The 1,031,683-nt window shown below is 39.2% G+C and overlaps 1 protein-coding gene across 3 annotated transcripts; it reads right to left on the minus strand.

The window, feature by feature from the left end:
- Window positions 1–166,690: 166,690 nt before the first annotated feature.
- On the minus strand, window positions 166,691–841,683 carry SGCZ (sarcoglycan zeta). Of its 3 annotated transcripts, XM_089526977.1 has the most exons (9): window positions 841,616–841,683; window positions 462,863–463,057; window positions 355,884–355,985; window positions 295,400–295,487; window positions 268,525–268,647; window positions 244,758–244,830; window positions 233,686–233,809; window positions 225,088–225,558; window positions 196,471–196,490 (listed from the first exon to the last, which is right to left on the minus strand). In XM_089526977.1, exons 1-8 carry the CDS (start codon window positions 841,652–841,654, stop codon window positions 225,358–225,360), a joined length of 945 nt encoding a protein of 314 aa, XP_089383103.1. In that variant the 5' UTR covers window positions 841,655–841,683; the 3' UTR covers window positions 196,471–196,490; window positions 225,088–225,357. The 3 variants fall into 3 exon arrangements, with proteins under 3 accessions (XP_089383105.1, XP_089383103.1, XP_089383104.1); XM_089526979.1 differs by lacking the exons at window positions 196,471–196,490; window positions 225,088–225,558 and adding an exon at window positions 166,691–166,721; XM_089526978.1 differs by lacking the exons at window positions 196,471–196,490; window positions 225,088–225,558 and adding an exon at window positions 199,631–199,659.
- Window positions 841,684–1,031,683: the final 190,000 nt, after the last annotated feature.

Here is a 1,031,683-nt window from a genome sequence, read left to right on the forward strand (position 1 = left end):
AAGACAGAAGCTATAATCTAGCATAGCTTCATTGCTGATTACTCCCTCAAATGAAGTAAACAGAATGTTATAAACAACTCCATGGGAACACAACAGGCTTCACAAGCCAAAAATTGACAATGAGTCTCTCTTCTTATGCCTCTGTCATAAGACAGCTATTTCCAAGGATTTCAAAGCCATTGGGTCCTGTGAGTCTTTGTACACAACACAAGTCTGCACATCCTATTCATGAAAATAACTAAGCATAGCATTATTGTTTAGCGGCTGCTTTTCAAATGACTGCATCTTGAACGATTCATATATCCTAAAGTCGTCACTTATTTTGTTATATTGACTGAATGTATTCAGAACTATCATATTTTGCAATCTTTTTTGAGAAGAATATTTTCAGTTTAGAGTTTTGCTTATATTTCAAAACTTCCTTCACATCACTTTCATAGATGGTGGCAGCTGGAGATGGGGCATTTTATTGAGTGGGTGATATTTTTAGTATAGGTACCGGAGCTTTTCAGAAAGAGTCGAATTGTTCAACCTGAATTTACTATTATCCCTGCAAAGTTGCTTAATGGTGAATTGTGATTCCATGTGGTATGTGCCAGAAGCATTCATACACATAAACAGTGCTTGGGAAATTAATTTTAAAAATTATTAGTTTTCACCACAGTTCCAAGGACCAAAAAAGTAGAGAATTATCATTAGTTTTTTTTTAAAAAAAACAAACCCTTCTTGGCTTCTTAAAATTAACTAAATTGTTATCTTTATTTATTCTGTAAAAATTTGAATGCTGTATCCCTCTGATGTTTGGTGCAAAACACCATCCATCTTCCTGTTGTCTGATCATCAACAACAAAGCAGAAAGAAGAACACAAATCAGGCTGGAATATACTCTTTCTTTACCAGTGAGTTAGATAAAATACATAAATAACTGAAAACTATAGTTACACTACAACAGAAGTGAGATTATATTATTATTATTATTATTATTATTATTATTATTATTATTATTAACCTTTATTTATAAAGCGCTGTAAATTTACACAGCGCTGTACATACAATCTTTTTAATTGGACGGTTCCCTGCCCTCAGGCTTACAATCTAAAAAGACTCGACACAAAGGGAGTGGTGGTGGGGAAGGGGCCTCTCTAGTAGGATAAAACATATAAAATACATAGCAATATAGGAAATGATTCAATAAAACAGGCAACAAAAGAACATCAAATAGCAAGTGACAATTATGCAATGCCTGGGTACGCTGCTACTTTGTTAACTTATATAACTAACTGTAAGGAAGTAATATCCAACAACTAGATGTTTGTAACTAGGTACTTTTAATTGTTTCTTTCACTGCACAGGATAATTCTCAGGACTGAATTAGACCAAGATAATACTTCATGCTATGACAGTTTTATTGTCTGTACGAACTTAAGGGGGCAGTCATGTGAACACTCTTATGTGTTGACTGCCTTCCTGTCCACAGTCATATGGCATCTACAAAAAGGGAGAAGTGACATCTGAATGATTCATTTAGTTGCCTAACTACTAAGCAGTTAGTAATTGGCCTTGTTCATCTTTTTAAAGCAGCTGTCTGTTATGGGAAAAATCAAGAACACTGATAAAACAGAAGAAAACAACCATTGAACAGAGCATTGGTGGCTCTCAGACTGTGGAACTCTTCCACAAGAAGCTAGGTTAACCCCCTCTCAACTATCCTGTTGGCAGGCAAAGATTTAGGCAGGTCTTTTGGCTATGGCCTAGTTGCAGCAGAAGAGTCACAGGTGGGGGTAGGTGGGGGCAAAATGAGGGCTTTCCTTCTTCAAATAAGATTTGTGAGCCCCTGTTGAAATTTTCCTCTAGTGTCCAAAGTTTTAGAATCACAGAGTGAGACATGGAAAACAGTCTACACTTAGAACTCTTATTGGTATCTCTGCCTGCCCCTTTGGTGTGGAGGACAAACCCATATTTCTAAAAGCGCAGGGTATGGAATGAAGGAAATTTTTTGGTGGGGGGGGGGATTATTATGGAGTGGATAACATCTTTTTGTTTCTCCAGTAGCTATAGCCTGAGAAGGGTCTTTTAATGGGATGGTTTGCTGTACAGTACTTTTATTCTCATAATTATGCTTCCATTGCTATTAAACTGTTTTAAGTGAGCACCTTCAAATTTTAAATGCTCCTTTTTCAATAGAAGAGTTTATTTAATTTTTTATTACAACTATTGTGTTTTCGCTTCACTTTATTTTAAATCTATGTTGCAAGCTGCGTTGGGCCCATGTTGGGAGGAGGTGGGATAAAAACAAAACAAATAAAATAAATTAATAACTTTCAATACTTTCACAAGAAAATGAGCATAGATCCCTCTAACTTGAAGTATGATCTTTGTAGTGTGAATATGCTTTCCTTTCTTCTTCTTTTGGAGTGGGTAGATGGGGTTGGAGTGGGAGGAAGATATTTGATATCAGCTGTGATTTTAATCTGGAAGACCTGAGCAGGGCTATTTATGATAGGGTGACATGAAGGTTGACAGCAATTAACAATACCAAAACATAAAGTAAAATAATAATTATTTTTAAACACCATACTATCTCCCTCACACACCCTTTTCTAGCTAACTCAGGGCTGAACAGGTTGCCCCTTTCAGTGTCAGATTGGGGCTGTGGCAACTACATGCCGCAGCCGTGATTTAATATTTTGTGCCACGGAAAGGGCTCCTTTGCTGCCACTTCTGGCACTCCTTTTGGCGCTGTGTCATCTGGACATAGCGCCAAAGGAGCTCCAAGTGCTGCCTGCCGTGCGGTTGGGCACACAGCATGATGGCAGCATCAGGGCATCTTTGGGGTGTACATCGTGTTGATGCCACACCCCACTCTATCTGAGACTGGTGTATAACGCAGGCATATACAGGCTGTCCATCTCTTATAAACTACTCATTTATTCCTAAACCTGACTGACTCTTAACCCTAAACCTTCCATATCCTTTCACAGACCATCTCCCTAACACCATCTCCAACTAATACCAAAAACATCATTCACCAGCCTTATGAAAATCTCCTAAAATATTCCGCCACACAGCATTCACGGTAGTATTCCATTATTTCCATCTTCCCAACAGCCCCTTGCTTTATAGTCTGTTATGCAACCAACAAATCAAACTGTTCCCAAACTATCCATGACTCACAAAGATTTTCAGAGAAGACAGAGGCCTTGCTGCCCTTGCCTGCTCTCGTTGCCTTTACTTTTGTACTTGGAAAGTTTTCAGCAGTTGAAGTAAAGGGGAAAGTGGGAGGAGAGAGAAACTGGGACATTTTGAAAACAGTTGAATAAAATGGAATATCTAATTAATTGGGACTTCCCTGCCAAATTGGGACAGTTGATGAGAATGATTAAGTGGCACAAACATAGTTGTAGCCAATATTTATCATGACAGCTTAGCACTACATTCCAAAATCAAGAAGTTCCCTATATGTGTCTGTGGTTACATGCATCCCTGTAAAGAGGCACTTATGTGATTTGAGCTCCTGGCTGCAACCACATCACAAGGACTTGATATGGAGGAGGTCTATGAGTGCTTAGAAAGCAAGAAAGTTACTCTCTTTTGCAAAGTCTTGCCTTGTATGCTCCCTTTCCTTTGCTTATCTTTCTGAGGCTCCTATAGGATAAGAATAATTGTACCACTCTTCTGAGTCATAAGAACAATTTGCTGTACAGAATCTCTCAAGATGACCTTATAATGGAACACTTTATTACAACACTAGCTATCATTCAGAATCATGTATGCAATGAGAACAAGAAGCACACCATTAGAAAAACCATCTTGCAAAGGCCACTGCTTTGCAATTATAATAATGCACTAGAAATAAATATTTCAAATAATCTAGAGTTCCTAAGCAGAAATTTTGGGGTTTTAGTAACGTCAGGGGTGTACTATGGGAGACGGGGGAAATAAGGGCATTGCTCCCTGAAAGAATTCTGTCTCTCCCAATGAAAACTTCCTTCAGTAACCATATTGCTAGCATTGCAGTAACTTAAAACTTCAGTTGAGCATTTAGAAATGCAGTTTAAGGATCCAAAGGAAAGGGGCAAGCAAAGTTTCCATGGTGATGTGAACAGAGTAAATATAAGAGTTTTAGGTGCAGACATTTTTCAGTGTCCCACTCTGAAATGCTAGAAATTTGAGGACTGAAGGAAAATTTAATGGGGCAGGGCAGGACTCTAATCTGGGTGCAACACCCTCATTTTGTCCCTCTACCCCATAGCTACAATCCTTAGTGACCTTCTTGTTCTCAGAGAGTTCAACATAGCTAGAGCATTTGCATGTGGCCTAGAAACCTCAAAATAATTCCCTGAAATCATGCATTGTTTTCAGGCATACATATATGCATACATAAATATATAATTGGGCTGAGGTGGCTGGAGAGTTGTGAAGTGGAACTATAGCGAACTGCATCCTATTCATAGCCCATGCCTGCTATATAACTATGATTTTTTTTGTGTGTGTCTATGCCCTTGTGTTTATGCCATCCTGTGTGACTGTCTTCCTTCTCCCCCCACCCTGCAAGAATGTATACTATCTTTGCTATGTTTGTGAAAGTCAGGGATGACTTTACCATTAGTCAGACGGGGGCAGCCACCTCAGGCGGTGAAGCACCAGAAGCAGCAACTCTGTTTCTCTGCAGCAACTTTGCTATTTGGCCCATCCTGAGGAGGTCTGTGTTGTGGCACAGATGAATTTTTAGAACACCTGGGCAAGAAAAATCTGTCTCTGTGATCCCTTCTGAGCTTGGCATGGGAAAAGTAGCTGGCTCTTTGTAGAACCATGCTGGCTTCCTTTTCCAGATGACACAGCGCTGTTGTTGTTGTGTGCCTTCAAGTCATTTCTGACTTATGGCAAACCTAAATTGAACCTATCATGGGATTTTCTTGGCAAGATTTGTTCAGAGGAGGTTTGGCATTGCCTTATCCTCCTCCAGCCAATGTGATGGGTAGAGAGCAGTGCTGGTGGCAGCATGGCAAGAGAGCTTGGGCTCCCTCTAGTGAAAGTCCCAGAGTGGCAATGTGGCAGATGTTTGTGCAGATTATATCTTCTCCTTAGAACTACAGAACCCATTAGATCAAAGCAAATGAAAAGGAGCCTTTTAATTTGCATACTATCGGGGGTGGGGGAAGAAAACCTTTAAGAAATAACAGTAACACCAGTAAAAGGAAATCTTTTGGGTTGTAGCATATTACAGATTCAAGGAACAGCCACTTCTCCTTTTGACTCCCTGCATAGGAAACTGTCAACACTTAGCATGGATCTGCTTATTGATTTCAGCAATAAAGAAGATTAACTACTGAGTTTGTTCTGGGTCATTTCAGTCTACCAAGGGAAGCTCCAATTGCACACCCAGACCACAAGGCTGTCCTGACAAATCACAAGCCTGAAGGTATAAAAGTAGGCAGCCTGGAAGAATTGCAGAATTATGACCCTGCAACTAATCCTCTGTAAATTATGCTTTGACAAAGTGACTTTCACAATGGAGTGCCTGCATGCTCCGATGACTTTAGCTTCCCCTTTAAGGCCAGCCTGTTTCCATTTGCCTGTCTGTAAAACTGAAGACAAGAACCATCATTTAAAGCAGGGGTAGGCAACCCTTTTGAGCCGGGGGCCAGGTTGCTGTCCCTCAGACTACTGGGGGGCCGAAGCCAAAAAATAAATAATTAAATATTTTTTAAAAATTAAATAAATAAATAAACCGGGACAAATGTAGGACAAAATTTCCAAATGGAGGGCACTTTTTAAATAAAAAATGGAGGACACGCAAAAAAAATTGCTGATTTTAAAAAAATGTTAAGATAAATGCATGTTTCTGAGGCTTCTATAGACAATTGCCCCACCATGCCCCTCGCGCGAGACGCCAAAGGCCCTGGCGGCAATCGGTGGCAGGACCGGGCTGGGGCCGGTCCCAAGGCCTTGCCGGGTCACATCCGGCCCGCGGGCCGCAGGTTGCCTACCCCTGATTTAAAGGATAACAGGGTTCATTACCTATTTCATGAAGCTGAGGAAAATAACATGAAAACTTCTTTTGAAGGGGAATAAGAGGTAGTGGCTAGAGCAGGACGCAGAAGATCTCCTAAATCTAAAATAACATAGAGACTCACTGAAAAATACAGTTTTCCCATTTCCTGCCCTGTAATGTGCAATGTATTGGATGCCTTGGCATTCATTTTCCTATTTCATTTATGTTAGAAGCTGGGTGGGACAAATACAAAGATTTATATTATTACAGCTCAATGCTATGTGTTACTGCTGAGTTGAGGAAAAAAGGCAACTATTTTGTGGAGTACGTTTTTTTTCCTATCACATATGGTTTGTTAATTTTAATATATAGTTATTAGTTGTCTCTTAATAGAATCTTACAGTTTAATGCTACTCAAAATGGCGGTCTGTGGTTTGGTGCTGGTTCATGAGCCAAAGGATGCCAGTCTGCAGAGGTTTCCAGTAAAGTAACAAAGGAGTTTATCACACTGGGAAAAAAGATGGGAGCATTGCGGGATACTCCCGTCAATATAGTGCGATTTGGCAAAGATTATCACATGACGTTGCAAATATCCCTCAATTATCTCATGAATAAAGAGGAATTATAGTGCTTCTTTTTATTCACATTGCAAATATGCCACGATTGTTCTGTGAATAAAGAGAAATTGTAGTGCCACTTTTTATTCATGGGATTTTCCTGTGAATAAAAAGTGATGCTGCAATTCCTCTTTAGTCACAGGATAATTGTGGGATATTTGCTACGTCATGCGACATCGTGTGATAATCTCTGCCAAATCGTGCAATACTGATGCAAGTATGCGAGCATCTCGTGATGCTCCCATTCCCTCCCCCAGTATGATAAACTCCAAACAACTGTAGCCAATGGGCACAAATATGGTGCTAATCCCTGGAACATTGGGAAAAAGGATGTCCACTTAAGATAGCTTATGAATCACTGCTCTGAGTGATAACAAAACAATGTAAACAACTGAAATTCCAACAGAAATAATAAAATGCAACTAAATGTCTACCAACATAAACCACAAACTTAGAAATATTTTTAAAGGGCTATAATAAGCCCATAAGGGTAAAAATAAACATTGTCAGAGGAAAGGCTAAAATAGTAATCAATAACAACATTGAAATAAAATAAAATATAAATACTACATATACTCACATATCAGTCTAGAGGCTTTAGTCTAAAAATAATCTCAAAAGATTTGGGTTGACGTATTCATGGTCAGTGTAAATACTGTACCATAACTCTTATCAAAAAAGGAACCATCCCCTTCTTTGAGTAGAATGGTGAAGGGGAAGAACTTAGTCCATCCCAGGAAAACCTAAAGGTAGCTCCAACCCCTCTATTCTTTCCACCATGGCATCACTTCTGGCCTTTGGTGGCACAGTGGTGAAATGCCTGTATTGCAGCCACTCACCTACAAAAACCACAAGGTTGTGACTTCAATACCAGCCAAGGGCTCAGGGTCGACTCAGCCTGGCTTTCTTCCAATGTCACTAAAATGAGTACCCAGCTTGCTGGGGACAATTAGCTTACACTGTAAACCACTTAGGGAGTGCTTAAGTGCACTGATAAGCGATATGGAAATGTAGTTGCTATTGCTATTGCTTTTTGAATACTTGGGTGGAGGGGAAATGGCAGTGGTGGCTCTTTGCCACTTCTTCTCAAAGGAGTACTGAGAGAGTGAAACCAAACCTTTAATCAAACCTTTAGAGTGACCACAAACAAATATGACTGCTGGAATTTTGTAATGTAAGTTGTACTCCTTTGCTTCATCCTTTACATCGTTTGTTACATGGCCCTACATTTTATCCTCAACTTATCTACAGGCAGTATCAAAATCCATAACTTTGGCCCCCAAACCTGCCCTCAACTTATACACGAGGTCGACATATACATGAGGTCAACATATACATGAGTATATATGGTACGTGATGTTAAAAGAGGTTAAAAGATCTAAGTGAAAAAAATAACTCATATTCTATAGTTATTCCTGAGTAGAGTAGACATGTAGCACGGCCTTAGCTGGTAATCCTAAAGCATGGGTAGATGCATAAGGAAAGCAAGAGAATAGATTATGGTAGCCCAATGTATGTCTGTGGACCCCATAGCATCTTGGGATATTAGGCAGATGCATAAAAAGATGACAGAGCATTTTTTCAAATTCTTGCTCAAGCTCCAGTGGCCAATTTCAAGCCATAAAGTTGACATTCCACAGTGGGGATGGCCATAACCTATCAGAACATCATGGCAGATGCTTCAAAATTTGACAGATTGACTTTGAATTTTGCTCAAATTGCAGTGGGTGGCTTTGATTCAAAGGCATAAAGGGTATGTGGGTTTTTTAAAAATAAAAAAAGGGGGGGAGCATGCTATAATTCATTAGGATTTTTTTTCAAGGCTGGAAAACAGGAGATTTCTCTGAGGCGAGGCACTTCTACAAAAAAATCTTGAGGCATTAGAAAGGGAAGAAAACATCAGAAGACTAAGGAACTGCCACTAAGATTCCTGAGGTTAAAAGAAGGATGGGGAAATGGGAGAGGTACTTCGGGTAGGTTTTGATGGCAGAAAAGGGGCAGATGTGAAAACAGGAGGGTGTGCGGACCCTTTTGAGCAGCACTGGTTATCTTTTAGGTAGTTGTAAATAATGGCTATATAGGTTTGATGATATTATTGAAAGAGATCTTGTTACACATTTGATACTAACTGTATAAAAGTAGTTGCAGCATACGTTTTCATAGAATTGGTCTACAAAAGCTTATGCTACATCTTACCTTGCACAGTTAGTCTCAAAGGTGTTCCAAGATCCCTTTGCATACTCATATTCCAAACTAACATGGCTGAATTCTAAATTCTTTGAATTTGGAATAGTAATTTGCACATTTGCCAGGAAAGAGAGCTGTTATCTAAAACACGGTTGTTATTTTATTTTTGCATTATAAATTGAGATGGTACTTCCAAAGAAATAGCTCTTCTCAAATATTTACCAGCTGTTGAACCTGTGTTTATACACAGAATTAATAATTATGACTAAATAGTTTGACACCCATGGTATCCTTCGAAAGAATTTCAGCCCACTGCATAAACAAGTAAGTCAGCCAGACAACAGTAGCACGGTTCATTTTATTACATGCAGACAGGAAATCTAAGGTAAGACAGGATAAATAATTCCCTAGAGACTGACAGTGAGCCTGTGCCAAGTTTTAAGTAGAAATTCTGGAAGCTCTGGTTCTGAGGCAGAACTGCACAGTCTTGAGCATTTATGTCCATGTGTTCAAAATCAATTGACAGCAGGATTGTAAATGCCAGCATTTTAAAATGTGTTTATATGATATTGTAATGAATTGCAGAGTAATCCCAAATGTGGGCAGATTAATTCAGGGATGGAGAAATTCACTACATTCTTCAAATAAAGCCTTACCAGCTTGTTCCAGCATGGGCAGGAGAAGCGCACATATGTTGGAGAAGGAGGCATGGGTGTTTCTACTCTTTGGTTTAGATGGGAGGCTGTCCTTCTAACCCTCAGCAAAGAGTTGAAGGGTATTAGGTAATAATAATAATAATAATAATAATAATAATAATACAGTTTATTTATATTTCCTGCCTCTCCCATGGATCGAGGCGGGATTACATCAATAAAATAATACAGATACAATCAATAAAACAGTAATACTGAATTGACCAACATTTCTATTAGTTCTCTAAAATAGCAATTCATCAAATAGCCAACAATCATAGTCAAGAGTGTAGCATTACAGATGTAGTTAGCTCCACCTCTGATCATCCCTTGATTTTGCTATTAGTGACTGCCTGCTGCTCCACTAGGGTGTGTGTCTCTCCTATTACTTTCTGGCTAGATCTTTGTGTGTTTAAAAAACAAAAACAAAAACAAAACACACACACAAAACAATGATCCTTCTACTTGATCCAAGGCTCACATGACTCAGATATTGGAATGTGTTTGAGATCGGGAGAACTTTGAATCTGGGAGATGCAAGGCTACTCCATGTCATACCATCCACATATATTCCAATTTAGTTACTATCACAAATGGACAGTTTTCTGGGGCTCTCTTATGCCCATAGGGTGGATAAGCTTGGGGAATTCCTCTCCACCAGCACAGGGCTTCCTGCCCAATTCCACACTTTAGCAGCAATATGAGGGGAGAGCAAATACTGACTGATTTGTTTTTCTATTGAGAACAGATAAAACAGATTAAACTGTACAGTAATATGAAGTCGAAGGCTTTCATGGCCGGCATCCATAGTTTTTTGTGGTTTTTTTTGGGCTATGTGGCCATGTTCTAGCAGTTTCTTCCTGACAATATATATATATATATATATATATATATATATATATATAGTGTGACCTGGAAAGGCAGGAGTGATTTGCATGTATATTGTTTGTTGCTAATGTCAGTCCTCAGGGTGTGAGGGTTACATTAATCCTCTTTTGCAGACCCTCACACCCTGAGGACTGCCATTAGCAACAAACAATATACATGCAAATCACTCCTGCCTTTCCAGGTCACACAATATATATAGCCAAGTCCTTTCCAGGCAAACATTCTCTGAAGATGCCATCCACAGATGCTGGCGAAACATCAGGAAGAAACTCTGCTAGAACTTGGCCACATAGCCCCAAAAAACCACAAAAAACTATGTACAATAATATCTGCAAAAACTAAATACTAGACTCAACAAGAGATTGTAGAATAGTTTACATTGGGCTCTTGGTATCTGCTGGGGTTTGGTTTTAGGGTCCCCCTTGGATTGCATTTTGGAAGACAGGCAGGTTATAAATCCCCTAAATAAATAAATAAATAAATATCCCATGGAGACCAAAATGCACAAGTCCCATTATATACAATGGTATAGCAAAATGGTATCCCTTATCTAAAATGGCAAAAGTGAGGTTTGTTTTTTGGATTTTCTTTTTAATATTTTCAAGTTGTGAAGCCACGAATGCAGAATCTGTGGATATGGAGGGCTGAATGTAATTTCCAAACCAAGTTTAGGAGTTTAGTACACAGCTAAATAATCCATTTTACCCTACCTGGTTTAAATCTTCTTCTGGGATGCAGCCAGATATCATCATGTGCATTTTGCCGCCGATGCTGCCTCCCGCCTAAAACCCAGCTTCCAGCCATGCTCAGCCGGCTAATTTGCAAAGTTAGGAGCTTCCCAGCTTTGTAAATCAGCCAGCTGAGTTCGGACTCTAGCTGGGATTCAGGGAGGTTTTAGGCCGGAGATGGCATAGACAGCAAAATGCATAGGATAATATCCAGCTGCATTCCAGAAGAGGATTCAAACCAGGCAAAATAAAATGGATTATTTAACTGTGTGCTAAACTCCATAGAAAGTAAGAGCAAATTACTACTTGCCAAAAATTAAGAATGGACAATACCAGGAGTTTAATTAGTCACCAATCCTATAGTTTCTTAGTTAAAGCATTATGTCTAGCAGTGGTTGGTAAGAATTCTGAAGTCTTCTTATTCCTAAATATGTGTACAACCATTTAACAAGGCTAATGCCAAATGGCTGTATTCCAGTTTTTCCAGAAAGGGCTGGAATTTTCATGATATCATGGGGAATATATTTTTTGTAAAGTCCAGCTTGCTTTTGGGAAGATGCCTTCCTCTTTTAATTGTTTTTTTTCCCTTTCATTGTTCCATTTCCCATGAGCCCAGCTTCAGGTTTTATGGCTTAGTTGCTAAACATGCCCTTTCTCACTGGTCTGGATTTGGGAGATCCTGCCTCACATGCCCAGTGAGCCATGAAACTCACTGAGGGAGCTTGGGCCAGTCACTCTCCCTCAACTTAACCTCCTGCACAGGATTGTTGCAAAAATAAAGAGTGAAGGATGTTAATTCTGTGCAGTGAATGAAAGGTGAGATAAACATGAAATAAAAATGGCAGCTTCCCAAAACATCTTGCCAGCCCCATTCCACATTTCTCTCCTCTGCACCTAATTCTAATCTACAGAATATTGTACACTGGTATTTTAATGCATATAACTCTTACCACAGAACATCACTTGCCTTATGCTTACTTATGCACGTACATAGTTATCTCTTCCATTTTTGTTTACTAGATTACAAGTCTCTCTCTCTCTCTGATTCGTATAATTCCAACCTTAAACAGCACAAGCCACAAGAAATGGTAGCTTATCTCTTCCCTTGCCAGCCCCACGTATGTCTGAAAAGGTTGCTTCTCCCCGTTTCCCAGTCTTGCCTTGTGATTTCTTAGGACTTCTCTTTTCTTATGGGAATCTAGTCCACCTAGTCCTTAGAGGTAATTTTATAGCTACATTTATGTATTTGTAAGTATTCCAAAACTGACCTAATTATACTGTACTGTCTATTGGTGGTATATGATGAACTTGAAATGCCTACTCATTCAGCCAAGAAATTAGTTTGTATTTTATGTGAATGTTTTATCTAGTGATTTAAAAAGATGCTTCAAAATACAATGTTTCTTAACAAATTATTATTATGTATCACTTGCAAATTATAGTTGTTACATAAAAATACTAAGTGGTGAAATTAGGTTGGAATCCTATTGGTGAGATATACTGGCTTCACCTTCTGCTATGGCAATGTATGCACTTTTTTAGTTACTGTGGAAGGAGGTATCTAGTTGACACTGTAAGTCTGGGAAGAAGACTACTGTTGCTTTTTGCTGGCTGTAGAATTGCAGCAGGATGGTGGGAGTGTCCCTCCCCCAGTCATTGTTTGTAGGGATGCATCCAGCACCTTTAAACTGAGGATGTACAACCAGCAGCAGCAATGGAGCAGGAGGATGCAGATGGAGATTTCCTTTCTGCCAGTGATTAAATAGGATCCTAGCCTAAGGCTGCCATCCTGTACACATTTACTTGGGAGTAAATAGAGGATATATAGATTGAACCATGTGGAACGGATTCTGTCTGATTGATTTCAGAGGGTTTAATCTAAATGAAGGTCAGACATGTTGCTACCTTTTCGTTGCTAATTTTTTTGTTGCTAATTCTTCACTAATTTTATTCTCAGGCTGCTGCTACATACTATCAAGCATCTGAAGGACTACATGATTACACCTCTGGTCTAATGCTTGTTGTTGTTAATTGCCATTTGGAGGTTTACAAACCCACCAAGAAATCCAGCAAATGCTGCGCTTAGCAAAGGACAGGAGAGATCCTCTCACAGCTGCAGGGGTTTACCACATACAATGCAGCTGTGGACAAGTCTACATAGGGACCACCAAACACGAATCAAGGATCATGGGAGACACTGCAGACTAGGTCAGCCAAAAAAATTATCATCAGCAAAACATGTTATAAACCATCCTTGGCATAAAATGCTGTTTGAAAACACTGAAATTCTGGACCATGCCAACCACTACCATGTCAGGATGCACAGGAAAGCCATTGAAATCCACAAACACCAAGACAACTTCAACAAGAAAGACGAAACCCTTAAAGTTAGCAAAGTTTGGCTACCAGTCCTGAAAAACACTAAAATCAAGACATGGCAAAATGAAAATGAGAATCCATCCAGGGTCAGGGGTTTCCCCAGCAGACAACAATCACTAATTAAACAGACACTAATCCTCTTTGCATATCCTCCCACCCTGAGGCCTTGCAGTTCAACAACAGAACAATACACAGATTAACATGGAAATCACTCCTCCCTACCCAGGGTCACACAGTATGTATATGTATACACACACACACACACACACACACCACTCTCTTCCATGCCAGAAGTCTCTGAAGATGCCAGCCACAGATGCTGGTGAAACGTCAGGAATAAACTCTTCTAGAACATGGCCACATAGCCAGGAAACCCCACAAAAAACTATGGATGCCTGCCATGAAAGCCTTCAACTTCATAATAAAAATACTGTTTTAATACACTAATAAACAAATAAACATGTTGCCTTTCTTTCCTGACACCCAAAATCTCTTGCCTAATCTGCCTGCCTAATGCTCTTAAGGAGCATAATTATGGGACCCAAGCTGATTATGGGACCCAAGCCATATATTATGTACATGCCTGAAGAAGAAGAGCCCTCCCTCCAGTCCATCTGCCTTGGTCCAGGCCTCAGAGGTAGAGAAGAATGCTGGACTTAATCGCCTCCCCCCCTCACCATTCCCTTCGCCTTTTGTGTCGTGTCTTTTAGATTGTAAGCCTGAGGGCAGGGAAGTGTCTATTATCCCCTGTGTTGTAAACCGCTCAGATTCCCAGTGATTTGGGCGGTATATAAATATAAAAAAAACCGGGTGGCGCAGTGGTTAAATGCCTGTACTGCAGCCATTCACTCGAAACCACAAGGTTGCGAGTTCAAGACCAGAAAAAGGGCCCAAGCTCAACTCAGGCTTGCATCCTTCCGAGGTCGCTAAAATGAGTACCCAGACTGTTGGGGGCAAATTAGCTTACTTGCTAATTAGCTTACTTGCTGTTCACCGCTATGATCTTTGGAATAGCGGTATATAAATAAAACAAATTATTATTATTATTATTAGTAGTAGTATTGGCATCTAAGCAGTAGCACAAAGAAAGGGTTAAAATGGATCTAATTATTCCAAAAAGCAATGCCAAACTATAGTATAATCCTATAAACAGATGCCTGTACATATCCCTACTTCATTAAATCAATTTATTTGAGGTGAATGACATAGTCCCTAAATTTGTACAGTATGGTCTTCTATGCACTAAAGAACTGAACCACTGCTGACAAGGGTTATCATCACCAAGTACCCCTGTTGACTCGGTGTTGAAAATGGCTCCACTGGTAGCCTAGGTGAGAGAAATTTGTACGACATATCATTACAGAAATACTATTGACATTTGGCTTTCAAATATTTCCGTTGCATATTTTCCAAATAGAATGAAAATGTATTCCCAATATTTACAGCAGCAACTACATCCATTATACACCAACCAAAGAACCCAATGGTTGAAAACAGTTGCCAAAATTTACTCAGCTGTTTAGCTGAGATGAGGCTTAAGTTAACATTTCCAGTAAGGAAGGCTGGAACATCTTATTTTCATGCAGGTGAAGAAATGCTGACTCTTTGGAAATTTCTAAAATGGAATCCTTCTGAAAGAAGAAACAACCTATTTTAAGAGGAAAATATACAGTAATTTGGATGAAATTATCCTTCCAAATACTTCAGCTATAAGTAAGACAACATAGGTGACAACTCTTTCATTTCAGAACAAAGATTCTGGATTTCTTCCTAGTGTTAACATTGTTTAGACCTCCATGTTAGAGCCACAGGTCTGGTTCAGACATGATGCTAAACTGTATTTTATGTAGCCTTCTCTAACCTGACCCCCCCCCCCCCACACACACACATAAAGCTGTGTTTATTAGCAGCCCCATTTTCCTCAGTCAATATTAGTATCACCAACAGCAAGAATTGCACTTTTTCATGGCTGGATTCAGTGACGAGAATCGTCCTACAATCTAGCTCGAGAATAGAAGATTGGAAAAGGAGGTTTTATGTGCAAAAAAAGTTTTATCATTATCATTATATCAAGGTTCCCCACACAGAGTTGAATTTCTAACCTAATAACGTCAGCCCTAGACTTTCCCAACCTGGTGACCTCCAGAAAGTTAATGGATTGTAATGGCAACTGTCACTGACTCTATGTCATCATGCATGCTGGGCTCACTGGAATGGTAGGACAAAACGCCTGGATAGAACCAAGTTGGGGAAGGCTGAAGAAGTGACCTACAAGACCTCAGGCAGAGTTGTTTCCATCCAACCAAAAAATCTAGAGATATGAGGGATCAAACTAACTGTATGAAGAATATGTATTTTATAAAAGAGCAATGCCAACTGAACTATGGACTTCATATATCACTTTTATACAGCCTGCAAAAAACCCTTCCATTATGCAAACCCAAGTAGAGGAAATGCCAGAACAATCCAATTGGGCTTTAAGGCATTCCAAATTAAACATTCAAAATAAATAACACAAGCTAAGTATACTGGCACATCCTCTGATCATAATTTAAAATTTTGACTTATTTGGCTAACAAACGTGAATTCTGAAATTTACTGGCAAAGAGCAGAATAGCAGAACACTAGAAGAAATGTGGAAAGGAGACAGGGGAAAAGCTTTCATAATTCTCTTCCTAGAAAGACTAGACTGGCATCTTCCTTGCTATCCTTCCATAAGAAGATGAGTTTTTTTTAAATCAGAACTCATTGCTAAGAGAAAAGGCCTTGAATAATGTATTATATTGTTTATATTGGTTGTTTTCTTCTTTTTAAAAAATGTTAAGCTTTTAGTGACAGTTAAATTATATCTTCACTTTTGTATAATGTAAACTTTTATCTGCATCTTTTTTTAGCTGATTTGAATCCCAGGGCCAGAAAAGAAGCAGGTTGTAAAATAATAATAATAATAATAATAATAATAGAAAATGTGGTTAGGAAGCACAGGTGGACACAAGAGACAGAGTAAGAATCACAATAAGAATCAGAGCATAGTTTTATATAATTGAAAATATTTTTAGTCCAAACAGTTAACAAGTTATTTCTGTTATAAAGCCATCCTGTATCCATGGATTTTTCATCTGCATATTCCACCATCCACATTTTGCTTGAAAATATTTTTTTAAAAATGCAAAAAGCAAACCTTAATTTTATATAAGGGACACGAATTTGATATATCATTATATATAACGGGATTTGAGCATCAACAGATTTTAATATTCACGGGGCTCCCAGAACCAGCAGATACCAAGGGCCCACTGTACCATAATGTGTCCACAGAACACAAGGCACAGCAAAATATAGGTTAAAAAAAACTAGTCATGGGATTAGGATAAGAAACTATAGTAAGATTGGAATCCTGTGGTCTTCCAGATGTTAGATGGCAAATTCCAACTGCTGTAGCTAATATAAGTAGTGGTGAGGAATGCTGGGAGTTTAAATCCACCAACATATGGAGGGTTATATGATTCCCACTCCTGGACTATTTGTTGTTTCTGTTGTCAGTCTTGAGTCAGTCTTGACCCATGGCAAACCTGTAGATGAGACATCTCCAAGACGCTCTGTCATCTACTGCCCTACTCATTTCCTGCACATTCATACCTGTGACCTCTTTAATAGAGACCCTCCATCTAGCATATGGCCTTCCTTTCTTTCTGCTTTCTTCCACTTTTCCTAGCATTGTTTTTCCCCCTAGTGATTTGTGGCTTTTCATGATGTGGCCAAAATACAACAGTTTCATTTTAATCATCTTGGCTTCCAGAGAGATTTCTGGTTTCATCTGTTCTAGGACCCATTTGTTTGTCTTTTTGCCTGTCCATAGTGCCCTAAGGGTGGCTTACTGGTTAAGATGTCAATTCTGCTGATCAGAAGATCGTAATGTTGAAAGTTTGAGGCCAAAGTGCCTCATGATGGGGTGACCTTTCTGAAACTGGGACTATACTATTTTATCTACCCCACTGATTTTAGTGGGATTTTAAAAAGTCTTTGAGAGAACAATAGCTCTGAGGGGTAGTCTTGTAGAGGAAGGAGCAACTCCCTGCTCAGGGAGATCAGAACGGCTCCCTCCTTGATGGCCTTCTGCCGGCAGGTGAAGACCTACCTGTTCACACAGGTATGGAATTGCTATAAGGGCAGGCTGGGATGTTGGACCAGTTTAAAAATTCTTTTCAATGTACTTTTTTTAAATTTTATTGTTTTTATGCTGTGAAGCCGCTCTGAGTCCCAGTCCTGGGAAAAGAGCGGGAAATAAATAAATAAATAAATAAATAAAATGTTACTATACGTAATACATTTGCACAAGGACAACATTTATATATTAGGTATGAATATACAGATTGATGGGAACTGATTTAGGGAGCAGCAGCATCTTGTTAAAAAGTTTCTTGTAATCTCTGTGTGTGTGTGTGTGTGTGTGGGAATAGCTTTCTACAGTGACACTTTTGAGAAGGGCACACAACACTTCATAGCTAAGCAACCTTGGGGGAAAAAGAAAGTAAACAACCTTGGGGAAGGGGACAGAGACCCAAAATTACCGGGGCCTGGACGTTTGGAGACTTCAGGCCTCTGAGAGCTAAGCAGCATAAAGACAAATAATACAGTCAACCCTCCATATCTGTGGATTCTTAACCACACATTTTATTCAATGATACATAGCTTGAAAATATTTTAAAACTATATAAATTCCCCAACTCAAAACTCGATTTTGCCATTTTACTATGCCATTATATTTAATGGGACTTGAGCATTTTGGTATCTGTGGGAGGTCCTGGAACCAAACCCCAGTGGATATCAAGGGCCCACTGTATATTACAAAGTAAAATTCTGCATCTAGCAGACCAGAGAAGCTATCATATCTGTTGCTAGACTTAGTAGACTTTAGTCTACTATACATCTGGAGGAACATTTGAGGACATGGCCTAGATCATGAATCCTGAAGTCAAGGCTAAATGCTTCTTCTAAGTTGCTTTCTAAAAGTGTAGAATAAGACCAGATGAGTGATTGGTATAAAATATTAATCTGTCTTCAGATATCACTTGGAAAACTGACACTTTCTCAGCATCTAGCAATAGAAGATGTGCAAAAACAAAAGAATCAGGAGAATGCGCAAAAACAAGAGAAGCAGACGTGGAATCAGTGTTATATCTCTGCACTACTAATCTCAAATCGGCATAACACCTAGGGCAGAGGTGAGGCACATGTGACCCTCCAGATGCTGTTGGACTGAAAATTGCCTCTACCCTAGCAAGAAAGGACACAGTAGTACAATAGCATCTGGAGGACTACATATTCCTCACACTCGATCTAGGAAACCTAATCCAGCCATTCGGGCCATTTCTCCTACATTCCATTCTAAAGTTGTGACTAATGCCAGTTATAAGACTTTAACACAAACCTTGATTTTCCACCACGTAAAAAGGCATAGATCACCAGCCATGTTTTATGTTTTAACAGATATTGACAACACTTCCTCTTGTCCCAAACACAGGGCCAAAGGCTGATTGCTACATAGCTGGTAGTAGATGCCAGCAGCTAATGAGCAAACAAATTCACAGAGCATCTTATGGTTCAACACTTACTTTTCTTCAGCCATAAGTTCCAAACAGACTTCATTCACAAGTTTCAGATCTGGCAAGAGAGTTCAGCTATATCCAAGACAGGTAAATGGTATCCAGAGTAAACAAACACAGTCCATGTCAAGCACAGAGTTCAGGGACACAAAGGGGAGCCAGATAGGTCAGATAATCTCCAACTAGTCTTTAATGGTAGAGCAGGGAATTTATAGATCAGCAGCTCTATATGCTGTTTAATTAATTGCTGCTTCCTATAAATCCTCTGAGACCTCCTCAAGCCCACCTTTTGTTGTCTCCGTTCGGTGAAGGTACGTAGGAGTAATTTGGGCAGGACTTCTTGCCAGAGCTGGTACTGCACTCTGGTCTTTATCTGAGACTTGTGACTCAGGAACCTCCACCTATCTGGTTCAGCAGCAGGTTCCAGCATGGCTACTGCTTCAGTTTTGGAGTCAGACTCCATGGTCCAAAACATACTGCAGAAATAATCCAGTATGAGACCACTTTAACTCCCCTGGCTCACTGCTAGGGAGTTTTGGTAACGTAGTTTATTGTGGCACCAGAACTCTCTAACACAGAAGGCTAAATGTTTCACAAAACTACAATTTCCAGAATTCCCTAGCATTGAGCGAAGGCAGTTAAAGCAGTTTCAAAGTGGGTTATTTCTGCACTGTGTTTTGGACTCATGTCCATGTTCTGGAAGCAGGGCATGACACCTCTCAGTTTTGTAGTACTTGACAGACAATAAGAACATATTTATCAATCCCTGGTAAACTAATAACTATAGTCAGAGGGCAACTATTGTGTCACTTTTAATAGGCCTACAATATCCTAAACTGAAATGTAATTCCTTACAGGACCTAAGAACTGTCATTAATTACCAGCTATACAGGAAAGAAAGACTACAATGCAAAGGGCATAAAGCAATACCAGTACGAAAAATATACCATCAAATATTTCACAGCTGAAAATCTGGATACACATTGTCAAGCAACATCAGAGTGTGGTCAAGATAGCAAAAGTTATTAATAAGGAAGAACACCCAAGCTAGGAGAGACTGCAAGCAGTTTGCTTTTGCCCAATCCTACAGGGAAGGACAATAGCAATAACAAGTACATCTCTATCCCAGTTATCAGTGTACTTAAGCACTCCTTAAGGAGTTTACAACTGTAAACTAGTTGCCCCCTTCAAGCCTGGTACTCACATTTTAGTGATCTAAGAAGGATTCCAGGCTGAATCAACCCTGACCCTGTGGCTGGTATTGAACTCACAACCTTGTGGTTTGTGAGTGGCTGCAGTACAGGCATTTAACTACTGCATCACCAGGGCTCTTCAAGACATGATTCTGCTCCCTCATCTTATCTCTCCCCAAGTTAATTGGATGCAAATTTCTCTTGCACTTTGATTTCAGTTTATGGCAATCAAAATAAACTGAAGACAAAGGAGGAAAATGGGAGGAGGAAACTGGGACATTTTAAAAACAACTGAAAAAGTAGGACAGCAAAGGATTAATTGAGACCATGCCTGCCAAACTGGGACAGTTAAAGGCTATGCTAAAGATAAGATCAAATTTCAGGTAAAGTCATGTCAGTGTGGATCACTAGTAATTGTAGTTTACTGGTGGACAATCCATGCATGGAAAGATAAACCAGGGCTGCACCAGTATCTCCTGCACTCACTATCCCAGCATCTACATATAGCATGTGCTTTCTATGCATGCTATATGCATGTACCAGGGGGTGGGCTGACAATCATAGTATAGACTTTATGAAAACGGCCTATGTAATTCCAGTTTGTTCCCATATAATGACTTTTTGTATATGCTTCAAGTCTGTGAACAGTGGTCTTGCTCTTGCCATACAAGCATGGATTCTATGCAAAAATCCAGCAAAAAATCAGTGGTCTTACAGAAGGAGTCAAATTTTGATGAGAAAAGTGCTATCTACAAATGCAGTTCTATGATGTCTGAGCTATTATCTGTCTCATACCAAACACCTAATGCTAAAAAAAAATATTGGCAGAAGATTTTCAGAAATATTCAGAATTCTGCTTTTACTGGGATTTGGATTACATGTCAGTAAGATTTATGTCTGACACCCCCCCCCCCATTTTTCAATATCACCTAACAAAGATGACTGACAGTAGGTTCTGAGTTGACATATGAATTGACACATGCATAAATACTGAATTGACATATACATACATATTACATATGTAGTAATATATGGATTTTTTTCTCACAGAAGATGGCTCTAGCCACCTGCTTAAAGGGCCCCTGGCATGAATGCTTCTAGATCTATGAATGTAAGAAATGGCAAGCATCTGGCCAAAGCTGTACAAAGAGTTACCTGCCAACTTGGCTGTTATGGAAATGTATGGTCGAAAATACCATGAAATAGGGATAGATGAAAACAACAACAACTTCCTGTAAGTGATATTGGATTTTGATAACATTGAGAAGAAGGGGGAATGGATAAGAATGGTATCTTTTAACCCAGAATCACTAACTTTTAACCAGACTGCCTTTAAACCCAATGATCTAAAGATTCTTTCAAAAGTAGATGACTAAGTAGCATTTTATCAAACCCACCACTGACTGGAATTCTTGCATATATTTCTTTTGTGGCTAGTGCATATATATAATATACAGTATCTATTGTGGTTTTATGCAGGGTTGGTATGGAATAGCATTTTGTGCCATGGAAGTATCCAAAAGGAATTTTGAATCAAATTATTTAGCTGCATTACAGGTTGCTTTACAGGCAGCATTACCTGTGTTGTAATTTCTTCCTCCTTTAAAACAACAACTGGAATATGCCTTGATAAAAGAATTTCTGAGTTTGGTCTCAAGAATGTTTTCTCAAAAGTATGCTCCATAGAATTCAAGGATGCATACGTCCTAACAAGCTTGCATGGGGATTCTGCTTAGATCCACCCTCCCTTTTGACATCTGACAGCCTGGGCTGATATATTTGGCAACTTCATCTCAAGACATCACATTGTAAATGCACTTAAGAGCACAAAATTATATGGAATCAAACCCAGCAGAGAGGTGGATAATATAAACAATCCTATAGAAACATTTACCTGTGAACATGAACTCAATGGGACTTCTGTAGGATTGCATTGTAAACCAAAAAGAGATGTGGCTTTTTACACCATGCTCTCCCTTCTTATTGGTAGTGAAGGTTATTAGAAAATATGTTCATATTTCTTGTTTTTATAGCCATTACAAAAAATACAGTCCAATACTTTGCAAGTGTCATTTGTAAATGGGTATCAACAGTAAGCATAACATATTTTTAAAAGAAAGAAAAGCAGAGCAACAGTTTACTTGAGATTTTTCATCCATGTATATTTCAAGACACAGCTGGCATGCAATATTCCACTTACTGTGCCTTTTTTCATTCCAGTTATACTGTTGAAATCCAGCGCAGAAAGCTTCATTACAGAGTCCTGGCATTCTGTCTAATAGATTCCAGAAAATATTTGCATATTTGAAAGCAGCTTGCTTTAAAAAAAAGTTTTTAAACTCCCAAATTTAACCCATAGAAATAGCAAGAAGGTGTAAGTAGTCAAATGACTGCTCTAACTACTTTGGCTGTGTATACAAAAAGGAGAAGCGAGACTTGGGGAGGGGGGAACCCACCCAGAATTCGTCTCAGCCGCCACTAGCATAAAGTTCGGATTTCATTGCTGAGATCATTGCTCTATTCTCAGCACTTTTGCTCTATATGTGTGATTCTGACCAAAACACATTCTGCAGCTGGAGGGAGCCTCAAATAAATGGAATTCTACCAAGCTTTCCCTAGTTACTTCTGTCTACTAAATGCAGACTGATGTTTTGTGAAATGGGGCCTCAAAGAACCAGGCCCAGATTGCTTCAAAAGTATTTCCTGCTGTTGAGTAGTAGGCGTGTGTGTGTGTGTGTGTGTGTGTGTGTGTGTGTGTGTGATGGACAGAGAGAGACTGGGAATGGGAGAAAAATCCTGATACAGAGCATTTGACAAAAACTCTGCTTTGGGATATTTACATCCCAATTTTTCTAACTTGTGGCCTTTTATGACCCCCTCATGTTAATACTCCCCCCATCATAAATAAAACATAACTTCTCCCCTCCCCATCCTAAATAAAACAATTTTGAAAACATTCCCAATGTCTTTTTAACTCTTTTGAGCAATAAATGAACAACAGCTAAGAAAGTTGGTTTGAAAGAAAATATTGCCCTTCTCTAAATCTTTCCTACTCTATTGAGCAAAGAACTGGGCATGAGGAGAGGAAAAGAAAGAGGCAAGATGGATAGATAATACAGATTCAGCATATGCAAATATAATGTAAAGATGAAGTTCTGCCGGTTAGCTTTTTAACCAATGAGAACTATGAGAAAAGAATGCCACTGCATATAAAGGCAGCCACAGTCTATACGTATATAGCATATTACCTCTATGGAGTATTCTCTAGAGTCTCACAGATCCACGACTGTAAATGCTTGAGGACAGACTCCATCTTGATCATATTAGAATTCAGCTGACATAAAACCCTTGTAACTACTCTTTTGCAGTCTGACAGACTGCCGGAATCGTATCTCAGGAACAACCCACAGCATCTACATCCTCTATTCGATACAGATTTGGTGAAACTATCTGCTGTTTATCTTTTCTGCTTTCTTCTGCCTTCTCTGAATGATTTCCTCTGAGTTTTTCCAGCCTGGGAACTTGGATTGCCATTTGGTTTTGATTAAAACCAGACGGACAGCTCCGTAAAAATTTGAGAGTAAGCTAATGGAAAGCACTAGCATGGCTTTAATTAGACTATCAATTAATAATAAATGTTAACTATTCACAGAGCAAATGCTACCAGAGCTCCTGTGGTCATTTCTAAGGGAAAATAGTACTGTGTTCTTGCTGTTTGTTTGTTTTTCCAAAAAATAAAAATAAAAAATAAAAAAATAAAAAAATCAGTCAGAAACCCATTTGTTTTTAACTATACCCACCAGAATCATACAATATTAGTAAGTTGTTTTTAATAAGGAAATAGTGTTGATGCTGAGTTTGAGTAAGATGTTTAATCAATAATGCATTCTGTTGATTTGTTTATGATGTACTTAAACTTATTTTATTTGTATTATTGAGGTGAAAAGAACTGCTACAATAATTTATCAAGACTACATTTCTGTATCCAGACCAGCTACATCACTCTGTTGTATTTAAGCATTCTGACTGAGTGCAAGATTGCACATAAATGGAGCTCTAATGTTTGGTTTCAGTTGCATTAGGGCTCAAGTCCAAGGTGGGTCTTGAATTTGTAATTTGTGGAATATTGTATGGGAATCAACTTATGTACCACCTTTAGCAGAGTGTCTCTCCTTCTAGTCTGTATTCAGTATAGCACCAATTAAGTTGCACAGGAAGGTGGTGTGGCCACAGTCCATAGCAATTTCATTTTGCTAATCAAGTTCTCTGTCTGACAAATAATTTTACTGCGCCCACATTACTCTTGATGATGGGAACTGGGAATGGATTGAAGTCCTATTGGTAATATTTATTTCTTAGTGAACATCCAGCATGTGCATTGGACTAGGACTCTGGAAGACCAGGTTTCTAATCCTAGCTCAGAGCTAGTAACCTATGGATGATCTTGGGCAAATCCCACTGTCAGCCTAAGAAGATGGCTGATAGGGTTGATAAGAAAATGTTATGATAGGCTCACCGTAAATTGTAGTCATCTTGAATGTATGTAACAACAACAAATTAATTTATCTACCCAGTTTACTCCATTTCTGTCCTCTTGCACCCCAGGTTCCCAGAATGACTTACAAATAGCATAAACAAATGGGCAAAAGTGGTTTCCAACCGCTTTGAAGCTGGGGCTTTTAGATTACACACACCTCCAAAATGGGTAGAAACTGGACTGTGCTCTGGGGCTAAAAACTGGAGCAAATGCAAGCCAGGATAGTTCGTCTTAGCACAGAAGATGCGCATCTTCGCACTTGCGTATAAATGCCCTGACATGGGTGTAGGGTTGTGGCAAAGCAAAGAAATGAAAGTGCAACAACTCCAATGGATTTAATTACAACATACTCAACCAGACTGTTCAACAGGGGCATGGGGTGAAGGGCGGGGGGTGAAGCGGGCATACAGGGGAAGCCTCCATGATTGTACTTTGCCAATGTATCTCTCACATACTGATGGTCTAAGTATAGCAGAATTGGTTAAAATGATCTGCTTCTGAATCTACTCTCTGCTGGGCACACTTCCAGCATATAGATTATCACATGAACACCCGTTCTCACCATAATTGCATTAATGAAAGAAAATGAATATACCAGCTTGGGAGTGGTCCCTATAGTGTCTGCAGTCATTATGGTCTGAGACTCTCTTTCCCAGCATTTTCCTTAGCCCCACCTCCATGCCCTATTGCTTTACCAGTATGCCTTTTGATTTTTTTATTGTTCTCTCCCCCCTTTTTTACACAATTAGGCATTATGGCAATATGATTTGGATAGGGGGGAAGAAAAGAAAAGAAAGTTTTAAAGAAAACAGTTTGCTTGGGAATAGCGGGGTGAAATAAGAAGGGAATGAAAGAGAGGAGAAAACTGACACCATGGAGATTACCAGATGGGAGCAAAGCAGCTTGCTCCCATCCTAAAGACATGTTAATAGCGCAATTGAGGGGAAGATTATCACACCCCTGTGCACTTATCCCATCCTTCTGCCATCCTGTTAATACCCAATGATGGCTCCATTACTATTTACAGATGACAGAAGGACAGGATAAGCACACAGGGGTGTGATAATCTTCCCCCCAATCATGCTATTAGCATGCTTTAAGAATGGGAGTTTGTTCCTATCTAATAATCTCCATTGTGACTGGCCAATGCTAGGACTGCAGCCCAGTCCTTATCACACACAAATCTAATGCTATAGCAGCATCATCGGCAACAATCAATGGGGAAAGCCCATCAATTAAAAGGCATGTGAAAGTCACAGATGGGGAACAGACCAGTAGCAGCTCAGCCACAGCATCATCTGATAAGGTTTGGCCATGGCTGCATCTATTTGGCTTTAATCCCACTTTTTAGCCTCACGTGATAATCTCCATATAATTCACAATACATTTGGTCATCATATTTGTTCATGGATGTAAAATACTGAAAGGAAAAAAAAATAAAGCAGATAAACAAAATGGAACATTTTGCCTTATACCAAGTTAGACTATTATTTCATCTAACTCAGTCCTGTCTAGTTCTCCACAGTTTCAGGAATGAGTCCTTGAGATCTATCTGGAGAGTGAAACTGGGAATTTCTGAATGCAAAGCATTAGCTCCTGCTTATTGCTTGGGTGAGGTTAAATCACCTTTTGGTATACAATTTCCACAATCTGTCCATGCTGTCTGGGAGATGTAGTCCAACAAAATAATGTTTCCAAGATCTGTCCTCCCCCCACTGCCTTACAGCCCCTGATCCACATGATTGCTATGGAACTATTAGATTTTTATATTTTGCTGCATTTCTGTCCACCAAATGCCGTATTTTCCGGCATATAAGATGACTTTTTAACCCCTTTAAATCTTGGCAAAAGTTGGGGGTCATCTTATACGCCGGGTTAAGCTAAGCTTCCTCAGGCTGCAAGTGAGCCTCCGCGGCCAGTGCGCGCACTCGGCCTCCTCCTGGCTTCCAGGCCTTCGGAGGCCCGCTGGAGTGCGCTTGGCCTTCTCCTTCCTTCCCAGGCCTCCGAGGAGGCCGAAAGAGAGCCCCATAGGCCGAGTACATTCCAGCAGGCCTCCAAAGGCCTGGAAGCCAGGAGGAGGCCGGGTGCGCGCACAGGCCACAGGGCTCTCTTCTGGCCTCCTCGGAGGCCTGGGAAGCCAGGAGGAGGCTGGGTGTGTGCGCGGGCCACGGGGCTCTCTTCTGGCCTTCTTGGAGGCCTGGGAAGCCAGGAGGAGGCCGGATGTGTGTACTGCTCCTTCCTTCCCAGGCCTCCAAGGAGGCCAGAAGAGAGCCCTGTGGCCAGCACACACACCCGGCCTTCTCCTGGCTTCCCAGGCCTCTGAGGAGGCTGAAAGAGAGCCCAGCGGCCCACGCGCACAGCCGGTCTCCTCCTGGCTTCCCAGGCCTTTGGAGGCCTGCTGGAGCTGATGCGCGCCTGGCCTGCTCGTTCCTTCCCATGTCTCTGAGGAGGCCCAGGCTCTATATTATATCTAAGTCTATATTTTTACTTGAAAAGTTAGGGGGTCGTCTTATACGCCTTGTCGCCTTATATGCCGGAAAATATGGTAGCCAAATTTTATGACAATATTGTATAATAGAATAGGGTATAGGTGCTTTTTTGTATGTCGCATAAAATGTCAAACATGGGGCCAAAAAAACCAACAAGAACAAGTCTGTAAATTTTCCAACAATAGGCACAGTGAGCTTGCAGATTCAATTTCAAAGGCATGAGTAACCTTATGATCTCTCTTTTTTATATTTACTCCCAGCAGAAAAAGCCACATGATATTTAATAACACACCACATTATTGTATTAAGCCTGGAGCTAGAGTGTGAACTAGAAAACAGTAGATAATTGGCTTAGCCGTTCTAAGAATATTCCAAGTTAGGAAAGCTATTTTGCGATTACAAATGAAATGAAGATGTCTCTTCAGATATTTCCCTGGAAATGTTTAAGAAATAAGAAACCATCCAAAACAAGCTCCCCCCCTCCATTTATCACTAATAGTTGGTGTAGTAATTGTTGTTATTATTATTATTATCATTATCATATGTATTTGTATCCCACTTTTCCCCCAAGATTGGGACTCAAAGCAGTTCACAATGAAAAAAAAATGTAATTAAAAACATACAAAAAGTGAACATATAAATAGAATTAAACTATTTACAGTATTAAAACAATTCTCCTTGAAGTTAAAAGAATATAATGTAACTGAAAAAAAGATAAAAGAATACAACGTAATAAAACTGTTTCGTTAAAACAATACAAAACTGCTAGCCCATTCTTCTAAAACTTTCTGTTTTTAAAGCCAGTCAGAATAAAAAGATTTTAACCTGTTGACAGAAAGACAACAAGGAGGAGGCCTAGCTGGCCTCACAGGGAAGAGAGTTCCAGAGTCTAGGGGCAGCCACCGAGAAAGCCCTGTCTTGCATCCACACTAGCTCTGCTTGTGATGGCAGTGGGAATGAGAGAAGGCTTTTCTGATGATCTCATAAACTGGGCTAGCTCATACAGGGAGATAATTGTTCAAGAACTGCTGTGGTCACAAGTTCAAAATACATGTGAGGTGAACAGATGGGCACAGATGGATACCATGATGGCCTCCTCATGTCAAACTGGGGAACTGTAACACACTAGCAGCTTTGATTGAAGAAGGACCCAAATTCAGTTGTTGTTATATGTCAGACAATGAGAAAGATCCCTGCCGCAGATCCTGAAGAGTCACTATCATAGACTAAAGTATATAGTGAAAGAGTATGATCTAGGGCAAAGCTGCTTCTGCTACTCTACAGTTATCCTATGAAAGAAGATTGACTTATCTGGCAACTTGATAGTGTAAGGATGAGCAGCTGTGGACCTCCAGATTTTTTGTCTTACAACTCGCACCAGTCTTTGCCAGCATAACCACTGCTGAGGAATTAAGTGAACTACAGCCTCAAACATCTCAAAATTGAGAGTTGTTCACTCAAGGTATAATGGATAGTTGTATGGGATGGGCTCAGTAATCCCATGTCCTGAAGGATTTGCAGTTGGTTTGTTTGAGAAAGGACCACCTTTCTGCACTGCTTCTTCTGAAGCTCTAGCATAGCATGGATGTAGCTCCTAACACAGAGATCTTCTGATTTTATGGCCTCTGACAAGCACAAATCCAATGCAATTTGTCAAAAGCCATGAGAAGTTAGGTTGGTGAAATGCAACACAATCCTCCAAGCTTTTATTTGCAGTTCTGATATGATTTTGCCAAGCTAATAGGTTTAATTGTATTGATCCAATACAGGGAGAGGCGGGATACAAATAAATATTATTATTATTATTATTATTATTGGTCAATAACATCTTCCCTAATCAAAAGATGGATTCTAGTCCATGGAAAATAGCTATTATTATTATTATTATTATTATTATTATTATTATTATTATTAACCTTTATTTATAAAGTGCTGTAAATTTACATATAGGATGCCAATCTGCATTTGATCAATGCTAAATGCAGATGCAAATAATTATAAGTATGTGGAGGGAGGACGTTTCAGGATGGAAGCAGCTGCTGGCACAGCAGAAGCTACCTGATTGTTCCTCTCAAGTCACCAACAGTTCTCAGCTGCTAAGAGACAGAAATGCTTATGTGAATAACCTGTCCTGACCCTTCTAAACTAGCCTGCTGCTTCAGGTACAATAGAGAATTCAGGTGCTAAAGTAAGATTCAGTGGCTAGTTCATTAGCTTTTATACATGGCACAAAGAAGGAGTCCATTTTGTTTTGTTTTTTCTCATGCAGCTAAATATCTTGGAAAGACTACAGAGGTAAGAGTGATGAAACAATGCTCTTTACTTTGGTGACAGAGTAAATAAACAAAACTATCACCCTTCTCAACCACTATGGGCAGAGCTTGGCCTTCTTCCAATAAGACAGTAATGAATGCAACAAAGCAAACTAGCCTAGAATTATATTACAAATAGCTCATTTGGAACAGGAAAGTCTTCCAGTTCTTGAATCAGTAGGAATTGCTTTCCTTTCCCACTCGCATTCTAGCAGTATTTCCCACTGCTTTGATCAAATCTTTCCTTGAATCCTCCTGCCACCATTTGACCATCATCACATCCTGTGACATGGACCAAGTACATGATCTGTAAAAAAAGTACTTCTGTCTATCTTCAATCTGCTGTATTTCATCAGCCCCCACCAGACCCTAATATCAGGGGTCAAAAAGGTCCGGATCTATAAACATCTGCTAGTCACATGTGATTTCCCCCCCATGGTCATTGAGCTATATTTTTCTGGAAACAGAGATCTGAAAATGCTGCCTGCAAATAATAACTCACTACAAATTAAGAAAGTGGGTCTTTGGGTATTACATTTAATAAGGCTCACTAGTTTTTGTATTACCTCAGTAGGACAGCAACCTTATGAAATGTTCATGTAGTTTCAGTAGTACACTTATTAGTCACCATAAACTAGTCCAGTTGTTTCCAGCTTTTGGTTCCTAGATATGGTTGGATTTCAACTCCTAGAAGTTCCAGTCAACATGGCCAGTCATTAGGAATTGTAGCATCCCAACATCTGAGAACAGAAGATTGGGAACCACTTGGCTAATCAATGTTGCTGATCTTAACTGAATTTATGTGCTATGGATTCATCTTTGGAACCCTGGAAAACATTACTATGTGAAACTGAAAATAAAATTTCATTTAAAGTTTATGGGTCCCACTTTTCACCCAGTTTGTTTGGGGACAGGTGATGGTGAGTAGGGGAGAAAGGGCAAATTTGTTTACAGCATGGACAAATACAAATGCAACAAATCCAATTTGTAACAGACATCACTGGCTAAACCTGTCACTGAGGCTGAGAGTGTGTGACTTACCTAAGGTCACCCTGTGGGTATCAGGGCTGAGCTGGGAATCGAAATCTTGTCTATAGAGTCATATATACATGATATATATAGAGAAGCAAAATGGTCTTTAATTTATATTAATTTTCATATTTGCCTAATATACTACACACACACACACTATTTGCTTACATATAACCTAATAAATATATAATTAAAAATACTGATTTTATAAACAACTTATGCATAATCTCAACAAAAAGAACATAATGGGGGCTCATATTTGTATGATCTGAGCTGAGGAAATGAGCAGAGAAGCTGAATATTCCGGATGCTTACACCTATGAATTCAACAGCATAATTCCTAGGTGTGGCTGTATTAGCCAAAGCAAAGCATGTTATTTAATGAGTTATCTTAACCTGGAAGCAATGCAAGGCCATGTGTTGGGCACATGGAGGGATGGGATGTTCATGTTCAGGTGAGTGTCTCCTTCCCACTGTGGCAAACTAATCAATTAAGCAGGGGAGGCAGGGATGCTTGATTTTTAACTCTAAATGCTAAATTGTTCACAAGCCTCAATTTGCTCCCATCCACCATACAGATCCTGATATCCTTTCCCCAGTGGGGAAACAGTACCTTCAACGGATCTAATTTAGACAGGGCAAATTACATGAAGAAAAGATTAAATGTCTTCTGCCTCTGCACTGCTTTCATTCGGACTGCTTTGAAGGTTTAAAAGAGTGGGAAATCCAATAATGCACCTCTCAGCTTTTCATCTAATTTTGCCCTCCACTAGTGGTTTTATATTACCAATACAATATGGCAGTCCTTGTCTAAAAAACTAAATGACATTTCGGCCAACGTTACATGTGTGAAACATGTTTCATTGGCCTGAGCAAACCGAAAGTATCAATTTTAAATGAATTTTGTTATAGATTCCTCTTTGGGACTCTGGAAAATATCATTTTGTGAAGATATCCAGAATGTCTCATTTGAAATGTTCCACTTTTTCTCCAGGGGTTTGAGGAGGTGATGTGGGAACATGGGGAAGGCAGAATAAATCCAGCAGAGTGAGAAGGGAAGCTTCAGGCAGCAGATTTTGTGTGCTATATAAGGGCAGCAAATTGTGAATCACTGCAATTTTATTTTTACTGTCAGGTTTGAAAAAGACAATCATGGGATTTCTTGCCTCATGGGCTAAAGGTACTAAGTACTGTACCTTTATTCATGGGGAGGTTTTCTAAGAGCATACAAGCAAAGAGAGGTTTACAGCAGTTTGCTTTTGCCTAAGCCTACTGGGAAAAGCAAAATTTCATCCTCTGTTCTCCTCTCTCTCAGGAGTTGAGTGAATACTACTTTAAACTTTCAACTCAGTTTGTAGAAACTGAAGGCATCTGAGGACAAGGGGGGGAAATGGGAGGAGGAGGAGGAAGAGGGGAAAGAATCTGGGATATTTTAAAAGCAGCAGAAAGGGTGGAATGATAGAGGATTAATTGGGACTGTCACTGCCAAATTGGAGGATATACTACTAATCTTTAAACATTATCTTAAGAGAATTCACATGTATAAATTTATAGATATAGATATAGATATTCTTTTCTAGGCCCTAGAAGATACCTTCTCCCTGGCAATTTTACTACCATGAGCTTAACATGCACACCTAGCAGTTTGGATACATCTAAAGGCAAATTCAAAGCCTGGCCCCAAAGTGAGATCAGAGGAGGACATATATGAGATCACATTTTCAAAAATTCACCAAACATTTGCAAAATGATCTTTAACAATAGTGTTCTAGTTAGGTTGTTGTTATTGCAGTTAACTAATATTCCCACTGAGGTGATGAGGCTGAACTCTGGTGGCCTGAAATGAGTTAAGCATGAAGAAATGCTGACGTTTTCCCATTTCTTTCCTCCTGGACAACAGCAAATTGTAGCCATCTGCAATATACAACATGTCCCACAGGACCCAGAATCATCCTTTTCTTGGTTCCAAGTCCCCTCTCATTTTTTGGATAGCATCTTTTTTGGACTAAATGCATGGCCTTCGCAAACTGAAGGTCTTAACAAATCATTGGACATTTCCAAAATGTAAGATCCATCCACTTCTGCTGTTCTGCACTCCCTCCTAACACTGACGCAATGCTCTCAGAAGCCAAATGTTTATGAATGGTAAGTCACATCTGGTACATAAAGTCAGGCCTTAAAGCAGGCCTCAAGTATTCAACTGTGAGAACTGGAGCAAAGAGTCTCCATGTAGGCCAAAGTCCCGACTAAAGTGGGGATGCTGATGAGCAACTGGACAGAAAAATACTGTCAACAAGTCTTTCTTTGATGCACTATCCACTTTTATCTAAAAAAATAAGATGATACAGAAACATGTTTTAGCTAACATTATTGCCTTTGGTAGTTATTCTCAACAACTGTCCTGAGGCCAGCATTATCTTAATGAGGCTTTTTCCTTTAAGCCTAGAAAGAAACCGCTTGAGCCTTTCCAAAATTATTAATAGCACAAAACAAAGGCAGCCTCCAGGGCTAAAGGGCATGCAATGTGACTTAGGCTGTGCAATCCTTTTATAAGATTTCCCCTCACTATAACTATTATTCGTAAACTGCCTAAAACACAAAGTTCTCTCTCTTTTCTTTTTTGCACCCCCACCTTTTTTTTTTTAACACAGGGGATGAACTCTGAAATGACCACATTTCTCATGAGAGATGGGAGACAAGCCAAGTATAACACAGCACAGATGGATTAATATTCATTAGCGTCATAGGTGACTCACAGTCTCATGTGAAAGAGAATTTACATTCTGAAATAAAGCTAAAATCATTTCTTTTAAAAAAGAAATTATAAATTGGCAGTGGTGATTTTTATTTCGCAACCCACATGTATGCTAGGGGAAAGACAGAGCTTGGGAAAAAAAACCTTTATTGTACTACAAATCTCAAAATCCCTCAAAACTCGGCCACTTCAGCAACTAACTCAAGCTCTCTGAGGATCTACACTGGATCCTATGGAGGATATAGAAAGGCATTTATAGAATGAAGTTGTTGTTAACTCCACTTGCGAACACAAGGAAGGGGGAAACTGGCATTGAAAAGAGTGATATCAGTGTGGTAAAGTGCACCAAATAGTATTGTGGTGAAAGATGAGTTAAGAACCTTAGGAGGGTCCATCTGTATATCCCAGAGGCAGCATAAGAAAAAGAAACCTGTTTTTAATGGTTGCTGTCAAGACTGTTGGTTGTAGTTACAGGGCATAGGCCTCACTTTTATGATAAAATAAACATTTTAAGTTACTTCTTGTGTGACTGTGTCTCTTCTTAGCAGAAGCCAGAGAATACCAGTGATTCTCTATTAGGGTGCATCTACACAGGCCAAATAAAACTGTCTCCCCTAGTTTTCACAGTGAGCTGTCCAAGCAACATATAGGATGCCTGGGACTAAATCTGGACCTCAGGGTTTAATAGAGAGGAAAAATGGGATTTATTCCCATTTTGAGCAGAAAAGCCAGATATTCATATATAGGATGATTGCAGCCAAATCTGGGCATGTTTGTCATCTCAGAGCTTAGAATTTTCTGTCAGTGTTGGTGCACCATCAATAGAAAATGGCTTTATCTCACTCAAGATAGCTCTCATTCTAAAACTATCATAATGACTTGAGATGGAACTATAGTGGAATGATAATCACACCACTTATAAAATGTATAACCAGTCCAAACTGATGCTGAATTTAAAATAAATGATGACTTGATTTCTATGCAGTGGCTGCTGTAAATCAGCCCATGTGATAACTTTTGCCACGTTGTGAGATATTAATGTCCAATGGCTTACCACACACTTCATTCCACTTTCATTATGTCAGCACAAAACAAGCTCAAATAATCCTTTTGAGCTGGCTTGATGAAAATATGCTGATCCATATGCTGAACCATTGCACGTGAATGGTTCCCCACATGGGTAACAGCTGCTACATGGGGTAATCCACAACAGCCTCCAAAGCACAGCCACAAGTAGCTATGTAGCTGTCTCTTGTTATCATTTTAGGAAATGTGGACAACATATGAAAGTTCTGTTTTAAAAATTCTGCTACTGAATTATACAAGAGTGAGCAATGGGGTTGTAGCGGGTTGCAGAAAATATGGAGGCATTTGCACAAACAAGTCAGCAACCCAGTTTGTGAATTCTGGGAGCTCATGACAGGACTGCTCTTGAGTGATCAGCTAGTCATTAAGGCTTTACAACAAAGACTGCTTCATCAGTTGCTCAGAGTTATGAGAGACTGTTCTTTTTTATGCATACATATAGGCTCCAATCCAAAGAAAGTTAGTTGAGTTTTTAAATTCCTTTGAAATGAATGGAACTTGTCAGTCGACTCGTGACTAGTTTGTCCTATTGATTTCAACTGGAATTTAGTGTGACCAGCTTTCTCTGGATTTGAGCCATCATATTTAAAGAACGTTAGAGATGGTTCCATTTTATTAACTATTCATTAAATAGCTGGGCTGTGTAAGAAAAATAACCTAATACCCACAACAGACATTTACGTATACATGTAGAACTTTGATGCTTACTCTGGTAATCTTGATTACAGTCAAAAATGAAGAGTTTATTTTAGCAGACCACTAAAAATAGAACAGGCAATTTAATTTATGCTTACATTGTACCACGGATGACCTTAAACTTCCTGAAAGGGAGTACTCACTACAAGAGTGGTTTAGTTTTAATGGTACTAATTTATGTCTTTCTTGTATGTTAGGCTTAATAGATTTATAATGCAAGTGGTCATTATGTTCAGATGTTAAAATGCCCGATCTACTTCACCTGGATCCTCTGGCTTGTTGTATGGGAGGGGGGGGGGGGAGAAAAAACACAGCTGATCAAATTTGTGCACACATTTCAACTGTCGTATCTTTTAGTATTTTATAGTGTTCATATAGTTCTGGAATTTTAAATAAGAATGGATTAAATTTAACATTTAATGTCTGGATTACTTCTTTCTCGACAGGGGTTTCTGCTCCTGTCCTCTTCCTGAAGACCTCTCCATACACCTCCAAACTGCTTGTGAATAGACCCAAAGCCAATTCTGACTGGGGGAGCACATGAAGGCTACAAGGAAAAGAAGAATGGTTTATACCATTGGATCCAACTGAGTAAGAGCCCAAGAGCTTACACATAACTGTCTATATGCTTAGTTTTTTGTGGGTTTTTTGGGCTATGTAGCTGTGTTTTGAAGGAATTCATTCCTTATGTTTCACCAGCATTTGTGGCTTGCATATTCAGAGAATGTCAGGAATAAACTCTTCCAGAACATAGCCACATAGCCCGAAAACCCACAAAAAACTATAGATGCCAGCCATAAAAAGCCTTTGACTTCACATTGCCTATATGCTGCTTTGCTGCATACATTGAGTTAATGACTCATATATAAGAAATGTTAAAGTAAGTCCATATTCTTATCATCTCCATGGTAATCTTGTACCTTCCATAATACAGGTGCTATCTCCATAATACAGAATCAGAGTTCTTTTAAATGATTATTATGTCCTTAACACTCTCTTCATAGGGCATGGTTTCCAACCCTTCACTATTTTGGTTGCCCTCCTCTGGAAATGCTCCAGCTTATCAACATCCTTTTTGAATGGTGATGCTCAGAACTGGACACAATATTCCAGGTGAGGCCTGACCAAAGTAGAATAGAGTGGAACTATTACTTCCTTGATCTAGACACTATACTTCTATTGATGCAGAAGATGCTTGGTCTGAGGTTGAACAAGGTACCCGGTGGGTGTCTCATTCTGATCTCAGAGTGAGCGATCCGCAGCAGTGGCAGATGCACCAGATGCACCAAAGTACTAAGTAAGACTACAGATATTTTCCCCCCATGAAAGCTATAAGTTCCTTATTCAAGAATGCCCAGTAGAAGTGGTTTATGATACAAAGTACATTTGTTGTCCAAAACAGAGCATGTATTATAAAGGAAGCAAAGGATCTGCCTCAGTGAAAATAACAATTAGATATATCAGGTTTATATGCTACAGTCTGAAAGTATTCTGATCAGTACAACTATTGTCATAATGTAGTTTGTAGATTCATGGTGTAGAGTGTACAAGAAACTTTCACTGACCCTTGCCAGGTAGCTATTGGAGCAATAAAAAGAAGCTTGTACTGGCATATGAAAAGTATTCGGGGGATGGGGGGGAGGCATATTTCTAATTTGCTGATATTACCTTACGGAAGCAATGCTGAACTCTCCAGAATAAAATTTCTTTGCTGAAATGCCCTGTTGATTTTATGTTGAAAACAGGATCTTGTGTGGCTTCTCATCTCCAAGGACTTCCGCTACCCATATTGAAGAATAAGTCTTCTATTCATGACTCTTTCTCTTTTGAAAAATTCTTGATATTTTCCTTGGCAATCATTGGTTCTCATTTGGTATTTTCAAACAAAATAGGCTCCTCCAGATTTTGCTTACTATGAGTTTTTTCCCCTCCTCTCTGATTCCCTGCTTCTCATTTTGACTGCCATGGTGGTTGGAATGTCACAGTTGCTACAGATATTCAAAATAAAGACAGACCAATGGCAACAGAGGTCATTTGCACCATTTTAATATCTGGCATATCTAATATAAATAACATGGAAGCTTTCAGTTTCTATAGTACAAACCTACCATTTTTCAGAGTTTGGTGGCTAGAATACCCAGAATTCCCCAGCCATCATGGTTATAGTCCCTGAGTCGGTGTAACTCCTGTGAATTATTGGTTTGGTCCATTGGGTGGGGAAACCTTAAAAGAGGGTCTGTTCTGACTAGATGAACTCAGCAAGAGAGGGAAACCTGGAAAGGAGGGGAGTTGTAAAGACATTGGATATGTCTTTAGCTTAGTGATTAACATGCCAGTTCTGATTATTATAAGGTAAGAAGGTTGGCAGTTCGAGGCCCAAGTGCCATGTGACAGAGTGATGTCCCATCACTAGTCCCAGCTTCTGCCAACCTAACACTTCAAAAGCAAGTAAAGTGCAAGTAGATACATAGGTACCACTTCAGTGAGAAAGTAACAGTATTCTATGCAGTCATGCTGGCCACATGACCACTGGAGTCATCTTTGGACAATGCTGGCTTTTCAGCTTAGTAATGGAGATGAGCACTGCCCTCTTCAGTCAGTTTTGACTAGGCATTCATGTCATGGGGAAACCTTTACCTTTACCTTTATTGGGCTTAAATGGTGATTGAGTTTGCAATATGCATTTATGATTGGTCTTCAGCTTGGGCTCAGGTTTCTGCAGTGGCCAGGGATGTATTTACATAGTTAGAACTAGTGCACCAACTGTGCCCTTTTCTTGAGACCTCTGACTTTTTCGCAGTGACATGTGCCTTAGTTAAATCTGGATCCTGTTACTGTATGTAGGGCTGTCTTTGACAAGCGTTTGGAAATTCCAAAGAGCTGCAGCCAGATTGCTAACTCAGACTGGTTACAGAGAGCACAAATCCCCTTATTGCAACAGCTCCAGTGGACAATTTTCTGTTTCCAGGCACAATTCAAAATGCTGGTTTGGCCCTATATAACTCTGTACGGTTCAAGTGCAAGGTATTCGAAGGACTGTATCTTCCCATGTGAGCCTGCCCATGCTTTTAGATCTAGAAAGGAGGAACTTCATCTGACTGCCTTCACAGGCACAGTTGATGGGAATATGAGAGATAGCCTTCTTGGTGGATGCTCGCACATTTTGGAATTTCCTCCCCAAGGAAGTTAGGATAGTTCCTTTGCTTTCTTTCAGCAGCAATCCATTGGAAACTGTTTTAACCAAAGGGGGAGGGGAGGATTTTATGGTGCTGTGTTGTTTTAACTGGTTTTAAAATAAGGTCTAAGTTGGTTTTAATTCCATTGATATTTAATACTGTTTCAATTTGAATTTTATATGTTTTTAACTATATGTGTTTTATTCTATTCTCTGCCTTTTCAAAAACCCATCTTGAATATCAGTATAGGGGAAGGATGAAAGTATAAAGTGATGGATAGAGAGTCTAGAAGAGGTACATCTGCAAGTGACTGAGCATGCCTCTGTGTATATATTGTCCATGTGGATGGAAATGTGCACCTATACATTGTGATACTCATCCAAGCCCTCAGACTACCTGAATAACTCTAGGTTCAAACATGGGCTGATATTTGCATCTTGGGTCACCACTAGTGAGACAAAGTGAAATGTTATCCAGGATTGAATGGTATGTGGCTCACTGGTGGAATGTTCAGGTTTGAATTCTGATGTTTAACTCCTCCTGCCTCTGCAAAGAAAGGAAAAGAAAGGAGAGGAGATCGCATATAATTTAAGAGTCATTGCCAAATGCAGTTGACAATTATTAGTTAGATGGTCAAATGTTTCAGAACATGTGCTAAATGAAATGACGACAGCATTTTCATTTAATTACTATTTAAGTCCCATTTCAGGGAGGGCAATTTTGAGCAGATGGGAAAGAATGAGGGTGGTTCCAGAACTAAAGAGGGATCCATGGGTAGGGGTTACTTTTTAAATACGATATTCAGATAGATTCTCCAATGACCATCCCATGTTTCAAATAAATGCCAAATGAACACAAAGCATGCTTTGTTCCTTGCTTTGCATCCTATATCAGTGGCAATTTTTCCAGAGAAGTCAGTTGATCTTATCTCCTGTATATCAACAATTCATCTATGAATCTGCCTTAATTCATTCACTAACAGAGCTATGCAATGGTTCACACACTGTTGCAAATCCTAACAGTGACACTTGACACTAGTGTGTTCCCACTGCCTCATCAGATCTGGTACCTTTCCAAAAGTGGGCTTCTCCTGTTTTCACCAATATTTTCAGATATTCACAAGTTAACTGACATTAAAACTAGTTCAATTTTCACTGCAGTCAATAGGGCATACATGAAAATATTTCAGTAATATGCTGCCTTGAGCTGAGTATGATCCCAGGCCATCTGTTTGGCACTGATTGGAGGAAAAACAACACATACAAGTAGAAGGTACCAAAAACAACAAAACAAAACAAAAAAAAAAAAAAACCCAACCAGGACTAATTCAATGACATTTACAAAGATATGAGGAAGTGTAACCTGCCTGACGATGTATGTGAAAACCAGGAAGTTTTGGTCAAAAAGAATAAATTGTTTTATTATGTTTTGGACAGTTTGTTTTGAAACTGAATATTAATTGGCATGCATGTTCCCTATATCATTGAAGTGAATTATGAACATTTAAGAAGCTAAAGGTTTCTAGTTTCTATATTATTTTCTCTTCCATTTTTCTTTCTTTCTCTCCCCCCCCCCCTCATTCTCTCTGTTTTTCTTTCTTATTCTGGGAAATAAAAAAGGGGAAATGGTGGTAAAAGGTGTCTTTGCCCTAGAGTATTGTTGGCATTGGTGCTCCTCCTCTGTTGTCATCTTTCTTGCCTTCAGTAGCACAGATGGCAATGAGTCCTTCTCTATTTCTATACTTGTTGGTGTCCATGTTGGGGCATGCCCACAGCCACACATATCCTCCAACAGTCCCAATTTGGTAGGGATAGTCCTGATTATTCATCTGTTGTCCCAACTTTTCAGATGATTTTAAAACATCCCAGTTTCTCTTTCCTCCCCGCACTATCTCAATTCATCTTCAGCTTACTTCAGTTGCTGCAAATGGAGTTCAAAGGTTAAAAATAGTTTGCACTCCATTAATTCTGTGGTGAGGGAGAAGAGCGAGGGGGAATCTAGCCCTTCCCAGTCTGCTCAGGCAAACCAAACTGCTACAGCCTCTCCTTGCTTGTGTATCCTTCCTCATTAATGACTTCTGTAATCTTGACCTCACTCTGATGTTGTTTGCCCATATGTGCCCTGATCTGTGATATGTCAGATGGTATGGTGATGAGGTGGGGTGTATAAGGTACTTTCCCCAGGGTGCTGTGTAGTTGGACACAAAACGTACATATAGAAAAATATATGGTCGGAAATCTGATCACATACATGCACAGTTGGAATGTGCAGCTGGAAAACTGATAACATGTTGCCAGTTTTCTCATGGCACCTTTTCCCCTCAACTGTACATGTTGGACTTTATCACACTAGCCTTCCATCCTGCCACAACTGCACTACACTCAGCCCTCTGTTGCCACAGATTTTTTTCATCCACAGTGTCAAGAATCCATGGTTTAAAAATATTTTTAAAATATATAAATCCCACAACCAAACCTTGATTTTGCCATTTTATACAAGGGACACCATTTTACTATGTCATTGTATTTAATGGGACTTGAGCCTCCATGGATATTGTTATCCATGGGGGATCCTGGAGCCAAACCTCAGTGAATACCAGTGGTCCACTGTATTTTCAGAATTGAAACATACTGGTATAGCATAATTTCTTATCATACTGCTCTCCTTGATAGTGCTTTGGCAATCCATGGTTGCACGATCTGTTTTCCACACTGCCAAATGCTGCCTTCTGGGTACAAGAAAGGGGGTACAAGCAATTATGGCTGCCAACTGCCTCCTGAAGCCAGCTGCTGTGTGAATGTGTGCCCAGCAGCTGGCTACAAGCAGGTGTTGGCCACTATGATCGCTGTTCTGCCCCCTCCCAAAACACAGGGCTGCTGTGTGCATACTCCCACAGTAGCTTCTTGATTCAGGAGGAAGTGGAAGGGGGGGGGGCAAGTAATTGTGGCTGCCAACCACCTCCTGAAGCCAATGGCTGTGTGAATGTGCACACAGCAGCCAGCTTCAAGAGGCATTTGGTGGCCACAATCACTAAGAGGTGGAGGGGGACGAGGAGCAAAATCAGGTCCAGTCACACTACATAACTGCTTGAGAAAGCAAATCTGCAGGGGAAGGGACCTATCACATGAAGGCACTCTTGGAATAGCAACAAGACTGAGAGCCTCTTAATGGGTTTTGCCAGTCAATGCAATGGAAATGTACATTACAGTAAAGAATGGAATGCAAGGCAACAGTAGGATGAACATGATGTGTTGTAAGTACTGGCCAAAGGTGCTTTGTCCTGTTAAAATTCCCTCTTTTTAGCCTCATGTGCTAAATAAACACAAAAAACTCTGCCATGGGGAATGTGCCTTATATTCTCAATTTATTGCAATATGGGAACCTGGGGCCATCCATTAAAGTTGAATAGTGGGAGCCTTGATACAGATAAGAGGAAGTGCTTCTCCCCACAGTGCATACTTAAGATGTGACAGTGTTTCCTAAACTGGATGATTTTGAAGGGGGATTCCACACATTCACAGAGGGTATATTATCAGTGCCTACTAGTCATGAAGCTATGTGTAATTTTCAGTGTCAGAGTCAGTATTTTCCCAACACCATTAACTAGAGAACATGAGTAGGAGGATGCTATTGCACGCATATCCTACTGTCAGGTTTCCAGAGGTATCCCACAGTATGATCAGGATGCTGAGTTTTGGTGTCGATCCACCATATCTCCTTGTGTTCTTATCAACCTAAAAAGCTTTCAATAGATTTGGTCATACCTTGCTTTTTCTAAGTTCAGATCTACATATATTATGCAGCACTTGAGTCTGAATTTCTTTCTAATCGTACTGGGCTGTGTTTCTCTCTTTAGCAACTCTTCCATGAAAACCCAGCTAGATACCAAAAATAACACTGACATAGAACATTTATTTAAATTGGATTCAGATAGAGAGAAAGGGAAAACATTTGGCAGTGAGGGGTCAAAACTTCTGGCCATCTGCCTGCAACACTTTCCTGGTATTTCCATTGCATTTATGAATGCAGTTGTCAGAGGAGTTGGTAAATATAGTCTTAAATATTTGGAACCAACCAACAACTCAAGGTGGTGTCCAGACAGCAACTTCCTTCACTCACTGCTAGTGTGAAATGTGGGGATGGGAGAGAGAGGAGGACAAGTTGTGTCAGGTTTTGTCCAGTAAGCGTTACATAGAATTCACTTTCAGTTCCCTCGCTGAGCTTTTGCCATCAGTATTGGACATGAATTGTAGAATCACAGAAGTCCAACCCGCTGCTCAATGCAGGATATATAGCTAAAGCATCTGCAGCAGTATTTAAAGGTATTTAAAGAGTGCAAGCATGTCACTCCTCAGTCTTCTCTTTACCAAGTTGAACATGCCCAGCTCCTTCAAACTTTGCTCATACGTTTTGTTCTTCATATCTCTTAAAATCCTTGTTGCCCTTTTCTGAACCTGCCTATGTAACAGCTATATCTTTAAAATGAGGCACCCAGAACTGAATGCAATACTCTCAGTGAGACCTGGCCAGCACAGAATATAGTTGTATTATTACTATCCTTGACTTGGAAATAATGCTTTGATTAATGTAGGCTAAAATAGCATTCGTCTTCAAGTACAACATCACATGTCTGGCTCATGTTCAGTTTGTGATCCACAATAATCCGAAGGTCTTTTTCTCATGTAGTATTGCTGAACCATGTATCCCCCATCCTACACTAGTGTACATTGTGGGCTAAATTTTCCGTTGGTCTCTATTGAATTTCATTTTATTAATTTCTACCCAATTTTCTAGTTTATCAAAGTCCTTTTGAATTCTGTTCCTGTCTTCCAAAGTGTTAACTATCCCTCCTAGTTTTGTGTCACCTGCAAACTTGATAGAGATTTCTTTCACCTTGTCATGTAAGTCATTTACAAAAATGTTGAAGAGTAATGGCCCTAGGATAGAATCCTGAGACCTCTTTCCAGCTGGATGTGCAGCCATTGGTGACACTCTTTGAGCATGGTTTTCCAACCCAATGTTTGGATCCTTTTGAGAGGCTCTTAGAAAACCTTTGTGGTACAAACATATTGAACTAACAAGTTCTAGGTTTAGCACAGGAGAGATAACAGGCCTCTACTGTCTCTGAAAGAAAAAGGTAGAATGGTTGTTATATCTACAATCCAATGCTGAATATACATCACAACAAATAATAACTCAATGCTGTACCTATGGATGCCTATAATCTACTGTTGTTTAGCTAAATCAAAGATAGAGAACCTCTTTCAGTTTGAAGGCTGAATTTAATTGCAGAGTCCTTACGGACTACATTTCAGTGGGAAGGAGACCTAAGGCAAAAGGGTGGGAACACAAATATTAGCATATTTCAACTCTTGCTGTCAGTAACTAACAATTAGTAGAAGGTTTTCAGCCTTCTGAACTGGAAAAACTGATAAAGCAGGAATGCCACCAAATGAGGGGAATATGGGGAAGGAGAAATAGCTATTTATGAAGCTGAGAGGACCTGAGATGGTCCACGCCTGAGCTAAATAGATGAAATTATATAAATATGTGAGTCCTACAACAAAATGTTGCAGTTCTATCCCTATATTTTGATAGGAATGTTCCTATTCAGTATTTCAGCTAGCATGGGGGTATTCTATTCTGGGAACACTAAAATCTTTTAAGGGTACAAGTGGATTCAGATTCATCTTTGTGTTCTCCATTTGTCTTTTCCAAATGACAGTGAATGTTTCATGGCTCCTGGTAGTCAGTGACTATTCAGAATCCTCATTGCTAGGAAGTTGGTTGGAGTTGAATGCTTTTGTGACTTTTAAAAAAGCATTGTTAGAACTGTAATTTTTGAGGTTCCAGTGAGCAGGCTTGTTTCTAAGGTCCCAATTTTGGCTCAATTTTTTCAGCATGGGGTGTTGAGGTTATTAGAGTTACTGAAGTGTGATCCTTTCCATAACTATGCTGTTAAAAAGAACATAGTCATTTTAAATTTCTTTTGTGACATATCTAAAATTGATATTTTTTTTTTTGAGAAGGAACACTGAATGCAATGGTGATGCACATAATATATGATGTGGCTTTCAAAACAGTGTCATAAAAGCCCCTTTGTTGATCAACTCTCCTTAAAATAAAACTCTAGTGACGTGTTTTGTGGAACCATATAATTCCTGTGATTTTACCACTCAAAATAAAAGTGTAGACAGAAAACAATGTAGAGATTATAGAGAGAACATGTTTTTGCTAAGTGTGGGAAACACCAGAGGTTTAGTCACTGAAAAGCATTTTGTTTCATAAAGTAGGCTGAAGTTGGTCAGACACTGAAAATTTTACAACACTTCTTCTGGAAGGATGAAGAAAGAATTGTTTGCCTTTTAAGGAGATTAAATATTTTGGACACAAGTCACTCCTAATAAGGTAACGCTAAAGGGAAGAAATTGACTTAATATACAAGTTTTGATATATTAAAGATGGACAATGGAAACATCATAAAATCAATATTGTTTAAAAGTACTGGCTAAAGATTCTGATTATAGTAACGTGCAGAACTTGGAAGCATTACTTTTTTGGATCACAGTACAAAAACCTCCTCCATTGACCATAATGATGGGGGGATTCTGGGAGATGAAATTAAGAAAGTAATTTTTTCAAACTCTGAGCAGGATCAGAAAAGATACCATTTACTTGATTAAGAAAGGCACACCAGATCAAAATTTCAGGCAAACGGAAACTGCTTTATTCTTTCCACTTGAAAGTCAGACTGTTTTAAATAACAAGAGTCCAAAAAATGCAGGATGCTGAGGCAGACTGTATAATTAATACATGTGTATTCCAGATGTGATCTACTGTTTCCATAGGCAGCTGAGTAGCATGCTTGATGCATCAAAGTCCAAGTATTTCCTGGTCTATAAGGAAATGCAAGGGTTCCACTGGGAACTTAAGGGTATCTTGTTCCCACTGAATAGAAGTGTTGCTCACTCTTCAAGCTGTCTGATCCTGTCAAGGTATGAAAAAGATGCCACTGACTAAGGATGCAGCCTTTAGTTGAGGACTTTATGTTAATCACATTTGCACTGGAAACTTCCCCATTTTGAAGGGAAAATCAATATTTCTTTACCAGTCTCCTTCCTTCTAAAATACCTATTATTTGATTGTGTTCATTTTTTAAAAAGAAAAAGAAAAAAAGGTTACAAGTTCTATGTATCATATCTCGTCTTTAATATATAGTGCAGGTGCAAAATATATAGTTGCCTAATTGTTTAAGAAATCTCACAGTGAATTCTCTGCAGCTGTAAAGTTTTAAGATTCTTTGGGAAAAGTCTCTTTCTCTCTGTGCACAGCTGCATTTTGGAGAGAACAGCATTGTAGCCTCAGGGGAATTAGTTGCATTCAAATTTCTCCCACTTACAAACCATTTTGCATTGCTTTGTACCAAAATGCCACAATTCTTCTTCATTCCCTTTAACTTAAAGCAGCATTTTGCCTTCTCACCACAGCTTCCTCATGGCATCATGAAGCCAAGCAGTGACCATTGTTACTTTAACTATCAGAGGGTTGCTAGCAAAATAAACATTCAGAGCCAAGGTACAGGACTCAACAACTGGAAGAAACATTTATTGCAGCTGGAGCCAATTTGATGCTTGGCGTTGAGTTAGCCAGTTGTATATAACACTAATGCAATCAGTTTATGATGTCTTTGCTAAGTAAAATTATTTGAATATTATAAGGACATTATAAGTATCTTAAAATGTATTTCACCTGCCCAGTGCAATAGGTTATCTTTCCACTGTCTTAAGCAGCACGTTCCTTTTTACCATTTCACTGCTTGGTCTCCAAAATCTTTTCACATGTCAGAACATCATTTTCACTCTTTCAGCCTGACAGATAGGTTTCAAAATGAAGCAAAAGGAAAAAGATGACAAATTCAATCTCGGTGTTCATGTGCCTTCAAGTTGCCCACTGATGTATGGTGATATATAAATAATAATAATAATCATAATAATAAATTTTTTATTTGTATACCGCTTTTCCGTCTGATCAAAGCAGTTCACAGTAGCATACAATATAATATAAAACAATACAATACTCAAGCAATACAATATAACATCAATTACATCGGCAATATTACACAGTACAATAAAAATCTCCTAACAAATACAAGTCCATTTAAAAACAATTGGTTGTGGTTGGGTATCTGGATCTTAATTAGGGTATTCTATCCCTAAAGAGAATCAGGGGGGTATGCTATTTGAAAAAGATGCGTTTTCAAAGCCTTCTTGAAGGCTTCCAGTGTGGAACATAGCCGGATCTTTTCAGGGAGAACATTCCAATGAGCAGGAGCTGTCGCCGTATAGGCTCTCTGATAAGTTTTTACTAATTTTACCCTGGGGTATTCAAGTACATATGTCCCAGATGTTCTGAGGGTGCAGGGGGGATTATGTAGGGAGAGGCACTCCCTCAGGTAACTCGGGCCCGAGCCATGTAGGGCTTTAAATGCCATGAATTTCATAGGATTGTAAAGACAAGGAATACTTAGAGGTGATTTTGCCAGTTCCTTTGACATATACCCTACAGCACTTAGTATTCATTGATGGTTTCAAAGCTTCAAGGATCAGATGGAATCTGGTGCCTTTAGAAAAGTGGTCCCCAAACTGTGCTCTTTAGGGGATTTGGGACTTCAGGTCCCAGAATCCGACACTATTGGCCAACAGACTGAGGCTTCTGGGATCTGAAGTCCAAGATCTCTTAAAGGGTACAGTTTGGGAACCACTGCTTTAGGGTATTTGGTTACTGTACATATCAAGAACCAGTAGAAGATTCCAAAAATATGTGAAGTAGAAAATTTCAGTTCCATCTAACTTGCTCCAAATTAGCCAAAGAGCCTATCTGATGAGTGTCACCACTGCAAACATTCCTCTATTGTACAGCTAGCAGGGAACATGGATTGGGGCTGTGGGGTGTGCAATTTGAGTTTCCCAGAGTGTTAACCGTTTTAAAGGGAAACTTGCCCACACTACTGTATATGTCTTAAATATGAGCATCCCCTCAAGAAAAAGAACAAGAACTAACATGAGTGAATGAACAGAGATTTACACATAGGACCCGAACAGACAGGCCAAAATAAAGCTGCTTCGGTTCACTTAAGAAGTGTGCTGTTTAAATGACACATGCGTCCTAAGTGGCTGGAAGTCGCCCCAAAGCCAGGCTCCAGTCCTAAGGACTGGAGTGCAGTTTTGGCACAGCTTCCGGCCTCTTAAGATGTGTGTGTTATTTAAATAGCATACCGCCAAAGTGACCTGAAGCAGCTTTATTTTGGTCAGTCTGTTTGGGCCCTCAGATTTTTTAATAATTCAGAGGTCAGATGCTGCACCTGAATGGTTGAATGTATACATTTCAATTTTCCCCACTTTTTTTTTTTTAAAAAATATTGAGTAATTTCCATTCTACATATGAAGAAATGTGCAAACTTTGTTTAAAATGAACTGAAACAAATTTCACCACCATCCTATTTTCAGAAAACATAAAACTATTGAAATATTCCTGCATATACAGCATTTTAAATTAAGTTAGTCTTAATATACATCACCCTAAGATCTTTAGACATAGGTAACTAATATAAGTATTTAAATAATACATACATACACTTTCAAAGAAGAACACCATAGAAGTGGTAAGATGAATTGACCAGAATCACTTCCCCTTCCCTTTCTCCCAAATTTTGGATCAAAATTTATTATTTATTTATATTTCAAGGATCTATATTCCACTTTTCTCTCATAAGATTGAAGGCGGGTTACAAATGTCTTCCCATAAATGTAATCAATACAAAAACCCACAATGAAAAATAATAGAAGTCTAATAGAAGCTTATTAAAGATCATTTCAAACTAAAGAAAGGGAGGAAAACACAGGCAACCTAAATGTTTTATCACTCGCAGTAGAACCTAATAAAAATGTATAGGGTTTAAACTGATTACTTGAGAATATATCCAGTAGTGTCAGTGTGGTTGGTGTCCCTGGTGTGGATGCCCAGAAAGGGCTGTGGGGCAGTGGTGGTGATGAACTACCCTTCCCTCCCTCTGGCTGTCTCACTCCCCTAGCCACCTGGCCAGACCACTGCTGTTGGGAGTTGCTGTGGATTCCAGACAGCCAGGGTCTGCAGGAGCTGCTGGTCCTAGTTTCTCTCTCATCCACCCACTTTCTCCATTCATCCTCAGTTTACTTCAAGAGGAGTTCAAAGTGTAGAAGTAGTTTGCACTCCATTAACTCTGTGGTGGGGAGAGGAGGGAGGGGAATCTGGCCCTTTTCCGGTCTGCTCAGTGTCTGGTGCAGCCATGCCATACCTGGAACAGAACACACTACACCCTTCCCATCAGTGACTGCTCCTGAAGGGCAGTGCTGTGGCCTCTAGATGGACCCTTGGGGGTCTAGCATGGCTGCTCATCCAGCAGCCACAGCAGATTCAGAATGGAACGCATTGTACCCCTCAGCAGGGGCTGTGGCTGCAGTGGGCAGTCTTGCAAACGTGGACGGCCCATTCCGAGTCTGGTGTAGCTGTTGGGTGTGCGAGAAAGAGAGGCAACATACTTTCTTTCTTGCCCAGCATCTGCACCAGTCCCACCAGGTGTACCTCCTGGGTGTACACCCCCTGGGGTGTCACTGGGTTTGGTCTGCACCTCTGGCATGGCCCTATTTATGCCTCTGAATATATCTACGTTTCACAGCAGTCTGATACCACTTTAACTCTTATGGCTCCATCCTATGAAATCCTGGAATCTGTATTTTGCTGAGGTCCTTAAAATTCTCTGCTAGAGAGCTCTAGTGGTAAAGTTCAGGACCAAGACAGTTAAAGCAGTATCAAGGTGCTATAACCATGTAATAAAGATATGAGTCTCATATACTGTTTGAACTTGACAATTTGGTTTGCGTAGCAACATCTGCCTACCTTGCTTTCTCCATATTCACATTCCATCTGTTCCTATCTCCTGACCTTAACTATTTTTCAAATATGTGTTCCAAATTCTTTTTGACCTTTTTGTCAACCTTCGTCTGGAAACTACTCACTCATGGCTGTAGATGCATGCTGGCTGTGTATTTTTCCTCTAAGCATGAACTTAAGCAGATGTTTGCATACTTTATTGGTGAAGTTTTAAACCCACAAACACCCAAATATGCATATTTATCATATACAACAGAAGTTAATGATAATCAAATAATGTATTGAGAGCCACTGTGGTGTATGATTTGTCATTTATTATTTTTATATTCTGTTTTCCTCTAAGGAGTTCAATATAGAACCCAGATTCTTTCTCCTTATTTTTATCCTCACAACATCCCTGTAAGGTGGCTTAGACTAAAAAACAATAACTGAGTTTCATGACCAAGGGGTAATCCAAACCTGGGTCTTCTTATTCCTAGGTTTTTGGGTTTTTTTTTTTTTTTTTTTTTTGCTTTAACCACTACACCATGCTGGTTAAAGTGTTAGACTAGGAGTAGGGCTGCAAATCCCTGCTTGTCCACATAATAGACTATGTTCAGAGGTGGTTTCCTATTGTCTTCCTCTGAAGCTGTGAAAGCATGACTTGCCCAAAGTCACCCAGTGGGTTTCAGTGGTCTAGCTTGCCTGGTGCTTCCTGGGGCCAGCTACTTCATAGTTGATTTTGACATTCCAAAATTTATTTTGGATAAATCCATGATTTAGTCTAGGGATCTTAATAAGACTGAAGATCTTATACTCTGAATACTAATATTTCTTTCTTTCTTCATTCTGATAAAACCTGATAGTTGCCACCAGAATCTGGAGCTAGCAAGCCAACCCAAGCTTTTCTACAGCAATTCTGATACCAGGCTACATATCACAGAAACAATCCTCAAAGCCACTCTAGAAATTTACATTGTTTCTGTCACTATGTTAGATATCTTGGTAGAAAGATGAGACAAACAAATATTAATAATAATAATGACTTGTGTGTGTAAATGATCTCTGTAGCTAAAATGCTACAGATTGGACTTGCATATCACTTGAAATGCTCAGGTGCATTTTTTTTTAAATAGAGGCTTGGCCAGGATTACTTATGAAAGTGAATAGAGTGGAGAGGTCCTCCTGGGAATTTACGGATTATATATTTTTGTATACCATTTGTGAGCATGCTAGTGTTGAATATTTTCTACCACTGGGAAAAAAAATCAATCACCCCATTTCCTATATATAGAAACTCAGCATATACCCATGGAAGAGGATGATGATGTTGATCATCATCATCATCATCATCATCATCATCATCATCATCATCATCATCTCCTCTGCATTAAAAATGTGGTTCCCCAGTTCAAAGTAGTTAGGCCCATTTTATCATTGTAGGGTTCCTGCTTCATTCTTCTAAACTTGTAGGCCATACTTGAGCTTGAATTCAACCGTAGAGTAACCAACATGTTGAAACAAAGCATGTCCATATATATTTTAGGTGATCCAAAGTATTATAGCATCTATACTTGCAAAGGAGCTATTTCTATACCAGTGGATGTACATTTTGTTTATACATACTAAACATGGACGTGGGTGAAATATTTGTTTGCATGCATACCCCATAAACATTTATAACAAATCTGTACAACAGTGTATCTCTTCAAATGAATATGACAGCGTTTGAAATGGTACTATATCTTAATGCTTTCATATCAGCCAAAGCTTCCAGAAATTGTATTCTTGAATGTATATATGGAATATGAGAAAGTCTCTTTCTCTCTCTCACACACACTTCTATTACAGCACTTGAATTTTGCTTAACACTTCTGGTTCATGAGTACATTCACAATTCCAAGTGCAGGTTAATGAGATGCATAATGATTTTCAATCACATATAGTTATAAGTAGATGCCTTGTACATCATATTGACAGTTTAAATCTCCAAAGTATAAACACCTGAGACCTTTGCCCCAGCTAAAAGCAACTGGCTGAAAATGCAAAGACTTTAAATTAAGGATGAATGTGCTATTACTTCAAGGAAGACTAAAACCAAGATACCCATTAGGAATGTATGAGCAGATGTAAAAAATTCTGCCTGTTCATTCAATTAACTCTTCACCCTGAAGACCACAGATCATTCCATTTGTCACCACATTGATTAGGTGCCTCTGCATTTTGCAAAGACTGCCATGCCATTAGCTTATTAAACTTAACTAATTCACTTTCTTAGAAGGATGTTCATGACTGAGTGCATTAACTAATTGCTGAGAACATGAAAAGATTTTTTAATTTTTTTTTTTAAAAAACAAGGTGAAAAAGCTACATTGGAACTACATTGGATATACAGTTATTTAAAAAATGGATTTACTGGACAAAATATTAATACTAATATTTTAAAAATGAAACATATGAAACCTCAAAACTCTGCTTTCCAAATTACAGTAGCTACTTCAGTGGAACATATAAACTACTACATTTACAATTTACTATAAATGTTATTTCCTGCTTTTTAGAACAGACATTATTTTCCATTAATTTACAGATTATCACATTATCCAGTATACTAGGTTCTTCCATACAATTATTCCAGTGTCCCAGTTTATGAATATAGCTGCTTTGTAATCAGCTTTAAACCAATATTTTACGTTAAACCAGAACCGAGACCGAACAGTTGATGTGACTTGCAATAAGCTTTGATTAGATTCAGCATTTTATTGTAAAGGATAACAAAGTAGCAAGATGCTCTCTTACCTTGGTTCCAGTATTGCTTGCTTCTGACTGAACAGAATAATTTTCCTTATATCCTTTGCAAACTCTTGAGCAGTAATCCTGTTATATGTCTATGGTGATTGCAAGGGGTGGGACTCTAGTGTGGTAATGAATCCACAGGGGAATCTTTCCTTTCAAAGAACGGCTGTTACAGAAAAGGTAACTACACTGCATTCTATTGTCACAGGCAACTGGATTTGAAACACACGTGTGTGTCTGTGTGCATGTCTGTATGTGTCAGTGTTTGTCTAAAAGCATTTTAACTTGATGAAAGAAAGCTCTGCTTCTCTTGTTATTATGATGTGGGCAATGGTTTAAGAAATTTCATAACATTCTGAAAGCTAGGACCATAGGGCATGCCCCACCTAATACATCTTTGTAGCATAATTCTATTTGACTCTGTCACTTAATCATAGGAAGTGAAGCCAAGGGTCTTCTGTTTCCCTTTTTGTTATTTGTGGAATGAAATTGCAAATGAAAAGATGCTGGGTAGTATACAAACCTATTCAGACATTCATAATGAACATATAGGGAGGTGGACCTCTAATTGCACCACCCTTATGCCTCACATAAAGAGTGACAGTGTAAAGACAAGAGCCTCTACTACTGGGGAGACCATCCATGTGAACAAAGTAAATCAGGGTTCCTGATGATGTGGAGAGACAGACTGTCATTCTCCTCATGAGGACACTTATGATGGGTAAGGGTGGGGTTAGAATGCTCCCTCCTTTATGAAGTCATCTGAATGGGTGAATAGGCCTGAAATTGTTCTTAAACCAGTTTTGCCACTAAGGTCTGAAACAGATGGGCTAACAAGTGTGGCTTCCAGTCGCTTTGGGGGAGTGGTGTGCAGATCATGCACAACCCTGATACAGCTGGAAGCTAGCCTGAAGCCAGCCAGAAAAAGAGCAGCAAAAAGCCAAACCCTGCTGGCAGCCTGCTGAGGACCATGGTAGCAGCTGGCTTTGGGACTGTGGCATCTAGTTGCCATGGCACTGGGACAATCTGGGGCTGGAGATCCAGAGGCTGCTCCAGGTTGCCTGTCTGCTTCCCTCCTAATCTGCATTGAACTTTAGTTCTATGGAGGCATTCAATTTGTATATAGGATCATTAAGTTGGCAGTGTCCCAAACCTTGATGTTTCATGGACAAAAACAGCTGGGGTCTGTGTCAGTCAGGTGGAAAATTCATATAGATTTTAGATGGACATTCAAAGAGTTAAAGATTAAAGATTCTGAAATTAGTTGGAGGATAAGGTTCAACATCTTAATGACTCATTTGAAATTCAAACTAAAACTCATAGTGAATTCATATCCCCATTGATACCAGAGCCATCAGTTCCCATGAGACATAGGGATGATCTTCTGTGATGTCTTTAAGCATGATACACTGAGCATCATCTACAGGTGCTCAGTGCATGCAGTTCAAATAAAAACCACATAAGGCCTGGGTGGCTATTTGCAAGACTCCATTCAAGGCTTTCTTGTCCCATGCAGCTGCCTTGACTGCCTTTTTGGGGGGCTCTGTGAATTGGTGAGTTGGTGGTTGCTTCCAAGAATGATAAGTCTGGCAAGGCATTGCATCTATGCGGCTTGTTATTTCATGAAGGGGCGTTTTCCCTCACTATTAGATGATCCAAGATGGATCAACGTCATAAAGGAACCCAACTGGCGCTTTGTCCTATTGGTGAGATTGAGCTCTGCCCAGTCAGGGCTCTTCACAATTATTTACAAGTCAGAGGTGGGAGGCCCTGCCCTTTGTTTGTTCATTGTGATTTGTTGCCACTTACTAAACAACAATTTTGGGTTGTAACGTCTAAGGCTCTCTCTGCCCTGGGCCTGGGCAACTTTAAATTTGCTACTCATTCTTTCCATATAGGTGTAGCATCTACTGTTGGTTTTGAGGTGGCTGCTTTCAAATGTATTGGGCATTGAAGGTCCTCTGCTTACTGGTGTTATGTCCAACAGTTGATTCATTGACTTGTTTCTTTTGTTTTACAGATATCAGGTTGTGGCAGGTGAGGCATCACATGATGATCTACAGCCCAAGCATGGTTTATTGGGTGGCCCCAATAACACACCTTGGATTGGGAAAAGGTGCTGTCTTTGAGTGGCATGGAAGGACAGGCCTCCATTAGCATGGCTTGTTGCCATTTTTGTTTGAAGAGTGCAGTGAGCCTCCTCCAGATGTTCTTCTACATTTAGGTGAAAATGATTTAGGCTTGCTCAAGGGCAAGGTGTTGATTCTTCAAGCTATTCATGGCATGAAGGTTATCAAGGTCTGTTGGCCTTTGGTTGAAATTGTCTGGTCAGCAATGCTTCCCAGACAAGTTTGAAGGGGTGAAGGTGACCTCCCCACTTGCTCGACAGAGCTAGAAGGAGAGCTAAGAGATTTGCAATGCTCCCCTGAAGGGTTTGGACCACTACTTAACTCATCCTGACATTGTTTTTGGGCAGCCCAAGCTCTACAAAGCAGATGGTGTCCATCTATCTGACCTTGGGAATTACCTTTCCTTGGGAGACCTGCAAAAAGGTATTATGGAAGTTCTTTTTGGCCTGATGGGGGATAGGGGCTAAGCAGATGCTTAACTCTTATCTGTGGCAGATAATGGGGGAAAATTTGGGATATAATGAGTGCCTAGGTCACCATTTTGGTGGAAGGGAAGTCATTGGAACCACATCTTTTGGTCTAGGGACTGGGCAGGCGGTGAAAGGGGTTTCCTTTGAGACGGGCTTGAAGGATAAACCCTCTCTTTAAGTCTTGGGGCTTGGGGGAGGTACTTTTGGGTTGACTTTCCTGATGCGGGCTGGCCAAGTATTAACCCAAAGTGTGGGTTATCCTTGGGCCTCAGGTGTCATCGCCCTGGGGAAGCTGCAGAGGAGGTCTATGGAAAGTACCACCTGCTGCAGCTCTTCCCTCACTAGGCTACTCCCCCTTTAGTTGCAGTTCTGCTAAGAAATATTAAATAGGTAACTTAATAAAGTGGCCCTTTTGAAATCCATCTTCTGTGTCTGGTCTCTTGATTCACTGGTTGGTCAGTAATCAGTCGTCATTTGAGTCTGTGCATTTCTATATCAGTATTAATGTTTTTTTAAACATTGCATTTCACATGTAACTTCCCCCAATATACACTTTGCGTAATATACACTTTATTGAACACAACCTTTCTGATTATGTATATGCATTAGATTGGTGCCAAGAACTACATCACAAATTTTGAAATAATGAACAATCCAAAGAAGAATGTGTTTTAAACAGCAAACTAATCTAGAAAATTCACACCAGACTTGTTTCCTTAAAAAACCACAGCACAGAAATTTTCCCCCTTCTAATCCCTTCCATTAACCATTACTTGTGAAAAGAGGTATTTTATTAGTCATTTTTGAAAACTGATTTACTCTAGATGTTATTAAGATTTGAAAGAAAGAAGGAGGCAGCACTTATGGAAGTTTCTTCCCATGGCTTATGTCTTCTACCAAGTATTTGCTAAACAATAGATAGCTTTCTTCTAATTGCTTTTTAGCTACCCTTGCTCTCTACAACATGCATTAACTGCTTTTACAATGTATCCTTTAATATCTGAACAAAACACTTTTCTTCATACAAAACCCTCCTTAATTAATTTAGGGTAGTGTAACAGGCTTTTGCTTCACTACACCAAACCATTAACATAGGTTAGCTCCAATAATCTAATTCCCCCACCCCCATCAGCCATACTATTTTAATTTAAGACCTTTTTGTATTGCTCTCCTAAATGCTGGTGAACAGCTTCATCCCTGAGATCTTGGTAGTGCATGTATTAAATTACTGTCTAGCTGTCTTCTCTCTTCCCGTTCTATTTTTCAGATTGCTCTAAGAGATAATAACATTATTGCTATAGGTCATTTTTCTCAATATAAATAAATTATATGCAGCTCCATTCCTAGTTACTGTTCAAGAGCTACTGAATCTGACCATTTTTCTCTTCCATTTAGCAGCAGTTAGGGGCAGTGCATCCATTAGTGCCCAGTGTATACTTCATCTTTAAATACATTAGGCTAAAACAAATGGAATATGTTTTGAGCACATTAAAAATCAGTTTGTAAAATGTTAAGTACTCTAAAGCTACTAGCTGTGGTATGGAATATGAAGTCTGGCAGTATAACCCAACAATACCTGTTCAAAAGGGGATGCAAAAGGATCTTGTAGCACCTTTGAAAGACATTGGTAGCATAGGCTTTCATAAACATGAAATCTACTTCATCAGATGCAGTCTATGAAAACTTATGCTACCAACCTCGTTCTCTCAGGTAGTCCCAAATGTTCTACAAGATCTCTTTGCATACTGAACCAACTTAAGACAACTATGTCTTTGATTGTTCAATAAGGTATCATTCTCAGTGAAGCGGTAAATCTTCAGTAAGGTGTCATTCTCAGTGAGGGAGTAAATCAGGGGCCCTTTCACAGCATATGGTTATAGCACTGTGATTCTACTTTTACTGCAGTAGTTGATCATATGGAATTGGAAGTTTAGGGAAGTCAATTTAGCTATATCAGCCAGAGGGCTCTAGTGCCTTGCTAAATTATGATGTCCATGATCCTGTAGGTTATATGTCAGTTCAAGTGGAATCATAGTGCTATAACTGCGTCGTGTGAAGGGACCTGGACTGTTAGGACTCTACAAAAACAACAAAAATAATAATTCATACCTATAGAAACTAGTTACTACATAAACTGCAGGTTTCCATGTAGCATCTTTTGTATGAAGGGGTGCTCAGTCATATGTGTACAGTGGGCCCTTGGTATCCATTGGGGTTTGGTTCCAGAAGTCCCCGTGGGTACCAAAACCCTTGGGTGCTCAAGTCCCATTATATACAGTGGTGTAGAAAAATGGCATTCCTTATATAAAATGGCAAAATCAAGGTTTTCCTTAGGGAATCTATACTTCATGGAATATTTTCAAGCCATGGATAGTTGAATCCATGGATAAACAATCCATGGATATATGGAGGGCTTTCTGTATTCATATCCATTTTGAAGTGAGATGACTTAGACACCACTTTAACTTTACCACTGTAGTAACAATTCTACTTAAGCCACTGACACAGAAAATGAAAAACAGCTAAGGTATTTTTGCACACAGAGAATAAAATCATCATCAAAATCAGGGCCCAAGGCAGTTTACAAATTAAAATATAATACAGTTAAAACCATCATTAAAATGGAATTAAACTATCAATAACATTTTAAAAGAGAAGAGTGCTACAGATACTGTGGACTGCTAAAAATTTATTCACTAGAGTAAATAAAGCCTCAACCCTCCCTAGAAGCCAAGATGACTAAACTGAGACTGTCGTACTTCGGCCATATCATGAAAATAAAGGACTCACTAGAAAAGACATTAATGCTTAGAAAGGTGGAGGGCACCAGGAAAGAAGAAGATCACTTTCCAGACTCAATTAAGGAAGCTATAGCCATAAGTCTGCAAGACCTGAGCAGGGGAGCTGATGATAGAGTGACCTGGAGATCTCTCATTCATAGGGTTGCCATGGGTTGAAGTTGACTCAATGGCAGTTAACAGTAACAAAGCCATAGAGTTTTATAGGCCATAACCAGCACGGTGGCTGGAAACTGACCAGAAGCAAGGTGAGCCGCAGTAGCAGTGGATGACCATATGCATGGTGGAGAGAGTTTTAGAATGTGGTGTGTGAAGGCTGGGAACCAGACAGGAGATATGTTAAACTGACTAAGGGGCTCTATAGACGCCCCTTTCCTGGCCAGATCGGGGCCATGGCAACCACAAGCCACAGCCCCAATCTGGCCTTTGGAGGTTGCAAAAAGAAGCCACAAAAAGCACCTCCTTTTTGTGCCCTCCAAAGGGCACCATAGCCATATTGGCATGGCTGTATGGCGCCCCTTCGGCACTGTGTCTTCTGGATGCAGCGCTGGAGGTGCACTATGATGCTGCATGCCACCTGGAATGGTACGCGACATCATGGTGCCCTGGGGGTGGAGTCAAGGTGTGCATCGCCAGGATGCTGCACCCCGACTCTGCCCACAGGCATATGTGTAGTATGCCAGGATACACCACATTCCAAAACTCCCAGCTCCATTCAACAGTCCGGCCAGAGAGAGGAGAAGGAGAGGAGCTGCTTGGCAGCCATTTTGAGACCGTGTGCTCGAGACCGTGTGCTCGTTGCTGAAGGGGCGGAGCTTCTGTGAGTCACATCTGTGAGTCACAAGGGGGCGGAGCTAGCAGACTAGCTTTATATACCAACTTCCAGAGCCGTGCGCCTAACGGCGCGCGAATTTTCGTTTTCTTTAACTCAACAACTCTGCTCAAGTGGCATCAGGTTAGAATCAGATATTGAAACAGAACCTTCCCTTTAAGTGTAAGATAGCAGCCAGTACTTACCTTTAAAGAAGTATTCCCAATAGATTGACTGTTATATTTATTACTAAAGACTTTGCAGTATGGACAACGAGGGATCTGCCGCAGTCACCTGCAAGTCTTGTGGGATGTTTCTCTTCTTGCCTACAGAAGTGGAGAACTTCACATGCACCAAGTGCAAGTTGGTAGCACTCTTGGAGGAGAAAGTGCAGCAGCTGGAGTCCAGAGTAGCTACACTTCAGCATATTAGGGAACAAGAGGATTTCCTGGACTCAATAGAACTAACCATCTTGGATGAGTACCACGTAGAGGACGATGCTAGGGTGGAAGAGGTCACTTGCCAAACAGAGGAGGCAGACAGCTGGAGGAATGTCACAAAGAGAAGTAAGCCAAGAAGAAATTGTTCGGGGAGCTTGCAGCTAGAGAATCGATTCGAAGCTCTTTCCCTTATCAAGGAGGATGAAGAAGAGCAGCATGGACAGACTTCTGGGACAGAGCAGAGGAGCCTGAGAGTCCCACCCGAGGGAACAGTCGCTGCTAAGCCTCGGAGGAGGCGTGTGGTTGTAGTGGGGGACTCCTTGCTGAGGGGTACAGAAGCAGTGATTTGTAGGCCTGACAAGATGTCTCGAGAGGTGTGTTGTCTTCCAGGTGCAAAGATCCGTGATGTGACAGAGAGGCTGACAAGACTGGTCAAGCCTACTGACCAATACCCCTTCCTTTTGGTCCACGTGGGAACTAATGATACTGCAAGACACAGCATTCAGAACATCAAAAGGGATTACGAGGCGCTTGGTAGGAAGCTGAAAGGAATGGATGTACAGGTTGTCATCTCGTCTCTTCTGCCAGTTGAAGGGCATGGTCCAGGAAGGGAGAGGAAAATAGCAGATGTGAACAACTGGCTTCGCAGATGGTGCCGCCGAGAAGGATTTGGATTCTTCGATCATGGGCTGCGGTTCCATGAGGAGGGACTTCTTGCAACAGACGGGTTGCATCTCACGCCAGTTGGAAGAAATGTTTTTGCCAACAGTCTCAAGAACTTGATCAGGAGAGCTTTAAACTGAGTTCCGAGGGGAAGGGAGACAATATTAAGGAAGGCGAAAGGGATGGCGAAAATAGTCAAACTGACATAGAGGAAACAAGGCAAACAGTGCAAGGACCCAGCAGTGGGAGGCAAAAAACCTTGCACAGGCAGCAAGTAAAAGGGAACCATGGTCTGCGATGTCTCTACACTAATGCACAGAGCATGGGAAATAAGCAAGATGAACTCGAACTCCTAGTACAACAAAGCAAATATGATATAATAGGCATCACTGAAACCTGGTGGGATGAGTCTCATGATTGGAATGTGGAAATAGAGGGGTATAACCTTATTAAGAGAAATAGGCCAAACAGGTAAGGAGGAGGAATAGCACTATATGTCAGAGATATTTACACCAGTGAAGAGATCCTGGACATCAATCATGGAAGCCAGGTGGAGAGCATCTGGATAAGAATCAAAGGGGAGGGAAACAACAAGGGTGTTACGGTGGGAGTCTACTACAGACCCCCAAGTCAGACTGAGGAATTGGATGATATCTTTCTAGAACAGATGACCACACAGTCAGAAAAGAGAGATGTAGTAGTGATGGGCGACTTCAACTATCCTGATATTTGCTGGAAGTCAAACTCAGCAAAATCCTAAAGGCCTAGCAAATTCCTCACTTGCCTGGAAGACAATTTCATGGTCCAAAAGGTGGAAGAGGCAACAAGGGGGTCAGCTATTTTAGATCTGATCCTAACCAACAAGGATGACTTGGTTAATGGGGTGCAAGTGGTGGGATCCTTAGGTGGAAGCGACCATGTTCTCCTGGAGTTTGTTATACAATGGAGAGGAGAAGCCAGGCAGAGTCAGACACGCATCCTAGACTTTAGGAGAGCGGATTTCAGTAAACTTAGAGAAGTATTGAGGGCGATTCCATGGTCAGAAATACTAAAAGATAAAGGAGTTCAGGACGGATGGGACTTTCTCAAAAGGGAGATACTGAAGGCACAATTTCAAACAGTTCCAGTGAGAAAGAAAAACGGGAGGTGTCTCAAGAAACCAGGATGGATGACTAAGGAACTTTCAACCGAGCTAAGTTTGAAACGGAACATGTATAAGAAATGGAAAAAGGGGGAAATCACGAAAAAGGAATTCAAAGAAATAGCAGGCATGTGTAAGGGTAAAGTCAGAAAAGCTAAAGCGCAGAATGAACTCAGGCTTGCTAGAGAGGTTAAGAACAATAAAAAGGGCTTTTTTGGATATGTCCGCAGCAAGAGGAAGAAGAAGGAAATGGTAGGGCCACTGCGTGGAGAAGATGGCAAAATGCTAACAGGAGATAGAGAAAAGGCAGAATTACTCAACACCTTCTTTGCCTCAGTCTTCTCAGAAAAGGCAAAGGGTGCTCAACCTGAGGATAATGGAGCAGAGGACAGAATAGGGGAATTTCAGCACAGAATAAGTAAAGAGATAGTAGAGGAACACCTTGTTAATCTAAATGAATTTAAGTCTCCGGGACCAGATGAACTCCATCCAAGGGTATTAAAAGAACTGGCAAAAGTAATATTGGAGCCATTGGCAATCATATTTGAAAACTCCTGGAGAACAGGAGAGATCCCAGCAGACTGGAGGAGGGCAAACGTTGTCCCCATCTTCAAAAAGGGGAAAAAAGAGGATCCCAACAATTATCGTCCAGTTAATCTAACATCAGTTCTAGGAAAGATTCTGGAGCAGATCATTAAACAGAGAGTCTGTGAACATCTAGAAGGCAATGCCATAATCACAAAAAGTCAACATGGGTTTCAGAGAAACAAGTCATGCCAGACAAATCTAATCTCTTTCTTTGACAAAATTACCAGCTTGGTAGATGAAGGGAATGCTGTGGATATAGTATATCTTGATTTCAGTAAGGCCTTTGACAAGGTTTCCCATGACATTCTTGCAAACAAGCTTGTAAAATGTGGGCTAGACAAAGGAACTGTTAAATGGATCTGTAATTGGTTGACCGGTCGAACCCAAAGGGTGCTCAACAATGGCTCCTTTTCATCCTGGAGAGAAGTGACCAGTGGGGTCCCACAGGGCTCTGTCCTGGGCCCAGTGCTATTCAACATCTTTATCAATGACCTGGATGACAGAATTGGGAGCATACTTATCAAATTTGCAGATGACACCAAATTAGGAGGAATAGCTAATACCCCAGAGGACAGGATCAAGATTCAAAATGACCTGAATAGACTAGAAAGCTGGGCCAAAGCTAACAAAATGAAATTCAACACAGAGAAATGTAAGGTATTGCACTTAGGGCGGAAAAATAAAATGCACAGATATAAGATGGGTGACACCTGGCTGAATGAAACTACGTGTGAAAGGGATCTAGGAGTCCAAGTAGACCACAAGTTGAACATGAGTGAACAGTGTGATGCGGCAGCTAAAAAGGCCAATGCTATTTTAGGCTGCATCAATAGAAGTATAGTGTCTAGATCAAGAGAAGTAATAGTGCCACTGTATTCTGCTTTGGTCAGGCCCCACCTAGAATATTGTGTCCAGTTCTGGGCGCCACAATTCAAAAAGGACATTGAGAAACTGGAGCGTGTCCAAAGGAGGGCGACAAAAATGGTGAAGGGTCTGGAGACCATGCCCTGTGAGGAACGACTTAGGGAGCTGGGGATGTTTAGCCTGGAGAAAAGAAGGTTAAGAGGTGATATGATAGCCCTGTTTAAATATTTGAAAGGATGTCATATTGAGGAGGGAGCAAGCTTGTTTTCTGCTGCTCCAGAGAACAGGACCCGGAACAATGGATGCAAGCTACAGGAAAAGAGATTCCACCTGAACATTAGGAGGAACTTCCTGACAGTAAGGGCTGTTCGGCAGTGGAATGCACTTCCTCAGAAGGTGATAGAGTCTCCTTCCTTGGAGGTCTTTAAACAGAGGCTGGATGGCCATCTGTCAGGGATACTTTGATTTGGATTTCCTGCATGGCAGGGGGTTGGACTGGATGGCCCTAGTGGTCTCTTCCAACTCTACGATTCTATGATTCTATGATTCTATGATTCTATGAGTCAGCAACCCACCCTGGTCTTGGACAATCTTTATTCATGCCTTTTCCTCCCTCAGTGTCCATAGTTAAAACTGAACCTGTCACCTCATCACCATACCCAAAAATTTTGCAGTTCAATGTGTATTTGTATAGTCTATAAAGGTCCTTCATGGGCATTAGTTCACCGATGCATTTGAGGAAATAGACCAGATCTACAAAACTCATGCTACAACTTCTTTTGCACACTTAGGCACATTACAGACCACCCCAAATGGGTGGTCTCACGCCGCTGCTGGTTGCTGCGTCCGGGAACCGCAGCAGCCAAACTGCATGGTTCCTGGACGCAGCGAAGAAGCGCCAAAATGGCACTTCTTGCGCCCTGGATGGGATGCCGCAAGGCGCTACTCGTGCACTCGCGGTGTCATATCCTGGGCCCGTAAAAATGGCAGTGCCTGTGTGTATAGGGTGCCACCATTTTTACACCCCTGTCACATGCTAGGGGTGAGGCCGGTGTGGACGCTAGGTCCTCGGCCCTAGCATGTGACGGGGGCAGCGCAAAGGCCCGTTTGTAATGGGCCCTTAGTCTCAAAATACCCTTGTATACTTGGCTATGTCTCTGGATTCTCTTTGTCATTATAGTTTATTTTGTTCAGTTTTCTTGTTTCAATAACATTTTAACATGAAATAGTTCTTTGATGATAGTAGGTTTGGTTTGTATGTTGTAGCTGAAGCATGGGCTGCTTCAAGTACTGTATGGAAACATGCCTTGGAATGAATCCTCTTGGTAGTCCCATCTAGAGTAAATTTACTGAATTAATAGGATTTACATGCTTTGTGACAAATGGCTTGGGCCCAGAGTACTTGGAGGACCGCCTCTCCCCATATAATCCACCCCGTACTCTCAGGTCAGGAGGGAGACATCTTCTGAGAGTTCCTAATGTGAGCTACGCGGCGTCTGTGCATAGGGCTTTTTCTGTATCGGCCCCGCAGACTTGGAACTCTCTTCCTGACGAGCTCCGTTCTGCCCCCTCCCTGGACTCTTTTAGAAAGAATCTAAAGACTCATCTCTTCCGCCAAGCCTTCCCTCAAGTGTCCTAACTACCACTCTTCTCCCTGTGCACTGTACGTATTGTATTATGGTATTTAAACTGTTTTTATTGTGGTTTATTGGCTTATTGGATTGTACGTTGAATTTTATGAATTGTACTGTTTGGTATTAATAAGGGGGTCTGATTGGGTTATTTTGTATTTTGTATTTTGCATTTGTTGTACACCGCCATGATCGTAGGAATGGCGGTATATAAATGGAAATAATAATAATAATAATAATAATAATAATAATAATAATTCAATAACAATTCAGTAACAACTATTGGACTAGCTATTGGATTTAGGAAACACTCCTTGGGACTCACGTTTGAAGAAAGTTAGGTAAAAATAAAAGAAAAAATGATTTCAACTGAATTGCTGATACAGGCTGCACACTGATTTGGGTAACAGGTTGCAAAATGGAAGACATGCTAATATAAATATTGTGTTTATAAAGCATAAAATGTAAAGCAGAACACTCTGTGTATTGTGGATTTTGTGTATATTGCTGAGAGCCTAGTTCTGGGCATAAAGCCAGCTTAACTATCCACAGTTTTAAGCTAGTGGGATAATGGTGAATTGACCTATAATGAACCCAAGACAGGTGCCATGTTAAAGAGACCGACTGATGCAATCAGATGGCTGATGTAATCTAATGGCAGCTACATCTACCAGGTGTATTATGTCACCTCTAAGATCTTGATTAGAGGAGAGAGCGATGATTACATAAGCAGAATATAGTGGCTGTTTTTTATCTGGTTGGATAAGATCTGTCAGCTGATTGGACAGGAAAAGATATATAACAGACCAAGCAGAGATAAAAGCCAGACTGACTGAGTGTCAGCTTCTATCAGAAATAAAGCTACTAAGAATATGCCGTTCCAAGTTGATAACTGCCCAGACCATGCAAATAAAGACAGACTATACTGATAAGAGAGAGAATTTCTGATGTCAGCTAAGCTGTGCTATAGAAATATTCCATTCTGATTATAATGGATGTTATTATGTAAATATCAATGTCCTGAAATGTTAACCCCTGGATCCCTGTGTGGTCCCCCACCACCTAAGCCCTGCTTCAGGATGTATAGTTTTTGAACAGAAAAGATTGTATTCCTCACTGATCTTCTACAGTCTTCCTTAGAGTACTGGCAACTGCTTCATTGCAAATTTTGTGGAATTAATACTTCATATCCATTCTACCCTGGCAAGTTAAATTTAACTACCTGATCTGCTGCTGCTTGGGACATGGCCTTGATGAAACATTCAGTCTTGGCCATTTTCTTCATAGTTTGGAGGAAGATCTTGGTGGCTACTCTGTATTAAATAAAATTATTGAACATATAAGCCAAAACAAAATTCAGAAGACGCCTAGTGATCTTCCTGGCTTCATCCATTTTCCCATGGCTAATATTACTATAATGTAAATATATTTTAATGTGTATAAATCGAAGACATAAAGGGTTCCACATTAAATGTAAGAAGTTTAGGATGCATTCAAAAATGAAGGAGAGATACATGCTATTTGAAATGAGCCCTATATGGAAAAAGAGGAGAACATAAATATTCAATATTAACATAAATAATAAATGTTAATCTTATGCTTTACAATCAACAGTGTTCTGCACCTGGCACCTCAAACTCATCTGGCATTGCCTTTTTATTTACCTTTTCATTGCCATTTATCACTGAAGATTTCAGTAATGATTCCAAGGAACATTTTGTATCCATCAAAGATAAAATGTGGGGGAATTGCTATACTTTCCCCTCATTGTGTGGTTCTAACTCAGAACAATATTATATAGAGTATATAGAGTATAGATACATCTATATATATATATATAGAAAGAAACTTTATACAAAATGGATAAATTTAAAGTATGTTTGATTATACTTGGACTGATTTTGACATGATTACAAATTGACTGGGACAGGAAAGGTCTGCTAGCTAAAACAACTAAACCACGATGTATTCCTACCTTTACAGATCTTTTATTACAATTCAGTTTAGTAGACACTTGGTGACTGATCAATCCTGGTGTATGAGTTTATTCATATTATTCCATGAAGTATCATACTTACACAAGAATTGATTTATCCTGATTTCCTCTATCCTGGCATTAGATATAGTAGGAACCAATATCGAACAAATAAATGCTTCAGACCATTTCTCAGTATTCTTAAATATTATATCACCAAATGAAAGACCATATACTAAAGCATGGCAGCTCCATCCATTTTTGTTACAACATCCAACTAGTGTAGGAAGAATTAAAGAAGAAATTATCCACCACTTTGAAAACAACAAATCAACTGGCATTCCTGGTAAAATTGTTTGGGACACAATGAAAGCTGTGACCAGAGGTGTTTGTATATCAGAATTATCAGCCGTCAAAAAAATAAACAATACCAAAAGGAACAAATTATTAATTGAAACAACAGAACTAGAAAACAAGAACAGGGAATCAAAATGCAAATAAAGAAATAAAAGGCATCAGATCCTGTCTAATCTTCTAAGCTAAGCAGGGGCAATTCTGGTTAGCACTTGGATGGGAGACTGCCAATGTATACTATGTGGTGCAGGCTATAGTTCAGAGGAAGGAACTGTCAAAACTACCTCTGAGTATTCCTTGCTTAAGAAACCTCTATGAAATTCATTTGGTCAACGTAAGTCAACAGATGACTTGACGGCACACACACACACATTTTCCTACGTGATGGAACTGTGAGGAAGTCTCTATGTTTTGGAAAGAAAGCTTCCAGGAAATAGGTAATATTACTAATGAAAAGGTTCAACCTATTTCTAGCTTGGCACTGTTAAACATTTTATCTGATCCAAATGTTGATTTATCCCACAAAGATATCATTGCGTTTTTATTGTTAGCAGCACGGCAATTGATAGTTCGTGCCTGGAAAACAGCTGACAATTTAAATATTACTAGTGGTATCATAAGGTTTGGCATCTTGCTATATTGGAAAAAGTAATATATAAAGTTAAAGAACTGAATGAAGACCCAGCCAACTTTACAGGAATTTGGCTTCCTTTTATTAGCTATAGTAATAAACACAGGGACACGTGGAAACAACCTCCCACATCTCATGGAAATACTTGAAATGATTCATTTGAATAGAATGAATGGGTATTTCAGATGATATTCTGGTATTGTAATATAATCTATGCACATTGATGTTGATTTTATCTTGTTGCTTGTTGCTCTTTTTTTGTCTGTACTTTTGTCTGAGTAAGAGAGAAAATGAGAGATATGTGTTGGAGTTACCGTCAGTCAGGATATATGTGTATTAAATAAGTAAACTGTGCTTTTATGTTTAATTTCTGTTTAACTAATCATTATTTTGTATTATTCAATTGAGTCTCCATAAATGCTACATACAGTGCGCCCGCGCCATATGCGGCCTTGAGCATATGCGCTCAAGCCGCGGCGCGCGCGCGGGGCGGAAGGGGCAGCGCGTCCCATTCAATTGAATGGGCACGCGCGCCTGTTGCGCCCCGCGCGCGCCCGCGCCGCTGCGCCGCTGCACACGAGCCCCATTGTTTCCAATGGGGCTCGAGCATAGGCGGAATTCGCCTTACGCGGAGGGATCCAGAACGGATCCCCCGCGTAAGGCGAGGACGGACTGTACTGGAAAGTCTGAGATCAGACACAGTGTCAGTTGTTGACAGCAGTCAATACAAGGTAGTGGTGTCCAGTATGGAGAGATTAATGAAGTCTCACACAGGAACTAGAATGGCATCTAAAAGGCCATCATATATCATGGCACAGTGGTGGGATGGGAGGAGGTCCTTACAGGTGGTAGCAGAAGTGGGACAAATAAGCAGGAGACCCCCTAGATTTGGTAGCAGTAGTTGGGATAAGTGGACACCCTCATATCTGATATCAGAGGATTTCTGAAAACCATTACATTTGGTAGACATAGCAGAAGAATAATGGAAAATCTCACAAGAACCATTCCTCTTTCACTGCCTTTGTTGAAAAACATTATGTCTGAAGGGTAGTGAAAGCTATAGCATAGTGAAAATGCAGTTAGATGTCTGCTGGAGCTGTGAAATAGCCTGAGATGAGTTAGTAGTCGGAAACTGGTAAATGCAAGACCAAGCTACTAGTCAGCATTGAAGAATAAACAAAGCAGGAGATAGATGTGGGAAATTTAGCATAACAGAAATAGAAAAATAAGTGAGACTCTGGTGCTGCAAAAGACAAAGACAAAGCAGACAGAACAAGCCAAAGGGTGGAAAGGCTAAGTCAAGATCAAATGAGAAGGCATGACTAAATACTAAGTCAGAACAGGAGGAAAAACAGAAGAAAAGGATCAAGTAACAAGCCAGGACTAAGGGTAACTGCATAAAAACACATGAATACTTATTTGGTTAAGGAGGGATTGAACCTGGATCCCTCTTCTCCTTTCTGTGCATGTAGTTTCACCTTGGGTGGATAATGTCAGTCTAGGGCTTGAAAATTCTCCATTTGAGAAACTTCCAACTACAGTTTAGTGGTTTACCATATTGGGTAGCTCTATATAGATCTAGCAGCTTCTGCTTGGATCTCTGTGGAAGTATTGGCAAGGTATATGTAATGATGACCCAGGGCACTACTGTTGGTATGTTTCAAAAATTCATGTTAATGATGTAGGGTTTTTTAAAAAGTTTTTTTCTAAAATAGCCAGCGAGCCCACAAATCCCACAGTGGCATTTCCCCTCCTCTCTTCCCGACTCCTTGTCACAACATGAAGAGCGCACAGATGCTGGAGGTGATTATTTTAGCAGCATCTCAACCAGTTGTATTTTTTGCAAGGAAACTGGAAAGCTGGAAAATAAAAGTTTGATTGACTTCTTTATAAATAGGAAATTTGCCTGTCATTCCCTCGGTTGATGTTGATAATTTTGCCTATGATCTGAATGAAATTAAAGTTTGACTTACAGTACCTACAATCCTTAAAAATGGTTTCATACCAAGTTTCATGCAAAACACACTTAACCCACCAATTTTCTGAAAACAGCTGAAGTCTTTCAGTTGGTGAGAAACATACATGAAAATGTTTGAGACATCAGACTAAGTATAAACAATACGTTTGGCCTAAATCAGTTTGTGAATATTCATTCCAAAACAAAACAGACAGGAATCCAAAGTGTTTGAATGCAAAGTAATTGATGGATGGGTTCTGAAACTTTACTAGAATATTTGTTTTGATCTCATTAGACAACATGCCAAGTTTGTTGAGTGATATATAGTACTGAGATAGTGATAATACAGAGAACATTGTACTGCTTCCATCTGCCATCTTCCAACTTGGTGCAGTAGTGGTATAGCTGAGAATATGTCCCCCATTTCTCCAGAGTATTTCATTAGAAAAGATAATAATAATATGATTTATTTATAGTCTGCTTTTTCACAAGGAATCAAAGTGGATTACAACAGGTATGTCTTTACACGTGCTATTTAACCATACATAGTAATAGTTAAGAAAAATTCCTGATAGCCAATATATGAGAAAGATGGATGGCATGGATAGCCTATTCCAGGGATGGAGACATCATGCCCTTCATCCTTTTTTATGACACCTGTAACTCCCACCATTGCCACCTATAGAAAATTAGTACAAGGGGGACCAAAATAAGGTGTTTCATAATCCTACTACCCTGCAGGAACATGATTCTCATGTTAAGTAAGGAGCACTGTCATGCTCAAGTGAAGATTCATTTAAAAAAAACAAAAAAACAGAAATGAAATACTGTACACTAGCAGAATTTGTGTACACTATACTGTCAGATCCACACAACCACAATCAGTGCAAAAACATCATTTTTCAGGTTCTTGCTTTCTTCTGTAGGCCCTTTTGAAGATCAAAAATATTGACCATAGAACACGAAGATCATTTCTTGTAACATATTTGATACAAGGCAGAAGCACTGAACCTTCTCTGTGTAATGAAGTGAATAGTTTCTGATGTTGTCTGGCTGACAGATAGATTGTAGGGGATATTACTCTCAACAGTGTTTACAAAAAAGGAGTAATAAGCAGAGAAAGCCTACTTAGAATAAGTCTCATTGGTGAGAAAACCTGTCAACATTCCAAATTAATTCTGTAGGCATTATTAGTATCAGCACAACAAAACATTATTGCAGCATTCCTGCAGCCTTTGGTGCCTTCCAAAATCAGTTTGAGAGGTGTCTAAGCTCTTCAGAGCAGGGTTTTGGGGTGCAAGGGGGACTGCAATGGAGAAAGAAGAAGAATGCCTTCCAGGTTATTTGGATGCAATCTATTCCAGCCCTTGGTGCTTTGTGACCCCACCTCTCAATGATGGGTGACAAATGGAGGTGGTTTGACCTACTCTAGCAGGATTGTACATGTATACTGCTGTTTTCACTTTAAATTTTCTCCTTTTCTTTTGCTAAAGAGGTTGCCAAGATGTTAAGCTATATTCACTGTAAACAAAATAACTTCAGTTGTTATGAAAGAAACAAAGAATAACCACACATGCATACCATACCACACCATAAGACTACAAGAAAAATAAACCCTCTGAGTTAAATTAATGAGAGTTCATTCAGCAAAAGCACCTGGGTTTCATATGTCAGAGGATAAAATGCAAAGCTATTTTCTTGATAGTTAATTAAAAAATGCTTTACAAAAGAGTCACGACAAAGGAGAGAATGTGTGTTTGTGCATGCATGAGAGCAGACTCTTCACAAAAATTAGCCTCTTTTGCCCATCAGTTGTTAGGAATTTTGTTTTTTAGCGTATTCTGCTTTCAAATGCACAAATGAAATACTCACTATACCCAGTATTCTGTATCAGCTACTTAGTTAAGTATACTTAACAAATAGTCTCTCCTAACTTGAACTCCCCAAAACTTGATGGAAACATCACTCATTCATGCTCTGATTGGTGATAGAATGGACCTACATCTCACCATGTAGCCAGTAGCTGATAAAGTAGGTTGGGGTGGGAATTATGATTGTAAAAATAGTGTCACAATCATAACTAAGTACTGATTGTGAATATGGAACTGTTACTCATCTGTATTTACTCATCAATCACAACTATGGAGATTATCACATGGTATTTAAAGCTATTTACCCTGGATGGGATATAGTTGTGTTTAATTTTAAAACCTTGCAAGGTCCCATTTTTTAAAAACTGCTGGATAAGTGTGGCTGGGATCCGGGCTGCATACGGGTTGCATTTGCCCGGTTGTGGCTGTGTGCGATAACATCCACTTTTAAAATTAAATGTGACTGTATCCATTAGGAATAAGTAGCTTTAAATACAATGTTATAATCTCCTTAATCATAACTGTGATCCCGTTGCTGTGACTGTAACTCCCCCATAATCTACTTTATCAGACATAAGCTGCATGGGAAGAAGGAAGTCCATTCTGCTGGCAATTGGGCACATGGGTGAATTATGATTTTTCAGGTTTGTTGGGGTCAGGCCAGGAGAAGTTGCTTAGTTAAGTATTAATAAAGCAGCTGTTATAGAATACTGGCCAACCTTAATACTTATTTATATAGTACAGTACCATAAAAACACATGTTGACAAACAGAAAGAACTAGTCTATGCCCCAAGGAGATCACAGTGTAACTATCCTCTACACACATTCAATAAAAGGGACATTTAAAAGAAGAGGAACTAAAGGGAGTGTCTGTGCATTAATTTTTAACTGAATATATTAGATAATACAAACAACGTAACTAAAAGCACACACAGATCCTGGCTTAATTACACTGTATGACTGATGTTTTAGCACAGTGAATTCTAACATATTTCTGTATATCTAAAACATTATCTAGGACCTCAAATCTAGCATTAAGTGACAATAAAAAAGATGGTAAAAGAATATTAATCATTTTGATTTTCAAAGATCAAACCAATCATCACAGAACCCATGAAGTTCAAGATTCAAGAGCAGGAATTTTACGACACAAACTTGTGTTTGGAATTTGCATGCAGTTCAGTGCTGCTCCTTATATGAATCCCAGGGAGAGTTCCCCTTCCGCCACCTCCCCACAACAATCTCTTCATTTTGGTCACAGAAAATAAAGTGTTTCATTGGAAACATTTCCAGACCTTTCTGACTCACTTTTCAGAAATTTTGGTTATTTCTGGTCACCTCCAGTCTCTTCTGTTATCAGAAACAAATTTCCCCACATCTTATTTTTGGTTTTGATTGAGTAATTATACAAATAAAATAGGTCATCAGTGGCAGTCAGGACCTTTAGTCATTTCATGGTTTTGTGAGTATGCTGGAAATTTCTTAGCCTTTAGATGATACTAAATTGTTCCAGAACCTATGCGAAGGACGGATGTATCTTAACACCAACTCAGTAAAAATAGGCTCGTACATAAGAGAAAACACAATATTTGGACTTTCGCTAGGGCAGATACCTGTTTGTAGGATGAAACAGGTATCTTCAGCTTAGTCATCTTAGGGGCAAAAGGGGGCCCCTTTGCAGCAGCTTCCTGGTGGCTTGGGGACATGTTGTTTAGATGACACACATCCACAAGCCAGCAGAAAGCCATCGTTAAGCTGCCTGCTTGACCACACCGCGTGTAGCTTTGTGGCGCTCTGGTGATGTGGCATTTATATGCCGCACACCTCAGGAGTGCCACAAAGCTAGTGGCAAACTTGGCTTTTTGTCAGCTCAAAAAGAGCAGCTTCCTGCCAACTTCTTTTTGGGTTAGCAAAAAGCTGGATTGGGGCTGTGGCATCTGGTTGCGCAGCCCTGATCTGGCTTTCTCTGGGGCAGATTGAAGCCGCCTTTCCAAGGAGAGTTCAGACCTGATATGCTGTAGGATAAATTCAGTTGTCTATTTAGCAGGGCATGGTACCTATAGAATTTTAATCCAGCAACACATTTCAGATGAGTTGATCTTCCTCTTACTAAATTATCTGAGTACAAATTACTTTTGCATTTGGAACTCAATTTGTGCCAACCAAAATAACCTGATGATCAAGGGGTAAAGTGAGGGGATGAGAGAGAAATTGGAACATTTTAAAAGCAGATGAAACAGCATCTGAAAATCACAGGGATAATTGGGACTGCTCTTATGAAATCAGGAAAGTTGGAGGATATGAAACCTCTCCCTTGATGCCATCAAATCCTGGCATGTCAGGTATTTTACCTTTCTCTATGCAGAGCAAATGCAACTGAGTGATGTGACTCTATGTAAGAAAGTAAGTTGGCTGATCGCTGAAGCAGCAGCTACTCCAAAGACTGGCTGAGTCACATGCCCACTTTGTGTGTCATTTTTCTTGATTGGTGTTGTTCTAAATACCAGCAGAATCAGACATGGAAATCCCCACTATTACATCTGATAACTGATCAGAGATAATAGTGTCTGCTCAGCTATCACTGAAAGAGGGGTCTGGGAGAAGGTAGAGACACAGGGATGGGACCTCCTTGGGCTGAACATGGAATCACTGGAGAAGTCATAGGTTCCCTACCCATGCTCTAAAGACAAGGCTTTACATCTTTTTCATTGGACAGAATTCCAGCCCCTCACTTATAGGGCTAAAGGGGTCTCTCGGGTATAATGGGGGCAGGGGTTAAAACCACAGGCTGCCCCTTTTGAGCCTAGAAATGGAAAATCAAGCCTGCGCCTAACAGCACAGTCTGTTGCAGGCTTGGTTTCTCAGTTTATTGTACAAGGATGGAAATTTCAAGTCATGCAGGCTACTGTGGAAAATATTTTGTCTCCTGGCGACTTTAATGAAAGGGCTATGGCAGAATAAATAGCTGTGCATAATTGGCACTCCAGTCCCATGACTTGCTGCAATGCCAACAGAGCGCTTCAAAGGATACACCACATTACAAACCATGAGATTCTGACAACATTTGCAAACTGATAGGCTGGAGCCCAGAATTTACTATTGACTTTTACTTTCTGTTGTTAGGAAGGTTCTAGGCCTGCCTTTCCATGAGGCAGAGGGCCTGAGAGTTTGGCTTACTAATAGATTCAGAATAGCTAGGTCTTCACACAAAGTGTAGTTAATGAGAATTCACTGCCGCATGTTGGGGCAATGCCCACAAGTGGAATTCCCTACCCAAGGAAGTTAGGCTGGCCACATCTCCCCTAAGCCTTTGGTAAGCAGCCGAAACATTGCAGTTCAGTATGGTAGTCAGTGTTTGAAATTGTTGTTTTAACTCTTTTAAAACTGGATTCTAGAATTGTTTTTAGACTGCTTTTAGGAGATTTTGAAAGAGTATTTTAATGTGTTTTTAATATTTGTATCATTGTATTTGATTTTTATTTGCTCATCACCTCAGGAGCCTTTGTGGGCTAGCAGACGACAAAAAATACTTTAAATTAGTGATTCCCAAACTTTGCTCCTCCAGGTTTTTGGACTTCAACACCCAGAATTCCTGACTGTTGGTCAAGCTGGCTAAGGCTTCTGGGAGTTGAAGTCCATAACACCTGGAGGACTAAAATTTGAGGCTCGTTGATAGCTTTCAATGGGGATTAGTGCAAGAGCCTGGGAAAGGTTATTACTGGGTAATTGAAGGCAGGCTCGCACAATTTCTGGTTGGGTGATGTGGTTGTATTTTGGTATAAGGATGCATTTGCCAGCTCCTGTGTAAGCATTTGTCTCTGTTTGCCTAGCCAGCCAACATGCTGGCCAGATGTCTTGTCCCACAAGATAAGATGGATGCAACGTCCCAAGAGGGGGTGGGTGGGCTGGAAGCTCCCATGCAGATGCTGGAACTGTCTGATGTGACCAGGCTGGCACCCACTGTCCTTTCTCTGGCAGCTGACAAGCTTGCAATCTCACTTATGGGATTTTGGCTCTGTTGGCGTAACAATGGACTACAACTTCCAGAATCCCCCATTACATATAATAGGTAGTCAAAAAAGTAACTCCTCTGGAATACTATGTAACAAGTAACTTTTAAAAGCTCAGGCCAACATTTACTGAAAGATATGACATGCTTATATGTTTGCACTTAGATTAGAGTTATATATGCATAATGAGATGTCATGGGAACCAACATGGTGTTGTTTGAGCGTTGGACTATGTCTCTGGAGTTGTAGTTGTGTGCCTTCAAGTCATTTCCAACTTATGGCATCCCTAAGGTGAACCTATTGCAGGGTTTTCTTCACATATTTCTTCAGCATGGGGTTACCATTGCTATCCTCTGAGCCTGAGAGAGTGTGACTTGCCCAAGGTCACCCAATGGGTTTATAAGGCTGATCTGGGATTTGAAACCTGGTGTACGGAGTCATAGTTCAAACCCTAATTCAGCTATGGAAACCCACTGAGTGACCTTGGGGAAATCACAATCTCTCAGTCTCAGAGGAAGGCAAAGGGAAAATCTCATCTGAACAAATCTTCCCTGTGATAGGTTTGTCTTAGGGTTGCCGTAAGTCAGAAACAACTTGAAAACAGATGCATAATTTTAGAGGTACCAGGATGACAAATGAAAAGTTGTAACCTTTACTTTCCTGAACAAATCTTGGTCCTCCTTCCCTCGTTCCCTTTTCTTCTTTCCTTTTATATAGGTTTTGGCTGGGCCTTGCCCTGAGTTGCATGAGTATTGCCCTGATCCTGAGAAGTATTTCACATGGCGTGATGAAATAGGCAGTCTGGATTGTGGACATATTTTTAACCACTCTTTAGTTATGGATTTCTCTGGCCTTGCCATTATAACCCTTCTTTCTAAAAGCAATTTCCCAAACTCTTTACCACGCCTGATTTTATGGATCCTACAACTGACAGTAGTTGTACAACTGTTGATTAATTGGGCCATATGTATCAAGTAGTCAGCTGCAGCAAAAGAAAAGGAATGTGGAATGAAATATACATTCATAAATGTTTGTAAGCATCCACCCATGCCCACACTGAGGTTCAGAACAATGGAAACATTTGTGTTTCAGAACGCAGTATACAATTATGTGTAGTATATATTTGGCTTGCTTTCAAGGGTTGTTAGAATTTTTTTTATGTAGCTATAGATGTTTAAGCATGGTTATGCTGTGTGCAGACATCTGGAATTTGTCCATTCATCTGCTATTTTAATTTTGCGTCTTTATTTGTGGTTGTGTATGCCAAATTGATTTTCACATAAGACTTTACATTTCTTTCAATTCCCCATAGGAATCCTTTCTGCCAAATGGTCTGAGCAAAGCATACGCCACATCTTGATTTCAACAATACTTCAGGGGTCTATTTTGTATATAAGGAATTTTAAAATGATCTGACAAAAGGCATAAAATTCCATCTTTGAATCTACAAAATATTCATAGTTTAAAAGATAAGAAGGCATATGAGCTTTGTAGAAAAAGAAGGCATGTTTATATATTAATGCTATAAACATAAATGTTGTATTTTATTAATCCTGATATCAAACACTGGAGTTTCTTTACACTATATTTTACTTTGCAACAACTCATAGTGAGCTTACCAACAGCCAGATGACACATTTATGAAGACTCATTGAGTAACTGTAGAAAAATATGGGCCAGTAGACAGATATTTGTGGTTTATATTGGATATTGGCCAGTCTGCTTTGGGCTACACATTTCATCCTTGTGACTGTATACACTATCTTGAATAAGTGTGTACTCTGTGTTGGTTGTCTTTTCAAGATGTCATAGCAAAGAATGTATAGTTTCATATCATCCACATATCTCCCAATGTGAACTTTTTTGCACTGCTCAGAAAAGTTACATTTTTGTGTGTCAGTTCCCAGAATTTCCCAGCTAAGCTTTGACATTTTGTTGGTCTAGCATAACTTTCCTTAGATAAACTGGTAATCTTTTGGTTTCGGATTTAATTGGTTTAATATGTGGTAAATTGACCCATCGTGTGCTGGTCAGACATTGCCTAGTCAAACTGTACAGAGCATCAAATCAGATGACATGAAGGTGCATTCTGTCCAAACAAAAAAAGTGGATTAGGGCCTGGCCAATATATTTTTCTGGCTGCGGTGAAGGGTAAGATATTCATTCTTGAGAAATTGATTGGACCAAGAATTGAATACTGAGAACGGAACAGAATTCTATACAAAACATGAGGACATTTCGTGAGAATATGACAGACGGTGAGACACAAATAAAGAAGGAGGGGATGCTTAGAAAGAGGAGCCAAAATAATGCTTTAGATGCCCCCTAACACCTATCATTTGAGGAATTTGCCTCGCTCTGCATACTGATAGGGCCAGCCCATTAATGGCCTTACTTACATTCCCAGATACTGGCCAGTGCGTCAACTGCGCTATTGTGATGACTCCTTATCTTTGTCCCAGGAAGCAGGTGGTTAGGGTGCAGGAGCTGTTAGGTAGTTAATCCCATCCAGATCGGTCACAGGTTATCCAAACAAGATGAAAGGCAAAGCAAGAGGGTGGTCTTCAGGTGGTCCAGAAGTTGTAAATCAGTAGTCCTGATACATGAAGCCAGCAAGGAGTAAACAGAATCGTCAAATCATAGCCAGTCAAAGACCAAGCAGATATGAATGGTGAAGAGTACTGACAGTCACCCAGACAAGTCAATTATAAATTGCAAATATGCCAGGGAGCTGTTGGCAGGTTTACATATCATATAGGCAACTGTTTCAAGGCACCAGGTGCCTTATAAATCAGTGTCTTCTATTGAACAGTTGCCAGGATTATCATAATCTCTCTTTTATCCTTCACTAAACTACAAAAGATGGCAGTGTGTCTCTGGTGTCTTCCATCTCTTGCTAGGGAACAGGACCCCCTACTGCCTCAGCCCCCAGAGCCTCAGGAGCTGAACATCCCTGGACACCTGACTCCTCTGAGCCTGAATGGTCCAACTCCAGAGCATGAGTGTTGACAATCTTCCTGACCCCTGATGTCATGCCCAGCCTGGAGGATGACTCGGAGGACTCAGAGGATGAGCCAGAGCCCCTGGGACCTGAACCTGTAATTGGGGAGCCTGAGGCTGGCCCTACTTCTGCTGGAACAGAGTCTGTGGCCTCTCCAGAGGATCAGCAGCCAAGTCTGCCTTGGGCCGAGGCTGTGGACATAGAGGAGAATCTGGGAAATGTGCCTACCTTCAGGGAGTGTCAAGCTGAAAGAGTGTGTCTTCGAAGATCATAGAGGCTTTATCAGAAGCACGTTTGTGATCAGACACACCTGAAGGCCTGCTGCTTGCCTATTTAGGCAGCTGGAGCATGTGTGGCTGTTTGCCAGTGGTTATCTGCCTTTTCTATAGGAAAGACTTTGTCTCTGGCTCCTGTGACTTCTTGGAACAAATCCTTGATTGCTGACTATCTTGATTATCCGGAAACCTTGACCTTAGACTGCCTTATCAACCTGCCTATATGATACCTTGAATCTCAGACCATCTGACAACTCTTTTGGTAATCCTTTTGCTGATACTGCTTTGAATCTCCAAGTGTGTTGCTTGCACTGACTCTGCTATCTGGGGGGCTTGTTTGTTTAAGAACTAGCTGGCTTATCAGCCATTTGGCTGCTTTCCTGGACATCTGACTTCTTTGTGCAGTTGCATAGCACTTTAGGAAAAACTGGACAATGTGGCTTACTGAAAGAGAGGAGAAGGTGTCTTAAAACTTGAGGTCAGGTGGTATCTGTGTAGTAGTAATATGGACATGTGATCATCCAAGTGCTCAATGTCTGCAGGCATTTGTTCAAATGTCTATAAGGAATTCCTATCTGTACAGCTGTATTCATGGTGAGCTAGAGATGTAATCTTTGCTAATTTTATTCTTTAAAGGAACAACAAATAATTTTAGGAATTTTCTGCTGCAAAGAAGTCTTTGAAAACTGTGCAGTGCTTGAAAACTATTCATAGATCAGGACTCATTTTGTGCAACATTTTCATGTAGTCTTTATGTTTAGGGAACAGCATTTTCTTCACAGGAAAAAGCACTGGCTATACAGCAGAAAAATGCTATTTTCTGCACAAAAAGTGAAAATTTTGTGCAGAATAAGTCATGACCTTTCACATTTTATATGGAATGAAATGTGCACCATTCTGTTTTACAAAATAACCCCTTCACTATGATGAACAGTGGGAGCAGAATATCTCAGTTTGGATTCCAAGTGTTGGGGAGGCATGCAGTGCTTATTGCTCAAACTGACATAGTTTTAATGAAGTCAGACCCTTTTGGGAACAGGCTCTATCATGAATCTGAGATTCCCGGTTAATAAGATAATCACTCCATACAAGGTGTTGAATGCTGAATTCTAGTTATGCTATATATGCCAAAATTCTTCCTGAACTATCTGGAGATCTATATAAATGCACAATTACTTCAGTGAAGATATTTAAGAACTTGCATTCCCCTTCAGGAGAAAATAAATATATATGAGAACATTTTAAATAATCATTCCGTTTTTAGGAATATGAAACATTTTAGCACCATGAGTCAAGTGGGAATACTGGATAGCTGATGCAAGACATTTGGCTGCTCCAAGGAATGGATTTGTGTGTTAATTATTGTTGTTGCTATGGGTATCCTTATAATTACCTATACATCATCTTTTTCTGCAAGGAAGCCCTTAAAAAAGCCCCCCTCCTTATAAGACAAAAACTCCAACAAGTATTAAAATATCCATGGGATCTAATGCTTGACACCATACCACTTCCCTTCTTATTGGAATTCCACACAATGGGCTCATTTCTCTCTCTGTGGGGTACAATGGCAAAGGAACATACACTAATATCTCTAGTCTTACATAAGAGGAAATTATTTTCAAGCTTCAAGCAAAATGTCAACATATACTGTGTCTTAAAAACAAACTTCTGTTCAAAATTTCATCATCCTTGAAGGCCTATTTTTTCTGTAATGTCTCCAGAAAATTAGAACTACTGTTAGCGAGACCATGTTATCTGACCTTTTCACCAAAAACCTCTGGGTGGTAACATGGTTCTACCTCTCCCATGCCCAATTTTGCCTTTAAAAGCTGGTGAGTTTAGCTGGTCCATGCCCTAGTGATCTCACGACTTGATTACTGTAACATCCTCCTGGCTGGGCTGGGCTTCCTCTTTCTCACCTCTGTCCTTTAATCTCTGTCCAGCATTCAGCTGCACACATTATCACTTCCACCCACCGCTCTGACCACATCTCTCCTGTGTTGGCATCCCTTCACTGGCTCTCCCTCCCTTTTCGCTCCTGCTGTTGACATTTAAAGCCCTCCATGGACTGGCCCCTCCTTACTTATCAGACCTTCTTTCTCCTCACCTTCCCACTCGGGCCCTCCGTTCTAGTAGTCAAGGTCTGCTGTCTCAGCCCAGGATTTCCTCTGCCCCATCCCGGATTCACCCCTTTTCGCTTGCTGCCCCTCACTCCTGGAACCTTCTTCCCCCACAAGCAAGAGCCATCACTTCTTTAACCAGCTTCAAAATGGATTTCAGAGAAGCCTTCCCAGGCATTGCATAATTGTTGCTTACTATTTGATGTTCTTTTGGTGCCTGTTTATCAAACCATTTCCTGTATTGCTATGTACTGTATATGTATTATCCTACTTGAGAGTATGTATTTTCCCTGGAAAATGATTAACCATCCATTATGAAGCCAAGCCCTCCTTCCAGTCCATCTGCCTTGGTCCAGGCCTTGGAGATAGAGAGCAACTGCTGGACCTCTTACCCTTTCCCTCCACCACTCCCTTCTCCTTCTGTGTCATGTCTTTTTAGATTGTAAGCCCGAGGGCAGGGAATCATCTAACTAAAAAGATTGTATGTACAGCGCTGTGTAAATTTACAGCGCTTCATAAATAAAGGTTAATAATAATAATAATAATAATAATAAGTTTGGATGAGAGATAAGAGAAAAACACAAGGTCACTAATTCTTAACCCCCAAATACTAGTTTAGTATTCTAATAGCAATACCACACTACCTTTCATTTGTGTTTCTTTTACTGATTGCTGTAAGTACAAAAGTAATGAGGCTAAGGTTGCCAGGTCAGGACTAGCTTAAACTAAACTTTGAAATCAATAGCTAAAGACTTAGGTATGATCGCCTGTGATGTAATGGAGAGTGATGCTGGTGATGTTCCAAGTGCGATTTTGCAAAGGGCAGCCAACGGTGATGTCTGTTAAGGATAATACAATAAACATCTCAGTTGCACAGACTATGCCATTCAAATAACTAAAAAAACCCCTCAGGTCTAACAAAGGAGAAACATACACATACACACATTTCTAGGCAGCACACTCACCTTGAGATTCCTCCCCTTCCTCCTGAGGACCAGAGAAGAGGAGCCAGGCCATGAGATCTGGAAACCCGAACTCGGTCCCTGCAGTGTCTAATTCCTTAGAAATGGGTTGTGTTTGTTTGTCACCCTCAAGGTGGTAGGATGAATTACATTCTGTTATTCCAAGGTTGCAGCTTTTCATTATTTCAGAGAGCTTTTCCCTTGCCGTTTCCTTTTAGCTTTTGGTGTATTTGTCGTTGTTTTTTTTAAGTTTAGACAGCATATTGTTAGCACTTTTTATGTAAATAAATGAATATGGGCCTTGGACAAGCCAAGAACAAATAGGAAGAGGCAGCTACATGGAAAGCTCTCCAAGGATACAATTTTTGATAATTTTGGATAATAAGTCCCATTTCATATTATGGAAACTGTGACTTTTGTTATGCCTTTTTAAAAGAAAAACTCATGGCTCCCATCCAGCTCAACTTGGATGTTACAAAATCTGTAGACATATGAACACTTGCTTAAGGATACACACATTAAATCCATTGGAACGTATATCATCATTAGACAAAGGCATCAGTCTCAGGTATACATAGAAACATATTTCATGGCAGATTTTAATTTGCACAAGATCATTTGCTATTGGTTTCAATGAGACTCTGACACAACTAATTTAAATAGATTTACATGAGTTTATATATAAACTTACTTTTACTGAATGTATGACATCAACCAGACATTAAACATCCTAGTAAAATTTCACTGGAGAAAACCCAAATACACACTTACATTTTCTGAAACAGTGGCCCTGTCCAGATGGGCCTTTTAGCACGTGCTGAGTACATGCTAGGGTTGCCTCAGAGCATCCTTTACAGGTGCCCCCTAACCCTAGCACATACTCCGTATGTCAAAATGGCGGTGCCCTGTACAGATGGGTGCCACCGTTTTGATGTGACGGCCACACCACGTCCAAATGGCGCAGTGCAGCTGTTACGTGCTGGTGCCACTACAGGGTGCTTGTGGTGCCCTTTCAGCGGTGCTGAATGGAGCTCCAAAATGGAGCTCCTTTCGCTGCGCGTATCGCTGGTGCGGCTTTCACACAGCCCCAAGGACACCCCTTTCCAGGCCATTTTGCCGCTTCCCTGAGGACTGGAAAAGTGGAGGATTGGAGCCTCTGGGGCTGCCACTGTGGCCACTGAGGCCCTGATCCATTGGGGAAAGGGGTGGGTGCAGGCCACCCCAAAGGGGCAGTCTGTATCCCACCAGTAATACCATGGATGATTAGATGCTATGTAGGCCTCACCAAGAGAACTAACCATCCAGTTTTGAAGCAATTAGTGTGTTTTGCTGTATTTATTATATTTCTCTAAAAATGTATCTTACGGTTTATTCAAAGGACATGAACATATTTTTAAAAACTAAACTATAGGGGCTTCTGTCTTGTTGCATATCCCTTTTAAATACCAATAAACAATCTCCAATGCCTACTATTTCTCATAAAGTGGTGCTGTCAGGTCAGCACTATGGAGGGAATATGCAGGGCCTCTTTCAGCACAATGCTGGGTGTCGAAACATCACAGAATATAAGTGAAGTAATATGTGTTCTCATCTAAAGGGATAATAAGACTGGGATCTACCTAACTATTCCCATATAAAAATGCACATATTTATATGATTTGGCTCTCCAAATGTTGTTGGAATGTAATTGCCTCAGATGTTGCTGTCAAATAACCACAGTACAACATGTTGGAAGTAAGGCCACAACTTTATTTGCAAACAATTGGTAGGGTTGGCACAAAGCATAAGGTCAGGATCTGTGCAATCAAACCACCCGATGTAGTCTGATTATCCAAACCGGGCACCCACCCGGTGCTTGGGATGACCTAGGGACTAAGGAACACAACGTGACCGCAAACCTTGTCTTGAGTTCACCAATTCACAAAGCCCCTAGTCACCGGGAGGCGCTCCTGCGTTCTGGCCCCCGCAATGGCCAAACGCCTGCCCTATTTGCCCCCGGGTACCTATTGACTCCCAGACCAGAGCTCCATAGCCCTGGTACCACAATGTGCAGATCCTGGCCTATGCTGCCGCCAAGTTGTGACTAAAAACCACCTAACAACAGTGGTGGGCGGGCGGGAGAAGCACCAAGACTTGCTCCCTTCCACAGCTTGGCTCCGCTCTGCTTGAAGCCAAGCAACCGACTGAGGGAAGAGGCCAGTAACACGGCCTTATATAGGCCTAGGCCCCTCCCTCCCTGCGTGCTGTGCGGGGCCCTGCCTCCAAGGCCCAGCCCACCAATGGGCAGCCTTGGAGGACCGGAAGCCCCGCACCAACAAGACCGGCTCCCAGAGCGTCGCGGAGCGGAAGGGCTGCCCCTTCCGCCCCCGCGCACCAATAGGGAGCCGGGCAAGCCCCAGAGCACTCTGGGGCTTGTAGTCCAGCCACGTCTAGCGGCAAAACGGTCTGCCCAGCGAGGCGGGCAACCGTTGCTTCCCACAGTCCCTCATTAATAGCTAACAATTGTGGGAGAAGAAAATTGGAAGTCTTTTATTGTGTTTACTATTAGTACATGTGCTTATTAATGTTTGGAAGTGAAAGTAGTAATTGAATATATTTTTTAACTTTTTCTCCTTTCTGTGCTGGTGTATATCTAACTTTAGTCTTAACAAAGTTTGAATAAAAAATAATTTTTGAAAAAACTAATACATTTGCTTGCAAGGGCTAATGGGCATAACATTCAGGAATAGCAGTCCAACAATATCAATCGGGAAACAGTTCCTTAGGCTCCATCGACACTGCAGAAATAGTCCAGTTTGACAGCATTTGAACAGCTATGGCTCAATGCTATGGAATTCTGGGAATTGTAGTTTAGTGGGGCACCAGAGCTCTTTGACAGAGAAGACCTCATATCTCACAAAACTACACTTCCAAAATTCCATTGTATTGAGCCATGGAACTTAAAGTGGTGTCAAACTGGATTATTCCTGCAGTGCAGATGCAGCCTTACTCTTGTGCTAAATGTTTTTCAGTGATGGCACTGCTAACTTTTTAGTACTTTGTTCGGCTTCTGACTTCTTTTTCTCTTGCTCCATCATTGGTACAGTTTCTGATCTTCCTTAACCTTACTATCTCTGTACCACCTGCTTCTTTGTCTGCTTCTATGCATGTGACTAAATCATGCGTGGGCAGCAAAGTAGATTGGGATTGACTGGAGGATTTCTGGGTAGATTTCCAATTAGTTCTAAAGTACTTCTTTCCACTTGAATTTAAATCACGAAACAACAACAAACAGGTTTGGTATTTGAGGTCTTCAGACTGAATCCAAACAGTAGCAGACAAAACATAACTGAAAACCATGACTGAAAACTTAACAAATAGAGACATCTTGTGGTAATAGATGTGCATCACATAAATTGTTACATTGTTAAAGAAAAAAAATATACAGTTCTAAAAGTTAAAATGTTCTGTTAGATCTGCAATATTTTACTCGTACATGACAGGCAGATGAAAGTCTCCTCCTTCCTTCAAGCTGATAGATGACACCTAATTCACTATAGCTGAGTGACAGCTTTCTTCAAATCATTAATCTAAGTACTTTAACTAGATTCCTGAAATGATCTGTCCAAACAGGAGCCAAATTCACCTTCAGATTTTAATTTTGACACAAATTGGTTATAACTAGTTATATACATATCACTTCTGTGAGACTGTAGGGAATGGGGAAAAGAGCTAGAGCCTTTTCTCATGCCATGGTTCTTCCACCAGTCTCATTGCTGCTAGATGTATTTGCACCTGTTATTTAACTTTTTAGACGTGTGCACTTTAATTGTATTCGTGCAATTAGCATCAAATCCAGTTTTGCCCTTTCTCAATCTCATCATGTGGAGAATGGAACAGGGAGTCAAGACACAGCAGGAGGAAAGAGACAGGTTATAGTAGGTTTCTCAAAGTGGTGGCCTCCACATGTATTGGACTACAAGACTATTTAGGGATGATGGAAGTTGTAGTACAGCATATCTGGATGCCCCGGATTAGAATCTCTACTAGGAACTCCCCTAGAGATTTGAGCTCATTCATATAACTTCCCAATGAAGTGAATTGATATTTATTTACTTGAACCAGAATAAATCAATTGAAATTACAGATATAGTGGTAAGTCTTATATTTGGACTTGTGCTAAATTCACTAGAACAAATTGGTACTGAAGTCAGCTAAGAATGAAAGAGACAGTTTTCCCTTCTGACAGAGGAATGTAACAGTTAGGCAAATAATAATAATAATACATTAACATCATATGGAAAAAAGACAAAAAACATAAACCCTGGCATTTAATGGAAATAGTTTGGAAACACTTAAATTGTAAAAATGTAGGGTTGGAACCAAAACTTGTACTTGTTAGGAGACTTATTCCATTGGAGGAAAAAAACATGAACTCAAAAAATGAATAATAATAATAATAATAATAGTAGTAATAATAATAATAATAATAATAATAATAATAATAATAATATCATCCTCACATACTTTAGTCAGTAGGGAAAATGGGTACAATAGGGTTTACATCAAAATGTGTACAAAATGTATACAGTTCTCTTTTTTTAATCATTTAAATCCCCTTGCAAGGAAAAATCAAAGAAAAAGCCTCACGGCCTGCTATGAATCAACAAAACTGAGACAGATATTTTTACCCTGCTGACCTAACAACATTGTCTACCAAGGGTCTGTAGTTTTTGACTGTCTTGTGCAGTAAACAACCTGCTCTCAGGGGAACATGGAAGCACAGATCATACACTGAATGCAACTCTGGGCTGACTCTCTGTGGATATACTAGTGTAAGGCAGCAAATTAAAGGCAGATCTGCAGTACAAATCGCTGTGTGTTTCTATATATTTTTCTCCTGAAGCCAGTCTTATTGTTGCCCAGTACACTGAATTCTTTTATAATACTGTCTGAGAGTAATCAAATATACCAAACATCCTGTCTCTGGAGCAATGCTTTCCAATATCTATCTGGCTGTTTCATACTGAACTTGTAAGTGGTGATAAAAACACTTCTCTTGTGGAACCTGGAATCTCAGGTAACAGCCCAGCTGAAATAATGCTGGCTCTAACCTGAGGGTATTTTGAAAAGACACTATGATAGTTTAATCTTATTGCAAATTAATCTGATCCCATTTTTTTCTGTATATATTCCACAGATAATAGTTATGCCTAGGACCTAAAGGTTAAGGTAAGCAATCCAAATCCTCTTTTGAGAAGCTGGAGTATCGCAAAAGAGGATAAGAATGAGTAATGCATGATTCACACATACGTCCTTTGGGAAATCAGTATCATTCACACACATATTACGACAAGATTGCATCTGTGGCGATGAGCTTGTGATGCACAACTGGGAGCTAGTGTGAGCATACTTTGTATATTCAAAGAATGATTCCCATATTAAAAACTGCTTTAACAAGCAGGCACTTTGCGCAAGATGAAATTCTAAACAGGATTGCTTGGCTTCTTTGATTTTTCCACAGACCATTGAGCTGATATAATGCCACCGGTGTAGAAGATCCAGGGGCATTGGCACTTTTTGATTAATAGGAATTATTATTTGCTCCCCTCCCCTGCTGCAGCTTCCCATCCCCTCTGAGTTTAGCTGCAATCCATACAATAGCTTGGGGGTTGGAGTAGAGATCAGTTCTTGTAGTAACAATGTATTATTATTCTATTGTAACTCAAAATATATTGGAATCACTTGGTCTTAAAAACTGATGAGACATTCTAAAGGATCCCTTCCTGATGATGGTGAAAACTTTGGTTAATTGTTTTGGATTCATATGATGACCTCTGTTTTTGGATTCTGGGGTTCTGTTGCTATATGATGAATGCCTGCCTGTCAAAATTTCAAATTTTACTACACATAACTCCAGACTATGTGAACTCAGAATCAAATATCCATAGCTTGAGTGGCATAGTGGTTTATGTGTGGAGACCAGGGTTTGATTACCAGTTCAGCCATGGAACCCACTAGGTGACCTTGAGCAAGTCACATGCTCTCAGCCTCAGGAGAAGGCAATGGCAAATCTCCTCTGAACAAATCTTGCCAAGAAAATCCTATGACAGCTTCACCTTGGAGTTGCCATAAGTAGGAAACAACTTGAAGGCATGCAGCAGCAGCAACAACAACAAAACAACATGTATATACTTTATAGAAATGACAGTGTGGTGTAGTAGTTTGAGCATTGGATTACAACTCTGGAGACCAGGGTTCAAATCCCAGTTTCGCCATGAAGCCCATTTAGCCTCAGAGGGTGGCAATGGCAAACCCTCTCTGAAGAAACCTCTCAAGAAACATACAGTAAGTACTGATTGATTTTTCCCCCCTGGCAGTAATAATTAACCAGCAACATTTCATTTTGGATAATTGGATTACTTGGCTTATAAAGAACAATGTGTGGCTTTTAGGTTGATGAGGACTGAAGTCCAACAATCTTTAGAGGGCAGCAGTGTGTGTACATGTATAAATAAGTGCCACTGAGTTTTAGCATCTTCTCAATCAATCAATCAATCAATGTTTACTGATTAACCCTTAGGCCATCTCAAAATAACACAAAAAAGAATAGAGCATACTATAAACATCTATAGAAATTACAAGGAGGTAAAAATACAAAAATATGTAAAAATGCTGTGCACAGACTTCAACACCCTGATGGAACTATCCCATCAAAAGCAAACGCCTGTCTCTTATGAACAGGGTTGTGCTGTTGCCAAGCAGTTTGGAGCAGAAACCTACCTGGAGTGTTCAGCCTTTACATCAGAGAAGAGTGTCCACAGCATCTTCTCATAAAGAGCCAGGGGAGTGTTGTGCTTTGAACTTTGGAACTGAGACTTTGGAGACCCGCTTGGCCATGGAAATCCAGTGGGTGATTTGGGGTGAATCAGCCCCAGAATACCCTGTGATAGGGTCAGCATAAGTCAGAAATGACTTGAGGGCACACAACACCAGAGCTGTTTGCCAATGGAATACGCTGCCTCAGTGTGGTGGAGTCTCCTTCTTTGGAAGTTTTTAAACAGAGGCTGAATAGCCATCTGTTGAGTGCTTTGTTTATGGATTCCTGCATGACAGGGTTAGACTGGATGGCCCTTGTGGTCTCTTCCAACTTTATGATTATGTTTCTCTCTTTTTGAGCCAGTACAGACTGGAATGAAAAGCTGTCTTCCAACCCGCTTGGGCATGCAGTGTATGCATGACCCTCCCCCCCCCCCATGATGCCTGGGAGCTGGCTTCATGCCACCTGGCTGCCTACCTAGCAGCTGGCTTCAGGACGCACCAGTAGCACACTGACACTGCATGCTGCTGGAGTGCTGCAAGGCCATGACAGGGCAGGAAATGCCAGCTTTTTGCCAGATCAAAAAGGAGCAGCATTTTGTTGCTTCTTTTGGGGCTTGCAAAAAGGCCGATTGGGGCCACAGTGTGCGGTTGATGTGGTCCCAATTCAGCTTTCTCAGAAGCAGCTTCAAGCTGACCCTTAAGGGCACTCTGTTTCACCCCTTTCTTTCTTAGTGCTGAAACAAGACACTACTAAAAAACTCAAAACTATTTTCTTTTCTCCTTAGATTCAACATCCTCAGTAGCACTGAAGATAAAACAAAATAAAGCTACTGCTTCCACTTTTGATTTTTTTTTAATTATGAAGGGCAACATTTATCCCTCAGTCCAATTTTAAATCCAGCCAAGGTCCCTAGTACACCAAAGTCCAAAGATTCCTCATTCTCAACTGTCTTTAAGAGCAGATGCAAAGCCCCATGATCTTTCTTTGCACCTGTAGTTTAATCCACTGTATTACTAACTCCTCTTGTACCTTGAGCTGCCACCAGCTATGTGGGAATTGCTTTTATGAGCCCCCCTGATGTGTCTGAGGGCACATACAAGTCCTTTTGAGTACTGCTTGATTCCTAAAAGATATGCCTTGAGAGAGCTCATTAGGTTGTTTTCAGATATCTTGTGGTTTAAAGGAAGGTAGATTCTGAAGAGGAAATCCTTCTATTAAACCCCACTATCCTGTTTTTTTAAAAAAAGAAATTCCCCTTTATTGTTCATATCAACTAATCTTGACTCCAATCCTATGCAGCTAATGTCAACCAGGAGGATTTTTCATCAGTGCTGCTAGTTGTTGCCTGAGGACTATGTCTTAGTGGCAAATCCCATGATGGTTTGCTTATAGAAAGGCTGAGATTCAATCACTGACATACTGAGGGATAAGTAGAAATTATTCCTTACTGAAATCTTGGATAGACACTACCTGTCAGTGTATATCAAGTAAGAATGATGTGGTCCTCCAGATGCTGTCCAACTGCAACTCCCAGCCTTCTTCATAATTTGCTCTCCTGGCTAGGACTGCTGGGAGTTGTATTCTAAATAGATAATGGATGTGAGAATTATGTGGCCCAGTAGAAGTTGTTGAACTGCAATTCCTAGCATGCCCCATCATTGGCTAGGACTGCTGTGAGTTGCACTCCACGAACATCTGGAGGATGTGATAGGATGTTGGAAAAGAGCTTTCTATTTGAGAATAGCTTCTGTTGGGAAGGCTGGACAATGCACACCTGGGTTAAAGACAAAGAACCATAATAAGAAAAGGAGAGCAACAATGTTGTTGAAGTGAACAGTAATGAGCATCTGGACAGCGGTCGAGCAGATATACAGGTCATCAGATCAGTCTTCCTAATTATGGTGAGATGTATTGTATTTCTATTTAAACAGGTTAAATTATAGCCATTATTTCTGAATTTGTATTTAGACATATAAGTTTGGCCATGTACATTTTATGTGAGTCTTTTTTTTTTGGGGGGGGGGGAGGGAGATGTATTTCTTTCCTCCTCATCCCAAAGACTTTTAGTCATGGCACCTGAGTTGTGAAATCCTGTCCTGTGAGAGACTGATCTCATCACTGTCTGTCAGCAAGCAGTTATGATGTGGCCTTTTCACCAAAACATTTGGGTTACATGTTAACTGTGTTGGGAATCAGTGGTTCCTTTATTATTCATTTTTTGTTTTCTTGGATTTCTTTTTGATAATTGCTTGATTTCTTATTTTATTGGTAACTCCTTTGAGATTCTTTCTGAGAGAAAAACAGGATTAAAAACATACCAAAAATACATAATAAATTAATTAAGTCTAATTTGTGAGTTGAAGGAATCCTCCCCCAATGAAACTCTATGGAATAAATGTTGTTGCATTTGCCTTAAATACAGTCCAATTGCCTTGAGCAAAGGTGCTTTCTTTTTGGCTAACTTTTTATGTAGCTTCAAATTTTTGGCTTGCATCAGGTTGTTTATTTCTATATTATTTATGGGACTATATGACATAAATTCAGATCAGTTAAACTTTTGTACAGTTTACAGTTTAAAATGTGTGGTATTTAAAATAGTCACATTAGTCATCTATAAAAGAAAAGTTAAACTCGTGAAATATTCTAGTAAATGAATTCACTGTTTTCTGGGTTGTTACGTCATCCACCTGTCAGTGAAATGGGTCCATAACTATGCCTTGCCAGCCTTTGTAAATGCTTTAATTCTTTCATTTTCTTTTATTTTGTGGCTTGAACATGTTGCCCCTTCACTCCCTCTTTATTGTTTCTCCTAAGTGTTATTATTTGGTTGGGTTTCATTTTCTCTGCCTGCAACATTTAAGGTTTAGCGAGGCATTTCTTTTCAATCTAAAAGCAATTGAAAAGTATAATGTATAGACAAATTAATTAATACATTTAAATGACTTCCATATGGTGCTGGATTTAAAAAAAAATATTATGTCCACACACACACGCACAGACACACACATATATAGCCTTCCATCACAAAGCACAGAAATGTGAAAAGTCAATTGTTTGCTACATGCGTTGCCAAAAATAATTTCTTTTTGACAAAGAGATAATGAACTGGTTACACAGACCTACGGCTGTTCAAATGTAACAGAAAACCCTGAAAATAATTACAGTGAAAGGGGAAGCTTTGGGGCATTTCACACCTTAGATTTTTTTTTGAACTTGGATACAAAATTGTCCAATTTAAATGGCAAAATGGAGCATCCTTTAAAGAACATAAGAATTGTCCATAAGGTCCAGTTAATGAAGTATTCTAGTTCCAATTTCTGGAAAGCTTAAAAAATGGGAAATGATCATATTATTCCACCAGTGCTGTCAATTCCACCAACATCTGGTAATCATATATAGATTCAGTGGCAGCTGGTCTTTCCCATGTGAGTGAGGTGGTGAATCCATTACAAGTTTTACTATGATCATTAGAGATATCCAAAGAGCTGGGGATAATGAATAAAAACTTTGGATAGCTCTTTTAAAGTGTGATTTGAAACCAGAACACTTACCACCCTATTGATATAGGAATCACCAGCCACCATTGGATATATTATCTCTGAATATGGATAGCAGATTTAGTTGTAGTGTCATTTCATGTTTAATATACATTGGTAGAGCTCCAAATATGAAAGCTGTGTGTGTGTTTAAATGAATGGATTCTCTCACATAAGTCCCAAAGCAGACAGCCTTTGCATTCTTGATTGGCATGTTTGTGTTAACGTTGGGGAAATGTAGTGGTTTCTAGCCATATACACCTCACACAGCTTATCACATGCCATATATATACTTTCTAATATATATATATATATATATATATATATATATATATATATACATATATATACATATATAATATTTTAATTTTAAAAACCCAGTGAATTAGATCCTTATGTTAATCTCCATGTACATTTGGGAACTCATTAATCCAAGTCCCATTTTCTTAATTATTTGTTTGCAACACTCCTGTAAAATTAACAAAATAATACAAACCCTCATGCAAAATAAACTGAAAACTGAAAGCCAACGAAATCACCATAGCAATGTTGATGGGTAGTGTAATGCATTGGCTTCCTGGTGAAAAATGAATGGTTTTCTCAGTTTGGTATCAGTGTGCTTGATTTTTGTTGCAGCTATGAAAATTGGAATGCAGCATAAAAACAAAAACCTGGAAAAAGTTTATGAAAAGTTTATAAAATGCTGCGATTAAAACAATAGTGTATTAAATTTGTTGGTTTTACCTTTTGTTTGTCTAAGTTGCTTAGTTCACTGAACCACATGTCCAAATTAGATGCAGAGTTTGAGAAAATGTCTTGCTTGGACTAGAATTCCCAGACTTCAGCACTACCACTAGCTGGAGGATTCAAGGTGTACTACTAGAAGCCATCATTAGTAGAGTTGTACTTTCTCCTTTTTCTTCTTACATTCACTCCGACAATGAATGACAAGTCATATAGCATCCTTAAACTGAATCCTAACTATAACACCAACTCTAACTCTAAAGCTCTGTTACCATGACTCTGTCATTGTAGTAGTGAATCAAATAGTGAACCTAACTGTAATAATTGCTGTTGTTGTTAGCTGGGAACTGTAGTTCTGTGAGACATTTAGCCTTCTCTGTCAGAGAGCTCTGGTGCCACAATAAACTACAATTCCCAGGATTCCCTAGCACAAGCCAGGGCTGCTAAAACAGTATCAAACTGGATTATTTTTGCAGTGTGTTTTGGATCCCAGTGTCCTAGTCCAACATTTAAATCACTACACCATGCTAGCTCAGTTTAGGATGCACAGTGGATGTTTTTGATCAGAGCAATCCACTGAGAACAAAATTTCCAAAATGGGGAAGCAGCATATTTATGTCCCATTCAGCCTCCCCCCCCCCCAGTTCTCTTAACTGGAAAGAAAATGAGTATACCAGCTTCAGCTCGTCATACTTTCCACTATTCCACAGAAGTCCAGGTGAATAAGAGGAATTTGGATTTCTTGTACCCAAAACATTTACCATTTTACTCTTGGAACTCTGCCTTCAGCCTCAGAACTCTTCCAATGATGATAGAGGAGCAATAGACATTTCCACCTTTGCTTTGAGGAAAACATGTGAGGATAGCCTTCCCTTTCTCAGAACAAATCTGTTATTCTGCCCATCAAGTGGCAGATCCACTATATCTCCATGGCTCCTGGGATTAAAGTTGCATGTTAGCTATTTTAAATAGATAATTGATGAAATGTAAGAATTAAAGAACTGCATAAATTAGAATGGTAAGAATTAAGTATGTATTGTTCACCCACCACTAGGTACACACTTGTATTTTTTAACACAGTGCATGTATTTTTTAAACTTTGTGTTATGATGCCCTGTTGACCATATTAAATAAACGCCCATACCATGGGTTAGTCTATTTTGGTTTTTACATGGTAAGAACAATCTAATGGAAACTAGATTTGCCATGGATCATGAGATGTGATAACCTGTGGGATTTGGTAGTACCCATTCAGTCTGTCATGTAGAAAGACACCAACACAATCCATGATCATGTTTATATCTGCAGATACTGTTTTGCATTTGGGATGGATAGAATTGTCTGCTTTCCTTTCTGCAAGGTTTGAGTAAAGTCTCAAGTCTTTTCCATTGAATTTACAAAGTTTTATTATAAAAAATTAATTATCAAAACCAAACATAACTAGACATGAGTCTTACCCATGTGCACTGGCAAATTTAATATATGCAGCTACTTTCAGTATGACACAGCTTTCCCCATTACCTTCTGCTACACATCTATTTGACTTGAGGATACTATCAGTTGAAGAAGCGAACCAAAAAATCTCCCACAAACCCCACTGTTAACCCTAATTCAGTGCCATAAATAAACATGAACAAATATTAGAAATATGATACCATATTAGAAATATGGTCCCATTGCTCATTGGTCACTTTGCTGGCTTCCCTATGTACTAATCTCATGGCATCCCTTTGCTGAATAAGGACGTTGTAAAACTGCTTGGTTCTATATTCCATAGACATAATTCCACTTATGAAAGCACAAGTCTCTTACTGAATTCTGGTCACTATTTATATGAATCAAGAATAATGTTGGCTTTCTGAGGGTGAGATGAGAAGGTGTGTGTTTGTGAGAGAGAGGGGGGCACCCATTTGAGGACTGCTTCACCCACTTGAACTACAGCCTATTCCACTCAACAAGTACAATTCTGTTCTAGCATTATTATTATTATTTTTAAAATATGGATTTAGAATAAGGAGATCCTCATACCTAAAAGAGGAGAATGGGGAGTCCATTTCCACCAACCCAGTAACATGCATCTAAGTCTGGATCTAACCCACTCTCTTAAAACATTAGCCTTCATGATGCTTTCCGGTGTTGTTGTTGGTCCCCTTCAGTTTTATGAACATATAACATATTTTGCTGTGTATACTATGGAAGCTATCGTCTGATTATTTTTTCTTACTAAACTGAAATGTGTAAATGCTATCTAAAATAAGGAAGCAAACACTCACAAACACATTGATGACAACAAAGCAAAGCACTGAATCTAGTCAAGTTCAATTTCAGTAGAGAAAGGATCAAATGTGTGTTGATTGGAACTGTGTTTAGACTGCTGACATCAGATGTTGGTCACAGTTTACCATTGGGCTACATCTCCCATTGTCCCCAAGCAGCATGATCATGTTGGCTGAGAGGATGGGAGTTGTAGTTTGGTACATCCACTGTGCACTCAGTTGGGAAACCCTGCCTTGTGATGTATGTAGTCTTCATTTCTACATTTCATTGTTCTGGGATTGAGTTTTCTCAGTGATATTAATAAGAACTGCTGTTTCTGCTCAGTAAACTATACTGAATAATAGATGACATTATATATAGCTTTTTCTGTGCTGGGCTTAAAATGTAACTATATGTAACATTTTGGTCACCTCAAGGGAAGGTTATTCAATAGATGCAACATTTTGCTGATTTGGCAGTCTAATATCCTTGCATGTGACCAGGAACCTTTGAGGATAAATTTTTGCTTCTCCTCTAGAACAGCTAATAAAATATTGGCAAGGTGTTTTTTGCCCTTTTTAAAATTTTGCTGGGCTGTTACTTCCAAATGTGTTCCTTTAAAGGACCAGAGTTCATATTAGTCTCTTTATAAAATCTAAATTAATTCAGCTTCTGATCATTTCCTCCCTGTAGATGGCAGACTGATTCCAAAATACTGTGGGTTACTCTGTCTGAGCATTTAAAATAAGAAAACTCTAGTATTTTAAGCAGGTAAAAGTGACTAGTTTATGAGTGACTCCAGAATATGCAAAATTCCTAAACACAGGCCATATGTCGAGCTCCTCTTGGGTATGAATGGCTGCTTTATTTTCTCCCCGGAGACCACAATGCTCATGCAGAATGGGTCATATGATTGTTTGTGGTAAACACAGATTTCAATGCTTCGAAATACATTTTTGGACTATCATTCATAACCATGGCTTGGGAAGAACAATCCAGGTACCATCTATTGGTTTATATTGCACACCAGAATCAAGACCACCCATATTGAAGTTGCATTGAATTTTGAAGAGAGTTTGAATATTATTGCTTAGGTGAACTATATGAAGAAGAGGGCTAGGGCAGAGGGAGATGAGAATTTTGATATATTGGCAAATTTTCTTAAGGTTGGCAAAGAGGTGCCGATTCCAAGTAGGTACTAGTGGTGATATCAAAGTTCATGAATCCATGATTTAGAATATTTATTTTATTAAAGCATTTCTGTCTTGTTCTTGATCCCTGGATACCAGGGAGGCATAGAATGAACAATTTAAAACATTTCCAGATTTAAAAAATAAATAATTTGAACAAGGTAAAAATATGTTATCTCCATGTGTGTGTGCGCGTGTGTGTGTGTGTGCACGCATGCGTTTCTGCGCGAATGTGTCTTCAAGTTGTTTGTTGACTTATGGTGGCTCAATAAATTTCATAGTGTTTTCTTAGGCAAGGAAACACAGAGGTGCCTTTACCAGTTGCTCCCTCTGAAATATAGCCTACAGCACCTGCTATTCGTTTGTGGTCTCCCATTCAAGTGCTAACCAGAGTAACAGTAAAAACCAATTCAAAAGCAGCAGTTAAAACTACTTTAAATATCACAGAAATTTAAAACTATGTAAATGTGGATTGGAAATACATCAAAGGCAATGTTTTAGCTTGACCAGAAAGAAGCCAACATCAAACCACCAAGGGTAGAGTATTCTACAACTGGGGTGTAACACCTGAAAAGGCTCCTCTCATATTCTTCCACTTTGTATTGTGTCCACTAATAGGACACAGAGGAGGGCTCCTCTTGCAAACTTCACTTCTTGGGCAGGTGTATACATGGAGAGGTGCTTGATCAAATATAGAATTCCCAAGCTGTTTAGGTCTGTAAATGTCATCAGGAACACCTTGAATTCAGACTGGACATGAATTGGCAGCCAGTAAGACTGAACGTATATGCTATCTATGGGTGCATCTTAACTGTAGAAATAATGTAGTTTAAGACCACTTTAACTTCCATGGCTCCATCCTACTGAATCCCAGGATTTGTGTTTTGTGATGCCCCAGCACTCTTTGGCAGAGAAGGCTATTGACATTGTAAAACTGCAAATCCAAGGAGTCCATAGGATGGATCAAACTAAATGAATGTCAGTGGTTTATATTTTTCTGTTAAGGACAAGGTGAGCATTTCAACCCCTAAAATGATCTTCAGATTTCATTCTAAGCTGATGTGTTCCCACCTTCCACCTATGCACATGTACCTGTATCTCTGGGGGCAGTGGGCATGGGAAAAACAGAGGTCTTTCTCTCTCATTGCATGATCCACAACTTTTCTCAGATCAATGACTCTCCCTAGCTGCTCTAACAGTGGCTACAGCACCAGAAGCCCTGAGAAGATAATTTTATAACACATCTGTCCTCATGCCATGATAGAAGGGGGGGGGGGACTTTTTATATCCTTCTGCTGCTGGGGAGGAACAGGGCTCTACTGCATTCCCAATTATGGGGCTATACAAACTGCAAGCACCCTTTTACTAGTGGATCAGTGCCGCAGCACTTGCATGCTGCAGCACCAATCCAGCCTCCATAGAGCACAAAAAAGGAGCTGGAAAAACTGGCTTCCTTTTGTGCCCTCAAAGGGGCACCATAGCTGCTGCTGCTGGTGCTGCGCGACATGATGATGCCTCTTTGGTGCTGCAGCATTTGAGTGCTATGCCAGAAGTGCATCATCATGGCATGCACCGTGTGGACCAACGTGCACCAAAATAGCACCCTGCTGGTGGTGTTCGGGTGTTGAGCGTGGGGACACTCAGGCCTGATTCTACCCACAGGCCGGCTCTTTTTGCCAATCTGTTCTGGGCCTATTTCATGAGGACCATGATAGTTAGAAAATAATACAAACTATATTCTTTCCTCTAAAAAGAGTTAGTAGGTTTGCTCAATATACTTACAAATTGAACAAGAGGTATAGGTGTGGATACCTATGACTGCAAATTTTTTTCCAGAAATAGCACAACTTCTATAATGCAATGTCTTATCTGCTGGTGGTATTGTGGTGTTACTTTTATTGGGTCAGCCAAAAGGTGAAAAAATATCATGCAATGTCTTTTGGTTGACCTCTTCATTGGCACAATACTAGCCCTGAATTTTGTTTTATGCTCAAGATGGCTACTTTCACCCAGGATTTAGGATATGAATATCAGCAGTTTATATTAGTTCCCTTAAAGACAAGGTGAGCAGTCTGATCCATGAGATGATCTTCATTCCAAGTTGGTCATCTTATTCCACCCATCTATGTGTTTGTTGACTGTAAATTGGGAGCCTTTATAAAAGATTAACAGATAATGTCCTAAAAAGCCCCAGTTTTTTTTAAAAAAAACATGAAAGAGTAACAGATAAACTTCTGTGTTACAAACCTATCATCACAGCAATTACTCCTCCATGCATTAAAAAAAAAACCCACACACACTAGGCACTGTCAGGCCATTATCTATTTATGTAATCTGGTTGTCAATATTTTCTCACACTTGCATAACCTTGAGTCATTCTGGAATGATTTAAAACACACATACACACTAACAGAAAACAGGATGGGAATGTGCCAACTAACCACACTGGGGCAAATATGTGAATCAGTTTGATTCTTATGGAGTAGAGTATCCAGGACCAGGAAGTAAGTTTAGTTGTTAACCCAGTCATACCCTGAAATATTGTCTTCCTTTTTAGGCATCCACCTTATTTTGACTTGGTTTTTTTATGGGATGTCCTGCTGTTTCAACAGATCAGATCTAAATTATAGTCATGTACTGCAATTTCCATCTGGGTATGTTCTTTTGACCATTACTACTGCTTTCCCCCTTAGTTGACTCAGCATGCTGTTTTTTCTTTTCCTTTCAGTCTAATCAGTGTGATGTGTTTCCCCCCCCTGAAAGGCCTGAAACAGATGGGCCAAGAGAAGCAGCAGCTGGCCACTTTGTAGGCACTGTGTTCAGATGGCCCACACTCCCAAAGTGGCCAGAAGCCACTGCAAAGCTGCAAAGACGTCCTGAAGCTGCCAGAAAAAGGAGCAGATTTAATCCACTTCTGCCTGTAACCCATTTGGGACTGTGGTGATGGCTTACTTTGAGAGTGGGTCATGTGGTTACGACAGTCCTGGACCAATTGTGGCCCAAATGTGACCAGAGGTTGCTCCTTGCCTCACGTCTGCTTCAGGCCTCAGTTGACTTAATGACATCTAGTGGTCAGTCTTGCATTTGCAAGCTTAAAAAAGGACTGGGTTCTGCTTTTCAACTGATTCCCCTTTTTGACAGTCCTCCAGTTCCTAACCTGTCAGATAAGTGGGGGCTTCCTATGCTTTCAGCGATAAAAGTAAACACTTTCCCTTACTCCTGTGTGAAAAATGAAGCACTGAAAAAAATACTTGGTATACTTACAAACATCATTGTGGTACAAGCCAAAGAAATCCTGCACAACTTCTCATAATGGATAGCAGATGCACCTTAATCAGTGCTAAAGATATCAGAAGGATGTCATGTACTTGAAAAGATGCACAGTCCACCCCCTAGGGGTCTCCAATAGGGCTGGTATCAACATGGCTGTGCTGTGTGAGGTTGCTGAATTTGTGACACATAATGTGAAATTTTCAACAGTACCTTAGAGCGATGCTGAATCAAAGACTGTGGGAACAGGGCATTGGAGGAATTGAATTCCTAGCTTCCGGCTGCTGCTTCCACTAAAAGAGTTCATGGCTAGCAGAGTTTTAGGGCAGGAAGACTCACCTGAAAGCATGTTGTTACCATAATGGCACACATTTTGCTAACAACAATAATAACCATATGTATTCTCTTTAGAGTACTTAAAAAACAACATTAAAGAATATCAGTTATTACACAATGGCTAACCCTGTTTTAGCCCTGGTTTGATTAGGAGGTTCATGGAAATGGAACTATATGTCACTGATCCATTGACAACAAGAAAATGTTACTTTGGGGAACTATAGTTTTCAGAATTTCTCAGCCAGCATAGCCACACCAATCTACAGTTTTTAAAATTAAAAACATACACAAAATTGTTCCTGTAAAAATTGTTCATGTAAATACTGAAATATTAGCTGAATAGGGATTTCATTTATATTGGCATATGGACACATGGACATGCTTGGTGAAGTAATAGGCATTTATCTGTTCCTTGGAAATTGACAAATGGCCAACAGAAGTGGGCTTTTGTGCCCCTTTGACTGCTAAAAAAATGATACTTTCCTGCTGGAAAGATCATTTTTTTCCCATCTGTGATCCAAGTGATAGAAGATCTAACAATGCTTGTAACATTTCAAAAAAATAAAATAACATGAAGTATACATGAAATTTAAAAATGGACAAACATTTGGACATTTGGTCAGTTTTGATAGATACTTATGACTAATGTGGCTATTTTCCCTCCTTTTGTGTTTTTGTTTTCCTGCTTTTGTGATACTGGAACAATACTGAATGTAACTAAGATCCCTTTTGAATGTAAACATTTTTAAAAAGAAAGAAACACAGTGTATTTGCATCACACAGAAGAGAAAGGCCAGAGCCAAGCTGCGCTTTGACTTGTGAAGTTTTAATGGAAAGTTAAAAAAGATGAAGGATGTTGTCCCTTTCCTTCCCCCACTGCTCTTCTCTTTTGGTGTGGTCAGCGAAAGGGCAGAGGAGTTTGGAGGCTTCATGGCCTTGATTTCTTATTAAGAAGGAAGACAGCTGTGAGGTTGCCCTTGAGACAGTACGTTTGAAGAAGAAAAGGCTTATTCATGACTCCTTAAAAGAATGTTTTAAAAGGAGCTGATCTTTGCCGATGGCTCTTTGTCATTGCCATTTTGTCAAGTTTTTGCACTAGTATCAAATGAACAAGTAAGGATGCTTGAAGATTTTGTGCAGTGTACAACATAAAGCAAATTGATTCGGTTCATTCTTTTTGGATTAATACATACATTAGCATGCATGCTAATACATGCATTAGCATGCTGTTATCTTTTCAATTATTTTGTTTGTAAGCTTTGTGGTAGAGTTACTAGCTTTAAAAAAATGACTAAAATTGTTAAAGCAATGTATATTTTAGGATAAAATGTATATAAAAATGCATATTACCTCATCAGGTATGTCCATACATCCATATGCAAACATAACTTAAATCTCTATTTAGCAAAGTATCTACATTAAAATTTTTGTGCATATTTTTAATTTTAAAAACTGTAGATCATTGGAAACAGGACAGAATGGACTGACGATTGACTACAGTTGACCCTCTGTTTTCGGACCCTCCTCCGCAAAAATGGAGACTTGCACTATTAAAGCCCCATAGGCTTGAATGGGGCATGCCCTGGCTAACACAGGGGCGCACTCCATTGATGATAATGGAGGTCACCCTCCACACATATTCAAGTATGCAGATCCAAAGTCCACGAGAAAGGTGGGGCAACTGTATATGCAAAATGGACATGGAACAATATTTCAGTAATCCATCCATGCACATTGACAACAAGAACAAGTTACTTTGTGGAATTATAGTTTCCAAAATTCCTCAGCCAGCATAGCCACACGGAAAGTGGTGGACTAAAAAGTAATTTCCCCAAACTCTGCTGGCAACTGAGAATTCTCAGAAACCATTACTGACCAACATGACAACTTGATATTGCTAATGATTTACATTTTGGAAGCCAATATGTTTACTTGGAATAATTTATGCAAGGTTTTCTTTCCTTGCTCTACAAAAAAGTGTTGTACAAAGTTATCTTCCAGGATGGAGCTGATTGTGCATTTCATCTTGAGAACAAGGACATAAATGTCACCATATGCTGCCCTCAATTGGCCCTATTAACTTTACTTTTAGTATTTTGGACCTTTAATGCAACCAAATTAAAGCAATACATCTTCAGCTGAGGAGCAAAGAACTAGCCAGGGATCATTTGTGTTGCATTTCATAGTTAACCCTCAGAGAACATTGCAAAATTGATCCCCAGCTTGTTAAATGACCAGGATGAGGTTTGCTCTTGTACCTCAAAAATTATCTTGCTTTGTATAAATCATAAAAGAAATTTAGTTACAGTATGGAGAAAAACCTATTAATTCTATCACTAGGCACAGGGTGTCTGTCTGTCTCTCTGTCTGTCTAGCTATGTATCAATCTACCTATCTATCTTACCTTTCTCCCAAAATGCATCTCAGTCAAATTTTGGGGTGGGTGGGGGGAAACTATACTAGTTTTTCCAGAATCTCCTAGACATTAGGGATATGGTATTCTGGAAACTTTTAGAAACTTTGCATCTTACTGCTGTTAAAGTCCAGGGCTAGATGGGAAGCTGGTGATGCTGAATTTTGTGTCTCACTGAAGAAGTTTGCAGGATTTCTTTTACCATGTTTCCCCTCTAAAGTAAAAGAAAATAGGTCAGCCCTCTTAACGCAAGAGAGAGATTTCAAGGTCCCCATAGGTTTATTATCGAGGACATGATTTTTCAGTGCTTGTGAAATTTCCTGAACATGCAGCTTTGTTTTTTAGGACACTGGAACCTGTTTTTATTCTCAGTGGATGACATTGTAACACTATATATCTCCTTCTGCAGCTTATAGCTAGTCACTTAAGCCCACCTGCCACTGTTTTCCCAGTTGTAAAACAACTTACAAAAAATCCATCTGTCCTCCTGAGAGAAACCTTAACTAGATTTAACTTCCAAAAAAGAATAACCACTGTAGACCAGTCACTTTTCATAAAATTGCCAGCTTCTGTCTGACATAAATGAAGACCTCTACATATTTCAGAGCACAGAAATCAAATGTACTGCAAGCTATATCCTAACAAATGACATACAGCTAGGTCCAGGAACGTTTATATGAATCACCTTTAAAGTTTGCTTTAGTATGTTTAAAGTTTGCTAATTTGCATTGCTTTTCTGCACTAAGGCACCATCTATGCTGTATGTGTCCTTTTTGTGCGCTAAGATTTGCTCTGTGTAGACAATTAACATATACACACACAACAACAACATGCAGGTAGCCACAAGCAAAAGAGTTGGTGTTTAAAGAGAATACACTAAACAATATAGACTGCAAAAAACTGAGGAAAAGATGTGACCAAAATGGGGTATGAATGAAATTCAAGTGACATTATTTATTACCAAAATAACAGTAAGACCAACACACACATATATCCAGGCATTGCATAATTGTCGCTTACTATTTGAAGTTCTTTTGGTGCCTGTTTATCGAACCATTTCCTGTATTGCTATGTACTGTATATGTATTATCCTACTTGAGAGTATGTATTTTCCCTGGAAGAAGATTAATCAACCATTATGAAGCCGAGCCCTCCCTCCAGTCCATCTGCCTTGGTCCAGGCTTCGGAGGCAGAGAGGAACTGCTGGACCTCTTACCCTTTCCCTCCACCACTCCCTTCTCCTTTTGTGTCATGTCTTTTTAGATTGTAAGCCCGAGGGCAGGAAACCATCTAATTAAAAGATTGTATGTACAGCGCTGTGTAAATTTAAAGCGCTTCATAAATAAAGGTTAATAATAATAATAACAAACAACAAATAGAGAATGACAATGGATGGGAATGGATTAGGAAGAGATTTAGAAGCTGGCACTAGTAGGATGAAAGAAGGAAAAACAAAAGCTATGGAGTACATGAAACTTCCACCAAGTTATAACAAAGCTGTTTCCAGCAGTTTCTCTTGATAATTGGAACTAACAAAAGAATAATCTTTACCATCCCACCCATTCTAAAGCATTGTGGTTTAAGAGTACTGCTACCATTGGTCAACATTGGAAGCAAAAGCTGTCAATTAACAAATCCTGTACCCCCTTCTTCTCCCTGTCTCACCACCCTGTTAGTTTCTTGTTTTGCAAATTTTAGGATCTTTTAAAAAAACACAACCAAAAACAAATCAAACATTCAGCAAAACCCTATCTGGATTTTTTTTTAAAGCCATCCAGATCTGGTTTGGAGAATCTGATTCAGATCTGATGAGTATCTGTTCAAAAAGACAGTTTGGTTTGGGTCAGAATTTGGGATTTTGTCTCTTTGTTGGTGAATAATATTTCAAATAGTATAACAGCCTTATCATACTGTGTCATCATCTTTTTATTTACAAATTTCCAAGGTGAACAGTTATTGGAGGGAGAGAAGCAGACACATGGGCAAGCATCTCTGGTTGGCTCTTCCTGAAATTCAAACCAGCTCTTTTCAAGCTACATCCAAATGGAATTTTTGACTGCTGTCCTCACATATGCTCTGGAAGCCACATATGCTAAGCAAGTCACTTCCAAACATCCAAGTGCATTGCCAAATCACAGCTGACATCCGGTGAATGTGAATTGTAAAAACCAAATATACTCCCATTGCAACACTAAAGCAGCTAACAACTAAGTATGTGTGTAAGCAGTGGAATAGTGCTAGAAGAACTGGGAGAGCTATAGCTTGCAAGCTGAAAAACATTGAAGCATTACTGAAGAAAGATCACAGATTAGTTCTGGCTCAAGCAGATCCCTCTTATGAGATCTAAGATACCAGTTAAGATGGAATAAATTAATCTTTTGTCTGTAGCATGCTAGTTCAGATGGCAGGGATGCTTTCATAGGAGTGCTTCTCAACTTTGGATCCCATCTGACTTCAGCATGGCCAATAGTCAGAGATTCTTGGAGTTATAGTCTGACAACCATATAGGAGACTCACTAAATTATAAGAATTCATCTATTTAAAAAATATTTGGAAAATCAGTGGATTTGAAAAAAAAAACACAAGCTATTTTTCAAAAGCTTTTTTTAAATAAATAAATAAATTACATTTCCAAATCCAGAATCAAAATCAATGTGGAAAAATGAAAATGAAATAAAAGCTGAGAGAGTTTATTACATTTTTCTCTGCATTTACAAATATAAAATAAATACTTTATGACTCTTCACAGTAAAATTTGTATTCAATTACTTTGAAATAGATTGTAGTTTTACAAAATCTTTGGCCTTCACAGGAAAAATCACAGGATTTTGTAGGATGAAGCCATGGCAGATAAAGTGGTGTCAAACTACATTATTTCTACAGTGTAGAGATGCACCTTCCGTTACACATCACTCCATCCTGGTCAGCCAATGCTGAAGGCATGTTTAAACAACAGAGAAAAGGTAGACTGAACCTCCCTCAGGAGGGAATTCCAAAGCCTAGGAGCAGCCACTAAGAAGGCTGTCTCCCGTGTCCCCAACAACTAAGCCATGAAGGGTGACGGGATGGAGAAAAACTTCTAACCTAAGAATGTAAGCCTTTGAGCAGGCTCTATGGGGAGATATGCACTTTAAAATAGTTTGGACCTAAGCCTTGCAGGGTTTCATAGGTTAAAAACCAGCAATTTGAACAGTGCCTAGAAACATGCTGGTAGTTAGTGAAGCTATTTCAACAAGGGAATCAGATGGTCCCTGGTGGCGCAGTGGTTAAATGCTGATACTGCAGTCACAACACTGTGACTTTGATCTCAGGGCCCCAAGGTTGACTTAGCTTTCCATCCTTTCATAGGTCAGAAAAATGAGCACCCATCTTGTTGGGGGCAATTGGTTTACAGATTGTAAAATGCTTAGAAAGTGCTGAGTTTACTATGAAGCGGTATAGAAATGTAAATGCTGCTATTGCCTCTAACCAGTCCCAGTCAGCAGTGTACCTGTGGCATTTTGAACCTGCAGAACTTGCCAAACAGTATTCAAAGGTAGCTGTATAGGTTTCATCTGCATAGCTCATAGCGTACTGTTGGCATATCATATTTTTTTACTATGGAAAACTTTGCATGTCTATTCAGATATAAGCCCATTAAGCCTGATGGGCCTTAAACAAAAGAAAGTAAGGAAAGGATTGCAGTGCTTCCTTTCATGAAAGCATATTTAATAATGATGTACCTTCCTTATGTATTTTTTGTGGTAAATATGAAATATGAAACTGATTGCTCTCTGCTTATCTGTCTGTCTACCTATCTTTTAGATGATCCTGTAATCAAAGTTCCCAAAGCTGTGTACAAGTATATGAGAAAACATAAAATACAAAATCACAATAAAATAATTAAAAAGGGCAAGGGAAAACAGTGGTTTTCAGACCTTAATCCTATAGGTGTTTTGGATTTCAACTCCCTAAAGCTCCAACTAGCTTGACCATTGGTCAGGAATTTTGGGAACTGAAGTCCCAAACATCTGGAGAACAGGACACCAAGAACCATTGATAACAGAAAGTAAAATCAGCATCAGGGGGTAAAAACAGTGCAGCACACAATGCAATCAGTATTTTTTTTAAACACACCAGTATTTGTGAAGTCAAAGGCTTTCATGGCCGGCATCCATAGTTTTTTGTGGGTTTTTCAGGCTATGTGGCCATGTTCTAGAAGAGCTTATTCCTGATGTTTTGCCAGCATCTGTGGCTGACATAGACACCAGCATTTTTTAAACACACACACACACAGGTCTAAAGCTGTAAAGTAGTACATGGAAAGTCCAGAACATTAAAAAGATCTTCACCTAGTACTGAAAAAACTTTAATGTCAAATAAGCATTCCACATGGGGAGGGTATTCCACATACAGGAGAAACTGCTGACAAAACCCTCTTGTAGCCATTCACACATTTGGCAGGAGCAGTATGAAGCTGAATGTAGGGAGGAGATGCTTTTTCAGGTAACTGGCCCCAAGATGTTTATTGCTCTAAAGTTCAAAACCAGATGACAGAATACTGGCCTAATTTAATCACATTAGACTCTCTCAGTCTAGCAGCCTCCTTTTGGATGAACCAAAGTTTCTGGACCATTTTCAAAAGCAGCCCTGCATATAATGCATTTCAATAATCCAAATGGAACTATTACCAACGGTGAGACTTAAGAGATAGCAGGTTTAAGAAGAATTCTGAATCCATTTTGTACTGGATTGGTAGGGGGCTGAACTTCACATATTGAGTTGAACCAGTAAGGCAGTTCCTCAGCTGTAGTATTCTATTAATAAAGAAATGCAGTGCAGGCTTTAATTTTTACAAGTGTAGACAGTAACATTTTTCAGGGGTTTGCGTCAAAAAATCCAAATTGTGTGCCATTCATTCAGCTATGCAAGAATGTGCATTAGAGGATTATGGAATGAAGTGAACCATAAAAACACCTTTCTCTAAAAAATAAAGATAACATGGATGGGAGGAAGCGATTGGGAATTGCTATCTGGTGAGGTGCTAAAAATTCTGAGAGGTCTGGAATAAAGCCAACACAATTATAGGAGCAATGTGAATTTTTTACCTGTAGCAAACAGACTTCTAGAAAAATATAAGGCAAACCCAATGGACCAAATAACAAACTGCTTTCTACAGGTCTATACTTGTTGATTAATACAACATTCCAGGATTAAATTTTTAAGGCTGCTGTATTTTAAAAGAGAATAACATAGTGGTTTCTCTTGTCTATGTTTGTTCTTGGTTTGAGAGGACCCTTGGCTTGTTCTTCTTGGGGCAGCTTTGTGAGAATTTCCACCTCTTCCTCATCATTATTGCAGCTGCCCATTTGTTGGGTATGAACATGGCGTGCCTGCCCCCCGCCTCTATCATCTACCTGGGCTACAGATAATTCACTGACAGCCCAGCATTTCCTATGGGCAGGACTCCAAACAGATGTAAAAGGAGAAGAGTAAACAAGGTAGAGAAAGTTTTGAATCCATTCCTTTTCCACTGTTGCTTGAAATATGGACAGCCTCAACTCCATACTATCTAAATTATTTGCTCTATATGCAAATCATGGGATCACTGGGAAAATGGATTGATGTGTGTGTATGTATGAACTTCAGTGAGCTCGTGCAAATACATATTACTCATTTTCCATTCAGAACGGCTTGTTTCAAAATTGCTTTATAATAGGAAACAAGGTTTATTTTAAAAAACAAATATTTTACTTGTATACAGGATGTAAAACCTGCAGCCCATGGATCATGTCTGTGTATCAATAAAATGTTTTGTGTAACCCTATAACTCTGTGATGCAGACCTTTGACTAACACCCTTTAATCACATGGTTACTTGTGAAGGAGATGGAGAAAAGTTCAATTAAATCTCAATGGATTGCCACCATAATCTAAAAGCAGGTATGTAAATCTTTCTTTATTTCCTTCTTGAACATGAGAATAAAAACATTAGAAAAAAACAAACCACCACATTACACATTTATAGCACTTTAACACCACTTTAACTAGCATGCCCTGACTCTTTAAAGCCTGGTATTTGAATTTTGGTCAGATGTTTGCATTTCTGTGCCAGAGAGTTCTAGCACCGGAATTCAGATGAGTGGGCTAGAGACTTACCTCTTCTGTGCTACAAATCCCATGATTCCATTGGACAGAGTCATTGCAGTCAAAGTGCCATCAAATTCCTATAATAATGCAGTATGGGTATACCAGGGTGAGATTACAAGATTTTTTTGCTTATTTTTGATCAAATTAATATAATGATTGAACTTCCGGTTGGTTATGGCGCCTCGCTAAGACGGATTCCCCGGGGCTCCGAGGGACGTCTTGCCACAGCGGGAGACCTAGCCTTTAGGGGTGAAAACCGAAGGCTGGGAAATCCTCACTATTAAAGTGGGAATCAGAGGAGGCTCGTTGGAAAGTCCATATCAGCCGAAGCTGCGAGGAATCGAAGTAAGTTCCCCCCGCTACGTGGGGTTGGAGACTGAATCGGCTCAGCTGGGGACTTGGAGAGCATTTCACGCCCGCATGGTGGTTGAAAGCGGCTAGTCCGCACAGAGGCGCCGCCAAATTTTTAAAGTGGGGAAACATATTCGTGGACTGGTAGAGTTTGTCATTTACTGGGGGACCAGCAAATAACAACTTCCCTACATCGCTTGTGAGCGGAGAGAAAAGAGGGAGATCTTGATGCCTGAAATCATTGACATTATAGAAGCTGGTGCTGGAAAGAACCGGACTTTGCATATCTTCTGAATTGAACTGGGGATATTTCAAAACGTTCACTCTCTACCTGGTGAACTATTGGGACATTGGTTTCACTACTGAAGACTCTAGGTTCTTTTCCTTTTCAGTCTCTTTGCTGTGATAGTGGAGGCTGGGTTTTCCCTTTCTTAAAAAAAGAGCACCAAAAGAAAGGAGTGGAGGAAAGGGTTAAAGAAAAAGACTGACCTTGGGCTAATCTTGGCAGTGAGGAGGAGGTGCTGCACTGATAACGTGAAGGCTGGAGAGGAGGAGAGTTGAAGGAGAGGAGAGGCCGGAGAAGGCGGAGGGATCGGAGAAGAGAAGAGTCCAAAACAAGGAAGCGGAAGTGACGCGAGGAGGAAAGGAAGCCCATAGAGAAGAAAGCCCCTAGAGAGGCAGGAAATTGGGAGTGCGGAAGCGCGGAGGTTAGAGGAACTACAGGAAGAGACAAGACGAGGGATAGAGAGGAGCGCTATTTTGCGAGGCGGTGGAGGACTGAAGCCGGAAAGCTGGACATTGGAGGGAGGGCTGAGTTAAGGAAAAGTAAAGTGGACTCTTCTTCAATAACACAGTAAAGAAACATTAACAAAAGTAAGGAACGGAATAAAGATAAGCCTCTGGTTTGCAGGAGGGGATTAAGGAAAGAAGAAAGGTTTTGTAGGTTGTGTAGGGGATAATAATTGATATATGCAGGTATTAAAGGGGAGGAGGGCGTCTTAGAGCTGAAGTGGGGGGGAACTTAATATAAACATCATAGATTAAGAAGGGGAGTGTATATATTGAAATTAGAAAATTATATTGTGGATTTGAAGAGAAATTTAAATTAAGTTAAGAAATTTGATTATATAAAATACTTTTTGGGGTCTAATTTAGTGTTATCTGACTTGAGAAGGTGCATAAATGTAAAGGGGGATATTGTTTATTTAATATTTTAAAATAAATTCACTATATAGCATCCCTAACTAAAAGACCAGAAGGAGAGATATTAGAGAGTATCTAACACTGTTTCTCATTTGGTGGAGGGTTTTTTTTTTCTTTCTCTTTCTTCTGCTTTTGGGGTAAGGCTTCAGAAAAACCAAATAAGTCTGAAATTAGAGAAATAAAACTGAAGAGTGAAAGGCTCCTCTGATATTGAAATGAACACTAGGCATCAAACACAGAAGGCACAACTACAAAATCAGATCCAAAGAAGGAACTCATCAGAAAAAAGTCAAAATTTGGATATGAATCAGCTAATTTTGGAGAAAATTGAGCAGAAAATTGAGCAGTTATCTGCAAACTTATCTGCGAATTTGGCAAAAGAAATGAGCAATTTTAAAAAAGAGATAAAACAAGAAATTAGGTCAGATTTGAAGGAAATAAAACAAACAGTGGACAAATTATCTATAGATTTGCAAAAAACTAATCAAAGAGTGGAAATTTTAGAATTTAGAAACGAAAAATTGGAATCTGAATTTGGAAAATTGGCAAATAAAAGAGAAACAGAGTTGGATGAGAAAGCAATCTGGGAACAGAAATTAAGAGAAAAGTGTGTGAAGATAAGGGGTCTTCCGGAGGAGACGAGAGAAAATTTAGAAGAAAAATTAATTCCAGAAATTGCTAAATTTTTGGAAAAAGATCCAATTTTTTTTGAAGATGAGATCGATAACCTCTTCAGAATTAATTCGCAAGTGGCAAAGCAGAAGGGCTTACCCAGGGATGTGGCGATTTATTTTGTAAAGAAGAGGACTAGGGATTCCTTCTTGAGGAAACACAATGAAGCCCCGTTTAAATACAAGGAACAGGAACTCAAAGTTTTGAAAGACATCCCGGGGAGAATTTTGAGGAAGAGGAAGGACTACTCAGGATTGACTGGCTTTTTGAAATCAGAAGGAATTCCGTATAGATGGGAGGTGCCGGAGGGTCTAACGTTTTGGTGGCTTAAGAAGAGAGTTAAGATTGGCTCCCCAGAACAAGCAAAGGCTTTTGTAAGGAAAGCTTCGGAACAAAGAAAAGGGGTGAAGAAGGATGCGAAGGGAGTTCCTGAAGAAGAAAAGTCAGAGGAGGAGGAGGAGGTAGAGGAAGGTGAAGTCCGAGCTGGGTTGAATAATTCACAGTTTGACTTGGATTTACAAGACCTAATTGTAGAAGAAGACAGACTGAGGAGAGAGGAGCAGAAGGAGGAAGCAGAAGGAGAAACATAAATTTTACTAACCCGTAATTCCTGACCCTTGACAAAAGTAAAAACAGTGAAGTGATTATTTTAACAATAAAATCTTTCTTTTTCTCTGATTAAGTCAGTCTCTGGGGTTTGTTCAGTAGGTACACTTGGAAATGGCGGAGATAATCAAATTTGTAACGTGGAACGTACAAGGGATGAACACACCTCAGAAGAGAAAAAAAATCTTTTATTATTTACAAAAAACTAACCTGGACATAATTTGTTTACAGGAAACGAGAATTAAAGAAAAAGATAAAAAATATTTAAGATGTACAAAATTGGGCCAAGAATTTATTTCGGCATCCAAATTTAAGAAGAAAGGGGTAGTAATTTATATAAAAGCTAAATTTGAAGCAAAAGAATTATATACAGATAAAGATGGGAACTTTATAATTGTGGAAGTGATATGGAAAAATCAAAAAATGTTAGTAGTGGGAGTATATGGCCCCTTGGAAAACAAAAATAAATTTTATAAGAAATTAAAAGATAAATTGATAGATTATGAGCACGACTCGACAATCTTGCTGGGAGACTGGAATGGGGTGGTTGACCCGAAAATTGATAGATTTACAGAGAAGAGGGGGAGGAAAAGCCAAGGAAAATTGCCTAAAGAATTTTTTGATTTAATGGATGTATTGGCAGTGGGAGATTCTTGGAGACTCAAAAACGGGAAGAGTAAAGACTATACATTTTTCTCAAATCCCCACAAATCTTGGTCGAGATTAGATATGATTTTGGTTTCTCTTCATCTTAGTAAAAACTTACAAAAAGTATCGATTTTACCCAAAATATGGTCGGATCACAATCCAGTGCAAGTGGATCTTAAAATAGGAAGGAAGCAATTTAAATGGAAATTAAATTCAACAATTTTGAAGGATGAAGTGTTGAGAGAGGACCTGAAAAAAACCGTAGAAAACTACTTTAAAGAAAATTTAAAAGAGGAACCATCAACACAAATGATATGGGATGCCTTCAAGGCAGTTATAAGAGGGTGGTTAATACAAAAAGAGGGGGAAAAAAGGAAAAAAAGAAATGAAAATTTGACAAAATTGAATGAGGAATTAGAAAAGAAAGAAAAAGAGTTGAAGGAGAATCCTAATAGTGTTAGGATTTTACAGGATTTGAAGTTTTTGCAAAAACAAGTGTCTATTTTTATGGTGGAACAAATGGAAAAAAAAATAAAATTTTCCAGGCAAAAATTTTTTGAATCAGCAAATAAAACTGGAAGAATGTTAGCATATCTGTTAAAGAAGAAAAAGGAGAAACATACAATTGTGGGGATCAGGGAAGGTGAAAATGAAATTACTAACCAAAAGAAAATTAAAAATCTCTTCCTGGATTACTATACGGAATTATTTAAGGAAACGAGTATATGTGAAATAAAAATTGATAGGTACCTGGAAAAATCCAATTTAATAAAGTTATCAGAGGAACAAAGGGATTTACTAAATAGGCAAATTACAATGCAAGAACTTACCCAAGCCATAAATGATAGTAAGAGGGGGAAGACACCAGGCCCGGATGGCTTCTCTACCGAATTTTACAAGGTGTGTGAATCTCAAATAAGGGCACCGTTGTTGCAAGTAATGAACGAGGTTCTGGAAGGAAGAATGCCACAAACATGGAAGCAATCTACCACAATTTTATTACCAAAGGAAGGGAAAGATTCTAAAGAGCTTAAAAATTATAGACCTATAGCACTTCTAAATACGGATTACAAATTATTCATGTCAATTCTGGCGAACAGGTTAAAAATAGTTTTGAATGATTGGATACACCCAGATCAAAGGGGTTTTCTCCCGAATAGAACAATAAAAGACAATATTAGGAATTTAATTAACTTGGTGGAAATACATGAAAAGAAAATTGACAAAAAATTGGCTTTACTTTTTATTGACGCTGAAAAAGCATTCGACAATATTAATTGGAAATTTTTATTTGGAGTTTTGAGAAATATAAATGTAGGGGAAAGCTTTTTGAAAGGAATCGAAACACTATATAGTGATCAAGAAACATGTATTGTAGTCAATGAAGAATTAACTAAACCGTGTAAAATCTGTAAAGGAGTAAGACAGGGATGTCCCCTGTCCCCCCTCCTCTTTATTATGGCATTAGAACCTTTACTTTCTAATATTAGGGCAAACCCACAGATTACAGGATTCAAAATGAAAGGGGAGGAGTATAAATTGAGGGCGTTCGCAGACGACCTGGTGGTGTCAACATCTAATCCCTTAGAGAGTAGTGAATTTATTTTAAAGGAGTTGAAAAGATTTAGTAAAGTGGCAGGATATAAGATTAACAAAGAAAAAACTAAGGTATTAACAATAAATATGAATAAAGAGGAAGTGAAAGTTTTTGAAGAAAAAACCAAATTCATAATTGCAAAACAGGTGACGTATTTAGGTGTTACTATTACAACAAAGAATAGAGACTTATTCAAAAACAATTACGAAAAATGTTGGTCAAAGATAAAGAAGGATCTAGAGAAGTGGGCTAAATTTAAAATCTCATGGATGGGTAGAATAGAAACAATTAAAATGATGATTCTCCCAAAAATGATGTTTTTTTTTCAGACAATTCCAATTATCGTAAACAATCAACCCTTTGTGAAATGGGAAAAAGACCTTATAAAATTTATATGGGATGGAAAAAAACCGAGAATTAAGATGAAAGTCCTCCAAGATGCTAAAGAGAAAGGGGGGTTGGCTGTTCCAAATCTAAAGTGGTACCATCATGCCTGCGCAATAGATTGGTTAACAGATTGGATTAGGTTAGATAAAGAAAGAAGAATAAATTTGGAGAGAATTGATTTAATATACGGATTCCATGGATATTTACTATACGATAAAATAAAGGTAGACAGTAATTTTAAAAATCATTTAATCAGAAAATCATTGATTAGAGTCTGGGAAATATATAAGAGGAGATGGTGTCCACATCTACCGATGTGGACCTCTGCAAATGAAGCGTTATTCCGGAGAGAAACTTTAAAAGAAAATGGTTGGGTAACCTATGAGGATATTACAAAGCTAAAAAACGGTATAAGATGCATGAAATCTCAGGAGGAATTGCAATTAGAGGGATTTAGTTGTAACTGGTTTGCATATCGCCAATTGAAAGAAAGATTTAAAATAGACAGTAAAAACGTAGGGATTGAACCGGCAATACAACAATTGGAAGGGATAATAAAAAACCCAAAAAAACAAATTGCAAAGATATATAAATTGATTAGAAGTCTTGAACTTGAGGAAGAAACAGTTAAAGAAGTCATGGTAAAATGGGCAAAGGATTTAAACACCCCAATTCAGTTAAATGAGTGGGAAAATCTGTGGCAATCTAAGACTAAAATAACCCCATGTACAGAAATTAAAGAAAATCTATATAAATCATTTTATAGATGGTATCTTACACCCTTTAAATTAGCTAGAATGTACAAGAATAGGAACCAAAAATGTTGGAAATGTAAAAAGGAAGTAGGAACATACATGCACTGTTGGTGGTACTGCCCGGAAGCGAAGAGATTTTGGAATATGATCCATAAAGAGATAAAGAAAATATTCAAATTAGCAGTAAGAGGAAATCCCAAAGTGTACCTTTTGAACTTAACCAGAGACTGGAATTTAAAGAGAGAGAATGAGAAAGCAATATTTTATATGATATCTGCCGCAAGATCAGTCTTTGCGAAACATTGGAAATCGGAGGAGATCCCATCTGCAGAAGACTGGAAATTAAAGGTGCTGGACATATATGAATTAGATAAATTAACATCCCTATTGAAAGAGGATACATTAGATCAATTTCATAAGGAATGGGAACCCTGGGAAGTTTACCTGAAGAATGAGAAAAAAGAGACACTATGTATAGCATTGGGTAAAGAATAATGAGAGTATGTATTAGAGTTTTAAATATGTAGTAACTTAAGGTATTATATAAGTATATATACAGGTAGAAAGGTGTAACTTTAGAGTGTTAGTCTAGGTTATAGTAGTTATCTTTGATATGGAGGTTATTGTATCAGGGCATAAGATTTATTATGCTATATTAAGGATTCACAAGAGAAATATATGAATTAAACATATGAGTTAGTTGGAATTAGAGAGATTGGAAATAAGAGGAATTCCAGTAAATGAAAGGAAGCGCGATATTTAAAGTTGGTATAGGAGAGTAAAACCAAAAGATTTGGTATTATAAGACGTTTGGTTAGCTTGTCTTGTCTTCAATGTTTGTTGCCTTTTTACATTTTGTGTTTGTTTTGTTTTTGTTTTTTTTAGGTTATGTGTTAGATATTTTGTGTATTAGATAATATATGTTTAATTATTTTGTAAGTTTGTTGTAATTTTTGTAAAACTTTTTTTAATAATAAAATTGTAAAATTAAAAATTAAAAAAAAAATATAATGATTATTACTACTACAACATTTCAGAACTAACTGCCCTTTATTATTATGAGCTAAGGATGGAGCAAACATTTGTTGTAGAGCTTCTCAATTTAAGGAATATATATCTAATAAGCATGCCATCCCCTGAGATTCATTGTAAGAAATACTGCAGCTTGGCTTGACATTTTAAAGATTCGTGAAGCTTGCACTGCAGTTTGGAGAAATAAGGTGCACACAAAAACATGCACACATTTTAAAACTGTGAACAGCTACAAATGTGTACTGTTGACAATTACACTGAAACACATTTTAGGGATGAAAAGAATATTCATTATTATTCATATGACAAACAATTGAGAAACCTCATTAAGAAGAAGAAGAAGCCATCAAAAATCTTGTAGTTTATTCAGATGTTCTGAAGCGCTTTGGAGGAATTATTTTACATAGAATAAAAAATTCTAAATAACATGCTAAATAAAATAATAAAATTTTACATAAATTGTAAGTAAATTCCAGATACATTCTTAATAATAAATAAAATAATAATGCTTTGCAAAGATCTGTTTTCTGTGCAGAATACATTGTTTTCTGCACAGGAAAACCTTTTTCCAGTGCAGAAAAGAGTTTTCTGTGCAAGAACCCCACATTTTTTTCTGAACAGAAAAATTACTCTTCAACACTTCAAGGTGTTCAAATATGAAGAAAATACTGCAGAGCAATGTTCTTTTTCTTCCTTAGCAAGGGGAAACTTATAGTAATTATTCACTGTCACATGCAAGGACAACTTAGTCAGGGATTTGCTCTTCTATACAAGTCAATATTTTTTTAAAAAAGCAAATCTTCATGTGGAAAGAAAAATAAAAGCCTTGCAAGCTGATACAGACAAAAGGGGATGGGATCAAACTGAAGATGGGATTGGGAGAAATTGACAAAACTGAGCCATAGAGATGAATTATTTTCCTTACTAAAGAAATAATATCACAAAGGAGAAAATATTAGTATTTTGTTCCAAATGTGTCTCAGATGATTGTAATGATAAGGCTTGCTGAATGGGACATTAAGAAATGCAGTCAATGCATTGTGACTGAATGCAATAGCCAATTTTATGCAGCCATAGGAAAGGTTCCAAGTAACCAATTGTTGATCATCCTTGGAATAATGAGACCAGACACGGTATTTGGAGTCAAAAAAGGGCCATCTTTATTGGCCTAAAACCTATTAAAATGTTTGAAGCCTAGGGCTGAGCAAATGAAGGGAGGAGCAATTTGGTGTGGGTTTAGCTGAGGCCCAGATGTCAGCTTATGACACCTCCCTAGCCACCCTTGGGTGAAACACAAGACCAAGGGCAATCCAAAGCAATTGGTTGCTATTTTGGATGGTCATTTTGGAAGGTCAACCTGGAGGGATCCCTCCCAAGCAAGTGGTTCTCGACCTTTCTAATGCTGTGACCCTTTAATACAGTACCTCATGTTGTGGTGAACCCCAACCATACAATTATTTTCATTGCTACATGCAAATATATTTTCTGATGGTCTTAGGGTTGTTTGATCCCCAAAGGGGTCCCGACCCACAGGTTGGGAACCACTGCTCCCAAGCCCTGCTACTTTATAAGAGAGAGTAAGCCCCCAGATCAGCACCACAGGCCAACTCTTTTACAAGCCCCCTCAGTTCTGTGACCCATGTATGTGAGGGGACGATGGACTCTAAAGTAGTCAGCCTCTTGCCCCCTGCACATGATCTCTCTTGGCTCTCCATGTCTGCACAGAAGTAACTCCCATTCAGTTTGATGGGAGTTGCTCTCAGTTAAGTGAATTGACTCCTGTGGGGCCAATGATTCTTTTCATATTCTTGTATGCTACACACTGCTTTTAATCTTTTACCCCTTTGGGGGAGTGATATGATACTAAGTGTAGGCCAGTGTGGTGTAGTGGCTTGAGTGTTTGACTATGGTTCTGGAGAACAGGGTTCAATTATCTGCTCGAGCATTAAACTTTCCCCCACTGGGTGACTTTGGGCAAGCCTCAGAGGAAGGCAAAAGCAACCCCAGTCTGAAAAACCTTGCCAAGAAAACTCAATGATAGGTTCACCTTAGGGTTGCCATAAGTAAAAAATGACAACAAAGCAACAGCAACAACCATAACAAAAAATGGTGCCATGTTTGTCCCACTTTTTCCCATCGAAGGGGACATACCAGGGTAGATATTATCTATTCCAATTTTAAAAAAACCAACACATTTTTAGACTGCCCACAATAGTCTACAATCAAAACACGTGAAAAGTAGAAAAGTTTGAAATACTGATGCTTGAAGTGGGAGCACTGAATGTCCAAGAGAGTATCATCAAGCCTGAAATTAAAATGGAAACCTAATTTGTATCCCCTAAAGTTTGAAGCAGACAATTAACAGTGCAATTCCATAAATGTCTATTCCAAATTAAGTTCTATTGAATTAAATGTTGGAAGTGTATGGGAAGAATGCCACAGGGTGGTCAATAACAATAGATTTAGAAAGTTTGAGTGACTCAAAGTGTCCTCCGTGCTTCTCTACCTATTCCCTCTGTGCTTTAAACTGATAATTTTAGGCATAATCTTCTTCACCTTCTCAGAACTCTCTCAGCTCATCCCTAGAATGTAGCTAGATTAGAAAAGCCCCCTAGGTAACTCCATTTTAGAATGGAGTTCCTATAATAAAGCCTTTACTTTGTTTCTCTAAGATAATAATAATAATAATAATAATAATAATAATAATAATAATAATAATAATAATTATTTATACTTCCCACCTCTTCCTTTGGATTGAAGCGGGACTACATCATTTAAAATAATACAAGTTACAATATTCAATAAAATCACAACAATATTACATTATTACTAAAATGCTGATTTGCCACCTGTTTGCCATTCTGTTTTCATCAAGAGTAGGGGTCATTCTGGGATTATTCATAAGAGATCGGGTGGGTAGGCATGCCAGAAGAGATCTGTCTTAAGTCCTTTCTTGAAAGCATCTAAGGTGGTGATAAGACGGATCTCTTCCGGCAGGTTGTTCCATAAATTGGGGGCCGTGGCAGTGAATGCCTTATGGGAAGTTGTTATTAGCCTTGTTTTGCTAACAGGTATTGCTGTCTTTGCTCCTTAGTCAAGATCTCTAACCACTGTACACACTAATTCTAATATTAAAGCTGGCTTATACCCAGGAAAATGTGTTAAAGATTCCAGTGCAACTCTATATGTCTCTGTCTATAAGCTAAGTGGATTACAGAATCAGCATGTGGTTTGAGTTTTTAGACTGGGAATCTGGGAGACTAGAGTTTGAATCCTTGCCCAGCCATAAAAACTCATGAAGTGACCTTTGACAAGTCTTCTCAGCCTTAGAGGAAGGCAATGACAAACCTCTTATAAATAAAACCCTTTAATGGCAAGAAAACCCTGCAATAGGGTCACCCTGAATTGGAGTCAATTTGAAGATGCAAACAACAAAAGTAATAAATGGCCATAGCAAAGCAGCCACCATGTTTTATTTTTAAGATTCTTAATTTTTTGTAAAAAAATCATAAGATAAGAAGTAATATCTAATATTTGTGCTCATAAAAGAAAAAAAAAGTATTACAAGGAGCTTCCTGTGACTTCTTTTCAGATCTTCTTTTTCCATGATTTTCTAGGGCTTTTATTAACACAACACACTTTCCTTTTCTTCCCAGATGGACGTAGTATATTTTGAGATTAGGAATGCACTGGGTACCATTGCTAGCAAAGACGTTGTGAAGAAAAGTGGCAAGTGTGTTGTATAAGAAGGAACTGTAATAGACTATAATTTGAGCAATACAAACATCATTACTGCACTAGTAAGTAAAGGGAAAGTGAACTGAAAATGGTGGCAATCAGTGCATGCACAGCAGTCTGCACACTGAAATGAAATACAAACAGAAGAATGGTAGAAAATGACACAAAATGACACAAAATTATAATGACACAAAACTCACTAGATTCAGTAAAGGCTCGTCTTGGAAAAAAAATTAAGGTGTTCAGGGCATGCTCCAGGTTTAAAGTCAACTGTGATAAAACAAAATTTTTAACTAAAATATCCTAAAAAGAGGAAAATGAATTAATATCTCTTTCATATTTTAAAGTAGTAAAAAATGGATAAAATATTTCAGAGTTTAAGTCATAATAATAATAATTTGCTGTTTCAAAAGAATTATGAAAAAATCTGGAAAGAAATTAAAAGAGATTTGAAAAAAGGGGGAAAGTTACATTTATCCCATCTGCAGAGAATCACAGTGATAAAAGCAAAAGTTTTATTATTATTAACCTTTATTTACACAGCGCTGTAAATTTACACAGCGCTGTACATACAATCTTTTTAATTAGATGGTTCCCTGCCCTCAGGCTTACAATCTAAAAAGTTTTGCCAAGGCTTTTATTGTTATTTTAAATGATTATAAGAAATGAAATACATGTTGTACAATGGCAGAAAGAAACCTCCATTTATATTAGCAAGCAAGGAAACCCAAACTAAAATTCAAAACAATATATGATGCTATAGAAAGTAGTAGCTTGGGAAATCCTACTATTAAATTACATTATAAGGCCTACTGTTTTCTATGGCTGAAGGAATGGATATTGCTTAGAGATGAGAGACTCTTGGAACTTGAAGGTCATGATTTAAGACTTAGGTAGGATGGACATTTTCCTAAGATAATAGGTCTCTATCTATAAGTAAGAAAGAAAATAGTTATTAGTCTAAGATTTATATGTCAATAAAAAAAGTAGATTTTGTAAGGTTACCCAAAAAAAATTCTGTTCATTTTCATTATGGATAAGGAACTGGATAAGTAATACAATGGGATCTCGCCTTATGTGGGGATCCGTTCCGCCCCCCCCCCCCGCGTAAGGCAAATTCCACCTATGCTATATTCAAGTGAATGGGGCTCATGCGCATGGCGATGCGTGCACGTCATGGGCGTGCGCCCCATTCATCCAAATGGGACGCACTGCCCCTTGTGCCCCGCATGCTCCCACGCGGCTTGAGCACATATACTCAAAGCCACATATAGTGCTCCCACATATAATGGAGGCACACTGTATTGATTATTTCTCTGATACATGACAACATGATCATTGTTTGAACACAGTTGGAAATGAAGTTAACCACCTACAAAAGAAGAACAGATTATTAAGGTTGCTGACTGAGCCCAAAATGTGCAGTTAACATTGATTGTAAAGGATTTGCCAGTTGAAGATTTTTTGAGATTGGAAACCATTGATAGGCATTTTGAGCAATAACAAACCTAATGAAGTAATAATCTGTGGTTATGGTTATTATTAATTCTAGTAGGATAAATTAGTGGGGTCTGTAATGGTCAAATAATGTTTTTTTTCCTTATCTTTTTATATTTATGACAGTTAAGATTGAGAGATACAACCCTACTGCGTTTTAATTACAGTCCTCCATTTTTGTGGACTTTGAGTTTGAAGTCTTGGTCCTTCATGGACCAGCAAGGGGGAGGGTTAAAATGGCTGGCACGCTTGTAGAGCTGCATGCAGCACTACAGCCATTCAAGCCAATGGGGCTTGAATATGTGCAAATTTCCATTTTTGTGTCGGGGTGGGGGTCCAGAACGGATTCCCTGCGAAAATGGAGGGATGACTGTATATGTCTTTTCTTTTTTCTTGTTTATGTTTCTTTGTTTTATATAGGCATCTTTTGAGTGTATGTCATTGTGCTTTTGATTGTATATTAGTGTTAAAAACCAATAAACAAATAAATTGAAAAGAAGAATGATAGATTAACTGCCTTTCTTTGTGAAAACACCTTGGAACATCCTAAAATTGGGGGAGAGGATGATAATTCTGTGTGAGAGAATTTCATCAATATTCTGAGTAGCAAGATACTGGGTCTTCTAATGCTCTGAATATCCCCTAATGCATGTATCAATTCAGATATTATTTCACAACATTAAAACCATTAGCATGAGCTGACGTATTACACAATGACCTACATAGCACCACACATAAGGGGCATGAACTGCATGTAGCTGCAGCCATTTGGAATGTGTAGAGAAAAAGCTTACAAGAAAGTGAACAACTGCCCCCCGCCCCACATTTCTAACAGAAAGCCAACAACCAAAGGATGAGTTCTGCCAGACCAAACAAGATCAAAATCCCCTTTCATCTTTTAGGTGTTCCCCAACACTCCACACCCAGTGGTTTTCCCATCCGTGGTTTAGCTGGTGTGAGGGGAGGGATCTGGGGGGTCTTTCATTGCCAGTGCACTCAGCCTCTCTCAGGGCTGCCCTGTCACAATTCTCCTTAGAAGAAGGATGGGATGGCACAGGGAGAGCATACTTGGACTCCCTTAGGGCCTCCCTATCCCTCTCCTCATGAAGAGAAGGACAGGACAGTACTGGGAGAGGGCCTGATTGGGTGTCACCCCTCTTCTGGGGTGTCACCCGGTGCGTCCGCACCCCCCTCCCCCCTGTGACACCACTGCCCACACCTGAGTTTTGGGAACTCAGATCTTGTATAAGTGTTGTAAAATCTATAAAGTATCATCAGTCACAATCAAACCTTCCCAATCTCCCAAACATTCAAACAAACTCTTCAATTTAGAAACATTCTCAGGTTTCATCAGAGGTAATCAAACATCTGGGTTTCCTACAGAGTTCTGATGAATTAAAGGTATAACTATACCCCCCAAATGAAAGCTTTTTGCTACAATTGTTTTCCCCTGCATGCATGACTGTTGTCCTCAGGCTTTTACCTGAGTCCTTTGTTCCTGTCCTCTCCTGAAACCTGCACACTCAAGCCTCATGGAATGAATCCTTATTCTTCCTGGCTCTCAAGACAGGTATGTTTTGCCTCAACCAACCCAAAGTTTCCATTGTCCCCTTCCAATTATGTATTCTGTTAGCTCTGTATGCTATCATTTGAATACCTTAGTGTATGCCACTCTGAATTTTTCTTAAGAACTGTATGTATAGTTACCTGGGGTCTCCATAGTGAGTACTGGTATAGCTGGTGCTGGATCCTGCATATCATGTTAGCACCTGTCACATAGCCAAGTTGAGTGTTTTCTCCAAATTAATTCAGATAGATTGCAACTGCTAATGGAAGCTATTATGCCACACACATTTAGGTTAACACACTAAATCAATATTCCTAGTAGTTTCTTGACAACTCAGATCTTTCTGAATTAAGATACAGACTGATCTAATCCACACCTTCGAGACCAGTGGTACTGACTTAATCATTAGCTTTTACACTTCAAAAATGTTTTGATACATCTTTGAGTGAATACACGTGAATGCTACATGGCCTAATTTTAGACAGCTTCTATCCCCTTTTCTCTGCAGCTGTTATACCTGGCTGAAAATATCCTATGAGTAAATTAAGTGTATTCATGGGGTGGGGATGGGGGTGCAGTGGAAGGGGAAGATCCACTTCCATTGGATTCTTTTGATCCACCAATGGAAGGCCAACACTGGATCCTGACTCAGGTCCCAACATAGGGATGGCTCTATCATTATGCAGGGTGAGGCAGTTACCTCAGGTAACAAATTTGGAGTATCATGAAATTGCAGCAAATTGTTCCTTAATCAATTTCCCCCCACGGTCACAGATATTTCACAGATGCCTTCTGTCCATACTTTCCAAAATTTTATAGATGAAAGTGGGGAGACGTGGTCAAGCGTCATCAGAGTGCGGTCAAGTATAATGAAGAAGAACACACAAGCTAGGAGAGGCTGCAGCAGTTTGCTTTGGCTTGAACCTACTAGAAAGGGCAAGATTCAACTCTTTCTTCTCTGCTCACTGCTGGTTAATTTATAGGGTGCAAACTGCTATTTCACATTTAACTCACTTGGCAAAACTGATGTAAACTGAGGAAGAAGGGGGAAAGTAGAAGAGAGAGAATGAAGCTGGGACATTTTAAAAGTAGCTAAAGAAACTGGAATAACAGAGGATTACTCAGGGTTGTCCCTACTAAAATGAAACATTGAGAGGGTATATCTACCTCATGTGCCTTATTAACTTGTCTGGTTTGGGGTACTAAATCCTTGGCTTAGAATGAAGGAAGGGGAATTATTGCTCTGCCTCAGGTAGCAAATTTTCTTGGCTAGTCATACTCATCATATTTGTGCCAAGAGCAACTAGTGGCTTTGGGGAAGAATTTCAAAGTCCCCACACTAAGGAATATTTTATAATGAAATGTCAATCCTAATTTGAGTATAGAGACACTAAGCAATCTTTATCTCTGCAATATATACATAGCAGGATTGCCTGAGTTATTCATAACTCTAAAGAGCTGTTCTAAGCAAAGCCAGCCATCTCAAAGAACATAAATTTTTGAGTGCAAAAACGTTTGCAGCCTACAATAGTCCAAGGAGAAATGAGAGTGACGACCATGACAGTGGTGTTGAATATATATGACCTATATAATAACCCAAAAGGACAAGCTATATTGCTCAACATTACTGAAGCTTAAAGAGGGCACAGTTGATCTGATAATTCTGAAAAGAACAGGATATATAAAATCCATGCAAAACAAGACTGAATAAGATACTATCAAAATATACTGTCAAGGCCTACCATTTCCTTACACAAATCAGTCTCACTCTATGGGGTCTGAAAAATATAAGTCATACGCTTACATTTTTATCTTTCCCAAGGACACAAGGAAAGGGATAGGCTGGTAGATAGATATGAATTCAACACAACATCTTTAACTATCTGTGATTTGTGAAACGTACCACGTACTTGTTCTAGATATTTTCTATTAGAATCTAAGCTAGAGAAAACTTTGGCAAACATTTTTTGGGGAGTGAGTGGGTACAAAATGTTCACAAACACAAGTCTTAAGAAAGGATAAGGAAAAATATAAACCAGAAGTATGATTTTAATCCTCCTAAGCTGGCCTTGGAATCTTGCAAAGGATTGTAAAAAAACAAGCAAACAAACACCAAACATTAAGCAGGCAGCTTTTGACAGGCAATCTTAGTGCACGGATCAGGTCTTACCAGAATTTCACTAAACTCTGTGATTAATGTTTGGGAAAAGACAGTCTTCTCCTTCAATCACTCTGATCATAAAGTGACTACAATTTATAAATGTATGGAACATCCAGAGGGCAAGGTTTTTGAAAAAATAAACAAAGAAATAAATCACAAGCTTATTTGATAAAGCAAACATTTTGAGGATTACTGGGCAGGTTCTATTAACTCCTGATTTTACAATAGGGTCAGAGAAGTCCTGTCGATTTGAAGATGTCTGTAGAGTACTTCACAGAATACATTAATGCTGTATCAAGAGCATCTCCATTCAGGAGAAAAGTATACACCCTCTTCCATAGGAAAGATGATTTTAAAAATTATTTCACACCAGTATGTGAAATGACAAAATGCCACACTACATATATATTGTACCAGCCTTGTGTCTATGATATCATGATATGGGTCATGCTTGTTATACAGATAGAGGCAAAATTCATTGCAGTTGAATAGATTTCTTGCATGGCAGGGGGTTGGACTGGATGGCCCTTGCGGTCTCTTCCAACTCTATGAGTCTATGGCTCTATACAGACTGGCCCAAAACGGGCGCTCTGCCCGTGTCTTGCTTGGCTGCGCAAGCAAATCACACGGCTCCCTCGCGCAGCAAAAAGGCCCGCAAAAAGCAGTTTCTTCTTGTGGCACCATAAAGACATTGCAGTGTGCCAACTCATGATGTCCTTATGATGCTGGATGTGCAGACGCTAAGCGTCCGTCCCGTCAAAATGGCGGCGCCCATGTAGACAGGGCTCTGCCATTTTGCTGCCACTAGTATGTACTAGGCTAACCCTAGTATGTACGTCTGAATGGTGCGCACTCCCTAACCCTACTGCCGCTGCCGCCACGCTACATTTTGCCGGTCTGTATCCCGCCTATGATTCTAGCAAGATTAAATTATTTATTTCACATTTCCCAAATAAATATCTGCACTAAGATTGGTAGTCAAACTTCTCCAAATTTTGTGATGAATTCCACTAATGGAAAGTATACACACATATATAAAATTGGATAAAATTACATACAAAAATGTATAAGGAAAAATGTCCAATTAAACACATCTGAATTTTCTTGTGGACTTAGAACAATTGGCAAAATGTTGTGGGAACTGGATGAAATGAACTTTAGGAGAATTGTAGTGAAACCAAAACTGATAGATGTGTTCCTGCTGGTTCAGGAATGTTTTAAAAATAATCCACTAGAGGGAGCAGAAGAGATCCCGCATGTGTGAGTTTCAATCAAATCATTAATTTCCCCTTTTTTCATTTTTCCTTTTCCTTTTTCTAATGGCTGTTGTACTGTGTGATTAGTTATCTTCTTAGGAAGAACCTATTGATTATTATATTTATGAATCACAGACAAAACCCAAGTATGTTGGAGAACTGTTCATGGCTAATATAAAACCATTTTTACAGATTTCTTTAAACCATAAGATTGTTATTGATTTGTTATGCTACTGAATATGTTAAAGTGCAGTGAAGCACATTTGGAACCACACAATGAAACCTGATTTCTCCTTTTCTTCCCACACTTCCCATTATCCTTTATAAGAGAGGTTTAGAATTTGTTTCACATATTATTTGCCACTCAAATAAGTCTGGCACAAACAAAGAGAAAAAATACACCTGTTTTTATTATGGTATGTCTGTAACTTATGGCCAACTTTAACTGGAACAATACTAGGAATGCAGACTACCTTGAATGTGCATCCTTTTTGTCTTATATTAAATAAAATGGAAAGCTTGTAGTTTATTTAGTATTTTAACATGAATACAAGTCAAATACTATTAAGTGGATGAATTAGAAAGTCAGATTATCATTATAGCATGTCCAAACCTTCATTTAAAAATTACCTAACATCTGGTTAATTCTACAGTATTTTAGTTTTATTACTGTCTGCAAAATTATTCTTTCCACATCTACGCTCCTCTCCTTTCCCTTCACATGTGCAGAGGTGACAATGTGAATTAGCTTCAGCATGCCAACACTTTTTCTTCCTTATTATTCCTAAAGGAGAAGACAAGCCACCCTGAATCTCAGAGGAAGTAACTTTTTGTATTGGTAGAATTTAAATTTGATCTCTTGGACTTTGGAATGTTTTGTTTGCAATGCCACATGATCAGAAGGAGGAAGGGCCTGCCTGCATTGATATCCCTCCATACCATCTCAGAACAACATCAAAAACATCTTGACAAAATGCAGGCCTGTGACCAAGGAAATTATTGCACCCAGAAATCCCGCTGGGATAAATGCGGGATTGAAAAGTCAAAACCAGGTGTTATCGCACACAGCCGTGGATGGGCTAGTGCAACCCATATGCACCCTGGATCCCAGCTGTCCTTATCCAGTGGCTTTTCAAAAATGGGAGTTTGCCATTTTGAAAGGCCACTGGATAAGTATGGCTGGGGTCTGGGCTGCATATGGGTTGCACTTGCCCGGCCACGACTGTGTGTGATAACACCTGGTTTTGACTTTTTATTCCACGTCTATTCCAGAGGGATTTCAGGGTGCGATAATCTCCTAACATCATCATTTCCTCCCTCCTGTATGATTTTTAACACCTTTGCTTGATGAACTAGCCAGTGAGCTTTGAAAGCTTGCAACATATATTTTATGTATTTTGGTTGGCCCACTAAAGGTTTTATGGATTTTGGATGTTATTGTTATTCACCGAGTTAGGCTCCTGAAAATTTTAGACTGCATCTTATATGTCATGGATGAGGAACTTTTTTCTACACAGAGACTTTGCAACTTGAGAAGGTCTTGGTGGCCGCATTCTAGTTGTGCATAATGCTATGTCCCAGAAGCTCATGGTTTGCGCAAGGGCAGCACATCAATTCATCACACCAATCTACCACCTGTACTTGGACCAGAAGCCACCCCAATGCAAAGAAGACAGTAGAAAGATCAGGAATAGAGCAAATAAGGCTTTAAAACAATGGGCTGGGATAGATATAGCCCAAGCACCCTACAAGTTTTGGACATTTTCCTACTAAGCACCCAAAGCACAGCTGGACTCTGAAGTAAGCCTGGAGGCAGCAACATCTGCTAAAACTGTACTCTTTAATGGATTTTGGACTTCAGCTCCCAGAATCCCAAACTGAGGCCAACATGGCTGAGGCTTCTGGAAGCTGAAGTCCAAATTCTCTTAAAGGGCACAATTTGGGGACCACTGTTCTAAGCAATAGTATGTGCATAGCTGCTGGGTTGTAAGTTCAGCATAACAGGAGTTAGGCCTGAAGAACACAGCCCAAAGCCATGCATTAAAAGATGTTCTAACAGGAAGATATTTAAAATTTAAATGCCTTTAAATCTATACTCCTGTTTCTGATTACTAATCATAAATAAAAGTGAGGTTTATTGTATGGAGTCCTGCTTTTGTCTCATGTAAGTGACTGGAGATAAGAGCATGCCTTTTGCTACATAGCACTGAAGGGGGAAGGGATGGAGGCTACAGGGGGAAAAATTAGCTGGATGGGGATTTCCCACACACTGGTTCTGGTTTCATTCTATACACTAATCTAGCAATATGTCCCACTGAATTCTATAGAATTTACTTTTTAGTAAGAATGCATAAGATCATGCTGTTATTATTCTTTCAGTCAAGTGTACTATCTGTAGTACAATAGAGCTTTCTTCTCATTGGCCTAAAATATTGTATTACTTTTCTTATGTCTTTTTGCCTATTTTATGTGGCTTTTAGACTAGCCTAATCTCCCCCATCCCTACCCCCAATTTGGGCTTTGCATCTTTTATCAGTGCTATTTAGATGTGAGCCTTTTAACCTATTTTCTGCGTATACATCAGTATACTTGAATGAATTAGGGGAAAAAATCAGTGGGAGTTTTAAAGTTCTCTAACCTTAGCAAAGTCTGCAACTATGGGAAGAAAAATGGCATTCTTTTTGGTTTCCACAGTGCCCACTTCAGTAGCTGAAAAATGTTGGATATAATATTACTATTTTAAAGTTATTTTTTTATTCTAAATAACCATGCCATCTTACAATATAGCCATGACAAAGAAATACAGATACATAATTGATCAAAATGATAACTAGCATATTTGATGTTTGGAGATGTGTTTTAAAAAGGTTTTAATGATTGCACTTATTGTTCAGTCTGACTAAAATGATTATCTCAAATTACCCACAGTGTGCTTTCAAAGCTTGCAAGCCTATTACAAATCTAAACCAGGAAAAGTGGGGAAAGTCAGACACTCTTAATTACAAGAATTAAGTGATCGTTGATATCTAGCATAGTGTAGATTATCAGACTGAATCCTGTAGATTAGTCCTAACTAAAGTATGCTGTGTGTCTCAATTATTTAATAGTGTCAGTCAACACATAGGTAAATCCCACTGAGTCAATGGGTCTGCTCTGATCAGGACCAATGACAGAATTTAGGCCATCAGATTTTACAACATAATTTCCTTGAAAGTAATAAGAATTCTGCAGGGACACACCTGTTCATTCTGATGCAAGATAAAATAATTCAGTTTAAATAGAAGTCCCAGATGTTAGAAATACCTTCCCCAGACTTAAATTATGATTCGGTTTCCTAACATGATAATTGCTCCAAACTGTTGCAAGCCAGGATATACTAGCAATAAAACATAGTTGAAAAATGCTATTAGATGGGCTATTCCAGTCTCTGGGGGTTCCCCCCCTAAAGTAACGTTAGTGGATAAGAGAGGTTCTACCATTAGTGGTTTCTTAAGTACTATTGGCATAAGCAGCACAGACAACTATTAGAAGAATAAAATTGTAATGAACTGTGATAGAATCAAAATTTTGGGTTTGACTCTTGTGCAAAAATGAAAAGAGGGTTTCCCCACAAGTCTGAAAAGCTATGCATTGGAAGAATGAATCCACAGCATAAAGCTTTATGTCTGATCCACCAAAATTTAACCTTCAATTCAGTTTCATTGATCCATTCTTTCTTGCCACCAGCTAACTGCAGAAAGCTTACCTAAATAAAATGAAATTTGCATGCCAATGGGAAGACTACAGGGAGGAAGGACAGAACAGCCATGCTTGGAAGTCTTGGAGCATCCATGGAGAAAGAAAAGAATAAATAAAGAAATGAATCAGGAATAGGCTTTCTTCACAGAAAAAGAAAATATGCTTACCAAACTCCAGCAAATGATCAAACAAGATTACTGAAGGCTACACTCTCATATCCTTCAGCATGTCACAGATGAAAATTGTGGAATGTGTTACTGAGCAACATCAGAGCATGATTACGATGGTAATCTATTGATGAGGAAGAACTCACAAGCTAGGAGATGCTTCAGCTGTTTGCTTTTGTCTGAGCCTGGTGGAAAATACAAGATTCTTCCTCTTCTTCTTTCTTCCCTCTGCTGAATTCATTGAGTGCAAACTACTTTTGCACCTTAAACTCAGTTTGCAGCTATCAAAGTAAGCTGAGGACGAAAGAACGAAGTGGGAAGAGGACAGAGAAACAGGGACATTTTAAAAGCACCTGAAAGGGTAGGATTACTGAGGATTAACTGGGACTGTCCCTGCCAATTTGGGGCAGTTGGTGCATACATACTGTGTTGGCAACAAATGCATGCTGAAGTCAAGGAAGAAAGTACTAAGGCAGGTTTACTGCTGAACATTAAGAAAACAAAAATAATTACCATGGAAGATTTACATAACTTTGAAGCTGACAATGAAGAAATTGAAAGTTACAATTTTTTTCATACCTTGCCTAGTCATTAATCAGAATGGAGATTGCAGTCAAGAAATCAGAAGAATACTAGGATTGGAAGGGCAGTTATGAAGGATCTAGATAAGATCTTGATGTACAAAGATATATAACTGAATATTAAAGTTAGGATCCCACCACTATGTATGTTTGTCAGAGCTAGATTGTGAAGAAAGCTGCCAGGAAGAAAATCAACTCATTGAAATGTGATGCTGGAGAAGAGTTCTGTGGAATTATAAAAAAGACAAACAGATGGCTCCTAAACCAAATCAAGCCTGAACTGTTTGGAAACTAAAATGTCTCAATTGACACTGTCATACTTTGGTCATATCATAAGAAGACATGACTCACTAGAAAAGACAATAAGGCTTGTCAGGAAAATTGCATTGGATAGAGCCAATCAAGGAAATTGACCCTGAGTTGGTAAGACCTGAGCATAGCTGTGTGACCTGGAAATATCATAAATCAAGGTTGACTTGAGGACAGTCAACATATACAAACACACGCAAACAACATTTCAAGAGAGGACATTGTTGTGCTTAAGTCCTGTTTGCAATTTTCCCATAGGTCCCTGGCTGGCTCCTATGAAAAGACTGGGGGACTTGCTAGGTATTTGGAGTGGTCCATAAAAGATCCTATTAATGCTCTTGCTTTCTTCTTTTAAGATTGCTAATTTTTTTTCATATAAAACAATTTTGAGAAGCAGTGTGGCGTAGTGGTTTGAGTGTTAGACTACGACTCTGGAGACCAGGGTTCAATTCCCAGCTTGGCCTTGAAACCCACTGGGTGACCTTGGGGAGAATGTATGCTCTCAGCTTCAAGAGAAGACAATGGCAACCCTCCTTTAAATAAATCTTGCCAAGGAAACCCATGATGGGTTTGCCTTAGGGTCACCATAAGTCAGAAACGACTTGAAGGCACACAACAACAACAACAACAACAACATAACAATTTTGCATGGACCATCTTCTCACTGTGAATTGTTGGCTGCTTCACCTTTAAAAACATCATGCTTAGTAACTGCTCAGTCAATTTTATAGTTAACTGGTGTATACTTCAATACAGTTTATGTTCAACACTGTTTGCTATTGCAACACTCTTGGTCTGCAAGAGATTAATAGATGAGGGCAGTAAGATGAGTGAGATGACATTTCAAAATTAATAGCAAATGTTCTTTTGAGTTATGAAATATTTAAAAAAGAGGGCTACTATCAAAACTGCATTGGACTGAGTACTTTTCAGCATACCTACACATGGGTCAAAAGAAAAACAGCATTAAGCATGCATAAGCCATTTGGATTTATTGGCTTTAAACACTTCCAGCTTTATAAATTAGATTCAGTCAATCATCTTTTTTTTTCCATTTGAGATAAAAGACTATTATAACTGCAGGTTATAAAAATCACGGTTACTCCTGCAGTTCCACTGTGGGATGGAGAAAGACTGGTCAGAAGGAATGTGTTGTTGGTTACAGCATGCACAGTTCAGCACAGTAGGGATCCAGGAGTTGGGCAGTCCACCATTTGCTTGATTCACCATCTTTCCCCCAGCCTCCATGAGTTTCCTACTGTCACCTAGTGTGAGGGAAGTCAGCAGTCTCTGATATGGTTGTGGTCAACAGCCTCTATCCAGTACCCTCCCAGCTCCCCTTTTCAAAGAATGATGTGCCCCACATCCAGTCCTCCTTAAGATGGATAATTCTGCATGTTTCCTTCACCTTATAAATACTGATACTGGTTAATTTAATAAAGCACAAGTGCAACAAATGCAGCTGAATATTAAGAAGAATTTAACATTAAAAGTCAAAGAATACTCAAAGACTGCTGTATGGAAGCTGAAAAATGTGCCAAGTTCGGCCAGTTATTTTGGTGGGTAAAATTTTCTTTTTGTTTCATTAACTGGCAGACAGTGTCCATCAATAATACTAGCTCTAATAAAACACAGAAAATGTAGATGGATATTCTGCTCAAAAGAGAATGGCCAAGCATGCATGGCTCCTCCTCCTTTATACTTGGAGAGTGGACCAGACAGATGACTGTCATCAGTCTCCACCAGAGGTTCAGGGCAACTAGTATTTCTGATTGGTCCAGGAGTCCCAGAAACCCCACCGCACCAAGCAGTGTGCCTGATACTGTGGCCACTCATGGGTAGACCAGCTTCCCTCTCCTAGTCCCAAGCAATGTTACATATGCTTAGCAGGTCACATGTCCAATTTAACTCAGTGAGGTTCATTTCCAAGGACAGCCCAAATAACAGAACATAGAATAAAGCTGAAGTAAGTATGACTACTAGGATTGCCAGATCCTTGGATTGTCATTGGTCTTCTTGAACATATTTATTTATTTTACGGTATTTATACCCCACCCTCCAGCCCTAAAGGCTCTCAGAGTGTCTTACAATTATTATTTTTAATTAAATGGTTCCCTGCCCTCAGGCTTACAATCTAAAAAAATATTATCTTGGTTCATTTTCTAGGCAGCCTATATATTTGTGCACGTTGAACTTATTTTTATTCCTGGCAGAGTAATGGGATGAAACAATGATGAAACAATACAGAACTTGGCTGACATGCTTTCTTATTTGGTAATGAGATTGTCATTTGTATACCTTGCAAAATTCAGAAGAGGTTTTGTATCTGGAAGAATTCAGATCAAGCCTATCTACAACTTATAACAAAGAACTATACCCTCAATGTTATCCAGCTCGTAGGGCTGGTCCTAAAGTGCAACCAATCCTCTAGGACCAAAATGAAACTGATGAAACCACAGAATGAGAATCCCAACATCTGCTAATATGAAAGCATATCCCATTAAATCAGGCTATCTTTTCCCAAATGAGATTATGCACGCAGGAAACATCTATATTGAGATTCCCCCCCCCCCTAGTTTTCTAAAGTAAATTTGTAACTGTAATCAAAATTATCCATCATTAGATAATGGATGGACTTCATATACAAAACAGAAACTTGGGAAACTGGCCTTTCTGGAACTTGGAGAACTGAGGGACTAGCAATTGCGGATGGATAATATTTTAGCAGACTTTTAAAAACAGTTGTAGTTTTACTGTGAAATGTAAGTGGCAAACCTTGGAAGAGTGCTTTTTGGACAATGGCTTCAAAAATTCTTTAGCCAGGTTGGCTACTGGCTAGGCTGGCTAGAGGATTCCAGAAGCTGCGGTACTCAAAAAGGTAACCTTTCCAAATAGTTATGCTATTTCAAGCAAGATTATTTATTGGCAGGCTACTAGATAAAGCAAAGATGTTAGGTCTAAAGCTTTATCTTCATCACAAATGCTTCATTAAACTAAACAGCCCTGACCATTCTGATAACAGATTTCTGTTAAAATACATGGAGACTAAGCTTTCAACTCTCAGTACCTAAATTACACCTACAAAATCTGTATGCTCACCGGTTGACTACCTTCATAAAACCAACACTTAGGGGAACAAATGGACCCAAGCAACCATTCAGTATGCTCTGTTTCCTATACAAGGATTTCCCTCTCTCTTTACCCATTCCTCTCTCACCCTGTGTTAAGTATAATAAAGATACTGAATTATCCAAACAGAGTGCAATGAGTCTTATTTTAATATCAGTTTGGCAGACTTTATGTACCTATTATCCCTGTCGTTGCACACCACTAAGTAAGTTATTCACTAAGGGGAGTGCACAACAACTGTATTTACCATATATATTAAAAGTTTAGTTTTGCACACTTTATCACAGCACATAACCCACTTGGCAATATTAAGTGTGCACAAGTGTTTCCATTGCTCAACAGTGGCTCAACAATATCGATGAGAATATATTTACCAGGATGGATATGCAATTAACCACTACCCCCTTACTTGTTCACATGCATAAAATTTGGTGAAGCTGTGATATTTTTAAGGAAAATTTAAAAAGTGTAATTAAAAAGCAAACAAAACCTAAGACCTCTCCTTTCTCCTCCCACTGAGCCTTGCTCCACTCATGCCTTCGCTTCGGCTGAGCACCAGGGTTTTAAAGGGATGTGGGTGAATACCACAGCCCATTTCTGCTAAAAGACAGACATTTTGGGAGCAGTGGTATCACCCTACACTTAGGGTGTCACCCAATGTGTCCCACACCCTCCTAGGAGTTTATTGCATTGTAAAAAACAACCCTGACTTACCTCCTTTGAATTGAAGTCTCTTCCAGGATGCAGCCAGGTTCTATCACATGCATTTTGCCACCGATGCTGCATCCAAGCTGCCTCCTGCCTAAAACCTGGCTAGAATCCACACTCAGCTGGCCAATTTGCAAAGCCAAGAGCTTTGCAACTTTGCAAATTGACCAGCTGAGGTGGATTCTAGCCAGGTTTTAGGAAGGATGCAGCTGGGAGACAACATCAGTGGCAAAGTGCATGTGATAGAACCCATCTGCATCCCGGAAGAGACTTCAATTCAGAGATGGCAAGTCACGTTTTTTACAATGCGATAAACTCCCTAGTGATGTCCCTACCTAGATAGAGTTCCTGCTTACTGAATCATGGGAATGACTTTGGGAAAAAATATTTCTCCATTTAAACATTAACATTCTATTGCTTATGAAAATGACACTTGCTGAGCAAAGAACTTGAGCTTTTGACCCCATGATCTATACTTCTGAACTCTGCAACTCCCTAGGTCTGAATGCCGAAGGGAAAAATGGGACTCATTGGTTAAGAGAATCCAAAGGAACTAATACTAGGCATATTTTCACTTGTCATTGTTACTTTTAAGGAGACTTCATTTTGACAGAGTCAACACTCCAAACATTTTAATGCGAATTGTCTCATTTCTCTCTTCCCAGTAGTTAATTTTCCTTATGAGACAGGTCTGATAATGCTGTAAAACATGAATCTCATTAAATTCTGGAGCAGAATTTAATTGTGACATGTGGGGGGAAAGTAAGAATCTTAAATTTAAAACGTAATTTGCAATTATTCAGTAAGCAGTATGTTGTTATCAACCTCCCAGTCCTTCACAGCTGGAATTTGAAATGTTCTTGTGAACTCGCAACACCCCTATACTTTCACCAGATAGTCCTGAATTCCCATTATCACTATTTAGACATTAGTCAAGACTGTGTGTGTGGGATTTATACTGTATTTGTTGTTTTAGATAACCTGTAATTGCTCAGAATACCCTGCCTTTTGAAGCATGACAAGCTATTAATAACCTGACCAAGTCATGGTGGAGAGGGGATGGAAGGGAAATACAGTAGTACACTGACATGTTGTGTCCATGTGTGTACAAGTACTGTATCCATTCACATTTAAAACTCATCCAACTGCTGCCTGGATATTTAGCTTGAAATGTAACAACAGAAATTCAAGTACATTGGGTAACATACAATAAACCTGCTTAGTAGAACAGTTAAAAGATTACAGTTCAAAGATACAGTATTCATGGAGGAGGAACTCCCAAATTCCAGTTCATCAGGAAAGACAGTGTGTGTGTAGTAGTTTGGAGAGAAGATAAATATTTCTGTGACACTACAGTAGCAAACCATTTGTGCAAATCCCCCATCTTAGAAGTAACCACACTGGCAGAGGGACAGGATCTTGGCCTATGCTACCTTCATCACAGGCATATGCCCCCTCTTCCCCATTAAGAAATAGGAGGGCTTTGAGTGCAATGTATAAAAAGCTTCCCTGGCTCACTACTAGTGTGCTCTTTATGTCAGATTGTGGTCAGAGATCCAGTGATGGACTCTCAGCTATTGTGGTGTAGTGGTCTGAATGTTTTCAGATTGTCTTTAGGAGTTTTGGAGAGCCAGTGTGGCGTAGCAGTTTGAGTGTTGGACTACAACTCTGGAGTTCAATTCCCAACTCGGCAATGAAACAAATCACATACTCTCAGCCTTGGGGAAGGCAATGGCAAACCTCCTCTGAACAAATCTTGCCAAGAAAACTCCATGATGCCTTAGGGCCATCATAAATCGGGAATGGCTTGATGGCACACAAGTTTTTAGAGGGTATTTTAATGTGTTTTAAAAATGCTTCATCTCTGTATTGTTTTTATTTTTTCATTGCCTTGGGAGGAAGGCAATGGCAAACCGCCTCTGAAAGAATCTTGTAAAGAAAATTTCATGGGAGATTCATGTTATTGTCACCATAGGTTGGAAATGCTTGAAGGCACAAAATAGCAGCAGGTGTAGAATCAAGTGCAACAATGGTTTACATGTTAACCAGGGTGGATGATTGCAAAGTGGGGGAGGATTTCCCTCAGCTTAGAGAGCTTTCTTACCATCCTATGGCCTCCGGGAATGCCCTCCCAGAAATTACAGGCTTGCGGCTGAAAAGACACTCTCATAATTTCTTTCTTCAAAGGACAAGTTGGTAATATTTCATCAGAAAAATCTAAAAATAAGAACTGGGAATATATGTCCCTCTTCTCCTATACTCTACTCTGTTTTGCTGTGCTGCAACCTTTGCATCTTTTTTGTTTTATGTAGGTTGTTAACTGCCCTGGGCATTTTGTGAGGAAGGGTGAGAAATCAATCAAACAAAAATAAGCAACTATAGATCAACAATTATTTTTTATTATTATTAAAATGAATAATTGTTATAGTAATGTCAAAATAAAAACAACTGATTAAGAAACTGAACCTGCAATAAAAAAAGGACATTGTTTGCATTTGTTAAAATTCAGTGCGATGAGCAGACTAAAGTTTTAACTGTCTTTGAAACAAACCTCTTCTTCCTGAAATTGAAATTGGTGCAGCTCTTTTCTAATATCAAAAATTGATAGGTCCAGTTGATGTAATCACTGGAGCAGTTAATGGCCATATATATATATATATATATATATATATATATATATATATATTATCTCAATCAGCCACAGCATGATTTTGTTAAAAATCCATCATTTGAGCATGCTAGATTGTTTTAATTTTTAGAAGGAGCTGAAATTGGAGATGGGTTGGGCAGTGGGAAGAAGGAAATTTTTCACATACACAGTAATTCCTAGTTCAGTGACATTTCCATTATCACCTGTTAGAGATTATTATTTACTTTGCCTACATTTTCTGTCAACTCTTATCTGCTGTAAGATTGTTTCTTGTTTGGCTTGGCCTTGGCTGCTGTCAGCTAGTAAAATGTAATGAAGAAAGAAAGGAGAAGCAAATAAAAGGATTTTTGTTAAAAAAATGGCCACTATGGTTTACTTATCCTTGCTACTAATTTACATATTAGAAAACCGCTCTAAAATTGTTTCATACATTTAGCATCTTAATTGAAAGCCTATAGTCAAGGAATGCAAAAGGTATTTAAAAAGTTTGCTTCATCTGTGCCAATAAATAAATAAAGGTTTTGTTTACCTTCAGCATAAATGTGCCAGGGCTAAAAAATAAATTTGTGACAGAATTAAAAAGCACATACTTTTGTTAAATATTTGAAAGCAAACATTAACATCATTTATGTGTTCACTGTTTTATGTGGCTTCTGTTCTTTGTGGCTATGCATGGAGTGACAGTGATGATATCAGAATTTTTTTCCCATCAGAAATGCCTACTGACCATGCAAGCCAATTCTTTAGGAATGTGAATCTGATTTCTCCAAAACAGCATTACAACACTTACACAACTACCTGAACTTTTGCTTCTAAGGGTGTGACTGTTTCAAGAATTCAACAGTAAAAAACCAAAACACCAAAACCCTTGGGAATGTTCATGTCTTTATCCATGTGTAGGATACGCAGGAGGAGCCAGTATGGTATAGTATTGGACTATATCTCTGGAGACCAGAGTTTGATTCTCCACTTGGACATGAAACCCACTGGGTGACCTTGGACAAGTCTCTTCTTCTCAGCCTCAGGGGAAAGCAGTGGCAAACCTCCTCAGAACAAATCTTTCCAAGAAAATAGGTTAATAGGTTTATCATAAGGTTGCCATACATTGGAAATGGATTGAAGGCACACAACAACAAGATGCACAGCAGCTCCCTTTCTACATATTCATCTGAATCTGTGACTCTGTATCTGTGCAAATGTGTGTTGGTATGCTTTGTTTGTAGAACTGGGTAATTTAGATATCAGGTATGTATTTGAATCAGCATGAGAAGAATGGGGAAAAGTCAGGTGTTGTAATGTAAAGAGTAACTCCACTCCAGGAACACAAACTTTCAGTAGATTCAGAAAAGCTTTTTTAAGTAAAAAGAGTAGATCATTGTACATAGTTGTTGTCAGGACTAAATAATTATTTCAGTTACACAGTATATTTAGATTCACCCATTACAAACTCCTCCATCCCATTTGTAAGCAATTTAAAATATAGTGTTTTCCCAGATCTTGCCCCCCATTCTTTATTTTCCCACAAGAATGACCTTGGTACCTGCAGCACATGCTTTCTCCCCACACATCTGCTCAGTATCTCAGATCACTACTGATACACATTTTTCCTAGCATCACTAATACGATAGCATAACCCATCATTCTGCATTAACACACGTATACACAACCACAGCAATTCAGCATGTCAGGACCTGATCCTGACAGGTGTAAATGTCCACATTGCCCTATATGATGACCTTAGTGCTCAGAGCCCTGTAGGGGTTCCCAACCTGTGATCCATGGAACCTTTAGGGATCTGAGTGCACTTCCCAGGTGCTTTGCGGCCACTCCAGGAAAATGAAAGAAAAAAAAATTGAATGAAATTAAAGAATAAGAAAATATAATTTCACAGTTGCACGTCTTTTCTTTTCTCTTACCTCATACCTCACATAGGGACATTTTTACTGTCTCATGAGAAACTAAAAATAGTGCAAGAAAATCCAAAATCTACAACGGAGTGATACCTTTATTGAATAAAATTTCAACTCTACTAGCAACAGAAAAGTAACTGTAATAGAGGAAATTTTATTCCATGTCTTTTATGACCCTTTGCCCCTAGTCTCCACATGGCCAAGAAGGGGAATGGCCTCTGCCTAAATTGATATCTCCCAATACCATCTTAACTGACAGCAGAAATAACATCTGAGACAAAATGTAAGTCTGTGACTCTAACATCATTTTGAATTTCTGCACCGGGAGCAAGGTGGGAAATAATAATAATAATAATAATAATAATAATAATAATAATAATAATCTCCTGCATGATTTTTAACACCTTTACCTGATGAAGAAGCCAGTGAAGCTCTCAAAGCTTGCATGATGCATTTTTTACATTTTGCTTGGCCAATAAAGTTATCACTCTTTGTGGATTTTGTATTTGTTGTATTTTGCTGCATAAACAACACAGCTACCCCTGAATATATTGAATATATTTCCTGAAAATAATGCCTATCTCTTCTAAGAATAGTTTTATAGCTTGTATTTCTCATGACAGCATCATGAACTTAGGAGAGATGTATATGTAATACAGAAGGCTAACTTTTTTCCTCCTTTGGGAGGAAGAATAGTGCTTGCCTGTCCAAATATTTTGGCCTTCAGATTGACATACCATTGTATTCTGGAACTAGACAACAACAGGAGAAAACACTGTGCTCCACTGTCAGCAGTACTGTGTGTAAACTTGTTTTTGCATTCATTGTTTACATTTGGTATATCTACTTCAATCATACAATAAATAAACTTCAAATTATTCTTTCATATGTAATTCTACTTCGTTTCGATAACCCTCATTTCTTCTTTGATTGGGCCCTGAATGGATCAGGTCCCCATGTAAATATAACAACTATGCATTTTTATACACACATTTTTATCTCAGTTATTAGATTATAGTGCTGCTGCTGAAAAAGCTGATTTTTCTTTCTAAAGTAGAAGTGGAAAGGAATCCCTAATATGGACTGACTCTTGGATCTAACACAAAGTCATTGTCTCTGATCTCTTTAGATCTCTTCTCCCAGTAGGAAGGTAACACTGTCTCAGAATAAGCCAGATGTGATACTGGGAAACCTGATGATGTTCCCACAGGATCTGTGTATGTGTGTGTAGAGGGATCTGTGGTGAATTAGGGTGGTAGGATCAGGGAAAGGACTTATGGTGCCACATAAGGGAGGCATCCTGTTTGAGAAATGTCCTTCTAGGGAGAACATGTCTGATGCCTCCTTTATGATCATTTTGGCAACAGTGAAGAACTTTTTAAAGTAAAAAATTCCAGCCATTTTAAGAACTTTTATAAAGTACTTTGGACCAGGAGTGTGCAATTTCCATGAGTGCCACTTTTCATATTAGGCATATTAGAGGCCTATCCTGCAGAAAAGGGGAAGAATGTTTAAAACTGAAAAAAAAGTAAAATAGATAAAATAAAATTGTTTAAGGTTCATTGTTACCTTATTATTTTTTTCTCATGACAAATAAAATTCCCCACTCTTACTTATTATTACACACACACACACACACACAATTTATGATTTTATTGTTCTTGTTTGCTGTTACCCACCTTGATGCAGTACAGGGAGAGGCGGGATACAAATAAATATATATATACACACACACATATGAGAATCTTAAATGTATTTACATTGACTTCAATATAATAATCAGCAGGCAACATCAACACAAAATACAACATAATTATTAAATGTGATATTGACTATGAATGTCATTTTTAATATCATATTCAATATCACAGTCATTGTCATAGTAAGTCTTAATCCTTTCCTCATCAGCTTTTGTGCATTTAGAGATTTACAACTGAATTTCGCCCACAAATTAGTTTGCTGTGTATTTTTAAAAGAAACTCTGATGATCACTAAGAGTACTGGAGGAAGCAGGGCAAAAAAGTGATCCAAAAAGTGATCTTGGGGTGGGGTCTGCAACCTGTAGGCTGCAGTTGCTTATCTCTGTTTTGGACGTGTCTTTGAAGTTGTTTTTGACTTATGCTGACTTTAAGGTGAAACTATCCCAGGGTTTTCTGGGCCAGATTTGTTATACGGAGATTTTCATTGGTTTTCTTTTTCTCTAAGGGGCTGTGTCTTGCCCAAGATCACACAGTATGTGTCCATATCTCTGGTCTCCTGCAGTCCTTGTCCAATATTGAAACAACTATGCCATGCTGGTTCTCCTTTTAAATACTTATTTGGTTCTATTTTCCTTTTGGTTTTACTTTTTCCTTTATTATGTGTTTTTCTTTTGTTCAAAGTCACATTTGTCTATACTCCATTTATAGAGAAGAAAAAATGGAAGTGGATAGACAGAATAACTAATATCCGATATCTGAATAAAGTATTAGTTTAAAAAAAGAGAAAAGCTGTGCAAACAATATTGGAAGTAAACTCTCTCTCTCTCTCTCTCTCTCTCTCTCAGCAATTGATCAAAATAATAAAAATTGAGTGATGGGTGACAGTTCAGCATTTCATCCCCTAAAGTGATCACCCATCTTAGGTTTGGAAACTGGGAAGTTGCTGTATACCTGAGCATAAACTACTTCTAGATTTGTATAAAACTATAATGCAGCAATGGCAACAACAACAACCACAACAACAACATGATAGTGTATGGCCATATGCACACATTTCATTTCCAGATTAATGTTGACTGAAAGATGTTGAAATATAACTCCATTAATTTCATCTGTTGTCATCAAGCTATGTGTAATACTATAAAATAATTAAAATTTGCATAATAAATCCACATGCGGGATTGACTGAAGCATTTTTTTTTTAAAAAAGAAATAGCTACAAAAATCAATTCAAATATTATTATCCACCTTGCCTGAGCACCGGATTAAAAAAAATAATGAGAACAAGTTTTCTCATGGCATTTGCAATACACTTTATACTTGCACAGATGGGAAACACAGCACCTAATTTGCATGAACATTTTATACCTCTGCAACTATTCCTAATGCAGCACAGCAAAGGGGAATTGTGTATAAAATCTAAGTTTCTGCGTAAAACTCTTAGGGGAATAGTCAGCTTAATGGCTAGTGTGAAGTATACATCTGTTTCTTTGGGTAGTCTATACAGGATTAAACTGATTTAAAAATCATTTTCACTCCCCAAGGAGCCCTCAGAGCTATAGGTCTGTGAGAAGTTAGACATTTCAGACAAATAACTCTTAGCACTTTGCCCATTCAACAGTTTTCAGATTTCTTTGGAGAACTAAACAAGACTCGTACATAATAAAGTTTATAGTGTATATAGAATAGATATAACTCAGTCCTAGAGGTCATGTTCTGCATGTAGACAGTCCTAGATTCAGTCAGGAATCTCCAGTTAAATGGGAAAGACTTTGTAAGTGTTTGCCAGCGAAAGTACACAACCAAGGAGGTTTAAGAAAAGTTACTCTTTTGAACAACAATACTCAGAATCCCCCAACCAGTAAGGTCACTGACCATGTTGGCTGGATGATGATTCTGCAAGATGTTGTTCAAAAAATTAACAATTCCAAGTCTAGTCCAGCTCATGCATGGGTAATCCAAGACGATGAAGGGAGGTATATGGCCAAGGTCTTGGCCAATCCAGAGGTTATTACTCAAGCCAATAGCCCACCAAGCCAAAACCAAAAAGGGGTGAGACAAGGAACCATTAAACAAACACTGTCCAGGAGGCAAGGATGCCAGAAAGCACAGGAACACCAAAAGCACAGCCATTTGTTTAAACTGAATAGTTGTGAACAACCGGGATTCCCTGCTGATAACTCAGAACACAACATGGTTGAAAAGTCAGTGTCTTCTCTTTGACAATTTTCCTATGGTTCCTGTAAAGTTTTACCTGCCCCTTCACTGGACTTGAAAGAGTAAGGATGTCTCTTCAGTGTCTGTCATGTCCTCAGCTGTTTCAACTACCAGCTTCTGAGATTGGTGAAATTCAACTTCTCTGTGTCAGATTCCTTAGATTCTAGATGGTGAATTATGACACTGTTGATGACCAAGACTCTCGGAGATCTCTCATCCATTGGTCAAACCTAAGTTGAAGGCAATTAACAAAGCAATTACAGACTGAAACAACCCCACCATTAATAATAATAATAATAATAATAATAATAATAATAATAAGCATTGGACTGGATCCAGTTATCAATGTGGGCAGCTGGACAGATGGAAGCAGAGTGCTCTTCTTAATAGCAGTCCCTCTACCTCCTCTAAAATGACGTACAGATGGATCAGAGGGTCTTCTTAATGAATTTGAACTGTGATTAATAGTCATAAGAGCAGACTATCAAACTGAGTGGAAGTGCATACAAGCAACTGATGACAATTGTTTTCTGATCCATCAGACCCACCAGAATGAAGTCATTCCATTTATAGAACGATGTAAATGGAAGGGGACCACTGTATCAAACACAAGAGCTAACATCAGTGATTCATTTGTATGGCACTTCAACAAGCAGACATTTCACTTTTATACCACCTACATCCATGTAGGGTGTAGTGGTTGAGTGTTGAACTATGACGCTGTAGACCAGGCTTCAAATTCCTGCTTGGCCATGAAAATTCACCAGGTGACCTTGGGCAAATCACACTCTCTCAGCCTCAGAGGAAGGTGGTGACAAACCTCCTCAGATTAAACCAAGAAAAACCTGTGATAGATTCACTTTAGAGACATCATAAGTCAGAAACGACTTGAAGGCACACAACAGCAACAACATGCCAATAATACCACTGAAGTAACTGAAACCTATTTTTGAGAAAATCTATGTAGGCTTACAAGTAACTCCTGCCCCCAGTATACTTTACCCAGTGCTGCTCAGGTATTACGGTGTGGAAAATTTGAATAATAAATGCAAATTAAAATCTGTGATAAAACTGACAATCAAAGGAATATGATTACATTCTTGTTTTTTTACATTCAGATTCCCACAAGAGTCCATTTTTAGTCAAGCTTAAAACAGCCCAAGACTAAGGAAATATTGCCTTCTTAAACACTTCATGTAGATAATGTGAGTTCTGAGAAGCTGAGACAAGCTTCCTCTCAAATTACCCTTCTTAATTCACAAAGACAGAGGCTTGTTCTTGTTCAGTCATGGTCCTCCAGGGGCTTATATTTATTAAATGGGGCAAATTCTTCTTTTAGTCCTACTGACTGGTAATAAAAATGCCAGAAGCTGGACAAGTGCTGAAATAACTGTGTATGCCTACATTAACATGGCATTATATGCTATTACATTAATATTCACATTTGTACATATATTGCACTGATCAAATCATGCTCGTATGGGTATTCATAATATTCTACTGGCCAGATGTGCTTAGAATTTGATATAATTTTGGATCCGGGAGGAGGGAAAAGATGTTCTAAAACACACCAGAATAAGAGCTTGCAATTTCCCTTTGTCAGAAGATAAGAGTTAGTATTGCTGAGAGGTTAGAAAGTCATGAAAAAGTGCCACTATATTATGTTTATACCAAGCTAGAAAAAAATATCCTGTATATCCATTATGTTTTTTGAGAAACAGTCAATTGGGGGGAAATGCACTTTAAATTCACAACACATTTTAAAAGCCAACCACTTTCTTCATTGTTATATAGAAACCCAAATTAAACTAAGTGAAGCTTGCAACTTTGGACAAGGGATGCCTTAAAATAGTAGCTTCACATTGCCTGGGTGGCTGCAAGACTTGCATTTTACTAGTGGATCTTCCCCTTCTCAGTTATAAGGTTGCTGTGTCATATTAGAATAATAGGTTTTCAGTCCAAGATTAAATGATAGTGGCTGCTTCAGCTCTTGCTTGATGTCTGGAACATCTGCAAAAGGGAAGGAACTAGTTAAATAGGTAATCTTCCCATTTAAATTAATACATTTCTAAAGATACTAAATTCTTATAAAGGTACTAAATACTTTCTAAAGGTACTAAAATAAAGAAAAATGCATATATTAATTTGCTTTTATTAAAACACTTGATGCTGAAATTAATAATTAGGCATATACTCACATGCATATATAACTTTTTACTGGATTGGTAAACTGGTAAGGGTGGCCAATAGCAAAGGGCACTGGGGCTAATTTTTACCTTTAAACTCCCTTCCCCAGTACTCACCACCTCTTTCTATCAGCTGATGAAACCAATGAACCCAAAAGTAACTGGGGGGTGGTTCTCATGTAATGCTAATATGGTCCCCCTCACCTTCAACTGTTGCCCACCCTGATGTATAGTAGATTAAAACTTTTTTAAAAAATATATAACCAGAACAAATGCATTTGCAACACCAATCTGAATTATTCAGATTATTGTGATTGGATTGTTAATAATGAAATAATTGACCAAAAAAAAAAAAAGGTTTTAGCATGAGACCCCAAACAAAATAATGCATGCACAAAAACTAAGCTCTTGTAAAAGGGCATTTCATAGGAATGGTACCAATTTATAACAGTATACTCATGGGTAGCCTCTAAATGGATTCTGAATCCATGTGGAACCACTAGGAGCATCTTCAGAAGGCCTAAGTGTATCTGGCAAAGTCACTTTACCTGACATCCCTTAACTGCATACGTTGAAAATGAAACAGAGATCTTTTATACACAAAGCATGGGAACTTACACTAAGTTGTGCTACCTAAAAACTGAAGTGCACAACCATTTTGATCATGAGGTAACACCCAGTGTGAGCTGGGCAGGCAGAGACCCCATATATGCACATACACATGCACACAGTGTTTTACACAACCCTACATGCTTCAGCATGCAGAGAGAAGATCTTCAAGCCCATCTGCCAACTCATCTCATGGGAATAATGAATAGTGGTGCAGTTTTCCCACCAGTACTAGTGGGATAAAATGGGTTGGCCTCTCTACTTTGGAAGCTGCAGATTGAATGGCCAAGGGCTGCATGCCAACAGGCTCATGGGTTTTGGACTCTAGCTTTCAGTGACTAAATATAAAATATGGCTTGCAATGTTCTTTAAGAGATATTAAGTTATACACTCTTGGATTTTTAGGACCTGTGGTTGGTCTTTGGAATTAAAGAGACTGCATGTAAACACATTTATCTGTATGTTTTCCACATAGATTTAACTTTGTCATGGCAGCAAGAAAAACACAGCAGGCATTTCTGTGGCTGAAGTTCTTGTTTAGTGAGTTTGAGAAATGACTGATGTGTTGATACTAATGGGACTACTCAGAAGCCAGTGGTTTCATGATTTTAAAATCATTTTAAATCAGCTATATGTGAATCATGCTGCTTAAATGCTCTGTTTAATTGGCATGTACTTAATAGTGGTGTGCCTTTATAGAGTCTGTAAAACTCATACTATACATTTTTTATTTGCTTCGAGGAATCAATGCAAAAAGAAGTAGTATGGGTCCACAACTCTACATGACTGATGCAGATATAATATTTTTTCTTTGCTGAAAGCAAACTACACACTTCTGTGGCCATTTGGCTCCTGCTCTCTATGAAACACTTGGCAGGCTTCGCATTTTCACAGGCTTGAAATCCTATATGCATTTTGGTGTACATTCTTCCATAGGGGAATCTATTGTGCAATAATCTTGCTTAGGTCTAGCAATATCAACCAATACACCAATATGATCAAGTAAACTTGCAATCAGCCAACAAATGGACATGCATGTATGTCTACTGGCAGAGGATGGCTGACATCCAATAAACCCCTAACAAAATACACTCTGTCTAGAGCCAATAAATTCCCTAACAAAATAGATGCAGCCTTCACTTTCCTCAGCTAGGTATACTGCAGCTCTCTCTGCTTCAATTGTATCTGTTCTTAACCTTTCCCTGAACTCTACCAAACTCTTCTTCTTCAAGATTCCTTCCTTCCAATAGGCCAGAACTCACCCAACTGTTCAGATATAGCAACTGTTTTCATCCTAATAAAGCAGGGGTTCCTGTGCTTGTGGAGGTTTCTTTCTACTGTTGCTTGACTGAACATGAGTAGCATCCCACCCTTTGAAACCTTCCAGCTCAGCATTATATGGCTGGGGCTGAGATATCAGAAATGCCAAGGCTTTTGTTCATATACACATCTCTTCCTCTCTTTTCGCGCACACTGGCTGCATCCTCCTTTCACTGCTTGCATTTTGCATGGAACTGAGATGAAGTAGAGTGCAACAGAATCCTTCCTGTTATCTCTAATCACTGATTTTAGATGACAGTGTGGATTCTTCTCTCCACTCCCTACAAGGAACAATTTTTTATAGAGGGAATGTGGCTTGGTTGAGGCTGGGAATGACATAAGGGAATCTACATTTTAATTTCCTCTAATCTGTTTACAGTCCACCCAGTTAGGCTGTAGGTGAATGTATATCTGCAAATGCATGAAAGTTTTTGTGTATCTCATGGAGTGAACAGTGTGAATGAAAAACTATGCCACAATATTTCTGGCTACGTTGTAAGATGAGCCAGCATGGCATAGTGGTTTGAGTGTTGGACTATGACTCTGGAGACCAGGGTTCATTTCCCCATTCAGCCATGAAACCATAGAAAATATTCTTTCTTTAATTCAATTTCACTATGTGTTGTACATTAAAAGAAACACATTTGGGTTCCAAACCTCTGAATTCCACCTTTCCTGTTGTTCCATTCTTTCTTTATAGCAAAGTGCTCTAATGGTATGGTGTGTCCAGTGGCATCACTAGGGTTGGCATTGCCTGCTGCAGTAACCCATGATGTTACCCCCTGCCCACACACATTGACTTCCTCCCATATGACACCGTACACCACACAGTGATACACAGGAATTACAATTTATGAATAACATTACTAAAAAAAACATTACTAGGGATTCTGTATGGTGTGGTATGGGAGGAAGTCAATGAGTGTGGGCAGAGGGTAACACCATGAGATACTGTACCGGGTGACACCAATCCCAGTGATGCCACTTTGTACATGGACTAACTGATGTTGCACCAATGTGAAGTTTATGTGTTTTAGTGCTTATGTATATTCCATTTGTATCATATTTTACCATATTTTACTCTTTGCTACAACTAAGTCCATCAGAGAACACATCCATTGCAGCAGTTGGCAATTATAAACCAACCTTGTCAATCCTTCTTCCCAAACAGACAAATACAAATAAGTCCATAAAGAGGTTCAAAATGCATCAAAGTGTGTGACAACTCCAGATGGAAATGAAGCTGGGTAATGAAGTCAGACACAGGCAATGAAATATTGATTTGCCTAATCACGCTAGCCATTAATGGTTGGATAACTTTGTATCTTGAGATCTTCTTACACGATTCCAGACTTTTCTATTCTTATTGTTCTTTTAATGTTGTGAGCCGCTCTGAGTCCCAGTTCTGGGAAAAGAGCAGGATATAAATAAATACAGTAATAATATAATAATTATTAAAAATATTCTTGATCCTCTTGTAGCAGAGAAAAGAACAAGGTTATACACAAGGAATGGATAACATTGTTGGACTGAAACTTTCATCATCCCTACCAAAAACATCTCATGATGGAAGAAGCTGGGAGCAGCAGATGAACAACATTTGGAAAGGCCTAGTTGTTCACATTTTATATGTGATCCACCTTGAGTCCCTTTCAAGGACAAAGGTGACATAAAATAAAATACGATTTTCGTTGTGAAAGTTTTTGTGCAAGTTTTTTGTTGGAAAAAACAATTTTGCACAACACACACACATGGCTGTCTGAAAACAGCGTCTGTTTACTTGTTTTTACATATCTCTCTCTCTGTATATATGTGCCTTCAGGTTGCTTGTTGATCTATGGTGTTCTCATGAATTTCATAGAGTTTTCTAAAGCAAAGAATGCTGAGATATATTTTTTCCTGTTCATTCCTATGAAATATAGCCTACAAGATTTATTGGTGGTCTCCCATCCAAGGACTAACCAGACATACTTGCTTAGCTTCCAAGATCAGTCAGGATCTGGAGTATTTAGGCCATAAATAACAATATAAATTACAATAAAATTACAAAATTACAATGTGAATTTCAAATGGTTCATCTGCCTGCTAGGGGCAACTACCACTTATGCCAGTCTAGGCAAGCTAAAAAATAAGTATCACCTCTGTTTAATATCAACAAAGGAAAACTTGTGGGCAAAATTGCATTAAATGTGTGTAGTCTACTATGCAGTAATAATGTACTTGAGCATCATGGATGAGATAGAAATATGGATGTATGAGGAATCTGATTTCAGGCAGTGGGTCAATAGGATTGTCTCAATTTGCTGTTTCAGGACAGTCTGCAGAGAAGATTTTTAATTTGGATCACTCATGTTGGTGGACAGCTGCAAACTCATCTGGAAAAAATCTGCACATTTGAAAATGTATGTTACAAATGTGTGCATTACCAATGCATACAAACCAATGCTTGGGAAGGAGAGATTGGCTAAAGCAGTGCATATAATTTCAAAAATGCTTGCATTTGGAATCAAATAATCAAAGAAAGAGTAAGGTCTCATACTGAAGCAACAGCAGCTGTAGTGGATTTGGGAATAGAATGGATGTGGAAGAAGAAAAGGGATTTTACAGATGTTCACACTTCTAGAAAAAGCATTCTCTTGAAATGTTCAGATGATTTTTTAAAAATGCTTTTTTCTTCTTACTTGAGAAATTTATGGCTCAGCAGTGCAGCAACAACTTTAATTCTGGCAGGTAGTATCTATCTGGAATCCAGACAAGAGGGCTAAACTTTTTATAAGGAAACTTAACAAAATAGCAAAATTTGGTGCAGATGGCCTTGAGATCTAATCCTGGGAAATTACCTTGTATTGCTTCCTGTCACCATTTTGAGATGGACTGCGGAAGAAAAGAGAAGTGTTTGGGCTTGGTATGTGGTGTGTCGGTGTGATTGTTGTAGTAGTGTGTATGTGAATGCACATAATTTCAATAAGGTACATAATATATTGGTTAGAAATGTTTATCCCTTCTGTCTCTTATTTCTTCCTAAAATGTTAGAATCTAAACAACAATTTAGTAATAGGTGTTAAATTACTAGGATGGTAATTCCCGTAAATTCTGTAAAAATATTTTTTACAGTATCCAAATTAAACAAAAGTACTTTCTTAATGAGTAATTTAATTTCCCACCTGTTTGCATGCATCACTCTTACTGTGCTATATTAAATTTGCAATCATTTCAGCCATAAACACTGAAGCCAAAAAAGTTCCTTGGGGAAATGTCACTAACTTGTACACAAATAACATTACATAATGATATTGCTATGTATAATAAAAGCATGGGTAGAAAGAAATAATTGCTATACTATTCATTAGTCTACAACAATATCTCTGTGTGTGTTTTGACGCCAAAAAGGAGATACCAAAATGTTCAAACCTCCTGCAGGTTCAATTGCTGCTACAAGGCATTACAATAAGTAATATTAATCCTAGGGGGAAAGCAGTGAAAGTTTATCAGAAGAAATTATTTGCTGACTGAAAGTTGCTAAAATAGCTTATTTTATTATTTAGGATTATTTATGTGTTCATTTCAGTTTTTAATGATGCTATGGAAAAAGAATCAATTGAAAAAGACAGACAATGTTCCATTCCATTCTTCTGATGCTTCCTGGTATTGCCCTGCACCAATGAAAATCATAAAAAAATGTAGATGGTTCATTGTGCAAAGATGGACAGATCTTTGCAGACATACAGTATGTTGCTTTCCCTTTCTTCTCCTCTTGTGTCCCTGAAGGTGACAGCAGAAGTGAATTCTTACTGGAATACACCTGAAAAGATAATATCTATTCCGAACGTCACTGAATTTGAAGTAGGGAAGTAGGAGGTAGAGGCTACATTGCAGTGGGCCCACTCATATGTCACAAGGAAGAAATGGGCACCACCTCTGCAAAACAGTTATTCCCTCTAGGAGCACTTCTGTGTTTAATTGAATGTGCCTACTCTGGTTGCTACTAACCAAAGGGATTCCAAACTACTGTTGATTTCTTTTTCATGCCATTCTTAAGATCATTTGGTATTTGGAACCCTACTACAGCATGTACATAGCTTCTAATGATGAATTGATGTATTGGCAGTTCAGAATTATGGATTATTCAAACAGAGACAATGGGGCTGAACAGACTGGCATTTAACGCTGGCCTCGGGGCGAGAATGTGGGGGCTGCACAATGCACACCCCAACTCCACCCCCAAGCCACCATTACGGCGCTCAATCAACCACATGATAGGCAGTGTTACAGCGTTCCTTTGGTGTGACATTCAGATGATGCACACCAAAAGGAGTGCTGAAAAGTGGCAAAGGTGCCCTTTTGCCTGATCCAAAAAAGCAACATTTTGCTGCTCTTCTTAGGGACAGAAAAATGCTGGATTGGGGTCGTGGCGTGTAGTTGCCATGGCCCTGATCTGGTGAGGAAAGGGGCGGTGGGACGCCACTCCAAAGAGGTGGTCTATTTAGCCCCAATGTTTCATTTCTGCAAGAAAATGCAGAGTATTTCAAGATAGGAATCTGTAAGAAGAAATTGCAAGAATCCTGCAGGTGTCTTTAATGGAGAGAAAAGTCCTGTTATAGGGATCGGAGAAGAATATTTATGGATGCTCCTGAGTATAAAATCGAATGCTAAAGTGTCTTGTAGACATATTGATCCTTGAAAAATAGATGCATTAGCTGTGGAGTTAATTTTTCATTTTCAAGAAGGCAATTTGAATACGCCAGCTTTCAGGGTCACACAGTCCTCATTTATCAAATACAAAAAGGCAGGCTAAGTAAGAGGAAAAACAAACTGGGTGGGTTGAGGGAGGGAGGCATTCATAGATTTTCCCATACAAAAAAGATTTATGCTTACTAATGACAATAAGTTTTTATATTGTCAGGAATTGGGATAAATAGATCTCATTTGTCCTTTTTCTACACAGGAATTACATTCAGCATTAAACCAAAACCTATAAGCCCTATTGTAATCTCCAAGACATGTAAAGTTTGTCAACTGAACACCACTATGCACAAGCCTATGTGCAAGTAATGCTTGGTAGATAACATGTTGATGAAGAATTCATTCCAAATTACGGTAATAAAACAATATTCCTAAACTAATTTCTGCCAGACTCATTTCTTCTCAAAGGCACTCCTTTGAGGGGAATTGCCAAAGAGCCCCCATCACTGCCAGTTTTGATGTCCAGGCATTCAAGAAGGGCAGAATCAGCAGTGTAGCAGAGAGAATAGAGGGGTCATCAGCGTTTCTTTTAGGTTTTTCTGTCCGGATTAAGCTCTCACCTTTTGCCACTCTAGTCAGAGAAGGGGACGGTTTCTTTTTTGATAGAAGTTAAGGTATGGTATTTACACTGACCCATGGATAAGCTGACCCAGGTTTTTGGAGTCAGTTTTTTTTACTAATCCACAAGTGTACACATGACACCAGGATTAAAGTGCATAGCTTATTAATTGCATTGAGCTGGAAGTTGTATGGCTGCTGACTCTACCCTAGCAGCTTTAAAGTTTAGATAATTTCTCAGTCACAAGATGCACCACAGGTAGAAAGCTAGTGAATTAGCAATTGGATTTCTTTAGAATAACACTAGGCCAAAGGTAGGCAAATGTAGTGAATACAGGGGTAGGGATGTAATTCTTTACTGATTTTGTTCTTGAAAGAATCAACAAGTAATTTTAGCAATGTTATTCCTGCTACCATAAGGTCTTTCAAAACTGTGCTGTTTTTGAAGACTCTTCACACTTCAGGACTTGTTAGGTGTAAAATTCTCACTAGTTTTTCCATTAAAAACCCAGTAGTAACTGGGTATGTAACCTATGTCAAATTCACGCATTTGTGTGTGTGAAGAACATAGCATTTTCTGTACAGAAAATAGGATTTCTAAGTGGAAATGTTATATTTCTTTTGTGCAGAAAAAGATGTTTACTGTGGGGGAAAAAGTGAATTTTATGGAAAACAAGACCCAAATGGCAAAGATTCTTATTAGCCCAATATTTTCTCCCAAGGGAGAGAGAAACTTGAGAAATTCATTTTTCAACCACTTTTTGAATATTTTAAAATATCTCTGTCCTGGGGCCAATATTCAGTCCCTAGGATCCCCTACAGGCCACACAGACTACCCCTCTCAACTAGAAGTCGCCAGAGATCTACTTTTGTTTTTAGAAACTAGTATATTTTTATACTAGTTAATCTTTTCAGGAAGACTTGAAAATAATTCCAAAGGTGAATTGTCACTCCTGGAGGCTTCTTAGGAGGCATTTGTTGGGGAGCGTGGGGAGGTAGAAAAAGCAGAGTGCAGGAAGTTTGAAGATTCTGAGGCTTACAAAAACAGATTAGGGATGACATGTAGCTCCAGGTCTGTACATTGTCTATCTCTAATCTGGACTATGATTACTCTAGCCACATCTCAAGGAACAAGCTGCTCCAAGCTTCATCAAATGCCAGGAACTATTTTTAAATATGTTATGTCTTGTCAAAGACCCAAAACCAAAAAGCAGAGCAACATCTTGATTAGCAAACACAAAAGAATAATTTACTTATTTAAGTAAGCAAGTTTTCTCTTGGTTCCTGCAGTTCAAAAGTGAGGCCCAGTGCTTGTGTGGACTAATTGACACCATCTGTGCATGAAATGTTAGGCCTTGCACATGCTGCACTCTTCATAGTTGCACTCCCCCCCCCCCAAGAAACAACCATTAATGAGGCCAGAATCAAACAATTAATAGATATATGCATTTTAAAATAAAGTTTGTGAGAATCTACTTGGGCAAATATAGTAGTTGACAAAACTGTAATGGTAATGTTGAAGATGATGCATTTTCATCACCAAAGATTTTGGGGGCAAAAAGTGTAGTTTTCAAGGAGTCACCAATGCAACTTGAAAGTAAACAGGTATTTCCCCATAAATATTCACACAAGCCATTTCTGCTGTATTAGCACCAACTGGAACATTTTAACTGGCTTTCTCCATTTTAAATTATGGAGAGCCAATCAAGGATCACAGTCAATATGTTGGTGCCAAAGAGCTATGTAGCCAACTAGATTTGGCTTCGTAGTGTGACAAGCAAGCAACAATGTCCACACTGTAAAGCTGAGATGGAAAATGCACTCTTTTGATTTCCAGCTCACTAAACAAAATCCACTGGGTGAGCTTGGGTAAGACACACTCTCACATTCTTGGAGGAAGGCAAAGGTACCCAACCACCACCAAACAAATATTGCCAAGAAACCCTCATGATAGGTTTACTAGAAGGTTACAAACAACTAGAAGGCACACAACACAACAACAAAAACCAAATCTATTTTACACCCTCAGAGACAGGGCATAGGACAAAAGCATAGCTTGCATTTGAAATCCATAAATTCTGAGACTCACAATGCATTTCAGCAAAAAAAGAAACAAATACAAAACAATGCATTTGAAAATGTGCATGACTCAGATATGTATGTTTAACAACACATGCTTTAATCAATGGGGGAAATGTGTACATTAAGGAAAATGTATACATATTATGTGCCAAAATACATGTGAGTTACTGTGTAAGAAAAGAATCTCCCACAAGCCACTATGGAACTGGGATGCAATGCGAATGCTGGTGGGATTCTCAAAAAGGCAATGAACTCAAATTGGACAGATTTTCACAGACCTATTCTGAACAACTGATGTTGTTCAAACTACACTATAATAGTGCAGACGGGCAATGGGTTGCATTCAAAGAAGCTGTAAGTGAATTGCCTGTACTCATGAAAAATGTGATCTAGATGAGTATGAAGAAGTGTCCACAACAATGGAGGAAGGGATGAAGATATTTTCTGAGTGATGGTGAAAATTGCTTCCTATTTTCTTGCTAGTGGGGTCTTCTTACAGAATAAAGAGACTTCAGTACACCAAAAAAGCCTCCTGTGGTTTAAAAGACCTGAGGATCAGTGTCACTAAGTGAGGCATTCCAATGAGTGTACAAAGATGCAGCCTGGCCAATGCTCTCTTTACAACATGTAGCACAGAATCATGGAAAGTTCTATCTCAGTTCCCAAGGCAATACAGATGATACTGTTGCATCAATGACCATAAAAATGTTCAGCTCCCTGGAAAAACAACAACAATGACATATTCTTATTCTCACATTGGCCTGTTACAGACTGCCAAAATAAAGCTGCTTGGGGTCTCTTTGGAGGTATGCTGTTTAAATGATGCATGGGTCCTAAGAATCCGGAAGCTGCACCAAAAGCTGCCCTCCAGTGCTTAGGAATGGAGTGTGGCTTTGGGGCAACCTCCGGACTCTTAGGACCCAGGCATCATTTAAATAGCATACCTCCAAAGGGACCCGAAGCAGCTTTATTTTGGCAGTCTGTAACAGGCCATTCTTTCTCAATCCTCCACTTCTTCTTCCTCATCTCCTTTCTTCCTTCTCCTGAACAGGCCACTGGAGCCTTAAAGCATGCCACCAAATGCACACGTTTTCATAAAAATTCATTTAAAATCTACACAGTTTGTTTAGGACACCAAACATTAAATGGAATAGAATAGGGGTCTGATGAGAATACTCAAAATTTCTTCCCAGGATTAACTGAACTTCAGGTCTGACCACTCATATATAGCTATTAAATAGTATTGGTCCTAATTATTGTTTTAAAATTTTTATTATTAGTATAGAAATCATAGAAGTCTGCCAGATTCCTAGTTCTGTAAATTTTCTCCCAATGACTACCCTTCCTCTATTAATTTATTATGGGGAAAATAAACAATACGAATCAAAAGATATTATTATTATTATTATTATTATTATTATTATTTTAAAATCACATTATTACTAGTTTTCTATATTGATTTCTGTTTCAATTTAATATGGCTGTGACCGGGAGGATATGGGAGTTGGGGGGGGGGGGCTTGAGAGGGAACAAAGGGAGAAGCTGACAGGTGAGACAGGACAACAACCTCTGAGGAAGAAGAAAGACTGGGTGAAGAGTAGAAGAGAGAACAATGAGGGAAAGAGAGGCAGGGCCTGGAAGAGAGAGGATAAGAGTGAAGGGACAGGTGGACGAGAGGAGAGAACATGGAAGATCAAGGTGGCCAGTTAGAGGGAGCCTGATGGGATGAACGAGGGCAGAAAAGGGAACATAGATCTGGTCATGATCTAATAGAAAAGGTGGACTGGGAGGCAGCAGAAAAGTGTTTCCATGCTGCCATTAATATTTGCAAAGAAACTTGTAAAAGGGTAAGGATAGCCTTAATTAAGTTGAGACATGGCCTGCAGTAAGACCCTGTTGTTAGAACAGTTAATAAAGTTTGTTTGAGCACTGAACCGGAACGCCTGAGAAGCCACACTTCTCCCTGGCAATGGAGGAGGAGCTTCAATACTAACCTACCCCTAGGATCCCATATGGGAATCACTGCAATTTTATACACTTGCCTCAATCATATTCCAAAATATATATGTCTGAAATCAATAGGGTTTTGGAAAATGTTCATCCACATTTCATGGATTCACATAGACACATTATTTATTTGTGCAATTTGATGTCTGGGAGCTGATTGATTCTGCTTAAAAGAATTATTATGGGCAGTAGAGATGGGCAGCATGCAGCCACCCCTTTAATGGCCTGATCGGGGCCAAGGCCAGCACATTGCATGGCCCCAATCTGGCTTCTGGAGACTGCAAAAATGGGTCAAAAAAGTGGCTCCTTTTTGTGCCCTCCAAGGGATGCCATAGCCATGGAGGGGCTGTCATCATGGCGCACATGTGTGGACTGGCGCACGACAAAATGGCACCTCCATGAGAATTAGAGTGTCTGAAAAAACACTTGTTGGCATGGTGATGATCTTCTTCTCTTTATTTGGGAAAATTATCTCAACTGTTTCTTGCAAGTATTGTATGTGGTTCTTGGAGCCCTGGTGGCGCAGTGGTTAAATGCCTGTACTGCAGCCATTCACTCAAAACCACAAGGTTGCGAGTTCAAGACCAGCAAAAGGGACCAAGCTCGACTCAGGCTTGCATCCTTCCGAGGTCGCTAAAATGAGTACCCAGACTGTTGGGGGCAAATTAGCTTACTTGCTAATTAGCTTACTTGCTGTTCACCGCTATGATCTTTGGAATAGCGGTCTATAAATAAAACAAATTATTATTATTATTATTATTGTCTTATAGCCAGATGTAAATCTCTCTTGTTTTCAGGTAGAGTAGAGAGGGTGAGCTGTATTTCTGAGCAGATGTCTCTCATGGCTGGTGCTGGGAGCTACAATTCCCTGGAGGCAGTATGATCAGAAGCATGCATGTGACTACATCAATGAGCATGTGTCAAACCCATGAGCTTGCTAAGAACACTCAGAAACATATGAACCTTTCCCCAGTTGCTTGCAAAGAAAGCATATAATTACAGAGTCAATTTTTATTACACCAAGGGGATTTTAGCCATCATTACACTCAATTACAGACATAACTCTTGTTTCTGCACTTAAGAGTTAGCCACCTGGTGAATATCTCGAAGGCTTTAAAAAGCTGGAACACAGTTAAGAACTTATGACCAATATATTTTTAATCATGTCACTATGTATTTTATGCCTTGATAAACCCATAACATTTCCATTTTTCCTTTATTAACTATCCAAAGCCAGGAACCTTAGTAGTCTGATCATATGTTTATTTCAAAATAAGGCCAAGCAGGTGCACATAAATCCACTACAATCCTAAACATAAATAAGCCAAACTGGGCTCAATTTAGTAAATTAACCTATCTTTACTCTACCTTTCTTTAAAAATTCAATATGGCTAACAAATCTATATACATTTAAAATCCAGCTTTTAGAAACTCAATCAATGGGGCTTACTACTAAATAAATATGCATAAGGCTATGGTGTTTTCAATATGTTTGAGCACTGCAAATGCTTAATTTTTGCTTAAATTCGGGAAGATGTGCATTTCTTTCATACTTTTACATCTCTTGTTTGTTACATTTTTCTATTCTAATGGTTCTTAGATTTACTTGTATTGTGCTCATTGTTTTCTAATCACATAATACACATTCTGGGCTTTTCACCCAGCCAAGGGCTTTCTCCTCCTTGGCTTGGCTTCATCCTTTTCCTTTTGTTGCCTCCTATTCCTGGAATCGCCTCCCTGTAAACTTGCAAAGTGCTCCTTCCCTCTCCATGTTTAAATCCAAATTGAAAACTTTTTTTGTTGTTTTCTAAAAGTTTGGGAATTTCAGATTAATGATTATCTGTACTGTTTTATTCTGCATTTTGTGTGCGTGCGTGGGTTTTTTTGCACTGTGTTTTAGTACAGCACGTTAGTAATTTATATTATTGAAATAATGATATATGTTTTATTCTGTTTGTAAAGCACCATGTACATGGATGGTGCTATATATAAAAATGATAATACCAATAATACTTATGGAATTGGCATGGCAATATTTACATGTTAATAACAAAGAAGAAAATCTAGGCCTAAATCCTATTGCTAGTCCAAGGCCCTTAATAGACCAAATGAAGCATCTTCTGGCCACTTGGGAGGCATGTCATTTACATGACACATGCCTCCAAAGCATCTGGAAGCTGTGCTGAAGCCACATTCTGATCCTTAGGATCAGATCCAAAAGGAGCTAGCTAAATCAGACTTCTGGCCAGAGCCAGTCAGGTCCTGCGTCTGCCTTGGGAGTGGGCCATGTGGACAGTGGGGTTCCAACCCACTTCTGACCCAAGTGGACCCAGGACACCCGTCTGCTCCACCTCCCAACTACAGGAGAGCCATTGAATCAATTGTATTTATCCATGTGTTGACTCAACATTCAACAATTGATTCCATGGCTCTATTGTAGTTGGAACTAAGCAACAATTAATTAACAAACCAGACCAGATTATCAGAAGGTGTTCTTTAGTCATCCTCTTTATTGAGGTTAACAACAGGCACTCTCTTCACTCTCTTTAACTTCCAAGATACATCTAATTGGGAAATGGGAGAGGACACTTTCAATACCTCCAGGTTTTGCAACACCTTTCTGAAATGAAGCCCACTTGAGAAGTTCCCTTCTAAGATGGTGTTACACTATCTGGTAAAGACCTATCTTTATGCATGTGTATGTTTTCTGGGTTACAATTTGTTTAAACTAAACTGCTATTTTGAAATGTTTCAGGCCTACTGTAACTTTTCTCTCTGCTCATAGCATTTGACAGTGCCAGGCTCTGCAAGTCTATTTAGATGTAAGTCCCATAGATTGCAACCCTATATCTCTTGAGGCACCACTATTTCATGTCATTTACAAGTTTCTTTTAGCTCATCTAACTATGGCTCTTTCTGAAAATACCTATGGTTTTAAATTTCAGTAAGAGGCAACAAAGGAAAAGGAAGGGCCAGGATAATAGGAAAACTTGAGAGGGCAGAGGGGAGGAGAAAGGGAGAGAGTCCCATTGAATGAATGAAAAACAGTTTGAGTATCTGCCCATGCACTTGGTTACAAACATGGTTGTGAAGCTGAAAGAGATTAAATAATTCACACATTCACAGCATCATACTATTGTCATTCCTTTTATTTTTAAAGCAAGTGTCTAAAAGAAGCCACAATATTTTATTATTCTATCAAAGAACTTGTAAGAACCACCACTTCAGGCTAGTGGAGGAGTGGAATAAACTCTTAAGGGCTAATCTATAATCTATTAAATGACTAACAATAATTAAGCTTTGAAACCCCCAGGGCAATGGGATTTTTGTCAAGCCCATGGTTGTTTTTTTAAAGCAAAGACTAATTAGGCCTTGGTGTAAAAGAAACCCAATAATAGATAAGCCAGTGAATATTTCACACTTGAGCAGAGTCCTTGTATTGGGATTTAGTGTATCATTATCATAGTTAACTATGCAACTTTTATGAAGTCTGCCATTTTTTGCCTTGCTAGAGTTCATTTCACTTGATAATAGGACAGGAGATTAGCATCCTTAGTATGAATGGTGGCCTGCAAACCCACCCAGATTCATTACTCCATGTATAGGAACTTTGCAAACAGCACCTAGCAACCAGAGGAACTATATGTACCTTATATCAGTATTGCATTAGTTGAAGTATTTTCTGAAAACATGTCTGAAAGGATAAAAGCTTTCCAGATGGAATCTTCTGGGAGCTGGGATATGTGTGTGTGTATATATATATGTGTGTGTGTGTGTGTGTGTGTGTGTGTTTTAGCAGTTTTAAAATACCTATTTGGAGGTGAAATCTAGCTGATTTTTCTTTGTATTTCTCCATGCTTCTTCCCCCCACTCTTCAGCAGATGTTCATCTATGATCTGCCCCATTATGTCTCATATCTGTTACTTCAGAATACTTGGATCCAAATTTTTCTTCTTTTCCCAAAATCATTTCTTGTGTCTTCATGTTTTATTTCTGAACCTGCTCCTTTTACAGAAACTTCCATGAAAACAATATTTCAGTAAAAAAAAAGTACTTTCTTTATATTTCTTAATTTCCCACACTCTGGAGGTTTTTTTATGTTACCCTATCAACTACACCAGACATTTCTAAAATATTTAGAACAGAACACTACTATGCACATCCTTTTCAAGCCACAGTTGTTCCCCTTAGAACTCCGAACACTAGTGATATGGTAATAGTGAAGCTAGCCTCCATACCCCTCTCTTCCAATAGCTGGACATGAGAAAAAGCATCTATGAGCCAGAGACAGAAAGGTCATATAGGACAAGAAGTCATAATATGTATTATTGGGAAATGCCTTTGAAGGAAATTACTGTTGTCTGAATGATGTTAAGGTAAATGGAGTTTCTGTTTCCAAATTAATGACTCAATAGATCCTAGGTAGTAAATCAGAGTTAAAGGCAAAGAATTAATTAAAAGTTGAACACACCCAGTGGAGAAGTTCAGCATAAAAATAGCTAACCTAGAGCAGACAGTTAATCTTCCAACTGAGTGCTGAATTAGGAACAGACACTCTCAAGCGTCTTAAAGATAGTATGCTTACAGTTCAGAAATATAACTATGGCTGCATCTACACTGAGGAATTAATGCAGTTTGACACTGCTTTAACTGCCATGGCTTAATGTTATAGGACTGGAAGTTTTGTGAGATATTTAGAGCTTCTCCTTCAGAGAGCTATGGTGCCATGACAAACTACAAATCCCAGGGTTCCATAGGATAGACCCATGACAGTGAAAGCAGTGTCAAACTACATTAATTCTGCAGTGTGGCAGCAGCCTATGATCCCTCTTTGTCCCTGTAGGGATCAAAAGGCTTGGACTTGCCTGAATGACAGAATCAAAGAACTCTGAAGAAATGGAAAAAAGAAATGAGTGATGGACTAGGATGTATGAGAGTGATGGTAGAGAAGTGGGAGGAGAGAAAAAGCTTAAGGTTAATTAGTAATCTAATAACAGTGACAACAGGGAAGACAAAAGGACCATTTGACAAGGCTGGGGAAGGAGAAAATTTATTGGCAACCTTGTTCCAGACCTGTCCCAGTAAAGTTATATAAAGAGGGTGGAAGAGCCCGCCCTGAAATTGTGTGTGGCACAGTGGTACTTTGGCTGGTAGAGTATGGCTTAGCAAAGTAAGGAGAGGGAAAGAAAGATCAAAACCCTCCCCCTTATCTACACTTCTTATATAATCTAAAAGCAAAATGTAAGTGCTGTGATCCCAGTCCTGTCACTTTCCCCTCCTTATGTTCCATTTTTACCATCTCTGCCAGATAAAGAAGCATGTGAAGCTTCCCAAACTAGTCTGGTATATTTTGCACCTTTTGGTAAAGGTATTGTCATAATATGGATTTGGCTCTGTTCATTTGTATGTTTAATGGCCAACATGGCTACCCTATAATCATAGGGATTGTATAGGCAGCTACCCTGACTTATTTTTCAGTCACAAAAAGGAAAAGAAGCTTTGTTGAATGTTTGATTCTTTGCATCAATCACAACTGATGTCTAGAACCTTTGTGGTAGGATACTTGTGTTTTGTAAAAAAATCTACTATTTTACCTACTACTATTAGTAGTAGTTAGATTATTATTATTATTATTATTATTATTAGTAGTAGTACTAGTTTACCTGTATTTTGAGTAGTTTACCAGAGGATGCATTGGCTTAGTGGTTAAGATGCCAATTATTATGATCGGAAGATCAGAAGACTGGCAGTTCGAGGCCTGAGTGCTGCATGATGGTGTGAGCTCCTGTCACTAATCCCACATTCTGCCAACCTAGCAGTTGAAAAGCATGCAAATGCAAGTAGATAGGTAGTGGGAAGGTAACAGTGTTTGGTGCAGTCATGCTGGCCACATGACCACCAGAGCAGTCTTCAGACAAAGCTGGCTTTTAGGCTTAGAAACAGAGATGAGCACCACCCCCTACAGTTGGTTATGACTAGACATTCATGTCAAGGGACTACCTTTACCTTTTCCCCTCACCTGTTCAAATACTTGTTCAACCACGAGAGCTAGCATAGTGTAGTGAGTTGCGTGCTGGTCTATGACTACAGCTTTGGAGACAAGGGTTTGATTTCCCACTTGGCCATGGAAATCCATTAGGTTACCTTGGTGTGTCACACACTCCCAGTCCAAGAAAACCCCATGATAAGTTTGCCATAAGGTCATCATAAGTTGGAAATGACTTGAAGGCAGGCAAGAACAATAACAATAGCAACACTTATGCTATTAATTAATGTACTTCTTTAAAAGGAAAGAAGGAAAGAATCCAAATGTGTCCCAGTGATTGCCAAGCAGTCAGTATGTTACTTCTAGAGTAGCCACATCTTTGCCTAGCCTGCAGGGGAAAACCACCTGTTTGTTGTATTCCAGCTACAGTGATCACTTAGTGCATCAAAGAGGAAATAAATCACCAAACAAAACAACAAACAAGGATACAGACCTATTTAACTTAGGGGTAATGTGTTCAGGTAACGGGTTCAGAAGACCATACCTTCTCCCAAAGACAAGGAAATGTGGAATTAGCCCTTCCTTAAGAACTCCAATTATTATTTGAAATTACTTACAATCTAAAACCCACAGGCAACATCTACCCTTCCTCCATGAACATCTATCTATATATCTATGTACCCATCTATGTATCCTCTGCCTGGTTTTCTCTAGTCTCCTTTCCCTCTGAGAGCATCCATTCTAGCTGTCAAGAAGCCTGGGATAGAGCTTACATTTTTCCCCTGGAAACCCTGTGATTGCTATGTCTTTGCACCGTGTACTGATATGTTTATAGTTCTGTGTATTTAAAAAAAAAAGGAAATGAAAATAGTTCTGCTTTTTGAACAAATCACTGACCACGAAATTGCAACATTCAGCTGGAAAACTTTGAATAACAAAAGCATGTTCTTTTCCACCAAGACTAGAGTGACATTTTCTGCAGTCTATCTTTGCTTCCAGATGGGATAGACTTTTTAAATATTTTAAAACATGATTTATATTTTAGCATGCACATTTCTGGCTATCAATCCACTTCCTCCGTCATTGCACCCAAAGAAGTGGATTGATATCCACAAATGCTCACACTAAAATATACATCAGTTAGACCTTTACTGCACTTTACCTTTATGCTATGTTGATCCACTGCAGAGATTCACATTGATGTATATGAATTGTACTGCATTTTGCTGTATTTCCATTGTATTCCTCACAATGAACACCCTCCACACATGGATTTCTCTTCTGCATTACAGGCACAATACAGGTGTCACAGGCTCTGCTCCTATCCTGCCCCTTAGCTTCATGATTGGTCCTCCTCCGCCTTTTTGCTAACATGCTGGTGCTGTTGTGGCAGTATGCCATCATACTGTTGTAATATGATAAAAATCTTAGTCTTAAAGGAGCTGCTAGATTCCCTTTCCCTCCCAGTTTGATTTTCAAGAGGAAGCTGCAGCTACCTTCATCCCTCCCCAATTTCCTCCCTCTTTTTCTGCCTTATTTGAAGAAGTTCCAAGGGATTGGGGTGACCACTATATGTTATAACCTCAAGAAGACAAGGCATTGCAAAATGCAGGACATTCAAGAAAAACATGGGACATTACCAAATAAAAGAACAGTTACATAAATATATGATTTATTTACAGCTATATTACATATGCTGCATTCTATTATGTTTTTCTGAAGAACCTATTTTGTTAATCTGCCTTGTTGGCTTATAATATACTTATAAAACTCTGAGGAAAACAAATGCTTAAAATTGTACTTTACTACCAACAAACCTTTGATTGAATCTACATTTAAATTATTACTTTTGTTTGTAGTTTTCTCATTTTCTCTCTCATACATCCTGCTTCCTCCTCAACCCAAATCACACACTTTGGCCCTCTCTTTCCTTTGGTGCCATGGATTTGCTTCAGCAACCCAGATCCTCCTTTCCCTTCCACACCTCTGTCAGAAAAAACACAGACAAAATCATCACATGGTCAGTGACAGTCTTCTCACCTGTTCTCCTCTTCCCATATATCTGAGTCTGTGCTGCTCAACGTAGCATAGTCAATTTTTTCCATAGTCATTAGATTGCGTTGCTGCAGCCTAAACATTTTGGTCATGCTTATTACTTGGTGAAACTTTACAAGACCTTTGCAGTAGGTACCGAATCACACAAGGACAGGCTTTGTGACTCAAAATAAAGAACATATTTAGAATTCTTCCCAGAATCTGGATATAAGGTTGAAATGTAAGACACGTCTGCAAAAAGGAGGACCTCTGGTCTCCTTGTAAAGGGGAGAGGAGACACGCTTGACTTGATGCAGTTTGTGAGTGCCCTACAGAGCTTGCATTCCTGGCAGCAGATCTTCTCCCCTTTTCTGGCACTTCAGTGAGGGAGGGGGAAGTAGGAGCCACCATTGCACCATTTTATTTTGTGCATCTGGAGGCAGAGTGCTCCCTTGCCCCCCCTCCATTAAGATGCCACTGCACACATTGTTGCAACCCAGCACTGAAAATCTGTGTTTGTCTAGCATTCCTTTGCCATCTTTTCATCTAGATAGAGGACAAGAAAAAAAAACATTGAGGTTGGACAGGTATAAAAAAGACTTTGTAAAAAGGAATTTCTTTGTCAGAGGCATTGCTAACTGACTGGCTCTGCAGACTGGACATACGCCGCACCACACGGCACGTGGTGTCACAGCGCTCCTCTGATGCTGTGTTTAGATGATACAGTGCCAAAGGAGCGCTGTAAAGCTGCAGCTTGGCGGCTACAGCACCCTTTCCAGGGCGGAAAAAGGAGCAGTTTTTTGCAGTTCCTTTTTTTGCTATGGAAAGGCCAGATCAGGGCCACAGCATGCTGTTGCTGCAGTCCCAATCTGGCAAAGATGGAGGCAGCTGCAGGCCACCCCTTATGTGTGGTCTGCACAGCCCCTGGGGCATGTCTGTAGTCAGTACCTCTGAGCTAGTTTTAAAAGCACTAAACAAAACCTTTCCTAAACAAATATAAAGTAACCTGAGTAGAAAAACACACACACACACATTGTGTCTTGTTATCTCTCATTTTATATAGGCAAAATTACGTTGTTCATTACATTTTATATTGAAAACATTCATTAGTAAAATTCTGAAAGAACAGTAAAATGTACCTGAATTCTGTAAAGTGTAGCCATGCCTCTCTATTTAAATTAAATTATATTGCTATGAAAATTTTGCATCATATACACACACACACACACACACACACACACACACACACATTCCACAAAAAGTCTTTGAAATAAAACAATCACAATTATAATTCTCATAATAATCTTCACACAGTGAATATGGTCATTATTACACTGTAGCTAACATTTTCATGTACTAATCTAAAATAAACGAGTAAATCATTTTATACCCTAAGCTCTAGAATGCCTTCTGGTTAAATGAACTGTTCTTTTGGAGATTAAAACCATTTTATTGTAGAGGTCTTGGGGCAGCCCAAGCAATTATAAGATAGTGAAATTCACAATATCCAACAACTTTTATAATCTGGCAAATACTTTATGCCATCTTTAAGATATGCCTCTTCTCTGAGGGAATAAAGAAGAGGCCATACATTGGGTCAGGTGTCTCCAGCCTGGTGCTCTCCAGATATTTTGGGTGCTTTGCTGACCATTTCCCGAGTTGTGTTCCTGATCTTGTTTTCTCAATTTTCTCCATTGTCTAATGGAAGCTGAAGCCCAAATGGAAAAGACTTAAAACAGGTAACAATCAATTTGTGAAAAGATGTTAATGCAAATATCTTTTTCTTCCCGAATGATTAGTGGTGTCAGAACAAAAGGTGGGCAGGGCTGTCATTTTCTCTCTCTCTCTCTCACCTGTTCTTTGTCTGTCTGACTTACACATACTCCCTTATTTCTTGCCCGCCTAATGGACTGTTGAAATTTGATTGAGGGCCATACACAGCCCTACAGTCACATTTTGTCCACTGTTATTGGATTCAAAAGCTTTCTCAAATCAAAGTCAACCACACAATTTCATTTTTGGTTGTTTACCAGGAATGAACATTTTTTACACAGCTATATTTCTGAATTCATCCTTTTCAATGTTCTGTCTATTGTTGAGGCAGAGCAGGAGTGGAAAGGGCTTTCCAAGTACTGTACCTAGAAAAATGGTTTATAATTGGCCTTGCTGACAGTTTCTGTGGAAAGATAGAATTATAAAGTATTCTATGTTGCAGAGGCCAGAGATGTGTTGCTATCTAGCCACACCATTGGATCCTAACAACATTGGCTCTGTCACCAAAGCTGCAATGCTTCAAATATAGTACTGGCCATTTTGCTAATTCACAGTGAGAACAGTAAATAGATTCTGTAGATGTGGGGTCAAAAAATTTAAGAGGGTGTACTAAGGTGAGTAGCCACAAGAAGTCTGGGAATTTACTGAATGACAGTGTAGAACTTGGAATATGCTGTTCAAAGCTTAGGGTTAAATCAAAGCAATCCTGTGGCATTTTTCTTTGCCTCTGTGCTAAGGCCATCTACCTAAGCTGTCTGCATTGTGAAAGAAATCAGGTAGGCAAACAGCAGAAGCAAACTGGCAGTGTGGTAGCTGGCTGGCTAGGAGAAGGCTATCAAAAACATCTTTCTAGCAAAGGTAGCCAAGTACCTCCCTTATCCCATCTGTCTATTATTCAAACAGTACCTGTCCAGCACAGATGCTTCGCAGAATGTGCAAATAAGCAAGGCAAATACATAGCACATGACACTCTAAAACCGTGACAACGCATTTACAATTGGTAGGCTGAAAGGATTACATTTCAGCCCCTTTTTTGTGTGCCAATTGCAACAAGTTGTATGGGAATGGGAATCTGTTAATTTTAACTGGATTTTTTTAGATTTCCTACTTCATCAATACAAAATACAAAAAAGAATAAAATTATTATAACTGCACAGAGCAGTGAATAAGGTAACTGGGTGGACAGGATATGAGCTAAAACCTAAGTAATGCAAATAAAATAGGACAGTCATGAAAACACTCACTAATTCTGGTGTTCGCCTCATGCACAAAAGGACTTTTCCTTGTATTTCAGTGCTGCATAAATTTAAAGGACTCAGTCCTTCCTGTGGGATCCAGAGTCTTGCAACCGTGGTCCTTGGATGATCTTAGGGTGCTGGAAATGTTTTCAGATTCTGAGTCCCACCTGTAAAATGGAAAAGGCATGTCTTTCACAGGGTTGTTATTAAAGCTTCAAAAGTATTTTAGATGATCCCAACACAATTCAAACACTAAATAAGGAGGGGGGGGGTATTCATGCTCAAAATCTCAAAACTAGTTCTGTGAAACCTCATAACTGAACTTATAGTAAGATTTAAACAAGTCACTAGAACTCTGCAGCAGACAGATGACTAGCAAGAATTCCACCACATTTAGGCATTGTTTCCAAGCAATGTACACAAATGACTGTAGTTTTATTCGCAATGTCATTAGCCCCGCTATCTTGCTTTTGACCTGACCAAGTTGAGTGACAAGATGTGAAGGAAGCCAATACAGTTGGGAATCCTGATTTGTTAGGATTCTAAGTCATCCAGATGGAGGTTGACTTGCATTTAAACTCACCGCATGGAGGCTGAGGACTGAAGCGATCAAGGTGGTTATACAGGCATAACAGGCATGACGTGCTCTGTATGTTTTTCTACGGCATGCTCAGTAGTCCCAGTACTGGCTCTCCTACCTCTTCCGCAATTTTCCTTTTTCCTTTTGTTTTTAAGTTTCAGGAATATAGGAGATTCTTATTTTTAATAAGATAAGAGCAATCTGGGGACTATGCTGGTTCAGAAAGAGGGGACATTTAATTATTGGAATTTACCGTGTTTTAAAAAAATTGACTGAAATGTACATCCTACAAGAGTTCTTCATTATACACAGAGGTCACACATCAGTATTTCAGTGCCTGAGTTGAGTCATAACCTTGAAAAGACCTATGGAACACATGCAGCTTGTGATAATAAAAATATACTTTTTAATAAAAACAGTGACTTGTACATGAAAGGTATAGTCATTAAAAGTTTATTCATATTGAGGAAGTAGAAGACTTCACCTTATTTAGAATTTCTAACTGAATTATTTTTGTTCAAATCACTTTTAACTTTCATGCTGATTTTGATTGGGGTTGAACAAAGAGCATCTTACTGTTGGGAATACATTGCTCCAGCATACACTGTAAAAATTATCTTTTTTGAACAGTACATTAGATAGGATTGCCACTTTGTGATAAGACTTCAAACACTATCGATCAAATTTGTGACTTCCATTTTTGCTTCTTGATGCATTCAAATCATTTGGCACAAATGTTATAATACATTTGATCTTTCCAAGCTACTAAAACTAAGTATAATTTAGCTAATATATATTCAGAGAAAGATTGGCTCTTTCTTATTCATCTATACTCAGCCCAAAGGAAAGGCATGATGATGCAAAAAAAAAAAAAAAAAAAAAAAAAAAAAGAAGAAAGAAAGAAAGAAAAGAATGAGAAAAAGAAAAAGAAAAGAAAATGGGAGGGGGAGAGGTATAAGATAGATTAGTCCAAGTAATCAATAAATCAGTCATGTCATGGCCAGTGAAGAAAGAGATGATTTTCCTCTAATCTATTACTTAGCTTTTAGATAAATGTTCTCCAGAGTCCAGATCAGAGGGTTTTAACCTTTGATCTTCCAAATATTTGGGACTTTGACACCCAGAATCTCTGATCATTGGCCATATTGGCTCACACTCCTAGGAATGGAAGTCCAAATCATCTGGAAGACAAAAGAAAAGGAAACCTCTGCCTTGATGTTCTTTTAATAGGCAATGAAGAATGATGGCTACCAGCTGCAGGAGCGGCTCTCATTACTTATATAGAGCTGGGAGAGAATAGCTGAGCATCTAGCAAGCAAAAAAGCCAATGTGGAACTTTGTAACTGGATGGGGAAAACAGCTTTTTCTATATTGGAAGATTGCTGTTTCACTTTCCTGCACATTTTCTTTGTGGTTGATGGAGTGCCTATTTGCCTCTTGTTGTTCACCTTGAGCCTTATTGCATTACAAAAGTAAGTGGATGCTCAGCAGTAAAGAAGAGGCTTTCTGTTTACCTCTTCACATGAGGTTGTAGCACTTCCGTTCTTCTTCCAGAAGGAGCCAGTGGTAAAAGCATGCCTTTTGCCAAATGGATTTTACCAGAATGACAAAAGACACACTTTTACGACAATCTACCTTGAGAAGGGAATAGAAGTGCTTTGAGGGCATGTGGAAAGGTAAGCAGAAAGCCTCTTCTTTGCCATTCCATCTCAGCTTACTTTTGTAATGTGATAAGGCTCCTTGTATATCTGTTAACAGACATAGAAAAAAATCACTTCTGTATTTAAAACTAGGAAGTTGTGAATGGGGCCAGTGTCAGCACTATTTCTTTATCAAATCCCATCCCTTTCTCCTCCAAAACTGATCACTGTTATATCCTGCTTTCATGCCATACAGTGAGCTTCATGTCTGAGCAGGAACTAGAATTCAGGGTCCCAGTTCAAATGCAAAACCTTATGCTAGCCTTCCAGATTAGTCTATAAAAGTATTTACTAAACCAGCAATTACAAAACTTTCTTGCTTGGTTTAGTTTATACAAGTCTATAAAAGTATTTACTAAACCAGCAATTGCAAAACTTTCTTGCTTGGTTTGTCGGGGGGAAAAAAATCTTATTTACCTTAATAATTTACGGCATGTTATTACAAGTCATTCTCAGTTTTATGATAAGACTGCTCACCTAAAGATCACAAATTCTATTACAACATTTATGACTCTAAATATGTAAACAGTTTCTAGTGGTACCATGTAGTTGACATAGGTAAGAATACCATTGCAGGAGAAATGTGAGGCACACAATTAATGTGCTTGGTATCCCATGTTCACCAGGCGTGAACTGGTTGAGTTGCAGGTAGGATACCTACTTCTCTATTACATCCCTGGTTCAATGTAAAAGGACAGACAACTCTCCTATGGATAGTTTTAATTCTTTCTTCCACTGTGGATATAAAGAATATTTTCAGATTTTCTTGTTCTTGACAAGGCTTAACTTGACAAAAATAAGCTACGGCAGTGATACCTTCCACCTTAAATGGCTGAAGAGCATGTCATCTGACACTGTGTAAACCCTTCCACCATCAAAGGCTGGTAGGGATGTAAATCTTCACTAATCTCTCTCATGCAAAATAGCAATAACATTTACATTTCTCTACCACTTATCAGTGATCTCAGCACTCCCTCAGCAGTTTACAGTCTGTAAACCAGTTGCCACCAACAAGCTGGGCACTCATTTTAATGACCTACAAAAGGAGGGAAGGCTGAATCAACCTTGGAGCCCTACGATCGAACTCACAACCTTGTGGCTACAGTGCCAGCATTTAACCACTCTGCCACCAGGGTTCCTGGATCAAAACCACTGAAAAGATGTTCACACCTCCAACAAAATTCTGTGATTTTCTGTAGATTTTTCAGTTATAATTTCACAATGTTTGCTAAGTGCACAAAATGCAAGCTTTTCCACAAAATATGGTTTTTTGTTATTGTTTTTGGACAAGAAATGGTCTTGTCTTGCTGAGCTGAAAAATCTCATGAAGGTTGACAACCTTTTTCAAAAGGGCTTTTCCCCCCTGCCACCTCCTTCCCTCTCCACTACTGCTGCTGCCACCACTGCCTCCTTGCTCTGTTTGGTAGAAGTAGGGGTGGGCAAGCTAGCAGGCAAGCAGTAGTGGCAGCTGTGGACATCAAGACAAAGTGGCCATGGTATTAGTAGATGCTCCAAACTGAGGCACAGGAAGCAAGCAGGGAAGTAAAATGCCACCTGGTCTCTCAGGAGGAACTGCACACTTCAGCACATCTGGCTCTCCACCACCTGAGGTACCCACGTCATTCAGCCTATAGTCAGCACCGGCTTAGGTATTTGGCCAGCCTAGGCGAGAAATATTTTGGCACCCCCTATCATCCTTCATAATTATTTTCACCCCTTGATTTCGGCTGTTTTGTTTGTTAAAGCTTAGGTTCCAATCTCTCATCATAGTATTGAGAATTAGTCAAAAAGCCAATTAAAAACTGTACCACGGACACAGGAGGGCACACATATATGTTTTGGCCATTGTACAAAGAAACTGTTGTATGGTAGCTTGCTTTTATGAAGCTTGCTGTAATGAGTTTTCACTTTAATATTGTTTAATTATGGAAAAAATACAAATAAAGCACCACCTCTAAATTTTGCTGCCCTAGGCGGCTGCCTTGTTCACCTATATGGATGAGCAGACCCTGCCTACAGTAGGACTGGCCGCACTTAGCACACTGAAGTAGTCGAAATCTATGATAACACAGATGAGTGTCGTTTCTCATTTTCAACATTGCATCCATGAGATATCTGCTTAGAAACAGCATATAAGAAAAACAAAAAATATTTAAAAATCATGTTCACAAATCTCAGAAGAATACTCCTCATTTACTTGGCTCTGTGGTACAGGCCACTGTGTTTGATAATAGGGAGTTTGTGGCAGGAGGGGAGCAACATTTTCCCTCCTTTTCAGGCTTTATCAGGAGAGCTACCTAGAAAGAAGCTCAGTGTGTCAGCAACTTTCTGACATTTGACAGTTATTAGGCCTTAACTAGGCCAGCTGTGGCTAATTTAAGGAGTTACAGGTACAACAGCAGCAAGAACAAATGCAGCCGATGACTGACATTTATCCTGGAGTTACACTCTCTATATTGGGAGAAGGCAGAGTGGAACACACAGCAGAACAGTGGTGGATTACTTCAGGGAGCACTCTGCATGTGTGTGGACAGGGTGAACCATTATAATTTACATACCATTTATAAATCTCTAATAATGTCTAATCACACTTTTGAGTGTTTGCCTAAAATGGTCAGGATCAGTTTTTTCTTCTTGAGGAAACAAGGATATGCTATGCAAAATTATTCATTTCTGCAAAGGAGACTGAATAATCTAATCCATTATCTTCCCATTGCCAAATGTGTTTGAAAATTATGCAATTTCTGACTAGATTTCATGTGGAAAGAAACTCTCTGGCGGCAGAGGGAAATGTGCACCGGGTACACTGTAACAAGCCAAGATTGTTTCCTATTTCAGTGCCCACTCGCTACCTGACATAAGAAGTGAGTCTATCTGAGTAATGGGCAAATAATAATGAGAAAGGGGCCTGATGATGATTCTTCTCATTCAGTCCACCCCCTCCCCTGTTGAGCATTCAGATAGTCTTTTAGGCTCGGAAACAGTGGTCTGAACTGTATTGTTACTTCCAATCAGGAATCAATGGGATTAAGCTATGTATTGACTCATCATTGAGCAACTGATTCAGTGGGTTGATTCTAGCTGAAACTAACCTTTTGAGTTCAGGACGATAAGACAACCTGTTTATATACCAGTAGAATTCAAAGATATAGCTGTGTGTTAGTCTGTAGAATCAGTATGTAGAGAGATCATGTAGCACTTTTGAAACTAGCTGAAATAAAGAAGTTGGCAGAATGAGTTTTCATAGACTTCAGTCTGCTTCCACTCCACTATATGTATCTGTGGAAATAGACTGGAGTCTACAAAAGCGTATGCTGCCAACTTCTTTATTTCAGTTAATCTCAAAGGTGCTACAAGATCTCTCTACATACTGAAGATGCCATCCACTGATGCTGGCAAAACATCAGGAATAAACTCTTCCAGAACATGGCCACATAGCCCAAAAACCTCACAAAAAAACTATGGATTCTGTCCATGAAAGCCTTCAACTTCACATCTCTACATAACGTTTATATACCAGTTTAAAAAATACCATTTTGATGCAGCATTGTTTGAATGTTGCATTAGTGCCAGAGCTTGGGATAGCTATATTTTGGGACTACAGCTCCCAGAATCCCCTAACTATAACAACCATGCTAACTGGATGATCTTCAGAACTACAGTGACCAAAAATAATATTGCCAAACTCTGTTCGGTGCTGAGTTATTCTGGTGCTTTTATGATTTAGTAATGTAGCTTTGTGCTTTCTTTAGCTGCCTTCTTGTACTTTCTTTTCAGCCTTTTGCTTATGATAGAACTTTTGCAGCTGACAAGTATCAGTCTCTCTATATAGTTCATTCCCATGTTATCCAATAGTAACTCTGTAGGATATAATTGTAAGCAGCATGAAACCTTTCTGTTCATGTTCTATTGAGCAGAGGGTTACTAAATTCTTTACCTTGTGAGAGGCTTTCAAGTCAGCCTGACACCTTATTCTAGTTTCTGACCGGTAACATGGAAACCTTTCTTGTATCACTCATGAGTCTGACATTTAATCCTTTCATTGTGTACTGTCTATTGACAACCTGCTAAATGCACACACAGCTATGATCAAATCAAGGTAGTGGAGCTGCAATCAAAACAGAACCATGTATTCTTTGGATTCTGAAGCTGTGAAAAGGAAATGGTAAATTAGATATATAGATGTGTGTTTGATTACCACAAATGCCTTTTTCAACATATCTACCACTCAATCAGCCCATGGAATTTATATCAAAATACTAGGGAATAAGGATATGCCTGACAGCTAAATTCAAGTTCGGATACATTTGGGAGGGTTGTGTTCTTGTGGAGGGCAGGGACAAAGACAAACCACTGGAATAACACCTTCCCCACATATTTTAACTTAAAACTCTGAAAGTCCAACATGACACACCCCATTACATGGTCCCTCTCCTAATGCCTGTATCTATAGTGCAAAAATTTGTTGGGTGGAGGTGTGGTTGTAAAAAATATTCATAGGTGCATTCATCCTCAGTGAGAAATGGTGTCTCAGCACATTCAGACATCCCAAAGGAACAATCTGCCAAATGTTATGAATCTTTTTTGTCTCGTGAAACAGCAAAAAGACCAGCACTCCTCCCCAATACAAACAGGAATAGCAAAACATCTGTTAAAAACTTGTATTTTCCCCCAAAAACTAAATCATAAAATGATGCAAATAAAGAGGAAAAACTTGAGGGTGGCTCCACACTACAGAATTAGTAGCTGTCATTACTCTGTCCTACAGAATCCTGGGATTTGTAGTTTGGTGAGGCACCAGAGTTCTTTGACAGACCAGGATAAATACCTCACTAAATTACAAATCCAGGAACCTGTAGGATAGAGTCATGATAGTTAGTGGTGTCAGACTGCTTTAATTTTGCAGTGTGCATACTCCCTGGAAAGAAAAAAGAAGATTTCTTTCTCATATGTGAAAAAAAAAATACAAGAAGCAATGATTTAGAGGCTGGCTAGAAGTCTTCTTACATACAATTGAACATGTGAAGTTCTTTGCATGAGATGGAATACTGCACAATGGAGATTCTGGCTCATGTGGAAGTCACCATGTACACAGATGTAGACATAAAAACTCAATCCCTTCAGATGGCATTTAAGATTTATATAATCCACAAAGCAGTGATACCTTTATTGGCCAACTGAAATGCACAATATACTTGTTACAAGCTTTTGAAGCTCCACTGGCTTCTTCATCAAGCAAGATGTTACATACCAAACTGGAGAAAAATTAGAGATGTTAGTAAGATGCCTGCATTTTATTGTTTCTGTCCTTAGTTTAGATGGTATTGGGAGGATTTCTTTAGCAGGCTGACACCTCGTCTTCTCACTATGTGGCAATTGGGCAAAGTCTTGGAAATTTAAAGTCCATTTGCATATAAACAAGGACTCCTCTTTTGTAATCCAATATGTCTCCATTCCTTGTAGGCAGAGGACAATGGCTTTCTCAAGAAGTCTCCATGTTTTTGCATCAGGAACATTTTGGCAGGTGTTGAGGTAAAACATGCCAATCCAGTCCAAATTTGAGAAGAAAAAAAATTGTTTTAGCTTGGTAGAAGGTCCTAGTGTGCTGGCTCACCCATCAGAGGCGGGTTACAGACGGGCAAAAAGGGGTGTGTTCATGACGTCATGAAGGTGTAGCCTTTAGACAGGCCTTACCTGAATGCCGCCATGAACGCGCCGCCCGCATGCCCCAAGCGGGAAGAAGCAGCATTAAAAGGTGCCGCTTTTCCCCGCTTCTTTTTGATAAGCGGCGTACGTGCGCATCTCCATATGTAAGCTGCTGCACCGATACGCCAGAATTGTTACGCCGCTAATTTAAGTTGCCCATTTAAAAGCTCCGCGTCGCATAATGAGTCGGGGTCCCGGGACATGTGCGGTTTGCAGTCAGGCTTTAATTGCAGCATCAGATGCCAGGCAGCTGTGGAAGCTGCGGCACAGCTGCACTCTATTTTAATGCTCGTAACCCTAACCCTAGAGCAACATGTACGCATGCGCTGCTAGAATTGTGGAAAGTTTGGAATTTAAAGTGAACCCCTACACACATTCCTGCGCCATTTTCACCTAACAATAAAAAAACACTAAAACTTTAAATATTTACATATGTACAAGGGAGGTGATGGGGGATGGCAGGGGGACAGCAGTGGCAGCGGTGGCAGTGGTGACAGCTGTGGCTGTGCATTGCAGATTCAGCAAGAGCACGGGGAACAATGGAGAGGAGGCATCCATGATGCCAGTGAGACTGGCAACGTGCAAGCGGACAAGGATGCCATCACCAGCTGGCAGGAGGCCACCTTTGTTCTTGGGTAGGGCGGGGGAAAAAGTTTAAAGGGGTCTGGGCGCTTTAAATGTGCACATACGCTTTCTGCCGCCGGTGCTGACCGCCGCAGCTGCGCAGCTGCGCATCCGCCAGCCGGCAAAAGAAAAAAAAAGCCACGTTTTTGGCCGCCCGTGTGGAAGCTGCCTCTCTCTTTGCAGCGTCCTGCAAGGCGGCGGTATGGAAGCTGCGGGTAAGAAACGGCCCCAGGTGAGGCGTCTTCACTACCCCCAGTGTGGAAGCCCCATCCACCTTAGCCACACTCCCGGGGCGGGTGGTCTGGAGGCTCCGTATTCAGGTGAAGACACCTTCAAGACGTCTTCCCCTGCCCGTCTGTAGCCCGTCAGAGTTCCCCTGTTGCAGCTACAATGTGGTATCTCACAATACAGAAAACATGCAGAGGTAGCTGTGTCGGCCATTTAATAAATTCAAACAAAAATCTACCAACAGTGATACTTTTATTGGCCAACCGAAATCACTGTTTGGTATCACTGTTTTGATGGATTTTTGTTTGAATTTACTAAATGGCCAACACAGCTACCCCCTGCAAATTTTACATAAGTTACATATGAGAGAAGCAGCAATGTAATGTCTGTAATATCACAGGGTGAGACTACACCCTATAGCCCTGTACCCCATATCCATGGTGAATTAGCCTTTTATCATAATGTTGAAATAGGAATTAATCTATACATATAGAAAATGACATCTACACAATATAAACACTACAGCTAAGAAAAGCAACCTATCTGAAATCAGGAATATAATGGAACTACATTATTTTATTGAAGTACAGCAACATCAGCTGTAGTAGACTGATGGTTCCCTGAATAATGTAGAACTTCCATTAACAATAATTAAAGTTTTTAGCCTTTTTAAGATTCCAAGAAAACCTCTAACAAACTGACCTCAGGGGTTATAGTGTTTAATGGTCTCTGAGAATATGATGCGGAATAATTGCTTGGTATAAGCTCTGAATGACCCTATCATTTCATGAAGACATTAGTTACAAAAAGACTAATTAGGAGTATTGACATAGTCACATTAACTATTTCCTGGCTCCCTTTTCTTTTATCACCATTATTATTATTAAAATCCATCCACAGTATAAGACACAGAACAAAGTAGCAATATTATTCTCCTTTTGAGCTTCAAGATGATAATGTTATTAACTAACAGTGCTGTGCCAAAAAAAATCTACTTTTCATTTTTTTTAAAAAAACAAAATCTCATTCAGTAAGGTAGAAAACACATCCTTTTAAAACTCTCCCCCCCCCCCCCCAGGAGTTATGTTATTTTGGAAAAATTCTTGTGAGGTGGTCTGCTTCAGTTATGAGTTGGTTTACTTTAATTATGGGCTTTTAAAAGTTATAAAGTGGCTAAAGATAGGTACATCCTCTGTCTTCCATGACACAATTTTTCTCTAATGGTCTGCAGTTTTCCCAGCTGCCCACACTTCAGTTAAAGGTAAGAGATAGACTTTATTAGAAAACAACTTGCACATGTGTTTTACAACTTAGGAGGTTCAGGCAGCTGAAGATTCAGAGTGACAGCAAAATGGGGAGAAGAAGAAAAAACAGCACCCCCAACCATCTTGCAATAATGTCAGCTTAAAAAACAACAACCTGAAACTAGGTTTTTGTGGGGTTCAAGAACCAAGAATCACACAGCTGCTGACGAAACGTCAGGAATAAACTCTTCCAGAACACAACCAAACAGTCTAAAAACCCCACACAAAACTATGGATTCTGGCCGTGAAAGCCTTCAACTTCATAACCTGAAACTAACTGGAAAATTTCATGTCAGGCTGAGGAATTTCAATATCCTGAGACGTTTCATGGAAGTATTTAAAATAGGGTTTTGGTTAAATTACTGAAATTTAAAGACCAAACCCTTCTAAGGCATTTTGCCAAGATAGCAACTGGGATTATGCCCATTGAAGTGTTCAATATCCAAGGGATGGTGAGCCATCCCAGTGTAATTTTCCTCATGTAGATGGTAGAGGTGAAAATTAGAATCTTGCAAGCAATTGTATTGCCTATCACCACGTATGGATGTGCGAGCTGGACAGTTAAGAAAGCGGATAGGGAGAAAATAAATTCATTTGAAATGTGGTGCTGGAGAAGAGTGCTAAAGATTTTGTGGACAGCCCAAAAACAAATTGCTTGTAGAACAAACCAAGCTGGAAATCTCCCTGGAAATAAGGTAATTAAGCTGACTTTGTCATACTTTGGCCACATCATGAGAAGGCATAACTCATTGTTAAAAACAATAATGCTAGAAAAAGTAGGGAAAACTAGAAAGAGAGGAAGGCCACATGCTAGATGGCTGGACTCTATTAAGGACGCCATGGGTATGAATGTACAGAAACTAAGCAGAGCAGTGGAGGATAGGGAGTGTTGAAGATGCCTCATCTATGGGGATTGCCATGGGTCAAGATTGACTCAAGGGCAATTAAGAACAACGAAGATGGTACTGAAAGAAGGAAGGAAACTGTAGATGTAGTGCTCATGAAGGAAATAAACCTGCTTAACTCAAACAATTTGGGAAACTTGAGAATTTGCCAGCAAGAGATTCCAAAGGCCAAAGAAAGATTCACAATGAGGCCCCAGTGTCACTAAAGAGTAAGAGAGTAAGTTGGTCTTCATGACCTCAGTAAAGTGTGTTAATTTAAAAAATCTTATTGGAACAGTGACAGGGGTTTGTAAGCTATGAAAAATACCCCAACTGAGATAGTTTCAAATGATTATATTTTGTTTCATCTTCAAGAGCAAACCTCCAGTCGCTGCATGGAAATAAGTGGCCTAATTCTTCCTTTCATTAAAATATTATAAATCAGGCATACAAGTAAAGAAATTCATAAAAGAAACCTAAGCACTTATTTCTAAGCCTAACATTACTTGCACTGTACATGTAGTTATCCCTTCTCTCAAGTATGTGCCCAAACCCTTCTGAAATGTCCATTTTCTCACTCTTTCCCCATCACAGTTTTTTCCTCAGCTGTACACTCCTTCACCATCTTGATGAGTATAGCAAATGTGCATTTGGAAAAGCAAACCTTCCTCTGATTTCCACCTAAGATGGAAGAATGATCAGACATGTATGCATCCTCATGGCTGAAAACATACCCATAGCCATACTGCTGATGCATAGGCAAGCTGTATATGAAAGAGCCCTGTGCATATACCCATGTTTACATGTTGGGATCCCCTAAAGGAGGACAAACCCTTCTGCAAAGGGATCTTACTTGCATGCCAGTATGGATATAGAAGGCTGTCTCATGACCACCAAACATGTGGCCAAATTGTGAGGCATCAGGGCCAGTACAAGTGTCACTAGTGGCGATGTAGGGCTATTTTCTATGGCTTCCCAATCACACATACTTTTTGTAGACTAGGAGGCCCCATATAGATGCCCATTGGGAACATCTCTCATATAGAATATTCAAATAGTAATAGCACAGTGTCACAACATGGCATCTTTCCTTGGGACAGTTTTGCTAACAACTAACCAAAGATGGCTCTCTTTAAGAGAAAAGTATTAGCACTGTTTTAAAATAAGGTAAGCAAGCCCACTGCCATATACATAGCCCAAGGCATTTTTATCAAAGTACATATTACCAAAGGCCAGTTTTCATGTAGCACAAAATCTTAAAAGTACCTCCCCACTTGTAATGAATCATATAAGAAATTGTAGGGTTTTAAGGACAGTTGCACTAAGATGACGACTTTGATGACTCAAGCTATTTTATAATATTAAAGTAAAAAACAAGAAAAAAACAATTTATCTGTAATGTCAAACAATGTCTTCCAAGAGTGAACAAATCATAGGAACAATCATTTGACATAGTAATGTGGATCATTAAAAACAACAATAGCAGTTAAATATATTCATAGTCCACTGAAAGACTGGGGTAACCAAAATATGCATATTTCCTGTAGCTTGTAGCCATTGTTCCATGTCCTATTCTCTGGGGAAGCAGAAAATAAACTTGCTTCAACCTCAATATGACACCCCTTCAAATATTTAAACAAGACCATCATATCACCTCTTAACCATCTCAAACTAAGCTAAACATACCCAGCTTCTCAAGTCTCTCATAAGGCATGGTTTCCAGACCCTTCACCATTTTGGTCACCCTCCTCTGGACATGCTCCAACTTGTTAGCATCCTTTTTGAACTGTGGTGCCCAGAACTGGCCATGTAGGTACACAAGGATTTTTTTTAAGTTACATGAGCAAGACAAAAAGAGATGCTTCTCTTTGGTATACCAGAAAATGAAAAAAAAATCATTAGCAAGACAAAAAGAAATGCTTCTTTTGAAGCCAGTGAAGCTTCAAAAGCTTGCAACATGTATTTTGTGCATTTTCGTTGACAGAAAAAAAGGTATTACTGCTCTGTGAATTTTGGATGCTATTGTACTTTGCTACATGGCCAACATGGCTAAAGAGTTTGTGCCACTAAATAAATAACCCTGTCTGTCACAGCTATCCCAACACAATCTGATTAAATTCTATTCTCAGAGGATAAAAGACTTCTAATATCCCATTTAAAATCTCAAGAGATTATTTTATGTGTCACTTGTCTTGACACACAAAAAAACAAGAAAAGCTTTTTAAAGTAAATCTTTCCTAAATGCTAGGAAATAGATTTGTATTTATCTAAAACCAAGGTTTACTTATTCTAACTGCGAGCACGTAAAGGGGACATTTATAATTGTTCTTTTGGATTCTCCTGGAAGAAGATCATATAAATGTCCACACAGGATAATCCAAGGAAAGACCATGGCTTAGTATTACCACCGGTAACATCTTGAGAGATGCTACCATGAGCATTGGACTATGACTTTGAGCTTTGGACTATGACTTTGGAGACCAGGATTCAAATCCACATTCCCTATAAAAACCCACTGGATAATTTTGGGCAAGTTACATTCTTAGCTTATGGGAAAGGCAAAGAGAAACCACCTCTGAACAATCTTGCCAAGAAACCCCCTGTGATAGGGTTTGCCTTAGGGTTGCCATAAACTGGAAATGTCTTGAAGGCATACAACAACAGTAGCAGCAACATCTTAAGGGTCTGGGCCCTTATATGATATTTTAACTAGTTTACTCTATTGTGGCTTCCATTCCTCGGTGAAATATATTTCTAGTTTGGCTGCTTTGGGATTAGGATACAATTCTCCCATCCCCAGATTTTCAGATCAGTGGTAAAATGTATCAAGCTCATGATGATATATTAATATTTTAAGGATACATGCATTTTGGGGCTTTAGGGCTTGTCACTGAATTACTGTTGCACATGCATGATTAACAGAGATTAAAGAGAGATGGAACTTTCCACTTCCAACCTATGTTTTATATGTGTTCACCTTTCTGTCCTGTTTTTACCTTTAGTTTAGGGTACAATCATAAGAGGAAGAAGCCTTGATGATAAATTTTGGAGACTTTGATTGTAGAGGCTGCAGTATATTCAAAACTCTGTGGAGCTCTTGCCAATATAGAAAGAAGCCACTTACAAGCTGTTTTTATTTCACTATGCAACATTGTTTCCCTTCACTGAAATTGCCCGGAGGGCATTCCCAGACTGATACATGAGCCCTCTCCACTGTCCCACAACTGTGCCTCCTTGACTCTCCCTTAAACCATTGTAATGGGGATTAAATTTTATTGTAATTTTTATTGCAATTTTAATAATTGATTTTATGCTATTTTAATTGTGGGTTAGGCATTGTGTTTTTATTTTAGTATGCTTTATTCTTGATTGTAACCTGCCCCGATCCTCCGGGGAGGCGGGCTATAAATGAATGAATGAATGAATGAAAGCGGTGGGATGTAACTCATTTCCATTAGCCATAGGGATGGTTCAGTACCCCTCATAATATTTGATCAGTATTAATAAGGTGCTGCTGAATTTGCAAGTGGCTGTAAAAAGAAATAAAAGCAACCAACCTCCAGTAAGGGACACTGTTTATTGAGAGGAACACATTAAGCAAGATTTTAGAAAACTTTGCTTTGTTTGACAAAGTGTCTTTCTAGGAACTACAGCTCCCATTTGTAGGAAAGACACTGACTAATATACTGACTGCCCTATTGACTATTGTCAAAATCATATTCAATAATCAATATCATATTAAATTCAATTTAACTAAAATTATAGTTGATATATAGATACAAACATAAGTTTAATAATTGAATATGAATAAATGAGGGTTTTTATTTGTTGTAAATGGATGGGAAAATTTTATTTGTTAATAAGAAGCAAATGTTTAAAATAAAATAGAAATATAAAAGTAGCCTGTTTTATTTTTAAATTTATTTTTCTTCATTCAAAATATCTAAACTGTGGCCACATGCCTTGGGCATGCGATCCTTAAGCAGTGGCCCAAACTGTTGAGCTATTCTCAACTCCATGGAAGGAATCTGCACTTATATTAGATCTTCTCAAGAGCTTAGGAAGATTTTTTTTTTAATTGTAAGAGTTGATTGACAGATGAATAGATTATCTCAGGGGGTGATGGACTCTCCATCTGTTGAGGTATTATGAACAGAGGATGGACACGTCTTTTTCAGGAGTGCTATAGATTGCCCTTGTACAGTAGGCCCTTTCTTTACTCAGGGGATCCGTTCCAGACTCCCCCGCTTAAAGCAAATTCTGCCTATGCTCGAGCCCCATTTAAATGAATGGGGATTGTGCACACAGTGGCATGATGGCATGGCGATGCGCACGCACCACGGGCGCACACCCCATTATTTCCTATGGGATGCACCACCCTTTCTCCCAGAGTGGCTTTCAGCATATGTGTATGAAGTGGGTGCACTGTAGTTCCTTCCAGCACTGATTCTATGATTCTATGGTTCTGTCATTCATTTTTTATTTTTTTTTTTAAAAGTAGATATAATAAATTTTAATAGGTATGTATGAAATTATGATTAAAAATAAATAATTAATAATTAAAGGTCCTATGTAATAAACACAGTTGCTGTTTGCTACTTGCAAACATGATTAGTCACCATCTGTCAATAGTTTCAAAGTCAAAGTTTAGAATTCTTCAGGTCACTTAATAGGCTACACCTTCATAGAGTATAAGATAGATGCTTGTCAGGGTACACTGTTTTCATATTTAAACTGTTATTGTGGTGATATGATACATGATGAATTGTTGTTGACATGTGCCAAATAAACCACTTTTCAATGACTTTATCATGTCTTCCTTGTCCTTTTTTATTTCAGTTTACAATTCTCTTCTTCACATAACCAATTGACCATGAACTACAGTTTATATTATTGTTATTCGTGTCAAAGTTCTTGTTCTTGTTATTTCTAGTTCTTTCCATTTTTTTGCTATTTCAGTTCTAGCAGCTATAAGTAGTATGATGATCAAAACCATGCGAACTACAGATCCATTGTTTCTCCAAAACATTGATAGCAGCAACGATTTATCACAAGAAAGTGTTGTCTGGCTAATTAATTTTATTACAGTTCTGATGATTTTATTTTAAAAAGTATGTCACTCAGAAACATTCTAACCACATATGTCCTATTCAACAGCACAGCACAAACTTCCTCATATACCATTAGGCCTCTTGACTGGCCTTGTGTATGCTTGAGAAATCTAAAGTAACTTTACATTTGGATCACTTGGATTCAGGTACTTTTTGTATTTTATGTGGCTTATATCCAGACTATTTGAGAGACAAGGCCCGGTACAAACGGGCGGGAAGCACCGACCTGGCACCGATTCTATGGTTCGGGAGCATGCAGCGACTGTACGCTCCCAAACCCTAGTCCGTACAGACACTGCCATCATGGTGGCCTCCTGTCCACACGGGGGCCACCATGATGATGCAGCACAGCATCTGCACATCATGGAGCCATGCTCACATCATCTATATGTGACAGTGCACCAATGGCGCACTCGTTGCATTGGCCGCATGCACCTAAAAGAACCCAGTTTTTCTGGATTCTTTCTGGTGGGGAGGGATGCTGTGTGGTTTGGTTGCTGCAGAGTCCCTCGGGAGCAAAAACAGGCACCTCCAACCTGCCCTTTTCGGGCAGTCTGTCGAGCCCCCCATAGCTCCCCATATGAACCAGCCAGTGCCCTAAGATCTTCAGGAGAAGGCTTTCTGTCAATCCTGCCAAGATCCCAGGCTTGCTTGGTGAGGACACAAGAGACAGCCTTCTTAGTGGCCGCTCCCACCCTCTGGAATGCCCTTCCACAGGATGCTAGCCTGTCCCCCTCCCTGCTTACTTTTCCTTGACAAGCCAAGACATTTTTATTTAGCAGGCATTTGATATATATCAGGGGGGCTTTTATGAAGGAGGTAGGTTTTAGTTATGCTTTCAACTTTTGTATGTTTTAATGTGATTTCATATTGTTCAAAGATGATTTTAATTCTTTTGAATTTTATTGAATTTTTAAAAATGTTTTTCATCTGTGAGCACCTTGGGTCCTGCCTGGGAGAAAGCCAGCATATAAATGAAATAAATAGTAATAACATTAATAATTTTGTTTGCAATGATAATTGAAAAATGAATTCTACATTCTTAACATTCCTGACTCTGTGCAGCTAGACTGCCTCCAGCCTTTATGTTTCATCAATACTGTCAGGCTTATACAAATGTGGTCAATATAGCAATGGATAAAGAGAGGTTTGCAAGATACTAAGAATAGCACCTTCTATTCTATCCAAAAAGTAACATATGCATGTGGAAGCCACTCTTATGAATGCACATGTCACTAATAGTATAAAAAGTTAAAAGATGGGACTATTTAGTTTATCTGTATCAGCTCTGTATGGAGTAGTAGAATACGCATAGCCCTGATGTGACTCATTTTTGTTCACCTAATTTTATGTCAGAGTGTAGTGGAGTCTCCCTCCTTGGAGGTCTTCAAACGGAGGCTGGATGGCCATCTGTCGGGGATGCTTTGATTTGGATTTCCTGCATGGCAGGGGGTTGAACTGGATGGCCCTTGCAGTCCCTTCCAACTCTATGATTCTATGATTCTATGATTCTGTGACTACCCACTGAGTTGAATGATCATTCTTTATTATGTGTGTACTAACTGCTTGAGCTGGAATGTGTAAAAGTATAGTGATAGGTCTAGGGTTGCAAAACCTCTGGGAGAAAACAAAGAAACTAATTTTCCTCCCGCTTGGTCTGAATCTCCCTCCTTGCTCTTGGTCATTTTTGTAACCAGAAATCTTTTATCTGTATGGGAAGTTTTCAGATAGTCACTGACTGTGTGATAAGAGCACTTATCTTTGAATCTTAGCTTCTGATCACTCTTCCATGAACCTAAACCTTTCATGTGACAACTGCAATCCGCATCTGATAAACTAGCAGCATGAAGTGGTTGAGATTCTTCGCCATGGGAAGGATTATCCCTTGTTTGGATCTGTGACTCCTGACAGTCCTTTTGTCTTACAGTTATGTTGTTACTTTATGTCACTAACAATATAGACTACTTGAAGCAACACACTACAGGGTCTCAGAAACTGAAAACCTACATTTTTTTCTATAGGTAGTGTATTGTTTCTCCTTTGCTTGTGGAACTCTAGATTTTTTTTTTTTTAAAATCAGTGTTCATATTTTTATTTCTCTTTAACCTGACACTAGCTTGAACCATCAAGGATTAGTTGTCTTTTGAGGTCCACTGGGCTCCCACAGGACTATTCCTTGAAGAGTAGAAAGCTGAGTTTTGAAAGTGACCTTTGCGCCCTGTCTTCATTTTTCTGCTTGTTAGCACATAGTGCCAAGATTTTGATGTAAGGAAAGGCTCTATTGTAGCAGCAATATTTTGTGGCAAGGTTTTTCTTTTTGCCTTCAAAGTACAGCAATGTTGTCCTCCAAAGGCAGACAGTGGGTGCAGGGTGGAGAGGAATACATAGTACTTTGGTGATTATTATTGAGATTATTACTAAGATTGTGTATTAAAGTACACATGGTGATTAATTGCCTCAGTTCCATTATTAAAATCAAGGGCTTAGTTCTTACAAGAATTAGCTATCAGCTCAAAATAGTTCAACTTCGTTATCCTTTAAAAAACGTAGACTCTGCCATCTCCCTATCCTAAATAAACTCATAAAGGCCCCAGAAAGACGGTCCAAAATCACTGGCTTTGGCCCAATCTGGGGGTGAGGCAGTCACATGATGCACACCCCCGGATTGGGCCAAAGCTGTGCCACAGCTGCCTAAGGCTGCTCAAACCTGGCCACAAAGGGACCTAAAAAAATGCTCCTTTTCAGTGGCCAGTTTAGGGCTGCGGCAGTGGCGGTGGCCTGGATTGGGCCCGGGCACATGTGGTTGTTGCGGTCCTGCAGCAATCGGGGTGGGAACGGCCTATGGCCAATCCTTTTGCCCCATTTGCTCAAGGCCAAAGAGGTTGAAAGCCAAGCAACATGCTACCCAATAGCAACAGCAATAGCATGTACATTACTATACTGCTTATCAGTGAACTCAGCATTCTCTAAGTGGTTTACTATGGCCTGTTACAGACAGCCAAAATAAAGCTGCTTCGAGTCACAGTGGAGATATGGTGTTTCAATGATGCATGCGTCCTAAGAGTCCAGAACTCACACCAAAGCCATGCTCCAGCCCTAAGGACTGGAGTATGGCTTTGGTGTGGCTTCTGGACTCTTAGGACGCATGCATCATTGAAACATCATATCTCCACTGTGACCTGAAGCAGCTTTATTTTGGCTGTCTGTAACAGGCCACAAGCTGGATACTCATCTTACCAACCTACAAAACGATGGAAGGCTGAGTCAACCTTGTTCCAACAGGCATTCCCCGAATAGATCTCCTGCGGGCCTCCCTCCTCTTTCGTGGCCAAGAGGCTGGGCCAAGGGGCTTTTTACTGTTGGGTTGAGTTTTTGTAACTCTGTATGTGTATTTTTATTGTATTTTTATTGAATTGTATTTTGAATTGTCTGTTTTTATGCTGTAAGCCGCCCTGATCGAAGGAAGGGCGGCATATAAATAAAATTATTATTATTATTATTATTATTATTATTATTATTATTATATTATTAACCTTGGAGTCCCTGGGATCGAAATCACAACCTTCTGGCTACGGTGCCAGCATTTAATCACTGTGCCACCAGGTCTCCGACATTCTTGAACCAAATTTCTTGAATGTCCCACCTTCTTGAGTGCAAACTTGTACAAAATGTTACTATATTTGTGGACAGCAAGCGTGCAGATAGACGCATTCATTTAGGGAAAGCATATACAGGGAGATCAGTTTAGGCCAGGTCATGTAGGGAAAGTGCAAGGGAATGAAAGGAGTGTAGGGTCAAAGTTTCAGCCAGCCCAGATATTGTTACACAAAGCCAGTAGTTGAGATAAAGCCAAAAAGGAGGGAGACAAGGTGTTGTTAAAATACAGATAGCCCAGGGGTCAAATGCCAGGAGACAGAGGAATACCAAGCACATAGACAGTTGCAGAGGTCAAATGGTTGCAACCAACAAGGATTCCCCACAGCTGCTTGGAAATTTATAGCATAGTGCCTCTGCATGTCAGGTGGTTGCATACTTGGTTTCATCTATTTAACCCATGATTCCTATGAAATTTCTCCTTCTCTCTTCAACTGATTTCAGAAAGCAGGAGAGTCATTGCAGCATCTGTCGAGTCCTATTGAGAAAGAGCCCCCTCAACTGCTTCATTTTCTCAGATTTGGGAGGGAATTGTTTGGAGTCAGAAGCTCCTCACAATTCTCCTAACTTCTCTGCATCAGGTTCTTTGGATCCCAGAGAGTGACATATGACAAAAATGGCAGTAGCAATCCTTTTGTATATGCTTATAGCATGTCTGTGGACATTCAAGACCTAGTTGTCTTACTGAGATAGGAAACATATCCAGAATGTATAGATTTATACTTGCATATTCTGTGGGCAGTATCATTTAGAAATAAATAAAACTCTCAGCAACAAAGATTAGAATATAGGAAAGAAGGGTTCTCCCCAACCAGGACTTCTCATTATATTTTGGTTTACTATATGGAGGATATATATTGGGAGAGGAAGTTGAAGAACATCCAGCTATGTACAGGCACACCTGTAGTAACATAGCATAATCCAGGTGCCTGTTCACACTACAGATTTATAGTGGTATATTCCACTTTACCTGGCGTGGCTCTGTTCTATGGAATCCTGGGATTATCAGGATGGGCATTTGGAATTCTCAATCAGAGAGAATTTTCCCTGGTGCCATACCAGACTGACAGTCCCAGGTTTCCATAGAATGGAACCATTGCAGTTAAAGCGGAATAATAGTATTATTGTATTGTAGAGTGAGCAAGCAAACTGCAGGCATCCAGATGTGCCAAACAGAACTGAAAGTGACTGCATTCTTCACTATGTTGGCTAGGGCTGATGGAAGCTACAATCCAACAATATCTGGAAGCTTGCAATTTATCTGTTCTTGCCCTAGTTTTACTGCCTAAGTGGAGCAGAGAATAAAGAAGGTCAGATCCAAAGCAGTCCTTCCATCCTTTAATCTTAATTTGAAAGTCAACCTTCTCTTAGGTCACCCTTTTCCCCCTCCTGCTGTTCCTGCTCCTCCACTTTTCTTTTCCTCTCTTACCTTACTTTACCTTATCTTTTATCTGGACTAGTGCTACAGTAACCAAATGGAGAGTATCACTCACACAAGTGAATTCAAGCCAAGTCACTCAACCCATATGATAGTTTGATACTTAGTAGTAAACCTTTCATGCCATAGAAGCATTTTCCATGGCTGTGTTTGAGGTGATGTGGAGGAAAGTGCCTGCCGTGGATAGGATACTTCTGCCTACAAACAGCTTTTCAGACAATTGCATAGAAACTTTAAAATAAAATTTCCACATGGCTGCTTTGATAATTTCAAGGGGGCAAAGGAGGCAAAAATGTAAACAGCATAAGGCTCCCTCAAAAGCCTTACTAATGTATAAAAGGTTCATTTTAAATGCATATTAAAGCAAGGAACCACATCAGGAAATATCATTCTTTTTGGTGTGTTTGCTCTGAACAAAAGTACACATGACACCAGAAAAGCATTCACCTTCCTTCCCTGTCAATTTAAGGTGTGGAATCAACAGTAGGCAATGAAGCGTAGATATTTCCTGACTCTCAGCTAGAGACCATTAGCCTCTGACAAATTTGCATTTTCCTCTGTCTTCACTGGAAGACAATTGGGTTATTAAATAACTAGAAATATATTAAAGTGTCATGCTGAGTCGCAAAAGAAAAGGTCTATCATTATAAGTTTCAAATTTCTATTGCCGAAAAAAATGACACTGGCTGAACTAATAACTTGAAATGTGGCATCCATTATATACTTTATGCATTCTACAACTGTGCAAAATTTCATACCAATCCAGTAAAAAGTGCCATAGGGACAGCTACTTAAAAAGCACTGAAAATTTACCCATTTCCCAGAAAGGTATTACATATTTCTGTCCAATTTTGGTAAAAACAGCTAATTCAGGCTTGCTGAGAAAAGCATTTCCTCAATGGTATTCTGACCAGTGATTCAAAAGTTGTTGAGGATCCCTCCCCATTACAGTTCATGGCAGCAGTTGCTGTCACAGTTATCTTGTGCATGCCCAGTTTCACTCTAAAGCTAGAATGCTACCAATCTTCCAGTATATTGGGATATAAGCTATGCTCCAGGGGAAATGTCATGGAGTCTATGTATTACACCTATTTATTTAATTATGGAATGTGGCTTTGCAAGATCAGACTGAACACTGCTGCAAGGATGAAGATCCTAGCATGGGAAGATGTGATGAGGGCATCAGTATTTTCACCCGAAAGGTTAAAAATGCCTTGAGCACCCGAAGGATGCCTTGAGCATAATGATTTTTTTACTGCCAAGGGCTTACCAGTTCTGAGGATTTTTTTAAATTGCTAGTCAGCTGTGAGAGAATGTGGAAGACTGGAAAGGGAGTCCAGGAAAAATTAATGAATAAAAACGCATTCGATAAGCAGCAGCCAGAGAAGACTGTGGAGTCAAGAATTATAGCCAAATTTTCTGACACAGCATACATCCATTTTATATTTTCAGCACAGTACTTTTAAAGGATTTTACATTTTTCTTTGCTATATTAATATGGTGTTTTAATTGTATTTTAAAATTGTCCTGTTTTATTGCTGCTGTTGTTGAGCTTTTGTGAGCTGCCAAGTTGCGAGAAAGGTGGAAAATAAATAAGTAACCCAGTAGGAACATTTTGGTTTGAGAGTTACATACAAATGCACAACTATGTGTCAGGACTAAGAACAGAGATAACATACTTATATGTTATCTTATATTTGGTTTTGTTTGGTGTTGTTGTTGCTGCTGTGTGCCTTCAAGTCATTTCTCACTTATGTCGACGCTAAGATGAACCTATCACAGGGTTTTCTTGGCAAGTTTCTTTAGCAGGGATTTGCCATTACCATCCTCTGAAGCTGAAAGTATGTGACTTTCTGAAGGCCACCCAGTTGGTTTACATAGCTGAGCCAGAATTAGAACCCTTGTCTCCAGAGTGTCCAATGCTCAAACCACTACACCAAGGACTTAACTTTAACTGTATACTTATTTGAACTGATTTGTCATTGCTTCCTTCTCTCTTTCCTCAACTTTATTAAAGCACTTAAAAATAATTAGCATTTTCATTCAGTTTTTATGAAGGTATTTTGGTGGTTACATTAAAAAGTTGTTTGAAAGTATACATAATTAGATGGAATATAGTTATAAAAGTTCAGGTGTAACTAGCAATTTTCATAAAAGGCAGGGACTTCTTTCTGTGTAGTGGTACTTTGATTATCATTGCTTGATCAAAAACAAAACAAAACAACCCACATTATTGTTTAAAATTACTTTTATTTTTATTGTTTGTTGATGAGGAAGCCTGGAAGTGGAAGGAAGAGCAAGGTTTACAGTATATGTTTACAGGTAAAAGAATGCCCTTTGATGGTCAGAAAATTTATGGCTTTCACCCAGAAACCTCAGTATGAAGGCCATTTTATGAATATAGATTTGCAAGCTATGTATACTATAAGTAGATTGGACACAGTACTGTTCAGGAGTTTGTACACATGGCTAAAATTCAGGATAGGAATGTGGATATGATATAAACCCTGGTTTGAAGGTAAGCAGGCGTAAATTTAGATCCTGAAGCACTGTGTATGAAGGTTTGAAGAGGATTCTTAAATACTGTTTCAGAGCACCATGACTGGGGACCCAATTTTATTATGAATCATGGCACAAATAAGGTTGGATTTCTGATAATAAGAATGCACTTGCATTCAACCAGATGTGGTTAGTGAACCTTCTTTATAGCTTCATGTTCAGTGTTCAAGGGTCTAAATCCCTGCTTCACAGAAATTTAACAGGGAAGTTTATGTGATCAGGCAAATTCCTTCATACCCAGCAATGTAGAATTTTGTATATGAATAACTGTATGCATGTTATGAATAATAAGGGCTGCTAAAGTTAATTATTGCTTTTTTCAAGAAGAATCTTAGTGAAAAAACTACACCCCTAATGCGTGTCTATGTAGCAGCAATCTATGTGCAAAGAAAGTTAAATAATACAAGACCCCTTTATTCTCCACTACTAAGTTTCTTCAATGATAGTATCCTGTGCCTTTTCACCCCACTGCTGCCACTTAATAGTCATGAGCACCTGTACTTTTAACACTATTTTTTTTTATTAATTTGTGACTCTGCCACCTCTTTGTGACCCTCACTTTATTCTATTCATAAAATACCAACTAGGTGTAAAACTGTTCTCCTATTTGTAAATGTCAGTTGTGTGGTTAATATTCAGGTTCCAAGACAAATCTTTCTTGAACAACAATAAAACTTTATTTAAACAGCAGTTTTAAAAGTGTTTCAGCTATTCTGCTGTATACACTTATTACTGTTATGGTTTCTTTTATGCTTTGTCTCTAGAGAAAATTTCACTTAAAACTCACACAATCTTTGCATTATGTTCCCTTTGCAAACTTATCTCTACCCTAGCCAACCAGGTTAAGTAAAATACACAGACTATCCCACTCCAGCAACTCCCTCTTTTACAGTTCTGGATGTGTATTGGTAGGGAGTCCACCACTTTTGGACTCTATCCCTAACCATCTCTGTTAACTTTATTGTGTATAAAATTACATTCTGACTATGTCTATAAGGTGTATATAAAACATAAATGAATTCCATGTTTAGACTTGGGTCCCATCTCCAAGATATCTCATTATGTATATGAAAATATACAATCAAGAAATCAGAAGAAGACTAGGAATGGGAAAGACAGCTATGAAAGAACTTCCAAAATCCAGGCTTTATGAAACTTACAGTAACCTGGAATTTAATGCCCTAGGTTTGTGCATGTGAGCACAGGCACACAGTCACACACACACCATGTTTGAAACCCAAAAGCAAAATTGCATTGTTGCAGCAATGCTTTATTGATTATTTATCTTTGTCACTAAACAAGCTTCAGCTTGACACTATGAATAATAATTATGCATGAAATGTCAATTTCCACTTGAAATCTATACAGAGGAGCATGGAAGATCTACCTTCAAGCCACTATGCTTTATTCAGACTTAGATCAGTTACATTTTCTCCCATTCAACTCAATGTGGCTTATAACTGCCTAGAATCATAGAATCATAGAGTTGGAAGAGACCAGAAGGGCCATCCAGTCCAACTCCCTGCCATGCAGGAACCCACCATCAAAGCATCCCTGATAGATGGCCATCCAGCCTCTGTTTAAAGGTCTCCAAGGAAGGAGACTTCACTACACTCTGAAGGAGTTTGTTCCACTGTCAAACAGCCCTTACTGTCAGGACATTCCTCCTAATTTTGGCAAAAACAACCGCCACCACAACTGAAAATCCAAATGTAATACTGATACAATTAAAAGTTCTTCTTTTAAAAGTAAAATCACCATTCTTTGACTAGTGTCACACTAATGAAGAGAGTTGCTCATAAATATTTAATCTAAGGAAGAATGTATAAATCTGTCAGTTTTCTTTTTGTTTCAGTTCTCATAATCCTGCCAACACTCTCACCCCATCCAGATACAGTACTGAAGGAGATGCCTTTCTTCCCATATAGAAAATAATAATATTTTGTAACATACTTTTAAAAAATATTTACTGTTTAATAATATATTCACATATTTTAATCCATTCATCAGTATGAAATGTTTTGAAAAGAACTGGAACATGACCTTTGTAAGATAGAATGAAGAATACAAGCAGGAAAGAATGCATATATTTCTATCTCTTCCTCAGCATTTATTCCTGCTTCCTGGTTTACTGTCTCCTTTATCCTCCATTATACACTGGCTGAGTAGCCATAATTTCTTTATCACTTGGAAATGGGTGGAGGGTTCTTCTTCTTCTTGAGCCACCCTATACCTAGCTAACTATTCCTTAGTATATATAGGTTCTTTCAGAGACTTGCTATTATGGCTTTATATTCAGTTTTTTTGTTCAGACCTTTTACGTTTAAAAATTGAACCAGTGATCAATACATTGTTATATGTCTCAGCAAGGTCATGGATTTCCTTTCCTGTGCCAGCTTTGAAATATTTGTATGTTTCTTACATGCAAAATGGTATTTCTCTGTATACTATTGTACATCTGGCATCCAAAAATCTCTCATTGCAGTACTGATTACACTTAAGCTGTAAACACATTTGAAATATTTACAGCTCCTTTCTGGTGAACAAAACTATCTTAGAACGTGTGATCTGAGAAAAGTATGTGTGGGGGGTCACTTTTCAATACGCCTAGAATTGAACAGATGGTTATGTATAAAGTCTTTTCTCTTGCTCATTTTCAATAGTTGACATTCCAGAGCAATAAATTGTAATTGCAAATTGCATAAACCAAATACTGTGCTCTGAAGCAAACAGGAAAGGTCAATATGCTGAGAGTATAACAAAAAAAGCCTAATGAGTGTCATGTTCTTCCCCATGCCTTGTACTGCTATAACTGAGAAATAAGACAAATCTCTGTATGCTTTTCCTGTATGTCAGTAAAAGCCTGGGTGTATCACTGGAAGAAGGACAATCCCTGTTTGTGTTGTTATGAACCTCTTGTGGTTCCCAGTAGAGGTTTATGCAGCTTAAAGTATTTGGGAGACCTGAGGAAGGACTTTATCATTTCAAAGTTTTAATGGCAAGAAATTTCACACACAGCCTCACATTCACATACGACATACTCAACAGTCCCACCAGGCTAGGCCAAGTATAGTTGTGGGTACACAGAGAGATAGTGTATGGATATTGATGTGGAGATGGTAGCAACAATACCAGGGATTTTCCAAAATCATCTGTTTGTTGTACAGTTGGCTGTTAGTACTCTCTTATCTCTTTGCTGCCCAGCTTGTTCCCCTTTGTGAAGTCAAAGGCTTTCATGACCGGCATCCATAGTTTTTTTTGTGTTTTTCGGGCTATGTGGCCATGTTCTAGAAGAGTTTCTTCCTGATGTTTCTCTGAAGATGCCTGCCACAGATGCTGGTGAAATGTCAGGAAGAAACTCTACTAGAACATGGCCACATAGCCCGAAAAACCCACAAAAAACTATTGTTCCCCTTTGTTCTAGAACTGCTAGTTGTATCCATGATGATTCAATGGAACTACTTTTGTATCTTGCAGCTCTTTCCAAACTTGTCCCAATTATTTGCTGGTTTTACTTGCAGGCAAGATTTTCTCTGTATGAACTGTTTGTCTTCTTAGCATGGCTGTTCTTAGATCAGCAAGTTTTTCATCCTAGCTGACTGCAGCACTCTGCTTGGCCTTATTCTTTCACAATCCCTTTTTCTTCATTACCTATGATTAGCTTAGCCTTCCTATTCTAACAATAGTTTACATCAAATTTGGTAAAGCTCTATACCACACCTGTCCCCAATCCACAACCTGCTCCAATTCACACTCTGGTCCTGAACAATTGGCTTCTAAGTAGAGTTGTTCTAAGACATCTCTTTGTCTGTGATGGAAGTGTTAAGCACTCATACATACTCCATGCTGTGTTATGGGGTCTTCGTATTTTGCTATTTCATTTGTGGAGATAGCATATTTTTGAGAGGTGGATGACCTTTCAGAGTCTGAGGGGAAAAAAAGGATCATTGGTAAACAAAACCATCAAACTAATGTGCTCCTTTCTTCCCTCAGGTAATCTGCATCTCCTCTCGAAACTTAACCTCTGTGCACCCAAAGCAGTAAGCCAACCTGTCTCTGCCTACCCACTATTGTGTTCCCAGGCAAACCTCTCCATCCACCCATGTCAGTGTTATCCCAGTCCAATCAACCATCGACCAGTCTGGAATCCCACTGTTGAATCCTGGGATAACTCACTCAGCCTTTGTTATCTGGCAAAGATAGCCCATTGCCTAGGGCTAGTTTTAAAGTATAAACATGGTTTCAGACCTTACCTCTGAGCACACAGCTGACATATACACCCATACTTTATGTATGTTCTGGACCTCCCAGTCTAAGCCACTCCAGCTTCCCATGGTCTTTTCATTGGACAGGTAATTATAACCCCACTGCAACTCCTAACACTCCACTATCCCCTTTCCATATTTCCATTTTTGTTTGCTCTGTATGCTGTGTTTGTGTGAATAGCTTTGTGTGTGTGTGTGTGTGTGTGTGTGTGTGTGTGTGAGAGAGAGAGAGAGAGAGAGAGAGAGAGAACTCTGCATATTTTCTAAATAAATAAAACCTTAATTCATCCCAAACCCAGAGTCCTCCCAGTTAGTACTGGTATATTTTGGTGCACACAGTCCAAAGGGTACCCAAGCCTCTTGCAAAGCTAATTTCCCCAACATTTGAACTATTACTGAGAGTTAGTGGGAATCCTCTGTCCTTCCAACCTGTTCTTTGGGTAACAGAGCAACAAATGGTGCACCCACAAACATTCAGGATGGATAGTAATAAAGGCTCACCAAATATTTTGGCACTTGAGGAACCACAAGCCCATAACCACTTCTTCCTTTCTCTGGCAGTAAAAGTATAAAATTATAAATATCAGCTTGCTACCCTTACTTAACTCTGCAGAGTGTTAGGTGGTACCATAGGGGTCAAATCCCAGAGGCTTGGAGTGGCCCTGCAACAGACATGGCAAACAGAAAACACAGTTTGGAGGCCAGCTGCTGCAACAGTCCAAAACAGCTGACAAGGAGTGTTTTTTTCCATTCCTTTTGCAGCTGGGTTTGGGTCAATTTAGGCAGCCCCAGTGTGGCTTCCAGTTAATCTGGGGGGTATCTGCACACTGTGCCCTCAGATCAACCTGAAGCTGGCATCTTTTGCCCGTGTGTTTTAGGCCTCAGTCTTCAGATACTGGTGGTGTTACCAATGGGCACCTTTCAATTCAATGGGACTTACTAATGAGGAAATGTGCAACCTTTGTTCATTTTTCTAGGTATATTAAGGCTCATTCCGCCTCTCAAACATACCCTTTTTAAACAAACTGGATTCATTCCTTTTCATGTTATTCATGAGAGGCAAAAAGAGAGTTTGCCGTGTTCCTTGGTGCTTGGGGTTTTTTTTTATGAGGAAAGGGGTTGATATGTTTTTATTTTAAGCCATAGTTGAATACATTGTGTGTCCTCCTCACCTGCTACAGTATACCTCTGGTAATGCAGAAATGCTGAAGCATGGAATAAAAACACAAATACTATACCATTTTGATAACACAGAGAATTGTGACAGATAATCTCTCATTTCAGGCTTGCAAAGAATATTTTCTTTGGCAAGCTTGTCTTCAGTGACAGCACAAACAATTGCAAAGGCAGTTTTTGTAAGCAATCAATGTTTTATTTTTTTCCCCTGAGCTCATCACTGCAGTATTTGTGAACCTCTAGTTTTCTTTGCCAAAACAGAAAAGAAGTAAAGAATGCATTGTATAGTATAATTTGAATTGCATGTTTGCCTGTATCACCCATGCTCCAGTTCACTGATTAGTAACTAAATCCAAAGCTGTGTAAATTCGGCTAAAAGTTTACTATTGGCCTGTTGTTGAACTAAGTATTACAACTGAGAGTAACATTCTTGATTATAAATGCAGATTGATTACACAGGAAGAGAGACAACAGGACAGATGTTCAGTCATGTTTGGTTCTCTTTTACAGTGCCCACATCCCTCTTTTCAAGGCTTACCTATAACAAACATGGGCAAATTCAGAAATTGCCAATTTGATGTACACAGATTTAGATTCAGTTTCTATTAGGGATGTGAAAACATGTCAGTGTCTTTCTTGTTGAGTTTCTCCATTTTCCATTGGCATTTTTGTTCTACTTCAGCACTCCTTTGTTGAAAATTTTAAAGCTGTAAGGAAATAACAAATCTGAGGATTCAATAGGATGGAACCATGGCAATCAAAGTGGAATCATACTGGTGTGTAATGTGCACATTTTTAGTTATGTACATTTAGTCGTCCAGCCTTATGACACTGTTTTTTCCCTGAAATGCAGCAAAACCTCACAAAAGTGAAACAAGATGTCTTCCCGAGAGAAAGTACAAAATGTGAGCCTGGCAAATTTATTTCACGTCTGTAGACTGTACAGGAAGACCACTATAGAAGAAAGGATTTCTAGGAACCATAGCTACCAAATGCTGTGATGAAAATATGTCATGGGTACTCAGAGCTCATCAACATGACAATTTGTTCTAGGCATAATGTGCTTAAAAACTATATTCCTCAGTTCTCCAAAGGTTCTGATAAAAATTGACCTGTGCAGTGTGTTGGCAAAAATATCTGAAATGGTCTTCAGAAGCATTTCATATAGGATTCAGGTTTTTCAAAATTATCTTGTATTAAAGATGCACACAAATGGAAACCTTCTCCTTGATATGGTAGATTTCCATGTGTCAACAGATTTCTAAATGGCTGCACTTTCAAAATGGCTGCCTCTCAAAATCTGTGGCTGTAATATTCCAGTGAAAGGGCTATAGTGCAGCTGGGCCAGAAAGTTTGAATTGTCTACTTTTGGAGAGTTCTATAATTAAAGTTGGCACATCTTAGCTCCTTTTTTTCTCCACAACCATCAGGACTAAAGACTTGATTTACATAAAAGCTGAAGCTGGGACTCAGCACAATCACTCAATCTTTCCCCATAATAATAAAATGATGTGTGTCTTTGGGTCAGAGCCATAACATAAAAGGATAAAACTTTGATGCTTGAAACCTGGCACACCTAATAAGACAACCCTAGGGATGTGACTATAGGGGCTTTGGGGTTTTTTAAATGGAATAATTAATTTAGTTAGCTTAACTATCTTTGAACCCTCTTCGGTCACTAGCTGACAGGCATCTTTAACCAACACAATTGTTAGCAGTCAATACAGTGTGAAGCTGGGTTGTCTAAGGCAGAGAGTTATAGTGCTTTCCCCTTTCTCAGGGAGATAAAGCAAGGTTAGCTGGCAACATAACAAAGTTTATGAAAGTAAATGCTTTTTTTTAAACGTCTTGCAAAGCTAGGTGTTTTCACTAATTTTTTTATGAAATTTTGGCCATCCACTGCAACACTAAAATAAAATTCTAAAGCCAATGCAAAGACACCTCTGTCACAACTGGCTTTCTATTTTTCCCTTTGACACATTTTTAATATATGTTCTTTTCCAGTTTGTCTCTCACAGAATTTTCATCTCCCTGTCATCTCTTATCACTTTCATACCCTGACAAAGACATTCTCCCGTGGCTTTTCTCTCAGAAATAAGCAGCTATACAAATCCTGTGATTTGGACAGCCCCATTTCTTCACCAAACTGGTTTCTATTTGCAGAACTTGGTCCTTGTCCTTGCTACAGAAATCTTTTCTTTAAAAAAAAAAAAATCAGCAGCAGAGTATTTTTAGAGCTTGCACTTCTTAGTTTGTGAATTTAGGTCACTTTATGATCTCAGTCTCTGCCAGAAGAAAGTCGGTACCTTTTCTTTCTCTCATATTTTGGTAGTGCTAATTACATGTTTTTGTTTTTGTTTTTCCTTGGTACAGTGTTTGCAAGGAAGCTATGTTGTGAGGAATGTATCTAAACCAGATCAAAATGCTCCAAATGTTTAATAACACAAAATAAAATTTGAGAAAGTCCGTGACTGAAACAAGCAGAGTACATAAGAATTATTTTAGGGTATTCCTTTATTAGCACCTTACCACCGTAAAATTGAAACATTTAAACTCCCAAAAGGTTGGCACTCCAATCCAAATAGAGCCACTTATAACGAGAACACTTGAGGAATGTGATCATTTTAAAACTGAAGTCAAAGACTTTCATGGCTAGTGTCCATAGTTTTCTGTGGGTTTTCTGGCCTATGTGATCGTGTCTTGAAAGAACACGCAAGCAGCAAACAACACCTTCTACAATTCTACTGAAGGTTGAAGCCCTCCCCAATATTTGCTCTGGCAACCCTAACTGGAATACACGTTCTCCAAAGCCATGACATAGTTCCCAGGAGTTTAACATGCAGAACATGGATTAAAATCTTATTCTGAGAGTAAAGTACTCTCAAAATATTTTATTTATTTATTTATTACTCCATATTAGGAATGCAGATATTGTTATGTTTGTCTATTCCATTTCTGAGTAGTGAGAGATTTCAAGTATTTTATTTGCTCATTCATAGTCTTAGAAAGAACTCACTGGAGCCATGAGGTTTCCTTGTTTTGTTTTTTTTAATTATGACATTTCTGTGATATATAGATTATTTACACTGATGTACCAGTTTAGTATAAGGTGAAAATGCATAACATCAAAACTCAAGAAGATTCTCATTCCCCTTCAGATTTTTTTTGGGGGGGGGGGATTGAATTCATAGTGCCAGTGAATTTCCAGTTGAATGCAAAGCAATCTTCCTACCTCCATTTTGAACATAGTTTTAGCACAAATTAACATTATACTATATACACAACTTAATGTATACAATACAAAAAATACATTAAATATGCTGCTCAGAAGAGGTAGAAAATACTAAAATCCTTTTCCAGAAAACATCTGTCCCTTAACATAGTTAGCTTCTCTGCAAATAATTTAAAAAAGAGAGGGCCTTTCTATTGTCTAGCACAATCTTCTTTTTTTGCAAACAAGCCAAGAGAATGAAAATAATAAGAGTTCATTTTGCTCTAGCTACAAACAGAACCATATTTCTTTTCATTTGGTCATTAGTCTCCGTCGTTTATGTTCAGGAGCACATTTGGTCATTGGTCTCCATCTTCTATGTCCAGGAGTTCAGGAGAAAGTGTGACATGGTGGTTTGAGTGCTGGACCATGATTCTGGAGACCAGGGTTTGATTCCCTGCTCAGCCATGAAATGCACGGGGTGATCTTTGCAAGTCACATGCTCTCAGCCTCAGGGGAAGGCAATGACAAACCTCCTCTGAACAAATCTTGCCAAATCTCATTGCAGTTTTGTCTTATGGTTGTCAGAAGTCAGAAACAACTTGAAGGCACACAACAAGAACAACAACATATACACACTTACCTTATTCACCCCTTTCCCTTTTCTGGTGGTGTGAAAGAGAGAAAAAAAAACATGTGTACTATCAGAAAGAGAACCCAGAATATAATGAGTATTACCTCTAGCAAGACTTATCAGCTCCTAATTTTTTTTCTTTTGAAATTAAACAATATTATTTTGGCAAATAATTATTTTGGGAAAGAAAGGTGAATACCTTCTCCTTATCACATCATCCTAACATATCACTAGATTGCCATTGGATATCAGCCATCATTTATCAGGTCTGAAGAGATATTGCCTCGAGATAGCTACATTTATAATATTCTTAGCATCAACAACTGTACAACTGTAAAGTATTTTGAGTTTCTTGTAATTAGATTGTAAGGGATCCCTGAAAATCTGTTTAGACAAACCTAAGACTCATAAGACTTAACTATTTTGGGAGAAAATATATATTCAAACTCATATTTAAATATTCAGTTTTTGAGAAATTGGGATTGATGTGGAAAAGAGACAGCATTATGAGTAAAATATGTGAAAGTGATATAAAGAAGATAACAAGGCAAGTGATATGGAGAAGATATCAAGATATCAGTGTTTGATATTATCTCTCTGTACAAACTGACAAATTGTTAATTGTTTTTAAATTTTATTTTATATGTTATAAATTGATTTTGCTGGATCTCTGGTCAGCAATAAAGAACTGTATTGTAGATACTAATTCATCCTTGGCATAAGCATTTTTCACATCCCTGGGCAAAAAGTATGCACAAGCAAGATTCATAGACCTCCCTGCCAGCAGCCAAATTTGCAAGTTCAGTCACTGTCATTTGTTTCTCTGGTTCCTTGGTTTGCCATCATCATAACTAATTTGATCCAGAAATAGAAATAATTTATACATTCCTGAGTAAATATGGAGTTCCAGCTAGGAATGTTTCTCTGATATTGTCTATAATTGTGCTTGTGTACTATAGTTAGTGTGGTGTAGTATGGTGTAATGTTGGGATATGACTCTGGAGAACAGGGTTAAAATCCTGGTTCGGCCATGGAAATCCGCTGGGTGATCTTGGGCAAGTCATACTGTTCCAGCCTCAGAAGATAGCAATGGCACACCCTCTCTGAAAACACTTGCCAAGAAAATCTCACAATAGGTTCATATTAGGGCCTCCATAAGTTGGAAATGATGTGATGGCACACAACAACAAAATCATAGATACCCTCTGTAGATATAAACACTGTAAACTTTATTGCACTGTCTGTCTCCCAGCACACCCAGCTCCACATCCTAGCCCTCTTCTTACCCACCAGTAAGAAGGTCTTTTTTCCCCAATTCTAATATTTATTAAAAATTTCCAAAAACATTAAAAATATAACTATTTCTAATATAACAACAACCAAATTATATACAATACATACATAGTATACTTCCAATAATAAATGCTGTGTTTACCTGTAGTTTTAAAATCAAGTTTTATTTGATAGTAGTTATTTTATTATATCTCTCTTTTTACCACATTTCTCTATGTCATTCAATATAACGAAAGAAAAAAAATATTACACAGTTTGTAATAGTTTCTAAGTATTCTTCTTCCTGACTGGATAAATTTTTAATCAACAGAACTGCCTTCTTATGGTTAATTTTAAAACCAGAGATCTTCCCAAAAATCTTCTGTTATTTGGAATAAATCCTTTACTTGCTTTACATGTTGGATCTTCTAGAATAATAACTAAATCATCGGCAATAGCCTGGAGTTTATATTCTTTGTCTTTAACACGTGTTCCTTGAATGTTTTTATCATGTCTGATGTCATTAAGTAGTACCTCCAAAGTAATAATAAACAATAGGGGGAGAGAGAGGGCATCCCTGTATAGTTCCTAAAGGAACCATTATGAAGGTTCTTTTGGTCCATGGTCATGTAACTTTGGGGCTGTACAGACCAACCCTGCAGCTGCCTCTCTCTGAGTCGGATTGGTGGCATGGCAACCACATGCTGCAGCCCCAACCTTGCCTTTCCATGGCACAAAAAGGAGTCACAAAAAGTGGCACCTTTCTGTGCCATGGAAAGGGTGACGTAGCGCCAATGCCATGGCTTTTTAGTTTTCCTTTGCCACTGCGTCTTCTCAACACAGCACCAGAGGAGCACAGTGATGCCACGCGCCATGTGGTGTGGCACATGGTGTCATGCTGGCCTGGGTGCAGAGTCGCGGTATGTGTCGTATGGAATCCACACCCCATCTCTGCCCCTAGGTTGGCCTTAATGGTCAGTCTATACAGCTCTTTTATTCTCTCACTCTCTGGCTGTGTGCTAAATCTATTATCCTGGTCACCAGAACAATTTGGCCCAAAGAAACCCGGATGGCAGGAATCCAGAGAAAATTGATTTGAAGGGTCCTATAACTGTCTCTTCATTCATTTCAGGCGGAGACTTAAAGGGTAATAGCCAATATCCTGGCCAACAATAGCATCATTACACATAGACATTTGGCTTCTGAAAATACACATGAGGTGTCAGATACAGAACATGATTTTTTTAAATCCCAGTTTATCAGTTCTTCACACTGAAAGTCAAAATGAAAATACTTGGGAAATTAACTGTGCTCTTCATACAACTGAGAAAAAGCTCACTGACATTTTACGGGCTTCTTAAAGTCTGGTAAAACTGCCTTTATTTCTGAACTATATTATTTTGCCTCACCTGAACAGAGTGCTTCTAGCTCACTAATTAGGCCCTTATATTTGAAAAATCATTTGGGCTTAGCTTGAATGTTCAGTACAAACCAGTTCATACAATACAGATGAACCTAGTGTCTCTTTTTCTCCTCTCCTCTAATTTCCCTCAGCTTCTCCTCCTTTAACTATCAAAGGAATTGCACTAGTTGGATGGATGTTCTCTCTGCCAGGGATATGAAAAACTGTTGGTCTTCTTTTCATGGTGTTTTTTTTTTTTTCTTTTCAAAATCCCATCAGCTTTCTCATCCTGATTCCTGCTTGATTCTGGAGAACTTTTCTTTCTGCCTCCAGTGACGTTCATTCATTCATTCATTCATTCATTCATTCATTCATTCATTCATATTGATTTATTTATTTTATACCCTGCCTTTCTCCCAATAGAGGCTCTCAAGGTGGCTAACAAGAAATGTAAAACAATTCAAATTAGTACAAAAGCATTAAAAAGTATAAACTTTTTTTAAAAAAATTAAGCAGTTAAAAAAATTAAAAACATTAAAAATTAAAATTATTAAAATGGATTTAAAATTAGTAATGCTGAAAAATGGTGACTGGTGGAGACACTATCTTTTTTAAAGTCTTTATTTGAATTTGAGGGAATCACATCCACATTTTACACCCACATTTTGTTGTTTTAATATTTGATTGTTGAACTTTTTTGGGGGGTGTGCTTATATGGCAAAGCCAGACACTCACACATACATATAACCCTGGGGGCAATTCGAGGACAGTTAACAACATTGACAATGAAATACACACACACCTCTCTCTTAAAATCTGAATTTTAGAGCATTTAAAATCCTAACCCTTATTAGTTTTAAAAAGCCTGACAGCACAAAAGTGTTTTTACCTGCCACCAAAAGGAGAGCAGGGATGGGCCTCTCTGGATGAGGAGTTCCAAACCTTGGGATCAGCCACTGAGAAGGCCCTCTCCCTTGTTCTCACCAAATATCTTCATTTTATTATTATAATGTCCTAGAGTGTTTTGTTGGTAACAAAATGTGAACAAAGTCCCCGCCCCCTTTCATTCTGCATACAAAGGACAAAAAAAAAAGCATATAATGGCCTGAATTATATTGTAACTCCCAGATAGAGTAGATACATTGAATCAATGGCATTTGTCAAAATGTTAACCCAGGATCCAGGTCATAAAAATAAGAACCTCAGCAAAATTATAAACATGGATATATTCAGATAGTGGAACATAAGAGAAGGTAAGATAGGCATATGGCACACAACTGTACACTTATCATGCAAGAAGCAAAAGAGAATGCAAAATATTTGAAAAAATTGTTGAAAAACATATGCCCCAAGTGCTGGGAAACTCTGATGAGGAGGATCCTAGACTGATGAGAGTCTTTGCAATTCAGTATGTTTTCTGTGCAAATTTTGAAAATTGTAATTTTTTTGGCATAGAAAACAGCATGTTCCACACAGAAAATAATATTTCTGTGTAGAAAAGTGTTCTGCACAGAAAAATGCTATTTCCTGTGCATTTGTAAATTATTGATTTCATTTATCTCTTTTTGTTGTTGTTATTAGCTACTCTCAAGTCAACCTTGACACATGGCAACCGTGTGTATGACATATCTCCAACCCCCCCCCCCCCTATCTTCACAGCTCTGCTCAGCTGCTGCCCATTTTTGCTCCTTGTCGGTGCCACACCAGCTGCATGGTGTGGCACCGACATGCACTGACATGCACCGACATGCCACCTAGAACAGCTTCTTTTTAGAAGTGTCATAAGTGCCTCAATGCAGCGCCATAACACATCTTCCAGCTAGAACCATTTGGCCATGTGGATGCCCATGTGTGGACAGGGCCACTGCAAGATAGCACATGGATGCTGATTGAAGGGCTGGGTGCATATGGATGCCCACCCCTACGGAGGCCTAATATTGGCCCCAGGCCAGTGCAAAGAACCAGTCAATACTGGGCCTCAGTCCTGTGACCTCCCTTAGTCTATCCATCTGGCATGCAGTTTTCCTCTCTTTTTACTGTCTTCTAGTTTTCTTATCATTATTGTTTTTTCCAGTGATTCATGCCTTCTTATGATGTGGCCAATGTATGATAGCCTCAATTTAATAATCTTGGCTTCTGGGGTGAGTTCATGCTTGATCTGTTCAAGGACCCATTTGTTAGTCTTTTTGGTTGTCTACCAAATCCTCAGAATTCTTCTTCAGCACCACATCTAAAATGAGTTTATTTTATTTCTGTTGGCTATTTTCACTGTCCAGCTTTCACATATCTTGCCTTTTTTTTTCTAATATGGGACCTAAGGCAGCTTACAGTATAAGATTAAAACAAACACTACCTCTTTTTCCCCCTTTTTGATCATGTTGTAACAACTGCATTTAGTTGAAGGTTATGGGAGCATAGCTGAATGAGCTGGGCCATTTCACACACAGATGTGTATTGTGCATTGCAGTTGTGCATGTCACATTTACCCACTCAAATGTACTGTGTTGCAATTCAGTAAAGCACTATTGTCAGGTAACCCTGTGTGTCTCCTTTTTCTAATTCCACCCTTTGAAAGGGAATAGTCATTGTGATTCCAAGTGTCAGCTGATCCGTGAGTTTAAAAGGAGTTTCTTTTTTAGCAATGCCTGGTTGTCAAACAAAACAGATCTCCTGGTAACCATGTGATGGGCTTTTCAGCATTAGGTTAGGATCTTTTCTGGAGGAATATCTAAGTATTTTAGTCCTAAAACATTTTAGGACTCTTAAATTTGGTCCCCAAACAATGCAACAAATGCTGCTGTATTGGAGGGGCTCTTTTCAATGGCCTCTGTGAAGAGATTCCAGATTGGTTTCCACTTGGCCTAACTGGGCAAGCAGTGTCACCTGATGGGTGATTGCTGAAGCTATTCAAGCTACCCGCCTGCTCACAGTGCTGTGTGAACTTTACTGGTTGCCTAGGGGCTGTGTAATAATAATAATTTTTTGTAGGACTCCCCCCTATTATTGTAGGACTCCCCCCATTACCTGTGGTTTTTCACCTATCCCATAATGTATCTGTTGGGACTTGGACAATTGGCTTAAGGTGGTATTGATAAATAGGCCAGCAGCAGGGGGACATCATAGTAGATCGGTCCATACTTTGACACCTCATTGTGACAGAGGGTTTGGAACTGCCTCCACAAAGCATGTAACTGGGGTGTGTGGAAAGGAGTCTATCCTTGAGGTTGAACTGGGGTTTACCTCCCTTACAAGTTATGGGGCTTCAGCAGAAGACCTCCATGTTTTGGCCTTCCAAAGATGGCTGTCCAAGATAGCAACCAAGCCCTTTGGATTGCCCTCAGTGTCTGGTGTTTCACCCAAGGGTCATCTGGGAAGAAATTAGGAGCTGGACCCTCATCAGGTTGCTCCTCCACTTATTTATCAGTTTGCTTATTCCCAGACTTCAAAGTGTTAAATAAGTTATAGGTCAATAAAATGGGCCTTGTTTAATCCAACTAATAATGTCTGATCTGGTTATTTCACGATTGGTCAACAACTGAGACATTCCTGTTTTACATAGTGCTTGACATTATATTTTTTGACCATTTGCTACATGTTTTCATCTTTACAGAGTTAAATGATATTGTTCAGTGCACTAGGAATGTGTGTTCTGATATTATATATATATATACAGTTGACTTGAATGCTGTTGGTGTCAGCTAGAAGACTTTTTTTCAGCCACCTCTAGGCTTTGGAATGACCTGCCAGAAGAGATTCAACATCTGAATATGCTGGCCTATTTATTTATTTATAGTATTAAAGACCAATCTCTTCCAGCAGGCTAATCCATATGAGTTTTAAATTGTGAGTTTTAAATGATGGATTTAAATGTGGATTGTTTTAATATATATACATCTTGTTTGTCCTTTTAAATTAATGTGTGTTTTAACTTATGTTTTTTTAACTGATGCTTATTGTTGTTGTTCCCTGCCTCAAACACCACCACCACCACCACCACCACCATCATCATCTTGTTTGTCCGTATAGAAGTTCCATTATACAAAAAGTTTTACTTTTTTGGCTGTTGTGCAACGTCTGTATGAATGCATGGTTACACCAGCAGAGTTCCACAACTGTCATCATAAAATTCTATGACTAGAGTAGAGTTACTGAATCAGTTGGATTTGCTTTTGTGTTTAACCATTCAACAATTGATAGAATAATAATAATAATAATAATAATAATAATAATAATAATAAATTTTTATTTATATACCGCCCTGTGGCGAACCAATCCGGGCAGTTTACAACATTAAAATAACATACAGCATAAAAACAATATATTTCCCTCCCCCTTAAAAAGTTATTAATGGGTCTATTCTAGTAGGGACTAGGCAACAGGATTTCATCCATCCATTTCCACATACTTGGATGGTCCATGACTATTTATCAGTGCCTTCAGTGGACCTGGTTATTCACTGGGACTGCAAAGGCAGCCACCGTACCTTCCCCATTGCACAGTTGGAAAATACTAAGCAGGCACACTGGCAGATACACAGGCAGTTGTACAATGTTAAAATTGAAAAGAAGATTGTGTAAATACCCAAGTGTTGATTTACATTACACAAGCACATTTTAGAATCTCAGCTGATGTTTAATGAAAATACTTTCAGATGCTGAATGCAAAACAGAGTAATAAGAGCACTTTGCATAGTAACATACAGGTGCTCTTTTCTGCAGAAAACAAACCTTGCTGAAACATACAATGATATATTGGCTGGCTCCCTTTGGATCAACACAGGATTTATTGGGCACACTAGACCTTTATCTCTTGCTCACACACATCCCTGCCGTACACTGTGCAGCCATTAAAATATTGTCAAAAAATGGTTTCAAATGACACCAAGAATTCCAATTAGTTCTATAATAATTCAACTGCAAGGAGGCTGAAGACATACAAATGGCTCAATTGTTTTCTTTAAACTGTATTTGGAGAATCTTCAGCTCTGAGTAAAGAATAATACCTACCTATATCACCAGTTTGTCAATTATAGTTGTTTTTCAAACAACTGCTGTGCTATCTCTTTCACTTTTGTTACTCAGGGGTGCACAAAAGTATGACAAATTGTAATTGATCCTAATGATCTCCATGTCAAGCTTAACAAAGCTTTGAAAAAATAGCAAATGCAAAAACAGAATAAGGGGCAGTACAGATGGGCAGCTGGAAGCCACCCCTTCCTACCCCGGGTTGGTGCCACAGAAGCGGCATGCTGTAGCACCAACCTGCTCCCTAAAGAAGTTGCTCTGAGCAGTTTCCTGGAAGGGTCGTCACAGATCACTCATGCACCAAAATGATGCCCTTCTGGCCAGCACTGTTTTGGTGCTGCGCACCACGGATGTCATCATGGCATGCACTGTGTGGATGGACGCGCACCATGATGGCAGTGGGATGGTGCGGTAAGGGTTTCCAGTGTGTGAACACTGAACCCTAGTCCATGTCCAGGCCAGCATAAAGTGCTGGTCTGTCGAGCCCCTAAGTCACTATCTGTAAAGATTTTTTTTTTTTTTTGCCTGATCACTGTGACAAGTACAAGATGTTTGTAGTCATCTAATACTTCCTGCATATTCTATCTGGTATTCTGTTTCAGTTCATCACACTAAACAATGAAGGGCAAAACTAACATAACTGAATTTGAACAAGTTTTGGCATCACCCCAGTCTTGACTTTGATAGTTACAGTAAGCATATCAAGACTAAGGAATCAAACACTGTAGGTCATAAGACTTACTCCAATACTGTGAGACAAACTTCAGCATCCACTCAGTCTACTTTAAGTGGTGTGAAAACTGCCCCCCAAATTTGTCATATTTCTAGTTTAAATATTCCTCTGAGCTCACCTGTTTCTAGGTACTATATTTCAGGCTGAGCTCCCCAGCCCATGAAACAGAAATAATAATGTTGACCTCAGTGCAGTAGCCACAACACCTGTAAGGCCACAATTCTGGTCATACAGGTCTCACCCTTTTATTCAGCCCTCATCTATCCCTGATGTAAGAATAAAGTAGTTTATAACATTACTATGGTGCTTATGCTAACATTGTGGTTGTCTACTCCACATCCTGCCAAGTAAAGCTCTAGTATCTGGGAGACTGAACCTTGTACAGAACCCAAGAGTTCTCAGTAAAAAAGTAATAACTTCTCAGTAAAAAAAGTAATAACATGAACCTGTCCTTTTAAATATAAAGATGTAATGTGATCTTGTGACCTGCAGCAAGCTTATCATGTGAATTGCTGAAACCTGGCTGTGAATGTGATATCAAAATACAACTGGCAGAAAGGAATGATGACAGTATATTATTTGTATCTCAGATGTGGCATTTAACAACTGTCACTGCATATTTTGGAGAATATCAGCTGGAAATAGCTTGGAAGGTCAAAGGGAGGCCAAACAGATACCAAGTCAGGGAAATATTGATGGTATGATGGGTGTCAACTGACGGCATGAAAAGTAAGCAAAATGTGTCTCAAACTGGCATGAATTTCTCTCTCTGTTTGTAGCTTTGCATTTGTTTATTTTAAATTGTTGCTGACCACTTTTCAAATATTTCTTGATTTACTGCCTGCTGTCAGTAAATATAACCTTCATTCACCGCCACTCAATTTTTCCAGTTTCCTGCCAAGTTTCAGCAAGGCAGCCATTTTCTTACTCAGATCTATCACTTTTACTCTCTCTCTTCTCCCCTTTGCATCATTCATAAAAAATTGTCATTTGTTTTGTTTTCCCTATTTAATTTTTTTTTTTTTTTTGCTTTTCTTTCCTGTGCAAACAGAGAGCTAAAAATGCACCTCAAAGTTTTACAGTAGGTAAACTTAGGCCCCATACAGACTGCCAAAATAAAGTTGCTTTGGGTCACTTTGGAGGTATGCTGTTTAAATGTTGCATGAGTCTGGAAGCTGTGCCAAAGCTGTGCTCCAGTACTTAGGATTGGATCGTGGCTTTGGCGCAGCTTCCAGACTCTTAGGATGCATGCAACATTTAAACAGCAAACCTCCAAAGTGACCCAAAGCAGCTTTATTTTGTCCTGTCTGTATGGGGCCTTAGGCACACCTCTGAGCAACGAATCATGTTCACTACTAGATGAAGGGATTTTGGTATGTCTTTTCAAAGCAAATATGGGGATCGTTTTCTTTTTAATTTTTTCCCAATTTTACTTTAGAGAAAGGCCAAAATTGAGTAGGGACCTTACTTCATGCTTACTTTCCCCAAAGGTTTTTGAATCCAGAGAAATCACTGGCTCCTGGGTATCCAAAGACGCATCTACGCTGTAGTAATAATCTAGTTTGACACCACTTTAAATGCTGTAGCATCATACTATGGAATCCTGTGACTGATAGTTTGACAAGGTCTTTAGCCTTCTCTGCCCAAGTGTGCTGGTGTCTCATAAAATATTTTTAGGCATGTGATGGTCTATGTACTCCAGAGAATATCAGAAGCATTTATCTGAGTGTTTGGTGGAGAGACACCAGGAGCAGGTGTCCTCAGTAGTATCATTGACTTTAGTCCTTTTCATACATTACCGAAGGGGAATGGAAGTGAGTTGCTGGCTCTGCCCCTAAACCCATGCATTTTGTGTTCTGGAATCTAGTGTTCTCGATATTTCAGAAAGTGTTGAGACCTACTCATGTGGCCTACCTTGCTGCATACATCCTTGCACAGTGGTGGGAGTGAGGACATTTGGAGCATATGATGCTGCTGGTAGGGTTGTCAGCACAGCCCTTCTTCAATGTATTAAACTCACTGGGCTCAAACAGACAGGCCAAAATAAAATGACCCAAAGCAGCTTTATTTTGGCCTGTCTGTTCAGGCCCACTGTTACCTGAATACGGTATGCAGTGTGCCTTTGAAGCATAAGTCCACGGAGAGGTCCATAAAATCTGGCAGACTAAATCCTAGCACTTATGAATAGCCTTTAAACAAAATTGGCGATTAGTTTATTATTCTGGATTTGCTGTTTCCTTTATGTTTTTCATGTATTAACAAAATGCTATAGATTTTTATGGGCCGCGATTTTTATTATTTATTTTTTTGCTACTCATGCATCTTTAGGTTTTCCCTTGCTTTTTTGTTATATACTTCTATATTAGTCTGTTGATTCATTGTTGTGTTGTTGTCTTAATGGTATGCTGATAGCCACCTTGGGTAATTTCATAAGAAAGGCACAATATAATTTTAAATTAATAAAGAAAATAAACTCATGCACCGATTCTTAAACTGTTCTATTTCTGCTGAAAGTTAGGCAATAGCTGGCTGCCATAGCTTGCCTGGCTCAAGATTTCTCTTGGAGGGAGAATCCTTAGGACTATAAAATAAATCTGCTGTCTGACCATGGCGCTACATAAACTTCCAATGAGGGCTTACCAGTGTGACAGTTTTTTCTTTTTTTGACAGGGAAATATAGCAATGCAGGGTAGTACTGGTGCTGGATAGAGCTATGAAAATCTTTCTGTGTTGCATTTCTCTGAATGTCTGCTTTATCTTTGTATTGTACCAGGTTGAAAGACTTTGGTGGTCTTCCTCTTATGATGGTGTAAATTCAACTTACCCTGTTTTAAATCCCTCCACTTGTTTTTAGTTATTGGTTGCTGTGGAGGTCAGAATTCTCTACCAACTTTGTAAAACAACCTCAAATCATGTGAAAAGTCTTTGGCATAATTTCTGATTCATAAACTGATGAAATACATACCCACTAACCCTAACTCCAAAAGAGTATTATGAATAAACTGCACAACTCAATAAAAGAAAGTTTCACATCAAACCATATATATGAATAAAGATGTTTATTTACATATATTTAAAAACTGATATAACATAGCTCTTCATACTTCACGACATGATAATACATTGATATACTTTTTTTTCCAATTCTAGTAATAAACAATTCTTTCAATTTCCTAAAAGGGAATAATACACTATGTAGAAATTTTGTGTTGGAATGTAAATACTTTATCACAATAGTCTAACGGAGGTAAAACTTGTTAGACAGACTGTACAGTATCAAATTTTGTTTATATTGGCTTGTATAGAGACATTTATATGAAGAATGAAATTATACTGTCCTGCAAAAAGAGGCAATATGATTTGAATGTATTTTTCCCTTTCAGTTATCAGAAATATATGGCCACTAGTAAATTTCTGTTGTTTAGATATATAATTTGTAACTTTCTAAAAAGTATATAATGTACTAGACTGAAAAACTAATTTCCCCTCCCCCCTCAAAAACTAACATATTAGATCCATGCAAGGTTTTGGAAACTGGAGATAATAAGCTGAACAGGTTTTCAAAAATCTTCAATACATTTTATTATTGTGTGGGATTGTGGTTGTAAGAGGTCTTTTATGCACAATGCTACACAGAATCAAACTTTCAGAACCTAGTTGATCCACTGCCTACAATGTTCAAGAGAGAAAAAGAAAAAGAAAGGGAAGGAAGGAAGAAAGGAAGGAAGGAAGGAAGGAAGGAAGGAAGGAAGGAAGGAAGGATGGACGGGAAGGAGGGAAGGAAGAAGGGAGGGGAAAATCTAGTTTTATCTGCCACTGATACACAAGCAAGTTTAATCATTATGGAGCAATTCCAAACAGGCAACTGCTTTTTAAAAGGTTGTCGCTGGAATACTATATGACCTTTCACTCAGCATATATTTGTGTACCCTTAACTGTAAGTAGCAGAGGCACTAAGAAACCCTGTTAGTGAATTGTGAAGATGCAAAACAGGATACCAACAAGAGTGCCCAATGCACGTTGGGACCAATGTTATGTGCACCAGTCCTGTTGCGTATCCATCCCATTGTTGGCTCTGCTATGTAGTTATGTAACAGCATCCCTCTACTGGGTACAGACATATCCAGTTACATATTATATATTTCTGTAAATCATGCACACATCTCCCATACAGGATTCCAGCCTATTTTACTACCTCAAGCCAGAGTAAAGCATCCCTTCAAACAAAGCCTGATGTGTGGTTAAAGCAGAAGTGCACTTATTTGTAATTAATTTGTACCCTGGAGCATTTTTCTTTCCAATGGATATTTATTAAATTGAATACACCAACACCAGTGGAAAGAGGTGGGAAAATATTCCCAGTTACAATTATGAAATATCACTGAATCCATTGGTGGTTGTAGTGGGTAATTTGTCTCCTAGGCACTTTCTGGTTTTCGGAAAGAACATTTTGTATGAGTGCTGAAATCTCTGTCTACTCAGCAAGCAATCACAATGTTATCACTCCTCCTTTGGGGTGGTTTGTTCAGTCTAAGAATTGTAACCCATAGAAAGGATACCATTTGGAAAGGCCAGAACCAACCAGTGTACAAACAGTGTACATTTAAGAGTACACTGATTATTTTTTTAAAAAAATGCTAAGCTTACCATCAGTGTAAAAGTCACATATTTCAGAGTGTTTATATAATAATGAATGCAATTATTAGATCTGATCATTATTAAAGATTTTCTTGGATGCTTGTTGCCTGGTTACATATACTGAGAATATGCTGTGTGTGACCTCTATGGAGCAAGGAGTCTTTTGCCATTTTCTGTTGCCAGATGCAAACTTCTATATAGGAATTTAATTGCCCACAATAATACATGCCTTAGATGCATTAGAAACCAGGATTGCTAGAAAAGGATACAGAAAAGGACCACCAGATCACTAATTAGGATTAAGCCATTTTGACTACATTGCACATCCAACTTTGCCAGTGGCTCTCTCTCCATTTGTTTCTGGGCCTCTTTTAATATGGCAGTTTTAACATTTTAAACCCCCAAAATTGGGACTATGTTGCCTCGTAGACATTTTCTATCAAATAGTTCTATTATTTATTATAGAATCACCTTTATAATTCCTGTTTCAACTGCAGTCACCAAAATAAGAGAGGTATCAACTAGTGATGTCACTAGTATGACACTAGTTTTAGACCAACTTTCAGAAAAAGATTTGCCTGGTATCATTTTTATGGCCCTTATGGTATATCATATAGACAAGTGATCCCCAAACTATGCTCTTTAAGGGGTTTTGGACTTCAGCTCCCAGAATCCCAGACTATTGGCCAACATGGCTGAAGCTTCTGGGAGTTGAAGTCCAAAATCTCTTAAAGGGCACAGTTTGGGGACCACTAATATAGATGAAGAGACTTATATTGACCGATGCCTAGGGTTTCCATATCTCAGGACTGGGCCTTTCATGTCTGGTGCTAAGGTCAAGGAAAGGGGACATCAGGGTGAATGCAATGCCTTGAAAACTATGCATGTATATACAGTTCGACTACTGTATGTACAGGGGATATGTTCCCAGAATTACTGCAGATAGTGAAAATCACGGATAATATCAAACTCTATATTTCTGATGGAGGTTGACAAAAGAGTCACAATGGAGGACCTCCAGATATCTAGAGAGACCTTATTTGTTTTCAGACGTGAGTAAGTGAAACCACAGATGCCAGTCCTGTGGATACAGTGTCATACTGTATATAGTCTCCTTTGTTAGACTTGGTTCTTTGACCAGCTGTGTGTTTAATATATCAATGTATTACTGACACTACTAGGGGGTATCTCTATGTCTCACATTTTGGCCTCTAAATATCATGGCCTGGGTTGGTTCTCACATAGCACCCCAACTAAGGCCTTTTAAATAACATACATCTTTTACCCTTGGTCTCCTATTTCAAATTACGTGTTTTATTTGTATTTTTAGTTTCAACACTTTTTATGGTTTCATAATATATTTTAAAACTTTGTTTGTGAGCCCTCCACCCCCAATTACAAAAAAGGTAGAAATGAAATATAAAATGAACAACGTATTTCAGCAATACATTGTATGAACCTTGAACTATTTAGACCAGAATTTAGGCAGATTTCAATGCTATATCAAAACTATATACATTTTGAAAACTCCTCATGTGCCATATATATGTGTTCATAATGAGAAGGGCTATTGTTTGCTAAAAATAAGGCTGAAGTCAAGTCTAGTGGACAGAAAATTATTGGTATACAGTTTGCTCTCTGTATCCATGGATTCTGCATCTATGGATTCAACCATCTATGGCATGAAAATATATTTTTTTAAAACTCCAAAAAGCAAACCATGGACACCATTTTACCATGCCATTGTATATATTGGGGCTTGAGCATCCTGGATTTAAGTATCCTTGGCGTGTGGAAGAGTGGCTGGAACCAAACCCCAACAGATACCAAAGGCCTGCTGTAGTTTTAATTATGGCAAAAGAGAAAAGATAATTGAAGGTGCCTAGTACCTTGAAAAAGTTACTGTTTTGGATTCCAACTCCCAGTATTCCAGTAGTTAAAGTGCAAAGAGTAACTTTACAAGCCTTAAAATGCCTCTGTCTTGAACTGAGAAACTAGACAATCAAGCCCAGTTATCTTCTGTTTTAACAAAGGAGAATTTGAGGAGACACAGCTATTGGCCTGCTGGCTCCCTAGTTTTGATATAAAGTTAAAGGTAGTCCCTTGACATGAATGTCTAGTCATAACCCACTGCAGGGGACAGTGTTCATCTCCATTACTAAGCCGAAGAGCCAGCATTGTCTGAAGATGACTCCGGTGGTCTGTGGCCAGCATGACTGCACCCAAATGCTTTTACCATCCCACCAAAGTGGTATCTATTTATCTACTTGCATTTGTATGCTTTCAAACTGCTAGGTTGCCAGAAGCTGGGACTAGTAATGGGAGCTCACCCCATCATGCAGCACTCGGGCCTTGAAATGCCAACCTTCTGATCATCAGAATTGGTATCTTAGCCTCTAAGCCACTGCATCCATTAGTTTTGATATACAGTCCCAAGATCTGGTCAGTATTGCAACTACTACTTTACTTGCCAGTTGACACAAAAGGCTAATAAGAAACTATTATGCTTTGATGATGAGTTCTAGCTATGCTCAGCCTAAGCAAATTGTTTCTTGAAATCAAAGCCAGTTTTTTAAAGACTTTTCCATTTGCTTGCCCAGTTAGTGTTATGTTTTTCTACAGAATTTAAGATGGATGACATTTAGAATCTTATTTTCCTCTTTGGCACTAGATGAAAGATTTAAATCTAGATATAAGGAGAATTAAGAAACTTAAACTGTATAATAAAATATTCAGAGATTCCCTTTCTGATAAAGGCAGATTCCAGTTTCCAAAACCTTGCTGTTTTTAGTTGAAAGAAAATGACAACAAAAATTCAAGATATCCATATACTGCTTGTGAATTAATAGGTTATCTACAGTTAATAAGACAATCAATCCATTTAAATAGAAAAAAGATTTGTTTCACATAAAGCAAGAGAGTACAAAAGCACAGCTTTTGTAATTTGGTAATATTGCAATTTTACAAACATATTGCATAGAGTGTGTAAGAAAATAGTTCCATCTCTTTTGTATATCTATATACAGAAGGAAAACATTAACATGAAAGTAGTCAAACAAAACAAAGAAATTAACAGATCGCGGGGGTTGTTGGGTGGGTTTAAAAATACAACTAAGCCATTGGACCTTTGAATTTGAAACAATTTTGCAGTTTCAGTGTAGTGAATGAGTACATGTCAAGGTTGCTCGATTTGATAGACATCTAGATTAATTGTAGGGATCCCTTTACCTTCTTAATCTGGTACCTTCTTAACCTTCCAGATGTATTTGACTACAATGGCCACAATCATTAGCCAGCATGGCCCTAGGGAAGTTGGCACAAAAGAAACCAGTCACTGGCCATTAGAACCATTTTTCCTTACTATCATAAGAGAATAATATTTCTTACTTCCTATCATCATCGCAATCATCATCAATGTCTAATAATCTTTCTTTTATACTTCAAATCTCTTAGCCAGCCAGAACACCAGAGAAGGGGGAGGGAGAAATTTAGACACAGATCTTAAGTTTTTGCAGCACAAACATCCCTTCACAAGCAGAGTTCTCCTCATGGAAAGAATTCCTTCCATGAATTGAAACTTATTCATTCATGGAGCAAAAATGGTAGATCCTAACCACAATCAGAACATTTGACTGAAGGAAAGATTTTCTGGCATCCTTTCAACAGACATTTCTTCTAATTCTCATATATCGACCATGAATGAAACAAACAGCAGTCAATAACCCAAACTCACTTTCCCTTTAAAACAAAATAGTAATGGGAAATACTGAAAGTACAAAATAATTCACAGATCTAAAACATGTTAGCCTTTCATGTAGCAGTTAACAATGCATCATTCTCTTCATTCTAGCAGTGAGAAGCAGAAGGTGCAGTGTTCTTGTATAATATATAACAGAAATATCAGTCTTTGGTCTTTAATATTAAACCAATGCATTAAAAAAAAAGGAAAGAACAAACCCAAGATACAAGTAACAGTGCTCAAAGAGATTGTTATATAGTTTTATTTTGAAAAGAGACTGCATCCACTAACCTTGCAGTAGTTTTTTTTTTTTTGCTCTCTCTCTCTCTCTCTCTGAATTATCTAATATTCATGATGTATTCTGAAGAGGCCAGAGTAACTGGGAAATTGAGGTACCATTTTTCATGGTGTGCAAATAGGACAATATTTAGAGACTGGATGTCTTTGATTAATATAATCATAGCACAGGGCTTTAAATTTACATTTCTTCTGTACCAGATTTTTTTTTAAAAGAAATATTTATTTTCACACACATTTTATATGCTCCAACTGGGATCTGTGGAATAATGAAGAAGAGTGGAAACCTCATTAGAGGGCTGCTTGCTTATAGCCACTGCATCTTGTTTTCTGTTCACTGATTTATGTGGATTTCCATTGAGCACTGCCTGAGACCTGATCTTTCCTTGCCCAATGTAAGTGGTACCTGAGGGGAAGGCTGCAATATTGTAGGGTAGCTCATGGCAGATGGCACCTTCAGTTTCTCTTTAGAAAAGAAATCCCAGTCCAATTATATAGGATATATAGAAAGGTGCTGAACAGAAGCCAGTCCCAGGTTTAATTTCTGGCATCTGTAGCCTCCATGTAGAAAGGTTGTCAAACAACTCTGCTTAAGATCCTGAAAATTCTGTTTCAGACCAAGCCTGTTAGGAGGAACAGCTCTGAGTTAGATGAACCATTGGTTTGACTCAGTCAAGCAGCTGGGTAAATGTTATTACCCCAGCTGTGTAACTACATTAAAAATACAGGTGAATGAAGAACATCATTACTTGTTAGTATTGGTGGTAGACTTTATACAACATGTTTGCACATGACTTATGCATACTTTATCTCCCCTTCTCCAAATGCAATGGCTTTCTTCTACAGGGTCTAACCAATTCAAAACTTAAACATTCTATGATTCCTGGCTATTGATATAAAAGAACTAGCAATGCCAGCTGTTCACTGTAAATCCCTTTGTTTCAAAGCCAGGTCCCATCTTTTCATTTGGAATGTGATATGTGTGACTTTGGTGAGTACACTTTGGCCTGTTACAGACAGCCAAAATAAAGCTGCTTCGAGTCACAGTGAAGGTATGGTATTTCAATGATGCATGCATCCTAAAAGTCCAGAAGCCACACCAAAGCCATGCTCCAGTCTGGAGCGTGGCTTTGGTGTGACTTCTGGACTCTTAGGATGCATGCATCATTGAAATACCATACCTTCACTGTGACTCGAAGCAGCTTTATTTTGGCTGTCTGTAACAGGCCTAGGTGTCCAGATTGATGCATAAGTAGGGATACATAGGAATTTGGTTTGGATTGGAGTGCTTATTGGAGGGGGATAATAACTTACTAAAGCCCACATATTTTTCCAAATCTTAGATGGAAAGAAGTCAGAATATTTTTTTTAAAAAATGAATGTGAGCGAAAACAACACTGACAGATTTGCCAATTCAAGCAGAAAGGTGAGAGAGCTTAGCCCTTTTAATGTCTGGTTTGGAATCCTTGGTAATCAACCACAGCTGGTATTCAGTACTGCAGATACAGATTTGTAACCTAGGGTTGTGGATGAGTAACTGTTCTGTATTCACAAACCCTACACAGGCAGCCAGCAGTCCCCATTCCACCTTAAGGTGCCACCTAGACCCATACAGCTGGCAGTCTGCAACCAGTAGGAGGTTGTCCCACCACCAGTGACTGGCTGATCTGGTGGCTGATTCTTAAAATGAATTTGGGGGATTGGGTCAGGCCAGAAGACCATACTTAATTACATTTTCTTAACTAAGTAGATAGTCTAGGATATATTTACTTTTGTGGGGAGTTAGGCTCCCCTAACCTTTCCCTCCTCCCTTTGAGAGGCATCACATGTTTAACATCTATATAGCAAGTAGGTACAATGTTATACTCTCTATTCCAGAAATAGCTAATAATAATAATAATAATAATAATAATAATACTTTATTTATACCCTGCTTTTCTGTTGCCAAACAATCAAAGTGGCTTACATCTAAAAATCATTCCAATATACAATATATTATACATATAATATCCCCATCCCCATAGCTGTAACTATCTCATTTGGCCAATACATCTACAGCGCTTCACAAATAAAGTTTAATAAATAATAATAATAATAATAATAATAATAATAATTTACTGTTCAAGAGAGATCAGGGAAGGGCAGCTTTCCCTTTATTTCATTCCCAATATTCCACATCACATATAGAGGTGTTTTCTCAAGAATTAAAGATCTAGCAATTAAAAGACATCCACCGATATTCTACATTGGCTACTTAGGGGTGGTGCACACTGGCCACAAAGGCTGGCCTGAGGACTGAGTCGGGGCATGACGGCCCCTGACACATGCCCTGATTCCTCCTCTGGCATTGTGTCCACATGACGCAGTGCTAAAGGAGCACTTTAAATCTGTGGCACTGCAGATATTTCCAGGGTGCAGTTGCTGTGGTTCCAATCTGACGCAGCTGAAGGCGGGTGCAGGCGGCCCCTTAAGGACAGTCTGCACTGTGTAATATGTAATTAAGTAATATCATTTGGCTCAATCACCCAAGCCCATCTTAGCAGCCAGCAGCTGCAACAGGTGAAGGAGGCTGGTTCAGCTGCCAAATGGGATGCTAGGAAGATGACATTTCCAGGCCCCTCTCACCAGCAAGTGAGGCTGCACTGAAAAATTATGATAGAGATCCTCTTTCTCATTGTTGCAGTCTTGCTTCCTAGTGAGAGGGGGGCTCCTTCTTGTACCCCGTCAGCTGCTGAATGGACCTCCTTAACTCGATGTGGTTGCTGGCTGTTAAGGTGGAGTGGGGTATATTTACAATGATGGCAATACTGACTACTGAATATGGAATGGTTACAGATCTGTAACTGCAACACAGAATGCCAACCCATTAACTTTTTTAAATTAATAAACAGACTCTTTGCGGAGAAGGCATCTTGAGTACATTAATCAATCTTTAATCTTGTTCTTAGTCTCATTCTGCACTGTCTAAAAACATACACCACAAGATTTTTCAACTGCTCTTTCCATTTTATATCTATCTAGATAAATTCTTTATGTGTAAAAAACAATTCAAGCTTTGAAGCCAAACCATATCAAAATTCAGTTCAAGCAGATGAAGGAAGTGTTTGCTCAACCACAGTGCATCAAAAGATGAAATACGATAGGATTCCAATCAGAAATACCTAAAACAAATTCTCCCAGGAATACTATTCTGCTTCTTTGTGTAACTTCCACTATGTTGCTTGCAAACATTCATATGATAAAGTTGGATGAAGTTCTTACTACCATTTTTTTTTATGGTGGTGGCAGATAGCACTTTCCAGTAGTTGCTTAATTACTTTACTTGGTGACTTGAACCACATGGAGCGATAGCCATCTCTAATCTCTAGTGATGGAGCAAGTCCAAGTTAACCATAAAACATGCTTCCATAGATTTCTTAGTTATTATGAATAAGGGGAAAAGGCTGGCTGTGCTCTGTGCCAGAAGATTGCAGACAACTCCCTTTACACATAACTAGAAATACTGAATAATACTTTAGTTTTCAGAGGCCACCACATGGCTAGGAGTTATTAGATGAGACATATGTTAATGCATAAAATCAGTGCACAAATACACAGCTCAGCATCTCACTGCCCATGTTTGCAGAATGGCCTTTTGAAATATATATTGCACTTTAGTGGATGGATTTAGTAAAAACACTGCCGCAATATATGTCATAATCTGCAGTTGTAGGGAAAAACTTAAGGACTGCAGATGGCAAACAAATTGCCTCCCTTCCCAACCATTTCTTCCCATTTCCATCAACCCTTTTCACTTTTCCCTTATAATGTTGGACTCATCTGATTTTGCTCAAATCAAATCTTGATTGGCTGGTTCCACAGAGAGAGATTTTTCAACATGGCATGCATTCAGTTTTCCTTGGGGTTCCTGTGACAGCACTCTGATGGTGAACTCACTAAGCAAGTGCAACTTAGAAAGTTTTGGGCAGGTTTGTGAACTGATTTGGCTCTGTTGCCAAGCCAAAGGATTTCCTAAGTAATTTGGCTTGTCTAATAAGATATTGCTGCCTGATAGTGCAAGCAGGCACCTTTCTGGTTCCCACAGTAGTTTTGATTGTCTGGGAGAACAGTCTTTGTATACAGATTAATTGTTTTGAACTACACATTTGCCAGTTTAAAACAAAGAATAACTACCAAAGACGAAAATAAAGCAAAAAATCCCACAACTCTATAAAGTAGGATCCACTCATTTGGATACCAATAACCTTTATAGTGGCTCCAAGGATTAACCTTTTTCTTCCAGACCCAAAGATTCCTGTAAATTGACAACAATATCTAACAAGGAATCATACCTTTCCATATCCACACTTTGCCCCATTTTTCTGCTGTTCAAATGATTGTACTACATTGAAGTTTCATTGGAGTTTATCAGACAAGAGAAGTTGGAAGTATAATCCAATGGCAATCCGAACGCAATCATGGGGTTTAATGTTATTGCATGATAATCTACCACTTGCAATTTCGGGCAATGGGAAGTCAGTCTGAATGCAATCATGGTGTTTCATGTTATTGCGTGATAGACTACCACACACACAATTTCAGGCAATGGCAAGCTATTTTCAGGCAGTAGGAAGTCAGTTCGAATGCAATTCGAATTCATGTAAATTCGCTGAACTAGCGAATTCACGTGAATGCGTTCTTGGCCCCACTTTCTTTTCATTCGAAATTAAGAGAAATTCCTCCCATGTGATAAACTCCATTGCCTCCTATGACTTCATATGAGAGGCTTTCCCCCCTTTGTATTAACAAACTGATTTACAAAAGAAATCACATCACTTAGCAAAATCATCATGTGTACCATTATGTGTAACAACAGTTGTTAGAGTGAACCACATTTTCCCACGTTGTGGACAAGTTGCATTAAGCTCCAGGTTTCTGCATTTCCTTGTCCTCCTTCCTATTCTTGCTCACCATGAAATAATAAGCTTTTATTTATGATTTTATGCAAATTAAATTCACTGAAACATTCACATTTTGGGTTTTGTTTAAACCACAGATCAACAATACTTGGTTACAGCCAGCTGTTTTAGACTACACCTTTAACCAAGGGAGCCCTGCCAATAGCTAGGGATTATGCGATTTGCAGTCTAAAACCTATAAACAACCAATAATTCCCAGTGTTTGAATGTTGCACCCACAGGTGGGTTTGAAACCAAGGATGGATGCATCCAAACTCCACCTCAGGTGCAAAGGAGGAGGAGACATAAGAGAAAGCATCTGAGATACAAACTTAACTGTAATTGATGGAAAGCATGGCTTCCTTTTATGCCTGAGCATATCCAGTTTGTGGTTTGATTTACATGTTAACATTTAATGCCTCTTTTACCATTAACATTTATTTAATGCCTTTCCAAGAGTGGGAAAAACTCCTTGAGATGGGGATGGAAAGATAATTCATTATTATTTATTCCCAAGGGGGAAAGTTCCCAAATATCAGAAAAACCCTTTAGGAAACATAATAGACCAGTGAGAATCTTGCACAGATTTCTCCCCATATTTGGACACCCCAAAGTGTTGTAGAGTAGTTATCCTGCAAAGAAAAAAATGCAGAAAAACCCTGCTTTCTGTGTCAAAACCACTGCTTCCTGTGCAGGAAAGCTTAGCAGTGGCAGAGAGGTTGGACAAAAATCCCACATGTTTTTTAAGTAGAATAATTCCTCCACAACACTAGGGACATTTGAATATGTGGAGAATGCTGCAGAGGAATATAGATTTTCTCCCATAGCAAGAATAAAACTATGACGGTTATTTGTACCTGCATGTGAAGACAAGGATTTGCATTCCTACTTCAAGATGATTTGCATTCAATAACATTAAATAATCTGGACTGTAAAACAGTATTAATAAGAGATGATAATTTCTTTATGATTCTTCCTATTCTGTTTTTTCTAATTTTCCTATCATCTACAGGTGAAGCTAGGAAATTATTTACATTACCAAAACTTGGAAAAGTTACTGACCATCCTAGATAGGCGATTCTGAGAACTGTAGTCAAAATGTAACTTTCCCAAGATGGAATGTTACTGGAATTGGGGGCAACCTTCAAAGTTTTAGGAAGCATACTAGACTAACGTGTAAACCAGTCTTGCATTCTAGTTGCTTGTCACATTTTGTCACGTTTTGACTTTGTGACTCTAGCTTGAATACTGAGTGTATTTCTACTGAATATAATTTCCTGCAAATGTCATAGCATCTCTTCAACATAACTTTTACACCTCTGTTCCCACATATCTTTAATGGCATTTTTGATGTCCAGTGACTAAATTTGGAAAGCCCATACCTGAGTGAGGCAGTGTACATGGAATTAATCTATTTGCTACTCTCTGTGTTTCTTTCATTTCATATTGACTCACTGACATTTAATGATGTTCAGACTGGATCTTAAGACAGGTTACTTTAGGAAAGCTGAGGAAAAGAACATTTCCTATTCTTCTTTCTGCTGTAGCCATCAAAACTCCCCAAGCCTCTACAGAGAGTTGAGGAGGCATTCCTGAACAGTACTGAATGTGCCACAAGGACTTCTGGAAGCAGGCTCACCTACCAATTTGGAGTCTCTCCCCCCCCCCCCCCCTTCACTGTGACCCAATCTACATTATGCAAAAGTCCCTTCCAACTCCAGAGAGGTTTTTGGATGTACAGATAGCTATTGGGAAATCTCCTTAGGTTGCCTCACAATGCCTCACAATCCAGATCAGATAACAAATGACTGACTATGAGAACAACATTCTCACTGCTTGTCAGTGCATATGTTATCTGTGTTATTCCTTCAGAAGCCTTGTGATTAAATGACTTTGTTTTGATCTGACCACTATTCTGAAGTCCAGAAATTTGTCATGGTGTTGTTTTCAAAAATGTTTCAATGAATAAATATGTTATGTATGCACATATTCACTTTTACCACTGTAATGTTGGGGGGATGGGGAAACACATGCATGCAAGAGCTTCATGTGTAGCTATTGGATATCCGGAAAAGACATATCTCTTCCCCATCCCCATTATAAACTACTAGGGCTTCTCCCTTGCCCAAAATGCATCTAACTGATTATGCATTTATCCATGATGATATTCAGTGGTCTGTTCTCACAACATGCTCCCCAACTCTACTGATGTTTTTAAAAAGAAAATGTATTTATTTGAGGGCTGTAAAGAATATTTGCAACTTTTTCATCCTCAAGAGAAAAGGCTTCCTTAACACACTGAGATACCCTGCCAATGAAATTGTCAGCCCTTATTTGAGAGAAAAAAGAAAAGACTAGTGTTGATGCAAACAAAAAATGTGCTAAGAACATTGCATTGTGTGAAAATAAAATGCATTTTATAGGAAAAGATTGTGACCTAAATACTAATGTTTATCCCAACTAGAATAGACCCACTTGATGAATGGCATTTACCTATGTGTTGACTCACCATCCAACAGTTAATTCAATGTGTCTGCTCAGACGGCCCTAACCTGTTGGAGCCAGACCTGTAAACTGTGCATGGCTTTTGTGCAAAATAATAAAAAATAAAAATTGTGAATTTTTTTACAGAAAACTACCAAAATCATCCCCCTGCAATGCTTTTAAAATGTGCAAGAACTCTTATAATCTTGTGCAGCAGTGAGAAAACTATTGCACTGTTTCATTCTAGCATGAGACAATGAAGGGAATGAAGAATTACAGCCTCAGTTTCCTTATACTTCTATCCTTTTCTATCATAGGACTCCTAGTGGCCTCCCTTCCATTTTACTGATCAAGCCCATAGATCCATTTAGCCTCAGTAGTCCTGCAGTGTCTGATGCTCCTATATGCAGTAGGAGTCCTTTACATGCAGTCGCTAGGTAATCATTCCAGTGCTGAACACTGATTAAAATTGGGTGCTGTTTTATGTCTGAATATGTGATATTGCTAAATGCTCCAAAATGTTAACCAAATCTTTAAAAAAAAACATTAGGTGCAGGAGACAAACAGTAACAATGCACTTTGCTATCATCTTCTTCTTAAAGGAGCGATTCTGTCTCTTGCTGTTCAGAATGTGAATTAAATTTTAATAGTTTAGTAAAAGCAAGCATTATACAATGCTTCAACTTTTTTTTTAAAAAAAAATCAAGGATAAAAGTTTACATCTAAAAATGGTGGCCATATGAAAATTGTGCTTTCAGACAGTAGAGTTATTTATCATACCAATTCATCTCATCTTTAGACTCTGGGCAATTTTATACAGTTATTATATCTATATCTATATATCTATATTTATGTATATATGTGCAGTTTCTCATTTACAGTTCCTGCAAAAATCTAAAACAATGTGCTTCACTTCATATATAGCAAAGGCACCTGTGTTATTCTCCCTTTTGGGCAAAAGGTGGTACTAAGATCCAGGTTTCCTGAAGAAGACAACCATTTCATTCTACCTTCCATCATCCATCTTGAACGTCCATAAGCCAGACAAAAAGGTTGCATTTTATTCCTTGCTTATACTGGAAGAAGTTGTTCTGTGGCCTGTTTGGAGCTTCATAACTGCACGAGGGAAACCGAGCACAACTGTGAAGCAGAGGGACAGTAACAAAAAGGCTATTCTGGTGTGAGGAGAGATCAGGCGTTCTTTCAGCTCCACAAACAGATGTTGCTACTGGACTGACATGTGGAGCCTGCTCCCGCTGGTGAAAGGTAAAGTTTACCATTGGGACAAACACAAAGCTCATAGATAGTTTGTCGAGTAGCCGATGAGCTCGATGAGGAGGAAGAAGATGAAAACGAACCCATGGGTAGATTCCCTAATCGGATCGAGTCTGCATTTAAAAATATCTAGGAAGCAGAGAAAAAAAGAAAGAAAGGTAATTTCACAGTATATATGAAACACTCTGAGGAGTGCATATACATTAAATGGCTGAGATCCTGTATTGTTCTGTACTTCATCCCACTGTCCACCTCTGGTGGGGAGGGGGGTGATTCAGAGAAACAGCTGTTCTCAGTTTGGTCAGATGGAAGAAATGAGGTTGTTAAATGGATGGCACCTGTTTTTTCTTTCCCTAAGGAGATCAGAGCATCTGGATCTTCAAAGTCACTAACATGATGCCAGTCAATAAATACTCAGTGGACCCTTCTTCCTGTACTTTATACAAAACTGAATAAAGATTAAAAATTAGCAGGTGAAAAACTACATTCCCCACCCTATCCAGCCACTCAGAAGGCAGACACACATTCAAGGTATCTATGACTGCACCCTATACATCTGTTGTTGTGGACTACTAGATGTTACAAAGAGAAACTGAGATGGAATTTCTAGATTCTAGTAGAGCTTCTCTACATTTTGAGTTCCATTTGAGGTAAATTTTAGAACGGGAAAATCAGCCACTTTTGTTTTCTCTTGCCTTCATCTTTGTTTTGAAAGAAATTTTGGAAATGCCATTCAATGCAGCATCGTTATTGCCATTTCACTGGCCAAAATTAATAGGTAGTGCTATTTCTAGCATTCAGAAGATCATGTTGTACTTACCTGTGATATATGTGCTGAAGCCTGGGAGTCTCTCAGGAAACAGAGGTAGAAAGCCTAAATTAGAACTAATGTGATTGAATGCACAGGAATTCATACCCAGATGAGTAAAGCACTCATAGCCTGGGGCTTGGGTCACTTTATTTGTTATTTTGATTTCTACCACATTTGAATTTTTTTTTACTTTAATCTTTTTCCTTGTCAAGTCTGAAGAAATTCATTAATTTTAGAAAATTCTTATTAAAAAAATGAAATTAAAAGAAATTGTCACCCATTCCTAGGTAAAAAGAAGGGAATTTTGGTTTCAAGTTGAGGTTTCAGTTATACATTCTATGAGTAAGTATTGTTAGCTATGTTTCTGTAGAGCTATAAAATTTCATTAATATAATATAATTATATTCATTATATTAAAACAGTGGGACCTACAACAAATGTGAAGGGTTCCAGTTTTTCCATTGGCTTTCTTTCTTTCTTTCTTTCTTTCTTTCTTTCTTTCTTTCTTTCTTTCTTCCTTCCTTTCCTCATATGAGTCAGCCAGTATTTTTTTGCCACAGGGTATGCATAGTCCTTACTGCAATGTTCTGAGATTTCTCCTTAAGGTTTATTTCTTTGTTCAAGTAAAACTTTTGTACTACTTCAGACATGTGGGATTTACTTGGGCGTAAAGATGCTCCCATCTTGTCTGTGGACAGTACCATTTTAGCTACATAACCAATGGCGTCCACCTTTGAAATAGTGGTGATGATAACTACTAACTAATATAAATAAAGAGATAGGCGAGCCAGTGTGCTATAGTGGTTTGAACACTGGGCTAGGGTTTTGGGGACAAGGGTTTACATCCTCACTCAGGCACAGAGACCTAGGTCCAAAAACACTCTAGAAATAATCCAGTATGAGATCGCTTTAACTGCCCTGGCTCAGTGCTAGGAAATCCTGTGAATTATAGTTTATTGTGGCACCAGAGCTCTCTGACAGAGAAGGCTAAATGTCTCACGAAACTACAATTAACAGAATTCCCTAGTATTGAATTCCCTAGTATTGAGCAAGAGCAGTTAAAACAGTCTCTGACTGGATTGTTTCTGCAGTGCATTTTGGATCTTAGTGGATGACCTTGGGAAAGTCACATTTTCTCAGCCTTAACATAAGGCAATGGCACATTGAAGTAAAACAGAAGGCACACAACAGCAACAAGAAGAGAGAGGGGATCATTAGTATTGTCCTGTTCCAAACAAATGGATTAATACAGATTATTTAGTGCTGGCTTGCTAAGAGAAGCAAATGCTGCACTGATGTTTTTTCCCTTCAGTTGTTAAACATCTGGCATGTGCTGGCACACCAGAACTGAATCAGTTGAGAGTAACTGGGTAGATAAAATGAAGATAAAATGGAGTTCAAAGCAACTTTGTGGTAGGAGTTTACCACAGGCCAACAAAGCCTGCATTTCTCAAACAAATCTCCAAGATGCAAGAACTGGTAGTTATAGGGGCTTTAATGATCCTGATAACTTCTGGGAGATTAGCTCTGCTAAGCATAGGCTTTCCAGCAAACTCTTTATGTGCACTGCAAATAATTTCCTCTTTGAAAAGTCAGGAATCCTGGACTTGATTCTAACCAAGAGATAGGAATTGGTTACTGGAATCAAAGCCACTGATACTTTAGATGGAAGTGATTATGTAATTCTAGAATTCATGAACGAAAGAAGAATATAGTCAAACACAAACCTTGAATTTCAGGCAAACTGATTTTATCAAGCTCAGGGAAATAACTGGATAAAATTCCATGGCTAGAGAGGCTAAAGGAAAAAAGACAACCAATATGATATGAATGGGTTTTCATAAAGAAGTAGCTAAAAGCACAAATGCAAACAATTCTGTGAAAGAAGAAAAATTGGAGACATCTGATAGATAAGGAATGTTTGTGGCTGGCCAATAAACTTGAGGGGGGGGGGGTGAAAAGAAAAAAGAAAGAAAGAAAGAAAGAAAGCATGTATAAAGAATGGAAGGAAGAATAGATCACCAAGGAAGAATATGGACATGTAGCCCAAACTTTCAGGAATAGTGTAAGGATTGTAAAAGCTCAAAATGTTCTGAGACTGGCTAGGCAAGAAGGAGACAACAAGAATCCCCCCCCCTCCAAAAATGGTTGAAGCAAGAGAATGACCAAGGGAGTTGAAGCCCAAACAGCTGGAGGACCAAAGTTTGGGAATCAGTTTGCTAAGAGAACACTGTGTGCATCCATGCATCAGAGAGACCTTGGCAATCAATATGAATTGCAAATTAAGTTTGATAAAAAGTTAGTTAACAATCAACTAGTTAACCTAAATGAGTTCAAATCTGCAGGGACAGATAAACTGCATCCCTCAGTGTTGAAATAATTTCCTGATGTACTTGCAGAAGCACCTGGCATCATGTTTTAGATGTCTTGGAGAGTAGATGAGGTGCCAGAGGATGAGATCAGCAAACATTATCCCTCTTTTCAAAAAAGAAAAAAAAAAAAAACCCAGGAAATTAAAGGCCAGTTAGCCTGACTTCAATACTAGGAAAAATATTAGGACAGATTACCCGGGATTCTGTCTAGTAGTATCTTGATGGCAATTGTCAAGAACAACTAATCTTATATCTGTGAAATTGAAGCCTTTCACAGCTACTGGTCATAGTTTTCTGTGGGTTTTCCAGGCCATGTGACCATGTTCTGGAAGAGTTTATTCCTGATATTTTACCTGCATCTGTGGCTGGCATCTTCAGAGGGTGATGGCATGGAAGTATGTGGGATATATATACTTGTGTGATCCTTGGTTGGGATGAAGTGATTTACATGGTAATCTGTGTGTTAGTCTGCTATTGAATGGCAAGGCCTCAGGGTGGGAGGGTATGTGGTAGGATATGTGTGTCTATTTAAATAGCAATCTGTTGTCTGCGGGGAAACCCCCTGACCCTGGGTCGTGTTCATTTGCATGTAGTGAACACAACCTCCAAATGCGCTACAGATTGACGAAGGAAATCCATCAAATGCTGTGCTCAGCGGAGGACAGGAGAGGCCCTCTCACTGCTGCAGCAGTTTACAGCATACTGAGAAACTGTGGACCACTAAACTCAGTGTTCAAACATGCATCAAAGAACATGAGAGACACTGCAGACTGGGCCAACCAGAAAAATCAGCAGTAGCAGAACACATCACAAACCAACCTGAGCATAGGGTGCTATTTGAAAACACTGAAATTCTGGACCATCCCAGCAACTACCAGGTCAGAATGCACAGGGAAACCACTGAAATCCACAAACAACTGGACAACTTCAACAGGAAAGAAGATACACTGAAAGTAAACTGTGGGGCTGTGTAGACTGACCATTAAGGCCGGCCTGGGGGTGGAGTCGGAGTGTGGCATCCATAGGAGCGACTTAAAGCTTTAGTGCTGTGGCTATCATGCCCTTTCCAGGGCACAAAAAGCGGTTGCCCGACTCGGCGGGCTGACCGCTTTGCCGCTAGACGCAGCGAACGACTACAAGCCCCAGAGTGCTCTGGGGCTTGCCCCAGCTCCCTATTGGTGCGCGGGGTGAAAGGGAGTCCCTTCCGCCCCGCAACGCTCTGGGAGCTGGGCTCGGTGATCAGGAGTTCCGGTCCTCCAGGGCAGATGATTGGTTCAGCTGCCCTGGAGGAGGAGTCTCCTGGTCAGGTGGTACTGAGGGCGGGGCTTAGGCCTATATAGGCCGTGCTGCCAGCCCCGGCCCTCAGTCGGCGCTTGGCTCCGGATGGTTAGGAGCCAAGCAGGAAGGGAGGAGGAGCTGAGCCTTCTCCCACCCACCCACCGCTTGGGTTTGGGTTTTTTGTCACAACTTTGGGGTGGCAGCATAGGCCAGGATCTGCACGGTGTGGTACCAGGGCTACGGAGCTCTGGTTTGGGAGTCAGTTGGGACCCGGGGGCGAATAGGGCAGGTGTATGGCCATTGCGGGGGCCATAACGTGAGAGCGCCTCCCGGTGACTAGGGGCTTAGCAAATATGTGAACGCATGGCAGAGATGCGGTCATACGGTGTTCATTAGCCCCTAGGTCATCCCAATGCCTGGTGGGTGCCAGGTTGTGGTTAATCAGACAAACGTGGGGTTGTTTGATTTCGCAGATCCTGACCTCATGCTTTGTGCCAACCCTACCAATGGTTTGCTTAATAAAGTTGTGGCCTTTCCTCCAACACGGTCTCCTGTGGTTATTTGGCAGCAGCATCTGAGGCAAAAAGGAACTGCTTTTTGCAGCTCCTTTTTTTGTCCTGGAAAGGCCAGATCAGAGCCACGCCATGTGGTTGCCCTGATCCGGAAACCACACGCAACAATTAAGGCTCTATGGCCTTACCATCAACAACAGATCAACACACAGATTAATATGTAAATCACTTCCTCACAACCAAGGCTCACACATGTATATATACCTCACAAAGTTCCATGCCCCCATCCTCTGAAGATGTCAGCCACAGATGCAGGCAAAACATCAGGAATAAACTCTTCTAGAATGCACCCAAAAAAACCTACAGAAAACTACAACCTTATATCTTTTTCAGTCAGGTCATTCATTTAGTAGATAGTGGGAATGCTCAGTATTTCATCAATCTGGGGTTCAGCAAAGTGTTTGATAAGGTCCCTCATAATATTTTGATTAGCAAGCTGATCAGATGGAATGGATCTTTTCTGGAATATATAAGTTGATCCATAACTATTTGGAAAACCTTGCTCAAAGAGTTGTCATAAATGGCTGCACTTCAGACTGGAAGGATGTCTTGAGTGGAGTGCCTCAGGGTTCTGTTCTAGGGCATCCTTTTCAAGTTTGTAGATGATACAAAACTGGAAGGGCTGGCTAACACACTGGAAGATAGGGACACAATTCAAAAGAACCTTGATAAGCTAGAAAATTGGTCAGAATACAATGAACTTCAATAAAGACAAATGCAAAAGTCTACATTTTACCCCCAACAACCAAATGCATACATATAGGATGGGTGAAACAGGTCTCAGAGGTACTACATGTGAAAAGGGTCTGGGGATAATTGTTGATCATAAAATGAACATGACTCAGCAATGTGATGCTGCATGAAAGAAGGTAAATGCTATTTTAGCCTACATTAATAGAAATGTTGTTTCCAAGCTGCGGGAAGTAATAGCCCTCCTGTATTATGTGGTGGTCAGGCTTCATCTGCAGTAACACATCATTCTGGTTGCCTCATTTTAAGAGATATAGACAAATTGGTACAGGTTCAAAGAAGGGCAATGAGGATGATAGGCGGTATGAAAAACAAAACATATGAGGAAAGGTTGAAAGATCAGCTTGGTGAAGAAAAGACTAACAGGTGACATGATTGCACTCTTTGAATATGTCAAGGGCTGTCACAGAGAGGAGGGGATAGGCATGCTCTCTATTGCCCCAGAGGATAGCACCATCTGTAATGGCGTGAAATTTCAGGAGGGTAGGTTTTGATTGAACTTTTAGAAAGCACATGTTGAAAATAAGAGTGGGTCAGGAATGTAAGCAATTGCCTATAAAGTGGTGGGGTGTCCTTCTGTGGACATCTTCAAAAAGAGTCTGGGCAGCTACCTGCTGGGGACGCTTTACCTGGCGATCCTGCACTGATCAGGGGGTTGGACTCAATAGACCCTGAGGCCCCTTCCAACTCTGGTCAGGGAGAAGAAGGTTGGAAAGAACAATTCTCGCTCATCTTTTCTCATACTGATCCCACCACTGTCAATGTCATTGTCAAAACATTAATAGACTTATGGGCCTGCTCCATCTCCCTCTGGCCTCAGGCAAAGGGAATAATCCCAGGGCAAGAGGTATGTATTGATATTTTTTAACCCTGTGATGCCATCTGCAATTGCTGTGTGGACTGCTATGGATTCTCCAAGTGGCTGGCATTAGGGTTCAGCAGGATGGAGCAGTCAGTTCAGAGAAATTCTGAGTTGCCTCAGTAGTCACTGCCTCAAGAGTTGTCAAACATGGTACCACAGTGTTGTTTGTCATGGCTTTTCTACTTATTTTTAATGTTTCCAATCTCTCCCCTCCACTATCTTCCTCACCCTACTGCAAGAAGATGAAGCTGCACTATGTTTCCTTTACTGTCATATTAATATGATCCCCTGTGACATTATTTGTGACATTCTTACATCTCAAGGCTTAGAATGCTCTTGGCCCAGGAGTCTTGCTGGTAAATGAGAAAAAGGGGTGCAGGATCTGTCAAGGGAGGATTTGGGGAGAGTAACAACATTTTTCTTAGCCTTCAGATTGATTTGGGTTTTGAAAAAAAAATGCAGTTCATTTCCAGGTTAATCCAAGAAAAGCACTGGAGAGTTTCTCTATCCCTAATAAGGATGGGCTGAACTTGTTTTACCATTGACTAACACTCATCCTCATATTCCTAGTAATCCAACAATGTTTTTGGTACCAATTCAATGTATTTTGTGACTTCCAGGGGTTGCACAGATCACTGCTAAAAGCCAATATCCATTTGACATTTGGGGTTCCCATTCATCATCCCAACATCTTGAAATTGCTGACTGATCCAAGGACAGCAATGGTTGTTTTCACTGGGGCTAGCTGTAGAAAGCTCTTTGCCATTAGAGGCATCAGAGCAAATAACTACCAATTGTAATTTTCTACATGATTTCCTTTCATGATTTTAGAGTGATAACAATAACCTTTTTGGCCTGTTTTTCCCCCTTAAATTGTTCTCAAAAGCTCACCATGGCATCAATATTTAACTGTCAGTTGTTTTGTAGCAAATCTGACAGTTTCCTCCAAGGGACAAACTAGTGTGGACTCTTGCACTCATGCCAATAGAAATTGATAGGACTCCATGGTGATGTAATGACTGGCAATAAAGCTTCTTTTTGTACAATCCAAGCAGCCATAATTCTGATTCAATACATGAGTTTGGGCTGGTGGTTAAATATTGATATGAAGCTGAAGGCTGGGGCATAGAACGTACACACATCAAAGTTTGTGAAGAGCTTTGAAAATGAAGAGCACTACATAACACTGTATTCTTTGGCAATATTGATTTAGCTATAGCTCATTTATCAGTCCCACTTAGGGAAGAAAAGAGGTCATGTATTTTTTATCACTAATGCAGCAATTAGATTTGTACGTTGGTGGGCATCAGGATAATAAAGTTTGAAAAGTGCACTGAAGTTCACTGAAAGTAGGGAAGGAACAATATAATTTGGTTTGCCCTGCAACATTTTGCATTTCCCATTGTTCAGTTTAAAGATTCCCAACTATTAATATGGCTGATATATTATTGATGTGATCAAGATCACTAGAAACTGAGCCTTTTCAGTATGCTAGAAAAAGGGATTTTTAATGCAGAGGAAACACAGAAACAGCAATGAGCTTTAGTACTGATTGTCCAAGTTGCATTGTCCACCCAAATGTTGATGTCATGAATTTCTAGTCAAACTTACCTCCCCTTCTGTGGATTGCAAGTGAAGCTCTTTCCTACAGGTGGCTTTTAAGTCCCCTGCAGCTGCACTCACTTGTATTCCTTTTGGAGCTTCCATTATCAAAGATCTAGTTGGCGATTCAAGCCTGAAAGTGTTAAAAAGACAAAGAAATTAAACACAAACAAATGAAAACAGACAAAAAGCTTTATAAGATGATATGTTATACACACGACCCAGTAGCACAGGTAAACTATTTTCTTTGAGACAATGGATAAACAAAACTTCACCTGACTTTCCGGTGGTATGGAAAATCAACTTTCAAGATAAAAAAGGACTTCTTACAACATTCATAGTCTGTTCAAAGTTCTTTCAGATCTTCTTTCAGGTCTTCGTGGAATTCAGTCTGTTTCTGGAATGAAGCCCATTTATTTCTGTGCATTTTACATTTAATCATGTCTTACGGCATATATGATGTTGTATCATATCAGCAAGTAATCTGAGCTTTATTCAAGCTTGTCTGGAGTGAGACCTTGTAGTCAGTGATATCTGATGATGTCAGTAGGACAGTGAATCCACACTGTGTTTTAATCCAAACACTGGAGGATCTATACAGGATGATGAGTCATAGATCCAGAATAGGTTCAAAACCTTGAACAGTTCTTTTAATTCAAGAGTAGCAAAGTACAGGCCATGGACTGCATTCAGTCCTTGGACTACACTGTTGTGGACTACACAGTAACATCAAGCCCTCCAAATATTGGGTTTTTTTTTAAAAAAATTATGTGATTTTGATTTTTTTTAAGCATCCCAAAATGCAAGGAAAGTCCTATCCAATGTGCATAAATATAAAAGAAGCTGAAAGAGTATTTTAAAAACTCAAAGAATTTTCAAATGTGGTACTCAACAACATATTTTCCGTACACCTCCCAAACAAACTGAACATGACCGTGCATTATTGATGCAGATTAGTTCTCTGATCAGGTTTGATTATATATATATATATATATGTTAATTTTAGACATGTTGATGCTACCCTTCAGGTAAGAATTCTCAAGGCACCTTACATAATAAGAAAAATAAACTAGAACAACCAACTTTAATACACACAACCCCTCAAAAGCATATTTCCCCCCTACATAGAAAACCCAGTTGCAAATTACATCTGATTCTGCATGGGTCTAAAATGTAGCAAGCTGAGCCAATCCTTTTTTAAAAATATGATCAGCTTTATGGATTTTTTTTTTTACAATAAACTACATCTTTCCTTTGAAATGAATTTCATGGTCTCCAAATGCTCACACCCAGATCTGGAGACATCACAAGTATAGCCAACGTAATTACATTTAAACATAAGTACTTTCATGTTTACTCTCTAAAATGAGGATGAGACTTTAGAAATATTTGCAATTCATCTTAACTATGTTGGTGTGTTTTTCTTAAATTTTTTTTTATTTCACCCCACAAATTACAGCAAAACATATTTGTCTCTTAAGAAAGAGCAGTGGTCTAAAATACTGGAAGGTTCTCTTTTGAAAGAACCGACTTTCTTTTCAGTGAATAAATTTCTCAGCATCATTTATTTTACAGCTATCAACCAACACAATTTTCTTTCCTCCCTTAGGCAACAGACAGGTACACCACAATATGATAAAATAGACCACATTTGGTATAGACTTCTCTAATGCTCCTGGGATTTTTTTTTTTTAAAATGAGTGTAGTTTAACATAAGAATGCTTCTAGCTGTACAGACAAGAGTTATAATGTGTGGAACGAAAGGGTTTTATATGGGATTTGAAGCTATCACTAAAGTTAAGGATATTTAAATTCCATTGATTCCAGTCAGAGAGATTTAAGAAGGTACTTCACTCTCCAGTGAAATCAATGGGAGTAGAGAGCACTTATTTTTGATGGGATCTTATCATGCATGTGACTATATCCAGGATAATAATTTAAACTTACTGGAACAGTCATTTCCTGAAAGTATTTCAGACACATTTTTGGAATAACATCACAATACATATACATAATTGCAACTGGGAAAATACAATCTGTCTCTTCTTCTTTCAGGATCAGGTCTGTGATATAAAGAGATACATCTCTGGGATTTGCTAATCCACTTGCTGTGAATGTCCAGTATTCTACATCAGACACAATGGCCCCATACAGACGGGCCAAAATAAAGCTGCTTCAGGCCACTTTGGAGGTATGCTGTTTAAATGATGCATGCGTCCTCAGAGTCCAGAAGCTGCTCCAGAGCTGTGCTCCAGTCTTTAGGACTAGATTGTAGCTTTGGCATGGCTCCTGGACTCTGAGGATGCATGCATCATTTAAACAGCATACCTCCAAAGTGGCCTGAAGCAGCTTTATTTTGGCCTGTCTGTATGGGGCCTAAGTTAAGTATATTACTGTAGGTGTGTTGCAGTTAACAATGTAGGTGTGTTACTGGGTATTACGTCACTAAAAGAAACCTTAGTACCAGAAGTAGAAATAACAGGGATAGGTTCTTGCACTACAAAAGAGAACAGCAACTCAACATGCTTCAGCAAACATTTCATTCTAAACTAACATTATGTGCACGTGAAATGAAACAATCATGCTAAATAGGCCTTGCATAAATAAACAAAAAGATTCTGAATCTTCTTGACACTAATTGAAGGCTTTTTCCAAAATTCATCCAGGGACAACTCTTGCTTTTACTAGCATTCACTCTTCTATTATTTCTGTTTTGGTGGCCAAACATATAGTTTTATGATTTTTTTTTTTTAAAAAAAACATGCCTGGGGGGCCTGGAGAAGCAAGATGGTCTCCCCTTTTCATTTTGTTTTGTTGTTCAAATGTGATCTGTAAGGGATTTTGGGGGCAGATGCCTTTTACCTGGTGCATAGCTATAGTAGGATTTAATTTTTTTTTTTTTAAAAAGTGTATATTAAAAAGTGTACATTGTAAGAAACAATAGTGAATTAAAAGTACAAAAATCATTATAGGCATACCACAATTAACAAAGCTTTTGACAAGGAAGCGCCTTAATGGAACAAAAGGGTTTTATATGGGATTCAAAGCTATCACCAGTGTTAAGGATATTTAAATTCTATTGATTTCAGCCAGAGAGATCTTAGAAGGTACGTAGCTCTCTAATAAAATCAATGGGAGTATATTTTTAATGGGATCATATCATGCTTGTGGCTATGTACAATAAAACAATTTAAACTTACTGGAACAGTCAGACACATTTTTGGAATAACATCACAGTGGCACTGAATTCCCCCTATCTACCACACTGGGTGTGTCTGTTCCAAAGACCCCCATCATGGCCGCTGATGACAGAAGGACGTGCCTAGCCACAGGATGTAGCCAGCTGCCCTGTTTCCACTTTTATTGGCCATAGTGGGGGCCTTCAAGATGGATGTAAGCAGGTATGGGATATATGGTGGCATCAGGCCCATGGCCTGGGGAGTGATTTGGGTTAGAACCAGGAGCAGGTTACCATTGGGCATGGTTCATGGTATCCTGCCTGTCTGTTCAGGCCCTAAAACACATTAAAGTGTTCTTCTTTTTTTGTGGTTAAGAATCTATCTCTATCCTTGCCATGTTATTTCTACATCTGCTGCCCAATTTTTTGTTAAAGAATTAATTTGCAGGAACAGATTACTTTGCTAACTGAATATGTTAACCATTTATGTGTGTGTGTGTGTAAAAAGTGTTCACAACAAATGTACAAATCAGGTAAACATGTTTACACAGATGTGTGTATTGTAAGAACTACACACAAAAGCCCACATAAATTCCTGGGCAGACTTTCTTTATTGTGAGGAGAGGGAGTATAAACTGTTGCAGGGCCGTATGGACATGTTAGAAGATACAGGAAAATTCCAAGGTACTTTTTTAGGTTCAAAGAATATTGAAATGGGTTGTTTGGAACAACTTGGTATTCCCTGGTTTCAAATCTCTTGCTAAACTTGAATGTAAGTGTTTGAAAGTCCAGGAACCCAAGAACAAATCAATGTAGATACTGAAAGAATAAACAGCTTATAGAGTCTTAACTTTATTCATCGATCGTGTGCTGTATTCTTAGGGACAATCTGAGATAAGTACACACTCTTCTTTTTGTTTCATTGGAAATCAAATAGACATATGAGAACAAAATTCAGCCCTAGAAGAAATATTAGTTTGTCAATCTCTGAAACAAGGAAACAAAAAGTGTCTATTTTTCATATGACTTTCACAATCAATATTTAGTTTTATGTCCAGAAGGTAAGGCTAAGGTGACCTCTGTATTTTCAAGAGCCAAGGTAATAGTGGGTTGATTTTAGTAATTCATCATGGTAATTTAAAAATGGTTTCAATAATTTAAAAAACTTTAAGATATTGACAGCATTAAATGTTGCAGTGAAAAAATCAGTGTCTATCGGAGAGAATATTCTAAAAAAATGGATGAAAATCCTGTAAGAGTCGGATCTCTGACACTGGATTTATATATGTGGTAATAGCCTTTGGGCAGTTTTGTAATGTTGGTATCCAGTAAAGTGTTGCTGTTATGTTACCATGTAGAATTGTGCATCTGTTTGCATTGTGTAGTGAGATGCATCATGCATAATGCATGTCACAGACTGATGTGTATTGGGAACTCTTGCTTGTCTCCCAATATGCATCTTAAGAATTCACTAACAGGGGTTCTTAAGTCCTCTGTTACATTAAGTAAAATATTATATAGGATTCTGGTGATAGAATTTGAACTCTTCGAATTAATAATAGTTTAGGATTTTGAGGAATAAGAAAATAATAAAATATATTTGTTTATGTTTCATGGGGAAATTAAAGTAGGGGCTATGACTATGGGGAGCAAGAACTGAGGCCTTTTTATCATTCATTCTTGCGACCTCAAAACCAAAATAAAAACAGATCCAGACACCTTCCTGACCCTACTTTAGATAGCATGAGAAGATTTAAATTTTAGCAGACTTGGCTGGGAATTCTATAAACATGTCTGTTCTGTTTAAGAAGGTAGTGATGACTATAAAAAGATAATTCAAACTCAGTTGATAGTGCAAAAATAGTTTGCACTCAGTTAAGTCAACAGGTGGAAGAGGAGAGGGTCGAATCCTGCCTTTCACAGTAGGCTCAGGCCAAAGCAAATTTCTGCAGCTTCACTTAACTCGTCTGTTCTTTCTGATCAATAACTTTTGCCATCTTGACCACATTTTTCTCTTCTTGATCAAGTAGCTTGGTCACATGTGCCCCAGTTCTCCCCGTGAAATGTCTGAGGGCATGTGGTGTTTGGGGATGCAAAGGAGAAACAGAAAGTAAGAGTGGGGAAGTCATCATGTTTTAAACTGGAATTCCTTCCCCTCCTCCTGGACTTTAGCTGCCTGGTTCTGAGAGAGGCAAGACAATTACAACCCCATTTGATGTTATATGAGTGTCAAAAAGATGGCCACCTTCTATACTTTCCTCAAATCATTTCATGGAGATCATGTCACAACTACCTTACTATCAATCCTAAATATCTCATTAACCGAGGCATCTCAAAGCTGAACACTAATTGAATGGAACATTCCATTATTTTTGACTTAGCTAGTATGCTTTATTGTACTGGAGACCATGGAAAATAATTGACTGCTTTGATCTTAACAGGTCTAGATAGATAGTGAAAGAGGAGGCAAGGGCAGAGGAAGCCACAGAGCCTGTGTTTTAAAGAAAGTTCATTGCCAAGGTGGCAGTGAAATATAAAATGACATTCCAAGAATCCAAGAATTTACAGATGTATGAACAGATGATTAGATAGCTATAGGTAGGCAGGCAGGCAGGCAGGCAGGCAGGCAGGCAGGCAGGCTGATCTTTATCAGGGAAGATGGATGCAATTATTCCAGGTATAGTTTCGCTGTGGCCTTGAATTTTCTAAAGTTTATGAGAGTGACTCACACATCATTTGCATTCTTGTGTCATAGCAACAGCTGTATACGTTAACTCTCACTTACACATCAACTCCTCCATCATTAGCAAAGGAGGCACATTATGACATCCAATGCTTCCAAGACCCACCATCTCTCTGAGGATGCTGTATATACTCAAGGTTAAGTCTAGACATTTTAGTAAAAAAAAAAAAAAAAAAGATCCCCAGGAAATCTACGTGGATTTTCCATTGGCCAATATTAGTACTGTTCTTCAACTCTTTTCAAAAAAGGAACTATCTTCTCTGAGCAGTGTGGCAAAAGGTGAGAACTTACTCCATCCTGGGAGAAGCTAAAAGAAGCACCAAACCCCTCTACATTCTCTGCCATGGTACTGTGACTGGCTTTTTTGAATGCCTGAGCAAGTAAATGGCAGCAATGGCAGCTCTTTGACTCTTTTCCTTTAAGGAGCGCCTAGGAATCAGGATTTGAGTAAGATTTGAGTACATATTTTAGCAACCCTCCCTTCCTTCCTTCCTTCCTTCCTTCCTTCCTTCCTTCCTTCCTTCCCTCCTTCCTTCAGCTGTGCAGAAGGGATAGAGGGATTATTTAAAGACTAAGGGAGGAAAGTAAAGGGGCTTTTCAAGATCTGGGAAACCCTGGTCAGCAGAATCTTGCTTATTTCCCGTCCCTGCCTTCCCCTTGAGCCTTTTAATATAAAGGGAGGACTATTCCTGCAATCTCACACTCACCATTTTCTTACCTTCTTGATTTAGCCATGTAGTTGCCAGGGGGAAGGTGAGGGCAACTGAGGTATGATGGGGGTATGATAGCCACTACACAACATAGGCTTTCTCTGAGAGCTCCTAGGGGTGTCCTAGAGGGTAACAGTGTCATTGTGTGCCAGCTATTAGACACTGCTAGTGATGATGCTCAGATGCTCTCCTAGCCCCTGCTTGGCTGCAGTGGGGACAGGAAAAAGGTGGCTCAAGGGAGATTCCTTGTACGGTTTTGAAATACATTCCTGCAGTAGAGATAAATTGATTAAATTAAGGCTGGAATATTCTCTAATCTTTACATGTGCATATGTACCACAGTTGTGCTGCTGTACACTGAATTTCAGCACAACACCCCCATCCCCAGTTACCTGACAGAAGCTGCTATGATCAGTTGGGGTCTTTCTCCCTGCCACTCAGGAAGCAGTTGGCTGATTTTTTACACCCTCTCATGAATAATCCCTATCGTAATAGGCAGATATAAGATCCTGTTGCATTCCTTCCTCATGCTGAAGATTGTTCATACAAGGGTGGGTGCGAATGGCAGCCAGCTGCTTTCTGAGCAACAAGGGAACAGACCCCTATTGATCACAGCTGCTACTACCAGATAAATGGGGATGGAGGGGGGCTGGGACTGTGGAGGAGCCAAGAATACATAAATCCAGGGTAGCCATTCATAACTGATACAGGGTTCTGGCCAATGTATTTTCCTCTGTGAGAATGAATAACTTAAATAAACATATCCCTACTGTGTAGTATAGACTAGGCCCTTTTGAATGGCTTAATGATTCTGCCTCCCACCATCTTAAATATTCTCTTTACTTCCTTCCCCGTGAATCCTATTACAAAACCTGAATTCAACAATTTCTTTTAAAAAGTATTTGTAAAATATCATTCATATAACGCCTTTCCTCCAAGGTGCTCACAGTATTGTGCATGATGATTTCCCTCACATGAATGCCATCCTATAGATTAATCTGAATAATGACTAGCCCAGCATCATCCATTCTGTTTTGTAAATTCAGTCAGAATTTGGATTGAAGTCACCTTGTTTCTAGTCCAGCACTAGCAGACCATGCTGATCCTCCATGGTACTGGAATATATTTCCTGTGAATAACAACTTAAGCAATTGCATTTGTAGATATCTCTGGCTATGAGAGCCAGATGATTTTATGGGAGTCAGGATAATTTGTTGTACTTCAGCAGCACCACTGGGCAGCCAGTGGGGATGTTTTTCAGATGACAGCTTTGCAGCAGGTTAGATGGCTGTGAAGTGATATGGAGGACTTATTCCAGCTGTCCCACCAGTTGAAGCATGGTCAAACAAGAAAGCCATTCATTCAAATCAAGGGTGACCAGCAGTGCCAGCTGAACAGGAGGAGATAGGATTGAATGCTGCTCAGTTGGTCTAGGCAGAAAAATTTGCAGCAGCTGGGAGGAGATACACTCACAGCAAGCAACATTTTAAGGGCTAGAATGGAAATAGAGGAGGAGGTGGTGAAGGAGTTGCAAGCAGGGGACATATTGGATCAGCACTTAATCAGCAACATCTTTCATGGCAACTTGTCTGGGGAATAGACCATACCAGCCATGCAATCTCCCATTAAGCAGCTGCTACCATCACCCAACTGATATCTAAGCAACCGTCTCTTTCCCAGGAGAAGAAACATAGTTTGAACTCCTTCTGCCAGCAAAGACATGTCTCAGCCACCTATCAGGATCCTTGTTTTTAAGATGGAGAATGCAATCTTGTCAGAGTTTTTACCAGTTCTTTAAGTCACCTGTTCCTGGGAAAAGAAGGGGTGGATATTCCAGCGCCATTGAAGTTCTGGGCAAATAATTCTGTGCTCCCAACAAAAAGTTACTAGAGGAGCTTTGACTCCAAGAAGAGCAGACAATGACTTTTAGGGAATTTGTGGAATTGTGAACCCTTTTGAGAGAGAACACTTGATCTGAACCCCAATACTGTCAGTGTCGGGGAGCAACACAATGTCTGGAGGCTTCATAACACTCTGAGTTCATGAACTAAATTTCATGAACAGGATGTACTTAATGTTTCCCTCCTGGAAGAGAATGCAATGATGCCTGAAAGGGGTGTTACAGTTCTATCTAGTCTCATGAAGTTTTTGGTTCTGGCCTGACACTTGAAGCTGCCTTACTTGTTACTTCATTCACCACCTGCCTGCCTGCTTCCTGACTTGACCATCTGCCTGCCTCCAAACAACCACAGCCCATAGATAGTTTCAATTTTTGGTGCTGCTGTTGCTGAATAAACTGGAAGATCCCTGGAAGACCCATGGTTCATATTAACTTACAAAAGCACAAACACACCAAAAGAGATACTATGAAATTTACATGTCAGGATTCTTAAACTTCCTCTGCTCCCCCACATAACCACCAACTGCTTTAAATCTATCAGCTTCATTTCAGGTTCTGTAACTTTTAATGGGAATAGAAATCACATTTGGCCACTTTCTGCTTCAGGCTTTTAATGAAAAGGCATCCTGCCATGTCAGTGCCCTTTCTTATTCCCTATCTTTTCAGAGAAAGGCTCTTAGTGATGACATGCAGCTAAGTGCTTTGTAGTAAACACAAAGCCATTGTGCAAGATTTGTGTATCTTCAATGTAGATCAAAGTTTAAAAGGGATCCTACCATCTTTGGCAGCTCCTTGCTGCTTGATCAATTTCCCATCTCATTATGCTCAGTGTTGGCTTTCTGGATTAGCTTATAGTCAGCGGTAGAGTAGCCTTCATAATCAAGGAGGAAGAAAGCTATTAAATTTGATTTTGAGTTTTCCCCAGAGGTACAGATCAACAACACCACAATTTACCCCTCTTATTAAGAAGATGATTGAGGGCATATAATTCCATACGCAACCACAATAGCCTTTATTGTGTATAGAAAATATTGTCTCTTAATGGGTGACTGGTCACACTGAATCACCAATGTTACAACCAACATTTTTGAACTTTAGATGCCACTCAATGTAGCTGCTTATGATGAAAAGCAGCATTGGAAATCTGGCAATTAAACTATTAATATGCAATTCATTTCAATGATTTGAAGGCATGATTCTTTATTTATGCATGGTTTGTTAAAGAAAGTCAGAAAGAGAGAGATTGCTAGGCTTGAGAATTCCACAGGACAGGACCATGGCAGTTAAAAAGTGAAATAATAGCGCTATAATTCTGTAGTGTGAATAGTGCTAGAGAAATCACATACATACATTATTGGTTAGCAAAAGACCATTAGTATAACAAAATAAAATTGTTTCCAAAATACAATGGCATATGTATATATGATTTTGTATTCTATACCCAGAAGGAAAATTTTGCTTTGCTTTGTTTTTTTAAAAGAAAGCAAGGTAGTAATACTCCTTTTGCAATGATCCTATGTTGGCTTGACAATTTTGTTGAAGCTCTTGGGACTAATATGTATGTGATGCCCCCAAATTGCTTTAAAAAGAAATGAAAAGAAAGAGGGGCAAAAGAAAGTATTCAGTCTTAATACAACCTTCCCTTACCATAAGCTCTGTGTCATGAGCAAAGATGGGACTGACCCAAAAAACAGAACTTTAGACTGAAATGCAGCCAATTCTATTAGGCTTACATTTAATCTCTTTGCCATTTGCAGAAAAAAAATATTGATTAGAAGCCAGGAGTGTAGTGACATCTAAACTTTATCAAAGGCTCCACTCAGGAGGCTATTTTAATTTTATAAATATCTCAGTAGGACTTACAAGCTCACTGGAGGTTTTAGGATTTGATAGTTTAGCTTTTCATCTTGGATATTTGAGAGAGCACGCAAAAGCCACAACTCAATAGTAGTTTTTATGGGATGCATTATTGTTTCACTGAAGTTAGGAGTGAGGTTTTTTTATTTGTGGTTTCCTGCCCCCCTCCCCCCCCCCAAAAAAAAAACCCTTTGGAAATAAAGATTCACACATAAAACATTATCAATAGATATGGCTAAAAAAATAAAATAAAGAAAAGGGCAAATTCAGTTTTCAAGGACAATCCTCAGTGTGCCTAACCTTCTATTGACATTTTTATTCTGCACATCCTGAAATAGCACATAATAAGAACAAGAACTTACCTTTTGAAGGAAGAAGAAGTACTCGGGAAACCAACTTTAAATCTACCTCCAAACCAAGATGGCAATATATGACTCATGCACATCCACAGTTTCCCATTATTATGATGGAAGTTACAAATATGGAACAAAAATAGTTTAGTAAGAACATTTACATTTTTGTTAGTGGAATCCCCTATTTTGTAGGTTATACTTGAGTATACTTGTTTGAGTATAAATATGATTTAATTGTATCAATGAGCATTATGAAGCCATTTATAAATTAAAGCATGGCATATTTATTCATACTCACAAAATGATACCAAAATTAATTCAGTGGTCTTAAGAAACCTACCTGAGGTCTTGTGAAGGTTCTGCTCTGATGTGGGGGGTCTCCACAGAGTGCTCAAATACAGCCCCTTCAGTGCCTAAAAGCATAAATAAGATACAAGAGATGTATGCTCATTGTCAAGACCATACTTTCAAATGTACTATACTTGTAAAACAAAGGTATTTCAAGAAGACAATTTGTTTAGCCATTCAACAGGTTCATATTAGTGAAATTTCTTGAAATTAAACTTGTGGAAACATTTCATCTTTGAAAGGAAATAAAATGCATGACAAAGTTTTGCTTCTTTGTTGTAGAGCTAAAGAGAGAACACTTGTCTAGGCATTTCTAGGTCCCCCAGTGCAATTCTATGGTCAGCTGGAGGACCTAGAGATTTTGCTGAAGGACCTAGAGAGGAAGAGGGTAGAAACCTCTAATTTCTGAGGCAAACATTGTCTTTTGTTCAAATATATAAACTTTGTTTTCAGACGCTATAGTCTGTCCTGAAGCCAGGATTCAAACCATGATCCTGTTGGTGCAAATAATAGGGAAGAGCAGGAGACACAATTGTAAGTTCATTACTTAGTATTCTGCATCCCTAATCCTCAAAAATCTAGAGATTGTATATGAATGATGTCCATAATCCTGCCAGTTAGTTATGGCTAAGTCCACACAAAACCAAGAAAAACACTTTAAAAATTAACTAAAAATGTTAAAAGTAGAGTATGTCTAAACATGCTTGCAAAATCCTCCTGAGACAGGGAATGAACATCAAGGGCCTATAAATTCAGCTCAAATGGAACATGATGGCATTTGAGGGCATGATTCTCCCCTCCCCACTTTATTTACCACCCTGATTTGCAGGAAATTATGGCCCATGCCTGCATTTCTCATGGTTTCAAATGGGCTTTGCTCCCTGGTGATAATTTATTTAGTGGGTGATGGAAGAGGAGAGATGAAGGACAAAGCTTCCTCTTCTTTGGACATACAGTGCTTCCACTCCAAATGAAAGGGAAGGAACTTGGGGACGGGAGTTTTGAAAACAGCTTTGTAAAGCTTGATCATCTGTAGCTATATCATTAAAAACCAGTGCTTTCAGTAGTTTTCACAGATGTTCAATTCCTTTTCTGTTACTTTCAATGGGACTCGTTGAGATTTTAGTTGGATGTGGACCTCTCCATATAAATACAAAGGAGATAAAGCATATCAGTCTTAAGGCCAAGCACTTCAGTAGCAATCGGACATTCACTTATTTGGATGTGAATGCCACATAGTCTTTTAAAGTATGGAACACAGAGAACCTTTACAGTGTGGTTTATATGTTCCACACAACTGTCTTTTCTCTTTTACAGGGATGTCCACATAATCTGAGTGTACAGTATTTCATTGTTCCACAGAAGCATGATCTTTTTTCGTTAGGATAATCTTTATGAGAGTGGCACATTATTCAGTGATATTGTGCATTTAAGGAAATGCAATTTGTGAACATTTTGTGAAGAGTTACTATGAAACAGCTTTCGTGCAAAAACATCTTGGTAAAATTTTTGCCACAAGGCTCCCAAAATAATGAACTTTGTGTGGTAGTTTTTTAAAGGGTGTGTCTCTGGGTGTTAAGACCCTCCTTGTTGCTACAGCCAACAAGCTTTGTGAATATTTTTACCGGATTGGTTTCCCATAGGGCGGTATACAAATAATAATAATAATAATAATAATAATAATAATAATAATAATAATATTTTTACATGCCTTCCCTTTGAACTTTTGCTGTCTTCCCTGCCCTGCTAGTGAGTAATGTTCAAAGTTACCCCCAGTAGACCCAAATTCAAAGACTTTATAACAATGAGGACAGGGAAAATATGATATACAGTATGCAGAAAATGGGTTCATAGACTTTTTGACTAATAATCAAGTTGTGAGCATTAAGTTTAAAAATCCAGTCTTCTGTTAACTGGAAGTCCTTATAGCCTACACAGCTATAGCACTCTAAGGCCCATGGCTACATCCTGTGGCATCTTGGGGTTTGTGGTTTACTAAAGTACTAGAATTGTTTGAGGATGCTAAATATTCCTCTCTGCATTTCTGATTACTACATTATTAACCTCAGGATTCTTTTGATTGGAACCAGAGACCTTTTTACCCTACGCAATTATAGCATTATTATTCCACTTTAAATACTTTGGTTCCATCCTATGGAATTCTGGAGTTTATCCTTTTGAAAGTCACCAGAGATCTCTGGCAGAGAATTCTAAATGCCTCTCCCTAAACTGCAAATCCCAGAATTATGTATGGTTTTGCCATGGGAGTTCAAGGGGAATCATAATGATTTATGTATAACTCCCAAAGGTCCAGAAAGTTAGAGAAGATGCTCTTTTAAACATCCAGAGCTTGATGATAGAGAAATCATCCGTAAAGAAAACAGAAGGTAAATGAGACATAGGGTGGAAAATCTTCCAAAAGTCATCATTTAAATAAATAAAAAATATCTCCAGGGCACTTGAAAGTGTTATAAATGGCAAGGTTGTGGAAGATATTTCTCTGACGGAGAGCTCAGCATATATCATATCCATCCTAATTCAGTACAAGCCACAGCTAGTCATGCATTCACAAATTACACTCCCCTGAAACTATGGAAACTGAGAATTTAGTACTCTAGGAGACTGACCAGTGTAAACTACTTATTTCTGCTCAATTTACCAGTTACTGAGAGTCAGCCTTTGGAAAATGAAAACGAATATGGTTCCATTTATATCACTGATAGCATATATTACAAATTATAGAACTGAAAGTTTGGTGATAGATTACGTTAGCTGTGCATCCAGAGAATGAACATAATGAGTGGGTACTTGTTGTGTAAACAGTAAAATTGTGGATTTCTCCATGTATCATCTTGCTTTCAACAGAAAAATTGCAGTATATTCAGTGCAGCAGCAAATAAAAGCTAAATTGTGCAATTACACTCTTTTATTGGGAGAACTGTATATCGCAAAAAGCTATAATTCAGTTATAACTTGAGGCTTAGAGTAAATGAAAGCAGACTCAATGTTCCATGTATTTGTTCTTTTCAATGAAGGGGCTGAACAGCATGAGATTATGATGGGACATTGCTGGCTTTGCTGACAAAAGTTGGAATACTCAAACTATTGTACTGTTTTTTTACTGTTGTGCATTTGATTTGAGCTCAATTGAAAAACAAATGGCAGGGATTTTGTTCTTGTATATAGAATAATAATTCTAGATAAAGAATATAGGAACCTCATTTGTGTTTCTTTCTGAGAACTAGTTGCCAGTTAGCAAAGCAAGATTTATTGGTAGATCCAGAGTATAAGTTGCATAGTTTTAGTGGGTTAGTGTGCTAAATGTTTGCAACCTCCTACTTCAGTACAAAAGAAAATGTGTCATGTAAAATAACCATCCTAAAATAGAATATTGAACTCAGTGGTGTTTAGTAGGGTATATCACCAATTTTCTGAATAAAACCTATAAAGAAGCTGGATTAAATAAAGCAGTATAGTAAGAGTTAAGGACAGACAAGCAACAAAAGCATAGGGTAAAGAAATATAGCCAGAATCCTTAATGTAATTGTTCAGTGACTTGTGTGTAGAAGAATGACAAAGAGCACTATTATAATAATCAAGGCAAAGAAATATAAGACCTCTTCCACAAGATCTGAGAAATGCAAGGGAAATTCAAACCAACAAGACCACATACATTGTATGATCAAGAAGACAAAAAAAAAAAAAAAAAAGATGATGGAAGAACAATATAAAACAAATGAAAGCAGGTCAGATTTCTTCAAGAAAGAACATTTTGCTAATGAAGCCACAGCTTTAGAAAGGGAAGTGGCAGCTGCTCCAAAAGCACTTGTGAGAAATAAATCACCAGGAGCAGATGGCATACTGACATAGCTGTTTTGATCAGACATAATCCATTCAACTTGTAACAAAATCTGCCAACAAACAGAAAAATGGCCCACTTATTAGAAATGCTCAATATACATGCTTGTTCCCAAGAAAAGAGACACCAGGGAATGTAGTAACCATCAGACTATTGCATTAATCTCCCCTGCAAGCAAGTGATCCTCAAAATTTTACAACAAAGACTTTTATCATATATTGAGCAAGAAATGGTAGATGTCTAAACTGGATTCAGAAAAGGAAGAGGCACTAGATCACATCTGAAACATACATTGAATAGTGAAGCATATCAAAAGAGTTCAGGAGAAAATCAGGGTGTGTTTTATAGATTATAGCAAAATCTTTGATTGTATAGATCTGTAGATTTTTTCTAAAAGAAATGGGTTTGGTATATTTGACTGTCTTCATGTATAACCTATAGTTAGGACAAGAAGTCACTATAGGGAGAGAATATGGAGAAACATATTGGCAAGGCAGTCAGGAAAGGCTGTATCTTATCACCCCATTGGTTTAGTTTCTATGCAGAACATACCATATGGAAAGATGGATTAGATTCAGGGAAAGGAGGAATGAAAACTGGAGGAAGGAACACAACAATTTAAGAAGCACAAACATTACTATATCACTGGCAGAAATAGCAAAGACTTGGAATGACCACTGATAAAGTTAAGGAACAAAGTACAAAGGTATGGTTGCAGTTGAATAATAAGTCAAAAATAATAACCATGAATGTGTGGGTAAAGTTTCAAGGGGTTAGCAAAGATACTGAAGACTTGGAATGACTATTTAGGAAAGCTATGGAAGAAAATACAAAAATGAGGTTACAGTTGAGCATTAAAAAACAAAAGTGATGATTTCCACAACATTAAAATGGATGATGAAGACACTGAAATAACCAAAGACTTCCTATATATTGGTTCAGGCCTAAATCAAGATTGAGACTGTAGTCAAGAAATTGGAAGAAGCTAGAATATGAAAGGGCAGTTATTTACAAACTAGACAAGATCCTTACTGCTAAAGATATGTCATTGATTGCCAATGTTAGGATTGTCCATGCTATCATCTTTCTGGTTTCTATGTATGGCTGAGACAGCTAAATAGTAAAGAAAGCTGACAAGAAGTGAATCAGCTCATTTACAATACGGTGCTGCAGGAGAGTTCTATGGATACCATGGATTGGGAAATGATAAATAAATGTGTCTTAGAGCAAATCATGTTTGAACTATCCCTTGAGGTCAAAATGACCAAACAGAGATTATTGTACTTGGTCATATCATGAGATGTCATTAGAAAATATTATAATGCTTGGTAAAATGGGAAACAGTATGAAAAGAGATAGACTTTACAATCACTTTACAAGAACTGAACAGAGCTGTTGACTTGTTGGGGTCTTGGAGGTCTCTCACTCATAGGGTCACCATAAGTCAAAGCCAACTTGGTAGCAATAATCAACAACAAAAGAAGATTCCTGCAACTGTTACTGGAATCTGTCTTCACTCCTTAATGCTTTCATCTGTTTAATTTCACTTTCCTGTTCTCCTCTTACCAAGGCCACAACAAAATCCTTGCTGGATCAGATAAAGGCCCTAACTAATCCAGCATCATGTTTCCTGCAGAGGATTACCAGACACAGTGAGAAATAGCATCTCCCATTTTTGGCCCCAGCAACTGGTATTCTAAAGTCGATATGACACTACACTGTTACAACACTGTTATTCTGCTTAACAGCTATGCCAGTTTACTACCAAATTTTAACATCTGTAGAGGCCTAAGAACATTTTGGCTGAGAATTGTAAATGCTCCTCCCTAAACTGCAAATCCCAAGATTCTGCAGAAGGTCGCCATAGCAGTTAAAGTGGAACAATAGTGCTCTAACACTGTAATGAGATATTGTCCTTAGATATACTGCCTGGAAGTTGTGAATAGATACCATAAATATTAATATTAATTTTTCATGAATGTGTCTTGTCCCCTTTGAAGGCTACCTGAACTAATGGACATGATCTTGTAGTACCAAATTCTATGAAACTGTTTCTGATCATCTGTTCCTTTGTTTGTATCTCTAACTAACTAACTAACTAACTAACTAACTAACTTGTTAGTACATCATTTGTCCGTTTTGCATATATCCATAGCTGCTTTTTCTTCTGTTCCTGCATTTTTCTGCCTTCATTCCCTTTTACATTCCCATGTACTCTTTCAGTAATGGAAGAACTACTCATCCAGGCTGCATCTGCACTGCAGAAATAATCCAGGTTGGCACCACTTTAATTGCCATGGATTAATGCTATGGGAATCTGGGAGTTGTAGTTTTGTGAGACATTTAGCCTTTTCTGTCAGAGAGCTCTGGTGCCACAACAAACTACAATTACCTGAATTTCATAGTATTTCTGAAGTACAAATGCAGCCCCAGAGATGTCAGTTTGTTTTGTCTTCCTTCTCCCTAATTTAACATAAGAGTTGGTTTACCAATTACATCCTATACTTTTGTACCACTGCCACACATGCACAAAGGAGTTGCAGTAGAGATGTCATATCATGCCTTTGAGCACCATATATAAAGCATTTTTTAAAACATGCAACCATGTTGGCCTATTCTCCCCCCCCCCCCCCATCCCTTAATATAAGGATATTAGAGTGTATTCAAACTGGAAAAATGCAGTACAGTTGAACAGATATCTTTTCCTCAACTATCTTTACTTTAACACTGAATCAGATGCAAATATTTTCCAGGACTGAGTAAATAAGATGGTGTAATTTTTTTCATGTTGTGATCCACATTTGCTATAAAATGCAATAAATGCAGTAAGAAATGTGTGAATCACACCATGGTAAGATAAAGATGTATTCAGCTGATCCAGCTGATAAAGGATGCTGATCTTTCTGTACTTATTACAAAATTCTTTAGCAGAGTAAATTGATAATAATGCTTCAGGTTTAGTGTGGCATGACTCACTCTTCATTTTAAGAAGGCTTCTTGGTAGACTACAAAGTTTGGAAAGAGGAAGAAATTAGGGGGAAGGGAAAATAAGGAATGTAGGAGTACTTTTAAGATGTTTAAATGTATTTATTTATTTTAACATTATCATGAGATGTAGTTCAGAGTGATATCTCAGCTTCAGGATATAAATATCCCTTTGAAAACTCTTCCCTTTGAAAAATTAGGGCAAAGATCATGATTTCCATCTTTCTAGATCCCATTTCCACAACTATGTAAATATGTTTTATATCCTAAGGCCTGATTATCAATCTCTACTGCATCTGAAGAAGTGGGTTTATATCCATAAAAGTTCATACTAAAATAAAAACCAGTCAGACTTAAATGTGCTGCTACATTCTTTCTCTCTCCCCCCCTCCTCATCCTCTCTTCCTCCTTTTATGGTGCAAGAGATTAACACAGCTACATCTTTGAAAACTACAAGAGCTCAATTCTTCCTTGGAGAACAATACAGCAGGATGACTTAGGGCTGGATTTCACCAGATTTCGCATTAGAATGGCTAGAGAGAAAAAGACAACAAAAGAAATTGGCAATGAAGAAAAACAGAAGAGCCAGAGAAGTACAATTTTTGGAACAAGGATTGCTCTGGTACAAAGCATGACATCACTACTGAATTAAGTCTGGGATTTAATAACAGCAGCCTATGCAGCCATAGATGTAGCCACAGAGAGACCCTAGGAGGGTCCTCCATGCTGGTATGGTTTGATGCACAGCTGTACTACATTACAATAATTGTGACAGTGAGGTAAAATAAAGTTTGAATGTTCAGGGCTGTTTTACCTCAATTAAATTTGATTCATAGGCTTTGCAGTGATGCCACTAACATTGGCACCATCCAGTGCAGTAACTCATGGTGTTAGCTCCCTCCACTGACCTCCTTCCGTGCCACACCATACCAAATTCTTAGTGATGTTTTTTGTACTAATCAAAATTCGGGCAAGGGTAATAGCAGACATTGCAGTTGATTGTCATGGGGATGATCTTATCTAAACTCTGAAGTTCTTTTTAATGTTGTTTTATTTATTTGTCTGGACTTTTATTATGTTTAATGTATAAAATTTGTTAGTTATTTGATGGAGCATTTTATAATTCTGAATTTCTGTCATCAATTTTACATTTTAATCATGTGAATGTCCTTTGGCTTAAGCATTAATAAAATTGATTGATTGATACTAATTTTACTGATACCCGTATATCCCTGAATGTAGTGGCAATAGTTGTGACATAAACAATTAACAAAATTTAAATTATACCTTTAAATTATGAATCACACACACAACTTAAATGTATTCACATGTACATACCTTCATGCAGTTAGTGAAACTTTGGCAAGATGCGACATTTTTAAAGCAGTGCAGGTAAACAGCAGGGCCTGTTTCTGCCAAAAGGCAGATGTTTGGGGAACAATGGTGCCACTTTGTCTTTGGGTATCACCTGGTACAGTCCACATTCACCTCCCTAGTGATGTGTTCCATGCAGTCATGCTGACCACATGACCATGAGTGCAGTTGGTGTGCAGTCCCTAACCCTAATATTGATGCCTGCATGGTGCATTCGACCCGTCTGTTCTGGGCCCAAGTAACACTAAGAACTCAGTAGGGCATTGAATTGTGGAAGGGTTGACTACAAACTTGTTGGGAATGTACAGTATGCAGCCCAAGGAGTATGTGGTGCCCACCCTTAATGTAGCCTAATAAGAAGCTCACTTCCCTTTCTCTATTCAAACAGCTGTAAAGAGATTAAAATCTCATGCTTCCACTTCAGATTAACTACAGTTTAGCATGTCATTTAACCTGGAAACTCTGGTTAACTCTCACTGGATAAAGCACACCACCTTTAAAAGCTTTGGTTTGAACTTTGCCTACATCACTTAACTGTATATAATATTATCCTCCTTTATCAAGCTTGGACCACACAGCAAATGTTACTCAGTAACAGAAACAAATATTTCTGAACCTATCCTTCAAGTGAAGGCAGAGGGGGCAGAAATTTAGCCTGATACTTGCTATGGTTCATTCCCATTTGGAATCAGCTCTGTGGGAGAGAAGGTCTCTCTCTGGTGCAATAAACCGAAGGAATTCCGTAATGAGATTTTATAAGGTTCCATGATCCTTCCTCTGTATGATGGGAAGCATATGACTCAATTGTCAAACTTCTTAATCTTTCAAATTAAATTTCAGAAGAAATGAAAACCCAGGCTTTCTTTCCTTCCCCCATTACATGTCCATGTTTTGCTCTTTGTTACCTCTACCAATGCTCAGCCATGCTACTGGATCAGTGTAACATTCTGGTTTGCTTTGCTGCATTGATTATAACATTCTTGATTGTGACAGTGTCCTGGCACAAGAGTTAACGTGCTCCTTGCTGTGCTCCATTTTAGGCGTAGTGACTAATAGGATTGGGCCATCCAATGTCATGGATATAGATTTGATTCAAAAAGAATTGAATGAAAAATATCAGCTCACTGCTCTTTTCCTGTAGCTCTCACATAAATTGTAAGATTCTGTGCACAGTTTCTCAGCTCTCATGCTCCACAGTACAACTTTTAATGAATTATTTTGGCATCAGTATTCCCCTTTCTCTGGTGCTTCTGAGAAGCTCTGAGCTCCTGACACTCACTATCTCTCAACGTCTCCTGGAGAACACCAGTTTGAAACCTTAACAAACTTCCTTAAATATATTTCCCACATATTCCTAAGGAAAGCTTCTCTCTGTCAGAAGAACTGCAGTTCTTCTGAATTATGGTTAATTAACTTTGTCCAAATTAACACATTATAATATTGCTTAATACCAGCAAACCTTTATGATTGTTGTATTTTTATTTTAAATATTTATGATTCACTTTTACTTTAAAAAAAGACTATTTGAAACTTGCTCCTTTTTCTAACAAGGCCCCTACTTATTTTTTTAATATGCCAATAGAATATAGCATTATTTTCTGTACATCATTTTCATATATTTCTCTTTTGCATTTTCTGCCATTGAGAATAAATATGAAATCTTGTATTTACTGTTCCTTAATCTCTTGTATAGTAGAATCTACATAATAGAGATGACCAGAGATCTTGGAGGTTTCTCATTCATAGGATCACCATACATCAAAGTGAATTTGATAGCAAATAAAACAATATACTGCTCCAAATTTTTTCATATTGTGTGTGGATGTAAACCATAAATGGTACAAATCAGTCCAGCATGTAGTAGATATTTGGGGGCAAAATAAGTACTGGCTCAAAGCTTGATACACAATGCATAAAACTGCATTTAGAAACCATTTATTTATTACCTGCCTTTTCCCCAGTTCAGGACTCAAAGTGGCTCTCAACAAATCAATTAAAAATAAAATTAAAAATTCACAAGGTACAATAGTTAGAAACTATATTTTTTAAAAAACCCAGTTAGTACACATAAATAAAGCACAAAAAGTAACAAATTGGAAAACTCAGCAAGTTGTATAAGGCCCATTGCACCTAAACCATAAATCCTCAAAGGCCTGTCAAAATAGAGAAATCTTCACTTGTTTACCAACAAACAAACAAAGAGTCAGTAGTGTGCCAGTCTAACCTCTATGGGAAGAGACTGTTACAGCTTGGGGGCTGTCACTGAGAAGACCCTCTCCTGTGTTCCCACCAGATGTACCTGTGATGGAGTTGGGATGAGAAGGGCCTCCCAGCAGAACTCAAAACATAGGCAAGTTCATAAGGGAGAATATGGTCCTTCAAGTTTAGCTTATTTAAACAAATAGCTCATTTAAAGGTTGTTTAAATTTACTTAAAAGATAAAACCATTTACTTAATCAGCTGATATTGAATTCTTTGTTTTCTTAAATCTCGGGTTAGGGTAGGGCAGGGGACTCTTCACAACACTGTTGGGAGAAATAAGTTGGATAGGTTCCTAAGTGCGCTCATAAATGTTAGTATTAATCATTTCATTTTAAAATGATTTTAAAAACAAGCTTAAAACATTTCTGAGTATTGCTTGGAGGTTCTAGCAGGGGAGTGCAGCTATCGTATACCCTTGACCGAAAAACAGTACACTCTTTCTATCTGGGATGGTCATACTCTTTCACAGAGCATGTAGCTTTGGGAGGGATGCACATGGAGAAGTGAGAGAGGAAGAGGACACCTGCCTAGCCAGCCAGATCAGCCAAATCAACCCTGGTGATCAATGAGGTGACAGATGTCACAGCCAGACTGCCCTCACATCCAATATTACAAACTAATGTAAACCCTTTGAGGAGCATTTACACTTTTATAAAATATGATTAGTGAAATATTAAAGGGATATATACTTCAAACATGGACCCAAGCAAATGTAATATTAATTTCAAAAGAAAATAAGGATTTGACAGACCCCCAAAACTACAGACTAATTTGTTTACTTAGATGCTCGACAGACAGCCTGACAGGGGCAGCTCTATGCCACCCCTGGAAGCGCTGGGTTGGGAATGTGGCAACCGGACGCCATGCCCCCAACCTGCTCAAAAAAAGAGCCACGAAATGCAGCTCCTATTCCTAATACTACAGGGGCACCATAAGGGAATTATGCCTCTTGTGTGCAATACCGTTTGTATGCTGCGCATGAGCTATCTCATCCTGGTGCACGCCTTCTGGTCGGGCACGCCAAGATGGTGCCCAGGTGCTGCAAAAAGGGCTTGGAGTGTGTAAACATTCAGCCCTTGGGTAACCCTAGTTCAGGCCCAGGCTGGCACAAAGTGCCGGTCTATACAGGCCGTTAATTCGGATTATAAATTACTAGCAGGTATATTGACAGAATGATTAAAGAAAATTTTAAGTAATTGGATACATGATGAACAAAGTGGCTTTCTCTCAAATAGAATGATTAAAGACAATCTCAAAATTATAAATTAATACTCAAATATAAAATGAAACAATTAAATAATTTATGTTAAAATGGTCAAAAGAGTTAAATCAAAATATTAGTTTAGATCATGGGGAATAATTGGAATAAAAGAATTAAATAAATATTAAATTATGATATAAAAGAAAATTTGTATAAGAGTCAATACAGATGGTATGTAATATCATATAAACTATTGAAGATGACTAAAGATGTTTGTTTGAAATGTGAACTGGAGCTGGTGGAGATGTGATACAGCAAAGAAATACTGGAATATAACTTTGAAGGTGACACAGATCATATTTGTTAAATATGATAGAGAATGAAGAATTAGAAAGGACATTTAGATTAGTTTTATATTATATGATTGTGGCAGCCAGAATACTTTATGTGAAATATTGGAAGAGTACAGAATTATCAAAATTAGAAGAATGGAAATTAAAGTTATATGATTATTATGAAATGGATAAATTGACATGTTTAATTAATAAGAAAACAATATATAAGTTCAACACAGAATAGAAACCATGGACTACATGTATGCAAGAAGAAGAGAATATGTGTATTGCTTCAGAATAATTCAGTTAGTAATATGAGTTTAAAGCTGTGCGAAAATGTCATAAAAATAGAAAATTGTGTTTGAATTTAAAGATCTAAAGTTTAAAATATTGTTGATTGTAATTTTAGATATGGAATGGGAAAAAGATAGAAAAGAAAAGTACACATATAATATATAAAATTGATCGAATATTCAAGTAATTGTTACTTGAAGTACAGATGTGAAAGTATATAATTTTTTTGTTTTTCATTGTTATGTAAGTATGGTTTTTATTTTGTTGTTTATGTTTTCTGATTGTTTATTTGTTTTTTATTTTTGTTCAGTTGTTTGTATTAATGTATGACTGATAAGTTTGTGTTTAGTTTCCCTTCCTCTACTCTCACACTCTAAAACCATTTTCCCTTTGCCTACTCATTCTAATTCCTTCTCAACATTCCAAATAATACTCCATTTAGTGTCGAATAATATCTCCAGTATCCAGTTTCTAAAATCTGCAGATATATAATCAATTACTTTGACAACAGAACTGCTTGTTAGTATGTTCTGTGTCAATGCACACAGTAATAAAAATCAATATAAAGTTCATCTATAGAGTAAATGCCTAATTAAAATGTGATTTAATTATTGACAATGGATAGCCACCTCATTCCTGAAGCTGGGGAATAAATTTATCATTCACAACATCCTGTCTCTTTTTTGTTGCCTGGTAATGAAGCAGTATTTTTTTTTCATGAAGAGTGTAGACTTTTTGCTCAGTTGCTAGAACAGCAGTATCTGATTTGATGAAAGTCAGAGAAGATCTCTCAAGATGATAGGGAGCTAGTTTACTTAGAAGCATTATGGATTATATAATAAGAATGAATGGAATGATAAAATGAAAATATTTTCTCTGTACACCATGTTCCGTTTATAAAAACTTTATTCAATCTAAGGCTGGCAACCTGATAGTGGATTATGATGGTGTAAACTGGACAACCCACTTTTTAAACCATTGTAGAGGTCAGAATTCTGTTTTGACCACACAGTAACCAAATCTCTCTAATACCCTACCTGGTACGCAGTGCATCCCCCATGATCCTTTCTGTTTTGTCAGAGAATGGGTAAGTTATTCTTGTGTAGGTGGCAGCATCTCCAAGGTCATCCCAAGGCTCTTAGACATCACTGTAGAGGATTTTTGCAGTGCATGCAGCTGCAGGAATCCCTTCTGACAATGCAGAAATGGCTGTGTTGGAAGAGGCTATGCTGTGCACTTTGAGGAGTGTCATCAGAAGTAGCAGCTATGGATACTAGGGGTCTACTAGGGGCAGGAAGGAGTGGCCAGAAACCACTCCTGGCCTGATTGCCCCAGGGCTGTGTCAAATGCATGTTGTGACCCCAAGGGTGCCTCTTGCTGCAGTCCCAAATGGACTGCAGAAAGGAGTGGAGAAGATCTGCTCCTTTTGAGCTGGTTTTTGGTCTTAGATAGCCCCAGAGTGGGCTTCCAGCTGGTCCAGGGCAGGCGTCACCAGAGTGGTAAGAAGCCGCCCCTGTCTGCCCATCTGACAAACCTCAAGTACTTATTCTATAGAAACTAAATAGTATTTTAGTTTCTATAGAATAAATATTTTGCACTTTTTTAAAACCAAAAGATCCTGCAGTATGAAAAATTATTGAAAAATTGTGTGTGTGTGTGTGTGTGGGGGGGGGGGAGTACATTGTAATCTCACTCAGAGGGGGGAGAAAATTTTTGGAATTATTTATTCTGGCATGTGAGTATGAAATAAATAACTTAAATCCCTTGTGTTTATGCATCTTTTGTGAATGGAGTCTACATACACACAGGCTCTACCTGCATAATCCCTATCACTTGTTCCCAATGGACCCATAAACATGTGGCAGTAGGCATAGGTGTAATTCTATTATGGCCCTTGTATTCTGTATGCCCAGATTCTGATGGTATAAGTAGGGCCAGTGAGATCCTGCAACAGAAAACTTTCTTATACATGTTTCATCACTTGATGACTGCAACAGAGAAGGAACTTTTATATCAAAACATAATGCTGATAGACTCTATCTACATATTCAGCTGAAAGTAACACATACTGAATAACTAAATGACAAAGGCATGCTATAGGCTGGTATCCTATCTGAAATATGGAATCCTTTATATTTACTTGAAAATGTTGACATAGAAAAAAATTGGCAGCGATTTATGTAGAAGTCCTCAGAGGCTTTTAGACAAATTGCATTTTGACTATTGGATTCCCAATGGTTTTTTAAGACCTATTTGTCATGAATTTACTGAACAGTTGTATTTCAATTATTATATCTCTACTGAATAACCTGAGGCATGAGCACTTTGGCTGTACATATAAACCCTTTGCTCCTGCCTTCATTCAAGCACGAGGGTAGTAAGTCTTCCGTTATCCATGCACACTGCAGTTAACAGCTTCAAAACAAGCCATTTTATAAAGCCTTCTTGGAAGTAAGGTTTAAGATCCTGTTTTGCTAGCCAATAATTCTAGTTTTCAGGTTGAGAAAATTTGTGGTTGTTATCTACCGTCAAGTCACTTATAGCAACAATATCATAAGGCTTGTTCAGTTCAGGGCTTCTTAAGTTGACATATGGTCATTCAAATACAACCAGGGTCTACCAATTTGGACTGGACCTAACTAAGATGAGTTATGTGGCAATTAGAGGTCACCTATTATTTAACTAAGCCAGTTATTGTTTTTCCTCTCACATTTCTTCCACTGAAATCTATCACACTTGAATTACGAACATCCTAAAGACCAAGCAGGACAAATACAAGGAAGACTTCACCCATTAACCACAAAATACCAAAGCTGGTGTTGAAGGCAAAGATCTCCTCTCATTGCAAATATATATCAATATTTATTTTCTCTATATCATAGAGCTTGTTCTAAATGGTTTGTTTATGTTCTTGTAACTTAATTTGTAATTTCCTCATTTCCTCATAATTCAGTTGTATTTCCTTTTTATAGCCTCAAGCAATATTTCTAGTTTATCATGTCATTTTAATGGTAATAGCCATGCTTTGTATATTACTTCCAATTACCCTCACATTTATGCAGTCTTAAAAAACAAATTTAGTAAGTACATATTCATTTCTACATGTTTAAACTGTGTGGCTACCATAATGTAAGAGTGGACTGTTTCACTATTTCTCTATACTTTGTATTATAACATCAGTATCTGCACTAGTTTATATTTCATAATTGTTTTCCTCATCACATCAATAGAAATATTGACCCAATATTGGGAAGAGCACTGAATTTGTTACAACGCATATAACAGGTAACAGATTTTCTAGTCTGTGATTTATACGACATGAAACTCAAGTAGGATATCCATTATTTGAAATTCAGTTTTATGAACACGCAGTGTGCATAATTTGTATGTCTCGAGGTCAGTCTTGCTGCATATAGCCAGCCATTTATTTGTGGAACTGTTTATCTCAGATAATGAAATCTCTACTGAAACATACTTGATAAGTGGAATTATATATTTCATCTAATCCTTTTAGGCCTATTTCTCATGGTATTATTAGTAAGCTAACAAGCTAAACTTTCCACTGTTTATCCCTGCTTTTGTACACCTTCATATCTTTGGATAAAGCAATAAATGGAAATCTTTAAGTGTTATTGTGTCCTCCAATTTCAGATCCTCCTAGTAATTCTGATTCATATATTGCTGTGAAAATAATCTGACAAATCTCATAAGAACCTTTTTTCAGGGTCAGGTAAGAGTCTAGTTGAGGCAAAAAAGAAAAAAAGAACAGTCCCAGGTAAATGAGAAACAAAGCACTAGATGACATCCTTTGCTGTCTTTGCAGGCAGCATCATGTACCCACTATAAGCAAATTCTAGTTAGTTATCCCATATAAGCAACACACTTCCATCACAAATTCACATTACATAGTATCCATTGTGTTTTCTACAACTAACATGTTGGGATGATGAAGGACTAGTAGATTTTAGAAACTTTTTTTTCTTCAGACTACAGCTGCCAGAACATCCCTTCCAGCATGGGCAGTAATCATGTTAGCCAGGGGATACTGGGAGTTGCAATGTTGGCCATGTGCCCCCAACATTTTTTCCCATTTCAAATTAGCAATAGCATTTAGCAATAGCATTTACATTTCTATGTCACTTAATAGTGAACTCAGCACTCTGTAAGCAGTTTACAATCTATAAACTAACTTACAATGACAAATGGGATGTAGAACATAGTGTGCTGTACCTAGCGCAAAAAGTTTGGGTGAATTAACTATTTTATGTAGAAGCGCTTCAAAGGCAATTAGTCCAGGCTTCTTTCCAGAGCCATGGCAACTAATGACCATATTGGTCAGTTATGATGTCTTATGTTAGATTTAGGACATTGTCACTGCTTCATATTCTCATTTGTAATCATGGCACTATTGACATGACTTCATATAACCCTGAAACCCACCTAAAAAGACAGTCAGCTACTTGAAACAATAGTGGTTTGTGCTGCTTCCAAGTCAGGTGCAGCAGGATGATGTGACCATCCTCTTTTGCCACTGAGTGAGGCTGTGGGGAAGAGAAGGAAGGAGTCCTGTGGGATCCTGTCACAACTCTTAATTCTCACTGCACTCACAGGTGGGAAGGAGCAGGTTCTATCAACTTGCAACACCTCTAGTTGACAGCAGCTCTGTACTGCTGATTGGCTTTTAAGGTGGGTTTCAGAGACCTGATAGGAAATTGAGGTGTGGTAATAATAATAATAATAACAACAACAACAACAACAACAACAACAACAAATTATTGTGACTGTATGTTTGGTGCAGGATCTTGACCTAACAGGGCATAGTGTAGTGTTTTGAGTGTTGGAGTAGGAGTTGGGAGAATAGGGTTTGAATTCCTGCTCAGCCATTGAAATCCACTGGGTGACCTTGGGCAAGACATACTATCTCAGCCTCTGGGAGACAATTATCTTCTTAACCAATTTTACCAAGAAAACCCAGTGATGGGTTTGCCTTAGGGTTGCCATAAGTCAGAAACAACTTGAAGGCACACAACAATAAAAACAACTTGGCCTAACATTTCCCAAGAAATGAGAGACTTGCTAAGACAACAGTGTGGACACTTTTCACATATCACACAAACATATAGTAGGAAATTCTGGTCTAGATTCAGACTAAGGGGCTCTTCAGACTGGCCCTCAATGCTGGCCTGGGGGTGGAGTCAGGGCATCATGTCCACATGACACATGCACTGGCTCTGCGCCCAGGGTGCTGTGATGCTGTGTGCCATGCCGCACTGCACATGGTGTCACAGCGCTCCTCCGGCACTGCATCCAGACTATGGTGCCCTTTCCAGGGTGTGAAAAGAAGCCACTTTTTGGAAAGGCTAGATCAGTGCCACAGCATGTGGTTGCCGCAGCCCCAATCTAAATGAAGAATGGGGGGCTGGCTGATTGTACGTCCCCAAAGTCTTATTTAAATTAGATATATTTCAATCAAAACATCTTTAAATTAACTGGTTACCTATCCCTGGGCACTGCTACACTGATTTAAAAAGATTAGTGTCAGCTTCAATATTTCTGGTCCATAGGGATCCTGCAGAGACTTCATTAAGTCCACATATACAAAGCACTTCAAAACGACACTGGCACAACTGGCCACACATTTCCCTCTGGTGAACTCACTGTTTTTTCAATCTCATCATGCATCATCCTATCAGCGAACAGCTCTTGCAGTTTGCCTGCCAGTCTATCATATAATGATTTAGATGCCTCTCCACTTAAGCTTATTGCCCCCTCTGCTACCCCAGTGAGGGATGGAGGAAATTGTAAATCTAGAGAGGGGCAGGGGGGAAGAAAAAAAGTACATTGTATTTATCTTTGATTGATGAAACCATCCAGCCATGGCTACCCCTCCATCGTCCTCCCCATCACAAGTGTCACATTTCTTTTACTATTTGTACTTTATTCCCCCAATTCTCCTACCACTTGTTCAGCTTTGTGTCATCTTTGTTTTGACTTCAGTTACTACAGCATACAGTAACTTCCCTCTCCCCCTGATTGTTCACAAATTCATTTGTGTGATCACATGCTCTCCTTCCTTCATTCCCCACATTTCCATGCAAGTGAGCAAGCTAATGAGGAGGGGATGGGGAGGAGAGAATGTATGCAGTCACATGAGTGAGTGAATGATATGGGAGATGGGGGTACAGTGAATGTACACACTCCAGTCACTAAAGTCACTGAAGTCAAAACAAAGATGACATAATGCTGATCAGATGTGGTGAGGATGGGGGGAGAAGAGTACAAGCAGCAGAACAAATGTGATGCTTGGGCAGGGGGAGAAAGAAGGAGGTGTAGTCTGCTCTAACCCCTCTCCACTGCTCTCATGGCTGAGCAAACAATGAAGGAGAAAACCATGGCAACATACACTGGGTGAACCCACCAAACACACTCCTTCCTCTCATAGCCCCATACTGACATCCACATCAACACATGAATTTTCCACTCAAATCCAGAGTAAAGTGCTACTTTTTTCTCTCCAGATTAAAGCCTTGAGGCAATGAAAAGTCCCAGATTTGGCCTGAATCCTCCTGTGCATCATCTGGACTGTTTGCAGTGAAAATGAGATGATATAATTTCTTTTTTCCCATGTAGACAATGCTTTTGTCTACTCAACAGTTAGATTTCCTGTAAATAACTTTCTTATGTATTTTTTAATTTTTTAAAAAAAATCATTTCATGAATACAGACGTTCCCAGAAACTGTATAATCAAGGGTTTCTTTCCCCTTTCTCTCAGCTTCCTGGATACCATTATGATATATTACCTCTTGTCTTTTATGACTTAGGTTTTCAAATAAAACAGAAGAAGTAGAGGTTCAAAAATGTTTAAAGGACATAAAAAGTTTTGAATCTGATTTTTCTTTTTCTTTCTTCTTTTTTGGTCTTTTGAGTGCATGTTAAAATCACAATAACCTAATTGAAAGATATGTACAGGGCAGCTTTGACAGAGCAGGAGCAAACTTCTAAATGATACCTGGAAAAATGCAATGCTAATACTATTAAGGTCAAAAAGAATGCTCTTAAAAGCATCAACTGTAAGCACTGAAGTTGTAAAGTTCAGATGTTATGTTCAAGGTTTATGTGTACAATAATCACAGTTGAATTAGCATTCTCGAATGACACTTTGTCAAGATGACACAGCTATTTTTCCTAGCTACAAGATTCACAAGATTCCTTGTGAACATCCATAACCAATTCTGGTTCCCCCTCCCCCAAGGATCCAGCTATACATTCTGTCAGGTGTGGGAATTATTTGTCCCTCCAGATGTTATTGGACTACAACTTCCAACATTCTCCAACTTTAGCTATGCTGGCTAGAGCTTCCATTAATTTCAGTCCAACAAAATCTGGAGAGTTGCACAATTCCAAGCCCTGCATTACATGAAAGATACATTTTGGCATTGTGTGATTCAGGATTTTGAAGCAGAATTGGATGAAGAAACCCAATTAGGACTGGGACTGAGTTGAGGACAGAGATTATTTTAACAAACTTTTACCATGATGCCAGCTAATCTACCCACTCATCATACCTTCCTCTTCTGTTGGGAAGAAAATGATTGGCATGTTTGGCTTTTGCACAAAGCAGTCTCAGAATGGATTTGGAACAAATGACTGAAGGATGTAAAAGTGGCAAAACAGCCAGTATCCTGCAGGTAACCTACAGTTGGCCTGGGGCAACAGTGTGATTTACTGTTGTCAGGCTGTATTCTGTGCCATCGACAGTCATCAAAGATGGCTTCATGTCATTTAGCTTTGTGGTTACAAAATAATGAATGATAGTTTGAAGTTATAGCTACAACACTGCCAAACATTATATTCTGCAAGCTACAAAGCCAGAGATAACTTTTGCCTTGCCATTGCCCTTGAGCTTGACCTCAGATTGTGTTGTTTTTAAATATTTCAGCAAACACAAGCAAGTTCCAGTGGTTTGCCTCAGTTGGTCTACATTATATCTTCTGACATGATATAACTGATGAAACCTGGCAAGCTACTGGAGTGCAAAATATCCCAGAGATATTTTTGAGAGGAGGATCCAAAGATCTCCCATCATATACAAGGTAAGGATGAACAGAATATTTGAAAATATTCAAAAATGGTTGAAATACATGTTTATTGAGTGCTGAGAATCTGATGTGAGAAGAATCCAAAACTGATGAGAATCTTCACATTTCAGAAATTACTCTATGCAAAATTTGCAAGTGTTTGTTTTGCATAGAAATCAAGATTTTCTTAGCAGGTAATCACCTTTCTTGTATGAAAAATAATGCAGAAATATTAATTCATGCAAAGAAAAGTGTTTTCTATGCAGTTCAACCGTGTCTGAATTTTATGCACAATAAATCCCCAGTTACAGCATATGCTGTTCATAAAGCAGGCTTCTACATGGGAAATAATATTTCAATATAGGAATATTAATTCCTGCACAGAAAATGCTGCTTTTTCTGTGCAGAAAATGCTGATTTCTGTGCAAAATAACCAGGTGGGATTTTTTTTTCACACTCCTAAATTGCAAATAGCCTTCAAAATCTAAGACTTTCTTGCAGTAGGAAGAAAATTACTGAAATTACTTATTGCTATCTTCAGGAAGAAACGTAGCATCCCCAATACAAATTCAAATACCGAAGTCCTGTATGGCAAAAATGTAGTATAATAGTTCCTCATGTGGAATTATGTTACCACTGGCCATTCAGAATCCCAGACTAACTGCTGAGCCACTTCACCCCATTCCTCATTTTTGGATGGTGAAAAAGGAGGGAAAATGGAGAATCAGCTGGTTACTTCCCCATAGCCAGATACAGAATGATTACATGACTGGAGCTATCAGCTGATAATATAATAATTTTATGTCTAGCTTCAGGGGAAAAGACATATATGTCTCTCCCACTGCTCATTGACATACTGGACATACTGTAATGGGCATCCACAGGGATCTCTGCAGGTTATCAGAAGGCCCCTGTAGATTATGCTCTTGCACAACATCCTGCTAAAGAAAAATAGCTGGACACATCTCTGCTGAGCCTCCCCATCTTCAATGATGTGGACATGTCCATATTTTTCTTGGGGGGGGGGGCTGCATCACTTAAAAGTTGGATTGGGAAGGGTTTTTTTAGTCATTGGACAGTCAGTAAAGAATTTTGGTCTCCACAGCAACCAAAAAGTTGATGTGTATAAGTTGGACTTGCACTATCATAACTCACTAACATGATGCCAGCCATAATGTATTTTATAGCATATTTTTAGTTACATGCAATACAGTTTTCTGTTTACATCTCTTAATAAAGATATTTTGTATACATTTTCCAGTCGGAGAATTGAATTGCAAAACTCACAGTACCGAGAATATAAAAATGTAATTGCATCACAGTTTGTACATGGATTTGGGAAGTGTGAATTTAGTTAGTTTATACAAAGATACAAATTGAAAGCATTTCTCCCCATCCCTTCTGCCAAGTTGGCTGTGTTGTATCCAAAATACTTTCTGAAAGTTTCATAAGTGCCTCAGCAAATCTAATATTATACTGGAAATCGTTTAACAACTTGAGGGAATATAATTCCTCGGTTGATGTTTGCCTTCAGGTTGCTTTCAGCTGATGTGGACTCTAAGGTGAATCTATCATGGTGCTTTCTCAGCAAGATTTGTTCAGAGGAGGTTTGCCATTGCCTTCCTCTGGGGCTATGAGAGTGTGACTTGCTCAAGATACCACAGTTGGTTTCCATGGCTGAGGAGGCATTAGAAGTCTGGTCTTCAGAGTTGTAGTCCAGTGCTCAAACCACTACACCATGCTGACTCCTGCAATTTCTTAGTATGTCCCCAAGAAATGGAATATATGTGTAATAAGAAATAGGTTTCAGCTGCACCCGTTCATTGTGAAACTTCATTAAATACTCTTGACAGTGTACTTTAAATGTGTCCCCTTAAGTTACAGAGAAATAAGATATGACATTTTGAGTACAGAGAACTATTGCATACACTGTATAATGGCAGCTTTTATGGTTATGTCAAGGAGGGGACATTGCCTAAGTAAACTTTTTAAATGGCAGAGGAACCATAAATTATATTGCATTAATGATGGCATATAAAATAGAGGTGCTTTTGGAAAGTCTGTCTCTAGAGAAAAAAGTTCTTCTTAGCCTAAGAACATCTCCTTAGTTCACAATTTCATATGGTTTATACAGTGGTGGAGCTTTTGGACATACATAAGAAAAGGCCTTATAGTCATGGATTACAAAGGGGATCTTCATGTAAAAAAAACAATGGTACAGTTATTTAACACTTCTCAATATACAGTGCGCCTTTGGCTTACACAGGGGATCCGTTCCGGACCCCCCCCCCCCCGCATAAGCCAAATAGTGCGTATGCTTGAGCCCCATTCACTTGAATGGGGCTTGTGCACATGGTGGCAGCGCAGTGGCATGGCAGCGCATGTGTGCCATGGGGATGCGCCCCATTCATTCCAATGGTATGTGCCACCCCTTGCACCCTGTGTGCTCCCACATGGCTCTCCATAGGTTTGAGCGAATCCTCAACCCCACGTATAGCATGCCTGTGTATAGCATAACTGGTATAATTAACCATGTAGAGAGATGGTTTTGTTAATTTCAATTTGTCTCTATTCTTCATTTTCCCAGCTCCTAGTTTGCCCTACTTATGAATTTGTTTGGAACTTTAAAAAAATCATGAAATAATTAATACACATTTCTTCTAATACACACATGTCTATACACATTTTCTGTACTGTGGCCTAAATCCTATTATTACTCCTGATTAGAGAAGACCCATTGAATCAATGACGTTTACCTACATGCTGTTTTACCATTCAATAATTGATGCAATAGGTCTACTCAGGTCAGAATTAAGTAACAGATTTCTTTCCAGTATGTATTTTTGCATGTAATTTACCATCTATACAATGCTTGTTGGTATACAGATGTGTGTCTGTATCTGTGTACGTATCTGTGTGTGTATTTGTACACATGTGGTATAGTGGTTTGAGCTTTGGAAAGGACTCTGAAAGACCAGGGGTTGAATCCCTGCTCAGGCACAGAAAGCCACTGTGTGACCCTGGGCAAGTCATACTCTTTCAGCCTCAGAGGAAGGAACAAATCTTGCCAAGTAAACCCTGTGACTGATTCATCTGAAGGTTGTCATAGGTCAGAAATGATTTGAAGTCACACCACTACCACCACCACAACAACACACAGGTTTGCAGTTTCTGTACACACTTAGTTGTTATTCAAAGAAACAAAATTTGAAGAACTATGTGAGTTATGAATGGCAAAGTATAACTGCATTATGATTTGTGTAATGATACAGGAGGTCTACATTTGCTGAATATGTCAACTCAACAAAATCCCTTCTCCGTATTCAACATTTTTAAAAATAATATTAGGGACTCCATTGGTACCACCAACCTGTGACTTTAAGTCGATCTGCTCCAATAACAATCTCTTCTTCATCAGCTGAGAAGAGGACCCGCCCATCTTCACTTGAACTTACTTCAAATCTTTTACACTGAGCTTCTACAGAATCAGCACCTAAAACAGAGAAAATGACATCTTAGGTCAATCATGAGATCAAGCTTTTACGTTCCCAAACTGGAATGTTTTCAGTGCTCAGCTTCAAGTGCCTCCATTTCTTATTGAGAAGCTGGATCTGATAAAAAGAAGCCCTGGTACATGTAAAGAAACCCAAGTGACTGTAGAGAAAGCCCAGGAATCTCTTGGCATTTTTCTTTGGGTTCCAGCTACACTTTCATAAACATATGTACATTAAATGCCTGACTAAAGTGTTCCTGAATGTCATTAAAGATCAAACTTTCAAATATTTTTTTCACTCATAGTTTTATAGATTATATTGTGGCTTATCAATACTAAATGTTTTTGATGGCATATCAACCATCTTCAATACTTATTATTGTTCAAAGGGATCTTTGAGATGAACTGAAAGAAAGAATGGGCTTTTGTAGACTTAAGCCTACTTCCTCGATGCATCTACGAAGTCTCCAAAAGCTCATGCTACCAACTTCTTTCTTTCTGTTAGTCTCAAAGGTGCTACAAGATTCCTTTGTATACTGATTTTCAAGACTAACCTGACTATTTCTTTGAATTCTATTTGTTATTGCTGGCCTTCTTGATGTTATTTCTATCCTGCCTTTTCCAATTTGGAACTTAAAGCAGCTTACGATTTCTTTATTCATTCATTTATTTAGAGCATTTATAACTCACTCTTCAGCCACAAAGGCTCTCAAAGCAAATTAGTGTTGCCAGTTTGACAGATCCCTGCCCTCAGGTTTACAGCCCAAAAAGATATGACACAAAAGGGGAAGAGGATGGCAGTGGGAAAAGGGACCAAGTCCAGCAGATACCAACAGTTCATCTGTCCCTTCAAGGCCAGGACTGTGGCAGTTAGAATGGAGGGAGGGTCCTACATCTGCTTCTGGGTTACAACATTGTTAAAAGTCTACAAAATACAAATGTTAAAACACAGTTAACCAATTAGAAAAAAAATCAAAACCAGGTTAAAACATATATTAAAACACCCTCACCCACACAGCAAATAGCAATATCTAGCTTATTGTGTAAAATGGGTCTTTGCTTCTATGCAAGAAGAAAGTAGGGAAGATGCCAGTCTGACATCTCTAGGAAAGGACTTCTAGGGCTTAGGGGAAGCCACTGAGAAGGCCCTCTCCTGTGTTTCCACTAGATGCACCTATATGGGTGTGTGACAATCCCTAGGGTCCAAGCAGCCAAGCAGCACCCTGTTCTTGGCTCTTAGCCTCAGCAGATCCTTTAATTTCCCTAATCTCCTGGGTCTTTGTTCCCATTCCTTGCTGAGCTGAATGATACCTCTTGAGATCCTCTAGTCACACTGCCACCACCCAGTGAATCTATAATGAATTCCTCTTAGCACACACTGGGACTTGGTAAGGACTTATAGTTTCTTTCCCTTGCTAGCCTAAGCAAGCAACAACTGAGCTAAGGCACATGTATAGGAGTATAGGGACAGCAGATACTTTTAAAGAAAGTATTTATTATAACTACACAGTATAAAGCAATAAGTGACCATTCATGCAAGGCCTCCTTGCCTTGCAGGTAGAGAATACATAGTTACAAGATGTTCATTTCAGGCAAGCCAAAAGATTATGGCGGGATACAAACCGCTGCTTTGCGGCGCTTCCCCGCCGCCGCCGTTTGCTCCGCGCGGGAGCTGCAGCAGCCAAACCGCGCGGAGCAAAAAAGAAGCTCCAAAATGGAGCTTCTTTTGGAGTCGCGTTTGCGACATAGCGAGGCGCCAGGGGCGCACTCGCTACGTCACAAAGGACGCAATGCGTACGGACGCTCAGCGTCCGATACGTCAAGATGGCTGCGCCCGTATGAACAGGGCGCCGCCATCTTGTACGTATTCAATACGTATTAGGGTTAGGGGGGTGCGGAAGCACCGCCCCTTCCTAACCCTAGTACGTATTGATGACGTACTATTTGGCGGTTTGTATCCCGCCAAACATAACAAAATCATAGAATCCTAGAGTTGAAAGAGACCCCAAGGGCCATCCAGTTCAACCCCCTGCCATGCAGGAACTCTCAATCAACGCATCCCTGACAGATGCCCATCCAGCCTCTGTTTAAAAACCTCTAAGGAAGGAGACTCCACTACACTCCAAGGGAGTGTGTTCCACTGTCAAACAGCCCTTACTGTCACGAAGTTCCTCCTAATGTTGAGGTGGAATCTCTAGCCTAGGCGTTCTAGCTAACATATTTCCTAAGCTACTCACACAGAGATGGGTTCTGCCATTCTTGATAGGTTTTGGCTGCAAGCTGCTGGTCCCCATTGCCTAGCTCAAACCACATCCCTTAAGCCTGCCCTCTTAGCACAAGCCCCACAGCTGGGCTCCCAAACAAGGAAGACTCACAAGGCCACATGGGCCACACAAGGAAAAGACTCACAGCCACATAGGCCAGACCAAGGAAAAAGCTCAGGCCACATGGTCTCAGAGGCCTTTTAAAAAACTCTGCTGGAAGATTCTTGAAACTCCCAGTCCTGTTCAACTGACTGGCCAATTGGGCCTTAGGTCAGCTATGATGTCTGAGAGAAGTCCTCAAATGACTGGTGGCCCAGTCATCATTACAGGGTGGTAGGACAGTGAGAACAGCCTCACCAGCAAATCTCAGAGTGTAGACTGGTTTGTAAAGGAGAATACTGTCCTTCAAATAACCTGAGCTGTATAGGGCTTTCAAGGTTACAATCAGCACTTTGAATTGTGCCCAGCAATGGCCTGGTAGCATGCAACTTGTTCATTTACATGTAGTGGGCAGAATTCTGTTGGTCATAGATACAGTTGTAAATTATGCCACAGCTGCATATATCTTTTTAGTCATTGTGGAATGAACTATCTGATCTGGGAGCTTTGGAAAGATGCTGTTATCTTTGTGGTTCCGGCTGAAGAAATGCGACAAGATGCTATCCCACTGCTCTTTCCTGGCCACTAAATGGCTGTGGGGACTTGCTCTGGCAGCTGACAGGTTGGCTGCATGTAGAGGAGAGAAGGAGGTGAAGCTTTATGCTTTGCAAGCTGCTGTATGATCCCAGCCAGTGTCCCCCAGTAAGGTGTGTGTGTGTGTATTATCATAGAGACACAGCTGGGATTTTACCTGCATTTCCTAAACAAAGGAAGCTAATATTCTTCAAAGTTGGGAGTCTCAAACTAATGTATAATGCACATTATACATTAATATATTAGAAGTGTGTGTGAGTGTGAGGCAAGCATGGTAACTGGTGTGGCAATGTAAAGACAGGTAGCCTATGTGTATCCAGTAAATGACATTACAAGGGTTTGGTAACAGTTTTGTGACTTGCATGAACTTAGGGAAAAATCAACAGCACTCTATATGAGGTTCCTTTTGCAAGAGCTCACTGTCTCATCGTCACATATAATTTTTAGTTGGACACCTAAGCCTTTTAAATGCACACTTTCATATGTAATGTGCAAATGAAACAAACATTTATTTGAAAATACATATGTCTGTCACAAGGATATTAATCATGGAGCAAGGGCTCACTACAAATACACTTCAGGAAAACCTTGCAAATCCGGGTTTGTTGCTATACATTGTGTGGCATCGCTTGGCTTGTAGCATACTGTTTTTGAACAGTTAACACTAATGCCATACACATAAAGGTTCCTCAGAATGCTGAAATTCAAATAAATGAGCCTGGCATATTATTATTATTATTATTATTATTATTATTATTATTATTATTCAGCTAAGAAACTCCTTCTCATCCAGATGCATTGTGTGATACATCTGCAGTAAAATGCCAGTGTCCTAAATCATACTTATTTATAAAGTTCATTATAAGCCTACCACACAACCCCTAAAGTACAAGTCCAATTTATACTGTAATTTTTTCCTTCCATTAATTCTTTATCCAACTGACCTTTGTTCTCCACCATTGACTCCTCCTTTCCCCAAACTATGTCCAGGAAGGGTGCTGGTGATGAACATTTTTGTCAACAGCAGAATCTTTGGTTTTAGGCATACATCTTCGGATAATCTACTGGTGCCTGAGAAAAGGAACCTCCAATGCATCCTAGTTCTTTCCTTTGAACCTGGAACTTTTGTGAACTTCCCAAGTTCTCCATCAGCAGGAGAAGGGACTATCGGAGCAACCAGCAGGGTAGGGACATTCATGACTTAAAGATAAATGCCCCACTGTTACAATCTTTCTTCAGCATCATTTTTTATTGCTGTTTGGAAAGGTAGGTTTTGGAGAAAGGGCATTTAATGAGGAGGTCAATGGGTTGCAGTGACATTAAGGACTTAGCACATTTTTAGGGGAAATGTTAATTAAAAAAGTTTTCCAAACTCCCTCTGGGATAAGCTGAAATAACTGTGAGGCGAATAGAGGGAAGCACATACATCATTAGTTCTGTTCTCATCGCTTTTAAGCATCTTGATTCCTGCCATCAGGAGTACTAAAACAACACAACTCAGAACTCTTCATTAAAACCTTGTAGACCAGCTATCAGTATGTTTTTCTTTTATAAATGGGCATACGTTTTTACTTTGTTCCTGAAATCTAGTTTCAGAATATTAAGCATAATCATCTTTATTATACTCTATACTTAGAAGCTGCTTCCAGCTGAACATTTGTTTTCTCTATCAAGATAGCGACTGACAGTTCCTCACCTCCCAATATAACCATTAATCCTCATGGTAATTGTTCTGCAAGTGTTTTACAATGTTACCAAGCTTTCTCTTGAATTGATTCCTAGATCTCTCTCCATTTAGATTTGCTGCTGATTGCAAAGCATGGCTAAAAGCAAAGTAATAGATAAGGGCATTTAGAATAATTTACTTTATAGCCCAATATAAAGTGATGCTCTTTGTGTTAAGTCCATAACCTTCTTGATTCTAAAGTGGAAATCCATGACTGATGATAGGCTATTATCTGCATATAGAATCAGTTTATGTTCTACAGACCTCATTCAAATTTTCTCAATGATATTATTCATTCCTATTGATATTTCCAAAGGGCTAATGAGAAGATGGAAAGCAATACATTTTCACTTGATATGCTTAAATGAATACTGTGTGTTTCCTGGTGCCCTTTGATAGTATTTCAATAAAAAAAGAAATTGAACTGTGAATATTAATTTAATGGGACATCTCCCACATCACAAATGTTAAGGTATTTGTCATCACTCAGTATCAGCAATAAACATATTCTGTAAAGAGTCTTGAACTTGGCCTTCTTGTCATGAATATACTCTTATTCTCCACACCAGTATACCAAATGCCAGGACAAGGAGGACTGGAGACCTACTTTCCTTTGCTGTGAAACCTCACTATTAATAAGGGCCAGATAGAGTACTGGAGCTATCTAACCAGTGGGGGTTAGAGGCTCTCTATGTCACTGCAATGATGAATCCACATGTAATTCTACATTAATTTTGTTCTTAAATGAAGGAATGAGTCATTTTCTTCCCATTGCAAAAAAAAGTATCTGACAACTCCAAGGTTTTCAAAGACTATTCATGGTTTTGGACTCATTCTGCACAAAATGTGCACATGGTATTTTTTGCATGGAAAGCAATATTTTCTGCACAGGGAAAAGATTTTTTTCCTGTGCAGAAAATGTTGTGGTTGGAGGTTTATTGTGCACAAAATCCATATTTGCCAACCCTCCACAGAAAATAGCATTTCTGAAAATAATGTGTCTCTGCAGAAAATGCTGCTTTCTACGCAAAAATAGCATGTAAGCATTTTTTGCAGAGTAAGTCCTGAACTACAAAGATTCTTGCTAGTTTAGGATTCTCTTCATCAGGGTATCCCCACACACGAGAAACATATTTTTCAACAATTTAAAAATATTTTTGCCTTTCTGCCCCTAACTGATTCTGAGTTTTAGTCTGTCCAATGTGTTGAACCTATTTTGGAGATACAGTTTAGCATCTTACGTAACACCTTTAAAATTCTGTCTAAAACCCAGAGTGCATTCTCCACCCCACTGACATGGAAGTCACCAGCTGCCATAGTGATCTTGTGATGAATGAGGGCAGTATGGTTCTACATCCAACATTTCATTAATATTAATATTAATATTAAAATGGGTTTCATTAAAGGAGATGTACAAAAAGGATGAAGATTCAGATGAGGTGCTTGGAAAATTAAAACCAACCACCTGTAAACTTATCACTGGTGCATCCTGAATTATTACCTCTATCTGATAAAGAGACAATGGCAGGGGTCTTGTGTCCCTAACCCTAGTGAATATGGAGGGACAAGTGCATGTCTCAAATTCAGCATATTATTACAAATAGTCCTGCTATTTCCAGATTTTGTATCCTGATAATGGGGGAAACCAAATCAGCAGATGAATTACTGGCTTCTTTTTCTAGAATCCATTATTTAGCTGTATACACAGTGGGATTTGGAATGTAGCATTTAAGAATTTACATGTCTTAAATCCCATTATGGAAGAAAAGCAGGATATACTCTTGAATATAAATCCTTGAAATAAATAAAATAAATAAAAAAGAATAACAGATATGTCACTAAAGGGCGAAACAGACCACCCTGAAGGAGTGGCCTGCCACTGTTCCTTTGAGCGCTGGATCTGGGCCCTGGCACGCAGTTGCTATGCTCCCACTCTGTCCCAATCTGGCATTTTTCTGGGCCAAAACTAAGTGGCAAAATGCCCCTTCTTTTTGGCCCAGAAAAAGAGCACTCTTGCTGTGGCAGAGGCTGCAGCTTTTCATCAATTATTCGGCACAGCATGTCTAAACACTGCGCCAAAGAAATGGCGTGACATTGGCATTGGGGAGGAGTTGGGGCATCTGGCATGCAGTTGCCATGTGCCCACTCTGCCCCAATGCCACCGTTTATCGCTGGTCTGTTTAGCCCCTCAGAAACTAACAACCTGACCATGACTCACTGAGGTAAAATGGCATTACCTCACTGAGGTAAGATGACATTGTGAAACAGTAGCGAATGCCTAATTAAATTCTGGACACAGAGTTGGTGCTGCATTTCCTCTATATACCATCTTGATCTTGATCTGACTCCCATTCAATGCAATTAGATTTTTCCTCATAGCTTTTAATAGGTGTCACCATCATCCACCTAGTGCTAAATCAGCAAGCAGTGTCAAAAAGCAACAAAGCTTCCTTCAGTTAAATTGGTTAGGATTAATTGATTAAGTACACATTCAGTAAAACAATCTAATTATGTTAAGCTCACAATGGATGGTGTTTTATTTTGGGAGAACTACTAAATAAACATATATATGCCATTGGAAAGCAATATAATGAAGTGATAAATTTGCTCTTTCACTGAAGCTCTTTCACTGCAGGTGTACAGCTACTCTCAGTGGTGGACAGACCAGTCTATTTACATATATTCATTCCTAAGTCCATTCCATCCTATTCCTGCATAAACCTTCAGCTTTTAAAAAAAACTGCACATACTTGTTTGCATATATGTATTTTAAAAATGCATATCAAATTATTAAGTTATATTGGCCAGAATTCAGATAGGGGCATCTGTACATATAAGTGTCCCTTATGTGTTCAAATGTGCTGTTTTGGGCACTGGGGGGGGGGGGGGTTGGTGTTCCTTTCCATGCAGCACCCAAAGCTTTCTCCTGACTTTCCATAAAGCCTTGAAACCACATAACACAAAATCCTATGCTTCAATATAATCAGGCAGGATCAATAAAGTGTCTGGCAAACCCTTCCCCCAGGCAGATGCACAATGCTTACAGAATTGCTGAGATCCTCAGAGGACACAGATGGATCTTAGTGCTGACGTTATTGTGCATCTGGCTATGGGGTCAAAGTAGTTAGGCCTACTCCAGTCCTTTCGAGTCACTTTGATGCATGTAATAGCCATGTAAGACAGCCCCAGGACTTTACAATAAATTAGGGAGGTGATATATGGCTCAGCGTACCATAGGTCATCATGCAGATATTTATGCTACACTAAGAGGATGTTGAACTGAGGCCATTGCATCTCAAAGAAAGCATTGCTTGCTATATTTTATTCTAACCTGTGCATTTTAAATGCCTTTTGGCACACCTTTTTGAGCCAAGAACTACACTGCATATGTGAAATCTGAAGGATAATTACATTCTGAGCTGCACATTAATCCAGGAGGTGGGGATCAGGTCAGTTCACATCAGAATTCATAAAAATCTAATTCCCCAAGCATCCCTAGCTATTGATAATTACAGGTTCCTTGCCACCATTATCATCCATATTATGTCAGACCTCCATGTATCATGACACAAGCAATTTGCACATTTGCAAGACTGTAAAATTTAAAGCTACAATCAATGCTACTATGTTGCATGGACTAGTGAAAAGTAAATGTATTGGATGGATTGTTTTCAGCTTTGTGAGCCCCCAGTCTGCCCTTTTTTGCTTCTTCTCTGTCTATGCGTGTTTGTGTGTGCACTTAGCTTCACAATAGGGAGTGATGCTAAAGATATTTTTGTGCAAATTGTTATGGGAATAGGGTTGCCAAGTGTGCTTTATTATAAGGGATGTCTCTTATGTGAGGGTTGGAAAGCTTTTCCTATTATTTAGATTGAACAAGATGTTTTTTAAAATACCATATTTTGGTGTGACCCCTTCACAAAGACAGAAATGTGTGCATATGTAATCTATGAATACAGACAATAAGTTAAGTTTGCAGAGAAATATATGGCTATGTTAATTGGAATACAGATGTCAGCCAGCATAGTTAAATGAAAAGAGAATCAAAACACTATTAATTATATTGATAAATAGTTTCTACTTTCTTCCCCAAGCATAAGATATGCAGGGAAGGCAAGTACAGTCAGACTTCTGTATTCATGGGGGATCTGTTCCAGACACACACACACACACACACACACACACAGAGAGAGAGAGAGAGAGAGAGAGAGAGAGAGAGGAAAATCTATGCATGCTCAAGTATCATTAAAAGTAATGGTGGCACCATTTTAATTACTACATTAATTTCTGTTTAAAACAGGGGCTTGCCTGATGGTTAAATCTGCAGATGGCAAGTCCACCGATAAGGAGGGCAGACTGTATAGCTAAATGAGATCAATGTCTGGTCTCATAGTGAGGTCTGCAGAATCTCACATTCTTTTAGTATGGAACTTACACATTTCCACTAATACATAGGAAACAATGAAATGAAATTCTCAACAACCCCAACACTGACAACATGATTGCTGCTATTTTCCCTCCCTCAGTAATGCAAAATCTTCACTTCCACCTTATTTCAATCTCAACAGCCCTGTGTGCAATCATGGGCCTTTATATTCACAGGCTATGTATTTGAACCAGACTGTGAATTACCTTGCCACTGGGCCAAACTAAAAAGAAATTAGATTGGCTAAAATAATAAAAAAGCACCAGACATAGTGCAAGAGATCCATGGGGGTAATGATTTGCCTCTTGCTCACTATTTGGGGCCCAATCAATGTACTCTTGGATACAATTGCTTTCTTAAAGGTACAGTACAAGAGCTCTTCATCTGAAATCTTCCAAATACTTATTCTCATCAGCTATTAAAAGGGCAGATTGTATCATGCAAACTCAGAGGTTCACACATACCTACAGAAAAATGACAATTATCAGGATTCATTACAACAGACATACACCCAGCCCCATTGCTTTGGCATGCCCTTACCTTATTTTTCTCTAGATACACTGCTTATTGATTGAATGTTGTATTAGTTATTCTAAAAATTTGTCAGACGTTATATTAAACTTACTTGGATGTAATCCCTAGATCCTCGATTCCCCTCTCCCAGTTATTCTTAAACATAGGCATTGGTTTTGACCTCCTTCAGTCATTTGAGACCTTACCTGTCATCCAAGCTTTCAAAAATAATTGCTAATGGTGCCAATCCTTCCCTTGCTAGCTGTGTTAACATTGTAAGGTGAATTTCACTACAGGGACTGAGGTTTCAAAATATGTTTCAGATTAAATATTCTTTAACACTTCCTTTTCCAGTTTCATTATTCTGTTTCAGAAGAAATGTCTGTGGGGCAAGTACTTGTGCATTTTGTAATTTTAAAAATTTCTTTCAAAAATAGACTCACTTCACTACTAAATAGTGTGTAGTAAGGAAAGAAGGTGCTGAGAATGGACAATTGATAACATTAATTTCACAACTGGTTAGCCTCCTACACTCTGCCTGGACTTTCTGGCATTTTATTTTTATATATTTATTTACTTATGATTTATAGCTCATCCTTCTCTTTAAGATCATTATTGATGATGATGTTAATCATGTTTAGTTAACATAACCATGTAAAATCAATATAAAATTCAGTTTCCATAAAATAACCAAGGCTGAAGTTAGGTGAAGTGGATGTCAAAAGAGGGATTTTGCCATCCAGACAAGACTTTAGCTACCCCACCCCATTAAGTTTTCCTCCAGTCCCAAATTCCAAGCATTGCAGAGTGTGAAACACTGAAAACTGTTCACATCCAGAATTTTTATATTTCTTATATTTACATTTCCTTGGTAACTTTGCCTGTCTCTTTTCTTACACCTAAATTGTATTTCTAAGTGCTCAGCTCACGTTTTAATTTACTGCAATGTTAGCAATTTGGGAACTGAAGGAAAATTTCATTGTAAGACAAGAATTCCTATTTGGAGACAATGCCCTCATTTAGCCTCTCCCCCTCTGCAGTAAGAAAAAGAAACAATAGTAACTCCAGCAGCAACAAACACAGTTTTTATGTACTGCAATAACCTATATACCTACCAGACCTTGCAAAGATGAACACAGACAGAGCTTGGAAACTGACCTACAAGCACAGATTACTTTTTAGGACTACAGGTCCCAGCATTCCTCAGTCAGCATAGCAAGACCCCCCCCCCCTCAAATCCTGCCTACAATGCCCCAGTGTTAACTTTAAGATATCGCACAAAGCATGTTCTCCCATATGAACCTTCCTGAATGATGTAAGGAACTGAACAATTCTATGAGCAGATCTTGAAAAAACTACCTGTGCCTAGACTTATATGTATGTACATTCAAGCCACCTGTTCACTTATGGTGATCCCATGAATTTCATGGAGCTTTCTTAGTCAAGGAATACTCAATGGTAGTTTGCCATTGTCTTTCTCTTAAATATAGGTCATAGACTTTCTCTTAAATATAAACTGAAATTCCTTGGTAGTCTCCCATCCAAGTATTAACCAGGGTTGACTCAGACTTAATTTACAAGATCAGACCAGATCTGGTATATTCAGAGTTTTCAGGCCTTTATTTCTAGCCTTTGATGAGCCATATTAGACAAGATATGGGAGATATGGGAGGCCATTCTCTTTTTTCCCCATGCTGTTTAGTACAATGTAATTAAAGAGGGAACAATCCTGTAGACATTGTTTATCTGGAGTTCATCAATGCATTTGATGAAGTCTCCCATGATATTTTGATTAGTGAACTAATTATATGTGGTATAGATGGAAAACTGCCAGATGAATCCATAATTTGTTGGAAAACAGTTTTCAAAGAGTTGCTATAAATGGCTGCACTTGAGACTGAATGAAAATCTCAAGTAGAGTGTCACAGGGTTCTGTCCTAGGGCTGACACTTCAATGTTTATATCAGTGGAGACTATCACACAGGGAAAATTAGGAGATTAAAAAGGCATTTTCCTGGGAAAGTTGCACAATTGCGGTGAAGATTTTCAGGTGACATTGTGACTTAAGAGGACTTATCCCAGGAAAACCACGAATGCTGCAGCAATAAGCCATTCATGAAATTTCCCCGTGAATGATTTGCTGCTGGAGCATTTGTGGTTCTTCCCGGGATAGGTCTTCTCAGATTGCAATGTGTGTGAAAATGTTTGCTGCAATTATGAAACTTTCCCAGGAAAAAGCTTTTTTAATCCCCTGATTTTCCCCTGTGTTATAGTCTCCCATTACTTAGATTATGGGGGAGAGGTAACCCTTACAAAATGTACACAATCTGGGATGGGTAGCTAACACATTGGAAGATAGGAACATAATGAAAGACTTTGATAAACTAGAATATTGGACTGAAACTAATAGAATAAAATTCAACAGAGGTTCCACTATATTTTGTGCTAGTCAGAACTCATCTGAAGTACAGTGCGTCCGCTCTGCCACATGCACGCACCCCATTATTTCCTATGGGCCTTGAGCATAGGTGGATTTTCCCTTCTGTGGGAGGATCCAGAACGGATCCCCTATGTAAGGAGAGGGCCCACTGTACTGTGTTTGGTTCTGAGAGCCTCATTTGAAGAAGAAATTTAACATAGACAAGTAGGTGCAGGTTTAGAGGTGGACACCAAGGATGATGATAAGCATGGAGAACAAATGAGGAAAGATTGAGGGAATTTTGCATGTTCAGCTTGGTGAAGAGAAGACATGATAGCATTATTTAAATATCTAAAGAGATGTCATCTAAGGACAGGAGGATGCTGGTTTGTTGTCTGCTTCTGCAAAGGGTAGGGCCAGGTCTGATGGTTTTAAGTTACAGGAAAATAGATTTAGATTGAACATTAGCAGGAACCGCTTGACAGAATGGTTTGGTAGTGGAACCAATTACCTAGAGATAGTGATGTAAAGAATTCAGTGTTCACCATCTGGAATGGTGCATGGCATCAGGGTGCCCTGGGGGCACAGTTGGGTGTGTGTCGTGAGGATGCTATGCCCCAACTCTGCCCCCATGCCAACCTTTCAAGCCAGTCTGTAAAGGACCTTAGTGGTGGAGAATAAAGTGGTCATGAAAGAGATGACCCATGGGAACTCTAGCCTCCCATTGCACCACAGAAACTCACTGGGTGACCCTGGAAAAGCCACATGCTCTCAGCCTCCAAGTCCAACCCTAGAATCCTAAGTAACTCTACCATTTCCTGTTGGGGCTATTCACTGAGATTGGGGTTTTGTGTGTGTGTGTGTGTGTGCGCGTGTGCGCGTGTGTGTGTGTGCCTTAAAGTTTTTTCAAGAAGAATGTTCTTTAAACCTCTGCCAAACTTCCTTTTGACACGCCAATTAAGTTTGAAATGCAAATTAATTTAGCACCAACACACATAATTAGCGTAAATGTTCACCTTGTCTTTTATTGTCGTTCGGAAAATCTGAGAAAAATACTTCTCTCGTCCTGGACAGGGAGAGATAAAATCACCTTTTGAAAGTTGGACTTTTGAAACAATATTTTTTTAAAAATCTCATCTAGTTCTCAATGGAGGAGAAGAAAAAAATTGGTTTGTCACAACACTACCTAGAATTCTCTTTCTCTGCATGTCTTTTTTTTTTTTAAAGGTCTGGATGGCTACCTTTTGAGAGTGTTCCCACTGGAATCCCTGCACTGAGCATGGCTCTGGATTCAATAGCCTATGAAGCCTTTTTCAACTCTAGGGTCTTATTATTCTGTTGTTCTATGATTCATTGTTTTCCAGTGATCTATCTGCCTTTGCTAGAGTTTTAAAATCACAGAGAGCTGTTGAAGACACAATTTAAAGCTTACATCAGAAGGACACAAGAATGACAACACCATTTCTAGATATACCATAAATTATATTCCACTAAATGTACCTGCCCTCTTTAGTGACCTTCTTGTCCAGCTTGCATGCAGGATATAGTTTTACAAAAATTAATGAGATGTCTGAATGTCAAAAGGGATATAGGGAGAGAGCAAAAATAAAAATTTAATGTCCTGTCAGAGGCTTGTTATAGGGCCAGATGCTGCAAATAATTTAACTGTGCTTAGTATCCAGCAGAAGCTTTGTGAATGTCATGACAGGCATAGAGCATCTGCCTTAGTACTGAAGTATGGCAGTTAATATACATAAAATAAGCAATTTAACAGGCCATCTTTGGAAGAAGTACCTCAAGCTACCTCAAATAAATTGATAGTAGCCCAATAGCATTTGTTTTCTCATTTTTGAAGTCTTGGTAACCAAAAACATATAGCACTTTTCTTAATGTAAGAATTTCTTAGAAGCAATTTCCTTTCCATGCTGACTGCTGTAGAGTATGGGATTCAGACATTAAAACAGGTCTTAAAAAATAAAAAACAAAAATACAGCACACCAGTGTTGATTCTACCATGCCCCATGTTTTGACTGAGTCTTTCTAAATCATTGGAAATTATGCTTTGAAGAACAACTTGTAATATATTAAGTGCTACTTCCATTATCAAAAGTTCACCTCAGCTGTACAATATAATATTTTATTTATTGATTACATTTTAAAAATAAAGGATTCTATAAATCAAGTCTTTAATATTCTACAGATTAAAACATGATATATAATAATACACAGACATTTGAAAAGCAGGGCACATAAGAAGTCCATATTATGATAACACCACAACAGCATAAAATACACCATAAGTTAGAAAAGCTAAAGTAGAAAACAGTGACAGGAATTACAACCAAATTAAAGAAACTCAAATTTACCTCTTTAAATTCACATCTTTGAAAGACAGTGTGAATTAAAAAAAATGTCCTACAGTCAGTAGAGGCAGGTTTTCCTAGAAGGATCATTCCCAAACTGGGGGACCATCATGGAGAAAGCATTTCTGATCACCCAGGGTGGGGAAGATTATAGGAGATGACCAGTGTAGCTGGTAGCTCTGATGTCACTGGTAGTTCCTCCACACTGCAGAAATAAAGCAGTTTGACATGACTTTAACTGTCATAGTTCCTTCCTGTAGAAACCTGGAATTTATAGTTTGGTGAGGCATTTCACTCTGGTAAGTCAGAGAAGACTGATCCCTCACCAAACTGCAAATCCCAGGTGTTAGAATACCCTACACCCTTCTGGCTGGATATGGGATTTCATATTTGATACCTAGTGTGAGACATGTTTTTGAGAGGTTATGATGACCTGTAAGAACTAGGAAACAGTCACACTGATCTAAGGTCATGTGAGAGACCCAGATGATGAGGCACCATAAATAGTAAATAGGTTTGCTAATCATTCTTTTCCCCCGCTTAGCCTTCTTTCATTTCCTCTTGCAATGGAGACAAATGGAGTTCCACTGTAAAAGCAGTTAAAAACTATGTTCCACCTCACCTCATGTTGTGTTCCTATTCACTCTTCCTGTTTGACTATCCAGGGATTATCTCAAAGTAGGGTAACAGAGGGTTCCACAGGATAGTCATGACAATTAGCAGTGTTAAACTACTTTATTTCTTCAGTATGGATATATACTGGATGGTGATTCCACTATGAGGTTCAGTCTTAATTTTAAAGGAGCTATTAACAAATTCAAGCCCTATCTTGTCTTGGTTCTCCACTGTTGTTGACTTATTTCCTCACAGAGATGGGAGCTTACAGATGCTACTGGAGATTATCAAAGATGACCTAATGGAATCCTGTAAACAGGAACATATGGAAGCTGGCATTTCCACAGCCATGAAAGTCCTTGACTGTATAGAGTTTATAGGTTAAAACCAGGACTTTGAATAGAGCCCACTAACAACATGGAAACCAATGAACTTGTAGCCAACTCTTTTCTCCCCAAATAATTTACTTTCCTGCTTCCTAAAGGCAGTGCCTTACCCATCCATCCAACTCCTGTTTGCCCTTGTACAACTGCAGAACAAAAGGGATGCAGTCCTTGGCCCATGTATCAGCCAGAAGACTAAGAACTATAGGCTTTCTATGTAGGCATATATAGTTTCTTTGGAGGGAGTTGCCCTCAACAAAAAGCAACATCTCAATGCTCAACATTTAAAACAACAAAAACAACAAGGAGTTTTCTTATAGAAACCAGCCTCATGCTGATTCACTGCAATCCATCTGTGAATGTTCATTACTGTGAGACCAGCCAGCCCCCATGGCACTGAGCATTCTAAAACGTCTGCTTGCAATGAATTTATTTAATGGCAGAACTCATTACATTTCATCTCTCCTCTTTCTCGATAATATAAATCTCTAAATTAGTTAAATATCAGAATGGCCAAACCTGGACAAATTATATAAAAGTAACACATATCCATAGGCTCAGTTCATAGAGAATTTATTCTTATTAGCAGTTTTCTAGGCTGTGAAGTTTGGCTGGATTTGGTGCAGAACATAAAGGCATGAACACAAGATATGGAAAAACTTTATGTTCTGCAAAACATCCCCAACGTTCTGATAAATCTCATCTACAGACATATACCTTTATCCATGATGTCCAGATGTATGATGTGCTGAACAAGAATTTAAGCAGCTTGTGCTGAAATATATTGGTTTACCACGCCATAGATAAGCTTTGGAATTCATTGGTACAGTTACATAAGGAAGAATGTGGCATGCTCAGCATTAGAAGCCTTCATTTTAAGCAGAAAGCCACTGGATGATCAATGCCTCACTCAGGAATGCATTGTTATGCTATGCAAGTCTTCCATGCCCATTCTGCTCAGTCACTGAAACTAATCTCTGCATTATTGTGACTTTTATAACAGGCCTATAAACTAAAGTCAGGCTTTCATTGCACAAAATGAAGGCTTCTTAACATACTTTTCAATGCTTTCATTGCTAATATGCACATAATCATCAGATAAACTTCCCCAGATTATGTACCCACCTGGGTGTCCCTTCACTCTCCCTATCTTCCCCAACCACACAGCCCAAGGAGCTGCACCTGCAGGAGCTTGCTATGCTAGTTTCACTGGGATAACAATAGGACATTGCACTAGATGCAAAGGAATCTTGTAGCATCTTTGAGAGTAACTGAGGAGGTGTCTGCACAGGCCAGAATACTCCTGGAGCAGCCTGGAATATTCTAGCCCCAAAGCTGCCCTGGAACACCTGCATTACCTTGGGCTCTCTGTTGCAGTGCTGGGTGACTGTTTCCATGTGTCCCACTGTGCCATCCATCACTGCTGCTACTGCTAATGCAAGTTTCTCATTCTGAGGTCAAGATAAAAGACCCACTGTCAGTTACATGGCTGGATCCCTCATTTTGACCTCAGAGCAAGTAACTTGCACCGGTGATGGTGGCTATCTGGCATTGCAACAGAGGGCTCTGGTTTTTCTTAGAAGATCCACAAAAAAAGGCGATTTTATTAAAACCATTCTAAGGGCATTCTCATTTCTTCTCTGTCCAAACTGCTAGGGGACCTAAAACCAAAGAACTTAATATTAGGCACTTTAAATTGTAGATGTCTTTCTAAGAGGTTACTCCTTCAATACATTTTACTGTGCACCAAAAAATTTAAGTGAATTCACTGATCTTGATTCCTGTGCAAAAGCCTTTCTAGAGGGCAACATGTTGTTATTCTCCTTGGTCTTTCAACGTTGTATTTCTTATTCTGCATTTTGACTGCAAAAAGTGAAGCTTCAACTCCTATCCAGGCATTTGTCTTCAACACTTTAAGACTTCAGCTTGGGGAGGGAAATTATTGCACGCACAAACCCTTCCTTGAATATCCTCATGTGCTTGCTGTTCTTAGAGATCTTTGCATGTTTAGCATTAAACACTGAAAGCTGTTGGTAAGTTTGTTTGGTTAAACAAAGGTCCTCACTTTATTTATTTATTTAATTAATTTATATGCCGCCTTGATCGTTGAAGGGACTCAAGACAGCTCACAGATTTAAAAAAAAAACATTACAATAAAACAGTTAAAATCATCTAAAAACTGTGGGTCACTGGGGGGTGGAGCTAGAAGCCTAAGTCTATATAACTTCTGGCAGAGGATTCTAGAACATTCCTTGCAAAAAGGGAAGGGTGGTACTCTGTATCCATTTTGCTTGGGTGAGAGCTTAAACTTTGAAACTTTGAGCCACTTCTGATGTTGTCCCCAGAACAACAAGCCCAGGAGACTTCAACGACACTGCAGAGAACAACTCAGCCAGCTCAGGAAGGGAGACTGTTATACAGTGGGTGGGTGGTACACCAACAGAATCCCTATATGGTATACTGTCATTCTACATAATGAATCATTAGTTTACTTTTACTCTTGCAAGCTTTTAGAAACTTGTGCACTTTTAAAGCAAAAGGAAAGACAGCAAAGGAAAAAACAATTCAGATAGGATTTGCTGACTTGATCTGCATCTATTTTTTTTTTAAAAAAAATAGTTAATTTAGAGCCATGTAGTTGGAAGTATCGATCCTATACTTGTTTAGAGCTAAGTACATTATTTAGTCACCTGTTCCTTTCCCTTGTTAACTTCTTTTTTATTTTGTGGTGATAGAACTAGGACCAATGCCCCAGATTTGTGTCCTCAGTGGAACATTGATTTATAAACTTTGTTCCATCTGTCAGACTATATACAATCTTCCACTACAATCTTCCACTACTAACATATGCTTTTCTTTTTATCTCAAATGAAAACATAACAGGGAACAAAGAAGCTCATTCTGCATTTCTTCATGCAAAGCTTAATTGTACAATTGTGCTGTAGAAATCATTGCCACAGGTTATGGGGACTACTATTAACTTAGATGGATTTAATGGAGAATTAGACAGCCTCGAGGAGATCCAGTTTATTAAGAGACAATAAGTACATGTCTATACTGCTTACCTATGTACTAAGTGGTTTACAAAGTGTAAGCAAAGGATTTAAATAAAACACAAGGACTTGCAATTCAATTCAAAACATATTTTGGGGGTAAAATGACAGTCACAAAGAGGTGGCAGGGTTACAAATTAATAAGAAAAATAGTGTTAAAATACAATGGCTTGTGATGGGAATAAGGACATGGAGATGCATATAAGACGCTTTCTGAATGTTGCTATTTACCCAACAGCTTAACAGAGCTTAATGCATCAAGTGAAAACATTAATAAGGCACTATAATCACATTCAATTGAGTTTCCACAATCAGGAACTCAGCCTTTCCGATTATGAGGTCCAAAACATACTACAGAAATAATCCAGTTAGAGACAGCTTTAACTGCCCTGGCTGAGTGCTAGGGAATCCTGGGAATTGTGAAGTCAAAGGCTTTCATGGCCAGCATCTGTAGTTTTTTGTGGAGTTTTCAAGTTATATGGCCATGTTCTAGGAGAGTTTATTCCTGACATTTCGCCAGCATCTGTGGCTGGCATCTTCAGAGAAGATTTCTTCTTCATCTTCTCTGAAGATGCCAGCCACAGATGTTGGCAAAACATCAGGAACAAACTCTTCTAGAACATGGCTACATAACCCCCCCCCCCCAAAAAAAAAAAAAAAACCACAAAAAACTATCCTGGTAATTGTAGTTCATTGTGGAACCACAGCTCTCTGACAGAGAAGGCTATCTCACAAAACTACAGTTCCCAGAATTCCCTAACATTGAGCCAGGGCAGTTAAAGCAATCTTGAACGGGATTATTTCTGCAGTGTGTTTTGGACTCCAGTCATGGGAACTCTATAAGTGTGTTCATCTAAATATGGTTACTAAGCCTTTCATGGATCTGAAAATGAGACACATATATGGTACTTCTGGGAAGCTGCTGGGTACATGGCAGAATTCAGAGCTGACTTAATGTAGGGTTGCCATTCATCAGGACCTCCAAACCGGGACAAATGTAGGACAAAATGTTCAAATGTAGGACACATTTTTTTTGTGTCCTACATTTGAATAGGAGCCTCCGAGGCTTTCCCTCTGGGCCTGGGCCCCGCCCTCGGCAGGGGCAGAGCCCAGTCAGAGAGGGACTCCTCCCCTTCAGGGAGGCTTTCCCTGTAGGCCTGGGCCCCGCCCCCGGTGGGGGCGGAGCCCAAGCGGAGAAGGCCTCCTCCCTTTCAGGGAGGCTTTCCCTGTGGGCCTGGGCCCCGCCCTCGGCATGGGCAGAGCCCAAGCGGAGAGGGACGACTCCCTTTCAGGGAGGCTTTCCCTATGGGCCTGGGCCCCGCCCTTGGCAGGGGCGGAGCCCAGGCGGAGAGGGACTCATCCCCTTCTGGGAGGCTTTCCCTCTGGGCCTGGGCCCCGCCCTCGGTGGGGGCAGAGCCCAAGCGGAGAGGGACTCCTCCCTTTCAGGGGAGGCTTTCCCTATAGGCCTGGGCCCCGCCCTTGGCAGGGGCGGAGCCCAGGCGGAGAGGGACTCATCCCCTTCAGGGAGGCTTTCCCTATGGGCCTGGGCCCCGCCCTCGGTGGGGGCGGAGCCCAAGTGGAGAGGGACTCCTCCCCTTCAGGGAGCCTTTTCCTTTGGGCCTGGGCCCCGCCCTCGTTGGGGGCGGAACCCAGGCAGAGAGGGACTCCTCCCCTTCAGGGAGGCTTTCTCTGCAGGCCGGGGCCCCGCCCTCGGTGGGGGCGGAGCCCAAGCGGAGAGGGCCTCCTCCCTTTCAGGGAGGCTTTCCCTCTGGGCCTGGGCCCTGCCCTTGGCAGGGGCGGAGCCCAGGCGGAGAGGGACTCCTCCCCTTCAGGGAGGCTTTCCCTGCAAGCCTGGGCCCAAGCGGCAAGGGAAAGCCTCCCTCAGCTTGCTATATCTCGCCCGGGAGCAGGGGCAATCCCGGGGGCGGGGCCAAACCGGGCCGTGACCGTGCGGCCCCGCCGCAAACCAGGAAAGTCCCGCCCCCAGGCGGGATATGGCAAGCCTAACTTAATGGCATGTTCACATCCCTACATCATGTTTAGCCTTACACACAAACAGGCAAACACTTTAATAGGGTTTTTTAAATTGCTTAATGTAATGTAATCCATGGGATGTTTTGGTTCTTTGTGTTTTTGTCTTCATTGCTGCTCTCTAAATGTATTTTAAAGACCAGACAGAGACGTTCTTGGTTACTCATAGGGCAAATCAGGAAATAGAGGATTCAGCCCATATGGGATAGAATTAAATTCCCTTTGAAATCTGATTTTCATAGCTTGCGGGGAACTCTTGGATTGATTTCTGAGCTGAATTTCAGGGTTTTGGTGGTGTGAAGGAGTGAGTATGCACAGTTAAAACTAGTGCACCAGTTGCAACTGTTTCTTGAGAAACTAGATCTTGTCATGGTGGCACATGCCTTGATTACATCCCAGTTGAATAACTGCAAGGCACTCTACATTGGGTTGCCTTTGAAAAATACTCAGAAATTTCAGCAGGTTCAAAATTCTGCAGCTTGACTGCTGCCTGGGGCTGGTTACCAGAAGTATATAATTCCCTTGCTGAAATAGCTTCATTGGCTACCAGTCTGTTTCTGGGCACAATTCAAAGTCCTGGGTTTGACCTATAGAGCACTATACATCTAAAAAAGTTAAGGTTTATCCTTGACATGAATGTTTAGTCATAACCTAATGTAGGGGGTGGTGCTCACCTCCGTTACTAAACTGAAGAGACAGCATTGTCCAGAGACTACTCCAGTGGTCATCTGGCCAGCATGATTGCACCGAATGCTGTTTATCTTCCCACCAGAGTGGTACCTGTTTATCTACTTGCATTTGAATGCTTCCAATCTGCTAGGTTGGCAGAAGCTGAGATTAATAACAGGAACTCATTCCATCATGTGGCACTTGGACCTTGAACTGCCAACCTTCCAACCTTACAGTTACCAGAATTGGCAATTTAACCACTAAATCCAGACTATATGAAAGCTCATGTCCCCTCATATGAGTCTGCTCAAGGCTTAAAATCTTTGGGAGAGGTCTTTCTCTCCACCCCACCATTCTCCAAGACTTAAGCCAATGAGGACACAGGAGAAACCCTTCTCAGTGGTTTCTCCTAGGTTTTGGAACTCCCTCCAAAGGAAACTTTGATCTACCCCCTTTCTGTTTCTTTTTGGAGGCAAAGATATTATTGGTTAAACAGGCCTTCAGCCTCCCGGGGTGGAGTGATGTGTAACTGGGTGCGTTGTTTTAACATGCATTTGCATTTCAAGTGTTTTAATTCTTTTAAATCTTAGTGTTTTAAGAACAGTGTTTAAATTGAATTCTACTATTTAATGCTAGAATATGTAATCCATATTGTTTTAGATGCTCTCTTGCAATTTATATTGTAAATTACTTTGAGTCCTATTCAGGAGAAAAGCAGGATATAAATCAAATCTATAAATAAAGTTTGTGCAATTTCTTTTTTAAGTCAGAACAAGCAGAACATAAAGTTCAAATAAATGAATAAACAAATAGTTCAGCTGACTAGCCTTGTAATCTTAACCATAATTATACAATTAAAAAGTGGAAAAGAATGCAAACATTTTAGTCAGTAAATTCATTTCACAATCTGTATCAACCATGCAGATTAATTAAAGTGTTCACAGGTATTTGCAGTAATGATCAACAGATGAACATGTTTTTTAAAGACACTTGAAGTATTTATAGTATTAAGGTCAAATACTGTATCAGCCTGTGCTTTCATGCACTTTTCTCAACTTACAGTGTCACTTTACAAATTGCCATATCATCAACCCGAATTTCAGATTGCTTTCCTGTATCAAACTCAACTAAATGCCAGAGGTAACCTAACTTGAAATACTGCTGATGCTGAAGGTTTAAATAATGTATTTACCAGATGCAGCCAGCGGCATGTTCCTGAAATACAGTGGCAAGTACAATATGGCAAGGACAGATTTTAGCTTAACTTCTGTCCATTTGTGTTTGCTAGCTAGTCTGGTTACCTCTGACTTGGTCATTTAGGGCAATCGTCACAGATGGCATGCCTTTGCATATTATATTGTCTGACATCAAACAGAGGAACTGCACAAACAACAACACTCCCTTCAAAATGAAAGGGGACAATTCCACAAATTATTTCTAGGAAATTGGGTGGTAGGGTAAAATGACACTATCCACCCTAATAATTACTAGCAACCCTTGCCTCCCTCCACACCAGACAATAGAAAGGGATTATCAAGGAAGGATTTAGCCAGCACTCCATTACTTTAGTCCTATCTGTACAAATATTGACCAGGCTTGGGTAAAAAAATAAACCACCATTCTGGAGATTCCTGGTGCATTGCTCATGAAGAACATGTTGTTTTATATTGCCCACTCACACCTAGTTTATTGTTCCCACAAATTCCAATAATAAGGAACTTAGAAGAAAGGAATAACATGTGGTTGACCCCTAGCCAGTGGCATCACCAGGGAGGTTCAGGAGGTGCAGATTGTACCAGGTGACACCCTAAAGTGGGTGACACCACTGCTCCTCAAACATCTGCCTTTGGGCAGAAATGGGCTGTGGCATTCACCTGTGTTCCTTTGAAATGCTGAAGAGATGGAGAGAGTGGAGTGGGGCTTAGTGGGAGAAGAAAGGAGAGGCCCTAGATTTTAAATTTTAATTTTTTTAAAAAATATTTAAAAACATCACATTGTACCAAATTTTCACTTCAGCCCCATATGAAACTATGTATATGTAAATGCATTTAGGCTGTGCGGGTGGTATTGTAATTTAAAGCTATAATTTTGCTAGTTGCTTATGCCACAACTATTACCAGTATATTCAGTGATATATAGGAATTACAATTAATACATAACATTAATTTTTTTTACTAAAGATTCTGTATGGTGTGGTATAGGAGCAGGTCAATGGTGTGTGTGTGACACCATGAGTTCCCACACCAGGTGATGGCAAATCTAGTGACACCACTGCTCCTAGCTAGTCTAAGTAAGCCAGAAATTGCAAGCTGGATTCAGACCACAGCTTCAAACTCTGGCTTATTAAAGAAGGACAAATGGACACTGCAGAAGTAATATAGTTTGACACTGCTTTAACTGCCATGGCTCCACCTTATGTAATCTTGGGATTTGTAGTTTGTTGTGGCACTAGAACTTTCTGTCAGAAAAGGCTAAATATCACCCAATAAATACAAATCCCAGAATTTCATAGCATTTAGCCATGGTAATTTAAACTGGTGTCAAACTGCAGTAATTCTTCAGGGTAGTTGCTTCTCAGGACTTGTAATTCTGATACGTTAAGTATTTTCTTCCTGTTGAATTCCTGGTTGCTGCAGTTGATTCTGTTGGAGGGAACATCCAAGCAGGAGAAATCCAATAGTGTGCATTAGCCTATTTGATTTTAAGTTGTTCTCAGGAATTCTGATTTCACTTTTCTTCAGAAGCAGACTTTTTCTTAAACTATTAGCTCAAGTGGGAATGGAAACATCTAAGGAGTAAGGGGAATGGTTTAAATACCTTTATCTTCCCAGTACCTCTTGCATCTGCTGCGGCAAGTCACAAGAGATACCAGCAGTCAAAATAAGACGTTTAGTTGTCTAATTTTTAAAAGGAAAGAGGAATGGCCTATCTGTTCATATAGTAGATCAGAACAAATGGATGTAGTGATTCTCTTGTAGAAAAATGAGCTATTTGAAAAGTTAGGAATCTCTCTTACTTCAAATCAGACCATTGGTTCATCTTCTAGTTCAGTACTGTTGACTCTAACTGGCATTGGCTCTATTCATTTTCAGATCTATTTATTTACCAGCCCTACTGGGTTTCTTCATACAAAGCAGGTGTTCTACATCTGAACAACAGGCCCTCCCATTCTTCACATTATCAGCTTATTCAAACATCTTTATGGTTCAGTAAGAAGAAAGAAATGCTACTTGGCTAATCATATACATTTTGGACAATGAATTGCATGATAAAATCTAGCTATATTTCAATTATGAAAAAAAATCATTATTTTGAATTTGTGTGGGGAACACAAACATTTTTAAAAGATGCACACAAATGTTGGAGTAGAAATAATCTGGAAAGTGAAGCAGAAATTTCTCTTCACACCTAGCATTTTTATTTTAAAAAATTAACTACCATAATCTGCCTGTTAATTGGGGACAACATTTTAATTTATCATTGTATTTTTGTTGATTAATTTCATTAATCAGCCAACTGAAGACTGAAACCTTTAGAGTTAAATCTGTCACACAGCCCAAAGGAAGATTTGGGATTCATTTCAATATAAGGTCATTAAAATGACAACTCAACTGAGATGGGACAATCAGGAAGGACAGAACCATAAAGTAGAATACCAAGCTGACCTCAAAGGATTATTTATGACTGAAATCATTATGAACCACAAGAGTTGACCCTGAACATGAATAAAAACTTCATGGCACTTGGGAAATTGTTTAAATACTGCAGTTCAACCTTTCTGTTTTTGTTCATTCCTGTCTTATTACCATAGAACTGGTAAGCCATTCTTAAAATGAAAACAGTAGACCTCCTAGAGACACAACCCCCCCCCCCAAAAAAAAAACCACTATCAAACTATCTCTGTCCTATACAATGGGCAAAATGCTAACTAGAGGTAGCAACTGAGAACAAAGAACATTTCAATTTAAATCAATAGAAAAGAATTAGGACCATTCACATTTACAAAAAGCAAAACAAGCTTCATTTATATACCGCTTCATACCGCCTAAGCGGTTTACAACTGTAAGCTAATTTGCCCCCAACAATCTGGGTACTCATTTTAGCGACCTCGGAAGGATGCAAGGCTGAGTCAAGCTTGAGTCCTTTTGCTGGTCTTGAACTCGCAACCTTGTGGTTTTGAGTGAGTGGCTGCAGTACAGGCATTTAACCACTACGCCACCATCTTCACTACTTGGTATGTCACCATTAATTTACTTATTATTGACATCTTGGGGCCCATATACACTACACAGTTACAGTGCTATTTTTCTACTTTAACTAGCACGGTTCCATCTTATGGAATCCTGGGAGTCTCTGGGTGAGAATTCTAAATGCTGTTCCTAAATTGTCACTCCAAGGATTCCATAGGAAGAAATCATGGCAGTTAAAGTGGAATCATCATGTTATAATTATGTGAATTTATCCCTGGAACAAGGAAAACATTGAGTTGACGAGTTACTGGCTCAGCCACTAAAATGTCTTGCATATGGCAGAACATATTTTACTGGAACCTTAGACTGTTTGTCTCCAGTAGCAACTATGATCTATAACTCATTTTAACTGTCATGACAATATCCCATGGAATCCTGGGACTGGCAATTTAGAGAAGGGTATTTCAAATTTCAAGGCAGAGATCTTTAATGCCTCATCATACTACAAACCCCAGAATGCCGCAGGATGTTGCAGTGTCAGATAAACTGAAATGTGAATGGACCCCAGACATTAGCCAATACTGTTCTGATCAAAGTTAATGAAACTGAGGGATGGTATGTTTTCTAAGCTATTAGAAAATTGTATTAGATATAAGATAGATAGATAGATAGATAGATAGATAGATAGATAGATAGATAGATAGAGTAGACTAGACTAGACTAGATTTAGATACAGATATATACACATATTTAATTTCAATAAAACATATATTCAATAAAACATATATTCTGCAAAGCAATTGATGAGATCTAACTTTGTGAGAAGACAAAAATATCTGGGAATGCAGCACAAAGGTTTTCTGTTTTCTCTTCTATGTATGAAGACCATGTTAAGGATCTTATCTATTTTTAAAAGGAGCAATAGAACCTATGCACTTATGAAAGTGGTGGTCAACATCAGGGAGACCACAACTTGCTCTACGGGCTTATAATAATTAAAGAAATTCCTCTGGTATCAGCAAATACTGATATAATTTCATCAGATTCTGTTCCAATATTATCCCACATTTATCATCTATCTTATTAAGAGGTGAAATGGATTCTCTAAATTGGGGGATCTACTTGTGAAATGGAATAAAGTGTACAAAGCTTTTCAAATAGCATCAAGTCTCTTGTTAATGTGATCAATTATTTACTGTAGCATTGTAAGCCTTGTAATGGTAATATATATAGAATTATCATTACAAATCCAAATTCTATTAAAATGGCAACTATTTGATATTTGTAGAACATTAAATTGAATAATCATAGATAGTTGCCTTTTTTATGAACTTGAATTTAAAAGAAACTGTTTTTTTTACAAAGTTAAAATGATACACAACATCTTCATTACAGAATAAGACTTACCTACAGTGAGTTGTCCAGTTAACTGTCCCATATGATTTCTTGCATTCACTGTAACATTCCTGTCAGACTGTAAGACCAGTGGGCTATCCTGGGGAACATGTATAAGACAAGGAAATGAGAGGGAAAAAATACAGAAGCAGAGTCAAGCTATAACTATCAACTCAACACACAAGTATGTTGGTGAAGATTGGTCAAAACTGTGCACTTAATCAGCTAAAAAGCCTTAAAAAAAACCAAAATGTGGAATTTGAGTTCTGAGCTATGTCAGGAAATTAAGCTTGGAAGATGTTTCCTCACACACTGCTTTTGTAAGAGAACCACTGGCTTGCAAACTTGACCTTCTAATGTGATACCACATTATTTACACATCTTATGGAAAATTTGTACAGTATGCCTGTGCCATATGTGGTGTACTATACGTGGCTTTCAGCATATGCTGAAAGCTGCAAGGGAGCCTGCAGGAGTGCGCGGGGTGCAAGCGGCAGTGCATCCCATTAAGCTTAATGGGGTGCGTGCCCCCGCGCCACTGAGCCATGCACAACCCCCATTACTTTCAATGGGGCTCAAGCATACACAGTTTTTTTTATGTGTGTGGGGGGTCCGGAAAGGATCCCTCGCATATAAAAAGGGTGCACTGTAATTTGGTTTCAGAGCAACATGTTTTCAGAGACATTTCAACTACAAAAGGCAAATAGGATACTGATACTAGGCATCCAAGGTATGTAGGAGAGAGTGGCAGGAGCCATAAAAATCTGTGAAAACCTGGCTTGTGGTGGGAAGGGATGGTGACACCACATTCTAAACAACTAAATATGAGCTGAATGAAAATCCTTGGATAGATGGATTCCAGTCTGCAATGATATCTGTACTGGAAACAAAATATGATAAAATGGCTTGTTTTACTAGGATTTTTATGTAAATGGCAAAGAGGAATTCTCTCCCACTCTCTAAATATATGATTTACTGTGTTTATATGTTGACTTTCCACCAAGTGGAGTTCAATGCAGCATGCATCGTTCTTGCTATGCTCCCTATTACATCCTCACATCAACCATGTTAGATAGGTTAGGCTGGTACAACATGATTTGCCCAAGGATACCAAATGCTACATCCTAGTATTGTAGGGTAAATTGCTGCAGGCAGGGTTACATGTCAGTTGTGCTACATTTCTTTTGTGCTGAATGGCAATCCTGTGCAACTGAATGCACTACATATAAACCTATGCTTCTATGTCCTTGCACTGAATGTCCATCAGGCAAAAAAGCACTACAACCTCTGTTGTGGATTTTATGCATTCATAAGACACAAACCAGTGTGATGCAGTGATTTGAATGCTGCACTACAACTTTGCACACCAAGATTTGAATTCTTGTTTGGGCATGGAAACTCACTGGATGATCTTGGGCACCCACATTATCTCAGCTTCAGAAGAAGGAAGAGTAAAAACTCTTCTGAACAATTTTTGCCAAGAAAACCCCATGATGGGTTCACCCATCATAAGTCATCATAAGTCAGAGACAACCTGAAGGCACACAACAACACTAGATCAGAGATATGAGCCTGGTTCTTCAGACTCCTGCTCTAACACTCTAGCAAATACAATTATTGTTTCTGACTTATGGTGTCTTTAAAGTGAAGCTGACAGCCAATGTGGTGTAGTGGCTTGAGTGTTGGACTACAGCTCTGGAGACCAGGGTTCAAATCCTGTCTTGGCCATGGAAACCCACTGGATGAGCTTAGACAAGTCATTTTCTCTCAGCCTCAAAGGATGACAAACCCCCTCTGAGGAAACTTGCCACGAAAACCCTATGCTAGATTTACCTTAGGGTTGTTGTAAGTAGGAAATGACTTGAAGTTACATAACAACAACAAAGTGGAACTATCACAGGGTTTAGAGGAGATTTGCCATTGACTTTTTGTGAGGGCATGATTTGCCTGAAGTCACCAAGTAGGTTTCTATGGCCAAGTGGGAGTTTGAACCCTGATTACCCACAGTCCAAGCACAACAATTAGACCATTGCAACACTTTGGCTCTCAATATTTCACTAGGTTCCAGAGAATAACAGAGTTGACCAAGCAGATATTCTTCTGCTATATAATTCCATCAAGCCATTGTGAAAGACCACACATCTTCTGCTTTCCTGACGTCTGATTTAGAAATGCATTTGATTCAGACAGCAGATACCTTCATTGGTGGGAAAGATCAGAGCTTGGAGAATTTTGTTTTTGTTACCTCAACTCCCAGAATTTCTCACCTAATACTGGCCATGCTGACTGGGGATTTGGGGAACTGTAATTATAAATATAAATTTTCTGAGCTTTCAGAGGCAGCATGTTTATGCAGAGGTGACATTTAAGGAAATAAGGTCTTTCTCAACCCACTTAGAATAAAATATAACATTAGGCACATCTGTTGCTGTGCTTTTAACAACAGTCTCAAATGCAGAAATTAGTAGGTGAAATTTCTGATGACATGAGAATAAATGTTTGACTAAACCTGTTAACTGCTGCATATCAAACTAATATTTACAAGAACGCTACTGGTGCCTATTTAAAATTGGCACACCTAGTTTTATACCATATGGGATTATTCCTCCAAAAATACATATTTCTTGCCAAATGAGGCTTGAGCCTGATTCTGCCAACATAAAGTTAACATGTGTAACTCTCAAGGGCTGAGGATGTAAAATCAATTACTGGGTGTGCTTTTGCTTATGCAAACTTGATAAAATCTGTACATTACCATGCCATATGATATGGTAAATGCTTGGTTATTCCTCTTTTATGGTTTTTTGAAAGTGTCCTAAAATTAAGGTTGTAAAATTAAGGTTGGAAGGCAAATTTCCTTTGCACACTGATTAAAGAAAACATTGTTAAATCACTGCAAGATTTTCTGTTCCTGAAATGAAAAGACTGGTTTCTTTTTCACTTTCATTAATTTTTGCACAAAAACGTGTGTTTTACAAAATATTATTTTTGCACAAATCATTACAAAATACCCTAACTGTGTACAATAGTCAAAATGCAGAAAAAACTTTTAAGTAAAACATCTTTTTTATGTGAAAACACCAGGATGGGTTTCACCCCACGAGGCTTTTTATAATAGAACCCAAATCTCCAGTTGGCTGAGGTATGAAGATCTACTCTCAAAAGACAACTTGAATAATTATAAGTTTAAAAAATTAGAGGACATTAAGAATATGGACATTCAAAAGCATTGGTTTCTCTACCAACAACTGACAGAAAGATTTAAAAAAGACTTATTAACGGAAAAATTTGAAATCAAAAATACTGAATTGGATAATGTGCTACGAAAAGAACAAAAGAAATTAACATCTAAACTCTACAAAGTTCTATTACAAAGGAAGGTGGAAGAAAATGTAATAAAAGATTCCATGATACAGTGGGCCAGGGATCTGGGAAAGACAATTGAATTGAAAAGCTGGCAGTACGCCAGAGAAAAAACGCAAAAGTTCACTGCATGTCAAAACCTACAAGAAAACTATAAGAAAATGGAAGCAAGATGGTACTTGACTCCTGCCAGACTGGCAAGAATCCACAAAGACAGTAGTAGCCAATGTTGGAAATGTGCAAATACAAAAGGTTCCTGGTTTCATGTATGGTGGGAATGTCCCAAGGTAAAGAAATATTGGAGTCAAATTCACACATGTATAACTAAAAGCCTTGGGATAGATTTTGATCTAACCCCAGAAATTTATCTGTTAAACATGACTAATAGAATACCCTGGGAAACAGAGAAAAGACACTGGCGCAAAATCTTATACATGGTCTCAGCAGGAAGGTTATTACTGGCACAATATTGGAAAAACAACGAAACGCCATCAATAGATGAGTGGCTACTGAAGATATATGACATGATGGAAATGGACAGATTAACTAGAATTATGCAGGGAATAGATGAGGAAGAAGTGGAAAGGGAATGGGAGTCACTAAAAAATTTCTGTGAAGATAGATGGAAAGTTGTGTAAAGCAATGTAAATCTAATAGTACTATTAAGCAATCGCTGTTAACATATAGAAAATAGGGCGTTATAAAATAAGTAAGCAAATGTTTAGACTGGAGTAATAGAAAAAATGTAAAGTGTTATAAGGGAACTCTAATATGGAGAGTAACAAACACATAGGCAAATGTTGTACTATAGGAAGTTTATTTGTTATCAAGATCTTTGAAGATACAGGATCATCATATGTAATAGTTCTGATTTGAGATGTTGGAAGCCTCTGTTTAGTTTGTGTTGATAATGTTGAATGATGTATATCTTCGTATTTTAAGCAATAAAATCTAAAAAAAAAAAGAAAAAAAATGCAGAAAAAACTTTTGTAATCTTGCCCAGCAGAGAGAAAACTTTTGAATTGTTTTGTTCTCACATATCACAATAAAATGATCAAAGACTTACATCCCTACCTAACATTACATGGAAACATGTTTTGAGAACTACTATTGAAATGGCAGGTTATGACAAACTAGTCACTCATTCCTGGGCACCTTTGTGTGTCTAAAACATGTTGTTACTTCTGATGGCAGTGCAAATTGCACACCTGCCAAAAAGAAATTGCTGAAAGATGAAGAAAAACAATGAGAACCATTGTATCATCTACAACAGAATGGCTGTATCATGAAATTGACCAATACCGTTATGAGTTAGAAAAAGTAGACAGACGGGCAATACAAAAAGTAGACAGATGGGCAATACAATTGTTAGAAAATTAGCTATACTAACAATCTTAGGAAATGAAAAAGCAAAACAAAATAATTTGTGAACCATATACTAGAGTAGAAAACTTCTGACGGTCCAGGTGCAATCTTTTTCCTTCAAGAACCCACTAGGGGCCATATGGGCCCAAAACAGATGGGCCAAAAGCACCGGCTTTGGCCATAGGGCATAATGTTCAGATAATGTGTGCCCCTGAATCAGGCTGAAGGCAAGCTGTGACTGCCTAAGACAGCTCAAACCCAGCACATAAAGGACACCAAAAGAAGCACTCCTCGCTGGTGGTTATTGTGGACTGCGGCGGCAGCCAGCCTTGGGACTGTGGTGTCTAGACACTGTGGTACCATGCCGAATGTTGAGCATTCCTTTTGGCCCATCGGCTCAGGGCCCTGGACTCCTACAAATGCCCCTCAAAATAAAGATAAAACAACAAAAAATTAGAAGTACCCAGCTGTCTATTACTGGTTTTGAAAAAAAATAATGAGGTTTTGAAAACAGTGCAGGTGAATCGCTGGAAGCCACACTTTTTTGGCCAGAGAAAAAGTTGGTGGTGTTTGAGACTAAAGTCCACAAAAGCCACCTGGAAAGCCCATGGCCTTACAGCCCAAGCTTGCAATGTTCCCACCTTTCTCATACATAGTCCTAGAACCATAAGGAATAATTCTTTTTAATGCTTTAATTTGTCCATATAAACAATGATGGATTTGTAAAATGGCAACCAAATCTTTCTGGCCAGTTCATTGGCTCTGCACAGTAAAACTGTTTCATGCAGAGACATAGATTATATACTAGGCATGTGTATTAATGATACAAATCTTAGCTGTAAAAAATGATGATGGTGACTGATCTGAGCTGGTAATGTGCTATGATTGACAAATGCTCTCAATGTGTCCTGCTTTTCTTTTGTTTCTCTGTTAGTTTTTCTTTCTCTAATTTCATTTAGTTTCATTCTTTTTTTGTGTGCAGTTTAATAGTGGGAAGAAAGCCATGTTCTTCTTCTTTCTTTATGGATGGCTAAGATTCATAAGATTCATTCTGTTGTAACCCGCTTTGATCTCCTTGGAAAAGCGGGCTATAAATAAACAGTATTATTATTATTATCATAAGATTAATCCATAGAACAGTGGTGAAGATGGCTGGAAGATTCTGGGAGTTGTAGAACCAAAAGTAATGTTTCCACTGGAAACATTATACTGTTTATATACTCCCATATTGTAGTTGTAGCCACACATGATAATACCATTGGAACGTAATTGTCATTCAGCTTGATATGCATATTTACTTCAGGGGGTCAAAGAAGAAGTCATATTGCATATAAATTACAGAAAGGTGAATAAAAGAAACAGTCAACATTTTTTAAAGCTCTGAGGTCTGACTACCTACATAGACACAATTTTTCTGTCAGTTCATTTAAGTGGGTAATTTCAAGCCTGTGGTATAAGCTATATATAACTGTGCTCTCTACTGGAGTCTAATCAAGAGGTCCCTTCACACAACATTTATAGTGCTTTGATTTTAACTACCATGATTCGATGCTACATAATCTTGGGATCTCCGGTTTAGGGATGATGTAGTTTGAATTCACCATTAGAGAACTCTGGTGCCTCACCAGAGCTACAAATTCCAGGATTCATTAGAATATTGCCATGTCAGTTAAAGGTGAGTCAAGTGTTACAATTGTGTAGTATGAAAAGGTCCTATTTTGGGTATTCCAACATTAATTCTGAGACCAAGCAGCTGTATTTACACTGATGTTTTAACATCCCAGAGGACTAGCTATTCTTTGAGACATCTGATATGCAAATGTCTTGATCATTTTTCTTTTCTTTTTATCCATTCTAACCAGATATTTCATTGACACACATGCTACTGTCTCTCCAAAGACACAAACTAAATATAACATTTTATTTCTCACACAGAAACAGGTAAAGGGGAAGAAAGATCTTTGCAGGAACAAAGAAAATGAGACCAACTCAAACCAAATAGCTATGCTTTCAATAGGAAAGAAGGAAAGACACTCAAAGGAAAATGCAACTCCCTGTATTCCACAAGATGGAATCATGCTATAGCTGTTATCATTTTAACACAAGAATTAGCAATTTTGTCTTTTGTTTCACCCAGTGGCTGCATTATTTTGCAATCATAAGCTTGTCTACTTAGAAATAAGTCCCAATATGTTTATGGGACTTTTCCTCTAGTAAGAGTCTTTAGAACCGAAGCTGTAACTTTGAATATATCTAACTTATAGGACAGACCTACACAATTTGGCAGTAGAAAGGGGCCAAAATTAAAATAGGTTAAATTCTTCAGGCTGCAGATAGGTTTTAATTATTAATATTAATTAATATTATTAATATTAATTCTATCCTCGACTGCCTGGCCCTTTCCTCAAAAGAAAGCCGAGCAGGGGAGGAGCATTACAAGTGTTCACCCATCTTCATCCTCCACCTTGCCTTCCCCTCAGGAGAAAACCAAGCAATGGAAGAGCCTTGTAGGATAACTATTTGCCCATTCTCCTTCTATGCTGTCCAGCCTCCCCTTCAGGAGAAAGCTGGACAGTGGAGAAGCCTTGCTTGGCAAGCATTGTCTATCCTCCTCCTCTGCTGCCTGGCCTTCTCCTTTGGAGAAGGCTGAGCAGTGGAGAAGCCTTGATATCACTCCATATCTTTATGGGCTACCCAAAATCCTCTGCTGGGCCACATGCAGCCCTCAGGCCATATTTTGCGCAGGCCTGCTATAGAGGGATAGATGTTTGATATGCCTTTATGATTCTCATGATTCGATCCTGTGGAATACAGGGAATTGTATTTTAAATACCTCCAAAAACTACAAACCCCAGAATTTGACAGGACAGAGCCATAAAGTAGTACCAGTCACATGATGCAAAGTGTATTCTCTTTGTGGAGATGGGGAGCTTATTTCTGTTTGACTAGTTTGAAGTTTGCAGTTTATATTCAGTTCTGGATACAATCACTTGGATGGTGGAAGTAACTTCACAGCAGAATCCAGGGCAATGCAATGCCCTTCCCTGCTGCAGTCACCAGATCATGCACAAAATCTGCACTAATTTTAACCTTAAACTTTTAACCTTACCTACCAAGTAGTTTTGGGGTAAAACAAAGAGCTATATATGTGGGGAGGGTGAAACTTCTGACACAAATATCAGCAGCATGTTGAGTTTAGGTCCGTGCATTCATTTATGGTTGATAAATATTGCCCTTGATAACATAAAATATATTTTCCCTTACAAGCATCCTTTCCCCTTACAAACTCATTTTTGGATGTTCCACTGTTTTGACAGATCTAAATTATAGCCATGTACCACACCTTTGATCCCTGGTCAACTCTTTCAACTACACACTGCCTTTTCTCTCCCTCAGTCAAATTGGCATCCTGCTCTCTCTTTCTCTCTCTGTCTCTCTCTCTTTTTTTGCGAGGGGTGTGCCGTTTTGAATTTGCAAGCTACAAAAAGACGGAGTTCTGCTTTTCAACTGATTCCACTTTTTGACAGTCCTCTGGTTCCTAACCCCTGAGATAAGTGGGGGATTTCCTGTATCTCTTTAATTTGAGAGTTCATTCAATTTCATGAGTTCCCATAATTTGTCTGGTAAGTATGATCACACCTTCTCTGTTTTCCTCACTATCTTACTATATTTCCATTAACTGCTAAAATGATGAAAATGTATTCCTCGATTGTGGGCAGAGAAGTAATTAAGCAGTGTACTGTATTCAACCTGTTATTCATTCAACCTGCATATCTTTTAAAGCATGGGAGACCCAGGAAAGCAATCACAGCAGTTAAACAACTGAATGGTGCCTACTAGTTTTGGTCCCTAGCAGGAGCTGTTTAAGGTGTTGAACCTCCAAATCATTTCAGCATCATAGATAGTTCCTTTGATGTTTCATTAACATACATAACAGATTCACCATTCACTGACATCGAAACCAACAGTCACTGCTTGGTTGCTGCCTGCTCTATTGACAGAATACATCACTGTAAAGCATTGGTTCTCAAGCAAAAATACCTTTCAGCCCCATTAATGCAATATAGTACGGTAAACTGTATGGGACAATTTATCATTAGACTTTGGGTGAAATGAAAAATCAAAAACAAAACAAAACAATCATTTGTGAAGTCGAAGGCATTCTCTGAAGATGCCAGCCACAGATGCTGGCGAAATGTCAAGAAGAAACTCTGCTAGAACATGGCCACATAGCCTGAAAAACCCACAAAAAACTATAAAACAAAATTTTGCTTCTATGCTTTCCTATCTGTATTTTTACTGCCAGGGATGGGAAAGACATGCTTTTGGGATTTCTCTGCCTTACATGCCAAAATAAGTTGGCAGGTTAGGAGTATGACACCCCTTGTGTTTGGGAGAATGGTGAATACAATTTACTGTTCTGCTTCAGATAGCAAATTATCATGAGCTAGGCCTATTTTTGTAGGTTTCTTGAATCTTCAATCTCAATCTACTTTCCCTCACCAAATATGACTAGGTTATCTCATCTTTTTTTGACTCAGTTTATCAGTTTACATAGAGACCTGTTTGAAGATACTGAGAACTGCTTTATAGGATGTCATGTGGTGATGTGCCTTTCATCTTTCTCTGCCTTCTGAAGTTGACTTATTTAATGGTTTGTCAGACAGCTTGTCCTCGTGCAGCTTGGCAGATGAAAGGTGTTTTTTGGCTTGTCCATCTTTCCAGCTGCAGAGACATGACTGTTTGGGAGCCATAGCATCCAAAGCAATCATTTGGGTTGAGAATATGAACATTGCCAAGGGAGTTGATGGCAACAAAAGCAGCTGCTAGGGATATTTTTTCTAAGTAGTGATTAGATTTTTCATGTGTCTTATGAACTCATGAAGATCATTAGCCCTAGTGCCTGCTGGTCTGGCAAAAGAGGTTGTAATAATAAATGACTTAATGATGAGGCATAAATAAAAGTACATCTTGAAAGAACTGCTTAGTTGCTCACAGTTTTTCTCTTTAGATGTCCTCTTCATGATACAAAAGACAACATGCTTACAGGGGTGATCAGTGGCTTCCATGCCATTAGATGATGAATCCACTCTGGGGTTTAGAAGCTTTTCAGGGAGCCAAATGTATGCTCATTTAAATTTCAGGTCAAAACCAAGATTCACTACACTAATGATATCGGAGTCACCAGCCACCACTTCAGATTGTCCCTGCATCAATCTGGATCTCAAGGTCATAAGTACATTCTCTCAATAGTTTTACTTTATTTATTTCCTTTTACTTTTAGGAAACAATGAAATGGCTGTCAGGTTTTGGTCTGGCAACCCAGGTTTTGGGATCACTTCTCTTCTCAAGATCAGATTAATTTCTGTCCTAGATGAAGGGCAATATAACGCTGAACTGTCACTGTCTCCAGAGCTTGAAAGAACTTTTTCCAAATAACGAGTGACACATAATAAGTTACGAGTAACAAATTTATTTTCCCCCAACTACAGTATAATTAAATTATATCATGACAGGTGTTTTACAAGGGATAATCCCATTAGTTTTAATATGTAAATGTAACTAATTTTAGTTACAGTTGAACCTAGCCTTAGGTGGGGGATCCGTTCCGGACGCCCCCCCCCCGCGTAAGGTGAATTCCGCCTATGCTGGAGCCCCATTCAAGTGACAGGCACGCACCCCATTCATCTGAATGAGACATGCCGCCCCTTGCGCCACGCGCAGCTTGAGCACATAAGCTCAAGACCGCGTATAATGTGGGCGCACTGTACTTCTATCATTAAAAGATTAAAAAAAGGTAAAGTAGTCCCTTGACATGAATGTCTACTCATAACTGACTGCAGGGGCAGTGCTCATCTCCATTACTAAGTCCAAGAGCCAGCATTGTCTGTGGACTACTCTGGTGGTCATGTGGCCACATGACTGCACAAAATGCTGTTATCTTCCCACTGAGAAGTGTTACTTTATTCATCTACTTGTATTTGCATGCTTTCAAACTGCTAGGTTGGCAGAAGCTAGGACTAGTGATGGGAGCTCACCCCATCATGTGACACTTGGGCTTCAAACTGCCAACCTTCCAACTTTACAATCACCAGAATTGGCATCTTAAACACTAAGCCACTGGTATATATCCTCACTAATTGATTTTTCCTCCTACAGCAGGATTTGCAGATTTGTAGTTAAAAAAAAATTAACAATTTTAACTACCTTTGAGTAAAAAGACAAAGAAACCACTTTAAAACTGTAACACCGTAACATTTTGTAGCCCAAATCACTTATTTGGGCTACAAAATGTTAAAACATTTCCCTTAATCAGCCATAGGAAATATTATGATTATGATTATGATTATACTTTATTTATATAGTGCTGTAGATTTACACAGCGCTATACATACAAACAATAAGATCGATAAAAATTAAACCTGCCAATGGTGTACAAGTATCCTATCTTTTCTCTCTGCCACAGGCTTGCACATAGCTAAGACAATCTGTGCCACTTCAGCCATATGTGAGAGATGTGAAGAATATTTACCTCTTCGTCTTTGACTGGAAAGAACATCTAAACATGTCTCAATACATCACAACTGGATTGTAAATGGCTTTTCACATTTTTGGAATTTATAATGAAAGTTTCATTTGTGGGATTTTTTTTTACAAGATACACTTATGATTACAAATACATATTGTAATTGTGCAGTAAGATAATGTTTGTGCCCAGAAACATCACATTTTGCACAAAGTAACCTTTTCTTTTTATTTTTGCACTTTCCTCCTCCAAACTTTTAAAATTCCATCATCTTCCATCAAAATATGTCCAAAACATCTATCAGACTTGCAGGAGGGAAACTCTAGATATTGTTTTGTTTTAGTTTTGTGTGGGGGGAAGAAATAGGTAAAGACTGTTGCCCCTATATTCACCTGAACTTTTTACCCTTACAACACATCTTAGTTGCTTTTATCTCCTCCTACTTTATGTTCCTGAGCATTCTCCTCCCTCCCTCTCATTTTTCCTGTCTGCTATCCACCGCTGTTCAATCAAGTCTTTTCTTTCAAATGTGGCAGATGTCTTACCTATCATCAAACACCTGCCTTGTCCCAAGAGCCATAGTTGACCTGTTAAGGAGACACATCTGTCCACTAAGCTTTGAACAGTAACTGAAATATTGCAAATGTTTAGAGGAAGAATCAAAGAATATATCTAACAACAGCAATGTTTATTATCTTTATGTTTTCACACAGAGTAACCTGAGAGTCACATTTCCATTTCTTATCCGTGACCTTTGATTGGTCTTAATGCATTTTTCATAATAGTGCATAGATTATTTTTTATTTCAACCTTTGTGTAACTGAATCTCTTGCTTTGAAATGACACTTATGAGTACATTAAAATAAACGTAGCATTCTCTGTTTTGAATATATTATATGCTCATTAAACTAATATTTTCCCCCCTCTGACTAAGACGTCATGTGTTTTGTCTACAATGCCATATAGAAATAGGCATATTTTAGTGCTTTGGTCTTTGGTTTAAGTGTTTTTCATCTTTTGTTGGATTGTAAATTTAATCCTGAAACCATTCATTCAGTTCCAAAATGTATTATATTGGTTCAAAATTCTTTCTTAATTTCCCAACATGTTTACAAGGTGAATTCAGCAGCAGAGAATATTCAGTTTTAGAGATTTCTTTTTCTTGTCTCAACCCCTCTGAGTGTTTTTCTAAGGTTAGAAGACACATCCTGTCTCTCAATAAAATAAAATTTGTTTGAAAGAGTAACAGAAAAGAAAAAAAATGTAACATGACAGAGACAAACACGAAGAAATATCAGACGGCTTTTAATTTGTTACAATCCTTTTCTGTTTGCTCATCATGACATCTAGATTGCTATGGGAATAATCAACTGAAACCTCATTTCCACACCAACTTTCCATATAAAGACCTATTTACTATATAATGTATTATCAAATGCAAATGTTATGCCCTTTAGATCTTTATTTAAATGGTTTGTTATTTTTATATTTGCAAAATGGATGCACGTGGATACATTAGGCTCATGATGATTTATTAACATAATCTGAAAAGTTGTGGTTGGGAAAAAAATCTCCTAAAACTTAATTGTTGAACAAGACCCATGCAAAAAGGGTGCACATGTGCAGGTGGGGCAAAGATGGATTTAGTTGAGTACTGAAATAACAATACCAACAATGTGCACCACTACTACCATCACCCTCCGCAGGCACATGTTGAACAGGGTCCATGAAATACATAGGTGTTTCATGTCACCTCTGTTTCATCACACCCAGGTGGGCTGGTTAGTCCATGATGTGGATTTGCTCGTCTTTTGTAAAAGGCCAGTTTAAAATAATAATCATGTTTTTGACACATTTGGGAGAAAGCTGGGGGCAGATCTACTCTTTATATAGCTGGCATCCCCACCCTTTTCCCTCTTCTGCATTTCCTGCTTCACCCTCCCACCTCTATAACAATGTGAGTATTACTGGTAGGGATTCCCCCCTCCCTTTCCAAGGGCTTTTAGCCTACCCTAAACTGTTATTGGGGACTTAGACAATTGTCTTGGGTGGGGTATAAATAGGTAGTCACTTACAGTTTCTGAGGGGGGGAGATATAGCAGTCAAGTAAAATGCCTATGGAACTCCCTTGCGGTGAAGGTTAGGCCTCTGAAACTACCTCTTTAGGCCATGTGGCTAAAGGGATAGGGAAAGAGACCTTCCTTGGGGCTGACCTGAGATATACAACCTCAGTTCCAATGAGGAAATCTCAGGTTGGCATTCCAGATGCATGCTGGCTGGGGAGCAACCCAATTATGAGTTATCATTGGTGCTCAGGTGTTTTGCCCAGGGGAAGTTGAGGGGATGTTCCTGGGAACAGACCATTTGCCACAGCTGCTCCCACATTAAGTTGCTCCCCTAGGTTTTACAGTTCTCTTTGAAATAGAAGGCAATGGTAAACCTTTACTGAACTTCCAAGAAAGATTTGCCTCCATGGGTTTGCCTTAAGGTCACCATAATTTGGAAATCACTCAAAGGCATACAAACTCAACAGATCTAAGTGCTGACTCAGTGTTCAACAATTGATTCAGTGGTCTAGTCTACCTGTAACTACTAGTATGATTCAAGACTTTGTATGAATGAGAAGACAGTATTTTGCCCTGCTACAAGGAAGAAACTGAGTGAGTGCTGGGCCAAAATCTGTCCTTGCATTTTAAAAAGGTTTTCTTGTTCCACGAAAGAGACATCAGTTTCTTTTTTTTTCCTGGTTAATTCTCAGGACATTTCAGAATATCAGTTTCTTTCTTTTTCCTGGTTAATTCTCAGGACATTTCAGAATGTCTTTGAAGTTTCTTTTAATGTTTTTAGTTTACTTTTCAATATGGTCTGGACAACAGTGTTTTTCTTCCTTTCCAATTTCCAATAGACACACAATGGTCTCCTAATCATTCCTTCCTGGCCGCCTGCACCTCCTGATCTAAAAGCCTCCAACAACCTTAAGACATCCTTCCCTGAGCTTTAAATAAAATGCAGGAAGCTGTGAAGGCTGGAGGCATAGTGATTATGCAAAAAAGACAGGGCACAATAGCATGGTGGCACTACAGCAGCAGTACACCATTGCTTTTTTCTCCTCCCCAGCACACTTTAGCATCAACCAAAACACAGTTTTAGAGGGTTTCCCAGCCATTCACAGTAATTCCATTGACAGAAGCAGTTTAATCCAAGGATATTCACCTTCCCCATGGATTTAGTTAAAATTAAAATTGTATAAACCAATTTAAATTTAATTAAATTAAAATTAAATTTGTACAGACCAAAAAGGCTAGATTGGATAACATAGTTTCTGGTGATATTCTTATTTGAATACTTTGTTGTTCTAGTATTCACCTTGCCAGAAGCAGTTTGTCCAACTGCTGTAAAAGCACATGAGAGAGCTTAAAATTTTATGCATAAGTAGGAAAGTTCCACACTGAGACTGCATCACTGCAAACAAAACCAAACACACAAAAAAGCCTGAGCTGTTACAGCCTACATCAGGAGTGGGCAACTGCAGACAATTTTCTGACCTAGGGGGCCACAAGAACTCCCAAAATGAGAAAATAGATAAATAAAAATAAAAAAGAAGTTGCTGGAGGTTCGCTTCTAGTTGTCTTGCAATCCATTATAAAAGTGGACTGCTGCTCCTGGAGGGTTTCTGGAGAGTCTATTCATTCTTTGCAGGAAGGGAAGTAAAAAGCAATGACATATTGGGAAATCTAAAGGGGGGGGGGGCACATGTCACACCTCTGACTTAGAGAATAGAATAGTGTATTACTAGGCTTTTCACTTGTTTTTTTTTTTTTTTTACTGTGATCGGTTTCATCTAACTTTTAACTAAATCTTTATCTCTATCTCTTCCATCGGGTGTTAGACCCATGGGGGTGTCTCCAATCACCATCCTCTTTTGATATAGGCTGGGAGACTCTTCCATGACCCCAATGCAGACACCATTACCAGAGAACAGCCCCAGCACGTAGGCTAGAAAAAAGAGTTGAATGAAGGCCCCCAGCTTTGATGAATCAATTCCGGACATTCTGAGGAGGCGAGGAGACCCAGATCTAAAGATCAATGGGCTGCAGATTTAATATAAACAAAGCACCGGCAATCTTGTGCGCGAATCCCCTCTGCCTGGACATGCATGTCCATCAATATTTCCTGGGTACCTCAAAACCCATTTCAAAGAACTTCAAGACCATTTGGTCTTTTCAACCCCTTGGAATCTGCCCCTGAGGCATCTATTGGGTATCAATATCAGGACCTTTGAGCCAGTCCTTTTAGCAAGCAGACAGAATCTATGTTGGTTTGCCAGGCTAGCACCTCAGCAGCACACCCATCCCTTCTGCAGTGGGAACTGTTTGAGTCCTTCATTTCATTCAGGACCCCCAACAATTGAAGACAAGATCCATTCAGGTGCATTATTCCTGTTAGTGATGTCTTCCTATTCCAATTTAACACCTTGATTTCTCTAGTCCTTATTTGTCTGTGTGTGGTTGCTTATGTGTGTCTGTTTTTTCTGACTATTGACAAATCTAAGTCAAATGCAGGGACATAGATGGCAATTAGAGGGCGAGTCAATAGATCAAGTAAGGAGTATCTCTTATCTAGGTGTAACATTCTCAGAAAATGGATCCTGGTCATGCCATTATCAAAGGAGTTCACTTAGAGGAAAGGCCCATTTGAATCTCAAACTAAAAGCTCACAAATACCCTGGCTCTCTAACCCCAATAATTAACGTTTATAAAGTTAAGATTACACCTATGCTTTTATATGCAGCATAAGTTTGGGGTCTAAATCCCATTTCAGTAGTAGACCTAGCACAGTCTCAACATCTGAGATGTATATTGGGTATAGACAAGAGGACATCCACGACTGCTGTTAGAGCTGAACTAAAAAATATATTCCATTTATCTGCAAGCCAAAATCAAAGTGTTTAATTATTGGTGTAAAATCAATGAAATGGGGCCAGATAGACTACCAAAATTATGTCTCTCAGAACAGTCTCAATCCCATCTTGAGTCCTCTTGGTTTAGACAAATAACAAACTTTATTATGAGTTGTGGTCTCCCTGTAACCTGCACAGTCAATGATCAAGCAAAAAAGGGTGTGAGACAGATAACCCAGGATATCGAGGCCCAAAAAGATATCGCCACCCTTAGTAAGGTAGGCAATTTAAAACGGCTGAGCCGATTGAAACACACTTTTCAAAGACCTAACTATCTAAAAATACAAATGCCAAAATACCTAAGGGAGATATTTACTCGAGCTAGATTTGATCAGCTTGACACAATGGTAAGATATGGTCGATTTAATGGTATTCATCATGATGAGCGAACTTGTATTTGTGGAGACTGAGAAATTGAAGATTGAGCTCATATTCTATTTAAGTGTAATTTGTACCAACAGGAAAGAGACCAGTATCTTGGTCCCTATATTAAACGATCAATGTTCTGGGATACCCATGTTAGAACTTCATACTTCATGAGTGTTCAAGATTCCAAAATATCTATTACCACAGCTCGGTTTCTATGTAAAGCAATATAGTTGAGAGCTAGATATGTGGGGACAATTGTGGTAAACTGTAGAGGTGATGAGGAATTTTGATGTGTAACTGATGTTCAATCTTTTTGTTTCATGTACTATCATTTTAAAGCTGTATTTTCCCCCTCTCTATTATACCCATTTTTGTACTTTGAATCTTTTATATAGATTTTTATAATGAAGTTTTATAATTCTGCTTTATTTATGGGTTTTGTACTTAAATTGTATGGCATTCACATGGAATCTATATGGAATTTTATTCATATTTTAGATTTATTATATTTTAGCTTTTTCTAATTTCTATAGAACTTCTATAGAATTTTATAGAGTGTTTTATCTGCTTTTGTGTTATTTTGATATGGCCTAAGGGCTAATAAATAAACATTGATTGATTGATTGATTGATTGGATGTGGTTGCTTATGTGTGTGTGTTGATTTCCCCTTTTAAATAAAATCTATTATCATTTTAAACCTGCCTCTGGAGTTCTATATACTTCTGGACTTGGTATATATTGGGATTGGTCCCCTAGGCTAAGTTACCTGGCCACTAAATATTTCTACACTTGAGCTAACATAATTCCCCTAGATAAGCATGTTGATGTGGACTGTCTTCCCCAGGACAGGTCCGCATCCAGGGTAATATAGGTTTCCTTAACAATGTAACTAGCCATTAAGTATCCAAAGAGCCAAATTACCAGAGTTTACTTTCATTGCCGGTTGGTTCACACAATTAAACAAAAAGCTTAATTAATGTAGGCTCAAATTATTAAAACTTACAAAAAGAGCAACAACAGACTGATTGACCACTGAAGTTTTGTGCAATGATATGAAGTGTCCTTAGCTGCTTCCAGATGGCAATGATGTCTGTTGAAGAGGGAGTTCAGAAAAGATACCTGAGCCTCTGGCAGGTTTGCCAACTAGTTTGAGGCTTTGGCACTACCCCTTTTTAATTTGGACTTTGCCACCTGTGTTGGTCCCACTCACCTGTTTGGATATTAAGTGATCAACAGGGGACTGGCAGTCTGTGTAGGTTAGCAATATGGAGGCAAGCACTACCAGCCAGGTAGGTAATTGAGCTGGGAAACAGCTGGCCAGTCCAGCAGATGGCCTGTCATATCAGGCATCATGTAGATTGGCTCTCTCTATAGCTTACTGTTGATGCACTCAGACTGGTCACAGTCCAGGAACTTTAGAGAACAAGAGCAGAACCTATTAGCTGTGTGAGAGAAGTGACCGAAGGGATACCCACATCTGTGAAGTCCACATCTGTGGATGTTCTCCAGCTTCTACTTCCCACTTCTGTCATTTTCTTTTTGGTTTTGAGGTATGAGACTGTTTCTTTGATTATTGTCTTTTCAGTTGTATATATTTGAAACTGTATTGCTTGAAGAACTTTGCAGCATTTTCTAGCATATAGAAAGGGCCGCTAATTTGAAATGTGCCTATTTTCTATACACACTTTTTACAAGTGGGCTGAAAACAAGTCCACTACAACTTGAACTGAACCAGATTTCTCCCATAACCTTAACTGGAACTGCAGCATGTTTCCTCGAAAGTAAGACATTGTCTTATATTTATTTTAACTCAAGAAGACACACTATGGCAACAATCTATTCAAATATAGTTAAGTCGTCTTCTTCTGGAATATCATCATAAGTTATAACTCTCCAAACCCAAAAACAAATTCTGCCAAGAAAAGTTCACTTTAGGGTCTCCATAAGTCACAAATGACTTGAAGGCACACAACAACAAACTTAGAATAATTTTTTTTTCTACATGAAACTACTCCTCACTGCACTCATATGTGTGCCCCTCAGTATGTCCTTCTGAAATTTTCCTATCACCCAGGAAATGGAGGGGGATTTTTCTGGAAAAACAAAGGCCCCATACAGACAGGCCAAAATAAAGCTGCTTCAGGTCACTTTGGAGGTAGACTGTTTAAATGATGCATGAGTCCTAAGAGTCCAGAAGCCACACCAAAGCCACGCTCCAGTCGCATTCTAAAAGGGGATGAGATGAGAACGGGAGGTGGCATAGAACACATCTTACAGCATAGGAAGAATGGTGCCATCGCCACCGCCGGACTTTCCCATCGTGTTCCAGATGTGTTCCCCACGGGGCGATTTTTAGGAATGCTTCTCAAGCAATGAGTTCATTTAAACACTTTCATAGTTATCTCCCACTCTGTTTTAGCTAGTCTTATTTTAGACTATTTTATTTTGTATCCCATTTTATTAAATTTGCTTTTAGTTAGTCTGTGTCCATTTTAACCCCCTATTTGAGTTTTAAGCGTGACTCAGTTTTATCTTTGTATATATGCGGATATTTTGATATTTTTATCTTGTATTTTATATTGTAATTTTGTAACTGTATTCTACTGATATGGTCAGCTAACTAATCAATAAACTTGTTGTTGTTGTCTGTGTGTGTATGCATGTTCAAGTCTGGTGTTAATGGCAAACCCATGAATTTTTCATAGGATTTTCTTAGACAAGGAATACTCAGAGGTGGTTTTACTAGTTCTTTCCCAGTAGGTGTTTTCTTTTTAAATTTTCCCCTCCTGCTGTGGCTCAGGTCTTTTTAACCTGCTATTTTCCTTGAAAGGAAAACTTTTTTTTTTAGTAATAACATTTATTTGGTCAAAAGGAAAACTTTCATTGGTGCTTCCATTTTCAATTTATCTTGTTCGATTTTTTAAAAATGTATTTTATATGCATTTATTTGTCAACATGTCTGGGACAGAAGGGTAGGACAGCCCTTTATTCAAAATGTAAATGCACAGACAGATAAGTAATCAGAAAACCTCTTCTGATTATGAAAAAATATACTATTTCAGATTAAAGGTATTTATGTATTTATTTAATGTAAACCCCAGCTTCCTTTTCCTAGTATGGACAGAAGATCCCAATATAACTGAAAAGGATGATTCAATCGAAACACAATAAATTATACATACTTAAACATGTAAATTAAATTAATTATACTATTAAAATACCAGTGTAGCCCCCAAAAAGAATTCTGGAGTACCTCCTGCTATACATTGATAGCTGGTAGGGACATTTTCTGACACATTCTAATTGTCAAGAATGGGTATCAATATTTTAAAATGTGGCTATAACATTTTGTCTCATCTAGATAAAAGCAAGCAGAAATTCCTGTCATCTTAAAGACTGGTGTCTCTTTTAGGGAAAGGAGCTAGTGTTTTCTTTGTAAATTTGCAAGGACAAAAGCACCTGACTGATATTTAAGTTGATAGCTCCTACATCATAGTCAGAAGAAGTACCATGTTCTTAGACATATATACCAAGGATGTTAGGGATCACACCAATCACATCTCTAAAAAAAGCTGCTCCTTCTGTCCTCTCTTTTAATGGTTACAATTATTTATGAATAAAATGCTGCAGGTTGTGCACTGTAAATGGTTTCCTACCCAACTGCCTGCATTTGAGAAGTGTGGGAGTCATTTCCTAGGCAGCACAATGCTTGTAAAACTCCTTTAAGTGGAATAAGTCATGACAACCACAAGAAGATTTCATTTGTATTCCCTTTCTGTATGCCTAGGGCAGCCAATCACTTTAGCATGGTATGTTCTTTTCTCAGGTGAATCACCCCCTTAACAGCTTTAAAAAGATTTAAGGAGTGGATTTCAGCAGGCAAAATTATCTGGGCTTTTATTTCCTCTTGAAAGTACTTCAAGATCCAAATAATTTAACAGGCAAAGGCTGTGAGACCATGGAAATAAAATGCATAATCTATAGATTCTAGGCCCTGGAAAATTACTATTCTTACATTGAACATATGCGGTGCTCATGATTGCAAGATCAAGTCATTTTTTTATTGAAGGGTTTCAGTCTGCAAGATGCAACTGGTTATTTCCCACTCACTTCCAATATAAGAAAATCACACAGACTTGGAGTGGATGGAGACTCTGGAATTAGTATATCATACTCCCAAAAACCCTCACATATGGATCAAAATTCATTTTCTAGTCTCAACTATGGAACTAGCAATGGGGTTTAATTTAGACAAAGGAAGCCCCTCCCCCAAGACTATTACAGTTAGAGAATAGCAACTTTGGCAATACTTACAGCATGATGTTATGGCTGTTTCATCCCTGCTTTCCTGTTTGAGTATCTCTTTTCATTGATGGAGATCACCGATCAATAAGCTCCCAAACTTGTCGCTGTAGCATTTGTCCTCAAGTACTATAACTTCCTAGTATGACAGTTCTGGTGTTGTATGGTCAGGTGGTCAGTGTCTCCTCTTGCCCCCTCCTTATTCCAGAGCAGGTTGCTTTTTCTTAACTTCCTTTTCTTTTCTCCTCACCTCCTTTGCCAAAGAAGCTGCTTCTCCCACCCACCTCACCTGCCAAAGAAGAAATCTTCTCATGAGGGTACTGTCATCTCTTCTTTGACAGGTCAGGGAATTAAAGATGAAGTCTGAAATATCTGAAGGGCCAATGGTTGAAAACCACTGAATTACATTTACACTGAGAAAGAAGTGAAGGGATCCCTCATTATTTCACAACTATAATGTGAAATCATAATATAATAACTTAGGCTTTAATCATTGCAAAAAAGGAAGTAATTACAGATGGAGCTTGGAAGCCATGCATTCAAAGTAAATGCATTACCTGTCACACATTAGTCAGAGTTGCATAATCTTAAATTGGAAGAGACCACAAATACCACTTAGTCCAGCCCTTTGCCATGTGGGAATATACTATTAAAGTACCCCTGAAAGATGCCCATCCAAGCCCTGTTTAAAGGTTTTCAAAGACAGAATCCACCACATTCTGCAGCAGTCTATTCTGCTGCCGAACAACTCTTACAGTAAAAAAAAATAGTTATTCCTAATATTTAGGTAGAGTCTCTTTTCTTGCAATTTGAAGCCCTTGATATCCCTGGAACATCAGAAAACAAGCTTGCTCCATTTTCTACATTATATCCTTCCAGTTACTTAAAGATATCTATCATGCCACCTCTCAGTTTTCTCTTTTGCAAGCTAAACATACCCATATCCCTAAGACATTCCTTATAAAGCTTTGTTGCCAGGACTTTGGTTGCTCTTGTCTGAACACATTCCAACTTCTTTACATCATTCTTAAACAGTGGTGCCCTGAACTGGACACAGTATTCCAGGTGAGGTCTGAGCAAAGCAAAATAGAGCGGCACTACTACTTCCATTGATCTGGACACTATACTCTTATTGATGAAGCTCTGAACTGCATTGGCTTTTTTGGCCATCACATCACACAGCTGACTTATGTTTAGCTTCTGACCTACTAAGACCCTCTAGATCCTTTTCACATATTCTGCTTTCAAGTCGGTGTCACCCATCCTGTATTTGTGTATTTCATTTTTCCTACTTAGATGTAGCACTGTACATTTAGCCCTGTTAAAATTCATTTTGTTAGGTTTTGCTGAGCTCTTTAATCCGTCAAGGTTATTTTGAATTCTGTTCTTGTCCTATGGGGTATTCAGTGGCCCTACTGATTTTGTATCATCTGCAAATATGTCAAGCATGCCATATTCCACCTTCTAAGGCATTCATAAAGATACAGTATTAAACAACACTGGCCCAAGATAGATCCCTAAGGCATCCCACTGGTAGCGTCTCTCTTTTTCTGGAATCCGCATCAAACTGACCAGTCTGTAGCTGTACAGATCCTCTTTTCTTTTCTTTTCTTTTCTTTGCCCTTTGTGAAGAACTTTGTGAAGTTGTGCAACAACCTTTGACCTACTCCAATCTACTGGGGCCTCTTCTGTCCTCCATAAATTCACAGAGATTATTGAAGGGTCTGGAAGCCATGCTCTACGAGGAACGACTTAGGGAGCTGGGGATGTTTAGCCTGGAGAAGAGAAGGTTAAGAGGTGATATGATAGCCCTGTTTAAATATTTGGAGGGATGTCATATTGAGGAGGGAGCAAGCTTGTTTCCTGCTGCTCCAGAGACTAGGACCCGGAATAATGGATGCAAGCTACAGCAAAAGAGATTCCACCTCAAAACTTCCTGGCAGTAAGGGCTGTTCGACAGTGGAACACACTCCCTTGGAGGGTGGTGGAATCTCCCTCCTTGAAGGTCTTTAAACAGAGGCTGGATGGCCATATGCCGGAGATGCTTTGATTTTGATTTCCTGCATGGCAGGGGGTTGGACTGGATGGCCCTTGCGGCCTCTTCCAACTCTATTAATCTATGATTCTATGATAGTGTTTCTGGGTCTACTTTCATAACTAAAAGGGGAACACAAATGTCCTTTTAATTTTTTTTTAGTAATGTCATTATTATTTCCCCTTTAATGATAGTTTTCTCATTATTTCTTGGAGGATAGAAACAAACAAAATAATAAACTACCCTTTTTGGACTTCGTAATGAGTTACATAATGCATTACTTTTGAACATCTCTTTCACAGATATGCTTGAAAGTGATTTGCTGTTCCTAACAAGCTACTTCCAATCTCTGGTTCAATTTATGAGAGCAGGTTATGGAACAAAAAAAAAAAAAAAATCTGTCCATACTCTATATAACTTTTGCTTTCCTCATTAAAATGAATATTCTCAGCATAAATAAACACCTCAGTATATGATACGTTATATTAACATACAGGAACAGGCACACAGATTACTATTGATTCAGTGGGAAGCTCACGTTCACACACACACACACACACACACCCCAAACCCAAAAGAATTAGATTTACAAAGCTAATCTGACATGATATTTAGCATGCCTCCAGTCTCTTACAGTGAGATTAGCAACAGGGAAAGTTCTTCCCAGATGGCATTAGAAGCTGGGTTTGCATATGGGTTTCCTGGAAAGCTATTTCTTGTTGCAAACTCTTGTTTTATTCATTTTTCTCATAATAGGCAGTTATGCTGTAGAATGCTGTACTGCCTTATAAACAACAACATACAAAGATAACAGTCAGAATCCTTTATGGAAGTTATGTCTTCATAAGTGGACTGACATATGTAGGAATTAGAATTGGGCAATTTCATAATGTCCATATCCAGTAGAGGGCTGTTTTTTTTATTACTATGTAACAGAGTCAGTAAAGTGATCAATATTCAATGGGATTGATACACAATGGGACCAATGCATGTTGGGCACCAATGTGTATCATGTTTGCCATTGAACAATGTAGGTTTTACTCATGCTTAAATTTGTTTATATTATTTCCTTTCTGAATATGAAGAATTTTAGTGATTTTTGTTAAATTCTTATAAAAGCTTAACAAGAGCAAAACTTTCACCCTCCAGTACTAATGTAACTTGAATCCTATCTCACAGAAAGGAACAGTGGAAAAGAAAGGTGTGAAGGAGCCAGGCTGAGGAATCACTTCTACAATATTAGTCACACTGTTTTTTGCCATCTTAGTACCAATTATTCACCACAGGGTTTTTCCCTTAATCTGTGAGGATATACAAGGTGCTTGGATGTTTGAATGCACTCTTACTTATGACCACTGCCAACTAGAAAATCCACATTATTACACTTTAATCAGATATTCAATATCCTTTCTGCAATGCCTATTTTAAGGACAGTAACTATGTGATGTTCTTGGCATGTGGCCTGGGATTACTAAAATACAAAAGCTCTCAAACATCTTTGCCCAGACCTACAGGACATAAACAGAGTTGCTAATAGCAACAACCATAATTATGCTTTTGTTCCATCCCCTATTAATACCTGCCAAATGCAGATGTCTTGTGGTTGACATTTTCAACACTTGTGCTTTTTTTCCCTCTTAAAAAATAATGAACTTTTCTTTTTAGAAAGTTTTTAAAATGCACAGAAGAATATAAAGGAGTCTATTATCCTGCAATGGTTTAACATTTCAAGACAGATCCCCCTCTCCATAGTGCATTGCATCCAACTTCAAAAATATGGTAAGTTACTTGCTAATAGCAAAATTAATTAATTAATTAATTAATTAATTAAAACTTACATCAAAATCCAGAGAACCATACATTTTCCTCTCTTGCTGAATGGTACCTTGGCTATATATGGTCCGGTACATACCTCTGGGAATGGGCAGAGTGGCAGCAGCCTGTTTGGCTGTGGGGAGATGCTGCTGCAGCCAAACTGCCCAGTGTCCCTCTGCCCCAAAAAGAACCTGGAAAAAACACAGATTCTTTTTGTGATGGTGCTGGCAAATCACAAGCATGTCACTGGCGCACTCGTGATGTAAAGGACATGCAGCAATGTGTATATGCTGCACGTCCCTCATGTCAAAATGACGGCGCCTGTGTGGATGTGATGCCACAATGCTGCTGCTGCTGATACACCATAGGGGTGGGGAGCGTGTGGTTAATGCATGCTCCTGAACCCTAGTATCGGTGCCGCTATGCACCTTTTGGCCCATCTGTTCCGGGCCTATGTTGCAAATATTTCTTTTGCTTTCCACACCCCAAAAACAATTTTTCATACCACAAAACAAATTTCTTTAGAAAGCTCAAAGTGTACGAAACAAACTATCCAAGGTACTGAACTCCATTCCCCTCAGCAGGTTCTGCACTTTGCAATTTAGACTAAACCCTAGAGCAAATGTAGTCCCTCCACTGGCATGGCAGCTACCAGCTACCAGTCAGGAACAAGAACTAAGGAGTCTTTCACACCATGCAACGGTAGCACTTGGTCCCATGTTAACTGTCATGGTTTCATCCTATACAATCCTGAGATTTACAATTTAGCTCTATTACCTCTACCAACTACAAACCCCAAGATTGGACAGGATGCAGTATGGCAGTTCTAACCGTGTAGTCTGAAAGGGCCCTGGGAGAGCATGGATCTAGCTGTAGGATGCACAAGGATTGCGAATTGCTATGAAAGTTGCAGTTCAACAGTACAAATGACAGTAGATTTCATTTAATTCCTTCAGGGTAAGCCTCTTTGAGCAAAGAGAGATACTAATTTTGATAATCAAATATTCATTCTTACTAGACCAGCACACACATATATAAAGGAATACTTTGATTTAAAGAAGGAATGCTCAAATTGGTAAAAACACAAAGATGATATGTCATGTGATACAGGCTCCTGAAGCTCCAAAACTATAAAGATAATGGGGTGAAATTCAGCCACAATTAAGTATATTTTAATTCAATTGATACCAATATGAAAGGTTTGCATAATGCTTAATTTTAAAATGAAACTACTGGAACATAAAATTGCTTAACTTTGCCTAGATTATATCCATTTTACTTTTTAAAATCAGATTCATATTTCACTCTTCTGTATATATGCACAGTGGTCACCAGCTTATGGATGGACACATTGTGTAGATTCTCATCAGTCCAGAATTCTTTTTGTCAGGATTTCTTTTCTTTTCTTTCTTTTTAAATGGAATGTTGTTTCCATCCCTAATTCATATGCAATTGTTCACATGACACAAAATTGAGTACATTAGTGAAAATGTAAAGAAAGAGGGGATAGTACTTGCAAAATATAAATATTTCCGGAAAATATGGGCAAAAATGTTTACAATATTTTTAATGTAGGATTTAAACAAACTGCAAATTGATGCAGAAAAAAAAAAAAGAAGGGAACGTATTTGTGTTTGACAAATATTATATTTTTCCATCTGTCCATCTCTAGCCTGAGACAATGCCTTCAGTGAAACGTGGCAAAAAACCAACCAACCAACCAACCAACCAACCAACCAACAGTGGAGAGGGTAATGGAGCCCTGGTGGCACAGTGGTTAAATGCCAGTTCTGCAGCCACAAGGTTGTGAGTTCGATCACAGGGCTCCAAAGTTGACTCAGCCTTCCATACTACTGTAGGTCAGCAAAAATGAGTACTCAGCTTGTTGGAAACAATTGGCTTACATATTGTAAACCACTTAGAGAGTGCTGAGTTTACTAATAAGTGGTATAGAAATGTACAAACTATTGCTACATGCTAAGTAGGACTACCCTTCTGTTGCCATAGGTCCTATGTGAGGAGAAAGGTAAGACAACAAACAAACAAACAAACAAACAAATTCTCTTTATGTCTTCAACTTAGTTGAACTTGAAGGTTCTGTAGCTAATACATAACATGGTATGTAAAATTCAATGATATCCTTAAGGTCAAATGTTTTGTCTACTACTCCAACTAAATCTAGACTTTCAACTTTCTAATTAATTAAAAAATAAGGATTCGTTCTTATCTAACAATGGATTTATCTCAGTGACATTTCCCTGTGGCTTTTCCTTGTGTATCTGTTGTAAGCAGCTGTTGTCAAAGCTGCACAGCAAATTCTAGCAGCCAGCAAAATCTCTCAAAAAGGTTTAGTTTCAGGAGCATGACTCATAAAGTGTTCAGAATAATCACCAGCCTCTCAACACTTTGCTCTCTATGGGGGAAGGAGCTGGTGGGTAGTGTTTAAAGATTAGTAGTTATGTACCCCTTGTCTGACCTCTCTTGCCCCATTTTAGCATTTCAATAATGTTACTTCACTCACATTAAGCTCAAGCTGTATTTTCCTCATATTAATATGTAAGCAATTCCAGTTTGCCACCTTCTCTCTTCTTGCTCTGCAACATGTTTTACAGATCATTCTGATGGCAGTACTAGCATAATATGCTACCCAAAAGATGGGACTTGCATATTTAGTTAAGAATTACTCAAACTTGTATTCGAAGAAGTTTCTAAATTATGCTATTTTATACCTCTGTTTTTGAGATGTTTTTGTATCAGTTGTCCTACACGGCTATTTGTGCTTTCCTTCCTAAAGGTCAACATGAAATTGGCTGGCACAGAAAGAGTTCGTATTTATTTAATTGCTTATAATCTAGTAGAAAATTGCCAGAGCTAATAAGTTGTTTGAAAGCATTCCATCACAGAGCAGACTGCCTTTACCCCAAGACCAGCTGTCAACGTTTTTTTTTTATTATTTGTTAAAGCAGGGATACAAAACTATTTATTCAATAATTACTCTGCATTTGGTTGTATTGGTTTTGCACCTTTCAATCATACATCTGCAAAATTTCTGCAGATGTCTAATGTCTTAAGATTCACATTTATATTTGCATACAATTTCCCCTGATATACAGATTTTTAAATCCAACTTTTCCTTATACATGCATATGGTATCCCATTGCTAAGCTGAAAAGTGCTTTTCAAAATTTTGAGAAGTACACAGTCAAAAAAAAAGTTCAATCTCTGTATCAGTCTTAGAAATGTGAATTAAATCTGTGTACTCTTAAATTTGAAACAAAGGAGATTTCCCCCATTTCTTTAGAAAGCAGACAACTTTAACTTAAACATTAACTGTTTAAGTTGCCCCATGTTTAGTTTTACTTGGAAGAAAGAAGCAATTAGCAACAGCACGTACATTTCTATACTGTTTACCAGTGAACTAAGTACTCTCCAAGCAGTTTACAATGTGTAATTGCTACCAACAAGCTAGGTTCTTATTTTAGCAACCTATGGAAGAATACAACGTTCAGTGGAACTTGGAGGCCCTGGGATTGAATTTGCAAACTTGTGGCTGCAGTACAGGAATTTGACCACTGCGCCACAAGGGATCCCTTCATTAACTGATACAAACATATTTGGTTGCAGTGATTTTAAGATCCAACTTTGTTATTGCCTTAGTCTGATCTGATCCCATCAAATAAGGCAAATAGTTCTGTCCTGGTGTGACCTTCCAAGAGCAAAAGGGCTTTTTTCCAACTTAGTACAACATTCTTGCATAAGAACAGGTTTCCTGGGCTCCAAGATCTTTGAGCAAGGTCTTCTCTCTGTCCCATCACCTAGGCACTTCTTGGTAGCTGTTTTCAGGCTTTGGAACTACTTCCCTATGGTGGACAGGATAGCTACAATGCTGTCATTGGGGATTTTTCTGTACAAAATTTGCAAGTGGTTGATCTGCATAAAAATTTTCTGCACATGAAAATATTATTTTCTGTGTAGGAAATAATATTTCTATGTAGAGCTAGGCTTTTCTGTGCAGAAAATCCTCCATTCGGCATAGAAAATGCTGTTTTCTGTGCAAAAATACCACATCATGAATTGCAAATAAGATTTGAAAACTGCATGGTTTATGAAGACTTTCTAACAGTGGAAGGAAAATTATTAAAATTACTCATTGTTTCCTTCAAGAAGAAACTTAGGCCCTGTACAGACCGGCAGTTTATGCCGGCCTGTATGCGGACTAGGGTTTGGCATCCATATGGTCGAGAACCCTAGTCCACTGCCAGGGTGCCATCATGGTCCTGACCTTTTCCCCACCTATGTGTAAATTGTTTATATATGTACCTGTACACAGATTTTTTTTCAAATGTATGACAGTCCCAGTCCTTTCTCTTTGTATTTATTTGTTGTATTATTAATTGGTTCAAATATTAAAAATTATTCATCTTTAAAATGTTTTATATACTTATATCTAAAATTATATCCAAAGTCAAAGTAATTTACCACCGAGCAATGGCGAGGGATGAAATCTCACTCTGCATCTTCATAATATTTTAATAGTTTGGTAATCATATGTGGCAGTAGCACATCTCTTTGCTCTCCTGGGATTTATAATTACGAATTCACAGATGAATAAACACAGCTGGCTTGCATGACTACATCATTTCAACTAATTATAAATAGGTCATTTCCTTCAAATAACCAAGAGGTTTACTGTGGCAAAGGATTTATGGGAGTTTAATAGTTTAAATATATTAAGTGCAATTTGTAGGAATGCTGGCAAGACAAAAGGCAAAGTGAAAAGTACCTTTTAACTATATCACGTTTATAACACGAAAAATAACCTCTCTGGTGTAGACATCCAGGACACTATTGTTTGTGGGATAAATCCTATTTTTATAGCAAGTTTGCAAATTGTATTTGGCCAGTTGGATATTAAAATGCTCACTTTTAAAGATGTCAGTTGATCCTGACTCCCCCCCCCCTTAATTACACAAACTGTAATAAAGAATGGTTTTTATTTTATTGAGTTTTTAATTTTTATAATATATTTTATTATTTCTCAAAAGCCAGCATTAGATTCAATAGTCATATGCGCTTAGCAGTAATTTATAAATGAAATAGACCATGTTCTGGAATGAAACTAAGATTGCTACTACCCAGAAGCAGGTCCAGACATTTGGATGCTCAAGGCAGAAAAGAACCTAGTGGTTCACTGACAAAACTATCTCTAAACTATTGACAATTTCTGTCCTTACTTGGGATTTTAACAGATTTCTTAGGATCCTAGGAAGCTTCCTGAGTTCCAAATCATATAGAGGCATCCACATAAAGATCTCTAGATGAAACCCTCTGTCTCGTATCCAGGATCTATTAGTGGACATCCAAGGCCATGGCTTTTTGGTATATGTTACATTATCTGCTTCTGGGTAATGACTGAATATGGCTCTTGTCAGTAACCTTTTTCATCAAAAGTGTAACTATTTTCCTTGACCCTAGTTAGACAATGCCTCCCATTTCTTCTAAACTGGTGGTGGCTTACTGTGACTTGAGTGATTTTCTTGGTCTCAGCCAGAATAATCTACGGGATGGGAACTGCATTCAAAAAACATCTGTGGATACACAGGACAGACTTTGGATCTAAACCTTGTATGTTTTGTTGGACTGCTAATTTGTCCATGAAGTGATTTTTGCAGTTAAGTTCCATAAACACATCTTGACTAGGATCTAAAGAGATCCATCTGTGTTTACAAAACTTTGCATGTTATGACTGCTAATTTTCCTTCCTGTTGGTGGCCCCTTATACCTTATAAACAGTGTCCTGGATAGTCCCCTAACTTTTGGGCATGTTTTATTTATGATAGGAGAGCATTATGAGGGGAAGAAGTAGAAGGAGAAGACCTAAAAAGCCAGTCACAATGTTATGGATCGTGGCCCATTTTAGACAAATATATGAAGCAGCAGCAATAGTAACAGCATGGTCTATTACTCATTTAAGCTAGATAGTTGGTGCAATCTGGCTCTTGAAAGGAAAATAAGTACTCACTGTTGAGTTTCTTTTCTGTGCTCTCCAGATGCAGACAGGCCAACAAGTGAGTGGGTAGTGCCCTCTCTCTTGCACGGAAGGCAGGATCCTGACTGGACAATGGCCTCTGGTCCTAGGGAGGAGTACACATATGCCTTACCCAGACCTAAGGTCTGAAAAATTCACTAAACTAAGAATCCCTAACATAAAATAATGGGTATCACATCAAACCATCATTTAAGGGATGAGCTACAGAGAAATAAGTAAAAAAGAAAATATTGCCTTTAATCCATAAACAGACATACAATATATATAGCATGATACCCACTTCCAAAGCATGAAGAGAAAATAGCTTTTGATCATGTTTTCTTACTCCTGTTTTCCAGAGGAAAATATGCTATCATGTTTCTGCTGATCTACACTCTAAGCTGAAAAAGTCTTCCAGCCATGGGAGATGGTCTACTGCTGGTTTAAAGGACTGCTTTGGAGTGGAAATACAAGAAGGCTGCTGAACACCTCACAAGCCCATATTTTGACATGGGGGGATCGGGCCTGATCCTGCATGGCCACACAGGGATCCACATGATCTGGTCTGACCCCGGGGTAAATAGCCTTTACCCTGGGATAAAATGCCAAGAAACTCCACAGCAAATCCTGGGTGTTCACATTGCCCCCCCCCCCCCAAGCTCCTTACCCATCCATCCATCACTTATCCATCACTGTAACTGCATCTGATGTGGAAACACCCTGTTTCCATGGGGAGTATTCTTAGTCAGGGTGACACATAGCAAGGTAAGGAGGATGTGCCTATTTTGGTCCCAGGCCAGTACGGCAACAGGTGTGTTAGCACCTGTCCCTGTGTCAATTCTGGGACTGAGCCTGGTGAGTACAGGGTCTAGCATAGCACAGACTCATCCCATGTATCCTGGTCTGCCTATATGGGCCCCATGAGTGGCTTCTCCTTCCATGCCCAAGCCCACCTCTACCCCTTCTGTGCCTAGTTCTATCAGGGTTTTGTTTTTATGGGATGACCCCCCCCATTTTTTTTTTTTTTTTTGGTTTCATCTTTGTTTTAAATAACTTTGAACTCTGCATTGGTTAAAAGTATCCCCATTGACAGAAACATTTTTAAACAGTGCTTTGCATATACTTGGTGTGTCTGTATGCCTTCAAATCATCTGTTGCCTTAAGGCAACCCTTTGAAATTCATAGGGTTTTCTTAGGCAAAGAATACTCAGAGGTGGTTTTGCCAGTTCCTCTATCTGATATACAAATCACCTGGTATTCATTGGTGGTCTCCCATCCAAGTACTAACCAGAACTTATCCTGTTTATATTCCTGTATTAGACAGTATAGGGCATTTACGTGGCTATCTGATATGTGTACACTTTTCTGTTTGGACTTTTCAAATGTGTGCAGTTTTCCAGACACATGCATTTTATGTGTCAGCCGAAAGATTCTGGGAAATAGAATTGCATCTTTTCCCTGGACAATACTAGCAAGGAGGACCACAGTGAGCCTGTTGAATGACATTACATTTTTCACATTTCCCTAATTAGAATCATCGCTTAAAAAGTATTATACTTCTCAAGGGCTATCTTGACAATTTCACTTGGGAGTTCCAAAGCAGATTTGTTAGTTTACTACCATTGGACCCTCAATCCATCATACCCCATAAGAACAATTCACTCATCTGGTGGTGTCACCAAATTCTGATCATGTGAATCACTGACAATGCTGTGAAGACTACAGGAATTACTACAGCCTTTTGTAAATGTATGTGTATGCAATTCTGGTTCACAGACAACCTTTTCCCCATGGGGACAACAGAATACAGCAGAACCATCAAAGACAACCACCTGCACAGTGCAACTCAAAAAGATATGTAATCTTGGAACTAGGGCAGTTTCTCAGCAGCTGTGCTTTTTCTTCTGCTTTGATATCTACTTCAAGGTCAAGAGCAAACCTTTTAATCTTAGTGATGTAGGTTTTGCTAGGGAAAGGTACTTGCATTTCTTATTCTGTATTGCTATACATTATGCAGTCTCTCATGCAGAATGTCCCAACTAAAGAGGATAATGAAGAAAAAGGGAGATTCATAGGAGGGATGTAAATCTTCACCTATTTATGTCTCATATACAGCAAAGTCCCCCCTCCCCAATTTCTCCCCTATTTAATGCCACCTTTCCCCCCTTTCATGACTGCTTGCAACAACCAGTGAGCCCAATTTCCCCCCAGTCACTACCAGGAGTACTAGAAGGGGAAATGACTATATATAGTAATTTATTTACTTATACTCTTCTGGATATTTTAAGGGTAACCCTTATCCTAAATCATTGTGGTCACCACAGCCTTAACTATTAAGATTTCAGAGATCTGTGGTAGCTACACTTCAGTAGAACATGTTTTGCAACAGTTCACACTAAATATGTGCAGCAACCATTCTAAAAGTCTTGGCCATTACAGAGAAATAATAGTACTTGTTATATGAAGTGCCTAGGCACATGGGTATACATTAAAATTGTACAGCACCGGATGAAATCTTTTTAAATGCTGGCAAAAGGCCCTGAAACAATAACCACATTTTTGTTGTTGTTGAGAAAATAGGAGCAACAACATCTATTCACCATAAACTATAAACATTTTAAAGCATCAAATAGTGTTAACCTGAAAATGGTGTCTCATTATTTTTATGAAGTTCAAAATATTGACAGTCTAGTGTTTTATATATTTGGGTGTTGACTTTCAGGCCAAATTAGATGCAGTGTTAAGTATGTCTCTGCAATTGCATTCAATATAAAGAGGTTTTTTTTAAAAAGGGGGGAGGGGAGATGTAAATAGCACTCATTAGAGAATTTCCAGAGAATATCATCTTAATTGCCTTTCTAAAAAAAAGTTTCAGAGCCACATATTACTGTTAAAAATAAACAAGCATTGCATAAAATACTATTTAAGAGCAAAATGTACTAAACTAATACAAATAATATTGAGGATTCATATTTTTTTACAATTCAGAAGCTTATAAAATAGCTCATTTCAGCTTGGTTTGATTTGGAGGTTGTCCGATTCAATGCAAGTTGCAATTCATATCATGTTTCAGAATCTCCCCTCCCGCAGTCTTCCACTAACTACTTTTTGGTGCTGATAGTGTTTATTCTCTTTGTTGGAACTGATGAAGTTTGCAGGCCTAGTAGAGACTCTAAAGGACAAATTTCAGGGACGAGGGAAGGGAAGGAAAGAAAAAAGAATGAAAGGAGAGGGGGAAAATAGATGCTGCATATTTTTAAAGTTTGATTTGTTAGAAAAAAAGCCCTGCTGAGGGGGGGCAAATGACAGCAGGTGAAAAATTAGTTATATCCATTGCCCATTTCAGCACTTAAACCTTCTGAAGGGATAAATGTTACTGATTTTTTTTTTAAAAATGATGCTAACAAAATGTTGTGCAAAAAGAAAAATATTTGCAGTTGGAAAAAATCCTTTTTAAATTTTTAAACGTTTTTATTAATCATTAAAACTTGAGCATAGATATAGACAAACAGAAACATAAATTCTCCCCTCCCCATTTTTAAAGCAGACATACAATATTACAAACATACAATCATATAATCTTACATCTTTATTCTTTTCTTTAGTGTGTTATCTTTCTAACACAATCAGCATTGATGGCCTTTCAAACATTCCCTTTCACTCAATATCCTTCTACTTTATACCTCTCTTTATATTCCTTCTATCTCTCAAACACCATCTTACCCATTCTTTCTCCCTTTTCTCCCTTTTCCCCTTATCCTTCTTAGCCTAACCATCTTCTCTAAGTCCCAGTTTCTCTCTCTTACTGTACCATCTTCTTTCACTTTCTTTTATACTCTGTCCACTTATACCTTACTTCCTTTCCATCATTTGCTGATGTGTTAGTTTCTTAAGTTCTTGACTTTCTGTTATTTATCATGGTTCTTGATAACACATCTTCATACTTTGTTATTACAGTCAGCCCTTCTTATACACAGATTTTTTTATACACGGATTCAAGCATTTCCGGTTTGAAAATATTCGAAAAAAGCCTAAATTTCAAATATCAAACCTTGATTTTCCATTTTTTTATAAGGGACACCATTTTGCTATGTCATTATATTTAATGGGACTTGAGCATACACAGATTTTGTTATCCACGGGGGATCTTGGAACCAAACCCCAGAATATAACAAGGGTCCACTGTACTTTCACCATTTTCTCCTTTGTTTAGCTTACTTTTTCTATTCAAATGTATGCTTTGATAATTTTCTTAAGCTTTATGAATCAGCAATACTTTTAATACTTTTAGGGAGAAATCCAGGTTGTTCTCACACTTACTTTCCTTTAGCATTAATATATATTTGACTCCCCCCCCCCCTCATTTTCATTTTTTTCTTATTTTTCTTATTTTGAAATCAATAATCTATTTGACCTATTTTCCCGATTCTTAATCAATTTTCTAATTTTAATCCCCCACTTTCCTCCTTTGTTGCAGAATTGTCAAGGAACCAAAGTAAACGTCCTATCTAATCTAAATATTTGTTAAATTTTAGTTATTCCCACGTTTTTTCAAGTATTTGTAAACCAAAGACCACTCTTCTTTCATTCCATTTAGTGATTCCTCTCTCATCAGTTGTGTTAATTTGTCCATTTTGATTGCATTGTAAAATTGATTTTTTTAAAGGACGTATTGATATTCTTTATCCACCAAACAATACCCTGGTACCATTGGCAGCAATGTTCCTCACCACTGGAATTTTAGAATTCATGAAATTTTAAATAGCCAACTATCTTTTTTTAAAAAAAAACACACAATAATAATGCAGGTGTCTATAATAATAATAAAATAATAAAAATTTTATTTCTATACCGCCCTTCCGTTGATCAGGGCGGTGTACAACATATTACAAAACACATACAATAAGCACAAATACAATATTAAAATACAATATTAAAAACAAATTAAAAACCTAGTCAGCCAGCCATCTTGCCGGGAAAAAGAGGGAGGAAGCCATCAGGGGCTTTATTCGGGCAATGCCGCTCGAAATAAGAAGGTCTTCAAATTCCTTCTAAACTGAGCCAGAGAGGTGGCCGAGCGGAGCTCTGTGGGCAGCGTGTTCCAAAGGGCCGGGGCAGCGATGGAGTATGTCCTCCTCGACGTAGAGGTAAGTCTAGCCCCTGGAACCCTAAGTAATTGCTGCCCAGAAGTTCTGAGGGTGCGGGGCGGAATGTATGGGGAGAGGCGGTCCTTCAGGTATCCTGGGCCTAAGCCATGTAGGGCTTTATAGGTCATCACCAACACCTTGTACTGTGCCCGGAAGCGAATTGGCAGCCAGTGCAAGTTTTTAAGCACAGGTGTAATATGGCTGGCCCTGGAAGTACCAGTGACCAGCCGGGCTGCCATATTCTGGACCAACTGTAGCTTCCGAGTATGGTATAAGGGTTGCCCCATGTAGAGCGCATTGCAGAAATCCAATCTAGAGGTTACCAGAGCGTGTACCACTGTTTCAAGATCCCTCTGGGCCAGGTATGGGCGCAGCTGGCGAATAAGCCGAAGCTGATAACAGGTGCTCTTGACCGTCGCATTCACCTGAGATGTAAGGTGAAGTGACGAGTCAAGAAGCACCCCCAGACTGCGCACGGAGTCCTTCACAGGAAGGGTCTTGCATCTGGGATTTTCATCCATTTATATGAGCAGAATGCAGAGACCTTTTATTAAGAAAAGTAAAGCTGTCTATTATTTTAAAGGGGGAAAGGGATTCCCTTCAATATACTAGAGCAACAATGAGCAGAATAATCAATATTGTGCCTTATAAAATTCTAAAAGTATGGAAAGGTCTCAAAGATCTATCCCCCCCCCCAAAAAAAATTCATATTGAGAACAAGACTTGCATTTAAAGCAGGCAATATAAACAACGAAACTATTCAACTTTACAATCATGTTTGGCATGAAAAAGACCCAGCATTTATGTTAACAAAATCACCACCTTACTTTTTCATATTATTCAGTTCACAAATCCTTGTATAAAGTAAGAGTAATGGCTAGAGGAATGAATGACACAATGGATTGCACTGCTTGCTCAACTCAGATGGGAAGAAAAAATGTGAAATCTGAAAGCAACTGTTAATCAAGATTCTTCCTGGGCTGGAGGTATTTATGACAGGTCACTGATCCCTTTGTGAAAAATAATATCAGGCCATGATAAACAAGGCTTAAGGGCATATTTGACTAAGCCAAGGCAAACCTTCATGTCTAGAAGTATGCATGGAGCAGTAGCAGCAATGTCACCAATCCTTCATCATATCAAGGGATTCAGCACACATGTAGTGTGGATACTATAATCTACTCAGATTCTTCTAACCAATCCAGAAGAGTGGAGCAAACAGTGGCAGCTTGTGCTGCATTCGCATCCCACTAATATGGAAGCCCCCAGCTACCATTAATATCAAACTAGACTTGGCAGCTGTCCATCTTTTCCAGTACTGCATTCTGAGGCAGATGTTTTCCTACTCTACCTGGAAATGCTGAGGACTGACTCTGAGGCCTTTTGCATGTAAAGTATTACCATATCATTAAATTATCTCACTCTCACTCTATATATTCCCGGTAAGCAGCTTCTCATTTTATAGAAAGGGCTAGTGGTGAAAACCACCAAATAGGATTTTCCAATTTCCTGTTATGCACAAATGTATATATGCATGTTGTGTGGAAATTTAAACTTCTTTCTACTGTACTGAACTAAAAAAATAGTAATGTGACAGGATCAATGTTTAGACTATATTATTGCTACCATTACTGCGAACTATATTTTTCAGTAAAGTGCCAGTGTCGTCTAATGGTTTGGTATACTGGACTATGATTCTGGAGACCAGGATTTGAACAGATCTTGCCAAGAAAACCTTATGACAGGTTCACCGTGGGGTCACCATAAGCTGGAAATGTCTCAAAGATACACAACAACATTTTACAGTAACAACATTGTTTTCTGTAAATGTGCAAATGATATTATTGGTGCAAGGATACATGTTCAGGTCTTTCAGGTCTATAGTCATGTTGATGACACACAAACTCCTATGAGACATTCATGCAGGTTTCAAGAGGGAAAAATGACAACTTGCCAACTAAGCACCCACATTTAGAGCTGCTAACTTCAATTCATGATACTTGTTGATTTCCACTTTAGTGGGAAGTGTTAGCTGTTTCTCTAAAGCCAGTAGTGGAATAGTAAGCCCTTATGTACATATAATTAATTACTTGTTCGCACATAATGTTTTGCTTGTTAAAAGTCTAGCCACTTTTATGATATAATAACACAGAGAGGGGGAAAACCTCACCTGCTTATTTGTTGCTAAGTCTGTCAGACTTTAATCATTTTGTGCAGACAACAGTATACTTCGTTCAGAGCACACTATTCTTTGTGAAATTCATGTAAAAACCCAACATTTTCCTAAAAATGTGTGTTTTGGTAAAAACAAACAAAAAAAGCCCATAATGTGAAATGGTCAAGTGGCTGACTGTTTACTTAACAGGGTCTCAAGACATCTTTTCTTGTCAAAGAGAAGATTGAGGGATGATCTTTGCATCCCTAACATCTATGAATCTCATCAAACTTTTCCAGGGGTTGTTGGGTTGCCTGTATGGAGTGATTGTTAAGCACTATAGAGTGCCTACATTTTTATGACATTGAACTGGTCACTCAGATTGCAAGGTGCAGATGATAAAACTGGGCAGCAGCATAAATTAAATACTCAGACTTCAATTTGGTTTTCAGACTACAGCTTGACCTGGGGTTGACATCTCTCAGCAGAGTGAACAAAGGTATTTTGCTGCCTAAAGTGAAGAACAAGATAGCATCTGCTCCCATTCCACATATAAGAGCTGACTGGAGTGGCTGTTGAATCTTTCTGTATTACTGCAATGGAACACCATCCTCTACCATACCAGAAGAAAATAGGCTAGTTTGGGGAAATGACGCAGGCTACAAAGCACACAACTGTCCTCTCTATTACTGTATGTTGCTACTGTTTATCACTATCTGTCATTGAATTAACTATGTCAATCTGACTAATGGAAGAGCCATCCTTGTTTTTAAGTACTTTTACCATCCCATTTCCCCTCAGCCAGAAGCATATCCAGTCAGGGGTAAAGGTGCTTGAGGAATCCAAAATTCTTTTCACACTTTATGCACTTGTACTATATAGAATGATTAAACAGTCAAGCTATGACCAGACAAGTTTACATGACCTTCAAATCCTATGTTACAGTTTCCCAATATCCATGGTCGAACTAGATATACACATCCATATGCAAAAGGATATTTGAGACTAACTGAGCAAAAGAAGTTGTAGCATGTTTTTGTAGACTTGGCCTGCTTCGTCAGATGTAAGGGGCGAACTTGTACTGAGTAAGGACCTTCATGATCAGATTGTATGAATAGTAATAGAAATGCAGAACTTGTCCATACGGTGATGAGGTGACAAGTTCAATTTTAATTATGGCTGTTGGGAGATTAACATAAGAGGAAAGATGCTGCCTTAGCCCAGGGTGAGTCAATGACCATATGATGGAGGGGTTTTCAGGATGTGGTGTGTGCAGGTTGGGACCAGAAAGCATATGTGACAAACTGCCTCCTGCCTTTCCCCCTCAATAGCCATAGCTAAAACAGAACTTGTCACCTCATCACCATAACACAAGTTTTACACGTCTATGGCTATTCATATAGTCAGATTAAAAAGGTCCTTCCGGAGCAACACTTCATTTCATGCCTCTGAGGAAGAAGATCAAGTCTATGGGTACATCTACACCGTAGATCTAATGCAGTTTGGCACCACTTTTATACCACTTTAACTGCCAAGACTCCATCCTACAGAATCCTGGGATTTATAGTTTTGTGATGCACTAGCACTCTTTGGCAGAGAAGACTAAAGACCTTGTAAAACTAATCATCCCAGGATTCCATAGGATGGAGCTACATCACCTATAGGGGAGGGCAAACTGCACTATTTCTACAGTGTAGACACACCCTACAAAAGCTTATGCTGTGCTTTCTTTTGTTTGGTTAGTGTTAAAGGTCATGACAGTCCAGATGAACATGGCTATGTCTCGAGATATACATATAGCAGCTATAAACAATTTATTATTATTATTTTATTACTTGTGGCCTTAATCCTGGTCTAGGTCTAGTCCCACCCAAAGTAGACTCACTGAATCAATGGTATTGCCTATGTGTTAAGTCATCATTCATCAGTTGATTCAAGGAGTTACTCAAGCTGGGACTAACAAGAGGATTCAGGCAATGTATTCAATTTTTCAGATGCATGTGTTATGGACATGCACAGAAGATCTATTTTCCAGCATTGAAGGTAGACCAACATTAATGGAATGGAACTGAAACCAAACAGAACACTGGAGTTCAGTCCAGGCAGCAAAGAAAGAAGAACGATCAGGAGCTGGAGAATGATCCAAGTGAATTAAAGATGGTGCAAAATAAAGTAATAAGAAATGAAGGGAGAACAGAATTGGACAGGCAAATGAAAACCCAAATTGGTGGTAAGAATCTATTAATTCGTGTATCAAGTTTATATAAATAACATATATGTGACAAAAACATATTACATGCAGCTTAGCAAACGTATGCATAGAGAGTTTATAACAATCAGCATTAAGGAAATGGTGTAAATTGAAAAATATAAATGGAAATGGAAAATCAGATATCAGTCCATCCCTTGTCATAAGAATGAATACTACACACATTTCAGATGTGTGTCAGGTAGACAAGAACAAATCAAAGGGTGAATATACTAATACAAATATGATCTGCTAACTGGCTGTATTTTCCCTGTCTTTATGGATACTATTGTACACATCTTATGGTTATTTTATATAATAATATGGGCAGAGGTATTGTATCATTATGTTTTGTTATATCTATTTTGTTTTATATTGCTATAGAGCTGTGCTAAAAGAAATTATTTCCCCCCTCTCTGTATTAGTTGTGAACAGCATAATGAAATTCACAGCTGATACTGTTGTTTTTTCCCACTCAAATATATAAGGTATAGGTGTTACAGATGCTCATTTCTGGGCTTGCGATTAATTAGTTTGAAAATATACCTACCTCCCGAGTCCTTGAGAACCTAGCAGAAAATTAGCTGATGCACTCATGTGGAGCAAAATCAGGTCTGGAATGATAGCTTCTACAGCTGCGAGAATGAAAAACCCTGTTAGGGTGTTTATTAGTAATCTAATATCCATCATGTGAAAGGGAGAGTGGGGCTCTCTTTCCACATGTAGAAGCAGAAGGGGAGGAAATCAGGAATCTTTTGCTCATGGGCTCCACATGTGATTTATTAACCTTGCACCAAGATAGGATCAGTGCTTCAGGCCCTCTAAGCCAAATGCACGGATGGTTGCCAGGCCACTTGGAATGTAACAAATGGCGTAAAAGTTGATTGTCTTCTTTCACATGGGCCCTTTACAGATGGGCCTTTTAGTACATACTGTATATGTACTAGGGTTGCCCGGGGGCGTCTCTTTCAGACGCCCCCAACCCTAGTACGTACACAGTACGTACAAAATGGCGGTGCCCATTCTACATGGGCGCCACCATTAGGATGTTATGGCCAAGCTGCCTCCAAACAAAGCAGTATGGGCGTGACGTCCTGGCGTCCTTTCCGCGGCGCCAGAAGGAGCTCTGAAATGGAGCTCCTTCCTTCATTTGTGTCACTAGTGCAGCCTTTACACGGCTGTGTCAGTGACACAAAAGAGAAAGGGGCTGAGCGGCCCCTTTCTCTTTTTCCCCACCACTGTCGGGGTGTCCTTGGGGCTTGAAGCCCCAAGGACACCCCTTTCCAGGCTGCAGAAAGTGGCTTTTTGCCGCTTCCCAAGGCCTGGAAAAGCGGCAGATCGGGGCCTCAGGGCTGCCACTGTGGCAGCTGAGGCCCCGATCCGTCAGGGAAAGGGGCGGGTACAAGCTGCCCCAAAGGGGTGGTCTGTAAACCACCATGACTGGAATTAATTCCACATGGGACTACAGAGAAGGGGGGAAATCAAATATGGTTCCTTTATTTTTCCCAGGTTGGGTTAATTCTTCTCACTGAAGTAGTAGACCACTGTTTAGGCTACATCATGCCAGAGAGCAGACAGGCCCTCATGACTCAATGTTTTTACATGATTATGGCTCTCTTAGGAATGAAAACAGTACTTCAAAACACTAAAAAAGATTTTTTTAAAAGATTTTTTTCCCAAGAAACCCTAAAGAAGAAAGTCCTAGACAAGTGAGAGTTTTTGCACTTCAGGATTTATTCTGCACATACCAAAAAATGCTTGTAGGTTGTTTTTTTAAACAAACAAACAAAGCATTTTCTGCCTAGTAAAACAAATTTATAGCAAGCAAATACATTTCTATACTGCGTATCAGTGAACTAACACTCTTTAAGCGATTTACAGTGTGTAATCTAATTGCCCCCAACAATCCAGGTACTCATTTTACCAATCTATGAAAGGATGGAAGACTGAGTGGACCTTGGAGTCCTCCTCTAGGATTGAACTTTCAACATTGTGGCTGCAGTACCAGCATTTTAACCACTGTGCCACCAGGGATCCTACATAAATTTCCCACATTAAAACAAAAAATCAGAACAGAATACATGTTTTCTGCCCAGAAAATTGCATTTTCTGCCCAGAAGGTAACATTTCTGCACATAAATTTCTGTGTAGGAAACTTGTTTTTTATGCAGTTAATGCCATTTTCTGTACAGAAACTGGAATTTTGTTTGCACAGACTAAGTCTTAAACTCAAATTAGTTGTATTTTTTTTTATTTAAAATAAACTTTAACAATGTAAAGGCTTTTGATTGCAAGAATTCTGTCCCTAGAGAGACCTTACAGGTTCACTTTCTACTCCTCTTCTCCCTTGCAGCTGTTGTTTTTTCAAGTCATTTCTAACTAATAGCAGGCTTGGTAAAATTCCTTCTGAGGGGGTTGGGTATTGCTTTCTTCCTTGGCTGAGACAGTGTGCCCAAGATCACTGAGAGGGTGGCCATGGCTGAGTGGGGATTCAAACTCTGGCCTCCCAGAGTCTTAGTCCAACACTGAAACTAATACAGTGGGCCCTTGGTATCCACTGGGAACTGGTTCCAGCACCCTCCGTGGATAACAGAATCCGTGAAGGCTCAAGTCCTGTTAAATGCAATGGTGTAGTAAAATGGTGTCCCGTATATAAAATGGTATAATGAGGGTTTCTTTTTTGAATTTATACATTTTAAAATTATTTTTCAAACCATGGATGCTTGAATCCATGAATTTAAAAAAAACATGGATATGGAGGGCTGACAGTACAGCCTGCTGGTTGTCTCTTCCTTTATTAGAGTTAAAATTTAAACAGATGTTTGAAATATGTCTTATGTCTTAACTATTATTGCTAATTCACTGTTACACACTTAATATTCTACTACTGACTTTTAGCATTTGCTTGATCAGTTGACTTTTCTTTTTAATGTGATTTCCCTTTGAATGGTAAACAAACATTGCTTTAAGGGAAATGCTCTTGTAATAAATGAACATTTTCCCTCTGGTGAGAAAAACAGCTATGGGGTTAAGGGCAATACTGAGAGTAAAAGTGGCTACTGGAAAACAGTTGTGCATTTGCTCCCCATTGGTCATATTAAAGTAAATATGAAAAGTGGTTGAATCTTATGTTATGTCTAATTTGGCCATCAGGTGGGTGTGAGCTGATTATCCATATGATTGGGTTGATTGCCCATTAATTAGGATGGGCATGCTTCCATAGCCACAAGTTTATGTTTTCCTGATCACAGAGGAAAGCAAGGAGGATGAGCAATGAGCAATGGGATAGCTGTGACTCTACCTGGTATAGTAATTCAATATGATAATAGCAAATATCAAAGTGTTCATTTAAAAAAAAAATTGGATGAATATAAATTGCTAGCCAATATTCTTACAAGTATCATTTACTCTTTTCATTCCTTCTACCTCCTGTTGCACTGGGTGGAATAGCAGCACTATAAGAGTGTAGTGTAGTAATCTCCCCAAGCCTTCATGCAGGGATAGTCTCCTCAGGGGGAAAAAAGGCCTAAAGAGTATTTTACTCTGAGTGCAGCTTGCATAGGCTGTTCTGCTGAGCTTTATAGCAGAATTAATTAGTTTATTAGGCCACATCAAATAGAAAGATTATCTGCTTATCAATTGGAAAAAAGATATGTCTAGATAGGTCCTAGTGTCACTCAGTGGCAGATTAGTATCACAGTGGCAGATATTATGAGGTACAGAGGAATCTTTAATAATGCAAATGCTAAGGACCAAATCATATGTAATGCCAGGAGATCCATGGTAGAAATGAAAACTGGTATCTCTGGGAGTGCCAAGCGCAGAATGGCGCCGGAGCCAGACCACGTGGCCTTATATAGGCCCTGGCCCCGGCCCATGACGTGGCCCAGGAGACTCCTTCTCCAGGGCAGCTCAACCAATGAGCTGCCCTGGAGGACCAGAACTCCCGGCCATAGAGTCCCTCCGCCTGTCCTAGAGCGGCGTGGGATGGAAGGGCCCGCCCCTTCTGCCCCACGCTACCAATCAAGGTGGAGGATTCGCCCCAGATGCATTCTGGGGCGATTTGCTGCTGCTCCATGTGGCAAAGTGGCCTGCCCGCCGAGTCGGGCGGCCGCTTGTTGGTCTTGGAAAACACAGAAAGTTTAATTTTATTATAGGAAATTACGGAAGATCTGGAAATAACAAAATTTAAAGTATCATGTATAAAAATTTATTTGAATTATAGGCTTTGAAGGACAGACCAAAGTGATTAAATATTGTTATGGTTTATTATGGTAAAGAAAATTTATTAATGACATTTGAATTTCATTTATTATTGATTTCACTAAATAATATGAATGACAAAATATTTATTAAAGTAATAGCAACATAAGTGAAATATATTGTAGATGTATGTTTTATCTGTTTTTAACTTTTGCATGTTTAAATCAGTTTTATAGTGTATTTTTTATAATGTATGTTTATCTGTTTTATAGTGTTTTATACTGTTTTAATGTGGATTTTTTAAATAAATTTGTCTTGATTTTTTTGTAAACTTTTTTTTTTAAAAAAATGTAAAAATGGTAATCTTGGGTTCCAGCTTGTGGGAAAGATGACATATAAAGTAAGTAAGTAAGTAAGAAAATATACATGTAATAAAATTGATCTTTTGAAGAAGAATGAGTGTGATTTGAGTTATTTGTATAGATGAAGTATAACAAATTAAGATGGGCTGAAATCAAGACTTGTGATATCTGCAGCGAACATAGTTGAAAGCTATCTTTTTATCTCCCTGGCCCTGTTAGTTGCAATTTCTCTTATGTTACACGTAGTTTTGTGTTGTAGTTCATAGTTCATTATTTGTTTCTGTTACTTGTATGGCTGAATTTTTATTATATGTAGTTTTTATTCAATAAAATATATATTTGGAGGGGGGGGGGACAATAATGCTACCCTGAATTTTATTACAAACATTAAAGGATCTAGCCAAGGTGCTGAACTTCATTTCCCAAATCAATTGAGCACTTTGGAGAGTTTCTTTTGACAATTCTGATTAAAACCCAGAGCAGATGTACTGCCCCATTGGCATCAAAGCCAACAGCCTCCACAAGTAGCATTTCTCATGCTATGTTTTCACATGAACTAAAATTATGGAGGCCCAGATCAATTGGGGTCAAGGTACTGAAAGAGGTCTTCTTGGCTGCTTGTATGTAGTTTCCTGAGGCGGAAGGAGTTCTTCCAGAGGAAGAACTATTTGAAAATAGAGCAAATTAGGAAGGTTAAATGTTCCACCCTGCAGTATACCTTTGATCCAACCCCACCCACACTCAAACATATCTTGGACTGTTAAAAAAAATACACCCTAGGAAATCTGATCAGGGATCTGTAGACATCACTTTTAGTTACATGTTAACTAATTCCTCCTGCTATCCAAGTTACACAGTTTTGGAAGCAAGCCATTAGTAGAAAATGCAAACTACTGCTATTGAAATTAGGGAAGAGGAAATCAGTTTCATAGTATTTCACTGAAACCAGACTGAATGCCAGTGTACAGAAAGAGTACACTGTTGCAGAAACTTTTGCAAACATTGGCCAAGAGACAAGAAAGGTGGCATGCTTTGCCAAGACTTTTCTTATTGTCTTCAGCTGAGCAGGCTGTGTTCCTGGCTTGTGACTTCCATTGCTCAGTAGCATATGCAGCTTCCTGAACCAGAGCCCATTCTATTCAGGGTTAGATAAAAATCCAGGGAGGAAAATTTTCTTATGATTTATCTTTCATATATTTTCTTGAAAGATTTCTACACTGCTTTTCAAGATGCTGGAAGCCTCCCAAAGTGCCTCACAATCATAAAGAGGACCTTAAACTGTTTTGCAAACAAGCACAGCTATATGAAAACATAGGTTAATTAAGACCACAAAAAGAAATGAATGACACACTTCTAACTCAAGGATGTGTTGGCTGTAGGGAATTACGATTAGGCAGAAGCCTTTCCTTCTGGCAGAGATATACTTCTGTCAGCAGAACTCTGTTCTGTTGGCTGGTATTTGAGATCTGCCAGTTGAGCAGTCTGCCAGCAGCACTGCTCTGTTGGCCAAGATTTGCCAACAAAAATACCCCAAAATGACACAGAGAAGGAGAAGGGTAAAGGAGACATGCTACAGAAGCAGAAGAAAGAGACAGAGAGAGAATATGTCAGGATGTGGGGGAAAAAAAGATTTTAATTTGAGAATATCGAGAATGTTGCTGTAGTGTGCCTTCAAATAATTTCTGACTTATGGTGACCCTATGATGGGGTTTTCTTGGAAAGATTTGTTCAGAGAGGGTTTGCTATGGTCTTCCCCTGAGGCTGAGAGCATGTGACTTGCCCAAAGTCAACCAGTGGGTTTCACTGTCAAACAAGGAATCAAATCCTGGTCTCCAGTCCTAGTCCAGCACTCAAATCACTATGCCACTTTGGGTCTCTGAAGAATACAGCTACAGTTGTTGTTAGAATAGTTCTAAGCAGCACCTGTGGAACTGTTATTAAGTTTTAAGGACACCATCAAGCAGATCCTTATTAATTTTGTGTACTTGCAGGTCCTTTATGGTTTTTACAAAACAATGGAAACATAGAATGTGTTGCATTAAAATGGCAATAACGACCAACTGGAGCAGGATACAGTCATGCTACAGTGACAGCAATGGAGAGAGAGTACTGTAAAGCACATCTATAAACAGGAAAGCAATGTGTGAAAGGAATGGGAAAATAATAAATGAGACATTGCAAAACATTTTTTTAAATAGTCAGACTGGAATCCTGTATTGTTTTTGCAACATGCAGCTATCTCTGTAGCTATGTTTCCCAACTCTAGTCCTCAAAACCCACCTTTTAGACAATTCAGTCTCACAACAAAGCCATTTCTATGTCATCTGAGATTTGGGCAATCAATAGAGATGCATCCAGTTAGATTTAAAAGCCCTGGAGAACTGAAAAAAGGGTTTTCCCTGAAACTGAAAGGGCAAAAGACACAGCACTAAGCATGACTTTCTGGGGACAGATACAGAGCTACCACTAGACACTCCTTCTCTCCTATTGCCCACCACTTCACCACAGTAAAGGCTTGTCCGCATGGGCCAAATGGCCCAGCTTTCCCCTGGCCTCATATCATCTAGTTTGGATGATGCAGGCCAACCACCACCCCCCGCCATGGCAGGATCAGGACCAATCCTGCTTTGGAGAGATGGATTTGGAGGATCTGGTCCAACCCCAGGGTAAAATAGTCCTGGTTTTCCATGGAGTTTCTAATAAACTCCTTGGTAAAACCAGACTGTTCAGACAGCTCCCCACCCCCATGCCCCTTACCCTTTCCAGTGGACAATCCATCTGAGAAGTCCCTAATCACCCAGTTTGATGTGGAAACAGGGCACTTGGACATGTGGGTGCAGCCAGGCACCCCGTTTCCACATCATATGGGGCAACTTGGCCACTTTTCAGACAGATAGCTTGCTGGAAAGGTAAGCAGTGCCCCTGGGCCCTGGGTTGGTGCAGGGTTGAGTATATGAACACTTGCCCATTTCTGCACTGAACCAGGGACTGGAGCAGGTGAGCATTGAGGCCAGGATAGCATGGGCTTAGCCCACGCTATTTTGCCCCATCTGCTCAGACCCTGAGAGAGAGAGAGCTCAAACTAGGTTTTGTAAGATATAAATGTTCATACAGGTTACTCTGGAAGTAAGAAAACCTTTAGACTCCCAAAGTATGTAAGACTTTAACAGTGTAGGTCTATGGACACACAACCAGAAACAAGAATTGAAAGGAGTGGGCCATATACTCAATTGTGTGTAGGACTGCAGTCTGAAGGAACCCTGGAGTTAATTTTATTGAATTCATGAGGGTGTACCTCCGAATATACATGTACAGAACTGCAATGTCAAGTTTAAGCTGCTATCCTATTCATCTTTGAGAGAGAGAGAGAGAGAGAGAGAGAGAGAGAGAGAGATCCTTTCAGTCTCATAGAGTTTACATCCTACAAAGCATACAAAGCATTGTATTGTAAATAATTTTACATGCAGTCAAAAATGTATTTAATTGAAATACATCTTAATACACCTTAATGGAAGTACAGACATGATAATAAATCACCAGCTGTATGACTTGATGTCTTTTAGTATAGATTTCAATGCAGGTACCACTGTTGACAAATACACAACTACTTATGAGTTCAAGGGGCAACAACTCTGTATATGAATGATGATAAAGTGGCTGTCATTTTTTCCAGTTCATTTAATCAGTAAAGCTAATTAAACAGTTGTGCAAGTCCAGACAGGTATTTGTTTGTTTCTGCTATTGCAACTGTTTTAAATGATGATAAAGGCAGTAAGAACTCCTTTTTTACCTTCTCATGTTTGTTAGTTAATGGGATTCTGCAGAAATCTTTACAACTAAATTGCATTCAGGAGGGTTAAGGAAAAAATTAACTCATTTGGCAATACATTCTTCCAATATAAGTCGTAATAATAGATTCAACCAATTTCAGTAATATTGATTTAATGTTTGTTTCATTTCTAAGAGAAAAAAATCCTTTGTTCTGATGATGCATCAAAAAGTAGTGACTGTCCACTCTCATCTACATTCTTTGCAGTTTAAAATGCAGATGAATATGAAATTCTCTTTAGCATTATTTGTGCCTGCAGTTAGGAATATAATCTTGGTGGAGCAGCGCTAACACATTGTTTGATGACTGGATTGTGTTCAGATTGTGAAACCTGTACAGTTTGCTGCAGTTTTCAGTTCAAGGTTTTTTTTACTTAACTATGACACATGGGTGCATTTATTAAAACCAAAAGAATCACATCCACTTGTTTGCTGAGTAACAGGCTGCTACTTGTGTCATCTTTCACTAACAGGCCACACCAATTCCCTCACTTTTATACCACCAAGGGGAAGTTTAGGGAACTGGTTTAAGAATGAGGAGAAAAAGGTGGGTCTGGTACTTTACTTTGAATTCACTCATTTGTGGTGCATGCTAAATGTCAGGGTTGGATGATTTAAATCAGGTTGGTTTAAAATATGATTTAAACCAAATTCCCCTTATTTAAAAAAAAAACCACTCCCGGTTTTCTTAAAGTGATTGTTCCTAGTTAAAAAAAAACAATTTGTTGTTATTACTATTTTCCAAACCTCTTACTGGAAAACTTTCATTTTAATTTTAACAGTTTATTGGCAGTTGTTCATTGTGAGACCATTATCTAATGTCAGTTGCTTCTTTTTCATCACTTTATTTTATAGTGCAAAATAGACCATTTAGAAACAAATTCTTCTGTTAACATAAGTTATGCCAAGGCAACTTGCTTTAAAAGAGCACTTTTTAAAAGAACAATTATTATTTAGACTACTGGCTATAACATCTGAACTGTATTTTGCTATTTATTTATTTATTTATTTATTTTTCCTATACTGGTGTAGTCCTACACATTAATGTAAACAACAACAACAAAACACTGATTTGAACAACAACAACAAAACCCCAGGTGTTTAGGTATTCTTTAAAAGACAAAACAAAACAAAAATTGTAATTTGAAAAATAAACTTTCAGATGCTGAAATACCCTAGTGGTTCTTCAATTCAAGACATGAAGACACAGGAATATATAGCTGATGACTGCTCTCAAAGTTGTTCAGTGAAACTGAACATGCTGGCCAATAATATCCCACAGTTTCCAGTAAGAGAGGACATTTGTGCAAATGAGCAATAACTCAGTGAACTCATAAAAGGAGTGACACCAAAAATGATGGGCCCAAAACGTATAATAAGAGTACAACCTCAGAGAAACTGCACTGAAGTATCGAAAACCAAGGGCACCATCATGAATCATCAAGAACGGTGGAATGCAGCCAACTTAATTTCATGGCAGATATTGTAAGGGCCTAGTAAAACTATGAATGAGTGGTCCCTATTGGCATAGTTTGTGATTAAGACAACATTATGTAGTGTCCATTGACAATGAACCAACTCAGTAGTGACCTAGCAAGATAAGAGTTATAACAGTAAGGATGACTTTGTTTTTACAACTTAATAAAATCTTGAAAGCTAACCAGGAAAACAAATGGGTTTTATAGACTGACACAAGCAGGAACTAATATCAAGGTTTAAATGGACTACATGACTTCATCCACTCAGATGTTATTATACTGGGTGAGCATTATTAGATAAATATTTGTGTGTGAATATTAATACTTAGGAATATTCCCAGAATGAGAGGCACCTTATATAATTCAGAAGGCTGGGTGCAGCTCAGTTTTTTGTTTAAAAAAACTCTCTCTGTAATTAAAAAAGCTAGCTGAAGAACGTGTGATCTGAAACTGACCTGTTTCAAAACTAGTCAAAGTTTGTTTCCAGTCACAGTTTCTTGCTAGTAGGTAACAAGAAGCCAGATTTCATGAAAAGTCAAAAGCATCCTTGCAGAAGCTCTTTTATTAGGTTGGATGGGAGGAGGTGAGCAGAGGGAGAGCATGCAATTCTGGGGTTCCAGATTATGGGCATAAAACTAAGACATAGTCCAATGTTATGTATTTATGTTTTGTATGTATTCAATAATTTGTCTCTCTCACAAATTGACCTGAATATTGTTCATAACACCTCCCAACAAGGTCTGAATAAATACAGTCGGCCCTCCCCATTGGCGGGCTTGCCTTCTGCAGCTTTGATTTTATGCGGAAGGCAAGCCCCAGCAAAATAATGGGATGCTTACCCACATTGCATGCCCCACACTTCGCCGTGAGCGCACACCCCATTATTTTCAATGGGGCTTGAGCATACGCTGTTTTCCACATATGTGTGTGGGGTTCGGAATGGATCCCCCATGTATGGGGAGGGTGAACTGTACTATAACAAAAAGCAATGAGATACTCTGTGTGTGTGTGTGTGTGTGTGCGCGCGCGCATGTAAATGATTTGTTTGGTACTGTGGTGCCTTCTCCTTCAGACATTTTGGACAAATGGGACAATTTTTGTATTTAAAGACATAAGGCACTAACACCCCATGGCCTTAGGACAATACCATTATCTTCTGCTGGAAACAGAGTGTTTTAAGCTGTCTTCTTGGGAAGAGGCAGATGGCCTGAAAGGAGAGGCCAAAGGCCGCTCTGGCCACAACCAGGACTGTGGCAACAGCTTGGCCCATTCTTAAAGCAGGCCACTGCTCCAGGTCCCAACCTGCACAACCCAGGAGCCAGATTAAAATGGCTCATTTTTGATCTGGTTCTTTGTACCAGAGGGCATAGTTGGAGTGTCTTCTGGCTGCTTTGGGGGGGGGGTCATCTAAATGCCACACCTCCAAAGCAGCCTGAAGCCTCTTGTTTTGGCCCATGTGTTTTGGGCCTTAGTGTGGCCTCAGACCGATTTTTACTAACTGAAAAAGGTGGAAGCTGTAACATTTTTTCTTTGGTGATATAGTTTTTAGTTCTGTTTGTTAATTACCTCAGTACACAAACACTGTGGTCTGGTATTATTCAGAGTACTGTTTCTCTGAATTTGAGGGGGACAAACATGAACTCAAAGTACATTGGTGGGAGCAGGATTCCAAATAAATTTCAGAGGTTTGGGATTTTGTGGGGACATCTATTGTGGATTGCTATTGTTGTGTGCCTTCACATTGTTTCTTCTGGCGATCCTAAGGAAAATTCATCACAGGATTTTCTCAGCAGAATTTGTTCAGAAGGGGTTGTGTTTGACTTCCCCAGGTGCTGAGAGAGTGGGACTTGCCCACGATCACCCACTGGCTTTCCATGGCTGAGCAGGGATTCAAAACCTAGTCTCCCAGTGTCCCAGTCTTACAGTCAGAACACTACAACATGTTGTCACTCTATGCTGGGAGGATTCTTTTATTTCTCTGCAAACTCCTTTTTCCACTACTTGCATACAAAAGGGGGAAAAAAGAAAAAAAGAGGAGGGAAAAGAAAAGCCACTCACACCACACTTGGTAAGCCCCCAAACTACATTACAGTTGGAAGTCCTGCAAGGCTGAAGTAATTCTCCCTACCTCCTAGAGAAATTGCCACTGCTTCACATTCACCACTTAAGAACATGGTAGCAAATTTGGGGTGATTTTCTTTTTAGCTTGGGATAGGAAAAGTCTGACTATATTGAAGCATTGGTTTAGTTCTCCCTCTCCCTCTCCCTCTTAAAATCACCTCAACAGAGTCTTTGGCAGACCACAGAATGTAAGGAGCCAAGTAAATACCACAATAACTTGGCATGCATTTTAACCCAAGAATCAAAATGAATATTGCTTTTCAAAACTGGGAATCAATGTTGAATATTTATTTACTCAGATATGTAATAAATGAAGTTGGATATGGACCACCAGCTTATCAACTGATTTTTCTCTGTAGCAAATACTGGCTTTGGGTCTACATCCTGATAACATAGAAAAAGGTGTGAGCACTCAGGTAGACACTGCATGTTTTGTTGTATATGGAATAAGCCAACATTTTCTTAGGGATTTATTGCATAAGCCTGCTGTTCTGCCACAATTGTGCTAGTTTGAGAAGTAAAACATACTGGTTTTGCATAATTTCTTATTAGATTTTTACCCACGATAGCGCTATGGCGATCCATGGTTATGTGTTCTGTTTTCTACACTACTAAAGGCTGCCTGTATGAATGTGCTGCTCATGCTCCATCCCAAAGCATGGGGCTGGTGTGTAGGGGAGAAGAGGGAGAAGAGCAGAATCATGTCCACTCATACCAGATGACAGCCTGAGAAGCAGAAATGCTGTGAAAGGGACTTATTGCCTGAAGACAGCCAAGACTGAGGCCATTGGTGGCTTTTCCATCAAAAAGAAGCACAATAGTAGTGAACTGAGTGCAAGGCAGCAGGAGGACAGACATAGTGTGATAAGTATGGTCCAAAAATACTTTTATTCTGTTAAAAGTTCACTTTTTAGCCTCATGTGGCAAAGTCTTTAATGTTGTGGGATGACTAATAATTTAGAGTTGCCAGATCTCTGGGTTCCAACCAGATTCTCCAGTCCTTGCCTCTGAGCTTCAGGATGCAGCCTAATGGTCAGATCTCCAGCCAGCCTGTATGTGTTTGTTTCCTTCCTCTCACACCCCCAAAACCTTGCTCAGCTCAGTGTTTGCAATTTACAAAGCTTGCTTAGGGCGACTGATTCTTGCATACACTCTCCAGAAGGTCTACAGCTAGCTTGGTTTCTTTATACAACATACACTCTTTCTCTCCCTCAAGTGTTACCAGGCTAGGAATCATAGAGGAGGAGAAAAACCTGCTGTTCTGACACATGCACTCAAGCTGCCCTGCAAAAGAGAGGTGGGACAATGTGCAGCAGGTGTTAAATTTCAAGCATATGCTCATTCTCTAGCCAACAAGTGAGTGAGCAAGCAAGCAGCAGCAGCAGCAGATGTCTAAAGAGAAGGAAAGGAGAGAACGTGTGAGAGGTAAGCAGAGTGGTGTGTGCAAACAGTTTGCAGGCAACAATAAACCCTGAGTTTGTATGGGCACTGGCCCTGCCTGGTGTACTGACCATTGCTGTGCTGGCTAGTTTCATCTAGGAGGAGAGTCTCAAGACCAGGGGTCGGCAACCGCTGGCCCGCGGGCCGGATCCGGCCCCCGGAGGCCTTCATTGCGGCCCCCGGGGCGGTTGCCGCCACGTGAAAAAATAACGGCGCCCATAGCGGCAAAAAGCCGTGCTGGGAGCCACCATTTTTTGCCCAAAATGGCGCCAAATTCTCGCATGACCTTCTTTGAGGTCGCGCAAGAGTTCGGCGCCATTTTTTCGTCCCAAATGGCGGCACCCAGAGGCGAAGTCTCACGCGACCTCAAACAAGGTCGCGCGAGACTTCGGCCTCCAGGAGGCCCGATGCGGCCGAGGGAACCCTCGAATAGGGCTCCGACGGCCGCATCGGGCCTCTGGAAGGCCCGCTGAAGCCGTCGGAGCCCTGTTCGAGGGCCCCGGCGAGGGCATCGGGCCTCCTGGAGGCCTGATGCCGTCGCTGGCACCCTTAAAGAGGGCTCCGACGGCCGCATCGGGCCTCTAGAAGGCCCGCTGAAGCCGTCGGAGCCCTGTTCGAAGGCCCCGGCGATGGCATCGGGCCTCCTGGAGGCCCGATGCCGTCGCTGGCGCCCTCCAACAGGGCTCCGGCAGCGGCAGCAGGCCCCTGGAAGGTCCAATGCCGCCGTCGCAGCCCTGTTCAAGGGCTCCAGCAGCGGCAGCGGGCCTCCTGGAGGCCCGATGCCGTCGGTGGCACCCTCCAACAGGGCTCCAGTGGCGGTGCCGTCACTGGGGTCCTCCAAGAGACTTTTTTGCCGGCCTCTGACAGGGCCTTGGGCCCCGTCAGGGGCCTGCAAAGATGGGGAGGCCTGGCCCCCGGAGGGTGAAACTCCACCCCCGGCACGTGGCCCCGCCCCGGAGGGTGGAAGCTCCACCTCCGGCATGTGGCCCCGCCCCCAGAGGGTGGAAGCTCCACCCCCGGCTTCGGCCCCCCAGTCGCCTGAGGGACAGCAACCCGGCCCCCGGCCCAAAAAGGTTGCCTACCCCTGCTCAAGACCAAGCAAAGAAGACTGGCCTCAGGAGAAAAGGAGAAAACACCATGAGCAATGGAGCTAGACAGGAGACTGGATTGATGAAAAGATATATTGTTTGTTTCTTTATGTGGATGGGCAACAGAAGTACTGGATTGAAGAGGGGAAAATGGGAAGTTATGATGGTGAAAAAAGTTGCTGAGGGGGACTGCTGGATTGCATGATGTGGATGAGATGATGGAAGTGGTTGACGAGGGGTGGTTGGAGATCAGACTACCTGATAGGTGCAGAAACTGACTGAGTGCATCTGAGAAATTAATTGTTAAATTAATGAATTGTAATAAACAAAAAATGGCTATATGGAGAGAGGAAGATGAAGAGATGGAGAGAATATAGATTATTACTAATAATTTTTAAAATTATGGATTTAGTTTTTGAGTGGGGATGAGAGGGCAGGCTGGAGACCAAAATGACTTTCTGTCTATATGTGTGTGTTTGTGTGTTTTGTGTCTATTTATGTGCAAAGAGAGTACGTAGGGAAAGGGGAGGTAAGGTAGAGAGATAGGATGGACAGAGACGTAGGTAGGTAGATTAACAGATGGACAAAGATAAAGGAGATAGATTCTTTCTGTATGATACCATTCAAGTCTGGACTAGAGTTGGAGAATTGGAGAGTAGTGGCAACAAAGAGAGAAAAAGAGAAGACTATGGACTCAAACAGACAGGTCAAAATAAAGCTACTTCGGGTCACTTTGGAGTTATGCTGTTTAAATTATGCATGTGTCCTAAGAGGCTGGAAGCCACGTCAAAGCCATGCTGCAGTCCTAAGCAGCTTCTGGCCTCTTGAGTTGCTTGTGTCATTTAAACAGCATACCTCCAAAGTGACCCGAAGCAGCTTTATTTTGTCCTGTCTATTCAGGCCCTAAGTTATGTGGAGGGAGCAGACAAAGAAGAAGGAAATTTTCAGATCAGGAATGATGTGAGTTGACAGAAGTGACCTTGCACTGGTGGAATAGAGACATGGCACTGGCAAAATGAAAAATGGGTAAAAAGTGTATGGTGAGAATGGAGTCAGAGTAGGGCTGAAGGGCTAGCTGATGTGGCATGGCAGGATCCCAGGTGGGTAGTAGAAGAGGGAGAGAAGTATGACATTACCTTGGAGCTGGAGGGGAGGAGGGGGAGGAAGATTGCTGAAATATACTTGGATAAATATAATGGACTGAAAATACTTGTTATAAAAATAGGAACCAATGTTTCCAGCAGTAATCAGGCCTCCATAACCAGACACCACAGTATCAAAGACCACAATTTTTCATCAATGCATTGCTTCCACTATATAGAGTGAATATAGTATATAGAAAAGGGCCTATGATAAATGAGATCTAAACATGAGAGGTGGTACAATTATATTTTAATCTGCTAATATTTACCTTTGAAAGAAGACATTGACTGAATTCTGGATATTCACTGAAACATAAAAAAGACTCTAGAAAGGAATTCAAATAAAAAGAGAAGAAATAGAAATTGCCACATCCAATATTACTGAGGCTATTTATTGGAATATTTCTCCCCAAGATCTTAAATGGTAATCAGCCAGCTGTTGATACAGGTCTAAAAAAGTATATAAAAATGTCTCCAAGATACATGGACTGATTGTTTTACTGACAGTATTGTGCACAGCCCATGCTCAGTTGTGTTTTTGGTTCTGGCTTTATTCCTAGTTCTTAACACATGACACAACATAGGCCTGTTACAGACTGCCAAAATAAAGCTGCTTCGGGTCTCTTTGGAGGTATGCTGTTTAAATGATGCATGCATCCTAAGAATCCGGAAGCTGCACCAAAGCTGCACTCCAGTGCTTAGGAATGGAGTGTGGCTTTGGCGCGACCTCCGGACTCTTAGGACCCACGCATTGTTTAAATAGCATACCTCCAAAGAGACCCGAAGCAGCTTTATTTTGGCAGTCTGTAACAGGCCATAGTTTTAAAACATAAGTACCAGAACTAAGTGTGCTTATTTTTAGTCTGGCAGTGGTTTTAGGTAAACACCTGCAACTCACGAGAATAATGAGATGATGGAGGAGGAAGATGTGATGAGGAGCCAGCATGGTTTAGTAGTTTGAGTGTTAGATGATGACTCTGGAAACCAGGGTTTGAATCCCTGCTCAGAAATGGTAACTTGCTGGGTAATCCTGGGCAAATCACAGACTCTCAGCCTCAGAAAATCCCATGGTAGGTTCATCTTAGGATTGCCATGCGTCAGAAATGACTCAAAGGCACACAACATCAACAGTGTGATGGTGTTAAAATGTGACAGATATGGGAATAGGGATTTTGGGAAATGTACTTTAGTTATACCCGAAGCCCCAAGTACATTCATAATTAGTAAGGGCTGTTGGAAACACTGAGCGAAGCATTTCGGAAACAATCTCTAATTATCCATGCATCTCTATACCTCAGACAGGAAGATGCCATATCTAGAAAGGGAATCAATTATTTCAAATTCAGACACATATTTAAATTGTTAGTAGGTGCAGTGTTGTTTATGATTTTTTTCTCAGAACACTGCACAACTAAATACCACTATCATCCTAGCTACTGAGACTTAAGTGACACTTTTTAACACACACATGTTTGAGTGCAAGGAGACAGTATATCTCTACTTGTCTTCTTTTCCTTCAATCAATATCATAACTACAACAAGAACTAAAATCATTGCTAGTTATTTTTGTAAACAGGAAACAACAATATTAAGGAAACTATTAGGTCCTCAAAACATGAATGCATTTTTCTTTTTTGATTATTAAAAAAAAATGTGTAACAAATGCTCAATCTGATTCAAGCTGGATCCAATCCAGATCAGCCTAGAGCAGTTCAAGATTTAATTGTCCACCCATACTTCCAAGTTTACTACAGTGTGCCCGCGTTAAACACGGGTACTTTTTACATGTTTTCCAGCATATGCTGGAAACTGCGGCGGAAGAAAATAATGGCGCCCGTTCCTGTGGCATGTGTCCCATGTGCTGCTGCCACACTGCCGTGGGCACAAGCCCCATTCATTTGAATGGGGCTTGAGCATCTGCATTTTTCCCTTATGCGGGGGGGGGGGGGGCACAAACGGATCCCCGGTGTAAGGAAAGGGACGACTGTATTATGGAATCATTACCTTTTCAAGTCAGCACAAGGTTACTTCCCCCAAAATCTACTTTTCTCAACATTAGGCATTCTTTGGCAGAGAAAGCTAAAGACCTTGTAAAATACCAATCCTAGGACTCCACAGGATGGAGCTATAACACTTAAAGACGTGTCAAACTGCATTATTCTCCAATGTAGATGTACCCATGGACTCAAAGCCAAACATTTAACAGCTAAATATTCAAAAACCTTTGCCTGGATATAGAAATATATACATTTCTCTTTACAACACACTTGATTTTTACAAAAACAAAAACTAAAATTCTTTTCATTTCATTTATGAAGAAATTTGTGGATTGTTGTTCTTTTAAAATATGCATACATCAGTTGAGATTTAGAATCACCTCTATCTGAAGGTAGGAACATGAAAACTTTAGGGAAGACAAGAAAACAAAATGTATAAAAGAAGAGAACGGTGTCCCTCCTTCACCCCATTCTCTTGGCCATTGAATTTCCTGGTTATCTATTCATATTGGATTTGTATATCACTTAGGGATGCTTACAAAAAATCCCATTTTCATATGTAAGTTTCCAGGATTCCATCCCTTTAGGGTGGCCAAAAAACAGAATTTGTCAATGAAGTCAGAAGCAGGATTACTCCTACATGGCATGGATGGGAAACAATTTGAAAGTATTTTGGGAAAAAATGTTACAAATAGATGTTTCTTGAGTATCAAGAAATGCTATGGAGGAGATTGCTGGACTGATGAGATTCTTTGCAATTCAGGACTTATCTGCACAAAATATGTGTGTATGTGCATGCAGAAAACACATTTCCATACAGGAAACAGCAGAGACGGGCAAGTTGTAAAATGGCTGGAAATTACACAGGGCTCCACTTGTTGCTGGACTGTAGCTCCTAGGGTTATCAACTACTGGCTATTTTGGCTAGTGGTACTGGAATTTACTGTTCAACATCATTTGGAGGGCCATATGATTCCCACCCCTGTTATAAGCAGCACACAATTAACCTCTGTAAGCAGTTAGATAATATCTTATTGTAAATTTCTTGATACAGAAATCTTTTTTTAAAATAGCTCCTCCATCCTGACACTTTTGCAACATATTCAAATTTTTTGCACTTCATTGACTCCAAACATTTTGCCATCATTCCATAATAATTGTTTGGCTGACATGCTAGAAGAAACTCAAGAAATGGAAGGGGAAAATACACCACTCACCAGGCTTTCTAAAAATATACCTTTAAGAATGCCATTGCCACATGTCTGGATTGAAGCAAGCTGTCTTGCTCTCTGTAGCATATATTTTCATTTTGTCTTCTGTTGTAGCCTACTTTCAGTGGTAAAACAAATACATGCTAAATCATAGTGTGGTGGGTTGCTTTCAGCTGATTTACATTTTAAAAAAGAACAATGTCTGCCTCCATTTTATTTTTAAGAAGCTCTGTTATATATCCTTACACCCATCAGATTCAATAGGCTTGCATTTGTGTTGAATTAAGACCTACAGCTGCCTGCATGAGAACAAATGTATTGGGATAAATGAGAATTACTTTCAGGTAGCCATGGCTTTATTGTTTGTCAATATAACAGTCAAGTTGAATAACTTGGCTATGGAGAATTGCTCAATTGGCACGGCATTGATTTGGATGCTAAAAGCAACATGAGATATTTCCTCCACAACTGCAAAGTGAATATTAACTTGCTTTTGGTACCCCTAAGAAGTATGATACTTGCTATGTCATTAACTCAAGATTTCACACAGCAGCAGTTATCCACAGGCCAAGCATATTCTCAAATTTACCAGTCTTCTCACTCTGCCTAATATATGCTGCTGTGCATCCAATTTCTTCTTAATGTTGAAGGATGCATTCCCAAAACACTTTTAGTTACTGCTAGACAATTTTCTTGTTAAATATCTATATCTACATCTGGCTGGGAGAGGACATAGTCTAGTAACAACTAATTACATAAGAAAATCCAGGAAAGTAGTACAGTATTATCATGATGGGCCAGTATTTTATGTCAGCTGCTAAGTTAAGCATATTTAACTTATTTAAGTTATCTCTCCTAGTTTGCCTCCTAAATTTAATGAAAACATAATTCACTTGTGTTATAGTCCCTAACAGAATGGACTTCCTTCTCTGCATGAAACTGATGCCCAGTAAAGTAAAGTGAGGCAAAGGAGCTACGAATATAACAACAGTGTCACAATTGTAACTAAGGCCCCGTACAGACAGGCCAAAATAAAGCTGCTTGGGGTCACTTTTGGAGGTATGCTGTTTAAATGATGCATGCATCCTAAGAGTCCAGAGGCCGCACAAAAGCCATTCTCCAGCTACAATTATTTCCAACTATCAGGATAGGGCCAGGGTGGGGAAGATTAGTGGAATGGAAACTAACATAGTATTGAAAAGATTTATCCTTTGCAATGCTGACCTAAATGTCACTTTAAAAAGGCACTGGTAATCCTTTCATTTGGAAAAATAACACCTTTAAATTAAGCAAAGCAGATGTTGGAACCTACCTTTCGGGAGTGGATTTCTTTCACATACAATGGAAGTAGAAATTCAGATATACCTTCAAGCCGAATTCCTTTTTTGGTGACTCTCAGATTCCCCATTCCATCCTAGAGGCAATAATATACAAATGTGTGTATATGTGGTGTACTTGAGAAACCCAATCACTATATACAATGCATTACTCACTTTTATCAACCCTTATATTTAGAAGGTTAATGCTAAAAGCTGTGTAAGTGCATAGGAAAGGGAAAATGTCTGTCTGATTACCCAAAATGCATGACATAATTGCATATTTGACAAGATTTTTGACAGGTACATTGCCTGATGGCAACATACTTAACAACCATTCAACACATGTCTCTTTGATGCATACTCTTCCACATTCTGGACTTTTGAGTTTATCAATTTTTTGTGTTCTTTTATGCCTTAGAAAGATTTAAGAGCCACATGTATGGACCTATGTTGATCTGGAAAGGTCAGGTTTCTAGGAGGTTGAGCATCTTTAGCCTGAAGATCAACACTTAAAAGCCAGCCAGAAATAAATAGCAATAAAAGTACATTTAAAATTCAGCATTTATTTATTTAAATAATTTTTGGTCAGTCTATATCAGAAGATCTCAGGATGTGAAACAAGGAATAAAAATTTAAAGCAATCTACAACAACTGAAAACAAGTCAACAGTCAAAATAAATCCTGTCATTCAATAGACTAAAACCAAGTAATGATCTCCTTAGAGCCAAAACACTTCGGTGAACATTGAGGTTTCAACTTGGCTTCAAAATGAGGCCAACACCATCAACGGTCAGGCCTACAAGGGAAGGGCCTGCCGTCTGAGATTTAAATCCAGCCAAGGACATAGAATCTTATACACAGTTATAACATCCAATTGTATGTTTACACCTAGGGCTAAATGCAAATGCTAATCTGAACTGGAACAGACCCAATGAATCCATGGGTTGATTTATCTTTCAAAAATAGTTTTAATGGGGATGCCCTAGTTGACACTAGCAATTGGATTTCTCTCCTAGTCTAAAGCACTTTTGATGCTGTCATACTTTTGGCTGAAAGGAAAACAGCAATTAATTGTTCTGTCTTGGAAAATGAAGGCAGTTAGTGTAGTCTAGTGTTGGATTAGGATTATAGGTTTGAATCTCCAGTTCCCAGTCCATGATGGAGCTCACAGCCACTTTATTAGCAACTAAATTTGCCACATTTGCAGTGTAGTATAGTGTAGAATATACACTATAGAGATACATATTTTTGAAAGGCACTGATATAGCAGAGATACTCATTTCCATTTGTTTTCTACCTGGGGGAGTAGAGAGATTCACTCCAGAGTCCAGCTATCTTTTGGCATTTTTTCCATTTTGGAGAATGAAAATGTTTGGCTTTTAGGCTTTACATTTTAAATGAAAGGTAGGAAGGTTGACAGTACTATCCATTGCATACCAGCTGTCCAATTCCAATTCCAAAATGTTATTGCTTATAGCCATAGGCAACTGCAATTGTGCATAGCAAAATATTACATAATAAAGTAGCCAGCTGCCCATACTGCCAAATACTATACACCATTGCATGTTAAGTTTCAAAAACAATAGTATACCAATTACCAGATGTTAAGTATAGTCTGGCATCAATATTCAAGAAAGAAGGGGGAAATGAGTACACAGAATATCAGACAATACTCAGTATTAGAATTTGCAAATAAAATGTTGGAGCAGTTTATTTCAGCTCTAAATTATAGCAATAGCAAGTAAAATATGAAGCCTATATCAACAATTTTCAGTCCTCCATATGCTTGTTTCCAGAAAATGTAAGAGTTTTTGAGGCTCCTGATGTTGAAGAATCATGATGTGGACATCGCTGTTTTCTCAAATAATATGATCACAAATGTTCAAATACCAAATATCCTCCCTCTTTAAAAGCTATTGGATTTGAAGTGGAGAATGAATTGAAGTTTAACTTAAATATGAGCAGAAAGATACAATTTCTTCCCAATGTATTTTCTCTTGAGGAAAAAAATGGATTTTTGATACATCGCCTAAAAAAGGAACTTTCATTAGGAAGGGAAATAATATTTGAAAATATTTACATAATAGTTTAAAAACATTTCTAATATAGGTTTTGAAATTGTGAGGGATCCATGGCAAGGAAATTCCTAGGTGGGTGACAATCTTCACAGTTCAGGTATTATTCTGCCTGAACAATACACATTTGCATAGAACATAGTATTTTCTGTGCAAGAAATGACATTTATCTGAGCAAAATTGTGGTGGGTTGTTGTGTTGTTTTAAAAAAATATATAATTTCCCAATTGTGAATAGTCTTTGAAAACATCATCGTTTTTGATTACTTTATTTCTGTGAGTAGAAAAGGGGTAAAATTCTTTGTTCCTGCCTGTGAAAACGAAATTTACAAAAAATTGCATTCCTACTCAAAATTACTTTCCCCTTCCTATCCTGTCTTGTCATTTAGACAATGACAAAAGGCATATCCACATTTCATAAGAAAAAGCACTTTAACACCACTTTAACTGCCATGACTCTGTCCTACAAAGTCCTGGGATTTGCAGTTTGGTGAAGCACCAGACCCCTCTGACAAGCCAGGCTGAATATCTTGCTAAACTACAAATCCCAGGATTCCACAGGATAGAACCATGACAGTTAAGTTTGTATCAGACTGCTTTATTTCTGCAGAATGGAAGAGCAGAAAGATTTTGACTAAATGTCATGCTGACTTTGCAACATGGGCAAAGGACATTGGGGAATGGTACTGTCTTCCAAATGGCTTCCTAGAACAGTAATTCTAATTCAGAACTCTGGTTTATGATAGGGCAGAGAAAGCTCAAAAGGTGAGGGCAGCTAATGCCACTGCAGAGATGATCAGGCAATGGCCCTGTTATACACAGGTAGGAAATGTGACATCTGGCTACTTCCCAAAAGAAGAGGCTTGCAGTTTCTGTCCATTTCATGTATAAAAGCCATCTGGACTGTCTGTTGAATCTCACAGTTTTCCATCATGCCTGAGGTTGCTAATTTGTGATGGGGTATTGGGGGTGCTACTCATAACTCTTGCCCAGCAACATTTCACCACCGCTTCTCACCTTGCACCAAGAGGCCTGCCTTTCTATACTTGATTAATAAAGGAGAGAAGAGGCATTTCTTTTGGACTCAGAAAGTGATTGTAGAGTTTTGCTTGATGTGCCTTAGGAGCATTGCTAAGCCTTAGCTGCATGGGAGTTTAATTTATCTGAGGGCTAATGTGACAAGACCCAAAGGGTGTCAGACTTGACGATGAGAATGAAGAGGCAAAGGCCTGAAGCAAAGCTTTCTAGTTCTTCTACTACTGTGTAATGTTCATGAACTTCAGCTTTTCAGTATGGTTGAGATTCCCTTTTTTATTTAAATTTTAACACTCACCCAGTCAGGCAGAATATTTTAGTACCTGAAAGTCATAAGTCATGCAAATGTCACACAATACTAGACCATAAGTGTTGGCTTTTTACAACATTGCCACTTGAAGAACTGTAAATGGTTCTCCTGCATTTCACCCATGTGCAATTTAGAAATTCCTTTCTTATTTAGCAAGTAAAACATGGCAAGGAGAAAAGTCTCCCCCTCCCAAGGTGTATTGCATTTTGACCTTTGGATACTTTTTTGTACCAGCTAATATTATTAATAGAGACAACAGAAAAAGACCTAGCTGAGATTAATAACCTCTCCCTTGTTTAAAAAAGTAAAGGTATAGGTTTTCCCTTGATATGAATGTCTAGTCGTAACTGACTATAGGGGGTGGTGCTCCTCTCCATTACTAAGCTGAACAGCCAGCATTGTCCAAAGATTACTCTGGTGGTCATGTGGGCAGCATGACTTCACAGAACACTGTTACCTTCAGAGCAAAGTGGTACCTATTTATTTAGTTGCATTTGCATGCTTTCAAACTGCTATGTTGGCAGAAGCTGGAAGTAGTGACAGGAGCTCATTCCTTCATGCAGCACTTGGGCCTTGAGCTGCCAACCTTATGATCATCAGAACTAGTGACTTAACCACCACATCGAAAGAGATGTAAAAGGCAGATTTTTTTTCACATCTGTTGTCTAAACAGATGTAAAAAACCTGTAGATAACTATAGCCTGAAATATTGTCATTTGAACAGCCTATTGTGGAAGGAAGCAGTGAAGTGTCCTGCTTGTGAAGATAAAAATATGCAGTCAATTGCAATCAACCATGTTTGTGCTAGGCCAAGTGAACATTTTAAATATGAATTTATGTCATTGTTGCTTCACAGTGGGGCATTTGGTTGGAATAAATCAGTTGCCACTGATAGAAGGATGGTAAAGTTACAACTCAGTATAACTGACCATAGATGTTTTTGTATTTTGTGTTCTGCAATCTGGAAGTATAATGGAATACACGTTCTGTACTTCAGAGGTACCTCTAAAATAGACCTTTCAGAGTGACCCTGAGTGATTGCTTCATCTTTTAAGATAATGGGAAAATACAAAGTGACATGCTCTTGTTGTCTGTCTGCTGAAAGCTGCTCATAACCTGCAGGTAGTTTTCCCTCACAGTATCTGTCAAATAAAAGCACATTTAAAGAGAAGCTTCAAAAATGATTTCATGTAAATGTGGAAGATTTGGATCCCATGGCCTTAGACAGCCAAGAGGCAAAGATCCAGAGGAGGGAGGATAACAAGTGTGTGCCTGTTTCTGTCATTTTATGGGTTCTGTTTCTTGAGCAGTTTTGAAATCTAACCATTGATGAACAGTGGGTTGAGTTCAGAAATGGATATCTGTTCCAGAAGTGTATGACCAAAACATATGCATAAAAGAATGATGGTGCAATCATGCCAAGACATCATATCCTATAAAAGAGACATCATATCCTCTAAAGCAGTGATTCCAAAAGTTTGGCTTTCCATATGTTTTGGATTTCAGCTACCAGAATTCCTGACTATCGGCAAAACTGGCTCAGGCTTCTAGGAGCTGAAGTTAAAAGCACCTGTAGGACCAACATTTAGGAATTATTGCTCTAAAAGGAACTCATTGTACCATTAACGTTTGGCCTTCCTCCAAATGAATAACAACAATTGTTTTCCTTCAGGTTTTTTGTTTGTTTCTCATGTTTTGAGTATTTCTTTGTTTTCTAACAGGAAAAATGGTAGTAAAAATTTTAAGGCAGATTATTTATGTTGGTTACACATTTGGAGGGAAAACAGAAGGACTAACAAGTACAACCACACTCATGGGTTTAAATGTCATGAATCTGATTATTCCTGAGTTTACTGGAGGACAGAGGTGAGCAGACAGACAGCTAGACCCCCAACGTGGGAGATATCCCTGAGGTTCTGTCATCACCGTTAACACCAATCAAGAAATCAGCAGCTATGAAAGAGCTAGAAAAGCTCCTAAACAGAAAAGATATACAACTAAGCACGAAAGTTAAAATTGTACACTCAATTATATTCCTCATTACCGTGTATGGATGAGAGAACTGGACAGTTAAGAAAAATGGACCAAAAGAGAATAAATTCATTGGAGATGTGGTGCTGGAGAAGAGTGCTGAAGATACTGTGGAAAACAAAAAGAACAAATAAATGCGCCCTAGAACAGATCAAGCCTGAAATTTCCCTGGAGACAAAGAACTTTATCGCACGGGCCCTGGAACGGGCCCATTGTGTTCTAAAAAGGGGCCGTTCTGGGAACAGGATGGGGCTAAGAACGGAGTTTACCGCACATTGGAATGCCGCTGCTGCCGCCGGACATTCCAATCGCGCCCTACATCTGTTCCAGGGGGCGCAATTTTGAAGAACTGTTCCAAAGCATTCTCAAATCATGCCCCCTGGAATGGATGTAGGACACAATTGGAATGTCCCGTGGCAGTGGCAGCATTCCAGTGTGCAGTAAACTCTGTTCATAGCCCCATCCTGTTCCCAGAACGCCCCCTTTTTAGAATGCAACAGGCCTGTTCCAGGGCTCGTGAGATAAAGTTCAAGGATGTCTAAACCGATGCCATGATACTTTGGTCACATCATGAGAAGGCATGAATCATTAGAAAAGACAGTAATGTTAGGAAAGGTTGGGGGAAGTAGAAAGAGAGGAAGGCCACATGCTAGATAGATAGACTCAATTAAGGAGGTCATGGATATGAATATGCAAGAACTTAAAAGAATAGTGGAGGATAGGGAGTCTTGGAGATGTCTCATCCACAGGGTTGCCATGAGTCGAAATCAACTCCAGGGTTATTAACATCAACAACTACACCTCAAAAAGGTGCTACAAGATCTCTCTACATACTGATTCCACAGGCTAACAACGCTATATTTTTGAACACCTCAAAATTGTTAGAGCTAGTGACTGTTGTCTGTTGTGGGCTTATGCTCACTAGTTGCTGGCTTGCATGTTTCTATTTAGAAACTGAGGCACAATGTATATTTATTATAACTTACTGTTTGTTAGGGATTCCCCCTCTCTCTTCCTGCACAAGTGGGAAGGCCATTTGAGGAATATGAAAGAGGATTACATTTACTCTTAGGGATAGAACAGACCAGCCTAAAAAGCTGGCTTTCAGCCAGCTTGGCCAACCTGGTGTACAGACAGCTCATGCCCCGAAGCCGACTGGCCATTTACATGGGAAGCAGCTTCCAGGCACTCCAGTGGACAGAGTTTATATGCTGCATGCCATCAGAGCATCTGAAAGCCGGCTTCTGGCTGTGAAAGGGCAGAAAAGCCAGTTTTTTGCTGGCCCAAAGAGGAGCGGCACTTTGCACTCCTTTTTTAGCAGGCAAAAAGGCAGATTGGGGTTGCGGCATGTGGTTAGGTTGCCATGGCCCCAATCCAGCTTTGTCAGGGCCAGCTTCAAGGCACCCCTTTGGGGTTGTCTGTTTTGTCTCTTAATTTCCCAAAATAAACCTGATTGCACCTTCTCTCCAGTACTATAGCCAATGTGGTGCAATGGTACTGGGGAAAGGTGGTAATTTAAAGGAAGAGAAGAATGGCTAAGTTTGCAAACACTGAAAATAGCCCTTCATGTGATGACTGCTCCCTGCAAAAAAACCTAAGGTATTTTCATTATCAGAAAGGAGAATTACCCTCCTAGGATTTATGAACTACACTTAATAATCATTAGAAAGCAGAGTTACTTTCCTAGGATTTATGAACTATCTTTAATCCATTGCGATTTAGATTTATTTAATCTGTGGTGAAACACTGAGATCCTTAAGATAGCTACTTCCTCTCCCATGCAAAAAGATAAATTATGATCCTGGAAAAGAAGGAAAATGAAAAAATAATGATGTTCATGGAAATCAGTCTTGCTACTCATACTAACACTAGGAAAGCCTCAAGATTTGGTGGGGAAAGTAGATGTTGATAAGCATTCTTAAGGCCCCCTTGAATGTGAAAAATGCAAAATCAATATGAGATGTTTTATAAGAAGTAAAGGTATCTCCTGGCATGGGACAGAAAGGATTACTAACCAACAAAGTCATTCGGTCATACACAAAGAGTATTATTATTCTTTACCCAGTAAATCTATCAGAATAAATTAGCAGCCATCATTCCACAAGGGAAATAGTCAATTTAGTGAGAGCTGAACACCCAAGAATATAAAGCTGAATATTTTTTTCACACAAAAATACATTATGAAACATATAGCATTACATCTCTCAATTATCTGTCTATCTATCTATCTATCTATCTATCTATCTATCTATCTATCTGTGTTTCTATCTATTTATTCATGTCCAATAGTTTTATTTATCTTTTAATTTTTTTGTTTGCCTTGTAAATGATTTTGTACTGTTACATGGTGAATTTAATTGTTTTTAAATTTTTATTGTGATTTTTAAAATTGACTCTGTCTAGCAGCCAGCTTGAGTCCCTCTCTGGGAAAAAGGTGGCTTACAAATTAAATAAATAAATAAATAAATAAATAAATAAATAAATTGTTGGACACAGGCATCCCATAACTGGGAAATCCCTCCTGAAAGATAGCAACAAGGACCCCAGACTACTGACTGGATAGGTGGGTAAAATAGGTAAGACGATGTAAGAATACCAAAAATTGACCTTCTGTATTCAACAAATCCCTCTCCTCCATTCCCATATTTCTGGGAGAAATCAGACCCTGAAGGTGCTGCCTGACTATCAGGCATGAGCAAACAATAGCATGATTGCTATTGGGTTTCTGACAGTCCTTAATTCCATAATGCTGGCTTTCCTTCAAAAATCAATACTAAAAAATTCTTTGATGCCACGTAACTGGAATTATTGCTTTCATGTTTGTGTAATCGTAGTACCTTTGGAAATGAAATTATTCTTTACACTTCACCATAATTGGCAAGGAGTCAAAGGCTGTTCTCATAACTGAAGAAGTCATTAAAAAACAAATGGATATTTGTTAAAGTGTTTTGGTTTCTCTTGGGTATGTTTATTTTCTTTTGAAAAAAAAACACAACATCTGCCAAAGCAACTTCACAAAATTCAAGATAATGGGTGGGTGGGAAAACAACATGGATATAGTATTATTAGTTTCCTCAAGTTTTAACTAACAGTGGTTTAACAGGAGAAAATACTGGCCTGTATATAAACATGGACTGAATAAAATCCTTAAGTATGGTTACTTTCATCCATATGTTGAATTTTCTTCCCTGGGTGCACTGAAATCAAACACCAAAATGTGACGGTAAGCCTGTATCTTTTAAGTGGTACAATTATGGAGCTGGGCAGTGATTGAGATTATCCTTTCAAAGTGTAGTTGTATTTTATAGTGGTGGGGTATTAATGTATCACTTGAGCATTGAATAATTACCAATGCTATAATGATAAACACCCTTAGTTGGAACCAGATTCTATGCAAATGAATGGCATTTAACACCAACCATTAAGGATGTGGTATAAAACATGTCCACATGAAATTGGGAATCCAAAATAGGTCTTTCTGAGCCAAAGAGCAAAGCATGATGCATTAAAGATGCCTTAATTAGGTCTTCTAGCTTATAGGACTGCTTGGGATACTTAAGAAAACAAGCTGTCTCCCTTCCCATGCATTACTAATTTGGGGAATAATATTATTTGATTATGAATGTTAACCTGCCCAAGTTAAGCACTTTTAAGATCTAACTACCTGACAAATTTATATGTGTGAAATGTAAGCAGGATGCCATAACCTCTGGATAATATTTTATATGGATGAAGAAGAGCGTTATAGTCCATGAAATCTTACGCCAATAAAACCTCTTAAGTAAGTGATTAACTCTCACTTTCAGATCAATGGGAATTGAAATGATCAAACTGAGTTAGCTTTACCCTGTTCCAAAATATGACAAAACCTTCATAAAACTCACCTTTCCACAACAGTATTAGATTAACTTTTAATATCGCAGAACTTTGGGTGAATGTGCAGAAGGACTTTCAGTGGTTACACTGGGATATTAAGGAATGTCAATTAATTTAATGACACATTAAACTGATTAAGCTCTCCTTGAGAAGTAAAAAAAATGCATTTGTCAAGTCTGATATAGCATTGGCTCCTAATGCAAAAGTAATCAGTTAAAATAATCACATTCCATTGTGACATTATTAAAATTAAGGATTTGTTGCTAATGTTTATCTTGAAAGTTGATGATACTAATGCCTTTTAACAAAAGTGTAGGCAGTTAATAAAATCGAGATAACAGCATTGGACCAACCAGTAAACAACTTTATGATGAGAGAAACAAATATAGAGATATGAACCCTAGGAATGGTGAAGCAGGAAGAGTAAGTATAGCGTACCCATAATTATTATGAGTATTTGTACTGTTTCAATAAGGGCTCAGAAATACTTGAATCACCAGGTGTTTTCGAATTCAGTTCTCAGAAAGCTCAACTGCTACAGCCAATTGCAAGTGCTTGTAGGAGCTGTAGTCCAGACCATCTGACAAGACAGAATAGGGATAGGTTTCAGTTCTTTTTTGATAATATTTACTGAAATTCATAATTATTTTTCATATTCTGAATGTGTGTTGGGAGAACCACAAACTCATTATCCATCCATTACACTCTGGGATTTGAGTGTTTAATGCAAAATCTTTAAGTCTGAGTTTGAATCCCTGTTCATTTATTCATGTTAGTGTTGAATCAGAATAGTTGCATCTTCCTTCTGAGAATTTCCTTATCTTTAGCACATGCATGGCAAATGCATGGAACATCACCTCCTGATTTTAAATGCTGTTATTATTAAGTGAACCAGAATCATAAAACGTAATCTTGCACCAATACAGGGAGCCTACATTCTGCTGAGCTGGATGGGGTTCGTGATTTTCAGTTAAGGAAAACTTTGTGTTGGTGTATGTGTTCCTGTGTTTGAATTTCATAGGGTTTTCCTAGGCAATGGATATTCAGATGCAGTTTTTCCAGTTCCGTCCTCTGAAATATAACCTGTAGTATCTACTATTCATTGGCAGTCCCCCATCCAAGTACTAGCCAGGGCTTCTCCTGCTTACCTTCTAAGATCAGATGTGTCTTTACGGTAAATTACAGATAATGAATTTCAAAATAATATGCCATGGTTTGGCCATGCAGGAGGCTTTAATTTTAAACAACAACAACAACAACAACAACACATAAAATGATGGTGGCGTCCAAGGAACCTAGATAGTCCCTAGGCTAATAATGTCTGGGAAATACATGGAAATGATGATAAGGAGGAGGATAAAAGAACCTCCTTTCTAATTATCAATAAAATGGGCTATAGTGACTATGCAGTCCTGATCTAGAATAGATAAATGCCTGCTAAATATATAATAGCTACTGCACACAGAAGATATATAATGATTCGGTTTCTCACAAAAGTTTGACTATATATATATGCCTCTTAGTAAATGTTTGCTGTAAAGATTATGAAGGAATATGATGTAAGATCTGTGATACCTTGCAAGCAGTTTTAATTAGAAGCTGTGTCTAGAACATGAAAAGACTCTGTTCAGTCCTAAGGGGAGTATATATGTTATTCCTATTTAGTTCATTTTAACAAAATAGTCTATAAGAATAGTAGAGAGCTTACATGGGAGAATTCCCATGTAAAAACCTCAGGATTCCAATACTTTTCCAATACAATGCTTTGGTGGAACACTGATCTCTGTGTTTGAACTATATATTTGGTCACAATTGGGAGCCCAGGCAACTAGAATGTGATGAGAAGAACTTCAAACAGATACAAGTCAGCTGACAAATTGCAAAAAGAAGTAAGAAAAAGGTAAAGAAAAGAAGAAAAAACCCTGTCCCTCAAGCAGCATCCACACTGCAGAAATAATACAGATTGAAACTGTTTTAATTGTCATGGCTCTGTCGTATGGAATTTGGGGAATATTAGTTTTTGTGAGACATTTAGCCTTCTCTCTCGGAGAACTCTGGTGCCACAACAAACTACAAATCTCAGGATTCCACTGAATGGAGCCCTTGGTTAAAATGGTGTCAACCTGGATTATTTCTGCAGTGCAGATGCAGCCTCAGGCTAAAGAGAAATGGATAGGGAACCAAACCTGTTTCAGAAGTCTTGTTCAAATTTAATGTTGACTAAATAAATGAGAGCCAATTGGTGTAAGGGTATAAGTATAGGACTTGGACTCTGGAGTTCGGGATTTGATTTTCTGCTCATCCATGGAGACCCACTGGGTGATGTTTGGTAAATCACACACACACACAGCCCCAGAAAATCCTATGAAAGGTTTGCCTTAGGTTTGCCATCAGTCAGAAATGACGAAGTCACACAATAATAACTCAACAACAAAATACATATTAAATAAATATTAATCAAATAATTCCATATGAAACATTTCATTTTAAAATGTTCTTTTAGTTTTGTAATACTTTTGTTGGTGGGAGGATGAGGTCTATCTGCTTTCCACCAGGGACTCTTTGAGCCAGTTGGTGTAGTCTCCATTGGACTGTGTGCATCGGAGAGAGAACATTCCTGTCAATTTCTTACAGCAATATGCCTTTGACTTGCATATCAGAAAAAACAAACAAACAAAATGGGTGGTTTAAAATGGATTGTAGAAAGGAAACATGTTCCTGAGATGAACCTGTTACTGCACTTGTTGATGGGAGGGAGGCTGCACATTTCCTTATCCCGATGAAGGATTGAAAGTCCCTCTTCTCTAGAGACGCTTCTCCCTTGCACCTGATCACCCTGGGAAGAGCAACTGAGCAGCTGCCCAAACAGCAACCAAGAGGCCTCTTCAATGTAGTGGCCTTTGCTGTAAGACTGGCATGGGTGAGAGGTTTCTCGATCACTGCTCAGCCAGCTTCTCAGTTGCTGCTCCCAGGATGACAGGGCGCAAAGGGAGCAGTGAGTGAGCAGCCAATCAAACAGAAACCAAAAAGCCTCTCACCTGTGCTGACCCTTAGCTGCAAAAAATATCAAAAAATTGATACTGGGGGGGGGGGGGAGAGCAGTAGGGTTGCCACCCAAAAGGAAAAGGGATGGTAGCCCAAAAAAGGTTTCAGGACCACTGCCTCAGAGACATTATCGTAAAATGATCCTCACTACGATCAAAGCTGTACAGTAGAGAGAATTGTGCTCAAAGCTTTAGATTGCTAAAGAGAGATGTTGTGCAATAAAAGGGGGTGGAGGAGCCAAGGCAGATGTCTCCAGATGCATTTTTTTGGGTGGGGGGAAAGTCTTCAAGTGGTCTGTAGAAGGTTCAAAATGTTTGTTTTTACTTATACAAGGTTCGCCTGACCTGGCTGTTTCATTTCATATGTGAATATTGTTAGTTCTGAGTAATATGTTGAATTGTTTTTTAAGGTATAACAACCCATCTCTATTTATAAAATAAGTAGATAAGAAAAGGAGTTTTCTACCAACACAAGTATACATATACATATATAAATGTAACATCATGAAAGTTCAGAATGCTTTCCTTGGAAAGCTAAACTACATAATACACGGTGTGCATTTAGTCACTTCATCCTGTTACTGTTGGAAACATTCTTATAAATGGTTCCTGTAAAGTTCTTATAAAGTTAAACTAAAAAATATAACCTTGTAGAAATCAAAGCTAGACATGTAATGGTACCTTACCAATGTTTCTTCACCATGCTTGAAACAGATAAGGAACAGTTAGGAGAGCATCAATAAAGAAGGATTTTAAGAGGGTTTATAGATAAGTTCTTCCAAATCAATTTTTAGTCCTTGTCCTTTTCACTCCTGCAAGCATTAGAGTTTGTCCTAACTTGTCCTTGAATCCAAATATCTTATCATTAGGTTTAATTTATGATGTCAACTTTCCCGACATTTATTGTGCATTTTATTGATCAGCAAAAAGTATGTAGACTTTTTTGGTTCATAACCACAAACAGATGTTTTCCTATAATTGTGTTATGAATATGACAAAATTTACAACATTCTATCAGCAGTGAAACAGAGGCAAAAAACTTTATTGGAATGAAAGAGCGCAAAACCTTCACTCCTAGCTTTTATGACTTGAATATAATCTATATTTTTATTGCTGGGTACACATACAGAGTGCTTTGAACGAACCTTATTTATTACTATAGTACATGGAAAGTGAAAGGCTGCAAGAACAACTGTTGAAACAACAGCCTGCAGGCTTTTGTATACTAGAGCTATATGCTGTTTTAAATTTGTTGTATAAATTATCCAATGAGATACCTTTGACAATTTGAGTTACACTCCTCAACAAAGTTAATGGATGTATAGTTAAATTCTGAAGTTGAAGGCGATTGTCGCATTAGCTTTGCTGCTGAGATAGACCAGGGATGTAACTTTATTAAGGCGGATCTTACTGCATTCACCCATTGCCACACAGTATGCAGCCCATATGCAGCCTGGGCTTTCCCCACAGCTTTTCAAGAATAGGATATTCCCGTTCTTGAGAAGATGCAGGACAAGCCTATAGAAACCTGGGTTGCATACGGGCTGCATATCGCCTGGCAATGGGTTAATGTGCTAAGATCTGTCTTAATGTTACATCCCAGGTCTATCCTGGCAGTGAAACTAATGCGATAATCTCCTAAATTGTGTGTCAGCTTGGTTAGGCTAGGGCTAAGAATGTAGGGAGGAGATTATTTTGGCATGTAACAGATAAGAATAAGCACATTTTGCTTTTTAAATGTCAACTGGTACCAATGACCATTTCCATGGTTTAAATATTATTTCCTCAAAAAACATTAGAACTTTCAATCAGAAGAACGAAAGATTAGCAAAACCTCAGTAGAAAGAAAAGTCAGAGCTTGGATATTACACGATACAAACAATGCTTTTTGATATAGTATAGGGCAGCAATGCTATATGTTCTTCTTTATAACATTAGCATGGGAACATGATATTTTAGGGCAATGAGTAATGAGTACTGTAAGATAAACATTGTTCAGAACCAAAGTTCTAAACCTTAGTTAAGGATACTTAATGAAGGTAACATCTACACTGTAAAAATAATGCACTTTGACACCACTTTAAGTGCTGCAATTCCTTCCTACGAAATCCTGGGATTTGTAGTTTTACAGGTTTTTCACCCGTGCCTGCCAAAGTTTGCTGCTGCCTCACAAAACCACAAATCCCAGGATTCAGTAGAACGAAGCCATGACAGTTAGAGTGCATTATTTTTACAGTATAGATGCACATATTCTAGCCTAACCTCCTCCCCCTCCTACTTTAGTGGCCAACAATATCTGTGAGTGGTGGAGGTCTGTTCTCCTGTTGATCGGAGCACAGCATACTGACATTTCCACTTCCCTCCCCACAGCAATCTCTGGTGCAACAATTAGAAGCAGGATCCCTGTTGTAATTGTTCCTAGCGCTGGTGATCACTGGCAAGAGGTAGGTGGAAATCTCAGTATGTTGTGCCCTGGTTGATTGGAGATTTCCTTCTCTTGCAGCAGCAGAATTGAGTGACGTTTACAACTGTGGCAATAGTGTAACCATCCTTAACACACAGGGACAATAAATACAAATTAGTTATGTATGTGTAACTCTAGTGTGTGGGTGTGCGCGCCTGTGTGCCTTCAGGTCATCTGTTGACTTCTGGTCACCACATGGATTTCATGGGAATACTCAGAGGTAGTTTTACCAGTTCCTTCCCATCTGAAATATAGCCTATAGCACCTGGTATTCATTGGCAGTCTCCCATCTCCCAGTACTAAGTAGGACTGACCATGCTTAGCTTCCAAGAGCAGATGAGATCTGGTGTCTTTATGGTATTTAGGTCTCTCATAATTAGCTGCAACAGTGAATTCCAGCCATATCTTTAGGGTCACTTGGGGGAGGAGGTCAGCTATTTTTTCCAATTAGGATTTTATTTTTTTATTTTTTTTAAAAAGTAAGAATAATATTTTTAAAACAATACTGCAGTAATACCAACACATCGGCAATACAAATGTGTTACCAAAACCCAACACCAATATTAACGTGCTATAAAAATGTCTGAGCAGCAAGTAATATGTGAGCTGTTCTACATGACATTTTAAAGCTCTAAGAAAGGATTTTCCTTTTTTACAAGCTGAGAAACCAGAAATTCTGTCTGAGGTAATAATGGCATTTCCCTTCATTCATTACTCTGAATTTGCTTCTTACTGCTGCTGCACACTTAGATTTGACACTGTCAGTAGGTTTTTTCCACAGTGATCTTATTTTTGGATAGCGCTTTGATCTCACCGTCTTATAGCAGAAGCGGATTTGTCTCATCTGCCGTTTTGTTACTTTTTTACCTAGTTTGAAGAGAACATTTTTTAGAGATTTTTTTCAGTACTGCTTGGGACTTCAACACTCTGGATAACTTAGTTCAATGTGCAGATTTGAGTACCTCACTTTAGGAAGCATCTTTGAAAGCTGCCTTTAGTTATGACATTTCTTAATGATCTGCTCTGACAGAGTTTCATATTATCATTCTTCTGACACTATTTGTAGACCTTTCTATCTATATCTAAGCTCTTGACAACTGACATAAACGAAAAACATATTGAGAATGATGCTAGCTTTAACACACTCTTGGTTTCAAAAAGAAATAAAAGCCATTTTTTTTATGTCAAGGCCAAAAACACACCACCACCACCACCACCACCACACTTTACAGAACCAGTTGACCCCTACAGAGCTATGGAAGTGCTTGGGTTCTTAGATAGTAGGGGGTGAACTTTAAAGAAATGTTCATGATGGTCAATTTGTCTTTTGCTGGAATGCCTGTTTCCTCCCCTCTTCTGTATTTTAAACTTTTTTAGATTTGGTTTTGTGTCACAGGTCCAACACAATGAACATGACAGGGCTATCCATGTAGCAGCATTTGATATTATGGCCTCATACAGGAAGTTAATTGGAAGTGGGACTTGTCAGATTTGTGTGAATTTGCACAATGTAGTGAAGCACTGAGAAGCTACTCAAGCAGCTTCATATCCTTAGGCCATAAAGAGTGACTCAACTCCAGTGGTGTTGTTTGGATCATTCGTAACAGAAAGATCTATAAGATAACTTCCAGTTCCAGTTAAGTCACTAAATTAGGAGGGGCTACTAATACCTCAGAGGACAGGATTGGAATTCAAAATGACCTTAACAGATTAGAAAGCTGGGACAAAACTAACAAAATGAATTTCAGGAGGGAGAAATGTAGGGTAAAGATTTGGGCAGTAAAAATGAAATGCCCAGAAACAGGATGAGGGAAACCTAGTTTGATGGAAGTACATGCAAAAGAGATCTAGAAATCTTAGTGATGCAGCATCTAAGAAAGCCAATGCAATTCTAGGCTGCATCAATAGGAGTATAGTATATTCTGAGAGAAATAATAGTACCACTCTGTTCGGATTTGGTGAGACCTTACCTGGAATATTATGTTAAGTTCTGGGCACCACAATTCAAGAAGGGTGTGGTCTAAGGAGGTCAACGAAAATGATGAAATGTCTGGAAATTATGCCCTATGAGGAGTGAGTTAGGGAGCTAGGTGTGTTTAGTCTGGAGAAGAGAAGGCTAATGATAGACATGTTTAAATATTTAAGCATATTAAATGAATGTCATATTGAGGATGGAGCATGCCTGTTTTCTGCTGCTCCAAAGACTAGGACACAGAAAAATGGATTCAAGATAAGGAAAAGAGATAGCACCTCAGCATTAGGAAGAACTTCCTGACAGTAAAAGGTATTTGACAGTGGAACATACTGCCTCTGAGAGTGGGGAGTCTCCTCCTTTGGAGGTTTTTAAATGAACACTGGATGGCAATTGCTGGGAGTGCTTTGATTATGTATGTGATGAATGGCAGGGAGGTTGAACTGGATGACCCTTGTGGTCTCTTCCAATGATTCTATGATTCTATGCATGCACTATGGGGTCTTCCTGAGGTCCAGGATATGTTCTCCGCTCCAGGGTATGCTCTTCATTCTCAACTTCTAGTTTACTTCTTACTCCTACTTTAGTCTGTGTTCCTCACTCTTTGGTCCTGACTCACAGCTTTCTATCATGACTCTGATTACCAGGTCACCTCAGATTAATTCCTATGGTGCTGACAGCCTGTTCTATTTTTTGTGCCTGCAAGCTGCAACTACTGTGAGCAAGGAGGAAAGTATCACTTACTGAGTTAGCTTTTGCATAATCTCTTGGGCTGCTGTAACACTTCAGAATCAATGCAGTTGGCCACTGTTGTAACTGTCATGGTTCCATCCTATAGGCCTGTTACAGACAGCCAAAATAAAGCTGCTTCGAGTCACAGTGGAGGTATGGTGTTTCAATGATGCATGCGTCCTAAGAGTCCAGAAGTCGCACCAAAGCCACGCTCCAGTCTGGAGTGTGGCTTTGGTGAGGCTTCTGGACTCTTAGGACACATGCATCATTGAAACACCATACCTCCACTGTGACTCGAAGCAGCTTTATTTTGACTGTCTGTAACAGGCCATGGAATCTTAGGGTTCGTCATTTCTTGTGGCACCAGAGTTTTCTGACAGACCAGACTAAGTATCTCACAGAACTACAAATCCCAGAATTCCTTAGCATTGAGCCATGGTAGTTAAAGCAGTGTCAAACTGGATTAATTCTGCAGTGTAGATGCAGCCTTAATGAAGAGTACTTTTGATCCAAAAAAAGTACTGAGGATGAAATTTTGGAACTCTTTTGGCTGGAATGAATAGTTTGAGGACTGCAGATTTAAACAGTATCACTGATTCCTGCAACTTTATGCCAAAATACATTTAGACTGTCACTTGTATGGTGACAATGATATGAAATACCTGCTATTTTTTCAAACTTTTTTTCTTGTATGCAGTTTTGCATGGCAAATGACTGTGTTAAAAGTCTGTTTGAATATGTTCTCTTAGCAAAAGACTTAGCAAATTCCTGGGAGGAGAAAATCCAGTATATGATGTTATGGCAATGTGTATATACTCAAAAAATTAAGACAGCCATTGCAAAGGAAAACAGACACTGGGAAGAGAGTGAGAACTTAAAAACGTATCATGATAATCCACCGGCTAAACATGCTCATACACATAGCAAACTAGCATACATTTTGTGGAGGAAAGTTACTGCTTAACCTGTTTCACTGTATTCCAACACATATTTATTTTAGGAAATTTATTTCTGAGAAATGAAGATAGTTTGATTTTAAAAGAGTGCTAAAGCAATAATAATAATAATAATAATAATAATAATAATACTTTTATTTGTATACCGCCTTTCCTCCAGATCAAAGCGGTTCACATATCATAGCTATAACATATTACAGTACAATACATGACAATACATCAAAAATTTCATACAGATTAAAAACCTTAAAAACAATATACCAAACAGTCATGTTATCAGTTCTAGCTAGGCATCCTGGTCTTATTGGGGTGTAATATATACAGTTGGAAGGATATGCTAACTGAAAAAGATGGGGTTTCAGTGCCTTTTTAAAGGCTTCTGATGTGGGACTGAGTCTAATCTCTTCCAGGAGTGCATTCCAATGGGATGGAGCTATTGCCGTGTAGGCTCTCTGGTGAGTTGATGTCAATCTCACTCTGGGGTGTAAAGCAAGGCATAAGAACATCAAAAGATTTGTAAGATCATGTTAGGGAAGGATGATGACTACAGCCACATAAACAATGACAATCACCACTATTGAAGATGTTGTTAAAACATTAAGGCCAAATTATTTGTCTTGTTTTGTGAGAACCAAAATGAGCTTCCTATTTTAAGCAATATTGAAAACACACACAATATTCCACCATGATTAAAATCTGTTTCGATTATAATAACACTCTCTACATGGCAGTGTTTTTGAAAACTATTCAGAAACTTCATTAAGTTCAAAATTCTGTGGCCAGATTGCTGAGTGGGATGACTTATAGGGTACTCTTGTACTGCGAAACTGGTCTGTTTCCATGTACAATTCAAACTGTTGCTTATAACACATAAAGACCTATATGGTCTGGGCTCAGACTATTTGAAGGATTGTTTCTCCCTATACAAGTCTGACTAGATTTTGAGACCTCAAGCTTTCCCTCTGTTTGACCGCTAGCACTGGCTTGTTGGGTAAAAACATGGAAGAGGACCTTAATAATGGCTGTTCCCTGACTATGGAAGTTGCTCACACTGAAGGAAAGTTCCTCCTCCCCATCTCTTTCTGTCAGCAAGTAAAGGTCTTTTGGCCCTTGCAGAAAGTTTTTTTTTTTTACTCTTACATTTTAAAACCTTTTAAAATCAGTAGTGATTTTAATTTGATTGCTTTGTTTAAAAAACGTGTGCTATACATTATTGTGTCTGAATTTTATTTTAAATTATATTGCAGGATGTTTCATGTCTCATGTTTGGAGAAAGGTGGGATATTAAAAAATATATATGCAACTAAATATAAATAAAACACAAAATAACTGTTCTTTAGGGATTTCAAAGGTTTTGGCTTCATTGGATCCTAGTGGCTATATTTCCTGTGTAGTTACAGGATCCTCCTTGGAACCCATTTTGGGAGAAAACTGGGATATAAATGCAATTGATTGATTAATTAAAACTATGTAGCTATTACAGTGCTGTCATCATGATACTAGGGAATAAAATTAATACAAGTTGCCATGGGCAATCAGATACAGTGGCAGTGTGGGCAATTATGGCCAAGGACTGCATGGTAAAGGGAGAAGAAAATTATACAAAGCATCTGGTAGCAAAAAGAATAACGTTTGGGTCTGAACAGCATCAATACGAGATGCTATTTTCATTTTCATCACTTGGTATATCACATTCTTACTTCTAAGACTCCATAAATAAATCATTATTATTTTCATTTCCCCTAAATATCTTGTCCCGAGAAGAGAATGGGGCTTGTGCTTGTGGCGCAGCAGAGTGCATTTGCTATGGGCACGCACTGCATTCATTTTTTTGTCATGTGGCTTCAGTGTAAGCTGATAGCCGCATATAGTGTGCCCGCGTATGGCGCGGACACATTGTACATACTGTGCAAATTCTAAAATATATATATAATAACTGTGTCTGACAACTTCAGAAAAACATCTATATCATTCTGGGTTCTTACCAAGTTTCATGACTAAAATAATTTTGGTGGCTGTGCCAGGAGACACAATGTACAGGACTTGTGACCCTATTGATTCTTGGTGGACCACTTAGCAGCTTTTTATAATGATTTTAGATTGCTTATTCGATGTTGAAGTCTGGCACTATGCTTCACAATCAATACTTCCATTCCTATTTAGCAGATTGACTCCTAAAGGTGATGGTAGGGGCTACCTGCTCCATGCCAATGATATTTTGCCATGTAGGGCTGTAAGATTTTGCCCCTTACCCTATTTAAATTTTTACCTCAGAAGGAGAAACCTGTGCACTTTCAGGTGTTGCTGAACTCCCCTCAGCCCTAACCAAGTTGGTTAACAGAGAGAAATGGAGAGGACTGTAGTCTTGTAAAACCTAGAAAGCCACTCTCTTCTGCAGTTTAATCTAGACAAAGCAACTGGAGGACATTCAGTTGGGAATTGCAAGGTGATAGAATCAATAAGCAGATGATAGATGAATCTGGTATCATCTGCATATTGATTCTATCACCTTTGACCAAACTTTGATTTTGCCATTTTATAGAAGACTTTATAGATTAAACCATTTTACTGTGCCATTGTATTTAATGGGCTTGAGCATCCACAGAGCATCCACGGGGCATCCTGGAGCCAAACCCCAGCAGATACCAAGGCCCCACTGGTTCTCAGTATCCTAAGAAAACCTTCAAAAAAAGTGGGCAAAGAGATTGAATTTCTAAAAATGAGAAAATAGAATTCTATATACCTCACAGTGAAGTCTAACAACTTCCATTCAGTGTCATACCAGTAATCACCATGGAAACAGGTGGTTGGTTTTTTATGTTAAATTTGTTTCTCTTTGTTCTTTACAAAACAGAATAGTTACCTAATGACATTGAAATACACCAGCATTTTAAAGCAAACTTTTAATGTCTTCAGTCTAGGACTAACTTTACAGCAGTTCAGAACTGTAACGTTTGTGTGCAATGGTTTCTTTCCCAGATTTCCTGGTATTGTTTATCAGATTTCTTTCAACAGGATTTTCAAGGGTTACATTCTGAAATCTAGATGAAAAAACATTTTGTCCTTTCCAGAGCTAATGCATTTATCCTAGATGACAGAAATCCCATATCTCCCATCTGCTGAAACTGGGAACTTATCAGCTATTACAGTAGCTTTGATTATTCACAGGATATTGAAAGTGGCACACTGCCATCTAAGCATTACTATGGGGAACTGATGCACACCCATGCCAGGGAGAGTTCCATTTACAGAGGTTTTCATTTCAAAACCTCTGCTTAGTTATAGATTGAAATCAACTGCACATAATGGTATGCAACAGACTAGATTTGCAAACTAGCCCCAAACTGAGACCTAGCTCTACATATTCCCGCCACTATTTTTGTTGCCAATGCCATTTCTCTCTCCCCAGTTCCTGAAAGTAAAACTTTGTGGGTCCCTTAAATTGAGGGGAAAGTTTCCATCTCTACATGCTTACTGGGGAGATGGGACTCCATTACAAAGAAAAACTAGCCATTTAATCTAGTAGGGAGGAATGTTTGTTAAGGGATAGGTCAGCATTATGATCATAGCTTGGTATGGTGATAGAAATGGGTCTACATTTTCCCTGGAAGTAACAGCTGGGATGGAGAGGAACTTTAAAAAAGCAGTTGCACTCTGGCAACAGATGGCACAAAGAAGGGCTTTGGACAAACTAGTAATCTTTGACTAGTAAAATGGATGGTTTGGCTGATCAAAAATTAACAGATTTTAAATATATATATATAGATGTACTTTGTGCTTTATTTGCTGAAAGGAATAATATGCCAAATCATTTTATTTTGTAGTTCCTGGCTGATTTAGAAGCCCATCAGAGTGCAAGTCATTTAGAGAAGGACTGTTGCTAAATGGTAAAACTATATGTTTTGGAAGTCTTAAGGTCCCAGATTCAGTCATCAATAGATTGCTGATATTGCATTATCCTGCAGCATGTGAAATAGTTGTAGCTAGTCAAAGTAGCCAAAAGTGAGATCAATGCACAGAGGTTTTGAGGTATGCTCCACAGAGGTTTAATGGTATGCCTCCATCCCAGAAAAGTCAGAAGGTCCAATGCAAATCTTATGTGTAGAATTAACCATTAACCATATGGGGGTTTATCACATATTTCTTGTTCTCTCAGCTAAGTGGCAAAAGAAAAACAGTGTGGTATAGTGGTTTGAGTGCTGGACTAGGACACTGGGAGACTAGAGTTCAAATCCCAGCTTGGCCATGTAAACCCACTGTGTTGACATTGGGCAAGTCACAATCTCTCAGCCTCAAAAAATGTCAATGGCACCCCCCCCCCCCCATAAGAAACATGCAAAGAAAACCCCATATAGATTCACCTTAGGGTTGCCATAAGTAAAAAATGATTTTGAGGCACAAAGCAACATCTGAGTGGCATTTGAATGTGAAAAATATACAAAGAAATGTCACTGGCCTCCAGAAAGGGAAGAAGAGCTGAATGCCAAGGGACACTGGGAATTGTAGTGTTTTGTAAGATATTTAGCCTTCTCTGTGAGAGAGCTCTGGTGCCACAATAAACTACAAATCCCAGGATTCCATAGCACTGTGCCATAGCAGTTAAAGTGGTGTCAAACTGGATTATTTGTACAGTGCCGATGCAGCATTATGAAAACTATTCAGAACTAAAGCCCATGCTTTGTATTCATTCAGTGTGTTTACTATTGCTCACACAGTTGTGGACATACATACAGTTAAGTCATAAGTTTTGCTCATCCCTACCTGTTTCTGAGTAGACTTGGTGAGAGCATGGACTTTGATAAATGGATCTTTCAGCTACAAAACATACCTTGGTTGTTCTCCTTTCCCTCCTCACATTCTACATTCTACCAAATCCCTTCTTCAGAGGATCATACACTCACGGCCTGCTTCTCTCCCTATAGCTTTCTTTAAAAAAAAATACTCAGAAGTAAGCATCATTGAATTAAATAAGGAAGACCTGTGCTGTACCACTATAATTGCAGATCACATTTCCTGATAGGATGTGCAGCAGCAAAGGGGATGCAGTGACTGAGCTGTGCACAAAAACATTCTATATATTAGCAATGCAAATTATTCAACTATTTCATCCTTACATGTGAAGATGAACTGTTATAATCTTATACTCCCTGTGTGATAAAATTTCTGCATAGTTTCCACCCAGTATCCTATTACAGTTCATGCTATTCTGGTTGCCAACTTTGAGGCCAGGAAATAAGAATATAACATATAATAAGAGTATATATATAACATATAATAAGAGTATATAAGGCATAATGTAAAAAGCTTATATGTGTGTTATTGAGGCCCCAGCAACAGCAAAGATTATTGGCAGTTTGACCAACACACATGGCTCTATCAATACTACGAGCCTTTCAGGATCTGGCTCTGCATTTGTGGAACAGTCTTACTTTGCACCTCCAACTGGAGGAAGATCCTACTCATCTTTGTAAAGGGCTGAAGACATTCCTCTTCAGTTCACCAGATTAAGTTGTTGAGCCAAGATGAGTAGTGGCTGAAGAAGATTTTGATTTTAATATATTAGTATATTATTTTAGTATTTTATAGTCTTGCGTTTTGTCATTTGTTTATTATTATATATGTCTGATGCTCTGCCCTTTGGTGAAATGAGTGATATAAATAAATGTTATTATCTCCAAATATCTGATTGGAGAAGAACATTGTTGACATAAATGGGGCTCACTAGAGGTTTTTTTTTTTTTTTGCTAAATGGCTGAGTTATATTATTTAAAATCGTAATGTTACACTAAGTGTAAATAGTAGAGAAGCCTGCTAAAAAGATGCATGGGATTTTAATGCTAAAACAATGTTTTTTGTGCAACTTCCCCACACTGGACTATGTGCTGGTGTGGAGAGGGGCAAGGCCAAGTGACTGGCAGAAGCAATCAGGAGCAGGTGCCCTAGGCTGTGCCAGCTGTTGTGTCATTTTTTTTATTACTCACCTGCAAATTGATCACACAAGTGCACAAGTCGCCAGCGGCATGGTAAATTATTCTATGTATCTTGTCACCTTGTAAGTCTCTGAATCTCATCTGGAAGCTAAAATTCTGGAAGCAGTGTTATAGCATACCTATAGGCTGTAGGGAACCTCTGTATCTAATAGACAAAGGTGGTGCTAATGTCATAATGAAGGACAAAATGGCACAAATATGTTATCTAATTACTGGGCTACTACTTTGGGTTGGTGGCTATTATGACAGCTGAGCAGTGAGTCTATTCCTTGGTTGTTCTCCTTTCCCTCCTCACATTCTACATTTTACCAAAGCACCTTGGATAGTTCCTTACGCTTTGGGATAAAGCCCAGAGCATATTCACCACCTCCACTGACATGGAAATCATCAGTGGCCACTATATGCAATTAAATATTAAGGAAATTTCAAGACATCACTATGAGGAGACCTTGCAATTTGATTTCGTATAAGTCAGTGAAGCATAGAATTGAAGCCTATTCCTCTTTCATTGACTAAGGTATGCTTAGCTCCAAAAAGTAATGCATTATAACTGCCAAGTGCCATTCATCATCTTGGTTCTTAAATGCTTTATGGTATTAATTATTTATTATGCAAAGCCAGCTTGCTATTTTATATCTACCTATCTATTAAAAAGGGATACAAAGCCGCTTTGATTTATACAATTCAAAATGTAAAGTGTCATAAATCTTTGAAGCAAACCCTTTGCAAAGCACACCAACTTCAAATCAAATAAACCTTATCAAAATGTTTTTGGAGTCTACCTTGTAGATTCTATTTAGAAAGATGGCTTAAATGGCATGGAAATGTGTAGAGGGCAAAGGGGCAAATACATTTCTCTTGCTTTTCCTTGCTTCTAGTGTTAACATCAGAAATACAATTGGGAATCTAGGAGCCTCAAATAACTTTGGGTGTTCTTCTCACTATAAATCTCACAGTGACCCAACACTGTCTTCCAATATTTGTTCATATTTTAAATCCCGTTTTATCAATTTCATGGTATATCACAACAACAGGATTACCAGGGAGCAATGGCTTAGTGGCTCTTCTTTGCATTTTGAAGAGATTTATTTTTTAAAAAAATCCTCTGCTTGCCAGTGGCATTCCCTATGCACCATCTCTTTCCCTCAGTCATGGGCCAATGGAACAGTAATGACACTAGGGCCGGTGTCACCCAGTTCAGTAACTCATGGTGTCACCCTCCACATTGACCTCCTCCCATACCACACTATATAAAATCTTCAGTTATGTTTTTTTTACTCATATTACTCATAAATCATAATTCCCATATATCACTGAATGTAATGGGAATAGTTGTGACATAAACAACTAGCAAAATTACAATTATAGCTTTAAATTAGATATCATGTACACAGCCAAAATGTATTTACATGTACATCTTCATGTGGCTAAAATGAAAATTTGGTAAGATGTGATGTAAAATTTTAAAAGAATATTTTTTAAAAAAAATTAAATTAAAAACTTTTTTTAAAAAAATTGTGGTCTCTCCTTTCTCCTCCCACTGTAATTTGCCCCACTCACACCGTATCTCCAGCATTTTACAGAGACACAGGTGAATGCCACAGCCATTTCTGCCAAAAGGCAGATGTTTCGAGGGCAGTAGTGTCACCTCCATTTTAGGGTGTCACCTAGTGTGGCCTATGAGGCTATATCCCTCTAGAAATGCCCCTGTGGAACAGTACTGTTAATGAAGTTTAGTCAGATGAAACACGACGCTGGCTCCCCACATGCTCACATTTCCAAATGTTAATTTTAAATTGTCCTATTTGTGTGGGCCATACGCAGGTCTCATGTTCATGACTTGTAGAATTTATTGGAAAATATTGTTTCCTTCATCCAGCCTTACTTCAGACACTAGAAATCATGAAAGGAGAATCTTCAGGTCCTCACTCTCATGCTTTCTATTGGTGTCTTTCTGGCATTTTGAACCAGCTTTCATAACTGAACCTAACATTCACTTCCAACACAATAGCCATCACTCGGTTTGGTTTCTGCTTGCTCAAGTTTGTACATAAAGACTTTAATTTCATGACTCTCTGAATAACAGATGCAAAGGCCCACTTATGTCTTTAGTTTGTACCTTTGTGTGGAACACATGTGACCACTAAAAACAACAACTGTGCTGAGCTCTTGTTTCTGTGGAAATTAATCAAACCCTCATTAAACTGGATGATTATCTCAGAATTGGGACCAAAAGGATAGCCAATGCTATACTAGAACGTCTGGTGAAAAAAACTACTGTTGGTACTCCATATCCAGGGATTCTTCATCCATAGATTCCACCATCCACAACTTGAAAATATCCCCCCTAAAAAAATAAATTTCAAAAAGCAAATCTTGATTTTTGCCATTTCAAATAAGGGAAATCATCTTGCCATGACATTGTATACAATGGGACTTGAGCATCCGCACATTTGATATCCACGAAAAGTCCTGGGATCAAATCCCAGCAGTTAACAAAGGCCCACTGTATATTGAGCCTACACCTTTCTATTTTCAGATCCTATCAGTTTCATCCACAGATCCTATCCAAGTTTCAGGAAAAGTTCCTTTGTTTCTGTCCTGAACCTGCTGGAGACAAAGACCACCCCTACATCCCTCACCAGTGCACAGCAGCAATGCCAGGGTATGCATATAAACTATGATATCCAGACTGCATATATGCTAGATTTCCAAAGTTCTCTAGGAATGCAAAGCAGTAAGCAAGCAAATAAATGCCCTGCCTTTACATGCATATCAAATCATGCTCCTGAATTGCTACTGCAATAAACCTTGAGTAGCTTGCAAAATTGAGTTCAAATTTATGATGATGCTTTCATCTTCTAACATCATATAGAGTGTCCTCGCTCATGTATAAATCAACTTGACTAAGAGCTGCACCTCAACTAACAGGCTCAAGACCAGAATTCAATTTGTTTCCAATACCATTAAGCATCTCATGGAAGTACTGATTCACAGAACAGGTGTACTGCAGCACAGAACTCAAGTGTTATCTCATCTCCAAGAGGAAAATGTTCAATTGTGCCAACTCATCTTCTTGCCTTTTACATTTAAGTAGCAGTAAGACCACCCATTCTGCCTATTTTGTAGAACTGAGGACAAGTGGCCACTTGAAATCTGCTTCACTAGTCTGCAGAGAAATTGGGCAGCAGGGAGAGAGAAGGTTTCATTTTTTGTTTAAGGAAAGATGAAATTCTTCAACAGTTTCTAGAGGAGGAGGGGTCATCTTTAGCAATGGCACCAATCAGCTGATCCCCCCCTTTCCTTGTCTTTTTTTGTATAAGCTGTTGTGGCAGCTACTCTTCTCTAAGTTCTGATCAATATTTGCTTATTTCATGATGCTATGATAGGAAAATTGGGTAAGATAAGGAAATGGAATGAAAATGGCAGTCATCACCAAAAGTAAAATAACTAGGCAATTGGGGGAAAATATATGCAAAATGCCTTTCTGGAAGTAGAGGAGAAAATGAAACATCTCAGATAGTTTCTTAGAAAAAGGTCTTCTGAGAAATTTACATTTTAGCCGAAAGAGTTGAAAATATTTGCTTTCAAGATCCCAAGACCTGTGTTTCAACCTGTAAAGGCTGAAACCTATAAGTTACTACTTTATTTTCTTTGCCTGCAAGTCACAAATCATTTGCAGAAGAGTTCAGAGTGTCTAGTGATTTCCAAAGCACTAATCTAGAACAGGGGTTCTCAACCTTTTTGACTCGTGGAGCCCTTATTTCTATGGCGGAACCCCTAAGAGGCTTACTTTATGACTTACAAGTTAATGCTGTTTAGGAGTATATATAATATATATATATTCTTATTCTTCAATTTCATTCAGTTTTTATTTAATTTTCATGGAGCAGCCGCGGAGCACCTGGGAAGTGCACGCGGAGCCATAATGGCTCTTCAGAGAACAGGTTGGGAACCCCTGCTCCTAGCGTATGTGGCATCCCATAATTTTTAAGTAAGGTGGATTATAATGTGCATCTGTGACACAATGTCTATAAACAGTCTACAGATGGAATTTCTGTGTTGGAAGAAATAGGTAAATAATTTCTAATCAATTTAATTTTACACTATGTGCATTTTGCTTGCCAACCAGAATGATCTCATAATGTCAAATTTACAAGAAAGTGGAACAGATTCTGTGACGTATATCTGAGCACTAGAGAAGACAGTCTCCAACACTGTCATTCCATTTAGTTTACTTGGCATAGAAAACATGCTTTGCACAGGGGCAGGAAAGTTCAACAGTTCTTGGAAGCAGTTTGCCCTCCCTGAGATCCTTTGGAACCAAAAGGCACAAATACCCCAAAAGGGAGAGGGAACTGTAATTGGTCACAAGGCCAAATCCAGTTTAAAAAATTGCTATTGTTATGTTAAATAGTGAACAGAGGCCCCACAGTATGCTTAAAACTCATAGAGTTTTTCAGATGAGGGAATTTACATTTTAGGGTGGGAATAAAAAGGGTGGTCTGAGGAACTGGGACTCACATGCAGACACTGTGCTGTGGTTTGCCCACCCCCGCCTTAATACAAAGGGAAACGTGAGTCACACTCTACATTTTTATACCTGATGTCATACACATCACATACCTGCCTGTCCATGTATACAACATCAAATTTAACAAGAAAGAAGCCTATGAAGATAAACTGTATGTGCACATACTCTTATATGAGTTACAACCCTAACAGTGCAGGGTCCTGGAAGACATGGATTGGGTTCCTATATGTGGCTGTCAGAAATTAACATTAACATCAAAGACACATGCAGTCAGTGGAGATTTTGGAAAGTGATGTCTCCCCTCATTTTAAAAATATAGCCAGATACTGCTTTGGCACCCTCCACCCCCAACCATATGGGGATTCACTTTCCCACTGAGGATGCTGCCTCCTTCATGGGGGTGGAATGGAACATAGTGAATACCACTTCCTAATGTCATGTGGTCTACATATTCCTTCCCCATGTGAACACAGAAAATACAGAGGCAAGAGGCTCTCTCACACACAACATTCATGACTGGAATTCTGTTGGTGATATATGTAAGTGTAAGCTAAGAGCCAGTGTGGTGTAGTGGTCTGAGTGTTGACCTATGACTTTGAAGGTCAGTGTTCGATTCCCAGCTCAACCATGCAAACCCTCGGGGTGACCTTGGGCAAGTCACACTCTCTAAGGTTCAGGGGAGGGCAATGGCAAACCTCCTCTGAACAAATCTTGCCAAAGAAACATCATGCCTTAGGGTTGCCATAAGTTGGAAAAAATTTAAAGGCACACAATAACAATAAGTTGGGTTTCTGCTAATGTATGTCATTTTATGGAGAGGAAAAAAGGGGTATTCACCCTCTACATTGCACTACAAGTAAAGTAGCAGACCTGGTGGAAGATTGTGGATTGGGAAATGGGAGGAAGGCAAGGGGGAAGAATTTGGCTCTTTATAATTTCACCAAGGCCAGCCTAAGACATTTTGTGCCTGCTGTTCAGTTCCAACACAGGCATTCAATTTCAATGTCATAGTATAGCGATTCTGATATCAGGAAAAGGGAATTCAAGTTGTGTGGGCTATTTAAGTTACTGACATATTACTTAGTGTATGCTGGCTACCTGCCAAGGGTAAAGGTTATAATGCTGCTGACCACAGGGAAAAGGGGAAGATAGTTTTACAGAGCATGTGCAAGAAGGCAGCCAATCAGAAATTGCCAACCTGTCACTCAGGGGCCAATTAAATAGACATACCACATTAGCTGAGAGCTTTAAATATGTATTGTAAAAGTATGAATGTGTGAACACTTTGCAAACAATCATCAGGCACTCCTTTCTGCACAGAAGTGAATAAAGGTTGTTGCTCCTCTATCCTGGTGTGATTAATTGATGAAAGTGCAGCAGGCACTTTAGGATGATATCAAATTCAAGGCCAACCAAGTTATTTTGGCACCTGCATCTCCATTCATTCATACGGTTGGGGAGGTGTGTGAAATTGGTAAGTTCACACAAAAACAAAACATTGGACCTGATAAATTTCTCCTACATCCTTAATCTCAGTTCACATGATGTATAGTCCAAAAGACTTGATCCGCAACCTGCATAAAGAGAATGTGTACTATAGACGATGATACAGGATTCTCTACAATATGGATATGAATTGCAGAGCAGATTGCTCAGCACTTAAAAGCAACATGAATGGGAAAGGCCTGACCTTTTTTGCACTTGCTTGATTTGCATTTAAAGTTGGGGCAGAGCTATATTGCATTAGCAAAAGGACTGCACAATATAAGTGCTCATTTTTTCCCCTCTCCTATGGCTTGCTTCACTAAACCTGGTTGCTCCATGTCACCCTCCTTCCAAACTCTAGTAAAGGAAATGAGCTAGAGCTGAAGAAAAATGCCAGAAGCAATGCACTATGGCTCAGTTTGCTGTAAAAGTAAGGCACGCTCTCCTGCAGCACACATAAATGCACAAACATACACACACAAAGCAACAGAAAACTCTTGTCCCATCTCATCTGGCCCTAAGTAAGAAAAGCTTTGTTGCAAATGCAAAGTTTGAAAAGAGCTGCCTTAACATGCCACATATCTCACATCTTAGCCAATGCAGGGATTCGGTTTGCCAGCTCTTGCAAGCTAAGTAACACAAGAGCTGACACACTTAACAAGCTACAGTGCACCAATGAGTCACCGAACACCACAGTAATTGGTGTCATAAAGGCTGCCCCCAAGCCACTCTACTTATTAGCAAATCATCACCTCTGCTGGCTGTGCTGGAGGGTTGTTGCTCGCAGTTTCCTAATCAATCCCTCAAGGAAGTCTTCACAGAACACAGCAAATGGTTCTGATTGTTATTTGGCTACAGGTGCACTTCCTGGCTGACCTAGTAATTTATAACTATGCTGGATCCCTGTTACACTTCACTTTGCTTCATCTTAAAATGCCCTCACTGTATTAGCAGTACATTTGCAGGGCCTTAAATTGGAACTCTGGTTTCTTGGATTAGTAGCAAAGAGCAATCAGGCAAATGCAATGTATAACCTAACAGTACAAGACCAAGGAGTGACAGAGATTCATTTATCAGTTTTAGAACAAAGCAGAATATATCTACAAGTCTATCACAGTACTAAAGAACAATTAAAATCAGTGAATGAATGTTCATATTAAAAATAGCATTTCATTAAAAATAATGTAAAAGCATCTGAAACTTAACAAATGAAAGAGAAAACTGTATAACATCCATCCATCCACAGAAATCAGTTAATGGCCAAAAAAGGTATCTGAATTAAGATGTCTTTTCCTCCTGACAGAAGAGCAGGGAACTAGCCAGTGTAGCTTCTGATGCAGGATGATTTTGCAGTATGAAAGCAGGTTCTCTTTCATGGCCTCCCCTAATGTGTCTGTGAAGGCAGTGGACATGAGAGGTTTTCTCACAAAGATGTGTAAACTCAGGCACACTCCTATGGAAGGATACAGTCCTTAGGATAGTCTAAAACATTACCTGATGGATGATCTTATTGAACAAAAGTGTCTGACCAGCCTTGAAAAAGCATTACACATCTGAAGACCAGGAGAAGATCTGACCTTATATCTTGAGGGATTAGTTTTATATTACACTTCTAGGAGCAATGTCTTGTGCTATGGCACTGGGCAGTATATAGTTATAGTTGATGACAGATTTCTATATTATCACCCAAAGGCTGGGGAAAGAGAGAAAGAGGGGAAAAAAGATAAAATATGTGTGTGCATGTGTGTACACTCACACACATACACACACACTAAAGATCTGGAATGACCTGCCGGATGAGATCCACCATCTAACATCTCTGGAGGCCTTTAAGAAGGCAATAAAAATGGATCTCTTCCAGCAGGTCTTCCCAAACTGATCTCCTCAGAATTTTCATTCTCCATTTGATTAGCTGTACCCACCGGACTTTGATCTTGATCTATTTTATTAATCATTTTATTGGGAATTGTTTTTAATGGTATTTTAGGGTGGGAGGGAGATTGGGGAACTAGGCTCTAATATGTCCTGTTATGCTTTTATCTACTGATATTCATGTTTGATTTTATTGTTGTTGTTTTTTGTTATTATCCACCTCGATCCAATACAGGGAGAGGCGGGATACAAACTAATAATTATTATTATTATTATTATTATTATTATTATTAAAAATACATTAAAGTTTTGTGTATGTAGGATTGGATTTTATTTGTGGCAACTGTCCTTGCTCTGGGAAAAATAGCTGTAACCAAGATTTTACTGAAGAGATTATTTTTATTTATTTTTCCTCTATGGGAATTTTCATACATTAAGTCAGATCACTCAGTAAATCTATTTTGTGGATAGGATCATGTTTTAAAGCAAACATCAGCTCTATTCTGGTGTTTATTTGCCAGGCTCAATACCACACAAGGAAGGGGCACTGACTATTCATACCTCTCTGTGCTTAAGCAGATGGGGCAAAAGAAGCAGCCAGAGGCTGCTCCTACTCGATCACTGTGAGACTGTGGTGACCAGATGCTATGGTCCTGAGGCTGGCCACCACCACAGTCCTGAACAGGCCATGGCAAGGGGCAGATAAAATCCACTCCTTTTGCAGCTGGATTTGGGCCAGCTTACATGGCCCCGGTGCAGCTTCTGCATGGCTTGGGGGTGTGTATCATCTAAACACCATGCCCCCAATGCAGCTGAATGGCGAGCCTATTGGCCCATCTGTTTTGGGCTTCTGTCTCCAGTTCAGTTGCCTTCAATATGTAAATGTTGATGGATCTGAAAATGAGAATGTCTGTGATCTATTAGTATTCTCATGTGATTTAGAACTTGATTTTTCTAGAGTTCAAATTCACTTGGCGAGCCCCCAAATATACAGGACCTAGTTAAGGCTCATGCCCTTCATGACAAGATGACAGGCAAATAGGTGGATTTACCAAACTCTCCTTCCTCACATATTTATTATGCATGGTTTTAAAATATCTGAACAGAGATCTTGTTTGGACATACATATGTGAAATGTTCCTAAATTAGGGATGTATTGCTTTGATAATTCTCTTCTTAAAGAAGTAGAGAAATTGTAACACCATTTTTTTAAAAAAAGCATTTTCTACACTTATTTTATGCAAAATTCATATATAGTTCTTTTGTGCAGAAAACGTAATTTTCTCAGTAGAAAATAATATTATTCAGAATCCTGCATGTCCTGCATATTCTTTCATGCAATTTAAATTTGCATGCACTAAACTAAGTAGCAAAAGTGTTAAGAAACCTGCTTACTGAATTGTGAAGATGCATAAGGAGTGTCTTGTCAGTGTCCTTTTGCAGGTTGGTCCCTTTGCTGGTTCTGCTACATAGTTAGAAATCAGCAACACTTTACTGAATATGGATGTTGCACATCTGTGCAATTCTATAGCAATAGCAATAGCATGTACATTCCTATACTGCTTAACAGTGAACTCAACACTCTCTAAGTAGTTACAATCTGTAAGCTAATTGCCCCCAAAAGCTGGGTTCTTATTTTACCAACCTACGAGCAGATGGAAGCCTGAGTTAACCTTTGAGCCCTCTGGGATCAAATCTGCAATCTTGTGGCTGCAGTACCTGCAATTAACCATTGTGCCCCCAAGGCTTGTGCACACATGAGTCCACACACAAGTATGCAACAGCCCAAGAGAATTCCAGTCCATATTAATATAATGCACAAAATTACAACTTTGTGCAAAGGAAAATGCTATATTTTCTATGTGAATTTTGCATAAAGTAAGTCATGAACTACAAAGATTTTAACCAGTCCAGGATTCTTCTCGTTAGGCTTTCTTCAAGACATTCTAGAAGCTTTTTTTAACCATTTAAAGGTGTAGAAGTGGGCTCATGTTCTCCTCGAGTTTGTTATACAGTGGAAATGGGAAGTCAACCACAGAGCCTGAACAGACAGGCCAAAATAAAGCTGCTTCGGGTATGCTGAAGGTATGCTGTTAAAATGTTGCATGTGTCCTAGGAGTCCAGAAGCTGCGCCAAAGCCCTGCTCCAGTCCGAAGGATTGGAGCAGGGCTTTGGCGCAGCTTCTGGCCTCTTAAGATGTGCATTTCTTTTAAACAGCATATGTCTTAAGTGACCCGAAGTGGCTTTATTTTGACCCGTCTGTTCAGGTCCAGTATCAGACATGCATTCTAGATTTTAGGAAAACTGATTCCAGTAAACTTAGAGAAATATCGAGTGCGACCCCATGGTCAGGAACACTAAAGAAAAGAGATTCATAAGGGATGGGAGTTTCTTAAAATGGAGATATTGAAGGCACAATTTCAAACAGTTCCAAAGAGAAGGAAAAATGGGAAGTATCTCAAAAAACCAGGATGGATGTCTGACGAACTTTCAACTGAACTAAGTTTTAAATGGACATGTATAAGAAATGGGAAAATGGGAAAATCACCAAAGAGAAATTCAAACATATAGCTAGCACATGTAGGGGTGAAATCAGAAAAGCTAAAGCATAGAATGAGCTCAGGCTTCTTGGAGAGGTTAAGAACAATAAAAGGATTTTGTTTGTTTGTTTATTATGTTCATAGCAAAAGGAAGAAGAAGGAAATGGTAGATTAATTGTGTAGAGGAAATGGCAAAATCCTAACAGGACAGAGAAAAACAGAACTACTCAATATCTTCTTTGCCTCAGTCTTTGCACAAAAGGAAAGGGGTGCTCAACCTGAGGAAAATGAAGGCAATGACACAGTAGGGGAAATGCAGCATAGAATAGGTAAAGAGACAGGGGCTATACAGGTGAGTGGCTAAACGCTGCCCCTGTATGTCCTGGATTGGTGCTATAGCAGCCGCACACTATAGCACCAATCCACGCTCCAAAAGAAACTTCTCTGAGCAGCTTACTGGAAGGGACATCATTGGCATGCTTGCGTGCCATGATGGTGCCCCTTCCAGCCAGTGCTGTGCACCATGGATGCCATCATGGTGCCAAGTGGCAGAACTAAGGCTGTACTACCTCATAGTATTCTTGCAAACAAGCTATTAAAATGTGGGCTAGACAATGCTACTGTTAGATGGATTTGTAATTGGTTAATCAACCAAAGCCAAAGGTTGTTCACTAATGGCTCCTCTTCATCCTGGAGAGTAGTGACCAGAGGGGTGCTACAGGGTTCTGTCCTGACCCAGTCCTATACAACATCATTTTTAATTATTTGGATGAAGAAATAGAGGCCATATTTTTTTACAATTTGCTGATGACACCAAATTAGGATGGCTAACTAATGCCCCAGCAGGCAAGATCAAAATTCAAAATGACCTCAATAGATTAGAATGCTGGGCCAAAACTAACAAAATGAATTTCAAGAGGGAGAAATAAAAGGCACTACACTTAGGCAGGAAAAAAATTTGAAATGCACAGATATAGGATAATGAACACTTGGCTTGACAACGCTACATGTCAAAGGGATCTAGGAGTGCTAGTAGACCACAAGTTAAACATGAGTCTAGAATGGGATGCGGAAGCCAAAAAGCCAATGTGATTTTTAGGTTGCAGGGGTAATAGTGCCACTCTATTCTGCTTTGGTGAGTCCTCATCTGGAATACTGTGTCCAGTTTTGGATACTACAATTCAAAAAGGATGTGGACAAGCTGGAGCATGTCCAGAGGAGGATGGCCAAATAGTGAAAGGTCTATAAACCATACCCTATGAGGAACGTCTTAGGGAGCTGGGTATGTTTAGCTTGGAGAAGAGAAGGTTAAGAGGTGATATGATAACCCTGTTTAAATATTTGAAAGGCTGTCATATTGAAGATGGAGCAAGTTTGTTTTCTGTAGCTCTAGAAAATGGGACCCAGAACACTGGGATTCAAATTACAGGAACAGAGATTTCACCTCAACATTAGGAAGAATTTACTGATAGTAAGAGCTGTTCAACAGTGGAACACACTGCCTCAGAAAGTAGTGGTGTCTCCTTCTTTGGAGGTTTTTAAATAGAGGCTGGATAGCCATTTACTGGGCCTGCTTTGTTTGTGTATTCCTGCATAGCAGGGAATTGGACTTGATGGTCATTGAAGTCTCTTCCAACCCTATTGTTTTTATGATACTATTGTTGCATGATTGACTATTTTTCTTATTTCTATCCTGGTTCCAGCAGATATGTATGTATGTATGTATGTATGTATGACCAGTGGATCGAAGATAGCCAACATGGCATAGTGGTGTGAGCATTGGATTATGACTCTGGAGACCTGGGTTCAAAACTAGACTCAGCTGTGGAAACCCACTAGATGAGCTTAAGAAGTCATATTCTCCCAGCCTCAGAGAATGGCAGTGACAAATGCCCTCTGAAGGAACCTGCCAAGAAATCCCCATGATAGGTTCACTTTAGGATCGACATAAGTCAGAAATGACTTCAAGGCACACAGCAATGAATGATATATGTATTTCAATCAATGATCTATAGAAAGCAGATAGCTTATTATCCTCTGCATGCTTCTTCCATTTAACCTCCACTTCAACTGGTTTCTTCCTTAGAAGGGAATGGCAAAAAGAGAGCAAGAAAATATGATGGTAGAGATGTGGAACACTGAGGGAAACTTAGGATAAAACTGCTGAAAACAATTCCTGTCAACCAAGATCTAGCTTAATAAGAGAAGAGAGATTTGCAGCTGGTTCAAGTAAATATTTAATACGCTTTCAATCAGTTAGATGTATTTTGAGTACTTCTAGTCATAGCACTTTTATAGTTGTTTTGCAAAATGAAAGTATATTTCTCTTCAATAACTGTAATAACAAAACAGTCATTCGTATTCCTGAAGTTAAAAAGAGTAATAAATCTGTTTTATTGAAACATATTTAAACTTTGATGCCAAGGAGGATGAAGATTGGCAGATTTTTTAGCTTATTTGGCAAGCTGAAACAAGTGGGTTCTAGGAAATATTGAGTGATGCTGATATTACAGTGTAAGACATCATCTTTAATCAGACCAGGCTGATGAAGAGTAACATTAAACATAATCAGCAGGCACTGCTGTGCATAAAAAATGGGGTTACAGTCCTATACTCTCTTTCATAAAGTGCCACTGAACACAGTAGGACTTACATCCGAGTAGACATGCCTAGCTATGCTCTAATGTCTCTCCTATTATACAGATACTGTGGGTTTCTTTTTCTTTTTTCTTTTTTGTCTGGATATTACCATTTGGCTATTTGGAGGTAAAGGTTTTTTTTTCTCCCTCCCAAAATTTATTATTCTGTGAAACAAATGTTTGTTTGGAAAATGCTTGGTACCTCTTTTGGCACTGCTGCTTCATCGCCCTACCAGAAAATGACTTTTGAAACTAACATCATGTTGCTTTATATATCAAACTGAAGACTGTACTGCCAATTAATTCACTGCATAATTCATTACCACATTCAGTTTCATAAAATTCAAAGTGCAAACAAATATTTTTGATGAACTGAACCATTAGATAAAAAAGGGATGGGGCAGTTTTTAGAAAACAACTATAAACAATATTGATTGCGTAGGACTAGTTATTGGTCAGTTGGCATTGGAAATAAGGTTCGTACGTCATGAAATATGCATTCATAAAAGATCTGACACTTCTGCAGCAAACCAGCTTCACCCACAACTGAACATAGATGTTGAATGAAGCCCTATGTGTAAGGAGATACAACAACAACATGGTAACATGGCCAGCTATATGTTTGCTCAAAGCATGGGCTTGATCAACTCCAAGCTTGCCAAGATATCTGTATGTTATCAGGAATAGCATGAACCATTGGTATAAAAGATTTGTTGAATGTTAAAAGATGCAGCATGTGTTTTATACCAGAGAAAAGGGTGAAAAAGATGGTTAAAATAAGCAGGTTTCTGGCCAGCTTCCAGGTGGGGCATTAAGCCAATGCGTACCTTGAATTCAGCTGGAAAGTGCACCCAAGCCACATTACGAGGAGAAAAGCCAGACTAAAATGAACTAGATTTTTCTGCTTCGTTTTGGAAAATGTGCATCTTTGCATGTACATATAAATGCATCAATGTCAGGGAGGCTCTAAAGGGATGCTCTTTCCAAACTCTAACCCTAATTGTGCATGTAAATGTCCTGTCACAGGAGTGATTTAAAAGGGACTGGGCTATTGTATCCAAGCTGTGGGGGTGGCAATGCCCAAAAGAGAAAGCATGACACCTCTCATGCAGGTGAGAAAAAAGACAATATACAAAACAGACAGTCAAAGAGACGGCATGGGCTGAAGGGGGGGTTGAAAGGAGGCATGATTATACCTTGCTGGCATCTTCATGGGCACATCTCTTTTCCCTGTCCATCTGTTTCGCCCTAAAGTTCCCCAGTTTGTTCACAATGGCAGGCTTCAATCCACACTCGGTCATCTTTGGAAGACACCATGTCCCTAAATATGTCAGTTGACCTCCATTCTCTTGGGGAAGTCAAAGGTGAAGCAGTAAAGATCAGAGGCTTGTAAACCTGAGAAAATATAGAGTCATTTCCTTTTAGAAACTTGGAGAGTAGCAAAATCCCATTTTCCTGCTAGGCAAAGAGAAGGGCAAAGGCCCACTTGTTCTCAAAAGAAAGTTTTTTGATTCTTTAGCTCCTAAAATGTTCAGATATTAAGTTGTTCATCATGGTCTAGATGAGTATTTTCAAGAAGACCAGCTTTTCAATGCAAGGAGTCATGAAAAGTGACTTAGGTGACTATTGTCACATCACTACAATGTCACAAATGATGTTTGACAGAATGTAATGCCTGAAGATCCCCTAAACTATGTCTGGAGGTCTTTTTGATAGAGAGTGACATAGACATGTTTTTTTAAAAAAAATATTTAAAATATAAGAATTGTTTAACAATAACAATTGTTCTTGGAATCTTATCCAGTAGTTCTTTCATGGACCACCTTATTTCTAGGAATCAAATTATTTCCTTCTTCTGTGAGAGAAGGAAACAATATTATAGAAAAAAATATGATGTAGAATTGAAGTGAAGCTACCGAAATCACATTTGGGGTGTGCAACTGATATTATTTTTTATTAAGATCCTGGAAAAGTTACTTTTCTGGATGGCAACTCCTGAGGAATTCTGTGAAATGTAGCCTACTGAATGAATATTTAAGAGCTCTATCTTGCCTATTTCTAAACTATACATAGAAGTATAAATGAAGCAACTTCCTACAAAACAACAACAGCAGCAGCAACTCACAGTATCAAGAATGTGACCTAATATTTTCAGTGTTATACTGAAAGGAAATAAAACGTACTCATTAATAACTGTGAATTTCCTGTTTCATTAAGGTTAAAGGCAGAATGATAAGCTGCCCAATTAAAAAGATGTTAATATTCTTCTAATGTCTTCTAATGTATGTGTACAAAGAAATTGTCACAAAACAAAAAAACGAAAAAGAAATGTAGCCAAAATGCAATTATTTTCCAAAGTTTTCTCTATGATGTCATCCTAATTTGCCTCTAGAATTGAGAATTAGTGCCTTAATTTACCTTCTAAGTTTCCTTTGAGGATAATGTTAATTTTTAATAAAAATGCAGAAGATAAGATACTAGAGCAGCAGTCAAGAAATCAAGATCATATCAAAAGTAAATACATACTCCTAATGTTTTCTCAATATTTATATAACTCCAAGCCATGTATAATCCTTTTTTTTCAAATATGCATATTATATTTATTTTTTGAATTAATTCAAAAGTATAAGTATGCGGGTATGACAGTAGTTTTTATGTGATTTACTTCCATGTAAATCTAAAATGTTAGAATGCTTCAGTTGCCAGAATCTGTTTTATCATGAGCTGGAGAGATAGGTATAAATCAAAAGTCAGCAGCTATATGAAGCCAGTGGGCCACATTAGCCCCCATATTGGCCACCCAGGAGACCTTGAAGAGGCAAACCTCACCACTAAAAGTGAAAAGGAAAGCCCACAAATGTCCCACATGTCCCTCTTGAGGGCATTGAGGGATTTTACCATGCTTTTAGGCCCCTGTGGGCATAAGAAGACAGTGTTGCATAGTGGTTTGAGTGTTGGGCTATGACTCTTTAGATGAGGGATCGATTCCCAGCTCACCTAAGAAACCCACTGAATAACCTTGGGTTAATCACATACTCTCAGCCTCGAGGGAAAGCAATGGCAAACCTTCTCTGAACAAATCTTGCCATGAAAACCCCATGATAGGTTCACCTTAGGATCGCTATAGGTCAGAAACGAAGACACACAAAAACAATAACGGGCCTTATAAGGCTTGGGATGGGACAGCATTTTATGCACAGAAAATAATATCTCTGATCTGAAATTGTATCTGAAATTGTATAGACAATTTTTAATAACTGTACTGTGTAATTGTTATATTGTCAATTTTTGTATTGGTCAATGATCAAATAAAATTTTTACTTACTAATATCTCTGCCCAGAAGATCCTGTTTTTGGAACATAGAATGGTGCTTTCTTTGCAAGAAACCACATGTGAATTTTGCCCAGAATATGTCCTGAAACATGAAGATTCTCACCAGTGCAGCATTCTTCTCATCAGAGTTATCCAACATTTGAGAAATATGGGTTTTGGCCATTTTTACTATTTTCAAATATTCCTTGCACCTCCAGTATGATCAGCACAAACATGATCACTTTTAGTACCTAAAGATTATCTATGATTCATTTTTTAATGGTCCTAACAACTGAATTGAGTGTGTCATGCACAGAGATTAGCAAAGGCACTCACTATAATTCCTAGAATCCCCAGGATTTTCTTTTAATCTTAAAAAGTAGCTTCACCAAGCTTTGGTAGGGCTCTGTCACATACTAGTTAACACCCAAAAGATTTTCAAAATCATAATTGGGTTTCTAAATGGGTTTATACATGGTTTAGTGGAATTACACTTGCTATGTCCCATACATTTTAATGCAAGTGTTGTTTTAAAGAATGAATGCTGGATCAGAACAAGAGTTTATAATAGGCTAGCATCTTGCCTCCACCTATGGCTCACCAAAGATATCAAACAATCCAGTAGGCAGGACATGGAGGCAAATCCTTCTCCTGTTATTTAGTATTTAGAGGCAGAAAGCCCCTGAACATGGAAGCTTCCCAACTGGCTAAACTGACTAAACTAGCATACCCAGTCTTGGCAGGTTTATCAAATCTACTTTCAAAGCCTCCTACAGAAGGCTATATCCTGGAGTAATGAACTTTATACATTTAATATATTTCTTGTGTGAAGAAAGGAGCATTTCTCAAAACGTTTTTTAAAAAAGTGAGCACTGCTTCTTAGGCCTTGTTCCCACTATGAAAAGGTCTGGAATTTGATGCAAGCTATATGCCCCTCGTTCCCACTGGAACTTGATTCTGATCCTCATTTGATCGAGTCCAGTGGGAAAAAACCGAGGAAAAGGCCAAAAGCCCGGGGTATTTAGGTAGCCGGTTTTCAGAGGTTCTTTTGGGAAGCTTTGATTCCAACTAGTGTCCCATGAGTGGGAACGCCAGATTGGGATCGAATCTTTCAGAGGGGAGGGGGAAATGGCAGAGAGGTGTGTGTCATCCATCCCCAGAGATGTCCCACACACACCCCCAGTGCTGCCTTTTTGGGTTTTTTTAAATAAAACTAATTGCAAAAGTGATAGTTTGGCAAAGAAGCTACTCGCAAAGGAGCAAGTGGCTGCTAAGCTGGTCTATTGCTTTTGCAATTAGTTTTCCTTAAAAAACAACAACAAATCCTCCGTCCTCCTTCTGTTGTTGTTGCTGTTCAGCCAGTTCATTTTAATGACCCCACCATCATTTGAGTAGCCTTCATTTGGATGTTTTTAAGGTCTACCATTTAGGATACCCCCCTCCATATATATATCTCATACATCTGCTAATCTTGGGATTCCCCCAAGCCTGTGGATACTTTCCTCCTGGTGGTATCATTTTGGCTACCTCATAAGCAATGGATGTCATAACCTGAGGTCAAGAATGAGTGAGCAATTGCAATGGAGGTCATTTCTCCCAGGGGCCATACTATTATTCCCAGTGTGAGAGGAACTCATATTGTGTCATTTTCAATTCTGGGATTGGGCCTACTACTTTTTCAAGTTCCTTAGGAAGACTGAGAGGTGGGGGGGGGGTAGTAGAGGGTCAAGAGGACTCATGTTTTTTCTGGCAATTTGGTTGGCTATTCAGTATTTTTGGCCAAAAAATTTGGCTGTTTTTTTAATGGAAGGACTGGGGTTTAGTAGGGTTTGTAGGATGCAAAATGGGCCCTAAGCTATATGGGCTTGCAACCCACCCTTTCCTTGTGCTGTGGTAAACAGAGAGAAGTATACATTTGTTCTTTCTAGGGAAACTACACAGGTCACAATATTTTTTGTAACTTTCTTGCTACAAGGTCTTTGAATGTTGTCCTTTGAGAGAGACTGGCTTTCTGAAGATCTATAACAGCTATGAGAACTGGGTGGCTTCCAGGTATTCCTACATTACAAGTCCCAGGGCTCCCAGTTAGCATCACCAGTGGTAATACATACTGGGAGTTACAGTCCAACAAAGATCTGATAATTCCCAGTCCTGATCGACAAGAATAACCCCCTTGTCACATCCATACATATGAATGTGTGGATTGTAATGCTGGATAATTGTTTCTGAAGGTGAGAATTATATATATATATATATATATATATAGAGAGAGAGAGAGAGAGAGAGAGAGTGAGAGAGAGAGAGAGAGAGACTAATTTGAACAACAGTATGTTCTAGGGGGGGTTGATTCAGGGTATTTTCTGCTAGGAACTTTCACTGATTTGGCTACTAATCTTGAAGCCTGTCAGGAAAAACAAAACTTCTCAGCTACATTTATGCTTGGTTAGTTCCCAAGGGCATTTTTAATACCTCCCTAATTAAAGGGATGCTTTACTAGTGTTCCTGCAGTTGCAGGTAATTGGCAATCACTGACTGCAGGGGTTTGATGAGGGGTTTGTTAAACACAAAAAGAGGAAAAGAAAATCAAATTTCTTTGGCCCTTTCCCCCCTTTTAGGTTATATAGTTAAATCCTTTCAAACTGATCTCACGTATGTATGAAATTCTTACTAGGGAAAGATCCAGATAAATGAGTCAACCCCTGAATCAGTTGCATTGAAAAATTCAAGGCTTTCATTTCCCAAAGGCTACACATTATAAAGCTTAATCCCACTAACATTACTCTAGGGAAAGTCAGTCTTAGGGTATTTAGTCTATTTGCTTTATAAATGCTGACAACACAGGCAGCAGAGAGACAGCAAAGGGGATTACAACAAAAAAGAAAACAACTTCATTTTGTTCCAAGCATGGAGACACAATTGAAGTTCCTGCTTTTTAAAATGCAAATTGCTTTTAGCAAAAAAAAAAAAAAAAAAAAAAAAAAAAAAAAAAAAAAAAAAAGGGGGGGGGGTGGGGAAAGAGAGAGAGAGAAATGAAGGCCATTGCCCTATATCATGATCTGTAAGGGAAGGTCTGGGGTCAATTGCACTCTGAACTACCATTTCAAGCACTTTTCTATTTCCATAATTTCACTGTGTCACCTTCCTGTGCTCTTTTTTGTAAGCCATCTAAACTAAGATGATTTCCCCTCATCTGAACCCATAAGAGTTGTTTTTCAGTGATTAAGCAGAGAAGTTCTATGTAGGTTAGTCAAAAGACAGTGGGCCCTTGGTATCTGCTGGGGTTTGGTTCCAGGACCCCTCTTAGATACCAAATATGTGCATGTTCAAATCCCATAAAATGCAATGACATAGTAAAATCATATCCCTTATATAAAAGGGCAACATCAAGATTTGCTTTTTAGAATTTATTATTTTAAAAAACATTTTCAAGCCGTGGATGGTTGAATTTGTGGATAAAAAAAAATCAGTGGATATGGAGGACCAACTGTATTTAATATTTTGTGTATTAACTGTCAAATGCCCTTTGCCACCCAGAAAAAATAACAACTGACAACTGCAATGAAAATAGAAGTGGTCCAGGAGGATTAAAACATTGAGGACACATAAAGTTTGGCACCAAGTACCTCAATCTAATTCGGACAAACTTTGCTTCAGATAATGAAATGGAGAGTTTCTTCAGCTAACAAGAATAAATTGAAGACACCCAGGGAAAATATAGTGTCCCACATATGTGGCAAGCAGCCATCAGTCCTGAAAGTGGGTCATTTATTATTAAGAAGAGCATTTTAAATAATGCTGTCTTTACCACTTAGCAACTTCTGTATATTTTCGCTACTGTGGTTTAGTTAAGCATTTTAAATTAGCAGCCATCATTGACTACTGGTCTCTATGGGCTTCTTTCCCCTCATAATTTTTATTTAATTTTGCTCTGGGTTTCAGAAGGCAGTGGAAGACTTAATAGTGTTGCAGTGTCAATTTATAAAAGCAAGGAACATTAGTTCACAGTAATTTAAGTGACTTTCTCCAATGCTTTGTGCAAGGGACACATGGAATGGAAAAATAACTGCTGATGGAAAAATGTCTTAACTCAGCAGAAATCTATGAAATCAATTAGGACCTTGGGGGGAAATACTGCAAAATCCAATATAAATACAAGCTCTTCTCTGATTTTTCTCCCAGAATACACAATAATGCAAGCTTGCAATATGAGAAAGCATTTGATAAGAAGCACAACAATTTGTTTGATATATTAATTGTAATGTGATAGGAGGCTTTTCTTCCCTCTCCTTCCCAATAAAGCAGAGGGGAGACAGAGACTGGAGTGGAGGGAAAACCATCACAAGCCCCCCCCCTTTTTTTTTAAGATGGCAAATCCAGAAACGTAAGAAACTGGATTTTGCATTTGGACTTTCCATCTGTAACTGTTTGGGATGTAAAACTGTACCTAGGCTTACAAATGAAATAAGGCCACATGGAAGAAATTTGTGGGAAACATTTAAATATTCAGTGATTATGAATTCGCAGATGAGATTGAGTGAAATATTGCATGTTTCATACTGCATTTTTATCCAAAATTATGGTCCCTGATACAGGCCCATATTTTTCTTGTTAATGAAGCGGCCACTCATTACAATATGAGTAAACAATATTTTTTCTTTCTATTTCCAAATTAATTTCTTTCCTGGCCTATAAATAGTACTCGATGTATACAGTTTAAGTCACTTACTGGCCCATTTTAGGTATATTGACCAGGATCAACAACTGTCCTGCAGATCCTGCCACCACCTCTTGGGTACTTACCCTGAACCAGGGGAAACCCAGACCTTACATAGTATAATATATATACTATGTGTGCGTGCACGTGTGTGTGTGTGTGTGTGTGTGTGTGTGTGAGTGTACATTGCACCAAATCTCACTTGGGGTGTGTGTGTGTGCAGATGCCCTTCACACATAATTGAAATATCCTCAACATATCCCTAGTAGTTGTTTGGGGACATTCTGGAGCATAATAATAATAATAATAATAATAATAAATTTTATTTATACCCCGCCCTTCCAAGAAATGATCAGGGCGGCTTACAAAGTTATATAAAAACGTTACAAAACAGGTAAAATTCAATCAGCAATTAAAACCATTATTACAAAGACAGGAACAGGAAACAATGAATGAAAATACATATATCAGGGGCAGTAGAAAAATGCAAAAACAACCATCGATCCAGGGTCAGAGAGAAAAAAGGGGCAGGAGAAACAGACAAACAATTTAAGGTGGGAAGGCCAGCCGCAATAGATATGTTTTCAGCTGTTTTTTAAAAACATCTAATGAGGCGGCGGAGCGGAGCTCTGCAGGGAGCTTATTCCAAAGTACAGGGGCAGCAGTGGTAAAAGCCCTCTGTGAGGTCCGAGTCAGATTAGACCTAGGGACCTCCAACAATTTGGTCCCAGATGTTCTGAGTGTGCGGGGTGGATTGTGTGGGGAGAGGCGGTCCTCCAAGTACCCTGGGCCCAAGCCATTTAGGGCTTTATAGGTCAAAACCAACACCTTGTATTGCGCCCGGAAGCGAATAGGCAGCCAGTGAAGATCTTTTAAAATAGGTGTTATATGGTCCGACCTGGAGCTACCAGCGACCAATCTGGCTGCCATATTCTGCACTAATTGCAGCTTCCGAGTTTGGTACAAGGGTTGCCCCATGTAGAGCGCATTGCAGAAATCCAATCGAGAGGTTACCAAAGCATGTACAACAGATTCTAGGTCCTTTCGGTCCAGGTAGGGACGCAGCTGGCGTATCAGCCGAAGCTGATAACAGGCACTCCTGACCGTCGCATCCACCTGAGAAGTCAGCTGAAGCGACGAATCAAGGAGTACTCCCAAGCTGCGCACCGAGTCCTTCAGGGGGAGCGTGACCCCGTTCAGGGCCGGGTGACAAATCTCACCACCAGGAACCGGGGAGCCTATCACCAGTACTTCCGTTTTCCCTGGATTCACACTGAGTTTGTTCTCCCTCATCCAGCCCATTACTGACGCCAAGCAGGCATCTAGAGGAGAGATGCCAACCTTAGTTACTGCATCAGTCGGAGACATAGAGAAAATTATCTGGGTGTCATCAGCGTACTGATAACACCGCGCCCCATGTCTCCGGATGATCTCTCCCAGCGGCTTCATGTAAATGTTGAATAGCATAGGGGACAAAATCGCTCCCTGAGGGACACCAGATGTCAGGGCCCTCCTGTCGGAGCGACAGTCCCCCAGCTCCACCATCTGGGATCTGCCCGAGAGGTAGGAACGGAACCACTGCAAAGCAGTGCCCCCAATTCCCAGCTCCCTCAGGCGTCCCAGAAGGATACCATGGTCAATGGTATCGAAGGCCGCTGAGATGTCCAAAAGCACTAACAGGGACACGCTCCCCCTGTCCATGCCCATAATTTTTGAAGTGAAAAAGGAGGGGAAATGTTATGACTCCCAGGGACCTGGAGCCCTTGGGGGATGTGTGGACCCCACTTAACCCCCCCCCCCCCCCCGGTAAGGCTTACAGGACATCCTGAACAACAAGGGCCAAAACCTTTCACTCTTTCTTTCCAAGAGTTTGGAGCCAAGGCAACATTCAAAATTCAGTAGCAATAACCAAGTGGCAAATGTAGGATTCAGAATTAGCTTCTTCCTAATGACCAGGCAGAACTCAAATTATTTATTTACAAGATAGTATAGCAGATATTCATATTGCAGCAAATGTTCTTTTGGTCCAAAAGACAATACAGTACATCTTGTAAATAGTTGCAAGCATATTTATATACTCTGTGTGTGTATGTGCACGTGTGTATACACACACACATATAAAAAGGAAAATCATTCAGGAATATATAAAAAAAGGCCAAAGAAACCAAAATATTTTAGCTCTGATACAAGGCTGATGCATAAGCATGGACCTCCTATCAATGCAAAACTCAGGATCATGATGCTAGCCCAGCCCAGGGAAATAATGCAACAAAGAAGCTATGCTCACTTTGATAGGAAAAGCTGACAGTAGCTCAGGTAAGCTTAATTAGTCTGATCCTAATCTGCTTGAGCCTACTAGCATCTTGGCCTCCAAACAGATTGTTTCCAAATAGAGAGGAAATAATTTTCTTACTAATGGATATCCTCGAACCATTCACAAACAAGACATAACACAACTGTTTTAGGCATTACATCAAGAGCAGGCAAATGTTTGGCTTTGGGGGCTACGTTAACCCACCCTTGTGGCACTTAGATTTATGTACCTGCCCCAAAATATCTCAGATTTTTGTTACCCCCACATGATCCTGAATGCCTCCTAAGGAGCATGGGAGAATCTTGTTTTCTTCAACAGTAGAATTTCTTAGCAGGGAGAGGGGAGATCTGTTTTGGGCCTAAAATGGCCCAGGGTCCAAAAACTTGGTGGAACTTTCTCCTCACATTCAAAGGGCATATGATATTAATTTGTTTGATTTTTTTTTTTTTTTAGGGGAGCATTCGAGGCCACAAAAATATTTCAGTAGGGACAAACATTTTCCATCCATCCATGAGACTATCCTGATGTTTGGACACTAGGAAGTTGGTACAAAATGGACACTTACAGGGAATGACTGGGATAAGACAGGATTTATTCATATTCACTTTAATGGGAATATTTTTTCTTCTTGGAGAGAGCATTTTTTGGTATAAGGATTACTAGAAGGGAGGTGTACAATTTTAAACATAGAATTTTAAAGCACTGTGACAGAAATGAAATTATATGTCTGGTGATAAGCATACTGAACATAACCTGTCCCACATGTGTATCAGCAGATCAGACGTTCTCATCTGTTGTATCATCCTCAGAATTTCCCTTTGGGATTTTTTAAAATGTGCTGCTGGTATTGGGGCAGAAAATAATACAAAAATAATATACTTTTCTATAAAGTTTGCTTAACACAAAGCCACTTTGTAAACCCCCAAATGTGTTGTTTCTCCTGTCTCTTATTTGCATCTGTTTCATCATCCATCCCTTTTAAGAGTAACACAATATTTTCTACAGGCATATATGTAAATGCCTTGATAAATTTTGAGGATGATTGGCCCTTTCTGCCTAGACATAGATCCTGTTGAGACAAGGGAGTCTGGCATCTTGAGGATGTTGCTCTTTGGAACAGGTAGTCTGGTGCCATCAGATGTAATGGCAGATTTAGTCAGCATCCGTATTGGTAACAGATCTTGAAAATCAGCCTCCGTGGGATGGATGTGGAACAAAACAGAGACTTCTGGCAGTATCGGTAGCGTTCCCCCATGCAGTAAAATATGTGATATCTCCGTTCCCTTCCCTTCCTTTCCCTTCCCACTTCCTTCTGTTCTGTGCCAGGCCTGTTCTCCAGGGCCCGCATGATAATGTCCATAGTTTGTCACCTCTGATGGTAATAAATGACCCTTTCTCTTATATATCTGTACACATGCCTCAGATCACTACACCTTACCTCTCCTGACTTTTCCTCTGGCATAGCAAGGAAGAGTTTAGAAGTGCTTGTATCCATTTTTTGGTGAAACTAATCATGGTTCATTATAACTATGGGTTGTTGTTATTGTGTGCCTTCAAGTACCATATATACCCGACTATAAGTCAACCTTATGTATACGTCGAGGACAAAGTTGACAGTCTTCATACAGAAATGTCTTATTCAGATCCTTCTAAGTCTGATTCCTCTTGGTACTCCTTTGAAGAAAAGCACCAAAGAACTGCCACTGCTGCCATGTTCCCATCCAAGCATTCAAAAAGCCCAGAGGCAGCACTGTAGCAAAAAAATTAGAGGGGGTTGGTCCTTTTAGGTGTTCCAGGGATGGACTAACATCTTACCTTTCACCACTCCACTCGGAGAAGGGGAAGAGTTAAAATATAATACTTATATTGACATGTGGATAAGTCGACCTAGCATTTTTGAGTCAATTTTGTGGCTAAAAATTCTAGACTTATTATGGAGACCGTAAGGTGAACCTATCATGTGGTTTTCTTAGCAAATTTCTTCAGAGTGGGTTTGCCATTGCCATCCTCTGAGGCTGAGAAAGTGTGACTTACCCAAGGCTACTCGATGGGTAACTGAAGCCAATTTAGAACCTTGATGATGAAATATCTACAACTGGCCCATTGTTTCCAAGGATTTGTAATCTACGGATTCAACCATCCATGGCCTGAAAATATTCAAAATAATATAAATTCCAAAAGTAAACCTTGGTTTTTGCCATTTTACGTAAAAGATATCATTTCACTATGCTTTTGTATTTAATGGGTCTTGAGCACCCATGGATTTTGGTATCCAGAGGGGGGCCTGGATACCCCAGCAGATACCACTGATCCACTGTACATGCAAGAAGCTATAGGAAAACTAATTTTCAACAATGAAAGACTGCAGTAACAAAGATGGAATCAATGTCTCAACTAAGAAATCATGTTGCAAGACAAATTTGGACAGATTTATTACCAATCAGAGTAGTTTTATTAACCTTTGCAAAACTAGCCAATTCTCCCCAACTACATAATCTTCATTCAAATTGTTATAGTCAGCTATAATTATGTATCATCATATTTTCATTTGATGAAGAAATTGTTCTGTGGTAAAAACCAATACCAGATCTGCCACGCTATATCACAGGAATTAAGTGTAATGCTGAAAGGAGGAGTATTGAAAGGAATAAGTAAATGCATTCATTAGGTTTTTATTCATGATATTTTTATTGGGAAAAGCACATATTTTAGAATAGCAAATTTTATATGGTGTGGCTTGGCTGTAAGTTGTTAGTCTAATTTTATATCATTTTTCATATATCACAGTCTCTCTGAATAATCAATACATGCATTAAAGGGAAAAAAATCCTATATAAGTTATACATTTATATTCAGATGGGATAAAAGGGCTTTGCAGCTTTGTCCCCATCCTAATAGATCACTTTTGGGCTTTCTAACTGCTTGTGGTAGCTATTATGATATCATTTTTATTCACATTCAGAGTAGTTTTATTAACCCTTACCTTATATATTCTGTTGGCATAATGCTTTAACATCAAGGCTGGGCATAACATTAGACTAGGGTTTAATAACATTAGACTAGGGTCAAGCAAATGGGCAGGAAAGAGCAGCCTGAAGCTGCTTCTCCTGAAAGCTGGCTGAGACCCTGCTGACCACATCGTTCACTCCCAAGGTGGCCTGCTTGTGCACTCCACAACTGCACCATAAGGCATCAAGCTGCACTGCTGGGTAATTAAAAAAAAATCCCCACCATCCATGCATACCATTACAGAAACACAACACCAGCAATGGCCTGCTACCTAGATGCCATCCCACTGAATAGTTGCCCCCTTTGATCATGCACACAATCATACTTGTCACAATCCACTGGGACATTACTTTGGAGCAGGGGTGTGCCCAGTAAAACACAGGCACTGCACAATCATGCCCTCCCCTCTTCACCCCGTCCCCCACGCTGTCTTCACCCCGTCCCCTTCACCCCATTCCCCATCTTGGACTGTCTGGTTTGTGTATAGTCCCATTAAATACAAAAGCATAGTGGAATGATATCCTTTAGCCATTGGAGGTGTCACACTTTCCCTTTTTTGCATTGCTGCTCTCACTGCCAGCTCCATCCTTTTTAAATGCGCACCTGCAATGGTGCATTTATATGCTGGGTTAGGGTTAAGGTTAGGATGGAACACTCCTTTGGGACTGGTCTCACGTTGGGGTGTTTGGATGCATACTCAAAGTTGCACACTTCACAGGCTAGAGGGTTTATTTCCACTACTTTTCAGTCTGGTTTTTCTCCCCTTAGAGAGGCCGTGGTGCAGTTTCTGGTTGCTTCGGGGGGGGGGGGGTCATCTAAACACCATGCCCCCAAAGCAGCCTGAAACAACTTCTATTGGTCTGTCTGTTTGAGGCCAAAGTGAAGTGGATAGAAGGCAGCATAGGAGGACACATCTTGTGAAATTAAAAAAAAAAAAAAGTTCTTTCAAATAATTTCTTATAGTCATTTCAATTCAATCCAGAAAATATGTGCACCACATTGACACTGTGATATCCACTTTCACAGTAACATTTCCTCCTCAGAGATGTATCTTTACCCATTGGAGATGGCCTTTGAACCCAGAACAGGAAGATGATTTCACAGAATTCTATTTATACATTCTACATTTTTTTATCATGGTCACCTCTGCCTCTTGCAGACTGTGTCCTAAAATGATGTCCAAGGTAAGATATTGTGAACAATACAAAATAGTGGCCAGACTGCACTTTGCCCACCACTAACCATATGCAGCAGACAAAAGAGAAGGGAAAGTGTGTTCATGCCACTTGTAATGGTGAGCTCCATCTCTGAGGAACTATGGGAGATATTTTTCTCAGCCCTGAATAAACTTGGTGAAATGCTTCCTCCATTTTCTCTGTCTACAAATTGGGCAGAGACTTTTTTTGGTGGTGGTAGGGAAATTGGTGCAGCTCTAGCTGCAAATTAAGAATATTGTGTACATCAGTGCTTCTCAGGCAATCTGATGTTGAGGACTTGCAATCCATTAATAACTCAGGGATTGGTACTGCTCCAAGGACTGCAACTTTGAGTAGCACTAGTATAGACCCAGATCAACAATGCAGTCCTATACAGCTTTACTTACTAAGAGAGCATGCATAATATTATAGCCAATATTTGGGATGCAAATATGGCCCACTAATTTGCACTGATGCAGAAAACCTGGGCGGGGGGGGGGGGGAGTACCATCATGACCAGGCCATTCCAACACATTTTTTGGGGGGCAGGATAGGAGATTAATGAGAAATCAGAATCTTGTTCAAGTCAACTTATTGCAGCAAAATCATGCAGTTACCTGTACAAGTGTGCAATTATATGGTGAGTTAAACACTATAGAACTAATCTGAAAGGGGTTCAGTTCACAAGTTTTACTTCTTTTTTTAAAGTAATTTATTATTCTGGGACTTAAACACACTGGGCATTCTGTGGCAACATTAGGCCTAAAACATTAGAATTTAATTCATTAGAAGACTGACTTGGGGTCACTAACCAACTTTCTCCCTCCTCCTAAGTCTGATGCAAGATGTACAAACTGAGAATAATGGATTGATTTAAATCAATGAAAGGGTTTTCATTTTCAGGAAAATGCTCTCCAAATGCTGAAATCAATTAGATTAAGGAAGAGTTTCTGGAGGAAGTGCTGCCACCAACACCATTATTAAAGAGAGATTCTGTTCTAATTTATTTTAAAGCCGCCTTCATCTTTTCATGTGCTAATTATACAGAAGGCTACAAAGCATGTTTGAAATCTTTAAATCACCACCTGGGGGGGAAATCTCACTTGAAGTGAAGCTGTTGATCTGAGTGGCCTGACTAAAGGGAGTAGGTTTATTTTCCATTAAGAAGGGGCCCAATATTAACGAAGATCCCCTGGAATGGAACAGAGATAACTTTTCTTCCTAGTTTTCCCCAATCCTTCCTCATCCCCAAGGTATTGGAAAGCCAGCCACTGCACTCTGCTATTTACCATTACATTCTCTCAGCCCCCCTTTCAAACAGTGTCTTATGTGATTGCACATTTTGTTGTTTCAGTGAGTTTTATGAAGGAATAAAGAATAATAATTTTACTTTTCTCCCCCTCCTCCTCGTTCCTAAGGTATCTCGAGCAGTTAAAAATCATAGATTTTTTTTATCCCTCCAAAATGACATTGCTTTTCCTAATCCACCTCCAAAATTGTTCACACTTCCCCAGGTGCCTAAAAGATGCACAGTTTGGGGGAGGGGGAACTAGGAGAAGGGGAACATAATTACTTAAATTTTCACATCTTGTTATGACTAAAATATTTTGTTTTACAAAAGGGTGGGTATTGTGCATTCCTCTAGAACAGTGGTTCCCAAACTTTGGCCCTCCAGATTTTTTGGACTTCAGCTCTGATAATCCCTGACTATTAGCCAAGCTTGCTGGGGCTTCTGGGAGTTGCAGTCTAAAACAGCTTGAAAGGGACTGCTCTAGAACAGTGGTCCCCAAACCATGCCCTTTAAGAGATTTTGGACTTCAGCTTCCAGAAGCCTCAGCCATGTTGTCCAATAGTCTGGAATTCTGGGAGCTGAAGTATGCAATCCCTTAAAGAGCACAGTTTGGGGACCATTGCTCTAGAAGGTGTTGAGATGGGACTTCTTGGAGCCCTAGCCAGGTTTGCCAATGGTGAAGAATCCTGTGGATGTCATTTTATGGATTGCCTCCAAATTCAACCTTAAATATTTAGTCCCAGTGACATCAATCAGCTGCATTCATTCTGTGATTTCATTGTAAGTGATCAAGATATAGCCATTTTAGGATGTTATTGCATGTGGCTCTGTTCTCACAGCAGTCACGCTTTTAATAAAAAATGGGAACTTAACACTTTTAGGCTACCATCACCGCATCTCTCACAACTGTGCAACTGGTGCTGCTGCTCCCATCACAGCATCTTCCTGAATTTACCCCACCTTTTTGCCTAATGCCCTACACAGCAAAGTTTAAGGCTTTCTCCCTTCTTTGTTCTGTGCAATTCCAGAGCTTTGCAGCTCCAAACTAAGGCCCAGTACAGACGGGTGCATTGTGCTGGCCTGGGACCGAAATTAGGGCTAGGTAGGGCTAAATTCGGGCTAGGTAGGTTCACACGTGCCCAGCCCTACTATCAGTGTCCATGCGCCATCTTGCCATGCCCTGTCCACACAGGATGCATGATGATGATGTCCATATGGGGCAGCACCATGCTGCGCAGGTGTCATGATCATGCGTGAGCGTGCCAATGGTGCCCCACACATGGCCTAAAAAGAACCCTCTGGGGCAGGTTGTTTTAGGCATTCTGGAGGCTGTGCTGTTTGGTTGGCATGGTCCCCATCTGGGGTAGAAAGGGGTGGCATCTCGCTGCCCCTTTCAGCCAGTCTGTATCCTCCCAAATCTTTAAAAGTTTTGTGCTTCAAAAAGAAAGAAAATAACTAGAGAAAATTTTAAAAGGTAATTGGGGCACTTCAAGCCAATGAGGGGGAGACACCATATGTCCAACAATCACATAGCCACTGTGGGAGTGACATTCACACCTGCAGACTTGTATGACTACCAGGTTCTTCCTGGGTTTCCCTTGTGAATGAAAAGGGACAGGTGGGAGACAGGGTAGCTATGGTTGGAGGCATTGTCATACAATGAGTTTTGCCAAAGCTACTTCTTCCATTGTACTTGTGGTTTAAAAGCCATGTGCAGTAATCTTAGTTGGGAAAATCAGTATGCAAAGGGATCTTGTAGCACCTTTGAGACTAACTAAAAGAAAGAAGCTAACAGCATGGGCTTTCCTAGACTTGAGGCTACTTCCTCAGATGCATCTGAGGAAGTATGCTCAAGTCTACAAAAGTTCATGCTACCAACCTCTTTCTTTCAGTCTCCAAAGTGCTACAAGATCCCTTTGCATACAGGTTTTGACATAATTCATGTGAAAGCGAAGTCATATCTTTCCCCCTATGTTTCCTAAATGAACTGAGAATTTGCATGACAAGAAAGGACAAATGTTCTACATTAAGTGAACCTGAAGCCAGACAGATTTTTTTTTACTTCTGAGTTCAAAGGAAGGCTAATGCAATACAGTTATGGCCCTGAATATTTCATTTGCTCTTTTATGACCACTCTGTACAACCCAAGATGTGGTGCTGGCCAACTGTACAGAAAGTAAACATTTCGCTCTTGGTGGCCTCTTTCACTAAAAAGAAAGCATTTGTTCAACCATTGCTGTCCATTTACTGTTATTGGGATTTACATGTTTAAGCAGGCAATCAGATCCACTGGTGACAACAAAGAGTGTCAAATGAGTAATAAGATATGGTTGGAAGTCACCTTAAAAAATGGCTTTTTTGGCAAGGACACACATCACACACCAGCATGAGTTAGGCTGTTTGGGGGAGATCCCTGTTAGCAATGAAGGTGTTGAACTATTCTGGTTAATAGCAAAGTTTGTAAAAAATATTTTTTGGACTACAACCAAGTACAACAGCCAACATAACTGAAGACAGGAACTTATGCTACATATATAAAAATAGTAGAAATTTACCTTTGACTGACAAAATGCTATAAGAAAGACTTGAAAAGTTAGTTTTAAGGAGTGTTTTGACATGCTGCGGCCATCCACAACTTTATAGTGGTAAAGAGGCTTTACCTTTGGATTGGCATCCTAACACTTCTCATTTATTGAGGACTTTAGCATGTCATTCTCATTATTCTTTGAAGTGATTTCCCAAACTCTGGCTGTAAGGGCTTCAAGCAATAAGAACATCAGAAATTATGACACAGAATTATTATGGTCATAATTTATAATGATCTAATTTGGACTTTTCATTCACCCTATCATGGGAAACAATCTGGCTAACAAATATGTAAAAGGCTTGAGCTAACATATGGGATATTTAAAGTCATGTAACAGTTCAAATCCATGATTTTGCTATAATATCTGAAGTTCTTAATTTTTCAGTATTTGCTGCTCCTCAGTTCTTTACTTTTGAGGAAGTCTCCCAGAAGTTTTTCCCAGCTACAGTTTCAGTTGCAGTTATTCACCATTACAAGCTATGTCTTTTCGTGGCTGAATAAATGAACATGCAAAAGGGTTAAATTGTCACTGGACAAACTGTTTCTTGGCATATATTGCGAGAAGGCAAATTAGGTGGCATGGAAAATGGCTTTTTCACAAAATTACTTTTGCCAGTGAGAAAATACTGAATGTCAGTTCTTATAAGAAGCGCACATAAACGGATTTGTCGAAACCATTGTAGGAATCAAAATAGCTGCCAACATTTACTGATGGGGATTTGGAAGTGACCAAATCAGAATTTAATTTTGTTGTTGTTGTTGCACATTTTGGCAGCAAGTCCAATAAAACTAATTACAGGACAAGCTCTTCTTCCACACAGTTAACTTTAACTGTGATATTTTACTGTTTTTATATGATGCATTGATTTGCATGTTTTTTTCATACTTTAAGACATTGTCTTATACTGAGTTGGGCAATTTGTTCAACCAGCTAAGTGATTTCAATACTTCTCTAGACTTCCCTAGAACCATCTGCCTTTGTCAGGGGTTGAATTTATGAATGGATTGTCCCATTTCTGTGGGACATGGAGGTCTCCACCCTTCAAAAAATGAAAATAAGTAAAAAAAAAATTAAACTGAATGTAAACAACGGTTGAAAACCAGGTTACTTCTATGAAACAAGGTGCACATTTCTAAGGGCATATGGTTGAAATGAACAGATTTTGAAGACGGGTGGGCAGGAGAATTAAACCAGAAATTATTTACAGTCACTTCCACATTTGTTTCTTGACATTTTCTGGTACTGATGGGGAAGGCCCAAAACAGGTCTTAAAGGGAAAAATTCATCTGCACTTGCCAAAGTTTTCCACCCTTGTATAAAACTAAAGGGCTTCCATTTTATTGGTGAGACTTCTGTCATTCTAATACCCAAATATCTGTATGTGTTCACTGGTAGCTGTTAGTTCCCATGTCAGTGGGTCAGTGAATCAATTCTGGGATGTAGTGTAAACTTTAAAGGAACTATCCAAGTTGTTGGACCATCTTCCCCATGAAATATCTATTATTGGTAGATCTTTAAAGTGCAGATTAAACCCAGATTCACAGTTTGACTAACTTGGGAGCCATCAGTTGCTGCTGAGTTTACTGCAGTGCTTATGAGATAGGGAGTTTCAAGAGGTTTCCAACTGTCCTTTCTCCACTTTATTGCCAAGTCTACAGTGATCCTCCATGCAAAGGAGAGTTCTGCTTCTCTCTCTTTGCTGCAGCATGACCCATAGCAAATAAAGTGAAGGAAGAAAAGACAACTTTCCCTTCAGTTGGTCTGGATGGATGTGTGTCTTTTGGCAATGTCCAAATAGATATGGAGTAGAAATGGAATAGATTTTGAATTCTTATTTTCACAAGAACACAGATGGAGAGAAGTGAGATCTCTACATCTGATCTCTTTAAAGCATAGTACACCACTGAAGCACTGGTAAGATCCACTGAGAAGGCAGTGTACCAAGAAAGACCCTTTCTCAGCATGGAGGCTACATATGCTTTTCTGCTGATATATTTTGTATTTGTGATGAATGTCACAAAAGGGAAAGTCCATGTGCATTAATGAAAGACGCAATTCAAAACAATTTTTTTCAGTGTCATTTAATTCACAGATCCGCTGTGTGCCAAATGTATTGTGTTATAAATGTGTCTAAAAGCAGCAGTCATTTCTTAGCAACTGTTTTAGAAGGTGAGAAAAGGAAAATTGCTGAAGAATTTGGTGGCTTCTGGGACTTCCAGGTTCCCACATGTGCTCAGGAACACTCTTTTCATGAGGATATCTCTGAATTGGCAGCATTTGGAAGCAAGTTTTGAATAGTAAGAAACCCCAGCAATGTACAGCTGATTCTAGCTGTTTATGCCACTCTTAAAAAAGGATGCTGAACCCACTAATATACCTTAAATGATTTAATTTTCAACTGAAGAGAGCTCTTCCTTCTGGGGGTAAAAACAAAGCTTTGGTGAGTTTTCTTCTTTCTATAAGCAAGAGTTGAGGGGAAGCCTATTTACAAGATTCAACTTTTAAAAAGTAAAAACAAGAGAGAGATAGTAAAAACTTAGTAAGATCTGCCTGCAAAATTTGTCGCAATTTGAAAAGCCACACATTTATTTTACCATTGAATTTCTCTTTTTGAAAAGCACCTATCCTGGTGTGAGATAGTAGAATGTTTTCCTTTTCAGAACTAAAGGCTCAGAACAACCAGATGGTGGCATTACTATGGAAACAGCATGATATTGTAAAACTGCAGAATTTTGTCCTTTAATTTTAGTCCTATAGTTGCTAGATCTGTGAGAAATTGAAATGTTTACAGGAATTTTATAGGGGATGCTGGAAGAAATGATATTTGAAAAATGAATTTAGAAATCTGAAACAGGACCTAGAAGTCTGAGATTAAGGGACTTAAAGAAGTGGTGAGAAAACGTATGCTGTGAAACAATAAAGATCTGAATCTAAGTAATGAGAAGACAAATAATCTGGCCACTCCAGGTTTGAAGAATAAAGAAATGGAAATGAAAACAGAACACCAACCTAAGGAAGAAGGAAAAACCTGAATACAGGAATGATGTTAAGATGAATGTGAATATCATGTTGTTTCAAAATAATTATGTTGATGTTTGGGATGGAATTGCTTGGTCTAAACTGAAATTAGACCAATCTGGCTTGGTCTAAACTGAAATTATTGCCTTTAGGGAGTAATTCTGGGAGAGAAAAGAATGTTAGGTGTAGAATAAGGATTTGGATTATTTTATTACTATTAAGATATTGATTATAAAATGATTTTCTTTTTATAAAATGATAGTATAGTTGTTCTAGGATGTTCTAATTATTGCATATTGATGGATAATGGAAATAGAAGTGAGGTTAAGTGGAAAATAAAATATTTGTTCAAAAAGATAATGACTGTGAAATGAATTGTTACATAATGATGTGTCCTATAAAATGTTCAAAATCTAACATGTGGAGAGATAATGGAAATATAGGTGGTCAAAAGGACTGAGTTCTGGTTTATGTTAAAATTAAAATGATGTATTATTGTTGGAACATATGAAAGGACTGTTAGTTGGAAATGGTTGTATAGATGCCTTATTAGATGCGGTAAATATAAGGACTAAAACACATAGATTGCTTAATTGAAAAGATTGGTGGAAGTTTTTAATTCTAAAGATGTAAAGATCTAGAACCACTTAATGATTCTTTGTGGGAAACTAATTGATTTGTGGTTTTGATTATTCATAGGAACAGATTATTGGAAGAAGTGAATTGTTACAGTGGTAGATTATCTGTCTGTCTGTCTGTCTGCCTGCCTGCCTCCTGCCTGCCTATCATCCATCTATCTATCTATCTATCTATCTATCTATCTATCTATCTATCTATCTATCATCACCATAAGAAAACCCTGTGACAGATTTACTATAAATTGGAAATGACTCGAAGGTACACACTCGCATACACACACACACACACACACACACACACACACACACCAGTCACGGAAAGTAGAATTAGTCTGTTTCAGATTACTTTCACAAACCCCTTTCATTTTTTTCTGAATTCATACAGATTTGTTTTTGAAAAAAACTCTCCATGAAACCTGCCTTTAAATATGCCTTATAACACTATTTCTAAATGTATTTTTCCTAGTATAAGCATGCATTGCTCCACACTACATGCATTTCTTGGTGAGAGGTTTGGAACACTCAAGAAATGCAAACTTAAATTCTGACTTGTTCAGTCCAAAAATACAAAGTGATAGGATTCCAAACCTCTCACTGAAGATCAAATTCTAATAGTGACTTTACTTTTAAATAGCAAAAGGACATTGAGGGATTATAGTAACATTTCAGCAGCATAAAATTTAGGAAGTTCTAATTTTATTCAGAGTATGTCATCATTTGTCTTTGATTCAGAGTATGAAAGATTTCTCAGGATATTTACAAAAATAGTGTACAACATATAACAGCTTGACACTTCTCAAGGGGAAAGAACAGTAAAGAAGGAGGGAGGGAGGAGAGAGAAAGAGAAAGAAAGTAAGAAAAAGAAAGAAAGAAAGAACTACTTGTTAAAAAAACAATTAAACAAACTATAGATACACACCAGCTTTGGCTTAAAGTCTAAGGAGCTTTTACTATAAGGTTTCTGCAACAGAGAACTGTGTTTCTGTACTAGTTCATTTTTTCCAAAGCAGTAAATTTAAGACAGTGACGATCTTGAAGAATGTGATAATTTTGCTTCAAATGCAAATACTTTGTTGGCCTGCTTTTGTAAAATCCACTTTGTCATGCTCTCCCTCAGAGTTAATCTCCTTAACAGTAGCTACAAGCTTCCATTTATAATAACAACAAAAGCATTCACTTGAATTGTTGGGGAAATAGCATTTGGTTGTTTAAATTATCTCAGAAAATGGAAATATGCATTTGCAAATAGACCCAATACTATGAGTCTGGTGGCCTAACTGTAAAACTTTTCAAACTGTGTAATGCTTTAAGTGTTTTCAATAACTTTTCAATTTGAATTATTTGCTATTTGTTAGACACTATGAGAAAAATAAGTTGCAATAAATTACTGCTTCATATGAAATCCAGATACTTTCTAATAACACATTTTTGTCCTTTGAAAGCAATTAAACAAGCCAAGAGAGTGCCAGTGTGGTAAAGTGATTTGAGTGTTGGAGTATGACTCTGGAAATCAGGGTTCGAATCCTGACTCAGCTACAGAAACCCACTTGATGACCTTGAGCAAGTCACAGCCTCTGTGGAAGGCAAAGGAACCCTCTGAATAAATCTTGCTAAGAAAACCTCATGAGCCTTAAAGTTGCCAAAAGTCAGAAACAATTTGAAAGCATACAATAACAATGACAAAGCAAGCCAATAAACTAGTGGAGCCTAGAGAAGGAGATTTACTTTATTTACCAAGACGCTTTAATCCCAATTTGGATAAAACGTAAGGTCAATTTTAGAAGTGCCCACAAAAGTATGAGAATTAGAGCAGTGCAGCGGTACACAGGTTCTGACTAAAAACAAAGACACCAGTGGCTTAGAGAACAAACTTAGTATTTGTTATATGAACTCCATTTTAAGATAAGAAAGTTAAACTAGTCTAATCTAGCATGGCCTCGGAGAAAAGCAGAGAGTGAGAAGAGGAGCTGAAACATTCCTAAGATTAACACTTTACATCACAGAGGGGTCAGGATAGGGAGACAGAGAGGGAGTTCACTTCCAGTTACTCAAAGTATCTAATCTTATTACTGTTGCCCACTCTGAGCTATCTGCTCTTTCAGTGCAGAATGTTTGTAGGTAGAGAGCTACTGTAGCACCTTTGAGACTAACTGAAAGAAAGAGATTGACAGCATGAGCTTTTGTAGACTTCAGTCTATTTCCTCAGATGCAAATGCATCTGTGGTAAGGTACCAAGAACTTATTTCTGCCCTAAAGGTCATACTCATGCTGTTTTGCTCTTGCCTTTGCCTAGAGTAAGGCTGCTTACTGCAGCATCTTAAAGCACTTGAGCTGTACTGCTGTGGCAATTTACCCCTGCTCATCTGCTGCAGACTATGAAGACAGAAACTAATCCTAAAATCTGCTCCTATCTCAAAATGGTCCCTGGTGACTCAGATTGCTGAGGTGGGTGATTCTGTCATGGTGCTTCTACTGTTACTGCATCCTGCCTGTCTCTGAGCTTCAGGTTCAGACACGGTCTTCCTGACAGCAGAAGCCATCTTGCTCTATCATTATCCTGAGCTTCTAGAAGTGTTATTGGTGGTGAAGCAGGTTTGCTCCTACTACTTCCAAATCCTATACTCCAAATCTTGGATAGCTCCTTTACAGTTTAGACCAAGGTTTCATCTATACTGGCCAGAATATTCCTGGTTGCTTCTAGAATATTTTGGCCCCAGAGCTTCCCATTACTTCCACACTCCATACTATGCTGAGCAGCTACACATGCATTCCACTGTGCCATCTCGTGTTGCCAACACAAGTAATTTCCTCTGAAGTTACAAACAAGGTACCCAGCATCAATCACATGACTGAGCACTTTGTTATGGGTTCAGAGGAAGTGACTCACATCATTAGCAGTGGTGCCAGGTAGCACAGCAAGTCATTTGTGTAGACAATTGTTTGGGTCACTACAGAGTGCTCCAGATTTTCCTGCAAAATCCAGAGCAAAATATGAGATATTTTTGTGGGGTTTTCGGACTATGTGGCCATCTTCTAGAAGATTTTCTTGTTGATGTTTTGCCAGCATCTGTGGCTGGCATCTTCAGAGATGAGATCTTTTAACACTAGTTTAAGGGAGGGATAGAGTGGATCCAGTGTAGAACTGGCTTCACATAATGAAGATCTGCACTCAAATAAAGGTTTTAGCGCTGCATGACATGCTAAATGGAAAGGAGAGGGGAGGAGAGAAACCAGTTTAATTGACCTGTGTAGAAATGACCTAAAACCCTGTCTCCAAAATAGGTGCTGCACTTTGGTCAGTTCCATTAAGATTCAGGCTACAACCCAGAATGGATGTATCATTTTATTGACATGAGAACCAAAACCCTCCATTGCCAAAAGTCTTACTGGGGGGTGAAAACAAAGCAGTCTCCCTCCCTGTAGTGTTGGCACCACCAGATGCTTTGTTTTATTGCTTCAGCTTTGCTTCATAGCTGATTAAGTTTAACTCATGATCATAGGGGAAAGTAGTAGTAGTTGTTGTTAAAACTGTAAATGATATAACTTTAACTAATTAGAATATCTAATTAAATTTAATAGTTTCCTTGTTCAACTAAGATGAATGAAATGGGCAATACAATAATTGTGTTTGCTTTGCTTCACAATATCAGTTAAACATGCAAGATGACAGTAATAGATATGCTTTGTAAATAAAATAAATGTGCTTCTTGGCTGGCCAGATGAGTGCAAAATGGCACACAAAGAGAATTAGAGAAATTCTTTAAAAAACAAAATCACTCACACTGAAAAACCAGATCATATACTTAACAACCAGGGACAACTGGGGCAGGGGGAGTTTGGAAAAAGTTTTGCTAGAGAGAGAGAGAAAAAACACCAGGCTCTCACATTTACAAGAAAGACAGATGGAAAATTAACAAGGCAAAATGTTGGGAAATGAAAGGACTATGACTCAGAAAGACCAGGCTATGGAAAGAATAATCAACCATCCGAGCCCTCATTATAGTTATTTCAATAATCTGTTTCCTGACAAGCATGTGAAATACTGAGACCAGACATAGAAATATGGGTTGAAACATGGGCCATTTTATTTAACTCTATCTTTGTTATTGGTTCCCTCTTGATAGCTGCAAAAAAAGGGTGGTGCAACTTAGTGTGGGGCATCTGAGGCAGGTGGTCTTCTCCCAGACCACTTCCCCTGCTTTCCCTGGGTAAAAATGCCTAAAGCCTGAGGAAAACCCCAAAATTGAATTAATCCCCAGACAGCCTACAACTGGAAGGCCAATCTGAGATCTGCACCCCAAGTTCCATGATTTAAAGAGAGGGTTCTTCCTCAGCCCAGCCCTCTTTCCCTATCCCACTAGCTACAGGACCTAAAGGGTCAGTTCCAGGGGACTCTCCTTCACCAAAAGGGTTTTCCATAGGTGAAGTCGAAGGCTTTCATGGCCGGCATCCATAGTTTTTTGTGGGTTCTTTGGGCTATGTGGCCTTGTTCTAGAATAAACGGTGGCCATGTTCAGTTTATTCCTGATGTTTCACTTGCATCTGTGGCTGGCTTCTCTGAAGATCTAGCTGGACAGTCTATCAATCTTAATCTATTTGGACAGTCTATCCATCTTCCAATCTATTGATATTAGGGCTGTGCAGCCCTGCACTCTGATTTGGGACTGAATTTCCAATTCAGGTTTTCCCAGTGAGCTCTGGATTGATCCAAATCCTGTCAAGCCTCTGGAATGAGATTCACCCATTTGAATCAGCACTCCTTTCTCATTTATTTCTAGTGGAAAACTGTAATGATTTCCAAAGCCTACTTTTGAATAAAACTGAAAACAATTAATTGAACAAAAGTGGTGGTGCTGGTTTAGGATGCTTTACTAAACAAAAAATGCTGTGCCTCTGTCTTTCTCAAGTGCTCATTATTCCAGAAAAAAATGCCAAATTATGTAATTACTAAATTTCTGAATACACAAACACACCCCTGAGGCTTTTAGCATGCACACATATCTTCACTTCCCAGTCAAAAGCAGGTGGTTATTTAACTGAACAAATTTAAATCTAACAGGAAAGAGATACATTTTCCTAATGTGCACACACAGAGAGTTCCTGAGAAGCTCAATACATTTTTAATAAAAAGTCTTTGAAAATTCCTGTTCTAAGCTATCTTTCCCAAGCAGCATGCACAAGCAACTCCAGAAGAACCGAATGAATTTTTAAAGCTTGGAAGACTGGGAATAAAAAAATCACCTTTCTATTTCTCTAAGCTGGAAACAAATAAAAAATGCAAGCACTAGCTCTAAAATCTTCTCAGATTCTATCTAGTTCCATACCAGACCCTGAGCCTAGAAACAGAGCATAGTGGGAAACATGGAAATATAATTCAGGGACCCAGCACACACACACACACACACACAGAGAGAGAGAGAGAGAGAGAGAGAGAGAGAGAGAGAGAGACTTAGGAATAATTCTTCTTGTGCCTGAAGAATGGTGGGCAATGACATTTCTGTTCTCCCTGCATGAGAAGTGTGAGATAATTATAGTGTCTCACCCCCCCAAGGAGCAGTGATCACTCATTTCAATCAGGGGCAAGATATTCTGTTTGAAATTTGTTCAAAAAGTTTTATTGTTTTACTGCACCAGTGAAATAAATCAGCATGGATGGAAACGTGTGTGCATATTCACACTGGAAAAGTCTAGTAAGGCCCGTTCCAGACAGGTGTAAAGTACATCCCCAGGACATACTAGGGTTAGGAAAGGGCGTGCTTTACGTACGCCCCTAACCCTAGTACGTACTGGGTACGTACAAAATGGCAGCTCCCATTCCACACGGGCGCCGCCATTTTGACGTAGCGGATGCATAGTGTCCGCACATCACGCAGAGGAAGTGACGCTGTGAGTGTGCCATTGGGCACTTGTGGCGCCACTTCCAGGGCGCAGAAGGAAGCACCATTTTTGGGCTTCTTTTTGCTCTGGGAGGGAGCCACGCGGTACGGAAGCTGCGGCTCCCTTATGGAGCAATTGGCAGCGCGGGCAGATGGCTGCTTTCAGGCGGTCTGTAACACGCCTAAGTTACATAGAAAGCTGTCTTACTAATGAGGTGCTGAAATTGTGTGTGTGTGTTTTCTGGATTCAAATTTGTTAAGGCTAAAACAGAAAATGTCACACAGGAGAGCAGGAGGGGAGGGGGTGTGGGAGGGGAGGAGGTATAGTTTATAAGGAAGTTAGAGTGAAGAATACAAGCTGGAATCTGTTTTGATTTCAGGTCCTATAGCTGGAAGAGGGACAATGGGAGCTGTAATCCAAAACTTTTCCAAGCTCTAATTCCCTTTCTTTCTCTACCCTGCTCTTTTCAGTGCATACTATAATGCACTGGACTCAGTGGAGTTACTGAGTCCAGCTATTGTTGGACTGCAAGTTCCATCAGCCCCTTACTCATGTAGCCAATGCTGAGGAATGCTGCGAGCTGGAATCCCACTACATCCGGATCTTGGAAACTATGCAGGGTCAGTCAGCCCTGGTAACACTTGGATGGGAGACTGCCAGAGGATATCATGTGCTGTAGGCTAGTTTTCATAGGAAGGTACTGGCAAAACCATCTCTGAGGATTTCTTGCCTAAGAAAACCCTATGATATGCATGGGGTCACCATAAGTTAATGGGCTTCTTGAATGTGCATGTGTGTGTACATGCCCACCCCCCAAACTAGTGAAACATGATGAAAGATTGTCACATTCCTACAAACACTACATCCAGAAAGCTTCAGAAATGTGTCTCTTCTCATGGATTGGTAGCTAGAGCTGATACTCTACCTTTACCCTGACACCTTCCTATCACACCACTGTGGTGTCCCAGGAAAAACACAGTATTTCAGGCTCTCACCCATGCTAAAAGAGTCTTTGTCTGAAGTGGTCTTGTTACAGTTTTAACAACGTAGGGTTTGTGGAGGTGACAGAACCGAATTTGCATTCAGCTGAATGAACTCTGATTTAAACTGGTTTTGGATCAGAGTAAATCGGGCCAGCCATTTACAGAATTCAGCATCCAGCCAAACAATTTTCACAGCCTTAACAGATTTCTAATTGCTGTGCATATTGACAAAACAATGTTTCTGTTCATTACACAATGCAAGTCTTATACCATTTTTGGTTATGAACTTCTAGACAGTACCATCTGCTCCCATTTCCAGTAAACTCAAAATCTCTCGTTAACCCACTGGCAGTTTTTCTTTCTTCCATTTTACTAATTAAGAATGCAATCCAATGATCCTGGATGAGTTGAATCCAAAGCCCTCCCAGATTAAGAATTCTGGAAATTGCAAGATCACCTTCACCCTTGCCTAACCTTACAACGGTATTTCAGATCTGTCCCTTTACTGGAGAAGATTGGAGGTCATATAAATCAACTCCTCACGTGTTCTACCACTTTTTCACCTCCTTTCACCTATTCTGCCCCACCCACCCACAATAGTGAGATTGGCTCCTTCCCTAATCTATCTTGCACTATTCCATTTTCATTGTCCTCCCTGTGGTTAAGATGCCAATTCTGACAATTGGAAGATCAGAAGGTTGACAGTTCGAGGGCTGAGTGCTGCATGATGGGGTGAGCTCCTGTCACTATTCCCAGCTTTTGCTGACCTAGCAGTTCAAAAGCATGCAAATAGATAGGTACTACTTCAGTAGGAAAGTAACAGTGTTCAGAGAAGTCATGCTGGCCAAATGATCACCGGATTCGTCTTTGAACAATGATGACTACAGAAAGTATTTACTAAGTAGGCTTAGTAATGGAGATGAGCACCACCCCACTACAGTTGGTTACAACTAGACATTTATGTCAAGGGACTACCTCTACTTTTACCTTTTACGAAGCCCTCCTCTTGACCAATACTCTTTCACATGAAAATCCAGATTTTCTGTCAATGGTCCAAAACACGGCAGAAATAATCCAGTTTGAGACTGCTTTAACTGCCTTGGCTTAGTGCTAAGGAATCCTGCGAACTGTAGTTTATTGTGAAACCAGAACTCTCTGACAGAGAAGGCTAAATGTCTCACAAAACTACACTTCCCAGAATTCTCTATCATTGAGCCAGGGCAATTAAAGTCGTAACAAACGATTATTTCTGCAGTGCGTTTTGGACCAATGTCTTTATCCTTTCCCAGAACTCATGTTCCTACTTTCTGATTTGACAAAGGATGGAAAGAATATTGAAAGATATTTGAAAAATGATTGGAAAACATGTTTCCTGAGTATTGGGAAACCTTGACAAGTAGAAATCTAAACTGATGAGAATCTTTGAACTAAATCTGCACAAATTTCACACATTATATTTTTGTAATGGACACAACATTTTTCTCTATAAAAACATTTTTTCTGCACAGAAAAAGCTGTTTCCTGCATATAAATTTGCTGTTTTCTGCACAAAAATACCACAGTGCTTTTTGCACAGAACAGACTCAGAACTGCATAGTGTCCGACGACCTTTTCACAGCAAAGAGAAAATTGCTGAAATTACTCATTGCTTCTTTGATAGCGAATTACTTCCCTAGTACTGTTACAAATTGTCCATATACACACTCAGTGTTACATCACAGTAATCAATATAATTTCAGAAATGTAGGTGGAGGGGTTAGATAACTGAGATAAAGAAAATGGCCGGGAGATTGATTTTTGCATTTTCCTCAAATTATATCAACTAAAGAGTTCTTTCTGTATCATTCTGAAAAGCAACAGGATAGGAAATGAAAAGGAGCTGCCAGTCACAAAACTATACTATTTTCCTCTCCTACATGGCTCCCTACACTCCTTTTATGGATGACTTGGAAGGAAACTATAACCACTTTTAACATACAGTCTGGGACCATGTATCTCTGCATGTTTGAAATCTCTAAGGTGGGTTCAAGGTTTTAAGAGCAACCCAATTTTATCTCAGTTGCTTCAGGGAAGCCTAAATCACTGCAAAGCAGTCTACTGACATTCAGGTTTCATCCAAAGTGATTTTGCACCTCTAGTCAATTTATAAAAAACTACACTCAGTCATAACTGGAATGGTGGCAAAGCTTTCCTTGGACTTTAGATTGATTTTATTATACGCTCACAGATCCAGATTTGAGGCTGCAGGTGGCAATATTGCAGGTCTGAATAAACATTTATGTTGGAGGAAAGAGATTTTTTCCTCTCTGATAAGATATTTTCCTCTCCTATAGGGATATCCCATCTGCAAACCTGAGTATGCAGCCTAAATTGTGACAGGTTTTCTTGGGGAGGAGGGCAGAAACCAAATAACACTTTGTCTCACCAATTGAACAATCCAATCCTCAAGTATCTGGAATTGCAGATATGACAGATCAACAGAAAAGATAACAAAAACTATTGCTGCCAGACAGTTATAGACCTTATAGATAAAACAGCTAATTCTTGAGTGATTTAATGGAAAAGGATGAATATATCTGTTCCACCAGTGACAAGAGAAAGAGAAAGGGGACACTATTAAATTATTTTGCTGGCATAAAGTAGACAGAAGATTTCTTCAAATGATCCAAAAAGGAAGCAATGTTGAATATATTTAAATGCAATATAATCTTGTAGTTAAAACAAGCTTATATTTAAACAGCCTGATGAGGACTGACAAAGCTTCAGCTAGTGGCTCACAAATCATTGGGGCAATGAACCTTATCTAGGTTTTAGTGTAAACTGTAAAGGGGCTATCCAAGTTGCTAAAGCAATTTTGGGGGTAGGGAGTCATTTGAACTATCAAGGAAGTAGATTCTCCACCATCTGCCAGTGGAGGAATCTGTTTGTAGGTTGCATTTCACAGTTACCTGTATCAGCACAGCTTACATTTGCCTATGTGGAGGGTCCTTCACATGTAAGCATGTGGTCTGTCTAATTGTACCCTGTGTCTCCATTAAAAAAAAAGCTTACGTGGAACTTGGAAAAATAATTTTTGGGGCTGCAACTCCCAGAATCCTCCAGCACATCCACGTTGAAAGATTCTGGAAGCTGTAGTCCAAAAATAAACTTGAGGCTATAGTATGAAAAGTACCCTTTTCAAGCTCTGTACTTGTCTTATTTTTTTGGCATAAAACAAAAGTATGGTGCTTCAGTTTTTTAAATTGCTTGTGTTGGGTTATTCTTGGACTAAGACACTGGGAGACCAAAGGTCAGATGCCTCCCATGGAAACCCACTGGGTGAGCTTCGGCAAATCACACATTCTCCACCTCAGAGGAACATAAGGGCAACCCCCCTCTGAACAAATTCTGCCAAACAAAACCCCTTAGGATTGCCATGAGTCAGAAATGACTTCCCAACAACAACAAAAACAACAACAACAGGATTCTTGATGAGACGATCCATTTGGACCTTCACAAGACTATCCATGACCTGTGAGACAAAGCACACTCTTGATCTACAAATCTACATACACACATCTGGAAATCTTGGAACATGTTTTGGAAAAATAAAATAAAAATGAAGCTCATGCATATATTTTTAAAACAAAAAAGCTAAAAATATGAAAAACTGGAAAAAACAACCATGTACAAACATGCCTTTGCCAAAAGGAAAATGTGTACAAATGTATGTTCATTGGGAATAAATCGTTATGGTGAGCATACATTAAGAAATATGTATACATGATATGAACAAAGATCACCTGTAGCATTAGGATCATCAACAAAATTGAAAATGAATATTTCTACCACTAAGTGATAGTGTAATTTCTAATTCTACCACTACTAAGTGATAGTGTAATTTCTATTCTAGACTAGCAAATAAACATGGATTAGAAATTCAAAATAAACAGGATAAGACAATACAAAAATGCAGTGATGCATGATCGAATGCAATGGCATATGATCAAATTAGAATATGTTCAAATTAGCACGGATACTGAAGGAAAGATATTGACTTCAGCCATTTGTTAATTGTCAATTACATTTTGCATCTATAGTTAAATGAAGAAATGTCACACTTTCCTTTTGGCCTTTGAAACAATTCAGTTTGTATGTACCTTTACATAGCACTATCACATAGACCCAAGCAACACCTGCTTAGCTGATGGAACTCTCAGAACAGGAATTAAACTTCTCAATGATTCATCTCTCAGCAGTCCTTTAAATTATTTCATTTTGTTTAAATCTTTTGCAATTACCTTCTGATATATGGACAGCTTACTATAACAAAGCTCAATTAACTAGATCTTGTTCAAGCATTATTTTCCCCAGGATTTGCATAGGTTTATTATTATTGAGCTTTCAAAAAACATATTTGAGAAAACACTTGACATTAATTTCTTTTTCCCTTAGTGTGCAATGTCAAGAATTGTTCTCTTCTCTATGTTTTATTTTTTTATGCTTAGAATGTGCAATGTTATTAACAATTTCTCCATTGTTTACTAGGTTGGCTTAACTTTTAGCTTGAAATTTCTAATATCAACCTCTTCTCAACATGTATGTCATAAATGTATTGTCTGCTTTACTCAGGGATGAACTGTGGTGGAACGGAATAGAAATAATAATAGAAAATAAACTGTAATAGAAATGGACAACTAAATCCAATTTATTAGAGACAGAACATTATGACATTTTAAATAAGGAATGGAACCTGGTTTTTAAGTTCTTAGAAGGAGGGAAGCATCACAACCTTGGGAATATGATAATAAGATACTTAGGTTGATCAGAGTGGTCAGGACCCAGAAGAAAAAGAGGACAAAGAAGTACAATACTGATATTTAAATAGAATAATATGTATATGTGCTTAAACGACAGAGGAGATATTGATAAAGTGTCAACATCAGGAATATGATGAAATCGTCAAATGACTTCAGCACACAAGAAAATAAAGGTGAAACAGATAGAGAGAGTAGTGGGTTTTTTCTGGGCTGCTCCCCATGCTATCAGTATTCTGGACACTCTCCATCCCTGCTGCATATAGATCTACTCATGGGTAAAATGGTTTATGTCAGGAAAGGAGGTGCACTCGGCCAGGTGTCACCCTTATTCTAGGACATCATGCGGTGCAGTCTGACCCCCAACACCCCCAGTGACTCCACTGGCTATTTTCTAATCTGTTTTGCCTTTCTTTACTTGTGCAGTAAGGTCCAAAATGAGGAGAGATATATGCATAGTATTAAAAAGGAGGAATCAGTATGGATAGATGGGTATGTAAGAAAGTGAGACTAAGTATAACAGAAGGTAGAAGATGGTGGGGCTGAAGATGTAGGGCAAAGAGACAGAAGCAGAATGAAAGGGTAAGAAGGAGATGATGGAAGAGAGAAATAGTGATGGAAGAGGGAAATAGCGATAGAACAGTATTGTGTTATGACAATGGATGATACTATGATGATGTCAGAAGATATGGAAAGGAGGATGAGTTATAAAAATGTACAATGTTTTTGGAGTTGTTGGACTTTAGACAACTGTCTCTACTATGAGATCTGTTGGTTAATATTTTTTTAAATAGAATTTAGTGTGAAATAAATGCTTCCCTTTGGGAAATTGTATCATTTGGTTAATCTGGAATTTTGCATGCAAGAATTCCATAAAGTAATGAACCACCATACAAATGATGGATCCCTTTATTATATGATTTCACTTTGCAGAAATGCTGCATGGAATTTAAACAGGAAATTCTCCTGCAGTTGAAATATTAAAAGGAGTGTAACAGTTCAGGTGGTAAAAACTGTAGCCTCATACGGATAGTTCTTTTTCTTCTCCATGGACCAGATTAAGGATGAAAGTCTTTTAAGATGAAAGTGGGCTGCAGATATCTCACAAGGCCCTTCCACTAGGAAAAAGACTCTAAGCTAGAAACAGGAAAGTTGCTATTTTCCTATAGAATAAGATTCTACCATACATTCTGTTACTCCAAAGGAGTTTTATAAATTAGATGTGGACATTTGGCGACTTCAGTTTTATTTCAGGGACTGGTACACCCAGTTGGCCCTCAATCTCCCTTATATGTTGGCAGTACAATCTTTTACATATCCACTCAGAAATAAGCCCTATGGAATACAGTGAGGCATATTCACAGGTAATATAAGTACAGGCCAAATAATTCTTGTTGTTGTTTTAAAGATGGAATTTATTATTATTAATGTGCAGGATATATCTGAATTTTTTTTAAAAAACTACTTTTAACATTCAGAGAAAATATTTTTGATTTGTACATTTTTTGTATATTACTATGGCTGATATCTGAAGTGTTGCCAAGACTAGCCTGATGTTCAAGAAAATCTGCTCAATATTCCTTCAAGGATCCATACAAAATGATTTACATGTTAAGAAAACAGCACATGTTCCAAATGACTTTACACTTGCATATGAAGTAAATATGACCATGCTTTCTTTTTGTACTGCCTAGTTTTCAATATGGTACTTCCAGATGGGCCAAACATTTCCAGCATAGAGACATAGCAACAGATTGCCAGTTTATGATTATGATTAACTATTTCTTCTAGGCTAGACTGAAGATAAATTTTGTCCAATTGCTCACTGCACATGAATAATAGAAGGAATAAAACTGGGTGGCACAGTATATTAACTAGGATGCACAGCATTTAATATATCAAACCCCATACAAAAATGAAAAAAGAAAGGTAAAAATGGCTTACTCTACTTCTACCAACTTGCATCTTTAGGTTTGCTACCAACATGAAATTCATATTACCTTTGAGTGTGCATGTGCTTTCAGGTTGCATGTTGACTCATGGTGACCCCATGAATTTTATAAGGTTTTATTAGGCAAGGAATAATTGAAAGTGGTATTCCCAGTTTCTTCCTCCTATAGCCTATATCACTTGGCATTCATTGATGGTTTTCGTTACCAATACAAATATGAAAACCATATTTCCTTTACCAATAAGCAGTCTGCACAAATGAGTGACACTAATACCAGCATATCCTGTTCTTTTACCTGTCTCACACATGGTAAAATCCAGAATGTTGAAAAGCTACTTTTTGTCTTACAAGTTCCATAGTCTCCCATACACCATGACCACTAGCCCAAAAAAGAAACTGTCAAGCTATGTAAAACCATTGGAAAATAGGAATTTCTTTACCTGAACATACATTTAATATCCACACTGAGAAGAAAACAGTTGCTTTGTTGCATCAGAGTAAGGACCCATTTACTGTTTGCAATAATCTGTAACCAGGGGGATAAGGCCTTTGTATTTGGGGATGCAAACCTTTTATAAATTTCATTCTTGCAAGCAAGAACAAGGGATTTTACCATACATTTCTCATTCAACCCTACAGGTGTACCTACTGTTTTTCTTTATTGTAAATTAACATTGGAAAAATGCACTGCAACTAAATTCTCATGTTATCTGCTCCCATCAGCTCTTGTCACTGGCTGTGTTAGCTAGAATGGATGGGAGCTGTGGTCCAAGAAGGTCTGGAGGGCCAAACCTTCCCCAGCCATGTTCAGTAGTGTCAAATACACATCCTAGAGCAAATGGCCATTCCCTTTATGATTTTCTACTTAGAAGTACACCGCACTCCCCAGAAACCTGGTTTTTAGTGCTGACTATACTAGATCAAGGGTAGCTATTCAGTGATGAGGTTGGGAAGGTATTTGACCCATTTTGGTCTGAGTCAGATGGAACTTTCATCTTCCTAGTATCCACACTGAATGTGTTATCATTTAATGACAATGTTTTGTATAGGTGTGTGTGTGTGTCACTTTTTCATTCAGCCAGTGGACTGGATCTGTAGCAGAAGTAAGCAGTGGTGAAATCTCAAAGCTGAAATCCCCTTAAGGAAGACCTTGGAACCAGTAGCCTTTATGCTACTTTTGAAAAGTCTCTAAGAACAATAATTCAAAATGAATAGTGGCAAAAATGATAGGCTACTATCTTGCCAGATGACTAGGGAGAATGTGTGTGGGAGTAGGATGTGAATGTGTGTACATACAACCTTCTCTCTGTCTCTTTGGTATGCCAAGCTCTATGGGCTGCAAACAGTCAAGAGTTGTGTCCATCTTTAAGTCAGACATACACACAATTCTTGTTCCCATGCCCTTTCCAGGTACCATGCAACAGAGTCAAATGTGCTCTCCTTCTTAGACTCCTTTTCTAAACTAAAACTCCCTAAATATCCTTTCTGTTAGGCAAAGCACTCCAGTCTTTTGTATTTGATTTGGTCTTTTCTGTCTCAAGAAATGAGACATCCATCTTAATTTCCCTCACTCAGTAAGTTACCTTCCAAAATCTTCTAGCAACTGCAAATGAATGAACCTACTGCAAGTCAGACCTACAAGGACTACCTCAGCAAGACAATCAAGGATCTCTTACAAAGAGCACCTGCAGAGAATTACAAGATGACCCCAACATCATGTCACTGAGTTCTTCTCCCTCAGTCAAATCATTTCTCCCTCATTTATCAGAGGCATAAAACTATACATTTTGATTTGGGTTCCTTCCTGTGATATTCAAACTGAGTTCATGTAATGTTATAGGTAGATCTGACAGACCTTCTGTTCTGCATAAACGAAATGTGTAGCTTAGAATATGCCCAGAGTCTCTGCAACATGAAAAGGTTTTATTACCACAGTGAAAAGATTCCTAAGTAGACAAGCAGGTCAAGAAAAGAAATATCTGAATGTAGGATGTTTGAAATTTCCTTCCATAGAAGATATAAGTATGGCAATGTCTTAAATTTCTATATTTGAAATTGATGGTTATAGCAGTCATCCATAGATGGCTGTTCCATGGCAGAATGCGTGCAATTCACTTTAATGAATAGCATTCTCCCTCGGTATGGGGAGAAATATGAACCTTGTCACTCCTTGTGGTCAGAATCTCATTTCCCATTCTCATCTGAGTGTTTCAGATGCCAGTCTTACTAGATGACTGAGGAGACATACAATAAGCTTAGGGCTACTTTAAAAAAAAAAAAGTCAGTTTAAATGAATCTCAGAGCCAATCCAAGATCCCACAGATCACATCTTCTTCAGAAAGATGTGGTGGTGGAGGAAGGATTTAAAAAATACTAGAAGTGACTTTTATCCCCCTTTTAGTTGAGGGGGATAGGATGGAAAAGTCAGCTCCCATACATACAATAAAGCAGGGATCACCAATTCGTTGCATTTCAGGTGGTGTTGAAATATAAAGTCCAGCACCTCTAGTCAGCAAAACCAGTGATGATCAACTATAGAAATGTTGGTCCAACAGCTTCTGGTGCCCCCTCCCATCCAAATATTAAAATGTATAGGAACCAAGGTGGAATTCAGTAACATTTATTCAGAAATTTAAGCCCAGTTGCCCTCTTTGGAAGAAAATTAATAGTATGCTCCACTCTCTCACAAAACTGATGGGTTAAATGTGCACAGCTTTCATTGGAGAGTCTGCTCACACTGTCTATTTTAACTACAATTCTTACTATCTTTATAAAACCACAATTGAGATCTGATGGGACAGAATTAGTTTCTATTCAGAAAGACGTCAGTCTAACTTTGATGCCCACAATATTGTCCAGCAAAGACTTTATGTGCTGATTAGCTTTGCAAGAGCCAGGTTCACTTGACATTTGTTCAGAATTTACTTCCTTTTAGCTCCACTGAGTAACTATTTGTCTGAATCTGAAAAGAGCTTAATTACTTTATACTCTGTCTAACATTACTTTACTCTATGTCTAACATTTATCATTTTCTCCATTATAGCCATTTTAACTACTCTCCTATTCATAATAAATGGTATCACCTCTCCAGGCCTTTTATGTCCTCTAACCTCCATTCCTTGCCTTTTTGCACATGTTTCAAACCACAGTTTAGCACAGTTTAAAGCAATCAAAGGTGACCCACATTACCACTGCATTGCAGAAGAAGTACGTGTGTGCAATGTGTCTGTTGGAGTGGGGTGACCTCTCAAAAGTCTAAACCAAATTAAGTCAACCTGGTGTACTGCTACGTGGGAGTCAATGCAACTGAAGACTAAGTTAAAAGCTGATTGTCTCCCTGGCTTTGCTGTAGCTATCTTTTTAAAATAGATAATGCAGCCCAGCAATTCCATTTCTGTGCATCTCTTGGACAAAGGTGAGAACTGGGGTGGGGAAGTGTGGTGTGTGAGCTGCATGAGATCCTAAAAGATTTTTGTCTCCAGTAGACCACCAACAGATTCCCCCACACTGGGGAGGAAGATGAAAATAAAACAAAATTTGTAAACTTCCAGAAGTTAAGAATCTTAAAAACCAATCAAAAGCACAACAAAAAATGCAGCCAGTTTTTTGGGGTGGATAATGTAGCTCATTGATGTGGTGACACAGGAGTAAAAATTGCACCTCGTGTCATCTACAGTTCCCTACCACCTGTGACAGTTATTATATTCCCTTAGTTTTCCAAAGCAGTTCTTGGCCCCTCAAAAACTGCTGAAAGAAAATATTTCTGTATACAAGTTTATATGTACATGAACACACACACACCATATACACATATATGTATAACACAATATTTATTTTGTAATTCTTTTTTAAAAGCCCATTATTGTGGGGAAAAGTTGGGGTAAACTTACAGGTGAACCCATGTCAAAATAGTATATATTGTACTGAAAAACATCTCAGTCATATACAATCACCCCATGGTTAGGCCCCATGGGCCTAAACACATGGGCCTAAAGGCCCATTCTCCCCCTGACCTTACATCATCCTGGATAGATGATGCAGGCCATTAGCCCTAGGTCATGAGTGGCCAGTTTGGATGCTGATCCAATGGTCTTGGACCAAAACTGGTCCAAAGGGCCTTGGCATGGGTCAGAAAGATCAGCTGTTTACTGCAGAGTTGTGTGATAACAAGGCACCACACAGCCCCATATGCCCCTTACTTGTCTCTATGGTGATAGCAGGGCACCACACAACCCCATATGTCTCTTACTTGCCTCCATCACCTTCTCAGATGGCCCTTGTCATGGCCTGTGATGTCAGATGGGGCACCTAGCCACATGGATGCCCCATTTCTTCCCTTATGGGCCATGATGGAAGTCTTCTGAGAAAACCTCGTGGTGGAGGCAGGTATGGGGCTCATGGCAGCAGTAGCTCCATGGTGCAGCAGTGTCCATGCATGTAAACACACACCCATCACCATGCCAGCTTGGGGATTGCTATCCTGCCCATTTGCTTAGGCCCTAACTTAGAGATGACATGCTTCCAAATACTGTGGAAGTGAGTACTACTACCGTAGCTTGCTGCCATCACTTTAAGAACTTGAATCTCTTACTCTGTAGCCTCAAGAATATCAAGGTAACATTGCTGCTTTGGGAACGCTGTCAGCTCTAATCATGTATGATGAACTTCATCCAACCTACACAGAATATGTAACAGTGTGTTTGATTTTCTACTTTAAATAACAGTAACACCTTCACAAAGGCAAATAAAGGATGTAACTATGGTAAACTAGTACTTCTTGTTTATTTTCCTCTCAAGCTCCAACTTCGATCTGTCCTGACTGCTCATTCTCTTCATTTGTTCACTGCCTTAATATCTCAGTGGCCAATCCTACTCCAGAAAAGAAACCCACTCCTATTTAAGTTCTATCACCACCACAACTGACAATCAAAATAGTATTTCTGTTTGTCCATTATAGTACATCAAAAGAGAAAGAGCAATGGGTGAATTTTCAGGAAAGGAAATAAAATGCTTTCACATCTTCAGATGTTGCCACCATTGTGCTAAACCCAAACTTTAATAAATCCCAATCCTCTTTACTTAGTTAGACATGATACGCTGGCAGTAGTAGGATGAGAGGAATCTTCTGTACATATCAGAGAGCTGCCGCCAAAGAGTATGACACAATCAAAGTGAAGAACTTACAGTTTACATTCTTTTTAGTTAGAAGCAAGTTCCATTATCTAGAAATTAGTTTCACTAAAATTAATGGAATGTTCCTCTGTGTAGCAATGCACAGGATTATATTGTAAAAGATTATATTTCAAAGGATATTTAGGCTTCCAAGCATTCTGACGAAGAGCAAGGCACAAGTACGAGTACAGTTTTACTAATTCTTAGAAATATATAATTTCCAGAAATTTTGAAGATATGAAGGGTTTGGGGGGGGAGAGATGTTGAGATGTTGAGAAAAACTGAAAAATCTACTTATTTTGATATCATATCCATACTAGTTTGATAAGGCTATGATCACAAGTTAGCATTAAAAATTGTACCATTTGGCATTTAATAACATTTTAAAAATATAACAGTTCTACCTCTGTATTAGCAAAACTGCAAAAATACCTTCTACTGCAAACTACTGTAGAAACCAGAAAGCACAACTTTTGTAACCAGCCAAGTGAAGTGTGTTATTTGGACAGAAACAAACAGAGTCTTAAGGAGTAGGCTAGCAGGATGTTTTGACATAAAGTTTAGTTCAAAATTTACCACATCACTTGAATATTTTACTATTAGAACCAATGATGCCCTGTCTCCCAGTAAGCTCATCTTATGAAGAGGGCAGCCTCCATTGATTACAGAAAGTTCTGAGTGTTGTCTATGTCAAATCTATGCTCAGGAAATAATGTTCTCTAAGTCAGTAGACCAGGGTTGGAATTAGAAGGAACTCCAGATGTTGCTGGACTACAACTCCCAGTATCTTTCACCACCAATCATGCTGGCTGGGACCTCTGAATGTCCAGGAGTGAATGGTTTCCATCCTCCTGTAGACTTCACACTATACATTTCCTCGAATTTTAAGTGAGTAAAACTTTACCTTAAAAGCATCCCAGTAATTTCATAAGAGAAATATTTCATAAGGCTTCCCTCTTCTTTTTATATTTTTCTCTCTGTGTGTGTGTGTGTGTGTGTGTGCGTGAGAGAGAGAGAGAGAGAGAGAGAGAGAGAGAGAGAGAGAGAGACCATATATACTCGCCTATACGTTGATCTCATTTATAAGTCGAGGGCAGGTTTGGGGGCCACAATTATGGATTTTGATACAACCCATGGATAAGTTGAGGATGAAACCTAGGGGCATGTAACAAAGGATCTAAAAGATTAATCAAAGGAAAATGATGCCAAAAAAAGTTACAAAATCCCAGCAGGTATAAGTTTGTAAAGGCTGGATAGATGAGAAAGTAGAGGGAGGTAATTGCTTTCAGGACAGATTACACTCTTGCTTTTCACTGGTTTCTTTATTTACTGTATAAAAGTACAGTATTTATACTGATGCATGGATAAGTCAACCTGGGTTTTTTGGGTCAGTATTTTGATTAAAATTTCTAGACTTATACATTTGCCATGGGGAAAATGGGGAAAACAGTTTTTGTCTTCTCCACCTTTGTGTTTACATATACACAACAGTCGCCATAGGCTATTTAGGATTGTCTTGGACTTTTTGTCTGCTTTGTTAACTTTCAATGGAAACTCTCTACAAAATTTGGAAAGATGATCTAACATTTTTCAAATGATGTGTTGAATCTCTTAGGCTCTTCTTCCAAAGGACAGGAAGAAATTCAATGATGGAGGTGGGAGGATGCATTTCTCCACTTTACTAGTTTATCCTCTGGTTCTTTATAATGCCTGGATAGGGCTAAGGAGAAAGGGGAAAATCTTTCTCTTCCTACTTGAAGCCACTGTCAGTTGTTTAGCAATGAAGGTGTGACTTTCAATATTGCATACTCTTTTAACATCTGAATTGCTACTAATTATTCTGTCAAACAGAAAGAAACTGACATTATCAAATTGCTTGGTTTCCCGCCCCCCCCCCCCCCCAATGCCTTACATATGCCAAGAAGATCATTTTCATGTACAAAGTCTGTGAGTTTTAGAAATCCTGCAGTAAATCTACATTGAGAAGGATAGTTTTGCCCTGAAATGATAGAGATTGTATCCAAATGATAGCATTGGCACTTCTTGGTTTAGCCTTTCCTGTTATACAGCAAGATTTTAAAAACATTTTGAGATCCAGACATTTTCCCATCATGCTCTTTTAAAGGTATGAACACACTTTTCTTAATTCACATTTTTGTTTCTTTGTTTCGCCACAGGCACCAATGAACTCAGGTTAATCTGTTTTGTAACACCTTCATCTCTCTAATGATATACTTTTCACAGTATTGTTATATTGACTGGAGACAGTTTTATTACAAGCAATAAATATTTTCTGCACTGTTTATGCATCCAGCAATGGTATTTATTTTGTGCCTCCATCACTTCATGAACAATCATAATTGTCTGAGGCCAAAAACAGTTCTCTATAAATATTAAAATTATAGACACTCATTAATTGGACAGGGTAATAAAGGAAGAGCTAACTAATGGCTCTGTGGTATTCATGTCATCCATAGCACATTTAAATATTTAAAGATACAGCTAAATCACCAGAAAAGTTTTGAAATTATGGGTTACATCCAGAGTTTGTCTGGTTTAGATTAAACCCATTAAAATCAATAGAAATTAACTGGTTCAAATGAGATGAGTTATTTGCTTTCCCCACACTTTTATGTTTGGCCAATTTGTATGAAAATTGTATATAACATGCAGGTGTTCCTAGGCAAGAAACATATACTATTTCAGAATGTCAGGTGCAGGAACAAGGGATTTATGATAAATGAAAAGCAGTTTAAGACTTTTGTTGTTGTTTTTTTCCAGCTCAGTTAGCACTGAATACGACAGAAGTAGCAATGGAATAGTTATCAAGAATAATAGCTGTTGATAGGCAAATCCTTCATTAATTTGTCAAATTACTCTTTAAAACTACCCAGGATGATAGTCATCACTTCATCTTGTGCATGTGAACTGTGTGATTACCTGCTGCCCAACAAAATGTGTGGAAGAATGAATCTGTAGAGACATTTTCACCAACAGTTTAGATGCTATGAAACAAAGAATCAAGCAAGCAGAAAGTAAGTAGCCCAAAGATTAATGCTGCTGATTGTCCTCTTTGGAAGGAGATCAAGTTGTAAAGACTGTTGTACTGTTCATTGAACTGAGGGCCAACAGTGTACAAATTCTGATGCATAATGTGGGTAAGAAGGAAAAGATGGAAGAAAGATTGTGTTTGCCCTGCATTCATCTTGCAAGTGTAGTGTGATATTGGTCTGTTTTAAGCATGCTCTCAGATTTTGATAGGATTGCTGCTTTTGTGGAGGAGCTTCCACCAATGTCAACTACAATGTAAACTATAAAGCAAGACTGAATTATAAAAGCCCACCTTGTATCATCCATATGAGATGGGTCCCAAGTCATAATAAGTGGCATAGTGTTGTTCTCACACTTGTGGCTGTCACATACTGAAATAGATGTCTGTGAAGAGGAAGCTGATTCCTCTGCAAAGAGGAAGCTTATCTTTCCTTTAGATGTCTATTAAAATACATGGACATTCACTATGCAAGGACACTGAAATGTCCAAAGGTAGGAGCAGAGTCAGTCTCAGCTATGATCCTGCATCATGCTGGTGTATTATAAATCTACTCTTGTATAGTTAAGAGATGGTTGCACTACACCACCCTTCCACTGAATACTGACATTATACAACCAGCTACCTATCCATGATTGTACTTGCTCTTCAGCACAGTGTATTAGGTAATATATGGATGGCACTGATGATGATGAATGCATCAGCCAAGAATGTACAACTGCATGTGCTACAGTTACACCTATAGAACTCTAACTATGAAATGTGAGTCAAATACACCACAGTTTTTTTGTGGGTTTTTCGGGCTATATGGCCATGTTCCAGAAATGTTTCTTCCTGACTTTCTGGAACATGGCCACATAGCCCAAAAAACCCACAAAAAACTTTGGATGCCGGCCATGAAAGCCTTCGACTTTATGAATACACCACGTTACACCATGGCCAAAAAAGTACTACTGAATGTGTAAGGGAACTTACATTGTACATAAAATCCCAATAGGATGTCTGCTGGCACACCTGCACTCACCAGTCATTAGGTGGAGTCCTCCCCTACAGCGTAAGTCCTTTATCTTCCACCTTCTATGCTCCATTTTTATTCTGTACCATACTTAAATGGGCACTAAAAAGAACAAAGCTTAAGTAAATATCCGTTACACTGGGGTTTTTTTTTTGGGGGGGGGGGGTTGGTTGCTGGTAATACTAGTTTTTTTTTGTTGGCAACAACTGCTTTTAACCATCAGGAGAGCTAGGAATAGTTTTTTGTGGGTTTTTCGGTCTATGTAGCCATGTTCTAGAAGAGTTTCTTTCTGATGTTTTGCCAGCATCTGTGGCTGGCATCTTCAGAGAATGCTTGCCTGGAAAGGTCTTGGGTATATATCCAAGCATTCTCTGAAGATGCCAGGCACAGATGCTGGCAAAATGTCAGGAAGAAACTCTTCTAGAACATGGTCACATAGTCCAAAAAACCCACAAAAAACTATGGATGCTGGCCATGAAAGCCTTCGGCTTCACAGATCTAGGAATGTTCTTGACATTCAAGTCAATGGAAGCCCTACTTCAAACATAAGCATTAGACCTGAATTACATACAAAGATAAAGCCATTTTGTCCAATGTGGAAGAAAAAAAGCGTGGAGGGAATTTGAGTAGAGAAATGGGAAGATGGGTTTTAAACAATTCATCTCCCCTGCTGGTTTTCCTCTTCAGATTTCAGGCTACTGCAACTTCTATTCATAAAGAATGAGAAAGAGAAGAGGAAATGAAACCCTGTCAGAAGAATCCAAAACAGAAATCTGTAGTTTGACTCTTAGATATAAATATCTCACTATCAGTGTACAAGGATGTTTTGCTTGGGAGCTAGTAACAGATTGTAGAGTAACATGTTGAGAGCCAGAGTGGCATAGTGGTTTGAAAGTTGGACTACTCTGTAGACCAGGGTTTGATTCCCAGCTTGACTATGAAACCCACTGGGTGACCTTGGGCAAGCCATATGCTCTCAACCTCAGGAGAAGGCAATGGCAAATCTCCTTTGAACAAATCTTGCCAAGAAAACTCCATGATAGGGTCACCTTAGGGTCACCATAAGTTGGAAATGAATTGAAGGCATTAAACACACACACAGACACAACACATTGTACACAATGTACATGTGTGCATGTGAATCCTGGCTTTGTATAATTATTCCCTCTCAAATGGAGGCAAGTTGTTTATCTGTGTGTATATGGACGAGGGGCAGAAGAAACTTCATTCAGAAGACCTTCTTGGTGCTGACAGTATAAATAGTATTAGTCATAATAATTACCATTGCTGCCACCATCTTTATCACATTAAAAACATAAAATCTGTCTGCACAAGATAATTATGATCAGCATCATCACTTATTATAACATAAAATCAAAATTTACCATTAAAATTGCACCAATGTAGGGAAGATCTTCTGGGCACTCCTGGGCAAAAAGACTCTCACTTATCTGAGAATGTATATCCTGACTGAGTCTTTAGTTTTCTTCTGCTTTTTCCAGGGTTCAGTCTACTATCCAAGATCTTCCTGCTGAGTGTCTTATTATCATGAGAGTGAAACAGGTAAATGCCACCAGCTCATATATATATATATATATATATATATATATATATATATATGAAATTTAAACAATTGGATTCAGGCAGTAGACTAAGTTAATAAGGGGAATACCTAAAGGTCTCTATAAGTAAAAAGAAAATTTGCTCTTATTATATTATCATGCTCTCACCTTGAAAATGACCCAACTGTGTCCTTAAGAGAAAGGGCCAAGTTAGCCAGATTAATAGAAAGAGACATTGGAACATCCTTTTCTGATCTTTTTTTGTTTTTGTTTAATAGCTGTTAAAACTGCTCTGGGGGAAATTGTCAAAGAAGAAGTATATTCCAGGATGATGGTAAGCCTTATGGAAAGCTCTTGTCAACTCAAGCACACTTTGTGCAAGCAACATCAAATCAGTACCTGTACTTGGAACAGTGATTGATTTCTTTGGAAACAAGGCTTTTCTGGAATATATTTCCCATCATTTTGTGTGACAGGGAATATTTTCCATTTTGCCAGCCTCAGTAAATGTTTTGAACATTTTGCTGTTTTCTGCACTTGATTACTGTCACTTTCATCAGCCAAAAAGTCAGTAAAAGACAAGCCTGTAGTTTGTCCTTATCTTATTTGCCTCTTTCCATCATCTACCCTTCACAGCTCTGTCCCATTAGCAGGTCATCCACATATTTTGGACTCTAGAGTCCCAAAAGCCTGAGAAAGGATAGTGATGGAAGTCAATGTTCAAAACATTTGGAGAGCACCTGGTTCTCTTACCTTGCTTTAGGTCATGGTTTCCCAAACATGGTTATCTGGAACTTTGGGTATTCCATGAGAAAAAAAATCCACAATTTTTTGAGCTATGCATTTGTGATCCAGGACTGAACACTAAGTTCAATAAGTTTCTTTCTACCAACTAATATTTTCATGAAACTTTGGGATGCTTATTTCCTTGCAGAATATAATTGGTTTGTACTCAGTGCTAATAAGTAATGGACAGAATCCTGTTTCAAACTTGCAGATACATAATGGAGTTATACACTCATGACTATTACGTATTCACACTCCCTACATAATCCCTAGTCTAGCACTTTGTAGGGATTATGAAAGTCCCCTAGTCTCCATTTACTGGGCAGAAGCCATTAGAATTGATGAGGATCTGTTTCCTCCTGTTGCTTGGGAAGCAGCTGACTGTCATTCCCTCTCCTCACATAAGCGATGTCTGGCAAATTGAAACAGAGACCCTGGTTCAGCCTGAAGCAATGGCAATAACTCACAGAAGTGCTTAGACAACCAGCAACTTCTCAAGTGACAGTATCAGAAGAGGTTGCTGCTCAGTTGGGATGAGGAGAGGGGACATACCTCTATTCATTGCATAGCACCATAACTACTGTGTTTACACACAGTAACATACATGATTCTGGCTATTGTTTCTATTTCTACACTGACAGTTTGAGTTTGCACTTAGTTGTGTGGTGTAGCAGTTTGAGCATTGGACCACAACTCTGGAGACTAAGGTTTGAATCAATGCTTGGCCTTGGAAACTCACTGGCTGACCTTGGGCAAATCATACTTAGCCTTTGAAAATGCATAGGAAAACCTGTCTGAACAAATCTCACCAAGAAAGCCCCATTATAGGTTCACTCACAGTCACCATAAGTCGGAAATGACTTGAAGGCATTCAACAACAAAAATAAAGATTGCCACAATCCTCAGAAAGGAGGGAGAGAGAGAGCAATCCCTGAGAGTCAATGGAATATCTTTGCTAAAGGGAGAAGGAATCTCAGTATTGTATATTGGGGGAGGGGAATGCAATTCTCAACATCTTTTTGTTTTTCCTTAACTCTAATAAAGGAGTCCATTACATAGTAATTTGGCATGGACAGTTTGTTGTACACATTAAGTGGAAATTTGGAAAGGATGGTCCTGCAACCCTTGCAGGGAGGGGGCAAGGCTACAACCAGTAAATTGAAAGCTGCACTGGCAGGGCAGAATAAAGGTATTTGCTATCTGTTCAGTCAGCAAGTGGGATTGACTAGGCATCTTATCGCATGGGCCCTGGGGAATGGGCCCGGTGCAGAACGGAAGATAGTGGGAAGGGAAGGGAACGAGGATATCACCCATTTTACCGCACAGGGGGACACCACCAATGCTGCTAGAAGTCCCCGTTCTGTTCCCCATCTGTCCCACAGAGACCGATTTTCAAGAACTGTTCTGAATAGTTTGGATTGTGTTGTTTTGGCTACATAATGACTGACATGTGGAGAATCATCTCACTAGCAATATACATTGGTAGACCTCATGTTCTGTGCGGGACAATAAATATCATGGAACGCCTATCCACACTTGCCATGCAGTTCTAACTCTAGGGCTCTACTCACTAAGCGTGCCCTTTTATCCTTAAAATCCTGCCCTGGATCTTGTACTCAGGCCTCAACATGGCTGATGTTCTGATCAGTGGATTCAGTGTGATAGTGTGTGACCGGTCTTCTCTTTCAGTTCTTAAATCTGAATCATCAGAAAAAGTTATAGAAAATAAATAAATTTGTTATATAACAAATAAGTTAAACATGGATTCTGCCCACACTCCCAGCTTCAAAATCCATGTTCATTTTTTCACCACTGTCTCTGACTGTCTTAACTCTATTTCATCTTTTACCTGACTGTTTAACAAACCAGCCTCAAGTTTATTCCTTTCCCCTAGAGGCACCCTTTCACAGCATTCCAGGCCTGCCTAGATTTTCTTTTCCCAATAACCTAGTCAGGTTTTGGCACTGTGATCATTCCCCAACTCCACATAAGCTGGAAAATGGATCACTGATGCTATAATGGATGCTGGGTCATGTATTCATGCACAATAAACCTAGATGACAGGAACAGAATTAAAAATGTCCTTGGCAGATTGGAGAGCTGGGCGAAAACTAAGAAAATGGATTTTAACTGGGATAAATGTCAGATACTGTATCTAGGCAGGAAAAATGAAATGTGCAAATGTAGGATGGATAACACCTGGCTGGAAAGTGGTACATGCAAAAATGACCAAGGGGGGGCCTTAGAAGACCACAAGCTAAACATAATGTGTGATGCAACAACCAAAAAAAGCCATCAACAAGAGTATAGTGTCCAGATCAAGGGAAATAGTAGTGCCGCTCTATTCTCTTTTAGTCAGGCATTCTCTGGAATACTGTATCCAGCTGTGGGCACCATAATTCAAGGAAGAAGCCCAGAAAAGGGCAACCAAGATGATCAAAGTTCTGGAAACTAAGCTTTATGAAGAATGACTGAAGGACCTGGGGATGTTTGTATTAGAGAGAAGACTGAGAGGTGACATGATAGTCATCTTTAAATATCTGAAGGGATATAATCGATGGGTTCAAATTGTAAGAAAATAGATTCTATCTAAACATGAGAAAGTACTTGTTTTTTGTTTGTTTACTGTAAGAATTATTGACAGTGGAATAGTTGGCCTTGGAAGTTACTGGACTTTCCATCTTTGCAGGTGTTTAAACTGAGGCTATGATTTCTCATCCTTGGCTGTGAAAATATAGCAATAAATTTGGCATGAACAATTTGCTACTTATTAATGACACACCCAATCATCTTCTGAAACAGTTGGTTCTGCCTAATAATAGTAGGACTGGCACCATCTCCTTCTATTATGCCTCTTTTGACTTCCTAATTCATTCCTAATGGTTGTAAATGACCTTCATTCCAGCTATCATTTCCATGCTTAAGTAGACAGGATAACCACACAGGTCTTTCCCAACTGTGTTAGCTCTGATAGCAGGTTGGGGAACAGCTCAACAACTATTACTATTTGTGTGTTTAGAGTATTCATATATATATATATATATATATTGCAAGGATATGAAAACATGCAGAGATTTGGATCTCACATTGATGGGTTGTGGGTGGAGCTTTTCTTAAACTAACTAGCTTGTAACCCATTTCTATTTTTTTTCCTTTTGACTTTCTCTGACAATCCCTGATCACTTTTGCTGAAGTACGTTTTTCTTGTAGCTTTGTCATTTTGTGATCCTGTCAAGATCATCCTTGCCTTAGTCACATAAAGAGAATTGGCATGTTTCCTATAAAGACTTTAAAAAATTCTCCTTTGCAAGTCAATTTCAATAAAAAAATATAGTCTCTCTCTCTCTGTTTTTGCACAGCTGATTTATTTTACTGACTCCCTGCTAACTATAGAATAAAATTTCCTCTCCTTTTTTCTAAAGACAACATGAGAATGCATGCCTTTTTTTTAAAAGAGATTTCCCAACAGGTTGATAACTAAAACCACTTTCCCAATGCAATTATCAAGCCATCAATACTGAATTTACACACAAACACACAGACACAAAGGTTCACTCTGGGTTGCTAATGGAATGCTCTCCATGATGCAGCAATTAATATTTGAGGAAGTCTTTTCATTTCAGTTAATAAGCAGCTGTATTTTATAGGCTTATTATGAACCTTTTGAAACTGTACCCCAAGCCAAAAAAAAAAAAAAAAAAAAAAAAAAAAAAAATCAGATAAGTAGGGCATACCATGGTGAAATATTTATAGGCCTTGATTGTTTCAATTGCCTTTTGCAGTCCCATTTCCTTTTCTGCTATCACATTTCGAGACATACTAATAACGTGACTCTTTCTGCTGAGATTAACCTTTTATGGAGCATTCTGTAATGCACGCTCCCTTTAATTTTATGGAAGGAATCAATGAGTGAGGAAATGTTCCTAAACAATTTCCCCTTTTACAAACCCATTCCAATAAAATTATTTCTAGGGCATAGTCCTTTGTATAGTAGATTTATTTAATGGACTCACTTCTAAACTAATCTGTAGCCACCTGAAGTAATTATTAGTCATACCTGCCATGAATCTGAAATCCTTCATCATTTCTGTTACCAAGGTTTTCACAGTATACTGGGGGAAAAATGTCATTTTCTTTTCTTGAAAGCAAAAACTGAGTAATATCAGAGGAAATGCTATTTCTTTTAAAGATTTTGAAAACCCCATGAATGTTAAGCCACACAGGCTTAAGAAGCTAAAAACATTGAAGAACATTTTAACAGCATATCTCTCTAGTGTCCAAATTAGTCACTAGACTAAAAAAGTTTGATAACAATGGATCACACATTTACAACATGGGGCACTATAGATCCAGAAAAGTCTGGCTGCTGGAATTGTTCCATTTCAGAATCACAGAGGGCCTTCTCAACACCACTGCAGGTTTCTAAGAGCACACTGGTATTACAGGGTCACAGCTATTATATCAGGGTAGGGATCATGTGGTCTTCCAGATGTTGTTGGACTTCAACTCCCAGCATTCCACATAATTGACTAGGCTAGGAGTTTTCAGTCCAGAAACATCCTTATGCATAATTTCCATCTCTCTGTTACACCAAGAAGTTGATGAAGTTGTTCAGGAGAATGGTGTATGTTCTTCTTGAACTTGTAAATCTCTCCATACATTGTAGTATAAATGCATTTAATCCATGCCTCCATTTATAGGAACTTGTTGTAATGTTTGAAAGTGGCTCACCATTTCACAGAATACAGTGTTATTCGTTGAGTCCTCTTTCTTTGGCCAAGGATTGGGAATGTATACAGGATCAGAGGGTCATTGCCAGTCCTTCTGATCCAGTCCAGGCCTCAGTGATAACATTACTAGGAACTAGAGTCATGTGGTCTATTCTAGTAATCTTTTCCTTTCATTTCTGCCTGGTCCAAGATACCCCCTGAAGCAATGTTTTGGGGTAAAACTGAACCCCTGCATCATATTTTCAGGCCAATACAGCATTTTTTCACCTATCAAAATTGTTAAAGGATTGTTAAACATATATAAACAACAGAGGACTGGTTGGTCAGTGGCGGGCCAAGTATGACATGAGACCTTTCTTCCACGGCTGAGTATGATCCATGGGATATGCAATTTGCACCCCTGCCTTAGCCCATGACAAACAACAGCTACTCTACAGGATAAGTGGACAAACAATTTTCTTGTGAATCTAGGATTTTATTTTGTTGATTAGAGTCACTATCTATAATCAGAGAAGCTTCAGGGTAGTGTCAGTTATAAAATGCTGCCATGAGGCACAGAAAATTGTCTCATTTTCTGGATACATCCCATGATAAACTGTGGAGTAGTATTTACACAGCTAGCTTCTGAAATTAAGAGTCTAAATATTATTTTCTGCTGTTTTCTGTATTAGAAAGTTGTTATCTAACATGTGTCCTTTCTCCACCGAATAAACCCCAAATTGTGAGGACTGTATCCCAGCTAATATGCTCTTCATCAGGGTTAATTTTAATTGAAGTATTATTGTTTCATGATTGTGTTTTTGTATTTTATACTTTGCATGCATTTTACCGGTTGAAATCCCACCTTGATCCACAGGGAGAGGCAGGAAATATAAATATTATTATTATTATTATTATTATTATTATTATTAAGAAATCGATTTTTTTACTATTTTAAATTATTGTTTTTCCATCCCTACATTTCTAACCTTGGTCATCCCCTATTTTCTAATATCCACCTTCTTGCAATGATCAGGCCAGATAGAATGGTATACACTTGTTACTATACTAGCCAAAAAGAAGTAAAGGGGTGGGGGTGGGGGAATGCAAACTTTTCAATTTGAGGAAAACAAATTTGAGGTCTTGCATCATGCTTGTCTGCAGGTTTTGAGTCTTTTGGTATATGACTGCTGACAGCTAATCTCAAGCACAAGTCCAAGTGTTCATCTTTCAGACTGGAATAATACTGTGTGTGATAAGATACAGAATATCTCTCAAGATCTCCCACCCTCTTTGGACACTTCTGAATTGAAATATCCACTTGGATTTCATCAGGGAGAGGAAAGGATTGCTCATACTTACTGTGAAAATGGTATCGCATTTGTTCCATTATACATGGCCATACACTCATTCTCTTTGACAGAATAGCAGATATAACTATTGCTTGGTTGCTGTCAAACCTCTGCCTACACTGATTGGAACCGTATTGACCATAGTGAATATTAGGGTAAGGTTCTTACGCTTGCAACCCAAAGCTATGTGTGACCGCAGCAGGCAAAAGTGGTCTGCTATTGGATATAATAGTTATGATTCCTCTGGGTTTCTAATTTTTCCATAAACTCTGTCCCCAAAGCAGAAGGAGACACAGACTTTGTCTGGTAGAAAAAAACATGGCACAGTCTGACCATTGACTGTTCCTGGTTGCTGGGCAACAATTCTTGCTAGATGAATCCTTGTAGACCTCTGAAGGCCTTGTCAAGTCTTGGTTACTAAGCAACTGCCTTGCTAGACCAGAGACTTTTTGTTCCTCCTCTATCCTTCCTATGATAGGCAATTAACAAATTACTAGTTTTGAGACAATCAAAGCCCACTGGTTTAAGATGCATTTTGTGGGGTCTGCAATTTTGCCCCAACAAGTATGTAAGGGCAAGGGAGATCTAGAGTGATTAGACAGGCATGGAGGGTAATTAATAAGGAAATCCACAATGTTCTTGCAACTAGACTGAGCCATTATGTGCCTCATCCTGGGATATTGTTTTTGAAGGAACCTTTGTAGAGGAGTGATGGGATTCACATTTCAGAAAGCACCAATTTGTTTTTAGCTGATTTGCAGGGAGAGATAAGGGATACCTTGACTGGGCTGGTGGGGAAAAGATGCTAAGCAGATGCTTGCACTTTGTCCATGACAGATAGGCAGGGGTGCATTAAAAGGGAAGTGATAGTGAGCATCTGAAACACTTATTTCATGAAGGGAACACCTATAGACTTGCTTCTGTAGGTTATAGGACCCAGGGGTGGGATGGAAGACTACCCTGAGGCTGGCCCAGGACATGTCTTCCATTTATGTCATGGAATATGAGGAAGGGAAGGCTCCCTTGCTGAAGGCTGCCTGGGTGCCAAATGGGGCCTGGCATTTAGAGCCTGGGTGCTTCGCCTAGGGGTGGCTATGGGTGAGAAGGTCAGGTTAGGATCTCTTGCTGCAGCTGGAACCTACCTTTAGTCTCCTCCCACTCTGAAGATTGTTAAGGTCTAAAGATAGAAATTAAATAATTAATAAAGTGGCCCTTCAGCTATCGAAGTTTGTTGTCTGGTCCAGTGTGGCGTAGTGGTTTGAGCATTGGACTATGACTGGAGACCAGGGTTCATTTCCCAGCTTAGCTATAAAATTCACTGGATGACTTTGGGCAAGGCACAGGTTCTCAGCCTTAGGGAAAGGCAATGTCAAACCTCCTCGGAACAATTCTTGCCAAGAAAACTCCATGTTAGGTTCACCTTAGGGTTGTCATAAGTTGGAAACAAATTGAAGACACACAACAATAACAAAGCAATACACATTTTTTCTTATATAGGCCCCATTCACAATACAAAAATAAGCCAGTGTGAAACTGGGTTATTTTCATGGCGTTTACACTTTCCCTGACTGCACTCGGTTCAGTTGGGGGGGCAGGGGCTTCCGTAAAACCGAGTTAACCCAGTATAATGACACCAGGTTTTCAAAGAAGTGTAATTTTCAAAGGAAAACTGATCTTGGTTTGTGTACTGATTTAAAGTTTTGTAGTTTAATAGGATAACATGCAAACCACATGGAAGGAAGGAAGGAAGGAAGGAAGGAAGGAAGGAAGGAAGGAAGGAAGGAAGGAATTCATCTGCCTCTTTGAAGCATAAACCTTCGAACAGAATTGTTCCCTGCCCCCTCCCCAATGTTTTCTAATCACTGGACAACTCACAGGATATTATTTTGTGTACAAGATTGCCTGTTCCTCTCCCCTCTTCTGAGTCTTCAGCTATTTCATGTGCAAGACGTGCTTATGTAATAGCTTTTACTTGCAGTCAATTCCATAGGATTTCACAGAAATGTACAGGAGATGCAAGTGAAATAGTGCCCAGAACTCTCTGTCCCTATTTTTCAAATGAAAAATATATTTAAATAAGAGTCAGAACCATTAAAGTTGCCCTCATCTCCTCTTCCACTGCTTTATTTTTCTTAAGTTAGAGGTCCTGCCTTTACTGTTTATGGTGGGAGCTCCTGTTGAACTTTACAAATATATCCCATCTGTGTCAGTCATCGAGGCCTGCTGGCACCAATAGGACAGGATAAACCCCAAAACCCACCTCTAGAAATAACAACAAACGTGGGCTAGAAAACTACTAAGTATATAGTATAACTTAGTATGTAATGTCTAAAAGATTATTTTAAAGAACTACAGACTCAATAAAGACTGTCATAAGCACAATTTCTGTTTCTATAGTTGTGTATTTTTATACTCAACACCAAAGCTTACATTCATATTAGAATTCAATTAGAAAGACTTGTCGGTTTGTGTATCTTAGCATCTTCTTGAAAGAAAAGAAAAGAAGGGAGGGAGGGAGAGAAGGAGGGAGGAAAAAAAAGAAAGATTTTCTTTCCAGAAGGAACTAAAACACACAGAACAACAATTAATGTGAATGTAAGTTTTGTGCACATTTGCTGTTTCTGGTATCAATGGGACAGGCTCACAGTTGTCTTTGGCAGTGGTGCACATAGTGGCAATAATGGGATGTGACATGGTGATGAGGTGATGGTGGTGTTGTGGGTTTTCAAGTGTCAGGAAAGCTAGCTCTGACACATGCAGGTTGCATATCTGGATTTCATGTGGCAGAAAAATGAGTTTGGATAAGGACAGTTAACTTTTCCAGGAGATTTTGCACATCTTCCCTCATTATTTCTCTACACTAAACATAGCATGGAGATGGGAGTGCCCAGTTTTCTCTATCTGCAGATGGGGGGGGGGGGGGACAAATTTTATATTATGTAATTTGCACTTAAACTACAAACTTTTTTGTGATGAAGTGTTATAGAGCAATGTTACAGCAGTTAGACTCAATGTATTCCAGATCTGGCTCATGGCCCACACCCTATCAAAATGGCCCCCCTCTTCAGCCTCCATTCCATATCGAATGTGAAATGCAACCAAGTTATACATTTGGCAGACAATAGGATCGCGGGTGGGGGGGTGGAGAATTAATTTGGGGCAGCAAACTGTGCTCAGACCTGATCTGGATTTTTAAAAATACAAATAAATGCCTTCAGGAATATTTGTTTTGATGGAAACGAGACCCCCTTAATCTTTAAATAAAAAGGAAAAAACTTTGTAACATGTAGTTTAGCTCATTAAGTGCAGGAATTCAACATCCACCCCATATTTACCAAATGAAAGAAGAAAAAACATATACTACATCTCTTTGAAGTAAACCAGCAGTCAGTGCACCATTACTTATTTACTACCAACAGCTTGGACACTAAATGGTCCATGGGTTGCACATGAGCCCTCCCTGTTCTTTTTGTGGTCACATTCACCAAATCTGCTGCTACTGCTGCTGAAATTAGCAGTGCTATTGTGCCTGCTGATACAAGTATACCAAAATCTGGTATACAGTTACCCCTCTGTTTGTGCGGACTTCAGACCCATAACCCTTGCTTACTCATGAGGAGCAAATGGAGGGAGTTAGAATGGGGTGCACCCAAGGTGCACGCCTGCAGCCGCTCGCTGGCACGCACCCCTATTCCAGCCTATGGGGAATATTTGCACGTTTCCATTTTTTGCGGGGGAGTCCAAAACGGGCTCTAAACATTTCACTGTTCCTGTCCCCAGGGTACTGAGAATTTTTTTGGCAACTGAATTGGCAAGAATCTTAGGAATGACTACTATATTTAGCAGCATACATGGTGGCAGCAGAGTTGCTTTTAGAGTGGGTATGAGTCCAATGTGCCCCCATCTACATGCCAAGAAATTCCCACACTTGGCATAGATGGAGAAGGTTGTGCATGACAATCTTTCCGTATGAGATCTGTCTGGGTTTACTATTCCTGATTTTCAAGGGAAGGCATAAAACCTAGGTTTGTGAAATTAATTCAAACAGATCACAGTCATCTGTACATAAATTAAAACCCCACAATGATAATTGCCCAACTCTCTAATTAACAGAAAAATGACAAATACAATCAACCTGTCACCTATCTGCTCCCTTCCCAGATAACCATACCGACTGGAATGCAAAGTGGAGCTTTACTAAATGGTAAGGCATCAACTGCTAGAATTTTGAATGCACATGAGTTAGTAGAACAGACCTCAGAATGACAAGGTGACAGTTGCCCTTGGGGAAAGGATAATGTTTCAAGAGAGCCTCTTTCCAGCAAACAACAGAGGTCTGGACGTAATAACATGTGTCAGCACAATGACTAGAGGAAAAACAAGATGAAAAGAACTGAAGTTAGAGGTTAATTGTTCTTGCTACTCAAAGCATTAATAAATACCAGGAGATTCAAAATAAAGGAACAGAATTTTATCAGTTCCTTCCATGATAACCAAGGTATAGACTTTCAGACCTGATCCAGAAATTCTTTTGGTGTGTATGTCTCTCCTAAAACTGGGAAGAAATCTCAGTCTCTCTCTCTCATTTGAAAATTTCTTTCAGGGAAAGTGAGGTGGTAGTCAGGAAAATATGGTTAACCCATTAATACACCAATCATCCTGTCTACATTTCAGAAGAAATCTAAACATCTGGGCAGACAAGCTTCTCTTGCATTTGGGAATCTGTCATTCAAAGGCTTCTAAAATACTCCCTTCTCATGTGTCTACTAAAAGGTTCTTGTGCCTAAAGCCATTTCATACTTTAAGAAGCACAGCAGATAGACAAATTTCCACCTGCAGGAGCAGTTCATATTTTTGAACTCTCTCCATTAGTATTTTGCAAAACTCATTATCAATTTCCCTAGAATTCTCTCACAGCATGGAGTATTGCACACACATGGTAGGGCAGGCACACAGAACCACTTTCATGTCATGGAACAAACAGAATCATGGCAAGGATTATAAGCTATCATCCTGCCTATCATCTTTAGTGTGTACAACCACTACCTCTTCCCCCAAATATTCATTTGACATTTGTTGTTCTTGTTACATTATTTCAAGTTGACACCAACCTATGGTTATCCTACCATAGAGTGTTCTTGGCCAAATTTATCCAGACAAGTTCTGCCATTGCCTTTCTCTGAGGCTGAGCGTGACTTGTCCAAGGTCACTCAGTCAGTTTCCATAGTCAAGCAGGGTCTCCAAGTTCTAGTCTAATATTCAAATCACTGCACAACGCTTGCTTTATCCCCCCTCCCCATCCATCCAAATTATCCACTCTTAAGACAGATAGGTGAAAACTGCTCCTACATAAATAAGAGGGGTCTCTGACAGTAATGTTGCTGCTCTGGATGAATGAGTTCTCTACATGTATCTGTGTAGACAAGTACTTCCAGATAATATCAAATGATTATTGTTTGAGGAATATGGTAGCTGTGTTCATCAATAGCAATGCACAAACTGGCAAAGTCATCTGTGCATTTATTCATACAGAGGGGCTATATCAGGTCATATGTTTGTTTGTGATAGTTGGAACTCCCAGTGGAAACATGAAATATCCATGCCAAAGAAGAGTGTCTAATGGATCAGTGCAAACTTAGGGAAAACATGTGGGTGGATACCTTCACAAAGTCCATGGAAAGTAAAATTCTCTTTAGAAGGCCTGTGGTGTGAAGGCCTCAACACACATTTTGCGGCTTGACAGGCGGGCGCGTGGGGGCTGAGCATTTACACACTCAGCAACCCTACTGAGCACACTGGGTGCCATCTTAGCATGCCTCTGTACAGATGGGTAGCACCACGATGATGTTGTGCAGCGCAGCACCCAAACAGCACCGCATCACGCAGATATCATCATTGTACATGAGCGCACCAATGGCATCCCACACGGAAGTGGGTTCTTTTTAGGCCTCCTGGAGGCCATGGCGGTTCATTGCTGTAGCCTCCATTAAGGGCAAGAAGGGGCAGCTTGTCACTGCCTCTTTGTCCTAATCTGTACAGCCCCTTAGTTGAATTTTTTAAAAAAAAACAAACTTGATTTTGTTAAATAAAAACTGAAAAAATTGTTTTTAACAAAGAAGCATGGACCTGACATGGGTCTATAGGGTATCCATGGATAAACTTCAGATAGCCCATGAACTGGGTGTAAGATGAAATGCCCCCCCCCCTTTTAGATTCTCTTCTGGTTACTTTTAAAATTATCTTTCAATATTATTGTTTTTCTGTTGCTCATGAGATTCTCACAATGATCCATGACCACAAAAGGTTAAGAGTCACTATTTTAGTGAAAGAGACATGCTTTAATCCCATTGTTACTGTCCACTTATGACAGACCTATTTAATTAGCTGAAATAAGCATGGACCTAATAAATTATCATTGATTATAGGGCCTCTATTAGTACTAACAGTAGGATTGAGGCCACAATATGTAATAGAAACCACAATGAGTAACCAGAAAGATGGATTCCAAGCATTTGTCCTATTATAAAGCACATCTGAGCATGCTAACTCTATGCACTTGTGAAATTTATGGTTGTAAAGTTCCATACTGGGTGAGACATGTCTCATTCTCAAAAGCACAATAGCTAAAATAGATGCATTTTGGGTGCATCTAAACTGACAAAAAAATCAGCTTCACCTTGCATTTTTCTAGTCTGCAGTGACCCTGTTAATGCAGTGACCATGTTAATGCCACACACTTGCAGACACAGCAAGGTGATATCAGCATAACTGTCCACACATTTCCCCTTGGCATACTTGCTTTCTTCCCCACCCCATTCCCAACATGCATCAACCTGTCAGCCAATAGCCCTTCTGATTTGCCTGTCAATCTATTGGTTCCAATCTATTGGATGCCTCCCCATCCAATCTCCTTTGCCACCCCAGTGAGTGAGGGAGGTAAAAAGTCTCATAGTTGTTTTAATGGTTTTTACTCTCCCCACCCAAGTCCTTAGTCTACCCACCTACACACCTCACACAAACACAGAGCCTGAAAACTACAGTCCACAGACTTTTGTTACACCTGTTCACTTCATTATTACAGTACCAACAATAGAGAAAAAGGCACAACACCACTGCTTGTACCATGTGATATTTTTCTTCCAACATACAATAACCATAATCATAATAAAACAGCACAATTACACAGCAAAAGGAACAATACCATTACTTATGAATTGCAACTGTTTTCTCCAGTATAACTGTTACCTGGTAAAACAATAAATTGCAAATACTTATCTATTTGTAACTAGTTGCTTCCAAAGTCTTGTGTCCACTGGGGGACTTGAGGGCTTATGTCTCCCTTGGACATATTATGGCAAACACTTTGTATCATAACAAACATCTCTGTCCAACACCAAAGTGCTTTTGACACCAAATTCAGGATCAATTGGTTCCAAGAAGCTATTTCCCAGCAAATACAACAAGCACAGTTCCCATCTCCACAGTAATTTGCAATGCTGAATAACCATCCCTGCTTACACTGAATATTAAATCAAAGCAAATGAAAGCCAGGGAATGCAAAGATAACAATGTAATAGTTACAATATCTGCCATTTTACAAAAATAAATATTCTTAATCAAATAGAGACACCTGCTAATACAATACAAACACCAGGCATTTGGTAACAAAATAAACAGAGCCCGACTCTGTCAGCAGGAGCCTAAGGGAGGTTTTGCATATAAGAGATGAAATCAGCAGCAAAAATGAACAGTGTTTCCAAGGCAGTGCAAAAACAGAGAAGGCAACAGTATTTCTCTGACTCCTTTTTTTCCTTCTAGCTTACCACAGATCCCACAGATCTTCCTATGGGAGAAATGTATGTTATACATTACATATCACTCTGTGACCAACCTTGTTGAGGATGCTGCCCGAAGGAGACATGAGCAACACATTACTTGGTGAAAAAAGGTGAAAAAATCAGGGCTAAGGATAGAAAAAAAAGGAGAACATATTCAAAAATATGGCTACAAGAACATGTTTCCCAAGGTCAGGTAAGCTCAATGTGGAGAATACTAGACTGATGAGAATCTTTGCAGTCTGGGACTTATTCTGGATACAATTCACAGGAATTTTCTAATGCTGTTTCCAGTGCAAAAAATACTATCTGCTGCATGGAATAACTCACTGTCACTTTCCCATGGATGACTTGTGGGGATATCTACCAGACTCCAAGCTAATCTCCATTTTTATTCCCCTCAGTCCACCCCTCAGGTGGTTGCTTTTAAAAGCAGCCATCATTACGTTTCAGAGACTGGAAAATTGCCTTTTGGACTGCATGTTCCAGAATTCCAAATCCAGAATGGTCACTGGGATTGTGTGGGGTTTAGCCTAAAACAGTAACTTTTACAAACTGTACTCATTTTTTCATGCTGCGCACACACACACACACACACACACACACACATCATTATATAACCACAAACAGGAAGACTATCAGCATGTTTTGAGAAACATAAAGTTTTATGGATGCACAAAAACCTTTTTTTAAAAAACATCTCCTGTACGTGTTTGTGTCGTGTGCTTTCAAGTGACTTATGGTGAGCCTAAGGCAAATCTATCATGGATTTTTTGGCAAGATTTGTTCATTAGATGTTTGCCATTGCCTTCCTCTGAGACTGAGTATGACTTGCCGAAGAGCACCCAGTGGGTTTCTTGGCTGAGCTGGGAATTAAACCCTGGTCTCCAGAGTCATCTCAAACACTTCCCAGAGGAAAACAGTTTCAAAACACTCCATTGATAGTTACTGACCTTGCAATGGAGGGGAGGAAAATCAAGTGCAAAGAGAAATGGAATGGTGTAGGAATGCCTGAATCTGTCAGTTTTTCTTTCTCACTATAGAAAACTCTCAGGTTCTTTCTGTAGAATTGTTGGACACGTTATCATCTTCTCTGTGTCCTGCTAAATCCAAACCGCAAATTAACATTCAGGAGTATTCAGATTCAGTCTGCTTCAGAGAAGAGTCACTTCACTTCTGATGTTTTTCGAACTGACTTGATTCAACACAGTGGTCCTTAAACAAAAACGGCAAACTACAAAAGAAGACTGGAAAGAGAAATAGCAGAAGTGGAATATATCCACAAACTCCAGTCTATCAATATGGGGTTGAACAGAGACAATGGTTTCCTGGCACACTACACACATTGCAACAGTAGCTAAACCCGCCCCCACTGCCCACCCTCATGTTGGCCAGTTCATCACATCTTCTCTCTGGTTACCAAGCTACACTCCAATACTTCCACCACCATTCATATGGTTATCTACTAACCTTGGCTTTAGGCAATATCCTTCCTCCTGACTTGTTCCTCATTGACCATAGTTAAAAACTGAACTTCTTACCTCATTTCCACAGCCACAAGCTTTGCATTCTATTGCTATTGTCACACTCAAACTATTATACAGGTTTATTCCTGGATTATCCACATCATGCATCTGAGGAAATAGACTCAGATTTACAAAAGGTCATGCTACCAGCTTTTTTCTTTCAGAGTTAGTCTCAAAAGTGCTACAAGATCTATTTTCAACACAACTTGGTTTGGGATTCAGGTTTAATCCCAAACTGCAGCACATGCCAAATCTGCAGCACATGATTAATTGCTGTCATCTAATGACAATCCATGTGCTGACTGATGGAAATCAAGAGCCCACTGAATGTATAGCTGAAGTACATGTGCTTGAGAATGAGTGTGTGTACAATTATTAAAGGCATGGTTAGATGCCAAATTAAATCAGGGGCATGTATCCAACAAACATGTTTAACTGGCAGTGCTCTATCCAAAGAGATGGACATGAGTCCCACTCTCACAAAAATGCATGCTCAATATGAAAGCCTATAAATCAAAACAGCTGTTGACAATCCATTTTTGCTTAGACCAACATTAATAGTCTACTACAGAAGTGCTTTCACATCTATACCAAGCTTCCTGTTCAAAGTACTAAACGTCAATCAATTGTTGTTCGGTTTTTTGTATGCTTTTAACTACATGTGGCTTTGCTTATATTTCTTCTTAGCTGCCTTGGTGTATAAATAAAATAAATGGGGTTAAAAATACGAGAGACAAATGGCTAGGTAGATAGACAGAACACAGATTGAAAAAGATCTTTTTCCAGCCAATATTTTCATTTTAATGATACATAGCTGCTTAATAATGTGACCTAAAGAAATTTAGATATAAACTGCAAGGTACATCAAGCATTTCTGGGAACAATTTATTCAAAATGCTCAATTAAGCATTCTCTCTCTCTCTCTCTCTCTCTCTCTTTTCCTCTTTTTGTGTGTGTGCGTATGTTTGCGTGCTTATGTGCGCACAGAGAAACATAAGTTTAGGATCATCATTGGCAACTTTGCAGATCATAGAGATTAGCTTTCATTTCCTAAAACATTGCTTAAATTTAGTAAAAGTTATGCTCTTTTCGTAGCACTTATTCATTGAAAATATATTTACTTTACTTTCCAGTGCAGGATAACACCAAATAGAATGAGATCTGACATCCTCTCTTTTCCTCTAGACAGTGGCATTTTGAAGCCTTGCAGGCTAGGAGAGTTATGAGAACACACTGTACTCTCTGCACTTCTCTTCTGAGGATTTGGAAGAAATGGGCTGTAAATGGAAATAGCTGAACAACTAAACTGCCAGTGAAACAATGTAATGATGCAATGCCATTAGCATTTCAAAAGGGAGAAATAAGGTAATTCTATTATTAGGGAATACAATATCATGCTGCCATGAACTTACATACAGGGGAAGAAACCACTGAATTAATGATTTCTGTTTAAATCCAGAGACCTGGAATAAAACTGTGTGCACTCTGTTCCACTGTATACCTCCTATTATTTGTATATTAAGTAGCTCCCCAAATAAAATGAGTTAGTATCTTGGGTGTCTAATCCCATTTTTTTTTAAAAAAGGTCCAACATTGTACTATTAGAGTTAAAAATGGAACATCTTCAAAATAATCCACTAAACCTTGGAACAACAGGGCACCAGCAAGTAGAGAAGACAACTGTAAACGCTAAAGGAGCACTGGCTTCATGATGGAGAGCTAAGCTCTGGTTTTCTCTGTAAACGCTATTTAAAAGAGCAGTCTAAGGAAATGGAGGCAATCCAGTTCAAAATTCTGGAGGCTGTAGCTGCAAAGAATGAGGGAGGAGACAAAAGTACCTTCTGCACCTTCCTCCCAAAGCAATTCATTTGGGGTATCATCCATTCAAAGACTATTCTAGCACATTAAAGACCAAGAAGTTTATTGCTGATGGTGGTGGTGATGTGTGTGTATATTGGTGAAACCAAAGATGGTGTGCTGTTTTGACTTGCACATAGATATAGCCATGGTTGTGAGGAGGACACTGAGAAGTAAACACTGAATCCAATGGGAAATTAAATGCAGAAATTACAGATAGTTGCAATGACACTATCAACACATGACATCATATACGAAATGGACAATACAAATACCCTTCCTCTGGCTGGAAAAAGCTGGTGTTAAAAAGACTTGGTATTAAAAAGATTTTCAGATGACATTCCAATTAGAGAGGATTTATCCTGGGAAGAAACAGGAATGCTCCAGCAACAAACCATTCATGGGATTTCCCCATGAATGACTTGTTGCTTGAGCATTCCTGTTTCTTCCTGGGATAGATCCTCTCTAATTGTGATGTGTCTGAAAATCTTTGCCGCAGTCTCGCAACCTTGCTGGGAAAATGTCTTTTTAATCTCAGTTTATTTCCCAGTTTTTCCCTTGTGTGATAAAGTCCTAGATAAGATAAGTAACATATGCAGTGTACTTAAAAACAATAGAGTAATACCTTGACTCCAACTCAGGGCACAGGAGACAGACCAGAACCCTCTGATTCATGTTAATTTCTCTCTCAACTTTTTTTTTAAAAAACATATTTCATTAAATTTTCCAAATACATAAAACTCAACACTAACAATGAAAAGAAACAGAAGACAAGAAGAAGAAAAGAAAGAAAGAATTACATGTAGAGAAAAGTAAAGAACAGAAAAGGTGATTCATGTCAGTTTCTCAAGTTCTCTTTCTAGTTTCATTTGGACGACCTTGTACTTATTAAAAATGCCCATTTCAAATGTCAATATTATGATCTGTTTTTATGAAAATGAGAGAGGAAAAATGGGTACAAATCATAAACTTGAGCAATCCTGTTAGTCTTCCGAGGAAGAGAACCAAATGACAAGAATAATGTATTTCACTTGCTGAAGCCTGGAAGTTAACAAGTTTGAATTTGCACTTAAGGGATAGCAAAGAGAAAGGAAAAAAGTGAAATATAATTGCAGCAGATCAGTAAGGCCCCCTGAACTATTTGTGCACGGCTTTTAAAAAAATCATTCTTAATTTATTTTCCTCCTCTGCTTTCTACAGCTTCCTATTTGGAGGGAGAAAGATTCTGGTTATTCTCATGGAGTAACAAAGGAGGATTAAAGATTAATTTTCACTTGTCAACTGCATATGATCTAATTGGATTTAGAACTGAAGGGACAGTTAAAATCCACATTAGCTAAGTGATTTCTTGAAATGCCAGAGCCAGAGCAGTCATGAAAGACTGGATTTAGGTATAAAGTGCATTAAACTTCAAATGTTATCTTTAGAAATCATTAAGCCCCCATTTGTATAATGACTGTAGCCACATGTACATAACTTAAGCTAGTGAAGCAGAGACCACAATCTACCAGTCAGCAGGCAGTGAAGATTTTACCACTCTCCTGCAGACTAAATTTTAAATTTAATTCAATATTCTCTTAAAGGAAGATGACTTTCTGCCACAGCTTTGGTGCCTGGGACTGTGTTTTGATCATGTTGCCAAGTAGCACAAAGTATAAAGATTTAAGTATTCAATTAGCTAGAATGAGTAGCTAGGTACTGTTGTTGCAAACACAGAACCGGGAGAATCTGTGTAGTATGAAGATTAAATGACATACTGTGTAAGAAAACTGCATACTCTTCAACATTTCACAGATGGAAAGCAGTGCACATGTATGTAAGGAACACCAGAATGTGGTCAAGATGGCAAACATCACTAATGAGGCATAATAGGTTAGCTAGGGGAGGAGGCTGCAGCAGTTTACTTTTGTCGCTTACTGGGAAGGGCAAGATTTCCCCCTCCTCCCCTCACTGAGTTAATTCTTTTGCACTTTCAGATTGCAGCTATGGATTAAGCTGAGTACAAAGGGAGAAGGAAAGCGAAACTAAATCATTTGAGAGGCAGATAAAAGCTGGCATGACAGAAGACTGATTGCGATTGGCCTTACCAAATTGGGACAATTGGAGTGTTTGCAACAGCAATATAATTTTAAATATGAGTCCACTTCATGTGTCAATTATGTAAAAAGGGCATCATGAATAGAAAGGGATGTAGGTCATTCTTATCTTACAGGTTGCATGGCTCCATGCCCATTCCTCTGCTCTCTATATGGATGTCTTCTGGAAATATCCAACATGCATAGCACCTATAAGTATAAACTTGCCATCTGAAATTGAACCCTGGTTTCCAGAAGCAAACAACTTTATCTAGGACATGGACACCAGGAGAAAAGCAATGGGAATCTGCAGAACATTGGAATCCATGCCAATAGTATGGCCTTACAGTCCCTTTCTATAGGCAATGGCCCTTCACATTTCTGAAGAATGCTACGATGTTTTGCTATTCTGCATCACACCTGTATATGGATAGAGCTAGTAGTGAACCAAGCACATCTCGAGCATCTAGTGGCATCACAGGCCAAGCAGAACATCTAACCCATCAAAAGTTGAGGTGGGAGAAGGGTGGCAAATTTCCTTCCCTCTCACATTTTGAGGCATCTCACTCTTTATGTAGACTGGCAGTGAAGGTGAAACTCACCAAATAGTCCTTGCAGCTGTGATGGCAAATACAAAGAAAGTGGCACTTGTGGGATGGTGAGAGTTGTGACAGCATTTCAGTGAGTACCTCTTTCTCACTTATCACATTCTCTTTTCAAAAGATTGCTTCCAACTTGGTCACAGAAGACAAAAATCATGAAATGGGCCTTACAATGGGAAGGTCCTGACAGCACCCCGGGCTTCATTTCCCCACTGCTATCCCCAAACTAAAACAGACCCTTTCAAACAAAAACTCTGTTAAAGGCCTTTATAATGGTAACATGGATGTAATTCAAGATATAGACAAGCTTTTTCCAAAACAAGATCAAAACTATTGTATAGATGTTTCTAACAAAAGTTACTTGAATGAACATAAATAAATAATTGTTGTTACAGGCACTTGTGGTTCTTATTTCAGTTAATTCAATTAATTATAATTATTCCTATTCAAGAATAAAATTATTTTGCATTGGGATAAAAAAAGCAAGATATATGCATGACTAGAAAATATTGTTTGAAAGTATTAAAATGCAACAAAGAAAATTTAAATGCACCAAAAAAATACAGTCCAAACATTTAAAACTGTTTGAACTGCATTTTTAATATGATTTGAGTCTGGCTGTTTTGAAACTCTGTTTTGTTAATGCATATGAATAATTCTTGAGTACGTCTAGTGAATCATCTTAGTACAGTCATTACAAACCCAATTTTAAAGCATAAACATGACAGTGTAGATCTATAGAGATGAAGAAGACACTACGTTGCCTACGAAAAGTTATTACGATCCATAAAATATCCTGATATATGTATAGATAATAAAACCAAGGGGATTGTCGAAGTGCTTTGCATGATAAAAGCAGGTAAGAAGCACTAAGGTAAACAATATTTTATTTTTAAAAACCCATGCAAAAATACAAGACAAAACAATATACCGTGCTCTGTTTACTATTTATTCCATTTCATGGAAAAATTCTAAATAGTAGTATTTAGGAGTAGAGAGGGTGGTGGATTTAACCTCCCAGACAGAGTTTCATACTCATTCCATATGTGTATCTATATTTCTCGGCAGCTTATTGGTTCTATGCTCCCAGCAACCAACAATGAGCTGAATCATCCAATTCTCTGAGCAAAATTTTGATGAATCGATTCCATTACACCAAAACTCCATATTGAAACTTGGGGTTCACATGATTCACCACAGGCATTTGAAGATCTCCAGACTCTTTCCTTCACGGGATTGAAACCCCTTAGTATGTGGGAAGACAGAAAACTTGAGGTCCAAAATAACACTTGCCTGACTTACCTTCCCGTCTCATGCAAAAAATATAAAGACCAGTGAAAGGCCAGTATTTGGAGATTTCAACTGACATTTTTTTTCTTTTTGGGGGGTTAAAACCCAGATATGAGAGGCAAGGAAAAAGAAAAAGAACTTCCAATGGTAGAAGAGAATCACTTTTTAAAAAATGTACCAAAAAAAAATTTGTTGTGATAACTGATGGTGACTTTTCTGGGGGATTCTTTCTCTGACTATTAGCTTTGATACTGCTTCTCCTTGGGGCTATTGACAGCCTGATAGACTGTGGCCCTTTGTTGAAATGCTTTTATGAGAATGTTGTTCCAGAGGGATAGCTCAACAAAAGAGAGAGCAGCTTCACAAAGCCTCTAGATACCTACCTACATCAAGGTGTAGCATCATTCACACTGGCACTGCAGAGAAGTAATTGCAACTCCCTATCAGAAGTCAAGGTTCCTTTCAGGATTCTGTTGGCAGCTTATACCTATGAGTCATTATGGATTTTAGCAGTTAACTTAGCATATATAATAAGCATGTATATAGACTAAGCAGAAATACCTTTGCTTACAGGGAAAAACAATGTCTGACAGATGAACGTAGGCTGACTACATTATCAATGTTTATTATGAACTATTAGAAAGTAACAACAACCCATTATCTTAAAACAGCACTGTGTTTTTTGAAAATAGTTCAATCACTGAATTATGGTGTGAATTTCCATTTGCCACTATTTTTTTTGCCTCACCTGCCTTTTCATGTTTGAAATAGTTCCCCTGATGAAAACAAGACATTTGCCCACTGAAAGGATAAACTGATCTCCATAAAATGTACCATCCAAGGACCACCAGCCAAACATGTACATACGAACCAAAAATAAAAAATCTTGATGCTACTTACCACTGTGAAATTCATTACTTTCAGAATCCATATCGTCATGGCTAAGTTAACTATCATGGTCACCAAGAGTAAGAGGACAAAGAAGTATAAACACCGCTTTCTCCAACCATAAATTCCTACAGGATAAAACTGAGGGTTTTCTGTTCTTGGCAGATTGTTTTGCTGTGTTGCCAGTATATACTGTTCTCGTGTCATCTGTGAAAAAGAAAAGAAAAGATACAAACAATGAGTATTTATCTCACTACTCAATTAAAATACCCTCTTTTTATATAACTCAGCAATCTTCTCAGCTTTTGACAAAGGTACTCCCTAAGGAAATTCTCTCTTTCCTTTCTCTCTCATTCATCCTCTGAATGTAGTTATAAATCCATTTATTAAAAAACAAATCAAAGATTTAAAACAAAGGCTGGAAACAATCCCTTATGCAGGTACCTCTTGAATTCAATGCATTTTTCTTGAGCAGATAAACATGGATATGCACTACAAGAGTGTGTTGGTTTGATATATATATTTCCTCCTGTACATTAAGTATAATATAATTCCATCGCATTTCACAATATCCACTAAAGATGATGCTATCATGGATTCTAATTATAAAATTCAAATTTATAAATGTATGATATGCATTTGTATGTATGTATGTATGTATGTATGAATAAGGTCCTATAGGCCTCCTCCGCCGCACTGGCAACGGAACTGGCTAACCCTGGGGCCTTTTGTCTTTATTCTTTGTAATTGTGTTATGCTTTTAATTGATTATTATTGTATTTTAAACTGTTGTAAACCGCCCTGATCTGATGGAAGGGCAGTATATAAATAAAAATTTTATTATTTATTATTAGATCAATGTCATTCTGTGAGGCAAAAAAGTGGGAAACTATATTTAAAAAACAAAATATGATGAATAAATCATATTTTTTATCCAACTTCTCAGTCACCATATATAACATTATCTAAAATTTCGTCATTGACTTCAAGTGTAAAAATAAATCATTTCTAAAATATGCTTCCAGAAGTGAAAAATAAAAGACTGTTCTCTGTATGTATATGAATGAATGAATGTGTATTCATTGAATATTTGGCTAATTTTCCAGCACCGAGGGAAAATATGTAGATCTATGTAGATGATTCAGAGCATCTTCATTGCATTCTGTTCTCAAAAATCTGGTGGACCACATCATTACCACTTCTGCCACATAAAGAGACCTAACTCTAGCAGTTAATCCCAATGAAAATATAGCCTTTGAGCAATGGGAGCTTGATAATTCAACATTTAGGTAATTTCCAGTGATTCCATTTGTCTACTCTAGTTGGGATTAAAGTTTGGTTTGTAGCCTATGTTTTTCCAGTACTTGTTCTGACACTTGCAGAATACTACATGATAACTTTTCTTAAATAGCGGATTACTTAAGGTCGTAATGGTTTACAACTTCCTAGTTCTTCACTCAAAATCCAGTCAGTTCAGATATGGACAATCCTTCTCTTTTAATATCTTAAATAAATTTTAAAAAGGTTTTTCTTATCTACACACAATGACACAAGTAACTATAGAAGCCACTCTGAGCCTGATCACCCCAGAACTGTGGAGAACGCACTCCATGGCCCCCAGGGTGCCTACTGTCATGGCCCCAAATAGGAGCAGAAAAGATTTGCTCCTTTTGGGGCCAGTTTTGGGCTGCCTTCAGTAACCTCAGCACTTCAGCTTCAGGGCACCCTGGGGTGTGTGCGTCATGTAAAAGACACATCCCCAGTCACCAGAAGCTACCTCTGTCGGCCCGTCTGTTTCAGGCCTATGCAATGTCATCCTGAAATCCACCTAAACCATCTATGTATTGTTGGACTACACCTGTCATCATTCCTAACCAGCATAGCCAATAATTAAAGACAATGAGAAATGCAGATTATTGATAGGCCATTAGAGGGAAACCTATGAGCTAAACACATTCCTACCAATATTATTCATGTTGAAGTGGAATAGCAGTACAGGAAGATTAAGATGTTCTGCAAACAACTAACCTTTCAAACATGTGAAAGGGGTATCAACTGGGGATGTAAATGGGTGAAGTGCAGGGCAGAGTTTCAATATCAGTTTGGAGAATAATTCATATTTGTAGATGCAACTGTTTACAATAAATACATCTTTCAAAAGGTACCATGGGCTCCTGGTATCTGCTGGGGTTTGGTTCCAGAATATCAAAATCTGTGTGTGCTCAAGACCCATTATATACAATGGTGTAGTAAAATAGTTTCTTTATATAAAAGTTTGCTTTTTGGAATTTGTTAAATATTCTGAAGCCATGGATGGTTGGATCCATGGATACAAAATTAATGTATATGGGGGGTGTGTGTGACTATATTACCATTTATTCATCCTGAGAACAGAAATTACCCATGTCACATTCTGAAGCCCTCGATTCTGCAGTTATTTAAATTCTAGACGACTCTAGAAAAGTAGATTTTAGAATAGCAAACAGTGTTCTAACATGACTATTTTCATATGCTCCTGTTACCTTGATACCAATACTCTTATACAATTCTCTGGCAGTTAAGGCACTAAACTGTGGGAGGGGGGTCTTGTTGATATACTAAATGTGTTTCTACCAAACTAAACATTTATGTGCACTGGAATTAGGAGAATCTCAAGGACTGCACTGGGAATTTTACTTGAGATGATGACATTGATGATCCAGACAAGTGGATGGCTGGAGAATGATGTTCAGTCAACAAGGGAATGGCATATTACTCACATTTCTACCCACAGTGAAAAGCTATCAAGAGCAATGCTGTACTCAGAACATCAATATTGATCCAGGGGCCACCAAAACCAAGACATAGATAGTGAGAACAAGACTAGTCAACCAGTTTGCACATAATTGTCAGTACAATGACAGACAAGGCACAGAAAATTGAAATAAGACCTTGTCTTCTCCTACAAATGCATTAAGATAGGATACTAAAATAAATGATCCTCCCAAACACAGTGGATAGCAAGTCAGTAAACTAAATATGGGGATCCAAAGATCACAGAGCCACCTCCCACCCCCCCACCGAGATTAAGGTGCACTGTGCTTTATTGGAAAAGGGTCAGAGGTGTGGTCTTACATTCACCTTTAACAACCTGGTGTCCCTTGCATATACATAGCATGTGAAAGGACTTCATTCCAAGATCAGTTTGGGGTCAGTTTATTCAAGTCCTTTGTTACCTTTGTTGTCCTCTAACATTTACATGTACAAAACTGGCTCTAAATAAAGGTCAGTACTACTGGCTGTACAGAGCAGAAGCAAACAAGCAATGCGTTCATATACTGGTCCTCTCACTTTCCTCCGGACTGAACAGGGTAGAAACAAATGACTTGGAGAAAACCTTCAGGGGAAAATATAGTTCATGGTTCCCAATTAAAATAATCCCAGTCTTCATTTTAAACCAGTCTCAGTATATGGCAATTTAGAAAGTTAATAACTGAGAATGTCAGGGCACATGTATTCACTAGATTGCTAATCTTCTGGTATTTAGCAAAAATCGCTTTAATGATTTTGGGATTAACTTTTACGGTATCCCTTCATTTCCACATCTTTTTATTCTAAATGAAATTTATGATCTCTTCAGTATGCACACAACTGCATATTTCTTGGTGCAAAGAAGGCTTAACAATAATGGCTGACAAAAATGAAAAGCCTGGTGTTGTTTTAGAGCAATTTCTTTCATTAAGAAAACATAAAAATTAATGTCTTTGACCTTTCAGCATCAGAAATAATATCTTCCATTGAAAGATAGCAATAAAGCTGTGCTCTCTTGCCAAAGTGCTAACATGCTCTACTGTGTGTAGCAGTCATTTGTTCTACCTTCAACTAACAGTACCAAAACAGGAAACATAGGGCAACATCCAGTTGCTAAGACCCACAGGATTAGAGCCACTGAATCAGTTCCTGCATGGCAGGTCAGCACTTCTATATCCTATTGATTCAGTAGGACTACATTAGTTAGGATTAACAATTAGCTTCAGACCAATATCCCTTTCTGGAACATGTAAGTTGCATTTAATTTAAGCATAGAGCAACATAGGACTGAAAGATACCAAAGAGTACCATAGAACATAAAATGTACAAGTTTGGAAGGGATGGGAGCAGCAAACAAAGCCCTTCTGGACAGTAGGAGTTATCTTAGAAAGGTCCAAAAACTGTAATATGTAGTACAGAGCCACCACTGCCTTATTCATGGATTACTTTTACCAATAGTAACCTAGAATCTTGTGCTGCCTAGATAAAGGAAAGTAGGAATGTTCTTCTGTATTTTAAATATTTAATTCTGGAGCCATCTAGAGTGATCATTTAACAAATTTCCCCAAAAAGAAAAGAAAAGAGAATTTCCCATAAAATGTGCATATGCTAACATAGGTCTGGTACAGACTACCAGAAAGCGCCAGTCTGGGGCCGATTTTAGAGCTCAGGAGTGGAGAGTGTCTGCAAGCTCCCGAATCCTATCATGCACTGCTGATGCCATCATGGCATGGCCCCATCCACATAGGGGCCACCATGATGATGCAGGCACGGCACAGCATCCAAACATCACTGCACCATGCGTGCGTTATCGGTACAATGGCTTTCAGCAGGTTCTTTTTAGTCCTGATGGAGGCCATGGTGTTTGGTTGGTGCAGCCCCCTTGCATCAGAAAAATGGGCAGCTACAGGCTGCCCTTTCAGTGTGGTCTGTTGAGCCCCATACTCTCCAAGTATTTGATATTGCAAGGGCAGTCCTAATCAATACTCTGTCATCCTACTTTGTCAGCTGTTTTAATATGTCCGAGTTTCTTCTTCTTCCATTCTCCCTCTTTCAGCCCCACTTATTACAACTGTTGTGAACTGAGTTCAAAGTACAAAAATAGTTTGCACTCAACTCAGCAGGGTAAAAAGAAAGAAAAGGGAGGCATCTTTCCCTTCCCTGTAGACTCAGGCAAAATCAAACTGCTGCAGCCTTTCCTATCTTGTGTGTTCTTCCTTTTAATAACTTTTGCCATCTTGATCATGCTCTGATGTTGCTTGGATACATATGTCTCAGTTATATTCTGTGAATGGTTGGAGGCTATGTGTTAATTTGCATATATATACTTAAATTCAGAAATAAAGACAAATTCAGACATTATTCAAACATAAATACAGTACATAGTGAGGATAACTAGGCTAGAGTGACTTGCATGTCTGTATAGTCCTGGTGCTAACTGGTGATGAAAAAGTTGAAGACTGCACTTCTTTCTTATACATTGCTTGAAAGAACAGCATTCAAGCAGATAGCCCTTCCCATACAGGACTATCCCTCTGTAAAGTAGTATACCTGGTGCAGGATACTTGGGAGATTATTGCATACAGAACAACCAGTGAGAAAGATGCAGGATGTAAAAGCCAAAAATGGGTCTTATCGCATTTACCTGTGTCCATGCTGTAGGCAGCCCATATCCACTCGAGGAGCCCATCTACAACCTGGACTTCTCCCGCTGCTTTTTCAAGAATGAGAAAATCCCATTCTTGAAAAAGCTGTGGAAGAAGTCCTATTGTAGATAGGCTCCCCGGGACACAAGTAAATGCTATAAGACCTGTTTTTGGCTTTTAGATCCTGCATCTCCCACCCGTTTTTCTGTGTGTGATAATTTCCTAAGAAGAATCCTGGAAGAAAAGGGCAAGAAGGTTAACAAGGTCTGACAAACTGTGAGGACAACAAGTATCCAGCTTTATTTTTAAGCAAAACAATTATTTAAATCCCATCTGCTTGCTTTAAAAAGGCAGGTATTTGGTAGTGCCTTGGTTAAGACCAGGAGAATATCTGTCTTTCTCACCACTTCCATTATATCTTGGATTGTTATATTTGTTGCATTCCCATTGTGGGTAGGTGATTGGGTGTCTGCTATGGCTAATTTATAGAGCTTGAAGAAGTGGCTTTATTAGATAAAACTGCAAAAATGATTCAGTACAAAAGTAACTTCTCCAGTTCTGCTAATTTGGTGCAAAGATTTATATATCCAAGGAAGACTAAGGGCTGGGGTCATTTTTTACAGTCCTGCTGAACAGCAGGGCAGGAAAAACAATCTGTGTTCAAAGCAGGGCCAGGAAAATACTTTCACAAAGATTGTGGGGGAAAGGCAGCTAAAATGAGCCAAAAAGAAATAGTCCACCTCAAGAGTTATTTATGAATTCTTGCAACTTTCCCCTGCTGGGAAATGTTCAGATGTTATGTAGTGGTACTGACCTTGCTTGCTTTCAAAATAGTTTTGCTTTCTTGAAGTAACTGTATGTTTCTTTTACAAATCTGTGCTTAAGTTAAAGTGGATATTAGCAATATCTATACTAGCTAACGTGAATATGACATAGCAACATCTCATTATTCCTGTTGCCACTTTCAGGGGGACTACATAAAATTCCAGAGGGCTTGTGGGCATGTGGTGGGGATATTTTTGTATGTTTTTATATACATGGGAGGCATAACCCCCAAAATTTCTTTTTTAAAATAAGGGTGGGCTTTGGGGGACTGGTGGAATGCTTGAGGGCCCACAAAATTGGTGTTCAGGATGCATACATTCCATTGGCTGCACTGTACTGACCCCAACTGTATTGAGAATAGAGTAATTATGCAGAATATCCACTCCTAATCCCTAGTAATTGCATTCTGAAAAGTGTTATCATTGCATTACATCATTTTTTACTTGAAGAAAAATAACAGACAGACAGAAAGGCTCCTCTTGGTTTCACAAATAGGTGTAAAATAAGAAAGTGGTTCTATCATATCATTTTGTACAAAAAGTTGGTTAGTAATAGGTGACTCCATCAACCTCAGTTTTGCTTGAGTTCTCTTCCACCGCCCCAACAGTTCCAAATTATTCAAGCCTGATGGCCTGGGATGCCTTGACTATGGTCAGCCATTCTTCCCCAGTAGGTTTGGTGAGGTGAGAGGGATCCACATTGTCTGGATAGGGTCCACAGACAGATTAATATGGAAATTGCGAATGCATTGGTGAAAGGGTTGGACCATTTTCTATCACATCATCAAATAGTACAGTGCACCCACATCATGCGCGGGCGTGCTATATGCGGCTTTCAGCTTATGCTGAAAGCCACACAATAAACCAGGAAATGGTGTGTGTACCACACCGCAACATGTGCACCATTTGCCTTACCGGGGGCCGGGAGGCGTCTGGAACAGATCCCTCACGTAAGGCAAGGGTGCACTGTATGGCAGAGGCCTGGCCTTTACAGAGGTGATGGCATTCACCTCTCTGAGAATTTGCAGCAGCAGGTGAGAGCCTTGTTAGGTGGACTAGTGGGGGAAAGTAGTTATGCAAAGAGTTGCCTCTTGTCTGTGGGAGGTAATGGGTGAGGACGTGAAAAATAAGATTATAGTGAACACCTATGGCACTTGTTATGGTGAAGAGATGACCTCTGGAACTGTTTCCTTAGATGATAGGACCAGAGGGATGAGGAAGGGGACTGACCTTAGAACTGGCCTACGCTCTGTACCTTCACTTTAAGTCTTGCAGCTTATGGGAGAGATTCTCCGCCTTTGCTCTTCATTAGGGCTGGCTTGGAAGAAAAACAAGCATTTGGGTTCTCCTTTGGGCTCCAGTGTTTGCCCAGAGGAAGGTGAGGAGGAGGTCTGATGGAGACCTACTGCTTCAATTGCTCCCTCACCAGGTTGTTCCCCCTTCCATTGCTGATCAGAGGGTGCAAATTAGTTCAAATAGCTTAATAAGTCAAGAAAGTGGCCCTTATTCAACTTGAGTTTTGTATCTTGTTCCCATTTTGGGTAAGCAATGTACATTTTGCCCACTTTCCATGTCAGAGTGCCATGATCACGAGCTACTAAGTGATATTTCAGTGTGGAGTACTGCTGTTTCAGCTCAGACAACATACTGTTTCAGGCCAGCCTGTCTGTTCCATTCTATATTTCATGTTGCTACATACTCAGCAGGGGGATTCAGCAAGCATAAAGGGGCAAGGAAGTCACTGTTAATACTATGTATCCCCCTCTTTCCCTCTTCTTTTTTCTCTGCCTTTTGAATTGCATTAGTGTAAGGATGTGGTAATACATTTGGAAAGGCTATAAGAGGTACCATATATATATATATATATATATATATATATATATATATATATATATATATCCCTGTTTAAATATTTGAAGGGATGTCATATTGAGGAGGGAGCTTGTTTTCTGCTGCTCCAGAGATTAGGACCTGGAGCAATGGATGCAAGATCCAGGAAAAGAGATTCCATCTCAACATTCGGAGGAACTTCCTGAAAGTAAGGGCTGTTTGACAGTGAAATACACTCCCTCGGAGGGTGGTGGATTCTCCTTCCTTGGAGATCTTTAAACAGAGGATAGATGGCCATCTGTTGGGGATGCTTTGATTGAGAGTTCCTGCATGGCAGGGGGTTGGACTGGATGACCCTTGTGGTCACTACCAACACACACACACACACACACACACACACACACACACATATAAAAATTCAGATTTGAAATCTTGATTGGTATAGATTGGAACACTCTCCGGTCTGAAAATATGAATACAAGCAATACTTATTACTTGTCAAAGCATTTAATTACTGTTCATTAGAGATTCAACTCCACACTAACTTTACTCATGAAGGAAGCAAGTAAGTTTAGCAATTTTCTTCCAACTGAGAGAAAGTCCAACTGACAGAAAGTTTGCTGTCCAGTACTAATTTGGACCAAAATTCAGACTGTTTTACATAGAAAACAGCATTTTCTGTGGAGGAAATATCATTTTCTGCACAGAAAGTACAATTCCTGGGTATAAAATGTTGCTTCCTGCATGGAAAATGGTGTTTTCTATGCAAATAAACAATTTGTGAACTTGGCACAGAACAAGTACAACATTTTATACAACTATGTGATTTTTGTTCCAAATAAGTCTAAGAAGGAAAGAGTCTTATCATTTGAGGATTCTACTCATCACCATTTCTCAAAACTCAAAAAATAAAATAAATAAAATAAATAAAAATAAATCCTGACAATTTTAATGTTCTTGAATTTTCTTTCCACCCTTTTTGTTCATTTATCAACAAACATAAGCATGTTGTCTCATGTTTCTGTTAGTAACAAGGGCAGCTTCACGTTATTTACATAAAATGTCTATCCAGCAGCCTAGAAGTGTTGTTAACTTTTTATGGTAACTACAATTAGGCCTAAAAGTATGGTAAGAAACCATTTGGATTTGCTCAATACACTTACAGCGCAGTTGTAGTCTTGTGATGGCATCTGTACTTTCATATGACTTGTACTACATAGTACTACAGGACTTCTGATATTAAAAAAAACCCTACTGCATCTAATTGTGAAGTGAGTGTGTGGCCACATACTGCGTAATAATATGATAATATCTTTTGCTTTGTTTGCAAGACAATTTTGATGCTGTCTAGGAAATTTATTTGCCTGCTCTGTTGTATCTGACTAATGTATCCCATGTTAATTTGTGCCTGGAGATACCACTCATTGTAAAAGCCTTCTGTTATTGTTTAGTTATTAAGGAACATCAGCATGTTATCACAGCATTTATTTATTAATTCAATGCCGAAACAAGGCAGCATGAAACAACTCACATAAAGTGTTTATCAAACAGTTCAGTTCTATGGTTCACCTTTTACAGCACCATGCCCTTCAACATTTTACAGATTAAAAACTGGAACATGTGTAGCCAAATGACATCAGTGTATGGGTCAAGATGCCAATAGTCATACAGTTACGTGGCCCTATGGCAAATAGAGCTTGATGGTGGTAAACATTTTTGGCCTAGCATGACTCACAGAAATTCCCAGGGATGGATAGTGCTTCCTTTGTTAGGGGATGATGAAAATTGTAGTCCAAAACAACCTGCCATTTGCAATTATTTATTATTTGCCTCTTCTGCTCTCATATTGGTCCATGCCATTTCTATGGGGTAGTGCAAACAGAAACAAGCCACACAACTAAATCCACTCCTCAATACTCCTAAACACTAAACACTCCTAAACAACCAGTCCAAAGCAATCTCAGCTCTCCAAATGATATATCCAAGTGAAGCTTTCAGAAGTCATTTCCATCAGCGACGGAAGCACTAAATATCTCAAATGGGAAGCACCTTGGATATTACTTATGAATGGTCTCTTGGAGTTGAGTGCCTTCTGTGGACTGGTGTGCTCCAGATGTTTTAGACTACAACTATCATTCCTACAGGCATGGTGAGTGGTCTGGGATGAAGGGCACTGTTGTTCAAAATATATGGAGAGATGGTGAAAGACTGGATTCAAATGGCAAAATACATGCTCCTTTTGCTAATCTGCCTCTATTACCTCCTGAGCTGTCAGCACTTAGATGTGTGTGTGTTTTTTAAAAAACTATCTCCTTATTCTTTGGCAAGATGATACAGATGACTGGCCATCCAAGCAGCCCAATGAACACTGTGGCAAATGCTCATTTATATCCACCTGGTGATAAGCTAGTAAAAGTTCTCTTTATCTGCTCATTCCCAGATCTATTCCGATATTGGGGAATAGAACATGATTCTACATCTATTGGTACCTAGATCAAATGATTATTTGTGCCAGCATGAAAACACAGAGCAATACAAGCTGAGAAAGCCATCACAATAGCTGAGGGAGAAACCTTTAAAATGTCCATATCAGCATTTACAGTGAATCAGAAAAAGGAGGGGAGACGGGAAAAACAACAGCCTCTATCTGCCAACAACAGTTCAGGAGAACTCTTTCAAAATGTTAGACAGGTAATTTACCACAACTGGCTGGCTCCCCCTTCCCTGCCGACAGTAACATACTCTCTAGCTAGGCAGCACATGCTGTGGACACCTCTTTATTCTCTCCCACATGCCAGCAAGTCAGTCACCCTTCTGGTTTGTGCAGCATGGGGTTTTAATTAAACTTACAGATGAGGCATGATTTCACATTTTCTTTCTGTTTGGCTGGCTGGCAACCTACCATATGTATTGTAATCCATATCACACCATGCAGCTGATGGTGCATAGCAGCGCTCTAGTCATAATTTCTCAGACAGAAGATTCATAAATATATACATAACACACTAAAATGGCATCATCTTTTAGGCAAGCAACATAAAGAATGATGCTTTTCAATTTTACTATGTGTGTGTTAACGTATGGGAACACGTGCAAATGTATACCCACATTCACACTTCTTTCTGCTGTGGATTGATTTGTTAAAGAAAGACTGCATGAATCAGACTAATAGAGTTAGCGCATAAGCTCTTTCAAAGCCAAACATCTTAAATATAACTAGTTGTGTCATGTTCTTAAGGCAAGTAATGATGCTCAAGCTCATTGATATCCTAGTTTCTTAGGTATGGCTTTGTTTCCTACTGTTGAACTCTAGAATGTGTCTAAGTATCTTTTGAAGTATAGTTCTGTTTTGAGAAACCATATCAGGTTTGCTTCACATGTTATCATGTGTTTATCAACTGGATAAAGAAGGAAAGAAGTATTACATTTCCTCAGGAATGAAGATTGGCAAAATATAACTCTCCTCAGTTAGATCAGTATTTTAGCTCAACACATCTCATTGCCCACTATTCAGGGTGGTTTAGAAATCTGTTCTATTCACATTTTAATTGAAAAAAGAAATGTGTAATATAAGAGGAAATGCACCGAAAATGTACAAATATATGGGAGGGGAGGACAAGGTTCTGCAACATAAGACAAGACAAGATAAGAAAGAAAATGCAGATGGGATTCAGAGAGACTTGACAAAACAGAAACTGAAAGAAGTTCATATCCTTAGGAGATGGGAAGACATAGAAGAGCTGAAGTGGAACTAGACATGAAGAAATGAAACAAAATCTTCATGAGATAAGAGGGAAGAAGTAAAAGCATTGAGAATAAGTATCTGAAACAATGGCAGAGTGAGAACAAGATATTCTGAATACTGAGTATTCTACAGAAAATGCTCTAGAGGGATGTGATTGCAGTTAGAAGAAATCTGATTACTGCTGTTGTTGCATACCTTCAAGTCATTTCCAACTTATGGCAACTCTAAGGTGAACCTATAATGAAGTTTTCTGGAGCTGAGAAGTGTGATTCGCCCATGGTCACCCAGTGGGTTTTCCATGGCTGAGTGAGGAATTGAACCCTGATTTCTAGAGCTGTCATCCAACACAAACCACTACACCATGCTGGTTATTTGTGTTGCCTATTAGGCCCAACTAAATTTGAACTTAGTTTTTTGTGGGTTTTTTGGGCTATGTGGCCATGTTCTAGAAGAGTTTCTTCCTGACGTTTCACCAGCATCTGTGGCTGGCATCTTTAGAGAGCGCTTGCCTGAAAAGGAGTTAAGTGTGTGTGTGTGTGTGTGTGTGTGTGTGTGCACGCGCACACGCACACACACACACTGTGTGACCTGGGAAGGCAGGAGTGATTTCCATGTGTATTTGCATGTATTGTCCTGCAGCTGTGAGGGGGGGGGGGCACAGGACTTTACTGCATACCATGCAGCTGTGGACAATAGGGACCAGCAAACACAGTGTGCAAACAAGAATCAAGGAACATGAGAGACACTGCAGACTGGGCCTTGCAGAAAAATCAGCAGTAGCAGAACATGCCACAACCCATCCTGGGCATAAAATACTGTTTGAAAACACTGCAATTCTGGACCATGCCAACCACTACCATGTCAGGATGTACAGGGAAGCCATTGAAATCCACAAACACTTGGACAATTTCAACAGGAAAGAGGAAACCGCTAAAGTAAACAAGGTTTGGCTACCAGTCCTGAAAAATAGCAAGATGAAGACCCAACAAATGCAAATGAGAAATCTCCCAGAGTCAGGGGTTTCCCAGCAGACAATGAGCACTAATCAAGCAGACATTAGTCCTCTTGTGCAGACCCTCACACCCTGAGGACTGCCATTAGCAACCAACAATACACATGCAAATCTCTCCTGCCTTTCCAGATCACATAATATATATAGCCAAGTTCTTTCCAGGCAAACATTCTCTGAAGATGCCAGCCACAGTTGCTGGCGAAATGTCAGGAAGAAATTCTGCTAGAACATGGCCACATAGCCCGAAAAACCCACAAAAAACTATGGATCCGGCCATGAAAGCCTTTGATTTCACATTAAATTTGATTAGGAGAGGTTTGTGTTTACTGAAGGGATGTTTGGGGGACAGAAGGAGATAAAAGGAACTGTAACTAACATAAACTAACTATGGAGTAACTGTTACTGTTTCCTTGCTGTACTTTTAAGGTTTTTTTTTTAATTCTTATTCTCACAGTACTGTAGTCTGTACTGAATGATCTTTACAATTTTTAAAATACATTTTGGTTACTCATTCTCTTTTTTTCAAATGTAATTAGATTTCTAGACGCCTGGGATACAAGACAGAAAATTATCTCAAGTGTTCTTTAGCTCAGATTCTGGTCATTGGCATTAGTGGTGTTGGTGAAATTTGATTCAGCCTCTGGATGTGCAAACTCTTACACAAGCCAATTTGGGAGATGAAACAGATGGCGAAAGAAAAGAAAAAAACATTCTTGTATATTATTCTGAAGAGGTTTATACTTTATAATGTGCACTCCTTTTCAACAACGAGAGCGACCAGAAAAGGATCATACTAAAAATCAACCAGAGCATATCAGAATGTCAGCTGAACACTGCGCATCATTATAGTCATACTTCATCCAAGTAACTTCCTATCTGTTTCTAACATTCACCCCACACTGATCTCTGAAGAAGCCCTATCCAGTTCTCTACATGAATTAAGTAGGATTTAACTTTGGCTACTTCACATCCAGTTAATAAGACTTATGTAACATGCCAGGTGATATGAAGAAAACTAATGACCACAGATGATATTCACAAATTCAATATAGATGATTAGGACATTGAAATAGTCAAAGACTATTTGACTATGCCACCCCTTTTTGAGCTGGCAAAAGGGTGCCTTTTGTGCTGCTGTCACAGCTTTGTGACACTCCTGCGGCATGTGGCGTCTGAATGCTGTGCTGCCGGGGCACCACAATGCTACCTGCCATCTGGTTGGGTGGGTGGTGTGACATAGGCTTGTGGGCAGTGTCGGGGTGTATGCCATCTAAACATCATGCTCCAACACTAGCCCCAGCTGGCGCTGACCGCCAGTCTGTTCTGACCCCCAACCAATCATGGCCCTACAAGAACTGGGCAGGGTTGCTGAGAATCGGGTGTCTTGGAGATACCTCCTTCACAGGTTATCCAGAGGTTGAAGTTGACTTGAGGGCAGTTAACAACAAATAACAACCTACCACGAATCGGTGTGGTGTAGTGATCTGAGTGTTCAAAAGAATTCTAGAAAGCCAGATTCAAATCCCCACTCAGTCATGGAAACATGCTGGATGACCTTGGGCAAGTTATATTCTCTCAACCTAAGAAAAATTTAATGACAAACTTCCTCTAAATAAATCTTACCAAGAAAGCCTTGTGAGAAAAAATTGCCATAAGTCAGTATTGACTTGAAGCCACTTAGCAACAACAACAACATAAATCCACCAGAAGATTTAAGTTACTTTTTTCTGCTCAAAATTATTTTGTTTTTTCAGAGAATACCACCCACCAAGCTCAGGTGTAAGGATTAGGGAGAGGTTCCTCAGTATGTGCACCTATTAGAAACTTTCATACCACTGTATTTTGACCTGAGGCTTAAATACTGAAAACAAGATTTCACACAGTGCAGCAGCACAATAAAGTCCAGTACTCTTCTTATAGTCAGTATACAGTAGCTTGCCAGCATTTCTACTTTCATGCCACTCACATATACAGAGGATAACTTATTTCCTCCTCACACCAAGATCACAGACTTCAGACTAATGGAAACAATCCTTGCATATGCCGCCCTTCTCAGTAAGATTCCCTGGGACTTAAAGAAAACAGTTGTCCAGAAGCTTTCTGCTGAAGTGACAAGATGGATGGAGTATTTCCTTATCGTTTATTGCCAGATTGCTGTATTACAGTATAGCTTTAAGGGAAGATATTTTCTGCTAAATAACTGAGAAACTGTATTCCCAATTCTTCTTTCATTTTGAATGGCTATTTTCAAATTGCAGTCTATAGAATCCTGGGCCAGTGGTGCACTTTCATAACCAATGGCAGTGAAAGCGGGGCAATGCTTTTCCCCCACTCATGCTCCATGTGATATTCAAAAGCTGGTTCTGAAGGGTTTTAGAACCCTTCAGAGAAGGTTTTTAGGGTGCATGCAGTACTCCAAGGGGGAGAAAGGATCACAGATTTCAACAAAAGGCATCTCGATCCAGCAGAAGTACACCATTACATCCTGGTCTTGGCAAGTTTTTTGAAGCCTCTTAAATGAGAAGACCATAACAATAGCCATGCTTTATTAAAATGAAGCTTGTCCACCTATGATGATCTTCCTGTTATGGTTACACCTATAGAGAAGTATTAGATGTGTCTCACTGTTTTCTTTGTGTGTGTGTGTGGGGGGGGGGGGAGAGTTATTTTAGGCAGTCTACATGCACTCAGAGGCATACAATTCATACACACATCCCAGACCCACTAGTTTCCCATCCCTGATCTAGTGAATGGACAACTGTGAAGAGCCCTGGTGGCGCAGTGGTTAAATGCCTGCATTGCAGCAAACAACAAAGTTTTGAGTTCAATATCAGCCAGGGGCTCAGGGGCTACTGAGCCTGGCATCCTTCTGAGGTCACTAAAATGAGTACCCAGATTGCTGGAGGAAATTAGCTTACACATGGTAAACTACTTAGGGAGTGCTTAAGTGCACTGATAAGCGGTATAGAAATGTACTTGCTATTGCTAACTATGGGGAAATTATGGCTCTCTAGTTGTTGAGCTACAACTCCCCCTGACCTTACCAATCATAGTTAATAGTGAGAAGTTGCAATCCAACATCTGGAGGGCCACAGGTTAAATTACCTCCTACACAATCATATCACTGTGATTTCATTTTAATTGCCATGGCAACATCCTATGGAAATCTGGGATTGCTAGTTTGACAAAGCACTAGAGCTCTCTGGCTGAGAATTCTAAATACTCCTTCCTAAACTGCCAGTTAAAGTGGAATAGAGAACTATAACTGGGTAATGATAAAGGACCTCAGTCTAGAATATATCCCAGAATCCTTGGCAAGGCATGACTTCCAGCCCATATTTCAATAAATATTTTGGTGAGGAGGTTTTGGAAAAAGTTTCAGAAAAAGACTAGTAAATCTGTATAGTAGGTGGTCAACATAACTGATACTTTGCTGAGGAGGCGTAGGGAAACGTTTCAGAAAAAAACTAGAAAATCTGTACAGTAAGTGGTCAACAGAATTGTCTGCTGTTCATCCGTAGATAACTCAGTGTGGAGGTGTGTGTGCATGTATGTGTGCGCACACTACCAAATTCAGAGGAACCTAACTTCTTCATAACCATACCTTCCTAGGATAGAAAAGGAAGAACACTTTTGACATCAATGTCAACAGGGCTGATGTCAGCATGTGTCTTCTGACACTACAATTTGCTTGGCTTTATGCTGTCAATGAGAATTTCACTTTCCTGCTAAGTCAATACAATTAGATTACTACAGAGACTTCATTACAGCCACAGGCAGGACAGGCGCTGAGGTATACAATTTTCACTCTATGAAGCCAGAACTACTAAACAGTTATTGGAACAATTGTCTATAAAAGGACAATAAATGCCTTGATCTTAAATATTGTTTTCCAATATTATTATCTCACTGAAAGGGAAAAAGAGTTAAATGGAGGAAAACGATTGTAAGCTAGATACTGCTATTAGCACTACCACTTAGTGAGAGCATTTACTGGTACTCTGTATTTAACATATTTAATTATAATGTATGCCATACAATCACAGTCTCGGCATGCATTCAGAAATGAATAATCCGATGATGAACACTTTCCATATTTTTACAGAGTTTGAAGGAGAACTAAAGGGCTGCATATATAAATACCTTCTGGTGCAACAGGTTAAGAGGAATGGCAGCACCACAACACTACATTTCTAATTTCTTAATTGTTTTATATCCACTTTGGAAGACTAGCAATTAAAAATGAGCAAGAAAAAACAAACAAACAAACAAACAAATACTTCTTTGATTAGTGGCACACTTTCCAAGATCAAGACTTGCTATCTCATTGAAAAGTTATGGTAAGTTAAGCAGAAAACAACCAAAAATAAATAAGAGATGAAGACACCATCAGGCTGTAATTCCATCATACAGTTCAGATAACATTATAAAGCCAAAGCAGAATCATTTAGAGTTATGTGCAAAAACACCAGGATTCCAAGGAAAAATTATATTGTTATTCAAAATCTGCATTTTCTCTGCACTGCGTGAAACACACAGATTCAAACTCCTATTATCTTTCTCTCTTTCTCTCTATTGATAACGTATCCTGGTGTAGTTGTCTACCATTATATCAACTATACACACAGTATGTTTTTAAAAAAATCCCTCCTATAGGCAAAGTTTGATTTTACATTCTCTTTTCTTCCAAATTTCAAAATGTCATTATCCTTTTAAGGAGCCAAACCTCACTGCAAACTCAATTAACTCTCCCTGACTCAACTGAAAAGAAATTTATTAAGTACATTAAATAGCTTTTTTAGATTGTCTTTCACTGTAGTTTGAACAATCTGAATGACAAAACAATGTTAAGAAGAGCATGGAATTATCCTGTAATCTAGACCCTTTGGATTTCTAAATCCTTTTCATATTTGACATGGCCATTATCTTCAAACTCTTAAAACTGCTTTCTGAAAAAAGCTTCCAGCTTTGTACAAATTCCCTTCAGGTGACTCCATCTTTCTTTTCCTGGAATGATATGAAAACTAAAAAGTTAATCTTTTTTTTTCCCTTTTAAGGTGCATCACCAACTCTCTTCTTTAAAGCTGATGGAAGTGAGCTAATGCCCAGAGGATGCATCTAGTCAATTTGAAGCTCACTTTACCCTGCCTCCATCATCCATTTTTTGAAGATGAGAAATTCTGGACCAAATCATAGCAATTTGGATTCAGTTCATAACTATGAGTTACCAAGCCCAGCTCTTGTTTTATTTCTTTTCCAGGACTGCAGCAAACACAATTCATTGTCTTTCCATTATGGGACAATAATGCCATCAGTTCCTTTCTAAACATTCTTGCCTGCCTGAATCCCTATTATCCAATTGTACTATGTGTGGTAGGTTGGCAATACCTTGCTGTATTTCAAATATATTCCTTCATTTCCAAAAGACTGAAAGCAGAAGCTACAAAATAGGAAAAGCATGTACTCTTGGCAGCCTGAACATGGGATGCAGAGGAAGTTAGGGGCTCTGTTTTCAGAGGACAGCGAATCCAGTTATGTTTTAGCGCGACTTTCATAGATCTACATAAAGTATTGAATTCTGTCCCCAAAACAGGTGCTTAGGTTGGATAACTCCTGATAGTTCACCAATATCAGAGCCACCTAATTCCCCTGCAGGAATGGGCAACGTTGTGAATGATAGTTTTTCTGAATTACTCATTTCTATGGCTAAAGGTTTATTTTTGGCTTGTTTTCACAAGTTTGCAAACATCAGAAAACATGTTCTTGTATCCTTCCCCTCCCCCTCCCCCTCCCCCTTCCCCCCCCCTCCAAATCTGTACAAAAATTTGTATTTATTTGCTCCTGGAAAATGATATGCATTTCTTTTGCATTGTGTGCACAGTTTCTGCAAGCCTTTTTTTCCATGTTCAGTTTTTGTCCACCCTTAATTTCCCCACTAAGGTAGCAGAACAGATTTTGACAATAATCCTAGGTCCATTAAGTCCATGATGTCAGACACCTTCACTTTCCATCTTGTATCTAAGATGGAGTGGTTTCAGATTTCTGTCACAGTAAAATCTGCCTTAAGCAGAGTTTTAAGAGACTAGGAAAAGGCAGCTGCTTGGTATCCTTAGATCCTTGGAAGGTGTATGAACAATGAGAGATGGAGGAGAGCAGAAACAGGAATTTTACAGGCCAGAATTCCTGAAGAGATATTAAATTAGACTGTTGTAGCACAAGCAATACAGTCCAGTGTCAATTTAACAATGAGTGTTTGATCTTCATATAAGCATGACAGTAAGAAGCAAGAAAAATGTACTTATGTGATATTGTGCATGTCTGATTTAAACAGCTGTATTGCTGAAGTTGCCTTTGCACTCTCAGCATAGCAAGAATCCACAGCTTAGCTGAATGGTGCCTTGATGTACCCATATTGAACGATTAGCCCTTGTGACAGGCAAAATATCAGCACACAGAGGTAGAGAAATTGTTCATAAATATATATTTTTCTACTGTAGCATGTTAATGGATGTGCTGTTGAGGCTGCCATTGCCCACCATCTTCTTTCCCCAGAATGCTAGAATCTTGAAGAAATAATACCTAGAGGCATACTGGGGAAATAAAGATGTTGGATGGCTGAAACTATTGCTGGTTTTTCATTTCTCACTATGCATGCTTATGTATACATGTGTGAAAAATAAAAAAGTGTGTTTCTTTTGTCTGCTACTTTCTCACAAACTTCTGGGGGAGGGGAAGCAAGTGATATTCCCACTTCTGGAGGTCAACTTGCTTCAAACCTACAGCAAACTGTAATCTATTATAGTAGTTCCAATTAGCCTTTCTGCAGTATCCCGTGGCTGAGTTCTTGTCTAAACCATCAACATGTGGAAGATCTCTACTATTCTGTTACAAAACAATGGTAGCACAGTGACACTCATTCCCAGTACAAAAGTTGGAAACAGCGGCATCTGAAGCCCCAGGAACATGGTATAGTCAGCCCTCCATATTCATGACTTCTTTCTCTGTGTATTCAATCATCCACAGCTTAGAAATATCGAAAAATATATAAATTCCAAAAGGCCATTTAATTTAAGGCCATTTTACTATACAATTGTATTTAATGGGACTTGAACATCCATGGATTTTGATATCCTGGAACGAAACCCTAGTAGATACCAAGGGCTCATGGTACAGTCTTTTCCCCATGCTAGGAGGCACCTTGTGATTCTTCCAGGCAGGAGATGGCTACAATGAAAAGATGGCAGAATTACTACCAACCATCAGCCGAAATGAAATGCAAAGTGGATATGGAGTTTCCAGTTGGAAACATCCAAGCGATACTGAAAGATTCCAAGAGTTGTCATATGACTAATTTAATTTGTGGCAGGAGGCAGCATAGCAGAAATATTGCCATTCATGTACTCCTCCAGCCACTGCTACCTATCTGTGATACTACCCTTTCTGGAGAATACAGCTTATGCATCATTATTATTATCATTATCTTTGTCATTATCATATTTATTTATATAATAAACCTTCCTCCCAATATAGGGAATCAAGGTGGCTAACAAAAATTTAAAACAGTACAAGTTAAAACATAAAAACATTAAAATTTAAAATGTATTAAAAACTCTATAGAAAACTATGCACAAACCTTAAAATCTAAATTGCACAGCATTTACAGTCCAACCCTTGTCAGTTTGGGAAAGGCTGGGTGTTTTTATCTACTGCTGAAAGGAGAGCAGGGATGGGGTCATCCTGGAGGGGTGCTCAAGAGCCTGGGAGTAGCCACTGAAAAGACCCTCTCCCTTGTTCCCACCAAATGAAATTGAAAGGGTGGCGAGACAGAGAGAAGGGCCTCTCCTGATGATCTCAGTGCTCTAGTGGGCTTGTAAATGTTGCAGGACATTATCACACAAGCACAATTCTTACCACAATCACAGTTTTCAAGTAAATGAAATTACACCTGTTTGTAAACAGCCATTATCACATGTCTTCTCGGTCGCATGACTGGGACTGCTGCCATCATTGTGCTCTCTTCCAGACTCCTCCTCAACCTTGCCTCCCTGCCCTATGCCCTATCCAGCATGCCTTTCATTTTCATTTTATTTTATTTTTAACTTTTTAAACATACTGTAATTCCACGGTTCAGGGAATTTAATTTAATTAATTTATTTATTTATTAAAAATTTAAAAAGTAAAGTGAATCAGCTGCTTGGAGATAGCAATGAGGACAGGGAAGAGGAGGAGACTATGACACCATGTGACTGCCAATATTGGAAATGCCACAAAAGCAATGTTTTGCACATTGGAAGTTCTGGGACTGCTGCATGATCGGGAGCTATTGAGTAGTTTCCCATATCAGTGAAAAGGGATGCTCTAACCACACACAACAGCTATTGTTCAGAGGTGACATCATGTGTGAACCATCACTAAAAGTGTTATTTAATGACTTTAATGGTTGTTTAAAAGCAATGTGTGATAATGTTCATAGTTTAACAAGGTTGTTTCAATGTATTTTGCTGCCTATGGTGAAGGACAAACAGCAGCCCTCCACTCACATGGAGAAACCAACCAGACTGGAAGATCTAGCTTTGGGAGGGTGGAAAGTCAGCTCCATCACCACTCTGCATTTTCTAGGATCTGCTGGTGCTGGGCACTGTCTCATTCTGCCTCACGGTAGCACCAGTCTGGTCTAACAAATCTGTTAAATTCAAGATGGAACATGACACATATATATTTTGTGCTTTGAAACTGTATTCCCAAAACAAGGGTGAAATAAGTTTTACATTATACATGGGCAGCATATTTTGTAACTTGTCAACTATTACTGTACTATATTGCGTTCTTATGGTACAGACACTCATGATTCTTATAAGTGAAATTTAATCATACCCAAACCTCAATAAGGTGCCTATTGAGAGAAATAAATGAATATGTTTTGGATGAAATCCTTTCCCTGTCCTAAGAAATTGACAGCTATACTGAGTGAGGAATGATCTCTCTTCACATTCCCAACTGCGGGTCATGATTTCAGCTATATGTTCATTAAAATATTCACCTAATATATTTTTATTTGAAATGCTCTGGTTTCTACATAGTCAGGCATTAAATATTGACACCTCTGTTTGTTATATTAAATAACAAATGCATTTTGCGCCAATCTACTCTATATCTGCATATTTAAGGCATTTTCTCTGGATCATATTGCTATGCCTGTGCTTTTTATGGATTTTTGTGTTAGTGGATTTTTGTAAGTGTTTGTAGTCGATTTGTTTACTGAAGATCAGGGATTCTCTGAATTCCTACAGCCCCCACCTCAGTTATTCAAGACTTTGAAAGATAATCACAATGAATTCATCTTTTGTGCTTGCAGTCTCTTACTAATATGAGTAAACTTGGTGAGCATGATTATTTATGAACTACTGCCATGTGGACAAATAATTTTAAGTGAAATTTAAAGATAGCTTCTACCTGATAGTAATGTACAATACAGATACATTGATTGTACCTGAGATATATTACAAATGCCTCATAGTATTTCGATGTGTCGCTTTTCCAAACAAAATCCCTAGAGATTTTGCCTGTTAAAAGAGTTCCGCAGATGTATATCAAACTCTACAGTACTTTAGGTGAAGTCCTCTAACCACAAACAACATCTTCTGACAAAATATATTATTATTGTTGTTGATGATGATGTTTATGTTTATATTGAGAGCCAGTATGGTGTAGTGATTTGAACACTGGACTACAACTATGACTCTGGAGACCAGGATCCAATTCCCTGTTCAGCCATGGAAATCAACCTTGGGTGAGTCACACACTCTCAGCCCCCAAAATCCCAATGATAGAGTCACTAGAAACTGGCACACAATAACAACACAACAATAATGTTTATGTTAGTTTCTATCCCAACTTTTCCCCCCAGTTAGGGACTCTAAGCAGCTTATGACAAATTAAGCATTACATTTAAAATATATATATATTGTTAAAAATACACAAGATACAAAAGTTAAAATGAAATTTAACAATCACAAAATTGAAACCAGTTCAAATATAAGATATAATGTGACATGACCTTTGTCTGTTTCACTGTATAGTATATTTATATGATAAGTAGTTCTAGTGGTTTGTGCAGAAAGGAAGGAAAGTGCATATTTGCATATGGATTGTACTGGCTGGGAGAATGAGAGTAGGAGGCACAGTTTAGAATGCTGTGATATGAATGAGGATGAAAGAGAAAGACTAGGACTAGGGGATGGAGGGAACATGTAGAGAGAGATGTATTATGAGTTGAAGGAAAAGTGTTTCTGAAATTGATATGCTCAAAACAGTCAGTATGACTATTTGCTCAAGCATAGGTGCATAGTAGAACATAGGAAGCTGCTGTCTACTGAGTATGCATATAGGATCCCAGGAAAATGCCTTATGCAACTTGGTCTGTCTAGCCCAGCATTGTCAATGCAGGCTCGCAACATCTTTTCCGAGTTTCAGATAGGATTCTGCCCCCATAGTTGCATGGAGATTCTTGGTATTCCCTAGCATTGTCCCATCAATCTATTAAGCAGATCTGACCCTGTTTAGCTTCCAAAACAACACTGGAGTGGATGTCTCCAGGCTGGTAAAAATGTAATATAACAGAGTACAATTACCCTAGTGTAACCTGTGAGCCAGCATGGTGTTGTGGCTGGACTATGACTCTGGAGACTAGGGTTTGAGTCCCAGCTTGACCATGAAACTCACTGGGCGACCTTGGGTAAGTCTCTGAGCCTCAGGTAAGCCAATGGTGAGCCTCCTCTGAACAAATCTTGCCAAGAAAACCCCATGATAGGCAAAGTGCCTTAGGGTCATCATAAGTCAGAAATGACTTAAAGGCACACAATAAAAACAAAGTGTAACCTATAACCAGGATTTCATGTGCTGGAAGGTAGTGAGGTATCAGATATAATTAATTTGATTATTTTGATTATGGAGCAACAGAAGCTGTTTTGTCAGCTCCCTCAACTTCCAATTTTATGTTGATTTGTAAACTTTAGTCGTTAGTCATGGACTATACATCCACGATAACACTCACTCCAAAGCCTATAGCACAGATCAACACTATCATTACTCTCTCCTACTCCCTCACAGTTCAACCCTCTGCAACTACGGCTGTTGGCTTCATCCTGTTTCTTTCAGTCTTAGCATTTTCCCTACTGATTTGTAGCAGCTGCACATCCATTTGTGTGTGATTTCTCTCTCTCTTAACTCAGGTTTTTGAAATGTTAGCACTTCATTAAAGCAGGGAGTGACTGTCAGTTTTCATTATAAATGGTGATAAAAACTGATTCAGCGAAAAATAAAAATAAGAGAGAATTGTGTTCCAGTTGCTCTTTACTGTTTCTTTGTTTGTTTGTTTTGTTTAAATCTGAACAATATGTCAGTGTAGGAGAATATTTGCCTGTCTCCAAGGGATAGAACAGAAATTAATGCCTGGATGGGATAAGGATGGGAATAATTTGCTTTGCTCCCATCCTTATCCTCACTGTAATCTCCACACACAGACACACAGAAACAAAAAGACGATGAACCCGACAGTCATTTGAAATAAATGTTTATGATTGGCCCCACTCTCACATTTGTTTTATTGCTTTTCTAGCATGTTTTCTTGAGACAAGTCAGGAAGGGTTGAATCCCCATGTGTTTAACTACATACTTCAGGCCTGTACTGTTCATACTGAGAGGTGGTTCCTCCACAAAAGAAGAAATTTGATGGAAGTTGAGGCAAAATGACATTAATCTGTGATGGAAGCTTGGTGGTGGAAGGAAATAAACATTGACTATTGTGTGGACATGGAAATAGTTGTAGAAAATCACAAGAAGGGAGATTGGAGTGTTATTAATTTATGCTAAGCATCTTGAAGTACTCTGAACAAAATAAGAATTTTTCATATGGTACTATTAAAATCAGAAAATAGGCATTTCCAGTTCCAATAAACTGATTCATAGTCATTCATTTTATTTCCTTTCTCATATTTCTATACTCTCCTTGATCTTACAAGCCCAGGCTTTTACTCTCACACCCCACTGTAAAGTTAGTTAGTACCATGTTTAATTTTTCTTGAATTGCAAATGAACTTTGCTTAATTAGTACAAGGAAGGTGCTTAGTCCACTAAAACTTTTGAAATCAGTCAACCACTCATGTATAGTAGTATTATTTGACAATAGTATTAGCCAACCACCAAACTATGCCTGTTATAGTTTTTTGTGGGGTTTTGGGGCTATGTGGCCATGTTCTAGAAGAGTTTATTCCTGACGTTTCACCAGCATCTGTGGCTGGCATCTTCTGAAGTACATTTTTGTTATTATTAGAACTAGTTGTGGAGGAAGGGGAGAGATGGCCACTTTAGTATTTCATATGTTTTATATTCAGAGGGAAAAATAGATGATAGGAATCTTGCCTCTTCCCTGTGTTATCATTATATCAACATCTCAAATTTGCCAGTAGCTAGAATTCTATTATTGTTTGAGAGTATCACATCTCCTACGTAATCTTCATACAATCTATCAGAATATTCAATTTAAGAAACCGTCAAACATCCACATTTACTAGCATAAAAGACAGCCTAGCTATTTGATCTAATCTAGCATCAATTTTTCTGAACCCAAGCTTATACATAAGATAAAAGTGACATGTTCCAGAAAAATGGTCATTCTTGTCGGTGGCAGCAAAACCAATACAGACATCTACTCCATATAAAACTTCCTGATCTAGAGGCCATTTCTTCAAATGCATTAATAAAGTGATCCCCTAGGGGATAAATATGTATACACTGAATAGAAATAAGAGAAAGAAAAAGAGTCCAAGAGCTCAAGCTATGGGTAGATAGCAGTAAGAAAAGTGCACAGTAGAATATCAATAAGAACAGGAAGAAATTAAATGAATATAGCATGACCCACTGCTGACTAGCAGTCACTGGTGATGAATAGGTATTACACAGATCAATGGCATAAATAAGAGAGACAACTACTTTCTGGTTCCTCTAAACATCTGTGCTCATTTAATAGGAAGTTCTTGATGCACTTGTATAATGAGTCATTTCAAGGCCTTTTGTAATTTTCTGGAGACCTTATTAATCATTTAATAATGCACCTTCCCTCCCACTTTCTTTTCAGGAAGAAGCATATTGCTAGCCCATTTGTACTTTATGAACCTATTTCCAAATGCTTGTATGAAAGATCTAATTATTCATACACAAATCTCTCTCATGTACCAGAAATCTGAACACCTGAAGAGGAGCTTATTATTAATCCAACACTGTACACTACAGCAATCCAACAGTCCATTATAGTTCACTGCAGTCCACCACAATTGGGAGGCATCAGATTGGGGAAACCTGATCAATAGCATTTGCATAAATACTTGCCATCCATAATTTTGATATAGAAAGACTCTATAATATCATCTTTTCCAATTAAGAAATATAATGAGGAGGAATTAGGAGATTAGGCCTGTTATCATGTACTTACATACCTTGGAGAACTCAATGGAACTCCTAAGAAGACATTTATACATTACTAGAATATCAGTAGCTTCCAGTTTCAAATCTTTTATTGTTCACTGCAACCCATGCATAATTCACATCCTTTTGACTTAGATGGTTCCCAAACCAATAAAATGTCTTAGGGTATATTATGGGCTCGAACAGACAGGCCAAAATAAAGCTGCTCTGGGTCACTTTGGAGGTATGCTGTTTAAATGATGCATACATCCTAAGAGGCTGGAAAGTGCAACAAAGCCATGCTCCAGTCCTAAGGACTGCAGCACAGCTTTGGTGCCACTTCTGGACTCTTAAGATGCATGTGTCATTTAAACAGCGTATCTCCAAAGTGACCTGAAGCAGGTTTATTTTGGGCTGTCTTTTTGGGCCCTTACAACTCAGAGAAGGCAAGAACTGTGGACTACTTGATCTACCTTCCATCCTTTGGTTTTAACTGCCATGGCTCAATGCTATGGAATTCTGAGATTTGTAGATTTGTGTGATATATAGTCTTTTCAGTCAGAGAGCTCTAATGCCACAATGAACTACAAATCCCAGTATTCCATTGCATGGAGCTATGGTTGTTAAACTGATGTCAAACTGCATTATTTCTGCACTGCAGATTCATCCACAGTCATAAAAAGGCAGGTGCTAACTCATCTGCCATGAGTGAAAACCCAGAGATGACTTCTGCTGGCAAGCAAGCATTCTCCAAGAACCATATTAATGGCTTTTCAAATAACAAAATAAAGTTGAGAATGTGCTCGTTCTAAATCTGCCTTTCTCCCACCAAGGGACCCAAGCGGGCTTACAATTTTTTAGCTACAAATGTACTGTAACAATTAAAAAAAAACAAAAAACCTCAATTCGCTTAAAAGCGTCTAGATAAAAATTGTTTAAAATACATTTTAAAATACCTTTAAAACATAATTAAAACATGCACAGTAAGAACATTTTAAAAATCCACTTTGAATACCTTTCTGCTAAAGGATGAAAATGAGTCAAAGACCTCCCTAAATATAAAGGCCAACAGAAAAAGAACAGACTTTTTCACAAACTGGGAGCAACCACTGAGAAGACTCTCTCCTGGATCCTCACCAACTGTGAAAGTGAAGGCGGTGAGATCTAGCCCTCCTCAAAAAATAACAGGACTCGGGCCAGCTTGTATAGGGAGATATAGTCTTTTAGACAGAAAAACAATTCTCTTCTATAGCAGCAGCACTCATAACTAGGACTAGCCAATATAATTCTAATTTAGGATCCCTTCCCCTGTTCTTTCAGTTGCACAATGCTTTTAAGAAACAAACTGCTCAACACAAAGATGTGTTTAAGCATGAGGAATAAACATGTAGAACAGAGGGCTCTGCTCTTTATGCTTCTGTTTCTCTGCTGAAGAGTCCCAACCAAGAAACCTGAGTTTACATCCTAGAACAGGGGTTGGCAACCTACGGCCCACGGGCCAGATCCGGCCCGGCGAGGCCTTGGGACCGGCCCCAGCCCTGTCCTGCCGCTGATTGCTGCCCCTGCCAAAGCTTCCGCGCCGCTCCGGGAGCCATTTTGAGTTCCCCCCCCCAGTTGTCTGAGGGACAGCAACCCGGCCCCCGGCTCAAAAAAGGTTGCCTACCCCTGCCCTAGAATATGCAAAGACTTGAGAGATTATTGCATGGGACTTGGATGCAACTTTCCCTGTCAGGATAGAAACACATTTAACCTGCAATGATAGATCTTACCACAGTCTCCCATTGCCAGGCCATAGGCAGCCCATACACAGCCTGTGCTTGTCCCATAGCTTTTCAAGAACAGGATTTTCCCAGTCTTGAAAAGTTGTGAGATAAGCCTGGCTTGCATACAGACTGCCTATGGACTGCCTATGGCCCAACCACAGGAAAGTGTGGTAAGATCCATCTCTGACAGTTAAACACGTGCCTATCCCATCGGAGATAAGACAGGATCAGGCGTGTGTGATAATCTCCATAGGCTCTTAGATGATTATTATTTTTTTTCAGAGGGCCTTAGACTGGTCTGAGTCAGTAACTTTTACCAGCCCTATCACTGAGCAGAGTATTTCAGTATTGAAAGCAAGTTGAGAGCTATGACAAAGCTATTCCACTAGACCAGAGTAAGAATTGTATGGGCCCTCCACATATATCCCAGCAGCCCTAGCCATCATGGCCAATGTTGAATAATCTGTGGGGGCTCATTTCAACAGTTACCCAACTCTGGCCCAGTGCTGGCCTCATATCCCTGAAAGGAATCTGTAGAAACATCAAGAAGATCTCCAAAACACCACTGTTGTTAACTGTGATCAAATTGATTTCAACTTATGACAACTCTGTGAATGAGAGACCTCCATTCACAGCACAGCTCAGGTTTTGCAATCTCAGGGCCACTAGTTTCCTTGCTTGAGTCCTATCCATCTGAATATAATCTTTCTTTTTTCATACTGCCTTCTAACTTGCCAAGCATCATTGTCTTTTCTAGTGAGTCTTATCTTCTTTTATGTCCAAAGTATGACAGTTTCAACTCAGTCATTTTTCACCACACCCTAGCTTCATAATATTCTATATAGAAAGAGATCTTGTAGCATCTTTGAGACTAACTGAAAGAAAGAAGTTGGTAGCATGAACTTATACCATGTCCAGAAAGCATCATTACACTGTATGTTTCTGAAATCAGTAGCTTTATTTGCAGTAATGGGCAAATTCATAGCCCATACATTTTATGACAAGAGGTAAGCTGCAGAATATTATTGGCAGCAGCCCTCCATGCCTGACAACATTAAAAGCTCAGTTCTCTACATGTCTTGTCAAAACTGGATGAATTTCCATGGGACTAACTCATAGCTAAATTGCAGCATTGGGTCCAATGTCACTAAATAGGACATTCATGTTACACCCTGGAAGATATAAGGGTACTGACATTTTGTTAATGTATGATTTTTTAAACTTACATAGCAGGCTATCTGGAGTAGTGAATTTTTAAAAGCATAAAGAAATCAAATTTGATTTTAAATGCATTTTTGTGAAATGCTCAAAAATAGAATATTCTGTGCCAACATATCCCAACATGAATGATTACCAATGGCTTATTAATTCCAGGTCCTAATATAGAATTGAAAACCCAGCAGAACCTTTCATTACAAAACCATCACTGTACTTATGAGGGGAGGGGGAGACAGAGAAGATCAGTTTCAGAAGGCAGTGATTTAGTAGGAAATTGGTCCACAGAATGTCTTCTGTGCTTCATAGAATCTGTCAGTTAAATGTCAGCTTTAACTCTGTCTGTTACATAATGGAATATCAAAAGGCAAGGAAGAGTAACTTGAAAAGCATTTCTTCAGCTATTGATGTGAACCAAATTAGAAATGTCTACTCGTAACAGTATTAAAATAAAAATCCTGGAGCATTTTTCAATTAATAACAGGAAAAGTTCAGAACTTTCTGTTTATCCCTTCATGTTCTTATGGAAATGTTTAATGTTTTAAACTGAAAGCCAAACATGATGATTATACACAAACAGCCCTTTTGATCATTTTATAGAAATTCAGTATATTTATAAGAGAGAGAGAGAGAATGGCTGGAGTTTGTCCTACAGAGAGTTGGCACAGCTTAATGCTATAAAGACAGTGTGGTGTAGTGGTTTGAATGTTGGACTAGGACTCTTGAGACCAGGGTTCAATTCCCAGCTCAGCCATGAAACTTACTAGGTGACTTTGGGCAAGTCACACGCTCTCAGCCTCAGGAGAAGGCAATGACAAATCTCCCCTGAACAAATCTTGCTAAGAAAACACCATGATAAGGTTGCCTTAGGGTTGCCATGAATCTGAAATGACTTGAAGGTACAAAACAACTGCAATGCTATTTTACCATTGCTTAAATTGCAATGTAATTTTACAGGATTGAAGAGGAAGCGTAGGTCTCCAGACTAATATGGGTGGAAGAGAATGTTTGAGGAAACCAAGGTGACCAGACTAATATGGAGCAAGAGAAGGTTAAGGGGTGATATGATAGCTGTGTTTAAATACTTGAAGGGATGTCATATTGAGGAGGGAGCAAGCTTGTTTTCTGCTGCTACCTAGACTAGGACCCGGAGCAATGGATGCAAGCTACAGGAAAAGAGATTCCACCTCAACATTAGTAACATCTCCAGGGCTCTCCATCATGATATCACAAATGGTTGTTCTTGGGTCTCAGATTTTGGACCTAAAAACTCAGGGCCTTTGATAGTCCTGACCTGGCACCTCTGATTTTAGCAGTGTTGAGTCTATGAACATACAATCTAAAAAGGTCTGGCTTGCAAGCAGGCTTCAACTCTATCCTCTTCATTTTTTTTTATTAACACCTGCTATCTGACCATCTTGTTGGTGACAGTGAAAACTGAGATCTCATGCCATAAAAAGGACACCTTGAGAATCAATCAAAACACTGCAGTTTCTCCAATTTCCTTCTCCCTTCCTCTGAGAACGATCACTTCTTTTCATTAGGTGCAGACCTATACAAGGAATTGGATGTAAATCAAGGGTTTCTTTTTCTTTTGACATGGATATTTTCAAAATAAGGATGGGCAAAGGACCTTTCCCTCTCCCCAACACACTATAAAGACAAAAAATACCCTCAACCCTTGTGTGGCATACATCTTTAAATAGTTTCCTGGATAAAGGTGGTTTTATATCCTCCTCTAATGGCTTTGCTGTTGTTTGGAAACCTAAAGCTGTTTAATGAGCTTTCAAAAACAAAGCTTCACTGCTTTTTTCCCCTAATAAAAGGCTTATAGTTCAACTTAGCTGTGAAGAGACCAGGATCAATGCAAAATGAACTAAGGCCAGGACTGAACCCAGTTTCTGATGCTTGCAACATTTGCAGCCTTCACTGACTGTATGCCTCACATAGTTATGGTAATATATTTATATATATTGTTGGCTGGATAATAATTATTCATTTTGTGTCTTTTTCCAGCTGGTATTGATCACTGAAGTAACATTTGGTGATTGTCAAAGCCAAATAATCCTTTGTGCTTTAACTCTGAATTTTTGAAGTGGAGTTTATACACAGCTGTACTTGCTGTATATATTCATCTTTTATTCTTCTTTAAGGTTCTTTAAGATGTTTACTATGGTCTGAAGTGAAAAGAAAATCCTGAAGAGAGCTTGGAAGTAGCTAGTTAAAATAATGTATAAGAATTACACTCATTCCTACACATTTGCTGGGGTTAGGGGCACAGGACCCCTGTAAATGTGGAAAAACTGCAGATAACAAAAACACTATGTTTTTACCTGAGAGAACACCTCTATAGGGATCTCTAAGTCCTTCAGTGCAACTCTGTGGTCAACATCTGCCAGACACTGACAACAGAATTGTGTTCGAGGAGGTACAAATGTCTAGTGGAGTGTTCACTCTAGGAATCTCCAGGTCCTTCAGTGTGACATTAGGTTAAAGTAGTCCATAAAGTTGCACTAGAGGACTTAGATAGTCCTATAGAGAACATATTAATAAAATATGTGAATAATCAAATCTGCAAAAGTCAAAGCTACAAATGTGGAGGGATGAGTGTACTATTTTCTCGGGGGAAAATCATCTTTATTCTGCTAATGAAGATGTGACTGCATTACATTACAGTCACAATTTAGTAAGGGACAGGCTCACTCCTTTTTATGTAACTGTAACTTTTAATTAGTTTTTTACTGCTATAGCTGTGTAGCCTCACTAAATTGTACAGGATACAATTGTAGACTGGTTCCCCAGTTTAATTTGGAACCAGATCAGGGAGAGATAAGCAGCTCCTTGCTCCTCCTGGCATCTGCTAAGTGGGCATGGGAATGCCCCTACCTTCACTTGGTGCAGAATCTGCAGGAATACAATGATGTAGTGTAGCTGCTAAGTTGGTACAAAGTGACAACAATATATAAGATGATAGGAAACGAAGGGTCTTTGCCTCGCAGGGAAGCTTTCAGCCCTGCATGGGCATGTGTGTGTGTATGGGTGAGTGGTTGGGTCTGCCATAGCCTACAGCTGGGAAGAGACAGTGGGTGCCTGGTTTCTTTCCTCATGACAAGTTAAGCTAGAGTGTGTGCTTGTCTTCCTTTGCTTTTCCTTTCTGTTGTTCTTTATAATTATTTGTTGGAAAATGGAGGGCAGAATTGTGATTCTATGCTTTCCATCTCATTTTCCTAAATAAACGACCCTTCCAAGACTAGAACAGACTGATTATTTCATCAGCTTCATATCCAAACCCACATATGCTTGACAGCTGGATAGGCTGTGAGTGTTACACCTGACAGCTAGTGATTGAACTGCGAGTGTGATATCTCATGGCTGAGGCAGGGAGTGCAGTGTCCATCAAGGGGGTTGCTGGGCCTGGATTGTGAGCACTACAGCAAGTTAGAGAGATCCAACTCAACTGACAACCAAAAAACACCCTACTCCTTACTAGAGATCTTTCAGCCATCTTCTATGAGCTGCTAAATCTAGCAAACAAACCAAGAAATGCAGGGGATAATTGATGATATAATTTCAATTAATTCACATAATACTTCCTATAACTACTGTGACTGGACAGTGCTCATGAGATTTTTGATCCAGATTGCATGTTGCAGTTGACAAGGAATAAAACCTTAGCTCTTTTGTACTCTTCTGCTTCATTCTACCCTTGGGTTTTTCATTTACGGTCATATTGGAGACACATTGGCTGGCTTTTCCCCTGCTTCAGTCAGATGTTTTTTTCTGAAAGCATTTGTAAGTACCTCACCAAATTACAAAACCTGAGATTATGTAGGATGATATCACAGTAGTTAAAGTAGTATCAAACTGAATATATGTACAATGTAATAAATTGACTGTTAAAGTAACCATTTTAATGGTGGAGTGGATATGTTTTGGACTGACCTACATATGTTCTAAATGTGTATGCCAGGGAGAGCAATTGCCATCTTTTGTGTTGTTGCACCCAAACCAAAAAAATTGCATTGTATAATTTCCAGATTCATTTTGGCCACTTTCTAGCTCTATTCCAGGGTTAGGGAGGGTGGAGAAAATAAAAACACTTCTTTTTGGCAGTAATTTCTCTGTCTTTTTCACAGTGTTTGGGTCAAATATAATATGATATAATTAAATTAGGGAGCTGGGAGATTCCAGGGGTGTTCTGTGAAGCTATGCAAAAAAGGAATAAAAGGAATACATGCAGTCCATGGACCACACTTTGCCCACCCACAATGCATGACAACTGATGATCTAAGAGTATCACAGTGGTAACATCATGGTATTATACATGGCATCATATTTGTGTGTCTTAAGCATAGCAAGAAAAGTTACATTGAAAAAATAAATTTATTTTAACTGATTTCAGCACCTAGTGGATTCATTTATGACCACAGAGGCCAACCATGGCAACAAAACTAACCACAACTGTGCCAGCTAATCTCTTAAAATAACTCCAAGTAATAAGCACTTGCTAGTGCCTTTCCAAGAAAAAGAAGGCAGCTACTAATAAAGCTCTCTGCAAGAGCAGAGAGCTAGATCTAGCAATCTTATTTACAAATGCCATTTCAGTAAATTTGTTTTTTCAAACCTGCAAATATGTCTCCCCTCCCCCCAAAGAAAGCTTTCAAACATTCACATTCAGACCTACTGTGGTTCATCCCCCGAGAAATCTGACAGTTATTCTAAACAGAAATCAAAGCTGATGTATGCACATGCTGTTTTAAATTGCACTCTGTATACTGGAATACATGTGGTTTTCCATGGCTATGATAGTCACCACCATAGAAAATGCCTCTTTCCAATTACCAGACTCCCATCTGCCTCCTGCCTGATGAATACTAACCTAACTGTTGCCACTGGACTGCATCCACAGCTGCCAACATAAATAATTCAGGGTTAGCTTCAGGACCATGTAGGCAAAAAGGAAAACAAAACCACAATTTATTCTGTTTGACATGTCAAGAAGTAAATGAAATATTAAAGAGGTATAATAAACTTTAACACATGCCAATGAACCTATCCTGTGAAAGTAATCTCTTTCTTCTTCCAAAAGTATTATGATTGCTTGAATAGATGCATTTGCTAGTTAAGCTAAGATGTAACATGGGGAACTGCAAATGGGTAGTGTCCTTTGGGTTTCAGCTTGTGCTCTTTGTGATAATTAGATCTTGCTATCACTGATCACAACCTACTTCCTCAAATGCAGGGAATATAATGTGCCATGTATCAGAACAAGTGTGTTGAAGTCCATAAAAACTATTTAAAAATTCAGTTTTTGAGGTACCATGACTCCTATAAATATTTGTGATTTTCAGGCATAGCAATTGTGTGTCAGTTGTTGAAAGCTAAGTCTTCCTAGCTGATATTAGGTATAGCAGTGCTGGACTAGGAACACACACGATCAAATCCCCAATAAACCATGAAGCTCATTGGTGACCTTAGACCAACTACAATCTCTCTGCTTTGCACAATTATTATGAAGATATAGAGGAAAGGTATGAACACCACCTTGAGCAACTTGGAGGAGATGTAATTAATTAATAATACAATCAACTTTCCAAAAAGGAAAATCTATGTGCAAGAGAATGAACAGTTCAGCCAATAATGATTCATTTCTTCATTCTGGATTTAAGAGAGCACTTACATGAGAAACATGATGCACATTTAAGGCAACTGGGATTATCAAGAGTCAGACATAGTTCAAAACTGATCTATGTTATAAAAGCCACAAAAGCTCTTATGCCCTATATTTATTCATCTATTTATTTACTCTTTGCTGCACCTTTCTCCTGGGATGGGATCCAAGGCAATCCTAAATAAGTGATCCAGCATGCACAAACACAGAATTATTCAAGGGACAGCTCTGATATATCCCAAGTTTAAGATTTACATGATAATTTTATATACATAATGAGAGAGAGAGAAGTAAGTGATAAAAATAACCCAGCAACATTAGCACCATTGGGTTTGGCCAAAATGGAAAACAATTGACCAAAAAGGAGAACCGCTTATCACTTGTCAAAACGTTGAAGGTCTGAATTGTACCAGGTGATTAGTTAATATAACATGTGGTCTTGTGTCTTCATTTGTTGTATATTATATAATAAACCTGTCTGCATATTGGTAAAAGTGAACATAAAATAGGTTTGTGCTTTAAGCTTGGTAATAACCAGGGCCAAAACCTCTGTTCTTTCAGAGTATACCATAAATGGCTACAAACCACTACAAAGGGATGCAAAGCTTATCTAAAAGAATGAAATTGCATCTGAGGAAGTATACTTTAGTCTATAAAAACTCATGCTCCCAACTTCTTTCTTTCAGTTAGTCTCAAAGGTGCTACAAGGGCTGGAATGGGGGGAAATGGATTTTATTGCCCACAAAATTGCTGCTGCATTGCTGCCCGACCATCATCCACCCCTCAGCTGTGCTCTGCCAGCCCATTTTAGTACTACGGAAAATTGGATCGGTCTGAAAAGTGCATGTGATAAACTCCATAGCTATATGTATGAATTCCATTGCAGCCTTGCCTGTTTTAGTCCTTAAGGCAAATTAGATGGCCCTACTACAAAGGTATAGGAGACAAACCATGGAATAGCACTATTCTGTCAATGAGTGCATGCATTCTTTTGTCTTCTCTTTAACAGGCTATCAAGTAGGCTCCTGTTTCCAGATACTGGAAATGACTAGTTTCAAATTCCTGGTTACTTGGAATTACTCCTTTCTACAGTAACAAAGACATAACTAGGTTACATAAGGATGGTTGCCCTTATGTAAGGGAAAACAAGGGAAACTTCACTCCATTTGCCATTGTACGTTTTTACTAATTTTTTAGTCATAGAGATGTGGCTTCATGAAATGGTGTGTGTGTGCCTTCAAGTTGCCTGTTGACTTATGGTGAACCCAGAAATTTCATAGGGTTTTCCTAGGCAAGAAATACTCAGTGGTGGTCTTTCCACTTTCTTCTTCTAAATATTGCCTACAGCACCTGGTATTCTTTGGCAGTCTTCTATCCAAAGCAGTACTGACCCTGCTTAGCTTCCAAGAATAGACAGGATCTGGAGCCTTTAGGGTATTTAGTACAAGAGGAATATTACATAGTTCAAATACTAGCTTGTGCTGCCATCTCATGTTGATACTTTGTGTTCTGTTGTAGGTAATGAAGTGACAAAGAAGAGGATGAGAGAAGAATATCTTTCTGCCATAGTCTGTTGGCTTGTAGCATTTTTAAAAAGTCCTAAAAGCTTTTTTAGCACCTATTTTAACTATGCTTTGTGTGCGCACATGCACTTAGTTTCATGAAAGAAAAAGATATGTGTTTTCCCCACTCAAGTTTCATGCAAAAGAAAGCATACTTCCTGATTCAGTTATGCTGGAGGTGGCAACTCACATTTAAAAGAAATTTTGATGCTATCTCACTGTGCTATGATGTCCTGTTTCAAAACAGTTGTCAACAACAGTAAAACTTTGTCTTATCCTAATTGTAAATACAGTGGTTAAGTAACTACTTTTGGATGGGCATGAAATTATAACTCTAAATATAACAAGTTATTTTTCCAAGGTAATTCCAGTTCTGGCATATGTATGGTTTCTAGAGAATAGTATTGGAAATAATATTTTTAAAAATATTAATATGTGTGTGTGCGTGTTTTCTGAAGAGTTGAGGAAAATCTTGGATCAATGAGACTCGTTCCAGTTATTCAGCACAAAATTTGCACATGAATTTTTTGGGGGGTAGGGACTAGAGAGCTGAAACAATATTTCATTCAAAAAGGAAAATGGATATGCAAGGGTTAATGCTTTTGAGTATGTGATGTTCAGCTGCCCTATTAATTGTTTTTCTTTAATTCTTGACAGGGCAGGGCAGATTGAAGACAAGGACTTGACACATCAACCTTCAGTGCCCAGTTTGCTATTGCCATAGAACTTCTTTACTTGGTGTTACTGCCTGGCTTTTAAAGTGGATTTTGGGAGGTGTTTACATATGTGGTGATGGTGTCACTACTGCAAATGTGAAAAGCAAAATTTCTGAAGTGTAACTTATGATGAGTCCTCAGGCAAGTCACATTCCCTCAGCCTCAGAGGAAGACAGAGGCAAATCCCACCCTGAACAAATGTTGTAAATGACGTCCCATGATAGGTTTGCCTATAAGTCAAAATGATTTGAAGTCACAGGACAACAGTTGACTTTGTGAATACTCAGTGGGATGCCAGTCCAAATATACAAATTCTCTTAAAGCAGTTGAAATTTTTAATGAGGCAATTCTATATGTTTATTTGAAGATTTGAGGGTAGAAATCAGAAAAGGATTTCTGGAGGACTATCTTCATTGGGGGTTTTCAAGACTTAATATGTCTCCCCCCTCCTCCTCCAAAAAAAAAAAACTTTGACTGTGCCTCCCATCCCTAGTCAAAACACTCTTTCTGACTAAGGACAGTTGACTAATGCTTGCTCATTCTTCTAAGTCAGGACTTGCCACTGAGAGACAATGTCTAGGCCCCTTCTGTTTCTTATTATGATCCTCTTATGTTTAAACTTATTTGAGATCACTATTCTGTAAATAATCTTCAGAGGCCTATCTTCTACAATGCCATCCAAATTACATTATTGAAGGGTTTTTGTTTCAATACATCCAAACTAGACTAATTTCAGACTGTCTCAGTCTAGAGAACTCTTGTTTTTATCTCTGTTACATTTGAAACTGAATTTTAAACAAGGGCAAATCTGGTAAACCTTCTTTAAGCTAAACTTTCTGCACAAATTTCAAGGCATTAAAAATTATTTCAGCAAGTGATGTAAGATATCACTCTCTTTTTCCAGCTTTATTCCAGGGATGTATTGAATATAATCCCCATAGTCCCTATCTGATATGGCTGATTCTAGGCCTGAATAAAACATGCCCAAGTCCCCAGTTTGCCAGAAGAATCTGAACTTGAAAAAATATTGCTGCAAATACTGTATGATGCTGGATCTTTGAAGGCTGTGAATATTGGGTAGGGGGGAGCTGATATGGGGAGTATCAAATTAACAGAAGAGATAGTACATATAGTTAAATGTTGGAAGTAAATACAGCAGATTGGAAGCGTAACAACTAAAGAGAAAAACTCTATAAAGATAAATTATATGTGAAGAGCAGATGGAGAAAGAAAGGACATTGGAACAGATGTAAACATTATTCTAAAGTAGGAAAGATTTATTACGACAGCCAGCACAACACTGAAGAGTTTATTTTTGTCCATTTCTAGCAGTACTGAGTTTGGGCTTTGAAACAGCAATGGAATATGCTTCCTTCATCACCAGTCTGGGGGGGAAAAACTAGCAGTGGGCACATGCCACCCCTTTGCATTCACAGACTTAGGTGTATTCTTAATTCAAGCACTTTCTGTCATACAAAGCATTGAGTCCTGTTAGGTTCTGTGGAGAACTGAATGATGCAGAATAAAAGGGGCCGCTTGACTCAGCAGGCCAGCCTGGTTGCCATGCTGGGGGAGCCGTGGCACTGAAGCAGCTGCCTAGTGGCTTCCAGTTCCAGCACGCCACACAGGAGGCTGCCAGGGCCGTGACTGTCTGGCTGTGGGGCTGGAAAGGGAGACACTTCCTCCCATTGCCAGGATTACAAGTCTCAGAGGGTGCCAGGACAGGAAGTTCCTCCTGACTGGGCAGTGTCAGCAGCACTGCCGCCTGGGATTGGCTGAGGGGCCACATAGGCAGGACTTCCACCCCATCTCGGCCCCTCATTGGTCTGGGGCTTATAAAAGGCCATGTGGCCATTCTCAGCTCAGCTCTCCCCATTCACCTTCCCTCTGCTGGGTTTTGGGTTATGCGGTCACAACTTCCAGGGTGATTGCATAGGTCTTGGATCTGGTGGGTGTGCGTAGCACTGGATCAGGAATCCAAGGGGGACACAGGGGTGCTGAGAGTGCAGCAAGGTCAGAATTGTGGGGGTAACATTGATTCAGTGGCCCCCAGTGACAAAGGGCAGAGAACAATCGGTTACCAAAGGGCAGATGGGTGGATGGGCATTTTAACCACTCGGCCCCTTATCGTCCCGAAGCTTGGCCATGATGAAGCAAATGGGGTTCATTGATCAATCAGGGATTGATGGATGATAGATCCAGACCTCATGCTTTGGAGCAACCCTACTATATAGCTGTTGTATAATAAAGTTGTGGCCTTATCTTATCTTATCTGGGTTTTGTTCTAAACTTGAAATGAGCTACTGAAACTGTTGAGCCATTACTCTCAAAATACACTGAGTGCCTGCTATAGCCGGAATAAAATCCAGAGCCAATTCACTATGCTGTTGCTTATCACTGGTGTGGCCTGTGAAAATGGTTGGATATTTTCAGTTAGCAAAAGTGCTACCAGTAGAATATCTCCTAGATCTGCTTTCAGAAACATGCAATTCATGTTCCAGTGTTCATTGGCTTTGAGTCTATTTTCAAGTTCAGTTCAACATTGTTATTTCCTTTAAATACTGAATTACTGCAAATTATAATTCAGAGACATAGCCATATTAAACTGAAATATCAGTATGCAAATGGATCTTGCAACACCCTTTAGATTAACTACGTAAAACAAGTAGCATAAGCTTTCGTATACTTGGTCTTTAGTATTCAATGGAATATCTTTACACTTCAGGATGTTGTCTAGTTCTTTCATAGCTGCCCTTCCAAGTCCTAGGATTCTTCTGATTTCTTTATTATAATCTCCATTCTGATTAATCACTGAGCCAAGTTATGGAAAATCTTCAACTATTTCAATGTCTTCATTATGTACTTGAAAGTTATGTATTTTTTCTGTAACTTAGCTATTTTCTGTTAGTAGTATGTTGTCATCTTAAACTGTTGATGTTCCTTCCTCCAACTGTCACACTTCTATTTTCTGAATCTAATGCTTTATGTATCATAGGTTCAATATACATGTTAAATAGATAGGTGATAAAATGCAGCCTTGACTGACCCTCTTGCCAGTTGGAAACATTTAATGTTATTACATTTAATATTATTCATAGCTTAGTTATGTTTTAACTTTTTATATGTCTTAACTACATAGTGTCGATCTGTCTTGTGTGCCAATTGTGGGGTGAAAAGGAGGACTATGAATAAAGGATGATGATGATGATGATGACGATGATGATGATGACGACGACGACGACGATAAGGCCTAGAATCCTCATGCTTCCTGAATGAAGAACAATATGCAGAATGCCCAATCTCATCTCAGACTTAAATAAAAACTGCTGTTAGCTACTCTTAAGAGAGACAACCAGCATGGTATAGTAGTATAAGCATTAGACTATGACTTTAGAGACCAGGGTTCAAATCCTTGCTCAGCTATGAAACCCACTGGTTGACCCTGGTCAAGTCACACTATCTCAGCCTCAGGGGATGGCAATGGCAAGCCCCTCTGAAGAAACCTGCCAAGAAAACGCTGTGATAGGTTTGCCTTAGGGTCACCATAAGTTGGAAAACACACAAGAATAACAACAATAAACTTAAAAGATATACAAATGAAATGCTGAGTATCTACACAATGAATAGTAGTGCTGAGAGAGAACTAGGAAAATGATAACATGGTGACAACGTATATTTAAATCTCATTTTATGTGCTCTGGGCCATTAAACAGCCCAGTGAAGTAAATGAGAGATTTTATATGGCTTGGGAGAAGAATGATAGATATGGAAAGTCAGTCTAGCACCCTTCACTGGCAATAGTCCAACACCATTTCATCCACTTTGTTCATAGTCCCAAAAGATTCAACTGTGTTTAGAATTCAAAATTCTGTGCCACATATTCTCACAAATGCTGCAACTGTTATTTTTGTTATTTTATTTAGGTGTCCAGGGGCCATTTCTGAAAGAATATAACTTACTGAATAGTTTGCGTTAAGTAGCCTACACAAAAAAGACAATATATTACCGTTGTGCCAAGGTCATAGTATTAGAAGGCAGTGTATCAAACTAGTATTGTTCAAGGTTTTGTATTGTTCAATATGATTGTAATAGGAAAACAGAATCAATGAGGTATATCCACACTATATAATTATGGCATTTTGATCGAACTTTAACTTCCATGTTGTTATCCTATGGAATCCTAGGATTTGTAGTTTGCTGAGGAGTTTAGAATTCCCCGACAGACAACTCTAATACTATAGTTCTCTAAAACTATAGCAACAATGCTAGGAATGTCACCAAACTACAAATCCCAAGGTGACCTAGGCTGAAGACATGACTGAAACAGTGGTATCAGTCCAGTACAATTGTGCAAAGTGGATGCACCAATTCAGTAATAGAATGCTACTGAGGTGAAATTCTAGGGGGATACCTATAAAGAAGAGAAGATACCAGAATCATGTAAGAATCCTCAGAGATATCAATATATATAACAAGTTGTAACAAAGGGAACATAGGCATTCCTCCTGCCCACCCCCAAGAAAATAATAATAATTAAAAAAACAATGACAGAAGTAGGTTTTAAATTCTAAGCAGTTTGATATCTAAATAATTTATTTACACTGGTTCTTTATTTACATAATTGAAAGCTAGTAACTGTTCCTTCAGTGCTCATTTCCTGTATCTGTTTGCATTAGCCACATTCCCTGGTGGGCATAATTAAACTGAACATTTGGAGCTTAAAAATTAATGACAATAATTGCCAACCACAGGTTGGGTATCCCTTATCCAAAAATCCGAAATGCTCTAAAATCCAAAATGGGTGACTGAGATAGTGACATCTTTGCTTTCATATGGTTCAACATGCACCAACTTTGTTTCATGAACAAAATTATTAAAAAGATAATATAACATATGATAACATATGATAATATATGAAAACGCTTTCCTTCCCCCTTTGGTTCAAACAAAGGACAAAGCACATATTACTTTAAAGTAACATTTCCCATTTGTTTTTCATTTCCCATTTTATTCTAGTGTAAATGTACAGAACCAGGACACAGAGGGGCTTTAAGCCTTTCCTTTCTATAGTTCAATCTTGATCAGCCCCACTATGGCCCTGAGCAGATTGGCCATGATAGCATGAGCCATGTCTGTGCTATCCTAGCCCGGTTCCCAACCTAGATCAGTCCCCAGGCTGACGCAGGGACAGGCGGCTGTTTGCAAGCCTGCCCATCTCTGTGCCACAGACCTGCTACTGCTGCCCACCCTTTAACTTACTCAGCCATTGCTGCTAATGAAAAGCCCCCTCTCACCATATCTGATGAGGAAATGAGGTGCCTGGCCAAGTGGTTGCAGCCAGGTGCGGCATTTCCACACCAAACATGGTGACTGGGTGCTTTATGCTAGTAGCAATGGCTGAGTAAAGCAAGGGCATGTGGGGCTGAGTGTTTTGCTATGGTTTGCAGCAAACAACAGGTCATTTAAGGCCCTTTTGCCCTGGAATCAGACAAGATCCACTGGATCTGCATCTGGTCTGCTGGATTTGGGCCTGATCCCAACCCGGGGCTAATGGCCTGCGCCATCCAAGCAGGATGATGTGAGCCTGAGGGAGAACATGGGCCTTTTGGCCCATGTGGACAGCCCGTATACTTCAATATATATTGAAAGTAATGATCTATTAGTCTTGTGTAAAACAAAGTAAAAGCTGTGGCTGGTAGTTATGTCATCAATTTAATTCATGCTTTGGGGGACAACTGTGTGGGGACATAGTGCATTCCGCCCGCAAAGATTTCTCTACAAACCATACAGCCCCCTTCCACAACAAGCCCAAACTCTTGAATTTCCTCCATGGTTCCTCTCAAAATGGCATCAGGATGCTAAATTGTGTCACTTTCTTCAGCATTTTAAGAGGTACTGGAGAGGAAAATAGTATAAGGCTCTGAAATGCTTGAATGGGTATTTTGTGTGTTTTCATATTTCTGGGGAGTTTCTGCATGATTCCGGGGCTTAAAATGCACAAAACAAGGTACTTTTTCTCATGTTGGGATGGGAGCTTTGGGGAAATGGTGAGAGGGTTTCAGGGGTGTATATGCAACCTGGAGGCTGCACCAAGCCCACCTCAGCCTATAATTTTAGGTTACATTCAAACTGGGACACAACACCCAGTTGGAAGTTAACTATTAAATAGTTTAAATAGAAGTCAGTAAGTGAATCTGAGCATTTTAGAGACCAAGAAAGGTAAACGATGGTGGGAGATACTGAGGCTGCTAGATATACCCAGTAGGGGTTTCATGTCCCTCTTTCCTCATATGCTGAATACAAGAATAAATATTCACTTGAGGCAAGCTAAAATATTTTGCTTCCCAGGCTATCACATTTAAATTGAGATGAGAAAAGCTTCCAGAACCACTATCTAAAACTGTCATGAAATGCCAGCGGTTTCCACCATACTCCTTATTATCAATTTCTTGAAATCATCTTTGATTTTCTGAAATCATTATCAATAGCTTGAAAAAGCATAGGCAGGCTAACTGTAAGAAGAAAATAACTAGTTCTATATATATTATAAAAATGCTTTTTAGCTGGCCTTTAATGTGCCTCAGTTTTATACATTTCTGTACCTTAATTTTCCTGTTCATCTATCAATCCATGTTATCATTTACTGTTGTATCAACTTCAGATTTCATGCTGTTTCTGGGTAACATGCATGCTGTAATAATGACTAGTCAGAGACTGAATTGATACCACGAGTTTAGTAATTTCAGAGAACTGCTTTCAAATATATTTGTCTGTGACAAAAACTGCATAATGTAATTCCTTCCAGTATGTAGAGAGAACTTGTACCATCTTTGAAACTAACTAAAGAAAGAAGTTGGCAGCATGAGTTTTTGTAGACATAAGTCTACTTCCTCAGATGCATATAGAAGTAGACTCATGTATGAAAGCTCATGCTGCCAACTTCTTTCTTTCAGTTAGTCTCAAAGGTAAACCCATCAGGGCCTGGAGATTTAACTCCTTTCAATTCATCAATTACTTTTTCAATCTCTTCCCGTCTTGTGGGTGCATTCAGATATTCACTTTGCACCTCTTCTAATTTAGTCTGAATATTTATCCTCTTATTTAGTGTCTCCCTTTCTCTATATAGATTTTCATAGAATTTTTCCATTACTTCTCTTATTTTATCATCTTTATAAAATATCTCACCATTTTCTCCCGGTATCTTGTTAATCCAATTTTTCTTTTTTCCTCTTTTTAAAAATCTTGCCCAAGCTTTCATGCTCTTAGTATCCCAAGCTTGAAAGTCATTCCTTGTATATAATAAATTCATTGAACTAGAAGCCTGATCTAAATTTTCTAACTCTTTCTTCTTTTTGTCCCATTGTATTTTTGTTTTTTTTTTGTTTTATATTTTTGGTATTCTTTCTGTAAAATTTCAATTTCCTTAACAAAGTTTTGTCTATATTGATGATTTTCCTTCTTGATTCCTATTTCTATATTCATGTATTTTTCCTCTTATCACTGACTTGAAAGTGTCCCATATAGTCTGCATTGATATCTCCTCAGTATCATTTATTTCAAAAAAGGATTTAATTTCCTTAATTATCTCATCCTTGTTCTCTTCATTCATTGTCACTATAGGATTGAATCTCCACCAGTATTTTCTACAAGATATTAAAAAATGAACTAAACAACTATATGACCAAAATATTTAATGAAATATTATATCAAAGTTAATACCTAAGACATGGAAAAAAGCAGATATAGGCTCGTTACAGATGGGCCTAAAAGTGCACGCTCCGTGCATGCTAGGGTTAGAAAGGGGTGTCCTTTCTGGACGCCCCCAACCCTAGCACGCTCAGAGTGGCCGCCGCCATTACGACGTCATGACCGCGCCGCCTCTATATGGGCCGGCGCGGACGTGACGTCATCACGCCACACCAGGGCGAATAGTGCGCCCCTTCCCCGGCCGCAAAAGGAGCTCCAAACGGAGCTCCTTTTCTGTTTGCATCGCTGGGCGCAGCCTTCAGACGGCTGCGCCCAGCAACACAGAGGAGAAAGGGGCCAAGTGGCCCCTTTCTCCTCCTCCCCACCACCGCGGGGTGTCCTTGCGGCTTCAAGCCCCAAGGACACCCCTTTCCAGGCCTCGGGGAAGGGGCCTTTTGCCGCTTCCCCGCAGCCTGGAAAGTGGCGGATCGGGGCTTCAGCAGCTCCCGCTCTGGCCGCTGAGGCCCCGATCTGGCAGGGAAAGGGGCAGGTGTAGGCCGCCGCTTTTTGGCAGTCTGTAACCCGCCAAAATTTTGATTTTGAAACTGAACAAAAACCCTGATAATCCCAAATCTTACCATCCTATTACTCTGTGTAATTGAGATTATAAAATTTTTACAAAAAAATTGGCTAATAGGCTAAAAACTCTTCTACCAAAATTAACTGGAGAAGATCAATATGGATTTATTAAAGGAAGAGTTATTGAGGATCCAATTAGAAATGTTTTCAATGTTATCTATCATGCAAAACAACATAAGAACAAAGTGGCATTAATTAAATTGGATGTATATAAAGCCTTTGGTTCAGTGAATCATAACTATTTGTATAAAGTTTGTGCAGATTTTGGGCTAGGGAGTCAATTTAGTGAGGTAATAAAAGAAATATATACAGACAATGAGGCCCAAGTTATAGTTAATGGGAATAATTCTAGGAATATTAAAATTAAGAGTTTGCCGAAACAAGGATGCCCTCTCTCCCCTTTATTGTTTCTATTAGAAATAGAACCTTTGGCAAATGAGATCAGGAATGAAAAAGAAATTAAAGGATACTGTGTTGGTAAAGAGGAATTGAAATTATATTTGTTCGCAGATGACACATTGATAACTACTCAAGATCCATTCAGAAGTGTTAGCAAATTAGTAGAAGTAATTGAGAAATTTAAGAAGTTATCTGGTCTTACAATATATATGCAAAAATCAGAAATATTGTTCCTAAATACCAAATGGGAAGAACAGAGAAAAATAAACATTACTACTGGTTTAAAGTTAGGGATAAAGAAGATGAGGTATTTGGGAGTAACTTCAACCAAAAATTTGAATAACATAGTACAAGGCAACTATAATCAGTTATGGAAAAGATAAATAAAAAAATGAATAAATGGCTAAGTAAAAAATGGAATATGCTTACAAAAGTAATGATGTTTAAAATGATGATATTACTCAAATTTCTAAATTTATTTCAAACAATTCCAGTAAGGATCCCCACAAAAATAATAAGAGGATGAGACAGAACAATGAAAAGATGGATTTCGGGCATGGATGGATTTGTTGTTGGGTTTTTTTTCTCTCAGAAAACAAGAGTGGGTGCACAAAAATGTGAATGTTTCCCCCATGCACAATAATTTCTGCAGCACACTTTGAGACAACTGAATTCAGAAATAGTACTTTGGAGGTATACTTGTTTACTCCCAGAGCAGAGAGAAAACTCACATTTAAAAACAAAATAGTCAAAGATTGATATCTCTAGGGTGAACACTAAACATTATTAGTTAATTTGACAAAGAGATAAAATACGAAACCTCCTACCCAACACTTCAAAACTAAAGGTTTGTAAACATTTACATACTCTGAAATTATTGGCCATACTTGCTTAAACTCCACCACCCCACCATTTTTTTATGTTCTTGGATTTTATGTTTTCAGATTTTCACGTATCAGTGAAATATGATTCCACTTCTTTGTTCTGGATTCAATAAGATATTTGTTCCAGCGCAAAGGGGAGAGATGTCACGAACATTTCACAATCACCATGGTTTGTTCCAAGTTTATAGTGTATCTCTCAATGTCATGCCAATTTTCTTGGTTTTTAGAATTCTATGTGCATGTAAATGTTTGAATGAAATAATAAAATCATAGAATCATAGAGTTGGAAGGCCATTGAGTCCACTTCCCTGTTCAATGCAGGCTTTCCAGTTACAGAATTGCCAGCAGGAAGTATCAACATGTATTCAAATAGATCCAAAACATGACTGAAAAGCTTTTGCAGATCTTATTTTAGGCTCTCTCCATATCAAAATTCTCAGTTCCAATTCTGGTCCTTGATTCTGATGGAAATGTATTCTATGTTAAGTTTGCTTTGCATTGTATCCTGAATATGCCAAACATTGTAAAAAGACAAAGTACTGCAATATGTTTTGTTTCCTACTGTTCCAAAAACACTTTCCAACCAAATTTTTCTCTCTCTATCAGAGCAAAAATATTTGTCATATAGGTAACAATGAAAACATTTCAAAATAAACCCATCTTCAAGTTATGCTCATTTTAAAAAATATATATTTTACAGAACAAAATTCATTACATCATTTAAGTTTCCATTAATCTTTCCTCTACACACTGCCACACTGTGCCAGGGAATGCTGCTCTAAATAATGAGACCCTGAATAATTATATTCATTTATATTTATATGTGCTAATAATATGTAATTATACATACACAAAATATATGTAATACAATCCTTATAATAATTATATCTTCACTTAAACATGGTGCACAATTTACCAACGTTCTTACATAATTCAATTTGGAGCAGTTATTCTGACAAAAGAAAAGTTATCACAATAATAATAATAACACTTTCCTATATACAGTAGTATCTATAGCTACAGCTTGCACCATCTGTTCATTCTAAAGTCGTAGACCTGAATAATTATATCCTGAAAACAAATATTGTTAAAAGAAAGTCATTATTTAGATATTTTAAAACTTTACCCCATATAATCACCACATGATTATCTGTCAGCATAAATTTGTGGCAAGATACTACTATCCCTGAAATAGAGTTCAGGATCAGGAAAAAACAATTTAATTCACAGCATTGTTTTTCAAAAAATAAAAACACATAACTATTCCTACATCTTATTCAATATTCCTTGACTAGACGGTGATATACTCATTACAATTGCAATGCTTTACCTGTTTTTTGTCCCTTTTAAATGTTTGCTTTAAATTACTATTGTTAGTAGTTTAATTCTATTTTAATGTTAGCTTTTGTATGACTTTAACTGTAGTAATGTAATGTAATTTATTTTCGCTTAACAGCCTCCTTGAGTCCCAGTCTTAAGGAAAAAGAGAAGAAATGATGATGATGTCAACAACTATCATCATCATCATCATCATCATCATCTCTTCTCTTTTTCCTCAACATTGTGAGTCAAGGAGGCTGTTAAGTTAAAATACATTACATTATATTACTACAGTTAAAATCATACGAAAGCTAACATTAAAACAGAATTAAACTATTAACAATAGTAATTTAAAGCAAATACTTAAAAAAGGATGAACAGTGCAATTTTAATCAATACACCATCCATTTACAAGTCTTTGCCTTAAAAGCTTTAAGTTCTAAAAGCCTGTCCAAAGAAAGAGATGTGTTGATGGAAGGATGGGTGGAGGGGGGCATTCTAGCTTTCATAGGGAGGGAGTTTCAATGTCTAGGGGCAACCACCAAAAAGTCCCTATCTTGTGTTCCAACCAACTGTACCTATGAAAATGGTGGGACTGAAAGAAGACCCTCTTCTGTGGCTCATAGGCACAGATGGGGAAAAATAGTGTGACAGAAAGCTTGGCTTTCAGCTGCATAAGGCTTTATAGATCATCACCAGCACTATGAATTCTGTCCAGAAACAGACCAACACCCAGCGGAACTATTTAGCAAAGGAGTTGTGTGATTCCCTTTAACATGGAACAGGCTGCATCCCCATTGCAAAAACAGTCCAGTCTGACACCACTTTACCTGCCATGGCTCAATGTTATGGGATTCTGGGAACTATAGTTTCTTTTGGCACCAGAGCTCTCTGATAGAGAAGGCTAAATCTCACATAAAACTACAATTCCCAGAATTCCATAGTATTGAAAGTAGCATCAAACAGAATTATCCTCTGCAGTGTGGATGAAGCCATAGTTAGCACTCTGGCTGCAGCTCTTTGTACCAAGTGAAGATTTTGAACACTTTTCAAGGGCAACCCCACAGAGAGTATTTCAGAAGTCCAGACAGGATGAAACTAAGGCATGAGTCATGGTGGGCAGATCAGGCATATCTATGAATGGGCATGGTTGGTGTACTAGCCTCCAGGTTCAAGGCCTCAGAGTACACCCAAACTGTGAACCTGGATCCAGTGATGTTCCTGGGCTTGATGTCACCCAGTAAGAGTGGGAAATGCCGGAGGGGCAGCCCCTGCCACCCATTTGCTTAGATGCCTTCCCACCCAGGGCTGCCCCCCCCCCCCAGCCAGACAGGGGAGGGAGGGAGGGAGGCTCACCTCTCCTTCAGCTCCACATGGTTCCCTTCTCCCTTCTCATGAGGAAGCTGTGCAGATGTGAGCCCAGGAAGGCTTCTTACAAGGAGGGAGCCCAGTGGAGGTGAGGTCAAGGGGAATCTGTGTTGTCTTCCTCCTCTTCCATAACCTTGGCTTCATTCTCAGGGAGGGAGAGCCACAGCAGCAAAGAAGAAGGGGTGGGCATCAGCTGCTGGACTATAACCCCAGACTGGGAGGAGGGCCTCACCAAGTGTCATTCCTGGGGTGTCAGCAGGTGAAGTCTGCACCCTCCCCACCCCCTAGAGTTGCCACTGCCTGCGTCTTCAAGGGGAATATAACCCCATCTCCTGTCAGCTGTATCCCTAATTCCTGATCTTTTGACTAATCAGGACACCACCACCAACTCCGTCTGGACTGAGCTTCAGATTGTTTGCTATTTTCGAATCCATTATTGGTGCAAGACATTGGTTTAGTATGGGAAAGACTCCCTCGAAATTAGGTGGAAAAGGGGGCGGGGGGGAGAGCTGGATGTAGAATCATAGAACCATAGAGTTGGAAGAGACCACAAGGGCCATCCAGTCCAACCCCCTGCAGGAACTTTCAATCAAAGCATCCCTCACAGAGGGCCATCCAGCCTCTGCTTAAAGACCTCCAACGAAGGAGACTCCACCATTCTCCAAGGGAGTGTGTTCCACTGTTGAAAAGCCCTTACTCTCGGGAGGTTCCTTCTGAGGTGGAACGCTTCTGAACAGTTCCTGAAAAGCGCCTCCTCTGGGATGGATCAGGAAAGGAATGGAAACTTCTGGTGGAGGTGGTGGCAGCGGTGGTGTTCCGGTGTGTGATAAAATGTGTGATAGCCCCTATTCTGTTTCCATCCTGCTCCCTTTTGTAACACGCCAGGAGCATCCCATGATGAATTATCCTGAAAGCTGCTGTGAACAGAACCAACAGAACGAAAAGACTTCCTGTATATTCCCTGGCATAGGTCATGCACCAAGATGATGAAAGCCATCTTTGTCCCATAACCAGGCCATTTCATCCAGGAATCCCTGGAGCTGGGAGGCCGCCACACATTCACTTACTTGTCCGAGAATAGAATGTTGGACATTGGCCAATGGTTATCCACTATGAGAAATGAGGAAATCATGATCCCGTCCCCAACGCTGCTCACATAACATATACTGGAAACAACACAGGAATATCAGAAGACAAAAGGTGACCTACAACCAATCCACACGATCCACATGGAGCTTGACTCCTATATGAAGAGACCAATAGCAATAGCAGCTTCATTTATATACTGGTTCATACAACACTGAGTAGTCTCTAAGTGGTTTACAACTGTAAGTTAAATGCCTCCATTTAGCTGGGTACTCATTTTAGCAACCTTAGAAGGATGCCAGGTTTACTTGACCCTGAGCCCCTGGCTGGGATTGAACTCACAACTTTGTGGTTTGTGAGTGAGTGGCTGCAGTACAGGCATTTAACCATTGTGCCACCAGGCACTGCACCACCAGGGCTCCAGAGTAATGTAACAACTCCTAAGCTAAACATATTCATTCAAAGATCTAAACAGAGCTTAAATGCAACTGTACTTGTCTAGAGGTTTCTCTGCATCACTGAGTCCAACTAATGGTAAGAGACCCTTATACATATCTTGTTACATGTATGGAACCATGCCTTCCAACATTTATGTGATTTATGTTTAGGGCAGGAATTAAAAAGGAAAAAAAAGCACATGAACCTGGTCCCCCTCCCTGCCCCAATGTGAATGTTATTCTTTCAAAAGGGCTAGTGTTAAAAATACAATATCTCTTCTAAAGCCTATTTTCCTCCACGAAAAACCCTATTATGGCAGAGATGATCACACGTAACAAGATATAATATGTATTTATGTTTTTCATAGCCCTCTGCTTGACACATTCTCAAACTGCTTCTGTTCCATGTATGTGTGTTTGGTGAACTGACTCATTAAAGAGTACAAGACCTTGAAAGAGAAGATTTGGCCGTAAAGTAAACATTAATTATAGAATGAAACATGCATGGATGAACCACAAAGCATCAGGATACATTAAACAGTTTATAAAATGCCTCAGGATTATTGTTATTTTCAGTTCCACATTCTCAAGTAACTACCTTTCTAAATAACATAAATGACATTTAGAAAAAAATTAAATTAAAATCAACAGAAGAAAAATCTGCATGCCAATATTAAGGTTCAGATACTAAAGTCCAAATTCATGCAATCTACATTCACTATGCATGATGTAAATGTACCTGAACTAAAGCTAGCCTCTCTTGAGTTGTTTAGAAGTTATAACAGTGAATGATAGTGGGATACAAGCCCTGTTCCAATCACTTGTAGAATTGTCTGATGGGTAAACTGTCTTATGCATCCCACAAGCCAGAGAGACAGATTGATGAAAGGGAAGCAACTACAGGTAAATCAGACCAGTTCAGGCTGTGCATAGCTAATCCAGGGAAATGAAGGGAGGTTCAGGGGCAAGATTTCAATCAGTTCAGAGAGTCAGTAGGCAAGTTAATGAAAACCAAAAAGGGGAAATACAAGGAAATGTTAAGCACACCCTGGCTAGAGATCAAAAATTCCAAGCGACACACAAGTGTCTAGAGCACTGCTAGTCAAAAACCTGAATGGTTGCAGGCAGTGAGGACTCCCAGTAGTTGCTGGGTGATTTATAGCTGGCTGCCTCTGCACATCAGGCGCATAATGAGTTAGTGTTTCCTATTTAATTGAATCGGACTCTTTCAAAGCTTCTGTTTTAGCAAGAGTTCAAAGAATGGGGGAGTCTTTTTGCAGTTATGAAGTTGTGCTGTGGGGACAGCACTCAGCTGCTTCAGCCATCAGCCAGTCAGATTTTTAGAGGGAGCCAGAAATGCCTCTCAAATCAATCCATCTCCTCCTCTGTGTCAGATTCCTCACATTCCAGAAGTGAGTTATAACACTGACAGAATCATGTTTCTGTGGACAGTTGCAGAGGTCCATGTGTGTAGGGACCCTGATGAGGCTAAGGACTTCATTTTTGTTCTTGTAGCTATGCACAGAGTCACCTACTCTACACAGATATAACAGTCTGATGCCCTTGAAATGGCCATGGATCCACCCAGTTTGTACTCTAGTGAGGTGCTTAGAATTTTGTACTACAGAGCTCTAATGTAGTTCAGGGAAGTGTACTAGAGCTATTTTTGAAATAGTTGTCAGTATCTCAATGGACTACAGATTCGAAGATTCATTAGGATGCAGCCATAACAACTAGGGCGGTATGAAACTAATATAAATGTATAGCATAGATTTACTTATATCCTCACATCAACAGCAAAAATCATCATCTTCTTCCTATCCTTATAGAATGGATAGCGAATGTGAGCAGGGTGGCCATGTACAATGTGAGGAGCTCCTAGAAATTGTCTAACCCTTGAACAAATAACCCTTGCCAATATCTCACAAATAACTAGAATATATTTGATCCTTTCCCTGGTACATATTTTTAAATCCCCCTCCCCATGAAACTGGTAAAGCCAAACAAATATATTTGGGATTATAGCTTTAGCTGCTCTGAGAGCCTTTAGGGCTGAAGGGTGGGGTATAAATACCATAAATACCATAAATAAATAAATAAATAAATAAATAAATAAATAAATGCTTTAGTCGTTTAGACTTTTCCTTTGCAAACTGAAATAGACGCTGAAAGGAAATGCCTGCCAAGCTTGACAAAAGACTTTCAAACTCAACAAAGTAGAGACAGATTCACCTGTCCATTAGTCTATGTACTAAATCCTTTAGGGTAATTTCTCTTAGTGAAACAAATGGAACCCATCAATTTCATCCCCAAGTGAGGGACATCCCCTTTGTTGACAGGAAAGCCTACTGAGACAATCTTCACGAAAATTTTAATGAGCCCTTGCTAGAATAGCTGTTCTATTCCCTGCCATTGAACATACCACCTCAACTGAAGACAATGCATTTGGTATTCTGCCCAGCACTGCTTTAAATAAAGAAGTTTTCAGGGTGCCAGTTTTTAATGCCTGTATCACTATTTGCTCCAGCTGCTTCTGAAGGATAACAAAAGTCTTGTGCAAGCTAGAAAAGGCAGTCAGTGCCATTTCCTGCCACAGTACTGGAATAAATAAAATAGTTGGCCCAGTACCAACATTGTCCCAGATGCCACGGGCTTTCAAGCACTGGCTAGTGTGGAAACAGCAATAACTCTTCCTCTCTGACACATTTGGCTTGAATCTGTCTTGCAAATGTGAAATAAATCAGAACCTTCTTATAGTAAGAATGTTTCCATCCCTCAGAACTTTCATGCATTTTCCTTATTAACTTTGATAATATCACAGTCATAAAAGAATATATACCTCCTTTCTGATTCTGAACAAGCCAACACAACTAGGCATAGTAACTTAGGTATGCAATGTATATCATAATAAACATGTTTTTTAGAGAGGCATTAGATTCTTCATTGCATTTGTTGAAGCAGACTGATAATGCATGTGAAAGCATCGGGGGAGGGGGGCACAGCTTTCATTTGCAACTGTAGTACATCACTTACATGTATACATAATCTCCATATGACTTTAGCATAATTATTAATGGTATTTATTTAACATACTTTTCTGTTTTCTGTGCAAAGCTCAAGGCCAACACACAATTTTTTTTTTTTTTTTTTTTGGAAGCATAATACATTAAGTGAAAGGCACACATGCACACAAAAGCAGTCAGGATAGCGGATTAATGCCTCAGCCATAGGTTTTCATAAACAACAAGGTGTCATTTGCAGTGGGGGAAGATATCCTTCCATAATCTTGGGACAACTGATCATCACTACAGCTTTTACTGTTCAAGTACTGGACAAACTGAGAACAAGTCTCAACTTGCAAAACACAGTAAATATGAATGTTCAGAAAGAAATAGGCCCTTTACAGACCGCCCAAAAAGGGTGGTCTGCCGGCGCCTCTGCTTGCTCTGCGAGGGAGCCACAGCTTCCATAACGCAGGGTTCCCTCGCTGAGCAAAAAGAAGCCACTAAAAGCGGCTTCTTTTTGCGCTGCGGAAATGACGCTGCAAGGTGCCAATGGTGCACTCACGGTGTCATTTCTGCCATGTGACATGCGGACGCTAGGTGTCTGCAACGTCAAAATGGTGGCACCTGTGTAGAACGGGCGCCGCCATTTTGTACGCGCTCGGCACGTACTAGGGTTAGGGGTGTCTGGAAAGGACACCCCTTTCTAACCCTAGTATGTGCAAAGCATGTACTAGGGTGCCCGTCTGTAACGGGCCAAAGTTTTGAAGCTCTGTAGGTCCCAGATCATGAAAACCTTTAAAGATGGAAAGTCTGGCGGCTAACAGAGGCTAACAAAGCATACTGTATCAGCTGTAATTATCCAATCATATTGCGAAGCAGCTAAACAATATTACCCTCAAAAGATGAATAAGGCATTTTGGTTACTCATTTGAACCATAAAAAACCATGATAAGTAAATCACATGGTCTAAATCCAACCTTTATACTACATACAGTACAACCATTAAAACGGATCAGACTTTTGCCGATAACACAAATGTCTCTATTCTAGATGTAACTTTGGATTTAGCTGCCTTAACAAATGCCCACACAAACTCTTGGAACAGTACAATACAATACAACAAAAGAAATTGCTTGGAACAATACAATAACCGCTACTCAGCATGTGCTTGTTAAAAGAGAATCATGTCTACAATTGGTATACACATCACATAAAATTCCTGTAACTTGCTAACACTTCCCTTGATGCAACATTTGGCCCTTTTAATATTTAAAATCTCCATTTGATTTTGAATGTGAATGGTAAATACAGTTTCAGTATAGTGCCTTGACCTGCTCCAGCACTCTCAGTTTTTCCTTAACGCTCTGCTTTGTGTGTCAGAGTGAGGCAATGCAGAAGAAATATGTTGAGGAACAATGAAACAAGCCAACATATGTATGATCTATGAGTTTTTTTCTTAGCGACTCAGACTATTATGATATTAGTTTATGTCAATTTTGGGCCCATACAGACAGGCCAAAATAAAGCTCCTTTGGGTCACTTTGGAGGTATGCTGTTTAAATGACACACTTATCTTAAGAGGCCAGAAGCTTCGCCAAAGATGCGCTCCAGTCCTTAGGACTGGAGCGTGGCTATGGTGCGGCTTCTGGCTTTTTAGGACGAATGCATCATTTAAACAGCATATCTCCAAAGTGACCCAAAGCAGCTTTATTTTGGCCTGTCTATATGGGTTCTTTATTTCCTTGGAGCACCACTTATCAAAGTGGACAATTATTTCAGAGCATTAATCATGTTATTTAACCAGAAGGATCTCTCCACTTTTGCCAATCACCTAATTAAGGCAGAAAACCTTTTCCCCAACCAATTTGCAGTTATAAAGCAATAGCATCCATGTTAATCTGTGACCAGTATTTTGCACTGAATGCCTTCATTTGGGATGGCTATCAGGGTATGGTACAAAAGCAAGGCTGTGTTGTTCTGATAAAATTACACCTACTAAGTTTCAAATAAATTGCTAGGAAGCAGTCAGTAAAATTAGAAAAAAACAAGCGTGGTCTCATTAACAAATTAGAGAAGGATATAAATATTAGGATACTGTTTGTTTGCAAAATATAGACAGCTCTACCATTTAAATATGCTAGGAACAAGTGGTAGAACTTTCTTATTTTGTGTAAAAAATATCCTCAGAATTTTGTACCCACACCTATGCATGCTTGATATACCAACAGAAGTAGATAGCAAAGACCTGACTGTTTTTCTAAATTACTAATTCTCAAAAAGACAGACTGGCTTGACACATCAAGGTAGCCTACTGAGAGATTTTTTTTTTTAGCTTCAACAAATTTGTTTACTTCTAGCAAGAGAGCAAGACAATGAGTGCCCCCCCCCCCTTTGGGATTCCTAAAATGTAAAATGAGAGCCTTTTCCCATTATGAAGGAAGGTATTCAGGCATGGAAGGGCTAGCTGATTGATCAAAAAAGATGCAAATAACCCAACATATTTAATGTTTGCAGTTCATGTAATAAGGCAGCAGCTGTGATAGTTTAGCTACACAATTTGCTCAATTTGTTTAATTTATCCAGTTTGCACAAAAATAATTTTCTGTATGATTACTGGGGACTAGTGTATAGTTGATGACTCCTTTCTCAGCTGGAGCAGTGGCCTTACCAAGCTGCATGTCAGCTTTAACAGCTTAAGTATTGAAGCCAGGATTAGGTAATATATGGCCCACCAGGTATAGCTGAAATACAACACCGATCAGCCCTAGACAGTATCCAATGGTGAGAGATCAGGGGATAGCATGAGAACCACAAATTCCTCATTCCTGATCCAAGCCAATGCGTAGATATCCAGGAGATGGAACCAGTAGGCAAACAGTTTAGAATTTGTATAAAGCACCATACGAATGATTAGGATATGGAAATGCATTGTGAAAATATTAGCATCTGAAATATTGTATATTTTCCTTTTTCTCTTCCAACCTTTTAATATTTTGTTATCTTTTGTTTTGGTTTGTTAACAGTATATATGCTATTTTTAATTATTTTGTACAAATGCAAAACATAGCTCAAGAAAATGATAATGATAATTTCTACCTGGAAGCATAGCTAAAAGGAATGGTTTGTTTCTTTTTTAAAAAAGTAAATAAATCTTTTTTAAAAAATCTTCCAAACAACTATTTTACCAGTGATGTCTAACTGAATCTTATTAGTACCTCCAGTATCAAAAGAATGACATGGAGCAAAGGGAGTTCAGGTGAGTACCTCTGCCATGATCACCTCTGAAACAGCTACCCTTTTTCTGGGTAGGCTATCTTCTAGAAATATCTGTAATTTGAAATGTCTTCCTCTCTGACATGACAGGAGCAGAGGAAGGATGCCCCACCTCATCAGAAGAGTTGTCCCAGAAGAGGACATAATCTCTTAAACCCAACCAATTTTTATCAAGAGGGAAAACATGAAAGAGCCCCCTGGATGTGGGATTACTTAAACTGGCAATTGTTTGAAGACTGTTTCTGGAAAAATACTCCATGCACTTGTTTTTTCATGCCTTGCCTTGTCTGACCTGTAACTAGCTGTCTCAGAGAGCTTTCAATGGTCTTGATTGCCCAGGACCTCACCAGTGCTTGGCTGAGACATCCATGTATGCTCAAACCTGCAGCAAGATCCAATGTGTACATAGTACTAGATCACACATGCATTATTGCAGCATCTAGTGGTGACTTAGTCAAGCATTCTGAAATTACAATTAGAATTTTCATATCACTTGATATTAACAAGAAAAAAATGTAGTGTAGTTTCCAGAAAAGTGCTCAGTTTAATCTGTTGTGAAATAAAGTAAAATAAAACTTATGCTGCCTCAAAAGTTAAAAATTTACTAGGTTTCATGGACTGGAGTCCACTTTATCAGATGCATCATCCTGAGTTGTCAAGTAGATATGAACAGAAACATGAGATAGAAACCAGACCCGCAACAAGCTTAGATGGAAACCGTGTTCCCATATCTACTTAGCCTACACCATTAATGGACCTAAGAGCATCAGGCCAGCCACAGTACCAAAGCATTTCTCACTTGTCCATCTTACAATATGATATATACTATAATCTTTTAGCAATCAATATTGTGCTGCACTCTGTGTTGATTCTACATTGCAGAATAAATGGGCCAGTCTCTCTAGAAAATAATAAATGAACACAAATCTTACATTTGAATGACAATATTCTGAAACCCAACCAAACTGGGCATTTCAGTTTTCCAGGATATTTTTTTGACCATAAGCACTATTCTCAAACAAAATAACCTCAAAGGGAGATTCCAGCAGGAAATTGTTGAATTCAAGTTTTCAAAGAACTTTAGTTTTCTCACCTGTGGCTTGAATCAAGAACCATGTTTTGTCACTTGTGGCTTGTTTTATCACGCAGTACCATTAACCAAAGTCATTATGTATATCCACAATACTTTGTGATTGCATTATTTCACATGGATTTTAGTTCCAATTTTCAATCTCTCCTTCTCTGTTTCAACATCCCTATGTCTTCATTTCGGATATATTTTCCTGCTCCTTACATGTGTACAGTTCCTTATATGCATATCAGTAGGTAGCTAAGTAAGCTGCCTGAAGGAAAAATTCTGTCATATTTATTAGCCTTACCCATAATACCGTTATTAAGCTTTAAGGTTTTAGAAGATCCTTGACTATTTTTGCTTAATACATTGTGCCAATTTATGCATTCAACAAGTGATTTTAACAGGTGTGAGTTGTCCCCCCTGAAGCACAATATGAACAAGAATATCAAGAGAGACTTGATATTATGCAAGAATCCTGTCATGTATTCAGATTTGCAGCAATGATGAGCCAAAATCTATGCATGGGGCTGTGGACTTCAAGAATGTTTTGTGATCACCATGGCTTTGAATCAATGTACCTGAAGGATCACCTTCATCCACATCAGCCTGCCCATAAACTAAGGGCCCAGCTAGAAAGGCCAAATGAAGCAGATTCTGGATGTTTTGGAGGCGTGCTAATTAAATAACGCACTGAAGGTGATCCTTCAGGCTGGAAGCCATGCTGAAGCCACATTCTGGTCCTTAGGAGCAAAAAGAGCAAAAAGGAGTCAGGATAGTCTGGATCCTGGTAGTGCTGGTCAGTCCCACCATCCATGTGCTGCCTTGGGAGTGAGCCATGTGGGTTTGTCACCTGCTTCTGGCCAGAGTGGACACAAGCTGCTCTTTTGTTCCCGTCTGTTCCACCCCTAAGATAATTAACCAAAGTTTGACTTCCCGCTATGTGATAGTCCAACTGGGGAAGTGCCTTTTGGGAGAGTGATTTCACATCTACAAAATGCTCTGTCCAGCTCCAGACAGATCTTTTAAAACAGGCTGTTTCAATAGCTTTTAGTTTCTCTCTGCTGTTTCATTCTGGTAAGTAATAAATCTTTTTTGAAATTGTCATCAAGGAGAGTTTTTCATGTGTAGGGCTTCAAGTCAGCATTTAATAGAAATAGAATAGTTTAGGCTAACAATATCAGATGTCACCATTTGGTATGCCAAGTATGAAAGCACTATATATCCTTACCCATACACATAACACACAGCTGAGCTGTGCAGGGAAGAGTGAAGTGCCTGCATATATAATAGAAAATGCTAAGAAATGACTGGACCCAGCAATATCAGTTTCAATGTGTGGCGACACTTTGTGAACATAATTAGAGATTTAATTGTGTGTCCAAATGTAATTGATGCACTGAGATATGAAATGAATTATAATTTACTTTTTTTCAAGGCAGTTTCATGCTGTTTCTTTTTGAAGAATTTAAATTAGTGTGAAAGATTACAAAACAGATCAACGCCTTTTAAAAAAAATCTCTGAGTATAGTCAAAGTTAATAATTTTTGCCTCTAATATTGATGTAGTGTTCTACCTACAGATGTGAACATCTGCCAGCATTCTTTCATTATGTTTTCACTGGCACTCTCACATCCTTCCAGGTTTGCATTCGATTGTGAAATTTTCTTCTCCTTACATGAAAATGTGTGTGTGTTTTGATATTTATGACTGAGATTTTAAAATAAATTTTCCCTGTTAAGCCAAATTGATTTAGATAAATCAATTGAAATATTTGAATTTTGCAAATATTTTTTACTCATGCACATTTTTCAGATGCATACATGGTTTTGTGTGCTTCTTTCCTTCATAGAACATGTCACAACCTTTGGAATATATGCATTTCCAAGGAAAAATGTGCTTCATTTCATTGTCAGTCTTTGGGAGGGAGGTGCCAAATGGATATTTTTTGTAGAAAAATAAAATAATATTTTGCCATGATAAGTTCCACATCGGCAACACAGTTATTTAAACATATAAATATAATAAATGCAAGTAGAAAAATAGAGGTTGTGTGTGTGTGTGGGGGGGGGGAATCAGAAGGGACTAATATTTAATTATCATTTTCAAATCATCTCAAGTAAAATGTGACTTTCACCTATTGCTAATTTTATTTTAGCTACAGAGGTTTCTGTGATTTATAGGAGACTGCTTTAGAAGTTGGCTAATCACTACTAATGAGCATGACGATAAGAAGGGACAATTATGTTGGTGGATACAAGGGCACAAAAATGGCTCCGTTCTCTTTTTTAACTGATATTTTCAAAATGTTGTTGATCCCTCCATAGGTGGCAAAATCTCAGTCCTGCAGGAAATGGATTACCATTAATGTTTCAGTGAACGATGATGAGATCTTTGGCTCAACTCCTCACAGAATTCCTCTAATTAAACTCCATTCACATGTAATCAGATGTATATGTTTAAATTTACAAGAAAGGGGTGCTGAAATGTATTGCACAGACTTTAATCCCTGTCAGTGGAATGAGGTGAATGATTTATCCTTGATCAAAGCCACTTTCTATTGCATGCTGTGGTCAGCACCTACCGGAAAGAGCAAGAGGTACTGCAGGAGACTGAAGGCAATCTCTTCCACACAGAAAACTCCATTATTTTCAAGAAATGTTGAAAGGTCTTTTCAAGATTACAAATTATAGTTGCTATGATTTGTGTAGAAAAACCAAGCAGTGTGTACTGTACCAGATCCTCTAGCTACTAATCATGCTGAGGATTTGAGAGGAAGAAATAAGAAGGAAAACACCACCTGTTCATATTCTCAGAGAGACATCTTGATAGAATTTCTGTATAGCAGCTAATAGTTTATGCTGGGTTTTTTTATTTAGTTTGATCATATTAATTTTTATGAAACTAAAAAGTGCAGTCATGCATAAGACCCAGTTGGGAATATGTCCTATTATGCTAAAGTGAGCTTGTCCACCATATGTTCATAGGAAGAATTCAGATTTAGTTATTAAAAGCTCACTTTCCTTTAGGCAGGTACATCATTTTAGGTAATCCAAGAACGTAAAGCAAGTAAGTGTAACTATACTACTCCTTGTCCTACTATTTAGTTCTGTTGATCTACAAATTCTGTGTTGGGCAGTCTATACATTCACACTTATTTTCATTCCATAAAGCTCAACTGTGCTACTGATGATACAGAGGAGCATCTTCATAAATGGGACCCATAACAAAACATGGCAATATAAAGTGCTCCCAATTCAGGATCCCAGCCATTCCATTCTATATCATGGCCCATATATTTCCCTCCCAAGAGTCTGACAGAACTGAGGTTGTTCATTCTTTACTCTTCATATAACTTTTTTTCTCAGTACTTCACCATTTATTTTTGCTATCAAAAGATTTACAGGGGGAGAAATGGCACTTTTCCAAACCCTAGGATTACCTAGTGTTGCTATTACTTCCCTCTTGTGCCTGGCTGGTACCTTTTCAGGTGTATAAGCAATGACACACATAGTCTGAAGAAATTTTGAGGCATCACAGTGACAAAAAATACCTCTATATATCTATGTAAAGACCTCTAGCTTGAATAGCCACTTCCAGGGATGTGGCTACAGAGGAGGCAAAAATACAAGCATGTTTATCGCCAAATAAGAATTTTGCCCTAACCATAAACTTTTCTAAGACTGAGTTGAACAGTTGGAAATATAGTGCTTTTTTTGTTTCTTTGTTTGTTTGTGTGCCTTGAAGTCATTTCTGACCCTAAGGTGAACCTATCATGGAGTCTTCTTGGTATTATTTATTCAGAGGAGGTTTGCCATTGCTTTCCCTTGAGACTGAGAGCATGTGGTTTGCCCAAGTTCACTCAATGGGTTTCATGACCAAGCTGGGAATCGAACGGTGGTCTCCAGAGTCATAGTCCAACACTCAAACTACAATGTTACCCTGGCTTCTTGATATAAAGCTTAGGTATCAAAAAAAGGGAGGGAGGGGTGACAGGCCAAGTAGCCAAGGCATTGTGAAGCACAGCAAGTACAAGTGATCTAAGTGTGTACAATTTTCAATGTCACACTCTCTGAAAATTGTAGGAATTTAAGAACTGAGGAGGGAATCATTGGGAGGGCAGGATTCTTATTTGGAGGGGCAATGCTTTCATTTTGCCTCTCTGCATAGCTTCACTCCTGGCCACTTCAAGCTCTGGTAGCTAGAACACTTTTTTTCAACTTCATTTTGTCCCATACACCCTGAAAATTGTATGTCACTTCTGCAGCTAGCCACTCATAACCACAGAAGTCCTATTTCTACTAAGTAGATGAAACAAGGAGTTAACTGCCTGGCTTTCTATCTTCTTGGTTATTCTTTTCTGATTACAAGCACAAACAGCTCACACCTAAGACTATAGTCATCTTAAAGTATAGAGTGTCTCTTTGTAGAGAGAAAGAGAAACTGCTCACCTGGGAAAGGTTGCCTTGACTTCCTGTGCCTGATTGTGTTAGCTGCAACACATGTAAAAGAGACTATGAGGAGTAAGTGCTGCATTTCTATGGCCTGGTCCAGATGGGCCAAATCCGCCATGCTGGTGGCATACTAGGGTTAAGGGACCACGCAGCAACTTCATGTTCCCTAACCCTAGTACGATGCGCCACCATCAATGACGGGTGCCACCATTGTGATGTGACGGACGCATGTCGCACTGTGCTTGAGACGTCACAAGTGCACCATTGGTACACTCAGGTGTCACAAGCGCAGTGCAAAAAGAACCCGCTTTTCACTTATTTTTTTTTCTCCGCAGAGAAGCTGCACAGTTTGGTTCCTGCAGCTTCCCTGGGGGGGGGGGGGGGCGGTGCACCGGCAGGCCTCCCTTTTTGGGAGGTCTGTACCGGGCCCATGTTTTCTAACATGATGAACTAAATACTTATCCAGTAATGATCTCCTTCAAGTTGAATTGTGCAATTTTCATAGGAATATAATCCACATATTTACTTATCTCTTTATTAACCTGTTTCATTTACTTAACATATTCTTAGGCCACGTTTTGGGATTACACACCTTTGAAAGTAAATGTAATTAATAGGCAAATCCACAGAAAACAATAGTTACCACAACGCCATATAACCAATAAACTATCAATAAACCAGCATTATTACTAAAACTAATAAATTACCATTAAACCAGCAATGCCAAGTTTCAGTCTAGTATGATAATAAAACAAGATATAACAGTTCATACTATCATCTCGAACAGAAGCCTGATAAAATTATTTTCATGCAACTCTGAACCTATGGGTCTTTAAAGAACATGTATGTGAAAGCTTCCAAAATGGAGCCATAGGCCAACACCAAGGAGGCTCCACTCTTTGTTTGCACATTCTATTTATTTTCAGGGATGGGCACACTAATAAGGAGTTTCAATCACAGAGCTAAAATTAAAGGCAAGCTGGTTGAATAACCCGGGGAGCAGTTTTTAAAGAAAATAATCTAGTCACAAAATATTTCGGATTTTAAAAGTCAATGCACTGTAAAGGCAGACACTTTTTATCACAGAGCATCCTCAAATTGTTAAAATTTGAAGCAAACAGGCATGTGTTTTCAAAGAGAAAGCTATAAAAATACATTGTTATCTGTGTAAAAAAAAACACACCTAAACACCTTGCACAAATATGTGAGATCCTTGAGGGCTACTTTTTCCAACACTACCAGTTTTATCCTGTTTCTTTCACATCAAAGAAATGATTACATTGAAAGTCTGGGAATAAGAGGCTTGGAGAGGGAAATTTTTCATCTCTGGACTCTACCTAGTATAGGTCAGTGGCTCTCTTAAACTGTTGGCATAGACCAAATTATTAAAGGCTAAAAGCAAAAATGTTACAGCAAAATCATCTGTAATGCTCACTTGCAATGCTCCATATTCAAGATATCTGGTCATGTCTCTACACACCTTTAAACAATGTGGAATATTTTATATCCATTCTATGGGATTCAGTTTGTCTCTAGATCATGCCACTTTCATATATTTCCATGCCCCAAATCCATTCTAACCTGTTTTATTTGCAATTTAATAATACACACGAAGATGCTTATTTAAGAAAATTCATACTGTAGTATGAAATGGCCCAAGGGCATCTTTTAAAAACTTCCCCTGCTTTTATTGCCCTTGTTGTTAATATAGGTAGGTAATACTCACTGAAAAATCAGGTTGCTTTTCCTGCAACACAAGTTCCAAATGAGTCTAAAAACTACCATCAGGATGCATCAAAGGCTCCATCAAGGCTCACATTTTGTATTCCTGTTTTGGTTTATGGGAGATTTGGGGGTACTGGGCCTCATTTTAGAACAAAATTGCCATTCAAGAGACTGTCAGGAGCATATAACACAATATTTCACAGACCTTGTTCACCACAGTGGGAGCACCAGGGACTCCAGAGGTGCAGGCTGCATAAATCATCCTTTGTGGCCATGTGTCACTTTGCCCACCCCAGTATACACAAATATATACATTTCACCCATATACAGTGTACAGCAATATATCATAATCTTTTTTGTATGTGAAAGCTCATGCTAGAATCACAGCTTTGTGTTTTATATGTACCTTGTATAACAATGGGATACTAATAATGAATGATGGAAAATAATATTTCAATACAGAAATACTAATTGATTGCAATAAAAATGTTATTTTCTGGACAGAACAAATCCCCAATTACAATATTTTTCTGTGCAGAAAACCTTTTCTGTGCAGTAATTAACATTTCTGCTTTGAAATATTATTTTCCATGCAGAGAATGCTATTTCCTATACAGAAAAGGCTCTTTCATGTGCAAAACAACCACATGTAAATTTTATGTAGAAAGCATCTGGAATTGTATTATAATATTGTTTTTTATTTTATATTTGATTATATGTATTAGTTGTTTTCACAGTTTGTATTTTAACTGCAGGACTTGCTTAATTTTACATAGTTTATATTTTAGGACTTTTACATTGTATGCCATTGACAGGTTATATGCTGTTTTGATGATGCCTGTAAAGTACCATGCAAATTTATGGTGCTATATAAATAAACATTAATAATAATAATAATAATAATAATAATAATAATAATACACAGTGATTATTTCAGGTGGAGAGTAGTATGGAATTTCTAAATGAAGGCCTGTGCAACTTCTACATACTCTCGATGCACATGAAACACTACTAGTTGATCAAACACACTAAGATCAGCAAGGCAGACTCAGGAGAGTTTGTTGGCCAACAAAATGTCTCCACCCTGATTTTTATACAGAAAGGCAAGCAGAAATATGAGGTGAGTCTATCCTCAACACTGAAACTGGGACAATATCCTTTACCATTCTTGAATGCAGAAGTCTAGTTTAAGAATAAAACAACACGATATCAAACATAAATACCTCCATCTTCCAACATGTCACTGTCATTACCTCTTCCATTATCACTACTTCCACTATCACTAGTAAAGGTGCCCTGGTACTGCAGTGGTTAAATGCCTGCAATGCAGGCACATTACTCTGCCAAATGGCAGGACCAGTATTAATGATAAACTATTAATCTCACCTTCTGTCATAACCTGGGTGAGAAAAATGGCATTATTGTTTGCTGTGTGCCAGGAAAGTACAATTAAAGTTTCTGATTTGGATGTGGGAAACTCAAGCTGCATCTGCACTGCAGAAATAATCCAGATTGACACCACTTTAACTGCCATGGCTCAATGCTATAGAATTCTGGGAACTGTAGTTTTGTGAGACATTTAGCCTTCTCTGCCAGAAAGCTCTGGTGCCACAGTAAACTACAATTCCCAGAATTTGATAGCATTGAGCCAGGGCAATTAAAGTGGTGTCCAACTGTATCATTTCTGTAGCATGGATGCAGCCTTAGATTCAGATTCCGGCCAGGTCAAACCACCATCTCTCTACTTAATCCATTTCCATAACGCCACTAATCTCCTCCAAAAAATACAATGAAAGCATAATAAATAATATGAAGACAATATATCAAGATAACTAAAAACTGAAGATTACAATGGACCTCTTGGACATTAAGAGATTCAAGACAAACATGTTTACATTTTCTATGAATGTGTACTACAAAATTATGTCTTATAAAATTCTGATAATTGTTAGAGTACTATCAAATAAGATGGCCCTGTGTCTCGTTTAATTCCCACTGTTTCACATTTAACCAAAGCAAATAGTTAACAGAGGCCAGTTGATTCTAAAATCCAAATGTAAAACATGCTTTCATATAAAGCAGGATTCTAGCAGATGAATTTATGAATTATGCAGACTAAATCTCTCATTTAATCCAGTTCAAAGAATGTATCTCAATGCCAGGGTATCTCATTGTTCAGCTTGTAGTTTTGACTACCAATAAAGAAGTGGGTGCCATATAGCAAGACTAGTAACATTTATACTGGAAAAACAGGGCATACTTGCCAGATTGTTTCATTGTTTGCCTGGCAATTTCCTTATCTGTGTTGGTCCTAGCTATGAAATTAACTTCTGGCATAGTTTTTAAACCAGTGAGTATAAAGGTTGGAAATACATATGTAATGCTATTCACATTCAGAAAGGACATTTGATGATACCATTATGCAGTGCCTATGGCAATTTATTTTTAGCTATGGCTTGGATCCATTAAAAAAACCAAGTGATTTATACATATTTCTGAATGTCAAAAACAGAGGATATGAGTGACTTCAGTTCCTTTTTCCTGTAATGTCTTACAATATCTGTAGAAAACTTGTTATTTTTAAAATGTCCAATGGAAACTCAGAATGCAGAAGCTGCCATAGAAATTCTATTATTCTCCGCAGTAGGAAATGAATATCCATTTCATACAATACACAAGAATGAACAGGAACCCTCAGAAACAAAAAGAAACTACCCTAACAAGAAAACAAAAGATAATAATCTATGTTTGAGTGTGTAACAAAAAACAGAGGGGTGGGAATCACCAATGGACTTCACAAACACCTTCGCATTTTATCTAATACATTTCATAGCATCCAATATAAAAGCAATCAGCTTGATGCATCTCTGAAGTAAATAAGAGGCAAACACTAAATGCCTTTTGATCACAAATAGGTCTTCTTCTGCTGTCAAGTAATAGCAGAGCAATCACAGTTCCTCACATAAAAATGCAGGGAACTAACATCTAAGCAAACAGTGGGAAACATGAGTATTAGAACAGTGGATTATTATAACAGTGGAGTATTATAACCCATGGATTAAATAAAAACTGATTTTTATTTTTTAAAAATGATTTAAAGAACAGTTAAATATTGCCCTGTAATAAAACTGTACTTGATAATATGTAGGTTTACTTTCACCATGGGTCAAGACTATGCAATCTAAATATTTGAAACTTGGTAAGGGTATGCATCTCAGGATTATTTGGCTTTTAAATACCTATTTGCTGTTTAAAACATAAATAATAATAATAATAATAATAATTATCATTATCATTATTTCCTACCCACCCCTCTTTATGGATCAACAGATAAAAATACAGCAACAAATAAACACATATAGTTAAAATTATGAACTCAAAAATGCATACGCATTAAAAGAGCATAACATCAGTTTAAAAAGCATACATATTAAAAACCAATTCATAATTTTAAAAATGTATAATTTAAAAACCATCTGGATAGGCCTGCCAGAAGGAATTGGTCATTAATGCTATTTTAAACTCAGATAGCATATCCAGCTGTTGAATCTCTTCAACAATTTGGATGTCACTGGAAAAAATGTCCTCTGGTTAGCAGTTGCCAGCCTTATCCTGACTGCCTGAAGTAAATGTCTTCAAGAAGACTTGAGTATATGGGGTGGATTCGATGGGAGAAGACGATGCCATGGGAAGACTGGACACATACCACGTAGGGTTTTAAAGGTAATGTAATAAAGTTTATTCGGTCATTGACCAGCAAACTCTCTAATAATATAAGATGACAATGAAGAGCAAACATAAGAGGAAGAGAAAATCTCTCAAAGGAAATGCCCACATTAATATTAAGAGATGTAAAAATGCAAAGAAACACCTACACAAGAAATCTGACAACCCAGAATTATCTATGGCTGCATCAACCTTAAAACAACTAAAAATGGAGGACCTACTCCAACCCAAAGAGGCGGCAAATACTTCAATTGATCCTACACCTAATTTATACATAAGTTCTTTTGATCTTTCTTCTGATGAGGAGGAAAATACTATACCAACCGAAAGCTACGACCATAACTTGAACACCTCATTCAAGGCCTTGAACAATGATAAGACGGATTTAGAGCTAGTAGCTAAGAACTGCCTACTAACAGCAAAAACTGTAATAGCAATTTTCGAACAGCTCGCAAACATCAATCAAAAATTGGATGGGATAAAGACTCTTGTGGAAAAATCCAAATTGACAGCTAAAAGAGAGAGGACAGTGGTCTTAAATGACTATTCCAATCAAGACCCCCTTCATTCTAAGGATGTAATACACATTCCAGTTCAAAAGCCCTCCATTAAAGAAATTAAGAACCAACACTTTATACCTTGTCCACAAACTAACTGACAGCCAGTAAAGTGATTTTAATATAGGTGTAATATGATAGAAGGAAGGAACATCAACAATCTAAGATACACAGTTGACACTATACTACTAGCAGAAAAATTCACAGACTTGAAACAATGACTAAGGAAATTCAAAGAAGAAAATGCAAAGGCAAGCCTAATGCTGAACATAAAGAAAACAAAAATAATGACCACAGAGGAACTACATAAATTCATCCTAGATGAAAAGAAAATGGAAATAGTTAGAGAGTTCCCATACCTTGGATCAAACATTGATCATAATAAAGACTGCTGTCAGGAAATCAGAAGAAGACTATGGCACGCTACATACCTCCAACAAGCGGTGCACTGGCGCCGATTCTAGGGTTAGGGACTGCACGACAACCGCACGGTCCCTAACCCTAGTACATGCAGGCGGTGTAACAATGGCAGCGCCCTGTGTACACGGGTGCTGCCATTGTTATGTAAGTGCTGCACAGCATCCGCACATTGCTGTGTGGTGCTTACGCAATGAGTGCACCAGTGACGCACTTGTTACACCACCCTGCAGCTCAAAAAGAACCCGGTTTTTCTGGGTTCTTTTTCTTCCGTAGAGAAGCCATGCAGTTTATTTATTATTATTTATATTTATTTATAGTATTTATACCCTGTTCTTCAGCCAAAAGGCTATCAGAGCAGCTTACATTGTTTTAAATTAGACATTTCCTTGCCCTCAGGCTTACTGCGGCTTCCCTCTAGAAGAAATTAAGGAGCCAACAGGCCACCTCACCTATGAATGAGAAGGAAAGCTATGAAATAACTTATTTTCTCAAGATCAAAAAGCTTTAAAATTTAATCCAAACATTTGCAGCTCTCATGACTTCAGCTTTTGACCAGCGTAGCTGTCTGGTGAATGTTGCCTGTACCTGGCTTGGTTTGTGATTTGTGTATAAAATAGGGATATGAAAATCTCATTTCCCCCTCTGCCTTTGTTTCATATAGGATTATGAGACTTTGTGCATGCATTCTACACAAAATTTGCCCATAATTTTAAATGCATTTTCCCCCTAATTGGTTAAGGTTGCACTGGCTTTGTTTCTCCTGTGTCAGCCCAGAAACAGTGAGTGTTGCCACACTGAAAGATGTGCCTTCTTCTGAGCGGTTGGGCAACCACTCAGTTTCCAGACCTTTGCCAAAATAGAGAAGGAGATTCTGCACATTCCCCCCACCACTAGCATGTACATTTGAGGCATTTCCATTTTAAAATAGATGCATTAAAACATTGTTTCTTGGATATGCCCTGCAAATGTGTGAATAGGCGGCTTGAGGTACACATCTTCTCACAAGTCTCAGGAAATGTGAAAATGCTAACTGTCTGGAAACTGTCAGATCCAGAAAAAAATCATTTCATAGTGAAGAAAGTGGGGAGAATTCTGAATAGAAGTAAAGTAGGTCTCTTTTCCTGCTAAGGATGATATTAACACTAGCTATCTGAGGAGAACATTGGATACAGATTACAATAAAATGGAGAGAAGTTGGAAGAGAGCTGAAAATTAGGTCTTCAGATTAACAATATTTTGGAGAGCTGGCTGCATTTTTGAATAGTTCTAAATATCCCCCTTTTTTACAGTTCCATTAAAAATTGTTTGAAGCTTTAACACTTTGAGCTTTCTGAAAGAAGCCTCTTTCAAAAGGAAAGTGACTAGGGAAGCTGAAGTGGAAGCATGTGAAACCATAGATCACCACACAGAAAAGAAAAGGCTGTATTCAGAAGAGCTGAGATTCCAGAGCAGAAATATGAAAAATAGGAAGTGTGAATGTTTAAGTATGTTGTTAGCCAACACAGAGCCTATTATTGGAGGAAAAGCAGGATATAAATAATAAATAATAAAATAAACCGAGTGGTTATGACTGCAGCCAAAAATAAACTCTTGCAGGAAAACCATATGGGTGATTGTAAGGTGGACCTATTATGTTTTTTAAAAAATATTTGTTCAGAAGGGGTTTGCTTTTCTCATCCTTTGAGTGACTTGTCCAAGGTCATCCAGTGAGTTTCCATGGCTAAGCGGGGATTTGAATCTGATCTCCAGATAAACAGTCCATCGCTGAAACCACTACACAATTCTGGCTCTCGGATCTTTCATAGCAACCAATGTATGCACCTGAGCTGAATGCCTGACTCTGCCTTTCCACTCTAACAAGTCCCAAATCAACCAATGTCACCAGAGGTATGAGATTCGGAGCCCACTATATGCGATTAATGAATCAAATTCTATCATTTTGACATGTAGCTCTCAAAAGGGAGCATGGGGAAAATAATTTAGGGTAATGGCTGGTTTTGGCCAGAGTCAAAGCCCAAAGTTGGCAGAGGCACCATTAAAAGTGGGTAATATACGCAGCATTTTCTTGATTATATAATCCTCCCTTCCTTCTTCCCTCTCCTTTCCCGCTCTCTCTGGTTTCCCTTCCTTCCTTTATCTCTTGGTCACCTCAATATACTGCCTCCCATGCCATCCATATTATTAGACTGATAACCACATGAAGCCTGGGGATCCCTTCCCCAGTGCTGGATGATTGATTTTTCTGGATTCATTTTTCTCAGTGGTATTTTATTCCCCATATAAGAGTTAGCAAACTGAGTGCAATTGGTCAAATATACCAAGTATATCAGGGGTTTGTCCCTATTTATCTAGCTGTATGCAATGATAATGAAGATCAAGGCAAAGGCTCAAGATTCTGTCAAGCACTTTTCTGATCCTCTAAGAATTCTTGATGCTGGTAGTAATATTTTTACAGGAAATTAAGGCATGTGAATGTGCAAGCTATATTTGATTGGGATACTGAATCAATTTCCAAACCACAGGCAGTAAAGGAGACCTAAAAATAAGTAATAATTATTTACTGCTACTGTTGACTGATAGTTGAACAATTGTTTATTAGAAATATTTACTTAATTAGCTGCTTGGAAAGTGTGTAGAAAAAGAAGAGGAACGTGTTAGTTCCTTGGCACCAAACACTAATAATCAAAAGGAGATATTTAATATTTCAGTTACCAATTACTATTCCTGCATGGAGCAGAATAAATTATTGTCACCAAATGAAGACAAACAAGTAGATGAATTTCAGGGTTATTCTATTTAGGAGATGGTAAATTCAGCCAATAATCGTTTTTTAATTTGTTGAGATCTTTTGCTCAACAGACTTTGGTCACTGGGCAAACAGAGGGTATACAAAAAGAAATGAATGAGAAAATTAACAGACTAGTTGACTCTTAAGGACATTTCTGAAGGGGATTTCATGTAAGAAGGAAAAGTGGCCCAAGTGAAAAATACTGAGCTTAGCTAATTAGAGTTAATAAATATGCCCTTAGAATAAAAAACGATAGGGATCCAATCAATTTCAAATCAACTGTAGAACAATCATGAGCATTGTAATTGTCCAAAAACCTAGCAATTCCGAATTTAGGGTTCAATAACTTAATACTAACAATTAGAATTTAGAGCAAAAAAGTACACACCATTTCCCACCTATTTTGATCTCTCCAGATAGTGTTGTTGTTGTTGTTGTGTGCCTTCAAGTCATTTCCAACTTATGGGGAGCATGAGGCAAAGTTATCATAAGGTTTTCTGGGGCTGAGAGTGTGTGACTTGCTCAAGGTCACCCAGTGGGTTTTCATGGCTAAGCAAGGAAATGAACTCTGACCTTCAGAGTCATAATCCTACACTCAAACCACTACACCATGTTGGGTTTTTTTCTTTTTTACTACAGTACAACACTGAGCCATCACATCACACTGTTACACAGTCTGCATTTTATAACTTCATTGCATGTACACAAAATTCAGTCCCATCTATTTCCTAAAGGCATCAGATTCTGTCTGTCCTTGGAAACTAAGCAGGGCCAGTACTGGTCACTATTTGAATAAGGGGTCATCAAGAAATACCAGCTGCTGGAGGGTACCAGGTCTTGGACATTTCCAAAGGAAGGCAGTGGTAAGCCTCCTCTGAGCATTCCTTTCCTAAGAAAACTCTGTGAAATCCATGGGATCACTGACAGTGTACCTGAAGGCGCAGATATACATATTTTACAACACAAAGCCAAAACAGGTGTGCTTAAAGAAAAAACTGGGTAAATATAGTCTTTGGTTTCTGAGTAGTCAGTATCCTTTCTGCCATAACTTGGATGTAGTGAGTGGGTATCAGTAACACATAATAAGAGAGAAGAGAGAGGGGATTCATAAAATAAGAACAGAAAGGGCCACATCAAGAATCATTCCTAAAAGAATTAATAATCTTGTTAGCAATCCAGATTTATAGCAGAAGGAAACAAGATCTCATATAAGAAGGCTCTGTGCTTAACAATGAACCTACATACAATCAATCTTCAATAGAAGTAATTGAAATTATGTTCAGTGCAGAACATTTGATTAGTGAATCAGCTAATCAAATAGTGCAGTCGGCCAAGAAGCTTGGGAAAGAGCTAAAAATATCCATGGATTTACCAAAGAGTCACAAGGTTTCAAATGCACTACAAGAGGAAAAGATTGTGACAAAGAACAACTTTAATTTAGTGGTTTTATATAAAAAGTATCAAAGCATCTGTTGTATCAGTGTCTCTTCTATTGATAAAATATAAAGATACAATTGGATATGATATGGAAGAATTTTTGCAAGACTGATATGAGTCCTTTTTCTTTGGAATGATTAAATGTGGATAATAGTGAAGGGAATGTGTTATATTTTGATTAATAGAGATAATTATTAGACCTAGATGTTGAGTACACCACAGCTAGGTATGGGAGAATTTTGCTCAATTCATTCTTTGCTACAAACTTGCTAAAGTTGTAGTTCTTAAGTCTACATACAAAATGGAATACAGTTTTCCTTTCATATTTACATTTCTCAGTATTGTGATACAATTTGCTGAAATAATAATAATAATAATAATAATGATGATGATGATGATGATGATGATGATGATAATGGCAGGTTACAACAGATAAGAAACACATTACTAAAACTGGCAAAATAAATAACTTAAAAGATTATTAAACTATCAAAAATAAATAAATAAAGCATTAAGAATATAAAGCATTAAAAAAGCACAACAATACCAGAGAGAAAGTCCAGCATGTTGTTGAGATGGAATGATAGTTGCATACTCAGTTCCTAAAGGCCTGTCAAACTAGAAAAGTCTTTACCTTTCTATGAAAAGAAAGTAGGAAAGGTGCTCATCTAATTTCTGTAAAAGGAGTTGCAGAGTTTGGGAACAGCTACTGAGAAGGGCCTTTCCTGTGTTTCCAGATGTAGTGGCACAGAGAGGAGGACCTTCCCAGCATATCTCAAAATAGGCAAATTCATAAGGGAGAATATGATCCTTCAAATAATCTGCATTTGAACCATATAGGGCTTTACAGGTCAAACCAAGCACTTTGACTTGCCATCAGAAATGGACCAGCAGCCAGTGGAGCTCCACTGTTAGCAATCTGGCTGCAACTCTTTGGTCCATCTTAAGTTTCCAACACTCTTGAAAAGTAGACCCACATAGAGCATGTTAGATTAATCCAACCAATATGCAACTAAGGGATATGCCACCATGGCCAGATCTTACTTCTCAAGGAATGGGCACAGAAGACAAAAGCCTTGACTACACAAAAGCACTCCTTGCCACCTGAGCTTCCAGACTTAGGACTGAATCCAGTAGCTATGCTGTGGACCTGCATCTTCAGGAGTGTAACCCCATCCAGTGCAGGCTGACAGGCTTATCAACAGAATGGGAGCACCTTCATCTCATCTGGATTAAGTTTCATTTTATTCATTTTCATTACAAATGACAAATGTTTTAAGACCAAAACAGGTTCTTTAGATTGCAGTGGAAAGAGGTTATAGAGGTGGGTGCCATCCATATACTGATTGCATCGAACCCCTAAACTCCAGACAACCTCTCCCAGCAGTTTTCATGTATATGTTAAATAGCAGAGAGGCAGGTCCAAATCCAGTGGGGTTCCAAAGGCTAACAGCCAAAGTGTGGAACAGGAGTCTTCCCAGACCACCTTCTGGACTCACACCTCCAATAAGGAATGAGGCTCCACTTCCTTTAAAACCTCTGATCTCTATTCATGGATGGTCTCAAACATCACATGCAAGCCTATAGTGGCAAGCCACTGTTTGGGTATCTAAATTGTTTGCAAACTGTATACAAAATGTATACAAAACACATATTAGGAGAAATGCACATGAGAATACATGCACATTTCAATGCATTTTTTTTAAAAAGCCAATTGATGCAGAAATTGAATGGAACAAACTGAGGACTGGAAGAATGAGAAAAAGGAAAATAATGAAAGATTAATCCATCATTAATCCTGGCAGAGCAGAAAAGAGAAAGGCCCCAGCTATGCAGACATCACAGTCCTCTTTCCAACTTCATATATGTATTTAAAGAACCAGCAAAAACCTGTTCTGTTCAGAGTTCTGAAATTGCTGCTTTTGTTTTCTCAAGATCAAAGGGAGACTCACTCTAGTGCTGCCTGCTATCCAGAGTGCCTTTACTTTGATGCACTCACATATGTCTTCTTCTTGTCTCTCACCTCTTTGCCCTCTCTGAAGACATCAGTAAATTTGTCCTTCAATATAAGCAATAAGGAGGCCTTGCTAGATCTCTTTAAGCTGCAATCACAGTTTCTTACCTCTGTATCCCTGCTGTTGATATAAATCCTAGCATTCACATCTTCACAGTTTACACAAGATTTTATTTATGTGGTCTCTTAAATCAGAGCAAATCCTTGAGAAACATTGTTTTTAATGACTATACAACTCAATATCAGTATTTCTTTTGGGGTGTGTTTATGGTGACAGGTATTAATTTTCATTTTAAAATAGGTACAGTCAGGTAGATTGTGGGACTGTATTAAAAACTAAAAATGAATGAAACTCTAGCCTCTGTGTGTGCGCGCACGCTCAGTTTATAAAGCACTAGATTATTGTTCCAGTTTTGCATTTGTTACATTTCTCAGATATTACAACGGTGGATCTGTGTATAAAAATATCCGTGTATAAGAAGGGCCAACTGTACTTCAAATATTTTAGAGAAATAATAATAATAATAATAATAATAATATCTTTATTTTTACCTTGCCTCTCCATCAGGAGAGATGGGGAGTCTGTGGCCCCTTCCCCATATTGTTGAACTGCAATGCCCATCACATCTCACCACTGGATATACTGGCTAAGACTTATCAGTCAAACAACATTGGGAGGACCACAAGTTGTCAACTCCTGGGGGAAAACAAACAAACTATTGCACTAACTAACTTGCTACCAACCTGTCTCAGTTAAAGTGCTCAATTATAATTAGTATTTTAATTTATTCCCCATTTATAGTCTTTCTTTCCTGGTACAGTACAATATACACAGATTGTAGCCTCAAGTGATATTATTCCCTTTGAGGCCTTTCAGGAACATTTCCAACAACAATTCATTTGTTTTACTGTACATGTTTTAATAGCGGGGACCAATGGATTTGGAGGTTTTTGGCATAAGCAAGAGTATTTGTTATTGCTGACATAATTAAATTCTAGGTTTACTAAATTGTTTTATGAAGAAGGAGTTACACCTCTTTACCAGTGGGAGTAATTTGCCCTACAGAAATCCGTTATAACATTTAAATGAAATTGTTAATCAGGGACTATTTACAACTGCACCTGCTTGCATTTGTTACATTAGACTATGTAATCACTGTCAGCTCTCACAGATTCAATCCACTAATACAAGAGAAGCATACTTAAAATAGAATCCCCATCTGCTGAATCACCCAGGGTTTACATTGAAGATTAAGAAACAATGTTGGAGAGAGCAGTACGGTGATGGTGGTGAGGAAAACTCTGGTTTATATACTTGAAATGGTCATTTGGTTGGCATCACGAATCAAGTGAGAATCTCACAAAGGAAAGATTACTCCTTCATACTCTTTACTGTGATGAATTACACTGAAGTCAAGCTATGGCAGATCATTCCAGTGACAAAATGTAAACCAAGTGGACGATTGCTTCACTGAAAAGCAAAGGAGAAAAATGCAAAGAGTAGGTGTAGGCTGCTTGTCTCATTACATCTGAAAGATACAGGAGTTATCTTGGAAGTCAAACTCATGTGTTAAAAAATGCTGCAAATTCATCCATCTTTCTCAGGGGTGAGGAGGAGAGAACCACATAATCCCTGAAGCCATTTCAGTGTATCTACCACAAATGTAATTCTCATGCACATCAATGAAGATTACGCCAAGAGGTTGTTTATAATAGCTGAAGGAGTAATCAGTCGGTTGGTTGGTTGATTTATGACAGCAACAGCAATGGACAATCCATTCTAGTTCACATCTTCATCTGCAAGACACTAACTTACTTCTTCCATTACATATCTTAAAGGAGAATGTCCAATCCCATACACTGATCCATGTTTTAAGCCCATATGGTTCAAAGGTTCTAAGAAGAATGAATATAATGACATTCTAAAGCTATCCATAAATGGGCCAGGGTAGGTTGACACTCTGAGGCTACAAAGGCACCAGCATGACTTTGATTAACTTTTCTGAAAACTAACTTTCTACTTTCTGCATTTTCATCAGGAAATGCACAAGTCAGGGTCTACCAAAGTCAATCTCTCACACAGAAGTACATCATGCCTTTGAGGTGCTTAACATTCCCTGGAGGTTCACCACATTCTATGCTTTTGAGAAATTCCCCACAACAGGCAACAAAACCTAAAGGTTTACTAAAGCAAAGCAAAAAATAAACCTGCACCACCACAGTATGTGCATGCTGTGGATTGCCTTTATGCAATGAGTTGTGGATACTTCTTTGTCTCCAGTTAGTCTATATGTAAGTGTATTATGTGAATTGCTGTGGATTTTCATGGATACTCCTGTAAAAACTGTGAATAATTTTTCTGTGAAGTTTAAAGAATTTTTCAACCACTCCCTTAGAAAAAGCATGAACTCCTGTGAATCATGTGTGTCTGGATCACATTTTATTCAACTGGAATGAGGAGTATTTTAATCATGTAGACAACCCTCCAGAAATCAGTGCCAGTTCACTATAGTTTGCACACTGCATTGATGTGTATCTTTAAGCTAATATGTTTCTCTTAAGGGTGTGTGAATGCCCTTTTAGCAGTAAAATGTGAAAAATCAACTGAAATATCTGTGAATAGTTACTTTTAAAAGGAAGAAGAAGAAGAAGCCTTCAAAGCCCACCAAATTAATTCCAGAACACTTTGAGATTATGTGGACTACCACTGGATGTCAAAATATGAAGAGCAAATTCTGTTGCATCTTCCCACCACCCATCGATCCTTTCATACTTGTCTATGTGAGACAAACCAAATGGCTTTTATCATAAAAGCTTTATACTGTGAGCCTTTCCCCTTCCTTTACAAAGAGAATATGACAAGAGTGTTATCCTTAAAAGAGAAATGCTTTTACAGTTTATACGTATGAGAGAACCAGGCAGAGAATATAGCCAACAAAGTAAAAATAACAATGTATTCCATAATCGATAGGATTTTATGAGTATTATCTATCTTATTCCTATTGACTCTAGTAGACAGTTTTACTGTATCACTAGTTTCAACATCTCAAAATGAATGACATCAACCAGTTATAGAATATATAATCAATCCTAGTCAGTCGGCAGAAGACAGGGTGGCTTATTTTCTGATTTTATTTAACAGAGGAGGTAAAAGTATTGAACTTGCAAGCTCTAGCAACAGAATTCTTGAAGTCTTCATTTTTATCATTGGATTTTGTTGTTGTATTTCAGAAAAAGCTCACATTCACTAATGCTGATACATTTATATAGGAATGAATGTGTGTCAGTTTCATGGGGGTGTACCCTCTTTTCCCTTCTTCACTTCACTTTAACTCTGAATATGAGAAAATTCTGATTGAATAAACAGAAGATTACAAAATAAAAATCTGTTAAGAAGGGTACATGCTGTAATAGTATTGGGATGGAAAAACAAACAATGTTGGGGGGAAATTGGTCACCTTATATTGCAGAATATATTCTATTTGATTATCTAAGGGAGAGAAAAGGAAAACATAATGGTCCGATAAAGGAAATGATCTTATGGGACAAATGGGTTTGTTGGATTGAGAAAGTTAAAGCTGAAAGGGAGTATGTTGAAGTTAGAAAAGTATTAATAAAATATTCCACATTATGGGTACTGGGTACTAATTTACTTGGTTATAGCCATGGAGGGAGGAGGTGAAAAGTAATAATGATAATATTTAGTGAATATTTATTATATTATATATGTCCTATTATGGACCATAAAACTTATAAATAAAGCAAAAAAATAATGTGCAAATACAGGGCTTCCCAGTGATGTAAAAATACATGGATTCCATTCTATTTTTCCAAATCCGAGCTGCATTTTCTTGCCAGCACTCTTTCGGAAAATCTATGACTGTATCAAACCAGAAGTGAGCTGAAGCAACCCTGGCTATAGCCAGGATGGGAGGAAAAGTGTGATCCTTTAGATGTTTTTGAATTCCAGCTTCCCATCTTTCCAAACTACCTTTATGAGGGATAGTGGAATCTGGAGTTCAACATCTTGAGTTCTGCTCCTTAGTTGAGGATAAAGTAGATGAAAGTGGCATTATTATTTAAAGTAAAACAATGTGCCAGTTTGGCAGTAACCATGAGCCAGTTTGTATATTTATTTTATTTTCTGCAGGGGAAATAATATACTGTATATATTTTAAATACAAAATTGAATGTACACAGGCAAATCAAACAACATTTGGTATTATTTATTCAAAATTATTATATAATACTTTTTTTTTTAAAGCTGCAGACCTTTTATATTGGTTACAATGACAGTTAAAGGTGAAATCAGGCAGATTAGGGCCCTGTGAAAAGCTCTGGTCTGTAGGCAGGGTGAGGGTTGAATGTCTGCATTCTCCAAGCACTACTGCTGTTGGCAGGGCGCCATTGTGGCAGAGCCAGTCTACATAGCTCATGCCACGATGATGCAGCGCCCAAATGGCACAGCACTAAAGGGACATATGTCATCACGCCATGCGGCAGCAGCTATGGTGCTCCTTCAAGGGCATAAAAAGGAGCTGTTTTTCCAGCTCCTTTCTGTGCTCTACAGAGGCCAGATTGGTGCCGCAGCATGAGGTTGCTGCAGCACCGATCCAGTCAGTAAAGGGGCGGTTGGAGACCGCTCCAAATGGGCGGTCTGTATAGCCCCTTTGATATTCATTTACAAGTATGGCTAACAAAAAGTTACAAAATAAACCCTAGAATTAGAAAACAAAAAACCTTATATGTCAATCATCAATGAGAACACTTTTAGTAACATACACTGCATTTCAGGGGTAACTTGAAATGTGATCTGTTTAATGTTCAGTATGAAAGAAGGATAAAAGGCAGCAGCCATGGGTCTGTGGAAAGGTATAATTGTAATTTAGCATTTTGCATGTGAATAGCCTTGAATTAAACATTTTGATTATTTATTCAGAAGTTTTAGAATCTTCCATGTCTGTAACTTACATGCTCTTTAGATCAGAGTGGTTACATTTTATGGAAACAGAAACTTCTGAAGTTTTAAAAGATTTAATGATAGGGTTTGGGATGAATGCCAGAATGAGAGCTGATGAAATGAGTAGGAAGGAAGGTACCATATAATTACTTTAATTGCACATGAGGAGGACATTTAAAAAATCCATTAGAAACTGCATGCCTGGAAAGTCACTTCTACTGGCAGAAACAAAGGGCTTTTAGAAACTAAAGTAAAGTCTGTATCCAATCTATGTCACTTTTGTACACAATCACCCATAAGTCTGTCCCATCATACTTCCCCACTGATTTGTGGTCTTTTTTTATAATCTACAAAAAATGCATTTAAATATGTATTTAATATTTCATGAAGTGCTGACTTACCCATGTCTACTCAACAAGTAAGTCCCATATCAATGGGTCTTGGCCTGCTAACATAATGCAGAATTAATGCAGTTTGACATCAATTTAATTGTCATGGCTCCATCCTAAGGAATCCTGGGATTTGTAATTTGTTGTGACACTCAATTCAGAGAATCCCATAATTCCATAGCACTCACCCATAGCAAGAAAAGTTGTGTCAAACTGCTTTCGATGCACCCTTACTTTCAGACCAGGTAAGTGTGTATAGGGTTGCAGGGTTCTCTTAAAACATGAATTTTAAAATTGAAAATGTGGATTTTAAAATACTGTATACCAATAGATTTGATTTTTTAAAAAAATATTATTTTTATCTGAGAACTGTGTCTGAAGTGCAAAATTCATGGGGAAAAAACAATTCTCACATTTATCTGGGAAGGCAGAACATGACAACTTGTAAAGAATCAAAAGATAAAACAGAAAGAATGCTAAAAGCTGGAGCACCAGATAGAAAATTTATATTGGACACATTGAAATGCTCTGACATGGTGGAAACATCTTCAAATAACCAGCAACAACTTCGAATAACCAGCAACAACAACCACAAAATGTCTTGCAGACTCTATCACTGCAGTCCTGTGCTCCTTTATTTGGGAAGATGCATTTTCTTCTTGTAGCTATATAGGAATACACTATTACAATCTGACCTGGCTCTCAAATGGAGTAAGGCAAGAATGGATCTCAAAGGTGTTTCTTTATTTTTTTGTTTTGAACCTGGACATTCTGGAAGGCTACAAAAGGACTTCCACAGTAATCATAAGGTCAGTCCTGGTTTTTATAAAGCCAAGGATTTGTTGGTTGTTGTTGGCTTTTTACTAAAGAAGGGACACATCATATCCCAACATTTCACAGGTGAAAAGAGGGACACATGTGGCCAAGCAGCATGGTTAAGAGGTAAAAAAATTACTGATGAGGAAGAACACACAAGCTCGAAAAAGTGGCAGCAACTTGCTTTTGCCAGAGTTTACTGGGAAGGGCAAGACTCCTCGATTTCCCTACTCCTTGCTGAGTTAACTGAGTAGAAACTATTTTTGCTAATTTTGCAGCAATTGATGTAAGCTGAGGACAAAGGGAGGAAGTGGGAAGAGGAAAGAGATACTGGGATATTTTAAAGGCAATTGAAAATATAGGATGGCAGTGGGTTAACTGGTCCATGACAAATCAGGATAGCTAGTGGGTATGGCATATCTTGTTTTAGAGGAGAATTTTGCCTGCTAAAGTTTTTTTGATTCTTCTGCTTTTAAAACAATTTTTAAAAGGTGGATTTCTCTTCCTCTGGGGGGACTCTGGAGCTGCACAAATAATTGTGGAAGTCATGATTTCATACTAGACTACTAGTGGAAACAAATCTATATCTTAGATTAAGTAGGGAATAGGGTAAATAACAACAAAGTGTCTATTACTGTTCCTGCAAGCAATACACAGTTTCCAGGCTCCATGCAGCCCACAGATTCTGTCCCTTTCCTTGCTTCCCAGATGATAAGACATTGGCTGAACAGAAAAGGGAGGGTGGTGTTGGCTGCATTGGGATCCAAGAAATGATCAGGGTATTTAACATGTGTCTATGTGAAAGAGGAAGAAAAGAGGAAAGTGGTACAAGAGAATATCTGTGTTTGTTTCTATGTCCTCCTGTGAAAATGAAACTCTTTTCTCTTGCAATGGCATTCTGTCAGAGGAAACTGGCAAGAGTCTGCACTGTTCTATTCCTGCAGTGTTCTGGGGAAAAGAGGCAATTTCACAGAATATTATTTTGTTACTGTTACACTGAGCCTTCAGGCTACTAATTGTTATCAAGATTACTGCAAACAATACTGTGTACCTTTATATGCATAGTTAGCAGCTTCCATTTTCTCACCAGGATTAGTTTAATATTGCATTCTGAGTGACCCAGTTTGTGGATTTTTAACCACCTTTTTTTGGTAATAGAGATTTTTGTTTAATCTAACAAATTTCTAAATCATGTGATATAATTAACAGATAATTAAATGAGCAGAAATAGAACACATATGGGAATAATTTGTTACTGAAGCAGTCACAGACTAAGGGATGTTTATATTTAGTGAAAGATAACCTTGGTTGGCGGAATTGGGAACAGATGAAAGCTCCTAGATTTTAGAAATTTTGAGTGTTATAAGTATTGCACTGCAGTCCATTTTTAAAATAAAAATCCAGCTCCCTTGAAATGATAACGCAACTACTTTCTGGAATAGAAGTGTATTACAATGATTGTATACTTCATATATTTTCTTGCTTGAATTTTCTTTTTATACCATGTGTTACTAATATTTTATAGCTTTTTTATTTGTTGGTTTACTGGTCACAGTCTGAATGTTCTGAGTGATGACAGGGTATTAATTTTTTTCTCCTTCACTTATTCAAATCCCACAGTAGTGAATATGACTGTTGTTATCAGAAGAACTTGTCATGTTTACCTCTGGTGAACACTATGGCACAGTTCAAAATGGGCATTAAAAGTTATTGTGTACTTAAAATAGACGTCATTGGAGCTAGGGTGCACTGAACTATTCACCCCTGTGTGTTATTTCAGCAGATAGTAAGACATTAGATAATAGCTTCCCTGTGAGAACTTAATGAGCCTTGATAACTTCCATAGCTGTGAGACGCAGTAAGAGAGGAATTTTTCCACTTGCCTTCTCCATTCTTGGAGTTTTCTGGAGAGGGGAAATTTGGTTGTGTGCAACAGGAATTTTTGAGACACTCTATATAAATACCTTTGACATAGCTTTCACAAGTGCACAGGTGTAATACATCCTTGGGTGCAGTGGTATCACTAGGGGGTGCAGGAAGTGTGGGTCACAATAGGTGAAACTATCAGGAGGTGACACCAGGCAGCAGAGAGGCATCCCAAGGCCTCTACCTGGAAAGAAAGTTCAAGCACTGGCTGGGCAACCAGTCAAAGGCTGATAGTTACACAGATGATAGCAGAGACACGGCACCAGCAATAGAGCAGGCAAAGCAACAAAGCAGCTTACAGTTCAGCTCTTACTTTGCTTAGCAAATAAAAGCCTTATGTCCCAAAGTTCATTCACAAGCTTCAGGTCCAGCAAGAGCATTTGGCAATATCTAAGTCAGGTAAATGGTGTCCAAAGTCAACAACACAGTCCAGGACTCCCAGTCAAGAAGCAAAGAGTTCAAAAATAATGTTGTTAATACTTGATCATTAAAAGCAAGCCTTTATGACAATTAAGAAAAACCAGGCAATCATAACATTTGATGAATTAGCAGATCATTTTAATAGAATTAGCAGATCATTTTCAAGTACTATTTTAGATGATCCCTGATGACTTATTTGTTCAAGCTTATTCTTGGTTCTTGAGTCTGGGTTTTAAGCTTTTTAAATGCTGCCTGCTGCTATACTATTGTACACCATATAGATCTTGTTTGGGAGACAACCTGTCTAAAAATATATATATACAAAATAAATAATACAATTTATATTCATTACAGTCCTATGCATAGTTACTCAGCAATAAGGCCTTCTCCTTTTATACTAATGTAGCTGCATTTGTTAATAAGATCACTGCCAACATCACACTACTATCTTTTTTTTTTATTTCTAAGAAAGGACATTGGAAAATTAGGTAGAACTTAGAATAGGAGAAACATGACATTTCTGTCTCCATGGATTCCACTCCATTTTATATCAGTTTCAGGCTCAGTTCAAAACAAAAGCACTTCTACCATTCCTATTCTCTTTGGCCTAAATCCTGAAGGTGGAAGTATAGCTTTTAAACGTTTCATAGTCCCATTGAATAACCCAGTCAAGGCTGTTTTTTCTCTACAGAGGCAACAACTCAGTGCATTTCACAGATTGTTGTACATCCCAGGGCACCATGCTCTACATAATTATAACAACCTCCTGTCACTTTTTGGAAGTTTGCAAGTGAAACAGATTTCCATGAACTTTGAAAACTCATACTTCCTAGTGACAGCTTCTTATCAACTCCTGACTCACAAAGACTACATTGTAAAGTATTTTCAATCTAGACCTGCAGAACTTTTGAAATGAGAGAAGTCCCTTCTTCTGGGCTTAAGCATTAGAAAGTTTGTTCCCAGGCATTATAATGTCCAGAGCTACCTTAACCATGTAATAAGGTAACCTGTAAAGTGCTATAAAAATGTAGACAAATGTAGCCCAGAATAGTCACACACAGACATTTTTCAGCATGGGATCATATCTTTTGGTAAAAGTCATCAAAATATTCAGCAACAAAGCACATCAGCCTGTGAAAGCTATAAAAAAAATAGAACAGATACAACTCATATCATCCCACCCAATAGCCACGCTAGCTGGGGATGATATGAGCTGTAGTTTAGTACATCATGAATGGTTCAGCACTAAGTTCATTTCTGTTGTTAAAATTAACTTGCTTTGATTGAGACATGGTGCTATTTCTCACCCTGGAAGAAGCTGCAAGATATGCTTTGACTTGACAAATGTCAAGAACCAGTTAGAAACTGCTACCATACGCTCAGAGAACAAAGCTTTGTGTATTGCAGCAATGGCAAGTCAAAATGACAAACGTACTCTGTTGCAGGGCCATTGTGCAGCTCCCATGTTGCTCATCTTGACTAAAAAAGTAATTAACAAAGCACACTATAATAGTTTCTAACCTATCAAACTATTTTCTTGGGAATCTAAATAAACGAGCTATAATTAGAACTAATGAATTCTCTGTGTGTTTGGGGTTTAACTGAAATGGGAATATACACACACACATTTATTCAGTTACCTTTGCACTGGATTGAAAGCCCTGTCCCCCCCCCCCCCATAAGTTTCCAAAATGAATTGCACCAATTCTTATTCTTTTATCTAGTTTGCTTGCTTGAAAAGTACACAAAAACATAACTGGAGGATATGTGCTGTCTCAACAGAGAGTACATTATGACATCTTGAATAATAGGTCTATTTATGTAACTTCTTTACATTATGTTCCAGCTCCTATCTGTACTTGGGTAGAACTCCAAAGAACACTACAGGAGGTTTAAAAGGCTGAGGGTTTCTCTTCCTTTAGTGAGTAGAGGAAATAACTCAAGTCTCCTTGCATGTCCTCCAGGACCAAGGCTTGAACTAAAACATTAATGCAAATATATGGTTCCAGTGCCTCAGACTTGGCATTCTTGCAACTAGAAATAGATGTCTTGTTCTTTGTGGCACTGTAGGGGCCTGCAAAAATAGAGTTGTTGCCTCAGTCAGTAGGCAGATTCGCACAATGATATATGTTTTATGTATTCTTAAATGCTTTCACTATAAATTTTTCCTTTACATCAAAGAAACTCATTATTAGGTTGCCCTTATTATTCACATTTGTGTTTCGTAAAGGTTCTTTCTTTCATGCAACTAATCACTATGACTTATTCCCTTAACTCTTTGACATTCATTTTACAGTGAGACTGGCTAAGAATGATATAGGAGTGGCTCAGGTTATCAGCCTAGTGCCTCTTTTCTTCTCCATGCTTCTTTTGAGCTTGTTTGGAGGTTCTAGCATGGGAGCGCAGCTATCGTATACCCTTGACCGAAGAACGGTATACTCCTTCTATCTGGGATGGTCGTCTTCTTCCACCGAGCACGCAGCTTCGGGAGGGACGCACATGGAGCGGTGAGGGAGGAAGGGGACACCCGCCTAGCCAGCCAGATCAGCCGAATCAACCCTGGCGATCAATGGGGTGACAGATGTCTCAGCCAGATCACCCTCACATCCCTCCATGCTTCTTTTATGCCTACATGATGTTGTGATGCTTTGCAAAAATGGAACAATGGAATGTTATTGCCCACCAGTTGGAGCCATTCCTCAGGTTTTAGGTGGTATATGGATTATTTTATCTGGGTGTTGCAACATAGATTCTATGGTATCTTCAGCCACTGCAACTCCTTAGGCTCTCTTTGGGGAGCATCAACACTGTCTAAATAATGTGTTGAGCCCTTTCAGCTAATGTTCCATCTTTGTGTCACTGTGCTCAGACACTTGCAAGGCAGAGGGTAAAACAGCAGAGTCAGCTTAGTTTCCTGTTGATATTTCAGTTTATTATCCCTCATTAAAAAACAAAACCACCCTCTTCCAAAAAATTTAATACAGTATTTAATACAGTCAATAAGCTATACTTAAACTTGAATCTTCAGGTATGCTTGTATTAATTAAAAGGATTAACCTAATAAGTGGCATAATTATTAAGTTTAGAATTGGAAAACAAAATCAAGAGAAACAGAAATGTAAGAAACAGTCCAGGCTTGGCATCCCTTCCAGCACATTTACTTATTTTTGTACTAGGGACTGTTGAAAGGTGACTGTTTCAATAAGAAAGGGAAGCGATGGACCACAGACACATTGATAAATGGGGAGGGGGACAGATCAGAATATATGATTGGAGATTTCCTTTATTATCAGCAAGCAAAGCTTCTTTGAGTTCTTTAGAACTCTTCAACAGACTAAGGGTGCATCTACCCTGTAGAAATAATGCAGTTTGACACCATATTAACTCCTGTAGCACCTTCCTATGAAATGTTGGGATTTCATATACAAAGTATTTAGCCTCCTCTGCTAAAAGGGGCTGGTGCCTCAAAAAACTACATATCCCAGGATCCTGTAGGATGGAGCCATGACAGTTCAAGTGATGTCAAACTGCATTATTTCTACAATGTCAATACATCCTAAGTTGCATGAAAAACAGCATTTACTTTGTGAACCCAGTCCTTAATTTCCTGAACTTTCTGCATTAAGCAGTCTGGATGCAGGGTTTGAATGTGCAGAATCTCTATTCAGACATTGCCAATCCACATGGTAAAGTCATATTCAGAGCCCTTGTTTATTACATTTAAGAAGAACAATATGTGAAGTAGTGAGAATGGTGTCTAATAACCATGTAAAGAATGCCTTCCTTCTGATCTGTATCACTGTAATTCAGTTCCATGCAAGGGACATCATAGTTAATAATAATAATGATGATGATGATTTATTTATTGCCTGCCCAATCATGAAGAATCCGGGCGGGTTGCAACAATAAAGAAAACACATACCAAATAACAATAACAATAAAAAAATAACATGGCAAATCACAATGGTAATAAGTAGCAAAAAGAATACATAGTGATTAACAGTAATAAAATAATAACAATAAAATGCATAAATAATAAAGTAATAACAATAAAAATGCATAAGAATTAACATAGAAAATCAATAAAATACAAAATTAATCCTCAAAATACATAGCAAATAAAAATAGCAATAAAAACAACATAGCAAAAGAATACAAAGCAAATAATAGTTGTCACCTACAGAACCATGTGTTATGTGTATACCTGGTTACAAATGCTCATTTTATATTTACTTTTAATATATATTACCATGGTTACCAAGCTGTGTTAGTGCAGATGAGGGTGGTGATTTTAATATAATATAGCAGGAACATACTAGCATTTGTAAACAAGACAAGAGGGTGGGGTAGACAGGGGAAAGATGCTTATGCTTTGCTTCACAAGAGAGGTGATACATGGCTATCAGGGACAGGAGGTCTGTAAAGACATTTAAGTCCTAGCTGAGCCACCTGTGAGGCTCCAGGTTCATAAACCCACATTTAAAAGGAAGGAAGGAAGGAAGAAAGAAAGAAAGAAAGAAAGAAAGAAAGAAAGAATATTCAGGTGATTTTTGTTCAAAACCAAAATGAAGGAAACTCGACTGCATAAGTTTAACATGTTGTTATGAAGTCCCCACTTCATAACAACATGTAAAACTTTGATACACAGAACAATGTGTAACAAAACAAAGCAAGCACCTCTAAACATCCTACCCCCTACTTCTTTTTTTTATCAGTCTGTCTCAAAATGGTAACAGGAAATGTCACTTCTGGTTTCCATTATGACAGCTGCAGTGATAAGGGATGGAGATATTCTGGTGCACTGGGCGTGCATATAGACCATGAGGTCTGGGAAAAATTGGTCACAGTTTCCATGTACTTGCCCATCCCTGGACAACAATAATGGATGAGGCAGTAGGATTCGATTGAGAGTCTTTCCCATCTGATAGTATATAAGCATCCATGGACCAGATGTGGTTTAATCTTATTCAATGCATTCAGAAGAAATATTGCTTCAAAATATTTTTTAATATGGCAATAATGTCAGAAGGCCAAATTAATGAGAGCACAAATATATACTTAGATTTCTAGGAACATCCTCTGAGATTAATACTATCTTGTCTCAGATTTACACATTTGCTGCACATTACATCACTTAAGAGGTTTGCAAAAGATTCAGAAGTCACTACATTTTAAAAATGTGATTGGAGGCAACATCATGAGGGATTCTTATTGACAGCAGTAAAACATGAAATAATCCATTGATAACTGGCTAAAAGTAAGCTAATAATAGAATTTACCATTTACCATTTATTTTAGCTTTCAAATGTACATGCTTAGATCCAGTTTTGCCTGTACCTAGAACAGACTCATTATAATCTTCTCTACATATGGATTAAATCTATACTAGGGGAGTTCAAAATTGATAGTTTTAAAAGTTAAAGAAAAAAATTATTTTTGGTATAATCTCATTTTCTACATCCTGAATAGACTTTGAAAATTGCTGGAATCATTTACAAGCACAGAAATCTCTATATTCCATTTTGAATCAATAATGCTTTAAGTGCACAGGGCACCACTTAATCAGAGAAAATTGCGGCCATCTTCATGAACGTTATGCCATTAACTGACATGTCTACATTCAAGTACTAGGTGTACTGTAATATTTATGAACTGTAACGAGAAAGGAAAGGTAGGGAATGAACTCTATATGACATGCACTTTGTAGTCTGGTATTCTTTACATCAGGGAAAACTTCAGCCCAAGGACAAACCAGAAACCAACACATTTCAGTAAGCCTAGTTTTGAGCCTCACACTGGCTCTTGGTCTGACCAAACCAATTTGGGTCAAGAGAATACACTTTTTAATAGGAAAAAAGTGTCCTCAGTAAGCATGTGAAGAAGTATATTCACTAAATTTCTCATTTTTTACTGAGAGAGTGTACACTATCAGAAGAAAAAAAAAAAAGAAGGAAGGAAGGAAGGAAGGAAGGAAGGAAGGAAGGAAGGAAGGAAGGAAAAATCCGTGAAAATTCTTCCTGAAAATTCTCACCTTATGCAAGAGGCAATAAGATGTTTTTGGTTGTTTTCACAATCTGTGCAACATGTGTTTGTATAAAACTAGTGTCTTGTCATTTTTCAAAGCAAAGACAACACACAGCTAGTGACAAAGTATTGTGTTACTAATTAAACACACACAATGAATATAATCAGTCTTTATACTTTGGAAAAGTCAATGCAAGAAGACAGCAGCAATCACATTTTACACAAAAGCTGTTAAAAGCCCCTGTTTCCATGTGGATGAGAACACATGGCCACAGCCATTTTGACATCTACTAACCTATTTCAATTCACCTTCCATTTGCTATAGGCAGTAATCACCAGCTGTAGTTTGAATCCATTGCTCCATGTCCTAGTCTCTGGAGCAGTAGAAAACAAGCTTGCTCAATCCTCAACGTGACATCCCTTCAAATATTTAAACAGAGCTATCATATCACCACTTAATCATCTCTTCTACAGACTAAACATAACCAGGTTCCTAAGCTACACTTACATAGGGAATGGTTCCCAAACCTGTCACCATTTTGGTCACCCTCCTCTGGACACACTCCAGCTTGTCAACATCCTATTTGAATTCTGGACACCGTATTCCAGATGAGGCCTCACCAAAGCAGAATAAAGTGCTACTATTACTTCTCTTGATCTAGACACTATATTTCTATTGATGCAGCCTAGAATCACATTGGCCTTTTTAGCTGCTGCATATAAGAAAGAAACTATGGAGTAATTTTAGCAATTTTCTTCTACCTGTGAGAACATGTTGTAGTTGGAGACTATTCTGCACAAGTCAAACCAACAAACCAACAAACTGCACATAGTTACCTTGTTATCTTACAGAAAACATATTTTGCACAGAATAAAATGCACACTAAAATGTTATTTTCAGCACAAGAAATAATTGCCAGGATTCTGCATATCAGACATACTTATAACAATGCAGATACATTGCCATAACTACTTTTGCTGATGAACTCTTATGCAGACTGTGTTCCAACTGAAGGGGTTTTGTGGTGTTGCAGATTGGGACACTGAAAAATGACAACTGCTGTGGTTTCCTAGTGTCTATGCACATTGAGAAGGGCAGCTGAAGAGACCAGGGTCCTGCTTGTCCTAATGTGCCCACTGATCAAGAGAGTGCTGCAGTAGTCATTTCCAACCATCCCAGTTTGTGGTACCTTGGAAACCATTTGGTTTGGGTGCTGTTTTGTGCATCATGTTAGGTAAATGTGAATCCCAACAATTACAAGATTTGAAATCCAGTTGACAATTTCAGGAATGCTTGCAGCCAATGTTTATGCAGAGAAATGGTATTTTTGTACAGCTAAAAACATTGTTTCCTGCAGGAAACAAAAATGCAATTTTTCTCACATAACAACCATGTCTGAATTTTGTGTAGATTAAGTCTCAAATTACAAAGATTCTTATCAGTCCAGGATTCTTCTCTCCAGTCCAGGATTTTTTCTTGTTGTTCAGGATAATTTTTAAAAAAATCTTTTCTCATGTATTTTATAATATTCTCCCCATTCATACCAATAGGTATTGGGTTTCAGTATTCTGCAGATGACTGGTAGTTATTTTCCATCTCCTTCTCCTTCCTTGTACTCTGGGGTCAGATCATTTCAGCATTCTGTGCAACTATTTCTAGCATGTACAAATGCTTTAACTGAGTATGCATTAAAAAGGCACTGTTTCATAAGGATGGGGAAATGAGTGTGCTTATTCATGTGCAAAAGCAATTATTCCTCAATCCTGATTTATTTATTTTAGTTTATTCACATTTATGCAGAAATTTCATTTAGAGTTCATTGTGTTACTCCACATTTTTCAATATATGTATTATCTTATAATAATAAGAAAAACAATTTGCCCCTTTGTGTGTAAGTGCCTTCTATTCACCTTATCAACATGCGGCAACCTCATAGATTTCATAGGGTTTTTTTTGTTGTTGTTGAAGTCAAGGCATACTCAAAGGTGGTTTTTCCAGTTCCTTCCTCTGAAATATAGCCTGCAACACGTAGCATTCCTTGGTGGCCTCCCATTAAAATATTGACCATATTAGCTTCCAAGATCAGATAGGATCTGGAGCTGTTAGGGTATTTGTGCCCCATACAGCCTACTATAGCCTTTATACTGGAGTGGTTATTTTTTATTGTATGTACCAGAAATTACTGATGGCAAATTGATCATGATATAGGCCAGTGATGGCGAACCTATGGCATGTGGGCCAGGGGTGGCACTCAGAGCCCTCTCTGTGGGCACATGTACCGTTGCCCCAGCACAGAGTTTGCCAGAGTTTGCCACTAGAAAGCCAGAGGGACATGCCACTTTGCAATAAATACGTGGGTTTTGGGTTACAGTTTGGGCACTTGGCCTCTAAAAGGTTCACCATCACTGATATAGGCCTGATACAGACAGGCCAAAATAAAGCTGCTTCAAGTCACTTTGCAAGTATGCTGTTTAAATGATACATGTGTCCTAAGAGTCCAGAAGCCACACAAAAGCCACACTCCAGTCTTAAGGAATGGAGTGCAGCTTTGGTGCAGCTTCCAGACTCTTAGGATGCATGCATCATTGAAACACCATACCTCCAAAGTGACCTGAAGCAGCTTTATTTTGGCCTGTCTGTATAGGGCCATAGGCTAATGGCCAGGTACATTGGCCTCACCAATGAGATCATCCAGGCTTGTGCAATGCTTTGCCTGACTACTGGAGGGGAGGCATTGTCCATATATGTCTCCTGCTTCTTAGTCTTGCCCCACCATCAGAATTTTTTTAAAATGAAAAGCTGACTATAAATTTCCTGAAATCAATAAAGGATAAGATTATTTTAATCGTATTTCCAAATTCCCCTTCACAAGGAAATAGCAAAAACTTTTAAATGCTTTTCACACATGCTCGTAGCCACACACAAATCAATATTATGGCTGAAACTGTAATAAAACATGTTTTCAGTTTTCCATTTATATCTCTTTTAATATGGATGAAAATCCATAATGTAATTGTAAGCTGGTATTTCTATGTTTCCTTTCCTTTCCTTTCTCTGTTTTCAAAGAGATCACACTTTATCTCTCTCATGATTGACAAAAGTTGCCATTCAAATGTTAATGTCCTACAGCTGAAAGCAGCCGAATAAGAGAGAAAGATAAATGATACATCTTAGTATCCTTTTCTCTGAAATTACATTAGCCTTCTGAGATAGTGGATAGGGTGAAGCTGAAGATCCTAAGATCATTACATTGCTTATTACCCTGTGCATTTATCTTCTTTGCCACTAAAGCTTTAAAGAAAATCTAATTTCTCTAAAGCAGCATTAGCATCAAAAACCACCACTTTTTTGAAGCTAGGGTGAATTCCAGCTAACAAACAAATACTGAGGAACTGAGGAATGTGAAAAAACAGAAACAAAAACAAACAAACAAACAGCTTCTATAAACCTGAAAGTTTGCACACTACAACACTGTGATTCTGTTTCCCCCCCTGGGGATTGGCCCCAATAAGACCATCATTTTTATATTCCTGTAGAGACATTTGGGTAGCTCTGTATTGGCAAGAAATGCTACATACTGTAGCTGTGGAAAAGATTTATATACAACACAACTCTGGAAGTGATATTTCTCCTTGATGTTGGATGCAAATTCTTTAAAATAACATCTAAGAGCAATTACATATCAAAATAGTCAATGTTACATGCAAAGCGGTCCCCATTAGAAAGGTATATGATGCATGGGTCAGCAGCTCAACCCCCCTCTTTTGCGGGACTCCCAGAGATCCCCCAAGGCTCTTCAGTTGTCACTGCCAACTACTTTGAAGGGATCTTCAGATGCAGAAAAATTGTCTACCTCGGTATGGAATCAGGCAGTTATGAATGGGAGAGAATTTCACTATACATGTTTTTAAGCTAAAGAGATGGTTTTACACTTTCTGGAATTATAGGTGGGATACAGACGGGCAAAAAGGGGTGTATTCATGACGTCATGAAGGTAGAGCCTTCAGACGGCCCTTACCTGAATGCCGCCATGAACACGCCGCCCGCACGCCCCAAGCGGGAAGAAGCGGCATTAAAAAGGTGCTGCTTTTTTCCGCTTCTTTTTGATTTGCGGCATACGTGCGCAGCTCCGTATGTAAGCTGCTGCACCGGTACGCCCGAATTGCTACGCCGCAAATATAAGTTGCCCATTTAAAAGCTCCGTGTCAGCTGCGTCGCATAATGGGTCGGGGTCCGGGACATGCGTGGTTTGCAGTCAAGCTTTAATTGCAACTTCCGCTGCCATGCAGCTGTGGAAGCTGCGGCACAGCTGCGGCGCATTTTAAGTCTCGTAACCCTAACCCTAGAGCCACTTGTGCGCATGCGTTGCTAGAATCGCGGGAAGTTGTATGTTTTGCCGGCGGATGTTTTGGTTGTAGAAAGTGATAAGGGAACGTTTGGAATTTAAAGTGTCCCCCTACACACATTCCTGTGCCATTTTCACCTGGGAACGGGCACAGTTCGGCTGCTCCTGGCACAGCTGTGCGGCGGCTCCCCTTTGGCACCAGGCAGGATGGCACAGCCATCCACCAGCACCCCGAAAAAAGGCAGGGGGACGTCTTGGTCTCATACTGAGACGGCTGACCTCATAGCTATATGGTCCCAGCCAAACATTTTGCAGAAACTGGAGCAGTCCTACCTGAATGCTGACACATATCGAGAAGTGGAAGAAGCCATGAGAGCTGCTGCACTGGTACACCAGAATTGCTACGCCGCTAATTTAAGTTGCCCATTTAAAAGCTCCGTGTCTGCTGCGTCGCATAATGAGTTGGGGTCTTGGAACATGCGCAGTTTGCAGTCAGGCTTTAATTGCAGCGTCCGCTGCCATGCAGGTGTGGAAGCTGCAGCACAGCTGCAGCGCATTTTAAGACTCGTAACCCTAACCCTAACCCTAACCCTAGAGCAACATGTACGCATGCGCTGCTTGGAAAGTTTGGACTTTAAAGTGCAACCCTACACACATTCCTGTGCCATTTTCACCTAACAATAAAAAACCGCTAAAACTGTAAATATTTACATATGTACAAGGGAGGTGATGGGGGATGGCAGGGGGACAGCGGTGGCAGCGGCGACAGCTGTGGCTGTGCATTGCAGATTCAGCAAGAGCGCGGGGACCAAAGGAGAGGAGGCATCCATGATGCTGGTGACACTGGCAAAGTGCAAGCGGACAAGGATGCCAACACCAGCTGATCACCAGCTGGCAGGAGACCACCATTGTTCTTGGGCAGAGCGGGGGGGAAAGTTTTAAAGGGGCTTGGGTACTTTAAATGTGCCCATAGGCTTTCTGCCGCCGCTGCTTAGCGCTGCAGCTGCGCAGCTGCGCATCCGCCAGCCGGCAAAGGAAAAAAAAAGCCCTCTTTTTGGCCGCCCGTGAGGAGGGGCAGACAGTCCCGCAGGGAGCTCATGGAAAGGGCACTGGGATTTCAAGAGACGGCACTAGGATTTCAAGAGAGGACACTGGGAGTTCAAGAGAGGAACCTAGAAGTTCAAGTGAGGGCACTGGGATTTCGAGAGAGGAACCTAGAAGTGCAAGTGAGGGCAGTGGAAGTTCAAGAGAGGGCCGTTCAGAACCAGGAGAGATCAATAGACAGGTCAGACCAGGAGCAGAGGCGACTCAACACCACCTTGGAAGCCCAGACTGTTCTGATGGGGCAAATGCTGGAGATCATGAGGGGAGGGCAGGGTGGCCCGAGACGCAGAAGGGTACGTAGGGAGCAGGGTGGAAGAGGCAGGGCTGTCCCCAGGGTCGTGGACGAAGGGGTTGAGCAGCAGGAGCCCCCACTGCTTAGCGCTGCAGCTGCGCAGCTGCGCATCCGCCAGCCGGCAAAGGGGAAAAAAAGCCGCGGTTTGGGCCGCCCGTGCGGAAGCTGCCCCTTTCTTTGCGGCGTCCTCCGAGGTGGCGGTATAGAAGCTACGGGTCCGAAACGGACCCAGGTGAGGCGTCTTCACTGCCCCCCGTGTGGAAGCCCCGACACCTGAAGCACGTCCCCGGGGCGGGCGGTCTGGAGGCTCCGTATTCAGCAGAATACACCTCCAAGATGTCTTCTCCTGCCCATCTGTATCCCGCCATAGTGAAGATTGGGACAGCAATATCCAATTTTCTGTGCACTTCTTGGAGATTTGCAATGCAGCTCATGGCTCAAATTTCATGCATACAATTGTTCTGTCATTATATTAGGGAGAAATGCACACACACACAATAATCTCGTGTTAGTTTTATTTTGTTGGTGAAATTGGACAGCGTAAGGTTATGACTGAAAGCAAGTGAAGCTGACACAGACCAGAGATAGGCAGATTCATCTATTTCAGTTTAAAGATATAGGGCTCCCTCCTTTTGAAGTATCATACTTATAGGCTTACAAAAGAAAATTTCAGCTTATATTGATTAGTATTACTAATTTATTCAAAGGACATAAACACTGAGATTGATGGTAGAGTTTACAAAATATTCTCCTCTCTTCCTTCTTTTTTTAAACAGAATTTTATATTCCATGAAAACACATTACATGTAAACTTTCTAGAATCTGAAATAAACTTCTTTAAAAGAATTTATTTAAAAAAATAATAATTAGACAACCCTTTATGCATAGAAGTGGACAACTGGCCTTGAGTGGTGCTCTAAAAGATTTTAATTGGCTTCATTACAGTCACTGAAAACATGTTGCATTATATGTAATATTGTAATATTGGCATTTAATTGTATATAATTAACTCCCCCCCCTTTTTTTTTGGCTGGTTAATGAGGAAAGAGTGGAACCTTGGGAAATTGTGAATGAGCACCCACAGGCATATTTGGATTCCTTTGGGTTCTGGGACTTTGGGTTAGGAATTTGAATAACCTTTGAGGCTGGACTTGTTTAGATTTCTCCTTCATCATCTACTGTGTGTGTGTATGTGACTTTGTGTTGCCTACTGGCTTACAGTGACCATATAAATTTCACAGGGTTTTCTAAGGCAAGGAATACTCCGAGGTTCCTTCCATTGAACTATAGCCTACAGCACCTGGTATTTGTTGGTGATCTCTTACCCAAGTACTAACCAGGGTGAACCCTGCTTAGCTTCCAAGTTCTGATGAGATCTGGTGCTTTTAGGGTGTTTAGGGATAGTGATAGGCATGCCAGTTCAAAATATAATCCATCTGTCACTAACAAAATTTGGATGAAGTGATAGAATTCCCTTTCTGTATCGGTGAGTGGGTTATATATACTGTGTGACCCTTGGTTGGGGATGTGTGATTTACATGTTAATCTGTGTGTTGATCTGTTGTTGAACGGCAAGGCCTCAGGGTGGGAGGATATGCAGGAGGATATGTGTGTCTATTTAATTAGCAATCCATTGTCTGTAGGGAGACCCCCTGACCTGGGTGGTGTTTATTTGCACAAATTGAGTCTTGATTTTGGTGTTTTTCAGGACTGGTAGCCAAACTTCGTTTACTTTCAGGGTTTCTTCTTTCCTTTTGAAGTTGTCCAGGTGTTTGTGGCCTCCCTGTGCATTCTGACCTGATAGTTGTTGGCATGGTCCAGAATTTCAGTGTTGTCAAATAGCATTCTATGCCCAGGTTGGTTTATGATGTGTTCTGCTACTGCTGATTTTTCTGGCTGGCTCAGTCTGCCGTGTCTCTCATATTCTTTGATTTGTGTTTGGACACTGCATTTAGTGGTCCCTATGTAGACCTGCCCACAGCTACACAATATGCAGTAAACTCCTGTAGCAGTAACAGGGTCTTGCCTGTCCTTTGCTGAGTGCAGCATTTGCTGGATTTTCTTGGTCAGTCTGTAAATTATTTGGAGGTTGTGTTTCCTCATCAGTTTCCATATTCTGTCTGTGACTTCATGTAAGTGTTCCATGTACAAATTTATTATCACAGGGCTCAGAGGGCTTCTCATGGCTATATTCAAATAAGCACCATGCAGGGTCAGGGGGTTTCCCTGCAGGCAATGGATTGCTAATTAAATAGATACACATATCCTTCCACATTTCCTCCCACCCTGAGGCCTTGCCATTCAACAACAGACCAACACACAGATTAACATGTAAATCACTTCCCTCCAACCAGGGGTCACACAGTATATATATCCCACTCACTTCTACGCCACCATCCTATGAAGATGCCAACCACAGATGCAGGCAAAACATTAGGAATAAATTCTTCCAGAACATGGTCACATAGTCTGGAAAACCCACAGAAAACTCATGCTTCAATTTCTTTTGTACGGTTAGTCTCAAAGGTGCTGCAAGATCCCTTTGCATAAAGACTAAATAAGTTAGCTAGGGAACTGGAGGACGAAACAGGTATAAAGGAAATCCAGCCCCCTAATTGTTTTCTGTCAGAAAGGAAAGACATTTCTGGCTTTGAATAAATCTACTGATGTTTTGAATTGTTGAGGCTTCTGTGATCATTCCCTTCTGCTTCTAATGTGATTTGATGGGTTGGGATGCCTTCAGTTTGAGGGCTGTTTTTAGAGCCTTAAGTTTTATTGTTATTACAAGGTAGTTTAATTACATGGCTTCAGATAACTTAGGGCTGAAATGTAATCAATAATTCTATAATGTGGCAGATTTTACAACAAAAGAGATACTCTTAAAGGCTCATAAAGCATCTTCTGTATGATAGCATGACAAAAGGAGATAAAGCCATCACATGGCCATATATAGATCTGTGTTTAACATTAGTATAACATAAAGTTGATGTATTGCTGACATCACTTCATACTGCCATGGGGAGACAACAGACAGGTCAAATGTTGCTGGCGGCTGCAGTATTTACAGCTGCAATTCTTGTTTTTATTTTGTTTTTGATTTGGTTTGGTTTGGTTTGGGGGATGGGGGGGGGGGCTCCAAACAATGTTTTTCTTCTCTTGACCTATTTTCTAGCAACAGCTATGTCTTCTTATTTCCACCCTCTGAGTTTCTTTTTAAGGGATTCCTTTTGAAATATGATGTTAGAGGAGAGTTCTGAAAATACCATGGACTGCTAAAATGGGATCTAAGAACAAATCAAGCCTGTATTGTCCCTAGAAGCCAAGATGACTATACTTAGGCTGTTCTACTATGGATATATCAGGAGAAGACATGACTTATTAGAAAAAAATAATAATGCTTGGTAAAGTAGAAGGCAGTAGGAAAAGACAAGTGGATAGACGTCATCAAGGAAGCCATGCCCCTAGTTTTCAAGACCTGATGTCGATGATAGAGTGACTTAGAGGTCTCTCATTCATAAGTTTAAGTGAACAGCAGTTAACAACAACAATTTGTTTTAATTTTGTAAGATGCCTGTTATAGGAGAAAATGGGTAACAACAGCAACAATAATCACTGAAAATTAACATTTAACTACAAAAGGGAAAGCTTTAATCACTTTGTCCTTAGCTTTGCCTCTCCTCACTTCTTTTTTGTTACCTTTCCTGTTTTATTTGGTAACTAATAAGCTAGGTTTGAGATAGGGAGGTTGCTACAGCAAGTTAAAACACAGAACCTGGAGAAATGCATTATCACTGAGAGACTAAAAACTACAGAGAAAAGTAGTGTTGCTATGGGCATGCCCTCCAAAATACATTGTTCTTTACTTGGGCCCAGGATACCTAGAGGACCGCCTCTCCCCATACAATCCACCCCGCACACTCAGAACATCTGGGCAGCAGCTATTGAGGGTCCCAGGGGCAAGATTGGCCTCCACATCTAGGAGGACCTTCTCCACCTCGGCCCCGACCCTCTGGAATTCGCTGCCCGGAGAGCTCCGCTCGGCCACCTCCCTGGCCCATTTCAAGAAGGGATTAAAAACCTTCTTGTTCAAATTAGCATTCCTGGATACAGGCTCCAGTTAGTCTTCCCCCCCTCTGACAGCAGTGGCAAGCTGGCCAGAACTGGTTTTTAATGTAATTAATGTGATTTTAATTGTAATTGTTTTTTATTGTATTATGTTCTGTGTAATGTTGTACACCGCCCTGATTGCAAGAAGGGCGGTATAAAAATAAAACTTTTATTATTATTATTTATGAGAGATTTTAATTTGGAGGAACCAAATTTCCCCATGAATGATTTGTTGCTGTTTATTGCCTGTTTATTCCCGGGATAATGGCATTTTAATCATGACGTTGTGCGAAAATGTTAATTGTGATTGCACGATTTTCACAGGATAATTGCTGTATTTTCCCATGTGATAAAATCCTTAGAATGAATGGAAAGGCTACATCTCAGTGGCTGAAGACAGGCTTTGTATAAAGAATGGCCTCAGGTTCAATCCCCAGTCTCTCAAAGTAAATGGAATGAAGTGAAGTGAAAGAGATCATACTAGGAAATGGAAAGTCACTGTAAACAGTGCAGCTGATACGTTGCTAAGTTGCTTACTTCCATAAAACAAGCCTGGCTCATTGACATTTCTTTCAATATGAAGAACATCAATCAAAGCTCAGAAAATGTGAAGAAGAGTCTACCAGCACATGTGGATTTTTCTTTACACCCCCATTTTACTTTTGGAAGTTATGCCTGAACTGCATACTGAGGGAACTAAAGCCAATCCAGAAGAGAATTAATTGTTGTCTGTCCATGTGTGGGCAGCATTTCAAAAGAGATATACTTGAGAGTGAATTCCAGATGCAAGGACAGCAGAATTACCTTTTTGGATTAAATAAAAGCAAGAACAATTGCTGTCCTTGTGCAGGAAGCTTTCTACCTGGCAATTCCACCTGCCATTGAGAGAAGCATTATTCCACTTTTCAATACTTCATAAGATACTGGCCTTGAGAATCCACTTCCAGAGCTCAGACTCCCAGCATTCTATGGCTTTTGTATAAATCCCCTTCCAGACAATCTTAAAACCATGAAAGAAAGCACCATTTCATTACGGAGGACTATTTCACAAAAAGTCAGAACTTCACATATACACAGTATTCAAAAGCACCAGTTTAAGAGACAAATAACTGCAAGAACCCTACACTGCCAAGGGTGGGACAAATGCCCACCCAAACTCTTGTTTTTGCTTATAGCAGCAAAGCTAATTCAAAGGCAGCTCTTTTTGTTCCATTTCGAGGATCAAGCCTTAATATCCACACAATCAAAAAATGGTTTAAAGCGAGAAACTTTTGGTTTGTTTGTTTCTCAATTCTTTCAATAATTTCACCAGGGGTGGGGAACCCATGGTCTTCGAATGAGCTACTTCATCTGTCAGCCCATACCACTGACTAAGGTCTTTGAGTCAAGGGGAACCAGAATCCAACAACATAAGGAGGGTTGTATGTTCCGTACTCTGTCCTGCTCTGTGGTATTGAGTCATAGCTCTCTAGGGGTAATCTAAGAATAACAAGAATACAGAGGAGCTACTAGATTATAAGCAGTACATGATGCAACTCTCTAATGTAAAGCTTGGGAACTTTTGGCTCTCCAGTTATTTTGACCTACAATTGATTCAACAGCTGCCCGTGGCTATGCTGAGTAGGGTAATGGGAGTTGTAATCCAAAAAATCTGGAAGGCTGAATAATTTCTTCCTCTGTTCTAAGGAATGTACTCATTAAAGCAGATGGTCATGTTGCCTCCCATACAAGTTTGTGTGTTCTACCTTGTTGTTCCTAGATAGCAGACCTTGCTATAAAGTGCTCACTCTTCCTGTGCTGCCTCCTAAGACTGCAAGGGATAAAGCCAGTCCTGAAAATGTGTCCTGTTTGAGTGTACCTGCTCCATGTCTATCTGTAGTATTTAATCTTCTGTATTACTTCCGTCAGCCAGTGAGTCTCAGGGGCATCATTACTTCTATGAACCTGTGAGTCCCAGGGGTATCACTGGGTGAAGGAAGTAGTGAATTCATACCACCACAATAACAGCAACAACAAGATTACACAGGCATAAATTAGAGTTAGAGATCCAGCATGGTGCAGTTGTTCAAGCATTGGACTATGACTCTGGAGACCAGTGTTCAAATCCCTGCTTGGACATGGAAACCCACTTGGTGACCTTGGGCAAGTCATACTCTCTCAGCCTCAGAGCAGTGGCATCACTGAGGAAGTGTGGGGGATGTGCCCCACATTGGTTGACACTTCAGAGGAGGGTTGACATGAGGTTGGTCCCTCCTACCACTGCAGGGTGTGTGTGCTGCCACTTCTGTGCTTCTGTGGCTCTGTGCCAAGGCAGCAGAGAATAATAATAATAATTATTATTATTATTATTATTATTATTATTATTATTTATATACCGCCCTGTGGCGAACCAATCTGGGCGGTTTACAACATTAAAATAACATACAGCATAAAAACAATATATTTCCCTCCCCCCTTCATCTGCCAATGTTAAACAACATATCTAATTTAAAACCACAATAACTAGTTAAAATAACAATAAATTAAACAAAATAATACCAATCAGAAAACCACTGCAACTTCAGTTCTAAAGAAAAGAAAAGGGGGCTTTGGAGACATTACTGAGGAGGGGGGAGATCCTGAGGCCGGGATATTTCAGTCTGGGAAGGCCTGCCTGAAGAGATCCGTCTTGACAGCCTTTTTGAAGCTGTCCAAAGATGTTAATTGACGGATCTCGTCCGGCAGGTCGTTCCAGAGCCTGGGGGCGACAGCAGAAAAAGCCCTCCAGGAGGTTGCCACAAGCTTTGATTTTTGAGGCTGCAACAAATTCCTCCCAGAGGACCGGAGAGCGCAGGGAGGATTGTATGGGAAGAGGCGGTCTCTGAGATAGCTTGGATCCAAGCCATTTAGGGCTTTAAAGGTAATAACCAAAACCTTGTACTGGGCCCGGAAACCAATAGGCAGCCAGTGGAGGGACCTCAAAACTGGAGTGATATGGTCCCTTCTAGATGTTCCTGACACAAGCCTGGCTGCCATGTTTTGAACCAGCTGTAGTTTCCGAACCAAGCACAAGGGTAGCCCCATGTAGAGCGCATTACAGAAGTCAAGGCGTGAGGTTACCAGCGCGTGCACAGCAGTCTCGAGATCCCTTACTTCCAGAAAAGCTGATAACAGGCGCTCCTGACGGTCGCATTCACCTGATTTGTCATCAGGAGCAACGAGTCAAGGAGCACCCCCAGACTGCGAACACAGTCACTAGAGGAGAGAAAGCAGGAATAGTAATGCCCCAGTGCATGTGCATACATGCGCACAATATCTTCACCTTCCCCAGTGCTTTGGCTGCCTTGCCTCAACTAGCCAAGGCACCAGGGAAAGAGGGGTGAGCACACGCGGATCTCTCCCACTTCCCCCAGAAGTTGGGTGGCTAGTGTCCCCCCGAAGCGCTAGGCAGCCACAGTTGGTGACACCAACATTAGGTATACCGCTCCCTCAGAGAAGGACAAAAGCAAACTACCAACTGAGCAAATCTCTCCAGGAAAACTCTGTGATCAGTTCACCTTAGGATTGATGAAGTCGGAAATGACTTGAAGGCACACAGCAACATCACTTACTTCTGTTACCCTATCTCCAACAACTTGTAAACATGTTGAGAATTCATTTATATTTAAACAGCCCATTTCCCTTACAAATGTCCTGCCAGTTTATCTCTATTATACACTAATTATAGATCTACTTTATATTTCCCCTTTGATACAGTGTTTCAGATACATTTTTCTCCTACCAAAGTCAAACTCAGCAGGATGTGCTTCCCGGGATACACTGCCTTACTTTGAAAAAGTAAGGCCCTTTTTATAAATTCTCTTCTTGTCCAATCATTATTAGTATTACAAAGCTGTTAATGAGGGATTGCCTCACTTGCACAGTGGCTTTTACTTTAGTTCCTTTTTTTTCACCTCTCTGCCTGTGGTGCATCTTCAAACATCTGAAGGAACATTATCTACTGATTGACAGGAAACATAGTTAAATAGCTTCTCCATTTAAAAAAAATGAAGAAGAAATAAGGTGAAATACAAAAAATATTATCAATAAAAGTAATTAAATCTAGCTCTAACTCTCAATGCACATTTCATGTCTTCACTGAATGTAACATTTCCAATGGATTCTTTGATATTCTACTTGGACCCTTCATCTGCATCACAAAGTCAGTTATGTCCACATCTGAACTGTTATGCTTTCCACACAAGCACTCATCCCTTCAAATTCTTTTTCTCCATTGATAATGTCCACCCAGTCTTTTGAGCAGGCATGTTGTTTTTTTCTTCATGCAATATCTCCTTCATTCTCCCCAAGTCAATTAACTGATAAGTTCTACATCATCTCCCTTTATAATATCACAAAAATGTGTCCCATTCTTTTTTTATCCTTTGTGGGGGGAAAATCTACATCATACTCTGGTTGTGCTTCACCTTGGACTCTATCACTCAGAAGAGGCAAGTGTCATTGAAACGTGATTAAAACATGGTAATAGCATGATCGGGAGAATATTATCACCCCCCCAGATGCTCCACCCGTTCATATCCTGTTGAAACATTTCTGTTCTCTTCTCAAGAAAGGGTCCTTTTTGTCAAGCTGAAAAAATCCATTTGGAAAAAAGCACGCTTTTACATCCATCTCCTTTGGGAAGGAGAATAGAAGTGATATGACAGCATTTGGGAAGGCAAGGAGAAAGCCATTTCTCTCCTGCTCTGTTTTGGTTTTCTTGTCTCATGCAATAAGGCTTTTACACAATGACATCTGTCTTGCTTACTTCAAACTCTGCTTCAGCAACCATCTTTACATGAATCAACTGATACATTTCTCCACTTGTTGTGCTTTGCCAAGGCCAACTCTTCCCAAATGACATGGTGACCCACTACATTGCTTATATCCACCTGAACTGCATATGTGGAGGATATCCACTTCTTTTGCTCCTGCACTTGAAACATCTCTGGAGAGGTTTCTAAAGCACAGGCCCATGCTTTAATAGTTTCACTAGTGAAAAGGCCCTTTCTCAGAGAGATATGTTACAAGTACAATGGTATAGAGAATCTATGCCTTTTGAAAACATTGTTTGGAGTTTGTTATATGTTCTATTCCCTAGTGCACTCCGCTTTACTGAGTGTTATCATCTTTGTACAATCTTATTATATGCCCATACCACAACAGCCTCTGCTGTGATATGTGGTGCTGGAGGAGAAATCCAACACTACATTTCAAACAAGCTGATTTTCTTTCTGTAAGCTTTCTTCATTATCCAGCTTTCACAACCATACATAGAAATTAGAAATTTCTTACATGGCACCAAAACCTTTTTTAAAAAAATGTGGAAGTGGGTTTAAGAAGAGGATAATCCATTTTATGTATTAATGGTTAATATAATCACATTTTCCTTTTCTGTTTAATCCTGCCTCTACCTTCCTTCACTTTCTCTGTGATTGCCCCCTACACTGAATGTTAAGTTAGGACTATACTTTCCTTCCAGAGCAAATAGCACTGGAATGTTAAGGAAGGACTAGATGTTCTTTCAGCAGCAAATAGCAACTGTGAGAAACTCCAATCCAGACTGAGACCAAAAGGTAAAAGCCCATCTTATCTCATGAACTGGTTATGATCAAGATCATACATAGACACATCCTGCTACTGCAGCTTAGTCAACCTCCACAATGTGCCTGGCTAAGGTGCCATTCGTGCAATTAACATCATGTCTAGTTTGGGCCTTAGACTGTGAAATCTTTATGGCATGGATGTGTGTTTTTGTACTTGTCAGGAATTGTGAACATAGTGATAGTAATAATAATAATGATAATAATAAATTGGCCAAAATAATCTTGTTTTTTGTGCCTTCAAGTCTTTTCTGAGTTATGGAAACCCCAAGGTGAACCTATTATGGGAATTTCTTGGTAAGGTTTGTTCAGAAAGAGTTTGCCTTTGCCTTATTCTGAGACTGAGAGATTGTAACTTTACTAAGATCACCCATTGAGTTTACATGGCTAAGCAGAAATTAAAATCCTGGTCTTCAGAGTTGTAGTCCAATAGTCAAACCACTATATCACTCTGACAACAACAACAACAACAACATAAATCACTAAAGGTGAAATCTAGCAGCAACAAAATATATGACTTTTCCTATCCTTTCTAAAAGGTTCTTTTTATATAGCCAATTGCTCAAGAGGCTCAATAATGCCCTGGAATAGGCTACTTCTAGGGTTAATAAAAAAAAGTCTGTTTTTTCATTTGTTTTTATAGTAATTCACTACAAAAGCATCCAAAGACTTCCACAGAGTCTGTCTAGTTGTTGCACAATATTAAACAGACATCCTCTTTTTCCTCTCCTCAGATAATGTAACTATATTTATAATTCACAAAGGCTGCCTATTCAAGTTCTCAGTGGTTGGGAGGTGACCCTCCACAGTGACCCATTGTATCCTTACTCATATTCAAGTGTCTGAGAGCACATGCCATTGAAAGCAACATTTTGAGGATTGAAGTGAATTGCAATCTGTTTGAATATAATTCACTTTCAATTCACCTCTAGCATTCTGTCACATTTCAGTAAGGTGTGCAGTGCTAAAGTTCCTTTTTATTGCCAGGCTTTCAAATTTGTTCTAAGCTTCTTGGAACTGATTAAAGACATTTTAACTTACCATTAAAGGTGTCATTTAGAAAAGGGAAGGGAAGCTTCTATATCTGTACCCACTACATTTTAGATTGTATTTATTTATAAGCACAGGGGTAGCCAAAGTTCTTCCCAGCAAATGTAAGGGGAGGGGGACATATGTTCTGGAAATAAACTTAAAAAAAAGATCCACACCCATGCTCAACTAACTGCATTGGCCCAGTTAAATGAATTATGATTATTCTATTATCACAGAGAGAAGCATGTTGCACTAGTTTGCAAGAATGAGGAGTCTTATCCCCCCCCACACACAAAAAGAGATAGATCATCCCCAATTCTTCACTCACATGGTTGAGTAAACATGGATTTTAGAAGCTAGGTAGTCAAACTTCTTGGCCCAAACAGATGAATATGTTTATTTTTATGTTAATCTCCTTTCCATCTCCTTTACAATGAAATATGCAATATTTTTGATTTCACATTTTGTTTTTTTTTTAGAAACAACGACAAGAGAAACTAAATTCTGTCTAAATAGTATTTGTAGGAAAGCCTGAGCAATTAAAATGTTCCTTGCGATGAGAATAGTCAATGGGTTGAGTGTTTTTGTAGGAATCAAGTCTTATAATTTCTCTCCTCAACCACAGTGGTTCTACCAAAGTTGTCCTGTTTCCATCAGAGATGTGATTTACATAACAAAAATGTGTTAATTTAACTGAATGTATGCAATCTATGCATGAGATCTGGTTTTGTCTAGAATAATTGCTCTGATTCATGAAATAAGTGCCTAATAGGCATGTTAATTTCCACACCAAAAGTATGCATAGCATCTCAGAACAAGAAGTAGCAAGAGTGACTTTCCCTCCTTCCATCAGTCACCCACCCAACCACCATCTTTGCTCCTGTTCCCATTCATTCCTTTTGGTTGCTGCAGTCCAACCAAAGAGATCTGCATAAAGGAACAACTTTCCATCTACATACCACTTGTTACCTCAGATGACAAGTCCGATTTAAAGTAAAGGAAAGTTTTCTCCTTTTCTTCCTCAGCTTCCAAGCCACTGAAACGGATAAACTGAGCTCAGAAAATGTATAATCCTGTTCCTCCCACAACTGTTAGGCCTTTGCAATAAATTATTTCACAGCTCTGGTAAAAGCAATCTATGTGTGTATGACAGAGCGAAAGGATGTACAGAACCTCAAATACTGTACACTAGCATGAAGAGAGAAACTGGATCTTTTTATGTCTACATTTTGTCACTCTCAACTACTGTTTGTCTGTCTCTCCCATCTTCATGTTGCCCCTTGCTGTGTACCCTCCAACTCTCTCAGTTTGGCAGGTATCATCCTGACCAATCTTCTGTCATCCAATTTTTGTTCTAGCTGCTTTAAAAATGTCCCAATTTCACTTTCCCCCAACAGATTGCCCATCCCTATGGATCTTTCATTGGAAGTACAGCTACAGAAGAATGCTGGCTAATTCTCGAGGCATGGAAAAGGTAGAATGTAATGTCAGATATATGTTTCAGTGCATTATGTTTGTTCATTTCAACAGATTCAGCTGAGATGAAGTGTTGATGTAGCTTTGGATTCAGCTTCATACCTAGGATTAGGTATGCAGACAATTTTCCTAATATTTACACAGACCAAGAACTGGATTAATTCATAATCTGTATTACTTAATGTGAATTTCTTTTCCATCTCTAGATACAGAGATTCTGTTAGAGCTAGCAACCTTAGCATACCTATATTTAGTAGTTCTTAGTTCATAATATGTATTCAGATATTTCCTGTTGGGCTTAGACCCACCCTCTCTCATCCTTCATCAGTTATCTTGCAGTTCATCTGAATTTGTAGTCTGCAGTTCTCTCTTTTCATCTTTGAAGTGCACATATTACTGAGCACCAGAAGATGTTATGAAACTATGAAACCTACTTTGTATCTTTTTACCAAAGAAGATTAACCTGCGTTATTTCTCCACTAATCCCTATGTGATGTGGTAGTATGGGACTGATTGTTGCTCACTGATTTCTTGCAAATACTAATTGCTCTGCCTATGAGACACTGTATTATTTCTCTCACTTGCCAACAGCTGCTGCATGCAATTTGCAGGCAATATGCAGGAAAGAGGATGGATTGGCAAAATAAATTGTGGTAGCATCCAAACTCAGTATTAGTAAGCAACTCTCACCCCAAAATCTTTCCTGGCAAAAAGTTTGGGATATGGTCCCTCACATCTTTGGAGCATATGACTGTCTGGCAAAGATGGGGTCAGAAAGGGGAAAAGGCAACCAGCCCTTATTTTACTTTCATTAATGAGGCAGCAAGGACATAAGAGGAATGGAAAGAATATTGAAAGACTCAAGAGCAAAAAGTGAGAGAAGAGTTTCTTGACTTCCCAGAAAATCTGACAATGAGAATTCCTCCCCAGTCCTCTCTTTCTTGCCCCCCCCCCCCAAGTCTTTCAATAGACACAAGGGCTACAATGCTCCCCATGCAGCCCAGATATATTCTTCTCCTGCCCTTCCCCTATCCATATAGTTTCTTGCAGAGATATGTAGAAGATTGCTATCAGTACATTGTGATAGTCCCCATACCAACAGGAAGTCTTGAAGACTGCATGCACCTCCTGCCAATCACTATATGTCTATACCAGCTAGAGAGTTTGCGGTTCATCTGCCAATGGCTATGATAGCCATTGATCAGAGATCCTCCATGCTCACCTGCCCATCACACCCTCATACTAGCTACACAATGGCCATGTGATTGGGAGGGAGCTGAGCAAGGGTCCTCCATCAACAGATATGATTGCCATCCATGCCATTGAATGAAGATCTTTAAAGCTTGTCTCTTGGCTGTGCAGAATACCAGCTAAAAAGCTGAGTGGGGAGATCAGACTTTCTCCTACACATGAGAACATAAAAAACTGCTAAAAAGCTAAATCCAAAACTGTTCAGTTTTCGAACAGAACACATTCTTGCAGTGAGGAGAAATACGTTTAAATTACTCCTTCTCTCCTGTGAGAAGGAATAATTTAAACAAGCCTGTACATACAAACCAAATTATTTTTGACAAGAAAATACAAAAGCAACAAAACATGATAAAATGGTTATTCAAATTCGTTTTTCTAAAGCTTTTAGGGCTTCCCAATCCACGTATTTTAACTCTTCTAGGGGTTTGTATAGCATTTAAAGAAACAGCTCATTACAGAATCTATCCAGAGGCAGCAAGTGTCTCTTTTGATAATATGAAAGTAAATGTGCACATAGTCAAGAAGAAAGGTTTCACAGCACTAGGTGAAAAGAAATTAAAGGTTTAAAAATGAGGGAGTGACTGAAATCCTTTAGCTATTTTCACACGATAAAAATGGTATACTGTGCAATCTTAGGAAATCAATATAGAGCTTTGAGGCTTCACAGTATTAGAGTTGCAGTTATTCCTTGCCTATGCAGCCAAGACTAAGCTAAAGCATCACAATGAGCATGACTAATTATCAGTTATAGTACTTTCTGTACGGCTATCATTGCATGGGTCTGGAGAACATTCCTCTCTGAGACCCTGAGAACTGCTAACAGACAGTGTAGTGTGGATAGTACTGAGGAAGAAAAATAACTGCTTTGGCACTGATTCAAGAAGTACCTGCCTGTATGTCAATTGTAGATTGTATATTATATATGTGGCAGTTATGAGGAATATACTAGCTTTTCCTGACCTCAGCAAGCATTCACACATTTACTACATTTTACCCAAATAGTAGGGATATGACTCATTGTTTCTATTTGTAGGGCCATTTAAGTTTCCTAAGACTTTAGCATTTCTGAAGGAAACGAAAATATTTAAATATCAAAATGTCAAAGCCAAGCCTGTTAGGATCTACCTTTAAATTAGCAGAGTAGCAGAAGCTTCCAATTTGGAAAAAATGGCTGCTGAAGTAACTTAAGGTGACCAAATTCAGCAACAGGAAGCCATTTTGAGAGAAAAGTCTGTGCAATAACATCAACCTAACTTGCAAATTTGAGCCAAATTCGGAAGAGGTAAGTCAGGCATCAGAGGAGGTGCGATAATCTCCAATTTCTGTTACCCTTGCTAATTTAAAGCTAGACCCTAACAGACTTGGCTCTGACATTTTGATATTTAAATATTTGTTTCCTTCAAAAATACTAAAGCCTTAGGAAACTTAAAATACCCTACAAATAGAAATCAGGTTATTTACTAGCATTAAAACTGCAAATGTTTCAGTACAGCTTTTTGGTTCAAAAAATTAAAAATAAAATTTGTTTAACAATGTATGTTTCAACAAAAATACAACGGGAAATGTATGATTGCATGCATTGTTGCAGTTATGTGCTGTCAGGTCTTTTCTGACTATAGATATGGTTATTTACACTGCAGAACCACCTGTCAGCTGTGGCCTACTCCAGACATAGGTCAAGGAAGATGTGCCCTTACTATATATGTGAACAAAGCCATACACAAAGCTCCAACAATTTACACCTCAGTAGGAAAACTCAGGGGAGAAATATTTGCGGTCAGAGAAAAAGAACCTAGTGAAACATAACAGATAATATTACTGGATCATTGGCCCACATAGAGCCAGGATTGCTCTCTCTCTCTTGATAAGAATATTTGGACACCACCATTCAGTCAGGTTACAATTATGAAAACTGGCCTGCTTGTTTTGAAGCCTTCTAGGCTTATATCTTTAAGAGATAACAGAGAGCAGATGGTAGCATTTATATAGTGCTGTCATATCTGCCAACATTTCAGATATCAGAACCAGGACACATGTGGCCAAGCAACCTCAGAGCATGGTTGAAATAACCAAAGTTATTAATGAGCAACAACACATAGGTTAGGACAGGCTACAACAGTTTGCTTTTGCCTGAATCATCTGGAAAAGACAAGAGTCCACTCCCCCTCCCCTCTCCTGCTGAGTAAATTGAATTCAAACTTCTTTTTTCTCTTTGAACTCAGTTGGCAGCAATTGAAGTAAGCTGAGGACAAAAGGGGAAAGTAGTAGGAGGAGAATGACACTGGGACATTTAAAGCTGTTGGAAAGAGTCAAGATTGTCCCTTCCAAATCAGGATAGTTGGGGATAGGTTTGGGCTGTTTGAGCTGTGTTGTTAGTCTTCCATAACTTTGTGCTCTTACAACCTTTTGGACTACAATTCCCATTTTCTTTGGCCATCACTCAGTGTTCAATGGGTAGTTGGACTATGTAGTCCTTGCAAGGGACCATATTGGAGAAGCCTAGTTTAAGTGATTCCCTTGACAAATCTTTAGCGTTCCATACTGCTGGCAGTGGTCAAGTTTGTGTGGATATGTAAGAAGTTAGTCTACAACTTGGGTGGACAGAGAGAGTGGGAGCCAATTTTTGTCCACATCCCTGGCAGACTACACCAATGTGGTAAAGCTCTCAGAAACTAAAAAAAAAAAAAAAATCTGGATGATGCCGAACTGCTGCAAGCCCCTATAGTCTGCAAGGATAATGAAACATTCAACTAAAAATGTTTTTAAATCCAGAGAGTGCAAAAAGTGATACAGATGAATAGTGGGAATATAGAAACTAGGAGATTGATGGAAAAAACAAGGGGGTTTGGATCAGAGGTGATCTTGGGCAAGAAATAACAATATATACTACACAAGTGGAGGTTCTACATTTTATTAGAGAATATATTGTATGTACCTGCATCATAGTATTGCACTGATCACCAGCAGTGAATGAAAATAATAATTAAAAAAACTGCTGCAAACCCCAGCCTTTTGGTCCCCAGTCTCTCTACATACCTTAGAAATAAACCAGAGCACCTCCCCATCAGCCAAAAATGAGCTGAAATTGAAACAAGAAGTGAGAAGCATCACTTCTGGTTTAAATTATTGGCTTATTTGGGTGTTCCAGCATGTTTTTTTAAGGTATGTGGGAGGGTTTAGGTGAATTGGAAAGAATTAAGCAATTTTGAGCTTTTGGGATTATTAGAAATGAAAAATCATCCCAAAATTTATTTTTTTGGAGTCTGGGGGCTTTGGACCAGACTTTGCCCACCTCTGGTCTACAACTATTTTCTAGTGAGTAGTCCATAGTAAAATTAAAATAGGGCACTTATCAGTTCACCCTTTTAACTGCTATCCTAATCTTTGAACCATAAAATCCAATGTGAGGAGTTATTTTGCCAGTCTAGCCCAAAAATGACTTTAAGGGAAACATGCTGATTAGCATAATGACTTGTAATGCTTTACATTCTATAATGTTCAATAAAGTAAAAAGTTTAGGGACAATGAAAATAACCCATCTTCAATTTTGGACAGCTTAACTTTAATCACTGAACAGTATCATAGGATACTGTCTTAGCTAACACAGTGGTGTTGTTCTGATGAAATATTGCTATTATGAATTCAATATATTTGTTGTGCTCTTATCTGATATTACATAGATACAGCATTCCAGTTATTTCATTTCCTTCAGTGTCAGATATATTGAAAACAAACCCGGGCTTCTCTTTACATAGATATTTTTAAGAAAAACAAAAACAAAAGGTGTTGCAATTGATATAATTCTTGCAGTAGTTCCAATGTGCTATAAGGTTTTGAAACTCTTTACTATGACCTCTACATTATTACCTTTCTTCCCCAATCCCCTTCACCCAATTTAACTATAGATCAATATAGTTATTTATTTCAAAGTTTTATATCCTGACTTTCTCCCACAATGGGATTCAAAGTGGGTTCAGTTCCCCATATTTACTTCCCCACTTCTCCAAATAACATGCATACCCACTGCACAATTTCCCAGTCTGAACTCTAAATGCATTAGGCATAAACAGTAGAAAAGCATTTCAATTTTTAAAGTAATCTCTTCTGTTGGAATGAAAATGTCAAAAATAACAGCCTAGTGTTGTAGATATCAGCCAGAGACTGAAATTTTTATTTTATGAAACCTCTGCAGAGGTAGGGGACCAATTAAGATGGTCCATCCAAGGAGGTTGATGGATCTTTATGGAATGTTGATGGCTCTTGGGAAGTTTTCTGTCACCTGGGCGGGTGACTGTTGAAGCTCTGGTCAACCTCTGGAATGGGGAAATGTCCAGGGTGGTGGACATAATAGCTCCCTAGTGTTCCCACTTATGGAGTAGAGACAAGCCAGCCCCCTGGTTTTCCAGAATTAGCAGTGATGAAGTGAGTGTGACATCGACTAGAAGAATGTTGGCAGAAGGCTTGAAACAAATCTGACTGAATATGGGCTAGACTCTATTTGGAAGCCTACTCTGTGGTAGCATGGGCAACAAAGAAATTACTTTTTTATGCCAGCATTGCATCTGCAGGGAGTCATCCAGCAGATATGTTCCACGTGGTCAGAGGTCTATTACACACATGTCCTCAAGCAGAAAATGCATACCACACTGCAAACCACTGTGAAGAATTTGCTGGCACTTTGCATATAAAGTTGATCAGATCTGCTCTGATTTTGATGCTGAAATTGATACAGTGCCAATGGATGTAACCTTGGCACCTGTTTGTCCAGTGTTAATGGACATTTTTTCCATTTGTTCAGCCATGTGATGTGGACAGGATCCTCAGAGAGGTGAGGGCCACCACACGTGTCTTAGGTCCTTGTCCTTCATGGATATCAAACAGACCAGAGGATCTTTCTGAGTGAAGGGTGTAGTCCATGCCTCCCTATAAGAAGGCAGTGTTCCAACTTTCCCAAAGTAGGCACTTGTGAGGGCTTTATTGAGAGCCATCCCTGAACCCAACTATAATGGATAATTATTGACCAGTGTCCAAACTACCATTTTTGAGCAAAATACTGGAATGTGTGGTGGCTTCTCAACTCCACGAATTTCTGGATGAAATGGATTATCTAGATCCATTTCAATCTGGTTTCAGGCCTGGCTATGGAAGAGAGACAGCCTTGGTCACCTTGCTGGATGACCTATGCAGGGAACTGGACAGGTGAAGTGTCTCCCTGTTGGTGCTAGACCTCTCAGTGGCTTTTGATACCACTGACAATGGTATCCTTCTCAGCTGCCTCTCTAGAATGAGACATGGAGGTACTGTTTTACAGCTGCATTTTCCCTATGCCAGTTGCAGTTCTCCAGATGCTGCTGGGCTACAATCCTCTCCCTCCATCTTCTCTAGCTACACTGGCTACAGCAAATGGGAGTTGCATTCCAGTGTCTATAACAGATACACAATGGGAGTAAAAACACTGACCTGATTGCATATTATGGACTGCACAGTGTAGATGCACAAATCTTGACTGGGCAGCAGTTGGTATGTAAGACCTTATAAATCAAGTCAGGTTTTTAAAAATCTATTTATATTCTACACCACTTTGGGATGGGCTCAAAAGTTAGATTTCAGGGAAGCCAGCAAAATGTTGCACTTAACAAATATACACCATGAAAATGCATTATCATAATAACAGCAGTCACAACAGTAATGAGAGTGGAAACTGATCAAAAAATCAAAGTAAAGTTTGACAAGAGAGATAAACAGTGTGAAGGGGGGGAAGCATCTTAATGCATTTGACTGTCAGTATAAGAAGACAGACAAACCAGTCCATCAAGGCACAATTATTTAAAAAAGCATTTGGAAATAAGAAGTCCCCACACATCCACAATAAATCATATGTACATACTTGTCTGTGTGCGCACACTCTCTCTCTCATCCACACTGCAGAAATAATCCAGTTTGACACCACTTTTAACTGTCACAGCTCAGTGCTATGGCATTCAGGGAATTGTAGTTTGTTGTGGCACCAGAACTCCCTGAAAAAGAAGGCCAAATGCCTGCCAAAACTATAGTTCCTACAGTTCCATAGCATTGATCCATAACAGTTAAACTGAATTATTTCTGCAGTGCAAATGCAGCCCCCCTCACACATATGGGGGGGGGGGGGGTTGAGCCAAGAATATGAAGGAATGGTACAAAAATCCCCAGAAAAGTTGTAAAAATGTATGAGGAAGGTTGCAGAGCCACATGGCCTAGTCCTGCCCACAGTGTGCTTTGGTGCTAGAATCAAAGTGAAGCTAAAAAGTATCATAAGAGCCTAATGCATCCTGATGTATGTATGCAGGGCTGCTACATGTGAGCCGGAACCAACATGAAGCCCTCTTCATGTGGAAGTCTTCATGCATACAGTGTCTCAACTTGCCAGCAACTGCATGGAGGTATTATTTGTTTGCCTCCAGCATGAAGGTGAAATGACCAGCATTTTCCTTCCCATCAGTTTCCCCATAATTTGCATACACAGCCTCTGCATAAAGGGAGCCTCGTTGTCATTTGTTAAACAAGGAACATATGCACCAAATGAGCATGGCAAGACAGTACTGGCCAAATGATCCACATGGCCCATCCCTACATTATACTTAAAAAAATAGCCAATGCAGCAAAGGAAGCAGCTATTGTAATGTCCATAAATATGTGCACAAATGTGCTTCACAAATGGGAATACTTCACAAACCTGTACAGAAAACCATCTTGGCCAGTGCGGAGGAAAGTATTGTGTTTTTTCATCCCCTCTCACAAAAGTGAAATAAGCAAGGACATAACCCCATGCACACACATCTATTCACATTTGTGTATACTAGGTGACTTGAAGGCACATACACACACATACTTATTTGTGCATATTAGTGCAAGTGCATGCTTGTTTTCCCAAGAGCTTATCTTTGTATTACCTTAAACCATTTATTCTAAGCTCCCACTTTTCTTCCCAATAACTTTCACAACAAAAGACCGTTCTAATCATGGTGCAGAAAAGACTGCCCTGGAAGCTAAACTGATAGCTTTAAATGTACTGAGGGCACACCATCAATGAATATTAGTTCACATTTCCATTTCAGACTGAAAGTTCTGGATGTGTGGCTGCAGCATTGCTTCTAATTCACCATGTTAAATAGCAGTTACAAGTATAATGCATTACACAAATTGTTAATATAATAAAGTAGGCCCTCAGTATCGCTGGGGTTTGGCTCTAGGACTCTCTATGGATACCAAAATCTATGGATACCCATGTCCCATTATATACAATGGAGTTGTAAAATGTGCAGTGTAATGGTTTGAGTACTGGACTACAATTCTGGAGAACAGGGTTCGATTCCCAGCCATGAAACCTACTGAGTGACCTTGGGCAGGTCACATGCTCTCAGCCTCAGGGGGAAGCAATGGCAAACCTCCTCTGAACAACTCTTGCCAAGAAACCCCCATGATAGGTTTGCCTTAGGGTTGCCATAAGTCGGAAACAATTTGAAGGCACACAACAACAACAACAACAACAACAGTAAAATGATATCCATTATATAAAATAGTAAAATCAAGGACCTTTTTTTGGCGGGGGGGGGCATGAGTGAATATTTGTTAATTATGGTTGGTTGATGGTGTGGATGCAGAATCTGTGGATTTGGAGGGCCGACTGTATCATACTTTTTAGCTTTCACCTTTCAAATGAGATGATTCTACTGGGTAATTATCCCATTTCCCTCAATACATTCCTTGGACTAAGGAGGACTGGCATACTTGCCAGTTTTTACTCTGGCAACCCTAGATATGAATTATGAGTTACTACCATACAAAAGCTTTTACTGAAAATGTGCATGTTGGATGACTGCATATAGATTTTGCTTTATGAAGCAACACTGTTTTACTTGCTGCTAAAAATTGTATTCTCAACATTTGAGGTCTGAGTTTCATGTATTTAGTTCCACTGACACCTGTTGTCAAGTTCAGGCTGGCTATTACCACCTAACAAGTCACATCTTACTGCCTCAGGGGAATATCTACTCCTTCTTTTTTCCCCTTAGGGTTGAGCAGCTGAAATTTAACTGTGCTTTTGGAAAGATGGGCTTAACATTATCACTTTCATTGTGAAGGAACAGCAGCCAATAAATTTATCCTTTTTCTCCCACAGCCAGGCAACCTCTTGCCTCCTCCCCAGTGTGATACCTGCAGCTATTAGCTCTGCTGCCTCGTGAGAGGGAAGTGAGGATGCACGCAGAAGACAGAAATTCCTATTTACTTGCCTTATTTGCTTGGTTTCTCTGGGGCTCATGCATTGAAGAATCATTCCAAGTTCTTCCTGAGAATGATAGTCCCCATTCTTTTATTCCATCCCGCAAAAGTTGTGGAGGGAGGAGGCATCCCAAGAATTTACTTGGGTAATGTGGCTTAGAGAAAGGAAAACTTTATTTTACACTCCATTTCTTCTAATAAGTAAAAGCCAGCATACACATATCTCCTTCCTGCTCCAGCTCCACATCAACCCTGGGCCCACCATACTACCAAATTACAGCACTATTGTTCCACTTTAACTTCCATGGTTCCATTCTCTGAAACCCTGGGATTTGCTGTTTGGTGAGGAATTAGAGCACACTTTCTCCAGATCCCAAATGCCCCTCACTAAACTGCCAACCCCAGTATTCCATAGGTCAGAACAATGTGGTTAATGTGGAATCATAGTCCTATAATTCTGTAGTGTGAATAACTCCCCTGTGAAGTAGATCAAGATGAGAGATATACACTGCCCCAAAGTCATCCAATTTGTGTCTTAGTTAGAGTAGGATAGTACCTGGATTTTTTGGCATTTGCTAATGTACTCTGCAGTAGAAGTCTCTGTCTCAATGTAATCTATTGCACAAGATGGAGGAGTTAAGAAAACATTTTCAGATTCTTGGAGAAGAATAAACATGATTAACAGTATTGGGAATGTTTATCATTTTCCATTCTTGAAGTAGTTCAAATATGCTTTTGTGAATAAGTGTCTAGAAATATGACTGTTTTTTAAAGCAGCTTAATTGGTTAAACCACTGCTTGATTAAGCCAACAGTGTGCAGTAGATGGAAGGGAGGAGCTGAATCAAATTTTCATAAATGTACATGGTGCCTGTGCTTCGTATTAACAAACATTATGCCCAATCATGCAAGTCATATACAGCAATGATTCAGGCTCACTTTCTGAAAGTAAAATATCTGCTTTTGTAACTCATTGATTATATAGCAATGCAGTAAAAGGATTATATAAACATGCAATGGTAGCCTATGCAAAGTTGAGAATAATCATAAAAATTCAGGCCTACGTTTCCCAAATTCAAAAAATAATTTTAAAAAATAGCTATAAGCATCATCTTGTTAGCATACTCAATCACCCCTCCAGCTGAATATGGGGCTGTCATAATTAATATCTAGTGTGGAGCAGCCTGGATATTATGATGCCCTAATATGTGTTCTTGAAGATCATGATGACCCAAGGAAGCTAAAATGCATCATTGTTGGAGTCACAGTTGACCTAGGGCATGCTTGGCCTATATAAGAACAAAAAGATATGCACCACATTTCTCCATGCATTTCCCATGGAAAAAGAAATGAAGACATTTGTAAAAACACATAGAGACCATACCCTGTTTTCCCTCTGTGAAGTCCTTATATCTCCCCTGCCTGTCTGATGATCAAAGGATTGTTTCAGATCACATCAATGCATTAACATCTTAAAATCCTTACCAGACCAATTTTTCTATTCCTTGGGAAGATCAAAGCTTTTGTTACACCTTTTGGATACACAACACATACGCTAAGGGCAGGTTTTTGGATATAAAACCCCCACAAACCTCAGCAATATTGTTCACTTTTCCAAGTATGCACTCTGATGCCATTCAACTCTCCAGTGGACTTCTTTCTTCTAGATTGGTAAACATACCCCCTTTCTAACCCTTAATCTTCCTCTATCCAGCTTTTCAACCTTTTCTTTCTATATTGTATGGGGTTTATTGCTGAATCATGTCTTGTGTATTTGAGTGCTTCCTTGCACATTCCTAGATAAAAACATCTTATTTGTTCAGGAGTTTCTTATGGTTAGCTCCTGTATAAATAGGTGTAAAAAGATCCTAGTAAGTTATCCACTTCTCATGCCTCCTTTTGAGATAATTAATTCCCCAATATTCAAAGGACATGCTGACATTGCTGCTGGGGACCCCATGTACCCCTCATCATTTTTAAGTAACCATCTACCCACATCCATATTGCCAGTGTTGTATTCTCAAGTTAATGGATTACCTTTTATGCACTCAGACATTACCATTTGGACATATATCTTGCCAGGAACATCTATACTATAATTTAGTGCTTGTCTCTGTGTTTTCCTTAATCACGTAGTTATTAGACTTAGGGCTTGTTTACATTCCTTATAAACCCCTAATTCCCCTGGGCTCGCTGTGTGCTGTTTCCATTACACAGGCCCCGAACCCCAAATCAGGTCCAGGCTGTTTTCACAATGCCCACACCTGTTTTTAGGTTTTCACCCCTTGTCCTGCATTAAAAAGACTTATCTTTTTCTGCAGGTTTTCCAGAAAACCTGCAGCAAAATGTAGTGATGATGAGTGTCTGTCTTCCCACACAGTCCCTGTGAGTTTCCCTGCCAAGTCGCTCTATGCAGCGAGTCATTGTCAGTCCAGAATAAAGCTGGGTACCTCATTCCAATTTCAGAGAAACTTGCACCTGCAGCATTGGCACCAGACAGCTCTAAGGGACTGTGTGAGAAGTCAGCAGCCCAATGTTCACCAAAAACCTGTAGCAGGTAAGGTGTGAATTAGGGGGCATTTGGGGCTAGAATATTCTGGGGACAGCCCAGACCATTCTGTCAAATATAGATGAAACCTTAGCCTGTTATCTAATGGGACCAAAATGAAGATAGTGGTAAAGTTTTGGACCCAGCCTATCAACTACTTTGCATAACCTCAGAAATAAACACTTCAGATTTTTTGGATTTTTTTTTTGCTCCAAAATTTACATTTCTGACAATTTTTGAACATACATGCTCTTTTGACAACCCAAACATTTTAAAACAAGTTCAGGATTGATCAGTAAAACATTGGCTTTCTTTTGAGAAATTGTGGTTTGGGTCCATTTTGCATGGAGCCTAGTGTGAAACAGACTTTAACAGACACTAAGGATTGTAGGGGCTATCTGTCAAATTTGTGTTTCAATCAAACCATGAGCAAAATCATCAAGTATGAATCCTGGCAACACTCAGTAAATTTCCTAGTCCCTTATAAAACTCATAATCATGAATTTATATCAATGTCCATATGACTTTTTCCCTACATGCATTCCATAAATGTTGACCAAGCACAATGTCTGACTGGCATTTTCATGTATTCTGAGAATGGTGTGTATTTCATGTGTTACCATGGAAATACTGTCGCAGCCACACAAAAGAGTAAGAAGAAATAAACATTTTTAAATTCACATTATTATTTAAATAAATGCTGTAATGCAGGATTAGGGAAAGTAAAGCCACCTGGATATATAATAAAACAAGAGCTTATCCAAGGCCATTCTGTATAGCTGTCATGTCATTCCATTTCAATAAGTCCTTGGTAGGGCAGACTGAGAAAATAGGCCTGATGCTGCCTAATGTACAAGCAAAGTGTCCAACATTAAACACGCACTCTTCAGAGCTGCCAGGATGAGCAAATGTGTCAGGTTTGCTTTCTCTTCCATTCATTTTTAAAAGTTTTTTTCTGTCACATTTATGAAAAAAAGGATGTCGGAAAGTTCTTATGCAAAGCCAAACCAAAATAATTGTTCGTTCATCCTGAGTATAGACATGGATGATTTCAGTCATTAATTTCTTAGGTCATAGGCTCACTGGAGGAATTATGGCTTCTTTGAATTTGCCCACATTTTGACATCTCCTTTTCTAACCATATCAAAAATAAGCTAGCAAAACTATTTCTATTTCCATTCTTCTGCAGTTCTTTTACATATCAATACATTTTACAGACAAGTGTATCTATTCTTCTTTTTGAGCACTGCATCCATAACAACCAGTCTGTTTGCTTGGCCCTATTTGATTCATGTACAGTTTCCAGAGTTTGGAAAGTTATTTTTCAAAAGAGTTCATTCTGGTTAGTCATTACAGTGTTTAGAGAGTAAAGCACCGTTTGTTTCAGTGCTTTAAAAATAACTTTTAACATTATTTGTTGCATAGGCTATTATTTTATTGTTACTTTCTGTCACTTTTTAATTTTAGAAAGTCCTCAGGATTCAAGCTGTATACAGCATGAAACATTCATTCAATATATATACCCTAAATGCCCTTAAGAGTACTTATTGAAATCAGCTAGAAAATTTTACACATTTAACAATAATGCAACTTTGGTCTCACTCATTGTGTTAATTTTCAAATACAACTTAATCACACCTTCATTAACCCACACTGTAAATATAGTTATAGGTAACTTGAGATATTCAAAGACCTTAAGATATTCAAATAATGCAATAATCTTACCATGCATTCTTCTCTTCAATAGGCTGAACATGCCCAACTTGGTCAACTTTTACTCTTCTGTTTTGGTCTCCATACCTCATATCATCCTTATTGTCCTTCTCTGAACATAAACAATTTTTTCTATATCTTTCTTAAAATGAAGCACAGACAACTGAACTCACTACTATATTTTTGGTCAGTCCTGATTTCTTTACCAAGGTCTCTGCTGATGCATGAAGGCACACATTATCTTTAGGGGGAAGGGGCAATAGGTGCAAAATAGGTGTTGAATAGTTTTGCCTTTTGGTTGCAAGCTGTTAGCATTTCATGCTTGCTGAACAATAGGACCACAATTTCCTTGCTCTCCACCCCCCCTTTCTTTTTTTCTTTTCTTTTTTACACTATTACCCCACAAGCTTGGTCTACACATCTGTACTCTTTGTTGCTGAGTTGTGCTTCCCTCCATTCTTTAAACATGCTTTTTTTTATCATATACAGTATATATCCATCCTCCTTCAGTTTGTTGGCTTTTTCAGATGTTTCCCAGATGAAACAAGTGAGATGGCAACTGGAGCAAGATTACTGCTACTATTGCTACTATCACTATGCCATCAGTGTATATGGCACTTTACACAATTAGTTTAATTTGACAGTTCTCTGTCCTCAGAATTACAATCTAAAATCACATGACAAACAAGGGAAAGAGGATGGAAGTAGGGGAGGGGATTAAGTTCACTAGATGGTAGCTGCTGTTCTCTCCCTTGGATGCCAGAACAATGGCAACTGGTATGGCTTTTCATCAGTTGCTGGCCTTAGGCATGATGAATATATGCCTACCTTTTCTTCTCTCCCTTAGAAGCCAGAGCATTGGCAATTTGGATGGAAGCATGGTCTTCCATCTGTTACTGGAGCCAGGGGTCAATGGAACATTGGCAGAAAATTCAGAGCAGGTTCAACCAGATACTGGTTAGAGCCTGTCTGGGGGCAATGGAGATAGAAAAGCAAGGTTTCTTCTGTACCACCATTGCATCAGCAAAGAACTGGCCAGTAGAGCTGCCTTGAGTGGTATGGGATCTTTTACACAATGTTTTACAAAAAAAGAATCCAGACAACTCAATAGTCTGCTGTGAGCAATATGTCTGTCGCTTTGAAGTTAATATCACTCTGACTATAATTAATACAGATCAAGTGATATAACCTTATCTAGTGAAAATGGATCCTTTTCAATTTGTTCAGCCTGAGGATGTGGACAGGATTCTTGGATAGGCGAGAGCCACCATAACTGTGCTACAAAAGTCAGAGAAGGACAGGCTGCATGGATAGACACTAAAACAAATCCCTTCTGAGAGAAAGACAGTATAAAAATTTATTAATTAATTAAATATAAAAATAAATCCCACCATACTGGATAATTGTTGACTAGTTTTCAGCATTCTATTTTTGGGGGCAATACACTGGTGTATGTGGTAGCCTTCCAACTGGAGCCATTTCAATCTGGTTTCTGGCTTTTCTATGGAGCAGAGACAGCTTTGGTTGCTTAGGTGGATGGAATACGCCAGGAATTGAATAGGGAGAGTGTGCCTCTGTTGATTCTGCCAACTAGCAGAATCAAAATGTCTCAGTGGCTTTTGATATTACTGACCATGATATCCTTCTGGGATGACACTTGGTGGCACTTTTTTAAGGTGACTCTGTTCCTTTCTGGAGAGACAAACCCAGAAGGTGGTGCAAGGGAACTCCTGTTTGACTCCTTGGCCATTACTTTGGGGTCCCTCAAGGCTTTGTTCCTCTATTAACATCTATATAAAACCTATGGAAGAGGCTGCCTGGGTGAAGGTGAAAAATATATATTGAATACATGCAAGAGATGGCCATCCTGGTCAGACAATAAGCAGATTAGGGAATCGGGATTCAACATGTGCTGGAAGGGTTTGTGCTAGCCCTGAAGAAGCAAGTTTGTAGCTTGGGTGTTCTCCTGGATTTGGCACTAAACCTGGAAGATGTTTACTGTTGGACCTCATCCCAGTGACATCTGCCCTAATTACATCCCATTTGTAACACTCTCTACATGGGACTGATTTTGAAAAGCGCTCACAAGCTTCAACTAGCCCAAAAAACTGCAGCCAGATTATCAACTGGGTATGTCTAGAAGGAGCACCCAAAGGTGGCAGATGTCCTCCTTTTCCAGGACATGCCCTACATTTCAGCATCCTGTCCAGGAGAAATTCCAAAATGTCCTTTATTTTGAATGTGACAAAGAAGCATGTATTTACATTTATATGTGTGTTTTTACTTTTATTTAGTAATGTTCTACATGTTCCTTGATTAACATACATTTTGTGGTGCCTTGTCCTCCTTTGAAGTTAGGACATCTAATCACAACAGTAGTAAGTAGTAGTAATAGTAGTAAGTGGATTTATTTAGCCCATGGGATCACTATAGCTGAGAATGAATTGTATTTAGTTCAGTGTTAAACAAGCTGTAAAATGTACAGTGCAAACGGAGGAGTATATGTAAAGTATTTATACACCAACAACGAATATACACTAACACCTACCAGACATTAGGGTTGGGGAAAGTTAGTTATAAGAATATTGTTCTTTCAAGATTCAATTACTGATTTTGTAACAGAGTGGAGATGAGAGAAAACAAGTTTACAGTAGCAACACTGCAACATGTTCATGATCTGGAATGTCAAAGGTGTGGGTGCTAATTCTTCACAAAGCATGTTCACACTATTTACAAGTATTTTGTTGGATAATCTGGCTGTCATAAATGTAAGGTCTTATAACCAAAGGTAATTGAAATGGCTGACAGTTCAGGAGAAGCCAGACTTCAAAAATGTCAATTGCAAAGGGGAGAATGTTGCTGGTACAAGAGTTCAAGCCAATATAATTGCTAATATTGACCCTGGCTGCATTTTCAAGGGAAGAAAGAAAAGGACCCTCTGTTTGTTTTGGGGATAGCAGCAGCTGTTTGAAATGCACTCAGCAGCCTGGAGCATATTTTAACCTTATGCTTTCCATCTAAAAATTGCCTTCTCCCAAAACATCATCAATCAAGCCATCATGGGTACCACATAAGTTGAAGTGTGTACACTATATCACTGCCCCCAAAAGTTTACCATACTTAGCATAGTGTACAAAGGTTGTAATGCTGAGTGTACACTTGCTTGAGGAATCCAATGTGCAAATCCAGTGCAAGCTTGTCCCCAAACTCCATATCCTGTACTAAATTTGGTTATATCGTAAGTAAACCACTGGGATTTGCAGTTGTAGCTGTTCTTGGCACAAAAAATTTGTTGCAATGCATTTAAATGTAGAAATCTCCATTTTGAGTGAAAATATTATATGAAATATATATTTACATTAATTTTGTTGCAGATAAAAGAAAAAGAAAATGTTCTAAACACATGTGAAAGCAAACAGGAAGGTGATTGATGTATCCATCTCCAATGGAGTGTTTCAATATCTACTGGTACAAAAACAAGAGAAAAGAAATTCTCCAAGGATACCTAATCTTATTTGAGCTTGATGTGTATTATAAAGATTTATTACCATTTTCCTGGGCTGAGGTATAAACACGCACACATACATATACACACATACAGTGGCATGCATACATGTTTGGTTTTTTCTCTCTAAATACATGATATTTTGTCTATAATTTTGTTTAGTATATACATTTTCAAACAATTTTCCTAAAGCAATGCACTTTTTCACTAACAGACACATGTGTGTGCATATTTTTTCCTACTGTATTCAGTTTGCATGCTATTTTGTCTGGAGAACATACATGATCACAAAATGTAGAAAAGTATATCATATAAAGGGTAATACATTTTGGTTTATATGTTGGTATGAAATCAAGTAAGTTTGCATTTTAACTTAGTTAAGTTTGCATTTTAACATTTGGTCATCTCCCTCATACCTAGTATAAATTATTATAAACATGTAACTTATATCTAAGAGTATATCTTATTTCTCAGCCACATCAATTTCTTTCAATAACACTGTCTCCATTGACATGAATAAAGCTGATGGAAATGTATGAAAGAAAGAAATGGAAGGACATATTCTTCAACATTTCACATATGAAAGCTCGTTCATATTTGGCCTTGCAACATCAGTGTCGCCAAACTGGGAAAAGTTATTCATGAGGAAGAACAAGAAAGAGAGGCTGTAGCAGTTTGCTTTTGTTTAAGCCTACTGGGAAGAGGAAGACTTCATTGTTTATTTTCATCTCTCCTCTGCTGAATTAATTTACAAAGCACTTGCAGAAATTGAAGTAAGCTGAGAACAAAGGAGGAAAGTGAGAGGAGGAGAGAAAAACCGAAACATTTTAGCAGCACTTGAAAAGGTGGGATAACAGGGGAGTATTCAGTACCAAATTGTACCAATACCAAATTGGGATATTTGGAGATATGGTTGTATGATTGATGAGTTGCTGCTATTGTTGATGCCCACTCATTGAGTGCCCATCAGTATTTCATAAAAAATACACATAAAAAGAGAAGAAACAAGTAGCCATGTGGCATCCACAACAAACCCATTAAATAGTCAAAAGATGAGCACACTAACAAAAGCTTGTGCATTTAGTTCCTGAAATATATTGCATATATATATATTTTGTTTGTTTGTTGATGGAATGGCAGCATGGCATGAGCAAATGTAGGGACTTGCCACACTGTAGAAATAAAGCAGTTTGACACCACTTTAACTGTCATGACTCCATTCTGTACTGGGATTTGTAGTTTGTTGAGGTATTCAGCCTGGTCTGTTAGAAAGCTTGGATGCCTAACTAAAATGCAAATACCATAATTCTGTTGGATAGAATCATGGCAGTTAACTGCAGTTATTTCTGCAGTTTGGAAACAACCCTAGCCCCCTTATGAAGCTCCAAAGCCTGAGAAAATGGTAAGGTTTCATGATTCTTCCAGTGCAACTAAAAACATGGGCTGTAGTCAGGAATAGCTTATGTTGAAATGATTTAGTTAGTTTTAAAGGTATCCTAAGGCTATCTTTTCCTTCCCTTTGCATACTGAGACAGACTCTTAGAAAATTGCTACGGAGGCCCATTATACAGTAAGTACAATAAGCAGGTCAGGAAATATTGTGATATGGACACATGCAATAAGAAAATAAGATTAGATTTCTTCCTGTTCCCAATTTGTTCTTACAAAATATTACTCTGAGCATAATAGCTGACAATAAGGATATGGAAAGTAGGCCACATAAGATCAAGCAAGTTGAAAGAATGTTTTTCATGGGTGAAGCACATCACCTCATTAACCTAAGCCCATTTTGCTGACTCGTAATCTTTTGGAGCAGGATTTTGCCTCCTGGGAAACAAAATGAATAGAACCAGAAAAATGAACAGATTGGGCAACTGTCCAGAGTACCTTTCCTCTCCGTACCACCATCTTTCCTTCTTTTTCATTGGAACGGCTGACAACAGAAAATATCTCAAATGTATAGGTCAAAAAATGTCTCCCCTGCTTTGTTGGCCCTTAAAGGAATAACTATAAAGAGGTCTTCAAAGTATATGTCTTCAACCATGATTCATCCAGTATGAATAAATGAATTCACAAAGGCTGCTGGATGATCTATTAGTGAGATTATAAATCCCTGCAGATGTTCTGAAAACATCTGCTAAAAGAGCTAGGCTTCTTTTACATGCACCACATCTAAGTGCCATGACACAACATGGGAGGAAAAAGAGCCCTGTGTTCGCAAGAACCGTAGCTGTATACTTTTCAGTAAAGACATGCTCATTTTCTTCTTCAAGGAAGCAACAAGATATTTTAGCAATTCGCTTCCTGCTATGAGAAAGACTTTGAAAACTATAAAGCTTTTGAAGACTATTTGCAGTTTGGGACTTATTTTGTATATAATTCATATGTGATATTTTTCCTCCTTAGAAAACAGCATTTTCTGTTCAGGAATCAGTATTTTCTATACAGAAATTACTGTTTATGCATAGAAATAATATTTGCTGCATGAAAAATATTTCCTGTCAGCAAAAATGCTTGTGTTGTTTTTTTGCGTAGAATAAGTACTGAATCACAAAGGCTCTTATCAGTCCAAAATTATTGTCATTAAGGTTTTTTGAAACTTGGGAGACACTTAAAAAAAACATTTTCCAGATATTTTCAAAAATTCCTGCTTTTCAGCTTGAAAATTATTTTGTTCCAAATCTACAAAAATTCCCGGCATTCTTATACTAGATGCATTATGCTTTTGTTACTGATAAGGTGTACAATCTGACATTTTTCTTGTACTTCCAAGGTGAGATGTATAAAACAGTCTTTTGAGTGCTGGCTGATAAAGAATGAATCCTGGATCAAGACTCACATCTCACAAAACAGAGATTTCCTAGTTAATATCTCTGTGCTGTGTTTGTCAACTGTATACCTTCATACATAGAGATCTTTTTCTTTTCAAGCACCTGTTTTCTAAACCAGTGGCTGACATGAATTACATTTACTGATCAAAACTTTCCAGTCTCTATGTGAATATTTCAAAGCTTATGTGGTATGAATCTAAATTTAAACACAGCAGCTTGTTACGAAGTATGAAGGTACAATGCAACATCTGCCATCCAAATAACAGGGGATCCCTGTTCTATATCTGCAGAAGTGTAATACTCATCAGCTACTCATTTTGCACAATTGCACAAATATAATGCCATTGCACCATCATTGCTTTAGATGTTTAATGTTGTACAGAACATATTTTCAGATAAACAGTTTTTTTTCTCATTTGAGTTCTTCCAAAAACACATGCATACATATGAATAATTGGGGCCAGTTAGGTGGCCCTTGCTCCTGCTTAGAAGTCCTGATAGCATACAGTGGTTTAGAAAGGGAATGATGCCTTATCTTACCATTATGTAATAGAAATCGCTGTCAAATGCCATCTTCCATGTTCTACAAAAAAGTTCATAACTCTCAGAAGTGTCCCATTGGCCATTCTGATTAAGAGAATCTGGCAGGTGTAGTTTAAAGTATATAGATAATTGTTTGTCCCATCTAGATGCGCTGAATCAATGGAACCTACATAAGTATTGACCAACTAAGTTCCTATTGATTTAATGAGTGTACATGTATTAGGTCTAACTAGTTGGAACTAGTTAGTTGGTTTTGCCTCCACACTACATAATGTTTTCCTGATGTAAAACATGAAGACTTCTTGAGACATTCAGTGTTCTCTACCTACACAGAAGCCTGCGGTGTCAAAAAGGAAGGAGACATGCTGGATTCCAAGGAAACATCTTTGAAATGCAAATGGACATTAAATTTCCTTGACTTTGAAAGTGTACCAGTGACCACATGGTCAAAGGGGGAGGTGCCAGTCTGCAGATAGCCCTCCCTACCATCTGAACTAAGCCCATAAACAGAAAATGAAGGCCTATGACTAACATCTTCATCCTGTTTGCCTAATGAAGAAGCCAGTGTGACACCAAAAGCTTGCAACATTTAATTGTGCATTTTGGTTGGCCAAATAAAGGTATAATTGTTTGGATGTTATTAGTTGGAACTAAATTTGTTTTAAATATTTTAAAAATATTTTTTAAAGATTTAGCAACCCCCAATAACTTTTCTAATCTATTCTTCTTCCTGTAGTGCCACAGTAATGTTAAAACAGAAAATACAGTTGACCCTTCATATTCACAGTCTTGAGATTCACAATTTCGATTATTTGTGAGATCAAGGCCACTAATACAGGCATTCCTCCTCCTTTCCCTGCCTGATCTCTCCTTCAGAAGCCCAGCGGGAGATTGGGAGGCAAAGGCAGGAGGTGCCTTGCCTCCCCAAGACCCTTCTCCTCTGATCCTCTCCCTGGACAGACCAAGGAGAGGATGGGGAGGAGAAGAGTCTTGGATGGGCCAAGGCAACTCTTGCCTTCTCCTCCCCGATCCTCTCCTTGGGATGCCCAGGACAAGGCAAATCTTGAATGGATCACAATAAGTAAAACAGAAACCTTTTCATCAATGAAGATAATGGTGCTAAAAATGAATAGAGTTTCTCTCTCGCTCTCTGATTTTGAGGCATTGAAGCATTTCTAAGATCCTTGATTTTAATCTTAAAGTGGTCAAATGGGCACACAGTACTTGATTGCTCCCGTCCCTGCAGTGGATCCAGCACAAAGCTTAAACTGCCACCTCAAAACATGTAACATGGAAGAAGCACCCACACAACAAAACTGGAAACCCATGGCAGGACATGACTAAGTGTGGTGAAACTGAGGAAGGAAAGGTGAAGAAAGTGATTAGCTGGAGTCGCAAATGAGGTGCACATCTATGCTCCCCAGTAGAAGTGGATGAAACCTTCCTTTTCTGACATCTGCACTGGGAAGTCCCACTAGATTGTTTGAGCTTTTTTACCATTTCTGGGTAGCCTGTGTTTACTCCCTAGGAAGGAAACATGCTGCCATGTGGTTCCCTTTGTACCTGCCCTCCTGCTGATGGAAAATGAAACTTACTACCAGAGTTTCTTTCCCTGCTAAACAATGGGGAACCTGCTTTTATCACTGCAACTTTCATATCCATCGCTCCGTCTGTCTGTCTGTCTATCTATCTATCTATCTATCTATCTATCTATCTATCTATCTATCTAGTGCAAATAGGAAAGCCGTTAAACAATCCAACCATCTTTTAATATCTTTAATTTCCATTGATGATCAGAGGGACTAACTTAAACATATTTTTAACCCTTTATAATTTTGAAAGCAGAATGGATTCAGAGAACATTGTGGCTATGGCGTAGGCCAGTTTCTAAACAGTACAATACATTAATAATTAATAGCAAGGCTATGCAACAGTCATGATGCATAAAATCAAAGATAAATGCTCTGATCAGAGATTCTTGTGTGTGTTTTCTGGAATAAATGGGCTTCTGTATTTACTTGAGTGGTACAATAATAATAATAATAATAATAATAATAATAATTTGTTTTATTTATATTTATATGATCCAAAGATCATAGCGGTGAACAGCAAGTAAGCTAATTAGCAAGTAAGCTAATTTGCCCCCAACAGTCTGGGTACTCATTTTAGCGACCTCGGAAGGATGCAAGCCTGAGTCGAGCTTGGGCCCTTTTGCTGGTCTTGAACTCGCAACCTTGTGGTTTTGAGTGAATGGCTGCAGTACAGGCATTTAACCACTGCGCCACCAGGGCGCAATATGAGCACAACAGGTTATCTGCACAATACTAGTATCATCATCGTCATCATCATCATCATTATCATCACCATCATCATCATCATGCAATTTAGCAATTCATAACTAGGAGAGTTCATTAATTTTATTAAAAGAGTTCTTCAAAGTAAAGGAACATTGTATGCTAATTTATAAAAAAAAATTAATGCAGTGTTGGAAAAAGCAAACTTATTAGATATGTGTGCCTGTTGCACATCTGAAACATTTTTGCTAATATTGGGCAGATTTTAGTGAAAAGGTAAATACATCTTACTGGTTACAGTGAAAGGATTAAACATGTGCTTAAAACACTAAGACAGAAAACAATAAAAATGCTGCTGAACTTTGGCTGGATTGTGTCATCTGTACTGAACATGGCTTCTTGATTGAAAATCTCTAGTAATCCTCACAAATCTTCCTTTCCTCCACAGTGGCCCATTTAAGGGCAAGCATTATACCTTGTTCTGTCTTTCAGCTTTGTGCTCAAGCATGTTACACTAGGAATACTGAACAGGCCACCATTTAGGCTTAACAAGCAAAAGCGAATTAAATGCCTCTTGGGAGCGACAGACTCTTGTTGGATGGAGAATTTGGTGGTACACTAAACTGAGATGCTACATGCCAGCAGACACTATAAGAAAGCCTCAGTGGGAACTATGCTCTTTCATAACTCCAGTGAAAACATGTATATACACCACCTGAAAATGTGCTGTAGCTTCTTCTCTTAAAATACTCAGCCTCAACAAATAAAACAAATTCACTCACGGGGAATGTTTGGCACATATAGATTCCCTTTTACAACAGTTTCACCATGTACAAATTTGTTTCTTGGTGGAAAATACTGGTCATAATCCTTATACCCCTCATTGTTTTGAACAGATTGCTATTATCTCAGAATGGGGACATGTAGCCCTACAAATATGGTAGACTATGGCTCCCAGCAACCCTAGCCAGCATTGATAAAGGATTATAAGAGATATGGTTCATTTTTTTGAAGTGTCAGATGTTTCCCACTTCACCATTTCACCTTCAATTTTCCAATGCCAATATGTATACAAAATGCATATATTGGGGGAGAAATGCTAAAATCTAATATATAGTTTTGTCTCTGAAAATGTATATATCTAGAAAAAGATGCACAAATGTGTGTATCAATTTTTGTGCAAACTTAAAAATCAATAACCAACAACCCTGAAACTAATCCTGGAATGGTACATTGTCTTTGCTTTTCTTTAATGGTTTCCCAATATAATTTCAAAACTTTCTTATTTAGGCAAGCAGTTGGTCTAGTTCTTGACTTTGTTTTATTTTGTCCTTCTTGTCAGCATTTTCATTTTCTCCTTGTTATTTTAATGTTTTATATACTGTCCTTTTTTGCATGACATAAGCAAAAATGAAGGGTATATTAGGGTAAAACAGTAACATGCAAATAAGTGAAATCTGTCTAAACATGGGTGGAAATTATGTGTTTCTTCAAATATTTTTTAATTTGAACTCCCAGAATTCCTCATCATTGGTTATGCTGGCTAGGCTGAAGTGAGTTGTAGTTCAGCCATATATGCATAGCTTCAATATTCTAACTCCTGTTTTAAACCTATGGGTCACAACCTAGTGAATGTGATCCATGTTCAAATCTCATTGAACTATAGAGTTAAACTTGTTGGCACATTAATCACTCCTAGAGGAAACCCACTGAAGCACTTTTATTGATTTCAATTGGGTCTCCTCTAAGAATGACATAAGTCTGGAACCCATACATTGTGATTCAGCATTTGCAACCAAGGCTTACTCTGAGGAAATGCAGCGTGAAGGAGACAAAAATCAGAGCCTTTTACTCCTCTGATGCTGATTGCTTTACCTCCTGTCTGCTTCATTCCCTGGTGATCCTGAGAAGGTATGTTTGGAGACATAAAATGGGATCAAAACTATTCTTGGAGAGGAATATAAAGGAAGGAGCCATTAATAAAATTAGATGCATTTAGTAAAATTTAGAAAAATCAGTCTCACTAAAACTTCATGCAGCTTTACAAGACATATTCGCACTAAGTGCCTATTGAAATCTTTGATTTGCCAACAAAAATAGTCTCCACCCCTTTCCTCTCTTCTCTTCAACACATGAATAGGACACACATTATGCTTAATTGAAAACTGCAGTCAGGAAAGCAATCAGGCTGACACTGCTAATAACAGGCATGCCTATTAAAGTATCATTACAGGCCAATTTAAAATTGCATTCCTTTTCTAAATATGAAAGCTGCTATTGTCATTGGGTGCAAGTTGCTTCTCAATAGGAATAGGGAGGGGGACCATGGTACCCTTTACTGGGAATCTTACATCTAATGGAAAAGTTTCAGATCTCTTATTGTTGCTATAGCTTTCATTCACCTTTTAAATCAAAAAGACAAAAGATAATTGAAAACTATTCTTCCTACTTTCAGAAATGTTCCTCATGCTTCAGATGACAAGATGGTAAAATCACAATCAAGGTCAACTACACCGCTTTGATTGCCTGGCAAAAAGCAGGATAGAAATAAAAATTTTATTATTATTTATTACTAAACAAAATTTTTGTAAAAAAAAATCTTCACAAGATACCATGCTAAGCTCTTGTTGATAGTGAAATCGCAAACGCTCAAGGAAGAGACCATTTTCAGTGGCTGAAGATGTGTGTGACATGTAGAATAAAGCTGTTAGTCTAGGTACCAGAGGTTCCCCATCTAGGAAGGAGTTTTGCCCCAAAATGTTTTGTATCACCAAAATGCCTCCAAACATCTCCTGGAGAAATGTGGGGGCAATCTCCCATATCATCCTCCTAACTGTTTTGGCTCAGGAAAGGCTTTTACTCAGACTTGAAGTGACCCATAAGTTGGCTGCAAGGACCATAAAACATATAATAGTAATGGTGAAAAAAAGAGCGAGGGTGAGCTGCAGGATTTATAACAATGTTTACATCTGTCTGACTACTGAAATTAGTATGAGAGAGAAATTCAAACTTGTCACTATATTCTTTGCTAACATGCTTGAAAAAGAGGCCAGACTCCTTGGGGTAGAGCTAAGAAATCCCAGTTCAGGATGAAGTTTAATAAAGATTCAAGGAAACTAGGATGCAATATCCAAATACGAATGTAGAAAAAGAGAGAAAATGTGCATTAGTCCAGTGAGCCTCCTACTTTTCAAACCCATTTCTACTGATTTCCTCATCTGGGGATCACATTTGTACACAAAATGGCTCAAGAACTATGGTTCTCTGAGGTCCAAATCATGTGGGAGATCAATCAGGTTGAAAAAAATACATGATACAGAGTCCAAGGTCCACATGTGGGATGTAGAAATGGGGCTAGGTAAAGAGGCAATTGCAACAGGCCTATCCTCATATTTTGTTAAGTTTTTTTTTGGGGGGGGGCAGGATAGCAAGGCATAGAGTATCAATGGGAATAACATTAGAATGCAATTGCTGGAAATGTGGTGAGCATGTATCAGTGGCTGCTAAGCTCCACAGCTGCTGACTTTACTAACAGTATGTCAACATGACAAAATGAGTCTAGGCAGCTTTCAAGCACTAATTGGAAAAGATACTATAATTTAGAGGGAAGAATGTCTGCATGAGATTGGTTCTTATGCCCACACATCTGGACCTATGCTGCCGTAACAAAGACTTATTTTCCAATATAATTCCCTAGCAATGGCTCATGAATGTCCACTGTAGCATAAGATAAATGTCATTAAGTAAATGCAATTAAAAGAGCACAGAGAAAACAAGTTCAAAAAAGCTACAAAATGTATTAGTTCTAAGGAAATGAGTAGAAAATAATATTGCCACAAAGTACTGTTAGTAACAGGAAAGAGGAAGAGACAGGAATACAGAATATACCATGATTTACATAACTTCCAAAGGAAACTTCAGTATAATGTTTCTTTACAATATGCAGAAAATGGTACCCATCCCATGCTTGCTTGACATTCTCATCCTACACTGAAGATTAAAAACAACAACACATCAATATGCAGCCATGCTAATCTCAAATCCAGCATTAGCAATTGATAACAAGTGAAATGAAGACCCCCAGATGTGGATGTATGACACCATACAGACACACCTCCATCATGCCTAGGGCAAACAGCTGATTAGAGCCCTTCCTCTAGCTTTCCAACTGCCATGTATCTGGTCTGTGAGGGAATGGGAGAGCAAGCATCATCTCTGCGCCCAGCAGCTTTTCAATTGTCACTCTTCTTGCCATGAGACAAAAAGGGCAACCAGGCACACCTCCATTATACTTAGCTGTTGCTGAACTTAATTTCCTACTCACCGCTTTTTCTGTTCCCATTCCCTTTTCCATTTAGATCAAGTTACAGTTAGATTATAGGCCTGAAGGAAGGGGCAGTTCAATTCAGTATTTGTAAGCTACTCTGGGAGCTTTTTGGTTAACATGAGGGTAGCAAATTTGCAGTCTTTGGGGCAGAGGGTGCCCCAAAGCCATACTGAACCTCCAAAGCCCTCCAACATCATTTTAAAAAAATGCTGCAAAGCCCTCCAGATGGTATGTAATTGCATCATATTTTTTTTTGGGGGGGGGCAGCAGGAGAAGCTTGTTTTAGGCATAGGAGAGGCTTTTTCTATCATCACATCCATCAAGTATCCATCAATATAAACTTTTCAGAGAGAGTATATGTACAGCAAAAATGGGCTCTCCTTTAAAGTCTTAAATCAGGTGTATACAGGATAGCTTAAGTAAGCAGAAAGTGAAAAACAATCCCCCTTCCAATCTTCCTGTGAGAGCTCAGAATGTGTGACTGTTTAGAAGAGTGTGTTTAGCATGTGACTAAACACTTATCCACGAATGACATTTTTGTGTACGAAACTATATTTTGTGCAAAGAAAAGTGTTTCTGCATAAAATATTCAAACACTACTTTTGCAATGACAGCAACATAAACGTCCTGAAATGTGAAGAATCATTGGAAAAATGCACTAATGTCTTGCATTCTCACCCAGCACAGAGAAAAATTCTCAAAGTTTTGGTTACTGCAGGCAAGAGGAAAATAAGCAAGGATTTGCATCTGTTTCATCAGTATTCCAACTCACCTTGTTACCATATATACTTCAGATTGTACCAAGGCAAATGCAGATGAAAATTTAAATAAGACTTCCCTCCTTTCAGATATATATGACCATTACTCTCATAATCCCCTGCTATGTTGGCTAGAGACAGTGTTTAATGTAGTCCAATAAATCTGGATAGCACCAGATTAGGCAAAATTAATTTAAACATTTAACTAAAATGGTGCTTTTAAAAAAAGAATAAACCATATCTGAGCAAAATATTTTCCATTTACGGAAGAGATTTCTGCTGAAGGGCAAGCACTAATTTGGAAATTACTTATCTACCTACAATACCACTAACATTTGCACAATCAGGATATGATGCAGTATGACAATTTTACTGGAATTGTATGTCTTCCGTACGTGACAACAACACATCAATATGCAACCATGTTACTCTCAAATCCAGCATAAGATGAATGTCATTAAGTAAATTTGCCACAGGCATTTCATTTCAAATAGTCAATAGTGCTGAGGATCCTGAATTACTATTTAACATTCCTGCCCATGAAACAGATGTTATTGTTGAAACATTTAACGGTTTAACCTCATTTAGTTTTCTGTTCTTTTCTGTTTTCAAATATATAATTCAAACATTCCCTCTCCAAGTACAATCTATAATGGATTCTTTGTTGTGCAGTCCTGTTAAACTTGGACTTTTCAACATGCTTTGAGGCCAAAAGTCAATACAGCAGACAAAGCAACAGCAGCTGGCCAAACCTTCTCAAAGCGATCAGTCCTGAAACTGGCAATACAACACTTCTCCCTAGCTCAGTAAATCTACTAAGAAAAATCCCCAGCACTAACTAAATGTCTGAGGATACTTGGTTGTAAACAAAAACAAAAACCCTCCACTTACTCTAAATTGTTAGAAAAACAACAGTCTAATGAAGGTCGCTACCAACAGGAGTGCTCAGATGTTTTTGCTAGTAAGTGCAGTGTAGTATTTTGTGGGGCATCATATGAAGTCTCTTCTCTCTCTCTCTTTGTGTGTGTGTGTGTGTGTGTGTGTGTAAAAACATAGCATGTCAGGCAGAAGGGAAGGCCAGAATCCAATTTCTGAACATATATGTTTTCTATGTTCAAGCCCTTTTTTTTCCAGCTACGGCCCCCTTTCCTATTCCTTGAGCACACACACACACCATGCAAATATCTTGATATTAGTTAGGTCTACTGTTAAACTGCAAATTCAAAACAACCAATCTCTGTTCCCTTTGTACCCAGTCACTCTGGAAGCAGCTACCAAACAGCTGGCAGACCACCAACTGAGAAGCCGTTCACCTGTGTTGGCCTTGTGGCAAAAGGCATCTTAGTTGCGGCTCAACTGCCTGCTCAGTCACTGCTCCCTTTGCACCTGGTCACCCTGGGAGCAGCAAGTGAGAAACTGGGTGACCTGCAACTGAGAAGCTTCGCACCCATGCTGCCCTTCCAGGGAAGGCCAGTGTAGGAAAGAGGCCTCTCAGTCTGCTCAGCCAGCTGCTCATTTGCTCCTCCCAAGGCAATTTGGTGCAAAGGAAGTCTTTGGAAATGCTGGGAGCTGTTAGGAAATAAATTAAGATGACAATCCCCAGATGTATTTTCAGTTTTTTCTTTCTTAAATAGTGATTGCCAGCTAATGGTCACAGGAATAATCCGACCTACCCCTCGCTGTTGCTAAGAAACTAGCAGAGGCAAAACACCCAAGAAATGTGTTTCACCATCATTTTCACCACCTACTGAATTTTGAGCTGAATGTTCATAGTTGATAACATTCAGTTCACCTCAAAGCCACAAGAAACACAGGTGCGTTACAGACCGCCGACACCAGTTGCAGCGTCCGGGAACCGCAGCAGCCAAATGGAGCGGTTCCCGGACACTGCCAAGAAGGAGCGTGAAAATCGCGCTCCTTCTTGCAGCCCGGAAGAGACGCCGCAAGGTGCTAGTCGCGCACTCGCGGCGTCACTTCCATTGTGCAATGTGTGGATGCACAGCGTCCGCTAAGTCAAAATAGCGGCGGCCGTGTGTAATGGCCGTCGCCATTTGTTATGGACTCTGTCCATAATAGGAGTAGGGGCGTCTAGAAGAGATGCCCCTTTTTTAAACTGGGATGTCCTGAGGACGTCCGAAATGGCGGTCTGTAACCCACCACATTGGAAATGCCAAGAAGCTCCCCACAATGAAACTGAGAGGAGGATGTTGCTTTGTATCTTTGAGCCAAAACAGATTGGCATAAAAAGCCGGCTTCCAGCTGGATTGGGGCATGGCCTGCAGATGACGCATGCCCCCAAGCTGCCTGGAAACCAGCTTCAAGCTACCCGGCCATTTACATGGAGGATGGCTTTTGAGTGATCCAGCACAGCACCATTTATATGCCGCACTCCACCAGAGTGCCTTAAAGCTGGCTTCCCAGCACTGTGGGGTGGAAAAGCTGGCTTTTTGCTAGAGCAAAAAGGAGGGGCTGTTTGCTGCTCCTTTTTCAGCCAGCAAAAAGGCAGACCGGGGCCATGGCATATGGTTGCCACAGCCCCAATCTGTCTTTGTCAGAGGAGGTTTGTAGCCACGCTTTTGGGGTGGTCTTTTTCAACCCATTGTTTTGACGGCCAAGCATAAATTTTCCATGGAAGAATAAATTTTCTGTGAAAACTCATAAGAATGGTTTATATTATTCCTTTCATGTAAGCATAAAGTTTAGAAAGTTACTTTTTAAATTTAATTAGCTCCAAGCCCATAAATAGATAGATCATGTTTCAGCAGAAGTAGTAGTGCTAGCAGTAGTTGTAGTTGTCAAAATTATTATTATATTATAATGATATTATAACTAGTACTAATTATTCCAATAATTATAGTATATTATAGTTATTGCTAATTAATACTAATTGCTATTATAAGATAATCATTACCATCATTATTATCTACATTCCACTTTTTCCCATTACTTACAAACCATTTAAACTAATACAGATTAAACTACACACAAAAACTCCATTAAATTATATAACAGTTATTTTATTTATGCAATTAAGGCATCTACGGAATTAAAACAATTTAAGAATCCATTAAAATAAAATAAAAAAGAATAAAAATCAACAACATAGCTGCAGTTTTCAAAGGTACCTCTTTGCTTTCTCAAACTCAACTAAACTAGTTACTTTGAAAGAAAAATATCTGAATGTCACAAGCCATGATCTTACTGCATAAAACATACTATCCTTATCCTCGTGTCCACTTTGTTGCCTCAACACACACAAGGCAGCACAAGGCAGAAGCATGAGGCACAGTGCAAACTACCACTTGAACTTCATTTGTGAGGCCACACTGTCAGAATCACAAGAGAAACTAAATGCTGCATGACATCTAGCAAAGTAAAAGTTAAACAGCTCTAAACAATTCTTTTCAACAATGGTAAAACAACCCTGGAATGACTGTTGTCATTTTGAACTATTCCCACCATGAAGTGTTGCCTTTTCACTTGAAAAATTGATCTCAACAACACAAGAGCCTAAAATAAAATATATGAAAAGGTTTCAGTCTTATTCATTATGACTAATTGTGTGGTATTTCAGTTCTTTTTCTGCTTAGCATCAAGCCTGCAAAGTGCAATTGCCATTAAATTGCCACATGAACTAAAGTGGCCATTTTAAATAAGCATTAGCTAGTAAGTCCTTGAACCTCCCTCATCACTTTGCTAACATAAAATGTAATGAGTCTGAAGTAGGGAGCTTCTTAAATTCCTTATGGGCTTTCCATGCAAACCAGAATACTGGAGAATCAGAACTTGGAACTTTTTTTTTACATAAAGATGAAGACCTTCCCATCAGACATGTTGCTTTCATGTGAAAATGATAATGCTAGCACACAATCCCTTCCATGTGTTCAGTTAATTCTTCAAAGGTACTCAGAATTGGGTTTAAAAGTGGTCTCTTAATAGCTCAGGGGCTAAACAAACTGCCCCGATAGAGTGGCATCCTGCCGCCCCTTTCAGCGTTGGATTGGGGCTGGGGCAACCGCATGTTGTGGCCCCAATCTGGAGCTTTGCTGGCTCTAAAAGAACCAGCAAAAAGGGACCCTTGTCACTGTGGCGGCACTTTTCGACACTCCTTTTGGCATGCGGCATATAAACGCCGCACCAAAGGAGCACCATGACATGCCCACCATGCTGCTGGGTGGGCAGCATGACATCGGCTTGGGGTGGCATCGGGGCATGTGTCATCCAAACACCACACCCCCATGCCACCCCCATGCCAGCGCTTCAAGCCAGACTGTACAGCCCCTCAGTTAACAAAACTAAGCAAAATCTTCAACTAATTGTTGGAAAACAATGTCTCACAATCTATTAGTGACATTTGTGATGTTTGTTGTTGTTGTTAACCACCCTCGAGTCAACCTTGACCCATGACAACCCTGTGGATGAGAAATCTCCAAGACTCCTTGTCCTGCACTGCTCTGCTTAGGTTCTGTAAACTCCTACCTGTGACCTCCTTAATAGAGTCTATCCATCTAGTGTGTGGGTTTCCTCTCTTTCTACATTCCTCCACCTTTCCTAATATTATTATTTTTTCCAATGAGTCATGCCTTCTCATGATGATAATATGACAGCCTCAGTTTTGTCATCTTGACGTCCAGGGAGATTTCTGGCTTGATCTGTTCAAGGGCCCATCTGTTTGTTTTTAAGGTTGTCCACGGAACCCTCAGTGCTGTTCTCCAGCACATCTCAAATGAATTGTAATTATTCCTATCTCCTTTCTTGCCTAGCTCTCACATCCATACATGAAAATAGAAAACAAAATGGCTTGTATGATTCATGTTTTTGTGCTTACTTGTATATCTTTGCCTTTTAGGATCTTTTCTAGTTCTTTCATACCCATCCTCCCCATTCTTAATCTTCTTCTCATTTCCTTGCTGCAGTCCCCATTTCTGACAATATTTGATCTCAGGTATGAGAACTCTTTTACTATTTCTATTTCTTCTTTATCTAGGTTGAATTTGTGTAGATTCTCCATAGTCATTATTTTTGTTTTCATTATGTTCAACAGTAAACCTCCTTTTGCATTTTCTTTCTTGATCATCTTTAGTAGTTCTGGTGTACAGACTTCATTACATAAGGCAGTAAATCATATTAACAACTGGTTAACAGTGTCTTTTGCTGGGACTTAGAAGTTCCCTCTTGTTATCTCAATGGGAGATCATAGGAGATGCTCCATGAATGACCTCCTTTCCTTTCCTGCTTCCATGGTGCTAGAATTTGCAGTGTCATAAATCAATGCTGCTTTAATCCTGATGGTCAGCAGGTGGGTTTTAGGTGTTGTGTAGGTGCTCTTTGCTTGCTAATGATCAGGGTTGAAGGAAGTCCTGATCTGAGCAGACTAGATTAGTCACTGGTGAATTAATTTCTTTTCACTTGCTAGTGATTAGTGTATTCTGAATCTGGAAGTCTCCCCCCCCCCCCCACAGGAAGAAAAGGCCTTTTGAAAAGTAAGATTTTATATTTCTTTGGGGGAATGTCTGTGTGTGTGTGTGTGTGTGCGTGCACACGCGCACCAAACACTGTGCAGTACTGGATGGTATTGGGTGGTCAGTGCCAAATGCAGAGTGTCAAAGTATTAGCACAAACAAGGGCTGCAATGTGAAGTTGAAGGCTTTCACGGCCAGCATCCATAGTTTTCTCTGGGTTTTTCAGGCTGTGTGGCTGCAATTCTGGGAAGATTACAAAGGTGTGATAAAGAGAGTCTCCCTGATTACATAGCAGAAAAGAATGCAATTTTAGAGCAAGAAAAGAATGCAGTTTTAGAGCAAGAAAAGCCTGGTGTGATAAAGTCCTAAGTCTATCTTTGTTGTTGTGTACCTTCTAGTCATTTCTTACTTACTCTGAACCCCTATCATGTGGTTCTCTTGGCAAGTTTATTCAGAGGGGATTTGACATTACCATCCTCGGAGGCTGAGAGAGTGTGACTTTCCCAAGGCTACTCAGTGAGTTTACATGACCAAGCAAGGATTTGATCACTTCTCTCCAACACTCAAATGATTACAACACACTAATTTAAGTCTAGTTTATGCCTCTGTAATCTTATTATTGTGGATGGATGAATTCACTACTTCCTTCACCCAATGTGTCCCTGAGACTCACAACTTACCTAATGTCTCCCCACCTCCATTCGGTGGAAGGACATCAATAGCAAATTTATCTGAATATTTGCTGAGAGCCTACCTGGGGGAGATGTAGCATATAATTCCATTACACAAATCTAGAGACATTTTCCCTCTTCCACTCCACAGACTCATTGGCCTGTTACAGACTGCCAAAATAAAGCTGCTTCAGGTCTCTTTGGAGATATGCTATTTAAATGATGCATGGGTCCTAAGAGTCCGGAGGTTGCGCCAAAGCCACACTCCGTTCCTAAGCACTGGAGTGCAGCTTTGGTGCAGCTTTTGGATTCTTAGGATGCATGCATCATTTAAATAGCATACCTCCAAAGAGACCCGAAGCAGCTTTATTTTGGCAGTCTGTAACAGGCCATTATTTTCTTGCACTGGTTCCCGACCCATGATCAAGTGGTATTAGAGAGAGAGAGCAATGGCAGCTAAAGATTGCACACTTATGTTCTGATAGCTAGACATATAGCATGGCAGTCTTCTGGGACCATTCTTAAGGTCCTCCAGTGGTGTTGGAGGATGAGTTCATTTTGGTACATCCAGCTGTCAGAACATAGTTGGACAATACTCAGCTGCTACCCACAACCCCTCGCTACTACATGACTGTGTTGTGAGGGGCTGTAAGAAAACACTGAGGCCTGTTACAGACTGCCAAAATAAAGCTGCTTCAGGTCTCTTTGGAGGTATGCTGTTTAAATGATGCATGCATCCTAAGAATCTGGAAGCTGCACCAAAGCTACACTCCAGTGCTTAGGAATGGAGTGTGGCTTTGGCACGACCTCTGGACTCTTAAGACCCATGCATCATTTAAATAGCATACCTCCAAAGAGACCCCAAGCAGCTTTATTTTGGCAGTCTGTAACAGGCCTGAGTCTCTGAGTAATGGTCCTCTTGTAGAATCACATTGTAGCTATGGATCCCCTCCTCAGTAAAACACACATGAATAAGTTGACATAAAATTTTGCACAGCTGTTTGATCGCATGGGAAAACTATTTCCTGCACACAGACTACTTTGAACCAAAAAGATTTAGATCAAACACCTGGAAAGACAATTTTTTTATCTTAAAATTCAGCATGACAGGAAAAAGTCAAACTAACAAGAAAGAAATAGAAGGTGGAGGAATAGAAGGGGAAGGGGGAAATCACTGGTACACCCAATTCATGAAGTCTCCAGAGCTCATTCTTGGACCTTCTGCATTCTTGAATCCTCTTAATCAACAATTCTTGACATCTAGCATTTTGTTAAAGACATAGCTGTGTCAATACCATGTTAAGCACTTTTGAGACTAACTGAAAAACAGAAGTTGGCAGCATGAGCTTCCATAGATTGTAATCTACTTCCTCAGTCTACAAGAGCTCATGCTGCCAACTTCTTTCTTTCAATTAGTCTCAAAGGTGCTACAAGATCTCTCTACATAGGATTGTGTTGTAAAAATCAAAATAAGGTTGCTTTTCAAAGTCATAAACCTTTCCAATAGTTGTAACTATACAACTTTCTATTTATACCCATATTCTTAATGCTGTAAAATCTATATTTTATGTGTAAATTTGTGCTTATGTAGCTTTGCAAAACAAACAAAAAGCAACCTCACGATGCTTGTGAATAAAACTTATTTATCCAACTTTCTTCATTTTTTTGTTCAGATTTTTTTCAAGCTATTCACATGCATCAAGAGTCTATTACAGGACTTGATTATCTTATGTATCAAAGTGACAGATCTACAGCTTTGGTGACAGTATTACAGCTCACCAGCACTAAGGGGCAATTAATCCCTTATGAATCAGAGGAGAGTTACCAGATCATGACAGGCCTGGGAAGTCTGTCAACTCCTTTTCAATGAGACCATTAGACTGTTAAAGGAAGCACTGGTATGCATTAGAAGTGGTGGCAAACTGTAAATCAAGAAATGGTTTGGCAGGGGTGTGGGTGGGAATGAAAATGGAATAGCCACAAGGAATATGTCACAATGATTCACTTCATATTTTGAGACCACTCCAAGGCAGCCAAAGAGTCTCACTGTTCTAATACTGGAAACATTCCTTGTTCTGCAAAACTGTACTTCCTAAAATAATATAGAGCATTTACATTCACACGCAGTGAATAAGAGATACAAAACCACTACTGAGTTTTCATTACAGTTCTATTCATTTACAAACTGGAATTTGTAACTCTCACCAAGCCAGGAAAGTCAGGGGCTTATGGGAACAAATTGGTGGCTAGAAGCCCCATTCTGCTAGTCATATCACACACATACATATATTGATAAAGTGTTGTATTATTACTCATTGTACTGTTGGTTACTTTTCCATCATCATCATCCTCACAACTATCATTATTATTATCAATAATTTGTTTATATCCTGACTTATTCCCAAAAATTGGACCCAAGACAGTTTACAAAAATTAAAATAAATACAGTTGGTCTTCAGCATCTACTGATTTTTTGATCCACAGATTCAAGCATCCACAGATTGAAAATACTGAAATATATACATTCCAAAAAGCAAACCTTGATTTTGCCATTTTATATAAGGAACACTATTTTACTATGCTATTGCATTTAATGGGACTTGAGCATCCACAGATTTTAGTATCCATGGGTGGGCCTTGGAACTAAACCCCAGTGGATACTAAGGACCCACTGTACAATTAAAAACAGTTAGAAAAATGAGGGGTAAAGCATAAAAAGTTACACAGTTAAACAATACTAAAACCCTTTAAAATAGATTCATTAAGAAAGGAAAGATAAAAAAATCAGCACATGACAAAAATACACCACTGGAAGCCTCAAGGTCAGTTTCTAAATGTCTTATTTAAGCAGACAAGCTTTTACTTGTGAATGGAATGACAACAACAACAACAACAACAAAAGGGGGGGGGCTCTTAGTCTCCGTAAACTGGGAATTTCAAAGCCTAAGAAGATCCTCTCCTGATACATTGGTGGAACAAAGAAAAGGTCTTTTCCTGAAGATCTTACTGCCTCAGCAGGTTCAGTATTTGTTGTTGTTTTATCTTAAAAATACCATTACAACTGATATGAGAATTAAAAGAAATCTCAAAACTATCTGTGCAAAAATACTGAAAAGTGCCCCCAACATATTGTGATGAATATAACAATACACTGTTGCCATATATAACTGAGAAGTTATCCCAGGCTCCCAGAGCATCATCCTATTTTACTTGTCCATGACTTCAGCATGAGATTATATTAGTTCATATTAAAAATAACTTTACAAGCTCCGGTGTACCCCTTCATATCTTATGCATCTATTAGTTGAACAGTATAATACTCTTCATCTCAGAAGGGATTTTATTTGCCACCATTTTATTAATCAGTGAAGCTTTCCCCTGAGTAGTCATTTGGATTGCAGATCAAGATATGGCAATTTTTGCACAGACATGAAGAAAAAGACACAGTGGACTAATTTTGATCTAGTAGTAATCACAATACAAAGAACAGCAAAGGTTTTCCTTCTATATATTGTTGTTGTTGTTCAAGTCATCCTTGACAAATGGCAACCTTAAAGCAAACCTATAATGGGGTTTTCTTAGCAAGAAACTCTCTCTCTCTCTCTCTCTCTCTCTCTCTCTCTCTCTCTCTCTCTCTCTCTCTCTGAGACTAAAAAAGGATGTCTTGCCTATAGTTACTCATTCCATGGCTGAGCAGGGATTCAAACCCTATTCTCCAGAGTTGTAGTCCAATCCTCAAACCACTACACCACAAGGATTCGTCTACATATTAGGCACTTCATCTACATATTACGCACATGTATCTTCTATTGAATGTTCTTTTCAAACTTGTTTTGTATTGGGTTGCAATACTTTGTAATCTCTTCTTGCATTGAAATCTGAACATTTTAATGAGACATCCCCCCACAGCTTCGACATTTATTTGCATAATTTTATATTTCAACTTTTGCCATTGAGCAAGACATATTTCTGTCTATTTTTCATTTACATTTTAAAACATGTGCACTATGTGTAAATGCTTGAGACAAGTAATGCCTTTTCTTATAATATGTCTCAGAAAGTTTGAAGGAAGATGCTACTTTTATCCACACTGTCAAATACAATGAGATTTCTTTCCATATGCTGAATATTATTTTTATATCATACATTCTGGGCTACTTTTTGTTCTTGTTTTAAGTGTGCTTCCATGATGATGATCATGATGATGATGATAATTATCACCATTATATCTGAGAGCAAAACAGCAGGTGAGGACAGTAGGGAGTAGGTGTTTAAAAAACAAATTCCTCCCTTTGCATTATGTGGGAGAATTTGGGGAATGAAATTAAAAGACATATAAGAATACCTGTTTCCTTATTTTCATCTGTGAAAAGCTGGAGTGTGTGAAAATATAAAGGCAAGAGCCTTTTCCCCTTACAATCCCATTTAAACCTGGCATCTGGTCCATTAACTGTAAAGGCAAAGAGACAATGGAATGAAATCTACAGATGTTTAGATTTCATGAACTTCTGGAGCAATTCAAAATAGGTTGAACACATGCTGCTTTCAAAGTTATAAAGAAATTAAGAGAAAGAACTAGGACTTCCAACAGTGAGAAATGCTGGTGGTGATGGGGAAGCAGTCATCGTAGAGTTATACCATGCTAAAAAAATTAAAAAATCCATATATGTAGAAGCAGGGCTTGGAAGCAACTCATTAAAAAATCTCTAGTTGCGTGTATTTAGTTCTCAGTCATTAAGATATAGCTCCTCTAGATTGTGACTGTAACTTAATGAGGGATAACATCACTCTTTTGTTGTTACTTTAATGTTTACTTGCTTTAATAGTGATGGGGTGTGGCCTCACTCAATGGTAGAGGAAATATATTACTTGATTAAAGTTTTGGTTCATGTTGTGTCTTCTGTTGTGTTGTGGGTGGTAAGGTGCTTAGGAGACGAGTGTTCCTTGTATCATGGGCTAGTGGCTTGTTAGCATTCAGTTGTTGGCTTTAAAGTAACTGACCAGTATCTATTTTAATGATTTCTGAGAAAGGGAAAAGTAAAAAAATATCATTTTTTAAATATAGATACTTTTTGAGCCTTAGTTATAGCTATAACTAATTATTAGTTATAGCTATAACTAATTAATTTAAGACTAATTTCCAGGTTCTGTCTTGAACTTAAGCCATTTTCCTTAATGATATTATCCCACAAACACTTATACATGAATGAATCCTACAATCCTCTAGATTGTACACCATAGGCAGGCTTTTTATATATTCTTGATTTTATTTGGTTTTTGTACAGCACCGTGTACATCTACGGCACTTTATAAATAAAGCTAACAATAATAATACAAAACATAATGAGGTTTAATCCCAGGTGTGGGCAACTGCACTAGTGGGCAGAAGTCAGCTTCTGCCCCTGTGACCCCTAGTAGGCCTTATTGGCATGTTCTGAGCAGCACAGAAGTTATGTGACATACATTCTGCTTTCATTTTCAGCAAAGGATGGACTTTGGATCTTTTTCTTATTTATTTATTTATTTATTTATTTATTTATTTATTTATTTATTTAGGATACTCAGGAGCAAATCTTGCTGTAGTTTGATCTGTTTGGAGTGACTGATTTATCTAGTTCAAAATTGGAGATGACCCCTGTTTCTTTAATGGTATGTTAGAAGAGGGGGATTTCAGCAGGTGTTGGTTTCATGACAAGCAATGCCTACTGAAATTCCCTCTTTTACAACCATTAAATGTACAGAAGCCCTCTCCACTTTTAAACCTGGCAACTTGGCAAGTTATTATACCCCCCCCCCCCAAATTGTATCAATTTTTTATCTATAGGACTGGGGGCTGCAAAAAGGAGTTTGGCATGCACATGTGGTTTGCTGGCCAAATTTCTCCCATCCCTTCTTAATTCAAAGTAGTCTTTTATTTTATGGCTTGTACTATATGGCTGGAGTCCGAAACACACTTACTAAGGAATAAGAACCATTGACTAGAATGAGATGCACTTCCAAAGACAGTCACATATTCTTGCACTGCAAGGTAACATCTTTTTCATGCTTATTTATTTTAAGAGTTTTCTATTCCACCTGTAGTTACAGTAATTGAAATACTGCTCAGTAAATTCTGAATGAAACACTTGTCCCTTAGGGGATGCAATGGCACTCTTACTTTGCTCCCTTCTGGAGGCAGAAGCTTGGAATCCTTCTGCAGGGGACAAAGCGACATCTGGCTAATCTTCCTGCAGATGTTATTCTGCTGTTAGAGTTCCACTTGCCTTCCTTGCATATGGAATCTCTCATAAACGGAGCATGACCCATTCAAGCTGTTGCTCGTGATATTTGAATAAATTCAAAACAGAGCAAATAAAGTTTGACTGTCCTTGTGTGCTAGGTATTATCTTGTTAAAATTATTATATTTCCCCCCCTCTTCAATGACCGTTGTCCACTCTCATACAGTAATTATTGTCATTACATCTAATCACATAATCAGTCTGAATTCAAGTAACCACAAAATTAGAAAATGCAATTATGTGATTTTGTTTTGCTGGAAAGCATAAGAGACTAATCAAGCTCATACGAAATGGAGCTGCTTCCCAGTATTTGAAAATGTCATGTTAAAATGGGCAGAATCCTTATATAAAACATGCAAAAGTGAGTGAGAGTGTTGCTAGTTGACTTTATCCCAAGAAGCTAACCTAAAGAAATGCTAATCCCAATACTATTCTTAGCATTTATGCTCCTCTCCTAAAACTAATTCCATACATGCTAGATAGGGGAAATGAAGAAGAGCAATGGCCACAATCATGAAAATAGTAGCTCCCTGATTGCCTAGCCATGTCTGCTACCTGTTTGTGAGACTTAACTGAGGAAGCAGCCATTGAGAGAAAGCGAGAAACAGCCTTGTCCAGTGGTGCAGTGGTCCAGAGAAAGAGGGCAAGAAAATGGTCAGTGACAAAACCCTTGCTGAATGGTCCACTGAAACTGAGCACCCTAATATACACAGAGTAGTATCACCAGGTTGAAGAACACTGCAAACAACATTGATTCCCTGTGATTGTGCCCTTATGCAATTTTAAGATTTCAAGAAAGGCACAAAAGAATTGACATGGGCAGTAAGGTTGTCAGCAATGATTAAGACCAATTCTTGGATATATTTTATAACAAACTAGAATGGCTGTAGATACTGTATCATATGTTAAGCACAGATAAATAATCAGTAGTTCATTGATGCTTCTGGAATTGTATTTCAAGTCCCCAGAAAAAGACTAGAGAAAACCCATTTTGTGGCTTCTTTCCCTGGTCTACAGGGAAGCTTCTGGGCCTCCTTTGGGAAGGTTTGAGTGGCACTGGTGGCAGGGTTCCCAGGGATGCAATTTTTTCACTAATTTTGCACCAATTGATTTTAGAAAATGTTGTTCCATTGCAAGCAACTGCTTGAAAAACTGTTCAGTTTCTGAAGACCATTTGGAGTTTGAGACTTATGCTCTGCCTATTTGCTCTTGGGGGGTTTGTGAAGAAAACAGCATTTTCTACACTGAACACGATATTTTTACACAAAATAAAATGCTATTTTTTCCTACAGAAAATGCTGTACTGGGGGACTTTTTCTGCACCAAACTCACAAATCCCTCCCAACAGAGGTGGGCAGGAAACGGAGAGACAGAGATTATCACACGGGCAAAAGTTATGAAAAAATGATGGGTGAGAAGTGGGATGCTATCAGTGATTGGAGGACGATTATAACACGCATTCTGCAACATTGCGCTCATCCCATCCTTCTCCTGCCAGTGAAATGGAATGATCCCATCATTTTTGTATTAATGGGAGCATCCATTAATACAAAAGTGATGAGACCATTCCATTTCACTGTTGGGAGATGAATGGGATGAGCGTGATATAGCAGAACATCATGTGATAATCTTTCTTCAATTGTTCTGTAGTGACGGGAGTATCCCACTTTTCTCCCATCACTTTTGCCCATGTGATAATCTCCAGAGAAAGACTGAGAACAGTATTTTCTGCTCAGGACACAGCATTTATCTGCAGAAATACCATTTCAATGCAGAAAGTACTGTTTATGGCACGAAAAACCAATGTGCAAAATTTACACAGACTAATTCCCAAAATGCAGAAATACTTAGTTCAGGATTCTATCCCACAGAGTTTCCAGACACTCATTAAAATTCCTTCAGGCATTCAGAAAAATAACAATTCTCACTGTGCTACTTCTGAGAATCTAAAAGAGTTTTTGCTTTTTCTGAATATCTCACTTTGAATGATACCTCTGTGCACACAACACAACAGAGGTGGTGAATAAGTGGCTCTCCAGATGTTGTTGTTGGACTACAATTTTCATCAGTCTTAAGCAGATATGAAGGATGATGGGAACAGAAATCAAAAAGCCTCTTGATATCTTGTTACTTTGGAAAGAATGGGAAAGAATGGCAAAGTTGTTTCAGATATGGGCCATATATTGTTGCTTTGCAGTGCAATCTTCTTGACAACTATTTGCAATCAGCCAAATGATGAAAACCACCTTTACCTTCCCCCTCACTCATTTCTTTTGCCTCAAGAACTTTAGAACACATTTCCTCATTAACTTGTCTCTTGGAATGTGGTAGGAACTACTGTAACTCCCTCCTGGGGCACAGCTTCATTAACATGTCAATTACAGCCACACACTGTGAGTTCAATGATATTATGAAGGCTACTGTGCTGCGCTGAACAGAGAGTCTGGAAGAGAATACCAAATTAAATCTTTCACATAAAAATAGACAAGGGAGTAAAAGCAGGAGGAAGAAATAGCACCTTCTAGGCTGATAGCCTTCATTCTGGCTATATGTGTGCATTCTCCTAGCTTCACTCAGCTACAAACAGCATTTTTTTACAGATATTTTAATCCAAAATCCTATGCATATTTACTATCTTTATTTCAAACTCATAGAATGATACTGAAGTATTTGGAACTAAGCCTCATTTTTGTTTTTCAGTTCATGGACCTGAACCTGCAGGATCTGAGCAGAGCAGTTAAGGACAGGGGGGCTTGGAGATGTTTTATCCAAAGGGTCACCATGAGTTGAGGCCAACTCGAAGGCAGTTGTCAAGGACAACATAAAAAATGAGGGTCCCCCCCCCCCTCTTGTGGCAAGTATGTCAAGACAGTGAATTGTTTCACAGACCTGGGGGAAGAGAGAAATATAATTCAATGTGCACACTGCTTCATCATTAAGCACACTGCATCACATCAGCTCAGAAATCCATAAAGAAGGTGATTCTATCAGTGATGTAATGGAGCCAGGACTCACAAGGTCAGAGGATCAAAACTTTCAATGAACAGGGATGGTGTCATCCTCCACCCCAGTGAGTGCTCCCTGCAATCTTTGAGCTTAGGAGCAAGCTTCAAAGTAAAAGGCAAGAGAGAACAGATTTCCAAACAACAATGTATTGTTGTTACTAATCACTATTCTAGCCAAAAGCATTTGGCAGTGTCTTGTTCTTAATACATTATTAAGGCCCTACAGACTGGCCCGAAAAGCCAGCCTGTTGGCAGACTGGGGGCACAGTGTCCTGATGACGCATGCCCTGATTCTGCCCCAAGGAGCCATGATGCCACATACTGCTCTATATGGCATGCGGCATCATGGTGCGCCTTCAGCGTTGCATCCAGATGATGCAGTGCCGATGGGGTGCCATAAAGCTGCGCCGCAGCAGCTATGGCACCCTCCAAAGGCCAGATTGGTGCCACAACGTGAGGTTTCTGTGGTCCCAATCTGGTTAAGAAAGGGACGGTCTGTAGAGCCCATAAGATGCTTTACAAAAGAATTGCTCTTACTGGAGGTCAGAAGAGATTTTAGTAACTTTGGAGAGATTAAATGTTTTCCCCTAAAAAAGATGCTAGAAAATCTTGGTCTGATAATCTAAGGCTGGCTGGATTCATGACGGGTCCTCTTTTCTTTTCTAATGCAATGCCAGATCTTTCTGGCTTTTTAGTAGGGTTCCCCCCCCGCCCCCCACATACACACCTAGCCTTCCCTATCACAGAGTTCTAGTGTTCCACCAAGCTACAAATTCCAGAATTCTATAGCACTGAGTCAAGTGTTGTCAAACTGCTTTATTTATGCAAAGTGGCAGCAGCCAAACAAAGCTCACAAAATATGGCAGAGAATACCACAAAATAAAATGGCAAATCTCAGGATTCCATAGCATCAGGCCATGGCAAAGCAGTGTTAAACTGCTATAATTCTGAAATGTGGATATACTCTAAGGTTCTTCTCAAGGCAAGATACTTTTCAACAGGCAAGGCACTTTTCACACATCTCATAAGTGCTTTTGCTCCAGCGAAATATAGTTTGAAGGGCTAGTAGCCCGGGAAGGAGGAGGAAGAGGAGAAGGAGTCCCCCTCACCCACCCTCACTCCTGTGGCCGTCATCACCATGGGGGGGGGGCGGTGGTCCCACACTTTTTTCTTTTTTAAAGCAACTGTTATTGCTTCCTTTCAATGCTGCTTCCTCTGTTGCAAGTACACATGCACCTAACTTCTGCCGTGGAAGCAGGAGCTAAGGAACATGGCAGTAGTACAGACTCCGAGAGGAGTAGCTCAGGTGGGGGATGAAGGCTTTGCCCCTCATGAGAATTTCCACCCTTGCAAATCAAATTTTCCCTTAGTGTCCAAATGTCTAGGATTGCAGTAACTTGAAACATCAGTCGAGCAACTAGAAATACAATTTGGGCATCCAAAGAAAAGAGACAGGCCAAGTTACAACAAAATGGAAATGCAGCAAATATGAGTTCCGGGTGTGAATGGTTTTCAGTGTCTCACTCACTGCAATGCTAGAAATTCAGAGAACGAAGCAATGTTTCATTTGTGGGGGATGAATTCAAGTTGGGAGGCAATATTCCCCATTTTGTCCTACTTCTAGCAGCTACAGACCTGGGGATTCATGTGGCAGCCCTGTTTGCACCCTGCTAAAAGATAAGGCTTTTGGTGTGATTTGATCCTACTGTTGTTTTGAACAAGATCCTACTAGTGTTTTGAACTTTGAGAAAGAGGTCTGTGAAAAACCCCTCTGCCTGAGCACTGGCAATTTTTCTATTTATCATCTGCAAGCATTCGGAGCAACAGCTTAACTCCATGAGGCCCCACCAACTTCTCTCTTTGGACTGTGGCAACAGACTTATTAGAGATCCACTATTGTTGATTTGTTACTCATCCTCCCCCATTTCTCCTTCCATGTCAGGGCAGGGAGAGGTCCAGGCAGATGGCTAGCTGGCTTGTGGTGGCGGTGGACCAAGAGCTTTGCTGTCTTTAGCCTAGCCTAAATTGTCAACCATTTGTCTTATAGGAGTGCCATTGACAAAACATGTAATGCTCAGCTAACAAACCAGCCTCTAGGTGCATCATGGCAGGATATGAATTTGCCACTGCATCTGCTTCTTCTCTTCCTCTTGCACAGAAAGGTCTTCAGTACCTCCCTTTGTTAGCAGGCCTAGCAACCCATTCCACAAGGAATTCAACACTACAGGATCCTGGCCTCTGTGTGTGTGTGTGTGTGTGTGTGTGTGTGTGTAATTTAAATATTTTAATTATGATTTAAATATAATACAAATGTTTTCTTTCATGTGTAGCTGGGGGTTTGGGTTTTTTTTTTTTTAAGAAAAAAGATTGTCAACCTATGAAATTTTCAAAATTCAAACTATAATCATTGAACTATATCCAAAACTGAATTTCTTGTATTGTTTGGGCTGTACCTATTGATGGCTGCTTTGCTCTCCCTTTGGAAATTAAAGACAAATTGAAATGAAATGAAATTCAACCCATGTAGTTGAGTTCTAATTCAGCCCATTGGGTCTTGTGAACTGACCCTCTGCAGACGGAGAAAAGAGATTAATCCCTGTTTGCAGAAGTTAGAATCAATTTACGAAATTTGAAAATTGCATATTGTAGACAAGGCTTCCTGCTCAGTACCACTTAGCCAAACAGCACTGAGAATAAGCAGTCTATTATAAAAATTAACCCTGCCAAGCAGGATGATGATATAGTATTTGATTCTTTATGTTATTTGATGCTGTCATGCTAATTTCTCTCTCTTCACAATACTTGAAATATTGCTCCTATTGCCCTGTCCACGACCCCAGATTCTTACAGAATCAGAATCATAGAAGTTCAGTACCCTCTATTTTAATCATCCTCCCCCCAACAACAGTACATGATATGCTTAAGTGATATAGAGAACAGCATTAATATCACAGTACTTTCAGTGTGAAGCCAAAGAGGGATGATCTGGAGTCCCTAAAGCAGCTGAGTTCATACCCACTGCTGGCGCTGCAATCTAGTTTAGACAGCTGGGCTGCATTGTTAAAGATGTTCTCCTTTGATTTAAGATATTAAACTTGAGGTCGCTGCCAGAAATGCCATTACATTAGAACTCAAATGCCACTTGGGCTTCCTGGAAAGTTCAGCTGTATATTAACATCGATGTGTACGCCATTGCCTCAAACAAATAATACAGTAGAACAGTAATAGTGTGCTCTAGGCCCATTAGATTGAATGACAGTCTGTGTTCATTGGCTTCCTTCATTATATGTTTTCATCAAGCTTTAAGCTGTTGCTCTGCATTTTGCCTTGGCAGCAGTACAGTACTTTTTTCTTGCTCGTACCATTCATACTACTGCTTAGTGCAATACAGTCAGCCCTCCATATCCACAGATTCTGCATTCACAGATTCAACCAACCACAGATTTAAAGTCACACACACACACACACACACACACACACACACACACACACTAATCTAAAAAGCAAGCCTTAATTTTGCAGTTTTATATAACTGATGCTCTTTTACTATGCTATTGTATGTAATGGGATGTGAGTATCCACTAATTTTGATATCTTGGAAGTGGATGGGTGGGTGGGTGTTCTGGAACCAAAACCCAGTGCATACTGAGGACTCAGTGTTCTTTGAAACACAAACACAATCATTCACCCTATTTGGAGGTAACATCAGTGTAACAGGTTGATCTACAGCACCTTATTTTGGGGGAATCATTCATATCTTTTCATACTGCTGTTCCTAGTAAGTGTTTCTCAAGCCTCCTCACTGTCCCCTCTTGAAGATATCAGCATAGAGATGGGAGGATCTGTCATGCATAGTTTCATCCAGTTTCTCATTCTTCAACATTCTTTTCATTCTGTTGTTTGCAATCTTTTCCAATATGAAGTCTGCCTGCACTTGTACCTCCCTAATATATTTTGCCAGATGTTTTCTCTGATACAGTGTGCTTTCATATGTTAGTTGTAATAAATATTTTAACTATAGTATGATTTTTTTAAAAAAACAACAACTTGTAATTGTTTAAACTTTGTAAACTGCCTTAGGTCTTGAACTAAGAAAAAGAAGGGATGTGATTATAACAAAAACAACATTTTTGTGAGTTATTTTACCCAACTATGCATTTGTTGTCAGATGTAGATCGCCTTCATAATAAATAATAAAGTTACAGAGCTAAGATTACACTGTAACTACCATGGCTGCATTCCATGGAATCCTGGAATTTGTAGTTTCATGAGGAATTTAGACTTCTCAGCCGCAGATTTCTAGTGCCTCATCAAACTACAAATCCCAGTTATTCAATATGATGCAACTGTGGCACCTATAGAGATGTAAAAATGCTATAGTTATGTAGTGTGAAAAATAAGTTCTAATACTGAATGATAGCTGCATTTGAGTTAGAGTGGAGAATAAGTGTTCAAAACTCTCTTTCTATATATTTTCCCACCAAAATCCCTGTCTTGAACATTATTTATATTAGGTTGTTTCATCTTCTTGCATGGAAATAGATGCACATTTTCCATACTCATTTTTCAGTTTTATGTGCATTTTCTATGTTTTTGTACACAATGTCCAATGACCAAAGCATGCTTGTGCATATTTTCCAGCTGTGCATATTATTTTCTGTTCACTTTTAAAAATATATATGTATGATTTTACCTGATTGGGACATATGGCAAATCCTACAATGTTGTGTGTTTCTGAAGCAAGGTGCACTTTGTCCCACAGGTAATCTCAAAGGCTGCACAATATATAATTTCATTGAGAATCTATGGTTCATTTCAATTTGAGAAACTACCAAACTTCTTTTCCAACTCTAGGTATTGGCTCACAGTCTGATTCAAACAAAGTTGTCTTCCATATGCATTTAAACCAGTAGATTTAGTGCAGAAATAAGAATGGCAGGGAGACATTCTTAGGAGGAAGGCCTTGCTATTCTTTCTATTAAAGAAAATGCAGTCTTGAAGCCTGGTACAGATTTATTGCTTATTCATGTCACAGAACTATCACCCTTTCTGAGTCCTTCAGATAGGGCAGCCTTTGAATCCCAATAAATAATCTACAGCTTCACACTTTAATACACATCCTCTAATCTACTTTACCAAGCTTGTTATTGTTGGGAAGCCTTATGGACTTTGGACTGCAAACTAATCAGCATTAGAGAGCTAGCTTCAAATTCTAGCTGATTTCCTCCCTTTTTTTTCCTTCAGTTTTTTTTTTCCCCTGGAGACACACTTTTTATGAAACCAATGCCTAGCACATCTTGTCTTCATTGTCAGGCATCAGGGGAGGCCTGGTTAATAAGATTATTAAAACACTGGGAGTTATTCTGTGTGAAAAAGAAAAAAAAATAAGCATATTTTTCATAGCAAACAGCACCAGATGGAAAGAATGTTTGGAAAAAGTCAGAAAATATTTGAAAAATTGGTTTTTTGGATGCCTGATGTAGAAAATCCTAGGTAGGTGATAATCTTAGCACTTTGGCACTTATTCTGTAGATTAAATGCTATTTTATGCATAAGAAATGTGTCTCAAATTTCATTTTCTATACAAACTAGCACATCCATTATCAAGTTTCAAACTGTGAACAGTCTTAGAAAATTGTGCATTTAAAACTTTCTCACTTAAAATGTGTAGCTAGTGTGCTTGCTCAAGTTTTTCTTTTCCTATTGTCTATTTTGTCTCCCTTAGATATCTGTTGTATTATTCTTAATACCCCAAAGGCACTAGATACTGTCTGATCCTGGAAGCTAAGGAGGGTCAGCTCTGGGTAATACTTGAATGGGAGACAATCAAGGAATACCAGATGCTGTAGGCTATATTTCAGAAGAAGGAACTGGCAAAACCACCTCCAATTGTTCCATGTCTTTAAAAAAAACCCATGAAACAGGTGATTTGAAAGCACATACATTAGCACAAATCCAGAAGATTCCCTTGAAAGGGCAATCCAGAACCAAGTACAAAAAAAGAAGCGCAACTCCTCTTTTGTTTTGAAGACATGGGTAGATTGGTATGGGACGAGGGGCATTAAAGATAAGCACAACACCTTCACTTTAAAGGGTTTCAAAGGTAAGCACAACATACATTAGCACACATCCAGAAGATCACAGCCAGAATGGTATAGTGATAGGAGTGCTGGTGTGAGGGAGGATCAGCTTAGTTTAAATATATATAAATGGTACCTTAGTTCTAAATGGATTTCATGGCAGTACACATTCAATAAATAATAATTCAGTACAATTGTTCTGAATTCAGGCTGGATTCACTCCAAAGATTTCTTGAAAGATATGTGCACTGCCAAGACTAGCATGAACCTCTGTAAAGAAGATTTTATTGACTATTAAAAGAAGCAGCAGGTATATCATACCAGAGAAAAGGTTACTTTCAACCCCTATCAGCCACGAGATATCATGCTGGTATGGGCCCTATAAGCCCCAAATGTCCCCTATGTGATATGAGAACATTCCTACTCTGGCAGAGAAAGGCAAAGGCCTGTCTGTAAATCAGGAGTTTTTCTAAAAAAATATGAGTTTTTCTGTTTGCCCACGTAACTAAAGAAATGACACTCCCATAAGCAGACGCAGCTACAGCAAATTCCTTCCCATGACTCAGATGGTTAATGGGGGGAATCTTGAGATGTTAGATTGAAAGATTCATCGCACCATCTCTACCTACTACTGTATTCCTAATCACAGACTAATGTAATCCATTTCAATCTGTTAAACAATGATCACTCTGAGAACTGCTCAGGTGTTCATGATTGTTTTTTCTAATGACCCTTTTCACATGAGCTTCAACAAAATAATACTCAGTATGCCAAGGGATCTTGTAGCACCTTTGAGACTAATGGAAAGAAAGGAACTGGTAGTATGAGCTTTCATAGACTTGAGCCCACTTCTTCAGATGCACTTGAACATGAATAACATACCTGAGACAGGAATAACATAAATTGAAAAGTATGAAATATTTAGTCCATTAAATATATGATTCAAAATGCCTGAGTAAATAAAAAAGATCGTAAATTGGTTCCAGAAAGTATATAGAAGTACAATGATAGAATCCATTAAGGAGCCAAGCCCTTCCTCCAGTCCATCTGCCTTGGTCCAGGCCTCGGAGGTGGAGAAGAACTGCTGGACCTGATCCCATTCCCCACCACCACTCCCTTCTCCTTTTGTGTCGTGTCTTTTTAGATTGTAAGCCTGAGGGCAGGGAACCGTCTAACTAAAAGATTGTATGTACAGCGCTGTGTAAATTTACAGCGCTATATAAATAAAGGTTAATAATAATAATAATAATAATAATAATAATAATAATAATAAGGCTTGCTTCCCTTGAAAGGGCAATCCAGAGCCAAGTACAAAACAAAGAAGCAGAACTCCTGTTGTTATGAAGACATGGGCAGATTGGTATGGGACAAGGAGCATTAAAGATAAGCACAACACCTTGACGTGGACTTGGTAGTAAATATTCTACCAGTATAGTTCCTTCAGCACTAAAGAAAAACATCTCCATCTGTATTATATTGGCAAGTGTGGACCTCAATTTCTTGCTGTAGGTAATACTGAGTAGGACTGATGCCAGCTGCAGGATAAAAACATCTGGAGAGCTCAAAGTTTCCCACCCCTCATCAAGAAGGATGACACTCACAGTCAAGTATACTGGTTAAAACATCTGAACTGTTGTGAAGAGTAGCTGGGGAGAAAACAATACAATAACCCAATCTGGAGGTTATCAGCTCATGGATCTCTATACCCAGTCTGGCAGGAAAGGCCAGAACTGAATCTCATAAAATGCATTGTGAGACACTGAGGACTGCTTTGGCTTCTAGTGACAATTCTGGATCAAGAAATATCCCTAAGCTTTTTTTCAAAGGAAATGCAACTCCATTTGAAGCAAGTACAGACTGAGTTTCCCTTATCCAAAATGCCTGAGACTGGAAGTGTTTCAGACTTTCGATATTTTGAGATTTTGAAATATTTGCCAGCCACCTGCTTCTGCTTTGCAAATAAACAATGAGGAGTAATTTGGATTTTGAGCTGCCCAACAGTGTGCAGGACAAGACTCTTCTTCCTGGGCCATATCCCCCACCAGCTTCTGGTGCCACTTGTCTCCTCCCAGCCTTTGAAAAGTTCACTGTATTTTTCATGCATAATTAAAAAGCAGGTTTTTGAAATTTCCTCATGTCTCTCTCCAGCTGCAATGCCACATCTTTTGTGTCTCTCTGAAGCCCACAAATACTACCTCATTTTATTTCATTTTTATAAGGGGCCTGATTACTATACAGGAGATCTCTGGGGACCCCTCCAGCCACACACTTCAATCTTTGAGCCAGTGGGGGCACTTCTGGTAATTTGTCCACATCTATCTCCAGCCTCATGTCCCTCTCCAGCCTTGCACATTTACATATCACATTGGTTGTGTTAAAGCTCCAAAGGCCTTGGATTTTGGAGCATTTCAGATTTTGTAATTTTGGATGAAGGAGACTCAACCAATAATAATAATCTTTTATTTATATTCTGCCTACTCCGATTAGGATCGAGGTGGCTTACAGTAAAAACAACCAATTATATAATAAGATAACAATACACAATAACCCAAATCCCCCCCCCTTAAAATTACAATTAAATCACAAGTATATTTAAAAGATTCATATTAAAAGATTCATTAAATCAATGAGAGAAGCCGGAAGGATGGGGATGTGAGATAATCAGTGAGACAATTGCTCGATAGGCAATTCAATTGATGGCTGAAATGCTATTCTGAAAGCCCTGTTGGAAGAGACATGAAAATACTAAAAATACTGATCCTGGTGACTATTTACCAACTTCTATCTTATTAGTATTCAACTCAGTTTCAGGTCATTACTCAGACATGATGTCCCCTGGACCAATCCTTCCTGTTTCTCAACTCATCCAACCTTATAGCACTGTTGTGAGGATGAAAGAGGGTGGGAGTAACCTCAAGAGTAAAAATGGATGAGACTGGCACCACCTTGAGTTTCTTTGAAGAAAGGAATGATAGAAATACAACAAATAACATAAGTTCCAAACTATAAGCTTGAAGGCCCATGGCTGCCATATTTTTAATGTTGTAATGTGCTATATGCATTGATGACTCAAAAAACCATTAGAATTCTTCCCATAGCTTCTGTCAAGATCAAAACGAATCTCTAAGACAATTGCTTGTACTTGCTTTTGAAACTAGCCTTGCTTTCTCCACTAAGTCATTGTCACCTACCTTCTATAATCCTCCATATCAGAGACCCACCAGTAATGATGATCTGGTAGTAATATCTAGCCAGACATTTTCAAAGCCAAGTTCTTTTCTTTTTATAAGATGTGAAAACAAAGAGAAAATAAAAATATGAGCCAGCATAAATCATGCCTTGGTTTATTCTTCTAAGAGGCAATTGAGTCACTCTGCAAAGCAAAAAAGAAAGAACACAAACGCAAACTGACAGCACGAAACAATGTTTGCTCTGATGCATCTGGGAAAGGTTTAGGAATCTGACATGATTTAAAAGCTACCAAGATGGACAGTTCACTTGTTCTTCACTCCAGGGGAGAAATATAAATGATTAAGTAGCTGCCCCTTCTGTATAGTCGGAAAGATTTTTTGGATGGCTTTACTAAACCATCCCTTGCCTTGTGAAGGCATCTTCCTCAGGAGGCTTTTTTATTGCCTTTCCCCACACTGCTACTGCAGTTTGGCTATGGTGAGCTATTATGCAGGGAATGAGGGGAAGCATAGCAGATATGTAAGCTGATGAACAGCAAATCTGGCCTTAAGGGAGAAGGTTGTACAAATGCCTTTGGAGCCATACTCCACAGTCCATAAACAAGATTGTTGGCAGGTCTGTTTTTCCCAGGGTGAGAAGTAATGATATTCAATTTTTCTAATATTTCAAACTGTGTTAGGAGTGCAATTACACAGTTTTGAGGGATTCCACATGATTTGTCAATAATCCATTTTAATTGATTGATGTAGACCTGCCTTTCTGCCTATACTGGGGCCTAAGGTATTTCACAACACGATTCAAAGACTGAACACAAACATGCTATGACTGGCATCCTGTTAGTGACATACATAGGTGTAAGTCCACTTTATACCTTTGAATGCCTTTCTGGGTTGTTGAGTAAGTTGGTGTTCTCTTCTACCCTCTGCAACAAGCAAACCCCACCCCCATCACCATTGCAGAATAGTACCATCACCATTCCACTGCTAACAAAGAGTGGAGGGAATCAGAATAGCACCTGGCTATGAGAACATAGCCAGACGCTAAAAGCGAGATCATCCACTGAGATCATCCAGTGAGACCTCCAGAAAACTGTGTCTGGCTATGCATACATTACCAAATCTTCTCCAATCCCCTATACTCTCCACCATCAAAGGAATAGCCTTGTGGAAGAAGGGGGCTATCATAATGCAACAGTGGTAAGAGAAGAGCCACAGTCGAGTTCTGCATATCGACCTCTGACATTATACTTCACCATGGAGGATCACAGAGAATTAAACAGATTGTTAAATCAAACCAACAATTTGGTTTAAAATAATATGCATTGGGGGTGTACAAAACTCACAATGGAAGACCCTGCTTCCTCAGCCAAACAGGTAAGAAAAGCCTGCTTGTGTGAAGAAGACTTTGTCTGATGGTGGAAGGTCAACAGAGGAAGAGGTGAATCTGGCCTCCCTTGCAAGGAAATTTCATAATCTAGGAACAGATCCTGAGAAATTTATCTATCTGATGGGACCAGCTTACCCATTTCCCTCAAGCTACCCACTTCACTCGAGTCTAAAGGAAATTCATGAAGTTTATCCTCCTCTCACCTTTCCTATTGTCATTTCATCCTAAATTCCTCTGGTTTGGAAGGGTCTCACTGCTGGCATTCTGGGGAGCCTCTCTAACCACAGTTGCTCCTGTTAGTGTTTCTAGAATGTGCCTGCCGGACCTACTTTGCCCTCAGTAGAGACCAAGGAACAAATGGTCCCTTTCTCAAGGAAGACCTTGGACACTGTATTTTTCTTTCTTTTATATACTGGCCTTGCCAAAGGCAGAATAGAAATCCACCCACAAACACTGATACAGTTCCCCCACTTTATTCCTAAGCATAGATGAGAATTTTATTTTAGATATTTTTTGGTGAGAATACCGTGATTTTCAGTTCTTCCTTTTTTGAGGATGGAAAAAAAATCTGAGGTTGATAAAATGTGAAGATGGGAGAAAGTAAAACTGATTGATTTCTTCATACCCAGTTCCATGCTGAGCTTGGTTCCATTGTATATTACCTACAACTACATAAGTCTACTGAAAGACATAATGGCATACATTGGGTATGAATGGCATATCATGATGCTGCTGCAGGCCATCATGTAGTCATACACATCTCCTCCTGATGCAGCATGATAAGCAGAAAAAGCAAGTATACTGTCTTTTACATATTGGAATATATTTTAGTTCTATGTTTTAATTGAGAAAAGGAATAAAAGTGTTTAAAGGTCATGGGGTATCTTTAGCTGTAATTAAAAAGCTATCCTGTATTGTAATGAAAGAAGCCACAATGGTTGCAGTGTAGATAAGCCATGGGGACACAGCAGACAAGACTGTAGTATTAACCAAAGGTGTGCATCTTCTTCTCACAGAGACCAACTATTGAATCAAAGGACATATTTATACCCTGTGGAGAGACCTGCACATGTCCAACATGAAATGGCTCTCCTTGCAGCAATCTAAAGTGAATTTAGCTTCTACTGAAGCACTGGAACCATTCAACAACTTCAAAAACACACACATATATATATCAGGAACAGTCATTCAAAAAAGAATATACACTATTCCCAGGGAGGAAAAAAACAACAGAAAAGTAAAACATCAGATGGGTGGCTAGTGTACTTTTGTAACTGACAGATTTAGCTACCAGTAAGAGAATGAGAGAGAACCAGTGAGATATAGTGGTTGAATGTTGGATTAGGGTATTGGTATACCAAGGTTCAAATTCCTGTTTGGAAACCCACTGGCCAACCTTGGTCAAGTCACACTTTCTCGGGGTGCATCTACACAGTAGAAATGATGCCACTTTAACTGCCATGTCTCTATCCTACAGAATCCTGGGATTTGTAGTCTTGTGAGGCACCAGCGCTCTCTGGCAGAGAATGCTAAAGTCCTTGTAAAAGTATGAAGCACGGGATGGAGCTATAACACTTAAAGTAGCGTCAATTTTTTTAAAAAATGTAATGTTCTTTGTGTTTTCCTCTGTGTTGTGTTTATTGAGGAGGTCTGTTCCCTTTGCAACCTCTCCTTGCTCTCCCAGTTTTGGCCCTAGATATATAGCACCGAATTGAGTTCAATTTTGTTTCTCTGAGTCAGTTCTGAATTTGCAGTCATGGTTGTGGTGAGTGTGGGAGACACATGCATGCAGTCTGTTACAGTTTGAGAAATAACAAATGTATTTACTGCAGAATCAATGAAGTGTCAGCAACCACATAAAGGAAAATATAGGACTGTGAGCTAACTCTCATGGTATCCACCAAGGCAGTTTCTGATAGAGGTAGAAGCAAAGGTGGCAGAAAGGTCAATGCTATGTCCAGATCCATTCTCCTCACATCATTATTGAGCACCCTTCCTCCCAGGAGGCAGTAGCAGTAAGGACAATGATGACATTCAGGAGCAGAGCAAAAGATTTTCCACCCTCACCTTTTTTTACACTATTACACTACCATTTACAGTGCTTACTAACTCATACTCCAACAGCCATTTCAGTTCTTCCTTAAGAGTATCTTGTCATGCAAAGGCTGCAGTCCAACACCCCTCAACACAGCATAAATATCCACATGCGGAATACGCTCCTCCAGCACTACAGACTGCCCATGCAAACTAAAAACTTTGTGTAACACATATCAATGACAAGGTGCAATGCACGATGTGTAATGAGCAATGCACCATGCACAATGAGCAGCTACAATGCATATGTTGCTGTTTTCCCAGTTTGACTTCCTCTTTCAGCAGAATCCATCTGTTGTGCTATGGCAAGAAAATCATCCCACATGGATAGTGGACATTATGCATGCATATGTCACTAACAGGATGCTGGAAATTGAGGAGTTAGTAGAGTAAAAGAATGGCATCCAGGCAGTGCAAACTTCAGGCCAATTGTGGATCAATCTGGTGAACTAAGGAAGGGTCTGACCTGTATGGTTTACAGCCCTCAGCACAGCTCCCTCAAGATCTAATAATAATAATAATAATAATAATAATAATAATAATAAGTTTTATTTATAGACCGCTATTCCGCAATGATCATAGCGGTGTACAGTAAAAATTGCAATACAATACAAAAAATGGCAAGGTCTCTCTCCCCATCAAGATGGTGGTCGGGGGGAGGGCTCTTAGTCTTTCCAGGCCAGGCCTCGTCTCTCCCCCTCAAGATGGTGGTCGGGGGGAGGGCTCTTAGTCTTTCCAGGCCAGGCCTCGTCTCCCCCCCTCAAGATGGTGGTCGGGGGGAGGGCTCTTAGTCTTTCCAGGCCAGGCCTCGTCTCCCCCCCTCAAGATGGTGGTCGGGGGGAGGGCCATATAAATGGAAAGAATATTTGAACATATTCCAAAAAGCAACAGATTACCCCATTGAGAAACCCTGGAAAGGATCTTTGCCATGACTTCGATGCAAAATTCACATATGGTTGTATAGAAAACAATATTTTCTAGGTAGAAAACAGCATATTCTATACATAATTCTGTGCTATTCCTGGCAGCGACAAATGCAATTTTCTGTACAAAAAATAGCATGTGTTAATTTTGCACTGATTAAGTCCTGACCTGTGAATAGTCTTAAAAATTGTGTAGTGTTTGACCATTTTCTCACTGTGAGAAGAAAATTGCTAAGCTGACTCACTGCTTACTTCAAGAAGAAAATTACTGAAAATTTACATCCCTCCTAAGATATCATCTCTGGTAGCATTTTACATTTTGGGTGGAGTGGGGTTAGATTTCTAAGAGAAGGATGATAGAGAGGGATATATCAGGCCCTAGAAATTTGCAGGATTTCCCAGCCAAAGAAACTGATATCATTGAATCCTGAGACGGAGCATAAAGAGGCAGGGGGCTGTGTGAAATGGGGATTGAGAGATGAGCACACGGTGAAGCATTTTGTAACATTAATTATCCATTCTATTTCCTTACATTCCTTCATTAAACAACTTCCTAGGATACAAGAGGCATGCCATATTACTTATGAGAGCAAAAGAATCCAGAACAGCTGGTAATATTTGTATCATTCCAAAGAGCCACCTGCAACCTGGTTTTAAGAGACGGATGGAGATGTGGAGCATGACACACTGAAATTGCTAGAGTGGAAGATTAATATCATCACCCAGCATAAGCAAAGAATTCATTTTGCATGTATCAACAACAACTGGGAGGCAAATGCCACCACTCAAATCGGGACACTTAATGCATATAAACTGGAACAACAATGTACCCAGAGAGGCATTATCATCCCATGTGGTGCACCATCTGCAGTAACATTTTCCAAGCTCATTTCTTGACTTCAGAATTCTTTGATAAAGAGATGATTCTTTCCGTGACAGAAGCAAGCATGCCATAGCAAGGAAACCACTATGCATGGCTATAGAAGAACTTTTACAATGGGACTGCACTGCTGGGGAGAGGCTTTCTCTATACAAAGGACCTCTGCATATTATTGACTACATCTCCCATCACACCTAGCCAGCATATTCAGTAGTGAAGAATTAAAGAAGCTGCCATCCAAGAACATCTGAAGCATCACATGTTTCCCATGCCTGCTCTATATCATGTGAAATGTTATACATCTCTATTGTGCCTTCCTTTAAGGAAAAGTGGTCCAGCCCTTCGGTGTTGTTCCTTGCACTTTCTCGGTCTTGATGATATTGCTGAACATGGAAATACTGTATTACAAGTAGCAATATTAAGTGTAGTTCACCAGTTGAGGGAGAGCCAAGGAGGCAGAATGACTTTTTGGGTAACTATCATATGCAATAGTAACATCATTCCTCTTTTTTTTTTTTTTTTTTTTTGGTATAATGGGTAATATTCATTCATTACTATGAATATATTGCTTTTGGAAGTTTGGTAGAAATTTGGTCATTTTTGTATTTCTTAAGTTCATTTTTTAAACAATAATTGTTTAAAAGTAACTAAAAATTGACATGAGTGTGACAAATTTCAAGTGCATAATTTTAAAATACCAAGTAACCTTAACAAGCTTCTTAAAAAATAAAAAATAGTTGTATTTATTTATTTATATGGAAAACATCCAAGCTCTGATCTTTTGAAATGAAACAAGCACAGCAGTATTCCAAATCTAGCTAAAGCAGGTATCATTGCTTTAAATCACCTCTGAGACATCTGAACTTCTTGCCATCTTTTAACAAATCCTCTACTTTTTTGAGTAGTTTCATCTTCTCAAATTAAAAGGACTATTTTGACTTTGATCCCTGTCTTTCTGAGGCCACAAGTACTGAGAAATTAAATGAAGTTTGAATCCTAAGCATGCCTACTTGAAAATTAACTCCATCAAAATTAAGAGGAATGACTTCAGAGAAAATGCATTTAAGGTGGGACCATTAGGCTATAATCCTACCCCAGCTTCTGCGTGAAAGTCCAGTTGAACTCAAAGAGATTGAACAAACCTGCATAGGATTTTATTGTCCACAGGTAATAATATACCAGTATTTCTCTTTCAAAAATGGAACAACGCTCCATCCTCCCCACACACATGCACTTTGGCTCTTGTGTGTCCGAGGGGCCCTTGAAGAACAGAACAGGAACCCTTGCAGGACAGACACTATTCCTCACAAAGATTTGTGCTTGCATTATATAGGGCATATGTTTTTGTATTCCTATGAATTTCTTTCTCTCCTCCTTCACAAAGACAGCAAATGACAGAGGTACAGGTGTCTGGTGGCTTCCATATTACTGTTCAAAAGGCTCCATTCCAAGTTTTAGGACTAAAGAACTTATTCAAGATGCCAAACCCCATCCTCAAATAGGTTCATCATTTTGGCAGGGGCATCACTATGGGGTGCAGGGTGCATGGACTGCACCAGGTGACACCGTAAGGTGGGGTGACACCACTGCTTCCTAAATATCTGTTGGTAAGCATAACAACATCTGCCTTTTTGCAGATATGGACTGTGGCATTCTGGCAGATGTGGGCTGTGCAACTTTAAGATTTTATCATTTTATGACTCCTGACATCAGGGCTGATGGGAATTAGCTGGGTTGATGTGATATGGAGTTCAGTGACAGATAAAAAGTTACTGTTTACCCAGTTGTGGTGTTCATACGTCTCACAATTTTGCAGTACAGTCTGGTACAAAACTATGCACATTGTAGAAAAGTGTATACAAAAATACATATTCTAGAGGAAATACACAAAAGAATGCCTATATAAATGAAAAATACACTTAATATTGCATAAAGTAAATTGCTTGCAAAAATTTATATTCCAGGCTAAGAAGGATGATTTTATCCTTGCATAATTAAAGTATTTTTCTACATGCTGCAGGAGGGGGGATCCTATACAATATTTAAAGTATTACTATATGTTGCTCAGGTATTATTCTTCAGAGAAAAAATGTGTTTCATGCAAAGAAACATTGTTTCCTTCACCAGAAACAACTTTGAAACTTCAGCAGGAGGAGTCCCATGAAAATTAATATGCATTTTGGGTGCATTTTTCCTAGTGTGCACTTTTTATTTGCAAGTTTTTAAATAAGAATAGACAGAATACAGTATTTACAATTATTGTGAAGTCAAAACAGTGTTTCTGTTGAAGGGTATTAATTTTCATGGGACTCCTCCTGCTGAAGTTTCAAAGTGATGAAAAAATAGGACAGAACAAACCTATGATGGGGCAAATAAGAAACGCTTAAAAATAGAAATATATGGGTTTATCTATTCTTAATTCTTAATGAGAAGACTTATCACAAGTTATTAATCAAAATCAAAAATTACCAAAAAGCATAATTTGAGAGGTAAAACTACTGCTCATCTAAGAATGGCAGATTTATTAAGAATGATTGTGCCTACCAAAAATCATTTCACTCCTCTTGATTATTTGATAACCAGGACTTGTTTACTAGTAGAATGAGAATTTGCAGGGAGTCTTAGAAAAGAAGAAATTGATGGTTCCATAATTTAACCTCCAAACATTAAAAACAATGAAAAAAATCCTCAATAAAATATTAATAAACGTTTTGACAGATTTAAAAGACACTAATTGTTTTTTTCTGACTACTGGGCCATTTAATAAAACATATATGGTAATATATTTTATCAAATTTTCTCTCCTAGATTCCAAGAGAAAGTGTTTAATTCATTCTTGCTGAGGCTTTTAGTTAAAAGAATTTTGGCCCAGGTCTTTATCTAACAAAACAAACATTGTAAAATGGAAATCACACTGCTAGAAAGTTAAATGTCAAGTCAAAGAAAGATGTGGGGCAGAGATGTAAAGAACAGGTATTTAGGCTGATATTTACAAGCCACTTATGCCAGAGTTGTCTTGGAACACTTCTGTTGACTTGCCCAGAAAATACTTCAAGGTAAGAGTGTTATGAATTGCATATCTGGTCACAATAGGCATATATAATAATTAAATTTCACTCTTTAATAATGCACAATAAAAAGATTTTTTATCACACTTAAAGTAATGCCTAGAAACAATACATTTGTACTGAAGCACTCTCAAAAGGCATCATAGAAAAAGCCAAGTTATTAACGCAGTAGCCTCATTGGCTTCCTTCTCAGGGAAACTATCTTTTACTGTAGCTTTAGGATGAGTTCTTGCTTTCTGGAAAAGAAAATGATCTTAGACCAGGCCTGATTGTTTACTCATCTAGCACAGTACTACATGCTTAGGCTGGAAGCTGTTCTCCAGAATCTCAGACCCTGTTATCTGGTATCACCTCTCTTTCAACTGGAAGTGCCAGGGATTGATCCTGAGAACATCTGCTTACAAGGACACTTTTCTTGCTGTAGACTTGGTGCAAGGGAGATGGGTGTTTCAGAGCAAGGATGAGGGAAATACAGCTTTGTGGTCCTGTTGGTGTACAGTTACATCCCATGCCAGAAGGCAGCAGGATTTGAATATTATTGATAGCCAAGCCCACCCACTGCCTCTATTCCACCACAGTTTGCCACTTATTCAGAATGGCTGTACTGATGATTTCAGAGCTTAGCGGGTTTGTTTGTTTATTGCCTTTATACAGAAATCTTTGGATAGGGGTGTTTTATTTAAAAAAAAATCTTTATAGCTATTTTGGCTGATTTTCTTAGGTCAGTTTGGTCACATTTGATTGGCAAGTTATGTACAGCTAAGGAATGGGAACCATAAGCTATTTTTATCATACAATCATAGAACTAGAATTCCTGCTACGCAGGAATATGCAATAAAGCACTCCCAACAGATGGCTATCCAGCCTCTGTTTAAAAACCTGTCAACAATATTCCACTGTTTAATAGCCCTTATTGTCAGGAGGCTCTTCCTCATGTTCAGGTGGATTTTTTACCTTGTAGTTTGAAGCCATTGCTCCATATCCTAGTCTCTGGAGCAGCAGAAAACAAGCTTTACCCTCAACTTTGGCCCCCAACCTGCTGTTGACTTATACAGTGTGCCCGTGTCATACTCGGGCACTGTTTAAGCAGCTTTCACATTACACTGAAAGCTGCGCAACGGGGGTGCAATGGCGCAAGTGCCCATGACACACGTGTCGCGCTGTGCATCATGCACAAGCCCCATTATTTTTAATAGGGCTCCAGCATATGCACTATTTGCTTTATGCAGAGGGGCCCAGAATGGATCCCCCAAGTAAGGCAAGGGCTCACTTTACATTAGGTCAACTTATAGTCAAGTATATAGTGTATTTCTTTTTAAAAAAACACTACCTATGGCACAATATATATTGAAACATTACAATTCACTGCATTTTAGTCAAAACCCTTATCCTGTCGTATGTTCTGCTGTTTCAAATATTCAAATGTTTTGTGTTAAAATATTTTGTTACTAGATAATTCATATCCCAAAATAAGGACACAGTTATTAGAGGAAATTCCTTTCTTTCAAGAGTACTGCAGATACTTTAAAAACCCAAGGCAAATGTTACAGCCAAAAATATTTTGTGATCAAGGTTTATGTTGTTAACCCTCTCTCTTTCTCTCTCTCTCTCTCTCTCTCACACACACACATACGGAGAGAGACAGAGAGAGAGGGAAAACTGCATATTCATTTCAACAAATCCTTTTTGTCAGATGAACTGGTTACTCTAGAGGTTGGGAACTATGAAAGTATTTTCTTTCCAAAAGCTCTTTAGCTAATGATGGATGTACCATTAGAGCATACATTTTACAACAGGAAATTATATACGGTGTTTTATTCAGAATTGTTCTTAGGAAACTAAGGTTTTGTTGACCTTCTGAGCTCTTCATCTTATTGTGGAATTTTAAACTAAGCTGGTGTATTAGGTACTGTGTGTTATAGTTATGATGATATATGTGGTTTAAATTAGTATTTAAACAGCAGGTGGCCAGTAATGAGTGGGAACAAGTGCCTCTCCAGTCATGAAATGTGTCAACAATCTGGCTGATTAAAGCACTTCTAAAAAGAGATACCCTTGTTATGATTCTCATTTATTCTGTATTTATAGCTCCCAACATTCCATCACATTCTAGCCAGGGAAAAATATAATCTTCAAGGGGCAAGCTGTATGTTACATTAAATTCACAGCACACAGCTGCCCCTACCTTTAAAATACTCACAAGAAAGCACGTTAGCCCCCAGATTTAGATTAGGGCCACCACAAATTGAAAGCAGAATTTGACCTCCCTCCACAGCCATTTCATTTCCAATATCTCCACTGGTGGGCTGGTCAGTACAGTTCACTCACAGTATGCAGGTCATGGTTACAGGTCTATGCATATGCATCTATGTGTAGTAGTTTAAGACATTATTTTTTAGTACTATCGCTCCCAGAATTCAGAGAACTGTAGTCCAAAGAAGTAATATTACCAAACTTTTGGACACCATATTATTACATCATTGATTATGATAGAACTTGACCATCCACAGATTTTGGTATCCATGGGGGGGAGGGTCTGGGCATGAAACCCCAGTGGATACCAAGGGCCCACTGTAGTAGGAACCATCAAGTAGCACTTCACCTAGGATTCCCTTTGTATGTTTTTCCTAGTTTGTGTGTGGGAGGGGAGAGGGGGAGTTGCATGAGATTTGAGATTTCAAAGGTGCCCAGAGATCTTGCAAGAAGCTCTGTTCCTGAAACAGATGAGGTGGGTTTATACAGGCATTTCTTCTGTATACTGTATTCTCATCTAGTTTTGCAATGACTGTCTGGCAGAAAAGTCTTGCTTTTAAACTGTGAGTTACTGACAGTAGATTGAAAGGGCAAAACTGTTGGAAGGTCAAATTTGCTATTAATATAAACTACATTCTCAGCCATGTTAATTATATTGATTCCTCCTAAGGAATTCCTTTCAAGTTCTGCAGAGAGGCTAACAAATGGGATCTGAGATTTACACCCCCCTAAAATGTTGTGGAAACTATTCTCTATTACATCTGAGAATTACATGAATGGAATTCTAGAGAAACATTCTAGTATCTCTTTTTCTGTGTGTTTGCACAAATGCCTTATCTTTACCTTTTATCTCACTTTAGCCCACCATGTATAAGGACTGCTTGTGAAGAAAGTGATAAAGAATATATATTATATAGACACATATCTGGAACATATTAAAGAGGAATCAATTTGATTAGGAGGATCTTTGATTCTTATGCATATAAAGCACAAACAGACAATTTGTGGCAATGCACTCTAAAGACAAATCAGTTTTATTAAGAATATCTTTTTGGTTTTTTAATTACATGAGGGTGGACCATGAACTGTATTGCATAAAGAACAGATAAGGAATTTAATTCTGAGTGGTAAAAATGCCCCTCAGAAGAAAACCCCATTGGGATCAACATAAAATCATGGAGGTGCTATTCTGACTTTTCTGAAATACCTGGTTTTGATGTTTACATCAGAAAAAAGGGGCTACTTCATTCTAGATTGCCTGAGCTCCCATAGAAGAACTTTCTAATGGCAGTGCACTTTAAAGAGTATTCAGTTGCATTGGTCTGATCATTGTTTAATGATCACTTGAAGATGAATCATGAATTGTAAGTATAGGTGAGATTCCACAAGAAAAAAAAGTATGTGTGTGAGACAGACAGACACACAGAGAGAGAGAGAGAGAGAGAGAGAGAGAGGAAGGCAGGGAGAGGGAGTCAGTATGGTGTAATGGTTTGAGCACTGGACTATGACTCTGGAAACTAGAGGTTCTGGAGATTTGAAGGTACACAATAACATACCTGTCTGTCTGTCTATGAATGAATGAATGAAAGAATGAGACTAATCAAGACACTTTAAAGACTTAAACATTTTATTAGTGATCTTTATATTCAGGATGATAAAGTACAGATAGGCAACTTGCAGCAATTCATCTTAAAGATTAATGTGGCTACCACACCCCTGCTTCACACAAAGGATTTGGTCTGTCCCTATTGTTATGAGACCCAGTTCTCAGCTGGACCCATTTCCCAAACTCTGAGCATATTTTTTTTCTCTGTGATTTGAAAGAGTGTTCTTTTGTAGTATAAACTGCCAATTTGCAAGAACATAGCTCTAATCTCTGATATTCTTTCTTATCACTGATAGAATCATGTCAACTAAAAGTGTAGAATTTTGAAATGCTGAACTCCAGGCCATCATGCCATTCCTATTCTTGCAGGAAAAAACTGCAAAGAAATCCCTGAGTGTATGATGCAAACATTGAGTGACGAGTGCCCATCATACTCAACTGTGAAGAAAGGGTGTGCCAAATTTCAGCATGGAGATTTTGAGACCAAAGACACAAGAAGAAGCAACAAGCTGACTGTACTGGAAATCGCTGAGCATGTTCATTATCTGATTATGTTAGATTGGCAAATCTCAGCTAAAACAATTGCTGAAACACTAAAGATATTTTAGGAATGCATTGGATTTATAATTAATGAGCTGTTGGCTATTCAGAAGCTGTCAACCAACTGGGTGCCAAAATATCTGAATGGTAACCAGAAATGAAATTGAGTGGATATCTCCAAGTAGATTTGTACAGTTTTGAACAATCTAGCAATCATTTTTGAAACAACTTTTCACTGTTGATGAATCATGGTTACATCATTATTATCTGGAGACCAAACAACAGTCCTTGCAGTTGCAGCACTTGAATTCCCATAGCCAAATAAATTCAAGACTCAAACAGCCTTGGTGGCACAGTGGTTGAATGACTGTACTGCAGCCACTCACTCACAAACCATAAGGTTGTGAGTTCAATCCCAACCAGGGGCTCAGCCTCAATTGAGGCTGCAGCCTTCTGAGGTCTCTAAAATGAGTATCCAGCTTGTTAGGGGCAATTAGCTTACACATTGTAAACCACTTATGGAGTGCTTAAGTGCACTGATAAGCGGTATAGAAATGCACTTGCTATTGCTATTGCTATGGTGCAGGAAATGTCACAATTACAGGGTTTTTTGTGGAGTGGACAAGTAAGGTATTATGATGACTATCTTCAAAAATTTAATGTAGAATACTACTACTTTTTGTGCCAATTAAAGGAGGCATTGCTGAAAAATGATAAGGGAAGCTACAGAAAGATGCTCTCTTTCTGCTGCACCTGCTCACAGGACTGGCAAGAAGATGGATCCCTCTCTGACCCATGAAGCCTCCTTTTAACCATTAATTAAGAAGCCAAGCACTTCCTCCAGTCCATCTGCCTTGGTCCAGGCCTCGGAGGTGGAGAACTGCTGGACCTGATCCCATTCCCCACCACCACTCCCTTCGCCTTTTGTGTCGTGTCTTCTTAGATTGTAAGCCTGAGGGCAGGGAACTGTCTAACTAAATGATTGTATGTACAGTGCTGTGTAAATTTACAGTGCTTTATAAATAAAGGTTAATAATAATAATAATAATAATAATAATAATAATAATAATAATAATAATGGATGTTTTGAAGCATGGGATTTGAGTGCATAGACCATCCACTCTACTCACCAGATCTTGCTCTATCTATTAGAAAGAAAGGAAATTTTCAAATGATTCAGAGGTGATAGAAGCAGAAGAGCAGTATTTCAGAGGTTTGTAGAATTTTTGGATAAGGCTCCTCTTCTGTGGTGTGTGGCTGTTCAGAGTGTATCTACAGGTGAGGGGGACACAATGACAACACTTCCCCAGATACAACCCCCCCTTTCCTTCAGCTTCCAAACTTCTAGCACTGCAGAGAGCAAGACAGTGAAAACTGCTCTCACATGGAACTATTATATTTGCTGTGTTCACATTCCCTTGGTAACTTTACCTTCTCCCATTCTTCATATGCCTAAACTGTCCAATTGATGTTTTAAGTCACTGCAATGCAAGTCATTTGATAACTGCAGGAAAAATTCATTTAGGGGGTTAGAATTCTGATGTGTGGGCAATGCTTTCATTTTGCCCCCCTGTAGCTAAACATGTGGCTTTTCCCCAGCAGCTAGGAGACCTCCCCTCAAATTCAGATTCTGTTTGGCTCCTACTTGAGCAATTCTTCACTATCAGCCCACAGAACAGCCATATTTCTTTTCTGTACTTACAATTAACCTCTCCCTTATGGAACCACTCCAAGCAATGAGATACACTGCTTTCTTTACATCTAGATCAAGGTAACGATGAATTGTAAGGTTGCTGTGAATTTTAATCTCTGTATTTCATTTAACTCTGTCTTCAATTGATTGCCATGTTTTGTCTTATTCTGATTTATTTTTACTTTGATATCACTTATTAGTTGTATATATTTTTACTTACAGTTCTTAGCTGACTAGGCCATTTTTTCATGGAAAGGAAAGGAATACATCTAATCAAATAAATAAATAAATAAATAAATAAATAAAATTTACATCTGCAGTGCTCATATTTATAATGAAACACACACAAAAATGGAGAGGATAACTATTGCAATTTCTCTTGCTCACCACTATGCCACTTTTTGAAAAATTCTCTAAATATCTATCTAGTTAATCTCTAATATTCTTTTGGATGTAACCAAAAACAAACAAACAAAAAATCACCAATGAAACTTCATTGGGCCCTATGCACTTTTTTCTAAATGAGAGGTTTGTGAACAAGATGCATTTATCCTTGATTACTGCTTGAAAGAATAATAATACACCAAGTTTATATCTGGGTAACTGCAATTCTGTCTCAAAGCCATGAATGCAAAAATTCCATGGCAGGAAAAAAAGAACCTGGGGTGGTCGGGGGATTGTGATAGCTAATCTGTTATAGCAGTTCTCCCGTGTTTATTACTTGCAATCTATATCAACAGTACTTGCTGGCCGGGATGTGGAAATTGATTATGTGATACTTCTGAATTACGCAATGAACTGTGGTAGATAATGCACTTAAACGGTAAGGGTGGAATTAGCAACAAGAATGCTGATCCTCATGATGTGTGAATATTTGTGTAGATCAAGATACTGGAATATATTGACCGTGCATGATGTATGCAGGAGTAAGTATTATAAACTGAAGTCAAAAACACACTGCAGAAATAGTCCAGTTTGAGGCTGCTTTAACTGCCCTGGCTCAGTGCTATGGAATCCAGAGATGTAGTTTATTGCGGCATTACACCCCTCTGACACAGAAGGCTAAATGTCTGCACAAAACTACAGTTCCCAGAATTCCCCAACTTGATTACTAGAGGCCATTTCATCCACACTTTCCTCACCACTCAATCTAAACCTTAGCCAAGTCAAGGATTTTGCAGTTATTAAAGTCTTCCTGGAAGATTTGTGATCCCCCCCATCTAAAACTGATGGTGCAGCTGATCCTTCCCTCTCAATTTGGGTCAGGGCGATAACATTTAGATGAGCATGATCTAAGCATCACTCCAGAGCTATAGATGGGTACCCTGCCCTGAAGCAGTCACAGAATCTCAAAACAGTTCTTTTTAGAAGTAAATTACATTATAAGATATGATCACAGATTTCATAGATTTCAATTGTTGCATGTGCTTTGGCCCTGAATAATGTCTGGTTTAGGATCAAATGCTCTGTTATAAAAACCAAAACAAAAGAATGATGACTTGGTTTAATTTATCAAAATTACATCTGCAAAGCAAAAGGTCTCTGAACAATTTGCCTTCCCAAGTGTAATACATCACCAGTGTTCTACTGTTGATAAATTGCTCCGGATTGAAATGCCTGCTGGCACATTTCCTATTCTAAGACAGCAGTATATGTGCAAGCTTGAAAATGGGGACACTTATCCCTTTTATTGCTACATGAAGTCATCTTGTGCTATTCTCTTTCTTAAGAAAGCACATAAATCTTAAGCTGTTGAATTTTATTTATTGTTAGCACACTTTACAAAAAGAAGTATAATTTCAGTCTCAGCAGCTGTTTCTCTGAGAGTCCCCATTTGGTGATTTTTCCCTGCCTTCATGTGGGACACCAGTAACAGAATCTGGGGGGCGATCACAGTAGCTTTTGCATTAAATATGAAATAAGAAAAGTTTCACTACAGCATAGCAACTGATACCTCTTAGGTGTGACCTTCCCTTCCTCTAAGATCTCCACTGCCAGCCATTACTATTGATGCTATTGCCATTTCTGATCATCTTTTGGAGAATCCATAACACTAAACTGCTATTGAAACTGGTGTTCTGTTGTAAGATGTTTAAATCACACAATTACATTTAGAAAACCATATATATGCTGTTGTGAACCACTCTATAATAACATGCATCTGCCAGCCATGAGACAATAAAGTGGTGATCTGGGACAGGTTCTTATCATGTTAATATATAATCCTGTCCAGGTGGTAATAAAATTCTCTGGATAGACTTATAAACTTGAGGGAGTTTGGGGAGAATGCCTTACATTTAGCTCCCTGGCTGAGGATATAATTCAAATTATCGGATATACCTCAGGGTCCAGTGTTTGTGGCCAAAGGGAAGGCTGAAGAGGCAGTCTGGGGCTGACACCTGGCTTCAGCTGGACCCACACTAGGCTTTTCATTTTAGTCAATTTCTCTCAAGAGGGTTGAAGTTTAAGTCTTGAAGCTCAAGAGTTTAGTGTTAAATAGGTTACAAGTCAAATAAATGGCCCCTTATTCACCCAATTTACGTGTCTGGTCTCTTTATTTTGTGGTTGGGTATCAAAGAGCATTTGTTACTGTTCATTTTCCACCAGATGAATATAGGTTTCCTGATGTTTGAAAAATTGATGTAATAAAAGAAAAGCACCAGTGAACATTATTTGCAATTTGCAAAGTCTTTCATGAAATTTTCTGCATAAAAATATGTAGGTTTTTTTGAGAAAAATCCACATTAATTCTGCCAGAGGTGGGATACCCACAGAAAATATGTTTTCTGTATAGAGGAGAATGTCTCGTGCAGAAAATAAATATATTTTAGTGGAGGATATGGATATTCAAAGATTCTTCACACCAAGCACAACTAATAGAACTTCTTGCTAGAAGATATCATCACTGGCATAGGGCCATGGTACATGGCACATGACATGTACCTAACTATCCTCCAAAAAGAAAGCAGCTAAAAGGAGCAGAAGTCTCCAAATTCAGCCTCTGCATGTATCAGAAAAAAGGGTTTCCATGGCTGTGCAGGAAATCAAACCCTGGTCTCCAGGGTTGTAGTCCAATGCTCAAACCACTACACTACACTGGCTCTCATACTCATTTGTAGGGATAAATAATACAGATAAAGAATAGTTTTAATATCTTGCTTGGGAGCTTCTGAGAAAAGAGGATGCTAGACAAGAAAGATTATTTCTCTGACTCTACTGAGCCATTCTTATACTGAGATATGGAAGTGTTACAGTATGTGCAGTCTTTCTTTGATAGTTATTTGAGAGGAATTTTGGGAGTTAAAGGAGACTATATTGTATAAAAACAGCCTGGGAAATTGTTTTAATCTGTAATATGTTACAATTATACCCTCCAAATAATTATTTAGTTATATTTACATTTTAAAAGAATTTCTTTACTTAGTATCCAAAAGTAACCATGACTCAGTACAGACTGGTGCTTTGTGCTGTCATGGGGCCAAAAGTAGGGCTCGGGAGAGCGGAGCGTCTGCATGCTCCTGAGCCCTACTGCATGCTGTGCATGCCATATTGGTGCCCTGCCATTTAGACAGGGTGTGCAATAATGACATGCCTTGTGAGTGGTGTACAAATGGCACCGGGCACGGGGAGCATCATGAGGGTGTGACACGACCCTTATGGTGCTCCTGTAGCACCAGCAAAAGAAGCTCCTTTTTGCTGCTTCTTTTCCCAGTGGGTTGGGGACATGGCATCCAGTTGCCGCATCCCATACCCCAGGGGCGGCACACAGCCACTCCTTTTGGGATGTCTGTACAGTCCCTATGTTTCAAGAATATCAGAGTGCTATGAGTCATAATACTTTGATGTAAAAATATACCTAATTCATGAAGCCACATAGCTCCAGTCATAAAAATAACTAAAAAGTAATAAAAATAGCCACAGTTACACCTCAAAAGTTTACCACTCATTCTGTTGTAATCATGGTGTAATTTAGCTGTGCCTTTGTTAATGCCAAAAGAAATTAATTACAAGTTACACATTATTTGTAACTAGTTACTTCCAAGCACCAAGATGCAGATGTGACAGAGAATGCAAGGCAGCTGTTCAGCATGGGCATCTCATGGATGACAGAAAAAGGTGGGCTCCCTGTTTGATCCACAAGACATCCAACTATAATTTTGTTTGCAAGTGTATATCCTACTTGGCCCTTCCAATATTTGTCTATGCACAAAGGACTTGGAGAGAGAGAGGGAGAGAACAATGCAAAATAATAGGCAGTTGATTAGTATTGTAGTATAATGACTGACTAGAGGGGAGAGAAAAGAGCTAATAAACTGCTTCTACATGTTTAGATGTCCCCCGAGACTCAAAACTTCTTTTACAAGGGATTTAATGATCTAACTTAGCTGCCCCTTTTATCATTACAGTTTGAAGTAAGCCCTAGCCATTTAAATACAAACTTAGACAATTATCAGGCTTGCTTATTGAAGTCTGAAAGCAACACGACACTTGGCAAGATACCAGACCCAGGGGTTGTTAAGAAAATACTTTCTATAATAACAGCTCTACTTGTCTTTAATAAATGCTGCAGTACCACAGAAAGTCAGTGTGGCATCATGGTTTGAGTGTGGGACTACAACTCTGGAGACCAGGGTTTGATTTCCTGCCTGGCCATGAAACTCACTGTCATGTCATAGGCTCTCAGCCTCAGGGGAAGGCAATGGCAAAACTCCTTTGAACAAATCTTGTCAAGAAAAAACTGTGATAGGTTCACCTTACAGTCACCATAAACTGGAAACAAACTGAAGGCACACAATAACACCTTACATTTTTCATGGTACATATGAATGGGTTTATACCCATTTCTGTGTAAGCAGGGGTGGGCCCTTCAGATGTTGTCTGACTGCATCCCCCAGCATTCCTCAACATTACCTTAAATTAGCTAGGGCCACAGTATCTGGCATAAAAACTACTATCATTTTTGGCATGTCATAGACAATGCTTCAGAAGCCCTTCAGTTGGGGCACCGTCTGACTGAAGAGATTTTTATGGTCACTTGTGGCCATTAATTCTGTAAACATGAATCCAAAAAGTTGTAAGATTTTAAGTCAGGCTTACAGTCTTGTAAATATTGAACAGGAGGTTTGCCATAACGTTTTCCACATGTGTAGCATGTTTTCTCCTCTAGAACTAAACATTTGGTACAAAAATTGGACTGCCTGTCCACTAACAGGATTTCTTTATCAGCTGGCAGAAAATGGCAGTTTCTAGAGGAAAAGCAGTGGTCAGGGTAAAGGATTAAATGCACCTTGTACAAGACAGCCTTCTCATAGCTCCGTCTTTGCATATCAAGTGCATATGTAGGGTTTGGGAATCATCATACATATACATAAACAAATGCACAGAAAGTTATCATTAGCTGAGTTCTCAGACACAAGACTAACCAACAGAAGGACTTCATATTCTATTGTGAGTAAGGGCCCTCTTTTCTGATGCTCAGGGTGAAGGGGAGTAATCCTAGGGTGGAAACACTGCCTTGAAAAGTATGTGCATATGTGTGTCCTTATTTGTTAGACTTGGTGGGTTTTATTTGAATTGCATACACTGTGCAACTCTGGTTGATGTTTAATGTAACATACTTAATAACATCGCCAGGGAATGCTCTTTGTAAAATCAAGGCCCACTGTTGTGGCACCTCAAGGGCTCATCCCTAATTCTTTGGGTTTGGGATCTGCAATTTCATGGCTTTTGACTTGACTTGACAATCCTAGTTATGAGTCATCTGCTGAGACATGTCTATTAATGTACATCCATGTATGGATTGGATTCAAGGAGAAAAAGACAAGTGTTCTATTCTTGTTTGTTCATCTCTCTTGTGAATGGAAGGTATGTGTTCCATTTGAGTACTTGTCATTTCTCCTAGCTTTGTTTCCCAATCTGTTCTTTTCCCCCACCTCCCCACTTCTAATTTAAAAAGGACACATTTCCATGCTGTTTCTCAGCATGAGGCATTGTGTTGGGTGGCGGAATAACTGAAAATGAAGAAAAGTTCATTATGTGTAGAAATTTACTCTCTGAAATGATCCAGGATAATGGGGCTTCATGTGGGGAAATCTACAGGGAATAGTATGATGGAATTCATCCTGACATTTTCAAAGCCTGGCACAGTTTTGGTTTGGGTGTCAGCCGCCTTTACAAAATGTCTTGGTTAGAAAGGATGTACCATGATATTCTTTGATTAGAGAAATTAATGCTAGAGTTCATGAATTCCTGTAGGCGTCTTCCTGGAAGGACATTTGAGACACCTAAACGTCAAACTACAAAAAAACAGCCTTCAATAAAAGCCTTGGGGCTCACACACACCAAAACCTGAAATGGCTTTCCTGAATTGAATACCACAATACTGGGAGATTGTATAATGATTGCCATACTGAATTTTTAGCACTGCGGGAGAAAACTGGGGATCGTGTAGGAAACCATATCAAAAATCACTGACAGAATTTTTGTTGGAAGCACTATCCAATTTTTCATAACTTGCAGATCTTTTTAGTTCATTCAGACTTCTAGATTACAATCAGCACAGATAGGAAGCAGAGCAACCTATAGTCATTACTCTAGATACAAGCTTTGTATGGGAGAATGCTTAACTTTGGGTAACTGCAGGAAGGGATAAAAAGAAACCCCATTGAGAAATAAATCTTACAAACAGATTGTTTAAAACTCACTAAGCTTTGATAAACATTTATTTCCACCTTTCCAAAAACCAATACATGCCAGACAGAGAAATATGGCTCTTATAAAATGGGCTGCATGATAACAAAGTCCATGAAAAAAATTGTGATAAATCAATATACTACTACAACATGGCTCTAGTGTTCTAAACTGTCCCACCTGCTAGGTAGTAAACTGTATGTAGTCTGAAGCTAGGCTATTAATGGACAGTGTGTATCAATAAGCTACAATTTCATTTTGAATCCCTGACTCTGGCACATCACCAAGTGCAACCAAATGAGACTGTATTGATAGGAACATGGCACAGAGCATTCATTACAGCAGCACCCTATTTGTGAAATTCTCTCTCTAGTCAGCTAGTTCATTAACTGTTTGCCTTCCAGCAAACTGTGAAACCATTAAATTCTTTTGATAAGGATTTAATGACTGTTTGTGTGAATCTACTTTCTGGTCTCACTCTGATATATACTGTTGGCCTGCTTTTAAGATATATGTCACTTTGAGAAAAATTGTTTTAAAAATACATCTACAAGCTGTTGTTCTGAACCAGAGGATTTTTTTAAAAAAGAATTTCTCCACATATATTAAGATTCTCCTTTGACAGTATCATAATTTGTCATCAAATAGTTCCTCAGTTTTTATCAACTGCATTTTCAAATTGATTGGGAAAAGAGCAGTCACATGTTGAAGAGGTCTCAGACAACATTTTCTGTTCAGTCTGTTCAAATCAAAAATGTGGCAGGAAAAAAGCTGACAAGTTGTAAGTATTAGTGGAGCTATGCAAATAAATCTTCTACTGTTTACTATACCACTTGCTTAGGTATGTCAGAGCACATCATCTGTGGCATATCAAAAGGAAAGGAACAAACATTGTTTCATACAAAGTGAAAGGATTTCATGGCCGGCATCCATAGTTTTTCATGGGTTTTTCGGGCTATGTGGCCATGTTCTAGAAGAGTTTATTCCTGGTGTTTTGCCAACTTCTGTGGCTGGCATCTTCAGACAATGATGCCAGCCACAGATGCAGGTGAAATGTCAGGAATAAACTCTTCTAGAACATGGCCACATAGCCCAAAAACTTACAAAAAACTATTGTTTCATGCTTTTGTTGTTTAAATGTTGGTCTTATTTATGAATTGAAACCTTCCTCAAGGGTTTTCCCTGGATAACATCACTATCCAAAGCACATTGGATAGTGCAGTGAAACTAGAACAGACACATGAGAGACACTGTTTATGACTGGCAGCCAGGGGTACAGGAGAAAATGTGAGCTGAGAGAAAGACAGCACCGTTATGGAATGCCATTAATGTGGATAGGGAGGGAATAGGGGAGAGATAAGGGGAGGGGGTTTGGACCATCAAGGGAGTATCTAGGAAAGGAGTTAGAAAGACCCCGATGAAGTATTTGGGGGAATCTAGCTTGAGTGGGATGCCCCAACTTTCTTCACCCAGGAAGGTGAGAAAACAACAGAAATGGTACCCTGATGCCTAGAATCTCATTTTTCTTATGGGGAGGTGAGATGACAGTTAAATAAATAAACAAATCCTTCACTGAAAGGAAATCCTCAATGAGGTACTCAAATCAATTGACTTGGATTCAAGCCGCTTCAATGGCTCAACTTTAGTGACCAACTTTCCATCCTTGCTTCAGTAATATAACACATTCACCCAGAAATGTTACGGCACAGAAAACAGATTTCCTCCTTTTGCACAATACTTTCATCTTGCTGCTTTTTGCCTACTCGTCATGTGATGGAAGTGATTCCTTATGTTTGCTGTACAAGAAGCGCCTATTTATTTGAAAGGTTAGAGGTGGAGCCCTGTCAGAAAATGGAATGGGCAAAAACTACATTTTGGCATTTGCAAACTTAAAAAAGACTGTTCTACATTTGATGGCTGCAAAAATCCTTCCCATTATTAATATAAAATGCTCTCTGGGCTACAACAACACCGTCCATGTTTCCTAACCCAGGAATATGTTAGGAATATGTTAGGAAAGTCCACAACCTCATTCACTTCATGTAGCAGTGACCCCGAAGTGCAGGGCTAATATTGAATTAATTTGCTGTTCTCCTCTGAGAAACATGCCCCACATTGTCAAGGACAAGGCTTGTCTGCTGCTCAAAGGGAATAATATCATGGACGTTGCTACCAGTGGCCGGGTCAGCTTTCTGCAAATGCAGCTTTATGTATTTGATTGTTCACCCCAGCAACCACAGCTCTCAGGAAATAAACCCATATCTCTGAGTGCTTGTGTAACCAACACCAACCTGCCTAATACAGTAAAGGTATAATATTCATCCACTCTTTTAACTCTTTTACATTACAATCGGAAACCATTAATTTGACATATGGTCAAAAGAGCGGCCCACATGATGAATATACAAGTTTGGGGCATACTTTTAATTTTTCTTTACTTAATTTTGTACACATCTTTTTTATTTTCTTGTTATTGAAACTCCACCACCACAACCCCAACACACAGAGCACCTCTTTGTTTTCTATTGAGGTTGGTTTACTTGAGCCTTGACTTGAAAATATCTTGTAAGGACTTGACTGTAGACTTGAAATCCACATGTGAGAAGGGGGAAAGTTAGAGGTAATTTAAAAAGAGTGCAGCTATAGATCTTCAATCCCATTTATAACTTTTGTTGACTACTTACCAGCATTTTGATCCTTTTATTCCTCAAATAAATCTAATATCTATTTATGAAAGTATAAAGGGAAACACTGCTTAAGGCTAAAGTCTGCATATATGGAGCTTGAACTACCCTCTCCCTTCCATCATCACTCCAAGAAAAAAGAAAACTAATCTTATTAGAAAGCAGAGATTAATTATACAGCTCCACAATGATGAAGATATGGAAACTAAACAATGTGTTATAAATAGGCTTATTCAAGTATTCCTTTAAAAAGGCTAGATATGTGGCAACATTTTCTGTGTAGCAACAAAGTGCTATAGTCGGTCCTCTGTATCCATGGATTCTACATCCACAGATTCAGCCATCCACAGCTTGAAACTATTAAAACAAATTCTGAAAAGCAAACCATGATTTTGCCATTTTATATAAAGGATCTCATTGTACTGTGTAATTGCATATAATGGGACTAGAATATCCATGGATTTTGGTAGCCAGAGGGGGTCCTGGAATGAAACCTCAATGGATACCAAATGTATAAAAGTCTCTTTGAAGCATATAATGTCATCGATTACTTTAGAAACAAAACAATCAAATTATTATTATTTTTTTTGAAATATGGAAGGATGCAATCCACCCACATCTACACTGCAGTTTGAAAACTACAAGTCAATGCTTACCTGAAACAATCCGATCAGCTGAATCCTGGATTCTCCTGAACGTTTGTTATTCATGCTGTCACACTAAGCAGTCAAAACATTTTGCTTTTTGTTTCCTTTAGGGGAGCTGACCACCAAGCTACCGTTCCATAACAATTAAGGTCTTACGAGGCAAAAGGCTAGTACACTTGCTCTTTCTGACCAGGCAGTGCTGTGGCTGTTTCATATAAAACCAAAGCCACAATCACCTTCTGATCTGAGGAGCAGGTGACTTGAGGGTTCTCCCAGTCCAGAAACTTATGTGCTGGTTCTTTGTAGGAAGAGGTGCAATATAGAATCGGAAACAGTCCAATTACCAAAGCATTTCAGACAAGTGTTTCTTTCATGTATCAACATCCATTGTGAATAATTTTGAATGAATATAGCAACATTGTGATAAGCACTTTAAAAAATCACTGTGTTTAAACTTTTATAAATAAGTGACCTTCCTTGGCAATACACTTGTTTACTGTCCATCATTGTTTTAAAGTTGTAGAATCTTGGCTGGAACTTTAAGTGAATTTAAAATATAGCAGGAACAGACACACATCTCTTGTCACTCCCCTTATTCTTATCAAACATGTCAAAGTGACATCCCATACACTGCAGCCTTGTTTTCCTTTAAAAAATAACTAGCCACGTGACAGATTTAGTGACTAAATAATCATTTGATCACTACAGATTAAGACCTGAAATAAAATATTACAGTATAGAATACTCTGTGCCCCTACCTAGCTGTGTCCTTACCTAGAGCTGCAGGATATATAGATGCATGTACTGGTAACCTCAAGGCTGGAATTCTGCAATGTATTGTACATTGGGCTACCTCTGTACCAAGTTTGGAAACTTCAGCTAGTTCAAAATTGATTACTGGGACATCCAGGAATGATCACATTACACCAATATTAAAATCACTGCACTGACTACCAGTTAGTTCATGGGCAAGGTACAAAGTGTTGGTTATTACCTTTAAAGTCCTACATGGTTTGGGTCTAGGCTACCTACAAGATCACCTCCTCCCATACAATCTGCCCCATACACTCAGGTCCTCAGGCAGATGTTTGCTTCAGTCAGCCGGGACTAGGTTCACAACTGTCAGCAGATAACTTTTTCTTCAGTTCATTCTAGACTGTGGAATGACCTGCCAAAAGAGATTTGAGCTGAATATGCTCTCTGAATTTGAAACAGAACTGAAAACCAGTCTCTTCCAGCAGGCTTATCCAGTTGATTTTTAAATTGTGAATTTTAAATATGGATCTTTTTAATATGTGTATATGTTATTTGTCCTTTTAAATTGATATGTATTTTAACTTATGTTATTTATCCGTTCATTGTTCTTGTTCTCCGCCTCAACCCATTGGGAGAGGTGGGCAATAAATAAATAAATAATACCTCCAAGACTGCATTGTATGAACTACCATTCACATTTTTAGCACACCCCATTTCATCCCTCTCCATTCATTTTCCAGTCCTTCTCTCATTAAATGTGTGCTTAGCAAAAAAAATTTTGGATAATGGACAGCTCAGTCCATATTGGGTTATTTTAGAAGGATGCCTCCTTAAAATATTTTTATTCTTATTTTTATCTTTTTGCACTTCTGCAAATCTTTGGGTTTGCCCAAACATTTCAGTTTCTCCCCTTTGCTTCTTAGTGGCCATAATTCATTTATAATCCCGTCATCACTCTATACTTCTGTTTGCTCTTAGAAGATGTGATGCTACAGCTATTTCTCAGGCTAAGGCAAATTAAATTCTATGAAGACTACAGCCTCAAAAAACCATTAAAACATCATGCACAGCTGTGTTATATTGGAGACAAGCCAATTAGAACAATGATTCCAAACAATTACACATCCAAAGCGGATTTTTCTCCTTGAATTTCAAAATGGAAGAAACTCTTCACTCATATTACACATTTAACTTCGTTCTTAGAGCAAAGATCAAGTGCCCTCATTCAAGTGAAGGATAGTTTAGTGATATGTCTTCTAGGTTCCCATTCTCATATCTCCAGTTTATCAGGGCTGGATTAATCCAACTAGTACAAACAGCTTGGAAAAGTGACATTTTTTGAACTCATCTTCTGGACCTTTCAGTCAGCATGACTTGTATAATTTGAAGTCTCCAGGTTGGCATACTGATACTAATACATAGTATGCATGTATGTATAAATAAATAAATAAATAAATGGGCTGACACTGGGAAGTATAGATTTCACTTCTGTCACCCATATAGCACTGTCAGATCAAGACTTTTTTTCAGATTTCATGTATGATCAAAGCAGGCAATGACCCAATTTTGCTAAAAGCTCAGCAACTGCTGTAGTTAGGCAGAAATAAAGACATGAGAATGATCAGGACATGTTTTTTTTTTCCTTGCTCTAAGCCAGAACTTGTCATGCCATGATGTATTCCAATGTAACGTGAAATAAATCCTGGTTGGAAAGTGAACTCCTGGCCTCCAATCTCAAGGTACTTCTAATAGTCAAAGAACTTTTTTTTTATCACCAACCTAAACTAAAAGAAGCTAACTGTAAGAAGTTATCAAAAATGCTGAAAGGAAACCTATGGCCTGGGTTATCTTAGTGGCCATAGGGGCTTTCGCTTCCAGAATTCTTTTCAGTGATATATTCTCCTTCTTTGGTGTTGAAGGCTTTTTAGACAGATTCTGCCAAGCTATAAAAATCATGTACAAATTCAGAAGGGACCTTATAAAAGAAGTAACTATGAATGTACATCCCATACTATAAGACCATCAGTTAGCACTTGAATAGCTCAGCTCCTTTTTGTGGAATATCCAAGAATACATGATATCAGCCTGAGACAAGCCCTTCCTGCAGTAATGCAGCATGTTCCCCGTGTTTGAAATCCCTCATGAGCTGAAGAGTGAACTTCTGAAGCAATGAGTCTCATGAATATATTGTTTCAAAGGAAAATCACAAGGACTCTTGAGGTGTTTATTCCGCTAACTCTTGGTTGGGAGGAAGTGATTTACATGTTAATCTGGACCATGACAACAACTATCAGGTCAAAATGCACAGGGAAGCCATTGAAATTCACAAACACCTGAACAACTTCAGCAGGAAAGAAGAAACCCTGAAATTAAACAAAGTTTGGCTGCCAGTCCTGAAAAACACCAAAATCAAGACTCAGCACATGCAAATGAACACTACCCATGGTCAGGAGGTTTCTCACAGATATTGGATCACTTATTAAATAGAACACATATCCTCCCCCTCATATCTTCCCACCCTGAGCTCTTGCCATTCAAGAACAGACCAACACAGAGATTAACATGTAAATCACTTCCTCCCAACTAAAGGTCACACAGTATATATGTCCAACTCACTCCCATGTCACTAACCTCTGAAGATGCTAGCCACAGAAGCAGGTGAAATTCTTCCAGAACACAGCCACATAGCCCAAAAACCCCATAGAAAACTATGGATGGCAGCTGTGAAAGCATTTGACTTTACAAAAATTAATCAATCAAACAAATTATCTATCTACCAAGGGACTCAGCTTCCAGGAAACTGGGTACAGAATTGTATTGCCTACTGGATAATGAATGTTTTAGCTGAGCCTCAAGACCATTCCATGAAGTACTAATCTTTTTAAAGTCTACTTGGTATGCTTATTGACAATCTTCTGATAGGAAATATGAGGCTTCATTTGAAAAATATAAAAGAGTATGTTTGCTATTGCATGTGTAATTATGATATTAACAATTCATAATAAACTGGAACTAATAAAAAGGTGGCAGACAGGAGAAGCAAAACTGTTCTTATTGACTAAACATTCAGAAATGAGTTTAAGTTATGGTATAACATGGAAACTCAGACGCTCTAATCAGTGTAGCAATTTACCATTTCCAGCCAGTATAACAACATGTCCCATTAAAGTACATTTCTCAGATGTGATATTATGTGAGCCCACCATACTGTCAAACTTTATTGTTTAATTAGACACAATGGTTTTTTGGAGCTGGTAGCCAATTGTCCAGTAGCAACTATATCAAATAGAGCTCATGCCCTGTAGCCTTTCCTGGAAGAATTACCTTGAAGCTAATTTTCACTTTCAGTGTTCTTGATGAAATGTGAAACACATTTGTATCTCCTCTATAAAAACGATTTGAGCAGATAGAAGTTCAGGTTTAACTAGAATATTCTGAAACTCACAATTGCATAGTATTCTATGCACAGTATTCTATTATACATGCAGGGTTATTTTTAATTTTTTAAATTTAATATTCTTGCAATATAGAATACAATACATAACAGTTTCCTTTGTAAATATATATATATTCTTTGTATAATGACCAGAGAATGAGCATTCGTGGCTTTTTAAAATGTTAATCGGTGAGGGGACTGAAACCAATTTAAGAGGTAAATTGTTTCTATTGGATGCTTCTCAAAGAGGTTAACACAGCCAGGTAAAAATGAGGCCAAACTTTGCCAAAACAGCATTGGAGGCTGCATATGACCCTACAGTTCCACATGTCCACTTAATGGAGTAAACCATATTTAAACTAGGCCTATGAGAAGGCAAACTGAGACATCTCTGGTCAAAACTCAACCAGAGTATAAATAGCTGTGGCTAAGCCTGCACTGAAGATCTGTTTGCTTTATAAATGCAACATTTTACAATCTCTTTTAAAGTTTTACTACCCTGCTCTTTACACTCTTCAATTAATGCTGCTTTCAAAAACAGATGTAAAGCTGAATTTTGTCATTCCTTAATATGGTTCCCTGGAAGTCCTCTGTGCTGGATATGCTAAACTGAAGTATAGAAACAAACAACCTCAACCCCCCCCCCCACCCACCCCCACCAAATCTAACAATGGATGTCAAAGGGTAGGAATCTCTTAGGAATGCATGAAAATGTGCCACAATATTATCTAGTGTATGCATGAAAACCCATTTTGGTTTATGTCAGTATTCATTTTTGTACACCTTTCTGTTGAGGAGCACCAAAAGCCCAGTCTCCAGTTCTGGGAAATGCCTCCCACCTTGGTCAACGGTGTGAATTGTGTGGCCCTCCTGTCTGACCTTGGAAACTAAGCACGTTCAGCTCTGGTTAGGACTAGGGTGGAAGACAACCAATGAATAACAGGTGCTGTAAGCTCTATTTTGGGTGAAGAAACTGGCAAAACCACCTATGAGGATTCCTTGAAACTTGATCAAATCCATGGGGTTGCCATGCATTGACAAATGAAGGCACATATATACACACACGTCATTGAAATGTAATTCCCAACAGCCCTAGCCAGCTTAGCCAATGGGGAATATACCTGTCAGTACAGCAACCTAGATGCAGTTTAGCAACCTTAGCAAAGGCCACAAAATTCCCATCCACATGGTAGGGAGACATTACACTCTCACATGGAGCCAGGAGTTCCCAACTCCAGCCCAAGCAGCTTCATGACTAATCTGTGAAAAGTCATGGTATAATTTGCATGGTATTGTTCAAAGTGGGGCCTAATTGTCCAAAAGATACCAGATCCCATCTGATCTTGGATGCTATGTAGGATCAGCCCTGGTTAATAACTGGATGAGAAACCACCAATGAATACCAGGTGCTGTGGTTTTATTCTAGAGAAAAGAACTGCAAAACCATCTCTGAGTATGCCTTGCCTAAGAAAACCCACTGAAATTAATGGGGTCACCACAAGTTGACAGGTGACTTGAAGGCGCACACACACACACACTGTTCAAAGTGCCACAAGAAACTGTTGTTTATCTTAAGCTGGGTAATAATGAGAAAGTATAGATGTCACTGAGGCAATTGCTTTTTAAAGTACAAAACAAAACCCTATTATTATTTATTTACTAATCGCACACACACCAGCCTTAAATTTTTCAATACTGTTTTGGAAGTTTGAATAACCTTTATAAAAGGCAGTTTGTACTCAGAAACACTGCACTGACCCAGCTATCCTCAGGGAACTCCTTGCAAAGGGTAAAGCATTAAGATCATAGCCCCTGAAAGTGTTCTCCAACACATACTCAGTTTAATCTGATCGATTCTCCCAGATAAGCCTCTCTGTAAAGTCATAATAAATCTTGAAGCTTCTGGCATTCTCACTCACAGTTAATCCTATAAGCTGTTAAGCAAGTCAGTGTTGTGGTCTTCAGTTAGAGGTCAATCCTCTTCCACAAGATCCCTCCAGATTCTCTTGCAGCTATTCAAAATCCTTTATGTTGCTCCTTACAAAGTGTCCTGCTTGTCTTACATTCACTTGCCACCACCATACATCCATTAATATTCCTGGGATTTTGTGCTTTACCCTATTGCCTCCTTTTACTTCTCTGGACTCACAAGAGCCCTTGAAAGTATCCTGAGCTAACAGCTTAAATTGCATGTGTCTTCCGCATTATTTGCCTTCGACACAGAGAAAAGTGGGAGAGAGAAAACAAAAGTCTTTATCAGGGTTTCCAGAGTGAAAACTGAAGCAAGCTCCTGTAACTTTAATGGTTGTTTAGAAGCAGCGGTTTCTGCAGGTGTTGCTGGTTAACTAGGTTCATGAGAGGCAATACCTGCTGAAATTCCCTCTTCGGAACAATTGCTAAAGGTACAGGAGCAGTCTCCAGTTTTCAGTCCGGAAATCTTTGTCCCTATATACCAAGGGTGGAAATCATGCAAATATTGCCAGATAACAACTCCCAACAGCCCAGCATTATAAATGCTGAAGAATGTTTTGAGTTAGAGTCTAACATCTGGAGAACTGCATGATTCCCATCTTTGCTGTAAAAACTCTTTCTTTACATCAGTTTAATTTTCACAGTCTAGAAAACCAGTATATCATCGGTGGACAAATGGATGGCATTTTTCATTCAAATACCAAAGCAAGCTGATACTCAAGCCACTGGTCTCTGAAACAACTGTGGCTATTCTTGAGTACCTAAACCGGCTTTGCAGAAAAGGCTACCAAAACCACTTAGCTGTCTGAAGGGAAAAACAAGATAGAATTTCCCCCACCATTTATAGAATAACATTCCTTTGGCATTGATTAGGGGATATTCTAAACTGCACTTGGGGGCAGTAGGCCAGTCTAGTGTATGGTGTACTGTCAACTTGACACACATCACTCTGTCTTCCAACACTTCATTGGTCTTGCCAGCATTTGCTGTCGGGGGTACCAATATAAGACCTCCTGCCTGCCATTCCTCTTCTGCTCTGGCATGGAATACTTGACTCAAGCATGCTAAAGCAGGTGGCCAAATCATCTTACAGCATATGGTGGCTGTATGGAAAGGCATCTCAAGATAGTCTGATGGAGCAGCACCAAGATCTCCTGTTCTGTCTTTTCCAGGCAGACCCAAATGAAGCTTGGTCCCATCTTCTGATCAGCTTCTTCCTAAAACATATAACATTTGCTTGTGGGCTCCTGGATGAAGATGGAGTTGGTGCTAAGCAGGATGGAAGGATGTCCACAACCCTGCCAATGAGCTTCCCCAATGAGTCAGGGGCTCCTGCTTTTTTACCCACCTCATCAATGCTTGAATGCTCAGTGAAAATTTTAAAAAAACAAAGACATTTTTCACCAGTTCACTTTTGCAGAGGAAAAATGTGATTCTGCATAAGCATGAAACAGGCAAGGATTTATATTTTTATATGTTAGAGAACAAAGTTTTCAGATGTGAGATAAAGTGTGCCTACAGTTTAAGACTCCTCCCAAAAAAGTCCCATATTTGGGAAATGCTAATAGCAGTATGATCACAAAAGAATTAATATAAGAATAATTTCAAAAACCAAAGAAACAGGAAGGACCGTTATGGATAACAATGAAGACTTCATTATACTGGGAGAATTGAATGTGACCTCATGCCACAATTGCTTTGCATAGTATGGTTGGCAGGCAGATAAGCCACCAGTGTTAGTCTTTCAGCAGAATTCATTTGTGGATTTTGCCTGGGCTATTACTTCACGACAACATGTTGATTTTTTTTTCTTTCCAAAAAAAAAAAAAAAGTCATCATTTGCTACTAATGCCATTCCTTAATAGGGACAAATCATTTTTAATTTTCACTATTGTCTGTCAAATAAATTGGCATTTCACAAAATCATAAAAAATATTGCTGTACTGGGGAGAAAATACACAAATGACAGAAAGACACACAGACAGTAGGCAGTTGGAGATTATATGACATCAACCTGTTCCTATTTTGTAAAGGCAGCTGTATGATCACAGCTGAGTGTTTTACAAAGGAAAATCTGGGAGAAACATACAAAGTAATAAGGAGAGAAATGAGACTTACACAATCTGAGAATGTAGGAAACACACCTAACAACTACATAGGAGGTGTTGCTGTTGCTGTTGTGTGCTTTCAAGTCATTTCTGACTTATGGTGATCCTAAGGTGAACCTATTATGAGGGTATCTTTGCATGATTTGTTCATAGGGGTTTCTGCCCTTGCCTCTGAGGCTGAGACAGTGTGACCAGTGGGTTTCAATGACTGAGTGGGGATTCGAATCTTGATCTCTAGAACCCTAGTCTATCACTCAAACCACTGTACCACACTGGTTCCCATAGGAAATGTAGGCTTTTCCAAATAGGTACAATTTCACATTATGTTCTTTCATCTAGATTTTAGGCAAAATTTGTAATGGACATATGAGTAAAATATTTTTAAAAACTTATCACAATAAAAGTAATATAGAAGTGTCAAAATGACTGATGACAAGCATTTGGACACATACAATGTTAGTGTGTACATCATATACATGCAGGTATACTTTACAAAAAAAAATCTTCCTGTATTTTAGTGTATTTTGGAGCAAATACATTGGGTGTGATCCAATCCAAGTAAAACACTTTTATATTTAATTAAAAAGGCAAAGTCATGCTTGATTCTGTCCCAATGAACTCAGTGGGATAACAGATTTGAAAGATGAGCTGATTACATATTGTTGCAGCTGCTGCTGCATGGCTAAACTGTTGGTTCAGAGGTGAAGACTACGCCAGAAAAATATAGTACCTGGCTCAAATTCAGTCACAGAAGAATGTGCATTAATAAACTGTGGTCCAGCCAAAATGAAATACGTGTAAATTATATCTATTTCAATGGTCACTTATGTCCAGGCCACAGATCAGTTACAATGATAGACATGAAGAAAATACTCATCTAAAAATTTATTGGGCAAGAAAGGGAAACAAATTATGCTGGGAAGCTCATTTTGTAGATCAGATTTAATGAGTTCATTAAATGAAGGGTGTCCCCATGGGCCAGTGGTACCCACCATACTTAATTAGCAAACATTGCAGAAATGAAGCATCCTCCTTCTTCATGTGCAGATCCTCAGCTGTTCTGCACCGAGTTAATTAGCTTGTACAAACCTGAGATCTGTTTTGCAAATATTTTGCATTGATCCAGGAAACTCAGATCTTTGACTGCCTTAATTGCTAATAAGATTGTTCAGGAAGTATCAGTGAAAAGGAAGCTGACCAGAACAAAAAGCAATTACCAGAACAATTTGAAATTCAAGGAGTGGGAATTGATACTTAAAATAATCCCTGCTCCAAACTTTTCTGGACAGCATGCTGGAAATTGAGAAATGTGCAACAGCCATAATCTGAAGCTCCATCAACTATGTGTCTCACTGTTTGAAGTCTTTCGTTTGATTGGGGTGGCCCATGTGACAAATTCTCATACATTACACTGTCAGAGCATTATATATACTATGTGAAAAGTGTTTACAATAACATTTCACATCAATGTTATAAAGCAAAGCTTGTTTGCAAGTTCTTTGCACTGAGTGTCAGCACTCCTATTAGAATTATGCACATATTCCTACTTGATTCAAGGCAGAAAGCCTTTGTAAAGCATCTTGCAATACAATGGATCCAATTTAAAAATTAAATTCTTTATAAAAAGCAAAGCAAACAACTTCTTTCAATGTTTTAACTGATATACAAGAATCTTAGTATGTAAGAATGGAAGAAAAATAAAGATTAATACAACCCATCAGGGACTAACACATTTATTATTTGTGATATAATAAATCTGTAAGTCTGCAAGACTCAAAGTGTCACTTGACTCTATAGTTTTGCTCCAACAGACTAAACCTAACCCTTTGAAATGTTACATATTTCAGAAATGTTTAGGATATGAGTGAACCTGATATAGAGCAGCAATAACAACAACAACAACAAAAAGAGCTGGGATATCTCTGAGATTGTCTGAAGGAGATTGCACTGGAATGGACACCCCTTGTTTCCAGAGTATATTCTGAAGAAGAGGTCAGTTTGACGATCAAGGCTGACATATACCAAGTTGCCCTTCCACCAGTGGAAACAATCACTGAACTTTTGCTCTATCTGGGTCATGTTCCCACTATGATTTAAAGTGAATTGCTGATCGGGTTAAATGATCAGTTCCCATTTGAAACCCATTCCGATCCTACTGTGATTGGTTTCGATCGCTATGAAGCGAGGCGAACACACACACACATGCTCTTTCTTGACATTAGTACTTTGGTGGTTCTTTTGAAAAAAAATCAATTCCGAAGTGTGTTCAACAAGTGGTAACTATGGATCTGAATCACATCATTCTGGAGGGAAGGGACTAATGGCAGAGGGGTTCCCAGATCAGGAGCCTCCAAAGCCCCAAGATTCTGGCACAGCCCATTGGAAATGTCATTAAGTAAACTTTTATCACCTGTTATTTTATACACACACACACACAGAGTCCCTGGTTGTGTTTTAGCTTGAGAGATGGGATGAGAGCACTTGTAAGTTTCAGCACCTATGTGGGTACATCCTAACCCATGTACATAAGTGGATACACATGTATATATGCGTGCAAATACCCACACCAGTTGCAATGAGAATGATCACTCCTGTGGTAAATATTACCACCTGGCACTAATGATTCGCTCCCCTAAGGAGAGGGAACTGAGAAGCTGTGACCGTCTTTGATCCTTTTCACCCCCAAACATCAATATCTCCAGAGGAATAAACTAGGAAAGAAATATTTTCAGTGGAGTGAGTCCATTTCTATGATCCAACTAAGGTGAAAGATAAGAAAGAAAAAAAAACAAGCCTTAAAAGGAGGATTTGGCAAAATAGACCGTGCACTTTGAAGTTTTCTGCTGTTTCTCATAAAATTCACATATAAACACCCCACCCCATTAAAGGAATGCATGCTAAATTTGCATCATTTGTCTCATCCAGGATACATTTTGCTAAAGCAACATATCTGGATGTATTTTGATTTCAAAAGGAAGCAGTGCTGGTGTTTGTTTCCTAAACCACTGGCCACTTTAATAAAACAGCTTCCCATCTTTTCACTTCTTTCATTTGTCTTTTGAAGTGCCTGCTTTTAAGTCAGTGCAAGACTCTTTGGAAATTTAATTTCTGGTCTTGAAAAGATAATTGGCTGTCAATTATATAGCCTCAATGTAAAAAAAACAAAAAACTGTCACAAGCACACATATCAGAGCTCCTCTGCCTCCTTATGACTATTGTTACTACTATGTGAAGAGAGAAGAACTTGTCAGTGTCCTCTTACTGACAGTTTTACAAATAAATGGGCAGTGATTCTCTCAGTTTCTCTCACTGAGAATCAGTAGGACAGGTCATATTCAGCATGGCTGCATTGTGTCAGGAGCAATCTGGGCCTCTCACATTAAGGATGCTATTAGTTTTACCTTCCCTCAGGGAGTGCTTATTGATCTTTACTAGGACACTTGTGCCTGAAAATCCACTGATGAATTATAAACAAGCTTTTAAAGAGTTTCAGAAGTGGGGGAATGGGATTTAATTCTCTTGCTCAGGTTTTTCCCCACACCTCATGAGTCACTGAAGCTAAAAAGGCAACATAGGGAGATGGCATTCCCTCCATGATAAAAATATATATTTATTGTTGTTATTTTCCTGCATCATCGTCTTTCCTTTCCTGCATTTAGCCTTAGCTGTACTGACTCGAGATTTGCAGAGTTCCTTTCAAAAAGAATAAAGATGATATTCTACTACAATGGGAGCTTTTGGCATGAACCAAGATGGAAAGGACAATTTAACCTCTGAATCATACAAGCAAATGCAACATTCTTTGCCTCAGGAGCAGAAGACATGGAAACAGGATTATCTATTTGATCGTGTCTTTAAAGGGCTCCAGTGAGTTTTCTCATTCCTTTGTTTATTCTTGTCAGCAAATGAAGATGCACAGGCAGGAGATGCTGATGAATTTTCAGTCCACAAAGATATAATGGCCAAGTACATATCTGTGATGTGTAGAATTTATAATTCTGGAAATAGACTCAAGGACCTCAGAAGGATGCAGAGAATCAGCAGTCAAACTCGGTAGATGCACAGGTTGTGATGCCAAGGGAACACCACTGTGATTCTCGGATAGTATATACAAACTGACAATGTTGTGTAATCCCTCAGGACACCGTTACCCAAACTAACTGGAACAGTGAAAACTTAGGGAAGGGAAAAGCAAATGAGGAATGACTGAAATAGCTTCACACAAGTTTGCAAATAATGTGCTGACCTTCTATGAAATATAAGAATACAGAATAATGCAAGACAAATATGCACAGCGGTTATTTGAAACCGAAGATTGATCATCACTCCAATGAGGGTGTTTACATATGAATGTTGGGTCCAGAACTCTTTTGCACTGATTCTCAGAAATATACAATAGGGTTAGCAAAGGAAGCTCTTTAAAGCATTCAAGACATTTCTGAAATTGCCTGCTGCTGCCCTTTGGCAAGGGGACACCTCTGCCTCCTTTTCTTTCCTGGCACTGTATTTCCCACATAATTTCTTAGAGATAATAGCATTTGGTCTTTAAAAAATGATATCATTTGATTCTCTTTTCATGATGTTCACTTCTACTGTGATGTTCACCAACTGAGGTAAACAATGTCCCTTGTGTGTCCACTGAACACAAGAGAAGGGAGGGAGAGGAGATCATGCTCACTGGATATGGATCTCAGCCAGAAATAAAGATGACAATAAGAACAGTGGTGTTGAATAAAAAGAATCTCATAGTTATTTGTAAATGGCTGATTCATTTTAGAAGGAAACGTTTCTACATGAGCCGAGACTTTCAGTTATACATGTAGGTACCTCAGGTAGAGAAACTCTTTTGAAACTCCTAAAGGCATGGAAAGACTATTTTTTAAAAAATGGGGGGGAGGGGGGGGAGGGAGGTTGAAAAAAATGTTTCTTGACTATTGGGAAATCCTGACAAAGAAAACTCTGGACTAACCAAAATCTTCACAGTTTGAGACTTACACTGTTTCTGAAGAATTACATCCCTAAAGTTCTACATCTGTTGGAGCTGAGTTTCTCAAAAGCCTCTCTGTTCATAATGGAATGTTTAACTCTAATATGCAGGTAGAGATAAAACACCTACTAAATTCATTTCTTTTACCACCAGACTTTTACCTCTCCCCCTTTTGTACCTACTCACTTAAGCTTCCCCCCTACCAGCTCTCTCTCACATGGACATAGGCAGCCAGACATTCAGAAATAATGTGGAGGAGCCCTATGTGCAAACACTAAATCATCTGAAAAGGCATTCATTTCATGCAGAGACATTTTGCACAACATGCAGAAAATGCCACTAGAGGGAACATATCCTGCTTGAGGTCTAGTGATGAAGGTAAGATTTTTATTTATTGGATATAGGCTTTTATTTATTTAATATATCAGCACAAGAGTTGGAAAATCTTCAACAGACATCTCACTGCCCTGAGACATCTTAACTGAACCAAAATCTCATCAGTGGCAAGATTTCCACATTTGTAGCACAACATTTCTTTGGAAATTAAAATCCAAATTAGCCACAGTTCCCTTTTGTTTTAGGGACCTTCTGCATACCTACACTGATTGATTTGGGTGCATATGAACTGTCCATTTTGCTTTTTCTTACATTATTTTTTTGGGGGGGAAACCCAAACCTAATATTTTAAAAATATCCGTTTTATGAAGAAATGTTCAAGATTTTGTGCACTCTTTTTAAAAAGAAATTATGATCTGAATTGAATTCTCGACCACCAGTGCTGGTAAAATCAAACAGTTACAACTTTTACCATTATGGAAATGACTATGTTGTATCTAGATAACAAGAATATATATATGGGAAACACCAATCATCAGCACACGTGTGATTAGAAGACCTTTCAATGTGAACTTTATGAGTTCATTTTTGAAAATACATCAGTTGTCCTTAAATTATGAACAGATTTTTATAGCCACAAGGTGATTTCTGGTCATATACATGCATAATCTTGCCAAATTACATCTTGTTTTCAATACTGAGGTCTCCCAGAGAAACTGGAATCACATTATGAAAATTCCCAAGCAGACAGGAATATGGAGAACTCCATCTTTCCCTGTGAAAAAGATCAGTACAAGAAGGGGGGGAAAACCCAACCTGTATCTAACTGGATCTGCAGGAAGATAGGAAGCGAGTTTCTAATCACCCCTGATTTACTTCAATGAAAATATAATGCAGTCTGTAACCTAACTAAGATTCTCCAGAATAAAGCAGTGCATAACATCTGCCAACCATATTCAGGAATTATACTCCTTTGTATGCTGCACTTTTTATTTTTAGCATCTTCCAAGGCAATGAGAGCAACTAGAAGCTACTACCTTCTCTGCTGTTCCTCCACAAAAATCCTTCCTAGTAGTAATTCCCTGACATCCTCATTACATACTACACCAGACAGAAATGGGGAAAGCAGTGAATCATGTGTAAAAGAGTGACTGGGTCACAGGATGCATAAAAAGATGCTGAATTCCTAAGAAAATGAATTTGAGGAATAAAACCTCGAATATTAAATTTTTAATATTTTCAGTATTGGAATTGGTTGGTTTATTGTTTTGTATGAACTGCTTTGGATTTTTTTTTAATGAATGCAAGGGTGTCTACCACTTGGATAGTATCTCCTAAATATCCTAAAGGCATCTGATCTTGGAAGCTAAACAAGGTCAGCCCTAATTGCCAATGAATACCAGGTGCTTCAGAGGAACTGGCAAACCACCTCTGAGTATTCACTTTAAGAAACCCTATGAATTTCATGGGGTCTCCATATGTCGACAGGTGACTTGAAGGCACATATACACACAGTATATAAATACAACAAAAATGATATCAAACACACATTTTTCAAGAAGACACCCTGGCCAAAAAAAAAAAAGGGGGGTCTTTTTTCATGAGAAATGTATTTTACACAAAATATACTAAGCAGTATTTTTGCAAAAAATAAAATTGTCATCCAAAAGGATCAACAAACAGCCAGGCATACTCCTGCAATGTGAAAAATCATTTTTTAAAAAACACAAAACCTCTTGTAATGTAATTCCAGCAGGAAGAACGTCTTTTGTTTTTGAATGTGAGACTGAAATAAACAAAGATGCATAACTATACAGTTGGCCCTCCCCATTTGCAGCTTTTTTTTTTTTTTTGGCAGGTTTGATTAATATGTTCTCTCTAGGAATATCCAGATCCTTCAGGATGACTTTATGGCCAACCTCCAGCAGAGGCTGTGCAGGATTCCTAGAAATAACACCTCTTGTAGGCATTTTTAGGTTCTCCAGCACAGTTCTGTGACCAACTTCCAGCAGATGTTGACAACAGACCTTCTCTGGAGAACCTAGAGATTCCTAGAAATGTGTTCTCTCAGGTTAAAAAAAAAAAGTTTTGTTTTATTTTAAATTTGTGGTTTCTCCACTTTCATGGGCGTTCTGTGTCCCTAAACCCAGCAAATGTGGAGGACTCACTGAATAGCCTATTCTTGTTATGTATTTTTCCATTGAAGAACCTCTGAAATGTCAAAACACATTCAGGCTACTGATGTCTTTTTAATGTCAATACATTTATTTCAGTCACTGGATTATTAACTACCTCTTAAGTATTTGCTAGAGTAGGGGTGGGACATGTGGTGCCATCCAGATGTTGTTGGACTACTATTACTGTCAGCCCCAGCTAGCACAAATATGGCGAAGAATCATGGGAAGTGCAATCCAGCAGCACCTAGAAGGCAAGATGGCCCTTGTTCTGATGCAGAATCTAAGATGAGTACATCATACAGTTATAATTAAAGTAATATGAGTAGATCTGTGGATTTGTTTTTTCCTCCTAAACTCGTCTTGTTGTTTTGATTGTTGATTACAATGAGAAACTTTGTTTGCTTGCCTTTTGCAGCTGTAGCAGATTTCCATTAGAGCTCTCATTTGTTTGGGCCTTGTACCACTGACATTCTGTGATACTCCAATATGAATTATACATTTGCTTCTATAAGCAATATTACAGATGAGTGAGCTAATCTGAAACAATGGTCACATAGCCCCCCTTTTTTGGTAGACAATGTACTGACATGTTTTACCCCAGGAATGTCAACACAAGGAGATATTGCTCTGGTTATCTAATGATATATTTTGCTGTGGGTTATGTGTAAATAATGATGTGTACAGAACACAGACATCTCTAGGTAATAGAAGGTATTAGTGTCTGTTTGGCCTGTTGAGTTTTTTGTTTGTTGGTTGTTTTTTGTTGCTTTTTAAGTGAGTGAGTTGGGAAGGGGGAAAGAAACATTCATTTCTGCAAATCATGTTTGCCTCGAACTGGTGATAATATTTTACTTTTTAGAACAATATTTTAATTTTTGAAGTAATCAAGTTCATACAGAACACTTCAAAAGAACAAGGACTGCAAACATATAACACCATACTCAGCAAAATGAGGTCATAAAAAGCCACCATTCACAGAGAGCACAGCATGAATCTTACTTCATCTTAGATTGTCATCAATATCATCAATGAAAACTGTATGCAGAGAGATCTTGTAGTACCTTTGAGATTAACTGAAATAAAGAATTTGGCAGCATGAGCTTTCATAGACTTCAGTCTACTTCCTCAGATGCTTTTCACTGCTGTTCCAGGAAGCCTCTGCCAGCTACAATTCATCCCTTAAATACTATCTGCACTGTTTTACACTCAAAAAAGCCCCCCCCCCCCAACATGGGATTCTGGCAACTTCTAGATTTTTTATTGGTTTGGGGAGGCATTTTAGGCAGTGGCCCCTGGTGGGTCACAGAAATAGAAAATTTGGCTCTTGGACCCACTCAGCTTGCCCACCACGGCTTTTAAGAATGGCCACTGGAGAAACTCAGGCTTGTTACAGACTGCCAAAATAAAGCTGCTTCGGGTCTCTTTGGAGGTATGCTGTTTAAATGATGCATGCATCCTAAGAATCCGGAAGCTGCACCAAAGCTGCCCTCCAGTGCTTAGGAACGGAGTGTGGCTTTGGCGCGACCTCCGGACTCTTAGGACCCATGCATCATTTAAATAGCATACCTCCAAAGAGACCCAAAGCAGCTTTATTTTGGCAGTCTGGAACAGGCCTTCGAAGTGGTAAAAAGGCATCCACTTAGAAAAACTCTTTAGTAAAATGTTCCTACATGAAGGGGAGAACTCATTCTCCAGAATATTTTTACAGGAGGAAAGCATTCAGAGCAGTGCATAATCCAGAGCATTTTCCCTGTCTCATATTTTAATTCCAGATGGGGGAGACTAAGGGGTGGGGGACTTTTAGGCAAACACTACTGAGCTTTGAAAGTGTATATCTAGGCTTGAACCTAGTAAAGGTTCAGTATGGTCTTTGACAAGGTCCTCCATTATATTCTTGCAAAAAAGCTGGTAAAATGTGAACTAGACAATGCTATTATTAGGTGGATTTGTACTTGGTTGACTGACCAGTCCCAAAGGGTGCTCAGCAATGGCTCCTCTTCATCCTGGAGAGAAATGACCAGTGGGGTGTCACAGGGTTCTGTCCTGGACCAAGTGGGACATGCTCCCTTGGAGTGTGGCAGAGTCTCCTTCTTTGGATAGTTTTAAACAGAGGCTGGATGGCCATCTGTTGGGAGTGCTTGATTGTGCATTCCTGCATGGCAGGTGTTGGACTGAATGGCCCTTGTGGTCTCTTCCAACTATGATTCGACAGCACAGCAGCTTCTGTAAATGTTAGATCACTTTTCCCTATTAATTTTTTAGAAATCACTGGAGAATTATTCTAGGAAGGGTGTTCCTGAACAAAGAATCCTGACTTCTACAGTTTTGGTGATCATTATGAACCTTAGATTCAGAGAACACTATTGTGCAATTTACAAAGGCAGGTTAGAGCTCTACAGAAGAAAGACACTTAATTTTGCACAGATGGAAAAATCTTTCCATTTCACTTTTCCCTCTTATTCGTTTTTTTTAAAAAAATGTTCAAATTATTTCCAAGAGAATTTTTGAAGAAAATGGAGAAATATAGTAAATTCCTATTTAAAAATACTTAAACTAAAACAAGTTCTTAACCATTTGCATCATTCAAACTAAATAGGTACAGAAGTTATTCCAAAAAAATGAGACGTCCATGTTAGCTACTTGGTAAATCTGTGGAACATATTAGAAAAAGACAAGGGAAGGAAGAGGATGAGGAAGTGACATACCTAATTTAGCATCATAAACATGGCTAAACACACAAAAATTCCAAGCCAAACTACAAAGAGCTAAACATTCAAAGATCTCTGCCTGAATGGGCAAATCTGTCAATTTATTGTTCCCCCACCTTCATTTAAAAGAAATGCACATGCTTCCCCTTGCTTATGAAGTAACTGGTGGATTTGGGCAAAAGTTTTATTTAAAAAAAATAACTGGACAAACTGCTCACTCATCAGTAATGCTATACCATACAATGGCAAGAGGGCAAGAGTCCTGAAGACACTTTCACAAAGGACCCACTTCAGAGCTCTGATTTGGGGCTCCCATTTCTGTGGGGCAACCTACCTGCTCAGAGTTTTGGTTTAAACTTTATAGAACCATTCAAGTTACTGAAACCTATTCTCCAAATGGTTTCAATACCTTGGATAGTTTCTGTAAAAAATGAATGTGATGAAAGTCACCAGTCACCACCAGTCATTCCCATTTGTTCTAAGTAGGTAAACACCAGCCCTCTGATCTAATGGTATGTAACTTTAGCCCTTACCTTTTGTATATGTACTGATGGGTCTGACAGGCTGCAGGTTGCAACAGGCAGTAAAGAAGAAGCCTCGGTGGTATTCTCTTTGACATCTCTGACATTTATCTTGACCCTTGTGTCAGTTTTTATTACCATTTCTCCCCTTATTTGTTGTTCATTCTGGCTTATTACCCAACAGAAACTCACATTTCCTAAATCATTTTGAATGACATGTCAGTTGCAATTATATGGCACAGACAGAATGAGAGAACTTTTGCCTGACTGTACTCATGTAGTCAGAGACAGTCTGACTATATATGTCACTCCAAGGAGAAACTGCTGAAGAAGCATTCTGGGAGCTGATACCATTAGTTTGAGTTGAAAAGGCAGAGAAATGAAGAACTGCCGAGTATAGTAAGTACTTGGCATTTTAGGAACAAAGAGTCTTTTCATCTCCCCTCTCTCCGCCCCCCTCAACTGTATTGGAATTATATAAAATACTTCTATGGCCAGAAAATGAAGAGAAAGACCTTGTTCTAACTAACATGCAAACACACCATAGCCTTTTTTCTTTTTCATTTTAGTTTTAAAAGAATCCATAAACACTCATCCCATCTTGGGGGAAAAAAGAAAGAAAACATTCCTCTTTCAAATCATCCAGTTCTCACCTGGGGCAAATTCTGATATATCCATATTGCACGATGGGTAACTTCAAGTGTTGATATCTTTTAAAGAAATCTTCCAACCAAGATTAAGGGGTTTGTGCTTGATAGCAAGGTTTTAGTGCCACAGAAATATCAGCCCATGTTACCTTATGATCTGCTTCTTAGCGATAACATTCCCATCAGATTGATTTCTGCCAGCAAGTTAGCAGGCTCTGGTTTGAGGTGGGGGCTTTTTGTTGTTGTTTTTAAAGCTCAGCCCTAGAGACTAAGTAGGATTTTTGAAACATGTCCCTAGGTAAGAATTAGAAAATTGAGCTGTACAGGAAATCGCCATATCATCTTGTTGCCAGGTTGTAACTGACTCCATACTTCAGGAAAAAAACTTTTTGGTCCAACACACACACACACACACACACACACACACACACACACACACACTTAAGTTAAGGAGCAGAAACAATATCTTGTGTCCCTGATCTGAAAACTGACACTTCAAATTCAACTGCAAAAAGCTATGAGACAGGGGTTATGATGTGCCTATGCCATGCAGATTGAACTAAGTTAAAACTTATCAAGACACCTGGAAAGTGGCCAAAATACTGCACGGATACATCGGCTTTCATATTTTACTTAGTTTGCTAGCCCTTTCAGTGGCCCAAATTAATTTTTATGTAACTTGCCAAATTTCTAAGAAACACATACTAAAGCTGCAATCTTATAAACCTAGGAGTGAGCAGCCTATGGACCTAGGGTCACATGCAGCCACTTATCTTATTTCAAATATTCTCTGTCAGCAGATTGTTCAGACTGAACTTTAAGGGAAAACACCCTATAACATGTGAGCAGAGCATAATACTGCACCTACACAATTGTGCATCTGCCTTCCAATCCTGGAAGACAGGTTCTAAGTGCCTAGAGAGTACTGCTCACATAGAACCTTATCACATTATAAAAGATGAGAGGCAGCAAGATAGAATCTTTTTGTTCACCTCTCCACATGTCCTTGAAGTACTCTTCTTCTATTCCTGATGGAGAAGATTGTAAAAGCACACCATTTGTCCTGCTGGGAAAATCCATTTGGCAAAGCCATATTTTTACAACCATCTCCCTCCAAATTAAGAATGGAAGTACTACGACATCATATGGGAAGGTAAGCAGAAAGCCACTTCTATCTCACTGCCTCTCATTTTACTTTTGTAATGTGATAAGGCCCATACAGTATGAGAAAGGCTGATCTTGCCAAAGCTCAGCATTTTCGAGACCCACTTGACATTACAAGGAAGGATTTTAGCATACGCTCATCTCTCTACCAGTGAATCAATTGTGATTTCATTAAAAAGCACAGCTTTGGCTAGATCATGTCCAGTGGTTATGGAAGTTTCCACCCACTTGTAAAAGTATTTTTTTTCCAAGAAAAATATTAAGAATCTCTAAAGCTGCCTTCTTTCAGCTGTTCTCTGTTTCATACATCTTTAAACAGTAATTCTAAGTAACAAGCCTTATGTAAGTTTAATGGTAGATTCATTTTCTATTTTGATGTTTGCATGCATTTTTAAACAAAAAAAAACTTTTAAGTTTGATTTCTCTGTAACACAAACATATGGTGTTGATTGCTTTGTCAAAGGAAACCTGGATAGTGCTTCATTGCTCTAAGTCCATTGCCTCTCTCACTGGTGTTAGAAGCATATGCCTTCACTTTAGATTTGACCTGGGATTTAAGAACAACGCACTTCCACTCCAGTAACAAAGGGCTGGCAGGACAAAGTGGACCCTCAGTTTCAGCTGTCTCTGAGGGCATCATTTAAGAAAACTATGCAACACCAGTGCTACCAGCATCTTGCTTAGAGCAACTTAGTAAATGGGTCCATGAGTGCATAGCAATAGCAAGTACATTTTATACCGCTTATCAATGCACTTAAGCACTCCCTAAGCAGTTTACAATGTGTAAGCTAATTTCCCCCCCCCCCCCGATAATCTGGGTACTCATTTTAGCAACCTAAAGAAGGATGCAAAGTGGTTTGTGAATGAGTGGCTACAGTACAGACATTTAACCACTGCACCACCAGGGCTCTTGCATAGCAAAGAGTAGCTCATTCCTCTTTTGTTGTGATGTTTCATGCAGGGATAACAAACATGGAAAGCAGCAATAGCTGATCTTTATTATGCAAGCTGACACCTCCAAACATACACACAAAGACACAGGCAACTGAACTGTAAATGGATCACATATATTTTTAGACAACTGCTTTTTAATAGTCCCCATGCTTGAAACAAAAAGAACCAATAAGATGTATCTAAAAACTTACTCTCCGAACAATTATTCTTTCCACATTCACCTACTGTCTTCAACTAAGAACCTTACCGCACACATTATTTTCTCCATTATGGGAACAGGAAGGGGACTCTTGGGACTGCACACGACTGGGAAAAAATGGATTTTATCGCACAGCAAATTGTCCTCAAAATGGCCCCATTCCATTCTGTGGTGCCGAGCTGTCCCCATTCAGTGCTGAGGGGCGCTATTTTGCTCAGTTGGAAAACTACTGACCCGAACATTTAATGCTCCTCATCACTGAATGGGGATGGCTTGGTGCTGTGGAACAGAATGGGGCCATTTTGAGGACAATTTGCTGTGCGATAAAATCAGTTTTTCTCAGTCACACACAGCCCCGAGAGTCCCCTTCCCATTCCTATAATGGGGAAAATAATGTGTGCAATAAAGTTCTTAACCAACATGATTTGTCCTCATCCTGTGCTATGCTTTAAATGTTTTCTCAAATCAAGACCCATTTTAATAGTATGTAGTACTGCAATCTTAACTACTCATTCAAACTACTTTAGTTATAAACGATTTGTATATCACCTTTTAGCTGTAAGAACAGACCAAATAGTTGTGACAAACAGGTGTCCACACTTGCAAACCTAACAGGTAAAGCCAGCTCTAAGTTGTCCCTTGTCTATGCATCCTTTCACTCTATCCCCCAGCCCTTCATGTTATACATGGGAATCTAGGCTTATAGTGTTTATATAGGAAGAGAGAGACAGAGAGAGAGGCTTTCTCTCTTATCCAGAAAAGCCTGCAAAACACAAATAGCCATGCAAAATGATTTCAAAGAGAAAAAAAACCAAAGAAAAAAAATTAAAAGAACTCAGAGTAAACATGTACCCCATTGCCATTTGAGTGTTTTAACAAGTCTGATTCAAGCAAGAGAACATCTAGCACGCACTGATGATTTAATATCAAGCGGCTCAAACATACAGAAAGATGCTTATTGGTATTATAGGTACACATGTGCCTGCCATGCGAGCCCATAAAATAAACCTCTCTTCTTTATTATTCTTTTAGGACTGCAGGGAACATGGTCAAGGCTTCTCTGTCAATTCTATAACAAGTGAGGCTCGTTTGAAATTCAGCACACCACCAAGAAGCTGTAAGATGCAGCCAAGCATCAATATCACAATAAAGAAAGAGCCTTGACATACGAGACATCCAAACAGATGAATTGAACAAACTTTATGAATATTTTTTATGACCACCAGTTACAAAGCACTGGTGGATACCCAAGCAAGAATTCAAAGCATGTACCACTTCCATTTTTCTTGCATTTAGACTGGAACTAAAGTGAGGCTGAACAGGATAAATGGATGGTGCTGGTTATATATAATGTCTGTCTGTATCTCTTTTTTACAGACATAACCTGGAAAAAAGACATGCTTGGCTACCCTTTCTCTTGGATTATGTGGTACCAGTCTACATCCCAAGCCCCTATTTCTCAAGTCCAAATATATTTCACTGCTACTTTCATGCTTTTCCCTTTTATTTCCCACCACCACCATGTATCTAGGGAATTTGATCATTAAGGTGTGTTTATGTTTATTGTTGTAAAACAAAAACAAAATCCCACAGTGATAAACTATATTTAAAAAAGCACCCACACTCGCATGTTATTGCCAAGTCTAAAAATGTGGATACTTTAAATGCTTGCTTAATTTCTGTCAATATTTTCTTCTTTTAAACATCTCTTTAGAGGCTGGCAGGTTTATACAGGATTGGCTAAAACAGAGAGAAACCTTGAGAAAAGCCAGGCTGCATGCATACTTTCCAGATCCCCAGGCATGGGCACAAAAAAAATAAATAAAATAAAGCTGGCATATACATCAAAGTTCTTGTTGTTTGATGGATGTTTCTTTCTATAAAGATACAGATGTGCAATACTTAGAGTTATATTTGGATGGTTGTATCATCTGTTCTTACCACCAAAATCAAACATGCACCCACAGATACTTGCTGTTTCTTAGAATATATATTGTCCCTGATATAGAGCCTGCAGTATTGAAATGGTGTGTGCGCGCCTTCGAATAACCTGGCAATGTATGGCAACCCATGGATTTCACAGAGTTTTATTAGGCAAGGAATACTCAGAGGTGGTTTTGCCAGTTCCTTCCGCTGAAATACAGCCTACAGTACCTGGTGTTCATTGGCGGTCTCCCATCCAAGTATTAACCAGTTACCCTTTTCTTAAATATTTGTTTGCATATCCCATCTAATACCCAAATATATTTTCTAACCTGCCATCAAAGCACTTAATTGCCACAAGATTCAGGAACAAGTCACTTGATGTTGACTAACTTCACAGCACTGATACCATTTGAAGTGCCTCAGTGGAAAATTCCAGCTACTAGAATAAAGGAATTGAACTTGCAAAAGACAGAAGAGGTGGCACTCTTAACCACTCAAGCAGCAAAGGAAAACAATGCAATGTCAAAATGGGGAAATAAGAGGAAAAATATAACTTTTTTACAGTCAAAAGCAAAGTACTTGAATAGATTCTCCAACACGGACAAATCTGTATAATAGCATATTATCATTCTCCAACTTCCTATGCAACTGTTTCAGAATATGTCCTAGGCTATTGAAACTTGTTGCAATTTGGAACACAGAGTGTTGAAGTTTAGACGGCTTTGAGGGATTTCTGGATTATGGTGCAAATCAAATGGTGGACTAGATATACTGTACTTTTGTTCTTATATAGCAGGGCTCTTCTAGTTGAGAAAATGTAGCCTTGATGGTTCTCAATTTGTGGCTCTCAAATTGTTCCCAGATTACAGCTCCCGTGGCACCTGACCATTGGCCATGACAATGAGGCTTCTGGGCATTGAAGTCTAACAACATCAGGGGACGCAACATTGGGAAGCACTGGTCTACAAAACAACTTATTTGAGACTATTCCCCCATAAGAAAGGATGGATTGGGACATAGAGACTACTGTGTAGCTCATTTTTATTCTTTTAATAGTTACATTTTGATGTGTATGTCATTCTCTTTTTAAAATAATAAGACCTTATATGAAAGGATAGGGCTCACATCTTTTTTAATGCCTTGAATGGATAATGGCTGACTTCCTGTTAGTGTGTGTACATGTGTGTATGTGCCTTCATGTTGCCTGCTGACTTATGGATGAATTTCACAGTTTTCTCTTAGGCAAGGAATACTCAGGGTGGCTTTGCCAGTTCCTTCCTTTGAAATACAGCCTACAACAGCTAGTATTCTTTGGTAGTCTCCCATCCAAGCAGGCTGACCCTGCTTGGCGTCCAAGATCTGACAAGATCTGGTGCTTTAGGGGAGCCCTCTAGGTGTTTTGGACTTCAGCTCCCAGAAGCTTCAACCACCTTGGCCAATGGTTTGGGATTATGGGAGCTGAAGTCCAAAACACCTGGAGGGCCAGAGTTTGGACATTACTGCTTTAGAGTATTTAGGTGGGTTATCCTGTTAATGATTTATACCTTAGTCTGTTGTTGTGGAGGAGAGAGTGTGACTGAGTAAAGGTGACCCATTGGGCTTCCATGGCTGAGCAGGAAATTGAACCCTGGTTTCCAGAACCATAGTTCAATCTTCAACCTACTACACCTTGCCAGACTGTATAAGACCACATCAATTCTGAGCCACTTATCATATACTGTATATTCATGTACAAGTCCACAAGTATAAGTCGAGGGAAGGTTTCAGGGTAAAAATCATGGGTTTTGATATGACTGTGGATAACTCAAGGGTAAAACTTAGGAGGCTATAAGGAAGGATGGAAAGGGGAAAATGTCACATCCGTCCCTCCTTCCCCTTCTCTGGACTTCTACCGACCACCTAACATCACTTCCCAGGTGCTGGAGGGGAGGTTTTAACATCAGGTTGTGGAGGAAAGGAAGTGGAATTAAATGGGGTGTTTCTTTGATGGGAAGAGAAGGCTTTCAAATCAGATTGGGAAGGGAAAGAAGTGGAGTTAAATGGGGTATTTCTTTGATGGCTTTAAAATCAGACTGGGAAACTCTTTCACACACACACAAATTCCTGCCTCCAGGCATGAAGAGTGGGAAGTGTGGGGCATCACAGAAATGCTTGTTTCAGGACCTTTCTAAGAAGTATTAGTGTACTTACCCACATATAAGTTGACCCAGGATTTAAGGGTCAATTTTGGGGCATAAATCAACTTACAGGCAAGTATATGCATATGTCTACACAAAATATGCTCCCTATCCCCTCTCTTTATTTGTTTCTCTTTCATGATTATCAATCAATTTTTTAAAAAACCCATTTTTTCCACAATAATATGTTATATATCTCAATCAGTCTCAAAGATAGTAAATACTTCCCACCTGGGCACAGATTCTCTTAAGACAAAGCAGCAGATGCCACTCCTTAGAACAGGGTTGCATACTCAGGGCCATGGCTAATTTGATTGAGTCTACCCATCTGGAATGCAGTCTTCTTCTTTTATTCCTGCCTTCCATCATACCAAGTATTATCATCTTTTCAAGTAAGCCCTGTCTTTTCATGATATAGACAAAGGTACAACAACCTCAGTTTAGTCATCTTGGCTTCTAGGGAGAGTTCAGGCCTGATTTGCTCTATGACCCATTTATCAGTCTTTTTAGCAGTCCATATTATCCCTATTACTCTTCTCCAGCAAACATTTCCTATCAGTTTTCTTCACTGTCAAGCTTTTACAGTCATACATAGAAATGGGAAATATGATGGCATGGACCATCCTAAGTTTATTATTCAGTGATATGTCTTTTCACTTCAGGATCTTGTCTAGTTCGTTCATAGCTGCTCTTCCAAGTCCTGTAGTTAAAAAACTGATAGTTGAAATTAAAGGTGTTGGTTTTTTGTGAATTTTTGTGGACCCATTTAAGTATTTATTTTTGGATTATGATGTCTGCAGTGATATGAAACACTCTAGCATCTATATGTCATTTTTTCCATGAAGTTGCCATGGAAATAATCCTTGTGTTTAATGTTGCCCTCCAAAGTGGTAAGTTCCCTGAATAATAAGCAACATAGGCAACAAAAATCCCCATCTTTGAGAGACACACAATAGGAATACACATGTTAGCAATCATTTAGATAGGAGTGATGGAAAAGTACCAAGCCAGAGGAAAAGTTTGCTCTGTGCTATCATAGGGCAGGATCACACAGCACATCAACTGACAATTTGCATCTAAGTTTGCATGTGTGAATTCCCAATCACAGATATAGCACACAAGCAGAGTTTTTAAAATATAATAGTTTCTAGTGAAGTGCATTTACACATTTTGCTAGAGCTCGTTGAAAGGTATGTATCACCACAACTAAAATTAAAATGGAGGTCGTAGAAAGAAGGCTTTTAATGATTTCAGCAATCGTGTGGATAATAAAGGAAGGAAGATGTATGCAAAGCTCCTGTATTGACAGAATCTAGTCAGAGTAACTTCACTCTGGATTGGCTTTGTGCTATCACAACATTACCCATATGACCCCTGATACAGGTCACTTTGGCCTGTTACAGACTGCCAAAATAAAGCTGCTTCGGGTCTCTTTGGAGGTATGCTATTTAAATGAAGCATGCATCCTAAAAATCCGGAAGCTGTACCAAAGCTGCATTCCAGTGCTTAGGAATGGAGTGTGGCTTTGGCGCGACCTCTGGACTCTTAGGACCCATGCATCATTTAAATAGCATACCTCCAAAGAGACCCGAAGCAGCTTTATTTTGGCAGTCTGTAACAGGCCTTTGTTTCTTACCTTGCCACTTTTCTATATTTTCAAAAGTAAATTCATTCTTCTCCCAATTTCTATGTTAATATTATGCACATTGTCCAATTCCCAGGGTATTTTTTATTTAAATATAAAATGCTAAATAACATTTTTTTCTCAAAATATTCACAGCTAAATGCATCATGACATACTCAGCTGAAAACCATATTGCAACATTTGTAAAAGACTGGAATCTAGGATTGCCTAAATTCCAATCTGAAATTTAATCCAAACTGTGTGGATGAAGTCAGTACCTTTTGACATTTGCAAAGATCAAATTCCTTGAACATTTCTATGCCTAATTGTTTTTGAATAAGAACAAGGCTCTTTTAAGACCTGTCAAAGAATTTCGGTAACAGAGCTAATCTGTTCATCTTTGAGGACCTGCATGATTCTTTGCTGAAATGGTACCTCTGGATTGGAATAAGGTTTCTAAATGTGTGAAATGATCTTCAACCTTGATTTCTCATATGAAACTCCAAACCTCTAGCAATAACAGATGGTTTCTATTTTTTAATTTTAAAAAAACCTCAACATATTTAATGGTAGCCTGGTCACACCCAGATGAATGTGTTGTAGTATTACTTTCTAAATCTTCATGCTAATGGAATAGTTTACCGGCTAAATTTCTGTAGAAATGGCTCCTGTTAAGGGCAAATAAGCACAAAGGAACACAAAGAAACCACCATGACAACACAACAAAAGTTATTGCCTCTGTTTGTTAAATATGAAAAATACACAGCACACATTTCACTTCAAAAATCTAACTGAGGGACTGTAACACATTCGTTCTACTTAATTCCACAGTTACAGCCAGCTTCAGGTTGTTTACTTAAAGATTACTAAAATGTTCTTTTATATTCAACAGTGGACTTGTATCATCAGACATTTTTCACCAGCCGAGTTGTCAGTGGAACATGGAAGCAAGCTTTACAATAAAATAAAATAAGGTTTTTCAATCCATGTAATCTCTGTTTTTGCGGCTTTAATCCAAATGGAATTTTGGTCTCCTCTAGTCTTTGCAGAGACTGGCTGTGCTACAGATAGGGAATACTGTGGGAATTAAAGAGCGACCGTTCTTTTAGGTAAACTAATCTTACCTGCAGCAGGATAGTTTACGATGTACAACAGGATGTGCACCAGCCTTAATTTTAACCCTATCAAACAGGATTTTTAAATTTCCGAATCATAAAAAAAAAATGGACTGCACTTTCACATTAATAGTCTGCCTAGACTCACAATGTCATCTAACAGAAAAAAGTGATTTTACAGCAGATCTGAAGTCATGGAACTTTAAAAAAAATATAGAGAATTAGAAATGTAAGAAACTATAATGCTTCTAATTCAATAGTGCACAGGTAAAACTTAATTAAGACTACTAGAGCCCTATTGAGGTAAATTTTATCAGCATTACAGATAATAAAGAATGTATCATAATGAGACAAAACATGTTACCCCTGGGATTGATATAATGACAGTAGCAGATCAACTTGCATGTAATTAATGTATACTGTGGAGAATAAAAGTCTAAAATACTGTGCAACTGTGCTGCATTAAAAAAGAGTCACTCTAAATGTACAATCATTATGTACATTTTCTAAACAGAAAATTAACTGTACTTTAATCATACTGTGGCTCCTTAACACAGTGTAATTATGTAAATAAAACAGTAATCATATTAAATCAAACCAGTCCTACACATTGTTAATTCAAATGCACCTCAACTTTGAATCTACCAACATTTAAGCCTCACATTTACTGGTCTTTGTTTGGAATTATTTGAACAGCCAACTTTACATTTTATACTGTATGTGCACTGCAAAAATAAGGTAGCTGGACACTACTTTAACTGCCATGGCTCCATCCTATGGAATCCTGGGATTTGTAGTTTGTTGTGGCCCCAGACCTCTCTGACAGAGAAGGCTAAATTTCTCACAAAACTGCAAATCCCAGAATTACATAGCATTCAGCCATGGCAGTTAAAGCAGTGTCAAACTCATGAATTCTGCTATGTGCATACAGCCCTAGCCATTCTGGCTATAAAACTAGCCCATGTCAGAAGGTGCCACTTTGGGCATCAGATAATCATAGTACTGAAAAGTATTTATACATTAAAACATTTTTGTGTGCATACAAAACTTTCTGTAAAGGGACAGACTGTTGCATTCTAACATCTAACAAGTCCTCCCAACAATTTACAGATGAAATCTGGGACATGTATGGCCAAGCAATATCAATGTGGACAAGAGGGCAAAAGTAGTCAATGGGGAACAACACTCAAGCTAGGAAAGACTCACAGCAGTTTGCTTTAGCTTTAGCCTTGGCAAGGGCAATATTTTACTCCTCCTCTCCCCTCTCTTGCTAAAATTAATCGAGTGAAAATTCTTTTGCATTTTGACCTCAGTATGCAAGATGAGGGAAACTGGGAAGAGAAGAGAGAAACTGGGACATTTTATAAGCAGATGAAAAAGTGGTATGACAGAGGATTAATTAGGACTGGCCCTATCAAATTGCAACAATTGAAATATATGATTAGTTTTATATATTCTCTTCTTTCCTGTGGTGATACAGTTCAGTAAGTGTTCACTTCACTTCATCAGTTGTTTGAGCAAAGCAGATTTTCCGTATAGAGTCTACAAAACATTAGACCTGCTCTTTCCCTGAGAATCAAGGAAAACAGCTGCCACAGCAGTTTATCAAACGGGAGGAATTTCTCTTAAATTCGAATGAAAAGAAAGTGGGGACAGAACACATTCACTTAAAGTCGCTAGTTTCATGCAATTACGTGAATACGCACTGCATTCGAACTGGCTCCCCATTGCCCAAAAATAGCATGCCATTGCCTGAATTTGTGTGTGGCAGTCTACCACACAATAACGTGAAACCACGATTGCATTCGGACTGACTTCCCATTGCCCGAATTTGCATGTAGTGGGTTATCACGCAATAACGTTAAACCCCATGATTGCGTTCAGATTGCCATTGGATTATACTTCCAATTCCCCTTGTCTGATAAACTCCACAGTCTGCACAACCCAAAAGCACTTTTTTTTTTGCATTAACAAAAGTTGTAGGGGAGTTCCATGTTGTGTCCTTAATGTCTTGAAAAAGGTGTCAAATTATTAGGAGCAGGTAGAGCCACACTGCTGACAGTAAAAGCTAGACATGTTGAGTTTTTGCCCATGGACTGTATGGAATGGTGGAGAGCCCTTAAAATGGGGAGGAGGTTGTGACATACTGCCTTTCAGCTGTAATTCCATTAGGATAGGACAGTACTAAATGTCAGGCTGAAAATCACAGTTGCATTTAAAGCACTGCCATTAATCTTGAAACCCTTTAGTTAACAAGAATAACCATTGCTCACGAACAATGCACTTTCCTCTTTAAAACAGACATCAACGGTTCCAGACAGGGAGGTGCTTTGGATTCATATAATGTCAGAATCAAATCATCCCAACTCAGACAATGTCCAAATTAAAACATAGCTCCTCTGAGGTGCGTGGAATCCAAATCTCTCTGTATATATGTACCATAAAGCTCCCTGTCAACAGATGGCAATCCCGTGAATTTCATAGGGTTTTCTTAGGCAAGGATTATTCAGAGGTGGTTTTGCCTGCACCTGGTATTCAGTGGCAGTCTCACAGTCAAGTACTAATCAGGACTGACCCTGCTTAGCTTCCAAGACAAGACAGGAACAGTTTGCTTTAGGGCAATGACATCCAAACTTTAGTCCTCCTGGTGTTTTGAACATCAACTCCCAGAAGCTTCAGCCAGCTTGGACAACACTTAGGAATTCTGGAAGCTGAAATCCAAAACATCTGGAAGTTTGGGAACCACTACTTTAGGGTATTTCAGAAGAATAGAATCAGGGAGTGTTTCCACATTACAAAATCATAGCATTGTGATTCCACTTTAACTGCCATGGTAGCTTCCCATATAATCTTGGACTTTGTAGTTTGGTGAAGCACTATAGCTTTCTGGCTCTAAATACTCTCCCTAAATTGGAAATCCTATGATTCCATACTCAGGGCACTTAAAATGGAATCATAATGTTACAACTGTGTCATGTGAAACAAGTTAGTGTGTCTCATGAAACGGATACATTTCTTCCCAAGAAAAATACTGGAGTCCAGAGACTGAAGAGAAAAAGGAAGGTTGTGTCTTTTTGTGATCAATAGCCCCACCTTCCAGTTGTACCGAAGAGTTTTTGTCAAGGCTCTTTCTAGCTCACTTACCACCATTTCCTTCATTGCCCCCATACCTGCTTGCTAGTAAAACCTGACAGTGCTAGAACATAAAATATTTTTCTTTTTCAACCTAAGGTAGAGATGTGCACATTTATGGCAATGCACCTATTCCTAAATAGCACCCATTTATGGAAATAGTGTCAGCAGTGAAAATCATAGCATTCCTTTTAACTTTGGAGTGAAGTCACCACAGCACTGAGGAAGGGGCTGTGGGGTGAAGAAATTTATCATCAATGAAGGAACTATCTTGTTTCACATGACAGCAATGAAAACAACAAGGTTTTTTCTTCATGCATATGCACTACCTCACAGTAAAAAAGATTTTAAAAGGCTAAAAAATAAATAAATAAGAAAACACTTCTTGCATAAGCAACACTTTAAAAATTGACACAATCACTATTAAAGATGCACTTCTGTCTTGTAGACATGGTCAAGCTCCAGCTGTGTATTTTTGTGTCCTGCACCAGCAGAATGGGAACATTCTTGTTCCTCATCCCCATCCTACCCTACCCTACCCTGTGGTGGCAAAACCCATTTCAGATCATTTTCCAGCCCTCAACAGCAAGTTTTTAGAGTGTGTGCACAGCTGCAGGAGAAGGGTGAGTTGCTGATTCTCAGTGGGACAACAAGATTTTTCTGAAAAACAGCACTGCATCCCAATCATGAACCTCAAGAATGACACAGATGCTCAAAACATCTGTCTAACCATATGTTTTCACCTCTGTGGTTTCAGGAAACAAATATCAGTTTGACATGGTAAGGAAGGAAAGGACTAACATTCCCCTCCCACTAATTCTGCCATATCCTCAGTATGATGTGGGGACTCTAAGGATGCCTTTTACACCTGCCTTTCACATACACATGGAATAGAAAAGGAAATGATTCCCATTGGGAAAGACAATAATAGTGAGCCTGCAACATCCAGAGGCCTACACAACACTGAAGGCCACAAGAAATTCTCCTGTGGAGCAGAGATTACTTGGAAGAATTAAACTTTTGGTCTATATTTCCTTGATCCTCCATAAGCAGCTCTGCTTCAGCTTTCTATGCTCCCTTTGATAAAAAATATTTTGTTTGCCTTCTACAGCATTCAGCTGTCCCATCCCGGTCCCCCTTCTATCCCCTTTCCTCCTCCTGTCATCCCAGTTCACTGTTCCTTTCACCACTTTCAGCAATACATTCTTCAAGGAAAGAAGTAAAGTATGGAGAAGCTTTACTACAACAGGAGGAAAAGAGTTTAACCTTCCTCTCTTGCCTTGGATAACTGTTACAACACAGAACTGAGCAGATGCTGACATTAATATTTAAGTGAATGTAAAACACCAGAATCATACAGGCTCTGCAATAAACATTATCAAGACAAACACACACACATTTTGCTTTTATTACCAGAAAAGATGAATTGTTTTCCATTATGCTATTTAAGCTACATTAAGCAACTGCTGAAGACAGAGTCCTTAGGACTTTAAGATCTTTAATTTTCCATTTTTTAAATTCAGTGTTCAATTCAGATGTCACTATTGTAAATGGGTGCTTTGCAACTTCTGCTTATTGGTGAATCAATCTGTGTCTTTATTTCTTTCCCTGTTTGTATTACAGCTGATGAGACTTGTAACAATGTGAAGACTAGGCTGAACCTATGCTCAACCATGCATAATAAAATCTAGAGTTCTGTGCTCTCCACCTCCAAATCCTTGAGATCTCAGCAACCAAACAGAGAAAATCCTATGTTCCTTTGACCAAGGAAAAGAAGAACACTAGACTCTGAAGCCTACATTCAATTGCTAGTCTCAACCATAATAGACCCATATATTTGGAAAACCAACACATACATATTCCATTGATGCACTGTCCCTACTCTAGTTGGAATTTGTGTAGGAAATCGTCACTGTAGCCAACACTTGAACTGTAGTCTTAGTATTCAGTGTCAGTCCTCCTATGGGACAAAGCACAATTATCACCCTAGGTAACAGACACTGAAAGGAAGTTATCCTAGGTAGCAGACACAGGACACAGTTGTGTAACACTATGACAACTGCATTCTAGAGTTTGCTGCTATTCCCCTTTGTGCCTAAACTAGCTTGGTGCCCTCAGATGGTGTGAAGGAAAGACTGGCAGTCCACTTGGAAATGGGATTAGTGTTTCTTGCAGCAAAATATCTTGGGTCAATTCAATTAATACCTGTACAGGACTGGTCTGAACAGAGCTTGGAAGTGATGAGTTAGAATTAAACAATCAATTGTAATTAATTATTATTTCCAGTAACAAAGGTGTAACTGCATCATGCTGGAGTTTGGTTCCAGGACCACCTGTGGATACAAAAATCCATGGATGCTCCATGGATGCTCACGTCCTATTATATGCAATGGCATTTTAAAATAATGTTCCTTATATAAAATGGCAAAATCAAGGTTTGCTTTTGTGTGTTGTTGTTGTTGTTTTCAAGTCATGGATGGGTAAATCTTTTGATGCAAAATCTGTGGATATGGAGGGTCAACTGTAACACAAAGAGAGAGGCAATCTCACACAATTTGAGGTGTAACTGCAAATTTTAGTTATGTTTACAGTCTCACAGTCCCTAAAAAAGATGTGCTTCTATTATTTAGAGCTTTCGCTGCCTTCAATTAGATCTAAATAGAGCTTTCATTGCCTTCCTCGCAAAATTATGGGTGACTTGTCTAATACATGCACAAATACTGTTGTGAAATTGCTTTCTGATTAGTACAAATAATATAGCTGGACTGTACAATATATTTACCCTTCTCTCTCTGTGGGTGTGTATAATTTCATGAGGTGGGGCAAGAATAGCAAATGCAAGTTTTGCACATTTTTGTGGCCAAGTAAATTCTAGCAAATTTGATGGAGGAGTCTTAACACTATACTGCAGTGGACAGAGGCTTAAACCTTTACAAAGAAGCTATGCCATCATTTCTCATAACATCAAACCAGTAATGAACAATTCTACAGAATGATGTAATAGGAATGGTATGGTTTCCAGATCTTTCACTGTTTTGGTTGCCATCCTCTGGACACACTCCAGTTTGAAAATATCCTTCCTGAACTATGGTGCCCAGAACTGGACAAAATATTCCAGGTGAGGTCTGATGAAAGCAGAATAGAGTCGCATTATTGCTTCCCTCGATCTAGACTCTAGATTCCTATTGATGCAGTTTAGAACTGCATTGCCTTTCTTAGCTACCACATTACATTGCTGGCTCATGTTCAGTCTGTAGTCCACTAAGATTCTTAGATCCCTTTCCCAAGTACTGTTGTCACGCCAGATGTCGCACAATGAGCATTTCATTTTTACTACCCAATTGTAGTAGCCTATACTTCTTCCTGTTTAAATTCATTTTGCTAGTTTTGCCTCAGTTTTCTAATCTGTAAAAGTCATTTTGAATTCTGACCCTGTCCTCTGGGCTATTGTTTCCCCTCCTAATTTGTTGTCATCTGCAAATTTGTGTAGCATGCCCTCTATTCTACCATCCAAGTCATTGATAAAGAAGATGAATAACACTGGGTCCATGACAGAACCTTGTGACATCCCACTAGTCACTTCTCTCCAGGATGAATCCATCCATCACTGAATATCCTTTGGGTTCTGTTGGTCAACCAGTTAAAAATCCACCCAACAGTCACATTGTCTTGCTCACATTTTAACAGCTTTTTTGGTGGGCAAGAATATCATGTGGGACTTTGTCAAAGGCCTTATTGAAATCAAAATATGCTATATCCACATCATTCCCTTCATCTACCAACTTGTGACTATCAAAAAACTGGATCAGATTAATCTAACATGACATGTTTTTGAGAAACCCATGTTGACTTTTAGTAATCACAGCATTGCTGTCTAAGTGCTTACAGACTCTCTGTTTAATTATCTGCTCTAAAATCTTTCCTAGTACCAATGTCAGGCTGACTGGGGAGAGGGGGGAATTATTTGGGTCCTCTTCCCCCCCCTCCATTTCTTGGGGAAAGGGATAATATTTGCCCTCCTTTGGTCTCCTGTCCACCAGGAATTCTCTAAGGAGCTAAACAGTCAGGCAAAAAGAGGTGTTTTCAGACTGACTTGAAGGTTTGGCATTTAAATGACACATGCCTTGAAGCCAGCAGGAAAGTGCCCTCTAGGTGCCTTATGCAGAGAAAAACTGTTTCAAAAAGAAGCAGCTTTTTCCAACTTCTTCTTGGCTTGAAGTCATATCATGTGGTCATAACATGAGCACTCCAGCTGCCTTGGGAGCCGGCAGTGGAGTTGGTGGGGTTTCAATGTGGCTTCAGAAAAGGCAGCTTCAAGCCACTTTTTCCTGCCCATCTGTTTCGCCCCAAAGATTATTGACAATGGTTCTGAAATTGCCTTTCCCATTTCATCTGCAAAGACTGACTGGATAGGCAGTTGGATTTTTCTTCCACACTTGTAATAGAAGATCATTCAACTACACCCAGCAGGTTAGCAGAGTAAACTGCATGGCATGGTTTCCTTCTACAGCTAGGCGCCATCTTCCAGCATCTGAGGTGACCACTTCACTGTACCTAATGGTAGGGCCAGCCCTGCTCTAGTACACTGAGCATCACTATCCGAAAGCACTAAGTTCCAATTTCAAGCCATCAAAACCTTCCTCATTCAAACATAATTTTGGGTGTATGTTGGGCTTTCCCCCTAAATGCCCATGCCCTACCCAAATGATAAAAAACTTGGTTCAATATCTGGCAAGCCCAGCTGCCTCCATTATAAACTAGACATTATGCAGCCCTCCAGATGTTACTGCAACTCCCGGCATTCTTCACTGGCTATGCTGGTGAGAGAGGTCAGGAGTTGCATTTTAACAACATCTAGAGTGTGGCTTATTTCCCACCCCTGTTGTAAAAAAACAAAATCCAAGCCATTTTATTCATAACAGTGCTTGAGAATTCATGTAGCTAAGAAAGAGCTTCAAAAGTTGAATAGAAAATGTGAAAAGAAGCACTGGTGACAGTAATAGGGCTTTTCAAACCTGAATGAATTTATGATGTTAAGGATGCCATATGGTTCTCTGAACTGGAGGAATTTTTAAAGACAAAAATTAGATTTTGGAATAATTTGATAGTCCATGTTTCTATACAGCTGGGAGGATAATTGATGATTTATTTATAGGCATTGCTATAGCATTCATTACCAGGAAGCCTGGATGTCTCAATTTTGAATATTTTTTAAACAGAATTTGAAAGCAGAAGGACATCATTGAATGAATAATTAGCCTTTCTGCAGAAGAATATTAAAAGAAATAAAGCACCCTGATGATTACAGAAACAGTCATTGGCAGAACTCAAAACAATTGACAAGTGTGAATTGCCTCTACTTGTTATGCAATGGCTCATAAATATGTACCCAAACAGTCAGCAGAATCTGGCTGAAATGCCATTGCTCTTTAGCAGAAGAACTTGAAAGCTGAAAATAGTTAAAACTGAAAACAAATAAAGAGACAACATGTTGAGTACTGCTCAAGAAACAGATCAAACACATGTAATACATGGGACTTACACCAAGGGAAAGAATGGAGAAACATACAGAATAGTGGTGATCAATTGCATTGGGGCTGGGTGTTTAGCCCTTGGAAATTTGAACCCCTGGCATCAGGCATGGAACATACTGGAAAAAGACAAAAGAGGAAAAGAAGGGGGGGGGGGATGAATGAGAAAATCTGAACCAAAATGACTTGATATTCACTTCCAGTTTCTGCTTTTGTAGTCTGAGGGTGTGTGCACAGAATCCCAACCTGCCCTGATTAAAAACTACAACCCTTTCTGTAAAACATTTTCCAGCATGGTGTGAGGAGATCAAAGATGTAACGAGGGCTAGAAAAATCCCTTGAGAGGCCATTCGTGAAGAACACCTTCTTCCTGGGACCTGGAACTATTTTCCTCCCCTCCACCCCCCCCCCCCCCCGGGAAGACAAACTATCCTCATTCTTTTTGTCCTATTGTTGGCAGACATCCCACACCAAGAGGAAAGAGAGGTAAGATTAAAAGGGCAGAGGATAGTTAAAGCAAATAATCATACAATGCTATATGTCAAACGTCTCCTTCTGGAACGACAATGAGAAAAACAATTGCTACAGGTACACAAGAAGAGATTATAATACAATAAAAAGGCATCAACAAGAAGAGAAACTAGCACTAACATTGAAAATAAAATCTAGATTGGAATCTCCTATGGCAGTAAACCCCATTTTACATGTTAGAATTTATCATACTAATCTCATCCACTCCTATGGCAGTATACCCATTTTACATCTTAGAACTTATCATACTTCCAGTAAACCCGATTAAATTTAGTGAGACATTTCTGAGTAAAAAATGCATAGAACTGGGATTTTGTCACACTGAAGCTAGTCCCCTACAGTTGTAAAAACATGAGGTAGGGACATAAAAGACTGGGGTTCAAGCCACTGCTTAGCTATGTACTTCATTGGAAAGGGAAAATGTTACTACTGATTTCTTGGGAGATGACTGGAATAAAAATTTAGCATAGTAAATATAACCAGTGATGCCATCTATCAGTTTTTCTGCATACAGTTAAATTTTATTTTATTTTGTATTTCCTTTTTTTGTTTCTTTAATTCTTTCTCAATAAAAAGTATTTTTTTAAAAAATGAAGACATTTTTAAATGTGGTTAAGTCTTTAATTTTTTAAAAAAGACAAATCAAATAAATCCTTTAAACTATTTTCACAGATCATTTTTGAATGCTTTTTTCCAGAATGATAAGAGACCATGTTGCTCCTGCCTCCCATGTTGTTAATCAAAATGAAAAAACGTGTCTCCGCAAAAGATGGAAGTCCTAACTGAGCACCAGAATACACAGGGCATTCAAAGTTGTGCATTTAAGAGCTAAGCCTTCAAAATCTTCTGCTTAGATGGTTGAAACTATGGGGCTCAACAGATGGGCATAAAGTGGCAGCAAGACGCCACCCCTTTCTGCCCTGAAAGCAGGCTGTGGCAACCTCATGGCGCAGCCTGCACAAGGCAGAAAAAGAAGGCCCAAAAATGGGCTTTTTTTTGTCCCACAGAACATTGGTGCGCTCGCATGCCATGATGATGCACTTCGTGTGCTGCGCCATTTGGATGTGGTGCTTGAAGTATGTCATTGGCGCATGTGACATCTGAATGTGTGCATGCCAAGATGGCACCCAAACAACAGTAGGGCTTGGGAGCATGCGAACATTCAGCTCTCCTGACCCTTAATTTTGGATCCAGGGCGGCCCACAGCACCAGACTGTATCGGGCCTATGTTTCTATCTCATTTTATTTTATTTTTTTTAAAAAAACCACAATTTTCTTCCACTAAATTTAAAAAGAAATATGTGAATTTTGTAGAGCTCTTATCAAAACATGAACAAAAGAAAATTCTCATACATGTCTCTGTAGCCAGAGAAGGTAAAGTGAAGCCCTTCTTTTCTATCAAAAAACTCCACACAATATGACCCGAATAGGAGAGAAGGCATGCTTGGTCCTAGCTGCTAGGTTGACCTAGTATGGCAGCCTGAAGAATTAACACAAATTGCATGGGGGGGGGGGGGGGAGGGAGAGAAAAAGTGATTCTATCCCCAATACAGCTTTAGAAAAATGTCTTGGCTCCTGTTTATTGTGTTTTGTTTTGCTTTCAGGCCTCATAATCTATCACTAAAAGGTGCAGTCATTTCTTTCCCCAAAAGAAGACATCAACAAGAGACATCATTTGAAACAATGAGGAAGAGAGCTACAATGGTGGCTGGCTAAGTGACTAATTGATTTTAGTGGCATTTTATCCCCACCGTGCTGTCAGGGAAATGCCTGTTTTAATTGATCAGTTGGCCAGACCAACCAATCATGTATCTCTCAAAAGCCTTTTATTGTACAGAACCAGTGCTATTTCATTCACACTTTCCTTTTTTCTGCTCTTGCTGATGTGTAAATGTTCCCCCTGAGCAACATACAAAACACACACATGCAAGGTGAAAAATAAATTGATTTCAAAACTGAATGAAAAGTAAACCAGATTACTTCATATAAGACTTATTCTTGCTCTTTTTATTGTGAGGTATTAATCCAATATATATTTAAAAATATAAAAGCTATAGGAAATTAAGGCCATAAGGATGGAGAACACATGGAATACACTAAAGCAGTGGTTCTTAACCTTCCTAATGCCACGACCCTTTAATACAGTTCCTCATGTTATGGTGACCCCCAACCATAAAATTATTTTCATTGCTTCTTCATAACTATGTGTTTTCCGATGGTCTTAGGTGACCACTGTGAAAGGGCAACCCCCCAAATGCATTGAGAACCGCTGCACTAAAGGCTTCCCCATTTCCTAAAGTAAAGCCGCATATCTCTGGTCTAGCCTTTCCCACAGCATTCTAACATGATGCAAGAGAGTGGGACCATCTTTGTTCTTTATCCTCGAAATCACATATCCCACTGCCACCAATGACATCTACCCACACAGCTATGCTTCTGTGTTCTCCATGCATTCAGCAAAGGTCTAAAGAGAGATGTAATTCTGCCCACATAGGCTCCTCCAATCAATTAAAAATCTTTGAATAGAGGGGAAATTGTGATGGTGTATTTTGCTTTGTGAAATTTAAAAGCACACAAACTCACGTGTACTATTAAAGTATAAGGCCAATGAATTGATCCAACCAACTTTAGTTCCTCCTGACTAAACTACACAAAGCTCTGATCAGCATACAACAAAACAATTGAAATGAGGCCACAATGCCATGTTCACAAATGTGAGAAACAGAAATTGTTAGCCACCTTGGGTCCCTTTTGGGGGACAAGGCATAAACATGAAATAAATAAAATAATAAATAAATTGAGTAAGATTTGCTCCTTCAACCTATTATGTTATTTTTTTAAAAAAATGTCTTGCTAATAATCATTGGAAAAGTAAGAAGTAAGTCTGAGAAAGTAGTTTATGCTTCAGTTTCCATTTACTGATGAATAGTGCAGAGTTTTCAGGGTGACATGCAGGAAGGCCTACTGAAATGCACATTCCTGGCATAAATGCATTGAAGAAGAATATATTGATATTGCTATTGGTCAAATGTCCTTACTCTTATTTTTCTACATTATGGGGAAAGAGAATGTTCAGTTTATTCAATGAAATGGTTTTGTTATATACTTTCATAGCACATGGACTGTAATCTATTTTTCCACTTCATGAAAGGGGAAAAAAAGAAAGAAATGAAGAGTTACAAACCAATGGTCTGAATCCAATCGCACTAGAAACAGCTGGCCACTAATGCAAAGGCCTCTCCTTTCTCTTCCTTTCCCCTCCCTTCTGTAAAGGAATTCTGCCTTGACTTTGTGTCATCTTGTGGTTTCCAGCTTCCAGGGAACATATAGCCATCAAGAAGCTGCTCCAGTAGAACATAATATTCAAAACACTTTGATGGCCTCTTATTTGTGAATCTGTGAAATTGTTCAAGGATGAGCCCAGGTCTTCCCCATTAGTGAGTGAAGAATTTTCCCCACCTGTGGCTTGAGTGTTCTGGCCTGGAAGGATTCTGGTGGCTAACAGAGCTCACCCGAGTCAGTTTTTCCTGTATAATTAAACACAGATTCCCTGTTGCTGTATACTCTTCCTGGATCTTTTATTATACTTGGGCAGGCATTACTGTCTCAAATCTAACCTTGCTAATAAGTCCCGCTCATTAAGGCTGACAGATGAAATAAGGGACATGGCTCCTGTACCTTTAAATGGTGATGTGTTGTGTGGTGTTTTGCTTTCAAGTCATTTCCAGCATATGGCGACCTTAAGGTGACTCTATCTAGTTTATTAGAGGGGGTTTACCATAGCCATCTTCTGAAGCTGAGAGAGTGTGACATGTCCAAGGTCACCTAATGAGTTTTCAGGGTTGAGCAGGGATTCAAACCTCTCCATAGTCTCAGACTAATGCTCAAATCACTACATTACACTGGCTGTCTTAAATAAAGAAGAGGGTTTTTCAGCTTTTGTACAACTTATTTCACTTGGGAACCCTAACATTGTTTATGCATCTGTTCTACAGGAAAACTAGGGGCCCATTCACATTACAAAAAAAATCGGTTCTGAAACCGATTCAATCACATGAAGTTCCTACTCACCCCAAATCTCACACAAGCGAATCCGGGGCTTGCACACCCGTTCCGTGTTAAATGGCCCCTAGCGCGGTGTTTTTGAAATCGGCGCAAATACCGTTTCTTTTGGAAAACCCCAGGTCCTGGGAATGAGAACTTGGCCTCGATCACGATCGAGGCAAATTGAGGGAGGGATTTAGGTCAGAGGGTGGGCAAAGGGCAAGGCATTTCCTCCCCTCATCGGAGGGGAGGGGGAGGAGGAAAGAGCCCTGGGAAGAAGGGAGCAAGGGAAGGCATTCTTTAGGAGCCTCTTTTCCCTGCATCCCCTGCCCAAAGCCCTCTGTCGCTGGGCATTCCTTCCCTTGCAGGAGGAAAAAATTCAGGTCACGAACGGAGCTCACGTCAGGCAACCCCCCCCCCCCTTTTCAAATTCAAACAATTTTTTTTGAGCAAATATGCACATTGAATACATTATGTTTGTATTCCAGAGGCAGATGGAGCTGGGCTTGCACTTTATATCCTTGGATCTCCTTGCCTTCTGCAGAGGGGGAAGCTACAAATGTTGCAAACAATCAATGTTACATTTTTAACAATTTTTTTGGAGCAAATATGCGCATGGTTTGTCTTCTTGAGCAGATACAGCAAGGGAAGCAAAGGGAAAGCTAATGTTGCTTTTAAAAGCATAAAAAAATGCATGGCAATCCCATCCTTTGCCTGGGACAGGGGCAGATCTGACCCCAAAGCCCACAGGTTTATAAAAAAAAAGAGAGAGAGAGAGGCATCTCTCTCCCTGCTTCAGCCGCTGAAACCCCTGTGCCTGGCTCTTTAAAAAGGGAGGACACTTTCCCCGATGCCCTGCAAATGTCACCATGACGATAGCTTGATTGGCAGCAGCCACCTCGCCAGCAGACACAGAATGCATTCGATTTCTAATTTGCAGGTCAAAATGCATTCGATTTCAAATTTGTAGTGGGCACTTGCTAACGGAGCGATTTGGGGGAGGGGCATCCGGATCAGCCCAGTTCCTTCCAGGTCTTTTAGACCAGTATGAATGGGGCCTAGGATGTTTAGCTGGCTTATTTTTGCCTGTTGTACTGGATAATGGATGGTTCTCTGTTTTCTTTGTCTATCCAGGATATTCCCATTCTATCTTTGTTATTAATCTTGCCTCAAGAGGTTCAAGGCTTTGTATTTTTACAGTCAAGGTACCCCCACTGACATCTTGTAAGGCCTCCCAGTTCAGAGTGAGTTGAACCCTTAAAGAAATCCTACTCCACAGGCTTTCCTTACCCTTCAGAGCAGGTTCTACTGATGGAACTACTACTATAGGTAGAACAACCCCACAGGATCCTCTTCTTTAATTCTGACTAAAGAAAAGATGTGTAGCTAATTCCCATGGACACAGTCATTAGAGAGCAGGGAGATATGAATTTTAGAAAAGCTTGTTGCCTGTGTTTATATTTTCATTTTCCACTGCAAAGTCTTTGATGCAGTAAATTATGAAGAATCATTTATTTATTTCCTGGATGTAAAGTAATCTAATAGTGGCATATGTTTCATTGCAGTAACAATAATGTCCTTGAGCTCTTGCCAAAAGATTCCATTACTACTGCTGTTTGTGCTACTAAGACAGGATTGTCCCCCCCCCCCTTATTTCTATAAATATAATAATACAATTATGCTTGGCCCTATTTTTGTTCTCGAGGCACCAGATCTTCTCTGATTTTGGGAGCCAAGCAAAGTTAGCCCTGGTTAGTACTTGGATGGGATACTGCCAATAAAGACCAGGTGCTTTAGGTTAAATTTCAGACGAGGGAACTGGTAATACTGCCTCTGAGTATCCTTTGCCTAAGAAAATCATATGAAATTAATGGGATTACCATAAATCAATAGTTGACACGAAGGCACATAAAGACAATTATGCTTCCTGTCCTGATTATTTTCAGGACTCTAGGGTATTTTGTAGGCTTCCTTCTTTGGTCTTTTCAGTTTTAAAGGAAAACAAGCTCAGGAAAGCAGTAGTCTGAGTCAGAAGCAGACCATACAGCCCACAGCCCCTTAGAAGGAAATCACTTTGAGTTCAATGGCATTTACTTTTAAATAATGATATACAGAATTATAGCATTAACTGGGCATATTAATTTCACCAAGACCAGACACCTAATAGATACAGCACTCAAGTAAAATAAACTGTCTTAAAACAGTCTCCCCCCCCCCCCAAAAAAAAAAAAAGGCTTTGATTGAGATCTGCTGAGGAAGCTCTGTTGCACATGACATTGAAATGTAAAGGGTGATACATTAGTAGAAGAGCAGAGCTGTCTCCATTTTAGGTTCCTTCCTTCTTTAAACAGAAGATTGTTGTCTGGCAACGGATTGTTCCAGGCTTCATTTTATAAATTGATTTATAGGGCGATACTATGGCTATACCTCAGAACAGATCTGACCAAATATGGGCTTGACCCCAATGGAAAGCCATTATAGCAGCAGCGGAACCACTGTAGCACTATTCCATTCTTGGACAAAGTATTGAAGGTCATGTTGGCAGTCTATAGCCAGAAGATCCTATATGTGATGGAGTATCTGGATCCTTTTCAGTCAGTCTTCAGAACTGGCTTGGCATGCTTTGCTGCCCTGGAACTTGGATGAGGGACTCTGTCCCTGTTGGTTCTGCTCTCTCTTGGTAGCTTTCAACAACATTGACCATGGAATTCTTCTAGGCTGCCTCTCTGGGATGGAACTGGGGAGGCCACTATTATAACAGTGGCTCCATCATCTTGGAGGGATAATCTCAGAAGCTAGTGTTGGAAGGTGGTTCTTTGATACCTTGGCTGTTGGCCTGCAGGGTCCCTAACAGTTCAATGTTGGCCTCCATGCTGTTTAACATATACATGAAACTGTGGGGAGCAGTCATCCAGAGTTTTAGGGTCTGGTGGCACCAGTATTCTCATGTTACCTAACTTTCTCACATCCCTTCCTGTCTAATTCCAAGAAACTCATCTGAGTACCAAACCAGTGGCTGGTCTCAGTAATGGACTGAGGATAGACAAAACTTAATTGATACAAGACAGACTTGTTATTGGTTTGTCCAGGGGGCTTGCCCTTGTGTTTGGAAACGTCAGTGGGTCCAAAATGCTGAGGCTAGTCTGTTGATGGGAGCTGTTTACAGGGAACACTTAAATCTACTGCTACAGCAATTTCACTGGCTACTGGTCCATTTCTATGCATAATTTAACATGCTTCTAAAAAGCCCAATATGGTCTGGGTCTAAACTATTCAAAAAGACTGTATCTCCCAATAATAATAATAATAATAAATTTTTATTTATATCTCACTTCTCTATGTTGAGAGAGAAGGTTTCTTGTTGGTCCTCTACTGTGAGAGATACATTTGATCAGGACAAAAGAGAGGGTTTTATTGGTAACTGTTCCACACTTGTTGAATTGCCTCTCATGGGAGGCTATGGTGGCTCCCTCTCAGCTTGACCTTTCCTGGCAGCAAAGAGTTATTTATATAGCTAGAGTGTAGACCAATAACTGCCTGCTTCAGGTTTCTTAAAGGGTGAGGGGTGGGGTGCTGAACTTTTCTCCTCATCTGATATGTTTATAATGTTTTTAACTGTGTTTAATACAGTCCTATGTTTAATATGTTTGATTTATTTATATATATATATATATATATATATATATATATATATGGGGATCAATTTTTAGTGTATTCTATTTCAGTCTGTATTATAAACCATCTCAAGTCTTGCATGAGAAAAACACAGGATACGAATAAAATAAATAGATAAGACATTTCATAACTGTGATCCTTAGAAATTGATGTGGCATTGGGCAGTGATAGTACACAGTCATACTGATGATTTCATGGTCAGTTACAAATGGTACAATCCATTTTACACTCTACAACTAGTGAACAAAATCTCAACCAAGTTTCTTATGGGCTGAGAACTGGAAATCTCTGCCTGGAACCATCCACCAATCTTTCCTTTTGTCCCACTTTCTGGCTTGGGAAAAGTAGGATCAATGCCTTTCTGTGGAAATGGAGGAGATGGGGAAGGCCATCTTTCTCCATTGTGGTTAGAGTTCTTTCCCCAGGCTTAGTGGTGATAACTGATCTTTTCCATAGCCCTAAAATGCTGTCTCAGGAACCATATGTTTGCTTGTTATTTTTCTTCTCTACTGGCTGCTTGTCTTACAGGGAAAGTTTATAGATACCTAGTAAGAATGAAGTCTCCCAAAATTTAATAAACTAACTTTTCAGGTAGATGTGTGCAGCATTGCAGTTTTAAGCTACTGGTTTCACTGAATATAAGAAAGCCAATGAAGTAATAAATAACCAAAAGAAAAATAACATAAACCTACTAATGTTAATGAAAAATGTGTCACCTTGAACCAGAGAGGCAACTAAACAGTAAATACAGAAAACATATCAAAAGGATAAGAATAGTAATCAGCTTAGTTCATTCACATTACCATGTGGAATGGGTTTAGAACGCCCCTTTGTGTGCAAGCTGATGAGAAGATCTTAATAGTGCAACACAACCTCCATGTCTATTCCTCTGTCTCATTTCATGATAATCATGAATGCCACAGACTTGCTGCAAAAGAGCTATGAAATGCTGCCCCATATTAGTACTTTAATAAATCTGCTATTTTACAAATGCATAGAGGGTAATTTGCCATGGTAATCTGATTTCAGATAGTTTCCTATAGGGATCTACATGTTAACTGATTTTACCTTCCCCATTATCAGTCCCATCAGTGGTGGACAGCAGAGTCTAATGTAAATTGAAAAGAAGCCCTTGACTGAAGAGAGAAAATATTGAATGACAGCTATGATTACCGTGCAAAATGAATGTCTTCTTTCCTCAATTGTGCAAACATATCTATAAATACCAAGTTAGATGATGGGAAAGTGAGACAGGTGGGGAGTACATGAAAGCTGGGGGTGGGGTGGGGACTGATGCAGATTCCAAATCGTACAATGTTCTTTTCTTACACTGCTTACAGATTGAAGTGGCTGAGAGAACCTGTCATGTTGTTAATATACTTGTGTGCTTAACAAAGGTTGTCTTTTCCTATAATTTAGACACATTCCAAGTAATTGCATTTCTGTGAGCAATTCTGTGAAACATTAAAAAAAATAATCATGCATGAAAAATATGTGCAAAGTTTCTGCATAATCTCGTTTGGTGAACATGTCACAGAAGAATGACTTCCCCTGAAGAATACATTGACATCTGCAAGTCAAACAAACAAAAATCAAGTAGAGGAATGTTTGCTCTTCACATGGCATATTCATGAGTTTATTCATACAAGTCTGTCATCTTGATGTTGGCAAACAAGTGAAAACTTTGAAAGCACCTTTTCTATTATTATTTTTTAACTGACACAGCTAAATCAGGACAACACAGCAGGATGCACAAATTTCCCACTGTTGGAACTTTGGGAAATACTCAACATTTCAAACAATTGTTCTGAAACTAGTCTACCATTTAGTTTTCATTTTGAGGATAAAATGAGGAATTGTCAAGAGGTAGAAAAGCTGAAGTGATCCCATAAACTTGAAGAATGACAGAATGCCATTTTTCTCCATGTTTCTGCAGAAATGCTCCAATACTTACTTTGTCTGGACAGAAACACATTGCAATCCACATCAAAATCCTAACTCTCTGGAGTCTCAATGAGCACCAACATACATTTCAATGGGTATATACACAATGCAGAATTAAAGCAGTTTGACACCACTTTATTTGTCATGCCTCTTTCCTGGTATCTGTAGTTTGCTGAGGCACCAGAGCTCTCTGGCAAACTAGACTGGAGGCTTCACCAAAATACAAATTCCAGAATTCTATAGGATAGAGGAATGGAAAGTAAAGTTAGTTTCCATGACTAACTTATGGCAATCACGTTCAAGGCATATATATATATATATATATATATATATATAGAGAGAGAGAGAGAGAGAGAGAGAGAGAGAGAGAGAGAATCTGCAACTTACTATCAGAGCAAACCACTTCAGAAATAATGCAGTTTGATGACACTTTAACTGCTATGGCTCATTGCTATGGAATTCTGGTATTTGTTGTGGCGCCAGAGCACTATGATAGAGAAGGCTAAATAGCTAACAAAACAACAAAGCCCAGAATTCCATAGCATTAAGCCATGACAGTTAAAGTGGTGTACAACTGCATTATTTCTGCACTGCAGATGCAGTCCACATCACCATAATTCTTCCTGATTCCAGGTAATTAAAACTCTCTGGAAATCCCGATACAAATCAGTTTTATTTTGGAGATCAATAATACATTGGGGATGGGTTGGGGTTGGCGATGTCATGGGGGCATCTTGCCAACAGTTTGACATGTGATAAATTCAAGTTTTACTCAGTCATGCATGCTCCCTGCCTGTGCCCAGAATGGAGACAAAAGTGTGTGCTATAAGCTCCCTAGAAAGGTGTATTCTCAGGTTTAAAAGGTAGGGCTTTTTTTAATTTGCAGTTTTTCCACTTTCACAGGAGTCCTGTGCCCCTAACCCCAGTGAATGTGGAGGGCCCACTGTATTGTTTCCAGATTCAACAGGGAAAAAGGAATGTTAGCACTAAAACAAAATGATCCAAATGCTTAACTAGTACAAAATTTCTAAAGCACTTTAGCATTTTGATTATATCTTCTGAATAAAAAAGGCTCAATAGAAATGGGTGCAAATCAATTTGTGAAACTTGTACAAGACTAGAATGTGCCACACAGAGGGAAGGGGAGGGAAACTCAATATATTTACAGAGAGGACTGAATGCAAACCTGTGAATATGCAGTGCAAGTACACACAGACAAAAAGCGAACCGGAAATTCTGAGTATTTTGAGTCAATGCAGTGTTATATATTATCTTCAGTCATGTGGGCTCAATAGATTCAGAGAACTGAAGTCCAAAAAAGTAATATTCTTAGGTTCTGAACATCTCACTCATTTTACCACATTATGGCTGACATGCTGGCAGAGAACTACACACACAGGCTTCCCTTATGTATGCAGATGTCCTTTTTGATTGTTGTGGGAACTGGTTTCCCTTCCTCCCTGTTCGGCATCCACTCACCCCACCCATGGCAGCAACCTCCAGGTCAAGCTTACTGACATAAAGGCGCTTAGGCCTCAGTCTACACAGCATAAATATTCCCATGTGGTTCTACACTACATGGAGCCAGTCATATACCCTCCCCCCTGATCTGAAATCCAGCTGGAATCCTCCAGGAATCTCAGCACTGCTGTAAATCATGTCACATCTGGCTATGAGGGATGCATCCAGATGCTTCTCTGCCTACTTGCTTAAATGCAAGGAATGGCCACAAAGAGCAGCATCAGGGGGCTTATCAGTAAGTCAAGGAGCTGGTATATGACCCAGTGTAGCATGAGTCTGCATGGGGATATTTATGTTACTCTGAGGGGATGTTGGACAGAGGCTTATGCGTCATTGTGTCAGTATGCTTGTCCCTTGAAGCTGCCGCCGCCTCAGAAACAGTCCACATACAAGCAGCAATGGCAGCTTGGAATGTAGCAAGATACGTCAGTACAGATCAGACTAGCTGTCCATCTAGCACATTATTATCAAAACTGACTGAAAGCAGCTCCCCAGTTTTTTAAAAGGGCTTTCACATTACTGTTTGCTTGGCCTTTAAAAGCAGCAACAACAACCCTTTTGGTTAGGGAGTCTTGATGAAAACTCAAAAATAGAAAAAGAACATGGAAAGATTGTCTGCAATTGGCAGCTAGATTAATCTATGCAAAATATCGGAATAGTCTCAACCCTCCAGTTATGGGTGAGGGGCAAAAAAAAAAGAAAAAAAAAGATGAGTGCTGGGGAAAATGATGGGAATTGTGGAGATGGAGATACTGATGTATCTGATTAGGAAAAAAAACTATAAATGGTTTCTTGAAAGAATTGAAATTATTTATGGAATACATACAACAGAGGGAGGAGGATACAATGGTGATCAGTTTTAACAGTTGATATAGATAGATAATAGATAAATTAATAGATAATAGATAAAGGTAAGAATTGTGTTTTAGTTGAAAGCTAAGAAGACAGTCTGTGAATTAGAAGTTAAGATAGACTTTATCTAATTGCTTAGTCTAATATGATAAGAGGAAATGTGAAAGGTTAAGTTAATGAATACAGCAGAAGAAAGTTGCAAGTCTTTTATTGTGGTTACTGTTTGTATGTTTATTGTGCTTATGTTTGTTTCTATGTGTTTATTAATGCCTGTAGGTATTAGTAGTAATTGGATGTTTGGGTGTTTTTCCCTCTTCTCTGTGCTGTTGTGCATTTATTTTTTGTTGTAAAAATAAAGTTTCATTGCCTTTTTTATTTAAAAAAAACCACACAGTTTAGCACTAGACAGATTAAAGACTGAATCCATGATCTTCTACAGATAACTCATTCATTTTACCAATGAACTGTTTCTACGCTTGGTATTGTAAAATAATATTACCAGGGTGCAAGGACATTTCTCTCTTCCTTCAAGGAAAGGACTAATGGTATTTTCAACACTATCCCCAAGTGCAAGATTTTTGCAATTTCAAGCAACTGCCTAAAAATGAGAGCCAAGAAAATATGCAGTTACACAAAATATTTCACCCTATCACAGTTTCTAGGCCAATGGGCCATTTTTAATGCATGAATTCACCCTCCTGACAGTGGCATGGAATTGTGCTACTTCTGTCTGGCATGTATGACTCAGCTATAGAATTATAAGTGAAAAGTAGAACTTGGAAACATTACTTTTTGGAGTTTAATCCTAAAGTTACGTATCCAAGCTGTTCACAAGGGAGCCTTCTGAAGAAAGGATCCCTGATGTCATCCATTATCCAGTAGCTATGACTACAATGCCTTTTAATTTGTTACACCACTCAGGTGTTGAAGAACTTGCAGAGGGGGGAGTTCATGCATTGACCTGGAGATGTAAAATTGTTCAAATCGCTGTGTTAAACCTTATACTGGGGCAAAGAAGGAGCTGTGTTTGAGAATATAGTCCACATAAACAAATATTTCATAAATCTGTTGATGCTCATGTACAAGTCTAGAAATTTAGGTCAAAAAAAGTACTGTATCTTAACTCTTATTTAAAAGAAGGAACCATCCCCTGGGAAAAAGCATGAGTAAGCACAAAGAGGAATTTTGTATCTGCTGGAATTTTGTAAGTTCTTTGACATTGTTTTACTTTGCTTTATCCTTTAGATCCTTTGCTATATGCCCTTGACTTATCCACGGGTCATAGCAAAATCCATTTTGGCCCCCAAACATGCCCTCGACTTCTACATGAAGTCAACTTATAGTCAAGAATATTCAGTAATTTATGTTTATTTCCTTTTGCAGGCAATTCCTCCACTCTTCTGATTTAGCACCAAAATATCAATCCAATAACATGGTGGCCAAAGCTAAATAAGGGTATTAGATTTTGACCCCAACTTTGGCAAATTGAAGAATAGTCTCACTTGGGTCTGACTGATTCACACAACCTGCTCAGTTTGATTCAGGTGCAAATTCAAGCCTCAGTTCAGAAGTCTAGATCATTACACATCCCACTGAGCGTACTTGGAAATCAACACATGGTGAATAATTTCTATCTTGAGAATTAGATTACATTTGCAGCCCCTCAAGAGGGTGATATGCATGTGAAATTCCAGACAAATAGGCTTTTGTTTCCTTGCTTTTGGTAAAACATTTTTTAAAAGAAACTGATAACTACTGCTTTATTTCTTGGCAAGTTGAACAATATTTGCAGGGATATATTCCTATTCTGTGAGGATCAGATCTGTCAAAGTTCAGTAAATACAGCAAGTGAATGCAAAGAGATTTTTTGCAAAAGCAGCCTTTACAGTTTGAAGGTTTTCAGAAAAGGAGCTGATTTTTTTTTCTCACACACAAACACACACACACACACACACACAGCACCATGACATTTTTTTTTCCCATTTCCAGGCCAACACATCTTAAATAGGTTAGGTCAAATACTGTGGTCCTTGTTCAACTCAATTTTCAATGTCTGCTCTCTTTATTTCCATGGTTGGTTTTCAAAAGAGTTACTTTCTGTTTTGTTGGCTCTCAAGTCACAAGGAGTGAAGAGATGGATAAGGATGTGGAGATGCAGTGAGAGATGCAGATGCAGTTCAAGTCAATGGCTCCAATATCAGTAGGGTGGTGCATCTGCTTTGGGTTTCAGTCTGACCTTTAAAAAAATATTCCAGATGCTAACTTATTTGGGAATTAAGCTTCTGCACCTTTAACACTTCCTTTAAAGTTGGGGTAAATCCTGGAGCGGATTCACTTCCCCACTTCCCCTAGCTTTCACCGGGCAGATATAATTGAACATTCAGTATTTTCCAAGCAAGTACTACCCAGTGTCAAATCCTCCCCACGTCCCACAGGCTGAAACCAAAGAATCTTTGGGAAGATACATAACAAAAAGCAAGTGTACCAATCCTGCAGTATTAGGCTGCATCTGCACTCCATTAATAATGTACTTTGACACCATTTTAACTGTCATGGCTCAGTGCTATGGAATTCTGTTATTTTTAATTTTGTGACAGATTTAGCCTTCCCATCAGAGCTCTGGTGCAGTAACAAAGTACAAATCCCAGGATTTCATGATTCCACTGAGCCATGGCAGATAAAGTGACGTCAGACTGCATTATTTCCACAGTGCAGATTCAGCCATAGTTTTACATTCTTTCCCATGGTAAAATCATCAATTACAATTAAAACTCACAGCTGCCAAAGGGAAGACATCCTCCAAAAGTATGTCAGATGGAACAGACTGGGGCATGGTGTGTGGTGACGCATGCTCCCAAGATGCCCGGAAGTCAGCTTCAAGCAACCTAGTCATTTACATGGGGGCTGGCTTCTGGGTACTCCAGCAGTATAGCATTTATTTTCTGCATGCTGCTGGAGGACCTTAAAGCCAGCTTCCCACTGTAGTGAGGCAGAAAAGCCTGCTCTTTACTGCTCCTTTTTTAGCCAGCAAAAAGGCAGATTGGAGCCACAGCATGTGGTTGCTGCGGCCCCAATCTGGCTTCAAGGCAGTCTGTTTTGCCCCTAATATGAGAAATAACTTTGTTTCCCCTTTTTTGCTTTGTTCTTTTCTGTAAAAAAGCAAAAATGCATTGTTCAAAGCATGTTGTTCTGGTTGTTAAATGCAATCACTAGCCTTGACTGCTAAATAATAGCACCCAAATTTTCCTGTTATAGTTACTATACAAACAAGAATAATCTTCATTTGCTGCCTAGGCTTTTAAAAAGTGGGAATATCACTTAGTTCCATTCCTGTATAGCTACATTTGAGAACACAGGGTATATCCAGCCTAGTATAAAAACTTTTCATACATCATAATCATAGATAAATCTACTTTAATAAGACATCTGTAGAACCAAGATATGATTATTCCTTTTCCTTTTTAAAAAAACAAACTGTGGAGTCATTATCAGAAATCTACTATCAGAGATTGTTCTTTCTTATCTCATTAAAGCCTGGCTCTGCCTTGTTCAATGATGAGCTGATGTGATAACAAAGAACATTCCTTGATAACTGATCTGTGATAATGGCTTCAAGCAAAGAGGCAATCTGATAAGAGTTTGTTTGTCACATGGGAAAGAAACCAATTCCTATTAGATTAAATGATGTTGCAAATTAACTGTCCATTATTTCATAGCTGTCCATTCCTTTTCCAAGAAATTCAAAGGGCTTAGTTCATGTCAAGGTCACCAAGTTGAAAACAAACAATGTTGATCTTTACAGTACAGTTGCCACACTTAGTCTTAGAATTTGTTTTCAAACTAAAAAGGAAAAAAAAAAGGAAAGTATAAATACACCACCTGAAAAATCTGTTTGTTTAGGAGACTGTATTCATCATATGCATGAATTGAATCCATCCTCAGAACTGGATTGTGTTAAAGTCTGTAAGCCTCTACAGACTGGCATAAAGAGATGGCATGAGGGCAGAGTGGAAGCATGGCAACTGCTCACTAGCTTTCCCAAATCTGCCCCCATCCTGCCTGGCTGGCCAGACGGCAGGCGGCATCACACCACATAATCTGCGCAGTGTTTACATGTGCTGCAACAAAGAAGTGGAGAACAGTGGTTAAGGCATCCTTTCCGTGGCACAAAATAGAACCGCTTTTTGCAGCTTCTTTTCATGCCATGGAAAGGCATGTAGTTCCTGTGGCCCCAGTCTGATGTAGAAAGAGGTGACTGCTGGCTGCTTTAAAGGGGTGGTCTGTTGAGTCTCTATGTTAACAATTAAATATTCTCTCAGGGCACAGTCTGATACAAACATTTTTGGGAAGTAAGTCCAATTGAACTCAACAGGGCTTCCTTTTCAGTAGCTAATGTATAGAATTGCAACTAGTTTATAATTATCTGACTTTTCTATAATCAGATAATGGATTAAATCACAATAACATTTCATATCTCAAGATAGATATGTTGAAGGGATTATAAAAGATATCAAAAGGAAAGATTCCTACATCCAATGGTTCTGCTGCTTATCTTCTCCAAAATATGATAATTATGTTGCTGTATTTTTGCATGCATTGTAAGGAAGGCATATACTCCAGTTCCACCAAAACAAAATTCCTTTTATTCAGCTTGTTAAACAAATCCTGAAATTGGTTTAGGGTCCATTTTTATTACAGCACACAAAAAGGAAAATGACCAGCATTTGCAGTGACTAAAGAATGTCAGCCTTGAGGTTTCCTTAAAAATAATACACAGTGTAATTTACAAGAACAGCAAAGAAGGAGTAGGAGGCACACATTTTAGAGAAAGATTTGAAATCAGGAAATATTGTTCTTCATACATGTGATTGGGGAGAGGTGCTGTGACATGGATGTGAATGTGCAGCTTGCTAAAAGAAAACATTTTACAAAGTACAACTTAGGATAATGAAATTGTTCATGAATAAGGATCTTGATTGAAGAGAGAAGCATATAATTAGCAACATTTACTTATAAAGAAAAGCTGCAGTGGAAATTGAAAATCTGATGACAAAGGACATAAAAATATGGAGTATGATCAGGGTGTAAACTTCCACACTTGTTTTTAAATTTGTACTTTGAAAGATCTTTAAAGGAGCATTTGTTGATTTGAATGATGGTATCATTGTTAATGGACAAATCATTAATCATTTTTGGTATGCACGTGATAGGATATTACTTGCTGTTAACTTAGATGTTCTGCAAAGTTTGCTAAGTAAACTCAGTGAAATAGGCAATGTCTTAAGTGAATCTTAAGAAACCAAATGTGTGATTAATAATGGAAAGCAAGCAACCCAAGAAATACAGTTAAAGATCCAAAGATCCAAAGATTATGCTGAAAGATACGAATAACTTGAAATATGGCTGCATGAGAGTAGGATTACAGAGATGGCCCAGAACAAATTTCTTATCATGAAAAATATAATACAGAGCAAAACATAATGTGTGATGAAAACCTTAAAATTAGCCTTGAGAATGTATGTTGTCCAATGCTTTGTCTATTTATTTCTTCTAAAAGACATGAAATTGCACATTTTTTAACACAGGGTATAATTTCAAAAGATATGTGGACTTACTGAAAGATGGTGTTTCCTTCTAGTCTATATTTAGTCTGTTTGCTTATCAAAATTGCTAATCAAAGTATCATGGAGAATCTTATAAAATATTTTGCTGAAATCCAAATAAATAACATCCACAGCATTCCCACCATCTACTCAACTATTTCCCAAAACAGACAGGCTTAAAAAGCCAGCTTCCATGCAGCTTGGGGGCATGGCAGTTACATAACATATGCTTCGAACCCATGCAGAATCTGCTCTGGGCTGCCTAAGGTGGCACAAAAAGGAGCAGTTGTTTGCCTCAGATGTTGCTGTCAAATAACCACAATACAACAGGTTGGAAGAAAGGCCACAACTTTATTAGCAAACAATTGGTAGGGCTGGCACAAAGCATGAGGTCAGGATCTGCGAAATCAAACAACCCAATGTTGTCTGATTATCCAAACCTGGCACCCACCAGGCACTTGGGATAACCTAGGGGCTAAGGAACACCACTTGACCACAAACCTTGTCTTGCGTTCACCAATTCACTAAGCCCCTAGTCATCGGGAGGCGCTCCCGCGTTATGGCCCCTGCAGTGGCCAAACACCTGCCCTATTCACCCCCGGGTACCTACTGACTCCCAAACCAGAGCTCCATAGCCCTGGTACCACAACGTGCAGATCCTGGCCTATGCTGCCACCCCAAAGTTGTGACAAAAATCCACGAAACAGTGGTGGGTGGGCGGGAGAAGCACCAAAGTCTTCCTCCCTTTCCAAACTTGGCTCCGCACCGTGCGAAGCCAAGCACCGACTGAGGGCCGGGGCCAGCAACCCGGCCTTATATAGGCCTAAGCCCCGCCCTCAGACCACGTGACAGGGAGCCTCCTCCTCCAAGGCAGCCCAACCAATGAGCTGCCTTGGAGAACTGGAACTCCCCATCATACAGCCCGACTCCCAGAGTGTTGCTGGGCAGAAGGGCCGCCCCTTCAGCCCCGCGCAGCAATAGGGAGTCGGGGCAAGCCCCAGTGCACACTGGGCCTTGTAGTTCCAGCCATGTCTAGCGGCAAAACGGTCTGCCCGCCAAGTGGTTGCCATGGCCCCAGGGTGATCAGACTGAGATCATCTTCTGGCCACTCCTTCCTGCCCATCTGTTTCACCCCCATGTGATTCCTAACTAAGGCGTAGGACAGACCGTCCAAAAAGGATGGTCTCCCGGCGCCTAGTTTTGGTCTGTGGGGAAGCCATAGCCTCCAGACCGCGGGACATCCCTGCGGACCAAAAAGAACCCACGAAAAGCAAGTTCTTCTTGTGATGCCATTATGGTGTTGCAAGGCAGTGCCCATCTGTACAGGGCACTGCCATTTTGATGCCCTCGTCACATGCGAGGGGAGAGGGGCATCTAGAACTGCTGCCCCTCGCACGTGACGAGGGCGCCCTATCCCATCCGTCAGGACCGGACCTAATTCTTTATCAATATTTATTTGCAAGCCATATTCCTTGCCAAGGTCTCTGCTGAAGCATGCAAGTACAAAAATCCTCTTTTGGGAGGTGGTGGAGATTGATGTAAAATAGGTATTGAGCAGTTCTGCATTTCTTTGTGATTTCTTAGCATTTTATCCATCTTGCTGAGGAGCAGTCCCACAATTTCCTTCCCCATTCTCCAGCTTTGAACATATTTGGGGGGTGGGGGACACCCTTTTTGTTGTTCCTTACTTGCCCAGCCAATCTCAATTTTCTGAGCTTTAACTTTCCTAGTCCTGCAAGATAGGACTACACATCTGTATTCTTCCTTGGCGATTCATCTTTCCTTCCATTCTTTTTTACCTACTCCTTAAGTTTACAGTGCAGCTTCATCGGCTTTTTCAGATATTTCCCATTTTTCTTCTTCCATGGTATTGTGTGTTGTGCTTTTAGCAGTTATTTTCTCATGAAATCCTACCCATGCTTAGGGTCTGTGCATACCGGCCATAAAGGCTGGGTTGGGGGCAGAGTCGGGGTGTAGCATCCATATGATGCATGCCTTGGCTCCTCCCCCAGAACAGCATGATGCTCCACGCTGCTCCACTTGGCGTGCAGCACCATGGCACTCCTCTGGTGCTGTGTCTGCATGACATAGCACCGAAGGAGCACCATAAGCTGTGGCACTGTGGCTACTGTGCCCTTTGACAGGTAATTGAGGGATATGGTTTTGCTCTTGCTCTTTCCCAGGTTCAAGCCATTTCAATAAATTTTACGTCAAATAAAATGGCCCTTGTTGAAACCCAAAGTTTTGTGTCTGGTTTCATTTCATGGTTGGTCATCAAGAAGTACTTTCTGAGAGTTTCTTCCACAGCTCAGAATTCTAGCAAAACTTTAGGCTGAGATGGAGATTGCAGTATACTTATATTATGCAATACAATATGCAAAACAATAATCTTAAAACTTGTTTGACTTTGAGTTGACATTTTGATAAGATTGCTATAGCGTCAATTAACTCATCTAATATTAATTAGTATTTTATAAGCGTGCCAAACTTGGTGCTTAAGTTACTTTATCTGTTAAATCAATGCCTTAATAGCCCATTCATGTTAATTAAGAAACAGTTCAGTTTTGAATGGAAGAGTATAATCATTATCATTATTAATTGTTTCAAGTGCTAGCACTGTGAATGAATGTTACTTTATAGCTAATTGAAAAAAAGAAGGAAAATGATGAACAATACAGCCTAGAGGGAGGTGATTTCAGCTGCACTCCATGTGTCATTTGGATGCGTATAATTCCATCAACAGTCACAGCTATATATCTACCTGTTCTGCAAAGTATAAGGGAGCAAGAGAGTATCTTGTTATGTGTGAAAGCCTCCTTGGATATTTTCCATCACAGAAGTTCGGGTGGATGCTGATACAAGGCATTGTTGTTGTTGTTTTAAATCATGACTTTCCTTGATGGCTGCTGAAGGCATTCTGCTTTCCTCCCTAAAACTTAATTATGTCGAGCAAAGTAAGAGTTCCTACAATAAAGGCTGTCAGCTTTTGGCCCATCTGTTGTATTAATCTACAATTCCAAGAATTCTTAACCACGGGCCATGCAAACTAAGACCCTGAGTTGTATATGATTTTTTATATTAGTTTTTGAAACTCCACAAAATCTTTAATACCATAAAGTACTGTTGCACACATTCAATTTCTGTTCAGCTGAATACTAGCTTCTTCAGGACAGAATGTGTTTAGGGAACAACATCATCTATGCTGTGTGGTTTATGATACATCGCTAGCTTTTGAGAATACACAAATGCAATTGAGGCAGATGGAATGGATCTTTCTTCTCTAAGAAAAGGAATCTCAGAAGAATATCATTTACTTTTGTTCTGACAGATGCAATTAGATGCATGCACCTGGCATTGGTGGAGAATTAGCGACTGTTTAATTAAAGCACCTCTAGATAGAGCTTTTCAACTATGAATCCATTTATCACAAAGCAGTTTGTCATTCCTAATCACTTTCACCTTGCTTTCTGTTTCCCCTATCAATATCATTTCTTTCTTTATTTCATTTTCTGTCTTGTTTTTTCCTTCTCCATTCTCCACTTACATTGCCATTCTATTCTTGTTTAACTAGAAGCTGTGCTCCAGTTTCAAACACAATCACTGAAGAAGTGTTAATCTTTCCTTCCACCCACTATCTTCAAGAATGAAGATGATATCCAACATTGTTTCTTACTTCCACTTACATCCAAGGAAACTGTTTCTGTACAAAATTCAAAGTGCTAACTATGACCTAGAAAGCAATGACTGCTGGTAGCTGAGATGTCAGTTATGTCACCCTGAATTGTAAACCAAACATTATGGAAGCTATCCATGGTGCTGAACTGATTTGGAAAATAAGATTAAAAACCTTGGATAGATCCTTTAAAATCCAGAGTAGATTCACTACCCATCCGGCATCAGGACCACCAGTCATCCCTGATCTGAAATCTCTTTCAAGTGGAAGTCCTAGATGACTGTAGTCAATCGTTCTGTTTCTAGTCAGCGGAGATGTACAAATGGAAACTGAGTTTTATTTTCTAGCAGCAAATCTAGGAGTTCCTTTATACTCCATATCCTTTTGCTTCACTGATCCAGATATTCTGAAGTACATATGGTTAATACTATGTTTATGTCACAATAAGCTGAATATTAACTTGGACACATATGCACCTTATTTACCCAATGTTCATGAATATTGCCCACTGCAAAATGTCCAAGACAAAACAGATATTGGGTACTTCTCTTTCATGATTATACATGCCTACATTGACCATATGCATGAAATGCCATTCATGCAGTGAAGGGAACAAACACTTCAAAAAACCATGTTCATTCTCTGTATGTGAAGACTCTTACTACTAGGCAATACACCTGAACTGACACTGTTGCTTCTGTTAACAAATATGACATAAATGCAAATATTTCCATATGTTCATGTCAATGACCTGAGATGGCTTTGACGCTTTACTTTTTAGTTGGTTTCTAAGAAAACAATTATGTGTCTCCACATGTTTTCACTGGTGTAATAAGAGCATTTAATTATTTGCTTCATCAAGAAACTTTGATTTAGGAAGTGGTAAATGTTCACTATACTAATACTTATCAAATCCTTTACATCTGTTAGCATTTATGCCATCACACCATCTCCAGTCTCCAAATGAAAATAAAAGCCTACCAGCTACTGTTCTAGCAAGCCTGCTATTAACATGCCTTAAAAATAGGCAAGAGATGCTTCCAGGGTATTATAAAAATTGGCGGCCCATTTCAGCAAACATGTTTATTACTTCTAATGGGAAGAGAAAGATTAGCATGTGGGTCACATTTTTATGGAGGAGAAATTTACACAAAGATCATGTAATCCAGCTGAAAGGCTTCAAATGAAAGTTAATTAGATGTTATTAATAGGGGACAGTGTTAAGCAGCGGCATATTATCTTTTGGAATGATTGAAATGCCAGGTATCAGTACATTTCCAAGAATGAAGCTGTTAAATAAAGGGCTTGACACTGCAAGTGGTTTTCAAATTGTCTATCTGTTGTGAGTGTGTAAGAAAGAGAGAGAAAAATAAAGGGGTGTGGGAAACACATAATTATAGTTCACTAGATAATTATCTGAGATAGAACATGCATGTTTTTAAATGTAAAAATGAAAGTCAAATGTTCAGCTATGCTTTCCAAATAAGGCTACATTTAGTTAGTTACACCATAATCTTGAAGTGCCCTTGATAATACATCCAAGCCAGTTTAAGCCAACTATCATCCTCATCATTATTATTTACAAGTCAAATTTAAGAATCATGAAAACTTAAACCACAATGACCTAATCACAACTAACCTTGACCAGGTAGAGGGGTAGATGGGGAAACATTTAATTCTTGGTCACTGAAAGCAACTTAATTTTATGGTCAAGTTAATTAGATAGATCTCATTCTGATCAACTGGAGAGAATCTCATCCATTTTAGTGAGCTTGAATTTTGAAGGAAATAGATTTGGCTCAAAGGTTTGGTATAGCATATTGGCGAACTTTAATGGAAAGTCTATCTTGAAAGGGGTTTGCTAAATAAGTGGTAAATAAAATAAGAAAGAAATTTTAAATTTGCTAATACAATCGGCCCTTCTTATACACAGATTTTTTTATACACAGATTCAAACATCCAAAGTTTGAAAATGTTCAAAAAAAGTATAAATTTCAAATATCAAACCTTGATTTTCCAATTTTTATAAGGGACACCATTTTGCTATGCCATTATATTTAATGGGACTTGAGCATACATGGATTTTGTTATCCATGGGGGATCTTGGAACCAAACTCCAATGTTTAACAAGAGTCCACTGTAGTTTTGCCCAAAAGCTGGATTTACATTTGTAGTTTTGGGTTCAGTTTCAAAATCCTAGGGAATAAGTAATGGAAATGGCAAGGTAAAGGAGCTTAGCTTTGTTGAATTATAATTATGCTCCTTCTTCTCATTTACATTCTACCATTTACTCCAAAACTGGAACTCAGAGCAGCTATGTTTTCAAAGGAAGAAACATCTAACTCCTTATGGTCCATGATGACCCATGCAGGGTGTGGAATCACAACAAATACATTAATATCATCATGCTTTTATGTCACAGTTAACTTACATTCTACCTTTCAGGCTATAAATCATTCCATGGTGACTAACAAGTAATACATTATATACATTAATCAATATACATTAATCAAATCATAATAAAATATTGGCATTTAACATTTTTAATTGTTTATTTCAACCCATTTTCAATGTTGTTAGTTGGATAATTCTAATTTAATGTTGCTTTTGGGGCGGGGGGAGTGTTTTCACGATATTGTACCTGTTTTAATTTTTAAGCTGCCTAGAGGTCTGGTCTGGGGACAAGGCAGTGGCAGAGAATAAATAAAAAATTATCATGATGTAACAAACATCATCAAGATTATTCTTACAGGGCAACTGATGCAGGTTGAAACAGTCAGTTTTTTTCATCTCTAGCTTGAAGAACTCCCTGCCAACATGTTCTGTGGTCATGCTGGCTGGATGATTCTGAGAGCTGTAGTATGAAAAGTAACTTTTCTCAACTATTATTGGCCCAAAACAGCTGGAACAAAAGGGCCACCATTGGACCATGTTGGGGGCATGGCATTTAGATGGCACATGGCCCGAACATGGCCAGAAGATGCCCAAGGCAAAATAACCAGGCCAAAAAAGATTGGCCCCCCAAAAAAGAGAGTTCCTTTTAGGCGGCCTAGTATAGGACTATGGCGACAACCTGGATTAGGGCCAACCCATGCAGTCACTGCAAGTCCCACAGTGATTGGGGCTGGAGCAACCTCTGGCCACTCCTTTCACCCCATCTGGCCAACCCCATTATTACCTATAATCAAATTTAAAGTTCTACGGCAGTAATAGGTCTTGCTTTTTTAAGACTGAACCACAAGGTTCCCACTAGAGTGGGTTCTAAAGTAAGGCTCTGATTTAAAAACAATGTTGTCAAACTAAATTAGGTCCAAAACACACTGCAGAAATAATCCAGTTTGAGACTGCTTTAACTGCCTTGCCTCTGTGCTAGGGATTCCTGGAAACTGATTCCTGGCACCAGAACTCTCTATCAGAAAAGGCTAAATGTCTCACATAGGGTTGCCATTTCACGGTGGTGGGCGGGACTTTCCCACCCCCTGGGGGGCGTGCCCGGTCCCTCCCTGCCCCCGCCCCCATTCCCGGGTGGCTGCCCAACTCTGGGCTCCCAAGGCTGCTGCCTGCCTTCTATAGAGTGCTGCCTATGCAGTTTGTCTGGAGCAGCAGCAGCAGCACGACTGAAACCAGCAGGGGCGGGGTCTGCTGCACTGCCCTGCCTCTATTGGCCAGCCCTCTGCTTCCTTATTTGGGCAACATCCAAGCAGGGAGGAATTTGCATTCAGGCAAGCTGCTTCCCCTCTTTCTCTTTCTCTTTCTCTTTCCCCTCCTTCTCTTCCTCTTGTTATTCCGTTTTTTTTCTTCTCCTCCTCTTCCCCTCCTCTTCCTCCTCTCCTTTTTCTTCCTTTCTTCCCTCTCCTCATCTTCTTTTTCTCTTTGTTCCTCTCTCTAAGCCCCCCTCCTCTTCTTCTCAGGGGTCCAGGGCTTCTCAAGGCTTTGCCCCCATTAGAAAAGAAAAAAGGCTTTGGATCTGTCCCATAAATCCCTCCTAAGTTGAGACATACCTGGGAAAAAGAGGGGGCGAGGGGTTTGAGGATGTTGGAGGGGGCAAGGAAAAGGAGGAAGGGGGGAATTGCTAAGAAGGCTTGGGAGTGGGAAATGTAGTTTGCAGTGGCACAAGGGACTGCCTGTGATCTTGCAAATACTATGCCTGCTTGGGAGTGGGAAATGTAGTTTGCAGTGGCACAAGGGACTGCCTATGATCTTGCAAATGCTATCCCTGCTTGGGAGTGGGAAATGTTCTTGTAGAATGGGGGGGGGGGTGTTTGACCAGAAAGAGAAGTACATTTCAGCCTTCTGGCTAGGAATAATGCCAAAATGTCCTCCATTTTGAGCATGCCTAAGAAACATGCATTTATATTCACATTTTAAAAAAAAATCAATTTTTTCATGTGTCCTCCATTTTTAAAAACGTGTCCTACATTTGAAAATGTGGCCCTACATTTGTCCTACATTTGTCCCGGTTTGGAGGTCCTGCCTTATGGCAACCCTAGTCTCACAAGACTGCAATTCCCAGGATTCCCTAGCATTGAGCCAGGGCATTTAAATTGGTCTCAAACTGGATTATTTCTGCAGTGTGTTTTGGTCCATAGTTGTCTAGCTACCTCAATACTGTCAACTCTAACTGGCAGTATTTCTTCATGTTCTTAGACAGTTGGTAGCCACACAGAAATGACCCCAGAGAAAACCTTTGGCTCTGTTTCATATGAAAAAGCTGTTACACACATCTTTCTTAATAAGTAACTACAAACGCTGCACCAAAAAAAAAAAAAAAAAAAAAAAAACAACCCACCCTTATTGCATTTTATTACCCCATCACACCACCTAAAATAGGCATCAAATCAGTTGCAAGACCTCACTTAAAAGAGCCACTACTTCTTAGCACAAATGTGTGCAAAGTGCTGGAAGCTGAGCCACACTATTTTTCTGAATTAAAATGGGAAGTTCACCAGTGTATTAAATGGTTGCAAATAAGCATACCTAGGGCAGTGAATCACTGGAATTATATCAAATGACCTCATCTGAAGTTAAGTGGTTTTTTGTACATCTGTTTGTTTCAGTTGCATTTGGATAATTAAATCACTGCAAAATCATGTACTCTCTTACACGTGAAAAGGTACAACCATATTCTTTCATGAGCCTCTCACTATTTAGCTGATAAATTCAGATGGCATAATAGTGGCTCTTTCAGGTGACTTGTGTGTACTCCAGAACAGTTTGTAAGTGACTGCCCTGGTACATGATCTAAGTATTGACACAGAAATCAAGAACCAATGTGTATAAGGCACAGAAGCAAGTAGATTAATAATTTCAAGAGATATATTCCATCTCCCTTTTCTGCATAAAAAGTATTTCTTCATAAATCAAAGAAGAAGGGGTTTGTATTAAGTTTCATTCTTGCTGGAGTTTTACCCCACTTCTTTATTTTCCTCTTAACATGAGATTTTTGTTATAAAAAGAATAAACATGTTCTTGGAAAGTCAATGAGTCTAAGAGCAATTAGGTCACAGCTGCTAGCTTTTCCATCAAATAAATGTTATAGTAGGCAATAAGAGATGCTACTTATGGAAGAAGGTTATGCAATAAAGCTAATTACTGTCTGCTGTAAATTCTAAATCCTTTCATTGGAATGAAAACTTATTGTGAAGAGTGGGAAATCACACATAATGTTATGCACAGACACAAATCAGCATCAATTGAGAGTAGATATGTGGAAATAAAAATACAGAACCCTGGTTATTTACAGCTGGGGAACCCAGGGGTCCTGAGAAAGATAAAGGTCTTATTGTGTTTCCCTGTAATAAATATAATGGGAATTATCTATTTTCACTGACTTTATGAATGCTATTAGTTTTGTCTAAACACAGTAGGAATTAACCATTTTCCTTGGTTTCCTGAATGTTCTTAGTTCTGTGCAGGCATAATAAGCAAATTTTGGTTGTAATTTAGGATTGGCTGATGACATGAATATTCAAGTGATGACATATTTATAAAGAAGCTACCAAAGATCAAGGCCCTACAGATTGTTTATACAAACCTGATTCATATTCATTTATTTAATTCAGATTATATAAACGCACATCATAAATACTCACAATACTTTTCCAATGGAGTTACTCAATACAATGGGCCCTTGGTATCCACTAATGTTTCGTTCCAGGATGCTCAAGTCTCATTATATGTAACAGGACAATAAAATGGTGTCTTTTATACAAAATGGCAAAATCAAGGTTTGCTTTTTGGATGGATGGATAGATAGATAGATAGATAGATAGATAGATAGATAGATAGATATTCAAGCCATGGAACATGGAATCTGTGGATGCAGTCTCCATGGATACAGAGAGCACAATGTCATGTATCAAGCTTCAAGTATTGTTGTACAAATGATCAGCTTGCTTGTGTAAACCAACTATAGTTACTGTCAGTTTCAATATTATTTAGACCAAGTGCTCATGGACCAAACTACATCTTACTTGTATTTCTATGCCCTCTCTCCATGTTCTCTGTTAATCAAGAATAGCTGTTGGCAAAATTGAGATGCAGCCAGCAATAATTAGAGAGGAGTTAATGTTTTCCCTGAAGACAGATTGCCTCTATATCTGGGTACTTCCCCATCTAATGGGAAGAAAGGATACCATATCTCTCTAGTTTCTTTCTTGAAGAGAGAAAAGCAGCTTGAGAAAGAAAATGTTAGTGTCAGGGAAAAGTTAAGCACTTATTTTTCCTTACATTCAACATGAAAGAAAACAAAGCCATTTTGGATTTTTTAAAAAATCAGTGGGGAAAAAGGTACAATATCAGATTCAATGTGAAGCACTTACTTGGTAAAATATAAATATAAAATTGCCTGATGCACAACACTAGATGTCAAGGAGAAGAAATTGTGTCTTGTCTTCTCCCTTCCATGCACATAATTATTCTGTAACATAAAGCAACCATTCACATGACCTCCTACCTGAAACTGGAAGTGGTACAGTCAAAACACAGATTTAATGCTTCAAAAAGAATTGTTTCAATAAGAATTGTTTCTGCACTTTTATTGTGTATGCCCAGAATAGTCAGCGAAGAGTTTATAACTTGATTTGAAACATGTTAAGCAGATTATTTCCTCACAGTGAGGTAAGATTAAAGGCCACTTCATCTAATTCACCCAGAGTGACTTTGAGCATATGGCAAATTCAAGTTGTGTTACTGTGGACTGTTCTCTTTGCAGCCTGCTCCCCTTTCAGTGTGTGATGAGATGACTGGAAAATAAAAATAATGAGCCTCAAAAGGTGCTGAAAATCTATCTGCTCATGAAATAGAACAGCTGGTTAAGTACTTTGCCACAAGGCTGGCTATGACATGTCTTTAATACATCACCGTACTCTGGAGCGAATTTGAGATTATTTGAGTCAATCATGAGAGAATTCCAAACAAGATCTATGAAAACGATGGAGTACATCACCAGACAGGCATTCAGATGTGCACTTAATCCTCTCCTGGTTTCTTTAAGTATGCCTGACTTTTGTCCCTTGTTCATTTCTAATGTGCAATGGTGAGAACAAAGAAAGGATGCCAGAGTTCTCACTTTAAACTGCTCTGGCACCAAAGCCCCAAACAATCCCTCCATCTGGCAATTATTTCATGTGCATTTGGATACAAAGGTAAAGAAAAGCCAAGTACCTTAGAAAAATATAGAACAGAATAAATGACAGTAGTATGACCTTAAGACTGTAACATTTATTTCCAAGAAAAGTTTTATTATCAAGATGTGTATAAATGTAATACCATTATGGATGATATAAATGTACCAACTATAACATCAATCTTAATATGAAAGATCCTGGAACACTGCATTTTCTTTTATCCCTAACAATGGCACGGTACAGACCACCCAAAAAGGGTGGCCTACTGGCACCTGTTTTTCTGCCGGAGGGAAGCCTCATTCACTGGCGCACTTGTTACATAAGTGCCGTGCAGACGCCGTGCGGCACTTATATAACAATGGTGGCACCCATGTAAACAGGGCACCACGTTTGTTACGCTCTCGTCACATGTGAGGGTTGGGGGCGTGGGGGTGATCCACCCCCCAGACAACCCTTGCACATGATGAAGGCGCCTGAAAGGCCAGTATGTACCGGGCCAATATTTATTTCATGTTTTAAGAAAGTTACTGTGAGAGGGTTTGGTCCAAAACACATTGCAGAAATAATCCAGTTTGAGACCGCTTTAAGTGCCCTGGCTCAGTTTTAAGGAATCTTTGGAACTGTAGTTTATTGAGGCACCAGAGCTCTCTGACAGGGAAGGCTAATAAATGTCTCACAAAACTACAATTCCCAGAATTCCCTAGCACTGAGGCAAGGTAGTTAAAGCAGCCTCAAACTGGATTATTTCTGCAGTGTGTTTTGGACCTTTGATACAAAATTGTTACCCCTGCTGTTCAGTAATCACCATGATTTCCTACATTACTATAAAGCAAGAGAATTAAAATAGGAGTTTAAAAAAACCCTAACCCTCACTCTGCAGATCGCTTCACCATGGGTTTTGCCCCCACAGGCTTTTGCAGGCTGGGACCATCTCTTAATCTTTTAATTCTCCTAGTGTCTTGTACTTCTAGATGAAAATGCAAGGAGCTCCTGACACAAGTGATTTTAGGATTAGGAAGATGGAAAGGGGCTGGCTCAGGGAAAGGAGCTCTACTGCTGCTTCTCAGCAGTCATTATCACCGTCCATTTTGAGAGGGCTAGCTAAGGCCTGGGTGGCTATTTTTCATTGGCCATTTTTATTAGGCTTTTATGGTGATAAAGCTTCTCAATGATGCTTTCAGGGGGGAAATGGCTTTAAGAAAAGGAAAGGAAAAGAGAGACCACTTGAAACAGCTTGGTGACAGTCCATAGCTGTCCTCCAATGAAAGCATGATCTGAAGGTTGAAAAGATAAGGGACTATTTTCTCGGGAGCAGGTGGGCTTCACTAGGTTTCCAGTGGTCTCTGCCACTGAGCCATGTTGGCTATAATAAGAGAATGAACTTTGAATCATAAGGTAAAGGTAAAGGTAAAGGTATTAATGAAGTGGATGTGGGCTTTACTTATTTAAAAGAAACTATGGTAGCAGAAGTAGAAAGACCATAGGAAAAACAGTGATTGGTTCCTACACCACAAAAGAAAGGCAGTTCAAGTTGTTTTGGCAAACGCTTTGTTCAAATATAATACGATATTGAAATGAAAGAAACAGGTTAGGGAAGCCTTGCAGAAATAAACAAAAACATTCCAAATCTACTAGGAAAACCTTCTACTTCACACTACTAGGAACCACTTTAAAACTTCTTCAAAAATGGCATCCTGTTTCTTTCAAGAGTCCCCACTCTTCTTCTGATTTACATCTCATGTATCTATACGTTTTCAAGACGTCAGGGAAGCTGGTGAGGCAGACTAAACTGCTTTAACCTTTTCTTTCTGATTTGCTCTTTGTATATGCTTAATAGGTGATTATGGAGGCAGCTGTTACCTTGCCTGTTGTACATAAACACAGACAGCTACAATAGCATCACCTAGAGTAGAATCCCATTTTTCTCTCAGGTCAACCTTTATTGCACTGCTTACTGCAGTCACACTGCTGCAACCCAACACTGAAAGTCTGCCTTTCTCTATCGCTCTTTTTCCATCCTCCCAATGCCAATTAAATAACAACAACAACAAAACACCTTCCAGTTAGACTGAAGATCAAAGGGGGGGGGGGAGGACTGGAATGGTCTCCCATAAAAAGATTTTGCAAAAAAGAAGCTTCTTTGTCAGATGCGTTGTTAACTGAGGTATGCTTGTATTGATTGTTAAATAATGACTACTAGAATCTCACACAGATCAACAGTTTCATAAAACTGTATATGAACATAGAAGAGTTTTAATTCAATTTTCCTCAATTTGCTTTGTGAATTTTTTTTCAGATTTTTACCATTCTTTGGATCAGGTATGATAGTCCTCTGGAAAGAAACACTGGAGATTATAAATGAAGATCAGTTCTAAGTGGCCATCCTAGTGACACTAGTAGATGCACTTTTTCCAGAGGCCTAAAGTAGAGGTGGGAAAAGGCAGGCAAATACCAGAATCCTGCTAGTGACAAGCACATATGTGAATGTGGCTTACACATGTGCATTTCTTTTTTTGGAGTGAGAACATGACCTATTCTGTTGCCCTTTGTGGAACGTTCCCCAGAAGCTGTCATGCTCTGGAAGGAGCTGCTGATGCTGTTGCTTACTGGTAAGCTTTCGGGAGAACAGTTTGGATTATGTAGCTCTGAGGGGAAAGAGTACATGTGCATTTTCTTTTTCCTTTAAGTGGAGACAAGTTGGTTCTTCAACATTTGGCTTGTTTCCATTCTCCCACCCTTCCCCACCAGTATGCAGCAATAATCCTAGGGCTTGAAAACTAGGTGGGCAGGGGTAGGATGTAAAAAGAGTTGGAGGACAGTAGAGAAGAGAGGTCATAAAGTGGCTGTAAAACCAAGGTAAGGTAGAGCCACACTGAAAAAAAGTAGGCTTAAAGATTTCAAGTTAAAAGATGTATAGAACACTCTGAGCCACGTTATCAAACAATGTGATGTACTCTGCTGATAAAAGATACCAGCTAGAAAAGGGATGTATTTCTAAATTGTTTATATTGTATGCTACTCTAAACGCAATTTAAAGTACATTTGTATTTAAACCAAACTTGCAAATTCAGTTAGTTTATCACACTAGGGACTTCCCAAGTGAAATAACACGGTTAATCCGAATGCAAAACAGAGAAAAATGGCACCTTTTTTTTTTTACTTTCCAGTTGTTCCAAAAGTAAAAAGCTGCCAGTTTTCTCTGCTTTGCGTTTGGATTAATTTTCTGTTATTTTACATTAATTGTGATGTTGTGTGATAAACTTTAGGCATTTCTGGTTTTTCTTTGGTTTAAATCTAGTTTAACTCCCATTTCCCCACAGAATCTCCCTAGTGTGATAAACTCCTAAAGAGTCTGTGATTGAATGGTTTCTTGACACATGAAAAATATATTTTTCTACCGTTTGTCAAATATTTTCAAATATCCTTCAAATATCCTTCCCATCCCTAGTTCATTCAAGACTGCAGTCACTATACCAACATAAACCTCTACAATTACAACTAATTCACTTGCATAGCCTCAGCATCAAAAATGCATGCATGTTTTGTGCCATGCTGGGATTGGGATTCTTGGGAACCCAAAAAGTAACCTTCCAAAGGCCTAGCCTAGGGTTACAAATGAAACAGCTATCAGAATAACATTCAGTCCTCATATTCCACACAGGAATCCTTCAAAATAATTCTCTTTCCAGGCTGCTTAAGCCTAAAGTAAAATTGTTCACAACAAATCAAAATCATCATTTAACATTCCCTGCCCCTTCGAAATGCAGTCATCTAAAAAGTTAATTATGGCAACTCCTTCAAAAAGACTCCCATTCAGCTACGGTTTCTGGAAATGCCGCCTTTGTTCCCAACAGTTAGAAGTTACAATGATGGGCTTGTAATGCCACACAGAAGCCTGGGCCTACTTTAAATTCAGATAAATTATATATTAACAGAAGCTTCTTCAACAACAACAAAAAGGAACAGGCTAAAGTGGTGTCTCATTAAAGAAACAAATAGTGGTTGCTTGGCAACAGTGGGAATGTTTGCCATTCCACAGATAATGTTAAGACGGAAATCGTCCTTGAAAAACCGAACAGAGTGGAGGGAGGAAGAGAGATGGAAGGGGAGGAAAAGGGAAAAGAGAGATAAACCAAAGCATTTTGTGTGTGTGTGTGTGTGTGTGTGTGAAGACAACATGAAAAGGATATATGAGAAGGAAAGCCTCAGTGGCTAGAACTAATTTTCTTTCATTTTTCTCAGTTTCAACTTTTGTTATTTTTATCTATTAAGACTTTCTGTGATTGATGAGTCATAACATGAATTTTAATAGGTGTTATATGAGTGCAGTCTAATTTGCTGCTTCTTTGAACAGAAGCTGTAATAAAACCAGGCATTATTTCAATATGTTTTACCATCAAAGTTAGTTCTTTGCATAATGGCACGGGGGGGGGGGGGGGGAGTGGAATGCATACCAAGAAGTAAGACTTGCAACAAATAGGAAAATTAGGGACACACACACACACACACACACACACACACACACACACACCTTGCAAACTATGAACCTGTACAAATGTGGGAAATGGATAAAATGCAGTGGAATAGAGCTTTTCTTCTTTGGTGCCTGGATGGCCCTCTCTCTGGAGTGCTTTGACTATCTATTCCTGCCTGAAGCTCTGGAATTATATGACTCTAAAATATGTCAAATGCAGTGGTTCCTCAGATGCTGCTTTTATTCCCAGAAGCCCCAGCTAGAATGGTCATTGATTAGGAATTCTGGGATTTGTAGTCCAACAATGTGCAAGAAGCCACAATTGGGACCCCCTTATATCCTGTAATAAGATTTAAATCTGTGCATCAAAAGCACACATTAACACTGCTGAACCGTGGTTCTTGTAAGAGATGTACAACAATAACAATAACCTCACTTCTTTTATTGTTTTCCTTTTCTGCCCCTTTCTAGCAGGGCAGTCTTACACATATTTACCCACAGTTAAATCCCAAGGCATTCAATGATGCTCACTTTCAGACTGATGGGTAAAAGTTGCTGCCCCAAACACTGATGTACACATAGAATTCATAATCAACTTTATAGTCTATCATGGTCACATTCATTACCAGTTTGAAGGAATCTGGATTGGAATAATTTGTGATACATTGAATGTTGTTGTTTTTGCTCTGTAGATCGAAACTGCTCATCACCCACTCTTTCAGTTAGCGTCAGAGGTGCTAGAAGCTCTCATTGCATACAGAAATCGTAAAATCACCTTACATGCACTAAATTTACTGGTCAGTCCAGGCAGTAAGATATGACAATAAACTAAGAGCTGTACTACCATTGTCACCTGTACAACAGGCAGGGAAGCATTTTAATGTTGCAGACAGAATCATCCCCCTTTTACCAGAGAAGCAGATGCCACATGCTTTTCTGGTGTTGAAAACATAATTGCTGACATAATGTTACCTGGTAAACATGAACATCACAGCTGCTATCAGTAAGCATCACTGTAAAGGGAAGGCAATGAACAAGGTTCAGTGTACCTTGGTAGAAGCTTATGAGTAGGCAGTGAGCAGGCTACCTCAAGATTTAGGTCAATAGGCAGAAATGGGAATGTTAGTGGGAAAGAATGAATGCATTTAGTTTAACTTAATTCAATCTTGTCTATGTTCAAAGGGAGATATTTTCGTTAAAAAAATAAAGTTACTTCAAGTGTGTATTTAAATTTAAGTTACCTTACCATACATAAAAGTTTTACATGAATGAAGGTGACAAACAGTTTTTACTCCTCTGTGTCTCAACCCGCATCTTTCAAACATTGTTACAGGGATACAATACTTTAATTTTCAAAGTAAATAACACACCAGTGTAGCAATTTTCTTCCATTTTTAAGAAACCATATGGTTTTGGAAGATTATTTGCAGTTTGGGAAATAGTCTGGGCAAAATTTGCACATATTGTGTCCTGGGCAGAAAACGCTATCTCTGGGGACTCATAATGCAAATAAATAAATAAACATTTTTAAAAAAATATATATTATTATTATTATTATTATTATTATTATTAACCTTTATTTATGAAGCGCTGCAAATTTATACAATATAGAGAGAATACAGTATTTAACCCCATACTCTGTCTTACCAAAGTCTGCTTACTTTCTGAATGGCTCCAGACTTTGAAACTGTTTCATTTTAGTACACATGGATCCTTTATTATTTTTACTATTTATTTAAAAAAATAGGGTTAAGGTTGACTAGAAAAAGCCCAGTTACTGAGGGCCCAAATAGACAGGCCAAAATAAAGCTGTTTTGGGTCACTTTGGAGGTATACTGTTAAATGACAGACACATCTTAAGAGGCCAGAAGCTGTATCAAAGCTGTGCTCTAGTCCTTAGGACTGGAGCATGGCTTTGGCACAGCTTCCGACCTCTTAGGACTCATGCAGCATTTAAAGAGCACACCTCCAATGTGACCCAAAGCAGCTTTATTTTGGCCTGTCTGTTTGGGCCCTGAGACTTCTAATATCAAAAGCCCTGAAATCCAGCTCTTCCCACTCTTGCATAAAGGGTTTGAATCTTGACCTTGATCTTGACTTCCCAGAGCATGTTCTCTGTTGCCGCTTCAAAAATCTGGAGTGATCTGCCAGATGAGATCCGCCATCTAACATTTTTGGAGGCCTTTAAGAAGGCAATAAAAATGGATCTCTTCCAGCAGTCCTTCCCAAACTGATCTCTTCAGAATTTTCACTCTCCATTCGTTTAGCTGTACCCACTGGACTTTGATCTCGATCTATTTTATAAACCATTCTATTGGGAATTGTTTTTTAATGGTATTTTAGGCTGGGAGGGAGATAGGGGAACTAGGATCTAATATGCCCTGTTATGCTTTTATTTATTGATATTCATGTTTGATTTTGTTGTTCTTGTTTGTTGTTACCCACCTCAATCCAATACAGGGAGAGGCGGGATACAAATAATAATAATAATAATTATTGATCATTTGTTGTGGTTAACTGCTCCCAAATAGTCCCCAACTCATGGTGACTCTGTGGATGAGCCCCTCTATCCTCCACTGCTCAATGTGAAGTCAAAGGCTTTCATGGTCAACATCCATAGTTTTTGGTGGGGGCGTTTGGGCTATGTGGCCATGTTCTAGAAAAGTTTGATCCCAATGTTTCACCAGCATCCAGTATCTTCAGAGAATGTTGTCATGGAAGTGAGTGAGGTACATATATACTGTGTGACCCTGGGTAGGGAGGAGTGATTTCCATATTAATCTGTGTATTGTTCTGTTGTTGAATGGCAAGGCCTTGGGATGGGAGGATATGCAAAGAGGATTTGTCCTTTCCTACTCTCAGGGAGAAAAGGAGTATAAAAAATTATTTAAAAAACAGGGCAATATATCCCAGAATGCTGCAAGAGAGAGGGAGTAATGGGGAGCATTTAATTTCAATTTGGTTTTGAGCAAAGTTAACCAAAATGCACAAAATTTGAAAGTGGGAGAAAGCCAAAACTGACAGATTTGTCAATCTCTTACTAGAACTAGAACTTATCAACAAAATCTGAATGTGATAGAAAGTGAAATTGACAGGTTTGCCCATCTCTGTTCAATGGGTATAATAAAACTATTTTGTGTGATTAGAAGAAAGAGCTACTAATCACAAATCTACACCCCTTCTCTTCCTCACCCTCTTTTTCCTCATGTAAGGAGAACTTGGGCTAAATTGTATCAGTTATTAGAGACACACTGTCCCTGTATACAAATTTACAGAATGTTTTGATCAAAGTAATTCTCTTCTGAATTTGTCTGAACCAAACCAGCTCACTTTGTTTTGATTAATTTACTCAAATTTGAAGCATGTCTTACCAAGTTCCCTCTCTTTACACCAGTATTCAAAATGCAAAGTGATCTTGCAGCACTTTCGAGACTAAATACCTTTTTGGACACATTTCTTAAAACATTGTGACACAGGTAGGGGACACTCAGGGCTGCATGCTACAGAGAAAAATTGATTTTACCGCAGACTGAGGTGTCCTCAAAACGGCATTCCATCACCTGATGCCAAGCCATTCCCATTTAGTGCTGAGGTGTGTCCTTTGCTTCTGACGGAAATGCATCTGAGAAGGGACTAACTGTTAGAAAGAAGTTCATCTCAAACCTGCTGCAAAATCCCTTTGCATACAGATATTGCAGATTAGCATGTCTATGGCGCGTTACAGACCGCTGAAAAGCGGCGGCCTGCACCCGCCCCTTTCCTCGCCGGATCGGGGCCTCAGTGGCCAGAGCAGCAGCCGCTGAGGCCCTGATCTGCCACTTTCCAGGCCGCGGGGAAGCGGCAAAAGGCCCCTTCCCCAAGGCCTGGAAATGGGTGTCCTTGGGGCTTGAAGACCCAAGGACACCCCGCAGCGGCGGGGAGGAGGAGAAAGGGGCCGCTTGCCCCTTTCTCCCTTGCATCGCTGGGCGCAGCCATCTAGCAACAGCAATGCAAGACCAGGAAGGAGCTCCGTTTCGGAGCTCCTTCCTGCTCCGATGAAAGGGCACAGTAAGCGCCCTCGCGTGGCGGGACGACGTCACATCTGTGCCGTCTCGTTTGGAGGCGGCACATTCGTGACGCCATCATGGCGGCCCCCATGTAGATGGGGCGCTGCCATCTTGTATGTCCTCAGGACGTATTAGGCTTGGGGGCGTCAAGAAGTGACGCCCCTTTTTAAACCTAGGACGTCCTGAGGACGTCCCTATATGGTGGTTTGTAACGCACCTATGTCTCTGAATTCTACAAGCATTCAGTTACAGGAATAGTTGCTCTACACTTGTAATTGAATACTCATGTAAAAGAATAAATTTGGTAAAGCTATGCCTTAGATTTGGCTCACCTTTACTTAGCAGACACACTAGAGAAAAAAGAATATTGGTAAAAACATTAGGAAAAATTAAAAGTGTGTCTCATCATGGTATTAAAACTAGCTTCTCATTCTGGAAAGTTTAGAAATGACTGTTTCATTGGACAATGTAAATAAGTTATAGTTTGAGACCTACTTAAGGAGGAAAACCTGCCTAGGTACTGAAAGTACTACCCAAAGGCTTTGAGATAAAACTTTAAAGCAATGTTTTTATGTGTTGTACTAACAGGCAACCTTGCCAAAATACATCTGGGACTGAGATAACTTCAAATAAATGACATTGGGGACTAATTCAAACTTTTGCTGTAGTTTTCTCATTGTGTTCTCGGTAATAGCAACCATTTATGATCTTTGTTGAGCCTTTGTAGTTTTTCCCACAAGGGCTTTCTATGAATTCAATCTAAGTTTGTCTTTAGAATGGCAAAAAACCCAACAACCCACAAATAGGTGCAGTGGTGGGAAGGGGCATGAAATATCTGTGAATTAAATGATGTGGGATAACATAATTATCCAGTGTTAAGAGGCCTGCTCTAATTTCTGCTGCTTCTTCATCAAAGACCTCACTGGTAATAGCTCCTGTAACCAATTTGTCTGGAAGATATTTGGAACAGAATTTACTTTCCATATCTAAAATATAGATTAGTTGATAACTGCAGCCCTTCTTTAATATAGGAATTATTATTCGTAAGCAGCAACTAGAACGGCCAACCCTGACTCATTAATGGAAGTAAGCAGCTTCATGAGGATGACTAACCACCATTCAATATTATTGATATAAACTTCAGGTGGAACACAATTGTCTCCTGGGGCTTTATTGACCACACATAGATTTGGAAGACATTTAGCTATGCAGAGCAAATGTACAGTAAGCACACTAAGATCGCCCCTCTACAGAGTGACCTATTAGGAAGGAAGTTTGCACTGGATAATTATTACAGCAGTCTAAAGACTTGATTAATTCACAGAGATGTTAAGAACCAGTCATTACATATCTACAGGGATGCCAAATGTGTTGTGCTTTTTGGCTTTATCCCCAATAGAGGTGTGTGCAGAATCTGCTTCTGGTCTATTTATGCAAGGACATGGCTTACACAGAGATATTCACAATCCCGAGACATGTCATTAGGTTTTTAAAACCTATTTCTTGTGCTTTTCCACAGATGCTTCAGTCAGTGCATTAATTCACTCCAAGCATGTGGCTGTAGATAAAGCTCTGACAAATTAGTTGTACAGACATATTTGCCACGAGATATTTCAACAATCTTCTTTTTAAAAAAACGTTTAGATATCCTTGAAATTCCCAATAATTTGATGAATGTCCAGATTCTTGTTAATAATATGATAAGGTCACCATAAATTCAAATCAGCTTGAAGGGTAAGGGGAATGTGAAAAGAAAGGAGGAGGAAGAGAAAATGATGAAGATGAAGAAGAGGAGGAGATGGGGAAACCACAACAAACATTTTCCACTCCTGGACTGTATCTTGGGAATAATACATTTAATTTATCCTCCAATAAATAACAACTTTGTTATCCTGCTTTCTGTGATATCCAGCTACCTGCACCATCTTACAAAGATATACCACACTAAGCAAAAGTTTCTGTTTTGAACTACAAGTCCCACAAGTTGTCACCCCACAGAGTCTGTGGCCATGATGGCTGTGAATCCTTAGAGCTATAATACAAAAATCAACTGTTCCCAAGTTCTGGGATATACCACACCCTTCCTCTGATTGTGTAGCTTCCATTTTACCTTGTAAAAGCATAAAGGTATTTCATCCATAATTAATGAAAGTTGCCCCTACAATATACAGCTTCTCTTTAGTATACTTAAAAGGAAGACAACGAAGTAATAATATTTTAATCACTCGGGTTACAACTTAGGGAATTTCCAGAGCACAGTGCCAGCCATAAAATACTTTTGCCTTTGACTTATTGCCATTTCTAAATCCAGCTGTCATAGATAAGGCTCTTCTTTTTAAGTAACCTAGTATATCTCACTGTGTCCTGCCAGCAAAAAAGTAATCAGAAATATCTGCGAGAAAGGTGTATTCAACAACTGCTAAACAATTTCAATCAATAGAAATTTCAGAACATATCCAGCAACTTTTCCTACTGTCCAAATTGCACCTGTAACAAGAAACATTGTCCTTATTGTTTTCCCTCTGATGGGTTAAACCTGTTGATTTTTATGTGGTCCACAATGGCAAAATGGAAGAATCACTTTAAATTTCAGCTTCAGACTTCTGTCCCCCCCCCCCCCCATCTTTCCTAGCAGGATTTGTCCTCCTAATCATCTTGTCTTCCTCTTTCTAATTTGTTACTTCTTATTTTTTAAATTTATTTTTATTTCAGCCAGGAACATTTATAGATCTTTCACTATAACCCTGCAAAGCTTATCATAAGCACCTTTGAGACTAGAGAGAAAGAAGATGCTAACATAAACTTTTGTAGACTAAGGGTGCATCTACACTGTAGAAATAATGCAGTTTGACATGACTAAGTAATCAATCTCCACCCTATGGAATTCTTGGATTTGTAGTTTTACAAGATCTTTAGCCTTCCCTGCCAAAGAGTGATGACATACGTAGCAACTTCTCCTACTGTCCGAATCACAAAAACTATAAATCCCAGGATACCAGAAGATGGAGGTACATCACTTACAGTGAGGTCAAATTGCATTATTTCTACAGTGTAGATGCACCATAAATCTAAGTTGGCTGCATCTGTTGAAGTAGACTTAGGCTGCATCTGCACTGCAAAAATAATCCACTTTGACACCATTTTAACTGCCATGGCTCAATGCTATAGAATTCTGGAAATCGTAGTTTCATGAGACATTTGGCCTTCTCTGTCAGAAGGCTTTAGTGCCACAACAAACTACAGTTCCCAGAATTCCATAGCATTGAACCATAACAGTGAAAGTGATGTCAAACTGCATTATTTCTGCAATTTGGATGCAGCTGTAGTCTACGAAAGCTTATGCCACCAATGTCTTTATCTCAGTCTCAGAGGTACAGTGGGCCCTCTATATCTGCTGGGGATCCATTCTGGACGCCCGCCCAGATACCAAAATCCACAGATTCTCAAGTTCCATTGTCCCCAAAGGCAGCACATGCATGCGGCTGCACCATCATTAGGGACAATGGGACTTTGGGTGAAATCCTTTTTGTCCCTAATGGTCAGAACATCCTTATGAAGAAACTGTTGGTATGTGAAAATTATATCAGGAGTCCAAGGCGACAGCACTATGGACATTAAATATGGATTAACTCCTATTAAATTAAGTGAAGAGCCAGCATGGCACAGTGGTTTGAGTGTTGGACTACATTAGCGAACAGAGTATGATTCCCAGCTAAGCCATGAAATCCACTGAGTGACCTTAGGCAAGTCAAATGCTTTCAGTCTTGCTCTGAACAAATCTTGCCAAGAAAACCCATGATAGGTTCACCTTAGGGTTGCCATAACTCAGAAATGACTTGAAGGCAAACAACAACAACAACAACAAATTGTGAGCTATATTTCCAAGCAAATGTGTTTATGACTGGGCTGCAAGGGTGAGCAGGATTGGTCATGATGCTCTACCACATGATGTTCTATCAAGTAGATGAGCACTGCATGATCTCTATAGTTGCCATTCAGTTAGTAAGTACACAGTAAGAAAAAACACACAGGATAGGAAGAGATAGATGAATGATGATTTTATTTATATACCACCTTTCTACTGATATAGGGACTCAAGGCAGCTGTGATCTTATTTAGAATGATTAAATTGTAAATTTTAGCTTTTCTCTACTTTTCTTTTTTCAGCACCAGGCTTCAGTTGGTTTGGCACTATTTTCCCATCAATCTGCAATTTTTTAAAAAATCTACACAGAAATTCATACTGATTTCTGGACACACTTTTCTTAATATTTGCATTTTTCTGCACATTCTCCACAAACTCTTAGGCTTTTGCATACATTTCTGCTTCCTCATATTTTTTTACAACCACCTTCCTCTTTAATAATGATTTTTGTAAGTTTGTTTCCCTCATAGACACATTTAAATGCACTGGGGGTTTTAAATATAAGAGACAGCTATACAAAAAGATTGCTAGGTGGACCTGAACACAAGAGGCTTCTCATACAAAAGAAAATGTATACAAAGGAAAATGGCTCAAATATGAAAAAATACTAATTAAATCAGAAAAAGGAGACATAATGAAAACCAAAGAAGAACTGAAGAAAGAAGGAGTAGAAGTGCATTGGTTATTCTACTGTCAAATCCTAGAAAACTTCAAGAAAGATAATAAAATCATAGGAATTGAAAAGGAATCCAGAGAATTAGAAAAGATCATAGCACAAGGAGAAAAACATATGATAACAAAAAAGTAACAAGTTGTTACTAGAAATAGAATTGAAAGAAGAAACAGTCAAGGAAAATATGATAAAATGGATGCAAGACCTTGGTCAGCAAATCCTAGACAGTTCAGAAAGAATTTGGAAATATAATTTAAAATTTACTAAATGCAACTATCTTAAAGAAAACTATTATAAGCTATTTTATAGGTGGTACATGTCACCATCAAAATTAGCAAAAATTCAAAATAACGAAAAGAACAACTGATGGAAATACAAACAATCAAACAGAACATTTTATCATATGTGGTGGCGGTGCAAAAAAGCTAAGAAATTCTGGAAAAGAATCCACAAAAACATACCTGACACATTACAAATGGAATTTAGAATGAGCCCAGAACTATTTTTGTTAAACATAACAGATGACCTAAAAGACAAACTAGATCAACAAAACATAAATGTTTTATTATATATGACTATGGCAGCACGTATAACTTATGCAAAACATTGGAAAGAAGAGGGTGAATACACAATAAATATACAATAAAGCTAAATGAGATAGCATCAGTTGATAAATTGATGATTCTCATCAACAGGAAATAAAATCAACAATATAAAAAGAAATGCAAAAAAGTAAACACTCTTTGGAGATAAGTCAATGTGAGAAGAGCACAATAATTTAGAAATGTAAAACAAAATGTATAGAAGATAAGAAAAGTAGAAAACTGGCAGATGTAACAAACTGTACTAAAGCTATATATTTTATAAGTGAAATAAATAAAAATTAAACTATAAAAATAAATGCAGTGGGGTTTTGCAGGTATTTTTTTCACAAGCAATGGCAAAAGAAAAACCATGAGCTATCATAGCTACTTGAAGGCAACACTGACAAAACCATCATTACTTCAGAACTGTTTCCATTAGCTTTCCAGATGATATGGACTTCACCTTTCAAAATCCCTCACCATTAGCCATGTCAGCTGTAGAATCTAGAAGTTTAAGTCCAAAACATATTGAGATTCAAAACTAATTGTCTAGAGATAAACATGGGATGTAGAAGAATCAGGTTCAAGTCCCTACTTGGACATGTAGTTTACCGGGTGACCATGAACCAGTCAATTCTTTCTCTCAGCCTTATTATGTTCCTTCCAGGAAAAAACAAGAGAGTCTAATGGCACTATAAAGACAAGTTTTATTTGACAAAACTGTTTATGGTCTGCAACCCATCTCCAGGGGTATCATCAGCATGAGTCACATATGTTGCCCTAGAGGAAAGGGAGAGTATAAATGTAACTAATAAATAAAATAATAAACTCTGGTAGATTGATAACAGGTCAGAGTGAATAAGCTGATGCCTCTCCATACAAGCAGCATTTGACCTGTTAATCAATAAAGCATATGATGACACATAAACAAGGATTTTCATTTTCTTTGGCCCAGTGTAACATGCCACAATTATTCTTGATAAGTGGTGTAATCTACTCCTTTGAGTGTAGTGATGTTTGAAAATGCCCTTGGGTGAGATTCTTAACTGGTAAGAATAGATTTCAGTACAGAATTAACATCAGTGTTGCCAAGCCAATGTACATACATCATGCAGTAACAGCACAAACTGAAATCAGACAGCTCCATTTGAGTATGTGGATTGGAACATTGTGCTACATGCTATTTTTCAGAATTGATGGGTCCTGTCTAAAACAATGATTTCCAAGCTACTCAAGAATGACATTTGCAATTACCTTTAGATGAGGGTTTGGTATCTTGGCAAAGAAGAATATTCTAAAAGGCCAGAACAGCTAAAATGTTGCTTCCATATATTGATTTTCTCAATTCAGAAATGCTTCAGGGGTCTGGCTGGATAGCTAGATTACCACACCATCTATTTCTGGCTTGTAGCTCTGAAAGCCATCATATCTAGAGAATGCATTGATGATTCCAGACCTTTAATGGCATCAATAAAACAGTTAAATATGATTATCACTTTATGTTACTTGTAGCAATTCTTCACCAATACCTCTTTACTGGGTATGCTCATAGCAGCAAAGTATCAATTTTCTTTGATGCCAATTGCTGAGCTAGACAGAGAGAGAGATAAAATCTGTTTTCCACTTCAGCCTCTCCAGGTCATATTTAACAATGACATTTGCTTATTCTGGACAGAAACTAGCAGGAATTTCACCTGGATGGCAATGCCTGAGGCTAATACTGTATTTACACCATCCACTTCACCTATCAAATGAATTTGCTCTAAAATATTTGATATACCGAATATCATATTAATAAACTTGTGGAGTAAATAGGTAGAAACTACTTATAATACGATACTACATATGAAGCAAGACAATAATAATAATAATAATAATAATAATAATAATAATAATAATAATAATAATATTAATAAATCTTTATTTCTATACTGCTTTTCCTGGGATCAAAGCGGTTTACAAATTCAAAGTAACTATACAGCACAGGATTTACAATATAAAATACAATCAGAAGTACATTAGGTTAAAACATCATATAAAAGCAGTTAAGGCAGATTGCCATATGTAAAATTCCAAAACAGTATCCTCTGAACTATAATAATAGGATTCCTAATCATATCTAAGGAGCTTACTGTATATACTCTAAATCTAAGTCTAAAAATTTAGGTCAAACAATTGATTCCAAAAACCTGAGTTTTACACTGGGTCAGTGTAAGTATTATATTTTAACTCTTGTTTAAAAGAAGGAACCATCTCCTGATGAAAAGAAAGAGTATAATATGTGAAGCTCCGACCCCCTCTACTCTCTCATCCAGCCAGTCTTAAGAGTAAGCACAAAGAGTTATGTCTGCTGGACTTTTGTAAGTTCTTTGACATCGTTTTGCTTTGCTTCATCTTTTCGATCCTTTGCTATATTGCCTCTACATTTTATCCACAGGTCATAGCAAAATCCATAATTTTGGCTCCAAAACCTGTTCTCAACTTATACATGAGGCTGACTTATAGTTGAGGATATACAGTATTTCACATACACATTTAATCCAACTGCACCCTAATGGGATGCAGCTGGGATGTGGGATGCAGGCAGGATTTATTGCACCACCGATTCCGACAGCCAAGTACAGCCCGGATGCACCCCAGCTCCCAAGGACGCTTTGGCATCTGCTTTTCAAAGCCGGAAGCTTTCAGACTTGGAAAAGCGGCCACCGAAGAACACATGGAAGTCGGGATGCACCCAGGTTGTACTTGGCCAACAGAAATGGTGGCAAATTGGGTGTGATAATTTCTGCCTGCATCCCATGTCCCAGCTGCATCCTGTTAGGGTGCAGTCAGGTTAAATGTTTGTGTGATAAGCTCCTAACTGTTACATCACATATTTCTCTATGGTCCAAAACACGGTGCAAAAATAATCCAGTTTGAGACCACTTTAACTTCCCTGGCTCAGTGCTAGGGAATCCTGGGAGTTGTAATTTATTATGATATCTGAACTATCTGACTGAGAAGACTAAATGTCTCACAAAACTACAGTTCCCAGAATTCCCTAGCATTGAGCCAGAGCAGTTTAAGTGGTGTCAAGCTGGATTATTTCTGCAGTGTGTTTTGAACATATCTAGCCAATTCTCGAAATTAACACTGAAGAGTGAGCCTGCATTTATGACAATGCCATATCCTATACTCATCTAATAATGTGACTGCATTTCCTAATTAGAGTATGAATTCTCTAGCACACACAACAAAACTCCTTGCTCTGTTTGGCTTGGGGCTCTGCCATGCCACAGACACAATTGTCCTCAGTAATAATGCAAACAGTATCACTGGATGAAAGTGATGTTTGCTGATTTGGGGGCCAATTTAACAATGGTGAGTTTTTATGGCTTTCCACAATTATCTGATCAATTATTTTATATGAAGATAGTTTGTCTCTTATTTAAGCAGAAAGTATTCTTCAGAGAAATCTAAGATCTCTATCCATCCCCCCCCCCCCATCTAACTTCAAGTGAAGGATTTTGTCATAGCAGTTACTATGGATAATTTAAATAAATATGTGACATGTGATTCTTAGCCAGCAATGAACCTAGCAACTTCCTCATCTGCTTACTCCCTCCCCATTATTGTGTTGCTAGAAGAAATATTGACAGTTTTTTTTATATATAAATACTTTTAGAGATTTACAGAACACATTTTGTTCAGACTAAAAGCAAAGCCAATACTGTACAGTCATATTGCAAGGTAATTTGGACTGCACCATTTTAAATAGATTACACTTTCTACTGCCATGAAAACAATATCTATGAGTGTGAGCAAAGCCAAAGATAAGAAAATGAACCTAGGTGATCCTGTTAAGGAATGTGTGAAATATTTATCTGCATACATTGTGTTTGGTTCAATATTCAAGCATATTGTCTGTTGAAATAAAAAGTCTCACTGTAAACTGCTTTTTTTTACTTATCATTTCAGACCCATCTGTTTTTTCTGTGTCTGAAATTTATTCATCTATGCTGCCTTATCTGATTCACCTGAGTTCCTTATCCAGAGTATGAAAAACTTATTTTGGGACTACAACTCCAGGAATCATAGCCAGTGGGATTATGAGAGTTGTAATACAATTTTTCCAAGCACTGTTTCTCTCCAACTAGACATACTCAGGACTAACTAGACATGTTGTCATGTGCACTTTTTAAATTGATGTACATAATTAAAACTGAAAACAGCTGGAGGATTTGATAATAATGGCAGTAGACAAAAAGTAGTAGTTTATCATTTTCTTCTCTGTTGAAGCCCAGATGAAAATCAGCCCTCTGAAGCTGCTATTTGCAATAGGAAGAAATCCCCATTGCTGATTCAGAGGGCAACATCCAAGAACAATATTTCTTATGATGGCAGTTGGGGGAAAAACAATTTATATAAACCCCTCTCCCCAGGCTGCACTTATGCGCAAATCTACATAACATTGGGCCTTGAGTGGCTTTGGTGCAGACATATGCATGATTTTATTGCATGGTAAGACAGTATGGTAAAACAGTATCCCTCTGTGTGTTCTTTTCCTAAAGCGATCAGGATCAGTGCCTGTGGTTCTGGATTTTTATGTTTCATTGGGATGCTGAACATGTTTCTAGGAAATTGATTGGGATCCTCAGCATTTCTTTGCAATACCACATCTCAAATGAGGGTTTTTGTTTGTTTGTTTTTTCTGTTGTCTTTCTTCACTATTCAGGTCTCACATCCATGCATGATGATGGGGAATATAATTGCTTCGACAATTCTAACTTTAGCACTCAGTTGTATATCTTTGAACTTTAGAATCCTGTCTAGTTTTTTCATGGCTGCCCTTCCTGTTCCAAATCTTCTTCTCATTTCTTGACTGCAGTCTCTGTGATCAATGTTTCATCCAAGGTATGTGAAAGTTTTAAAAATTTCCAATGTGAAGTTGAAGGCTTTCATGGCTGGCATCCATAATTTTTTGTGGGTTTTCCGGGCTGTGTGGCCATGTTCTAGAAGGTTTTCTTCCAGGCGTTTCACCAGCATCTGTGGCTAGCATCTTCAGAGAATGCTTGCCTGGAAAAAAGTGGGTTTATGTATATACTGTGTGAGCCTGAGAATGCAGGACTGATTTGCATGTGTATTGTTCTGTGTTGATGGTAGGCCTCAGGCTAATGCAAAAGAGGATTAATGTCTGCTAATTGGTGATCATTATCTGCTGGGAAATCATTATCTTTATCCATATTCTGTTCTAACAGTATCCACTTGTCCTAAGTACAGATTTCTCATCAGGACTGTCAAATTCTACATCTTAATTTCTTGTTCCTTCCTGCTCTAACAACAATAGCAAAATTTAAAAAATGTGCAGGCAATTTTATTTTTATAGGTGATACTGCCCTAAGTAAGGTAGTTAGGATTTGAGGAAAACGTTTGTATTCTGACACATATTAGCAATATTCCATTTGAGAAAGACTTTTCATAGGGCACTCATTATGGTTTATTCTGTGTATGTACATACAGGATCAGCATGGGTAAACAAAGAAGAATTTTTTCACTCCTTCTCTGCCTCTTGTTCAACAGATTTCACTGTTTATAAACCTATAAAGCTTGTTTGACCAAGTCCACAACAAGGTAATAAAAATGAGCATCTATGCCTGCAAGCAATGAGATGTCTACATTATTGCCCTCCATTTTCAGAAATATTGCTTGTGCCTAAACATAGCTGCATAACATTCTTGAGCATTATACATTCTTCAAACACTGGGAACAAAGTGATGTACAGTCGGCTCTTCTTATACATGGATTTTTTTATACACGGATTCAAGCATCCATGGTTTGAAAATATTCAAAAAAAGTATAAATTTCAAATTTCAAACCTTGATTTTCCATTTTGCTATGCCATTATATTTAATAGGACTTAAGAATCCATGGATTTTGTTATCCACAGGGGATCTTGGAACCAAACCCCAGTGTATAACAAGGGTCCACTGTGATTTGTCCCAATAAGGAAAACCAAGAAGATTGTGCCCTGGTTTTAATAGGTCTGGAGAAAGTGAAAACAAAGCCTTTTGTTTTTCCTTTGTTTTGTTTTTTTCTTTTTAATCCTCAAAAGCATTGCCAAAGAACAAAAACAAAAGTCTTCTTTCAAAAAGAATAGGACTTTAGAAAGCCTCCTTGTTGAGATTAAAAGGGAGAAAAAATAATCTTGAGCTGTCTGCAGAGAGACCAAATGGACTTTATCAAGAACCCATGCTGGGAACCCTTTGCTGTTAGCGTCAGTTTTCAATCACATCTTCCATTCTCCGGTTTTGATGTTCAAATCCATTCCTTCCAGTGCTTGTCTGCAAGCACTGCAGCTCGCATACTGATTAGGGCATATTTGAATCATGTCTGTTGTCCAATTAGTGTGCCTCCTAAAAAGAAATGAACAACATCTGAAGCTTTCTAACCAATCACCTGTGTGACAGTTAGCTAACAGTAGAATGGATACAATGTATTCATTTGTGCTGGCCATTTTAGACATTACCAGGAAGAAGGCATGTCTGAAAAGGACTGGAAAGAGAAAGAATAAGGAAATCTTTTCTCAGCTAAAGCTGCTATAATTCACAGACTATGTAGCTGGAAATTAAGATGCAGGGTGTATGTGTGTGTTAGGTTTGCATTTAAAAACAGAAGTTCCCAATGTATAACTGCCGGATCTGAATGTAGACTCAGATACACTTTGTGACAGAACCCATTACACTTCAAAGCTTGTTATGTGATTCACAAAAGTACAACAAAGACAATGTATTTTGGGGACAATCTACATGGAAAGTGGTTTCATCTGAAAAATATACACAGGTATGCGAAACAAATGGCAGAAGGTATACAACATGTCCACCTTTTAATCAACGTGTGCCACCAAAAGCCACTCTTGAGGCCCATCCCGTCTATTTTGAAAATGCCCACAGAAATATATAGAGATTTCTGTGCTCTCCCTCCCCTACTATCTCAAAACCTGTTAAGAGACTTAAGTTGGTAAGAGCATGGTATTAATTTAAATGAAATGGCACTTGACAGATTTTCTTATTCCTACAAACCTCATTTTAAATAGAACCAACCTAATTCAGGCTTCTCAAACTAACCTACAAACCAAGCCCATGATAGGTTCACCTTAGAGTTGTCATAAATTGAAACAGCGTGAAGGCACAGAACCGCAAAATAGATGGATAGATGGAAGGTCTTAAAAGTATTTCGTTCAAATTTTAGATAAACATGCTTAGGAGCATTAGTGTGATCTTGATCCCCTGAAGTATACAGACAGCTAAGCACATTCACTGGAACTCAGATAATCCTCTCCAGACATTAATGCTCTGGAACCTGAATATGCAGGTCAGTTTGGGTCACAACATACATGTGCACTCACTTCTTCATTTAACTAGTGTTATGTACAGATGAGTGCTTGAACATTACTATCTTCATTAAGGATAGTATCGTGAAAAACTTTTTAAAGATTAGTATATCATACATGTGATAAACATTTCTAAATGATTAGGTGGGACTAACTTAGAATTGCTTTGATCACATGATCATTTGCCTATTCCAAAAGTGTTATTCAGAGAATCAGGACCTACACTTTACTAAAGCCTGAAACATCTTAATTTTCATGTTTGCTGCCTTGCCCCCAAAAAGGGGTGTTTGAAGTGTAATCCCACTCCACCAGGAGAAAAAAAAACTAGGTCACATTTGTTGGAGTGAGAGAGATAAAGAGATTAAGTACATACTTAACTCTCCAACTGAAACCAAAGGCACTTAACAGTACTTACTTTACACGGGACTAGATTGTTCCCATTATTTTTATGTCCCATTGTACTGAGAATTCAGAAAGGAAAGTGAGAACTTGAAAAGGAAGTGAATCTTAACAACTTGACTAAATGTGTAGAAAATATCTTTCTGGCATTGAAATGATATTACTGAGCAGTTTAATAACTCTGATCTAAGTGACTGTTCACAGATGATGGCACATTAATTCTTATTCTGACAACCAACCCTGGAAAAGCTCTATCCTTATTCCCTGCCCCCATGTTTTCCATTTAGGCTCATATATGGTTATGGCCTCTAAAGTTTTGTTCATGACTGCACTCAAGGAGAAGTATCATCCTCTACTGCAGAGTCTACAGATGCTGCTGTTTAGGGTGGATGCCTCTAGTACAAAATAGGGGTGTAAATCTTTGTAAATTTAATTTCTGAAAGTAAAAATTTTACCATTTTTTTCCTCCTCGCTGCAAAAAAAAAAAAAAAAAGCCATTGAAAACTGTATGGTTTTTAGAGACTATTTGCAATTCAGGACTTAATCTCTACCCAAAAAACTGTGTTCTTTCATATTGTTTTTGTTTTTGCCTGCACAGAAAATAGCAAGTTCTGCAAAGAATATTTTTTCCATGACATTTCTCTGAGGGCACATGTGCACACACACACACACACACATCCTATTCTATTCTATTCTATTAGAATAAATCGCAAATGGTGGCAATTTCATCTGATTAGGATTATCCTCATCATGGTTTCCTGACACTTGAGAAACATAGTTTTCATTCACTTTTAAATATCTTCAAATATTCTTTCCGTCACTAGTAAAGAACTTATATACAGGAAGACCTAGAGCAGAGCCTTCCACCACACATCCCAGGGCTAGTGGAATTTATTTAAAATTATCTCCTTTTGCATGGATGTATATTCTTTTCTTGAAAAAAAATCTCAATGTATTTAACTTGTTAAACATACAAAGCACTGTTAATATGTTTACACCTGAAATCTATGTTGGTTAACTCATCTAACAAGATTAGTCCTTAGCTTATTGAAATGATTACCAAAACAGGGGTAATCCACCACCATGTTTCTGGAGTCCTGGGCTGTTTTAGGGTCAGAGAAAGTGTTGTTTATAACAAGATGTGACTCAGAAATCAACTTCCATTTGACTTCGTGTTACAAAGATCTCCCTCAGGCCTGAAACTTCCAGATATTGCCCCCTGTCCCCATGGTGAAATTGTTTGCCATGCCTGCTGGCAGTGTGTTTGAGGGTATTTGGGCAAAATTTAAATTTTGTATTCATTTTTTAAAAACAGTTGATGGAATCCTGTTGTGGCCTTACAACTTCGTAAGTGAACTTACACCTTGGGGAATTGTGCATCAATATCCAATAGAAGGCTGCTGTTCCACTACTACACAGCAGAGCTGGCAAAGTGCCCAATGTGTATTAGTGAGCTATGAGCATCAGTATGCAATTCACATCAGTGCACAATGTGCTTTGGTGACAATGTGCACTATACTGCACTTAAAATCAGTGCTAAATGCACAGTGATGCACATTGTGCATCAGTGCCAATATCCATCAATTCCTTTCACCAGTGTCCCATTACACATCCTCAAAATTCAGTAAAGGACTTTCCTAGGGCCTATGTACTGATTTGAATGTTGGACTATGACTTTGCAGATGAGGGTTTGATTCCCTGCTTGACTCAGCCTCAGAGAATGACAATAGCAACCACCCTTTGAAGAAACCTGCCAAGAAAAGACTGTGATAGAATTTTGTCATAAGTTGGAAATAGTGTTGTGAAATGACAGAATAATTTTTCTCATGCCTGAAGAATGGTGTGTAATAAAATTACTCCCCCCTCCCTATGAAAAGTGTGAGATAATTACAATGTCTCATCTCTTACAGTGGCCATGGATCAGCCATTCCAATTAGGGGCAGGGAATTCTTTTTGAAACTCATTCATTTTCTTTATAGCATTGTTGCAATAAAACCTCAGGGGTGCAAGAGGGTGTTAAATTTCACATACTAGTGAAGGTATAACTGTCTTGTCAATGAGGTGTTGAGATTCTGTATTGTTATTCAGAAGAGGAGCAAAGAGAGAGTCCTAGAGTTGGAAGAGATCCCCAGGGGACATTCAGTTCAACCCCCTTCTGCCATACACAGAATCTTAGAACTGGAAGGGGCCCCCAAGGGCCATCAAAGATCCATTAGTTTAACAAAAGACTGATCCCTGAAAATGTTAATAAAAGGGGGATAATATTACCTGACTCTGATTTGCAGACACTATGGCCCGTTACAAATGGGCGTAAAGTGCATCCTGGGGACGTACTAGGGTTAGGCAAAGTGCATGCCTTATGCACGCACCTCACCCTAGTATGTCCCCAGGATGTACAAAATGGCGGTGCCTGTTCCACAAGGGGGCCGCCATTATGACATTACGAACGAGCCGCCTCCAAACAGGGCGGCGTGGACTTGACATCTTTCGCTGCGCGAGGGCACATAGAGCGCCCTTTCTGCGGCGCACGAAGGAGCTCCTTCTGCGGTTTGCGTCGCTGGCGCAGCCTTTAGACAGCTGCGCCAGCAACACAAGGGAGAAAGGGGCCAAGGCCCCTTTCTCCTCCTCCCCACCGCCATCGGGTGTCCTTGGGGCATGAAGCCCCAAGGACACTCCTTTCCAGACCGCAGGGAAGCGGCCTTTTGCCGCTTCCCCACAGCCTGGAAAGCGGCGGATCGGGTCCTCGGAGGCTGCCGTTCTGGAAGCTGAGGCCCCGATCCAGCGGGGAAAGGAGTGCCTACAGGCCGCCTATAATTCTATGCATTAATCAAGGGTCAATTAGTTAGTGCAAGAATGAGCTTCAAAAGGAATTTCCCACCCCTTTACTTCATTTGCAAGTGAATCATCTGTAAATTCTCACACCTAGGCAATTAAGTGGCAAATTTCTCATCCGGTACAGAAATCAATTAAAGGGGTGGAGAAGTCCACAATTTGTGTGTTTACTAAAGCATGATGAATAAATGTTACATCATTAGTTGGAAATGATTTGGAGGAACACAACAACAACAAAATATGTAAATGTAATGTAACAATTCATATAGAATTCCAGGAAAAGTTTTGTTTCATTTCTCCCCAGTTTTTGGACCCTGGGTTACCCTGGGGAGGGGGGAACAGAAACAGCCTTGGGACCATAAGCCACACTTTCCCAAACCCTACAGTAGATCCTTGCATGCCAATTTACTAGTACAGTAGATCTTGCACTAGCACAATGATACTGTTGGATACAGAGCATAGCCATTGCTTTTCTTTTAACCAAAAGGACAAATGTTGTATTTGCTTTAACATCAGATAAAGCAACATCAGATAAAGACCTAGAGAGCACTTAAGACAGTAATTTTTTTGTTCTTTTTCCAAAACACAAAAGCCTGAATCCTAATGATAATGTGAAGTACAATAAGCAAATCTGATTTATTTAATGGGCTTACTCTGCTTGAAACCAGCAACAGGATTTCGGCCAATATGCCAGTACAAAATTTCCCTTTAATTTCTTACCATGAGCTCAACTCCCACTACTACATCTTTAAATGACTATTAGGATATGAAAAGTTAGCAAGGTAATTTCTAGTTCTCTACACACCAAAATTTCCATTCATGGAAATTAAAAATGTACATTTGCAGTAGGCATAGGAGCAGGCTGTGAATGCTTTTAAGTTGCAGTTTTTGTATATTAAATGCACCAAATCCACATTGAGGTGCAGGCTACAGTTCTATGCACACGGCTAAAAGGTGCATAGAATAAAACATGAGTAGATTCTGAATGATTATGCTTGTGAGTTCACTGACAACATTGTTTAAAAAATCAAAATCCATGGGAAGGAAATACCTGCATCAAGGGCAGTAAAAAACACGTGGAATTGGATGCATGAATTTGAGAGTACAGTTCGGTTCATCAGGCTGGATTATTTCTTTTTGCCATTATGAGCCAATAAAGTTTGTTTCAAGTAGTCTTTAAAGATGTTGTATACCTATTAGAGATGGGTAAACCTACTTATTGAATCTTTTCCAATTTTTAATTTTTGCAAAATTTGGTAAAATCAGATTAAAAAGGAGCTGAAATTATCATCCATTGCTAACCTTGAAAGTTAATCATTTCTATTGTCTAGAAGTATGTTCTGAAGATGCTGATGTAAAAAGATGTGAAAGCCTGGTGAGAGAGAGCAGAAATATGTTGACATCTGTGTTTTCCTGATTATTATTTTTTCTAAAACCAGTTTTTTCCTAGAATAAATGAAAAATGGATTATGTAACGTGTTCTTCCAGAATGAGAATAAAATTATAATGCAAGGTGTTAACATATTCACTGACCCAAAATCATTTCTAAAAACTATGTAAAGAAAGACATTTATTATTAAAGTATCAGATTGTTACAGTTCTTGACCTTGGTTTCCTTTCTCAGTTCTTTTTTTATGAGAATGAGTGTCTTATGTCAGCTCAACATTTTGAAGTACTAATGGAAACAAAATATTTTTTCCATTTTTCCTCAGTTTTTATTTGATTTGGTTTGTCTACTTCTCAGAATCATAAAACCAAAGCTGTCCCTTATAGTTCAAGCTTCCAAAGTCCTTTCCTAATGTCATCAACCAAACCTGTGATATACCTAATAGTTATCACAAAAGCAAGATAATCATCCAAATATTTTTACCAGAAACTGCTGTAGTCAATTCACTTTCTGTTTTTTTTTTTTTATGGATTATTATTTTGCTTCTCTAGTAAATATAGGACATTGGGTACAGTGCTGGTTTGGCTCATAATTTTATTAAGAAAGAGCTCTGAAAACTTGAACTATTGCTGACTAAATGAATAAAGCATACATCAATGTTCCTTAATGTGGGAATAGGGGTGTTCCAAGTACCTGGGTAGGGCTCTCATGTCATCTTTGAAACATTGGAGGTTATGTGGTACTTACTGAATGTTCATCAGCTAATTTACTTCCTTCCCAAGTTGGTCAAAGCCTAATTGTGTTATGTAGCTAATGAAGAGGAAAAATACCTAGAGAACCAAGAGTTAGCAAATGAGTAATAAATGAGGTTTACATTAACATGGAATTGAACTTTATATTAACCTATCTATTGGACAGTTTAAAATATGCTTAGATATAAAAATATACCACAAATTACAGATTTAGTTTAAAATCCAAGAACACTATATATGACCTTCATTTTGTTTTGGAGATACAAGAAAGATACTTATAGATCAGTTTGATGAGAAATACTGCACTGGCATGACCTTACTGTGATGCATGTGTTGACAATTATAAAAATCAGTTTCATTTGAAGTGTAATAAATGGGGGCTGCAGTTTTGAAGACATATGACAAATCTGACCTACAGTGTAGAGCACCTGAGTGATTTTTCAGAGTACTCTGTCAAGGAATCACCAGCACAAAGTATCCAGACACAGTGCATATATCCAGCTACAGTAAAGAATTCATATCTCAGCTTGGATGTAACAGATCCAATGACAGACTTTTCCAGTTTGGTAGTTCATCAGTGTACATCAGAAATGGGGAACCTGGGTCCCTCCAGATGTCATAAGACCAGAGTTCCTATCAACCCTAACCAGCCTGGCCACTGCTGAGACATGATGGCACTTGTAGTTCATCTGGCATTTAGAAAGCCGTACGTTCCTTGCTTTAAATTTATTATTTAGCACTTAAGACAGATCTCTTCCGGTGGGCCTATCCATTTGATCTGCTATAATTGACCCTAAAGAACACCCCCACTTCTGAGTCAATAGTATGGGAACAGGTGATGATTGGATATTTTAATGATTGGTAGCAGTATTGCTGACCATTTTATTATTTGTATTTTTAGATAACATTGTATTTGCATTTTGTATTGTTAATTAATTTTTTTGCTGTAATTCTGCCTCGATCCAGTGAGAGGCAGGAAATATAAATAAAATTTATTATTATTATTATTATTATTATTATTCCCTATGATTTAAAAAAATGACTAGAAACAAATATGCAACTATAGGGGCATCTATTCATTTGCATAATTAAGCAAATGAATTCAATCCACTTAGAGAGGGAGGAGAATTAATTGTGCATGTTTTTTCAGCTAAATACTAAACAGGGAACAACAATTTTCTTACTTTGTATTGACATGCTTGGAAATAATTGGTTTTAGGACTTGCCTGGCTTACTGTAGCACAAGGACTACTGCCAAACATGCAGACATAACTGTGAAATATATTTCATAATGTAACATTTCTTGTTATTTACAGATACACCTTCAGGCCATTTTCCACATATATGAATATATGATTTTTGCTACCAGGGACCAAGGACTGGGAATGGAAATTGTTGCTTCCTTCCTTTCTGCATGCAAGAACAAATAATTTGAGCCATTTTTTTCCACTGCTCCATGAGACACAGGGTTTCTTCACAGATTTCAAGCACTATTTGCACTTCAGGATTTCACTGGGGTCCATTTCAGGGTCATGTGTCATATTAAAACATGAATGGAATATCTATGTTTTGTTTAACTGCTCCCATTATAGACTGATTAACCATGCTTAGCAATTCAAAGACATAGCTGTGTTAGTCTGGAAAATCAGTATGCAAAGCGATCTTGCAGTACGTTTGAGACTAAATGAAAAACTGAAGTTGGTAGCATGAGCTTTCTGAGGAAGTAGGGTCAAGTCTACAAAAGCTCATGCTACCAGCCCTTATCTTTCAGTTAGTTAGAAAGGTACTGCAAGGTCCTTTTGCATACATACTTTGCAATCTAAACATTTGTTTTGTTTTGCATGCAAGAACAATTTCAAACATTTTTCCCTGCTAGTGAAATTATGAGTTCTTGAGATATTTAGATTTCCCCTACATTTGGTCTCTCCCCCACTAAAAAAAATGTGTGCAAAATTCCCACCTGCTTTATGCAATGTTTGTGTGCAAACTCCCCCCCCCCCCACAAGTAATGCTCAACAAGCAAAAAACCTCTTGAATTTCACCTTCTCTTGAATGGTGATACCTGAATAACCATTTATTTATCCTTGCTATTCATTGATCTCAAAAAGAATGGTTTCATAAATGGTCTGAAGATCACCCCAACACCTCCTGGAAAGGTGGCGTTTGTGTCGAGCATCCATTGTTTAAAGCCAGCACAGTGTAGTGGTTTCAGTGCTAGAGGGTTTGAATCTCCAACGAGCCACAGAAACAATCTGTCAGCCTAACAGAAAGGATATGGCAAACTCTCGCTGAACAACTTTTGCCAAGAAAACCTCATAATGGTTTTGCCTTAGGGTCACCATAAGTTAGAAACAAGTTGATTGCATACAATAACTTGAACTATTCATATTAAAATGCCTATAAAAATTATCTTTGAAAATATCATAAATTGTAGCTATAATAGGTTACTTGGTACACCCAAAGCTGGCAAAGTTGTCATTGCTTGTTGCAGTACAATACTTTTGAAATTCACCTTGGGGTCTTGTGCAAAAAAAGGTGGGGTCCAAAATCAACAAACAAATAAATAAATAATCTGTTATGCCCCCATTACCAGAACAAACACATTATAAACAGCTATAAGTAAAAAGGTTACTTTAATTTGTTCCTTCCCATCTCTGGTTGGAAGCATGTGAGTAAAATATCTGAAGGTGAGCAAGCGTAAAGATGTTTCTACACATTACAAACTATATTGTTCACTTTACTCTTCCAAAACCCATCTGAGCTTTGCATTCCAAATTATTTATTTACAAAAAAGTTAATTAGCACCTTTCTGTCCAAGGTATCTAAGCAACTGAGAGATGTAAAAACATTCAACAGTATCACAAAATCAAACAACAGAAACATCAGCTGCAGCTGAGTGATAACATAATAGCAATGTTACCCACAAAAGCTCTAGGTCCTTTGCAAACATACCAGTTTTACTGGTGCATGGTGCAACTAAAGCGAAGTCCAACAGTAGAAAAGCTCCCCAAATCAACATAGCACAAAGACAATCTGTGAAAGGCTGCAGAAAGAGATATCGTCAACACTGAAAACAATTTAAAAAAAACATTTATTCAGCATTCTGCAATTACTGAAGGCCATACCCAGAGCCTTTAAGTGTTATTACTTAAAAGAATGCAGATTGCAAGAGACATATTCTTGGAAATGTCCAACAAGAATGTAAATTCATTCCCACTACAATATATTTAAAGCACTTTTTTTTTTTGCTTTAAAAATAATTTTAGTAGCTTAGAAATTTTATTGAAAGAATCACGCCATCTCTTTCTGTCTTGCCATTAAAAGAATATTTAAATTAACTTTCCTGACAGCTATTATAACTGTTTCTCTTTATCCTTTCTCATTTTATTTTTTTTAAAAAAGATACCATTCTTAAAAAGCATACAATTTCACAGGTGGTTGTGTTCAATACCCTTTTACATCTCGCTCAAGGTTGCCAAGTATTTGTACTTTAAACCCATCTCTATCTTGGAAGTGTTTCTGAAAAAGAGATTACACTGTAATAGGACTACCATTTACTTACCAATGGAACAAGCAGTCTTTAACTTTATGCATCATATATTCTGAAATCAGTCCAAACACAACCATCACTCTCTAGCTGCAAGGTATCTTTTCAATAAACACATTTGCTTGCTTTTTGAAAAGAGGTAAACTGGGTTTCCCCCCACCTGCAATGAGTTATAGAAACATAGAATGGTTTGAGGTCTATTGTAAATGTTACTCTGTAATAGTCTGTATTGCAGAAGAGCTACTTACTTGGCAATGGGAGTCGTAATTCATTGTTCACATTCTTAGAATGAAAGAGAAAGCTTCTAGGAAGAAAACCTCATGGAAGGTGTGGTCTTATTTGCATATAATTGATGTTACTTTCTACTGACTCCCATTTGTGCACCAGCTTTTGACAGTAGAAGAAACCAAATGCCTTTTTCCAGATTTTCTCAGCATTACAAACTGGAAGAGACAGAACAGATTCAACTATGGAGGCAAAAGGGGCACCTGCCTCAGGAACCAAAACTGTGGCACCATGTAATTGTGTGTGTGTGTGTGTGTGTGTGTGTGTGTGTGTGTGTTGTTTGCCTTCAAATCAAACTTATGGTGACAGGGTTTTCTTGGCAAGTTTCTTCTGGGGGATTTGTCCCTGCCATTCTCTAAGTCTGAGAGCCTGTCACTTGTACAAAGTCACCAAGTGGGTTTTCATGACAGAGTGGGGATTTGAACCCTGGTCTCCAGAGTCATAATCCAAAGCTCAAACCGCTACACCATATTGCCTTCCGTAAATATCTGTATGTTCGGTTAATAGTATTTTATCTGCTTTTTAAAGTGCTTACCTATAGGTGCAATGAAGACACTAATCTAAGTGAGTGGTGCTAGAAATCAGGGTGTGGCATTTGGTCTGGACTAAATAATACGAAACAGTGTGTGATTTAAAACTGAAAAGATTGATATTGTCATTGTTACTAGATAATATAATGTGGTGTTTTTATTCTGTAAACTTGCACTCACATGGTGGCCAGTGCCCTTATGAACCAATTAGACAGCAACAAGCACAAGTGATGCAAAGTATTTAACTACAGTATAGTCACACAGCTGTACTACTTGGCATAGTGAGTCTCCAACAGACCTTTCTTGGGTAAACACATGTCCATGTGTCCTAATTTAAAGACAGTTCTCTGTGTAAAGGATAGTCAATGAACAACTTTCTGTTGTAAGGGCTATAAAGTGTGTATCCAGTTTAAAAATAAACATCTCAAGAAAGGAAAATTTGAAGCCTAGTAGTTTGCCTAAAAACCATGTGCACCCTAACTACAGACTTTGTTGGGACTACAGAAGTAGCTGGTAGAGCTCCTGTTCACTTTATATCAGCTGCAGGATGAAAGGGAGTAAAATCAAGAGAAGACTCATCACCCCTGCAGTGGCAGAGCTACCAGCCAACCTGAGGGATTAGGACGATAAATCTCCAGTTATCTTATTCTTATACATAAGAACTGAGAGTTTCCAAAGTCTGTTTCTCACAGGGTAACATTATGAGAAAAATGTGTGAGCATACTTTATCTCTCCAGCAGAGACACAAGTCACCTGTTGATCTTCTTCCTTACCCACCAGCTGAGAGGCTGTGCATTGCAGCCACCTCCAGCTGCGTCAGATCAGGGCCATGGCAACCGCAAGCCGTGACCTCGATCTGGAAGGATGTAATAGCTGCGGCACAATGGCTTTAAGGTGCTCCTTTGGTGCTGCGTTGTGTAAATGCAGCACCAGAGGAGTGTCATGATACCTCACACTGTGTGAAGCGGTGCGCGGTATCATGCCACCATGAGGGTGGAGTTGGGGCATGCGTCATATGGATATCACACTCTGACTCCACCCCCAGGCTGGCCTTAATGACTGGTCTGCACAGCCCCTGAGTCACCTGCACTCATTGCTTCTTGCTGTGGTGAATATCACAGTATTTCTGTTTAAATTATATTAATTATTCCTAACTTTGCATCTATGCATATAAAACACCATTTGCAAAAAGTATGCACCTTTGCCTCTGTGATGTACTTCCTCTTTTTGGGGACATACCTTCAAGAACTGCCATGGCAGGAAAGTGTATGGATGGGCTGGAAGGGAGAATATGGAAGGATGACAATGTAATTTAAATTTGTTTTTAATTAAAGCTCTCTTTTAAAAAAAAATCACAACTGCTTCATTTTACGAGTTGGAAGATACTGAAAGTAAGGAAATTCAAAAATGGAGGAAACCAAAATTCATATTTTTTCTGTCCAGGTCAAAGACCTAGTGATTCACTGAAAATGTGGATGTGAACCCCGTATGTATAGAGTTCTAAATTAGGACTGCCACTTCATTTTTTCCCCCTGAAAGGTTTCTTAATCTTAACTCATATACGACATTTGGGTGGGTTACAGACTGCCTCTTTGGGGTGGGCTGCACCCGCCCCTTTCCCTGGTGTATTGGGGCCTCAGTGTCCAGAGCGGCAGCCGCTGAGGCCCCGATCCGCCGCTTTTCGGGGTGCGGGGAAGCAGCAAAAGGCCCCTTCCCCGCAGCCTGAAAAGGGGTGTCCCTGGGGCTTCAAGCCCCAAGGACACCCCGCGGCGGCGGGGAGGAGGAGAAAGGGGCCGCTTGGCCCCTTTCTCCTTTGGTCCGCTGGGCGCAGCCGTCTGAAGGCTGCGCCCAGCAGACCAAACCAGGAAGGAGCTCCGAAACGGAGCTCCTTCCTGCTCCACGGAAAGGGCACATTATGCGCCCTGGCGCGTAGTGAGGACGTCACGTCCGCGGTGCCCCATATAGAGGCGGCGCGGTCGTGATGTCCTCATGGCGGCAGCCGTGTGGAACGGCTGCTGCCATTTTGTGCGCGCAGAGCGCGCACTAGGGTTAGGGGGTGCGGAAGTACCACCCCTTTCTAACCCTAGTACGCGCTCCACGCGTACTTTCGTGCCCGTCTGTAACGGGCCATAAGTTGTATCTGGTATTCTACATGCTTTGCCTACTGAATTTTGCTTGCACAGATGGGTGTAAATGTCACTTGTGAAGAATCTGTCACACTTGTAATTCACATATTGAGATGGAAAGAACCTGAGGTTTTAAAATGTTCAATGCAGAACAAAGTGAAAATGACAATTTTCCTCATTCCTAAAAGAGATGAATTTTAGAAGGGTTTCAATGAGCAACTGTAATTTCTCTTTTCTCCCTGGTATTACTGAGCCAGAAAATTTAAATTACCTAGGAAACACTCCTTTTTTGGCCCAAAGAGAAAGTATTCATAGCTGCTTTCATGTACTGTGCCACTCTCCTTGGCATGTGTTGAAAAAGATCATCCACAATCCCATTGGACATTTTTTCTTGTTCTATTTTACTTTACCAACTGCTTTGTAAGCCACACTGGGAAGGTGCCATGAAACCCTAAAGGATAAAATCTATTCAGTTTAAAAAAACAACAACACACACACACGCAGAATTGAGGCTGACCTCTGAATTATCATCCTGCTGCTAATGTAAAAGCTGCGGGAGCTAGGCAAGTATGCCTCATTACCTTCCTATAGAGTAGCCCAACCTGTTTCAGCAGGACCACACTTCTCCAAATAAAGGATGAAATTCTTCACTACATTTCTTCTCAAAGGAAGCAACAAATAATTTTAGCTATTTTATTCCATACAGTTTTTGAATTCTGTTTGCAAAATTTGGGACTTGTTCTGTGCAAAATTTGCACATGGTTGTTGTGCACAGAAGGCAGCATTTTTTAATGCAAGAAACATCATCCTCTGCAGAGAAATTAATATTCCTGCAGAGAAAAATTCTTTCCATCCTGACATCAAGCATGCTATCCCAGAAAATGAAAAACTGAGTGCTTTGTAAAATGAATCCACTCCTCAACACTGACCTTATAGAAGGGTAGAAGTGATATATGAAAGTCCATGACTCACCACTCCATACACCTTAGTTGCTTGTACATAAACTACCACTAGCATGTTGCCACCATTAACCTTTCTGCTTTGGGGGAACAGTAATTCTTAATCTAAATGGCCCTTTAACACTATACATGTACATCACTGTGATTTCACTTTAACTGGCATGGATGCATCCTGTGGAATTCTGGACTTTGCCATTTGGTGAGGTACTACAGTTCTCTGACTGAAAATTCTGAAAACCCATCCTTAAGCCTCAGATCCCAAGAGGTGAAGCCACCATACGAAGTTGCCATGGCAGTTAGAGTGGAATGTAATGCTATAATAGTACAGTGTGAAAGGGTCCCCAATTTGAAAGAGAAATTGTTGTTGTTGTTGTTATGGTGTGCCTTCACATATGGCAACCCATGCGTATTCTTGATATTATTTGTTCAGAGAGATTCTGCCAAAATGACCCAGTGAGTTTACATAGCTGAGCATGGATTGAAACCTTGCTCTCTCAGAGTCCTAATCGAACACTCGAACCACTACACCACACTGGCTCACTGTTTAAAGAGAAAAACAGTACCAACAACCTAACTGTACACGGGTCTTTGTGTCTTTTAGATAAGCAAAATTAGCAATGTGCAATAAACATATTTTTAGATTATAAGTCTAGAATCTAAAGAATATGGGGCTCGACAGACCACCTGAAAATTGTGGCTCCTGTTTTAACTCCAGAGGGACGTCACAGCAGCCAAACTGTACAGCGTCCCTCCAGAGTAAAAAGAACCTGTGAAAAGCAGGTTCTTTTTCTGGCATGATCCGCACGCCATGACTGTGCCTGTCGCACATTCATGACATAATAAGGGTGTCTGGAGGTGCAGACACTGTGCTTCACTAATGTCTTGCATGCGCCCCCCATATGGACAGCACTGGATAAAAATGGTGCTGCATAAAGATAGCACTGTCCATATGTGCTAGGGTTCCTGAACGTGCGGATGCTGCATGCTCCAGAACCCTAGAATTGGCTCTAGGCCGCCACAAACTGGTGGTCTGTACCGGGCCTAAGTAGGGATTAGCAGTTTAAAATAAGACTGCTTGCATAGAAAACCATATGCCATTCATTTCCTATTCTCTTTCATAGTGGCTACTGTCATTCTGAAAAACTAACAGTTTGTTGGCAGTGAAAATGGCATGAATTGCTATTTTCTACAAATCATGCAGTTCAGAAAGTGATTTCACCCATTTTTTACTTTAAATGGAGACAAAGTCCCCCACCTCAAATTTTGTATTTAGGTGGAAAATGTTCTGAATTATGGAGGAGAAAGCTAACTATATAGGGGCAGCATAAGCAATTCTCTGCCTGTCATTCTCTTCATTCCTACAGAAGCACTAAACTGACTTGATGTGACTTCTAAGAAATTGCTAGAAGTCAGGATGCTTCATGCTGAGCATAAGTAGGTACAACTTTATTTGAACATTAAAATTGCAGACTGTAGACTGAAAGAGAAGCTTGCACAGTTTTCTCTGTTATCACTCCTAAGACATCCATAGGCATTAAACAGAGAATGGGGCTAGGGTGAAGAGGTCTCCTGTCTTCAATATTTCACACATTCTGTTTGACTTCTGTAGCCAGGTTCTAAAGAGTTACACTATCTGTGCCCAGAGCCTGGGTGTGCTCAATGGGATATGTGACTTTTTATCTTCTAAGTGCAAAACGTGCTCCTTCACAAATACCACATCACACTTTGCTTTCATGAAAGCTGCCTGGGGCTTTAAAAATCACATGCACACAACTATGGCGGGTTATAGACCGCCGCCGTTTGCTCCGTAAGGGAGCCGTCGCAGCCACACCACACGGCTCCCTTACGGAGCAAAAAAGAAGCTCCAAAATGGAGCTTCTTTCTGCGGCGCCTCTGTGACGTTGCGAGGTGCCAGGGGCGCATTCGCGACATCACAGGCACCACGACACGTTCGGACACACAGCGTCCGATACGTAAAGATGGCGCTGGCCATGTGGAACGGCCGGCGCCATATTGTACGGACAGAGTCCGTATTAGACCCAGGGGTGTCTAGAAAAGACGCCCCTTTTTTAATATGGGACGTCCTGCGGACGTCCCAAGTGCCGGTTTGTAACCGGCCTTTCAGCTTCTCCAAACCATGAACCTCTAATGTGGGATGGTCTTCTATTTCTAAGGATGAACAGAGATTCTGACTTCATTCCAAGATACAATTGGTTTGCCCCAGTCTGTATGTCTTGGGGTATCTTTGGGCATGGACTCCTAAAAAGGTGATGGTGGGGGTGAGTTCACCAGAAATGATTAGGCAAAATTGGAGCACTCTTATGTAGCTGAATGTCCTGTGGAATTATCAACATGATCAAACAACTGGAAATAGATGGGGAAACTAATTTGCCTTCTTCCTGCAAGTACTTGCCAATAGGCCAAATTAATAACAACTTACCTATAAATATTGTGAGGACCACAGCTAAAAAAAGTTCTGGGGTCTCTGTCCATGAAGAAAATACAGTTTCTGCTCCAAAATCAACATGATGCTTTTATCCTAGGAGTGGGACGCAAGGAGACTCATTAAAAGCCATATATGACTGAAAATACCACCTGTTATAATACCATATAATTAAACAAGCCATCATATTAAAAATAAGGTTGATGAAAAACAATTTAAAAGTATATCAAATTAACAAAAAGTACAGCATTCCCCATAAAAGCCTCACTTCTGGCAGCCAGTCAGTTATGAAAAATGTGCATAAGTAAAAATGCAAGACAGCATAGAAGGATGATTGTGGACATAGATTTTGCAAACTGGACAAGTGTGCATAGACAAATGTGCACATTTTAATGAGCACAAAACCAGAGTTTGGACCCTTATTTTCCATATAAATTTGTTGTGTTGAACATTGGTTGTCAATCCTTTCCTCTCATTACTTTTACTAAAAGTAACTCACTCCATTCCCATTGTGCTCCAAGGTGGCAAGGATATATGTTTTGATTTATTGTTAATGGGAATCAAAGGGCCTCCTGCTGCTCAGCAGACCTCTGATATTTCTCCAATAAACCAAAGGAAGTATGGGGGTAACTTGCTTTAGTTCCAGAACATCTCTGCCATTCTGTTAAAAAGTAAATTGTTGTTTACAGTTATCTTTTAAACCATAGCTTCTTGTTCATTCATTTTATTCCTTCTAAAAATAGTATGTGCTTTAAATGGTGCCAGGTATGTATTAAAAAGCCAGCACTGAGCATTTTAAACCAAGATTTAAATAGCCTTTTCCTCTTTCATATCCCCCTCTCTAAAATTTCATGAAGAAAGCTCCATTGCTGTGTTTTAAAAGGCAAAAAAATATCCTCTCTTACTGCTCAGCACATGCTTGTATTATTATTATTTTTAAAAAATAAGTTCCCAAAAGTATAGAAAGGGAAAAAAATGAGGTGTGAGTTTAAAAGCAAGAGTGTGTTTGCAGAATAAGGTTAGAGGGAGACAGGCAAAACCTTATTCAGGCACAAAGCAGATATGCCAAGATGTGTGGGAGGCTGTTTCTATTATTCCCAGGCATCAAGTTGAAAATTCAGAAAAGTAATAGACTCTGATGGTAACTGTTCTAAGCAAAAGAAACTACAAAGCAAAAGCCTTCTGGACATCTGGAAGTAGCTGCCTGATTTTTAATTTGTTTTGGATCCTGAAGTGTGTTTGAAGCCTGCTCTCATTTCTTCAGTATAACCCTGTGAAGTGTACACTTGTGTCTTTGAGTCAAATCCCTTGGTGTATGCCTTGAGCTTTTGACCTGAAGGAGTTACTGCAATGGCTGAGGGTTCCTGAGGAGATCCTAAGAGAGGAATGCATTAGAAAGAAGTTGCAGCTTGGAGGGGTGGTGGTTAAAAGGTATCCAGAATATACTATGGAGGAGAGAACAGCACCATTGCAGCTTGTTACATGGATTGGCAGCTGGCATATATTATTCATTTCTGCATTTGGGTTCATGATCTCCATTACAGAGTCAGAATTGGAATGATATGAGAGTATGGCAGTATCTGAAACAGTGGAATTCTCTGTGAATTCCACTGTTTTAAACAACAGTAGCAGCTTGGGAAAACCACATGCTCTAAGCCTCAGGGGAAAACAATGGCAAATCTCCTCTAAACAAATCATGCCAAGAAAACCCTATGATAGGTTTGCCTTAGGGTCACCACAAATCAGAAACAATTTGAAGGCACACCACCACTATAACAACTGCTGCTGCTGCTACTGTTACTACTAATACCATCACCACCATCACTATTAATATTCTACAATACAAGCCTTGAATAATTTATATGTGTCTGGGTGAAAAGGACACTAAGAAATATGAGTGGCCAGCATCTCAAGGCAAAAGGGTGAACAAATGCAGCTATACATATTTAGGCTTCCTTTCCTGTTGGTCATGAGGAATAAGGAGCCATGTCACAGGCTTCATATCTCAGGACATGATCTGAAGTACACATTGACACGACCTCACCAGTAATCCTTTGTCAATACCATGCTAGACAAGCTGCCAGAGGCTGAAGGAGGTTAATCCACAGGGCCTTCCATACCAGAATCAGTAGTATCACTAGAGGGAGGTGGGGGCGGACTACACCAGGTGACCCCACTGCTCCTCCAACACCTACCTTTTGGAAGAAATGGACTATGACAGGAGTAGGCAACCTGCGGCCCGTGGGCTGGATGCGGCCCGGCAAGGCCTTGGGACCGGCCCCAGCCCAGTCCTGCCGCCGATTGCCGCCGGAGCCTTTGGCCTCTCACATGAGGGTGTGGGGCCTTTGGCCTATCAGGAGGAGGCGGGCAAGGGGGGGCAAGCGGCGGGCAAGGGGGGCAATTGTCTATAGAAGCCTCAGAAACATGCATTTATATTAACATTTTTAAAAAATCCTCCATTTTTTTTAAAAAGTGTCCTCCCTTTGAAAATTTTGTCCTATATTTGTCCCAGTTTATTTATTTATTTAATTTTTAAAAAATTATTTAATTGTTTATTTTTTGGCTTCGGCCCCCCAGTTGTCTGAGGGACAGCAACCCGGCCCCCGGCTCAAAAAGATTGCCTACCCCTGGACTATGACATCCATCTGCTTCCCTTTAAAATGCTTTAAGAGATTATAGGAGTGGGGTGAAGCTCAGTTTGAGGAGAAAGGAGAGGCCCCAGAATACTTTAAAATTAAATTTTCATTTTTTTAAAAAAATGATTTTTTAAAAAAATATTATTTTAAAATTTTCTTTAAAAACAGCACATTTTAAACCAAATCTTCACTCAGTACAGCGCACCCACTCCATACGTGGGCACGTCATACGCGGCTTTAACCTTATGTGGAAGGTTAAGCCGCTGTAAGGAGAATGACACACACACAAGCGGGGTACACGCCTGACTAGACGCAAGAACGCTCCCCCATTGAAACTAATGGGGTTTGAGCTTACGTGTTTTTCCCCATACGTGGTGTGTGTGTGTCAGAACGGATACCTGCATATGGGGAGGGTCCACTGTATATGTAAATACAATTGTAATTTGAAGGTATAATTTTAGTTTTGCTAGTTGTATATGTCAGAACTATTAGCGTTACATTCAGTGGTATATGGGAATTACGATTTATGAGTAACATTAGTGCAAAAAACAATTACTAAGGATTCTGTACGGGGTGAAATAGGAGGAGGTAAATGTGGAGGTGACATCATGAGTTATTGCACAGGGTAACACCAACACTAGTGATACCACTGACCAGAACCAAGAGCTTGTAATGAGCCCTGAATCAAACTGGTAGCCAGTGGAAGGATCTATGTGGGGAAGAGACATGTGATTTAAAACAACATGAACAGCACTGTTCTGGATTAAAACCAGAAGAATAAGAAAGTAGGCAGGCAAACCTGCCAGTACATATAAAATAATCAAGCAAATGGGTGTCTCAACAGTAAAATATGTCCAGATCCTACAGGTGTCCAAAAGATAGAACTTACATAGATGGAAAAGAAAGTAAAAAGAAAAAAAAGCCAGCCTGATTGTAGATAGTAGGGGGAAAGAGGAAGAGGAATAGAGCAGGAGACTGAGATATCATTCATGACCATTGTTGAATGTTACATGCCTTTGCAGTTGCCTGAATAAAGGAGCATAGGGACAGATGATCATCCAGCAGGACTCCAAGGTTTCTGGGAACCAGGACAGGGGCCAGTGCATAACCATATAAACACAGTGAATGGTATGAAAGTGGGTTCCTGAGTGGTCAGATTGAAACACCAGGATCTGTTTTATCCATGTTCAGCTTAGGATGGTTGGTGTAGATGTTGGGTGTTATCCAGAGACAAACACTCAACAGGCAGTCTGTAACAGAATTCCATAATGCCTAAATTGTGATTTAGAAAAAACAGAAATAAAAATAAAATAATGAAAAGGCAGGGAAACAGGGATAAGGAGCAGTTTGGGAAAGAGTATCCCAGCCTGCCAATGTCTTGAAGACAAGAGATAAGGACTTCTCCAAAACTGGTATGCATGTGTTTCCTTTAATTAAAAATGACTGTAATAAGAACAGGGGCTCATGTGACAATCTCTTATGAAAATACCACAACATGGACTTTGGAATTAGTTATTATGTTAGATTATATTATTAACAATAATAAATAATATAATAATAAATACAATGAAAATATTATTAGTTACATATTGTCAAAAATAGCAACACCACTTAAGAATATCTATCTGGTGTAGCTAGATGGCTACCTGCAACATTGCTGATATTTTGAGTTTCATGAACTCATGAAGCACAGAATATAAATGTGATAATGGAATGGAGTCCACAATAGTAGGAGTGATAAGTGAAGTCATATTTAGAAAGTAGGACATTTGGGGGTCTTTTAAAGGTGGTAGAACTTAAGAAGCAAAGGTCATGGTCAGCTATAGAATGAGAAACAAAAGCAGAGGGAATTCTTAAAAAATTGCATCCAATGTCATTTCAAGGGAAGCAACAGGAATTGTGTTGCCTTTCATGACTAAAGACCGCTTTTACTCACTTGAAAATGCTTCTCAAATAACCCACAATCATGTCTCTTCTTAAAAATCTTCCAAGCTCCCACCAAAAATCTAATAGTGTAATTAAAAAGAAAAAGATTGTAGGTCATAACATGCATTGTAACTGCTTTCCACAGAAGGCATAAAACCCTTGAAACTACCTTGAATGGGGATGCTTGGAGCTATTCTACAATAATGTCTATAGCAAATGGGAATAAATGCTAAATGACAGAATCAAATGTTACAGATAAGTATGCAAAATGTCATTTAGAAATGGCTCACAAATTGCTGGCTGTCATGTATGATAAACACATGCTTTTAAAATCAGACTCACTGCCAAGGATTTTGCAATATTGTTTTAATAAAAGAATAGCCATTATTACAAAAGAACCGGAAAGTTTAGAATTAGAATGAGAGTCTTTTCAGGAACCAAACAAAACACATTTAAAATGCAGTAGAGGCTCTTTTCATAATTATTGTTTCAAACTTCCATGAAATTATTCTAATATCCAGTGCATATTTGCATAATTTTATGAATCCTACCTAACCATGGCACATTTAATCTTGGAGCAAAGTGCCCCAAAATAAATAAACTTAAACATGAGTTAGCAATTGCTTTATATGAAGAATCATGAACTTCCAGAAACCTAATCTGAATTCAAATTATAATAAATCATTGATACATGTTACCTGAAGGTAAACTTAATATCCTATAAGCAGACCAATCTTCTTATGGTTAATTATCAGTTTTGCTTTGCTTGATCCTACTAACTCTGCTCTCCACCCCACTGGTGTAAAACCCTCAAAACCCTAGGAACAAAACATAGTAAATCAAAAGCCACCAAGACAAAACAATGTATCTTTCAGTCCTTTGGAAATAGAATAAGCACGTCCATTCTTAACCCAACTGGGGGGGGGGGGGGGGACTGAGTAAATGAAAATGTGGTAAGTCAACATTTATATAAATTTTCTTGATTTAACGAGTCTACTATGGTTGAAAACAACATTGGAAGTGAATATATTTAGCTTGGAAAAAACAAGACTGAAAGGTGGCATGACAGCAATCCTTAAGTATCAAGTAGAAGATAGCATGAGGTTGTTTTTCTGATGCTAGAATAAGAACCATTGGATTCAGATTACTGGAAAAGAGATTCCACCTAAGCCTTAGAAAGAACTTTTTCAGTATAGGACTATTCAGCAATGGAATAGACTACCTCAGAAGGCAATGGACTCCCTTTCTTTAGATGTCTTCAAACAAGGGTGGTTGAGCATCTTTCAAGACTGCTTCAGTTGTGTATTCCTGCTTCATAGAGTGTTAGACTAGGTGGCATTTGTAGCTTCTTCCTCCTTTTATGATTCTATGATTTCATGACATGACCAAAACCTCAATATATGCCTTCTGAAATAGTGAAATGCAGGTACTTAGCCATTTAACATGCTTGCTATTTAATATACAAAGGTGAAAAGTCTTCCCTGGAAGAGAGTATGTTTAATCCTTTCTTTTCCACCTCTATTACAACAGCATGTTATAACCAAAGTAGCCTCACAACTAGCACATGCACACCCTTAATTTCCTTCCCAAGGGATTAAAACTGACTCTCATCAAATGATCAACTAATTAAGCATGAGCTGATTAATATATCAATAGAATAGTCTAAACTAGTCTCTAAAGCTGGAAGCTGTAATTAGCAGCTTCTTTTTGTATAGTAGAAATTCCCTTTCAGATCCAAATCTACTGCCATAGTAATTGGCAACACAGTCTGATTCAACCAGCAACACTTTCATGTAATCAGGCGTCTAATCATCCGCATTTTTGAACTGTCCATTTGGACAAACAAGCTTGCTAAATTGGCTGCACACAAAGGCCAGGTCAGGGGTGCAATCTTTTACTTTGCATGATGAAATCTTAATTCCATAGCCAAGACCAGAATATTTGAAGTGCCAGAGATGGAATGAAGCATGCAAAATAGACAATGATGCATAGCAATATTTAATTTCTATGTTTTGTCTTGCTTTTTTTTTGTCAGCCTGGACAGGGCAGGTTGGATTTTCTTTTTAAAAGAGAGATTGAAGAAAGGAAGAAGATTAGGAAAGACAGGGGGCTTGCAATCGATGAAGGGACTTCATCTCCTTCTCATATTTTAAATATTTTCTTCAAACCATCCTCACATTTACAGGCTCTTCAGTATAATGTGGGAAGAAGAACATATAGAAACCTGAGTAGGAGCAATGTTTAGGAATAATCTAGTAAAACAAATTAGTTATCTTTGACTGGTTGTATCATTTGCAATGTGGTGCTGGAGGACAGTTCTGCGAGTTCCACAGACTGCCCAAACCCTCCCCCCCCCAAAAAAAAAACCAATGAATAAACAAATCCTAGAGCAAATCATGCCTCAATTCTCAAATCAAGCCAAGATGACTAAACTATGACTGTCATACTTGGAATATATCATAAGACATGACTCATTAGAAAAGACAATAATGTTTGTAAGCTAGAAGGCAGTAGGAAAAATGAAAGACTGCATGCCAGATGGATAGATTCAGTCAAATAAGCAACAGCCCTGAGTCTGCAAGACTTGAGCAGGGCTGTTTGTAACTGGGTGACCTAGAAGTCTTTCATTCATGGGGTTGCTATAAGTTAAAGCTGACTTGATAGCAATGAATGATGACAATTGATTATAATTCCAACCACAACTTAGTTTTTTTTTAAAAAAGTTAGCATTTGACAATTCAAGTTATGCATTTCAATGCATTTATTATTTTTGTTGCCCATTTTCTTAATTTATTACATTTTATTAATACTATTTTCCCAATTAAACTAGTTACTGAACTAGATAGCAAGTTACTTTGATTTCCCCCCTCCTAATAGCAAAGTGTTTACAAATTAATTTTCTGGAATGATTTGATGTTAACATATTAATGTCACCCCTAATGTTTCCAAGCTTTAAACAGGAGGGATAGTCATGAGTGGGCTGGACATCAGGTACTAAACTAAAGAAAAAAGAACAAAAGGCCAGATGCAGGCAATATAATCATATCATATCTAACATAGGGGCTGAACAGACCAGCACTATGAGCCGGTGTTGGGATGGAGTGGCGGCATATTGACTGAATGTCACACACCCCAACTCCATTCCCAAGCTGCCTTCATGCTGCCCACCCGACAAGACATCTGGCAACATGGGTATGATCCTGCAGTACACTGTTTATATACTCTGTGCAGAAGAAACAGAGGAAAAGTACTGCTGCTGTGGCAAGGGCAGCTTTTTGCCAGCTTGAAAAGGAGAGACATTTTGCTGCATCTTTTTAAGCCAACAGTTGCTACAGCCCCAATCTAGCCCTCAAAGCCACTCCAAAGGGGCCATCTGTTCAGCCCCATAGACAAATACTAAATTGGATAGATGAGGTACAATTATGTGAAATGCAGCATGTAGGAGCTGGTATGATTCAAGGGAGGATGCACAAAGATGACAAATGTGAGACAAGATAGATGATGTGATGCAAAGCTAACATGATGCAATGGAGAGCACAGGTGCAAGACAGAGAGGAATCTGTGTCACAATTCAATGGCATGCACTGCTGCCTGGGAGATCTTCCTGGAAGAAGGAGATTCTTTGGGCACGATCCTTCTCCGTTAGACTTTAAGGTCAAACCGTGATGTTTTGGGGTTGACTGACGTCTTTCAAGTAAAACAGTCTTGGGGTATCCCTTGTGTTGTGGATATTGCTCAGTCTCATAGGGCTGAAACATACAGCCCTGAAGGGATGCCTTGATGCTATCCCTTTGAACACCGGGGCCGCAGCAACCACACACCACAGCCCCAACCCAGCTTTTTGCCAGCACAAAAAGAAGTGGCAAATTGCCATTGCTTTTTGAGCAGCCAAAAGCTGGCTTTTCTGGTGCCACAAAGGCTTTGCGGCACTCCTGCGGCATGTAAACACTGTGCCACCGGAGCATCACAAAGTCCTCCCCCTCCAGTGTGGTCAGGCATGTGGTTGATGCTGGCTTCAGGGTGGTGTCAGAGCAAGCAGCGTCTAAATGCTGTGCTCTGACACTTCTCCTAAGACAGCACAAAAGGGTGGTCTGTTTTGGAGGTGCAGAAGGTCAGAGCCTAACAGCTGTCTGCTGGACACCGTGGTTTTAAATTCCCCTCTGTACCTTACAACAAGTTTGGAAAACTACAGAGGGGTCAGGGGCCAATCCCCTCCCCATACTTCCCCTAGTGGACCACTAGAGTGCCAAAGCCACTAGACCCCATACATTTTTAAAAAATTAATGAGCTGGGTCATTTTTCACCCAGGTTCCCAATGTTTCCAAATTGCTGCAAAATATATTAGTTCTGCTCCACCAATGCTCCAGCCCCCTACAGATCTAAAAAACCTGACAGAACTGCAAAACATCAGTCATAAATCAGCCAAAATTGAAACAAGTGGTGAGCAACATTGCTCCTGGTTCTGATTTCCATTGATTTGGAGGCACTTTGGGGAGGGTTCAAAAAGATTTTTATGGTCTGTGGTGGGCTTGAGGTTGAAGGAGCAAAATTAATTTGCAGCAGTTTTGACCTTTTGGGAGGTCTTGTTGAAACATCATGTGGAAATTAAAAATATTTTTAGGGCATGGGGCTTTGTGAGGCTTCAGGTTCCACAACTTAGGGTTCTCCAGTCTGCATGCAGCCTATCTGCCACATTTCCCCCTGATTTATTCTCAGAAAGTTTTGAGAGAGTAGTATGAAGCACTGTCTCCTTCTGCCCATGAAAGCTCTTGGCAGCCTAGTGAGATAGGACCAAGCTTCTGTCCTCACAGCATATGAAGTGGAGTTACATGCATGAACCTGTATAAAAACCAAGGGATAGCCTCTCCAAACATAGCTATTGCTGCTGACAAGAATTGTACTGGTCTCTTCACAGATTTAATTTGTTCACAAAAAGTGCTTAGCTGAAAATGGTCCACCATTCTTACAAGAAAGCCATTGTTTAAATGGACCCCATGTTAGAAGCAATCAAAAGCTAAAGTGATAGGAATGTGTGAAGATACTTTGTAAATGTAGAATACCTCTCTTCCTGCACTTAGCAAAAATTGCTATCCTCTCTTGGAAAAAAAAAATCCATCCAAGAACATCCATTAGTGGGCAATTCAATCAAGTCTTCATTTTAGTTCTCAAACCAAGAAAGTCATCAGCAAAAAAAGTGTTAGTTTAGGGTCTAGCAGCAACTCTGAGTGTCTTCACATCTCATGGCAATCAAGGAACTGACAAGTTAGATGAATTGTTACTTTTTTGTCAGTAAATTGACAATTGGTTTTCTAAGGATACTCAACTTAAAAAAAAACTCTGCAGAAATGAAAGGAACATCAGCAGAATCCTATACAAGCCTATTTGGGAAAAGTGTTCCATTGAATTCAATATGGATTACTCCCATTTAATTGGGTGCAGGATTGCAGATATATTTCCAACCAGATGTTCTATAAGGATGCAGTCTTGAAATTAATAAACCTTGGCCTGAATTTGGACTAATAGAGGCCAATAACTCGTGGTCTTCCAAATAAGGTTGGATTGCAAATCTTATGAGCTACAGATGAAGGATGATGGCAGATGCAATCCAAAAACATTTGGAGGACCTCAATTTCCCCACTAGGAATGAAAAAAATACTTAGAAAATTTGCCAGGAAAAAGAGTATCTATTTAATGGGAAAACAGTCTACTGCTTCAAGATTTTTTTTTCTCATCCCGGATGTGTGTGTGTGTGTGTGTGTGTGTGTGTGTGAGAGAGAGAGAGAGAGAGAGAGAGAGAGAGAGAGAGAGAGAGAGAGAGATCATTTATGCAAAAAAAAAAATGTGGACAAGAAGGACATTTTGGTACAGAATATTACATATTTTACAGAAATGACACAGTTTCCTGCACAGTGGGGAGATTGGCTTTTAGATATTTTTCCCCACAAATCGAGGTGTGCAAAATGTAAAAAAAAAAAAAAAATCATTTAAAAATGCACCACAACTATTATACAATGATAAAAACTTGAAATTATACATTCTTGCATGCAAAAGTGAAACAAGTCAAGATTTATACCCTTACTTTCTTCTTGGACTTGCTGCATCATAATAAATATAGTAGATCTGTGTAACCCTTATCTTTGTCCAACCACCTCACAGATAGATCTGGCGGGAACCTGGGTGAATGTGACTGCCTTTGGGCTCTGGAACTCCTTTTTCCCCCCAGAAATTAAGACTGAAACCCCAGCTACTTTCTTGCAGATAAGTAAATACTTTTATATTTCAATAGGTATTTAACTGAACAATGTGTTGTATCTTGCTAATTGGTGTGGGATGTATATGCATGTTTAATGAGGTATGTTTTAATCTGTTTTTTAAAACTCTTTTTTAAACTTTTCCATCTGTTTTTTTATAAGCCACTTTGAATCTCAAACTGGGGGGAAAATGACATAGAGATAAATATAAATATAAATATAATAATGCATCTGAAAACCCAACAACACAGTCAGAAGTTATTCAAGCTCATCTAGAAATCAGTACACCAAAATTAAATGAAAAAGAACTAGTCAGTGTATCTAACATAACCATTTCAGGGAGACACCAAAGTGGTATAATGTAGACGAGAGGAAAGGATTTGTGCTTTGAACACTCACAGCAGTAACATGTGATCTGGAACAACAATCTAAACAGGAATCTCCAGTCCCAGTGTTCATAAAATGAGATTATGTGAGGTCACAGAAGTAATATAATCAATCATCTCTTTGTTCATTAGCTTGGTCTTGCTGTTACTAGCAGATTAATATATGTGATTTGCAAGTAAATAAATATGCTTGCTGAAAGACCAAAATTGGAGAGAGAGAGAGAGAGAGAGAGAGAAGATAATTTGGGAAAGAAATAATCATACCTAATGCATCAGGCATCAAAGAACCACTAGGGCCAGTTGGGTTGGGGGCAAAAGAACAACTTAATACTCAAATTGTGGTGAGGGTTTGATTGTCATTGGAATTCAGTTCCTCTGAATCTTTCTCTTCTAATTTCCCAGCTTTTTGTCTTGTTCAATACCAAATTAAAACTATTTACCTTTCTTAATAATTTGTTAATTTAAGTGCTAAACTGTTCTTCCATATATGGATGAATCTACTCATGTCCATTTCCCCCTCAATCGGTTTTCCATTCCAGATATGCAGAAATTTGTGAATTTTGCTAAATCATTATTTTAAAAAAAATAAATCTAATTCATCACTATTTCATATATATGGGTTCTGTGTTAATTGCCTTTGTTTCTTAATTTATTTCTTTTATTTCTGTGTCACCTTTCTCCTGGTATATGGTCAAAACAGCTTAGAACAGAGATTAAAGCAGAATACAGCTTAAATCAACTGTGATGTTAAAAACAATTAAAATAATTAAGCTATCACATGAAAAATAAAATAAAATTGATTTTTTTTTAAAGTGTTTGTGTTAAATTCTTGTTAGCTGCAAGCTTTAAGTGCTAACTGTGAATGCAAGTCCCAGAATGAAGCTCTATGCACTCTATTATGAAAGACTATAACCTTTTTCCTCTTTACATAAAATCTTCTACATTAGAAAGCAGACTGCATGTTCTTTCAGTTCACTGCTCTTTGACTAGGAGGCACCCTGTTGGAAAATTACACTCAAATAAATTATGATCAAAAACCCTGACCAGAGATTCATTTGCTTATTCAAATCCTAGTCAGCAGAAAGTCAAAGGAAGTCATTTCTGACTGTGAAGGAATGGGAAGCAAAACCAAGTATTCACAAGACCCAAAAATTAGACATTGACAAGACAAGAGATGGGGTAGTTGCCTATGCAATTTTATAGTATTTAAAAAAAACATGTAGAAAAGCAAAAGTAGGGTTACTAATAAAATGGTTAACACTTGATTACATAGGCCCATATCCAATGGTTCTTTCTGCTCATGCAAGGAATGTTGTGTTTTCAGTTACCTATATGAAAAGAGCTCTTGTAGCACCATTCAAACTAAATGAGAGAAAGAAGTTGTAGTATAAGCTTTCATAGAATATATCCACAAACTGCAATCCATCAACAGAGGGTTGAACAGAGACAATGGCTTCCTGGAACACTAGTCATATTATAACACTGATTAATTCCAGCCTCATGAGGATACTTTTGTCCATTTTATCATATCTCCTTTCTGGTTCCCAACCTGCACACCCCACATTCCAAAACTCCCGCCACCATTCATATGGTTATCCACCCACCCTGGCTTTAGACATCTTTCTTCCTGTCTGTGTCTCTCAAGGACCGTAGTTAAAACTAAACTTGTTACCTCTTCACCATTACCACAAGTTTTTGCATTTCTATAACTATTCATATAGTCTGGTTATAAAGATCCTTCCTGGACACCAGTTTAGTTCATGCATCTGAGAAAGTACCATAGACCAAATCTATGAAAACTGTGAAGTCGAAGGCTTTCATGGCCAGCATCCATGCTTTTTTGTGGGTTTTTCAATCTATGTGGCCATGTTCTAGAAGATTAGTTATGAAAACTAATGCTACAACTTCTTTTGCTCACTTAGGCTGCATTTGCACTGCAGAAATAATCCAGTTGGACACCACTTTAACTGCCATGTCTCAATGCTATGGAACTATGGGAACTGGAGTTTGTTGTGGCACCAGAGCTCTCTGTCTCACAAAAAACTGCAGTTTCCAAAATTCCATAGCATTGAGCCATGGCAGTTAAAGTTGTGTCAAACTGGATTGTTTCTTCAGTGTGAATGAGGTCTCAGTCCCAAAGGTGTTACAAGATTCCTTTACATATCAGTGTTTCCCAAATGACTGTACTACAGATGTTTTGGACTTCAGGTCCCAGAATTCCTGATTGCTGGCCAAACTGGCTAGGGTTTCTGGGACTTGATGTCTAAAACACTGTTCTAGATTAACATGGCTATAGATCTGAATTTTACCCACTAGCACTTACCTACTAGCACAAATATAGGATTGGGGACACCTGGCTGAATGAAACTACGTGTGAAAGGGATCTAGGAGTCCAAGTAGACCACAAGTTGAACATGAGTGAACAGTGTGATGCGGCAGCTAAAAAGGCCAATGCAATTTTAGGCTGCATCAATAAAAGTATAGTGTCTAGATCAAGAGAAGTAATAGTGCCACTGTATTCTGCTTTGGTCAGGCCCCACCTAGAATATTGTGTCCAGTTCTGGGCGCCACAATTCAGAAAGGACATTGAGAAACTGGAGCGTGTCCAAAGGAGGGCGACAAAATGATGAAGGGTCTGGAAACCATGCCCTATGAGGAACGATTTAGGGAGCTGGGGGTGTTTAGCCTGGAGAAAAGAAGGTTAAGAGGTGATATGATAGCCCTGTTTAAATATTTGAAGGGGTGTCATATTGAGGAGGGAACAGGCTTGTTTTCTTCTGCTCCAGAGAACAGAACCTGGAACAATGGATGCAAGCTACAGGAAAAGAGATTCCACCTCAACATTAGGAGGAACTTCCTGACAGTAAGGGCTGTTCGACAGTGAAATGCACTCCCTCGGAGGGTGATAGAGTCTCCTTCCTTGGAGGTCTTTAAACAGAGGCTGGATGGCCATCTGTCAGGGATGCTTTGATTTGGATTTCCTGCATGGCAGGGGGTTGAACTGGATGGCCCTAGAGGTCTCTTCCAACTCTACGATTCTATGATTCTATGATTCTATGCACAAGGGGGGGGGGGGGTGTCCAATACATTTTTTCCAGTTTTACAAGCATTAACATTTCTAAGGAACACACAAAAGCACTACAACCTGCGCAAATGGGAAAGAAAACAATGGAACTCTGGTAGTGCACAATTTCCCTCAAGTAATGTAATGTTTGATCCAAGGGGCCCTGTGGCACAGTGGTTAAATGCCAGTACTCCAGCCACTCACAGCCACAAGGTTGAGTTCAATCCCAGTCAGGGCTCCAGGGTCCACTCAGCCTTGTATCCTTCCATAGGTTGCTAAACTGAGTTTCCAGTTTGTTGGCAATTAGCTTATACATTGTAAACCACTTATGGAGTGCTTAAGTGCACTGATAAGTGGTATAGAAATGAACTTGCTATTGCTGTTGGTAAGCCATAGTGCTTGTGCCTTTGTACCTGTAATCACTCTACAAATACTGAGTGTTGGAGAATTAACCATTTTATCAGACCCAAAGCAACACTTCTTGGAGTTCTTTCCTGAGCATGACAGAAATTTTAACACCAACACCAACAGAATGAAAAGTGAACCTTCCATAAAGAACTTTCTGTGCCTCTAAGGAGCCATTTTAAAAACAGGCAACTACAGGGAACATCAACAGATTCACAGGGGTTGGCAAGGTGCTCATGATAAAACAACATGTGTTGTCATTGTTGTGTGCTTCAAGTCATTTCTGACATATGGTGACCCTAACGTGAACCTGTTGTAAGGTTTACTTGACAAGACTGATTCAGAGAGTGTGACTCTTCAAGATCTCTCAGTGGGTTTCCATGCTCAAGTGGGGATTTGAATCCTGGTGTCCTGGAGTCCTAGTTCGACACCTCAAACCACTATGCCATACTGGCTTAACAAAATTTCTTCTCATTCCTGTTAGAGCCTGGGTAAAAAGCTGTTGCCTCCATGGTTCTCCCTGGGTGACAACACTTTTTGGTTTATGGTTCCAGCTCAAGTTAAATTCCATTTTTCTCTCAGCCACCAGCATTAGTGAATGGCCTCTATTACATCCCTTGCAGACACCTGAAATATCTGAAAATCCTTCTTCTACTTCTTTTCACTTTTGTTTGTTTGTCCCTACTCTACCTTTCCTCCCTCCTGCTTCCTCTATAATAGCTTTAATATACTCACACAGCAAATCTGTTCTCTCTTTTCTGGTGACAAAAGATTACCAAGCTAAGGAAACTAGTGGGAGCTGAGATTTTGAAAAGCTCCCACTGTTATTGCTGTCTTTATTACATTAAAGAAAAAAGTCTATGAAAGGAGTTTTTACATTATAGAGGAAATATATTATGCAGAAATGCCAGATGTATAGAACTTTTGAATGAGATTTTTCAGGCCTGTGTGTACATCATTTAAAATCAGGGTTTATTTATTTATTTATTTATTCCATTTATATCCTACTAAGGGACCAAACACTGGGGGGGGGGGGTAGATTTGATGGGATTTCATCCCCACAGGTAAAGAGATCCAGAATGATTTGGGAATTTCACATCCACTTGAGCTGGAAATTCTGTTTACATCTGATTGATCTGAGGAACTGTAAGATGACTAAAATGATTGGTACAATCACTCCTAAGCATCATTTGAATAGTGCAGAGAATGGGCTCCTTGGTTCTCTGAGGAGATAAGTACAATGAAGTGTTTAAACAACTAGTGGGATTATAAGAAAAGACTCAGGACATATTCAGTTGGATATGGGCATCTCACACCTCCAAGGCTCTTTGCGTTTCCCCTTGCAATGGAGACAAAGGGAGTCCCATTGAAAGCAATCAGAGACCATATCCTTCACTTCACCTCATTCATCATTCACCCTTCCTGCTCAACCATTGAGAGACTCTCAAATCCAATCAAGGTTTTGTCACTTCAGAGCTAAAGCCATCAGCCATTCTGGACCACTTTTGTCAATTCCCTGGAAAAGTCATCAAGACCACTGTCCCACCAAATATCACACCTTGAGGGTATGGAATGGGATATAAATATCCCCCAGCCCTAGCCATGTTGTTCTGCTTTCTGTGTGTAAACCCCCACCACCTTTCATTTTCTGTCTGTCTGAGGGTGTCTGAGTCACCCTCCATTTTCTGTGGACCTCTTTCTAGGACTGGTAATTATCAACTCCTTTAACTCCTGATTCCTCTCTATCCAACCTTCCTTCCACATTTTCCTTTCTGATAGCCTTGTACAGTTTTAACAGTTGCTGTGGTTTGTATGTTTGTCTGCACTCTTGTACATTCCTAAATAAAACTCTTCTATTTAATGAAACTGGAGTGGTCTCTGCAGTTAGCACGTAGGTGAATTGATCCCAAAATTAATCTCCTATTGTGGGCCTCCTTTTGAGCTATTATTTCCCCACAATTTCAAAGGGGGACTGGTACTACTGGTGGGAACCACCAAATCTCTCCTCCCCCCTGCCTTTTAGGGTAACTGACTTCAGAAACCCACTAACATTAATTTGGGGGGGAATATGAGAGAAAAAAACTGCAATCTTTTCTGATTTATACTACACATTGAGGGAAGATTATTGAGATATAATTGAGGCATGCACTTGTCCCATTTTGATGGATGAATTTGTTAAATCTGATGTTGTAGACAAATTGCTTGGAAAAGTGAGGCCAACTCCTTGATCATTAAACTCATGTCCATCCTTGCTGATTAGAATTGACAACAAATACATGGTCAGTAGTTGGATGGCTGTGGGTGTGAATGCTCTGTTCTAATTTCTTTAAACTATTGTAAGAGAAATGTCAACATAACTTCTTCTTGAGTCTACCATCCTGAATAATTATTGATTAATTCCTTCTCTTCTCTTTTAAAATAAGGCCTTAGAGCAAGTGGTGGCTGCATAGCTCCAGGCTTTCCTTGATGAAATTGACTTCTTGGATGCACTCAGACCTTGTTTTGGGACAGAAACAAATCTTTGTTACATTGTTGAATGCAGGTGTGTTCCTGGGGGGCTTCAGGGGGTGCTGGGTACATCAGATGTCACTCTAACAGGAGGTGATACCACTGTCCCCCGAATATCTGCCTTTTGGCAGAAATCGGCTGTGGCATTCGCCTGCATCCCTTTAAAATTCTGGAGCTCAGTAGAAGAGATGGTACAAGTGGGGTGAGGCTCAATAGTAGGAAAAAGGGGAGGCCTTGTTTTTTTTTTAAATATTATTATTTTTACTGCAGCAGGTGACACCAACCCCAGTGACACCACTGGGTGAATGGCCTATACTGGGGATTGCACAGGAGGAGAGTATCCTTATTGGTTCTTCAAGCATTTGATACCATTAACATGGTATTCATCTAGGCTGTTTCTCTGATAAAGGACATGGATAAAAAAAACCTGCAGTAATCATGATTTTATTTGTCTGAATGTTTCCAAACAATAGTGCTGGAAGATTCCAGTTTGGCTTCAACACTGCTAGTCAAAGGAGTCCCATTGGCTGGCTTGTTTCAGCACAGCGGATGGCAAGAGAGGCATGCATGCATGGGGGAAAGAGGAACACATGTGCACGCTCCTACTGCCTTCACCTGTAAATGTGTGGTTTTTCCACTTTTGTGGAGATCTTGCATGATAACCCCCACAAATGTGGAGGGCAGACTGTCTTTGTATCTGTTGTGTATCACATAAAGAAATAGTACAGACAAATAAGAAAGAAAATGCCTGTGAACTGTTTTATTTTGAATTTGCAGCAGAAGCCGGTTGTGAATAATTTGTTCCATCAACTTGCTATCTTTTTCTTATTCCTGTTTTTATATCAGTTAAATGTTCTCCTTTAACTACTTTGCAATAAACAGAAAGGATCTTCCTGCTTTGTTTTCAGTATGGTATGTATTTAATAAAGCAGTAAGCAAAACCAGCTTGGCAACAGTTCAGCCCACACTTTGTAAATTGACACAAATGAGTTCTTTAAGAAAATGGTGGCCTTCACCTTTTTAGTCTCTGTGGTTACCAGGGAGGCAAGTGGTAAGAAACAGAAGGCAACACAAGGACAAACCTTCCTGCCATTCGTATTTTCATAGTTGCAGATTTATTGTCCATTGCCCTAGCCAAAATCAATATTTTGGCTCTTGCCCAGAACCACAAACCAAATTTCAAGATGAATTTAGTCATAAAGCTCCCACTTGCCAGACATTTGGTAAGAGACAGAAAAATAACTGGTAGAATGCCTCTCCCCATTTGTTTCCTTTGTGGTTAACCACTGGAAGAGAAGGGGAGTGACATTAAAACCCAAGACAAGATTCCTATTAAAATGACTCTTAATTCAATGAAGACAGACAACAAAATCTGCTTGGGCTCCCTGCCAATCCCACTGTCCAATTTTTTTTAATTGAAAATGCCAGGGATTGCATTTTGAGCCTACCAGATGCAAAGCATGTGCTCTCTCTTTCAAGGTCCTGTGCTATTATGCATCATGATGAAAACTGGACAAAATACAGTACATGTAAAGGGGTGCTTTATTTAGGTCACTGAACAGGGTGAGGAAATGAGTGTTGCAATGATCCATGCAAATTAAATTCCCCCTGGTGACATTTAGTTATATGAAATATTTAGATTTAACATTAGGTATACTTTCCCACCAAATATTATTTTCACAAGACACCACTGCATTTCCTATTTAAGGCAAAATTCTGTATTGAACATATGCCAGCTGAGGGGTTATCTCGGGGAATAAGATCTTATGAGGTGGGAAAACAAAACCACTCACCATACTACCTGGGAAGCTTATGGGGATTACAGTCCCAAAAGTAACTTTTTCCAAGCTCTAATCATGAAAGATCTGCCAATACACCTTATCTAATATGCCAGTGGATATTTTGTTTATATTCATTTAGACCACAAAGCTCTCTTTTGTTCTTCATAATCAACATACTTCCAGATACTTCCAGGTGCTGGGGGAGTAGAGCTTACGTGTGCATTCCCATCTCTAGTTTTATACATCTTTACCCAAATACCTGGCTATTGTTATTAAAGTTAACTTGTTATTAAAGTTAAACAATTTCAGTGGCAAAGTGTAGGAATGATTCATGTGTATCCACATTTATAATCAAAGTTCATGTAACTGTGCTTATTTTATAAAAGCGTTATGTTAGAAAATATGATTAAGACCTACAGAAGAACACCCTTCACGGTGAGAATACCAAAGTTAAATTATTGTTCCTAAATTGTTTGGTTTTTGCACACTATGAATTGCTTTCAGGTATTTACTTTTAAATATTGTGTCTAATTATCCTGAAGTAGGATTGCAGTCATCATTACATATAGATAGTCAGATGACAGCGAGCCAGCTTGGCATAGATGTCTAAGTGTTCGATTATGTCTCTTGAGACCAAGGTTTGATTTCTCACTTGGCCATGAAACCCACTGGGTGGCCTTGGGCAAGTCACATGCTTTCAACCACAGAGAAAGGCAATGACAAATCTTCTTTGAACAAATCTTGCCAAGAAAATCCCGCCTTAGGGTTGCCATAAGTCAGAAATGACTTGAAGATATACAACAACAGATAGATGATACTGGAGAATGTGCAAAGGTCTCTGTTTTCATATCATATCAGAGAATTATGGCATTCATTGTTAGAAGATATAGCAGTAACCTCTGGTTTAGATGGCTTTCAATAAGTTCTATCAGAGGCTATTCATCATAAATGAATGGAATCTCCCAGATCAGAGGCATGATGCCAATTTTTGGATACCTACTGGCAGAAGAAGCCTTCTCCACCTATGCAACTTGGAGGTCTCATTTGGTCAATGTATGAAGCAGGATGTTGGACTAGCTGGATTTTTCAGTCTTCCCGAGCTGGACTCATTCACTAGAATTCTCAGTTTCTCAAATCAGACTATGCATTTTATAAACAACCGTTCATAACATCAGTTTGACAAATTCTGTCTTTATAGGATAGAGGAGAATGTTTACTCTTACTGTACTGCCACACATGTAACATTTTGTATTTGACAAAAGTTCCTACCATATAGAGATGGACTCCACAACTACATATCTGCCACAATGTGGCATCCCAACAAATACAACTGATGTAAACTTCTTGCACACAGTAATGAAGAATTTCAAAAGTTACTCAACAGCTACATTTCTAAGGCTTTTTCATTTCCCTTTTCCCACATTTTTAGATATTTGCAAAAGAAAAGTTTTTTAAAAAATTGTTTTGGTACGAATAACAATGTTTCTGTGCAAAACACAGTGCCTTTTGCGGAGAAGAAAATATTATCTGCACAAAAATGTGGGCTAACGCCCTGCTATATGTGTGTACTACATGCCTATTCCCAGGCAACTGCAAAACCTCAGACGTGCACACGGAGGAGAGTAGGAAGAAGAATACCAAGCAGTAGGGATTGCCTTCCATCATTTTTGCAGTTCTCTAGACAGAGAGAAGAGGAAGGACAAGAGGAAGAAGAGGTACTGCTCAGACACTTCCATCTATCCTTCTCTGGACATTTATGGCCATGAAAATAGCCCCTGGGGCTCAATAGCTGATGGGGGGAGGTTTTGGATGAAGCACAAAGGAAAAGTGAATAACTCCTTGTTGTTGTTGTTAGCTGCCCTCAAGTTGGTTCCGACTCATGGCAACCCCATGTATGAGACATCTCCAAGAATCCCTATCCTCCACTGCTCTGCCCAGATCCTGCAAGCCCTTGCCCACAACCCACCCAATTGAATCTATTGAATCTATCCATCTGGTTTGTGGTCTTCCTCTCTTTCTTCTACCCTCTACCATCCCTAGCATTCTTGTTTTTTCTAGTGATCTGTGCTTTCTCACTATGTGGCCAAAGTATGATAGTGTTAACTTGATCATCTTTGTTTCCAAGGAGATCCCTGGTCTGATCTGTTCAAGAACCCATTTGTTTGTCTTCATGGCTGTCCACGGTATCCTAAGTACTCTTCTCCAGCACCAAATTTCAAATGAGTTGATTTTCTTTCTGTCTGCTTCCTTCACTAGCCAAATCTCACATTCATTGATGGTAAATGGAAATACAATGGCCTGAATGATTCTGACTTTCTTTAACTATTTCAATTTCCTCGTTGTATTTCTTTTGTGGTCATTATTTTTGTTTTCTTTATGTTCAGCATCAGATCTGCCTTTGCACTTTCATTTTTGACCTTCCTTATTAACTGTTCCAGTTCCTGAATGTCTTCTGCTAATATTATGGTGTCGTCTGCATATCTTAGCTTGTTAATGTTGCTTCCTATCTTCACTCCTCCTCTTTCTGATTCTAATGTACTTCATTCAAAATAAAACATCCATGTGCATAACCTTAGGTTACATGAGTGAATGTCAGCCATTGTTTTATGCGAAATCAGGGGGAGGGTCACACAAACGTTTTTGCCAAAAATGATAATCTTGCAGTGTCAAAAAAATTAATAGTGTTTGACAATTTTTACACCCTTTCTCATTAAGAATGGAAGTATCCTTTATCTCCTTGTTTCATATAAGACATTATCTACTTGGTGGCGGGAAGAAAGAGGAAAGCACTTGGAGACTCATGAAAAAATGGTACCATAGCCACAGAATGCAAGTGTGTGTGTGTGTGTGTGTGTGTGTGTGTACACACACACACACACACACACACACACACATATATATAATGTGTTTTGAATGTAAAAAATATTTTATACCTCTGCTGATATCTCTTTTGGTCTACTGTCTTTGTTAATGAAAGGGATTTTTAGCTTATTTAGCAAATCAGTAAATATGTTGTCATGGCAATTAATTTGGGTACTTTCCCTTTATGATTCACAAGGCCTACTGTGTTAAAAAGCAATTTCCCAGCCCAAGATATAGTTCCAACCAACTGAAAACAACTAGAGCTATGGAATTCACTAATTAGCATCAGCTCTATTCATTACGCACATCACCGAAGGCCAGACGCATGCTTATCCCACAAAGACAGTCATGTAGCTGCCATTAGTGAATGTCTGGAAGAACATCTGAAAAAATAAATGATGTTTTGGTGGTTTTGTACTTTTAGCAAGAAAGAGCTGCAAGCAGATTTTGTTTCCCCATTTTTTAATGACAGAAGATTAACAAATATTCCCCTATGAATGGGAGGAAAGTTGTTGTTAATGATCATAGAATACACTTTTTTGCACTGAGAGCGGTTTTGAGGTCCATAATAACTCCTAGCCAACAACAAGGCTAACAGGGAAGCAACTCCATTTTGTGAATTGTGACTGAAAAGTCTCGAAGGGTTGGTTCTAAGATTATGGATCCAACAAAAGTATGTAACAAACTATTCAACAACAGTTATGTATCATGTCTCAAAGATCAGCATCTGTACCAGAGAACTAGAGGATGTCCAATGAAACACCAACTTTTAGAAACAGATCTGGGGGGACAATAAGCTTTAAAATTTGTTTTTAAATAAAAATTGTCAATTATGTGGAAGAACAAGTGTTGCTGAAAACAAATAAACTTCACTTCTACAAAAGTGTATGCTGTCCTATTTCAGTAACAGCTTTAGAATTCTTTGAAAATGTGAGCATGTGAGCAGTGGTGATCCACTAGATCAAGATTACCTGGTATTCGTAAAGATTTTCTGAAGTCCCTAACTAAACCAAAAATTAGCAATCAATTAGCAATTAGTCATATATGATGTCAAAAATGCTCACACCAGTTAACTTGGATCTTTGCAGGGTTATGTTTAAAGATTAACCTTACCCCTCTAACAAATGAGGTGAGGCAAAACTGTAAGCTGCTTTGTAAAACCATGTAACACAGTGCTCATTATTTGTTAGTGCATGAGTAAAATGTTAACAGCCTGTTATTTTTCAATAAATTTAATTTTTTATAAAGAAAATAAGGTAAGAGGGAAAACCTGCTTATTGATAAGAAAATGGCCAAAGAACAGAAGCAGGCACAAATTATTATTTCTGATTGTGAAGGAATATAAACAGTGAGCTCTCTCATGGATCCATATTGGGACTGGTGCTTTTTAACCAGTTCTGGAGTTATTGGGGAGCAGTGATGTGGCCACATTTGATGATAAGCCCAAATTATTTAAGTTTGTTACATTGTCACGGTAGGGATAATTCCCAGGGATGTTTGTCAATTTTTTTCTGTATTAGGGTTCTTTTAAGAACTATTTTAAAATTATTGAAAAATAATATGTTGTTAACATTTTATTCATGCAATAAAATTCCAAGCTGGGGCATGGAAATGCCTTATTCACAGAGTTGGGGTTGGTTCAAGGACAGTTATACTATTTATCTACCTTTTATTTATATCATGACTTCCTCCTAGCACAGAACCCTAGTCAGCTTAGAACAAATTAAAATTAAATAAAGCTAAAATATCATACTCTCCATCCACCTCAATTTTTCAGCAACAGTCCTGATTAATCTTCTTTCAACCCACTTTTCAGCTGCTTGTGGAATGCCCCAGTTTCTCTTCCTTCCTCCTTCCTCCTTTCCTTTCCTGTTTTGTCCTCAGCTCCCTTCAGTTGCTGCAAACTGAGTTCAAAGTGTAAAAGCAATTTCCACCCAATTCACTTAACACTGGAAAGGAGAGGAGGGAATGGAGTCTTGCTATTCCAAGTGTTGTTGTTGTTGTTGTTGTTGTTGTTGTTGTTGTGTACCTTCAAATTGTTTCTGACTTATAGAACCTCTAAGGTAAGCCTATAATGGGATTTTCCTGGCAAGTCTCTTCAGAGAGGGTTTGCCATTGCTATCCTCTGAGGCTGAGAGAGTGTGACTTGACCAGAGTCACCCAGTGGCTCAGGCAAAGGCAAGTGCTGCAGCAATTCTTTTGCAGACCACTAATACTTTATTTATACTTCTTTTTGTCCAGCTCAAATCCTTCTGAAAGTCAATGGCAGTCTGTGGACTAAGTAGGGAACCCAAACCTGGTGCCCAAACCAATTTTGCTGGACATAAAGGAAGCAGTGAATTCTTATAACAACTCTTGATCATAGCGAGTGATTCAGTACAAAATGTGGTTGAATTAGAGTGCTCCTCATTTCAGGATCACTCCTATTCTCTCTGTTTTCTGAAGCTTGCATATGCACACTGATGACCAGCCATGAAATAATGAGATGAGAAACAAGGGCATTGGATTGAACAAGGACCACTTTATTTGACCTAAGTATTTATTTTAATGAACTGAGCCTGGGGATAAGCAATTGGGGGGGGGGGGGAGCTGATGTGGCTCCAGCTGAAGCCCAGATGTCAACCCGTGACCAACTTTGTAGCCTTCCTTTGTCCCGAGGACAATCCAATATCATGGATTGTTCCCTGGCCAGCCATTTACTGGAAGATAAACCAAGGGCAACCCCTCCCAAAGTCCATAGACTTTTCAGGAGAGAGTAAACTCTCCCACCAGTCAGACCCAAGGGGAAGCTCTTTCCCTGCCCCCAAGCTCCCTAGTCTGTGGAGGTAGTTCCGGAACCCCTCCTCCCCATACCCAAAAGAAGGGGTACCATACAAACAAAACAATATTAGAAAGCACATGGAGTATATATAAAACCTAATGGCAAATGTTTAAAATTTCATGTTACTTTATAGATCTCTGGGGATGGTTAGGACCCCCAAAACATTATGAGTCTTAATATCAGTGTTCAAAGCAACCTTTCTGTGCTAAGGAATAAGGAGAAGGGGATTCATTAAAATGTTTCATTTTTCCTTCTCACATTAAGCTCAAGGTGATAAACCTGTCAGTTGTTGGGGGGGGGGAGAGAGAGAAAGATTGGGGATTATTTCTGTAATCCCCCCTTTTTGACATCATTGTGCACTTTTTTTAAAAAAAATATGAATTAGGTACGAGTACTTTGGTATCATCTTGTAGCTCAGCCAGTTTTATTTAATAGAAATTCCTTCAAATATTGGTGAATAACTGTATACTTGAATAGCTAAGAAAAGGGGCGGGGAGAGAGACAGGAATCCATTATTGCTAACTCCACTTCCATATCTGCATTAAATATATTAAAATGTGATATATTAATATTTTAGAGAAACCAATTATAAAAATTTCACATTTCCTTTATCACCACATAATATATTGCCGGTGGCACAGAGCCTCCATACATTATGTATTAGCAAAAGGATATCTGAAATGCCATAGAACCCCATTACATATATTTCTGTTATCTCCAATTTCTTTTTACCTGTCTCTGAACTGCTGTGTGACTTCTACCACTTACACATCCTTGTTAGATAAATATAGGTTAATAGCTGACAAAATATATTTTGTAAAAAAATATTATCTGTAACCAGTGTTAGAGGGGGAATGGGAGGGCAGGGCAGGGAGAGAAAGAGAGAGTAAGTAAATTGGGGTGGGCAATCATTTCATGTCAGAGATGAGAGACTGAGTGGCATAGTGGTTTGAATATTGGAGTATGATCAAGGTTTAAGCCCTTGCTCAGTCAAGGAAGCCCACTGGGTGAACTTAGATGACTCACATACTCAGAAAACTTGGTGATAACACTGATAAGTTCTTCTTATGGTAATCAAAGTCAGAAATGACTTGAAGGCACACAAACACATGAATCTTTTCATCCCTGAGTGTTCTGGTGGACAGATAGCCAATTGATGCCTGTATGTTAGAGCTCATAGATACAGGCGGGTGTGTGTAAGGCCTGGAGTGGAGTTCAAAAATAGAAGCAGATCTTTTCATCTTCTTTAGGTTTGTCAGGTGAAGTGAGGGACAGGGCATCTTTACTTTCAACAGTGGTATGGAAAAAGAAGTTTCAACAGGTGTTGTTTCACATGCAAGCCACACTTGTTGAAATTCCCTCTTCTTCACAACCATCACAGGTGGAGAAGCCCTATATCTTATTTTATTTGGTAATTCTATGCTCATTCATAGACACTGAATTGCTTAGGAACCAAGCCATGATATACAAAGTAAAAGAATGTATTTTGTGGGAAGGCTGAGGTTTCCCTTTGCAAATTCCCATAAAACCACACACAGACATATATGCACACACTAGAGAGAAAAAGGATGGGGCTGGTCCATAAATCTGCCTGGTTTCAGTGAGGACTGAAACTGCCAGATGCCCTCCTTTTCCAGGACATATCCTCCATTTCTCCCTCCAGTACAGAAGGAATTCCAAAATGTCCACTCTCTGCCTTTTCCCATCAGCTGTTCCCTTAGTTTTAAGGCTTAGAGGCTGCAGGAAGAGATCAGCCGTGTGATAGAAAGAGCTGTGTGTGTGTATGCATGTGTATCCCTTCAAGAACAAGGCTGCCTCCCTCTTCAGTGAGGAACCATGGGAAATCTGGGAACAAGGAGAATTGGGGACATAGTTTTCAGACTGCTGCAATTACATGAAGAAAGCAAATTCGTGAATGAACTGGAAATGAAAACATGGTATTTTTGCGAAAATGCTTATTCTCTGATTCACCTCACTTTCTGTCTGGATTCTGACCAGTGCACAGTGTCATCTGAAAAGCAACTGCAAAATCGTCCCTAATGCCCTGGATGACCCTGCATTGTGACCAGTTTAACCTTTCAATTTTCCCCATGTGATAAAGTCCAGTGTTAAATAAAATATGATAGTCTCCGTTTCTTCTGTTCACATGTTCCTTCCCTTGTATAACATGAAAGAAAAGCCAGCTTTTTTTAAACAAGGAAGGATCTAACATCACGTTAAATCACTGAAGTGGGCTTATATTTAGACATCGCAGGTGTTGTTGTTGTTGTTGTTATTGCCAGGTATAACTAATAGCTTAGAAAGAGCATGGAGGAGGATGGATGTGCTCGCAGCCTTCATGGTATAAAGAACAGACATTTCCATCCAAAAGATGCTGCCTTGGAAAGATGTTGCTTTCTCTATTTGGAAATGAGCTTGAGTGATAAATATGGCAATTAACTGCAGAAACCTGCAAGCTAATCTTGCTACTGATAACCATGCATTGTCCATGATTGTTTAATAGTGCTCTGACTCAGATAAGGTGCTTGAAAATCCCCCCCCCCCCCGAACTGAGTATATAATATTACGTGCTTTGCTTAGAACACAGTGTCTGGAGAGCCACAAGCGCCCTCCTCTGGCTATTTTATGTTATTTGCAGCAAAAGCAAGAGAGAGAGAGATTAATAGACATACACGTCTTGTTTAGGATCAGGTGGACAATAGATTCCAAGAAGAGAAATGCCAAAGATATCTTGAATACCAAGTTTGCTATGGCAGCCTAGACACAGTAAAGCAAATGATCAATTAATGGAGTAAGCAAATGCCAATATTGGTAGGACTTTATAACTGATCTCCTTAATCTCCAATTTAACTGATGCTGTACAACCCACTGCTCTTCAAGCCAAATTTCAAATAGAGTTTGATTTATAATGGATGGGTTGATCTGTCAAGTCCTTTTCCATGGACTCCTTCTCTTTTTCCCCTCTAGTTTCCATCTGTACTGGTACCAAAGGTTAGTTGTTTTTGCTGCTGCTACTGCTGTTAATGGGGAAGGGGGGAGATACCCATATATTTTTGTGCACATTTTTCAAGTGGACTTAGATCATCATTGTTTAAAGCAGCTTTGTACACTTTTTCAAAATGTATGCACACTTTTCAAATCTTTGTATGTGGCCACAGACATTTGTGCTTTGTGTTTTTTCTCCCACAGAATGCACTACATGCCCAGCAATGCATGGATTTCTGACCATAAATTGCTTCTATTCCTCTGCTCAGTTTGGGTGCTGTGGATCAGATGGACCCACTTTTTTTAATGGGTTTCATACATTTGTACTAACTATACTCCTGTGGGTGAGAAGGAATAGCATCCACCTCTATCATAGTTGGCCATCTCTTGACCAAATCAATCAAAAGGGTTGTCACCAAAATAATCTGGCATCTTAAAGGAATAACAGTGAAAAAGTAGACAAGTCTACGTAGAAATAAGCCCTATTGAATTCACATGGACTTAATCCCATATAAGTGTTCAGTTTAAATCTTTTATAAACTTACTTGGGATAAAGCTGTATTGAACCCAGCAGCATCTACTTCCAAAACTCTGTACAAAACTAAGAAGGCGTTGGCAATTATAATGGCACTATAGGGTATTTATTGATCATATCAATTTTATTAAATTAAAAAATATGTTCCAAATGTAGTTCCCACTCAAAACCAATGGTGGAGGGATATTTTTATCACTTGAGAACTTCAACAAAACATAGCAAGAACAATAGATATAGACAATGTGTTAAGATACACTTGCAATTTTTTTTTCTTTTGTCTAGCTAAGATGACAGATAGAAACCTGTAAGTGAAACATTCTTCATATAACTGTCACAATCCCTCCCTTCTCCAGATAAATCTGAGCCAGTTAGAATTCCCAATTGAGTGTGACGCTGGTGAAAAGCATTCAGATACAAGGAAGAAAAACAAGGCTACTCTGGTTGATCCATTTTGCAACTGTACTGTTTATCTTGCTTTGTCTTCAATCATATTTACATCTCTTTTTTCCATGAGAGCCTTTGTAAAGTATTTTTACTTGAGACATTTGTCGCCATGTAAACAATAAAGACATTTCTATCCTCCCCCTTTTTCAAGGTGACATACACTGAGGTTACCCACACAACTGTGTGGTAGATTTGGTTGAGAGGGAAGGACTTAAAGAAGATGTCAGGGTTGGTGTTAGGAAAGTGAACTAGGGAACAATCCTCAATTCAGATTCTTCAAGATGAGGAATTTGTTTGAAAAAACAAGTACCAGGTCCTTGAGCCACCTAAATACAGCTGAATTTCTAGCATTCACACTCTAGCCAGCTTTTCTGTTAATACTGAAATCCAGCAGAGAGTTCTTCCTGTATGGGAGCCTTTGCAAAGCATTTCCAGCTGAAGAGGTCTTCATACTAGCAATCAGAAGGCAACTGTTCTGTAATGTTTTACTAAAAGTATTTTCCAGAGTAAGGAAAAAAAGGCATGGTGTAATAAAAATCTAGAATCACTTCTGGATATCCCTTTCTCTGTCAAGGTACACTAGGAATGCAGAGAATGGATGCCCAAGCCCCCATAGTTAGACATTGTTATAAGCTATAGAGTGTTATGCAGACATTTTTTATATTTGCACCTGGATTTGAACACAAGTCCAAAATCATCACTTTTGGCACTCTGGCTCAAAATATCATGCTGATGCAGTGGTAAATGAGCGCGTGTTCTTCTCTGATCTCAGAGTGAAAAAGAATGTCATTGCCATTTGTTTTTGAAGAATGTATTAATAGGCACTATTGTCTTTGTATTCCAAGGACAGAAGGAAGATGAAGTGTAAAGAATGTGATGAATGTGGGAGAAGATAAAACAGGGATTTCCCCATCCCAGCTCTGAGCCATTGTGTATGCGTAAACATCTCTTAATCTATTGTCTTCATTCAGATCTGTGATGTAATAAGCACCTTTAAATCCCAGATTTTTCAGCATACTAATGAACTTTCTCCATTTAACTTTAACTCTGTTGGCTTTGTTACTCATTTCAGCAGACTCTAAGCATTATTTATTTATCTAGTACACTATGTGCAATGTAGCATCATTTCAACGTCATTAGTATTCTGTTCAGCTGGTTTGCTGATCATTAATGAACATGTTGAATAAGACTAGACATCAGATTGATCACTGTGGAACCCAACCACATGCCTCTTCCAGTTCTTCTCACTACAACTCAATAACCTTCTCTTTTTCATTACTTTTTTTGCAGTCCTTTGGACAGGTTTCAAATCACACAGCAGTACTAACAACTAAACTAATGTCAAACTAAACCTCCCTGTTTAGCTTTCTGGAGTCATTATCTTTTTTTACTGGGCAATATTTGCACTTACGCAATTTGTGTATGTATGTGCCTTCAAGTCACCTGTCAACTTATGGTAACGCCATGAATTTTATCAGGATTTCATAGGCAAGGAAAACTCAGAGGTGTTTTTGCCAGTTCCTTCCTTTGATATACATCCAACACCACCTGACAGTCATTGGTGGTCTCCCATTCAAGTACATACCAGAGTTGAACCTGCTTAGCTTCCAAGATCACACAGGACCTGATTCCTTTAGGGTTTACACCGTAGTGATCACTATTGTGTTCAGAGATATTTTCTCTGAAAATTACAGTTTTTCTATGTCCTTTATTTCACTCCCTTTTTTAAAAAAATGGCTTTCAAAAATTACATGTTCCTTCCACTGTCCTTCAAAACAGATTCACTTATCCAGGGTACATCATTTTTGAATATTAATAGTCAAAATATTACATATTCTCTCTCTGATCATTTCAAAGTGCCTATAATATTTTATTGTGCTCAACATATTTTAGAAATGAAATCTATTTTACAAGAGTTTCCAAAACACAAGGAAATATATAGAGGTACTAATCAAAAGAATGAAAACCCATTAAAAACTGTACCTATCACCTTGAAAGCCTAGTTAACATTTAAAAAAAAACTTTTACTTTTTTTCTCTCCATATATACTTGATGGCTGGTACTTGTATATTAGTTTGGTCTAGTTTCCAAAGGAGTGGGTTTTTCTTTATTTTATTTTTAAAGTTCAGCATAAGTAAGCTTGTCAATATGTCATTATGGATTAAAGAAACATACCCTCCAAATGTCCTGATTTGGCAAGGGCAGTCTCAACTATTCCTCTGTCATTTCATTTTCTCAGATGCATTTGAAATGCTGGTTTCTGTGCACAAAAAGCTATTTTCTGTACAAAGCAAACACATGCAAATTTTAGAGAGAATAAGTCCTAAATTCCAAATAGCCTTCAAAAAATGTGTGGTTTTTTTGAAGACTTTCTCACAGCAGGAAGTAAATTGCTGGAGTTACTCATTAGTAACATCAGGCTACCTTTGGGAAGACATTTAGTGAAGAATTGCATTCCTTGCATAGACAATGGTGACAGATCATGGCATTTCCAAAGGGAAAACATGGATAGATAGCTGATGATTCAATGAATGAACTTTATTTCTAAATTTAAGCTGCTGCTGCACAATAAATTGAGTCCAGACAACTTAGTTGCAGCACATTTAAGTCCCATTAATTTCAACACAAATTAGACTTAACTAAAGGCCAAATGACACATAAGGTTAAATACATCTTTACCCCTAACGAGCAGATTTTTAAAAATGCAAATTAAATCATCTGGAGGGGAAATTATAATTACTGAGCTGAGAAGAACTATGGAGATAGAATTTAACTTTATCTCATGCTGTGATCCTAAGGAAATCCTTCTAAAACTAGCATTTGGCACCAATGTAGCAGCGGATTCCCACCAAAGCCAATGTTATCTTCAAAACAGAACTTTTCCTTGGTGTTGCTACAGAGAAGGAAGGGGTTAAATTTTCTCTCCATACTTGCCTTGATCTCATTATCACATATAAACAGCTATGAAACTCACATTTTGTCTGTTACCCATCCCACACGCACACACACAAAACTCTGCACCTAGTAAGATGCCAAGATTCATTTAACATCATGTGGCTTCAAACTTCCCTGGATTAGGCCACCAAGGATACAAATGCCCATGATTTGCAAAATAACAACAACAACAACAACATATATTTACAACACCTGAGCTACTACTCCTTTTTCGAAGTGTCATAAAATTCAAGTGGTTTTCAGAAAATGGAAATTAAATCATTTTTGATTTGGACAGAATTTTATAGTAAATGGTAAATACTGTAGTGCTTAAAAGCCATATATCAATTAAGCCAAATGTCTGGGTGAATGCCTTCAAATCACTTGCTGAATTATGGCAACTCTATGGCATGAATTTCACAGGCAAAAGATACTCAGAAGTGGTTTGCCATTGCCTTTCTCTAAAATATAATGTGCAATGCCCATTAATCTTTGGTGGTCCCCTATCCGAGTACTAACCACACCTGACCCTGCTTAGCTTCCATGATCAGATGGGATTTGATACCTTCAGTGTAATTAGGATGCTCAAATGTGTAAAGCTTCCATCCTTCAAAATCAACTGGATAAGTGTGGCTGTGGGACGGCTTGTAGCTGCCCTGCAACAAAGTCCATGTTTTTGTGTGCAATAACACCTGTTCCAGGCCATTCAAGCCCGATCCCATCCTGTGTCTGGATCTATATGATAAACTCCCAAGACAATCCAATCCTGGTTCCTGAATGTTACAAATAAGTAGGAACAAACACTTTTGCACAGAAATACTATTTTAATAAGAAATTGCTATGCATGTGTGAATTTTGTGTGGAATAGTGTAGGACAACGAATGGTAAAAGGGCCCAAACTATCATGTTTTTGTGGGAGCTTAGATGGAGGATTTGTTTGCATGTTTTTAGGCCACTTTAATATTATTTTTTTAAAGAGGGGGTTGGATAACGTTGAGGGTCTTTACAAGGGCCTTGGTGACTATGAAATGAATCTCCAGAGGCTAAATACAGCTATGGACCACATTTTCTCAATCCAATATTGGCAATATTATGTGAGCTTGAAATCTTAAGTAGCTAGATCCCACTGGGGATTTGTCTCAGAATGTTAAGACCATGTAACACCAAGGCATCATGCTAAAATTTCTGATCATCTATGCTAACAGCTTCACTGTCACTGAATATATGCAATAATAATGAGAGCCTGGAAAAGTTACCTTTTCAACTGTGACCCCTAGAATCATCCAGCCACCATGTTAACCTAACAAACAACATTTTCAAATTCTGAATCACTACAAGAATTTGATGAGAAAATGGCATAATGGTATGAGGCCAGGACACTTTAGATGGCATTGCCCCTATCTAGACATTACTGTAACTCTAGTTTTGATTTTTGACTAGATCAACTGAAGATTAGAGTGGCGTCATTTAAAAGCACACAGGGCATCTAGGCCATTCTTGATTATTTGGAAGAAGGAATTTCAGCAAGTTTCCATGACTAGTTGCATCTGCTAGAAATATTACTTCCACACAACAACTAAAAGCATAAGAGACCTAATTTCTTCTTCACATGGCCATCTTATTGTAGATATAGTGAATGGCTATTATTGGCAGACCTTCTCAAGGCACCATACCAGTAGAATATCTTCCTGGGAAAAGTTGATACCTTCCCTACTTGTCAATTTAGCTTTGATGGTCTTTTGGCTGCATTATAGAGGGATAAGAATGTGTGGTCCTCCAAATGTAGCTGATTGCAACTCTCATCATCCCTTGCCATTAGCAATAGGCTGGACATGATGGGAGTTGTAGGTCAAGAACATCTGAAGGTCCACATACTCTCCAAACCATGATACAGAGAACCAGCTTCATCTTAGTTTCTCTCATAAAACTGTGAGGGTTTGTTTGTTGTCCTTTGTTCTGTGGCATTTTCTTACTGCAGCTCTTAAAGTTATTCCTTTGTAGGTTTATTGTGCATTTTAATTGTTTCAATCAGCCTCAGGGAATCAATGAATCAAAAGGTTATAGAGGCTCTAGCAAATACCTGTGCATAAGGAAGAAAACTATAGCTTAATAAAGCCAATCTGAGGTTTTTCCAATCTGTTTCACTAGCAGAGATAACCAGTAAGGATTTTCTCTAATATTCCCCACCACACACATATCCATTAGATAGAAGAAATAATTGTGCACAATGCAACCCTATGCATGTTTATTCTGAAATCAGTTTTACTATGTTCTTCAGAGTTTCCTCCCAAGTAACTATACACAGAATCAAAACCATAGTCACATTATTTGAGTCTTATGTGATGGTTTATTAGTATGGTAATAAAGGAAATCAAGTTTCCCAGGTGATCTGTGTTGGCAAGCGTGGTGCGAGAATGATGCTTTTTGTAAATCTGGCACGTTTGGATAAGATATGCACCATATAAAGGACTATGAAATGCAGGGGATGATAGTGTTGACTCTTGGTTAGGATGTGTATTTTATTTTTGTATTTGGGAATAGGAATGATGCTGGGGGAAAGATAAAATAGTATTGGCAAGCACTCAGAAATGATTATATTTTCAGTCTTTATCTCAGGGTTGCCTTAGATACTTTATGGGCAGCCTTATTGAATTGCTGATGTTTTAATGAGATAGAGATACTGTTAATGGCCATCACTTATCATTAGTTTAGACTATTACTTATAGTTTGGCCTTGAGATCTTAGCCAGGCAGACTGCTCCTACAATTGAGCTGAACTCCCTCTAGGGATGTCTCCTCATCCTGGATAAACAAATCTGATTTACCTATTGAATCATCTGCCTGCATTGCAAGTGATCCCATTCTGGGAGCTATCAATAAGATTACTCCTTAGATTAACATGGAAAAGTGAAGAGGGATTTAAAGTTTTAGAACACTCACAGTTTCGGTAATCGGTAATCCATCAGAAAGCTACAAAAGCATACAAGTTTGATGGCCCAGCTTTCTGGGCCATTTCAGGAATGGATTGTTGACCCTTGATTACTGGAACAGCTTGAGAGGACTTGCATGTATGAATAAAACAAAACAGAGAGATGACACTGCAGCTAAAACATGTGTGGCACTTCAAACAAAATATCTTTTCAATATGCATGGTCTACATACTCATCAGAAATGCATGTGTATGCTGAATGTGTCACAGGCTGATTTCATTCCCCCATGTGCCCTCCAGATGGCATTTGCCTAGAAAACCACCACTTTTAGCTCTTGAAATTTAAGCACAGAACAGGTTTTCTCTTCCTGAAATTGCCTAAGAAATTGTTGCAGTGGATGCTGGCTCAATGTGCAGCCCTGAAGAATCAACAGCAGTTTTGAAGTCTGTCAGCATTAGCGGGAAAGCTTTTTCAGTTTCAAGACTAAGGAGCTTGCTACAGAGCCTTTGTTCTGTGCAATATCTTAGAACCCTGCTGCAGTCTGGGATTTTAACTTTGCTATGCATATTCTTTTAATATGATTAATTCCTAAGAGCTCTTTTCAGATTCAGGAGCTGCTTCAGCTGGCCAGGTGATTAATGGAGATGACCTGTTATGTTTCAGCAAGGAGTTTTTAATTAGAAGCCCTCTCCTCGACACTTTGGCCCTATGAGTTTGTTTCTTATTAGACTGCCATTTAAATTTCTATGTTGTTCTTCCATGGTCTTCCCTGTGGATTCTTCAATTACAATTCCATTTGTGCCCTATTTTCCAGCTTCCCTTTACACAGCATTTTAAAGTCTGACACCCATAGATCAGAGACTGCAACCACCACTTGGTAGATGTTTGAAAGATAATTTTACTTTAAATTGAACTCATTTATTCTTTCTGCTAGAACAGAGGCAGAAATCACACATTCCTCACCATTGGTTATGACTGCTGGGAGTTTCAGGACACCTCTGAAAGGCCACATGATGGTCTTATTTGTCCTTAACCATGGTTATGCAAAAGGTGAAGAAAAATCTGTTGGTGTAAATCTGATTAACTGATGGAAACTGGAAAAGATTTTTTACTCAGAATTGTTTAATAGTGATGACAGCAAAATAACAACCTCACTCAGTCCAAACTTATACTGCTGAAATGCAGAAAGCTTGAGGGAGATGTGAGGGTTTTATGTAGAAGTACTGTGAACTCTATGCCATTCCAATACTCAGAAATAATTCTTCTCTTGAGAATTATTTAACTGTCTTTATTTTGCACTTTGTCAGTGAATCCCCATGTTTCAACACAAGAACAACAACCCAGGTATGAACTGAGTCCTAAGAGCCATTCAAAGACTGACCTCACTGAGAAGTTTTTTCTTGCGACATAATGAAAAGCAAACTATGTCCATTCAAGTTACAATAGGTTTCATGGGTTAGGGGGGGGATGTTTCTGTTGTTCTCAATTTCAAAGCAATTCTCTGGTGGTAATTGTACTAGATTTGAAAACCCTGTATGTGTGGGACAAATGTTCATATTTCTGTTCTGATTTCAAACTACAGTTGACCGTCCACATTTGTGGCTTTCAGTTTTGCAGTTTTGATTAATTTATTATCTAGGTCCTCCAGAGAAATTCTGCTGAGAATTAACTATAAGGGTGTGCTGGAGGACCTACAGATTCTAGAGGAAAAACTTCTCTGGGCATTTGTAGATCCTCCAGCATGATTCTATGGTCAACTTTTGACAGATGTTGACCATAGAGTTGCATTAGAGGACCTCGTGATTCCTAGAGACATGGTCCCTCGGGTTAAAAAAAAGTAGTATTTTTTTAATTTGCAGTTTTTCCACTTTCACAGGGGTCCTGTGCCCTACCCTAGCAAATTTGGAGAGTCTACTGTAGCAAGATGACTATCACATGACAAGAATGTTCAAAATCCACCACTCAGCTTGACACTAGGAACTGGGAATTTCAGAGAAAGGGCAAAAATGGGTATCTTGGCTATTGAATTGAGTTTTATCACTTAAAATTGCATAGAAAGGGGATTTTTATTATGGCTAATACTAAGTGGGAATGGTGTTGTACAAGGTAAGAGGTTCCCAAAATACACTCCCCTCCATTTTAGCTTCTTGGTGATCCTGCTGGAGGCTGCACAAAGGAGTTCACATGGATCATGCGGAGTGATTTCCATAATTATACATTAATATAGAAATGAGCAAAGCTTTAGCATAATTTCTCTCTTCCTAAGAATAACCTCATGTGGTGGCAAACAAAATCCAAGGTCTTACTGAAGTGGTCATAGATTGATCATATTTCAGTCCTATTATACCAGTTCAGATTGCAGATCAAAGCTCTCTTGATACTCCATGACAAAGGAGGTGTGGGGGGGGGGAACCTCACAGAAATCGTACTTATTTTAAAACTATGAATCAAGGAGAAAGGTTCTACTCTAGTTCTTACCTGAGAGACTAGTTTTCTATTTGCAGGAATCTATCTTGTGTCTAGCAGTCACCAATCATTTTCATAGAAAAGTGTTCAGCCATTGAAGTCCCCACCTGCAGTCAGAAGTTGCAGAATATAGAAACAGGTCTGCTGTCTCACTGCCAAATACTGAATAATTTTAATACATGGGGGATTGATGTAGTGGTTTATAAACCTAAATCATCCTAGTGTATAGACATTTGAGCCTAGGTGTTCTAAACTGATATCCAGCAAGCTCCAGAATGGTTCCTCAACAGAATCCATATGATCAGACACATATTTCCCCTAAGACATGGATGAGAAAAAAATGACACTTCATCCATTTTAAGTTATAGCTACTAGAAGCCCCACATGGCATGACAATGGTAAGGGATTGTGGAAGCTGCTCCGTAAAATATTTGGTAAAACATCGTCCCCTAATAAATGATTTGATGGATAAATCAACGGTGGTCAATGGTGGCCCTTTCTATATATTTTTCTCCTACAATTTCCATATTCACTAGCCAGAATAGCTAACTATAAGAGATGTATTTTAATCACATGAGCTTTGGTCTCACCACAACTGCAGTTGTGAAAGAAAATGGAAACATATCAGTTTGGGAGCAGTCAATTATTTCTCTCCTCTGCAACAGCACAAAAATGTTGTTTTTTTTACATTGACACACTCTTTTATGCACTCCTCCGTAACCCTGCCTTCCTGCCCTATGCCCTACCCAATATTCCTTTCAGTTTTTCTCATTTTTATTTTTAACACAATTCCAGATGTTAATATGATTTAATTTTTAAAAGAAAAGAAACAGAAAAAGATGTTTTGGAATAGTGAAGGGGGAGAAGCAGGGACAGGGGGAGAATAGGAGACACTGACATCATGTGACTGTCAATATTAGAACTGCTATGGCACAATGCACCTGTGGAGTAATGGAAAAGCAGTGCAATTGGGAGCTTATCTACAGTGCTTTATAAATAAAGGTTAATAATAATAATAATAATAATAATAACAACAACAATAATAACAATAATGTGGGTTTTCCCCATCAATGAAAAGAGATGGTTTAATAACATTTCACAGGAACAGCAGCAACAAATATTTTTAAAATATGTTATTCTCCAAATTTAATTGCAGGTTAAAAGCCTCATGTGGTGATGTCCTTGAAGCCTATAATTGCTCAAACTTTAAAACCATCTCATTAAGGCTAAAGGACTAGATCTACACTCTCTTCCACCCAGAACAGTCCTCAGTACTATTCTAGCCTATTCACGTTGGCTATCTGTTTGGGGATATGCATCTTCTCAAGATCAGCAATTGCAATACATGCAGATTAGGGCAGTCTCTGTTTGGGGTAATTTATCAGTGTGGAGACATGACATTACCTTCCCAGTGACTGTTTCCAAGTGGTGGCAAACATACATACCCCTTTCTGCCCTCAAATAATAGAATGCACTTTATGTGACCCCTTCTGTTGATTATGTAACTAGTTATCTGGTAATTATGTATTTCATAAATACTTTGCATATATAGACACACATAATACATACCAATTTTGCAAGTAAGGAAAGTGTTTTCATCCTCCCTTCCCCATACTGAAAAAAGAATTTCATGTGAAGAAGAAAACACGACAGTACTCTTTCTTTTTTCGCTCATATAAAAACAGAGAAGCTATGTTTTATCTCTCCTCCTGCAGTGCTGCCTTTTTATATATACAAATTCTTATCCCACATTTAAGCAGCAAATTCCAATTACATAGTCTATATCTTTTGTGGAAGCCTATTGTGTTCAAACTGCCTAATTCTTACCAGCATATTAATGAGTAAATAAGAATTCTAATTATATAGGAGCTTATCACTCACCTTTTTAAACTGGCTCTAGACTCCTGGGCTGTAGTCAGAACACAGGATGAAGGTGGGGATTATCACTCACTAAATTGCTGCCGAACCACCGGCCACCATCAACCCAGGTCCAAGCCGGGCCTCAGCCATGCTCCTCCAGCACTTTGACTTCTAAAAAGTCCTGGCAGAGCACAGATGGGATCTGGCTTGGACCTGGGCTGATGGCAGCTGATGGTTCGGCGGCAATTTAATGAGCAATAATCCCCACCTTCATCCCATGTCCTGGCTTCAGCCTGGGAGGCTGGAGCCGGTTTTAAAAGGTGAGTGATAAGCTCTATGATAAACTCAGTTGGTTCACTCCCATAGTCCCTATTCTTGTAAAATTTCTATTGTAGGGTCAAGCCCTTTGCAATTTTCAGTTTAATGTGAGGGCAGAGATGTGTGAAATTAGTACAGCCATTATCCTGTATGGCCTTTTTGAACTCTAAAGTTTTACATGTCTGGGGTTTTCCTTTTACTGTTCCCCAGTTCAAACAGAATAGTGGAGCAGCCCCTTAACATCTGTAAGAAGGTTTGCTGGAGACTGTATCTACTTATTGGGACTCCTTTCCTTCTCTACACAGAGCACAGAGTTGGAGGTACTGTTGCCTTCCAGATGTCAAATGGTATTTCCTGGCATCCCTTGATACTGGTTATGCTGGCTAGGTTAGCCAGGAGGTGCAATCAAACCATATCTGGAGGACTGTACAGTTCCCTCTTATTCACAAAAGCAGGCATCTACCACCATGAATAAATTTTGGAGAATGCATCTGCATCCATGTTGCATTGTTTATGTTGTATCATTGACCTGGTTGGCAAGTGACTTTTGCTTTGGATGGGTTCAAACAGAGAGAGACATGGCATTTTAATATGAAGACTGGGTTCAATATACTCCAGTTGTAATTTTTTGAATGACCAACGGTATTTTTGAGGTGATAAACCTTCTGCACATGCACAAAAAGAGAACAGGTATAAACATTTACACTTTTTTTTTGCCTCTGTTCAACATTCTTGTCTCTCTTCAGTTTTCCATTAATTAATTTCATTAGTTATTATTTCCTTCTTGTTTTTCTGCCAAGGAATGATAATCTAGGCTGTTCACAACAAATTAGTCAAACAACAAATTTGTTAAAGGATAGTCACTGGTCTAGCCTTGTCACTGGAGGTAAAAGGTGCTTAGTCTGGTTTTGGGCCCCAGTCAAAATGCTGGATTTGGTCTTTTAAGACCCTTCATAGCTTGGGATCATAGAGCTTAAGCCACCCATATGCATCTCTTGGTTGGTATTCTCAGTCAGTCAGGGATCACATAGTTAAAATCTTTATTTATATCCCGCCCTTCCAAAAAGATCAGGGCGGCTTACAAGTGCAACAATGCAACAATACAAGTTAAAAACACAGCAAACATCAATACCAATACAAAAATAAAAAATAAAAGCCCCATTAGCCCATCCTCATGGCCACGGAAGAGGAGGGAGGCCCACAGGATGTTTAGTCGGGGAATGCCTGCTTAAATAGGAAGGTCTTAAGGTCCTTCCTAAATTGGGCCAGGGTAGTAGATGAGCGGAGCTCAATGGGCAGCGTGTTCCAGAGGGCAGGGGCAGCTGTGGAAAAGGCTCTTCTGGAAGTAGAAGCTAGCCTAGCCCCTGGCACCTTCAGCAGTTGCTGCCCAGATGTTCTGAGGGTGCGAGGCGGATTGTACGGGGAGAGGCGGTCCTTCAGAAATCCTGGGCCCAAGCCATTTAGGGCTTTATAGGTAATAACCAACGCCTTATATTGAGCTCGGAAGCGAATAGGCAGCCAGTGAAGATCTTTAAGTATAGGTGTTATATGGCTGGTCCTGGTAGTACCAGTGACCAGCCGGGCTGCCATATTCTGTACCAATTGGAGCTTCCGAGTTTGGTATAAGGGTTGCCCCATGTAGAGTACGTTGCAGAAGTCCAATCTCGAAGTTACCAGTGCGTGTACAACAGTTTCTAGGTCCCTCCGGTCCAGGTATGGGCGCAGCTGGCGGATCAGCCGAAGCTGATAACAGGTGCTCTTGACCGTCGCATTCACCTGAGCAGTTAGATGAAGCGACGAATCAAGAAGCACTCCCAGACTGCGCACGGAGTCCTTCACAGGGAGCGTGACCCCGTTCAGGACAGGTGGAACCACCGCCATTCCCGGACCGGGGGAACCTATCACTAGTACCTCCGTTTTCTCTGGATTTAGTTTGAGTCGGTTTTTCCTCATCCAGTCCATTACTGACTCCAGACAGGCCACGAGAGGAGAGACGCCATCCCCGGTCACTGCATCAGTCGGAGACATAGAGAAAATGATCTGGGTGTCATCAGCGTACTGATAACCCCGCGCCCCATGTCTCCGGATGATCTCTCCCAGCGGTTTCATGTAAATGTTAAATAGCATGGGAGACAGAATGGCTCCTTGAGGGACCCCAGTTTTAAGGGCCCGCTCGCTGGAGCGCACGTCTCCCAGCTGCACCATCTGGGACCTCCCAGAGAGGTAGGACCGGAACCACTGGAGCGCAGTGCCCCCGATCCCAACCTCCGCCAGGCGCCCCAGAAGGATACCATGGTCTATGGTATCGAAAGCCGCTGAGATGTCCAAGAGCACCAACAGGGACACGCTTCCCCCGTCGATGCTCAGACGGAGATCATCGACCAAGGCGACCATGGCCGTCTCAACCCCGTGACCCGCCCGGAAGCCAGTTTGAAATGGATCCAGATAATCAGTTTCATCCAAGACCGCCTGAAGCTGGATCGCAACCGCCCTCTCAATCACCTTCCCCAAAAATGGTAGCAGCGAAACAGGCCGATAATTATTATGTACCAGGGGGTCGAGGGAGGGCTTTTTTAGGATCGGTCTTACGATGGCCAATTTAAGATCCGATGGAAACTGCCCATCCCTCAAAGAGGTGTTAATTATCCGATGTAGCAATGTCATTACTACCGGTCCCCCCTGGGCCGCTAACCATGAGGGGCAGGGATCAAGAGAGCAGGTCGTTTTCCGAACACTTCGGAGGATCTTGTCCACATCCTCGGTACTCACCAACTCAAACTGATCCAGTGTAACACAGTCCACGGAGGCTCTGGACACTTCTACCCTAGGCTCTGCATTAACATCGGCGTTCAGACCTTCGCTTATGCGAGAAGTTTTATGAAGTCATATCACTATATAGCCAGTCAGACTTCACTGCATAATACTACATGTGCAAAGAACATGATGGTGATTACAGCATATGCATTTAACAATTAATTTCTGGCAGCCCCAATTTATTTTCTATTCACTGTTGTCATATTTAATTTCTTTTTCATTACACTTTCATTTGTCAGTATTTCATTCATGTTTAGAGCCTTTGCTGATGTCAACAGAGACCCAGCCTAACTTTGGTGCTTTTACCTTTGACATGTTTCGGCATGAGGATTTTACCTTTAGTATATGACAGTGTTTATTTTATTGTTTTATTCTTCATTGTATATGTCTGGTGTTCCATCCTTTTGTGAAAAAGGCATTACTGTATAAATAAACATCGTCATCACCACCATCACCACAATCCAAATGGCATGAAAATGTTTCAGGTGTTGTACTACATTATGTTGCTGTGTGCCTTCATATCATGATGACAATCCTAAGGTGAACCTATCACATGGTTTACTTTACAAGATTTGTCTAGAGGGGTATTTCTTTTTGCTTCCTCTGAGGTGGAGAGGTTCTGATATGCCCAGGGTCACCCAGTGGATTTCCATGGCTGAGTGATAATTCAAACCCTGTTCTCCAAAGTCATAGTTCAGTGCTCAAACCAGTACACCATTCTGGCTCTTTCCCTATTGTATAGAATATATTTAGTGGCAGATAATGCAAAATAATTTCCAAAATAGGCAATCTTTCCAACTGTTGAGAAGGAAACTACCCAAAGCAGATTATCGCACTATACTCTTATATTGCTGCTATTCCACTTTTACTGCTCTGGCTGCCTCCTGTTGCATTCTGGGGATTGTACTTCAGGGAGGCCTAAAAGCTCCCTATCTGGCAATTCTAATGTCCCTCCCTAAACTGCAAATTCCAGAATGCAAGAAGAGGCAGCCAGAGCAATTAAAGTGGAATAGCAGCACTATAGGAGTGTAGTCCAGTAATCTACAAAGAGTATCACTCAATACTATGTCAATCAAAAAGTGGGCTAAATTTGGATCAGCCACTAATTGCATAAATCCAGCTATATGAAACTCTGGCTCAAGATCAAATAATGATATTACTCTGTAGAAATGAAATTTATGCTTTTGTTCTATACACACTAGCAATGATTTTAATGATGCCTTACTGAATTTGGAGCCTTTGTAGACCAGCAGAAAAGGCCAGTGTGGGGGCAGAGTGGGGGCATGGTGACCACATGCCAGCTGCCTTGAGTCTGCTCCCACACTGACTGCCTGACTGCATCAAAGTGGTGAAAAGCTGCCACTGCAGCAGCTAGGGTGACCTTTCCATGGTGCCAAAAGGAACTGCTTTTTGTGACTTCTTTTTGTGCTGCGGAAAGGCCAGATTGAGGCCACTGTGTACAGTTGTTGCGGCCCTGATCCGGCAAGGAAAGGGACATCACAGAGCCGCCCTTTGGATCAGTCTTTTGAGCCTCCCTCTTACTGAAGTATTACTGAACTTTAGTTTTATTAAACTCAATATACCTTATTTCTGTGTGATCAGGCATAGACTTTGTTTCAGTTATCAAATCTGGTCCCAAACCTTATATTTAGCACAGCAGCTCAAATATATTGCTGTAGACCCACTGTGATCCTCCAGATTTTGCTGGAGTGATGGAAATTATAAGCTATATATATTGGGCTAAATATGAACATTGAGGTAATAGGAAGAGGAGTTAGTGTTGTGTGCTTCAAGTCATTTCCAACATATGGCAACCCTAAAGCTATTACAGGTTTTTATTGGCAAGGTTTGTTCAGAAGTGGTTAGCCTTTGCTTCTCTCTGAGACTGAGAGAATGTGACTTCCTATGGTCACACGATGAGTTTCCATGGCAGAGCAGGGATTCAAACTCTGGTCTCCAGAGTCATAGTCCAATACTGAAAATGCTACACCATGCTGTCCCTCTAACAGGAGCTGTAGGGTAGAACCCCCCTTACTTGAGACAGATAAAATCTGGAATTTCAAAGAAATCTTTCAAGTATTATACCCATAATTTTTTCATTGTTGTTTGAAATAGGTCCTCTTTCTAAACTTCCATTGCTTTCAAGCCTAAAAATAAGACCTCCTGCAGTGCATCTGTCAACAATCATTTCACGTAATGCCCATTCAGTTTAATGGTGTTCACATGGGGTGGTAAAGCTTAGTGGATTGCTCCCTGGGGCTCTAATGCAGTTGATTGCACAATGTTCATTTGCCTAAATTTCAAATCCACACTGATAGAGCACATATTGTCAATAATCCACAGACATTTAAAGGAAATCCGTGATTACTTTTCCACTACACCGCCTTAAGAATAAGGTCCATTATGCTTCAAGTATTGTAAACTTGCAGGTTCAATGAAATATTGTAATGAACTGAGGGATGGCATCCTTGAATAAATCAAATAAGTCTTGGATTTTTTTTTAAAAAAATAATCAATTAGTGCCAATTGCCCTATAGATAGTAATGTTTTAAACAGCTCATGGGTTGTTTCTTTTAATTAATTTTCGTTTATCTTCCTTGTAATTAACCAGCCTCATCTCCAAATTCCATTTCCTTTTGTACAATTTCCTTATGTGACACAACTTCCTCAGTTTAGCCACCAACAGCTCAACCACATTATTATCCTTTTAGAATAATCATACAGCCAAGCATTGCCAACACAATTGGAGTTCAGCTTCAAATCAAATTTGTCTCTTTTGATGTGAACCTTTACTACGTGCAATGTATAGGAAGAAGTCCTTAGAGTTAGCAGTGCTGTACTAGAATTTTAACAAGTTGTTTCCAAGCCAGACAAAGTTTTAAATATTATGTGCCATGACTCACAAGTAACAAAAGGCAGGGCCTCCCTTCTGTTGCAAATGTTGGAGAAAATAACTCTAAGTGAAAGACATTATTCACTGCATGTGAAAGGTTAAGAAAGCTTTACTAACTAGAGATGCTTTTATAAGGTGACAGGAGCTCTGAGGCTTGAACTGGTAACCTCATAGTTAGATGATTACTCTAATAAATTATCTAGGATTGCATATTCTCAAGCTTCACTGCCTAACCTTATTCAGGTACAAGTGAGATAGCCCAGTTTCTACAATGATTTAGCTGGAGGTTTGAATTAACTGGATTGATGAGCCTGTCATAAATGATACTAATCAGAGCAAAAAGCAGCATCTTCAGCCATATCTACTTGAAGTTTAAATGCAGGACAGCTTAGGTCCAAACTGTATCTCCCCATATGGACCTGCAATACTCAGGACAGAATCCTCACTCTATTCCACCACTTTCACAGCATGTGTGGCAGGGAAACAAGGCAGAGCCTTCTTGTTGGCAGCCCCAGGCTCTGGAATGTCTTGCCTAGAGAACAACACAAGTCCCCTCCTTGTTGCCCTTCTATTATCAGACAAAGCCCTCTTTAAAAAAAAAAAAAAAAACAACCCAAGAGGCTTCTGAGAAAATTTTCAAAGGAAGGATAAATAGAGGTTAAATAGTAAAAAGTTTTTAATTCTTTTAAAACTATTTCTTAGTGTTTTGAATTGTATCTTTCAAACTATTGTAATGTTACTATTTGATTCCATTTTAATGTTGTCTTTGAGTATCTTTTAGCTAAATTATATTGGTTTTAATTTGTAAGCCAACCCAAGTTCCAGTTTCCAGGGTCAGTGGGTTATAAAGATGATGATAGTGATGATGGTGATGGGGTACACTTATACTGATAATTTTACTGGCACTTAGATGATGTTTAGGAATTCCTAGCCTTCCTTGCCTGCAAAGCCACATTTTAATAGACGTGATTAAGGAAGTAACTTACAGTCTACATAAGGCACATACTTTACTATGAAGGCAGTCCAGTTTTATACGTTATTCCATTGCATGCTTCAGATAATATGGAACTAGCAGCAATGTTGCCTCCTTATTATAAGAAAAAAGTGGGTGTCCGTAGAAAGACATGTTGGAACCAGCTCTGTACAGTGAAGATAAATTCCCTGAGAACATCTCTAGCAAGCTACTGTTAAAATGCAGTTCTTGGTGCTATCTAAGAAACTGCTCTGTGTGACCTACTAGGAATTGTGATAGGTCTTTCTGTGCTCTGTATGTTGAAAAGGTCAACAGCTGTTCTGCTAATTCAAGTCACAGATGCTGAAGTGGCTTGAAAGGTCTAAAGAGGAAGGATTCAAGGCTGGGTTTTGTGCAAAAAACCTGCTATTGCAACACAGATTTTTCAATTGTCTGCTTTTAAAACAAGTAACCCTTCAATCCTACCCCATCTCTTTTTTTCTCCCTGATGGATGCTACTTAATCTAAAATGTATTATAGAAATGTCACCTAAGGCACTGACAAGTTGAATGAAAAGGTAAACCTTTACACAGTACAGCCTTTCTGGTGATTTCAGCAATTTAATGGGCACATTAAATGATTTTTTATGAACTCCAAATAGTGTAGGAGATAGACTCTAGGCAGTTAGGGGCTCAACAGACCGCCCCTTTTTTAGCTGGATCGGGGCCGTGGCAACCTCACGCCACAGCCCCAATCCAGCCTTTCAAATGAGCAAAAAGGAGCCACAAAAAGTGGCTCATTTTTGTGCCCTTAAAAAGACACCATAGCCGTGGCAGTATGGCTATATGGCGCTCCTTTAGCGCCAGATGCACGCCATGATGCCATGCAACGTGGAGTGATGTGCAACATCAGGGTGCCCTGGGGGGTAGAGTTGAGCATGTGTCGTCAGGATGCTGTGCCCTGACTCTGCTCCCAGGCCAGCCTTTCAGGCTGGTCTGTAAAGGGCCTTAGACCTGGAGGTCTTTCTCTTGGGTTTATCTAACTGAAGTATAGGCTTTCAAATGTAACTTCTATAGCACATCTTTTTAATCCGAAAATGTATTTATTAAGTATGTATTTAATATATTTCTGTACATAATATATCAGAAAATCCTGGAGTGATTTACAAAGCAGAGCTGCAAGCAGAAAAGCTATGGATAATAACTCAGTTAAAAGTCAGTGTTTAAAATTATAACGCTTTATACAATGGGACTGTTCACACTATGTTATAAACCAGTTTGCAAACTGGTTTAAAATGGGGTCATTCACATTTGTGCCAGTTTTTCCTGACCTGAATTCCCGGGGGGGGGGGGCACAAATCCCCCTTAACCTGGTTCTTTTACAACCAGTGATTGCAGAGCATCTTTTCAAAAGATCAGGTTTTTTTTTTACCAGCCATAAATGTTAGAGACTACAAAATCAATTGTGCATTGTGCTCACAATCATGGGAATACCCAAACATCTAAAACTGAAATAAGGAATCATAAATTTAAATAACCATGCAGAGCAAATTGAGTTAATTGAAATCCTTTGGAGTACACAAATTTCTACTATAATCTTATTTTCACTATAATCTTTGGCACTGCTCATAGTTACTGTCATGGTGATGGGGGAGAGCAAAGACAGCATGCTCTTACCCCATTATTTCTAGACTACTCCAGTTCTTTCAAGAAAAGGAATATGTTTCTCATACAAATGAAAAGGGAATCACAAACTGAGAAATAATTTAAGGCCACTACCCCATACATACTGCCTAGAAACTTATCACCATTAAACTCAAAACAGTTTAATTTCCCATACCTAGAATCCCAAAATCCAAAATATTACAGATTCCAAAATTGTTCACATGGATAGCTGAAATAGTGAAACCTTTGCTTACTAATGGTTCAGTGTACATAATTTTTTTTCATTAACATTGTTGAAAATGTTGTACAGTACATAAAATTAAAATTACCTTCAGGCTATGTGTATCAGGTGTTTATGAAACAAATGAATTCCATGTTTAGTCTTGGGTGCCACCTCCAAGATATCTCATTATGTATACACAAATATTCTAAATCTAAAAACATCTGAAATCCAAAGCACTTTGCATTTCCAATGAAGGAAGCTCAAACTGTGCAACTTTTTAGAGAAAGCAAGTTTTTGTTGAAAGTATTAGATAGCAATATTATGCCCACTTACCTGGGACTAAGCCTAGCTGAGCTCTAGGGGACTTGCATCTGGCTGGATATGTAGAGAATTGTGTTGTTAATATGAAATGATACATTTTTCAGAAATCTAACATCTATGGTGAACTTCCATCAATCCCCAGATACTGAGACTAAGGCTAGCTGAACTCTAGGGGACTTGCATGTGGCTGGATATGTACAGTATTGTGTTGTTAATATGAAATTATTCATGTTTCAGAAATCTAATATCTATGGAGAAGTTCCACCAATCCTCAGATACTTTAACCCTTCTAGGACCTCCCAGTATTCTCATCCCCTTGGGCCCATTCACACTATACAATTATAGCACTGTTATTTCACTTTAAATACCATGGTTCCATCCTATGGAATCCTTGGTTTTGTAATCCCGGTGAGGCACTAAAGTGCTGTGACTGAGAATTCAAAATGCACTTCACTAAACTTCAACTGCGAGGATTCCAGAAGATGGAACCATGGCAGTTAATACTGCAATAATTGTTTAGTGTGAATGAGCCCTAGGTTTCCTGGAAGAAAAAGGCTGATGTCCTTATAGGTACAGTGGGCCCTTGTTATCCACTGGGGTGTATAACAAAGTTCATGGATGCTCAAGTCCCATTCAATCAAATGGCACAGAAAAGTATATAAAATGGCAAAATCAAGGTTTGCTTTCTGGAATTTATATATTTTTAAAGCATTTTCAAGCCACGGATGCTTGAATCCATGGGTAAAAAATCCATGGATAAGGAGGGCTGACTGTATGTATATTTATAGAACAAATGGCATAGAGCTTGAGCAGAACTTTCTCCATTCGGTTAAAAAAATATCAAATAATATCTAAAGGACTATGGAGTGCATTGGGCTTGAGACTCAGTTGACTCAAATATTCAACTGACAACAGAGATAACTATAAGTCACTACATTTGGGCAAGACAAATGAAATGTACAAGTATAGGTAGGTAAAACTAAGGTTGACAAAAGTACATTTGAATAGCATGCAGGGATTTTAGAGTCAAGAGCACGATACAGTGACCCAAAAAGCCAATGTTCTAGGCCACATTAACAGCAAGTGCTGTATCCAGAATGAGGAAACTAATTTTTGTTGTGTACCTTCAAGTTATTTCTGATGTATGGTTACCCTCAGGTAAACTGAAGTTTTTTTGATAGAATTTGTTGAGAGTTTGTTTTATTCCTCCGAGGCTGAAAGAATGAGGGTTTCTCAAGGTTGTCCAATAGGTTTCAATGGACAAGCAGGAATTTGAATCCTGGTCTCCAGAGTTTTAGTCCAACACTAAAAACACTGTGCCATGCTGGCTGTCATAATCCTCAAATACTGTAGTTATGGGGAAAGAAAATATTTAGTACAGCAATTTGTGATGCCCCAGATGAAGGAAACTTACAAATTCTACTGCAATGCTGGAAACAGTAATCATAATAGCCAAAGTCAATTGTCAGGTCCAAGTGTCTAATCTAATGTGCGTATGTAATCTACTAAAAGCATTTTTAATCTTGTTGCCAGTACAGTGAAAGCCCACAAATGGAGCCAGTGAATGAGAAGTACATATATTTTTTATAAGTGGCAAAAGGTTAATGCCACAGTGCTCCATTTTAAGCTAAATAGCATTCCAAAAAGAAAAGAAAAAGTTTATCAGCCAGCTACCAGGACTAAGAAACAGAACTAATAATGATGCTCTACCAATAGGCACAGGCTAGAGAATGAACAGCTGGGATAAAGAAAGAAAAAACTTAAATGAAAACAGGAGTATCTCTCTTTTAGTTTTTTCTACTCTGTAAAACTGCATGGCATTGATTAACTTGAGTGTGTGTGTGTGTGTGTTTGTAAGCAGGGTCAGTCTTGATTAGTACTTGGATGCGAACTGCCAAGGAATACTACATGCCATATTTCACAGGCAACCAATGGCAAACCACTTCTAAGTATTCCTTGCCCAAGAAAAGTCCTATGAAATTATGGAGTCAACATAATCCAGCAGATGATTCAAAGGCACATACTTCATTTTACCCTACCTTATTTAGGAACACCTTGCAATGGGGCCTAAACCTGATGGTGCATCATGCTAGAAAGCTTGTGGAAAGGATGGCATTACTCACCAGAGACAACCTTTTTCTTTTTTTTAAGGCCTGTTACAGACTGCCCAAATAAAGCTGCTTTGGGTCTCTTTTGAGGTATGCTATTTAAATGATGCATGGGTCCTAAGAGTCTGGAGGTCGCACCAAAGCCACACTCCATTCCTAAGCACTGGAGTGCAGCTTTGGTGCAGCTTCCGGATTCTTAGGATGCATGCATCATTTAAACAGCATACCTCCAAAGAGACCCGAAGCAGCTTTATTTTGGCAGTCTGTAACAGGCCTAAGTATCCAAGAATATTGTGTCATATAGGACATTCTGAAAAAAATAATAATAACGACTGCCAGGAAGTGATCATTGAGAAAAGTGGCTGCAGTTAGACAAATGTAAGTATCCACTCCAAAATGAGTTGTCAATGGAGTGGAATGGGAAAATGACAATGAACCCACTTGTATCCATTCATCACTCGGTTTTCACTCCTCATAGCTTTCTGAAAACTAACTCAAATATCCATTTCCTCATATTCACTTCTGAGTGAATCCATACTTCAGCTTCTCAGAAATCACTGCAAGAGTCCAAGTGGAAAGTCAGTATTGTTCTCCACACATTGCAAATGGCACTCTGAAGCTGAGAATTAATTGTTTGGTGGCAGTCATGGTGAATTTGTATCTGAGGTACATTTGGAGAAGTAAGAGTTTTGTCAGTTCCTGTTTCTATAATTTCACCATACCAGCTTTTATAAAGGGTTTACACACACCATCAAATGAAAGTTTTATTTCATTCACAATTCAGGTATGAGAATTATGAGCAGGCAGGTTCTTTCAGAATACGGGACTCCCAGTGATGACTCATGGTTTTTGTATTGAATTCACTCTGGGAGGGTTTTTTTGTCTGAATTTTAAAGGTGCTATCCAAGTTCCTGAATGTATTTTGAAGAGAGTATTCTGGAGAACTCCTTTGAAGTGCAAGCTAAACCCCAAACTGGATTCATTTACAGGGAGGCCGCAACCACCACCAATAGCTCCTTTATCACTTTAGTACTGTTGGCTAGCAGTATGTTTCTGGGCTCCTTTCAAAGTGTATCATACTTAAAGCCATAGTCACAACTTGAATCCCATACACTACAAGAACTGTGTTATCCTGTGTGACTAAGCAACTTTAGAGATCAACTGAATGCCCTACTTTTCTCAAATGTATATCCACTAGGAATCCAAGAGAAGATCTTATTGTCTGACAAATATTTAACTTGATTAAGTTGGTTATCTCTGTTTAATTATTTGACTCACTTTTTCATTGACCTCTCCCAAATGTGTGAAATTGTTTAAATTGAGTGATTGTGTCTTTAGGTTGATTGACTCTTTGACAGGGCAGACTTATGTAATAAATCCACTGGCTTCAGACAAAAAACGGTGTTCAAGGAAACTTTGTCACAAATCTCATTGAATTCAATAGCTCTTGCTTACAGTTAAGTGTTTATACAGGTACATTTGGACACTGCAATCCTAAAGTATATCTTTCCGGGAGTAGGACCCATTGAGCAGAGTGTGAGTCCCTTTCAACAGAGCTTAGAAAGCACCATTGTTAACCTCTTTTTTAAAAATCAGTTAGCCAGTCCAAGCAAGCACTATAAACTGGTCAGTGGGATATAAAATTCCCTATAAAAATACATATAAATAAATAAATTTTAAAGTACAGTCTATGTTTATTTTAAAAACCCTATTATAATGTCTGCAGCTGCAAAGAGGAAATAAGCTGCACTATTCCTGGGGAAAGAAATCAATTTAGAGCAGCTGATCACACTTTAAACCACCTGGCAAATCCCAGATACACAGCCAAAGGAAGCAGAGAGTACATGATAATGAGTCAGTGGATCAATCTACCTATCAGCAAAGCAAAGTTTCCAGAACAGAATGTGTCAAACCTGATACTAAAGGCTTGGGAGGGAGGTTAATATCATTTGGAGGCTTTTTGCAGCTGAAAAAATGGCACTCTACAACACAACTCCAATAATTACTGGCTCATTTCAGACAGGGTTTTAGGCTAGGGAAAAATACATTTTGGCTGTAAATTACAAGGCATATATTCTCTCCTCTTGCACTGTAATGATGGTGGGGGAGGGTGGGAAAGAACATGAATTTTAGACAGACTGAAGCTGCTGACCCATAAAACATTGCCCACCACAAATGGGAAATTTTTGATAGCTTTAGAACACTAGTTGTAAATAGTTTTTTGTGGGGTTTTCGGGCTATACTAGTTGTGTAGTTGACTTTCTGAAGAAGATTCATATAAACTGATTCAGGTCTCACATTAAAAAGTTTTAGTCAGTATCTTATTACCCAATACCATGTTGGGTAACAGTACATTCCACTGATGAACAGTGTAAGGATACTGATGGCACGCAATCGCCACAGAAAAGCTGAAAGTATTTATTCCAAGGCTGAAGAAAAACCCAGAATTCAGTCTGGGATGCCAGATAGCAGTTAAGGAACATCTTGGCTTGGAATACCCTGAGTGCAGCAGGAGTGAACTGTCCTCCTTTAGTTTGTGTGTGTAACTATAGCTTTAGCATTATTAGATGCTGGTTGAATGGCAAAAATCAGATGGGATGCCAAAGTGCCAAAAGACTGAAAAATGATACCTAAGTACATGCACCATCTAGCATGTTCAGTGTTTTGCCTTGCCCATTTAGTTAGGGAGGGGTTCTTTATAAAAATCATAACTTTGTATGATGGCTTTCCTGTTTTTTTTAATGGTCTGTGAGTGTACAATAAAGATTGATTGATTGACTGATTGAAATGGGATTTTTTAAAAAAAAATCCTAAAACTACAGCATCCAAACAAGAATTTCAACAAATTTTCTTCTTTTACTACAACTTGCAGTCAGTATGCTGAGGCATTCTGGATTTTGCAATTTAGAAAGTAACTATTTTAAGAAAAATACTTATCATTTAATACTTCAATATATAATATTGCATAATATAAAATTACACAAAATTAGATATTACTGCATTTCCTTCTTTTCCTCCCCCCTCCCTCCCTCCCTCAGCTTTCCAGAGGTCAAAAATATTTCTACTACAATCAAAACCCTTCTTGAGAAATGTGCATCATGGATTGAATTACATTATTTACTTCTTTATATCTCTCCTCCACTTTAAACTTTTTTATCAAAAATTCCCAGTTCAAGCTCCATATTTCTTTCTTCATCCATCCCATATAATCTTTTTTTCCTAAGAAAATCAAATAATAAAAATTCTGCTAAATATTTATCCACCTTATCCATTTTCTAAGTTGCTTTTTCCTCCCACATAGAAAGTAAATTTACCAAGCACTGTCAATTCCCTTACCACTGAGTTTGTCTGAGTTCTGTTTCTCTTCTATGGTTTTATTTGTGTTTATATTTTCATATTTCTTCTTGGTTCTGTCTGTCAGGGACTGCAGGGAAGGTCTCACACTTGTCCACTTCTACAACAAAAGGGTGCTATTGCCAAATAAATGTCTTTAGTTTCAAGAGAGAAGCAAGCTCCGTTTTATGCCACACTGCTACTGTGATATCATTCCCTTACTGGAAGAACATATGGGCAATGGATACAATTCTGGTCATAAGTCATAAGCCTTAATTACAGTTCACTAGGTGGCCTTAAGCTGTAGCCTCTTTCAGACTAGCCAATCTTACAAGGATGTTGTGTGGATAAAAGGGGATATTACACACACACACAATTCCCTTGTGCATTTTGGACTTTTAAGTCACAGAAATTCAAGCTATGTTGACCATAAGACAAATCCCATAGTCCATATAGTGGTGATAGCTGTATTAAGCCAACCAAAAAAGTCACCAAAAATTCTGCAGGCTTTTAAAATCAACCATCTGCATCAGGCCAAGATGTTTAAAGGCCCAGTTTGATGGTCTGCAGACCCATTCTCTCATACCATTTGAATGCAACATGCAGACCACATGACTTGAACATCTTCCTTTCTCTATGTGATTTTCAAAAATAAAATAAAAAAAATCTCTGCCTGTTCAAGAACCTTTTCATATAGGACTGTCCATACAATTAGTCAACATGAGATGGCTAACTTAGGTGTCATGAAATGGAAGCAAATGTTTGGTTACTTAATTAACTGCCAGGGATGCAAAAAGATGTTTGTGGAATTTTCTGCCTCAAGGGGCCAAAGTCACTTGGCTAGCTTTTTGTGACTTCGCTTAGGTAAGTGCTGAGGTGGGTGGACTGGAGAATCCATTTCTGATTCTTCTTCTGTCACAGGCGCAAACATGTCTTGAGTCAGGTCTGTCATTCTGTAATATCACATTCTCTATCTTTCTGGTGGTTTAAGAAGTTTTGAAATAAGCTTTATAACCTGAAAGGTACTTATCTAAAGGGCACTCTCTGTGAATGAAAGGGACATACAGTCCTAAAATGTGTGTGTGTGTGTGTGTGTGTGTGTGTGTGTGTACTTTCTGGAGCCTTGTGCACATGCATGTGTGTTTCAATTAGCAGCTGGAGGAGACTGAGCAGGCCACCAATGTCTTAGGAATTCACAGCAAAATCTGGATTTCATTTATAATACTAGCAGAACAATAAAACATTTCGGTGGAACTCACCCCCAAGCTAAGTGGATAACTATAATGGGAACAAAATGGAAGTGTCATTCATACTGTCAGGTTGTTGTTGTTGTTAACATTTATTTATAGAACGCTGTAAAATTTGCACAGTGCTTTACATAGTAGTGGTCAAATAAAATAAAAATAAAGCCTGCCAAGCAGTGCAAAATCTAAAACAGCAACATTGCAAGATTAAAAACATCTCTAAAATAATACTAACTAGTATAAAAGGAAGATAAAGAAAAAATAAATTAACAACCAGTAATGTGGAATGCCTCCCGGAACAAAAAATCTCTAGTCCTTAGGACTGGAGCGTAGATTTGGCACAGCTTTTGGCCTCTTAGGATGCATGCAGCATTTAAAAAGCATACCTCCAAAGTGTCCTGAAGCAGCTTTATTTTGGCCTGTCTGTTCCGGCCCTATGAAACCTAGGGCCTTGAAGCCAGATATCCAGATTTTAAAAAGTAGATAGACTGACTAAACATTAATAAATAGAAAGTCAAATCCATGGGACTCTTCAGCTCATTACAGAACACAGATCTCTGTGATGTGCCTATGACATTTTTTTCCATGGGAAAGAAACTCAGACAAGTCTGAAGAAAACATCAAAATGAGCTAAGCAACAAAAACAACAACAACAAATGGTTGTTGCTATTTAACTCAAGGTCAAGTTCAAGAATATAAACCCTTGACAAAATTGCAGTATTCACACTGTAATTTATAATCACATTTTAATCAGGAAGCAAGTAGAGTCTTCCAAGCTTCAAGTTCATAGTTTTTTAAAGCTGCACATCTTTTATGATGGATGAGTTTTGTTGTTGTTGTTGTTTATTGCTCTGTTTCAATTATGCCATTCCCCACTATCATCCTAATGTAGTCACATTTATTCAAATAATCAGTATTTAGGTGGGTAAAGGGGGGGAGAGAAAGAGACAAATCTGAATGCATAAGTATTTGAGCTCAGGGTAGGTTAATATCTTCAGTTTGCCCTCCCAGTAGCTGTAGTGCAAGAAAATTACAAGAAATATAGACCCCCAAATATAATTCCTAAAGAAAGAAAAAAATGCTGACTTTTAGCACTTTGTCAATCCACAGCTCCAAAACCATCACAATGATTTACTGTAGAACCAGTGTGCAATAGAGATTAGGAACAACTGAGTTCAATTTTCTGCCCAGCCTTTAAACCAGAGTTGGGTGACTGCCAGGATTTAGGGGATGTGAAACCTGGGAGTGCCTCACCTTTCACTGTCACCCCCACGTTCTCTAAAAATGAGGTGGGGCAATTTCCCTCCAGTGGCCAAGGTCCACACACCCCACCACATCTCTAGCAGAGTTGCTGCTGGCCATTCTGCCACATTTTGAGATGTGTTCAGCCTCTCTCTAATCTTTTCCAGGCCTGTACATGTCTTTCTTTCCCCAAACTGGAAAGTGATCTGTTTACTGAAGGGGAATGCAGATGGTTCATGGGCCACACTCCCACTCCTCACCCCACTTTAAGTTCATTGTCTGGCATTGGACAAATTATTATAACTCATCTTATATGTCTTCTTTCAATATGTGCTCAGGATAGATGAGTGATAAAGAAGCAGTATATATCATTTTGACATAGGACATATGATGCAGCAAACGATATGAGATTTAGATCAAGGAATGTGGACCCCAATAACTTTGCATTTCTTAATTTAATGGCTTTCTTGCTCACACACACACATATCTATCTATCTATCTATCTATCTATCTATCTATCTATCTATCTATCTATCTATCATCTCAGTTGCAGTTCTAAGAGGCAGAAACTAGGCTACCAGAAGTCTGATTCAGCAGAACCATCCTTACAGTAACTTGTGCAAGAATTCACCACAAATTATGGCATATAATCAAAATGTCCTGTATTTATGTGCTGTCTGCTTTCTGGTAATCCACTGGGTTTCAACTAATATCTTGGGGAAAGTGTGTGGAGTGTTGGTGCATGGGTCCAGACTATTTGGCAGACCCTTCTCTCGACCCCATCACCATCTCAGGAACAGTTGGTACAGACACAAGAGAGGGACTTTTTGGTGGCTCCCCCTAGACTCTGGAACACCCTGCCCAGGGAGGCCAGAGTAACCCCCCCCCCCCCTCATTCTCCTTCTCTCAGCAGGCTAAATCCCATTTTGGGAGAAAGGCAAAATATAAATACAACAAATAAGGAAATAAATGTTTTTTTAGACAGACAGGTTTTTAAAACAGAACGTTTTTAATGAATGGGTTTTGGACATGCTGTATTAAGTGTGTTTTATCCTTTTAATTGTATTTTATTCTGTTATTGAATGACTCATTTTAATACTGCAAATAGTTTCTGTCTTAATGCTCTCTGTTTGCATGCTTTTAATTGCCTTGTCCCTTTAAACTGTGAGCTGCTTTGAGTCCCAATTCTTTAGAGAAAGCAGGATATAAATAAATCATCATCATCAATCAATCAATCAATCAATCAATCAATGTGGAAATGTTCTCTTGCAATTGTATGTAAGGATTCAATATAAGTCACCCTTAAGGAAGGCATGGGCTATATAGGAAATATGATTTGGGCCCATGTCCTGTGTTCCAGGGTCTGAGTTGTGGGTTTCAAATGAACATCCAGTGAACAGGAGGTGATGAGGGTATCAAACTAATCTGATGAATGCAGATACCTCTGTTTCATGTACTTTCTTAATGGTTTTACATCTGACCTTTCTTTTCTGTCTTCTGTCTGCTGCCAGTTTTAGTCTGTGAAATAGCTACATAAGAAAAAAGAATCTCTTTTGAGGAGGGCAGAAAAACATAGCACTAATGTATGCAATTCACATCCCAGTGCATATTTTAGATGTATACTGATTGACTTCTCTTGAGATTTAAAATTAAGTTGCTTCTAAAGGCAGCCAAAGCTTTTTCAAAAAGCACTGATAGTGATATTATTAACCTTAGGTATTGAAATTCTGTTAGCACCACCTGATTTATCTGTGGCACACAGTATCAGCATCTCATTCTTTTCCCTGCTCTTTAGAATTTACAACTGTAGGGTTTCTTTTGTTTTTCAGATGAAGGCATCAATAAAAAAGCAAACTGTGCTTTAAACTTCCCCTGATATGGATTGCACATTAGGGATGCATTGCCATTTTATCTATTTTATTTTTAAGAAGATGCATATTTAAAAATAAATAAATAAAAGAGCATGGTTTCTTCTCTTTCACTCCCCACCACATACCCCTAAACCAACACAAAATTGATCCTACAGTGTTTGAGAAGATAAAAGTCATTTAAATGGATCTGAGAAAACCATTTCCACCAAGACGAATAGGCTGTGATGTAGACAGTCCTTTATACAAATCAACAACTTTGGATCAGAATGTATGGAGGACCATGATTTCTCCTGAGACCCTGCCTGCCCTTTAAGATGATCTTCTGTGGTACCTCTCTAAATATTCTCATGTCAATAGAGTAGTGGATCCACTCTGCATTTTATTCCAAAGGAAAAAAGGAGCCATTCAAGGAGCTGAAACCTGTATCCAAAATAGGTTCAGCACATTGGATAGCTCATATTTCAAGTTACTCTGGAATAAAACAAAAGAGTAGATCATGTACCATTGACACGGAAGCCTCTGGGCACCCTTGACTCCCACTATCTGAGCTGAAATGACTCCTGAAGTATATTTGGGGCACATCATCTTTCTAATTTCCTCTCCATAGAATTAGAAAACAGGGATGGGTGAACATTTTGATTCATTTCATTTTTATAAGCCTATTAAAATTCAAACATTTCCTCATATTTGGGATAGGGAAAATGAAGCTTCTTTTTTAAGAAGGTTTTTAAAATCAAAACATACAGATGTGCCTATGAAGGCCTATAGTGCCAAGTGTTTAATGGTGAAAAGTATGGAACTGAATGCCTGTTACTGAGTTAGAGTTTCTAAGAGGCTGTCTATCTTTAAGACCTATATGACAAGCAGTGATATCATGGTCCTCTCCATCCTGAAAACAGTTGTATTCTGTTCACTCTGGTCAGTATACATGAAGAGAAATTTTATTTCAGCCCGTTTTTGAAGCATTTACCAAAATCTGCACATCTTTATATTTGAGATGGGAAGAAAATGAGGTTCTGAATGTCAAAGAAAGTGAAATAGATTTTTCTAATCTCCATACAGATCAACAAGGTACCTTCAGTAGTGGTATTTCAATATGTAATTAAAAACTTTTTAAAAAATCAAAACATTTGTGATGGCTCTGCTTTTCTAAGGTCTTGGCTTTTATGGATTGCTCCTTTATCAACTGCAGCCATTCCTGCTTAATCACATGAGAGATTTTGAATATTTTATGGTTATTCCTTAAATGTTTGAATTGCAATAGCAAGTACATTTCTATACCACTTATTAGTGCACTGAAGCACTCCCTAAGCAGTTTACAATGTGTAAGCAAGTTGGGTACCCATTTTAGCAACCTCGGAAGGATGCAAGCCTGAGTCAAACTTGAGGCCTTGACTGGTATTGAACTCACAACCTTGTGGTTTGTGAGTGAGTGGCTGCATACAGACATTTAACCACCATGCCACTATGGCTCTAATGGTTGAAATGTTTGTTACTGGGTGCTACTTTAGATACCTTTGTCTATAAAAACTATAAATCAGAGGTGGGAATTGGGTAACCCTCCAGATATTGTTGAAGGGCAGCTTCCAGGCATACTGATAGCTGCCACTCAAGGAATGCTGGGATTTGAGACCTTCTGGACAATTCCCAAACCTGTTTTTAATTAATGTTTGTATATATGAATAAAAAGGATCTTAAATGGAATCATTCTATTGCTTCCTCAAGTCCAGCAATACCAAAGCATAGTACTTGTGGTGGTGTTACTGATGAGACACACAAGTGTATCATATGAGAAGTAAATGGATTCCACCATGAAAGACAAACTAGAGTATCATATGAAAAGTACATGGTTTCCAGCATCAAAATAAACTCTGGAAGTTTGGGTAGTTGTCTTTGCAGTCAGCATCTTCTGAAGGTAGTGAATTATGCTTCACCTCCCCATAGGGAATAACTGATTTCAGCTTGTGAGGACATCTCCCCAAATCCCTATTCCTGAGAATATCTTTCAGATTACATTTTGCCCAATTTTAGTAACTGCCTTGGATGTGCCACTGTCCAGTTTTGGCATGCATGAGCATGGCTTCCATTGACTTCTGAAAGAAATAGTGCATTTCAGTCTCACAGCTTTCAGTGATCTGAGAAGCACTCTTCTAGGCTTCTGAGTCTTCATTCAGAGTGTCCTTCCATGGAGTTAGGGAGAGGTTACATTTACTCATGCATGCATGCATGCATTATTTTCATCATTCTTTCATGAATGTATTTGAAAATGAGAATTGTTCTTCTATCAATTAAAATGCTCTAACAAAATAGAATAATATTTTTTATTTTTAAAAAAGTCTGTTTACAACAGATGTCATAATATAAAAAACATAGCTAATGAGCAGTGAACTGAGCTGAACAAGGAATCAAGATCTATAGACAAAGGCAGGCTAAAAGACAAGCCAGGAAGCAGCAATGAGAAGCACTAATTAAAGGATACTGGGACTCTTTACAATAACACATGTCTTCCTGTCCAGGCAGTTTGAAAGAACAAATCCAGACAATGCCACCCGAAGAACCTGAACACATTCAAAGCTGACTCATTTAAGAAGCTAAGTAAGTCTTGACCTGTTTCAAATTTGAGTAGAAGGCCACCATGGAATACTAGCCAAACTCCAAAGTACACATTGTGATTATACTCTCAGTAGGTCAACCAGAAGGCATAATATTCATCACACCAGCTTTTGAAGCCCACTGGCTTATTTATCAGGCAAAGATGGTTTGAAACTAGTCATGCAGAGGAAGCAAAATAACATTGCTAGACTCACAGGTCTGCATCTCACTTGCTTGGGAGTTACAGAGAGGTGATCTATGCAGACAGAAAGCTGAGGCTGCAAAGACAGAAAAAGAGTCATGGGATGACTGAGAATAAAAGGAGCAAAGAAAGAAATAAAATTTACTTTCTCCATTTGCACTCACAAAGTACTTGTCTTTGAGGACTGAGCTTGTCTCTGTTCTGTGTGAGACCACTGGCCCCTGTGTCTCAGGAAGCTCTGTATTGTCAAGTCTAGAGGTAAGCGGGAAAACATGTTGATACAAGCATAGTCTAGTGAGATAAATTTTGTTGTTTGGATTTTGTTTCATGGACAACATGGTTGTCCCTTCATTTTCCAGGGAGTGCTAGGTATCACCAGCTGGATTCAGAAAAAGAATCTACCTGAAACCTTGGAAAGCTGCTGCCAGTCAAATTTCATATAGGGCTACACAGACCAATGGTTTCACTCAGCACATCTTCTTATATTCTTTCCTGTGATACTTAATTGACTAGGAAGCTGCTCCAACATCCAATAAAATATCTCATGACATGTCGCAGTTCCATACAAATCCAAGATTCCCAATTTGAACAAATTCTGGTATGGATTTTAGTGGTACGACATTTATAAGGCACTACTTGAGGGATTCTACATTCTGTCCATGGCAGCTGCATTAGGCAAGTCTTCCAGTGACATTCAGAAGATTGGTCGATTAAAATCAAAAGCCTATCAATCATATGTGTGACCTCTGACTCATTAAAGTTGTTTTGTTGTTCTGTTTCAGGTGCAGTTTGCCCCGTGATGAGACGCCGTGTGTGGCTCTATGGACACAGCATGGTGTTCTGGGCGGCCCGCCAAGCCAGGAGGTGCCATTTCAGAAGCCAGCTGGGGCTGTCAGGCAAGGCCATCACTGAATGGACAGGAAAACGTGGCCTGCAGTGGCATGGGCTCCTGCATATGTTATTTGGTGAAGGTCAGTTTCTGCCCCCTCATGTTCTGGTTATACATTTGGGTGACAATGATTTGGGTTTGTTAAAGGGCAAGGCCCTCATTTGTCAGACCATACACGACATGCATTACATTAGTGAGAGATCGCCTTTTGTTATCCTGTTATGGTCAGCGATGTTGGAGCTGTGGTGGTGATCCATGCCTCCTTAATAGGGCCTGCAGATTGGCAAAGCAATGAATGGAGGACTGGGTTTCTAATTAGCACACAATGATATCGTGTTGCTTAGGCCTGAGCTCTACCGAGCGAATTGCATCCACCTCTCCAAAGTGGGAAACCAGATATTTCTTCGAGACCTGCAAACTGGGGTTGCGGCCTGTTTGACACGCCTTGTGGGGATAGGGACTAAGTGGATACTTGTCCCTTATCTGTGGGATAGGCGGGGGGAGATAGAGGTTTTGGTGAACACCTCGGTACCCTCCTAAAGGATGAAGGTAAGTCTCTGGAACTGAGGTTTATGTCTGGCAACTAAATACAAAGGGAAAGAGAATTGCCTTGATGCTGGCCTAAGATTTAAACCCTCACTTAAATCTTGTGAGTTAAGTGGGGGAGTCTTGAGTTGGCCTTCTGGATGTGGGCCAGCCAGGGACCAACCCACTTCTGGATTGTCCTTGGTGTTCAGGTGTTTTCGCCCAGGAGAAGCTGGGGGATTGGTCTAGGAGCAGACCATCCACCAGGTCTTCCCACACAAGCTTCTCCCCCTCTGGATTTGCAGTTCTCGAAGAAATAAGTTTAAATAAGGTGAGTTAAATAAAGTTGCCCAATTTTATAACCCAGTTCTCTGTGTCTGGTTTTGTTATTTAATGAGTTGGTCAGCAATGCCTATTCTTTCTTCCTCTCCTGTTCTTGCCTTGGTAACTTCATTACTCAGAGAAACTAGAAGAAGGTGGGGAGAAAAAATACTGGCTTGATGCCTTGCCTTCTGTCTCACTCTGCCTAATGTTAGGGCTAGCCCTGATGTAATAATAATAATAATAATAATAATAATAATAATAATAATAATAATAATATACTTTTAATTTATATTTCCCACCTCTCCCTGCAATTCGTTTAGTAAATGTGTATCAGTTTTGTTTACGTTGTCATATTTTCTTCTAGAACAGTAAACTTCTCTCTTAACTCAGCCCTAAGCATTTCATTTACAGTGATACTGACCACATTCTCATTCATGGCTACCTGTGTAGGAACTTTGATGAGTAGAGGTAATCATACTGAAACTTTCTAAAAAGTATTGAATAGCTTCCATGGTCTTAAAGAAATGTCATCAATAGAATGCCACAGCTTTATTTACATGGATGTATATGAAGCCGCTGGGAGAGATCATCTGGAGGCATGGGGCGGGGTGTTATCAATACACGGATGACGCCCAGATATATTTCTCCATGTCTCGGTCTTCAGCTGTGACTTCAGATGGCATCTCGCCTCTCAATGACTGTCTTAAGGCAGTAATGGATTGGATGAGGGAAAACAAATTGAAACTGAATCCAGACAAAACGGAGGTACTTATGGTATCGGCTCCAAACCCAGGTATCGGGCTATATCCTCCAGTCCTAAAAGGGGTCACAATCTCCTCAAAGGACTGTGTTCTCAGTCTGGGGGTGCTCCTAGATTCGTCGCTTCACATGGCAAATCAGGTGAATGCGACGGTCAGGAGTGCCTGTTAACAGCTTCAGCTGATATGCCAGCATTGCCCTTTCCTGGACATCAGGGACCTTGAGTCCATAGTACATGCACTGGTGAGCTCATGTCTTGATTTCTGTAATGCATTCTACATAGGGCTACCCTCGTGCTTGGTCCAGAAACTTCAATTAGTTCAGAACATGGCAGCCAGATTGGTCACTGGTACATCCAGAAGAGACCATATAACACCGATCATAAGATCACTTCACTGGCTGCCCATCACTTTCCAGGCCCAGTACAAGGTGTTAGTTATCACCTTTAAAACCCTAAATGGCTTGCATCCAACCTATCTTCAGGACCACTTCCTTCCATATAATCCTCCCCACACACTTAGATCTTCAGGGAAAAATTTGTTACAGCCTTGTAAAACTAGGCTGTCAACGACCTCCCAGAGAACTTCTCAGCTGTTGCTCCCAGACTGTGGAATGGCCTGCCGGACGAGATCCATCATATTACCACTCTAAACAGCTTTTAAAAAGCTATAAAGATGGATCTCTTCCGACAGGCCTTTCCTGAATATTTTTCCAGCCATCGGAAGGAAAATCTAACTGCTTGCCTCCAACTTCACCACAGTGATTGTATTGTTTTTTAAGTATGTTTTATGTTTTTAACTCCACACTGTTTAATTGTATTTTAAGGAGTGGGTGGGTTGAGGGTTTGGACTGTATATTTTAACTTTGTAAGCTGCCCCGATTGCTTTTTGTAGAGAGGGGGGATATAAATACATTTTATTATCATTATTATTATTGCCCCTTGGCACACCTAAACATCTGAAAGCAGCCCTCCTCCAAAGATATGATGTCACTGACTTTGCAGCTCACACTGGATTTTACAAGAACACATTTGACTTTATACGGTTTCCTGCAGTAGTAAACCTTATCCCTACTGACAGCAGAAGTAATTGCTATGTGCAAAATAAAATTGATTGTTTAAAAAGTTAAACTCTATTTTCTTGTTTTATTTTCCACTTAAAGGCTTTGGTCTCATTGTGCATTCCCACCAGCCTCCAAACTTTGACAGTAGTCAATTCCTGGATTGCTCTTTCTATGGAAAACAATAAATATCTGTGACTTCTGATGGAAAGATGCAAAACAAAGCCAGACTAGCTGATAAAATCTGGAAAAACAAAGTTTTCCTGAAGCAGGTACACAGTATAACACTTTGGTTTGTGCAGGTTCTGTTCACTGGAACATCTTCCTATTCCCTTTTGGCTGAAAAAGGTTGGTGGGACAAGCATCCCCCTCAACAAAAAAATTAAAACAAAAACCAATAGATTGTCTTTATGTCCTGATGAGGCACAGCTTTTGTCTGGAAACAGAGTCCACAAAATCAGAAGCTTTTTGAGGATTACTGATCCTATTAAATAGTTTGACAGGGGAAGGCATATCTTGCTGAGTTGTGCTTCACAGCTTTGTCCACCTCAGTCCAGATCTTCCATGTTATTGCTACATGGAGCTTTTCGTGTGCAGGTTGTCCCATTCATTTCACTAGAAGCAGAAGACCCTCACATGTAAGTGTACAATGCTAAAGCTTCCACTCCCACATCATATGATGGGTCCATTCTTTATGTTTGGAACCTGTGAGCTAGATTGCTAATGCTCTCGTCTGATGGCAGTGGCTCTAAGTGATACTTACATGTGTGCACAAATTGCTGGATATCAAACATCATGTTATGAATGAGACTTGGTGGTAACTAACAGAGACATGATTATCCCATGATTAATGCAACGTCAAGGAATGACTTGCATGTGTTAAATTGACAATTGTAGATCCAACACAAGGGAATAAAGTTTTATTATCACCTTAGATCTATTCAGTGCACTCAATGTACATTTTCAGCTGCCAGTCATCAACTTGAGAGTAATCAAGTTTATAAAAATTAACAGCATGATGTACATGCATGGGTGAGCTGGCTCTTAGGAATTTGAGACACGTAGACTGTCATGCTGAGTTATTGATGGGCTGATGAAAATCAGACCAGCTGTTCAGAGCAGAGACAAAGCTTGAATCTCCATAGATATATATTCTGAAAGATGGACAGTGGCTCACTTGAGCAGGAGGTGCTCTGATTGAAGAGGAAAAGGGGTAAACTATCACAAGCCCATCTGGAGTTCTCTGACCTTTTTCCTTTAAGTCTTTTAACTTAATACCATAAGAGAGCAGTCACACATCCAGTATTGTATGAACTCACCTGTGTTCTGTGAGGTAACAAGTGTTGGTGGAGCCTCAGAAACCTCTATATTCAGCTGTTCTATATTCTACCAGACTTGTATTCATAACTCTCTAACTTTGGCTGCATTGAACTGTGCAACTCAAGATGTTCAACACTGGTTCTGCTCATGAACTATCATGAATAGATGAATCCTAAAAGATTTTTTTTAGTTCCCACATCGTTGCCTTCCACAAAACAAGTCCTTTTGGAATCTAATCCAGATCTGATGAATTGTGTGCTGCCACATATCCCAGCTCTTGGTTTCCAGCCCATTACCATTTCTTCTATCCAGCATTCTAGGCTCCTGACCTCCAAACCCTGATCACTTCTGCCACCAACTCTTGACTCCTCAGTTCTTTAGGTGTCTGACCATAAGCCTTATTGTAAGTAGTGAGGGATGCATTTTACCGCACACAGGAATTCCCCTTTCCTTTCCGTTCCATTCCCCATCCGTCCCAGAGAACTGTTCTGAACAGTTCTCAAAAATCTCCTCCTCTGGGATGGATGGGGAATGGATGAGGAACAAAATGGGGACTTCTGATGCTGGTGGCATTCTGTGTGCAGTAAAATGTGTCCCTCACTCATCCTTCACTATTTCCATTCCCTTCCCGGCCTCTTTATTGTTCCAGCCAGTCCTGTGTGATAAGGCTTCATATCTCTCCACTACTAAACAAATTTATCTGATCTGATTGGATGGATCCACTGCCTATCTCAGAAGATGGGAACTGGGAGTGTTCAGATTGGCCAGCTACTCATGTCATCACTCCTGACTGGTGTTATTAGTGTCAGGTAACAAATCAACAGCCATACCCTTGCAAGTCCTTCACTGAGATGCTCCCTGCCTAACTGGTTATTGATCACCAACCAATGTGATGTGGAAAAATTACTGAGATAGTGTCCAGTTAGAATTTGGCATACTCTGAAGTATTATATAAATACTTCTTACTGTTATTGTTATTATTTGTATTGTGGCATTCCTAGAAATGACTGTCACAAGGTGCTGAAAATATTCCATCAAGAAATTAGAGGTGCACCTTAGTACTATCAACGAGGCAATCTTTCCCCTTTCTTAGTTGATAATTGCAGTTTCTCAAAGCATGTATTATTATACCTAGATCTAGCCTTTTTCAGAAGCTCAGCATTTGATTGCTATGTGTTTAGTTTATACATGTTTCGTTCTGTTCCATTTGTGTCTCCTTCTGCCCACCCCTGTCAGGTCTCAGATCTTTACAATTTACTTCTTGGCTCTTCAAATAAAGGTTGCTGGTTATATCTCACAAAGAGCTAAGCTTAAGTGTGGCATGAATTCACATAAAATAAATTTTCACCAATATAATCTATAATCCCTGACATGCCAGGTGCTTGACTTCAATCTCCAAATTCTGCTTTCTTGCTCTGTTTATCATTATGCTGCAGTTTTACAGCCTGGTAGATTCTGTTCATTGATCAAGACCTAGAAAATGTCCCAAGTTCAATAGGACAGGTGGCATGTTGGCAGAAAGAAGCTTTTGTTTTATTACTGTCAGCAGTATGATGGCAATTTTATCATAGAATGCAGTGACACCACTCATATCCCCATAATTTTATTACACAATAGTGCAAATGGTCTTGCTAGACTGAGTAGATGACATATTTACATGAACAGCAAATATTATCTGCCTCATCTAAATTAATACAGAATGAAATAGGGAGCTTAACTAGGCAGACGCTTCAGCTAGGCAAATAGATCATGCCTCAATCACACATTTGCTTGGGGTGAGAGAAGAGAAGGAAGGAAAGAAGAGAATATTGAGAAGCTTATACCATTCTTGTCCAAGCAATTTTCACAACTGGTAAATGCTCCTTTACTATGTAACATTACTAGCCAAAGTATCAGAGGAATCTGTTCTTGCAAACAATTTTGTTCTGGACTTTGTCCAGTCCATACTTCTCAGTTTGGATGCACTTGCACTCTGAAATCTGCATATTTGAAAAGTATACACAGAAAAATAAGCACATTTCAAGTGTGTGGAAAACTTAGCCTATCCAAACTTCAGCCAGTGGAGGGAGGGAGGGAGGGAGGGAGGGAGGAATTTGTTCAAGCTAGTTACATAATTTTAAGGCTGTGCATTAAAATAAGTAAATTCAGGAAAATAAACATGAATGGAATTAATCTCATAAAAGATAAAAAGACTCTTTAGTTAAATAACTGGGGCATGGACCATATTAGAGATGCAAATCTAGCTCTCATATACAAGAATGAAGAGTTTCAAATGTTTTATCACCAGTGTGTGAGAATTCTTGCACATTTTTTTCTCATTCTGAATTTCTGAGAAAGTGTTTGCACTAAAAATCTTGGGGGTTTGCACCACCACCGCCCCATTGTTAAAAAAAATGGAAAACATGTTCTTTGCACAGTACTGGCCATGTTCTTTGCACAAATATCGTCTATGTTGCACAATTTTGTGCAAAAAGGGAGGGGATCATATGAATAAAGGTTATGAATAAAATCTGACAGCAATCTGGAGATTTGTTGGGAGAGGGAAGCTTGTCAGGTTAACCAGAGTGTATCTGTAGTTGATCATCACCAACACAAACCCAATGAACATAACCATCCCATTTTTGCAAGTAACTAGAGTAAGTCTAGACAGGGATCTTATACATTTATTGTCTCTTCAGTATTTTATTTACTTATAAATATAAAGGCTGAGTATAAGTGGAACTTAATGATACAATTGTTTAATTGATTAATTGTTCTCAGACTAGTTACCTATGCAGACAGCATGCATACAAAGTCCAAACTCTGTCCTTTAGCTTTTCTCAGTGTCACTTTCATTCCAAACTGTTTTCTGCTGCTCCAGAGACTAGGACCCAGAGCAATGGATGCAAGCTACAGGAAAAGAGATTCCACCTTAACATTAGGAGGAACTTCCTGACAGTAAGGGCTCTTCGACAGTGGAACAAACTCCCTTGGAGTGTAGTGGAGTCTCCTTCCTTGGAGGTCTTTAAGCAGAGGCTGGATGGCCATCTGACAGGGATGCTTTTATTGAGATTTCCTGCAGGGCAGGGGATTGGACTGGATGGTCCTTGTGGTCTCTTCCAACTCGATGATTCTATAATTCTAATCCTTTCACAGACATCTAGATTACATCATCCTCAAATGGCAGTAAAGGTGGAAAGAGAAAGGCGTATCTTTTCACCTTCCAGAAAAGTCCCAAGGATTGTCTTGTAATGTTGGACCATTTATTTTGTCTATAATTTTTCTAACAAAAGAGATGCTTGGCATCTTTTCCAGGGCTATTAAGACAGTCTCTGGCAGTCCATTCGAATCCATCAAGCCTCTACAAGTTCCAGTTTTCCAATCTTCCACTTACTTCAATACTTTTTTTTTTACTCTGACCACTGGATCACTTCGCCATTTGTTTGTTTGTTTGTTTTTACCCCACCTTTCTCCCAAGTTGGGACCCAAGGTAGCTTACAACGTGTGTGTGTGTGTGTGTGTGTGTACACACATATTAAACAGCACCACTGGGTGCTGATTGGCAACACTACAAATATGTTTAAAGAGAAACATAGAAACAGTAGTGCTTGATAAAGCTGAAAGCATTAGGAAAAGAAAAAGACTGCATTACAGATGGATTGAGTCAGTCCCAGCCCTGAGCTTGCAAGACTTAAGCAGGGCTAGAAATAACATGGTCTACAACAAGTCAAGGTGGAAACCAAGATGATTAAGTTGAGGCTGTCGTACTTTGGCCAAATCATGAGAAGGCTCAACTTATTAGAAAAGACAATGATACTGGGGAAGGTAGAGGGCAATAGAAAGAGAGTGGGGCAGGTTACAAACCGCCATAAAATACGTATTGACTAAGTATTAGGGTTAGGAAGGGGTCGTGCTTCCGCACCCCCTAACCCTAATACGTAGTCAATACGGAGAATATGGCGGCGGCCGTTCCACACGGCCACCGCCATGTTGACGTAGCGGACGCTGTGCGTCCGCACGTCGCACGGCACTTATGACATCATAACTGCGCCGCAGGAAGAAGCTCCATTTTGGAGCTTCTTTTTTGCTCCACGCGGGAGCCGTGCGGTTTGGCTGCTGCGGCTCCCTCGCGGAGCAAACAGCAGCGCCGGGAGACCACCGCAAAGCGGCGGTTTGTAACCCACCAAAGACTGCCTGCTAGATGCATAGACTCAATTAGAGAAACATTGCACCTGGGCCTATAGGACCTGAACAGAGAGGTGGAGGAGGATAGCGAGCTTAGAGATGTCTCATTTAAAGGGTCACCATGAGTCAAGGTTGACTCAAGGCAGCTAAAAACAACAACTCTTGGAAATTTCTCATTCAAAAAGGGTCACCTTAGGCCAAAGCTGACTTGATGGCATACAGTACAATAATAATGAGCAAATTAGTGTAGTATGAGTGAAAGATACTCATGGCTGTAATTTAGAACAGAAGCTATAGTTTGTCACTGCTTCTGGAAGACTCTACTCTCTCATCCATCCAGTCTTAAGGGTAAGCACATAGAGTTCATTTTATAAGTTCTATGACATTGTTTTGCTTTGCTTCATCCTTTAGATCCTTTGTTATATGCCCTTAAATTTTACCCTCGACTTATCCATGGGTCATAGCAAAATCCATAATTTTGGCCCCAAAACTTGCCTTCGACTTATACATGAGGTCGACTTATAGTCGAGTATATATGGTAACTGTGCATTTGCAGCATTAACACACTAAAGTATGAAGAGTACTGCTAGGTAGGGATATCAATATTCAAACATTTCATTGCCACAGGCAAGAACAAATAGTTTTACCATTTTTCTCCTTACTTAAAAAAAGTAAGGTTACTCCATACAAAAGAAAAAGAATAATGTCATATCTGGGGGCAGAAAAATCACAATTCATGCACAGAAAGCAGGATTTTAGGCACAGAAAATAATTTCTGTACAAAAAAAAAGTTTTCTGCACACAACAAAAAAGTTTTCTGCACACAACAAAAAGAATTAGTGTGGAATCTTGGGTCCAAGTGTCCACTCCCACTTCCAGCGGAGTCTGCCTAGCAAGGTTTGCTTCAGCTCCTTAAAGTATTTCCTTTTTACCTTCTTTTTGATAAACAGGCTTAGCTAATGGCAAATTAGTCTTTCTGTGATTTAAGCAGAATATATGGAAAGAAAAGGTATCACTCTTTTCCTGCTTAGTTTTCCATCTTCCATTTCTTTCCCTCCTTTCCTAAAAACCCAATCAATCAATGCACAGCCTTCATGATTCACAGTATCACTGCTCATTGTCTTCTCTCTCCTTCCTGTTTCTGGGACAGCCACGACAGTTAACCAGTAAATTGATGTTTGTTACATTTCTCAATAAAACCCCATTTCTAGAAAAGCTCTAATCTTGATTTTGTTGCCTCCCCAAGTACTCTGTGAGGGCACTTCACTCCTTCACTAAATAAGCTGAAGTGATGCATGCTCGTGTTCCTGTATATCATGTTAGTCTTACAGTATCAATAGCTGGTCTTCTGCAAGAGCAGAGGCAGGCTTGTAGTAGAAAAGGTCTCCCTAGAACATTTGAGCTACAGACAAATAATCTGCATACGTGTGAAGAACTGCCGTGTGTCCAAAGCAAGACTAGTAATAACAACAGTTTTTAGCTAAATTGTTTTTGAATAGCCTAAGCATCTTGGAGCACAGAGAAGTACCAGTTTCATGATAGAGAAAGACTACAGCTGTTGTTAACTAACCCAGCTTTTACAATCTCTTTCCACAGAAGTTAGGTAACCAGCATTTACACATACACACAAGCATTAACACACTCTTTTAAAGTCAATTACATATAAGTTTATAGATGGTGTGTGTGTGTATGCACACACTGATGGTGATGTGCTCAGTTCCAGGGCTAGGACATGACTGAAAATTCAGGTGCTCCAGACACTGCAATTCTACATCATTGCCATTCATCTTTTATCATCTACTAATACACTACTCTTATCTGGCTCCTATGCCCCTAAACTGCAGATATTTTTAAATATATTCTTAATTGTATTTTTTCCTGTGATGGAAGTCGTCATTGTAATTACTTCCTTTAAATATGATGATTATTGTGAATTTTGATATACATAAATAAGTGCAGAATATTTAAGGCACCAAATCCTGGGTTATCTTGGATGTTAAACAGAGTCAGCCCTGGTTAGTACTTGGATGGGAGATTGTGAATGAATACCAGGTGTTGTAGGCTATATTTCAAAGGAAGGAACTGGCACGACCACCTCTGAGTATTTCTTGCCAATTAAATTCTTGGGGGTCATCCTAAATTGACAGGATACTTGAAGGCACACACACACATTTTCATGGAAAGGCCCTCTATTACCTTTCTCCAAAATCCCAAGGCTATTGTTATGTTTCTTACCACCATACTCTTTTAGCATATAATGAACATGAATCACTACCAAATTTCTTTTCAGTGTATAGAGTTATATCATTTTTTCTCCTTGGTAACAGCATTTTCAACTTATTTATAACAATTCACTAAATATTGCACAGCCACATATTACAACAATATACATGAACCAAAGCCACCATTCTTTTGTTCTCTTATTTTGTATTTCCAACATCTGATTGGTCTTAGTGTTGTTCTAGAACTTTGCTGGGCATACTAGTTCAGGAACCATATGTAATAGTACCCAGCTAATTCATATTCATGATGTAGGCTTATTATCCTGATAAACAAGAAATTACCAAGTCTTTTACCCCCAGTCATGCACTCTATGCAATTTATGGGGACCCTCTCATAGGTTTTTCTTGGCAAGGTTTATTCAGAGGTTTCCAAACTTTTGTCTGGCAGGTGTTTTGAACTTCAGCTCCATCCAGCCCAGCCAACTGTAAGGAATTCTGGGACCTGAACTCCAAAACATCTGACTTAGACTAAGGTTGAAAGGGTGTGATTTGTTCAAGATCACCCATACTATCCATACTAACATAGCAATAATTTACCACCAGTCCTGTCACAATGGGAGCAAATGATTACTGTGTTAAACTCAATAGGCACCTACACATATCTTCCCCACTTTAATAGTAATATGTTTATAACATTTCAGTATCACATGAAAGAATCTGATAAGAAAGTAGACTATTTTCTGTTAAGTAGAGTTTCTGCCAAATGGCTCCTATGGTGCAATTGTACCAATTTTGTAAAGAAACCCCATAGTACAAGTCATATTTTGCTCTTCCACAGTTATAGCTGAAACAACTGTAGCTTGAAAAATTAAATCGACTTTTGCTTTTTGTCACTGCCAATGATCAGCATAGAGTGTTACAAAGGAGTGAAACTCCTATTGATTTTTGGCATCATTCTCTCTATATACATACACACACACACATACACACATAATTGGATGTATGCTGGCAGTTCATAAAACCCATGTTTTATAGTTTTTAAGCTGAATGGAAATGGAGCCATCTCCAATTAGAGATAATTTGTTGGTAGGATGAGAGTTTAATGGAAGGCAATGTTTTTCTATGCAAAAACAACACTCATCTGCATATGGTTTGATATCTCTCTGTGATGTAGCAAAGACTATAAATATTTCCTGTTATACCTAGAAATGGAAGGAAGTAATGTGTGTTTAGGTGTCTGTGAATTAATCCATAGCATTATGCTCAAATTGTGTTATTGTCAATACCACATCCTCCTATTCTGTGTGCTTCAAATCAATTTCACATTCACTCTCTTGATTGATTCATACTAAAAAGGTATCATAATAATTTTTCACACAAGATACCTTTTGCACAAATATTTCCAAAATGTAGGAAACACCAAAATTTATCGGAATTCTACTGCATAAACAAGTGTGATCACAGATGTAGTATAGTGCACAAGGGTGCCTTGAAAATGCATATGGAAGATGAGATAGATTTTTGCTGGAATATTTTATAGTAAAGAATAGTTGTCACTAAATCACTCTTACTTTGTTCTAAAGTATGATTTAGAACAAGGGGGCCCTGACTTTGGAGCATGGGCACTAGAACTCTTACCTAAAATAAGAGAGAACCATATTAGTGCAGCATGTGTGTGTATTGAAAAACATGCAGGGTTAGCTGTGTTGGCTATTTAGTAAATTCAAACAAAAATCCAGCAAACGGTGATACCTCTATTGGCCAACTGAAATGCACAATGTACTTGTTGCAAGCTTTTGAAGCTGCACTGGTTTCTTCATCAGGCCTTATGAAAGGGGGTTATCTTGCCTTCTTTGGGAACTGAACGAGTGTGACTTGCCCAAAGTCACCCAGTGGGTTATAATGGCTGAGAAAGGATTCAAACTCTGGTTTTTCAAAAACCAAGTCCAGCCCTCTAACCACTAAACCACGCTGCTTCACACACTCCAACTAGGCATGTGAAAATTTCCCAGTTACAATTTCATTGCATTTCTATTAATCACACCTATATTTTCCCCATTCTTCTTCCACATTAGATTGCAATAGAAAAATCCTGCATTTTTCATTGTTCACATATCTACATTTTAAAATATGCGCATTTCTGTGAAATATCAAGCATACCTTACAAATATCTGCATACTAAAAGCAAGGTGAATTTCTTCTCACAACAACTCTCACAATTCTCAGGAAGTGTGAAAGGGGTGTTTTAGTTGATATTGTTAGATCCCAGAAAATTAAAATCCAACACATGTGGAAGGAGGGCTGCATAGGAGCATATGTGCTTTTAATTGTTGACCCACTGCAAAAATGTGCTCACAGATTGTACAATGTAGGTATGTAAAAGGAACAGAATACAGAATATATGTTGCCCAAATGCTTCAGTAGAGAGAAGACAAAACTGAACAGGGGAAAGTAGAAGGGACCAATCTCATTCTTCTAGGAACCAAATGGAAGAAGCAGAAACAGAAACAATAAATTTCTGTATAGAAAGGAAAGTATGTTACTTTGATGATCCAGGGAATGGACAGCAATTGAACTAATGATCTATCTGCACAATACTGTAATAGCAGTATGATACTAATTTAAATGCCATCTCTCCATAATAAAAAATATTATCTATATCTCTCCATTCCCCTGATCATGACGTAAGATGCCTTATAGCAGATAAAAAAAGACATAGTTAAAAATTCACCAAATGTATAAACATTAAAAGGCAATTAAAATATTAAAAAACCTCAGTTAAAAACAAACCATAAAAATACCAACATCCAACTCAACTAAATAACAGATTAAAAATTCAGAATACTGTTTAGGGGAGATAAGCCTTATGTGCTCAGTACTCAAAGTGCTATTGAAACAGAAAGGTTTTCACCTGTCTGCCATATGTGAATAAAAAGGGTGCCAGTTTAACCTCTCAAGAAGTGAATTCTAGAGACTGGGGCAGCCACCGAAAAGCCTCTCTCTCTCATTTTCCCACCAGGTGTACATGTGGATGTGGTGGGTGGGAGGCAGAGAAGCCCCCCCCCCCCAGCAGAACTCAACACGTGGATACATTTATAAGAGATAAGATGGTTGTTCAAATAACCTCGACTTGAGGTGTATAGGACTTTAAAGGTCAAAAACAGAACCCTGAATTGCTCTTGAAAACAGACTGGCAGTCAGTGTAACAAGAGGGTTGTGTGCTTCCTGTAGCTAACCCCAGTTAACAACCTAGCTTCATCTCTTTGGACTAGGTGAATAAACACTTTTCAAAGACAGACCACCCCCACCCCCCTTGAGCACAGTAATCCAACCACAATGTAACTAAGGCATGTGTCACCATGTCCAGGTATGATGTAATGAGAAATGTCATTTAGTGAGGCACTTAGAATTTGTCGCAAGAATGTCCTAGTGATGTAGTTCAAGGGAGTGGGTAAACAGCTACCTAGCAGTGGCAAATCTAAAGATCCACTCCAAGCCAAAAGGCCCAGAATTATAATATAAATTATTCCTATATAAATAAATGATTAAATAAATAAATTATCATATAAATGCAACCATTATATAAATGGAACCATGGCAAGTAAAGTGGTGTTGAACTATTATAACTCTGCAGAGCACACATTTCTTAAATGCCTTGTTTCCTGGGACCATATTAAAAGTTCTTATGTTGTGGGTATATGAAGTAACACTTTTCTAATTGGACCTTTTGGGTAGACTGAGACAGCTGCTTTTGCTGCTTATTTTAAACTGAAAACCTCATTTGATTATTAATATTTTTTGCATAATATGACAGTCTCTAAGAGCATGGATATAGTGCATATAAAAAGCCATGAATAAGTACAAGTCAGAAAGATTTTCTTTTAAATCAGAACTTCAAGTGTTGATATATTTTCAGCTCAAAAAGTTGTGAGCTTAGCAAAACCTCCATTTTAATACAAGATTAAAGAGCTCAGACAGAATAACAGCAAACTCCTAATAATGAAAGAATGTGGTTTTTATATGTTGGTGTAAAATATACTGCAGAAATCATTCAGTTTAAGACCGCTTTAACTGCCCTGGCTCAATGCTAATGAATTCTGGGAACTGTAGTTTTGTGAAACATTTAACCTTCTCTGTCAGATAGCTCTGGTGCCATAATAAACTACAATTCCCAAGATTCCATATACTGAACCAGGGCAGTTAAAGCGGTCTCAGACTGGGTTATTTCTTCAATGTGTTTTGAACCCAAGACTAGATTAAGCAATTCTCTTGAACTGCATTTATCGTCTGGGCAAATCTGTACCACACCTATTGTTTCATGTGGTCTAATCTTATTATTATCTCTGCAGAGAAGTCTTCCTGCCCCCATGTCCCCATTCTTACTGTGCCTATGTCTGTATACCTGTGGGACAATGTGTGTGGATACCTCTCAGTAGCACTCCATATGACTTCCTAGACTTCACATTCAGACTTGTGAAGAAATTGGATTCTTCATTACTTGGAATGTGGGCATAAAGGATTTCTGGTTTTGACTTTGCATATGTTACCCGAAATAAAAAACATGCATTAACCTGTCTATTCACGTTAATTCTGAGTGAGGTAGCAGCTTCAGCTAGCAAACATGGGGTGACATGAAAGTATAGGCTTGCCATTTGTCCAGAAAAACAGTGAAAATCCCAGACAGAAGGGTCTAAAAATGTCCCAGCCAATTCGGCTGGTTGAAGCAGTAGATCCCGGATTCCTCAAGATAGATGTGAAATCTCCTGAAAAGACTCATCATCCTGCCCTTTAGGCTCTGGGTGGTAATGAACAGCTATCCTAGAGGCAGAGCCCATAAGATGCAAAAGGAAAGAAAGGAAAGGAGGTGAGCAGAGGAGGGCTTGTGTTGTGTCCTGGTAAGTGTGTGGCAACACTGCTTGAGATGGCAGAATTTAGCTTCAAAGAGGCTGCCAGAGTAGGAGGGAATCCCTCTTACTCCCATGGCTGCGTGTGAGTGTCTTTCCACCCCTCTTCATAGAAGTATGTGAAAAGAAAAACCCTTTGTTAAGTTCCTTCCCAAGCAGCTAGAATTCAGAGGCATAGGTTTTATTTGCAATGCAGAAATAATGCAGTTTGACAACATTTTAACTGCCATGGCTCAGTGTTGTGGAATTTTAGGATTTTTAGTTTTGTGAGATATTCAGCCTCTCTCAGAGAGCTCTGGTGCCACCACTACAAATCCAAGAATGTAAATTGATGGTAATTAACAACAACAACTGAAATATGTGGTAAAACAATGTGAAATGTCAAAATGTAGTGTAAATGTTTTTTAGAGTTGGGGGGGCTGTTGATAAGCCACCCAATCCAATCCCATTTACTGTACTTTTGTCCCAGTTTTATGGAAGAGAATTATGGCAACCTTATGAAAGGGCATCTGTTACTTAATTGATGTGGTTGTATTTCCTCTGCCAAGTATGCAGACAAAAACTGCTTGCTGGATATTTTGCTATATAATATGTGCAGACATTCCTTCTTTGACCTCAGGTATTATGCAGCTTGATTTGAGTAGAAATAAGGCACCGTTTGCTGCTGCACGTCAGGCAGCAACATGTCCTTAGCCAGCCCCTGCCTATAGCTGTCTGAAAGGACCATCCACATGGCTATTCTCAGCAATCATGCACAACTGTTTGTCCATGTACATAAAACAGATTCATAGAAATATCTCCTCTACCAAGGAAGGCTTTTTTAAATCCTTGTCTGGACCACACAATGGTTCTACACAGAAGATAATCATACCTCTAACTGATCTTGTGACTAACAGTACAATCCTATGGTTATCTATTCAGTAATAAGTAGCATTATATTCAACACTGTTTACTCCCAGTTGTGGGCATTAGACTGCAGTCTTAATCTGCAGTCCCACCTATGTTTTCAATTTTGATGCTAGCTCTAATAAGATAAGTGAGATTTACTCCCAAGTAAGTGTGTAAAGGACACCAGCATTAAACATGATAAGAATGATAGCATCTTTTTTATCATTTCCAAAGCAAAAAAAGGAAAATTGCAAGTATTTTGTTCCTGCTTGACCTTTAATTAAGGAAGACTTTGAAGACTAGATATTTTGAAGGTGAACTGCAAAGGTTAATTGTCTCTTATCCAGTGCTGATGATGACAGGCTTTGTGAAGATGATGGGATTTGAGATGGCAAATGAAGGAAGCACAAAAGAAAGATGAACTGTTTGTTTATCAGACTAGTCCAAAAACTCTAACCAGAGAATGCTTTTCTGGCTCTAAACTCAGTGATGCATATACAATATATATAGCACTAAAATATGCCAGTTGCTACAGAATAGTAGTTTTGCATTATGGAATGACTAACATGTAACAGAAATAAAGCCACCTACTTAGATTTTCCCATCAAAAATCCTCCTACACTGCACCCAGTTAGACTTGGCTTGGCTCAAAAATCACTCTATTTGTTTCTTTCTGTGATCTGAAGCTGTGAACCAGTTTACAACACTGCTTGGTTTAGGACCACCAGAATCGCTGAATCAACCTCTTGTGGCTCCATTTAGCATTCCACATGCCATATGCTGCATTTCTTAAATACCATCAATCTACTCTGTGCCAGAAGACTGTTCAAAACTCTCCATCTGTGGCTAGTTCTGTAGTCTACTGTTTTTAGTGATTATGCCATATTTCATCTGAAAACCAAAAACTACTGAGATGTGTAAGTACGTTAAAACATGTCAAATCAGCAAACAATTCCAGGTTTGTTGTTGCTTTTCACCATCCCTGCTCCTTCTTGTTTTTAAATGCCATTTATTTAACTTCAGTTTGAGGAGAGTATGATATAGTTTTTAATAATGCTACTATAAACATAGTTTCAAACCAGGGGTTTCAGGTCCTTTCCCAGATACCATGTCAGAGGGGTGAACTGCTAACCTGGTTTCTAGTGTACTTTAGACCAGCACTGAAAGGCAGGTTTTGCATCTTAGAAGGAACTATTTTGCATCTTAGAAGAAATTTCCTCACTGTTGTTCTTGTCAATTGCCATCAAACTGACTTCAGCTTATGACAACATCATGAATGAGAAATTCAAATCTCTAAAGTGAGACTTCTCCATCATCTGAGATGAATACTAAAGTCAGAGCCTATTCAGTTATGATGCCCTGATTTAGATTGCTTTTCTAATACAGGCTTGACACTTTTCCAAGATACTCCAGTATTTTTGGATACATTTTCAAATAATTTTTCCCCAGTTTTTTGACAATCTGATTTATTTGCTATTTTTAAGTCTGACTTTTTAGCATACTATGTCTGGTGTTTCTAACATGAAGTTTTAAGCCTGCTGCAGGATCTGCTACATCACTATGATCTTTATCATGATTAATAATAATCATTAAATACTAATGGTATTGTTGATACTAATAATGATTAATAGTAGTAGCAAGTGCACAGGACTGCAGGAAGATTTTTAGTGATATCAGCAGAACTTAAGTGCCCTTGACTTTACTGTGGTTTCCCCTACGGCATTTATTAGCGGTACTTTTTTCAGTAGCACCTTTAGAAAACCACCACTGAACCTTTAATATATAGGCTTCAAATCCTCATATTAACCACTAGAAATAAAAAACAGTGCCATCAGAATCAACACAACTTCAGATTTACTAATACTTCTTAGAACTGTCATTTTCATATTGAACTGTTTCATTTCACCAGTGTTGTTAATTACATCAAGATAACAGCAGCACCTGAAAGATGTTTTTCTATAGTTGCATGGTGCATTCATCCAGAGAGGGTGAAAACAGTCAAGATGATGCTTTCCATGCTCTGTAAAACATAATCACCTCCCATTTGAGAGCTATAGACATATTTCAATTATTGCAAATGGGAGAAGTCTAGAAATACAAGATGCTGTAAGAGTTTAGTTTTATTATTTATTTATTTTTTAAAAAGAAAAGAAAATGCAAGTGACAGATTGATAGGAATATAACCCATCTTGGTGTGACTCACAGTAATGAAACCTATATGCTTGCCATGTGAAATCTTCTCTTTGTCTCCCTTCAGATTCCAGAACATGTTATCTCCATGTCAACAGATAAGAAGTGATTGCAAATCACTTCAGATGTGGCAGGTGGCTAAAGTATATAAACATGCAAGTCATTGAAAAGCCATTCATATGACTCTAAAATACAGTAAACATTTCATGTTACTGAATTTACATTTTACCATTGGTGTATGCACACTTGGCACAATGTTGATTTCTTATGCTTTGATACCTTTCAGTTACTCTATTGCTCTCACAATCACAGGGCATTTTCAAGCCTAATTTAAGCACATTTTGATTTTCCTTGTTTACTAACCAACAAAGAAGCCCCATTGAGCTCGGTAGAAGTGAGTCAAGGAACAGCTGCCCTAAGCACATGCTCTCACCTCTTATGGATAAATCAATAGATAATAATGATGCTTAATTTTGCCCGTGCTAGCTGAAGACTGGCAAAGGCCAAAGAGGCCATTTGAAACATGTTTTGAGTGCCTGCTTAAAGGAGATGTGGGAATTCCAACTAGTTACTATTTCTGAATACATAAAGAGGAAACAGAAATTATTTCAGTCCAACATAGAATTCAAGGATGCCATAGGTAGGAAATAGGTATGCAAAAACATTTCTGCAAAGTGAAGACCTACATTATATGCATGCCATTAGGGTTGCCATAACCCGGCGGGGGGCGGGAATTTCCCGCTTTGGACCATCTGCACGGTCACGGTACGGTTTGCCCCCTGCCCCCGGGTTTGCCCCCGCCCCCAGGCTTTTTTATTGCGTTGCTATGGCGGCGCCTTTGGCCGCTCTTGTGGCCGCCACCGCCACCACCACCAATGCAGCTGTCACTGTGTGGTGGCCTGCCTGTGGCTGCTCCTCTGGCCGCCGCCACCGCGGTTTGGTAGGTGCTCCAGCGCGCCCACACTCCCAGTATTTAATTTTCCCGGGCGCGCTGGAGGAGCACCTACTATTGGCTGGCAGGCTGGCCAATAGCGGAACAGCCCGCCCCCTGCTTCAGGAGTCTATGACTTCTGGCAGGGGGTGGGGCTGTTCCAGCTCTCTGCCCCCATTGGCCGCCCAGGTTAAAGAGGAGGAGCTCTCCTCTGTTTACTTCCTGGGCTGGTGAGTGGCGAAGGACTGAGGCGGCGGTCGGAGGAGGACACCGGGCAGTCCCCGCCGCAGCAACAAAAGCGGCAGCCGCAGCAGCAACAAAAGCGGCAGCCGCAGCAGCAGCCAAAGGGAGAGGAGAGGACCAAAGGTAGGCCTCTGGGCCGGGGGGTGGGGCGTTTTTGGCTAGCTGTGTGAGTGTGAATCAGTTTGCAAAGGGACCTTCCACGTTTATCATCATCATCATCATCACCATCATCATCATCATTATCCAAAGGCCTAGCTGTGTGAGTGTGAATCAGTTTGCAAAGGGACCTTCCATGATTATCAATATTATTATTATTAGCATGCAAAGAGCTAGCTGTGTGAGTCAGTTTGCAAAGGGACCTAACATGATTATCATCATCATTATTGTTGTTGTTATGCAAAGACCTAGCTGTGTGAGTCAGTTTGCAAAGGGACCTTCCATGATTATTATTATTATTATTAGCATGCAAAGAGCTAGCTGTGTGAGTCAGTTTGCAAATGCCCAAATGTGCTTCGTGTGTGTTTTGGAATGGGGGAGGGGGGGTGGCCAGAAAGGGAAGTACATTTCTGCCATCTGTCTAGAAATAATGCCAAAATGTCCTCCATTTTGATCATGCCTAAGAAACATGCATTTATATTAACATTTTTTAAAAAAATCATAATTTTTTCACATGTCCTCCATTTTTATAAAATGTGTCCTACATTTGAAAATATTGCCCTACATTTATCCTACATTTGTCCTGGTTTGGAGGTCCAGACTTATGGCAACCTTACATGCCATGCAAGTGCATAAGTGTAAAAGTAAGTCCCATTGTGTTCAGTAGGGTTCTTTCCAGGAAAATGTGTATAGCATGGGCAGAAACATATATTTCCCATGATAACTCCAGTCCATTGGCTAGGGATGCTGGAACTTAGTGTCCAAAAGCATCCAGAGTGTGACATGCTTCTTGACCCTACTGTATAAGCAGTCTTGAGCTCCAGTCTGGGGAAAAGGCAAGATATAAGTAAAGTTTGGGATGTATGGATGGAATTCTATGAGACTCCCATTTCAAAGTAAGCCCTATTGAGTTTAACACATCTTGCTTCCAAGAAACAAGGCAGAGGGTTGCAGCTGTTGTTAATTTTTTAAGGCAATACTTCTTTGAAACAAAACATGATGGATCTGTGAATCTAAAAAAATGTGAATTGGGAACAGAAGCTGAGAACTCAAAGCAAAAAGTACACAAGCCTCCAAATCTCTAGATAAATCCTCTCCCTCCCCCCCCTCTCTCTCTCTCTCTCTCACACACACACACACACACTTCAGATCTGATCTTTTTATCACACTTTTGTGTACAAACTAGAGAGGTGAAACATAACCCCCATCCTTTCATTTTCCATTTTGTAGCAAGTGACCTTTCAAATGTGCCCAGCACCTTTGAAAATATCACAACACACATTCAAAGAGATGCCCGACAGTGAGCTTTATTATAGTTTTCTTTCTGTGGCTAAGTGCTTAATGAAACTCTAACTTTCAAATGGACTCTGGAAAGGCCTTAATGTTAAGTTTTCTGCTGACAAATAAAAATCTATAATGTTCTGAGCCAATCAAGAGCCTATTGCCAAACTACACAGAAAATTAGATGGCAGCTCTTCTCACAGTGTCTCCCAAGATCCATCAAAGAACAATGAGATTTCTCCAGGCAATACACAAACAGGAAGAGGCAACATCTAGGAGGCTATCCTCATCTCTAGATGACCCAGTGGCATATGATGGATATGGATATACTGGCAAGTCTTTTTGACTCTCAATTGTACAACAATCAGATATAGTTGAAGCTATAAGGTTCTCCAACAGTTATAATGTTTGACTTCTGAACAAATAGATTGAGAATTAGCTTTTTCCTGGGTTGAGTATATGCTTAGGAGCAGTCTGTTCTTAATTTTCAGTTCATGTTCTCCTTCCCAAGCCACTATTTTCCACTTGATTCTGACACACACACACACACACACACACAAAATCAAGAAGGTTTCAGAAACAAGATGTTTGCCCACCCTTTTCTAAAGTTTATTCACCAGTCCTAGAATAATCCAGCATTTCCAGGCCTGATCAAGAGTTTGAGAAAAGGGGCTCTCCTATTGAAGGCATCATATAAGGCACACCTGTGCTCAGATAGTATAATGTCACTGTTTGTGGTGAGTGAAAAATGAATGTGCTACTCCAACAATCTCCTAAAGAGGCAAATTGGCCAAAGTGTTTCATCATTTCCAGAATCTGCAAAAAAGTGGAGATTTCATAAATGAGAGGGACCTGCAACGTACTGTTGCAGTGTAACTTCCCTCCTAAGAGGAGTACTTCTATTGAGGGTTACAGTCAGAGACCCCATTCAAAGAACATGCCTGATCTAGCACCATCATCATATTTTCATTTTTCATTTACCTCTGACTCCAAGTAAAGCTAGCTATCAAAGGGAATTCATATTCCCGGCAATTAACCTGTTTTCTCTTCTGCACCTCCTGTCCATATATTGTTGTTTTTAGCCTTGTTGTCTCACCTTGGCCTTGTTGTAAGCCACCTTGGGTCCCATGTGGCATAGAAATGAAATGAAATGAAAGCCTCTGCAATCAGACTTGCAATTAAGCCTGTGTTTACAATCCAGTGACCAAGCACAAATAAATCATATATTAAATATGTGGGTGAGGAAAATGGCATACTGTGACAAACAGATTAATTGGTCATCCTTTGGCCAGACTAGACTGTACTTAAATATAGAGTTTTGGAGGAAGAAGTAATAATGCTTCCAGGAAGTTACAGAATACCCTTAAGTGATTTGTGTTGAGGGTGGGAATTGTTACATGGCAGAAATTTGACAGATTTCACAAGGCTTACTAGAGTCTTGATAAGAGGTGTGCCTTTTTTTGCAGGGTTTTATTAACTAGGTACAAGTTTTCCCTCCCAGTGAAATTAAACACATCAGCTTCAGGTTAGCATAAGGGGCTGGTGGGATGGGATTTCTGCTCAAGTCTAACATTCCTCTAGCTGACCTTCAGATTCTTTTAAGGCTCTTCATTTACAGTATATACTCATGTATAAGTCTAAAAAATTTAATTTAAAAATTTGACCCACAAAAACTGAATCGACTTATCCATGGGGACTGCACTTTAATTCTTGTTTTAAAATGAACTATCCCCTGGTAAAAGTGAGGAATGAAATCTGTCCGGGAAGCACTGACCCTCCTCTACTCTCTCATCCATTCAGGCTTTAATATGAGCACAAACAGTTATGCCTGCTGGAATCTTGAAAATTCTTTGTCATTGTTTTGCTTGCTCCATTCTTTAGGTCCTTTTCTACATGGCCCTGCATTTTACCCTTGATTTATCCATGGGTCATATAAAAATCCATAATTTTGGCCCCAAAACCTACCCTCGACTTATACGTGAGGTCAAATTATACAGTAGTTACTATTTTGGTCTTTCATCAGTGGGAGAGACCATTGCTGCAGGCATAGAGGCCACCTTTCTGCTCCTGTGGCCCTGCAGGACCAGCTGGACTGCCAAAAGACAACAGCAAAAAACAACATCAGGACAGAGGTCCACTTCTGATTTGGAAAAATGGGTTGCTTTTATGTTAAACTGTATGGCTGTGTATGAGTGCTGTCTATGAGGGTTTTCTGGTCATGCAGTTTACTTCACCTTTTTTTCTTTTTCTTTTTTCCTTTCTTTTCCTTTCCTTTTCTTCATTTTAATTTTTCATTTATTTATTTATTTATTTATTTTACTAGAAAAGGGGCAGCTTGGCAGGTCTGGAACAATCAATTACTTTAAATCCAATCCTAGAACTAGAATTTTCCCACCCCAAAACCAATCTATACTTAAACTCTGAATCTTAGTGCTTTTTAAAATTTATTCTTTGGAAGTCTCTAAAAATATCTTTAAAGCAATATATACTTACACAAGACATAAACTATTATTCAGAAGAACTGCAAGTATCTCAAATAACTACATTAAAAAAAACCTGATGCAACAGGGACTTGTGGAGGGATTCACTTGCTAGTGGGAATCACAATTGCTCTTGGTTCTTCCAGCTGTCAGGGATCACTGCCAAATACTCATCCTAGCAACTGCCCTCCCTTTGGTATGTTGTGCATTTTTGTCTGTATGGTGTTCGAGGCAGAGCTTGGAAAGTTTTCAAAATTAATTAGGTACAGTGACAAGGTCCCCAAAGTAGTTAGTTATCATTGTTGCTGTGATTTCTAAAAGGGGCTAAAGCAATTGGTTGGAGCTATTTATAAATATTTGAATGCTGTAAACAAATGGCCTGTGTTACATACCTGAGCAGTGAGGCTACACACCCTGCAACTATCAAACGGTTAAAGATGCACTGCCAAAAAAGTAATGTTGTCCCCCTTTTTTGTCTTATAGTTATAAATTGGCTATGCCTTAGCTCTTGAAAAAAAGAATTATTTACATGTTGTTCATTACAAAGTTGTTATTGTTAGTAGCTATTTACTTCCAAGCTCTGGTTTAAAAGTTTGTGGCTATTCTTATGACTACCATTGATTCTGTAGGTTGGATATAATGTTTGTTGTCCAATTTTGTAGATATCCTAGAAGAAGGATTTTTGGTCTGATCCTTCCTCCCAGAAATAGGAAACAAATGTTATAATTACAAAACTAGAGTGGCCAGTAGAGTGTACTAGGGCAATGGTTCCAACCTTGGGTCTATAAGACATCAGCTCTCAGAAGTGCATGATCGCATGCCCAAAGGGCAGGGAATCTATGAATTTTAGTTCAACAATATCTGGGGCCCCAAACTGGGAACTGCAGCACCATGGAACCACCAGCTACCTCCTTTGTTCAACCGGCAGCTTGCTCTTATTCTTGCAAAAACCACAATATGTTAGGCAGACTTCAATGGAATCCACTAAATGACTTTTTATGCCCATAAGCACATGTACACAGCTGTGGTTGCTTAAGAGATATTAATTGTTAAAAGCTGCTGAATATAACTTCCTTTCTATAACTGTAGACTCTGATCATTTCTAATGCTGCAAATGTAGAGTGCACAAAACTGAAATCCTCCCTGCTCTGTTTTAAAAAGATAATTTTTTCATTAGTCTAACATTACTACCTCATGATGACAATGTTCTTGTTTTAACTATTAGTATTAGGTCTTTTTCACACTGCATAATGATAGCACTCTGATAGCATTTTAACTGCCTGAGGAATCTTGGGGTGACATACTAGAGCTCTCTGTTACCTGCTTCCTAAACTGCAAATCCCAGGATTCCAGATGATGCAGCTATAGCAGTTAAAGTCGTATCAAAGACCTATAGTTATGCAGTGTGAAGGGGACCTGTTTTGCTATTATTATTGCTTTTTGTAGAGGCCTTTGTATATATGTTAATTTGCAGATTAATACAAGCAGCAACAGCCACCCAAAGAGCCTACAGTCTAAATGTCATTGGCAAGGGGGCACATCCATAACTGTGCTTTGTTTTCTCCTTTCCTACACAGAGAGCCTCTGGGCTTATTTTTCACCGCTTCTTGATGATACTCTGTAGTCAGATAGCTCAAGCACAAATGCACTGTAGTCACACACTCTCTGCATACCTGCCACATATGTGGAAAAACAGGGACATGTCTCTAGTAACAGTAACAACTTTAAGTTGGCATCATACCAATGACATGGGGGGGGGGGGAGCAGAGTAGGAAAAAGGGTCGCTAGGAGGAAGCAAATGTTCTCTCAAAGTCATCAGTACAATATATTGCGATTCGGTAGATACATTTCACTCAGTGATGTATACTTTTTTTCTTGCATTTTTACTATGCCCTGGAGCTGGTTTTAGGGATGCTAGCAAAACCTAAACACAGCCTACTATGTAAAATATAATTGCATAATGGTAAGAAAAGTCACACATAATTATGTAATTATAACTTGGTAATAGAACCAAAGAAATAAAACAGTATAATATAATATAATTCAATATAAATTGAAGTGACTAAGATAGAAATATTTGACCATTTTGGTAAGACATCTTAACTAAGGCATCTTACCTATATAAAATAAAATAAATCTCAGCTTCTGCCTTCTATCAGCTACTCTGAACAGCAAAGTGAGATGTGTCCAAGATGTCAGGTACAGAATACAGATGACAGGGTACTTGAAAGTAGATGGAGGTTGTTAGGTGTTATGAAGTGTTCACATGCTCTGTGTGTGTGTGTGTCTGTGTGTGTTGTGCGCACCCAGCTACCATTGCCAGTCAGTTTTCAGCCTGGTTAAATAAAAAGGTATCTTACATACACATCACCCCCTACTGGAGATGAATCGAATAGCAGCAACCAGTTCCCCAAAGTATTAACTGCCTTTGTGTTTATGTTTGGTCTACAGTGCTCAAAAGACAATAATAATAATAATAATAATAATAATAATAATAATAATAATAATAATAGTCTTTTATCATATCCTGCCTGCTCTGATTAGGATCGAGGTGGCTTACAGTAAAAACAATCCATTACATAATAAAACACAACCTTCAAAAGCACAGCCGGGACTGCTGTGCACAAGAAAAGGCATCCATGTGAAAAAAGAGTATGCTCAGAGCAGTGCCTAGGATCAATGAAAACAAACAGGGTGATATCCCATGCAGATATTGACATAACTTTTCGAAAGAGAGGGGGGGGGAGCTAACTATCCCTATGTCCCTTCACCTATTGAGCCCACAGTCCTACCATCCTGTGCATGCATGTGTGAACAGCAGGGATGGAATGTGTCACATACTCTCATTAGAGCCACCAAACATGAGTGTCATGGGGGTCAGCTCTTGAAGACGAGATTGAGATAAGTTTCCTATCAAGCTAACAGAAGGCTAGGGGTCCCCCCCCCACACTTTTGCATGGAGATAAAATTGCCCTTAAGAAAGGCTGACACGCTCTCAAAGGTACCTAAGGCACAAATAAATAAGTAAATAAATGAATGGGAGCGCATTGGGAGTCCCCTCTCCTCCCAGCCACAGCTCTCAAGGTCGCCCACTGTCTCCCAGCCTCTGCAAAGAGTGGCCTTAATTGCAGAGCTGCTCCCTGGAAGATTAATGGGGACAGGACTCCCTCTGCCTCAGACTCTGCTCTACAGAGAGAGGCCACATGCAGGGCCTGCCAGTCCCCATGGGACAGCATTCAGACACAGCCCAGCTGAAGGTTGTCTCTTCAGAAGCACACATTCAAACACACACTCCACACCTTTGGGATGTGTCTGTGTGTGTTTAGGGGGACCAATCCGCTGGCTGGGAAATGCCATATTGTTCTCAAGTGAAACTTTCCTCATGAACCCAAGTTACCCATTGCATCTGTTGTGAAGGGGAGATACAGAAAAGAGGATGCACAAGGATCTGAGTTTATCCATGAGCTGAGGATGGAAACTTGTAGTGCAGGTCTTCTAATAAATCACCACCAAACCACTATAGTTACTGAAAAATGGCATCCATTCACCTTTGCTACATTTGCCAAATGAATTTAGGTTTTGCTAGCACCCCTCCAACAGCTGCCATCTTCTGTGCCCTAGTTTTGAAGCAAGTCCCCGACCAGCTTATTAGGGGGCTTACTTTGGAATATAATAATAACAATAATAATAATAACAATAATATATTTATTTGTATGCCACCTCTTCCTTCTTGTACACACAGCACCAAGCTGCAAAAGTTTTGGCAGGGGAAGGGGGTCTCCAACAGCCAAAGAGAATCATAGAATCATAGAGTTGGAAGAGACCACAAGGGCCATCCAGTCCAGAGAAGGAACTGCAATGTTCAGCTGGAAACAGGAGCCAGAAAAAAACCCAACCCAAACCAAACCCCAATCCTGCCAACGTAAGTTCCCCTCAGCACTTGGTCACCAGAGACAGTGAAACCTCTCTCTCTCTCTCTCTCTCTCTCTCTCTCTCTCTCTCTCTCTCTTCAGGGAGGCACTGGCAGCAGGGAGGCTGACAAGGGGGCTTTCAGAAAGCTTTCACACACATTTCTATAGAGAACTGTAAACTGAGATACCTCCCCAAAAAACCCACTCAGTTTACTTCTCTCCATCTTATTTTTTTGAGCGCTGTTCCTGATCTGCCGGCATCTGCAGCAATTTTGGCAGCTCCCTCTTTCATTTGTCTCTTTGCTGACCATTCCCACAGACCTCATGGTTCCTCTTGAACATGTGAAGCAATGGGCTTCACATCTGGCGCACACACAACAGCTGGGGGATTACTCACATTTGTCGCTGCTAGTGCAGAAGATGGGCAGAAATGAAGGTATTATACTATTATACTTCCCCCCCCCCAAAAAAAAAACCCACAGAGAGAGAGAGAGAGAGAGACATACAGACACACACTTGTTCTCCTCTGTCCCCTTCCAGTGGGGTTACTTCTGGGCCCACAACAAACTCCAGCTCCCAGAATTCCATAGCCTTGAGCCACAGAAAGAGTCAGAGCGGAGCCAAACCGGGTTATTCCTCTACTGTGGCTGCAGCTGGTGTGTGTTTCAAGCATCCACTCCATGGGTCCCAATGCAAAGTCCCCCTAAAACCCCGCCACCCTCTGCTTCTGAACTCTTTGCAGGGGGGAGTGGGAGACTTTTAGAAGGAGGGGAATCAAAACCAAGACTTCTTGGGAAAGAAGGAGCAAGAAAGGGAACGGGCTCCTTCTCTGGTTCCCTCACACACAGCCATCCCCTCTTTTCCTTGTGGCCACTAGACAAATCTGTGCAAAGCGAGGAGGAAGCGAGAACAGAGGAAGTTCTGTCGGAGGAGAAGAGAGAAGGAGAAGCCCAAAGCCGGCCTTCAACACTTCTGTCAGAGGAGGAGAAGAAGAAAGTGGGAAGGACAGAAGAGAAGCCCCAAAACAGAGAGTGCCAGCCTCTCTTCCTAGGGCTCTGGGTGGCTGTGTGTGGAGATGTCTTCCTGGTCTTGAATCCGGAGTGTTGGTACCCTGCTCTTGGGGCTAAGAAGAGGCGTCGGGCGCTCTCCGAAGTGCTGAGGGAACCTGGCCCCAGACACGGGCGCTTTCCCCTCGGCAGCTCCAAAGAGAAAGCCCAGCACGTCGGCCCAGAAGATGGAAGGACCCTTTCTCCCCCCAAACCCCGGCATCCCCTCCAACTCCTCCGGGCAGAGAGCCAAAGGGAGGGAGGCTGATAGTTCTTCCTTCCTTCCTTCCTTCTTTCATCCCTCCCTCCTTTCCTCCCTCCCTCCTTTAATTCCTTCTTGCTTCCTGCCTAGCTCCCTTCTCTTTCTTTCCTTCCTCTCCTCCTGCTCCAGGTGTCCCTCCTTCCCTGGCGTACCTTGAGCTCCTCAATGTCCATCGGGGGGGCTCTTTCCATCGGGGCCCGGGGGGAGGGCGAGGGGCTGCCCAGGGGGGCAAGGGGAAGCCAAGGGGGGCTCCTCCGAGACAGTTGTGCCCCTGCCGCCTCCTCCTCCTCCTCCTCCTCTTCCTCGGCGGCGCATCCGAGCCGGGAGCCTTAGCCCCGCAGCCCTCTCCAGGGGGGGCTCAGCCTCGTCCTCCAAATCCGGCAGGGTCCGGGCAAAGGGGGCATCCTCCTCCGGGAACCAGGGCCCCTTGGCTTTTCCCCCTTGGTCCTGCTTTGCTCCCGGCAGAAGAAGCCAGCGACAGGTGCTCCTCCGCTGAAGACACCCCCAAAAGGTGCGAAAGGAGAGAGCGAGCGAGCGAGAGAGTGGAGAAATCCTGGCCAGGGAGAGAGAGAGAGAGAGGGCGGCCGCCTCCTCTAGCAAGGCAAGGCTCCGGCTCTCCCTCCGGACGGCGCCGATGCAGCAAAGCCGGCCGCGGCCGGGGAAGGGAAGGAGTGCCTCGGGAGGGAGAGGAGGAGCAGGAGGCAGAGCAGCCCGGGGCCCTCCTCCTCCGCCGCCACCGCCGCCGCCTGCATGGCTCCTCCGCTTCGGGGCCTCCGGAGAAGAGCCTCAGCCCGCCAGGATGCGGAGCCCCGGCCCTTTGGACGCCTCCCCGGCGGAGGGAAGGAAGGAAGGAGCCCGGGAAGCAGCAGAGGAAGAAGAGAGAGACAGGGAGAAGGAGGCTCCAGGAGGAGCTGCCCCCCTTCCTTCCTTCCTTCCTTCCTTCTGAGAAACAGGAACCGAGGAAGAAGAGTCCAGGAGCTCCCTCCCTCCCTTCCTTCCTTCCTTCCTCTTCTTCTTCTCTTTTATTCCTCCCTTTCTTCTTTCTTTCCTTCCTTCTTTCAGACACAGAAACCGAGGAAGAAGAGTCCAGGAGCTTGCCTTCCTTCCTTCTTTTCTTCCTTCCTTCCCTCCTTCAGAGAAAGAGAGAGCGAGGAAGAAGGGTCGAGGAGCTTCCTTCCCCCTCTTCTTCTCTTTTCTTCCTCCCTTTCTTCTTTCTTTCCTTCCTTCTTTCAGAGACACAGAAACCGAGGAAGAAGAGTCCAGGAGCTTGCCTTCCTTCCTTTGCCTCCCTCTCCTTCTCCTTTTCTCTTTTATTCCTCCCTTCTTCTCCTCCTGTTTTACTCTCCTTCGCCGCCAGGGGACTGGCTCCCTTCGGACTCTGAGGAGGGGATTTTCCTCTCTCTCTCTCTCTCTCTCTCTCTGTCCAAAAATAAAAATCACATAGAAAAATAAAGAAAGAAATGTAAAGCAACGTTTCCTTTCAGCGCCTCTCTCTCTCTCTCTCTCTCTCTCTCTCTCTCTCTCTCTCTCTCTCTCTCTCTCTCTTTCCCTGACAGAGAGAGAAAGCGAAGGAGAAAGACTGTTGTATGTCTCTCTCTTTGCCGGGTCCTAAAAGCCTCTTCTCTGGGTTTTCCCTCCTTTTTCCCCCTGAGGAGCGCTGAGGGCAAGGGGAGGAGGGGAGTCCTCCTTTTCCCGGACCTGTCCTCCCATTTGGGCCCTGTCTCCAGGAGGAATGGCGACACGTCCTCCCTTTGGAGCCTGGCTTAAGAAGTAGCTTGGGTTTATTATATTCCTACATATGAGTGTGTTTTAGCCATTTGTGGCCTTGAAAAGCCCTCCGTTTTAGAAGTGTCCTCCTTTGCAGTTAGGCCACCTACTCCCCCTGTCCTCCTTTTCCAGGACCTGCCCTCCATTTCGGCCTTCTGCCCAGGAGGAAGGTCAACCTGTCCTCCATTTTGAGCATGGCTCAGAAGCCGCATGGGTTGATATTTCTATGGACTTTTCTCACACAAGGAAAAATGGAAGGACATGAGTGTTTTTAGCCATTTATTTTGGAACGTCACACACAGTCTTCGAAGTCCTCCGGCCTGTCCTCCTTTTCCAGGACACGTCCTCCATGTCAGCCTTCCATCCGGGAGGAATGTCAAAAGGTCCTCCATTTTGAGCGTGGCTAAGAAGCAGCACAAGATGATATTTACCTGAGGGTTTGAGCCTTTGCTTTGGCAACGTCCTCCATGTTCCTGGTGTGGCCTCCATTGTGGGATGCCTTAATAATAATGATAATAATAATAATAATAATAATTGTATTTTCCCACCTCTCCCAGGTGGATCCAGGTGGAATGACAACTCAATACAGTATACAATATACAAATACAAACCACAACAGTAAAGTATTGTTACATAGCAGCATCCAACATCCCACAAAACACTGAGGCCTTTAATCGGCCAACCCAAGGGCACAAAAGACCCCATGAAAGCTTTGGGAGCGCCACTGGACACCTCTTCTTCAGGCAAAAGTGGTAAGAATCATACAGGAAGAATACAGAGACATACATATACTGTAAACACACACACACCTGATCACTATATACAGTGTGTGTGTGTGTGTGTGTGTGTGTGTGTGTGTGTATAATACTGCCATTCTCTCTCTCTCTTTAACCTGGTCATTATATGACCAGGTGTGTGTGTGTGCGTGTGCGTGTGCATGTGTGTATGATGACCAGGTTAAAGAGAGAGAGAGAACGGCAGCAGAGAAGCTCAGGACAAGGCAGCTTTGGTGTCGTGGTTTGAGTGTTGGACGACAACTCTTAAGACTCGACTTCCAATCCCCACTCGAGCCTAAATTCTCACTGGCTGACCTTGGGCAAGTCACACTCTCTCAGCTTCGGAGGATGGCAATGCCCCCCCCCCCCAAAGAAACTTGCCAAGAAAACCCCTGGATAGGTTCACTTTAGGGTAGCCATAAGTCAAAAATGACTTGGAAGCACACCACCAAACAACAAGCTCAGGGGGAGCTTTCTGTGGAGTCACTCTGCAGAGGAAAGGAATTAGTTTGCTTTCTTGGGTGGTGGCAGAGAGGTGGAGGAATCTTGCTAGGACATCATCATCTTATTATTATTATTATCCCTCCAGTTGCTTCTCCCCACACACACCTCCCCTAACCACTATACTGTATTTCCTTTTAAGCTCAACCTTCCCCCCCCCCCCCGACACTTTTCTAGGATGGCTGTGAAGGGCTGGCATGATGGATCGATCAATTCAAATATTCCTGATCAGTGGGAAAGCCATGTATTGACGATGCACAGAGCTAATTCAGACCATTTTCTTGACCAGTGATTCCTCCCTGCCCTGGAGTTTGAGATTCCCAGGAACAGAGAGAGCTGGAACAACTCTTGTTCTCTCTCTTTTTTTCTCCCCTCCTCTCTGTCGATAAAAATAATTTACTTTCATCTCACCATGTCCTTAGGATCTGCCACTTAGATTTTTTAAAAAATGATTTTATCTTGATGGGGAGGGAGGGAATGTTATAAAACCCAAGCAAACTGCACCTGTTGGTGTGCCACCCTTCATCCTTTCTCCTTTGCCCCACCTCGATGTATGGAATCATTCAGCAGTTTCCCCCAAATGCAGAGCAGAATGTGGGCCTGGCTAACCCCATTGTTTACTGTTGAGTGGATGAAATGAAGGAAGCCTTGTGGCATACTGAGTGAATCATTGCAGCACAAGCTAAGCATGCATATATAAAAATATATTGCAACTTTTGGTCCAAAACACACTGCAGAAATCATCCAGTTTGAGACCGCTTTAACTGCCATGGCTCAATGCAAGGGGATACTGGGAACTGTAGTTTTATGAGACATTTAGACTTCTCTATTGTGGCTCTGGTGCCACAATAAACTACAATTCTAAGGGCCTGAGCAGACAGACCAAAATAAAGCTGCTTTGGGTCACTTTGGAGGTATGCTGTTTAAATGATGTATGCGTCCTAAGAGGCTGGAAGCCACACTAAAGCCATGCTCTGGTCCTAAGGACTGAAGCGCAGCTTTGGAGCAGCTTCTGGCCTCTTAAGATGTGTGCGTCATTTAAACAGCATACCTTCAAAGTGACCTGAAGCAGCTTTATTTTGGCCTGTCTGTTTGGGCCCTAGCACAGAATCAGGGCAGTTGAAGTGGTCTCAAACTGGATTATTTCTACAGTGTTTTTGGGACCCTACTTTCTCTCCGCTGGCTTTTTGTGGGAAATGTACCAGTGTTGGAACCATACAGCCTTTATATCAGGAATGTGAATTGCATGTCACTTCCAGACATTGTTGGATAGCCTCATCTGCTCACTGCAGGTTGGGTCTCTCTTACCTGAAAGGCTTGGTAACAGAAGTGTTTTGGATTTCAGATTGATTGATTGATTTGATTTGATTGATTTGATTTTGGAAAACCTATATTTGCACATACGTACATAATGAGATACCTTGGAGATGGGATCCAAGTCTAAACACACAGAATTCATTCATCTTTCATATACACCTTATACACCTAACCTGAAGGTAATTTTTAATGATATTTTTAACAATTTTGTACACAAAAGAAAGTTTGTGCACACTGAACCAGCAGAAAGTAAACATGTCACTATCTCAGCCACCCATGAAAAGAAAACATTTTGGTTTTTGAAGCATTTTTGGATTTCAGAATTCCAGATAAGAGCAACCCTGCCTGTATTGACTATTGACCTGGATCTCCTAGAAGTTTACTGCCATTTCTACGGCAATTCCTATCCCCCAAACAAACATAGATGGAGCCCAATACGTTCCTGGATCAGTCATCACCCAATATCAAAGTCTTCCCTCCCTATGTCTGGATGAACATGCATTGGCTTGAATCTTTGTCTCCAGCCTGTTGAACATTGTTGAGTCAGACAGTAATTAATTTAATTGTAGCATGGGATAGTGATTTGAGTGTTGGGCTATGACTTTGGAGAATCTCGCTCATGAAACCCACTGAGTGGCCTGATGTCATGGCCAGCCAAGAACAGTTCTCAGAGGAGGAGGATGAAGAGGGGCCTCCTCCAGAGCAAGAGCTAATTGAGGCTACACCGGGTGCTCATCCTGCTCTGCCAGGTCCCAGCTGTGATCACCCAACCTCAGAGGAGGAGGGCCAACCAGGTCCTAATGTTAGTGAGCTGCCTCCTCTGGTGCAACAGCCTAGTGGTGACTCTGGGGAGGAAGCTTGCCTGCCTACTTACAAACAGCGAAGGGCTTAGAGTGCTTGCAGGCGCAGGTCTAGGAGGATTGCAGAGAGGCAATCAGCAAACCAGCTGCAGGTGGCACGGGGGAGAGTTTCCCTTACTTAAGCTGTAGAAAGGCCTCAACTCAGTGTCAGAGTTTATTGTATGATCTCTTGGTGTGATTGCTACTCGCACTGGCTCCTTGTATCTTGACTCCTTGTTGCTTTGATCTCGGACTGGACCATTGTTATTTTCTGGCTGCTTTGACCTTGGACTGCTTTGACTACTCTGACTCCCGGTATCCTAACTTCGGCTTGGCTTTCGGACTGCTCTACTTCTGGTATCCTAACTTCGGCTTGGCTTTCGGACTGCTCTACTTCTGGTATCCTGACTTCGGCTTGGCTTCTTGGACTGCTCTCATGCTTACTCCTTGCAAGGTCTGTGTTCTGCTTCCACTTGCTGGGCTAAGCCATTCTTATCAGTGTGCGTCTGTGTGTGCTGGCCACAGTCCAGGACACCTTAGGCAAGTCACATGCTCTCAACCTCAGGGGAAGGCAATAGCAAACTTCCTCTGAACAAATCTTGGCAAGAAAACCCCAATGCCTTAGGGTCACCATAAGTCAGGAATGACTTGAAAGACCACAACAGGCATTGTTTTCTCCCATGTATTCCATGCCTCTTGAAACTTTTCTCCAACTTTTCAGTTAAATTGTGTGCTTTCTTGCATAGTGGTAGTAGCCAAAGTCTTAATGAAGGCATGATAGTTATTGAAACCAATGTTAAGAGTTAAAAGTTGTTTTTTTTTTTTTAAAAAATCACCTTGTTGTAGTAGATTAAAACCCATGTGATCCAGGAAGGAGCACAGGGCAAGGGTTGTTGAAAGGTACCTCAAAACCTTGATTTGAGACTCTATTATGATCCACGTAGATTACATAGATTACCAGTGTCTTTCCACAGTGTCAGACCATAGGAATGGCAGGGCTGCAGTTGTCTGGGATATACTTTGTCTTTTTTTTCTAACCCTGAGGCCCACCAACTGAAGCCAAGGTGAAAAGACACATTGGCACAAATGGGGATGGAAGGGATACATATATGCCCAGAATTTAGGAACAGCCAGAGTATATGATCAGCCTAAGAATGTGTGATCAATGACAGAAGTAATCCCCCCTTAAGTCCTTTCATACACAAACCCTCTCCTGATTTTCCCCTTCAATCATGCTTATCCAGCAACCTAATTCAGGAGCGGAGACAAAAAAGTGTTGTTGATATTGTTTGGCCTTACAGATCACCCAGAGATCTACCAGTCTTGATCTACCATATTTTCTTTTGCCACTGAACTTGTGTCTGTGTGCTTTCAAGTCACCTGTCAATTTATGTTGATGTCATGAATTTCAAAGGGGTTTTCTTAGGTAATAGTCCTCCCTTAAAAAGAAATAGGTTTCATGATGATAGGTTACGGTGTTGTGTTTGGGTTTTGTCCTTGACCCTCACTAAAGGTGCAATATTATCACTTAAATCCTTTGCAAATTAGCAGTACAATTCTTTGCTAAAAGCAACAAATAACAGTAACAATTTTTCCTTAGCAATTACTTTCTCTGCATTTTCCAAAGAATATTCACTTTGGGACTTATTCTGTACAAAATTTGCAAGTGGTCTTCTTACACATAAAACATCACTTTATGTACAGGAAGAAGCATGTGCTGGACAGAAAAATAATATTTCCACACAGAAATGTATTCTTTGAAGAAAATGCTACAGTTCTTCATATTATCTGTATAGTTTTGCACAGAAAGTAGTGTTTTTCTGTGCAAGAAACATTATTTTATGCAGCAAAAATGCTGTTTTCTGCCTTTTAAAGAAAAGGCACTTGCAAATCTTGTGCAGAATAAGTGCTGAGCAGTGAAAATTCTAGTCAGTCCAGGATTCTCCTCATCAGAATTTGATGATACTAAAGAAACATGGGGATTTATTTTCCAATTTAAAATGTTTTCTCCTTCCCTACTGCAGACATAAGCTGAAACACATAAGAAGTTGTGCTTTCTGTCACAAAACCTGTTCCCTGATCCCCTAGAATGTTCTAGATCCACTTTCACACAGCCCCTCTGATAGTGGAAGCCAAAAAGTAATATTGGCAATGACTTGACTGTTAAAGCTTGAGCATCTATGACTAGTTAAAGAATTATGTGAAATAGTGAACATGTGCAAATATGTTTTAACTATTTAGTATATAAATGCCCACAGTTTTCACAAATTGCACAATCCATCTTGTCTTATTTCTTGGCTTACAACTTCCATTCCAAAGAATTTCAATCTTTTTAAGTGTACAATATGCACAACCCTGACTTAAAGGTAAAAATCAATTTAAAACAAATTAGTAATATTTATTTATCAGAGCTAAAATAAAGATTAATGTCCCCATCCAGCAACAGAAGCATGCATGTTTCCAGAGTAGGGAATCAATGGTGTCCCCATTGATTCTGATGTAGGGTGTCTTGGGTAGCTGCAGAGCTGCTTTGTGTGTAATAATAGCTGAAGTTTACCTAATATAGCCTAATGTATACCTAATATCCTCAAATGAATCTATGGGAGAAGCTGTTTTCCAGTTACCCACCTCCTTCTTACCTCAGGGCTCTTACCATCTGTATCTCATGAAGATGTCCATCCATGCTATTACATTTTCAGAATTCCTCTGTATAGTTTTGCATTTCCCTTCATTAAAGTGGTATAGGGATATATTTTGAAGTGCCCATGTTCATCATGACTTTCTGTTAGCACTCCCTGCACTTTATTTTGGGGTCCTCATATTTCATATCTCAAATCTGGAGACAACATGTTCTTGAGAGATTGGTGACCTTTCAGGAACACTAAGTCAGGTTCCCAGGAGAAAAGGAGCAAGACCCAGGAAGTGTGCAGATCCAGGTAATAAGACAATCAAATCTAGATGGGTGTATTAAATGCTCATTTCCTCCCCAAATCATCTGCATTTCCTCTTGCAACTTGAGACAGATCTCATTGCACCCAAAGCAGTAAGCCAACCTTTCTGCCTACCCCGTGTTGTCCTTGCAGCCAAACTTCCCTGACCATCTGTCCTGGGGAAATCCTAACCCAATCACTATTTTAGTCACACTAAAATTAATGCCTTCAACTAGTCTGGAATTCCATTGCCGATTCCCATGAAAGGACATTTAGCCTTTGTTGCCTGACAAGACAGCCCACCGCTTGGAGTTTGATTTTTATGTATAAATATGTGTCTCAGAAATCTAGTCTCTGTGAACACAACCAAAATACACCTCTATGCTCTGTATCTGGACTGTATACATAATTCCTGCATCCAATCCAATCTGGGGCTTCCTCCCCCTAATCTGCATTTAAATAACTCACATTTGACTGTAGGTTTTCAGCTCTGTTCACAGTGACAACAGTGGCTACCTTTTCACTCATGGTCCCTGTGAGTTGCTCGGTGCAGCCACTGCAAGTGTGAATCTCTCAGAAGTTAGAACAAGGCACCTAGCATCAATAACATGGTTGGGTACCTTGTTCTGACCTTAACAGCAGTTCTGGATGATAATGGGAGGTACGTAGGAGGGTAGCTGCTGCAGAAGTAAAAAACCCACAACAAAAAAGAGCAGGCAAGGGGTATATTCGGAGGGAATTAGGGGCCAGACTATTCTACGGACAGCCTGGAGTATTCTGCAGAATTCAAAGATATAACCATGTTAGTATGTAGAATCAGTAAGTAGAGAGATCTTGTAGCACCTTTGAGACTAACTGAAAGAAAGATGTTAGCAGCATGAGCTTTCGTAGACTTCAGCCTACTTCCTCAGATACATTTAGAATATTCTGGCAAGTGTAAAGCCACCCCAAGTCATATGTTGATTTATGATAACTCCCCATGAATTTCATAAGGTTTTCTTAGACAATGAATACTCAGATAAGGTTTGTTATTGCCTTCCTTTGTATATAGCCTACAGCATTGGGTATTCCCTGGTATATTAGTACTCTTCCAAGTACTGATCAGGCTTCAACCTGGCAAACTTCTGAGATCAGATGGGACCTGTTGCCTTCAGAATATTAAATCCCCTCACCGACAAAGAGGGCGGAGAATACTGAAAAGATTATTGCATAAAGAATGTCTCTGAGTTTTGCGTTTGATTTTGATTTTAATTATCTTTAAAGTTTGCCCAAATGCATATTAAAATTGCTGATCTTCTGTTAGATTATCTGAAGAAGGGCACTTCCTTGCTGATTTGTTGAAACTTCTAAACTCACTGCTCACAAAGAGGCTTTTCTTGGAAATAAACAGCTCTTTTGCATTTATACATTATAAAAGAGAACTTAACTCATGGTCAGGTATCCTCTTTAGTCTGAAGAAATTGTCGAGGAGTAAAATCACTTTGAGTATCTGGCAAATTCTTCGCTTTTTAGCAGGAGACGGATCTCTGAGGAACAACAGTTCGTCATGGAAGCTGCTGCTAGCCCTTCACATGCATAAATTATTTCTCTGTTCAGTGCTACAGATATCTGAGGGCATAATCAAGCCTTAGTGCTGGAGGGAGATACTTTTGTTCTCAGAAATGGAGCCTGGAATGGAGCCATTTTGCTTAATCTCTGTGAGACATTCTGCTGTAACTTTTAAAAGAGAGAAGCTTTACAGCTTCAGTGTTCTTCTCCACTTCTTAGCCACACTGAGGATTTCTTTAAATACCTTGAGGTGATCAAATGGTCACACAGACACTTTCATTTTTTTCTAATTTTCATTAAAAATACAGAGCACTGGAAACTGGGTTTGTTCAGTGGGAATTAACAAGACAGAGAGTCAGTATGAATGGTGCAGATTGTTCAGGAAACTCATGGGAAAGGCACAGCCACTCTCTGTTAAATTCCTCTCAAGCATGTATCTTAGGCCTCATTCCCACTACCTTTTAAACTGGATTGCAAATTGGATTGAACTGGTTTAAATTACTATGGGTCACACTTGAACCGAATTGTTAAAGCAATTCGGGGGGGGGGGGGCATACACTAGACCCATTTAACCCGTGTCTTTTTGACATTGATTTTTCCATGTCTTTTTGAATAAATCGATTCTGCACAAATGTGAACCAGATGCAGATCAGAAGCGATTTAAATTTGCCCTTTGGACAGCTGCAGCGGGTCCATTTTGAATCGATTCATTCATCAATATGAGCCACAAGTAGGTTATTTTATTTTATTTTGCTGCAAGAAAATACGATTGGGGCAAATGTAGTGTGAACCACATTCCGCTGCCGAACTGATCCATCTATTCAGATCACAAATCAGTTTATTTGTAAGTGGGAATGTGGCCTTAGTCTTGATTGACAAATCACAACCCAGAGATCCTACTTATATCTATAAAGGTGAAGGGCAGCAAGAGACAAGGTAATTGCTGTGATTCCTGCCCTATTATTGATGCTTTTCTCTTTGGAGATCATCCTCACCCATTTCTTGTAATGTAAAACTAGAGACCTAATAGGCACAACATACGTTCCAACAGAGGCTGCTAAACTGCAAGGTCCACCATCCCTTACCCATAGGCTGTGGCAGCAAGGGCTGGTGCATCAAGATAATGATTAAACCACTGAGTTCCTGATCTATGTTCTTACATAAAAGCCTGCAGTAGAGTAGGAGCATGTATAAGAAATTATTGTACTGTATGTAAACTATTAGCATTAAAATGTGGAAAATTCATTTTTATGGATTTATATATCACTGTTTTATATGAGAAAATATATAGATAAATTATACACATGAACTTAAATTTACATAGAGCAGAGTCCCTTTGCTTAAGACATGTGATAAAGCTTAACGTTACTCATAAATACCCATGGCTGTATGATAGTACCACTCCCTATCCAAAACCATAAGCTAGTTTCTCTATCCTTTTTCACTATAATTAGCTCACAGACTGATCTTCAGAATTCAATATGCCATATTCCCTCTTATACTTATCCCAAGACTTTTAGTTTTCAGTATTATTCAGCAGCTGCTGTAACTTTAGCTCTGCTATAATCCACTGTCATTCTGACCTCAGCACATTGCTGATGGTTGCCTTGGGAATCTTGCACACATATTCAAACCTTCTTTAGTTTTAACTTCAAGTGATTTCAGAGCCTGGGTTGGTTCTACAGCCTTCCATCAATTGTCATATTCCAGTTTACCCAAGTCCTACTACCCAAAGTTTGCAGATTATACCTCCTTGGATATTATGAGAATTAAGTTAATCATGCAAATCATATTATACAAATTAACCACCCCAATTGTTGCATTATTTTTCTATCACTGCATCTCAGGTTTGTTCCAATTTATATAATGAGCATTGATCTAAGAGACCAATTATAATCTTGTATTTTAGGAGCTATACATGGAGGAGAAAGTCCCAAATTCAAATCTCTGCTTCTGCTGCATCAACTCATTCTTTGTCCAGCCCAAACCACCTCATCTTGCCATTATGTGCAGCACCATTCTTCCTTCTCCTGTGGGCCCTACATCTTCTGCTTGCTCATGCAGTTGTATTGTTCCTACTCCTCCTTGCTACCCTGTAACTTTCATTTTTTTTCCTGTAAATCTATTAAGAACGCATGACAGTTCCATGCCAAGTTTGTTGTAACAAACTTCCAGAGTCATTGATAATTTAAGAACTGTAGTTTTATTATTGCATTATGACATTTAACACTGCTTTGCCTATATAGTTTGTTTTGTTGTATTTCCTGCTTATTCATTACTATGGCTTGGTTCCATCTTTCACCCTGTAATATTTACAGGCAACTTTGTAAAAAGAAACCTCTGCAATCTAAAAAAGGACTAGGCTATTCCACAAAGCTGAAGAGATAAAACCTGGAGAGCACCCTATTGCCATAATTATACTGGGAATTGGAAGAGGGTAACATCTCAATTTAAATTTCCATGAAACTGTGAAATTTCACTCATTGGCTAAACACTGAAAAGCAGTAGCAGGCTCATGCCTCAAAGAAAGAAAGAAAGAAAAGAAAAGAGAACCACATATTTTGCATTATATGTCAGCTTCTAGATGTGCTAGATTAAATTAATTAGGCACTGGGTATCTTGCCTAGGATCTGGGTAAAACCCAGTCATCAGGGTAATATGTCAGCTTTAGCATTCAACTCTTAGCCTCAGCTGTTTGTTCAGGCTTCCTTCAGCTTATTTCTCACTGTTCCTCTCCATAGTCCACCCAGGTGGATTGCCTGACTCAGGTTGTCAAATTAAACCAGAATTGAGCATACACATATATTCTGTCTAGCCAAATTCATCCAGCCAACCTGTTAATTTCCAGGTGAGTACGATAGCTCTTCCCTGTACTACTACTAACACACAAATTTCTGCCAAGGCTTGATGAAAGTTCCAGGCTGCTGCCACACTGCAGAATTAATGCAGTTTGAAATTGCTTTAACTTCCATGGCTCCATCCTATGGAATCCTGAGATTTATAGTTAGTTTGTGGCACCAGATCTCTCTGATAGAGAAGGCTATATGTCTCACAAAACTACAAATCCCAGCATTCCACAGCATTGAATCATGGCAGTTAAGTCATGTCAAACTGTAATAATTCTGTAGTGTAGATGCAGCTCCAGTGGATGTAGCATATTATCTTCTTTTGTGGTTAGTTTATTGCTTTACTACAACTTTTGTTGAGTACTAAGACAGTACTGGAATTGGATTTTACTGGGTTCCTAGGGGGAAGCTTCAGATATTTGCCTTTCTCACAACAAAATAATTGTACTTCTGCTTCTATTTATTATCATAACCAGAACTGATTTCGAGGTGTACAGTGGGACAACAGTCTGGGATAAATATGGGTAGGCTTCCTATATGACTCTAAAGGAGCCTCCAGTTTATAGTCTCATAGGAGTACCAGGACACTTGGTGCATTAACTGATCATCTTATTTGTCATTGGTCAATCACTGGAGTAGCTCACATGATCTGCTCTCTGAAGCCATCTTTTATTCTAGTTAGTAGTTTATGAGTACTGTTGCAGCCAGTCTGATCCAAAAGATCACACATGTTTTGTTCAAAATGACTGTCTTATCTAGTGTAAAGCATTTTGGGTGTACTTTTTTCAAACAAAAAGTTATCCATAGAAGCAATTCTAAGAGCCATTCTTCTGCTACCATAAGCACCACTTTTGAATTTGGCTTGGGGTGATAGATTTGCAGCCTAAAATACGTATGAGACGTTGTGGGTTTTTAAGGGATTAGGGTTTACATCCTACAGTAACCTTACATTCAGACTCTTTCAAAAGCCTAAAATGTGATGTTTGGCGACCTTGTGTGAGGTGAAATGTTAGGCTCTGTATGACATCCCTTTATTCTCAGTACTGAAGATGAAACTCCAAAATTTATCATTTGCACTTCAGAAGGCCTCCTAGCCTTATCTGCAGACATGAGAAACATATATGTTTGCCACACTGATGACATTTCAGCAAGGGTTTTTCAGGATTAGATTTAAGAAGCAGCAGCTCTCTTAAGCAGTGACTGACAAAGAAAGCAAATTATGCGTTAAGTTGATGATGACTGTGTGAAGTGAGGAGATGTCCACTGGGGACTAGACTTGAGTAGCTTCCTCCTAATCTTTGTATCCTAAAAAGAGCATTCCAAATGCATGCTGATTTGAGCATACATTTTGCAGATTTCTTAATGAAATGTCGTTCATATTTTCATATGCTGAACATCCTGTGCCTCTTTATTAAATGAGAACAGAGCATGGGTATGAAATGTTTGGTGACTTTAAGTAATAGGAATTTTACATCTCTCTCCACCCCCACACACTTATTTGGTACTGACACATTACAGTGATATTTCTCAGCTTCAGATAAATTAAGATACCCTCTTCTATTAGCATTATTGCTAATTTAGAATATAGCTTATTGTTTAATTTCTTACCCTTTCTTCCTTCAAAGATTTCTACTATGTTTGCAGGCTCAGGCTACAATATATCTACAAACTTCACACCTAAACCCTGTCAGTCTCAACAATATGACATCACATAAAGCAGCACACCATCTGAATTCACACACATGTCTACTCACAGCAGCATCTAAAACATTAGCCAATCGATTTTGACACAATCTTTTCTAGCCCAGAGCATATTTTATCAGATGCATACTTAAGATGTATGGCGTGACATCTTAGTTGGCACAGTTTTAATACTGAGGTGTTCAACTCTGACTTTAAATTCATTTCTGGTCAATCCAGCTCATCAGAGCCAGTGATGTTATAAGCAAAGGTTGAAGAAAGCTAAGTCAAATTACCAGGAGGTCAGAAATGTTGTAAAGAAGAGTGAAGAGCATATGCTAAGAACAATCCAAGTTCAAGGTAGCAATAATATCTGGTAGAGAATCAGTGTCATGAGAGCCAGCATGGCACATGGTTTGAGTGGGCCAGGACAGTGGAAGATCAAGGTTTGAATCTCTGTTCAGCCATGGAAACCCACTGGGTAACTTCGGTCAAGTCACACTCAGCCTCAGGAGAAGGCAAAGGCAAAACACCTCTGAACAAATTCTGCCAAGAAAACCCTGTGATAGGTTCACCTTAGAGTCCCTGTAAGCCAGAAATGACTTGAATGAACACAACAACAAAGATCCCAAGGATACAGCAATAAAGTCATAAATAGTCTGAGTCATAAACAGCAGTCAGATTCCAAACACACAGAAAGAGTAAAGCCTAGTTATTTTCAGTGCTGGTCAGAGTAACTCCCTACTTATAAAGCTGAAGGCTCTTAGTGCTACCCAGCTTCCAGATGTTATCAGTCAAGGCACTTACAGATATGCCTTTCCTGAGTAGACCATAATTTTAAGGGCAAGCTGCATCTGATGGGGAGAACATGGACCAGCTCTCTCTTTTTAAAAAGGCTGGGTGATTGCTCCACATCCTGTTCAGACCCTGAGCTTTTTTGCTCAACAGAAGAGAGGCCTGGCTAGTCTTCAGCTGTCTGAGGTTGACTGCTGTGCCTCTTGCCTTTCATGCTGGCAAGTTAGGCATGTGCTTCATCTTGTAAGAAGTGCTGGAAGGCATATCATGCAGTCAAAAGGAAAGGAAATGTAAGAGCCACAGAAATGATAATTTCATGAAGAGTTTCAGTTCACAAAACTGTTGTTGGGCAATAACACAGAAATCATTGCCTTGGCAAACTGATAGATGCATATGGCATGATTTTATTAAAAAGAACACAGGAGTTTATCAAACGGGAGGAGTTTCTCTTAAATTCGAATGAAAAGAAAGTGGGGCCAGAACGCATTCACTTAAAGTCACTAGTTTAGCGCAATTATGTGAATGTGCATTGCGTTCAACCTGGCTTCCCATTGCTCAAAAATAGCATGCCATTGTCCAAATTTGCATGTGGCAGTCTATCATGTAATAATGTGAAACCCCATGATTGTGTTCGGACTGACTTCCCATTGCCTGAATTTGCGTGTAGTGGGTTATCATGCAATAACATTAAACCCCATGATTGCGTTAAGATTGCCATTGGATTATACTTCCAATTTCCCTTGTCTGATAAACTCGTCTATCTTGCTGGAATCCATTAGTCTCCAACTACAGTAGACTCAATTGATGAATGGTGAGTCAACACATAGTCAAGTCCAACTGATTTAGTGGCTTCTGCTCAAATCAGGACTAACAGTAGGATTCAGGCCCCATTTCAAGCCACAGGAAATAGAGTTGAATTTCTTCATAATTTTTTCTTCCCAAATTTCATATTAGAATCTGTCTTTAAAAGTTTTTGTTCAAGCATACCTATCTAAAGTGTTCCCTCCACTGATTTTTTAATATCCTCACTTCTAGTATTTGTGCCCTATTATTATTATTATTATTATTATTATTATTATTATTATTTATATAGCACTGTATATTTATTTATCATATATTAATATGAGAGATATACTCTCCAATATTTCAGATGAAAACAGGGATACATGTGACCAAGCAACACCAGAGTGTGATCAAAATGGCAAAAGTAATTAATAAGGAAGAAAATCCAAACTGCAAGAGACTGCAGCAGTTTGCTTTTGCCAGAGCCTTCTCCTCCTGCTGCTGAGTTAACTGAGTGAAAACTACTTTTACTCTTTGAACTTGATTTCAGCAGCTGAAGTAAGATGAGAACAAAGGGCCAAAAGTGAGAAGAGGAGAGAGAAACTGGAACCTTGTAAAGGCAACTCAAAACGTAGGATGACAGAAGATTAATAAAGACTGTTCCTAGTCAGTACAGCTAGAGGGCATAGGGAATAGGATGGTATATGTCTATGAGTGAAGACAAACACAGCTGACATGGAGCTGGAACAGACGGGCAGGAAAAAGCAGCTCGATCCTAAGTTTTTCAAAAGCAGGTCAAACCCTCACTGCCTGTATGGCCCACTCTCAAGACAGGCCAAATATCTATGGGCAGACTACACAGTAGTGTCAAGCCATGCCGCTGGGTAATTTTATTTTTTGTTGACTCCCCACCACGCACCCGCACCAATCACAAACACATGCCTGTGACCTCCAAGTACCTCCCATTTCCACCCAGATGCCATTCCACCCAGATGCGATGCTCTGCTTGTACAGGGCATCAGTATATTGCTGTGCAAGTGATACACTGCAAAGCACAATTATGGAGTCCCTCCCCCTACATGCCCCCTTCACCCGCCTTCTCTTCATACTCCCCTGTTGGACTGTCTGGTTTGTGAACATTGTCATTTCATCCATTGGCACTGTCACACTTTAATTTTTTAATTTTTTATTTTTTTGCTTTGCATCAGCCCCATACTGGTAGCAGGAGTTTACATGCAAGCAGAAAGATGCACAGAGTATCCCAGCTTCTTTCGACTCTGGGTTTTAGCCCCAGAGTGCAGCTTCATTTCAATTTCCACTCGCTTTGGAGGCCTGCATCATACAAAGGCCCCACCTTCAAAGCAGTTGGAAGCCACTTTATTTTGCCCCTCTGTTTCATCCCATGGACTAGGAAATAGACAAACAAGCTAGTCACTACATAAGATGAAAAACATCATACAAACAAATTATTCATGTGTTTAAATATATTTTCATTCAAACATTTGGAATGCATTTCTTTCTCTCTCTTTTTTTTTAAAAAAAATGCCATTAAAGTTATATTTTAATACATGCTAGGATACCATGCTGGTCTCCAACACATTTCTTCAGAGATTATCACACTGTCCTTTCTCATCCTTTCCTCCCAAGATCAGTGCAGGATCTACATTTTAATGTACAAATTTTATCACACACCTCTGTGCCCAGGCAGGAAGCATCCTATACCTGATCATGGCATACTGTACCTGATCTTGACTTCTCTCATACGTTTTTAAGGAACAGGATTTTCTGTTCTTTGCAAGGTGTGGGAGAAGTTCGATCAAATATGGGATGCCATGATTGGGTAAAGGATGCCTCCTGCTTGAGTACAGGGGTGCGATAAAATGAGCATGTTAAAGTTTATATCCTGTGCCTAGCTCAGGAGGAAAGTATGGGAAAGGGCTGTGTGATAATCTCCTTCCTCTGTAGAGACAGCATGGTGTAGTGGTTTGTGTGTGGGGTTATAACTATCGAGACAAAGGCTCAGACCCAGAAAAACCCATAGAAGTGAAGACAAACAACTACCCAAAGGGAAGGTATTTTTTACCATACATCAAAGGAGTCACAGACAGAATAGGGGAACTGATAAGGAAATATCAGGGAATTGCAAGGTATGTGGGTATGTTTGTAGTAAGGATGTTTTTATGTTTTATGTGTCTTTGTATTATATGTTTTTGGTATTTGTATGTATTAGTAAGTATTTTAATCTAATAAAATCTTTTAAAAAAATAAAAATAAATAAAATACAATCCATAAAATCAGCATCTCATTTCAAATAAACATGCTCAGGATAAGTGTCTTCTTATAGTTGTTTATAGAAGATTGAGGGGTGGGGGGTAGCTGTCTTAAAGGCATCTAAGGTGGTAATAAGACAGATCTCTTCCTGTATTCCACAGTTTGGGGGCCATGGCAGTAAATGCTCTATGGGAAGTTGATATTAGTCTAGTTTTTGAATAATCCAGTAAATTCTTCCCAGATGTTCTGAGTGTGTGGGGCGGATTGTGTAGGGAGAGGCGTTCATTCCCTCAAGTAACCATGCCAGCAACTACCAGGTCAGAATGCAAAGGGAAGCTATTGAAATCCACAAACACCTAGACAACTTCAGTAGGAGAGAAGAAACCCACTGGTTTGGCTACCAGTCCTGAAAAGCACCAAAATCAATACCCAGCACATGAAAATGAAAACCACCTAAGATCAGGTTTCCCAGCAAACAATGGATCATTAATTAAATAGCCACCCTAAGGCCTTGCCATTCAACAACAGACCAACAGACAGAATAACATGTAAATCAGTTCCTCCCAACCAAGGACCACACAGTATATTTACCTCACTCACTTCCAAGCTAGCATGCTCTGAAGATACCAGCCATAGGTACTGGTGAAAAGTCAGGAATAAACTCTTCAAGAACATAGCCACATTGCCTGGAAAAACCACAAAAAATCAAAGGTTCAATTCCCTGCTTGTGCATAAAATCCCTCTGGGTGATGTTGGGGCAAGTGACACTCTCTTAGCCTCAGAGGATAGCAATGGCAAACCCCCTCTGAAGAAACTTGCCAAGATAACTTGAGGATTTTGGTGGCCATAGCATCACCATAAATCAAAAATGGCTTGGAGGCACACAACAACGAGAGCAATCTGTATAAGAATACCACAGCCTAGACTATGTCAGATGGTTTATATATATTTTGTAAATCCATTTTTTTAGAACTCTTTATTTTTATTTTAAAAAACCGAAACCATGAAAAGGCAGCACTATAAACATTTGGAAGGACAAGCTCTTGTTTTTTCTCATTCTGTTTGTGCCTTCTGTTTCCTTGCTGTTCTCTCCTCCCTCTGTCTCCTTTTCTATACCAATGCACAAATTGTGAGGAAACATCAGAGTTTGGAAATAAAAAGTTATGAATAGTTACGTACATTTACATTAGTTCTTTTCCTCAGTACTGAAATTATAGCTACATTATATTATGTGTAAATGAACAAGAGATAATTATACTTCTTTTGTAGTGTCACTACTGTGAAGAATATTTGCAAAATAACAGAGAATAATTGTCTTGATATGTCCAAGACAATCTGCTGAAAATTTCCCAGGGTCCATGATAACTTTTGCTTCCAGTGTGCGAATAATACAGGAAGACCTTTTTTGGTTAGGTTTTCCATAATTTGGAGGAAAATATCTCTTCATGAAACTATTGTCTTTATTCTTCTGGAAGCTAGACTCACACATGCCTAGAAAACATGGGAGGAATGGCTGATGGATGAAAAAGAGTCACACAACTTATCCTGGCTTTTCGCAGTCTACGAAACAAGGCAGTAGTCATTGCAATTTAGTGCAAGCAAATATACTTATAAATGTAACAAATTTAATTGAAAAGGACAGGAAACATCTGTCTGTATTGGAAGCAAGGGGAAAATGTATGCAATTTTTCATTCTCACACATGAACATGAGAGAAATTTGCATGCCTATTTTAAAGTTTCTTTGTAGGGATATAACCTCAGTAAATGTGGAAAGGGTAATATATCACATGATTCAAATGATGGTTTATAATATGCCTTGTGCTTCTGCTTTGTGCTCTGTGATGGGTGCTGAAGTGACAATGAGATTAATTGGAGGAGAGTGTGCCTTGTACCACAGACCATCAATTTGGAACATTCAGATGTGCACTCTGTGTGTGTGTGTATAAACTGAACCTCAGAGCATTCTCCAGCCACAGCAATTATAAACCAATATGAAGCCTGTGAATTGACTTGTTCTATTTTGGTGTACAGTTCCCATAAGCCCCTTGTCCATAGGTTCCAGTGACAGCTATAGTTCAAAATAATTAGGGAGCATTGGATTGACTATCTGTGTTTGTCATCTCAATAATGCAGCCTATCACCTATTATAGGGAAAGCAATTCCCTAATTCTTCCTATATGTTTTTGGATTACAGCACTCATAATCCATGACAACTGGTTGTCTTGGGTGTGGCTAATGGAAACTGAAGTTTCAAGGCATCTTGAGGGGAACCAGATTGTTTACCATTATGAATTTTTCATGTCAACAGAGCAGTGTGCTTGGCTGTTCCAGGGATATGCATCAACATGCTGTCCTCCAGATAATTTAGACTACAACTTCCACTATTCTTCACAACTGGCCTTTGCTGCAGTTTCAAGGCATCTGGAGGGCACAGCATTACCCATTGCTATGAATTTCTTATGTCACCAGAGCAGAATACCTTGCCTCCCACCCCCTGATATATTGGACTATAACTCCCATTATTCCTTGTTTGTTGCCAGAATGATGAAAATTATAGCCCAGAATATTCAGAGGATACTAGGCTATCTTCCTCAATGGTACAAACTGTATTTCAAGTGCCATTCATCTCCTCTAGTGCCAGCTGCTGGTCTTGGGGAGTATGGGATACAGAGTGTTTCTTCCAGCTCAAATTCCAGCATGATTGTTCATCTCCCCCATCCAGTTCTGACTGTCTGGTACAAGCTTCTTCATTTGTTTTTTTCTTTGTTGTAATGCTGCTGTAAATAAAATGGAAAATGTTTAGCAGAACTGTGTGTGTCTGTGTATGTTGGGGTGAGGAATCTCCTGGTTTGATATAACTACTCCAGCTCCTAAGAAAGATATTTCCCAAATAATCTAATATACATCATCTGAATAATTTATCACATAGCTGTCTTTCCAAGGGAAAAAAAATAGAATTAACTGACTCTGGATATTCTTTTTATTTTGCAAAATGAGTGGAAGTTAAAAAAATCATAATAATCCAACACATTTCTTTCTTGAAGCAACAGTGCATCTGCTGAATATGCTAACTCATTATTGTTTGCATTTATTCTGAAGACAAGAAATGACTGAAATAAAATATGCATGGTTGAAAGCAGAAACAATTGCATATGTAACATGCTGTGCATAGGCCTTGTGAACTGGAACGGAAGTTGCAAAGTGCCAAAATAATCATGCATCTGCTTTGGGGTATTGTGTTGTTCTTTTTTCCTATCTCAGGAAGCTGCAAATATTGTGTTCACTTTTGCACTTCAGCTGCATGTGGCTGAGAGGGTTGACATTTAGCTGCAGTGGGAATTTAGGAATTGGGATTCTCCTTGTAAAATGGCTTGATGGAGATATAATCTGCACTGCAAAAATAATGCAGTCTGTCATCATTTTAACTGTCATGGCTCACTGCTATGGAATCCTGAGATTTGTAGTTTTGGGGCATTAAAGTTCTCTAACAGAGAAGGCTAAACAGCTCACAAAACTATAAATCCCAAAAGTCTACAGCATTGAGCCATGGCAGTTAAAGTTGTGTCAAACTGCATTATATCTGCAGTGAAGATTAGACCTGAGTCATGATGAATGTCTGAAGGAAACCAACCACTTTGCAGGTCCGGTTCATGGCCCACAGTTGTAAGTATAAGATAACTTACTTGGTTAGTTATTTCCCAAATAATCTAACTTGCTAAGGGTACCATGAACAGCCAAAAGATGAACAAATGTGTTCTAGAACAGATTAAGCCTGAACTCTCCTTGGATGCCAAGATTACTAAATTGTGGTTGTTACACCTCATCCAAATCATGAGAAGAGATGACTCCCTAAAATTACAATAATGTTATGAAAGGTGGAGAGCAGTAGGAAAAGAGGAAGACTGAATACCAGATAGATAGACTCAGTCAGAGATGACAGTCAACAACAACAAAGTATGCTCAGGAATACAATCTTAGACTTTTGCCATACTACTCATCTGGAACAGAGTCCAGCAAAAGACTAATAATGACAGTGAGCTTTAAAGGAATGACTTTGGATAGATTGTGATGGACCATATCTCTGCAACCAGTCCAGCAAAATGTTCTACCTCATATCTGCCAGCATAACTCAGGGTCATGGACACCACACACTTTTGTTGCCTTTTGGTTCTGAACTGGAAACAGGACAGATCTGGTAATAATGTAAAACATAATGTTTGGCTTTGAGGCTTCTGGTTGTTCATTTTTTACCCAAGGGTGCATAGAGACTTCAAGTTTGAGAATTACATTGTTTTTACTTGAAAGCCAGCATCTCCTACCAATTAGACCAAAGCTAGCAAAACATTATACAAGGATGCAGATGGGCATAGAAGCAAGGAAAAGAGCAAGGTGTGGTGCTCTAAGCACACCACTAGTCTAGTAATTTGTATTTGAGAGTTCACAACAGACCTCACAGTCCTTTCAGATTAAAAAAAGAAAAGAACCAATCTTGTTTTCCAACCGTAGTGTTTTCTTTCAGTAGCCTTATACAGTTGGGAATAGGGAACCTTTTGTTGTTGTGTTTCATTAGAGAACAGGAAGCAGAAAACCTTGCTGAACTGATGAAAAATCTGCCAGAAATTGACCAGTAGATTCCAGTATACTTTCTAACCATTACTGCCCTTAGGTATATTACCAGGCTGGCTTCTTTTTTGATTTATCCAGTCCCCACACCAATTCCTATCCAATATATTGAAAATCAAAAAAATATATATGGTTGGTGTTGTTTCTGACTTATGGCAACTGTAAGGGCTTTTCATGACAAGTTTCTGCAAAGGGGGTTTGCCATTACTATTATACAAGTACTGAAAGGTAAAATGTATGGGCAGGGCCAAAGTCTTAAACTCAACATTAAACTAGTAGAAGTAGGACTCAAGGCTGCAGGATACTGAGGACATTTCCCCAGTCCTAGTTTCACTAATGGAAGTAATTCCATCTGCAAAATGACAGCAAGCCATGCTAAACCCAAAGGGCTTAGTTTTGTAATAACTCTCCGTGTGTGTGTATTTACAGATAGATAAGCAAATCCGTTGGAAGCAAACAAATTCCTAAAGGAAGCAGAGAAGCTGCTAATCATGCAAGAGATATCCACAGGACAACTGCATCCCAGTTTTTCCTGCCCCTAGCTAAAAATGCACAGCTCTCTGTCTACCTTTCTCAGCCTTTATGGCAAATCAAACTGCAATCATGGGCCCTTTCACACTAATGAAGTATAGCGCTATGATTCCACTTTAACTGATACAGCAAAATCCTCTGGAATCCAGAGATTTGGCATTTAGGGAAGGAGTATTTAGAACTCTCACCCAGACAGCTCTAGTGTCTCTCCAAACTACAAACCCTAGGAATCCATAGCATGCAACCATGTCAGTTAAAGCAGAATCATATCATTATCATTTTGTAGTATGAAAGGTCTCATTGTTCCTCTCCCTGGTCTGGCCACTAGGAAACACAGTTTGTTTTTTGCTAGAACTCCCAGTTAGCAAAACCATAGTGAGAGACCCACTTCTGCTCATCATGATAGCCAAACTCACAGCAGTGACACTAAGCTTTCCCTACATATCGAAAGATATAAAGGATCCGAAAAAGAACCTACCGACATGCATACATTTAGGACAGCAAATTTTGTCATTATTGTAAACAGAGGTTTAAGAGAATTGGTTTTGACAGATAATTTACTGATCTCATTATATAAGGAATATCCCATTCCTTCTGAAGCTTTGTTTCTGAAACAGTGGGAAGCAAGCCTCTCAAAAAAAATGCACCCAGCACTTGTCCTGTTTAAACGTATTGAGAGATTAATGAAATAATTTACATTAAGCTAATGCAGGGTGATTTGCTTCCCACAATAAAATCTCTTTGAAGTCTATAAAGTATAATATGTTGAAAGGAATAAGCATTTGTTTCTTGTTTCTTCATTTTTCCACTCCTGTGGATTGTTAAATGGTTGCCGCATGTTGACGTGGGGAAGACAGAACTTTAAATGTGATTTGACAGGTCTTGAAGAATGTTAAAGGAACAGTTTTCATCCAACAAAGTATCTAAAGAGGTAGGCAAGAATGTTCCAAAGCAACCATTGGAATAAATATATACGTGGAAGGAATGCCATTTAAAAAAAATATTATTATTGAAAATCAAATGATTAAAAAGCACCAAAATACAAGTCAACAAGACAAAAAAGCTGAAAAAGCCAATTGAAAGCTCTGTACCAATGGTTCCCAATTGTGAGTTCCCTGAGATTGTTAAAGTACAACTTTTACAATTCCTGGTCACTGGCCATATTAGCGGGGGTTTCTGGGATCTGAATTCCAACAGTGTATGGGGACTCATGTTTGAGAACGACTGCCTAGTTCTTTTGAACAAAACAATGGCTTTGGCTAGTGTCCAGAAGAACCTTGAACGTGGACTAACATGTTTACGTCTTGCCATATAACTATTTACCATCAACTCAGCTCTAGCTAATACTGTCTACAGTCTTCTTAGCTGATATTAATCCTGTATGTACAACTATGTTTATTTTATGTGCCATGCAAATGAAAACACATAAAAAGGACATGATATCCCTAAAGTTCAGGTTATCTGAAATACCATATTCTCCCATATGATTCTGGCTTTGGTTTGAGATCTTCTGGGAGACCCTTCTCTCTGTCCCACCACTCTCACAAGTACAGTTGGCCCTCAGAATTGACAGATTATGCATCCATGGATTCAACCAATCAGATATATATGTATAGTCAACCTTCCATTTTCATAGCGGATCTGTCCTCCCCCCCCCCCCCAAAAATGGAGACTCACCTATATTCAAGCCCCATAGGATTGAATTGGGCATGTGCCCACAAACGTACGCAGGGTGTGTGCCATAGGGGTGTGCCCCATTGAAAACAACGGAAGTTGCCCCTTCTTGAATATTCAAGACTGCGAACCTCAAGTCTGTGAGAAAGGAGGGGCAACTGATTAGGCAGAAAGCAAACCTGATTTTTGCCATTTTATATAAGGAACACTATTTTACTACAATGTGTGTGTGTGTGTGTGTGTGTGTGTGTGTATCATGTACAGATTTTGGTCTCCACAAGGGCCGGGAACCAAACCCCAACAGAAACCGAGGACCCACTGTATATCTGGTGGGAAGATAGGAGAAAGCCTTACTGGTGGCGGTTCTCTTCCCAGAGATGTTAAACTTCCAACCTTCTTGCTACCCTTCCATATGCCAATAATTTTTGTTTGTTTGTTTCAACAGGCACAAAGAGCTAATTAGGTAGAGGGAAGTGGCCTCTCATAATATGTTGTATTGTCTATAGTTTTATTTTTATATGGCTATATGTGAATAGCTTTTAATTCAACTGATAGTTGAACTATATTTTTGACTTTTGTAAATGTGATTGTTAGCATTATTTGTTTTAATTTATATTATCTGTGAAGTTGAAGGTTTCATAGCCCCCAAACCCCACAGTCAAAGCCTGAAAAACCAACAAAATACTATATTATCTGCTTCAGTCTTGGGCTGGTAAAATGGCATGATGATGATGATGATGATGATGATGATGATGATAGCATCCAGGAATACATGGCAAATTTTGTGTGTTATTTTGTGATTATGGATAGACATGGAAGTATACAGACAATGCCTACTGACTACCAGACCAAATTTTAGTAATCAAGAGTGTGGACGTTTAATGCCCTACACAACTTCTTGTCCCACAATATCTGGAACACAATGAAATAAGTGTTAAAAACAAGCAAATTGTACAAAATCCTTGATACCCGTAAATTTTGAAAGAATTTCATAATAAATGGTAGCCATATAGCCTCTTGTAGCAAAAAGAAGACTTGCACATTAAGGACTAACAAGTTTCATCTGGTATCATCATGGTGGATGAATGAATGAAATATTTATTTATATCCCGCCTCTTCCGTTTTGGGGATCGAGGTGGGTAGCAACATGATTTATACAATGTACAATAATAAAACAGTAACCCCCCCCCAAAAAAAAAACCCAACCCTAACCCTCCCTCCCAAACTATAAATTTTTTTAAATAATAAAAACATAATCTGAATCATAGCATCCTAGAACTGGAAGATCAATCCAGTCCAACCCTCTCCCATGCAGAAAAACACAAAGTATTCCCAACAGATGGCCATTCACCCTCCATTTAAAAACCTCAAAAGAAGGAGTGGCTTCTACTGTCAAACACCAAAAGGAAGTTTTTTCTGATATTTGGGTAGAATCTCTTTTCCTGTAGCTTAAATCCATTGCTCTGGGTGCTATTCTCTGGAGCTGCAGAAAACAAACTTACTCCATCTTCAGTATGACATACTTTCAAATATTTAAACAGGGCTATGATGTCACACCTTCACTTTCTCTTCCCCAGCCTAAACATACCCAGCTTCCTAAGCCGCTCCTCATAAGGCATTACCCTCCTCTGGACACACTCCAGCTTCTCAACATACTTCTTGAATTGTGGGATCCAGCACTGGATACAAGTGAGGTCTGATCAAAACAAAATAGAGTTGTGCTATTATTTCCCTTGATCTAGACACTATACTCCTATTCATGCAGCCTAGAATTGCATTGGCTTTCTTAGCTGCCACATCACATTGAAAACATGGAGTGCCTGCTCAGACTGATCAGAGCATGGATCCTCAAGGTATTCAAGGTATCTAGGCTGCATCTGGACACAGAGGCATCAATAATCTTATTTCCAGATGGAGCCATTGAATCATCAGCATAGATCCATTGAATCAATGTCTGAATGGTGAACCAACACATAAGTCATTCCTATTGATTCAGTGGACTTAGTGTAGTTGGGAGTAACAACAGGATTCAGCCCAAAAGTGCCATTCAAGTTGTATCACAGAAAGAACACACTTCTATAAACATGTCTAACAGAAACAGCCTATAGCTATTTTCATCAAAGTTACAAAAAGTGCCACCACAATAGCAGGAATCGCTGGAGGCTTTCTCTGTGGGCAACCTAAGTCACACTGAGATTTCTCCATATAATTCCCTATATGGGAAAGATTGTCTTAAGGCAATAAATGGGGATGAGATGAGGATGAGTTATATGTTTCAGCCCATAAAAGTCATGTTGTTGTTTTTTCCAACTTTGGACTGCCCAGCTAATACAGTAGAAACAGATCTCTGGGTAAATATCTCCCATGGCTACAAGAATAATCTGCTTTTTTTACTCCTACAGCAAAGGTTTAGTGACAGTTACTGCAGCTTTCAAGGGAATCCTATTTTATGCCTAGGTTTCTCCATTTCCCATTTTAAAACTTTTGTGGTGTGTCTCTCTCTCTCTCTGTGTGTGTGTGTGTGTGTGTTTATTTCAGTGTCAATATTTCCTGTATTAATAGTGTTAAAGTCAGGATTTTTGTTGGGGGAGAAGATTAAAAAATTTCTAGCATCATGAAATGTCCTGTTTTTCTTGAAGAAAGAAATGAAAAGAGCTTGACTAATTAAGTAGGTGAATCTGTGTGCATCAGCTTTTTGTTCAATTCTGTTGAACTGCTTTGTCAACCCATAAGATGATTAAGGTTACTAGTTGGTATGTGAAATAATGGTCATTTTAAGCTGAAATCTCTTTCAATAAAATTCTGAGGTCCTTTTAAGCGTCTCAGGTTTTTTTTTTAAGCTCTAAATCATTACATGTTAATCATAAGGTATGCTAAAAAGGGAGGGGGGATTGTGGGGTCAACAACACACTTCCCCAACCTGGTGCGTCTGGATGTGCTGGTCTCCAGCTTTTGTTAGCTTAGTCGTCATGGGAATAGGCTACAGTTCACAAAAGTCCATGCTGTCACAAATTTGTTTGTCTTCAGGATGCCACAAGACTTCCTTGTTGTTGTTGTTGCTGTTGTTTTGTAAGCCTTGTCCCCAGTAAACATGCAGTTAATATAGTATTTTGCAATCAAATTAATTTTGTAGGCTGTCAAGCGGGTCTCCCTAGAGCTCAGCATCAGATATGGTGATGAATATTTCAACTATTCTGTGCTGCCTTGTTTGATTTGTTGGCCTGAAAATACAACATGGAACGTGAACGCATTTGAAAGCCCCTTTTGGAGAAAAAACAATTGTGCATGGAATCTATTCTGAGCATAGAAATAACTGACAACTGAAACACTAAATAACCTCTTTTCACCCACATCCTTCCACTCAAAAGTGCAACTTCCTATGGCTGTTTTTCATTTTCAAAAAAATATGTAAGTCTATTTTGTCCTGCACAAAAATGAAAAGGGGTCTCTTCAGTCTAGCATATGGCTAAGAAGTTTCTGCAGTAAGAATTGAACTGACACATCTGGAAGAGAAGTGGGTCTCATGACGCTCTCCAAATATTGTTGAACTCCTAGCATCACTCACCACTGGCTATACTGACCAGAGAAGCTGGTACTTGCAATCCAAGATCATCTGGTGGATTGCATGATTCCCAACTCTGATGCAGAATGATACATTTGATCTAGCTGGAAAATGTGTCTTCCTGTGTACACTCGCTTTTGTACCAATATAAAAGCCACCGAGGGGGGGAAAAACCGCTTTGTGAGTTCTATATTTAATAGGTCTCTTCAAATTGTTATGAAGAAAGGACTGAAATATGAAGAGTGTAACTGTGAAAGCAGTAAATTACAATGTTTATACAGTCTTTTGGTTGTGTGACTGTTAAACTGTCATTGTTATTGCAAAAAACCATGAAAAAACTAGGTTTCTGGATTTCATATGTCATAATCCAATGTGTGCTTCATTTAAACATTGTTAAAGTGTTTTCAAAAAGCGTGTATTTGAACAAGAATAAGAAGAATTCAGGCAATAGGAAGGTTTGTTATATGTTATATGTGTTTTAGGATAGGAAAGTTGTTGCATGGTATGGGAATTTGGTAATTTGTTGTTGTTTGATATTATGTATTTTTTTTTGTTCTATGGTTTTGATGTTTGTTGGTATGATGCACTCCATAAAAATATAAATTTAAAAAAATAAACATTGTTAAAGTGTTTTCATATTGGTCCTAGGTTTTTAAGAGTAATGTGGTGGAATATTGGCCATTGTGAAGTAGTAATGAAAAGAATATTAGAAAATATTTTGTTAATGATTGAAAAATTTGTTTTTCAGTTGTTGTGGAGCCTTGATTAGGAAAGTCCTGGACTGACATGAGGTTTTTTGTGTGCAAAAAACAGTATTCTATGTACTGAAAATAATATTTCTATGCAGAAAGGGGTACAAACCATATTGTAGAAATAATCCAGTTTGAGACTGCTTTAACTGTCCTGGATCAGTGCTAGGAAATTCTGGGAATGGTCGTTTTGTGAGACATTTAGTCTTCTCTGTCAGAGAGCCACAGGAAACTACAGTTCTCAGGATTCCCTAGCACTAAACCAGGGCAGTTTAAGTGGTCTCAAACTGGATTATTTCTGTAGTGTGTTTTGGACCAATGATATATCTGCACATGAATATTATTGTCTGTACAGAAATGTTCTTTCCTTCTTGGAAGATGCTATTTTCTGTGCAAAAATGCCACATGTAGATTTTGCAAAGAATAAATTCTGAATTGCAAATAGGGGTTGAAAACTGGTTTTCAAAGGTTTTCTTGTAATGGTAAGAAAATTAGTAAAATTACTCACTGCTTTCTACAAGAACAAAACAACATGGAATTATGTCCTTGCTATAACTGCTATGGATATAAGAGACCATTGAGGGCAGTTTAGTTGGGTTAAAGTGAGGGGTTCATTGGGGAAGAGTCTGAGGAAGAAGTCAGCAGAAAGAAGAGTGGCAATAGCAAGATTATGAAGCCAAGCTGGAAGCACTCAAGGCAAAGCTGCCAAAGAAGGTCTGTGCAAGAGAACCTGGAGGCAGCCTTTGGAGAATTGCTGAAGGCTGACAGCTACTGGCAATTGTCTGAAAATATGGCAGCTGCAGACCAAAGACTTCAGGGGAAATCTGGTGAAAAGTCCTAAAGGTTCTTCTATTTTAGCAAATCTTTCAGAGGAGTACTCTTATCAAACTCTCCGTTCAAGACCTGTGATTTTATTGTAGTAGATTTTGATAAGGGAAATGCCTGACAGTTGGTCTGAGAAAGGAATCATTATTTCCATAAACTGATTCTTAAGTATATGCTAATGATCTTAAAGAATGTCCAGGTTTGCCTTTATAGCACTTTCCCCCCATCCATAATGATTGAGAAGAGACAAGTGGTTTATTAGTAACTGAAATTGACTGTTGCTGCTAAGATCTATAACTAACATCTCAAAAGGGATCCATAGAGGCTTCTATTTTCCTGACCAACCCCCGCTTTTTTTTAATTTCAGGGATCTGAAATTCTGTCATCTTCTATAAACCTGGGAATCATGGAATCATAGAGTTGGAAGAGTCCTGAAGGGCCATCCCATCCAACCCCCGGTCATGCAGGAACTCACATTCAAAGCACCCCCGACAGATGGCTATCCAGCCTCTGTTTAAAGACCTCCAAAGAAGGAGACTTCACCAATATCTGAGGGAGTGTGTTCCATTATCAAACAACACTTGCTGTCAGGACATTCCTTCTAATGTTTAAGTGGAATCTCTTTTCCTGTTGGTTAAACACATTGCTCCACGTCCTATTCTCAGGAGCAGCAGAAAACAAGTTTGCTCCATTCTCAATATGACATCCCTAAAATATTTAAACAAGGCTATCGTATCACCTCTTAACCTTCTCTTCTCCAGGTTTCTCTTCTCCAAAACGGTGAAGGGTCTGGAAATTCTTTCCTTTGACGAGACTTAGGGAGCTGGGCATCATCCAGTTCCTCAGTTTGACTTGGAGGTCTGTAGTAGACTCCCACAATGACATCCCTGTTGTTTCCTTCCCCTTTCATTTTTATTCAGATGCTCTCCACCTGGGTTCCATGATATAAGTCCTGGATCTCTTCACAGGTGTAAATATCCTGACATATAAGGCTATTCCTCCTCCTTTCCTGTTTGGCCTATTTCTCTTTAAAATATTATTTCTACATTCCAATCATGAGACTCATCCCACCAGGTTTCAGTGATGCCTATTATATCATATTTGCTTTGTTGTGCTAGGAGTTCAAGTTCATCTTGTTTATTTCCCATGCTCTGTGCATTAGTGTAGAGACATCTAAGACCATGGGTCCTCCCCACTTGCTGCCTGTGTAAAGTTTTTTGCCTTCTGCAGTTGAGTCCTTGCACTATTTGCCTTGTTCCCTCTATAACAGTTTGACTATTATCTCCACCCCTTGATGAACATCTGCCTTGCAAAATACTGTCTCCCTCCCCCATATCTCACTTTTAAGCCTTCTTGATCAAAATTTTCAGACTCATTGCAAAAATATTTCTACCAGCTGGTATGACATGCAAAGCATCCCTTGCCAGAAGTCCCCCCTCATGGAACCACAGTCCATGATCCAATCTTAGCAGCAATGCCTTATTTCTCTCCTAAATTCCTGCCTTTTCCCTCTGTAATCTTTACAGCAATGCTTCAGAAAGCTATTTCTCATTTTCTAGTACTCTTTACAAATTATTTCCCAATGAATTATAGCATGCCCCCTATTTTTTGGCTGACAACCAAAAGCATTCTGTCAGATGTATCAAACAAGGAGTATCAAACAAACTTCTAATTAGTATTTCAGCCCTCTGCTTTGTTTCTAAGAAGTCTCTTCCCCATTTTTAATTTTTAATTTGAGGATTGCCACTGGAATAACTAAAAATACTGTCAACTTTTGTCACATGCATCATTATTTATTTATTGCTGCTTCCTCCTTTTATTATTTATTACTATTTATTTATTATTATTTTGTTTTTCATTTTTTATTTTTGCTTCTTATACCCCCCAAGTGGAACTTTGACTTGAAACTTGGCACTGCAACTTGGGTCAATAACCAAAAACAATGTTCTGCCTGTCAAATTTTGAGGCCTCTAAAACAATGTTCTACAGTGCGCCCGCGCCATACGTGGCCTTGAGCATATGCGCTCAAGCCGCGGTGCACGCGGGGCAGAAGGGGTGGCGCGTCCCATTCAATTGAATGGGCGTGCGCGCGCGTTGCGCCCCGCGCGCACCCGCGCCGCCGCGCCGCCATGCACGAGCCCCATTGTTTCCAATGGGGCTCAAGCATAGGCGGAATTCGCCTTACACAGAGGGATCCGGAACGGATCCCCCACGTAAGGCGAGGACGGACTGTAGTGAGTTCTGGCTGCCATGGACAGACAGACAGATCCACAGAGACACTCACTTTTATGCTTATAGTTCTAAAGAGTCTGTCTTCAACATACAGCTGTTGCAAGTTCCCTAAAAGAAATTGTAGATACAATCTGAGACATGCTGTCTATAATCTTTAAGAATTCACTATGTTAGATGAATTTGTAGCTAGGTTGTGGACTGTAGACTCAGTGATGGATCCCATCATCCTGGACTGAAGTGATAAGTGGGATGTCTAACAATTTTGTCATGGGGTCAGTGGTTTTCAACATCTTTACAAATGATTTGAATGGAGGAACAGAGGATATGTTCAACAAACATGAAAATAACACCAAATTGGAAAAGGTAGCTAATACTTCAGAAAGCAGGATCAGGATTCACGATGACTGTAATAAATTGGAAAACTTGGTCAAAACTAACAAATGAATTTCAACACAGAGAAAAGTTAGATGGCCATCTGTCAAGGCCGTGGATTTCTACACTAGCAGGTTGTGGGGCTAGATGATCTTTGTGGTTCCTTCACAATGTATGGTTCTATGTTGTTGAACTGCTACACATTCTGCATCATTGGCCATGCTGCCTATGACTACTAGAAGTTGCAATTCAACATTTGGAGACCCATGCAATTCCAAACCTAGGTCTACAGCTAGACTTAAAACATGAGTGAGAATTTCATTTCATTCAAGTCTTCCTTTCCAAACATCTCCCTTTTTCATATTTATAGTCAACAATGCTTAGCCTCAAGCACTTCAAAAGTTGTGTTTACCAACCCAACTATAGTTTCTAATGAAACTACATGACAGATTCAGCACACATCACTTGTACAATATAACTGACCTAATTTTAACTTGAATTACAATCCATTGTCCTCTGCCTATAAAGAGGCTTATGGAGACATATTGGATTCCAAGGGGAGAGTCTCTCTTGAGATGCAAATGGATGTTAAATTTCCTGGACTTTGAAAACCTACCAATTGCTACATGGCTAGAAGAAGGAGCGGGCAGCCTGAAAGAGATGCCCCACCCAAAAAATACCATCTTAACTAAGAACAGAAACAACAAAAAGCAGGCCTCTGATTAACATCTTCAAAAAATATTCTCCTGATTGGTTTGTAACCCCTTGCCTGATGAAGAGACCAGTGAAACTTTGAAAGCTTGCAACATGTATATTGTGCATTTTGGTTAGCCAATAAAGGTATCACTGTTTGGTAGGTTTTTGTTTGAATTTGCTAAATGGCCAACACAGCTACCCCCTAATGTTCTCTGGACTGCAACAGTGTAAGACAGTGGTCCTCGAATTGTGCCATTTTAGAGATTTTGGACTTCAACTCCCAGACGCCTCAGCCATGTTGGCCAATAGTCTGGTATTCTGAATTCCAAAGCTGAATTCCAAAATCCCTTAAAGAGCACAGTTTGGGGACCACTGGTGTAAGACAAGACTACTTGAGTAGAAGCAAATGTACTCCCAATCTCATTGCCAAGTATATCTGTCTCATATCAGTGGTTGCTCCACTACATTAAGATATGGCATCAAACACAGAGGCCCAGCTTCCATTCATACACACCAGTAAACCCAAGCTCTGCTATACACAGTGAAGCACTGTGTTCATTGACGACATCTTTAAACAATAAATAAACTATGGTCAAATGTTAAGAGTGGCAGTTTTTTTTTAAAAAGACCAGTCAGCTACTAATTGCAATTTTCTTTAATGATACAATATTTAATTAATACTTGGTTAGCAGTCTTTCCTGAGGGAGTCAGCATAGTATTATGGCTTGAGTGTTGCATTGGAAATCCAGGAGGCCAGAGTCTTATGATGAGAGCTGCTTTGCCCTCCCCAGTCCATTAGCTAAATGCCACATTGTGATGCTGGCATTGGGCAAGACTGCACTAGGTTATATAAGATGGCACAGCCTTGACTCAAGTCGTTTTGACATTTCTGCTTCTCACCCATCCATCTTTATTTCACTATCCTTGTAGGGTGGTTCAATCAGGTATACAAGGAGCACGGGAGCCCACATCACAGTTACACTGGTGTAACTTTATGCTCTGCAACTCCCTCAAATAGAGCCTGTATCCTATATTTTATTTTGGAACTGGTCTCTTCTTTCTCTTCTAGCTTAAATTTTCTTCACCTGTCTGTCAGATAAAAACACTAAAGCTGCATGCACAAAACCTTGCAAGATACATATGATATTTCCCTCTTGAGACATGTCAAGTGTAGTTCAGGAGTACTGAACAACAGAATGAGTTTAAAATAGGGCTGAATAGCAAGCCAGCATCACATAACCAGAAACTTACATCAATGCAGGGATGTTAGAAGGGCATTACAGAAAGATGCTGTTGTTCTTGTTATAATCCAAACCTTATTCCTAGGCAAAAATGTTTGCACTTATATTTCTTCCTGCTCAAACTCCTTAAAATCTATCCCAAACCTCATGCCTGGTCCCTTGGTTCTAATTTTCATTTCATCTTGTTTTTCTGGAAGTAAATAGACACTACTGAAGGTCTTCTAAACCTTCGAGGCTGTGTTCATGGCTGACTACTTTAGTATACAGTTAACTTCCTTGCTCCAATCAATATGACAGTCCAGAAGGCTTACTAGTGGGATTGCAATGTTGACATGAGCAAAATTGTTGTCCATCCCATGATCTCTAAGGAGAAAGCTTTTATCTTGTCATATATTTCAGCTGTGCCCTTTAAATTGATATGATGTACCCGCAGTTGCCTATCCATAACAGCAGCTCCTTTTCTAGGCACATTATATAAAGAGTTGCTGTCTCTTCAACTACATTTCATTGTGTATATGTGCATTTAATGTTTAACTGACAAGAAGCATACATATCCCTTCTCTAAAATAAGCATTAGCTAAAATGGGCCTTGCAACTGGATTGCACTTTTCTTTTTTTTTCTCTTTTTAACTCCCTTGTTATTATTTTTTAAACAAAGTTATAATCACGTTGGATTTCATTTACAATACGCTTGAGAATGGAATATAGGTAGTTTTAAGTGACATGCCAAATCAGAATCAAATTACCAATATGGCCTAAATTCTCTTTTACTACTGACTAGAATGGAGACTGGAGTGGAGGGTCAACATGGTGTAGTGGTTTGAATGTTGGACCAGGACACTGGGGGCCAGAGTTCAAATCCCCACTCGGTCATGGAAACCCACTGGTTGACCTTTGGCAACCCATACTTTCTTATCCTCATAGGAAAGCAATGGCAAACCCACTCTGAACAAATCTTGCCAAGAAAAAAACATGATAGGTTTGCCTTAGGCTCTCTATAATTTAGAAACAACTTGAAGGCACAAAACAACAAGAGTTGACCCACTGAATTCATTAGATCTAGCTACATGTTGTATCATCATTCAACAACTGATTGGAAGGATATACTCAAGTTGGAAGTAACTCATAGGATGTCAACTTAAAGATTTTTTTTTTCTAAATACAGTCAGAACAGATTGAGAATAAGACAGAGATAGTAACCTGTTCAGTGCAGCTAGAAAAACTGATGAGAAAATAAAAACAAGATCCAAACATTGTGCAAGGTTACCACTGTATTTTGAAATCATCCTGTCTTCAAAATTTTGACTATGTACTTACACGTGCCAGAAGGATAAGACCAATTTGACTACATGACACAGGAGGTTCACCTAGTTATAGAATACCACTGTCTACTCACCCATCATAAGGATGTGTGAACATAAACACAGGTACAGACAAAATCTCAGTATGTTCAAGGAAGCTTATGACAATGGAATCAGGATAGACAAAGAGCAGCCCTCCAGGTGTTGGGCCATCTCTCCCAATATTCACTATCATTGATAGTGCTAGCAAGGACTGGTAGGAGTAATAACACAGGAAGGAACTGAGCTTTGTCCACCCTGTAGTAAATATATTTAGGAGTGCAGTTGTGCTTGTAACTCCAAACAACGTCCCCAGGAACAAGCCATATTGAACACAGTGGGGATTGTCTGTGATTTGACATGTATAGGACTCAAGTGTATTACAAGTACAAAAATATTTTGTAGGCCAGGATCCTTTTGAGTGGCACCATAGTAGAATGTTTGACTGTGTGATAATAGTGGATGCTCAGGTTTGGTTTGGGGACACAGCAATTTCCACTGGAGATAATGGGACTTCCATTTGCACTGTGAGATCTGGGATGCCTCATTGCACAAGCAATGAAAATGTCAAACAATTTGCATTCTAATCCACTGAATAAATCGTTTGACCCAACAGGAACCTGGCCGATAGACACAAGATCTTATTTTCCTTATTTTCTTTTATTGTTGTTGTTCTAGTTGTTATAAAGGTGTTGCTTTATTTTTTTTAAAAAAAACCTGGCTTTAATTTACAAAGACTTAAACCTGAAAGTATGAACCTACATCATGAAAGGTATTTTATTGGCTTAATATTATGAGAATGCTGTAGATACCGTAACTTCTTTACAATTTCATTTTGCCTGTGATATGAAGCTCATCCTTCTATTCAACAGCTAATGCTGTTTTAGATAGCTTTCTTATTTGTGACATGCAAATATTTTCTTAAGACAACAAATCATTCTGTGCATTATGGAATCTGTCTGCCCCTTCACAATCCCATTACTGATAGATAATTTTCTGGAAACAGAAAGCAATAGTAGCACGTTCCTACAGAATAATGAAATCAGATTTGTTGAAATCAAAGGCAAGCATGCATATTTGGGGCTTAGAGAGTACCTTTTAAAATAATTAGTTACAATATAGGCCACAATTTTAATACTATTGGTGTTATTTAAAAGCAACTCTTCCCCATTTCTCAAAAGTAACAAAATATTTTAAAATATGATGTTTCTTGATAAGCAGCACAAGGCACAGCATGAGGTAGAACTTGAATTATGCGATAATCCTCTGACCCTCATAATTATGAAAATAGTCAAAGGTTATCATCACAGCCTAAAAGGGGTAATATTAGCGGCTTCTTTTTAATGCCGCTTCTTCCCGCATAGGGTGCAAAGGTGGCGCGTTCATGCCGGCATTTAGGTGTGGGTCATCTAAAGGCTACACCTTCATGACGTCATGAACACACCCCTTTTTTCCCGTCTGTATCCCACCATTGTGATTCATTTATCTGCAATCATAATGCAATTTGCAGTAGTTACATATTAGAAAAAGGTATATATGTCAAGCAATAGTAGTATATTGATATAGTTACATTTGCTGTGATGGTAGCCTTAACTCCTTAGATGGAGATCACTGCCTCCTGACTTCCTTCTATTAATCACAGGACAGAAACAAATAGGAATGGGCACAGACCAAGGGCAACTCTCAAAGAGAGTTGGTATATGTGTGAGTGGGGAGGAATCAAGGCTTAAATCAATTTTCCAAGCTTTAATTTCATTACAGAACGCTGAATTAAAATTTCACTTTGAATTCTTTTCAGATTGACCAGTTATAGGTGCAGCTGGCCTTAGATGTTTTATAAAAGGCACAGTGTATGATAGATTATAATACAAAAATTTATATAGTCTTTTATACTTTCTAATTTATATTATATCATAATTTAAAGTGTTTATCAATTTGCCTGTTTGTTATGCTATACAAACCCAGATGCTTGGTTATAGAGTAACCAATCTTGGTATATTAATTAATGGTACAAAAATAACTAATTAAGTTTTGGAGTTGATCCATCAGCAATTTGGATTTTTGTTTTCTAAATTTCTTTTCATTTTGTTTAGTTTTGCTTCAGATGCACATTTCTTTAATCAATTTTGACCAAACTAGAAATTTACACTTAGGTTGGCATTTCATACAGGTTTGGGACTGCTTGGTAAAAATCTGACTTTTCTCAGGAAAGTTTATATCTATTTTGTGTGGAAATTGGTATGAAACAATTGTTAATGTCTATAAGACTACCAGATAAACTTTTGTGTCATTTAAACCATAAGTGACATCTTCAGCATCAACTTGAGCAATTCTGAGTAAATATCCTAGTGCTTAATATCCCTGCCTTAAAACTCTTCCACTATAACTCATTTTCAATATTTGTAAAAAAATAAAAATTGAAAACATGCACAACTGTAAAAGTCAGTGAGCAAAATAATTTGACCAAAGATAAGTTTAATTTTTATTTTTCGCAAGGGCCTCAGTAATAATGAATCAAGATATTCCTGCTGTTGACCAGTGATATCTAGCTGCAAACTCAAAAAATTATTGTGGTTCTTCTGGTTATTGTGAATTGATCATTCTGGTTATTGTGAATTGATCCCATCATAATGTGTAATGTTCCCTAGCTTATGAATCCAGCTGATAAGCCTGGGTGAACATTCTCTTTTATTATTATGAGATAACAATATGATTTTTTCTCATTTTTTTTGTATATGTTGGATACCAAAGTGTATATCTTTCAAACATGGTGTGCATAATATGGTGTGTCGCAAGGTCCATCCCATGAATAACAAAAAGCGTACAGTGCAGTTCATTCTTCTCTGATGGCTGAAGGTATCGTATGTGCTTTGTTTACAATAGTATCACAGATGGAAGAAGTAGCTGCAGCAACAGAAGTACTATAAGAGCAGCAGCAGAAATACACGTAGCAGAAGAAAATGGAAAGCATGTTTGTCATGAGCTTTGACATGTTGCTAATACTGTCATGGAGCAGATGGCAGAGTCTGACTGCTTAGTCATAACATGAAGGCTGTACAACCACAGAAAATAGAAATTAATTCATAATCAGTCTTGACTCGAATGGCAAAATCAATGAAGTTGATTCCATCAAAATCAAGGTTATGTACACATTCAGGAAATCTACTGGATCAGTATATATGCTTTTAGATGGGGAAAAAAAAACCCTGAATTTAAATAAGGGCCACTGTGTAGTCCAACACTGAGACATAACCAAGGCTGACCCACAATGCAGAATTAAAGCAGTATGACACCTGTTTAACTGCCTTAGTTCAATGCTATGGAATTCTGGGATTTGTGGTTTTGTGAGATATTTAGTCTTTTCTGTCAGAAAGCTCTGGTGCCAAAACAAACTACAGTGCGCCCTTCCTTTACACGGGGATCTGTTCCAGACTCTCCCGCGTAAAGCAAATTCTGCCTATGCTCAAGCCCCATTTAAATTAATGGAGCTCATGCAGGCAGCGGTGGGCATGCACCCCATTCTTCCTTATGGGACTCACTGCCCCTTCTTTCCACACGGCTTTCAGCATATGCCCGTGTATGATGCAGGCGCACTGTACAGTGCACCCGTGTCAAACATGGGTGTGATATGCTGAAGGCTGAGCCCCATTGTGTACACACCACGCTGCAGGCATGAGCCCCATTATTTTTAATGGGGCTCAAGCATACAAGAATTCCCTTTACAGGGAAAAGCCCACTGTACAAACCCTAAGATTCTATAGGATGGAGCCATGATAGTGAAAGCAGTGTCAAACAGCATTATTTCTGCAGTGTGGCAGACGTCCAAGTCAGACATTGTTCAATGATGTATGTTGCCTAATTTGGCCCTCTGATCCCTAATGCCTAGTTAAAAAGAGTCCTTATGCATTATTCTCTGTATCCCCAAGTGGGTCACAGCATGATGGATTTAGGAACTAAGCCTGTATGCTTTCATCTCCTCCTGTTATGTATCATCACAATTAGGTCTTAGAAGTACAGGCCAGAAAACACCTATGTAGTTCATGTATTTACATTTTTTCAGTAATTTACATTATTCATTTTATGCATTTTATACACTTTGTCAGATTTATGCACAGCTCATCAGTTTTCTTTAAAAAATATCCAGCCTTTCTAAAAGGAAAGGTCCCCAATACATACACCCCCATCCTTCTAATTGAATTTCGTAATTTGAGTTCAGACAATGAGATTATCTCTTAGTGTAAATGTTGCTTAGCCAACAAATGCTTCTGAAAAGGTCATGTCCATTCTTATGATGACTATACATTTTATTCCATTTTGCTGCTTTTAAAAATATTAATGGTTATCACTTGTCGCTTGAAAACGTATGCATTTTCAGGCTATGGTTCACTTGTAGAGGCTGGAATTCAACATCTGTCTATCCATATCTCTCTCTCTCTCTCTCATCACCATAAATGTATATACTGCTTTATAAACTAACTTAAAGGAGAGAAAAAAACAAGGACCAGAATTCTCTGTCAACTATGTAGCTACAGAACCATCACAGTTATCTGGCTATGCAGTGTCTCCTGGCAATAGCTGGTATCATCCCTGTAAATCAGGAAGCAGATGACTGATATTCCTCTCCCATGAGCAATCTCCATTGCAACAGGAATAGCAGGGCCTGTTTCATATGACATTGCATATGGCATTGCTCATGTGAGAGGGTGCGAAGGGGGAACATCAAGTCAGTTGCATCCCAATTGACAGGGAAACAGATTCTTGCTGCTTGCAATGGCTGCTGCCCAGTAAGCGGGGACTGGGGAATGTAGTGATTGTGCATACAGACCAAGACTGTGTAACCCTAGGTTACACATTCAAAACTGACTCAGTGAATCCCTGCCTTGAAAAAGTTTACAGCTTAAATTTCAACATTGGGGCTGTTGCCACACTGCACAATTAATGCAGTTTGGCACTGCATTAATTATCATGGTTCCATCCTATGGAATCCTAGGATCTGTAGTTTGTTGTGGTACCAGGGCTCTCTGAAAGGAAAGGCTAAATATCTCACAAAACTGGGAATCCCAGAATTCCATGGCATTGAGCACTGGCAGTTAAGGTGTTGTCATTAATTCTGCAATGCAGATTCAGCCTTGGATGACAAGAATAAAGTAAAGAGTGTAGAGATTCAAATACAGTCAATTAACAGAAACTGTAGAGCAGTTAGAGAGCCCAGGGTCAGAAGGCTATGTGAGTCAATGAAATTAACATGTATTTCTGTTTAGGACTAAAGGATTAGGTGAAATCATTTAATGCAAGAATTGTCATATGTCTTCTTTTCAGAAGATCATATTAAAATCAGACTTGTGACCTTTACTGTAAGCATTGCCACAAAAGATCTGACTGTCCCACAGTACAAGGCCAGGCTATAATTTGGAAGGATTTGCTTTCTCTTCATATTGGGGTGAGACATTTCCATTTGGGAATTCATACTGAAGACTACAGCAATTAAATTTAAATTAATATATTCCTCTGTCCTAATTAAATGCTGACTGCCAGTCCCTGAACTATCCTTCTACTGAACCATGGCTTTAGTGTTTTCTCTCAATGTCCTCTGTGTATGTGTGTGTGTGTGCTTGTGTGGACTCAGGCTGCTTTTGTGCTCTGAAGAACTCCAACTATACAGAAGTTTAGTTTCATCTTGAAGAACATCATGTCTAAATGTGGTGAGATGTTGGCAGTTGAATTGATTTCAGAATTCACTTAGAAGCCCCTTGGGAATACTAGAGCTCAAAATGTATGTAAATATAAGCATGTTTGCTTTTCCAAATCATAGACTTTAGCTAATAAAAGAAGACTGAAAGAAATAAATAGCAGCATCAGTACAATCCCAAAACACAGGGACTGAAATATTAAAGCAACACCTTCCAAACAAAATAAATAAAAACAAACCAAAACCCCAAAACAAACACTAGATGCAGGAGTGCTTAGTGCGATGATCAGCTTCATCCATTAGTCTACACTAAGGTATTGCCTTCATCCAGATGTGGTTGCAAGTCAAATGAACATAACGGGGGAAATGACCCAATAAAAGGAGTAACTAAATACTTAATTATGGTAGTAGAAAGGTTGTGATTCCCAAACTGTGGCCTTGGAAGTGTTTGGACTTTGCCTCCCAGAATCCCAGACCATTGGCCAAGATGGCTGAGGCTTCTGGGAGCTGAAGTCCAAAACACCTGGAGAACCAGAGTTTGGGAATCTTTGCTATAGGAGAAGCATAGACTTTAAAACAATCATAGGAAGCCTCATGTTTAGGCAGCCTTCTGTTAGGACAGATTCAAAACAGGACAGGATTCTTGCACATTTTATAGCTATGTAGATCACTTGTGCTCAAACAATGACATATGTACTACCAGTGGGACAAAAAAAATGGTCTAGACAGGGCACAGGTGTTTAGTCATAGAAACACAAAATTATTTCCCAATAGTAATACCAGTCATTTCTGATTTATGGTGCCCTAAGGCAAACTCATCACTGGGTTTTCTTGACAGAATTTGTTCAGAGGAACTTTGTCTTTGCATTTATCTGAGGTTGAGAGTGTGACTTGACCAAGGTCACGCCATGGGTTTCCTTGGCCAAGTGTGGATTCAAACCTTGGTCTCCAAGAGTGGTAGTCCAATACCCCAACCATTATACCATGCTGGCATTTACTGAAGTAGAAACATTTATGCTCAATAATATGATTAATGATTTACCTGCTGGCAGAAGAACAAAAATGGGGCCATCCTAGCCTGTCTAGGGAGAGTGTTCCAAAGTCTGGGAGAAGCCACCAAGAAAGCCTTCTCCCTTTTCCCCACCAAATACACCTGAATAATAGTGGGATAAAAGGAAGGTTCTCTCTTGAAGATCTTGGTAACAGGCTTATATAGGGAGATATGTTCCTTCAAATATTCTAAGCTCAAGCCATATTTCCATTTGTAATGTAATTATTATTGTTGTCTGTCTTTGCTTACTCCCAGTGAAACTACCATAATTTTAAATAGCCTTTAAACTGACTGTCATGATGTATATAACAACAGAATCCCTGCAAATGTGTATCCCTCTCAGAAAAAAAAAATGGATTTCATGGCCAAAATCCTATTGCTAGATCCAGCTTGAGTAGACCATTTCTTGAAATGCTTAATGTAAATCCCCTGATTGAAAAGGTCTAATCTAATTGTGACTACCAACAGGATTCAGGGTTTTGTTTCTACCATAGTGGGGCCCATTTAATGGAAGGAAATATGGGATGTAAGATATGAATGAATGACAATCATCAAAATGACAACCACAGGAATTTCAGCAGGTGCAGTTGGTTATGCATGTTTTGCTTACTAAAATTCCTTCATCTATATCAGTCTTCTTAAAATGATTTAGGGGACCTATTGTATTTTCTACCCACTATCCTACGAGGAATGGTACCGTATTTATAACTATTGGTTTCTTTGCTTCTGTGGGCAAGAGTTTGAGACCAGCACCAAGGCCCAGACCAATACTTTGAGTAGCACTGATCTATAGAACTAACAAAGATGCAAGCACCTTGTTCTCTTTTCATGTAGCCATCCTCTAGTGTTATTTGTAATATGCAGTGCCCATTTCATATATATTTGTTAAGAATATAACTGAATACTGACATTTGGTTATCTGCAAGAGGGAGAATCTATTGTATACTATTTTTGAAGGCACTAAAGAATTAATGAGATAACTATGGGGATCTCTCTGGACAGCATTGCTACAGAAGCTGAAGAAGCTGAGATCAGAGAAGCTGAAATCAACGTGCATTTAAACAAGAAACGTTACCTCTTTATCTGATATTTGGCTAATTAAATACAAATATAGTCTTGATGTGATAATTCAGGTTATATCCTCCCCAAGTGCTTGACTGAGAAAATATTTGCCGAGGAGCTTTGAGGATGTGTTGTACAATTAAAAAAGAGAGAGCGATTGGATACACATTGCTGCCCAAGGAAGTGGTTTGAAGTAAGATTTAAAATGTGTACAGTTAATGGTTTAAAGCTCTAGTCAACAGCCATGCTACACACAGAAGTACAAATACCACCAGCTGAGTCACTCAGGAGGCAGCTCAGCTGGCCACCTGGAACTGTAGCATTTGGCAAGAAGCCATATTAGCAATGCAGACACTCCTTTAAATAAGCGCCTCCGATTGAGCAATTGGAAATGGTCTCATGCATAACTCAATTTTCTAAAGAAGCTACTTGAGAATACAAAGATGAGGAAAAGAAATTAACTTTGGCTGGTAAATCACCTTACCATGTTGCTCAGTGGGAACATGGGAATGTCGGGATAATATTCAGGATGATGGATTTAAGGCTGCCTGTCCATAGCAGTGGCTAACATTGTGAGGCACTGCTTTTGGTCATGTGGAAGGATGGCCAGTGTGATGGCTTCTCCATGGCATAGGGATTTTATTAACATTGATAAAGAGAGCAAGGATTTCTGCATTTCTTTTGGAGTGTATTCCACTTTCAGATACATATTTACCAGTTATCCTCAAGTGTTTCATCAAAGACCATCTCTAACAGTACTGTGGAAAGTGTGTTAGAATTGCATGGGGTGGAGAAGGGCTGAAGTTTCGTAGTCCATTCGTTTTTCATACACAGGGTTCCAAGTTAAATTGTTAGCACCTCCATGCAGGGCTAATGAAACTGTAGCCCTCCAGGTGTTGCTGGATGCCCTGTATAGAGGAGGAGATGAAGGAGAAGGAGAGACGTACCAAGAGGATGATCCCCAGCTGTGGTTGGATGAACCAGGCAGCCCTGTTGTGACAGATGTAGAGCCTGCTCCATCCCAGGCAGCAGCCACAGACTTAGAAGAGTATGCAGAGGCTCTGCACTCTGATGTGTATTAACTGTTTGTTTGTTGTACTTAAAACTCAGGAAACAGAAATGCCAGAAATGCTTATCTTAGGGCCCATACAGACAGGCCAAAATAAAGCTGCTTCGGGTCACTTTGGAGGTATGTTGTTTAAATGATGCATATGTCCTAAGATTCTGGAAGCCGCGCCAAAGCCATGCTTCAGTCCTAAGGACCCGAAGCAGCTTTATTTTGGCCTGTCTGTACGGGGCCTTAATTAAACTACACCGTGCCAATGAGGTCAGCTAAGCTAGTTTACTGTTGGTTATAAACTAGCTCAGGCAATGCCATTCTGGTGCTTTGGCTTGAATCTGGACTAATCTCTTTGTTAACTCCCTTCTTGATTTCAGGCTTAGCTCAGGACTGTTTGCTTCATTTGACTTTGGATTTTGACCAGATTATGATTCTGCTTCTCCTGTGACCAGTGGCATCACTAGGGGGTGGAGGGACCACGCCAAGTGAGAACCCTAAGGTGGGATGACACTACTTCTCCTTAAACACCTACTTTTTGGCAGAAACAGGCTGTGGCATTCACCTGCGTCCCTTTAAAATGCTTTAAAAGATGGTGGGACTGGGATAAAGCTCAAGAGAAAGGAGAGGCCCCAGAATTTTTTTAAAATAAATTTCAAATTTCAAAATTTTATTTTATAAAAAAATATTTTTGATTTTTTTAAAAAAAATCTTTTAAATTTTCTTTAAAAACATCACATTTTAACCAAATCTTCACTATGTATATGTAAATACAGTTAGATTGTGCATAAGATATTGTAAATTGAAGGTATAATTTAAAAGCAAAATTAAAATTATACCTTCAATTTATGTCACAACTATTAGTATCACATTCAGTGGTATATGGGAATTATGATTGATGAGTAACATTAGTTCATTACAGCATTACTAAGGATTATATATGGTGTGAAATGGGAAGAGGTCAATGAGGGGGTGACACCTTGGGTTACCGCACCAGGTGACACCAACCCTAGTGATGCCACTGACTGTGACTGGTATCACCTAGGGGCTTGGCTTTTCCCTGATAGGCCTTTGCAGATGTGTGTGCTTGTGCACATTAAAATAGGACTATTCATCCCAACAGGATAATTAGATTGGTTACTGGTAAGATGTCTTGGAGTTTGTAGTTTTTCAATGACTGAATTTTGAAAATCTGAGTTTTTAAGGATATTTAGTAGCTTTATTGTTAATCTCTGGGAAAGTCCTACACAAGAGATCCTAAACAGCTGCACCAATGAGAGAAGGTGACCTTGCAAGACAAGCCAGTTGTCCAATTCAACATAAAAGATTTGTAAGTTTAAGGTACCCAATCAAAGTGCCTGAGAGCATGCAAATAAGCTTGTAGAGATGTTTGGCCTCCCAAAAATGCTTTTTATAAATCTCTTATTCTCCGCAGTTTTCATTGAGTATACCTATATCTGTGCTGTCTTCCAATTACTGGGTTGTTGTTGTTTTAAAATGGAAACTTCAGTGTTTTTAAAAAAACATTGCCTTATGTTTAGAGCTTCTGTGTATCTAGTAGCTAATTAACCATGCATTCTCTTGGCCCTGCTTGTGTCTTTTTGCATGTAGGGTATACATTTTATATTTGAACCTCTATTATGATAGTTTAAATAACCTTCATTCTGCCTAAAGCAATTTGACCCTCCTCCCTGCTTCTTTTGAGAATTCCTTTTAACTCACCCTTTTATTTTTTTATTTTAAGTAATTTATCCTTTTGAAGTTAAATTTGGCTGAGCTCTCCCCCCCCCCCCCCCCGCAGCAATATATGTCTGGAATCTAATAATGCTATGATCAATGTTTCTGAGTGAAGTAACTCAAGAGGGCTCACTTGAAGCACCAAATCCTAAATGTCAGTTAGGCTGGAATCAAGGCTCATTTTCCATCTTGCCAGTCAGTCAGTCTCATCAATGTGCATCAATGCTTCCAAGTCAGATTGAAGTATCTGGGTTTGGGAGAAGGGGAAATACTACTGAGTAAAGTTCAAAACACACTGCAGAAATATTCCATTTTGAGACTGTTTTAACTGCCTTGGCTTAGTGCTACGTAATCCTGGCTACTGTAGTTTTGTTAGACCTTTAGCCTTCTCTGTCAGAGAGCTCTTGTGTCACAATAAATTACAATTGCCAGGATTCCCTAGCATTGAGCCAGGGTAGTTAAAGCAGTCTCATACTGGATTATTTCTACCTTGTTTTTTGGACCTAAATGATTGCGGGTGAAAGATCTTTATGGGTATGCTTGCCCAACATCACAACATTGCCAGGTGAGGGATATTGTCACAAAGTTTAGAGATATTGAGGGTTATATATGAGTTATTATTAAATCATTTTCAAATTTGTTCTTGTGTGCGTTCAAGTCATTTCCAATATATGGTGATCCTAACCTAACATTTGGTTATATGGGGCAGAGAGTATTTGACTTACCCAAGGTAACCCAGTGAGTTTCCATGGCTGATCGGGGAATTGTATACAATGAGGCTTGAGCATCCATGGATTTTTATATCTATGGAGAGTCCTAGAACCAAACTTCAAGGGCCCACTGTAATCCATGCATCACAATGTTCTGTCTATTTTGTTAATTAAAGAGCTTAAAATATGGCTGATATAGTTTGAGCCAAGGAAACTGTGTGAATTGCAACATTTTGGATCTCATGATTTCTGTAGTGTCCTACTGCTCTGAATTCAATAGGTGGTGGCAGCTAGAAAACCATTTGTCTGTTTTAGTGAGGTTTAATTTCAGCAGTAAATGTGGGCCATTTAGCTGCTCATTTAAGCTGCCTTTTATTGTAAACCCCCATGGATGGCATAGTACAGAGAAATATGAAGTACCCTAGGTTTTGGTTTTAGGGAAAATTCTTGTTAATAGACTCTTGCCTCTCACATGCTAAGCCCCACAGGTGTGTTGTTTTCAATACCCACTTGCCACTTTAGAGACCTCCAGTTATTTCTCAAATGCTTCAGGTCTTGGTTTCATTTCAAAAACACTTCCAGCCCAGCCGGCACCCATGATTCTGACTGAGATGCCAGATGGTCCCAATTTCACCGGAAACATTCCTAACAGAAACATTGAATCTCTCAGTCATGAAGTACATGAGAATTTAACTAGTCAATCCAATTTAATCACAGGCATTTTACCAGTCAGTATGATGGTCACTGATTTGTCCCAAACTTGTTATTGTCAAAGATCTTTGCTTCTTTGCTGGGGGAATGGGGAATAAATGTACTTAGATGGGTCAGGAATCAAACGTATATTCACAGTACTATAGTGCTTTATTGAAATAGGATATGCTAATTCTGTTTTCAGGGTCGGATCAAGACCTTTAGAGGCTCTAAGTACTTAAAGGATTTTGATGCTCCTAAATAGTAGTGGTAGTATTAATACTAATTAATTATTAATAGTATTATTAGTATTTTACAATGGTCCCTTGGAATCTGCTGAGGTTTAGTTCCAGGACCCCTTGTGGATACCAAAGCATAGTAAAAAGGTGACCCTTTTATAAATCGGCAAAAACAAGGTTTTCTGTTTGAAATTTATATATTTTTTACTATTTTAAATTGTAGGTGGTTGAATCCATAGATAAATAATCCATGGATAGGAAGGGCTTGACTGTTATTATTTATTATTATTATTATATGTGTGGTTTTTTTCCATTTATTGTGGGAATCTTTTTTTGTGGACTCTAATTCAGCTGCACCATTTGAAGTTTTGCACCATATGGTCTTTGGTAAATCCAGCAATGGATAATTTCTGTGGTGCCCCTCTTCACTTGTCAGTCACCCTAAACACATGCTTAGTTTGCTTAATGGTTAATCCAGCCTGTCTAGATTGTGGCTCGTTCTCTTTAGATGCTAGGTTTATAAGATTCTATGCTTAGAGAGAGCACACTCTACCATTAAAGGAAAACAACTGCCACAGGTAGTAGACAGTGAGGGATAGCAGTGGCAACCCTCTACCATTTCATTGGAACCTCAAAGACTTTAGTGAACCCCTTAAACCTCATGCGCTAGGAGTGGGTATTTAATCCCCAGAATCACATTTTGTTGCAGAATCCAGAGACCCAAAACATTTTACAACGTTGTTACTTGCACAGCTGTAAACAGTTTCCACAGATTTCAGTCATTTTCTTTACAGATAACAGGCACAAATGAAAACACATCCTAACAGATCTGTAGGCACTGGGATACTTTTTGATCCCACCCACGGACAAAAAGCGTCCTTTCCGGCCTGCTTCCAATAAACAACCCTGGTATACGGAAGATCTCAGGGAAAGGAAGCGGGTCGCACAACGACTAGAGCACAAATGGCGAAGACATCAGCACTTGTCTGACAGGACACTCCTTCGCTCTCATTTAAGAGCCTATGGAGTGGCAATACGTGCAGCAAAGAATTCTTTCTATGCTGCACGTATTGCGTCCGCAGAGTCGCGTCCGGCAGAGCTGTTCAGGGTTGTGAGGGAGCTAACTCGGCTTCCTCCCACCCTGAGCCCTATTTTGGAGTCATCTAAAGCCTGCTGCGATGATTTTAACAACTTCTTTGCGGATAAAATCTCTCGGATAAGGGCTGATCTCGACGCCAGTAGTTATGCAGATCATATAGGAGAGGTGTCCGAAGCGTCCGTGGCCCCTGTTATACTGGATCACTTTGAGTTTGTTAGTACCGATGAAGTGGACAAGATCCTCCGAAGTGTTAGGAGGACGACTTGCTCTCTTGATCCCTGTCCCTCATGGCTGGCAGCTCAGGGGGGAGATGCGGTGCGACTTATGTTACACCGCATAATCAATACATCTCTAAGTGAGGGTCAGTTTCCAACTAAATTAAAATCAGCAGTGGTTAAACCCCTGCTAAAGAAGCCCTCCTTAGACCCTCTGCTTCATAACAACTATAGACCCATCTCGCTGCTGCCTTTTTTGGGGAAGGTGATCGAGAGAGCAGTCGCCTTCCAGCTTCAGTCGATCTTGGATGACACCGATTTTCTGGACCCATTTCAAACCGGCTTCCGGGCTGGCTATGGAGTTGAGACTGCCATGGTCGCCTTAGTTGATGACCTCCGTCTGGGCATGGACAGGGGGAGCGTGTCCCTGTTAGTGCTTCTGGACATCTCAGCGGCCTTCGATACCATCGACCATGGTATCCTTCTGGGACGCCTGAGGGAGTTGGGAATTGGGGGCACTGCTTTGCAGTGGTTCCGTTCCTACCTCTCGGGCAGATCCCAGATGGTGGAGCTGGGGGACTGTCGCTCCGACAAGAGGGCCCTGACATCTGGTGTCCCTCAGGGAGCGATTTTGTCCCCTATGCTATTCAACATCTACATGAAGCCGCTGGGAGAGATCATCCGGAGACATGGGGCGCGGTGTTATCAGTACGCTGATGACACCCAGATAATTTTCTCTATGTCTCCGACTGATGCAGTAACTAAGGATGGCATCTCTCCTCTAGATGCCTGCTTGGCGTCGGTAATGGGCTGGATGAGGGAGAACAAACTCAGTGTGAATCCAGGGAAAACGGAAGTACTGGTGATAGGTTCCCCGGTTTCGGGTGGTGAGATCTGTCACCCGGTCCTGAATGGGGTCACGCTCCCCCTGAAGGACTCGGTGCGCAGCTTGGGAGTACTCCTTGATTCGTCGCTCCAGCTGACTTCTCAGGTGGATGCGACGGTCAGGAGTGCTTGTTATCAGCTACGGCTGATACGCCAGCTGCGTCCCTACCTGGACCGAAAGAACCTTGAGTCTGTTGTACATGCTTTGGTAACCTCTCGATTAGATTTCTGCAATGCGCTCTACATGGGGCAACCCTTGTACCAAACCCGGAAGCTGCAATTGGTGCAGAACATGGCAGCCAGATTGGTCGCTGGTAGCTCCAGGTCGGACCATATAACACCTATTTTAAAAGATCTTCATTGGCTGCCTATTTGCTTCCGAGCTCAATACAAGGTGTTGGTTTTGACCTATAAAGCCCTAAATGGCTTGGGCCCAGGGTACTTGGAGGACCGCCTCTCCCCGCATAATCCGCCTCGCACGCTCAGAACTTCCGGGACCAAATTGTTGGAAGTCCCTAGGTCCAACTTGATGCGGACCTCACAGAGGGCTTTTACTATTGCTGCCCCTTCTCTTTGGAATAAGCTCCCTGCAGAGCTTCGCTCCGCCGCCTCATTAGCTGTCTTTAAGACACAGCTGAAAACATATCTATTCCGGCTGGCCTTCCCACCTTAGACTGTCTGTTTTTTCCTGCTCTCCTTTCCCTTTTGACCCCGGACCATTGTAAATTCCTTCTCTTTTCTCTTGCCCCTGACATGTATATTTTATCGTCTTCCTGTTCCATTTTTGTACTAATGTTTTTAACTGTTATATTGTATTTTTTAACTTGTATTGGCATGTTTTAATATTTTTGTAAGCCGCCCTGATCATACCTATGGAAGGGCGGGGTAGAAATAAAATTTATTATTATTATTATTATTAAAAAAGGGCTCATTCTATTTTTCAGCTAGCCATAAAGCAACAAAGCAGGCATGAGGCCCTTTCACATTACACAATCACAGCATTATAGCTGCACTTTAACAGTCATGGCTCCCTCCTGTGGAATCCTGGGATTTTCAGCTTAGACTCATCAACCATAGAGATCCTCTCTTGCCTCACCAAACAACAAACTACATAATTCCATAGGTTGCAGCAAGAGAAGTGGGATCAGCATGCAATAATTGTGTATGAAAGGTCCCTGTTATGCTCTGCTTGTCAATAGGTTTGCCTCAGAAGCTAGCTCAAATAACCACAGGAGACCAAATTGGAAGAAAGGCCACAACTTTATTAAGCAAACCATTGGAAGGGTTGGCATAAAGCATAAGGTCAGGATCTGAAGATATCAAACAACCCCATGTTTGTCTGATAGCAAAACCTGGTACCCACCAGGCATTGGGATGACCTAGGGGCTAATGAACACCGCTTGACCGCACCACTGCCGTGTGTTCACATATTCTCTAAGCCCCTGGTCACCGGGAGGCGTCCTTGCGTTATGGCCCCCGCAATGGCCATACGCCTGCCCAATTTGCCCCCGGGTCCCTACTGACTCCCAAACCAGAGCTCCGTAGCCCTGGTACCCCACCGTGCAGATCCTGGCCTATGCTGCCGCCCCAGAGTTGTGACAGCAAACCCACAAAGAAAGCGGTGGGTGGGTGGGAGAAGCACACAGCCGTCTGCTCCCTTTCAGCTTGGCTCCTTCCTCGCTGGAGCCAAGCGCCGACTGAGGGCCGGAGCCGTCCGCGCGGCCTAAATAGGCCCCGGCTCCGCCCCCAAATCACCCGATCTGGGAGACTCCTCCTCCAAGGCAGCTAACCAATGAGCTGCCCTGGAGGACCGGAGCTCCCAGACCATAGAGCCCGGCCCCCAGAGCGTTGCGGGACGGGAGCGATTGCTTCCGCCCCGCACACCAATCAGGGGCCGGGGCAAGCCCCAGAGGCATCTGGGGCTTGTAGTTCGCGCCGCATCTAGCGGCAAAGCGGCCTGCCTGCCGAGCCAGGCGGCCGCTTTTTGCTTCCTTGAGTGGAAATTGAAATTGAAATTTCTTCCATGTGAAGGGTGATGGAGGGGGAGGCACTGAAATTCTCTTTGGAGTCAGAAAACAAAAGTGGATGTTAGAACTAAATCCTAACCACAAATCTAAGCCTCAATATATAAGATTTCTCACAGGGATCTGAAGTTTTACCCTAGTGCACAATGTCTTTGAGTTTGGTAGAGAATTCTATACTAGTGCCAATGTATTGAAGTATAATTCAGCAGCCAGTCCAGTTGGCTTCTGCACTTCCAGCTGAAGGAAATATGCCATCTTCTCCTTTGCCTCAGGCAGCAAAATGTCTATGGCAAACCCAGATATTACCCACAGCTGAACCCATTCTGACTTTTCTATAGTTTTTATGTGCTGAGGTCATCTGATGACGTTCATTGCACTGTCAAGGTTTCTTATTTGCCTGATACATATACAGCACTTTCTTTTTAATGCTAGGCAGTCTAATTGACCTGAATTGGCCATTAAACATCTAGCATTTATATATGCATATTGCAAAACTATATAAAATAATAATAAAATCCTAATAAAAATAAAAATAAATTTTGGTGCATGCTTCTCTCTTAATAAGAGGGTGATAGTTTAACATGGCTTTAAAATTATACTTCAGGATGCTGACTGATTCCAGATTGCTCTTTTAGAGCCATATTGTTTCTATTGCAAATAAGTTCACTTCCAGATGGGAATTAATTTGGAGCCTGCGTGTTCACAATTGCTTAGGTGGAAACAATCACCTGCAGATGGAAACAATATTCCATTTCATTTTCTATCATAATTAGGCTGCTGTTATTTTTATTTCTCCATAAAGATATTGATAACAAAGCTTTGTTTATCTGGGCATCAGAGGTGGGGGGGAGACACAATTCAGATTCTTGATATTTAATTTTTATTGTACTATGTTTAATTCTTTTTTAAGGGGGGAAATTGTGATGCAATATTGTATATGGAAGATTGTTTTATCACAGAAAGCGGGATAAAAATAAAGTTTTATTTATTTTTATTATTTATTGAGTGGAAAGATGGTTGCATGTCAAACTGAAGTAGCTGTAAAGACTTGTACAAAGATCAATTGACTGTTTATTTCTTGGGCAGCATCTGCACTGCAGAATTAATGATCGTGATAATGTTAAATATAAACTCTGAATGTTAAGGGTAAACAGCTTGTATAGTTGGAAAATATCTAAATGTTTAGAGGTAGAAACGAGAGTTGTGGCAAAGGGTGGCAGCTAACAGCTTTTCAGAAGTAAACACTTTTCCTTAGAGAGATGCTTTATATATTTTGCCCAGTATGGAATCTCAGATTCATTTTAATTTTGTTTGAGGCAATTTCAGGTGACAATCCAGGGTCAATGAAGTTCCATTTCTGAGAAACTTGGTTTGGCTTCCCTCAGAACTCCTTGGCTGTTTTGCCGGAGGAAGAACCTAGAAAACCACTTTATATTTTGCTTCAGATGACATTTACATGGAAGTTCTAGATGACTGCAAGTTTTTTTTTTTTTTTTTTTTTGCACCTCTGAAGTAGCTTTTCAGATTTTAGCATTATCCTTTTGTGATACATGTAAGCTGCATTCCATTGCATTTGATAACTGTTTTCCTTTTTAAAATCATGTCAGGTTTCATAACTCCATTTCTACATAACTGGCGCCAAATTCCCCAGATTGACATGGAACTGGATATGCATCTAATCTGACACAGAGCAGGGATGTGAATCTTGCAGCCCTCTAGATGTTATCAAACTGCAACTCCTAGCAATCTGAGTCTACAATGATGAGTATCCATTGGTAATATCATACCTGATTTAGAGCATAGTCTTAACTTTAAAAAGAGCTTGAATCCTTGGCTGGTATTCTGAACTCACAACCATGTGGTTTGTGAGTGAGTGGCTGCAGTACAGGCATTTAACCACTGTGCCACCAGTGCAGATCATATAATGCCTTAGTATGACTGACTATGTTGGCTGGGGCTACTGGGAGATGAAGTGCAACATTCCCAGATGGTGACAAATTTCCAACTCCTGCTATAATCAGAATAAATCAGAATCAGAAGGCAGAAGAAATAGTAACAGATGTAGATTTCCCACATTTCCCCTTGAAAATCCTATATCAGGGCATTGTGGGTTTAAAGCAGCTGGCAGCTCCAGACCTGGCCTCTCACAATAGAAGAGGTCAGGAGAACCAGAATCACCCAGGAGTCCTGCCAAAGTACTAGAGGCTTGGCAACTACCAAAGCATGCCAGATGTTAATGCTGCCCCTGCCATCTGGAACAGACATTGGTGCAAAGCCAAACTCTATTAGTCATTAATAGATGTATCATGAAACCCTTTCTCCCAGACTTTGCACATAACTCAAAAGAACTCTTTTCTTATCTTCTGATTTCTTCCTGATGTGATTCCTAGATATTAAGTAGTAGTAGTGGTAGTGATGGAATTTATATCCTGCTTTCCCCAAAAAATTGGGACTCAGAGCAGCTTACAGTTTAAAAGAACAGTATAACTAAAAGCATACAAAACAGAGCATTAAAATAGAATTAAACTATAACAATACTAAAACAGACTACTCATTAAAAGAATACAAGTTTAAAAAGATAAAAGCACTTGAAAACTCTTAAAAACAGTAGTTTGTTTTATTCAGTATATCCGTACCTTCTTCACAACAGCTGAACCTAAGGTGACTAACATTTCTAAAACAATGCAGATTAAAAACTATACAAAAATGTTGATAAAAATATAAACATAAAGTTCTGGAAATAAATCCTGACTCCAACTAAGCTTTCATTAGTGGTATCTTTTAAGGTTTGGTTTGGATTTCAGGAAAAAGTAGGTCAAACCTCAAAAGATCAATTTGTGGTATTTTTTTTAAATGTAGTATCTGCTTAAAAAGCTATTTTGCTAATGTCATTCCATCTCTTGTAAGCAAAATTTTTATTTTTATGATACTAAGGCTAGCAGACTCGGCTTCCTTTATGAGTTTTTGTTGTTTTTCAATGATGTATAAACCAAATTTCTGTTGTTGTTGTTTTTTTTTAAATCAATTCTACTGGTACAGCACACTGGCTCCAGATAAGTTTATTGCATTTCCAGCTAAACATACATTTAACATTTTTTTATTACAAAATCTATACAACTGTACACAGCCATCCACCTTTTTTCCTTGAGGTTTAGCAAAGTACGACCCTTTATTCTTGAGGAAGAGTGTCTCTGGAGTCATATTCATTGGTTTGTTTTGGCCCAAAGCCATAACAATAGAGACTCTTTTAGGTCCATGCTAGAGATTATTCCAGCAAGAGTAAGGTCACAGCCTCTTAATCCATCAAGAAGAAGACATGGGGCATTTGCAAGAGAAAATCACTGGGCAGGAGAGGAAAGGAACCACCTTTCTCCAGTGAAAGATTCAGTCCTTATGCAACACTAATATTCTGAACTAATGATGGGTTTGGGAACCTTGCCGTCCCCTATTAACATCAGCCAGATACAGACAATGTCATTCAATGGACTATTCTGTGCAGATATAATTGTGGGGGATGATCTCCTGGAAGCTACTTATCCTAATGAAATTCCACTAAAATAATTGAGAGTTAAACACACATGGTCCAATGTAAGCTTGGCTGTAAATAATGAATGAATAGATGAATGAATGATTAAGATTTTTCAATGTATTGTGGCCATGTGTACATTTATTTACATGTTCAGATGACTTGTATCAGTCTTTGGATTGAATGATCCTCTAAGCAGTGTGCTGTTAATAACAACATGGAAGATCAATTTGGAGGTGATGCAACAGAAACACTACCCCATATCCTTCAATATTTCCATTTCTATAGAGCAGCTCATTTTGTGGTGCTATATCCAGGAGTTTCCAATGACTCAGTCAACTTTCTTGATGCAGCTATTAGAACAAGGTCAGTGGCCCTAAGTGAGGCTGAGTTGTTTTGAATTTAATGGTATCACATCCTTTTGTTATTGTATATTACTTTTGTTGAATTTAATTATGTTGCATAAATTGAATTGATATTTTTTTTAATTTTAGCTGGGCTCTGATGGCAAAGTTTTGTAGTCTGTGCACTGAGATAATGTTCTCTCTCTCTCTCTTCCTTTCCTAGTCTCAAGCCCACACCAATTCTGCATCATATATTGACTCAACACATTATTATCATTTGAAAGAAAAATCATTAGAGGTTTACAAGGTTCATTAGACACCAGCTTGACACTGTTTGTGAGGTCTGGTTGTTGATCTTTGTGTGTGATACTGGTGCATGATTTCAGCAGTGCTGAACTTGTAACTTTGGTTACATTGCCCTAGTTCTATGGCCTATTGTGCTAGAAATAACTGCAGAAAATTAAACACATTTGTGGCACTGGTGTTACAATGGATGTGTGAAACCCTTCCAGATAAAGAGATGGCATGGAAGCAGACTTCAGTAAAAGTCCACAGAAACTCTCCTACTATTATCTTCAGCCCATAAAGAACTGAGAGATAAAGTTAGACAAATACTTACCATTTCCCATAATAGCATTTTCTGTACAGGAAACATCATTTGTTGATTCCTGGACAGAAAATGCTGTATTTGCAACTTCAATATGCACAAAAATTGCCCATGGTTTTTGTGCGGAAAACATTTTCTTCCATTTCTGGGCAGAAAGTACTGTTTCCTGAACAAGAAATGTTATTTGAAAATGACAAAGTTTTCAACAACTTTCTTACAACGAGCAAATTGTGAGAATTATTCATTGCTTCCTCTAAGAACCATTTTAGCACATTTGTTTGTTTGTTTGTTTTGTATCTCTCTCTTTTCCCAAAACTGGGACTCAGAGCGCCTTCACAACATTAAAAAACAGTACAATTAAAAACATAGAAAAAAGTACATTAAAAAGGAATGTATCAAGTCTGAAAAACAGTGTCATTTCATAGGGGTTGCTTAGCTCAGTCAGAGAGGCCTTAAATGGAGATCTTATCCTGATCTCTTCTACCCTCATGATCTTGAAGAGGCAAATCCAAGGAACTTTCCCCTTGCCTTTAAAAGATGCACCAGGATGTTCACCAACTTTGCTTTCTGGTTTCTTCCCCTTCAGCCTGAACTGACCCTGCCTTATCATAATTAGTATATAGCAAACATCCTTTAAACAAACTTCTGCTTCATGCCAGCATGATATAGATGAAAATCTTCCAAAAGTCAAATGGTCAATTTCAGTTAAGGGAGTAAAATGTTCCATCTAATAATTAGTTGATAGAGGCCTCCTTATACACAGCCGGCTGGGCAGTGGACCAAGCTTCCAGACCCTGAGGATCATGGCAAGGAGAAGGCTGGTTGCCCTGCCTATTTCTCTGAACACATTACCCTTGCTATCCAAATGGGTCATTCCTTAGATGACCAGCAAAGCAAGAGATAGGATAGGAGTAACTAGCTCAGCACTATGTTCACCCCCTTCTTTCTCCCATCGACACACACAATGCTAGAGAAATGGAGCTTGTGTTGCAGGAAAATTGTATCTTCTTTTTGGGTTCACAGTAAGGCCAGTCCTGGAAGATAACAATTTGCTAGAAACCAGATGCTTTTTAAGCTGCCTGACACAAATCAGTGTATATTACTTTTGTATCACTTTAGCTGTTGATATTTTCATTCTATGAAATTCTGGATGTTTACTTTGGTGAGCTATTTGAAATTCGCTGCTGTCTTGCAGGTACTAGAGATTTCCAGCACTATGGGGTCATTCTAAGTTCTTCACCAAAATACAAATCCAAGAACTGCAAAGAAAGAAGTCAGGACAATTAAAGTGGTACCAAACTGCTATAGCTGTGTAGTGTAGATACCATTGGCATAGTGTTTATTAACATGATTAAAGCTTCTGCTTTCCAGGAGATAAGCAAAACTGCTTTTCAAAAAGTGAGGGAGGGGATTGCAAGAATATCAGAGTTTCCATTCCTTCAGCAAATAACAAAATTATTAGCAAGAAATCTATTTATTTATTTATTTGTGCTAATTTTTATCTAAATTCTCCTATTTCTTCAGACTCTGAAACTACTGCTTCTTGTGGGACTTGGGTATGGAGGGCAAATGTTCTTCCTATTCTGAGACTTTTTAACACAACTTGTAAACACATCATCATCATCATCATCATCTGCAAAACATTTATCTTAATTACATTGAATCCCATGAACTTAGTGAGACTCACTCACTTCTACATAAACAACATAAAGATTAAGTAAATGTGCCCAGATTTCCCCTTCCAATCCTTTTTTCTCATACGATTTGCTTCTTCTATCTTTTCTTACTTTGTAACTACTTAGATCCTTTCCCTCTTTATCAAGATGCATTCATTTTGATTTTTATTTGTTTAGCATTGTAAAAATAGTCAGGATTGTATGGAACATGGTCCTTTATTTTTACTGACATTGCTGTCTTTTTATACCTCTGGCCAATTTTTTTCCTCCTGTGAAGCAGAATCTGCTTTCTCTGAATCATTGTTGTGTGCTACATGCATATTGTTATCCATGATAAGCTTAATTACACATCATGTCTTCTATTCAGAAACAGAGAGGCTCACTAAGCTTTATAATGCAGATATAAATCTCAGCTGCATCTCATGTTGCTCATCCTGGCACTCCTCTTTTCCCAGCCACCGATCTGAAGATAGCATTCTAAAACCTGCTGCTTTTTTAGGTCATGTATCTGCAACACCAGCAAATATGCATATGCAGTTGCTCTATTGAGGGTAGAAAATTTGTGGCATTCCTATAAATAACATCTTCCAAGGGAAAATGTGCCACCCTACTAAGCAATTGTGTTGCATCATTCAAAATGTGCCATACCTGCTGTTTTTTTGCCATGTTGCCCCTCTCAAGATAGAACAAGTGAACACATCCTAAAGATTCTTCTCTGAAGCTTGGTGGATTGAGGTACACACACACACACACACACACACACCAGATCTCTACATCAGAATCTAAGGATGTCAATCTAAATGCCAGCGCACTTGCACTAGTGGGGGTGAATAAGAAATAAAGAGCTGGGTAAGCTTGCAGATGGAAAGCTGTTGCTGATACCTTGTTCCCTGCGTGCCATAGATACTGTAGGCAAAGACTGGGCATGTCTGGTACCTTTCGTGGACATCCAGTCCTACCAGAAGAAACCAGAGGACAGAAGAGCATCATCAAATTTAAAATAATACCTTTTTCTTGCTGCTGGAAGGTATATGGGGCAAGCTTGTCTTAGAGGAGAATTACATCTTCTAGCAAGGGTTGGGAAAGTACATCCCTCAGCAGTTACCTTACTCACTGTATTCAAGAGTGGAGGAGTTGCTGCATGATCCCTGCTCTTCTTTTAGATCAACTTCAGATGCTTCCATGCTGATGTCCCTGCTGAAGACATTGACATTAATGTCTATAAGACAGAGGTCTTTCTCACTGTGGGATGGCTTCCGTGCTGAGTTTTACCTGGTTCCTCTATTCTTATATTCTCAGAATGCAATGAGGATTTTACTTTCCCCCCAGACATTTCAAAGTTTTAGATTTTATATATTTTTTTAAAAATGTGTTTCCCTATGTCTCCTGTTTTGTTGTCATTTTCTTACAACATATATCTCATCAGAAAACTTTTGTTATTGTTTATTAATTGATCATTCTCCATCATCATCATCATCACCATCATCATGCTTTCTTGTCATATGCCACTTTGAACCAGACAGCCAGCATGGTGTCGTGGTTTGGGTTTTGGACGCTAGGACATTGGGTGACCCTATTTCAAATCTCCACTCAGCCATGGTAACCCACTGAGTGACCTTGAGAAAGTCATGCTCTCTCAGCCTCAGAAGAAGACAAGGACAAACTCCCTCTGAATAAATTCTGCCAAGAAAACCCTGTGAAAGGGTTGCCTGACATAAGTCAGACATGACTTGAAGGCATACAGGAAAAATACACAAGTGCAGTATATGTGTGCATGTGTATACACACTGTATCTGTTGTGTGTATGTTCATGCATGTGTGCATAATGATTAACAAACAGAACTGAAAATATAAAATAAATAAAATGATTTGGCTTCTGCGTTCATCTGTTAATAAAGATGATACTGAGCTATATCCAAAATGGCAGTTTTGAACACTTTGTGTAAAAAAAAATCAGTGGATCATGGTATTAGCCTCTAGGCTGAGACCATGTGGTATTAGTGCTTTAAGTCTGAATCCAGAAATTCTTCCTTTTGTCCAAAATGCTTGGAAAATATGGCACCTCAGTAGTAAACGGGGACAAATTAGAGCAACTGTGCTGTTTTGAGTTGAAATGCCTGGCCCCTGGTTGCTTCAGCTTCCTGGTCAGGATTTGCAGACTATACATGCAGAGAGAGAGAGAGAGAGAGAGATGCATTAATTAACTTGTGACCCATTATGCTAAATTCTGCTGCCAGACATGTGTACCTACCTACTAGAAGCTCTTTCTTCTACCTGCCTGGATTTGCAAAAGTAGTAGGCCACCAGTACACAGCTGGTGAACTAAGTCTAGAATGGTGAACCACAAATGGAACAGACCTTCCAAACAGAAGTAGGTGCTTACTTATCAAAACACTGATAATATTTCTTAACAATCAGAAAATGGTTTTTATGTTTAAGGTCTAGAGCATACTTTACTTCCATTTCAACATTTTTATCATTGCATTTTTCCCAGTTGTGAACTCCCTGAATCAGGTTCCAAGTGGAATAAGAATCTATTTTAACATTTGTGCCTTTAATGGAATGCAATTTTGTTTCCAAGGAAACTGCATGGTATGCTCTTCAGTAAATACCATGTTAGAGGAAGCATGGGGAGGAAGAGGCAGTAGCTGGATGGCTGATACAACAATACCATAGACAAGATGAGGTTCTCATTCTTATCATCCATATTACTAATGCTTACGAGTCCAACTCATGTTTTTTCTTTGGTGTCCAGGAAGTGAAACATGATGGAACATTGCCCACATGTTCAGCCCTTGCATAACATAGGACTTGTCTGCATCACCTACTCCCCCATTCTGGTGTCACCCAAACTCTAGTGTGAGAAGTCCAAATGGTGGGAAGACCTTGACACTCTCAGGGGGCCTGGGGGGAATCCGTGGGAAGTAAAAAGCCCTTTGGAAATGTGCAGCCTGCAGACCATGGTTTTCTCATCCCATCCTTCCATCAGAATGCCTGTGTTAGTATGGGCACTACAGGACTCTTTGTTGTTTTTGGAAAAAATCAAATTATTGTTATTTCTTATCATGATGAGTACTAGCTTCTTGGATACAATTAACAGGCACCTTGTAACTTAGTAATTATTTAATCAATTATTTACTGTTGTTGTTATGTTCTTTCAAGTCAACTCTGGCTTATGGTTTTCTTGGCAAGATTTATTCTGAAGAGGTTTGCCATTGCCTTCCTCTAAGTCTGAAGAGTGGGCTTCATGAGTTTGAACCCTCATCACTTAAAACTCTAGTACAATACACATACCACTAACCATACTGGTTTTTAACACATTAGTTAATCTCAGGAAAGTGTTATTGTGTGTGTGTGTCAGCTTCCCTTTGGGCAGTTCTCTTTGGGCTGAAGTCAGGTGGAATGAGGTAAAACAGAAGCAGATGACCACAAAGATTCAAAGAAAAAGGTACATACTTCAGGTAGGCAAGCAAACAAGAATGCTTTGCAATGTCCAGGCCTTTCTGAAAGACTAGACAGTGGCCACATCAGTGTTTATGGCTGTCTCTACTTTGAAGAAAATATGAAGCATTGCAGATAGGATGCTCACTGGTTTTGTATCATTGCTGATATCTGTAACAATTGTTTTCAATAAGTACAACCTCATTTAGAGAATGGATGGGAGGAAGATGAAAAGAATTAAGATGAGGATGGATGTAAAAATCAACAGTAATCAATGTAATTTCTTGGTACAGAGGCCCTGCAGTTGTTTAGGTCAGGCCCAAATGGGTTGTTTGTGCTTCCATCCTCATACAGGAGGCAGTCTCAAATGACTGCCATATGTAGCACTAGAAGGTTTGGATAATACAAAATGCTACAAGGAGGAGAAAGAGGGTACATCTGTTAATATGACAGAAAACAAAAATAATTACCTCAGAGGATCTACATAAATTCAACTTAGACAATGAGGGAATCAAAATAGTTTAAAAATTCCTATACCTTGGATCAAACATTTTTCAGAATGGACACTGCAGTCAAGAAATAAGAAGGAAATTAGGAATGGGAAGGGCAGCTCTGAAAGAACTAGACAAGATCATAAAGGTGTTTATCACACTATATTCTTATAGTGCTACTATTCCACTTTAACTGCTCGAGCTGCCTCCTGTTGCATTCTGGGATTTGCAGTTTTAAGGAGGGGTATTTAGAATTCTCAGGCAGAGAACTTCTCTGCCTGAGAATTCTAAATACCCCTCCTTAAAACTGCAAATCCCACAATGCAACAGGAGGCAGCTAGAGCAGTTAAAGTGGAATAGTAGCACTATAAGAATATAGTGTGATAAACACCAAAGAGTAAAGCTAAACAACTGCACACTAAAGTTAGAATCATCTTCTCCATTTTATTCCCCATCACCATGTATGGATGTGATAGTTGGACAGTGAAGAAGGCCAATAAGAAGAAAATCAACTTATTTGAGATCTGGTACTGGAGAAGAGTGCCAAAGGCAACAACAAAGACAAACAAATGGGTCCTTGAACAGATCAAGCCTGAACACTCCCTGGAAGCCAAGACGGTCAAACTGAGGCTGTCATATTTCAGCCACATCAAGGCACGACTCATTAGAAAAGACAATAATGCTAGGAAAGGTAAAAGGTAGTAGAAAGAGAGAAAGACCACATGCCGGATGGCTGGATTAAATCAGGGAGGTCATGAGCCTGAATCTACATGACCTAAACCAAGTACTGGTGGATAGGGGTGCTTGGAGATGTTTCATCCACAGGGTCGTCATGAGTTGGACTTGACTCAAGGACATAACAAGCACAATATAGGCCTTAATTTTTCATCATGAGAAACCCCTATTGAGATAAAAGCAAAGTTTAAAAGAACACCAAGACTTCACTAGAAGTGCAGAGCTGAAACTGTGAAGACAATATCAAAAACAGAATAACCCAAAGAAAACCTAAATATAAAGCAAATGAATAGGACACAACTAGGAAATAATAGTTCAGAACATGGATTGTTACAGATACACAGCATGTCAGGCTGATCTGACCATAAAACCATTGACTATATAAAACAAATGTAACAGTAAGTTTGTGTTCAGTATTTCAAAAAAGAGATGGTAAGAAGGTCTTCTCATTTTGTCAGGAAATTGTTACAGGTGTTGAATTCTCCCAATAGATATATTACGGTTCTTAACAGATGTCAAGTCAACAAACTGCTCAGTGGCTACTATAAGGTTTTTATGGGGGGGGGGGGCTGGTTTTTCATATTTTACAATATTTTATCTGTCCAACCTCTGGCATCTACTTATTCCTCTTATAGTCCTAACCAAATATTTCCCTCCTTGTATGTAAGAGAATTCCAGGGACTAGCACATGAGCATTCATGGACAGAAATATCACTGCATTTCTAGCATAGTTAACAATCTTCACAAGCTAAAAGTGCATGTGTACATAGGGGCTCTGTAGCCTCATTAGCTTGCACAGCACCTTTGTTGAGAAACCTTGATGAGACCAGTTTTCCAATAAAAATAGGAATATGGTCAGCAAAATATGGTTCTAGAGCCCTATACAGGCCTCGATATTCAACATATGATGGATTGGAATGCTACCAGACAGACAGTCTCTTGGGATTAAAATAGGGAAATAGATTCAGGCTATTCCCATTGGTATATATGGAAACAAAACATACATCTTAAAAATTAATTGCTAGGAAAGGTTTATGGGTATTCCAACCTCCTTATAGCAATAGCAAATACATTTCTATATCACTTAAGCGGTTTACAATGTGTAAGCCAATTGCCCCCAACAAGCTGGGCATTCATTTTAGCAACCTCAGAAGGATGCAAAACTGAGCCCCTAGCTGGAATTGAACTCACAACCTGTGAGTGGCTGCAGTAAGGCATTTAACCTCTGTGCCACCAGGGCTCTTCTTGTAGTGATGTGCCTTTAAGTTGTTTCCCACTTATGGTGACCCTAATGTGAACCCACAATGAGGGTTCATTGGCAAGTTTCTTCAGAGAGGGGTTGCCTTGCCATAGCCCTAAATGGCTTGGGCCCAGGGTACTTGGAGGACTGCCTCTCCCCATACAATCCGCCCCGCGCTCTCAGGTCAGCCGGGAAGCAACTGTTGAGAGTTCCAGACACAAAATATACTGTAACAGCTCAGAGGGCCTATTCCATCTCGGCCCCACAGCTCTGGAACTCTCTTCCCGGCGAGCTCCGCTCAGCCACCTCCCTTGACCAATTTAGGAAGAAGTTAAAAACCTTCCTTTTCAACCAAGCCTTCCCCCAGACAGTGTAATTACCTGTACTCCCCCCTAACACACTGCACATGTAAGCTGAATCAGCTAGTTTGTACATTTTTATCCTGTATTTTAATGTTGTGTATAATTGTTTTAAATTCTGCTTTTAACTGTTTTTTATTGATGCTGTTGTTGTTGCAATTGTATATTGCACTCTGCTTGTCACCCCGCTTTGATCTATATTGCACTCTGCTTGTCACCCGCTTTGATCTATTGGAAAAGCGGTTTAGAAATAAATTATTATTATTATTATTATTATTATTATTATATTATTATCTTTTGAGGCTGAGAGAGTGTGACTTGCTGAAGATCACCCAGTGGTTTTCTGTGGCCAAGCTGGGATTCGAACCCTGGTCTCCAGAGTCTAGGACAGTCATACAGAACACTTGCAACTTTCCAGGTGAAGGAATGGGATACTTATGCTTTAATATGCTTTTAAGGGATCTGCCTGCAGAGTTGCACACCAGTGAGATTCATGGAGACACCAATAGCAGAGAGCAAGTTTGAAGGTCCACAGCATCCTTTCATTCTGGCTTTGCTCTTTTTCAGCTACATGTCAAATATGGCTAAGTAGACATATTTTGCTCTAGGATTTAGGAAAGGAATTTCGTGTGTGTGTGTGTGTGTGTTGTTGTTGTTTTTTTAAAAAAAGACCGAATCCTATATTTAGAATAAAGACTCAACAAGGCCAGATCTTTAGCAACTGAATTACCTCTTCATCCCTCCTTCCACTGTAAGCTGATTTCAGTTTATAGCTGCAAAGCAATGCATAGCTGCAGGAAAAGGTCCATATATCACAAGTTCATGTATAGAGCAGGATTACAAATGGTGTCAGAGATTCCATATGGAAAACCAAGGCATTTTCCTCATACATTCTGGAAAAATTGGGGATACTGGCTGCATTCCTAGCAATTAATTTTCAAGTTGTGTGTTTTATGTCCATATGTGCCTATGGGTATAGACTGAATTTATTTCCTTGTTTTAATCTTAAAAGACCTTTTCCCTGAAAGAAAACTAAAGCAAGGACAATTATTCATGGAGGTGACCCACCTTTTTTCCAGTGCTCTTCAAACTACTCATGATTACTGTAAATGTATCTTTCCTTGTCAGAATTTCCTTCATAGTTTGGAAATGCAATGTTTAAGCTTCTGAGGTGATGACAAAGCGGTAGTGATTCAGAGCTTGTATTTCTGGCTCTGTGCTATACTTCTGCGATACTCCCCACCCCTTGCATATTTGAAATGAAATTCTCCTCCAACATATTCCTTTGTGGGGCAGATTGATCTAGTAATAAGCCCTAAAAATTTCAACCTCATTTGCAAAAATATTTCTGTGACAATTTAATGTATGCAATCACAACAATACAGCGGCCTATCAGAGGAATTCAGGTTTTTGGTTAGAATCCTGTTGTGGCATTATATTGCCACAACACTGGGTACATTTGTGATTGTGCTTAGTAATATTTGCATGAGAAAGTATCCAGTGCTTCCCTTTACAAGCAATTTTCCATTTGCCTACAATGTAATGACCTGGAACAGTAACTGGAAGAGTCTTTGGAATGGCCTAGAATAACTCAGAACATCATCCAGAAAGTTGCATACATATAACTATGTTGGGAGATTGAAAAGGATCTCACCTTATAGCAGATATTACTGTGGGCCCTTGGTATTTGCAGGGGTTTGATTTCAAGACCTACCATAGATGCTCAAGTCGCATTATAGACCATAGTTTAGTAAAATTGTGTCCCTTCTATAAAATGGCAAAGTCAAGGTTTGCTTTTTGGCAATTTTTTTTTTTTTTGGGGGGGGGCGTATTTTCAAGCCGTGGGTGGTTGAATTTGTGGGTCCAGGGCCTGTGGATGTGGAGATCTGAATGTACTTTGTTGCGGTGTTAATTCAAGTCATTTCAAACATATGGAAACCCTAGGTGAACCTATCACAGTGGTTTCTGAGAATGAGAACATGACTTGCCCAAGGTCACTCATGTGTTTCCATGGCTGAGCAGGGATTAAACCCTGGCCTGGCCTTGAGACTCATAGTCTAATTTATGGTGCAACACAGGACATTCTGGTAATAACCACAACTTTTAAAACTCACAGCAGGGTGTAGGTGGATTTTCTCTCTCTCACAGAAGTTGCTGATAGAAACTGGAGTAAATGTCACTCATCAGCTTCCTCCCACTGTATTTTCTATGTAGTGATGATGTCCGTACACTGATGAAGTATTGAACGGTGGTGTGACCTTTGCCATGGAAGGTTTCTGCTGACCTTTGCCTCTCTCATTGCATTTCTGGTTACCATGCTGAATACTTATTTTTGTTCCCCCCCCCTTTTTTTTTTTTTATAGAACAGCTATAATGTTAAAGTGATATAGAATTCTATCATTTGAGCACCGTTGCGCTATATATATATATATATATATATATATATATATTTTAAAAATTAAGATGCTAGATAGGGTACATGGATAATAGGGGAAGAACATGAGAGAGATTTTAAGTTCATGGAGGAATCATAGAATCACAGAATCAGAGTTGGAAGAGACCACAAGGGCCATCCAGTCCAACCCCTTGCCATGCAATATTTCAATAAATTTAGAGGAAACTTGAGGGATGAATGGTAATCATGTCCATACCACTTAACAACACCTCAAGTGGGAGAAAAATGCAACTGAAATGAAATATGAAGCTTGGGGGTAGGTCTAAAATCTGCTATAACCGGCAACAAATCAGGACAAAATGCCAGTATATTTGGGGCACAATTGGATAAAGGAGTGGAAACAACGACAACAAGGTGTTATGACACATGAGATCATGGAAGAGAATACCCCAACATTTATTGAAACTACTGAGCAATCTGAAGGAGTCCATAGTGGGGGGAAGTATGTTGTACAAGCTGGACCTCCTGGGTTGAAATTTCTTGACTCTTCACTGAAATATAAGACTCTTCTCACAAAGGTCAGGCGCTGAGCTTTTCCAAATGAGCTCCTCACTTATTTTCTTGAGGAGCGACACTCACCACATTTCAATGGCTGGGGGCTTTTTATATTTTTTTTTTATTTTTTTTCTTGTGTTAAGCAAGTGAAATTGTGATGACTTTCATCCTTCCATGCAGTGGTGAGGTGGCTGTTTTATCTGAAGATGGAGAGCTATTGTTCTGAACACCCTGGGAGAAGAGAGAGATGTATCTCCAGCTTATCTCAATTGCTTTCACTCTTATAAGCTGGGAATTGTGTCAATCAGTCAGAGCAATGAATTCTGTCATATCTGCACTGTGAATAAGGATACACGAGGAAGGTCTACTTAAAATGTGCACTCTGAAGGCAGATGAAGATACACAGAGACAAGAAAATTTCTGCGGCGAGTGTATAGAGGATTAGGAAAAACATTTAACACATGTGCCTTGTTATTCCAATGTATTCCAAATGCTTTTGGCCAACAATGAAAACAATATCACTAAATATTTCTGGTAAATGTGACAAACATATACAGTCATGCCTGGATGAAAACCCTATGCAGATAAGGCTATATGGCAGGGCAGGGGAAGCTTCAGCCAACCAGCCATGGAGGCTTCCAAATATGTCGCTCCCCCAGGCCTGGACCTAAAACTATCAGGAAGAGAATTTTTGCTATTTCTGACCACTTATGAAAGCAAGGATTCCCTTCTTGCATTTCCTTCTCTAACCTCTTCCCTCCGTGAAAAACAGGAAAGTGAAGCAAAGTTGTCTTGTTGCACCACAGCATGTACTCAAGAGGGCTGGAGAGTTTGCTCAGGAAATAATGGGTTGAGGGGAAAAGCATAGAGAGGAGCCAGAGTCTGGTCTAGGTCAGTGCATGGAGGTTCAGAAAGGTGCCATAATTTGTATCCGTTGGAGAGTTGCTAATAAACAGGTCTGTGTTAGAAAAATGGATAAAGATCTGGAGGAGGTAGCTTTGTAAAACAATATATGATTTTTTAAAAGTGAGGTTGCCAAACAAAACCACAAAATGCAAAAAGAAACAGAAAGGAAAAGGGGGAGGGGGCAGGAAATGCATAGGATATGAACAAGGGTTGGCATATACATCATCTGGCTCTTGTCATCCTGGCCCTCCTCCTCTAATGAGGAGATACCGTTAGGTAAAGAATGACAAAAGGCAGCTGTATTCTCAGCCAGTGTGTGCAAGTGCCACCTAATAAGATTTCACATGTCATCCCCATTCTTTATGCAGGAAGAGGTAAGAGAAGCGAATCCTGGTGTCTGGAAGAAGTTCTGGTTGGCCAGGCTTCACCCAACACCTAAACCTGTGGAGTTTTTTTGTCAGGAGACATTGCTATGCCTCCAAGCATTCAAAGGCATGGCCTCTGATGTCATCCAGCCCATAGGGTGCTGTGGGGGGAATGAAACATGGTCCCAAACTGGATTCAGATTCATCATCCCTACTGTATGCAGAGGTGCCCTGTGGAAACAGAGAAATCCTGCATCCAGGACCTGAATTGGACTGATTCAGCCATCAATCTAAAGAGGATTCCTCTGAAGCAATCTGAATCCAAACATAAATACACAAGGAAATTATTTTTAGCAATAGGGATTCAGAGAGACATAGAAAACATATGCAAAAAATGGCAGTTTTCTTTTCGAACTCTCCTCACAAGGAAAACAACAGAGATGGGAAAGTGGGGGGAAAATAGGATATAAGAAAAGCAATCAACCTGTACAATATCCTCTTTGGGTTGCACCTGGTGTTTCCTTTGTTTTTTTTTTCCGGTGCTTGACAAAAATATCGATTCATTTACTGGGATTGGTAAGTACTGCTAAAGTTTCACTTCCCTTAAACTGCTCTGAGTTTGTATTGATCAGAGTTTTTATTTTGTTCAGTGCTGTTCTATTAATTTGTAATATAACAGCCTTGTGGTGCAGTGGTTAAATATCAGTACTGCTGCTACTCACTCACAAACTGCCTCCATCAAGCTGGGTACTCATTTTAGTGACTTTGGAAGGATGCCAGGCTGAGTAGACACTGAGCCCCTGGCTGGGACAAACCACAAGGTTGTGAGTTCAAGTCCAGCCAGGAGCTCAGGGTCGACTCAGCCTTACATAGAATCATAGAGTTGGAAGAGACCACAAGGGACATCCAGTCCAACCCCTGCCATGCAGGAAATCACAATCAAAGCATCCCTGACAGATGGCCATCCAGCCTCTGTCTAAAGACTTTCAAGGAAGGAGACTCCACTACACTCTGAGGGAGTCTATCCCACTGTCGAACAGCCCTTACTGTCAGGAAGTTCCTCCTAATGTTGAGGTGGAATCTCTTTTCCTGTAGCTTGCATCCATTGTTCTGGGTCCTGTTCTCTGGAGCAGCAGAAAACAAGCTTTCTCTCTCCTCAATATGACATCCCTTCAAATATTTAAACAGAGCTATCATATCACCTATTAACCTTCTCTTCTCCAGGCTAAACATCCCCAGCTTTCTAAGTCATTGCTCATAGGGCATGGTTTCCAGACCCTTCACCATTTTAGTTGCCCTCCTTTGGACATGCTCCAGTTTCTCCACATCCTTCCTTCTGAGGTTGCTAAAATGAGTGCCCAGCCTGATAGAGGCAATTGGCTTACAGTTGCAAACCACTTAGAGACTGCTCAGTGCAGTAAGAAGCAGTATATAAATGAAGCTGCTATTGCTATTGCTAATATTTTAATCTTTTCTTTCATAATCTGTCCTAAGAATGCTGCTTGGCCTTTGAAGAGTAAGATATATATTTCAGAAATCAATGAACCACCCAGCCATTTCTTTATGAATAAAGCTGTCTGTCAAAACATGGAAACAATACTCCCTTAAAGCACCAGTCAAAAAGAGAAGTCATCCGTCATTCACATTTTACTCAAATTATTACATTTATGACAAGGATGAATCATGTGAGTGAATGATTTTGAGAGAAATTGTGGCTTCTGCTTCTTCCTCCTCCTCCTCCCTCCCTTTCCCCCCAACTTAAAATGCAGGTATTTCATGCAAAGACTTGGAGCCGATTAGCCTATAGAGACCAAGTGCTTGGAACAGGCTGTCACCAAAATGCTTCTGAACATCTTATAGCTATATAGGAGAATGTCACTGTTAATGGACATCTGTAGTTGGAGTCATCAGATGATCTTCAAAAGGATACACCATCGAGCTCCTAGGAGATCAGCTTGATGAGTTAATAGTAGAGGTAACTTCCAGGTGTGATCATTACTGCAAGGAAGTGAAAGTGTACATTTTCCTTGCCTTTAAAACACATCAAAAATTGTTGGGCGGCTGCTATCCAACTACTGTGAATCTTCAAGAAATCACAACAAAACCTTCTCAGTGATTGCATATTGAGCCTTGCCACAAAATAATGCATTGGGGATTTATTTAAGTCTTTATGAAAAACAAGCAGCATAATCTGGGAGATGTCTATCCAGCAATGACTCTCACTGAGTTACCTAGGTAGGGTCAAACCATTAATTGCTCATTGTGCTATTGTAGCATCTTGGAGGAGCTAGGACGTGGCGGCTTATATTCAGGAACCATCATTGTGAATGGCCAGAGGACAGAAGCTCATGAGGTACCAATGAAGTTCCAACTGGCTCTATAAAGCCATTGGATAACTGGCTTCTAAGCCTGAACATCTTGTATGCATTTTGGGTAAAGACCCGGGTTAATCATCAAAATGCATCTAATTTTTCTGGGATTTTCCAAGTCTACCTATTTGAAGCCTTCTGTTTTGCAAAGCTGTTCTGCCTGCCTTTTTCCACCTCTTCCATGCCACCAATCCTGACACTATTTAAAATGCATTTGACAATATTCTGCAAGACTGAGCTGTTCCTGTCTTGCAGCTAAAAATCTATTAAGTGCTTTAGAAGTCCAGAAGATAGAAAATGAGTATGGCTGTCAATTATTAAAGGGGCATTAATCAGTTTAAGTGCCGTTTAGATAAATTATTAGTCTACAGCTAGGGCAGTGCTCCCAAGAAAACAAATGGGCAAAATTTCTCCTTCAGTCTGATCTTCCTTTTTAGCTTGTAGTCAGTGGCTATGAATGGCACTGCACCAGACATGGACAAAATATGGTCCTGGGAAAATGCATAGCCACCACCCAGGTTATTTTGCAGCCCTCCAGACCCTCGCTTTCCTTTTTCTTGTCCATGTAAAAGGGAAATTGCCTTCTTGCCAGTGTCCCAGGGAGACAATCATAAAAACACAGAAACCACAACTACTGCCATGCAGTAATACCTTCAAAGAAGGAAAGTCTTCCACTCTCCCAAGCAGTCTACACTATTGCTAAACAGCTCTTACAATGAAGAAGTTCTCCCTAATGGCATATCTCTTCTTGTAACTGGAATCCAGGTTGTAGCCCTTCACTGCACTGTTAACTTTGAAGAACAACTGTTGTTTTCCAAACCAGAACCAGACATCTGGACACTTCCAGTTTTATTTTTGTTTTGTTTTGCTTTTCCTTGTTTATTGGTATTTTGGTCAGTCCATGTGCCCTCCATTGACATTCTCAGGGACACAAAGTTGGGCTCCAGACTTGTCACTTTTGCTCACCCTTGCTTTATGTTTTAAAAAGTGTCTGAGTGTACTGCAACTTCTCTCAGTCCTAAGCATTGTAGTCAGTGCTGAGGGATGATGGGAGTTGTAGTCCAACGATATTTGCCATTATTCCTTTACTTTCTATGTCCTAGAGGGAAGGAGGGGAGAAGAAGGCTGTATTACTGATCAGTTCACCATTCTTTATTCAGTAGAATCCTTACAAATTAATAACCACCCTACCTGCTCCCAGCCTATACTGGTTGCTGTAAGAATCTGTAAATAAGAATTATTTTGGTTACAAACTAAAGTACAGAATATGATGGAATATGACCTCCAGCATTCCAAATAGACCTGTGGATGATGGGAGCTATAGTCCATTGCATCTGAAAGGCACTACATCAGAGAAACTTTCCTTCTCCTATCACATACTCTGCCATAAACAATTCAATACTGTCCTTGGGCTTGACACAGAATTCAGACCAATGACTGAGGTGGAATTGATGACTGTAGAATTGGCCCTGTATTTACAAGTTATTTATTCTAAGGCTGATAAATTATCCTTCAAATCTGTGAACAGTCATCAGTGAAATGCTACAGAGCTACAGGCGGCCTTTTCACAGTCTCATGTTGAGTAATAGTGGAAGACATAATAAAATAAGCTTCCTGCTAATTAATCTGCCCCATTAATAAGCCCATTTAATAACTTCATGAATGGAGCTGTGAAAGTCAAAGGAAAATGAAGGTGTTCTGTGCCAGCTTCTAAGTACATGGGGATGATGGCATAAAGGGAAGAACTAGAATTAAACTCTCACACACCACTACCAAGCCAATCTTTCTTTAGACAAAACATCCCAGTATTCTGGCAGTTTCTGAAAAAAATTATGAGGGAGACAAAGACATACAAAGTCATAGTTTGTGGTGACAGTAAGTTTATGGCAGACCGTATCTTCTGCCTGCAAAAGGTCTGCGGCTCAATCCTTTGCATTTCCAGGAAAAGCTGCAAAAAAACTCCATCTGAAACTCTGGACATCCACTACCAATCAACATGGAAAATACTAAACTAGATGGACCAATGGGCAGACTCAGCATAAGGCCACTTCTTCAGTAGCACTGATAAAAAGAGGTATGTTTGAATTGGGCTGCTGATATTGACTTTCCTCTACAAGAGACTGGCAAAATAGATGCTTATTTCTGCAACCATGTCTTCGTCTGAATAATGGGCAAGATGTCTACTGACCTTTATTTGTGGATATCTGCTTGTAGTCACAGAACTGAAAGCACATCGCACTGTGTTGTATTTGGTATTCAAGCACCATCAAGGTTGGTTGCCAGTGTACAGCCTCCAACCCACATTTTAAAAAGCATTTATTTTAAAGACCCAGGAAGCAGTGGTTTATATGATTAAGGTCTTCTGAAATACTCTGCAAGTGATCATAAGGTGAATAACTGGCAGTTTCAGTTCCAGGAATGGCGCTGCTCCATGAACTGTTGAATTCATGTACAAAATGTTCTCCACATGCTTCACCGATATAGCCCATTGGATTGCAAATGCGCTCTCTGGTATTAATCAGGAGGTCATTAATCTTAACAGCATTACTGTGTATTGCAAGTAGAGGAAGAATACTTTGGTGAGAAGTGTTAGATATATATACACACACATACATGAGGGGTCAACAAGTAAGTGCATGTCGGTAAGTACTTGGCAGCAGGACACTTCATATGCCATAGCGTGGAAATCAAAACAGAGTTTGTTCAGACTCTTGATTCATACTGTGTTTCTAAGGCCCACTGAGTCAGTATTCCTACTTCATGCCTTTAGACCATTGTCATTCCCCTCCTTGGGGAATACTGAATAACTTGGCTGTAGTACTTGGATTCTGTATTGGAAATAGCTCCTAAGATGCTGTGTTTACATTAGAAGGAGCCTGTGTTGATCTGTCATCTCATTTCTCTTGCACCTCTTGGATCAGATATAGTAAAAGTTTGCAAGATTTGGCTTTCAAACTAAAGCATGTGGGGGAGGCGGATCACACACACAGACACACACACATCTTTGAGTTGTGCTCTAAAAACCAGTCTTATGGAACATTCTTCATCGGTGGTTGAAAATGTTACGATAGGTTCCATAAAAGCCTTGGAACTAGCCAGCAGCAGTGGGAGTGAAAGACCATTGCTCTTTATAATAGTGAAAGCCTGCTGATCCGGCAAAGGAGCTCTTTCATTCTTCTTCCCTTCTGGTAGTCAGCATTAGATTCTGCTGAAAACAAACTGTAAACAGGAGTTCAGTTTAGTTCAGTTTGATTTATTTGTTTAAGCTATAGGTCATCACAAAAACAAATACCACCGAACATTCTGTCATAGTCATAAATGCTCAGCATATTACATACCTCATGCACTTGCAGACACCAAGGTAACTTCTATAACTTCCTTTAGTAAGTTATCTTCATTGCAGAAGTGGATGATATCAGTGGTGGAGAACATCATGATTTAAGAGGTGATCTCTGTTTTATGCATATCATCAAAAGACTCCCCTTTACATGTTCCAGTCTACTGAGAGGGGAGCCTGGACCCACCATCAGGTAAGAGCCATTGAATGCTTCATGGCAGGGATGGACAAACTGTGGACTTCTAGATGAACATCTCTTAACAGCCCTTGCCATCATAACCAATTGTGAACAATGATGGGCATTGCAGTCCAGTAATATCAGGAACATGACAAGTTGTCCATTCTTCCTTTAAGGGCTGCTTTAAATCAAGCTCACATGTTGGCTGTCACCAACTTTATAGTGATCCTTTGAGCATTGTGGATCTGCATTGTGGACTTTGCCCATATCTCTTATACAAAGTGCCATAAAAAGATGAAAACAGAACAACTGTTCCTAATGTTAATGTGATTACCATTTATTTCATTACAGTCACCATCATCTTGAGCAATTTGAAACATTTTCAAGATGGCAGACATTATACACAACCTAGTAGATAGACTATTAAGTTAGACTGAGAAGACTTACATTAAAATCCCAGCCTGATCACTCAGTGTTCGCATCCAATGTTTTGTCTTAAAATACTTCCTAGGACTGCCATGAGGATAAGAAGGGGGAGTGGGGAAAGATCAAGTTAAATATCATGAACTCCTTGGGAGAAACATGTAGAACACATAATTAATAACAATGTAATAATGAGCACCTCAATTTCTCCCCCCCCCCATTTTCTGTAGTATATAATGCTACATATCTTGTGCATGAGGACATGTCCACTAAAATATGAAACACTTTCCAATAAGGTTGACATAATGGGTGCTGCTTTATATTTTTATAGCAACTGTTGGCTTGCTCAGTCTAGAACATTTGTGCTTTTTGATTAAATGGGCAAGTTAATTTACTATGTGCCATTTGAAGTCATTATAGTACAGCTTTACCCTCCAGCAGCCCTTTCAATGACACAACATTTCTGATTCTTGTATTTTTAATTGAAACCTGCTAGTTTTATGAAATGGTCTTTCAATATAGGCAATATTTCAGTTTTATTATTCAATAAATCACTGTGGAGATGAATTATGAGAAATAAAATTGAAATTATATTGTTGATATACTTCATTAATTGTATTCACATTTTTAAATTTCTACAAATGTTATGAGGTTCCTAATTCTGGACCACTTTGGAGGGTTGTTGGGAAGATAACTGGTATAATGGTCTCCCTGGTCGATGATCTCCGTATGGGCATGGACAGAGGTAGCATGTCCCTGTTAGTGCTCTTGGACATCTCAGCGGCTTTCGATACCATTGACCATGGTATCCTTCTGGAACGCCTGAGGGAGTTGGGAATCGGGGGCACTGCGCTCCAGTGGTTCCGTTCCTACCTCTCGGGTAGATTCCAGATGGTGCAGCTGGGGGACGTGTGCTCCGATAAGAGGGCCCTTACATCTGGTGTCCCTCAAGGAGCCATTCTGTCCCCCATGCTTTTTAACATTTACATGAAACCGCTGGGAGAGATCATCCGGAGGCACGGGGCGTGGTGTTATCAGTACGCTGATGACACTCAAATATATTTCTCTGTGCCCCCAACTGAGGCAGTGACCAGGGATGGCATCTCTCCTCTGGATGCCTGTCTGGAGTCGGTAATGGGCTGGATGAGGGAAAACAGACTCAGTTTGAATCCAGAGAAAACGGAAGTGCTCGTGATAGGTTCCCCGGGCCCGGGGATGGCTATTTCTCCACCTGTCCCGAACGGGATCACACTTCCTGTGAAGGACTCAGTTCGCAGTCTGGGTGTGCTCCTTGACTCGTCGCTCCACCTTACATCTCAGGTGGATGCGACGGTCAGGAGCACCTGTTATCAGCTTCAGCTGATACGCCAGCTGCGACCCTACCTGGGCCGGGGGGACCTTGAAACAGTAGTACATGCTCTGGTAACCTCTCGATTGGATTTCTGTAATGCACTCTACATGGGGCAACCCTTGTACCATACTCGGAAGCTTCAATTGGTACAGAATATGGCAGCAAGACTGGTCACTGGATCTTCCAGGACCAGTCATATAACACCGGTTCTTAAAGACCTTCATTGGCTGCCTATTCGCTTCCGGGCACAATACAAGGTGTTGGTTATTACCTATAAAGCCCTAAATGGCTTGGGCCCAGGGTACTTGGAGGACCGCCTCTCTCCATACAATCTGCCCCGCACACTCAGGTCAGCCGGGAAGCAGTTGTTAAGAGTTCCAGAAGCGAGATATTCCATCACCACTCAGAGGGCCTTTTCCATCTCGGCACCTAAGCTCTGGAACTAGCTTCCCGGCAAGCTCTGCTCGGCCACCTCTCTGGACCAATTTAAAAAGGGGCTTAAAACACACCTGTTCCAGCAGGCATACCCCTAATACCCCAAAGTACTCCCACCCTCCCCTCTCTGTTGCACTATTGTGCTAGCTGGAGATGTTAGTGTATTGTGGCAATTGTTGATGTTTTCATTGACTAATGTTTTATTGAATGTTTTTATGGACTGTATATTGTCAAACTTTTATATGCTGTTACCCGCTTTGATCGCTGGAAAGGTGAGCTACAAATAAAATGTTATTATTATTATTATTATTATTATTATTATTATTATTATATTTACGGCCTTAATGTGGTATACAAATATCTAGGCTTAAATTCTGCATTAGACAGAGAAACATGATGTCTTATCTAAGATCTGTCTCCAGATCTAATCCTTGAAGGTCTAGCCAGCCAGCCACACACTGAGGGATGGAGTTCTGCACCTCTAGCAAACAGAGTGCAGAAGGATGACATGTCCAGCTCCCTCTCAGCACTGAGTGACAATGTGACATTAGAAGCAGGGACCTATATTCAGTCCTTTCACAATTCATCAGTGCACTGCCACTGGCTTATGAGAGGGGGGCAGACACATCATCCTTTAGTGCCCTACTCACCAGAATTACAAAACTTCATCCCTTGGTGCAGCTGACTGGATTTTAGGGTGGGTTTCAGGGGCATTTTTAAGACCAGAGCACTGATTTTATCAATTTAGGGGGGGAAGCCGCTCCAGGCACTAACTCTCCGCAGGACCTTACAGACCAAAGGTTTTAAAAATGGGCAGTTAGCCAGAGTGGCTCCAAGTGAGTGTAAGGTAGAAGGGCAGAAATCAGGTTTAAGACAAGCTAATTTTGCAGCAAAACATGTTATTTCTTTATTACAAAGACAGGAAAAGATAGCAGCAGAACCCAACAGGACAGTCTATATTCAATGCAAGCTGTGTCTGAAAGTAAAAGAGGGGAGAAATGGCATGGAAATTAAAAGCCCTCCTTCTGACCAATCTAAGAAGGGCACAGCTAAGCTTAAGGGAATACAGACTAAAACATGTACATAGATTTTCTCAAACTCTGACATGAAGAAGAGTCTAGAATGGCTGGACAGCAGAGCAGCAGGAGGCAGGCCTCAGACAACTACTCTCACTTTCTCTGTCTCTGTATTTAACCTCTTCCTAACTTGGGAGCTATCTCCTAAAAGTGAAGGGGACATCTCTGGATGGTGCAAAACATGACCTCAGTGTTGTTTCATGGATGGTTAAAAAAAACTGTGCTTGGAAAGAGCAGAGGTGAAAATACACTGATTATGAGTCTTACATTTTCCAAAAAGTAGAGAACAATGCAGCAGTTTACACAAGACAGAGCCAATCAAATATAGATATTTACCTTCTTTCAAATCCAAATGGGTTGCCCAACATCCCTGGAAGCTGCACAATACCTCTCAATGGTAGTGTACCAGTCTGAGCCAGTTTAGCAGGTCTCTATTCAGTGGTGGTGCACAAGACAGCTAAGCACTGATTGCTCCCATCAATGAAACCATTTCTTTGTCAGCAGGTTGGGGCAAAGGGAAAGAGTCTTGACTTCTCCAAGGTATCCAAGCCATCAACACTGCCCTGGCAGATTATGGCAAGAGACAGCTTTCCTGATTTATGTATCAAAGTCCAATATTCATATTTATTTAACATAGCTTGTTACAGGGCAGACACACCATCATTTAGTGCCCTACTCACCAGAACCACAAAACTTCAGTCCTTAGTGTGGCTGTTTTGTTTTACAGTGAGTTTCAGGGGTATTGTATTGTACCCTGGCCATAAATGTGAATTGGAAATAGTTATGAGACATAAACCTAGCTTATGATATTCTAACTAACAGGATGCCAATCATTTCTAAAAAATCCTGTTCTTTTGTTCTGACATAATTATAGTACTTATGTTGGCACAAAGCAATTTAAAACTACAACAAATATGCATGTAACCACACAATATAAACAGAGCAAAGTAAAGCAGATAAAATTGACTTGAGGGCAATGGATCAGCAATAGAACCTATCCATTCAGCCTGTCAGATATGATTAGTATTACTATTACATAGTGAATGATGAAACACTGTATTTGTTTGAATCTAACTAGACTTACTTGCTTAAATATCAAATGTTCTGGGGTTGTAGGACAGAAGACACAGACTATTTCATTTTCCCAAGAATGCTCAGATATTTTAAACCATTGATAAAACTCTAAAGAAAACTTCAGCAAGATTTACCTGTGTGCTATTAAAGTTAGACTATAATATATACAGGTTGTAAGCCTATGTACAATGAACCAGGAATAGATTCCATTGAACAAAATGAGAATTATTTCCAAATAAACATGTATAGTATTGCACTGTTAAATTTTGCACGAAGAAAAGAGCACAATATGTAGACATTCATCTGCACTTTTATAGGCTAAAAGAGAGAACACTCCACACATAAGCCCATCCCCAGTTTTTCCCCATTTTATGTCTTTCTCATAAAGGTCTGAATGAGACTGTGCAACAGCATTCAGATGAATATGCTTCCAGAGTTCCCATGGTTGAAGATCTGGATAACATTAGGCTTCTGATGGTGGGAACTCTGTGAGCATTTAGTGTCAAAAACACATAGGGGTTTTTTTTTAAAATAAAAGATCTTCATGTTCAATACACAAAGATTTTAGAGGCTGCCAAATGCATCGGCACATGGGTGGTGATTTATGTATGCAATCTACTTCTCAGTTCAGTCCTCTATGTCTATCTGTCTGTCTGTCTGCTGTCTCTCTCTGTCTCTCCCTCTTTCTGTGTGTGTCAGTGCTTGTTTATGTGCACACATGTGGGAATATAGGCACATAGGCCTTAATGATAACACAGAGAGAAACATTTTTGAAGATAGATATGAACATGAAGAAACTTGAAAAGAAAATCAATTTGTTTGAACTAAGGTACTGGAGAAGAGTTCTACAGATACTGTGGATTGCTAAAAGGACAAGTAAATGAGTCTAAGGAGATTATCACACTGTCAATTTGCCCGTGAGATAGTGCAGGATTTAACAGTCAAAGATGGATTTTTTTTACACTGCCCTGTAGCCGGACAATATGCAACCCATACAATCCATGCTTCTCTGGGCTTCTTGAGCAGTTTTTCAAGAATGGGAAAATCCTTTTTTTGAAAAAAAAATTGCATGAGAAGTGTGGAAAAGCACGGAGAAGTGTAGATTGCATATGGGTTGCAGGAGTCTAGGGTTGGCCTTCCAGATGCAGGCTGGCTGGGGAGCAACCCACATTTGGATTGCCCTTGGGGCTCAGGTGTTTTCGCTCAGGGGAAGCTAGGGAATTGGTCTGGGAGCAGACCATCCACCAGCTGTTCCCACTCGAGGTTCTGCCCCCTGGCTTTTGCAGATCTCAAAGAAATCAAGTTAAATAAGGCAGTGTACAGACCGCCAAAAAGAGGTGCCTCCTCAGTGCCTCTCTCTGCTGTGCAGCTGTGCCGCAGCATACAAATTGTGCGGCACAGCTATGCAGCAAAGAAGGAGCTCCCAAAAGCAGCTCCTGTTTGCAGCACCGCAAAGCACCAAAGATGGCGCGGTTACGTTGCAGCTGCGCAGTGCCGTTTAGAGGCAGCGCAGCTGTGATGTAATGGTTGTACGCTGTATGTGTGGCACTGCGCAACTGTGGCATGTGCATGATGTGCTAGGGTTGCGGGGCATGTGCACGCGCTGCCCCGAGGCAACCCTAGCACATTGTGGACGCACCACAAAGGGCCCATCTGGACAGGGCCTAAGTTGAGTTAAAGTTGCCCATTGTGTAACCCAGTTCTCTGTGTCTGGTCTCATTATTCACTGGGCTGGTCAGCAAAACAACTATAAGCTGGGCCACAAATAATCTCCATGCTACTTTGTAACCCCAATGAAAATAGATAAGTATATAATTGACCCACCACCAAATTTCTCTCATAGTATTCAATAAACAATAGCTTTTATATAATGCATGCATAGTTTAAATTCTACAACACGTATGCCCTGTGTCAAGCAAACAAAATTAACCTCAGCAGCATCCATTCCACGGTAATATAGATATATGTTTTTTCAGCCAGAAGATCATATTTTATAATGATTGAACCTGTTAAAAATTCTACAAAAGTGTTTCCAGGGTGAATTTTTCCTATATGGCAATATGAGAAGAGAAGTTAACTTCATGCTTAATGCATTCTCATACTTAGCATTTTGTCAGTATTTGCAAAAAAGGGCATTTTTCATATTATGCATTCTCCAGCTCAAGAACTTTTGGAAATAGTTTCTGCCGGGGCATGTTGCCAGTTTGATAATGATATTGCCAAACAGGGAGAATATGTTAACTGTTAAGTTTTCCAGTGAGTGAACTGTAACTCATTTGAAAATAAGTATCACTTCCGAAATATATCTTAGAAATGTTTTTCTCCATTACACTTGTAGCACTTGGGCAAAAGGAAAAGGGTGGCATAACATATCTGTCTTCTGAATTAGTAATAAGCAATATGTATTATCTATTCTTTCATACAAAATTAAAGGTGTGTGTGTGTGTGTGTGTGTGTACATTGGATTTTTAAAAATTCCTCTAATAGGGGCTTTTTCATATGGAAGGATGAAACATTATGACATGTATCTTTCTATAACCCTCTCCCCAATATCTTGTTAGCCCGAAAAAGCCAAAAATGTTAGATAGGGAGATATTATTATTATTATTATTATTATTATTATTATGCTGTAGATTTGCACAGCGCTGTACATAAAAACAAAAAATATAAAAGAGTAAACCTGCCTATGGTTTACAATCTAAGAAATGATAGGGTAATACATTTCTATGACCACCCCAGACTTTATAGACTGGCATACTGGCACTGGGGAGAAATGCCTATGTTGTGTAGAGATTAGAATACTGGGCTGGGATTTAGAAGACCCAAGTTATACACCCTGATTTAACAGGATCTTGGATTAGTTACTCTCTCTTACGTTGAACAATCCCATAGGGTCACAGTGAAAAATAAAGTTCAGAGGAGGACGGTCATATAGGTCACCTTTAGCTAAGTTGAGCAAAGGCAGCAGAGAGAATAGAATTCAGTAGATTGGATAGTTCTTTTAAAGTTTTAAATAAAACCCAGAGAGCACATGGAAGGCCCCACTGAAATGCTGGATATAAATGTAGTTTAAAATAATTAAAATAATTAAATAGATGATTGACACTTTTGCAGCAAATGTGTATATAATGCAGCATGCACATTCTACCCGGGGAGGTGGACAGGTAGTTGTGCTATAGTCCTGCTTTAATCAACACCCTCCCCCCCTTTGCTAGCCATTACCTTTTTGTATTTTGTGTTGCTCAGTGTTTTGTATTACTCAATGTTTTATAGTCATATATTGCTTTCCACCATCTTGTCTGTCATTTCAATAAATTTTAAATTTAGGCGGGGTACAAACCGCCGCTTTGCGGCGGTCTGCCGCCGCCGCCGGTAGATCCGCGGGGGAGCCAGAGCCTCCAGACGGCGCGGCTCCCGCGCGGAGCGAAAAAGAAGCTCCAAAATGGAGCTTCTTCTTGTGTCGCGTTTGCGACGTAGCGAGGCGCCAGGGGCGCACTCGCTACGTCACAACCCCCGCGACACGTACGGATGCTCAGCGTCCGATACGTAAAGATGGCGGCGCCCATGTGGAAGGGGCGCCGCCATCTTGTACGTATAGAATACGTACTAGGGTTAGGGGGGTGCGGAAGCACCACCCCTTCCTAACCCTAGTACGTATTCTATACGTACTAAATGGCGGTATGTATCCCGCCTTAGTCTACTTTTAAGTGTGCTGCTGATTCAAAGATCATTCTTCCTTTGTAAATTTGAGCTATATTTTTGTTGTCATTGTTGGTATGTGCCTTCAAGTCATTTCCAGCTTATGGCAACCCTATCATGATGTTTTATTTGGCTGAGAGCATGTGACTCGCCCACAATCACCCAGTAAATTTCTATGGCCAAGCAGGAAATCAAACCCTGATTTCGAGAGTCATAGTCTAATGCTCAAACCATTATAACACACTGGATCTTTATACACCTTGGGTATATGAAAAAAACCACCAGATTTTCATGATTGTAAATATGAAACAGCAGTGTTGTCATAAGTCTACCATACAACATTGTAGTGGATTAACAGAATGCCAGCCATGATTTCTTTGAGTACATTTTTTCTCATGAGTCAGGAAAACCCAGTTCAATATCCATCCTCTCAGTAACCATAAATAGTTATATATGTTACTGCTGATAGACCCTAAATATCCCTGTCCCCCAGTCCTACTAAGAAATGAATCTACAAGAAAGTGGGCAAACAGAAATGTATGAATAAAATTAAGACAAACTCATTTATATGCATTTTCATTCAGGCCCACAGGATGGATGCAGCTGCTTCTTTTAAAATGGATCATATTCTGTTTAATACTGAAATACTAATTTACTCACCCAGTTGTTTAATCACATTAATATTATGGGGAATGTTTTGAAGCTTCAGGAGTTATTTCATAAATACTCCCTCTAGAGGCAAAAGCAATCCTGAGTCCTTTTTTATTTGTTCTGCAAAAGGTGGGGCCCCATTCTGAATAGGTAGCCATCGTCTTTTTTGTGTGTACCTGCAGGTGTGTGGCAACAGTGATGGTCGAAAGGAGAGCATTGCCCTCACAATAAGAATTCTGCTTTCTGAATAAAAATTTCCATCAGTCCCCAAAGTTCTAGCATTGCAGACTGAAACATTGAATTTTGTTCACACTTGGAACTCTTCTATTTCCTGTGTTCACATTCCCATGTTAACTTTCTCTGCTCCCTTTTTTGGATGCCTAAATTGTATTTCTAAATGTTCAAATGAGGTTTTAGGTTTCTACAAAGCTAAGAGTGTGGAGAGTGAAGGAAAATATGATTTTGGGAAACATAATTTTTGTTTGTAAAGGGCAATTCCCTCATTCCACCATCACTCTCCTCCATAGCATGCCTTGTACATAAAACAGGAGTACAAATTAGGGATAGTAAGTGATAGTAATACAAAATCCTGATGGACTGAACAATGTCAATCCAAACTAAGAAGGAATTACCTATATTTTCCTCTCCACTTGCCTCCTGCCAGCCTCTGTCATCTGCTGGCATTTACTTTTTCACTCTTTAAATAGTTAAAGACTAGTACCCACAATTGAAAGTATTCACTCATACACAATGCTCTTTGTTACTTTTTCAGATGCAATGGTCCATATATGCCTCTTCTCCTTTTAGCATTATGTGCTATTCATTGGGACCAGGAAAAAAGAAAAAAAATATTTGCTATGAGAAAAGAGCAGATGAAGCGGTGCTAGCTGAAGGAATGTGGACATTATAGTACTTTAAAAAAACTTTCACAAATTCTGCTGAGATCATTGCATATAAGTATTGTTTGGGGGGAATTGTAGTTAATAATCTATCAGGTGGTATTTTAATGGACTGCTGTGTGGGTGCACTGTATTGTCTTGTGATAAATTGTACCCCAAAGTCCCCCCCCCCCCCCGGCACCACTGATTTCTGTGGGGCTCACTTCTGAGTAAACATGTTTAGTACTTCTCCATAAATAGTTTTTTATATACCAGTCTTTATTTGGTTTTGACATTTCGCAGGGATTTTAACATATCTTGTTTTTAAAAGAGGCTCAAAATCCAATAATAAATAGAATTAATGCCCACATCCTCATATACCATGTAGCCAGACAACTACCTTATAAGAGCTATGGTGAAGGAGTCCTACTGCTCAATTATTCTGGAAAAAAAAAAACATTTGAGTGGTGGTGGGTGGTGAACAGTAATTCAAATAAAACAAAGGAACAGTTTTATCCCCACATCTGCAGAATATAGATACCTTTAACAGCATAACTTAATCTGAGCATGTTGATCCCCATATGGGAATACAGGAAGTGCAAATGTCAGCAAGGATCCTGCATTGTCAGCCGTAACTATGATGATGGAGCGCTGCAGATCAGGGCACTGGGGAATAATGTCTGAAGAGCTCTCCTGGACACAGAGCACATTGAAAACAAGCAACCAGGCTGAAAAGGTGAAAAGATGGGTTGGAGGTAGTCAAAGGTCCACATTCAGTTGTGAATACCTATAAATGTGAATCCCTAGCAATTATGAGATCGTACATCCAACCCCATAATAATATTGAATAGGGTGCTGGCCATCATTTCCATGCCCGAATAGTATATTTGATATTGTTACTGCTGGAAGTCATTTCGGCTCAACTAACTAGAGATGAGAAGCAAAACCATAGGTTGTGATTTAGTTGACTCATGGGTAACCAGGATGGTAGTGAACCCTTTGTATATGTTATTGTTGTGTGCATTCAAGTTGTTTCTGAGTTATGCTGACCCTAAGATGAACCTATCACAGTTTTTTCTGGTGCTGAGAATGTGTAGCTTACCCAAGGTTTCCATGGCTGAGTGGGGAACTGAATCCTGGTCTGCAGAGTCAAAGGCCAGTGATCAGACCACTACATCATGCTGATACCTGTTAGCAAATGGATCCAGACTGTTTTCTGAGGGGGGGGGGGGCGGTAAGACTCTGATCAACATGGTGACTTCCTTGACTACATATTAATGCACCAGGAGCTCTCTTGTATACAATCCTCTTTCTCAGTGTCTCGGACACTGTGCTGTTTACTGTTGGACGTAAATTCACTTTCTTAGCATAATCCTGATTGTTCAATGCATACTCTTGTAATTAATTTAAAAATGGAATCCTTACTATTAGGGAGAGAATGAGATTGAGAGAAAGAATAAAAGAGGGAGGGAGGGAGAAGAGATTTGGGTGGGCAGGTGAAAGAAGACAGAACATTTTTTAAAAGAAAGCAAACCTAGTTGGAGTGTCGGTTTCATCTAATGAATACTCAAATTGAATTCCCAGCCTTGGAGAACTTGGCATCTGATTCATAATAGTTTAATTGGCTTTAAATCTATGTGCTCTGTTTTAATTTAATTTATGTAATTTGTCCTCGGGAAACAAAAGGAAAAAAACCCAGGACTGTCATATATCCAATAAAGTAATATGCCCTGAAGCATATGATGCATTATTAACCTCTTTATGTTACATAATTTTATATGATGCCCTATAAACAAAATCAAATTGTGTACTTTTTGTTTTGTGTTATTTCAATCTGTATTAGTTAACGTTTTTTGGTAGGGCTGTTGCTGTTTTTAAAAGGGTATTCACAAAGGAAACTGCAGAGTCTGAACCTTGAGCAAATTCATTGATAGTGATGAATTATAATAGGTCATTCAAATTTCCTTTTAGAACTGTTCAGATTTAAAGAGAACTTTCATTAAGCTAATGGAGTGTGAAGCAATCTGTGACTTTTTGGCAAAGCTGTTGTTGAGAAAGAAAGAACCAATGTTAGGTGGATGTGGCACCATAACAAAATGTGTGTGTGTGCGTGTGTGTGCACATGTGCACACATTGTTTGATTAGTACATGCACAACATTGCAAAACAAAGTTAATGGATGACCCATGGATCCATGGGTGAGGATATTTTGACTGCACAGATTCCCTCTAAAGTTGGGAGAAGCAACTAAAGGAAAATCAAAAGAGGAAATATGCTAATACCATGGGGCTGAACACATGGGCCAAAAGGCCCATGTTCTCCCTGGCCTAGCATCATCCTGTACAGATGATATAGCCAGTCTGGATGCCAGTCTGCCAATTCTGATCTAAAGAGACCAGCTGCTTTTGGTGGAATTTCCTCAAAACTCTGCTATGAAAGCCAGCAGACTACACAGCCCATGCACTTACTGTCGCTGCCACATCTGCTCTGAAGGCCCTTAGCATGGCCTATGACTTTGGAAGGGAGTGCTTAGCCATGTGGATGAAGCCAGGCACCCTGTTTCCACCCTGATGGGCCACAGTGGAGACCTTCAGAGCAGATGTGATGCATAGTGGCAGCTCCACAGAATGATGGCAGGTAGGCATGTGCACACCTACCCATTGCCATGCCAGTTCAGGGGCAAAACCAGGTTGAAATTGTGGGCAGAATACCATGGGGTTGGCCTGTAGTATCCTGCCCATCTGTATAGGTCCCAAGAGAAAGAAGACTCCTTTAAGTTGTGAAAGATATTTAATTATAAAAGCATGTTATTTCCCTCAGGTATACATGAAGTATGCATCTTTCATTTTCCATTATTTGCTCTTTATTTTCCATATTTATGATCCTTCTGTTCTGTATCTCAAGTTCTTACCACAGAACTAAAGAACAGATCATCTGACTTGGCACTTTTTAGGGTGTATTATAACTTTTGTCAAGGAGAACTTGTCTCCTATCTCCTCTTTTCCCTCCTCTTTTCTAAAAAGAAAAGAAAAGAAAAGAAAAGAAAAGAAAAGAAAAGAAAAGAAAGAAAGAAAGAAAATAAAAGAAAGAAAGAAAGAAAGAAAGAAAGAAAGAAAGAAAGAAAGAAAGAAAGAAGGGAAGGGAAGGGAAGGGAAGGGAAGGGAAGGGAAGGGAAAGGGGCAAAAAATGAAAAGAAAAAAGAAAACTAAAGAAAAGAACCACCTTCTTCTCCATAGTAGAGAGGCTGCACTTACTGAATCAAGTTCAATCTGCCCACTGTATAATAAGAGTTATAGTTGGGGGAAGGGGGCAAATGGATCAGACCTCCCACCCATCCATCCCTAAAAAACTATTCTAAAGTAGAGGTGTGACACTTGATTTCAAAGCTTAATCAAGATTTCTTTGCTGTACATTTCATTCCCTATCCCCAGCCCCCATGGATTCAGTGAAAAATGTGGACTCTGTATGTTACTTTGGTTCACCTTGCCCCACAGCATGACAGTAAGGGATAGCAGAATGGGAATAATGAGGATGAACGAAAGAAAGCTAAACAATTTATCCTGGTCTGAAATAATTATTTCTCCAGGCAAGCAACATCAGTGTAAAATGTATCTATTTATATCCCCATCTCTCTCTTTTGAACTTGTCAGTTTGTTGTAGAAGAATGATGGGGACCTAGGCCAGTCTTCATTCCCCCTCTCCTTTTCCCCACATTCAAGCTCACTTTATACAAGGAAAAATGGGCTGATTCTAGAAAATAAATATATCCCCAACTATCCAGTTTGCAGCAGAAGAGAGGAGAGCCATTGATAAATTCTGATCCCACCTTTCCCACTTCTGTTCTTCAGACATTATCTGACAGACTAGTCTATTATATTGTGAAACAAAGAACAAATTCTATTCCCCCACATACCATTTCTCTTGTTTATTTAGTAACATCAGTTAGAGAAAAGCAGTGTTACTGTTGAAGAAATTACCATTACTGAAGATGCAAGAGAAAATACTTTTATTTCTTCCCTTCTCTCTCATACAGAAGATTGCACACACACCTAAAAAAAATCCAGTGTGAGAAAATAGATTACCAGTGAAGAAAAGACTCATAGAGAGTGATAAACAAAAGACAAATAGAGAATTATTGGAGGTCTTTCCTAGCAGCAGTGTGAGTGCTCATTGGAAGTCAGCACAAACTTCACTTGAGGGTCAGATTGCATAGATTCATATTTCACAAACTATTCTGCTGCTGATGGAAAAATATGCTAACAGCTTCTAATTCCAAACTCAGTGTCTCATCTGTTTTGACCCTGAACCATCAGAAGGGACAGTAATCCAAGCAGATAATGCTGGGCTACCTATAGGGATCAGGCTTCAAGACAGTTGTCTATGTTCATAAACACCTTTACCTTGTGTCCTTAAAATGGAGCTGACCATATCCTATTGCGTGGGTCGGTTTGGAGAAAAGGGAAAAAACCATAGCTACCTATTAATCCTGTGTGATGACAAGTTAGAATAAATGCATTTATATGCTGTCAGTGTAATGAATCACCTATTCATTTTAACATCTCACAGTGTAAATATCAAAAGGAGTTTCAAGATTCTTCTGGCATAGTATTTTCTTTTGTAAAACAGGTGTCATTAATCTCAAGTGTTGCAGCAAGCCCTAATCTCCTCCTGCCACCCTGTGTGCTTGCTGTCTCTGTAGGAGGATGCCTGCTGCCTTGTTTATCTATTTGGAATATACTCCCACAGTACCCTGCTTTTAAAATAATGCCTGTCTTCCCGCTACCTGTTTACTTTGCGGGATTTTTTAAAAAAATCATTGTGGTTGCAGCTCTTGCATCTCCTCTAAACCTTCTGGCCTTTCTCCTCCTCTCTTCCAGAAGCAACAGCACTATTCCTCCCAGCAGGTAACTATCAAGAGAGCCACTGAGCAACTTTAATGCTGAAGGAAGTGCTAATGTTTAGAAGGCATGGACTCATTCAAAGATGCAATATGTTGTTCTGTTGCCAAGCTTAGTGGAGGGGAGACTGAGTGAGAACTGTGTGTAAGTGGCGGGAAGATCTTCAGAGAATGAGTGATCAGACACTGTAGCTTAGGTGGAGTTAGAGAGACAAGGTCTGAATCTACACTGCAGAATTAATGTAAGTCGACATCACTTTAGCTTCCTTGGCTATATCCTATGGAATCTTGGGATTTATAGTTTTATAAGGCACCAGCACTCTTTGGCAGAGAAGGCTGAAGACCTTATAAAACTACAAATCCTAGGATTCAATAGGACAGAGCCATGACAGTTAAAGTGATTTTAAACTGCATTAATTTTGTAATGCAGCAACTCCAAGGAATAGCATGAGCTGGGAGAAGCATGAGCAGGTGAAAACTGGTTTTAAAAAGGAAGATAAAAATGGGTTCCTTTGGTTGGTGATAGGTTGAAGATGATTGCTCTAATGTATCTTTGCTTTGTGCTTTGTTCATTTCTGAGCAATAAATATGAACTGCATACTTTCTTAACACACACACACACACACAAATCAAATCAAATAAAGTAACCAGTGTCCACATACACATAGCCTAGTGTCCACATGCATGTTTTCTACCCCTTTAATGGTACCTATCCAGACCCATACTTCCAGTGAAATTACCTACAAGTCCATCCCATGTATAACAGAAAAAGCAAGAAGTGCTCTTCTTATGATCAGCTGGGACTCCCTCCCAATCTCCTTCTTGCAAGGCAGAGGTAAGTTTTTCAAAGTTCTCCATCTCCTGGAGGAATCAAACAGTCACTATATCTTTCCTACACTGGAATCCAGGCCCATAGATTTATAGTTTATTTCCCTCTTTTATGGCTTAGAGAGATGTGTGTACCATATTCCACTCAGGCAACTCAGGTGGTTTGAGCTGCTTTGAGATTTTATATTTCCTATTAAAGTAGATGCTGAGTAGTCAACCCTGTGTTTTATTTTCCTTCAAAATAAACCTCTTATTTCTGAGCCTGTCTCTAAGTACCTTGATAAATATACTCTAAGTGGAGTCCTACAGTTTATTAAGCTCCTTTGCACTTTGCACTGACCTGCTATGAAAGACTTTCTCTACTTCCCTAAAGGCTATTATGGAATGTGAAGGAGTCTTGTAAAAAAAGAAAAAAAGTTTTGTTTTTTTTCCATAAGTAGATATTGTAAGTTGAAACCATTCTTATATTGATAGCTAATATAGTAGGAATGTAAAGATTATTAGCACATTTACAGTACTTATCCTTAGTGAGAAAGAGTGCCTTGACATTTTGAGACACTGCATTTAAAAACATGCAAATACAATGAAGTTTCTCACTTGGGGGGGGGGGGGAGTCCTTAAAAAGCACTTACTCGGTTTTCATTTTTGTTGGGTTTTGTTTTGCCCAAATTATATTTTTGTACAAACGATTTCTTATTTTTGCAAAAAGCGCTTCAGAATGCCAACAATTCATTGAAACATGAGTAAAAAGCTCTTGCACCTTGCCCAACAAAAATAAAATCCCTCCCCCCTTTGCTTGTACGAATGAAATAAACACAGTTTTCCATCCCTACTATATGGAAGCTCTTGTGTGGAACCATGAACAAAACACCATCTTTAGTAAAGACAAAATGTTAATTGAGAGTATTGTATATTTGTGGAGAGAAGATAGATCTAAGATTTAAGAGGAATGGGATTGAGGGTTTTGAAATGTATATTTTAACTTTATAAGCCTCCCCAATTGTGATTTGTAGAGGGGCGGGATATAAATAATAATATTACTTATTATTATTATTATTATTATTATTAAGACAGATGAGCTCTGCTATCACTGGCTACATTATTAAGAGAGAGAAAAAGTTGTGTGGAATCAAGCCTGACAATATTGGCCTGTAAATGAGGAAGCAACAATGCAGACAAGACAAAGGAGAAACACATATTAGGGAAGTATAACTACTCTCTATACTTTCACCACCCCTTCTATCCAAGAGAAATGTTCTCCACTTTCTTTACTTCCAACACATCTTCAAATGAAGTTAGTAATCTCTGGGTGGGGTTGAGTGATATCTAAGAGTAAATAACACAAAAGAGCATCTCATAGCCTGTCCTGTCTAGAAAGCTGGGGGAAGTGCATGTGCTCCCTGTTGTCCTATGTATGCAACTGTGGACTACATTTTCCAGCAGTATCTGTTGTGACCTGTGTCTCTGACAGTGGAAATCCAGTTCCCTTTCTATGAGAGAGGAGGGAAGGGTGCACGCTAAGGAAGGGCTTACAGCGTGGGAGCACATCCATGAGGGTTAGTGAAGCACCAGTTGAATGTGTGTGCGTGCACCTTTAAATTGCCTCTTGACTTATGGCTAATACATTGTAAACAGCTTGGAGAGTGCCTACCACTATAAAGTTATATAGAAATGTAAGTGCTATTGCTATTGCTTATGGTGACCCCATAAATTTCAAAGGGTTTTCCTAGGCAAGAAATACTCAGAGGTGGTTTTGCCAGTTCGTTCCTCTGAAATATAGCCTACAGCACTAGTTATTTATTGTCAGCCACCCATCCAAATACTAGGCAAGGCTAACCCTGCTTATCTTCCAGGATCAGACAAGATTTGGTGCCTATAGGTTATTTAGGCCACTGACTGACTGACTGAATGACTGACTGATATCTTGCCTCCTGGAACTGGGATTCAAGGAAGTTCAAAGATTAACTAAGGCACATTACAGACATGCCGAAGGGGCGTGCTAGGGTTAGGAAGGGGCATATTAAGGTTGAGAAGCAGCGTCCCTTCCAGACGCCCCTCAACCCTAGTACGGACTGAGTCTGTACAAAATGGCGGTGCCCATCCACATGGGGGGCGCCATTTTGACGTCGTGGATGCATAGCATCCGGACGTTGTGCGGCAGAATTGACACCGCGAGTGCACGACTAGCGCCTCACGGCACCAGTTCCAGGGCGCAGAAAGAAGCACCATTTCGGCACTTCTTTCTTGCTGTGTCCGGGAACCGCGCAGTTTGGCTGCTGCGGTTCCCGGACGCAGCAACCGGTGGCGGCGGCAGACCGCCACTTTTAGAGTCTGTAACAGGCCTATGGTAAAGTGATACATGCAAACATTACAATATTAAAAGACAACGGTACACAATTGTGTACAATAGTATGAAATGCTTGATTAAAAGCAATTTAAAAGCACATTGATAGAAGAGTACCTCATCAGCCTTACAACATGTGTGGGCTTTAGTCACTTTTCAGTTGTGCCTTCAGCTCTTTGCTCTTATCTCCAATTCTACAGGCACACATCCTTATTAACTAGTTCGACCTTCAGTGTTTAGTTAAATAGTGGAACTAGAAGAATTAGGACAAAAGCATCTCTGCAATTTTATTTTTTTTATTTTTTTGTAACCTACTGAAATGTTTTTATTTCTCTCTAAATTCCTGTAGGCATATTAACTGGGCAGTACCTCCAAATCTACCTGATGTGTCACATCAAGCAGAATTCTATTTCAATCTACAGATGTGTAACAAGTTGACAATTCTGTGAGAAATACAAATTATTAAGATTCTCTTAAAATTGTATAGATGTTTTGTCTGAGTTGGACTTTTTATGAAAGTCCATGATGAGTCAATGGTGAGGTTAGAAGGATTAATGTGTTGTGAAAATTCCCAGTATTTGAGACTGGGACCATCATCTTCAATGCAGGTGCCTGCATACAAGAAGTTAGTCACTAAGGTACATCACCACTGAGCAGTACATCTGTAACATGATTCAAGATGATAATTGACAGTGCATTGGTCTTTGCTGACAGATTCATAGGCCTTAGTATAGAGGAGATGACAATTTGGATGAGCAGATGAGAATTCACATACAAGGAATTCACTGATGACATTTAGAGCTGAAAAGTCATTTGAATAAGCTCATTGTGGATGGTGAGTTTTTGGACATAAAACCTGTTTCACTTTAATGAAATATTTCTAGCCTTACAATGTATACTGAAATATTTGCACTGTTTATTTTCAGTGCCTTTATTCTGGGGTCTAACTGACCTTGGCTTTTGTTTCCATTGTGTTCTTTTCTTACCTGGAGCAATCTTAAGTAAGACTTTAATCCAGAACTTGGAATATTCACTTTAAAAGTTAATTTGTTAACTTTAATCAATGCAAATGGAATCATTAATTCCTTTTTGTCAACACTGGGGAGGTGGAAATGTAATTCAGTGCATTAATTGTTAATAAATTCATTAATTCAATTGTTCATTTTAAGTTCTCTTTTTCCAGGTTTTGCTATCAGTTCCACAACTTGATCATTGGCTGGGCATAGCATAACTTCCAACCTCCAATTAATCTTCTGTTGTTCAGTATTTTCATCTGCTTTGAAAATAACCCAGGCTGCATCTCCAGTGCAGAATTAATGCAGATTGACACTGTTTCAACTGCCATGGTTCAAAGCTATGGAATTCTGGGATTTCCAGTTTTGAGTTTTTTAGCCTTCTCTGTCAGAGAATGTTGGTGCCACTACAAACTCATAGCTTGTGTGTTCTTCCTCATTTAACTTTTACTGGCTTGACCACATGTGTTCTGGTTTTTATCTGTGAAATGTTTGAGGATATGGCATAAGTGTTTATAGTGTAATACATTTAGAAACTGAAAGCTGAGGAGTGTTGCCCTGAAACATTGAATCTTGTTCAGTCAATACTGCTCAGTCTTTGCTACTAATTTGTCTCTCTTCTTTCCACCCCCAGTCAGTTCCATCACCAAGTTTGCTCTTCATTCCATGGATTGTTAGTCTGGATTGGAAAAGATGAGAAGTATGTTCATTACAGCTAGAAGCCCCTGAAGTTAAAACGAATACTTCCAAATATCACCTAATGAGTCTAAGGTGAAAAATTCTTAATCAGAAATATTTTGAGTCCTACTGAGCATAATTTTTGGCTGCACTATTGAATAACCGCTTCCTTTACATCCCCACTTACTTAGAATAAAAAGCATGACTTGACACATAGGTAAAATAATTTAAAATGTTCTATTACATATTTCCAAGCTCTAATAATAAGTGCTATTAACAAACACATTTGCTAGTCTAGTCTCTTTGGGAGGAAGGAGCAACAAATAGGCATATAACTGGTTAGATTTAACTAGTTAATTCTAAGCTCTGCTCCTGTCTCTTTAATTGGTAAATAAATCAACAACTATTGCTGATTTTGTCATTAAGGGAAAGACAAATTTCAACCATTATGTTTGAGTTAAGGGCTTATTTTAAAAACCTGCATTGGTGCTAGTCTGGTGCTAGCACAAAGGCAAGCATTCTCTGAAGATGCCAGCCACAGATGCTGGCGAAACGTCAGGAAGAAAATCTTCTAGAACATGGCCACATGGCCCGAAAAACCCACAAAAAACTATGTGATATCTTTTGTATATTGAATTGCAAATTATTCTAATATCCTTCCAAAAATGCTGCATTCTAGGGACAACATTTTAATGAATAAATTTAATCATCTGTTAAAATGCAAATGATTTTGAACATGATTTTGAAAATTCTAAATTTTATTTATTCTGCACCAAGGTGCCATGTCTATCTAGAGGTTCATATCAATCTTATCTTTATTACATTAAGGGTCAAAGCAGATGGACATGAAAGAGCAACCTGAGTCTGCTCCGGCTGCAAGCAGGTCAGAACCCCATTGACAAAATGGCCCGCTCCCAAAGTGGGCTATGAATGCAGGTGCTGACAAATGCCACTAGGAGTCAGTTTATCCTGGCTTCTTTTTGCTTCAGGCCCTGAACATGGCTTTGGCGCAGCTTCTGGCTGCTTTGGAGGTGTGCATAGTCTTAATGCCACACCTCCAAACTAGCCGTAAGTTGCTGTTTCACTCCATAGTGAAACCTTTGCTATCACTTTAGTGATAGCAAAGGTCTATATGATGAAAGATGTTTACATGCAAATGTGCTTTCCCCATAATCTGTGAATCTGTGGTGCACCAAAATGCATAAAATCAGAGAAGACTTCCAAATGCTTCCAAGTGCAGTATTTTTAGTGTAAATCCCAGTATTCTTTGGACTGCAAAATCTTAATTCAAACACTAACTGCCTTATTCAGAGTTGAAAGTTATGCATCTGTCTTTCTCGATCTTCATGTATCTATAATACACACAGAGCAACAGCCACAGTGTTACAGTCTGAAATCTTTATAAACCTGTGACAAACCAGTTACAGGATATTTACTATAATATCTGAAACAGTTGTTTGATGCTTTTTTGGAAAGCAAAAGATTTAATATTATCAGTTGATACAATGTGGAGGTAGGAAATTCATACACTGAAAGACATCAAAGGATGTCAGTCATGTCCAAGACAGACAATTCTGTTTCTTCATTTCTGGAAATGGTCATTTCATTATTCCATTATGCTTTATGCCAGCCCTGTAAAAGGGGAAATTACTTGGATGTTACAATGAAGGACCCTTTGGGTATGAAGATGAGTATCATTTCTCCTGTTGGTCATGATTGGCCTTTAGAGAAAATGTGTCTGCCTTCATCTAAATGACTAGATATCCAGAACTTCACAATATAATTGAAATCATTGCAATGCATCTGCAAGCAAATGCTATGAAACTGCCATGTACTGATTCACGCAATATAGGAAATGGGAGAACATGGATAACAAAAAATAGCTGGTCAGAATCATGTTGGACATATTCAGTCCTGTGACTATATAATCTAACTCATACATTTACAACTGTTATGTAGTCACAATCCCTAGTTTATGGGCTATGTATTATTATTATTATTATTATTATCATTAACCTTTATGTAGAGACCATAATAGTCCCTATACCCCATTTGCAATTAGCAGAGGTCTGATTCAGATGGATAAGATCATGAGTGCAAAGTTGAAAAAGGGAGGACCAACACAAACTTTCAATGCAGCAGCTATAAAAATAACTAAAAGAGTGAGATTATCCCTCATTAAAGTAATAATTATGATGTAACTTATTTGTAGTTCTGACCTCATGTAACATGCTGATAGCTTAACATAACAGGTGTGTGAATGTTGATATCTTTGACAAAGAGAGGCTGTCTGGCAGAGCCAGCAAGTGCTATAGAGATGTTCAAGATGCTTCGTGCATATACAAATCTGAGCAAATTACCTTTATCTGCCCCATCAAGGTTCAAGACTAAACCTCTCTGGTAATTTCAAAAGCCAATAAAATGCCCCTTTTCATGGGTTATGAATGGCCCTGGAAAGGGGAAGAACAGGTATAAATATAACAAGTTAAAAGCTTGCTAGATCAGAGGAGTGCTGTGGATGTAGTATAGCTTGATTTCAGCAAGACTTTTGACTAGCTAGTCCATTATAATCCTGCAGACAAGTTTGCAAACTGTGGGCTAGATAGTGCTACTATCTAGCCCACTGTTTGGTGGGTTTGTAATTGCTTGATGGACCAAGCCCAGAGAGCTCATCAATGGTTCTTCTTCAGCCTGGAGTGGAATATCTAGTGGTGAGCCTCATAGTCAAATCCTGTCCTGGAGCTGTTGTTGTTCAATATCTTTAACATTACTTGGGTGATGGAACAAAAGATACATTTATCAATTTTGTAGATGACACCAAACTGGTAAGAGTGGCATTAACAGATTGCAGAGCTGGGCCAGAACTAACTGAATGAATTTTAGCAGGAATAAATATAAGGTATACATACACACTGGGGAAAAAATGGAATGCACAAATGGATTGTGACACCTGGCTTGAAATCAGTATAAATCAAAAAGATCTAGTCTTAATAGACAAAAGTTGAATGTGAGTCAAGGGCTCAATGGCTAAAAAAGCCATTGCAATTTTAACTAGTCAAAAGCTTTGCTACAGGAATAGTGTTCAGATGAAGAGTAGCAGTGGCATTCTAGTCTGCTTTGTTCAGACCTCACCTGGAATAATGTGTCCATTTCTAGGCATCAGCTTTCAAGAAGAATATTAATAAGCTATAATGTGTTCAGAGGATGGCAACCAAGGCGACCAAAGACTAGAAGCCAAGGCCTGTGAGGAATGGCTTAGGGAACTGTGTATCTTTAACTTGGCGATGAAAGACTGAGAGGTAACTTTATATCCATCTTTAAATATCTAAAGGGGTGTCGTGTAGAAGATGAAGCAAGCTTATTTTCTGCTTCTCCAGAGATTAGAACATGAACCAATGGATTCAAATTAGAGAAAAAGATATTCCACCTAAACATTAAGAATAACTTATTTACTGTAAGACCTGTTTGAGAATGGAATAGACTTCCTCATAGGTTGGGAGATGATTCTTCTTTTGAGATCTTGGTTGGTTGGATGGTGACTTCTCAGGGCATATTTCCTGTGTATCCCTGCATGAGACTGGGCTTGACCAGATCCATACAGCTCGTTCCAAGACAATGATTCTATGATTCTGTGTTTACCTAAGTGACCATGCCCTTCCCACTCCCAAAGAACAGGAAAAATTGTGAAATACTTTTAGCTTAAAATGAGAATCTATTGACTCCTTTAATCTACTGAGTGAAAATAGTTCCCAGATGGTGGAATGGGACAGCACAATAATGGTTCTCACCCTGGGACATACAAGGGATTAATTCTATGCTATTTAAATACAGCTTGCACTTTGAGTGTTTAGAGCTGTCACCTGTTGGCCATGGTCACCTGTACAAACATCCAATAAATTGTCAGTCTTTAGCAAGTCTTCTTCCCTGTTAATAGAGCTCCATTATGCAGCCACCTGTTATAACAGATGGAAAAATGACAGTGCTTTTCCATCTCTATATATTTTGAGTGTATCAATAATCTCGAGTGACCAGAATGTCATTTTCAGTAGGTGGGGGGAGGTATAATATGAACACCTTCACATATTGTCTAGTGGTGCATGCATGAACAGCCATTTTGCATCCTCTTTGTGGGGAAAAACATGGTATAATAATGGAGCACATTCATATTCCTGTTCAGAATGAAAGAAGTCACCTGATGATGAAAAAGACATAGGACGAGATTAATTTTTCACTCCCCCTTTCACCAATCAGGCTGAAACACCTCTTCACTGTCCTGTATAAAATGTGGACAGAATGTGGGCTGAATCACACACACACACACACACACACACACGCTCATCACTTCATAGCTGTGGTTTAGAGTGATGATCTGAATTTGTGTGCAATCCATCACAGAGGTAACACTACCAACAGGGCTTTCTGTCTTAGCTCACAAAATGCCTTCCCTGTGTAGTCAGTTCATACATGCCACTTGCCACTGATCAAGTGGATAGCGGACAAGTGCATAGAAATCAAAGTAACAGTTGTGCATTATTAATTCATTTAATTTGATGTCATTACTTGTTTATAAGACAAAAATTTCTAATAGGGTTCATTTAGGTGCTGTCATAAAGACTTAAGACTGCCTGGTCTCAAAAGGAAAATTCACATGCAGGCAGAGATGTCTGTGAATGTAAGGTCTGTGTATCTTCTATTACAAACAGGCATGAATGTATATGAGCCAGGGTGGTGTAGTGGTTTGAATATTGGACTATGACTCTGGAGAGCAGGGTTTGAATTCCCACTGAACCATGGAAACCTACTGGCTGACCTTGGGCAAGTTACATTCTCTCAGCCTTAGAGTCAGGCAAAGGCAATCCTGCTCTGAATAAATCTTGCCAAGAAAATCCCATGATAGCATTGCCTTAGGATTGCCATGAGTCTGAAATGACTTGAAGGTGCACAATAACAAGGGGGGGGGGGACAGATCCATATTTTAATGTAAATGAGGATTTTGTTCCCAACAGGGGGCTCTAATTTTTGTTATGTGTGCATGCGTGTGTGTGTTTGTGTGCATGTGTGTGTTATGTGTGCATTCAAGTCATTTAGACCTATGGAGACCCCAAGGGGAACCTTATTAGTTGCTCCCAAATGGAACTCATGGTTCCTGTCAATCAAATGCATGTTAACGTTTGATAAACCATTTCCCCACATTTGGGGAAATCAGTCCAACATAAGCCTTTTAATAAGATGTCCTGGTCTCTTATAAACTCTTCCTTTCTTTCTCTGTTTCTTCCCCCCCCCCCATCCCAATCCTTCCTTGATTACTTTCTTCCTGCTTCTTCCTATAACTCTGTTTCAGAACAGAAATGTTGACCCCTTAGGAAACTACGAGTGAGGTTCTGCTCTGCATGAATTCACTGCCATGCATTTCCTTGACGTTCTCTCCTTTCCTTTATCTGTAGGGGATTGAAGAAGAATCTCCCATGGCAGGCTCACATTTGTAATCTACAGTTTCAGTACAGACCCACAGTGGGAGTCTGTTTCCTCTTATTACACACTATGGGGCATTTAGAAAGAGAGAGGCAGAGTTATATTTCTTCAAGCAACATTTATGTCATGTTTGAGAAACATCTGAGCAAATGTTCAAATTGGTTTTATGAGGTTTTGTGACCTTCCACAGCCACAAAGCTGCTGCCGGAAGTTGACACACTTGGAGTTTTTGCCTCCCATGATCATGGTGAGAGCAGAAAACCTGGTAAGAAGTTCTGGCAGCCTTATCAAAACTCTTCTCTCTTTGCAATGCCTCCAGTGATCTCCAGCAAGAGAAGCATTTCCTGTTTGCCAAAATTTCATTGACAGACGCTAGAGGACAAAGAGAGACATAGAGACTCCTAATTTTTACCAGTTGTACACCAAATAAGTATGGATGGGATTCTTGTTGAAGTGGTTCATATTGAAATTGATACATGGGTAGGAATGTCATTTTGGAATACTTTTAATAAGAGCTTAGGATGTGTCCACATTGCAGAAATAAAGCAGTTTCACACCACTTTAACTGCCCTGACTCAGTGTTATCCTGGAGTTCTGCTATTTGTAGTTTTGTCAGATTTTTAGCCCTTCCTGTCAGAGCACACTGATACCCCACCAAACTATAAATCCCAGAATTCCATAGCATTGAGCCATGAAAGTTAAAGTGGCATCAGACTGCTTCACTTTTGCACGGCAATAGCAGCCTTATTGAAATTCACAAATTTCCTTTGTGACAAAAGAGGACAAAAGAGGTGAGAAGAATTCAAATGGAGGAAAAGGGGTAATGAACAGATTTGTCTATCCTCATCTGAGACAGGTTTTCTTACTCTCTCTTTTCATTATCCCTGCAGGGTTTTTAGAATTAACATTTTAAAATTGTTCATATTTGCAACTTTTTGAGGGAGGGGGAGGGGGTAGTATGATGGTACAAAACAAATCCCAACACATTGCCACATGCTTGATGAAAAGGAAAAGGAAATTTCCCTGGTCTCCAATAGTATTTCCAGGCATACAGAATAGAAAAAGAAATCTGTAGAAAGGAAAACGCAACAGCAAGAGAGAGCACAAGGACCGACTAGCTTTGCCCATACAATTAAAAGCAAGAGTGCTAATGATGGGATTCATTAGATTCCCCCTCTACCTGCCATATTTTATTTTACTTAGCTGGGTTTTGCCAAGAATTATTTGAAAGGCTGCCCATGCAGGACTGAAGAAAAAGGAAATGGAAAAGCACTGGGAAATAGAAAACACTAAACGTTTCATGCTGATACTGAGCTGGAAGACTTATTCTTACCAATAAAATTTGTCCACGTAAAAGACCCAATGGATTACAACTACAGTCTTTCTCAGGGGCAATGGAGTCAAATATTGTTGTTGTTGCTTTATCTTTCCTTGAATTTCTTCCAGGAAATTCTTGGGGAATTTTCGATAAAAGGATTTATACTTACGAAAACAACTTTTGGCAATAGTTATATGGTTACTAGGTGTTGTAGACTGGATAGGGCTATGGAGCATATCCTCCAGATTTCTTGTTCTCTAGGAGAGAGGTTCTCTCATTACACCAAATCAGCCTTCTGAGAAAGTTCTCACCTCCAGCCTGAATTCCTGCGCGCTCTCTCTGAGCTTTATCGCCTCTCTCTCTCTCTCTCTCTCTCTATATATATATATATATATATATGTTTTCATAATTTGGGTTATTATTATTATTATTATTATTATTAAACTTTATTTCTATAGCGCTGTAATTATACACAGCGCTGTACAAAGTCGGTAAAATGTCTCAGTGCACAACAGCTGAACTACAGTGTTGTAGTGTTTTGACTATTGGAATAGGAGTGTGAGAGGCTAGAGTTCCAATCTCTGGTCAGCTATGAAAACCCACCAGTGACCTTAGGTAAGCCAATGGAAAAGGCAATGACAAAACTCCTCTGAATAATTTTTGCCAAGAAAACAATAGGATATGGCCACCATAAATTTGAGTCGACCTAAAGGCACAGAACAAGAACAGAAATAGAAATTCAGGCTCTTCTATTTGAGAAGCAAAGCATGCACACACAGAAAGCAAGCATGGAAAGTCTGGCTGAATGAGCAAAATGATATAAACAAACCATCCAAGAGCCCTAATTTTTAAAAGTCCATACAACAAGACCTCAGCAATCATAGTTACTCATAGAAGATGCATAATTTACATTCTTGCAATTGCTCTTTCAGATTAAACATCTTCCCCCACATCTTGCAGTTGTAAAGGGGCAAAGATGCCATTTCTCATTGTCACACTCAAAAAGGTTGTGTTTGTTCCTAAAAATCAACTCAGAACTGAATACAGGACTGTGATGGCAATCCAGTTCAGACATTTAAGCCACTGCAGTGGTACAGCCTCTTCATGTGACCATCACATGACAGTTTTCACTTGAAGAGTCACACCTTTAGAAGCATCTTGTGTGGGGATCTTGCATAGCACAGGGTTTTAATGGCAGTTTAAGGAAATCCTTTGTTTTTAAGAAGTGATCAATTATCTAGTAGGGCAATGATTCTCAGACTTTTTACTCTTGTGACCCACTTTACAACTATTTGCTGACATCACCCCCCTTTCATCACTCAATGTAGTATATGAATTTTGAAAAAAGGTTTATTTAGTGTACTTTCAATCCCACATTTATGTATATTTATATTTTACCATTTTATAAGGAAATAACATTGCTGAGATTAGAACAATGAGTTATATTTTAAAAAGTTCAATACTTAACCCAACATGTGTAAATTTTACACATGGTGTCTCACTCACAGCCACACTCTCAGTCATGCTCTTTCATTCTTTCTCACTCATATATACTTTCTCACACACATAGTCACACAGAAACATTCATTCTCTCGTGTCTATGTGAATACACACACTGTTTCCCTTGCTCTTTTTTCTTTCATGTGCTCACTCCCCCAGGGCTTCTGAATATACACTTGTGAATAGTGCATGTGTGGGTATGTAAAAGAAAGAGATGAAGTTTGTGACTGAGTGAGTGTGTGAGAATTTGTGTGAGGCTGTGTGCGAATGGATTTCCTGCATGGCAGGGGGTTGGACTGGATGGCCCTTGCGATCTCTCCCAGCTCTATGATTCTGTGATTCTGAGGGAGAGAAAGTTAGAAAAAGAACATTATTGAATGTGAAGGCACTAGTTGCTTGTGGGGTTTTCAGGCTATGTGGCTGTGTTCTAGAAGAGTTTATTCCTGACAGATGCTGGTGAAACGTCAGGAATAAAGTCTTCCAGAACACAGCCACATAGCCTGAAAACCCCACAAAAAACTATTATTGGGTTTGTGTAAGATAGAATTTGTGTGAGAGAGAAAATCACTCACAAACTGAGGGAGGTACTGAGGTGTGTGAGAGAATTAATGTGTGTGTCACTGTGAGAGAGAACATGACAGTGTGTGTGAAAGAGAGGGAGGATTAACATGTGAGAGAATCAGTGTCTGTGAGGGAGAGCCCACGACTTGAGAGTGTGTGTGTGTAAGAATTTACTGGCTCAGAAAGTGTGAGGGAGAAAGCATACAAGAAAAAAGTATGCAACTGGGCAGTCAAGAGCTGACAAAACTGGGCTAGATGAGTCCACAGTTTCACACACTACAATGGAACTTCCTCTAGGCTTGTATTATAAGCCTTTCTGTCCTGCCAAAAAATTAATAAATGGCAGAATGTTATTATAAGGTGTACAGACTGTTCTCATCCCACCCCCCTCAAGCCACTGAAAAATCTTTGGGTGAATATTTTGGCCCAGCTTCAGTCACAATTGCACCTCCATGTCGGAGAGGTTCCTAGTCCTAAATCTATTCACTTGCACGTCCCTTCCATTGCCAAAGGAAGGACACTCACGGGCGAGGCAACTTGAGAATCAGAATTATAAAGAGGAATTTTTTAAAAGCAGTGAACAGGGAACAGTGTTTGTGTGTTTATAGTGCTGACCCTACAAAGTAAAATAAAAGCAAAACTTCAGTAGCACTCAAGTCCCCAAAGGGCTTAATTAATCATAATTGGATGGATGTGATTATACAGTAATTTAAGATCACAACCTTAGTCACTTCTTTCACAAAAAAAGAACTAGCATATGTTTTTCTTCCATGACTCAAAGTAAAATTATACTTAAGATGTTGTTATTGTTGGGTGCCTTCAAGTTGTTCCCAACTAATGGCCCTAAGGTCAACCTGATGTAGGGTTTTCTTGGAAAATATTCTTGAGAGAGGGTTTGCCATTGCCATCCTCTGAAGGTAAGAGAATGACTTGTCCAAGGTCACCCAGTAGGTTTACATGGTTGAGCCAGGATTCAAACCCTGGTCTTCAGAGTCATAGTTCAACACTCAAACCACTACATCCTCCTGGCTCCCATATTTAAGATACACCAGATAATTTCTCTGAAACTTTGGCCAGAATCCTGTTGGGCAATTGTGAATATGTAACCAACAGTTACACATTCGCAGCTGCTAAATATCCACAATCTCTATGCAGCCCTTAGTTTAATGCAATTGAAAGAATCTATTCCTCTGTTGACCAGGAAGCAGCTATCCGATGTTCCAAATCCCTCCTTGCACAAGCCATCTCCAGAATGAGGAAGGTTTGTGATGGAGTCTTTTCCCCTCAAGGGATGGGGTGGGAATATCAGACAGCTGCTTCTTGATCAACAGGAGAATGGACCCCTGTCAATCCCAGTGGATGCTTACTAGTAAGTGGGTTTGGATGGTGGCCTTATGTCAGAATGTACTGCATGGCAACATTGTTATGGTGCTACTTAGTACACAATAGTCATATAGGATTTTGCTTTTCTGGTTCCAGGAATGTTTAGAATATGGCGCTGACTGGAAAAGACAGGACACCTCCATGTAGTATCCTACATAAGTGATTTTGTCAGAAGACAGACCTTTATGCTCTACATATGGAGTGCTAGGTGCAAGATAGATAGATAGATAGACAGACAGACAGACAAGGAATTTTATTGAGCCTGGGAAATAACTTGATAGCCAGGGCAGGTGTTTCTAAACCGCCAACATTTGAAAGTGTGTTGTAAAGTGTAAACTGTAACAAGCCTGTAAACTGGATTGGGGAGAAGTGTTGCTGATGTCAGACCTTGTGCTGTTGTCTGGACATTTACTGTTTTGGACTGAATCTCTCAGAATCCTTTAGCAAGCGACAGCCCCTGGCTAGGTTGGCTAAGGGATTGTGGAAGTTGCAATTCCAAAAGATAACTGTTCCAGCCTCTGAGTTTGTAGAGCTGGAGTTTCTGCATTGTCTTGTTCAGAGGAAACGTCATGTGCTTTAAGATGTTGTTTGTGCCTTATGGCGATACCCTATCAGAATATGTAGACATCATTTAACAAAAAGTTCCCTCCTGACACCTTTATTTAAGCTAGACTCCATGAGATTTTGTGTAGTGTGTGTGTGACTTCATGAGATTTCAGCTTTACAACTGGAGCCTCATCCACAAGGTCATTATACTTATTAGTGTGAAGTCCTGACCCACCATTCAAGAATCAGTATATTTAGAAAGATTGATTTAGAAAGAGCAGGATACCAATTAATGTTGAATATTGCCACAGTGTAGTTCTGGCCCTGTAACTGGAGCCATTTCCATGCCTGGTTTGCCTGTCCATTTTAATCAGTCTCTGCTGGCTGTAGATGAATTACAGTGAGCCAGGAATGGAGGAGTGAGTCTGCTGAAGGAGCAGGTTTGTGGAGGTGTTTCCCAGAGTCTAATGATCAGAGCCAGATGATTGGCACAATGCTCTGTTTAACAAGGGTAAGGATGGCATGGGTCATTTGTTCCTTATGGAAGGCTACATTCAGAGCTTGTTCCTCAGTGGAAATCCAGAGTAAGATCAGAAGCTCTAGAATCAAGTATAGATTTCTCATGTTGAATATTAGAAAACTATGAAGTCAAAAGTGCCTTTTTGTTGTGTGCCTTCAAGTGGTTTCCAACTTTCGGTGACCCTAAGGTGAATTTATCACATGGTTTACTTGACAAGATTTGTTCAGAGAAGGGTTGCTTTTCATTTTCCTCTGAGACCAAGAGAATGTGACTTGCCCCAGGGTTACACTTCCAGAGCCCAGCGGGGATCTGAACTCCAGTTTCCAGAGTGGTAGGCTGCATCTACACTGCAGAAATAATCCCGTCTGACACCACTTTAATCCAGTTTGATACCTCAATGCTATGGAATACTGGAAATTGTAGTTTGTTATGGCACTAGAACTCTCTGACAGGGAAGGCTAAATATCTCAGAAAACAACAATCCCCAGAAATCCATAGCATTGAGCCATGACAGTCAAACTGGATTATTTCTGCAGGGCATGTGCAGCTGTACTCCAATGCTCAAACCACTACACCTTGCTGGCTCTCAGTGGTACTGTTGGAGTCACATATTTTTGTTAGTAAACAGCGAGCACTCCAAGCCAAGAACACATAGAGAGCCCCCACTCCATGCTGCCTTCTACATACACTGGAAAAAAATAATCATAAAATTAATTATTTTTTCCCTGCTCTTGGAATCATCTGAATGATTATTATTATTCTTTGCATAAAAAGGTAAATTCCCAACCCATTCCCATTAAAATAAATAAATACAACAGAAATAGACTTCAAGCCACTCTTTATCAGTAATATCTTCATCAATGGCTTTGTATTCTTTTGGTCTGTTTGGAAATGCACTGTCCTAGTATTGTTCATGGAGGGGGGAGCAGTGGATTTAGCATCCAAGCCGACCCTGAGAGACCACCCCAATATATAAGATTTAAGACTACACAGAGAGAGGCTTTTCAGAGACAGAAGCATTATAAAGCTACAATGTTCTCATTTTTATGTCTCTGGTCAATTTCTGTTATTACTAGTTGTCTTGGTTTCTTGAAATCTGCCTTAGAGATTGAAGCCATATTTTGCACCCAGACACACAGTCAGATGTTAGGCAACTCCATAGTTTTCTGTCTGACTCAGTTTGATATTCTTCTAAAACTTTTTATTTATTTATTTATTTATTTATTTATTGTAGTTTATTTCTTTAGCGCTGTAAATGTACACAGCGCTGTACATATAGATAATCAATCAATAAAAATATAAAACTTGCCAATGGCGTACAATCTACAAAATACATATAAACAGTAGGTAGTAATATAAAATAGAATTAGTTATAGAATTCTGTAACATATTTGAAAAGACAGGAGCATATCCAGGATGTGGATCTTCCCGTAACTCTTGAAAAAGAAAAGAAAAGGAAAAAATGGAATTTGAGCCAGTGTGAAGTAGTGGTTTGAGTGTTGGATCGTGATTCTGGAGACCAAGGTTCGATTCCCAGCTTGTCCATGAAACCCACTGGTGACCTTGGGCAGGTCACACTCTCTCAATATAAGGAGAAGGCAATAGCAAAACTGACATGAACAAATCTTGCCAAGAAATCCCCATAATAGGTTTGCATTAGGATCACCATAAATCAAAAATGACTCGAAAGCACTCAACACATTCTTAATGACAGACTACCATTGAAAAATATGTTTGAAGGTTTCTCTATTGAGTGAAATCAACCAGCCCAGAAGATACACAGTTTGTCCATTTACCTTATCCAATTATACCACTATGATTTCACTTTAACTACATAGCAACATTATTTTGCTATTATTTTCCACATATTTTGGAAACCTGGACTTTGTAGTTAGATGAGGCACTATTGCTCTCTGGCAAAGAATTCTACATATGGTACTCTTACTTAAATTGTAAATTCCAGGATTGTGTAGGAGGCAGCCATGGTAGTTCCAATGGAATCACAGAGTTATAATTCTGTAGGGTGAAAGGGATACTAGTCAGTTTCCCTTGTTCACTGGCATATATGGCATTCAAGGGCTTGGTGTAATTAGAAACTTGTGTTCTACTGCTCCAAAGAATAGGGTATGGAGCAAAGGATGCAGCTACAGGAAAAGGGATTCCACCACAAGATTATGAAGAATTTCCTAACAGCAAGAGCTGTTCGACAGTGGAACACACTCCCTCAGAGAGTGGTCGAGTCTCCTTCTTTGGAGGCCTTTAAATAGAGGCTGGATGGCCATCTGTCAGGGGTACTTTGATTTGGTGTTCTTGCACAGCAGGGAATTGGACTGGATGGCCCTTGGGGTCTCTTCCAACTCTATGATTCTATGAACCAGTGCATTTCCATGGCTGAGCTGGGATTTGAATCCTGGTTTCCAGAGTCATAATCTAATGCTCAGACCATTCCACCACTATGGCTGTCAGTTAACAATACACCTGCAACTGGGCTGCATAACTTGTGACTTGCCAAGCCATGTACAACACACAGGTGAGATTTGGAGAAATTCCTTTTCTTTCTTTCTTTCTTTCTTTCTTTCTTTCTTGTTTGTTTGTTTGTTTTTTGATTACAACTCCAAGAATCATCACCGAGCACAGCCATTGAGATTTCTGGGAAGTGCACTCCAAGTAGTAACTTCTACAAGCTCTGACACAAACCATGCATGCCAGCTTGCTGCAATTGATAAACATCTTTGCTTTTGTTGCCTGCCTGGGAATATCACACATCCGGAAGGTCACAGTAAATGGTTAGCTGGCTGCAGCTTGGGCAGGCTTTATCATGCTGTTGCAATATGGTTACTATACAGACAGCAGGATAATAGTGTGGTGTTGTATATATTCAAAGTGGCAATACTTTAGAGAATAATTTTAAAAAGTTATTTAATTAGAAGCAATCATTTTACTTTTCAGCTTCAAAAGGGCTTGACATTTAGCATGACCTCGCCTAAATCATTTTAACTTCTGCAGTTACAGAATGGAACATTTCTGAAAAGAGGATTATTTCTGCCTACTGTAGTACAATGTAGCATGACAAGACATTGGGGGAAAGGCTATTTTGTGTGCCATATGCTGTTACCTTAAAATCGATGCACCAGTCACAGCTTCTGGGAAGCAAAGAGCTGCAGGCATGGCATGAAAAATCATTTGAGTCAAAAGGTATTTTTCTTCCAAATTTTAGCATATTTTACCTCAAAGTAGTGACACCATGAAAGCTGGATCTGTTTCTTCTGCTAGTGCCCTGTTGTGCAGCAATTGCCAGAAGCTTTTTGATGTTGAGAGGTTCAGAAGATGCTGGAGGTTTACATTATCTGGTCATAACGGCCCTAGCAGAGAAGACAAAAATATGTGGTGCCAGCTAGACCCCCTGGAGATGTGCAAAAAGTATTAAAACCAAAAGAATATTGTAGAGGTTGCTTCTTTAAAAAAAAACCTTCCCAACCACCTAGACTACAGGAGAAAACCCTTTATACTTGTATGTTAATTCATAATGTTAAAGGTACCACTCTTTGACAGAACTGACAGTGTGAGTTTAGGTAGAAAGAAGTCTGTGTAAGACCATATGCTTTGTTCAGATTCACTCTCTTGCAGAAAGGACACTGCTTAACTCCCTGGAGAGCTAGTCCTGAGCTAGATACACCCATGATCTAACTTTGTATAATGCAACATCATGCATTCAGTTCCAGACCATTATTTCCTTTCCATATTCAGAGGCTTAAATGAGGAAGTTTTGACATTGTTGTACAGATGCATATGAACCAAGAAACATTCAACTGTCTGGCAAATATTTGAGCATTTCAGTTTGTCTAGTAACAGTGAACAAAAACAAGATGATGCCCAAACAGTTGAACCCTATCTTTCTATGTCCCGGCAAAAGGACTCCATAGGATTGTTGTTGTTGCTTGCTTGCTTGCTTGCTTGCTGCTGCTGCTGTTGTTAGCTGTCCTCGAGTCATCTCCAAATCATGGTGTAACCCTGTGGATGACATATCTCCAAGACACCCTGTTCTCTACTGCTCTGCATTTGATTCCTTTGTGAAAAAGGGAATACAAATAATAATAATAATAATAATAATAATAATAATAATAATAATAATAATAATATCCTACAAATTCAGACCCATCACCTCCCTAGCTGAATCTATTCATCTGACATGGGGTCTTCCTCTCTTTCTACTACCTTCTACCTTTCTTAGCATTATTGTCTTTTCTAATGAGTCATGCCTTCTCGTGATATGGCTGAAATATGACAGCCTCAATTTGACCATCTTGGATTCCAGGGAGAGTGCAGGCTAGATTGGTACAAGGACCCATTTATTTGTCTTTTTCGCTGTCCTTGGCACTCTTCTCCTGCACCACATCTCAAATGAGTTGAGTTTCTTCTTATCTGCTTTTTTCACTGTTCAGATTTCACATCCTTGCATGGTGATGGGAATACAATGGTTTGGACTATTATAACTTTACTGCTCAGTTGTATATTTTACTTTTTAGAATCTTGTCTAATTCTTTCATAGTTGCCCTTCCCTGATTAATTTTCTTCTGGTTTCTTGACTGCAGTCCCCATTCTGATCAATGTTTGATCCAAGGTATGGAAAATCATTTAACTATTTCAATTTCCTCATTGTCTGATTGAATTTATGTATGCTCGTTATTTTTGTTTTCTTTATGTTCACCAATAAGCCCGCCTTTGCACTTTCTTCTTTGATCTTCCTTAGTAACTGTTCCAAGTCTGTGATGTTTTCTGCTAACATTATGGTGTCATCTGCATATCTTAGTTTGTTCTGTTCTGACAGTAGCCTCTTGTTCTAAGTACAGATTTGCATAGGTGCTATTGCTGAAATCAAGAACTGGCAAGTTGTGATCTTCCAGATGTTGCTGGGCTACAAATCCAACAATCCCAATCCAGCATGACCTAGAGTAGACATACGTTATTCTATGCTTTTCATCTTACCTTATGTTCCTACCCACTTTTTTGTGCTCAGACTTGATTTGTCAGGCACTCCGATTCTACACTTCACAGAGGTTTTTGCCTCACAAACCTCCACAAGTTTCTTGACAGCCGAGACTACATTTTGCCATCATGATCAACTATATAGGGACATGGAAGAACTGCAAGATATAAAGGGCTGAGTTGAAACAATCTGGAGGATTTTTCTCAAGATTTGAAATATTGATTCAGAGGCAGTGTTGAGTACTAGATCCCATGTCAGGGTGGTGGTGAATCTCTTCCATGTTTTGCATAGGTTTGATGGAGCTATCCAGGGCACTGAATTTATTTTGGGGGGGAGTAGTTGACAACCTTGCATAGAGAAGCTTGCTACTCTGTTCTGATTTATGAATACTGATATATTTTTGCCTATTTTTCAGTATGGGTTTCAGCTTCAAAAAAAAAAACATTTTGCTATCAGTGACAGAACACTTAGCTCAGAAAAGGGGGCAAGTGTGGCATGGTACTTAGAGAATTGGGGTGAAACCTGGGAGACCCCACCGAACAATAACGATCTATGTGTTACAACAGGCCAACTACTCTTCCTCAGGCTGACCTTATCATGGAGGAATATAAAGATGTGGAGGTGGAGAACCATATATGCCACCTGGCATGTTTGGCTTCCAAATATCAATGGGGAGGTAAATCTTCTGCAGGTTTTAGTCCAAACTTTAAATAAGTTGTCCAAAGTGCTGAATGCTATCCCAAAAATAGTTTTAGAATCTTCTATAGCCCATTGATATTCAAGCTACCAGGGCTCCCAGGTCAGCTGGAGCTCACAGGAGGAAAGATGCTTTATACATGTAATCAACCAATAAATAAATAAAATTGAAACTCAGTTCTCAAATACCTGTGCTGCTCAGCAGGTAGAATCAGTGCCATTCAGTTCTTCATGCATGCCTTTTGATGTGTCAAATGACAGCTGTTTGAGGAAGAGCTCCTTCCATCAAGGAGGAAGAGGAGATTAAACCAGAATATTTCAAGATCTTTTTCCTGGCAGCAAATATTTTACCCTGTCATTTTCATAATTTTATCATTAACCTCTCTAGCAACATGTAGTTGACTCATAGGGTACCCAATTTCTATCTTGGTTGGTATTTGAGACTGGGATTCCTGAAATTAGGAACAAAGGGTTTAATTTTAAACCTGAATAATATTGCACTTGTATCAAGAACCAACTGAGTTCTAACCAATAGGGAGTGTTGTCATCTTGGCAGTAATTTGGGGCAGTAATGATTGTAATTATGATGTGAAAAAATGAAAAAAAAAAACCTTCCTGAAAATTTGAATATCGAGGTTCAAAAACCCACTCATTTGATAGGATGTCTGAGTCTACCACCCCTTGTTTTATTTGTGGCTATTCTATTTTGTAACATGTGGATTTTTTAATTTCAGGTTTATATAATTGAAACCAATTGAAATGCAGTTTAGAAATTAAATTTAAAAATACTATTGACCCCACACAAGCATGTGTTAAAATAACCCTATACTTGCTAAATGCTACCCAATAGAAAACAGCATGGATTTTAACCTTCACCCCACCCCCACCCCCCAAAAATGGATAGAATTTAGCAAGATATCCAATTTGGACTTTCATAGGTTTACATGACAAATATGTTCCAGAGATGTAGGGCAGCAATCAAAAACCATAATGAAAAGATCATAATTCTAATGAAGAATAGAACATTATATTTGGATTTGTTTGTGGTATTTCATGCTTTTCAAATTTGCTTTTAGCTTTCAACCATTTCACTTCAAAGCCTCACAGTACTAGCTGAATTTCACAAATGAAATGTTCAATGAAACTCCTTTTCTTCTTATTTTGTACAACGTCAGCTCTAATTTCCCCCCATAATACAAGAGATTGCTATCTCAATGCGAGCACAGAGCAGCCAATAAAAAATGGCCAAATAATATAGCTTGCCAGTGTCTTCTGAAGATCATTTCATTTTATTTTAGAGGTTCAGAACTTACTCAGAAAGGCCAAGCATATTGATTATGTGATAGCACTACATTTTAAAATACTGTCTGTGTATCTTTTATATAGTTTATTAGGAATATGTGTGGTTAGATTCCCTAGGGAGATAGAGATTTATTATAAAAAAAGTCAATCATTTCTTTTAAACTCTTATCTTTAAATGGGATCTCTTATGAATTGTATCATATCTAATTGCAAAGCAGAGAAGGAAATTCAAATGAGGGGATAATGAGGGTTCTTCTGTATTTTGATGTTTCTTCTTTTGATTCCAATTTCACATTAGGGCATTTCTTCTTATATCTCCATAAATGAATTCAACAATTGAGTAGGCAGGTTCAGGTGCAAAAGGTTCTCTACTGGCAGAATGTTGCAGGTGGACTCTGCCAGCAGTTGGACCTATACCCAGAAATGATGTTGGCAAGGGAACTCACACAATGCCAGTTGGATGCAGCTGAGTGGGCCTTAGTACTGTAGCTGCCAATATCATAGGAGAGCTGGAACAACAGAGGCAGGTGTGATTCCACAAGTTATTCTATCCTAGTCAGCCTGAGACCACTGTTTTAGTTACTCTGCTGTTAAATCTCTATTTCAAGCGCAACTAAAGCTAAATCAGAGCATCACAAAATAGCTAGACATCACTCATATCTTCTAAGAAAGTACAGACTCACTTCCCAATTCATTTGTCTTCTTTCAGTGCATTTTGAAAGAACTTCACCAATATCACTCATCTCATATTTCTTCTCCTTCCCCTTACACCTGTCCAGCTGTTGTCTCTTGTGAATAGAGAGTTCACTCAGCATCCCTAGTTTTCTGTTTGTTCCTCAACTTAGGCTCCAGTTCTACATCTCAGGGGTGGACAACTTGTGACACTCCAGATGTAGGTGGTCCAGAACTCCCATTAATTCTAACCAGCATAGCTTATGCTGAGGGATAATGACAGTTATTGTTCAACAAAATCTGGAGAGTCACATGTTGCCCAGCTCTGTTATACACTTTTATATAACATAAGGTTTACACTCAACACATACTCCAAAAGTACCAAATACACATTGGTGATAGCCTTATCAGGCCAAAGAGAAGTTCAAAAAGCCTTATGCCAGCTTTGTAACTCATTGGCTTCTTCATTCAGCAGTGATGGTTTTTAAAAATCATCATAGAAAGCTTTACCAAGAAAAAAAGTAACATTACAGTCACAAAAGCCTGCAAGTCTGCATCTTGTATTTCAGATGTTCTTGCAAATAGAAAGCTCAAGCTGTACTTTCCCCACCCCAAAGAAAAGAGGAGGAGCACAGAGAAGGAAAGATGTCATTTTTTTTAAAAAAAAAAGACCATAAAATTTCAGTTCTCCATTGTAGCCATAAAGTCTGTTCCCTTGAGATCTCTTCTCATCCTGCCCTGTGAAAAAGCCTCTAATTTGGCAGAGTTTGGCCAGCTTCCCAGGAGCATCCCATGTTGCCAGGTCTGGGAGTAAATGTAGGTGTGACAGGCAAGAATGCCAATAGATTGATGTGCATACTTCCACTCTTCCAACAATTAGAGTCACATGAGGACAAGGCCACAGATGAGTCCCTTGGCTGCACTCCCATGTGTTGTATTGGTGCCTGTTCCCATAACCCTTCATGCATTGGATTTCTCCACAAAGTTCCTATCAGGGACTACAGCTCCTAAAATCTCCTAGCCAGTAGCCATGCTGACTGGGCAATTCTATGTGTTGTATTTCAAATTCTGCCTCTGAAGTAGAAACCTTTGTTGAATGTAAACACTACACATGATGTAGAACCTGGCATGATTAGCCTTTTCAGTTGCACAGGGAGCCTACCTGAGTAAAGAAGGCTCCCTTCTCCAGAAAGTATCCAATGTGTGGAAGGCTGCAGGACTGGGCAATAGAGGGAACTGGATTGAAGATCATCCCTGGATTCCCCTTTACATGTTTCGAGAGTAAGATTTCTGAGTCAGTGTGCATATGATCAGGCAACCATGTCTCTCTTTTCCTTTTCCTCAGACTCCCAGCCCTATTATTGGCACACGGGTGCCATCATTTCATGCGCCTGTCCACAGCACCCAAACATCACCGCACCATGCTGACATCACCGTTGCACGTGAATGCACCAATGGTGCCCCACGCACACCATTAAAAAACTCTGCTGGGACTGGGCTCTTTTTAGGGCTCCCGGAGGCCACCATCCAGGTGAGAAAGGGGCGGTGTCTCAGTCCCAATATTTCCTACCTTACAGCAATGCTAGATAATGCAGATGAACTGCTTTAAACACCTGAAATCCACAACGTAATTCATGGTGATTAGAATGCTGTATTCCATCTGTTAGGAAAAGCTAATATTTCCCTTCCATCGAAACTCCATTAAAACAAATTAAATATATACAGCAATCTAGGTTAGCTGAACATTAATTAATCCAAAATGCATTTAGACCACCAGTGTCTACCACCTCCAGTGATTCCTTAAGCAAGTGGAACAGACAGAATATGAATTTTGTGTAGTAACCTATACCTACAGGGATTATCTACAGGCAGTCTTACCTATTTCAGGTGACATTTACATCCCTAGTACAGGGCACCTCTGTCAGTTATTATGTATGAAATGTTATGGCTTCAAAAATATATCCCCACATCTCCCATTCCTGCACATATGGATCAGCTGAGGGACTGAACAAAAGGCTACATTAGCATTTAGTTCAAGAGAAAGCTGCCTTGAGAAAATGTAGAACATAGATGGGGGCAGGGGGGGCAGAGAGAAAGTTGTGAGGGAGGGATACTTTCAATGGCATAACATTATGGAGTACAAATAAATCATTTTGATTGTGAGAACAGTGATAGATAGTAGATTACTTGACTGGACACACTTCCCTAGGGTACAACCCTCCCCGCTACCAAAAGAGCTGACCTAGTTGCTGGTACAGTCGTTTTGACAGAAACCAGAAATTACTTATTTCCCCCAAACAGAGTCATTTTATTACCAGAAATGCCACCATTACTTTCACTTTTTATGTACAGTAAGATAATGCACCATTGATTATATTTCATGATTGGTTTACATAAAGATTAACTTTAAAATGGACAGAAATTTGCAGGCAATTTCTAAAACCTATGCCATTCTGCTGTTGGGCTCTTGGTGGGACTAAGCTAATATGTGGCTAAACTGAAAGAAAGGGGTGTGTTTATGGTGGGTCACTATCTTAACTGAATAGCCTTTGTTTCTCAACCTCAGAATTTACAGGGTTGGACTGGGACTTGGGAGATCCAGGTTCTCACTAAGTCTTGAAACTTACTGGGTGACTTTCTACCAGTCATTCTCTCTCAGACTGACTTATCTTACAAGATTCTTGTGAAAATAAAGTAGAGAAGAGTAAACTTGATGAACATTAATTAATCCAAAATGCTTATTTGGTATGTATAGCTCATTGTAGGAAATACAGTTATCTGTGGAATTCAACCATATAGGACTGATAGAGAAGGTTATAATAGATGTGGTGGTATTCAAGAAGTCATGGTGTCAAAGATACCTCAAAAGGGCCATACTCCTGCAATGAATCACTGTGAGTTACAATACAAGGTCCTAAAATAATATAGGGCAAGGACATGGGAGATTTTCAAATACACGAACTTCTGTTAATGCAAAACGTTAATGGTAGGATAATAACTGGATCTGTGTGACTTCATCTGAAAGCCTTTCATGTAATCGCTGTCATTCACACTTCCAAGACGGGATAAGCTTGAATCCCATCTAAAAGTCCTTCCTGTGATCATGATGGTAGGACAGAAACATGACAGAACAGGGATGAGATGTCCCTTGTCTGTTAATCCCCCCTGTGTCAGTCCCCCTGACTAAAATACTTTAGACAGAGAATGATACCAACAGACATTCAAAAGTCCACTTTTGTAGGAAACAGTGATTTAAGTTTAAACTGATTAACCTGCATCTGTGCAGCAGAATTAATGCACTTTGGAACTGCTTTAACTGTCATGGCTCCATGCGATGGAATTCCAGGATTTGTAGTTTTGTGAGATATTTAGCCAGCTCTGTTAGAAAGCTGTGGTGCCACAAGAAAGTACAAATCCCAGGATTCCACAGGATGGAGACATGACAGTTAAAATGCTGTCCAACTTCATAATTCTGCAGTGTGGCAGCAACCTAAAACTTTGTTCCAGCCATAACACGAAGGTAAAATTACTTGGTATTCTAAGTAACTATAGAACAACTGACATAGCTCACCAGAACGGATGGACTCTGGATGTAATTGCATCAATTAATATAAGATGCAATTTTAGCTAAAACAAATAGACACAGGAAGACACGAATAAACCACACAGGTCAATAGGACCTGGGCTTAGAAATGATCAGTTCCATTTTATATGCATTAATCATTGAAGGAAATGTGTTGCTTTCTAAATCTTGCATAGGGAAAGGGAGGGATGACATAATATGAAAGTCCTGGCAACATGTAAAGCTACTGGAAACTTCTATTCAGTTAATGTTCTGTCTTACAATAAAAGTGTATTCTGTGGGATCTGATATAAAGAATATGTAAAATTTACAGGATTCTTTCTTTGGGTAAATTCATGCAAATTATTATGAGAGACAAAATTATCTCCTCTTCAAATGTTAATAGAATATACATGACATGGAAGACTATTATGTTTTATGTTCTGTCTGTCATGTGTCATTTTTCTTTTAAATCAATAAAAATAATTTTTAAAATGTTGATAGAATATACTTAAATAACAAGGGCCCAGGAACAGCGACTTTTGGTTGAAGAACCTTAGATTTCTCAGTTAATTTACATAGGTTAGTGGCCAAAATCCAACTGCCAGTCTCAGCTAACAGAGACCCATGAATCAGTGAGATTTCCTTTGTCTTCTTACAGATTTGTTCCAATCTGGAATTCAAGACACATTACAAAAATCAAGAGAGATATTCCCTAAACAATTTGCATCATTTATGAAAATTACAAATATAATTAAGCTATCAATAAAATCAAACACAAAGTCTTGGCTTCCTATTCAGCGATTGAGACCCTGGGTCAACTGTAGTTGGGACTAGCAATTGGACTGAAGCCATTGCACAGATGAATATATGTGAACATGGTACAATTAAAATATTCTGCTGGCTTGTATGTCTTATAATAAAAGTATTTTCAATTCAGTATACAAACTTTTGCTTCCCCCCCCCCCACCCTTCTGACCAAGATTAAAGAAAGAAGCATTATCCTCCTTCAATATCATTTAGAAGAAACATGTTTTTTTGACCTCTGGGGTAAACTGCTAAGCTCTCTTTGCATGTGCAATATTTTGAAGTGCTGAGTTATTCCAGACATTAAAACCCCAGCTGGTTTATTTTACCACTGAGGAAATGCAGGTACTTGTTCAGCAAAAAAAGAAAACACCATGAAATAAATTACTGTTTTTACCGAAGGAAATTAAAGGTTTCTAGTACATAGTATATTAGAGTCAAGTTTTCATTGCTAACCTACAATCTGATAGTCATTTTGATAAAGGTCTAATGTACCTTCAATTATTCTCTATAGAGGTGTCATGTCATATCAAAATAGGACTGAAGCTCAGGACAACTGCAACATCTTAGGATTCAGGCAGATGTGAAATTCATATGTCAGTTTACACAAGGATGCCTATGTGAAAACTGATAATTCTTGGGCGTGACCAATAAGTCACCAATAGACCTATGCCATAGACTTAATATTGTTCTGTTTTCCTTTTGGAGGGGGATTATTGGAGGCTTGTGGTGCTTCTAGAAGGCCACATCTTCTCCAGAGAGGCAGTCAATATCCCCTCAAATAGCATATGAAAGGAAGAGGAGGAAGAAGAAGTGTAAAGGGGAGGGGAGACATAGGGCTGAAACACATGGCCCATAAGAAGTAGCCTCTGGCCACATTGCCCCTGATCATGCCACGACCATGCTGACTGCACAGGCCACCTCCAAAGAAGACTTCCACAACCGTCCCAAGCAGTCGCCAGCAAGAGCATATTTAATCTGCTCCTCAAAGATCCAGCTCTTGCTCCCTTAGCATGGTCTTGAAGTCACTTCAAGATGCTTTGGGGACATGTGTCATCTAAACACCATGCCCTGAAAGCAGCCAGAATCTGCTTTATTTATGAGAGTTGGAAAAAGGAAAGTTTAGTAGGAGGGAGAAGTGGGATTGAAGAGGAGAAAAGAGAAGTGGGATGGAAGGAGAGAAGTAAGGACAAGGAGATGTAAAGTATGAAAGGACAGATGGGCATTTGGGGAGAAAATTGAATGATAGCATTACATATTGCATTAATGAAGGATGTTTGTTACTTCTATTTATGCTATTAAGATATTGTTCGCTGTGAGAAAATGTGATAATATGAGATTACTGGATGTTATATTTTAAATGTGACTAGGCTGAGATTACAGAATGGATGACGTTTAAATGTTTTTAGATGTTTAAAATGTGCTTGAATAATAGTACTTTATAGGGATTTAAGTTTGTTGTTGTTAACCATCCTCAGCCTATAGCTGACACCTGCAAGACTCCCTGTCCTCCACTGCTCTACGTAGCTCCTAAGTAGAGCCATCTAGGTAGCAGTCTCCATATCAAATATGGCAAGTTTTCAGAACACTCTGAAGGGAGTGTTCACCTCCTTCCCCTATCTCAACTCCCCATCTTATCCCTCTATTGTTCTGCAATGTGTAATGAAGGGGTCCATCTCTTTTGGCTTTTATATTGTTTAATAGCTGAAGGTGCTGTTTCAGAGCTTTAACAGCTGGTGGTTAATTGATACCAGTGGAATTTGTGTATCCCACATCCCACTTGCCTACACAGGACTAAAGAACACAGTTTTGTTTGTTTGAGCTGAAGGAGAGAGGAAATAAGAAAGCTTGAGGTTTGGCTGTTTGGAAAGAAGCAGTCTAGAGGATAAGCAAGAGTTTCCTACTCTGTTGGTGTGATTGGTGCTGTTTTAGTTCACTGTGAATATCTGTGTGTTCCTGTGAGTATCTATGTGCTCCTGTCCACTAGTCCCTTTATTTGTCCAGCTAACATTTTTTTTAAAAAAAATGTTCTGTGCCCCCAAGTCATTTTTTACTTTGGTGACCCTAAGGTGAATCTATCATGGGTTTTCTTGGCAAATTTCTTCAGAGGGGTTTCTCATTGCCATCTTTTGAAACTGAAAGTGTAAGACTTGCCCAAGACCACTCAATGGGTTTTAATGCTTGACTGGGGAATCAAACCCTGATCTCCAGAGTTGTAGTCCAACGCTCAAACCAGTGCATCATGCTGGTTCTCCATTCCTTAAATCTAGTTGTTAGTCCCACTAAAGTACACCCATAGAATCAATTAAACATTGGATGCATCAGAGCTCATGAGTCTGATCACCGTTAGTTGGTCAGATTAATTTGAGATCTTTCAACCAGTAGTACAAACTATGCTCTTTGATATCTGAAAGGAGAAGCAGGACAGGTGTAGTGTTGGATCTGGAGATCTGAAACCATGCAAGTAACATTTCCTGTAAAATAATTTTTACCCATTTTAATCTGCTTTGATCATTTCCCCTCTTTGTTGATCTGTGTTACTATAATGTCTGATTTCCTACCTAATTGATTGGACTTTTCTCTATAGGTCCTTTTTGCCTGTATTGCTGAATACATTTCTATTTTCCTGCTACTTCTACAGGATAACTCTACAACTCTGGAGATCAGGGTTTGAATCTTACTTAGTTTAGTTCTGAGTTGTTACCATGCTTTCTTATTAGCTTTTATCTAGTTTGTGATAGTCTCTAGGTATTACAAAGTTTTCCTTCTTAACTTCAGGTCCAAAACACACTGCAAAAACCATCCAGTTTGAGACCACTTTAACTGCCCTAGCTCAGTGCTAAGGAATTCTGGGAACTATAGTTTTGTGAGACATTTAGCCTTCTCTGTCAGAGAGCTCTGGTGCCACAATAAATTATAGTTCCCAGGATTCCCTAGCACTGAGCCAGGGCAGTTAAACTAGTCTCAAACTGGATTATTTTTGCAGTGTGGTCCTCTTTTTCTGTCTTCATCTTTTTATGCTTTTTCATTTCTAAGTCTTTTGAGACTGTGTTTCTCATCCATTTCTTCCATCCATTTGAGACATTTTTTTCCCATTTACTCATGCTTATTTTACCCAATGCTAGCATTTTTACCATCAGTTGAACCATTTTGGTATGTACTTTTTCAATGTGTACATCTTTAGTCATTCTTACGTTAAATTGTTCACATAGTTTTGTGGGAACTGCAGTTCTCCCAAATGCTGTGTGATTCAATGTGAGAATTCTCAAGGTGCGATGAGATTCTTCTCACAATGAATCTGTGGTGTGGGTCATTTGTGAAGAAAGTCTACTTTTGTCGAGATTATTGAAATCAACACAATTCTTTCCCATGTCTTGAAGAGGCATTATGCTAATCTATGTATGGAAAGAACTTCTGTGAATGTAAAAACGTAAACCACAAACGAGTTTTGAAAGTAACAATTCAATCATTTCTCCCTCCCATCAGTTAGAGTGAATACAATTTATACAGCTTCCTGATAGACATATTCATTTTTGATCAAACCACATGTGACCCTGTTCCTGAAATGCATTCCCCATAGCTAGATTCTTTCATGCTTTCGTATTTCAATTGATCTTACTTTCTCTGGGATAGAGATTAATACTAAGCCTTAACACAAGCATTAAGGCTTTAGTTTCTAAGGCAAATACAGACAATTGGATTTGGAAAATGCATGAGCTAAATGCTAAGAGTGTTTCTCACCCCCCACCTCATTCTTCTTCAGGAATTGAGTTTATTGCCATGGGAGAAAAGTGGAAAGTTCTGATGGTAGATGAATTAGGCTGCAAAGAAATACAGGGGGGGGGGGGGAGATTAATAGGAAGATAGAAAGTGAATGGCTATACAGCTCCATCCAGTTTCATGGAAGAATTACGAGTTATCATGTCAGAAAGGATCCCTCCTTCCTCTTCTATATGAACTATCATATATCTCTACATTATCTGTGATCCTGCTATCATCCCCCCATGAATTAAACTGTGGCGTACAAGGGTCCCATTTAGCTTACAACACACTAAATAAGTCCATTAAGCTATTCCTTTCCCACAAGGAATAGTTAGAGCAGAATAACATTAGCCCTACTCAAATACATCTTGATTAAAATACTAGACTATGCTTATACTCTCTATAGCACATCTCAGGATGCTTTACTTAGCTCCCCGGAGGCCACCTGCTCAAAACATTATAGAGTTTTCCTAAGTAATGCATTGAAATTCCTTGGTAGTCTAACAGCACTGCTGGCTGATCAGTGACCAAGAACTCCAGGAGATGGGAAACGGTGTCTCCTCCTTTCTGGGCTCCTAGAGAAGATTTTGGTGGTTTCTGGTTCTTTGCTGAATCAACAACAGGAAATCTGAACTTGACTCTTAATTTCTTACATTTCCTTTTCTTCCACGGCTTCCACAGTTAGATGCCTAACCTTTTTCCGTTTCAACTGAACATGTGCCCTAGAATTCTCCTTATAGTGATTTCTCTGTTGCTGACATGTGTGGCCTTAAATACTGTGATGAATTCTTTCCCTCTTTTTAATGTTCTTTATTTCATATTCCTTTTTCTGAAATATTCCTGAAAATATTTTCAGATTTTTATGCATTGCATTTTCTTTACGTATTGGAAATCCACCTTGGTAAAATATTGGGTGGGTATGGGGAGGAAAGATATAATTCAAATAAATAAATAAATAAATAAATAAATGTAATATAAATTTGGAAGAATAGCTTTACTACATACACATTGTCACATGGAATGAGACTATTGTGTAGAGCTCCATGTGCAGAGCCTCAAACCACAAAACACTTTTCAGTTGATATGGGGATAAGGGTTCAACAGAGGAAAAGTTTCTGTCTGTCCCTAAGTAAGAAATTTCAATAGGACGTAAGTGAAGCTAGTTTAAAATGTAATCCTATAAATGACTACTAAGGGCCCAAACAGATAGGCCAAAATAAAGCTGCTTTAGGTCACTTTGGAGGTATTCTGTTTAAATGCTGAATGCGTCCTAAGAGTCCAGAAGCCACACCAAAGCCACGCTCCAGTCCTAAGGATTGGTGCACAGCTTTGGTCCAGCTTCTGGCCTCTTAAGATGCATGTGTCATTTAAACAACATACCTCTAAAGTGACCTGAAGCAGCTTTATTTTGGCCTATCTGTTCGGGGCCTTAGACAGCAGTCCCACTGAGTTTCAAAGGTATTTGTTGGCAAGTGACTGTATGACTTAAGTCTCAGTCTAGATCCAACACTGTGTTATCAGCTATAAAATATATCTTCATGTTTATTTTAAATGTATTTTTGAAAGGGCTTATTAATTTTCCCATGTGAAATAATTTCGTTTTTATTTACAGCTGCTGGCAAAAGCAAATGTTTGTGGCAGATATTTGAAAATAGACACACACACCTGTGCTTCTTCTTGTTCAATGGGATCTATAAGAACTCAGGAACTGACTTGTTAAACAACACTCTACCCTTTTCATTGAACCTAGTGGAACAGGGCAAGAGATAAATTGTCTATTAGAGATGTGCATCAAATCTGGATTAAATCCAAAATCTGATCCACTGGGAGTCCCTTCAATCAAGTTTGGTGCTTCTTTGGGTAAAATGAGCATTCCTTTGAGGTTATCAGGGCTGAAACCTTGTGTAGACCTTTGATTTCTAGGAAGCCAGGGGGAGTACCATTTAGGTTTCATTTATGTTGACACAACCAGGGTAGAAGACAAGGGAAAAGGAAAAGGTGGGATGAGTAACTGAGAGGTCCCAGGGCATATTATATGAAGGGCTTTTTGATTCCTCAAATAGCTATGTAGCTATTTAGTAGAGGATTTGAGAATGTGATGTATCATTGTTTCTATCTTCTTCTCAAAGCTTGGAATCGGTTTCATAACTCCAACCCCCTGTGTCTATCCTTTCAAAATTTGGAAGACTCTTTGCCTGAAGTTATCTATATAAATCATGCCATTTTTCATGCAGATGAAAAGCACTGAGCTAAAACATGGGGAGAGGGGCAATGATTCCCTCCTTTGTTGTTGTTGTTTTATGCTTTCAAGTCATTTCTAATTTATGGTGATCTTAAGGTGAACCTATCACAGGGTTTTCTGGTGCTGAAAGTGTGACTTGCACAAAATCACCCAGTGGGTATACATGGCCAAGCAGGAAATTGAACCCTGATCTCCAAATTAGTAGTCTATCACTCAGACTACTATACTACAGTTTAGGTGTGTTTACCCAAGGAAAAATCTGCACTGGATAAATCTGTTAGAAAAAAGGCACAGTTGTACAACCATCTCCCTTAGGAGGAGAATAGAAGTGCTACAACATCATATTGAGAGGCATCACGAAAGCCACTGCTCTCTTGCTCCATTTTGGCTTTCTCTTCTCATGAGATAAGACTCTTAGAGGATGGATTGTGAAACACAAAAAACAAACAAACAAAAAACACCTTCATGCAGATAAATGGAAACTTGGCAGGTTTGGTTCGTTTAGAATTGCTGGAAATGTTATCCAATTCCTTCATGGATTGTTTAAAATAACAGCAGCAGCAGCAGCAACAACAAGAACAAATGGTTCTGTAAAAAATATAAACCCTACCCTATGTGTGAAAGTCAGCAGTTAATTTTAAGAGGCTAATAGAACTGCAAGTTTCATCCAGTTATGACAAAGAAAAAAGGTTATAATTTTCCAGTGATACTCAATGGGGAAAATAAACATTCATTTTTTTTAAATGACTCAAATTGGGCCTGGTGCATTTTGATACCATCTATTATAATGTAAAAATATAGAACCTACAGAGTTACCAAAGACAAAGGATGCCAAGTTACTCATCAAATCACCCCAATTTCTCAATTAATGAACATGTAGATTGTGATAAGAATTCTGTTGTCTAAAGCCACTTGCAGGGAATCATAACCTCTAAAACATAACCAGATCAGGGGAAACTAAATGTGAAGAGGGACCATTAGTCTTGGGTATCATTGGTCATCTAATTAATATCTTAACAGGTAGCAATTAATATCAATAAATTTGCAAACCTGAATGGACTGAAGTAACAAGTAAAATTTCAAAGGAATTCAATTTAATATATAGAAGCCTGCTGTAAGACAAACTTTTCTACACTGAAAAACTGAAAAAAATATATATGAAAAATCTGATAAATAGGGGAAAGGCATCTCTTGACAGGGCATCAAAGTTCATATAAATTTATGTAATCTAATTCTGCCTGTTGAATTTTTGTACTGACCAGTTCAAAAATTCTCCTCCTCCTCCGCCTGATCTAATAGCTATAAAATTATTATAGTACAGATATTAATAGCAATGTATTATTACTATTAATATATAATATAGAGAAACAGAATGATTCCCAATTGACAAAGGGTCAGGCAAGACTGCATATTATCACCATATCTATACAATCTGTATGCAGAAAATATCTGATGCAGTGCAGGCTTAGACTCAGAGGAAGGAGGAGTGAAGACTGGAGGAAGGAATATTAACAACCTAAGATATGCTAATGATACAATACTACTAGCAGAAACAAATAAAGACCTGGCGCATGTACTGAAGAAGGTCCAAGAGAAAAGTGCCAAGGCTGAATGTTGAACATTAAGGAAACAAAAATAATGACCACAGAAGATCTACATGAATTCATCCTAGGAAATGAGAATATCAAAATAGTCAAAGAGTTTCCATACCTTGGATCAAACATGGATCAAAACAGATACTGCAGTCAAGAAATTAGAAGAAGACTATATTTGGGAAGGGCAGCTATAAAGGAACTGGACAGGAACCTAAAATGTAAAGATAGAAGTCTGAACACTAAACTGGGGATCATCCAAACCCTCGTATTCCCCATCACCATGTACAGATGTGAAAGCTGGACAGTGAAGACAGTCGACAGAAAGAAAATAAACTAATTTCAGATGTGGTACTGGAGGAGAAGGCTGAGGATACCATGAATGATGAAAAAGACAAACAAATGGGCCCTAGAATTGATCCTTAGAACAGATCAACCCTGAACTCTCCCTTGTATCAGGAGGACTAAACTGAAGCTGTCATATTTTGGACACATAATGAGAAGGTAGAAAAGACATTAGACATTAGGAAAAGACAACAATGCTAGGAATGGAAGAAGGCAGTAGAAAGAGGAAAACCACAAGGCATGTTGTTGGAGTCAATCAGAGAGGCCATAGGCATGAACAAAGCAATGGACAGCAGGTCTTAAAGATGTCTCATCCACAGGATCACCATGACTCAAAGCTGCATTAACAACAAATCATATTATTATACCAGAGATACTGTTAATAACAAATGCATTTCTATCACCATTACCATCATTTCTATACCTCTGTACTAGACAGAACATTGCACTCTAACATAAATGGCATGTGTATGTGAAGTTTGGGTACAGCATAGTTACCTCCCAGCCAAAAACAGGCAAAGACAGAAGGTCTATCTTAAAAGAGTCTTGGACCTGTATTTGTCATACACAGATATGCAATAGGAAGGAATGATCATCAGCATACTTTTTATGCTTATTCCCATCTTAGCAACTATACTTCTTTGTTCAGGCTAAGAAAAGTATCTTTCTGTGTGTAATATGGATTACTTTGCACCATCTTTAGGGCTCATCCTTCCATTCATATAAAAATGTGGTATATTTTTTCAAAATTCAGCCATCTGAATGTATTTTTCAGCACCCATGTAGCCTATTGAAGTTGTAACTTGTATAAAAAGTACTCATGTTCAAGCAATTTTCTGATTATCGCAATGTTGGGAAGCTCCCAGACTATTCACATCACTGCGGAGTGGATGGGCTGGGCTGGGCTGTATTATGAGTCCAAAACTCATGCTTCCTTCTTCAGTATGATGGTTCTTAAATAACATTAATTTAGATAAGGCTCATTACAGAGAAAAAACTGACACAGAAGGTCAGATTTTCAAGAGATGTAGAAACTCAATGAAGCTACACCAATTAATCCATTCTGAAGATGTATACGTTATTGCATAGTTGCCATCTGGAATTCAATTTCATTAAGATTCTTGTATTTAAGTGCCTGAACTGTATGCCTTTGCCTGCTGGAATGGCACATAATTCATTTCCCTCTTAAAGCCAAACTCAATGTTATGTTAAGCATGCATCTGCCATCCAAAGGAGCAGTTTACAGTGCACATTTAGCTTTTCCAGCCCCTGTAGAACTCACTCACATCCCAATGTCAGGACCAGGAATATCATTCTTAGTTAATTCCTTAGCTTTAAAAAACTATACATTTTTCAAAGAGTATATATTGTTCAGGATATGTTTTGTAAAATTAAAATTAAAAAAAAATACACATAGTATTTTTGCAAAGAAAACAAGCATTTTCTATGCAGGAAACATCATTTTCTGCAATATTTTCTGTAGATAAAATTCTATTTCTGAAGCAAAAAAAAAATGCTGCTTTCAATGAAAAAAAACACCCTGCACATTCTGTACAGAATATATTCTGAGCTGCAAAGAGTCTTGTCAATCCACGATTTTCCTTGTTAAGGTTTCCTGATTCTCAAGCTATGTGCTTTTCAACAATTTTATACATATTATTGATGAAAATATTTCAAAATATTTTAAATGGTTGAAAAATATGTTTTTCCACTATTAATAAACCCTAATGGGAGAAATGAGTGACCAATGAGAATCTTTGCAATTCAAAACCTATTCTGTGCTAAATCTGTATGTGGTTGTTTTGTGCAGAAAACAGCGTTTTGTGAAGAAAAAGCTTTTTTTCACTAGCTGGCAGAGATAATACTCCTTCCATATGCACAACTTCAGAAATTCCCTAGTCCATATTAGCCATGTTGTCTGGAGAATTTGGGAGTTCTAGTCCAAAAATCCCCCAAAACAAAACAAACCTCCTAACTGCCCAAATCCCTCCTGTCCCCAGAAGTACTTTATGGATTACTGAGAATGAGAGTTTCTGAGAATGGCTTTACACTCTAAAGCTTCTATAGATGATCCCAATAAGGATTCTGCTTGGCATATGGCCATGCTATTTTTCTGCTCCAGCTTGGTCTTCCACGACCTCATTAAAGGAACAAAAACAGTGCCAGTTCCCCAAATCATTACATCTCTGTCTTCTGCTATGTGACAATGACCCTTTTGACCTGGTCAGACAAATTTGACATACAATCTAAACATGTATTTCTACATAGTTGTAATCATGGCATATAGAGCTAGTACAGCCAATGGAGCCAGTGCATTCACCAATATTCCTTTGGTAGCATATTCCTCACTTCTATGAAAAAAACGTCTACCAGTTCCAGTAAATCCCACTTAAAAATCCTGCTTCTAAAAGATCATTTTCTCATTTGGCTTAATAGCTGCTGATGCTTCCAGCTGTTTGGTTTCTACATCCATCAGAACCAGTGATGTGGCATCTTGTTCAATTAGTTCCATAGATAGTTCCACTCTCACAGTTCTGACCACTAAAGCTGGAATCTATATTTTCATTGTACTGGACCAAAATATTGTTGCACATTCCAAAAATGTCTGTGTGATGCTTTGCACAAGATACTCTGAATGCGGCTACTTAGTTATCTGCACAAAATCATTACTATTTCTCTATACATTGCAGTACAGTTACTGTTTCACTGAATGTCCAGTAGGAAAAAATAGTTAACACTGAATGTAAAATACTTGTGAAAAAGCACATCATGTTCAATTACTACTTTTTTGAGATTCTCACATAAATCTAGTCAGATTCACTGTCCCTTTAGGATACTTATCCACAAGACTGAACGTGCAGTTTTTTACAGAACGAACTATTCACAGCAACACTTGAAAGTACTGCCACATACTCAGTCCCAATCAAATGCAGTATGTCATGTATCAAAACATAAATTGTGGTGTGGTGCGATGTGTGGGTTCCAGAGCAGTGTTTTGAAAACAGCTGTCACGGAGCAATAAATGAGACTTGCAAAAAAGTGTTGCAGTGTGGATTGCTTCTGTACAGGATTCCAGCCAACTGTAGCCTTTTACAAGATAATCAGTTCCATTCCTTCTCCTCCCTTCCCTTCCTTCATTTCCCACCAATTAGTGAATTCCTTCGTCACTGAAAATGCTCAGGACCCATTGAGATTCCAGGGGCATTCTTTTCTGAAAAAGTCCCACTTTAAAAAGATATTCTTTAACTCACCCACAGAAACTTCTTAGCATAGTGTACCCCACAGTCCAAGGCATGTTGTACAGTGGGCCCTTAACCCCAGTCAATGTGGAATTCACTAGAGTTAAGGGGATATGAACCTTGTGAAGGAGGAAAAGCCACAAATTATAGTCAAATTGAGTGTTTGACTATGATTCTGGAGGTCAGGTTTGATTCCCTGCTTGGCCATGTAATAATAATAATAATAATAATAATAATATATTTATTTCTATACCGCCTGGTGGCAAAGCCAATCTGGGCGGTGAACAACATAAAAATTTACAGAATAAAATATACATAAATATTTATACTCCCTTCCCCCCCTTAAAAAAATATTAAACACTTAAATGTATTAAAATGGGACTATAACAATGTATAGTTATACTATCCTAAACTAAACCCCAAAACCGTCAGTAATCCTCACCATCAGGGGATGGGACCACGAGAGGAATAAGGGAAATCGGGGAGCCAGGGAGCCTGGGCCGGGAAAGAAATTTAATCTGGAAAGGCCTGCCGGAAGAGATCCGTCTTGACAGCTTTTTTAAAGCTGTCTAAAGATGTTAACTGACGGATCTCATCCGGCAGGTCGTTCCAGAGCTTAGGGGCGACAACAGAGAATGCCCTCTGAGAGGTAGCCGCAAGTCTAGATTTTGAAGGCTGCAGCAAATTCCTCCCAGAGGACCGGAGAGCACGGGGAGGATTGTACGGGAGGAGGCGGTATCTAAGATAGCTTGGACCCAAGCCATTTAGGGCTTTAAAGGTGATAACCAACACCTTGTACTGGGCCCGGAAGCTGATAGGCAGCCAGTGGAGGGATCTCAAGACAGGAGTGATGTGGTCCCTCCTAGATGTTCCTGAAACAAGCCTGGCTGCCATTTGAACTCACTGGGTGACTTTGGGCAAGTCACATACTCTCAGTCCTGGTAAACCACAAGATAAGGTCACCCTTGGGTCTCTATAAGTCAGAAACAACTTGAAGGCACACAATAACAAGACACAATTAAGGAAACCATAGCCCTGAGTTTGCAGGACCTGAGCAGAGCTGCTGCTGAAACAAAGATGGAATGGGCCTCAGTAACCATCGAAGGCAAACAAATATGAGTGCAGGAACTCCAGCTAAAGCATCCCCAGCAGATAGTTGTCCAGCCTCTTTCTGAAGATGGCCAGAAAAAGAGACCTCACAACTTGTCCTGATAATTTGGTTTTGTTGCCCTCTTGTAACTTAAAATAATTAGACCTAGTGCAACACTGTGGGGCAACAGAGATCAATCCTGTACCCTCTTCTCCGTGACAAGCTTTCAAATATTTAAATAGGTCCAAAGCACATTGCAGAAATAATCCAGTTTGAGACCACCTTAACAGCCCTCGCACAGTGCTAGGAAACCCTGGCAATTGTCGTTTATTGTGGCACCAGAGTTCTCTGACAGAGAAGATTAAATGTCTCACAAAAGTTCCCAGAATTCACTAGCATTGAGCCAGGGCAGTTAATGCATTCTCAAACTGGATTATTTCTGCAGTGTGTTTTGGACTGTCAATCAAAATACAGATAGCCATTTTGACACTACTATAATCCCAGTGTACTTGTTTCAGACTGCCTGCAGTATATATAAAAATTGTTTTCCAACTGCCTACTTCATTAGACACAGAAAGTCAGAATCTAGAGACTATGTGGAGAATATCCTGAATTCACTTCTAGTCAAATAGAATACAAAGGTACATTCATTATTTGTTCCCTTTCTATATTCATCATCACATTCAGCTTTTTCCAAGAACAAAAATGATTCTTACATTTTACTTACTTGTTTGCATTAGGGAGCCAGCAGCAAAGCTATGCCTGACGTAGACAATTGGACAGAACAGAATAGGTTATTATTTCTTTGATGTACTTGCAAACAAAAATGTCAGCTGATGCCCAACTGCATCACCAGTTATGTCTGTGAAAGTCATGCAGGAGAAAGGTAACTCAGGAAATAAGTTGTGCCAGCAAATTGTTATTGCATTTGGTTATCTAGAAACAAAATGCCCAGCGCATCTGTGATCTCAGAGTGAAGCTGTAGAAATCCGAGTAGAAAAACAATCCTAGTTAAAATACACCTTGCATTCTGCAAGGATAGATATCAGGTTTATTAATAGCCTACAGACTGTAAAATGCCAAGGAGATTTGATTCCATACAAAATAATGAGGAGGAAAAAAATTCAGAAATACAAGAAAGGCCACAGGCAGAGCAGTCTCACTGGTAGAACAGAGATCTGAAGGTAGAGGAACCACTTTATCTGAAGTTCTGCTATCAAGACAGAAGAGAGCAAGTAAGCACTGGGATTGTTATTTTTCTATTCCCATGCACTTCCCATTAATTCTAATGGGGGTAATTGATCTATGCCAGCTCCATGAATGGTGTGAAGTAGATCTCCTGCTGATTTAAGAGGAATGGGACCCAACACCTTTTCCAACATACCTACATATTCTTTTCTCTATTCCTTCTGAAGGTAGTGGTTATTACAGTCACACTTATCATTATTATTATTATTATTATTATTTTCTTATATCCCACCTTTCTCCCAACATAGGGACTCAAGGCGACAAATAACAATAAAACAATACAATTAAAAACAGTACAAGAATATTAATATATATAAATATATTTTTAAAAAAAATTAAACATTTTAAGAGTTAAAACAGTTATAAATTAAAATACAGTTGGCCCTTCTTATACACTGATTTTTTTATACACGGATTCAAGCATCCACGATTTGAAAATGTTCAAAAAAAGTATAAGTTTCAAATATCAAACCTTGATTTTCCATTTTTTATAAGGGACACCATTTTGCTATGTCATTATATTTAATGGGACTTGAGCATCCATGGATTTTGTTATACACGGGGATCTTGGAACCAAACCCCAGTGTATAACAAGGGTCCACTGTATAACATTAAAATAAAAACCATTAAAATTTATAACATTACACAACATAAAAAACCCAGTCCTTATCAGTTCGCAAAGACCTGCTAGCACAGGAATGTCTTTATTTGCTGCCGGAAGGACAGCAGGGATGGAGCCACCCTGGCCTCCCTAGGGAGGGAGTTTCAAAGCTTGGGAGCAGCCACTGAGAAGGCCCTCTCTCTTGTTCCCACCAAACATGACTCAGAGGGTGGTGGGACAGAGAGAAGGGCCTCTCCCGATATCTCAATGCTCTGGGGGGCACAAACAGGGAGATATGGTCCTTCAAATAGCCTGGACCCAGGCTGTGTAGGGTTTTATAAGTCAAAACCAGCACTTTGAATTGTGCCCAGAAATGGACTGGCAGCTAATGGAGCTGTTGCAACAAGGGAGTTGTATAACAGCCTGGCTGCAGCACTTTGGACCATCCGGAATCCATCTGGATCCATAAGCCTCCTGGGGTGGATCATCTTAATGAGTCCCCCACCCCTGCAGAGGCTCTGAGTTCCAGCAAGTCTAAACCTGGCCAGGAAATGATCTGTCCATGACAACAGAACAGTAGGAAGCTCCTCCATTCCCAGATCACCATCATCTCCCCCTGTACAGAACAAAAGGTCTACAGTGTGCCCAGTGGCATGAGTGGGGCCAGATACCACTTGCTATAGCCCCATGGTTGTCATGGCAGCCATGAAGCCCTGAGTCACTTCCGACAGGGTAGCACAGATGTTGAAGTGTCCCAGCAATATAAGCCGAAGAGACATCATCCCCAAGACTACCCTGGCTACCTCATGGAGACTGTTGTGCAGCAGGGTGGGCAGTACACCAACAGAATCTCATATCTGTCCTGGCTGCCCACCTTTACATAAACACACTCAAACCCTGCAGACTGAGGGATAGGATGCCTGGTCAGGGAGATAGTATGCTAATAGACCACTTCAATGCTGCCTCCCTGCACCCCAGGTCTTGCCTGCTGCTGCACAGAGAAGCCTGGTTGGCAAAGCTGAGCGAGATTAACCCCCCCCCCACACACACACACACACCTCATCCAACTAGGTCTCTGTAATACAGGCCAGGTCAGCATGTTCATCCAGAATCAGGTCTTGAATAGCAGCTGTTTTACCATTCAGTGACCTGGCATTTAGCAGCAGCATTTTCAACCTCTTCCTGGGATGTGGGGTGGCAGTTCCACATCTGTATCTCTCACTCTGAGGCTAGAACACCCCCCTCTCTCTCTTCCTATAGAAAAAGCCTTGAGATACACTCTGAAGGACCACAGGATTTATATAATATAATAAATTAGAAATATTCAAATGCTAATTATGTTTTCTTTCGCATTTTAAGAAAAAGGCTGTCATTCCATGTCAACATATTCAGCATAGTCAAAATATACTGTGCCAACTCATGATTCATAGTATCTTAATGCATCTTAAAATATATCAATATGCATATATTGATAATAATTGATGATATATATCTATGTATCATATCAAGTGTGTGCAGGTGTGTGTGTGTGTGTGTGTGAGAGAGAGAGAGAGAGAGAGAGAGAGCATGTCAGTGATTGTAAGGAATCCTGTTATTTTATTTTATTGTTAGATTACATAAAAGCAGAGAAGGAATTTGACTGAATATGCTGATAATTTTCTGGCATTTTTTTCTATGCTGTACCAAATAGTGTTGCTTCAGCATACTTGATCAGACAACAGATACAGATTTCACAGGATTTTATTCTCTGCCGATTTTATTTTTTCATAATAACAGCAAAATATGTTTGGCTCATAACACCATTCAAACTTCACATCAGCCAAGAAAGAAAATCTCAGCCAGTAAGTTCCAGCCAAAAGCCAGGCCTTTCTTTCTATTCAGACAGAACCAGCATCTATCTTTAGTCTTGCTGATGTAACTTATTTGGACACACCAAATATTTTATGCAATATATATGAATGGTAGACCTGCTTTTAGTTTAGAATTTTTCCTTGTTATGTCACACCTGCTCTCCAAACCAAAACTGAACACAAGATTTCATATAGAAAATCTGGAGGGCAGAAGGACAAAATTGCACCTACAACCATTGTAAAATAAAAGCAAACAATAACCATGGCAAACATGGGCACATTCAATAAATCAAAAGGCTTCTGAGTTGACCAAGATATATATATAACACCAAGCTACCTTCTTGCTATATTGAAATAATAGTAATTTTTAAAAAAAAAAAAAACCCTCTTATAAGAACCTCAAAGCATTTGTCAAATTTTTCCAAAGCCCAGGTATGGATTCAAATTCAGATTTACATTTAATGAAAACACATTTGACCTATCAGTTACACATAGATGCAATATGTACAATTGAAATAACATTAGGTTCAGCTCTGAGGACTTCACCCAGCCCTTCTGTGGTATATTGTGGTTGATTGCTTTATTGAAAAATATTTGGCACTTCTGACAAGGGGGACATAGTGAGGACACCTGAAAAGTGTCTTCTGAGTTTGGTAAGAAAGGTGGAGCCATAGGTTTGTTTGTTTGTTTTTTTGCTGGAAAGATCAGGACATTCACAGTTATGTTAGACACTGGCAGTGCTATTATTTGCACTTTAACTGACATGGCTCATCCTATGAAATCCTAGGATCTGCAGTTTAGAGAGCAATATTTAGTATACCAGTCAGAATATCAGTACCAGATAGTGTAGCGTAATGGTTTAAGCATTGGACTATGACTCTGGAGATCAGGGTTCAATTCCCACACTGCCATGAAAGCCACTGGGTAACCTTGGACAAGTCACATGCTCTCAGCCTCAGGGGAAGGCAATGGCAAACCTCCTCTGAACAAACGTTGCCAAGAAAATCCCATGATAGATTATTTCTGACCTATGGGACCTTTAGGGCACATAACACACACACACACACACACACACTGCTCAACATCAAACATTGGGGATCATGAGCAGGACGGAATTATTGTGGTCATGTTCCATTTGAAGATTTTTCATAGGCATTTTGTTGGCCATTGTGGGAACTGAATGTGGATCCCTTCTACAGTACATAATTAAAAGGGTATCATACCGCTTTAACTGCCATGGCAACACTCTATGAAATCCTGGGATTTGCACTTTAGGGAAGGCTATTTAGAATTCTCAACCAGGAAGGACTAGTGTTTCACCAAACTACAAATCCAAGATTTCATAGGATGTTGTCATGGCAATTAAAGTGGCATTGCTATCATTGAGTAGTGTGAAATGACTCCTAGCATAGAAGAATGGAAATACCTCATCAGGGCCATTCTCTGAACTGAAGGGAGGGTCCAGGCCCCTGAATATATTTCTAAAATGATATAACTTAAAAGCTTAGTGAATCTAAAGTTGGAAATCACAAGCAGAATGAAAAATAAAATCTCTATAATGCTTTATTACTTTGCCTCAGGTGTTTACTGATGTATTGCACAAAGATTGCCCTCATTTCTCTAGCTCCAGGGGATGAAATCTAAAGAAACCTAAAGAATACATCTTGGCATGCCAAAACAGATTGTCCCTGGATGCAGATGTTACGATCTGAATGCCACTGCTTTGCCCCATATGCCTTTCACTCTCAGAATTCCTCTGGTGTGACTGCTTGGAAGTAAACTGAATTGACATGACTGGGACTCATATAGATATAAATCTGTTTACATGACAGACGCTGCAGGGCTCTGACCCTCTGGGTCAAGCAGTTGTTTCCTGCTCTCTCCATACTAGGACTGCTGGTTGGAGAAGGGAACTGCACTCATTCTGATCTTAGAAACAATAATTACAACTCATCATACTCCATCCTGGTCTTGAAATCTAGGGTGAATTCAACTTCCACAGTTATAGCACTGTGATACTACTTTAAGTGTCATGGCTCCATCCTATAGGATCTTTGAATTTGTAGTTAGGTGGGGGACTTAGGAATGTCTGCCAGAGAAATCTAATGTACATTAGTTCAGAGAAGAATATTAAACAATTCTAAGCCTTTCTCCAAACTGCAAATTCCAGATTCTGTAAGAGGTACCTTAAAGTGGTTTCAAGCTGACATAACTGTCCAATGTGTATACATCACCGATGATAAAAAAGAGCCTATCCAATGACCCTGCCTGCCCTAAAGGTCTTACAGCTTTTGTATTTCTTCTGTGGATAGTTGCACTTATATTTAGCAGAGTGAGATAAGATTATTGATATCTGTTTTCAGAGTAAACCCCTCTATCACTGCTCCCAGGCTTATAAGAGTTTTTTCTGCTGTCACATTATCTAACACTTATCTATTTGACCCAGGTATTTACCCCAAAATGGAGGCTATTCAATTGGAAAGTAATATTCCTGCTCTTCTTTGGTTGCAAGTGGAAAGAAGATTGTTTACATTGCATAAAACTGAGTACATATAGCTAAAGAAATGAACTGGGGATAAGGTGTTAGGGTTGCCTTTTTTCTTCTACTTCCAAGAGCTTATTTCCTCATTATGAACTCAGGCGAAAGCCTGTAGCCATATTGTCACCTGTTATTGCAGTGCTTCCGAGAAACAGAAGCCAGGAAGCCCATTAGTGTCAACGAAACAAGTTTTATTTTGTCCTTAGTACCTATTTTCAACAAATAGGTAAGGGGAATTAAAAGGAAATAAATGATCTGGTTACATTGTGAACAGTCCAGCAAACACTTGGGTGTGATACTTTACCTCTGGGCAGGGAACTGAAGGGATCAGTTGTCATTAAAGTAGCAGAAAGCAAGCTGAGCAAGCCACTGCAGTATTATCTTCTACTCGCTCAGCTGAAACCACTGCTGTCACTTCTGCTGACATTTATTTTCATTCATTTGTGCCTCCGTTACTTTCAGTAAGTCTACCACTGTTTGTTCATCACCCATAATAATACTGCTGTATATGCGCACCAGAGATTCTGAGCTAGCATGCTCTATTTCTCTAATTTTGTTACTATTATATTGAAAAGGAGAGCCTTCTCCCTGCTACCTTTCTCAGTGATCTTCTCAATGTCTACCATCTGGATCACATTGTGACATCTTTTTTGCCCAGATTAATAATCCCTAGAAATGGATTGGTCAGTCGATAAGTCTTTCATAAACATTTCCTAATACACATTGGATGAGGTCATGGGATCATCACCACCTCCTGGACTTTAATTAAGTCATCTCAATAACAATATGATTGCTCGCTTATCGGGAAGCATGCAAGGTATTAAAATATCTAAGGTGTCTGGAATAGTTTTATAAATATTGCTGACTGCATCAAACTCTGGTCTTTCTATTTTTAAGCTCTTTGCAAAAAGCTGCCAGTGGTATGACTGAATGTGTAAGACTATATGAGATTCCAAAGTCCTGCTCAGAAAGATACATTTTCAATAATTAATCACTAACTCTCAGCTGTACTCCGGTAACTTTGCTTGCTTTCATTTGTTATTGTTATATGCTTCAGGTCAACTTTGATTTATGGTGATCCTATCCTAGGGTTTTCTTGGCAAGATTTTTCAGAGGGGGTTTGCCATTCGGGCCTTTTAAGCTGAGAGCATAGGTTTCCCAGTGAGTTTCCTTGACCCAGTGGAGAATTCAAATCCTGACTTCCCTGAGCCCTAGGCCAATACTCAAACCTCTGCTCCATGTTGCCCCCTACATGTCTTCACTCTGTTTTGTTTAAAACTGATGAATGCCCAGGTGAGCACACAAGAACTGGCAGGGGAAATCCCAGCCAGTTCCAAGACTTACAGAGGGTTACAAACAACTGATGTCCAACAGGGGAGTTGCTACAAAGATTAGTCCAAAAGTACATACCAAAGCTTAAAGAGACAGGAAACCAGTGGTGTCAGAATTGTATAGAAGTTTGGAGCTTTTGTTTTGAAGCAATGGAATGGCCCTGAGCAGAGCTAATTTATAGCCAGAAGTGAATCCTGGCATTTAAATTTATGTCACTTGGTAGGCTGGAATGGGTCTGGCTCCTTCTCCTGATCAGCAGCTGTTATATGGGATGGCTATGGAGTTTATCACTGGGGAGGGGGGGAATGTGAAATTTAAACAGTGATTAACTGGTGGGAGGGCATTTTGGGTGGCTCTAAATATTTCAGGTGGTTATAATAATAATAATAATTTGTTTTATTTATATACCGCTATTCCAAAGATCATAGCGGTGAACAGCAAGTAAGCTAATTAGCAAGTAAGCTAATTTGCCCCCAACAGTCTGGGTACTTATTTTAGCGACCTCAGAAGGATGCAAGCCTGAGTTGAGCTTGGGCCCTATTGCTGGTCTTGAACTCGCAACCTTGTGGTTTCAAGTGAATGGCTGCAGTACTTTAGCTTGTTTGGGGAGCAAAAAGGTCACTTGAAAATCTGGGAGCTTTGGGGAACTTCTGGGAGTCTTCAGGGATTGTACATAAGTGTCTTAACAGTTGCATGTGTCCTACAGGATGCACTTCACTCAGCCCTGCATTACATCCAAACATATATATATCTGCCACTGATCTTTATTTATTTTATTTATTTCCAGGATTTATATCCCGCCTTTCTCCTACAATGGGATTTGAGGCTTGTTACAACAATTTAAAAAGACAGGACTAAAACATTGAATTGATTGATTGACTGATTACAAAAGTTAAAAACTAATTAAATATTACCAGCACTAAAACACAACTTAAAAACAGTATAGTTAAAACCAATTTTAAAAACCATTCAAACATTAAAACAGCACATCACATTACACCAGAAAAATTCACCCACCAAATGCCTGCATGAATAAAAATATCTTCAGCTGGCATCAAAAATATATTAGGGAGGGAGCTAAACTAATCTACCATGAAAGGGAGTTCCACAGTATGGGAGCAGCAATGGAGAAGGTCTCTCCTGAGTCCTTATCAACTGCACCTGAGAAAAAGCCCTCTCCTGTCAGTCTTAGTGCTCAAGCTGGTCTGTATATACAGTCCTTCAGATAGTCTGGACCCAAGCCATTAGGTTTTAAAGGTCAAAATCAGCACCTTAAATTCTGCTCGGAAATAGACCAGTAGCCAGTGAAGCTCTTTCAGCAGAGGAGTTGCATGATCCTTGTAGCCTGTCCCAGTGAACAGCCTGACCACAGTATTTCGTACCCGCTGAAGATTCTGATAATGTTGGTTTTCATGGCACATCCTCTTGGAGCAGGATTAGAAAGGAAAGATGAGAAAGAAAAGAACACATTGAGTTAATGGGAAACCACAGCAGTTTGTATGTATGTAGAAATGAGAAGACCTGAACCAAGGAAAGCTATATTAATTAATACATTAGTGCAAATCTTGGGAGGCTGCTGAGAATCTATGGGACTTACTTCCACATAAGTGTGTATGGGATTTCAGCCTCAGTACATATTGAAATCTCTCAAGTGAGAATGAGCTATACACAAACCAAGGAAGCCATTTATCTGCCCCTTTCTGCAGTCTTGTCAGTACCCCTGCTCCTGGTGATGTAATTAGTACTAAGCTATATAATAATTTTCTGTCTTTTAATGATATCTGAAAATCTGTAACCCAAGATGGAATGTTAGTCTGGCAAATGGTAAGGAAGGTCCTGCTCTGACTACTGAAACTTGTTTTTTTTTTTTTTTAATTGCAAAATATTAAAGCAGATTGGTCTGAGTCAGCTTGGATCCAGATCTAGTTGGATTGGATTATTCAGATTCAGCACAGATCATCCTATTCCTAGGCAATTTAGAATTAGCTGGTACTTCAGACATAAAATGACAAAGATTACCATAAGTGGAAGATGCTTGACAGCAGTGTGTCTCCAGCATGACCAACACCAAGGTTCTTTGATGGAGAAGAAAAGGACAAGAGCTCAAATGTCCTGATTAACCACTCTAGCCTCCAATTTAGGACAAAATGCTTAGCAGCAGCCACTGATCACTATGATGATGGTGGCGGGGGGAGGTTTTGCAACCACTGAAATAACATGCTCAGTTCTCTCATATGGCTCTACATTTCTTTGCTAGATTTATCTGTTAATCTCATCCCATCAAGATTAACATGATGGCCTTTTGCAATTTCAGATCCTCTCCATTGTTCATATAGGCACACTGATAAGTACATTGCCCTTCCTTAAAGAGTTGCTGTAAAACATGCAAAGAAGGAACCTTAGGATGGTTTGGACTTCATATACTAGAAGCCACAACCAGCATGGCCAATAGTAAAGAGCTGTGAGAGTTTTAGCTCAAAATATTCATTCCCTATTTCTACTTTATAAGAATTAAAGCAAGTTAATAAGGATTAGAGCAAGTTAATAGCTTGTCTGGCTTTGATTACTTTGCACCTTGACTTGGGTAAGTTGCGCAGGGAGGAGGGTCACCATTTTTTGCTTTGGCTCAGAAAGCAAAATGGACATGGACTGGCTACTATCACTATCACCAATACCGTATTATTAAGATCAAGCATGGGATCCCAGAGGTTGGAAATTTATTTTTATGAGGAATTAATATACTAACATTTTGAAGCCATTGAAAGATCAGAAGTAAAAGTAACTTTACAAGCTTTGCAACACCCAGCTGCAACCACTGAACTGTTTCAATCCTTTAGAGGAATGGCCCCATCAACTCAGAGGTAGTACATTGATTTCAGTGCTTCCATATCAGAATTCAGCCTTAACTTTCCCTTTCCCTCCTGAGATCCACTTCAAAGGTATGCCAAACCCCAAACAACCTAGGGCCAGTCTACACAATGAAAATTATTCTGGTAGAATGCAGGTAGAATGTGATCCTCCTATACACAATTCAAACAATTTGTGCTTTTGGGGAGGGAGGCAAAAAAGTCCTTAAAACCCAAAGAGTCATCATACTTTTCACCACAGTATATGGAAGGATATGCATCAGACACATGGGCATCCAATTATATGCATAGCAGTACATTTTGGCAGAGGGCAAGTGGATGAGCATTTCTTTACCCCATTTTTAAAGGTGATGGGCATTTAAATAAAGGCTTGTTCAGAAATATGCAAATGGTTCTTTTGTTCTGCATTTTCCTCTCCTCTCACCACTTGTTAACTTTTCCAGGCTTCATTAAACCTGCTCATACACTGGGACAGTTAGGGGGTCTGAAAATGTGGATTTTGAACTTCTAACAAAAACCACCAGTAGGTTTTCCTCATTGGTCCTTAGAGCAGAGGTTGGTCATACCAATTCTCAGTAGGACTATGCACTGTGTATTCATTACTGATGTGAATATAATTTCTCCAGATCCCTCCTACACCTTTTTTCTATTTTTTCTTTAAATCATGTTCCAAGACTAGGTTTTCTGTCTGCCTTGAAACTCCAGAACATTTTAAATATATTTTCCTAATGTGCACATTTGATGAAATTGTGTATTTTTTGCAACTTTTCTCCCTCCATTGACTAAAGCATGATTATTTTCAATTATGTCCATTTTAGCTGTTCATATTTTCAAATAGCCATGCACTTTGTTTCTTGGAAACACCCTCTGTGATTTGCACATTGGCAAATTCTCACTGGCCTCAACAGGTGAGAAAAGGCTAGTTTTCTTCAGAGTGTTGATTTTTCCCCATTTCCAATGTACATTTCTTCAGAGTCTGAACTGAAATTAAATTATGCCATTAGACAGAATCGATTGAAACCAGATTCAGTCAGACTTAGAATAAAGAATGTTAAGAGTATTTGCAAATTTCCCTTTCCCTAGTGAAGAAGGACACCTTTACATGGCAGGATACCTTATCAAAAATTTGGCAGCAATTTCCTTTTTCTCAAGAATGAGAAGGCAAGTGAGTCCTTCCCCCCATGAAGGGTTCACGTATTGTGAAAAAATCCTCTGTGTAAAATGTGTTAAGAGTTAACAAACCTCATATGCCTATACTAATAGGTACCGTATATACTCGACTATAAGTCAACCTCATGTATAAGTCATGGGCAGGTTTTGGGGGCAAAATTATGGGGTTTGATATGAACCTTGGATAAGTCAAGAATAAAACTTAGAAGCATCTAACAAAGGATCTAAATGATGAAGCAAAGGAAAACAATGCCAAAGAACCTACAAAATTATGGCAGGCATAATTGTTTTTGCTCACACTAAAGGCTGGATGGAAGAGAGAGGAGAGGGAGGTCAGTGCTTCTAGGACAGATTGCACTCTTATCTTTCACCAGGGGATGCTTCCCTTTATAATAAGAGTTAAAGTATAATATTTACATTTGACCCATGGATAAGTCAAACTAGATTTTTGGGGTCAATTTTTTGACTAAAACTTCTAGACTTATACATGAGTATATACAGTGGTTGCTGATTTTCTGTTTTGGATGGTCCTCTGCCCCCCCCCCCCCTCCACCATCCACTCTCTTCTTGCATCACTCTAACCTGCAGCCATTTTTCTCTCCTCTATCTCTCCTCTATTAGACTTTGGTGGACATTCTATTAGTTACTTACATCATTGTAAACTGACTTAGGATCATGTAAACGTGAATCATGACATTGCACAATGCGTGTCTTCTTGGGAGGGGAAAAGAGATCTAGCTGCATCTCTAGGACCGCTTTGCAAACACAACTAACAGCATGGCCAGAGTGCTAAGAAACTTAATTGCACAATGGGCACAAACATGTTATGGTACTTGTTGTGCAATGGGAATTCCCCTTAATCAACAGGACTCAACATAGGACACATCCAATATATATTGGCACAATTTGCTAAGACTGTCGTGTGTCCTCTCCAGAATGTAGCTACAACGTTGTAAAGTTTTTAAAAATATCACCTCTGGTGCAGGATCTAGGTCCATATTTTTGACTGTGGACCAGTAATTTATAAACAGAAATTCTTTATATGTTTTACAAAGAAGCCCCAAGTTGCTTCTTTCTCTGCTGGATTGTGAGTGTTTTAATCAGTATGAGACTGGTTGCTATTCAAGGCCTGCACATGTCCAAACAAAACTAGCTTCCTTAAGGAAAGCACACTCAAGCAACAGTCAGAAAAAGGTAGGATTCTTGATGAGAAAATGTAAATGATCCATATATGCTTTGATTTTAAGGCGGCAGTGATAGCAGTTTGTGCAAAAATATCACAGTGTGTACAAAAATAGTTTGCACAATTTGCTCAGAAAAGGCCTGATATGAAAAAACTCTGCAGAAAGTGTGCAACCCTCACCCAAAAAAACCCTTTCATCTTACCTAGTAGGGAGGGGGGGGGGGAAACTGGACTTTATCACATGGAGGAAATCGGGAGTTTAAAAAGGCATTTTACCAGGACATTCACGTGATTTCAGGAAAGATTTTCCCACACATTGTGCTTAGAGAGGATGTATCGCGGGAAGAACCAGGAATACTCTAGCAACAAATCATTCACGGGATTTCCCTATGTATGATTTGTTGGTGGAGCATTCCTGGTTCTAACAGGGATAAATCCTCTCTAATCATGATGTTGTGGGAAAATCTTTCCCATGATCGCATGAATGTCCTGGTAAAATGTCTTTTTAAACCCCCAATTGCCCCCATGTGATAAAGTCCACTGAGAGTTTTCATTCTTGGGATAACTATGTTCACATCTCTAAAGGAGACCCGCCGAAATCAATAAGACATAAAGATTGAATACTTTGTTGGACTAGGGCTCCAGGAAAACAGGGTTTCCACCTCCACTCAGCTGTAGAAACTGAATGGGTGACTTTGGGCAAGTGAAACTTCCTTAGCCTTAGAGGAAAACCTCCTCTCAAAAAATCTTTCAAAACAACAACAGCAACAACAACAACCCTATGATAGGATTGACACAAGCCAGAGTTGACCTGAAAGCTCATAATAACAACAACAACAGCAACAACAACAACAAAATCCAGGTAAAACTACAGATAGATCCTACAATGTTTGTAAAAACCCCACATGCCAAAATGTGGAGCTACAATTCATTTTCTAAACACCACTGTGTTTGAAGATACTAACCACATTTTAAAAAATTAAATTACATAGATTTTGTTCTTTGGAACAAGTCCTGAATTACACAGAGGGTAAACAGAACCTTGTTCAAGAGGACAAATTAATTCTCTGAATATCTGTGTTTTCACTTCACCACAGTGTCCTACATAAATGCCTCATCCTCACAGGAAAGGTTATTTATTTTATCATATCCTTCACTAAAGTCTTGGGTTCCCATGGGTATTTGGAACACAATTGCCCTGAAAAATCAGGAACGACATACCCTGGCTGAAAGGAATTCCACAAGGATAAATATTTCATAGATGCAGAGTCAAAGGACTTAAGCTAAGTGAAGGTTGTGTAAAAAAATCTTTGATAAATGGAAATGCACATTTTATGGTAAAAGCATTTTTCTATTTCCCTGATTTCTTATTTCATTCCTCCCCCCCCCCCCCCCACCTCTCTCTCTCACACACAAACATTAAAAGAATATAGCTTTGTCTTGCTTTGAAGCTTACAGTCCAGGCCCTGCTGAAACAGTAGGCAGGATGAATCGGTGCACTCTTGTATGACACTTTTTGAGCAACCATGTAAGAACAGCAAATTGTCAGTTGTTTAGTAGCATTTGTTGTTATTTGTTGTTAACTGCCCTTGAGTCAATCTCGATTCATGGAGACCCTATGGATGAGACATCTCCAAGACCCTTTGTCCTCCACTGCTCTGCTTAATTACTGCAACCCCATACCTGTGACCTCCTTAATAGAGTCCATCCATCTGGCATGTGGCCTTCCTCTCTTCCTACTTCCCTCCACCTTTCCCAGCAATATTGTCTTTTCCTAGGAGTCTTTCCTTCTCATGATGTGTCCAAAGTACAACAGCTCAGTTTGGTCATCTTGGATTTCAGGGAGGTTTCCGGCTTGATCTGCTCCAGGACCCATTATTATTATTATTATTATTATTATTATTATTATTATTATTATTATTATTTGTCCTTTTGGCTGTCTATGGGATCTTCAGCACTCTTCACCAGCACCACACCTCAAATGAATTTCCTCCTATCATCTTTCTTAACTGTCCAGCTCTCACATCCATACATGGAAAGTGAGATGGTTGAGGGTTAACTGGGACTGTCCCTGCCTAATTAACACAGTTTAAGGGTAGTCAGTGGTTCATTATTACAGTCCAAATATAACTGCTTGTCCCAAAATCAGGTAGTTCTATTGAATCAATTACTAAATAGTAAATCAACACTTATGTAAACCCCATGGGTCAAATGGATCTATTCTATCTGAGAACTGCAATTATCTCAGGATTAGGGGAGATTAGGATTTTCTGATTCATTTATGTCAATTTTTAGCTTTTTTATTTTATACAGTGATAGTCAAGATAAGAAAAAATAAACCAGGAAAAGGTCACTCCATTTTAGTATATGAGTACTCTATATTTTAGCCACAATCTAATGTTTTTACTGTGCACCTTTCCCCCTCCTGTAGTCCCCAATTGATCTAAAACCTTTTTTTAAAAAAACGATCCTAAAATAAGTTACAGATACCCAGAAAAGGCTACCAGACTGGGTGGGTAGGAACCTGATACACACCATAATTTAGGCCTTTGAAACATATGTGAAAAACAATTATGTGTCTAAAACCTTGGACTCCGTTTCCAGAACTATCAATGATTTAAGGAAAACAGGAGCTTCTCCCTGTGACCAAAGCACTGAATCAAGTGCATTAGTTCTTACAAGAAACTTAACATTAAAGTGTTAACTGCAACACTTCAAAATATTCTGAATAACCTGAAATTAGGACATCTCGCACATTCCATAGGGAGGTACAGCATATGGTGCAGGCCATTCTTGTCAAAGTATACCTTAAGGTAAGTCATGCCATTCTCAACTCATTTTCGGAGATGACAAAAACATCTTTTTTAGGATTACCTTGTCAGAAACCTGTCAAGTAGATTAGAATCCCAAAAAGGGTGCATGCATGTGTTTTGAATTTAATATAATTGACTTTACACAATTCCTGTGTCAGAAACTGAAGAATCCATTGTGTTTGAGCAATGAATAGTAATAACATAAATTCTCAGGAAAAAAAATGACTGGGTAACTATTTGACTATGTATTGAATATGTATTTTTTATATAAGGAAGGTTAGATTTAAAAGAACAGTTAGCTAATAATAAATGTTTAATCTGGGGTAAGCAACATCCAAGATGTTGTGGTGAAGCAGGCTGCTTTGTCCTCCTGCTTAGCAGAGGTGGAACAAACTATACTTGACCAAAGCCTACTGAGATGGTCAGGAATCATGGAAAACCAATGAATGGCCAGGATGAACAATTTTGCTTACTGTCTTTAGTCCCAAGTCATCGATACAGAAATTTGAATAGTGTCTATGCATTCAATATGCCCAGGGACAGATTGTATTCAGACATTTGTATCAGTCTGTGTATGTGAGGCATGAGGAATGTAGACAGTATACCTTTCTGTGTGCTGAGGATCTGTGGATGCCAAACATCTGGGTTATGACTCTGTACAAAAAGGAGATGAAATTAATCATTGTTAAGACAATCTAACTCAGGAGCCAAATTCTCCTTCTTCAGTCCCCGCACCATGATAATATTAGCATATACTAGGGATGCAAAGCTGTTTACTTTGTCCTTGGACACAAGAGTGAATAATTTCCACAATTTTCTCCCCATGGCATGAAAATATGAGGAATTCTGCACAGTTCTTGATCACTGAATGCACTTTGGAATGTCTTTCCGGACAAATCATTTATCCTTGTTTTATGCTCAGAAAACCACATGTATTACTACACAGACAAATTGTCCCCAAAGATACCCCAAATTATGAAGGATCTCGCAACTATTCTCCTTTTTTCTCAGCAGAGCTTTCCAAGTGTCGGGATCCCCCTTTTCACTGAGGGTACAACAAATAACAAATACTATTCACATCCCTAGAATGTACTGGTGTAATAACTCATAGCCAATGGTTCCTACATGTGAATATTATGAAGTAGCCATTTAAAAAAGAAATAAATCTCAGTTCTGAACTCACTTAAATTTCTGCCCAGAACTGCCCTGGTTCCTGCCCAGGAGTATTTGTCTTTGTCATCTCAACAGGATGACATGAGGCTGGGGTGAACACAGGCCTTTTGCCCATGTGGACAGCCTCTAAGTTCAACTCTGAAGTCCAAGCTACTGAACCTACACTGGGATAGGATAGTCACTATCCCAGTAACCTAGAAGCCTATGTCTGGCACTAGGGCTGAGCTTTTCCTTGTTGCATTTTATATTTCTCTCTAACTTGCCTGGAACATCCTGGTGCTAGAGAGCTAGAGAGCTTTCCTCTCCTATATAGAAAAGCATTTTAAGAAGACATTGCCACTACTAGAGCATGTTTCTGTGAGTGCACAGTCTTTCCTCGGAAGCAAGAACAGACAGCACTCCTAATTTTGGCTGCTTTCTAGCATGATGCTTTTAAGGATCCTCAACACTTTCTAGTACACTTTGAATAAAATGATGTTTATATAACTTCTGGTTTAGACTAATGAAGTAGGTTTTTAATAAGGTGACATGTAATGTTACACTTCTCAATAAGCAATTTTAAAGCTGAAATGTTAAGTATTTCCAAAATCAGGCACTTTGTATGGTTTCTGTTCCACAACTGACATGAAGGAAGACTTCTTACAACGAGAAGGCAAGCTGTTTTCTTTAGCTTAGATGCTTTCAGGGTGGGTGGAATCAAAGTATGAATTGTGACTACCAAATGGTGCAATGCATTGAAGAGCATGTGCTTAACTCTTTCAAACAGTAATTCTGTAATGTGCGCTGTTAATGTGCTTGGCAGTAACATGTAGTAACTAAACTGTGAAATTGAGTTGCAAAGTGCCCAAAGTCAGATGCTTCAAATAAAATGAACTCTTTGACTTCAAAGGAGATGCATGTTGAAAGGACACAAAAGCTACTACAGTCAAAGACTAGCCATTACTGAAGTCATAGCAGACCATGACAATGGGAGTTATAAACTGCAAGAGCAAGAGATATTTCAAAGTTGGTGACTTAGCATTTAAATAGATTTTACAGTACAAAGTGGCTCATTTTTTTAAGTTGTGTAACATTTAAATTCATGTTTGTCAAATGGTTTCTACAATATATCTGATTGTAAACCAAAGGTGTGCAATAAACATTCTGTACATGTAATGTGATTGCAAGCAGAGATGTGAAGGCCCATAAAAAAGAAACAGAAAAACATCTGACAAATGTTGTTTTTCTCTGAAGACTTTTTTCTCAAACTTATCAATCATCATTTGAAATATAATATATAATTTTATGTTCTATCAATTTTAGAGGTAACTGCATGTGTGTGTGTGTGTGTGTGTGTGTGTGAGTGAGTGAGTGATAGAGAGAAGAAAATGTGTGTGTGTGTGTTTTATATTCTAACTTATATTTTTATCTATGGCTGTAAATAGATGATGATGACTTTTTTCCAGAGAAATTGAAAGAAATGTATTATCAGACTTCTTGTTTTAGAATGACGAATAAATGCTTAATTCAAGGTTTTCACATATTTACCGCTCCAAGATCATTTCAAAAAATTATGTCAAAGAAAGGCTTGTATGTAAAACTATGTAGTGTCAGAGCATTGCAATTCCAGTTCTTTTTTATGGATGTGTTATTTCTGCTTAACACCATGGAGAACTAGTGGATACAAATAATTGTTTTATGTGTGTTGGATGTTGTTTTGTTTTGTTTTGTTGTTTGTTTGTTCCTCCTCATAAACTGGTGTTTATGAAGTTCCTTATAGGTTAGCTGTTGCTTAAAGTTCAGGACCTTGCAGCTCCATTTGTACTTGCAAAATATCAGATATGACACCTTTATGTCTACCCAAATTGTACATAACAAATTTTATGTTCTTAAAGTAACAAAGTTATTTTTAATGTACTAGTATAGTCGACTGATATTGCAGTTCTCTATTTTTTACCCAATATTTCCAATTTTGTACCTCCACCCCCCCAAAAAAATCTCCAGGGAGAAAATAGTTTTTCTTTGTAGCTTCAAAGTTTTCTGAAATGTTAAACTTAAACAAACAAACAAACTCTAGCTTCAACAGAACAGGGAACAAAGGAGATGTGATGAACCCAAAGTTGTAATTGTATTACAGAGTTCACATACATTCAATATGTATGCCATGAAACATGAGTTTACATGTTCAAAATGTGCAATCTGAGGTATTATCTTCATTTACAGTCAACAATTATGATAGGTTAATCAGTTAACTAATTTGGTTTAACTCCCTCCGAAATCATTGGGACACGTTAGCCATAACTTAAGTCCTGTTCATCTCAGGGAGAACTCTACAACTAAGTCTGAATCCAACTCAACGTAATTATACTAAGCTGCACTTCATAAAACATTTAATGAATTCATTAACTTTTCTAAACTGCCCAGATAATGGTGTATTGATGATATAAAAATCTGACAGCAATTTTTCAAGATCAAATCCCTGGGACCTTTTGATCAGCAAGGAGTAGAGCCAGAATCCTGTATGGCAGTTAGAAAGGTGTAACCTGGAGTTACACACTTGCAACCTTTTTTAAATTCATAATCCCTATATAGCTCCTAGTTTAGGGACATGTAGAAACTGTAAAGGTTCCTCAATCTGCACTTACCAAAAAGCTGCCACTACTATTGATGGACATCTGTTACCCATCACTCAGGAAGCAACTGGCTATTGTTCTTTCCCTCTGCTGACATGCAAGCAATCTCATGGGAGGGGGTACTTCTTCTATCTGTTACATCAGAGTTCATGAACAGGATGGTGGTGGAAACAGCAACCAGCTATTATTTGAATGACAGGGGAACACTGTCTGTCACAATGGATGCTTCCCAGTAAGTGGAGATTGGGAGGGATTGTGCCAGAATTTAGTATGCAGCACCATAACTAGGCATACATGAAGACCATACAGGATTCTAGCCAATGAGATCATCTGTCATCCCATCCCATTACCTCACTCCTTGGATTTCTCTGTTCCCTCTGCATTCAACTAAATACATATAGTAGATGGAGGAAAAATGGATTTTCCAAGTTACAAATGTACGGTTCTGATTTATCCCCGCTGTAGTCAAAAGTATTTGGGCTTGCCTTGCTCTTGAATAAGCATGACCAACTAGCTTTACACAAGGCCTGGTCACGGTGGAGAGAAAACTGCTTGGAATGTTATTAGATCAACACAGCCACATACATTTTTGGAGACTTCTTGTGATAGGGATGGTGATGAAGGACACCCACACTTCAGCATTTGCCAGTATTTCAGTGTATATATACATGATGCTGCATAAAACAGGAAAAAAAAGCACCACCAAAACCCCTAATCCAACAAGAACTTGTCCTGTGCTTCTTAAATCTGTCCTCCTGTTTTCAGTGTTTATTTCATTCAGTGCTCAGTACATTCTTGTAATCAGGAAAATTCGTAACATACTGACAATTGTCCTTCTACAGCCTTTGATTATTGATATAGTAGACTTTGAATGTGATGGTTTCAAAGGGGGAGAGAGTGGGAATGGAAATGGCTAGTCTTTCCCATATTAGTAGGTGAGCCACATTAATATTTCTGTATGAGCCTGTACACTGTTTTATATTAGAAGTGGGGGTTCTGCTGAGGGGTTAAGCCTGAAGAAAACTGGATCAGTACATTTGTCAAAATAAGCATATGACATGTTCCTTCAGAAAGGATATGTTTATGTGCATTTGTAATTTTGCATACTCCCTTTATTGAAAAAAGCAGTAGAATGGTCCCCACCACTGGGCATATGTGGGGAGCTTTTTATCCAAAGAGAAGCCTATAAGCAGGTAATCAGAGCTGACTGTGAGCTTGAGTGACAAGATAGGCAGCCAGAATTATCAGCAAATGGACCCCTATTTGCCACTGGAGTCTTGCTGAGATAAGAGCTGTAAGATCTCAGCCTCCTCTGCCTTCTGCAATGAAGCATAGTTGAAAGCAGGCCAAGCAAGTTACCATGGTACCACTGAAAGTTGTTTGGAAAACACCACCCACCATCTTGACAATTCACTTTACAGTAAGAAGGAGGTTTTTCCTTAAGTACTGTCCTTAACCATGAAAAGGGGGAAAGCTGGTAATTGAACATGCCCTACTATGACAACTCTTTGTTGTTATCTGCCCTTGAGTTGACCTCAACTCATGGTGACCCTGTGAATGTGACACTCCAAGAACCCCGATCTTCCACTTCTCTACTTAATTCCTGCAAGCCCATGCCCATGACCCACCTGACTGAGACCATCTCTCTGGCATGCGATCTTCCTCTTCTTCTTCTACCTTTCCTAGAATTAATGTCTTTTCCAGTGATCCATGCCTTGTCATTATATGGCCAAAGTACATTAGCCTCAATTTGATAATCTTGGCTTCTAAGAAGATCTCTGGCTTTATCTGTTTGTCTTTTTGGCTGTCCATGGTATCCTAAGCACTCTTCTCCAGCAGCACATCTCAAATGAGTTGACTTTCCATCTGTTGGCTTCCTTTATTGTCCAGTTCTTGCATCGGTATACGATCGACATACGATAGCTCAGATGAGTCTAACTTTTGTGCTCAGTTATATACATTTACTCTCCAGCAGCTTTTCTAGTTCTTTCATAGTTTCTCTTCCCATTCCTAATCTTCCTCTTATTTCTTGATTGCAATTATCAATTTCTTGATTTCTTGATTCTCCAAAGTATGGAGATTCCTTAACTATTTCAATTTCCTCATTATCTAGATTGAATTTATGTATCTCTTCTTTCGTCATAATTTTTCTTTACTTTATGTTTACTATTGATTCTGCCTTTGCACTTTCATCTTTGACCGTCCTTAGTAACCATTCCAAGCCTGTGATATCTTCTGCTATTATTATGATATCATCCATGTACCTTAAGTTCTTGATATTCTTTCCTCCTATCTTCACTCCTCCTCCTTCTGATTCTAGCTCTGCTTTTCTTATGATGTTTTCTGCATATACATGAACAAGTAGGGTAATAGAAGGCAACATTGGCTGACCCCTTTGCCTATTGGAAACCACTCTGTTCTTCTCAATTCAATTCTTACAGTGGCCTATTGTCCTTGGTACAGATTCCTCATCAGTACCTGTACTATCAAATGTTGTGGCACTCCCATGTCTCTGAGTACATTCCATAGCTTTTCATGATCTATACAGTCAAGAGCTTTGCTGTATTCGATAAAGCACATGCTGATTTTTTTCTGGAATTCTTTGGTGCACTCCGTTAGCTATTGTATGTTTACAATGTGGTCCCTGGTGCCTCCTCCTTTCCTGAATCTACCTTTCACCTCTGGAATTTAGCTCTCCGTGTATGGTTGGATTCTGTATTGCAGAATTTTGAACATAATTTAGCTAGTGTGTTAGCTCTTCGGGGACAACTCTACACCCATATAACTAAAGCAACTAGATCATGTCTCCCTGTTTGCTCCTGTCTCAGCTACCTGCCTTGTGCAAAGGCAGGATCAACTGTAAAGGTTCCTCAATCTGCCTTTACCAAGAAGCTTCTTTGTCAAATTACACATGGCAAGATCCTTGAAGTACACTGTATTTTTCTCTCTTCCATAAAGTAACATGTATATCATCCATTTCACAGAAGACAAGAGGAAGAGGAGGAGGGAGGAAGCAAAAGCAAAAGAAGTTGTTGACTCATTCTTTTAGTAAAGTGGTGGGAAATGTAATTTCCCAATACCTAACTCTTCTCCTGGTGTTGTCTCATCAGGATTTGTGATCTATTATGAAGCTTTGTTTCAATAGAGCTTTTGCTCCTTGATGTTCATGGAACAAAAAAAAAAAAAAAAACCTGAAAAGAAGATTTGTCTTCCCCGACATGGCTGCTTTCAGATGTTGTTCATGCTGTTCATCTCAGACAGATATTTTATGTTCTTTGGAACTCTGTGGGATCTCCAGGTAATGCCAACCTTTTGTTCAGCGCATCTAAGTTTCACTACTTTCACCCTTCCCTTCTTTAGTTTTCCAACCTCCATATATGAAAACTCTTTTAAAAAATACAAGTGAACTTATATTAGCATATTAGAAACAGAGTGAATTTGATATTGGTGATGAGTCCCTTAGTATGACCTCCACTTTATATCCTTTCTTCACTATTATTTTATGCCTGCCTTTGGGAATTCTTGCCAAGGATTACTGAATGATTTTACAGCAGTGTTTGTTTTTGATGTCTCACACTGTGCATGATCTTTTCTATAGACCCCTGCTTTGGTGTAACAAGACAAAAAAAGAAAGAAAGAAGAAAACTGGAGGTGATTTCTGAAATGCTCTAGGTAACTTTACCCAAAGCAAGAAGAAAATGGTTCACTGCCCTGATGTGGATGGTGCATTGTTTTGAGCAATTAAGCACTGTAAATGTAAACATCACTAGGAACAAAAGTATATAGCAGTACATCTCTGTGCATCATGCCTCAAACCCAGGACCTAGGTCCAGACTCTTAAGAGACAGTGAAGCAGAATGAGAGTGTCATGCATAGTTCCCAGGATCCTGGTTCAGACTTGAACACAAACAGAGAAACAGAAGGACTGGGGGACATGCCAGTGCTTGAAACAGCCAGTGGCACTCCCCAACAGCCATAACACAGAGACATGAACTCGATAGTACCTACAACAGCTGAAAAGAGATGACAGATCAGGGGTTTCAATGATCAGAGCATTTATACAGGAAACACTCATTAATCAGGCAACAACTGTGAGAGGCTGTGTGTCTGTGTTGTGTGCCTTTAAGTCAGTTCTGACTTATGGCAACCATAAGGTAAGCATATCATGGACTTTTCTTGGCACGATTTGTCCAAAGGAGGCTTGTCATTCCCTTCATCTCAGGTAAAGACCATGTGACTTGCCCAAGGGCACACAGAAGGCTTCATGGCTAAGCAGGAATCGAACACTGGTCTCCAGAGCCATAGAGCAACACTCAGACCACTATGCCACACTGGCCATAAAGGTAAAGGTAGTCCCTTGACATGAATGTCTAGTCATAACCGACTGTAGGGGACAGTGCTCATCTCTGTTTCTAAGCTGAAGAGCCAGCATTGTCCAAGGACTGCTCTGGTGGTCATGTGGCCAGCATGATTCCACTGAACACTGTTACCTTCCCACTGAGAAGTGGTACCTATTTATCTACTTGTATTTGCATGCTTTCAAACTGCCAGGTTCACAGAAGCTGGGACTAGTGACAGAAGCTCACCCCACCATGCAGCACCCGAGCCTCGAACTGCCAACCTGCTGATCTTGCAATCCATAGAGTCAGCGTCTTAACCACCTGAGCCACTGCATCCCTATATAGCATACTTTACTGGATTGTTATATGGGTAAAAGTGGGTTGGGAGTCATATATGGCATCCTGAGAAGTCATATATGGCATCCTGGAAGACAGGCAAATCTTGCAGTCTCCCTTTCTAACACATTGGCAGGTTACACACTGCCATTAAAGTACGGAGTCAGTCCATACTTGGGTTAGGAAGGTGCGGTGCTTCCGCACCCCCCTAACCCTAGTACGGACTGAGTCCCTACAAAATGACGGCTCGCCTTCCACATGGGGGCCACCATAACGATGTCACGACCGCGCCGCCTCTATACGGGGCGGCGCGGACGTGACGTCGTCGGTCCGTGCCAGGGCGCTTAGTGCGCCCTTTCCGTGGACCAGGAAGGAGCTCCGTTTCGGAGCTCCTTCCTGGTTTGCGGCGCCGCTTTGCGTCGCTGGGCACAGCCTTCAGACAGCTGCGCCCAGCGAAGCAAGGGAGAAAGGGGCCAAACAGCCCCTTTCTCCTTCTCTCTGCTGCCGTGGGGTGTCCTTGGGGCTTGAAGCCCCAAGGACACCCCTTTCCAGGCTGCGGGGAAGGGGCCTTTTGCTGCTTCCCCGCAGCCTGAAAAGCGGCAGATCGGGGCCTCAGTGGCTGCCGTTCTAACTGCTGAGGCCCTGATACACCAAGGGAAAGGGGCGGGTGCAGCCCGCCCCAAATGGGCAGTCTGTAACCCGCCATTGTGATTTTGTAGGTTTTTGTAAGTTTTGCTAAAAAGATGAAATGAAATGTTTACCATTTTGAGTGAAATTTCCACCCATCTATGGGGAGAGGGAGCATGGAGTGATTAGCCCATGGTGGTCCAGAACTTACCTGGCAAGAGTATGAGAAGACGACAATGAGGCCAGCCATGGACTGACAGAGGCAATAGCAGCAGCAAATCAGCACTGACTGCCATGTTCCTTTGGCTCTGAACTTTGGGTGAGGTCAGAGAAGATCAAGAGTGTATAGGTGAGATTGTTCAGATCAGGGGCTAAAAGGAGTTAGACTAGTGAGTGAAGAGAAGGAAGAGTGAATGCTGGTAAGGAAGGAGATGGCAAGAGAGAGAGGGTGGGGGTGGGGGTGGGCAGAGCAGATAGAGAGACTATCGTAAGTCATTGTGATCAGTAAGCAACCAACACAGATGCTGAGGCTGGAGAAAGAGAGCACTAAGTAGGAAGGGTATCATGGATACTGCCACACCTAGAGGAAGTAAAGCAAAGATGAGATAACTCAGAAAGGGAATATGACACGAAGAAGAAACATCAGACAGGCTCACCTTTCAGCCTGACACAATAGAGTTCATCCCAGCACAATGGGTTGGATGCATAGCTGGGAAAAGAAGGGAGCTATAGAGTCATGGCCCCATAAAGCAAAAGTGAGAGACCTTGGTCTGTCATAAAGCGGTATGGGGAGTCATGACTACTGACTATTTTCTTCCCCTCTCATTGGTTACTGACGAATTGATATGTAAAGATGATGATGATAATGATGGTGGTGGTGGTATTTATTTATATCCTATCCTTTCCCCAATTGGGACTCAAAGCATCTTGCAACAATTAAAAAAATTGTAAAAAATCCACAAAATATAAAACTTAAAAAACAATCAAACAATTTGAAAAAATAAAATAAAGCCAGGTTAAAACATATACTAAAACACGCATGCTGACCAGCACAGCAATTAGCAATATCCAGTGCATTGTGTAAGATGTGACTTATCATCTTAAGATCCACAGGATATCTGTAGAATATGACTAAATCTGTTGGGTTTTTGTAAAGGCTTGACTGTGATATTGTTGTGACTGTGTACAGCAGCCTTTCTCAAATAGTGGGGCGGGCCCCCCAGGGGGGGCGCGAGGCTCCGTAAAGGGGGGGCGAGAGGCTCTGTTATGCAGAGGTGTACTTATAACAATTTTATAGACAAATGATACTATTTACAGTCGCGCGGGGGGCACGAAATGTTTTCTTCTTCCTAAGGGGGGCGTGACAGAAAATAATTGAGAAGCACTGGTGTACAGGCTCCTATTGGGGGAGCCTGTGAAGAAACAGGGCTTGGCTGAATAAATCAGTTACTTTGTAGCTCCATTTATGTCCTGGAGTAATTGCCATAGAGCAGTGGTTCCCAACCTTCCTAATGACGTGACCCTTTAATACACTTCTTTATGTTGTGGTGACTCAAACCCATGAAATTATTTTTGTTGCTACTTCATAACTGTAATTAAATAGGTGTTTTCCAATGGTCTTAGGCGACTCCCATGAAAGGGTCATTCGACCCCCAAAGGGGTCCCAACCCGCAGGTTGGGAACCACTGCCATAGAGGAAGCCACATGGACTTTGCCAATTCCCACACCATCCAGATTCCACCCATTTCTTAGTTTTTCTTTCTTCCACATTCAGATTGTGTAAATACTGGTAAATGAAATATTCATTTATTCAATATTTGCTTATTATCACCAACACAGGACCCAGGACATCTCACAAGATGAGTTAAGACAAGATGAACTGATGAAAAACAAACAAAATTCCCATCCATCCCTGACTACAACATAATTTTTAAAAATTTATATGGATAGGTGTATAATACATCTTATATATTAAATACATATTATATAATGTATAATATTTATTATTATCATATGTAATAAAATCTAAATATTAATAATTAATTACAATGTTCCTCTCCCTGTCCTAATCACACAACCATTCTAAAGAAATGGATAAGTGTATTACCAACAGATAGTTTTGACACTCCCTGAAAACTGGCAACAGCTTTTCATTTTAAAAAAATGTCCTGCACTTCCAGTTCAGAATACAAGAATCTGTCCTTTAAATGCCTGAATTTTATGTTTTGGATGAACACAAAAGGTAAAGGTGAGGGTATTCCCCATTGACAAGGTTGTCAAATCATGTCTGACCATAGGGGTCAGTGCTCATCTCCGTTACTAAGCCAAAGAGCCAGCATTGTCAGAGATTACTCTATGATCATGTGGCCAGCATGATTGCACAGAACGCTGTTAACCTTCCCACCAGAGTGGTACCTATTTATCTACTTGCATTTGCATGCTTTTGAACTGCTAGGTTAGCAGAAGCTGGGACTAGTGATGGGAGCTCACCCTATCATGCAGCACCTGGGCCTCAAATTACGAACCTGCCAATCTTGCAGTCAACACAGTCTTAACCACTTGAACCACCGCAGCCCTTCCCATACATAAAAACCCACATATATTTTTTGAGAATGTGAGGTTTTATTTTTATGTAACTGTTTTATTGCTTCTGGTTTGAACACAAGGACCAATGAATCTGAGAAAAGAAAACGTGCTTGTTAGCTAAATAAGATTTCTATGGAGTCTGGTGTGCATATGTTGTGTGTGTGTGTGTGTGTGCGCACACACACACATCAGATTATATCCACATTCAGAGAGAGAAAGAGAGAGAGAGAGAGGAAGCATTTGGGTGAAAGAGGCAAATACAAATCCTGGTGCCAAGTTAGAATCGTTTCTGCAATATGGCAAAACTGTGTTCCTGCAAAGCTTGAGGAGAAATGGCTTCTTAAGTTGATCGTAAAGGACATAGTGATGGATCTCAAGTTCACAAAAAGTGCAAGCCTATGGGGTTTATTGTAGCTTCAAGGTCTGCAGTATTCCATATATGCGGCTACATGCCATCTAAAATGAGTGCTACAAACTAACAATATGGCTTCTCACCATATTTTTTATAATGTTCTTGAGATTGCTAACACTTGACTTCTTATCCTAAAGTTCCTTTTCTGTTCCAAAATAAAGTGTGATTCAGAGATTACATCCATATCCAATTTTGGAAAGTGAATGTTCCAGTTCAGTAATGTAAATATGCACAAGGTTGTTTTTGCTGTTGTTGTTTTTGTTGTTATTGGAACCCTTCAAGTTGTCCTGACTTACAGAGACCCTAAGGCAAACCAATCATGGGGCTTTCTTGGCAACATTTGTTCATAGGAAATTTGCCATTGCTTTCCCTTGAGGCTGAAAAAGTGTCACTTGTCCAAAGTCACCCAGTGGGTTTCATGGCTGAGTGGGGGATCGAAAACCGTGGTCTACAAAGTCATAATCCAACACTCAAACCACTATGCCAAGCTAGATCTCATACTAGCACAGAAACTTTGGAGCTTACCTAAAATACGTGCCCAGTTAAGCAAAGGATACTTGCATCTTTCTGGAAGCTGGTCATTCTTACTGGCTGTGCGTGGCTATTTACACATGAAAGCTACATTCAGACCTTTTATTGAACACACTTATGTCACCTGAGCCTACAAAGGTGGTGATCGTCTTCCCCTATATGTTTGGATTGTACATGAGGAGAACTTATGAAAGAGGCTATATTCAAAAAGGACATAAAGCAGGACTTTCCCATTCTGTGAACTGATGCTCTGTTGGATATGACTACTATCAACTGCCATGTGAAAAAATGATCTGTGGCACACCAGAAAAATGTCACAAAAAAAGAAGCAATTATTTTTCATGAAGACATAGTTCTTGTTCATGTCTATCCCTTGTGGTTGTTACATTTATTCAAGTCATTTCCAACTTATGGCAACCTTAAGCCAAAGCTATCATGGGGTTTTCTTGGCAAGAGTTATTCAGAGGAGGTTTGTCATTTCCTTATTCTGAGGCTGAGAGCATGTGACTTGCCCAAGGTCAACCAATGGGTTTCATGATCATGCCACACTATTGTTAGACAAAGTGATTTTAGTTGCTTCAGGTGGGAAATGCTGGAAAGCAAGCTTATGCCATATGGCTTGCTCTGCACTTCACCTTCAAGTGCAATCTGGGCTGTTTCCTTTGAGAATCTGTGTTGAAGATAGACCCCACAGTAAGTCCAGATGGCACTTGTATATGGATTGGGAGAGGGTCCTTTCTTTTCCTTGGATTTTGCTCCTTTTACAGATGAATAGGACAGGATATACTAAGGTTTAAATGCTTTAATGTGTCAAAATAAAATAAAGCATTACAGCTTTTTTAAACATACACACACACAAACTAGTTCTTAAGAAACTTAACATTTGAAGCACAGAAGTATTTCCATTAGCTTTCAGATGCATTGAGTCTCACCTTTTTTCCCCTCTTTCTTATTTCCACCTTTGAAGTTATTAATCCTCTCTCACTAAATGGAGTGGTTTTTAATGCATTTGTCAGTATCTTCACATAGAGGATAAGAGAATGGAATGTGATTACCTCTTTTTTAATGAATACATTCAAACTGCATTGAGAGACACTGTTAACAGGCATAGTTAACAACAGGAATCTGGTATTGAGGATCAAGAAGGTAATATTTGGTGATGGATGTTTCACATTGATACATGGATTTAATTTATGACTTTCTTGAGTATGCAGGATGATTTGCCATTTCTTGTGTATAAGAAAGAGTTGTTTAAATAGTATATGAATCAACACCCAGGCACAATGATTTAAATAAAAAAATCACCCACCTTTTTGTTCAAATGGCTCTTCCAGTCAGTGATGAATGCTAAAGTCATCTCTATGCAAGATCTTAACTAAAGTTGGAGGTTGGCCAAGCTCTCAGACAAGCCATTGCTGGAGTTCCATGTATAGCTAGTGCAGCTGGAGACAGGTCACATCTAGTAGTCAAAGGCAAGCTAAGGGTAAAGTGTGTAAAGAAATAGACATAGTCAAAATTAACAAAATTTGTGAGATTAAAGCAGGTTACTAGCCATTTTTCAATTCTATGAGGCATATCAAGGGGAAAGTCTTTGCAGCTATTTGAGGAGATAAATTGCTCTCAGTGAGGAACTATAAGGACTTCTAAAGCCTACGAGGCAGCAGATGTTGACTTGAAAGTACTCAAGCTGTGAGATCAATTCTTGTTTGAACCAATGACAGATGGTGGCTTCCATGTCAGGGGGATTAGTTAGAACTATAAAGGAGCTACCCAAGGTCCTAAATATTTTGGGAAGTAGGAGCATGGAAGCCACCAGTTGTCACTAGCTGGAACTATAGCCTACAATAGGGCTTTTCAACCTTTGCTCCTCCAGCTGTTTGAACTCCAATTCCCAGAAATCTCCACCGGTGTGGCCAATGATGACAGATTCTGGGAGATAACATCCAATACCTCTGGAGGACTGAAGACTACCACTAGCCTAGAGGGAGCCATGGGAGGTAATTCACTGAATCCCAACTACTAGAAGATAAAGGTTAGAGAGGGGAGAGGTGACTTACTAATAGATAATCTGTGTGAGAAGACTCCTTCATATATCCCAGAATTGGGTGATTTAGGGCTTTAGACACCTGCACTGGGATTTTAACTGGGCCTGGAAGACAACTGGGAACCAGGTAAGTCATTTCAGAATTATTCTCATTGGCCTATCCTAGTACTTGTCCTATGTACCTGTTAAAGTTTCTGAGTACTCTTCAGAATGATAATGTGTGGTCATCTAGTCTACTCATGAACAAAACATGAATTACTTGGTTGTGGCATTTCTCTCTATTGTACTAGGGAACAGTACAATAATCTAAGCAGCATAATGTGATAAAAGTACTCCTATTCCTTGACACCACCTGGACACCTTGGAGCAGAACGTGATGCAAAAGCAAACCCAACTTCCAAAACTGAAAAGCCATCCAACAGAGATTGTATACCTCACCAGAATCCATTATAGTCCGCATCAATAGTATTCCCATCTTGTCTGGATCAAGCTTCAGTTTGTTGGTCCTCATCCAAACCTTTAGAGTTCTCAAATGCTATTAAGATAGTTATATGCTTTGTTGTCAGATCACCCTAGGTATCTCATTACCATTTTATACATGGAAGAACTGCTTTCATCTTATTATTCCTCTGAACACCGAGGAGACTGAAGTGACTATTAGACTTTGAAAACCAGAAACCCTTTCAAACAATTAGGCCACAATCTCTGGACTGCACTTTTAAAAGCCCCCTTTAAAGCCTGTTTGCCTGTGGCAGGAGACTGCATGATTAATGTTGTAGATATGGTATGAATTATTACTTTCAAACTTACATCAATGTTCAGCATTACAGCCTTAAGTAGCAGATGTGGAGAACTACATGCTGAACATTTCAGAAATGTTTCTGAAGGCAAATTGACTCTTCCTCCTTGCCTCCACATGTAGGCAGAGGAAAGGTCCCCTTCTGAGAACATCACATGAAACATTCTGACTGAAAAGAGGGGAGAAAGTAACGTGAGATGAAGTGTTTCTGGGTTTGTTACTAGCCCTACATTACAGTAGCAGATCAATGAGATTTCAGTGTATGCCTCACTGACTGCCAAAACCAATACATACATGCAAAGTATGTATATTTGTGTGTTCCTTTAATATACTTTTTTTCAATATTTTTAAAAAATAATTCAGTTTTCTATTACAGAGGCCTTGAGGCCCAAGTACCAAATCTGGCTAGGGATCTTTAACATGAAAGACCAAGGTGAATGACTGGAGCCTAAAGGTTGGAACTACAGGTTCTATCCCAAGTCCTTTGAAAAATCACATTAGGCTCAATGAATATGGATATTAGACTTTGATGAATAAGACAGAAGCCAGAGTCTGAAGAATTCATACTGGACAGGCTGGGGCTGCTGTGGCCTGGACCCATTGTCCACCATGGGGAAAAACAAGACTTATTCTAAAAGCAACGTGGAAATTCCTTAATCCCCACCCTGCCCTCCACTGACAAGGAAGTGGTTTCTTAAAGTGCATAATTGTCTAGTTTACCAATTTGCTATTTGATGTTTTTAATTTGTTGCCTGTTTTATTGAACCCTTTCTTGTATTGTTAGGTATTATTTATATGTATTATGCTATTATTTCTTAGATTGTACGCCACGGGCAGGTTTACTCTTATCTGTTTTATTGTTTGTATGTACAGCACTATATAAATAAAGCATAATAATAATAATGACATAAAATGGTGACCTGCTGAACTGGCTCAAATTGGTATGTCCCCCTCTCCCCTTATAAGCTGTCCTGCAACCTATCTGGATTTCAGAGAGGGTCAATACCTGTTTTTTGTTGTTGTTGTTGTTGTTGTTATTGCTATTGTTATATTTATTTGTATCCTGTGGTTTCCCCAGAACTGGAACTCAGAGCAGTGAGTGTCTTATAGGTAAAAGGTAAAGGTTTTCCCTTGACATGAATGTCTAGTTGTAACTGACTGTAGAGAGTAGTGCTCAGCTTGGTTACTAAGCTGAAAAGCCAGTGTTGTCTGAAGACAACTCTGGGGCTCATGTGGTCAGCATGACTGCACAGAATGCTATTATCTTCCTAATGAAATGGTACCTATTTATCTACTTGCATTTGCATGCTTTTGAACTGCTAGGTTGTCAGAAGCTGGGGCTAGTGATGGGAACTCACTCCATCATGTGGCACTTGGGTCTTTAAGTGCCAGCCTTCCATACTTATGGTCATCAGAACTAGTGTCTTAACTACTAAGCCACCACATCCTTATACCTATAATGATAATATACCTATAATATACTGATACTGATACTGAGAGTATAGTGAATCCCTATACTGACTGGCTTTTTGTCTGGTGTATGTAACCTCTTTATTCAACCCTACTCAGACCAGTTAAGGGACATTGTCAGAACCTGAAGGGCACATTCAGCTCTGTCCATTGCATGCACATATTTGGGATTTTCTTAGAACAACATTGAGGTCATGTTTTGCCCTTTCAAAGGTGTTCCCTTCACTCTGAGGAGACTGCCTCCCAAGTTAGGAAGAGATTAAAAGACAGACACAAAGAAAGAATCTCTCTTTGGTGGGCATCTCTCTTAGACCTGCTACTTTTTCTCTGACCTTCCCCTCTCTTAGATCTGCCTCCCTGACTTCTGCTGCTCCAGTCTGCAGTCATCTTCTTCATATCAGAGTGTGAGAAATTCCATGTGTATGTTTTAGCCTGTAGCACCTTAAGCTTAGCTCAAACCGCCCCCTGCCCCCACTTAGGTTAGTTAGAACAAAGTTTTGGGTTCCATGCTGTTTTACTTTTGCTTTGAAAAACAGATTGCATTGAGTATAGACTGCTTCATTGGTTTCTGCTGCTATCTTTTTATTAAAGAAATAATTGTTTTCACTGAAAGTTCAGCTTGTTCTTCTATCTTATTTTTACTTGGAATCACTTTGGTTACTTGTCCATTTTTAAAACTTTCAGCCTGCAAGTTCCTGCAGTGAGAGAGAGAATGCCTGGAAGAGCTTTTCTACCTCAGATCAGTAAAACCAAAGCACTGCTCGTAATACAGGTTCCATCCCATCAAATAAATAATAACATCCCAAGTCCTTTGAAAAATTTCTAGAAACAGTAAAGAAAGCTTCAGGCTTTTCTGTCAGGTTTATTGGTTTTAAATTCTGGAGGATAATGCCTCATTTTGAAATGGAGCAAAATAAACAAGACTTTTGTGTTTCTCCTTGATTTGGGCAAGCCATACTTTGTTTCCATTTCCACAGCTTGCCAATACATTTCATTTCCCTCCCTGGCCTTTATTTTAATTATTTCCAAATCCTTTTCCTCCTGTCTCATTCACCAGTACTTAAACTCTTATCCTGTAGCGCACGCACACACACACACACACACACACACACACACACACACATAATTTATATCAGGACATGTCCAATATCTTAAAACAGCTTTGAAACCCCAAAGACATACAAAACAATTTAGAGCTCCATCACCTTCATAATCCATTGTGTGGAAAGGCTGCCAAAGGAGGTCTGTATTGTAAACAAAAAAGAATAGGGAAGGGAAAGTGTAGGCAACATAATATGAATTGCATAAATCTTTTACCTACCTTTCTCTTCTATTTTAAAAAAGTACTGTACACAGCACTAAATAATATTAGGCAGTTCTACATCTATGTAAAAGAGAGAGAGAAACTGAGCAAGAGCAATTCTATGATTCTAAGGGGCTGTGCAGACAGCCCCTTTTACAGCCAGCCTGGGGCCAGGGCAACTGCACACCACAGCCCTAATCTGTCCTTTGCAGGTTGCAATAGCCATGGTGCCACAGTTTTATGGTATTACTTTGGCACTGCATCATGTGGATGCAACACCAGAAGAGCGCAGTGATGCCACATGTGGATGCAACACCAGAAGAGCGCAGTGATGCCACACCCTGGGGTTGGAGCCAGGGCATGTGTTGTGTAGACGTTATGCCCTGACTCTGCCCCCAGAATCTTGATACAGTTAGAGAAAGATGTTTGATTTCTGTAGCTGGCTGGTTTGCTTTCTACATCTAAGTAAAAGAACCACTAACCAAAGCTATGGACAAAATGGTAGCCACTAGTAAAACCAAGTCAAAATGGCTCAACCAATTGAACTAAGAATCTACAGTATCTTATGAATTTGACTGACCTGCATAATACCTGTATACATTTGGTCACTACAGATCAGAGAGTCTATTGGCATAATTTAAAGAGGTAAAGCTTCACAGAAAAATCTTCCATTCAATTTTCAGGAGTAATCCATTTCCTCTGGCCCACAGTTTAATCTGCAGGGCCCCTCAGCTCTTCTGTAGCATTTGGTGAGGTCCTCCAGCTCTCTGTGAAGCAGTTTTGAGGCTGTAGAGATTTTCCTGAGAAGGAAAGGAAATCTGCTTCTGCTATCCCAATTCCATATATTTTAGTCTGATTTGAACACAATGGCACAACAGAAAACAGATATTCTTTAAATGCACTGACAGGCTTATCTCCATTTTTATAGACGTTAGAGATAAATACATTGGTGCTGGTTTGGGAAGGAGATGCCTGTTTAGCATACAATCAATTTTACTTAATCCAAAGCAGAGCTGTTAAATACTAACATTGTAGATTGCTTAAAAGGTTCCACAGTGGAAGAAAGGTAGGATACAGTTATACGAAATAAATGAGTCTGCAGAGGACAGTTAAGTTAAGATGTTTTGGCATCCAACATTATCAGTATTTTTTGTGTGCCTCCAAGTCATTTCTGATTTATGGTAATCCTAAGTCAAGCCTATCATGGGTTTTTTGGGGGGCAATTTTCTTCAGAAGATGGTTGCCACTGTCATCCTCTGAGGCTAAGAGAGTGTGACTAGCCCATGGTCACCCAATGAGTTTACATGGCCAAACCAGGATTTGAACCCTGTCCTCCAACACTCAAACCACTACACAACACTGGCTGCACTCAACTAATGTAGAGGGTTCTGAAGACTGGAAAACTGGAGTTAAACTTGCTCCATTCCTATAGTACATTTGTTGTTGTGTATCGGCATGTGTCTGTGTACCTGACAGACCATCACTACAACACGAGGGAGAAAGGTCTGCTTTTACACAAGTTATTTGGTTTATTGGACACTATGATACCATATCTTTTGATTTAACATGTTTGTGACTAGAAGGATATCTCAATCTTTACTCTGACAGATCTGCAATTAAATTATTCATTTTAAGATTATATGTGATACAGCTGTTCTGGGTAATTTATGTAGTAGATATCATCAAAAGAAATGTTACATTGGCAATGATAACTTTATTTATGTTCATTTTCACCAGGATAATTTAAGACTACAGAGTCAGGTAATAAATCCCCACTCTGAATGAATACAGACCATCTAGTAGTTGGATACCTTACTGAGAAACAGTGGCTTATTTATGTACATATGTATTGTGCTACCACTCTGCCCATTGTTTATTTTGTTGTTGTTATTGTGTTGTTGTTGTTGTTGTTGTTGTTATGCTTTATTTATATAGCACTGTAAATTTACACATGCAGTAGTTTATTTAAAAACTAATTTTAATTGTAATGTGTTTAATTCTTTTTAGGTGGGATATTGAAATATTATATGTATTAAGTATTGTATGCTGGATGTTTTTAACTTTGGTTTCTATTACAGAAAAGTGGGGTACAAATAAAAGTTTTATTTTATATTATTTTTATTATTATTTGCTCAGCACCTGTTTTATTACAGAATCCATATCTTTGGATAAACGAGTGCTTAGAAGTTATGTTTAATCTTCTCATATTGAAGGAAAAGCACCTGCCTACTTGGATGGACCAATCAGTATCAGTTTTCTCTCTCCCCTGCCTCCCACAGCTCACCAGTCTAGTACCATCATGAGAACTTGGTCTGCAAGAATGGTGTTATATGCACAAGATGTATCCACTCCCTGTCTCTCTGCATGCTTATCATCCAGTGATGAAATCAGGACTGGAAAATGAGTCTGAAGCCATTGCAAGCAAGATGGTGATGGAGGAATGGGGACATATTGCTCAAAGAATGTGGATGTGTCCCTTAAATGGTGAAGCAACTGTTTCCCTCAATGAATTCCTGCATGTTCCAGCATAGGTCTGATAAAGATGAGTTCTGCATACTTTCTCCACAGAAGTATCACAGGTATATTATTTGGGTTCCTCCCAGTTGGATAAAACATCCCTGCTACTCTCCTCTGATTCAAACTGTGGATCCCACCAGAATTTCCACTGTTCTGGAACCACAGAGATCAGCCGTCCCAAAGAATGAGTATGTATAGCCAATAAAACTACAGTTTAAGTATTCAATTCGATTTAGCACTTGGCTGAAACAATCTCTTCTATTTTAGTAGGCAAGAACTTCAGTCAGCAGGATGCCTTGCAGTTAGTTGTTCAAGGTGCTGCCTTGTCTTTCTGTAAAACAAAGATTTTCTGTATAACTTAATGCATAACAGGGATTTTGCTTTCAACATGTTGTGGTTTGACTTTATTTGCTTGCTTTCACCTTGAGTTGATTCACCATGAATTGATTCTGTCTATCTTGGCTATGTTTACCTGCCTTGGTTTGGATTCATCAAACATCCATGGCTTCCCCACAAGCCACACATGTCCACAGAACAGGATACCTCCAGTGATTCAAGCAGCACGGGGACAGCAGACTTCTTCCAGTACTTCTTCCAAATTTCAGCACTTCTTCCAGGTTTCTGAGACATGGAGTGGTTAGGATACCAATAGGATACCAAATTCTTGTATGCTTTAATAATCTTCTCTATCCCTGAACCCATTTTGGTCTTTAGGAATCATTTTCTTATAAGGTTAATATTTAATGTCAAGTCAGGTTTGACTTATGAGAACCCTCTGGATGAGAGATCTCCAGGAGCGCCATTCATCAACGGCCTGCTCAGGGTTTGTAAACTCAGGACCCTAGCTTCAATAGCAATGGATAGTGCCACACAGTTAAATTTAAATGCCTTAAATCAGAGTAAACCATGTAAACTTTATACGTCAGTGTTTGAGGACATGGAGAGAGTCTTCTCACCTGTGACACCCCTTTTCCCTCAGAGGCTCAAATGGCACCAAACCTGACTTCATTCCAGTGCCAAATTAAGACATGGTGGTTTGTTTGTTTTTGTTAAACCCTTTGGGGCCACCTTGATTCATTCCAAATTGTACATAAATTGGTTTTCAACAGTTTTCTTATGGAAAGTTATTTTAAAGTACTTAAATTGATTTTACTTGAACATTGTCCTGGGATGTCATGATATAGAGCAGGATATACAATTTTAATAACTAAAACTACATGCCTCCTCTCTTTTGCTTGACCAATAGGAGAGTCACCAAGTGCTAGCACTGGAGATGTAAAACTTCATTTCTTTCACTCTCACATTCAAGAACAAATAATTTCGAAGTTTTCACCCCACTTTAAAAAAAAACTTGCACATTTTTAAACGATTTACTGCATTTCAAAATTTCTTGCAGAAAATCCAAAAGACATGAGGTGTTTTTTGTTTTTTTGGCAGGGGTGGGTGGGAACAGGGGACAAATGAAGAATTTCATGGAAGTCCCAGTGTGTCAAGACACTCTTTCTCAGCAAGGCTGAGAATGTTGGTGCTTGAGTCCTGCTTTTAGGGATCTGTGAGTGAAGGACAGTATTCTGGTTGTTGATATATATATATATATATATATATATATATATATATATATATAATTACAATCTGTGAGTGAAGGACAGTATTCTGGTTGTTGTTAAGTGCATTCAAGTTGACTCCAGTCTTGTGGCAATCTTATAATAGAACTTTCTTGGGGTTTTTTGCTTTGTTTTTCCAGAAGGAGTTTGTCATTGCTTTCTGCTGCTTCTGAGAGAAAGTGGAAGGATCCAGGTGGCTTCCATTGCTAAGCAGAGATTTGAACTCTGCTCTCCTTGATTCCTAGTCCAACACTCAAACTCCTACATCACATTGGCTCTCCTATAGGATAGATTTGTGTAAAATGTCTGATAAGCATATGAACCTTGGGTTGTATTTCCTACGCTTGCTTTTCTTTGGAACACCTATTATTCTGAGTTGATTCCTTTACTCATTCTAATTGTAGAGGAACAAATGAAAACTTGTTTCTATCTGAAAATCTGAGAAAACTTTGTGACATATTGACATTTGGAGGCTTGAAGATTTGAGATGTCCTAATAGGGAGGCTGCAGTTAATTTTTTTTTCCATGGGTGGAAGACAGCATTGTCCTTGTCAGCAGTGTGGAAAATTGTATCAATGTGCACAGTTGTACTTCTGAAATTAAATTGTCTTTATGTGCTCTCCTGCTTTTATAACAAAAGCTTTTTGTAGAAAACAAAAGGAGTTTTCATAGGAAAGTCTAATACAAATTGAAGTTCACTCTAATGAAAAAGGTGCAGGAATATAGCTTAGACAAGAAAATGAGACAATTCCTTCTCAGTGATCTTTGCAAGAAATACTCTTTTTGTTCATCATCAGCCAATTATGTGCTCCTTCCATACTAACCATAAATGAAAGCAACTCTGTGAAGACTTATTTAATTACAGAGAACCTTATTACCTCTTCATTAGACTGAAATTGCCAACCTGAGGCTCTTATAATGTGTACAAGTGCAGGTTTCTGCTGTTCCCCTTTCTAGTCCCTTCTTGGTACCTGCTGGTTTAATCCAGAATATGGCAGTGAAACTTGCAGAAGGCTATGCTGAAAAAGCTTTCTTTTTTGTTAAAATGCCTACACTCTTTCTGTAATCCTGATATTATTGTATTATAAATTTAATACAATATTTACATCCCCTCAAAAAGACCAATCTGCCTGTTAAAAGATCAGACAGTAATGAGACTATTTCAGAATCCTCTCAAATACCAATGAAAATCTTTATACATGCATATATAGGTAGAAACAAAATCTTTCTTTTTACCTCCTTCAGTAATCAGCTACAGACTGGCATCCTTTTCATTAGTTACAATGGTATGGGTCATAAAGTGCAATGACATGAGTCAGACTACTCATCATCATCGTTTCTTAGTCACCTCTCAATCTATGGGGAGGAAGGTAAGAAAAAGAAGGAGGAGGAGTCTCACCAATGTCATTGCAATTCACTTCTATGGCCATTGTGCAGGTGGGAAGTGTCTTCTGTCCATGCAATGATCAAAAGTTCTCCAAAATGCACCTTTTAACAACACAGTCATTTCTGTGTTGCTGGAGAGTGGTAGGATGAACAGAGAGGTGTCCAGCTCTTTTCTTGTGGCCAGGCACACTGTACCAGGCCTCTGCACAAGGACAGCACTGGGAAACATAGCTACGGAGATGTACCTACATCTCCCAGTGCAGGATCTTGGCCAGAGCATAGTTTGCCTAGTAGGGTAACAGGATACAAGTTTAGTACCAGGTCTCAAATGGGTGAGCCTGTGGAGACCCATTAAAGAAAAGAAGGATTCTCTTGCCCAGACTCGGCTTTATGAATACAGGGGTTATTTATTTGCAATGTATAATTTAATTAGCAATAAGTAATTGTAAGGCATACTGTAGCTGAAAGCTTAGGCTACAAATCCTCAGTTCAAGTAACTTGCTTTACACTAACCATGAGGAACTTGATTTTTTTCCCAATCACAGGTCGATAATACAAGGCATAAGATGTGAGAATGGAAAGGGATGAACTGGCTTTTGAATGAATAAAATTGAGGCCTGCCAGAATGGTTACATTTACATGACAGGAAATATATATGTACAAAGTTGAACTGTTCTGCAAACTAATCCACCATTCTCTGTGTTTGCACTAGTTTCTCATGTATGAACTGCTATGTCTGAAACCATATCCTGAAATATCTATCTTCCTTTTCCAAAGGAGTAATTATGATAGTGTCTTGCATCAAGAACAACCAAGAGTCTGGTGGCATCTTAAAGACTGGCGCTTTTATAATAGCATGAGCTTTCATAAGTTATAGTCTGTAAATGTTCATGCTATGTTTATAGTTCACAACATGTAGATTCTCACAAACAAGTTATAAACAGTCCTGCCCTCATCTGAGCAAGAGGAATAATAGGCTATAAAGGTCTTGAACCACACCTTTGAAATACAGTGTTTCACCCCTCTGCTGGAAATAGACAGAAAATGCTTGAAACATACCTCTATGCAGATTTGAATATTTTCTGTTTTCTAAGGAACCCCTGCCGACAGAATGTGATAACAGCGACCACCTCCTGCAGGAACCTGCAGGAACCTTATAAATAGGTCAATAGCAGTCCTGCCTCTCTGATTCTGGTTTATTGCTTGTCTATCTGCATGTTTGCATATCTGATAAGCCATATCAGACTTTCTGTCAGATCTTTTGGCTTGGTCTGTGGGACCAAGGCAAAACAAAGCAAACCCTCCATGTTTCTTCCCTTCTCTGGCAGTAACAAAACTTCAATAATAATGATTTTAAGAAATGAATCACAAACAAATTGCTCTTTCACTGTTCAGTGAGAGTTTCTCCTTCAACAGCCACACAAATTCTGACATGAACATTTACACCTCAGAAAAACCAATCTGGCTCCGCTTTAAATGGAAGTGATGATTTCTAACATTTTAGTCTTCCGCAATATGCTTATATTCTCAGTACTGGTTAATGCAACAAATCATGTTTACAACTAATTGTTTTAGTTTTATATGTAGATTATCCATTTCATTTTGTATGCCCCCCTACAATGAAGTTGGCATATTAACATCTGTGTACAGAGACCAAGAAAAAGAAGCAATTTCCATTTTATAAATGTAATTAGCATTAATAGGGAAACATGCACTTTGAAATTTCAGATAATATGGTTGCTTTTATTTCCCTTCCCTAGTTGATTACAAATGATTCCAAAGTAAGCCTTCCTCTAATTAAATTGTTCTAACAGAGATAAGTCAGCAGGATGAGCTTTCAGGGCTCAGTGGTGCTTCATGTTTGCAATAACCTTTTTCAAAAGAGGATAATTTTTCAAAAGAAAAGAGAAGGGAAAGAAACTAAATTATCATGGCTTTTTTCTCAAGTCATGTTGTATGGAGATTTAGATCCTTATCCCTGTACAGTAACCTTTGAAGAATTATATTCCAGCGCTGTCTTTGAGCAACTTCTATTAAGTCTAAATCAGACAAGTGCCAGCCATTTCAGAAGATTTTGGCTCAAAGTTATTTTGGCCTTCTTTAAGGTCTCCATAAAGCAGAAGGTCTCTGTTTTTTCCCCTTTGGGCAGCAATATTTCAAAAGCCAAAAATAGCTGGAATTTGAGGTAGTTTTGAAAGCACTTTTGTAAATACATATCACCCTTTGTAAGACTTTTAAAAATATATATTTTTAAATATTTTGCTTCACAGTACAATAAAGAAATATTTCATCATGTCTGAAACTTGGAACTCAGCGTGGGAAGAGGATGAGCTGTTTGAATCTGACACTGCTGTTAACACCAAGCAGAAATACCTCCCGAGCCACCTAATATGAGTAAGAGTTCAAGGAACACTTAAGCCAAGAGGCCGCAGAAAGAAAAAGTGCTGCATTTCAAGTCAGGGACTGATCCTTCAAGTATGAACACCATTTGAATGGATGGGATGGAGCTTTAGAGAAACGGATTGAATAGAAAGACTTGTCAGTCTGCCTCCAGTCTTGGCTGGGACAAGTTGTTCACTTGGAACTTGCCATGGTGCTGAAACCATTGCTAGACAGAAGGCAGTTTAAGGTCAAATACTGATTTGCTACTCCTTGCACCATATCAAGACTGAAACCTTACTGAAATGTATGGAGAATGCCACTACTAAATTTATAGGCAGATGAACCAGGGGATAGTGAGGGGATAGAGGCCACTTCTGATGGGCTAGCAGCAACTCTCCAGTGAACACATGAAATATGTAACACAAGCAGTGAATCTTTCCATATCATGTTGGCGGTTCTGGTGTGCAGGATGACCACCATATTAATGTTCTTTTTGAAGAGAAGGTTGACAAGTGAGAAAATTTAAGCAACAGAATCCATACATGCCTGAAAGTGGTGTGTGCATATTCATAACCTTAAAGAGGACAAGGGATGCCCTAAAGATGCATATAGTCCTCCAAAGCTGTTTTTATCATTCTTGTCCTTTCTAGAGTCCACAGGTCACTTTTTTTTCCTGGACAAAACCGGAAAATTTCCCCTCCTGAAAACTTCCAAGAGAGACAGGGCTCCTTGTGCTGTTTAACAGTTTTAAGAATCCTCTTTTTCAAAATGAGAAATGGACTTTCAACCACCTCCAGTATTTGTTTTTTGTCTGGGGTATTTTAACAACCCTGGAGGACCCCAAGGCCAGAACATTGATGTCCAGACCCACCAGAGTTGCCCACCCCTAGACTTAGCTGATGGGGATAAATCATGTATGCAAACCAATGGTGAGATCACCACAGATTATTGTTGCTAGGTTTTCAAAGTAGCAATGTGCAACACTTGACATTCATGATATGTGGGGTTAGCAGACAGGAAGTGCTGATTAACAAATCTGTTGTGTTGTTATGTGCCTTCAAATCCTTTCCAGCTTACGGCAACCTTAAAGCAAACCTATCATGGGCTTTTCTGGGGCTGAAAGTATGTGAGTCATCCATAGCTGAGTGGGGAACCAAATCCTGTCTTCAGGGTTGTAATCCAATGTTGAAACTAATTCACCAATACCAAAGAAAAGTATTGATTTCAGTTAAATTAACTAATTTTTTTTGTAAAATTAACATATTGTCCACATTCATAAATTACACGATTCACATATTTCTGTCATTATGAATGGCCTGAAACATGCAGCTTTGTTTGTTTGTTTTTGGTCATCTTCTTCAGTCTATATAAAAGGAAAAGCTTTTTGGTTGTCAAATAAAAACATCCCTTATGAGAAGCAGAACTTGGCAACCCTACCAAAGATGCTTATTAGCATTTGTTTTCAGGACTATGGGGCTATCCAGGCTGGCCTGTAGGTGGGGTCAGGGTGCAACGTCCTGACGATGCAGACCCTAACTCCATCCCCAGGGCGCCATGATGGCATGCACTGCTCCACATATCATGTGCCATCAAGACACACCTCCACTGTTGCATCAAGATGACGCAGTGCCAAGGGTGCACCATACAGCTGTGCCACCACAGCTATGGAGCCCTTTGGAAGGTGCAAAAGGGAACCACTTTTTGTAGCTCATTTTTGCACCCTCCAGAGGCTGGATTGGGGCCGCGGAATAAGGTTGCCATGGCCCCAATCCAGCTGAAGAAGTGGCAGCTGCATGCCACCCCTTCAAGGCTGTACGTACAGCCCCTACAACTCTCAAATTGTCCCAGATGACAATTTCCCCAGTCCCTTCATAACCAAGTGTGTTTTCATCAGCAGCTGCCTTGAGTCCCGCTCTTGGGAAAAGGCAAGATATAAAATGATTGATTATCACAATTGCGTGATTTGATTTTAACCATTTTGTCAATTTTTTTGGGCTGTGTTTTATAGCTCACCTCCAAATCAGTAACTGATTGCAGAACCAGGGGGAAAGAAAGAAGGAGACAGAACACACATAATTAAACCCAAATTGTTTCAGCAAGATCCAATATGCACAGCCATGCCTCTAGAAAATTAGTTCATATGTGGTTTGAGGCAGTGGAATAATGATAACAGATAACTGACTGTCGGTTTGTCTGGATTTAAAACTAGCCCTCCTTCCTACCGTCTCTACGCAAGAAGGCAGGGAGTGGGGGAAATATCTGAGCACCATTTGGTTCATCAGGATTTATGGTACAAGAGTTTCTTGCTTGATGGAAATGTTGTTTGTCTTTATACACAAAGAGGACAGATGTGCTGCATTAATAAGTGATCTGTGGTGCTGTTAACATCAGTTTGCCTAGTAACAGTTAGGCGCTGCATACTAATACCGCCAAAAGAAACTATACATATGTTTGGATGGGCTTTTGAAACAGCTGCATTGCCACCTGTCTTAGTTTGATGAGGACATTTCTGCTTTTTATAGCTGTCACCTCAAATCTTGCATCAGGTAGCTGTAGGGTTGAAATGGCTGCATTTTTCTTCTTTATGATCAGGGATGCCTGTGGAATGAACCCACAATGAAAATGCTCTAAAATGGGATTTCTCTCCCTGCTTCAGTATATCAGCAGGGCAGTGCTATTTACTGTTTTCCAGTCTTCTGGTCAGATTGAAGTATTTCCAGAAGCTTATAGACAGACATTTTAGTCTGTGTATGATCTAAAACAAACAAACCAACCAAAAAATCTTGTGGGGATGGAGGGCATAACGTCTTGGTGGAATATATAATTTGCCTTGACTTCTTGGGGGTGTGGAAAGCCCCAAGTTTCCTGGAACTACAGATAGGAAAGACTGTTGCCTAACGCCACAGAGACCCACTGTCAATACAAAGTTATCCTGAGCAATGATCTGACAGTATATAAGACATCTTCCTAAAAGCACAAAATAGTTTAAGATACCCTTCTCCAACCTAAGATGTTTGAATTACTATTCCCTGCCTCCTTTCCTTCCTCTCCCATTTTTCTCCTAAAAGGGGGCCCAAGGCAGCTTGGAACAGGGTAAACCATGGTACAACTAAAAATCTGATGAAACAAAGGAGTTTATCACACTGAGGGGGGGAAAATCCGGGATATTAGCACTATACTCCAGCAATATCCCATGAATATTTTCATTTTTTATTTATTAACATTTCATTTATTTTTTATTTTCCTGAAAATAAAAAGCAGCATGATTTTGCAACTTTATTCACGGGATAATCATTCAATAATGACGACGTCACACGACATCATGTGAAAAGCATTGCGATATTGTGCAATATTTCTTGGATATTGGCAGGAGCATTGCGTTAATATCCTGTTTCTTTTTCCAGTGTGATAAACTCCAAACTTATCAAATAACAATTTAGTTAGCTAGCATGTTAAAACACCAATAACAAACACCAGTAATTAAAACACCAATACATAATTAAAACACCAATTAAAGTATGGATTTTTAAAAAGAAATATAGCAATAAAGAGTAAAATGCAGCGCACAAGCATTAAAACCCTCTTTCAAGCCTAATTGTCAGATAGCTGTTTAAATAAATAGGTCCTTACCCACAAGCAGAAGGCAAGCAGAGAAGGGGGCAGTTTAACCTCCTGTAGGAGGGAATTCCACAGTATACAGCTATTGAGAAGGCCCTGTACACTGACTGTTCTGTCTGGGACTGATGGGAATTGTAGTCTAAACATCTGGAAAGGCTGTGATGGAAAAGTGTGGGGTTTAAGAGCTGAAATGCACTCAGTTCAGTTTTACATGATTGATGACAACACATCAAGTAGCTGACAGGATTCAAGTAGCTGAAGGTTTACCATTTGCTTCCCCTGAGGCTGAGAGCATGTGATTTGCCCAAGATCACCCAGTGGGTTTCATGGGCAAGAGAGAATCAAACCCTGGTCTCCAGAGTTGTAGTCAAACCATGAAGCCAAGCTGGTTCCCAATCAGAACCCATATTGAACAAATGCCAAGTTTGCTAAAATTACTGTTTGCTGATTGAACCCTAGTCTCCAGAGTCATAGTCCAGCACTTAAACTACTACACCAGTCTAGCATAACTACCTTTTGTGTATTGAGTAATGTCCCTTGGGAAGTTCAGACAGCCACTCTTTATTTGCAAGGTTCATTTATATTAGGGAACTAACTGACATCATGCTTAGTATCCTGCCTGAGATGCTTTAAAATGATTCCAAATTCAAAGGTATTTAATCCTGAAACCAAGAACTCTGAGTTTCTTCTGGGTGCCTCTTAGTGAAGCCTTTGCTTTGCTCCTTTCAAGCTGAAAATAACGCTTTCAGTCTCTCAGAATTAAGATTTTGGCCAGAGAATGTCATTAGCTTATTCTTCCATTCGAAATCCTGATTTGATTTAGAGGCCTTGGTTAAGCTTGTCCTCATCTTTGCATTATTCCAGTCAGGAGTCCAATGCCTTCTCAAAAGAAAGGTCCAACTGGACCAAGAAGATATAACTTTTGTTATCTGAAAAATCTATGGCGGGTTACAGACCGCCATAAAGTACGCGCTCCACGCGTACTAGGGTTAGGAAGGGCCGTATTAGGGTTAGGAAGGGTCTTACCTTCCTCACGGCCCTTCTTCGTAGTACGTGCGGAGCGCGTCATAAATGGCAGCACCCATCCACATGGGCACCGCCATTTTGACGTCTTGGACGCATAGCACTTCGCCCCTCGCGGCGCCACTTCCGCGTTTTGAAAAAGAGCGCCATTTCAGCGCTCCTTTTTCGCTGCGCTGGGAAGCCTCGCAGTCTGGCCTCTGGGGCTTCCCTCCGCAGTGAATGGTGGCGGCGGGAGAACGGCCGCTTGAGGGCGGTCTGTAACAGGCCAATATTTCAGGGAGTACTTTCTCTCCATATTGCACCTCCCGCTCATTGTTGGGCCACAGGAAGAGCGAGAGTATGCTTGCGTTGCGTTGCAACATCAGCAGCCGCCACCATGGCATGGTAGGGGCAGCAGTGCAAGCAGCGACAACAGTCATTGCAGAGGCGCAGCAACAGTAGCTGCAGCCTCGGCACCTCCAGGTGTCTGCAACCATGGCATTTTTCAAGGCATTGCACAGCAGCTTTGCTGTTTTTGACAAAGACACCACCTATTTGTCTACACTCTTCGACAACAAAGTACTAAAACTTGGCCAGAATGAGCTGCTCAAACACAGAGATGTTGTTGGGGGATTTTCTCTCCCCCTTCAACCATCCGTGTTTGGTGGCTGAAGAAAGTCTGGGACTCTTAGATGACTACCTGGAGGTGGCCAAGAACCTCAGTTTACATGGGTTCTCCAGCAACAAGGCTAAAGTGGGCTCCTCCAATTGGCTGGCTGTGGATAGTTTGTATTGCACCTCCCCAAAACTGTTTTCGCTTTTTCTCGTGTGTGTGTGTGTGTGTGTGTGTGTGTATATTAGGGAATTATGGCCCTTTTTAAACGGGCCTTTGCAGCGCCCCCGTCACATGCTAGGGGTTGGGTGAGGACGCACCATCCATATTGGCCTCACTCCTAGCACGTGATGGGGGTGTCAAAATGGCAGTGCCCTGTACACATGGGGGCTGCCATTTTGACATGATGAACGCCTAGCATCCGCACATCCCGTCGCACTTACAATGTCACAAATGCACCATTTGCACACTTGGGCATCGCAAGCGAGATGCAAAAAGAACCTGCTTTTTGCGGGTTCTTTTTCCGCCACCAGGAAGCCTCGCCATATGGTAGCTGAGGCTTCCTGCAGGTGAAAATGGAGGCGGGGCAGACCACCCTTTTGGGGAAGTCTGTATCCTGCCTATATTCCCCTTATATTGCAACTTCTTTCTTTGTGTCATCTCTTCCACCTTTCAGCAATCTCTGAAGCTCCACATTGCATAATTCCAAACACTTGCTGCCTTGTAATTTCGCTTATTTTCAATTAGTATTTCCCACTTATAAAGCAACTATACTCTGTTAGGTACTTGTTTCTCTTTTGCATGTCTGCCATTCACAAAGCTCTATCAGAGCATTTGCTATACCTCAGTACAATTATTGTGTATACCTTGATTATTGTTGTTCAATAACATTCCCCTTTACACAGTTCTGTGTAACTCAGTGGGAGGGTTAGGGGCTTTGGGGCTTTTAACTGTTATTTTTTAAATTGTATGTTATTCTATTGCTGTAATCCGCTTTGATTCCTTTGAGAAAAAGCAGAATATAAATTATTATTATTATTATTATTATTATTATTATTATTATGCGTTACTGATTCCAACTTGCCTAAGATGAACTATTGCCAATGTCACAAGCTCCTTCTATATGTATGAACACAACATGTTTGAGTTCATTCATGTGCTATAAAGCCATACTTGGTAACACCCCTTTGCACAACAATCATACAGATTCACTCTTATGAAGATTCTGTTTGGGATATTGTATTTGTGCTATGGCATTCACACATGCCAACCATCACTTGATGGGCCATCATCAAGAAACAGACATACATGTGCCAACCAAATATATGATGCCTTCCACAATCTAATGCTTTCAAGATATTTTGGACATGGGACTTTGCTAGCCTGATGAGAAATTAACTCCTGCTGATTTATGTAGTCAATAGTTAGGCATTGGTGAGATTTAAAGTCTAAAATATGTGGCCGTCCCCAGGCTAGGAACTGTAATCCACAAAATTGGGGGGAGACTGATATAGAGTAATCAGGTGAAAAGAAATCAAGTGAGTAAACACGTATGTGAACTGCTGTCTGAATATTCTGAAAAGATGTTCAGTGAGATGAGGACCTATAACAATACTAGGGCTAACTAAGGGCCTGAACAGACAGGCCAAATTAAAGCTGCTTCGGGTCACTTTGGAGGTATGCTGTTTAAATGACACACACATCTTAAGAGGCCAGAAGCTGTGCCAAAGGTGCGCTCCGGTCCTTAGGACTACAGCGTGGTTTTCGCACGGCTTCCAGCCTCTTAGGACACATGCATCCAAAGTGATCTAAAGCAGCTTTATTTTGGTCTGTCTGTTCAGACCCTAAGAATTATCAGTGCTTATTTGGAAACTGCCTTGTACCCCCCCCCCCCCCACACACACACACACAATCCCTCTATTTCAAAGGTCCCTATATACTTCATTCAGATAAATAAACTTTAAAGACATGATATGTGGGGCAGGGAAGGGTTAATAACAAATAACAGATGAAAAATGCAAGAATCTAATGCATGCCTGTTCAGAAATCTAGCAACATAACAAGGATTCTACAAAATCATTTTTTCTTGAGCTGAAAAAGCATTTCCCACAAAATTTAGTTTAAACACTGTGTTGTGCCAGCTCTATGTCATAAGAAAGCATTCAAACATACTGGTGCTTGATAGCAGAAGCAGGTCAGGTCTAACAGCTGGAGAACAACTTTATGTTCACCTACACCTCCTCTCTGAGGGTTAACCCATAACTCCCAAACACATCTTTCCTCCTGCAGCAGGAGCAGTGATGAAGTTGCCTTCATGCTTGAATGCGCTGGCAATAATCTAGCCAGAATTGGAGAAATGTGCAGACAGTGCTACTGATGTTATGTCAGCAGAAATGAATCAGATGAAAGCAATTAATCTAGCCTTCTCAACAATTTTCAAAGTAGGCATCATTGAAGAAAAATGAGCCGGAAGATGTTGGTGTGGGTGGGAAAGAGTATAGCTTGGGAAAGTTCTTTTTGGGGACTATACATCTCAGATTTCCCATGGATTCTGTGAGTTTTAGTCCAAAAAGTAATATTTCCAATATTTCTGGAATGGAAATATCTAGCCCAAGCAACTGCAGTAAACAGACCTCAGTAGTGGCTGGGACCAGCAGGAGAAGACAACTGTATTGGGGAGGGTTAAGCCATGGGTTAAAGACTGGGATCAGAGATTGGAACTTCCTCACTGAACTATACATTAAAGTATTAATTCACTGTTTTTCTAGCCATTTCACCTAATTTTCTAGATCTCCCACTGAACACTGAATTTTCTAATATGCTTAAAAAAAATAATTTGCTAAGAGACATTGAAGAGGGCAACAAATGAACCACGAGAGACCCTTTTCACAAGATCAGTGAAATAAAAGGGAAATTTAAACCAAAGATAGGGATGGTCAGCAGAGGAGCATAATACATGGCCAAGACAAAATAAAAAGATGATGGAAACACTACACAGAAAAGCAATACAAAATAGATGAAAGAATGAATGAAACATGGGAAGAAGAATCATATGAAAACAAACCTAGAATTTTGGAAAGTGAAGTGAAAGCTGCACTAAGAGCAATTAACAGGAATAAATCACCAGGAACTGATGACTTACTAATAGAGTTACTGCAGTTTACAGAGACAAAATCAATGTTACTTCTAATTAAATTTGCTGGCAAATATGGAAAACAAAACAGTGGGCCACAGATTGGAAATAATCAATATACATCCCTAGCATCAAAAAAAGGGGACACAAAAGATTGGAACAACTACAGAACCATTTCATTGATTTCACATGCAAGCAAGGTCATGCTCAAGATTCTACAGAAAAGACTCCTGCTATATATGGAGCAAGAAATTCTAGAGGTAGAGGCTGGGTTCAGGATGGGAACCAGAGAAGTCCAGAAGAAAACCAGCATGTGCCTAATAGACTATAGCAAAGCCTTTGACTGCATAGATCACAAAAAAACTATGGTTTGCACTTAAAGGGCTGGTTGTGCCAATACATTTGACTGCCTGATGTGTAATCTGTACTCAGGACAAGACATTAGAGTTAGAACAGAATAAGAAGAAATAGAGTGGTTCCCAAATGGAAAGGGAGTTAGACAAGGATGGATCTTATCCCCCTGTTAGCTCAATTAATATGCAGAAAATATTACATGAAAAACAGGTTTAGATTCAAAGAAAGGAGGGGTGAAGATCTGATGAAGGAATATCAACAGCCTAAGCTATGCAGATGACACCATAAGATTAGATGATAATAACAAAGACTTTGAACAATTATGGTCTGTACAGACTGGCACAATAGACCAGCTTCCAGGTGGCATGGGGATGTGGTGTACAGGCGATACATGCCCTGACACCGGTGTCACACCACCACACTGCCCACATGGGGGGGCAGCTTTTCAGCGCTCTGGCAGTGTGGCATTTAAATGCGGCACACTGCAGAATTGCTGAAAAGCCATGAAAGCAGCTGAAGGGGGGCTTTTTTCCAGCCGAAAAAGGAGCAGCATTTTGCCACTTCTTTTTGGGCCAGAAAAACACTGGATCAGGGCCACAGCTTGTGGTTGCCGCAGCACTGATCTAGCAATCAAAGGGATGGTGTTAGGTCCATCTGTTTCAGCCCTTACTGAGTAAAGTCAAAGAAGAAAGTGCAACAGCAAATTTAATGTGGAACACTAGGAAAACTAAAATAAAGACCATGGAGGATATTTAAAAAATCAGTATAGATGATGATGAAATTGAAATAGTTAAAGATTTCTCATATCTTAGATCAATCATTGTCCAGAATGGAAATTGCAGTCAAGAAAACAGAAGGAGACTAGGACTAGAAAGGGCAACTAGGAAAGAAGAAAGAAAGACAAAATCCCACAAAGATATATAACTGAACACTAAAGTTAGGATTATTTATGCCATCATAATTCCTATTACTATGTATTGTTATAAGAACTGGATGGTGAAGAAAGCTGAAGATCATATCATCTGACATGTGGGGCTGGAGAAGAGCTTGGCAGATACCATGAACAGCTAAAAAGACAAATAGGTATAAGAGAAAATTGGATCTGAACTTTTTGCCGGTAGTTAACATTTTCCTTGTGTTTGTATCCTTTTATAGTAGTCTGTATTTTGCTATGTGATACCTTAATTTTATAACTTTGGGGCTCAACAGACCACTCCAAAAGGGTGGTCTGGCACTGCCCATTTTTCTTCTGAAGAGATCCTGCAGCAACCAAACTGTGCGGGCTCCCTCCACTCCAAAAAGAACTCGCTAAAAGTGGGTTCTTTTGGGCACATGCGGGTGCCACCATCAGTGCACCATTAGTGAACTGTGGTGCATCAATGATGCAAGTGCAGCGACATATACACACTGCGCAGTGCTTGCATCATGGACGTGTGCCCCATGTGGGTGGGGCCGCGCATTTATGGCAGTTCCCATATGCACTAGGGTTCGGGAGCGTGTGGTTGCTACATGCTCCTGAATTCTAGTATCGGCGGCAGCATGCTGCTTTTGGACCGTCTGTACCAAGCCTTTGTTTGGTTTGTAGATTGTACGCTGTCTGGCAGGTTTTATGTCTATTTTATCTACTTTATGTAAAGTACTGTGTAAATTTTACAGCACTAAATAAATAAATAAATAAATAAATAATCCCCAGAAGCCAAAATGACTGTGAGGCTGTTGTACTTTGGCCATATCATAAGAAGATATGACTCACTAGAAAAGATGATAATGCTTGGAAACATAGAGGGTGGAGAAAGAGAGGAAGACCAAACAAACCAGATGGATAGATTCAAACACAGAGGACAGTGGATGGGAAAAACCGCCTTTTTGCCACCTCAAAAAGGAGGCACTCCTTTTTTGACCAACTTCAAGGCAGATTGGGGCTGGGGCATGCAGTTGCTGCAGCCCCAATCCACCTTCAGAAGGGATGGCCTTTTTCACCCCAAAATGTGTTCTCCTGAGGTCATCAGTACAACTGCCATGGTATTCTCTGTAAATCCCATGGCCTGGCTCAATATTAATAGTTTCATTAGTGAATTAATAAATGTTAACTGAACAAATTAGATTATTTCAATTGATAGTGTTTATACTCATGAACTACTTTTCCAGTTTCTAATGGTTAACATTATTGATTTAATTTTCAGACCTAATGTTCCAAGCACTGAAGGAATGCACAGAAGAAGAGCACAGAGGACCCAGCTAATTGGGTCAAGCAAATGGTCAGCGATTCTGTGCGAGGATTCATCATCCAAACTGTTTGTTGGACGAGAAACAATAGTGGAATGAATCAGCAGCATGTTACCAGAAATCCCAGGCCTTATTTATCAAGAATCAACAAAATCCAGAGCCCTAGGAGAAGGAGAGGGGTCTGTCAGGAGGAAGGTCCTCCAACTGTAACAGCCCTAAAAATGAGTTTTTCTAACCACAATCCCTGTGTCTGGCTTCATTTGTCTGAACAGAAGGAGGGAATGAGGTAGCCAACATAAGGACCCAACCAACACTGAAAAAACTGTGTTCTAGATTGAATACTCACAGAATAAATTCAGCCATGAACCCTGTGGAGCATCAAGTCTTAATCAGACCTCAGAAGGTCCAACTAAGATGGATAACACTTTCAACGAAATAGAAGAGGCCTTCACGTAAAGCTAGAGAACATAAACAGGAGGGTGCTATTGTTCTGTTGTCACACTGTAAACAAGACAGCTAAAACAAATTCTCCCTGATACAAGCCCCCTTTGTTGATCTTGGAGTAAATGACACATTTTCTCAAGTAGTTTTCAAAGAAATAGCTGTGTCAAGTCTCTTGCAGCATAAAAAGGAGGAGTGGGCGAAGAAAAGAAATATGACAGCAGCTTTAAGACTAACTGGTTTTTATTTCTGCATGACCTTTCCTGGATATAAACCCACTTCTTCAGATGCATCCAAAGAAATGGGTTTATATCCAAGAAAGCTCACGCAAAAAATAAAAATTGGTTAGTCTTTAAGATGCTGCACATTTCTTATTTTTCTCAAGTAGTTTTTTCATATTTCAGTAAAAATGTGTGGTGCTGGGAAATGCAGTAAAAGTTCTTTTGTAGTAAAAGTATTTGCACTGAACGGGTTGTTTGTGACATGGTGACCCTTTAGCCTGTCCGGCTTCCCTCTGTGACTCATTCACAGCATCTGCAGAAACTCTGAAGGCAATTTTTGTGGGATGTGTCTCATCCATTGAGACAGAATCTCTTGCTGGAATTGGAAAATCATCAAACTGCTATCTCACTCAGTGGCGTCCCCTCTGGGATGTCACCCAGTGCAGTCTGTACCACCGCACCTCCTAGTGATACCATGGATCTCACTATGCTGAGATAGCTAGCTTTGACTAGAAGGTCCAAAATGACAAAAAATGCTTTACAACCCTAGGTATGATCCAGAATGATTTTTCTTATTATCCTAGTGCCTCTGAGTTCAGCAGCAAAATCTTACTGTCAGAATCATTTTTTCAGAATAGATAACCCATCTTGGGAATGTGTGAAGTAACTATATAAATAATAACTTCAAGCATGTACAGAATTCATTTGCCTTCTCATAGCTGCAATCTATACTCCATCAGGATTAGCACTCTAGTATTCTCGGTCCATGGTGTGCCTGCCAGGCATGCTAGAGGGATATATCACATCATTTTTCTTCCAGAAATTAACCACTGGCCTTCCACCGTTCCCTTTTCATCTGCAACCATGGCTCCTTGAAAAATATATGTTTATATCAGAGTGTAGTCACTTAAAGTGGCATCTGTTATAGACAAATGAAACTGTTAAATTATTTAATAGATATCAGCTAGCCACCTTTCAAAATGATCATCAGGGCTGGCATATCTGATTTTTTTCTAATGCTTCTAAAGTTCAGGTAAAACCATTTTAGTGCCTTACTTATCCAATAGGACCTGGAAAAGTTCCAGTGTCAATTAAAACTTTGTGAGAATGCCATCCATGTTAATTGCTTCTTCAAGTTTATTTTCTAGTTATTTTTGGTACTGGGGCAATAAGTGAGTCCTTTTTATACTGTGGATGTTTTCCCCCCCTCATGGACATTATTTTAGGTATTATTCCAGTTCTTTTCAGCTTTTTCTGCTCATAATGATAAGCTGGCAAGCTCTTCTGAAAGTTAATCCTCCCGCTTGTTATGCCGTTTGTAGTATGGCAGTCGATTTGTTTTTCCTAATCCAAACCGAATCTCTAACTTTTGCACATATGTATATTTTCATTTGATTACTTCAGGAGCCGACCAATAGACCTTAAATTAGATTAAGGCCATTTTGTAACAAGTTTGTTTCATAGCAAAAGTCTTCAAGCTGCCTCCTTTAGCCTAACAATCGCCAGGGATGGCCTGAGACCAAACAGTATCCTAGACAAAGAGTTTATTGGGAGAGTCACTCCATTTGTTCAGTTTGCAGATTAGCAAATGCAGTTTTTAACCTGCATTTGGCGTGTCCCATTTCAAGACAGTGATGCAAGGTTTTTATGCATGATTTCTGTCTGTCACTTAATTTTCAGAGTTGGAAAAGTTACTTTCTTGGATCACACATCTCAGAATCCCCCAGCATTGCTTTTGCTGTACCGACAAGGAGATTCAGGGAATTGTCCAAAAACGTAAGCTTGCTAAATAAAGTTTGACACCGCTTTAAGTGTTGTAGCTCCATCCTATGGAATCTTAAGATTTGTAAGGGGTTTTGTTGTTGTTAACTGCCTTTGAGGCAATCTTGACTCATGGTCACTCTGCAGATGAGACATCTCCAAGACTACTTGTCCTCCACAGTCTGTTTAGCAGGGACGTAGCCAAGGGGGGTCTTCTTGGGGTCTGGACCCCCCCCTTCCATTAGAAAAATGAATGGTGTATGCTGCTGCGCCGCCACACCCAAGCCCCATTATAATGGTGGCACTTAGTCTGGACCCCCCCCCCCCTTCCTAAAATCCTGGCTGCATCCCTGTGTTTAGTACCTGTCAATCCATATCTGTGACCTCCTTAATACAGTCCATCCATCTAGCATGCAGCCTTCCTCTCTTTCCACTTCTCTCCACCTTTCCTAGCATTATTTTTTTCCCCAGTGAGTCATGCCTTTTCATGACGGAGCCAAAGTGCGACAGCCTCAGTTTAATCATCTTGGCTTCCAGGGAGATTTCAAATTTGATCTGTTCTAGGACCCATTTGTCTTTTTGGCTGTCCACAGTATCCCCAGCACTCCTCTCCAGCACCACATTTCAAATGAGTTGATTTTTTTTAATCCACTTTCTTCACTGTCCAGTATTTGTATCCATACATGGTGATAGGGAACAGAATAGCTTGTACGATTCTAACTTTTGTACATCTTTGCTCTTTAGGGTCTTTCCTATTTCTTTCAAAGCTGTCCTTCCAAGTGGTGTCAATCTGCATTATTTGACCATGTGGAGGCACCCTATAACTGTGCGTTGTATTGGCAGTATACATATCATCTCTTCAAAGGCTATTGAGCTATGAAGAAGCAATTAAGAGGAATATATCTCTGTATTTAAGCACAAAGTACTTTTGTTTGCCAAGGGTGCTTGTAAATTCCCATTGCCATGTGTGGAAATTATGTCTCAGGTTGGTCTTCATGTCCTGGAGCAGGGGTCAGGAACTCATAGACCTTCAGGTTTACTGAGCTCCAGTTCCCATTGGTCTCCCAGCCAACATAGCTATGGTTCAGAGATAGTGATAGTGTATCCCAACACCATCTGTAAGGGGAACATGGGAGGGGAGACAGTTGACATTTTGTGGAATGCAACTTAGATAATTGTAAAGCTCCTCTTTCTCATTTGATTTAGCAACACACATATTTAAAATTTATTTTTATATTTACCTATTACCTCAAGTACTCAGGAAAAGGATTGTAGTCATGTACGTAATCTCAAATCCTTGCCAGTAAATTGTTTTTTTAATGTATTGAATTTTAACAAATAAGACATCGCAACAATAGCATACACGAACAGAATAAAATGTCAGAATGTGAACATCAAATGAAAAGAACAGCAAGCCTCAGAATGTAGGAAATGTGAATATTTAATTATATTGCACATGTTTCAGCCCACCATGGACTCTGGCCAAAGTTGTAAAAGAAAACAATACACAGTAAGTAATGAAACAAATAATAAAAGACAAAATAAATAGACATTGTCCTAGTTACTCAAGATAAAGAAGTCTGCTGGGATACCTCAATGGGCTCCAAGACAGATGTCAGCAGTGCAGTCTTGGGATTAGATATATAAATGTTGCCTTTGGTATTGGCACACTGCGCAGACAATGGTAAAACAACATTTCTTTTCAGTCACAGGGTTTCCAGTACTGGGCTCATCCATACTGATGGTAAAATCCAAAAGCATCTGATTTTGTTCCCGTCTCTTCTGGTTTTATTTTACAGATCCATATGGCATTTTGTTAATCCCAGAATATTTTATGTCAGTCCTAGTAGCATCAGAGATTTTTTAAACCACTTGTCCAGTGTTGGTTTATTTTAAACCAGTATTTCATGAAATAGAATGCATCTTTATGGCTGCTGCTACACTGCAGTTTGACATCACTTTAACTGTTATGGCTCCATTCTATGTGATCCTGGGATTTGCAGGGGTTTTTTCTGTCCGAGAAAGTTAAATATATAACAAAACTACAAACTCCAGAATTCCATAGGATTGAGACATGGCAATTAAAGCAATGTCAAACTGCACTAATTTTGCAGTGTCAATGCAGCTGTTTTCAAAAATCCAGAATATAAAGACAAGATTAGTATGAACATGACAGCCATGAGTATATCTTATGTGTGACCCAGGCATTGCAATAAAGGGAAGGAACTCTCATGTAAATTGGCTCCAGGAACGTGGACTGGGAACAGAGGTCAGAAATAATGCATTGGAACTTGCAGCATTACCTGTAACACATTAATTTCAGGAGATATGTGGGCACAAGCACCATGGTTAACTATGAATTTTGGGCTGAACCCCCCCTCTCCATCCTCAATTATTGGGCAGCAGCCACTGTGAATGATGGGGATCTGTTCCCCATCACTTGGGAAGCAGGTAACTAATATTCTCACATGCTCCCATGAGCCATTTTTATTTCAACAGGCAGAGACAGGGCCCTTGATAACTCCCCCTTGTGCCAGATATTGCACAACGGGGGTGAGTGGGAATATTAGCTAAATGTTTCCCAGGGGAACAGAACTCCGTTGATCACAACATCTATTGCTTAGGAAGTAGAACTGGAGGGCTTTTATGGTTCCCATGTAGCTACTAAAGTAGGGGCTACATAGGGATCATGACTATGTAACAGTCATGACTATATAACTTTCTCTAGATTACACATTTGTAACTGCCATTGTAGATTCTACCTGCTGCTTTTGCAAAATGAGGTAATAACATCTAATGCTGTTTACTCTTTTGTATGACAAAGCAACAAGTGACTTGTTTTCATCATTACTTCTCTAGGCTGAGCAGTTGCCTTTGGGATGCATTTTAAGGGACTTCCCTCTACCTCATTTTAACATTTTTTTCTGGGGTTTTTGTCCTTTTTTTAAAAAAAGTAACGGAAAAATAATAAAGTAACAAGTATATCCCCCCCCCCTACATCCTTGTTTGGGTTTCATAGGCCTGTTACAGACAGCCAAAATAAAGCTGCTTCGAGTCACAGTGGAGGTATGGTGTTTCAATGATTCATGCATCCTAAGAGTCCAGAAGTTGCACCAAAGCCACGCTCCAGCCCTAAGGACTGGAGTGTGGCTTTGGTGTGGCTTCTGGACTCTTAGGACGCATGCATCATTGAAACACCATACCTCCACTGTGACTCGAAGCAGCTTTATTTTGGCTGTCTGTAACAGGCCATAATGAGTTATTTAGTGCACTTCTTTTTAAAAATACTGTAATTGTTTAAGCTCTGGAGTTTCTTCTCTTGAAACATTAATAGATTACTTCTGAGAGAGAAAGGCATGGACACTGCAGGAAGTTTAATATGTCAGGCAGCTTACAGCTGCCCATCCTCATGTTAAAAAGCAAGAAAAATGTGTCTTTGATAGTACTGTATTAAAAATGGTAACACTGTGGCTAAAATTGTATACTGCTACAGCATAGCACAAATACTTGCTAATGTTTCATTTGGATTATGCAGCTCTTATATGGATACTACTCTAGCATAAGGTATGCTGACCAATTGTAATTGTAACGTCCATTATTCAGAACTGTCCCTGCCAGATTGGGGCTGTGGGAGGGTATACACCAAGAAACAGAGGGATTGCTGGCTATAGAGATATATATGTATTTGGGCAAAAGTTTCAACTTCTGTTTTGTTGACAAGGAATCTTCTGGAGGCTCGTTCTGTCTGCTGGTTGCCAAACTGAGTGTTCCTGGTTAAATGTCTTGATGACAGCTTGCTGCCAAGGAAGACAAGCCTTCAGGATTGGTGGAAAGTAAGGGCAGTAACATCTGATCTTGCTCTCAGGTACTTTGTCAAGGGCTATTCCTTCAGATATGATGCACCATGATTAATATTCCCATTACAAAATCAGCCATTAGGTATGAATCCAGATGTAATTTTTCTTCCAGCTTATTCTCCATTTCACTTCTTTGTCATTCTAGGAGATCTGATACCATAGATCATTCAGAATGAAAAATTATGTTACTCATAACTTCAATTTGCTTCTTCACCAAGTTCCAAATGTGGCTCTCTGACACAGTCACTGCAAATTCCAGTGGAAACTGAGCAGATTGATGGCCAAAGGAGGGCTTATTGACATTATCTGCCACAGAGAAAGCTTAAAATCAAAAGCCAGCATCCAGTGGTATACTTTGGTTTCAACAAACATGGAATCAGGAGATGTAGAATCAGTACCGTGGTCCCAAAAGCCTGATCCAGAGGCTCCAGATCTCCAGAGCAGGCCTATTGGATACTTCAGGAAGGAAGAGGATTGTTGGTTCACCCAGAAGCAGTGGGATACTTGGTGACAAATAAACATAAGTAAATATATTCAAGGCATTTTGTTTTTTAAAAGACTTGCAGTTGCTTATTGGCAGGGCACTGTTCCTTTGGAGTAAATTGTACCATATGTTCCGACTGTTCTGATTTGATAGGAGTAGTCCCAATTACATATGTCTTTCATACATAAGTCTAGAAATTTTGGTTAAAATTGACCCAAAACGTCTGGGTTGGCATTTCCATGGGTCAGTGTCAGTGCTGTACCTTAACCTTTACCAAAAAGGACCCTTCGGTTCTTTACTTGACCATTTCACATAAATAAAATGTTAGCTTTAATGTAAAGACATACATAAATGTCATAAGCTCTGATGGTGATACAAAGCACTAACTCCTCCAGTCCATCTTATTGTCATTTAAGTACCCTCAACAGATCCTGAGCAGCAGCACTAAGAGGTATTTGAACCATATGTTTGAGTGAAGTCATATAGAATCATAGAGCTGGAAGAGGCCACAAGGGCCACCCAGCAGGAATGCAGGAACTCTTAATCAAAGCATACCTGACATATGGCCATCCAGCCTCTGTTGTAAAACCTCCAAAAGAAGGACACACCACCACACTCCATGGGAGTATGTTTCTCTGAAGATTTTCAAACCAGTGTACTTAATTTCCACACTCTGTTGTATAAAATCTTTCCCATCGCTTTGTACCATTAATGATTCTCTATATTTCAATCCTTCCCTTCCCTGATATTATGTTTTAGAACAGCACTAGCCAGTGTGATGTAGTAGTTTGAGTGTTAGACTAGGATGTTGGGAGGCCAGGGTTCAAACATTGCTCTGCCATGCAAACCAACAGGGTGATCTTAGGCAAAGCACACATTTTGGCGAAGAGGTAAACAAGGGCCAATCACTTCGGAACATATCTTGCCAAGAAAACTGTAAGATAGGGTTACCATAACATGAA

Source organism: Sceloporus occidentalis, unplaced genomic scaffold (genome assembly GCF_023333645.1).
Source record: "Sceloporus occidentalis isolate IW3139 unplaced genomic scaffold, rSceOcc1.0.p SCAF_5, whole genome shotgun sequence".
In the NCBI taxonomy this organism is placed as follows: domain Eukaryota; kingdom Metazoa; phylum Chordata; class Lepidosauria; order Squamata; family Phrynosomatidae; genus Sceloporus; species Sceloporus occidentalis.

What these genes read in the sequence shown, in the direction of transcription:
- SGCZ (XM_089526977.1), bottom strand. Translation starts at nt 841,654, where the DNA reads ATGGAAAGAGCCCCCCCGATGGACATTGAGGAGCTCAAG. An exon ending in AAGAAATCCACTCCCGAAAG is followed by an intron (nt 295,488 to 355,883) that starts GTAGGTTCCAAC and finishes CATGTTCCCCAG; the next exon opens with GATAGCCCACTGGTCTTACA. An exon ending in AACTGGACAACTCACTGTAG is followed by an intron (nt 268,648 to 295,399) that starts GTAAGTCTTATT and finishes TCTCTGTTTTAG; the next exon opens with GTGCTGATTCTGTAGAAGCT.